The sequence below is a fragment of the Copidosoma floridanum genome, unplaced genomic scaffold (assembly GCF_036245765.1).
Source record: "Copidosoma floridanum isolate Cflo_tuat_1 unplaced genomic scaffold, Cflo_Japanese_pri ptg000026l, whole genome shotgun sequence".
Classification (NCBI taxonomy): Eukaryota; Metazoa; Arthropoda; class Insecta; order Hymenoptera; family Encyrtidae; genus Copidosoma; species Copidosoma floridanum.
The window spans coordinates 8,325,873-9,307,500 of record NW_028321903.1 but is presented as its reverse complement, the minus strand read 5'-3'; the positions used below and the strand labels follow the sequence as shown (position 1 = coordinate 9,307,500).

Sequence of the window (981,628 nt, the reverse complement as noted above, 5' to 3'; positions counted from 1 at the left end):
ACTGTATGCAGCAGCCACGCTCCTGTGACAGTCGATTATTTCAGGTAGAAGTCAATTTGTGCTGGTGTTTTTTATTTACTCACGGAAACACAAGAAAAAAATAACTATAGCAGAATCTATCGATGATCTTGCGCTGTCAAAGCAATAGCGTCTGATTGGAACATTGAATATATAACATATTTCACTAAAGCATAATGGTCATGCAACGTCATTTGCCTTTTCAATACACAAATGTGAAAAAAATAACGTTTAAGAAATGAAATAGTTTACTACTACAAAATTTTGATATGACGTGTATTATTTAGATGCATTATACATAAACAAAATTCAAATAATTTATTAACAAATCTTTGTTTCATCATTATAATCATAATTGATCTAATTTTGTAAATTCTGTAATATAACCTCTGTTGCTGCTGCTTGTCGTCACATAATATATAACTATATACCTACGCACTTGGTTTTGCACACATAAGGCAGGACTGACATGAAGCTTTTTCTAGCTCAAAATTCGGTCAGATGGAATGAACTTTCAGTGCAGGTGTAAGGAAAAAATTTATTATCAATATATTATTATATTTTACCTACGTCTTTCCATCCAGAACACTCTGAAAATAGTTTATAGTTTTTTATCTTGTGAATGGAATTATGGTGATATAATATAATAGGTGCATTACATGATTTCGTGCAAATAGTTATTTTATTAAACATCTCTTAAATCACTAAATTTTATGATTGCGTTTCTTACTCATGATAAACAGCCCAAAAATTAAAAATAAGGTAATGTTTTGCTGTCGGTCATCTCATTTTTTATTTTTTATGTTTTTTAAGCTACAGATGATTCAACCAAATATTGGCAGAATGAATTATTTAAATTAAAATAAGTAAAGTGATAACACTTTTTTTTTCTAATAAAATATCTATTTAGGTAATGAGTTGGACTAACAAGCTAGATAATTCAAATGGTCTAATTATTTATTTGAAAAATTTTTAATTTTTGAATGATAAATAAATAATAGCTTATACAATATTTTTTTAAAAACCAAAAATTTTCTAAAGTAATTCCAGTTAACTACCGACAAACTCTATAGAAATAGTAGAAATGACTTTTACTGTTTTAAAACCATTTTGTAATTCATTGTTTAATAAATTTGATTATGATTACCCTCAAGTTTGATACGTACCTTAAGTTTAAGGAGATTTAGGAAAAAAGTTAAAAATGGAGAAATGTGCCAAAAAAATGTATGTTATATTTGAGGATATTAGGAGTGCACATAAATTTTTTCAGATGTTTCACTAGGGGAAATTTTCGAGAAAAAAAATTATCACACATTGACAGTTTAACACGGTCTCTTATGAGAGAGCAAGGTTATATTTGCCTTTTAATTAAAATTAAGTATATTCTAAATGTGTTGGAACAGAAAAAAACGTTTTCATAGATACCTTGACACAAAAGGAAGATACTCGACAAAAAAAATCAAGCCTTGCCAAGCATTTTTTAAAAATATAATCAATTGCAGTCGTACAGTTTCAAGTTTGTAGACTGCAAAAGGAGGTGCACGGTAAAGGGGGCCCAGCTGCGTGGGCAGGGAGGACTCCCCCTTTCTCGCCTCTCTGAACGATACTCCCAAACCTCCTTAAGGTAGTTGACAAGATGCAGTCGTGCTCAGTGAGAACGAAGATTACTGCGTATAATATTACTGTATAGTCAAAGTAGAAATGGTTGAGTACCACTCGTCTCTTTACGTGCGCAGAAGAGCAAAAATTGGCTGTCTGCGCTTCTTGACGAAATTGGGCAACGTTGTATTCTCATATATATGTATATGTATACATACATGTATATTATTTTTGTTTACCTTTTTTTTGAGAATTAGGTTATCGTATTACTTAATTTGTGCTCAGCTGGTTTATTTTGAAAATAAATATGAATAATCTAAGATTGAAGAACGGAAAATTTATAACAAAAAAGTTAGGTAAGAAATACAGTACTTGTGTACATCGTATGAATTAAGCAAAGAAAGCAGTGATTCGTAAAGAATTATGTGCACAGAAAGGAAAATCAAAAGTTGCTAAAAAAAAAGTTTATTTCACAGATTGTTGTAATACAAATATATTTTGGTTAATTTCTGTAATTATGTACTAGATTATTCATTTGATAATTTTATAGCACATTTTTCTGTTTATTAAGAAGTTTATTATTTAAACGAATTACATTCCACAGTTTCAAATTATATTTTGAGTTCATGAATGACGTGTATATACAGCGGCAGTAGATGTATATATACAACGAGGGCGAACGACGTTGTCATGTCTCAAATTGTATATATAAGCTGTCTGCTAAATTGATTACGTTCGTTCGAAATACACGATGTTTGTACTAAAATTTCTCAAAAACAAGTAGTGGAAGGAACATCATGAGATAATGCAAAATATTCCTTGGATTCCACGGATTCAAAAAATAGTTTTCTTTAAAAATGTATAGAAAACTATTCTTGTAATCTTTAAAACTGCATGGCTCACATCAGTGTAACAGAGGCGTCCCATGATAAAAGCCATAAATTTATAAATTAATATCTTAGTTTTTAGCTGCGGTACCTATGTTGAAATTGTACTGATGTGTGAAGGACACTAAAATGTACTTATTTGCTAAGTTTCGAGAAAATCTATAGAAAATCGATTTCCTTGTCAACTACCTTAAGATGCACGAAGTACACAGTAAAAGAAGTACATTAATTGTATTCGAGGTACTAAATTTGCATGTATATTTAAGTTTGCCACCAAATGTATGCGTAATAATTATTTTACTTCAAGAAACTTTTTTTAAAGTTTGGTTTGACAAAAGTTTTTTCAAAGATTGTCCACGCATGATTCCCAAACAGTTTTAAAACTTTAGTTGAACTAACAAAGAACTTCTGGTAAACTAAGAGATTAGTTTTATTACACTTTTTTCATTTCGATGGAATTTGTGTAGTAGTCTCAGTAAACTTTTAAATAAGTTTAAAAATAACTTGAAAACACTTTGTTGATATAGTTATTTCTAGTTTTATTAAAAAAAATGTATTCAGGGGTACTTTATTTTTTAATTTGTAAACAGTTTTTATGCATGAATAATTTTAAATTAGTATATTTTTTTCATTAATTCTTTAATAATTGTATAATATTTTTACTCATGAGCGCACTTAAGTATAAGTGGAATTCCATATCACTAATTCATTTTTAACGTAAGTAAACCATATTTAGGTAAGTAATATTATCAAGGTACGTTTTATTAACAATGTAAGTATTATTTGAATAGTACGTCAACTTCAAACAAGACAAATATTTTAACAAGTAGTATAGTTTTATAATTATTGTTCTCTTTTCAAAGTAGTAGCAGTTTCATCTGAGTAATTTGTCTTTTAAGCATCATCATTATGTTTTCTTATCATCTTATTTTCTATTTTTGAAATCCATCATTTCTACTTCTTCTAGAAATTTAATTTTAAATTTTTTTTCTTGCGTTCATAATTATATCTCTGTAGTCTCGATGTCGCTGATCACGTCTTGTTCTTTATCTTCTTGTTCCACATAACTTTCACTTTTATTGAAAGTTTCCTTTTTAACTTTATTTATTTCACTTCAGGTAAATTCTTTTATTGAATTACATTCTCATAATCTCTTATCTCGTTAGATTTCTTTTCTTTGCTTTCTGTTTTTGCATTGGTCGTCTTTGGATTCCTTAATGTGATTCTCCAGTAAACCTGAATGTCTCACAAACTGAATGAAATTTTGAGAGGTTGTTATAGAAGTCCCAATGTACTAACACTTAAGATTTCATACCCGCTTAGCGTGGAAAAATAGGCGTGAAAGCTCTACGAAAATTTTACTTACAACCCGTTTGACATACGAATGGTGATCGGTTTTCACCAAACCAGATAAATACAACCTAAAAAACGCTCATGACAGTGAAATGAAAATGACAGATTTATAGCTAAGATCACTAGCTTTCTCCTTGTATTTAAAAAGTTGGGACTAAGCGTGGATTTTACTGAGATATCTAATGGAGAAGTAGATTATTTGTTAATTTTTTCGTCTTTTCACCTATACATAGTTATGTAGCACTTCATACGTTACGTTTCTTGTGCATGCATGTACATGCAGATACGCATGCATGCGTGTTGTATGTACATGCATCAAGTTGCTACTACTGTGAACAAACCCACTGGTGAACCACCTTAATCGTGCGCAATATGCTGTTAAACATTCTCTATCCGGAAGTACGAGTCCCATTAGATGGCGCTGATGCTGATTTCAAAGTTATACCAAGCAAAGCAGACGACTGTAGTGTTACACTACTACCAGTGTACCAGTGTACGTATGCTGTAGTGTAGTACTGTAGTACTACTACAGTGTACTGCATACTGTTTTTAAAATAAACAAAACATATATTATTTCAAAACTTACTTTCCACGTCTGCGGTGCTAAATATTTTAAATATTGACCTTAATACTGCAGGAGATATGTCACATTTTATGTGATGTTGCATAGGCTCTATGACAAAATTTCTTAAATGGTGTTACAACATATACGCATCGTTACTTTTTCGTCTAATATGACCCCACTGCTGCTTCGAATTTGCGCAACTCAATTGCTCTACAGTATTCTTCGTTTTCTTTTTAATGGTAACGATACAGAACCGTATAAACTATCATTGATCTTACCTCTTTAAAAATAAACATGCACCCACAATCCTACAATATGTTTACAAATACCAGAGCTCACTGCCTTACAACTGTACATTGCGTTAACTTCTTTTTTATTATCATAAGTTTTAATATAAACGATTTCGTACGATAACTATTAAAGAAAGACTATTGCAAACATACAAAAAGTTTTTATCTTATCCTGTTTTAAAGTTTTCATAACAACCATGTAGTAAAACGTGATTCAGATTTAAATTTATGCTTCCTTTTTTAAAAAGCTGAACTTCTGCACCATTAACATATTTAGTTAACTCGAATCCTTTGATTGTAATGCTTCAAATTTTGACAAACATGAACAATAATATAACATTAACCTACCAAAATTGAAAGCACGTATGTACTTGCCTACTCTGCATTATGTGATCATAGTATAACTTTCAGATTAGCATCAGCACCATCTAACGGGGTTTGTACTTCCGTATTCAGCGTTGGCCACGATGGTTGAAAGCTCAATGCCGACCGCAACCTTCAGAGCGCTTCTTCATCAGCACCACCCCCGACCCAAGCTATAAACTATCGCTGACGTACGCATATGCATATATCTATATAAAGCTCAGAGCTATAGTTCACAGCTTGGCCGGCAGTGGCACTGATATAGAAGGGCTCTGAAGATTGCGGTCGGCATCACACTTTTGACCATCGTGGCCAACGCTGTCCGGATCAGCAATGGCCACGATAGTCAAAAGTTCGATGCCAACAGCTAAGTTCAGACCGCATAGTCCTAATGCTATAGGTTAGTTGACAGTGTTTGCTAAAGTATACACAATATATATGTGCCAAACTGCAGACAGCTGACTAGGAACTACACTGATGTAAACATTCAAGTGTAAAACACGCTTACTAAAATTAGATTAAATGTAAGAAATGGTGAAATTTAATTAAAAAAGATAAATAGCTAAGTCAGATATATGCAAAAATAATAAAAAAGCTCAAGATTTAAGGTTTTTTTTACTACTCTATTATTGTCAGTTTCTATGAGCCCTGACACAATATATCATCCGTTCAGGTGAAGAATAATTGCTCGCACAAAAAAAGTTAGCTTCTCTACGTTGGAGTCATCAATTTTGCTGATAAGTGAAAATACTTGTACCCATGTTAAAAGCTACAGCCCTACTTAGCTTGTGTTCTAACTCTGCACCACTCAGTTGGTGCCTGTGCACATGGATTTAGGTATATATATATATATTTTTTTTACTGCTTTTAATTATGTCATTTTAGAAGAGCTCTGACAAAACGTATCATTCCTTTCGGTAAAGATCACTTTTTTTGCACAGAGAAAATGAGCCTTTCTACGTTGGAGTTTTTAAATATGCTGATTAGTGAGAATACTTGTGCCCACGTAGAAACCTACAGCCCGGCTTAGATTGTGTCCTAACTGTGCATCACTCAGCTGGTGCCTGTACTCATCGCTTTAGGTATACATTTTACTTCTTTGATGTTGTTATTTAAGAACAGCTCTGACTCAATGTGTTATCTTTTTAGGAAAGGAATACATGCTCGCACAAAAGAAGTTAGCCTTTCAACGTTGGAGTCATCCCTTTTGCTGATAAGTGACAATTTCAGTGCCATTTTATTTGGCTTTAGTATTAAACAAACCTTATTAAGTACATACTTTTTAAATACAAAAGTATGTTACCATAGCTCATATATAAGTATACTTGTGTTTTTTTGTCACATTATATTCTCCTGTATGTATTGAGCTTTCCAGTTGATATTTTGTAAGTGAGAAAGAAAAAAACAAGAAAAAAGCTGATGTGTAGATAAATTAAGAAAGTGGCTATACCTATAGTATAAGATATGTTGTGCGATTGACTGATAATTGGTATGGTGAGCCAATAGAACGTTTATGTAAGATTTTGTCATTTTGATAACTATTTTATTTAAAAAACTTTTTTAATACTTTTTTGGCAAGAAGTTATAATTTATGTGAACCTGTTAAAAAATGACTACATTTGATAAATCTTAACGTGATTAGGCGGAAAGTGCATATTAAAACCGAAATTTTCGTTTACTTTAGATAACTATTATCATTAATTCCAATTAATTTTAAATTCCATGTTTCCAAGACTAGTCGATGATGCAGTAAGATTATTCTGTTTTCTGTCGAAGGCCACCTTGCTTAGACACATGCTTCTATTGTATAAATAACATGCGTGAGTGAACATCTTGAGTCGTTTTACTAGAGTCAGATTCATTAAAAATAAATATTAATATTAATAATGTAAATATAAATATTATTATTCATTAATTTTAAATTTATTTATAATATCATAACACGTAACTCTGAAAGAATGTACGTCATCTATCAATGTATAAAAGCTGTGAGATGTACCAAAAAAACTCGAAATAATCTAGAACATAGATAATTTATTATTATTGATGCTAATGTATTCAATTGACAATCATCAAAGGAAATAAAAATTGTATAACACAAAATTGATAGTAAGTTTTTTGTTATTTTCATGAATAAAATTTGTCAATTAATTTTAAGAAAACTTTGAAAATATTTACCCCTAAATCCACACAGTTTAAAAATATTTTCAATACAAGACTTTACCTAAAAAATCACATAGAAAGTAAGACAAAATTTTTTCTGAGGTAAAAAATGCATGTTTTTACTTGTTATAAAAATTTGTCAATTACACCTCATTGGCAACGTACATTAGAGTAAGCCACTCTTTTCAGTTTTAGATATCGTGTTCATGGCAGAATGCAAGTATAGTTATACGTGCAAAGTACAAAAAGGGGGCTAATCCGTAAAAAAACAGAAATACCGCGCGATATCAATGAAAGATAAAGGTGTCAATAGCTATGTAAAATTTACCAAAATCTTTAACTTATTATGCATCTTCTAACATACAAAAAAAAAATGTTAGCCATGGTTTTGCATCGTTGATTATTCTTTTTCTCTCCTCATCTTACTTGCACATGCTTGCCAGCTCTTCCGTTTCTTACTCTCTGATTTCCATTATTTTTTCTTCCTGCATTCCAGCCAATTCTGACATCCCATCTGGTTTTCTTATCACCTTTCCAACCTTGTTTATTATATTAATTTTCTTCACTTGAATTTTGTTGTAAATCTTTGAATTCATATTCCTTGTTTTTTCCTATACTCTTAGAACTTTTTTTTTTCTATCTTCTGGATTTTTTCTGTTAAGTTTTAACATTCTCGCTTTCTTTTAATTCTATTTTTCTTCCCTTTTCTGTATCTGTAATACCACTTTCTCTCTCACACATTACATCGTCTTCTTTCTCTTTATTTGGTCTTTCATCGCTCTTTTTATTTCAGCCATATGCTGTTACATAATTTTTTTTTCTGAAATAATGGTAAGTATTATTTTCAATATTTTTTAATCTGTCAATTATCATGATTTTTTTTTTACATTAACCATTTTAACTAACCTGCATCACACTTGTTCTTGTAACATCATTTAGGTCCATTTTTATCACTGAAAATAATCAATTAAATAATGATGTACTTTTTATTTCTGATTTAAAAAAAAAAATTTTTTTAACTTAGCTCTTACCACTTGGGTTGATACTTATGTTTTAAAATATGACACTTAAATTATCATTCTCTTCCGTAGCCATGGCTAAATATGTGAACATGGGCAATAATAATAGTACATAAAAATAAGATGAAGTGTTAAGTTAATTTAGCGGTTCCAATATTTATTTGTCAGATTAATAACTATACTAAAAAATTAATATTGTCAATTCGACTAAATGTATTTATTTGAATTCAGTTTCTTTGAAACGAATAAATGTTTATTTATGTCATATTTTCATTATTAGCATTGACTTAATAATTGATTGGTGAGACAATACGATTTATCAGATAGTCATAATTTAAAGTATAATTAATTCATGTTTGAAATCAGAAAATATTTATTGGGAATAAAGCATTAGTTAATTTCAATGAAATAAGTATTGTTTCTTTATTGCTCATTAAAAACTTTTTTTGTTCAATAAAGTGTGTATTTAAACTGATTTACATTTATTTCTATGAATCCAAATTGTTGCGCAAATAGCTTCACCAATAACGCTGCCAGTACTTCTCAGATAGTTCCCTCTTCCCCTCTCTGGCTCGTGGCGAGACGCACAGTTCAGCTGAGTCAGTTCTGCAGTACCCGTGCTACCTCTAACACCGTTACGTCATTATATAAATCTGAATACCAAAACTACAGAGTGGCACTGTAGAGAGGCCGTGTAGTTTTATATTGTATTAAATAAATGGAGTTAAAGAGTTATTACTCTCTTCTGGAAGTATTTATTTAACCTTGTGCCCTGGTCTTTCATACCATACCTCCAACAGGTTATGGGCCCAGGATACGCAAGCCACTGCGCGAGAGTAATTTTCTGATGTAATAAGAAAATCAAAGTGTTGTGAGTGTATTATGTTTTATAGAATCTACAAGCAGAGTAAGAGAAATAAAGAGGCCAGAATGGGGACAGCGAGCGGAAACTGGACCACTGTTGGAGAGGGTGCACTATTTGCCAGTCATCACCGTTTTTTAATGAGAGTGAGAAGCACTGGGGTAAGTGACGCCGTCTCCAAGGAAAGTATCCCCAGAAGCGCGCTGAGTGAAATATTCGTACGAGTGCGTGTGTGTCTTTGTTCTTCTCTATTCCTACAGTCGAGTGCAGTGTATAGGTATGAAAGACTCGTGCTAATGACGGAGATGTTAAAACGAGTGGGATCGTCCTGCACGAATTTTTGTTTTTCCAACAAAGAGTTTTGTTTCCGCGCGAGCGTTTTCCCATCCTTCCCTCCTTCTCTGTTGACGCGTGGTCTGCAATGGCCGTGTTCGTTTATTTTAACTTGATAAAGTAAGAAAAATAGAGAATAGAGATAACTAACTTCGATTAAATTCTTGTCCGTGAGGGAGGGAGACCAGAGATGTTCACGCGCGCACCCGTGCATGCATGCAGCCTAAGAGTAAAATCTCTTGGTGTAATTTCGTGCATTGTACTGCATGAAAGAATACAGTGCAAGCAGGTGTTCTTTTCATGATTTTCTCGCCTTCTAACCTCAAAATAGCACCTTCGCCGCTTGATTTTGAATTCTCAGGTGGAAGAATAGTATACCAAACACGTTCGAAGAGGCTTTTTTATGAACCTCGTGATGGCCCTCGCCTTCGGCTCGTGCCGTAAACCTCTCGGTTTGTAAATCGAAGCCTTTGCAAACTCATACGTAACATACTAATTCTCGAGCACTTTTACTTTGGATGGTTGTATGTAGTGCATTTAACTTTAAATAAGGATAGAGAACACGTCAATCATACCCATATACATTCTCGTTTTGGTACCTCCATTTAATTACACACGTACATGCATGTATGCAACGGCGCCCTACCTTGCTGCAAGTCCGTCTCCATTCTTTTAAAAACGCTGAGAAAAATTTTTTACTTGCATGCATACTTTTAAAATCCATGTAATAGACTTAGCGATACGTCTCAGGGCCGTGATCAGTGGCAAACGTGCTGCGCCACTGGAATCTGGTGATGACTAGGAAGACAGTGTGAACTCCTTCGAGCCCTGTGCAAGCCCATGATCAACCTACCTTCAAATAATTTTATTGTCGTGCGTGAAATTCTGACTCGGTAACTGGGTGCAAACTCGCGTTTGGCTCTGCCGGAAGAGAGCCCGTTTTTCGTTTCGAGCGAAGAGAAATTCACGCTCGTTTCTCTTGATTCAGGAGCGCTTAAGTGAATCTTAAAATCATTAGAGGTTACCTTTTGGAATACAACAAAATATTTCAATATTTTTGAAGTATGAATTTTTGTATTTTATTAAAGTCCGGGAAATTAAGAACTATTGTAAAATTCCAGAGTAAAATTAGAATACATGGAAACCTAGGGTAAGAGAGTTTATTTCACAAAATTTTTTTAGAATAAAGGCTCAGAATATTTCAGAATATTGCAGAATTTTATTGTAAACTGATAATCACAGTGGCTTACTCAAATTTAAAACTGTGATGAGAGCATTTAATTAACATAAGTCTGAGTCATTTGTACAATCACATGACAAATGGAGAAGCTGTTGCGCATTGTCATGAAAAACAGCGATGATGACTCCTTCGAAGTAGAGATCAAGTTCACCATCAAGGAGACCCAGCAGCAGGTCAAATCATCAGACCGCAAATTAGGGGCCAAGCTTACTCCTTCGTTCAACTTCCGAAGAGGCGGCAGCAATTGACTTGTCTGCCAAAGTCCAAAGGAGCATCGGCGCTGTCAACCCTTACCTCTTATGAGCCCTCACCTGACACCTTTGCTGCTGGTTTCTCACCCTCTGGAGGTTTGCATGCCCCGTTATCACTTATCAGTGAGACCACTCCAAAGGTGACGAACATCATGCATCTCCCAACCACGATTAAACTTGCAGACTCAATAAAGAGCTTAGAGTCTGCCTTGGCTAACCATTCCGAGGGACTCAAAGAAGTGAGTAAGAGTCAAGAGGCCATGACTCAGACCATAAAAGAGGTGATCGACAAGATGGTGGAGGCGTTCAGAAGCAACCTAGAGGCTGAGAGGCTGTGCATGACGGAAAAACGTCTTACTGTTCACCTGGCACGCCACATCTCTCATTGGTCTTTCCTCCCTCTCGGTCGTCCGTAGTTTCTGCCTTTGCTCTGCCTGCTCCTCCTAGCCCTCCTCGGCCGCAGCTCCCATCGCTAGTGGTACCACCTCACCGTCGTCTGTCGGGCCGTCAACCACAACCTCGGCCTCGGACTCCAGATTCTCGCTTTGCTCACTTGCTCTCATGTTCAACAAAGAATGAAAAAAAGGAGCTCACTATAACAAATGAAAGCCTTTCACTTCAGGGCTCACACAAAGAAAACGGAGACACGAGATCCCTGGCACAAAACCACTCGCGAAGGTAAAAAGAAGACAGTCCCGCGCAGTGGAAGCGTGCTGGGCCCATAACCTGTCAGCATAGCCGTGTCCACTGCGCGAGACTGCTTCCTTACTATTATGTGCTAGGGTACAGGAAATTAGATAAAAAGAAAAAAAACACACTGTCGGTTATATTTATGAAGTTAAGCAGAATTCGTTGTTGTACAGCCTTGCTGTCCTCTACATACAAAAACTCTTACCGTCGTTTATATCTGTCGTCTGTACAGGCTGGTAGCTTGTATTCAACTAACTTGTAGACCGATGTGCAGCATCGGTCATATACTTAAGTACTACTAGAATTATATAGATGGCGCTCTGTGTAAACTTTACATACAACAAGAATTTGAACGGCTTCTCATCCCAATCAATGGTCCAGATATGTTCTCTATTATAGTTAACAAAGGCCTTCCTCAAGGACTTGCTATGAGTCCAATACTATATGCTCTGTATACTGCAGGTCTGGACTTAACTCTACCAAACTCAGTCTCCTCCTCTCACTTTGCAGACGATCTGGCCTTACGGGCATCCTCCTGTGACCTAGAGGGAGGTTTAACACCTCTAGAAAACGCATCCAATAGTGCAATCAATTTTTTTTCTGGAAGGGGCTTAGAAGTTACTTCAAGGAAATCAGGTCTAGTAATTTTCAACCAGGGTAGGGAGAAAACAGACAATCTTTTTATAACAATCAATGGGAAACAGGTATTTGCTTCCAAAGATTGGAAGTTTCTGGGATTGCATCTTGACCAGACGCTTAAATGGGACAAACACATCTGTTTTTTAAAAAACAGGTGTAACCTACCAATTAACATAATAATGCCTCACAAGAACATGGTGGGGGGCAGATCCAGACCTGCTACTTACCTTATATGAATCTCTTGTTTGTCCAATTCTAGAGTACGGTGGCTTCCTCTTTCCACCGTGCTCGAAAACTCTGTTGAACAAATTACAAATTATTCAAAACTCAGCCATCAGAAAGGCTTTAGGCTTTCAGAAGAGTACCCCAATTAATGTCTTAACTGCAGAATTAAAAATTCCCTTTTTAAATAGCAGATTTCAATACTTAGCGCACATCTACATCCTTAAAAAATAGGCTACAAAAGATAATCCTATTATCAAAAGTAAAGATTTACTTTGCAAACTATCAAATGATTACTCCTTTGAATTTAATTTCCGGAAATCCTTACTGGTCAAGTGCTATGAGAAATATTGGCATTTTAAACCTATTGTTATTCAATCCAAAAATTTACCTAAGTTTAAATCACCTTATAATAACAATTTTACACTCCTGGATATTGATCTGCTCTCGGGCAATAAAATGGTAACATCACCAAATCCCAACCTGGAGTTTTACAATCTCTTTCCACCCGATGACCAAGTAGAATAAATTTTTACAGATGGCTCTAAATCTTCACTGGACGACGATTTTAAATCTGAATGTGGTTTTGCTGTTTGGTGTGAGAAACAGAAATATACTTGCTCATACAGAATTTCAGACTACAGTTCAATTTCCACTGCTGAAGCGATGGCCATTATTCAGGCCATCAACCTAATCTCTTAAAACAATGACCAGGAGTTTAAAATATTCTCTGACTCACAGAGTGTTCTGACAGCTTTGAAAGCCTCCAGAGGCTTGGACCAGGAATCGGTACTGATTATTCAATTAAGAAACAAAATCGTGGAAGCAGTAGCCAAGGGGAAAATAATTAAGTTAATTTGGATACCTTCTCATGTCGGTATTCGGGGTAATGAGGAGGCTGATCTGTTAGCAAAATATGCCTCTAATAAGGGGATCTTTCTGGATGAGGCGATTCCTAGTTCAGATCTTTTTGGACTGTTTAAGTCCAAATATCACTATGATAATGAAACCAAGCTAAAAGAGCTTGCACATTCTATGGAAACAGAGTATTTCAAATTCTATCACACTAGGTACAAGTTCCCATGGTTTCGAAACTCAGACTTTGACAGGAAGTCGATAGTTATTTTTAACAGAATGAGAAGTGGCCACATGTCCCTTAATTATCACTTGTATACATATCATATTACAAATAGTGATCTATGTAAATGTGGTGAAACACAAGACACAATGGACCATGTATTCTGGTACTGTTGACTATATGAAAGGGAAAGAGCCGTTATGCGGGATAAGTTAAAGAATCTAGTGGCATTTCAAGAAATTGGCAACTTTTCCATGATTTTTATGCTAAGTGTTATGAATGAAGATATGCTAAGAATATTAGCAGAATTTATTCATGGGGCTAAGCTGAACATATAATGGTTTATATTTATACTTAGGAGCTATAGAGGTATATATTATACTAACACTAAATTCCATTCAGTTCTAAAAGAGAAATTTAAGTTACTTAATCTTACTTAACAATAGTTAACAATTTACTTAACAGATCCTTTAAGTTAAAATGTATGGGTCTACTAGACTCACAACGTTTTTGCATTTTGTATTTATATATAACCTTATGCATTGTTCATAACTATTTGGTTTCCTTCTTATGCAAAACTTGATTTGTTGTATTTAAAAAAGGGCGCTTTTATACTCCATTAATTTTATATGTGTGTAATGTATTTAAGTGTGTAATATAATTTTAACTGTATTTGTGTTATGGCAAAAATGTACTCAAACTGCCAATAAAAATTTTATTCAATCATCATACAACAAGAATTTTTTTAGTTATTAATAATCATACAACATCAAATTGTTTTGTCCGCATGCTTTTGTTACTGTTTTTTTTTTTTTTTTTTAGAAGTACAAAAATAATGTAACAACTAAATAAGATGTATCCAACAAATTTTGAGCGCACTCCAATTAGCTTTGTACGAACCAATTTTTTGAACAGTTGTTTGCCTACTACTCAATTAAATATGTATACAGTCAGCTGTAATTACATTACATTATATTACACAGAGTATATTTTAAATTTTTATCAATTTCATCAAGGTTTTTTAATGGAAGAAGCCAACACATTAGTTAAATCTCGATACTAGCAATGTACACCTACAGTTTTTCCCTGTCACTTGGTTAAACGTAAATATATAGAGTTAAAACTGCAATGCATAAAATAAAATACTTCTAAAACTTTACTTAATATTTTTAAAAATTTTCCAATTTTCAGAAGAGATAGAAAACAGCAGCAAATAATAACGTACTATACTGACATTAAAGTGTTTTACAGAAGTGTTGTACAAGTTCATTAAGTTTACTTAAATTTTTTAAATATTTGTTTTATGACAACAAACTTGCTACTATGAGTAACTGTTTAACTAGAAATCTTAAATGATCATTGAAAGTGGACGTTGTCATGTAAATAATAATATTTAATTTTGTACGTGTCGAAACAATTTTCATTTGTTATCTCTACGTAAAATTTTGTAAAAAAAAAAAACTAGCTTTGTATACTAGAAATGCAATTGATCACAAAAAGTTTATAAATTTAACACCTTTAACACCTCTTTTTTAACTGGAAGGAGCCACTTTGTTTTTAAAATTTCAACAGCTCACTTGCTAAACAAATTTGAAATAGATACTGTACAGGGTATCTAAGACCCCTTCATTGTTAGTCTTCAGATCAGGAGACTAAGAGTCCAAAGTATTGTGCTTGCATTGCTTAGCACCTAGAGATGTATACATTACGAAATAAGCTGTACGAACGCAAATTTTTTTTTATTTTTTAAAAGATATGACGCGTATGAGCTCAATAGTTGGACTCAAGTTTAAGTCTTCAAGATGTGACAGTTAACTATGATACTCTACTGTTACAGTTTGGAATAAATCTTCAGGTAAAAATTTAACTATGCATATGTGTTTATTTAGTCAGCGCGCTGTACATGCTCTATTTTGTATATTACCTTGGCATGGTCAGAGCTTATTGTGCGAGGAGTAAGTTATTCTCAATAGTAGAGTCTCAAATAGTTTGGTGTATTAGAATAGCAAAACTTATTTGTGAAATTAATTGTTGTAAAATTATTTTCTGTATCTGTATTCTCAAGCAACCACTTTGTATTTGTTTTGTTGAATAAGTACTACTAACAGATTCCACCATCATTTGTAAGTATCACATGTGTACGTTAGAAAATGTTGTAATCATAAATCTGTAAGTGATGTACATTAATCCACCAAAACATTCACCGTTTTAACATATTTTTTTTACCAGCCACTTTTCATTTGTCACACTCTCTTATTATTGTATACATAAAGTCTTATTGTACAGTAATAATGCATTTAAACTTTCAAAAACGTTATACAATGAAAAAAAAAGATAAACAGGTGTGCCACCCTTATTGCCAAGCATTTGTTGTCAGCAAAAAAAATTGATGTAACTAGCTACACTCCGAGATCCTCAATATATAAGGTAAAATTCAGGATATTTAAATATCTTATTAAATTAAGAAGCAACATACTGTATGAATCGTGTCAATATTAGTTTTTACATCCTTTTTTCTTTTTTTCAATAGTCTTACTTTTTTCCAATTGAGATAACAAAGTAATATGTATATTTTTTTTTTTAAATAGCTGATACAAAAAAATGTAGACCAAAGTATCTTGACTTAGTGAGGAGTATGTGGTGGACAATAAATTTGTTCTTAAAATTTGTTGAAGAGATGTGATAGGACCATAATTGTGATAGTTGTACTGGGATAAACGATAATAAGAGTATTAAGGTCTTATCTTTTTTAGACGGCAGAAATATCCGTAATTTATACACATTTTTCTTTGGAACAAATTTTTTTTTTATCGGCACAACGTACTCTTGGCCTATAGAATTAGCTACAAATACCTTGAGTTAAAAAAACCGTTTTTGTTCCCAGAAACAGTTTTATTTGTAATATTTTGGTCTTATAAACGCATGTTACTTAAATAGGACAGAACATTGCATGAAGATGTTTTTGTTTAAATTAATCGAAAAATTTTAGATCTGCAACAGCTCAAAAAAATTAATTTTAAAGGCTTTGTACTGTGCATTTTAGAATAATTCTTTTTGTGTCACAGGAATTTTTTGCACTTAAAATAGTATTATGCGGTCTATGTAGAGAAGGCTTCACTGATATAACATCTATCTTCATTAAGTAATACATATTTCTAAGACAAAACTATGAGAAATATTTTTTAGGCTAATAAAAATTAAATGAGGATTAAAGTTCTGTCAGTCTATTTGTACCACGTGTCATAACTAACAGGAGTTCATTCACATATTATTATGAGATACCGCTATACGTATGTATCTTTCTATATTATTTCGTTGTATGGAATTAAACCATGACTTACCTACTCCTCGCTTTTTTTATCACCTTCTCGAATAATGTAGCTTCTGTATTTTTCCCATGATTTTAAGCCCATTACAATTAAATCGTTTCTCCTCATCACTCTTCTTTGCTATTAATCAGTTTCTCTTCATAGACAGTTAATCTGTAGTTTTTTCGTGACTTTTAACAATCTCAAAGTGGTTTATTTCATCTTCTTGTTTCTTCTTACTTATCCTCACTTCTTCTCAACTTCTATTATTACCCTATTTTTATATATTCATACAGTTGCTTTGTAAAAATAGTTACACTCTCCTTTGGAAGTTTCTTAAGTACAACTACACCCACACTGTGTTATAATAGACATTTTTTGTGTTTTCTTTGTTATATTAAAATAATTAATTATATCACATTTAGTCTTACACTTTAAATACATGATATATTTTTTCATAAGCCTTTCATTTAAAATGCATTATATTTATTTTCCCTGATGTATAAAAGAATTCTTAGAAACGAAATTTGTATTTTTAACGTCTTATATTTAACTGACGTTTAATGTACTAATCCAGGTTGTAAGTTTGTAGTTAACCTTTACTACATGTCCTACAAATTTTCTGATCTGAATTTTTTTTGTATTTTAACATGTGTTCTGTTAAATTTGTAGATCTTTGTAACTGCTTTTTACATGTAATGCTTCTAAATTTTCTAATAATGTTGTGTTATTTGGCATTTCAAGAATAATTTTTATGTTTTGAAATAATAATTTTACTGATATAACATTTATGCAACAAAATTTTGTGAATTTTTTCGGGCGAATGGAGATTTTTAGAAGTTGGAAATTTTAATTTACGATTCTTGCTTGCGTACATTTTAACTGAGCTGAAATAAAGTTTTATAAGTTTTACAATTTTTTAATTATTTCTAGCAGTAAAATTGTAAATTAAAGATAGTAATAGTGGTATAAAACATTGTGTTATTAAAGTTTTTGCTAATTTCTTATTTAATAATTCTAACGACAATTCAAAGTCTTATAATCATATTCAAAAAAGAAAAAAAAAAAAACGTTTATCATACATTATAATTTTGCAGATTCTTACACTTATTTCAAAGTACTGCTGTGGCGTGTTGAGTTTTTTTTAGTTTTCATCATTGCACAAGAAATACTTTACAAATAATAAATGACAAAACTTCTATTTGCTAACATACTTCGTTAAAAAAGAACTGATTATTAAAATTTCTCTAAGTAAATTTGATAAAAATTTGATTTCAGATATTTTTTGCATATGATTCCAATAATACAAGAAGCATGTCAAAATTAACAGTTATTTATTTCTCTCCTTTTGTGCTTGATTTGCACGTTCCATGGTCCTGATAAGTCTCACTGTTGTTGTTGACATTCTTTGCTCATTGTATTGCTACATCTTATGTTTCTGCTATTTTCTCTATATAAATCCCTGCCTTTGCTATTATCTCTTTATGTCCGATTCTCCAGCGTGTCACTGTCTTGGACATTTTTTTGATAGGTAGGTTAGTCTTGATAACATTTTCTTGCCATGTATCCAAATTTTTTACATTTACAACACTGTTCTTTCATATTTGTACGATATGCAATAGATTTATTGTAACTTTAACTTTTCTTTATTAGAACTTTTTTTTCTATTTTTAATTTCACTAATTTTCCAAGATCTTTGTCCTTTAGGTATAAAATCCACATAGTATTTAATGAAGTTACAGCTTGCTAAAAATTCCTGTACTGTTTGCTCTAATTCAAAGAAAGATTCTTCTATTTTTTCAAAGCTTTTAAAAATACTCCCCCCTTTCCCTACCCCCTTGCTGTACTTCAAGTACCTTTCGCACTATCTAACGCCACCACACCATACTGCACTGCACGTTTATAAATTTTATTTCTTTTTTTTTTAACCAATTCTGAAAAAAAAAAAAAAAAATTAGTTTCAGACACACCGTGCACAGGAGATGATAGTATCAGCCATCTGTCGTGGCTCTAAAGACCTCGATTTACACACGCAACTTACAACTCGTGCTGTGCACTCGTGGAAATGCGTGTATATGTCGAGATCTTTAGAGCCACATTAGATGGCTCATAATCTCGTTGCCCGCGCACGATATGTCAAAAAGTTGTATACACCACCCATGCAAGAGGATAGGTGATTGACACACGCGTGTCCTTCCACACTTGCTAGTGCTCGTGTAAGAACTGACATGCGTGCGTCAATCGCCTTCCTCGTGCGCTAGTATCGTAATAGTATATTACGTACGAGTTTGCAAGGGCTTCGATTGACGAACCGAGAGATTTATGGCACGAACCGAAGGCGAGGGCCATAACGAGGTTCTTAAAGAAGCCTTTTCCAACGAGTTTCGTATACTATTTTTCCCCCTGAGAACCCAAAATCAAGCGGCGAAGGTGCTATTTTGAGGTTAGATGGTAGAAATGTACTATTTCAAAATGATTAGAATCTTTAACCTCTTGCAGACTAACTGAAGCCCTTACTCACTCTGCTATGAGATGTCCTCATAAATGAAGTTTGATTATTTCTTTCTATGTTGTGGCTTATAACTGATTTTTAATATAAAGTTTCACTTACTATTAATTGATTAATTTAGTTTGATAAACAATGACATTAATATATTAAGAATTCATTAAATAAACTAATTTTTTTAGTTTATTGGTTCTTTCGAAAAATAAGAATTCACTTCATTTCAGCAGAGCAGTTCTCTATGTATTAATAAATATTAATTTACTTATTGCTAACTTGTTACTTTAACAATAATTAAATAATTTAAATAAATAAGTCAAGGAGTTGTGACAAAGATTTTCAGCCAATAAACAGCCGTCCCGTATCCTCTCACAAAATCTCTTCTCTTACTTTGCTTACCTTATCCATACCCACTGGATACCTCTCCTTCAGGAGGTCCGCCAAAGGTGTTTGGCTTGAAAACGCCGAACACTCCTGGAAGAAAATTCAAAAGATCAAAAGGGGACACTAACCATAGATAAACACTATCACTTCTTTAAATTTTCATAGCGCATCCACGATTTTTATTCGCCTTCGTACTCACTCTCCACAATTTCACGCCTCTCTCTCTCTCTTTTTACATAGATATGTATACTGGGAATGAGGTGTTTATATTTATATATTTACTGGCACACTGCTCTCAAGATAAGAATCCTGGTGTGGACCCCTGCTGGTCTTCCTCCGTTGGCCTTCACCTTGGCTCGGTTAACGGTGTCCCGCACCTAGGACTCTCATCCATACGTATACTTACACACATGATCTCACGCACACCTCGTATCCCTTACCTTTCACGCACGCAACCTTGATCCCAAAACTCTGTCAACACCTTTTTTAGTGCCTATACCACTTGTTGTGTCCTCACACACTCACCCGCGCTTGCTCGGATCGTCCTAACACTTTATCCAGTATACTACCTGGTGCACTGTTCAAAGCACACTTACCTTCTTGTTATACTTGCTATTGTACGGGCTACCTGGAACTCGTCCAGCTTATCGTGGTGGCTCGGTGTTACACTTGATCTTAAGCAGTCTTCTTCCCTACTCTGGTATACTCTCCTTACTGTTACTTTTCTTTATCCTCTGCTTTACTTGTCACTTTTCTCTGTAAATCACGATAACTATCTCTCTGCTATCTGCTCTCTAAGCGGCTCCGTATGATATTGACTGCGCTATGCAGTAAGTCTGCATAGGTCCACGCGCCCCTCCGTTTGCATCTCAAAACCTCCAACGCTTCTTCTCTCTTACACACATACGATCACTCAGCCATACTTCACACATATTCAACTTTTCTCATTGCCTTCGTCCTTCTCCCTCCCCTTGGCTCGTAATCCATTGCACCGAGAACACACAATAAATAATGTGTCAAAAATATATATGTGTAGCAAATATACACATTATTATAGAACTTAGTAGCCGCCGATATATACTTGCCCAAAAATATAGGTATATAGTGACATGATAGCTTTAGTAACCACGTAACAGAGTATGCTTTTCCTATGTATATTAATATATAGGTGACAACGTTTTGACTACACGATAGGTGCACCTTTTCGAGTCTAAATTTTCTAAGAGTAACGTCAAAGAACGAAGTAATGTGTCTACACTCGAAGCAATGTCGTCAATCTCCCATCATCGTCACATATTTATCAATACATACATGAACAGCATAGCCCTTGGCTTACTACGTTATGTTATCTGCTTTCATCTCTGTTCTTAAATGCTGTGTTTTAAATAAAATGAATAATTTTTCATACTATTTTTTTGTACTCTTAAAAAATTTTTAAGAGTTAAACAAAAATTTTTTTGTATTGTACAAATACAATAATTGATTTCGATTGCTTATTCTTTCACAATTTTTCCATTCATGATTGTAGTTATTTTTTGACTTTAGAACGTTCGTCACATTATTACTGGGAAAAAAGTTCTGAGAAGTGAGAGGAGCATAAATATAAGCAGCAAAGCTGGCAATTATTTTTCTCATGTGGATGTTCTCACATACATACTTTTAGGAGTAAAGACATTTACTGGCATGTAATCCTTTCCTATTAAATAAATTGGTACAGCAGGATGATTTTTCTTAAATTTTTTTAAATGCAATTATATTTTGGGTATTTAATATGGACAAGGAATAAGTGTGTAAGTTTATGTGACTGATGTAATCGTGACGGAAAAGATGTAGTCAGCGTAGGCAGTAGGAAGTTGTTTTGAAGTTGTGGGAAGATTTGATGAAAGTGCACAGTTTTGTACCAGGTAGCCTATAAATTTTTTATATTATATTGTGCTGTGATATGTTATTTATAATTGCTTGTTAATTAAATATCAAAATATTTACTAAGACCATACCCAATTTACGTAGATAAAGTCATTCCTACGATAATTGCACCACCACCGTATATAACATCGTTTTATAAAGGTATTTTTATACTCATAAATACATTGTTAGCCAAACAATTTTATAGAAATATGACTTCATACCTAAGTATCCAAGCTTCCACTGCCTACTAGTTTATTATCACTCTTACTTTAACATCAACTTTATTCCATACTGCGTTTGTGTATGCGTGCTCTGGTATTTTGTTGCTTACATTCTTTATAGTCCAGTTATATCAGCAGTGAAAATTTTAAACTGCTGAATTCTTTTCCATTGCATACAGGAATTACGATATTATTAAATTTTTTGTGTCTTCTACGTATTTGTTAGACTCTACTATAATTTTGTTTATTATTACTATTTTTGTGGTTATTTTTACTAAACTTCTTCTCATATATTTTATGTCATTATCTACACATAATTTCACTTGTTGACTTGCCATTTACTCGCTTAAGTTTTTGAACCGAATTTTTACTACTGGATTACTGGTTACTTAATTACATACTTTTAATTATGTGTTTGCTGTACAGTATTCTGTTGTCTATGTTATTTGTGCAGTGTAGTATTCCACACTTATTCTTTCATTCCACTTTAGGGAACCACTGTTCCCTTTTAACTTTAATTTTTTTGCCCTTTTAATCGTTAACATTCCTCTTATAGTGTGTTAAGTGTATGGCAATATTAATTATGTATGCGCTCTGCCTTATTTTACAATTATATACGAAACTACCATGAATTAGGCATCTAGTTAATATAATTTTATATTCAGTGTTGTTTTACATTCAATACAATATATTTAAAGTCTGACATGTTTATTTGTTCATTCATCTATCTGTCAAATTTATTTTTTTGTACAAATTTTTTATCATCATGTATTTATGTTAAAAGGAAGTTCTTTCTTGTCTTCATGTTACTATACACTTTGTATTTTATGTGGTTAATTTCTATTTATTTATTTATTATTGTTATCATAGTAACTTAATACAAAATCACTTCTATATATTTAGAGGAAAAGACAATTTTTCTTGTTTTGGTCCTACAAACTGCACTACCTGGTACAGTCAAACGACTTCTGGCGATTATTCCTACTCATTTTCTTATTGATTTAGTTTATGTACCAGGATCAAAGATAAATACCTCCAGCACAATATACTTATAATTTTATGTGTGTCAGCTGTTTATCCATCCGTTATTGTTATAATTAGTAAGTAACTGTTGATTTTTTCCTGTTCTTTTAAGAATGAACTTAACAGAAACTTATCGTCACCACATATTTTAGAAAAAGAAAATCTGCCTGATTTTTGTCTTACAGACAGTGCTCCTTGATACAGTTGAGTAACTCCTAGTGCTCAGACTCGTTTTCTTATTGGTTTTAATTATGTGTCATATTCAACAGCAATTCTATTACATGACTGCAGGACCGTAATCAACACTCTGCTTAATGTTGTACTATCGGCACGGTTTAAACTAGCAGCAACTCTTGCATTTCTTGTGGTTTCTTATGATTTTCTGTAATCATTTTGTAACAGATTCATACTAGCCCCCCTCCCCCAATAAAGAATGCACTTATATGTGAGAAAGAGGAGAACTATTTCTGCAGCTGTTAACTTTGCTATTAAATATACAAGCCATTTAACATTCCTTCTTTCTTCACGCATTTGTTTAATTTCGACGAGCACGCAGCCCTTTTTGATAATTTCTTCTAAGGGAGTCCTGTTAGCTAGTTAGTTAGTTCCGGAGTATTTTGACCTGTTAACAAGCTTATGTAATTCCTTATAAATTAAAAGTATAATGCTACTTTTATCGTCTTCTTATATTTTAACGTCTCATTAAACTTTTTCAAGCTCTCATCAATATTCGTTCTGTATCTTTTTTTTTTTTATTTTTTTATTATTATTATTATGTGTTCAGTGATGAGTTGTAAGTGTGGCCTTTTCTTTACATTTAAAGTAAAATAATTCACCTGTCTCTTAAATCTTTTGCTTCTTCTTATTTATATAATAATTATTATTTACTTTAGTATTATTATTATTTCTTTGTTTTACTTAGGAACTTCCTATCACGAATATATTTTATTGCGTTTTATCCACTTTTACGTCCACCTCTATGTTTACATATGACTTTTTTATTGTGTATCTGAATGGTTGGTTCTGATCTTATGTGCCTCGCCTACCTGTTCTTGTGCAGGATAATATAACATACTTTAAAAGTTATGTGTGGATAATTTAACGATTGGTCACACCTTAACATTTTACTGATATTTTGGCTCAGACAAGCTTGTAGATATGTATTATTTTTCAGCGGTGTATTTTATATTTATGTCTAGACCCCATGACACTACATTTTTCTTGTACTCTTCCTTCTCTACTTCTTCTTACTACTCCTTTTCTCACTTTCCTCATGTGGTAAAATGAAGGAAAATAGTTTTGTGTATATTTTCCTGGTTGCATCCACACTTGATGCTGGATACATTGGTGTACTTGCTATTTTTTTGATGCTTCTTGATGTTTTTCCTTTCAAAATCTTTTACGATTTCTAGAGCAAGTTTAGTTTTCAATGTGTTTTCACAGCTATCCGTTTTAACAAATGCCTTTAAGTAAGTCGTATCTTATGTTTCCTCTAGCAAACTATTTTTTCTGTTGACATTCTGCATAGGCATTTTCCGTCTTTTTCTTTAATTTTCTGTAATTTTTTTTTCTGTTACAGGCAGCTTATTCACATGCGTGTCAGAAAGTGACTATTGCCAGTGATATTAAGGTCTGTTGTTTTTGACTTTTTCTATTTTTGGTAAGCATGTGGTTGATTGTCCAATCATATGCCTATTTTAAAGTGTCAAGGCCTCTGTCTAAATGAGGATGGCCCGAAAACGTGGTACAGTTGCCCGCTATCTGTATTGTGGAGGAATTGGAATCTGTGAGATTATGTGCCCCTCATTCTGCTTCTTATAGTGTTCCAGGATTAAGAGCGTGCTCCCCGCTTGTCCTCCACTGAGTAAGTTCTGAGGAGATATCGCTACATACTAGAGGTTGGGGCAATGTACCATGTCGTATTTGGGTGTACTTGCCACAAAGCTTATATCGCAGTCATAGTCGACGTACTGCTCATTGGTGTTAACTATCATCTTAATAGTAGACTGGTGATCACGGTGCGTTACTAGTTCTTGTATGTGAACGATTACTAGCTGTATGCTTGTAGTAGAGTTTTTCTTTTTTCTAGATAAACGGTCCAGTGAACAATCTGTTTATTGCCGTCAACGTAGCAGCCAATTTTGTATTGTCTCACGACAATTATATGCGTCACCTTCAGGCACTGTGGTTTTCGGTAGATTATAACGACAGGGATGGGATTGTTCCTGATGGAGGACGATAAAAAAGGCGAAGAAAAGAAAGTTCAACCACTTGCACCCGTTGTCTTATTGCTTTGGTTGAAGAATGAATTTAATTTCTCCAGGATTGCTTCTTTTCTTCCACTTCGCATGTCTTCATGCTCCTCTCTACGTAACAATTGATGTATGAAAAATTTTTTTTTTAACAACTAAGATGTGAATGGATTGCCGAAAAATCTTTTTTTTTGAGCTAACATTTAGACATATACTTTTTGTTAACTGATTTCACATTACATTTTTTCGTGCCCACCTCTTGAAAAATTCAGTTAAATTTGCTATACATATCAATCATGATTTTTTTTTATAATTGTAACTTTTGTGTATTTTGTTATCTACTAACTTTATATGGCCTGTTTGTTGATTCTACACCTATTGGAGCTTGTCCCTTCATTAAAAAGTGCTACACGTATCTGTCACTCACTTTGTTGTTTTTTATTTTTATTTATATCATGCATATTTTACTATTGATTAATGTTACAAATGTATTATTTATGCCTTTTTTCTCGTTATTTTTTTTTCTCCTTTTTTTCGTGAACCTGTGTATCTGCGTCTAGCATATATCCTTATTTGATCATTGAAATTTATTTCCTCATTTGAGTGCAAGTTTGAGAGCATGTTTCTTGAGTAGTAGTAGTCCTTTGCAATTAGCATTTCTTATGAATTTTAAATTTATTATCTTTTGAATCAAAGTCCCTGATTTTTACTATAAATTTTTCTTCCAGAACTTTTTGATGCCTTTTTTCATCAAAGGAGAGTATGTGTGCTAGGCCACGCCACGGTGACTACAGGGACTATCCGCAGGCTCTACTCTTTCCCTCAAATAAGCAGTTGCGCAATTCGAAGCGTTTGGAAAGCATGGGGTCAAGTGAGCTTTGCTCATTCACGGACAGAGGCCACACTTTGTTTGTTAGTTCGAAAGTTATTGTTTATAGTTGCTATGACAACTCTTGCTTTATTAAAAATAGATCCTTAAGCGATTCTGGGTCATTCTTCCTTTGAAAGTCAATTGTGAAACGCTAAAAATCAATAAAAATCACTAAAACATTTTAAAGCTCTCTCTTAATTTAATTACCATCGAGATTGATTTGTAATAGATACCATTAATTGAATTGTATCCCGAAGACCCCAAACCACTGTTTTATTGGTGAAAAGCTTTGTGACTAATATATAACAGCTTTATTTCAGCTTAACATGATACAAACAGTATTATTTTAATATTGTTATTTTTTTTTAATTCAATTTTGGGATTTTTTCAACTAAAAAGTGATCATAAGTCTAAAATGTGTATTAAGCGTGGATCACTTTTTTTTCATAGTCAGCACTAAGTGTGAAAATAAGGATCGTATAGTTTCTTAACCTTGTCTATCTATCTATCTATCTATCTACATATCTATCTATCTATCTATCTATCTGTCTATCTATCTATCTATCTATCTATCTATCTATCTATCTATCTATCTATCTATCTATCTATCTATCTATCTATCTATCTATCTATCTATCTATCTATCTATCTATCTATCTATCTATCTATCTATCTATCTATCTATCTATCTATCTATCTATCTATCTATCTATCTATCTATCTATCTATCTATCTATCTATCTATCTATCTATCTATCTATCTATCTATCTATCTATCTATCTATCTATCTATCTATCTATCTATCTATCTATCTATCTATATATCTAACTATCTATCTATCTATCTATCTATCTATCTATCTATCTTTCTATCTATCTTTCTATATATCTATCTATCTATCTATCTATCTATCTATCTATCCATCTATCTATCTATCTATCTATCTATCTATCTATCTATCTATCTATCTATCTATCTATCTATCCATCTATCTATCTATCTATCTATCTATCTATCTATCTATCTATCTATCTATCTATCTATCTATCTATCTATCTATCTATCTATCTATCTATCTATCTATCTATCTATCTATCTATCTATCTATCTATCTATCTATCTATCTATCTATCTATCTATCTATCTATCTATCTATCTTTCTATATATCTATCTATCTATCTATCTATCTATCTATATATCTCTCGTGTAGTACATCTATGGCTTCTGTGTTCAGTAGCGCTTCCATCACTGTCATGAATGCTAGATTATCTAAGTACTTAAATAGGTATTTTTAAATTGTGTTCAGATTTTGTAAAACAGGTGGATCTTCTCATTTCCTTGGTGCCCATGGTAAGATTTTAGTAGGAAACCTTGTCCTACATACTTATATACTTCCCTATCGATAGTAAATAAGTAAATGTCTTATTGCCTGATTGTTCATCGTCACTACCTGTTTTGCGATGCACTTTATTCCAATCGTTGGTCTGCTCCTTGTCCTCTACTTTATTGTGGTCCAAGCTGTTCTCATCCTCTGTTGTTATCTGTGTGTTTTTCACCATTGGTTTTCTAATGTGCTTGACATAACTTGCTTAGCTCTATTTCTTAATTTTGTAGTGGAATATTCCTTTAAACTCTAATATGTGCCTATGTTGCAATTTATACCGTTAATATTACCATTTTAGTGGTCATCTATGAATTACCTAAAATATTTTTCGTTTATTTAGATACTTTTCATGTATGTATAGACATACTAATATTACTGAGGCTCTGCTCCCCCTGCACGCTTTACGTATCATCCACTTATTCATGAATAAGAATCTATCACATAGGATTTAAGGTTGGAGATGAAAGGTTAAAAAAGAAAAAGTAAAATTTCTTTTTTTATTGAAGAACACTGCTTTACACTATAACTTATATAAATTGTATAATTAACTAGCAAACCTGGCGAACTCCGCTTCGCCACCAGATGGCTTCATTTTATGTAACATTTTGTTTGGTGATTATAAGATAAAGAAATTTTTTTGTTTTTTTTATATTTGAATAGGAAAAATTCTATTTCATTTCGCAACAGTAATGAATTCATTTCGATTACAAAAATAAAGTGGTATTTAGTTGAACTTCTTTAAGTAAATGAAAGTGAATCCAAAGTAAATACTGAATCGAAGCGTTATACGTGTCCGCAAATTGTCCGTTTTATTGAAGTGCTCTTTAGTAAACCACATTTTTTGTTTTTTGGTCTGACGATAACACAAACAAAGCGAATGGTTTCCCAACTCGTGAACACCTGAAGTATAACTGCCCATGTGAAAAACAATGATTTTTTAAATTTATCCCGCAAACACTAAGCAATTGGCCTTGCGACTTGTTAATTGTCATTGCGAACGCAAGGCGAACTGGAAATTGCAATCGTTTGAAGTCAAACAGAAGATCAGTCAGAATCATTGGTATTCGAGGAATACATACATTTTTACCTGCGTACTTTTCATTAATAATGGTTGCCTCAATAAAATTCGGCGTAAGTCTTTTTACCGAAAGTCGAGTACCGTTGCAAAGTGGTGGTACATTCAAATTATGCAATATCATAATAACTGTATTAACTTTGAGTTGCAAGTTATGTGGTGTAAATCCTGGCAATTCTAGAGAGTTCAAAAACTCCGTTGGATAATTAACTACATCATTGGGATTTGTTATGGAATCAATGGATTTGTATATTACCAAATCGCCAGCAATTTTTGATTAAATGGTGAAATTTAGTGCGTGTACATCATTAATCTTTGCGGCAAGAATTGCTCGTTGACTAAACCAAGCATAATTCTGATAATTCTCACTAATGTTTGGGAAAACATTTTTAATAAGAGATAATTGAGAGTCTACAAATTGGCAAAAGTCGTTGGTAAGAGTAATTAATCCAGATGTCGCATCAACTGGGACTTTTCCATTTCCAACAGCTAACAATTGTTTGGAAAATTGTGCAGCACTTTGATCATTTTGAAGTTGAACTCTCGTATTAGTGGTTAGCGATAATGTTTTTACGTTATTCCATAAAGGTGATGCCTTTAGGCAAGCATTCAATTCATCTGCAGGCGTTCCACGGGGAATTACTGTCAACGTCTGCCTAAAATCGCCTGCCAACAATATCATCAAGCCATATCATAAGTGCTTCAAGTGATTTCTTATGTGTCATTGTGCACTCATCCCAAACAATGAGCTTGCATTGCATCAACAATTTTTCCATTGCACTGGATCGGGAAATATTGCATGTTGGAGTATCAACTGTGTTTAAATTGAGTGGCAACGTAAGTGCAGAATGTGCAGTACGACCGCCATCTAGAAGAGTCACCGCAATTCCAGATGATGCTAACGCCAAAGCCGTGTCACATCTTGATCGAATAGTGGCCCAGATCAATGAAATGACAAATGTTTTCCCTGTTCCTCCAGGTGCGTCCAGCTAGAATAGACCACCAGTATTATTGTCCACCGCTTGCATTAATGTTTCGTATACTGGTTTTTGCTGTTCATTCAGCAACGGCACATTATTTTGAACGAATTCCTGCAATTTATCAACATTGTATTACAGCTCCTAATTTAATTCTTGGTTGAATGCATCATGCAATCGATTTGGTGCAATCATTCCTACTTTAATCAGTAGCTTGTTTACAATAGTCAAGCATTGATCCTTAATCAGAATGAATCCTTCATTATAGATTTCAACGGTTATTTGGATGTCAGGATTATTCGTTTGAATGCACAAGCGATGCAAGATATCGTCACATATGTCGTCTTTGTATTTATTTCATAACTGAATTGGTTGTGAAGGAAAACATGTGGTGATGATAATTCCAAGCACCGTTCGTATTTGATACGCATTTAATGAAACAACTGAGTCCACAAGTGTTAAATCCCAATGAGAATCGTTCTCCAGCAAACCCAATAGTTGACATACTTCTTGATATATTTGGCATTAGTGGCCATTCACAGTTTTCAAATTCGCAAATGATTTTGGTCCACGTCCATTACCAACAGCAGTCGTAAATAAACATGAACAGTATACATGCGACCTAGTGCATCAGTAGAAAACATCTGTGGCCAATCTGGAACTGGGATTCCTTGTTTGCAACGTTGGAATTTCTTTGTTGATTGATTCCAAGTGTAATACTTCGGCATTTGAACGTACATCAGCGTCACTGTGAATAGATCTGCTTCACACATTGCAAAGAAGCTAGTCTATGTTGTTGATGGTGGTCTCTCAGCTCGTTGTGCCGCATTAGCCTCAGTGAAGTTAACTCTTTGGCCATTTTACAAATGCACTGCTAAATATACAACTGTGGGATATCCTTTATGAATTTAAAATGACAATAATCGCCAGAGTGCTTCATTAGTACTGACGTATCTGCCCATTTGGAAGTTGCTGATTTCGTCATTCGTATTTTCCGACGCAATACCAAACACAGCCATGTCGCTGCCTTTTGTGAAGTACTTGCACAAATATTTGATTGATTTGGCCAAATGACAACTCTTAACGTTTGCCTGTGTTTCGAAAATTCGTGATAGCAGCGGGCAATATGGTACAATGAATTCATTTCCGATCTCAATCTCTTGATTTTGAACTTTAACTTTGATAGTTCGACCATTATCTTCTTTTGAACGCCAACGATAAACTGGATATCCATCGTTCCCTGTGACTATCTCAGCAACTAACGGTCGCGGATATCGTTTTGTGCACTTTCCATCAGCCATGCAAGGCGATAATGGACTTAATGCACCACACGGTCCATGCACCATCTGTGTCATCACAATGTTGTGTAGATGGGGATCAGTGACTGGATCAGGAATTTCAGCTGATATGATGTGATCCACTTCATTTGAATGTAATTTATCCAGCAACCAAATTAAGATATGAGCATGCGGTAGTCCACGCTTCTGCCGTTCCACTAAGTACATATAACAATGTGTGTCACCAAAAACTCGATACTTAGTAAGCACATCCATCATAACCTTGAGTTTTTGATGAAATGCTCTGGCGATTATGTCATGGCGATCTTGCGGTTTTTTGCCCGGTTCCAACTCACGTTTAAATTCCGTCCACTTCGGATTGCATGTGAACGTAATAAATAAATCCAGAGTTTCATAATTTCGCACGTACATCATAGCGTCTTGAGCGTATTCGTGCATGTGGCGTGGGCTTCCGATATAAGATGATAGGAGAATCGCCACCTAAATAAATAGCATCACGCAAGTGTATATAGTCCTCAGATCGTAGCTTTGCCTGATTGAATCGGATAAACGCTAAACGTTTGGTCTCGACTTCGACATACATGTCGACAGCGAACTGCTGGAATAGCCGATGGCACTTCAGAATGACATTCTCCTTATCTGTATGAATTCTTATACGATACGCGTAGTAATTCATTGCGCTTAGATTTTTATTCGTTGATACGCCTGAAAATGCCAAATTAAACGAATTGTTAATGGAAACCAATAATAGCAATAATAGCAATAATTAGTGTGTAAATATTGTACCTGTAATTGGATCGACCATCTTTAACGTGATGTTGTATCCGTCTTGCCCTTGCCAATAAATGATTAGATATTGTAACGCATCGTACAAACGATGTGTCTCGTTTACACGATGCATGAATGCATGATATTGCTTCTTCTCTGAACGACAATGTCTCGCGATTAAGTTGGATCGCCAACAATAATTGCAGCAACATCATTAACGGAAGGTGCATTGAATCTTCGCACATGTTCACCTGTTGGGGTACAATCCGCTCTTATGACAAATTTGTGCGTATCCGATGGCATTCGTTTCAATGCTGTTTTGATCATATTAACCACAGCATTATTAGCGTAAAAAAATGCTTGCAACTGTTCAATAATTCGTCTCTTTAACTGTTATGTTCCCTGTATATTGCACCGCACATTCAGCTGATCCACCATCGACGAAATGAAATACATTTGCAGAAATTGATGCGGTTCATCTAGTGTTGGCACCATTGAACCATGCAAATGATATATTTGTCCTTCCCGAGCGGAAATTTGAAAACGTAACAAAATGTTAGAAAAAGTGAACATGTGAAATAATATGCTGTAACCCGCAAGAAAATGTAAGAAAATATAAGGAACTGTCATAGTCTCATGGATTTCGGACGTTTCGTACACTTTATTATTGTGTGTTATGTTTTTTTACATTTCTTACGTTTTAATATAATTTACCACATGCTGTTACACTTATACTTTTTCATAATAGTTACTCAAGTTTTTTTCATTTAAGGCAAATTTTATTCGAAAATGTGAGGAAACGTGTCTAAAAGTTATCAATGATAATAAAATATTAAAAAATGTAATAAACTACAAAAAACTGTAAGCTGTTATAAGACATTACACATGACAATACTTCCTTACAGTTTATTATAGTTTACTACGATTGCTTTTTCACGAGATTTAAGTGTCTTTTTAGAATTATAATAAAATGTAACGAATCGTAAGACAATGTGTTGGGTAGTTGACTATAATCAAACGTAACAAAACGTAACAAACTGTAACTGTGGTCCAAAATCCAACCAAATTGTACATTACATCACAGAAAGTTACGGTATGCTACGTTTTTTCACACTCATTTTTTCCGTTGGGGTTGTATCTGTAATTGCAAACAATCATTTGTTGAAGAATACGGTGTAACTTCTGATCATGTGATGGTATAGTGTGTTGTGTATATGTAGTTGTTATGTGTCGCAATTCATTGTGTTGGTGTGAGTAATTGGTTATGTGTGTTGTATCTTTTACCTTGCAAGTCAGCATGAAGCCGCCTTCTTGAATGATATTAGCTCCAAAGGAAGTCATGCGAAAGCAGTTATTGTATTCAAGGATGTGTTGAAGAAAATGGCTGGAATCGGGATCACTTTCATCGAACAATGGTTTCAGTGGCTGTGGTGGTGTAAGTAATGGATCCAGTTTGACTTTTCTACTTGCCCAGCACAATCCAGCTTTTTCTCTGTTGAACTTTAACGTCATTGGTCCAATATCTGAATTTTCATCATCACTGTAGTTCGCAGTGGGATCATATTGGAATGCCTAGCGATTGTATGATGCCAATGATCTTCGTGTGCTCACGCGTTGTCTCAATCGGGTATTTTCTCTTATTACATTTTGTCTTTCTTCGATTAAGTTCTGTGAATGCACTTTTTGCTGGCTTGCATGGCTTGTGCGGTGGCCAATGTTCGCATGTCGTCCTCTGGGCATGTTGGACTATGGACAGAGTGGTAAATTTAACCTTAAATGCACGATCCACATAATTTACACAGTTCAACTTACCACCTTAAAGACAAATGCCTGCTGTTAAAATTGAATAAAAATTTGCACAATACACGTGATTGATTTGATGGTTTCCAATTAAAATGTTAGGAAACGAATAACTTATTTTTTTTACTTTTTTTTTACGACTTCACAGTGAACACAATACAGGTTTGTCACATGAAATTAACTGAGCAGAGAACAATGAGTAGCTGTCAAACAATGTATCACGCACCAGTGCCATCTACTATAAATATTGGTTTGTAGTACATGCTATGTTTCAGAGATGGCGCTGCATGTGAAAAAGATTTTTCCGCTTTTCTGTTGAAATTTTTCCTGAATTTTCTTTGCTATAAACCTCACGGAGCCCGAGACCTTTCCAACAAATGCAAAACCTTGGAAATCGGTTCGTGCGCTCTGGAGTTATAGCGTCAGGAAGGAAAACCTGACTCATTTTTATACATAGATAATAGTAATTACATGAAAAAAAAGTAATTCGTACCTTTTATATAAGTTAAGTCTGGTTGTTATTGAAAAATCAGCTTCAGTTTGTGACGTTCTAAAATGATTTGTACCAATCATTTGCCATGGTTGATTATGCTACGAGTCTTTTAATCTCGTTAATGGAAAAGTTAGTAACATCTGGGTACGGAGACCCGTCACATAGATATGTATCCACAGATTGAGTTCATCCGGAAAAGGTATATGAAAATCCCTGCCCCGTATCAGAACTTATAAGATTAATAACGTATTGGTTTTTTGATTGAAGAAAGGACTTATTCTGTGAAGTCCTTCAGTTTGTGCCCCGATAAGGATAAGGAGATAGCTAAAGGAATAAATAAATATATCGTACCTAGATGAATTATTAGTGAAACGAAAAATTAAGATACATTCAAATTTATGCCAAATTACATTGGATAGCACGCAGGCTATAAAACAAAAAAAAAAGAATTTCAATTATATTTAAATTTATATAAAAAACAATTTATTGAATAGCAATTTGCCTAATGCGAATATTATACAAAGATGTAAAATTTTATCGATGTTGGAATCGGTTATATTGCTTTATTAAGAAAATTATATGAATAAAATGTTTGAATCAGATTCGTAATGATTTGTGAAAGAAAAAAGCAGCAAGATATTAGTATGTAGAAAAATAACGTCATAGGGCATTCAATTAGCCACGCTACAAAAGTCTTGTACTATAATGAACCAATGCTACGAGTTTTCAAGAGAGCTAGTTGTTGCAACTAGTCAAGGAAAAAGTCCGTCGCAAAGTGTTACTGAATATTGAGCTAGCTGAAACAGTAGGCCTTGGATTCTCGGTGACGTGAATTTCTCATCTCTTTCTCGCTTGCTACAGGATAGGCGTGTGTGGCTTAGCTTGGTGTAGAGACATGGCACAACGTTGGCCCTCTCTTTGTGTACTTCTCGTAGCGATGTGGACTGGCCCACGCAGCTACTGTTAAGGATTGGTGCCTATTTCAAAATTAAAAAAAAAAAAAACCCTAACAAGAGTGTTGTACTTTCCCTTCATTCATACAACTAGCGCAAAAATATAATTTGTAAATTTTTGGTTACAGATAAAACAATTTATTATTTAACCGTACGTTTGCTCTTTTACGAAACGTACGTAATGTTTTTTTTTTTTTTATATCTATATTGCAAAACAACATTTTTAGAAAATTTAAAAAAATTTACGTTGTATTATAACATAGATTAAGCAACTTATAAAGGTGCTTGTAAGTCAGATGATAATATTTATATATTTTTTTTTGATGAAGTGCTAAATAACATTGAAAAAAGCTTACCACCTCATGGAATAAAGATATTAATTAGAAGTATAGTAATGTTTATAAGAAACTCAAGTATATGTGACGGTTTTCGTAACGCTATACGGTTGTGGATAACTCAAACATATACGTACAATAAAGAAGGTGAAAGAATAACTAAAGAAAAAATTGAAAAGAAAAATTTAATTTCAAGAATAACTCTCAATACTAGAGATACTTGTTTACTGTAGTTTATTTTGTACGGAACACAATATTTTTTAGTTTTAGCTTTTGCTATGACCATCAATAAATCTCAAGGTTAGATTTTTAATAATGTCGGTTAATATATAAAAAAAAATTCATTTTTCTATGGTCAGCTTTATGTAGCATTATCAAGATGCAAGAATAAACACGAAATTTTTATTTAAATAGAATAAGAGAGTAATTTAGTTATAGCAAACATTTTTCCAAAAGAGATTTTTAAGTGAACTATACTGGTACTTCAATTCTTATGAAATTAATAAAAATTTTTATTTTATATTTAAATATTTTTTCTTTGACTATTAAAATAAGATACAGAGAAGTACAGTAGGGGTTGCAAAAATAAAATTTAGAAACTGTGCTCATTTTCATATCATTTCAATAGCTAAACAAGGGTATTTGAAGTATAATTTTTTTTTGTTTTATAGGACTCTATAATATGGTTTACAAAAATGAGTCATAATAAAAGGGCAAAATTTAGGAACACAGTGATATGATATTATTAACAAAAAAAAACTAATGCACCAGAAACTTTATACTTACTAGTAAAAATCTTAAGCATTATTACTATAATAATAGACGTTAGAGATTAGTTATCATGTACTTTGACGTATATTATAAATATATATTAGGTCCATCTATTTGTCTCCTGGGCAGTGTGGAAAAACAGATAAACAAATTATAAATTCCAAAAGAAATTTTTCTAATAAAATAAAAAACTTATTTTTAAATGAAATTTAAAAAAAAAAAGTCCATACCAATGTTTTTAAATAAAAAAGCAGAGCTCAAAGTCGTAGAATATAGTCAAATTATGTAGAAGATTATACGTAAACAATGAAAGTACAAAAACAATTAGATTGGTTGCTGTAGGGGGCAAGAAAAATCTTGTGGAGGGACAGAGGAAGAACGATCGAGAGCAGTGGAGGGGCAGTTGGGGTGATAGGAGGCTTGATCCAATATTTATTAGGTTAAAATAACGTAGAAATAAGACAAATTTTAACGAGGGGGTAATGAAAGTTATGTGGAATCCCCCACACATCCTACCATATAGTATAGTAATACATATATACGATAAAAGTGTTCTTGAAGTCACAAATGATACTTTACTTACTTATGAGGTATCATGTACGATTTTAATATTTTATTGAAAAATGTAAATATTGTGAATAAAAACTGACTTGTTTAATTTGACATGTAATAACCTTCTTACTGCTTCTATAAAAAATGTTAATAAAGACTAGGTCTGTCATAAGTAAATGTACAAGCTACAATCTATCGTTTTATTCACTACACATTATGTAAGAGAAATGACGTTTTAAAATATAATTTAAAACTTTGCAAGTCAAAGATTCTATTACATGTAAATATTCTAATTTTTTCAGTATTAACTATTTATATGCAAAGATTTTATATAAAATTTAAGGAATAGCATAGTTATTTTGCAGTTTTAATGTGCAAACGATTTGCAAATCATTTAATAATGCCTTTTGTGCATAATATGTAATAATACTATAACGGTGTTACACCGTTAGGTCACATAGGTAGGCTACGTCAGGTAGGGAAGCAGGAAAAAGAGGGAAAGAGTTAAAGGGACTATGGTAGAAAGGGTTATGAAAAAAGAGGAGAAAGCAAGAAAAAGGAGCCGAGAGAGACCAGATTAGCTTGGGCCTGCAAGCGTGCGAAAAGCGATTTTTGTTGGTATTGCTAGAAGCAATTTGTGTTGTTATCGCAAAAAGCATCTTGTTCAGACTTTTCCGTTTGTTGTCTTTTGACGGTCCTTGGCGCGCTCCTTGATGCAAAATCCTGGTGTAGTGCTGGTGCTGTGACCCTGCTTTCCTGAGCCAGCTAAAGGTCAGCGAGACTACGAACCTCGAACAGCAGTTCTTAGTTGAGTCTACAGGGACGCCTATTGACCCGAGCAGGGGCTCCTCATCAACGCCACACCACACCAAGTGAGCATTCGAATAGCGAAGCCTGCATGCCGGCGTCATTGTAAGTGCCTGCCAGCAGGTAGACTTTTGTAAAGGGCAGTGACCCTCGAGTAATCTGTGTAGGTCTGCCCGGTTCGCGATTTTACACCATGAGCAGGTCAAGCGCGATTTCTCCACGTTCGATCACACACACACTCACATACCCACACCCAAAAGTACAAATACGACCTCTACTATTATTATACATATAGTAATAATAAAGTAGTAGCTGTAGCAACAGCTACAGTAAAACAAAACTGATCGCGCGTACAAGATAGGTTAGATACACCGGCAGACTCGAGTAGGTCGCGCGTGTAAGCATATTTTAACAATATTACGTTAAGAAAAAATGTGACGTAATCGTATTAAAAAATTGGCCATCAGGCTTGTAGTCAGCTTGCCTAATATAGTTGTGAAGTATACCTATATTAATGCACAAAGATAGTCTATGACATAGTCTTATACATTATGGATAAAAGGTCATGGTCCTGTATGAAGATGTGTTCTTGAGAGTACGTACTGACAATTTTTTTTCATGCAAGTGGGGCCATTGTAATTATTTTTTTTAAAGTAATACTTCTATAGGGACATTATGCGTGAGATTAAATCAACAATTTCAGATTTTTTACCTTGAGAAAAATTGTAACAAAAGTGAATTTTGCATGTTACTACTCCTTTGACTCACCCCTTTCGCTATAGTGCTTGGGATTTTTTCTCTTCACATCACATGACATTACGTCACGCCACTCGCCATCACAAACCACACTTTTAATTTTAATAATTTTATTACGTTTTGTTTTAACCAATTAAAAAAAAAAAAAAAAAATCTTTTAAATAGACTGAACCTTCACCCTCTTACACAGTATCCGAGGCCATTATCTACTATATTATGAGCATTTCTGCTATAAGGAATTCAATTTTTTCTTGTTATAGTGTAGTTTATTACTTACTTTTAATATAAACTTTTATTTACTGTTTATTAATTAATTCACTTCGATTATAAATTACAGTGATAATTCAATTATTTAATAAACTAAATTTTTTCTTACATGTTTTTTTCAAAAATTTAGAAATTAGTATATTTCAGCAGAGCAGCTGCCTTATGGATTTTGAGTATTTGTTCACTTATCAATAATTTGTTTCTTTTACATTACATAAATGGTAGATTATAAAATTTTTTAATTTTTTTTAAAATTTTTAATAATTTAAAAAAATTGTCTGAACTTTATAAAATTAACAGTAAATTTTTACTGCGTTTCAGAACTTTTTCATTAGTAATTAAAGTAATTTAGTGATTAAAGGACGTTCATCATATAGTTGGCAGGGGAAAAGTTTGAAGGTGCGAGAGGAGCGCAAATGTATGCAGGAACGTTGGCAATTATTTTTCTTATATGGATGTTACTTACGTACAGGCTTTGACGCATACTTTACCCTTTCTTTTTTGTTTATATTATAAAACAATTTGTATATTTTTTTAAAAATTAAATAGATTTATCCAAAAGTAATCTTCTATTATGACTAATTAGAAGATTCTTACAAATCACGTAAATGCAATTTCACGTAATTCTTTTGTAAGGTTGGTTGCATCCTGAATTAACATTCTTTAAAATTCAGAATCAAACAAGTTAAAAAAAAGTACAAATGAATAATTTACAACGTTTTGTTAATTTTTCTTATACTTCTTCAATTATTCATTCAACATTTAAATTATATTGTTTTTAAAAAATCCATATGTGGTGAACGTCCGAAAGCAACATTCACTGGCATACAGTACCACCCTATGAAAGATAATGCAGTACCATATAATGGTTTTTCTTAGTCTTTTAGACACTCATATATTTTAGGTATTTAAATATATACCTAAAATGAGGGTGTGAATGTGTATAACAGATGTGAATGGGACGTTAGAGATGTAATTAGTACGTTTCTCTATGGCTTCAGTTCAAATTTTTTTGTGTCTAGGTGATGTACTGCTTGACATTGTTTGTTTAATACATATTAAAATATTTATTAAAACTTTATTAAATTACTGTATATTTACTTATTTTAACCATGATTGCACCAAGGCTACCAAATTTTCGAGAGTTCGCCGTATGGGCAGTGTGCTGCCACTCTCTCCTCTCTCAAATAGACCGAGTGGGGAGCTTCCTCTGTACCTATACCTTAACGTAAGCCCCGCCCACTTCCTGCAATGTGCCGATGGTCAAGTACACTAAACCATTTGTTCCTGCCGGCTTAACTAGCCAGGTTATCGATTCTCGCCGACGTCATTTTTTTTTTTTTTTTTTTTCTTACGTGTTTGTTATAAATCACTATTTACCTATGAACCAATGTTTACAAATAATTATTTTTTTTACATACACCACACTAAGTATAAGTAATTGACATTATAAATCATTCTTGTAAATGTTATTTATTAAAGTTCAAACACAGTTTTTCAAATTACTTTTCATAAAAAAAGAAATAGTAAAATTGAAAAAAAAAAATTTAATACTCTAGAAAATATATTTAGCATATTTACAGCTCCTTATTTCCAGTAATAATATAAAAAATATCTGATAGCTTCTCCTTTTTTTTACTGACATAATCATTTTCTGCCATAAATTATTTAATCTATTTGTATAATGTATTGTATGTCTATTTGAGAGAGGAGAGGGTGACTGCGCACTGTGCATGCGGCGAACTCCCAAAAATCTGGGAGCCTTGGATTGCACCACCTTTGTATACAATATCGTGTCATAGAAGGTACGCTTCTATTTATATATTGTCTGCCATAGAATTTTATAGAATCGTAACTCTATACTTGCGTACCTTGTCACCCACTTTTCACTGGTTTGAATGGCTTTTCCTTGCACCTCATTAGTATCGTAATAAAAAAGTAGAACTAATTTTTTTTTTTTGGTCTTAAACTTTATGATAAGTATTATTTTAAATATAAAATATGAAAGAAAACAATATGTGAAGTCGACTTAAGAATTTAAGATAAGGCCTCTATGATTTGAAAAAAGTCTTGAAAAAAGTAAACTGAACCTAGCGTAATCTATGTTATACCAACATACCTTGTGCAATTAAATTCAGTGTTCTAGATGAAGATTAATGTCAATTTTTTTTTATGAAAAATATAAGTTATCTTAGTATCAAAGCAGCTGAGACTACGAAATTAGTATTTTTACAAAAATTCATATTAACTTAAAAATTGACTTCACGTATTAGTTAAAAAAATAAATCTTGCTTCACAACGTCTAAATGGATAAGCTGCCAAATAAGTTCTTCCTACTACTAACTATCACATTAACCTTATCCACTATATACAACTTAAGTACAGTGAATTGCATACAGCAGTGACATAACGACGGTAGCCAAGTGAGCTAATTTATTTACTCCAATTACTTATTCCAATTAATAAATTCTTTTTTTTTTCTTATGTAATCTAAATGTATAATATAGAACAAATGCCCTTAAATATCACTATATGTTTAATGCCAAAAAATAGTCATCTTTGAAAAATTATAAGCATAAAATCTACTTCAAATCTTATTAAAGAAGTAATAAAAATAATTAGACCCGTAAGTATCAATACAGATGGAAAAACTTTAATAATATCTGTGAGTTGATTAATACCAGTGAAATCGTCAATATAAATGATCAACTTATACCAAAAATTTGTAAATGATCTCATCTTGATAAAGTTTTTGTAAAAAAATTGTGTAATTATTTTACAAAAAAAATTGTTCTTCTACTTTCTAGTAAAAAACATCCTAATATTAAAAATTGTTTCTCGAGAGTAGTAATAATATTCTTGTTGAAATGTTATAACACTATTATCTTTTTTTTTCTTCATTTTCTTAAAAAAACTTTTTTGCTGTGCATACACATGGCAAATCTTTTAAAAATGACTTTCTTACCATTTCAGAACCAGTGGGCAAAAAAATGTAGTGTACGAGCGAAGTTCTTCAATTCGAGTGAAAATGCTTCCGTTTCTTTATTCTCCTTCATCCTGGTGATTAGTAGTTTGACATGCTCAGGGAGGCTCTGTGCGAAGAAAGAAGAAGGAATATGTAAATAAAAAGCATATTTATTTGTAGCAAAATATGTAAATGAGTATTAATATTTGTCAAGTAAGTTTGCAATTTGGCTGCTATAAATAAGATTCTGAAATATAAAATATAAAAAAATCATTTCCAATATTTTGTAAGGGTACACATGTCCTCAAAACAAAAATATCCGTTTACAAAATCTATACATTTTTTTCTATGATTAAGACTTTGAAATTAAAAATGCATCTTAAAAAAAGTGTGGAAATAATAGTATATGTACAAAAAATTCATTTCCAATAATGACAATAACGTAGAAAACAGTAAGGTAAACTGTGTCCTTAAATGAGAGTTAAGGACATATTTGCTGATTCCTTGATTTTATACATTGTTGTTATTAAAATTTAAACAACCTCCAAAAATTTTGCTGTGGATTTGTTTTTTTTTTCTTTTAATTCTTTAACCATGTCAGTGATGGTTTTACCTTTTTTTGTAATCTTGATTTTTGCTTCTGAATAGCGTCATTCCAGACCTTCTTAAAATTTTTGAATCTTAAAAAATTTAAAACCACTCCCACGCCTCATCAAAAATAAAACATGTCCTATGTACTTTGTCTAAAAACTATCTTAAAATTTTATTTTTTTGGGGGGTACCACGCTGTTGCAATCTGCCAAGGAACGAATTCTATAATCAAATACATAGTATGCTGTTACTAATATCATATATACCTGCATAAAATCATTTGATTGAATTAAATAAAAATTAGCGTTAGTCTTTTGAGTAACTATTTACGTTTTGAATGCAAAACCAAAAATAAAGTTACCTGTTTTGATTAAGATCTCGTTCACAAGATGTCAAAATTAAAAATCTGTTATCAGCTGGTTGGAATGGTCCTGTCATATCAGATTGTATAAATATACTAAGAATATCCATACAATTTGATATTGGAATGGTAGGATCAAGTTTTTTTAGTCTATTTGTATGCAGTAGTCAGTCACTGTTATACTGCAGGCAACTTTAATCATCTGAATAAGCTGTAGCACTAACCTCCTGCGATCCGGATACATGGATTGGCGTAGCTGAGGTACTGTTCTCTCTTTTACTGTTATCTTCAATTTCTTCTAGATAGACGTGGGACTGATCTTCAAAACATTCTCCAGTATTTATTAATTCATTTGGAAGCCCACTGGAGAACAAGCCAATTGAAGGCACTGCATTTGGCAGTAAACGCTTTGACGTTGTGTATCCATCCGTTTGATGGTAACCGTTATCGTAGAAGTTTTTACTGCAAACTGTAACAGTTTTTTCAACATATAATACTCTGATAGCCAACATCCATTTTTCTTGAAGTTGATTGTCATTTGGAAACCTACACATTACACATAATTTTTTGACAGTACACTTTCAAATTTGTATGTATTCTTATACTTACTTGTAAAAACTCTACCTATTTTGGCCAGAGATGAAATAGTTCTTGCAGACAGTGCATGTTTTAGTCATTATTAAGTTATAACTTAAATAAAAACATAAGTGCAAAAAAAAAACATTGAGGTTAACCATAACATATCAAATAATTACAGTTGCTTCTGCTTGGCTTTGCTGACCTTTCCCACCACTCTATTTTTTTTCTCTCTCTTTTTCTAAAGTCTTGCTGTCTTACTCTCTCTATAACAGCATTAGCAACCAATCAGGATAAAGAGACGAGAGAGAAGTAAAACTACTCTCATCTTCTTTCTTTTTCTAAGAGACGGACATTTTCACTTATAGACTATGTAGTAGCTTGCTCGATACATTATAATATCTCTATGGATTCATACAGTTGATAATTTATACAAACTATCATCGACGAAAGCTATTCATAGCACACACTTACGCTACTCGAAAAGGATGGAAAATTAAGAATAAACGTGCTGAACTCAATGCGTCTTGCTCTACAATATCTATATGGATGAGTTGCAAAATAGGGATAAGTTTTCGTATAAAACGGCTAGAGAAAATATTAAGCCACGATAAGTTAACTAGAGCTCTAGTATTGAGATACTTGACAATATAATTTTTTTTTGTCATACATGTTACTGATACATATGAAAAAAAAAATAAACCTCTTCATCATGTAGCTCTCATATATCTTCAAAATCTAAACATGTACGGAGAACGAAGTTATGAGTAGAGTAATCCGAATGATTTATAAAATGTTATAAATTAATATCTTGTACACTTCTCATCTTCATCGTACATATAATCTATACAGAAAAAAACTAGCACCCCCACAGCTCGGCTTCGCCTGAAACTTACTAAATAGAACACCATAGTGTGTTTACCTGTAATGTCAAATGATTCCACTAAAACTCTTTATCAACTCCTGACATTTCTTAGAAAAAGAATCGTTTTATTAAAAACATATTTGGTTGGAATCCATACAGATTATTTAGTCAAATAATAAGCTGTAAAAAGTGAGAACAATAAAAATATGTTGAAAAGTTCTGTGCGTTCCTTGTACCATAAAATAACCGTTGGCCCTAAATGGCTGTTGATTTGCAGTTTCTCTCGTATAATTGACGGAAAGGGCTATTTCTTAAAGCTGTCAATATTTAAAACTCACAAAAAAATTACAATTTCAAATTTTTTTTTTTCTTTTTCTACAACTTTATTACCATAGTAACAAAGTCCTTAAAGAGCTTAATCTCTTCATTTCTTATTGCTACACAAATACAAATATGTATTTAACTGATTAAAAAATCTAAAAGATATAAGGGATTACTGTAAAGGTTATAATGAAAAACTGATCTATTACTTAATAAATTCTTTATTTGTCGGTTTTCAGGCTACTGCATCAATATTAATAAATGCTCTGCATCAGATTCTGACGCGAAAAATTGTATACATTAGATGCGTTTAAAGTTTTTCTTTCAATTCACCCTCTTGCAACTTTTAGCATTATTCAGACTCAGTTGTTTTGGTAATTTGAGATGGGGAGATTGGTTTGTAATGCTTGCTCGTTTGAGACTGTTCCCTTGGCTTAAGTTTATTTTTCCTCTATAGCTGTAAGGTTCACCAAGTGCAGACCTTGAAGAGAATCAGTGATTCTTGATTGAATGTTTAGAGTTCAGAGGGTTATATAGAATCGTCAATCCTTGGGGCTTCTAGCCTTTCTACCAACAACTCTGCTTTTGACGTTTGCCAGTGATTGACTGACTTGGCTTAACAGTGACCTGCTTTATATAGTCTTTTAGTCAATGAATCATGCCAGAAATGTCAGTAAACATACATTTGTTGACAAGGTACTTAAACCTTAGGTCACCCTTTAAAAAACCGATGAGGTTGTGGGTTACGTAGGAAATGTCAATACTTATAATGATCTAAAAAGAGCCAGTGGTAAAACTTCCAGCTATTTCTTATTATTATTTTTAATGGTGAAGAGCTGGCTACAAGTAGCTTAACATTTGCTCTGAGACTCTCTATGTACGTCGACCTTGCTGGATGAAGGTATGCCACTGGCCCAAGAATATGTTGTTTGTAGGTCGTTCCTCGGATAACCAACGGCTTATCGTTAGTCAGAAAAGTTAGCCTGCAGAGTACCTTCTATGTGGGTATGCTGTTAGGACGACCACTGAGAAGAAGACAGGTGGCTGCCTCAACTCCTCAGGGTTATTTTGCCTGGCTTAAAGCTTAGCAAAGCTTACTTTGGTAGCCCCAAGACAGTTGCAAGAGTGGCCATGAAATCCTAAAATGATAGAGAAGATTGTGCTCTGGCCTAACACGTCTCCTGGCATTTTATCGAAAATTTCAGCATTTAGAGCAACTTTTAGTTAGTGGTACTCCTCAATCTTGATGGTTTGGGATGGAGTCTGATAAGTGGCTTGTCCATTAGAAAACAGTGTTGTTGGTAGCCAAGATACCCAGCTATACGACCCCCAGCTGTATCCCTCATGCATTGTTGATGGTCGATTATGGTATGTGGTACTTTTCTCGGGCATATAATAACCAGACTTACTTAATCCTATTTCAGGTAACTTCGATTGGACTTCAACGCTATGTAGTGAGTCCCATAAATTATTGTCACTATCATCATCATCATCATTCTTAACATCATCACCAGTATTACCCTCATTATATTCATTACTATCATTTTCCTTGTCATTATTATTATTATTATTATTATTATTATTATTATTATTATTATTATTATTATTATTATTATTATTATAGCTTTAATCGTTATCCTTAATATTCTTATCGCTTCATTATAGTCATTTTTATTACTATAGCTATTACAATTATTGTCATTAACAATACTGTTTTTATTATTTTTATTTTTATTATTGGTATCCCAATTGCTATTATTATTATTATTCCCATAATTGTCATTAGTGTTATCATCATTATAAACTTGTTTTCCTTAGGGTTGTTCTCATTACTTTTATATTTTTTTCTTGCATTATCATTACAATTATTATTATCATCACAACTGTCTTCGTCATTATTCTTATCGTTAATATTATTATTATCATTATTCTCATTATCATCAACATCTTTATTATTGTCAAGAGCATAAGAATAATTACTGTTATGTTTATTACCAATATTATCATTATCCTAAATACAATCAATTTAATTATCATAAATTTTTTTGTGTTTGTCTTATCAAGAAAACTGTTATCATTTTTATTGTTAATTGTTTTGTTATCATAAATACGACTATCACTATGATTATTACTATAGTTATTATTATTATTCTTGTTAACATCGTTATTATTGTTATTTAAGTTAATATCACCATCATTTTTGCTGTAATCGTTATTATAATTGTTATTATTATTTTCACTTTTGTTTTTATGCTATTATTGATACCATTATTATTATTATTATCACCGAAATGTCATCATCATCACCATTATCATATCACAAAATAATAAGGAGAGCTTGTATTTTATTTAAAAGATTGTGTCGCAAGTGACTGCTGTGTTCACCTGTGCCTTCATTTATCCACCCTTCTCCCTACTGTCCTGGCGAGATTTTATGCCAGCTTATCATGCTCAGTTGGATGTTAAAACACAGTTATTGTGTTATGGTTTTTTTGACTATCGTTATATTAATGATTTGCCCCATTTATCTTGAGTCTATTGAGTGTTTTTGCTGTTGATTCTTAGTAACAATAAGTATCGAAACTGAGATACATTTTTCACCAATTGTTGCATACGGCATTTAGCTGGTAAAAGTTTGGATGGCTCAGAGAACCAAACGTCATCAACAACCGGGTGTATTTGTCCGGATTTGTTATTGCTGGCACCTCAGATACTACTTCCCACTGAAGTCAATCATGGTTTTTTGGAATCATTTATATTGGTTGTGTCTTCAATTTCAGTATTTTCAATTTTGAAATCTTTTGGCTGCTCCATGATACAAGATACTATTGTGCAGCGTATGTCTTCCACCTACTTAGCAGTCTTATGTGTTACTAGCAGCCCCCCCCCCCCCGTCTCGGCTTCGCCCGAGACTTACTAAATAAAACACCGTAGTGTGTTGACATGTAATGTAAAACATTTTTAGTTAGAAAATTTTACACATATTCCCGATACATCTCAGAATAAAATCTTCTTATTAAAAACATGTTTTTTCAGAATCCATATAGTTTATTTGGTCAAATAATAAGGTGTAAAAATTCAAAAAAATAATTATGCTGAAAAGTACCGTGCGTTCTTTATGCCATAAAATAATCGATGGCTATAAAAAGTTGTTGATTTACAGTTTGTTATGTGTAATTCACAAAAACGGCTATTTTTTTAGAGCTGTTAAGATTTTAAACCCCCAAAAAATTTAAATTAAAAAGAAAATTTTTTTTCTCATATCTCACAATTTTATTACCAGAGCAACTAAGTCCTGGACATTAAACCCTACATTTTTATTGCCACAAAAACAGAAATACATTTTCTACTTTTTTAAAAATCTGAAGTAGGATCTTTAAAGATTTCAGAGATTGCTGTGAGGGTACAATGAAAAGCTGATCTTTCACGTAATGGACTCTTAAGTTGTCAATTTTGACGCTGCTGTTTCAATCTCGATAAATTTTCTGCGTCAGTTTCTTGACGCCTCAAATTGTATTCATTAGATACATTTGAAGTTTTCTTTTCAATATACCCTTTTGCGACTATTTGCATGCTTAAAATTTTTGTGACCCCTAAAAGCTGTTTTCTGCCAACTTTTTTAAGTTCTAATATATTTGTTGGCAAGGTAGTTTGACGTCCGATAGCCCTAAAAAAGACCGGTGAGCTTCTTAAGTTAACTCTTTCTTGACTGCAGTTAACAGCAATTGTGACTGCCTGGATACCTCAGGGTGATCTTCTCTGGCTTGCTGTTGAAGACCCAGACTTGTCCAGTGGAGACTGTTCCGTTGGCTCAATTTTTTTTTCCTTCATAGTTGTTATAGGTTTGCCCAGCGCAGACCTTGAAGAGGATCAGTGATTCCTGGTTAAATGCTTAGAGTCAAGAGGGTAGTATAGGGTCGTCGGTCACCGGGTTTTCCAGCCTTGCGAAGAACAACTTCGCAAGTGACGTCTGCTAGTGAATGGCTGATTTGGTTTAATAGTGCCCGTCTTTAGTTAATATGGTCTTTTAGTCGACGAATTGCTTTTGGAAACGGTAATAAAAATGTATTTGTTGGCAAGGTAGTTTACACTTAGGTGGCCCCTAAAAAGAACCGATGAAATTGATGGTTAAGTAGGGAACGTAAATACTTATAATGGCCCTAAAAAGCGCCAGTGGTGAAACTTCCAGGCTATTCTTTATTATTATTCCTGATGATGAAGAGCTGGCTACGGGTTGCTTGATTCTTACCCTGGGAGTCTCAATACGGAGACTGTGATGGAGGAAGGTACGCAGCTGACCAAAGAATATCTCGTCTCAGGTCGTTCCCCGGATAACCAACTGCTCGTCTTTAGACGGGAATATGTGGGTAAGCGCGTTGGGGACGCGACGACCAAGAAGGTAGCCGTTGTGGCTTCCCCCGTGCCCCTGAGAGCTGTTTTCCCTTGCTTACATTTGTAGCCACAAATTCTCTAACTACACCAGGTAGGATGGGGGGACCCGTGGGACTGCCACACAACTCTGAAGAGTTGGTGCACAATTGTGCTCTGGCTAGATATGTCTCCTGGTATTATGCCAGAGACTTCATCGGTTTGAATTAGTTTTTTTTTTGATCGCACTTGTCGAGATTCTGGGTAAATGGACATCAAGGTCCCTTCCCTCTTAGAGAAGAGAGTCGTTCGGAACCGGGATACCCAGCTGCAAGACTATCACCAGCATTCTCTGAACAGCTTGATGAGCTGCCGAAGCTCGACTATACAGCTAACGATACGCTCCGGCCTATTATAACCACACTTATTTAATTCTGTTGCAGGTAGCTTCGATTTTATGTCGACGCCACCTAGCGGATTTTACTGAACTAAAGTGAAAAGCTGGCGTATTTTTGCAAAACTTTGAGCTTATTTATTGCTATTGTTATTAAATTTTTTAAGATAAAAACTATACTAAAACCATCTAGGAAGTATCATGAATCAGTGTGCAAAATTTCAGCAAAATCAGTTCAGTAGTTTTCGTGGTTAGCGATTACAACGGTTTTAGCGACTTTGCTTTATATATTAGTAAGATATAAACGGGAATAACGTCTTCTTGTTTTCATCGTTTAGTAAAGAAATAAGTATTCTCAATTAGATATTTGTACCATAAAAATACAGCTAAATAATTAGTATTGTAAGGTTTTTTTTACCAATAACCCAATAACCCTTCCTACTGTTATCTATTTCTTGTAAGCCCATGATTTTTGCAAAGTTTGGCCTACTTACTAAATTTTATTAACATTGTTGTCTTTAGCATGTTATGACATGTCTTTAATATGTCATGTAGTCAGCTGGTTGTTAATATGAAGAGTGAGTCAATTTCCTATATAGTTAGTATTTTTCACTTCTTTAATTGATTTAGCACATTTCTAGCGTTGTTTGGGTTCATCGTTTTTCCAATCTTAGATTAATTTATTTTAACTTTATTTAGAGATCTTGAAACATCGGTGAGAAGTTGGTCACACCAATTTTTTTCTTAATTCAATTCAGCTCTAGTAACGTAGACAAATGTATCTATCGATAATTTAAACGACTCATTAGAGTCGGAAAATTTATTATATAGGATCTTGACATAAAGTTTTTTAGTGGTTTAAAACTTTTTTTTGGACTTCGATCTATTCAAATTTTTCTCGCTTTTTAAGTAATCTGGTCATTGCTTAGTTGTTTTGGAAAAATCTTTAGTAAAATGTCTATATTATCCTACTACTCTTAAGCATTGTCTAATATTTTTCATATTTCATGGATAGGGAAATTCTCTAACGGCTTGCTTCTTTTTGAGATCTCGTGTCATTCCACGTTGACACACTATGCATTTAGAGATGCTACTTCTTTTCGCAATAATTTAACTTCATCTTGCTGGAGTAACATATATGCTAATATTAATCAGCCAAAAAGTATCCTTACGTTACGGTTCTGATCTACTTGATATTTTGCGTAAATGACAGTATCATCTAAAGGCACTAACATTTGAATATTTAATAAACTTCTTAATATAAGATTTATTAGTTGTTAGAAATTAAAGAGTGCGTTTTTCAAGCCTTCGGGTATTTTTCTGTATTAGTAATGTTCATGGGGTATCTTAAATGCTGTTTTATACTTATCATGTTTAGCCATAGAAATTTGTTGGAATCCACTTGCTAAATCAAAAACTGAAAAAAATATGGATCCTATCAACTGATCCGTAACATCTACAATGTTAGACACTGGTTATGCATCACCAATGATTTTTTTATTCAGTTTTCACAAATGAATAACTATCCTTTATCTTGGATTTTTATGGCTATCAGGTTTTTCAGAAACAATCTAGACGGGTAAATTATACGGTGATGACGGAGGCTCAATTATTTTATCGATCAGTTCTTTTGCTACGTGTTCTTCTAAAACGTTTCTATAAACTGGTTTGTGACGATGTTGTTAAGTGTTAATCGGGATATTAAATAATGTTAGGATTTCATGTATAACGAGATTAGTCCAATGTAGATGGTCTCCCAGAAACCAGAAAATTTCTGAAAATTGTGGAATCAGTCGATAAATTTAGTCATACCTTTCCAGGTTTGAGAAACTGGTACGCACGAGTCCTTTAAAGTCTCTGATTCCATTTTGTTTGTTTTTGATTATTGGTCTTTTATATTTGCTACTAGTATTGGATCCGTAAAATTTCTCTTGGATCTATTTTAATTGTAACATCATCCTTAATAGTGTTTATTGCCATATCATTACACTGGACATTCTGATTTCTTACTATTCCTTTTCTTCGATATACCTCATAATTAGCAACTTTAACTCGTGGCAAGTATCATTTAATTAGGTTAGTATGAATTGAATTTATTTTCACTATTTAACATGTTTGAGCCTTAATCGTACGTTAAGCAAGTTTACTAGGGTCTGTTTATTATTTAATAAAGAAGTGTTGTTCCACATTAGAATAATTACTCTGTTCAATGCCATGAGGCTGGAGTGTATCTCGGTCGCCTAATTCATTATTTTTGCTGTATATGGCAGTTTCATAAGTTTGATTATCATTATGTTTCATAAAATTTTCACCCCTTTGGTATTAAATTGTTTTGTATTGGATGTCATACTTATTTTTGAAAAAACATATCAGCTTTCATGTCTCCAAATTTTTTATAATTAGGTGCATTTAACTTGTGTGGTCAACATACAATGTATTTGTCATAAAATGTTTGTAGGTTAATTTTATCCCTAAGACACTTTATTTTTTTATTAGTATGAAGGGTAGAAGCTAAAATTTTATTTTCTCGCATTGTTTCTTAACTTTTCTTGCCATCTGTTTTTCTCTAATTTCTTTTCAATTGTTTTATTTCTCAAAGAGTTTGGAAAAAGGAATGGGATTCATCACATCACCATCTAACAGCATATCATCATGATAATACAATAATGTGGCTTGTCATTCTTTACGAGAGTTTCGACCTAAAAGACTGCCATCTTCGACGGAGAAATCTTTAGAGATCACATAAGAAATGTAAGATTTTTTTTGTATAGTAATATACGTTGTTCTTTACGATAAAACTGGATGGAGTGGAATTCCAGCAAGGTTAATAATTTTAACTGGACTCATTCAATCAGGTTTGTGGCGAATCTGTTATCGAGCATCAGTGTGATAAAGCAATTTTTCCTTTGTGGGAGAGACAATTTTAAACTTTTAGGCTCGTCGTCTACGCTAAGCCATTGGCACGTACTTATGCGGACGGTTTCGATTATGTTGCTATGTTCATTACTTGCGCTAAAACATTTAGTGCAGTTGCTAGATTTTTTTTGGGGGGCTTATCTCTAAACGCCGATTGGGGTGAATTGCCTGAAAGTTTAAATACTTGGGCTTCTGCATCGTTAGTATTGAGCAGGTGGATAGCCAATTCTTTGAGCACATAATCATTACCCAGTTTCTTGAAATCTTGCATGTCCACAAAATACTTCATCTTTCGCAATTATGATATTTAATTTTATTATTCCTTTTTTTTTTTTTCGTAAACTTCATTTTCGGGACAAGATCCTTTGTTTGATGAATATTTATCGACAGCGTTTTTCCATCCAGATTTCTTACTTCTATCATCATCTATCATGTGACATATTGATTAAAGAAAAGCTCATTTTACATATTAACTTTCAAACAATTTTACAGTCTGTCTCTTTCGATTTTTCGGCAGATTTTGTTTTATCAACATTTACGTCTTTCTTCTCGTTTCTCTTCATAAATTTTTCTCACTCTTCTTGTCGACGTTTGTTTTCTGCTTCTTCTTTACTCCAGCTATTGCTTCAACCTTTATCCTTCGTGGTTGAAAATTAACTGATGCTAGCAAAGCCCTAGATCAATTTTATATACCTCTACACAAGTTTCTTTACATCCCCACTCATCAGACTATATTAAACTATACGGTCATGCAAAATTAAGCAATAAGCTGACGTATAGGTAGAAAAATTTGTATGCGACTCAAATTCTAGCCTTACATCTACTGGAACGTTTTTCAATGACTCAATTTGTTTGGAACAATCGAAAACGATTAAAAGTTTTCAATTAAGAAAGTGCTGTTTGCCCAGTAAAGGGGTACAATCTTTATAATAGCATGAATTGTAAGAATTAGCATACATATGATATAGCAATGCATACTGATTACGCGTTAAATCACGATTTAAATTACCATAAGGATATTATTGTGAATTTTAGTGGAGTTTTACATTTCTTAGGTTGCAATGATTAAACATACTAGCACTTACATTTTTCTGATTTTTACGGTTAGTTTAAAAAGCTAAAATAACGTAACGTGGCTTTTTCAACTGATTTAATGTTTTAACTGTCCATATATGTTTGGATGTGCTAGGTAACAGGGGATACTCATATAATTCCTAAGTTTGAGAGCTCATAGGTATAAGCTTTTCTTTTTGCAGATAATTTAGTAAACGGATTTTATCAGAGTCTGATATTACCACATAGGGCATAAGCCACTTAAGCTTCAATATCACTATTTTAAAGTCTTCCCAAGTTGCTACGGCCGTGGGATCAGCAGCATTAGCATTAATTGGAGCTTGCATCATGGCATTTATATCGTCTCTTACTCTTGTAAGTATAAGCTCATGTTTTAGATTAACAATCATCTTACAATAGTCTTCAGCAAAACCCAAAATCATATTTAGTGGAAGCATGATATCGAAGTAGCCGTTATCATTAGTAAGATCCTCAGCTACTTTTCCAACACCAAGCCAACCGACATTTATTATAAATTTTTGATCAGAACGAAGTGATAACCAATTTTTCATAAGGGTTATTAATCCAACATCTTTGCACTTCTCGACCTCTATGGCATTTATCTCATATCTTATTTCTTTTAATAAGTGGCAGACTGTGCTATTTATCAAAGCAGTATTTGTTACTGCTGTATTTCCATCTCCTATGATCAATCTTTAATGAATATGTAAAGAACTTCTGGATGGTAAAAGACACCAATATTGATGTTGAATTGAAATTCGAATTTTATCGCTGTTACCATATGTTGAAGATGCATACAGCTTATGAGCATGAATCTCATAGTGTGCAATAGATTCATTAAATGCGACTGAAGACTGTATACTTAGAATCTCGTCCATTTTGTATACAACAAAAAAGTATCCAACTTATTTTCCACCAGGGTTTCTTATTTTTAAACCAAGACTTTTTATAAACTGTATGTTTTAAAGAGTTAGTTTTTGACGTGTTGACTGTTTTCTTAAATGTCTCACTGCTTTTATGAAATGCATTTTCTAACGTTTCAACGGTTTGAGAGCTCGTTGTTGACTGAGTGCTGGAGTGCAAATTGAGCGACTTATATGATTTGTTTGATAATAAATTATACCCATTATAAAGAGGGTTTTATATGCAATCTTATCGTTATGACTTTACCACGAAAGTTAACTAAATGACCGTTCTGATCTACCATACGTAGTTGAATATCATTAATAATACGTCCAACAATCAGCAAATAAATAATTTGTGAAGGATTTTTAATAATTTTATATCCTAGTGGTACAGCTGGAAAAAATTGTAGAATCGTGTGCACTTTGTTTCTATGTATGTAAGCTTCTCTCGTAATGTTACATTCAACTCTTAATGCGTTTATCTTTAAAATAGCTACAGGTAAGTCTGAAATATAAGTGGTGTTGATATTTAGAACTTGTTGTGTAAAACTAAAAAGACGACCTATAGAATCCTTCGGTCTAAAGTCAATGATATGGCTCTACTTGATAATACTCTGAAGCGTATTATTGTTCGGCGTAATATCAGGAGTTATGTTGCAAGGTTGTAATACTTCAATTAAAAATGTCTTAATATTCTCGATCTCATAACCACCGGTTGGTAATACAATAATTTGATTGTTGCCGTCGAACTCATTAAAATTCTCATCAATACTTGGAATTCAGTTGGATGACAAAAGTTTTACTTAGCCAAGAACGTACCTGTATTTTGTGTATTAGAAAGGCTTAGTGTTAACATGTTTTTTAAAATTGTCAATGTATAACTAAGAAGTTTCTCTTAATGTAAGAAAGTTATATTTATTTTCAATGAAACTTTAAGCACAAATGACGGCAGTTGTAAGAATTAAATTTTTGATAACGCTTATGATTATATGTCACCTTATTAACTTTTAGATATAACAATAAGTCGATAATTAGCTGAAGATTACCAAAACTGTCAAAATATACAACATTATTATCACTTTTCGATAAGCCACACAGTGAGTTCCAGGTCCATTTTTATCATTAGGACTTACTACAGCTGTTTCAGAAAACCACGGGCCATCTTCAGGTAAGTTAATTCTTACGAATACTCCACGAAAACGAGAGGTTTTTAAGATTTTAGAATATTTCATTAAATCTATGTTGGTCAGAGCTCGATTATGTAATTTTACTACTCTGTTCAGTTTTGTACCTGAATATTTGCCGACAAACCTTTTCTAAATTTAAATTTATCACGTTCATTATCCTTATATTAAAGTTGAGGTAATTTTCCGATCATATGCCTTTATCATCGCGTACATTTGCAATGCCCAAGAGACCGTTTTACCTTTACTTTTGTACCTTTATTTATCAATGTACTAGAAGTTTCTACTTTAACTTTTGTCTCTATAAATATTGCTGTGCGAGCATAGTAAGTTAGTTAGCGCGCCGCGGTGGCAGAGAAAGCTTCTCTTCGCTTGCCTTCACTTTAGCACATTTTCATAATTTAAGCACTGTAAATATATTGTATGAATTTTTATTGCACATTTGCGTTACATTTATTTTCCGCCGTAAACCACTTTCACCTCCACATGACTGAACTGGATTGAGAGCAGCATAAAACCCTTTCCCTCGTGAACAATTTGGTAGCAGAGCGTGGTTCCAGGGACCGATGGTCAGTGCAGGAGTGAATATGTGCTAGTGCTCAGTGAAGCCTTGAATTTTGCCTTGACCATTTGATGCCGTGTAGGTGAACGCGCTCTCGCGAAACTGCAGTAGTGAGTCATTCAAGGAATCAAACTGTGTGCATGCTCTCCGTGCTTGAAATTGCCAAGGCGGGCGGCCGTTAGCTGCCCAACACTCAGCCCTATTATCAAGCACTTTATCGCGACATCGACTGCTTCATGGCAGACGTCAAGAAACTCAAAATTTTATTTTAGCGTCAACAGGAGTTTTACAAAAGCATCAGCAATGCTTACGAAAACCTCAAGAAGCGCGGCAAGGATAAGTTCACTCGTGCAATCATCGAGAGCCGTATACAGCAACTACGAAGAAACTGGGATGACTTCAAGGACACTCATCTCAGGATTCTCAACATTGCTCCAGACGATACTAAGGACATCGGCTATTTCGATAAAAACAGCTACGATATCGCCGGAGAAGCTTACCTCGATTCGGCAGCTAATTTGGCTGAACAGATCGGAAAACTTCCTGCATCGCCCGCATCAGCCCCAGCTCCTGTTCCACCAGCTTACTCTCGCAACCTGCCGTCCATTGCTGTGACCACATTTTCCGGACATTTCAACGACTGGCTCGAGTTTAAGGATCTGTTCTATGCGATCATAGTCAACGATTCTCGACTTTTCAACGTCGAGAAGCTTCAGCACCTCAAGACGCATGTGCAAGGTGAGGTGGCTGAATTGTTGAGGACGATCCAAGTAATCGACGCCAACTTCGAGGCTGCATGGAAAAGGTTGGAGGATCATTATGCAAACAAGCGGCGCTTGGTTGCCGCTCTAACTCGCGATTTGCTAGCCGCGCCGGCTGTAAGCAACGAATCGCCGCTCGAACTCAAGGCATTGCTTAGTGGCACTGTAAATGCCTTGGCTGCACTTAAACAGCTTAAGCATCCAACGGACCAGTGGGATGACTTGGTGGTCGCTGTTACAGCTCGGAAACTCGACGCTCGAACTTTTCGAGAATGGGAATCATCGCTTAGCAGTACCCACGAGCCTCCTGCACTTGAAACGCTTGTGCGTTTCATTGAACTACGCATCTCGATGCTCGAAATTGTCGCATCTTCTACAGAGAAGGCAACACGGAAGAAGGACAAGACGGCGTCTTCTATTTTGCACGCATATGCCGCCTTTACGAAGAAATGCCGCTTTTGCCAAGGTGAGCATTTCATACTACGCTGTGCCGATTTTAAAGCGAAATTGCCACACGAACGCAAACAGTTTGTTGAGGCCAAGAACATGTACTATAATTGCCTTGGTGCTCACAAACTCGCAAGCTGCAAATCAAGCAAACGATGCCTAACTTGCAACGGGCATCACCATACGCTGCTGCACGAGAATCCTGCCACTACAGTGCATCTTGCATCTTCTGCATGGCCGGCTACACTCACGGAAGGGAGTGGCGTATCCTGTCATTGGATGGCATTGCCAGACTCTCCAAACACTATGCTGTTGCCTACTGGGCTCGTCCGAATTCAAGGCCCGGACGGACGCACACTCATCGCGCGTGCCATGCTCGACAACTGCTCTCAGTGATCCTTTGTTGCAAAGAGCCTGTTAAGTAAACTTTGCCAGGAATATGAAGAGGCCAGCATGGAGGTCATTGGCATCGGTGGCATCAAAACTCCGCGAGTTCATGGAAAAACTTACCTTACTCTCGCCTCCATGGTTAGTGAGGGGAAGCTCACGTGCGAAGCTCTAGTGCTCTCGCTCAAATCCAGCTACAGGTCAGGAAACTTCAAGCTTCCAGGCGACTGGAAGTATCTACAGGGTTTGGAGCTTACAGACGACTTTCGAGCCGATCTGACGGAAATCGAGTTGCTGCTAGGAGCTGATGTGCTTCCACGAGTCCTTCAAGAGGGCTTACGCATCGGACTACCTGGGACACCCATGGCCCAGCTCACCATATTCGGCTGGACGCTTTCTGGTCCATTACATTATTGACATTTTCAAAATACAGACTCTAAGTTTGTTTTACATAAGTGCAGTGCTAATTGTTAATACTCCGTTTACCCCGAATCGTAGAATGGCGAGCGGTATGTTCAGTTTTGTACCTGAATATTTGCCAACAAACCTTTTCTAAATTTAAATTGCGTCACGTTCGTTATTTTTATATTAAAGTTAAAGTAGTTTTCCGATCATATGCCTTTATCATCGCGTACATTTGCAATGCCCAAGAGACCGTTTTACCATTACTTTTGTACCTTTATTTATCAATGTACTAGAAGTTTCTACTTTAACTTTTGTCTTTATAAATATTGCTCTGCGAGCATAGTAAGTTAATTAGCGCGCCGCGGTGGCAAAGATAGCTTCTCTCCACTTGCCTTCACTTGAGCACATTTTCATAATTTAAGAACTGTAAATACATTGTATGAATTTTTATTGCACATTTGCGTTACATTTATTTTCCGCCGTAAACCACTTCCACTTCCACACGACTGAACTGGATTGGGAGCAGCATAAAACCCCTTTTTTCGTGAACAATTTGAACTCTGAACTTTTTTTTTTTCGAACCTTCCCCAACGTAAGGCTTTAAATGGACTCCTAATTTGGTTTAATGAGGTCTGAGATAAGGACCTTTCCTGAGGGCAATAGCTTTCATGGTTTGATTATGTCACTGACTCTTGGCTAGCTGCTTTTTGGCTGACTTAGTAGCATTGATGCTTTTAATAATTTTTGCTATTCCATTAGCTATAGCACCTGTTGCACTTAAACCAGCAAACAAGGGTATTAGAGGTAGAGCTCCACCAGTTTAAGTAGGAAGGCGTAAGATACGGGAAACTTTAGTATTCTTTTACTATTAGATTTTTAAATAGCAGTACGAGTACCTTTCAAAGCACTACTAATGACATCTTGAGCTTTTTTGCTATTGGTCTTCATGTCTTGTGAAGGAGCTTTAATAATAGCACTTAAAGCACTACCTTGTTTTTTCAAGCTACTCTTTTTTTTTCCTTTTGTTAATACAATATTTCTTCTTCTTCTTTTCCTTCTTTAGCCCCATACCAAATTCACTTTCAAGCTTAATAGCGCCAGCCACAAAGGTAGCTGCTGCTTTTTTACTAATACTTGAATCTGAAGCTTTAACTCTTTGCCAAGCCTTATTAGCTAAAATTTTATCTGCTCCGTGTCTGGCTTTCAAGTCTTGTAAATTTTTTGAGTATGCTATATCATGCTCTTTACACTTGGCGTCCAGCAGATCAACTCCTGGATCTCCTTGAGCAAGACGCTTAGCAAGCTTAGTACCAGGATCACAATACTGATATCCAGGCAAATAAAGCACTACTGGCAAGGAATTCATGATTTTATTTACAAGATCTCGTCCTTTCTTACAATGCATGATAATTATGATGCATGATAATTATGATGCATGATGATGATGATGCATGATGATGACTAGTCTTTAGAGGTTGGATTATGACTAAGCGTTCGAGAAAATAAACAATGTATTTATAGAAGACAAATTTGTTACAATAAAGAGCTCAATATAGAAAAGTGTTATACTATTTCATTAAAAGTTTAGTTGTCACTCATTCTTTATACCGAGCGGACATCGAATTTAAGGAGCAATTAACATAATTACAAGTTCCAAATTTTGACGCTATTGTAAAACAAGAAAAGCGTTTGAATTGACATGGTAAACTACTTAGCGATAGTTTTCGCGCTGTATTTTGCGGTGCATTTAATAGTGGTAAAACTAATAGCTTATTGGCTTTGATCGTGCATCCTTATGAAGTTAAGTTAAAAAAAGTGTATGTGTATTCTAAATCGCTGCATCAACTGAAATACAAGTTCTTAAAAGATTTATTAGAGGCTATAGAGGATGTGAAATACTTACCTTTCAGCGAACATGAGATTAAAGTTTCCCCCAATTATGCTTTAATAAATTCTATAATGATTTTTGATGATATAGTTTATGAAAAACAAGACAATGTAAAGGCCTTTTTCTGTATGGGTAGACACAAAAATGTTGACTGCTTCTATCTTTGTCAGTCATGTGCTCAAGTACCAAAGCATCTTGTTAGGAATAATGTTAATTTTTTGGTTTTATTCCGTCAAGATGAAGTTAATATAAAGCATGTGTATAATGATCATGTTAACTCCGACATGCGATACATTCAATTTAGAAATTTATGCTCTAATTGCTGGAATGATGACAAACATGGATTTGTTGTTATAAATAAAGATGAACAAATGAATAATGGTTGCTACAGAAAAGGCCTTAATAATTTTGCCGTACATTTTGGACATACCTAGTGCAATCATTACAGTCAGTCGTAAGACATTGAAGCATCATCATAATCATTATCAGCATCATTATTATTATGTATAAACAAGAAAAAGACGTTTCACGTCTATTACTGAAGGCACGTGAGGCTGTTAGAAAAAAGTACAGACTATTAAAGTTTGAGAAAAATGAGGCTAAAAAAGTACTTAGTGAAACTTTTAAACCAATTACAGATCCTTTGATGGAAATTGTTGCCAAAACAAAAAAAAACAAAAAAATAATCGTAGTGATTCCGTTACGTATAATTATTTTTCTAATAAAAACGATAAAGAAAATAATAAAGTTGATAAAGAAAAGCATCAAAAAAACACAGAAAAGTTTAGTGAAAGTGATACAGCATTCGAGTCTGCCAATAGTAAAAGTGATGATGATACTGATTTAAATGATACTATTCAGAATCAATCAGTTGTTTTAGTGGAAATTAGTAAGAATTGATTGAATTTTTTATGTTTACAAATATTTAATGAAAATCAGAAAGATTTATTAGATTTGAAGTATGGAGTGTGAATAGAAAATGCAATGTACGAGCTTGGTGATTTGCGAATAGACTTGAAAAACAATCGTTTCAAAATAAATGATTTACATTTTTCTAAGACTCATGGAATAATGAAGCTAATTATCAAAAATAATTCTAATTAATCTCTGTTGACACGAGAGGATTTTGGAAAATACTACATGATGTTACAAACTTCAAATGTTCATAGGAAAGAGTTGAAAAAAAACGAAGCTATACGAATCCATAATAGTAATAAGTTCGACAAACATATCACTTTTATGCTCGATATCATGGTTGGCCAAAAAAGCGGCTTATTGTTACCTCATTATAAAACTGCTCAAATAATGAAACAAGTAGATTATATACATTAGGATGATTCTAATGAAATAGTAGATCGTTTACGCTTATTAACAGCTGAAAAGTGAGCAGGAAATAGAAGTTTTGAAAATGAAATTTTATTTATTATCGAAAAGCTTCGTGAAGAAGGATGTATATATATATATATATATATATATATATATACATATATATATTGATGGGCCCAATTTTTTCTACAGTATCAAAATGAGTGTCAATGTATTCGGTCGAAAACTAGGTAAAACCAAGCCAAGCGGTAGCCAAGTTCCTCCTATTGGATATAAACATACAACAGATGGGCAGTATGACTTAAATAACAAAAGACTGTGCAATGTTGAAACACCTAAACAGCCGCCAGATGCAGTAAATTATGCTAACTTGACTCAATTAATTAAAAAGCTTGAAATAGAAACAGATAGCTTTCGAATTTTTATACTCAACTTACAAAAAAAATCCCCATTTATTCAAGCTGATTCAGAAAACTTCAACCTAGACAATCAATATTCAACCTAGACAATCAATACATGGAGCAAATTGTTGAGGAACTGAATAAGGTAGCAAGGCGTAATTATCCTCGCCAAAAATTCAACATACGGAGTTTCGATGAGACTTGGCTAGCTGACCTTGTAGAGATGCAGGCTTTCGCTTTTGAAAACAAAGGATATCGGTATATGCTCACTGTAATAAATATTTTCTTCAAGTTAGTATGGGCCGTACCCATTAAGAAAAAAACTGGTAAAGAAGTAACTGTAGCAATGCATTCGATATTGAAAAAAGGACGGGTACCAGTAAAGATGCAAACTGATAGCGGCAAAGAATTTTATAATGCAAGCTTCTAAAATCTCATGCAAAAATATTAAATAAATTTATACTCAACTAACAGCAATCTTAAAGCCTTAATATTTAAGTGATTCAATCGAACTTTAAAAGATTTGATGTGAAAAAAATTTAGTTTTGCAAGGCAATTATGAGTGGTTGAATTGGATACAAACGTTAGTTAAATTATATATTTATAGGAATCATTGATTAATTGATTGAAACCGAAAAACGTTACTGCTGAAAATAAAGTTCAAGTCTTAAAAAGGTTTAAAAAAAAAATGTAAAATAGCAGTGAGCCAAAACTTAAAACTGGTAATAAAGTACGTGCGAGCAAGACAAAACAGGCATTTAAAAAAAGTTGTACACTATATTGGTCAACAGAAATATTTACAATCACGCGAGTAGCAGCAATTAATTCATACTTCAAATAAAAATGTCATTAAATTGTAATATGTATCAAGTAATAATGAAAATTTTACATAGGAAGAATGTTTTAAATAAATACTTAATTTTTAGAATAAATTTTAATTTTTTTTTTTACTTTTTTTACATCACACACAAAAAAATAAAATTTGTTTTCCGTTATATGCTATAAATAAATCATTTAAATTTATGTAGAACATCTAATAATTCATCATAGAATTCTCCATTTTCAAACATGAAATTCAGCATAAATTATTCATACAGTACATATGCTGTATAAATATGAATAAATATTTACTATAAAAAAAAAAAAAATATCGTATATTGACTGTATTAAGATTTTTATAAGGTGGTTCACTTAAAGGTAATGTCAGCTTCTGTTGATTGAGTTCTGCTTGCGTATTGAATGAACTTGCCTGGTCAAGACACTTACTTATATGGTGCCTACCCCCCCCCCCCTAGTGTTGGCTCATCTGCTAGTGCTCTGTCTATTTTTGAGGGATCCAATACAGGAGCAGTCCTTGCAGCTTTTCCTACTTAATTGGCTACCCCTTCTATCGATGTTTTCCTGTAATTAGATGACTCATCTCCCACTATGCTGTAATGGCCCCATAGTAGAGGATCAGTACAACCGGGTTGCAAAAATCGTTTGTCGTCGTGTGCACTTAAAGCAATTTTCGTTTCTTTTTCGGTGATTAGTTAATGATGATGCTATCTCATAATTTTTTGCTCTCAAGTGATGCTAGAATTTCCAATCAGACACGTGATATAATCTTCAAAGGTTACCGTAGCTCCTACAATGAAGCTTTTTATACCTTTAGCTTTTTTTAATGGTTTTTGATTTCGAATCTTCACGCTATATATTTTACCTTGCAATCCTATGAATTCCAACATAATATTACCATTGCATTCTTCTTTCACACAACCAATAATTTTTTGTTTTCGTGAGGCATATTAAAGTCTTTGTTAATAGGATAGTTCCACGTGTCAAATTATCTGATATTCTTACGCATCATATTATGGATATTTTTATTTGTTACTTCATATATAAGACTATAAGTGTCGGTAAACAACAGCTTATACTGATCCCAAATTTGATTTCTTATAAAATCATAATGAAATTGATACACAAGTGTTTTGGACAGGTCCAGGACACTTAATCCAACATATATTGGTTTTTGAATAAAAATATTAGTGAGCATTAATTGTATGGAAACAAGCTGCTCGTCAAATATGTCACAACTATGCAAATTGAAAAGTGCACTATATGCTTCTGCCCCAAATATTTCTGCTCACTTGTTGATAAGCTTAATATCAATTCTCTTGCGCTCATTTTGCATTGTTTCTCTGTATACTGCATTATTAAATAATTTGTACAACATTTTTTCAAAGTCTTTTTTTGCATTTTGACGTTTTTGACTGTTTAAGTCGATGTATGTTTTTAACCAGGAACTTTGATTAAACTGTATGGCTCTATAGATTTTTGTTATAAGGAGAACATGACTCACAGCTTGCTAAAGTGCCCGATAGTGTATTACATATCGTTTTTGTCGTACGGTGTAGTCAATAATTTTTTTTGTTTTGATACCAGAGGTGTAATGTGCTCAGCACAGAATGGCAAATACTTGTATGCGTTATGGAGAGTTTCAGGGTAAGCAAGATCTACTTCAAGTATATACCCAATTTCAGCACCATTTTCTACATTCAAAATACTTGTTGCTCTAATATTTTCAGTCTATTTGAAACTAGCGTAAGGCAAAGGTTTGGTTAGGGCCCAACCATACAAATTATTGACATCATAATACATGAGATATTTTTCATCCATATCACCGCGTTTTCCTTCTTCCATGTATGCATTATTTGCTTTAGCATAGCGATTACTACTTTGACTGAGGTTACCTTGTATGCCACGCTCAATACACTACGACTTCCCTTTCTTTGAGTATAACCCCGGTTAATTAGTGGTGGTAACAATCGGCTAAGAATATTATCTGTACCGAGGAAACTCTAAGATTAGGAACCAACACACAAACAATGATAGTGTTTATATGTCGGAGGGCGGGTTCATTGCCCTGTGTAAAAGAGCGAAATTGCTCAGATTGCCGATTATATACAATACTTAAAAATAATTATTATCAAGTTTCAAAATTTATGTGTTGAATAATTAATTAACTCCTGCACCATATACAGCAATTGTTTATCGATTATTACTTCATTGAATTCTCCTGAATATTCCGTTAATTTAATTAATTTAATAATTTACTATCTTTTTCAACTTATTCAATATTTTTCTAATCTAGTATCTTTTTTGTTTTATTTCTGTCCCTTTTTGGGGTCCAGCTTATATTCTCAGTTTATATAAACGATTTCAAATCTTAACAGCTATTTTTCTAGTTTTTATCTTAAACTATAAAAGGAACTCGCACTCTTACGTGGAGGGGAAGGTTTGCTTAAATAAGTACAATCAATATATTTTTAATTATCTTATATTTATTTAATTATATATTTCTAAGAAAATTGTATCTTCATGTATTAATTGTATTTGAGTAATCGCTATTATTTACGTTAATAATGAAAAAAGGAAATGTATAATATACTCGATAATATACTTAAAATTTATTCACCCTTTGAATAGAGAATTTTACATAAATGACAATTTGAATTTTCCCTCCTTAATATCTCTGCTTAAACACGTTAGGTTAGACTAATACGAATTTTTATTACAACCACGGAAAGTTAGTGTTAGGTAACTACCTATCCTACCAAGTCACGTAAGATTAGGTTGTTTTTAGGGCCTTTGGGTGTCTTGAGCACTGCTCAAGTCGTCGACCCAGGAACTTTGCCTTAGAACGTGGTCGCTAACCCTAGTGCCTCGACTACTTGGGGATGCATCGTCTCCACGCTTAAAGCGGTCGAGCACCGAATAGTCCAAGTAGATACCGGTTAGTGGAAGTGTTACCTGTTGGTGGTGTATAAGCTTACTTTTTAGCTATCAGCCTTCGTACTTCGTCTCTTTCTCTCTCTTTGTGCTCGTCACGGTATTATACCGGTGCACGGGAAAATTCCAGGTCTGGGTGAGCAACGGAGTTTCCGCGTCCCAGGCTCGCTGGAAGAGAACTCTCCTTTTCATTGCGCACTAGTGCCTTTTATGCTAACGTTATTTCCTTTTCAGTAGCAGGTTTTCCCTTCTTTGGGTGAACGCACTCTAGCGTTTTCTTAACGTACTAGACGCACATTCCCCGCGCGCAGCGTTCAAATTTGAATTTTCGTGTTTCACATAGGAATTTTTTATGTATAAAAAAAATATGTAGCCTTGAATTGTCTATTGGACGGATTTTCTATTACAAGAAAATAAGTATAAATGTAAAGCGTATATTATAAATTCTAGGTGATAGAAGTGCCCCCTTGCAACACATAAGCATGTCATTATCAGTTAACAATTTAAGTTTCACCTTAAATTAATTAACATAATCAATATTATTATTTTATTATGAATTATAACGTAAACAAATATTTTCAAGCCTTTGCATGCTGCAATATAGCATCCCAAGTTAAACCAGGTGTTGTAAAATAATGAGCTGGATCTAACTCATATGCTTCGAGACAATTGTTTTGAAAATCTACGAGAACTTTGGCAAGAAGTAGCACATCAGTCTTTCAATATAAATCTGAATACTGCCCAAGTGTTTGAATGTTAAAAGTGTTCCAGATACTTTTAGCATGCTTATACTCTTTATCAGTTATATGAGCTTCGTATAAGTTACTATAAGAATCTTTTTTTGTTAGTATCTTTTTTTCCTCTAGTTTTTCAAACGAGGATATATAATTATACGAAAATATGCTTTTTTTTAAATAAATTTTTTTGGTTTATGCCATAGTTATCATCATTTGAGAATATACTTTCGATTATTTTCAGTTCAAATAAATATTATGACAGTTTGTCGAAAGATGAAGGCATACATATGAAGGTATCAATCAATCGTCGATAATTATCAGTTCCTTTAACATAATTTGCAAAGGAAATGTTTTTTTCTTTTGTCCAAGGTAAAAATTGATCTCTTCCTAGGAAGTTAACAGCAAGTTCTTTCATAAACAAATGAGAATCATAACCGCTAAAGTTAAGAAAAATTATCAGTATCATTCATGAATCATGATAAATAATATAACACTTGCTATGCACGGGACCTCAAAACCTGCAATAGAAAAATATTTTTTTGTTTGGTTTATAAAATACTAATAATAAGAGTTATTACAGTAACAAAAAAAATATGCGTACTTTCTAGTCGAATGACAATGATCTCTTACTTTTTCATCAACTAAACTGAAGGAATGGTTACTTGTATGACATAAAGAAGCTTGATTATACATGATCTTCTCTGCTGTTGTCAAATCAATCATCTTGATAGAATTTTTATACAATTTTTCCAGTTTTAAAGCAATAAGGTAAGGGATATTAAAAAACCATTTAGCAGGTCTCATCATTATTTATATTATTTTGTCCATAACTTTTATACTCTGATTTACTATCATCATAACTGCATTTGAAAAAACATTTAATACTATGTGCTACATTATGTTGATACGCACGTTTATTTTTAACAGTTTGCTATAAATATTTGAAGTCTGCATAAACAACAAAAGGTACTCGGTTCTTGTATGTAAAATTTAAAAATTCAAGTACGTGCTCATTTTTCTCTTTTTTAGGTTCAACAATTTTGCAACAATTCATATTTTTGCAATTTTCTTCTTAGGCTTTCAATTTATCCTTAGACCAAAAATTATGAAGGCATCGACAACACGTATGTTTGCTGCATGCTGATGTTCAGACAACTGTTTGCGTGTTAAACCTGACAAATTTTTAATTCAAACATATTGATATTTATACTCCGTATTTAAATCGTCCTTAATATTGATTTTATTATCATCCTCCTCATCATCAACATAAAAACTTTTAACAAGTAAAAGGTTAACATGATCTTTTTTTTGTTTGCTGATAAATTACTAGGACAAACATTGTAAGTGTTATCTTTCTTTTTTAAAAAAAATAAATTAACCAAAACACTATTTTGTTTTGCAAATTTAGAAATTTTTTTAGGGGTAACTTAATATTATTCAAATTTAACTTGTTTTCGTATTTTCTATAATTTGAGATACAATTTGCATTTTCATTTACTGGATGCATTTTTAATGCATTACTTGTTAATTGTCCATGTTAACAATATTTACACAAGCATTCTTGTAGCTTACGAAAAAAGGGGTTGAAAATAATCATTTGAGCTGTGCAAAACGTTTAATTTATCCAAAAAAAACTAAATAAAAAAGAGACACGTCTCTAACCTTTAATAGCTGAAAGGATACTGCGGAAAAAATTGGGCAAACAACATGTTGCTATAACAAGATGAAAATGGCAACCCAAAAAAAGGAGAAAGGAAAATTCCGCATATACGCTTCAAAATGGCTAAACACCCATGTTTGAATCAGTACTCAAATACTGCGTAGCCCCCTTTATCTTCCTAAGAAGACAGGGGGAGAAAAACAGATCGCACAATCAACTACCCCCGTGCTTCGTACCTGTGACCGAGAAACCCTCTGTGTTTCTTGGTCGATTGGAACGTATACACGAACATTATTAAGAAAAATAAAGAAGTAAAACTGAAAACGAACTGTCAATGATATTAAAAGACAGAAATGTATAGTAATAACTTTTTTTTTTTTTTAATGTAGTCTGGTAAATCTATAAATGAACTACCTCACATAGGATTTAATTTATTGATGTTGATGACTAAATTTAATATTAAACCTAAAAACTAGCCAGAAACGGCATCTTCAAAGTCATCTATACTTTGCTCAATTGGTTGTTGCACATTCTTATCGAACCAATCGTCTAAATCAGTGTTTGATGAATGGATTGTGATTTTGTGTTAAAGAGTTTAATATCGGTACTTTCAAGTTTATCTTTTACTGTATCACATTCAGACGACAACACTGTGTTAACCTAAAGTGCTTCATGTTTGCTAAGGCATTGTTGTGTTCAGTTAAAAAACTGCTTCCTTGCGTCTTTAAAAAAATTTCTCAAATCTAAGCGTTTTAAGTTAACAATTAATGCTGTTATGATTCATCTTTCGAAAGTACTATTAACATCTTCGAGACTTACTGTTTTATAGTTTTCAGCAACTTAAAGTGTTGTTGACAGTATTACTGCTGCTGTAGATGCCCCTGTAGTTATACCTTCACCTAGAACGTATTTTGTGGGGTTGTTTTCAAATTTGCTAGTTGACGCGATTTCTACGTTATTTTCCGGTTTAAACACTTTGAGTTGATTTTTAATTGCTGTAACTTCTGCCTCAACTTCACAATCCCTGTCTAGTACAAAAACTTCAGACTCATTAATGAATGTTTTTGCTGCTTCCACTGTTTCTAAGCAATCATAAAGTAGTTGTCATAAAGTTTTTAGTAAAGCTATCGCTGATTGAAATTTTTGCAATTCAGAAGTTGATAAGTCATTTTTTTTTTACCAAAAAAAAATCACCATCCTTTAGAACTGTTGGACTGCTTCCTAACTGAATTTGGATATAAGCAGCATCACATCTATTTATTGTTTGCTAATATGTTTTCTATAACTGGTGAGCCACATCTTTAAAATGTTGTACTGTTGCCATGGATAACTTAAAACTGCATGTTTACTTGCCTACATGTTACATAAAAATGAGCTGTTCAAGCAGCTCCAATCTTATTATAACACAAATTTTAGAAAATAATAGTGATATAAAGGAGGGGCGGTAATTTATTGGGGATTTAGTATACTGCGCTTTACAGTGGGATTCATTGGTAAGCATACCCTCAACTAAACAACATATATTTCTTCTTTTAATGATGGAGTATATTGTAGATATTCAGGGTTTTGAGAGCGCAAATGAATTAATTTTTAAAGAAATTTCTTACGTTAGACCTGGGAAAAATTGAGATTCCATTGCAGTTGTAATAGTGCTTAAGACACCTTACGACTGGGAAAATTGATCAGATGTGGACAAAAAGCAAAATCGTTGGTTTATAACCAATTTCTATGGTATAAGCTGGAACGTCAAAATTATTTCCTGTGAAAGAGCACCTAATATATTTAAAACTAAACTTGTTGACGCAGAAGCGGTTTTTGTCAACGGTCTTGAAAAAAAGAAGTGCCTGGAAGAAATATTAACATGCAAGTATGTATATTTGCACAAATGTAATAAAGTATAATAAAAAAAAAGTCATTCATGCTTTTTATACTTTTATAGTTGTTAATATTAAGGAGTACGACTGCCCAGCGCTTGCAAAACTCAACGAAGCCTATTTGCCGTGCAAATACCATGCCTTGAACATGAACTCTCTATGTGCTATCAGAATTATTTGTGCCATAAGGGACTGGATATATTTTTAATTAAATCAAAAAAATGTGCTTAGTTCAATGTATAAAAATATTTTTTCTAACTAAAAAATTTTTTTTTGCCAATAATAATAAAGAACTGTTAGAATATTTAAATTATAATTTAAGACTAAGATGTAAAATAATTTTTAAAAGTAAAGTTGTGCTTCTAAGCTATTAATCTGACCAGTTATAATCACAAGAGTGGCTCAGGCACTCGAAGAGAAGAAAAGCTGCATCTCATACTTACTCGTGGACAGAGAGATTTCACAATCTTACGCAGCGCTGTGGGTGGGCAGATGTCCCTAGCTATGATAAAGATAAGTTATGAATGTAGGTTGTATCTTATTATTCACTTAGTTTTACCTATGTGACACAAGTAGTAACAGCAAAAGTGAAAAAGAAAGCCTTGTAAAATAAAGAATACATTAGGAAAAATAATTTTTAACTTTAACATTCACAATTTCAAAATACTCATCAAATACAACATGGATTTAATCATTAGTTTCCACAGCTTTTATAATGTTGACAGATGCTTCATACCGAAAGAATTTTCAGTGGCTTCCTTGCAAGGAAACGTTGTTGGCCATTCGATAATCAAGCCACCTTGCAAATTCAACGATTTACCGTCAGATATAAAAATGCATTATAATCACTAGACGGTAGAAATTTACAAAATTAAATCGTTTGAGGATGATGTTACTTTAAATGACTTAAAGCATAATCTAATAACTATTGCTAAGAACTTAAAAAGAATTTATACTTACGGAAGTGCTGAAGCTAAGTTCATAAGTTTAATCCTGACGCGTGAAGTTCACGATTTGTCCCAAATGCATCGTCTTTTCAAAGACTTTGAAGACACAGTCTCTTCTCCAGTATACCTTATACAAAACCATTTTGAAAAGAAAAAACTATTTTGTGCCCTACATAAATCACATTTATTTAAACAATGGTTTCTGACTAGCATATCAATTGAGTCATCAAAGGAAGATGACGATTCATATTATGCAGCATATGATTGCCTTAAACGACAAAAGCAGCAGCTTGCATGGATGACCGGCTACAACGTGGTTGGTTAAGCGAAGCACATAATATAAATTACATTCATAAACTTTTTCTACCAAATTTTTATGTATTTCAAAAATAAGATGTGCTACAAAACGAATTTCATAAATTATGCGTGTTTTGCGAGTCATACTTTGTAAATCATGTACATATTTTATTAAATATAAACTGATTTTATAAATAAAACAAAAACTGTGTAGCAATTATTTTTCTACCACTGCACATCCTACATTATCATGCAACGCGCTTGCTAAAACAAAAAAGTTTTTGTATGCATATAACTACCACGTGCACAACCTGCACACGATTTCGCACATGTAGACAGCGCGCGCGCGCAAATCAGCGCTGCAGACGACTTATGCACATTGTATCGCTTGCAAACTCAATTTGCGTTGCACGTCACCAGCTGGCGCACGCGGCGCTACAGGCTTTGATGCACATTGTACATAAACTCAAACAGCGCGCGCAAACTTAAGCAGCGCTACAGGTGGCGCAACCTCAGAAGGATTAGCGACGCACAAAGTAGTGCACAGCGATGTTCTCCGAATAATCGGCTGGTACTGTTTCCTTTTTTCAACCGGTTGCCTCCAATCGGGGCTCTCAGCCTCTTGAGAGGTACTCAGGGAATCTGAAATTACCCATCCACGATCGTGCTGAAACCCGCCTTAGGTCTTGCTTGGAAAAATCTATACGCCCGTTGGTCGTATTAATTGTATCCCCAAGGAGACCCGAAGGTAAATTTTATTAAGTCTCTATGATCGATACAGCTGGAGTCAAGGACAGACACTTTTGTTACGACCATCAGCTGCCCCGACTCTTAATTAGTCGTTCCAGATCCAACCGTTCGCAGACAGCTTCGACGATAGTCGCATCCACGGGGCACCTCAAGGCGGCGCGGCGTGTCTGCTGACTCCCGCTCAGAGTCACGTAGAAGTTATGATATGGGTAGGGGCACTACTTCTCATGGCCTTTTACCCTAGGCCACTCGTACCCAGCTTTCGATGTTTGTAAGTCCACATTATCCGTTCACAGCCTGTTTCTTATGTAAACACTCCCGGCATCGGTCCCGGCTGCATCAAGGTTTCCAAAGGAAGGTTCCTTTCCTTGAGCAGTCCAGGGCGAGGTTGCGTTCAAAGAGAGGTCAACAAGCATGGTGACCGTGATTACGCATAGACGTTCGTATTTGGCGCTTTCTCAAACATGGGTAGTCAACAATTTTATCGTATGCTACACTTTCTTACCTTTCGAAATTGTGCATAGTTCCATAAATGGTAACGCACATTCTTATAGGCAGCAATGCTTTAGTTTGCCGCCAGCTTTCAAAATTGTTGGCACTCAGCCTGCCAGTCAAGTTTTGCCCCGTGTTTGATCCCTTATTTCGGACTCTTTGTTAGGTCACCCAATCTCAGTGGAGAGAGGCTTCCCTTATCGTCCGATTTTCAGTTCACGATCTTAACGAAGTGATTTGAGTGGCCATGGTGTACTTACGGCGACACATGCCTTTGCCTGACGCTTCTGCGCTTCAGGTCTTGAGCTGAGACAAGCCCAGCTCTAATCGCAACTGGACCGTGGTCCTTATTTGTCCTCAGAAGGGTCATCCACTCTCTAGTCTTGCGAAGGGCAATGCTACTCTCGTTGGGGTTAATGCGAGAGTCAGTCAGTTACTCCTTGCGCTTTCTCGCTTTTATTTTCCATTGGCTCCTGCTTGTGATCACTGGCAGATTTTACCTATCTGCTCTCATGGAAGCAAGAGTCGTGCGAAGTATTGGGTGTTTGACCAAAACAACCCGCTGCCCCTAAGTATTCATTTTTCTCTGAGCTTCATTTTTTTCTGGAAAGGTTAAAGAGCCTCAGACTCGCAACCAGGTGGTCAAGTTCGAGTTCCGGGTCTCCTTTCATGCAACATTCTCCCGCTCGTGCCCTAGCTGAAGTCGTTGAAGCATGAGATTTGGTTACCGTTATTTAGAAAAAACGGCGCTTATTTTCCTTAGCTCTGGGTCACTCGGGCTTGCCACACCCGTGCCGTCATTTTTGATGACGGCCCCCTGAGGATTCAGAAACGAGGACACTTGTTTTAAAGCCAGCTCGTTCAGGGCTAGCCTCTTTACTTTACCTATAGACAATCAATTCTTGCAACATCACCTTGAACTAGGTAAAGCTAATCCTAGTTTCGCCGCCTTTGAGAGTCCCTTCACTGTTGGGACTCATGGCGTTACCATTCAGCGTCGCGTGGAGACACTAGGTTAGGCCCTTACCAAGAAAACAATGAAAAAATCAGTTCTTCTTGGTTTCGCTAAATCGCACGCAACCTCAAGCAGCGCACGCACAAGGAATATGAGGAAGCCCCAGATCCTACTCACTCGTTAGGCATAAGGAACTACTCCACCCAAAAAGAGGGGCCGCTTGCCGCGGAAAGGGAGTGGACCGGAATCACCTGGTGACTCGAGCCCACCTGGGCTGGAGCTGCCATAGCGTATCTACTCGTCCTTAAAAAAAATTTTTATTTCTATATTTTTATTTTATTTTTGAAAAGTATTTTATTAGATTCTTGTTATGCATCATGAAACACACAAAAAATTATAAATAATTAGATACAAACATTTTTAAATAAAAACAATAATCTTGCATTCAACACGCTATCTATAAATGAATATCAATACTAGAGAATATATATATGAGGCATTTTCTGTCAACCCGGCCACCCTTACTCTTCAAAATTGAGTACGGTTTTTCCAGGCATCTTCGGCTTTAAAGTGAAGCTTATCGCCTTTAGTTTCAAATGCTAAGTGGCATTTTTCTAAAGTCAAAAGTAGTGGACCACTACGACGCAAACAAGTCAACGACCTACTGATAAAAAAACAGTTATTGTAACCTAACACATGCATTATTATTTAGAAAATTGTGCAAACATTTTTTTCTTATGTATTTGAATGACACTGATGACAAACTAACTTTTCTCATTCACTGTAAATAATATGTGTCATTCCTAACACCAATACACCTATTACAAGAAATTCTTAGTGCTTGCAATCTACCAAATAAAAATAAAATCAAATCTTATTTGTATGCATTTTTAATAATTTATTACAAAACTAACCATTTCTTTGATCATAAGTACTAATTTTTTATCATAACTTTGAAAAACCTCTTTAAATCAAGTATTGTTCTTTGAACTTCCAACTAAGTACTAATAAAAATAAAAGAAAAGCTTTTTTGTACTTATTCTTATCAATTCGATGCAAAATAATCCTATTCTCGGTTTTGCTGCACCTAAACTTAAAAGACCTTTTTAAAAAGCAGCTGAGTTCGATTACTGTCGAAACTAACATGAATTAGAAAAAAAGTCACATGAGTGTACTTATAAATTTTAGTCTTTTCTTATTTTTGACTTTACATTTTTTTTGTCTTTTGTAACCTTGATAACCTTGGAAGAAATTTGTTATTTGTTTTGCATTGTTTTGAGAAATCCTCATCATTATAATTACATAACGTTCAAGTGTATCATTAACAACGCAACATAAGGTTTATCTGTACCTTAATAAGAAATACTGAGAGGTTTATATATATATATATATATATATATATATACTTAGTACAAATTATTGATGTATACAATTATCATTACAATCATCACGACAATCTTTCTTATTCCGTTTTAGAAATCATATGGAGCAGAGGTATGAGGAAGTATTTTGTTATACTTGTATGTATACATATATACATATGCTTTGCAATCCAATATTCCAGATTACAGTATATCAAATAGTGCTTATAAATATTATTTCTTAAAAATAGCTGAAAAAACACATAACGTGTCTACATAAATGAAAATATACCTACGTATATTTTTTTGAATGAATATATATATATCTCCCTATATTATATAGTTGTATTGACGAAAGTGAGTCTCAGTCCCTCCCCCACTCCCCCTCAGCTCCCCTTCAACTAATGTAGTTATTTGCTTGTTTTTACATCATTTTTGATCAAATGATATTTAAATAAGCTCCCACTCGCTCCCGCTCTACTATCCCCACTACCCCCCCCCCCAAAAAAAAAAAACTTATGTATAGAATGTCTTACCATCATAAGTGTTATAAAATATACGTTATTTAGTACCCAAGTCATACATCGTTTTAAGGGTTTTTAAGTCACTGATCATAGGTCTCCCTCTGTCTATTCGCTCCCCCTAACTTACAATATGTCTCTGAAGTACCGCTATTTGTTTAATTTGATTGAACTTTTACATTTCAAATCTCTTTCTGGCCCATGTTTACTTTACCCAATTATAAAATTCTTGATTATCTGAGGACTTTATTAACAAAAAGACAAAATTCAGGAGGAAGTATAATCAAATAGACAAACACAATTGAGCTTCTGAAATAATAATTTATTCTATTAGCCTAATGTTGTGACGTTTCATCTGCTGTTTTTAACCCATCTGTTCTTTTAAAACCTCTTTCACTTTTTTTACATACTTGTTTTTCATGGTTTTATAAATTAACATACATCTGTTTAAATGTGACAATCTTCAAAGTTACATATTTTTGAATTACTAAAAAATTTCTTACCAAACAATATTTTTAATTTCTGAATTATTCTCGAATTCAATCTGAATAGAAATTCTTTTTGGATTCTTAGATCCCAATGAAGCAATATATTATTTTCCGGTAGAGAACAAAAGTTTTTTAATATACAACTAAGGAATCAAAACTCTGTTTTTCTGATTTGTTGATAAACATAGAACATGCTAATACAAAGGAAAACTGTTTTCTATAGAAGACAAAAGGTAATGATGATGAGGTGCCACTATTCAATGTTATTCTAGGAATGTAAACTTTTTTTTTTTTTTCTCCCGTTACTATTTCTGCTACTATATGATACTTAAATAATTTTGTTACTTTAAGTCTTGTTCATCTACAAAGACCGTCTGATTTACTTAAAATTTTGATAAACACTACTATAGCATTTATTTTGAATTTCAATTGGTGTGGTGGAAGAACTTCTGTGATATTATTTAAAAATTCTATTGAAAAATTAATACTTATGTTATCATATGTTTTATCAACTCCTTTGTGAGTCACGTATCCTGCCGTTGTAAAATAATTATAAGCCTGCATTGATAAATACATCAGTAATGTCATTATTTTGTCAACTCAATCTGTTAGTGGGGGTTGGCAAGCGGAGCGTGCAGGGGGGCGTTTGCCCCACTAGTATATGTATAAAATCCTTTACTTTAGGTAACTTGGCTTTAATCATGGCAAGTTTTACGAACGTTTGATCTCCCTTATATAGAGAGTCCTGACTTCTTAAATATATATATTTATATACGTGTGTGTATGTTTTTAGATATATTTACAGATGTTTTGCTACTAGCATGTTTGTTTTATGACAAGCCTGTGATAACTAATGCTCATGTAGTAATATCTTATTGATTTACTGTATCCTGATCTTCTAATTTAAAAAAAAAACATAATTACTAACATACTATATCCCACAAGTATTAATACACACACTCATATATATGTATTTATGTGTGTATACTAGTAAGGCTTCGCCCCTATACGCACTCCGCGCGCCAACCCCCTACTAACAGGTAATGAGTCTAATTATTGTTTTTTTTAAGAATTTATTTATATTTCATTTACTTAATTTTCCTATAGAACTGTATGTATAAATGTGTGTGTGTATACATATATATATATATATACACTTCCTTTACGTATTATTTACATTTATGGAGGTATATATATTTTTACGCTCACATGCATTACTCTAACATACTTAACTTGTGGAGTCTAAATTCATGTGAAGTTGTTAGAAATATGTTGTAACATACGCCAGAACTTAATTTTAAAAAATTAATTCTATTGCCCAAGTGATATCAGTTAAATAGTCATTTTCAATTGAAGTTCTATCGAATTTTTAAACGTTTAACTTCCGTACTACTACTTAACATTACTGTTTGTAGCATAACACAATTGAAGGCATAATATTCTGCTTGGATGTTTCGTTATAAAGCATTTTGTCATTAACGCTCCTTGCAAATAGTTTTCTTAGAAATTTTTCCAAATATTTTTACAGATTTCTGCAAAAATTTTCGCGTAGAGAACTCTCATACAGAATTGGCAAGGATAATTTTTCCTCAACTATTTATACGATGGACTACATTATTTTCTTTTGGCATCTTTTGAAAAAGAAAATATACCTTCTACACATTAAAAAGTAACGTTAGATGTGTATTTTATAAGTAATTGTTGAAAATTAAGTTTATTTAATTTTTTAAGAAAACCTTGCGGATTTTTTTAGTAAGTTTTGCAAGGTGCAGAATAAATTATTTGAAAATTTTAGTGGTCGAATTGACCAAGTTCAGCAGTGTAAGGGTACCAGTAATACAGGAAACATGGCAAGGAAGTACTTGGACGATCCACAAAAATTTTTAGAAGCTTTGGGGATGAATAAAGATCTAGTTAGCAGTATGGCGACCATATTAGCTTCATTTAGATGTGGAAAAATGAGAAACTATGAAGAAGTTGCAAAACTGTGTAATAAAACATACTAGTTACATTTTGAATGATACCCTTGGGTCAAGCTCAGCCCCATAGTGCATAAACTATTAATGCATGGTTGTTAGATAGCAGAGTCATTTCTAATGCCAATGATATTTTATTCTGAAGATGCCAGTGAGTCTTGGCATTGATTACATTGACTGCATACGACAAACCATGCCCAGCAGACCAGCCAATTATTCAGACTTACTGACGTTTTTAATAGGGCTGTTGATTTAACATATCCGATCATATCATTGTTAAACATCGATGAGAGAATGAAAAAAGAAGAGTCGAAAATAGTAATACCAAAAAATTTGGACAAATATCTTATATGATTCTCAGTAGATATAAAGTATTGATAAGGTTATAAGCTTGATGCATTTGTCAGATTTTAATGTCAGTTATTAAAAGAATTTAAACACGTGTATTAACGAAAACGAATACGTTAATATTTGTGTGCATATGTTATTTTGTAAGTATGTGAGTAAAGATTGTCATAACAGTGTGCAAAAATGCAATCAAATGTGAATAGGTATAAAATAGAAATTATAAAAAGTTCAAACAAGTTTTTCTAACAATTTATCAAAAATCATCAGACTTATTTTAAATAGATTAGTGACTAAAATTGTTTTTTTATCACATTGACGTGATGAAGATAAACAAAAGCAATTGTTTATGAAATTTTCATACGTCTCTTGAGTGTATATGATATTTTAAGTACAATAATAAAAGTGAGACTTATCAGGAAATGACACCATTTGTATAATTGCACATGTCAATATGCATCGACAACGTAATTTAGAAATTTTCTCCTATGTGCAAAAAATTTTTTGATATTGTTCTGTTTATATTTAACCTCAAGGACTCTAAAGAACAAAGTAAAGTATTATTAAGACGTATACATAAATAAAGAAGTTAGTATCAGTAAAGACAAAGTCACTAAAAAAAAAAAATGACTCATTTATTCCAAAGATATAAACACTATATACAGACATAAGGCCACACGAAAAACACAATCATATGTATTAATACACGTATATAATATATATATATATATATATATATATATATATATATATATATATAAGGACTATCTGTACAAGAAAAACCGAACGTACATAAAACTTGCTATGTTTAAAAGCCAAACAACCCAAAGTAAAAAGTTACATATATATTGTATACATATATATACATGTATACATTTAAATGTTCATCAAAATATACGTATATATATTTTCATGTATGTAGACACGTTATATGTTCTGTCAGCTGTTTTTAATAAATAATATTCATAAAAACTATATGATATACTGTTATTTGGGATATGGGATCACAAAGCATACACATATATGTACTTATACATACAAGTAGAACAACATACTTCCGTATACCTCTGCTCCGTATGGTTTCTTGAACGGAATAAGAAAGATTGTCCTTTTATCATTGTGAGTATAATAATATTTGTATACATTCATTATTTGTAGTGTGTTAACATACATACATATGTATACATATACAAATGAATGAATTATAACGTTAGTAGAAAGCTTATATTAAGTAAAAAATAAAATTATCAAAGTTAGTGATGAATCAGCGAAAATTCATTCCCATTGGAGTTGAAAAAAAAAAACAGACGAACAATCATGGAAAATGGATGTTTACCATAAATTTGTAGGTTAGATTTAAATTTTACTGACCTCTGTATAGTTTTTCTTCATTTCTTACAGTTAAAGAAATAGGATAAAAAAAGAATTTCTTGTTTATCCATCGATGTTCGCGAGATATAAGGTTTTGAGGAAGAAAAATTAAAATCGCCCACGCCATGGCGTTAAAATGCCATTTTGCTGTGATCCCAAAATCTGCTTAATGATTAATCAAATTATGTAGTTAAAATCGCTTGTTGAAATGTTGTTTTGCTTCATCTGGTAAATAGATAACTTTTTTAACAAATGGAATTGTTTTTCTTATGTGCGGTAACAGAAGTTCTTGAACTGTGTATACAGCTATAGTATAGTTCTGAGTACTGAGCTAAAACTATAAGGCTTTTATGTTTCACATCAGTATCCGTTTTAAAATAATAAACAATAAGAGAGACAGAGTGATGGTCGCTGTTGTCTTTAAACTCATATACATAAGCAATTACGACTTCCCTTTCTTTGAGTATAACCCCGGTTAATTTGTGGTAGTAACAATCGGCTAAGAATATTATCTGTACCGAGGAAACTCTAAGATTAGGAACCAACATACAAACAATGATTGTGTTTATATGTCGGAGGGCGGGTTCGTGGCCCTGTGTAAAAGAGCGAAATTGCTCAACTTTGCCGATTCTATACAATACTTAGAAAAAATTTATTGTCTAGTTTCAAAATTTATCTGTTGAATAATCAATTAATTCCTGCACCATATACAGCAATTGTTCATTGATCATTACTTTATTGAGTTTTCCGGAATATTTCCTTAATTTAATCAATTTAATAATTTAATATCTTTTTTTACTTATTTTATTCCTGTCCCTTTTTGGGGTTCAGATAATATTCTCAGTTTATTAAATGATTCCAAATCTTAACAGCTATTTTCTAGTTTTTATCTTAAACTATAAAAAGGAACTCGCAATCTTATATGGAGGGGAAGGTTTGCTTAAATAAGTACAATCAATTTATTTTTAATTATCTTATATTTATTCAATCATATGATTCTAAGGAAATTATATCTTAAATTTTTACATGTATTAATTTTATTTGAGTGATCGCAATTTTTTACGTTAATAATAAAAAACAATATATACTATACTCGACAATTCACTTAAAATTTATCCACCTTTTTAATAGAAAATTTTACAAAATGACAATTTGAAATTTCCCTCTTTAGTATCTTTGCTTGAACACGTTAGGTTAGACTAATACGAAATTTTATTACAGCCGCGGAAAGTTAGTGTCAGGTAACTACCTATCCGACCAAGTCACGTAAGGTTAGGTCGTTCTCAGGGCCCTTGGGTGTCTTGAGCACTGCTCAAGTCATCAACCCAGGAACTTCGCCTAAGAACGTGATCGCTAACCCTAGTGCCTCGACTACTTGGGGGTGCGTCGTCTCCACGCTTAAAGCGGTCGAGCACCGAAAGTCCAAGTAGGTACCGGTTAGTGAAAGTGTTACCTTAGTGATGGTGTACACACTTACTTTTCAGCTATCGGCCTTCGTACTTCGTCTCTTCCTTTCTTCGTCTCTTTCTCTCCCTTCGTGCTCGTCGCGGTATGGTACCGGTGCACGGGAAAGTTCCAGGTCTGGGTGAGCAACGGATATACCGCGTTTCAGGGTCGCTGGAAGATGAACTCCTTTGCATTGCGCAATGGTGCCTTTTATGCTAACGTTATTTCCTTTTGAGTAGCAGGTTTTCCCTTCTTTGGGTGAACGCGCTCTAGCGTTTTCTTAACGTACTAGACGCACATTCCCCGCGCGCGGCGTTCAAATTTGAATTTTCAAATAGGAATTTTTTATAAAATGAAATATATGTATACATAGAAAAATGTGTACTATTGAATTGTCTATTAGACGGATTTTTTATTACAAGGAAATATAATAAATAAAAGAATATAAATATAAATGGTAAGCGTGTATTATAAATTCTAGGTAATAGAAGTGCCCCCTTGCACAATATATTATTTCTACTTAATAAATCTTTAACTTTTTTTTAGTAACCACAATGGTAGAATAAATGTTACTTAACTAAATCAACATCCCAGACTTCTGATCCATCATAGCCATCTGATCAGATGCTCTAACATTTTTTAGCACATGCTGGTCATAAAGTAAAATCTTTCAGAATGCAAATGTTTATGTGCATACCTTTGCGCTTACTAAAAGTTATTTTCCTCGTAAACAAAACGTAAAAGAACAGTTAAATCAATATAAAGTGTATCAGATGATAGAAAAAATAAAAACAAGTTACCTACGTTATTTTCTTAAAATTCAAAATATTTTTTAGCTAAGACTTGTGTTCCACTGATGAGTTGTCAAAACTTAAAAATAATAGATAACATTTGCAACGAAAATTAACATTGGGATATTATCAACCAATCTTACAGATGAAAGAGGTAGCTTTGAATACATTTTTTATCTTAAAATACTATGATTTTTTATATTTTAGAATAAATAGTTAAACCATGTTAAGAACCCAATCTCCCTGTAAAAAAAATTTTTGAGGTTAAGAAACCTCGCAGTATTTTTTAATAAGAAACAGATTAACAATACGTTGCGTTGATAATTATACTTTTGAACATTTTTTGATTATAATTATGAGGATTTCTAAAAAAACTGGAGAGAAAAAAACTAATTTTTTCAAAGGTTATTGAGTTTAGGAATGACGTACAGAGTAAAAAGTCAAAAATAAGAAAAGACTAAGACTTAAAAAAACTCTAACGTCAGTTTTTTTCTCCCATCATGTTAGTTTAGACTGTAATTATATAAAACTGCTTTTTAGAGAGGTCTTTCGAGATTAGGTGTGGCAAACAGTCGCTGTAACTGAAAATATGATTATTTAGCATCAAATTAATAAAAATAAGTACAAAAGAGCTTTTCTTTTATTTTTATTTTTATTTTTATTGATTTATTTATTTTGTTTCATCACCACGACAGCTCTTAGGCTCAGTCCCCAGGGCCACCCACTCACCACCTATGAGTGGGGATGTGTTGCCATACTCGTGTCCAACCTTTCTACTGATATTATACCTAATATACGGTGCAGTGTGAGTATCTCTAGTAAAACACCTTGCTAGTTAAGCTGATAATCTCTGCACCAATGGTGCATCGGGTCCACTTGCCAATGTATGGCCTTTCCTCGGAGAGGACTCCATATTTTAGGACGTTTATTTCTCGCTGGTTAAGCAGGCACTCTCTGCCAAAGCATGGGATGCAGACTAATTAACATCCCTGGAGAATCTCCATGTTTCAGGGACCACTCCTCGCACGTAAGGCCGGCAATCTCTTCCTGACGCCTGGCATCGTATCTGCTATTCCCTACCTCTTAGACCAACCACTATTTTGCAGTAACCCAATATATATATGCGCACCACAAATATTTTTCTCTAGTATCAATATCACTTTATAGAAAGCATGTTAACTGCAAGATTATTGTTCTTATTTCCACGTGTTTATGTTTAATTATTTCTTATTTTTTGAACGTTTTTTATGATGCATGGCAAGAACCTCGTAAAAAAATTTTCTGAAATGAAATAAAAATATAGAAACAAAGATTTTTTTTCACAGACGCATCAAATTCGATTATAGGGAAAAAAAAGTATATTACGTAAGAATCAATATAAAGAATGTTACAGTAAGACACCATAAGGACATCTTTGGTAATAAAGGTGAGAAGGCAAAAGTGGGGTAAATGAGAAAAGCCTGAGAGAGCTCCGGATTAGCTTGGGCCTACGAACGTGCATAATGCGTTTTTGTCAGCATTTTGGTTCTTCGCTGTTTTTGTTGCGACTGTGACTTGTGCGACTTTCCAGTACAGTGCAAGGTGCTGTTTTTATTCTTAGTCCTACTGAGAAAGTAGGTGACGTCGAGTTTAGAGTCATCGAGGCCACGAACTACGAGCCACAGCATCCCAAAGATGCCTGAAAAAACTGTACCCAATTTGGGACAGGAAAGGCCAAGCTGACGGAGAACTACTCAAATATATATATAAAATGTAAATGGTTGTTGGGTGCATGCTTGTATACTTACATTGCAGTATATTTTGTAGGTGTACGACTGCCAACGAAAAAAGTATATAGGTACAATGTTCGGAAACTAAGGTAAGAGAGTTAAATTAAGCACACATATATAGTACCCTCTGACTTAAGCTAGAAAGATTTTAAACGATGCAGGAATTTTTTATATAGCACATGGGGCTAAATATCTAAATTGCTATGCGAGCACAATTTAGTGCCCACTGTACAATTCAAGGATTTTAATGCAGAGAGAAAGAGGAAAATTGAGAGAGAGAGAGAAAGAAAAAGTGAGGGAGATAACAAGAAAGACAAAGAGAGAGAAAGCGAGATAATAGAGAGAGAAACAAAGAGAGAAAGAGAGTATCCAGCATATAATTTGACACTTTTTTCTCTTTTGATTAGGAGTGAGCCCAATGACCAACGCTCTAATACTGTATTAAAGATTTTAATATATTTGCGTATTGAAAAAAAATATTCTGCTCATGCGTTTGTACGCTCTTAAGGGCTTTTCAAAAAATTTTTTTTACAAAAAAATTATTTTAATAAATCATGTATTTGATTAAAGAGGTTTGGGAGTTTCAGCGGGGGGGGGGGGATAGGCAAGAGTGGAGCTACATACTTTTGTATGGGACAAGAGTGTAAATGCCAACTTAAGAAAATAAAATATGATTTCTTCAAAAATGTATTGTTGTAACTTTTTTTTATAAAAAACTTGTCTAATACTATTAATTAGTTAATGCATCCTCCCTGTATCAATAGGTTTGCCTTTATAGTTGATTGTTGTCTAAAATCGTCTGCAAAAAATTTTGAGTAAACGTGACAACGTTGCGATTGCTTAGACGTTGGTAAACTTTAAATAATGTGTATATAGGTATACACCATACTATAAAAGCTGGGGCCAGCTGTTCTGCTCTTCTGCTATGTAAAAATTGCTGCTATGGATTCTAACGACACATCTATTATTATTATTCATTTTGTTTACCGGTTTTTTCAAAATACCTCCAGTAAATGTGAAGTGGAAAGGAGTATACGTTTCAAAAAAAGTGTTTAAAGCTAAATTCCGGGCTTCTAAAGTTAGAAAAGCCAACAAAAAAACGCTCACGGTTCATCAAGAACTTGAAAAAACGTTGGAGGACATCAGAGGCACAGTGCCTGTAGAAGGTAACAGAATAGTCAACTTCCAACACTTGGCTCAAAGCATGTTCTGTGTTATGTGCAAAGTAGAGTGGTTGATCCAAGATATTAAAAAAGAAGCCAAAAAAGGTTTGCTGTCTATTTTGTAAATCAAGTGCAGGCAGTGTTTTTACATGAATGCTGCCACTACGGGAGCTAAAAGCCTGAGTTTAATCACCAACAAAAATTCAGTAATTAAAATGCCTAAGTAGTGCTTAATAAATAATCACTAACTTTTACACTGCATGATTATATATTTATATAGTATAAGCTAAGCACACCGTCTAACTATTCCTACGTGTTTTGCATGCTGGTTTTGGTGCTACGCAGCTGAAAAAATTTTTGAGCACAACAAAAGTTCCATGTTTGGATGATCAAACGTTCAAAAGTCATGAAAGAATGATTGGACCCATTGTGAAATGGGTTGCAAAAGAAAGTTGCACAGAAGCAGCTAATTTAGAGAGACTGCTGACATTGGAAAATATTAAAAAATTAAAGAAGTTGATGTGAGTGCGTTCTCTAATTTCTGAGCAGGTTTTAATATTCATGTTATATGCAACAGGCAAAACCATTATAAATTTGGCCAAATACTAAGTGAATCATTATGGATTTGGTGTTCATAATTTTTAAATAATATTTTCAACTATAAAGTTAATTATCTATGAATGAATATTTATGCTGAAAAAAAGCGTCTTCTTACTTTAAACTTGATAAAGTTTTATCTGACTCTGACAATGATTTTAATTTATAGACCAGATATTTTATTACATAATTTTTAATTTTTTTTAAAATGTATATACTTCACTGTACATTCTGACAAGAGATGAAAGTAAAACAAAATATGAATAAATAAATGAAAAAAAAAAAACTAAAGGCTTGAAAAAGCACGATTTCTCCCTAGTAATTTCCTGTTTTTTTGTTTATGTAATAGACCAAGTAAGCTACATGAAGGTTTTTTTATCATTTAAAAAGAGTCACTGGATACAGAAGATTGTATTGTCAGAATTTTTGTGTCGTACGATATGAGATGGAGCCAACAAGGTAATGGTTACCCCTACGACAGCCTAAATAAGTATTATGCCTTGATCGGTATGGAAACTGGTAAAGTGTTGGATTTTTGTACAAAGAATCGGAAGTGAAGATTTTATGCAATTGGAGTAGCTACTGATCAAACAAAATCCCATAGCTACTGTTTAAATTTAAGTGGTAGTTCAAAAGCTATGGAAGCTGATGGAGCTATTCAACTTATGAGTAAAAGTGACATATTGAAAAATGCAAAGCTTGAGGTAGGGGTATTCATTGGTGACAATGACAGCTGTTGTTTAGCAGCTTTGCAAAAAACCGGTGTACACCATATTTTGAAAATCTGATTTAAATCATACAGTCAAAGGAGTGGGAAATTTACTGTTTGGTATAAAAAATAATAAATCGAAAGATCCTAATAAAGAATTGAGTACAAAAGTCATAAGACATATCCAACAATGTTTCACCTATGCTGTAAAACAAAATAAGGCAAACCAACATAAAATTAAAGAAGCTATTTTAAATATACCATATCATTGGTACGACATTCTTGATGGCTGTGGAAATTGGTGTCATAAGGGCACTGATAAAGAAAGTATTGCAGCTGTCAGACTGAAGAATAATTATCTTTATTATGCTTTGAAAGAACTTTTTTTTAAATTGGCTGATAATTCATCCAAATTTGTTGCTGCAGCAAGTAGTCAAAGTAACGAGACTTCAAATAACTCTTTGTATTCAAAAACTCCAAAATGATTTTCTTACAGTACGACATCATACCGACAGAATACATCTGTGCTTTTAAAACCCTTTCCACATTTTTCACATATTTAATTCTCATGGTTTTTATGAATTAACATTCGTCTGTTTAAATGTGACAATCTTCAAAGTTAAATACTTTCGGATTACCAAAAAATTTCTTGCTAAACAATATTTTTCATTTCTGATTTATTCTTGGATTCAATTCGAATAAAAATTCTTTTTGGATTTTTACATCTTGATAAAGCAAAGTATAATTGTCGGTAAAAATAAAAGATTTTTTAATATTCAATCCTACGGAATTAAAGCTCTGTTCTTGTGATTTGTTAATAAACCTGAAACATGCTCATACAAAGAGAAACTGTTTTCTATAGAAAACAAAAGATAATGATTATGAGGTACCAGTATTCAATGTTATTTAAGAAATGTAAGCTTTCCTTTTTTTCTCCCGTTATTATTATTGCGTCAATATTTAACTTAAATAAATTTGTTATTTTTAATTTTGTGCCTCTACAGGGACCGTCTGATATACTTGAAGTTCTTCTTAACATTACTGTAGCATTTATTTTAAATTTTAGTTCGTGTGATAAAAGAACTTCTCTTATATTATTTAAGAATTCTGTTAGAAAATAATTATTCATGTTATGATCTATTTTATCAACTCCTTTGTAGAGCTCGTATTCTGCTATTGTGTACTAATTATCAGCCTGCATTGATAAATACACAAGTAATGTCATTATTTTGTCTACTCAATCTGTTAAAGGGGTTGGCACAGGGAGCGCGCAAGGGGGCGGTTTACCCACTAGTATATATATATAATTCTCTACTTTGTGTGTGTGTATATATCTTTCTTTATCATATAGTTAACTCAGTGGGGCATTCCACACAAACCCCCCACCGGCCCCCACCGCCCCCCATTATCCCCCACCTCGCCCCACCAACCCCTCACAAAATAAGGTAAAAATCCGTTATTTTCTTGCTTATTTCGACATATCGTAGTTTTTCTCAAAGCCCCCTACAGCCCTCTACCGACCCCCCACGCATTTTTCTATGGCGTTTATTTATTAGGATTAGAATTTGTCAAAAATCTCCTCCTAACACTATTAATTCATCACCAAAGCAAAGTTTTATACTACACAAGTCTCTTAACTTTCTATCAACAATTTCTAGAGCTTTTTTCGGAATCATAGAAGCCTCGTCGTATACTATTAAATTAACTTCCCTTAATTTTTTTTTTCAGTTTAAAATTCTAAAAATACACTTTCAATATTATCTAAGTCTAGAGGTAAACGAAAAGTTCTATGACTGGTCATACCTATTGGTAGTAATACAGATGCAATTTCTTTTCAAGCCATTGACAAAATATTTTTACCTCTAAAAATAAAATAACAAATGAGTTTTTGATATAAGTAGGTTTTTCCAGATCAACCAGGACCATCTATGAATTATACTTTTTCATCTTGTTCACAAATAGTTTTAAAAATTTTTCTTTGATCTTCATTTAAATTTATGTACATTATATCAAACATTTTTTTACTGGAAGATATTTCCTCAATATTGCAATTATTTATACAGTTGCTAATGGTTGGTGTCAGTAAACTAAAAAATTCACATGATTTACCTTCCGATGCCAAAATTTAATCAATACGTAGAAGAGCACAATTATTATTATCATTATCGAAGTCTTTCGTAAAATATTTTTTATATTTATGCCATATTTTATCTCCTTAAATAATTTCTGAAATCAAAAATCAAGTAAGAAATTGTCTTAACTGGTATAGAAACATAATTGTTATGGCTTCTTTAAAAATATTGTCCATTTCAGAATCATGTTCTATTAAGCCCATTGCAATTGCAGTATCCCTGAAATTCTTATATGTTATTCCATTATGTTTTTTGAAGTCTTCAAACGCTGTATCCCCATGTAATTTATTTAAAATAAGTTTTTTAAATTTAAAAAATGAAAAAGTTAAGAATAAATAAGAATAAAAACACTAAAGTTGTAAAAATGTATGTCCCCTAAAATATTCAAAAGTTGGGGGGTTAGCGCGCAGTGCGCGCAGGTGCACGTGAGCCCCACGAGTATATATATATAATCCTCTACTTATTATTCATTCTTAATGGATATATGTTATATTGTTTATATATAATCCTCTACTTTGGGTAACTTGGCTTCAATTATAGAAAGTTTTAAGAACGTTTGATTTCTCTTATACGAAGAGTCCTAAATTTATAAATAGATATATTTGTATATCTGCGTGTATGTTCTTAAATATATTTACAGATCTTTTGCTACTAGCATGTTTCTCTTGTGACAAGCCAGTTATAACTAATGCTCAATATACAAAGTGACATGTTAAAGTTGGACAGCCTATTGTCAGTTGAGTAGGCAATAATACCATGGCAAAAATGTCACTTTAGAGTAATTTGAGAATGCTCTTTTTTTATGGAATTAATAATAATAATCTGGGGATCCCAGTTAAACAAAATAAAAAATTTGTTTTCACGAACATTGACCAAATAGTGGATTGGTTATGTTTTTCGTGTTTTTCTTTGAATTTTAACGTGGGATACACTTGATCATAACTATAAAAAAGACTTTGCTTTTGCAAGGAATTAATTTAAAAAACCCATAATGCCCCAAAGATTGAGTCATAATGATAGACCAGCTGCAGTCGTACCATAACCAAATCATCGATCAATAACGTAAGCCGTACCTATGCCATATCTCGTCATGCTTGGTAATACGGCAGTGCCGTCTAATAGGGTGCAGTAGTTTACATTTACAAGTTTTAGAGTTCATCTTGAAGCAAAATGTAATGAAAATAATTTCCTGAAGTTTTTCGTATAATAAATAATACTCAAGCAGCGCTAAGGGCCAACATTTTAAGAGGCTCCAATAGCTGCTACATAAATGAAAGACTATGCCAAAGTACCCCCTATTATTAATAATTCTACCCTTCCCACGCCTTCCCTTATGCTTCGAGTCCCAGTTTTTCATGGCCATGTTGGATTTTTTTTATAAATAACTGGTATTGTCAACATACTTTTATGTTTAGTTTTTTCATAATTTTAAGAAAATTAATTTTCATTTTCGTTCATTTTCAGCATTTTCTATTCTTTGATAAAGCATGCAATTGCCGCACCAGACAGATTCAAGATGCACTAAATTTTTTTTTTTTTGCAAGAAAGTCGGCACGTGTGAAATCGCGTTTGAGTATACCAAAATCAACAATTATTCAATATAACTAATGTATTCTAAAGCTAACGATTAAATTACAACTTAATCAACTACAATGCTTGTTTATTGTCAGATGATGGTTACTAAAAGTGCGTAGCGTATAATTTTTCAAAGTCATGATAGCAAGATAGTGGTAAAAACCACAAACCTATTGACCACTTCTACCCACCTTAATTAATTGCTTAACGTACTTAAATAAGCCACACGAGCAACAACTTCACTCTTTATATTTTAACTCAGACATTATCTGACCACTTTTAGTATCTTGACTTATCCATTATTAGACAACTTCTTGTATCTTGACTTGGCCAAGATTTGACCACTGTTCGTATCTTGGCTCGGCCACGATTTTATCTCTGTTCATATTTGGCACACCAAAAATTCTACCATCGATCTTATCTTGGCTCGGCCAAGATTTGACCAATGTTTGTATATTGGCTCCGTCATACTATGACCATTGTTCATATAACGGCTCGGCCAAGATCTCACTTCTTATAATACTTTTCTTTAACCAAGATTAAACCACTGCCCATCTTTCAACTGGGCCATGATTTAACCACAGTTAAAAAAAAATTTTACTATTGTTTGTATCTTGGCTCGGCTGAAATTTGACCATTGTTTGTATTTTGGCTCGGCCAAGATTTGACCACTGTTCTTATCTTGGCTCGGCCACGATTTCATCTTTATTTGTACCTGGCACACCAAAGATTCCACCATCGATCGTCTTATGGTCTATCCAAGATTTAACCTCTGTTCGTATTTTGGTTCGGCCGAAAATTTTATATCTGTTTGTATTAGGATTATGTTCGATTTGTACATTAAAGATTTTATCATCGATCTTATCTTGGCTCAGCCAAGATTTGACCACTGTTTGTATTTGGGCTGAGCCAAGATTTGACCATTGACCGTATTTTGGCTCGGCCAAGATTTGACCATCGACCGTATTTTGGCTCAGCCACAATTTTACATCTGTTTGTATTTGGTACACCAAAAATTTCACTATCGATCTTGTCTTGGCTTGGCCAAGATTTGACTACTGTTCAAATATTGGCTTGACCGTGGTATGACCATTTTTCGTATAATGGCTCGGCCAAGATTTTAGTTTTTTTTAATACTCTTGCTTGGCCAAGATCAAACCACTTACCGTCCCTTAAATTAGCCATGATTTCACCACAATTTGTATTTTGGCCAACCCAAAATTTTTCCACTGTTTGTATCTTGACTTGGCCAAGATTTGACCACTGTTCGTATCTTGGCTCGGCCACGATTTTATCTTCATTTGTATTTGGCACACCAAAGATTTCACCATCGATCGTCTTTTGGTGCATCCAAGATTTAATCTCTGTTTGTATCTTGGCTCTACCGAAAATTTTATATCTGTTTGTATTAGGATCAAGTTCGATTCGTACATTTAAGATTTTATCATCGATCTTATCTTGGCTCAGCCAAGATTTGACGACTGTATGTATCTGGGCTCGGCCAATATTTGACCATTGACCGTATTTTGGCTTGGCCAAGATTCGACAATCAACCGTATTTTGGTTCAGCAACAATTTTCTATATGTTTGTATTTGATACACCAAAAATTTTACTATCGATCTTATCTTGGCTCAGCCAAGATTTGACCACTGTTCAAATTTTGGCTTGGCCGTAGTATGACCATTTTTTGTGTTATGGCTCGGCCAAGATGTTACTTCTTTTAATACTTTTATTTAGCTAAGATTAGATCACTGCCCGTCTTCCGGTTTGACCATGATTTCACCATAGTTTGTATTTTGGCCTAACTAAAATTTCCCCACTATTCGTAACTTGAGTCAGCCAAGGTTTGACCACAGTTCGTATCTGGGCTCGGCCATACTATGACCATTGTTCGTGTCACGGCTCGGCCAAGATTAAACTTTTCTTACTACTTCTGTTTAGCCAAGATTAGTCCCCAGTTTGTATTTTGGCTCACCCACGATGTTTGTATTTGTTACACCCAAAATTTCATTATCGATCGTACATATATAAAAAGTACTTTGCGCTCGAGACGAAAAATGTCGTTAGCATGTTGGTCACAAACATACAAAAACTCTGCCCTTTGTTCGCGAATTTAGTGCTTTGCGCCCTTGGTAAGGAGTATACTATTACGCCCTAGGGCGCAAAGTGAGCTTAAGGTTGCAGCGACTGGTGTTTGATGGGCGTTTATTATTTTACCTTCGTCGGGCGTTTTTGAGAGGCCACTGTGCTCTTGGTAGATAATTAAGCATCCTCTGCTTACATGCACTCGTCCAGGACTTTTGGGCGATGCTTTGCAAACCGTCGGGGAGAGATAAACATTGCTTGAGTAAGTACTATATCTCCTAAAGGGTGCAATGTGGATTAATTGACTGATTTGTATAAAAAATGAGCTTACTATTTCCATGCACTCATTGCAAACTATCAATTTTCTGAATGATTTACATAACCAGATGAGTAAATTCGATTATTTTGTAAATATGTTGAAATCCACGGAAAAAAACCACTTTTGGGGTACCAAAAGTTAAAGGATTGTTTTCATCGATTACATCATCCACAACCTAAGGATCTGGTTTAAACTAAGCTCATTTTTATCGTCTTGGATAGGTTCATTCAATACGGCCAACATAACACAAAAAAAAAAAATTAAAAAAATAGTTCAGTACTTACGATAGGTTGAACTTTGTGAGAACGTCGTGCATAAATACAGTACTCACGAAGTTCAACCATCGTGAGTACTGAACTATTTTTCAATTTTTTTTTTTTATTCGTTTTTCAAGTTTTTATTTAGTGAACTACATGAATGCAGTACTATAGTTTATAGAGCTTCGTTCTTTCTACGGGTCTGGCAACCTCCTTGTTACCTGAGAAATTGTGCTTTACATTCATGTCATGTTTAAACAACTTCGTTCTTACCGTGGGTCCCATGACCCATTCCTCCCCCTTGGTTTGTTGTTTTTTTTTTTTTTTTCTTTATTTCTTATTTTATTCATTTTTTTTTTGATTTCTTGTTTCATTTTTTTTCATATTTCATTTTATTACATTTTTTTCATTTTTTTGTATTTCCTTTATTTATTTTCTTTCTTATTTTCATATTTAATCTTTTTTTTTCATTCCCTTTTTTTTCATATATCATTCTTTTTTTTCATATTTAATTTAATTCCTTTTTTTTTCATTCTTTTGTATTTCCTTTATTTCTTTTTTTTATATTTTTGTATTTATATTCATTCTTTTAAATTTCCTTTATTTCATTTTTTTTTTCATATTTCATTTCATTATTTTTCAATATATTATTTTATTTGTTCAAATTTTATTTAATTTCATTATTATTATTTTTCATATTTCATTTTTTCATATTTCGTTTCTTTTTATTTCATATTCAATTTCATTACTTTTTTTCATTCATAACAGTAATTATTAGCATTACTGTAATGCCAAAAAAACCTCAGGTTTAATGAAAATTTGTCGGTATTTATATACAAATATTTAATGCGTTATAACGCGCCTTCTTATATTTAATCTACATAACCATATTTATGCTAATTAATTTTTTTTTTCTTTAGATGTATCATTTAGAAAACAAATACATAATTTATCATGAATTAAATGTAGTATCAGTGAATGCATATGAAAATGGAATATCATAGTTACGAACCACAAGATAAGTATAAGAAACCATGTTACTTTAGCCGGCAGCGCTCGTAGCAGAGTGGGTAAGGTACAGGACTAATATGCTGGAGGTCGAGGGTTCAAATCTCTTTAATGGAAAAGTGTGTAGAGAACAGTTGGTGAGGGGGACGAAGTAAGGGGGGAAACTGGAGAGTAAGAGATTTCTGATTCAAAAAAAAAAATCTGTCGGTTTTAAAATTCCAGCCCCCCGAGTAACGCGACATAAAGAACTTCGTTGTAAAAATTAGGATTATGGTGGTGTTACTGCTCAGGCTGTAGATCAGCTGTGGTTTTAAGAACAATATTTACTGGTATTATACTTGATAAAGCTCAGAAAGAGCTTTCATAAAAGCCCTTGTTAAGCTTTAAACGTTATATAGAAGTAAAGTTACGAGGGTTTTAATGTTGTGTCGAAAAAAAAAGAAATTAAAAAAATACTCTGCTCAACCACACAAGGAAATACATTAATGCATACATGTACTTTCACACTTTATTCAAACGTTAACAAAAATTGCTCGATGTTAGTACTATTGTGCTCTATCACACAGCGCATCCTTCTCGTGATGGATCGCCTGACGTTGCGTAAATGTTGAACTGTAATTGCTGCACATTCTTGACGGATCCTGTCCATCATATTCTCTGGAGTAGTTGGTGGTTCACGGTAGCACCGATCTTTCAGGTATCCCCAAAGGTTAAAATCAAGTGGCGTCAGGTCAACCTTCTGGGACCATTTGTCCCTATCCATCTCCTTGGAAAGTATGCATGAAGACACTCCACTGCATCTGTAAACATTTGACAATAAAAAAACTATAACTGTCAATTGATATCGAATAAACATTTTTTATAAGCTCGTCACGTGGTTGTAAACTGAATAAAGTGTTAAAATAAACTTTATATAAAAAATACTCAAAAATCAGGCCTGGAAGAGCACTCGGGCTTAAAATTTTATTTTTAAAGCTTACTTCAGATACAAAACGATGAATATCGTTAGACTTTTCCAATACAAGACTTTATTACGTTTTTCAAGCCATAAAAGACCGCCAGGCTTGGAAAATTCAGAATTTTCCGTGGGTACGCATTTACCCGTATACGAAAAAAATCATAACGATTTTTGGAGCTCGTGAGCCAGGATAAAAAGTAGTAAGATAGTAGTGATGGTGATGGTAGTGGTGATGGTATTAGGAGTAAAAGTAGTTGTAGAAGTATCAGCGAAGTATTCGTGAAGTAACGTAAAAAAAAAAACTTCAAAATTACCCTGATGGTTGTGAGCTGGGGCTTCATCCTGCTGCCACCATACATTACGCATTGGTATAGGGTTGTTCTCTAACAAGCGTGGTAGATCGTTTCGCAAGAAATGATGGTACATGATGCCATTGAGATTACCAGGAAAAAAGTGTGGACCAACAATCCTATCCCCAAGGATTCCTGCCCAAACAACCAACCTCCACCTATGTTGATTTTCTACTTCATGGATGTGGCTATGAGACCCCCCCTCCCGCTTATAGCACTCGCTCAAACCTCCATCGGATCTGTGTACCCTTGCTGCAGCTTAAAAGCTCGTGTTCACTTATTTCTTTTGACTCGTTGGTTAATTAAGATCCCAATACGTCACGTGACTCTCGTGATATACATAGCTGATTGGAAAAATAACACAGGCTTTAAGGGCACGAATCTGTTTTTATTATGCTGTTGATAGATTCATCACACGAATCTGTTATAATTTTTTTATGCCTGCAACGATCGTATTCCGGTGAAATCATACAGACAACATATTTTCGTTGGAATAATGATACCTTACATGTTATTATTTCCATCTTAATCGTTTCTTAGTGCTGAAATTACTTATGCTGTGGTACTTCCACCCTTCTCCTATACATTGGCTAGACTCTCGAGTACTGTAATGCACACCCAGATAGGTACATATTTACTGATCGCCCAGAGAAAAAAGGAAGCAGAGACAGAGAGAGAGAGAGAGAGAGAGAGAGAGAGAGAGAACGATCATAGAGGATGAAAAATAGACAGGAATAGCCGGGCATTGTGATTTGAAATATATTTTGAAAATGTACACTTACGAAGATGTCTCGCAAGAGCCCGCACTCTTTGTCAAGGCTGATCTTTCAGAGCAGCTTCAACTTGGTCTCTCAAAGGACCATCGTGGTTTTTTCTTCACCTTGGTTGCTGTGGTGGATCCACTCTACCATGTTGCTCATAAATTCTTAAAATTCTATAAACGGGAATAAAAGACACGGATCGTAATATTTTCACACGAGCTTGAGAAACAGAAAAAAAATAAGTTAGTACAACTGAAACAATTTACATAGAAAATTATAAAAATGCCAAAGATATGCATGGAAAGTAATTTGTACGAATTTCTTTTTTTAATTAATAATTACCTCATAAAAGTTTGTCGTGAGGGACAGTACATTTGAGGGTGCTGTTCCTGATATAAACGTCTGGCGGCTTGAATATTACGTACACCGTTTACCGTAGTTTCAAAAATGCACCCAATGATGATGACTCGATGCTGAACGACATCCATGGCAAAGGAAATCAAGATAAAAATCAGTCAATAGTATTACTATTTACACCGAATAACCAACAAAGAAAACTATAGTACGACGTAACCAACTTGTGTTAAACATCAACTGATTGACAGTTGTTGACACAGTCTACAACATAGTAACGTTTAAATATTCTGAAAGCACGTTAAACATTCTTTTTTTTTCGGAGTATTTAATTGAGTTCAATGTACATCATGCCAGAACGTGTACAGTCCAGGAAAAAAATCGGAAACAAATCATAACTTTTTTTGTGTTCTTGTGCCACGATAAAAATAAATAAAATACATTTCTGTGATATCTGCTCATAATCTTTATAAGTTTTTTACAAGTCGTTAAAGGCTGCCAGGTTTTAAGAATGAAGAATTTCGATTATTTTTATCGTGGCACAAAAGCCCAAAAAAAAGTTATGATTTATTTTTCGATTTTTTCCGTACAGGCGTTTTTGCGTATCTACAGAAAACTCTTAATTTCTAATGCTGGTCGGCCTTTCACTGATTAAAAAACACACAAAATATGAACATACATCATAGAAACGTAGTCTGTTTATTTTTATCGTGGCACAAGTGCCTCAAAAAAAGTTATGATTTTTTCTCGGATATTTTCCGCAAAAGAGTTTTTTCGTACGTACGGAAAAATCTTAATTTTTAATGCCAGGTGGCCTTTCGCTGCTTAAAAAACACATAGAAATTATAAACGGACATCATAGGAATGTAATCGATTTATTTTCATCCTAGCACCCATGCTCCAAAACAAGTTATTACTTTTTTTCCGATTTTTTTCGTGTACGGGTAAATGCGTATCCGCGGAAAATTATTAATTTTTTAGCCTGGCGGTCTTTTATGGCTGGAAAAACATATTGAAGTCATGTATTAACGAAATGCAACAATATTTATTGTTTTCTAGCTAAAATAAGCTTTATAAAAAAATTTTAAGCCCTAGGTCCGATTCGATTTGTCACTGGTGCGGCTACTTTGGCGTGGTTTTAGTTTCAGCTCCATATATCATTGATATAATTCTGTATTTCATAATTATAATTTAATTTATCACTTAAATTTTCTACCGACAGTATTCTATATACCATGTTAGTGAGCTCATGTTTTGTCATGTTTTACTTACGCTCAATTCTTTAACCTTCAAAGTACGTAAATCATGGCTCCACCAGTTTATAATTTTGAGTACTTTGCATTTCATCCTTTCAGTCCACTTTTTATACTTTAGAAAAGACTTTCTCAAGCACATGAACAAGAATGTTTCACCAAAGACCAACGGCTGAGGGAAACGATGAATGAAATGGGTGTCCAGGACGTAAGACGGATTTCTATTGAGTCACTCCAAATATTTCTTCTCGAGAAAGGATTGGAACTATCCAAGACTCTTCTTTACTGACTCAGTGCACATTTAGCTTTAGCAAGCTGGTTACACCGGTAAATAAATACTTAATACACCTATTTTATAAAATATCAGTTTTACAGTCGTAGCTTAATTGGTTATAGTGGTTAAACTCTCCAGGGTGATCTGGAAGTAGGCTTCCTAGGCGTCTTAAATAGTTGTGAGTTTGTTAAGTGGAAAAAAGTTATGAGATCTGAGAGTAGGTGTTAAAAGAAGAGGGGTTATATTGGTTATAGTTTATCAAGATAGGGAAAAAGTGATCAGTGGTTCAGAGTAGACTAACTATGGGGTTCCTGCCATCCCCTTCCCTCCTCAATCAATACCCGTGATAAGGAAAGAGGAAGATCTCTCCTCTGATATCCAGATCCCGCGTGCTATAGCGTAAGGGAGTATTCGCTATGCGCTTCTACGGTGCTGCCCTCATTGTTATCAATTTTCTGTGTTAAATTTTATGGGGCAAAATAGGTGAAGCGGCCCCCGTCAACAAAAGTTCTTTACATTCCCGTAAGAATACGTGTTAAAGTGACAAGTAGCGCTAAATGACAGGTGCATAGCGAATAGCATGCGGTCTTGACGTTAGAGGGGGGATCTTCTCCTACCACTACCATCAAGAGTTTTACGGATAAATAGGGGAGTTCAAGAAACCTTATAGTTTGTATACTGTTACACTATGTTTTAGAAATATATAAAAAGGTGTTCGTGATAGTAAAGAACTAGAGCAAAGGTCGAAAAACAATTAAAAAATCTGGAAGTTCAAAGTGATCAGTGATCCGTTGGGGGCGAAATGTGAGAAAATAAATAAATACAAGTAAAGTGTATTTAAATTTTCTAGCGTTGATTTATTAATGCGCAACGTTTCGATGACAATATGCGTCAGCCTCATCAGGCTACAAAATTAAAATTGAAAACACACAATGAGTGATCTGGAAGGCTCAAACACAAAATACAGTAAATTTTGATGTAAATTGTAACCGCAGGTACGCGAGAATTCGTAAGTTTGGTTGACTTACTCGTCACCTGTCGTGCTATCGACTGACAATAAATTACAACAACAAGCCAGCGCTTATATAGGCGGAGCCGCAAAGGTAGACGGTAAAGGGCGATGAACTCGATCGGGACATTTAAACTTTCGTAGTAAAGGAAGGTATGCTCTATTAAAGGAAAGCACATCCTCCTTTCTATTGATGTTGTGTTTGTCGAGTTTTGTATAAAGCATTTCGGAAATAATTCTTTTTTTACCGTCTACCTTTGCGGCTCCGCCTATATAAGCGCTGGCTTGTTGTTGTAATTTATTGTCAGTCGATAGCACGACAGGTGACGAGTAAGTCAACCAAACTTACGAATTCTCACGTACCTGCGGTAACAATTTACATCAAAATTTACTGTATTTTGTGTTTGAGCCTTCCAGATCACTCATTGTGTGTTTTTAATTTTAATTTTGTAGCCTGATGAAGCTGACGCATATTGTCAGCGAAACGTTGCGCATTAATAAATCAACGCAAGAAAATTTAAATACACCTTACTTGTATTTATTTATTTCCTCACATTTCGCCCCCAACGGATCACTGATCACTTTGAATTTCCAAATTCACTGGAGGGCACTGATATATACTAACAAACAATTAAAAAATCTAATTTAAATTTCTTTTCAGCCCTGGTGCTTTAAATAGGAGTTATCATAATCTTATGATGATCACCTTTCGGCAGCGGGCCTGAGCGTTATCAGCTCTCCCGCTCTCTCTCTCCGATCAGCCTCCGAACCTAACGCCACGCACGCGACTGCTCTCGCCTTGAGACTCTAATAAACGAACATATACTTTCTTCCACGTGTATTCAATCCCCTTACACCCCGAAACTCCACAATTCCCACGTAACACTTAATAAAAGAGATGCTACTTCTTTATACGAGGAACTGTATAAACCAGACGCTGCACCAAACCCTCAGAATGGCTCACAGACTTTCCGCGCTATCTGCTCAGTGATTGATTTTAAATACCTTGAAGAAAACTTGAGCTATTACCATGAGGAATGTGACTTGATTGATTTGCAGATGGTTGCAAAACAGTTTGTGTAAGTATTACAAATCATAATATACTATTTGATTAACTGTTCTGGTTGATATAAATCTTTGTAACGATTGTATTACTCGTTAAGGGAACGAAAAAGTCTTATGCTATCTCAGAGGTCTCAGAGGGTGTTGATTGTGAAACAGCAAAAAGGAAATAATGTTAACAGTAAAGGAAGGCGGCGATCACGGTAAAAATTATAAAATATATCTCTAATCAAAGAAACTTAAGTATTTATTAACATCAGCAGAAGAGTGGTTAGCTTTTTAATTTTCATGTACTTTTCACCTTACTGATTGGACAAATATAACAAATTTATAGCTGGCTTCTATTGAGAAAAAAATAGCGTTCAAAATTTCTAACGCTTGTATTTCGAGAAAGGTGACACGTAGCTAAAAATAGTTGTAGCAATTAGAAGGGCTTCACAAAATTAATTAACTTTAGCTACTTAGCATGTATTTATTTGCACGCTATTTTCTTATAAATGAGCACCATCTGACAATTTTTATTCATTTTTTTTAATGAGTAGGGTCAAAAATACACATAAAAATAAAAAACGAAAATACTCTAGTGATACTACAGATTCAGGGTTGATTTTCTTATGCTATTACCTTTGACATAAATTCCAGAAATATGTATTTAAAATATTATATGGTGTTATTATGTATCACTTTGAATAAAAATCTCGAAGCAAATCGTCTTGGAGACACGAAAGAAATAGATTATGAAGTAAGGTTGAAAGCTGTTATTGCCCGTGAAAAAGCTATTGATGAAAGAGAAGCGGCTTTGATATTATGGGAAAATCGAGTGAAAATGCAGGAAGCTATGATGGCTCGTGATAATGATTTACCATCACACATTCAACCGATCGCTCAGCCTTCTTCCCTATCCAATTCTCCAACCAATTCACACTTTCGCTTTCAACCTGTTTCAAACTCCACATCATGCTTTCAACCTCTCCATCGCTCTTTATTTCATACACATACCCATTCTTAATCGCCATCTTCACATAGATTCCGCTCTCACTCCTGCCTGTCTTCACCGTTTAATTCTGACTCTCGCTCTTTCCACTCTCAAAACCATGCTTTCTCTCGCTCTTTTTCTAAATCACGATCCCAGTCTCTATTGAGCTGCTCTCGATCTCACTCACGGTCCCCTTCTAACAATCGATCAATCCTAAATTCTACACCATGCTCATCAGATCAGCGAGTTGAGAAAGCCCTGCATGAAGCATCTGTAATAAAAACGCAGCAGTCTCTATCATTTTACAAAGTTGGTGAGTTGGTGTGGGTGCACTACAGGCAGTACCCTTTGTGGCCTGCTGTCGTACTGTTCGAAGCTCCAAAAAAAACAATAAAATCGAAGATAAAGGGTGAGTTTGTTTAAATTTTTTGGTTTACAGAGCACGCATTAAAGGCCCCGTAATTGATTAAGTTAGTTGTTTTCTAATATATAGGTCAACTGCATACAAATAAATGTTATGTCATGATTGACAGTATGAGTAGATTTAATCCGAGAATCTTTTTTCTGCCTCTGTGAACTTTTACATAGTTCATAATAACTTTATGATTTTTAATTAGTTTTCCATATATTTGTTATTAAATATTGCCGTATATTTGATAATTTTTTAAATATTATCATGAATTAATCGAGTTCTTGATAAAAAAAACACAGGTAAAGTATAAAGTGAAAAATTATCAAGAATGAATGTATCCTTACATCAAAGATAGTATTTAGCACTTATACATTTATTTTGAGGTACGCGGTACCTCACAATAGTAGTAGTCAGATTTTTTAGTGTTACGCTTTTGCTCAAATGTTATTAGTGATTAAATAAGTTATTTCTGGACCAAGATATGTAATCAATTACGTTGTATATCGATCTGAAATTTTAAACATATATTATTACACGTAAATTAATTTTTCTAAGTTTGGTATATGGGTGATTCTGCCGTAAGTGACTCACGAAGCGTAATCACGTAAAGTTATGTTAAAAGTGTTAAACTTTCTTGGAAAAAATTGTCAAGCTGATATCTTGACTACGAAAAAAGATACTTAAAAAAATCCAGGTAAAATGTTACATCCGTACTTCTGTCCCAATCTTAATTTCGCACATAAAAGCGCCTACTAGAAAAAAAAGCTTTTCTGCCATATCCTCATACATACATTGTCAAGTATGGACGTTGTCTGTTATATTTATGTTACTGTTGCATTTATGCCATAATAACATTAATTTCTAATCAATAAGCAAGAGTTTTTATGACATACAAGATGTCCCGCAATTTGTATACAAATATGGATACTGAAGGAATTACTTTAAAAACTGCACTGTTGTTTTTAACGCCTTCATGTGGTCAATTTCTCAACCTTACATCTATACAAAAAAAAACGCACAGGCCAAAGTTGTCAAAAGTTTTAACCTCTTTGATCGATACGTATTTGAATCTTCAATTTTTGAGCGTACAAAAACTTTGGTCACATCCATCAGGCCCTAGCCCGAGAACTCTGTTCCTCACACGTAAGAGTAAAACTTTTTTTCTAAAAATATTTGTCAAAGACTTATTACATGTATGCCGAAAATCATTTATATTAAGTCTATGAGCAGCAATAGTACTTTAATGCTTGGAGTGTCACATCCCTACCCGTGACATCCGTACCCCTTAAAAAATAAAGCGTATCTTTCTCCCCTTTGGTGCAGCGGGTTTTCGCCAAACTTTTTTTCAGCCTATTGATGCTAAAATAAAAGGTATGTGTCTCAGCGTTCAGTCAAATTGGCTTTTTTTCGCTAGATACACCGGTAAACGGTGATTTTGCTTCCAACGCTATAGCGAAGCCGCAAGCTATTTAAAATTGCCCTAACTAGGTTTACATCATAGTTAAAAGGTAGCCCAATCGATTAAAAAAAAATTGTGGAATTTCGCCCCATGAATTAAAAGTAACAGTGATTTATCGAAAAACAACAAATTTCGGTCAAATATTAACAAAATGTCATTTTCAGTGATTTTTGTTGCCCTTCTTCGAAGCACCGTAACTTTGAAACAGCGGCACCGAGTGCGACAAATTTTTTTTTCTATCGATAGAAAATAATCTCAGCTTTCGATTGAGCTGAGTTAAAATAGTTAATTTAACTGTACATGCAACTTACCTACGCATAACAAAAGTAGACGTATTTTTTCCAAAAATGAACTAAAATTTACTTTTAAAAATATTGTATATCTTTTGACAAAAAAACTTTGTAGTAGAATTGCTTTGGATACTTGTTATAGATAGTATTTTTCATCAAAATACCAAGAAAAAAGAATGTTTTCAGCAACTTTTTCTAAAACCATAATTAAAGTCATTTTAAGCCAGTAACAGCAGAACCACCCATATATGTATATATATTGTAGATTTAAAAAAAACTACTTTAAAGTTTGGAACTTTTATACGTCAGTGAAACATAATATAGAAAATTTTATTACTTGTCGACAGAAGTGAAAATACAATTTTACGGGCCGAATAAAGGTGAAATGTACGTGAAAAACCATGCTAACATCTGTCCAATCGACTATAAATCAACTGACGATGTGAATAAAACGATCAGCCAGAAGAAAAATCAGAATAACATCGAACAAGAATTTATTCATGCTTGTATAAAAGCTGGCATTAATACGTCAAACGTGTAATTTTTAAGTACAGGCAAATGTATTTTATTATTTATACTTTGAAAATTATTTTTTTTTCTAGAATAAAAGTAAAAATTTTATCAATTATACTGCTTTCGATATATATCACTATTTTGCACATTTATGAGTAGAAGATTTTTTATACATAATTAAATTAATTATTATAAGTGTCATTACTTTTACAATAATCAAATAATACCATAAATGGTAAGTATTAAACATTGAACTAAGACGAAAATAAAAGACGTACAAAGTTAAACTTTTGTTAAATCCAAACATGGGTACCCTTTTCACTGGGTAAAACATTTTGGGCCAAAGTAAAATACGGTCAAGAGTCAAATCTTAGCCAAGCCTAGATACAAACAGTCGTAAAATTTTAGGTAGGCCAAAATACATACAGTGGTAAAATCATAACTAAGCCAAAATACAAACTGGGGACTAATCTTGCTTAAACAAAAGTATTAAGAAAAGTAAAATCTTGGCTGAGCCGTGATACGAACAATAATCATAGTATGGCTGGGCCGAGATACGAACAGTGGTCAAACCTTGGCTGACTCAAGATACAAATAATGGTAAAATTTTGGATTAGCCAAAATACAAACTGTGTAAATCATGGCTAAGTAGAAATATGGGCAGTGGTCTAATCTTGGCCTAGCAAAAGTATTAAAAGCACTAAGACCTTGACCAAGCCAAAATACAAACAATGGTCATTGTACGGCCGAGCCAAGATACGAACAGTGGTCAAATCTTGGCCGAGCCAAGATACGAACAGAGGTTAAATCTTGGATGGACCAACAGACGATCGATGTTGAAATCTTTGGTGTGCCAAATACAAATAAAGATGAAATCGTGGCCGAGCCAAGATACGAACAGTGGTCAAATCTTGGCAAAGTCAAGATACAAACAGTGGAAAAATTTTGGGTTGGCCAAAATACAAATTGTGGTGAAATCATGGCCAATTTGAGGGACGGGCAGTGGTTTAATCTTGGCCAAGCAAGAGTATTAAAAAAACTCAAATCTTGGCCAAGCCATTATACGAAAAATGGTCATACTACGGTCGAGCCAATATTCAAACAGTGGTCAAATCTTGGCCGAGCCAAGATAAGATCGATGATAAAAATTTTAATGTACAAAAAAAATTCAATCCTAACACACATAAAATTTTCAGCTGAGCCAAGATACGAACAGTGGGCAAATCTTGGCCAAGTCAAGATACAAAAAGTTGTCTAATAATGGGTGAGTCAAGATACTAACAGTGGTCAGATTATGTCTGAGTTAAAATATAAAGAGTGAAGTTTTTGCTCGTATTGCTTATGCGATTACGTTGAGCAATCAATTAAGGCGGGTAGAAGTGGTCAATAGGTTTGTGGTTTTTACCACTATCTTGCTATCATGACTTTGAAAAATTATACGCTACGCACTTTTAGTAATCATCATCCGACAATAAACAAGCATTGTAGTTGATTAAGTTGTAATTTAATCGTTAGCTTTAGAATACATAAGTCATATTGAATAATTGTTGATTTGGGTATACTCGTACGCAATTTCACACGTGCCGACTTTCTTGCAAAAAAAAAAAAAAAAATTAGTGCATCTTGAATCTGTCTGGTGTGGCGTTTTCATGCTTTATCGAAGAATAGAAAATGCTGAAAATGAACAAAAATGAAAATTAATTTTCTTAAAATTATCAAAAAACTAAACATAATAGTATCTTGACAATACCAGTTATTTATAAAAAAAATCCAACATGGCCATGAAAAACCGGGACTCGAAGTATAAGGAAAGGCGTGGACTTAGAAGTAGGAAGTCCAAGGTTCTGAACCCACTCTTGAACGGAACATCGCCCTGCAAAATACATGGATGGATATTAATCAAAAATAAGGACAAACAGTGTTATTGGATTGCTTAAAAAATATTATTACAGTACATTTTTGCTTTAATATTACGTTTACTAGCATTTTACCAATGGCTTGTATTATTACTATTATTGTTATTATTATTGTTATTTTTGTTATAATTTTTAATATTATTATTATAGAATTAATCATAATAGGGGGTACTTTGGCATAGTCTTTTATTTATGTAGCTGCTATTAGAGCCTCTTAAAATGTTGGCCCTCAGCGCTGCTTGAGTATTATTTATTATACAAAAAACTTTAGGAAATTATTTTCATTACATTTTGCTTCAAGATGAACTCTAAAACTTGTAAATGTAAACTACTGCACCCTATCAGACAGCACTGCCGTATTACCAAGCATGACGAGATACGGCGTAGGTACGGCTTACCCTATTGATCGATGATTTGGTTATGGTACGACTGCAGCTGGTCTGTCATTATGACTCAATCTTTGGGGCATTGTGGGTTTTTTAAATTAATTACAGCAAAAGCAAAGTCACTTTTATAGTTATGATAAAGTGTATCCCACGTTAAAATTCAACGAAAAACACGAAAAACATAACCAATTCACTATTTGGTGAATGTTCGTGAAAATAATTTTTTATTTTTTTTAACTGGGATCCCCAGATTATTATTATTAATTTTATAAAAAAAAAGCATTCTCAAATAACTCTAAAGTGACATTTTTGCCATGGTACTATTGCTTACTCAACTTACAATAGGCTGTCCAACTTGAACATGTCACTTTGTATATATGTATAAATGATTTTTAATAGTGACTTATGCAGACCTTACGTGCTTCTAACATATATATATACATATATACATATATATATATATATATATATATATATATATATATATACATATTTTAACAACATGATAGAATTATGCGGACTTTCTGTCCACTTTTGTCTTTATGATAATCCTTACATACACGTTATTGTCCGCATAAGTCAATGTTTATAAATACACACACACACATACATATAAATTTGTGTGTATGTATAAATTTATGTTTAAAAAAAAGGCATGTATGGAAGATATAGAGTGCTTGTATTGAAAGTGCCACCATCTATGCATATACACCCCTTGACGTATTGAATACGATATTTTGACATTCACTTGTATACCATTGGTCGTGTAAATTCCTAATTTACCGACCAGCATGAAAGTCCCATAACTAATTTGCATTAAATATCAAGAATAAAAAATGTTTTCAATGTCAATAGGTATTTCTAATCCCTTCCTTGCTTTTATCCATTACATATGTACACATCGTTACACGCACACACGCATATGTACATAAATATGTTTTGTTTTATATAATTTTAGTTTTCATTATTTTCTTGTTTATTTGTGAGTATATATTTACACATACACACAGATATATATATATATATATATATATATATATATATATATATATATACACTTACACATAAACAAGAAAATTATGTAAACTAAAATTATAAAAAACAAAACATGTACTTATATATACATGCGTGTGTATGTAACAATAGATATATATATATATATATATATATATATATATATATATATATATATATGTAATGGATGAAAGCAAGGGAGAGATCAAAAATACCCATTGTAACGTTTTAATAACTTGGTATGTTTGGCGTGTACTTGCAGTCTGCGGTGTTTTCCCCCTTGCACTTTATGTAGCAGACAAGCATCACATGTGACTCTAGTAAACAACTTTTATTTTTGATATTTTATAATAAATTAGAAATTAGAAATTCATACGTCCAACGGTATATAAGCAAATTTTGATACATCTAAATCATTATATCAAGAGGTGCATATGCATAGATGGTGGCGTTATTAATACAAGCACTTTGTATCCTCCATACAAGCCCTTTTTTTAATACCTTACAAACTTAAGACTTATAATATTAAGCCACATTCATTTTTTTTCGAGCAAATTTTCTTAATAAATGGATAAGAATGAGAAAAATATCTTCCCTAGGTGCGGATCGAACACACAACCTCCTGTTTACTAGGCAGTTGCTCTACCACTTAAGCTACTGAGGAGCTGTACATTTACTTGCGCTGTAAGTTTGGATAAGTTTCTTATTCTTAGTTTTCAGAGCTGTGTTTCACCAAAGCTCGATAAAGTAGTAATTTGACTTTAATGCTTGTCAGTAAGTTAGAAATTATCTTTAACATTATTTTTACTATTATTATCATTATTATTACTATTATTATTATTATTATTAACATTACTACTACTGTGAGTATTAGTATTATTATCATTGACTTTATTTTTGTAACTTCTTATATTAATGTTTGCATTGTTGTTATTATCACCACTCTCAGAATCATTATCATTATTATCGTCACTACTTTTAGTATTCTTATCATAAAAATCGTCATCCTTATTATCGTTATTACCATCAGCATCGTCATGGTTTTCGTCATCATCAACATCATCATAGTCCTCATTATAGTTATTATCATCATCGTTATCATCATCACCATCATCATCATAATGATGACAATGATGATGATAACGATTCTAAAAATGATCGTAAAAATGGTGAAAACAACAATAACGATGATAGTAATGATAATTAAGATAATTACTATGACGACACTAATAATAATAATGCAAATAATGATAATAATCATGACGGCACTCATGATAATGCTAACGATAATTTTGATAACGACAGTGTTAATAATATTTAAGAGAATAATAATGATAATGATGATATCAGGGATAATTTTTATGACTATTGTGATGATTACCATAATGACTACGATAGTATCAAGAACGATAATGATAATGTTAATAATAATAACGATGCTGTTAATGATCATTACGATGTTGAATGTGACAATAATTATATTGACGATGGTCGTGATAGTAGTAATAATAATGACGCTTAGAATGATGGTAATAGTAAAAAAACGATAAAAACATTAATAATAATGATAAAGCCTCTTGAAACAATAATAATAATAATGATAATGATGACAATTATAATGACAAGGATGACGTTAACTATGATGATAAAAATGATATAGTTGACATCGCTTACAATTTGCATTATAGTTATGTCATCGATAATGATGAGGACAAAAATGATAATGAAGATGGAAAAATACGATAATTACGACGACGTAAGTGTTGAAAACAATGATAGTATTAATTACAATAATAGTAATGACGATCATAATAATGACGATAATTATAATATAAATAATACTAATAACGATGTCAATGACGGTAATAACAACGACGTTGCTGACATTGAGAATAAACGTGGTGACATTTACAATAACGAAGACGCTCATGATAATGACAGTTACTATAATGACGGTAATGATAATAACAATTGAAATAATAATGATAATAAGGATAACAGCGCTAATAAAATTGCTAACGTCAATTTTCATAACAATAATAGTAATAATTATAAAAATGTAATGATGATGATTGTAGTTGTTATAAACATAATGACAAAAATGATTATAATGGTGATATCACCAACGATATAATAATAACGATGATGACAATGTTGATAATAATGACGAGGCCATAGATAACGATCACTATGACAGTAATAATAATGATGATCGTGACGATGATTATAATAATAATAATGATGATGATGATGACGTTAGTAATAATAATAATTATTATTATAGTAGCAATGATTTAAATTAAGATTATTCTAGTAACAACCCTAATAGTGATAATGATATGGATAATAACGACAATAATAATAACAAAGATGATGTTAGCAATGATGATAACAATAATAATGCTGACGCTACTAGTTATGATAAAAATGATCATGTCATTAATGGTGATAAAGATAAAAATAATGTCATTAATATTAATAGAAACGATAAATTAAGTGACATTAATGTTGATAACAATGATGATCGTATTGACGATAATAATAACAACAATGGCAACAATAACGATAGTAATAATGTTCATTGAACTTATAATAACAATGATGACGTAAATCTCAAAGACAATTATGACAAACATAAGAATAATAATGACGACAATATTTATGATAACTATAATGATTATATCAATGTTAAAGAAGATGAAACTGATAATGCTGAAGAGAATGATTTCGATAATAACAGTAACAACAATGATGTTAGAAATAATTATGATGACTTTAGTAAAAATAACAATATAGTTATTAGTAACAATGATAATAATGATAATAATGATGATAATAATGAAAATGACATTGAATTTGATTTTTATAATGATAGTGATATTTCTGAAAAGTTTAATAATGACACAAAAACGTTGTCATAAAATTTATAACATAATAATGATGGTAATGATGACAATGGTGATAATTATAATGGCATGAATGTTTATGATAACTGTAAAACAATATTAATGACAATGGTGATGATAAGTTTAATGACAATAGTAATAATAATAATAATAATGACATCAATAATCATAACAATGCTCATAGTAATGATGCCTATGGCAATGCCATTATTATTTATCACAATGTTTATAATGATGTTAATGAGAATAATACTGATAGTAATAAAAATTATAATAACAAAGATATAAGTTAACGATTATAATAATCATGAGAATAATTATATTAATACCACTTTCAATAACAAGGATAGTAATAAATATGACAATAATAATGTTGACGTCAATAATAATACTTATGTTGATAACGATGATGATGATAGTGATACTTATAATGATACTAATAATGTTACTAGTAATAGTTATACCAATGCTACTGATAATAATAATAATTATGTCATAGATAATCATAATGAAAATCATGTCATCAAGTATTATCATTAATACGTTTAATAATGACAAAACTTATGATGAGAATGTTGATAATAACAATAATAATGAAAACGGTTAATATGATGACATTGATACTGTTAGCAATGCTGATAATCATGACCTTAACGATGATGGCAAAGGTTTTCACAAGGACGATAATAATAAAAATAATAATGTAAACGGTCGTAATGTTGTTGACAAGAGTGATAACAAACATGGTAAAGGCAATATTGAGAATGGCGTTGATTGTTATAATCTATTTGTAAGGATAGTTAGAATAATTATAAGAACCATGATGGCGATGCTGAGTAAGATGACAATACTAAAAATTAACAAAAATTATGACTCTAATAATGATAACGACGCTCATACTAGTGATGTCTATGATGATGCTATTAATAATGATGATGATGTCTAAAACGACAATGATGAGAGTCACAATGATGATAATGACGATGACAATAGTAAAAATGATGATGCTGACGATAATAATAATAATAATAATAATAATAATAATAACAATAAAGCATTGGAAATTATAATGATTAAAAGACTAATGACTATAATAATGATAATGGTTCTGACGTTAAAGATAATAAAAGCGATGATGATAAATATAATGATAACGATGATGACGATAACGATGCTAATAATGACGATTATACTAATGGCACCAGTGATGATAGTAACAAAGCTATTTAGTGTAATAAAAATTGAGTCATAGATAATTATGATGACGACGATGATGATAATTATGATGAAAATTACCGTAATATCAATGAAGATGACAATAATAATGGTAATAATAATAGTGACAATAATAATGATGACGATAAAACTGATAACAATAAACAAAATAACAATAGTTTTAATGACAATATTCTTGACAATAACAATTACGTCATGAACGATTATAATAAAGACGATAATCGTAATAAAGAAACATATGGTGTTAATGATAATAATGACAATAATGATGACGATAATGATGATCAGGATACAATAAAAGTAATTACAATGAGGATAATGACAGTCATTGTGATGACAATGGAACTGTTAACAATGCTAATGATCACGACTATAATAATGATGGCGAAGGCGATTTCAATGTTAAAAATTATGAAAATAATTTGTCAATAATAATGAATTTTATAATAATGATGGGAATGGTAATAAAACGATGATTAAAATAACAAAACGTTTAATGATCAAAATGATTTTAATAACGATTAAAATAATATCAATTATTACAATGACGATGATATCAATGATCCTAAAGATGTTCATAATAATAATAATGATGCTAATAATAATGCTGAATAAATGATAATGACATGAATGGAGCTGAAAAAAACACTTAAGATATTGATGATTGTGTCAATGCTGATGATGTTGATTCAAATATTGACAGTTATGATAATAACATCAGAAATAATAACAATGTTACTAATAACGATAATGATTGATGCGCTTATTACTATCGTCATTCTTACTATTATCATCATTTATGTTATAATCATCATCGTCATTACGAATATCGTTATTATTCATAATTCTATCAATATGACCGTTGTCATTTACATAATTATTTTCAAAATCGTTAGTATTATTTTAAATTATAATGTAATCGTCATAATTATAACCGTCAATAAAATATTTATTAGTATCATCATTGTTTCTATCTTTTTTAAATTTCTATCGTCACTATTAACATCGTCATTATGCAAACCGTTATCCTTGGTGGGGTCATCATTATTATTCTAATTATGGTCATGATTGTCACTATTATCATTGTTATTATTATTAACACTAGTATTAAAAACATGATGATTATCTTTATCATTTATATTGTTATCGTAACTATTATCATATCCGTCATCGTTATTATCAAAATAAACGTTATCGTAATTGTCTTCTTAATTTAGCTTCTTAGTATAACATTCTGCATCATTATTCTTGAAATCGTCATGTTAATACTACCCCAACAGAAAAAGTTAGTATGAAAAAACGTAGCAAACCGTAACTTTCTGTGATGTAATGTACAGTTTGGATGGATTTTGCACCACAGTTACAGCTTGTTACGTTTTGGAACGTTTGATTATAGTCAACTACAACCTAACACATTGTCTTACTATTCGTTACATTTTATTATAATTCTAAAAAGACACTTGAATCTCGTGAAAAAGCAACTGTAGTAAACTCTAATAAACTGTAAGGAAGTGTTGTCATCTATAATAGTTTATAACAGCTTTGAGTTTTTTGCAGCTTATAACATTTTTTTATATTTTATTATCATTGATAACTTTTAGACACATTTCCTTACATTTTCGAATAAAATTTGCCTTAAATGAAAAAAACTTGAGTAACTATTATGAAAAAGTATAAGTGTAACAGCATGTGGTAAATCATATTAAAACGCAAGAAAATGTAAAAAAAACTTAACACAACATAATAAAGTGTAAGAAACGTCTGAAATCCATGAGACTATTACAGTTCCTTACATTTTCTTACGTTGTCTTGCGGGTTACCGCATATTATTACACATGTTCACTTTTTCTAACATTTTGTTACGTTTTTAAATTTCCGCTGGGGTATAAATGTCATAATCACTATTACATTAATTATTACTATTGTTGTTATCACCATGTCATTATCACATTTGGGATCATAATTAACAGCCTCATCATTATTATCATTATTATTAGCAACGCTAACATCATAACCGTTGTATTGATCGTAATTGTTACCATCGTTGTTATTTTTATCTGTATAATTGTGCTCGTCATTATTATATTTAATAATGTTAACATCATTGTTGTCGTAATAACTGTCATTTTTATTTATGACATAGTTATAATTGTGAACATAAGTATTGTTATTATCATAAACTTTATAATTATTTATCTTCTCATCACTATTATTGTTAATATTATTATTGTTTTTATTATTACTATTAATGTTATTATAACTACTAATATTATTTTCACTTACACTATTAACGTCGTTATGATCGTTACCGTTTTTTTTAATATCGTTGCTATTCTTATTAATATCTTTGTCACAATATTTTACCTATCATTATTACTTACGTTATGAGATCTATAAATATTATTATAATCGTGATCATTATAATTTTCATTATTATAATTTTTATTAATATGATCGTTAACATCAACATTATTGACATGATAGTTGTTGTCTTTATCGGCATACTCGTTATTATTATCGTTATCATTTTTTTTGACCTCAATATCATTATCATTATCTTCGTTATCCGTAATATTATCATCCCTTCTATCATTGTCAATATTATAATCATCATAATAATCATTATCATTTTTATAGTTGACAGTTCTATCATTCTCATTATTACCATTATTATCGACATTGTCGTAAATATCGTTACGACTATTGACATTGTTAAAATTATTAATGACGTCATTATCATCGGTATAAACATCAGCATCGTTGTCAGTGTCAACATAATTGCTATGGTCATTTTTATTACCGTCATTTTTTACTCTGCCATCACCATTATCGTCAACATTATTGCCATCATTATTATCAACATCATAACTTTCGTCATTAATAATATTGTTATTATAACAGTTGTCACAATTATTGTTATCTTTATAATAACTAACAATTTTATTATTCTCCCCATCATTATCAATATTATTATTGTCGTCATCATTAGTGTCACTATTAACATCGTCGTTGTCAACACTGTCATTATTGTCAATGTCGTCTCTATCAATATTATTATCTTTAGCATCTGTATGAGAATTATCATATTTATCATTGTAGTCACTATAACTAAAGTTGTTATTCTTAGAACCATAATTCTAATCGCCATTATTATAATCGACATTGTTTATATTGTCATTATAATCTTTTTCATTATCATCATTGTCGTCATCATTATCTTAAGGATAATTATTATCATCGTAATCTTCAGCAAAGTCATCATCATCATTATCAGTATTATTCTCTTTAGTATCTCTCTTGATTAATACCAACATCAGCAATTTTTCTCGACATTATAATCATTGTCATCACTAGTTTTGTTATTATTATCGTTATCATTATCATCAACATCATTATCGTTGCCATCATCAATGTTATTATTGTTGTCATCATCATCACTGCTATAAACATTCTTATCATCATTATCAGAGTCTATAATATCATCATCGTCATTATTATCATTATTATCACTAACGTCATCATAATCTTTGTCATCATTATCATTATCGTCATTAATATTATTATCATTAAAATTATCATGATCATTAACAATACCGTCGTCATAATTCTCGTTAGCAATACATTGGTGTCCAACATTATCGTCATCATCGGCATCATCAATATAAGTATCGATGTCATTATGTTTGTCATTGTCATAATCGTCATTTTTCTTAATGCCCTAATTATTATTGTCATCGATAAAATTGGTATTATTATTAACGTCATTACTTGTATTGTTTTTTTTCAACTGTAATTGTCATTATCGTTATTTACATGAATACCTCAACTAATATCTTTATCTTATTTATGTCGTTATTTTTATCTTTAGGAACACCATTAGCATCGATATTAACATTATTGTCATTCTTAGGTTCATTATCATTATCGTTATTATTAGAACCGTCTTTAACATCATCAATGTCATTAAAATTATTCGAAATTACTAGTTATCTGCAGCATGGGTACGTATTGTTTGTACGTACACTTTTTATAATCGTAATCTTACAGTGCTCACGAACATAATTTTATAACATAGAATAGATATAAATTTAAATGATGCTACTTCTCTTCACAGGACAAATACGAAATGGGCATTATCTCAATTAAGTCCAACGATAACAGGAATATAGCTTCACTGTGCTTACCAGTAAGTCAGTGCGGTTCATTGTTAAAAAAAAAAAATTATAATAATAAAATACTGCGACACATGGCGAGGATTACGTATGAATCGTAGTTTTCTGACATAAAAAACTATTTTCATAAGATTTGATACGTAGTAATAGGATTGTTTTCGTTGTTTAATTAAGCATACAGTTAAACTTATTTTGAAAGTTTTGACTCCATGCATAAATGAGAAAAAAAATTTTTTTTAATGTACAGACAAGGCACTACTTGATGGCTTATGATTGAAAATACATATAATACAGTACTACGTTAATTAATGATTCTGAATGCAGATGTCCACATAAGGATTCAGTGAGTGTTGGTCAGAAATTATCAACTACAAGCATGAGATTTTGTTATGTATTTAAACCACAATACTTACTTACTCATAAGGCAGATAATTTTTGACTGATTACCTTTCGATTTTTTCTTTACAATTTTTTAAAACGTAACTGTTTTCATTGCAGTAATGAAAACATGGAAGAGCATAAATGTTGTAGTATATGCTACTTTAACCTGTAGAGATCGTCGAATAAAGTAGTTTGCTATCTAATTAAAGGATTGCAAACACCAATTGCTAGAAGCAAGGAACTGGTGATAAAAAGTGGGAGCAGTTGGTCGATAACAGTTCTGTTTCATTCCACGAAAAGTGCAGGAAAAATTATCTACTGCTCAAAAGCTCTTCTGTGAAGCGTAGGTTTGAAGATACGGTTGATGAACAAGAGTCATGAGCAAATACGAGCGATATTAATTAACCAGTACATGAACAGAGTGAATTTGACTTCGAAAATTGCTGCTTATTATGTAAAAATAACTTAGACAAATACCAGAATAAAGTATCGCAAGTTTTCGATCCTCAAGTACTTCAGTGGCTCCGGGAGACTGCGTTGCTGAAGGAAAAAATTTTTGAGAATGTTATTGGTTGATTATATTATACAATACAATGTAAAAGTACAAGGCCACATTATCACAGATTATACGTCGCAAAGTTTCGATCTAGGGCTACTTACACGGAATTCAGTACAACGTCTGAGAGAAACAAGGCCTTAGAAAATGTGTTTAAGTACATTGAAAACAGTGAAAAATATTCGTCCACTTTGCAAGAACTACGATGCACGATGGAGGGTCACAACATCAGTGATGATGTCTCAATCAAATGTCTTAAAGAAAATTTTTCTAATGACATTTACATCGTCCAGAAAAGCGGAAACCAGCCTATGTTTTTTTACAAACAATTTGAAATCGCTGATGTATGCGATAAGTGGCTCATAGGTGAGACCATTAATTACGACCAAAAAAAACAATACTTAGAATTGCAGCAAAAATTTTACGGAAAGAGGTTGAAGAGAGTAACTTTGGAACTAATAACTATCCACTAGCCACTACGTTCTTAAGCGACGTTTCTAGTAACCTATTATCTTCAAAACGTTTTTAGATGATTTGCTGATGAATGGGAGTACCACTTTAGACAAAAATTTTTTGGAAAGAGATTGCATCGCCCACTCTGTGCTCTCAACACTGAGGCCACGATCTTTTATTTTAAGTAAGTTTGAAATGTAACTTAAGGTTGCAGGTGTACACTTAGATGTGATACTAAGATCCCTGTAAGACAATTTCTAAATATCTTAAAAAGTATAACACATATCAGTAAATATCCAGTCTCTAAGTAAAGAAAAGATGTTTATGTTTAAGAGAAAAATTCATTTGAACAGCAAATGGATGCCTTTTAAATGTGAGTAAAAAAATTGTTATCTCTTACATTGAGGAAAATCTCATCAATGAATGTCCTCTCATGTATACTTATATGTTTAAGAGGCCGAATTTCCACTCATTATGAGTAAATAGTTCCTCCGAAAAACTAAGAAAACAGACGTCAGTGCATATAAGTACAAAAACGAGTCATAGGACGTTTATTACTTTGAATGTCTTTAATAAATCAAGTAACATTTAGTTAACATGTTTTATGACATTAGCTCCACTTTTAGTGAATTTTGAGGCAAAATATTGAGCTGATAATACGAGTACCATCTTGTTGAATGATTATCAAAATTTCCCTTACATTCAACCTCACTGTTTGTGTTTTAGGTAACTTGTGCCTGCCATGGCCATTGTACTACATCTAGATGCACCTATAAAAAAGCGAGTTTTTCATGTACAGTAGGATGCAAACATTGTAATAGTCAAAGTTGTAACAATGCATTAAATGTTGTAAATAAAAGTGCATTAACTACTAGATAAGTTCACGACGACTACGACGACGATGATGTTATGGTAGCAATGATGTTCACAATCTATAAGCAGATAAGGAGCTCGTAGAGAACGTGATAGAATGCCAATCAGATGTATTACATCAACTGGAACACAATACAAAAGTTGAATTTGAATTTTAAAGGCGTGAGCCAATTTTCTTTTTTTTTGCCCATAAGTCCATATATTAGTGTATCAATTTATAATAGTTGCTTTTTAAACCAGTACGTGTGAAATAAAAAGTATTGATTACAGAAAATGTTGTACTGCACTTATGCCAATCATTAAATTTTTCTTGTAAATATGTGTCAAGAAACAGTGGTTGTAAGCAGATTATTAAATTGTAACAAATAATTAGTATTCATAACTCTCTGTAAAGGGTACACGGGATACAACTGTTACAATATCACTATGCTTTCACAAAAATAGCAAATATAATATGCAATGAAGCAACCAATTAGCGTGAGTTGAACGGTAGTTCACTCCAAATTGGTAGGAATATTTATATACCACACGCACACAACTCACACTTCTCTCCTCCTCTGCTTTCTATAAGTGTAAGTATACCAGCATTTTCCAAGCTGGCGACAGCGCGTGCTTAGTATCGATATCATTAATCGATGTATACGCATTTCGAGTTTAGTAGAGCAGCTAATTTGCAGTTTCATCTTCTCAGCGGTTTCTCTCGAAATCTTATGACAGTCAAAATCGAAATGAAAATGCTATTTGATGCATTTTCCCCGATCTTTTAATTGGTGAAAGACGTTTTACGGTACACACTACTTTTTTCAAAATATAGGAGCTTTTCTAAAAAATTTGCATAAAAACGCAATTTTTTCAACGAAATACGATACTAAAATTTTTCATAATCTCTTTTTTATGATCAGCGCACGCAGTAACATGATATATCAGAATTCAAAACGAAAAAAATCTCCAAACTTCAAGCTTTTGTTACTTAGTCTATTAATAATATAATTATATAGTATATTAATAGTTATAGGCATCATCATTATCAACATTATTATGAGCATTGTGATTATAATCAACGTTATTATCGTTGTCAATAATATTATCGTCATAATAATCAACGTGATCATTTTCATTGTTATAGTTATTTTTATTATTATTAACAAAATTACCATTATGATTATCGTTATCGTCATCTTTGCCATCAGCATAACTTTTTTTATTATAATTGACATAAGCATTATTATTATTATGTTGTCATAAATCCTTATCAACGTCCTTATTTATATTGTCTTCGACATCATCATCGTCATTCATATTACCAATGACATAATAATTACCACCATCATAAGCGTCGTCATTATTATTATTATCATTTTTATCGCATTATTATCATTATCATAACTATTGTCATCATCATCGTCATCATCATCATCATCATTATTATTATTATTATTATTATAGTTATTATTATAACTATTATAATCATCTTTAGCATAGTCATTATGTTTGACGGCAATATTTTTATTATCAGCATCATAAGCATTGTATTATCATCATTATCGTCATTAATATCGTCATTATTATCATCGATGTCATTATTATTGTCATCATTATTATCATTATTATTATTATTGTTATCATCAACATTATCGTTATCATTATTAGTGTAACAATTCTTACTGTTACTGTCATCATTATCATTATTATTATCACAGACATTATCATTATCGTTATGATCATTATCATCATTATCATCACCGTCATCATCATTATCATCGTCAATATTGTCGTCGTTGTCATCATCTTTGTTATCATCATTGTCGTCACTGTTGTAATCATTCTTCTCATAACCGTTATCAACTACATTACTGTCATTATCCTCGGTATCATTATTACCATCACCTTTCAAATCGTCTTTGTAATTTGATGTTATTATCAGTACTGTCGTCTCTATTGACGTTGACATCATTATTGTTATCATGATCGGCATCGTTGGTATTATTGTTGCCATCTTTAGTGTTATTATCAGCATTATCATTATTATTATCGTTATCATCATTATCGACTTCACTTTTTTATGATCAACATATGATGATTTTTATGATTATAATAAACCTAACTACTATTATTGTAGACAATGACATCGTCCCTATTGTTATTATCATTATTATTATTTTTCTTTGCTATCACTATAAGAATCAAAGCTTATATTACAACTACTATTTTTAGTATCGTTATCATCATCATCATTGTCTTTATCGTTGTCATCATCATCATAATTCTTATCATTATTCTAACTACTATTATAGTTATCTTTATTATCAACATCATTATCATCATCACGGTTGTCATTATTTATTTTATCATCATTGTGATTATCCTAATCATTGCATACTTTGATAACTTAATTATCATCATCGTTATAAGCATCGTCAACGTCATTATCGTCATTATAATCGTACGCAGTATCTTTGTTATTATCATTATAGTCGTAATCACTATCATTATTATCATTTGTGTTAAAAATTAATTTGTTATTCTTATTATCGACATTAATATCGACACTATGGTCATCATCAATAGTGTCGTCATCATTTTCATTATCTCTTTTATGACAGTCTTGATATCAATGCCATTATTGTCATTATTAATATTATTAAAATTAAAGTTATTATTATTATCGTCATTATTATCATCATCATTATCATTATCGTTATTATCAACATTCACGTCACCGCAGTCATTGCTTTTATTAACGCTGTCATCATCGTTATTGTCTTCATCATTATCGATGATATATTTAACATTATTATTATTAGCAACGTCAACATAATGATCGTTATTATCATTGTAAACAACATTTTTGCCATCATCATCGACGTCATCATTATTATCAGCATCATTATCATTATGGTCATTATTATTATTGTCATTATTACAAATGTTATCATCGTTATTGTTATCATCAATACCATTATTATCATTATCATCATCGCAATTATCGTTATTATTATTTTATTACTATTATCGTTATAACTATCAGTGTCATCAAAATTATCATTTATATTATCATCGCTATTATATTGTCGTTATCAGAACCATTGTCAATATTAAAATTATCGTAAGCATTCTTATTAGCATTATCATCAATATTATTATTATTATTTGCATCGTGATTATCATAATGGTCATCATAGTCTATCTTATTATTATAATCGTCATTATTAACATTGACTCCACTAATATAATTACGATTGCCAGCAACATTATTATCATGTCACTAACATTATCATCAATATGGTCATCATTATCGTTATTATTATTCTTAACTTCATATATATCGTCACCATTGTCATCGTCATTATTAATATCGTCGTTAACATTGTCGTTGGAATTAACATCAACGTCGTCATGACTAGCGTTTTGATTACATTGTTATCACTTTTATTGTCTTCAATTTCTTCTTTACAATCGTTGTCTATCTTACCTCTATCTTTTTTACTATAGTTGTCATTACTATCACTGTCGTTATTATTATCATCTTTATCATAATTGGTGTTATACTAATCATTATTATTGTTAGGACGTGAACATTATTATGTTTATTATCATTGTTAACATTATTCTTATAATTATTATTATCGTCATTATTAATATAATTATCATCATAGGGGTTATTATCATTATTATTATTTTTTTCATCACTATCGTCGATATAAATATTGACACTGTCAATATCCATCATCATTAACGTCGTTGTCATTTTTATGAGTATCAGCATCGTTATTATTGTCATCAGTATTACCACTGCTATTATTATTATTGTCATGATTAACGTTATTTTAATCATTGTCATAACAATTACTTCTGATATAATGATCCTCATCTTTACTATCAATAATATTATCATCGTCGTTGTCAAATCTATCTTAAGTGTTATCGTTAGCACTGTCATTGTTATTATTGTTATTATTTGCATAGTTTTTACCATTATTGTTATCATAGAAATCGTCAACATTTTTATTGTCATCATTATTGTTGACTTTTCCACTTGTATTATTATTTTTCTATTGTTATCAGCATCATCCTTGTTTTCAACGTTAACAGTAATATTTAACTATTCTAGTCTTCATCATTGTTATCGTAATTTATATCGTTCTTAATTTTTTTGATTATTATTGTCATCATTATTACCATTACTATTGTTGTTATTCTCATCATTGTTATCGTCATCATCATAACTATTTTAGTTGTGCTTGTCAGCAGTAACCGCATAAGATTGTTATCATCCTAATTATTGTAACCATTATTCTCATCATCACCAACGTTGACGACATCATTATCTGAGCTATCATTACTATCACAATTATTGGTGTTGTCATCATTATTATTGCCAATTTTTTCATTGTTTTATTCATCGTGATCATGAGTATGATTATTGTCCTTGACATCACCATCATCATCATCATTATCATTATTATCATCATTCTCCTCGTAATCATCATTATTATTTTAATCATCATTTTTATTATCATTGTCTTAAACATTAACGTCATTGATATCTTTAACTTTGTCATTATTATTATCAGCATTATCAGCACACTTTTTATTCTTATCTTTATTACTATTGGCATTATTATCATTGTTATATGTATCGTCACCATTAAAATTGTTAGTATTATTTTTGATATAAACAAAATTATCGTCATTATCACGATCGTAGTCATTATTTTTTTCCATTGTTATTATTAAAACATTATTATTGTCTTTACTATTGTCATTATTATCATTTTAATTGTCTTGATTATTATTATTGTTACTTTTATTGTAATTTTATGTATCGCCATCATTATTATCGTCATTATCATTATCATTTTCATTACCATCGTCCATATTATTATTGTCACTGCCAACATCGTCATCGTTATTGACGGCTTCATCGTTGATAATATTGTTATTATTTGTCATTATTATCAATGTCACGACATCGTTTTTCATTATTTGCATCGTCATCTTTATTATTATTATTTCGAAAATTATCGTTCTCAAAAATATAGTAAGCATCATTGTTAGCGTTTATATCATTATCACCGTTATTATTTTCATCGTTATCATTACTATTGTCATCATACTCATCGTCATCATCATTATCGACATGATTATTGTTGTCTTTTCAATTTTTATCATCATTTTGACATTGTCATAATCATCGTTGTTATCATTGTCGTTATAAGTATTAATACAGAAATAAGGATCTGTATTATTGTCATCGTCTTATTGTCATTGGCATTTACATCATCGTTACCATAAACTTAATCGTCACTATTACCATTATCATCATAATTCTTGTTATCATCAGCATCATCGTAATTATAGTTATCATCATTACGATTATTTTTTTTATTATTATTGTCATTATTGTTATCATTAACATAAATAATGTCATCATCGTCATTGTTATCACTGTAATTTGTATAATTGTACTTATTAGCTATGACATTCTAAAGACTATTATTCTTATTATAATATTCACTATTTTTCTTGTTATTACCAACGTTGACATCATTATTACCTTTATTATTATGATAACAATTATCATTAGCGTTTTTATCATTGTTATCGTCATTTTTATCGTAATTTATATCATGGTTATAATGATTATACCTATCGTCTTTGCCATTATCATGATCCTAATTATTATTCTCATCATCTTTATCATTATCATCGTTATTATTATAATTATTACCATTATTATTACTATCATTGCCGTTTTTAGCATTAAAATCGTCAATATTTTTAACGGTGTCATTGTAATTATCATAATTATAAGCATCGTTTTATTATAATTTTTATCATTATCGTCAAAATTATAATCATCCTTACTGTCGTCATCTTTATCATTGTCATTATTATTACTGATATTTTTAACATTATTGTCATTATAACCATCATTATTGCTATTATTGCCATCGTTATTATTAATATTATCAATATTAAGATTATTACCAGTTTTTTAACAATAATCGTTATCATCATGGTTGTTGCGTTCATTATTATCGTCTTTGTTGTCATTGTCATCCATAATTATCATTAATACAAATATTTTCAACATTATTGTCTTTATTATTGCGTCATTATCAGTATCATCATGATTATGATCGTCATCATTATAATTGTCATTACCATTTACTTTATGATCATCATCATCTCTTAAATTAATGTTAATATTATCACTAGTATTATAATTAAAGTTTCTATTAACATTGTCGTTGTTACATCTTACTATTAACTATTTCATTATTATATTCTTCATAACTGTTATTATTATCATCATCGCCACCGACATCTTTATCATTATTATCACTATCGTTAATCTCGTTGTAATCATCATTGTCGTTATTGTCATGTTTTTTATTATTATAATTGCCATTATTATCGTCATAAGTATTATATACATTTTACTTATTATCATTAAACACAATGTTGTCGTTCTTTATATCGTCATTTGCGTTATTATTATTATCATCGTCATTATTGTCTTTGTCATCATAGCCATTATCATAATCATCATTTTCATTATTATAATCTTCATCATTACTATCGTAATAATCATCAACATTATCATACATGTTATCATGACTATCAGAATTTTTATTTATTTCGTCAACATTATTATTGTTTTTTTCTTCATTGTTGCATAATTATTATTATTATTATTATTATTATTGTCATCACGGTTAATATTATTGTTATTATAAACATAACTATTATTTAACTGCTTGTCGATATTATCATTGTTATCTTTATTACTGTCACCGTCATCGTCATTATGATTATCGTCGTCATCATCTTTGTCGTCTTTTTTATCATCATTGTCATTGACTTCTTTATAAGTATTATCACTATGAATATTCGTGTTATTATTATTATTATTATAATTATTAATATTATTATTGTTGTCGTCAGGAACATTATCATACATATATTTGTTATAATTATCATTGTCATTATCATAATTATTATTTCCATCGTTTTTAACGTTATTATTATTAACATTGCTGTCATTAGTATGACTATCATTATAAAAATTGTCAACATTATTAGTGTCGTCATTATTATCATAATCATTATTTGCATAGTAATTACCACCATCGTCATCATTATCTATCTATTAATTTCTTAATGATTTTATGCTTATTTAATTTTTTTATCCAGCTAGTCTTAATAAGTACCCGTTACATACAATTGATAAGATTCTTTAAAAATTACAAGGAGGTGTGTATTTTTTCGAACTAGATCTAGCTGATGCGTATATGTAATTTCCAGTGGACAAGAATACCTTCAAATTATTAACGATAGTCACGCATAAGGGACTATACAGGTACACAAAAATTTTAGAGAGAGTTGTACCTGCGCCAGCTGACATACAAGAAAAGCGGATAAATTTAACATAACGTCCAATGGTGGTACTGTCAAATTTTGTATTTATTAAAAAATAAAACGACGTTTTAGTTATTTGGACAATGTCCTGGCCCTCATTAGGTACAAAAATCTATGAGTAAAAAAAATTCTTTGCAATACAAATTTTGGTAAATACCATAAACGCAAATTAAATAAAACATCTATAACATATCTCTGACTCTTATGAGAGGGATGTAAAATCGTAATGTAGTCAGAGTTTCAAGTTTAGTTGCTTTTATACCTTGCACGCACACAAATGACATAGTATACGCACATAATACGATCAAATAAGAATCGCAAGCAGTTCCTTGTGAGACGCACGTAAACAGTTTATGTATTTCTAACAATATAAATGAAAGGGGCCCTTAAATTATGTACATCAAATTAGTCTCTTTTCCTTATTAACTTAACAGGAGACTTATAACAACTTTTCAGTTTTTTGGTATCTTGTTGTCTATTAATATTATTATGGAAATAACGTATATTTTACATTTCGGAAAAAAGGCACTTTTTGTCATTTAGTTCTGTGTCTAAAATTTTTATTTTATTAAATTTTATTAAGTTATATGTAAATTCAATGCTATATTGTGATAGTACAAATATATTTTTTTTTCTCTGTGTCTCTTTTATGTTCTGCCATTCTTAATTTTACAGCTCTCGATGTTCGGCTGACATAACAGCAGTTGCAATTTGCATATGGTAAACGTGTGTGGTAAACGTGTGTGGTAAACGACATTATTTTTATCGAGTGGCTCGGTTGCATCTTTTTAAAGTGAAAAAGTCGAATTCGATTTATTTTTTAAACTGTGTACAAGATCAATGTGAAGCTTCTTACAATAATAGTTAATAGGAACCTGCAAGTGGGGAATATAGGGCAATGAAAAGATTAGTTTATTATTATTATTTTAATTACTAAAGCAGACAAAGATAATATCACTGTTGTCATTGACAAAGAAGCTTACATTAATGAAGTAGAAGAATTATTGAGTGATGATAAATATTGTTGACAGCTAAAAAATAATCCTTTAAAGCAATTAATTGAAGATAGAAAAAATTTTTTAATCAAGTGGGATCAGTACGGTATTTTTGATGAATTAAGTAAGTTTAGTAAAGACATTCATAAAAAAACTTATCTAAATGCTACGGACTGATAAAAATACACAAAAAAAACATTTATATCCGTATCGTTGTCTTCACAGTGAATTCACCTACATTTAGTTTTTCAAAATTTCTAGCTGATTTTTTGATTAAGAATATTCCGCTGGCAAATTATACTTACAAAATAGTTATGAGTTAAAAAATAAATTAAAAGATAGTATTATTTTACTAAGTAACACTCTTAAAAGCCTAGAATGTAGTTTATTTATTTACTTATACTTGTGAAGCCTCAATCATAAATGCAATGAAATATTTTTGAAAATTCTTAAATAGTAAAATCAATGTTTCTCTTAATAAATTTTGTACAGGTGTAACTTTTATTTTGAATTCAACTTTTTTCCACTCCAACAACAAATTTTATAAACAAGTTTTTGGCCGTTCAATAAGCAGTCCTTGTAGTCCAGTGCTGTGTGATCTTGTAATGCATTTGCTTGGAATTTCATGCTTAGAGAAGTTATGTTTTGATACTCCACGGTACGTATGGTATGTGGATGATATTCTTATATGTGTTTCTACTAAATACTGCTTACGTGCGTCTCACAAGGAACTGCTTGCGATTCTTATTTAATCGTATTATGTGCGTATACTATGTCATTTGTGTGCGTGCAAGGTATAAAAGCAACTAAACTTGAAACTCTGACTACATTACGATTTTACATCCCTCTCATAAGAGTCAGAGATATGTTATAGATCTTTTATTTAATTTGCGTTTATGGTATTTACCAAAATTTGTATTGTAAAGAATTTTTTCTACTCATAGATTTTTGTACCTGATGAGGGCCAGGACATTGTCCAAACGATTAAATCGTCGTTTCACTTTAATTAATAAAAAATTTGACACCACCACTATTGGACGTTATTTTAAATTACTAACCAACTGTCATGGGACGTCTTATTTTATTAAAAGCAGATGAACCTTTTGAGAGGGCTAAAAGTAACTTTTGCATGCTTAGATTATATATACGGGATGGGTAAGACGAAAGAAGAGCATTTAGAAAATTAGAAAAATGTGTGTAAGAGACTTGAGGAATGCAGGCTTAGACTTTATGCAGGAAAACTTAAATTCATGAGAACACGCATTGAAGTGTTGAGATTTGCTATGGATGAAAATGGCCTACATTTATCTTTAACAAAAGTAAATGCCATGATAAATGCATTACGTCCTACGAATGTGAAAGAGTTAGCCTTTTTTTCAAAGCTTATAAATTTTTATGCTTTATATTTTAGAAAAAAGATCAGCAAACTTTAAATTGTTATTTGATTTCATCGGATTCATCAGTTTTTTTTCGGATGAGAAATTATCTTGCACACAGACAATAAGTCATTACAACTTATCCCGGATTCGAGAAAAGATATTCGAATAACAATGGATACTAGGCTACAGAAATAGGCATATTTTTTCTCAGATTTTAAATATAAAATAGAACACATGAAATTAGCAGCAAATGCAAATTGTGATGTGTTATTAAAATTGCCTGTTGATAATACTACTGTAAAAATTGATGTAGATTTTGTTAGTGTGCAACACAATGCACTAAAAACTGCAGAATTAATGCAAAAGGCACAAATGACATTCAGACCAGATAATCGTAAAGAGGATTTGGAGATAGCAGATGTAGTCTTGATGAAAAACGACGAAGCACGAAAGGAAAAACGGGTAAGTGGAAAAGTTATTAGCAGAGTTCGCCATCTACGTACTTGGTAAAAAGCAATACGGGGGGTGTACATAAGTGGCACATCGATTAGATGATAAGATGTCAAAACGCTCTAATCCTGCGTCGCTTGAAAAGGTTGTTAATTAAAAAGGGGAAAGTGGTTGTGGTGTTTGAGACTAGTATACCATATGGGTGGTGTGTATATACGTGTAAATAATAAGAGTGGTGCTGGATAATAATCTCTCTGCACTGCGTAATGATGAGTGCAGTCTGTGGTTAACCAGCTTTGTAGCATGTAGTTAGCTCAGGCAGCACTTTGTATTCTTTCACATTATGTCTCTCTAATTTCTATATTAAATATTTACTTCCATTATTTTTAAGAACACAGGTGTTCTCATTATTTTTTGTATCACTATGCTCCTGTGAATTATATGATGTAATAATATGACAATCATTATGATTATTATAAATGTTTTTATCACCAACATCAAGTCGATCATAATTATCATGATCGCCTACATTAGTATAATAGTTGTGATCATTATCATTATTATCATTTACAATATTATTTTTATTTTTCTGTACTCATTATTCTTATCATTTACATTTACAGTATTATTATTGTAATTATTATTAACTTAATCATTTTTGTTGAAAGCTATGTTATTGTTATTGCCAGAACTGTCTTTATTATCGTTATATCATTGTTATCATTATCATCATCATTACTATTATTATCGATGTTATCAATACTATTATCATTACAACTATCGTCAGAGTCATAATTGTTGCCACTATTACTATCGTTATTATTACAGTTAAAATTATTATTGTCATCGTGATCTATGTCATCCTTATTATCGTATATTTTATCAACGTCTTTATCATTATTGTTGATAATAACATTATTACCATTTGTAACAGCATTATTATTTTTGCTATTATTAAAGCTATGGTGATAATTATTATCGTTATGATTATCATTACTATCATTATAAGCATCATTATCACAGATGACATCAATATTCTTTGTGATATCATCATCTTCATCACAATTTCTGTCATTATTATAGTCGTGATAATAGGCAATGTTACCATTATTGTCATTATTATAATTTCTGTTACCATCATCGCTGTCACCCCTTTTTTTGTTATAATTACCGTCAACGTCATCATCGTCATTATTATTGTCGTTACCATTATTATTATAGTCATCATTATTGTCATCTTTATGATCATCATCATTGTAAGCATTATTATGATAATGACTGTCGTTATAATCATTATCAGTAATATCAACATCATAATAATAGTTATTATTATTGAAATTATTGTTATTCTTATTTACAACATTGTTATTAATAACAGCTACTTTAGTAAAATCGTTGTCGTCATCATCATTATCATCATCGTCATCATTATTGTTGTCAGCTGAACAGCGTGATCATTAGAATTAATATTATTACTATCGTTATGATTGTGATTATAATCACATTTATCTAGGTCATGACAATAAATGTCATAATAATTGTCTTTGTTATCGACGTCATCATCATTATCGGTATTATTAACATCAATCCTATTATTATTGTCATTATCATTCTTTTTATTTTTCAACAAGTCATAACTATCAATGTTATTATTATTATTGCCATGGTTATTATTGTCATCATCAACATTGACCTCACCATCGTTATTAATATCATTGTCATCATCAACATATTCATCATCATTAGTGTCGTCATTATTATCTCAATTATCATTATTAGCACTATCGTCAGCATTGTCATCGTCACTATCAACATCATTATCGGCATCAGTACTATCGGCATCATAAGAATTATTATTATCATTTACATCATTATTACTGTCGTAAATAACATCATCCTTATCATCAACATGAGTTTTATCATTATTATCGTCATGTTTGTCATCGTCATCATAATTATATTCCCCATCAGGGTCAATATTTTTATCGCCATTAATATGATCTTTATTGTTAATTTTGTTGTTATCATTATTATTGTCAACATCGTAATCATCATCATCATCATCAAGGCCATAATTATTATCATCATCATTAGCATCGTCATCATCGTAAACGACAAAATAATCGAAATTATTATCAATATCATTATTATTAATATTATTGTTACTGTCGTCATCGTCATGGTTACTATCAACATTGTTACTATCATGAATGTCGTCAGTTTTAGCATCATTATCGTCTGCATCATTTTTATTATCAACCTCATTATTTTTTTATTATGATAATTGAAATTATTGTAACTGTGATTACAATTATTGTTAATATTCTCATCGTTATCATAATGATTATTGTTATTTCAACTTTCGTCATTATCATTATTTTTATCATAATAATTAACATCACAACTATTGAACTCATTTATTATGTCACCATTATTCTCGTTATTATTATTATTGCCTTTATTATGATCGCCATAATTAGCATTATAAGTATTATCATCGTCATCATTATCTTTTTTATTACTATTTTCGTGATTTACATTAATGTTTTTATTATTATCGTTGATAAAGACATTTTAATTATTATTAACATCATTATAATTACTGTCATCAGTGAAATTGTTATCATTATTATTGTCATTATTATTAATGTTATGATCAACATTTTTATCTTTATTTGCGTATTAATTATTATTATTATTTTTATTATTATTATTGTTATCATTATTATCATTATTATAATTATTATTTTTATTATTGTTATTATTATCATTATTATTATTATTATTATTTTTACTATTGTTATTATTGTCATTATTATTATTATTGTTATTATAATCATTATAATTATTATAATAATTATTATTATTGTTATTATTACTATTATTTGACCAGATAAATAAGTCACAGAGGCGCGAGAAGCATATCAAGTGTGATACGCTCTGATAGAAACAGGAGAATCTCAAAAGTTAGGAGAGAGAGAGAGAACTATTAGAGGGTAAGGAGAGTGTTAAAGAAGTGGAAAAGAAAAAATTAAAAAGAACGAAAGGAAAGAGAAGTTTGAAACAAGAAGAGAGCTCAGTTCGCGATTAGCTGCGAGGCGAAGAGTTGACCGAGGAAGTGTGAGGCAAGGAGTGCAGATCTATCTGACTTAGACCAAGACGTGATTTTGCACCGAGGTAAAAATTGGTAGAGATTTTTCTCAAATTCGCCTTAACGTACTAACGAATACGCATCTTTGAACAAAAAGATGAGAAATCCTTCTAAAGACGGTGGTCTTAGAATCAACCTCAAGCCAAAGGATTATTCACCGGCAGTTTAACGCAACCATCAAGATAACAACAAATCATCCACACAGAGAAGGTACTCTTAAATACGATTAATAAAAAGAAAAGAACAAGTTCTCTCTCTCAATATTAAAAAATATAATTATATAATTAACTGACAACAATATGTTGTAATATTTGACTGCAAATGTTCAATGGCGAGTTAAGTAACATTAAGTAAAGGCAAAAGTTTGTTTGTCTATTTTGTAAAGCTTTTTCTTTGGAATCGTATCATTTGACATTATAATAAATATCAGGTTGACTGACCAACTTATCTGAAGTAATTTTAGAATACGTCTTTTGTTTTAAGCTGTGTTTTAGACATTCAGATACATATATATATACAAATTTTTTTTGTAATTGTTTTATTTGCAATTAACCGACAAACTGGGGAAAAAAAAGCAATAATAATTATTATGATTATTATTAATATTATTATTGTAATAATTGTTGTCATTGTGATTTTAATTGACAGTATTATTAATATAACTAGCATCGTTAATATCATTATCATTATGTTAAGGATGATTTTTATGATGGTCAGTATAATCATCGTCTTTACGATTGTTGTTAATATTATAATTGTTACGGTTTAAATAACTGTTTTTAGAACTATTGTGATAATTATTATTATCATTATTTTTTTGACTTCATTATTCATATTATTATAATCATCTTCATTACCATCAGTGTTATCATAATAGTTATGATTGTAAGTATCGTTATTATTATTATCATTTTTTATAATATCGTTTTGACCAATAATGTCATAACAATTGTTGTTAAAACTATCATCGACATTATCATAGTCATTATCATCATTACATTTGTCATCATAGCCATTGTCACTTTCAACATCGTTATTATCGTTAATGTCGTCATTATCAGAATTATTATCAGGTGCATCGTTATCATTTTCAATGTCGCTGTTTCTGTCATTATTCTTATCGTTATTGGTATTATAGTTATTATGATCATTGCTAATAATGTCATGGTTATTATGAACATTATTGTTCTTTCAACTATTGTCATTATCATTTTTAATTTTATCGATATCGTCCTCACTATTATTGACATTATTATCTTGATCATCGTCATTCTTGTCATTATCATAATTATCATTACTGTTATCGTCTTATTAAGAACTAAAAATATAATTATTATTGTCATATTTATGGTAATTGTTAACATTTTTATCATCATTGTTGTTATCATTATAAGTATCGCCATTTATTATTATTGCAGTCATTATTATTGTCATTTTTTTTATCTACATTATCATTTCCATCATTATCAGAAGCATCATTACTATCGCCGTTATTACTATAGTCGTAATCATTCGCACTTTTATTATAAGTATTGCCATTATAACTATCGACATCATGACCAGTGTAATCTGTAATATCGTTTTAATTATCGTCATCAATAACATTGTTATCGTTAACATCGTCATCATTATTATCAATGTCATTAATTTTCTTGTTATTATTATCAGCATTATTATCAGCAATCTTTTTACAATTATCGTCTTTATTATTGTCATCAGTATTATGAGCTACATAACTAATGTCATCACCATTATTGTTCTTATTATTTTGGTCTTCATTGTCATCGATTACAGAATTGTTATTGTTTTCATTAGTACCGTTACTATCAGTATAAATGACATAATTGTTATAGTTATCGTTCAATTTGTCATCACCATCATCGTCATAATTATTGTTTTTTTTATCGCTGTCATTATTATTATTCTTGTTATCGTTATTATTTTTAACATTGGCATTGTTATCATAATTGTCCTTATTTCTCGTTTATCATTCTTATTATCAATATATTAATCGTCATTATTATTATCATTGTTATAATCATCATCATTATTTATGTTGTCTTAATCAACATAGTTATATTTATTACGGTGTCGTCGTTATCATCATTCTCGTTTTCATCATAATCGTCATCATTACCGTTATTATAATTATCGATATCATTATCATAATTATTGTTATTATGATTACTCTCGTTATCATCATTGTCGTTATTATCATTGTTACCCACATTGTAATCATTATTAATGGCATTATTATTGTCATCATGGTCATCCAAAATGTGGTCGTTTTTATGATTGTCACTATACTCATTGACGTCATTATTTTCGTTTTCATTACACAGCTCCACAAAAAAAATCGAAAGTCTTAGTGCAGAGACCTGACATACCCTCCTATATGTAATCAACCACGCTGAATTCGAATCCGAGGTCAATTTTACTCTATCACGTCAGGATTTTTTATAACCTCAAAATTTAAGCCCAAAAACCCCATAACACATAAACCATTTCATGCCCGAGTATCTTGACCCAAGTAACGCTATAACCTTATGATTCGATTATCCCTAAACTCCATTAATCCCAAAACCCTAAAACCCAATGACGCCATAACCTCTAAACCAGATGAGTAACAGAGGTTTGAGTCTCTAGTGCTGAGATGTCTAGGTCAATGTTGTGTTTCTCCACGTATAGCGAATCTCCTGATTCGTCAGGCCCCTTTACTACATAATTGCTTAAAACATTAACTGAATGACCGTATTACCTTATAACTAACTAGCCCATTAACCCTCAAACGTGATTACCATGAAACCCTAAAAACCAGAAAAATTCAAGAAACACAACAATAACTTAGACATGTCAGCACTGAAAACTCAAAACTCTGTTACTGATCGGGCTTAGAGGTTACGTTTTAGAGTGAATGGTTTAGTTGGTTATGAGTAAATAGGCTCATACAGTTATTGATTAAAATAATTATGTTGTTAAGGGGCCTGGCGAATTAGGAGATTCGCTATATGTGGAGAAACACAACATTGACCTAGACATCTCAGCACTAGAGACTTAAACCTCTGTTACTCATCTGGCTTAGAAGTTATGGGGTCATTGGGTTTTAGGGTTTTGGGGTTAATGGAGTTTAGGGATAATCGAATTATAAGGTTATAGCGTTACTTGGGTTAAGATACTCAGGCATTAAATGATTTATGTGTTATGGGGTTTTTGGGCTTAAATTTTGAGATTATGAAAAATCCTAACGTGATAGAGTAAAACTGACTTTGAATTTAAATTCAGCGTAGTCAATTACATATAGGAGGGTATGTCAGGTCTCTGCACTAAGACTTTCAATTTTTTTTGTGGAGCTGTGTTATTTTCGTTATTATGAACTACATTGTCATTATAAATATCTCAATTATCAATAGTATATCACTATCATTATAATTATTAAGATTATTATTATTATGATTATTATTATTTTTTTTATTATTATTTTTATTATGATTATTATGATTATTATTATTAGCGTTATTATTAATGGCATCCTTTCTGTTTACCTTAACGATGTCGTTACTACCATCGTCATTCTTATTATTATTATAATTATCATTTTCATGACTAATATATTTATTTTAACCATCATTATCATTACCATTACCAACATTAACATTATTATAATTATTTTTTTCATTACAACCGTTATTGTTATTATTATCATCGCTGTAATCATCGTTATTCTTATTTTCGTCCTCAGTATTATAATGTGTTCGTCATTTTTATTTTTATCATTATAATTATTACCAGAGTTATCAGTATCATTACTCTTCTTTTCATATCATTATTATCATTATCGTTATTATTAACGTCATTATCAAATTTATAAGTACTTTTATCATTGTCATTGTCATCAGCCTTATCATCAACATCATCATCATCGCCCTCATCTTAATCATTAAAATCATTGTCATTATTATCATCATTATTATAACCTTTTTAATAAACACCTATATTGTTATTATCATTATCGTTACCATTATTATCATAATAATTATCATTATTAGTCTTACAATCATTATCAACATCATTATCATCAGGGTCATTATTATAATCATTATTGTAACTATCATCCTTATTATAATCGTCATCGTTATCATTGCTATTATCATCTTTGTTATCATAATTATCGTCATCATCATCATTAACATTATTATCATATTATAATGGTAATTTTTATTGCGGTCGTCATAATGATTATGTTCATTTATATCAATTTCATTCTTAACATCTACATTTTTATTATTGTCATCATTATATTTATTATCAGCATTATAACTATTGGTATCTGAATCATGATTCTTATTATTATCGTCATGATTATTTTTATTACAGTTACCGTTACTGTTATAATGATTATTATAATCATTATTATTATTATTATTGTTATCCTTATTACAGTCATTATTATTGACATCATCATTATCTTTACTATTATTATTGTTATTATCCTTGTTGTCATTACTTTCATTAGGACGATTATTAGTATCACTGTCAACCTTATTATGGATACTTTTATCATCGCATTTTGATTATTGTCATCATCAATACCATAATCATTATTGTTCACTATATTATCGTTATTATAATCATTGTTATTAATATTATTGTCATTATCATCGCTATCATTATCATCCTCATTTCTATTATTGCCGTTGCCATCACTGTCGTCATTGTCATCATGATTATCGTCAGCTAAGCTACCAGCAGGAATTATGAATCCAAAGAGTAGTGATAAAGGAAACTTTTTATTTAGAAGACTGTTCATTAAACATTTAAGGTTATATTTGCCAATACTTGGTCTCTCAAAGAAAAAATATATAAATAAATATAAGTCTATTTATTATTTTAGACAGCTTTTAAATATAACAATATTGTGTTGCTCTGAAATGAGAGTTTTATTTATTAATGACATAACTAATTTACAATTATTTTACAAATATGGTTCTCACCTGAAATTAGAGAAACAACATTTAAAGTTTATTCTTTAGCTGTAAATTCTCTTTAGCAACTTTTACAATTTATGTACACATCACACATCTCACTTTTAACCACGTAATCACACGACTGTCTTGTTGAGCCACGTCCGAGATACGCTCACTTCTTATCGTGTACAGTAGTTATGACATTTTCCGACACTTGAAAGCGCGTTGTAGTATATTAGTGCCGCGCGGTCATTTGAATAAAGAACTGTATTTTCTTTACATAAATAATACGAAGAATCGTGGAATTTTTCTTTATTGATGCTCTTTTGCCTAAAAAAATATTCATTAATTATCAATCTTAAAAAGGAATTAGATCTGTTATTACAAATCCTTGTTTTTGTTAGGAAAATGGTTTGAAAAAATAATACTGATAATCAATTTGGTTTTTAATTACCGATGATTGCTTGTCTAATAGCACATTTTAATATTAATTAATATTAAAAACGGTTAGACTGCAAATACTGACTGTTGCGTAACAAAGGAAAAAGTTTGTTAAATAATAATAGTAAGTAACGGTTGAATTTTTCATCACCGATGCTTGCTTGTATAAGGACTCATTCTATAAATGTATATTACTACTTAACAGTTTGATTCTAAATAACTAATACTTGCTCACTTCCAAAGAAAATTTATCAGCCTATTATACTAATCAACAGATGTGTTTTGAATTGCTAACTATTGCTTGCCTACGCCTTAATTCTTTTTATTGGTAATACTTAAATCACTTGGCTCTTCTAATTATCGATCAATGTATCTTTTAGATGAAAATTCATGAAAAAATAATATTTAATATAGTCATGGTTTAAATCACTGATGTATGCCAACCTTAGGTCACATTTTAATATTTCTTTAAAACAGTTAGCTTCGTCATCGTCAATGCTTGATTGCCTAATTGCACATTTTATTCATTTAAACTACTTAAAAACAGTAAGTCTCCGAATCACTGATGCGTGCTTTGGTAAGGCCCGATTTTCTTTTCATAGTGGTTAATTTACGTACTACTGACACTTATTCGTTTGAAAAATACGTAAATGCTTACAACATACACCTATTTAAATATGTAAATTTTATTTTTTGTTTAATTAAAAGCTTATGTACTTAGTTATTATATAACAATCATTTAAATATTATTATTATATTAATAATATTAATATTTGTACTACTGACACCTAAATACTGTCATAGCTTTAGAGGTGGATTTAGGTATAGGCTGACTAGGCTGTAGCCTAGGGCAGCACATTTTGGGAGGTGGCAAAATTTGGAAAAAAAATTTTTTTTAACTTTAAGAATTTTTGATTCATAATGTCAAAAAGTTTTATTACTTGGATAATGGTTAAATTTAAACTTTTTAAAATTATTTCTGTCTAGTCACTAGGAAATTGAATTTGCCCATTATTTTGAGCATGAGCAACACGATACAGGTGCATGATACTTGGTATCGTTATAGGTGCATTGTCTACGGAAGCCTGTAGGGGTTCATACTCACGAGCTAGTGATAGCGCCACTGATGCGATGTTTCTACGATGTGCGTTGTGTGAGACACTTGACAAATGAAACGTCGTCTGGTCATCGTGTCGTTGAAAGTAGGTACGTTCGGCATAAAAGCGCGTGCACAAGTTCTTACTTTCTTAACGTTCTTTTCTACCAAACGTACCTAATACTTTTGACGACACGACGACGTTTTATTTGTCAAGCGTCTTACACAATGCACATCGTAAAATTACTGCATCAGTAACGCTCTCACTAGCTCGTGAGTGCGGGCCTCTACGGGCTCCCGTAATTTCCATATAAATACAGAAACCTAACCACATCTTGCATCAAATTGGTTAAGTACCGTGGACTCTGTGGAGGGGGTACAAGCTGCGTTAACGTACAGGCTGCTTAATCCACTCTACTTGACATAAGATGCAACTACTAATTTGAACGTCACAATAATGAACCTGGTGGTAATAACTTAAATTTGCCCACTGTTTGGTGTTTAATAATCTTAAAAAAACCGTACCTCTGAAGATTGTGGTTGTTGTTAATTCTATTTTTATTGTTGTTGTTTTTGATGCTGTTGAGTTGTTACCTCAACTAGATTTGTACCTAAATTGTATGTATACATTGCAATTCTTATTGCCTACATATTGTGGCAATAGGTTCGTACGAACTTCGTAAGGAAAATATACAACTAATTCATAGCAATTGAGCTAAATTTGTGTATACAAATGCATAGATCCATAATAATGAGCTATAGGAAAAGCCTTGGTGGTTCTGCGTACAAATAAGTCACCAAAAAAAAAAAGAAAAGTGATGAAATTATCTCGAAAACAATAAAACTTGAGAAGTGTTTCAAAAGGCAAGAATTATGTGCAGGGTCTCAATAGTTAGCCAGTGGCACCGGTACTGTTGAAGTCCAAACTGCAAAGCCATCCTAATTGACTGAGTCACCAGAAGAAAATGTAAGCACAGAAAATACCTCAGAGTCAATAACTAATAACGACGTTCTATTTGTTTAGTTCCAGTTATCCTTAGTCATTCATACCTTTTTTAACTTTGGTGGGTGACACTACTCGCCGTGCGTGCCCAGACAAATACCAGTCAAGTGTCAATTTATTTTTATTATGAAGCTGATCTATGAACCCATCGTTTCTCAAAATATATTTAATGTTAAAAAACAAAAATATCTATTACTTTACTTACTAGACAATGTGCATGCAGTGCGAGAGCTATTGCAAACGAATACATAAACTTTTATTATACTATAAACAGTATGCAAAGTAAATAGGGTATGTATACAAGCGCTGGGTCATACTAATTGACAAGATTTATAAAGTTATAAATAATATGTATCCGTTCTTCGGATACCAATCCTCGCTATATAACCGTACTCTCAGAGTAAGTCCGTCTGCATAGTGCATGGGCAATAGGCCAGGGATCCCAAAAAACGGTGTAATGTCGGTAGACTAAAAGTACAAACAAATTTTTCGCCCTGCACATTCCCTAGGAATGTTGTTTTGAAGGCACTCGTGCAAAGACCAACGTGCATCCAAAAAGAGGTGAATCACCTGCAAGTTACTGAGACCTGCAATACAATGATAATTTATGTACATGCACGCTGGCTTATGCTGACCAGAAATGTAAAATAGAATATTTTTCTACAACTGTAGATACAAAAGTTTAACTGGGAACAGTTAAACTGAAATATCAAATGCAGATATAATGTTAAATTAACATAAAGTTAAACATTAGGATACCTTAGAATTAACACATAGAAATGAGCGAAAATATTATTATAAGCCAGAATCGTCACAAATAACCAGTAAGTAGTACACCACTAGCAAACAATTACATTACATATTAACTATAACAAATTTGGCACACAACATTAGTAACCATCAAGGAACTATCCGATTTTTACCATTCAAGTTCGCAAACTCATGATTTACAGAGTAACCCTTTTTGCATCGCATTAATAATTTCATAAACATACTGCAAAAGTCTACTTTGTAATCTAGTTGATTACTAAGACTTTTTCCCGAATGTAAAGGAAAAACGGAAAATAACTCTTCCCTTTTTCTTGACTTAGAGAGAGAGTCCGTATGCCTGCCTCTAATAGGGGTAACAGAGTTCTGATTCCCTAGGGTACTACGAGACGACTCCCTCTCCAACTACTAGCAGCAGAAAAACATGTTTACTAAGATTATACCAAAATTCCATATTATTTTTGTAACACTATCACAATCAAACTAACGGTAAAACAAATAATGTTAACTCACAACAGGCAAGGCACTAGTATTCTATTAACTGCTATTCTTATTATCATTGTAACGATTATTATTATTACTATTAAAATCGTTATTATTATTATTATTATTATTATTATTATAATTATAAATACCACCACTAATTATAAGTGAATACGGCCGTAGCCACCGTTTTGGCGCTTAAGTAGTAGTATTAATTAATAAATCACCGTTCGTTTGTTCACCCTAGCATCAATCAAACTGTTAAGCAATTTTTACCGCTCTTTTTGCGATGAGCTTAGCTGAACAAACGACCAATGTTTAGCATTAGTAAGTATTAATAATATTCTGTCATAATGGTAAGGTTAAAATATATTGAAATTCTGTCCACTTCGTTGTAAAAGGAAAAGGAAGGGCATTAGCAAGTGAATCTCCTTTCCTTCTCTTAGCACAAAGAGGAGAGTGAGCCGGATAAGGGAAGTGCCAATTTCTGAGTAGCTAAACTAGAGCAATTCTGGCCAATGGGATTTTCGGCTATTATCATTTTTGCAAGATTTTCCCCTGGCAAGCTCCCCTGCGTTGTTATCGAATCAGCACGTCACCGAAGTCCACTGCTACTTATAAAAAGGCCTGGAGGCCCCTGAAAAGCTAGTAAATTTTGGTTCTTCACCCTCAAACGGTTGACTGAATAGTGAGAGTCCACCTCTGCTATTACTCAGTCCTCCATGAGCGTGCAGCAAAAATCACTTTACTTGCCTTGGCTCGTACTGGTTCGCCGAGTACTCCAGTTATATTCAAATAAAACTAAATGTGAAAATTATAATTTTATAGTATTCTTTCTTTTCATCTTAACCTCTTTTCGGCCAGAATCTTGAAAATTATTTAAAGTTGTTTACGCATGTATCAATATCCGCTACGATATTGGTACCCAAGGATCCTTGAAAAATATTTAAAGTTGTCTACGCGTGCACCCATATCTGCTACGATATTGGTACCCAAGGATCCTTGAAAATTATTTAAAGTTGTCTACGCGTGCACTTATATCCGCTACGATATTGGTACTCAAGGATCCTTGAAAATTATTTAAAGTTGTCTACGCGTGCACTTATATCCGCTACGATATTGGTACTCAAGGATCCTTGAAAAATATTTAAAGTTGTCTACGCGTGCACCCATATCCACTACGATATTGGTACCCAAGGATCCTTGAAAATTATTTAAAGTTGCCTACGCGTGCACCCATATCCGCTACGATATTGGTACCCAAGGATCCGTGAAAATTGTTTAAAGTTGTTTACGCGTGCACCAATATCCGCTATGATATTGGTACCCAAGGATCCTTGAAAATTGATAAGTTATTTTTCGTGCACGCCACTATTCGCCACGGTAGTGGTACTATCGGGGCAAGAACCAACAGAATTCAACAAACTTCAAGCGAAATTCGGTACTCACGAGAGTATTAATACATCTGAGTCCGGTCACGAGAAACAAACCCCTTTTTCGGTAACGGTGCTGTCGTCGTCTAGATTGCGGACGAGATACCCTTTAGTATATCACTCTGGATAAAACCCACTAACTTTAGGCACACTGTGCACAAATAAAGTGCATCGGGACATTCTTTGCATACTGATTGCTTCAAGTTGTGTTCCAACATTAGTAGCCCCTTTGCAAATATTGAATCGTTAGATAGAACCGTCCCTGTAGCTCCGCGTCCCACTAACGTGCCCAGCGTGTGTCCCGAGTTATTAAGCAAAAGCTTAAACTCGAATAGTAAGTCTCACTGACGAACAACGGCATGGCAGGCGGAAAAGAGTAAAAAAGTGCACATAGGTGAAAAAAATAAGACAGCTGCTGCTGTGCGAGCTGCAGGCAGAGTGCTAGTGTATAATTATATAGAATAGACTCAATGTTCACATTTTTTAACGTAAAGGATACCTTTGGTTTTGAAAGATAAGATTCCCTCAATTTTTTTTTTTTTTTTTTTTTTTTTTTTTATAACATAAAAGTATGTTTTGGGGCTTGGAACAAAGAGTCCATCGAGTTGAAGGTTCAAAACATTTTTTTGGGCCTTGATAGGGCCCTAAAATGTCTTTTTTCACGTTTTCATTTTTTTTCTTACGTTCTTATTATAAAATATATTTAAAAAAGTTTACGAACATACGATGTTACATACATTCTAAATAAAATTTTTTTTTAATTTATAAGTGAAAGATAACCTTAAAAAAATTATTTTATGTTTAAAATGCTACTTTAGACTCGTTTTATCATACCTGCACGAAAAATTGTTTTTAATAGTAATGTTAAACTGTATACTCACAAATTGTTTCAGATTTTGTTGATAGTAAGAAAGCGAGAAAAAAATGAGACGTAACAAAGTGCTATGTATTTTAAATCTGTTGGAGTCAAAATTACGGTTTTTAGCATTTTTGAACATAGCGCATCACTGAAAGAAATCTCAAAAAGTACGTTTTCAACTAATTATTTGACGTTCTCCAAGATAAGAGAATAAAATTTTAAGTTTGAGTAGGTATACGGTTATTGAGGATACCTAAGGAGGGTTTCCTGGGAAACATGTTATTTTGACCCAGTAGGTCCTCCATAGGCTATTTAGGTTTCTTCAAGAGGGCCTTCTGTTTACCCCTATAATATTTTTGATGGAGCATGTAGATATTAAGGCATTTTCTAATAAAAAAATGGACAACTTATGAAACGGGCTGTTATGAAAAAATTTTTGTCACCTTAAAATAACACACCTTAGTAATAGTTAAAAAATCGACAAAAAAATATTCTGATGCAGGTAATACTGAGGGTTCTTATGATCCTTTGATTTTCGTAGGTATTTATACTGATTACGAAAAATGACGATTTTTTAATATAAAAATAACGACTTCGGTTAGATTTATAAGATCGATGTATGTATGCCATATGAATAAACTATAATATGTTCTGTTAGTAATCCCATAAGCCTTCCACACCCCAGATTCTGCTTACCACCCCTTAAGAAGATTGTATCAAACTTCCTTAATTAATTGCGTCTGCTTTTATCTACTTGTTTGTTTGAATATCACTTGTAATCTACATTGAGATATTATTACCACGTCATAGTTATTTATCTTTTTCATGTAAAACCATAAATGAGCAACAATTTAAACGTTATTTTTTATTCCACCTTGCACCAAAGAAAAATTATTGTACAGTCTTGATTCATTAAGTATAAATTTCCAAGGTTTGCGTGATTTGTCTGAATAAAGATTACATGTTATTTCTAGCCAATCACATAACATAAGGCTTACTTCATTTCTATTTGTCTTATAAGATAGAATGTATATTTTCCATGGAATCATTTTTTTCGTAATAACAAACAATTTTTGTAGGTTCTCACATAAAATCCTACATGGCTTTCCATGTAGGATCTGACGTAGGAACCAGTGTGGAATTTCACGTAGATACTTTTTTTAGAGTATCTTTTGAGTGAAAAAAAAAAAAAAAATACTAAATTAAAAGAAAATCAGACCTTACCTAACTATTCTTTCTAGTTATGAACATACAGATGTTAATATAGAGCTTATATAATTTGTAAGAAAATGACCTGAATACATTTAAAAAACTGGAATCACGCTCATGTGAAAAATATTTTACAACCAAAAACTCATTGTACATTGGTTGCAGAATTTTCGCCATGGTTAAGAAAAAAGTCACTGCCAGAATACATTAATATATAACACTGCTGAAATTATTATACATTATAATGTAAAAATGTACTTCAACTTGGCATAAAACTATGCTCAGTGTGAAAAATATATTTTTTTGAGTTCTTTTGAGTTTTGAATTACTTTGTAAGACTGTTTAGACATTTTACGCATATGTCAAGTTTGACGACGGTTTGTTTTTCGAAAGAACTAAGTTACATGTCACATGTAATTGTAGAAGCAGGTATCACGGTCTATGTTTCAAAAATTGCTAACCACTCGCTTTTTATTAATTTAGAATATAGCTAGGAGTTTCAAAGTAATAGATATGAAGTATATGATATGGGATATAAGAATGTCACTTAATAAGATAACAAAATAAATGTATTTCCTAAAGTGTATAATTGAAAGTGACTCCTCTTGATAAAGATGTCTTTGCTTGTGTGTGTATGAGTCTGGGTGTGTGCATACGTACATTTATTTTCACTAGGATTGAAAAATCCAAGAAAATATGAGCATGTGTTACTACATACACATAAAATTTATCATATTTTGAAGTTTCCTCGACTCATTTTAATAGGCTTATTTTATTTACCTATAAATTAAGCTATTTTAAAAAAAGTATAAAGATTTATTATGTTCTTTTTTCTTTCTTTAGAGACTCTACCAGCGTTAAAACATCGGCTTTTCTAGATAAAATTATCATGCCAACCCTTAATTGTTCTTTAAAATATTATGTGCATAAGCTTGAAGCAGATTCAGATTATTATGGACCACGCTTCTTTTCATGACGTTTGTTTACACAATTACATAAAATTCAATAAGATACAACATACATACAAAGCTATTCTATGTTAACAAAATACATATTACTCTTCGCTCACAATATACATATTAAATAATATCTTGCTTTCTAACCTAATATCAGAACTTATATTAAGGGATATACGGTGAGCATATAACTAATAAGAAATACTGTAATAAGTATGCAATTCGTCCTAATTCCGTCAACGTTATCAGGCAATGATAATCAACACATTTGCGTATGTATTTATTTTTAATTCATTTTTTCATAACCAGAGTATACAACATATACAGAACACTAGAAACATATAAATTTTTCTGCAGCTCTGCAAAGGTATAGGGAAATACCTGTTTACGGGTTGGTTTACCTTAACTTTGATTGCAATAAAAAAAAAAAAGAAAAATTATAAAAAGCCCATAATCTAATAACTATAAACTAAAGTGCCAGTTAGAATAACATAAGAACATTAACATAATATAATGCTCTTTCGAAGAGTTGACAAAAATTTTATAGAATATAATTACTGATTCCACTACTGTTGAAGATAACACTAGTATATTTATAAAAGCTTATTAGTGCATGTTCATTTTTCTTATTTTATCCAGATTTTGTATTTCTGTGATAATCTAATAGTTAAAGATCATTTTTTGATTCAGTAAATATTTTTATAGCACATACGGAACTGTTTTTACGACTCACAGATTTTGTTATTTTTAGTAATTTTATAAGTTTATTGGTAGTTACACTATTTAAAGTCTAATATTGTTTTTATAATTCAGTGTTGTGAAACCAAATTTATTTAAAATTAAAGTGTTGCTCTACATATAGAGGTTTGTCTGTTGTATGTATACTCTTATTTATAATTTTTCCAAGTCTGTTGCATATTTTCTGTAGAATACTTAAATGAGTAATGTATGCACCACTCCAAGCACTTATACCATGTCTTATTATGCTGTAAAAGAAATCATGACATATTATTTTTAGTATATTGCAGTGTATTTATTCAGGAATTTTATAAAATACAAATACGAAATACTTAGTATTTTTTAAAATCTTTTTAACATGTTTGTCCTATGTTAAATAAAAATTCAAGATTAACCCCAAACACTTACAACATTTAACCCTTACAATTTTTGTATCCCTTATTGTAATATTTAATGCTCGTGGTAAGCTATCACAGTAGTTTTTAAATGTCATAAAAACTGTTTTTTCCATATTAAGTAAGAGTTTTCTTAAAGCATGTTAATAAACTGTCTGTTCTGAATATGTGTTCATATTACTTTTGACTTTACTCCAAGAGTCTCCAACAGAATTAATTAAAGTATTGTCAGCACAAGATATAATACAATTATTAGGCATAGCCCTTAATAGATAATTACTATATATTATAAACAATAAAGGACCTGATACTGTTTCTTGTAGTACCCCAATATCAATTTTCTTCTTATCACTTCAATCTTGTTCTGTTTTCTTCAAACTGAAACCTATTATCAAGATAGCTTTTGATTAAGTCTCATGCATTATTCCTTATGCTATAGTTATATAGCTTATTAAACAATATAGTATAATTCAGAGTATCAAAAGCTTTTGCCCAATCAACAAAAGATATTGCAATTGGCCTACTTTTATCCAAGCTATCATACGATATTTTAGTTATATAATTTAGCGCCTCTTTCTATCCTTTTCCTTTAACAGAACTATATTGATTTGAAGCAACGGTATTATTTTGAGATTTTAAATTTTTAAACTTGTCGTAAATTATTTTTTTCAAATGTTTCTTCTATGTTAGATATAAGCGATATAGGACGATAGTTTGACATTTTTTTTTGTTTCCAGATGTATATGTACAGGTATAATCTTAGAAATTCTTAACGCATCAGGCCATATCGATTTATCAATGGACATGATAAAAATAGGTGCTAGTGCATCACTAATGATCTCAGATAATAACTTAAGAAATGTTTATTTATACTGTCGATTCCACCATTTGTATTTTTTAATTCCTTTACAGTTTTTTGAACTTCGAAAGTATTTGTAGGAGTAAAATAAATCGAGTTTATGTTGCTGTTCGGCAATTTTGAACTATGTGTTAATAGTTTTAGTATATTTTTACAAAAATTCACACCTTTTTACAGCAATATTCGTTAAAACAATTAGCTTTTTCAACTTGTAACTCGATTTCTTTCTTTATTAGAAATATATTTTTCATTTCTACTTTTGTTATTACCTGTTTTACGTACTTTGGAATTGATCATATTTTTCTAGAATTTTTACTATTTGTTTTAATTGTTTTTTATCATACTTTATTTTGGCCTCTTTTATTACTCTGTCTAGTACTTTGACATAATTTTTATATTCAATCTTTAGTTGGTTATTTTTGTACCTTTTTTTGTCTCCTTACATAAAGTTTATTTATTTTTACAAAATTCAATTATTTGATAAATTAACTAGCTTTTTCTTGGGACGCTAGTATTTTTTTCTATTTTTATTTTATTATTTTCAAATTTTTTCTACATAGTACTGTATGATGCCAATAAATTAATTCACAGCTGTATTTAGTTCATGCATTGATTTTGTATTCTCTCAATTAAAGTTATTATCTATTCTCTTAAGTTTATTATAATTAAAATAAAGTATATGTCTATCGCCTATAGTTTTTCGATATTGGTTTATTTCAATGACCATAGGATAGTGATCAGGCATTGGCTATTTTAATTTGAAAGTGTTCGCTTCAAAGTTCTTATTTTAAATACAAGCATTTTAAATACATAAACCATTTCCACTGAAATCGTTTGGTCTAGTTCTATAAATGAAATCTAGACAATATTCATTTTTTGTTAGATTATTTTATTGTATTAATACACAAATTGAGTTCATTGCGAACAAAATCATGGTATCAATGTAATGAGGTTATATCTATGTTGATTTCATTATTTAGCATGATTCTAGTATGTGATGTTCGTTGCTCTTCTTTTTCAATTATTTCAGTGTTGTTATAAATCTCATTTTAAATATATACTCCTACTCAACCAGCTTTGTTAGTTTTTCAAAATTATAATTTACCTTTCTATCTTCGTATTAAATAGTATTTGTAATTTTCAAGTTTCCACGACTCAGCACACACAATTATGATCGATTTAATTTTGTCTCTCAATCAAGATTTTCGATTTTTTTTAAAATTTGCATTTAAACTTTTGATGTTAATGTATAATATGTTTTCTTTATCATTTATATTCCTATTAAAAATCTCGATACCGCAGTAATGAAAATTGGGCTTGACAATATCTGTCAGCAGGTTATCAAGCATATTCAAACATCTTACATTGAAGTATAATATTTTTTTGTTGTTTATATCCCAATGAAAAGAGTTAACATCACAGTATCACAAACCTGGCTTGACTATATCTATCAGCAGGTAATCAAGCATATATATATTTTGCTCCATTGTGTTGAATAAGTGCGTTTATTGATTGATCACGATGAAATCTGTTGAGTATTTATCGTATTTAGACATTGTGCTTCCCTACCAATCAATATCGAGATTGCAAGTTTAATAAGATAATCCATTGTATCAATTAGTTTTTTTATTTTGTTTTGTAGAATTACATACATTACTGAATGATTTGTTAGATAACTGACATCCAAAACAGTTGTATAATTGGTATTACTGTAAGTACAGTTTATGCACTTGAGAGTTTTACTTTTGCAACTTTACTATTATCAAAACACTTTAGGCATTCTGTTTTATTATTGCATTTAAAACTACTGTGATCACTTTTTCCACAATTAGAGCATAGGTTAACATTGTCCACATCATAAGTTTTGTAACTTTAATATCCAACAAGTATTCTGTAATGGTTATCTCCTATCTGTTTGTAAGCTTCTGGACTTACCTCAATTACCACTGTAGTAAAATTCTTCTCTTTGGATTCATACAAGTGTAGTATTTTCCTTTAACTTCATGTTTAATAAGACTTCTTGAGTTAAAATTTTATGCAAGTTCTTCCATATCTATTTTATTTGTATTCTCTATCCTAATTATTTTTCATTTTTTGATTGTTTAATTGTTCATTTTCAACTTCATATTCTTCTTTTAGTGATTTTTTAAATATTCTTTCCATTTTTTTACACTTGCACTGCTCACAAACTTTATAAGTAATTTATTGGTTTTAATGTACATGTTTTTTGTTTTTATATTTTTAGTAGTAGATATTATTCTTGCTACTTCATTATTTATATTAACATTTTTTACCTATTTTTATAAGTTTTTATTATTATTTTAGGTATTTTTATTTTATGAGGTATTGATTTATTGAATGCATTAGCAAAAGATTTTTTAATAATATTTTTTATAGTTTGTTTATCACTTGATAACATTACATTTTTGTATGTATTTTTATTGATTCCTTTAAAATAGGATTTTTTTCATTCTTCCTTTATTCAGTTGCTTACGTTGTAAACTTTCTATTTTGAGTAATTCATATTTTGTGTCATAGCCGACCATAGTGGTGTCATGTAGATCTTGAGATTTATTTCTTAAGTCAGATAGCAATTCTTCTTCTAAATCTTCAGTTTGTTTAATTTTTAATTTGACAATGACAATAGTAAGATCATCTTTCCCTACTTTTGTGGTTGGATCTATATTCTTATATTTTAGGCATATTACAAACACACTACCCACATATCTACCACTACTGAATTAAATGAAATCACTCTGATGATAAACATTTTCACATATAATGCAAGTAACTGTTGTACACTTTAGTTTGGGGTGACACGTGTAATATTTATCTGAGCCCTAGTCGGGAGGCTTTTACTTTTCAGCCGCCATTTTAAAGTTACAATGTCACAATAAAATTTAAAAACAAAGCAGTTGCCAGTAGGTGCTTGGACACCAAATTATAAAGTTACACTTTTCTAATAATTGTAAATGAATGGTCATCGGGTATGGTTTTAACAAATGTTTCAATATCCTAAAGACAAAAACTAATCAAAGCAAAGCTATGGCACGAACATTGTGAAAAAATCACGTAAGATCTCATTTATAGGGTTAACTGCATTCATAAATCTTGCAGGATAAGCCATATAAATAGTTATACCATTGGAGTCAGAACATTTTTAACTATTAATTTAATCCAGTCTTGGTTTAAAAGCCGTTACGAGGGAGCCCCTGTAACAGTGATGAACGTCCTAAACTCAAAAAGTTACTTTAGCTACAAGCAAAAAAATTGTAAAAGAATTAAAATGAAATGAAAATCAATTCATGTATTTATGGAAACACATGTGAATCAACCATGAACGGAAAAATTATGAATAATACGTAAAACTAAACTAAAAATTTTGAACAAAAAACTGTAAGCAGTTATCAATTTATTATTTAAAAATTTATAATTCAACGTAAATATAATAAATTTATAAAATATATTGGAAAGTTGCTACTAAGAAATTTTTTTTACTAAGTTTTGGAGAAAAATTTGAAAGCATATGAAAACACGAGTAATTGAATAAATAATTTGTTAAATGCTACGATTTGTAAATAAACTTAGTGAATCAATAAACAGTAAATCAATATTTGAAACAATAAATTTGCTAATGATTCAGTGACATGTATCGACACTTTTCATTTTAACAGAAAACATATAAGGTACGCAAATAATTATTTATTTACAAATAAACAGGCACGTACATATATGAGGTAATCCACGAAAAATACCTCATTATTGTCCCTAATTTTACTTAAAAAAAATTCTTATAAAGTAAGCCCTTATAACTAGGCTGATTTTACTCATAATGTCATGTACGATGAGAAAAACGTTTTAAACACAAGCTTTAGTGAGGGTGATACATTTTTCCGCGATTAACATATAGAAATGAGATTTATAGTTATCAAATGTACAAGATAGATATAGTTTTAACTATAAGTTACGAGTAAAATTTCAGTCCAGTTTCGAAGCTGCGACTCAAAAAAATTATTAGAACGAAGTTCTTTATGTCGCGTTACTCGGGGGGCTGGAATTTTAAAACCGACAGATTTTTTTTTTTCAGAAACGAAAGTGGTTTCACCCGAAGTCTCTTCCTTTAAAGTTTCTCCCCTTACCCCGTCCCCCTCACCAACTGTTCTCTATACACTTCCCCTCTCCCCACTATATATGTATATCTGCCAACCGTGCCGTGTTACTCTTCTCCACACCTTTATCCACCATTCCCCCTCACACTCCCAAGCAATTATTATTTTCCCACAATAATTTTTATTTGACTTTGAATTTTTTCTTTTACAATTCTATGAAAAAAAAAAAAAAAAAAAAAACATTTTCCAATAAAGAGAATTGAACCCTCGACCTCCTGCATATGAGTGCAGTACCTTATCCACTCTGCTACGAGCGCTGCCGACTATGACAACTTGGTTTCTTGTACTTATCGTCTGGTTCGTAACTATAATATTCCATTTTTATATGCATTCACTCATACTACATTTAATTCATGATAAATTATGTATTTGTTTTCTAAAAAAAAAAAAAAAAAAAAAAAAACAAATAAAAAAACAAAAAAAAAGATTTCATTAGCATAAATATGGTTATGTAGATTAAACATAATAAGGCGCGTTATTACGCATTAAATATTTGTATTTTATGCATTTGATGCATAAAATACCGACCGATTTTCATTAAACCTGAGGTTTTTTTTGGCATCACAGCAATGCTAATAATTACTGTCATAAATAAACAAATTATTAAAATAAAGGAAATATAAATGAATGAAAAAAAAAGTAATGAAAAAAAAAAATAGAAAAAAAAGGAATAATATATGAAAAAAAGGGAATAAAAAAAAAAGATTAAATATGAAAATAAGAAAGAAATTAAATAAAAGAAATACAAAAAAGTGAAAAAATATATAATTCAATGAAATGTGTAAAAAAATAAAACAAGAAATGAGAAAAAAAAAAAAAATAAAACAAGAAATAAAGAAAAAAATGAAAAAAAAATGTCATAAAAAAAAATATCAAAAAAGAAAACAAGAAATATAAAAAAATAAAACAAGAAATAAGGAAAAAAAAAAATAAAAAATAAAAAAAAAACAACAAACCAGGAGGGATAAATGGGTCATGGGACCTACGGTAAGAACAAAGTTCTTTAAACATGAGATGAGTATAGACACAATTTCTCAGGTAACAACAACTTCGTGAGTACTGTATTTATGCACGACGTTCTCACGAAGTTAAACCATCGTGGGTAGTGAAATATTTTTTTTATTTTTTTTTTTTATTCGTTTTTCAAGTTTTTGTTTTAGTAAGCAACATGAATGCAGTACCAACGTTTACACAGCTTCGTTCTTCCTGTGGGTCTGGCGACCCCCTTGTTACCTGAGAAATTGTGTCTATACTCATCTCATGTTTAAAGAACTTTGTTCTTACCGTGGGTCCCATGACCTATTTATCCCCCCTGGTTTTTATTAAAACAGGGGTCACTAACGAGACGTACTTGGAAAATTTCTTAATAACCTATTCTACGTAAGAACTATTAAATTCTAAATTTAAAAGCAGTTTCGTTGAAAAATGTAAAAGTAATGAAAGCTTTGAAATTAAAATTTTAAATAATAATTTTTCACGTTCTTGCACTATAACCTCGTAGAAAGTATAGCGATAATCTCACTAACGTAGATTGGTAGACAATGAAATGAAGAACAAATTATTTATAGCAATCTTTCTAGCATATATTTGACTGAAAGGAATTAATTTATGATTAAAAGAATAAGAAGTAACTTAGTTATTTCTCCATATTTGTTTATTTATAATTAATGGACATGATTTGGTTGGAAAACTATTTGTCCCAATAATAAGATAATATTGAGAGGTGAATAAAATAGGTTTCGCATTATTATTCAATTTGAACCATAACGATCAATGCCTTGCCTACTGTGTTACATGTCGTTGTTGGCTGTTTGTAGTGTGTAGTCAATCTGTGAATTATTATTGCTAATATAACTGTTATTCTTAGATTTTTTAGTATTTAATCAAAGTGCAGTATCGTATTTTAGTCAGTAGTTTGGTAAGAGTTTTGTTTGTATGTCATTTTATTATTGTGAGTGAGAATTTTATGCAGGAGAACCTTATTTAACAACTTTCATGATAAAATGGTTCCAGCGTCCAAATGTCGAAACTTTAGTTGTATAGGTACTGTTAAAAATATGAAATGACACTAAGTTCAGAGGTGCTTTTGTTTGTACCCCTAACGGATTGAAGTTTTAAGATATTTTAGCTTAAAATTCGCTTTTTTATGATGGAATCTAATGGTAAACGTGGTAATATCGATGAACTACAACCTCAACTGATAGTCCGGGGCCGATCAGACATTCACCGGGGAAAATTATTCGGATGAAAATTTTTGATGCCATCTCGTTCAGAATGTGCCACTGTACCTAAAAGTGGATGTTGCCAGATCAAAATGTGGTAACAATTCGTTTAAACAATTTTTTTATCAACAATTTCGTCAAAGTGGTTTTTTTGTCTAAAAAAAATATTTTCATATTGTTTGGCTCATTTGGAACAAAAAACTAATCGGGATGTATGTACCTAAACCCCACAGTTTTCGAGTAAAAAATTCTTGAAAATTCAAAATAGGCGAAATTGGCTATTTTCAGCGCTTAAAAACTATATAAAAATATTAATTTATTTATATGGAAAAAATTTTTAAAAATACTTTGATACGTATTCAACAATGTCCTGAGAGTATATTTCCTTGTTTTTCAGTTTAAGCCCTTATTTTTTTGATTTGAAGAAAGTCGTTTCCGCGCGCACCAGCGAGGCGCACTTTACCACGTATATATGTATGGTTATGCTTGCACTCGCGCGTTTCGGGCAAGTTCTAATAAGTAGTGATAATATTTAACCATGCATAATTGTTGTTAATAAATTGTGGTAGGAATATTGTAATTAGTATAAAATTATTCTTAGAAGATAAATGAAGCTTTCATTTTTATTTCAACATAAAAATTCTTTTATACATTTACGCAGTAATGCACATCACAGCCGCACATTGGTATACAACTAACATTATTTTTTTTACAACCACGTGCTTTAGTAATACATGACTTTTGACAATTACAAGGTTTTATTAATCTGTCTGGCAAGGGATTTTTGTCATCAATAAAGATATATATATTGGATGTATTGCATTTTTCCATATATATGTTTGTGCAGACGCTCTCAAAACATGCAAGTAGAAGGCATCAGATGTACATCGAGTATTTGCTAATTTAATTGTCATACCACAACGCAAAAAAATAAGTATTCTGGCATCATCAGCCGTTTCACCCTTTTTCCCTAAAATTTGCAAATAAAATAATTGCAACGCATTAAACTGTTCATTAGTTAATGGTAACCCGTTACCTATAGGTGTAAGAGCATTAACATTTTTTTTCGATGACAAGAGATTCAATACTTTTTTTTAGAACCTATCTTACTCGTACTATCGCAGCCGGAAAAAGCATGCATCACAGGTAATACATCACAAATCGGGTTAGTTAAAGTTCTAGCTGCTACATGACAAGCTAGATATCTGGGATTCTTATTGTTGATTACAATCCATAAACCTACGCATACTTTTGAATGTAACAGTGGCCAAAAATAAATTGATAAAACGAAAACATCAGTATCCACGCTGTGAATAATAATTTCAGTGCCAAACTTTAATTCGTATAATAAATGACTAAAAAGTCTCGTATCGGCTTCTAAATGATTACTTCGTAATCCATGTACTTCAGATAAAGTTTTGACTTGAATTTTATAGCAGCTTTGAATATCGCTAAATCCTCCAGATATAATTAAAGTTTGATTGTTATTTAATGAAACATACCTAAAACTATTTTGACATAAAAATTTGACTAATTCTTACTTATTTTTTAAATTCGTTAGGAGTATTTTAATATTGCTTGGTATTTTAGTGTTAGGATGTTGAATTACTACCTCCGAAATTTGACAATTTTTTGCTCTCAATAAGCTTTCTAGATGTTTCACACTAAGATTATCGTACCTATCAAACACAACATCAATTCGTGAAACTATGGATTGCTTAAAAAATGAAACAATATAATAAAAAAAGGCAGAAGCAAATTCATCAAATGTTGAAAACCTATTTAACTGTAATAAATGGACAGTTACCATCCCATCAAAAATATGTATTTTAGGATTCAAAGAAGAATTTATAGGTAGTAGCAATATTTCGAGCACATTCAGTTTTTTTTTTTATTTCATCCATAAGATCCGATTTTTTTGATTTTTTTAAGAAACCATCAGCATCTGCAAGAGCTTTGGGATAGTCAAGCAGTTCATACCTAGCCACTTCTGTGATGTTAAAACCTCTTTGAATTAAAAGCGCAACATATCTTGTATATCTACGAGTTCTTTAGTATCTTGAATTTTTTTATCATATTTATTAACAGTTTTAGATTTTTCAGAATAATTAAAAATTTTTACTACTACCTTCAAAAGGCGATCGAAAACACTCTTATTTTTGTCTATGAAACATTCATTTATAAAATTTTGTAACAATTTTTCTCCATTATCTTTTAATGTTAATAAATATGAAATGACTTCGTCACTACCTAGTGTACCGTTGTAAATATTATGCAAGCGATGTGAGTTATCATTATCATTGAAAATAAACTTTGATTTTAATGAATTAATAACATTGGTTACATCTTGCTCATCTCTATTTATCTGATGTTTATTCCATTCATCGTAAGTGAATGAATCAACATCATTTACGGCATCGCCTTGCATATCACAAAAATAAACTAATGATTCATGCATAGCATTTTTAATTGGATACAGTAAAACCCATTTTTGCATTAATTTTTCGTTTTGCGTAATGCCGATCATGCCACCAGATATAGCTGTTGACCGATTTTGCGACTGTTCTAAAGCTAGATCGCCACCAACTGCATTAAAAACGCCGTCTTTTCTTTTAACTGATGTCATACTTCGTTCGAGATCATTTTTAACGGTATTCGGTAATTGCATCATGTCCTGGAGATGTAAAGAAACACCTCTAGCGTAGAGAGGATGATTTAAAATTAAAAAATATGGTAGCATTCGTCTAGTGGACGTTAAATGTAAATTAAAATCACCTGTTTTGTCCGCTTTTATAGAATCAAATGATATTTCGACCATTTCACAATAATTGTTAAAAAATAAAAAATTTTGATTTTGTATACATTTTTGTTGTAAAAAATTTTGAAAATCTGTAAAAAAATCAACGGCTTTTTCGAATATTTCTTCAAACATTGTACAAACTTTAATGTAGTCACGATCAACAATAGATTCACGAAACGCATTGAATTGTGGTATTAAAAGAAATTCCAAAAGGTAGCTATTGTTACAAAACTTTAAATATTCAAAAATTTGGAGTGCTCTTACACTTTCTTACAACAGTTTGTGTGCCCTTACTCCTCTATTATAGTGCAACCCATTAAATATCGATTTAATCGTATTTTCCCCATAAACATCTGTTTCATCTAATACATTTTCTATACCACTGCCAGATAAATACTGCCCTAATCAACGAAGCCAATTTTTTTGTAAATGAAACGTCCCAATTCTGAGTATTAATTTTGGGAAATAATTAAATGGTTGCATTTGAATTAATTTGGCTATTAAATATGTAGCCATATCGGCTGTTAGAACGCTGTATTCCTTGCCATTAAGTTCACTCAATGTCACAAAATTTTTCATTGCTGTAAAAACTACAGTAGGTGAAGTAGGCGCGTGTGGAAGTAAAGGACAAAATCCAATGATGGAGACTAATTGATTATTCATACTTAGAATTTGATGAAAAGGATTCCAATTTGGAATAATAACATCGTCATCATGACTTAAAGTATTGCTATCATTTATTTTATACTTGCTTAAAATCCAAATCAGTTCTGTGTGGTGGTGACTCACTGTATTTAAAAGACAATCAATGTTTGCGAAATTCAAGATTTTTGGTTTTTTATTTGTAATTGAACAAATCTCGAGACGTTGAAGTGATGATAAATCGATTGTAACATTTTTCATACTTTCCTTCGATGTAATATGCACTTCAGGTTGAAAGTCAGTTGAATATTCTTGATAAAATACAATTAATGTCACGTGTGTTGTATTTTTTCCACTTGAAGTCTCTTCTGAAAAATCATTATTGTCGATAGCACCGTGTAAAAATAATGAACTGTTTTTTACAATATTACTAGGAGTTATGACTACATCATTGTTAGTACTCGAGATGATTTTTTTTATCAACAGATCATCCGATTCGAGTAATTATTTGTAATTCATGCTATGTCCTAATTTAGATAAAATTTGTATGATATGTTTAGAGCAAGTTAAATGGTGTATCGTTTTAGCAAGAGCGATGTGCTTCGGAGTAAGCAATCCTTTGGCAATATAAATTATGTCCATAAGTAAAGATTTAGCTTTTTATAATTTATTATCACTTAATTTTTTATTGTTGTTAAGTAAATGTTGCAAAAAATAACTCCAATTTGGTGGAAGCTTGAAATTTTTGAAAAAATGATCTAAAACGATATTATCACAGACGTAACTATTAATACTTGTGTCTATCGAATCAACTTCATTTTTTAAAATATTGGCACATTTATGGAGTTTATTTTTAGGATCATATAATTCTTTAAGTTTCAATATAACTTGTTCGAGTGGTACTTCGACGAAAAATACTGTTGCTGAACTTGAATTACCTTAAGAATGAAAAAACATAACTTTTTTTCCGTATTCCTATATCAAAAAATTTTTCATTTTTCTATTGTCAATAAAATACTCAGCTTCCAAAAATTTATTGACATTGTCTCTCAGAAAACTTAATTCGAAAGCTGAATCACGAATATTTATATTTTTCATTACTTTTTGAAAAGCTTCGCTAATAACTTGAGGAGTACAATGGAGAGGTCTCCCTGTCTTATTTTTTGATTCCTTTGGAATGTACAAATAACTTTTCAAACATGCATCATGGTATCGAAATCCACGGGCTAGAAGATTTTCAGGAGTTTTACATGAGCCAATTTTTGTAAACACTTTATCCATTTTCCAACGAGCAACATTTAGAAATTTTTCTGCAGCTTTCGGTTCTGATATTACAGAAGTTTTAAAATCTTTATTTCTACTACGCTTATCACAAATTACACACATACTATTATCATAGTTTAATATTACAGAACGCGTTACCTTTGGAGGATCTGATAAATTTGACAAAGGCGATTCAACTTCGGATTCAACATCGCCTTGAGTATCTTGAAAAACATCGGTCCGATTTTCCTTTCTTGAGTTGCTAATTTCGATTTGTCTAATTTTTTCTTCGCTTGTGTAAGACGCAAAACATGTTCAATGCCATGAAAATCGTTGTTTGTCAAGATTTTCATCATACAAATCTGTAAATCGTTGGCTAACATTGTCTTCTCGACGTACACATGCGCGTTTTAAAGTTCGATACGTATCTGCTCGTGGGTTTTGCACGGTATTTTTTTTTTCATCACAAACAATACACAACAAATCATCGTTTGAACACTTTCTTTTCAGTGGAATAATCTTAGACATCTTATGTGATCATCACTTACTTAAAACTGATACACAAATGATAAAGTTGTAACTCTACACTGTTTTTCGATAATAAAATCTCTCATTCATAGAACAATTACGAACTTTATACAGTCTAATACTTTCGAATACTACAGTGAAACTGACAAAAAAATATAAGCATAATACTTTCTTGCCCAAACAAGTTACGTCGCAATTTACTATAGAACTTGCCCGCAACGCGCGAGTGTAAGCATAACCATACATATAGATATATACGTGGTAAAGAGCGCCTTGCTGGTGCACGCGGAAACGACTTTTATTTCTTCAAATCAAAAAAACAAGGGCTTAAACTGAAAAACAAGGAAATATACTCTCAGGACATTGTTGAATACGTATCAAGATATTTTTTCAAATCAAAGTATTTTTTAAAATTTTTTCCATATAAATAAATTGATATTTTCATATAGTTTTTAAGCGCTGAAAATAGCCAATTTCGCCTATTTTGAATTTTCAAGAATTTTTTACTCGAAAACTGTGGGGTTTAGGTACATATATTCCAGTTAGTTTTTTGTTCCAAATGAGCCAAACAATATGAAAATATTTTTTTTAAACGAAAAAAACCACTTTGACAAAATTGTTGATAAAAAAATTGTTTAAGCAAATTGTTACCACATTTTGATCTGGCAACATGCACTTTTAGGTACAGTGGCACATTCCGAACGAGATGGCATCAAAAATTTTCATCCGAATAATTTTCCCCGGTGAATGTCTGATCGGCCCCGGACTATGAAGGATAATATATAACGAGGATACAGGTATTATGAATTAAACCTCATCTTTTTAATGCTGTCTTATAAAAGGGGGTTGCTCGACTCGAAATTTAGATAATTGCAGTATGGGTGTGTGGAAAAATTAAACCACAGCTGGATGACTGTTCAGCATACATTTTTAGCTATTACGATTAAAGGTACAAATAAGATATTTCTTTTAATTACTGGTCAGCCTTGCAAAACTTTACAATTAAAATCTAGAAAAGGTTCTTTTTTTCTCGTTTAGCACAACATATTTATCAAATTATACTCATAGTATTGTACTGCCTAGTACTCATACCTTCAAAAAAAATTAAACTAAGTAATTTCTACTTTTGATTAGTATTCTATGCAAACATTCCATCAAATACGTTTATGCCATGTCAAGTTCACTAGCAAATAAAAATATTAGGAAATTGTAATGATTTGTTTACGTGTTGTTTCAGTAAGAGGTAAAACTGTCTTAGTCTGATTTAGTTAAAGTAAAAGTACTAAACAGTACACTACTACCAGTGATATGCAATTAATATAAAAAAATTTTATGTTGTCTGCATTTTGATTTTTACTTTTCAAGGCTAACAATAAATTCAGAGAACACAATATGTTATGACTATAAAAAAACGTAATAATTCTTTTTTTTAGTGTTTATTTACCATACGTCAAACTAAACAGACCTTTTATTTTAGGAAAAAAAAGTTTTATAAACCTTGGTTATACGTAAAACTGTCTAGAGTTACCTTAACATTATGGTTTTGTGATGATTTTTTCGTAAAAACTCTTGACGTGGTTAATGTACAATATTTGTTTAGAAATTTTAAAACATAAAATAATGTATAATAAGTAATTTAAGTTAATCGAGATTTCAGTGATTGATATCCTTTCACCTACCTGCTGAAACTTTACAAACAATAACTAGTGAAGAACGTTTCTATTTAAACTACATATTATATCTTAAAAGTTTTGAAATAAAAGAAGCAATTTAAAATCTCATACTAACAGTTAAAAGCATATTTATATTTTGATACTTGGAGCTCACAAGAAAACGCCTACGTCAGCAATGAGACAGCAAACCTTAAATGCTTATATCACTACAAACAACAAGTCCTTATTTTAGTACAAAAGGCAGCAAGCACTCTAGTAGCAACTGCTTTTGGCTGCTGGTATGAGCTCATGTATGCACATGTCTGACTTTCTCATCCTTGTACTTTTTGTTGAGGCCCATAGTAAAGGCCCCACTGACATTGCAATCATCCTTGTCTTACCCATTTGGTGTGCTGCTGCCAGCCAAAGCAAGGGGGCCTCTCCTGGCCTCCTCGATCTATTCAGTGCATCACGTAACTTTGCCACAGTATCAGCTACCGTCCTTGCAGTGATCCTCTCTATTTGTCTCTCAGCTGCATTGTTAAGCCTTAGACATCTGCAGATTCTGGCACACTGTTCAATCCTCTTAAAACTCGGTTGTGTGCTGATCGTGTAGCTCTAAGAAATATTGTGACTCACTGCCATCGCTAAGATAAAAGATATAGTTTAAGTGCGCACCAAGTGATTAGAGAGCAACAGTTGTTTGTTACTGACAACTAGACAACTGTACATTGGTCAACCACAGCAATCTAATAATTAAGTTTGCAGATTCAAAAACGACAGCTGACTTACGCCAGACTCTGTATGAAGTGCTAGCGCAAGTGCACGTGCATCAAAGAGCTTAGGATCGAGAGAAGAAGGGGCGATAATACAAGTGGCGTAAAAGCGTAATAGCAAGGTTAAACGTCATGGGTGCCCCTGAACACCGAACAGCATTGGTCCTCTTCACTGTTACAGTGTGGGTGTTACAGATACTCAGCGTTTCTGATGCAAATGGTAAGCTAACATATCTACCAGATTTTTCTTGTCTACTATTTATAGACGGCGTGCTTTGTTCGTCCTTGCTTTGTTATATAAAAACTAACAAGTTAAGTATCCAACCGCCTACGAATTTCTTTCTGCATTCCTTGAATTCTATTTTCATACAAATTGCCATAATCGTATGACAATGAATGCAAGAGAACTTTAAATTCTTACGAAAAAACATTTTTACATTTTCGTACTACCTTAAAAATAAGAAACTAAACTTTAACATGCGACTTGATATAATACATTGACTTGCGATAAGGACAAAAATGCGAATGAGTTATCCAAGTCAGGCACAGCTGCACCAATTTCGTAGGATGCTAATAAAGTGTCTGAGTATTAGGTCTCGTGACATATTCTGCCAAGGAACATCACATTCTGTTATCTTTGCTATTGAGCACTTTTCTTTACTAAAAAAATATATTCTATTGGGGAGCAGGGTTACAGTCTGTTTGCAAGTTTCTCCCTTTGAATTACGAACTGCTCATAGAAGAGTGTATTGATGAGTAGGCATATTACATTCTACAAAAGGATGTAACATTATCTGATGAATGATAAGCTTCTTACATACCCTGCACGCTCCAGCATACTGAGATCTTTGTCAAAAATAATTGTTTCATTAAACGTTTACATTTTAGAGTGCCAAAAAGTCAAAATTTCAAGTTTACAAAAAAAAAAAAAAAAATTGTTTTAATGCGATTTTATACCCATGATATCACATAAAATTTTTTTAAATTTGTTATGAGAACTATGTATTACTACAGTTACTAATTCATGACAGTTGTAAATAATTAAAATAAAACGTTCTAGGACTGCAAATTCTTATTAAAATATTCTTAACACATGTAAAACGTTATATGCTGATAAAGATGCTTTTTTGCTAGAATTCTTCTCCAATGACAATTTTGTCAGGGTCTTGTAATTTGAAATTCAATAGAACATAATGAAACATATCATCAAAGAAGCTTTTTTCTTGAGTTCCAAAATTCAAACCTTATATCTATATACATTCGTTGGTATCAAGAGTATGCGTACATTTAGCAAAAGATTTTATTCAACTTTATTACAAAAATTATACTTTACAGTAAGATTTAAAAACACCATAAAATACTCTTGCCCACAACTGTATGTTTAAGAGAGGTTTTTTAAAGCTTTTTTGATGTAAAGAGTAGTAATAAAAAACAACAATTAGAGAACAAATTTTAGTGCTTCAGAAAAGTAAAATTAAAAAAAAGTTTCCATTATTTTGTCGATAAAATCAAGTCAGGTTACAGAGCTATTACGGTAATTTATTTATGTTATGGCCAGTATTTCAACGACTACTGATTTGTGAATCTTGATACTTAAGGTTGAAGTTGATATAAAAATTACAGTTGATTTGAATATTACTTGAACAAGAATACAAGATATTTTATAGCATGTTATATCATATAAAATATAATATAATAAGAAGTTACGTAGCATATGTTTAAAAAATTTTTTTTTAAATGACCGAAAACTACAAATGATTTAAACTAATAAGAACTCCAGTAAAATTTATAGTAGGAGTTTTGCCTTACATGCAGCGATCTCAAACGTAACATTGCATTAGCACAAAGTTGGTTGCTAACTTCAAAATTTGTGGTCATATAATATATATAGTTGCTAACTATTAAAAATAGTAAGTACTACGAAACTGTCTTGAACAGTTTTTTGACAAAATAAACAGAAAATGAAAAATGCAAAAATGTTCGAATTTTTTCACATTCTGTTTATTTTATTAAGAACTGTTCAAGACAATTTCGTAGCAATTATTATTTTTAATTGTTGACAACTATATATATGACCAGAAATTTTAAAGTAAGCAACCAACTGTAAGCTAAAGCAAACTTATGCATGACAGTATAAGGCTGCGCTTACATGCAATCTTACTGACTTAAGATTGGAAGACCCCGGCAAAATTTATATTTACTTTGATTTTAAGAATCTCTAAATAATGTGTTAAACTAAGAAAAAAAATTATGAACATACATTTTAGTAAAGAAGCATTGTTACAATATATTGTGTTTGTAATATAATTGTAAAGTAACAATTTACAATCATGATACATCGAAGACGATGGTCGTTAAGTTGGATCACTCATATAATCTTACAGATGTCACAACATTTAATGTTGATAAAAAGTTTTCTCTTGCCTATTTTTTCTTTAATAACAACAAATGCAATAATTCTATAACAATAAATTAATTTTTTTAATAGATTAGATTACTAATTTGAAAAGCTAATATTTAAACGCAATTTGAACTTTGCCAGGGCCTTCTAATCTTAAGTACATAATATTGCATATAAGCGCAGCCTAAGCTTATATTCACATGGAGCGCAATAGAGCAAGCAGGATAGGAATTCCTCCATAAGCGGCTGTGTTAAGTCTATTGCGCTGCAGGATAGCCCTATTGCGCGGCGCAATAGACTTAACACAGCCGTTTATGGAGACATTCTTATCCTGCTTGCTCTATTGCGCTCCATGAGACTGCAGCCTAAGATACGTTTAGTTTTTACTTTTAAGATCGCTGCATATAAGGCAAAACTCCTACTATAAATTTTACTGGAGTTCTTATTAGTTTAAATCATTTGTAGTTTTCTGTCATTTCAAAAAAATTTTTTTAAACATATGCTACGTAACTTCTTATTATATTATATTTTATATGATATTACATGCTATAAAATATCTTGTACTCTTGTTCAAGTAATACTTAAATCAACTGTAATTTTTATATTAACTTTAACCTCAAGTATCAAAATTCACAAATCAGTAGTCGTTGAGATACTGGCCATAACATAAATAAATTACCATAGTAATAATAGCTCTGTAACCTGACTTGATTTTATTGACAAAATAATGGAAGCTTTTTTTAATTTTACTTTTCTGAAGCACTAAAATTTGTTCTCTAATTGTTGTTTTTTATTAATACTCTTTACATCGAAAAAGCTTAAAAAAATCTATCTTAAACATACAGTTGTGGGCAAGAATATTTTAAGGAGCTTTTAAATCTTACTGTAAAGTATAATTTTTGTAATAAAGTTGAATTAAATCTTGTGCTGAATGTACGCATACTCTTGATACCAACGAATATATATATAAGGTTTGAATTTTTGAACTCAAGAAAAAAGCTTCTTTGATGATATGTTTCATTATGTTTTATTAAATTTCAAATTTACAAGACCATGACAAAATTGTCATTGGAGAAGCATTCTAGCAACAAAGCATCTTTATTAGCATATAACGTTTTACATGTGTTGTGAATATTTTAATAAGAATTTGCAGTCCTAGAACGTTTTATTTTAATTATTTACAACTAGGGCAAGAGTATTTTGAGGTGTTCTTAAATCTTACTGTAAAGTATAATTTTTGTAATAAAGTTGAATAAAATCTTTTGCTGAATGTACGCATACTCTTGATACCAACGAATGTATATATAAGGTTTGAATTTTTGAACTCAAGAAAAAAGCTTCTTTGATGATATGTTTCATTATGTTCTATTAAATTTTAAATTACAAGACCCTGACAAAATTGTCATTGGAGAAGAATTCTAGCAACAAAGCATCTTTATCAGCATATAACGTTTTACATGTGTTGAGAATATTTTAATAAGAATTTGCAGTCCTAGAACGTTTTATTTTAATTATTTACAACTGTCATGAATTAGTAACTGTAGTAATACATAGTTCTCATAACAAATTTAAAAAAATTTTATGTGATATTATGGGTATAAAATCGCATTAAAACAATTTTTTTTTTTTTTGTAAACTTGAAATTTTGACTTTTTGGCACTCTAAAATGTAAACGTTTAATGAAACAATTATTTTTGACAAAGATCTCAGTATGCTGGAGCGTGCAGGGTATGTAAGAAGCTTATCATTCATCAGATAATTTTACATCCTTCTGTAGAATATAATATGCCTACTCATCAATACACTCTTCTATGAGCAGTTCGTAATTCAAAGGGAGAAACTTGCAAACAGACTGTAACCCTGCTTCCCAATAGCTTATATTTTTTTAGTAGAGAAAAGTGCTCAACAGCAAAGATAACAGAATGTGATGTTCCTTGGCAGAATATGTCACGGGACCTATAATACTCAGACACTTTATTAGCATCCTACGAAATTGGTGCAGCTGGGGCCCTATCCTCTAAGCGTGTCAGCATAACACAGAGATATCGTGATATAGAAAACGAAAACACATACAAAGCGTACTATCTTTTCCAAAAATACACTGCAACAAGCCCATTTCACAATTAAGTAGCAGGTAACAGCGGGTTAATTTAATTAGTGATTACAAATTTATACGTATATTTTAAAAAACTCAAAATTAACCATCACAAAGTGTATTATTTTCTATGTATCCATCGTTTGCAATTGTACAGTATGCTTCTGACAAATGTGAATCTTTTCTGTTAAGTACTTATTAATGCACGAAAATATAAACAATAATCATAACAGAAAATAGCTAATTAAGCACGTAAAAATAAACATTGAAAATTGTCATTAAAACTATGTGCATATAAAAACTGTATAGTTAAGGTTATGGATCAGAAACTTACCAGACGATAGATTAGACCTTAGTAATTTTGTTTTGTTATTTTTACTAAAATAATATATTAATAGTACTATTACACTAAAAAATAACATTTTGTGGACAAGGCTGATTTCTGTTTCAAAATTTAACAATTTAATCACCAACACAGTGTATGATATTACAGAATATTGTAACTATCTTATAATTTTTTCGCATGGCATTATGCATTGTGAATATTTTCTAAATTCATATCTTATTTACATATGCAGCCAAATGTTATATTATCTGTCAAACTGACTCAAATGTATTTATTACTACTATTCGATCATTAAATACAGAACCAAGTACCTTAAAAAATTGTTATGATTCAACATCTCATCTGATCAGATAATTAATATTAATAGTAACTCGGAGATAAGTTTGTGAACTCACGAACTCTTGCAATAAGTTTATCATAATAAAATATTTCAAGAACTTTTCATCCAATTCCATTTAAAATTAAAACAGCCTTGTAAAAGTATAAAATTTTTTTATTAAAATAGTTAATTAATAATTATTGATATACAAATTAGAAATTGCAATGTACGGTGTTATGACTAATGCATGTACAGAAAATATGATACTAACAGCTTCAAAAAATAGCCTTTTTTGTAAATTGTACGGAAGATACTGCAAATCAACGGCCCCTTATGGCCAACGATTATTTTAAGGCATGAGGAACGCACGGTACTTTTCAGCATAATTATATTTTATAATTCTTGCAGTTTATTATTTGACCAAGGAAACTGTACAGATTTCAAACAAATATGTTTTTTAAAAGAAGATTTTTGTTCTGAAGTGTCAGGAATAGATGTCAAATTTCTAACCGAAAACGTTTTACATTACAAGGGAACACATTACGGTGTTCCATTTAGTAAGTCTGGAGCGAGGCCGAGATGGGGGGCTGCTAGTTTATAAATATGCCTAACTAAAAACGTTTCCTAGAAAAATGTAGTAGAAGGGTTTTTAATGGGGTACGCTTTTTTCTCAATTTTCTTTATTATGTACAAGACTTTGGAAAGCGATGCGCAAGCTACTTACACACTCATCAAACAATTTTTAATTCACTTTTACTCAAAAATTGATTAGTCATGTTTAATTATTGATTTTCTTAATGTCTGAGTCAAAGGCACTTTGGAAATTGTTAGAATCTCTAATTTTATTAGTCACATCATGTTGACACTAAAGCTGTGTCAGATCATTTATTCTGAATAATTATTTTATTAAACAACACATATCAACAGGTAAATTACTTAATTTTATGACTGTGCTTTTTACTCATGACAAACAGTCAAAGAAAAAAGGAAAAAGGTTATGTTTAATCGTTTGTCCTCTCACTTTTTATTTTTTTCTCAAGCTCCAAATTAAGTTGTCAAATGTAAGTTTGATTATTTAAAATAATAATAGTAATACTTTTTTTAAAATAAAATAGCTATTTATTTTTTGGTGTGGTCTACTAATTATATAACTACAACGATTAACTTGTTAATCTAAAAAACTGTAATCATCTTTGCATTACGCAATATTGATCATTTATCATTTATATTTATTAAAAAATCGAGAACTTTTTACAATTCATCCGTGTTAACCCACTTTTAAGACCCTATAATAATTATTTAATTAATTGCTAATAATAAAGATGATAAAGAATAACTGTTTTTGATAGAAACCTGAAGGCTTAAGATACAAGGATGCAGGAAGTAACACAATAAAAGATTAAATTGATCATATGCGAAATACTTAGCTTACATATACTTAAAGTTGACATCGCGTAAGTATCTACTTTAGCAATGCTACGAATTATTTATCAAGTTATCTTTTTTATTTATAGGCATATACACCACGTGTTATATATTTTGTATTAATGATAGTTTACGAGGTAACCTCATTACAAGGGTTACCAACCCCCCACCCTACTTCCTCGAGGCACCATTAAGTATTACTGTTCTGACTACATGGTACGCATCACAACACCTTGGACCCCGGTACCGTTGTTCTTTACCATCATCATTGCACGATTATCATTTAACTAGCAACAGGAGCTACTTTACTACAGTGATTACAACATGTGAAAAAAATCTCAAACGTAACTCTGAAAAAGTGTCGGAGCAAGGTCCCAAACAAGCGCTGTATCACTTAGCAACTAAAAGCTCTCACCGCAAAGCGCAGTATGCTGGAACCTAAGCTTTTTGGACCATAATTTCTATTGAAGCTGTATAATAGGATTAATAAGACTAAATTCAACCAAAATATATGTGGCATACCGACAAAAAAAATTTTTTTTACTATTTGAAAATTCAAGTATGCGAATCTGAAGTAAATAGTACCATGGTGGTTAAAGCTTTGTCTTTTTCTCAAACTCATCTCGTAGTGCTCCCGTACAACTTTATTTGGACCATCAAAAAGAATTCTTTTAGAGTTAAATAAAAAAAGGGGCTGAACTAGCGTTACGGGCTCGTGTCCCACTCGTAAATTTAGAGTTTTGATGACCCCTGAAATAAAGTTTTTGATTCTTCTATGGTGTCGTATCCTAAAGTTTTTAACGTAAACAACGTTCTTATACACAAGAGACAGCAAAAAAATGTATCCGTGACTTGAACGCTGTTTAAGTTGAGGGACCGGAATCTTATGAATTTAACATTTCATCGAAGAATGCTCTCACAATCGCACACAATTAAATTTAGACATTCCAACTAAGACATTTTGTATTTCACAATGGTCATTAATATTGCAAAAACTTTTTCTAATTTAGAAATTTTAGTCGCCAGTTCTACAAGCTCACAAGTTTAGAGATTCTGTCATTTCTGTCTTTCCAAAATAAAAACTAAGACCCCATAACGCTAAAAATGGCTTATTGACTCAAAAGGTGCTCTGTTAAAATAAAGCTGTATTGTCAAGGATATCAGTGCAAGAATAAAGCTTTATTTCTATTTGGTGCGTTACAATCTCGATTTTTCAACAAACTTATTGGAGCCCGTAACGCTGTATTTTTCGCTAAGAACTCATAACGCGGTCCTGTAACTATACAAAATGCATTTTATCTTTATTTAATGCTGGATTATCGACTAGGATAGCCATTTTTATATTTATGTTCATAGTAACTACATGATTCAAACGGAGAATAAAGTTGTATTATTATTGATAACACCTTTATCTTGTACATTATAAGATTTAGTGAAAGCCTGTAACGCTTCAAATTCTTAGAAATAAAGTAACAAAGTCGTAAAAAATTTTTCTCATTCCAATCGAGCATGGCTTATAAAGTTTCATCTTATTAGGGTCACGAACAAAACGGAAAATACATTTTTACAGTTAAAGATCTATTTTCAGCAATTGTCCATTCTTGCTCTGAAGATATTGTATGCTGGTTTTAGTAGAATGATCCAAGTTCGTTAACAAGTTATTCGACGGTGATCAAGTTAAATCCAGAGTAGTAGTCTGAATTAAATCGTTTATTTTTCTATTTTTCGGGTATGTTAGCAACGTAAGACGTTTAAATATTCTTTAAAAATTTGAGTAAACTATTTAGTTAAAATTTTTAAATGTTATTAAATGTGTAATTTGAATTATCTCATGATAATTTCAAAAACTTTTCCAAGCTTTAATCATAGATATAACATTATTTTTCGAAAATCGTAGCCTTGAGTGACGTATTAGAATTTTATTTTAAGTACATATTTTGAGTATCTTTCACCTTTCTTCAACAAATGTTAGAATCAAGCTTAAAATCTTTTTTAACAAAAATAAAGTTACCATATTAATTTTACTTAAACTTTTTTGACATCATTCCTGTAACTACAACTTTCAAAAATCTTCTTCGTCTTGTATGAATACTGTCATACATCTCTAATACACAAAGTATGCATTTTATTAAACTTCTGTGTAAGGTTAAGATTGATTTGCTTTCTATTTGATTATAAATTATATCTATAAATTAAGAATGATTTGCTTTCTATTTGTCTAAGAATATAGTTTTATTAAACAGCAATTAACTCCTAAGACTATAAAGCTTAATTTAAAGTTTCTGTATATTTCTAAAAAGATGTCTCAGTTACTATCCTTTCTAAGAAGGATTTTTTTTATTATTCCATTTTTGTTGAAAATATTGATTTACAACATCACTTGTATCATTTGTAAATAGAGCTAGCATGTCTGCATTGCAAAAGAATTGCTCATTGTTACATCCAAAGATATTGATAAAAATAAGAATACAAGTGTTTTTTTGTTCGTTTTAAGATATATTACTGACCAAACTGTGTATGGGTTCAAATGTTCTTTTATTTTTGTCAATTTTAATTTTTAGTATACAACTTAAACTTAGTATCTTGGGCTTCAGCTATCTATTTTTATTACGTTTCATTGCCGTGTTCAAAGATATTAACTAGAAGTACCTCTTTTATCTTCTTAGATAATACCTTAGTTAAAAACTCTTTTGCCTTTATAAAGGAAAAATTTTTTTAACCATGCGCAAGACCCTTAACTTCTCCCCCCTAGCTGCCGTTTCACAGTTGACTACAATCGCATGGCTCTGTATTTTTTTCTTGGCACTTGATAGAGGTACTTTGTAAGATGCTGACTTCCATTATCATTTATAAATATGTAAAATTCAGGTCATCAGAGAAGCCTGCATTCCATGGGGTGGCCAAACCGCAATTCATCTTGGACAAATAGTAGCACCTCTATGATGGTAAGGACTCTCCTAAAGTATCTTTTTGTCTGTTACTTATGACAGGTAGGTGCACGTGTTTAAGCCCTTAACATGTGTAAGGATACCGTGACTAGTTCCTAGTTTTGAGCCTTAACACGTTTGATAATTGCTCCTTGGCCTTGAGCCTTGAATGGTTGAAAAGGTCATGACTGATCTGTGGTCTTGAGTCCTCATCCATCAATATTATTATGGCTTATATTATGACTGCTCCATAGCCCTAAGCCCTAGATTGTTAAAATTGTGATGAGTGCCAAAAATTTGTCACAAGTTCTTACATAAGTTTTTATGTAATTTCTTATGTAATTTCTAATGTAATTTCTTATGTCAGTTCTTATGTTAGTTCTTACATAGGTTCTCACATAAGTTCTTTTAACAGAACTTGCGTCAGAATTTGTACACTAACTTACATTTGCTTATCAACCAAGAACTTACATAAGATCTTATGTAATTTCTTATGTAAGTTCTCACGTAAGTTCTTATAAGAGTTCGTGTGTCAGTCGTTTAAACGTATTCAATTACTATGTAGATACATGGTAAATTTTAAGAATTTTTCTGCATACAAGCTGTTGAAATAGCAAATATAAATTAGTAAATAAAAAAAAAAACATCTCTTATCTCCACTAAGGGGATTTGAACCTGGTACGGAGAATCCCTAGTCAAGTGTCTTACCCACTTGGCCAGAGTGGATTCGATACATAGGAAAGAATTGACGTCCTCATTAGGTACTTCTAAAGCTGTTTATTTTTTTATTTTGTGGATAACATTTACCACCTTGGTTACCTCACTGGTTAATAAACATTTTATAAATGTACATATAACATTGTTTTGAGTCTGATAATGCTTTTCTCGATAATAAGTCTCGTAGTTAATTTCACAGCTTCTTTTTGTTCACGGATTTTATTTGAACTTTACTTATACTTTTATTCTAGTGAAAAACAATCTATGTTTAAATGTGTAATAAATTTATTGTTATTGCTACAACAAAGATGAGGATTGTTTTTTTCTCTTAAAACTTACAAACCGGTATTGAAAACCAGCAGCAAAAATAATTTATCACTTATTTATATATTATTAAAAAAATTATATAAATTCTGAAAGTATCAGTTACTACATGAAATAAAGTTTTTAAAAATAGTATTAGATAAGTAAGAAGTGCAAAAATACGTTTCTTAACTAGTATCAAAGATTGTGAAAATGTAAAAAGCAATAACTTGAAGACTTAATAACATCGATGTTAGTATCAGATGTACCTTATCAGGACGTCAATTCTTTCCCATGTATCGAATCCACTCTGGCCAAGTGGGTAAGACACTTGACTACGGATTCTCTGTACCAGGTTCAAATCCCTTTAGCGGAGGTAAGAGATGTTTTTTTCTTGTATTTACTAATCTATATTAGCTATTCCAACAGCTTTTATGCAGAAAAATTCTTAAAATTTACCATGTATGTATCTACATAGTAATTGAATACGTTTAAACGTCTGACACACGAACTCTTATAAGAACTTACATGAGAACTTACATAAAAAATTACATAAGATCTTATGTAAGTTCTTGGTTGATAAGCAAATGAAAGTTCGTGTACAAGTTCTGACACCAGTTCTGTTAAAAGAACTTATATGAAAATCTAAGTAAAAACTAACATAAGAACTGACATAAGAAATTACATAAGAAATTACATAAAAAATTACATAAGAAATTACATAAAAACTTATTTAAGAACTTATGTAAGACCTTATAACAATTTTTCAGCTGGGTGGTCTTTAGCCGTCAGTCTTTGATAAGAGTATAAATTTTCTCTTTAGGTAGAGTCAAACTTAATCGTTAAAGGAGTATGAGAGAAGTTTTATTTTCTCCGTTGCAGACGAAATTGGTATTAAAATTCAAGAGCTTACTTTTTGTGCTTAAAACGCTTAAAGTTTAGAACTGAATGTAAAGTTACGTTAGAAACTGGCACTTTAGCTAAGTTAAAATATCAGTATTACTCCAAACATTTGAGGCATGTCAGAGATGAAGTCTGTTTACTGTGTCAAACTACTCAATTGTATCAAGAGTGTATGTATACTTTTTCTGACATTGGGTAAGTTACGGGCTCCTCATTGAAAAAAAGGATGGTGACTTACGGAGTAGTTAATTATATTTACTCAAGAATATATAATTAATTTGATCATTAAACCTTACAGAGACAGCATAAACAGTCAATAATGTCAAAAGTGCAAGCCAAACATTTGTTACAATTGTTTAACGAAAATTATTATGGACTGTCTAACATTATTAGTAGGTTAATTGAAAGTTCTTTTATTAAAAAGTACTTAGTCGTGGGGCTCATTAGATTTATAGTACTGCAATATAAATCTGATATGCTCTATGACCAAGTATTTGCCCATACGTTATACTGTAATGTCCCTTTTGATTTAATGGATCCTTGTAAATACTTATTAAGGTGTTTCATTTTGTTAACAGATGGTTTTAGCAAGCCATTTCAAGTCTTGGAAGTTTGACATTATTATAGATAAATCAAGTGTTGTGTGCCCGGCAAGTTCTCGGCAGTGTTAAGCTAGTGTAATCTATTGAGGTATAACCATTAAAAATCAATTATAGAAACCTGTATATACAGGATGATAGGTATCAGTGGCGTTTTCCGGGAACAGCGTGTGGAGCAATTTTTTCTAAAGTGAAACCCATTAGAACTAATTTTTTAGGGCAAATACCTTTCAATGGGAGGCGATTAAAAAAACCTTTCAAACTACCCCTAAATGGGGTTGGAAGGGTATATAGCACGCCCGCATAAACTCGTGACGTTGCCACTTTGTCATTGAGCTTATTTGGTAAGCAGTGAGAACTGTATACATGGGTACATCCATGTGCGCCCGCACGAGCTTCTGCTATACTATACTGTTGATAATTTGAAGGTTGAATGTTACAAGATAAATATTGTCTGCTTCTTATGCTGTCATGTTTTAAAGCTATGCATCAGATGTTATGGCATAAATATTTTAAGGATAACATGTCAAATAATGTAAGAACAAGAGTGTGATAGGATAAACGTAGCACCTACTAATAATCGCAAAAGTTATTAAAATTACATTGCAAGTATTATAGCGATAACATTTTAAATGTTATTATTTTAATTGAGTAGAAGTAACCCTTTTTAAATAAATAAACTCATATCTTATACATTTTATCACAAACAGAAGTTTTATAATCTGATCAAGTCGAGACTAATACAAATTTTAAGATAATTAGTAAAAGTAAACACACATCGTCATGTACATGTGTACTTATGCATATTAATATTTGTTTGTCCACGCACTTTCTGTCTTACTCATTCTTATCTTTATTATACTTACAGACTTATAATTAGTGCTACCTCGAATTAAATTGAAAGACTAAATCGGTTAGGAATTTTTCGCTCTACACGATAGTATTTTTATTTTCATCCTATCTCTTACCATTAACAAGATATTACCAAAATCATTTTTATACGCTTTTTTGACGGTGTTAATGAATTTCAATTTTTCAACTGTTTTTCTTGTAATCTACGAGTTGTATCCGGATATCCGGAAGGACCGGAAGTACGAGTCCCGTTAGATGGTGCTGATGCCGGTCTCAAAGTTATACCAAACAAAGCAGACGACAGTAGTGTTACACTACTACCAGTGTATGTACATACACTGTAGTGTTACACTACTACCAGTGTACATACACTGTAGTGTACTACCACCACAGTGTACTGTTTTTGAAATAAACAAAACACATATTATATAAAAAATTACTGTTCTCGTCTGCGGTGCTAAATATTTTAGACGATTGCAAACACAGAGCACAGTATTTACGTAATCCCGTTTTAGAGTTTTTATTACGACCATATAGTAAAACATGATTTAAATTTAAAATTATGCTTCCTTCTTCAAAAGGCCTTACTCCACCATTAACATATTTTGTTTACTTATATATTTTTATTTGCAGGACACGAAATTTTGGTAAACATTAACAATAATATAATATTAATGTACCAACATTGTAAACAAGTTTTGTACTTGCTGCTCTGTTTCACGTGGTCTTAGTATAACTTTGAGATCAGCATCAGCGCCATCTAATGGGGCTCGTACTTCCGGATTGCATGTAGCAATTGTAGCATCAAGTGACCCTTTCGATGTCACTTGTGAGGTTTAACGAATTTTCCCGAATAGAAATGTGCCGTAGCTTGCCTGACTGCCTGTGCAGGTCCTGCACAGGCAAGATAGGCATTTTCTGCATATGTGAGTTCAGGATGTGCACAGTTCCTGTACAGGTCTGGTGCTCTTGTCTGAACTGACATCAACTGTGTGCTACTACAGTACAGTCTTAACCTTTTTTTCGATTAATCTAAAATGGAGCAAAACCATTATTCTCGACGAAAGATGCGAAATTAATATAGAATGCAAATTATTCGTAAAAGAAAAATTGCGGAAAAAAGAAAACCAAACGGATTTAACGAAAATAATGAAAAAAAGCTAAACTGACTTATAATATTAGTGATAACTCAGCTGTACAGTATGATAAACAAGAAATTCAGAGCGATATTCAGCAAGAAATTTTTAAAGAATTAAACACAACGAATGACAGAGTAAGGAAAAAAAAAAAAAAAAACAAGTGTTAATATTGATGAAGTACGTGATTTGTGTGTACAACTTCGGAAATGGAAAAGAGAGTGTTTAATTGCAAATAGCCACATGGATAAACTTTAAAAAATATTGCAATATAACATTCCCAGCTTACCTGTTTCCCATAAAACTTAACTAAAATCAACTTCTCTGTTTAAAAACTTTTTTTATGCAACATAACCTTACTATTTAATTGCGTAAAAGTCAGTTCAGGACTAGATTGTATTTATCCCGGTTGCCTTAGCTAAGGCTGCCTGTGCAGGAGCCTGAGCAGGTCCTGTCACATCGTTGGATAAAATTCCATTTATGCCTGAGCAGGTCCTGCGCAGGCAGCTCAGGCACCTGTCCAGGATCTGTTCAGTGCCTGAACTCAATTTCTGGTCGGGTTATATAGAAAACTGAGTGTTGAATAAGTAAGTTTTCTACGCGTAGAAAACACGTCAAATACTTTAAATACTGCAGAAAATTTTAAAACTTTTCTACATAGTAATCGACATAGAGTTCTCGACACACATAAATTTGATTTCAAGTAAACCGTAAATTTAGTGTACTGTAAACTTCATTAGAGAGTGTAAGATATGTACTTTCGTTGTTGAATTAAACCTTACGTGCTTTACAAGTGTATGTCTCACCTCCTTCGATTGATTTTCCATTGTAGTTTAAAAATATTTACATACTCAACGATGAATATTAGTTATCACACAATAGATGGACTTATAATTTTATACATAGTTTGAAAGAGAAGCTTCACGTACATTCTTATATCGTGTTGATTTTTACAAAAAATTTACTCAGTTTTCTACGTTTCTTACGTTGTCTACGACTTTCTAACGTTTTTGATAGTTTCTTACAAATGTACAATAAAATACTGGAAATTTTGTAGTAAACCCATCCCTGGATAGTATCATTAATAGATTTGAAAGAAACTGCCTAAAACATAGATAAGTTGTAGAAACCGTAGAAAACGTAGAAAACTTAATAAAATGTTTTGTAAACTTACTAATATATTAATGAATGTAAAGCTTCTCTTTTGAACTGTGTAATAAATTATAAGTTAATTTATCGTGTTATAAATAATTTAAATCGTTGAGTACATGAATCTTTTTAAAGCACAAAAAAAAACAAATCAAAATAGGTTACGGTAAACACTTGTAAAGCACGTAAAATTCTATTCGACTACAAAAGTACGTACCTTACACTTTCTTATACAATTTACAGTAGACTACTAAATTAACAGTTTACTTAAAATGAGAGGTTATCAGAAATGTCACATACATGCGCTTACAGTGCTAAAAAAATATGAATTTAAAGCCCATGATAAATTATGTACTCGTGTTTTTCACTCCATGGAAGACTTTGAAACAGCACCACCAACGGAAAAAATGTTTTCATTTTTAATTTTCAAAATTCATGATTTTCATAAACATAGGGTAAGGTTTTTTTTAGTTGGTCAGTCGATCGGTCCGTCCAATTCCTCTAGAACGTAAATTTGTGTACATAATGAATATAGGTATACTTTTAAAAGAAATTGGACCAAACGATCGACCAACCGACTAAAACAAACGTACCCATTATATAATTGGAAGAAAAAAAACTTTTTATAAAAATACAACATGTCGATACTTAAATCAGCCACATCCATAAATCTTAACGTTTGAGTCAATTAAGTTTAAGTCTGTCAACAGGTAGACAAATATATTCAATTTTGCAAGCGAGTAAAAAATCTTTGCTTACAATTAACCTCAAAATTACAATACTACAGAAGCTTGAAACAGCAGAAAAAGCGTAATCTTGAGTACAACATAAAACCAATTAAAGGATACACAACATAATTATATGTCCAAAAAAAGCAGGAGACAAAAAACCGGTACACCCTGACAAACCAATTAATCCACCAAGTACATGAAAAGTACCAACCAAATGTCTACCAGAAACATGCCGAGTGCCCGGCAAGTTTCCAGCAAGTAACAGCCAAGTACTTGCAAAGTGTCAAACAAATAACCGCTAAGTACTTGCCAAGTATTCGTCAAGTCCATGGCAAGTACCCGCCAAGTGCCTGCTAAGTATCCGCCAAGTGCCCGGCAAGTTTCCAGCAAGTACTTGCCAAGTGACCTCCAAATAACTGCTAAGTGCCCAGCAAGTACCAACCAAGTGCCCGTCAAATGCCCAGCAAGATTCTGGCAAGTACCCACAAAATCCTGGAAAGTATCTGCCAAGTGCCTGGCAAGTATCTGTCAAGTATCCGACAAGTGCCAGCTAAGTAACCGCCAAGTATCTGTCAAGTGTCTGGTAAGTACCTACCAAGTGCCAGCTAAGTACCCACCAAGCACCCGCTAAGAACCTGCCAAGGGGCTGGAAAGTACCCACCAAGTTCCTACCAAGTATCCGCCAAGTGCCTGGCAAGTATCCACCAAGTGCCAAGAAAGTATCTGTTAAGTCCCTGCCAAGTGCCCGCTCAGTACCCACCAAGTGCATGGCAAGCACCCACAATGTCACCCGCACCAATCATCTTATAATTTGTGTTAGTCTTAACTTGATTAGATCATAAAACTTTTGTTTGTGATAAAATGTATGAGTAAAGATATGAGTTTATTTATTTAAAAAGAGATACTAATACTTAATTAAAGCTATCACATTTTAAATATTATTGTTATAATTTTTGCAATGTAATATTATCAACTGTTATGATTATTAGTTGGTACCACGTTTATCCTATGTATTCTTACTGTTTTATGATTTGACATGTTATTCTTGTAATATTCATGCCATTACATCTGAGGCATGGTTTAAAAACATGACAGCATAAGGAGCAGACAATATTTATCTTGTAACATCCAACCTTCAATGTATCAGCAGTATAGTATAGCAGACGCTCGTGCGTGCGCACATGGATACACCCACGTATACAGCTCTCACTGCTTACCAAATAAGCTCAATGACAATGTGGCAACGTCGCGAGTTCATGCGAACGTGCTATACCTTTCCAACCACATTTAGGGGTAGTTTGAAACGTTTTTTTAATCGCCTCCCATTTAAAAGCTAATTGCTCTAAAAATTAATTCTAACGGGGTTCGCTTCAGGAAAAATTGCTCTACACACTGTTCCCGGAAAATGCCACCAATACATATCATCCTGTATATCATTTAGCTAGCAAGTTGCTGAGCTTTGATTGGTAAAGATGCCAATCGTCTCTTTTATGATATAACATACTGTCAGCCTTTTCTCCCTCACTAGATGCCAAAATATGTAAGAGCTAAAAGCAAATGCTCATGGTGGGTGCACGGACGCCTCACTTGCATCATTCTTCCATCTTGTGTGCGAAAGAAAGTTCACGAAAAATCACTGTTTATTACGAAGACTAAAAGGTTACGTAATATCGTCCAGTGACTGCAGAATCGTTTTGCAGAGAAGACCAGAAACTCTAGCGCAAACAGCAACGAATCTTTTTAATTAATAAGCTAAATACTTTGCACAAATAAATACAATTTGAAGGTAGGTACACGAGAAAATATCTTTCTCTTTATTTAATATCTCCATGCCTAAGGTAAGATCACTGATCAGTTTTTTTTCTCTTGTTGCATCCCTACTCTTGTTTTAATGAATGAACAATAACAGGCTTTTTTCTTACTCATGAATATCATAAACAGCAAAATAGTTAAGATGATAATGTATATGAATGTGTACTCGTACATGTGTCAAAATGTCGGGCGTAACACATAAGGTATAGATAGGATGCACCTATTTCTACATATGCATAACGAGGTACCTGTTACTCCATAGTATAAGCTAACCTCTACATCATAATATTCTTAGCCGTCTATATAGTAGAATATTTCTTTTTTTGCTCAGTGAAACTAAACTTTACCACAAAGAAAAAAAACATGGAGATGAGTCCTCTAACGAAGAAACCTTTTGATTTTTTTTTCTGCAGTCTTTGGCGATAACCCAGAGGCTCCAAGAGTTTAGAGGTCAAACTACACGTACAGGCTCTAAGACACTGAAAACACGTACTGACAAAGTTTGTAAAAACCACGTACCTGTTGAGCTTCGAAAAAAACTGGCCAGCCTCACAGAGTTCCAGAGCAGAAGTGCGATATCAGGATACGTTCCAAGCCTATCAACAGCAGCTTGCTCATTTAGCTATCAGTGGCATAGTCAAAGCACTAAAAATTCTCCTCGAAGATGGCAAACTGGACAAGAATTGGATGTCTTAAAATCTATACAATGCGGGCATCCAATACTGGCTAAGCAAGTACGCAACCTGTATCAGATTTGAGCCAAAGATATTATCTTTGCCATGCCTAAAACTAGCCCTGAGTGGCAGCAGATCAATTAAGCTCCTGTTTGAGAATTACTTAGTCTAACAGATGAAGGAGTCACAGGCCTGCTCAAAGCTTTTTAGCATCTAAGACATGAGCGAATAGAGACTCTTTTTCTAGGAAAAGGCCTTTAAACTCCCTGAGCCTGCAGGAATCTGGTTAATCCCTGGAGTAAGCAAGTTACTCAGGAGCCCATACAGCCCCCCAGCAATTTAAGTATAACCAGCAGCAATCTCACTTGAGGAAGAAGGCTGGGAAAGGTACTTGCAAGACGTTGTAAGAGAAACTACCCCACACCAATCAATGAATGTAGGTGGAGTAAGAAGCATAATTGAGTACTTCGCAAAAAAATGGGCAGAATTATTCTTGGACAGGTGTTCTCGCAGGTGTACGTCTGGCTACAAGTCTAATTTTTTTGAATTGCCTTTTTCGTCACACCAGCTGTTGTTTAGTTTTAATAGTGACTTGGAGCAGTTTTAATTTAATGCTGGAAAATACAAAATTATTTTGGAAATTAAGATTAGCAAATGAAAGCTGGTCAGGGCCATTTATATCCCCATACTTTTTACACTATAAACACGACGACTTGTACATATTTATCTTCAATCTTGCCAGACTTAATAAATTGATCGCAAGAAACTACTTCAAACTAGAAGATCACAAGGCAGAACGCAAACTCTTCTTGCCCAACCAGTGGATGGGCACGTTTGACCTACAATATGCATACTTTTTGGTCCTCACTTACGCACCCCGCAGAGAATTACTGGTTTTCTTATGAAAAATGTTTCGGTTTCATCAGCTTTTTAAATTTAACTGCTTGCAGGCTGATACAGGCTGCATACGTGTTCGACCAGTATCGGATGTCCGTATCGTATAGGTTCAAGATTAACCCTTTACATTTTCACAAAACTTCTAAGGCCAGTATAAAAATTCTTAACGTAAAGGAGTCTTTACTCAGTCTTCTATTTTGACGATTTTAAGTGTGTGGGGAATGTCCTTGACAACTGCCAGCAAAATTCAATGAGACTGACATAATTTGTGCAAACGCTAATAATCAATTTCAGGCAGAGTGCACTGATGCAAATCATACCTTGTATTATCCTAGAAATACTTACTTACTCTTAAAAATCCACCTTTGAATTGTCACCAGAGAAAAAGTCATCAGTCAAGAATTAAAGTGTCGACTGTAGCATATCAGAAACTTAGTAAAAATACAAATGAACTTAAGTCGTAAAACGATACTTTCTACACGACCATGACCATTCTACGCTCAATTCACACAAAAGTAGACTGGTAGCTAGCTAGTATCAGACATAAAAAAGACCAGTGTGCTTATTAGGTACCCAAGTATAATGTTATACTTCTATCAAATTCTATGACAGACAATATTGTTATAAATATAAATATATTATTTATAAAACGATACTGTGTACGAAGGTAGTGCAATTATCCTTGGGATGAGTATACCTATGTTAATTGGTTGCAGTTTCCAGAAATATTTTAATATTTACTAAATAAATAATTATAAACTATAAATTATGGCACAATACAATATAAACAATATGTAGGCTGACTAGTACAAGACTGTGCGGTTTCATTGAGTCTTTTGATGTTTTAAAAAGAACCATCTATGGCCGACACTGATTGCATCTGTAATGTCACGCTCACATCTTGCACATGCGCTCCCACACTTATTCCTAGTCCATGTTGAAAACCTAAAATATAATTGTACTTAAGAGCTTTAAAAAAACCAAATTGTTGTACCACTTTTACTAATTTCAGAACGTTCATCATATATAGACTTTTTTGATGGATATTGCTTAAACATTGAACGTCAGTTTAAAAAGAGGCATAAAAAATACCCAAAAAAATTACAGATAGTTTAATTATACCTAGTTTCATATGTTTGATAAAAAAAAAACGCAATTTAACGCATAACTTTATATAAGAATCACTTAAAAATTGCATTAACAAGTTGTTTTTTTTATAAGAACATAAGAGAGAATGGGTTAAGTAGGCGTAACAGCAAGTATGTAAGTAAATCCATATGAGAAAAATGAATTGCCAGCGTTGCTGCATATCTTTGCGCTCCTCTCCCCTCTTTAAACTTATCCCTTCACTACCTGTATGTTAACCGTCTTTACGTCAAAAATGACCTCCATACCAAAGGAAAAATTGTGAAGGAATGAGATGCAACAAAAACCGATTATTGTTTTTATAAAACACATAATTTTTTTTTTAATTTTCAAAATCTTGGAAGAGATAATTTTATAACAAATATCTATTTGTAGTAGAGCTCATAAATGACAAGGGTGAAAGATATTTATTAACACGAAGGAAAGCTGCTCTGCCTAAGTAAACTAATAATTTCCAAGTTTTAAAAAAAAACGTTGTAGTAAAAAAGTTAGTTTATTTGATAAATTATTTATTTATTGATGTAATTTATAATCAAACCAAATTAATTAACTAACAGTGTAGTTGAATAGAATTAGCGGAAAAGCATGATTAATTTTGGGAAATTGCTATCAGCGCAAAAAAAATCATGGTGGTGGTCATTCAATTTGTGAACTAATCTTCATAGTTTTATACTCTAAATTGCGTCAGCTAACGGCCCAAAAAAAATTGTAAATGTGGTCAAAAATAATTCTTTGCGTCTAGAAAAAAATTGGAGAGTCGAAAAAAAAGTTGTACTGTTAAAAAAGATGTGCAATTTTAAGACGAAGAATATGAGCTTCAGGGGAATAAAACTGGTCCAGCCATTGTCTTGCAGTTTGCCAAAAAGTGTGCTTTTGGATCCTTTTTTTCAACTATAACTCACGTTCATTTAAATATTAAGACTTGAAAATTAAATACATTTTAGATCTTGTGCCCCTTAACATCCGCACTAAACTTCAAAAAGATCGATTGTAAACTTTTTGCAAACCGCTGCATGAAACAAAAAATAATCCTTTTGCAAAAAAAGTTGGACGTGGCTGGTTTTTCAACATATTGCCATTTTTCAAATGGTATTGTACTTGTTGAGAGTTATTCTATAACCTACCAAAACGGAGTTTCATTCAACATTCCGGAAGTACGCGAAAATCGATGTCAAAAACCGGCTATTTTCCGTGGATGCGGCGCCACAGCAAGCCACTCGCAAATTTCGGAGCTATGATGCGAAAAGGGGGTATGGCTTACGGCGGCGGCGGTTCGCAGAACCTTTTCAGGTCCGACAGTTCAGTGTAACTTATTTTAACTTTTCCAAGATGACTGGCCGTTGTATGGAAGGTAAGGGATTGGAAAAGGGAGGAGCCAAGTGCCATCGCCAGGTCCTTTGTGATATTATCTAGGATATTACCAAGCCGGACATCTGCCGTCTGGCTCGCTGTGGAGGAGTCAAGCGCATCTCTGGTCTGATCTACGAAGAGACCCGTGGTGTTCCCAAAGTATTTCTTGAGAACGTCATCCATGAGGCCGTCACCTACACCAAACACGCCAAGAGGAAGACCGTCACTGCCATGGACGTAGTCTACGAGTTGAAGAGACAAGGACGCACTTTTAACAGCTTCGGTGGTTAATTATGTTTGTAAAGTCAAAAAATTCGGTTTGCCGCGCAGCCGCCGTTCAGTGGGAAAACAGCCCTTTTTTTGTTCAAAAATTTGCCAACACCACAATTTTTGACGTAATTCTCCCATTTTTTTTTTATAAACTCCTAAGATGTCAAGCTTCAGTGTGTCACTGCCACTTTTTCTCAAGACTCCAAACCGTAACCTTAAAAAATCGAGAAATACAGAAAAAACATGTTAAAAAAAAGACTTCTGTGAAAATTAGTTCTCAGAGGTTTTCAAGGTCTCTGATTACGAATTTATTGTTTGCTATTACAATTTTAAAATGGCGGATACCAAATGGTGGCCAAAAACTATAAATTCTGATTTATTTTGCGTTTTTTCGTACAAATTACTACAAACGATTTTTTTCGTCACTGATTTCAAACTTATTTCTTATATTGTGTAACAAGCTTTAGTGTGTCCCTGCCATTTTTCCTTAAAAGTCATAACCATAACCTCAAAAAATCGGAAAACACAGGAGAAACAGATCAAACGAAAAATATCATTGCGAAAATCAGTTTCTAAGGGCTTTTCAAGTCTGTGATCAAGAATTATTTGTTTGTATATTCAATTTAAAAATGTTTGAGACAAGTGGCCCCCAAAAATTAAAAATTTTGCTTTATTTTGCTTTGCTTTATATAAATTAGTACACAATTTTTTCAATACAAAAAATACTACATCTCAATCAAAGATGCCTTATCATGTTGTGTGTACAAAAATATTGAGAAAAATTATCTTAAGCTTGAAAAAAAGAACTTTATAAATGTGTCATTCTTTGTTTTCTTTTTGTTATTATACAACGAACTACAGGAAATGGACGAAAATATTTCTCTTCAATATAAAAAACTTTTTCGTTGAAAATAATAGAACTTACTTGGTTTTAAACTGTCTTATTTATTTGTACCTATATATTTTAAAGATAAACTGAATGTGATTAAGGTTTTCATACCTTAAAAATAAATTATTCCATGTATAAACTACTTATGAAAACAGTAAACAGTTATATAATTTCTTTGTGTTTTACTTGACTTAAAATACCTTATACGACCTAGGTTTTCCTGCTCTACATGATTTTTTTACGAAACATACTGTATTGTAGGAGATACTTCTTATGCGTTTTTTCATAATGAACCTCACTGTTTTAAAAAAATTACGAAATTAAAAAAAGAGATGTCTTACTTTTTATAACATGTGTTAGTCCTTGATTTTTTAGGCATCACAGAAATTCTATTTCAGATATTACTGGAATTGAGTAGTGTAGTGCTGTTATCATTGCTGAAAAAAACAATACGGTAGTCCAAAGAAATTAGACAACAAAGTCAAAATAAATTTTTTAAAATAATTGTTAACAAAAATAGATTTTTCGAGTTTTTTACTACATTTTTTAAAAGTTTTTTGAGTTTCGAAAGTATGAGTTCTGTGCTCGATCAAAAATAAGCGTAGATTTGTGATCAGCAAAAAAAAAATATTATTAGGCTTTAATCTAAATTTTTTAAGGTCTAAAACTATTTTAAATAAGGTAAAACTGTTATCTCGGAGTGATTTTGACTAACTGCAGCCACCATATTGGTCCAACATTTTGAATTCTGGAAAAAAGCCAGACCGCAAAAGAAAGCCTACTAACTAAGCTACAGTTTGTGCCTATAATACATTGCTTACGACCTATAGAATTTTGGACAGATCTTTGTTCCGTTTGACAAAGAACATCCTGTGTATACATTTATATATAGATACATGTAGGTGAGTATTTGTATCTATACTTTTTTAAGTTCTGAAATACAAAAGATGCCTTTGTAATTGAAACCAAGGGGAATCCGCGTGTATATAACCTTGTATTGCATCTGACATTTTAATTTTTAGAAAACAACGTGAAATTTGTATTACAAAACTTTAAGTGAACGTTATCCAATCAGTGATTATTAAACGAAAGATTTAGATTCTAATCGCCATTTTGTATTGACCATTTTTTAATTTCATAATAGAAGTAATAAGTTTGTAATCAGAGACGAAAACGATCGTTTGCTGTGATTTATACAAAAAAACGTAAAATACATCAGAATTTGTAGTTTTTAGCCGACATTCTAAGTCCATCATTTTGAAATTGTGTAAAAAAACAATAAATACATCATCAGAGACCTTAAAAACCCCTAAAAACTAATTTTCGCAAAAGTTTTTTTTTAAATCTGTTTTTCTGTATTTTCCGATTTTTTGTGGTTAGGAATTGGACTCTTGAGAAAAAGTGGAAGTTACACTCTAACGCTTGACATCTAAGAAAATTATAAAAAAAAAAATTGGAAGAATTACGTCGAAAACTGTGGTGTCAGCAGATTTTTGAACAAAAAAGTGCTTTTTTCCCACTATGCGCCGCATCCAAGAAAAATAGCCGGTTTTTGACATTGATTTTCGCGTACTTCCGGAATGTCAACCAGAACGTTGTTTTGGTAGATTATCGAATAACTCTTGACGAGTACAATGCCGTTTGAAAAATGACAATATGTTGAAAAACCAGCCACGTCCAACTTGTTTGCGGAGGGACCATTTTTTGCTTCTTGCAGAAGTTTGCAAGAAGCTTACAACAGATCTTTTTAAAATTAAGTGTGGATGTTAAAGGGCACAATATTTACCTTGTATTCAATTTTCAAGTCTTAATATTCAAATGAACGTGAGTTATGGATTTAAAAAAAAACTGTCCAAAAGAGCACTTTTTGGCAAATTGCGAAAAAATGGCCTAGCCTTTTTTATCCCTCTGGAGCTCTTTTTCTTTGTCTTGAAATCCCGCATCTTTTTTAACAGTAAAACACTTTTGTCTGACTCTCCAGTCTTTTTCTAGACGCGAAAAACCATTTTTGACAACATTTACTATTTTTTTTGGGCTATGAGCTGACACAATTTGGAGTCTAAAACTATGCAGATTTATTCAGAAACCGAATAACTATCACAATAATTTTTTTCGCGGTAGTAGCAATTTAATTTTAAAAAAAGCTAATTATATCCTACTAGTGAATAAAAATTTACACTAATAATGAGTTATAAGACACACAATCTTAAAGTTTCTTATCAGGACCACTCATAGCAGGGTGGTTAAGGATCTCAGCTATTTTGCAAGGGATCGATCGTGGGTTGAAGCGTTCTGAAAAGGTTTTTTTTTTTTCTAGAAACATAATTAAATGGAACTCAAAATGTGTGGTGTAGCATGCAAAATCTACTTCCATTGTACTTTTTTTCAAGGTCAAAAACCTGAAATCGTTAATGCACTATTGCGCAACACGCTTGTAGACGTACAACTTCAAAATTAAAAACAGCAAATTACAGCTTGACTATTTGTAAAGAAGAAAATTAATAGAGAAAGTGCTACTTAAGGCACATAAAATGTATTTGGTTTCTGGAAAGGACATACATCGCACTACAAGGAGTTGATGGTGGCGTAAGACTGGAGTTAGAAACTTTAGTTGAAAATCTCCACGATTGTGAAATTCTATTGAAAATACACAGTTAAACGGCTATAGCATATATCAATACTCTCAGAAGAGTCTGATTCACACGTAATCATGTGTTCCCATAATAATTGTGAGATTCAGTGTGAAGCATTTTCTGCGTAGCATCGCACATCTCTTCAATAGATAACACGGACGTAGATATTATATTGCCCATGAAACACAGTGACATACAACGGAAACTAAAGGACAAGCATTTCACGCACGTTTAAATAGTCTTGGGTCAGCCTAAGTCGAACCTTTTTGCAAGCTCAACAAACAGAAAGTGGGAAATTTTCTGCTTACGGGAGGTAGAACTAGAAGGAAAATAGATAGACACTTGTATGGTAAGATAATAAAATCTTAATTTTTATAAGTTTCCCTGTCCAGCCTTATCTTGTGAACTATAAAAAAAATTTAGGACAGCTCAGAAATAGTTAAAGCTCTTTAATTGTATAGCTTTGAAAGATTTTTATTTAACAACTAACTGTTTTATCAAAAAACCAATAGTAGACTCACATTATTATTACCTTGAAGAATAAATTAATCCCAAATTTGACGGGAAGCGTTGAAAATTTGAGACGAACCGTAAAAAATCATATGTTTTACTGATGAGGAGTGATCTGATTTTTTACTTTTTTTCTTCATATTTCAATAAATCTTGCCAAAATTAAGCTATACGTATTCCTTTTGGATTAAAAATGTCTATCTCCTCCTTATTTTCTAATAATTAAAAAATAACTTAACTTATATAATAAGTAAATTATTTTCTAATAACAAAATTAATATCACCTTACAGAACTAAGCATAAGATATGAATTAAAATGAATTCGTGTCCCACTCTACGAATAAACAAATTATTATTTACTCAGCTTACTATAATTAATGAATTTGGAATAGTAACATATAAAAGATTACACTAGATGCACGTTTGTAAATGTACAAAAAATCAATAATGATTGATTTTGGTGACATTCATTCAAATATTTAGCATAAAATAGTGAAGCAGTGAAAAATCAGATCATACCTTATTAATCATATATCTAATTTTATACTACTTCCCTCGAATTCTCAATTAATTTTACGAAGTTTGGCCTTAATTTATCATTTTAAGTGTAAAAAATAAGCGTTTTCTGTATTATTATTATTATTTTTTTTTTCGATAAAACAGATAACTGTTAAATAAAAAACGTTGTAAAGCTTTACAATTAAAGTAACTTGCTTGGTAAGACAGATTATTTATCATCACTGGAAAGCTTTTAAACAAGGGGGGGGGGCATTGAGCATAGTATTAAAACCAGACTGGCTGGAAAAAATTTGATACCTGCTCTTGTTAGAATTTCTAACTTCTAAGCTACTAGGGTTAGTTTCTTACTTGAAATTGCTAATTTCTACTTTTAAAGATCCACTCTAACTTCAGGCACAACATCTAGACTTGAAAGCAGTGGTTGCTTCAGGAAGGCCAGCTCCAGAAGAGGGTTACTATCGAAGGCTAAAACAGTCATCCTAGCTTCTCCATCTCCTTAAAATGCAAAGCAGTATAATATTGAGCATAAGAGGTAGCAGCAGTTTTTCAGCTACGCTAGCAATGAGATCTTTTACTTTACAAGAAAATCTCTGTTTACATTTGTGACTTTTTTGCTTGACAAAGGCGCATCTCACCAAACCATTAAAACAGCCCAATGAGGAGTCTTGATTCTATTAAGTTTTAAAAGGCATTTCTGTTTGAAAGTCTACAAAATCCAACTATGACTTTTCCTGGGACGTAGGCCTGGATCTGTGTTATCTAGAGAGTTTGAAGGGGGAGCATTGTTAGAAGGTGCGCACTGGATTTTTACAACCACCCGTTAATTAAATTGCTAATTTCTTTATACTGTGACTGCAAAACAGTTACTTATCTTCTACCTTAGCCTCATTAAAGAATGAAAAAAGCACACTAATACTAATGTAGGTCACTATAGCTATCTTTTGAATGTAATGACACTATATTTATAATTACTTCAAGTAGCCACAAAAATATTCTGCCATCTAATTCTAAAATATAGTCGCAGAGTTAGAGGGCATCTCTGTTTTAAAAAAAATTACTAGTGTTCTACTGTTTAAATATAACATAACTTTTAAAAACCGTACATGGATCATTTCACAAAAAAATGCGATATTCCATGACTCTTATGTTTGAAAACGACGGATCGAACTATTTTGAGGCGAAATTTTAAAATGTTATCTTGATTATAATAAGATTTTCTATAAGTCCTTAACACTGTCATTTAACTTTAATGAAATCAGAAATCATTTTAAAAGATGTCATTGTGCAAATCAAGCTGGGCCCAAAAACAAGATACATATACACACATGTGCATATTAATCTATCCATATGACATAGTTATTTAGAAGTGGCTATCCAGGCCACCCTCCTCTGCTCACCCAAGCTGCCCATGAAAATAAGGCGAGATTCCTTTTGTTTCTTTGTGATGGCTTAATAATATTCCAACTTAGCCCCTTTACCACTCTTGATCTTCCTCAAATCTTTTTCACTTCCTATTCCCTCTGTATATCTTTTTCAGGCAACCTTTCACATTAGGTAAAACTCATTCAATTTCTCACAGTACAGATTCAATTCTATTTATTCGTTTATAAAAAATTTTTCCCTTTTCACTAAGTTGTTTCTTACAAAATCTTCTATCCAACGACATAACGTAAGGTCTTGTCTTATGTCTTTCAAGATTTTTTGTGACATCATACAAGCCTTATCTACATAATTAAATTAAGTATTTTTCTTGTCTACTCTGATACGTATATAAATATAAAAAATAAATTTGTATAGTTTGTTATGAAAAACAAAATTCACTTATGATTCCAAATTGAGTACAAAATTTTTTTTTATTTGGATGGTTCTAAATGTTAAAGGTAGGTTATTATTATTTTGTTAATTCTTATTAAAATTAAATTGGCCTAATTTAGAAACTACGTTATGACATTAACAATATTACAGATTTTATCTAATAAGTAAAAAATAGTAATTAGTTATATTTTATTACTATGTCGTATAGCGGTGTTAGCACGTGAAGCACTCACAGGACAGAAGTTCTCCTAATATTTATAAATATGTATAATGCCTCAAAAATGTTTGTTGCCATTAAATTTTGAAGATTTCCATAGCAAACCAAGTTCTTATAAGATTCTCTAACTTAGCTCTTTTAACCGATTGTCATTAGTTTAAAAGATATACAAATTTCTCAACATATGATCTATAGTAGCATTTATAGCTTAACTATACGAGCTACGATAAGTAATACTTTAATAAATTTGTAGGGCATGCAAGTGCCTAAAAATTTTGGCTGCACTTTTATTTTTTATGATTAATTGTAACCAGATTAAGATAATTAATTTTTGCTGCTATAAAAATTTAGCTATATAAATAATTGTTTATAACCTGTTGCAGGAACAAACTCGAGTAGATAAGCTTTTTTGATTAAATTATATCTTCTACAGGAATCTATAAACTAATGTGGCAAAAATAATTTTGTACCGGTTGAGTGGAACAAAAACAGGAACAAAAATTATTTTTTAAATACTTTAAATAGGTATAAATTTAAAATTCATTATCAACAAACTTAGAACAGAGTTGGGAGCTTATAATAAGCATATAATTTTCACTCAAAGTTGTTATTCGCTGACATAATTCTACTACTGGTTTAAAACTTTATGGCAGTAAACATTTCTTAAGGTTATACTTTTATAGACACGTTTTGCTCTACAAAGTAAATGAACAATTTTAGATTGATGACCTTGAGAAAAATGTGTAACGGAAGTGGATGTTGCTTGATTCTTCCTCTTCACCCCACCCCTCTTTACGTAATTCCGGTCCCCTTGCACCACACAACGCCACCACATCACACCACACAACCTCATGTCAGTACAGTACAGCACACATTTTGAATTGTATTTCTTTTTCTTTCAACCAATTTCTAAAAAAAAAAAAAAAAAAAGAAAAAATGAAAAAAAGAAAAAATAAATCCAAATAGATTTGCGCCTCCATCCTTTGCACACTGGCCAAGGCCCTTATCCACTCTGCTATGAGTAAGCCCAAAAAGGGAAAACGAATTACATTATTTTATCTTACAGCTCGTAACTTATTTTTAATGAACGTCTTATTTATACTATACTACTTTATTTTGCCTAATTATACATTAAATAAATAACTAATTTTTCTTAAAAAATACATTTTTTGGTACATTTTTTTTCAAAAATTTGATTATTCGTACATTCTAGCAGAGCAGCTTTTATATGTATTAATAAACATTTACTTACTCATTATTGATTTGTTACTTTTAAAATAAATACACGATTGTTAATACGATTATTTCCATTTTTTAATTATTTTCATAATTAAAGAAAAAGGAATTTTGCGTACTGTATGAATGCAACGATTCATTTTTATTGCGCTTTCTTCCTTCACAATTCCATCTTCGTGATTGAGATGATTTTTTGATTTAAGACGATTATTAGATAGTTAGTGGGGGAAAAGTTCAGCTCCAAACTCAGACAGATGGGAGGAGCGCAATCATATGCAGCAACGTTGGAAATTATTTTTCTTATATGGATGAAATTACGTACACGCTTTTACGAATACTGGACCCATTATTTTTTGGTATCAAAAAAAAAAAAAATTATAGATCTATTTGAAAATAAAACAGGTTTATCTAAAAGTAATCTTTAATACAAACAAGACTTAGGGAGCTTATACAGATCGTATATATGCAATTTGAAGTGATTTTTCCTTAAGTTTACATGTTAAATTTCAAATTTTTAAAATTAAATGTGTAAAAAAGGGTGCAGTTGAACGATTTGCAAATTTTTTAGGTATTGCTTATGGTATTTTTAGTATACTTTGTATGCTTGAACAATATCTTTCAAAAAAACCTGTGTGTCATGAACGTCCTGAAGGGACATTCACTGGCATGTACTACTATGCTATTAAAGAAAGCGGTACTACAGGACGGTTCGTCTAAATTTTTGAAATACAATTATAATTTTGATTCGAAATATGGATGAAATAAGTGTGTGATCGTATGTAATAAATGTGGGTGTGACGTTACAGATGTAATCAGCGTAGGCAGTAGGAAGTTGTTTTGAAACCATCGGAAGATTCCATGAAAGTACACAGCCTTGTACTGGCCAGCCTTCATATTGCTTATATTGTATTGTGCCATTAAATATTGTTTATAACTGTTTAGTTATTAAATACTAAAAAATGTGTTGAAATCACATTTAACTAATGTAGGTGTACTTATTCCAACGATAATTGCTCCACATTTTTACACAGTATCGTTTCATAGAAGGTATATTTATATTTATAATTATATTATCTGGCATATTATTTTATAGAAGTAATATTTCTTACTTGTATATAAAAGTACCTACTTTCCACTGGTTTATTAGTTATTTTACAACTAGCACTACTTTGAGTAATAGTACATTACATCACTAGGGCCCAAAGTACAAACATGAGTGCCCGAAGGGCGCAATAAAATTGTTGTATGTTGCTGCCTGAGTCGCGTATAATATTTTTCTTACTAAAGGTGCAAAGTGCATTTTTTGCCCATGAGCACACTTTACGCCCGGTAAATCTCTTTGGGCCCTTGGGCAGACAAGTACTTGAGGCCCGGCCGGCGCAAAAAACTTTTCTGCCCGTGGGCCCAAAGTGATTACAAGGGCGCTAAGTGTAACCTGAGGGCGCAAAGCGGCAGTTGCACTTAAGGCCCATGGTAAGAAAATATATATAAGTATATTCTCCTACAACGTAAAGCTGTTATTCGGTCTGTGTCTACTAGCCACCCTGTTCCGCTTCTAGCCTACCCGTGCTATCCCACCAGCCTTACATACAAAATTATATGAAATTCTTCTCATTTCTACTTTATTTGAATGAAAACATAAATAAAACAAAAGCCACCCAGCACTACTCAACGCCACCTCTCACCATCTTACGCCACTCTGCCATCTTTCAGCTGCTTCGCACTGCCCCACAGAGATGTGTGCTAATAAACAGAGACGTATGCCCTATATAGTGTATATAGTATCCATGTTTAGCGTTTAAAATAAAAGAATCGTACCCTATATTATTAGAATTAAATTAACGTATTAATGTAAAGCGGGGATTGGCGCACTAAGCGCAAAGAAGGTGATATGTACGTACATGTCTAAAAGTTGACATTCATATATACATAATGATGATATGTAACGATGCCCTTCCCCGAGAACCGCGTGTAGAGCGATTTTTTCTGAAGCGAATGCTCTTGAAATTCATTTTTTAAGGGTAAATAGTCTTTAAAGGGGAGGCAATTGAAAATACGTTAAAAATTATCTCTAAATGGGGTTAGATGGCTATTGCGCACCTGCATAAATGCATAGCATCACTATATTTTCATTGTACGTAGTCGATAAGCAGTAACAACTGTTACATACATTCATATTCACGCAAGAGCATCTGCTTACTGCTAGTAATGTTAAGGTTATCATATTTGTTTGTATATCAAGCAAAGATAAGCACAAAATATGTATGTACGCTTTTGTTGTGCTTAACTATGATGCAAAATACCACATTCCATCACAAGAAGCTGGTGTGTACTTGCTCGCCGTTTAAATTAATTGTAACCAGTAAATAAATAACATTCGTTCTGTGACTTATGTGTCACCACTGATCAGTAGAATTAAAAGGATGACTTTTAACTGGACAGTGAAAGAGGAGTTATTAGTTTGTTATACACTTTGATTAGCAAATTAAAAAAACTATGAGCATACCTCTCCTGTGGTTTGTAAGCTTCATTTAATGAAGATTGTTTAAGGATGTAATGAAAAGTTGATCATAATTTTTCTGCATAGTATGCTGTTGAATACTTTAAAATGATACTTTTAAAACTGCTGTAAGTACTATTTTATTACAGCATTATAAATTAAAGAGCATCTATTCAAAATTTTCGTGTACTTGACAGATATCGAACACTAATGTAAAAATGTCACGGTAGTCGAATGTTCAGTTAATGTAATTCTTCATTAAGTTAATAATCATCAACATAAACTAAGGCAAAGAGAACAAAGAATCCTAAACACTATACAGAAAATCAAAAAATTTTGTTAAAGAAGCAATGAAAACAAATTTATTATAAGTATAAAACATCAAAGATAATAATAAGATCTAGAATAAAAAAACCATGCAAAGTGAAGTTAACGAATTGTATTTTTCTTAATCTATTGAAAGACACGGAAAGAATCTTTAAGTATACCTGCTTCAATCAATTTAAAAGTTAAAGACTCCACATTATCTGCTGGATAGGGCAAAAAGTCATTTCCTGTAACAGTACTACATACGAGTGGTGAGTGCAGTTTGTGTATAAGAAATAATTAAAAGTGGTTAAAAAGTTAAAAAAAGTTAATAGACATTTCGGATAACGTAGTCCGATACCAGCTGATAGATAATTAGTTGGGTGATGAATAGCAAGCACTTTCTAGGCTCTTTCTTGACTTTGTTATATTGATTTGACTTGTATAAGCATTTTTTTCGTACTGCTTATATATTGAGGATCCTTGCAATTTTTTTGTCCATGCAAGACTCGTTTTAAATGTGTGTATAAACCACCTGCGCTCTCTGCAGACTTATTTCTATGTAACTGAAACACATTTTTAGATACGTTCGTGAGTAGTTTGATGATTAAATCAATAATCAAAAAATTATATTAATTATTAGGCACTTATAATCATATTAATAACTTTCTTCGATGAAAACATTTTTACGTACTTTTTAGTAATGTATTTCGTTTTATTGTAAGAGTAGCAGATAAAAAGTAAGTTTAGAATTAGGTGAGAAAGGTACCAAAAATGTGAGAGGGCGGGACTAGAAAGGCAAAACAAATCAACAGAATTTTATTTATTCACTAAGAAATTAAATAAATTTTGCCTAATGTGGAGACGTGCCTGAGAAAGGGTCACAATAGGGGGTTGAAAAAATGTGAAGGGGGTTGAAGGTGGTAAATGGGTTGAGTTAAAATATTATTAAGCTATTACAAAAAAACAAAGGAATCTCAACTCATTTTCATGGGCGGCTTAGGTGAGCAGAGGAGGGTGGCCTGGATAGCCGCTTTTGAATAACTATGACATATCAAAAGATTTATGAGAAAATTTTTTTTTCTTATATTAGAGTGCTCTACGTCTGGCTCCTTCAATAAGGGTACTACTATGGGCACTAAGCACTTGGGAAAAGGAAGGGAAGAGGGATGGGAGGCCTCCCATTACTGGAATGGGGGTAGGGGGAAATTAGGCAATTATGCTGCGAGAAGGTTGCCTAAACCCCCCTCCAGGAGCATTGCTTGGTGAAAAAGCACATGTGAAAAATCACAGAGGTACTTGCCCGAAAAATTCGTACTAGGGCCGGGAATCGAACCACGGTCTCCCGTGTGCCACTCCACGATCTAGCCGACTGAGTCACCGCGCGCTCTCTTATGAGCACACATGTGTGTGTGTAAACGGATCTTATTTTTTGGCCCTGCTACATTTGCACAAGGACCTTTTTTAAGATGACTCGCTAATTGCATTGAAATAAAATGACAGTGTTGAGTGCTTACATAAAATCTAACCATAATAGAGATAACGTCGCTGTCAAGGCAAGTTTAATTTTATTTTGACATTGTTATATTATACTTACCACTACAATCCGTCTAATTTACTTTCTAAGTTGATTATCTAACATTAAACGAAAAATACAAAGCGTTACAGAACAGTGTTATAGGCTCTGAGCAAAAAAACGAGAGTTCTAGACTTCGAAAATTTATTGAAAAATCCATTTCATTGAGCACCAAATAGAAACTTAACTTTACTTTTGCACTTGTATTATGTACAAAAAAGATATATTTACACTATTGCTTTTTAAGTCGATAATTAATGCCTCGAAAATTTATAGCAGTTACATTTTTTTATGGTCCATTCCAAAAAAGACCATGGTAGACTCTTATCAATGCGTTAAACCATAAAGGTTGTTATGGACTTAGTTAAATTTGAACTTTTCTTCTACACTTATTCCTCACTGAAAAAAGCTGTGATTGGATCTACTTTTTCATGACTTAATTACCGAATGCTTGGAAAAGAACCGTGACCTTTCTCGGTGAAACGGGCTTTTAGCTTCGATTTCGGGGAGATCAAAATAAAAATTTTGTGAGCTTGTTTTTTTTTAATTAAATATTTCTAAAACTGTACTTTGCAGAGAAAATTATGAATATTCTAATTTTTTTTAGGAATGATCAAACTTCAATAATACTTCTTAATGGTCTTAATCATATTGTCCTTAGGTAGAAAAAACTTCTGAATAAACATCTTAGTTCAGGCAGAATGCTTTATGAATATGTATATGTACGAGTGGGGGTCCACCCCCCTGCGTGCTTCGCGTATTAACCCCATAATAATGCATTATAATTATTTATATATGCTTTGAGGTAGGAGGTAGAAGGTCTTAAATATAAAGAACTTTTTTTTAATGAAAAGCATTAGTTGTACAAGTAAATACAATAATGATAACAAATATATAATGAATTCCTCTTACATGAGTTACGTTGGGTGGTAAAAAAAATTAGCTTTATTTAATCTGTGGTTAACAAGACGGAACGGTTCATAATAAAATTAAATAAAATCTCATTATTCAATTGAATACAAAAAAAGATTCAGCATAGTACTTGAAATATTCTTACTACAAACATTACTATTTATAAGTTTTATTTTTTACTTAGTTTCTCTGTAATTAACATAAAAATTTTAATGGATTGTTGAGTACACATTGACAGTTAATCTTCCTTTCAAAATAGATTAATCTGCACTCTGTAAAAGTGAGAAAATCATGTGTTAAACAGAAATTTTGTCTCTAATATTTAGAAATTTCAGTGTGCTCCAGGTTATGTACATGTAAATAAAGCGGTTAATGTATTTTTTTTTTCAATTTTCGGTCATAGATTAGCCAACCTATAATTTTACCGTACGTATGCCTTCTTACGTGGCGTATGGAACTTTTTTTTTTAACTATATTGCATACACTACATTCCAAAAATTTGTTGTACATTTTTTTGTATGAATTTGAGATTTTTTTGTAGGTCTTAAAACATATGAGAAAACATTAAAACGTTAACATTTAAGTAAGCTTATGGACTTAAAATTATTATATATGAGAAGCTTAAATTAAAAATTCTTTTTTCTCAATCTCTTACATTATAAGAAAACGTACTTACTAATCATTTTTATGAGAGAGAGAGAGCCCCTCTAGTGTTACTGAAACTTTCTTCTGTATGTAAGTTTAGTATAGGCTTGTTTATTATCCACCTTAAGGAAAATCATGTGAGGGAGCAGGAGGTAGGAAGGAGGGCAAGAGAAATCGTGTAGAAGTACAGTGTAGGGGCATATTGGGAGGTAGTGCAGGGGTAGTAAGGAGCTTGATTCAATTCTTATTGTGTTAAACTAATGTGAAAATAAAACAAATTTTACCTCAATTTGTGAAGAGGTGGGAGCGGTAAAGGGCAGTGGGGTGGCAATAGGAATTCTTTTGAAAAAAAGTTGGGGGGGGGCAGTGGAGAAAAAGTGGGAGGCTATGTGGAATTTTCCTCACCAAAAACTGAATAATATAGGAGGATATACATATTATATGGTTTTAATGTAACGCAGCTTACATAACTATCCCACAACGCTTTACAACCCCCCCCCCTCAAAACTTATTTGGAAACCCCTAATAACCCTACATTATCCTTCACAGCTTCTACAAAATAAGGTGAAATCTCGTGGTTTTTTTTAAAACGAAGTTCTTTTTGTAGCGTTCCCGGGGGGCTGGAATTTTAAAACCGACAGATTTTTTGAAACGAAAGTGGTTTACCTGAAGTCTCTTCCTCTCAAATTTTCCCCCTTACCCTGTCCCCCTCACCTACTGTTCTCCACACACTTTCTCTCCCCCCACTATACATGTATATCTGCCAACCGTGCCGTGTTACTCTTCTGCACACCTTTGCTCACCATTCCTCCTCATGCTCCCAAGCAATTAATTTTTTAACAAATTTAAATTTTATTTTTTCACAATGATTTTTTTTTAACTTAGAAATTTTTTCTCTTACAATTCTTGAAGAAAAAAAAAATTAAAAAAAAAAAAAAACTTTCCACTTCAGAAATTTAAACCCTCAACCTCCTGCATATGAGTCTAGTACCTTACTTACTCTGCTACGAGCGCTGCCGACTATAGAAACTCGGTTTCTTGTACTTATCGTGTGGTTCGTAACTATAATATTCAATTTTTATATGCATTCACTTATAATACATTTAATTCATGATAAATTATGTATTTGTTTTCTAAATAATATATCTAAAAAAAAAATAATAATGATAAAAATAATGAAATAAAATGGAATATGAACAAATAAAAGGTTATATTAAAAAATAATACAGTAATGTGTAATGAAATGTGAAAAAAACGAGAAATGCTAAAAACAAAAAAAGGAAATGAAAAATATAAGATTTAATAGAAAAATAAGCAAAGAAATAAGATAAAGGAAATACAAAAGAGTGAAAATAAATAGAAAAATTTAAATAAAATGAAATAAAGGAAATGCAAAAAAAAAAAAAAAAAATTCTAAAATTAAATATAAAAAAAAAAAAAAAAATGGGAAAAAAAAGAATATTAAATGAAATAAAATTCAACAAGAAATGATAACAAAAAATTAAATAAATGAACAAAATATAACGGAAATTAAAACAACAAACCAGGGGGGATAAATGGGTCATGGGACCCACGGTAAGAACGAAGTTCTTTAAACATGACACGAGTATAGAAACACAATTTCTCACGTAACAATGGGGTCACCAGACCCATAGAAAGAACGAAGCTCTTTAAACGTTAGTACTGCATTCATGTAGTTCACTAAACAAAAACTTGAAAAACGAAAAAAAAAAAAAAATTTTATTAAATAGTTCAGTACCCACGATGGTTGAACTTTGTGAGAACGTCGTGCATAAATACAGTACTCACAAAGTTTAACCATCGTGGGTACTGAACTATTTAATAAAAATTTTTTTTTTTTTCATTTTACAAGTTTTTGTTTAGTGAACTACATGAATGCAGTACTAACGTTTAAAGAGCTTCGTTCTTCCTACGGGTCTGGCGACCCCATTGTTACCTGAGAAATTGTGTTTTTATACTCGTGTCATGTTTAAAGAACTTCGTTCTCACCGTGGGTCCCATGACCCATTTATCCCCCCTGGTTTGTTGTTTTTATTCCCTTTATATTTTGTTTATTTAATTTAATTTTTTTTTTTTTTTTTTGTTTAATTTTATTTCATTTAATTTCCTTTTTTTTTTTTAATTTTTTTTTTTTTCATTTCTTTATTTTCATAATTCATTTTATTATTTTTTTTTCATTCTTTTGTATTTCCTTTATTTCACTTTTTTTATTTTTCTATTTATTTTTATTCTTTTGTTCTTCCTTTACTTCATTTCTTTGTTTATTTTTATTTTTAATCTTATATTTTTCATTTTCTTTTTTTTGTTTTTTTTTATTTTGGTCTAGCTTGCCTTATGTCCAGACCTTACTTTGTCCCAATAACCTTTCCACAGTCCTTAAGTGCAGCTCCACATGCTTCCTACCACCCCCCCGCAGAAATTTTCTTGACTCCCCACTGCTTTCCCACCGACCCAAACAATATCTCACACTTTTTTTGTAAAATTTTATTGATACTTTGCTAACTTTTACTGACACTAAGCCTCACCCACACATGTACCTATATACATATTATATTATTAACTAACAACAATGAAACATAACCTTCTAATGTAAGGTTACTCTTACGCATAATCATTAGTAGACATTTGTTGGGGATAAACACATTGTGATGTTTTAAGTATATTTAAAATATTTTCTCATTTAAATATTTGAATATTCTGTCAAACTCAGGCTATTAAGAATTCAGATATGCGCCTTATTAAAAAAAATGTGAAAGCGGCTTAGTACTCAAACGTTTGATATGGAGATACACCGTATACCAAAGTTTGCAACTATTTTATCTGAGCCACTGACACAGCTACTTCTCTCTAAAGGTTATTTAACCTGCATGCCAGTTCATATAAATTACTTTTGCCTTTATCAACGAGTTGTGCAATTTATCTTTTGAGCTCTGCTCCTCACAGCACTATTATACATTTATTTGATACTGCAATAAATGGTGCAACTAGATCTATGTATTTGATTTCAACATACTATGTTATAAATTGCAAATTATATACTACTCTATCAAGAAGAGCAAAAAATAGGCTATTGTAATCTCCTAAATTTTCCCGCTTACCAGAAACTACTCTCTTTTGTTAAGTGGATAAAGAGTAGATTTTCAGGACAGTGGCAAGTAGAGATATCCTTTAAATAAGGTAGCTAGTGAACCAGCGGATCGCTATGGTAGTAAAAACCGAAGCGATCCCAGGACGTTGGCAAATTACTACCCCCAAAGGTAGCATAAGTAAGTAGGTAATTTGTACATAGTAGCGTAAGTAATCTCAGGCGTTGTGTACCACGAGATAGGAGTATTACGAATCTATAACGTCTCTACACTCTTCCACTAAGGTATCTCGTAATACATGTTGGGGGCACTACGAACCCAGCGTCATACCTACGAGTCCTCATTGCCTCCCATCCTTCTTAAGCATGTATCCTAGAAAAAGTAACAAACATAAATACGGGTAGAATTTTCTCAACTGTCCAAATGCTACTGCAGACAGTCCGCGTGAGCGCAAAAGACGACTTTTTCATCTCATTGTTTGGGTCAAGAAAAATGTTATAAAAATCACAAAAGCATTAATTTTGATGCACTTTTTTCTTAGTTTTCTGATAGTGCTATAAGTTTTCACAAATTCTTACTTTATAATCTATAAAAAAGCAAATGTTGATAAAAATGCGTTAAATCCCATGATGTACAATTTTAAGAATTTTTTTAACCATTTAGATCGAAAGATGAGACAATTTTACTAAAGTATAGTCTATAAAAAAAGAAGAGTTTTTTGATATTTTTATGTATTAAACCGATGAATGTATAGGTGCAAGTCACCACGCGGCACGGGCAGCTGCTATACGCCCGTCGCTACTCCTAACGCCACCACACGCTGCAAGACACTTTTATTTATTAATTTTGTTATGATATAAGTAACAATTAATAAATGTATAACGAAACTTTGTGATGAGTAGACATGTAAGTAACAACATAATATTTTATTATTTACAATAAAAGAGTAATCATAGACTAGAAAAAAAGATTCATTGTGATTTCTTTACATTAATCAAGATAAGATGAAACTTTTTTTTCCTGTACTCTTTAGCATATTTACTTAATTTTTTTTTCTTTTTATTGACAGTAGTCGTTTTCAAATCTATCTTACGCCCTTTCATCTTCAGGAATATTTCATATTTATCACTTGCAGGAATATTTTCACATAAATTTATTGTCACTTGTAGGAATAAAAGCGCAATAATTCAATGTTCCTGAGATCATTTTTGCGTTTGAAATTTAATCTTTTACTGTTTTGGCAGTATCCTTGTAGCGAGTCTTACTACTAAAAAAAACTGTCATTTCCTTGCAATATCGTTCAGCCCAATAAAATATCGTCAAAATATGGTTTCCTGCCGAGAGCTGCAAACTTGATCGTCGAGCACCACGTTTCAGATTTGCTCCTATTCCATCGCATGCTTTTTTTCCCATGGGCTATGGCGAGAAAATGCCACTTTGCTAAAATGTTGAAATCATTTTTATGATTCAAAAGAAAATAAAAATTCGTTTTATTTTTGAAGTGTTGTGCTGTGCCGTCACTCATGTAGTAAATTTTTTTTTGATTAAAGTGTTTTTTTGAATAATCAATTATAATGTTTTGATATACGTGTACAGCTATCGTATCATGGGATAGATTATCTGATATTATTGCCAAACTCTTGCGCTTTAACTCATCATCTTTTCGGTAATAAGATATGACGGTGAAGATTGTAGCCTGGTTATTGTTCCAGTGAAATGACTGCGCTAACTTCTGAACCACGAACGTATAATTTTTCGCAAAATTAAACCTAACTTTAAACTCGCTATCAACTACATTATTTTTCAATTTCTTAATAAATTCAGATAGTTTATTCGCAAAAAAATCGTGTATTTTAAATTTCTTTAATTCGTCTCCCAATAAATCCAAGTATTTACGAATTCTCAATGAATTTAAAGTAATTGTGCATCGGTCAGTTTGAGTCCATGTTAAATAGTTCACCTCAAAAATATCTTTAGCGTCTAAGCTCTCCAGCAACATTGATCTAAGTCCTCTACAATTCGGACAATCTAAACAGTTTCCTAAAAAACAATTTTCAGAAGGATCGTGACATACAATTAGATTCAGACAGTCTCCGTAAGTTTTAGGAGGTGATGCTGTGTGTTTTGTCAACTCTCTTGATTTTATTGCACCCAACATGAGTTTGACGTTCTCATGGTGCACGCACACACAAACATTGTGAGTACCGCTACTGGCCTGCTAAAATACAATGCGGTGGTCTTAGTTGAACAAACTTCGTAAGGTTGAACTTACTGCGATAATTTTATTTTCTTTTTTAAATAAAATAAATAACTTGTTCAAGTGGCCAAGTAACAGTCTTTTTTGAACGCTTATTTGATCACCATTATCTTCCTTAAGTGAAATGCAATCTTTTACACCTGTTATTAGACGACTCACGTTATCTTGTTCGTAAAAACTGTTTATACGATTCTCACTGTCAACTAAAAATACCTTACCCTTTTTTTTTTATCAGGTGACGATAAAATTCCATATTTTGGAAACAAGTCTAAGGCTTTTCTGGCTTCCCTTTCGGTGCATCCAAATTCTTCCATCAGATCACGTTCATTCAAAAATTTTAGGGCAAGTGTGAGCAGCGTAGTTCTTTTCTTCTGATCATTTGACGATGCAAACTTTACTTTGATTTGCTCTAACACTGCGATATCTGCTTTAAGATATTTATCGTCATTGCGTTCTTCCTTATTTTTGAGTTAAGAAGCCAAAATTTTTTACTGTAAGCATATAACAGCCTTATCTTGTACGAATGGAAATTGTTCTTTCAACGATTGCGGAAATTGCACTAAGCTTTTGTTCACGTGATGGTTCTCTCTATGCAAGAGATTACAGCAGACAACCATCTTAAATACTGATTGTAAAAAAAGAGATATAATAATCAAATATAGCTGGCATTTAAGGATGCGTTACTAGAACTCTTTTTCAGCTCACTATAATAATAATAATACGTATCATAGTCAAATTACTTTCTTAATAAAAGGAATTTGAAAAAAGTGCAACTTGCGGTAGAAAATAAAAAATGTCTTGATAATTATAATCAAAGAGTATCAAAACAATACGAAGACAAATTTTTTTTATACAGAATTTAGGTAAGGCGTACTTGTTTACACTCGGAATGAATAAAAATAATGCTTCGCGGTGTGTGGTGGCGTTCAGAGTGGTGGCAGACGCGTAGCAGCCGCTCGTGCAGCGCAGTGACTCGCACCTATACATTCGTTGGTTTAATACATAAGAATATCAAAAAACCCCCCTTTTTTTATTGACTATACTTCAGTGAGATTGTCTCATCTTTCGATCTAGACGGTTAAAAAAATTCTAAAAATTGTACATCATAAGATTTAACGATCATTGAGATTTAACGCATTTTTATCAACATTTGCATTTTTATAGGTTATAACGTAAGAATTTGTGGAAACTGATAGCACCATCAGAAAGCTAAGAAAAAAGTGTAACAGAATTAATGCTTTTATGATTCTTAAGACATTTTTCTCAGGCCCAAACGAAGAGATGAAAAAGTCGTCTTTTGCATTCACGCGGCCTGTCTGCAGTGGCACTGGGGCAGTTGAGAAAATTCTCTCCATATATGACGGCACGTATAAGTGCTTTATTGTAAAAGTTAACATTAAATTTTACTAAAAATATCCATACATAATCACGACCCTTACAATAATTATGATATCGCAAAATTTGGTGAACAGCTTTTTTGTTATTCCAAAATAAATTACTTCTCACCAAGATACCCTACTGGCCTCGACTGATCTTATAAAATTTTAAGTAGTGCACTAAGCTTTCTTTTAGTAATGTTAGTGATCTACTATATGAGAATTTTTGAATTTTTATTTGTCTTTGTATGGTACGATACTAATTTATACATAAATTTGAGTAACACTTCAATAAACAATAATACAAACAGCAAAAGTATTGCCCTATTAGTGACGCTTGTTGTTATGAGTCAACTTACAGAACCAATGAAGTAGTTGAGTTAATATTTATTGGGCTGTTAGACTTACAAAAGATCAAAAGTATATAAAGAAATTTTCTAGTAGAGCTAAAGGTTTCGTTGCCAGCGCTGTGACAAAACTGTTGCTACATCTACGATAAGTATTATACTGCTTTACTGTTTAAGAAACATTTATTCTAAAAATCATTATTAAAAAAGTTTTTGTCAAGAGCTCATGAATAACATCTAAGAATGCTGTTCAGTCAAACAACGAGTGAGTACGTTTAACATTGACTGCAAAAAAATGTATCTTCACACTTTTTGTCCGATAGTAGGGTGAGTCAGCTCCAAAAGATCAGTCCACGTTTTGCAGTAAGTCTAGGTTTTCTTGAGAAAGTGAGTTCACAACAATAACAAAATTATAATTATTGGTATTTCCGCAATAAAGCACAGAAAATTTATGATATTTCAGGTTATCCATTTGTAGCATCATTTTGCGTTAACAGAGTAAACAAACAGTTTGAAGATTGTTTGAATCTTGAGAAAATATTCAGAAAAAATAAATATTTTATTTTATATCCCTTTTTATTTACCTTTTTTTTCTAGCGTGAACCAAAACTATGCTATTTTTTGGCCCTGGACCAATTCTACGCCCTTTTTTTAATTCAAACGACAGTTCTACTGTTAATTCTAAGTCTGGGCTAAAACTATACCATTTTCTTGCATCCAGACTAAAACTACAGTTTTTTTGACTTGAACAAGAAATACATGCATTTTAATATTGACTGCTAGTGAAGTATAGCAAAATAATAAGCTACCTCAGCACCCTCTGATCATTGGTTTTTAATTTAAAAATTGTTATTACAAATCAGATAATCATTATTGTTGCTTGTATTTCCAATTTTACAGTGTGGAAATATAACAAATGCAGCGTATTATTAATAATTGTTGCGTTAGTTACTATTGTAAATACTGAAGATCAAAATATCAAAGAATCATTTCTTTCAATAAACCGTGTTTTTAGTTACTACTATTGATACAAACAATGTCAGATATTTGTTATTAAAAATTCCTCAACGCTTCAGTAATTTTAGAATTTTCTATAAAAAATTTTTTCTTAATATTACACCACTGTTATTCTTCATAGTAATATTTGTATTTAAATTTTTATAATTTTTAATACAATACATCTAAAATAGCGAAAAAGTTCTTCAAACGAAAATTTACATAATTTTTTTACTTCGCGATAGAATAAGATGTGTAACGACAATTAAAGTTAAGTGAACTCGCATTTATTTAATAAGTTGATATCAAAATTGTTTCCGATATTTGTTGTTGATCATATGCAGTAATAAATAATGTTATTGCTGATTATTCATATTTTGGCATGTACAAGTGTAAATAAATAATGTAATTAGATTAATTGAATTTTCACATGGATGTTAATGAAATTAAATAATGTAAGTTAAGCGTTTTAAAAGACTGTTCGGAGATCGCACACGAGGTTCGAGTTGTATGTCAGTTTCTTTTTTTAGAAAAAGAAGCTTAGAGGTTACGTGATTGCAGAAGCAAATATACAGCTCAATACTTAAAAACTCTTGAGTACTCATGACAGTATGACTGAGTCTTACCAGTAACTAAGCAATTATTTATCAATATAAATAAAATATTTTAAGTATATGACATAGGATATCACTAAATTAATCATACAAACATAATTTTTTTGACGAAGTAGATAACTTTATAGTCTTAAAAATTCCCTTAATAACAAGCTGTTTACCCGAGTCCTATCCAGCCTAATAAGCTAAGTCATTAATAAATCTATATGTATGAACAATGATTCTAGTAGCAGTAACTTAAAACATTGTTTACGTAAAATTCAAGTAAAATTTGAGTAAAAAAGTTTTTTTCTCTTATAAGTAAAAAAAATGGTTGCGATTGCAATAGACGACTGAAAATTCAACAAAATATTGTTTAAAATATAGTCAAGTATTAGTTTCAGAACAAAAATAATGTATTAGATGAAAACCAAATAATATAATTCACAACTTAATTTTTATGTAAGCTTTAACTTTTCGTAAAACTTGATGGAGTAGTCTTACAATACCTTACTTTATTTTTTATATTATGGTTTTTATAGTATATTATTTGATCATGGAAGTAGCATTTTTTTAAAATATACATTATAACAAAAAAATATTTTAATATTATGCAATGAAATAGTATAATTTGTGATGACGACTTTTTATTTAAATTAAACAACGGTATAATACAAGAAGAAATTAAACTAGTGGATAGTGGGTGCTTGGGTACCAAAGTAGAAAGTTATACTTCTATACAATTATATGGCAGATAATATAAATATAAATATAAATATACATTCCGTGGAACGATATTGTGTACAAAGGTGGTGCAATTATCGCTAGAATAAGTACACCTACTTTAATTAGATGTGGTTTCAATAAATATTATAATATTTAATAACTGAAACAATATGAGCAATATATTATGGCACAATACAATATAAAAAATATTCCTTCAGAACGTTCATCACACGTAGATTTGTTTGACAGATATTATTTAAGAATCAAACGTGTACTGAAAATAACATAAGAAATACCCCAGAAAAATTGCAGATTATTTAACTTTATCCTCTTTTACATGTTTAATTTTAAAAATCTTTAACTTAACATGTAACCTTATAGAAAAAACACTTAAAAATACATGTATAAGATATGAAATCCCTAATTTTTTTTGTCTCAAAGATCACTTTTAGATAAATATGTTTTATTTTTAAACAGATCTAAATTTTTTCCGTTTAATAACAAAAGAAATAAGGGGTCAAGGATGCGTAAAAGTGTGTATGTAAGCTGATCCGTATAAGAAAAATAATTTCCAGCGTTGTTACATATATTTGCGCTCCTCCCACCTCTCTAAATTTTGTTCTCAATAACAAAGGAAATTTTGTGAAAGACGAAAATGCAATGAAAATTAATTACTGTATTTCTACAGTACCTAAATTTTTTTTTTTTTTAATATCAAAATTATGAAAAAATGTTAAAAATTTTACTAACAATTATTTACTCATTTTGAAAGGAACAAATTGATGATAAGTGAATAAATGTTTATTAATACATATGAAAGCTGCTCTGCTAATATATACTGACTTCTAAATTTAAAAAAAAAAACGGGTACCAAAATATATATTTCGTTAAATAAATTATTTATTCATTTGATGTATAACTAAACCAAAAGAAAATAAATTTTTGTTTTGTTTTAATTGGTTAAAAGAAAAAGATAAAAAAATTCAGAATGTGTGGTCTGGTCGTCTGGTGTGGTGGGATAATGTTGTGAGGTGTGGTAATATAACGTTGTGTGGTGTAGTACTGGGGACCGGAAGTACGTAAAGAGGGACGGAGCGAAAGGGGATGATCAAAGCAAAATCTACTTCCGTTACACTTTTTCTCAAGGTCACCAACCTGAAATCCTTGATTTACTCTGTAGGGCAGAACGCGCCTATAAAAGTATAACTTAATAAAATTAATTTACCTCAGTTACAAAAATGATCTGGAAAAATAGCTACTTGTGTTCCCAACAATTGTATTTTAGAACTAACAATTTTGGATGATTTTTCAAATCTTTTTAAAAGACTTAGAGAAATAATTTTAAATTACGTTCTGTTTTACTTATTCATAATCTTGTCATAATCATTTTTTCTCTCTTGATTCTTTGTTTGTAGAATAATTCAGTAATCATGAAATATAATGGCCAATTGCTTTTTTTAAAAGATTTCAATGACGGTACTCTGTTATCCAAGAAAAAATCAAATTATTTAGATTTTTTTTGAATTCTAATGATAGTGATTCGTAGACAGATCTGTCATGTACGTCTTCATAATTTAAGTCATTGATTGAACTTATAGTAAGCCTGTAATTTAAATTTCGATGAAAATTTTCCCGATTAAACATAGATTGTAGCTGGCTTATGATAAGAGTCTCTAAATAATAATTCTTGCTTCTAACTGCATTAATTTTAGGACAAGTTTCTACTTCTCTTCGAGTTTGAAGAAACATTTTGAACAGTAATAATGACGCATAAGAGGATAGTCAGTGCTTCGAAAAAGTTGTTTTTATATAGAAACTTTTTGGGTACACTTAATTATTTGGATGCAGTATATTGCACCAAAGAATAATATGTTAGCTAAAAGTGAGCTCATTATGTTCAAACAAATGGCTGAAGTAAAAATGGATATCAGACTTTCAGCAACAGTAATATTGCACGCTGTATTAAGGACTCTATACAAAAGCTTTATATCTATGTATATTATTCACACACATAAATGTATGTCACTCAACTTATGAAGCTTACAGACATGAGCTTCCAAGCCAGTGATTAGTTGATTAAGATGGTGCGTTAAGTTGACCCTACATATGGAAAAACCAATCTGAAGAAGCTCTCACATCTGCCACTCTGTCCCTTAACCCTCTGTACAGATGCGCATTTACCAGTGACATCTTAAATGAGTCCTTTGCATCAGAAAATTGATTAATAAATAATACAATTTTTATCGATGGCTTAAAATATATTTAAAAAAACGTAAGTTACATCCGCCCAAAAATTTTTAATTTTTTCCTTAAAAAAAAAGAAATCAACAAAAGGTTGCTTTATTTTTCTGGGTCTTATTACATCAATAGTTAGGTCATAACAATTGTGATGTAAAAAAAATATATCATCAAATTTTAATCATGACACGGTATATGCATCGTAATGTACGTCGACAATGTTGTGGATATTTCAGGTGGCTTAGGTGGTTGGTACCGTACCTAGGGTAGGGTGCCATAACAGCCCCTAAAAAATCAACGGTTTTCGACGATAAATTTTCCAATAAATGTAGTTGTTTTAATAAAACCACAGTACACAATCAAGAAATCTCCAAAAAAGTAACGTAAAATTATAATTGTTGAAATTGGGAGATGTTGCGAGGCAAGCCAAATTGATTAATAATACTTATCTTCTTGTTTTCTCTTAAGTAAAGTTGTGGATCCTACATTTTAAGCAATTTAATAGATTTTTGTAAATAAATACACAAGAACTATTGTCAAATTTTGAGGTCAATCACAGGTTTCCGAAGATATCGTCAATTTTGTGACCACTCACCATAAGAGTAGGTGTTAAACTGGTCAATTTTCAGTAGCAATATGCGAAAAAAATAAAGTCAGTGCCTCCAGTATTTTCTTATTGCAAATAAATTTGGTATACTTCATTTACATAATTCCAGAATCTTAGTAGTTTTGATCAAGCCAATAAAAATCGCCCAAGTCACCTTAATAAAAAATATTTGACCTCGGGCATTTTAAGGGTGAGGTGTGCCCTCAGTAGGAAAAATAGGAGTGATAAGCACGATCACTCTTCAAGGGTGGTGGCGATCAAGTGGCAAATCCTATTTTATCTACGGAGAGAGCACCAGCCTTTTAAAAATGCCTGGAGTAGTAAAAATAAATAAAGTTAGAATTAAAAGCTTCCTATACTAAAAGCCAGTATGCTATGAACTAAAATAGTTGAAGGTCACCTTGTTAAGTTTTTATATAGAAAACATCCTGTACCACCAAGCCAATGGAAATCCCAAACAGCTTAAAACTTTGTTTCCTTTGCGTGAGGGGCTCTCGTGTATGCTATAAGTAAGGTAGTAGTCAATCTAGCAGTATTTTTCTAATTTCTACGTCGCATAGCTACGTGTGCATGCGTAACGCACGAGTGCCACCTCCTGACACTGTGAGCGCGCTCCCCTTTTTTTCTCTGAAGTTTCGTCCCACGCTTACCTTCTTTCTTTGCTCTCTCTCTTATTCGGGTTAATGTCGAAGACACACCTTAATGGCTTGCGTAGAGAGTTTCTCGTCTGTTCTAGAGCTGTCGTCTCCCGTTGTGCAGTCTGTCTTGCCTCACTACTCTTTTCTGCTTGAGTCCGGTTCTCGGTTTCGTGAGCCATTATCCATTATTTTAGTGAAATAAGCCTTCAATAAGTTTTTTTTTGTTGAAAGATACGTGATCTTTGTTGAAAATGAATGAGCCTAGAAAAATAAATACTTTATAACATTCTTTATAGTAGACTTCAATTAAATAATATTATATAATATAATAATATTACATTATCTAATCTACTAAGCAATCATAAGTTTTATTCTTGAACTTCATTATGTATACTTCAGCGATTTTACTGTAATCGTCAACAATAATTAAACAATGTTTACCTCCATTATAACTCTCTCTATGAGGTCCATTTAAATCCATATGCGACATTTCTAAGCCATCATTGGCAATCTACGTCTATCATTATGAAATTTAATATTATAAATTTTATTTTGAATACAAGTGCCATGTTTCAAATAATTATTCTCTTAATTATTAGGTAGGCCGTCAACTAACTGTTCTTTACACAAAATATTTAAATAATCAATATTTACATCACCAGCATTCTATGATATTCTTCTTTCTGACTTATATTTCATGTTACATCGTATGCCAGTTTTTTATCTACTACGCTGAAAATCATGTAAATTTCATTCAGTTTATATGATATTGTAAGCAATTCATTTTTTCTATCAAATATTGTTGCAGTATTATTTTTCATAATGATTTCATAATAATTTGTTATTTTACCAACACTCATTAGACTTTTATCCATTTTTTTAACATAGTGAACGTTTTTCGTACTGACTTGTTTAATCTCATCATTTACTTTGAATAATAGATTTTTATTTCCTATTTTTGTAGCTTTCAAGGTTTTTCCATCACCTATTTTAGCATGGACTGGATTTTCTAGACTTATATATTGAGAAAAATAATTTAAGTTATTAATAATATGATCAGTACAACTACTAGTTAAAATCCATTCAATTTCATTACTACAATTATTTGCTTTGCAATTGGTAAGATTTCGATTCTTATTAATACTTACATTGTTATCTAAAATTGTACAAAATAAGTCTTTGTGAACATTTCGATTTTCAGTATCGATTCTACCATAACTGTTATCTAAATAATGTTGTTGTTGCTAATGTTGATTCTGCTACTGTTGATATCCACCACCACCACGCTGTGCTCTGTCATTGCCTCTGTTATCGTTGTGAAAGTTTTGCTGCTGTTGGTTGCCGAACTGACCTCATTCGCCTTCTCACTGTTGATAACTTCTTCCTCTGTTTACATTGTAAACGCCCGTCCACGATCCTCTTGATGTGTTTTGTCATCGATTATAGTTGTTATTATAACATTGATTTTGAAAATGTCCTGGCTTACCATACTTATAACAGTTTTTTTTTTTCCACTTCAAACACACTTGAATTTCCACTATTATATTTATTTTTGCATGTTTGATCTTTTATCTCGTACATTTCAATTTTATTTTTAACATATTTAACTGTTTGTTCCTCTTCTTTCAAAATGTCTATTAAATCACCAATATGTTTCAATGTGGCAGGTAATGTTCTTAGTAAATAGTTAACCTTTTTCTTTTCATCCAACATTGCTCTAGCGTCTTTTAATCTACTTATTATCTTATCAAATTGACCAAAAAAATTACTAGATTTTTCAAAATCATTCAACTTGATTTTATCTTACTCATTTCTCACACATATTTGCACTGCTATTGATTCTTTGAAGAATAATTTATCTAATTTTTTAATAATATTGTACGAGTTTGTTTCCTCATGTATCAATTCAAATTGATCTACAGTTAATGCACTACATTTGTCATTCATCGCTTTTAAGTCTTTTTTTTCCCAAGCTGATTCGGTTTCATTTTGATTTTCTGTTTCTTGATTAACTTTATCTTCACATTTTCTCAACCTCAAATACATTGATATTCTCTTTTTCCACAAACTATAATTACTACTATCAAAAACTGATAACACAAATTTGATATCGTCCACCATTTTGTCTTCTTCTTTTCCACTGTCAACTACTTTTAATATTTAAAGCACGTTTTTCAAATTTAAAAAAAAAGTCTTTCTCACATAGTTTTTGTCTCACTTTTTTTACTCAAAATTTGCATTGCTTATCTCTTCAAGATTTTTTCGTTGTCAACCTTTTGAGTTCTTTCTACTTCTTATATATTTCTTATTTACCCATACTTGAACATCGCATTTATACTTCTTTTTACTAAACACGTTTCGAATTTCCTCTCTCATAAAGTTTTTTTGTCATTTTGCATCTCAATAAATGTTTCACTAAAACACATGTAAAACATATTACTGGACATTTTTTATACCAAACTTTTTAATACTTTACATATTTTTTATCCATTTTCGATGTTACACTGTTACTTGCAATTAATTGGCACGTGCCTCCAAAGAGATACGTGAAAAATCGAAAAACAAAAACGAAACAGGCAACTCAAACCACGCTCTGATATTATGTTAAGAATAAGTAAGCCTGAAAAAACAAATACTTTATAACATCTTTTATAATGGACTTAAATTTATTAATATTGATACTCCATGTATTACATAAGGCATCTTTTCTCAGCAACGGTTATCTATACACTGAATATACGTATCGTCATCGAAAATGTATCAATCACAGAACTCAAGGGCTTCTACCATGCTTAATGCCATAGCATTCCAGCGTTGCGCGCGTAATTTTTAATTTGCTTATGTTCTACCAATCCTAATGAATATTTTTTTGGACTTGTATTTGTTAAATACAGATTACTATTTTGTGTTCTTCATCTCTCGAGTTGATTTTATTACAGTAAGACCTTTGTGCGTTGGTTTGATTGTGTTATTTCTACATCTCAATCTTAGTATTTATCTCCTTTTTGGAATCCACGTGTTCCCAGCCATATTCAACAACGTTGCAAGGTACATCGGCCATTTTTCTTTGCATCAGTCTGGTGGCTAACAGAGAGGAGAGAGAACTGGGGGAAAAGTATCAACATCTTTTTTACAGCCACTTCTTCGTTCCGTTATTTTCTAGCGCGCGCCACCACCTTCTCTTTTTTCATCATCCCGTCAACAGCGGCTTTGCACAGGTATTCGCCCGCGTCTTTGGCATTCGAGCGAAATCAAGCGAGTGGGGGGATAATTTCGCTGCAGGTAGTTACTGTAAGTACACATACTCTTTCTCTCTCTCTCTCTCTCTTTCTCACTCTCATCAGTATTCTGGTCGTAGTACATTATTTCGAAACTTTTGATCATTCAGGCGTGTGATTACGTATTATTTCTTTTCTTTGAAGAGTGTACCTGAAATGGAAAAAATCTCAAAAAGAAGTTTAAGCTTTGTACTAATATACAAAACTTTCTAAAAAACTCTACTGCAGGGACTAGACGCGTGGGGCCCCGACCAGGGGCGAGGAAACGCGAGAATGCCCGAATACAGGCATCGGTTTTTGCAACTTGCTACAGGGAAAGGGAAAAGCAGGGAGAGACTAGAGAGAAAAGATGGGAGTGGCATTCAGAGGAAGAGTTCCTCATGAACCGGACCTAATCGGTCGAGCGATTGAAGGGTGCTCAGCAACCGCAGGCTTTCTTCTCTGGGTCCTTTCTGGGGACAAGGCCTTCTTCGTCCCAAGCCCCTCGCCTCTGCCTGTTTTCTCTTCCCGGTTTGCGTGAGTAAAAGGGGGCTATTTAATAGGCAATTGATAGGAGTTCGCGAATTATTATTACGATAATTCCTCGCCGCAGAAGCAATAATTCCCTTGCAGTGGCTTTGTAGGCATACTCATCTCTCTTTGCTGACTAACTAGCCTACCTCTTTCTTTTAGAGTTCATTTCTTCTGTTGTTTTTATATACTGTGCTACCGTGTTGTCTAGCCGATGTATCCCGTTGATTTTGCGAGGAGCTAACGATTGTACTCCTTATGTTTTTCTTATATTATGTCCGAGATTATTGAGTCCAATAGAGTATAGAGTGTAAAGGGTTTCGATTATTAGTTACAACTATTATTTTGCGTTCACTGGTGATTAACCCAAAAATAAAAACGAAAGTCTGAAGTTTGTCATTGAACTAATTAAAGTTATGATTAATTGATATTAGAACCACGTCGATCGTGAATATTGTGTAAGACTTATATAAAAAAGGGCGTTTTCTCGTTAGTTAAATATTAAATCATTGTGATAGGAGAATTAGCGTTGATGTGCTACGAAGCGAGTTTATTCGAAAGTTATCTAATCTTAATACACTAAAAAGTGAGTTGTGCGAATCAAGAAAAGCATATTATTTAGTTTATTTTAAATCAACGATTAATTGGGTTTGAATGGTGTTGGATAACTGCGTTATGTTTTATTATGTTCTCATTTCTTTTTTCTTTAATAAGATGAATTAGTCTTTGCGTTGAGATCAAAGTTTGTAACTATTTTATAAGACAAGAGCTTTGAATATATTTTGGAATTAAATTATAATCATTCGTATTTTTATTATTTAATACATTGTGCTCCTGGTTCCATCGTATCCCGTATCCCTTATAAGAAAAATACTCCGCACTACTACTAAATTAGGTATTGGAAGACAAACTCTAGAACATTTTGAAACTCGTTTAGATATGCTCAAACAGTACTGGACCGAGTTTTTCAGCCTTCATGACGAACTAGATGAGGTTAGTTTAGCAAAAGATGATTATTTCAAATCGGATTATTATTCCCTAACGAAGGATAATCCTACTTAAGTCAAATCCACTATTCGCAAACGAATTAAAGATCTCTTGCCACCCCCTCCCCTCCCGGCCCATTTATGATCCCAGGCACACCGCTGCATTGAGTGAATAAGTGTCTTTCCCTGCACTCTCGTTGCCTACATTTTTCGGTAACCACAAAGAGTTTAAATCATTCAATCACAGCTTAATTTTGTAATTTTGCTCGTTCATAATACAATTAATCTTTTACATGTCACAAAACTATCACACCTGCTAACCTTAGTGCAGGGAAAGGCTATTCACGGGTTGAAAGGTTTAGAGATCTTAAGACTGTACTGTTGCTTGGGGAAAACTTACGCGTCAGTACGACAATATACGACTCAGGCACTTTAATATTATGAAAAAGTTAATTCAGCTTCCCAATGTTCGCACCTGAAACTCGCAAGACCTAAACGATCTCTTAGATCAGGTTGAGGAAACAGTGAGGGCTTTGACTGATTAAGAGTATGAAGTCACTCAGGCTAATTCTCTCATTGCAGAAGCTGCTGCCACTCTTCAGCATCAACTCCATTTTGACGACATTTTCGATGGCTCGGACGATATAGAGGGAGCACGGGAGATCAGAAGTCAGCTCATCATACTACTTGCATCGGCGAGCATGAAATTAAGTAAACGGGCGGCCAATGAACCTCACATTCTTGATGGAACACAGCTTCATGACACGTTGGACGTTGAGGTGAAATACAAGGATGTGATATCAACTCTTGGTCTTTTTTGGAATACAAAAATACAAAAACTGATTAGCTACATTTTCATTTATCAACCTTTCCACATTTAACTGAATCTACAAAGCGCACGATATTATCCGAGGTCGTGAAGCTGTTCGATCCTTCAGGATTTCTTGGCCCGTTAATAGTCGTTGTTAAGATCATGTTACAAGAGGTTTGGCGTAATAAGTTGAATTTGGACGATTAGCCTGATTCTTTAGTCCAACGATAGCTTGAATTTAGAGAAGACTTAACCCATGATACCAATATCTTAATGCCACGTTGGATTGGTTTAACTGCTACGGATGAGTAGCATCTTCACGGACTCGCTGATGCTTCCAAGTAGGCATATGCAGCTTGCGTTTACGTGGTACTCCCGGAACAAATCCACGCTACTCATGGCTAAGACGAAAGTGGTACCACTAAGAGTGGTTTCGTTGCAAAGGATAGAGCTCTGGGGAGGCTTACTGATCACCAGGCTTGCCATTCAATTGTTGAAAAGTCTACGACATCCACCCAAGTCAGTCCACTGCTAAACTGACTCACAAATTATCTTGGAATGGCTAAAGGGTCAGCCAGCCAAGTGGCCGACCTTCATTGCAAATAGGATGAGTGAAATTATATTCTCGTTTCCGTACGGCTGTTGGAGGCATGTAAGATCGGTCCACAACCCAGCAGGATGTGCGACCCAGGGACTTACGGCTTCGCAAATGCCACGATAGTGAAAATACAACAACATCAAAGAGACATAGTACATAGACATAGTACAGAATATATGATAGGGAAATCGAAGGAAATCAAAGACCTAAATATATTGTATTATCGTAAAAGCTTTCAAGTGTTGTAATAAAAAAAAATGTCTATTAATGTACAAGAAATTGTATATCTAATACATGATAACTTGTACAGTTATTATGGTTGCTCAAGCCAGTATTTTTTTATAACATTATTGAATTAAACTAAGACAATTTTTTTTTCAAGTAAGAATTTGACTAAAACAAGAGTTCAATTACCAGTTGCAAGTCATGAAAGTTAAGTAAGGATTCACAAAATGTGTGAAATGACTTTGAAAATTTTCATCAAAAGTTATTAAAAAGTTACAAGTTGCTAAAGCTTAATTTTCTAGAATTTTGGAAACGTTGCATTAAAAGATTTTGGAAGAACTGTTGCAAAAATAAACTCAAAAAAAATGTTTGCCAAACTTAGATTTAAATGCGTGAATCAATAAGCTCAGATTGTGTTTAATGATAACTTTTTACTAATAGCTTTTTAAAATTCAATACATTTTGGTGACGGCTCTGACTGTAAAATTTCATGAGAAAATCAGTTACTAAGATAGTAAGACTGTTTCCAGCAGCAATTTTCAAAAAGTTCGAAGAACTAAATAAAGTGCACATTTAAAACAAATCAATAACTGATTTTTAACAAGCTTGAAGGATAGAAAGTTGCATTAGGTGCTGAGAACTGTACTCAAAGCTATACTTGCTGACGTTTGCATTTATCTTGCTAACGTAAATATTATAAGTCGATTATACTCTGATTATGTGTAAGAATCGAAAGACCTTACGAAGTTTTTAGAATAAGCTCTGTAGGGGATACAGAAAAAAAAGTCTTTGAGTGGAGAAAATCATAAAGACAGTGATAAGTCAATTCATCTGAGAAGTTCCGTTACCACTATATGATATCACCATAGAAATCAATAAGTAATCACTGAAAGTAAAAATAACATTGATATCTTTTATAAAGTAATAAGAATAGCAAAAGTTTAATGTAAATAAAAGTATTTAAACAAACTTTAATACTGCGAGAAAGTTTTGGAAAAAAATTTTAATTCAAAAGTAAACAAAAGAGCTGATAAGTACTATGGCGTTCCAAGCCCGAACTCGGTGGCCCCCTAGCAATAAACAAGGAGGCAACAAGTGTTTATTTACCGTGTAAAATGAAAAACTGTGACTTGAAAACTAAAAAGTTTTAAATATTGATGAACGATAGATCATGCTGGATACAAGAATTCAAGTTAATGAAAATTTGCATTTTAATTTGATTTAAGAAACATTAGACGTTAATAAAAAATGTATAAAAGCTTTTATAACAGTTACACATGAACATTCTGAAGCAAAGAATTCAAGAATTGAACAGTTAAATATGCAGCACAAATTTCTATTTCGATCATTGATGAGAATAATTATATTATGTGCGTTCAGTATTTTTGACGTGTGTTTGGTTTATTTTATCACTATACATAAAGTATCAATTGGATGTACAATCAAAATAGAAACATAATGTTGTAGCGTAGCCTTTCTTGCTATAAGAAAAATATCTAAAGAATACTTTAAGTTAAAATGAATTAAAGTACATGAAGCATTTAGAACCCAAGTTAAAACTCAGCAAAGTTATACTATCAATGAGTAAAAGTCTTAAGTTTTAAATCCTCTGTCCTTTAAACTTTCTTTTTTTAAAGATCCACAATGTCTCACTAAAGATTCACGGGTGTTTACGTACTCATAATAGATAAAGAATAACACAATGATAACACGGAAAATTAATAACAGTATGATTTTTACAAAGCTTCATTAGTAGATTTAGCAGTAGTTTAAAAAAAAAAAAAAAAAACATACATCTTTCCAAACAGCTCTTTATACTTAAAAATGTGAGCAAAAACATGGAAGACGTAAAAAGCATACGAAATGAGTTTTAAGGTAAAGTCAATCTGTTCTTTGAGGTAATATAGACTCTCACACAACAGCATCAATACAAAACTAAAAAGCTACAAAAAAAAATTGAATTACAAGACAACTTATTACACATAACAATTAAATGATAAAACGTTTAAAAATACTATTAATGCAGTAAATGATTGAGTATGTCAAATCAAGAAAATAAACAGTAGCATGATCATGATTGGTAATGAAAGGAATGACGTGATAACGTTGATTTAAAATTATACAAAGATTATCTAAAATTGAAAAATAAAATGGGTAAAACAGTACAACAATAAAATCAACAGATCAAACGATTCCGAGTTTACTGTAAAATGTCTCAGTGTAATGTCCTGCGTTATCTCATTGTTAATACAGGTGGATCATTTAGTAGATAAAGATAATTGATAAAATAACTCTGGTGGTCTCACTATCCAAAGATACTTTATTTAAAAATACAACGACGTTTTGGCCATTTCGGGTATACCATGGCCCTCTTCAGATGCACTGAATAAAACAAATAAAACATAGGTTAAAATAATACGATGACCGCTGTATCGCGATGTAACAGAACGGGAACCAGAACTTACACAAATAATTTCTATTCACCAATCTTTAAGTCTGTACATTGAAGTGTACAGTCCACTAGTCTTTACAATAATGTGAATTTTGCAAGCAGCTTACAAGGCTCAAGCTCGATACATGTGACTTTTACTAAAGTATTAAGGAAGGAGGTTATATGTTATTGTGTGACATATAGACAGGGGTTGAAAATTGTATATTTGCCATAAGAAGAACATGTAAAACATCAGTTGAATTTTATTTTTGATTTTTCCAGAAATAATTTTTAGCAGTTTTTAAGATTTTGGATATCCATTATTCTGTTTAATGTATTGTTAGTAAGTTGCATGTGAATCATCTCAGAAAAACGTCTTTTGTATAAATTAACTTCTGTATCTAGAATTAGAACATTAGTAAAATCGGTAGTATGATTTGTTGTTTTCACATGTTCTCCTAAAGCGAATCTTTTATTTTTTTGGCACGTATCTTTTATGTGTTCATTAATTATCATTTTTAATGCTCTACTTGTTTTCCCAACATAATTTTTATTACAGTCTTGACAACGACTAACCAGTGTTAGTTTCTTCGAGAGGGGGTGTAATATCCTTACCTAATCTAATAATACAATTGAATTTATCAATAAATCAGTAAACTACGTTACAATGCAACTTTTTTATTATTGAGGCAGCTTTTTTGCTAAAATACTCAAAATATGGTAGAACAAAAAGAGGTTTTTTAGATACAGCTGTTGGGATATGGACATTATAACTATCAAAAATTTAGCAGACTCTTTTCTTTACATATTTGTCAAAAAATTTGGCGGATAATCATTATTTAACAAAGGGTCTCTTACTAAGGATGAATTTTCTTCATGGAATCGTGGGTGTGAAAGTTTAACACTATATTCTACTAAAGTGTATACAATACCAATTTTTTATGGCCTCGGATTATGCAAGAGAAAATTAAGATATCTCCCACAAAAAAAAGGTTTTCTATACTTGTTAGTTATTGCAGTATTATCATGTTGTACTATTTATTGCATATCAAGAAAGTTTATTTTATTGTTCATCATTTCGTCTACTGTAAATTGCAAATTACTATTGTAGCTATTGAAAATTAATTGTGTATATAAAATTTTGTCTATTAGGACACAGATGAATATGTCATCTACATATTTGACATATAGTGGTACATGGAAACCAAGTCTTTCAAGACCATCTGTTTCCAGCATCTGTATCACCAGATCGAAGTGACACCGTTTTTCCATGATTTACATGCGATTATTATGCCTATTCATACGATACACATAGATGTAATTATAATAAGTGAATCATTATAGTTTTAGAATTCTTATTAGAAAATGTTTAAATTGTAATAACTCATCAATATCTTTGCATCATTAATATAATTAACTTTGCGAAATTACCATATATATTTATTGTAAGATTTGAATGCCATAACTTCTGATTCTTCGTAGTGCTTTAGTGTAGTATTAACTGTATGATAAAGGTGGCTTTTTTTGTAACTTTTCATTGGAAAAGACTCATTCAGATACAGGTTTGGGCTGAGATTTTTGTAAAGGTAAGAAAGGAAAAATCTTTGATTTGTCACTCAATATGTATGCTTAACATAGCTTAAGATGAGGCATAGCATAAAATTACTGAAAAAGGTTATCTCATAGATAAAATTTAAGCCATGTTTAACGATATAACAAAAGAGTTGTGGAGCTGTATTTCGATCTTTTTATCCTTTTTTTCTCTTTGACCTTAAAAATTATTAACCAACCTACTAATGATTGTACGGTTGATCTGTTTCAGTACAAAGCGAAGTTCGGTGTTCATTGCAGACAATGGAGGTCGAAATAACTGAGATAACAAAAGAAGCCCTTGCATACTTGCAGTTCAAGAATTACCCAGGTAAGGTACGAATATAATCAGTTCTTAAGAGTACTTTCATCATGTTACTTTGGATATGAGTATTTTTACTTAAAAGAAACTACTTTCTTTACTATATTTCTAACGTTGACTTAAAAAATATGATATCTAATACATGGCTTGACTTTCCGCGTGATAAATACAGTTTAGTACAACACGAATTTTTTTTGTTGATGTTCCTTTTGTTATCTAGGTAATCTTTCGTAAAACGAATTCTAGTAAAACGACGATCTTTCGTGTATTCGCTGTCAACTAAAGAAAATATCAAAAACTAAATATTTGATTTTTCGTAACCAGTTGATATAACAAACGAAATGATATTTGTATGCACGTAATTCATTGAGAGTTGTTAATAGAAGATTTAGATGTTACGTGACAAACTTGAACTTAAATTTTTTAATTATGAACAACTTTTTTTCTCTATTCATACGATAAGCACCCACTGATAGATACATCATACATACTTATGGCTGGTTGAATATTTTTCTACGTTTTCAACAATTTTATTTTTGTTTTTTACTTTGCCAGAAATAATTCGCTGTGTGAATATTTTAGAATACTACTATTTTAAGTCAGTAACAAAAACTTAGGTGAAACGTGAAAGAGTTTGGAATAATTTTACCGTAGGTTGCCTTACTAAAATGTCTCCTAAGAAAGAGCGCATTTTTAGTAATAATTAGAAATCCCGTAGTTCAAGCAAAATCTTTTCAAATGTTAAACATTTTCAAATCAGTTATTAGATATTAAGAAAACAAGAATTCAATTATTGCAAGTGCCAAATTAATAAAAAAACAACTAATGCGTGTTCAAATATAAAAAAAAAAGATAATATCTTAACAAATAACGTTAAACTTACTTTAAATAATGAATACACTTACTTTTTGCATAAAAAAATTAAAAATCATGTAAAAAGAGAAATTATATCATATTACGGCATAGATCATGGTTTTTTTGAGGCTGTTGACAAATCCAATGATAATATTTATACAGATTTGCCAATTTAAATTCTAAAAGTTATTTGTTAAGGCTTTTCTCCACCCAAGGTTAATTAAGAAATTATTAAACGATTGTTATGGTTATACGAATAAATGAAACTAATGAGTTTATTAAAAATTTGAAAAAAAAACCAACGCTCCATAGCATTATCTCAATAGTGGTGTAGAAATGTGTTAAAATCATATGGAACGGAAGTGGTTACACATGGAATTTTGTCATTCATTTGTTAGGTGGGTTGACAGTTGACTCCTGTAATTATAATATCTCTACGATTGTGTAACTATATTTTGTACCATAGAGCTGTACCCTTAAACTATGTATAGAACAAATAAAACAATATAGTGGTGATATGCCGTTCCTTAACATAGCCTATATCGCAGGAGTAATTGCTATCCACTAAAAAGGACATTGTGAATTTATGGAGATTGGAGTTCTGGCAGTACGTACGATTGGGGAGAATAGGAGAAGCAGGGAGAGGAAGCTCTTGTCATTTACTGCATGCATAATACGTAGTTGTAGGTGTATGCTAACAAGATTTTTATAAAGTTAATATTTAATTTTATTTATTAATTTAATAAATATTTATTGTTTTGTTAGATTTATACCTGTTTACAAAAAAAATTTGTAATTGTTTGTATTCCAAGTAAAATATTTTCCATTAAAAGTAAGAACATCTTTGATAGCCTAATCTGAGACATTCTTAAAGAAGTTTCTGAGATATTCCTGGAATGTCTTTAAAAATATTTTTAGCAACATCACCAATGACGTAATAGAAGCTATCTTTACTTCAGGTAAGGTAATCAAATAAGTAATGTTTTGCCTTGACGAACAGAACTGTGATACAATTACGATTTATTTAAACGCTCTCAGTATTGATAATAAATTGCAAGCAATTGTGGGGATTGGGCAATATGAAAAAAAAATTCACCTGAATAATGCATTCTTTTCAATTTGCTATTCATCGTGAGAACGATTAAATAAAAGGTACATCAGTAACGATCAAGACTCCAGTTGTATCTTATATTGTTAATTAAACCATCTTTATGGCACAAATTACATATGCATGTCCTAAGCTCTTACGATTAGAAAATTATCATCACAAGCAAAAAATTTAATATATTGCTAAATAATATTATCGTATTTAACTGCAAATGCTTTAAAGATATCTAACTATATAATCACTTATATTCCATCTTTTGATATATTGTCAATTAATAAGAACACATAGAAAATCCATAATCTGATTGACTTTGATAAAATCCATGCATTTTACTTTTGCAATGAAATAAATGTTAGAAAAAAAACAAGTAATGTGATGACATAAGCAGTGCTACTTGTTAAGCCATGAAAAGGATTAACTTACCACAAGTTAAATACTAGCATAATACAAATAAACTTTACGCATCATTAACAGACTTCATAGCTCAATACATTTGTGACATGAATTTCACCAATACGTACACAAAATAATTTCCTAAATTTATCATTCTCACAATGATTACTTTTATAAGACACCGTAAATGGTTATGTATTAGTACAACTTAAGTTTGTACATCAGTCAAGCACCTACAATGTTTTTCTAATTCTTCAAAGAGCAGCCAATGTGAAAGAACTTTATGAAATATTAGCGCAGACGAGCTCGTCTGAGAAATACTAGCGTACATGAGCTCGTCCAAGGAATACTAGCGTACATAAGCGTGTTCGAGCTCCATTGGCTTTTGCGAGCATACGTGACTACGTCTGAGGAATTCTGTCATATGCGACTGCACCTAAGGAGTACTAACATACAAAAGCGTAGGTAAATGTGTCTAAGGAATACTACACTGAAAAAAAACTTTACTAGTTTCAAGAGAATTTGGTTTCTCAAATCCCATTTCTTAAAAACAAATAACTAATTGCTTAGTTCACAAAAGTTAAAAAATTTTAAATTATTAACTTAGGAAAAAAAAAATTTTTTTGCAATTTTTGAGTGAATATTTATCAGTCCATAGACTATAATTTCTTATCATAATCTCACTGTGAAAACCATAGATTCAAGTAAATTACAAACTTAAATAGTTCCAGGTCCACATTTTTTAGGAACAAGTAAACTGATAACTTGTTAAAAAAAGATGATTCAATTCTATAACATTTGTTATACAAACTTAGTAAATATTTCCATGATTCAAGAAAATTCATAATTTTTTAGACATAAAGGAAAAAAGTGTAAGAATGCAAAAACTATTTTCTTACATCAAGTAAATATTTGCAAGTGTTAAAAATATAAATAACAAAACCAAATACACTACTTTTCGCAACAATGTTTTCGATTTCTAGTAAATTTCATACTTAAATAGTTCCTAGTCAATATTTCTTGGAAACAAGTACACACACAACTTGATTGAAAAATTTTGTTCGACTTTCGTATAGTACGATACTCAGACTTGGTAGATATTTTTTTGATTCAAGCAAATCAATATATTTTTAACATTTTGAAGAAACTATAAGCATCAAAGAACTATTTTCTTAGATTAAGAATATATTTGCTCGTGTAAAAACAAAAATGACATAATCAAATACACTACTTTACAGAGAAATATTACATACTAAAAGTAAATTTTATACTTGGGTCGTTCCGAGCAGAGATACGTAGAGAGACTGCTAACACCAATGCTACGATGCATGACGAGTTTTTGGTCCTGATTAGGGCAACCCACCGCGGCCAGTCATCGAACCAGGTGCAACATTTTTTGAGAGTGTGAGACTTGCATCGAACAACGTGCGCCTACGAGAAGAAGAGTAGATTCGTTTGGAAAACAAGCGTACAGGTGCACATTTTGGAGAGACGTAGAAGAAGTATACCAAACGTGCGCCTACGATGAGAGGAATGGAAATATCTATTATGGCTGTAAAGTTGAGCACACAGTCAAAGCAAGCGACGACCCAGTTTTTCTCTTGTGCTTCTATTTTTCTAATTTTTCCTCATTGTAACTGTTATGAACTGTAGGACAAGCTCTAGAAATTCATAATGAATACATGTGACTTTGACATGTATCTCGATCAAAGTTCGAATAGCTAAGATGGTTAGTGCTTATGCGGCTGCTGAAATAATTTCTTTATCTTAGGATCGATTCCAACTGTCGTCAGATTTTTTTTTTTAAGCAATTAATTATTCTAGTGTAATCTCTTTTATTAATGTTTTATTTAAATTTGTAAATAATCTTGTAAACATTTTGCCCGATACGTCGAAATAAATATATTTTTAATATCAATTCTATTAAATTGTAAATTGTTACATCTCGGTAGCATGGCCATTTTGTAATTTCATAATAATAAAAAAGTTTCTTGGGATATAAGTATCATTTAAACATTTTAAAACTCCCAAGAAATTATAAGCATCCAATGTAAGAGAGAAAAAATCTGAAGGCACAAAAAAGTTTACCTCTCTTACAATAATATTCAATATAATTATTACCAGTAAAGTAGAAAATACACCTATGTATACAAAAATATTCGTCTGCATACATATATTTGTTACATTTTACAAGTAATGGTTACAATATTACATTATTGGTTTATACATTATTGGATACACTTTGTAGTTTTTTGGCACGCTGATGATGTCACATAGACCACCTTGAGAGCGAAGGATCTATGTGGTAGGCAATTTTTGCTGTGACAAGGTCGCCTAAGCCCTTTCCGAGGAGCATTGTGTGGTGAAAAAGCACATGTGAAAATTCAAAGAGGCACTAGCTCAGTTCGATGGCTGGCCACGGCGAGTCACCCCAATCATTACTAGAAAGTCGTCTCGCATCATAGCATTGGCTGTAGCAATCTCCTTACTTATCTCTGGTTTCAAGGGAATATTTTTTCGAAATGAGTATACGCACACCTAGTTTAAGAAAAAATTATTCGTCATCAATATTATATGCTCCACAAACATAGTAAATATTTTGTTGATTCAAGAAAATATATATATTTTTAGACATGTAAAATAAATTTATGTGAATTAAAAAAGTATATTCTTTGATAAAAATAATATTTGCTAGTATTCAAAGAAAAACTGTGAAATAAAGTACACTACTCTATGGAAAAATGTGTCTTGATTTAAGTTAATATTACATTGAAATAGTTCCAAGTAAATACATTCAAGAAACAAAAACATATGTACGGTGTTCAAAAAGATATTCTCTGCATTTAATTTTGCGTGCCCCCCGAAGCTTAGGAAATATTTTCTTGCTTTAGGAAAATGTAAATATTTGTGTGAAAAAAAGCTATGTTAAATAAAAAACTATTTTCTTACAGCAAAAAAAACCAGTGGACAGTAAGTGCTTAACTACCTAAGTGTAAAGTTGTACTTCTATAAAATCATATGGCAAACAACATAACTGTGAGTATAAAAATACCTTCCATGAAACAACATTGTGTACGAAATTGGTACAGTAATCGTGGGAATTAGTATATCTACATTGATTGAGTATAATTTTAATTAATATTCAAAGAGCTTACGATTATAAACAATATATAACGGCAAAATACAATAAAAATAATATGTTGGCTGGCCAGTACAAGACTGTGCTTTTTCATCGAATCTTCTGGGGATTTTAGAACAACTTTCTTCTGCCTGCGCTAATTACGTCTGTAACCATCACGTTCACACTTATCACATTCGATCGCACACTTATTCGCAGTCCATATTTAATACCCAAAATATAGTTGTATACAGAAAATTAAGAACAATCATGCTGTAGTTCAGCTTTTTTCAATAGGGTAGTAGTATACACCAGTGAACGTTCCTTCAGGACGTTCATCACACGTAGGTTTTTTGGACAGGTATTATTCAAATGTCAAACTTACATTGAAATAGCATAAAAAAGATCCATAAAAGTTGCAGCTCGTTTGACTGCTTCATTAATTTATGTACGTTACATTTAAAAAAATCGATATTTTACATGTAACCTTAAGAAAAATCACGTTAAACGACATTAACATGATTTGTAGGAATCTTCCATTTTTTCGGGTACAAAAGATTACTTTCACATAAACCTACGAATTCTCAAATAGACCTACTAGTTGGTTTTCAAATGAATTGAGAAAGAGGAGATAACGTGTATGTAAAAGCATGTATGTTAGTGCATCCACATGAAAAAAATAATTGCTTGCTTTACTGCACACTTTAGCAATCCTCTCACTTCTCTAATCTTTTCCCTCACTAACTATGTGAAGAATGTCCTGAAGTCAAAGAATCACTTTCTTCACGAATAAAAAAGTTATAAAAAAATGAAACACAATAACAATTAATATTGTATTTGTATAGTACAACCAATTTTTTTTTTAATTTTTAAAAATTTTGAAATAGATGAAAACTTGTGAAAGCGTTTATTTATTTTGAAAGTGAGAATGATAAGATTTGATGTAAAATCAAACCAAACAAATTAATACACAGTAAATAAAAATTTACATTAAAAATAAGCAACCAACTATACGAAAAATGAAGTAATCGAATTTCTTAAATCAGTTACGTGTACCAAAGATCCGGGGTTCCTATCTTTTTGGAAACTGTTTTTTTTTTTTTTTTTTTTTTTTTTTCAGAATCGGTTAAAATAAAAAGAAATAAAATTCAAAATCTGTCGTATGGTGATATAATGTGGTAACATGTGGTGTAGAGGAAACCAGAGGTACGTCACGGGAGATAAGGTGAAGGGGGAGAATCAAGCAAAATCCACTTCCGTCACAGTTTTTCTCAAGGTCAAAATCTGAAGTCCTTGATTTACCCTCGCGCATAACGCTCCTATAGAAGTATAACTTCAAAAATTGCTAGTGATAAAATCAGAGCTTCAAAATAAAATATACTTCTTCTAGAATAATGGGTCCTAGTTCAAGAAAATATCATGCTCACACAGTTTAAAATAAATATTTCGTAGAAACAAGTAAACACATAACTCACTTAAGAAATTATAGTTTAAATTTAATATTACATGCCACACCAACTTAGTAATATTTTTGTAATCCAAGAAACTCTTAATATTTTTGTCCCGATCAATCACGTTAACTTTCTGTGCAAAAGTATAATACTCGCTTCGATTAGCTTTGATCGATAGAAAGAAGCCTCGTACAAATTTCTCCAACATCGAGCGCTGTGTCCGAATTTTTCCTCATCCACAACCACAAGCACGTCATTCTCATACCAGGGTATTCTCTTATTGTCTGACTCTGTTTCCAACATTAACACTCGAAGAAAACTATCCCTCACGATGACCTCGGGTGCCTTTCTCATGACGCTGCAGCTGACTCCACGCAGTTTCCATGTATTTACAAGCATATGCATTGCTTTTACTCTAATTTCAATTCACTTTTTCACCCCCAGGTCCAAGCAATGGTTTTAATTTGCTCGCATATTTAATCAAACACTGCTAAACTTTTAGGCCCTGGCAGTCCCTTCCTTATTATGTTACATACTTTCCCATAAAAAATGCCGTTTGTGACTACGATTTTCCACCTAATAAACAGCCGTCCTGATATCCTGCCATAAGCTTCTTTCGTACGGCACTCACCTAGTCAATAAATACTGAATTGCTCTTCTCCAGGAGGTCTGTCACAAGTGTCCAGCTCGGAACAGCTAAACACTTCGAAAAAAAAAATCAAAAAGAGACACAAGGGGCACTAATTATGAATAAAAACAGTCACTGATTAAAATTTCACAGTGCATCCACACTATATATTTCCTTACTTACGCACTCAATGTTCTAGTCATCTCTTCCTCTCTTATCTATAAATATGAGCATCAATGTACAGTGCATTCAAGGTCAGTATGCCTATCGATGTATGTGCTCCGGTCATCCTCGCTGTCAAACTTCTCCTTGTCTCACCTGTTAGGGGCCTGCACCTACCTTTCATTTACATGCACACATCAAGGCGTGCTATGTTATGCATATCTCATAACGGTTTCCGTCCTCCCGTGTGTCACTAACTCCAAAAAATTTTGATCACACTTATGTGGATACGTAGAACGGACAGAATAATGTGGAAAGAAATCTAGTACGAAATTTTTTTTTGTTTTTCATTTGAGTGAATTAATTCTCACGCTTTTTTAAAATGATTCAGTAAGCTAGGCAAGAAAACGTCAGTTGGCTCTTGAAGCACCATGGCGTCTGTTAAAGCGTGAGGGAACAAACGAATGCACGGTGCACGAGCGTCCATTTGAGTCACTACGTATGCGCTGCACTTATGCGCTTGTGCTTTTTATCTTTCCCTCACACTTCAATAGACGCCGAGTTTCAAAATCTTGCATGTGCGCACACAAATATAGTTACACTGGCACCCACTTATATTGTACTGCATTTTCTCACTCACTAGCAGTAATCAGCTGACTACCTTACGTAAAATTGCCATCTCAAATGTTCTTAAATATTCTACAGCATTAGATTTTGAAATATTCCCAGGAGCTAAGTAGACACACTACATGCAGTAGGTTGCAAAGTGTGAATTGCATTTATATTATCAAGTTATTGGCAGACAGAATATAAAAAAGTATAAAGAGAAGAGAATTTATATAAATCAGAAAAATTTGAGGCCTCACCAATGATTACTAGGGACCCTATGAGGTAGTCCACACAAATTATGTGTAGCTACTTTCAAGTCTGCAAATAGCCTGTGATCTGCTAGTACACTAGCGAATAGATGGTTTCTTGTCACTTATCTTATGAGTCCCTTGGTTAACCAAAATAAGATACCATTAGTCAGTCCCAGGATTAAAAAAAAAAATATTTATCTTACTTTGAGTTAGTTCAAGTTTCTGAAAATAAAAATTACTTTTTCTTTTCTCCTTTATCTCTGGCCTTTTAAAGCTCTTGTCTTTCTACGACTATTTAATTCTTTCCTACTTTACTTAGGCCTACTATTTCTCTGCAATTTTTTCTCTGTTATCTATTTACCTCTCTCTATTCCTCTCCCTTCTAACACCACCCCTGGCAAACCGCTCATTTTTCTCTTCTTCAGCCTAATCAACTCTTTCTTCTTGACACTTCCATCTAAAGCGAAGGATCGTTATCTCTGAACCACACTATCTTAGACTGATGTATGTACGAGAAATGCGTATCACTGACATGCTAGACCATTAGAGATTAGCGTTTCAGCCATCCGCTATTTTTAAAGAAATAGGTCCTGAACTTTGTTAGCCCGCTTTGACTATTCTTTCCCTCAATAATTTATTTATCGTCCTTCTGGATCTCTTCTTCTTTTTTAGATTCTCTTTTTCGCTCCTAATTTTTCCTTTTTTTTTCAACGGATTTTTTTCTCCCTTATGTATTAAGCCTGACTCCACTTTACCTGCAAAACAAAACAAAACAAGGCAAGCAGAGTTTTCTTTAGAATATTCTAAATTCACTATTCTCATCCACTCTTATCTTAATTGTTTTTCGTCATGCCTTATTTTAATCATAGAGTATCAGTGAGTTAATTTTTTCAGGCTAGCCTATTCCCTACCTACAAATTGGCAAATATATTTTTAGTACTAGCGCTTTCGACAAATAACGTCCTATTCAAAAAATCCGCCATACTCTTTTATGGATTCCACTCTCCTGAAATAACCCCCGACTTAACCGTAGATCTAAATCGAACGTCTCATGGAAATCTCTTTCAGACAGTATATCTTGATTAATCTTGTTAACAGCTTTAACCGTTATTTTTCTCTGGTAACCATTAATTTCACAAATAATTTTCAAATTGCCCGAGACTTCCAATAAAGTATCATTTACCCTAACCATTAGCACGTTAGTTGGCTTTAACTCGTGTTTAAATCGTTTCGCTGACTTGGATCCGATAATCAAAGACTGAGTTGCGGTATCCAGAAGAGCCTCGTACTTTTGCTTTTGTAACTATCCACTTGAACGTCGAAGTCTTTGTCTGGGCCTGACACTACCGTAATGTACCGAACAGACTTATTTTCCTCATTGAATGTCCACTTTTACTCTCTTTCCCGTGACTGCCACATAGGATCATCATCTTTTGACGTAACCAACGTCTGCCCTTTTTCCCACTATCACTATCTATATCTGGAGATCACACCTCTAACCTCTTACTTATTTTTACATATTTTCCAGTCAGTTACTCTTTCACTGTAACTTCGTTCAACTTTAGTGCTCGATTCAGCCTGTTAACGCTTATCTTAGACACGACTTGGAAGGGTCCCCGTTTTCTGGCTATCTGTTAAATGCCCCTTACTTTCCTTTGACGACGCCAAATCTCTTAACGTAACCTCAACCTCTCCTCTCAGTCTCGTCTCAATCCTTTCCTGTAACTCTAGCCTTGGATAGAACGTGGAGGTTTTAGAAATTAACTCGTATAATTCTGGCCTCCACGTGCCTCGTATCTCGTCGTTTTTCACCAGAACTTACACTTAGGGCAGGACACGCAGGCTACTCCCTGAATACCGCAAACCTGACACTTTACTGTCAGCTTTGGTTTGGGATCTACCGGGGATCTCCTAAACTAGCAATTCCATTTCAGGTGTCTTTTACTCCAGTTCGCGTAATAAAGCACCTTCGGATATTACGCTAAACGATGATCAATAGCCTGGTAAATGTAACATGTTATATAAAATTCACTGGTCCCATCAGCTTCGTTTTGGCCAATCGTTCACTTAGGGATTACTCCTTGTTGGGCCCCATTGATCGCCGGACCTATTGGCTGACCCCCCTTCTTGACGTTCGTTTCAATCAGATCAGAGGCTATTCTTAGACTTAATAGTAGCTACACATAGTTTTTGCGGACCACCTTATGGGGCTCCCAAAATCAATTCAAGATCGCAATTATGTAAGGTTGATAGCTGACTACTGCATGCAAGTGAAAAAATGTAGTACGACATGAGTGTGCGCTTGTGTGACTGTATGTGTGTGCACGGACGTCAGATTTTGGGACCCTGGTGCTCCGAGCGCCAGCTTACGTCTGCTTACCTAGCTTACCGAATCGTTTCAAGTAGCTCAAAAATAAATTTGGTCAAACAAAAACTAACCTGAATTTTTATACTCTATTTCTTTAAATATTATTTTTGTTGAAGGCCAAAGAATCTTGTAATTTAAGATTAAATACATCATTGCTTTTGCTATTCAGTAAACTAAAGTGCTTCCAAGTTACTAAGCCCTAATTATCGATAAACTTGCCAAGAGCTGATCTCATTAGTTTTTTTTTCTTACTTTCTTCACTGTTTATCTAGCTACTTCAAAGTAATACAGTCAATTATTTGGTGTATCAAAAGGATTAATAATAAACAAATTTCTATTAATTCAGTCAGATTGCCTTCTTCTCTTGTTGATAAAATAATTCTGCCACTAGCTACTAAGATTAAAAGTCTTAGAGAGGTAATGGCCCATTACCTCACCGAGAGTTCACGGGAAACTGTATTTTCTCAGATTAAAGAGCCATTTGGGGTTAGTCATAAATAAAGCTATCACCTTACTGTATACCTATATTTTTGGGCAAGTCATCAGCACCCACCAAGATTTATAAAAATGTATGTATTTGCTATAAATGTGTATTTTCTTGACACATTATTAATGTATGGTTAAGTAAGTGTTTGTGTAAGAGAGAAAAGACAGAAGGATAAGCTCGTGACACGTCAAGATCAAACTAAGCACTAGGTTGTCGCGTCAAGGAATTAGTTTTTGGAAGCTCCAACTATTTTCCAGTTTTTAGGAACGTTAGAGGTATTTATATGCAAAGGAAGAAGTGCGTGCACCTACGCTCGCCGACTGCATTAAAAAGTATGTACGGTACGTGGCATGAGAGAGAGCAGAGCGTAGAAACTAGAGTTCGAGAATTACAGGGAATGTGCCAGGTGGTATGGGAGAGAATGGCAGAGAAAAAGAGAGAGAGAGAATAGTAATTGAGATAAATAGAGAACAAAATAAAGGAATACGTGAAATAGAATATGAAAGTATCCAGCTACACGAGAGAACAGCTGCCACCAAACAAGTTAACACAAACCAGCTGTTCAACCAAAATACTGCCAAAACAAGGACGAGCTCCACGTAGCGCAGCGTGATTGAGAGAATGTTGCAAAGTTAGGTGTACTGAGTATAATACACTACAGTCAGGTATGGGGATAGAGGTATCTGGGTGATTCGAGCGAAGGAGTGTATGAGTGCATGTGGGGGTACAGTACATTTTAGAAAAGCTTGAGTGTGACTGAGATTCTTTCTAGTTAGTGACGAGCGGCAGGCTGGGCTGGTAACCGTTACTTGGTGTGCATAACATAGCACGGATGGGTGTATACGTGTGTATAAAAGGTAGGTGCAGGCCTCTAACAGCCAAGACAAAGAGAAGTCTTACTGCAAAGACGACCGGAGAACATACATCGATAGGTATACTGACCTTGAATGCACCGTATTTGAATGCTTATTCTTATAGATAAGAGAGAGAGAGAGAGAGAGACGAGTAGAACATTGAGAAGGTTAGTGAGTAAATAAATAGTGTGATTGTGCTGTGAAATTTCAATCAGTCACTGTTTTTATTTATAATTAGTGCCCCCTGTATCTTTTTTTATTTTTTTTTTGAAGTATCTGGCTGTCCTGTGCTGGATACCTGTGGCAGACCTCCTGGAGGGGAGCAATGTAGTATGTAGGGACTAGGGTAGTGAAGCACAAAATAATTTGTAGTTGGTTACGCCCGATTGTCGGGCCTGAGAATTTCTTGGGAATTATTAATTACAAACATTTAACCACTGAAAAGTCAAAATACTTTTTTTCTCCATTTTTCACTACTCTAGCTAGGCAACTGGGCTATTTATGCAGGACACAAGCTGTCTTCTTGGCTCACTGTGCATTTTCTTTATCTCATGCAGCTTACGTCTCTTTATTTTCCATGAAATTTTGTGACACCATTTTGTGACCTGTAAGCCTTTAAAGCACTCTTAAGCACTTCAAAACGGTCTCTTACAAATATTTGATTGCAAAATCATTAACGTGAATCTTTCGCTTATAGATGCATTACTATAGTACCAAAAATGTTGACAGTTAAAGTTTGTTTCAAAATTTATTATTTGTTATTTACTTATGTGTCACTACGAACTGTCAATAATTACTTGTGTATGCAGTTTCTGCGTTTTAAGTATTGATAATATTATTGAATTTATACAATAAAAATGTAGTTTAAGCTTGTTAATTTTGTATAAATTTTTAAGTTGCTTAATTTATCAACTTTTGATTTTCATATTGTAAGCTATCACTTTTTGTACACAATTTTTATGTGCATATTTATATTTATTGTTATATCGACGATACGTCTCATGATAGTTATAATAATTAGAATTTTGCTGTATGAAGGCAACATACAAAAGACCGTAGTGTTTGTATTGACATGTAATTTAAAATATTTTCAGTTTAAAATTTATATTTATTTTCAACACTTTTTAAAACAAACAACGTTTTAATAAAAGTAATTTTTGTTTGAAATCCATGCAATTAATTTGCTATAACCATTATAAATTACCAGAACAATAAGGTCCTTGAGCTGAACCTTTTCATTTTTAATCCCACGGAATAAAAATACATATTATCCTATCTATTTGAAATTTTGAAAAATGTAAGTAATAACTGTCATCAGGGTTATAATCAAAAGCTGATCTCTTACGTAATTTCTTACTTCTGCTGCAGGTAGCTTTAATTTTACAAAACTTTAAGCTTATTCATTGCTTTTGTTATGAACTTTTTTAAGATGAGAACTATACTATAACCATCTTGGAAACGTTAAGAATCAGTATGCAAAATTTTAGCCCAATCGGTTAAGTAGCGTTTACGACGGTTTTAGTGACTTTTTGCTTTATCTTACTAATATATAAAGCAAAGTCGCTAAAACCGTTGTAATCGCTACCCGCGAAAACTACTGAACCAATTTTGATACAATTTTGCACACTGTTTCTTGACGCTTCCTAAATGGTTTGAGTATAGTTTTTATATTAAAAAACTTAATGACAATAGCAATAAATAAGCTCAAAGTTTTACGAAATTTCACTTTAGTTCAGTAGGATCCGCTAGGTGGCATCGACATAAAATCGTGGCTACCTGCAAAAGAATTGAATAAGTGTGGTTATAATACGCCGGAGCGTCTCGGAAATTTCTGCAGTCGTCTACTGGCAGTTCATTGAGCTGCATTGATAATGTAGATAATAGTTGTGCAGCTGTGTATCCCGGTTACCGACAACACTCTTCTCCTATGGGCAAGTGACTTAGGTCTACATCCACTCTAAAACTGCAGGATTGACGAGTGCTACCAATAAAAAATTAATGTCAACTGATAACGTCTCTGGTGGAATATTAGAAGACGAATCTAAACAGCGCATTACCTGCTCCAACACTTCAGTGTTGTGTGACCGTACCACAATTTTTTTTTTTTTTTTGATGGAGCAGGGAGGAGAAAGTCTATACAGACACCCCAGCTCATCCACTGGTAGTATCAGATTCTCCCGGTGTATATACTGACTAAAAACTAACCTTCCCGCATGGGACAGGTCCGTGAGGACCACTCCCCTAGAAAACAAAAGGACATAGGAGAAGAAAGAAGAAGGAAAATAATGGAGAATTTCAGAGGCCAGCTCGCTCTCAAAGCGATGTGAGGAGGGGTACTTACGCATCTGCAGATGGGCGAAGCTCGAATCCGTATCACAATCTGCGCTCTGTTGCCGTCAGGAAATTTTTTACTACAAATGTGAGCCAGGAGAGACAGCCTTGAGGAGCACGGGTAGCCACAACGGCAACCTTCTCAGTGGTAGTGTCCTCAACGGCGTACCCATATTTTTTTGACTAACGATAAGTGGTTGTTTATCTGGGGAATAACCCGACGACCAGACATTCTTTAGTTTGTGGCGTACCTTCCTGCATGACAGTCTCCATACACAGAGACTTTGAGGGTAAGAGTCAAGCTACCCGCAACCAGCTCTTCATCATCAGGAATAAAAATAAGGAATAGTTGGAAATTACACCCCTGGCCCTTTTGAGGGTTATTATAAGTATTTACGTTCCCTACTTAACCATTAATCTCATTGATTCTTTGACTAAAAGACTATTTTAACTAAAGACGGCGACAATTAAACCAAGTCAGTCATTTACTGAAAGTCGTCACAAGCAGAGTAGTTCTTCGCAAAACTAGAAACTCTGGTGACCAACAATTCTACATTATATTACTCTCTCAACTCTAAGCATTTGACCAGGAATCACCAATCCTCTCCAAGGTCTGCGCTGGGCGAACCTAACAGCTATGAAGGGAAAATAAACTTGAGCCAACAGGACAGTCTCCAACGGGCAAGCATTACGATCCAATCTCCCCATCTTAGATCACCAAAACAACTAAGTGTACAAAAAAAAGGTGCTTTAGACACCAGCATCTTCGACATTATACCAGGAGACGTTGGGAAAGATCTTAACAACTGGCTCTAAAGCTTTGGACTTTTTAATTTTTTTTCCGATCAGTCTCAGGCTTCAACAGCAGGCCAGAGAAGATTACCGTGACGTATCCAGACAGTCACAATTGTTGTTGATTTTAGTCAAGCGAGAGTTTACTTAAAAGGTTCACCCGTTTTTTTTAGGGCCATCGGATGTCAAACTACCTTGCCAACAAGTATGTAAGAACTTAACAAAGTTGACAGAAAACAGCCTTTAGCGGTCACAAACGTCTTAAGCATGCCAAAAGTTGCAAGAGGGTGAATCGAAAGAAAAACTTTAAACGTATCTAATAAATACAATTTCATGCGTCAAGAAACTGACGCAGAAGATTTATCAAGATTGGAACAGCAGCGTCAAAATCGACAAATAAAGAATCCATTACATGAGATATTAGCTCTTCATTGTACCCTCGCAGTAATCTCTCAAATCTTTAAAGACCTAAATTTAGATTTTTAAACAAGCAGAAAATGTATTCGTATTTTTGTTGCAATAAAAAATGTAGAGTTTATACTCCAGGACTTTGTTGCTCTGGTTATAAAGTTGTGAGATAAGCGAAAAAAAAAATTTTTTTATTATATATTTCTTGGGAGCTTAAAATCTTAACAGCTTTAAAAAAAGCCCTATTTTTAAATTATACGGAAGAAGCTGCAAATCAACGGCTCCAGATGGCAAACGATTATTTTATAGCATAAGGAACGCACGGTACTTTTCAGCATAATTATTTTTTTTTCAATTTATGCAGCTTATTATTTGATTAAACAAACTGCATGGATTACGAGCGAATATGTTTTTAATAAGAAGATTTTTTTTTCTGAGAAGTGTCAGGAATATATATAAAATTTCTAACTGAAAACATTCTACATGACACGTTAACACACGACGGTGTTTCATTTAGAAAATATCAGGCGAAGCCGAGATGGGGGGCTGCTAGTGTATTACTAAGATTGAAGATTTTTTCTACGCCATATACACTCAAAAACGATTACAACTTTATGAGATGTGTTATTACTCAAAACCGACTATGTGCTGATATCTGTGCCATATTATACTGTAGCCTACTATGAAATGTTTCTTATTACGGAAGTGGCTTGGTCAATGTAAAGTAACATTAAAAACAATAACTACTCACCCTCTAGTGGTCAAAAATTAAAACTCCCTTTCAGAGCTGTTTTTCAGTCAGTTTTTACAAGTGATCTCAAACATTCCTATTGAAGTTATCGTTAATTTTAATAGCCTATGATACATGAGAAGTTGTAATTCAAGTTCTGTTAAAATTTGAGATCGATTGGCCTTGTAGTTTTTAAGATTCTTGCAAACATACAAAGAAACGTTGTCTCTTTATATAAAAGTAAGATAAAGCTTTTAAAAAGGTTGCTTATTATTGTCTTTCTCTCTACCTCCCTACCCTTATTATGTTGAAGAAATTAAAAAGTCGCTTAAAACAACGTATTTTAATTTTCTTCTTACAATAAAAGACGTTTTCTAACTACTTACTTTTAAATTAATAAGATATGAACAAAAAAACCTGTTACTTATAAAAAGTACAACTTAAAAAATTTACCTTATCTGATGTTCACTTTAGGCTTCAAAAATTTCTCCTGATTTACTTGAATTTTTTCCATCATTTTATTTTGACTTAAGATCCAGACTTTGATTAATAATAGAAAAGACAATATTTGCATTAACGTGATAAACAAAAAAGTTGTTACGTTGGTACCTGTATGTTGGCTTATTGTAGTATTTATACCTGTTTATACGTTCTGTGTACTTGGAACAGACCTTATGGGCCAGTGGACCTGAAGCAGACAGTTATGTGTATATACTCCAACAATAATTTAGTGCTAATATATACTTTTATAGAATAATACAATACGCATTGAGCACATTACATATTTTTTAACTTTTTTATAGTCTTTGCAATGGCACAGCGTGATGAATATAAAATAGACAAATGTACGTGCTTCTTCGGTACTATAAATAAGCTGCGTGTTCAAAATTGACAAACGTTTTATACTATCTAAAATTTACGGTAAAAAAAGAAAGTCTTTTTTTGTGACAGTTATGATGCAAGAATAATATAATTGTAATATCGTGAGTCACAACTCATGAGCATGCATTTATTCTACCTTACCTACCTATTTTGGTAACAGCTCTTATCTTGTTCGACATTCTGAAGCGAAATTTTCTGCGAGTACTTGTAAACAAAGCTTTAACTCTATTGAATTTAGGAGATGTATCTGTTAAAGATTTTTCTGTGTATTTAAATTAAATATTTTACCAGATTGTGAAATTAAACAGCTTTAAATTATTTTCTTTTTGTATGAAAAAAGAGCTGAAAACTTATATGTAGTTAACTAGCCTGCTAGCAAAGAGGTTAACGTATTTATCACAAACAATCAAATTGTTAAAACCGGCATTTAAGGGTGGTAGGCGGCTTTGAACATATAGGGTTAGTTGAGGGTGGCTAGAGTCGTCTTTGAAGGTTTCAATCAGCAGTCAAGATTAATCCGCAGTAAGCACCCTATGCTAAATACTCTAGACATGAAGAGGTAGTGCACTTCTGCTGGAATTCCTTTTTACCACTGGAGTTGAATTCCGCTGGTAGTTGGTTGGGCAGTGACTCGCAGCAGTCGAGAAAAGTCCGTCACCAGTGTATTTGTCTAGTCTCTACAGTGGTTTGACAACAATGCCACGTCATGCAGACAATGATGGCGAAAATGGGTGAAGTAAGAGTATCGAGACACAAAGCTTATGCGTGGTCTGATGTATCAGTGTTTATTGCAATAAACTATCACTCTAGCCACTGCCATAGCAGAGGTATTATAAAGCCAGAACCTGGCATCAGCTTAGATCGGGTGATCTGAGAGGATAATTTCGTGAAGTTGCACAGCCTTTCTTACATTTTTTAAGCTTCTTATCAACTGGCGATATCCACTAGAAACTCGTAGATGCCACCTAGCGAGCAGTAGGTGGTTCTATAAAGTGCTCAGTCCAAAATTGGAGCTGCGCACGACATTTAAAATTGAAATGTATGTGAAACGATTGAATTTAATGAATGGTAGTTATTTTAATGATAAGTTATTATTAAATTGATACCCCGGACGGTTAAAGTTGTAAATAAATTTTGAAAAACTTACTTTTCTATCTATTGCACTCGAGCAAATAAGAAATATTCTTTCTTGAGTCACTATCCTCTTTAGTATATATCTTATCTCATTTTTGGTTATTTGACTTTGAAACCTTTCTATGTTCTGCTTTGGCAAGTGTTACATTAGCATCAATTCTACCACAATGACCATCAATAAACTTAATAATTCTGACGTATAGTTATTTGTTTAATAATGTATCCATAGCTTGCCCAAAATAGGCTGCTGTTCTACAGAATGTGGCAACTTTATGGGGATTTTTACGAAAATGATTCAATGATTCTTTACACAACTCATTGAATCTTTCCATAAAGTCTGGTTAATACAAAGGATTAACGTCCAGTCTAAAAAAATTAACGATGATTATTTCTTTTTCCAATTTAATACTTAAACTAATGCATTTTTTTTTCATGTTCTTGGAGAGATTCAATTGCATTATTGAGTATAGGAGTCTTCAATTTGTTAACCACATTAAAAAAAGCTTCTGTAAAATCTTAACATTTAAAGTTACACTATGCTATTGTGATAAAATCACAAAATATTCTATCAAAATAAGCAATGTTTTCTATCATTGACATGAAACCAACAGGGCATTTGTAAAATTTCTTTACTTGCGTCTCTTTGTAAAACGTCCATTCTTCGTAAAACATGGCTATTTGGCGACACAGTGCTGCAAATGAGCAATGTGGGTTCGCAATTGAGTCCAAATCTTTAATTTCTCTTCTTCAAGACATAGTTAAAGACAGTCGTCATTGTACTTTGAAAATTTTATATGGTTGAATGCCGTACAAATAGAATTCTGAAGGGGTTTGACCATATCAGTAACGATTAATTTTGGTTTTTAAGTTCCAGATTTTGACCATTGCTTTGGACAATATTAATAACAAATGCTGGCGTTTACTTATGATACAAAGTGAACAACTGGAACAATTTTTTGATTTACGTAGGAACTTAATACAGTCAGAAATACATCAGCAGTTTTACTGCCTAGCTTTTGTATTTTGTACGATATGTAGCATCTATGGAGAGAAGATTTTTCAAATATTTGTCTATTTCGTTATGAATTGATATCTGTTTAGATGAGAAGTAAATGACATGAAAACATTCAAAACCAATATTTCTTATCAATTTGTTGTATTAAGCCCCAGATTTTATATTATCCAAAGACTCACAATTGCTCAAACTATTAACGATTCTAAGCTCTTTGTTATTTGCCTATTGAGATGCTTTTTAAAGAGATGCTGGACTATAAAAAAAAATGTATGTTTTATATCAGAAATGGCCTTGTCTCTTTTCCACTGCTTTACTTTCTTAGACAGTAATTTTTTCTTTATTAATTCTCGTCTAGGAAGTTTGCGTCCTTTTTTCACTTTTGTTCTAACCAACAAGCCATGCTCAATCATTTTTTTGAAAATGTTACTAGCAGAAGCTGCTAGTTGTCCTCGTTTGTTCATCATGAAAACTTGCTATATAACGTGTACGTGAAACATACAAATTTGCAAGAGTGCAGCAGGTGTAAAAAGTTATAATTTCTTCTCTTTATTTAAAACTTGTACAGGCTCTTAAGTTAAAATACTGCACTTTTCGAGAAAAAAAAATCTATGAGATTTGCTACGTTATCACGCTATTTGAAATGAAATAATGAAAGGTATTTATTTTGAGACTTGTAAAAAAATTTTTATTTCCAGTCACTACCACATAATGCTTTCTTTTTATTAAAGAATAGCACTAGATTGTAGTGCTATTTTTTAAATACATCTGTACGGGTTCTTTGGTGTTAGTTATCACTTCTCATCATGAATATTTCACGGGGTACGATTATTCGAGAATATTTCGGGTGGTTCAGTGGACCTACCGTTTTGCATGATGCGATCTATTGGTGCATCAGCATATAAATGTAAGTAACTTGCTAAAATTTGTGATTGTACTTATATTTAAAGTATAAGACCAGCCCAAGTGTCCTGGATTTCCGGGCGTCCCAAGCTATAGCCGAGCAAAGCCGAAACCAGAGACTTAAGAAACATACCCCTTTTATGCAAGTATTGAATATGCGCATACCCATGAGAAAGATAGAGTTAGTGTTGACTGCTCCAAGATTTGAATTTGTTACGGATCCCTTTTGGAAAGAAGACAGTGTCTGCAATTTTATTTATTGTTTACGTCGTATAAGATTTAGTTTTGCTTTAAATAGACTTGCAAAAATGTTTTTACATAAAAAAACTAAAAATAACAACTGTTGCACCACTGTTATTTCTTACTATTCAATTCTAAACCTTAATGGTATTGCTATAGCTGCTAACTATGGAATTAGAAATTTTGCTGGGTAATTTTTTTACAATTAAAACAATAAAACATACAATCGAAACAGGAGATACAGAGCATTAAATGAACAATTACTTGTTTTTCAAGTAATAACACTAATTTATCAGAAAAAAAAAATAATAATTTTGTAACATCTGTATAGTTAGAACTGCATTTTGCAGTATGATTGTAAAATTCTAATTATTAACATGAAAATTTTCGAAATTTGTTACTGATATAACCCCAAAGGTCCAGGTATTTGCAATCCAACAAATATTCATAATTTATCCGCTTACATAACATCTCAGTCCGAGCATACTTATTATTTTTAAATTGAATGGTAGTCAATTTGTTGCAGAGATTCAGCTTTGAACAAGGTTTCTCAAGTAATCGTAAAAAATCTATACTTTTAGAACCTTAAACTACCAATTCATAGATGTACATATAGGTACAACAGAGAACTCTAGTATAACTAGTATAACCCGTTTCAACTCTCAACATCTACATTGAAGTATTCTTAGAAAGTGTAGGTAAACAGTTTAAAAAGTATGTACATGTTTAAAATTTTTTTAATGTAAAGAAGACTACACACACGTTATCCTGAGATTACAACTGATGAGATCATAGTAATAAAAAAGCTTAATATTTGTATCCCAGCTATGATTTTTTTCTGTGCAGTGTATTTAACACATGACACCAATGATTGCAATAATCTAAAACAAAATACACATACAATATACAAGGAACCAAAAAGTCTTAAAAACTACTTTTAAAATAGGAAGGGAAAAACACTCACCTGAAAATTGAGTGTGACGTGCCATGGTTGATTCTAACCAGTCTATTATAATATTATGGTAACGAAAGAAACAACTTCATTCCAATTTGAGCATAGACGATATGTATCAGCTTCACGTTACTACAAATACCTTCTTTGCTCGTAGGTTATTTAACAACGTATTAATTTTCAACTATTTTTTCATAAAAAAACAAACAATTCTAAGCTGTTTTATTTCACAATCTAGAAGAATATTTACTTTTAGTACACAGAATTATCTTTAACAGATATATCTCCAAAATTAAATGGAGTTAAAGCTTTGTTCACAAGTACTTGTAGAAAATTTCGCTTCAGAATGTTGAACAAGATAAGAGCTGTTACCAAAGTAGGTAGGTAAGGTAGAATAAATGTATGCTCACAAGTTGTAACTCATGATATTACAATTATGTTATTCATGAATCATAGCTGTAACAAAAAAAACTTTCTATTTTTTACCGTAAATTTTAGATGGTATAAAACATTTGTCAATCTTGAACACGCAGTTCATTTATATTACCGAAGAAGCACGTACATTTGACTATTTCATATTCATCAAGCTGTGCCATTGCAAAAAGTATATAAAAGTTAATGAATATGTAACATGCTTAATGTGCATCATATGATTAAATAAAAGTATATACATAGCATTAAATTATTAATGAAGTATATACACATTACCGTCCATTCCAAGTACTCTGTGAGTACAACATGTACGTACGTATACATGCTACAATGAGCCAACATACTGGTACCCACATAACAACGTTTTTGCTCATTACGTTAATGCAAATATTGTTTTTTTCAGTATTCATTGAAGTCTGAACTTGACATCGATATAAATCGATGAAGAAAATTTGAGCAAATTAGGAGGAATTTTTTTAGTCTAAGATCATCACCAGATAAGGTATATTTTTTAAGTTGTTGTACTTGTTAAAAGGACCACATTTTGTTGTTTATATCTTTTTAGTTAAAAAAGTGGTTGTTACGAGACGTCTTTTATTGTAAGAAGAAAATCAAAATACCTTGATTGAAGCATTCTTCCAATTTTTGTAACATAATTGCCCCAGGGTAGAAGGAGTTTTTTCTCTCTCCTTCTGTCTCTCATTCTCTCTTCTCGTACAGGTACGTTGGCATTTAAGTGTGGTTTTCTGTACTCCTATTTAATGCTGGTTTTCTGATACCTTCATATATCTTTTAAGAAGTATTTTACAGGTGGGCCTTCTCCAGAATCCAGGTAGAGCTCACACCTATTAACCTCGGTAATCGGGCCTCCTAAAGCCTGAATTGAACACTTTGAAGCTGCATCTTAATAACTTTACCTTTTTACTGGACTAACTGCTACATTTCTGCATGTGCTGATACTCAGTGCTGCATTGTTAATTAACAACGATGCAGAGCTCCGTGGGTGGAGCAAAGATGTAAAAAAATCAATTGCTCCAACACCTAGCTCAGTTGTAGGCACACTTACTTTAATACCAATCTCGATTTTGTGGTGGTGATAGCATTCTACAGATGGGCTCACTGCCTGGCGTTGGATCGTGGTGACGTCGGGTAAGTGGTCAGTCGTAAAAATGAAGAAAAAAGAGCCGCCACGTGGAACGCTCGGATTGCAAAGTAGGTCATTTATGGTGACATGGTTTTGAAGGTGAGTAAAGTTAAATCTGGATCGACGCTGTTCTGAGTATTATCAATTTTTTTATCAGCTAAAGAAAGGATCTAGCGTAAAGTCTCGCATGCAAATATTGCAGCCTTCAAAAGAGCGCTGAAAAATGGGGGCCAGTTCTTAGGGACCCTGAGTTTTTTTAAATACGTAAAAAGATAAGCACGTGATAACACGTGATAAGAGAACCCGTGAGCAAGCAGCAGCAACGTAATAATTTTATGTAATTATGATATATGATCGTCAGCATCTATGCCTTTTAAACGCTAATTTTTAGTTTAATGGCTAAAACTTTTTGTTTCATACAACAAAATACTTACAGCTTCTAATATTTAATAGCTCAATGCAATAAGTTGCGAGTGAATTGCCATCAATTTCCTTTAGTTAGATAATGAGTTATAAATTGCTAACAGACTACGATTCACCTTGAGTAATGCCTAAAACAAGCGATTACAAATAATAATTATATGGACTTGAACTTATTTCAAATGAATTTAAAGAACAAACAGATTCTTAAACTATTGATGTAGTTATTGCTTACACGTGCAAACTGAACATTAAAACGCATTTTGCACCTACAGAAAATTACTATCACAAAAAAACACTCGTCATCGACACGTTGCAACACGAGAAAAATCAATCTCAAAATAAAATACACGTGCTTTCTACGTAGCACTCAAAATCGCTTTTCCTTACAAAGACGACTGTCAGATAGGGGCGGAATGTCTTAAGAAGCCTATTGCGGCTGTAGTTCATAATTGATGACAGCTAACACCACCACGTGAGAGCCAAAGAGAACTTTAAGCGGGCATTCGAAAACTATTTGAAATATATTTCACATAGGGTTTTAATTGACAGTTTGCCCTAAATTGCTTATCAAGTTTTTAGTGAGCATCCTCAAAAGCCATTAAAATACTGAAATCATATGTGACTCGATATATCTTCCTATATTATATAATTAACTCAGTGAGGCATTCCACACAAACCCCTTACCGCCCCCTATTTGCCCCCCCACCAAACCCCCACAAATAAGGTAAAAATCCGTTATTTTCTTGCTTATTTTGACAATTGTGGTTTTTCTCAAAACCCCCCACAGCCCCCCCACCAACCCCCCACAGCCCCCCACCGACCCCCCACACATTTTTTCATGGCCCCCCACTGCCCCCCCATCGACCCCCACAAAATATTATATGAATAGTATAGAAGTATGGTATAAGTCTTTATTCATGCCAGGGGGTTCAACCACGTATGGCTTCATGGGATAATAACAATGTATGATTTAATATTTAATCAAATAGTTACAGATTACTGCACAATACTATAATCAGCTGAACTTAAATACAATCAATTGTGTTTTGATTTACTGGATCGCTTGGTTTCTTTGTAAGCATAAAGTTTTTATTGGGCTGATTTTTTTTGTTAGCATTTTGTAACGTTGCATTTTGCCGGCCCTGTCAATGTGTTAAAGTCTATTACCACTTTCCTACCAAATCACATGGAAATATTGTATAGTATTTTCTCTCAAAACATCCCACATTCCCTCACCTACCCCCTATGGCCCTCCCACTGACCCCCACGAATTTGTTCATGGCCCCCACTGCCTCCCCACACCACTTTTTTGAAACCTGACCGTAATCATACCGTCTTTACCTATATTTTGACAGAACTGTCTTATTACCATGATTTATTTTATCGTCAAGAAAAAATTTAAAGTCATAAATTGATTCATAGGGGGTTGTTGCGCAAAACATCATTATTTATACAACTAAGTACGTTTAAAAACCGATTTAAATGGAGTTAACAATATTTTGAAACCAAATAATATATACACATATATTGGTGCGCATAATTATTATATCATCATCACCTTTATAGTCCTTTATTACACAATTCTTCTTTTTACGTACATAAACTTAAGTGAATTTTAGAGTATCATTAGTATCAACAATGAAAGTTTCGCATAACTTTATGAGTCATCTTATAAAGCCGTTTTAAATTAGTGCTGAAATTAGTAAAATAGATGAACACGATATACATTCATAATATGTATTATTAATGAATAAATTTTACCTATACATAAAAAAATAATAATTAAATCATGTTATGAATATTAGATACATTATTATGTTCAAAAATTTCTTTCCAAACTATATTTTCGATCTCTAAACTGTTTTCTCTATCGACTTAAACAAAAATTCCATTTTTATTTTTGCATTTCGATAAAGCCACGTATAATTGACCATGAGAAAATAAAGGTTTTTTTAAGTATAATCCCACATTATTAAAACTTTGACTTGAGACTTATTTATAGTCATAGCAAATGCTACAACTAATAGGAATTGTTTTCTATATAAAATAAAAGGTCATGATGAACTATTTCCAGTATTTAATGTAGTTCTTGGAATGAAAACTTTATTACTAATTTTTTCTCCCGTTACTATTTCGCCTTCTACGTTACACTTTAGTAATTTAGTAATTCGCAATCGTGTACCGTTACATAATCCGTCTGATATACTCAAATTTCGAATTAATATTACTATTGTACCTATTTTTAATTTAAGTTCATGAGGTGGCAAGCCTTCACGAATGTTGTTTAACATTTCTACGGGAAAATTTATATAAATATCATCATCTGATTTATCAACACCTTTATATGTTGCAGTATCAATGCTGTAATAATTTTTAGTTTCCCCATGTAATTGACTTAAAATCTTATTGTTTGAAAAAAAGTATATTCATTATGTAAAATTAGTATCACGTTATTGTCAGAACAGTTGCTGTAATTACCAAATATTTTGGTACAGACATCATCTGTTATCTAGGATTTAAGAATGTTAAATGTTTCTATGTCCCCTTCTCCAATTCTTAACAATTATTTTGAAAATTCGTTATTACTAGAACAGATATTATTTTGTAATCTTAAAATTTTGAAGAAGTTTTATAAAAATGATGATCTAATAGTTTCTTTTATTATCATAGTTTTATTACCGTTTTTTATAACTGGAAGGATGTGTCGAAAATCTCCTCCTAATACTATTAATTTATCACCAAAGCAAAGTTTTGTATTACACAAGTCTCTCAATGTTCTATCAACGATTTCTAGAGCTATTTTCGGAATCATAAAAGCCTCGTCCCATATTATTCAATCAAATTCCCTTAATTTTTTTTTTTAGTTTCAAATTCTAAAAAGACACTTTCAATATTATCTAAGTCTAGAGGTAAACGAAAAGTTCTACGACTGGTCACACCTTTTGGTAGTAATACAGATGCAATTCCTGTCCAAGCCATTGACAAAATATTTTTACCTCTAGAAATAAAGTAATAAATAAGTGTCTTATATAAGTAGGTTTTTCCGGATCCACCGGGACCATCTATGAATTATATTTTTTCATCTTGTTCACAAATAGTTTTAAAAATTTTTCTTTGATCTTCATTTTAATTTGTGTACATTATATCGAACATTTTTTTACTGAAAGATATTTCCTCAATATTGCAATTATTTATATAGTTGCTAATGGTTGGTGTCGGTAAACTAAAAGACTCATATGATTTACCTTCTGATACAAAAAATTGATTTATATGTAGAAGAGCACAATTATTATTATCATTATCAAAGTCTTCCGATTAACATTTTTAATATTTATTCCACATTTTATATCCTTGAATGTTTTCTGAAATCAAAAACCAAGCAAAAAATGGTCTTAACTGGTATGGAAACATAATTGTTATGGCTTCTTTAAAAATATTGTCGATTTCAGAATCATGTTCTATTAAACCCATTGTAATTGCAGTATCCCTTAAATTTTTATATGTTATTCCATAATGTTTTTTAACGTCTTCAAACGATGTAGCCCCATGTAATTTATATAAAATAAGTTTTAAAATGAAGCGTTCATGATCTTTTGGAGATACTATTTTTAATCTACCTATAGCAATATTTTTTAGTGTAACTTTCTTTTTTTTCCAAATCTTAAGTTTGATTGTCAAAAATATAATGTTCTGGAATGTTAACATATTTTAGCGATTTTGCAAAATCATCTACTTTATTTAATTCAAACCAAGCTGTAAGGGGTGTTTAATAATTTTTTATTACATTTTTGATATTATTTTCTTTAAATATGAGTTTTTGTTTATTTTCAAGATGAACAGCTAGATTTACAACTGTATGACTTCTACCACAAATTGAATATTCTTGAAGTGTCCAAGTTGCTTCCATTGGACTTACATATCTAGCATCTACGTAACTACTAATTGTACTTTGTATTGATACTGCTTTGTATTGATGCACAATATTTGGAAGTTGGGGGGTTGGCACGCAGTGCGCGCAGGGGGGCGTAAGCCCAACTAGTATATATATATATATATATATATATATATATATATATATATATATATAGATCCTCCATAATGTATCGATTAATTTGATAAACGAGTTATTTAACCTTTTGACATGAATTGTTTATCAAAGACAAAATAATCGGCCTCACATTAAGAACCATTGAGACGATATGTAACTTTAAATATACATTTGTAATGATCTTACAAAATTTATGTATGAATTTACTAATTATTTTAATAATTATTTAACATTCTAACATAATTTGCTTATCAAATTCGAAATAAGCTCCCTCAAAAACCATTAAAATCGTGTGCAACTTAATATAGACATATAAAATGATTCTATTTAATTTATTGAATAATTTTCTAAATTTGTTATATATTTACTTTACATTTTGACACAATTTTTTTATCAAATTGAAAATAAGCACCTTTCAAAACCATTGAAACGATATTCAAATCAATATACACATATATAGTGATCTTACATTATTGATTTATTATTTATTTAATGAGTTATTATAATTATGTAATTGTGTGATATTTCAACATAATTTGTTTATCTTATTTGAAATAAGTGCCCTTGAAAACTATTTATACATTCAGCAACTCTATTGTATATGTATATTGTAATGATTTCATTATTTATCAAATAATCTATTTGTAACAGTTATTATTAGCATTAATTTATCGCAAAAAAAGCTGATGTTGAAAAAAAAATTGGTTGGTATTTTATCCATCAAATACATAAAATACTGATATTTGATGCGTAATAACGCGCCTTGTCTGATTTTATCTACATAACCATATTAATGATAATTAAATTTTTTCCTTTTTTAACGTATTATTTAGAAAACATATTCATTATTTGTAAGGTCAATTGAACAATTAAATAAGTAAAAACTGTGTTTTTAGTATCGTACTCAATGCAGACAATAAAAATTACAGTAATCGTAACACTGCGATGGTCCTGCGGTTAAAACGCTTGGCTATCGATCAAAAGGTCAAATCCCGGTCCATTTTTTTTCTTTTTCTTTGAAACGAGGAAGAGACTTTCAGTAAGCGACTTCCGTTTCATGCAAATCTGTCGTTTTTAGAATTTTAGTCCACAAGCACGTGGTATAAAGAACTTCATTCTAAAAATGTCTGTCACGAATGTTACATGCTGTTAGCCGTACTCTTAATTTTAATAACGAGCCTATTCTAACCAAACGTAGAAAAATTTTCCTTACAGCTGTCTTAACGACAAGATCATTTTGTGGAACGCCAAGCCTCAAAAATCTTCTTTTGATCATTCTAAGACACACGTCTTATTTCAGTTATTCTAATGACTTTCTAGTGCATACTTCTTAGTAAAGCTGTAAAGTACGATAACAGATTTAAAATTAGACACAAAATATATAAAGCATACTAAAAATTATAATCATATTCCACTACTTGCAATTTTGAGTGTGCGAATGAAAAGTAATGGTAGCGTGGTCACTAAAGCTTTGTTTCTTTCTCAAACTTACTTCGTGGCGCCACTGGATATATATATTACGGGGCTTCAATCTTTTGCTCATACCATACACTAACTTCTTACTTTTACTAAGGATAAGGGTCTTTCTATTGAATATGAAATGGTAATTTATGTACCGTTCGAATTTTCGCATTCTTATATGCCTTATGAATAAATTTAAATCTATATTGGTGAATCAAATTTTTTTTAGTTCTTAAAAGCGAACACAATACTCATAATAACTAAAAATCAGAATACGTTGATCTTACTTATGATTTTTAATATTATTTGTGGTCCTACTAAGAAATACCAATGGGAGACTTGAACGAAAAGTCTACTTATTTAATACATAAAATAGATGCCTCTGTAAAATTTGACCTAAGAATTTTTTGAACTGAGATTGTTGATTGATGATCTTAAGAAAATATGTAACTAAAATTAATTTTTCATTCTATCTCGCTAACCGTACCGTGCTATACCACACCACCAATGCACGTATGCGGAGAAATACATTTTTAAACTTCGATGTTTATCCTACACTTCATTCTAAAAAAAAAAGAAAAAAAGGCTTTTCTTTATAATCCAAACAGTGATCTTTTGTCCTCTAACCTAGTACCCGATCCACTATTATAGAAAATTTTGTTAAAATCATTCTAGTGTGGTTCGCAACTTATTTTTAATTTTGATATTTATTTACCGCATTGTAATTAATGAATCAGTGATACATTATATTAACTAACAAGTTATTTACTGATATTATTTATTATTTTTTTTTTTATTAATATAGTTTCTTTCGAAACTTAGGAACAAATGTTTTTTATGTAATCTAATCCTTTGACGTATAAGTGTTATAAATCAACTATGTACGAACAGTTGACAGTAAAACCATATTTATTTTTTTGTATTAGTTTTGATACTATCAAGTTTTACACAATTAAACACTGTAATAAGATTAATACACTATTATTTTTATAAACAATTTTTTTAGATTATGTATTTAAATCTACTACAAAACTTATGTTTATTATTATTGTCAAATACAAGAAAAATAAATTATACATAAACTTTGATGTAAGCCTGAAAAGTCATGTCTTTAAGTATATATTAGAATTCTCAGATAAAGAACATTTTTTTCAAATTTCTTATGAAACAATATTTTAAAATTATAAATTATCTCTTTTTACTCTCATATACACATTATTTTTATTTTTACAGCTTAAGAAAGCTATGAAGATTTTGCCATGACAAAATACTGAATATCTTAAGTATAAGCTAACATCATTAACTTGGACCTTCAGATTGTAATCTTTCATCCTTATATCAATAATTGATTATCATAGCAAATGACGCAACTATTAAGAATTGCCAAGGAAATAACATAAAAGGGAGTTGTAAAGAATGTAAGAATGAAAGAGAAGGAGAGAGTAGCTCGTTTTTAAAATACTATATGTTATCGATTGTTTGTATAACTGCTCCCGCGAATCGTAAAGTTGACGATTCGAAAAGCTGCGTGCACGACTTTCGTTTGGAATGTCCGGGTCCGCATTTTCCTGTTCAAAAATAAAAGGAGCACCGGGGCAAGGGGGATAATAGCTTTCTTGCAGACGGGAGGCTATGGTGGCAATTGTTTTATGCAGCGAATAACTTGGTAACCAGAGAAATCAACAAAGTGACTGTGTTGTCAAACAGGAGCAACTCTCTCTTCACTTCTTTCTGAAGACTTGAAGCTCTCACACCGTTTCTATTTTCCTCCGTTATACCGTTCACTTTCGTTCAATAAAATATCAAAGATATAATACCAGTTATACGTCTTTATTTTAGAAATAAGTTTTTATATTTTTTGGCGCACGACGTGGGGCATCTTGTTAAAAATCCCGCGAACGTGTAATTCTCAACATGAAGAGAGGACAAAGAGATATCAAAGACCGTCCATTAACGAAGGGAAAGCCTCGAAACGAAGTCCTTGAAGGTGATGAGGTTAACGAGGCTGACGATGCCGTATCAGACGAAGAGCTGGCTGACGAGTTTGAGGGTGAGACCGGTGCAGCTGATCAGGTTGTGCTCCAAAATGTTGGTGAGTTCTTGGAGAAGCAAATGGAGGAAGGAGGCAGAGAATTGCAGGAGATGGGTCTCTCTCCTTTAACCGTAGCATCACAGGGCCTCTCATCGACCTTGAAGTCTGGTGAGCTTGGTTTTGCGGCAGCGTGAAAACGCGCACCACCTGCTTTTATTTCTTAGAATGTCAATTTCGCACCAGCGCGGAGGCGCCCACCACCTTCATCAACCGTGACTTTTGCAGTTGAAAGCCCAGCAGCACGTAAACGCGGAACTGCGCACCCGACTATAACCTCTACGATGACTTTGACGACTGGTTCTGCATCGGTGGGTAGACGCGCACCATCACCCCTTCCGATGAATTTAGCTGTGGATTCTATAGCGCACCATCACTCCGTGCAACCGACACTACAGCAGCAAGCAGATGCGTACCACCATCCCGTACGACGATCTCAACGACGGGCACTGCAACAACGCGCAAACGCGCACAGCTACCTCCTGCAACGGGTGCTGCAGCAGCGCGTAAACGCGCACTGCTGTCCCTTTCGATGACCTCAGTGACGGGGACTGCAGCGACGCGCAAACGCGCACCACCCCGTACGAAGACCTCAGCGGCGAGCTCTGCAGCGGTACTTAAATGCGCACCACATCCCCCTGCGACGACCTCAGTGACAGGCTCTGCAGTGGCACACAGACGCCCATCACCTCTTCGTGCAAAGAGTTCAGCGTCGAACTCTGCAGCAGCGCGTAACCGCGTACCACCACCTTCTCAGATGACTTAAGGAGAGGGCTCTGCAGTGACGCGTAAACGCACACCACCATCTTCTACGGCGATATCAGTGACGGGTTCTGCAGTGGTACACAAGCGTGCACTACCACCCCGTGCAACGACCTCAACGACGGGTTCTACAGCGGAACACAAGCGTACACTGTTTTCCTTGTCTAAATTACCAGTAGCGACTGGTCACGCGTATCAAACTAAACCAACTTTAGATCAGGAGCCTCCTTTTCCGAATTATGCGTCTCAACCATCGGCTTCCCTTGCATTTTTTCCTAATCGTTATGAATTCGGAAATGATTTTGATATGATGGGAGATCGTTTTGAAAACAATTTTGCCAATAATGGTTCGAATTCCGAAATTGCATCTGAAAATGAGTTTGAATTTGTAAATAATTTTAAGAATTTATACGATCCTAGTAATTTTCATAATAGACTCGCGAATTTTAATACTCACTTAGACCGTTTAAACGCAGACTCCACAAAAGATTTAGCAGACGCAATAAAAGAGACCTTAAAAGAAGTTCGAAATTCTAGTTTGAGCAATGATGATTCGGTTTTTTTAAATAAAATGACATCAGCTAAATCATTGCCTATTTTTTCTGGAGAACCGCTTGAATGGTCAAGATTTAAGCAATCTTTTGAAATCTCGACTTCTTTGGGAAATTACTCAGATACAGAAAATCTTGTTCGTCTTTCTGAAGCCCTGCGGGGCGAAGCTCAGGAAGCTACTCGAATTTTGTTTATTGCCGGAAATAATACAGAGCAAATTTTAAAGACGCTAGAAATGCGGTTTGGAAATAAAAAACTGATTATTAAAAAGGTAATCAAAGAGATTCGCGAGCTCCCGAGCTAGACAAATTTAAATTTTAACTTAGTAGATTTTGTGACAAAATTAAAAGATTCCGTAATTGCGATAAAATCGATTGATAAAAATGTAGGTTATCTTTTTAGTCCAGAGCTTGCAAATCAATTGTATCAAAAGTTGCCAAATTCAATGATACACAATTATGTAAGATTTTCTGCTTATGAGAACTCATCAAAACCTGATTTAGAAAAAATAGCTGACTTTGTTTTTCAAGAAGCCGAATTAAACATCAAAGCTGGTATAATTGCTGTAGATTTGAACGAAGCAACTGCGGAACTGTCTGAACCTAATTTTCGAACGTCTTACGGTAACAAAAGAGTAGTTTTGAACCTTAATGTTGAAGAAGATGCAAAAAAGAGTCGTACAGAAAAAAAAGAATGCTTTCACTGTGGTCGCAAGAACCATTTTATCACTGAATGTAGAGATTTCGCAAAATCTCCAATTTCTCAATGTTGGAAAACTGTAAAAACAAACAAGCTGCGCTTTTATTGTTTAGATAAGAGTCATGTGAGAGATAGGTGCACCGCACGATCGTGTGGAAAAAATGGTATTAATCATCACGAACTTCTACATACTCCTTTTAAGAATAATGCTAATTTCAATGTCAAAACTGAGACTAAAACAGAAGTTTTGAACCGGAAAGATTCTGAGCCTGACGCTTGGTCAGTTACCAAACAGTCATGACTACATTCAAGAGTTTTATTAAAATCAGTACGCGTTCTTTTATTGAATAACCAAGCTTCGGTTTTGATTCATGCCTTATTAGATGAAGGTTCCATGGTTTCATTAATTAACTCGAAGATTGTAAGAAAGCTTAATTCAAAGACTTCACGTATAAATGCAGTTTTGAAGGGGATTGGTGGTGACGATAACGTTACATTTTCCACAGAGCGTATTAATTGTCAATCAAAGCATGATTCAAAGATTTTTAATTTAAAAAATCTACTTGTAGTCGATGACCTTGCACTTCCATACAAAGTGTGGATTATAAATTGTCTCAATATTGTGAGAAAGAAACAAAAGTTTTTATTCATCCGTACGATGAAGCTCCACAAATGTTGCTAGGTCAGGATAATGTTGGTTTGATAGTTACCTAAGAGTTTAAAGAACTAAGAAAGAATTCGTTACTAGTTTCTCGATGTGCTTTGGGCTGGTCAATTCACGGGTGTTTAAGTAGAAATGAGTCTGAAAGCTTGCAAGCTATTTCCGCGAGCCTTAGTGTCAGTTCGCGAGAGGAGACTTATACGAACGAGGAGCTTAACGAATTGGTTAGGAACTATTTTTTAATCGATGATTTCGGCATGAAAGACTGTGACAATAAAAAAAGTTTAAGAGATGAATGCGCTATCAAAATTTTAGAAGATACGTGTAAATATAACAATGGAGCGTGGGAGATCGGTTTACCGTGGGTTTCAGACGATACAGATTTTCCGGATAGTCGTTCAACTGCTTTGCAAAGGCTTCAACTCCTAGAAAAAAAGCTAGCTCGTGATAAAAATTATGCAAATTTATATAACAAAGAAGTGACTCGTTCATTGGAAAATGGTTACGCAGAAAAAGCAGAAAAATCATACGGCAAAAGAGTTTGGTATCTTCCCCATTTCGGTGTGCATCATATAAGCAAACCAGGCAGAGTACGTTTAGTTTTTGACGTGGTGGCAAAAACGAAATCATTAAGTTTTAACGATTTGTTATTCTCTGGCCCAGATTTTCTTAAATCACTCCTAGGTGTTTTAATGCGATTTCGTCAATATGCTTACGCGGTTAAAGCAGATCTTCGCGATATGTTTTTGAAAATTAAGATTTGTAAAGAAGATCACGATGCTCAGCGATTCTTGTGGAGAGACGGGGATAGTTCAAAGGCTCCACAAGAATACGTCATGACTTCCATGTTATTCGGGGCAAAATCTTCACCTTGCACAGCTTTATTTATCAAGGACAAAAATGCCGATTTATTTTCTTCTCGTTTTCCTGCAACGGTAAAGAGTTTAAAAGAAAATTGTTACATGGACGATTTTTTGGATAGTTGCATGACAGCTGAGGAAGCATCCAATCACGTTAAAGAATCAAAAATTATAAATGCTGATGCAGGATGGCAAATGCATGGGTGGGCTAGTAATTCAAAGCTAGTTGTAGACACTATAAATGACGGAAACTCGACCAAAAGCTTTATTGAGGTAAAAGATAACGGCGAGGAGAAAGTTCTTGGGCTAAAATGGCTCAATTTACCAGATGAGTTATCTTTTACTTTTAAAGAGTCTAAAATAGACAGTGATATTATCAGTGGGAAAAGAAAGCCTACAAAGAGGGAGTTTTTACGAAGAATCATGTCGGTTTTTGATCCGTTGGGCTTCCTTGCGCCTTTTACCATTCGTGCGCGTATGCTTATGCAACAGATTTGGCTTAGTGAAGTTCGCTGGGATGAGAAAATTCGAGAGGACGAGTTCTTATTATGGAAGCTTTGGTTACATGATTGAAATAACGTGACAAAATGTCGAACCCCTCGCTGTTATCAGAGCCTTACCGATCAACTTAATTCAGCAAAATTACATATTTTCTGAGTTCGAAAGCATATGCTGCAGTAGCTTATTGGCGATTTGCTTTAAAAGACGGGAGTTTTTACACGGCAATTATCATGTCAAAAAGTTGAGTTGCACCGTTAAAAACGCAATGTATTCCCCGCTTAGAACTACAGAGGGCCTTGTTAGCTACGAGATTAGCTAAGTTTATTGTACAAGAACATACTTTTTCAATTTTTCGTAGATTTTTTTGGTCAGATTCTAAGACAGTATTACAGTGGATTAAGAAAGATTCGCGAGATTATAAGATGTACGTAGCTAATCGTCTTAATGAAATAAACAAGAATTAAATCGTGAAAGAGTGGTGGTGGGTTCCTACAAAGGAAAATCCAGCAGATAACGGTACTCGAATAGCACCTGGCGCGTTAAAATCTAACAGTCGTTGGCTTATTGGACCAGCATTTTTACACGGGGATGAAAGCCTTTGGCCAAAAGAAAATTTCGGGCGAAAATATAATGTGCAGGACAATTGCGAACTTAAAAAGGATTCGGTTAATACTTTTACTCTTTCGATCGAAAATGAGTTAATTGATTTTTCGCGTTTTTCAAGTTGGAAACGTTTAATTTCCGCATTTTCACGAGTCTTAGAAGCCGCAGAAAATTAGAAAAGAAAAAGTCACTCAGCTTTAGAACGGAGTAAACGATGGCATAATAATTTTTTGACAGCTATAGAGCTAAAGAAGAAAGCTGAAGAAATTTGTTTTAAAAATAGTCAACTAATGTAATATAACAAAGAAATACATGCGTTAAAAAATTCAAAGCCATTATCACGAAATAATAAAATTATAATTTTAACACCTTTTTTAGACAAGAATGATTTGTTAAGATCTGAAGGTCGGATACAAAAGTTTGCATCAGACGGTGTAGTTCAAAATCCTGTTATTCTTTGTGCAAAAGATCCGATCGTAAAATTATTAATAAAGGAATACCATGTAAAATATTACCATGCTAATCATCAAACGGTTTTTATCGAACTACGACAGAATTATTGGATTGTGGGTTTGCGTCAAGGTCTTGAAAGCTAATCGAGTACGTGTATAATTTGTAAAATTCGGAAAGGTCAACCAGCACACCTAAAATGGCTGCTCTACCCCTAGGACGTTTAGCTTACCGTTGTCGTCCCTTTACTCATTGCGAACTTGATTATTTTGGGCCTATTCAGGATAAAAGAGGGAGGAGGCGCGAAAAACGTTGGGGACTTTTACTGACCTGTATGACTACACGTGCCATTCATATTGAGCTTGCATCTAGTTTAAGTACAGATTCCGCGGTATTGGCTCTGAGACGTTTTACCGCCTGAAGGGGAACTCCTGAAACAATCTATTCTGATAACGGTACGAATTTCAGGGAAATAAGTAAAAAGCTTTCTCAATGTAAAAGAACTTAAATCGCGAAAACTTGGGTAATTATATGACTATTCAAAATATTGAGTGGAAGTTTAATCAGCCATCCACACCTCATATAGGAGGTGCATGGGAACGTCTCATTCAATCGGTTAAAGTTGCCCTGACTGCTGTTTTAAAAAAACATGCTCCAGAAGACAAAACGCTTGCGACGATTCTTGCAGAAATAGAGCATTCTGCTAATTCTTGGCCTCTTACACATGTCTCTTCTGATTCCCGAGATATTGAAGCCCTAACGCCTAACCATTTTTTCTGGGAGCATCTTCAGGGCAGATAAGAATAAGTCGGTGCGATTTACAAAACGTTTGTACGAGAAAACAGTGAAAAATTTCTCAAAGCTTTGCTGACGCTTTTTGGAAAAGATGGTTGCGTGAATATCTTCCTACTTTAATTCGACGACAAAAGTGGCAAAAAAGCGAGGCACCTCTCCAAGAGGGTGATCTAGTCATAATTTTAAATGATAAGGTTGCAAGAAATTATTGAAGAAAGGAAATAATTACCAAAGTTTTTGTGAATCGTGACGACGGTCAAGTACGTAGCGCTGAAGTTCGAATTGCGAACGGAACATTAACAAGACCAGCGAGAAAACTTGTCAAGTATGCTTGAGTACAAAATAAAGTTTTGTATGAGTGGGAAAAATGTAAAGAATGTAAGAATATAAGAGAAGGAGAGAGAAGCTCGTTTTTAAAGCTTATTTTGGAATCAATAAGATCTATCATAAGTAATGAAATCATCTTCTCTTTATTTTTTGTGACATAAGTCAAACACTTTTTTAATGAAAGATATTTCTCTATGCATAAGATTTTGTATATCTTTAACTCCATTCGGTATAGATGGATTGAAACATTTACATGATTTATTTACTAATTTTGAAATAAAGTTAATGTATTAAAAAGCACGATTATCTTTATTATCAACAAAATTTTTTGTAATATTTTCTTATATTTATTTTGTATTTTATTATTTTAAATATTTTCCGGAATTTAACCCATTCAAAATTGAGCTGTGTCATTTTCTCTATTAATTTTAAATCGATCACGATTATTTCTAAAGCTTCTTAGATCATCCAAATCATGATCATTGCTAGAAAAAGATGTCATCTGAAAAATTTTTTCAACACTTTTATCATTTTCTATTTTTCTATTATGAACCCTAGCACACTTATCAGATTTATGTGTACACATCACCAGTTTGTAAAAGCCGTGTCATATTTTACATGTTCTATAAGGTCATCCGTCTCCATAAGATGTTCATTTGAGTTACAATTTAAACTTTTATATTTGTCAAAATCTTTCATAGGGTATAATGTATTTTTGCTTCTCTTCACTTGTTCTTCCAATTTTTTCATAAAATTCTCATTATGTGTCATACAATTGTTACGTTTATTAATGTTATTGATCTTAGGATAAAATGTGATACTGCAAATCTTACAACGTGTACGTCCTATATTTAAATCTTGCTCTAGCCAGTAAGAGTAGCGTTCATCCTCTTCCTACTTTTTTTTGTACAAATAAAATAATTCATTTTTTTCATGATCGTTTGTAAAGAATCAAGAATATTGCTCATTGGTATCTCCTGTAGACATGCTGTTATCTAGAAATATTTACTGTGGAAAATTACAAAAATTACATTCTAATAATTTTAAATAAAAAAACAAAACAATTTTGCAAAATAAAGTCTTATAGAGTTAAAAAAAAAAAATTTCTACAAATGATACATTTTATTTCATTATATCCCCGTCGAGAGACAATGTTTTTTCATTAATAACAAAAAAAAAGTGCTGCATTCCTCTCGTGTAAGAGATAAAATTTTCAGTCTAAAAAAATAGTATATTGTGTACTAAGGGAAGAAAGAATCGCATTTACTCCTGGTTATGAGTTGACATTCTAGCCGATCGCGAGGGTGAAAAATACCTAAGAGGTGATGCATGACTTTTTTTTTCCTATTTATCTTTTTATATAAATATACGTACGTACAAAAACGTACGTAGTATATTACAATATGTATAAAACTCAACTTTTAAAAACAAGAAAAACACTGTATCTCGAAAGTAAAACCAAATTGGCCAAAAATAAGAATTTCTACGGGTTTCCTAAAAAGGATCTGCAGGAGCAAGGAGCACAGATATAGAGGGGTTGAACTATGCACAAACATAACCTTTATCTTTTTTTAACAGTATCTTGAAAAAGAACGAGCAAAAATATTTTTCTTTTGTATTGACGCCTCGTATAAAGTCTAGCCTTATTTACAGTTTCTCATTTAAACTAACATTGGAAAATCTGAATAAGGAGGCATACATTTATACGAGGCATCGGTATACGTTGTATGTAAAATTAATATAGACATTAATAAAATCTTCAAAAAAGTATTTGTCACAAAATAAATCCCAAAAATAAGAAAAAAATCATAACTCAAAAAAAAAGTTAGGTAGACTAAAAATAACTATTTTTACAGGTCTTCTAAAAGAGTATTATATGATCGATGCGCACAAATAGAGGTGGGTTAGGCTTTGCACTTATATCACCTTAATTTTATGGTTTTTTGACTGTATCTTGAAAAGAACAAGTAAAAATAATTTTCTTATTGAGTATGGCACGTTTGGAAAATTAATACGGAAGTTGGAAAATCTTCAAAAAATTTTTGTTACAACATAACCTTCTAAAATTAGAAAAACATTCTTATCTTCAAAAGAAAGCCTTATAAATCAACAATAATTACAAGTATAAAAAATAGTTATTGAGATGCAAAAACATGTGACACGGATTTATACAAGTAATCGTAATAATTCTAAAAATAATAAAAGTCATATCTTAGAGGCGAAGCTACAACCTTTATATCCTACGTATAAAGTGATTTATATTATGTTCTCTATAATGTATTACCCTATAGAAAAATGTTTACGTAACAAAACCTATTTTTTTTCATTAATTTTGAGATCAGTAGAATTTATTTAAGCATGGGTAGCAAAAATTGGTAAAAATTCTCATTTGTTAAATAAAAAGATTACAATAAAATTTATTGTATACAAAGGATGTCATATCAAATGCACGAATATTAAATTCTTAATAAAAGGAAGTTTTGTCTCACGTAATGGTAAATTAGGTGTACTCTAATGTTCTCAGTTTCTATTATACCTAGTTTAATTACATTTAAGTTTAAGGTTTTACTTTTTCCGGGAGTCCTGAGACTCACAACTGGTTTTTTTTTAACTTTTTGTTTTTTTAGAAAAAGTTTCTTTTTAAATCAATCAAAATAGAAAAAAATTTATTAATTAGGTTTAAAATATTTTTAAATAGGCAAAAAAAATTGCATTTTTTTATATCACTTAATTATTAAGTACCTTCATACGTTTAACTGAAAGCAAACCGTTTTTTTTATCTTTTATTTTTCCACAATTCTTGTCTACTTTGCTCGTTGATGGCCTTTCTTTTTTGTGCCTCTCTTTTTGTTGGTTTTTTCCTTTTTTCCTTTTTAGTACCTTCCTTTTATTTTCGTTTTTTTTTTGAACGAAAAGTTGAAAAAAACCAGTTGTGAGTCTTGGGACTCCCGGCAAAAGTAAAACCTTAAACTCAAATGTAATTCAACTAGGTTAAATAGAAACTGAGAACATTAGAGTACTTTTAATTTCTCATTACGCGAAACAAAACTTCCTTTTATTTAAAATTTATTATTTGTGCATTTAATATGACATTCTTTGTGTACAATAAATATTGTTGTAATCTTTTTATCCAACAAATAAGAATTTTTACCAATTTTGGCTACCTGTGCTTAATTAATTTCTACTGATCTTAAAACTATTGAAAAAAAAATAGGTTTTGTTACGTAAACATTTTTCTATAGGGTAATACATTATAGAGAACATAATATAAATCAATTCATAGGTAGGATATAAAGGCTGTAGCTTTGCCTCTAAGATATGACTTTTATTATTTTTAGAATTATTACGATTACTTGTATAAATCCGTGTCACATGTTTTTGCATCTCACTATTTACTTTATACTTTTAATTATTGTTAATTTATCTGGCTTTCTTTTTAAGCACGACTGTTTTTCTTATTTTGGAAGATTATGTTGTAACAAAAATTTTTCGAAGATTCTCCAACTTCCGTATTAATTTTTCAAACGTGCCATACTAAAAAAAAAAATTAATTTTACTTGATTTTTTCAAGATGCAGTCAAAAACCCAAAAAATTGAGGTAACATAAGTGCATAGCCTAACCCATCTCTATTTGTGCGCATCGATCATATGTTACTCCTTTAAAAGACCTGCAAAAATAGTTATATTTAGTCTACCTAATTTTTTTTTTTTAAATATGATTTTTTTTTTATTTTTGGAAATTATTTTGTGACAAAAACTTTTTTGAAGATTTTATTAATGTCTATATTAATTTTACATTCAACGTATACCAATGCCTCGTATAAATGTATGCCTCCTTATTCAGATTTTCCAATGTTAGTTTAAATGAGAAACTGTGAATAAGGCTAGACTTTGTACGAGACGTCAATACAAAAGAAAAATATTTTTGCTCGTTCTTTTTCAAAATACTATTAAAAAAAAATTAAGGTTATATTTGTGTATAGCTTAACCCCTCTATTTTTGTGCTCCTTGCTCATGTAGATCCTTTTTAGGAAACCCGTAGAAATTTTTATTTTTGGCCAATTGAGCTTTACTTTCGAGATACAGCGTTTTTCTTGTGTTCAAATGTTAAGTTTTATACATATTGTAATACACTACGTACGTTTTTGTACGTACATATATACATATAAAAAGATAAATAGGAAAAAAGAAAGTCATGCATCACCTCTTAGGTATTTTCCACCCTCGCGATCGGCTAGAATGTCAACTCATAACCAGAAGTAAATGCGATTCTTTCTTCCCTTCGTGCACAATATACTATTTTCTTAGGCTAAAAATTTTATCTCTTACACGAGAGGGATGCAGCACTTTTTTTTTGTTATTAATGAAAAAACATTGTCTCTCGACGGGGATATAATGAAATAAAATGTATCATTTGTAGAAATTTTTTTTTTTAACTCTATAAGACTTTATTTTGCAAAATTGTTTTGTTTTTTTATTTAAAATTATTAGAATGTAATTTTTGTAATTTTCCACAGTAAATATTTCTAGATAACAGCATGTCTACAGGAGATACAAATGAGAAATATTCTCGATTTTTTGCAAGCGATCATTAAAAAAATGAATTATCTTATCTAAACAAAAAAAAGTGGGAAGAGGATGAACGCTACCTTAACTGGCTAGAGCAAGATTTTAATATAGGACGTACACGTTGTAAGATTTGCAGTATCACATTTTATCCTAAGATCAATAACATTAATAAACGTAACAATTGTATGACTTATTATGAGAATTTGATGAAAAAATTGGAAGAACAAGTGAAGAGAAGCAAAAAGACATTATACCCTATGAAAGATTTTGAGAAATATAAAAGTTTAAATTGTAACTCAAATGAACATCTTATGGAAACGGATGACCTAATAGAACATGTTGAATATGACATGGCTTTTACAAACTGGTGATTTGTACACATAAATCTGATAAGTGTGCTAGGGTTCATAATAGAAAAATAGAAAATGATAAAAGTGTTGAAAAAATTTTTCAGATGACATCTTTTTCTAGAAATGATCATGATTTAGATGACTTAAGAAGCTTCAAAAATAATCATGATCGAATCAAAATCAATAGAGAAAATAACACAGCTCAATGTTTGGATTGCCAACAACAAATATCTATCAGAAAAGTTGATCAAAATTTGTTGTCTGTTAAACATATTGGTAATACTTATAAAAAAAAAAAAAAGGAGAAAAACGCAAAATAGCTAAAGCAGAACTACGATTTTCTGGAGCGTGTGTTAGTTAAAATTTATCATTTCTACAATCTGAACAGATATAAGAATTTTTTAAAAGCTGTTTTTCTGACTCTCTAAGGCTCTAAAATTTCAATGTCCAGAAGGCGCGTATGAGATATTGAAGTACATAATATTTTGCCTCCACATAAGGAAAGACTAACTAAAGTTTTGTAGAATAGAAAATTTTCTATACTGGCAGATAAATCTATGGATAATACTGTTGATAAATACATGTGCGTCAATGTTAGATACTTTGATGATGAAAAAGAAAAGATAGTCGACACATAGTGGGATTTATTTCTTGTCTATGATGACGATGTAAAAACGTCTGCAAATGCTGAACGTTTATACAAATTAAATGTTTAATCGTTTGTAGTTGCGGGAATCGACATTTCAAATATTATTTTTTTGTGTGGGATGGTGCTTATGTGATGATAGGCGAGCATAACTTCGTATTATCAAGATTAAAAGATATTATACCCGACATTATACCAACAAAATGTGCTTGTCACATGGAACATTTATGTGCTCGTGATGCCGTTGCTACATTATCACCTGATTGTACGTCTTTAGTGAATTTAGTTTACGACTACATGTCAAAGAGCTCAAAAAGGTCTTAAAAGTTTAGAATAATACAACAAATTTTAGACCTGCCAGTTTTACAAGTATTACGTTCTTGTCAAACGCGTTGGCTATCACTGTATCAATGCATCCTGCGAATCCTTAGAAGATGTCCAGCATCAACAAATTTCTTTAGGAATGAGTTGATTAATTCAAAGGAAAAGGTTAACTTTATAAAAGTAGATAACTTACTAAAATTGCTGACTCATGATACTCTAAAGGCACATTAAATGTTCATAGAAGGAGCTCTGTCACGATTAGTAAAACTTAATGAAAAATTACAAGCAGAAAAATTTACAGTTCCAGAAGATGGTAATGAAGTCTTAAATTCTTATTTAGACTATCTGAAGCTGTTTATGAACAATTACTATGTAAAAATACATACTACGAAATACTTGATGGATCGCATAGATATATTGGATCGAAGCAACTATAAATGTGTTAAGGATATACGTATTGTTAAAAATACTAAAGATTTTCTAAAATCATCTTTATTGACCGAAGATAATAAATGCCTTTTTAAACAGTCTTGTTTAGAATTTTATGTTGACCTATGTCTACAGATGCAGAAAAAATTTAAACTCAGTGATTCTAGGACATTGAATATGATGTGTTTCAATCCAAATAATGCCTTAAATCAGAAATTTCATGAAAAATATCCAACCCTCTGCGACGCTTTCCCAAGTTATCGAGTAATTATTGATTCAGAAGATATAGAGCTATAAGATAAAATAAATCAAGAGTAGATGAATTTACCAAAATGTGATACAATTAAAAAAATAAGAATTTGTGGCACAGACTCTTTCTGAAACGAGATTAAAAACATAATGGTCATGACAATTGTAAATTTGTCAATCTAGAAAATTTTGCCATTGATGTCTTGTGTATTCCTAAATCAAATTTAACACCTGAAAGAACATGGAGTAAGCTATTTCTAGAGTAAAGTGACCTCAGATCAAGATTAAACTACGAATCCACCCTATGAAAAAATGATTGATCGAATGTTTATGAAAAAAAAAAATTTTTTCATGGGCATATAAAAATAACAGATTCCATTTTACATGAATCAAAAGTTTTTAAAACACTTTATTCATCAAAATAATAGAATTAAATCATAATATATTCTATGACAGCCCTTGTAACGAGGCAAAATGGCCTGTATATTCCAAAATGCTCTCGCTAATGCAACGTATATACAAAGAGAATTAATTTGACGCTTCTCCGAACTGTTTGTTTTTCGGGAGCTGTATACACGCTGAGGGGAGGGGACGAGGACGCCAACGGACAAACAGTTAAGATGCAGAGACACAGCAGCGCCAGCAGAAAAGGACAAGGAAAGTGCAAACGCGACTACTGAGACACAGCAGCTGCTAAGAATGAGAGTGACTGCGAGAGGAGATACGTGGCGGCAGCAGTGGCGGCGGCCATTGCTTGAGCAAGAGATCGTGAGTGAGTCTGGAGTAGATCCTCGAGCTGCACGCTTAAGCGCGAGCAGTGAGAGCTTCGGTGGGTTTGCGGGATTTCGTGGCGAGAGTTGAGAGAGAGAGTTTTTGAGAAGGTGCGTGGAGTGTTGAGAGAAGAGAGAGGAGTGTGTGTGCGAGACGAGAAGCTGCTGTGTTCTCCTAGGACGACGAGGTCTCCAGGTCGAAGACTACGGCCACTGAGAGAAGAAGCAGAGAGAGAAGAGTTGAGAGAGAGAGAGAGAAGAAAAAGGGTGAAGCCTCAGGACGAACGACCCGCTTGAGGACGACATCACGCCCGGTTGGACTCGCGGACATTTGACCAGAAGGTGAGACTAGAGAGAGAGTTTGGGTTGACAAGACGAGGTGTACGAGAGACCGCGAGGTGCATGGGAGGGCCGCCATTTTTCGTGCGTGTTGTCGTGTATTAGGGTAGATAGTAGAGTAGAGAGAGAGAGAGAGAGAGAGTGTATAGCAGTGGGAGAGATTGGGAACGGAGTGTGAGTGTGTACGTAGTAGTGTGGGTTGAGGACGAGCAGGAGCCCCTCCTGGTCCCGGACCAGCAGGATGTGGTGGACGAGCGCTCGCAGCTCGCGGGGTACGAGGCGGAGTCGCTGCAGCGCAGTTCAGAAGACGCGACGAGGTGAATCATTGTGTCATGTATTGTGAAGAGAGGGAGACTGTGTATTAGTGTTGAGTGTTTATCACTCTGCAACAGTATGTGAATCCGACACGCGCAAAGTGCTGCATCATTGCAACAATCAAGAATCACAATCAGATAGCTCATTAAATTTGAAAATAACAGTCGATAAGATGACTATAAAATCTGCAAATTGTATTAAAATAAAAAATGTCAGTGTAGACATTAATAAAGAAATTTTAAGAGTAAGCCAACAGACTTTTTATAAAAAACTGATCAAAGTATGAATCCCAATAAAAGCAAATTTAAAAATTTTAATGATCTAAGAAACACTGTCCTGATAAAAAATGGACTTCTACTTAATATTAAACATTACAATCGAAAAGATTACCAGTTTACCGTAGCGAGATATAAAAGTATAGATAATCATCCCTTCAAAGATTATCGTGAAATCGACGTTTACGGAAACCCACTTTCAAATTTTAATAAAAGCTATGAGTTGCTTCTGTTCTTAGATTTATATCTAACATTATTTGGCGAAAATATAAATAATAGGTCGATTAAGAGAAGCGTAATTTATGCATTTGGAATTAATTTAAAAAAGAAATACAATATAACTGTACTTTCGACTCAAGTAACTAACATCCTTCTGGTAGAAATGTAAAATAAGGAACCAGATAAAAATTGGTTTATGTTACATTTACAAGAAAATTTATCAGGCATGTTATTAGCACCATATGAATTTCAAAATCATTAGTGCTACATGAAAATTGATGTAAATGGCAAAACATTGACGCACTATGATCCTATGATTTTGGATTCCCCATACATAAGCAATAGATTAAAATGTGTGCAGAAAATTTTAGAAAATATCTTGAAATTTCTAGGAATCATTGCAAAAATAATATGAACTCAATTACAAACTGAAAAAAAAGTTGACAGAAGAGGCAGATTCATACAAAAAGATAATTATAACTGTGGTGTTGTGATAATGGACTGTATGGAGTGTGAGGCAAAAAATTCCAATGTAGTACTTGCAAAAGATTTTCACATAGACAATGTGTTGGAAGAAATAATATTGCATAACATTCTTTGGTTTGTGCTTTATGCGAATAATTTTAAAATTATTACAAAAGTAGATATTCTTGCATATAAAATATTGACTATTGAGCTACAAACATTTCAGAAATATTAATACTGAGTAATGTGCTACTCTCTATGACACTCAAAAATTCGCTGCAACGTATATGGCTGAGAAATTCACCGCAATATATATGGCTGAGTAACTCGCCGCAACAAAAATTAATATGGCTGAATCATTCGCAATGACAAACGTGGTTAAATATTTAAGTATTACAAATTTAATAAAATTATTTCTACTGATAATGAAGTAAACAAAAAAAAATCATTTTTGGATGGGAAAAATAAGATGCACTGCTTCCGACGAGCACTAAGATAAATTATGAGAACATTTCAATTGGAATATAAAAAAAATACTATTATTTAAACTAGAAAGTATCTTAGAGGCTGGTAGAAACTACACATCTTAGTCATCCCAAGCGACAAATGCAATATAATCAAAAATTTTCAAGGCGGGCATTTGGTTTACTAATTAATGAAATACGTGTCGTTCAACGTTTAAAGTTAATAATATAAATTTAGTAAACTAAATGACAGTCTTAAATCTGTCAACGCAGAGAGAAATTGTCAAATTATATTGCATTGAAAATCATGTATTTTTTAATTACAATCACTTTTGTAGCAAAAAATATATCCATATTACTTATCTACCTACGAATTTTCTTATTAATATTATTTTAAATATGTTAAAATACACACAAAGACAAATCCCGTCGAAATTATTAATAATCTTACAACATAAATATTGTGTCTGTGCAGTTAATAATAATCAAAAAAAAAGTCAACATATTACAAAGTCACGAAAGTGGCTTAGAAAATTATAAAAAAGTTTTACTTTCCAGAATTATTTTTAGGTAAAAAAACCTAACTAGCCACTTGTCATCAATAGCTTTTTCCATGAATTACAAGTCAACAGTTAAGACTATCTCAACACCATTCTTGTAGTTAAGCAAAGAGATACAAAATTTTTAAAGAAATTTAAACATCTAAAAGTATTTCAACTAATAGAAGGACTTAATTGATGTATTATTGACTATACTGCACAAAAAAATACAAAATACATTTAAAAGTTCAAAAATATTTTCTTCAACCTGATCCAAATAAAAATTAGAAAAACATAAAAAGTTTCATACTGTCTAAATGTAAGAAGAACAATCGAAGGATCAATTATATCTACTCACAGAAAAAGTACAACAAAATATATGAGAATATTGGATCTTTCTGTATTAATATGTATGTTTATTTCTATTATAATAATCAAAGCTGTGAAGTAGGTCAGAAGTAATAGTGAAAAAAAAGTTCTTATTGACCTTTATAAAAAGTATACCATAGGATCTTCAGAGCACGTTAATGTGGAAATTAAAAATATTAATACCATGTTACACAGTCACTAGCTGCCGTAATAAGATCTGGAGACACATGCATTTAAAAAACTACGAATAAAGCAGAAAGGCCTGGTAGCATTCAATCATTTAAATATGCTGTCTGCCGACATATGCAAGCAATATGACTGCCACCCTTAGTGCGGTTAAAAAAACAAAACTTAAATTATCTACCTAAAAAAAATGCCAGCTTAGTCAAAAGATAGCTGGCCAGATTTTGGCCCATAAATCACTATACTCTTGTGAGCCAATTATCTCTCAGTGGTTTAGTTTGTGCTTCCTAGACAAAAATTAGAGATTACTTACTCATCAAAGGAACCAACTTAGTCAAAGGCTAGTTAGCCAGTTTGTAGTCCGATAAACTACTTTACACTTAAGAGCTAGTTATCTCTCAGTGGTTTAGTTTGTGCTTCCTGGCCAAAATCTAAAAATTAGTTACTCATTAAATGAGCCAAGTCAGGCAAGAGCTAGTTAGTAGTTTGTAGTCCCATGAACCACTTTACTCTTAAGAGCCAGTCAACTCTCAGCAGATAAGTTTGTGCTTTCTGACTGAAAATTAAGGATAACTAACTCATTAAATAAACCAACTTAGTCAAAGGCTAGCTACTTTTGAGTCCCATGAACCACTTTACTCTTGATTGTTACTTTAATCTCAGTGATTTAGTTTAGGCTTTCTAGCCGATAATCTAGCATTTTAACTTATCAAATATGCCAGCTTGGTAAAAAGCTAGACAGTCAATTTTGAAGCCGATACACCACTACTCTTGAGACTTAGTAAGCTCTTGGTAATTTTTTTCGCGCACACATCACTACATTATTGGTGAGCCAGTTAGCTCGCAGTGGTTTAGTTAGTGCTTCATGACCAAAAATAGAGGATTACTGACTCAACAAATAAACAAAGTAAGTCAAAGACTAGTTAACCAGTTTGTACTCCCATGAACGACTTTACTTTTGAGAGCTGGTTACCTTTCAGTGGTTAATTTGTGCTTCCTGGCCAGAAATTAGAGATTATTTACTTGACAAAAAAACGAAGAGTGTCAAAGAATAGTAAGCCAATTTACCTCTCAGTAGCTTAGTTTGTGCTTCCTGGCCCAAAAGTAAAAGATAAATTACTCATCAAATAAACCAATTTCGTCAAAAGCTAGTTAGCTAGTTTGTAGTCCCATAAGCCATTTTACTCTTAATTGTCACTTTAATCTCAGAGGTTTAGTTTGGGCTTCCTGGCCGATGACCTTACATTCATACTTATGAAATACGCCGGCTTGGTCAAAAGTTAGTCAGTCAGTTTTAAGTCCCATACAACACTACTTCTGAGACTTAGTAAGCTTTTAGTGATTTTTTTGGCACACATATTACTACATTTATGTGAACCAATTAGCTTGCAATTGTTTAGTTTGTGCGTCCTGGCTTAAAATAAAAAATTACTAACTTAACAAATAAACAAAGTTAGTCAAAGACTAGTTAGCCAGTTTGTAGTCCCATTAAAAACTTTACTCTTAAAAGCCAGTAACCTCTCAGTGGTTTGGTTTGTGCTTCCTTGCCCAAAAATTGAAAATTACTTACTCATTAAATATATTAGCTTCGTCGAAAGCTAGCAGGCCATTTTGTAGTCTCATAAACCACTTAACTCTTAAGAGCTTGTTATCTCTCAGTAGTTTAGTTTGTGCTTTCTGGCCAGAAGTTAAAGATTACTTACTTATAAACAAGCTAACTAGCCTTTGACAAAGATAGTTCAAATGAACTAACTTTGTCAAAGGCTAGTTAGCTTGTTTGTAGTCCCATGAACAACTTTACTCTTGATTGCCACTTTAATATCAGCTATTTAAATTAGGCTTTCTGGCCGATAATCTAACATATAAGCTTATCAAGTATGCCAGCATAATAAATGGCTAGTCAGTAGGTTTAAAGTCCCATACATCCCTTCTTTTGAGACTTAGTAAGCTGTTAGAGATTTTTTTGGCACATATATCACTACATTTATGTGAGCCAGTTAGCTCGCAATGGTTTAGTTTGTGCTTCCTGGCTAAATAAAAAATGACTTACTTAATAAATAAACAAAGTTAGTCAGAGACTTGTTAGACAGTTTGTAGTCCCATAAACCACTTTACTCCTTAAAGCCAGTAACCTTTCAGTGGTTTGGTTTGTGGTTCTTGGCTAAAAAATGAGAAATTACTTATTAAATATATTAGCTTTGTCAAAAGATAGCTGGCCAGTCTATTCTCCCATAAACCACTTAACTCTTGAGAGCCAGTTATCTTTCAGTAGTTTAGTTTGTACTTCCTGGCCAGAAATTAAAGATTAGTTACCCATCAAATGAATTAACTTAGTCGAAGGCTAGTTAGCTTGTTTGTAGTCCCATAAACCACTTCACTCTTAAAAGCCAGTTACCTCTCAGTTGTTTAGTTTGTGCTTTCTGGCCAAAAACTAAGGATTTCTTACACATTAAATCAACCAATTTAGTCAAAGACTAGTTAGCCAGTTTGTAGACCCATTAACCACTTTGGTCTTAAAAGTCAGTTACCTTTCAGTGGTTTAACTTGTGCTTCCTGGCCTAAAATTTAGAGATTAAAATTTAGAGATTTACTTATCAAATATAATAGCTTCGATAAAAGCTAGCTGATCAGTTTGTTGTCCCATAAACTACCTCGCTCTTGAGAGCCAGTTATGTCTCGGTTGTTTAGTTTGTGCTCCCAGGCCAAAATCTAAAAATCACTCAATTACTAAATAAACCAACTCAGTCAAGGGCTAGTTAGCCAGTTTGTTGTCCCATGAACCACTTCACTCTTGAGAGTCAGTTATTTTTCCGTGGTTTAATTGTGCTTCCTGGCCAAAAACTATAAATTTCTTACACATTAAATCAACCAACTTAGTCAAAGACTAGTTAGCCAGTTTGTAGACCCACTAACCACTTTGGTCTTAAAAGCCAGTTACCTCTCAGTGGTTTAACTTGTGCTTCCTGGCCTAAAATTTAGAGACTCAAATTTAGAAATTTACTTATCAAATATAATAGCTTAGATGAAAGCTAGCTGATCAGTTTGTTGTCCCATAAACTACCTCGCTCTTGAGAGCCAGTGATGTCTTGGTTGCTTAGTTTGTGCTCCCAGGCCAAAATCTAAAAATCACTTACTTACTAAATAAACCAACTCAGTCAAGGGCTAGTTAGCCAATTTGTTGTCCCATGAACCACGTCACTCTTAAGAGTCAGTTATTTTTCAGTGGTTCAATTGTGCTTCCTGGCTAAAAACTAAAAATTACTTACTTATCAAAAGAATCAACTAAGTTGAAGGCTGGTTAGCCAGTTTGTAGTCCCATGAACCACTTTACTCTTGAGAGCCAGTTATCTCTCAGTTGGTGAGTTTGTGCTTCCTAACCAAAAATTAAAGATTACTTACTCATCATATAAACTTACTTAGTCAAAGGCTAGTTAGCTAGTTTGTAGTCCCATGAACCACTTGTTTCCTAATTGTCACTGTAATCTTAATGATTTAGTTTGGGCTTTCTGGCCGATAATCTAACATTTGTACTTATCAAATATGCCGGCTTTGCCAAAGGTACTAAGTCGGTTTTGAGTCCCATACACCACTTCTTTTGTGACTTAGTAAGCTCCTAGTAATTTTTCTGGCACATACATCACTACGTTCTTGTGAGCCAGTTAGCTCAAAATAATTTAGTTTGTGCTACCTGGCCGAAAAATAAAAATTATTTACTTAACAAATGAACAAAGTTAGTTGAAAACTAGTAAGCCACCTCGTAGTCCCATGAACTACTTTACTCTTGAGAGCCAGTTATCTCTCAGCGGCTTAGTTTGTGCTTTCTGGCCAAAAACTAAAGATTACTTACACATTAAATAAACTAACTTAGTCAAAGGCTGGTTAGCTAGTTTGTAGTCTCATGAACCACTTAACTCTTAAAATCTAGTTATCTCTCAGTGGTTTAGTTTGTGCTTTCTGGCTTACCATTAAAAATTTCTTGCTTATCATATAAATAAACTTAGTCAAAGACTAGTAAGGCAGTTCGAATTCCCATGAGCCACTTCACTCTTAAAAGGCAGTTACCTCTAAGTGGTTTAGTTTGTGCTTCCTGGCCAAAAGTTTAAAATTACTTACTTAACAAACAAACAAAGTTCGTCAAAGAGTAGTTAGCCACTCCGTAGTCTAATAAGCCACTTTACTCTTAAAAGCCAGTTACCTCTAAGTGGTTTAGTTTCTGCTTCCTGGCCAAAATCTAAAAATTACTTACTCATTAAACGAACCAACTTAGTCAAAGGCTAGTTAGATAGTTTGTTGTCCCATGAACTACTGCACTCTTGATTGTCACTTCAATCTTAGTGGTGTAGCTGTGGCTTCCTGGGTAGTATATGAGATTATATTCAACAAATATATCATTTTAGTCAGAAGCTATTTGGCCGGATTTTAGACCCATACACTACAATACTCCTAAGAGCCAGGTGCTTTTGGGCCAAGAAGCTTACAATTATACTTGTCAAATATATAAGCTTAGACAAAAGCTAGTTAGTCAGTCTTATGTCCCATGAGCCACTTTACTCTTTATAATCACTTTAATCTTAGTGGTTTAGTTTAGGCTTCCTGACTGATAAATTTACAATTATACTTATCAAATATGCTATTTCGGTCGAAAGATAGTCAGTTATTTTTAAGGCACGTACACCATTTTTTATAAGAGCTAGTGAGCTTTTCGTGGTTTTTTTTGTGATTCTTGGCCACGAAATATTAAATTATCTTCTCTCGAAAAATGCCAGCTTAGCCAAAAGCTAGTTGTCCAGTTTTTTGGCCCATACACCACTATACTTTTGAGAGTCACTTTGATTTTAATGGTTTAGTTTGTGCTTCCTGGCCATTGATGAAAATTATAAAAATTATTTCCTTATTAAATATATCAGCTTAGTGAAAAGCTAGTTAGCCAGTATTTATCCCCATACACTACTATCCTTCAGAGCTGGTGAGCTCTTAGTGGTTCTATTTAAGCTTTTAAGCCACTGACCTTGTCATTATACTTACCAAATATGCTAGCTTACTCAACGGCTAGTTGATGAGTTTTTAGGCTCACATATATTACTACTTATGATAGTCAGGTAGCTCCTAAAGGTCTGGACTATGCTGCGTGGCAACTAAACTACAACAACTTGACTGACAATACAAGCTTGGTCACTAGCTGATTGGTGTGTTTTGTGTAGTCCATATGTATGTGCAAAAAGCATCTTTTAAGAGACTCAGTTATATGTTAGTGGTTCTGTTTTTTTGCTTATTAAATATACAATCCTATTCTGGGACCAAGTAGCTGTTATGTTTCAAGGCCTATATACCATTACTGTTGAGAGCTGAGTTAGCTCTTATTAGTTTGGTATGTGCTTCTTGGCAATTAAACTTGTCATTACAGTGACAAAATTCATTAGCTTAGATAATAATTGAAAAGTGAAAATTTTTTAGTCCATGTATTTCAAAGAAAAAACTAAACCAAGGATCCGGATAGCACTAAGTGGTTTAATTTAATCATCTTGGCCCTGAACTTGACATTTCACGTTGTTTGTGACAGTGTGCATAGTTCCTGACAGTGCATGTATAGACCTTAGGATCACCAATTACCCACATGCATGTATATACATCATATTATGTATTCATCAGCGATAGTTCATGGCTGGGCCGGTGGTGGCGCTGACAAATAAGCGCTTTGAAAGTTGCGGTTGGTAGCAAAGTTTTGACCTTCGTGGCCAACGCTGGTATCAAGAGGTGCATATGCATAGATGACAGCATTTTCTATACAAGCACTCTACATTAGCTATACATGCCCTTTTTTAAATTTCCAATAAACTAAAGACTTGAAATACTAAGCCACATAGTTTCTTTTTCAAGAAAATTTTCTTAAGAAATAAATAAGAATGAGAAATATATTTTCTCTGGGTGTGGATTGAATACACAATTCCTGTTTATTAGACAGTTGCTCTACCACTTGAGCTACCGAGGAGCTGTACATTTACCCGCATTGTGGGTTTAGATAAGTTCCTCATTGTCAATTCTTAGAGCTGCCTTTCACTCAAGCTTGATAAATTAGTTATGTGACTCTAATGCTTGTCGGTAAATGAGAAATTCATACGACCAACAGTATACAAGCGAATGTTGATACATCTTAATCATTGTATCAAGAGGTGCACATGCATAGATGGCGGTACTTCCAATACAAGCACTCTATATCCTCTATACAAGCCTGTTTTTTAAATATCTCATATACTTAAGACTCATAATACTAATCCACGTAGTTTCTTTTTCAACAAAACTTTGTTAAGAAATAAATAAAAATTATTAATATGTTCTGCCTGGGTGTGGATTAAACATACAACCTTCTGTTTATTAGACAGTTGCTCTACCATTTGAGCTACCAAGGAGCTGTACATTTACCTGCATTGTGAGTTTAGATAAGTTCCTCATTGTCAATTCTTAGAGCTGTCTTTCACCTAAGCTCCACAAAATAGTTATGTGTTTAATGCTTGTCAATAAATAAGAAATTTATATGACTAATAGTATAGAAGAGATTGTTGATACATCTTAATCATTGTATCAAAAGTTTCATATGAATAGATGGCAGCACTTTTTGTGCAAGCACTTTGAATCCTTTATACATGCCCTTTTATTAATATTTCATATACTTAAGACTCATGATAATGGACCACATAGTTTCTCTTTCACAAAAATTTTCTTAAGAAATAAAGAATATGAGAAAAATACTCTCCCCGGGTGTGGATCAAGCACACAACCTCCTGTTTACTAGACAGTTGCTCTACCACTTGAGCTACCGAGAAGCTGTACATTCACTCGCACCGTCAATTTAGGTAAGTTTTTCATTATTTTTTAGAGTTGTCTTTCACCTGAGCTCGATAAAGTAGTTATGTGACTCTAATGCTTGTCGATAGAATAGAAATTTAAACGATGAATAGCTTACAAGCGAATGTTGATACATCTAAATCATTCTGTCAAGAGGTGCATATGCATAAATGGCGGCACTTTCAACACAAGTACTCTAAATCCTCCATACATGAAGTTTTTTTAATATCCCATATACTTAAGATTCATAATAGTGAACCACATAGTTTTTTTTAAAGAAAATTAAGTTATGTGACTCCACTCTATCGAGCTTAGGTGGAAGACAGCTCTAAAAATAGAGAATGAGCAGCTTATCTAAACTTACGGTACGAGTGAATGAACAGTTTCTTGGTAGCTTAAGTGGTAGTGCAACGAACTAGTTAACGAAAGGTTGTGTGTTTGATCTGCACCTGGGGAGGATATCTTTCTTATTCTTATTTATTTCTTAAGAAAATTAACTTGAAAAAGACACTATGTAGTTTAATATTATGAGTTTTACGTATATTGGATATTAAAAAAAAGGCATGTAAGGAGGATATAGAGTGCTTCTATGAAAAGTGCTGCCATCGATGCATATGCACCTCTTACTACAATGATCTAGATGTATCAACATTCACTTGCATACTGTTGGTCGTATGAATTTTTGACTCACCGACAAGCATTGGAGTCTCAAAACTAAATTATAATAATTACGGGCTTAATAATAACAATTATCATAATCTGAACCCGTGACGAGATAGTAGTTGAAATAATTACGCGCCCGTCGATAACAACTATAATAATTATAATCAGTGACGGCAGACTATTATAATAATCACGAATTCCGGGACAACAGTTATAACCCTTACAATTAGCGAAGAAACCATACAGTCGATATAATTATGAGAAAACTACGAGAACAAACAGGTTACGCGCGGAGAATTAAAACTCTAAGGATGCTTGATGCGCTCCCCAAGTGTCGGGCATCTCCCAGTTGATAAGGAAGTAATAAAGTCAGTCAGCAGCAAAGGAACGGCAGGCGTACAGGTAGGAGAGCTACTAGCTGCGAGCGCGATCGTCAATATAATGACAAGGAAAAACAATTTTTCTTATAACAGCCCTCAAATAAAAGAAGATTGAAAAGATAACGGAAGCGAACCTCAGCGTAAAGCAAAAATAAATGTATTTCGAGCAGATAGGACACCTCCTTTGGTATTTATGAGAAGCACTGAACTAAGAGATGGGGAAGCAAAATTTTACGCTGACACAGGAGCTAAAATTTCTATTATAAAAGAAAACAGTATTTTTCAAAATGCATTCTTTGACGTAAGGAAACGAGTAAAAATAGTGGGCGTTACGCATAGAGAGCGTAGCACTTTAAAGGTCGTTAAAATACCACTGAATGGCCTTATGTGTAGGTTGCATGTGATCCCACACAACTTCCCGATGGATGGAGAAGGGATAATCCAATGGGACATTTTTAAATCATATCAAGGCCGCACAAGAGTGGCAGAAAAAATTTTTGAATTAGGAGAAATAAAAATTTATCTAATCCAGCCACTGATGCTTGGAATTCTTGCCAGGTCAAGGCAAGTTATATGTGCCCACGTCGGGATAAATATCGGAAATGTAAAAGTAGCGTGAGTTTCAAAGTTTTTGCAAAGAATAAAAGAGGGAGCTCTATTTGGAAATTTTATAGCCGCAAATAATGGTGAAAAAGTTTATGCTAAGAATGTAAACACACTTAATAAAACAACAAGCATACGTGTATCGGAAATCGAGTTATTAAATTGAGAAGTGATGCGAGAGGCTCATCCATTTAGCGTTCAAGGGGACAATACTCAGAGCAATAAGGAGGCAATGATAAGACTTTTTGAGCAAAATGGCCAAGACAGAAGAAAAACAAACAAAGTTGAATATAGTGTTACAAATAATCGTACAAATGGTGGAAACAGTGGCGATTTCAAGAATACTGACAATCTAGGTAGCTTGTCAGATGAAGGAAAAATAGCGAGAATCGATAAAATAATGCAGCTTATTGATGTTTCAAGCTGCAACGAGGGAAAAAAGTGGCACGTCTGGAATCTCATACAGTATAATCTATTGGCATTTAGCCTAGATTCAGAACCACTAAAAGCAACTCATATATTGAGACACCGCATCATGACTACGACGGACGAGCTCGTGACAGCGAAGCGCTATAGGTACCCACCAGCGCTATGAAAACAGATGAAAAAAGAGATAGGGAAATTGCTCGAGCATTGAATCGTCGTGCCTTCAAGATCCCCGTACAATTTTAACATGTAGATTGTACCCAAGATTGCGGGGCTAGACGGGGAGAAGCGTTGGCTTGTGGTTACTGATTTAAGGCAGTTTAACGAAATTACTGTAGGAAGCTGCCATTCCTCACCATTCCAAAGCGATACACTCGAGAATTTAGCGTCTGCTCGATACATAACAGTAGTCGAATTGAAACAGGGATATTTTCAAATAGAAATTCACGAGGATGACGCACATAAAACGGCATTCGCGGGGCCGGACAGTCATTATAAGTATAAGAGAATGCCTATGGGATGTACAGACTCGCCCAATATATTTTTAAGAGCGATGTCACTTACTTTGGCGGGTCTACAAGGGCATGAGATCGAAGTGTATGCGGATGATATCATGGTGTTTGTTCCAAACCTCGAAGAGCATAGGAGGCGTTTCATTAAACTTTTAAAGCGACTTTCGGAAGCAAACTTTACAATTGAGCCAAAAAAATGCCAATTTTTGAAATGTGAGACGAAAGAACTGGAATGCGTAGAAGGAAACGGAAAAAAAAAAAACAGACATAAAAAAAACGAAGCAGCGAAGAAGTACCCGAGACCTACGACTACGGAAAAAATCAAACAATTTTTTGGATTTGTCAAATATTACAGACAATTTATTCAGAATTACGTAAAAATTGCTCAGCCACTCTTCAAACTCTTGAGAAAAAGAACAGAGTTCAAATGGGAAAAGCAGCAGAAGCAGGCTTTCAAAACACTAGTTCACGCATTATGTAGTGAGGTGGTACTTACTGCACCTAGCGTGTGCTCATTATAAAAAGAATCATTTTTGGATGGGAAAAATAAGATGCAATGCTTCTGATAAGCGCTAAGATAAATTATGAGAATAGTTCAATCGGGATATACAAAGAATACTATTATATAAACTAGGACGTATCTTAGAGGCTGGCAGAAACAACACATCTTATTTATCCCAAGCGACAAATGCAATATAATCAATAATTTTTAATGCAGGCATTTGGTTGACTAATTAATGAAATTCGTCTCATTCAACGTCTAGAGTTAATAAAATAAATTTCGTAAACTGAATGACAGTCTTAAATCTGTCAACGCAGAGAAAAATAATTAAATTATATAGCATTAAAAATTATATTTTTTTTATTACAATCACTTTTGTAGCAAACAATTTATCAATATTACTTATCTACCTGAAAATTTTCTTATTAATGTTAATTTTAATACGTTAAAATACATACAAAGATTTGTCTCCTCAATATTATCAATAGTCTTACAACATAAATATTGTGTCTGTGCAGTTATCGATAATCCAAAAAAAAACGTCAATAGTAAGCCAGGTGAATTGGGGAAAGATAGACTGTGAGAATAAGTATGCTTGACGAGACCTCCGAAGGAGCAATTTACGCTACCTAACGTTTGATGAGAAACTGTTAGTTATAGTGTTCACAAAAAAACAGTTTCTGTCGTACTTATTTGGGAGCAAATTTACAGTGGTCACAGATCATAAACCACTTAAACATTATCATACGTCAAAAAAGCCTGACATAAGATTTAACAGTCTAAAAGGAGAACTACAAGACTACGAGTTTGACGTAGTATATCGGCCAGGCATTTTAAATAAAGCACCTGACGCACTTTCTCTAAATCCAGTAATAGGAGAGGGAGAAATAAACACTGAACAGCTACGCCAAGAACTGTTTCAGCTGGCGGACAAACAGGAGAAAGAAGGACTAGCCAATAGCGATGGGCTTCCGGCGCGCGTTTTTAAAACATGAGCGACCCGTATACAGCGTATTTAGGGAAATACCAACAAAGGAAGAATTATTTACTCTGATTTAGAGAGCTTAGATAAGGATGTACTAAAGAAAAAACAAAACTATGATGGATGGCCAAGCTTATAGTGAAAGAGACTTCGAATTCAAGGAAAAAGTAGAAACAAACAAAAATTAAGCAAAAAGAAAACAGTGAGAAAAACAGGTCACTAAAGAAAGAATATTATAGTTAGCAATTTAAAAACGGAAACAAACATGTCAGAAGACTAGGTAGCAGGAAGCTCTGAGACCTTTCGGGAAAGGTGTTTTTGAAGGCAAAGGTGTCAAAGCGTCGGAGAGAGCCGATTAATCACGAGAGAAGTCAAAGAAAGAGAAAAGTAAAGGAGAGCTACCACAGAACAAGCATACAGCGAATGAGCCGTTTACTGACGGTACTTATGAATGTTATAAAAAGGTGCAAGGGCGAATGTCAATTAGGACAACTGCACAAAATGCGGAAGAAGAAAAACGTAGGTCAGCGAAGCCCTCAGAGAGCACAGAAACATACTTTGCTCCAACAACAGAGGTGGACAAAGAACCGGATATACACGATTTGCTGAAGGAAAGATCAGACGAACTGCGGGCGCAAGTTATAATCAACGTAAAAAGGTGAGATGTAGAGGGAAGGCTGGAAATGAGAATGGACGTGTGGAAGCCTAAGGAAAAAATACCTGAGGAAAAAGCGTCACAAAAAAAAAGGAAACATATAGACCCAACGTTGCGTAAAATTGATAAGTGAGTCCAGTTTAAAGAACCAGGGGATCAAATAGTAAAGAAACCTAATCTACCTTCAGACAAAACGACGCTGACAGATAAGTGGCTGGCATATCCTAACATTAATACATGAAGAGAGACGAATGTATGTATTCAACCTCATAAAATATTTTCTTAAGTACCAGGACCATTTTATAGCCTAATATTTTCGTTCAATCTTAATCTGTTGACTGACGAGCCAAGAAAGATATTAAAAAAACCAGAATACCTGCGAAAATGTAGAGAGCCTAAAGGAACAGAAAATATAAGTTGCGTACAGAATATGAAAATGAAGAATGCATGTACATATTTTCGCAAGAATTCAAAAAAAATGTGTGTGCATCTTAAATTGAAAGGGGGAAATTATTTTAATACGCACTATATTTCAACAGACAAAAAAAGTCGTCAACTTACATCCAGACGACAATGGCAAAAACGGCCATTACATGCCATTACATACTAGTAAAAAATTCTAACACGGAATCAAAAAGTGATTTATACAACGAAAAGCGCATAAGACCTCTACCTGAACCACCACACCCATCAGACCCCTAAAGCAACTGTAAGCCATTAATAATCGTAATCATATTAATAATAATAATGACAGAAGCAATACAGAATATTAAAGTAACAAAGCTAGTGTAGCAATATAATATTGTAAAGAGAGACAGGATACACAGAAACGTACGTGTATAAATATACATAGGGAAAAGCGTTATTTTTCATCGACTCGTAGCCCTCAGACGAGCCGCGAGTGAACAACAAATTATACGAAAAGAAAATATAAAATAACTAATAGCTGCGTGAACAACAGACATTCTAACAACTAACCCACCCCCTTCTGAAAGTAAGAATATTAATAAAATACGTATAAAAATATAGTTTTCTGAAATTTTCACGGCTCCCAGATGCGCTGCAAAAAAAAAAAATAACGGAAGCAGGCAAATAAATAATAACGTTAAAACCGATGAAGGACGAAAACACATAAATACACACTAATAAGGGTGGGAAGTTATAAAATTAACATACGAACAATATAGGAACAAAAATAAAACATACAAGATGCGCGTGTGGCATTCTCTGACAAAAAATGTAACAAAAAGAATCTATAGTAAGAATAATAATAATAGTAAGTATTATGTAACAAAAATAATGAAAATAACAATAAGGTAATTAACAAATATCATTACGAAAACAAAAGCGAGGCGCTACAATCAACGAAAAGTTATGTAACACGTATAAAAATGTTAAAATTAGGCTGCAAGCATGAAAAATGCAGAGTGGTATAGACAAAGAAAAATAAATTGAAAGGCAGAGAAAAGTCCGAAAAAAATATTAATCAGATTTTAGGTCACGCAAACTTATTGTTATCGCTAAACAATGTGATCCCCTAAGGCAATCACATCCATGGTGTTTAAGACCATCCCTTCCTTCCTCAAAGATAATTTAAAACACCCCACTACCCCCAGCAATTCCACAGAGATTCTTTTGGCACGGACCTAGAGTAATACCAAAGACCTACAGAGATTACGGTGACGGAAAACTACGAGGATTATGCAGCAACAAAAAAAAAAAATACAAAAAAATACAAGAAAATTCAAAAACAAAAAAAAACAAAAAAAAGGAAATGGTAATTAAGTAGTCACCAACTCATGCAAAGACAGTGGCCACAACATGTGAAATAAAGCGTATGAATTGACAAAAAGCCGCAACAAGCTAGCAAAAAAAGAGAGATGAAAGTTGAAAACAATAATTGCAGTGAATAGGTGTTAGCGCCGTTGGATTATCGAAATTTAAAAGGCTCCATCATTAGTCCCTTTTCATACAATATACACAAAGTCGGAAGAAAGGGAGCGGAAAATTTTACGAACTGAAAATCGTACTAATTAATAAAAGCCAATCAAGCCTCTGGCACAAGATTGTTAATCTTTCCAGACTCGCCTCTGTTGGAGTATAATAATAACTATATGTGTTGATGAAGTATCCTTATTTAATTACCAACAAGAATAAGAAATATAAAAGAATAAAAAAACAAATTAAGAAAAAAAAAGTTATAAAAATAATAAAGAAAGAGTAAGGAAACATTGAGCTTGCGGCAACAAGGAAGCTCAGTTGCAGTAAAATAGCGAGAAATAGATATATGTATACTGTATAGCGTATGAGAAAACGAGTGTCTGTAAAGATAGTGCCATACTCGCAGATAGAAGTGAGCACACGGTTATTGAATAGTATATTTTATTGGGTCTCGTCATATTCAAGTAAACCACCTTGCAGGTACATACATGTATATAAGCGTAGGTATAGAAAAAGAGAAACATAGATAGAACGTTAACGAAGACAATGCATAGCCATACGGCCAACCGCTCTCTTTTCTTGCCTCTCACTCTCTCTACTGCAGTTCTTAAAAGATTTTAAAAACAAAAATATATCCACGAGAATAGAAAAGGGTATGCGAAAGAAGAAATCATTACAGTGGCGTGTATCACCAAGCATATGAATACGTGGTAGTGCAAATAAAAGGGAAAACTGTCAGACTCGTAGGATTACTCGTGGATGCGGTGGAAATATTATAAGGAGCAGCTGCAGAATAGTCTTAATTTCTTAAAATGGGGGGGGGCCCTTAAGACTAAATTTGGCTAAAATGCTTACAGGTAGAAGAAACAGTTCTGGACGTGATGGCGCAGCAGGAGAAGGTGCAGTGATACTGCAACCAATAATGCTACAGACCATACAAAGACCAGTCACGTCGCAAAACCAAGTACGCGTAGCGTTCAGAGGTGTACCTCCAGCAGCTAACAATATGCCACGTCCTCGCGCACAAGAGGAGGATATAAAAAAAAATTAAATATATCATGTATACACACATAAATCGAAGTTATGTTCATTTCTTATAATTTAGTTACCATATTAACAAAAAAAAACGTTCGTAGCGCACCTAGTTGTAACAATAACACTTATAAAAACATTAAAATAATGATCGAACCAACAGTAGAAAAATAAGTAATACTATACAATACATTATAACATACTGTACTGCCATATTTTACCAATTTAACATCCATAACATACATTAGGGTTAAATAATTAGTTAATAAATAGTAGAAATAATTTCAAGATTATTACACTCTATAAATTTATAAATAAAAATTTTGCAATAATGCACTATATTATAAGGGAAGAAGAGCGTGAACAAAATCAATAAATGTTTACAAGAAAAAAAAAATTAGCGAATTTGTGTAAAGATAGAATAAGGACAAGGTTCTTTTTCTCTCCACCTTTTTCCTCCTATGTTAAAAATCTCACATATAACACAAATAACATTACACGAACGTTACTCTAATACAAACATACAAATTAAAAAGAAAATCGCCATCGAGGATGATAGCAGCGTGGCATTGGACGTGTCACGTACGATATCATAGCCACACGTACATGCACCCCCTCTTTGTGGGGCCTACTACACGTGATTGTCGTGGGAGAGCGGAGGCTTAAGCAGATTTTATGCTGAACGGAGGCTCTCTGGCTGGAACCGGCAAGGATGAAGGTTGTAAAATATGTTTGTACACACGCGACGCGCTCTTCTCTCATTTTTGCATAAATAAAGACGTTGATACTAGTTCCTCGACTATATACTTCGTGCGCCCCCGAGACCATAGAATTCTATGCAACACTATGCTGTTAGTGGTGTTTGACATTTTTCTATCATATTTTAAATTTTATTTTGTTTTTTTAAATAAGTTTTTATTATTTTTCTAAGTAAATTAGCAAACAAAAGTTTTATGACTTTTACCACAAATTAGGAGTTATTGCGATCTCCCGACAGCTTTTATTAGACTTAAGTTTCCATCGTTACCATAATCTTCAATTCAATTTTAAATCTCTTCGTGATATCGTTAATATTCTTTATTTCTATAAATGCTTTACGTCGAAGGTTAAAAACTACAAAAAAATCATCTTATAAATTTATAATAAAGTATTTATTACACTTATATTACCTCTGCTTTGACTCTTAAGCCACTTTACGAATATTTTTAAATTTTTTTGACTCCAAACGGTAAACTGAAAAAATAAAATATTTAACTAATATTTAAATATTGGGGGTTTATACGCAGAATGTCCAGGAAGGCGAAGCTTTACAAAAGGGCTTGACAAAATATTGGAGAATTGTTAAAACAATATATTTGGGAATTGTGAGAGGGCTAAGAGGAGTTTCTTAAAAGGTGTCATGAGCTGAGTGGGAAAGTCCAAAAGGTAATTTATCTGAAGAAGACATAATAATTGAAATAATTTTACTCTATTTAGAGTTGTGGCTAAAGGGTATCTGAAAAAAATTGTTTAAAATTGTAAGAAGGGCTTATTGGATTGTCCAGTTATTGAATTATTAAATTGTGAAGGAGAAACCCACCCAACGACCTTTAGCCAAAATATTTGAATCATTCTAATTGCTTACTTTTTGGGATGTTACGTTGATAGATGATAATGATAATTAATTAAATAATATTTAATCTTCATTATTATTTATGTAATTCATTTAAATTTAACAATTTCTTAACTTTTGGACGTTTTCCTACGCGCGTACATTCCTGAAGTTGGCCCAACTAAAAATGTCTAATTTTTTTATTAAATGCAGTCCATTGATTTAAATATTTCTAGCTTGTTTTGTAAGACTCTATGGCTATAATTTTAATTGATTCTTCATCATAACCAATACAACCCTTTTGAGCAAAGTATTAATTTAGCATGTTAGAAATTAAGTTTTTTTTTATTAAAGTTTCTTTTAGTGAGTTAATTTCACTTGCAGCTTTAACTGCCAAAATTTTCTGGCCCTTGATATTTAAAACAAATTAATAAAAGCTTGCTGATTGAGCGTGCAAAAAATACAGCCACAGTTTTAAGCTGAGATCTTCAAAAAAAATTTTTAATATTTTAGGCACTTTTTGACGCTCAAAAAGTAGTTTCTGATACATTTTTCCTAGAGCAGGTTAGGTGTGAGACATCGGGTCTTGTTGTCACCCAGCAGAACTCTTCTAGTATTTTTACTCTAACAGTGTAAGTTTAAAAAAATGAACAAATGCTTACAATTACACGCACAAAGTCTGTAGGTAACTCATCTGCTTCTGATTTTATGGCGTTGTGAATAACATGGGCTCCATGCCCTATTACTTATAATGATTTTTTGAATGATTGATTTAAATTTTACAACTATGTCATTGTCTTCTCACCTACTCCTTCAAAATTACAGTTAGTGTAATCACCACAAAACGCTACAACTTTTGTAGATAATGAGTTTTCTGTCAACAATTAAAGTAAGTAATCAGCAAAAATATCAAAACTTTCAAGGAGCTTATTTTGAGGATTAACTGTTTTTACTAGTACCTCTTCATATGGTAAAACATGATGCACTTGAACAGTACTGATCTTCTTGCTGACGTGGTTAAAAGCATTAGTTGAAATTGTTATTACTTATATTTATCAAGATTCCTTTTTTATTCTTTTATCCCTGCACTCGCTAAAACATTTGCAACAATAGCTTCTGTTTTTGTGCGTAAACAACTAAACTTTTGCTCAAAATATGTTTGTATTAACTTTGACGCACGATCATTTAAACAAAACTCCGATTTGATTGTATTGTATAATGAGCTTAGACGTCATCTGCTGCAGCAATATTTAAATCATTTAAAGTTGGCGCATCTGATTTAAAAAATAAAATTGAACATCAATGAAAAAAAAAAACAGCTGTACAGTCAGCATTTTTATATTTTTCTGATCCAAAATGCTATCTTACATCATAAGCTCCACCATCATAAGCTCCACTATTAGAAACACTAAAATCCATACGCTTTTTTTCACAACTAACATCTAAGAGATCACTTCATTGTCATATAAAAGGGTATTTTGATAGAAAACTATTATTAAAAGTATACTTTCGCTTTGGCATAGTTAAAACATACTCTAAATCCTATTGATTCCCTGATTGATTGAACTGAGCAATTGCCACAAATAAAGATACTTTATTTTTTTTTTACTTTTGAGATCTAAAAAAGAAGTGCAATACATTTTATAAGTATATTTCATGTTAAAAAAAAAGAAAAGATAGCATTTACTTTACCTACAGTAATCTACTATTACAATTTTCAGTTCTGTGTTTGCTTGTCAAAGGTTCAGACGTATCTTATTTAGTCAATCCAAAGCTTTATTGTTACAGAGAAAAGAGTGCATAAAATAGAAACATGATATAAGTATAAGTCTACGGGTTGACATGATAGAGAAATATTAAGACAATGATATTAATATCTATTGACTTAAAAAAGTATTATTAAACATTGTTAACATCAAAAAATACGTTTTTTCGCATTTATCGCATTTGACGTTATCTGCGAAATTAGAGCGAGTAAGTTATGCTACTTTCAAAGCATTAATCAAGAAAGCAGGACAATTAAGCGTGTTGGTCCGGGACACTGGGATAGTACCTAGAAAAAATGAGACAGTCTGGTTCTAAATGGAACGTAGAGTCACGTTAGAAATAACAAATCATTAAATGTTTAAATAACCATTAGTCATATTGTATTGAAATTGAATCCTTACAGCTGCAATAGGAAGCAAAAAGAAAGAAAATTTTTTTTTAATTACTTAAGATAACGCTTTAACGATGCAATTGAACTTTGAAAAAATTTGAAAACACATGATCAAATTACACAAAACTTATGCTACAGAGATTAACAATTTAGAACAAAAAACTATTTAAGGTAGTGACTTTTTTAAAACCTCTTCGGGCCATAAAAAAACAAAACAAAAGAAAATTGAATCAGGAACAAAACAGTTCTTATATTTGTGGCCATCAGTGAGACTGTAAAAATATGGAAATAGATTTGTTTGTCAAATTTTTTTATTTTTTTTGAACGTAAAACTGTAGATGGTTAGAAGATTTATTTAATAAGTAAAAAATTTAAGACTCGTTTATGCAAAACAACAACTGTTGTTTAGTTAACAACTAACAGTTTTAACCATAAATAATACAAATTATCTAAACTAACACAATATTTGAATGTTAGTTAACTACATTAACAATTACATTGGGATAGGTATTCCGAGCTTACAATAACAATTTAATATTGTAACATACTAAGTGTGAACACAATTGACAAAACGAGGAAAGATTTGTGTTAACGGTTTAGCTGTGCTTTGTTGTGATTATATATTTAAATGTTAAGTAATTTAGAACGTGTGTATTTTTATAAGTTAGTGAGTTAAAAAACACATTATATATATACACGTGCATTCTACTGATTGTTAGAACAAATATCCATTCAACTTCTGTTAGAACTATAATGAGAAACAAATATTACGATATTGTCAGCTGTCAGCATATTTGCAAAAAAAATATCCATAAGGATGAACAGCAATAGAATTAGAAAGAGTAACTCCTTTAGAGCTTGCACTTGCTCATTTCTTGATAACTTCAACATTATTTAGGGTTTACATCCACAATGAAACACCACTTGGCTTTTCTTAAGCAAATATTTTTATATTTATGTACTAGTTAATATTTTGTCTCGTCATAGCGACCTTTTCAAGACTGTAAATACATTGATATATATATAAACTTACTGTACATAAAATCTAAAATAAAGTAAGGCTATAGATGTAATACGTGTAGTGACTCTTACTTTTTTACGCAAAAACTCCACGCACAATAGACCAACAGTTTTATTTTATATAGACAGCATGTTACAAGCAAAGGAGAGCACTTTTTTGATAATAAGCAGTAGGAAGACTGCTTACACCGACGAACAAAAATGTAATGAGATTACAATGTACGCGGTCTTCTTGCAGATGTATACATTAATGGTCAAGTTTGATTATCTAGCTATTAGTGGAACTATGTATAAATGTATAAGCGTGGATATAGTAACAAGTAGTATATAAGTACGGTGTCGCTGACAAAATTAGCTTCATGCAAAGAAAGAAACATCTTTGCTAAATTATCAAGTTTCAAGCATATTTATTGGTGCCAAACAAAATGGGACTTTAAGTCATTGAAGTTGTCGACAAAACTTAACGTCTTTTTTATCCAGAATCAACAACATCTTTTTAACATGACAGAGCTTATCCTTTACATTCGAACACATTTTTCTTATTTTACTACACAGACATGACAAAAAAACTTTCACATATGTTACTTTAAAATATAAGCTCAATTGATCCGAAACATCCTCTCCCTCCCCTCCGTAAGAACATTTGGTTTGTACCATGTAATAAAATTGAATAATGTGGTGGGGGTATATAAGTAGCTTCATAGAAATGAATTATTCAAACTTGAAATTATTATAAATAATGGATTCTACATTTGATGAGTAGCTTAATTTAATTCGTAGAAAACAAATTTACTTTAAAAGATAAAGTCTTTCATTTGACAACTTGAAACATGCAAAGACTATCGCCTCACAGCTAACCGTCCGCAACAAACCTCTATGCTTGTTACGTCGTACCCCTAGGATCTACAGAGTATGTGCTTCCGCAAACTCTCAGAGTTTTCGCAACACTACAGCTCACACAAACGATGCCTGTCAATCGTAAGTGTTGAAACGACTGTCTTTGCAAACTCTTTTCAATTTTTTAAATAAAATTAAAATTTCCAATTTCCAATTCGGATATCAAAAGCCTTCAATCATTGTAAATAAGATGTTTTTTAAACTACAATTTATCGTAAATCAGAGATTCCTTGCTGAGTATCACTGACGATCAAGCCACAGATTGATCTCACTTTCGATCTCTCTGTTTACGTGCCAAACCCATCGAAACAAAAAAAATCTTCTCTCGAAATAATCATTCGAATTTAGATGGTTCTAGAAAATTATAATAACAGGAGGTTTGAAAGATTCTCACTATGATTCGTCAAAGCTTCAAAAAATAAACATATTCTTTTGTTACTAATACTACACAAACATGCATTCAATCTTCATGTCCATTAGAAATATTTCATTTAATGTTCTAAATTATCTCTACCTTAAGACAAATATTTATTCTAACGATACTGAATTAACAACAAGAAATAATCAATTAATAGTCCAACTTGAAGTTTAAAAAAATATCAACAACTGCCTTGCTAAACCTACAAGAGAACACTTTACTCACCTGAGGTCAACTCAATATGGCTTCTCATCAGGGAAACATCAGCTTCCCTCACTGGTAGCTTCGACTCGCCAGCACTCTCAGACCTTCACTGCTCGAAAAGCGCATCTCTGCTGTCACGATCTGGGTCAATTTCAGAATAAACTTTCGGGTCCTTCACTGTTCGGGGTGCGTTCCTCTGCCGTTGTGAACCCAGTATCCTGTTTCTAGTGACTACCAACTGTCCCAACATTTTTGCCACGCGTTTTTTAACCATGGTCATAGGGGATCACCAGTCAGTGACACGGCAGACGAGACTCTCATATTTAAAGGCAAATCTAATTCAGGCTCAATGCTTATGGGCTGATAATTTTCAATTTACATTTCAGTTGTATCTTGTCTAGTAAAACTTGTTTGAATCAAATAAAAATTAAATGCTCCCACTCAAGCCTACAATATATACAGTTACTTTGATTTTATTATCGCTATTTAAGACGTTAACGGAAATAACAAAGTTTTACGCAAAATCGCATGAGTTACTGCGCTTAACTAAAAGAAACTATACTTTTGCTACGTAACTTAAGAATGTAGAAAATGCAATACAATATATAACACCTTTACAAAGTCAATATAAGAATTTTATTAATGCGCTTGTCCCGCTACTTTACTTCTTTGGAGTAAAGACGGATATTAACGTTATGTGCACGACTTAGATGCAGACACAGGTGCATGACTGGCAAAAAGAGAAAAAAGTAGCTCGCAAAAAAATATATTGTCACTACGCAGAATCAGGACGACGAGGAAATGGCGTGCGCGAACGCACTATCGCTAAGCAGAACCAGGACAAAGAGAAAACAGCTTTCGTGAACGCACTGCTGCTAAGCAGGACCAGAACGACGAGGTTACGGTGTGCGCGAACACACTGATGCTATGTAGGACCAGGACCAAGAGGAGACGGCGTGGCGCAGCGTTCACGAACGCACTGCCGCTTAACGGGACGAGTACGAAGAGAAGACGGCGTGCGCGAACGCATAGCTGCTTAACAGTACAGGATAATAAGGAGACAACGTGCGTGAATGCACTGCCACTAAGCAGGACAGGACAACGAGTAAACAACGTGCACAAACGCACAGCTGCTTAACAGGACAAAAGGGAGATGGCATGCACGAGTACACTGCCACTTAACAATACCAGGACGAAGAAAAGACAGCGTGTGCGAACGCACAGCCACTTAGCAGGACAGGATGACGAGGAGACGACGTACGAAAACGCGCTGCTGCTAAGCGACGAGGTGACGGGTTACGACGTGCGGGAATGCACTGCCGTGTAGTAGGGTTAGGATGACGAGGAGATAGTAACATGGTATGGCACACAAGATCGTGTAGAAGTTGGTGGTGGTGGCTCGTCCCCTGTGCCAACGATGCTGCTGTTTCCGTTGTCATGGTCACTACTGCAATCACTGCTGTCATTGTTGTTGTGCTGTGTTGTTGAAGGGTTCTCTGGAGCCATTTGTTTTTTTTTTCTCATATTCTCTCTTGCGCAAATTCCCGTTATAACTATAATTCCCATGTTTCCACACCAAAATGTAGCTGAAAAAATCAGCTTCGTTCGAACAAAGAAACATCTTTGGAAAATTATCGAATTTTAAAGATATTTATCGCTGCCGAACAAAATGTGACTCTAAGTCATTGAAGTTGGTGACAAAATTGAGCGTCTTTTTTAACAAAAATCTACATTTTTTCAACATGAGAATGCTCGTCCTTTAAATTCGAGCACATTTTTCTTTTTTTACTACGCATACATGACAGTAAAACTTTTACATGTTTTACTTTAAAATATGAGCTCGATTGATCCAGAACAGAGCGGTTATTACATTTGTGTTAGTTTCGACTCAAAGTACTATTATTTGGTTGCTTCTTTTTAAACTAAGATATGGTACATTTATATGTATTAGATTATTTATCCAAGTAATTTTTTTTATTGATGTCATGATTAAAGTAGCATCACCTGCTTTGATCATAACATCAATAGAAAAATTAAATTAGATAAATTATTTAATATATACAAATACACGATATTTCAGTTTAAAAAAAAAAAAACCAAATAATAGTACTTCAAGTCAAAACTAACGCAAATGTACTAACCCGTACTTAAATACTCCTTGTAACAATATCTACTTTCACACATTTATAGACAATTTCGCTAATAGCTAGATTATCAAACTTGACCGCTAATGTATATATGTGCATAAAGACCATGTATATTATAATCACATTGTCTGTTTGTCTGTCAGTGTAATCAGTCTACGTACAGTTTATGATAGGAAAAGTTCTCTACTCTATTTACAACATGCTTTCTGTATAAAATGAAACTGTTGGTCTATTGTGCTTGGGGTTTTTGTGTAAAAAAGTGAGAGGTTCTACACGTTTTGTATCTTTACTCTTATTTTATTTTATATTTTATAAAAAATAAACAAATATATATGTCTCCATAACTGGATGAAATATTGACTAGTATATAAATAAAAAAACTTTTGCTCAAGAAAAACCAAGTGGTGCTTTATTGTAGATGTAAGCTCTAGGCAATAGAATTATTTTAAAATTATAATTGCAGAATCAGCTCCATGATCATTGCTATAAAAAGCAGGGGCCTTATCACTGAGATGCAGATACACGGCTAAATACAGACGAATACAAGACTACACATCTTTATCGGTTTATTCTATCACTTTTAGCTTTCTTTTTTTTGGCTTCAATAAGCGCAGATAATTATTGAAGTGTTCTTTCTTAATTTATTTGTAGAATTAAATATATGAACTTTTATACATACGCACAATAATAAGATATTTTTGTCAAAGTTTTCTTAATTTTTCTTTTAATAGGTATCGGTGTGCTGTCGTACACTTAGTTATAAACAGTATCTTTTAGAAATTTTAATTCTATGTAGCCTCACGTGCAACAGACCAATGCTCTTAGTTCATTATTAATAAAAAATGTATTAGTTATTTGGAAAAAGTATTATAAGTTGTTCTTATACAATGAAATTCAGTACCTTAGACATATTAAATGTTAGCTCTAAACTGAAAAAAAGTCGTAGGTTTTTGTAGCTTAAGCTATGACTGCTAACTCTCAAAGCATAAAACGTAAACTTACAGTACTGGATAAGTTTTTCTGTATTATACAGTGAATTATTATGTTTTTCCAGTAAAAAGGCAGATGTTTAAGCTTGATAATTATGTTTTTATTATTTAATTGTAGATTTTCTATACCAATGTCAAATATTTAATCTTGAAGATAAAAGTGTTTTGCTTGTTTTAATTTGGCACTGTTACAAGAAATGAAGAAAAAAAAAAAAAATACTACTGGAACAGATTGTTAGCAAAATGGATGAATAGGTATGTGATCACTAAATAAAATGTTCGGCACTATCACTCTTATTACAAAATACGAACACGTTTATTCTTACTTTATTGAGTATACGCTATCTTTAGTCTTTACAATCAAGAATACAGTTGTAAGCTAAATTTAAAAAACAAGATCTGATTAAATAAGGGAGTATGAAAGCAAGAAGTGCATATCAACTGACTGACCGTGCGGGAATGAATTAAGCTATATTTTTTTGATGCTGTAGTGCAGCGTCACAGCGTCTCTACTCCTTGCTACTACGTTTGTGCTGAAATTCAGTTACGAGTGCCAAATAACTGTTTTACGTTCTCTCCCGTTCGTATATAAATTTAACATAATATAAAATCAAAAGATCAAAAGACAAAAGAAATCTTGGTTTATTAAAATAAATTTGAGGAAATAATCGGCTAAAGATGGAGATCATGTTAGCTTCTGGATCACTCATCTGATTGGCTGTAACGATCTTAAACATACAGAGAGAAATATTAATTTACATACCTATTGTCATTATCTATCTATTATAAAATTAATAACTTTACTATCTTAGATTCAAATTTTACTATTATGCAATTCATTACTTGTTCATAGTCAAAATTTTTGTCATTAGTTTTATATGCTATTTAAACGGCAGAGGTTCTCTAAAAATATCTGGCAGCTGCTTTTTGGATGAAATCCATTTAATAGTTATTTTTCCTCTGGTTATACATTCCTTAACATAATGAGCTATGATTTCGGTCATGTATCTTAATCTTCTACCACCATCTATCTTAACACTTACTCCAGTGGTCTTATTATTACACCACAGATCCGTAGGCACCAAAGTGCGAGACATTATAGAACTTATAGAGTGCTCTAGTCCAATTGACTCTTGACTTACATCACACATCGCTACGAATTCAGCTTCACAGGTTGAGATAGTTACGTAATTCTGTTTTCTTGTCTTCTAAGCAACTGTAACCCCAAAGAACCTTGCATTAATAGCAGAAATAATAATAAATAAATGAATCATCTAAGATAACAGACACAGTACAGAAAAAAGATAGCTACTGTAGTAGTGCTACGTATACATTCTATCAAATTTTAATAAATTCTAGTATTATCATTTATTTCGCTTTTATTTAAATAGTGTTAAGAGATTTCATCTTTTTCTTTAAAAAAAACACACCAAGATACTTACCGCAAGGTGGTGTGGAAACAGTATCATATTATTCACTGCACAAGCACGTAAGTATGTTATAAAAAAGTTTTTTTACTTGAAGAGTAAGTTTATTTACGAACAAGAAATATAATTAGGAAGTTAACACACCAAAAGACTGTTTTATTTTCATTATAACATAATTTGTATAATACTAAATAAAATTTAGTTGACAAACAGTATTTTTTTGTCAATAAAAGTAATGCACAAGAAAATGGCTACATGTAGTGGCTATATATATAAAACAATTAAGCGACTATTATAAAAAAAGACATTCGAATATATAATAATGGCAAAAAAAAAAGAAAACCAGTGGGCAGTCATGGGACTTCTGGCAGAAGTGAAAACTTAAAACTATAAATTATGTTTGTACTTAAGTTGAAATGAATTATAAGCTATCCAAGCTATTTGCTGTTTTTGAAATGAGTAATCTAGAATTGTACATTGATGAATGATAAAGCTTATTACACGATAATACAAATATTCCTTAAGCTGGAAATTCTGAAAGTTATGCGCTTTTTCATAAAAATATGCGTTTCAAATTTTACTACGACGGATACTAAGAAGTGAGAAAAAAATTCGTTAAAAAACTTAGACAATTTACGTCCAATATAGGCTTATCATCATTTTTATATAAATTCATTAAGAGTCCTTGATATGCAATTTGTTAATAATCGAATTGATTTTTCAGCAGGGACCCTAAATACTTGCGTAAGAGAAAATATTATATCGATTTAATTTTTATAAAAAATTAAGTTTTCTGAGGAGGATATTAAATAAGTTACAGAATAATTGTTAATCACTGCTAATAAATTTGTTTGAGGAAGAAGGAAGGGTAATGAAACTCACAATAGAATATTAAATTATATTTTTATAAATTAAAATAACTTTAGTATAATGTAAGATATTATAAAGCATAATTCAATTAATAACGAAGAGTAACAACGTGACAACAGTTAATTGCAAATACATATGTGTGTGCGTATGTGTATACAGCTTATAGTGACTTACTAGTCACGTATATACACTTGAAATTGCCACGCACGTGTGCAACTATACGCAGTCGAACTTGTATGGGTAATTGATACTACTGGAAATGCACTATACACTTATACAGTTATACTGTAGTAACATGAACTGTATACAGTTTACAGTAGAAACGATGACCCATGGAAAAAAGCCATATACCAATATAGTATGTAATTACATATAATTGAGAGTTACCTTGGTAGCTCTATACTTAAGTACCTGACTGGATAGTTACGTACACCATTAACCCATACATATGTGGTGTAATTTAAAATTCAAATGCACACCATGCGCACTGCGCAGTGGCTGCCGTTAGACAAAGAGAGAGTACTTACGACTACTTTAGCCATCATATGCATACCCATACTACGATACCCCACCGCACTCCACTGCGCCACAAGATACTCTCTTCTTCTCTACCGCCGACCAATACGAAGCGGGCTCCCCCTCTCCTCCTGCCCTTCTAGCGCTGACACATGACTCTCTGCAGGGATCGCCTATCCAAAGTTTTTCCCTATACAAAATCGTCCAACGCGCCTAAAGAAGTTTTCACTTTAAAAAATTTGTCATGATCAAGAATCAAAAACAAATTCGTCAGATTCTATGCGTGGGCAAGAGACGTAGCCTATTCAACCAACGATGATAATACCCCTATGTGGTATAAGATTGTATTTAAGCTAATAGAGTGAGGAGAGTTGTTCCAAGTGTAGTTGCTCTACATTTTCTATCTCTTTTTACTGTAATACCTAGAAAAGTGCCAACATCACCAAGATCTGACATCTCAAACTCAGATTGCAGACCCATCTTAACTTCCTTGAGTTTACTTACACTATTACTTGCTATCATGATATCATCTACTTATAGAATGAAGATCAAAACTTTATCTTTTTTCCTCCGTGTGAAAAGACAACGTTCTTTGATGTTTAATTGTAGTCCTAGTTTAAGTGCAGCCACACGAAAACACTCGTTGCACCTTTTAGAGCTCATCTTGAGTCCATTAAAGGCTTATTCTAAATTACATACTTTATTTTTCTTAAGTTTATCTTAGTCCAGCAAACCTTCAGCAATATTCATATATGTGTCTTCCTTGATTAAACTATTTAAAAAGGTTGTCTTGACATCTAGTTGACAAGCTTCCAGATTAAACTTATTAACAACTAATACTACCAATCTCATACGAGCCAATCCAGATACAGGAGTATAAGCCTCTTGCAAGTCGTACTTATTTGCATCTTTAAATCCACGAATCAGCAACCTCAATTTGAGCTCCATGTTTTCCATCTTTGTATATCTTCTTTTTTAGGACTTATCTGGAGGTTATGATGTTTGGCTTGCTTTCTTCAACATTCAGAGTTTGTCTATCTACAATTTTCCATACTCAAGTTTTATCCATTGATTTAAGTTCTTCGTCAATTATTCTGAAGTTTTCTTGAACAAGCAATTTATTCTTTTTCTTTGGCTGTCCTCATTTTCTATTGACGTCCTGTTCTCTCTTCGTTTCTAATAATACTTCAAGACCTACTTTATTAAATTTAATGAACCATCAATCTTGTTTAATACCCATCTTATAATTATTTCAATTTGGTATTTTGTCATTTTCCAGATATCTCTGAATACAAGTCTTTCATGAAATCTTACATCTTGACTCTCACACAATTTCTCATCTTCTGATCTAAGAAATATGTAGCCGGTAGTAGTATAGCCAACCATTACTACTCGTGTACGTTATAAGCTGAATGTAGCTCCAGTGTCTCTTTGTATCTTATTAAATGTTACACAATCAAATCTTTTTATTGGATTGAGGATAAACTTTTCTAAGAGGGCTATTATTTCGTTGGACCGATGAGGTGTGCGATGGATATGTGTACACTACAGCCCTTAAGAGTAGATCCCACATAAATTCTCTAAACCCTGAGTCATACATGTAGATTCGTTCTGAAACACCATAGTGTTTCGAAGTGTCTGTACAGGCCAGTAGAAGCTCAATTCCCACTCTCTGCAGAACTTTTACTGTTTGAGCTCCTCTGAACTATGTGCCGTGATCAGTTCTTACATAGCACGTCTTTGCATCAATACCAGTAGATTTCGTGTGCTGGTTGAAAATTTGTCTAGACAATTTCCTGCTTCACTTCTCACTTTCATTGGGTATGCCACCTTCAACCTTGAGTAGTCGTTTGTGTATACTATAAATTTGTACCTTTTAGGATGAATTGCCAAAATAATCAGTCTCATTACGTTGGCGTTAATAATCTCAACTCGATGCTCTCTCTCTTCTAGTGTTAGAAGGCAATTTCTTAATTGAAGCAATTTAGCACACCTTGCATGTTGCAATAAAGTTATTAAACACAGATTTATTCAAATTTTTCTTGTTCAAAAACTTTCTTTGCTATGGCTTAAGATATTTCACTAACGAATGTTCGAATCTTGCATGTCAGTGCATGGCTCTATTATGTCTTTTAAATATTTTATAATTTAATGTAAAGACACTTCAAGTCTCTGACATCTCACCAATCATGAAGTCTTTACTATCATTAATTTTTCTATCTTTAATGATTTTCTCAAATTCATTTTGCTGAGTAGTATCCAAACATTCGCTTTTAGATTCATTGTTTAGGATTACAGAGCAGCTCTTACTATAATTGGTGCTGACTTGCTGAGTCTTCTCAGTCATTTCTGCAGAGGCGCTTTCTATCATTAAGAAAATCTATTATTTCTTTACACTTCTGGTCGTTGCTTGTACTCTGACCATCTTGCACTACTTCTACTGTCCAATCAAGACTTTATAGGCATTGGAAAGTTACGTCTCCTTAGAGCGTGGGTGATATATATCCATCTTAGTGTTGTCTAAAGAGATACACATGCCTCTATCAGTCAGCCGACGAAGCGATCGCAAGTTTTCAGCAAGCACCTCGGCGCATATCACTCTATCTAGGACTATTTTGTTTTTGTTATTACGACCCAAAATCCACTTTCCTCCCTTTGCTCTTAAGTCCACGGAGGAATTTTAATTCGTGCATTTAATCAATTTTCTTTCACAATTCTTGAAATTTTTGAAGTGTTATTTCGATTTATCAAAATACTCTGTAGCACCTGATTCTGCTACAAACAAGATTTTATTATTTCTACAATTGCTTACTAGAATCTCCTCCGTGCACGTAGAGAGTAGAGATTCGGGTCCAATAACAAACATACTATTGTATGTAGTAGATCTAAGTAATACTCTATTACTTTTACCGTCTTTATTTGTGACGTAAATATTTATAGGATAAGCCATTTTCGCTTTTCAACAGTATATCAAAATTTGCAATTTTTATATCTGGTACTTTATTGACAATCGTTTGGTAAAAGCTATCTCTTTTCTCATCTTCAAGAAAACTCTGAGTTCTACTCATAAGTTTAAAATCTCTTAGTCTATCAAAGAATTCGCAAAATTAAGTAGCACTTTGCTTTTTGGGATCAAATCTAACAGTGTAAGTTTTATTATGTCTTGATACGTGTTTGTTTTTATATTACTTTTTTTCATATCATTAATTTTTGTACCATGACTAGTGGATGAGCAATGCGGTAAACTCTGTTTTAGTTATCTAGGGATAATCTACCTAGTATTAAATTTAATGTCTGCTCTTTATCTTCAATTGACTTTTGAATCTTGTCAATATTTTTCTTGTAGGCTCTTTAAAGTTCGTTTCATATATTTATGAAACTATTAGTCAGAATTTTAAAGTAAAATATCTACACATTTGCTCCGTAGTTGTACAATAAACAAAGAAACTGTTCACAAAATGATAATTGCTCCAATGATGGTTACTCCCATTACCATTTTGTGTACAGTTTCTTTGTTTATGAGTCAAAATGTTTTGGAAGGTACGTTTAGTCAGCTCTATTTTAAGATCAGAATTTGTGCCCACCATTTTCTTATGTGAATTGTCCATCTGTTTTTTTAAACTATCTTTACTATTTTTCAGATCCTTTAATATGCTTTTTATAGTTCATGTATTAATCAAATCTACTTTTTTATTTTTTAATCTTGAATTAGCTTTATTTGATTAACGTGTCAATTAAATCTACTTTTCTATTTTTTAAATCTTTAATTTGCTATCTTTTTTAAGTATTAATCAAGTCTTTCTTTTTTTTTTTGAATCTTTTATTTACCATATTTAGTTAAAGTTTTAATCAAATCTATTTTTTTATTTTTCAATTCTTCAATTTGCTATCTTGTTAAAGGTTTCCTTTGCTTATATCTATCATCAAATCGTTGTTTGCACTTGTCTTATTGTGTTTAAAACTCCTATCTTGCTCTCTAAAAAACCTTTAACTGGAATGAGCTGCTTATGTTGAGAGATAATGTAAATTATACCACCACGTTTTTCCATCAAATAAAAAGGATCTCCTTTTCTGTAATCGTCACTCGTATCTTCTATAATAACTCAGATCATATAAATATATATATTATTTCTCAGTAACCAGTCAAACGCAAGCTGTTTTACCAGGAACCATGAGCAAGCACACAAACATTAACGCAATAAATACATACCACCCATGGGATGAGATACAGCAGATGAATGTGAACGCAACATGTCTAAAGTCATCTACATCAGCAGCACAGTTCCAGCGTAATCGAGCACAATCATATGTATAACACAAATGATACTTTATCGTTGAACGAAGACAATGCTACATTTTCACTACGTGTCACCATCACCTCGATAAATCTTTCTATGTTCTTCTCAATTTTTTTACATACTTCTAACAGTGCATACACTGAATTCATATAAAAAAGAAATTCCAACGGTTATTTCGATGTGCTCATTATTATCATGCGTATTATACCAAAATTAGAAATTTTTAATTTCTGCATTTTAGTTTAAGTCGGCATCTGCCTCAAGTCCGAGTGTAAAAGTCCCACGAGAGAATTAAGGCCACACTGTACGGGAAGTTAGAAAGTTAAACAAAAGTCTATCAAATATGTCCGCTCTATGCACACCACCAGCTATCAAGCCTGCTAAAAGGAATACACACGCCTGGTCTGACCGAACGCAAGCCATGTCTAAAATAAGAGTTTCAGCTTCCCTCTACTTACTTTGAGGCGTTTTTCAGTAGTAACTATAGCTGTAGCAGCTAAATAAAAATCCTTGTACACCAATGCAAACCTGCCTTACGCAAGGAAAAGTATGTGCTGGCTCTTGAAGTTTGAGAATTACAGAGTACTGGCTTCATATTGTTTTGAAAAATTTCACGAATCCCATCTACTGTCATGTTTATCATATCTATAACGTCTATTATTACCAGTCGTACACAATTTCGGTTTCATAACAACGAAAAATCAAACAAATTATATCAACTTAATGACCCATAAGGACACTATAAGTGTCATTATCAGTTATTAACTTTCTTTCTTCTTTATACCTTTTACAATCTTTCTCACCCCGCCAGTTGTCATCTCTTTAATCTGCTCGGTCTCACAAGTGGTTGATGTCAACCTTAACGCCGGTTTGTAGATCGCCTGTATTAAAAAAAAGGATAAAAAAATGTCGAGGGCAAAAAGAACGCAAGTGAGCGCAAAATGGGCTATATCAAAGAGAAAAAAGTTGCGGCTAGGAAGGTTTTGAGTACGCAACCAGACTACACTTCTCAAGGCCCATAACCTGTTAGCAGTATAGATGTATAAATACGAGATCGCGAAATACTTTTCAAAAGGCTTTAATAAGGATATCATGAAAGTTCAATTAATTTATTAGGTACCTTTATTAAATATACTAATTCACTAGGAACGTTTTTCTATAAATTATTCAAGAATGAATAAAAAAAGTTTAATGATTTTATTTGACACCGCTCAAGTTATATTAAAGATCGTAAATTACCTGGAAATCTTTTTTTATGAACGTATAATAGTATTCAGTTAAATGTTATGCTTCTCTGAAAAATAAAGCAAGAATGGTTCCTGGAATTTTAGCATTCACAATACCGACAGGTTAACAGAAAAAGTCATATTAGCAGAAGATGAAAGTTAGGCATAGTGTGAAAATAAATGGTTTGTCATTAAAGCTAGTTGCTGAGTAGCCCCTCTGATGCCATCGTTTAGGGGAAGACAATGATCAGAAATTTGAAAGCCTTGAAGCAATTACGTGATTTTTACTCTTAGTAAGAGCAAGAGTACAATATGCTGCACAGAGAACAAACGTCTAGCAGTGTTGATAAACAAAAAGGTACTCAGATACTGTGTAAGCTCCTGTGTGTGTAGTACAATAATTAAAATAACGCTCTTTTATTATGTTATTATTATTTTTTTCTAAATAATTGTTTTAATGTTGATACCACTTTCTTGTATAGAGATGCTCATAGTTATTAAATCAGCATCAGTTAGTGTGCCCTTAATTACTGCGCAGATATCTTCCATAAGGTTTTAAGGTTGGCGACAAGACCCAATTACGGAATCAAAACAATTGTTACTGTAACCAGAACAAGAGTAAAAGCTCTAAAAATAATAACAATTAACTTTGCTACCTGCATGTAAAATTTGGTAATAAAGCCTACCGCCCAGAGGCAATATATACTGTGCACCAACTACTGCGAACAACTACGAAATTTTGTAGGTTTGATTCATTGAAAGTCATTTAGTAAAATAACTATGCATGTTACGATGTAAAGTATGATTCTGGATTAAAAATTTTTAATGTCTGAACAAAATTAGAAATCCCTATATTATCATGTAACTTGACAAACTATTATGCTGGATTTCTTTTTTTTAAATATCCATACAATTCTTATCGTACGAAAGATTTTCTAATTCCGAATTCAGTCTTTCCTTTGATTTTTCAGTGAAATTTAAGGCTCATTACTGTTGAGAAAGACATTTTGATTTGAGGTGCTACGTACAAGCCCTATTGAATGAGGGTCAACTACATATAATTAACACATTTAACTTCTTAAACATTATAAGCATACACTGATGACGGAAATTCAAAATCAGTATTGCTACAAAAGTTATTACAAGCATTTAAACTACTAAGCAGTTTTGTGTTGGCAACTGATTTAGCATATAACAATTTTTCTCCTGCTCATGTAGTCATAAGTCTTGCCAAAATTACCAAATCATGTTTAAATATTTTTAACAGTGACTTGTCATCGAGCATACACAAATCTTTCTCTGTCAAGTCTAAGGAACAGATGATAATAGAAGCATGATAAAAAAATATTAAAAGGTTTGAATTTTTAAGACTCTCATTTTTGTAGACATGCGTTTCTTTGGTAATACCATTGTATTAGCTTGATATTACTAAATCAATAGATAAACGAATAATCTTATTTTTTACTCTGTCAAACGTATATCACAAACAAATTAGTGTGTCATTAGGAAATTGAGGATAGATGGCTCCGTTTGATTTTGATGCATTCTTGTAAAAAAATATAGCAATATTGGAAAAGACAGCTTCCAACTTCACTGGTTAATAAATTACTAACTTTTGTTCTATTCCGAAATTAGTTAAGAATCTGCCCTAGAAATGTTATTAACATGTTACAAAACATCAAAATACTGAGTAATATGTGTGAAGTATTAAATAAAGTAAAAAGTTAAGTAAAATCACTTTTTGAGGCATCCGCAGCCACCTACTTCCAGTGTGTAGTGAAGTATAACACATATTTTAAGATAATAGGAAAAAGTATTTGGAATTTATGTGAAGGCTTCTTTTAACAGATTAAAACTGTACTTTACATTGTGAGATTCGGTTTTTTATAGTCTTTTGGATATACGTAACAATTAGAAATTATACTATTAACCAATAACTTCAAAAACCAAGTGAGCCATATAATGCTGTAATATTACTGCATAGTGTAATACTGTATTGAATCTAAATTAAAAGTACTGCATACAGTTAGAATTTAAATGTAGTTTAATACTTATACTTCATTAAAATTATATTCTAAGATTTAATAGTACGTATCTATATTATGCGTACAGGTAAAATAGAATGATATAATTAAGTGTAGTAAATTTCTGAGGCACCAAAAGCTTTCATCTCCTGCAATGTAGTTAAAAATAATTTATTTGAATGTAATACGAAGAAAAAACTTAAAATTAGTACTTTGAACAAGTACTTCGTATGTTAGCTGATGTAATTATTAAATATTTTCTTAGTTTTAAGCAAGTAACTACATTAAAATTTCCTAGATGTTGTGTGCTTTTAAAAAAATAAGTTATTAAAAAATCTATATGGATGTAAATACAAATTATACTTATGTACTGTGCGTAACTAAAATTAACAGACATAACATCTAACCTACCTCTAAATTTTCGTTTGACTTCTTGGAAAAATATATATTTCAAAAACTGATCCATAGTTGTAGCTATTATCACTATTTCTTAAATCAATAAAAGTTTAGCATGATAATTAGTAAACAGCAAAAAAATGTATTCACTTGCATGCACGTAATGCCAGAGTGAGACTTGTTATGCCCAGCTACACAAGACCAGCCAATATACCGGTTGAGCTGCTCATAGTTGAACAATAGATTTGGCACATTAGTTACACCAATGGATTTATTTTTCAGTGTAGTTGAGGGGAAGAAGTTAATTTTTCAAGTATATGATCAAGAGGTAATCGATGAGCAATTGCCTCTGGGCGGTAGGCTTTATTACCAAATTTTACATGCAGGTAGCAAAGTTAATTGTTATTATTTTTAGAGCTTTTATTCTTGTTCCGGTTACAGTAACAATTGTTTTGATTACGTAAGTGAGAGCAAGAACGGTGAAAAAGGGTGTATTATTACCCACCAATTCGTCTGGAATTTTCAGTAGATCATTCACGTTGAACAAAAGCTGTTCTGCGCCCTGAACTCTCTGTCATCCATGGACAAGATTTTCGATTTAATTAAAGGGATTAAAAGCATTTGCTTATTGACAGACGAGACATGAAAAGAATTAGGAGGTAAACAGTCATAGAAGTGGTCTGCAGCTTCGGTCAAGGCAAAAAGGGCTTTAATTTTGTGCCTGGAAAAAGCCATGCAACTGACTGGGGACGATTGTTTTAGAAAGACAACCAGGAAAATTTCATTGCTACCACTGGTCTGGAGAGTGCGCATATGATTTAAACCTAGAAAGAATTTTCTCTCAAGCAAGAGTTGTTGGAAGCGATTCTTTGATGGGCCATCAAACACAGCTAATATCTATTTTTTTTACTACATTGCGGAGGTCAGTTGGTCTGGATGTTTGGTTAAGCAGTTCAAGGACGCATAAACAGAGGATATAGAATACACTACTTCTTAATACAGACTATACTCTTTGGCATAAGAGTGTATTACCCTCAAGTTTTTAAGCAATTAAATCTACTTACGTCTTTGGATTAGTTATTTTTGCATTACACAGCGTGGACTCAGGGTGCGCCAACCAACCATAACGATTGAGCATATGAAACACAAAAATTTTAGGAGTATGGTAACCTGTGGTTTAAGGCACAAGGACAACAAAGGCATTTGAAGTTGCTGCCTGTAACAAATTCTCAAAAGCAGTTTTATTGCTGTCATGACTTACAATGCCACTTTAAGACGAAGCAATTTTTTATCAGGGATAGCCGTGTCACGATATCAAGATTAGCAATTACGAAAAAATGTTTAAGGACGATGTCCCAGTACTCAGTTGAATGAGCAGACGAAATGTCCCAGTTGTCGATCACTTTTTTTCTGTGATATAGTTTCCTTGATATTGAGTTTGATTCTTTAAAGTAAAAATAAACTTAGTTTCATAAATTACCGCTTATTTTGTACTACACCAGGTTCACCACTGTTGTAGTACTACACACACATGTTCTCACTTAGCTTTAAAAAGAATTCCCATATATAGTACTATATCGCAGTTGAGTAGAATAAACATTTTACATTGACGACACTCTGCGATTATTGTTTAATATTGTAAGTAAAGATAAAACTTATATACATTGTTAGTGCGTTTTCTGTTGTGTACATCTTTATATACATATTTATATTACCATTGCTGTATATTAATTTTTAGTGACTTGATAAGGACTGCCTTGGAGTAGTCGAAACGTCATTTTTCAAATAAAGTCAATTTAAACAGCATAGCCCTTAGTACTTGTCATTATTTATTGTATTATTAGCTGTTCTTGGAATCAAACAATATATTGAATCAGACGTTGGAGCTGAAATGATTGGACGTCAATTCTTTATGTCTTGAAGACGGAAGATGTACACACACAAAGGGAAACAGCCAAGAGATCAGCTGATCCAGATTCTAACAACACATCTCTTCGTTAACGTAACGACAGTATTACACTTAGCAAGTAAGGTTTTCAATTACAAGATTAGAATTGATCTTTTTAATTATTACGATTTATATAAAGAATTAGGAAAAGCTAGAAGTAGATGTACTTTTTTATTACTTTGTAAATATTTTAATTTATTTCCAAATCATATAAATAATGTTACCAAAAATATAGATAGATTATACTTTTACAGTTTTTCAAAGAGAAAAAAGAATGACAATTTTTGTTCAAATATAAAAGAAAAAATTTTAAAAATGGAAATTTCAGACATTAATATATATAAAAATTATTTACAAAAAGAAATAGATAAAATTGAAAAGTCTCTTATATTTACATTAGGTATTAGATTTTTTGAACTTTTTGAAAGATTTTTTCATTACAAATCTAAAATAGGTATAAAAACCTTTGACGATATTCTTACTAACAAATTCAAAATACTATATTTTAGAAAATACAAACATACTTATGAAAAGAAAACAAACATCAACAATAACAGTATAATAGTCTCTAAAACCAATAGTAACATCAAATCCAAATGGTTACACAATCTTACTACTATTAACTTACCAGAAGAGGTACAATTTTGTATAAATCTAGGAAGAAATTTCGCTTTCTTTGATTTTGAAAATCAAAATGAAACCAAAAGAGTCTATCTAGAACTTTTTAAGAGTCTAAATAAACCATTACATGAAAATCAAAGTATTAGTAACAATATAAAGTTTAAGATTCTAGATTTAGTAAAAACACATATAAAAAATAACAATAAAAGTAGCTTGGACAAATTAATATCAAACATGTTAAATAATTGTAATAAGTTTTTAAAAAATATCAAAAACATAATGATCACGAAAAGTGACAAGGGTGGAGCTTTCGTCATTATAGATAAGCAAGACTATATCAATAAAGTTGAAGAAAGTCTGAATGACAAAAAATTGTATGAGGTGGTAGAGCACAATCCCCTACCTTCTTTAATCAATAAAACAAGTAACCTGTTGAATGAATTGAATGGGTCAGACCTTTTTGGTGATAGTGGTAATAAAAAAGTTTTTAACACAATAAGGGACAAATGTATTTTGGCTAAGTGTTATGGCTTAGTTAAGGTACATAAACCAAATCAGCCCATGAGGCTTATAATCTCAAATATAGGATCTCCCACATATTTTTTATCAAAATGGGTTTCAGAATTTTTGAAAAATAATTTACCTCCTTTACCTCATAACGTAAAAAATAGTTTTGAACTTAAGAATGATATTAAGAATTTCCTTATACCTGACGGTTTTTGTATCATAAGTTTTGATGTCGTTGCTTTATTTAATAACATTCATTTTAAATCAGTAAAAGTAGCTTTAGAATCAGTTTGGCACATTTTAAATTTAAAAATTAACTTGGAATTCTTTTCATTTCTAAATATCATTAGGTTCATTATAGAGAATAATTATTTTAGCTTCAATAACAAAAATTACAGACAAAAGTTTGGATCTGCCATGGGAAGTCCATGCAGCCCATTACTTGCAGATATAGTTATGCGTCACATTATAAAAATGCTATTATTTCTCGGTCCCTTTGAAATTAAATTAATAAAAGTTTACGTAGATGATTTGTTGGCTTGCATTAAGATTTGGGAATCTGACAAAGTTTTAAATTATTTGAATTCAATTGATAAGCATATACAGTTTACTATGGAGACACCTAATAACAATAGCATAAATTATTTAGATATGACTTTCACATGCGATAATAATGGACGCATTAAAACCAATTGGTTTTAGAAACCAACACATGCAAACCTATATTTGAATTATTGGTCACACTCTCCATTGTCACAAAAAATTGGAGTGATTTATTCTTTGGTCGATCGTGCAATTAAATTGTCAGACACTTGTTATCACAATAACAACCTAAAAAAGGTATATGAAATTCTGAAAGTAAACAATTACCCACCCGATTTCATAAAAAAACACGCAGAGAGAAGAAAAAAAATTATATTTTATTATAATAAAAATGATAATAATAATAATTCAAATGAAAAATCAAATGATGATAACAAAAACTATATTGTTTTACCGTATATAAAAAATTGTGATAGTAACTTCAAAAGTTTATTAAATAAAGTAAGTTATAAAACCATTTTTAAATCTGTAAATAAACAATAATTCTTAAACCAATTGGGAAAAGACTCAATTAAAAATAAGGATAAAGTTTGTTCAGTCTATTGTATTAAATGTAAAAATTGTGATAAATGTTATGTTGGTCAATCTAGTCAAGTCGTATCAAAAAGAATAAATGAACATAAGAGAGATAAGAAAAGTAAAAAGAACGAATCAGCTATTTTTAATCATGTACAGGACAGTGGCCACTCGTTTGATTTTGATGATTTTAAAGTTATAGATAATAAACCAAATTTTTATAAGCGTTTAATATCAGAAATGGTTTTTATAAAAAAATGTAATACAGTTAACAAAGTTACAGATACACAAAGTTTAAGCTCAGTTTTTGAATTTTATATAAACAAATACTTATAACAATTCTTATAATTTGATAATTCATAACAATTTATATCCATCAATCTCTATTTATCGGTTAGTGGCCACTTTCCTTGATATTGAGTTTGTTTCTTTAAAGTAAAAATAAACTCAGTTTCATAAATTACCGCTGATTTTGTACTACACCAGGTTCACCACTGTTGTAGTACTACACACACATGTTCTCACTTAGCTTTAAAAAAAATTCCCATATATAGTACTATATCGCAGTTGAGTAGAATAAACATTTTACATTGACGACACTCTGCGATTATTGTTTAATATTGTAAGTAAAGATAAAACTTATATACATTGTTAGTGCGTTTTCTGTTGTGTACATCTTTATATACATATTTATATTACCATTGCTGTATATTAATTTTTAGTGACTTGATAAGGACTGCCTTGGAGTAGTCGAAACGTCATTTTTCAAATAAAGTCAATTTGAACAGCATAGCCCTTAGTACTTGTCATTATTTATTGTATTATTAGATGTTCTTGGAATCAAACAATATCTTGTTTAGTTCAAATTCAGTTTAAGCTTTATAATTTACAAGTAACTTTAGAAAAAAAATTAAAAAAAAAAACACTTTATTACTTAAGAAAACAAATTTGTTCTGCAATTTGTCAGGTTACAGTTTTTATTTAGTTTACAGTTGCTTATTCGTACATTATTATCTAATAAAGTATGAAACAATAACAATTTTTTTGCAGCATTTCTATTTTAGTTTTTAAGTGAGCCAAAACGTACAATTTGGAATTATTTCCACAGAAAAAGTATTGACAAACAGGTAAAATAATGATACGTTTGTGTATAGACCTGTCTTAGTTTAAGATGAGATGCTTTGAATAGGTTTTAGCTTAAACTTTAGTCACGTTACTTAATTTGTGCAGGCTATTTGGTGCAAAATATCTCACACCTAACCTTGTATATAACATTACCCAGAATCGTACAGAAATAAGTCCACGAGTGCGCCATACCTTGTATCCTTACATCATGGTATTTACAACTGTACATTCTGCACAAATAGTATAAAAAACAGTTGTCTTAAATTCAATTATTTTCCAAGATTTATCTTCAATGCTTATTATTATTTGGAAATTCAAAGTGATCAGTGATCCGTTGGGGGCGAAATGTAAGAAAATAAATAAATACAAGAAAAGTGTATTTAAATTTTCTGCGTTGATTTATTGATGCGCAACGTTTCGCTGACAATATGCGTCAGCCTCATCAGGCTACAAAATTAAAATTAAAAACACACAATGAGTGATCTGGAAGGCTCAAACACAAAAATACAATAAATTTTTTTTGTAAATTGTTACCGCAGGTACGCGAGAATTCGTAAGTTTGGTTAACTGACTCGTCACCTGTCGTGCTGTCGACTGACAATAAATTACAACCACAAGCCAGCGCTTATATAGGCGGAGCCGCAAAGGTAGACGGTAAAGGGCGATGAACTCGATCGGGACATTTAAACTTTCGTAGTAAAGGAAGGTATGCTCTATTAAAGGAAAGCACATCCTCCTTTCTATTGATGTTGTGTTTGTCGAGTTTTATATAAAGCATTTTGGAAATAATTCTTTTTTTATATTTGGATTCTTTGTCAAGGATTTTAAAGTTATCCCAATCAAATTCATGGTCAAAATTGATTTGGTGTGCACAAACAACGGAATCGGAGTTTTTACTTTTCATATGTTCACTGATGCGGACCTCCGCCGCTCGCTTTGTCTCACCCACATATGACGCAGGACAATTTTTACAATAAAACTTATATACTACATTTGTCTGTTTATGTTTATTCGTTGTATCTTTTCCTAAGCGGACGATATGCTGCAGTTTATTGTTAATAAGAGGGTAAGTGTAAATATTGTAGGGTTTTAACATGGTTGAAATTTTTTCAAAATTATTGTCAATATATGGTATGCCAATTTTGCAGAGAGGGTAGGTGTTTGTAGTGCTTCTGTTATGGTTACTATATTTGTGTCTTTTTAATCTGACCTTTATGTTTTTATTAATTAAGTTAAAAGGGTAATTGTTTTTTATCAACAGGTTTTCCTCAGGTTTTCCTCAGGTTCAGGTTCAGGAGTAAAGACCGAAATCCGTGACAAATTATCTCAATATTTAGTTAATGCTTGTAAACAAAAGCTAGCTATTTCTAGAAAGGACCGCCAATATGCAAAAAATTTAAAATCAACGAAAAATTTTCTAAACAAAAATCCCGATATATTTTTTCACCTCTGCTGACAAAGGCAACGTTACGGTTTGTCTCAAAAAAAGTGACTATACGGAAAGAATGCATAATTTACTGTCTGATAAATCGACGTATAAAATTATTTCAAAAAACCCATTAAACTCTCTACAAAAGAGAACTTCTAACATTCTAAAGAATCTCAACTCTAACGGCTTCCTTTCTAGAACATACCATCCCAACGCTTTGTCGCTCACAGATACAACTCTAACTAAATGTTATGGCTTGCCAAAAATTCACAAGGTCGATGCCCCTTTATGTCCTATCGTCTCTCTTATCAATAGCCCTACATATTTTCTAGCAAAAGTAATTTACGATGAACTCAAGAAGTCAGTCAACGTTCCAATATCACAAATTAATAATAGCTTTGAATTGAAAAACAAACTAAAAAATATAAAACCCACTACTAATTATAGAGTAATGTCTTTAGATGTCAGCTCCCTATTTACTAATATTCCTCTAGAGTTGGTACTACGGAGCATCGATCGACGTATTGTGACCATAATGAATAAATGTCGAATCCCGGTTGATGAAATTCGACAATGTACAGAATTTTTGTTTAATAATACTTTTTTTACTTTTGACAACATTTTTTATCAACAAATTTTCGGCACGCCAATGGGTTCTCCTATTTCACCTTTGTTTGCTGACCTTGTAATGGACGACCTGGAAAATGATTGTCTCTCCATCTTAAAAAATAACTATAATATTATTCCATCTTTTTATTTTCGTTACGTGGATGATGTATTACTTTTTATTAATGTTGACCATATTGACCAAATCTTAAATATTTTTAATTCATATTATCCCAAACTACAATTTACATATGAAATGGAGATTGACAAGAAACTCAACTTTTCAGACTTGACGACAATAAGAAATTCTAATTATTTTAATTTTGACTGGTTTGAAAAACCTACTTCTTCCAGACGAATCTTAAATTATTTTTCTGGTCATCCAGTTAGCTATAAGAGAAATATTGTTTTTAATTTGGTTGATAGGGCGATCTTACTTGCCAGTACACGTTTTCACGGTGTGAATATTGCTAGGGTGAAAAACCTGTTGATAAAAAACAATTACCCTTTTAACTTTATTAATAAAAACATAAAGGTCAGATTAAAAAGACACAAATATAGTAATCATAACAGAAGCACTACAAACACCTACCCTCTCTGCAAAATTGGCATACCATATATTGACAATAATTTTGAAAAAATTTCAACCATGTTAAAACCCTACAATATTTACACTTACCCTCTTATTAACAATAAACTGCAGCATATCGTCCGCTTAGAAAAAGATACAACGAATAAACATAAACAGACAAATGTAGTATATAAGTTTTATTGTAAAAATTGTCCTGCGTCATATGTGGGTGAGACAAAGCGAGCGGCGGAGGTCCGCATCAGTGAACATATGAAAAGTAAAAACTCCGATTCCGTTGTTTGTGCACACCAAATCAATTTTGACCATGAATTTGATTGGGATAACTTTAAAATCCTTGACAAAGAATCCAATTATAAAAAAAGAATTATTTCCGAAATGCTTTATATAAAACTCGACAAACACAACATCAATAGAAAGGAGGATGTGCTTTCCTTTAATAGAGCATACCTTCCTTTACTACGAAAGTTTAAATGTCCCGATCGAGTTCATCGCCCTTTACCGTCTACCTTTGCGGCTCCGCCTATATAAGCGCTGGCTTGTGGTTGTAATTTATTGTCAGTCGACAGCACGACAGGTGACGAGTCAGTTAACCAAACTTACGAATTCTCGCGTACCTGCGGTAACAATTTACAAAAAAAATTTATTGTATTTTTGTGTTTGAGCCTTCCAGATCACTCATTGTGTGTTTTTAATTTTAATTTTGTAGCCTGATGAGGCTGACGCATATTGTCAGCGAAACGTTGCGCATTAATAAATCAACGCAGAAAATTTAAATACACTTTTCTTGTATTTATTTATTTTCTTACATTTCGCCCCCAACGGATCACTGATCACTTTGAATTTCCAAATTCACCGGAGGGCACTGATATATACTAGCAAATCACCAACTTATTATTATTTGTCTAAAGTTACTATGACTGGAGGCATTGAGCTAGTTATCTTAAAGAATACGGAAAAATTTTTAACATTAAATTAAACGAAATTTTTAAGAAATTTTTTGATTTCTTGCTTTTGGTGTTATCATAATAATACCCGTTATGTCTGACGTATACTTAAAAGAAGTCAGATTCAAGACAATGGTGCTTTTCTTCAGTTCGCGCAAAATCTGTACTTTCAAGTTGAATACCTTTAATTCTAACTCTATTGACCTTATGTCCATAGCTACATCATAAATAGTCGTACCTATAATTTTTGGTAATAATACAACAAATTTCGATAGCTTATAATTATGGAATGAGTCATTACAATGGATAACTACGCTTTGTTATATAAATAATGGGTGCATAATAACTAAAGTAAGACATACTAGAATAAATTGATAATAATTTTATTATATTTTAATTTATACTACAGCTTTTTTGTAAAGCTGTAATTAAGTTTAAGCTATTATATGTGCCAAGCAAATACTTGATTTTTTCAAACTGTGTAAAATTTTTTAAAACTAGTACAGAAATAAAACTAAATATGAGGAGTGTATTCGATATTTTAAATAAAGGTTATTATTACCAACTTTTGAGTATCAAATTTACTGAATTTAACTTTCGAAAAAATGTAAAAAAAAATTTTGCCTGTGTTAAAAATTGTATATTCTCGTAAAGATAAAAAAATTAAGTCTCAAAGATGTCAACTTATAAATGTATGGTCACGTACAGTACATATTTTTTATCTCGTAAGTAAAGACATACAACATATTCTGAATTTCACTTGAATCTGTAGAAGCTAGAAAAGTGTTATTACTCTCTTTTTTGCTTATATGGGTTTAAATAGATACTACGACACGTTTTGGCTTTTCACGACATCAATCTAAGCAAAAATAATAAAAATTAACTTAATTTATATTTAACTTTGAAAATTACTTTTAAATGAGAAATAATGTAGCTTTGATAATAATAATAAAAAGTAAAGTGTAGATAAAAAAAATCAGTCTTATTTGTTTAAAAATCCATAAAACAAATAATGCCATAATCCATAATAAAATACTGAATATTATAATAGTGATAATAAACAACGTCTATGATATTATTTATTTAAATTATTCGATAAAATTATTACTTAAAAGCTTTTTTTGTACCATAATGAAATCTCAATTTATAAAAGTACTATAATCAAGCATAGTATTAATAATATAATTTTTAATACAAGATGTCATGTTTATATTTTTACTCACTTAGTCAAAAACTCATAGCAACTGTAGCAACTGTGAAAACACGTATTTAGAATATCCATTCATGTTAGTATAATTTACTGTCCTCTAAAATATGAAATAGCTATCAAATTATTTACGATCTGTCAAAGTTTTTACTTAAACGTTTTAAACAATAATTTTTATTTAAGTATAGTATATTTATTTACATAAAGACTTAAAAGCAGTTTATTTTAACCTTACATCAATTAGCTCATTTGTGATAAGACATAAAGTAAAGTTAAACGGTTTTAAAGCCAACTATACTATTTTATAATAATTTAAATGCTCTTTACTATTACGTAATAAACGTTTAATAACTCTATTAGCAATAAATATCATTGAGATGATTCTTTGTGCACGTAATTTTTACTTCTATGTTTTTTCTTTGACATTCAAGATATATTAATAATGAGTCCCAAGTTCTGACTCTAGACATGGCTACGTATAATTTTCCGTGGTTAAAAATGTCACTTCTAAGATCGATACCAACCTTCTAGAACATTTCTCCTTGAGACTGATTTATCGTCATTGCAAACGCAATTCAACTAAAAATTGTCTTTTTTTTTAAGTGAATGGATACACATTTTTACAATGGATAGAAATACAATTAAAAAATACAATATCGTCACATTTATCATCCGTTAAGACCTTACACTTCAATAAATGATTGAATAAATGAATAACTTGCAGTCGTGTGCTATTGCATAAGCCTTCACTTATACTTATATTTCTTATTAACATAATAATGCAATTTTTCCTTAGACACAATTTATAAGGAGGCAGACTTGGTGAATTTGAGCTATTAAGGTACTCTGGTAAAAGAAAGTCAGAAAGTATACCATTACTACTATTTTTGATACTATCAATTCTTGTATGGATATGTTTTGTTAATCTATTTAATAAATTAGTTGATTGGTCATTAATATTATCAACATCCACAATTATAGCTGATAAAATAGCACATTTACTCATGTCTTCAAAATTGTTGTCTTGTATGAGATTTCCTAAAACGTTTTGAGCTATACAACTATCGATTGGTAGTACACAATGATAAGAAAGCTAAATATTATTATTATGGTTATTTAAAGTACCATTTCCAACATCTAATAAAAATTGAGAAAATTCTATTTCTTGCCGTAAGACCCTTATATTCATTTTTATTTGAAATTTTAAAAAACTACGTCATAATAAACTATACATGATAGATACGTTTATTCTTTCGCTCCAAGTTTCATGATTTTTTAAAGAAAGAAGTGGCCTGAAGTCTCCACCAAATGACATAATTTTTTCAAGTATACTATCAAATTAATACGTCTTTTACGTCTTTGTATCCTGTTAACAATGACAATCGATCTCCTGGACTACTTTTTGTTATTGATTAACAAGAAGCTTTGGATTATCGTATGATTGACAACTCTGTACTAGATTATAAACTAATGTGTGTATAAATAATAAAAGTATTATGAAATGATAAAACAAGAAATTAATGCGCAATTTTTGTAAATTAATGGTAGTCAACAGCCTGATGAATTACAATTGTTGTTGTCATTGAAACCAAGTGAAGATTTACAAAGATACAATTTTCAAAGAGATAATGAAGTTGCAGCCATATTTTCTACATCAGTTGATGGAGAGATTCCAGAATCCTACGTTACTATGTGGAATAGGAACACCAAAAAATTAGAATTTTATTAGTTCCAGATGAATTTAATCCTTTTATGATGGGTTGTAGATTATACCAACAATGGATAGTGGATTATTTTATTAAAATAGAAAAGGATAGAATTCAACATTGCAATGATTATCAAAAAGAGTTAAGGGCTGATATGTACTAAGTCTTACATGGTTATATACAAACTTCTGCTCGTAATGTATTGGATAACGTGGGCAAGACTGTTATCCTTCCTTTAATGTTTAGTGGATCCCTACGTCATTTGCAACAATGTTACCCAGGTGCTATGGCAATCGTTAATAAAAATGCTACACCAGATATTTTTCTTACAATAACATGTAATCCTAATTGGTGTTAAGTACGGGAAAATATATTACCCAGCCAACAAAATTTAGACAGACCAGATATTGGAGGGTGAGCGTTTCGCTAAAAAAAAAAGATCGCTTACTTTATTTTGTTCAAAAAAAAAAATTGTTTCGGAAAAGTTGCAGCTTATGTATACGTTATTGAATTAAAGAAACGAGGCTTACTTTACATGTATTTGTTAATAACATTAATCGTGGTTACGAAATTACCACGTCTCACGTCATCAATAAACTTATATTATCTGAAATTTCTATTTGAAGACTTAATCCTCGATTACATGAAATTGTCATAAAAATATTCTACAAAGATTGTATGGTAAACGATAAGTGTACTAAACATTTTCCTAAATCATTTCATAATAAAACGACTTTAGATGAAAATAATTGTCCTCATTCTTATAAACGTCCTGGAAATCATTTAGTAGATAGTAAATGACTTGTTTCTTGTTGCCCTAACCCACTAGAAATGTTTAACTATCACATAAATGTAGAAGTTGCTTCTTACATATAGTGAATTAAATATTTATATAACTATATCTACAAAGGTCATGATGCAGCTATTATGATAGTAAGAGAAACAGATGAAAGTAACACAATCAATCATAATGAAATTCATAACTTCGTTAAAACTCGTTTTGTAAGCCCAGTAGAGGCCTGCTATCGTATACTAAAAAAATCATTGTAAGACAAAAGTCATGACATTGTTAGATTGCCAATACATCTACCAAATGAACAGAGTATTATAATTCCAGAAAATGCCAAAGACTTAATTGTTATGAATAACTTAAATAATTCGAGTAGTATGATACTTGACTATTTAAAACTGAATAAAAACTGGGAAGAAGCCTGGCAATATTTTTCTTCAGAAATTCCAATTTATGTTACGTACAAAAAAATAAGAAACAACAATGCAACTAAATCTTCTTGGAACCTGAGACAAAAACAATTTAATTGTATTGGTCATCTGTAGTCCGTGAGTTTAACTCAAACAGAATTATTTTATTTAAAGGTAACATTACTACACGTGAAAGGTGCCAAAGGTTACACTGACATAAGAACAGTAAATAATATTATACACTTATCTTCTGCAACAATTTGTTTAGCACTAAGACTGATCGAAGATGATGAAGAATGGATTAAAGCTATAAGAAGAGACACTATTGATGATGCCCAAGAGACTTCGTCTTCTATTTGCTTAGATAATTGTACATTGTCAACTTGTTAATCCCTAAAACTTGTAGGAAAAATACAAACATGCAATTTAAAAAAATTTTTTCAAACTACTGATTGTTAAGTAAGTTACCAAATGGCTTATTCTAACATAAATAATTTACTTAATAATAAGGCTCAAATGTTACTTGATTCTCCTACTATGAAAAAATCTGTTATTAACACAGTAAACTACAATTGTCATTATGAACAGTGCATGCATTCGAAGTAAGTGAACGTCAGTATAACCAATTAAATACTGAACAAAAAAAAGTAGTTGACATTGGACTTAAAGCTTCCTAAGATGAGAATTACGATGTCCCTAATTGTTTTTATTCAGACGTACAAGGAGAATCTGGAAAAACTTTTATGTACACCACTATATACAATACATTATTTTTAAAGAGTATTAAAGTGAGCTCAATGGCATTCACCGGAATAGCCACCATTTTACTCCCTCATAGTGAAATAGTTCACAAAACTTTTTGCCTACCAGTTCCTATGTTTCATGATTATTTTTCAAGTTTAAAAGCACAGTCAAAAGAAAGTATATTATTAAACGATACCAAAGTTTTTATTTGGGATAAAGCACCAATGGCCCCAAGATATGCATCAGAAATAGTAGATAGGACATTAAAATTAATTTCATAGAACATACAATATTTCACACTATCTTGAGTGTCTATTAGCACATTATGATTTTTATTTAAGAATCTGCCATGTAGACTGTAGTCAACCTGAAAAAAGTCATAATTTAAAACATGTAATGGAACACGGTATACTATAATTAATATAAGAATAAATAACGAATTTAGTTAGTTGATCAGGACTATTTTAGTAGTTTACTATACATACATATGTGCAAGTATAATCGTTAAGCTAGCCAATCAACTAAAACTTTGAATTTTGTATTCCTAATGTACAAAAGATTATGAAAATAATTAATAAAGAATATATTTGTTAAACTTTGTAAAAGAAAATTTAAAAATTTTTAACAGTTCTTAACATTTGAATGGAAAAGTTAAAGTTACTCAAGAAAAAGTGCAGATTAAAAAAATCGAGCAAAATAAGCCGTGGTAGAGTTAAATTGGTCTATAAGTTTTTTCGCAAAGCGTAAATTTTGATAAATCTATTTTTAATTAGTTAACACATCAAATCTAAACTAACAGTTATGACTTCAATAAACATCTATTTAAAAACTTCATTAGCAGACTAATCAGAAGTTATGAAAAGCAAAACAAAATATGGTATGTAAGAAAATGAGCTTTACATTACATAAAGAACATAAATGGTGTAACGCTGTACCCAGTTAGCTTGGTGCACTCACACCTCGACCCTGGGCCCAACGCTACAAGTACAACTGTGCAGTTCCGGCCTCTTTGGTATGACCACCGTACCCTGGTGTTGTAACCCAAAGTACCCCGCACAGCTGTAGATTCCTCTTTCTTTTTTTTTCGATTTCACAAGGAGCCACTATTTTGCCCCCTAAAAGTCACTATCCGTGAACCCCAGCCACTACCTGCTTTGATCGAGGAGGGCACGAAGTGCACCTCGCGACTCAAATCACCAGATCGCACAGCCACTAACTTAAACAGACAGTACTCACGGATAATGCCTTTGACCCCTAGCTTCCTTGCGGTCTCCTGTACCTGATGTCAGCGTTGGCCCTGGTCCTTTACCACCCTCAAGCCACCGAACGCACCAGCCAGCCAACACCCAAGGACAGATTTCCCGGTCAACAAGACACGCGGGATAGCTGGCCAACAACCCAAACTCGAAATTTGCGATGATTTCACGTCAACCAAGGAAACTTCCCGTAACAAAGTGACGTAGCAAGACTAAATCGAATACTGACTTGCCCCGCTTCCTTTCTCTAGCTCAAAACCTCGGAAAGAATCCCTACCAGCCCTTTGATTGATCGCCTACCGTCGATCAACAATTTTGGATTGGCTAATTAATCAACAGCGCCCTCTTTTATTAACTTAAACATCCCTTATTCCTTACCCACATAATATTTTGACCGGCAAGTCGTGCCGGCTCCTCCACCAGTCTGGTCCGTATGTTTCAGACCGTTCCACTCCTTCAAAAGTGGAGGCGCCGTCACAAACCATTTACCCATCACCAACCAATAAGCCACACCTCTCATGCCTATGTCACGTCAGCGCCACTCACCAAGCGCGCGCGCACGACCCATGGCCTGAGAGGCAATATCCGATCACGCCGAGCACATACACAGGCACGCACATATGCAACTTAGGGATTTACCACAGCCAGGCCACTGTGTGCACGTGCTCGACGCTGCGACTTCGTCGCAATCCTCCCCCCTAAACAACAAATACTCTTTCTAATTTAAATCTCCTCAGCCACTATCCAATAAAAGTAATTAAAAAAAATTCTTCAGCCACTGCTGGTTTGCGGATTAATACAAAAAAAAAAAAAAAAAAAAAAATGACTACTATCTCTCCTCAAAATTCCCTAATGGTCTCTTGGGAGCGCTATCCTCAACATCTGATTTCGCAAATTGGATGGGAGGCCTCTGGTCACCTGAAGAAGATGAAGAAGCTTCCTTCGTTGTGCCGTGATTTGGGAAGTCACCTGGGGTTCAGGATTAAACCGACGAGATACCCATTGACCGTAAACTTCGAAACGTCTCTGCCTTCCGTAATGCCTCCACAAATACTCCTAGTGTGCGTCGCTACAACGCGGACAGCTGGAGAAATCGGTGCCGCGTCGCCCACAGTTGTGACAGAACATGGCTGTCACAGGTGCCTGACACAACACACGAAAATGCCCCGGCGCCCAGCAGTTGAGGCACACCCCTGGCAGTACTGGTGAGTTTACCAATAGATCCATACCAATGGCCTTAAGTTCTCTGAGCATTACACCGCGCAGGCGAATTTGAGGCCCCGGACGGGCTAAACTTAAGTCCCGCTCCTCCGTTTCTTTCCTCGGTGGAGGATTACGAGGCAATACCTCCCGCCATTCCCGAGATATCGGCGGTAATTCCCCAGGAACTTCCCCTTGACTCAATATTCTCTCGTTATGGTGTTGTTTCCACTCGAAATTTTCTGGGATCTCTTCTACCCGCTCATTCCGTTGACCCCGTTGGTGACGAAATCGATGCAGTCGTACCCGCAGGCAGTGACACTCGACCCACACTTCCTCCCTGAGACCGAGGAACCAATGGCAATGTTTCAGAGACTGAGCTTAACATAGATCGATCTTCAGGCCTTGGCAGCAACTGCTCGGCAATCTCTGGGTCGATAGGCGTTGTTGACCGTCTAATCGGGGAGCCGGCTTCCGACGATCCTTCCTGCCGTTCGATCCCCAAACTAGCTTCGGCCCAATCGAAACCACGCTCACCAGCCCGTTTTCGGGCTCTATGATGGGAGCGACGACTCGGGCCCAGAGTGGGGTCAATAGTGGATGCAGGTCGGGATTCGTCTCCCAGATTGGCTTCCCAATCATTACTCCAACTTTTCTCATTGATTGGCAACCCCAGATGCCTAGTGGGGACAAGAGGTCACGACCGGCCTTCTTCCATAGAACTTAATTTGGCCCCAGAAGAAGCTACTTCAATCAATGGAGGACTTTCCGTCAAAATCGCGTTCAGTTGAACCTGCACAAGGCATGCCACCTCAGATACGTCCCAAGGAGTCAAAGGCAGACTCGGGTCCGGGTTATCCTCTTCCAGCCCATTAACAGCCATCGAGATTGGACCCTGCCAACCCTGAACTGTTTCCTCGCTCACTTGGATCAGCAAAGGATCCTCGTCCATCTGCTCCATCCAGGGATCGCATAAGTGAAGCATAATATCCCCAAACCTCGGTTCAGGAGGTTGCTCCAACTCAGACAGCCAAATTTCGTAATATTTCAGATAGTTTGGAGTCAAACCAGGTGATGACAATTCTGGTTCCATACCCCTGAAAGAGACATGAATACAACCCATCAACTTAGTCACTACGGCTGTACCCATTAACGAGAAGTGGCTGCCAGTCTTGGGGGGACATATCTTTTAAGCTCTGACACGTGAACCTTAGCATTTTTAGCATTCGTTACCATATCAAGTACGTAAACGACGGGAGACTTAACTGCAAATATCGTAAACGGCCCCTCATACCGTGGTGCTAGTTTAGCTGAGAGCTGATTGGCAGCACTAGACAAGGGGTGAATTCTACGCATAACTTGATCTCCCACAGAAAATATTACAGACTTTCTACCCCTGTTGTAATACCTCATCTGTTTGTCACGAGCTTCGTCAATAAATCTAGCCACTAAGTCACGCAACGCGTCTAATCTTTTAAGCCGATCCAGCCACTCTTCTGGAGCCACCTTTATTATCGGCACTTTCCCTTCTACCTCTCGTCTCAAGCTTTTAACTGGCCAAGGTTGCATACCAAAATTATGAAAAGCTGGCGAGACCTTAGTGGACGCCTGCACAGCTGTGTTCACAGCATGACGGAACTCATGTAGATGTAAGTCCCAAGAGCGATGATCAGCCTCTACAAACATGGCGATCATTGTCTTTAACGTCCTATTAACCCTCTCCACGGGATTGGCCTGAGGATGATAGGGAGGTGTAGTTACGTGGGTTACCCCATACTCAACTAATACCTCCTCTAGCTACTTATTACAGAACTCCTTCCCATTATCGGTCAAGAAGTATTCCGGCGTTTCCCAACAAAACAGTACCAGTTCCTGAAACGCAGCAGCAATACTCTTTCCGTTAGCCTTACACAGTGGCTTCAGTCCTATCAAACGGGTGAACAGATCCTGAAAAACCACAATATATTTGTACCGGCTCTTACTGGGAGGTAGCTCCATCACATAAGCAGCCACTACCGTCCAAGGGCGTTCCACTATTCTCGAGCCCATCAAGCCCTGCGGTCCAGTCTGCGAAATTTTATACTTCTGACACACTGGACACTGCTGAACGAACGTGTAGACGTCATTCCACATGCCAGGCAAAAAATATTCTTTAGCCACTCTGTCATACATTTTTTCTATCCCAAAATGTCCTGTGCTGATGAGGTTATGGGCATTGGTCAAAACCTTTTCTCGCTTCTCGAGGGGAATCACCAACCTTCAACTATCATCTCTATACGTTATGGGATCCAGTAACTTATCGGCTTTGAACTTGTACAGCAAGCCGTTTTCAGCCCACCAAATCGTGTACTTATGAGGGTCCAACTGGACTTCTGCCAATTTTTTAACGTACCAGGGATCAATGATCTCTTAAAAGACCATGATCTCTTCGGCCCCCTCGTACATACGTGACAAGGCATCAGGAACATGATGAGAAGCGCCTTTGCGGTGCATAATTTCAAAATCCCATTGCTGGAGCTTGAGAGCCCAACGAGCCAATCGGCCTGCTGGTTCCTTCAAAGCCATAAGCCACTTCAAAGCACTGTGATCCGTTATCACCGTAAAATAGTATCCCTCGAGATACGGACGAAATTTATCGATCGCCCACACCATTGCCAAACACTCTTTTTCGGTGGTCGAATAATTTTTCTCCGCTGGATTTAACGTTAGACTCACGAAAACAATAGGGTGTTTACCATCTTCATGTTCTTGAGTGAGAACAGCACCTATAGCCAAGCCACTGGCATCGCACTGGATCGTGAAAAGCTTTGAAAAGTCAGGTCAAGCCAGAACAGGAGCCTTAAGTAAAAAATTTTTATAACTCGTTAAAGGCCTGCTCCTGCTCCTCCTTCTATTTCTACGCCTGTCCTTTCCGTGATAATTTAAGCAACGGAACTTTTAATTCTGAATCATTTGGGAAAAATCGCGCAAACCACCCCATCATCTCCAGGAATCTCCGCAATTGTTTAACAGTAATTGGTGCTAGATATTCTACGATGGGAGCCACTTTTTTCAGACAAGGACGCAAGCCATGCCGATCTAGCATGAATCCGAGGTAACGTAGCTGTGAGCAGCAAAACTCGCATTTCTCGGTATTCACCGTCAGTCCAGCCTCAATAAAAATAAACAACACCAATTCCACGTGCATTACATGCTCTTTAAAAACCTCATCCACTATGATTAAATCGTCCAAGTACCCGAAGACATTTGGTTCGAATTCTGGGCCAAATAACTCATCGATCAAACGTTGAAAAGTCATTGGGGCGTTTATCAAACCAAATGGCATTCTTTTGAACTACCACAACCCCTTCCCAGCCACTGAAAAAGCTGTATAACGCTTGCTATTTTCTTCTATTGCTATCTGATAATACGCCTGCTTAAAATCAATTTTTGTCAAAAATCTAGCTTTGCGTAATTTATCAAGTATAGCATCCATATTCGGGAGCTGGTAAGCATAGCGTCGCGTTTGCTTATTCAAATCCCGATAATTGATACAAAATCTGTAAGAGCCATCAAATTTTCGTATAATCACTGGGGCACTTGAATAATCGCTTTGAGATCGCTCAATTACCCCTTCCTCAGCCAACTTATCTAATTCTGCAATCGCAATTTCTCGCATTTTAGGTGACATGCGACGCGGCCTGTGACGAATTGGAGATGAACCAGGTTCCACAACAATTTTGTGTACGATCCTATTCATCAATCCAATTCGGCCAGCCTCTTTCGGCAGAAATTTAGTTACTACCTGATCAACTCTCTCTCTCAGAGGCACTAACCTCAGTTATTCCAGCCTATTCAGTCACTAGTAAGCCTGACATCCGTGGTTCGAACCCAAACTTATACCATGGACCGTCAAAAGATTTCCAGTATTTTTTTCCTAAGCTTACCGTGACATCTCATTTCTCCCCGAAGTCAATGCCTAATACTATATCGTTCCCTATGTTATCCACCATCCGTAACGGTAAAGTCTCTACATGACCATCTAATTCTATTGACACGTCCAAGACACCCAGCGGTAAACTGGTATGGAATAAGCCTTTTAACAGCGTATCAGCCAGTCTTAGACGGTCTTTGCCGGTCCTGCCAATAAGATTTCAGCTCCAGAGTCAATCATCGTATCATATTCTTTGCCTCCCAAAGAGATACGAGCAAACGGACGTCTGGGCATGCGATCTGCACTAGCCACTTCTCTACTATCAGTCGTATTTACTACGGCTTTTCCCCCTTCCTGAGATGTAAGTACGGGAGAAACCGATATTCCCTTATCTCCACTATTTACCCGCCATAAAGAGGAATCCTTTAAGCCAGTCAAGCCTGAATCAGCTCCTTCTTTATCTAACTTCTCACAGCCACTATCCTGATACTTATCGTCCCTTGGCGTATGAGAACCTAATACCCAGCCCTTTTTCGCTGCAACTTGTTCACGCCACTCCTCATAGTCACAATCAAAACCTAATGCTACGAGAGATGGGTTTTTCGGTAAGTTAGACGTGGGTGTCGAGTTCTTCTGAACAAAATCTGTCCATGATGCTGATGGACTTTTCGGTTCAGGCTTTTCGACTACCACGTCTTTACTTATCTTATGGGACCCTCTTAATTTTGGTGAGAGAACAGGGGTCCCCGTTTCTCTCCCACCCACGCATTTCCCAACAATTTACGCCTACCTGCACAATCAGGACAGTTCATAAATATCACTCCCGATGCCCCACATACTTGACATGATAATTGTAAGTACGAAGTATTTAATGGGCACTCTTTTGCTCTGTGTCCTGGAGCCTTGCATCGGAAACAACAGTTGCTAGGACACTGTGCTTTTCGATGGCCGGGCTCCTTGCACAAATAACATAAGCCATCGTTTTGAATAGGTTTATAGCCACTTTGTTCCTTTCCTTGAAGAGCGGGATTCTGTGGTTCAGGATTTAGCTTATTTCCCGAAGGAATCACTGTTGCCTGGACAGAATCCCCAGTCTTAGTTTTCCCTTGCTGGTTCTTGATTTTGGAGCCACTTTGCTGGTTCTCCTCAGCTACAGCCACTTTTGCCGATTTAATTGGCTGTCTAGTATACGCAGCAGTCGGAATCCTCGACTTCTCGTCTGGTGGAGGGGGACCGTATCTCGTATATAAATCTAATTCTTTCTCATGACGTCTCCCATATTTCTGTATGTCTCCTAACGTTCTCAGTCTTTTTCGCGCCATACTTTTTCTATAAGATGGTAAGAGATTGCGTAGAACTAACTCTACTTGCATTTCCAAGGAAGGACAATAAGAAAATCTACTGATAATATATTTAAAGCAGGATAGACATCTAGATATCTTCTCCTTCTTTGCTTGAGTGCGCAAACACAATTCCTCCATCAAATCTTCCCTATCAAATTCTCCGATAAACTGGGATTGAAACGCCTGTTTGAATTCAGTAAATGATGTAAAATCATTCCTAGTGGCCCGGTACCAACGACTAGCATTTTGTGTTAGGATCGCTGGTAATGATGCCAGCAGATCCCTAGTAGCCACTCCCACGTAATTTTTAAAATCCATGAGGCGATCTAAAAATTCTTCCGAGTTTTCTTTTTCATTGCCTCCGAATCTTAAATTCCAGCCTTGCGAATTCTTAACTGTTTTATTCGTGTTATTATTTTGACCTCAACGGCCTTCAACACGGTCAACAATTTCATCATGGCTATCTTCAGTAGAGCTACTATCGGTGCTACTGCCGGAGCTACTATCCACAGGGTCATGATTTATCGTATCAGGACTCAATAAAGGCTTAGTTGGATTATTTCGTTGTTTGTTTTGAATTGACTTTCTTTTACTATAATGTGACTTTGATTTTTCCTTTATGCCTTTACTGGTCATTTGTAACGATTGTTGTATTAAATTTGACACTGTTGCCAAATTGTTACTAACAGTCTGTATTTTAATTTCGCGACTACTAGTTAAACTTACACTGTCACTGCCTGACAACAACCTAATCCGATTTCTACGCTTTTTCTTTTTCCCTATAACTTCCTTTGATTTATTGCTAAAGTCCCTTTCCGAAATGATTTCGTCTACATCCCCATATCTTGCCTCTGAAACATCCTCTGGTATCAAAAAGTCTCCCAAAGGGATGTTGCTACCTGAAGCCTTGGGACTATGTTCTAACACAGCTATATCCTTTACCTGCTTAGCTACTAGAGATTCCAAAAATTTTTCCTTGTGCCCTAGCACTTCCTTAATTTTTCTACCTTCTCTGTTCAATTTCTTTTTATTTTCAATCTCACTATTAGCCTTGTTTGTTTCTGAGTCACTACACATAGATGATTCAACAGCGGCCGCTTCAAATAGTGCAGCCTGCTGCTCCTCATCTAAGCTAATTTTTGATTCTAAATCTATTTCCGGACACCAGGGTATAGGGAAATCTCTAATTTCTTGAGCAATTAGGCAAAAATGCAAAAATCTGCTTTGCAGATCTTGTACGCTGCCTACCACACTCAGACCCACTTTCCCTAAAGCAGCCACTACGGATCTGTTATGCGCTTGCCGAATTCCTCGCAACAATAGTCGGACTTCCCTCCGATTATTGAGAATTCGTATATCATCACGATATTTATTAAGGATTCTTTTCGGAATCATGATAATATATATAAAAAAAAATTATTATCACACTACCCGTTACAACTAGCAGCCACTTCAATAGCTTATAAATTATTATATGCTACTAATTTAATGTTACTTAGTGTGTGCAAGGTGTAATAGTTTGCAAGAGAAAAGAAAGAAAGAAGAAAGAAAACAAATAAACTTCTTTCTTAATAGCTAAACTTCACCTCTCACGCAGCAAAACTTTTTCACTTACGTAGTGAAACTTCACCTCTCACGGAACTTTAACACGTGGGATTTTTGTCAAGCGCCATTTGTATGAATCGCGGAATATGATTCAGCGGAATATAGAGGCAATATCCGATCACGCCGAGCACGTACACAGGCACGCACATATGCAACTTAGGGATTTACCACAGCCAGGCCGCTGTGTGCACGTGCTCGACGCTGCGACTTCGTCGCAATGGCAAGAAATGATTAGTTTCAGATATGTAATTAACAGTTTTCGCTTTATACATTTTGTGAACATAAGCTAATGCCTTCTGACACACATAAGTAATTAACTGATTGCAGCAATTGCCCCCTGCACCCTAAACACGTGGATGCTCACTGACTGACACTCCCATCACAAGCATTCACACACACACACACACACACACACACACACAGTTGTAAAGTTACAAACAGGTTCTCAGGGAAAACATAAATATATCTACCTCATTTTTTAAAAAGGATGTTTTTCGTACTTCGTAAGTTCATTTCTCAAACCATACATATAGAATTCTGCAAGCAAATAGATATGTGCTTCTAAGATTATATCTGGCTTGTCTGTTCTTCTATACACAAATCTTAACTATTAATGTAAAACATTTGAAATACAGAAGTGTTTGTTAATAAAAAACTTATTAAAAGTACTTATAGCCCAAATTTAACATAATTGAGTTTGATCTAGAGTACAATCATCAATACAGTGTGATGTGTTTTGAAATTTTACAATTCTAATAAATGACGGTAAAACTTTACATTTTCAAAGATATTTTGAGCATTCCGTTTATCATACAACATATGTTTAGGTTATATTTAAGTTAACATTAAATTCTTACTCTCGCTAGTTTGTTTTTTGGACCTCATTTAAGCTCTGTACTATCGCTGTGATTTTACATGATAGTTGCATAATCATACAATGTTTTATTAATAATGTTGAAGAAAATTATTTTGAAAACAAAAATTAAATTATGAACATCGTTAAAAAAAATAAACTTATGTCGTGACTTAATGAAAATAATAAACAATTAAAAAAATTCATTTTTTTTAACTATTAATATAAAAAAATTTTTTTTAACGTAGGTTTGTAAAAAATTCAATTTTTAAAGTAAAAAGATAAAAATTGGTTGAATAAAAAATCATAAAAATTTAGTATCGTCCAGATGTCGTCTTATAGGAGTTTATATTCCTTGATGAAGAGTATCTTCTAACACAGAATCAACGCTTGTATCAAATTCTATGTAGAACGAGTCTTTGCATACGATGAGAATGGGACCTTCTGATAGATATTTTTACAGAAAAATTTTAGTTATTTATAAAATGTGGTGTACTTTTGTTATTTTTAAAAATAAAACAAAACAAAAATCAAAATGGTTTAAGTTTAAAATTATTATAAAATATGTACCTGATTTCTTCAGTGAACCTGTGATGCAAACCCAGTGTCCCTATGGCACATTAATAGGTGTACAATTGGTTACATTTATAGTGATTCAATGAGTTAGATCTGTGATGGACCCACACCCTATAGAAGAATAACCAAAGTGGATAGGGATTACCTGAAATTCACTTTTGAGGTATCCTTTTATACCTAAAAAAAATCAAAAAACATAAATCAATGACATAAATTTAATACATAGTTGATTTGGATCTTTAATTAGATACATTAGTTTTTTTGACAGATATCATTAAAGCATCAAAATTTTACTCAAAATACCATTAGAAATCCAAAAAAAAATTTCAGATCGTTCAACTTTACCCTTTTTTTTACATGTTTAGTTAGAAAAATTCGCAGATTTAACATGTAACCTTATGAAAAAATAAAATAAAATTTTATTTATAAGATCTCTATAGTAAGACTCCCATAATTTTTGTTTGTATGAAAAATTACTGCTAGATATAACTGTTTCATTTTTTAATATAGATCTATAATTTTTTTTTTCTTTTTATATAACACAAGAAAGTAGGGGTCAAGTATGCGTAAACGCATGCATGTCAGCTCATGCACATCAGAAAAATAATTTCTAGCGTTACTGCATATATTTGCACTTCTCCCGCCTCTCTAAATTTTTTTCTCAATCACAATGGAAAAATTTTACAAGAAGAAAACGCAACTAAAACCAATTATTGTATTAATACAGTAAGGAAGTCTTTTTTTTTTTTTAATTATGAAGATCCTGAAAAAATGTGCAAATGTACATATTAAACATATGTAAACCATAATTTATTTATGTTACAAGTAACAAATTAATAAGAGCGGCATTGGCTCAGTGGTAAGCGTGCTTGTTACTGATAGAACGCAGTTCTAGGGGTCAAGGGTTTGATTTCCTATGTAACCCCAGCTGTTTTGGGGCGGGTTTTTCCGTGGAATTTTCCTTCAGAGTAATTCCAGGGTTTTTTCCTTGCCCCACAGGTTTTCGGGCCTGAGTGAATGCGAAACAGTGTAAGGGCTATAGGTAGGGATTAGCGGACCCGATTCCAGGCGTCGGGCAGGGATCGCCAGCCTTACCGGCGAGGAGTGGCCCCTGAAACACGGGGCTTCTTTGGAGATGCTAATTAGCCTGGATCCGATGCTTTGGCAGAGAGCGCCAGCGTAACTGGCGAGGAGTGGACGTTCTGGAATAATGGAGTCTTCTCTGGGGAAAGGCTACACAGTGATGAGTGGACCCGATGCACCATCGGTGCAGAGAGTGTCAGCTTAACTGGCAAGGTGTTCCACCGGAGATACTCACACTGTGCCCATGGATTCAGGTAGGATGCGACGAAAAAGGTATAGAGATGGGTGTGGCAATACATCTCCACACATAGGTGGTGAGTGGGTGGCCCCCACGACTAGGCCAAGTAGGCTGTCGTGGTAACCAGGGAAAAAAAAAAAAAAGTAACAAATTAATAATAAGTAAATAAAAGTTCATTAATACACATAAAAGCTGCTCTGTGCTTACATATATATATATATATATATATATATATATATATATATATATATATATATGCACACTTATTTCCAAATTTTTAAAAACATACACGAAAAAAGTATATTTTATTGAATTATTTGATTATTTTATGTAAAATGAATTCAAATGAATGAATACACAAAAAAAAAAATTAACATTGAAAATAAGTCACGAACTGTAAAATAAATTAAAGTAATTGGTTTTTCATTATCGGGACGGCTCATAGCAGAGTGGATAATGGTCTCGTTCAATGTGCAAGAGGTTGAGGGTTCAAACGTCTTCGGGAACTGTTTTTTTAAAATAAGTAAAATTCAAAATGTGAGGTGTGGTGTAATGTGGTATGGTGTTGTGCGATAATAATGCGTAGCATGGTGTGATGCGATGATGTTGTGTGGTGTAGGGGGATCGGAAGTACGTCAAGAGGGGCCGGGCAAAGGGGGAGAATGAAGCAAAATCCACTTTCGTTACACTTTTTCTTAAGATCACCAATCTGAAATCATTGATTTACTTCTTAGGGCAGACTGCGCCTACAAAAGTATAACTTCAAAACAAAATATTCGCAGTCATGTCTTTATCAAACATCTCGTCGAATACTTCGTTGAGAGGACAAGCGAAAGCCATCTTGAGTGTTGAAAAGTATTATCTATAAGAAAATTGAGCATCAAGTACTCTAAAAATAGAAATGTTAGTAAATGATTTTGTTCTTACAATTTTATATGATAAATCATTAATTAACTAAATTCAAATGATGCAAGCAACTGGTGTCGCTTAGCATACTATGTTTAATGTAAATACAATCTGATGCCTTAACCCATTAACTAAAACACACGTACGATTTACTTATTGCGTTCATTGTCCTCTGTATCCTAAGACATAAACGCACACTGACTGACACTTTCGAGTCTCGCCAGTCTCACCACGTGTATTGACGCACACACAAAACTAACGCCTCTTTCTCCAGCTCTCAAATCAGCTTTATGTACACACGCACGCATACGCACATGCATACCTAGAGCAGATTAACCGACCTTGGCCTCCAGCCGCCTTCTCGAACGAGCTCTCTCACACGCATACAAACATCTAGCTGGTATTGTCCCAACTCGTGGATGCACAAACACTTACAGACTGAGTTATGCGCCAGTCCCCCTGCCCTAGACCCAGGTACCGCTGGCAACGTGACGCCGTATCCTTGAATATACTCTTACATTCATCAAATATACCCACACAGATATACACCCAAATTAGTGACAAATAATATACTTCCATGAGCCATCCATTCCAAAAATGCAACTGGCTGACTAATACCTCTACGAGTGCATTTATATACATACACACACACGCCCGCACGCATGCGTCCAACCGACACCTTTTCAAATGCGAGCATACCACCAGCACCTCCCCCTTGGACACACTCCTTAATGGACATTTAATTGTCTGGCAACGACTTACAGCTTTTTTTTTAATACACACATGCACGACTGACTGACTGTCCGACACCGCCTCAAATTCGCTCTTACACGCACACACACGACTAACGCATTTTTCTCGAATCTACTGCTCAATAAGAAAGGATATAGGGTCCCTTCCTTTCTGCACTGATTCCCTTCAACTCTACGTGCTCACCTAGCGCTCGCATTTGAACTCACCCTCACTTAATTTCTTACCTGGTTGTTCCGGACTTGAAGACGGTTGACTTGCTGGTGGATTTCTGGTCACTGCAGATTGTACAAAGTCGTTGATTTCAAACTTAGAAGTAGTTGCTGCTAATATACTAATGTTGCAGTCACATCTGTCCTGGCCAGATGTTCAAGAAAAGTAGACAGCTAACTAGCCCTTGACCTGCTCTTTCTAACTCATTCTTGCGTTTTTGAGTATAATCTAATTGAAGGGCGCTTTTATAACTATACTATACTAGATGACAACTACTGAATCTTCCGTACAACGGCACTTGTAAATTAAGTAATATTTATTTGAATTTATATCAAACTTTACCAACAGCCATAATTTTAAGGTCTTTCAATAGAAAATGAAGTACGAATATATTCAAAATTAGCGCTCTTTTACGGCAAATGATCAATTAAACGTAAGCCAGTAGTCAGTAGCCAATGCTATTGAGGCTTCACTTTAAGGCCATTAAACTTTTAAGATAGGATATAATAGTATACAAAGAAAAAGTGGAGAGAAACGATAAGAATAAAGAGAAAAAAAGACTGAGAAAACACGCACATTCACCATTTGTCTACCTTCATCTTCCTTCTATTAATATACTCTCAGCATTTTATATGGATGCAGTTTTTGCAACCACGACGCTCTTGCTGTAACCCACTATAAAAATTCTGTTCAGAGCAAAGAAACTTATGCTATTATTGACAGTTGCTTCAACAGTGCAGAATCATTCTAATTTTTTAATTACAGACAAATCATGTACACCCAATATAAGTCATGATAAAGTAACGTTTCATCTACCACTAATTGACAACGAGGTGTCTTCATGTGGGGTCACGCGAATCATACATAAGCAAACGGTAAGCATTTTAACAAATTTATTCTCGATTATAACTACATTATCTCTTAGTACTTTCATACCTCTTTTGATCACTTTTGACCATTGCAAACAAAAAGCATTTATAATGATTTTCAACACTCTTTAAATATTTTATTTTATCAATAGTATTTAGAATAATTTAAGCTTACTAAGCTTATAATCGTCACTCTATTACTGATCAAATTCCAACTCTAATTTTATAACCGTCTGAAAAAGGTACTGTGTACCAAAGCAGCTGTTATGGCAATACTACAGTTTCATAAAAAAGGAAGATTACAAGCCTAGTGTGTTTTAATCTTGTAACATTTTATAATAATGTTAGCATAGTACCTAGAAATGAGCTGCATACTTAAGGAATAGATGGCTTGTCCGTGTATACGCTTGGATTACTATAAGCCTATTAATTTTGTGTAAACTGCTAATTAAAGATGTGGCTCAAAATGATTAAAATAATGCTTACTTTTTTCGTAAGCCCACTCAAGAATTGTTAAGTTTTGCTAAACAGTAGCAGACGCTTCCATCTGGTAGAACTCAAACAGAGCATGCACGATAAAAAAATTCAAAACATTCTTCATAACCAATGTTTGACTTAGGTTTGGATAATGCTTGGCTCAACAATTTTGCTTTATTAAGAGGATAAGAAAAATTAACTGAAAGGTCATTTGAAAAAAGGTTTCTGCAATGACCACTAATACCTCTGGTGAATATATTGTAGCCATTAAGAATCTACATGAAACATAAGCACGATGAATCACTTGGCTATAAAGAAATTATTCATGCCGAGCTAATTTTAAGGTATAGGACTGTTACATAAAATAAAAAGTCAAAAGTTTTGTCAAAACAAAAGCGTAGGCTGCCATAGTAAGAACTTAGGTGCCTGCTCAATACTTTAGTGCGCATCTTTTCAAAGCCTCCAATTCCAGTGCCACTTCCATCCAAGCTTTGAGTTTTCATCTTAAAAATTGTGTAAAAAAATGTTAATTCTCAAGACGAACGAAATTTGCTACGTTGCGTTCAAATTGATTGAACCGTTTTTTCTCAAATTGAAAAAAACTGCCATTTTTAATAATTTGTTAAAAACTTAATAATTCCCGTTCTATGCAATATTTGGACCTAAAGTTTAGTTACAAGGCAGATATTGTAGTCTTTCACATACATACTAAGACCACAACAAAAACCTGAAGAAAGTCCTCACGCAAAATGGCCATAAATAAGTTGTTAGCCAACATCGGAACATTTTTCAAACGTATTTCACCATGTCCATATTTACTCTACAACTACCTTAAATGACATACATTTTTACTGATTAGAAGTATCTTAAACATCGGTTGCAAAAAACGGCTTTTTTATCTCCAGTCAGTGGAATCGGTGGCTTTGCGAGCCACGACTGGAGGCTACAGTCACTTCGCACATGCACGTTTTAATCAAGTGCGTTCACAATGAAAATGTGCTTTTTTGCAATAAATTTTAAGGATACTTCTAGTTAGTAAATTTAATGGCATTTTAGGTAGTTGTAAAGCGAGCAGGGGAAGGTTAGGTAGAATGGGCACAGCAGCTGAGATGGGCTTGTAAATATCTAGAAGATAATAATGTGTTTTAAGCTTGTTTTGTTAAGTATGCATCAGTAGCATCCATAGTCTTCCTTTCAAAAATAATCCACAAGGGAATAAGCTTTTCAAACGTCTATAAGATGGTTTGATTCTATGTTTACAACAGTGACCACAAGATCAAATTCTTAACTGCTTAGAAAATTGTATTTAATACAACCTACATAATTGCTTTTGATTTTATTTAAAAAGCTTAGCTTCTAAGCTTTAATTGACTTTTTTTATTGCTTTTGTACGATATGTATTGAGTGAGCCATGGTCAAATAAAAAATGATTCTTTAAACTGTGCGAATGAGTATCTACAAGGGGTACAAATAGGCACGGTGAATTAGAAAACCGTAGTGTTGATAGCTCTGCTACCTCTATATATATATATATATATATATATATATATATATATATATATATATATATATATATATATATATATATATATATATATATACAGATACGAGCTGTCTACCAACGATTGTAAGTGTAATAAATCATAGGTTAGGGTTTTTGTTTTTTTTACTGTTAATTTGTTCCCACAAATAATGTTTGGTACTTGAATAGTAAGTTGTTGGTTTTGTAAATATTTATTATAATTAGAAATGGCTCGTAACTACCGTACAAAGTACAAAGCGTCCTTAGACTGATGAAGACGTGCAAAATGCAATACAAAGTATTAAAGGTGGAAAATCTATTAAAAGTTGTGCTATTAAATTTTTTACTCCAAGAAGCACTTTGCGGAAAAAATTCCATGAATCAGAAGACTTTTTATCCTAAAAAAAAAAGTACATTTTTCACTGATAAAAAAACTGTTGAAGATTAATTTTTGTAGTGGTGACAGATTTTGCAACGACTTTTACTTCTGAACAAAAAAAAGCTATGTGTGCTTATGTCTGTGACATAAAAAGGAGGATGATGGATCTTTCGTCTTACGATGTAAAAAAGCTAGCCTTTGATGTTGTCAATCACTTACAAATACCTCACAAATTCAATCGCTCTTTAGGTAAGCAACAACTCGATTTTACTGTTACCCATTAATATACACATGTAACTATGGGATTGCCTGTGTAATTTTTTTGTGCAGTTACTATAAACTTTATTAAAAATTTGCAGTTTATTAATAAATAATATTAGGTACTTGTAGGTGTTGCTGGAGTTTATTCGTTTGGAAATTTCATACAGAGAAACCAACTGTCCGTACGAAAACCTGAGCACTGAAAATATGCATGTCAGCCACGTGAGTTTTTACGACTCCAATGCTGATCTTCCCAAGGGTTAAGGAAAATGTTGAGTTTCTAGAAGGTAGGCCTGCAGGTATTTGGGCAGAGTTTCACGAAAGTGGATGGATCCAGTTTGATATCTTTACGCAGTGGTTTAAGTAATTTATTAATATTTCTCATGTATCGAAGGATAATCCTGCTCTTCTCCTTCTCGATGGACATTCTTTGTACGTGAAGAACTTAGATCCACTATACTTAGCATGAGATATTAGAGTTGTAATTGTTTGTTTTCCTCCTTACTGCACTCATTGACTGCAATCCCTCAACGTCGATTTTATGAAGTCTCTAAGTAAGAATTATACTGATGAAGTCAATGCTTATCAACGACTAGGAGATAAGGTCACAACGAAAAAGATTTTCAGTTTGTTTGGAACGGCTTTTGTGAAAGCAGCTAAAATGGAAACGGCTGTTAAATTGTTTCGCAAAACTGAGATTTTTCCCTACAATTCATCAATTTTTCACCTTTAGATTATGCTAGTACACTTTAGAAAGGTAATTAACAGAATTCTGAAAAAAAAACCAGTAACAAAGGTATATTTATTATTTTGTATATAGGTAACTGTGTAGAGGTGCATTAAACTATATAATTTTTGGTGTTTTATCTTATTGCTTGTAACACGGGATTTTTTTTTAAAGCGGGATATACCAGTTTCGTAATATTCAGCAGTTCTGCATAATTTAGCAGAAAACTCGCTTAGTCCTCATCAAAATTAGCTCCATTCAACTAAAAAAAATGGGCCTTTTATGCAAAATCTAAAAAAAAAATCCAGATAAAAATCTCACAATACCCCTAAGTCCATTGATATAATTTTATGTAAAAGTAAAACAATATTACTTGGTGATTATCTTATTTTATATTTTCTCTTTACTTTTAATGTTTCTTTTCAAAGAATTTTTGCTCACCTGCCGGCTACAAGATGAAATTAACTCATACGGGTGCATCAACAAGTACGCACACCAAAAATATTACAAGTGATTTGAATATCTTAGCTCAAACTGGTCAATTCAAATTTAATACAGCCAATCAGTACTTTGACAACACCCTTACCCAACATTGTATGCATGTTTTATTCATGGATCAAATACATGACCACCAAACACCCAGTTCCACTGAGATTATTCCAGAAGGCCTTATCACTCTAGCCTACTGAAGCCCTAATAGCTAACATACTGAATAATGTGATCAATAAGTGTAATAATGATAGTCCAAAAAATGATACAAATCAAACACCTTGTCTTGAATCTAAGAAAGAAAAGACTGCCATCGTTACGTAAGATAACCATACCTAGCAATTAATTGCTTTAAAATTAAAAAATACTGCTTAATACAACATAATAAAAAGAGTCTCTTATAAAAAAGGAATCCGAACAAAAGATTAAATCTAATATAAAGGTGGAGAAATCCATTAAAGTCAATACAGTTAATAGTGTCATAAATGCCAATCTCACTAAAGAACATCTACTAATTGAAGATATTCCAATCTTATTTAAAAATGGTGTTTAATTTTCTATATTACTTTTTACATAAGAACCTTATAATTCTAGTTCGTTAATATTAACAATCCTAAAGAAAGAGCTTAAGCAAAATGATAGCGTAATAAAAATTGTGACTTAGAATTTAAAATAAAAAAAGGAAAAACTATAAATGTAATTGATATTTATGAATTAAAATTTTGTACCAGGGTGGATAAAAAAAGGTTTCGTAATTTATTCATTATTGAGTACACAAATCTTGTGTTGTGCTTAAATTTTGTTTAAACAAATAGAAGAACTTGTAAAATTTTTTTATAAAAACTAAAAAAAATTTAATTTGCCTTATTACAATAACTCTAATTTATTTTGTATTCATATTCCACGTAAAATATTTTGTGCACTTTGGGCATAATATACAGTGTCTCCGTGCCTACTTGTGCCCCATGCCTTGCTCACTCATATCCCATAGCGAGACACGAATGAGTTTTTTTGATCGCTGGCATTTTTCAATTTATAACGAAATAATTATAGAAAGAATGTCAGGGTGAGTGTAACACGATAAAAGTAGGGTAATTATCGGTAATAAATAGAAAAAAGGCCCCATTCTACCCAACCTTCCCCTATGAACAAAGTGAGATGCGTTCAAAAACTCCCTTTGTTGTCTAACAACTTTTTTACTGCCATTTTGCGAAATTACCTTTTTTTGGTTTTTACTGCAAAAACCAAATATAATGTATATTAAGGACCATCGTATGGACCTTACAACTTTATATCAGCCTTGAATACTGCGTAGAACGGAAATTACTGAGTTTTAAAAAAATGACTTAAAATGGAAGTTTTTGGGATTTGATAAGAAATGGCAAAACTGATATGAACGCAACACTTTATTCATCTTAAGATGTCAAATTCTTTTTACACATTTTATTTTTATGCGATTCTTGGATTTTTTTCTACTTGCAAAAAGCATGTTTTGGTAACTTTTGCCATTTCAGAGGGGCTCTTGCTGATATCTTTACTTGTTAAATTCTGTGTTAATTTCTAAATATGCATGGAAATTACTACCCTATGGTTTTTTGAGCTAGTCAGAATTTTATGGGCCAAAAAACTAGTTCTACTATACTGTTTCACCTTTACTGATTACATTCCTGACATCACGTTTACATCTGGCATATACGCTCACACACTTGTTCCTAGTCCATATTTAACAACTTAAATACAACTAGATTAAAAAAAGTAAGAGAAACAATCTTGTAGTACCGCTTTCTTCGATAAGATAGCCTTACATTTCAGTGAATGTTCCTTAAGAACGTTCATTACACATGGGGTTTTTGATAGATATCATTCAAACATTAAACGTATATTAAAACTAGCGTAAAAAATCCGTAACCAAAATTGCAGATTATTTTACTGTACCCTTTTTTAAATAAATTATTCCTTTTGAAAAAATCTCAATTTTGCATAAGAAATTATAAAAAAATCACATGGAATTTAATTTATATGATCTGTAGAAATCTTCTAACACTTTTTTTTCAAAGATAACCTTTAGTTAAGTAAGCCTAATAAATTTCTAAATATATCTGCAAATTATTATTTTAATAGCACATGAAAGAAGGGGTCAAATATATGTAAAAGTGCAAATGTGAGTACATTAATACAAAAAAAAGTTGCTTGCGTCGTTGCATATATTTGTACTCCTTTTATCTCTACAAACTTTTTCCTAGCTAACTATGATGGATGCCTTTAACTAAAAAAATCACCTTAATCCTAAATAGAAAAACTGTAAAAAAAAATAAAAGGCAAAAAATTTATTTAATGTGGTTGTAGAATACAATAAAAATTTTAAAAAAGTTTTGCATGTTCAAAAAATAATGAATAAGATTGTAGAAGCAATTTTAATCAATGACAAATAAATAAATATTAATCAACACACACAAAACTGGCTCAGCTTAAATATACTAAATTCTAAGTTAAAAAAAATCATTCAAGTAAGAAAATGAGCTTATAAAATAAACAATCTCTTAATTAATTAAAATACGATAATCCATAAACAGTGAATAAATATTTGCATTTAAAAAACATTTAGCATTATACCATAACAAGAAGTAACCGAGTGTATTATTTTGGATCACTCATAGAAGAGTAGGTAAGAGACTCGGTTTGTGTGCAAAAGAGCGCAGTTGAAGTGTCGAGGAAGGTGTTTTCTTATTTCCATCACATTTTTTCTCAAGGTCAGAATTCTGAAACTGTTGATTTACTTTTGCGCAAAACTTGCCAATATAACTTTAAAAATGTTAACGTATTCTAAAAAAAGTTAATCAACAAGTTATCAAAATTTTGTTAAACCTTACATGGACCAAAAACAATACGTGATTATACCTTATTGCCTAGTGAAGTAGCATTGACTCAACATAATTATTGTTATCCTTGGGATCACAGGAAACAACAAAGAAAATGAATAACTGACCTAAATCAAAAAAAAAAAACGCTCTGCTTTGCTCGAGTACGCATTCTACTCACAGTTGTCTCGAGAGCCTTTCTAGACTGACACATAACGCCATCTATCCTATTTATCCCAATAATCTGAATAATTATACTTGGTAACAGCACTATAGTTGACAAACAAATTTATTATTGAAAGCCTATCGTCAGCTTTTTATTATTTTTTGAAGATCGAAAACATAGGTGCTATATGAAAGTGGTTTTGATTATTAATACAGTATGGCTCTTAAATAAATATATTAAAGTTATTAGAGTTAAACCACTGCCAACCCTACGGATTTAAGACCAGCATGTAAAGTAAAGTTATCAGTTATACGATAAAAAAATAAGAAATTCTGCTACTCTTTTCATGCCTGGAAAAGCTTTTCATAAAACATTTTCAATAGATAAGTTTTATTTTTAACTTCAAGTGGTCGTCCAAGGCTGTTGTTGTGTAATATGCTGCCAACGGTGTGAAACGCTTTCTATGGTTTCTAGGAAATAAAGTCTTAACAGAATGGCACATGAGTAAAAAAGAAAACCATAGACATACTGGAAGGTCTGTTTAAACATGTCAAGAAGGATTGGACTAACACAGCTATAACACTTATTATTTGAGTTCAAAAAGAAGATGAATTTTTAGTATTGTAAAAAAGCATTCACTTACTTGTCTTTATCAACTTTGTTGCCTTTTAAAAATTTACTATATGATACTATACACTTGTGCCAGTGCCTTTTCTTGTCTGCAAATTACTTCTCAAACTCGATCATTGGAATAGCCTCAAGTTATTTTAGAGATGTGTTTTTTATGTCATCTAATCGTGACCTAATATATTTTATTTCTCGTTGGTATAACAAAAAAGTCCGAATATTATACACTGTTGTTAGTATCTTAAGCAGTGTACCATCGATATACAGTATTAACATGGCTTTTTTATGATTATTATTATTCATAATACTTGACGTGATACGAATCACCACAATCTTGCGTTTTAAATAGGCTTGCGTAAAAAGAAGAGCAATTGATGATCAACGCAGGAAGCGCATGACGATAGCGACGTAACCAAAGTCATATTTCGTCACAGGATGTCAGCATCAACATTAAGTTTGGTTCGGCTTATTGCTTCCCACAACATCCCCCCTAGCCCAACGATGAAAACAGCGTCTACCGCTGAGATCGCACTGGCATCTTTGAAATCTGGAGAGACAGGGATTTCGCCATTCTAGGTCCAGATCTGGCTCGACTGAGTTCTTCAGTTTTTCTGGTTTTTGAGCTTGGGATCCACCGGACCAGGCACTTTGATGCAAGCCATTTTGGCATTATTTCAATAATTTCTTTAATACACCATAATATTTTGCTTAAATGCACCATCGATTATTGCTTAAATGGACAACGATATTTGCTTAAATGCTCCAATAATTATTGCCTTAATGCATAATTATGTTTGTTTAAATGTTTCTTCTTAGTTTGCTTTCGTTTCAGTGCTTATTCGTTTATACTTACTAATATACGGATCGTCATCCTTGCGTTTTCAGTGAGCAGAGTCTTCCCTTGTTCGAGAGCACGTACGTAAAAAGGAGAAGATCGTTAGTAATGATTGGTTTCCGTATCCTCTCCGAACCTCTTTGAACTCTTGCTTAGCGAGAGTGATAAACGTTCGCTTTTTTCCCCTCACTTCGTCACATATTTCCTTGAGGCATCGTAATCTTTTTGTAGCTGTACGTTCGTTCAACTTATTGTCTGTGAAATAACGAAGCGAATAGAGAAACGGGCGTACATTGCTTACAATACTACTATATTTGGTGGTAAACTAATAAAGAAAAACGAAAACGTTACAACCTCTGTAAAAGGGCAGGCTTTTAAAATTCTTTTCATTCTTAATAAAGCGAAGGAATCAAAGAAAACCTCTTTCTAGCAAATTTTTAAGCTCATGGTTTATTTGATGACTCCTGAGAAACTTCCACTCTCTGTACTTTTTGTTCCAAATTCAACAATTTTGCAATACATTTTTTGCCACTTGTTAAGTACTCAAAAAACTTAAAACAATTTTATAAAACAAGCCGATTGATATCCTAACATCACTGGTAATTCCCTAATTGTAATGCAGCAGTTTTGCATAATCATTATTTTTACTTATTTCACGTCCTTACGTAAGAACATTAATATAGACGCTTACAAAATTCGAAAAACTTTTGTCACAGCATAACTTCTCAAAATTTGGAAAACAGTCATATCTCAAGAAGACTGCTAGATTTAACCTTAATTTTATCGTTTTTTGACTGTATCTGGAGAAGAACAAGTGAAAAAGAGTTTTTTTATTCAGTATGGCATGTTTCAAACACGAATACGGATGACAAAACCTTCGAAGAGTTCTCGTAACAATATAACCCCTGAAAAGTTGAAAAACAGTTGTATCTTACAAGGAGAACTAAATGAGCCAAAAAAGATTCCTTGCATAGAAAATCATTATTGAGGTTCAAAGATAAATGTTACATGGATTCATGCAAAACAATCGTCACGATTCTAAAAAAATAAGTTATATCTCAAAGGCAAAGCTACATCCTGCATATCCTAGCTGTAAATTGATTCATTTTCTATTCTCTATCATTAACTATAAGAATAATTGTCTCATGACCGAGATCTATATTCTTATTATTAATTTTGAGATAAGTAGAAATTAGTTAAAGGCACGGGGAAAGCTTAATATTAAATAATAAACAATGATAGACAACGAATTAAATAAAGATTTATAACTTCACAATGACAAATAGCTATAAGTCTATTGTTTCCCTTAATCTCAATCAGATAGAGTGGATTATTTTATTTTTATGGTTTCAAAAATCCAACAAAATTTTTATTTGTTGGATGTACTAATTCCAATAAGAATTGCTCGTACATATAAATGTCATATTGACTGCATGAATAGTTATTTTAAATAATAGTAATTTTTCTACCACTTAACTGGACAAAAGTACTTTTTTTCGGGGCAGTATGGTGAAAACTTTTGTTTCGTTCTGCATACCATGACCAACAATTTTTACATATAATACATATATTACAGCAAACATGAAAGTACTTAGAATCCATGAATCACGTGTAACATGAGTAGTATATATAAATATGTATTTTATGCATGCGCGTGCTTGAATATATAATAATAATAAAATTTTCACTATTTAAATATGAGACTCTGAAAAACCTACTGAAATTAGGTGTGGTCTAATTTTCTCAGTTTCTGTTTTATCGAGTTTAATAATGTTTGAGTAAGAAGTGTACTTCTGCCGTGAGTCCTGAGATGCACACCAAGGTTTTTTCTCTTATTTATTATAAATAAAAACAAAAGAAAGAAATGGGGTTCTCTTCAGAAGTTTCCGATAAATTTTACCTTCTAACAAAAATAAAGGGTTGGTAAGTTTTATGCATTCAATCAACATTTTTTAAAGAATTTTTACAGCCTTAATGAAGTGTCGATAAATGGTATTTATAAATCCCTTGCGTTAAATAGTTTGAAAAACAAAATTAGAAGTGGTCAAGTTATTTTTTACTTATTGACAAAGCTTACATTTTGTTTGACACTCGTAGTTAACACTGTCTGGTACTTGTACATTAACAAAATCAACCAATGTAATGTTAACTTATGCATTTGGTATTCCAATTGTATTTAGTACTCAAGTGGCTTTAAATCTTTGCCATGCTTTTTCAAAAAAAATTTTAGCTGTGATTTTTTCTGCAACAGTATTTTTTCGGTCCTAAGTTTAAGCTTTAACGTGTTGTTTCCAAGCCTTATCTAATGATTTGATACTCTAATTTTCGCGAGCTAAGCTCTTGACCAATCTAGTGCCCAGTCTATAGTACTAATACCCTGATATAAGCAGTTCGTAAAGTGGTTTATTATTAAGTATGTTTATAACTTTACAGCCTCCCCATAACCTAGAGAACTAATTAAAAAGTGAAATTGAAGAGCATAAGAGAAAAAAGGTTGTTATCCAAACATCTTAACCTGCTCTTTCATTTTTATACTTTTGAGTTCAATAATTTTTATGCTTATTACTTTTGTTTTATTCTCTTTTCTGATAATACCCCAATTCTTATTGCTTTTCGTTTTTGGAGCAGTTTATAAATAAGAATTTTTTTTTTTTTCTCAATCTTTTCTGCTCACTTTTTTTTCAAAATTGTCAGATTCTTCTGAAACAAGTCTTCTGACAAGACTCATGTTTCAGAGACTACTCCTCACTGGTAAGGCCGGCATAAGAACTTTTTCCCGTGAAATTAATTTTTGAAAAAAACAGCTTTTACCGGAAATCGACCCCACGACCCCCTAGAATAGTGTTGTATCAGTACCAAGCACGTTTACTGATAAGTTAACATCAATCCTACCAAATTTATATGTAACCGTGTACTAGTTAGCTGTTGATACGATGTTAAATTAAAATCGAAAGCTTAGTAAAGAATCGATTTATTTAGTTTAGAACTAGTATGGTACATAATTCTGCTTTATATCAATATACCTCAATATACACATACAGCATTAAAATCTCATGTCTAAAGCTCCTTTTCACAGATCCAGTATACTTTTTAAACTCTCTTATGTTTTTTGTTAGTAATCTTAGCTACCTATTCTCCATTTTTTTTATAAGTTCCGTTCCCTTTTCACTTAATGTAAAACAAGTATAATCACCCTTATTAAATTTATCAAAACGTATTATTTTACTATTTTTTCAAAGCTCTTAATCTACAATTATTTTTTATCTTCTATTAGTAAGTTTATCAATGACTTTGTAGGAACTACGATCCGTAGGATAACAAAGCCTTTAAATATTTGAGCTCAATATTTTTTAGAAACAACAAAGAAATCATTGCATTTCTTTTTATTAATATTGGATACTAAAAATCAGAGATCAGCTACTTGATAACAGTTATTTCTATATAAATATTTACAGATAAGTTTGTGTTGCCTGTGACTCTTAGGCTATGTTTTATTTATTCAATGTTTCAAAAAATAAGATAAGATTATTATCCCCTAAACATTTAACAGTTTCATGATTACTGTATACTAAAAACTAGACTGTAGAGTTTTAACAAAGTACGGTTTATACCATTAAAAACTGGTTCGTAAGATTTGAGCATAAAAAAGTCAATAGCATACAACTACTTTGTCACTAGCAAAATCCATAGCCTAAGAAGAATTGTACTATGTATTTAAAAATTAACACATAATGTAAAACCATTTATAAATAGCTTTTAATTACTGATTTTTGCAAGTTTTCTTTAATTTTAAAGTGTAAAGTAAGTCTATAGTACCAAACAATGAAAAATAACTTCATTGTTAGAGATATAACGGTTGATGCGTATTAAAAATGGCTCTTAAATTAACCCTAGAATTAAGATAAAAAAGCAAGACTATCCAGAACTTTGCATTTTTACTGAGAGACTTATCAGGTATCAAAATGCATTTTTCTGATCTGTTGGTGTACTCTTAACGTTGTGGTCGTCTAGATTTTTCACTATTCAAGTATTTAGCTACATCTGAAGCTCACTTTTCAATTCTAAGTGTACTCGATCGTCACTAATAAAGTAAATTTTTGTCGTTTTGGAATGTAGCTTTATTTTATACCTAAAGACAAAAAGACTGATATTAGAGTGACTTTACAATGGAAAATTGATATTAGTAGCTTTACAGTGTAAAATTAAGCAACAGTATCCAACATTAAGAAATGACTTTATCACTAGTGATCCAATGATTGCTGCAGATTAAAAACAGTCTTAAATTTTATCTAGATTTCTAAGTTAGTATGCAAAACTTCCTATGAAGTATAAGGATTTGAATACACTTAGTGAGTCTATGTTAATGCTCCAAAAGCTCTTAGTGCAAAATTTCTTATTTCCCCTCAACTTCCAATCTTAACAATTACGTAAATGCTAATGTTTAGGTAAACAATTTTAAAATCTTACACTGGGAGCTTCAGCAAATATCAACATAGATTAAGCAGGTTTATTTGAATATTTAAAAGTTAAACGTTACTTTTTTTTTTCGTTTTAAAAATTTGGTCCAGTTAGAGCCTATAATTTTTGCTCTGCAGCAATTACTATATCTCTAGCGATGACGTGATTTCTCATTGTTTGGTACTGTAGCTTACTTTTATGCTTAAGAAATAAAAAAACTTGTTTAAATAAGTTTTTTTAACAACTGCTATATATACTTTCTAAGTCTTTTTAATACTGAGAACTCCTGGACAGACCCAGTGTCCATAAATTCTACTGAGAAACATGGTAGTTCTAAAGCACATACATATTCTTACTTCCAAAACATTGTATAGAGTATATTTTAAAAATAGTCGTAATGATAAAATGAAATACTTTTACACAAAGAAATCATAGTTGTAAAAAGCATCTTACACAACCATTTCAAATTATTTATTATTTTTTAAGTAGAATTTTTTATTTTTAATGCTATCTCCTATATACGACCTCCTTTCTCCTATATAACCTTGTTACGACTTTTACTTCCTCTAAATGATCAAGTTTGGTCATCTTCCCAGTGCAATCGGCAACGCAACGAGTGCGTTGCCGCGCGTCAGTCCGAAGACCTCACTAAATCATTCAATCGGTAGTAGCGACGGGCGGTGTGTACAAAGGGCAGGGACGTAATCAACGCGAGCTTATGACTCGCGCTTACTGGGAATTCCTCGTTCATGAGAAATAATTTCAAGCCCCAATTCCTAGCACGAAGGAGGTTCAGCGGGTTACCCGGGCCTTTTGGCTCCAAATGTAAGCTCCAAACCCTGTAGATACTTCCAGTCGCCTGGAAGCTTGAAGTTTCCTGACCTGTAGCTGGATATGAGCGAGAGCACTAGAGCTTCGAACGTGAGCTTCCCCTCGCTAACCATGGAGGCGAGAGTAAGGTAAGTTTTTTCATTAACTCGCGAAGTCTTGATGCCACCGATGCCAATGACCTCCATGCTGGCCTCTTGATATTCCTGGCGAAGTTTACTTAGCAGGCTCTTTGCAACAAAGGATCGCTGAGAGCAGTTGTCGAGCATGGCACGAGCGATGAGTGTGCGTCCGTCCGGGCCCTGAATTCGGACGAGCGCAGTAGGAAACAGCGTAGTGTTTGAAGAGTCTGGTGATGCCATCCAATGACAGGATACGCAACTCCCTTTCGTGAGTGTAGCAGGCCATGCAGAAGATGCAAGATGCACTGTAGTGGCAGAATTCTCGTGCAGCAGCGTATGGTGATGCCCGTTGCAAGTTAGGCATCGTTTGCTTGATTTGCAGCTTGCAAGTTTGTGAGCACCAAGGCAATTATAGCACATGTTCTTGGCCTCAACAAACTGTTTGCGTTCATGTGGCGATTTTGCTTTGAAGTCGGCACTGCGTAGTATGAAATGCTCACCTTGGCAAAAGCGGCATTTCTCCGTAAAGGCGGCATATGCGTGCGAAGTAGAAGACGCCGTCTTGTCCTTCTTTCGTGTTGCCTTCTCTGTAGAAAACGCGACGATCTCGAGCATCGAGATGCGTTGTTCAATGAAACGCACGAGCGTTTCAAGTGCAGGAGGCTCGTGGGTACTGCTGAGCGATGACTCCCATTCTCGGAAAGTTCGAGCGTCGAGTTTCCGAGCTGTAACAGCGACCACCAAGTCATCCCACTGGTCCGTCGGACGCTTAAGCTGTTTAAGTGCAGCCAAGGCATTTACAGTGCCACTGAGCAATGCCTTGAGTTCGAGCGGCAATTCGTTGCTTACAGCCGGCGTGGCTAGCAAATCGCGAGTTAGCGCGGCAATCAAGCGCCGCTTGTTTGCATAATGATCCTCCAACCTTTTTCATGCAGCCTCAAAGTTGGCGTCGATTACCTGGATCGTCCTCAACAATTCAGCCGCCTTGCCTTGCACATGCGTCTTGAGGTGCTAAAGCTTCTCGACGTTGGAAAGTCGAGAATCGTTGACTATGATCGCAGAGAACAGATCCTTAAACTCGAGCCAGTCGTTGAAATGTCCGGAAAATGTGGGCACAGCAATGGACGGCAAGTTGCGAGAGTTAGCTGGTGGAACAGGAGCTGGGTCTGATGTGGGCGATGCAGGAAGTTTTCCGAGCTGTTCAGCCAAATTAGCTGCCGAATCGAGGTAAGCTTCTTCGGCGATTTCGTAGCTGTTTTCATTGAAATAGCTGATGTCCTTAGTATCGTCTGGAGCAATGTTGAGAATCCTGAGATGAGTGTCCTTGAAGTAATCCCAGTTTATTCGTAGTTGCTGTATACGGCTCTCGATGATTGCACGAGTGAACTTATCCTTGCCGCGCTTCTTGAGGTTTTCGTAAGCATTGCTGATGCTTTTGTACAACTCCTGTTGACGCTTAAATAAAATTTTGAGTTCCTTGACATCTGCCATGAAGCAGTCGATGTCGCGATGAAGCGCTTGATAATAGGGCTGAGTGTTGGCAGCTAACGACCGCCCGCCTTGGCAAATTCAAGCACGGAGAGCATGCACACACTCTGATTCCTTGAATGACTCACTACTGCAGCTTCGCGAGAGCGCGTTCACCTACACGGCATCAAATGGTCAAGGCAAATTCAAGGCTTTACTGAGCACTAGCACATATCCACTCCTGCACTGACCGTTGGTCCCTTGGAACCACGCTCCGCTACCAAAAATGTTCACGAGGAAAGGGGTTTTATGCTGCTTCCAATCCAGTTCAGTCGTGTAGAGGTGGAAGTGGTTTACGGCGGAAAATAAATGTAACGCAAATGTGCAATAAAAATTCATACAATATATTTACAGTGCTTAAATTATGAAAATGTGCTCAAGTGAAGGCAAGCGGAGAGAAGCTTTCTCTGCCGCCGCGGCGCGCTAACTAACTTACTATGCTCGCAGAGCAATATTTATAGAGACCAAAGGTGAAGTAGAATCTTCTAGTACATTGATAAATAAAGGTACACGAGTAAAGGTAAAACGGTCTCTTGGGCATTGCAAATGTACGCGATGATAAAGGCGTATGATCGGAAAATTACTTTAACTTTAATATAAGAATAACGAACGTGACGCAATTTGAATTTAGAAAAGGTTTGTCGGCAAATATTCAGGTATAAAACTGAACATCCTATAAAAAATATAAATCTTGTGCTAAAAAAGTCATGAAGTCCATTAACTACCTTTGAACAAAAGTCAAGTTCTTGCAAGTTTGAGTTTACTCAATCTTAGCATTACTTAGATTTAAGGTTAATAAGTACTATTTGAGTGACTTATTCAAAATTTTAAACAAAAGTTAATGTTATGCTTAATCATAAAATATTTTACCATCTGAAACGTTAAAAAATATATGTAATTCAGTACCTGAGTCATACCTCGTTTTTATGGTTTTTCGAGTCACTGATCATTGGCTCCCCTCTGTCTTTTCCCTCCCCCTTACTCCCTGTATGTCTCTAAAGGACCATTATTTTTTTAACTCGATTGAACTCTTACATTTGAAATCTCTTTTTGGTCCATGTGTACTTTACCCAAATGTGAAATTCTTATTTAACTGAGGACTTTATTTACAAAAAGACAGTATTCAGGAGAAGGTATAAATAAATAAACAAACACAATTAAGATGTTGAATCAATAATTTATCGTTTTAACATTTTATGTCTCTTTTTACCCCATGTGTTCTTTTAAAACCCTTTCTACATTTTCACATATTTTTTTTTCATGGTTTTTGTAAATAAACATACGTCTGTTCAAATGTGAAGATCTTTGAAGTTACATATTTTTAAATTACTGAACACTTTCTTGCTAAACATTATTTTTTATTTCTGATTTATTTTTGGATTCAAATTAAATAAAAATTCTTTTTGGATTCTTACATCTTGATAAAGAAACGTACCATTGTCGGGATAGTGTCAACCGACCCGAAAGCGTCAAGTGACCCGAGACTGCGCAGTACGCATCTGGGACCCGAGCATGCGCAGTCCTCGGCGGGCAGTTCAGAAATCCCAAAGTGCGCTATACGCCCAAATCCACAAAAACCCAACAACTTTAACCAAATAACCCAGGGGACTTATAGATTATGAATTGCAAGTTATTCATTGAAATAAATAATTATTCATTGAAAAATAATAGAAAGCCAGATATAAATATCCAGCAAAAACATAAATCCCAACAGACCGTAACCAGATAACCCGGGGGACAGGTAATTTATATCAGGAATCGAATAATAATTATAAAAGATGAAAAGATGAATGAATTAATAAACGAATGATGAAATTTTAATAAATTCAATACGTATACATTTTACGAAGCGACATATGTATACGTATACGGCTATGTAGGCAAGGGTGGAGTAAATACGTATACTTGTGCTCCCTCGAATTTTGAATTGTACTATTTTCTTCCCACGTTAATGCTGCTGTTTTTTACTGTTTGTACTAAAATAATACAGTAAGTAGATTGTTCATGATATTATCGTCATGCACCACATAATACCGTAAGCTCAAATATTTAATACAAACTATGGCTCTCTATCATGAACATGTACAAGTTTTAACCGTTCCCGGTCATATGTCCTCGTAGCGCAGTTGGCTCAGTGATTTTTATGTTTTTTTGAACATAAGAACGAGAGTTCGAATCCCACGCCTGAGCGATAATTTTTTTTTTTTCTTCTTTTTTTAGTGGCGTTTTTGTAATTACACTTAACTTACGTATTTAACATCTTAATTAGGTACAATTTTTTAACAACAAAAAAAAATTATATTCAGCTCGTGCATGAAATAATTAATACAGGAAATCGAATAGTTATTTGTCTAATGTATAAAAAAAATTAATTTTGAGCTTTCTTTACCTTATTAATAGTGTTTTGATGTTATAAGACTGTCAATTTTTAAAACGAGCTTTTTTGACATTTTTACGGTGACAAAAAAATACTTTATTACGACTGTGTACTATATGTTAGTGTAACTTTATTGATTTTTTTTATTTAGAAGACTTTATTTTTCGAAAAAAGCTGTAATTTATTGATCCATTGACAGATTATAATTGATCTACAGTTTGAACTCTAGGTTTTTATGGTTCTTTCGTTTAAAAACGTTTTAAATAAAGAGTGAAAAATATACTGAATATATTTCGCTCTGTAGGGCATAGAAAGAGTTTTTTAACACTTCTTATCAAGTCGATAGTTAGTTGACTTTTGGTCTTCAAATCAATAATGTGTGAGTTGAGATTTTCGTGCGGTGCGCTTATTTACCTTTCATGAGTGATATTTCTCTATGTAATAGTAATTTAATCGGAAGATCAACCCAGAGACCTGGACGCTATTAGTTTCTAACTTCTGATACAAGTAAGTAATTTTAGCAGAGTGCATTTTTACTGACGACGTTGGGAAGTGTGTTTACATTTACCACACGGAGATTCTTTTTCTGAACGAGTTGCATAAGATAGTTTTGCATTCTGCACACTTCTGTTCAATCAGGCGACACATCATCTCGCGGCTGTGCTAAGGCCCGATAGCCGCCGCCGCCACCTGCACCGCACGCATGCCGCAACACGCGTGACACTTGTCTATTGTTTTTGTTTTGCACACGCGTGTTTACCGGCTATTGCATAGTATCGTCAGTTTTTATTCTTTTCATGTGTTCCAATACATTCATTACTTCGGCTAACCAGTGTTTTTGTAAATTCCTATTGCATTATTTTGAAACTGTGTAAATGCGAATTCTTGTTTGTTTTTTTTTTTGTGACACGCGTGATATGATAAGATGAGTACCAAAATACCTTTGGTAATTGAAGGATACGTGTTTCACGTAAAGGACACTTATAAAGGCGTTACGTAAGTACTATTATTGTTTAATTGATACTCTGGGCTTGCTGTTTGTTACAAAAAGCAAATTGTCCGTTCCGATTAAAATGACGGTCCCCTCCCCCCGTTTTAATTCCTTTCTTTTTAGCGTGTTTTGCGTAAGTAAATGTTTAAAGAAAAACGTTTAAATATGATTAAATGAATACAATTTGCAGCATCAATGTGAATTTGTCCGCGGCATCTCGTGAATCGTAGTTTTGCCCCAGACACGTGAAGCACCACTTCTACTGCATGCACCCTGCGCGCGCGAGTCGCTACTACGAGTATCATTGCGTTGCGTTGCACCCCCTTCTTTTTTCGAGTAAGCACGAGAAGCTCTCTTTCATCTTAAACTGTGCTTTAAAGTTTCAACTGTGCAATGGTGGACGTTACATGCGTTTATGATAAATAAGCGAATTCTTGTAGTATTTTTTATATTGTTCTTTATCGTACTTCTACACTTTTACTTTTGTAGGACCCTATTCTGCAAGTCCAAGAAAGTAAAGGGATGTAAATGTACCGTTAGAGTCAAGTCAAAGGAGGGAAACATTATTGAAATAACAGGTAGCCATGATACTGCAAAATGTGTTCAAGATGAGCACATCGAGGAAGATAAGCGATTCCATAAGGACCTCATGCAGGGAGTTCGGCAACCGGGGGTGTCGAGTGTTTCACAGTATTTCGACGAGATCTGTGCAAGGTGAAATTTTGTTACTATTGAAATTTTTCTAGTACATATTAACTTAATATCACACTTTTTATTTAGACTTCTTCGCATGCACCTGTAACTTTCCACGTAGTATTATTTGTTGACAATGTACAGCGCGCAAACGGTCTAATTCAGTCGAAAAATTCAAATCAAAAGCTCACATCAGAAGTTTATTATCAGCACTTCTCAAGCGCATATTAAAAGTAATCTTACAAGGGACCCGTTTGTGGGCTGCCGTCGAGTGTGCGCTTTTGATTTTCTGCTCTATATAATAATCTGCCCGAAGACTGAAAAGAAAATGTGCGCAACTAATGAAATTCGTAAAAAAATTTCCGCGTAGTGGATGACGCGAAATAAGTTCCACTCACCACTTATGTATTTTTGTAGGAATTCGGACTCCGGGTCTCGGGTACTGTTAAAACAAAAAAAAAGGTCCTTGCAAAGGCACCGTCAACAAGAACGCGAAAATTACTTTCAAGTACCACATTTTACCGGTATCTCTACGATCGTGGACATTGACGCTCGGCTCAAGGAGGAGAACACGCAATTTAGGTATTTGTACGGCAAAGAATGGCATAAAGTCTGTTCCACGTTGGTCACGAGCGCGGGTGGAATGACGCACATCATTTTGTATGATGAGGAAATTCTCCGACAATTCCCGCGCATCAAAATTTACGTCGATGGCACGTTCAACGCCCGTCCGAAAATTATTGCGGGCAGCAGGAAGTCTCAGTTCCTAACGATTCAGGGCGAGTACTATGGAAAAGTAATTGTTTTTGGTTTACGGTATTCTTACAATTTTTTTCTCGCCATTTCTCGCATTATTTATATATGAAAAGTAGCTGTAATGAATTGTAGGATTTTCGAGTCATACGGTAAGAGAAACTTGGTATTGTAGAGGCATGCATATAACGGTGGATCAGTTCAGGCCATTTTTCGAGATTCGCTTAATAATCACGATAGTAGTAATTATAACTAATAGTAAGCAAGGTACGGGCATTGATTGGGCATAATCTATATACGGTCTCCTCAAGTGAAAAAAGGTCTCAAAAATCCGGGTTTTAAAGCTTTTTTGACAATTTTTATGATTCGTTTTTTCTTTCCAGGCGCTACCTAAGCTCAACATACTATTAAATTACTTTTTCGCTACTTTAAACCTTTTTTTTTATTTTCACCCTGTTTCGGACGATTTTCGAATTTTTTTATGAAATTATTTGTTGTCTCCTACCGTAGAATTTAATAATAAAACGTCTCCCGAGGATTTTGTGCGCGTATCAGTTTTGTGGACATAACGTGTTGAGGAGCTTCTTACGATTTTTACACTGTTTTCCAAACTCTTTACATGTATAAACATTTCCTCCAAAAATATTCTTGATTAGTTTTAAGCAAATCTTATGTGTATTTCGCATTTCTGTAGATAATTCCAGTAGTTTACTGCTTGATGAGCAACCGTGTTACGGAGTCATACGTAGATGTACTGAGGAAGATCCTGGAATTGAACCCTCAATTTCAACCCACGCACCTTACATGCGATTACGAACAAGCACTTCGGAACGCGTTCACATTAGTTTTCTCTGATATTGCTATTTTTGGCTGCTGGTTCCATATGGGCCAGGTAATAGTCTAATGCTTTGGCTATGGTTTTTGTGTGTACAAAAGAATTGTTTGTCACATCGTCTTACATTTATTTTCACAGGCACTTTTCAAACAAGCCAAAGAGATCGGGGTCACTCAAGCCAGAAATAACAAACTTCAAAACCCCGATAAGTATCTGCTGGTCAAGAAACTCGTTGATCTCGCCTTGTTACCCAAAGATTTAATTATTACTGGCTTCAACGCAATTAAATCTGAAAGCATGTCAAAGTATCCGAACGATTTTAAATTGTTGAAGTTTTTCGAATACTTCGAAAATCAGTGGATGCGCGAAATAAATTTCAGCGTGTACAGGCTGGAAAGGCGTACAAGTAACATCATGGAAGCGTTTCATAGGTGGCTCACAAGAATCTTGGGAAATCATTCGACGTTGGAAGTGTTTATGAGTATGTATATACCGTCAGTCCATTGAAGAAATTAAGCAGCGTAGTTATATCATACTTAAAATTTGATCTTGTGCAACGCATTTGTGCGATCAACTATCACTTGTTTCGGTAACTCCGGCCACTCATGCGCTTCAGATATCATCCATATCGGAATTAGTCTAGTCCAAACTTGCGACGTAAATAACTATTAAACGTGTGAAATAATCGTTGCTATTTTTTTATTTATTTTTTATTTTTTTTATTTTATTTTTTATTTTTTTTATTCATTTTTTTTTTTATTATTTTTTTTTATTTATTTTTTTTTATTTTTATTTTTTATTTTTTTTTTATTTTTTTTTTTTTTCTAGAAAATAGGGGGAATTCTCCAAGTTATACGAAAGTCCAAGCACACTCTCAAACAGGTAACTTATTTCGAGATGGAAGAGTTTTCAGAAATAAGCAAGCGAAATAAGGATCGAAACAAGGCGATTGACACTGCATGGAATAATCTTGAAAACAAAACCTGGGATGTTAAAAAATTCTTGGAGGAAATGGCGATTATCACAAGTGAAGGTAAACACCACACTTTCATAAGCGAAAACATTAGGGTGTATTGGTTTTTTTTTGTTTGTCAAGTACATTTTTTTCTCTCTAATTCGCCTTAAGAAAAAGGGCGTTTGCCTCTAAAAAATGCTACATGAGGTTGCTAAATAATGTTACGTATTAGGCTTTGCTTGATAGAAATTCGTGATGAATTGTAATTATTAATGTACTGTTCATTTATTACCAAAAAAACTATTTTAACGTCCCATTCGTGCACCAATCACGTTGTTCGATGCAAAAAAAGCAGGTTAAAAAGTGTATATGCATATTCGTCAATTTTTTTGGCTATTTTCCAAGCAAATACAATTCATAAGCTTCACTTGATTTTATCATACGTTGAATCCATTATGAATTTATCAAGAAAGTATCACTAGCTCAATTTAAACACAGTACACCGAAAAATATTCACGAATAAACACAGATATTGACTTGTGTAACTTTATGTCAATACTTAAATGTCCCACTATTGCAATTAGTGTTTAATAGATTTTTTATCATTATAAAAATGTTTCAGACCATTTTGCGTGTTACGTGATGGATCAGCCCGAAGATGATGAGCCAATGGAGAACGCAGCGAAAAAACTTTGCAGTGCTACAGAAAAGGCTGACCTTGTGAAACAACAGCAACAACAAGAACCTGTGTTATCGCAGCATGAGTATGAACACGTAGCTGAAAAAGATAATACAATGCAACAATCAACTGATGAAGCGACTAAGGAGAATCTCCAGGAGTTTTTAAATTTGTTAGAAAATGCTGAGAATAATGAGGTACTGGAATCACCTTTCTTACTGGAACATGAGGGGAAGCTTGTTGATGGATTAGTTTTTCGACAATCAGATTCTGGATGGCATGTATTGGGGCCACTGTTCAAACCATTTCAATAACTATAAGTAAGCTGCAGTAAAATTTGTTTTAATCCTACCTAAATAATATTACATTACATAGTTTTCCTTAGAAAAAGTGTTAAATACACCATATGTGTTAAGAATTCTGTAAAGTTAGCAAACATTGTCTTGTTTATTTATTTATTTCGATAATCGTGCATGTATTCATAAAAAGGAAGATTTGGTACTGTAAGATTTCGTTATTTATTAAAATTTTATCATACATTTATTTATTCGTTCATCCTTTATAAAAAAAAAATCAATAAAGTTATATTAACATATAGTACACAGTCGTAATAAAGTATTTTTTTGTCACCGTAAAAATGTCAAAAAAGCTCGTTTTAAAAATTGACAGTCTTATAACATCGAAACATTATTAATAAGGTAAAGAAAGCTCACAATTAATTTTTTTTATACATTAGACAAAAAACTATTGGATTTCCTGTATTAATTATTTTATGCACGAGCTGAATATAATTTTTTGTTGTTGTTGAAAAATTATACTTACCTAATTAAGATGTTAAATACGTAAGTTAAGTGTAATTACAAAAACGCCACTGAAAAAAAAAGAAAAAAAAAAAATTATCGCTCAGGCGTGGGATTCGAACTCTCGTTCTCATGTTCAAAAAAACATAAGAATCACTGAGCCAACTGCGCTACGAGGACATATGACCGGGAACGGTTAAAACTTGTACATGTTCATGATAGAGAGCCATAGTTTGTATTAAATATTTGAGCTTACGGTATTATGTGGTGCATGACGATAATATCATGAACAATCTACTTTTTGTATTATTTTAGTACAAACAGTAAAAAACAGCAGCATTAACGTGGGAAGAAAATAGTACAATTCAAAATTCGAGGGAGCACGAGTATACGTATTTACTCCACCCTTGCCTACATAGCCGTATACGTATACACATGTCGCTTCGTGAAATGTATACGTATTGAATTTATTAAAATTTCATCATTCGTTTATTAATTCATTCATCTTTTCATCTTTTATAATTATTATTCGATTCCTGATATTAATTACCTGTCCCCCGGGTTATCTGGTTACGGTCTGTTGGGATTTATGTTTTTGCTGGATATTTATATCTGGCTTTCTATTATTTTTCAATGAATAATTATTTATTTCAATGAATAACTTGCAATTCATAATTTATAAGTCCCCTGGGTTATTTGGTTAAAGTTGTTGGGTTTTTGTGGATTTGGGCGTATAGCGCACTTTGGGATTTTTGAACTGCCCGCCGAGGACTGCGCACGCTCGGGTCCCAGATGCGTACTGCGCAGTCTCGGGTCACTTGACGCTTTCGGGTCGGTTGACACTATCCCCCATTGTCCGTGAGAGAATAAAAGTTTTTTAATATACAATCCTAAGAAATCAAAACTCTGTCTTTGTGATTCGTTGACAAACATAGAAAATACTAATACAAAGGGAAACTGTTTTCTATATAAGACAAAAGGTAATGATGATAAGGTGCCAGTATTCAATATTATTCTAGGAATATAAACTTCGTTTTCTTTTTTTCTCCCGTTATTATTTCTGCTTCTATGTTATACTTAAACAATTTTGTTTTTATTAATTTTGTGTCATTACTACAGTACAGCTTGCGTTACTAAAAAGTTATTCTACATAGACTGAACTTACACAATATTTATTAAGGCCTTATTTCCAACTAAATCTTGGAAAACTCGTATTCTCCGCTTTTAGAAAAAAATTTAGCTTTAATCTGTGGATTTGCCACCCTCACATGAGGCTTAGAAGACAACTTTCAGGCAGATAATGCCAAAATATTTTTCTAGTAGGCAGACAATACAAGTTACATCTGAGAAATTATGTTGTACTCTTTATCCTAAGATCGTGTTTAAAACGTTATTTTTCCACATAAGAAGGTGAAAAAATCATGTACTCTACATAAAGCAAAGGTACGGCATCAACTCCTAGGTGCAATTACATACCTAGGAGAAAGTGCTGTACTTTTGTCTCTAGGCCGTAGTACGTTATTACCTAAAGAGAAGGCATCTATTTCAACAGTGTTACTGAATATAATTATTAAAATTCATTTAAATCACACTGTAAGAAGTTAGAATTTTTATAATTGTTAAGAAATTGAAACTTTTCACCATTTTTTCGCTAAAAAACGACTTTTATAACATAATTAGAAATTTCATATAGAAATGCATATACATTTATGTGTATATATATATATATATATATATATATATATATATATATATATATATATATATTCTATCATTTACGCCATCACTTGTTATGACAAAAAGCGCCTTCAATAAAAAATTTTATGAAAAATATCAAACAGTGAAAAAAGTATTTTAAGCTTTTTAAATTATTATCAGTCAAGATGACTATAAACAAGATGAGCTCAATTAAAAATAAATACAATTTTAAAAATCTAATTTTTTTTTTAAATACAAAATGTAGAGCCAGAAATTGTTTTGTTACAAAGTAAAAAGTTATCACAGTAATAATAAAAATTGACTATGAAAATTAAAAAAATTTTAAACTGAATGACTCGTGTACTTTTGAATCTAATTAAATACCGGAAAGAACATAGAGGAAACTATCTCCGAAAAAAGATGTTTTGTTAACAGATTAAATTTAAAACCCATGATTTTATTAATGTCTAAGGTACAATTTATTAATGATAACGATGAACAATATAATTTTTAGCTAAAAAAAAAAAACGATAAATTGAAGTAAACGCAACAGACATATACCTAAGTATGGTGAAGTATTTGTATTAAAAAAATCTATGACGTTGTGCCAATTAAAGTTGGTCTTTTCAGATGTGTAAAAATAACACATAAAAACGAAAAATTTGTTGAGCAAAATTTAAAAAAAAAAACGTAAAACAAGGTTCAACTATTGCATCAAAGATGCGTTTTTTACTCAAAGTAAAATATATACAACTGTCAGTGTTTAGTTGAAAACAACTAACATCAAATATCACCACAAATAAGGATGAGTGTCACACGTCCACTGATTGGTGAATGTTCTTAGAGAGAGAGAGAGAGGGAATTTAATTGAATTAAAACACAGTTTATTAATGCCAAGGATAAGATATCCGAATGGCAATAGTATATACAAAATACGAGTACAGTAGAGTTTGACAATACCATTATAAATACAATGAATGACCAAATTTAGGTTAACGATAAATAATAAATGTAAAATCAAAGTACTTCGTAAAATTCGATGTTTAACAACAACAATATAGTAAAAGAGGACATATAGTCACATAACATAAGAATTGAGTAGCATAAATATCCTATTCAAGAGCAATCACAGACCACAAGCGCAACAAGTTACCCATTTGTACAGATAAGTAGAGATTGACTAATTACAAATTACCTTAGACATTATTAGTTAATAAAACGTTTAGATCCATAAGTACCATTTAGTCGAGACGCGATGTAAGCAAATACCTGTGTAGGGCCGTCTTACATGTCCTGATACTTTCCTTTAAGCGAATAGAGGCTGGAATAGTTTCCCAAATTCTCATAGCCAGTTGGGAAAATGAAGAGGCATAAGACGAAAGGGCAGCTCGTGGCAGAGCCAGGCCAGTCTGTGCAGGACGTGAAGATCGACGGAGCCCATCAGAGATCCTTGGGAACAAATTGTACAGGTATTCAGGTCTCTGAGTGGTTAAAACTTTATACATTGCTATACCAAGAAAATAGTCCCGTCTTTTACTAGGGCGTAGCCAACCCAACTTAACATAATAAGGCAACATAGCCGTATCACGATGGAGGTTAAAAATATACCTTACTGTACCTAATACTGTATTACACAGACGGTCCAGTTTAATGGCAAGGTAACCAGAGAGGCTCATGTACACCAAACAGGCACAATTAAAATGGAGCCTGATGAGGGTCGTTGCTAGTGTTAATTTAATTCTACATGAGAGAGATCGACCCTTGTACCGCAACCTGTATAGTGTACCGTGGACTCGGGAGCAAATAGCAGAGACATGTGCATTCCAGGACAGGTCATTAGAAATCCACACGCCAAGGTCCTTGATTTTACTACACAAAGGGATCACGCTTCCACTGACCAAGATGGGGGGCAAAAGCGCCTCGTCCACACGCATCAACTGCTGGCAAGTATTGATAAGGGTCGCCAAAATCTTGCCATGGTGCAGTGCCAAGCTGTGAGCCGACGACCAAGATACAATGCGCGCGATGTCCTTGTTGAATACACCAATTGTCTTGTGGAGGTCTGAAGGTTTGTACTGGATGTAAATTTGTAAATCATCAGCAAAGAGCACACCCACGCTATGATGAAGGACGGAGAGTATAGAGTTGATAAAAATTAAAAATAAGACCGGACCCAAAGAAGTGCCCTGGGGCACCCCAGAAGTGGCTGGCATGAAAGACGTGTGTCCTTCTTCGGGCTTCAGCACCGCCTTAGAGCGACCTGACAGGTAAGAGTGAAACCATTTCAGAGTATTCACCGAGAACCCCATGCCACCCATCTCTCGCAACAATAGTTCGTGGCCAATAGAATCGAACGCCTTTCGAAAATCGAACAAGACTAAAATGGTCACCATGCCAAGCTCCATACCAAGGCGAATATCTTCGGTGATCTTCAATAAAGCAGTCTGGGGGCTAAAGCCAGCCTGGAAGCCCGACTGCATCGGCGATAGCAAGGAATTAATCTTCAGATAATCATATACTCTTCGCGCAACTAGAACGTTAAGAACCTTAGCCAAATGGGTAAGGTTAGCAATCGGGCGGGTGTCAGAAGGGTCAACCGAATGAGGGACCTTAGAAAGCGGGACAATTACAGACCTCTTTCAGGACGATGGGTAGGTGCACGTGGCAAACGACATATTGAAAAGGTGCGTCAAAAGCAGATTTAAAAAGGACAGTGATTCATGAAAATAAGCAAACAACAGACCGTCAAAACTATGGCCCTTGGTCTTTCCACAACACTGCATGATAGCCTGACCAACCTCAACGCACAAAATCGGAGCAAGCGAAAACTCAGAGACAACGTTAGATGGCTGCAGCAAAACTTCCCTTAATTTTTGAACACTACAAGGAGGGTGAGCACATGACACAGAAGAGAAGTACCGTGCCACCGTATCAGCAGATAAAGATTGCAACGGAGATCCCTGGGTCTGCTGAAAAAGACCATGTCTGCGCATAATCTGCCAGCAGCGGGCAGAATTTCTTTCATCCTTCAAAGCCTTCGCCAAAAACCTGTCACGAGCAGCGCTAATGTCTTTTTTCAGAACCGCACGCAAACGGCGGTAATCGGCGAGCAAAGCCAAATCACCAGTTCTACGGGCCACCCCATACAAACGATCACGCTGCTTACATGTGTCCTTTAACGATACATCAAACCAAGGTGCAGGTGGACGGCGGCACGAAACACGCAGCCTCATCAGTGCATGAATGTCAAGTGCATCAATCACCGTTTTATGGAATTCATCCAGGCAAGAGTCGACATCATCCACCATACCGGAATCGTGAAGCCGCTCAGCATGAACCCGCTGGCCAATGACAACATCGCCATTAAAATCCGACGCGGAAAAGAGCCAAAAGTCACGCGTCATGCGTGGCACATCCCTTCGAACGAGGGAAATATTGTAGTCTACAATCTGATAATCATGGCCATTTATGAAAGGCACATCAGATAATCGCGAAGACAAGACCCTGTCTCTCGCGCCCGTCAAGATCACATCAAACCAGATATGGGTCGCATCACGATGATGTGTTGCTCCAAATGAAAAAAGGTATAACGAATTCTCGGCTATTAGATTACGCAGGTGAGATAAATAGTTTTCATGCCGTAGCAGGTCAGAGTTTAAGTCTCCAGCAACAACAATATCGGAAAATTGAGTAGCAGCATCCTGGAGGACAGTGAAGAAATCCGTAAGCACATCCCCCTTAGGGCGTCGATAGACTGAGGTAAAAAGTAGACGAAAATCCTCCCGCACCGAGAGATCCAACATTAGGTATTCCGTCTCGTTCAACCTTGAAATTTGCGAGGACCTAATTATGCGACAGTTAATATCTTCACGCACGTAACATGCAACTCCACTGCCCTGAACATACTCACGACAACCCCCCACCGCACGAAGACCCCTATCGTTACGGACAAGTTAATAATGCGGTATGTTAAATAAGGTGGAACATTGAGCTGGGGTAAGCCAAGTCTCGGACATTGCCAGCACATCAATGTTAAAGCAATGAAAAAGATACCGAATATCATGTAAGTGCTCACGTAAAGAATTCACATTAGCGTGTGCCACGCAAAGAGGTCAGCAATTCCGTACGCCCGTACAATGCAAAGAACGTGATAGTCACTGAAGAGTTTCCAAATCAGCCTCGGTACAGATATTCTGTCGCACAGATTATTAATTACGCTGCACATAAGCCTCACAGACTCGCGCCCAAATAAACTTATAATTAAGGCTTTTAGCTTTGGATTTTGCTTTCATTAGGGGGGAATGCGTAGCACGTGGAAGAAGCTTGTACTGTTTAATGACCTCAACACCAGTATAATTATTTTATAATTGTGAAAAGCTTAATTGGCCGAAGTTCTTAAAAGTCTTTAAGATATGATCGCGAGTTGGGCCCGATTTTAATGTAATCTGATATGAGCATGTTGCACCAGTAGCAGCACGGGCCCCAATGTCTCCCGAATCCGATGGAATCGATCCACGCTTGGTAGGGAACGGGCAAACCTCTAACACGTCAGAAAGAAAACTCTGCAACTGTAAAAGAATCAAAATTTTTTGCACGAATTCACGCGGATTAAACTTAAACTGTGCCGGCACACCCATGATCTTAAGCTGGCAGGAAGTAGCTGGATCCCTCTGCACATCTACCACACGTTGAAGGGTGGCCTTCAACTGAGCATTCTCGTCACGCAGCTGGCTCAAATCATCTGTATTTGCATTAACCTGGATCTCAATGCGCTGCAAACGTACATTGGTTTCAGCACTTGACTTCGTGATGGCTTTAAAAAGCATAGCCATGTGTTCGGCAGGAGACTGCGAGTCCCATCTCACTGGCAATCCATCAGCCCCGATCACAATGTCGTATTGCTGACCAGCGTTGGAAGCAATAGATCCAGATGGTTCACTCTCAACTACGCCTGTCATCGCATTCACAGGGTCCATTTGTGACTCAGAATCCACGAGCAAATGCTTCTTAGGGGCCAGGTCAACTCCACGAATACCGTCAATCAAGCGCGCACGCGACTCCAACTGTGGCTGTGATGATCCACGCTGCGGCACGTCCCTATTCCGACGAACAGAGTCACTGAATGAACGTGCACAGCAACTATTACATGAAATTACCTTTAAATAGCGCAATATACATTGATTATGAAACGATTTCTGGCAGGTAATGCAAGTCTTACCTCTATGAATTATAGGCCTTGTACATTTATAGCAAGTAATCTGTGTATTGCTCATTGAATTAACAAACTAAAAGCCGAAAGTATTGCAATACGATGATTTATTAACAGATGAAATGGGGCAAAACTCTAAAATAATCAAATAATAATACGGGAACATAAAAGCAATAATAGACACTTTAGAATCAACAAATCAAGGTAAAATTGTCAAGGCGTCTGTCTCACTTTAGAGTGTGTATGATATGTAACAAGTCGTAATAAAGACAAAACACACTCAATATGAGAACAAAATTTACAGGTTAACACTATGCCACGAAAAGACTGTATACAGAATTATATACACAATTAAAACCAATACAAAACAATCAGTCACAAAACATATAACTCTTCTCTCCATGAGTGATTAAAAAAAAAAAAAAAAAAAAAAAAGAACCCCCTAGCTTCCTAAAGTCGGCAAAGTAGGAAGTGTCCAGCCTGGCTTAATCAGCCCCAGGAGTCACACAGGAGAAGATCTTACACCAATCTCGATACAATCCAGGCCCCACAATGATCGCAGATGCCTAGAGCTCCACAAGGGCTACAAGGCACTCTGCCAGCCGACAAAAGACGGTGCAGCTTACCAGTCTAAGGAGGTGGTGAGGACACGATCTAATTATCCGCATGTACCAGTTCCCAGCAACCAGGGTAAGCACAGCTGCACATCAAGGTAAAAAATATTCACCAGGCCACACGATCGTAACAGCACGCCCGTCACCGGAATGAACAGATCAGCTCGGACACACGAGGATACACTCAGCAAGACGTGAAGAGGTTAGAATACCGCAACTCAGTACAGACGTAGATTCCAGGCCCCAGGAGGCAAAAGGCACAATATAAGCACGGTGCAAATCAACCTGGCTCCCGAAAGAGGCTCACCTGAAATAAAGAACTCCCACAGGAGGTATCAGCAAGGTGTGGGACCAGGAAATTGTGGAGCTGAAAAATAACACGTCTAGTAGACACTCACCACAGAGAGAGAGAGAGAGAGAGAGAAGGAGAGAATATACCTTCAGTGGGAAAATTTGGTGAGCCTTGTTCAGTCTGTTTCTGTACAGAGAAGTTTTTAGTTATTACCAACTGCTAACCAAAGTGCTTTAAACTTTTTTCAGAAATTTTTTAGTGCTATGCACTTTTGTTGATCTTTACATTTTTGCAAACCAAAATATGAACTTACGCATTGATTTTTTTTTTTTTTTTTTTTCATTTTATGTTATCAAGATCAGAATCAAACTCAGCATACTACAAGCAACACACGGTTAAAGCCTGATTTCATGAATTTGTATGATAGTTATTTAAAATGAAATGTAATAGGTGCGGATGTCCACGTACATCTACACACTAATACACACAGTATACATATAAGGAAGTTTTAGATCTCTTGTTTTCTTATCGTATTTTTTACTTAAAATTATGAATTTTTTCTTTATTAGCTTTTTTCTTAATAGTTTCTAACTTTAAGCCACGAAATTAATCTTTGTTCGATGACTCATAAATTCTGTGTTTATATATTGAACCTGCTGTGTTCTTATTCTCTGTTCATTAAAATTTGTAAAGTTGGTTTGATCCAGTAGAGCTAGTATTTACTGTGTTTATCAAAATAGGTTATTTTTTGGTTGTAATCAAACTTCTTATCGTTTTCATTTATTAAGTTGAAATTTTTAATTGCGGCCTCCCATTCAACTAATAACAAACTAGTTGACTTTGTCAAGGTGACACTTTGGTGTAGGTCACAGTCAGTAGATCTGAAGAGGACCATCTCTGCAACAATTCAGTAAGATTTAAATTACAAGCTCAATATGGTAGATATGTACGTCTGTAAGATAGTAAAATAACAGCAAAAACTCAAATAATGTATTATCTTTAATTTAAAGTACAACAATAGTTTCTATCAAAGTGTGAAACTGTCAAGAATCTACCTAACTTGCATGTGATGAATATTGTAAGAAAATAAAACAGTGAAGTATCTTACATAACTTAAAGCCATGCAGACAAAACTAATAAATTCATTATGATAATGCAATAGTGTACATAGAAATGTGTGGCTATGAAAATGAAATGGTAAGACTGTGTATTATGATGAAAGCAAGAAGCGTGTAAAACGTATGAAAACTGTAAGGCAGACTGAAAGTAAGAATATGTATAAAAGTATATTATTAATAATAAAAGCTTAATTAATTTATAAGAAATGGAGAAAAATTTTAAGCAACCTAATGCTTACAGGGTTGTGTAAATAAGTTTTTTATGAATAGTGTTGCCAATCCAAAAAATGAATAGCAGTTCAAGAAATTCTGTGTGAAGCTTAGTACTCTCTCTGCCTAAAGCTTCGATCTGATCAAAATTAAAACGTTACGAATGAAAGGCTCAAAAAATGTGAAATGTGTAGCTGAGAAAGAGTTTGGCAACACCTTGAACAAGGAAAGTCATTTTTACTACTACAACCTTAAGTACATAAGATTTTCTAAAAATGTTTTCCATTTTTCATACATTAATGATTTTTTTTCTTATTAACAGTATATTTTCACGTAATTCTTGACTTTCATCATGCTTTACAGTTTTCACATGTTTCATATGCCTCACACGTCTTATTCGCTATGCGCCTATGTCAGGTGGCACTGTCGGGCGAGAGAAATTGTTTCTCGCTGAGATTGTTGGAATGTACGGTGCCTTATAGAAAATGTTATTAATAAATTAAAAAACGACTATCAAAAGTGCATTGACCAAATAGATTGATAATTTGAATGTATATTATGTCAGAGTATAGTAATAAATTTTGTTTGGCACTTTAGCACTACCTTTAGAAATATAAGTACGGCTTACACTTATTAACTTGTCACAATACTATGTTCAATAAACATAAACACTTATGACAGGTTAGGCTCACTTTTACACATTTACATAACATTTTCGTGTATTTCTTATGTTGTTTAAGCTTTACACATGTGCAAGCATGTGTATGCACTTATATATGTTGTGTTATAACACTCACAGTCTTAATTTTTATTTTTTCTAACCTTGTAGTACACATGAAAACAAAATTTATGACTGTACTCTAAAATATACTATACATCCAAATCACTAATTCATTTTGTCGATTTACCTTTAATATTTTTTTTTGTTTATTTATGAAAAAATTTTCCTATAACGCTCCGTGCATTGTGGTGATCCCCGCGAGAGACAGTTTCTCTCACTCAACGGTGTCACCTGACATAAACGCATAGTGAATACTTATCAAAATACACAACTTCACCATTTTGTTTTAATCGCCAAACATTTTCATATAGCCAAATGTACTAACATAATAAGTCTACATACTCGGCTTGTACGGCGTTCAACCGTAAAACCCAACTTATGCTTTTTTTCTTAGATTATCACTCACATAAGGGTAAGGTAGATTCTGCCGACAAGCTTTACTGTTTCAATAAAGCTTATTAGTGTACACTAATTTGAAAATGATACATAGTTCTTATATAGAACTTCACTGTTTTCCGGATATTTATATCTACTATATCGAATTTGTAATTTACATTTTACAGTTGTATATGTTTTGCCTGAACGATGCATCTTTGATACAGTAGATTTAACCCTACTTTACATTTCTCTCTTTTTTAACGAAACAAAGTTTTTATTTTTTTTTTGTACGATTATATATTATTTTTAGGTCTATTTCTGTTGTTTTTATTTCAAATTACAATTTAAAAGTGAGATGAAGTGGAAGTTCTTCATTAAAAACAAAAAAACAAGTAATAAGAAGAGTAGGAAATTGACCAAAAAAGATTGTTCAACTTCTATAAGGAATGTGAAAGTTCTGGAATATGAGAAGATATTGTAAGGAGCTGATTCCATGTACTATCGACGTGGAACATATATAGATGTATGACCTTGTCGTAATAACGATAACAGCGTTACTGAGTATACCAACCTCAGGAATCAAGCGATGTGTACCGAAATTGGGAATCTTTTTTTTTGCACGGTCAATAGTAAAATAATAACAATAGCAGTAACGATAATAATAATAATCACAAAATAAATATGATGTAAGAGAATGATACTTTATTAGAAAACTGTTAAAAATATCAAAATTAATATCAATAAAAGTTACATAAAAAATTTAACTTGTTTTAACCATAACTATAATAATAAACGCAAATTTCCAAAAACTATGGTAGCTTGCCCTAAATAAATGTAACTTAGATAAGTACTTTATTAGTAGCGCAAGTTATAATTATAAAAATCGAACAACGAAAAATAGATCTAATTACTACTAGGCTGTTACTGTTTTTTCGATACAAATAATACAGTATGAACTCATAGAAATGTTAATGAGCTTTCTGACGGAAAATACTTTGTGTTTTATTCACGTAAAAACGTTTAAGGTGTAATTTAGCACTTTGGGAATGTAATGGCCAGTAGTCTTACGTAAAAATTAGCGTTTAATCCACCTTTAGTTTTTCTAACACAAGCAAAATATTCATAATGTATGTAGATGAATTTCAAAATTATTTCGAAATATCTAAAAGGAATTGTAAAAGTAAATCTAACTTCATAATTATCTGGAAAGGATGGCTTAAAGAAGAAGAAGATATACTTAGACACATGATTAAAACTGTGGTATTGTAATAGAGGATGAAATGCAATGAGAAGCAAAATAGAAACCATTGTATTTGTCTTTTAATCCTTACATTAAAACATTACTGTAAAACATTAATGACTAAATGAATCATTAAGAATCAAGCATAAGTAAAATTTACTTGTAACTCATGTCATTAATGGACTTTTGAAATCAGAGGGACAAGGAAGAAAACAAAGACTTTTATGTATTGAGAATAAAGACTTTTATTAGGCAAGCTCACTACACTCAGGGCCTCTGAGATCTTGCCACGCTGCAGCACAGCAAGCTGTAGTGAGGCAAAGAGTGTAGATGTACAGTAGTATGCACATACATGTATACAACAAAGTGGAGAGTGATACTATGTATCTAACTCTTACTTCTGAACACCTGTTATTTAAGTATATAAAAATTTTATTTTATTTGTAGCTTTTTTTTAATACAAATATATATTATTACTATTAAAACTAATAAATATAACAAATATACGAAAATCAGAAAATCTTTACGTCTGGTAGTTGCGTCTTTCACGTCTGTTGGTCTTTCTCCCTAAACTACATACAAACAAATAAGATTACATACATTTAAATACATACAATTACATACAATGATAAGATCAGAATTACTTATTTAAAAAATATTTTGCATCTATAATGTATGTTTGTAATTCGTGCCTCCTGCCATGGACGAGGGAAACTACCAGCAGAAGCGGGAAGTGTGGATTCTTTGGTGAGGGGACCGTTGGCGAAGAGATATAGGAAGATAGGGTGCGTGAGTCACGTGTTCGACCTGTATCGCATAACTTTGTATTCTACTCAACAAACTAATAAAACCAAAGCTGTACTACACTACTCAATACTATAATAAAGCGAGCAATGTATATGCTTTATTTTTTATTATTTAACAACTAGTTAGTCTGGCATAAAACTGAAACGACACATCGACATTTTTGAAAAATATCAGCAATTTGTTTCACACATGGTACCCACTTGATGCTGTTTAATTTTTGAGTCACGCGCCCTTTCACGTAATGCTGTTTCAAATATGTAATATGCTGGAGATTGTTGCCTCCTTTCACGGCTCCTCTATATGGTGTATTTTGTCTCATCTTAGTTTTGCAATGAGCTTCAACGTCGTGTTTCTGTTTTTGCATCTTCCTTTAGTGGTTCAAGACCTGACTGGTCTTCATAGGAGTTCTTTGAGATTTTGCCTCATCCAAATAAAATTAACTTGGAATTTTCTGTAAATACTATTTTTGCGATAATTTAACTATCTTATTTTCTCGGTCTTGATTGATATCGATGGCAAGAAAAACTTTCAAGCTTGTCCATCAAATTCACTGTGTCTAGTATTGATACGTCATTGCTAGAAATCAACGTATATAGTTAAAATTAAGAATTTTTCTCTTCGTTTCTATGTATATGAGCATAGCTCAATCGAATGAGTTTCAAAGCCGATTTTAACAAGTGATTTAATGAAGCGCTTATTTAAACGCTTGGAACTAAATTTTAGTTTATAGAGTGGTCTTCAAAGCTTACACACTTTCTTTCACTTCTCGTCTGTTATGTGATTTATTTTGTCTGAAATCTCCATGTATATTTTCTCCTTAATGATGCCGTTAATAAAGGCTTCTTTTACATCCATTCGTATTATCTCTAGATCAAATATGTTTACAGTAGCTACTATACATATGATAAAAGCCAGTTAGAAGACCAGAACATAAGTTACCTGAACCTTATGGAAATTTTTATCCTCTAATTCATTAATAACTAGTCTGGCTTTGGACTTAGTCTTACTGTTTACATTCACCTTACACTTCAAGACCTATTGAGAGTGAATAATGTTGAACTTTGTTCCAGACCTGATTTTTAACTGACGATTCACGATTTTTCACAGTTGGTTCGTATTCATTAAACACAACTTATCATTGATAGCTTCAAGCTATCTTCTTCTGTTCTCCTAACTTATAATTTTTTAATAATTCGTTAGAGCCTCAGGGATCTCAGTAAATAAAGCGTAGTTTTTTACTTCTTTAAGTCTCTAAGACCTTGTATCAATTATTTACACTGAAGTGTATTTTGTCTTGGTTGTCACATATTTCCTTGAGTGTCCTTGCTTTTTGTTCTTGACATTTTTCCATCCTTTTTTGAGATTTGTTCATCTGACTTATCAGAAATGTTGAACGAGATAAACCAAGTGTCTAAATTAACGTCGTTTACTAATTGGTCCCAATCCTTAATTTATTTTTTCATACGTATCAACATAAACAAGTTTTTTGTTAAAGAGTATATCTTAATTTTAGTTTAATCTTTCTTATCAGGCTACAGAAAAATATAGCTACAGCTTGAGAATCTGGCTTGTACAACGCATTGTCAAGTTAGAGCAAACTTAGGCCCAGTGTTCCGTTGAACTTCCACGTTAGCCAGATATCCAAAACGTCTGATCTGATTTATGCTAAAAGTTTTATGAATGGCAAACCTTTGAAGAGGTATCTCTATATTGTTGTATCATGCAAGTACAGTTTTATGCATGGGCTTATGTCTATAATGCTACCTTTCAAATTTATTAGGCATTAGGTTAAGGCATGTCTGGTGGAGCTAGCTGAAGTTCAACTGAAAATTTTTTTAATACATCGTTCTTATAACTACCTGTGTTCGGCTCGTTTCCCGCAATCAACGTCCGACAAGATGACGGCACGCGCACCCTCCTTCGTTCTGCGCGCGTACTGCTCCTGCGGAGCTGCCGAGCCGCGCGCGGGCTGACATACCGACGATTGAGGACCCAAGGAAGAAAGAGCTGAGGGAGATCACATCGACAGAAGTGCTATAATTGTCTGCATTTCTGTACTAGGCGCTAAGTCATATCCAATAAAGATTCTCAAAACTGAACATTGGTCCTTCGAGCCGGATTCCGAGCAAGTAAGAAAGAAACAGCAACCATTGCAGAGCAGGTGTAAACCAAGGAGAGCATTCAGCACACAACATAATGTGAGTATACTATTACTGATGTCAAAGTGTTGGTTGTATTGAGCCATCGCGGCCGCCATCATGCCCGTGGTCCAACTTGCGTTGACTGATCATGGCCACGACGAGGTCGTGCCGCCATTAACGCGTGCCTCACGAGCATCCGCGTCACAAGTTGAATACAAGGCTGCCACGGCCATCACATAGCCCGTGGTCCAGCGCTTGTCATACATATGGCCACAGCAGACATGAAGCCGTGTCGCTGGTAGTGGTTATGTCGTCAGTAGCGGCGGCCACATTGCCTTCCTTACGGGTGAACCTATACCTTGTCATGACTAGAGCAAACGCAATACGGGCGGTTTATCAAGGTTAACATTTAACCTCTCTTTTTCAATGCGTGATGCACGCAAGCGTCTACGCGCCCGCATGGACATGTGGGTGCGTATGTGCGTGTGTGCGTGTGTGTGTGTACATAAGGTGTGAGTCTCTCTCTTTCTCGCTCTCTCTTCTTCTCCCCGTCGTATAACCGCACACATACGTGTTAATTTGTGGAAGTGAGGACAAAGCCAGGCTCGGCCCGACGGCAATCGTAGCTTCGTGCAACCGTCAAGCTCATGATTGTTCTTTCAGGTCCGACAAAGGCTGGGCTAACCTATTTGGCACCCAATTCGCTCTGGCAGACGTCATCGCTGGTTTCGCGCTGGCCGTCACACAAACTGAGTCCTCGGCCTGGACCACCAGCCTCGTCGAAGTGAGGCTTGAGTTGCTGGATGGCTACTGGAGCGACTTTCAGGCCAATCATCTGAGGCTCATCGAGACACCTCCTCCCGAGAAGCAGGAGTCACTAACCCAAATGTACTCGACATCAGAGGCTGAGTACATATAGTCACGTGGCCACCTCTACAACGCGAAGAGCATCCTCGCACCATCCCCTGGCAACGGTGGAGCGGGCCCCGGGCGTGCTGCATCGAGTTGTGGACTCCGCCTGCCCCGAATTAGTATTCCCGCCTTCTCCGGGAAAAGAGAAGACTGGGAGAGTTTCCGGGATCTCTTTCAAGCGCTAGTACATAACGATCAACAGCTCACCAATGTCGAGCGACTGTTTTACTTAAAGTCTCTCGTCGAGGGAGATGCCAAAACAGCCCTCAACGCGATCCAGATCGTTGGCGCCAACTACTCGACTGCTTGGGCCGCGCTCGAGGCACGATTTGAACACCGCCGTCCCCTAGTACACGACCATCTAACGGCGCTACGCAACATCAGGCCTTTAAGGGACGAGTCGGCCAGAGGTCTGTGGAGCCTCCTTGATACGCTGGGTCGCCACTGGGACCAGTTGCAAGCTTTGGGCCGTCCTGTCCTCCAGTGGGATGACTGGCTGATCTCTTGTGCCATGACCAGCATGGACCCAACTACCCGGTGTGCCTGGGAGGACGAGCTCGAGCGGCTTGAGGGCGCCAACACAAGGGCTGAGATTTAGACTGCGATTTTCGCCGCCATGACGAACTTTCTTCACCGACAGTGCCGCGCTCTCAGCTCCATTGAGGCATCTCACCCAGCGCGGCCAGCGAGCATGCCCAGCATCCATCCACCAGCTTCATCATCTTCTGGGTGGCACTATCGCTCCCTCGCAACTGGCACAGCTCTGCCTCCGTGCCCGTCCTGCAGCGAAACTCATTACCTAGGGCACTGCGCTCGATTCCAAGGCCTCTACGCGCACGCTCAGTGAGACCTGGTCTATCAAGCCTGACTATGTTTTAATTGCCTCCAAACGGGCCACCTGTTGAAGTTCTGCCCCTTCCGATTCGTTTGTCAGCACTATCGAGAACAGCACCACAGCCTGCTTCACAACAGCAGCCGTCGATGGCCATTGGACCCATCTGACGGTCGGCCATCACCAAAACGGCCGAAGACCGACCCCGTCGGTACAACCCGTGCTGACGACCTGGGCCCGTCGCCCTCTTCCTGACTCACCGTGCTACCGACCGCTCTTGTCCAGCTGAGTGGGCCGTCCGGCCGGCGCGCGACAGACCGAGCCCTCCTCGATGCGTGCTCCGAGGTCACGATCGTCTCTGCGAACCTGGCGCGACGGCTCAACGCCACGCTGGAGCACACCAATGCGAGCATTTCTGGAGTAGGAGGTGAGTCGGTCGTCCACTTGAGAACTCGGGCCCATCTGCACATCGACCCGGGCAGAGATGCGCCGCCGATCACCTTGGCGGCACTCTGCTTACCTCAGCTCGGGCTCGTATCGCCGTCCACTCCTCTGCACCCATACGTGGCCAAGCAGTGGCTTGATCTTCAGCCTCTGGCCAACCCCGCATTCGGTACACCTAGTCGTGTGGACCTGCTCCTTGGGGCCGACGTCTACAGCCGCATATTGAGAGCGGAATCCGTCCAGCGGGGCAACATTATCGGTCAGCACACGATCTTCGGCTGGACCCTCGTCGGCCGTGCTCCTGGCCTGCAGCCGGCAGCTTTTACTGTTGGCTCAACACTGCACATGGACGGAGCACCGTCTTGGCATCGTGAGCTGGCTGCGCTGCTGCAGCGCTTTTGGGAGCTCGAGGAAGTACCGCAAGTCAGCCGCCGCGCTCCAGAGGACATTAAGTGCAAGCGCATCTTCCTCGATCACCATCGTGCTTCGGATGGCCGCTATGTCGTTCGTCTGCCATTGAAGAGCGACAGTGCGCGGCTGCTCGGCAACAGCGTGCAGAGTGCCACGGCCGCCCTTCACTCGTTGCATCGTCGCCTCCAGTGGATCCCAGCGATGGGTGCTGAGTATGCGCAATTTATGGCAGAGTATATCGCTCTGGGCCACATGAGGCCACTGCCTGACGATCTGCGCACGGCATCGCCCCGACCAGTGCACTATATCCAACATAATGGCATCTGGCAGAGCAGCGATAAGGGCGACAGGCTTCGCGTCGTGTTCAACGCCTCGAAACCGATATCGAGCGGCTACAGCTTTAACGACGTCCTCTTCGCGGGCCCAAGACTGCAGACCGCGCTCCCCAGCGTGCTCCTACGCTGGCGACGACACCGAATCGCCTTTTGCAGCGACGTCCGCATGATGTTTCGTCAGATCTGGATTGACAAGCGTGACTTCGACCTACAGCGTATCTTGTGGAGCCCTGATCCAAACCAACGGCCCACGCACTACCAGCTGTTGACAGTCACCTACGGCACTTCGTGCTCACCGTACCTCTACTTGCGCACTGTGCAGCAGCTGTGCGAAGACGAAGGACACCGTTGGCCCGAGGCAGTTCCCGTGGTAGTGAACGACCGCTACGTCGACGACATACTCTCCGGTGACGACGACATCGCCACAGCTTGACATATTTGTGACCAGCCGGCGGATTTCCTCTGCGCAAGTGGGTAGCCAATGTACCCCAGCTGCTGGACGATCTCCCCGACGACGTGCGCCTGCGGCCCACTTGGTGTCAGCTTGGCGCTGAAGGTCTCGTTAGTGAGCTCGGTGTAAGTCAGATTGCTTCCTGCTAACACCTCCCCTCATGCAGCACCAAACCACCAAGAGGACCATGCTCGCAGCGCTCGCGGGCCTGTTTGATCCATGCGGTTGGCTTGCGCCGATTGTGCTGAACGCCAAGCTCCTGCTGTAAGACTTATGGCAAGCCAACCTGGACTGGTACGAGTCTGCTCCGTCGTCCATGATTCAAAGGTGGACTGCCTTTGCCGCCGAGCTCCAAGCCATCTCCGGTCTATCCCTGCCTCGTTGGATCGGAACGGTCGCGTCAGCGGACACTCACCTGCACGTATTTTCCGATGCCAGCCACCACGCGATGGCTGCTGTCCTGTACTCTAGACTCCAGGCCACGGACGGTTCTGTCCGCTGCCACATTATCCTAGCTCGCACAAAGCTGGCACCCATCCGCACTCTTAAGCCAATGGCCGAGCCCGTGGCCCGGATGACCATTCCTCGCTTGGAGCTCCGCGCCGCCCTGCTGGCTGCTAAGCTTCTGCGCTCGACGGCCGAAGAGCTAGCAGTTCCAATAGAGCACTGTCACGCCTGGTGCGACTCGCAAATTGTGCTGCACTGGGTTCGCTCAGATCAGCCAACCAACAACGCCCTCATCGACAACTACGTGGCCCAAATACAGGACACACTACCCTCGAGCGCCTGGCGGTACGTGCCGTCGCAATCCAATCCAGCCGACGTGGCCACTCGAGGCGCAGACGTGTCCGGTCTCAGACAACAACTCCTGTGGTGGGACGGTCTACCAAGGCTCGCCGACAACGACCGAGCCTGGCCCCAGGAAGCACTTCGAAAGGTGACACCCCTGCCGTTGGCCTGCTACGCCACCCATCTGGCTGAGCCGAGCATACTTGAACGATATTCCAAGCTTCACACTCTACTCGTCGTTCTCGTGCGCACTCGTCGGTGGGTCTGGCGCCAGTTGCGTCGCCCACCTGTCCTGCCGGTGCTCTCACCACTGACCCCCACCGAGCTTCAAGATGCCTTCCTGGCCTGCGTCCGTTTGAGCCAATCAGAAACGTTCGGTGAAAAGCGCGCGCGTTTGCAGAACGGCAAGCGATTGCCAAAAGGGAACCCTTTGACTTCCCTTGCGGTTTTCCTCGACACCAACGGCGTTCTGCGCGTCGGCGGGTGGCTGGGTTTCTCCCCGCTACCTTACGAAGAGCGGCATCCACCGATCCTTAGCGGAGCCTCATCGCTCGCCTCACTGGTCCTTTCTTGGGCCCATACTCGAGCTCTTCACGGCGGATACAGGGTCACTAGCGCCTACGCGGCGAAGCGCGCATGGATTCTCGGTGGGCCACGCAGAATTAAGGCTCAATTGCGGTGGTGCGTCGTATGCTCCCGACTTCACCCTCGCTCCGCGACCCAGATGATGGCCCCCTTACCCTCTTCACGAGTCACACCTTCCCGCGCTTTTGGCCGCACGGGTGTCGACTACGCTGGGCCTTTTTCATTACTGGCGTCAAAAGGACGAGGCATACGCACTACGAAGGGTTACATCGCCGTCTTCGTGTGTATGACGACAAAGGCCCTACACCTCGAGCTCGTCGGTGATCTCTCCACAGCCGCTTTCCTGGGCGCTCTCACTCGGTTCACCGGTCGTTGCGGTCGACCCTCTGAACTCTGGAGCGACAATGCCACTTGCTTTCGCCGCGCTGATCTGGAGCTGCGCGAGGCGTTACAAATTGTGGAGATCAACTGGGACCTCGTTGCCGGCTCTCTCGCTTCGCAAGGTATTGCTTGGCACTTCATCCCCCCTGGAGCTCCACATTTCGGTGGACTCTGGGAAGCCACCATCAAGTAAGTCAAAGGCCACCTCCGACGCGTAATGGGCTCCCGTCATCTGACCTACGAGAAATTTTCCACAGTACTAATTGGGATTGAGATGGTGCTCAACGGAAGGCCCTTGACACCGCTCTCCGGCGACCCTTCTGACCTCGAGGTACTTACACCAGGCCACTTCCTTGTTGGAGCTTCACTCGATTCCATCATCCAGCCCGGGCCTCCCACTGAGAACTTGGACGCTCTCTTGCATTGGGACCTCGTGAGAGCTATTCGGGCTCAGTTCTGGTCACGCTGGAGCCGAGAGTACCTTAATACACTCCAGCAGAGGCCGAAGTGGACCATTGCTCGCCGAAGTTTTGCCGTCGGCGACTTTGTCATCCACCCTCCTCCAATCAAGCGGTCGTGGGCCGCTAGGTCGCATTATTCGCGCCCAGCCTGGTCCTGATGGATTGGTGCGCGCGGTCACCGTGAAGACAGCGACTGGCGAGTACGTGCGACCGATTGTCAAACTGGCCTTGCTCCCCGTAGCGAACCCCACTCCACCAACGCCACACCCTGATGGTCGAGAAGGCCGACCCACCTTGGCGGGCGGCGACTAGTATGTCATTCCAGGAGCGATGTGGGCGGATTGTTCGGCTCGTTTCCTGCGATCAACGTCCGACAAGATGACGGCACGCACGCCCTCCTTCGTTCTGCGCGCGTACTGCTCCTGCGGAGCTGCCAAGCCGCGCGCGGGCTGACACACAGACGATCGAGGACCTAAGGAAGAAAGAGCTGAGGGAGATCACATCGACAGAAGTGCTATAATTGTCTGCAACTTAGTACTAGGCGCTGAGTCATATCCAATAAAGATTTTCAAAACTGAACAACCTGCATATTCAGTTTCTTGGTATATTTGCAAATAACAAAATTTCGTATGTTTTCCCAGAAAATTTCTTGTTCTCTGGCTAAAGCCTTCTAGACAAGTGCCTGTATCGCTTTCAGCCCTCATTAGATAGGTGATGGCTAAACGTGAGAAGACGTCCACGAATATAAGTATATACTTATAACATTAGAAAAAAGCCAAGTTAATTATGAACCCCATCACGCGAGAATGTGCAATTTGAAGTCGTTGCACTAATTTGGTTGAATTCGTTGGGAAAAAGAGTTTGTCGAATTTGGAGAGCGTGTATATATCGCAATTCAGTATCTCTTCGTCAAAGCTCGTATCTCTCGGTGTTTTGATTACTGTTTACTTTTTCTCAAATTTCTTAAGACACTCTATCAAAGCATAACCCAATCTAACATGGTTCTTTTTTGAATGTTTTATAATCTCCAGAACAGGGGATTACAATAGAAAATCTTATCGCATTAGGTATTAAGTAAATATTTTTTTTTTTTTATCCATCAGGGTTAGGTCAAAATCTTATACCTTACTTGTTTTATTTAGTTTTTATTTGCACCTAAGTGGACTTGGGCTGAGTATGAACTATTTAAATTTTGATCAATTTTATTTGAGCTTTACGTCAGAGCCACGCTCACTCTTTGGTTAGTTATTTACGTCAGATCAGTTATTTGCATTAGAGTATTTTCTTCTGAGTATAATTTTTATTATTTCTAGAACTATATTTTATTACACAGCTAACCAGAGAAGCACTTATTTTACCCTGAATTTCTCTGGCCACCACACCTAGATCTAGAGTCGTTCGTTAGTAGAACGAACAATTTTTGGAGGTATGGTCGTTTAAAAACTGTCTACACCGATTGCACCGCTTCTCTCGTATTCCAAGTCCAGAACGTAAGGCACCTGGATAACTGTAAGCATGGCACTTACAGCACTTGAGCTGACACATTGTACTGAAGGTGCCGTGAGCCTAGTTGGTGGCTGGTGGATGGCTCAGGTGAGCCACACTTTTGTTTGTCTGAGTCTTAGTAACAAAATATTTGACCTGGTCTAAAGTTACTGTTATTTCATTATTTACTGAAAATTCAAAAATATTTACTTTCAGTACCAAGAGAATGACAGCATTAGAAGATGCATCATGCTTTTCCTTATCTGTCAGTGAGCTTGCACCAAATATATTTTAGTACGTTCTTATGCGGTCTTTGAATTTTTGATCGGAGTAAATAGCCAATTCTTCACGAAAATTGTAGATTAAGTTGTATGTTTTTTTTAAATAGCGTTTGTAAAAATACTTAATCCATATCGTTCAATTTCTTTTATTTTTGAAACAGTTTGACTAGATTTGAATGTGAGAAGCCTTGAAACACAATTCCATTTCAATAATGTATAAATAAATATTTCTGACTTCAAACTTATGTTCTGTTTTTCTGTACTTGCGTAAAAAATTTCCAACTTATTTCATACTATAATTAATATTGGACTGTTAAACATTCGTATAATTAACCACTTCCAATATAGCATAAATCCTACAGCAGTTCATACATCTAATAAAAAAAACAAACTTGCGTGGTCGAATCTTTAAGAATTTAACTATTAACGATAAAGGTTTGCTCATCATAAATTTAGCAGTGCCATGATGATTTAATTCATAGTCGTGTGTCTTATTTGTTTTAATCTTAAAGTATACAAATATGAAATTTCCAGTTCTAAATGGTAATTTAAGAATATGCCAGTGTTAAAGCCAATCATGCTACAAAAACATTTTCAACAATTATATTTAGATCTTTTGAATTTCTAGCTCCATCCCATATTGTAAATCACCAAATGCCTTGTTACTATCTGGGGGCAGTGGTTTTTTATTCATAGTTGCATAACTAAAAAAACTTTCGTAAAGATTTGGTGGCTTAGGAGTTCTTAAAAAATGTAGGATATGACTTCTCAAATGATTTTTTTTCTCGAAAAAATCGAGTGTTAGAAAATGTGTACCATTAAATGAAATAAAAGGTCATTTAAGTACAGTTTCATTGATGCTTGCTCGATCATAGGACTTACAAGTCTTTCATGAACCTTAAATAATTTATCGTTGAGACCTGAAAGAACGGTAACTTTAAATAATTTGTTATCTTTAGTTGCTTCTTAACCAGAGTTGAATACTTGTATGAAAATAGTATACATGAATATTTCCTCTAATAACTTGGAGCTTACGTAAATAAAAACAAAACAATAAATAAAGCTTACCAAAGGCTACAAATTACAAACAATTTTACACCTGTTGCAGAGTCTACATACTTTCCACTCGATTGAACTTTGATGACATGTGAAAATACTTCACAAATAATATGAAAAATGGATGCCAATCTCTGAACACATTTGTTAGTAATATCACTTAAACGTTATTTGTAATTCTATTTACAGTATAACATTTTTTAAACAACATTATTAATATCAGCAATTTTTTCACCATTAACAGAAATATGAATTTTTTTTATTTAAACTGCCAAAATTTAAGTACTTTTAGCTTTCTTTCTTGTTAAACTAAATCTTTTGCCTTGTAAGTGTCTATCAACTTCTTAATTTTTCAACATTTTTCCGTTAAAACGAATCATTTCTTCACCAGCAGCAATCGTAGTTATATGAAGGTAATATAAATTTCAAGCTTTGATTTCAACACCAGTGGAGGTTTACAATAAAGAAATAAGTGTAATGGCATACTGTTGAAAAGTCTGAAACTTTTCGACAGTATGCCATGACACCTATTTGTTTATTGGAGGTTATGTTGTTTTTTTCTACTTTACGCATTTTCAACACCTAAGTTAAACCATACGAACAAGAATATTCTTTTAACACTAAATAATTTTATCAGTTGGCTTTTAAATTTTGAATTAATTAATTATAACAATTTTATCGAAGTCAATACGTAGACTGTTAACAGAAGACGATGACAACATCAGTAGAGGATTTGCCAGAAGCTGAAAAACTTTACAGCATTACCCAACGTTCTCCCTCCCCTTGCCACTCGAACATTACTCTCCACTTATACCACGAAATATCCTCGATGGATCCTACATAATGTTTATTTGATGTTTATCAATTTTTAGTGGACTGCCATTCCAATTTTATTGTGATAAAAAATTTAAGTTGTGACATACTGATTAATGTAAATCAAAAAGACTTAACACTTATGGAAAGAAGCAAACTGTTGAAAATATCAGAAAAATTTACTATAAAATTAAAACAAATTTCATCATTTTATATTTATTTCAAACGATATTCAATATTAAAAACACAAATAGAATAAACCTCAAAGATTCTAACTACTTTATTTATAATCTTAAAATCTATTTCGACGTATATATTAATGATCACTTTCTGTGTTTTAAGGTTAACCCAGCTACCTTAATTACTAATAAAAATTAATTGATAATTAATTAAAATAACTCTTGTTTAGTCATACATAATACATATTCGAAAAATGCTTTTATGAACTACTTTGTGAGGATTCTATCTTTTTTATGTCCTTATGAAATAAATTTGTCTTTGTGATATATTATCGTAAGCTTTGTTGATGAATACGTGTAACTAAAAGTTTTCTATTTCATTATCATCTGCAGTAACTTATACAATGAATACGGAAAATGCTTAATTTATGCGATTTTTTTTCAAATAATTGTTTCATTGTTGATATTACTGGCCTTTATTAATTTTCCTGGTCATGAAATTGGCACCAGTTACTACGCACTTAAATATCGCAAGGGTATCTCACATACGGTCAGTGTTAGAGTTAGGATAATTTGTCTTTTTTTCATGTTACAAATGCTCAACGTTATTACTTCCTTCTTGGTTGTATGGATTCAATAAGTGATCTAAGCAGTTTTAAATAGTCTACCTAAACGTTTATTATTCACAGATGAGTTACAATTTTTTAACACTATCGTATAAAGTTCCATACAACGTTGTGCGAAATTTTCTTTCATTATCTTCTCTTTAGAAATGACCAACATTAACTAACTACTACGGAAAAACGGACCCACCAGATCTATTAAAACGTTTAGATTGCGTTTCTGTAAATAAAGAATTCTTTTATTTGAATCAGTTCTAGCAATCACTGCTAAAATTAAAAAAAATATCCAAGTTCTGAAGAAGACTAATATATTTTTGTTTCAAGTCAGCATGCATTTTGTATATCTACGTGCCAATTAGCATTCAATAACTCCACTCTTCGGTAAGGTCCGTAAACTATCGTTAATACATTTACTAATAATTTGTTTACCTTTTTTTATTCCTTCCGAATTTTCTATGTTGATATGAAGAGAAAGACGAATGTGCATCCAAAAAGAAGTGACTTACCTGCAAGTTTGTTTGTAACAGCAGCACAATAAATAACTATGATGGATGCCCATGCATGCTGGCCTATGCTGAACGAAAATGAAGAGCAACTGAAATAGTTTTTACTGCAGAGATATGAAATAACTGAAAGAACCAAAAGATGATAAAGGTTAACTGGAAACAACTGCACTGGAATGTAACAATAAATACTAGGATAACTTAGAATTAATACATATGGACAAGGATTGAATAATATTACACTAAATATTAGAATAACTAATAGTAGTAGTACATATAGTTGAGATACTAACTTATACATACTACATCGGCAGTAAGCAACAACTAAATGTAATACATAAAAACGTTAACTTTACTTGAAAAAGCAGAAAAACATTATTAATTAACAAGAACTTATTATGATTTTCATACTTCATTTCCGTTGAAGTATGACTTACTGAGAAGTGCTTTTGTTACCGAACTCACAATTGCATAAACGTACTGCAATAGCCTAATTCGTAAACTAATTTAATTCTGTCACTTATTCAAATATCAAGAAATGCGGAAAAGTCATAGCTTGTTTGCCTTTTCTAAGCTCAGAGATATTAAGAGAGATTCTACACTCCTAGTTCCAACACGGGTTATAAAAATTTCCGATTTTCTAGGGCACTACGAGCTGACTTTCTCTCCCACGATAAGTAGCAAAAGACATACTAGCAAACTCTATCAAAAGCTCCGAATTATTTGTACATTATTATAATCTGTGAAAACTACCTGTAAACTTAATTATGCTAACTTGTAACTGGCGGAGTACTATTATCTTTATCATTATTGTTACTATTACAAATCTTTTTTTATTATTATTATTATTAATATTATTAGTATTATTATTTTTATCATTATTATTAATATTAATATGATTATTTGAATTATTATTATTATTATTATTATTATTATTATTATTTTTACTATACATTTTAAATATTAGTGCTAAATACTACACGTAACACGCTGACCATTTATTTACCGAAGCATTCAATCGAAACGGTAAGCGATTCTCATCGCTCTTTTTGCAACAAGCTCAGTTGAATAAACAAACAGTATTGAGCCATAGTTAATATTAATAATGTTTTATTTTAACGTTATTATGAAGTTATAATGGAATTCTATAAAATTTGGATGTAAATGAGAAAGGAAGGCCATAAGTAAGTGAATTACTTTTCTTTCTGTTAACGCATATAGGAGAAAAAGCCGAATGTGGGAAATGCCAATTTCGAAGTGGCTAAACTAAAGAAGTTTTTTGCCAATGATATTTTTGGCTATTCTCTTTTCTTGAAAAATTTTCCTCGGAAAGTTTTTCTGCATCTTTTTCGAGCCTGCGCTTGACCAAGGTCCACTAGTCCCTTTTAAAAGCATGACCGCATATGTACGCAGGAATCCAAATTTTTCTCTTATTTCATTATGCTTACCCTATTACTTTACTACGTTTAAAGGCTAGAACAATGTAGTTAAATATGATGACATTCTGTTCAACGTGTAATGTACTCAGTGGGGCTCTCCAAGTTGGTCACCAGACTAAGCAATAAAATAAATTTCATTGACGTTGTTGATCTCGTCAAAGGTTATAAATTATATTTTTAAATTTTATGGTAATTATATTATCAATTACAAAAGTTAATTTTTACATTTTTTTATAACTTAAGGACGTTCGGTAGAGATAGAATTTTTTAGTGAATTTTTCTAAAATTTTGACCAGACGTTTTTGTTGTTGTTGCTATAAACCTCTCAAAATTTTAAGTGGTTCGTCTGTTTTTTTTGAGACATTAAATTTCAAATTTGAGTCATTTTAACACGGTCGCTTATGGAAAAATTGATTAAAACTCAGTTTTAAGCAAATTGGCCCAGTGAATTTTGCCAATTTTTTTGTATGTCGCAGATAATGTTATCAGTTTAGTGTATACCAAGTTTTACGACGATCATCTGATTTATTATTGTATAAAAAAATAAATAAAAGTTCGATAGAAATTCAATGGCAACGTCGCTAGTGGCGGAAAATTCAAAATTCTCTGGGACGTCAACCAGTAAATATTTCAATATTATCATAGATGTTTACGCATTTTCGTATAAAATATAAGATTATACGTGTGTATGAGCGTATGTACATTACACCCACTCCTCCCCATAAGAGAATAACAATGTATTTCAATAACACGTTATTTTTTTTTTCTTGTAAAATTTCAAATTACTGATTATTTCTGTTCTTTTCTCATTTGTCGTAGTTTGGAGGTTATATTGTTTGGCTTTTGGCATTTTTACAAATGAAATCTATAATATAAATACATTGGTCACAAGTCCTTCTAATTACTTATTTATTCATTGTTATAACATTTTAAAATAAATCAAAGTCAAATACTTACTGCTTTATCATAAAAACATTGAATATACACGTATAACACTGTCTGTCGTAACCAACGCAGCAGACGAGCAGACAGTGCAGACAGCTGATGTGTGTACATGAATACTCACACACTGAAGACCCGTACGGCGTTGTCAAATATTCACTCGTCGCTGGTTTCCTCTTGCTCCGCAAATGTTTCCCCCCACTAGCTCTACCGAACGTCCTTAACAACTGACAAATATCTTCGGCAATGGAATGATCCAAGTTGTTGTGACGATGTATGTCTTTACAAATAGTAAAAAAATAACGTTTTAAGACATTATGCCTTTATTAATAATTTATTATCAAACACATTGCGTTAAATGTGTTCTAAATAACTCAGAAGTAAATTTATTAATTCATTTAATCTTAAGAAAATTTAAAAAGTATACATTTTTTTAAAAATATTATGGCACACAGCCTGTCATAATATGTAATTCTCTGACAGTTGGCATGCGGGTTGATTTTTTTCATCTTATTTGATAATAACTTAAAAGCAACAATGTATTTTTATGTATAATTAGTTGATTTTTGTAGTAATTTGTATCAGTTACTATAAGTCTCTTACTGATGTATGACTGCATACATTATTTACTTCCGAGTAAGGATTTTAAATTTTCAATCAATAAATATAAATATTCGATATAGTATTTTATAGAAACCTTTTTAGTATAATGATGGTTTGTATGCTTAGTAGTAATTTTTAGAAGAAAACTTGGTGACAAAATACTTAAAATAATGAACAAAATGTTTATTTTACAAAAGTACTCATACAGCTTTTATTTCCATTTTTGTTAGTCCCGTTAGGTAGACTATAAATATAGCTCCATATAAATTAATAGTATAAGTATGCAGAAACCTGCGTCAATGTATTGACAGACCGATTAGGGCAGTAGAACATTATGTAGAAAAGAATCTATTTAAAAAAACAAATACATTAGTGAAAAATTGTGAGTCTTACCGTTCACCATCGAATCCCACTACGAATTTAAACATGTGCAGAAGATAGTCATGTTTACATACGTATTAGGATTCAAAGAAAAAAAATATAAATACAGGGCGCTCTGATTTTGAGCCCGGAAAACTATACCACAAGATAAAGCTCATCAAAAGCTCTCGAAAAGCTTTTTACAAAATTTTTTTACAATAGGTATGCCAGAAGACAAGGTTACCGACTGCAGAGATTTGATCAGTTACCGTACCAGCGCAAAATTCAAATAGCAAGTCCGAAGTATTTTAACCGGAGATCTGATTTTTGAGAAATGATTACGCACGTCCACTACGCCTATTCAGTGCATATTTTTTTCTCAGTAAATTTCACCGAGAAACAATTCAATTCAAATTTCTTTGAACATGCATCGCCTGATAAAAGAAACCAGAATGTGAGAGGATCTCATGCGTTGAGCTTGAATACTCAGTAAAACTCTTGATCTTTTAACGTTGAACTACTTGGAGATGAAATTTTAATTTTTTGTATACTGTAGAAAAAGCTCATTTCACGCATTTACTTGGTCAAATTTTTTTATTTTATCAAACTTTTTAGTCTGATTTACGAAAATGAAAAAAATAATAAATAATAAATGAAATTACGATTAAGCAAGACATGTGCGTTTATGGGGCACACCTCTCTAACGTGTAAGATCTTACTAAAAGAGGATCAGCATTTAATTCATATGAAGCTTTATCGTCTAAAAAATTACAAGTAAATTAAGAAACGCAAGAAAATCTCACCCGTTAAGCGCGATTGCTCAGCGCAAATAATTATGCTTGTTTTTCAATCTGCGTGTCGATAGCTCTTGAACCTCTTGGTCCCCGGAGACCACATGACTATTTGAAAAAAAAGCAAGAAAATTCCGCGCATCGAGCTAGTTCATTTATCAAAAATTTTCTAAATCTAGAGCTTCGATTATCTAATTTTAAAACATAACTATTCTTATGCCCTCCAACGTCATAAGCACTAAAAGCTCACGTCAGTGGAAAGGTCCAACATGGTGAGAGTAATTGACTAGCAGAAGCCCCAATTTTTATTTTTATTTATTTATTTATTTATTTATTTTCATCTATGGAAAAAAATTTACAAAATTTGGAAATTATTTTAAGATACAAAAAAAAGTGTAAAAAAAGAAGAAGCCCATTTCACGGCATTAGTTGATCAAATTTTATGCATTTTGTCAAACTTTATCGTCTAAAAAAAGGTTAGTATTTAATCCATACAAAGCTCTATCGTCTGAAAAATTACAAGTCAATTTAGAAACGCAAGAAAATCTCACGCGTTAAGCGCGATTGCTCAGCCCAAATGATTATGCTTGTTTTTCAATCTGCGTATCGATAGGTCTTGAACCTCTTAGTCACTGGAGTACCACATGACAAATCAATAAAAAAAAGCTTTAAAATACCGTGCATCGAGCTTGTTTATCTATTGCAAAGCTCTTCCGTTAATCGCATTATTACCTGAGATGGCAACATAATTATTCTTAATCTCTCCAACGTCCTCAGCATTAAAAGTTAAAGTAGGCGGTACGGTTCAGCATGGTAAGCGTGTTTTATAAGCAGAAACCCCAATTTTTAATTTTGTTTACTTTTTTTTTTAATCTATGAAGCAACATCTACTAAATTTTAAAACTACTTTGAGATAAAAATAAAATTTTTAAAAAAGAAAAGCGCATCTCATGCATTTATTTGGTCTAATTTATTTATTTCTTCAAACTTTATAGTTTTATTTACTTCAATTAAAAAAAATGAATAAATGAAAACACGATTAAACGCGTCAAGTGCGTTTATGCGGCACATCTCTCTAACGTGTAAGATTTTACTAAAAAAGGATCAGCATTTAATCCATACAAAGCTCTATCGTCTGAAAAATTACTAGTAAATTTAGAAACGCAAGAAAATCTCACGCGTTAAGCGCGATTGCTCAGCGTGAATGATTATGTTTGTTTTTCAATCTGTGTGTCGATAGGTCTTGAACCTCTTGGTCACTGGAGTACCACATGATGAATAAATGAAAAAAAGCTTAAAAATACCGTGCATCGAGCTTGTTTCTTTATCGCAAAGCTCTTACGTTAATCGTATTATTATCTAAGATGACAACATAATTATTCTTAATTTTAAATTGAATTGTTTCTTTGTGAAATTTACTGAGAAAAAAATATGCACTGAATAAGCGTAGTGGACGTGCGTAATCATTTCTCAAAAATTAGATCTCCGGATAAAATACTTCAGATTTGCTATTTGAATTTTGCGCTGGTACGGTAACTGATTAAATCTCTGCAGTTGGAAACCTTGTGTCCTGGCATACCTGTTATTACCTTCTCCAGGTACCAAAAAAAAAGTATCTCATGTAATTGACTAAATAACAGTTAAAAAAAAAAAATATATATTTTAACGATTTAAGGAGGCTCCCTTGTGCAGAAATACCAACCCACGTCGTAGGTCACAAATTTGCTTGCAAACTCAAGTATAGTTGGCATCACTGCCACAAGAGAACATAGGCTAACCTGTGGAAATACAATGACTTGTTCAATTTTTAATAGAATATCTCGAAATTTTTCAGGGTAACACTTACTTTGCAAGGCATCATTCGAAAGAGGAGGTTTTTTTCTACAAAACGTGTGCGCTTTTATTATGGGAACTGCTGATTTATCGTGTGTGCAAGCTCCTCCATAAGCATACGTGTTAGGAAGCGCTGCATTAAATTAATATCTTGAAATCTTGCAGGGTAAGCGATACAAATAATTATATCATTGGATTGAGTAGATTCCAAACTATTAAATTCATCTGGTCTTGGTTCAGGAACTGTCATGAAGGAGTCTTCTTAAGGTCAGTTTAGATGGAGTCTGGGATTCTGCTAGATTGGCTTAAAGCTGGTCAGACTCCCACTCCCACACTTCATTTAAACTCACCCTTAACCTATATTAAACATAATTAATATTAGTTTTATCTTTTAAATTTCTTATGTAGATATAAGTTACCTACACTTTCTCGAAAAACATTATTAAACAAGTTTTATCTATGATAGCCTGTTATGGGATGCAAATTTTGTTAATGATTTTTTGTAGTTTCAATGCATTATGGTACTTTAAGTGCAAATTTTTAGTATTAAAAATTGGTATTAAACAGAAAACAATTTTTAGTACATTGTTTATTTATTTATTTTTTTTAACTGTAAAGTAATGGTTGTTATCTGCTCAAAACAAATTCTTGGCACCGAAAATCGGTACTGTAAGTATCAAAAATGCATTAACACTACAAAATAGCTATTTACGCACCTAGTGAGCGAGGTTAAAAATGTCGCAGATTTCACATGATTAAACGTCTGAGGCAAAGCTGAGGGAGTTTGATGTAAAATATAGGTTATTTCTAAACCTCCGAACGTGGTGCGTATACGATTTTACGTCTCTTGGTGCTTGGTAAGTAAAAGATCTCGCTGGTAATTTTCACTTACAGAGCGCCAGTAACGTAAAATAATATATAAAGTTTGCAGCCTGTAACAGGCTATGTAATCATGTTATCCAGCATCACATCCTTCTTGCTGTGTAGGTAACAATCTTTCAGATTACTGCACTGACTACATATCCGCATAGCGAATAAGCCCGGAGCAGCCGTTAGCCCATGTGAGTGCGAGTGAGAAGCAAGAACACGTCATACTTTCTTTGTCACACTTACAGGGGCATACGGGCTGGCTCTAGACCCTGCGTAGAAATAAAAGTCGGCAGCCCAGCTTAAACGCATAGTCCAAATCAAGCAACCAAGTCTGGCCGTAGGTGGGTCTGTAATACGACATTGACTTGGCTGCTGCTTGGCCTGACTTAGCATGACTTTCACCCAGTACTCGCCTACTTTCATCTGTACCAGCGATCTCAAAAGTAGTGACAGACCCTGGTGCTAAATTTAAAAATATAAATATCTGAACAACTAATAATTAATTGTTAAAACACTTCTAAATGTATTAAAACACGCTGAATAGTTATTCGTTATATTTTAGCCATCTAGTGGCGATTATTTATTTAATAAATTGATCATGAGCCTTGCTTTGGTGTAGTTTTTATTTTTAATGAACGAAATGGTCTATTCAATATTATCACTCATATCGCATGACAAGTATTAAGGTTTTTTTTTTTTTTAAGTATAAAATTCAATTAAACAATCAATTATTCATTTAGTCACAGTAATGTCTAAGTCAAGTATTAATAAAGTTATCGGTGATGTATCGATAAGGTAGATTTTTTAGTGGTTCTGCATTTTTTTAAGCTTATGTTGGCAGCAAGTTGTTCGGTAATATTTTAAATACAGCTTCTGCTGCGGTGCTGTTTGCCACCTTAAAAAGAAAAAAATAACTTCAAGTGCAGATTTTTATGAGAAGGATTTATGATGAATTGACATATGTCTTAATTGCAATAGAATGTTGTGATGATTTGGCGTAAATAGACATTCGCAAGAAAAGTATTTGTTTCACTCATCAACATGGCTAGTAACCTATCATCAGATAAGTAAACAAATCATTACTTTTCCAACTGACAAGTGCATTTATTATTCCAAGCATCTTTGGTACTTATTTATTAACAATCATTGGTTAGCTTACTTTTTACTGTATAATCTTAGCTTTAATAGTTATTACTTTTGAAAAATAAATACTTTGTGTGTGTCTTTATATGCAGGGCTGAGGTCATCGATTCTCTCCATCCATTAAATTTGCTATTAAAAATCAATCTATCGAACAAGGCTATCCAAAGAATATGATAATGACACTCTGGTTACCCAAAATTATAATAAAAAACTTAACAATCAAGTAACATAGCTACAATTAGGCTCATAAAAATACTCTTGTCCAAGAAGTATGATAAACTTCTGCCGAACATTAGTTTTTCTTTAAACAAGTATAAATTAATCTCTTAAGCCAGTTTTACTTTCATGCTGAAAGAATTTGTCGTACTTTAAAGACTTTTTACGGTTTCATCGACTGGCTATTCCACTGATTAAGTCATCGTATTATGAGGGTATCTCTTTTTACACTGATACTTGATGTAAATAAATCTAATATTATAAATTTTTATATTTCAGATCTTTTACGTACGAGTAAGGGATTACTAGTCCAATTGCGAATAGACACTTCGACGAATATGTTTTGTTACTTTAGTATTCATTGTATATTAATTTTTTTAATGTCCATCAAATACATTACTTACATCGTTTTCTGTTTTGTATTACTGGTAGTCCAGTTTAAGTTTTCGCATCATAACAATTTATTGTATACAGTTTACATATCTCCTATGCTTAAAAACTACAAACATTTTTTTTATTGAAAACAAAAAGAATATGAGATGACTATGGCGTTAATCATTGATGTGTATAAAGATCAGTTATGTCTGTTATAGTGTATTCTCATTTTTAGTGTATTCTACTGATAGGCTCAATATCAGCTTCCTTATAAATTACCTTTTTACGTTAATGACAGACTCGTCGAACCAATTTTGCAGTGATCGTAATTTAGTGTAATTACTTATAGGATTCTAAGAAACGTTAATGATTAACATAAACAAACGTTTTTGCTAACTTTTACATTTGCTTACCATACAAAAGCTCTGCCATTTTTTTGTTGCGGTACATTGGTCATAATCACTTGTAAGTTGTCAAAAGATGGTATGTTGCTCTCTTTAAACTTCTCCTTATGTTCGTATTTCAAGTAACGACATAATACCCTTTCAATCAATTCAATATGAGACAGTTTGAGAGAATCAAAAACTAAAATGCAGAACCTGAAAATCATTTATTATAAGCAATGTCGCTCAAGTACCATGTATACCTATCTGTTACGATTGTGTTATTAATATTTGCACAAGATATCCCTAATGCGTTATTGGGTTATCCGCTACTTATTTTGATTTCTATTAATTTTTTATTTAAATGTGTTTATTTGTTTGCCCATCAATTTTGTACATTCTCCTTTTATCAGAAAAAAATGGGTACCTTAAGTTTAAGCATTATGTTACAATGTTTGATGGTTTGATGTAACAATAAACTGTACAATACTCAAACAAATCTTGCAACATTCAACAAGAAAAATCACATATTACTACAGGGGAGAATTACTTTACCTCTGGTTGCATGGATAAACTGTAGAATATTTGAGATTGTTAAGGGAAGAAGTTTAATTTAACGATCTTATGAAGAGATTTCAAAGAGTATATAATGTAAAAAACGAAATAAGGATGTAATGGACACCCCACCCACCCAACTTCGAAAATCCAGCTTTTTCGTGACTTTAATTCCCTCTGTGGTTTTCGTTGTTTAATTTTTATGTCGTTTACAGATATCACTGATACAATAATACGAAGTGTGATCAAAAAGTAAGGTGACTTTTTGCATTGCGCGCGCTCTTTACACTTTAAGTTAGAAATTTTTTTTTTATCACGTTGGTACACTAGTCACGATCATATGTTCATAGTTTTGACTTCATAGCATGTGTTGTTTTTATGTGAGAGACTCAAAGGTTAGACTCGTGTTTGCGTACTCGGCGATTTCTTTTTGTTGAAAATAATGGAGCAAAGAATTTGTATTAATTTTTGTGTAAAAAATGGTATTAAGGATGGTCAAGAGGATCATTTTGCAAGGGAAGCGGTAAGGGGGACCTGTACTGTAACATAGGGAAAATGTAGGGATGCCAACTTCTTAAATAAAAACTTAAATGCGAAGTAATTATTCTTTAGTGCATATAGTACAGATTATAGTATCTTATATTGTTTAAAAACATTACTAAATGATGACAATCTTCGTAATAAATACAAAATACATTTATTGAGTCAATTTATTTAGGAATTGGAGCATGGAAACGTGGCAACAGCGCCCATTACTCAATTTTTTCACTTCGAAATTGCAACCCTGAGTTATAATACCTGTCATGCGAGTTGTCTTATTTTTAATTTTTTCATACGCTTATCATTTTGCAAAGGATAAACAAACAAAATATTAAACTTTATATACAATTTTTAATTAATAAACGTTTGAAGGGAGCTTTCTTGCTGTCAGAGGAGGCTTTGTTTACTTTGTAGAAGTCGCACTGTCGCTCGTAGCAGACAAGATTAGATGACATTCATCCGGCACATGTACTATAAAGTGTACACATATATATAATCATTTATTGCCAGCGTTTTCGCGTAGAGTTCAAAATGCTCTCGCGGACTCAAAAAAAAGTGAGCTTCTTTATTAAAATTCTTTATACAATAGGCCATAACATGTGTGTTTTAAGATGACAAATTAATCCCTTATTATTAGACTTTATCAATATAATTTTTTTGAACTAATCTTTGCATTTTTCAACCTGCAAGAACTGTTTTTGCGAAAACAGTATACGTGTTTACCATTAAAGCATGGGTTAACTTACCTCCCCCCGGATCCGATCTTGCAGTATTTTTTAATACAAAAATAAACCATATAAAATATTGAGAAAATTCAGGAACGTTCTTAGTAAGCTTAACTATAAGGGTATAAATTTTGAGTGAGTTCTCTGCATTTTTGTATACCTCTTGACCATCCTTAAGTGCTCAAAAACTCTTAAAATGTTGACAGTGGCCTACGGTGAGTCAACTATGAGCAAAAAAAATGTTTATAAGTTGTATAAGTTATTCCAAGAGGGCCGAGAAAATGTTGATGATGAACTTCGCTCTAGGCGACCCAGCACGTCAAACACCGACGAAAATGTTCAGAAAGTGAAAGAAATGGTGCTTAAAGATCGTCGAATCACGATTAGAGAAATAGCTGATGATCTTGACATATTGTTTGGCTCATGCCAATCAATTTTGACGGATGTTTTGGGTATGATACGTGTGTCCGCGAACACCACGATAATGCACCTGCGCACAAGTCGTTATTAGTCAGTAGTGTTTTGGCCAAAAACAGTACTTCCATCATGCCTAGTGAGAGTGTGCGTAGAAGTGTGGGTCGAGGATGAGCAGGAGCCTCTCCTGATCCTGGGCCAGCAGGACGTGGTGGACGAGCGCTCGCTTCTCGCGGGTTGCGAGGCGGAGTCGCTGTAGCGCCGTTCAGAAGACGAGGTTAAGCATTGTGTCGTGTATTATGAAGAGAGGGAGACTGTGTATTAGTGTTAAGTGTTTAATAAAAGAAATAGTGAAAGGTATTTGTTGTGTGTAAATTAATAGTTCTTCCCGTTGAACGGGAGAACTCTCGCGCCAATTCCCCTTTTTCAGGAGCAGAAACCCAAGAGGTGAGAGGGACATCGTTGACGAACGTGATCGAGATTTGCTAACGCTGCGTCAGCGCCTCTTTTCGTTTCAGGTCAAGAAGCAGTGTTACAAAATGACATTCCTTGTGGGGAACACGCGCGGGACTTTCTAATCTTTTTTTCTGATAAGTGTAGAGAGTATTTGTGTAAGTGTTAGTGGTAAGTTGTGTGTCGCGAAGGACTCTGCGTGTGAGTAGCTGGGTACTTGTGCAGGTTAGGTTGTTTAAGGGACGAGTCAGTGTAATATATTATATTATTACAGCCTTAATATTTTCCTATTTTTGTGAGTGTGTGTTGTGATTAGCGAGTGGAAGTGCACTAGCACAGACAGTTGCACTTACAAGACATATGTGAGCCAGGTCAATCTCGCTGAGAAATCGCGGATCCCTGAGTCTCTGTACCTAGACATACGTGAGCCGTGCGACCGTGCTGATTCAGCTGGTCCACTGAGTCTCTGTACTTCGGTGAAGGTTAGACTTAGTAGACATTGTTGGACGCTAGATGGCGATACTAGGACTAAGACTGGCAGGTATGGGAGGGCCGCTTGACTGGCGTGGTATGGCTGGAGAATAACCTCCAGTAGTAGCTGCTACCTCTTGCGTGACTGCTACCTTGACCACGACTTCGTGGACCATGACCAGGCCAGTGACGACTCCCTCTCAAGGAGGACGGGCCATCAGCTTATATAATGAGGATCATAGCACTGTTGTGCAGGGCTTAATAATCCCTGGACTGATGGATCCCCCGTTCAAAGCGCAGAGCTTGCTACATGCAGAGAGCACTGCGTGTACTTTGATCCCTCCAGTGCCGTCTAGGAGAAATCCTAACGCGTCTGCTGGAGCAAGTGAAGCCCAGGCTTATGAGAATAAGCTCAGTTCACCCATTCGAGCACCGCGCCGCTTGGTGGCTGCTGAGAAGCGCAAGGGGTGGTCCGGCTCAATGGAGCCAACCCCAAAATACCGATGCAAGGAGTCGGACGTGGACGAATTGCAGACGGCTGGGAATCGGAGAGGAGGCAACATGACCTCGTCACCAAGACACAAGTCCCCTGCACCAGTCACGCCCAAAGTGACATGGAAGGACCTGAAGGATGAGGGAAGGCTGCTTTCGGAAAACGATATTCCCCTAAGCTGTTGCAACCTGCAGGACGAAGATCCCTACGAGGCAAGTGACGAGTCGAGCCGGGTAAAATCATCTCGGGTAAATCCCTCGAGAGTTCACCAGACAAGTCGGACTTCTAACCTAAGGTGGTGGGCAGACAATCTTATGGACAGAGACGCTGCAAAGGATTGTCACCCCGAGCCCGTTGGGTTAGCCCAGGACGAAGGACACCGAAGTCGATTCCCCTAACGGCAATCTCAATACCTGAAACCGAGATATTTCGACATCTTCCCAAGGAATTCAGCAGACCATAGCACTGACAAACAAGGACCGCCAATACATGCTGGCAACCGTGAGGACCGAAAGCTGCAGAGCGACTCTATAGAGGAGGCCGTCAAAGCTCTGCAGAAATGGGGACTGCGCTATACGGGTAAAGATCGTACGGAGTACCCAGAGAACTTTCTGGACCGCTTAGAGGACTGTCGGGCTAGCTTGGGCATAAACGACCAAGCTATCTTGGGAGCCTTACCATGCGTTCTGCTCAAACGAGCTGCGCGCTGGTTTAGGACCAATAAACAAGGCTTTGTGAACTGGATCGCGTTTTGCAAATCTTTTAAGAGGCAATTTGGCGGTGGTTACCAGAAAGAGGACTTGCTCCAGGACTTATATGCCCGGACTCACTCACAGCCACAGTTCTGACCCCGACCCACTCACAGCCAAGTTACTACTAAATCCAAGCGATGAGGATGTACACGCTCAGCTTGCTGCCATAAGGACACAAGTCCACGTGAAAACTCAAAGACAGACACCTGGACTCATCTCAAAGGTGACTAGATCGGACTGGACTAATGAGCCGGCGTGGAGACGACCTACAAGCCCGGTGACAGTAACACCCATCCAGCCAGCTTGGAATGGATCCAAGAGCTTATTTCGCCAGGCCTGTTTCCTCTATCAGGGAGTAGGACACTAAGCGGCCCAGCGTATTCCGATCCACTGTTTTGCCTGCGGAGAAAGGGGTCATTTGGCACGTCACTGTCTCAATAACATGATTTCGCCTCTTGGTAGTTGCCAAAATTGTGACACCCCCGGATGCACTTTCAAAACATGTAGGAACTGCAAGGAACTAAGAGGAAAGATGGATAAGCTCAGGACAGAGATAGCCTTCAGGGATGCCAGACTACCAGGAAACCACCCGGAACGTAAATTAAATGGTAGGACAAGATGAGCAGCTGGAGACTAAGACCAGGATCATTCCAAGGATTGGGTGCTGACCAAGGACCAGATGAATGCCATCAAGGAGACGTTACCAGACAACCACCGGACTACCATTCTGGAAAGGACAACGTAAGTACACCTCCTCCTATTTATTACTTTCTGAAGGACTGCGTCAGCGAGAGCATGCTGATAGAATCGGCTTTTGAGCAGCCGGAGGTGCTTGAGCCTAGGGGGGGAGGGTTTGTAACGATGCAAAATGACCTCTATATTCCAAAATGCTCTCGCTGATGCAACGTGTATACAAAGAGCATTGGTTTGACACTTTTCCGAACTGTTTGTTTTTCGGGAGCTGTATACATGCTGAGAGGAGGTGACGAGGTTGCCAATGGACAAACAGTTGAGATGCAGAGACACAGCAGCGCCAGCAGAAAAGGACAAGGAAAGTGCGAACGCGACTACCGAGACACAGCAGCTGCTAAGTATGAGAGTGACTGCGAGAGAAGATACGTGGCGGCAGCAGTGGCGGCGGCCATTGCTCGAGCAAGAGATCGTGAGGCAGTCTGGAGTAGAGCCTCGAGCTGCACGCTTAAGCGCGAGCAGTGAGAGCTTCGGTGGGTTTGCGGGATTTTCATGGCGAGAGTTGAGAGAGAGAGTTTTCGAGAAGGTCCGTTAAGTGTTGAGAGAAGAGAGAGGAGTGTGCGTGCTGCTGTCATGTATTGTGAAGAGAGGGAGACTGTGTATTAGGGTTGAGTGTTTAATAAAAGAAATAGTGAAAGGTATTTATTGTGTGTAAATTAATAGTTCTTCCCGTAGAACGGGAGAACTTCCACGCTATTTCCCCTTTTTCAGGAGCAGAAACCCAAGAGGTGAGAGGGACAACGGTGACGAACGCGATCGAGATTTGCTAACGCTGCGTCGGCGGTTCTTTTCGTTTAAGGTCAAGAAGCAGTGTTACAGCCTCAGTCACCATATTCACCAGACTTAGCCCCCAGCGACTTTTTCCTCTTCCCAAAATTGAAAAAGCCCATGAAAGGACAAAGATTTGCTACGATTGAGGAGATTAAGGCGACATCGCTGGAGAAGCTCAAAGCAATACCCAAAATAGCATTTCAGAAGTGTTTTGACGACTGGAAAAAGCGTTGGCACAAGTGCATTGTATCTGAGGGGGATTATTTTGAAGGAGATAACATAGTTTTGGATGAATAAATAAATATTTTTTTATAAAAATGAAAAGTCACCTTTCTTTTTAATCACACCTCGTACATCTTTATCATCTGATTCTCTCTTAACTGTCTTATCCAATTACAAAAAGTTATAATAAATGCTTGTAATAATTTTTAAACTATTTTTCCTTCTTTCAGCATTTTTAAGTGGCTGCAGCACTCTAAGTAGAAAATATAAGAGTTCGTCAGTCATATCCATTTGACCACGGCGGTCCCTGGGTCCGATGGCGTTTGCAAATCAACGCCCGAGGGACTGTTTGAGATGTGCTCCTTTTTACAAAAACAACTATTCTAATCGTTGATAATTGTAACTACTTCATATGCATACAAACTATTCGTAGTTTTTTTAACCTGAATTTGAAAGTGATTTAGGAGCATTATTATTCTATAACTAGAACGATAGAGTTGACAGTTTCAGGTAGTAATCACTAATTTTCATGTTCAGCAACAATTCCATGTTGGTTAGTTACTCAATGATTTACCAGTATTGACTGGATTTTCACTCTTTTAAAGGCGAGTGGATGTTTCACTAGTATTGACTGGATTTTGACTCTTTTAAAGTGAATATATTTCTATAACTTTCAGTGATACCTTGGGTGTTTTTAAGTGCGAAACAAGTGGTTCCGGGCCCCGTGAACCCTGGAAAGATTTTAATTAAAAAAACTACTATTTATATTTATCCATGGGCCAAACATCATTTACAGTTCTGTAGTGACAAAATACTAGCGGGCTTTAAGTTTGCCTCGATGCAAATAAATTAGACATTGTGTCCTCGGTAATGAAAACGTCACTCTCACTTTGGGCACATACAATACTTATCTAACAAGATTAACAAAAGCTTAACATTTTGTACAAACTTCCACTTACTTGTGAACTACGTTTGAAAAAATTCCATTGCTAGTATTACGTTTTTGTTGCTTTTTGGGATCGGGTACATATGTTTGCGCTTTCCACAGTAGTTACGGAAAGCAAATTATTTCCAAATGCTTTTGAGTACTAAAAATATTAATAGACACATGTATATAAACATACACATCGTAGTTAAAAACCATATTAACTATTTTTACATACTTTTGGTTAACAGCTATGATAATGTAATCTTTATCGAAAATATTATCATCGTTTGTCCATCTATTTAGTGGTGGACAATTTTTGTCTAACATTTTATCATTAATACTACAAAGTTTTTGAAAGAAAAACGAATCGAAAAGAAAAATTTTTGGCTTCTCTTTTTTATCTATCACAACTATCAATATTTATTTGAGGTTGAAGTCAATAATAATGTCATTTAGATCCTCATTGTGGTTTAAACACTTAAAATGTTGCTGTCTAATCTATAGCCCACCTTTTTGGGGTGGAATCGGCCATATGAGTAACCTGTACAAAAATTATTACTTTTATTTAGGTATATAACTTTACGTTAATCTTTAAAGAGTATTCTTTAATGCAACAAATTACAGTTATAGTAATGAACAGTCCTTAGCACAAAATTTCATGTCACATTTCACAGCCCATTATTGCCTACACCAATAACAACTACAATTAATGCCTGTGACAATTGAATTTGAAATTTAAACGACGAGTGCAGCAGATTATTGTTTTTTTTTTATTATGGCGTTCGGGCTCTTATTTCGTATTTTCCGCCCACGATATTAAATCTATTATTCTGCCATACGTCGACAAGTTATTTGGTGGATTTAAAGAATGCCAAAATGAAAAAAATTCATACAAATTATAGAGGGATTCGTTTTCTAGGAGAGAAATATTTATAAACTTGTTGTTTAAGGGTTTACTGCTCTGTCACTGAAAGTTTCAATATTTCCCATAAAAAATTCGGGAAAATTAATCAAATGTACAAAAATGTTAGCATGTGTTATAATCTGCTGTAATCTGCAAAATACCGTCAGAAAATGTGAAGAATCGTAAGATTCTCATGGATTTAGGACAGTTACACATTTTTTAACGAGTGTGTTCCGTTTTGTTACGTTTACTAATGGTTCATCACAGACTACTGCTCTTAATTACTTCATAATACATTTTATTACTTTTTATTTCATTTTATTATACTTCATAAAAAATACCACCAGGTTTTTAATACCTGCTTACGCACTTAACGACTGAGGTTAAAAGTGTCGCAGATTTCACATAAATAAACGATGAACGGGAAATCTACGACATTTCTTATAGTCCAAATGTGGTGCGCAAATGATTCTACGTCTCCTGGTGCTCGATAAGTAAAAAATTCCACCCACGTGGTGGGCGGTTATTGTCACTTCCAGAGCACCAGTGACGTAATAGTTATTTACGTAACAAGTGCGGAATTTCCCGCACGAGTTGCGTACAAGCTTTTTCGCAATAAGTGAGCGGGAAATAGGTATTTTCCTCACTGATATTAGTGTGGTAAATCGATTTTTTCACATAGTGTGCGAAAAATGTGTGTGGAAAAGGTTTTTTTCGCACACCTTTTCCGCATACTGTGCGAAAAAACCTTTGCCACTCACCTTTTCCGCACACTGTGCAGAAAACATTTTCCGCACACCTTTTCCACATACTATTGCAAAATAGCAGTTTTCCTACGAGTTTGAAAAGTCTTTGTTTGCGAACCGAGAGGTCTGTGGCCCGAGCCAAAGGTGAGGTCCGTAACGAGGTTCGTAAAGGAGACTTTTTGAACGAGTATCGGAAAACTGCTTTTTTGCCCGAGGAAGTACCAGCCTCCCAAAACGACCCAAGGGCGGAAAAATAATTTTCGTTCCTCGAGTAAAGTGCTTCGTGCCCTAGGGCGCACTTTCCACCCACTAATTACTTCTCGCCCACGAGCAGTAAGAAATATTGTGGCCTTGGTGGGCTGAAAGCTTATTTTCACCCTAGAATGGAAAGTAATCGGCAGGCAGAAAATGTGCCTCTGGGTGGAAAGTGCAAATGTGCGCCATTGATACAAAAATGTTGTTCTTACCTCAGGCTCAAACATACAACAACCTACACGGAGAGATCTCTGGTACTACGGTAGTATGTACAGCCGCGTGCAACAGTAGTATAGTGCGTCGTATACGACTGTAGCGCCCGCGCGCCACAACGAAAGTGTATGGCTTCTGCTACCGTAGTATAAGGCTCTTTTACCGTCAAGCTTGAATCAGATGGCGCCAGGGCACGTCGCGGCTGTCATGGCCGTCTCACTCACACAACATTACTTTTCAGTATTGTATGTACATAGGAAATTAAAGTGTAGTGGTAAAGCGCAATATTTGAAATTTTGAAATGAATAAGGAAGACAAGAAAGAATATTATGGGAGCTTAAAAGTTTCAGAATTGAAAAAGCTTTTAAAAGGGAAAGGAGCAAGAGTCAGTGAAAGAAAAGCAGAACTCGTAGACAGGTAAGCCATGACTTGGGAGCGGCAAAAATGTTGGTCTCCCAATTGCTTCGAGCCACTTTTTTTTTATCACACTATCAGAAGGAAATTTAAATTTCACTTTCTTATCGCAGGATATTACACTGCACTTCATTTTTCCTACTATCTTTAAACGTAAATGCAAACAAAAATTGTCTGCAAACAACAGCAATCATTTACAAAGGTTATGTCTTCTGCTTTGCTCATTACACAGATAGGCTCACGAACGCAATACACAACTGTAAATTTGACGGTGTGTAAGTATGACAGCCGCGACGTGCCCTGGCGCCATCTGATTCAAGCTTGACGGTAAAAGAGCCTCATACAGGCCTCCGTGCAACTGTAGTGCGTGAACTATACTACCGTTGCTTCTGCCTTACACTACAGTTGCAACGCTGATATACTGAATAGGTATATTACCCCGCTTACCAACTTTGCTCGGGAGCCATACTAAATCGGTATTGACCCCAAGCAAATGTGCACACACACAAACACACACACACACATAAGTGTATGTATATGTATATGTACGTCGTTTGATGCGGCGGCGGCGGCGATGCACTATACATATATATCTATAACTTCGTGTTTGCTGCTCGTTTGGATATATATATATATATATATATATATATATATATATATATATATATATATATATATATGCAATAAACAATATAATATTTCATACAGTATAGCATACTACTATGCACCGGATGGGATCTAATAAACGCGTATATATGCGCTGCTAAAAATGATGTATACAATTGGTAATTTTATCCGAAATAAAGTAGTAATTAACTACACATACATCGTTTTCAACAGCTCAACGCGTTATAAAATAGCTCTCAATAGTATATTGCAAAAATAAGGTTCATGCTGATAGCCTCTGTTTCGCATAAAAGGACTTGTATTGTATTAGGCAAATGAATAAAAGATAATCATAATGAAAAACATGTATTTTAACAATAAATCATTTAAAAATTGTTTTTATTTACAAATAGCAACGTATATATTTTAACTATTTATTTTTGTCAATTACAATGAAATTAATCTCGTATAAATAGCAGTACGTATTTTGCAATCATATGTAAAAAAAATATATGTATACATATACATCCCAACGAGCGGCAAACACGAGGTTATAGATATAGATGTATAGTGCAGCGCCGCCGCCGCCGCCGCCACCGCATCAAACGACGTACATGTACATATATATACACTTATGTGTGTGTGTGTGTGTGTGTGTGTGTGTGTGTGCACATTTGCTTGGGGTCAATACCGATTTAGTATGGCTCCCGAGCAAAGTTGGTAAGCGGGGTAATGTACCAATTCAGTATATCAGCGTTGCAACTGTAGTATAAGGCAGAAGCAATGGTAGTATAGTTCACGCACTACAGTTGCACGGAGGCCTGTATACTACGGTAGCAGAAGCCATATACTTTCGTTGTGGCGCGCGGGCGCTACAGTCGTATACGACGCACTATATTACTGTTGCACGCGGCTATACATACTACCGTAGTACCAGAGATCTCTCCGTGTACCTACTAAAAGTAGTAAAAGAAAATCACGGTCAGAAATGTAGTAAATTGAGTCTTCCACACAAACCACACAACATTATAGGATGACCGATTGAATGAGTATTGCAAACCGTAGGTTACTGCGAAAATTGCACTTTTGTAGAGTGTCTCAAATAAATTTGTAGATATGCTGTTTTGATTACGGGATAGTATTATGAATATAGAATTTTCAAGTGGGAGATTTGGAAGCTTTTGGTAATTGTAGAAATTACTAAAAAAATTATGGTTCGTATTGTTATTTTTCGTGCTCGGCTGTCAGTCATGAGATTAATCGTGAAAGGTGCGACAAGCTGCCAGAGCGATTCATCAAAGAGTGGGCGTGACTACCCAGGGTGAGTTTGGAAAATCGTAGGGTACATCAAAACATGCTACATTGTTATGTGGTCATTAGGGAAAGAGATTAGATGGCTTAGTGGTTAGCATGCTAGCCTTCTTGTTCGAGATATTCAAGGGGTCCTGGGTTCGAATCCAGTCGAAAAATATCGAGATATTTTTCTCGGGCTTTTTCGACGGGATGAGTACCCACGATGCCGAAAAACGACTCATCCAATTTTTATAACTAACTGTCATTCTTTCTAGTGAAGTCTGGACTTCCAGGGACTTTCTTTTTAAAGGTAAGCCAACACTTGGCCGGCTCATCGGGTAAAAGTTACTGTTGGTTATAAAAAGGTCGGTACAGCGAGTTAGATAGTTCGTTGGAAAATAATTATTTTATTAAACTTGATAATATTTTGGGGTGTGCTTTTGACACTCGCTGCGCCTTGTAAATAGTATGTACCCAGTAGTATGGATGATCGAGTCTGAACGGAGCTTTGCAAGGGATCCGCACGAAAGACTCGCATACCTCGTGGTTAGGGTATAAAAATTGAAAGCTAAAAAGGTCTTGGATATGGAAAAAGCTGAAAAGAACCCTAGAAGTCAAAATACCAATACCAATACCAATGTGGTCGTTAGGGGACACTTTAATCAATAGGCCACTGGGGCCCGACCGAATCCTATTGTGCTAAAATGACCTACTTTAATCACAAACTGCACTTAAAAATTGTCATAGTTAATCTTACACATCATCATCCACCGCATTTACTGTATCAGGAATCGTCTCAATGACAATTGTCTCATTTGCTGCATTTGAATGTCCTTTCGAGTTGGTGCATACATATTTATTCTGAAAAAATATTATTCCATGTTGATTATTCCATTAACTTTTACAAATAACATAACTACGTACAAATACATTCAGAAAATGTGACAACAATAAAATCATTGTCCAGAAATTCTTTTACAAATAGTATTTCACCTGTATAGAAATATTTTCTTCTGACCAAATTGTCGATGTTGACATAGTTTTGACATTGTCAGGTAACTTTTCATGGCATCGTAAACAATAGTTCAAGTCAGCTGAACTTAAACAGCAATTAGGACATTTCACAAGAATTTCTTTTTTATACATCGACTCCTACAAAAAATACAGTAAGCTTAAACGTGGTAACAAAAATCGTATGACAGTTTAAAAACAGTGAACAAGTTGAACACCTGTAGAATGTATTAATAAAATAATAGTTATAATCATAAATGCAATTTATAAAATTCATCTACTTATTCAATAATAAATGTAATTTGTTATTAAAGATATAATTAGTGGCGAAGTTACCCTACATGTGTAGAAACTCATTTGTAAAATATATTTACATTAATTTAAAACTGCATATATTTTTTAGAACAGGCACAAACTAAAAGATGCTCGTCGAAAGGGTTTCGTTGGTGTATATTTGTACCCATGATAAAAATAAAATTTATTTTTATCACGGGCACACTATGCATCCACCAATTACTTTTTGCCTTAAAGCGGTAATGACATTTTGGCCCAGAGATTCTACTTATCTATTTCCGAGACAAAGTGCTGCATCCAAGGGGTGAACATTTGTTTTTAAGTCTTAAACCATTATAAAACTGTATAATTTAGTTAGTTTCATAAAAATACTGTTCAAAACGTTTCATCAATTCGCCTGTTCATTATATCTATAAGATACATAAAACCACGACTTCAGTTGTCCATATTTTTTGTAAATAGTACTGTAACTCACAAGTTCTCCCGCAATTCCTTTAGGTCTTGAGATGGAATCTCTAAACATTGCTCATTATCTTTGGCGATTTTTTTACTGTAGGTATAACTTGAGTCTATAATGATAAAAAAAAAACGATTTTTTTACTGTATTACAAATACTTTCTTAAAAAAGAACTAATATTTGTGTAAAATATCTTATAACAAATGAAGCTGCTCTTGTAACTGTCAATATTTTGAATATAACTAGTACGCACCCGATGTTTCTGATGAAATATTACTGTAAAATTGAGTCTCATTCATTACACTGTTTTTTTGAAAAATACTTTTTCACTATTCTCTGTTTCCTTATAAGGTTACTACTACTGATAATCTCTTTGTTCGGTTTGGAATAAACGTCGAACTTATACGAATCAAATGATACCTCCGGTATTATTTGATGTAGCCACAAATTCACTTTAACAAAAATATATATCTTGACGTCTGCGTCAGAAGGCTGTAAAAAAACAACTGTTTTACATATTCCTTATTGATAGGCACTACTACTCCACAGCAATTCCTCTTAATAAGAATATTTTTTATTGACAACAGATTTTGTACATGATAAATTATACCTTTATGTGAAGTAACCGAATATTGATGTCCCTGCATATGGTGGTAATGTATTATCTTTCTCCTACGGTAAGCTTTGTACAGGTAAGAAATAATTTTTTGCGACAGGATGTTAAAATTTATTTTCCTACCTCGGGCGTTTTTGAGAGGCTGGTGTGCCCCCGGTAGGGAAAATAGGATTCGCCACATAAGCGCCATCACTCCACGGCTACCTTACGTCCCTCGGGCCCTGCTTCGCAGATCCCTCGCCGCAAAATAACTCCGGAGACGACGGCATTTATGCGATGAAGACTACTATTATTTACGACCTCAAAATAAAAAATTTCATTTTGCAGGCCTTGAAGGCCTTTACAGAACAAAAAATTCAGAAAATCAAAATTTTTTAACTTGCTTATTTTGAGCTGGAAAAAATTATGTTAAATTATATCAAGGACACCCTACTAACCAATAAAAGTCTGAATGTTTACAATTTTCTATTTGACTCATGAAATGGCGGCTGAATCTACTATTTTTAAAATATCAAAAATTTTTGTCGTAAAAATACAACTCGTATTTTCACTTATAACAGAAATGTATTTACCCTACACCGTGCGTTTTTTTAAGCTTGATATGCCTTTAGTAGAAAGTAAATATTCGCTATCAACACGCATCTGACCAGGACTACCACAACAGACCCTTGCGCATTTTCTCGCGAGCTCCAGCGGACATAGTGACCATGCACTGTGAATTGATGTACTACTGTGATACAAATGAATTTTATTACGTACGTTGACTTTTTCGTCTTCATGACCACAATTCTCGAGTTCAGAAGATTCCATTTGCCGTAGTGATTCTACATTTTTTTTTTGATACACTAACTGTCCCTTTGTACGATTTTTTATTTTTATAATTAAACTTATCCTGATATAAAAAGTGTAACAATGTATTAGAAATAATTATTCCATAATAGTAGAATATCATAATTTTGAGAACAAAACTTTATCTTTTGTTACATAAAATATGAATACAACTCGAAGCAATGTGAAACTGTCGTATAAACTGTTTGCAATATTATGACTTTTTTTATTGTATGAGCAGTTACGTACGAGATGTATTTTACGATTCATATTCTAAGCATATGAAAAATGAGCAAGTATTGTCTGTTTTTGTAAATTTTACGCGGCACTCTTAATTCCCAACATAACAATTATGATATCAATCTTTACGCTATTTGCCATGTAAGTTGGTCTAGGGGAAAGTGCTGGCACCAACTACTTCACTCCATTTGAAGTAACATGGGATTTTCGGGCTAATGAGGGCAGCATGAGCAACTCACATAGCAAATAGCCATGGCACTATCCACTTATTAGCTTACTATAGTAGAACCGTCAGATATACGACTTGGCACAGCTCCTCATAATAACTTTTATTGAAATAAATTATTTGTTCGAAAACCATGCAGACACTTCTCTCAAAAAAAGTTAAGAACTGACAGTTAAATATGTCATTTATTTCTTTTCCTCTTAAATAAAAAATAAGTATGTCTACTGTGGACCTTCGACTGTAGTAAACAAGATACCTCTAAGTATTTTTCATCATTTCATTATGATATTACTGTTATGACATTACTTTTAGGTATTCCGGGAGATGTGATGTCAGTATATTCACACTGTTAGAAAAATATGTATTAAATTTAATATTTATGTATTGGAAGCAAGTTTCATAAGCCAGTTTTGAGGTTTAAAAACACAATATTGAAATTTAATAAATAGTTTATGAGTTTAATACCAATAGAATATTGTAATTTTAAGAACTATATCTAAAAAATTAATAAAAAAGAGTATTAATTATTTAGGTATCAATATGTAAAAGTAATAATCATTTGTATAGTAGTTAAAAAACATATCTTTTAAAATAAAGATGTAGGTGTTTAAAAAAAATTATTAAAATAGTATTAATATTTATGAAAAAAATTTTCTTACGTTTATTATTAATGCAATTTTGATGATAGCTGTAAACGTATGGACACTTAAGTATTTCTTATGTATTTATGTATTATGCATTTAAATAAGTCATGATTGTCGAGAATTTCTTAATTTTTCAAGTATTCATTATGCATTGTACTATATATGTATGTATACGCATACAATTAGTTATAAAATTTGCATTTGATTATTTATAATAATATGAAAATACCAATTTCATGACTGAAACAGAAAAAAGGGGTAGATTAATATTTGTCGTAGCGGGGTCTTGAACCCCTGATCTCTTGCGCCGTAGTCCAGTACCTTAGCAGCTCACCTTAACTTGAACATAAGCGAGAAAGACAAAAACTTGTACATATATAATCAAGTTTCGTTACTTTTAAAATTAATAACTGTATTGCAATCATTCCAAAGAGATATTGACAATTATGTTTTAATAAATTACTACTTAAACACCAATGTTGCCAAAATTTAATATGTTCATCCATAAAAATATAAAAATCCACTTAATGTTTAAATGTTTTTTTTTATTAATTTTTCTGTGTCTTGATATTTTTAGGTTAGTAAAAAATTAAAATTTATTAAATTTTACGTTCGAAGTATAGATATTTTTATAAATGTCAATAATCGGTAGCCAAATTTCATTTTCAGTTAAGTTTCATCGATTTTAATACATACTTTCATCAAGTTTCAATAAGTTCCTCTAAAAAATGTATAATATCCTGTATTAAATTATTTTAAGTAACTAAATTATGAAACTTGTGTTAGAAGTGTCTCTTAAATATCTTTTAAATTTAAGAACTTTTTTAATAATAAATAAATTTTTTTATGAATGTTGATAATCGGTAGACAAATTTCATTTTCAGTTAAGTTTGATTGATTTAAATACATGCTTTTATCAACTTTCATAAGCTTCTCTAAAAAATTTATAATATTCTATTTTTAAATTATTTTCAGTTACTTAATTATGAAACTTCAGTTACAAGTGTCTTTAAAATATCTCTTAAATTTAGGAACTTTTTTAATAATAAATATAATTTTTTATAAATGTTAATAATCGGTAACCAAATTTTATTTTCAGTTGAGTTTCATTGATTTTAGTACATGCTTTTATTAACTTTCATAAGCTTCTCTAAAAAATTTACAATATTGTATATTAAATTATTTTCAGTTACTCAATTATGAAACTTAAGATACAAATGTCTCTTAAATATCTCTTAAATTTAAGAATTTTTTTAACAGTGCAGAGAATTACAATCGTGTAATTGCTGCTGACGATACATAAGAAGATATGGTGTTGTTTTCTCGCCGCTTACATAATTTGTCATCTTAACGGAATTTTCGTCTCATATCATTTTAATTTCATCTCGTGAGACCTTAAGAGAAGCACATATATTAATACACAAATTTATTTCTTAATCAACGATTTCAAACTATATTTTTCAGTACATTAATAATAATAAAGTCAGAAATGTCTTTGCTTTTCAAGCACTTTATTGATGAAGCTGAAACTAGCAGACACATCTTGCAGCCGGACCATCACAATACCAATCAAAATAGAAAATACAAAAACGACCAAAAACGTATACAACATGATTTAGTACGTGATGAAACTTTGAAACAAACCTTTCAATACTACTAAATAATAAAATGAAATTAATAAAAATTATTAACTGATAAAATATCAAGTTCCGAGATTCTGGCCGAAAAAAAAGTCTTTAGGTATTTAAACGATAATTTTGTTTAGGTACAAGAGTCTTTTTATTCGTAAAATTATGATGAACAGATCAGTTGTAATTTTCAAAAGGTACCAAGTGGTATTTTTGAGTATCGGTAAAGTAAAGCGTCAAAAAGCTATTTCCGCGATTTTGCTCCCATAAACTTACTTTTTCGCCCTTCAAACACAATTGATGCCGAAGTAAAAGCCTTTTTTTTAATTGTTTACTATTATCACTACACCTTACATTTTTTTATAAGCAGTTTCTAGCGATATTTTAGAGATAAAACAAAATTTTTCAATAACAGTATAAGTTACCTTTTTTCCAGTTAGTAGATAATCTTTACGGTGTCAATTAGTTAGTCATTTTGTAGTTTAATTGTATGCTAGATTACGAACAGTAAGGAAAAATACATTATTAAAATACATTTAATAACATTTACAAGATTGTTCACAAGATTTCCGATGTTGATATGTTGATAAATATGTTAACCAGTAATAGATAATGCTCATACTTATGTAAGATTTTTTTTTGCAAACAGAGAGATTGATTTTTTTCGGTCAAAATTGTAAAAATTGCTACTTGAGCAATGTTTTACCTGGCTGGTACTAAAAAAAATCGGTAGCTACCTCTTAAAAAATAGTTCGAATGTGTTCATGGGCAAGTAAAAATAAAAAATGAAAAATGCCTTTACTTTGGCTGAAATTCCATTCTGAGGACAAGGGAGTAAGTTTATATGAACAAAATTGCGAAAATTGATAACTTTCTGACGTTTCACTTTACTAATACTCAAAAATATCACTTGGTACCGTTCAAAAATCACATCTTGTTCATGTATACGTATACAAATAAAAAACTCTTGTACGTGAACAAGATTATCGTTCAAATGCCTAAGGATTGTTTTTTTTCGGCCGAAAATCGGTATTTTATAAACCAAGAATCTTTAATAACAACATTTTGTTATTTAATAGTATTAAAAGGCTTATTTTAATGTCTTACTTTATACTGAATTATGTATGATATATTTTTTTGTAGTTTTCGTATGTTTTATTTTGGTCGGTATTGTGATGGTCCCACTGCTGGATGTGTCTGCTGGTTTCAATTTCATACTTATTTAAATAATAAATAAGTATTATTGAACTTTACCACATAATCAACATCAGTTGGTAGGTTACAGACTTGTGTGTATTATAAATACTAACAATATATTTAATATCAACTAGAAATTGTATACACAATATTTAATGTTTAACAAGTAATATCCTTAATCACGAAATAAACTTAAATCAAGAAAAAAAGTCATCACTTATTACACTTACCGTTGTAACCTTTGTATCATTGAAGCACAACCACGTATGGCTACTCAAGTCTTGCACAATAGAAAAATAAAGTCCGTTTGCCGCAGTGTCACTATGAATTACGATCGCGAATAATCCATAATCATTATATTTTGGTTGTAACAAATAGTCATAATCCGCATCATCAATAACCGTTAAGTAATAAAACAGGGAAATTTCTGTAAAACTTTTTATAAAAGGGACTTAATGGCATTTACCTGTGCATCCGTATGGTTAGTGTTCGGATTAGCTGCGTTCAACAATACCGGAACATACGACTCCAACGTCATAAAATCATTAAATGCCATTCTATGAGAAGTAATTTGTACTCATGCATACATACATAATTATTGTAATAGACTTTTACCCGAAGTCTCTTCCTCTTAAGTTTCCCCCCTTACCCCGTCCCCCTCACCTACTGTTCTCTACACACCTCCTCTCCCCCCACTATGGATGTATGTCTGCCAACCGTGCCGTGCCACTCTTCTGCAAACCTTTGCCCACCATTCCCCCTCACACTCCCAAGCACTTAAGGTGGCTCCAGTGGCCTCAATGTTAAAATTTTAAATAACCCAACCGAGGTTAATAAAATTGAATTATATTTTTTCAATTCCCATCTTTTTATTCGTATAAAAAAAAATTATGATTGACGATGAAAATTGTAAGAAATCATGCTTACAAAATCGTAGTTTTAAGACGGGTTAGATAGGAAATGCAAGCTTACGCGATATACAACCTACTGCTGGACTTATATAAATAACCTGTAAGGTGTAAAAAATACACTCTCTTGTATATATTATTACGTAGTTTTCGATGTCATGAGAAAAGTGTCTTGTTATCGAACAAAATCTTTAAATAATCGGAGACTAAGTAGGCAATGTAAATCGTACAGTTGGGGAAAAAACAAATATGGCAACGTTGCTTTGTGCTATATTGACACTGGATTCCCGCGAAATTTATACACTCAACGAACATCATACTGAAACCTTTATTGAATAATATCGGGAAAAAATTTTTTGGAGGTGGTTTTTTGTTTTGATTTTTATTGCTATGGGTTATTGTGATAGATGATAGATACGGCTTTGATAAATATCAGATGGTTACAATAACGTACATGTTGAAAGGATGTTATACGTTCAGTATACGTTTATTTTGATGTTATAATAAACTTATTTACATTTTTCAAAATACGAATTTTTCTTTCATTTTACCAACTTTCTTACGAACATCGTGGCCCATTTTAAGTTACTTTTATTATCTTTTATTATTACTGATATTAGAATACGTACAGGCTAATGAATAGCTACATATACATACAGTTGCGAGTGCAAGTCAGCTCTCAGCTGTCTGCATTCTGCAGAGTACATATATATAGGTATGACTACAGCTGAGCAATGTTGCAACATTCTTGAACTTAGGAGCTTACCGTAACAGTTCATCATTTAGGAAAGCATAAAACTTTTTTGTTTTTTTTATTTACTCACTGAAGTAACAGATAAAATGTAGAATATGGCTTACAACAGTCTCTACGATAATTTTATACCATATTTTAAAGAAAATAATGATTAATTTTTAGTCTCCCCATTTTGATACGGCACTAGATAGAAGGTAAAATAATAATTACTTGTATCGGAATATTATTACGCATACATATGTAATCGTATGTGGTAATGTATTTTCAATTGAATACAAGTGCATATGTTTAGAAGCATATGTGTTACAACTATTAAGTAAGTCTTTAAGTATTTATTTATTTTTATGTCAATATTACATATATTTTTTTCGTCAATATCAAAAAATCCACTAACGTTTACATAACGTTAGCTGTACATAAACACTTATAAAATTTTAAGAACACTATGGCCATATCTTTTTTTATTACACGTCAAGTAATCGAATTATTATAATCCAAGCGTATACTTGTATTTTTTATTATTTAAGACACTGCAACTGTTAATGTATATTATTTACCAATCATTTTCTTATCGTAATTAGATAAATGCTTGTTCTTAAGGTGACTTTAGTATGGCTATTGGACGTGAGTGGAAGTCATACGGATAGTAAATATAAATGTTATACTCCGTAACATTTTATTTATACAGTATATTTGTCTGAGTGCTTCAGAACATTAAATATTCATGTATATCAAGTTCATAAACAACCACGTGCTGCAAAAATTCTTTGAATATAACATCATTTAGTTGTGCGCAGTTTTTCTAGATTAAAATACGTTGGATAAACGTGACATTAATTGTTTAAAATTGATGTTATATGTACTTCATTTTTATTGACGAGGACGCTACATGATTTACAAATAAACTGATTTTCTGTATATATAGAACTATATGTTATTTATTATACCTTATCATAATGTATTCAACGAAAAAAAATAGAAAAATTTGTATAACGTTTTTAAAACAATGCATTACAACAATATAATAGATAACTAATAATTGCATATTTACATGAGGAAGTCCCCAAAAAATATCCCAATTTTGTCCCCACTTAAAAGAAAAAAAATTGTTTTGAAGAACACCCTCGAAATAAGGCCAATGTGACTTGTAATACCGTGAACTTTTAGGAAAAAAATTTAAACACAGGTTTTAGTGAGGGTAACACCCTTTTTCCGCAATTTACATGCTGTTAGTATATTGATACATATCATTTACATGGATATAATAGTAGCATGTAAATCACAGAAAAAGGGTGTCACCCTCACTGAAACTTGTGTTCAAAAATTTTTTCTCATAGTACATGACATTACGAGTAAAATGAGTCTGGTTTTAAGGGTCTGCCTCAAAAAAGTTATTTTAGTTAAAATGGGGGACAAAAGCGCGATTTTTTTTGTGGATTAACTTATATATAAGAAGCGAATGTAGTTGTTTACTTAAAATAATTATCTAATATGATAAAGTCATCAGAACTACACTACGTATTGTTAATTGTTGAAACTCTTATATCGAATTACTCATTATAATGAATAAAGTTCCGAAAAAAAGTGAAACAAAATTTAATTTTATTGTACTGCTTCCGGTGTTTTTTAGTGGTTGCTGTGCCCTCAGTAGAAAAAACAGGATTGGCCACTTCAGCGCTAGCCAACCTGGTCTACACTATGGACCCTCAGGCCTTCGTTGGCAGGTTCCGTGGGCCATAAAATAGCCATAGCCATGGTGGCATAGTACTTATCCGACTAAATTGAATATTTTATATAATACAACTAATTCGTAAAATATTCGTAAAAGACTTTTAAATGAATGTCAAACTATTAATCGAACAATGCACGCTTAACATTACTACAGTTATGTAATATATATGCATCTGTATAGTAATAGAGACGTTACGCACGACTACATCAATTTATAGAAACAGAGTACGTGTTGTACTGTTTAACCATTTACCATAATTAATGTACAATCCGTACTTACGAATCATTTATTTTTACGGTTTTATTAGTCGAGATGCTGAATTTAAAACGTTCGATATGAAAAACAAGTACACCTGGACAATTGGTCATCACTGACATTTTTGATGCAACACGTTTTTCTTCACACACGTTACATTAATATCTGTTTTCTCCATTTCACGTAATAGATTGCATATTACATTTAAACGATTACTTCTACAAAAAAGTATCGTACTGCTCATAAAATCAAAGGCAATGTTATAAGTGCTCAAATAAACGTATAAATGATATACCAGACTGCAAAATGTTGTTTTGTTATTGGATGATCTAATACGTAGGTAATGAAATGTCACTAAAATTTTCCGTTACAATACTACCAGTGTCACATCTTTAGCAAGTTGTGATATCAATTTTTCTCCTAAAAAATTTAACAGTGTTAAAGCAACGACACCAACTTAGAATTTACAGTCACCCTTTCCAAACTGACAACACAATTAAATTGGTTGATTAATAGTTATGTATGTAACAAGAGCGAAAAAGACGATTTCCCGCACGAGTGATTGACTCGCACAAGTGGCTGGAGTTACCGTCACCACACTGATAAAAATGTCATTAAACCTAATAGTATTTTAAGTGAAATTTTGAATTTGTATTAAGAATTCCTATTAGAATTTTTAACCGTATGTAAAATTAATGGATTTGTACTAAATATACAAATAAGTGTGTACTTTTTAAGTTTATTTCTTATCTACATGAATGTCTTTGTATCCTAAGTATCTCATTAAAAAATTGTTAGATTTAATGCAAATTCAAAATTAATCTTGAATTTCGATTCAAAAATTCCATTAATCTTAGTTAAGGACTTAAATTTTTTATGACACTAATGAACCTGAACATTAATATATCAGAACAATTTGCAACTTTAAAAAATCGTTTGTAATATTAATGAGAATTTTTGTACACTAAACATTCTATTGCAAATATTCAAAACTTCACGCTTCCTTGATTCGGATACTTAATTCAGATACAAATTTTTCGTTAATAGCATTTCAAGACGCAAGTCACCTATAAGATAAAGAATTAGCACATGAAAAATCAACAAAAACTTGTAAATTTAGCACAAAATACTGAAGTTATATAAAAGTGAATAAATTTTCTATACATAATTAATCTACGGCAGCAACCGTTACAGAATGGCCAGTTTTTTTCATTTCTTGTACATTATATTTTATCAACTTCCACCTTTTTCTAAATCAAAAACTTTACAACAGTACGCAATCTTACACAAGAACAGGAGTAGAGTATTTGTTATGTTTTATCTAGACATGATCGGTCAGGGCTAACCAGCTTCGATAATACTTGCATACCTATATTATTTATTGTCAGGCTATAAATGTAGGTATGCATTCACATGATAGCTGGTTCACCCTTATCAATCACGTCAAATAAACCAAACATACTAATTTTGTGTATTCATTGTGATATGTGCTATGTTTTATAGTAATATTCATCAATTAATTTTTTTCTTAGGCGAGTAAGCATCGACGATTAGAGACCCAACAGTTTTTTAGTGTAGTGTAAAAGAACAACGTTTAGTTGCCTTTTTATTAGAATCAGGGTATATTATAAATGTATTAGAATGAATAAGAACGTTTTTATAGATTTCTTAGTACAAAAGAAAGATGTTCGACACAAAAATCAAGCCTTGCCAGGCATTTAAAAAAAATAAAATTAATTACAGTCGTACAATTTCAAGTTTGTGGAGTGCAAAAGGAGGTGCGTGGTAAAGGGAGAACATCTGCGTGGACTGGGAGACTTCTCTTTCCTCACCTCTCTAAATGATACTCCCAAGCCTCCTTAAAATAAAAATTTTTTATTTTAAGTACTGTGTTAAAAGGTTGTATTTAAATCACACAATTATCTTAGTTTCTAAAATATGTTCTGTATATACCTGAAGTTTTACAAACAAACACTGTAACTCATATGCAGTATTTGCTATAGTTACGTCATGATTCGAAAAATTCCAGCTGTATACTACGGTTCTTAGCTCTGGAGTCACGAACAATGCTTGAATTACCGAATTGACGTAACAAGTAAAACCATGATTTAAAAGTCCAATGTTATCTACAACAGGACATGTATGAAAAAAACCATTACTGTTTTGTATTGGGAAATAGTTATTTGCGCAACAAGTGCGAAAAATATGATTTTCCGCATGAGTAGTGATTGGTGTACATAAGTGGCTGAAGTTGACGGAACGAGCGCCAGTTGATCACACGAGTGCATAGTGCGTTACATTATCTGCCACAAGTGTGACGCTAACACACGAGTTAAGTCAGTTAAGTACAAAATTTTTCATAATATGTGTGAGGGATCAGTATTTCTTGCTTACGTGTGTGGGAAATAAATTTCCCTACCCTGAAAACAGTGCGGTTATTACGTATTTCCCTTACACCGTTGTGAAAAAGTACGAATCAAAATTATCTCTCAAAAAATAACTAGTTATAAGAAATACAATAAAATATCAATTACACGGCCAAAAAAAATTAGTATATTGAAAAATGACTGATCCTTTGGTGACTTATGTGCATCTCAAGTAACTTATACAATGATTTATTTCAGTATGTGCAAATATGTTACAAAAAATGGATGGTACTCATTAGTGAAAAAAATTTTAATCATCTACAAAATAACCTTTTTAACTAGCCTTTGAGTAATATTGTAGAAGCAGAATCTTTTTTTATAACTTTGCAACGAATTCGTTGGTGCACCGCTATTGCACATCGCCTTTAGTAAATAACTATTAGCATTATTAACTAGTATCAGTTCAATGATATGAAACAACTTACCATTTACTGTAGGGATAGATGTTTCTCCGCTTGATTTTTTTTTTTTCATGTTAGCTATTACAACAGTAAGATAAAATTTGGGACACCCCTGTAAAAATATTTTTTTCTTACCAGACAATTGTTTCCGCATGATGTTGCTTATTTATGACGATGCAAATGACAGCGTCATATTTTTATTGTATGACAAGTCTATAAATTTGTCAGTTGAAATATAAAATAATATTTCAAACCTTTATTGTCGAATCTTCTGTTTTATAAAAAGTAAGTCATGGAGATATACACGGAAAAAACTTTTGAACGTACAGAGCCCAGTTACGCAGGTTAGAGAAGTTCAAATCGCTTTGATCTCCTACTGCACAAGTGTACAGGCCGCCTTGACTCGAAGATCGAGTCACACGAGTTCAAAACAGCGTTCAACTGAGACTGCACAACCATGCGTGCCGCGTAGCCTGTAGTTTGGGCTTGTACAGTACGGCATAGCATTGAACTGCAGAAGCTCGAGGGGGGGGGGGCTCCGTGAGCCCGATGGTTGTGCTCTCACAGCACAATGTCCAGGCTCAGCGAGCTCAGTGCTTCTCCGAGCTCTCTCACACCAAATTTCGAGCTATCAGCAGACAACTTTTGGGCTTCGATGAATACAGCCGTTCATTATACAGAACGCGTACAGGTAAATGAGTTAAAATTTATATTTTATACACATACATACCTGTCAATAATTTCATGAAACTCATTTAACCTTTATGTAACTCATTAATATAGTATAAAATTTTTAGGGTTAATCATAACATTTTGACCGTACAAACTAAGAATGGTCATTTTAAAATATAAAATAATGTTCTTGCATCGTAAAATAAGGTTGAATCACCATCAAGATCTACTTTATATGCGTAGAAGTGGTGATGAAAATAAGAAGTATTAATCTCAGTTATTAAAAAAAACGCATAATCATTTATTTTGTAAATTTTTTTAAGTCTGCGAAAGGAGGGACCGTCATCTTCAATTTTATGCACAACAACTGTTCCACATTCGTAATGTTTACCATTAATTTTTACAAATTTATATGTCATAGCACTGTTAATATTCAGATTAATTTTTTCTAAATCGGTGTCATTTTTTGCGTCAACACTTCCAAAGACTGGTTTATCCTCCAGTACATTTAAACACTCAAAAACATAACATTGATGAAGCTGATTTTTTATTGCTCCTGCAGTGGAACGTTTCTTTTGGAGCTTGTACTTACACCTATTGTTTTTAGAAACTTATTTTTTCGTTCTAGTGACATACTCAAAAAATGAACAAGAGGGCCATTATCTTTTATCACCCGAGGTATGTGATTAGCCGAGTGCATTTTACTGGTAAGATCCCCAAATAAATTTGTATACATTTCATTGTGATTTTTTAATAAACGTTTTACGTTACATATGTCAGCTTCTACGTATCTTGGACAAGATAAAATACCGACAATTTGTCGTACAAATAAATATAAGTGCCAGCTTTCATTTGTACATGGTATTAAATCTCCAATAATATGGCATAAATATTTTGTTAAACATAACATCTCAGCAGCACTTTGTTTGATTTTTATTTTGTCCTGAAACATATTTTTATTTTTTGTTTTTGTTTCTTTTAATATATTACAAGGCCTATTTTTTTCATTTTTTCCATATTCAAAACTATGTATTCGACTATTTAATGTGTCAAGAGTTATAAGTTTATCGTGAAATATTATGGTGGTTAGTACTTTACTTATGTTTTTTTTCAAAATACCTTCGGCAAAATCATGCATATAATCAAAACATCTGTTCTCTGTTATATGAAAGTCTAATAAATTATTAAAAATGCATGGTTCAGAAATTCCTGTCGTTATACTTCGTTCTTTAACATCTTTTGTGTAATTTTCTCGATTTCTCAGTAATTGTTCGTCTTCTTCAATCATATTTTTGATTTGAAATGAGTCCGCTCTACAAATTCTACAACAGCGAGTATTGGAGAAACTAGACACAAAACCGCAAATTTCGTTCATGCCGAGGTTATCACCAATAACGAGCACACATTTAAAATAAACTTTATGTTTTATGTCACCTGTATTAAGCTCAACTCCTTGGGTACCTAGCTGATTTATTTCTTTTATAAATCTGGAAAAAACTGCAGCATTGCCGCATTTTTCTCTATCGCTGGTGTGAAATAAAATGGCTAAGAATATGTGATTTAATTTTGCAACATATTCGGGGGGTGAAAATGAGCGAATAATACATCCAGCTCCAAGTTTGTTTTCACCTCCGTGACTTCCTAATTCATTGCCAATTTCAAAAGCATCGAAGAAAAACAGCAAAGGTAAAACGAGTTTATCATCAGATTTGTATTGAGTAATCCATAACTTTGCTTGCATTAAACTTGATACAACTTTGTTTTCGCATTCTAAACCTGTGATATAAGTAAGAATTTTATCGAAAAGTCCAGGGATTTCTAAAAAATTTTTTAAAGTTTTTCTTATGGATATGTCACTAGCGTGACCCTTCGTCAACTGAACTTTTGTCTTTTTTTTCCTAAAAGACTACCAATTTTGATCTCTTCAGGGTGGATATAATTACAGTATTTTTTAAACATTTTAAAACACTTGAATTCTGTTGAAAAGTCTATAGATATAAATTTATACATGACTACCATATTTTTGGTTTTGTCAACAAACTTTTTTTCTGCAGGCGCATTCAACTCATGCTCAATTTCTTTAATTATTTATGGAATGAGAGTTTCTGAAATGAGACTACTTATAGTATCTATAATTTTCTGAACCGCATTACGAGGTATCTGTGGGTTATTATACATTTTCAAACAAAATTTGGCCACGATGTGATTTACGTTGATTTCATGAGACATTTCAAACAGTTTATATTAAAGCATTTTATTTATCTACGCTGTGTCTGAAACTCACAACAACATCCACCACTTTTCAGCTGCAATAAACTATACAATGATCTACAGCTGATTATAAATAAGATTATAGATAAGATAGTTAAAGATTTATTAAATTGTTACATCACAGACAATACTTAAAACTAAAGTATATGCTCTTAAAATTATAGAAATGGCTTTAATTTCTGAGAAAACTTAACTATATTTAAAAAAGGTGTATCGTCGTGAAGTGCATACACTTGATAATCTAAAAATTGAAAAATGTTTTTATACAACTTAATGTGCCGTGATCCACATACTTTCACTAATTTGTAAAGATATTCAACTGCAAGGCACAAAGAATCGACTTGAAACTTAGTCTTCTGATTTATTACTACGTACACAGAATCAATAGCTTTCAGAGGTCCACAAACAATTATGTACGGGTGGACCTCTGTATCAAATGTTTTTTTATATTTCTCTTCTTGGTGAGCATGGATTGACAGAAATATATCAGCGGAAGATAAATTCCTTATATCCTATGTGAATGTAAATTTTTTGTTAATATTTCACTGTCAACAAATATTTAGTTGGTTCATTAAAATGAAAAAGTTTTTAAAATTTTTCTTACCGTTTTGTGGAAAATAAAAGAATCAAATAGCTCTTGTTTACCAAGTGTAAAACCTTTTTTTAATTTAAGAACATTCCCCGACAACGGACATAACAATCCAATCAGAAAAAAAGCTGAGATATCTGAGAAAAAAATGGTTATTCTTAAGAAATACTTGGGGTAGATAATTATATTGTAATAATACTAACCATTAGTCGTAGTAGCGTTGCATTTTATAAGTTTCTGAATCTCCAAATTTTTTGTCTTTTCATTTGCAAATTCCACGATTGCATTGGCTACATCTTTCCATGTAGTCTCGAAAAATTTATCTAGTAATGCATGAGCTGCTTCGAAGTCGCTTACAGTCTGTTAGAATTATTAAAAAATTACAAATAATTTTCAAAGGTCTTTTTAACATTAAGTGTGTTAAAATGTGATCCGAACTTCCATTTTATGGATTTATACCAAGTTATAAAAAAAATAATTACCAATTTTAAACCATCAGAAGAACATAAGCATGGGTACAAGTCGAATATTTCTTGAATTTTGGAACGTTTGAATATTAGTTTTCGCTCATCTGTGGAAGCTGAGGTAGCTGAGGTAGCCGCAAAGTCATCATCAATTTCAACAGTGTCCCATGTTGTAGAACCATAATTTTTTTTGGATCCTTCTACATACGAAAATAAACTTAATTGGATTTTATGCAGCAAAATAAATATTTATCGCATTGAATTATTTTACTTTTTTTTAAATTTTGTTAAACGGTGCCTTGCTTGGAAGATGCCTAAATCAATTGCATCTTGTCGGTAATGCCTGTATGAATTAAACAAAGCACTTCCTTCAGAGGTACTCGAGGAATACCATTCCTCTGGGGATCTTTGTGGAAATAGCTGTTGAAGCTGAGTTTTCAGTTCCAAGAAATCTGGTCTGTGAAGACTTGAATGATTTTTATAAGTTTTGAATTAAAAATTGGTGTACTTTAGAATTACGTAAAAAAATTGACTTACTCATGATGACCTTTAACGTACTTGTTATCTACAAGTAATTCAGCGACTTTGGGGATAAATTTATCAAATTTAGAGAATTTAAGTGATTTGAAAACATCCAAACGGTATGCAGCTAAAGCTAGTTTGCTAGTTGTTAATTTCAACAAATGAGAAAACACTGAATTTTTTACAGAGTAAAACTTCTCTAAAAACTCGTTACTTGTATCTAATTGTTTTATAAAAAAATTAATACAAACAGTGTACATTTCAGGTAAATAAAATTTTTTTTTACCGTAGACCCTTTACTTTCTCACCTTCAATAATGGCTGAACTTGAATTATCTCCACTTTGATCAAGAACCTGTTCAGTTATTTGTGACGGTTGATCTGTAGTTTTTGCTTTTTTAAAAACTGGCTGCAATTCTGTGTGGTCTTCATTAACGTCACTTGATGTAGACAAATTTAAAGTAGTATGAGTAGTAACGGTTTCTTGTCTTACTCCAAAAGGATGCGATACAGAAGGAGACGCAGTCACGGAAAAACTTGGTAGATGCTGGTTGCTAATGTACAATGCATTTCCTAAATATTGGAAGCATACATTTCTTACAAATTTATGAACGATAACATGATAAGAATCAATTTGCTAATATATATTATTTAAATTAAGAATTTACCAAACAACCCGTTTTTCTCAGTTGAAAGAATCATATGACTTAAATTACCACCTGAATATTGATTATTATTACCCATCTTAAGGACAAATTAAACTGATGTATCTGATGTTGGAAAAAAGCACGCACAGCATATTCTGATGCAACCGTACGAGTACGATAATGGGCACCGCAACTTTATGTCTCTTACTATCCAATAATCCAGTATATACCTATATGTATCACGACGCTCAAATTATGGTACTCTTCCCAATGTAGTGCTTATTTGCTATTTATTTATTAAATGAAAACCATGATAAAGCTGCTACCTCTCTGTATTAAATTAGAGTAGAGAACCTTATAAATGTAGGGTTCGGTGATTGCTAAAAAAAATATGCTATTGACTAAAAGTAGTACTTCGAGTCAAAACGCATAGAACGTATACAACTTAATTTCATACTGCTAACTTATATTTGAAAAAAATTTTACTTACACTATAAAGTTTCGTTCCTTAACTGTATCTTAAATAAAAGAGGCGGTGCTTTCAGCTGATGGTAAGATCTGCAGGTGTGGAGGTTGTAAAAAACACTAAGCGTACGTTATGAGCGAGGTTATAAGGCCTTAGCTGTACCTGTATTCATCGAAGCCCAAAAGGTGTCTGCTGATAGCTCGAAATTCGGTGTGAGAGAGCTCGGAGAAGCACTGTGCTCGCTGAGCCTGGACATTGTGCTGTGAGAGCACAACCGTCGGGCTCACGTAGCCCCCCCCCCCCTCGAGCTTCTGCAGTTCAATGCTATGCCGTACTGTACAAGCCCAAACTACAGGCTACGCAGCGCGCATGGTTGTGCAGTCTCAGTTGAACGCTGTTTTGAACTCGTGTGACTCGATCTTTGAGTCAAGGCGGCCTGCACACTCGTGCAGTAGGAGTTCAAAGTGATTTGAACTTCTCTAGCCTGCGTAACTGGGCTCTGTATGTTCAAAAGTTTTTTCCGTGTACTGTTTTGTATATTTTAATAGTAGTTTAATGTATAGTTAATGTTTAAAACATTGCGTGTATGGAGTAAGAACTGCAATTAAATATTTTTATATTTTAAGGAGGTGGACTACCATTGGCGGAAGTGCGAAAGAGAGGTCCGATTATCTATTCCAGGAATCCGCACGCGTCCTGTAGTATTTTCTAAGGCTGTGATTCTAGACATTTTGGTGAGATAGTAGAGGCATAGGAGCTCAGAGTGGATTTTAATTTATATAGTTTTAGATTCTTTAAGTAGTATGTTAGTAGGGATCCTATTTCTATATTCTATACAGAGCCTTATAACTTGGTGTTACATTTTTTTCAATTTATTTCTGATATTATAGTTATTTTGGAAGTAGTTGAAGTTGGCATCGTCAACTATAGAACGAAAAAGCTCTTGAAAATAAGGAAAGTTTCAGGGTAACATTCCTACCAAGTTCTTTTAAGAAAACGGACGATATGTAGTGCTAAAGAGCACCTGGAATGTACATGAGCTACATGTTTTTTGAACAGAAAATGATAATCAAAGTATATGCCAAGAAATTGTAAGTTTTCTACCGATTTAATTGCTAACTTTTTTACTATGATTTCAGGTATGCCAAATGTAATATTTTTTTGTTGATGTGCAGAAATTTGGTTTTACTCAGGGTTAAGCTTAGACCAATATTAGAAATGTTTGTGTCGATCGTCTGGAAGGCTTCGTTTAACATCGGGGGGCTTGATTTAGTTGTGTTAAATTTTAATGTACAGCGCAACGTCTTTCGCAAAAACAGAGATGTGTAATTAAGAAGAAATGTCATCCATAATAGGAACTGACTAGAGAGCGTATGATAAAGGGCTTGGTACCACACCTTGAGGAACTTATTTGTTAGTAGCGCAATAAGTATTGCGGTTGTCTGTGAAAATTTGTCTTTGAAAAGTGATAAGCTCAACAAATTTAATAATATGTGCGAAGCACCCGAATTTAGCCATGTTATTTAATAGGATCACAATATTTTCATCGTCGAAGGCACCCTGTATATCTAGAAAGACTGCGAGGACTTATTGATGGTCATTAGGATTGGATTTGACTTTCAGGGTAAAAACCGTGAGATTATTAGGTCAAGCATGAAAAGCCGTGCTGAAATGGAGGCAGCCAGTGGCTAATCTCCGCAATGCACAGAACACTTGATGAGCATCAAATCAAGCTAACTGAGCCCCTTTTTCGCATCTCAAACTAAAGGAATACTCTTTTATGGTCTGAATTATGTTATACCTTCAGAAATAAATGGCCCTTGAATAATTTAAGAAGGTTCCAGATCCATATTTCCTTAAACAACTTCGTAATCGACTGGGATATGAAATATGCCGTTCTCAGTAGAATGATGCACATATATATTATATTAATTCAATATCTCTACCATATTTTAGCACAAATGATTTTATTACTTTTTTAAATTCTAATTTTTTAATGGTAGGGTACTGCGTACATTAAACATTCAAGATTATTGATAATCGAGAAAATTCCTTTTGATAATGACGTGAATTGGATTACAAAAAAATGGCTACCATGAAGTAAAATGTGTCAAAACCGTCACGACAAATATCTATGAAACATTTACCACTTTTTTATGGAATCGCTAAAAGCTTAAACTCTAAATATTCATATGTTTTTAAGGTAATCGTTTTTGGCATAAACTGCCCTAAAAAAGTTTGTATAAAACTTGGTGCTTCCGTTCGAAAGTTATATAGCAACTTAAAGGAGAACAAGGAAACAAAATTTTACAAAAATTTACAGGAAATAAATTACCAATGTTTATGGCATTTTACATTTATACCTAGAGCATAGTTTTGAAAAAACAGTATGCAAATTGGTAGGTTTTATTGTAGCTCTCATTTAAAGTAAATTACGACCACTCCCATAGTATTTATGTTGCTAAACTGCTGAACAGAATTGTTTGTCAGCTTATACAGATGATACTTTAAGTGCTATGAGATGCGTGCTATGAGATGAGTGCGGCAAGTAGGCAGTCGGAAGGACAAAAAATTATAGACGTCTTTTAATTAAGTTAAGGAAAGAAACATTCGGTGACAGTAGAGTTCATGTCGCTTGCGCTTATTGCAACATGGATGAAGGAGTCATTTTCTCGATAGCATCAAAAGTGTTGTATCTTTTAATCTTTTTGTTAAAAGCCATCAAAGTGTTTCACGGGATTCTAAAGTGAAAAGCCGTCATAGCATGAAGACTTTTTTTTGAGGAAGTATTGATGAAGTTGGGCTTCCGTATGCGTGTAAGTATGTTAAGAAATAAATAGAATTTTTTTCTTAGGCCTTTCGGTGAGGCTAATGTCTGTAATGTTAGTGCAGTGGTGGTTAACATATAAAAAAATGTTAAAGTTGCGACTGGACATAAGTGTAATTTGACTGTTTCTATCTGAGTTATGTCACTAGCAGACGATAAAAATGCAAGTTTAAACGATATGTTGTTACAATTAACCACTAAATTTTATGTAAACATGGGGCTAAAAATTACAAAGTTTAATCTTACAATTTGATAATTAACTTGGTAAGCGGTCTGTACCACTGTCAGCGGAATTATACATGCAAAAACAATTAAAGTATTGTTAACATGGAACTTTGTCATAACAAAAAATAACATTGCACATGTAACATTGACACTTAAAATGGAGAAAATACTTTGACATATGTTGAATAAACCTTTTCTATGGATATTCATTATATGTAAGGAATTTCACTGGAGCCATTGAAAAAGGTAAAGATTTCTGATGCCCAACACACGCAAGGTATTTTTGTAGATACAAAAGCAAAAAAAAAAAAATAAAAAAAATAAAAGAATACTTAGAAAGAGCCGTAGATGTATGACAGTGAGAAAAACTGTACTTTTTAATCTTACTTTTTTTCCACCATTACTTTACTGTATATAAGAAAATATAGTTTTTTCCTGAGAATATTTTAAATGAGAAACTTACCATTATTGTATCAGTACCAACCAAGTATCGAAACGATAGAGGTATACGAATAGAGGGAAAAAGCGCTATACTAGTCTATTAGTGGCAGTAACAGCATAATTAAGTGTAACAGGGCATCTGTCCTTGTTGCCATGGCCACGTTATTAGCTACTTCTTTGTCCTGAATCCTACAGTTGATTCAATCTCATGTAGGACTCGACCAATAACATAACTGCCAGACAAAAACAGATGCCCCGTTACGTAGCGAATTCTGCTGTCGTATACCACGCCCCCTTTTCTCCTCTATTCTTATACCTCTATGATCGAAACTGAGACCAATGTTGACAAAAATGTACACTGCAGTGGCTGTTTCACAAACACTACAAAAAGGTATGCTTCGCGTACATAACACGTATCACTCTTTGCAATAGTACAAATGAATGTAAATGAATACTACATGTACTTTTAATAAATAATCAAGTGTGCAGAGGTAACTAAAATTTCAACTGTAAAATCAGCAAACCTTTACCTGACAATACAACTAGTTGTCTTCAATAAGTCTACAGCTCTTGTCAGTAGCATGACAGTCTATGGTGCAAGTCACGATGAGTTATGGTTAACGTATTTAATCATCACGTTTTTGACAATTAGTCCAACTTCTGTGACGGGACGATCGAATGTAGAATTGACCTACTGTAATTGTCTGCTGTGTTGTATCATATGGTACGTATGAACAAAGGCATCATTTACTATATGACAGAAGAAAAGTAAATTCATGTAGATGTTACGGGTTCATTGTAAATTTGACGATTGTGTAATATTTATTGACTATTTCAGGGTAACATATTGTTGTTTATTTCGCACGACCCTACATCATCGACATCATTGGATAGTGAACTGTGCACCGACAGTAAGTGGACTAATTTAATAATAAAGTAGTCAATCCCTGTTGTTTGTAAAAACTTTGTTGTCAATGAACTTTGCTAAATAATAGTTTGCAATTGTGCGTCCATGTCAATGCAAATTGATTTCTTTATTGGATTAACTATATTTATACGCAAAATTGCTATAATGACACAATAGATGTATTACGCTGCTTAAAATTAAGTAACATTAAAAAAGTAATTCGAATGTGTCGTATGACAGCAAGTTTGAATTTACAATGGAATTTGACACTGATGCGCATTCGTTGAGAACGATAACAGTGATTCCTTCGACGGTGCTTCAGAATAGCGCTCTAACCCGGTGACTACTGTGGAGAAGATGCACACTGGAGGCTATTGAAGTACGAACGACTGAACGATAGGTTATAAACATATATATAGACATGCGCCATTGTCGCCAGAGCTATTTTTTGGCCCTAGGGCATGCGAAGCACGGCTGGCAGGTCCGGAAGGTAGCCACGGTGGGGTAGCGCTTATATGGCGAATACTTTTTCCTAACGTGGGTGTTACCACCCATAAGAAACGCCTGAGTTAGGAAAAATAATAACTGATACTAAAAAAAAAATTTTCCTTAGTAAATTTTATCACATTTTGTCTCACGTTTGCACTTTTATTTTTAGTAGTATCAGTTATTATTTTTTTTAAGCTATACTTACTCACTGAAAAAGTCTCCACTTGGGTCACCATCAAAAACGTCCAAGGCATGAAAATTACAGTTTTTTACCTATTGGTCGCAAAGAACTACTTTCGCGTACGCATGTAATGATAATCTGGTAAAACGCTATTTGACGCTCAAAGAACAACTTTTATCGCATGGTCGCAGATTGACCACACAAATGTCTAATATATGAAAACGTCTGTGGATATCACCAATTTATGTGCTAGCAAAATAATATTTTTGAACATAAGTGCCTATCTCGAGCATGGGACGTTTTTATACGCCCTTTTTATGAAAAACAAAGCTTGCATCTCGTAGGTGTTCAAACAGGTCGTTCAAAAAAACTCTTAGGTTCGATGAAATAAGGAGCAGTAATGACGTAGCAAAATGTTCCTAATGTAAATTTTATTGAACAAACGACTATGATTATCCCTAATTTTGTCTAAATGCTGGTTATTACATATGTAATAAAAAAAAATTTGCATGCATACAAATTTTTAGAATGATATACTCATACTTAACAGATATTATCTGTACATTTTCAGCTTGCCAAAGAAAGAACGTAATAAAAGAAATTTTTGAATAATACGAATCTGTGCACTACAAACATAAAAATGTATTCCTAATATATGAGGTTTTAAAAAATCAGATGTGACTAAATAGAAAACATGGCAGGTAAGTACATAACTGGGCTAAATGAACATTACTATGATCGAATCTGGACTTTCCACAATAAAAATATTCCCGTTGACAGAAAACTATTCTAAAGAAGTTCCAAAAGCATGCCCAGATCTCACACTACATGTTTGTGTACTTACACAGAGTGAAGCACATTGGCCGAAGAAAAAAAAGATTAGCAATGGGAGTGGAACTTGGATGGCAAATTGCTACTTATCATTTTTGACATCTTATCATTCTTAACAAATGTTACACTGGATGTATCGCTCAAAAATTTCCTTATTTTTTAGGTTCAGATTTCAGAAGACGATGATGTAATGCGAAGGTAGCAAAAAAAAGTAAAAAGACAAAGAGGTAAAAAAATATGGTTGCAAATACCAGCATTTACTGAATGGTTAGAGTTTCTTCCTGATGATTTTACACTTGCGAGTTGCACAAAATGTAATAAAGAATTTAATGCCAAGCAAGATACCATAAGGAATCACGCCATTAGTAGAAAAAATTTAAAGGCATGCGGCTTAAAAAACATACCTCCGGGGTCAGCATTTCAACTTTCAGACGATTTAAAAATGGATGAGAAACAAAGGATTGCTAAACAGGAGTTGCAGTTCACCGCTATGCTAGTGAATTTCAACATATCGTTTAAAAAGGCTAAAAAATTGCTACGATGATTAAAAAGAATGGATTAGGATGGAATTTGGAGCGACTTAAAATGTGGAGCAACAGAAGCACGTAATCTCGTTGTCAACGTTATTGGAGCCATGCAGAAAGCCAAATTAGCAGAGTTAATAAAAAACCAACCATTTGCCATTCAAATGGACGAGTCAATGGATATCTGTAAAGATAAAGTACTCGCCATCCTTGCCCGTTACTCCGACCCAAAGGATGGCTATGTGAAAACCTGGATCTAGAGTTTAGCACATATTTTAACGAAAAGCAAAGAAGTTTCGACTGGATCAGAAAGATTGCTCACTTGTTAGACCCAATCTTTTTTTAGAATACGATATTCCTCTCTCAAACATCTTATCATGTTGCTTTGATAGATGTGCGACTATGGCTGGAGACAAGACTGATTTAAAAGCCTGTTTGTGGGAATTAATTCCAAGTATTATATGTGTTACGTGTTCTGCACATGTCACCCATTTATGTGCTCAACATGCTTTGACAGAGTTACCGTAGGAAACAACGTCGTTGATACACGATAAATACACCATGCTGAAGAGCTGTAACAATGCAGCTGAATTTGATAATTGGCAAAACGCATTAAATTTACCGGAGCACAAGATTTTGCGTTGGGTACCTACTCGATGGCTAACTCTTCAAAAGTGCATGGCTCGAGACTTAGAACAATGGCCAGCCCTATTCATGTTTTCACAATAACTATCTGAAAGAAACGACAAGGTAGGCTCCAAAGTTTCTGAACAAATGAACAAAGTTGAAATAAAATGCTACTTTAACCTCATTTATGTTGTACGAAGTGAACTAAATAAACTCACCTTGTTTTTTCAAAAGGAGAAGTTTGTGATTCACAAAGCTAAGGAAACTGTAAACAAAGTCTTTAAAAGAATTGCATCGATGATTTTAGACTACAAGTACGTTTGTGAAACTTAAACGTCACAATCTGATTTTTTTGATTCAACAAAATATTTGGAATATGTGAATTTCGATTGAGGAATCTGTATAAAACATCAAATAATTAAAAATTGTCCTCAGCTACAAGATTTTTGTGAAAATGCTTTTAATTTTGTTATGTCAATTTGTTTTGAAAATGAAGGTCTCATAATTTTCAATATCGATTATATAAATCTTTACAAATTTCAAATCCAGTAAGCGCTGTCTTTGCATAATCACTAGACTCCGTAGTGACAATGAGGATTGAAGATTTTTGGCATCAGATAAAAAATCATTGTATTCAAATTGACAAAAAAATGTACATCCATTGGAAAATATAGGCTTAGTAGCTTTGTATGCGTTGTAAACACCTCATGGAAACTGTAGTCCAGAAAGAACATTTAGTGCAACGAATATGTTGAAAACTAAGAATCGGAATAAGCTTCATTCAAGTACAGTGGAAGCCATGATAAGAGCTGAGGAGATTAGAAAAGCTGAAAGTACAGAAGATTCTTTTCAACTATCTGCAATGATGATATAAAAAGCGTTAAAAAATTTTTTTACAAAAAATAAATGTGCTGAGGGACAAATTAAGTAATTCTGTGTGGTCTTTATTTAAAAAGTTCCATGAAAGATATTTTTCATAACAAAATTATTTATCGTTATAAATGACTTTCTCCTGCCTGACATTACGAAACTAATTTGATCTTCGTTAAACTGGACTACCTACAATACAAAACAGAAAACAATGTAAGTTATGTATGTATGTACTTGTTATTGTTGTATGTATTTGTTGTACAAGAAAAAAATGAATATATAATGAATACTTAAGTTACAAAATATATTCGTCGAAATGTCTATTCGCAATGGAACCAAAAATCCCTTACTCGTACGTGAAGGATCTGAAATATAAATATTTATAATATTAGATTTATTTACATAAAGTATCAGTGTAAAAAGAGATCCTCATAATCCGATGACTTAATCAGTGGAATAGTCAGTCGATGAAACCGTGAAAAGTCTTGAAAGTACGACAAAGTCTTTCAGCATAATAGTCCGGTAGCTAAAGCAATCAATAAGGAACAAATCGGAGATAGCGTCCAAACTTTGCAGATCGCTTCGTATTATGGTCTGTAAACATGGAAAAATAGTTTTGTCCAACCAAACCACGGGCTTCAATTATTATTAAACAATTAGTAAAAAAATTACCATTTTTTTTCTTAGTTTTTCTCATATAACTTTTTTTGTGGCTGTCGGATTGCAAAAATAGCTGAAGATATTTTGTTCGTTATTTAATTATCTACCGATCTGTGTAGGTTAGATCATTGGAAGACTTTTTTTCGCGAAGTTATATTGCAAAAAAGTGCAAAAATCGTCGTTATAAATTGTCATTTTGAAACATCCATAACTTTTATAATGTTTAATGAAAATGCTTCAAAATTTGGTATTCGATAGCTCTTATAGAGATCTTAAGCCATGCCCAAGGCTTTTCTTGTATTATGAAAAATAACGTAAATAAACTATAATTAATTAAAAAATTCATTTGATTGTCCTGATCGTTAAAATTGAGCTAGACTGAAACTTTAAAATGGATTTTATTCAGAATGCAAGGGACTTCAATATTGTAAAAAAAAATTTTTTTTTCAATTTTTACCCTGATTTTTTATAGAATTTAATTTTGCAATATTAACAAATTAACATTACTCGATCATTTTTTATTGTGGAGAAGTAGAACTAGTTCCATCTAATAGTGTATATTTTTACACAAATTGACAAAAAAAAATTTTTACGATACGATGTTTTTAACTATAGTTATTAACAATTTAGTGTTTTTTGCAATTGTTTAATTTCTATCGGTTTTTTCGATTTGAAAAAAATATTATAGTATCTACATAGCATCTGTTGTTGTAATATATGACATACACATTTTTTAACAAATAATTGACGGTTAGAAAAAATGACTTAATTATACAGTTTTACGTGCGATAACGGCCTGTGTACGGCGGATTGCATGTTTCAGGCGTCGACGCATGTGAACGATAATTTTCTTTTTAAACGTATTTGAGAATCCCTACCTTTCAATTTTACTGCGTACAAATAGAGAACAATGGAATCCATTGCTCAGCCGTGTGTAAATACTGTGAAGGTAAAAATTGTGCTAACATGGAAGACAGAATAGTGTCTCTTAGTGAAGATGAAGATGATAACGACATATACAGTATTCAGAACGTAGAGCATGAGCAAATTCAAATCCAGATGAGTGAATTAGTATTAAAAGACGATTCTGATGACATCTTGTTCGCCGAAATAGCAGATGACACCAAGAGTGATAGTGATCACACACCAGTGACAAAAAAATGTAAGATATAAGAAATAGTATTTTATAAAAAATTTATGCAACAAATATATCATGTACATCGTATTTTCTTGCATTCACATAATTAATTTTGTATAAAAATGTATGTTTATGTATTTTTAGTTATTACAAAACAATAATAAAAGTAAAAGATCAAATAATATGATTTTTCGAACTGGTATGAAAACGCCTGAAACATGCAATCCGCCGTACACAGGCCGTTATCCCACGTAAAACTGTATAAATAAGTAATTTTTTCTAACCGTCAATTATTTGTTAAAAAATCTGTAAGTCATATATTACAACAACAGATGCTATGTAGATACTATATTATTTTTTTCAAATTGAAAAAACCGATAGAAATTAAAAAATTGCAAAAAACACTGAATTGTTAATAACTATAGTTAAAAACATCGTATCGTAAAAATTTTTTTTTGTCAATTTGTGTAAAAATATACACTATTAGATAGAACTAGTTCTACTTCTCTACAATAAAAAATGATCGAGTAATGTTAATTTGTTAATATTGCAAAATTAAATTTTGTAAAAAATCGGGGTAAAAATTGAAAAAAAAATTTTTTTTACAATATTGAAGTCCTTTGTATTCTGAATAAAATTCATTTTAAAGTTTCAGTCTAGCTCAATTTTAACGATCAGGACAATCAAATGAATTTTTTAATTAATTATAGTTTATTTACGTTATTTTTCATAATACAAGAAAAGCCTTGGGCATGGGTTAAGATCTCTATAAGAGCTATCGAATACCAAATTTTGAAGCATTTTCATTAAACATTATAAAAGTTATGGATGTTTTAAAATGACAATTTATAACGACGATTTTTGCACTTTTTTGCAATATAACTTCGCGAAAAGAAGTCTTTCAATGATCTAACCTACACAGATCGGTAGATAATTAAATAATAAACAAAATATCTTAGCTATTTTTGCAATCCGACAGCCACAAAAAAAGTTATATGAGAAAAACTAAGAAAAAAAATGGTAAATTTTTACTAATTGTTTAATAACAATTGAAGCCCGTGGTTTGGTTGGACAAAACTATTTTTCCATGTATACAGACCATAATACGAAGCGATCTGCAAAGTTTGGACGCTATCTCCGATTTGTTCCTTATTGGCTATTTTTTGATGCTTCAGCTACCGGACTATAAAAGTAAAACTAGCTTAAGAGATTAATTTATACTTGTTTGAAGAAAAACCAATGTTCAGCAGAAGTTTATCATACTTCTTGGACAAGAGCATTTTGATAAGCCTTATTGTAACAATGTAACTTGATTGTCAAGTTTTTTATCATAATTTTAGGTAACCAGAGTGTCATTATCATATTCTTCGTGTAGCCTTGTTCGATGGATTGATTTTTAATGGCAAATTTAATGGATGGAGAGAATCGATGACCTCAGCCCTGCAAATAAAGACACACACAAATTATCCATTCTCCAAAAGTAATAACTAATAAAGCTAAGATTATACAGTAAAAAGTAAGCTAACCAATGATTGTTAATAAATAAGTACCAAAGATGCTTGGAATAATAAATGCACTTGTCAGTTGGAAAAAAAATAATTTGTTTACTTATCTGATGATAGGTTACTAGCCATGTTGATGAGTGAAACAAATACTTTTCTTGTGAATGTCTATTTACGCCAAATAATCTTAACATTCTATTGCAATTAAGACATATGTCAATTTATCATAAATTCTTCTTATAAAAATCTGCACTTGAAGTTATTTTCTTCTTCTTAAGGTTGACCATAACACGGTAAACAGCACCGCAGCAGAAGCTGTATTTAAAATATTACCAAACAACTTGCTGCCAACATAAGCTTAAAAAAAATGCAGAACCACTGACAGTTCTACCTTATCGATACCTTACCAATAACTCGATCAACACCTGACTTAGGCTGCGTATACACGCTGCGGAGATTTACGAGACGGAATTTCGGTTGGCCAATCAGGTTAAAGCTCCCCGTGTATATAGTTATAGAAAGACTGTCTTGCCAAAATTCTGCGGCGTAAGTTTCCGCAGCGTGTATAGGCAGCCTTAGACCCTGACTTAATATATGACTAAATATATATAATACCCTGACTAAATAAATAATTAATTCTTTAATTGAATTCTTTTTTTAAAAATAAAATAAACCTTAATGCGTTTCATACGATATGCGTAATAATATTGAATAGATATTTTCATTTATTAAAAATAAATTATAAACATAAAACTACACCAAAGTTTGGCTCACGATCAATTCATTAAATAAATAATCGCTACTTGATGGCTAAAATGTACCGAATAACTATTTAGCATGTAATAATCCATTTAGAAGTGTTTTAATAATTAATTATTAGTTGTTTAGATTTCTATATTTTTAAATTTAGCGCTAAGGTCTGTCTCTGCTTTTGAGACCGCTAGTCTGCACTGATATTGGATGTATAGAAGCATATTAGTTTTTATATTTATTCATGTGTGTGCTCAGTACGTTGCGCCCTCGCATATCATGCTATATTTGTATACTTATGTATAGACGTCTTTATATTATACTGATCTGCAGACGAAAGTGGGCAATTACTGGGCGAATGTCATGCCAAGTCAGGCCGAGCTGCGCCCAAGTCAACGCTGTATTACAAACTCACTTGAGGCCAAGTCAGGTGCCAAGCTGTGGCCAAGGCGGGTGGCGTGGCAGCCAAGCTTGGGCCCAGTTTTCGCCAACTTTCAATTTTTACTCAGGAAGTTCAAGACCCCATGCGTACGCACCCTAAGAATCATGCGTTTCTCTTCCACTCATGTAAGTAACTACATGACTTAATAGTTTATTCAATTTTGCTTATTCGCTACGCGCCTATGACAGGTGGCGCCTTCGAGTGAGAGATATTGTACAGGAAAATTTTCTAATAAATTTAAAAAAAGGTTTTTAAGAGTGAATTGACCAAATAAATCAGTGATTTAAGTGTGTATTATGTTAGTGTACAGTTATAAATTTTGTTTGGTGTTGTCATATGTACTACAAGATTGGAAAAAATAAAAACAAAGATTGTCACTATGATAACATAGCATATATAAGTGCATGATACATGCTTTCACTTGTGTAAAGCTTAAAGGATACAGGTAATCCAGAGAAATGTAATATAAATATATAAAAGTTAACCTAACCTGTCATTAGTATTAACGTTTATTGAACACTATGTTGTGAGAAGTAGATGAATGTAAGCAGTACTTGTATTTCTCAAGCTCGACACAAGTGCAAGCATGTATATGCATTTATATATGCTGTGTTATTACGGTCGCAACTCATAAATTTTTTTTTTCCAATTTTGTATTACACATGACAACACTAAAAAAAATTCATTACTGTACACTAATATAATACTTGATTAAATTACTAATTTATTTGGTCAATCCCTTCTTTATGACCTTTTTTTTAATTTAATAAAAAATTTTCTTATAAGGCTGCATGCATTCTGGCAATCTTAGCGAAGGACATTTTCTCTCACTCGACAGTGGCACTTGACATAGACGCATAGCGAATAAATGTGAATACTATTATGATTGAAAAATTAATTACAATTTTATATTGACTTACAAAATATATTAAATAATAACAAAAGTTTGTTCCTTGGATTCCAAGCAACTCGTTTACATTTTAAAAGTATCTTTAAATAGTAGCGGTTGGGTAAAAAGACATATAACAATTTTTCTCGAATGAAATTGAATTAACAGAACATAAAAAAATTAATGAACAACATTTTAATAAATGTACGAGTAATTTGACAAATAAAAGTACATGAAAAATGTATGAATTGTATTTTTGTGCAACAATAATTTTTAAATTGAATTGTAACAACAATACTATACATAAAAAGTTTTTGTAAGAACAGCAGTATAAACAAATTTTTAAATATTACTTGACATATTTTTAAACACTTAACCAAACGGAAAAATTTACTTTCTCTTCATCAATTAATTTAATGCTTTCACTTTCACGTTACGTGATCATTTACCATGAGTGCGAGAAAGATGGTAATAGTTTTCTCCCTTGCACTCATAGTAAATAATCACGTGACCTTAACTGACTAACTAATTGAAACCATGCCCTTTGCGAACACAACCATTAAAATTATCCGTATATTCAGTATATATACATCGTACATACATGTATGTACATGCATTTTTTGCAAGATGACCTAAGATTATTCAATTTTTATAGACAACTTCACTCGACTTAGGCTGCGTATACACGCTGCCGAAATTTAGTTATGCCCCCCATAAGATAGGCAGCATACGTATCGGGGAACAACTGGGTAACTTACCTATAGCAGTATTGGGTGAGGAGGATATGATTTTGCATTTTTATCACTAGAACCTATATGATATGATTATAGTGTTTACGAGTCACTGGATACATCAGCGAATTTACACGTAAGAAATAAATCTCGGAGCTTACACGCACAAGCACATAAATTGTACCCTATATAATATGGTTATTTTAAAAAATTGTATCACACAACCTCTCTCAACGCTTTTTCACTTTCCTCAGCCATTTTAAATCCTATTTAAATGAGGTAAAATTCTTTTTTTTCTTACCTTATCTTGAATGAGCAAGATTTTTATTTAACCACCCTTCTGCCCCATCCTTCACCGCCCTCAATCTTCCACTCGATTTTGTAGCCACCCTCAGCAACCCCACTATCTCCTTTAGCCCTCCACTTTATATGATAAATTTCTATTAATTCTTACCCTATTAATATTGAGTTAAATTTTCTATTTAGCTCATCTTTCACCTTCTCCATTTCCCTTCCATCCCCTCGCAAATACCAGATAACCTAATAAGCCTTCCTTACCATTCGTAAAAACTCTCTTCAGCCACCATATAGCTACATCTCTCAATGAGATAAAATTATGTGGGTTTTTATGTCATTTTCAGTTAAATTACTTCTTACATCTCAGCTCTTAGCCTTTCTTACACTTTTTGAGAAACCCACTCCAGCTTCTTAAAGGTTTTATGTATAACACATTGTCATAGCAACACTCCTGTAATTTTTCTAGTCCTCTTCAGCCACTTTACATTTATTTCTCAATAACTATTTGGTCTTTATAATTTATTGACTCATTTCTATACCCCACGAAAGGAAACGCTACAACGTGCTTGTTCTTTCAATTTTAAATTTCCTATGAGTTTATTAATTGCTTTATTCTGTTTCAACATAATAATTTTTTTATTTCACATCAAACTTATGTGGAGTTACGTCTTCACCAACATTGTTTATAATCCTAACCGTCAATTAATATAAACATCACTTACAGATTTATTAAGAATTTCATAAATAGCATGATCTATACTAACATATATTTGTATTTCTCCTTTTACATGATTTGAGATCTTAGTATTGACAAAGTAAGTATATTTTTTATGAAAAGTAAGTATAATGTTATCTATTAAAAATGTTTATATCATTACTATAATAATGGAACAAAAATCAGTTATTTTTCATACTGCTGTCTAACAAAAAAAAATATAGGTGACATAAGAGATGAACTGAGAAAATCAAGGGAAACTAAGTGTTTCAAAAATCAGATATAATTTGAGTATTGGACCACGAAAAAACTGTTTTTATAGAAATATGATATGATCGTTCTATTTTCCACAAAATAAAGAAATTTTACGATAAGAACTACGAAAATCTGTACTTTCCCTTCTAATTCAACACAATTTTCTCGTGAAGAAAAAGTAAGTGCAAAAATACGGCTTATTCCATGGGGATTGCCCTCTTTTTAGTATGGAATCTGAGGTGGTGATCATCGACTTTACAACTTTAAAAAAAAGGTGAGTGTATTTACGCTATCAGCGTGGCACGATTTTGACATTTTATGTCACTTACTTCTTTTTATTAATCTCTGACGAAAATTATTACAAATTTTTAAAATTTTTATTTAACTATTTATAACTTAATTACGGTATAAGATATTTGATTTGTAGATATGTTATTACACACAGAATTATCTGGTGAATCGATTGGTATAAATAAATCATCATCAACAAAAATGTTACTTATACCTTTTTTCCGTTAGATGGAAGCATGTATGTGGCACATGTTACGATTCTACTGTTCTTCCTCTAGTATTTCATAATAAATTAGAAAATATTTTTTCAATGAAAGGAATATTAATATTAGGTTCTATAGTATGAAACAATAATCAAAGATATAACGATTCACGACTTTTTTGTTTAACCATGCTTCTATTACTTTTTTTAGAAAGATAAAAAATCCGTCTTGAGTTTTTTCTTAAAACAATTATTTAATTACCATAAGAGATATTACATTACTCGTGTAATGTTCTTTTGACTATTTTAACAGCTTTTTTAGGAAGTTCTCGAAGTTTTTTTCGAGTAATAAAACTTAATGTAGTTATAACAAAGCATTTTAATTTTTAATTTTTTTAAATTTGAAGGAAAAAAAAATTTAATTTTGTCAAACAAATTTTTGCCTTCAATACTCTTAGACATTAAAAACTGCGCAAAAATATTTCTTTGTTGGCATGACAGCATAACTTGACAAGCGTCGTCAAAAATATTATATATGTAGGGATCGTGTTTCACTCAACCTAAAGTAATAGCATCATCATTAACTGTACTAGAAAGTATTTGAAAAAATTTTTTTAAGACTAAAAAAGATTATGGTCCATTGATGCGATTTCAGAGAAAAAAAAAAAAAATTCTCTAAGTGGTGAAAAATCACTATGCTAAGACAATACATCGTTAAATTATTTCAAACTCTTCCTTTTCAGCGAAGTTTTTAAAGCGAAAGTGAAACAGTAGTCTTATAGAATATTACTACAGCAAATTTTATTGTGCAAAAATCTGGCAAAGTGAAAGTTAAAAATACAATAGTTGTAAACGTGGAAGAATATTTTTACCTGCTTCAAATATGTGTGATAATCAATTGTAGTAACTGTTGGTATGCGATGATAATTCAAGATATTTTATTTAACACTATAATAATCTTTTTTTTTACATTATTGATTACCAATTTTATGAGTTAAGAAAAAAGGCATTTCATAATCTTGAAATTTAAAGTCAAGTTTGTCACATCACACCTGAAGCTCTGAAAAACAGTTGTAATGTCTCTTTCTCCAAATATCTAAAGATATATACTAGTGGGGCCTTGCCATCCTGCGCACGCTGCGTGCCAACCCTCCATTAACAAAGTAATACTATAGTATGAGCAGTAACTTGCTTAGTTAGAGGTGCTTATGTTGCCACTTATTGATTTGGAGGTCAATCAACCTATTCTAATTTGATTAAATTAAACTAATAAAAAAAGAACTTACTAAGGTAGGTCTTAGCAGATTTAAAATCATATAACTATACTTTTTTTATCCTCCTGCACGCTTAGTGCGCTGACTTTTTATCACCAGATCATAGCTTAGTTCATAAACATTGTATTTAAATGGCTCATCTTTTATACGGTGAAATAAGCGATATGCGAATGTTAAGAGCTGAGTATACTGACTTCTTTGTTGAAATACTTGCTTGGGATTAAAGATAATTATTCTCTTTAAAAAAGTAATAACCTTGGTTTGTACCATAGAATTTTAAAAACGTGGTTCACTGCATGCACATCATCTCATGACACTACAACCTAACAATAAAATTTTCTTACCTGAACGTATGATTTAAATCATATCATCTAAAACACCTTTAAATAATAAAAAACTTGCTAGAGAGTTATTAAACACATGCTTCACGGTCCTCACACTAAAAAAAGCCCACATTTAAATACATCCAATAACAAATGTATTCAGAATTTTCCTAAGCCATTTGCTGATGTATCATCGTTAAAAAAAATAGTTACCCGGAATACATCAGAAAAAGTAATATTTTTGATAATCACGTATATAAGATTAAAAATAAGCATAAAATTACAGTTCATAATGGTTGTACCGGATCATAACATTTTTTTAATTAAATATAAATGCTACATAAACTTTTAATGACGTGTGTCTATTTAAATCATAAAATACACATAAGACTACACTTATTAAGGTTGCGATAAAGCATTTATTGAAATTTAAGATAAAGTTCTTCGATAATAAGATTCTAGATAAAATAAAAAACTATGTTGATGGTAGGTATTTCAGTCGTATGACAGCAACATGGAGATTACGAGAATATGCAATTTGTGGTAGAAGTCACAAGGTCATGCTGTTCATCTTGCTGTGCACCTCGAAAATAAACAAAAAATAATTTTCGAAGAAAAAAGAAAATAAAATTGAAAAGATACTAAAAAAAAGCAAGCGCATCTAACAGCTTGGTTTTAGTAAAATAAAGTACTTTCTCAAAAATTATTAATATTTTTTGTATGGTTTTTAATATCAGAGTGTATACTAGGCAATAAAAATGAGATTAAGCATAAAAAATATTTTTGGGAAGACTTCATTCGTAGTAAAGAATATTATGCTCTTTCACATATCAATAAAATTCTAAAACTTTAAGATAAATCATGTTAATTAATTAATTTACCTGTACCGCTTAAAATTCATCTACGAAGCAGTCATGACTCATGACAAAAAGGACATTGCATTCTGTAAACATACGTTCGATTCGATGAGTGTTTGGCTATACAATGAACAAAAAACTATTTTTAAAACTGCATGTAAAAACATTAAGACAATTTATTTTATGCGTGGTTCTACAGAATTAGGAAAAGCCTTTTCATATGAAATACAAGTTTATAACTTCACATCACAAAGAAAAAACATTTTGTCAATGACATAGACTGGCATTGCGATAGTATTACTACCAAAAGGTATGGCCAGTCATTGAACTTTCGGCTTACCTTTGGACTTAACTTATATTAAGCCTACATTTTTTTAACTGAAACCTGATAAAGAGAAATTATGTGGAATTGGTCTGATGATTTAGTATGAGGCTTCTATGAATCCAGAAAAGCTTTAGACATAGTAGACAGAACTTTGCGTGATATATGCAATACACACATACATTGTGGAAATAAATTAATAACTTTGGGAGGAAATTTATGTCAAACACTTCCTATTAAAAAAATTGTTCTTAAAGTATGGCTGTATCAGAAACTATTAAGTCATTTTTAAAAAGTTTTTTTTGTGTATTTTTGAATTAAATACAGACATTCGTTTGGTTGATGAAAATTTTTTTTAATTACTTCTAGAACTTCGAGAGGGAAAATTAAAATTACTTATTATTCATAAAAAAAAGGAAATCAATAATGAATTGATAAATATTAAGTAAAAATTAGCAATCTTCATTTAATAGTATTATTCTTACTTCTCATAATTATTACACTATTTTTTTTTAAAACAAAATTTTGAAGCTATGAAAGGAAATACAACAACTTATTATAGCATGGATTATGCCACTAACAAAGATGTCTATTAATTGTATTATTGTATTAACATGAATTTCGATATTGAAATATTGAACAATACTTGTGAAGGTTGGCCACCGCATGAGCTAAATTTTAAAGTTAGAGTAGTATTTATTTTCATAAGAAATTTGTGTATAGCAGACGGTTTGTGCAACGGCACACAATTGAAGATTAAAAAATTATTTAAGTTTAATATTAGAGCTGAAATTATAACAGTAGAAAAACTTGGAAATACAGTATCTATACCGAAAATCTTTTAAAATATATGTAATAATACCTCGTCGTTTCATCCTTGACAAAAAGCTCTTTTTTTAGTCTTGGCATTCACTTCGACAATTAACAAATTTGAAGAAATGAAAGTGGCTTCAAATTTTATGCTTTGTAGTCAAGTTACTTGTGTCCTTGTTATTCCAAAAATTTTATTTTATTTCAATAAGATGGTATCAACTCTTTTATGGCTATCACAAACGAAAACAAAAGTATTTTTAAATTATGCGATTTCGGTGTTATTTTTTTGCTGGATTGAGTGCAACTACGCGTAAAACGTTCAGTAGTAACTGAAACTCTAACTTGTAAATAAAATAAGTTAATACATTGGCTTACCACGATTATGGTGTTGCTAAATTTTCCAGGTGCATGTCATGCAGCGCCACCCGTGGTGTCAAAATCATGCAACCACGGGTACCCAGATTATACGTCAACAGCATACACCGATGCACACTTTTAGTAATAATCAATTAATTAGCAAAAAATTAGTATATTTAATCAACTAATAATGGATGTTATCATAAAAACAGGCTTTAGGAGTATCACACAATCGATTTATTTTAACTTTGAAGCCTTAAAAAAAGGTCAACAGTTGGTTGAAAGAAGTCATGTGTGCGATGTTACAGAATTTCAAAGTGATGGAGTTAGCAATTTGACAATTGCCGTCGTAATAAGGAAGACCTTGGTAACTTCAGCTCCCTACAAAATTAATCTGCACGTATGTTTTATTCAGATTATTTTAAAAATTGTCTAAGTTGCAATGCACATGAAAATCACCTTTATTTACAGTTGGATACTCATCAAAATTTATGTAATTTTACTCCATCCGTCTTTGCGCTACTGTTACACTGAAAAAAACAGCACTTTCTTACACCCATATTTCATAAGCGTTTAAATAATAAAAATCACAATGATCACGTCTTATTTCGCATATGTATATCTGTTTTTGTCGTCTACTTCTGAGAGTGTGCTCTGGATCGAAAACTAACGAGGCTTTATTAATATATTGTTACATTTAAATAATTTACAACTATCTTTGGCACCACATAGTTCATTTTTATACATTTGTATAACTGCAGTTTCATAATATTGATACTATTCATGCAATCGTGATAATAACATCTGTAAATTTGACGAAATACTGTTATTCTTTTCTTAATTAAGCAAAAATGACGGTAATTTGGTACTCCAGATTTTCTGTTTTTGCCACTACGCACCCTGGCGTTGACTCATCTATTCTCTCCCATCACTTGCACCTGGCCAATAAGGTATTTTCACTTGTGCCGTCATTCCAAGATGGCGCGATCACTGGGTTTTTTTTTAAATCTGCACCAAATGTGCAAAACCAGCTGTGAAATTCACGAGGACGTCCCATCTAATGATAATGCGTTTAAAAACTTCAGGTTTTAATAAGCTATCGAATGAACACTAAACTTTTTACATTTTCACTTGGTAAGCAATGCAAAAAAATGAATGGAATTATCACGGGCATAAAGTTGATTAGAAAAGCATTTTATTTTTTGTGCTTACCATGATTCAGTTATAACGAATTTGAAATATAGTCAATAGCGATTCCCGATGCATTAGAGGAAATTTTTCGTTTGTTTGTCAAAAGTGTAGTTTTACTGAAAATACAGAAAAAAAAGTACTGCAATCAGGCGGATTGTACCCGTCTAGTATACATATATATGGTTGCAAGCCTCCTCGTCTCCGCGATCATAACAAAGTCCCATAACCTTTGACGAGCTGTCGAAATTAAAGCAGTGTGTGGCAAAAACATGAATAAAAGTTGTTGTATAAGTGGTTGTCACGATAAATCTGCGAAATGTTGTTGTCTTTTCATAGATAAGAAATAATTTTATTTCGTTCCTCTGCACTGATACTTTTGTATTTTTTATTATCTGGAGAAATCACAGATGGAATACGAAAAAAAGATTTCGCAGATTTATCGTGACAACCACTTATACAACAATTTTTATTCATGTTTTTGCCACAAACTGCTTCAATTTTGACAGCTCGTCAGAGGTTATGGGACTTTGTTATGATCGCGGAGGCGAGGAGGCTTGCAACCATATAGACCAGTTACTGGAGCAGTTAGACATATAGATTTTGGTTTTGGCGTGATGTAACGGATTTTGTTGGTGGAATCGGTGGGGAACGGCACCCTCAACAATATCTAGGGGGTGCGCAAGCATGAAATCAACAGGAAAATTTACGGGAGCTCGGAAACTGCAAAATTCGGTAAAAATGACCTGTTTTTTGCCTTTTCTTGATAAATATCTCCTAATGAGAGCTTCTAGGCGAAAAGTTTGCTGCACATGATTTGTTCGTTATTTAATTTGCTAAAAGATGACACGATTTTAATTTTTTTAATTTGCATTTTTGCATTGCAAAATGGCCAAAAACTGCGAAAAAACGTATAGTCACTTTAATCCTTCGCCAAGATAAGAAAATACCCATATTTTTTTATGAAATTCGGGAATTTAGTAGTTTGAGGTATGTATAACTTATATTCAAAACCTCATCACTGTCGGTCAAATAGTTTTTGCATAATGTATTTTGCAATTAAGCGAATTTAAAAAATCAAATTTGTTGCAGTGCCCAAAAAAAAAATCTCATGTTGCTCCTGATTTTTGTACATAGGCTCTGAGACGCACTTTACAATATGTGATCATAAAATTGTTTGTTTAGAAATTTTTTATATGGTTTTTAATTTTTTTAAAAAAACGCCTTACATGCAAAATAGCATAACTCCGCGATTTTTTAAAATAAATTTATAAAACTTAATGAGCTTATAGGAGGCATCTTACTGAACAATTAGAGCTTTGGAAATCTTTGCTAGCTGCATTACAACTAAAGTTATAAGCGTTCAAAGTTAATAAACTTTTATCACACATACGACAATGTTATAGCGGAATAAAAAATTTGTTAGTATTTGTTGATACCCACTGTAGCCAAGAACGTTAAGTGTTGCGTTGCATGGTCAGGAAACAGTTTTTTAAAAAATTAAGAACGTACCGAATAATCGTGCGAAATCGGTCGAAAGGTCGGAGTGGGGATGAGAGAACACCGGCGCCAGAAATGCCTCGGCGCGTTTCAAATTCGCTCGAGCCGAAAAAATTGCATTTTCTCAGCTTCTGTTGCACCAATTCAGCTGTTTTTTTTTTTAAGTTGGGGTAGCAAATCGAGAAAAGATTAACTATCACAGAGAGAAATGTGGTAAAACATTGTTAATAACAATTTTTTAAACAAATTTAAAAAATTACTCATTTTCGTTGGAAAAAAATTTGTATTTTTTTTTGTTTTTTTGTTTTATAAAACAATTACATTTTTGCACTATCCACAGAATACATAAAATGATAAAATGATATTTTGTATCCATAGTCGTAGCTTTTGAAGGTGTTTCATGTACTAATACTTTATTGATATATTTTTTTATCTTACGCATACGTAGATTTACTTTCAATTTACAGTATAATATATTATGCCGAACTTACCACAATTTAAAATTTGAAAGCTTTATTTTCATGAACAACTGGACATGGACAAGTTTTGTATGCTAAACTAGCCCAGATGTATGTGACCTAACTTGATCCTTACAGTCGTTTCTTACACCGAACGTTGGATACTTTTTGGCGGGATATACACCAGTCGAGGACGAGCAGTTGCGTAGAGCGCGGTATTCGTACAGTAGTCATAAACTGTTTTTGAAGAAAGTCTTTACTTTAGATCTAAAAAAAATATGTAAAAAAAATGAAGAAGAGATAGAACAGGAGGAGGATAAGGAGGAGGAAGAAGAAAGTGAGGAGACAAACGAAAATGAAGTTAATAATATGATTAACCTTAAGCGTAGGCGTGTTGATGAAATTTAAATTTAAATTTTTTTAAAATAAATAATAAACTATCCATTTTAACTTATTTTCTGACAATGAAGAAGACAGTTGTATTATAAAAAAGGCAAAAAAAAAAAATACAAATTTTTTTCCAACGAAAATGAGTAATTTTTTAAATTTGTTTAAAAAATTGTTATTAACAATGTTTTACCACATTTCTCTCTGTGATAGTTAAGCTTTTCTCGATTTGCTACCCCAACTTAAAAAAAAAAACAGCTGAATTGGTGCAACAGAAGCTGAGAAAATGCAATTTTTTCGGCTCGAGCGAATTTGAAACGCGCCGAGGCATTTCTGGCGCCGGTGTTCTCTCATCCCCACTCCGACCTTTCGACCGATTTCGCACGATTATTCGGTACGTTCTTAATTTTTTAAAAAACTGTTTCCTGACCATGCAACGCAACACTTAACGTTCTTGGCTACAGTGGGTATCAACAAATACTAACAAATTTTTTATTCCGCTATAACATTGTCGTATGTGTGATAAAAGTTTATTAACTTTGAACGTTTATAACTTTAGTTGTAATGCAGCTAGCAAAGATTTCCAAAGCTCTAATTGTTCAGTAAGATGCCTCCTATAAGCTCATTAAGTTTTATAAATTTATTTTGAAAAATCGCGGAGTTATGCTATTTTGCATGTAAGGCGTTTTTTTAAAAAAATTAAAAACCATATAAAAAATTTCTAAACAAACAATTTTATGATCACATATTGTAAAGTGCGTCTCAGAGCCTATGTACAAAAATCAGGAGCAACATGAGATTTTTTTTTTGGGCACTGCAACAAATTTGATTTTTTAAATTCGCTTAATTGCAAAATACATTATGCAAAAACTATTTGACCGACAGTGATGAGGTTTTAAATATAAGTTATACATACCTCAAACTACTAAATTCCCGAATTTCATAAAAAAATATGGGTATTTTCTTATCTTGGCGAAGGATTAAAGTGACTATACGTTTTTTCGCAGTTTTTGGCCATTTTGCAATGCAAAAATGCAAATTAAAAAAATTAAAATCGTGTCATCTTTTAGCAAATTAAATAACGAACAAATCATGTGCAGCAAACTTTTCGCCTAGAAGCTCTCATTAGGAGATATTTATCAAGAAAAGGCAAAAAACAGGTCATTTTTACCGAATTTTGCAGTTTCCGAGCTCCCGTAAATTTTCCTGTTGATTTCATGCTTGCGCACCCCCTAGATATTGTTGAGGGTGCCGTTCCCCACCGATTCCACCAACAAAATCCGTTACATCACGCCAAAACCAAAATCTATATGTCTAACTGCTCCAGTAACTGGTCTATATGGTTGCAAGCCTCCTCGCCTCCGCGATCATAACAAAGTCCCATAACCTCTGACGAGCTGTCAAAATTGAAGCAGTTTGTGGCAAAAACATGAATAAAAATTGTTGTATAAGTGGTTGTCACGATAAATCTGCGAAATCTTTTTTTCGTATTCCATCTGTGATTTCTCCAGATAATAAAAAATACAAAAGTATCAGTGCAGAGGAACGAAATAAAATTATTTCTTATCTATGAAAAGACAACAACATTTCGCAGATTTATCGTGACAACCACTTATACAACAACTTTTATTCATGTTTTTGCCACACACTGCTTTAATTTCGACAGCTCGTCAAAGGTTATGGGACTTTGTTATGATCGCGGAGACGAGGAGGCTTGCAACCATATATATGTATACTAGACGGGTACAATCCGCCTGATTGCAGTACTTTTTTTTCTGTATTTTCAGTAAAACTACACTTTTGACAAACAAACGAAAAATTTCCTCTAATGCATCGGGAATCGCTATTGACTATATTTCAAATTCGTTATAACTGAATCATGGTAAGCACAAAAAATAAAATGCTTTTCTAATCAACTTTATGCCCGTGATAATTCCATTCATTTTTTTGCATTGCTTACCAAGTGAAAATGTAAAAAGTTTAGTGTTCATTCGATAGCTTATTAAAACCTGAAGTTTTTAAACGCATTATCATTAGATGGGACGTCCTCGTGAATTTCACAGCTGGTTTTGCACATTTGGTGCAGATTTACATTTGGTGTATAAAACGCAACTCTATTAACAATAACTTTTACATTAGTCAATAACAAAAAGGTGGTAAGGTGGTGAGACCATTTTTTCTCTTGATATTAAAAACTCTTATTCAATACTCTTTAAGGATGTTCGATTCAGTCTTTAAACACTAGAAATGAAGAACTAAACTATCTTATAAGCTTTTTAAATTGATCAAATAAAATATTGTTATTGCCAAAAATTATAATAAATAGACTTAGTTCTAAATTTTTGGCATGGCAATTCAAAAAGTAACACGTCATATCGCCACTAAATGCAAGTTAATAAGGATGTGCTTTTTTCTGGGCTGAATGTCAAAAGGAAGTCAAGGGTGTGGAAAACTCATGGCATAACCAACAAGATACAATTAAGTACATTTCTATGACGTTAAGGTGGTTCTTCACGATGGTGCCGTATCAAAGCGACACGGGACCCTGGTGGTTTTCTAATTTTCGATTAGCGTACTATTTGCAACATAAAATATGTTGTACTGGCACTTGACCATAATATCATTACATTTACATACAAATAAAGCTAATAAAGTCATAGTAAGAGTTATAAAAAATTTCTTTTTTGACGCAAGGTTCTGAAAATGGCATGTACACGGAGGATTATTGTCCAAATAAAAGTCGGTTCTCAAAATAGCGTCCTTGTTAATTAATGTGTTGTAACCAAAAAGTACGATGTATGACACAAACATTTCAAGTGCATGCAGCATCATAAAATTAAGGTGTATGTACACGGTTATATTGCGTGCATACACTGCTAATCTCGATGTCACAATACATACACCAAAGTTTTCAGTGAACGCTCTTGCATTCACTGAAATTTCCAGTGTACGTTGAAGCGTTCACTGAAATTTCTAGTGTACGTTGAAGCGTTCACTGAAATTTCCAGTGTACGTTGAAGCGGTCACCCAAGTTGAGATTTTGTATCCATATACCATGATACAATGATACGTTAATAAAGTTATTGATACACGGGAAGTTTTTATAAAGGGTTTGACTTTTCAATAAGTTGCAAGGTACAAAGTTTTAATGATGCGTTTGTGTAACCAGGAACGTTTGATACTCACAACCATATGATACGAGCCACATAACCTGTAAAGTGTCAACTTATAAATATCCTACACGGCACCTTAAGTTTCACCGAGATTTTGGATGCATCCTGCGTCGTACATCGAAAATCTCGGTGTACGCTGTGTCGTACATCGAAAATCTCGGTGTACGCTGTGTCGTACATCGAGAATTTCGATGTACGATATATTTACACGCAAAATGACCGAGCACACGCACCTTAATTTTTTGTTATCAGTGTACCTTAAAAATAACGTGTCATACATCATACTTTATTGTTCATACATGCTTATTGACGATGCTCTTTTATTGTTCATCGAAGTTTTCAGTGCTTGCATGTGAGAACAGTGATTATTTAGGACAATAATCCTCCGTGTACGCTCCTACTCAAGCAGACGTTGCCACCGATTTCTGCATGTACCTATATATATAATCTTATACAATCGTCGAGCGTCGTCTGCCGCACAAAAGTAACCCCTTCACTTTTGTTTTTATTATCCGATGTATCCGAAATATTGATATGCTTCTTGTTATGATTACCTTATGTACGTTTTTAACACAAAAATAAACTCTAATTTTCATTTTCAACAAATATTAATCATAAAATAATTTTACTGATTGTCTTATTACCATATTAGTAAGTGAGTCATTTTAAATTTGCACGCGCGATCCGAGCGTCTGCTCGTTTACACGGCAGACATTTTGCTCTCGCTGATCAATAACTGATTACGTTTACAATTAAATATCGTATACTATTTCTCTGATTAGCCCAAACTTTTGTTACATTATAAGAAAGCTGAAAAATTCTTCTTTCACTACAAACTTTTTCTATTACGATCTTAAGTCTACTTTACGGGATATTACATGATATCGTAGTATGGAAAAGTAATCTACATAAGAATACATGTTAAAAGTGCATTTTTTTAATGACTTGTTTTCAAAAATTTGCCTGATAAAGGGACTCGAAATTTCAAGAGAAGATGCCTTATAACTTTAATAACAATCCATCCAAGTTTCCCTGTAAGGTTAAGTAAATGGGTTAGGTTAAGAACCACCTTAATGCATCACTTTCATAGACCTAACCAAAATATCTAATTCTGCTTTGAAAAATCATTATTTTCTTGATGGTTAAAATGGATTGAGAATTGAGATTAAAAAACAGACTCGTGTAAATTCACAGTATAAAAAGTAAAAACGTCAATATTTCTGATTTTCTAACTATTAGTAAGATATATTGTTATAAGGTCCTAACATTCATCCCGTAACAGCCCACGCTGAATTGTCCATTTTCTATTTTTAAATAAAATATAAGAAATTTAAAAACACTGTGATTGCCATGGAATCAATTGAGTATGATTTACAGATTAGTAATATTTTCCAAGAAGCTGGTACTTGCATGCTTTCTCATTAATTAAGAAAATTTTTTGCATGATTTTTTATAACGGAGAATACATAAAGTGGTAAAAATTTAAATAAGTATATAAAAAATATATAAAAAATAATGCTCTTTTGCGTATCAACGAAATTTTTGAAGTTTGAGATACATCATATAAACTATTCAATTTACCTGTACCACTTAAAATTAACCTAAGAAACAATGATGACACAAAGAAAGTTGCATTCTGTAAACATACGTTCGATTTGATCTATGCTTGACTAAACAATGAACAAAAAAATATCTTTAAAATTGTATGTAAAACCGTTAAAAAGAATTATTTTATAGATGGTCCTGAAGGATCAGGAAGAACATTTTCTATAAAACAAATGTATTACTTCATATCTCAAAGAAAAATCATTGTGTCAATAACATGGACTAAGATTGCGTCAGTACTACTACCAAAAGGTATGACCAGTCATAGAAGTTTTCGCTTACCTTTGGAAATACATAATATTGAGCCTGCATTTTTCAAATCGTATTTAAAAAAAAGACATTGTGTAAAATCGATTTGATGCTTTAATATGAGGCTTCTATGATTCTCAAAAAAACTTTAGAGAAAGTAGAGAAAACTTTGCGTGATATATGCAATACGCACATACATTTTAAAAATAAATTAATAATTTGGGAGGAGATTTCCGTTCAATAGTTCCCGTTACAAAAATGGTTACAGAAGTTTGGATATACCAAAAACTGTAAGGTCGTCATTTTTTTTAAGTTTCTTTTGTGTATTTTTAAATTAAATACAAACATTCGTTTGATTCATAAAAACTTTTCTTAATTCATTTGTAGAAAATGGGGAGCAAAAACTTCAATCATGGATCATTCCTGAGAAATGGGAGGTCATAAAAGTAAGGAATTTGTGCATAGCAGACGGTTTGTGCAACGGCATACAAGTGAAGATTTGAAAGTTATTTGAGTATAAAATTAAATCTAAAATTATCACAGACGAAAATCTTGGAAATAGGGTACTTGTATCAAAAACCACTCTTAGTATAGGTAATGCATCGTCGTTACCTTTCATGCTTTACAGAAAGCATTTTTCTTTAGTCTTGGCATTTGCTATGACAATTAACAAATCTAAAGGAAAAAGTTTTAATAAAGTTGGTGGATAATTGTGAAAGCCTGTATTTTTGTATGGACAACTATACGTATCGTTATCAAGTTGCAAAACTAAAAAAAGGATGTCCATGCAAATTGAACGTAAAAATAATTCCAAAAAAAGAAAACGTTGCTTGGAAAGAAATTGGAATTGAAAGTCATGACGTTAATTAGAACAACAATATTAAGTTGTAGCATATGACACGATATGTTATATTTCATTATGTTACAATTTTGATAGGAATCATTAAAGAACAAATTTTGATTCAGAATAACTATTCATAAGATTTTCCTGAATAAGATTCTTCTTTCAATGTTTTTTAGCAAACTTAATTTGTTTTTGTGATAACTTCGTATAGGTTTAAAAAAACAATTATTTAAAAAAATTGAGTTTAAAGATTCTGTACTAAAAATCATATCTTTTGACAATTACAGTTTTGTATATAATAATAACTCTAACGTACTATACAGTCGTTTTTAATTAGTGAACATAAAAAGAAGTAGGTTTAAGACAGACGAGCTTAAAGAAAAAAAAAAAATTGTAAGCGAATGCATGAAAACATAAATTACCTATTATTAAATTACTTTATTAATTGATTCTTTTTTCCTTAAGTCGAACATCGGGGAGTTTTGTCTCTTCGTGGTTTTATAGAGCTACTGACGATGACTACTACAGTTTCCATTATTTTTGTACTATTTGAGTTTGAATAAATATTTGGCATCATATTATGTCATACGATAACACTTATTAATTAAAAATCTAATGGAAGAAAGAAACACTACAAACAGAAAAAAAGGTCAACGTGCTTCAGATTTAATATAAATTAATATTGATATAAACTAATAACTATATTTGATGTTTTTCGTACTCGTTGATACTATGTATAAAATTAATTTACTTACCTCCTGGGCGATGTGGGAAACATAAATACCTATATATAGCTAAGAGCTTCTTTACCATAGCTTAGCGGGTCTTCGGCTATCATTTTGTTGTGCTAAAATATCATTGACAGTAATCGAATTTTTCGTTTTCGGCGGTGGGGTTGTGGGTGGGGGGGTAGTGGGTCTGGTGGTCGGGCTTTTGAGGGAGTGTGGAGGTAGTGTAAAAGCACGACACATACACATATATATAATGATGACTTCACTTACATAAAAAAACGTATGCCAAAACAGCTTGTTTTTATAAATTTTAATCTTTTCAGTACATTTTTTTGTGAATTTGCTCTCTATCCCAACTTATATTTTTTAACTAACTGTTTTTTTTGCAACACTACTCATTCGTGGTTTTTTTTTTTTTTTTTTTTTTTTATAAATTGTAAGCTGTAGAGACGCAGCAGTGCCAGCGAGAAAGGACAAGAAAAATGCAAGCCGTTGGAACTTATACGGACAAATATAAATTGCAATCACATGTATATTGACAATTTTGAAATAGTGCTGACAGTTGGCATAATTTTTCCATCGTATTATTATATATCCTAGAAGCATGTAATGCCTGCATAAGTCCTAGTCTCTGAAAATACATGATATAAAGTAGATACAAAAACGAAATAATATTCTATTGTTACACGTGAGTATTAGTTTTACAATAACTCTTTTAATTAAATAAATATCTTTAATTTAAATATAAATTCTTTCATTCAAGTTTACTATGAAAAATTGTAATTTTTCAATATTGAAACATTGAATTAGAACATGTAAAGTCATATACATAGGAATAATCTGTACAACCAATTTTGAGATAAAATGAATTTCTCATTACACAAAAAAGATTCTTCTCATGTACGTTGCTCATTATCCATTATTTTTTGATACAGTATAAAAATATCGTGTCATGGTTTTTATAAACATTTTTTAATGCAATCAGTAATCTTATAAAAAATAAAAGAAAAAAGACTAGCGCACCATAACATGACTTAAATTATAATATGAAAGTGTGCTAACAAATTGTATAGGAAAAATTATTATTAACCTGGCTCATCATCGTAGCTATATCCATTTGTGTGACACTAGTCTTTTATGTCTAAAAACATTGGGTAGCAGCCTCATAAGACCAATGCTAAAATTTCAGATTTTGAATGTATTTTTTTTTCTTGTCTACAACGTGCTCTAAAATTAAAACTATATGTCTATTCAGCGATATCTTACCATAGGTTTTAGTTTGGGTGGAATAGCTCAAGATCAAAAAAGGTAATGAGCTGCCTCAACATATTTATGAAATGTGGCTAAAAAGGCCTACTACAAATACTGAAGTTACTAGGACAACGAATTAAAAAAACGTGACGGGGCTGTGAAGGGTTCTTAGCAAAAGGGTTTGTAAAATAGCTGAGAGGGAGAGTGTAAAGAGTAATTGTGTTTTAATATGGCATAATAACTAATATAATTTAAGTACTTTTAGGGTCGCAGCTGAAGGGTAGCACAAGGAAATTCTCAAAAATTGTGAGGGGGGCTCATTGAGTTGTTCAGTTATCAAGCTAAAAAATTATGATGGATGGTCAAGGAGGCGGAGAAAGCTATACAAAAGCTCAACCCCATAGAAATAACGTAGAAACCAATAAAATTTGCTTTTATTGAGAAGGGTGTGGTGAGCGGGCTGAGAGGGACTCATCAAAAATGAGCACGGGATTGCGAGGTCAGACATTAGTAAAACATGACAAATGACAAAAAACATTATGTTGTAATAATCCACTAAAACTTTGAATTTGCATTTATAAATAGTTAAATGATTTCAAATGATTTGCATTACTGCTGAGGAAACAGTAAAACTTTTAATAGTAGCTATTTGAAGTGTTAGATAACTGTGTGGGTATTTCAAAATTTTGTCCTGAAAATTTTCTTCTTGGTAACTTTTTTACTTATGATACAAGCTATTACGGACAATCATAAGCTTAGGCTCGCTTTTTTTTTATATAGAAATTTGTGTAACAAGTATAATATTTCGATTAATAAGTCATTAAAGCCATTTGAAAAGTTTTTCAGGTACAAAATACTTTTCGAAGTAGCGTAATATTTTATTTTAAAAAAAAAAAGACGTAATAACATCTTAGAATGGGAATAGTAAAGCTAATTTTATATTGCAGATCGTTTTTTTTTTTTTTTTTTTAACTTCTTGGCAACATCGGCATCAGGAGTCGATTTCAGCCAATGCAGATCTTTAAGAAAGTTTGATAATTTTTATCAAATCCCTGAAATGCAGTTGTACTTTTAAAAATAGATATGTAATTCTAAGCTTTTAAAAATAGTTTGTTGGGTGACTACAAGAAACAGTATTTTCAGAAGAAAAAGCAAGGAATTTGTTGTCAGATTTTGGAAATTAGAAATAATAAATCCAAAATAGTAGAATAAAGGTGAGAATTCAACACGTCAAGGACAGCGAGGATCAGAAATTAGAATTTTTAACTGATAATTTCAACTTTAACTAACGATAAATGAGTGGTTGGCAAGAAAAAATATACGTATTTTATAAAAATAGAAAAAAATCATTTCTTTAGTTAGCGATGATGATTCTTTATTATTCCTCATACTGGTTACAATAATAAGGTCGATTTTTATTTACTTGTACTGCAAAGAAGTGTTGTACACCCAATTATACAGTACAACACGAGCATTTCAGAATTTCAATTTCGTCACACAACATACAGTTTGTATCAGTCTTTTTGAAACAAAACTTAGCGGGTATTTCAAAAGGACCAGGCTTATCTGGAATTTGAGAAGAAAAGAGAGCTGATTGTAGATAAGCAACTGAACTTTCAGAATATTGTTCCTCAAGTGCAAGTCAATATTGTAACCATACAAAAAGGTGAGATCTGAAAAAAACTTTACAAAGTTTTTCCAGAGTCTGACAGTTGATAAATCGAGTAGTTGAAACTGGTTGTTCCAGCCAGTATAGTAAGAACTTTTATTTCTTTATCGTTTTTCTCAATGTTCATTAATATCTTCTCTTTTTCAACCATCCAAGAGTCTAGACACAAAATCGACCTCTTACTGGCTATTGGTATGGATACCTTTTTGAACCATTCAGTGACTAGATCAGAGGTTAATTTTTCTGATTTGGAGGGGTAAATGACAATATTTTCTAATCAACATATGTTTTTCTTGACTATTTGTTCGAACTTACCATTTGCCTCTTGCAGAACTATACGTAAGGATGATTTTAACTCATTATCTGCATTTATTGAGGGTTAGATTATACAACTATGTGTTAAAGACGTTAACAATTGCGCGACACATTCAATCTTTAAAGAATTCCTTACTGACAGTGTATCACCTGCCTGTATTTCTAAATCAAAACTTGATTGATCGGTGTCGTACACATTTGCTGCTCCGATTTGCAATATCTCTAATTTCACATGTCCTACAAATTTAGAGGCACTTTCTCAAAGTTTGGCTATTTAATATTTGTTTTTGTGTCACGAATTAATTAGTTCTTGTAAATACGATTTGATATTGTATTTTAAATACATGCAACCATTTTGATGATGCTTTAATTAAATTAGCAGATAACCCAACATCTTTTCTGACTTCCAAAGCCCATTGCCTTGAATCGATATCATGTATAGCTATTTTCCAAAACGTACTCTGATACAGGATACAATTAATCAATTCTTCCACCACCCTCGTTAAATTGTTTTCTTCAATCGATGCAGAATCATCTGATTCAAAACTTTTTTGAACTTTTCTTGTACTGACTCAAAATTTTTTCTCTTTCTTTTTCCTGAATGCCAAAATTGCATTGTTTTTTTTTAACTCAAGATCAATCTGTTTATCAGATTTATAGTTGTAAGTCATGCAATTATCAACAGGGTAATCATCTTTATGATCTTTAACTGCAACAGGTTCAGATACTGCACTACAATCGTTGAAGCTTTAACTGTCGTGGGTATTAACAAATACTTAAAAATTGAACACATCTTCTATCAGATTTTCTAGGTGAAAAGCAAATGATATTTCTTGTTTTATTGTAACGGATTTTTCATCAAAAATTGGATCCTTAAAAGTTTGATTTAGTACTTTTAAAATATTTCTTGGATTTGTAAGCATTATGTACGTAGCTAAAAATTTTAAATTTACAATTAAATCTAACATTGTTTAATTAATTGAACCATCAAAAGGTGAAAGTACACCAATATTTCTCTTGATTCTTTGAAACACACATAACTGTGTGACAGGTAAGTTGAAACAAAACAAAAAAAAAGCTTAACATAAAATATGAAACAAAGGTCTTAAAGAACTTGCATTCATTCACAATTACCTTAGTGTACGTGGAGGTACAACTTACACACAGCTGGTAAAGCCTTGGCATACGGATACATATTCATGCTATTAGCGTGGTATCAGTTTAGGTATGTGGTCGTAGGAAAAATAATTTTTTTTAAACACTAAAAATTTTTCTCATCTAGTAAGTTTTGACAGTGCTGAATTAAATACGAATAATTAATTAAATAATCGAGTTTTTGTACGAACCATGTACCAAAACTGACACCACGTTACTAGCATGAATTTTGATCAATGAGCCAAAGTCGATCTGGTGGACAAAAGAGCTCCCCAAAATTAAGTGTTACTATGTATATTCCCCCTCCCATCCCTGAAAACGTATAATAAGGGCTTCTTTACATATTGTGTTTAAGTAATCATTATTAACATACTTTGTTAACAGTAAAAAAAAATTTGTTTTTCAACAAAATATAAATGTTTTCCGATTCTTTAGTTTATCTTAAATTAAAGAGATCTTATTTGACTTTTTAAAAAATTCTATCGGTTTTCCACAAACGATTACCTAAGTTTAAGAAAAACTTGTTTTTGAGAATTTCAGCTGCATATTGAACAATAGTTACTCAAAGTTTTGAGAGCGAAATGCTACTTATGTTAAAATAATTAACATTTTGCATAAAAAAATTATGTTTTGTCAGTCTTGTTGAGTTTTAAAAAGTAATTGACGCGTATTTTTTTCTTTTCTCCAAAAAAAATAAAAGCTAGAAAAGATCCTGAACAGAAATTGAGTTCAGGCACTGAACAGGTCCTGGACAGGTGCCTGAGCTGCCTGCGCAGGACCTGCTCAGGCATTAATGGAATTTTATCCAACAATGTGCACAGGACCTGCTCAGGCTCCTGCACAGGCAGCCTTAGCTCAGGCAACCTGGACAAATATAATGTAGTCCTGAACTGACTTTTACACAATTAAATAGTAAGGTTATGTTACTTAAAAAAATGTTTTTAAAAAGAGAAGTTGATTTCAGTAAGGTTTTAAGGGATACAGGTAAGCTGGAAATGTGATATTGCAATATTTTTAAAATTTTATCCATGTGGCTATTTGCAATAAAACACTCTCTCTTCCATTTCCGAAGTTGTATATACAAATCACGAACTTCATCAATATTGACACTTGTTTGTTTTTTTTTTTTTTTTTTTTTTTACGCACTGTCATTAGTTGTCTTAAATTCTTCAAAAATTTCTTGCTAAATATCGCTCTAAATTTCTTGCTTATAAAACTGTATAGCTGAGTTTTCACTAATATTATCTGTAAGTTTAGCTTTTTTTCATTATTTCCGTTAAATCTGTATGGTTTTCTTTTTTCCGAAATTTTCCTTTTACGAATAATTTACATTCAATATTTATTTTGCGTCTTTCGTCAAGAATAATGATTTTGCTCCATTTTAGATTAATTGAAAAAAAGGTTAAGACTATACTGTATAGTAGCAGACAGTTGATATCAGTTCAGGCAAGAGCACCGGAGCTGTTCAGGAACTGTGCACAGCCTGAACTCACATATGCATAAAATGCCTATCTTGCCTGTGCAGGTCCTGCACAGGCAGTTAGGCAAGCTACGGCACATTTCTATTCGGGATATGGCACCTGAAACAGCTATAGATATACTCCCTGTGTATATAAGAATGTACGCAGTAATTAACTTAGTTTTTTGTTTTTCCCAATAATTCAAGTAAAAACAATATTTTTTCCTCAAATTTTCAGGAATACTTGAATTTGATATTATGTTAAAATAGTTGAATTTTCAACGAATTTTATTTAGTCATTTCCGTGTTATTTGAGGTTTGGTCAACGTTTTTTAATCTTTAGAAATCGCTGTATCTTGGAAAGTTTTTAGTCCGTTTTGATGTTACGCATTCTATTTTTTTCCTATTTAATCGTAAAATATACATGCATAATGTATGCTTTACAACGTCTTATACATATGGTGTTTTTTTAACCATTCGAAAACTATAACCTTAAGGTACTGTATCTTTTACTCCACAAGACGTATCAAATAAAAAAAAATTTTTTTCATGCACAATCTCAACTATTAAACCTTATCATATAATAATACTGACGTCAACTATGACCTACTGAACATATTTAATTTATAACTAGTAAACTTCGAAAGTACAATGTTTTTACGTGTATACAATACGTATAATCTACACCCTAACATATAATGAATCTAAGCGTCTGGGTATACACGTGTTAAATAAATATAAAACCCTGTAGGTCCAAGGCTTACTGCATACAAATCAGATGTACTAAGCAGGTAATTTTTAATGTATCATTAAGGTGGCTCCAGTGGCCTCAATGTTAAAATTATAAATAACCCAACCGAGGTTAATAAAATTGAATTATATTCTTTGAATTCCCATCTTTCTATTCGTATAAAAAAAAAATTAAGGTTGACGATGAAAATTGTAAGAAATCATGCTTACAAAATCGTAGTTTTTAGACGGGTTGGATAGGAAATGCAAGCTTACGCGATATACAACCTACTGCTGCACTTATATAAATAACCCGTAAGGTGTAAAAAATATACTATCTTGTCTATATTATTCCGCAGTTTTCTATGACATGAGAGAAGTGTCTTGTTATCAAAAAAAATCTTTAAATAATCGGAGAGTATACAGTTGCGAGTGCAAGTCAGCTCTAAGCTGTCTGCATTCTGCAGAGTACATATATATAGGTATAACTCCTCTTGAACTTAGGAGCGTACCGTAACAGTTTATCAATTAGGGCACCATAAATTTTTTTAGTTTTTTTATATTAATTCACTAAAGTAACAGATAAAATGTAGAATATGGCTTACAACAGTCTCTACGATAATTTTATACCATATTTTAAAGAAAATAATGATTAATTTTTAGTCTCCCCATTTTGATACGGCACTAGGCGCTGGAGCCACCTTAAAAAACAAGGTTGAATGAATATTTTTAGCACTAATTGTCTATCATAACGTTAAACAATAATTGTTTAACATGCAGCAAAAATCCGAAAAAACACATTTTTCAAAATTTGGTGAAATTTTGCGGAGAACCGATGGGCTTCCATAAAAAGTTAGAATTTACTTTTCTTACTTACACTTTCAATGAATTGGAGAACTAAAAAAATTTTTATTTTGTTCAAAAACATTTTTTTACAATTTTAATAAAATTTGTTTATAAAAATTGTTGGAAGCAGATTTAGGAAGAACGCCGTTCTTATTCATGTTTAGAAGGCCAAATTGTAAAGATAAAATTGGCTAATTTTGGGAGTTCCTTTGGTAGCGTGATGAACCTTAGCACCTAGACGGCTTATTTGCCAATGCTTTTCTCAGCGTACATTAGCTTTGTTAATACATTCATAGCTTAGAATTTAATGTGTAGTTATTTTCCAGTAAGAAATGATTCTATACGATATTAGTACATACTTAAGTGTTTGTATGTAAATTCGAGTCCTCTCTGATTGTAAATATCTCTTTTTCGAAACGAATTTAAGAAATTATTGTTTGATTGACTCATTAAACATTTATGTAAATTTATCCATTATTTAGTTGTACAGAAAAAAAGCTTTTGAATGATTTAAAATAAAAGTAAAGTAAAAAAAAAAAAATTTTTTTAAATAGGAAAAATGTTACATCCCAAGTTCATACGATTTGTATTATAACTGAAAACTATCAGTCGATCAAAATTCAGATAAGACGTATTGTGAATATAAAGAAAGCTCATATGCCAAGAGAAGCTTGTACGTCGTTTATGTGTGCGTGTGTGTGTATTACCTTTAAGGTGAATGCTTCATAATATGCTGACATACAATACGGCCAGCCTCATTGTAAGAATGCATTTATGTATGAATGGATAGTTACTTGCTCATTAATTGTTCAATTCTGATGATGTATACTTATTTAAAATTTGTAATTCACACATTACTTCATTCTTTTAAAAATTGATTGTAAAATCCTCAGAAGGATTAATTTCGAAATTGTAACCTTACTGTCACAATTGAACTTGTACTTGGCGTTCTTATATTGCTGATACGAGCTTTCATCAACACTGACCCAAAAACTTAATCGCACTTGTCAGAAAATGCGATTATTACTGTTGTACTATTATTTCCTAATGTGTAAAATCATGACATGTAACATCATCGTGCAACTGTCAACGCAGTCTGTGCGAACATTGCTCATTGGTTGACCTAATTCAACCAAAGGCCTATTTTACTCGCTCTGATGCTATAAAAACGCACCATTAAGAGGAAAAAGCGCTCTCTTTACGTCTGTCACCTGTTCTCTAAGGTTTTGGTCAGCTCTTGACTCTCGCGAGTCGTGAGTACCTTATACACGTAAGGCATAATGTGTTGGCTGAGGCAACTCGAGCGCGTATCGAGAACATTAATAGTATCGGACTATGCTAAGGAGTGAGGTACAGTAAAGGAGGCCCACCGAAAGTGGCTTCGGCGATTACGGAGAAAGCAGAAATCGCAACATCCTACTGGGCACAAACTCGTTCGTGCAGTTTAAGGAAACACTAACGGTAACAGCACAAAGCATTTGGGAACTCGGAAGTAGCAGTAACAACAATCAGTGATAGATGTAAGTAAAATATTAGCAATAAAATTTACGCTAAACCTTATAAAAGTGAGCCCATTCAATAGTATTCAAAAAAACAAATTATTATAAAATTGCTTTAATTTAGAAATACATTAATTGCCCATATTATTAAAAAAAAAGATTATCATTGGATACAAAAAGAACAAATAAAGCTCACGAGCTAAGTTCTGGAAACTATACAAATGACACTTAAACAAAACAGTTAGGACCAAACTCTGAATAAGTCAGGTCATAACAAATTGGCATCCCTTGTGTATTCTCCAAATCTCAGTTTTGTTAAAAAAAAAAAAATACTACTATAAATTCAATAAATAATATGTAAATAAATAAATAAATAAATAAAACAGAAAAAAATAGTGAAAAAAATAGTGAAGAAAACACGTCAATGGACGACTCTCCTATACAATAGTTTTTAAATATTTCACAAGAATTAAGTACGACTAATTTATTAATGTGCATAAATCGAGCATCTCAACACATACCTTCTTATGACGGATACTCGACTCCCTTAAAAAACTTTTTACAAGATGTAGAAGATGGACGAACTCTTATAACAGCCGCTCAAGAACCTATGTACCCTCGCAGAGATATTTCTAGACTCAAAGGCAAAGGTCGAGAGAGCTTAGTAGGTTCTACTTTTGCATTAATTGATCAGTTAAAATAACATCTGAAACAAGAATTTTCGAAACCAAATCATATCATGAATACATGGCAGAACTTTTACATACGACAATAAACCGAAACGAAACAGTTAGAAATTTTTATCATAGAATAATTTCTCTTACAGAAACTACCTTAACAGCCCTTCTGACCGAATTGAATGATGAGAAACTCAAGACAAAAAAAAAACCATAACTTAAAAAATTAGCACTACAAACGATTGTTAATAGTTTACCTGACTCGTGGAAATTAAGTATATCACTTTTAAAACCCAAAGATATCAATAAAGCTTAAGAAACTGCTTTATTCACTGAACGTACTTGCCCACTAGTATACAATCAGGCCAAATACTTTTACAAGGCCGTACCCACTACCTCTACTTCTACGACTCGTGAATCTTCGGTACCAAACGTTACTGAAATTCTTGTTCCTGTCTCTACTCAGTTTAACCACCAAAAAAAATTTGTCAGTTTTGATGACCCATTGACCCACAATAAAAATTCCATCCCGCATACCTACGATAAAAATGATGTCAAGATGACTCAATCAAAATTCGACGAGTATGATCGAAAAATTGTACATCTCGCACTTAGCTATGCACCTCAACGACGATCAAGTACCCCACCACTAAGCTGTACACCACCACTCTGAAATAATCAACCTAATCTTTATTATTACCCTCAAAATTTCCAAGAATTTTCATATTTTTAACCACCACCCTCTTATCTACCTTACTACCCACAAATGTATTATCTCTATCCTCATACTCAAAGCTATGCTTACCATCAACAAGCTTCAGTTCAATACTACAACCAAAAACAATACCAAAATTATAATCAAAAACGATACCGAGACTCTCGCCCTAACTCTCCAAAAAAAGCTAAAGAATAGTTCTTTTAAATCATATGGAGTAATTGCGATGGGGCTGTAACTGTTTAAAAAATTTTGCGTTTTTTCGTTACAATCATTTAGGTTTTAAGATTATATTTAGTTAAAGGCAATGGTTTTTGTTTGACTTAAAATGGTAGCGTGGGCTTGGATTAAGAAATACGGTAGTATTATATTGTGACGTAGATTTGTAAGGTTTTTAATTTACTCTCGCAATAAATCTTTCTTTCTAGATTTCTGGGCTTCAAGTTCAGAACTTTTTTCACATACACGGTACTTTTAATTATGTAGGCTATCACCCACAGCTTATTACCTTAAGTGTTTTTCAAACAATTCATGTGTTTGATTTTGATCATAATTTTAAGTTTATCAGCTCTTTCTACTACCTACTAGATAGTTTTGCTGAAATGATAATTTTTATTGTAATTTTGGTTGTTCTCTAGAACCCAAGATTTTCTATGGCTTATTAACTACATGAATTATGTGACTAGGGGCACTCATCAAAATATTATTGTTATTTATTTTTCTGCTGGGATTACTGTACGAAAACGAATCCATTACAAAATCTTTGATCAAATAACAACTCTTTGATAGAGCGAAGAAGGAGGTAAAAATAAGGATGGTCGCATGAAATGTTAAGAAAAAAAAACAAAAAAATGAAAAATTAGGCCTCACACATATTAACTGAAACTACTATTTTTATCTTTTAGTTCGCTTATACTTATTGTGTCATATAAAATGTTAAGTTTTTGCAACTATTCGTAAGTTAATATTATATTACTACAAATAAGTGACAACTTTTCATCAAATAGTACTTACTCTGCAAAACAGTTTCTTATTAAACAATGCTTTGTTGTGTATCGTTGTGTACGTCTGGTTGTTCAGTTACTGAAAAACAAGAAAAACGAATAAATATTCATTTAACATAAGTTATCCGTATACAAGTTAAACGTTATAACTAAAGTAATCCCTAATTTATTTGTAAAGCCCTAATTTAATTGTGAGTGTATTTCTTCTGATTTTTCTATATCGTGTTAGACTTGTTAAAAGATAATATATCTTTACTTTTAGAGTGTAACTGACTTCTGCTTCGTTATCACAAATAAGCATGTTAAATAATTATTCTCATATCTTGGTTTCCCTCTGCTTGTAGTAGATATTGCGTTTCACACTGGCTTTATTGGTTTCTTTGTGTGTAAACTCGTAAGCCGTTCCATAATTTCTAAGATTTGATTTTAATGTAATGCCTTTGTAAATTTCTTTCTTAGTTATTGTATTCTTGACAACGTCATCTTTATTTTCGTTGTAGTCATATTCTGTGTCTTGAGTGATTTTGTTTTCAGTTGGCTAACTTAATTGCAAACCATTATTTAAGTTTTCATGATTTATGTCAGTTTTCGATATTTTGGTTATCTTAAGTGGGTACGTATCATCGTCTTATTCAACATCGTCGTTCTTCAGAGAATTTAATTCCTTCATCATTGAAATTCTTGTGTTATTTTGTTTGGCTTTTAAGATTTCAAAGATTGGCATGCCTACTGCAACTTTAATCTTGTTAAATAATTTTTCTTTTAGATATTAAGTCGTTCGTTTACTTAAGTTACGTGATATTTTCTTGCTGTTATTCCAATTAATAATGTTTTTTTTTCTGGTTTAGAGCAACGTTGGGCCAAAGTTTATTGGCTAAGTTCTTGTAAGATTTTAACGCGCTAAATTTTTTCTTATAAAGAGTTTACTGTTAAGACTTTCCTTTTTAACACGCTTTTACTAGCTTCACTTGTAAGTAACTGTGTATGTAAGAAAATCTTGGCATCATAATTTAACCCATTTCCTGGTCTTTGATTAGGATGAAATTTTGCACACGCCTTGAGTTCTGATGACAATATAAGTTCCTTTTCATCACATATTCTATATTAACTCATAACCATAGTTGGTACGTTTGCGTTACGTTTTACTAATGTAGCAGATCGTATCCTTTGAAACATGTTTTGGTCTTTGAAATGCCTTCTTGATTCGAAAATATCACGGTAAGATTGACAGCAATCCAATTTTTCTTTTGTTTTAGTTTTGCCCTACGCATTTTTAGGGTGTGCTGATGTTATGACTGGACTTGTTTAGAGTATGGTCTTAACTGTTATATTTAAGGGTCATTCGTGAGTCTCTTAGGATTCAGCTCGTAAGCTTAATTTGTTCATTTTCTATTGAATAATAATCTTTATTTAAATAATATATATAATTTTAATTAATGTATTTCTTTAATAAAAAGATTTAATAATAATTAATTTTTTTAAATACAATTTAATCAGGTCACTTTAACAAGGTTTGGCGTTAATTTAATTAAAGATGATAAAATTATTTGTAATACTATGAATCTAACGACAGCAGGATATTGCAATATTGAAGTATGACACATGTATAGCAATAACTTATTTAATTATCTGCAGCTTTGTGAAATAAAAAATCAAAACATTTTTTGAATATATCATAGTTATATGACAATCATTTCGTGGGGGGTTGGCGCATGGAGCGCGCAAGGGGGTGGAGCCTCACTAGTATATATATATATATATATATATATATATATATATATATAAAGTGTGTGGAATTAATTACGATACAAGTATTGTGTGAAAATAATCCTTCAATCAGACAACCAACTGAAATTAAAATGCAAGGTACGGGAATACTAACGATAAACAGTAACTGTATTGCTCATGCACCTGGCTACACCCTGTATGAAGTCACACTAATAAAATAAACAGATACTTACGACTATAGATCAGAGCTTCCCTACAGTTCAGCAAATTAATTAAATCTTACTGATATTAAAACAATTAAAATTGGCAATAATAACTTCACTCTTGATCTACAAGAGAAAAAAACTCAATTAAATAAATGTGCAAAGTCAAATGATGCAATAACGTTAACTAGAATGCAGGAAACCTTAAAGGATATTGTGTTAAAAAAACAACTTAACTATCAAGATACAGCAATAATTTTTGGGAAGCCTACTAGAAAATTTCATTAAGATGCATTTCAAAATTGAAAAAAAATTCAAAAATTTACCATAATTTATATATAGAGCTCACTCAAGTAGATCAAATAAGCCTAAAATTTTTATAACACAACATAATACTCTAAAAAAAGTACGAAAAAATGTGAAAAATCCAGCACCACCAATTCTCGACAGAACGATAGATAATTATTTGCCGATACAAGGCCACTTATAATTTTTTAAATGTCTGACAGATCAAACGGTATAAAAATAAAATACATTTATTAAATATAAAATAATAAAAAATAAATAAAAAAGAGGGCTTGATACCAAGCCCAGATATATGAAAGTATAGCCTAATAATAACAAATTTGACCAAGTCTTCTTACATTTTCGTTTAATAAACTTTATTACAAACCAATATTTCATTTCAATTCACAAAGTATAATTTCATTGTCATATCATCATATGCACATATATAAAATGAATAAAATTTTTTTTATGTATTAAAAATCTAATTCACCAGATTGAAACTGAAAACGGTGATATCCACCAACATAAAATGATCGCCACCTATACTATATATAAATATGGAATACAGGACGGGTTTGTAAATAAATAATAAAATCATCGAAAAACAACCTTAAACTGTACATATCAACTTCACTAGATGTAATTTATCGCCCTAACCGTCAATACTCCTCTCAAAACAATATCTCGCTTTCTTTAAAATTAAAGAAGGTTCTCTCAATGAAGTCATTAAAAACTCCGAAGCCGGACCTTTCGAAAAACCTAGTAGTAACAATATCAGAGATCTGAGAAAGAAAAAAAGAACAATAGAAATTATTAAACAAGTAAATAAATAAATTTTTTTTTAAATAATCACATTACTAACACTAAATTTCTAGTGAATCTTCTAGGATTTTATTGAACAGGAGTAACATGGAAATTGATCCGTACCCCAGTCTTTACAAAAAGCTCGTTTGCTAGGCGATTAAGTTGTCTTTCTTCTCAATAATACTCCACCATGCTAATCTAAGAAAAAAAAAAAAAATTTTTCCGCAAATTAACAAACACTAACAAAAAAAAAAAAAGCTCACGTTTCTACGTAAAAATCCTTGCAACATTTTATTACCTTAATTTAAATAAACGTTAAGAACACCATAACGAGCAAAAATCAACGAAGGTACGTAAGATATTTTTCTACCAGATAAAAAAAAAAAAAAAAACCAAAAAAAAACAAAAAAAAAAAAGAACAAAAAAATATATGTATAAAATCAATCATCAATGAAATATAACACTTCAGCACCTAGCCTACAAAGGTGCTGACGTGATGAAAATTTACCTTAGTTCCACCCAGGTAAAAAGGACTAACATAGCAGCAAAATTTAATATATATATATATATATATATATAACAAAATATTTTACTTATGAACTTAATAATTATACATTATTAACATTATATTTAGTTTCCAGAAAAACTTTTAATAACTTATCTCAAGCCAAGAAAGTCTACAAGGAAATCAGCAATAATAGTTTAATGACATCGCTTCTTTTCTCTTCCTTCACCTTCTCTTCAGTAATTCTACAGTATTAGTAAACGTTATCGCCACTTTATTTACTGCATGTCACTGGAAATTATTTTACCTACACCATAAATATAATACTTTAATCATTAAACTAACAAAACAGAAGTCTATGGGAAAAACACACAGCATAATTTATACATAACGCAATCATGTTTATTGAACAACTTAATACCCAATCTAAGAAGAGGGGTGTTACATCCCGAATTACTACAAATTATATTATAACTAAAACTATCCGTCTGTCAAAATTTAGATGAGCCGTTGTGTGAATATAAAGCAAGCTCATATAACAAAAGGAGCTCGTACGTCGCTTACGTGTGCACGTGTGTGCATAAGCTTTAAGATAAATGCTTCATAATATGCTGACATAGAATACGGTTAGCATCATTGTAAAAATGCATGTATATATAAATGAATAGTTACGTGCTTATCAAGTCTTGAATTCTGATAATGTATACTAACTTAAAATTTGTAATTCACACATTACTTCATTATATTCAAAATTAATTGTAAAATCCTCAGATGGATAAATTTTGAAATTTGTAAACTTAATGTTAAAACTGAACTTGTATTTGGCGTTCTTATATTGCTGATGTAAGCTTTCATCATCACTGATCCAAAAACTAAATCGCACTCGTCAGAAAATGCGATTATTAGTGTTGTACTATTATTTCCTACTATGTAAAATCATAACATGTAACATCATCGTGCAACTTTCAACGCAGTTTACAACAACATCGCTCATTGGTGGATCTAATTCAACCAAAGGTCTCTTTTACTCGCTCTGATGCTATAAAAGCGCACCATCAAGAGAAAAAAGCACTCTCTCTATATCTATCACCTGTTCTCTAACGTTTTGGTCAACTCTTGACTCTCGCAACTCATGAGTACCTTATACATGTATGTATACCTTGACATGTAAGGCATAACGTGTTGACTGAGGCAACTCGAGGGCGTATCGAGAACATCAATAGTATTGGACTATGCTAAGAAGCGAGGTACAGTAAAGGAGGCCCACCGAAAGTGGTTTCAGCGATTACAGAGAAAGCAGAAATCGCAACATCCTACTGGGCACAAACTCATTCGTGTATCCGAAGGAAACACTGAAGATTATCGCATGGAGCATGAGGGAACTTCAAAGCAGCAGTAGCAACAATCAGTGATAGAAGTAAGTCTTATCATCTGTATTAAAGTATGACTCCAACGGCAATGCTGTCCAATAGTCTTTATTTATTTATTGAAGCAACGTTTCGGCCACTTTAGAATGAGGCCCTTTGTAAGCACTATTAATTTCATACAAATTATGACAAAATTAATAAAAAGGTAAACAATTATACAATCGCTCGTAGTTTAAAACACTAAAACTTACAATTATATCACAGTATACAGACTTTACGTGATCGCTTACATCTGTCGAGATCTTAGTTAATTGACTGTAGCCTGTAAGCGACTTGAACATACTAACGAAAATTAATTTTTATACCGAGGACAGGTATCTATGAGGCAGGACCAATACCAATACATACATGTGTCATACTTCAATATTGCAATATTCTGCTGTCGTTAGATTCATAGTATTACAAATAATTTTATCATCTTTAATTAAATTAACGCCAAACCTTGTTAAAGTGACCTGATTAAATTGTATTTAAAAAAATTAATTATTATTAAATCTTTTTATTAAAGAAATACATTAATTAAAATTATATATATTATTTAAATAAAGATTATTATTCAATAGAAAATGAACAAATTAAGCTTACGAGCTGAATCCTAAGAGACTCACGAATGACCCTTAAATATAACAGTTAAGACCATACTCTAAACAAGTCCAGTCATAACATCAGCACACCCTAAAAATGCGTAGGGCAAAACTAAAACAAAAGAAAAATTGGATTGCTGTCAATCTTACCGTGATATTTTCGAATCAAGAAGGCATTTCAAAGACCAAAACATGTTTCAAAGGATACGATCTGCTACATTAGTAAAACGTAACGCAAACGTACCAACTATGGTTATGAGTTAATATAGAATATGTGATGAAAAGGAACTTATATTGTCATCAGAACTCAAGGCGTGTGCAAAATTTCATCCTAATCAAAGACCAGGAAATGGGTTAAATTATGATGCCAAGATTTTCTTACATACACAGTTACTTACAAGTGAAGCTAGTAAAAGCGTGTTAAAAAGGAAAGTCTTAACAGTAAACTCTTTATAAGAAAAAATTTAGCGCGTTAAAATCTTACAAGAACTTAGCCAATAAACTTTGGCCCAACGTTGCTCTAAACCAGAAAAAAAAACATTATTAATTGGAATAACAGCAAGAAAATATCACGTAACTTAAGTAAACGAACGACTTAATATCTAAAAGAAAAATTATTTAACAAGATTAAAGTTGCAGTAGGCATGCCAATCTTTGAAATCTTAAAAGCCAAACAAAATAACACAAGAATTTCAATGATGAAGGAATTAAATTCTCTGAAGAACGACGATGTTGAATAAGACGATGATACGTACCCACTTAAGATAACCAAAATATCGAAAACTGACATAAATCATGAAAACTTAAATAATGGTTTGCAATTAAGTTAGCCAACTGAAAACAAAATCACTCAAGACACAGAATATGACTACAACGAAAATAAAGATTACGTTGTCAAGAATACAATTCAACGAGACAATGTTGATAATAGTCTTGCAGCTGGGTATCCCGGTTACGGACGACACTCTACTTCAAGGGGGAAGGGACCTACGTGTCTATTCACCCTAAATCTCGACGAGTACGATCAAAAAGAAAAAATTAATTTCAACCGATGCCGTCTCTGCCACAATACCAGGAGACATATCTAGCCAGAGCACAATCTGCTCCAACTCATCAGAGTTGTGAGGGAGTTCCACCATCCCACCTGGTGCAGTTAAAGAATTTGTGGCTACAAATATAAGCAAGGGAAGAAAACAGCTGTGAGCTTTGAGGGGCATGGGCAGCCACAACGGCTACCTTCTTGTTCGTCGCGTTCCCAATGCGCTTACCCACATGTTCCCGTCTAACGATGAGCAGTTGGTTATCCGGGAAACGACCCGAGACGAGATATTCTTTGGTCAGCAGCGTACCTTCCTCCATCACAGTCTCCGTATATCGAGACTCCCAGGGTAAGAATCAAGCAACCGTAGCCAGCTCTTCATCATCAGGAATAACGAATAGCTGTTCGTACGAAGTTTCATCACTGGCGCTTTTTAGGGCCATTATAAGTATTCACGTTCCCTACTTAACCATCAATGTCATCGGTTTTTTTAGGATCCACCTAAGTGTAAACTACCTTGCTAACGAATACATTTTTATTACCATTTCCGGAAGCGATTCGTCATCTAAAAGACTATATTAACTAAAGACGGGCCCTATTAAACCAAGTCAGCCATTCACTAGCAGACGCACAACGTCACCTGCGGAGTTGTTCTTCGCAAGGCTGGAAAATCCGGTGACCGACAACCCTATACTACCCTCTTGACTCGAAGCATTCAACCAGGAATCACTGATCCTCTCCAAGGTCTGCGCTGGGCAAACCTATAACAGCTATGAAGGAAAAAAAACTTGAGCCAACGGGACAGCCTCCACTGGACAAGTATCACTAACCAATCTCCCCATCTAAGATCATCAAAACAACTGAATCTGCAAATAAAAAAGGTGCTTTAGACACCAACGTCTTTGACGTTATACCGGGAGACGTTGGGAAAGAGCACTACAACTAGCCCCAAAGCTTCGGACTTTGTAATTTTTTTCCCAATCAGTCTGGGTCTTCAACAGCAAGCCAGAAAAGATCACCCTGAGGTATCCAGGTCACAATTGCTCCTGAAGTCAAAAAAGAGTTAACTTAAAAAGCTTACTGGTTTTTTTTAGGGCCTTTGGACGTCGAACTACCTTGCCAACAAATATATTAAAACTTTACAAAGTTGACAGAAAACAGCTTTTAGGGGTCACTAAAATTTTAAGCATGCCAAAAGTCGCAAGAGGGTGAATCGGAAGAAAAACTTTAAATGTATCTTATAAATACAATTTTACTTAGGCGTCAAGAAACTGACGCAGAAAATTTATCGAGATTGAAACAGCAGCGTCAAAATTGACAACTAAAGACTCCATTACGTGAGAGATCAGCTTTTCATTGTACCCTCACAGCAATCTCTGAAATCTTTAAAGATCCTTCTTCAGATTTTTCAATGAGTAGAAAATGTATTTGTGTTTTTTTGGCAATAAAAATGTAGGGTTTAAGGTCTAGGACTTTGTTGCTCTGGTTATAAAGTTGTGAGATATGAGAAAAAAAATTTTTTTTTATTATGAATTGTTTGGGGGTTTAAAATCATAACAGCTTTAAAAAATAGCCGTTTTTGTGAAGTACACGGGAGAAACTGTAAATTAACGGCTTCTTATGGCCACCGATTATTTTATGGCATAAAGAACGCACGCTACTTTTCAGCATAATAATTTTTTTGAATTCTCAGACCTCATTATTTAACCAAATAAGCTATATGGATTTCGAAAAAATTTGTTTTTAATGAGAAGATTTTTGTTCTGAGATGTATCAGGAATATGTGTTAAATTTTTAACTAAAAATGTTTCACATTACATGTCAACACACTACGGTGTTTTATTTAGTAAGGCTCGAGCGAAGCCGAGACGGGGGGCTGCTAGTATATATATATATATATATATATATATATATATATATATATATATATATATAATATGATGATAAAGAACAGTGTAAAATGTTATACCGAGTTTTATGCATAAAAATGTTATAAATAACTATAAATATATAGATCAGATTCGCAAGTTAAGATGTAATAATAGTAATTGTCCTGGGGGGATTCCAATTCCTGTGGAGCCATGATTTGAGTGCGGTTTCTTGTATATTTTGATGCCAGGAATACAGGAAAAATAATTAAAAAATTCTTTCTTATCTCCTTTTCGAGATATCGGACTCGAAAGTCGAAAAAATCGTATTTTGTAAAAATGCGATATTAGGGTTATTACTTACTAATTTAATCGTAAAAAATATAATAAAAATATTTAAAAAATTTTTACTGGTGTACTTTTTGATTTTACTTTATTTTAAATGTGTATTTCTTGTTTAAAAATATTTCATGTATTTTTTTTTCTTCAGTAGAACATGATAAACATAATAACAATTAAAAAACAAATACTTTTTACTAACAGAAAAAATAATGTAGATCTTTAGTGTTACCCAGAGTGCACCACGAGGAGGTAGACCTACGTGCACTCCAATGTTTGTATGTGTAAGCTTATAAGTGCATGTATATTTGTGTGAGCTTACGCACATAGTATAAATGTATGTGATGTGTAGCGCGCGTAAGCTTGATCGTTGGTTTAAAAATATACGTCTGTCACGTCATTGTCATTATCCTCGTTCTCGTCTTCGTTGTCCTCTGTCTCGTCGATTTCTTCATCAATGGTGGACATACGAGCACGTTTAGCAACAATGCCTTCGATACTCTCACTTTCAACAGTGGGAGAATCGATGGCTTGTAATTCTAAACCCACACGTTCTTCACCTTCGACGGTGCTGGGATAAATTTTTTTAATATCGACGAGGAACTGCATGATTTGAGAGCCCAAATCGTATTTGAACTTTCTCTCCAAGCAGTTCCGACGATAGAAAAAAAGTGCCATATACTGGTGGAGGAGTTTTGGCAATTCCGGCACACAATCGCAGTTTTTAATAAACGATTTTGGTTTTCCAAATAGTTTATTGTGTTTGTCACGTCTGCCTTGTCAACGTATTCACCAATACTGTGATTGGTCGTCTTGTGTGTCGCGTCCTTGAAAATTTTGTCAACACCAACGTACTGTTTTGCACTGTCTATGCAAATAAAAGTAGTACTGGGGTTGACATATTTTTTTATGTAGGGCCAATGATCTTTCTTGCTCTTAGAGTTGACACTGAAGAAGAGCCCTGCCTTGTCCTCCTTGCAATAAAGGCCCAAAACAATGATGGTCATTTGCTCCGTAATGCGTCCTCGATGATACTTTCTCTTCGTGAGGAACGTCTCGTCGATTTGAGTGGTTTTTTCTTCACGGCCAAGTTGATAATTGACATGAGACGCTATCACCTCAACAATTTCACGGCAGTAGCTGTAGTAGTCTACTACCGTGCCTATGCTAAGCTTGGGCTCATTTGTGTAATGACGCCAAGCCAGCAAATGCTGAAATACATCAAAAAATATATACTTACCAAAATTTATATTCTTCAAAAGCAGTATTCCTACAATACTACAATACATAAATATTTTTAGTAAACCACTATGAAATACTACAATACTTACCTGATACAAGGCTGTCATAGGCATTTTAGCAACAAAAAAGATACTTGCGGCGAGCACTTTTCGAATAGAGAGATGACACTGCCTCCCGTCAAAAAAAGTGCGTACAGGAGGGTTTTTTGCTTTTCTACAAGATTGAGCACCTTTTTTCTTTGAGCTCTTCGTAGAACAACGCCAAACCCATTTTTGGCCCCAGAAATTTTTCATCTGTCTCCAACAAGTCATTGAAGGAGCAGAAGAACGAGAAATTGTCTTACTTTGGATGTAACTGCGGATGTTTTGACATTGTTTACACGCACAGAACGGCTCACAGAACAATAAACAATAAATACTTGAAGATGTACGAGCCACAAGATTTACCGATAACACTGAGCTTTTGAATTTGAAACGTTTACGCGCTAAACCAAAAAGTGACCGATAGAGGCGCTGCATGCTAGATTAAGCGCGCGAGAATTTGGATTTTGAATTGCTCTTACATGAAGAGCGTGTCAGATATCAAGTTGATGAAAATAGATAATAGACTTTGATCTGTGTCAGTGTGCCGGGCAGCGATGGTAAAATTAACAGAAATCTTATCATTTTTAAATCAATAAATAATATTAATTTATCAAGTGTTTGTGTATTAAAATAAAATATGTTTAAAATGTGTTTTTCGAAAATCGAGATGCTATATTTAGAAAAAAAAGCAAATAGAATGGTTTTCATTATTTTTTTTATATTTATTACTATCAAATAAGCAAGAAATAACCCTAATACCACATGTATACAAAATACGATTTTTTCGACTTTCGAGCTCGATATCTCGAAAAGGAGGTAAGAATGAACTTTTTTATTATTTTTCCTGTATTCCTGGCATCAAAATATACAAGAAACTATACTCAAATCACGGCGCCACAAAAATTGGAATCGTGCCATTGTCCTAATATGTAGTAGAAATTTCGTAAAATTTTTAAATAATCTATCGTTGCAATTTTCTTAAGAAAAAATTTAATTCGTAAAATTACCTTGTCGTTCGGTAGTACGAGGACCTTCTGTTTGTATTAAGCTTTCACATATACTTGCAATTCTAATTGTACAACTAGGGCATAAATAATGATGCACACTTATCCTTGGAAAAGTTTCTGAAACGTCATTCTCAAACGCGAGTTACATTCTACAGAGTGAGAATAACCAAATAGAAGACGTTAAATATGTACAAAAATTTGATGAAGGTATTTTTTTTGTCAATGAATAATGTCAGTTACATGCGCATGTGCCAGTTTTTCGTACGATGATCGAGGGCCGATCTGCCACATTGAAGGGATTTCCATTAGAGTGGATAGATTGGCCCCCGTGCGAGCCCTGATACATGCACACATAACAAACGTCATTCACAAACTAAAATAAAATACAATATTTATAACTACATCACTACGTCTTCTGCGTCTACGTAGTAGCATCACATGAAGCTTATTTATTAATTATAACTTAACAGTGTGTGATGCATTTTGAGCAGACTTTCAATGACACTTTCAATGTAAAAACTCAATGTTATTGTATAATTGTCTATTATGGATAACGCATTTTTTTTTACAAGCTGGATGGATTAAATAACGAAGACGTAACAAATATGTATATGAATAGTACAAATAAAAAATTTTTCTATCACGGGCGTTCTTGAGAGACTGCCACGCCCTTGGTAGAAAAAAAAGTGTTTTCCCCACATGTACATCAGCCACATCAGCCAGGGCGCTCCTAATAATCCCTCGGGACTTCCTTTACAAGCGCCCTTGGGCCCAGGGTCACCCGGGAGAGATGCACATTTTTGACGAAAACTTCTATTTTTATCATTTTAATAGATTACTAAAAACAACTGAGAATTACAATGTGATGCTAAAAAATTTACAAATTCCTTAAATTTTTGAAATTATAGCAACCATACTAGATCTTCTGTTTTCAATTTCTTAAATTTCACACGAGATTAACAATGAAAGTATCTAACAACTGTGTGTCACTAAAAATTTCATATTTGTTAAATTTTTGTTGTCCCTTAAAAATTCGTTTTTAAAAAGCTCGTTTTTAAAAAAACATGTATAAAATAATGAAAATTATTTGATTTTACAGAAATTAAAGAATTGAAACAAATTCTTCAATTTCTGTTTCAAAAACTACAATTTTTATCGAAAAATCGAAAGATGCATTTTTTCTTATGATTTTATGCAAAATACACTAGTATTTTTTAAATTTGGAAAATCAATAATTTTTAGATATCGTCCGCCATATTGAATTCGCCATTTAGAGTTTCAATCTCTTTATGCATGATACGTGCTTAATCACTATAATTTATATAATGTATGGTATATGCATGGTATATGGCAATGTGTGGTAAAAACAGTGATTTTTTATCTTCAGTACCCTCTAGCACTTATATCCCTGCCGCTCCCATTACAAGACAACATTTTTTTTGAGAATACATATTTAGCTGAAAAATGGAGAAAAAAATTGAAAAAAAGCGTCATACTATCCGAAACATCAATTTTAAACTGTAAAATTCGAAAAAAATGGGTCAATCTAACCTTAAAGTTCAAAAACTATTTTTATCGTACTTTACGAAAAAATTTCTTCATGGAAACGTGATTTTTAATTTTTTTTTGAACCGCCAAATTTTTCTCCTAAAATTCACAATTTGGAGGTCAACGAAAAAATTCAAAATTTGTGACCGTCACTGATAGCAAAGGTGTTGGCCAAAAAATCTTAAATATTACAGTATTGTTTTCCTATAGAGTACTATTGATCCCCAAAGTTTGGAGGAAGATATATTTTTTTTTGTCCCAGGTAACGCGGAATACTCCATGTACAAATATTTGAGCGTGTGTTAGTTAATGTATATTTTTTTTAGACCCCTAGCAACCTTGATACAATTGGTTTTTACACCCTACCAATCCCGTACAGCCGAACTAACGACCCCTTGAAATGTGTTGCATTTTCACCGATCCCCTAAAAACCTTTACGACCCTGATATAAAAATGTACATTGAAAAACACTGGTATATTTGTACTTGTGTGTCTTTGTCAGTCTACACACATAGTCCCTCAACTTTCGTTGGGGGAAAGTTAAGGTTACAAAATAAAGATCCAGCCAAAGCAGAGTCTTTTTATGAGCTCTGTATATCTATATTATACAATTTTAAAAAAATCTGCTAGGAAAAAGCACAAACGTCGGCTGTCAAAAGCCATTATGCGCATATATATGAATATTTTGATCACTTGAAAAATAAAGTTAATGATACATGATATTTTGTAATATTTAAGTTATTTTTGGTCATAAGGCTTTGAACTTTATCGAGTAAGAAAATTTTAAATATAATCAAAGGAAGAACCTTAACTCATTATAGCATTAGTCATACATATGTGTCGATAAATCAGATGACAACGTTTATATAAATCTTACAGTTAACATAATAATTAATATTTATTGTAGTTTGCCACTCCACGAAACTTTTCAACTGAACCTCTAGGTAAGGTGTGTCATTCGGACATGGTGTCCTTCCAAGTTTTTTCGTCTCTCTCATGGATCCTACGCTCATTTCAAGCCCAGTAATGTCTACTTTTTATATAAGGATCAGGACCTTAGAATTCTTCTTTCTCTCAGCTGGTTAAACTAAGATTTCCTGTAGCCTGATTCTTCTATGTCTCTCCTCGGTGACGATTAAAAGCTGTACACTTTCCACAAAGGTTCGATTATTAGCCTTCTACTCTTTTCCTTTTTTCTGGACCTTCATACACTTTCCGTCCATGGTCTGGACGTAAGCCGCATTACTTTCTGGATTTTTTGGGGCTTTTTTAATAATGTGTTTTGAACTCAGGCTTCTTCTTTTTGTCCTTATTTTCTTTTTACCTTATTTCACATCCTTACTGAAACAGGGTGCAAAGGCGAATCGTCTCTACTCAAAAGTCATACTCACAGCCACTGAGAGTGCTCACCACAGCCACTGCTAGCCCAACTTTATCCTTCATTGGCTTCGCCATGTTGCAATTTTTTATATGAAGGGCACTCAGCTGCGAAACTGTATAAAAAAGAGTTTTACACGCAATGTCTGCACTTTTCATTAGCTAACTTTTTAGATTAGGGTTGCTCACTGCAGTTAAGCCAGACACAGATGGCCTTATAACAAAGTCACCCTCCTCTAGCTCATCACCTCTATTATCTCTTTCCATGGTGGTGCCTTGAGTTTTTATCCCTGAAAATTCAAAAATATGTCCCAGGACCCCCACTGACTCATCTGAATTTCTCCGTGTATGAAAGCAGCTGATACAGTCCCCAATACATGTCTGAAGCCCCGAGGTGGGTGCGTAACTCCGGGATATAGTACACCCTGTCACGCTAGTACACCTGCACTCTAGATTTGTATATGGATACAGATCTCTTGTGCCATGTTGCCCCTAGACTAGGCCATAAACAAACAAACACCTCTCTACCACCTATAGCTGGGCAAGAGAGTCTCGCTGGTGTGCATCGTGGGTGCCCTACATATAATTCATTAATGCCCAAAATCTTAAGTTACTCAGTTTTTCACTTGTTTTTTTATTTTTGGACGTACAATTTTTTTAGTACTAGAGGTACCCCAGGCATTTCTGGTCACCGAATCCAGTCTTAATTCTTTTTCTTACGCTCATCACGAGTTGGAAAGTAGCACCAAGCTTTTGCAAATCGTCAATGCCACCTAAGGCTCAAAAAAGTGTCAGTGTCGCCAAATGTAAGTGTTCTTAGGATTACTCATAAGGATAAAAAATTTAATAGTTACGAAGAAAAAATTGTGTGCCGTTAGTTGAAAGCCGCGTCATCTGATTTTTAATACAAGGAATGCGGTCTTCAATAAGGTCCCGCATACCGTGGAGGGAGACGATATGTAGCTGATCCTTTGCATCGTAAGTACAGTCATGGTACTGTGGTTTGAAAATTCGAAATTTAAAAACGTTACGCAATTTTTCAATGAACTATAGAATCACTTAATTAATAAGAAGAAACAATAAGTAAATGAAGTTGCTGACATACCTTATAACAATTTTTAGCCCAACGTGACTGAAGACTGAGACTTCCATTGTTCCGAGATGTGGGCAGTCTATTCTCACTTATATGAAATATTTAGATGACTTTTTTTTTATTATTAATAATAATTACATTTAACAGAGGCTAGAATTTTTCAATAACTTTAATCCGTTTATCTAGCTTACACTTAAACAAGAAAGCAATAAATCAATTCTCTTTTTAGATACTCTGAGTTCCTTCGACTGAATGTATAATTGATTTATGTCGCAGACCATCTGACTCTTGCAGATATTTGAATTTTTCTCACATAATCTGTTTGTACAAAAAAAAGCTATATTTTTTTTCAAGATTAATAAGGTATTTAAATTTGCTGCCTTTTGTTTTAGAACAAAAAAAATTTTAGAAGTTAGGAGAATATTAGGTTTAAATGACTATCTTTTCTTTAGTATATTAGATTAAAAGTATATTAGAGCTAGGATGAGTGTGTTCTATAGAATGGCCGGACGCTTCCAAAATATGAACCTCAAGGTAGATTGTTATATTTTTTATCACAAAAGACTCTTCTACTAAACTTTTCTTTATAGTACTCCTATATTTTTAGTCATTAGTGCATTGCCTTAAAAAAATTTTTTCTACACATGATATCAAAGATATTTTTTTTAGCACTTGTAAGGGGCAAATTAGTGGCATTGATTGTGTTGTATAGTGTGAGTGTTGGGTTTGTTATACTGGCCAGAGCAAGAGATAACTAAATGTTAGTACAGGTGAAAATGTTAGATCAGTTAAGAAGCATGATTCTAGATCAGCAATAGCCCTGCATTCAAACAAATTTTAACACTCCTTACACTTATGTAAAGTAATAATTTAAAATCGAGAGAATAATGAATTGAAGAGAGATTTAATTTAAATGATTTATGTAACAACTTATGACAATAATGTTAAACGGTAGCTTGATACAAATAAGTTAAGTCTTACATATAAGAAATAATTGCTTGATGTTGAACGCGAACTCCTGTAAGCCCGTTTATTTTTTATTGTCTCTACTGCAAGATGTTATTTTTCGTGTATTACACGTGTATTACTTGCTACACTAACATTCTCCACATCGTCTCTCTTTGGTTCTTTACCTAGTAATGAAACTTTATAGCTTCTTATCCAATGTTTATACCCTTACCTTACCTAAAATGGTTTTATCCATGTATGTACAAATTATGCAGTTTTGTTGTTTAGCGTCTTATTATTTACGAGCCATGTTAAACTTATTTTTGTTTGTGCACTTTGTGCAAAGTTATTGAGTATTAACCCCCTACTTGTATTAGTATTGTACATTTTTTATTTCATGTTATATTTTCCCTTATTTACATTATTTTTTAATATTTGTATATTCTTATACCATGTAGCCATAAACAGGACATCTGAAGAATCTTGAAATATTAGCATTTTTAGGTTTTTATTGAAATACAGTCATGCTCTACATATAAATTTGGAGGAGTATTTATTTATTTTTAGACAAAGGAGCAAGTGTTTGGAGAATACTGATTTCACTGTTTCTTATTACGGAGGATTTGAAATTATATTTTTTTTGAAATTGTAACCTTTTTTCAGTCACATAAGGGAAAAATTTGTTTATAATTGTCAAAAATTTGCAGAAAACTTATATTGTTTTAATACCAAAAAATTTGACTGTATTTTTAGGGCCATAAAATCCACAACATTTTCAGATTTCAGATCTATAGTATTATTAAATAATAAGTTATTAAATAAACTATGTTTTTCAGAAAAAATGTTTTTTGCAGTATGTGGAAAATCTGCTTGTCCAAGTTGGCATGTTCGTTTTCCTGTTGCTCACATTTAATTTAACAAGTTTCCGTAGGAGTTACAGTTTTTACACTATACGCAAGAAACTTATTTTCCCAATTTTTGCCACTTTTCGGCACTTCATTTGATAATTTAGGGCTGTTCAGAGTATTTAAAATAATTTGTATTACTTAGATATATAAAAATATTTTGTCTGCTACTTTAATAGAAATGAAATAGACTAAAAAGGCAATTCTATCTGTCTAGTAGTAATGTTGCAATTTTCATCACGCTGGCAAAATATTTTTGAAACATAATCCAATACCCACATCAAACAGAACAGCAATATTATCTTTCTCTGTGGTAATAAAGTTTCAAATATTATATTTAGTAGTGAAATAAAAGAGAATTACCTTCAGCAAGAAATGAAAATACTAGAAGAAAGCACGGAAAGAACTGTTAGACGTTGAGATGTATGTGAAGTGAGAAAAACGTTATGTATAAATCTGATAAATGTTCTTATTCACAATAGTGATGTACGTAATAAGAGAGCTCTCTGATGACCGTCAAACTCAGTCATACTCAATGTTTAGACGAGGTGGGAACAATGCGCACACAACGCAAACATTCTAATATAAATACACTGCAACTTCTTTCTCTCTAAGAAACGATTTCACAGTTTAGGCTCAGATTTTTTTTTAACAATCTCACAAAGCATTGTATTAGATTGCGTTTATCAGTTACACCAGTTTGCTTGCTGTTGAAGCGTAAGCTATGATTGTTTGCATCGCGTTTTACTATTTGGTATACATGTAGCTTATCGGCTCCACTACCCGACCGTTTAATTATTTACGTAACCGGACTCAGTGTTTTTGATATTACTACTTACGACTACTGAGAATTATTTTTATAAAAGTTTTATCGTTTGTTTTAAACGTATCTACTCTTTCATCCCTTTTTTTTATATTTTTTTTATTTTTAAGTACTTGATCTTTGGTGTACAAAAGTATCAACATTAACATGTAACGCAACTCTCTACCTAGCGTGAGTTTAGCTAGACTCTTGTTTGTTGTATAATGTTTTGTCGCACGATAATCAAACAGAAATATATTTGATACATCTTGAATGAAAAATTTTTTCTTGTAGTAATTTTTTAAGGGTTTGTTTAAAGGTTTTAACTAAGATTTTAAGATTTGAATTTGAGGTTTATATACTGAGCACTGTTGTCAATCACTAACATTTATGGCAACCCAATTCCAGAAAATATATACTTGGATCTTTTAATTGTAGTATTTGAACTTTCGTTTTTAATTTAAAAGATTTCAGATCATTCTAAACAAGCATGCACCACCAACTAAAAATTATGATCTTTCATAGGACTCACTTAGTCTGAGTGAATTTTTTGCCATAGTTTAAGGGGTCATTCCCAAAGTGTTAACACTTTTGATAGTGGATTATCTCTTTCTCTGGCACACTCGTTACAAGCTCTGTAATCTCTCGTTGTAAACTCATGTAGTTTATTTTGTTGGGAAAAATAACTTTATATTCCCACGTATGGTGTTTTTTTTTAAACATTAGCTAATTTTTTCATTTACAGTGCAACTTTAAATCCATTACTTCTTTATTTTGTCTCAGCCAGCCAGTTTTTAAATAAGAAATAATTTTGCTTAGAACCAGATCTTTACGTGTTTTTTGATATACTGTTTTCCAATTAATGCTTTTTTTGTAGATTTGCCTATGTACTTTAAGTAAAAATACTCGGTTTTCTTCAAAACATTTTTATCTTTATTCATTGACAATCATAGTAAGCCGTCAGCACAATTATTGTCAGATTTAATATAAGAAACGTTAAGAGTTAACATGTTTAGAAAATTTGTATATCTTTGCAAGCGTCTAGCAGCCATCTTCGATTTTATTTTTTTTGGTATTCTTACTAAGGATACATGATCGCTTCTTAATTCAAATTCTCTTTCGTACACATAATCAAAAAATTGTTTAAACCAAGTATGATGGCTTTTGCTTCTTAATCAATAATTGTGTCACTATTTTCTCTGTTGTTTAAGGTTTTTGACGCATATGCAATCGATTGTTAACTATTCTTAGTTTTATAAGATAATATTGCTGAAAGTTCTTTGTCAGACGCATCGCATGTTAAGGTTCATTTTCTCGTAGGCTCATGATTTAATAAAACGTCTGATAGTTTCAAATATTTTTTGGCCTGATTAAATGTATTTTGACACTTGTTGGTCTACACAAAGTTTTTTTTTCAAGCAATTGTATCATGCATTAAATTTTTTTGCCTTGTTTTATGTAAGTTTATCGTTCTTATTATTGTACATTACAATGATTGTAATTAATGGATAATTTTTCCACAAGAATCCCATTTATAGCTTACACTTTTTCTTTAAACACGTAAACAACAATTTTGTTAATTATAGTACCTTAATATCTCATTTTTCATTCAAACAGTTCAAATTTCTCTTTCTTTTATTGTAAGACACATTCTTGCACTATTTGAAAAATCGTATTGAGAGTCTAAATATTCTGTTTTATCGTTTTCTTTTATTGTAAGTGTCGTCTAGAAAAACATAGGCGATTGGAACTTAGGCCTAAATTTGCTCCATGCTTCTTTGAAAAAATCTCAGTGCAGAGGCTACACTATACTTTAATTTATTAGGTTCATGCAAACCTTCATGTGTACTTAAAATTAGAATATCTTTACTAAAGTTGTCAAGTGGTACTTGTAAATAAGATTTGCAGCCATCTATTTCCAAGAAAATTTTTCCACTTCAGGAGTTTGCTGTTAAATTTTTTGTTTAAGGTAATAGATGACAATAAATAATGATTAAGGGATTTGCAGTCACCTTGTTATCACCACAAATTCTTATGGCGTTGTCCGATTGAACAATAGGCACAATAGGTGCTTCCCATTCACTTATTTCAACAGATGTTAGAACTTTTAATTCTGCTAATCGATCTAACTATCTTTACATTTCTTGTTTTATTAAGAAAAGCACGCTTCTTGGCTCACAATAAATAAATAAAGCATTTTCCTTTAATTTTAGTTAAAAAGTCTTTTTAGAAAAAGTTATAATGTTGGGTGAAAATAACTCTTAAATTTTTTTGATAACTTCGTTTTTGATTTTGTTAATTTAATTATGAGTGAATTTTTGTAAGGTGTCTACTTCTATAGAAGTTTATTGAACTAATTTGAAAGTGTGTCGTATACGCAACTAGTTGAAAAAGTATGTCAGTATTTGTGACGTATGAGTGTGCAATTTTAGAAATGTTACCGAAGTAGTTGTTTTTAAATATATTCAATGAAAGTGGGTACTTTCATACTTGCCAGCTTGGTAGCACGTCGTACCATGGCTACACTTTCTACTTTTTTTATTTACGTATTATATTTTTTATTTCTGTAATTGTAAAATATAAAGATATTTATTGAAACCACACCCTTTTGATATACATAAGCTTCTTGCAATAATAATTGCACTATCTTTGTACGCAATACCGTTCCGTACAAGATCTATTTAAGCTCATCAGATTTTGTTGTCTGCCGTAGATGGTCATAAAAGTATAACTTCATACTTGGGTACCCAAGCATCCCCTGATCACTGGTTTTTGCCTGAAAAAATACCATAGAATTGACATATTATTTCTGCAATAAAACAAAAAAATAGATTGAGGTGCAGTTAAGTATAAACATTTGTGCCAAACAGCTGTCGGTCCTGCCATATGGTTGCTCCCCCCTTACTGCTAACTGTGATACATGTCCTAAGCATCTGATTTCATTATTTATGAGCATCATGGTTCGTTGTATGTTACATAATATATACTATATATCTTATCAATTACATGTATTACGCAGTATTATATGTGTATTATACTGTCTGTATCAATGTTTACGAGTTTACACTCCTTTTTCAGTTTGGAGAGCATTTAATCGTTGTAAAAGTGATACACAAGTATCTGAAATAAGTCCAAGACCCTAAGTCCAATGTATTTTGGTTTTTTTACCATCACTTCTGTACATTATAGTTGTATAGGTATAAAATTTTCGCCTAAAATATCACATCTGCAGTAATTTGACTTTGGAATGTACGCTGTCACACATTAACTTCCATCCCAATGATTTAGAAGTTTGAAATCGATAAACTTTCTTTTATTTTTTATCGTTTTTCTAAAAAAAGTATCATTGAATAGCTTGAAAAGCCGTTTTTAAAATATTTTTAACTGTTTTTCTCTCATTGCTATTAAGATCAATATATTCTTTAAGCTATGGACTTTTCTAGAATTTTAAGGCTCGATGAATTTTTGTCAGCCGTAATCCATGATTCATGGTTTTTTTAAGGGCCTTATAATGAAGAACATGCTCATTTATGTTATTTAATCTTGTCATTTATTAGGGCAGCTTCGAACGTAACACTGAAATGTGTTTTAAACAAAATGTTCGATCTTTAGAAAAATCGCAAAGCTCCTCTGGGTTTTTTAAATTTACTTCTAAAACAACCGCTGTTGTAGCTAATAATTTGAAAAACCATGAAGCTTTTGCTCAACATTTGCGATCCACTAAAATCCACTATGAGCAAGTTTTGGAGTCGTTGCCCACCCATACAAATTATTCATGTCAAAGCATTCTATGTATTTTTTTTTACTTTTTTTTATAACCATCCGTAGTTATCAATAGATTCTGCTCTGGCTTACTTCACCGTGTGCGTCTTTTTTAATAAATATAAACATCTATGTATCAATTATAAGTTCTTATAAAATAAAAAAAAGTTCTTTATTAATAACTACAGCACTATGAAAATGATACTATCATACTTAACAATAACTTTCGTTGTTTTTTTTTAAAGCACTCTTAGTGTTGTAATATTCAATTTTTAAATAATTTTAACAAGAAAAGTACATTAGTTTTAAGGTTAAAATTGAAATACTGCCCAAAAGTTCTTATATTAGAAGTCTTATTAACGGTTCAAACATGTGTATTGTCTTTGCTATTTATACATAAATAATTACGTCACACAAAAGCGTGACAGGGCAAGTTTAAAAATAAGACAAAGCCTTGTTGACCGTACTGCTATTTATTCTCTTTTACCCGAAACATCAGCTATACCAAGAAGTTTTAACGTGAAAATTGTTATTTTACTGTACATAAAAAAAAAAAACTTAATATGTTTATATGAAGATCTCTCCACTGTTAGTTTTAATATGACATTAAAAATGGTTTTACCCTTAAACTATCTGAAAGTCAAACTATTTCTTTATAGTATACAGATAGGCCTGCTCTCCAAGATAGAAAATGTTGCCAACAGTGTAATGTTAGCAACACGTAAATTAACTGAGTCCATTCTTCTGTATTTTCAGTTACCGCAGAAAACCAAACACCACAGCATGGTAGCAAATTTAAATATCCTACAACCAAACTGGCTTTGCGTGACCTTATTACTAAAAATATCAATATCTCATAACTCAATAATTATCAGGGCAAAGCTGAAAAAGTTCTTTTTTTTTATAAAAATAAGCTTTGCTTATAATGCAATGTTATGTAAACACAAAAACAAACAACTCATTTTCTTAAGACTGTGGTTTTAAAAAGTGTCAAAATCTCTGTCCGGAGGATGCTTCTATTTTTAAAGCTAGGGGTTAAACGATAAATAAAAATGTTTTTACTTAGAAAATAATATACATGTGAATGGAATTAGTTGAAGCGTGCTGGGTATATTAACGTTCTTCTTTAGTCTCCATACATTTGCAGTTGTCATTTAATACATTATGGCAAATAGTAGTACTCTGCTTTTTAATAGGTAATGTTTAAGTACTATCTGAAATTAAGATCTTATAAAGTCACTCTTAACTGTTAAGTACCAGAAACTCACTAAAGACCGCATTTCTCTCGGACCTGGAGAAGTAATTAATTTTTCGAAAAACAATTCAAGTATCAATGTTTGTTATAATATAATATACATCTGTACGTTAATTGCAATATGTTTATTCATTTGAAATGTGAAATCATGATTTTCTTTTTTAATTTCATAAAACATGTTTTCGTATAAGCTGTTGTTAGGTTACATAAGAAAACAACAAATACAGTTTTAAATAACACAACTTCTGATTTGCTAAGTCATAAAATCGATTTTAAAATATAAAGTCCCATATTTTATAGTAAAATTTGACGTTCAAAAACCTTCGGAAAAACTTCAACTTTCTAACATATTGAATATACCTTACGTACAATTTATTAATTAGTCATTATTTCTGCAAAGAGTGATGATCGATGTAAGCACAAAAAAAAGTTCTTGTATAGTTAGGTCGATAAAGTAAAATCAATCTTACGAGTTTAAATAAGTAATCAGGTAACTCTAACGCAAATATTATAGTCTCCATTGATATTGTATGAATGATTGTTTTCATAAATATATGAATTGAAACAAAGCATCTACATGAGCATTTAAAGTTGAAGTATAGTAGGTAGATGTTCATAGCAGTTGTTTACTGAATTATGCCATTGATCTAAAGTGCTCCATTGTTTTATGGCTACTGCCAAAATACATAACGTATGGTAATAATATATAAAAGTATGCGGTAGCCTTATTATACATACTGATAACATAACTTGTCATGCTCTATTTATCAATATTCGTGTGTACTTATACTTGAAACTTTGACTTGTTTTTTGTTTATCTGGATAGTTCTCATACATTGAATAAAAATGTACTGTCGATCTTGTAATATTTTTTACATTTGCCTTTTATTTCAGCGAGCAATATTGTTTTTATTGCCCTACCTACATACTCTCCCTAAATTAAACAACTAAATTTAACATGTGTAACTATTGACAAGTGCAAAGTAAAAAAGACTACTAACAATTTCATTGAAGTCAGAGATAACTTTTACGTCGTGGCTCTTCGACGTAAGTTTTGCGTGCGAGTATTTGAATGTAGCATGCATCATGCAAACAGCAAGGGTGTTTGTGTTGAGCAGTGTTTGAGTGCAATTAAAAACTTTTAGGTAATTTACCAATATCCTTACGTACACTGAGAAAATTATACAGTAGCGTTAACTACGAAGGCTGTGGTAAGAACTGCCACAATGATTTGTCGTTGTTTTGACCAGAAAATAAAGTAAATGCTACGATGCCTTATACAATGTAATTTTTAAAAAAATGTTCAAATTTACCAGATGTACATGCATGTACTTTAATTAAAAGAAAAAATTTGTATTATGTATGTACTAAGGACAAACTATAACAAAATTTTTTCATTATTTAAAATAGAAATCATTTCCAAACGTATTTCTTGTGTTTACTGCCTCAAATAAGTACACACGCCGATTGTAATAAACTCTCACTTTTTGCTAGCATTATATTATTTTAATACTTACTCCAAAAATTAATTAATTTTTGAATCCTTAGTTGTTTTTATTACATTATAGTTATTTCGACTAATTAATTCAGTTCACTGCAGTAGATTGTGGTCAGCACTACTAAAAAAAATTGTGATAGAAACTACCACAGCGGTATCGTCAGTTCGATTATAATCGCTTTACTATACTCTGTGTAGTTGCATCAGCGATACCTCATAGCAGACGCTACTGTAAAAATTTTCTCAGTGTATAATGGATAATTAGACGATGACAACTCTTCTGCGATGGTCAGTTAAATAACTTAGGTATTTTGTTGATAATTGATTCTGTGAGAAGATAAAGCTTAATTGAATAATTAGCAAAACTTGATTTTATTTAGTCACAAATATTACAAACGTAATCGCAACAGCAAATTAAATGCTTAAAATGAACCTTACTTAATTAATACCAGCTACTGGCCCACTGGTTGGCTGCTTTTTCAGGAAAGAATACGAGCCCGCAGGACGTGGTCCTATTTAAACCCTAAATTGGATCGATAATCGTGGGTAGGACTGGGGTGAGTCAGAGAGTGGAGGTAAATATGATTAACATATTCCTAGAAATAAGGTGCAGCTGCAAGCCTACGCCAAATGTTGAATTTCGCGGGGATAAAGTTGTCCATGGTAAGTTTATCCCGTGGATAAAAGTCCAGAGCGGGAGTTGTCCATAAGCAGGCAACTGATTGATTGGGTGTTGGTATTGATCCATGGGTATGGCTGCAAGGTGAGGGACACCATGGTACTTGTTACTTGTTACTGACGGTGGATAGACGTTACTAAGCGTATTATTACAATACTGACACTTCATACATACATAATCAATACTGTACTTATGACTCATTGGATATAGTTTTCAGGATCATATTAAAAAAAGTAAGGATTTTAAAATGAATATGTTACTAAATGAAATAAACATATTATAAACTTGTTACTGCTTGTTTAACGAAGTTTTAAGTGATAAACAATTTTCGTAGCTCTTTATTCGAAAAATTCAGAGTACTTGCAACACATAAAATTAATAATTAATATTAATTAAGCTTAGCACGTTATATGATTGATATATAAAATAAAGCCACCACTTATCCTTACATTTTCACAGTACGGTGTAAGGTTTTTTTGGCAGTCATCGTAAAACAGTGGAGCATCTTGTATCCTTTACATAATCCAGTAAACAGCTGTATTAAACATTTATCGATTATATTCCAACTAAAAATGCTTATAAAGATGCTTTCTTAAAATTTGTATAATATACATGGAAGTGATAATTTGTATAATACGAACGGAAAAAATAATATTTATGTTAAAGTTATCTAACTTTTTTTTTTGTAAGATCGGCTTTACCTTATAAACATAGCAATGTAAGAACTACTTTTTATATTGACATCAATGATTTCTCTTTGTGGGAATTGTGTTAATTGAAAAAACTATAAGTATGGAATAACTAATTTGTCAGAAAAGTGTAAGCTTCTCCAAGAGTTCTTATACATTCAATCCCACTATGAAATATAAAACTTGACGTTGTAAAGTCAATTTTATTACTTTGCAAGTAAGAAGTTGTTTTGCTTAAAACTGTTTTTGTTTTTTTATACCATGATATAGCAATAGTTAATACGGAAAGCTGTTTGTGAAATAAGGACATTGCGACTCCACACTTTTACACTGAATGTGTAAATGATTTCAATTTTATTTTATAATGTATTACATATTATGACAAATAGTTATGCTTAGGTATAGTTGTAATTTGTATTAAAATACGAGATAAGTTTAGAAATGAAAAACGCACAACTGAATAAACAAACATTATTTAGTTTCTTTTAATAATTTAAACTAGATGAACAAACCATATTTATTATCAATTTTTATTAATCAGACTGACTGGCTTGCATGTACTTATCAATATTTATTAGAACATGTCAGACTTGCCTATCCTTTTTATTTTGTTAAAGGTAGTTTTAATGGTATAATTAAGTGTAACAATCATCTTTTGATGAAAACGATGTTTTCTTAAGTTTTTCAAATGATGCTACATTACTCCTATATTATGAGAGAACATCCTTTGACTCCAGAATTTTAATTTGCTTAAAAGAATAAGTATCATCTTCATGAAGAACCTTTTTTAGAGTATGATGCTGCTCTAAGTAAGATATCAACGTATCGAGTGACAATGGTAAAAATCTATACAAGTCAATGAAGCGTAAGTTTATTTTTCTCCTTTCAGCATATTTCGTTAAAAAAATGTGTTTTTCCTGACAACTGTGCCGAAAGTCTCTTGCATCGTACCTGATTTTAAGCTAGGAAAAGCCTCATGTCAGTCCTGCCTTGTGTGCGCAGAACCAAGTGCGCAGCTATATATAGTTATATATTATATCAGAAGCAATAGTAGTAGTTTTTTTATTAGCTTATAGGAAACATACAGCCATTGAGTAATATACATGGTAAATTACATAAGGAAATTATTTGTATAATACGTAGAATGAACATTTTTTGTGTGGTACACTTATTCCTTATTAACATTGATCTCGAAGACATTTGTTTTAGTAACTTAAATCACAATTGTGTTGACAATGTTAGATTGTTATTAATATATAAAAAAAAGTCGCAATATACATCTTGAAAAATTAGGTATAGTAACTCTCTATTTTATCGCTATAATATTTAAATAATTTCAATCAATCACTAGAACAAGAATATATTATATTATTATTATTATTATTATTTATATCATTTATAATTCTCTTTTTTTTCTCCTTCAAATACATATGTAACTATACGCTTACTTATACCATTTATTAACTAATTACCTTTTCAATGAAATATTAATTTTGATTTATCAAATGAAAGACGAGATTAAATTGAAAACATTGGGTTTGAAATCTGCAATGAGTGATTCAACCGAAAACGGACCGTACGGATGGATCTTTCTCAGTTTTGTAAAAAAAATAGCTCTTTGCTCTTTGAATGAATCACACTGCCAGAATTTGTGGTTAATTGTTTCTGGACTTTGTTCACATTCGCACTGTTCACTTATAACAATGTTGTGTCTAAACAGACTTACTTTTAATGATGTATGATTGGACCTTATTCTATTTATACTGACTAATGTTTTTCTTAGAATGATGGAATTAAAGCCAGTGAACCAGGGCTTATTAGTTTTTTAAAAGAACGTTTGAAAATATTTTGATCCCTTGCCCTTTACTCCGTATTCTTGAAGAATTTAAAACTCGTTTATCTTTTTTTTATTTCCGATTTAAATGAGATAACAGCGTCGGAGTAAGGAATAGGTAAGTTAAGGAGGTGTCCGCTCTCAGCTGCTGCCCTGGCCTTTTTATCAGCCTCCTCGTTGCCTTGAATTCCCACATGCGATGGTACCCAGATAAGTTGCACGTTTTTTCCTTCGAGAGAACATTTTATGTATAGGTTTTTGGTTTCCAATATGAGAGTTGAGAAACTACATTGGAGGGCTGAGAGGACGCTCAGTGAATCAGAGAAGATTCTGAAGTCTGATTTGTCGCTTTGCCTTATACGACCAAGAGCCTGATATATGGCTGTGCATTCCGCTGTAAAGATGGATGTCACGTTAGGTAACTGATATAAAAAGTGAAAGACTTCATCGAGGCTATGACTAGCAAGGCCAACTTGGTTTTGGTCGCCTACTTTAATTATTGAACCATCCGTAAATATGTCTGTGTAGTGATGAGTATTATTTTGATTAAACAAGTCTTTAAACGCCACATATGGGTCAGGAGAATTAAGCAGTTTGTGGCCTATAGTTAAGTCTAGCTGGACTGGAAAAAAATTGTTCGAATATGGGTTTAGGTACTGGGGAAAGATAGGGTAACATTTGATGTTAAGATTGTGTTTGCATATATTGATGAAGCATTTAAGCAATAGCGAGGTTTCGAAATCGTATTCATGGTCTTAATTTTTGGAAGTCCTTTTAAGAGTAGTAATGTGTTTGATTGTAAGATTGTTATCAAATGATGATGCTTTTAAAATGAATCTGTCAGCCAGATATTCAGCCCTCAAGGAGAGATGCATGATTTTCGTCTCAGCTAAAATCACGTTGATTGGAGTGCTAGCTCTATATTCCATTGCTATTCTGAGAGATTTGTTCTGGATTCTTTCTAGTTTTTCGGTATGGCCTTTTGCACAAGGGGAAGTCAAAAAGGACCCGTAATCTTGTTTAAATCTGATCAGAGATTTGTAAAGAAAAGTAAGAGTTTCTGGGTCAGTACCCCACACAGTGTTTTTGAGGCAGCTGAGAATTTTAAGCCCCTGGTTGGCTTTTTTTACTAATTTGGCAGTATTAATACCCCAATTTAGTCTTTTATCGACATGGATTCCTAAAAATTTGACTGATTTGGATAGACATATCTCTGTATTATTAAGATGTATAAAGAATTGGTCCAGTTTAATGTTTATTTTGCTGAATATCATTAGATCGCACTTATCTAATTCCAGTTGCAGACCGCTATTAAATAGGTAGCTAGAAATTTTTCCGGTCTCCGACTGTATATGAGCAAGTAGGAGAGGAATAAAGTGTCCACTTACAGAAATTTCAATGTTATCTGCAAATTCCAGAATTCATATGTTACTGTTGAGGATTGATTTTATTCCTTTGGTATAAATAGCATAAAGCCTAGGGCTTAGTATACTGCCTTGAGATGTGAGGAGGAGCAGCAGCAGCAGCAGACATTATATTATATACACATGGAGCTAACAGACTTATAACCTTTATAGTTTATGCAACACAGGGAATCATGAGATATATTTAAGTAACATAAGCAAAACAAAGTTTTGTTAACAAATTAATTGAATTTTGTTTATATAAAACGCATCTAAATAATACACGTCATATCATAATGTTATAGTAGTAAACTATTTTATTTTTTAAAATTTATTTTTTTCACATTTGTGTATTAAATAGATAAATAACGTAGCATGACCGTTATGCTTTAATGAAATATGCAATATATTGAAAGCCCCAATCAGACGCTATTGCTTTGACAGAGCGAGATCATCGATAGTTTCTGCTATGGTTATTTTTTTTTGTGTTTCCATAAATGAATAAAAAACGTTTGTATAAATTGACTTCTAAAAGAAATGATTGACTGTCACAGGAGTGTGGTCACTGCAAACATTGCAGAGGTAGAGGTTACAACAATCATAAGTATAAGTACAACGATGAGTACAAAGGATATGAATGTTTATGTCAAACTTTTGGTGGAGGTGTAAGGAAAAAAAGTAAACGTACCACAGCCAAAAAGTGGGGCTACTATTGACCACGCATTACCCCACTTTCTGACCTAAGTACGTAATACATTATTTTTACGTTAGAAAAATAACTTGTACTGTTGTTACTGCTCGCTCTCTTGATACTTACGATTACGGACATGTAACCAAGGCCTTAATATCCTACTTAAAAAAGTTATTTATAGTTAAAAGATTAAAATTTTCTTTGTTACGTGAGAAATTAGCACTCACTCATAGTAAAATGGCAACGATCTTAGAGACTTCCCACAAGTATGATATTTATCAGCATTGAAATATTGATTTCTCTTCTTCAGTTTATAATCATATTAGCTCTAGCTTCTTATATATGCTTTGTAAATCTTAGGCAAGTAGTTATTTTTTTACAACTTCTTGTGTTTTTAACTTTTTATCAGTTTTAAAGTAATGGAGACTAAGATAGCTAATGTATATATATTGTGTAGAGGTTTTGTTTAAAAACTTCTTACCACATTGTTATAATCATTAGTACTACTATCGCTGTTTTGGCTATTTTCTGAATTTTTATTATTTCTACTTAATATTTTTCAAAATCTATTTTTACCTCATCTCCTTAAGCTGCAACATTAACCAAAAAAAAAAAGAACATGCATCAATACACTATACTCAATATTTTAAACAGAATTATTTTTTTGAAAATATATGTGTGCAAAATTATATTGCACCCATACATGCATGCACACTTCTCTCCATGCCAAGCAAGTTTAAGCTAATGTTAAAGTCATACTTGGTGCCTCTATTATAGAGCGTAGATTACATTAAAAGGACAAACAAAGGAATAGTAAGGGAAAGTAAAGGAATGTTTCATCCTTGATCGCTAGCTGAAACTCATCAGTGTGGCTTGCTAACACGTTCTAGCCATAGACAAGCACAACTAACACTTGCACTGATACGTATTATTATAACGAAGGCAAGATTGATATAGTGAGTAGGAAAAGTAGCATGTATTTTTAATCGTATGCCTGTTATAAATCTTTTTACTTAATCTCCCGAAGCCACTTGCTGATTTATTCGTAGTAAGAACATTAATTAAGACACTAGAATCGATATTTTAAACACAATTATTTATTTGCAGGTGTATGTGTGCAAATTATATTGCAACCATACATGCATAAGCCCATTTATAGGGGTTGAGATTAATTGATTCATTACAGGCATACGACTAAAAATACATGCCAGCTTTTTAACTCACTATGCCAATCTTGCCTTCATTATAGTGATACGTATCAGTGCAAGTGTTAGTTGTTTTTGTCTATGGCTAGATCGTGTTAGCAAGCCACACTGATGAGTTTCAGCTAGCGATTAAGGATGAAACATTCCTTTACTTTTCCTTACTACTCCTTTGTTTGTCTTTGTAATGCACTCCACACTCTATAACAAAGGTACCAAGCATGAGTTAAAAGAGTAGGTTAAACTTGATTGGTATGGAGAGAACTACGTGTGCATGTACGGGTGCAATATAATTTTTACACGTACATATGCAGAAAAACAATTCTGCTGAAAATATTCAGTATAAAATCTCGATTGATGTTATCTCAATGGATAATTGAGCAAGTAGTTTAAGAAGATTAGATTAATTTATCCAAACAGTCTCTGAGAAATATAAAATCGTCATAAATGATACATTATTTCTGACGATTCTTCTGTTTTATTTAGTGCACACTAATAGCTTTAGTTCTCCGCTCGTAACAAAAGTGTGTCAACATTTTTGGCACTAAGAGACTGTAACAAAAAAAGGACATCATCTAAATAGCATGGTTAACAGTAAACAATAAAAATATGTTATAAAAGCTGCTGAAAACTACAGACTTAATGATAAAATCTGAAAAAAAAAGATATTCGCTCGTAAAATACCACAAGTAATCCAGATGTAGCTATCATTTTGAATACAAGCCTACTTATTTTAATTGTCTTCTAGGATAAGAAAAGTAATATTATTGACCTTAAACTCTATCCAATTTGTATTCAAGCTAAGCTATTCATACGAGCTGTAATAACGGAGTTAAAATAATTTTCCAGACATTTTTAAAAGCATTTTTAAGATTTTCCTAGCGTGCCAGTAGTTTCTAAGCTTTATATGCCATGACATACGTCTTGATAAAACAATCCAAAAAAACCATAGCTCACAACACTGACTGCCCCTGAATGCAAATTGTAGGCATACTGTGACGATTTTTTCCAGCCTGTGTGCCTTGGAACTGTATGTCGAGGAACGCTTAGTTAAAATTTCTTTGTACGAAAGAATGGACTCAAAATTTAGTAAATTAGATTTTAAAACTTGGTTCAAGATCTATTATTACAACATGCAACATACATCATAATTATGTCATGCAGTTTTAGATTCTAACTGCCGAAAAATGGCGAAGCACTATACTCGGGAATGAATATGTTTTTGTTAGCTGAAGATCACAATATTTTGATGATATTATACGTTGCTTTTAATTTCCAATATAGCAATATAAATGAATAACTCAATAACCATCAGCACATTCCAAACTAAAAATGGATTTTCAATTGTTCAAAGATGTTTTTCATTTTGTGCTTAACCATAATAAGTTACAAGTTATTAGGGCCTGCCGTATCTGTACAAGAAAGATTTTAACGACTTTTTTGTTTTATGTAAGATAAATAAAACTGTTAAAAGATCTTATTAAATCTCATTATAACTAAAATAACAGTGCTGTTAATAAGAACTCTACTTTGTTCTTACATTTATATCTATTTCTTGGTACACTTGTATAGTCTACATCATAGATTGTTATTTTGAGTAATCTCGGCTTTTTTTTTTTGGATGAATATCAAATACATCAAACTCACCTAATCTTTTACTTTCAAATAAAACTAATTTTTTTATGAAGATACCATTTTTTAAGGGACTTTTTCAATTGATCAGTTAAAATTATTAAAAATCAAACATTCGTGATTTTTGAATTATTAAATTATTGTTTGATTTAAAGAAAATTGGTTTAGTTCGTGATATTTTACATCAAGGTTCTTTTTTTTTTATTGAACTTAAAAAAGTTTACATTTGCTTCAAATATAAAATACTAAGATCTTTAGCCACTTTTGGCTATTGTTTTTTAATGATATCCTTATCATTGACATAAAATCACTAGCTTTGCTGTGTAATATTCTTGTATAATGAACGTTTAATGTACTACCATGGTAACACACTTTTTTTACAACCTGACAAACTTTTTGTTATTCATAACTATTTTACACGTCAGTATTGCGTTGCAGAGCTGATCACTTTGACAATACGTTCATCAGCTTCTGAAAAAATGATACTTCAAAAATATTAATCTACTACTACGATGTACAGCTTTAAAAATTTTTTGGCAGAGAAAGAGTTATAGTATGAATGTTTCATTATAGTTTTGTTCTTTGGAACCAAGACATGTAATTGGCACGTTTTGCCAATCTGCGTATCTTACATAAATTAAATGGTGCAAATGAAACGATCGTATTATTGGTATGTTAATATTAAATTAAAATAAAATGGTATTTATTTCATAAGGTTGAACAAAAGTGACTCCAAAAATTAGTGATTGAATTTAAAAAATGTGTGTGGCCTCTCAGGCCAGTTTAAAGTTTTAACTGCGTCAAGAGTAACAGTAGGCCTATATTTATGGAATCAATATTTAATAATTTATATTTCTCTAAGTGTTGAAAAATGCAAGTAAGTGTAGAGAGTAATCTGTTAATTTACTAAGTATCTAGAAATAGCTAAGAAAAATTAGCTTTGTTCTTTTTAGGATTATTTTATGAGCGTATACACTTCATAAATATATTTTCTGGAACACATTTTTTAGACAGAAGCTCATTGAATATTACAATTTAACGTAGATTCTTATGGGGTTTAGTAATTTAATTGTATTTAAACTGCTATGCAAATAAATCAAAACTCTTTAAAAGCAGGTTATTGATTTTTTGTAGCTTAAAATAAAATTTATTTAATACGAAAAAGAAAATTTTAAAAAATGTTCTTGTTAAAATATTGAGGGATTTACTCCATAAATTGGAAAATGAGCAAACACACCTTAAGAGTTAATGAGATTTAATAGATAAGGAATGTAATTACAACAATACTCAATACAGCCAACGAGAACTGGCTGCTTGCACGCATGACCGCATGCTTCAACGGACAGACGAGATCTATCATGTACCCGTGTTCAAGTGCAAAGCGTCTGCAAATATCATACAACTGCAACTCAGTATGAATATACAATAAACTTATTAATCCTAAAAACTAACGTCCTTTAAATTATACTAGCAATAGAAAACTGTAGCATTTCAACTATACCATTCACTGCTTATGTTGACACTTGACAGTGATAACAAGCCTTTCTAATGGTTAAACGTATTTTTTGTAGCATAATTAATATTTATGTTATTGTTAAATAATATGTTATATTTACTTTATTAAAACTAAATATTTTTACAATAGTTACCCATCTACATAGAGTTCTTGATAAAGGACTTCTCTCACAGTCTTACGCGTTGTCCACAAGGGTGCATACTAACAGATTTCCAGTCCTAACAGTAACAGAGAATATTCCCTATGCGCCAGCTATAAGAGGAGAAAAAAGAACAACAGCAGAGCTCATAATGTGAGGAAATTGCAGACTTGAACGATTTTTTTAAGACTCAATGCACTATTTATCATCCATTAGAGTGTATCTCAACCACTTCCAGTTGTCAGATATTGTATACTGTAAAAAATTTTAACAAAAATATGACGTAAGCTTACTGGAAACATCTTTTAGGAACGCTCATTAAATTTACTTGATGCACTTTTAATTAATATTTAGTAATATTTAGCAATCCAAATTTAGAACACTGCACACCCTTTGAAATCAGAGGCATCATCCGCTTCCTAGAAACTCGGAAAGCTCCTGGCAGTGACGGTATCGCCAATAGCGTCGTGAAAATCTTTCCTTAAAAATTCATCACGGCAATTTGCAACATTACTAACGCCATGATGCGCCTTCGTTATTTCCCAATTGCGTGGAAGGTGGCTACGGTCATCTGCCTTCTGAAGCCAGGAAAACTCCGATAGTCTCATCCACAAAACTTCACCGCGATAGCTTTCCTAGATGTACAGCACGCCTTCAACAGAGTTTGGCACGGAGGCCTCCTGTACAAACTTATTTAGTTAGGTTTTCCACACTATCTCATCGGCACCATCAAATTCTACCTATCGGACATATTCATCCACGTTAAAGTAGGCGGCTACCTCTCTGACCCCCGTCCAACAACCTCTGGAGTCCCCCAAGGCTTCAAACTCTCACCCACCCTTTTCAAAATTTTTTGCCACGACCTGCCCCAGCGCGAAAACATCAATATGTACGTCTATGCAGACGACGTCGTGATTAGCTGCACATCAAAACAACACTCTCGGTGCACCACCTTTCTAAACGAGCATATCATCAATCTCCATAACTGATATGGTCTTTAAAAACTAGTCATAAATGAGGCAAAGACTATAGTCATGCTCGTCTCTTGGAAAAATCCAAGGAAGAAACTGCAGAAGATAAAGGTCAACGGAGTAAAAATTGACTGGAGCTACTCCGCCAAGTACTTCGGCGTAACGCTAGACCGTCGACTCACGTACGTTCGGCACATCAACAGTACCCGTGGTAAGGCATACGGAGCCTTCGTGCAACTAAAGCCCTTCTTCAACAACATAGCAGTCTCCCAGAATACCAAGCTGTGCACCTTCAACGCCAACATCAAAAGCATTAGCACCGACGCGATACCAACGTGGGGTACTGTAAAGGGAAACCGACTACAGGGCATCCAGGGCCCTTCCATGAAGATACTAAAGTCAGTCCTGGGTATTCCATGGTACATCAGGAATGCCCAGATTATCAAGAAGTTTAACATCGTTCCTCCAATACAAGCAGCCCCCGTCCTTGCATCTAAAATCCGCGCCTACATTACGGACTACCCAAACCCCACCATTGCCGCTCTCACGAACCTCCAACCCGGGCGCTTCGACCTTATACAATGTCCATGCGCTCCTGCACAGAACCCCGAGGATCCTTAATATACTCTAGGTCTTCAATCCTCCCTGCTTCCATTGGATGCATCTCCATGATTTCGCTGAAACAAACACGACTTCAATTCGTACGCTCCCTTCAGAAGCACCCTTTTATCCGCCGTATCCTGTACGGTCTCAACACTTACATTAATCACAAGTACTCCTCCAAATACATAATACCCAGTGGACTCACACATTCACACATACACATACAATTGCAGCAAATTTAAGCTTCTCTAACTCTATTTTGGTGCAAGCCAAGATTCGAACTTCACCCAGATGCGTAAGGGCTCCTCCTCTCATCCCTTTGAGAGCGAGCTGGCCTCCAAAATTCTCCGTTATTTTCCTTCTTCATTCTTCTCCAATACCCTTTTGTCTTCAAGGGGAGTGGTCCTCATGGACTTGTCCCATGCGGGGAGGTTAGTTTTTTATCGGTAGGCACACTGGATAAATCCGACACTACCACCAGATAAGCTGGGGTAGTATCTATGAAGATCTTCTCCTCCCCGCTCTATCAAAAAAAAATAAAAATAGAATAAAACAAAATAAAATAAAAAAAATAAACGCTCTTACGATAAATATTTCATTTTCATACTCAAAATACATTAAGCAAAACTACATAAAATTTATCGTACATGATTATTAATTTTTGAGTAATGTACTTAAATATCAAGTATTTGATTTTTTTATGTACAAGTATTAAATTTATTCTCATTAATGGAAATTGATGCCTTGCTTGGTAAAAACATCTTTTAGAAACGCCCAATACACTTATTTAATGCATATGTCATTATTATTTAACGCAAAATAATAAATTTCGTGTTGACAAATTTTTATGATTATGATTGATATTTTATCTTAGTCAACATTTCATTTAGAGCAAGTGTAATAAAAATTTTGGTACAACAGAAATGTATACATAAAATCATGAATACAAAAAGGCAAATCTAACCTTGCTCTCTCGTAAGAGACAATGTTAACATGTCAATATTTCATAATTTTTTCTTGAAAATTTTTCCTAGTAAAAAATCTGAAAAAATTCATGTGCACTCCTTACATGCTCAAGTATAACATATTTTTTTTTTCGAACGTTTTTCTATTTTGAACTTTTCTTCCAAACCTCCTTAAGTACATTACATACATTTTCAAGCTCTTACAATAAATATTTCATTTTCATACTTGAAATGTATTGAGTAAAACTACATTGAACTTATCGCACATAATTATTAATTTTTGAATAATGTACTTACATATCAAGTATTCGATTTTTTATGTAAAAGTATTAAATTTGATTGTCATCAATAGCTTTAAAAATGTATTTTTAAAATTGTTAATACAGTTGAAGTACATTACATACATTTTTAAGCTCTTACGATCAATATTTTATTTTCATAGGTAAAACTTATTCAATGAAATCAATAAAATTTACAATACATAATTATTAATTTTTTAGTAAGATGCTTCAGATATGTATTGATTTTTTTCAAGTACGGATGTTAAATTTTATTAGAAAATATAATTTGATACCATATGTAATGTAACTACTTTTTATGATTGTTCATTAAATCAATTTAATTCATGAATTGTTTGTATTGCATACAATTGATTGCAGTTTAATAAATATTTAGATATCGTATGTATTATACCATAAAATTATTGCGTATGTTCTGTATTACAGTACGTATAGAACTCGCATGCTCTGTGTATTGAAAATTAAGACTGCTTGTATTTTTCACATGCATATATCTCGATCGTTTCAAAGAAATCCGATTCTAAATGAATAGAAAAAGTCTGTCCAGATCACGCATTTAATTAATTTGATATGGTCGTCGTAAGCGCATGACATTAACGTATGAAATTATATTTTCTAGCAATAAAATTTTTTGTACTTCACTACTTAAGTACAGTGCTGCCGTATAAAATTTTCGTGCACCGCATCGAAAATTAATCTAGTATTAAAGTGCGAACTTTTTTATGTCAGTTTTATTTTACGATGATCATATAGTTTTCTTTAAGTTGAAATCACTTAGAGTGTGTATTCATCACACGTTGCATGATTTAATACTTTTGACTCCTTTAATCCTAATCATAAATAATAATGCAATTGACGCTAGTAGTTTTATTCATGGTGTAAGGTAAAAATAACAATATGCATTAGTAAATAAGAAACACCAATACACAATTTTTATTAGATTGTGTAACAAATTTACGTCATTATTTATATCGTTGATTCTTATTACAGAACAAATTAACTTATAATCAAAATTTTATATCAATATTTATAATTAAGTTTTTTTTATGTTTTGATCTGTTTGCAAATGTTGTACGTAAAAATCTTGAATAAAATTTTGAAAAAAAAATATATTAAAATTAAATTAGTTTTTTTAACTTAATTTTGATGAAAATTCAGCCAAATTGTGAGCAAGATAGTATCAAAAAAAATTAATTCGTTTCTTTTTGGAAGACTCAGATCCTTTTTTACGGAATAAATTGAAGAAACTCTCTGTAAAAAATTATGCAATTAATTTAAGTTTTAGTTATCTTCAAAATTCGTATAATAAAATTTAAATGTTAATAAAAAAAAGTACCTTTGGATTAATTCTCAAGTTAATTCCACTTTAGGGTTGTATGCAAGTCCAAATACATAGTAACAGAGAAACGTTACAAGAAGTACCGTTAAGAAATCAGAACATGTTATCAGTTCCATATCGTTGAAAGTTACGCAGAATTCTGCTATTTCGTCATATAGAGAAGAGCCTGTAAGGTTATAAGAGATCGAATCAGTAAATAAGAAGTACTAAGGCACCTGCATTTTATACGATGATAAATTACCTCTGACGATTAAGAGAGGGTGAGCTGATTCAACCTGAGTAACATCAGATTCATCCTGAAAAATAAGAATAGCTAAGATAAATTAAAGACAATAACAAATAAAAAATCTTCATAAGTATATTTTAACGAATGACGCTGGTTAGATGCCTTAATAACATCATTTGTACTATAACCGAAGCGACGAGTTAAAAAAATAATAATAAGTAAAAATAGCAACGAATGAAAATCGTTTAGAAATTACAGTTAAAATCTACGGCATTCTATTAAGAACTTACTATAGACATTGAATGGTTACATTGATAACGTAGCTGTTTTGTTCCAAAAACTGAAGTTTTATTTTATTTTTAAGGATTGCTATTAAAATCAAACGTAGCTCCCTAGTAAAGCATCCTGCATATTTTTTAATTCAAAGAGTATAAAATAAAATAATCTGTTTCAATTTTTAGATTATATGTATTAATGAATAAATTTTAAATTATAATAAATTGATTGGTGTTTTCGCGGGTTCAGCACCAACTTTCTTCTTAGCATTATAAATTGGAAGCTGTAAGATGCTGATTCCACTACTCAACTCTTTATCCCCGACTCTATCTTGAAAGGTAAATATATCTCCTAATATAACTTAAAGGTAAGGTAAAATTAACTCGTTCATTGTCAGGCTACATTCAATTTAAACTATTTCAGTCAGTTTCATTAAGTATAACTAGACTTCGTCGTAAGGGCTTATTATTTTATTTATAAGAAGTAATAGAAGAAGTTGAAAAAATGTCCAAACTTGACATGCACCGCCTTGTATTCTTTTCGAATTTTTTTTAAATAAACATGGCTTATCTCGTTTGCCTTTAACTGAATAATTAAAATTTGTTATTTTACAATTTAAATATTCGGACGTAAGCCATTTTTAAAAATAAAAAAATCACTGAAAAATTGTAGATCATATGCGACTACCTCCTCGAGTAGGTCGTGACCTATACAAGGAGGCAGCCCAGGTACACACATGTGAAAATATGTTAACTGATTAAAAGGTGAATCAAATTTAATTCCTTTATCATCATTATTACTGTGTAATGCATCATGGTAAGATTTCGCAGATCTAAGTTCATAAATTAAATGAAATACATCATTAAAATCAAATTTATCTCTAGAGATAGGACAGTATCTACAAAATTATTTAGCTTTACTGAAATTTTCGTAAAAACCACCTAAACCATGACTGCCTTAATTATTTCCGCAAATAAAAACAACCGAACCCTTTACGAATTTTCCATTAATTTTAATGCCTTTGTCTTCAAGTATTTTTAAATCTTAAACAATTTTATCATACACCTTTACTATATTAAAATCAACTTCTTTACAAAGTACAACTAATATTATTAAATCTGCTTAATAACGACGATGTTTTACAACATTTCCTAAAGCAAGATATATACCAACAATTTTATGCTTTTTCTTAGCAGATCCAATCGGATTAACTATTTCAAAAGCATCTTCATACAAGATAACTTTTACAGCATTAGGATTATTTTAAAAGAACGCATTATATTAAAAGTAGAACCATCTGTGAAATCTGTATTAAATTGTGTTTTATTATTCAGGGCACTATGATATAACTGGTGTTCCAAAGATTTGTCTGTACAAAAACTTTTAAGCGTCTCTAAAATTAGAATACAAGCAAAGAAAGTCTCTTTTTCAATTTTGATAAAAATTAGCTTAATGTAAGAGATATTTTCTCGGTAAAATTTTTTCGGTAAAAACAGTACTTAATCTCAAACTGCTCCTTGCTATTAAGTTGTTACAAATATCTGGGTTTGTAGTTACATCTGTCACTAATGTATCAGAACCTTTATCTTTCAAAATATTATACAATTTATCAAGAAATTTATTGTTTTCTGTTTGATTTAATTCAACTATTTCTTCTATAATATACTGCACAGTAGTTGCATGAATAAAATATTTACATTCAAGTTTCAAATAAAACTGAGCCATTTTGTTAATTAACAAAACTTCATTCATATTCTAGGAACTGTTTCCAGCAAAATTCGATGTAAGTTTTTGATTCAATTGTTTTTTGTTCTTGTCTTTAGGTTCCACTAATTGATTAATATGTGTATCATCAATTTCGATTAAATTATCAGTAGTCGGCTCTTTATGGGGAGGCATATCTACTTCCCCACCCGTGAACTTACTGTGAACCTTCGACATATGACTACAGAAAGAAGATAGAACATTATATGTTCGTGTGCACTTTATATAGGTACATTTAACTGTTTTTTTTTTTTTAGGACGAAGTTCTTTATGGCACGTGCTTAGGTGGCTGGAATTTTAAAAACGACAAATTTTTATGAAACAGAAGTTGCTTACCGGAAGTCTCTTTCTCCTAATTTATTTTATTTCCCCCCTTAACCCGTCACCCTCAACGCCTGTCCATTACGCACTTCCCCTAACCCTCTCGCTTCTAACCGTGCTGCCTAGTCTCCTACACACCTCCTCTCATCACTTCACATTTTTCCTCCCCCATCATTTCCCTTCACTCTACACCATCAAAGTACACACACCAAGTAATTAATGTTTTATTCAATCATAATTTATTTTTCCCCACAATAATTTTTATTCAACTATAAATTTTTTCTTCTACAATTCTAAAAAAGAAAAAAAAAAAGAAAAACAGTTTCCAAAGAAATTTGAACCGCTGACCTCTTACTTTCTGGCGTTTTTTAACAAAACCAGGCAATTAGTATATTTTAGCAAAGTACTCTTCCAATTTATAATGAAATATTTATTTCTACGTGCTCAGTTTGCTTCTTTTACAATAAATAAATAAATTTTCTACAATTCTTTCATATTTTCTTAAAATTTTCAAAAATAATAAAAAAATGTTTGTATTGTGCAAAGACAACAATTAATTTTTATTGTACTTTTTCTTTTAAAATTCATCCATTTGTGATTGAAGTGATTTTTTCACTTAAGGACGTTTTCCTTATAGTTTGTGGGAGAAAGTTCAGAGAAATGACAGGAACACTAATGTATACAGTGTAGCTATTAATTATTTTTCTTATGTAGATGTATGTATGTATATATACATTTCTCTCATGTACGAGCTTATATACATGCTTTCACGCACACATCATCTCCTCTTTTTACATTTATTTATAATTTAATCTGTGGGTCTATATTAAAATTGAATAGGTTTTTCTCAAAGGAATCTTTTGTACCCAAAACATAAAGACATTTCTACAAATCGTATACATGAAATTTGATGTAATTTTTCCATATGGTTCCATGTTGAACATATATTTTTTTCAATGTTTCATGTATAAAATTATGATACAGTCAAACAAGCTGCAATGATAGTGTGTACTTTTTATGCTCCCACAATATACGTTTAACGTTTGAATAAAATCTATCAAAAAAATCTATGTGTAATGAACATCCTAAAGGGACATTCACTGACATGTCTTACTACACTATTGAAAAAAACTAAAAACAACAACAGGATAATTTTCCTTAATTTTTTGTATACAATTATATTTTGGGTACTAAATATGGACGGAAACTAAGTGTGGGATCGTACGTGATGGATGTAAACGTGACGTTACAGATATAATCAGAGTAGGCAGTAGAATGTTCTAAAATCACGGGAAGATTCAAAGAAAGTGTACAGTGTTGTACTGGCCAGACTATACATTTTTTTTATTCTACTGTTCCGTAATGTATTGTTAATAATCGTCAACTTGATATCGTCAATCGTCAATACGTTGTTGGAAGGGAAATTTATAGGAATCTCGTTGGTACTTCGGCGTTAATTTGTTGGTTTTCTTTTTTTTTTTTTTTTTTTTTTTTTTTTTTTTTTTTTTTTTTTTTTTTTTTATGATTCGCGAATGTTTGGTTTTTTTTCTCTGGATACATGTATCTGGGTCAGACAATACAAGGGTTTTTGACTTTCCTTTACGTTGTCATAATTGAGTTGTTGTTTTTTTTTTTTTTCTCTGGTGTGTGTCTCTTCTGCCCTGGTAATACCAGAATTCACTAATAGTATTGTGTAGTGTTTCTGTAGCAGGGTTGCTCCATTGTTCTGGCAATTAATGTCTTATGTTTATTGTGGGTTTTGAGGAATTTTCATCACAGGTGTCCGCTTAGAATGTTCTGGCTTCGTTTATGAGACTGATGACTTGTATTATAGGGTTTTTCCAATGTAACACGTATGTATGTATATGTTTTTTTTTTGTTATTTTGTTGAGAACTATCCCCTGTAGGCTCTGCAATGTTGTATGACCATGCATGTAGATGCCACTGTTATTGTCATGGTGAAATGCTGTTTCAGATTTAATTGTGATTTTGATTCCTTATACAGTGGCGGAAATCTTATCTTATCTGGCTTCCAACTAAATGTGTGTGACTATTTCCCTTGTTCAGTTTTATTTTAGTCTTGTTATGTAACTGAATCTCCAGAATTTTCAGTAGTTGTTGTCATCCTCTGATAACCGTTGATTTTGATAGTAGGTAAGGAATCTCAGGATTGGCTATGAATAGAGTACTTGACGGATTATAGCTGAGTGCGCGATTGGTAAAAATTTTTTAATTGCAGATGTATTTCTTGATAATTGAAATCAACAAAATCTGAAAATAAGACTTTTTTTTTTTTTGTTAAAACTTTGCATGTCTTACGTCCTTTAAAATTCACTAATAACACTGTTCTGAAGTGCGTCACATGTAATCGTAATTGTACTTGTAATTATTTTGTTATTAAATCCTTTTTTTTTTGTTGTATTGTTAACAATGTTTTACTTTTGATTGTTTTTTTTTCTTATAGAAAACAATGATAATTAATATTATTTACCTATTCATTATTATTCTCATTATATTTTTCTATGGTTTCGAGTATAAACATATAATATTCTTAATATAAACAATATTTCATATTGGTTTTTTTTTTGACAATGCCTGTTCTTTTTAAGGGTTGCAAAATACAATGACTCTATCTTTTATCCTATTACTCATTTTTCTTTAAGTTGGATGTTGTACAGCAAAAAAAATTTTACATAAGTATACTCTTCTCTTTCTTAAATTTTTTTTTTTCTTCGCCTTTATTTTGCGCGTGCATCCGAAGGTCATAACGAGAAAAAGTTCTTTTTTTTTGTATTTTATCGATATTATTCCTTTAAATAAGGGGGGTGTTAATTGTCTGAATGTCCGTTGGTTACGTAGTTACTAGTTATTTTATATTTTCTTGTCATATAATTTGTTGCTTTCTCTCGCGGCTCGTCCGAGGGCCGCGAATAAAAGAAAAAAAATATTTTTCCTATAACTTTTACTCGTTTGTTCCTGCGTATCCCGTCTTCCTACACTATACTATATGTATATGCTCGATTTACCGTTATTAAATTCTACATTACTTTTCTCTTATTATTAATACTATTCTGATCACTATTATTATTACTATATTATCGTTACCGTTGTTATTATTATGTTGTTATGTCTTGATTTTTAATTAAGGAGTGTTAGTGATTTCTTAAGTGATCCCTATTATTCCGTTGGCTCTTTCGTGTTCGGTCACCCTGTGTATGTATTGTTATTCGTCTCGGTGCTTCCGGGTTTGTTGTCGTTCCATTCCCTGTAGTGTTGTTCCTATTTTGTCCGTCCATAAGCATTCTTGCCACCTTCAGTGCTACTGGGCCTCCCCATTTTAGAACTCCGAATGATCCTGCAGCCGTTCCCAGCAATATTTCCGCTATCATCCATGCATACTCTTTCCATTCTGTCAGTTCTTCTTTTACGTGTGTCATTTCGCGTATGCGTTGTATTAGATCTGTCAATTTCGGGCCCGTCTTTATTATGTCCTCGGGTCCGTGTTCCTGACCCCCTAGTTCTTGTAGCCCGTCTCTTTTTATTACTGTCCTCATCAGCTCCATCATTTTCTCTTTTCCCTCCCCTTTTATTCGTTGTAATATTTCTTTTAAATTTAGATTTGAATTTTTAATTTGCAATATTTGGTTTTCTCCATCCTCTTGTCCTGGTTCTAATCTAGTTTCGTACGTTTGGCCCATACAGTTTCTCGCTAGATTTATTACCCCTGCGTCGGTTATCTTTATTGTCTCGTGTTCCGTATGTTCGCATTGTATATGTACTTTCTCTTTCCTTGTTGTGCTGAAAGCATGCTGATTTCACGCATGTAGGCGTGTCCAGTACGTTCCTTTTAGCTTAGCTAGTATTATTGGGCAATCCTCTGGTTTCTCTATGGTTTCCTCAAGTATTAATCGTACCTCACAGGGGTGATCCTCCTCTACCTCCTGTGTTGGTTCTACATTCGTACATATGTTTATTTTTCTCAGCTTTTTGCATCGTTTGGCTGTCTCCTTTGATACTGGTGTAAACCTTTTTTCACTCGTGCTGGCTGCAATATATTCATAGGTTGGTTCAAGGTATGCGACTACATCTGTTATATTTATTCCCTCTTGTACCGCTGGTAGTGGTAATATTCTGAAAAATTCTAATTTTTCCCTGGTCACTAGTGGTAATTCAATGTAGTATATAATTTTTTTGTTCAATGCTATTGTCACTATTTCCGAAAGCTCTGCTATTTCTTCCTCTGTTGTGTTAGTTTCCCCTGGGAACCTGAGATTCGGTCTGAATTGTTTTGCTAGTATTTTTACTTCCGATAATGCCTTTAAGGCTGTCTCTGGTAAGTGTGAAGTGCCTCGGCTTGCTAGGTATACTATATCCGTCGCTGTTTCGAATCTCACCACTAGTTCGTCGGACAGTTTCTCGAATTCTCTTATTATTTTTGATGTCCTATTGTACCTATTTATAAGGTCTGTGAACATTTTCAGTCCTTCCTCCGTTATTTTTCCCGCTTTATTCTCTAGTTCTTCTATCACTTGTAGAACTTTGTCGTGGTCGCCGAATGTTGCGACTCTTATCTGTTCCTTCAGATACTTTGTTGTGTCTGTCGTTCGTGTCCAGTTCGACTCCATTAGTTTTCGTATTTTCTCCTTTTTTTCGTCTGTTATGTGCCCCTGGAGTAATTGTATTCCAGGTTGGTTATTTCCGATCTTTTGTCCTACCACTGCCCTGTATGCTATTTCCATTTTTTGTAATGCTACCGATACCTTGTTTGCTGTGTGTTCTATCCGCCCTTCGCACTCCTCCTGCTTCTTTATGGTTACCCTGCATTATCATCTCATTTGCCTGCTTGCTTTAAGGAATGTATGTGTCTCTTCCGCTAATTGGGCCCAGTCTACGTACCATATTACCCTCCATGTCGTTGCAACCGGTTGGATTGAGCCTAAGTCCTCTACCAGAATTTTGGGGTTTCTTTTAATTTATTCTATTTCTCCTGGTCGATCTTTTGCTGGAGCAGCCCTTAAACACAAACGGCCGTTTTTCTTATGTGCGGAGGTATCTTCTTTTTTTTTTTTTTTTTTGTTAGTGTTGTTTTCAGTTTGATGCCCTTCCGCATTACTAACAACGAGGGCGCTTGCTTTGGTCAGATTGATTGCTCAGTTATGTTAAATATAAAATTAAGGTTGTTGTTTTTCCTATCGATTTTTGCTTTGCCTAATTTTTTCTTGGTACTTACTTCTCATTTTTATTCTACCGGTTCGGTTTAGGTAGCCCTTCGCACGCCTGTTTGCTTTATTTTCATTTATTTTAGATCCTCGTTTTTTTTCGTGTTATTGTATACTTGTGAGTACGTCGGCCTTTAGTGTGTTTTCCTTAGTGGTGCGTCCGGGGGCCGCGAAAGAGAGAAGGGGAACAGGGTTTACTTTTAGTGACTACTGCCTGTGCCTGTTGATTTTGATCTCGTAGGGGGGGGGTGTGCGATTTTATGTATGTAGTTGTGTTATTTCTCTGTGTGTGTGTGTGTTTTTTTTTTTGCCCGTGTAAGGGTCACGAGCAAGAAGCGCGTGGTTATTCTGTACTATCTTGCTCCTATTTCCTTCTCGTTTTGCGGTGTATTCGGGGATTTCAATATGCATGCTTTTTTAATTTTGTCCACATGTGCTACGCGTATTTCGCTGTCCCTTTGTAATTTTACATTGTTGTTTTTGTAATCTATACCTGTTATCTCGTATGGCCCCTCGAATTGGTTGTCGTACTTCCCTTTGGACGGTTCTTTTAATACATATACCATTTCCCCTTCCATGAAGAACTTTGTGTTGAGTTTCTTGTCGTAGTAGAATTTTAATTTGTACTTATTTTGTGTCTGTGTCATTGCTGCTAGCGTTCGTAGTTGTGTGAGGTTCTCTGTTATTTGTTCTAGCAGTGCCGTATACGTATGTCCTTTTTCTGGCTGTTTAAAGCTTGAGGGAAGTTTTGCACGTTGGCCGAATACTAGTTCGTATGGGGAGTATCCTGTGCTCTCATGCTCTGATGTGTTGTATGCCAGTGCGCACAGTGGTAATACTTCGTCCCATTTTTCAGTCTGGCTGACGTATGCTTTCAAATATTCCGTCAAGACGTGGTGCATCCGTTCGATTGCGCCATTGCTTTGGGGGTGGTAAGCTGTGCTCCCAATTTTTTTGACTTTAAATAGTTTCGCGAATTCCTCCATGGTTTTGTTCATGAAGTGTGTCCCCCTATCCGATAATAATTTTTCTGGGGCTCCGAAATACGCTATAAATTTGTCCGTTAGGGCTCTTACTGTTTCCTCTGCTGTTGCTTTCTGTACGGGGGCTAGTATTATGTATTTGGTTAGCCAGTCCTGTATTGATAAGATGTGTGTATTGTTGTGTGCCGATTGTTTGTTTATCGGTCCGTAAAAATCCATCGATATCTTTTCGAATGGTCTACTCGGAGTGTCCGTAATTATCATGGCTTGTTTTGTTTTTATTCGCACTAACTTTTTTGTTTGGCATGACGGGCAGCCGAGTATGTACTGTCTTACGTCTGGTCTCATATTTCGCCAATAGAAATCCTTTGCTATTTTGCTATATGATTTGTTGATACCACGATGCCCGCCTACAGCCGATTCGTAATATTCTTTTATTAGCTTATACCTTTGATCTACCGGCGGTACCACTAATATGCTTGTATATAAAGTAGCGCTTATCTTTATGTCTTTGAGGATTTCTTCGAATTGTTCGACCATGTATGTCCATTTGTTAAGATTCAGTATCGCTAGATCTCTTACCAACCCAATTGTTTTAAGTTTGTTTACCATTACTAGCGATCTAAGGGCCATTACGCATTTCCTTATGTCAGATTTCAGTGCTGTATCTTCAAAGTGAGCTTTTGCGTACATCCGAATAACGCATACTTTTCTTATTTTGGATTGCATGACGTCACCCACTGCTTTTGTCTCGTTATTCATGACTGCTGGGTTAATATGGCCCCGCTCGTACAATGCGTCGATGGTCTCCGTGCCCGGGACGTCGTCCGTTATTGTAACAAATGCAAGGTTGTCGATATACCTGAATGGGTGATCTTCGACCTTTTTTATTTTTTGAAACGGGGTAGGTTCTGAGCCGTCCTGCGGGACCCATAAAGGTATGTTGCGTGGTAATCGTGTTCTACATACCCTATATTTTTCCATTATGCCCATCTTAGCCACGATTCTCTTTTCCTCGCCACAGCTCTCATCACTTTCCTCTATCAGCGCTTTGTTTAGGCCCTGGTTGCTATCTAGTGAGAGAGAGTCTCGTTTAGTATTAGTGTTTAGTGGTGGTGGAGGTTAAGGCGTGATCATGCTGCGTTCTTCATCTGTCTGCTCTCCTTCTTCCTCCCTCTCACTCTTTTCCTCACTCTCTGTATCCCGTGCATCCTCTTCATCGTTCTCTTCGTCTTGTTCGTTTACGGCGTGGTCGTTGCTATCTCCTTCAAAATTTCCCTCTATGTTATCTCGAGGTTCCTGAGTATTGGAATTATCGTTTTGATTCTCATTATTATATTTGGGTGAGTGATTGCCGCTAGTTCCTTCTACGAGGGCTTGATAGTATTGGTTTCTGAGATGCATGTGTTTAGATTCTTCGTCTTTCCCCCCCATAAATTTGGTATACTATCTTATCGGGTGATACTTGTAGGTGTATACATATGTTTGCTTCATATTCTTGTGAAAATATAAAAGCACATTCTCCGTCGCCGAATTCATGGCTGCTATTTAATATTTGTTTGGTTCCTTTTGAGTCCTTACATTTATTTATCCATTCTGACCCACGTGGAATTTTTTTGAGCTCGTCTGTTGATTCTGTCAATCCGGATAGAAGTTTTAGGCAATGGAACAGACAGCTTCCGTCTCTAGGGACATCGATCGTTATTAGCTGTCTGTAAGGTTCTGCGCATTGGGTCCCTGATACTCGGATCTTTGCATCCTCTTCTTCGTTCATTGCGGTTGGTGTGCTATCGCTTTCCCATACATCGATTCTTATGCCCTCTTTTCCTTTAATGTCTTTCTTCTCAACGTCGATTGAGACCTTTGCTCGGAATCGATTGGTTGATTCATTAAATATTGACCTTAAATTGGTAATTTGACCTTTGTTATTACTATCCTTATCGTTTCTGCCATTGGGTACCTGTGTATCTGGTGTTTGTTGGCTCTCGTGTTTGTTCGGTGCCGTTCGGCTTCGTTCGGTCATTTCCGTCCCCCACTCATCTACTTGCTGTCTACCTTTGGCTCTACTCTCTCTCTGGTCATGTACCTCTTCTTTATTTTCCAATTTCCCTTCGCTTTCTTTGTCTCTGTCAGGTGTTTTTGCTGCTTCCCCTGTTGCTTTCCTAGCTCTCCGCTCTCCCTCTTTCTCCGCTCTTTCTGCTGCCTCGCTATTCCACGCTAGTTAGTAACCCCAATGTTTTTCTTGCTCGTAATCCCTCTGCGTTGTTGCCGGTGTATCACAATGCGCGATAATAATTTCCTTTGAGTTGTGCGGTTGCTCGGCGGTGATAAAAAAATCTGCGATTTTCCTATGTAGAGTATCTAACTGTCGTTTACGGGTTCTGTGTTGTGTTTTCTCTGCTACACCCTTGTTGAAAAATAGTGTGCTCGTTGTTTTTACCCCTTTTTCCATATTTTTTCTTTGCACATGTATGCCAGTTTATTGTCCGCTGGTCCTTGCGACAGAATTTTTTCTTCATCGTTTACCGCTGTGAGGGTGTTTTTATCTGCCTTATCTTTTAGTTTTTCCGTCCTTTCCCGTTCTGATCCTGTGTCTGTACTACTGTAGTTGTGGGTACTTGATACCTGTTCGCTTTCTCTAAGTTTTCTGGGCTTCTTTTTAATTGCCTTCTCGTCTGACTCATCTGAGTCAGACGTTTCAATTTTTACTTTCCTGTTCTTTCGTATTAGATTCCTCTGTCTCTTTGTACGCATTTTGTATATTCGTGCTGGTGGTGCATTTATGTCTTCGTTATTGTCCCTTTCCTGTGTTTCCGCAAGCTCATACAGCTCCCGGCGTGGTAGTTCTGGGTTTTCTTCCCCTTCTTTGAGTACTGGATTGCGAGAAAGAGCATCCGGTGCTTTATTTTTCTGTCCAGGTCTATAAACAATATCAAACTCATATCCACGGAGTTCTGCTTTCAATCTTGTGAATCTTAAGTCCGGTTTCTTTGATGTGTGGAAATGTTTGAGTGGTTCATGGTCAGTTATGACTGTAAATTTACGACCGAACAAATATGGCCTTAATTGCTCCTTGGCGTACACTATCGCCAATAATTCCTTGTCGTATGTCGGATATCGTAATTCACTGACCTTCAAGCATCTGGATTCATATTCGCAAGGGTGATCTTTGCTATCTTTTCCTGGCTTAAAATTGCTCCGATAGCGTAGTCGGATGCGTCGGATGTTACGATAAAGGGTTCGTTGATGTCTAGAGCTCTCAGCACTGGCTCACTGCACAGAGCGTTTTTAAGTTTTGTAAATGCATGTTCTTGTTCCTCTTTCCATTTAAATTCGGCTGTTTTTCTTGTAAGCTTTGAGAGAGGTTGGGCTATTTTTGCGTAATCCTTGATGAAGCGTCGATAGTTCCCTGCCAACCCGAGAAATTGTTTCATTTTCCTCGCATTTGTTGGTTTAGAAAAACTTTTTACTGCTTCAATTTTTTCCGGATTTGTTTTGATCTGGCCGTTGCCTACAATATGACCGAGCACTTTCGCTTCTTTTCTAAGGAATTGGCATTTTCTTGGCTCTATTGTGAGGTTTGCATCGGCTTGCCGTTTTAAGAGCCTTTTGAATCTTATCTCGTGTTGTTCCAAGTTTTCTGCGAATACCATGATGTCATCCATATATACCTCTATCTCCTGTCCTTGTAAGCCTGCTAGTGCCAGTGTTATCACTCGCATGAATGTACTCGGCAAGTCTATGCATCCCATCGGCATTTGTTTATATTGGTAGTGTCCGTTTGGTCCTGAGAACGCAGTTTTATGAGCGTCCTCCTCGTGAATCTCTACTTGGAAAAACCCGCTCTTCAGATCTACCACGGTTATATATTTTGCAGCCGCTAAATTTTCCAAAATTTTATTCTGGAATGGCAGTGGATAGCACGTACCAACTGTTATTTCGTTCAATAGCCGGAAATCTGTTACGACCCTCCAGCGTTTTTCTTCGTTTGGTCCCACGTTTTTCGGGACAATCCACATATTTGAGTTATATGGGGATGTCGATGGCTCAATTATTTGTTGCTGCAGTAGTTTATCTATTTCTACTTGCATCTGTTCTTTTAGTTTTATTGGATAGCGTATCCTTCTGGCGACTATTGGCTTCTCTGTTGCCGTTGTTATTCGATGCTTAAGTAAGTTTGTAGCTTTTAGTGGCTCGCCATCGAGGCCAAATACGAATGGATTGTACTCTATGAGGCTCCGGATGTGGTTTAATTCTTCCATGTTACAGCCAGATGTATCGACGATTTCCATTATTTTGCTTACTCGAGCCGCTATATCCGATTTCTTAATATCTTTGAAATTTTCGCTGTTGTTCTGTATATCCTCATTATTTTTACCGCTTACGGCATTTCTTTCTTTCATAATTTCATTGTTTTTCACCTTTCCGTCTGAATTTTTAGCGTTAAAAAGCCTAATCATGGCTTCGTTTAACCCTTCAGCGTCGTCCCCAGCGATGCTGAATGGTTCCGCCCCTTGTCTGGTTTCACATTCAAAAACATTTACTTCTGGTACTGGCACGTCAATTTGTTTGTCTGATATGTTTATAATTTCCGCATATATCTTTGAGTTTTTATTTTCTCCTATAAAATTTCCGAATAAGATTCCCTCCTTTATATTTTGTAGAGGGACCCAGCCGACTTGTACGTGGCTGCTCTCATCTTTTATACGCGCAAATATTATTTTCCTCGATTTTGCGGGGATTTTAAAATATTCTGGTTTTAGTAATGGGATTCTGATGTCTTTTAATTCTAAATAATTTTCTTTGGCGCTTATAAGGCCATTATACAACTTAAAAGCGTCCCAGCCAATAATGCCTTTCATTTCTATTGGAAAGGTATCGGGGACTACGTGCAGATTCATTTTTATACCGTTAAGAGGTATTTTAGTCCTCCCTAACGTGCAGCGTGCTCCGTGTGTGACGCCAGTTATTAGGACTTTTTCTCTGCTCTCTATATGCGTGTCGGTAGTGAGACAGCATTCTTTTATAATTGATACCTCGGCACCAGTATCCGCGTAAAATTTTGCTTTATAAGATTGCAGCTGATTGCTATTTAATGTTACTAATGGTGGTGTGCTTCCAGTACTTGATATATTTACCCTGCGGAGAGGTAGGTTCATGTTTTCATGGATTATTTCTTTACCAGCTAAAGGGCTACTAGTTATAAATTCTGTTTCAATTCTTTTTTCTTTGTGAGAATTCTCAGCCTTTTGAGAAGCCTGTTCGGAGTCTGTTTCTAACGATACTTTAATTGTTTGATTTTTCATATACTTTTCTTTGCGTGATGTCTCACGATCTTTACCTCCGATGTGTATTTTGTTTGACTCTGTTAGCTCCTCTCCTTCAGCCGACTCCTTTTCGTTTCTATACTCTCTCTCCTTCTCTATTCTCGGGGCCCGCTCGGCGCTTGGGGAGCACGACGAGCGTCCTGCGAGTTTAAATGTTCCGTGCTACGCGTGGATATTTTTTCATCAGTTGCATCATTTGTTCCATTCGGAGGTCCTCTGTCGTTATAATTTTCATCCCTATTATAATTTCTGTTATAATTATAATTTCCTCTATAATTATTGTTGTTACCGTACTGGTTGTTGTAATTGTTATTATTATTTCTCGAGTAATCAGCGTTTCTGTTGTAGTTATTATATCTGTTGTAGCCTGTATTCGTATAGGGGTTCCTTCTATAATCGTTGTTATAGTTTTGGCTATACGTGTTAGGGGGGTAATTATAATTATTTCGGTAGTTAAAATTTCCTTTCGTATTTTCCCTGTTATTATTGTTAAATTGTTCACGTCCGTCGCTCCGATTTATTCTCCCATTCTCTGCGTCTCTTACTAGTGTGCGGCATTCGCTTGTATTGTGCCCCCTGCGTTTGCAGTAAGCGCAATTTTTATCCCTTACGTTTTGTTTATCCTGTGATACCTGCACTGGTGGATCATTTGTTTTTATGTCTGGGTTTTGAATTCTCTTATTCGCTGCGTCTGCTACTAATTTCATACATACTTTTGTAGCATGCTCCCCATATTCATTGCAATATGAGCAATATTGATAGTCCCCTGTTATTTTATTTTTATCTGTTGTGTCGCGTATTTCTGCCTGCTCGTGGCTGTTCGCACGATCGTCCGTATCTCTTGTTCCTGCTCTCGCTTGGTATATTTGGACTTCAATTCGTGCCGGCATTATTTCTCGTAGGCTTGAGTCGCTTTCCATTTTCAGCGCGGCTACTATAGCTTCGCCTAACGTTTTCGGGTTAAGGCATGTTACCCTGTAGTTGTAAGGTGATTGTATCCCGTACGTATATTGCTTTATAGCTTCTTTTTCAGCGCTCTCCTTTAATGCGTGTCGTTGCCCGGGTGATAGTGTCGTGTCCGAATCGTATGGAGTTATTATTTTATCGTATAATTTTTAAACGCGCCTGCTGTATTCCTCTACTAATTCCCCTCTGTATTGTTTCACTACTTTTAATTTTGCTAGTAATGTGTCGACGCTTCCGATGCTGCTGTACCTATTTTTCAATTCTACCAAGAATTCATCTACAGATGAGAACTGTGCCAGGCGTGGTATAAATTCAGCGGCTGCTTCTTTTAGCTTATTCGCTAGTGAGCCTATAAAAAATTTTTCATATACGGGGCTTACCGTTCACGATACCACTCTTACCATTTGTTCGAAAAGGGGTAGTTTAACAGAATCGCCGTCAAATATCGGTATGTTTGCTGCTAGGTGACTTAGTGACGACAGTGTGTTCTGAATTGGGCGTTCGTAATTAGAATTTCCTGTGTAATGTGGGGGTACTGTAAATCGGTCTTGGGCGTTTAAGTAATTTCTATTTGCCCAACCTAACTCGTCCTCTCCTGCAGGATAAAGTGGTGCCACTATGTTCTGTCTATAATAATTATTGTCGTGGTTTGTATTGTGGGTGATGCCGTAGTTCCCGATTTCTTGCTCACCTTGAGCTACTGGGGTTCGCACTTGTGTTTGACGCCGTGTAACTTCTCCGTACGTCTGTTGTGATGATTAATGTTTTGGTTGAGTAGGTGTAGGTATTTGATTTGTATATTGTTGCACCGCTTGTGCCGCTGCTTCTTTTATTATATCGTGTAAATTAGTGTCGTGTTTGGCTTGTGTTTTATTGTTATGTGGATTAGTGACTCGTCGATTCATGTCAGTTGTCGTGTTTTCACGTTCGGTAAATGAAGTTAATTTTTCAAATACGGGGGGTCTATGTGTTTCTGTGTGGGATGGCGCATCAGTTTCGTTATCGCTTATGTCCTGTCTATGAGATAACTGTCCGCGTTTGATGCTTGGCGTTAGTTTCCTTAACATTTTCATCATAAAAAGTCTCTGTTTTTTGCTGGCCTTCTGCCACTCTGTCCATGTTTCCGGATCATCTTCTAAATTAATCTGTATTACTTCGTCATCTGTGTCAATTGGTCCTGTTTCGTGTATATCTGTGCACCTCACGGCTTCTTGTACTCCCCTTCCCAGTGTATCGTTTGTTTCTACGTCACTCATATTGTTGCTCTTAAGTCTTTTTTTTTCTGTAGTTTGTCTTGTGCTTTTCTAGTTCGTATTTATATTTTTCTAATCGTAAAACGCCGTCGTTTCTGTGTACTTTGTGTTAACCTGATAGATACGCGTGCTCTATCGAGTGTTATTTGATAGTCTTTTTTTTTCGTTTTTGTTTTCGATTGGCTCCTTGTATTTATTAACTAATTTGAAAGATTTTTTATGGGGTGTTTGTCGTTTGTATCGGTTATATGCTTGTGCATGCAATTATGGGTTGCCGCTAAGGTCTGAGGATATTGCGATTTAGAAATAATTTCGATATTTAAGTTTTTTCTTTTAGGTGCGTATTTCCCTCGGGGGTTATGAGTATAGTATATACGAGTAATGAAAATTCACCTACCAGATCGCCGTGACGATGGTCAGCATGACGATGATCCCGTGCATACTTATGGGTTCCTTCTTTGATCCTTCCTGGAGTTGCTCAGCTTCTGCCTTCGCTCGTTGTTTCCTTCTCATGTGCCGTGTATCCCGTGTTCTGTGGCTGTTGTCCGGGCTTGGCGTACCGTGCTTTCTTCTCTTTATCTGTATTTTTCCGAGTTGAGTGAATGGTAGCTGCCTCTAGTGTCCTGGTATGTTGGTCCACTGGCTTGATATGTAGTTTTTCGTTGTCTGGTATCCTTGCAGTATCGAAGATTTTTACGATTATATCTTCCTGTTCTCCTTTACTTTTCCAATTTCCTTATATTGTGGCACTTGACACACTGAATTTGGCGTCTGGCACTTTTGACACTTTTTTCTTTGTGGCGAGAGATATATAATTTTTCTTTCTTTTATTTATTACGTTAATTAAGACAAGAGAAAATTAATTAAAAAAAATTTTTTTTTTTTTTTGTTCCGTGAGACTAAGTGATTTTCGCACACGTGACAGACCGTAAAAAATTTTATCTGTATCCCACTTCTGACACCAGCTGTTACGTGGGATTCTCGGTGCGGGAATAAATAGAAGCGTGACTTGTTGTTACTAATGCTTTATTAGAATTACTTATCATTGAGGGAAGTTGTGCATGTATTCGTTTCGCGGACTTCGTTCTTACCCTCTCGCGTCTCTAGCTAATCTCCCTGTCCCTTCTCTCTACCTTTCCTATCACCTCTCTTCTCTATTCCCCTACCTTTCAGGCCCAAGCCAGCAGAGGCGCACGCACGCATAGCTATATGCTATCGTACGTAACAATCGTTAGGCTAGCAGAAAAGAAAGTCTTCTGATAGTGAAGTGAGAAATTGTTTATCACTAAGCGCGAAAAGTACTGGATTCTAAAACTTATGCTGGAAGATTAAATTTTTCAATAAATCGAGATGAAACTTCCTCGGATAGAAACTAAATTTAACGTCCAACGAGATTATATGTACTGCAAGAGATAAAAAAAAAATCATGCCAATGTTAGTAGATTTTAGGTTGTTAATCAGACATAAAATTTAAACTATTAATTATTAAATTTAATGGATAAATGACTCGCAGAAGATGTAATGAAATGAGATTTTCTCGCAAAATATTAGTGTTTATTTAAGACCATACTAGAAATTTTAGTTATTTTGACAAGTATTTGTCATACATTGACTTCAAATTTTTCCTATAGCAATAAATATATATTTTTACAAATTTGAGGTGAAAATTTGAACAACAGAAATTAAATTTAATGTGAATTAACGTGATATTCAATGCTAGTTGCAAAAACCGATTTATTGTCATGTGGGTTATTATATGGTTTGTGAATCTGACATAATATTCACCTTATTTTTCATAAATTATTATACAATATTAATTAACATTTCATAAATTGACATAAAACTTATTCGTAAAAAAAAATACTTTGTGCCCTACATTTCTATATAATTTATGGTTTTTTGCAGAATATTTTATGTACAGAAACGAATAACTTCTTTTAGAAGTAGACAATAAGTATTTGTTTGTTCTTATAACTTAAAGTGCATCTACAAAAAACTTACCGTAGTTTCTCATGCATTTCGCTGTAATATCAACAGTTATTTTTAAATATTTTTGCATTAACAACGTTCACAGTACTTATTTATAAGATTTCAAGTATTGTGTATAAAAAACTAATTCTTGTACTTGAAATTTTTACATAAAAATAAATAATTTTTACATTAAACTACATTAATGGCTGGAAACATAAAATTATTCTAACAATTTCACCAAAAATTAACATGAAATTTCAGGTTATTTTTTACAGTGATTAATAAAAACTTTTATGAATTAAAGCTTAACGGTATGATTTATGATGACGTATAACGTCAAATACACATTCGTTGTTTAATATTAGGCAACAGAATCTCCTAACTCTTTGTTTGTTATGTAAAGTAATTGCACTGAAAACATTTTTTTTCAGTCTTACAAAAATGCACTTAAACAAAGCTGGGTGCATCAAATGTTGTTCAGGATTGAAGTGAATTTAGTCCGCGTTTATACATTAAACCTATTCTTAGAAATTCACCTTGATTTGTACATCTTTATTTCTCTGCGAGCAGTCACACTGCAAATGTAAACAAAGACTTTTACCCATGTTACAGACAATTTTTATCTTTTCTTAAGTTCTCTTTCTCTTTCTATTATTTTACAATATTTTAGTTTCACACGAGCCACTGCTCTGCGTAGCAGTATACATATGCTAACAAATACATATCTGTTCGCGCACTGCTCTGCAAAGCAGCCTAATGAGTCAGTCTGCTTTCGGCGCGTACAGCTAAAGCAACTCACAGAACTCGCTCGCTGTATGTAAGGAGGCTCGAGACTCGATGCCTTGTATATACATATAGACCGCGTTTTCCAATCTGTAAAATAGTCTGTAAATAAATAGTTCCAACAGTTTTATTACATCTCAGTCTTCCTCCATATTTTTGCTGCTTCTTCGTGTGCTTTCGAGTGCACGAAGAGCATCTATTCACAAACCTTACCCAGATCACTGTAATGAGCTTTTTCAAGCTCAGCCACGCCAACCGCAATACAGTCCACTACAGTCAATATCCAACAAATGTAATATGTCATAAAAGTAAGAACTTCTAAAATAACAATATGTATGAATTAACAAAAAAACAAGAATAATTAATAAAAAAAGTCAGGGGTCAGAAGCAAGGATATCCATAAACATGTTTGTTTATGCGTGTTCCAGAAATTGCATAAATCATATTCTACGGCTATAAGATCCAGTTTTATGCTAAGTACACTGACATATTTTTCACTGAAAAAAAAAAAATTGGTTATTTGAATCGCACACATAGACGTACACATAAGAATTCTTATTTTTGGTTTATTCATCTATGTTTCCGATAGCAATTTTGTGTTTTTGAATAATTTTTTGGGTTATCTTCGGGCAAAAGAACCAAAACCGTTTTCTTTAAAGTTGTCACAATTTTGCAAATATTCTTTTATTTTTCTAAAATTTTTTACCCTAATTTCGTAGAGAAACATCTAAAACAATGGCATTAGAGGTCATGTGTTTACATAACTTAACGCTTCCCTGTTTATGCGCCATGCGGTTTTTTTTCTCTTGAGAAAACCGGTTGAAATTAATTTTTTTGGTATATATTGCACCCTTTTTTTGGAACATAGCGTATTTCTTTATACTTCAAGATTACATCATATTGTAAGACTTGATTAATTAATAGTAGCTGTTTGCATGTTCCTACCGTGCATGGAAAATTTTATCGGTAATTTTCTTTATAAAAACAATAGCAACTTCTATATGTGTGTATCATGCACAGACGTATACACGCACACAGAAGACAGTATACAAACACATGTACATGCACACCTCTATACATGAGAACAGAGTAAACAAGTGACACATACATACATAAGGGTCTACTCATACGTCTACTGTGCACATTTTACACACACGGGAATATGTATACGTGATGCTATGTATAATTCAGAGGTAGACGGAAAGTATCGTATTGGTTTAATTATTATTGTTTCTTTTTTTTAAATTAATTAATTCCTTTTGAACTTAATATACGGACGCCCTCATCCACGTGTCAATAACTCAACGCATCTTTCTGCATGTATATACATGGTATACTACCTATTTATAAGTGGCTATATTCACAGTCTAGTCACTAACGCCAAATGAAATGGAAGAAAAAGCTATAGAAGCACTTACATAGACTGAATATCTTGTTTACAACATTTTAAATATTTTGACACCAATTTTTTTGATGAATACCGTAACTAGCTGTTGAAACTATCATTACATTACAACAAATAAGAATATGCGATATTTATTTTTACTAACTGGAAATTTATCATGCTACTAGATAATCAAATTGATTTTTTGGTAAAAAAGTGGTAGCAATTAGTAGCTTAGCTTTCTATTAGTTTTTTTTATAACTAAATTAGTATTCAGATGACTAAGCACAAAAAATAAAATTTTCAAATATTTGTCACTACAGTAAAGACAGTTGGGCTTTTTTTTTGATCCTATGGCTACGCATAAAAAATTTTCAATTTTATTTAAGGATTTTATCAGAAAAAAGCTATTTACTCTGAGTTAAATCAAAAAGCACATCAAAATAGTAGGATCTGACAATTACGTAACTTAAGCTCCATGGAATAGTGTAGTTGATGTGAAATGATCCTTTTTTTTGAAGTTATATTTCTATAGGCACGTTATGCATGGGGGTAAATCAACGATTTTAGATCTTGACTTTCAGAAAAAGCGTGACGGAAGTGGATTTTGCTTAATTCTTTCCCTTCACCCCGCCCCTAGTGACGTACTTTTGGTTTCTTCTACAGCAAGTAATGCCACACCACATTACCATGCCACACGTTTTAAATTTTATGAATTTTAATTTTTCTTCTTTCAACCAATTCTTAAAAAAAAAAAAAAAAAAAAAAAAAGTTTCCAAAGAGATTTGAACCCCCGACAACTTATTTTCTGGCCTCGGCCCTTACCTACTCTACTATGAGCAGGGCCAACACAGGAAAATCAATTACTTTATCACATCTTACACTTCTTAACTTGTTTTTCACAGAAGTTTTTATTTAATGTACATTTATTTGTTTGGCTTGGTTTAAAATTAAATAAATAATCAATCAACTTAATAAAATAGTTTTTTTTATTTCTTTTTCTCAAACTAGGCAATTACAAGTATTTAAGGAGAGCACCCTTCCAATTCATTAATAAGTATTTGTTCCTACGTATTCAATTAATTACTTTTACAAGAAATAAATAATTTTTCATACAATTCTCTTGTATGATCTCAAAATTTTCAAAAATTATGAAAAATTTTTTTGTACTGTATGAATACAATAATTAAATTTATTGTATTTTGTTCTTTTAAAAATTTTTCATTCGTGATTCAAGTAGTTTTTTGATTGAAGGACGATAATAGTTTGTGAAGGAAAGTTCAGAGAAATGACAGGAACTCTAATGTTTAGCGTAAAGCTAGCAATTCATTATTTCATGTAGATGTACTCACATACATGCTTTCATGCACACCTTATCCTCCCTTTCTCAATTTATTTAAAATTTAATTTGTGGGTCTATTTGCAAATTCTATAGGTTTTTCTAAAAGTAATCTTTTGTTCCCAAAAAATTAGGAGATTCCTACAAATCATATAAATGACATTTGATGTAATTTTTTCATATGGTTACATGTTAAATATCAGTTTTTTTTAATGTATAATGTATAAAATACTGGTCCAATCAAACGAGCTGCAATGTTCATGCGGATTTTTAATAAGTTTCTATATATAATTATATTTCGGGTATTAAATATAGACGGGAAATAAGTGTGGGATCGTACATGATAGATGTGAACGTGACGTTACATATGTAATCAGCGTAGGCAGTAGAATATTGTTCTAAGATCACTGGAAGATTCGATGAAAGCGTACAAATTTGAATTGGCCAGCATATAAATATATTATTTTTATTGTGTTGTTCCGTTATATATTGTTAATAATCGTCAATTCATTAAATATTATTTAAAATCACACCTTGTAAACGTAGAAATACGATAATTGCACCACCTTTGAACATAATAGTGTTTCATAGAAGGTATTTTAATATTTAAAACTACATTGTTTGCCATATAATTTTATCAAAGTGTTACTTTATACTTGGGTACCGAAGCACCCACTGTCCACTGGCTTTAAGTTTCGTACCACCATCAAATGATTTTTTGGGGAATAAGCGCCAGCATTGGGTAGCTTAAATGCTTTTTTTTAAGTAAACAAAAAAATCCCTGCTATCACGTGCTTGTTTAAGTACAAAGATGCTTATAACGTAAAATTAATGAATAAATATCAAACACTAACTTATTTACAAAATAAAACTAATAAATAGCTAGGCTACTCATCGCAATCGCTTGGCTGCTAAAATACTAATTTGGTTATTTTAAAAAACTCATAAGAAAGTAATGAACTTATTACTAATGCTAGCTCACCTAAAAAGCAATCTGTTTAGTAAAAAAAAACTAAAAAAAGCCACGCTTCTCATTACTGACACTGGCTTGTCTATAGATTAATTTATCTATCAAAATGACAAACAAGGAATTAAACTACTATTTCTGTTGCTTGCTTCTCTATGTATTAATTTAATCACTACATAATACAGATAAATATAGCTAAAAAGAACTAACTTCATTCTTATGAAAAGTTGCTAAATAGCTGATCTACTGAGTGTTGTTGCTCGCATATCTAAGGTATCATTTCTATTAAATAAACCAATGGAAAAGCTAAGCAACTTTACGCCATTGCTTACTCACCCAAAAAATAATTGACTAATTACATAAAAGTAAAAAAAGCTAAGCCTAATCGCCGTGTTTTTCTGAATCTTGTAATAATTTATTTATCACATAAAACTCATAAAAAAACTAGTTATTGCCATACCCTATTTGCCCAAGTACTGATTTATGTATTATAATAAACTAACAAAATGCTGAGCTACTTGTTGTTATCACTTGCTCACCCAAATACAAATGTATTTATTTCATGAAATTTATAAATAGCGAGTTAGATCTGATTTATTTATTATTCAAAACTTATAAATATGCAGGCTTCTGATCGATATAGTGTTTTTGGCTTGAATATGAATTATTTATTTAATAAACCAATGAAATAATTAATTTACTTATTGTCAGTATTAACTCTCCCCCATAATAAGTTAATTCTCACAAAAGTTAGTGACAAGTTGAGCTAGTCTAGACTATCACATGATTACCAAAAACCTAATTTATTAAAAAAAAAACTAATCTCAATCAGATCTACTTAATGCCATCAATTAATTGCCAATACACTTATTCAATTATTTCAAAAATTATTGTAAAGTTGAGTGACTTATAATTGTTACTTGCTCACCCTAGAAATAAATTATTCATTATATTAAACAACTAAGAAACTAAACTACTCATTGTTATTCGTTTCTGGCTCCAGAAAAAATTAATTTATAACAAAAATTAAAAATAATCTGAGCTTTTTATCACCCTCCGACAAACTATTAAATCGCTTAGCTACTCATTGCTATCGCTTGCTTACATTAGTAGTACAGCTGTATCTTCAATAGTGCAGTGCTAGATATACACATGTACTCCCAGTGGAAAGATATTTTTGGACATATCTGATTAGAGATTGTACACGTTAAGCATCACTACCAGTGTGTAGAAACATGTACATTTAGGTACAAGCAGTTATTGATGCATTGGCAGTAACATTTAACGCACAAAACAGTTGATCAGGCTTGTCCATGAAGATCTGTCTGTTGGATGTTCATATATCATTTATATACAGGCATGTCATATTAATTAACTAATAAAATCTTGTATGGATAAATTAATCATGAAATATTTATAAGCAGTTCGAAAAAGTTTTTTTAAAACAGCATTAACAATTGTTGACTTTTCTATTTATTTATTTGCTTATTACACTACAGCATAGAAAATAAAGCGTATCTTAAAAATAAGAAATAAAAATGAAAGTGAAACAAACATTGATACATATAAATAATAGCTGTTATTACAAAAAGTTGTTGTTTAGTATTAAAAAATTGTTCAATTATGTAACAAATTGGGTAAAGCATACAACTTGTAATTAAGCCAATTTAATTAACAAACAGTAAAGAAGTTTTAAGACTGAAAATGAACTACAAACCACAGCAAAAAGAAGAGTAAGGGGTTTTTATACATCAGGGTACCTTGTGGCAAAGTGGATAAGATGCAGGGTCTGCGTACAGAAGGTCGCTGATTTAATTCTCAAAGAATGTTTTTTTTTTACGGAGAAATACTTAAAAAATAAGGAATAAAAGTTGAATAAGTAAACTTTTTAGTAAGCTCATTCTCTTTATGTATTGCCAAGTATATAAATTACTGTGAACATTATATTTCTAGAAAATACGTTTCTTTTACTTTGTGTTGCTTTCTATATGATTAATTAAACTAAATAAACCATCATTAACAGAATACCTATGAACAAAAAAGGTTTTCTTCGGGATTGAACATCAATTTGACAATAATTAATATTAAAGTGAAAAATAGAATTGCTAAGGCAATACACGTCACCGTACCTAACACTCAAACATTAATAAAGCAAATATTGAGTTTGAGATTCCCTTCATGTGAGTGTTTGGCTAGGGTCTTACCAAACAAAAATGTTTGCCAAAACTTAAGCAAATTTTGGAAGTTTCACGCAGGTGACCATCACAGTCATTTTTTCCTTATCAAGTTTTATTTTAGCATACACGTTTTTGCGTCACATATTTATATAACTTACTAAATAAAAATATTTCTATGTCTTACATTATTATATTGTATTATTGAAATATAAGAAAATTTTTGTTTTTAATAATTTTACATTCCACAGGATGAAAAGATCTATTATTACCGTATGGTTCTTCGTCATTTGGAAGATAGAAACAAGTATTTGCTGACAGCCAGATGCAGTATTAGTAAATACGACCTATATCCACCAAAAATTCATGGTCATATAGAAACAGAAATGTTATCAACGACGGCAACTAATCATACGATCGTTAGAAGAAGTCTTTTGCCAGAAGATTTTGAGGCAGATGTGTAAGTCATCCGAACTAAGTTGCTCTTCTTTTGTTTAAGAAAACATTTTATTTTATCTGTTAAAAGAATTCAGTGTTACATGAAATATTTTTTTCTAACTGGCTACTTTTCTTAGAGAAATTTTCATTCCTGATAAACTGCAGGCTAATTTTCTCGTGAAATTGAAAGCCTACACTCAAAATGTAAACTTTAAGAAACCGCTTAAGCAAACACTTACCCATCGATAAATTACATTGATTTTTCTTAATTTTTGTACATTATATGAGTAGGCATCGACTAAAAACACTGCAAATTTAAATGTTGTGGTTAAGAACAGGAAGTCACTGAGACCTTGGTAGTTAAATCGGTAATTTACTTTCACAGCAAGAAAGAGATCCAGATTTATGACTTAATTGATATGACACTTTTTTGAATTACTACGTATGACAATTTTTCTACAAACTAGTAGTTTTAAATAAAAAATGAGTTGTCTGAGAAAAACTCACTATGGATAGAAAATGTCGATAAATCCATAGTCACTCTAAAGACAAAATTCGTTGTTCATTAGGAATAGAGATCGAAAAATAACTTTGCAGAAGGATATTAAGGTTCTCAAATTATTAAAACAAAAAAGCACACAGGTAGGTATCGCTGTGTGAACCAACTGGTTTTTGGTAATCAAGTATATTAGGTGATTACTCACATTTTTTACATTGACCCTTAAGCCACAAAATTGATCAGAGCTGAAATGTGCAGAAAAAGTACAAAAAATATCTTTTTCTTTCTAACAGAACAAAATGGTAACTGAATTATAGTTCATATCTCATGAAACTGTTTAGCTTGGCGAAACGGGTTAACGATTTTCAAGCAAGGAGTTTTTAATAAAAAAAAAACTATGGGTCATGGAACTCATAGAAGAGGCGAAGCTTCAATAAGGTTTTTTGTAAAAAAAGCTATTTTTTTAAATAAATAATTTTTTGTTAATTACTTTCGAAAGTTGATTTTAAATTTTTGAGATTTTGTTTTAATAAGTTGTATTTTTTAATAACACCAACAAAACAATGTTAAAAATAGATAGCAAGGTAATTATCGCTTGCTAAGGTGTTTATAAAGTTGTACGTTTGAATATCGCATATTTTTAAAAACATTCCGCCCCATTATTTTACCTATTAATACTTTGGATTCGAAGTACTTTGAGAGGGTTGGAATGACGTTGTAAAGCTCTAATTATTAAATAACAGCATCCCTATTTTTTGTCGTCCCGTAAGCTGCTGCCACAGCCTTCATCCTTGCATCATCTTTTTACGCTATTCTTAGGTGTTAATTTTATTATACAAGAGTTAAAATATATGTAATAGCAAGGTTTAATAAACCAAGTAATGAAGCGGAGTATTATTATAAATATGAGTAAGACTGTTAAATATTTTATTTAGTGTGTTCTGTGTTTTGCACTCTAGGGCCACTTTCTACCTGAAAGTTACTTTCCTGCCAGAGACAAGAATAAACATTTGGATGCTGCTAAGCCCAAAGTTTGTTCTTACTTTAGAGAGGAAAGTAACAAGAAGGCAAAAAGTGTGCCCCTAGATACTGCATATCCTTAATACAATAAATGTCATTCTCACCTCATGCACAAACATATAACAATCACGCCCTTCAGGCACCCAACTTATACTTTCTGCCCTAGGTAAAAATATTAGCTTACACCAAGGGACATCTTGGGATAGCCTTGGTTGGGTGAGCTCCAGGTGTAAACCCTAGTTCTCGTACTGGGAGCACTAAACTTCCAAATATTTTAAAAGATGCAGCAAGTAAGAAAATATACTATTATGTGCTCATGTATCTATTTGCATAGGTATGGATCTCCATGTATAATGTAAGATTGTATTGATATTTACGTGTATGTCTGTGGGAGTGTATATGACTACGAGTATTTTGATCAGCGTTGTCAATTCCTTACTCAATGCTAGTTTTCTCTTGCCTTGCCAATATTCCCACCCCCTAACAAACTGTATATAACGTCTTCAAATAAAAAATAACTTTTTTTCTATTAGAAAGTTTTAGCTTATTGTAATAGTAGTAAATTGACTATTAGAAAAATCTAAGTTCTTTGATACTGTTAAGCAGAAGAATTAGAATAGTATGACAATAATGGCATCATTGTCTAGTAGATCTTACATTTTGTTAAATTATAATAAATTATTATACCTACATTTAGTTGTAATATAATTTAAAGATTTTTAATAAGCTATACAGGCTTATTCTGCTACGTATTTGAACGTAACTAAGTGAAATAACAAAAATTAACAGTAGTATTTAGCACGGAAATAGTGTTAAGGTAATGACATATTATGTAAAAAAATAATGAATAAATAAATTAAAGTGATAAAAATAAATAAATAAATACATATACAAAAAAAAACTTAAACTAGTATAATCAGGATGCTATTTAAGGGTTGAAAACATTTGTTTGTGATTTGCGGTAAAGCATGAACTCCTAGTAAAAATTATTTGACGCAAAAGTTGTAGATCATAAAATGGTACCCCTGGTTGGACTCGCAAATTATTATAAGGAGATTTGAGAAAGTGCACTTAAATTCGTTGAAAACTTAGTATATAAAAGGAAATTTTATTAAAAATGGTAAAAACACGAAAAGGGGGCAATAATGAAGAAACACAACAAGTAACGGTGCAGATTTACGGGAAAAATTAGGATAATTCAAGTGGAACTTCCCCATTAAATTTAAAACCTTATTTAAATACAGAGGGTGTAAATAATGAAAATCATTTCGAAGTGATAGGAGTGCAAAAGCAATAAATGATTGAAATTCCACCTCTCAACCCCGAAAATATTCTGGAACAAATCATCGACAAAGTAAGTCAAGTCATTACACAAACAAACACACTGAAAAAAGAGTCAATGCAACTTACACATACATACAATGCACTAGATACCCATATAGAACGACTCACAAAAACACAAAATCAAATACACACAAGAGAAGCACAACGTCATGTGGAGCTCATCAGACAGTCAGAAATACTCGATAATTTAAATAAACAATTCGATCAACTTGCTACTAAATATAGGAAAAATAGCACGAACATTTCAAAAACTTAATCAAACAGTCACGGCACAAACACAAGTCACAGTAAATTTAAAACAGGAAAATGATCGTATATACGAGGTTATCGCTCAATACAAAAAAGATGTGGAATCGCTTATAACCCAAAGTGCAGTTGCAAGTGGTCGACCGATCAAATTCCTCAAAGCTTTGAGAACTTATATTGAAATAACTTCCATAGAAACCGATGTGATTAAATTAGTACTATCTCAAGCTTCGAAAGACCCGGCCCATGATTGGTTCAAACATGCGGAAGAAATGAATGAATTTGAAACTTTATTTTTGAATAAATTTTTGAATAAATATTGGAACGCAACGGTACAAGCTCAAGTTCAGTGGGCACTATTATGGAATGCACACGAAGTCGGAAATAATTTAAGCCGTAGCGAATACGTTTTGAATTAATATAGTTACGTGTAAATGTTATCGACACTGCCCACCAAGGCAGAAGCTGTCGAGAAATTTGCCAACCATTTTGAAAAAGTAATTTAACAATTTAATATCCTCTGGGAAATCAATAAAATCGACGATCTAGTGAAACTATTAGATTCCATGGACGCAGTAGGCATACTAAACAATTCTATCACAGTCAGAGAAAATTTATACGTAAATTACAACAGACAAACAAATACTTATTCCATTAAAAATTACAGTAATTTTTGAACTTCAACACCAAATTCACGAAGTGTAAATCGGCATGATCGTGGTGATAACATAAATAAGAATGCACTGAAAAATACAAACCTAAATACGAACTCAGGACAAAACAATAACAATAATACTCCAAATCAACCATACAAAGAGAGACCACAAAACAATTTATGCAATCAAAGAAATAAGGGAGCACAGATAAATTTAATTAAAGAAATTCCAAAACAGGAAATCGAATAGTCGTTGTATCTGAGATCCCAAAAGAATCTAAAACTGATACCTTACGAGATACAACGACAAGAGGGGTTATCTCAAAGACTAACCAATTAAAATAGTATCAAAACAATTGTATAAGTATCTGAGGGGAATTACTAATAAATGCCCAAAAGTGTTTGATACCCAGGATGTACCCAGTAGTGTCTCCATTTGGTCAACCTTTTAAAAAAAAATTTGTGATTAAGAAAAATCCCATACCGTAAAAAAAACATGCATTTTCACTTACCAAGAAGGTGAAGAGATTTCAAAGGTTAGTCACCTTCTGCACGAAGTTCTCACCCCTCGTACGACACATTTTTGCAGTAATAGATGTATTTACAAAATTTGTCGTACTCTATCCAATGAAGAAAGCAGATATCCCCACGATCATAAGAAAAACTTTTAATCATTATATACCCACATACGGAAAACCCAACCGGATACAATCAGACCATGGGACACAATTTACCGCAGCAAAATGGAAGGAAGCATTGAAAAAAGTAAACATAAGAATACGTTTTTCGGCTATTAGACACCCTCAAAGTATTACTGTAGAAAGAGTCAATAGAAAATTGGGCCGATTCTTCCGGGTTTTAGAAACAGATATGCACAAAAACTGAGCCAATTGGGTACCTTTTATCCAAGACTCTATAAACGAATGTCACCACGAAACAACAGAACACACACCAATAGAGCTTCAATTAAACACACAACCTACACGTTTCTGGCAAAAATGGGTAACAACATCAAATAATACTTCGGGTAGTCTAAACGAGAAAATAGCATCCATCAAGGAACTCACTACAAAAAAAGGAAACTTACGGGCAGAACAATATAATATGATCAAACCATTTACTAACTATGTATTGAAAGATAAGGTGCTTATAAAAACTAACCCTTTTTTTATCTATGTGTGAAGGAAGAACGGCTAAATTCATGGCACTTTACGAAAGACCGTATTCCATTTCTAGGATTATCAATAACGCCACGTTTAATTTATCAAACGATAAAAATAGAACATGGGGAGTCTGTCACGGAAGCGAATTGTGGCCACACTATACAATCAAAAATATGGTGCACAATGCGACGTAAACAGCAACAATTAAACCGAAAAATTGAACAAACTAGGCACCGCCTAGAAGCTCTGATCAAAGAACTCCATACATATACGCGTTTAAAAGATGTCACCTCGAATACTTACCACGAATCAGCAAGGAATTACGTTCATTGAGTTCGATAACGACATAGCGATTGAAGAATTCAAACGTCTCACTATTCAAGCATGATGTAGGGGAGGGTAATTGTTTTGTCCGTAGTAATTTAAGAACCACAAAAAAAAAAAACAAAAAAAACTGGAAGGTAATAAATTAAATTTCCTACTAGATGGGATGGAAACAGGTCCAACGACGTGTATAAAAAAAAAAAACCAAGGAGAAAACACTGATTAAGCATCGTTAGAAATTATACGCAGGGAAAGCCTCAAAAAACGGCCCAGTTGCCGAAGCACGAGAAACCTTGAGGAAGGATAAGGAGCAAGTTTTATTTAAGGAGAGGTTGGCAACAACCAAGGACTGGATAAAGGGGTTAACATACCCTAAACAAAGCCCAGAGCTTTGCCATCTAATTTCAAAGGACTCTTTACTCCTCATGATTCCCCTCCCACCACTTCTGTGTAAATCTCCACTGCCACTAATCTTCAAGAATCTTCAAAAATCTCCAGAACCACCAAAACAGTTTACCCCCAGACCTCCCACTCCACCTGTACCAAAAATAAAATCTATTTTAGTAATTCCTCCCCATTCTACGTTCTATAAAATCCATGTCTCAAACAAACCATTTCCTCTTTTCCATTAATTTCTCATGGCACAAAAATTAATTAAAAAAACTATTAAGAAAAAATTATTTACGCCCGTTGTAAAAATAAAAAGATGTTTAAAAAACATACAAGACATCAATAATAACAAATAAATAAAATTTAAAAAAAAAAAAACATACGTTCTTTTCTAAAAAGCCCTTTCATTTCTTGAATTTACAGAACGATTCAAGCGGGGACGATAAAAGAATAGCCATTTTTTAATAATTGTATTTATTTATGTATTTCGTATACAAAAAAGAAATTGAAATTTGAACGCCGCGTGCGGGCAATGTGCACCTAGTACGCTTTGTAAGCGCTAGAGTGCATAACAAATCCGCTACACAAAATAAAAAACGAGGGGATAAAAGGCTAAGACCTGTTTAGTGGTGCTACCTAGTCAAGAGAGACCAACTGGAGAGGATACAGCATCGTCATGCTTCATCTCTACCCTAGGACCCATTGAGCGGCGTCCCCTGGACAAGGGTGATCAAATGTCAAGCAGATGGGTCAAACAAATTACAAGTTTAAAAGAACATATTTAAAAAGGTATCAAATTTTTTGGTTCCTACTGGGAGATCAATACTTCAAAGTATGCCCCAGTAGTAGAGCGACTCTTATAGATAGTGCAACGCCTATTAATAGGGTGAAATTAATCTGAAAGTCTGTCTACCATTCAAATATAGGAATATCCATTTTAGAAGGGTGCGGGAACTGAAATTAAATTGAATTTAATAAAAATTTAAGTTTATTAGCTTGTAATGAATGGACAGAAATTTTCTTATTGTTAGCTAGTGAATAAAATAAAAGATTTTCCTATTAATTTCAGGTTAATGTGCGCTTATTTCAAAGTAATCTTTTCATTTTTAAGAGATTGCGAGTTCATTCTAAGTATTATTATTCCTAGGTTTTTGTAAATTTCCTTTAGTTAATTTAATTCTTCTATTTATCTTGGCTAACGGCAAATATTTCAAATTAAGATTAAATAATATTGTAAAATAAAAAATTATGTACAATCAATAAAGTAAGAATGTAAAACAATCACTGTATAAATTGCAGGGATTCTAAGATTACTCAACAAGTATAGAAAAATTCCGCTTATTTATTCTTTTCATCAATGACTAAGAAATTACTTGATTTTTGTCACTGGGAAACGAACCCGCCCTGTAATAGGTAGTTTAAGTTAATAACTACGTGTTGGACCTTAATTCCTTAGCTTTTGTGGCATTTAACATGTATCAGTCGTCAGCTCTACCGCGTGAATACATTAAGAGAAAAGAGGTGTCACAAATGGTACATGCAGGGGTACCAAGAAATGAACAAAAACCGATTTTCTAGTTCTTGTTTTTCTTTACGTTAAAAAAATATGGCTTACTTATAAAACGTTTTGAAAAAAATATGTTTTTTGTTGTGATAAATAAGCATAATCTCCTTGTTTTTTAACGTTTAGGTTCTTCGATATCAACATTTTTTGAAAAACTACTCTCATTTTGCGTAAATGACTGTATTATTACTTTCTAATATTTTAATGATCAATACCTAATTATTGAAGCAAACTGTAACATCTCGTTTTAAATGATTTATACATCTTAAATACTTATTATACATTGAACTGCTTAAAATTCAGAAATACTGAAAAAAATGACTTTTTGGTTCACTGGATATCGTTTTATAAGTTATTTTTATTTTTGTAATCATTTAGAATGGAAAAAAAATACAAAATTTTAATGACAAAAATTACTGTTATGTAATATAACTCAAATAAAATCAATTAAGAAACAATACGTGCGACAAACTAGTCGAAAAATAAAAAAAACATTGCATTTACTTATATACGAGAAACAAAATTATTGTTTTCATTTAATTTCAATTTAATTATTACCCAAACTTTGAGTGGCTGGATTCCAGACTGGCAGACTGTAAATGATAAGTAATAACTCTTTTAAGCCAAAATAACGCTTTCTTTAGTATTTTACAGTGATAAATTCATGATGAAGTGAGCAAGAATTGGCAGTAAGTAATTCAAGTGTTTTTGAGGGTTAAATAGTAAGAAAATTAGTATTGGAACAAAAAAAATTGGTAAGAAGTAACTCTTTTGATTTTGCGAATTAAAGAATAATGCAATAATTTTTTTTGCAAGCCACTATTAGTAACAAATTAACCAACTATTTTTGCAGTATAGAGATATGACATAAGAAATAATATAAATGTTTGAGCAAGAAGACATTGGTATTAAGTTAACCAGCTATTTCCTAATCTTAAATAATAACTTTGAAAATAACAATAGTGATCACTACTTTTTACGTTTTTTATTATTATTATTGTTATCAACATCATAATCATCGTTAGTATTCCTATTACTATTGTTGTTATTTTTGTTAGCAGTATGGGTTTTTGAGCAGATGACTTGGCGAATAAAAGTACAACACTCGAAATTTAGAATTAAACTCAGACACGTTTATTGACACAATCTTTAGGCTTAACTATCTTGAGTACAGTAGGTAAACAAACAGAAAAGGTAGGATAAACTATAACGCAAATGTGAAGACAGAGAATGCGTGTGTAAAAAGACTGGCTGACTGCGCGAGAGTAAACAAAACCGTAGTTACTTGACGCTAAAGTCACGGCGTCTTGTCTTCTTGCTGTTGCGCATGCGTAATAATTCAGTTACGAGCGCCAACAATACATCTAACAATTTTTAGAACGAAGTTCTTTATATTGCATACTCGGGGGGCTGGAATTTTAAAACCGACAGATTTTTTGAAACAGAAGTGGTTTACCCGAAGTCTCTTCCTCTTAAGTTTCCCCCCTTACCCCGTCTCCCTCACCTACTGTTCTCTACACACTTCCCCTCCCCCCACTATAGATGTATGTCTGCCAACCGTGCCGTGCAACTCTTCTGCACACCTTTGCCCACCATTTCCCCTCACACTCCCAAGCAATTAAGGTGGCTCCAGTGGCCTCTATGTTAAAATTATAAATAACCCAACCAAGGTTATTAAAATTGCATTATATTCTTTGAATTCCCATCTTTTTATTCGTATAAAAAAAATTAAGGTTGACGATGAAAATTATAAGAAATCATGCTTACAAAATTGGAGTTTTAAGACGGGTTGGATAGAAAATGCAAGCTTACACGATATACAACCTACTGCTGCGCTTATATAAATAACCCATAAGGTGTAAAAAATATACTATCTTGTATATATTATTACGCAGTTTTCGATGACATGAGAAAAGTGTCTTGTTATCGAACAAAATCTTTAAATAATCGGAGACTAAGTATACAGTTGCGAGTGCAAGTCAGCTCTCAACTGTCTGCATTCTGCAGAGTACATATATATAGGTATAACTACTCTTGAACTTAGGAGCGTACCGTAACAGTTAATTAATTAGGGCACCATAAAACTTTTTGTTTTTTAATATTAACTCACTAAAGTAACAGATAAAATGAAGAATATGGCTTACAACAGTCTCTACGATGATTTTATACCATATTTTAAAAAAAATAATGGTTAATTTTTAGTCTTCCCATTTTAATACGGCACAAGGCGCTAGAGCCACCATAATTTTCAAACAAATTTTTTAATTTTATTTTCTCACAATAATTTTTCTCGAACTCAGAAATTTTTTCTTTTACAATTCTTTAAAAAAAAAAATTAAAAACACTTTCTAATAAAGAAATTTGAGCCCTTGACCTCCCGTATGTGAGTCCAGTACCTTTCCCACTTTTCTACGAGCGCTGCCGACTATAGAAACTCGGTTTCTTGTACTTATCGTGTGGTTCGTAACTATAATACTCCATTTTTATAGGCATTCACTGATAAGAGATTTAATTCATGATAAATTATGTATTTGTTTTCTAAATAATACATCGTAAAAAAAAAAAGTAACGAAATGAAATATGAAAAAAAAGAAGAGAAGTATTAAAAAATCAAATATAAAAAAAATAAAAATGAAATGAAATGAAATATGAACAAAAAAAATATAATATTAAAAAATAATGAAACGAAATTGAATGAAATATGTAAAAAACGAGAAATGACAGAAACAAAAAAAGGGAATGAGAAATATAAGATTAAATAGAAAAATAAACAAAGAAATGGAATAAAGGAAATACCAAAGAATAAAATAAATAGAAAAATAGAAATAAATGAAATAAAGTAAATACAAAATAATTTAAAAAAAATGTAATGAAATTAAATTTGAAAGGAAAGGAAAGGAAATATGAAAAAAAAAGAAATGAAAAAAAATGAAATTATATAAATTAAAATTAAACTGGAAATAAAAACGAAAAATCAAATTAATAAATAAAATATAAAGGGAATTAAAACAACAAACCAAAGGGGATAAATGGGTCACGGGACCCACGGTGAGAACGAAGTTCTTTTAACATGACATGAGTATAAAAACACAATTTTTCAGGTAAAAAGGGGGTCGCCAGACCCGTAGAAAGAACGAAGCTCTATGAACGTTTGTACTTCATTCATGTAGTTCACTAAACAAAAACTCGAAGAACGAATAAAAAAAAAAAAAATAAAAAAATAGTTTAGTACTCACGATGGTTGAACTTCGTAAGAACGTCGTGCATAAATACAGTACTCACGAAGCTCAACCATCGAGAGTACTGAAGCATTTTCGATTTTTGTAATATAAAGTAACTTATAACTGATATAATATGCATAAGAAATTAAACTTTTAAGGAGAAAAAGTTTTTTTGACCTTGTAGTACCATGAATGATCTTTAATTTAAACTCAATCGTACCTTTGATGATACTGCAGCATTGAGAAGAGCCTATAACATATTTGAAAAAAATAAATTTAAAGGCATGGGATATCATACTTTACTAGCACTTATAATTCTTACAACTTTTTAAAGCTTCTTTTTATAATACTTTAAGTCGGTAAGTTATGGGGACTCTTAAACAGTGGAGATTCTAACACAGCTGTGGTATCTCTCATGTTGCCAGGTCTCAGTGATAATACTTCTGCTTTTTAAAATTTTTGTTTTCTTTCTCCCACTGCTGTTTCACTGATTATGATGACGGCGTTGCTTACTACAGCTTTTAATCAGCTGTTGTTGTTATTCCGTTGACAATGACGTTGCTCTTCACAGCTTCTACTTAACTGCTGTCGTCTTACTAATAAAAATATCGTCACATCATACAGCTATTTAATCAACAATGACACTAATGTTATTTCTCCAAACTTTAATGTGTCTATATGTGTAGACAGAAAATTTGTTTAGAACAACTGTAATAGTAAAAACTTTGAAGTTTCTGTTGCAGTTTAGAAACTTTACATAAAATGTTATTTTTGGTTTACTTAAACTTCATTTAAAGCTATTCTATATCGATAACCATACTTTTTCAATCGTATCAGTGAATAGGACAGAACAACAATATCAATCATTTGTAACTTCTTCGAGAAGTTCTGTCACTTTCTTTAAACTTAAAAGAGGGCAATTTAGGAGCAGTCTGTAGTTGAGATAATTAAAGATCAAAATCGGCAAGTAAAAGAAAAGAAAGAAAAAAAAGAAATTTCTGTTAGTACTTGATTCTTTTGAGCAACATCCAGATTTATGAATAATTATTAATGATTGGTCAAAGCTGGATAATCATAAGAAATCAGATAGTTTGAGTATGATTATTATTTCTTATGGATAAGACTCTTAAGAAATAGTTTATACTAGTCAACATTAAGTTCATTTTTTTTGTTTTACCAGAAAAAAAGGATAGATGTGAGGTGATACAGCTGAAAAAGCTATGAAAAATATCAAAGGTACAGTAAATTTTCTGGAATAGGTTTTGTAGATATACTTAAAGTTAAAATCAAATTCATTGCAGTATACCTAAATAAAACTTTATAAACGAAACATAAGTATATCTAATAATAAGAAATAAACCTTGAAAAGTTTGATTCTGAACTACAGGTTGTTACTATTGCTGAGAACAGTAGAAAAAGATACTGTTGATTTTGAATTAATTTATTTATATATTATGAGACTATAGAGTGTAGTATATGACAACCACAGTAGACTATATGAGAGAATATTTACTGTACCTTTGATATTTTTCATAGCTTTTTCATCTACTTCTTGGATCACCTCGCACCTATCCTCTTTTTCTGGTAAAACAAAAAAAAAAGCTTAATGTTAACTTGTATTAACTATTTACTAGAAGTCTTGTCCATGAGAAATAATAATCATACTTAAACTATGTGATTTCTTATGATTATCCAGATTCGACCACTCATTAATAATTATTCATAAATCCGGATGTTGCTCAAAAGAATCAAGTACTAACAGACATCTCTTCAAGTCTCATTCTGGGATAGGTAGATCTATGGGAGCTCTTCTGCTGGAATGACTTGATATTTTTCTCGGTTCATGGACATGATCTTTTTTTTTCTTTCTTTTTTTTTACTTAAAGATTTTTATCTAACATTATCTTTACTACAGACTGCTCCTAAATTGTCCTTCTTTAGTTTTAAAAGAGTGACAGAACTTCTCGTAGAAGTCGCGAATGTTTGACATTGTTGTTATATCCTATTCGCTGATATGATTGAAAAAGTATGGTTATCAATATAAAATAGTTTTAAATGAAATATAAGTAAACCAAAAAAATCATTTCATGTAAAGTTTCTAAACTGCAACAGAAACTTTAAAGTTTTTACTCCTACAGTTGTTCTAAACAAATTTTCTGTCTACACATATAGACACATTAAAGATTGGAGAAATAACATTAGTGTCATTGTTGATTAAATAGTTGTATGATGCGACGATTTTTTTATTAGTAAGACGACAGCAGTTAAGTAGAAGCTGTGAAGAGCAACGTCATTGTCAACGAAATAACAACAAAAGCTGATTAAAAGCTGTAGTGAGCAACGCCGTCATCATTATCAGTGAAACAGCAGTGGGAGAAAGAAAACAAGAATTTTAAAAAGCAGTAGTATCATCACTGAGACCTGGAAACATGAGAGATACTACAGCTGTGTTAGAATCCCCACTGTTTAAGAGTCCCCATAACTTACCGACTTAAAGTATTATAAAAAGAAGCTTTAAAAAGTTGTAAGAATCATAAGTGCTGGTAAAGTATGATATCCCATGCCATCACATTCATTTTTTTTAAATATGTTATAGGCTCTTCTCAATGCTGCAGTATCATCAAAGGTACGATTGAGTTTAAATTAAAGATCATTCATGGTACTACAAGGTCACAAAAACTTTTTCTCCTTAAAAGTTTAATTTCTAATGCATATTATATCAGTTATAAGTTACTTTATATTACAAAAATCAAAAATAGCTGTTCTTTAAAAAATCGTGGTTATAGGATTAAAATTATTGTACATCCTATCAAACAATATGATTACAAACAATATAATAAATTTATTAAGGGACTGTGCAACATGCTTGCTTTCTATTATGAAGTCTACTATTTATGCATAAATTACATTTCATGTATCTGTTATATGACTAATGATTGTGTAAGTAAGCATTTGTTACACATCATTTGAATAATATCGATAAATAATTAAAATAATAATTATAATTATAATCATGTAAATAATGATAATATAAAAAAAAATAACTATTACAAGAGTAATACTAATGATAATTATAATGTTCATATTGATAATAAAAATCGTAGAAAGTAATTATGACTAATATCATTTTTAATATTACTATTCAAGATAAGGAAATAGTTAGTTAACTTAATACAAACGTTTTCTTGCTCAAACATTTATATTATTTCTTACCTCATCATGAGTCTTATTACTGCACAATACAAAAAAAAGCGTTTTTTCGGCTCAGAAGAGTTATCATTTTCTTGTTTGAAGTCTGCTAGTCTGGAATCTAGCCACCCAAAGTTTGGGTGGGTATTGAATAAAAATTGAGTTATAACAATAATTTTTTTTCGTATATGAGAAAATGCAATGTTTTTCTCAATTTTCACACTAGTTTGTCGTATGAATTGTTTGTTAATTAATTTTATTCAAGTTTCATAATATAACAGTAACTTTTGTCATTAAAATTTTATTTTCTTTTCCAACAAAAATGATTACAAAAATAAAAATAATTTATAAAGCAATATTCAGTGAACCAAGAAGTCATTTTTTCCAGTTTTTTAAAATGTTAAGCAGTTCAATGTATAATAAATATTTAAGGTGTATAGATCATCTAAAACGAGATGTTTCAGTTGCGTCAATACTTATGTTTTGATTATTAAAATGTAAAAAAGTAATAATAATATCATTTACGCAGAATAAGCGTAGTTTTTCGAAAAATGTTTATATCTAAAAACCTAAAGGTTGAAAAACAAGGAGATTATGCTTATTTTTCACAATAAAAAGCATATTTTCACAAAATCGTTTTTTAAGTAAGCCAAATGTTTTTAAGCTTAAGTAAAACATAAGAACTGGTAAATTGATTTTTCGTTATTTTCTTGGGATAGATAAGAGTATGTTAAACATACTAAATACATAAGTTTTAGATTATTTTATAATCTTTAACTTTTGCGTCAAATAATTTTTACTAGGAGTTCATACTTTATCGCAAATCACAAACAATTGTTTTTAACCCTTAAATAGCATCCTGATTTTTCTAGCTTAAAAATTTTTTAGTGTATTTAATAATTTAATTTAACAATTTTAATTTATTTATTTATTATGTTTTACATAAGAATATTTTTTACACAATTAGTCATAACCTTAATACTACTTTTGTGTGGATTACTGCTGTTAATTCTTTTTAGGGGGAGTGTGGGATTCCGTGGGAATCAGGCTTAATTTTTTATTATTATTCCATTCATGATTTACAAAAATTGTTGAAAGACGCAATTAAATTTTTGTTAGAAGGTTAGAGAAGAAAAACTGGCTTCAAGAAATTTTATATAGTAAGTAAGTATTAATAACCGTGTACAATTTTAATGCATTTATTAAATTTAAAAAATTACGTGCAGAGCTATTTACAATATAGACGATACAGGATATCCATATATCAAGAGCACGAAAAATAAGAAAAAATATGGTACTTGAATCACTTTCCCAAGAAAAATCTAGTATGCATAAAAAGAAATGCATATGCATAAATGACATAATTTATTCGAGGATGAAAAGTTTCGAAAGGGGAATGAAAATTGAGTATTTAAGCTTGTATATCGAATTTTTTAATGTGATCTTTTTAAGATTTACTTCAGAGCATTAGAGCGATGGCAGACTTAAAGTACTTTAAATTGACAATGGAAATGCTGCTTCATTCATAAAATTATGCAGCCAGCATGAATATGGATGATTCAGAGTTATGCCGATTGTTGAATTTATCTTCTGAGGGGATTGCTGCATTGGAAGGACTTGCTTTCTTATCTCGATTAACCAGAGCAAATAAACAATTATGTCAATTATTGATCACAAATTTGTTGAGTATCAAAAATAAGTTGAGTTAATTCCTATATAAATCTGGTGGGGAATTCAAGCCACTATCATCAGCTTTACCAGTACAGCCTAGACATTCTGTTCAGTGGATTGATGTAGCGTCAGCTTTCGATGGACAAATATGATCAGAAGTCATTACAAATCTTAAACATCTGGATATTCAATCATTCTCGAATGACGTTAAATTTTTATTCGAAAAAAAAATTATAGCTGCTTTTCAAGAATATACTGCTTTAAAGATAAATACCGAGCTTTTAAGTAAATATGTGATGCAAAAAATGACTCTGAGATTAGTGGAATTAAATACTTCGATACTAGAAGTGCTTCAATTTATAAATTGACAAGTCTCTGTGAGCGGTTCAATTGTAATATGAGTGAACCGTTGAAACAGCTGATAGAGAAGTTTGAAGAAAGAGATTAAGGTTGGTTGTTGCAAGAAATTTTGAGTTTGACTATTAGTATAAATAAGTTAAATCCAACGAAAGGAAGCTTATATGTTGAACTACTAGCCGCAATCAAATCAAAAAAAGCTTGCGTCAATGAAAGATCAGTGATACTAAGTGTTTTATGTAGACAATTTCATCTGCTCTATATCCTACAGCTCAAAATCCAGATCGTGTTAATTATTATGTACATTATCAAAACGAGCATAACTTTAATAGTATAGAGTTTCTGATATTACTTAAAGAGATCATTAAGTTTGAAAAACAAAATCCTGTTTCTGTAAATACATACATCCGTCAGAAATTCGAAAACAACTTTAATGTTACCCCATGCCCAATTACCTCTGAGTATGTTGTCCTGTTCATCATTAAAAAAAGATTCTTTGTTGCTGCTTAGATTATTAAAACAATCACGATGCAATAAACTTAAATTAGTTTTGTGAAGCACCCAATTACAACGCTTGCGTTTATAATACTTAAATGACAACTGAAGTTAGTTACTCAAAAAATACGTTGTCACAATTTCAGGCAAAAAAAAATAAGTACAACTTACGCTTTAACAAAATACTCTTTTGTTGTTGGGGAGTTCAATCGTTTGATGTTAAATTTGTTCAAACTTCTTTCAGCTGTATCTAGTTTTTTTTAGCAAAGTCATACTTTACTTAGCCTCAAAGTTTTCTGATAGTTGCACACAGTCACTTACGAAAATATTAAAACGTCCGCAACCCGCAACAGCTTGATTGAACGCCCGTAATAAATTAAATTGGCTGTTTCTACTGCGAAAAGTTTATTTCAGAGCTTTATTTCGTACCGTATAAAACTGCACCCTAATAGTGTTCTTAAAAAGTTTATAAAAAATTTATTTTCTGCTGGATTGCCGCTAGAAAGCGTTTGCACTTTTGTCAATGAATATTTTACATGTAAATGATTTGGTATATATAATAAAAAATAATATTGTCAAAATATATATTTAGCTTTTGCTTTTAAACAAGTATGCTTACATTACAAGTAAAGTATGGTCCAGATGTTATCATAAGCACAGGGGGTATATCGACGACTCCTACGGAGTCTATCCTTATTCGCATTTTCTCATTTCAATTAACACTGGAAAATGTGAATAAGAACAAACTTCGTATGAGGCGTCGATATAATCTTGTTGTATTGACATACCTAAATGCTAAAAGCACAGCGGTAGTACGGTTGCTTTTAATTGCAGGGATAATCATGCTAATAATTTTTAGAGTTTGAATTTTTTTTTGTATCACGTCATTGATAGTTAAAAAATTTGATTTTTAATGTTCTAAGCAAAATTTATAATTAAAGTAATAAATTTGGAATTACCGAATTAATAAGTATATAAGTGGACACATTTATCCTTCAATATAAAAAAAACATATGTCTAGCAATCGCACTAAAAAGTCATGTTTAAGAAATTAGTACATTCATTGTTTTTGAGCAAGCACAATTTAAAAAATGTGAAAAAATGTAATTTTGTGTATTTAAATTGTAATTTTTGTTTACCAACATCATACTTAGTGACGATTTTCAACCAATTTTTTGACGATTATCATTTATAAATATTAGAGTAATATTTTCAACATAAACTTTACAACAAAAAATGTGATTTTTCTTTTAAATATCAATAACAATCTCCAAATTTCGCAAAGATCTTATATTCTCAATAAAAATAAAAAAGCGCAAAATCAAAATATTTAATAAGTAAGAAACATAAATAATTACGCTAAAGTTAAAATACGAAATGTATTTAAAATACCTTGTAAATAAATAAATAAAAATAAAAGGGAAGGAAAATATTTTTCTTTTTCTTATTTATTTCTCAAGAAACTTTCTTGAAAAAGAAGCTATGTCGTTTAGTACTATGACTCTTAAGTATATTGGATGTTGAGAAAAGGGCATGTATAGAGGATAAGAGTGCTTGTGTTGAAAGTGCCGTCATCTATGCATATGCACCTCTTGATATAATGACTTAAATGTATCGACATTCCCTTGTTTACTATTGGTCGTATTAATTTCTAATTTACCGACAAGCATTAGAGTTACATTACTACTAGATCGAGCTTACGTGAAAGACAGCTCTAAAAATTAAGAACGAGGAACTTATCTAAACTTGCGGTGCGAGTGAATGTATTACTCCTCGGTAGCTCAAGTGGTAGAGCAACTGTCTAGTAAACAGGAGGTTGTGTGTTCGATCCATACCCTTGGAGGATATTTTTCTCATTCTTATTTATTTCTCAAGAAATTTTATTGAAAATGAAACTATGTGGTTTAGTGTTATGAGTCTTAAGTATATTCGGTATTGAGAAAAGGGCACGTATATAGAGTACTTGTGTTGAAAGTGCCGCCATCTATGCATATGCACTTTTAAATACAATGATTTCAATGTATCAACATTTATGACGGAGTCATTTTTCTCTTTTTCCTCTGCACCAAGATGCGTCCTGAAGGGGAAAATTCAAAAATACCTACTATAAGACTAATCAAGACCCGGGTTTCGTCCGTTATGTTGTTTTATGTGTGAGAAATGGGAAAGAAGACATAGCGCTGAAGGAAAACCAAAGAATGTATAGTTTTAGTATCCAAGGGTCTACCTGTGTAATTGCGTATTATAAAATATTTATAACTACTGCGCCATTGTACTTATCCAGTGTTGTTTCATCGACGAGAAGTGTATGTACACATATGTTTCTGTATTAACCGTATGTACTATAAATTGCATCGCGTTCAAGTGTGTGGGAATGATGTCTTGTCAGTAAGATTCAGAAGTACGTATGTAGATATAGTGTGATAATGCGCGAGGCTGCACTAATTGGTGGGCCTAACGCGTCACTTTTGTAGTAGCATCCACGCGAACCAGAGCTCCCGAGTTTTTCGCAATTTCGGTAGTTGTGACAGAGAGAATCGAGAAAGAAGGAGAAAAGGACAAGGAGAGCCAGCTATCACGATCAGCCAGCCGTACCCAACCTTGCGCCCAATGACCGAGAAACCATCACCTCCGTCATCCGTTGTCAACTGCGAGGTCATGGTCACCAGCCAATTCAGTCGCTGAAGAAGAGAGTAAGATGGTAAACCCCAAGGTAAAGTAGCGTGTAGTGCTGTCGTGAAAAGTAATGCGTGAGAGAGAGTGTGTGTGAGTGTTTAATAGCCACGTGTAGCCAGGGCAAGCCGTGGGAGCCGGCCCCTGGAATCGTTCCTCAAAGAGATCGTTAGAGCGAGAGCGGATGAGAGAGAAGCGTGATTGTCGGAATTCGTGCCATGGTGTAGTTCCAGATTGACATGAGATTTTCCGGGCCTAGACACCCTCGTAATTGTAGTAACGAATAAAGTAAGCCTAATAATCCGAGAAATCCGCCTTTCGTGTCGTTATTTGTAGGCAATTGCCAGACAGCGTTCTTTTTTAGGTCGTGGGACTCGTTTCTCCCTTAAAGAGTAGCTTGTTTCCCGACGGGCCACCCTCAACGGGACTTCCTCTAGGTGAGAGTCTCCAGAAGCCAAGCTGAGTGTGGCCAAGCCACAAGCGTCGTTAAGCGTTGGTATTTTTCGCGTTTCAGGTGCAGAGCCATTCACGTCGTTTCCAGTGCAGCCATTGGTGAGAATTTAAGTGTCTTTGAGCGTTGCTTTGGGACCGCCCTGGCCGGGACACTCTACGTGTTGCAGGGTGAGAAAAAGCAACGTTAAACATTCGCTCGTATGCTATTGGTTGTAGTAATTTCTACGAATAACAGATTTATTCAACAATGGATTGAAAAATTAAAAAAAAAATTGTTTTTTCTGTACTCGAAATTGATAAAGTTAGAATAGATACATTTTGCTAATATATAAAGCAAAGTCACTAAAACCGTTGTAATCGCTAACTACGAAAACTACTGAACCGATTTTGCTGAAATTTTGCATACCGATTCTTGACACTTCCTAGATGGTTTTAGTATGGTTTTTATCTTAAAAAATTAAATAACAATAGCAATTAATAAGCTCAAAGTTTTGGAAAAATACGCCAGCTTTTCACTTTAGTTCAGTAGGATCCGCTAGGTGGCGTCGACATAAAATCAAAGCTACCTGCAACAGAATGAAATAAGTGTGGTTATAAAAGGCCGGAGCATCGTAGTAATTGTGTAATCGTCGACTGGCAGTTCATCGAGCTGCATTGATAATGTAGCTAGAGTTGTGCAGCTTGGTAACCTGGTTATCGATGACGCACTTCTCCGAAGGGGAAGTGATCTAGGTGTTCACTTTCACCTGGAACCTTTAGGATTGATGAGTGCCACTAATGTAAAATTTATTCTAATCGATATCGTCACCGGCGATCAAACAAGATCACATCCTGCTCCGACACTTCAGAGATCTGTGGCCATACCACAATCTGGCCTGGTGCTGTCAGAGAATTTGTACTACAAATATAAGCCAGGGAAGACAGCCCTAAAGAGTACGGGCAGCCACAACTGCCAACTTCTTAGTGGTCGTTCCAACAGCATACCTACAGAAAAGGTATTCTCTAGGCCCACTTTCCCGACTTACGATGAGCAGTGGTTATCCGGGTAACGACCTGAAGACGAGATATGTTTTGATCAGTGGCGTATGTCTCCCTCATGTTCAGTCTCCGTACACAGAGACTCTGAGAGTAAGAGTCAAGCTACGAAGCTACCCACAGCTGGCTCTCCATCATCAAGCATAATTATAAGGAACAACCAGAAATTTCATCACTGGCCTTTTTCAGGGCCAATATAAGTATTTACGTTCATAACTTAACCTTGAATCTCATCGGTTGTTTAAAGGGCCCCCTAAGTTTAAACTACCGTGCCAACAAATACATTCTTACTAGCATTACCAGGAACATTATTTGTCGACTAAAAGAACTACGTAAAGCTGGCCACTATTAAACCAAGTCAGTGATTCACTGGCAGACGTCACGAGCAGAGTTGTTCGTCGCAAGGCTGGGTACCCCGGTGACCGACGATCCTATATTACCCCCTTGACTTTAGCATGTAACCAGGAATCACCGACCCTCTACAAGGTCTGCGCTGGGCATACCTAACAGCTATGAAGGAAAAAAAAAATTTGAGCCAACGAGAGTCTCCAACGGGCAAGCATCACATAACAATCTCTACTAATCTCTCCACCTTAGATCATCAAAACAACTGAGTCTGCAAAAAAAAGGTGCTTTAGACACCAATGTCTTTGACATTATGCCAGGAGACGTTGGAAAAGAGCACTGCAACTAGCCTCAATGCTTCGGACTTTGTAATTTTTCTCCCGATCAGTCTAGGTCTTCAACAGCAGGCCAGAGAAGATCACCCTGAGGTATCCAGGCAGTCACATTTGCTGTAAACTTTAGTCAAGAAAGAGTTTACTTAAAAAACTCACCGGTCTTTTTTAGGGCAATCGGACGTCGAACTACCTTACCAACAAACATATTAGAACTTAACAAAATTGACAGAAAATAGCCTTTAGGGGTCATAAAAGTCGCAAGAGGGTGAATTGGAAGGAAAACTTAAAATTTATCTAATAAATACAATTTTAGGCGTCAAGAAACTGACGCAGAAAATTTATCAAGATTGGAACAGCAGCCTCAAAATCGACCAATAAAAATCCCATTACGTGAGGGATCAGCTTTTCATTTTACCCTCACAGTAATCTCTTAAATATTTAAAGATCTAAATTTAGGTTTTTAAATAAGAATAAAATATATTTGTATTTTTGTGGCAACAAAAAATGTAGAGATTAGGCTCCAGGACTTTGTTGCTCTGGTAATAAAGTTGTGAGATAAAAGAAAAAAAATTTTTTTTATATATTTTTTTGGGAGTTTAAAATCTTCAAAGAATAGCCCTTTTCAAAAATTACACTGGAGAAACTGATAATCAACTGGTCCTTATGTCTAACGATTATTTTATGGCATAAGAAACGCACGATACTTTTCAGCATAATTATATTTTTTTTAATTTTTACAGCTGATTATTTTACCAAATAAACTGTATGGATTGTGAACAAATATGTTTTTTGTAAGAAGATTTTTGTTCTGAGAAGTGTCAGGAAAAATTTCTAACTGAAAACGTTTTACATTACATGTCAACACACTCCAGTGTTCCATTTAGTAAGTCTCGGGCGAAGCCAAGACGGGGGGCTGCTCGTGTATATATACATGCATTATGCCTATGCCTATACCTATGCCTATGCACTATGCTTACATGCCTATGTACATGCACCTGAACCTTTTTTTATTTTATTGCAAATATAATTTTTCGATATTTCTCTGAAAATAATATAAAAAATTATTTTTACGGCTTAGTGACATACAAAAAAAAAGTTGCACGAGTTCTACAAATCATATTCTTATTAATCCATTTTTATCTCATCCTCTGTGAGGTTAGATGATATTTGCAACTTTTTTTTAACATTTAATATCTAAAGAGCCATGTTGTTAAACAATCTCAAATTTAACGTATGATTTATAAGATCATTACGAACATCATGTTAAGTTTTTAGGAAGATCGTACAAAAAACGCTATGCGTGATAAGTGTCCTAAAACAACCTGTTTTCAGTTTTTATAGCATGTGGCTTGACTTTTAGAAATTCCAAATGCCTTATAAAACCAATGCTAAAATTTCGAATTTGGAATGTCTGTTCTTCATTCTAAATACTGTTGGCAAAATGCTTCGATATTTAGACTGTACAGCTATGAAATGTTATTTTAATAAATATTCTAATTTAGATGCAATAGCTTGACTTTTTCAAAGATGGTTAGCTACTTTGAGTCATTGAAAAAAGTAGCAAAACGTTATTAATTGCAATTGTTAGAGAGAAAGTACCGGAAAAGCATAAGCCACTTGTTTTTTGCTGTTGTATGATAGTCAAATAAATTTTTTAGTAGGCAAGTGCTAGTGATAAAGTATCAAGCAACTTTTTAATTTTGTATTATAAGTAAATTATTCGTTACTAGCAGCCCCCCGTCTCGGCTTCGCCCGAGACTTACTAAATAAAACACCGTAGTGTGTTGACACGTAATGTGAAACATTTTTAGTTAGAAAATTTTACACATATTCCCGATACATCTCAGAACAAAAATCTTCTTATTAAAAACATATTTTTTCGAAATCCATATAGTTTATTTGGTCAAATAATAAGGTTTACAAATTCGGAAAAATAATTATGCTGAAAAGTACTGTGCGTTCTTTATGCCATAAAATAATCGATGGTTATAAGAAGTTGTTGATTTGGTTTCTTCTGTGTAATTCACGAAAAGGGCTATTTTTTAAAGCTGTTAAGATTTAAAACCCCCAAAAAATTTATATTAAAAAAAAATTGTTTTTTCTCATATCTCACAATTTTATTACCATAGCAACAAAGTCCTGGACCTAAAACCCAACATTTTTATTGCCACAAAAACACAAATACATTTTCTACTCATTAAAAAATCTGAAGTAGGATCTTTAAAGATTTCAAAGATTGCTGTGAGGGTACAATGAAAAGCTGATCTCTCACGTAATGGACTCTTAAGTTGACGATTTTGACGCTGCTGTTTCAATCTCGATAAATTTTCTGCGTCAGTTACTTGACGCCTCAAATTGTATTCATTAGATACATTTGAGGTTTTCTTTCCAATATACCCTTTTGCGACTATTGGTATGCTTACGACTTTTATGACCCCTAAAGGCTATTTTTAGTCAACTTTGTTAAGTTCTAATATACTTTTTGGCAAGGTAGTTCGACGTCCGATGGCCCTAAAAAAGACCGGTGAGCTTCTTAAGTTAACTCTTTTTTGACTGCAGTTAACAGCAATTGTGACTGCCTGGATACCTCAGGGTGATTTTCTCTGGCTTACTGTTAAAGACCCAGACTGATTGGGAGAAAAATTACAAAGTCCGAAGCTTTGGGGCTAGTTGTAGTGCTCTTTCCCAACGTCTCCCGGTATAACGTCAAAGACGTTGGTGTCTAAAGCACCTTTTTTATTTTGCAGATTTAGTTGTTTTGGTGATCTTAGATGGGAAGATTGGTTAGTGATACTTGTCCAGTGGAGGCTGTCCCGTTGGCTCAAGTTTTTTTTCTTTATAGCTGTTATAGGTTTGCCCAGCGCAGATCTTGGAGAGGATCAGTGATTCCTGGTTGAATGCTTAGAGTCGAGAGGGTAATATAGAGTCGTCGGTCACCGGGTTTCCCAGCCTTGCGAAGAACAACTCCGCAGGTGACGTCTGCCAGTGAATAGCTGACTTAGTTTAATAGTGCCCGTCTTTAGTTAATATAGTCTTTTAGTTGCCGAATCGCTTCCGGAAATGGTAATAAAAATGTATTTGTTGGCACGGTAGTTTACACTAAGGTGGCCCCTAAAAAGAACCGATGAAATTGATGGTTAAGTAGGGAACGTAAATACTTATAATGGCCCTAAAAACCGCCAGTGGTGAAACTTCCAGGCTATTCTTTATTATTATTCTTGATGATGAAGAGCTGGCTACGGGTTGCTTGATTCTTACCCTGGGAGTCTCGATGTACGGAGACTGTGATGGAGGGAGGTACGCCGCTGACCAAAGAATATCTCGTCTCGGGTCTCGGGTCGTTCCCCGGATAACCAACTGCTCAATTGCTCATCTTTAGACGGGAACACGTGGGTAAGCGCGTTGGGGACGCGACTACCAAGAAGGTAGCCGTTGTGGCTTCCCGTGCCCATCAGAGCTGTTTTTCCTTGCTTACATTTGTAGCCACAAATTCTTTAACTACACCAGGTGGGATGGTGGGACTGCCACACAACTCTGAAGAGTTAGTGCAGATTGTGCTCTGGCTAGATATGTCACCTGGTATTGTGGCAGAGACGGCATCGGTTGAAATTGATTTTTTTTTTTTTTTGATCGCACTCGTCGAGATTCAGGGTGAAGGGACACTTGGGTTCCTTTCCCCTTAGAGAAGAGTGTCGTCCGTAACCGGGATACCCAGCTGCAGGACTATCACCAGCATTCTCTGAACAGCTTGATGAGCTGCCGAAGCTCGACTATACAGCTAACGATACGCTCCGGCCTATTATAACCACACTTATTTAATTATGTTGCAGGTAGCTTCGATTTTATGTCGACGCCACCTAGCGGATTTTACTGAACTAAAGTGAAAAGCTGGCGTATTTTTGCAAAACTTTGAGCTCATTTATTGCTATTGTTATTAAATTTTTTAAGATAAAAACTATACTAAAACCATCTAGGAAGTATGATGAATCAGTGTGCAAAATTTCAGCAAAATCGGTTCAGTAGTTTTTGCGGTTAGCGATTACAACGGTTTTAGCGCTTCTGCTTTATATATTAGTAAGAAGAAAGTAAGGGCTAGCAAATAATAGGACCTATTCTCTTAAGCTTTGTATGGTTATTAAATTATTGATTACACAATTATGTGCCAATGATAAGCATTCTAAAGTGAGTAAGCGCCACAGATGAGTATACCAACCATTTTAATTTTTGTATCAATATTCAATTAGGTTTTACGTGAATGAGAGCCAAAGATGAGGTGACAAATCATGTTTTTCTTGTATACGATGATTACACTTATTTTTAGCTGAAAAAGTAGGGGCAATAAATTGCCTATTTTTGTGTTAGTTTTATATAAAAATTTAACGATTCCGATTAAGGCAAGCGATCGCCAACAATGAGTAATTCAACTTTTTTAAAATTTTATTATAATTAGTTTACTAATCCTTGGTTTATCAGACGCTGACGATAATTATCCTGATTATTTTCATGTTTTAAACGATAGCATTTGTTCTTAGACGAGCAAGTGCCAGTAATAAGTACCTACAACTTAACTTTTTATAATTTCTTAAACGATAATTAAATCAATACTTCGTGGAGTTAGCACTGGTGATGAAACCCTTAACTGTTCTCAATTCATATATAAGGAATAGATTAATTCATAGGTGAGCTGGCACCAGCAATAAGTAGCACAACTTTTTAAAAGTTTTGTGTGACAATTTAATCAATTTTTGAGCAAGCAAGTGCCGGTAATGAGCAGACTAATCATTTTTTAGATTTGTATAATAATTAAATAAATCTGTAGGCAAAAAAGCAAGATCAATAAGAAGCTTAACTGTTTCCTACATTTATATAACAGTTGGATTACTTATTCATGCGAGTGAGCAGTGAAGGTGAGTGGCTCAACTAATTTTTATTTTGTACGATATTACGCTAGACATTGGTATTCAAAACTCTTTCTATTCGTGGCACTAGTTAATCTTGGTGCTTCAGCTTAAAATTTAACGAAAGTTACTTGTTTACTAAAAAAGAGTGTCGTTCGTAGCCAGAATACTTAGCTGCTTGACTTATAACTTCGTTTTTAATGCACTGTCAGTGGACGATAATGGATTTCGTAAATTTGCTTGAGGATATTATAACTGGACCCATTTACTTTTATAAGTGAATTCTAACTCTACTGTAACGCGACCTAGCAGATCCACTAAACGTCTCCTTAATACGGCTTGCTAGGTATAGTATTTATAAAGACAACGCGCCTGAGCGATAAATAAGAATAAGGAAAGTATCTTGCGTAGCTCTCCCTCACGTTTACCACCCTCCTTTTCCCTACTGCATGAAAGTTGTAGCTTTTTACACGTAAGCAAGTGGGCCACCAATGAGACACGCATATCGGCGCACGGAACAAACACGCATACCTACCAGCTAATATGTATATAATTTGATGTATAATATATTCATACACCTAATTCTTGGAATAAGAAATGTTTTTCAGGAGGCTAAACCGGTTAAAATATTAGCTTTTATAAGATTGTTTTGCAAATTTTTCATTTAAAATTTTGGTCCATTTCACAAGCTTAAGGGTTGGAGACTACGTAGTAGCATAATCGGAAATCCAACTTTTTAACATAACTTATAGAGTTAAAATCCTGATGAAGTTAGGGAGCTTAAAAATTCTTAAAAATATTTAACGACATTTTTAGTTGCGATGACTAAATTAATAGGGAGGTATACTCGAGAATCAGCTGCAAACTTTTAAAGAATAATATTTTTAATTTTCTCTGCAGTAGAATTTCTTGGTCAAATTATCGCTCTCTTACATAACCATTGGTATGATTTGTTTGATAAATTTTTAATGTCTGGATATACTTCAAAAATAAGATTATCGACAATTATAACCAGTTTCACAATGGATTGATCTATAGTGATAAAACTGTTCTTTTTTGCCATTGCTCATTTTTAATAGCTGTGCTAGAAATTCCATGTTTTTTTCCACAGAGATATGCTTTTGTATTAGTAAGGAAACAGAAAGACTCTACATAACGCCAGAGAAATGATGATTTAGGGCATTAAATAGTCATGAATGGTATCAGCTCAAGTTCCTCTTTAAATTACTAGTAACGTCTGCCTAAAGTTACTACAAAAAACAAATGTAATGCCACCAATTAGCTTTTGGTTTGATCTTAAATCTTATGATGTTTTATTAACACACGTACTATACGTTAGTATTATTTTTTTAGTCTATCATAATACAATTATGTACTAATACTGACATAGTCAGTACTCGTAGAATAATTTGAAGTACTCCGTTAAATAAAATTATATTGCTCAGTACTCTAAAATCCAATGAGTGGAAGAAGTTTCTCTTGTCCCAGCATATGAACCCACTCTGCCGTACACTGGAAAAAAGTATAAAGTACTAGCTTCTCAAAACTCACACGTGCAGCGCTCCTAATGAGTTGGTGCAGTTACTCTTTTGTTTTGGGTGGCCAGGTTCCCAAAGTATAAAAATAGTAGCAATAATTGCTTAAGAGATCTAAAAATATTATTGGATTATGGACTGTTTGTTAATTATTGGTGCTTTCGTTTTGAGGCTTATTATAGAGGAATGAATTTGAGTACCTTAGCAACGAGTGGCAGTTAACATCTTATGCTTGATATTGCTATCAAACAAACAGGAGAAATATGTCAAACATTTAAACATCATATGATGGAAAAAGTTGAAAGTTTGGAACAGGCGGTAGGTCATATATCACTTAAGTACTAATGATTTAGGTAAGTTAATAACCATAGAGTTTCTTGATTATGTTGAAATTCAAAACCAGACTTATAAAATTGGTTTCTTTATGGTTGTTAATATAACTTCTATGGAAAAGGATTTTGAAAAATCAAAAAAATGAATAAAATTCATAGTTTAAGTAAAAATTAAAAGTAGAAATTAAGGGAACGATCCTTATTAAAATAACATTTGACGAGCATTTTTATGCTGATATTGTAGACTGTAAGAAAAGTATACATAAAATAGTGTAATACGATGAACTAAAAATGCATCTCTGTATTTTCATGCAATTAAAGGATGATTGTTTCAAAACACTTTTATCACACTTAATACTCATATAAAATTTATTATAACGATTGATTATATTTATTTGTATTATTTATCCAAAAAAAAAAATTGAATTTTTTAACTTTTTTAATATTCATACATAGAGATTCCTATGACAATATCTTAGCAGTATTGCATAAATAAGTTTAATAATTATTTTTTTTAAGTAACTATTTTAATAGGTAGCAGTAGGGGTAGATGGACTAACTACTGCACAGGCACCAACTTCTGTGCACTCAACGGTAAGACAAAATACGACAAACAGATTAAAAAATGTGTGCGCTCTAGACATTGTAACACATTTAAACATTAATAACGTTCAATCTAGAATCTAACTCACTATAATGAAATTCATAATTGGTCAGTTGTATGACTTTTAACGTATCTAACCTACAAACCTTTGTAGTCATTCGCAGTAGTTGGTGTGGAGTAAATGCATCTGGCCTTCAATGTACAAACCATACGGGAAATATCCGCAAAGGCATCCAGAAACTAATAATTTATAACAGTCAAAAATTTCAATGCGCAGTAGCTGGGTCATTAACCCCTACATATATCTAATGCATCACTCTAATTTGTATAGTACAGTAGCAGTTACGCAAGCTCTGCATGTACTGCTTTTTCACAGAATTGGACAGCAGATCTTCCAAGCGCTTGTTGCTGCTGTTTTCCTGTTTTAGGGAACCTGCACACCCAAAATAAGCTATCAACTGCACTAAGGCATTGGGAGCACTGCTTGTGTTAGTTTTAAAAAATTAGTACGTCCAACTTTTTTTTCCAATGAAGAAAATTAGAGCTCCACATAAACACTTTATCTATTGCTGTAACACTGTTCCTGCACTTGCAAGTAAAATGATGCTGTCACAGAATTCACAAACATTGTTCTCGTACGTAACTTTTATCCCTTGTACCAGAGATTAGTAGAAAGATTGCTAACTGCAATGCTACGACGCAAGTTTAATTTTTGCTACTGTTTCAAGCGCCCTGTCACTGCCAGGTGGTCAAACCAGAAGCACATTTTTTAAGTTATACTTTTATAGGAGCATTATGCACGAGGGTGAATCAACAATTTCAGATTTTGACCTTGACAGAAAGTGTAGTTGATTTACCTTAATTCTCCCCCCTTCTCTTGTCTCCCGTAACGTACTTCTGGTTTACTCTATACCACATGACGTCAGATCAAATCAGCACGCCATACATTTTTTATGAATCTTACTTCTTCTTCTTTTAACCAATTATTTAAAAAAAAATAAGAAGCAAAAAAAAAAACAGATGTAGGTCTCGGGACTTAAAAAATCAAATATTAAAATAAGTAGTACAAATTCTATTTTTTCTCACGTATTCGAGCAACCGCCGGCATATGTAACATATACTTATGTAACATGTGATTCGAGAATTCTAATAACTTCCATATTTGCTATATGTACGAATTCATGGTCATGTTATACAGAACGACACAAAAATTTAACCATAGTGCTCCGAAAAAAGGTACTTTTGTCCAGTTACGCAGGACAAAGATTCCTTTTATTCAAACTTTTTTATTCGTGCATTTGATATGATATCAAGTATGTACGATCAATCTTGTTGAAATCATTGCATCCGAAGAATTTTTTAAAACTTTGGTTACCATAAAAGTAAAATGATCCACTCTATTTGATTGAGATTAAGGAAAACAATAGATATACAGCTATTTTATTTTTTTCAAAGGTAGGATTGTCGTATCATACATAGTTAAAACTTTATGCACATTTTCTTACACACATATACGTATGAACATGTGTGTAATGAGCAGGACGTGCAATACGTATATATGTATACAAAATACATACGTATACTTTGCCTCTAGTATAGGTGAAGGCTGTTGTTTTTCTCTTCTTTTCTCTTTTGTCTATACCTATACCTCAGCTTCAGCAAGCGCATTGGTTAAGTATTTAATTGTATCGTAGAAGCATACATATACTAACATACCTGTAATATATGTTAATATGTATAGGTATAGCACCAGCGTGAGGAAAAGGAAGCAAGCGGCGTACATAAGAGAGATAGAAAGACGAAACGGTAAATAGTAGAGTGGTGCCGTGGCGTGAGCTGCAAAAGAGAGAGACTGAGTGGGAGGAAGTGTATAAGAGAGGAGATTGAGGAGAGGGCTTGGACCACGGGGTGGGTGTGTACATTTTTCTGTAATTTATTTACCATCACACGGCTGCTCACAGCTAAACGTAAAAAGTTTTACTTCAAACAAAAAAAAAAGGGATTTGAACCCCAGACCTTCTACATACTAGGCAAGGGCCCTACCCACTCTGCTACGAACAGTCCCAATATGGGAGGCTCGATTCTTACATTTTACGGTGTATTTGTAACTTACTTTTAATGCAAATTTCTATTTAACGTTTAATAATTCAATTGGTTTAACTGTAAATAATATAAATAAATAATTCACTTAATTAAACTATTCGTTTCGATTGCTTTTTCAAAAAAAAACTTGGAATTTAGTATATATAAGCAGAGCAGCTTTCATATTGTGTAATGACAAACATTTATTTACTTATCATTTATTTGTTACTTTTAAAATAAATAAATAACTGTTTTCACAATTTTTGATATTTTTTCAAAATTTTCTAAAATTAAAGAAAAATTTTTTGTACTGTATAAATACAATAATTCATTTTTATTGTGTTAAATTCTTTTAAAACTTTTTCAGTCGTTATAATAGTAATTTTTTGACTTAAGCACGTTCTTCACATAGTCAGTGGGGGAAAAGTTGAGAGAAGTGAGAGGAACGCTAATGTGTACAGTAAAGCTAGCAATTGTTTTTCGCATTTGGATGTACTTACATACGTGTTTTTACGTGCACTTTATCTCCTTTTTCTAAATTCATTAAAAAATTGACGTGTGGGTGTGTTTAAAAATTTGATAGGTTAATCTAAAAGTATTTTTATGTACCCGAAAAATTGGAAGATTCCTAAAAATCATGTAAATGCCATTGAAAGTGATTTTTTTATAAGGTAACATGATAAATATTGATTTGTTGAAATCTAACATATATAAAGTAATGGTATAGTCAAATGAGCTGCAATTTATGTGTGTTTTTCTTGTGCTTTTTAATATACGTTTGACGTGGTTATGCTTTTTTAATTTACGTTTGACGTTTGAATAATATCTGTCACAAAAACCTATGTGTGATGAACGTCCTAAAGGGACATTCACTGGAATGTAATACTACCCTATTAAAAAAAGCTATATTACAGGATAATTTTTCTTATTCTTTTGTATACAATTATATTTTGGGTACTAAATATGGAGGGAAAATAAGTGTGAGATCGTGCGTCATAGATGTAAACGTGACGTTACAGATGTAATCAGCGTTGGCAGTAGAATGATGTTCTAAAATAACTGGAAGATTTGATGAAAGCGCACAGTCTTGTACTGGCTAACCTATACGTTATTTTTGTTGTGTATTATTTAATGTGATTGTTTTATAAAGTAACATGTAAAGTTGCCGTTTATTAAAATTAAGCATATAGAAAATAATGGTACAGTCAAATCAGCTGCAATTTTCCTAAGTGTTTTCTATGCAATTTTAATACATATTTGCCATTGGAATATCTATCAAAAAAAAACTATGTGCGATAAACGACCTGAAGGGACATTCACTGGTATGTAACACTACCCTTTTAAAAAAAGCGATACTACAGGATGTTTTTTTCTAATTTTCTAGATTCAATTATATTTTGGGTATTTAGTATTGACTGGGAATAAGTGTGGGAGCGTACGTAATAGATGTGAGTGGGATGTTACAGATATTATAGCATGTTAGCAGGAGGAAGTTGTTTTGAAACCATCGGAAGATTCGATGAATGTGCAGTCTTGTACTAGCCAGCCTATATATCATTTTTATTGTAGTGTACCGTAAGTTTTTGTTTATAATCGCTAACTCACTTTATAATTATTAAAATCATACTTAATTAACGTAGGTATACTTATTCCCACGATAATTGTACCACCTTCGTACACAATATTGTCTTATGGAAGGTATTTTCATACTGAAAATTATAGTAATTGCCATATAACTTTACAGAAATGTAACTTTATTGTTGGGTACCCAAGCACCCACTGTCCACTGGTTTTTTTCTAATTTACTTTTTTTTTTTTTTCATTTTTTTTCTATTTGAGAAGTGTGGAGGAAATACTCTAAAAGTGTGCCTACGAATTTACGTGGCAATGGGCATGTAGGTGCATTTTGTGGAGATGCATGCCGAGTGTGCGCATGCTGAATTGCGTGGAAATGTGCTGTAGGTTACACTTTTGGGCAATCAGGTTGAAAAAATATTTCTCCTACTTTTTATTGTACACTGGCTTGAACCCTATACCAAAAAACGAAGTTTAATGTCACAAACTGGAATTTTAAGTAAGTTTAGTATACATACTTTATTACGTTATGTCACTCGTAAAATGGATAACTGACAATACCTTTAAATAATTTTTTTAGTCACCACAACATTGTCTTCTTTGATTGTCTAAAACTCCAAGTATCTTTTGCTCAAAGTCTTGTAAGAATATTAAGTTTTATTGTGGCTTCTTCTATTAGTCTCTTTTATAACACAACAGAGTGAATACCTTTTGAAAGTTTTTTTCATACCACTGCTGGCGTTTATCTTTTCTTACGTTATTCTACGTTTTTATTTTTGTTTTAAATTTTATTTCTTTACGTTAATCAGATACCAAGGTATAAGCTTACTAAAGTCGTAGACAGGTACCTACTGTAAATAGGTTACTTTGATTAAGATACACCACACAAGCCTATTACACCTGGCTCATTGTACCCATTATACCTCAAACATGGTTTATTTTTTTATTGCATGTGAGAAAATATTCTGAAGAGGTAAAAAAAATATGGAAATTATTCTACGAGATGTAAATAATTTAATAGAGGATTAAAGTTTTAAGTTGCTTGGTAGGAAGATATAAGAAAAGAAACTTTAAATTTAAGAAAATTTAGGTTTCAATAGCCACTTTTTTTTAAAAGCCTCTCAGAATTTCTCCCTACGCCTATGTCAGTTTTTTTACAGTATTAGCATAAATTTGACTTATCAGGTGTTTCTAACATAGTTCAGGACAGTGTTAAGATACATGTGGCTGCATATATGCAATAAAGAGCTAAGATAATATTTTTTTGTCCTTATTGTTTAGGTTACAACTTTAAATAGTGTATAATCCCTCCATGCATACAATTAAGCTCTATTAGTCCAATAACTTTCTCCGTGTGGTCTCAGATCAACGGTGTAGGCTAGTTAAGCTGTATATCGAGAGGAAGATGATCAAGCATGAACCGATATTTTTATTAGCGGATGATTTTTTAACTCTTATTATTCTGACAGCTTATAAACCAGCATTATATATTTTCCACTTAAGACCAAGCATATAAAGTTGTTAGAACAAGTATATATTGGCCAGGTGCATATCATGCAGCGCCACTCTTGGTGACAAAATCATGCAACCACGGATACCCACATTATACGTCAACAACATACACCGATGCACACCTAGTAATAATCAATTAATTAGCAATAAATAAGTATATTTATTCAACTGATAATGTATGTTATTTATTAAATTGTAATAAATTTAAAATCTACATTTGTTTTATTATGTGATGTTGTTTTAGTCAATTTATGCTTAGGTTCTTTTTAGTATAAGGGTAAATTTTAGAAACATCGCCAGTACCTATTAATAAACTGTTTTTGCAAATATAAAAAAAAAATATAAGCAATGAGAAATTAAAATAGTAGTAATTATGAGTAAACTGTGATTAAAGTACATATTTTTGGCAGTGGCATTTTTTTGGATGCTATTGGCCAGGTGCATGTCATGCAGCGCCACTCTTGGTGTCAAAATCATGCAACCACGGATACCCACATTATACGTCAACAACATACACCGATGCTCACTTTTAGTAATAATCAATTAATTAGCAATAAATAAGTATATTTATTTAACTGATAATGGATGTTATCACAAAAACAGGCTTTAGGAATATCACACACTCGATTTGTTTTAACTCTGAAGCCTTAAAAAAAAGTTAACAGTTGGTTAAAAGTAGTCATGTGTGTGATGTTACAGAATTTCAAAGTGATGGAGTTAGTAATTTGACAAGTGCTGTCGTAATAAGGCAGACCTTGGTAACTTCAGCTCCCTACAAAGTTAACCTACACGTACGTTTTATTCAGATTATTTTAAAAATTGTCTAAGTTGCAATGCACATGAAAATTACCTTTATTGACGGTTGGATAATCATCGAAATTTATGTAATTTTACTTCATCTGTCTTTGCGCTACTGTTACACTAAATAACACAGCACTTTTTAACACCCATATTTCATAAACGTTTTAATAGTAGAAATCACAATGGTCATGTCTTATTTCACGTAACTATCTTTCTTTTTGCCCTCTGCTTCTGAGAGTGTGCTCTAGATTGAACACTAATGAGGCTTCATTAATTGATTGTTGCATTAAAACATTTTACAACCGTTCTTAGCACCACATAGCTCATTTTCTTACATTTGTGCAACTGCAATTTCATAATATTGATACTATTTGTGCACACGTGATGATAATGTCTGTAAATTTAGCAAACTACTGTTATTCTTTCCTTAGTTAATTAAAAATGACAGTAATTTGGTACCCCAGGTTTCCTGTTTTCGCCACAATGCACGCTGGCGTTGACTCATCTATCCCCTCTCATAACTTGTATCTCGCCAATACTATTTTATTACTAGAAGTGGAGTGCATATCACTCCACCTGACCAACGCCACACAGTAGTCAAATTGTCTTTTATTGTATCTTAATCATAAATTTTAAATTAGGATAACAATATTAATATGATTTTTTCATCCTATAGATAATAAGACTAAGCTCCCATAAAAATTAGAGGCAATTGCATGATATCCTTTTGAGCAATCATTATTTATCGCAAAAATTTAAAGAATTGTTAAAAAGAAATTGAATTTTTTATTAAATTCATGTTCTTAACACAATTTTCTTAAAATTTCTTACAGCAGATTCTGGAGATCACGATTCTGAGGTTAGTTTTTTTAAATTCAAAATGGCTAATCTAATGTAGTAGACATAAATAGAGAATTTTTAAGCAATTAATATTTAATTGTTGTACTAGGTATAGGTGAGTACTTCGGGTCACTGATTACGTTTACAAGATAAAAACTTTTGTAAATTAAATGTAGGATCCAATATCCTCGGCAAAAATTTAGAAATTTAAAACAATTTAAAATTCATTGTTACAGTTGTATATTTTTAATTAACTTATACCAAATATACTCTGAGACAAGTAACGTACAAAATGGTCGGCTTATTACGTTCGCAAAAATTATGAATTAATATAAATAAATAAAAAATGATTTTGTTTATTAATAAATATGTGTAATAGGTTATATCTAAAATGTACAGCCTTTAATTTAAGTAAATAAGTACGGTCCAGGGTTTGACTTGCGTATCAGAAATCGTAAACATAAAATTATGAATGGCTGGTCCAATATGGCGTGCAAAAACGTCTATATACATGTAATAAGCTATAAAAAAATAATTATGGAATAAGATATGATTATCTATGATGAGTTTTTAACTATAATCAATGTTGTTTCTTTAATTTTTCATAGTGAATTCAAGGTCTTATCCATGAATTACTATACGGAAGATTGAATAAGGATGGAAGAGTAGTACGTTACTGAAATTTTGATAAAAAATTTTAACAATAATTACGATAAAAGGTAAATTAAAAATACGACTGATTTAGTTTAGTTGTATTCGTTATGTTTGTTTGTTTAAAGTTCTTATTAAAAAAATAATAGTAACTTCATCAGAAAAAAAGTTGTGTTCTGCTTGTTTTACATGTATTAAAGAAAGCACGACACTCCCTCCTATCTCCAAAAATTAAATGCATCTTAAAGATTTCATGAAAGCCTTAAACTTTTAGTAAAACATGCATTTTAAAGTTTTATATAGTAAAAAGTAATTATATAAAATATTAGCCATATTATCGAAGAATCTTGAAGTATCAGGTTTTTTTCAAATAACGCTATATAAGGCTTCTCTGTCTATAAGTTAAAAACAAATTAAACACCCATAAAACCTTGTTAGTTCTTATCATAAGTGCTTTAAATTATTTATTTTTAGCAAAGCCAAAGTAAGTCCAATCAACTTAGCTATTTAAAACTTAGAACTGCAATGACACAAACTTTTTAGTTAAAAGTATCAATGACAGACTGGGGATGGTTGTAGTTTTCATTTTATTAGTGGGATGCACTGTATACAAAAAATTTTTGAAGTGAAAACTTCTTATGGCGCGTTGGGCACTCTTGTGGGTGAGCATTTTCAGCCGTTCTCGCGACATATGAGATTCTACACAGATATACTCCGTGTGTATTCTTATAATATATGTATACTATACGTGCTCTTTGCATGGGCATTCGTTCGTGCTCTCGCGACAGACGAGATTACATACCTATATGTATACTCAGAGTGTATAGGTATGCGAGAGTGCTGCATGCTATACGCAGCAGCGTTGGTCTGAGCATTATTCCACGCTCACAGTTCATGCTTGATCGCACATAGCACCGCTACCTGGATCTCACCGCGAAGTACTTGGCACGAGAATTCAAATTCAAAATCGTATGATTTTTTCAGCAGACAGTAGGCGCAGAAATTTAAATTCGAAAGAAATCTTTGTATGTATTGGCTAATTAATGCCTGAAAATATTGGATAATGTTGTATGATTACATACATAAGTAGTATACCAAGAATTCTTTCGAATTTGAATTTCCGCGCCTACTGCCTGTTGAAAAAATCATACGATTTTGAATTCGAAGTCTCGCGCGAAGTAGTTCTCGGTAAGATCCAGTCAGCAGCGCTATGTGTGATCAAGCATGAACTGTGAGCGTGGAATAATGCTCAGACCAACGCTGATACGCAGTCTTTGCATGGGCATTCGTTCGTGCCCTCGTGACAGATGAGATTGAGAGTTTTTTATATTTATTTTATAAATAAATATTAAACGGAAAATTTGTTCATTTAAATATATCATTTGACTTGTGTTGCTGCTATGGTATTGTGTTAAAAAAAGAACAAATCTAAAGTGTTAATAGAATTAATAAAAACATTGTTGTAGTGCTTTCGTATACTATAGTGTTACTATATTTTGTATACATTATTACAACTGCTGCTCGTCATCAAGTAAGTAAATTATTATTTTATTTGGTAAATTTTGTTACGTACATGATACGTATATAAACAAATTTAACACGTTATTAAATAAAATTATCTAAAAAATGAGAAACACGTGGGGTACATACATGTTTACAATAGTGTACAATACTATTAGTATACGCATAGGTATATATCAGCTGTCTCTTTCTTCGGCTACGGAGACAACTTCCTATTTTACCAACAGTTACAGGAATTTTGTATTTACTATTTACTAATATTTACTCATTTAAATAAAACCACTTCCTTCGAATATAGTTTCTATATTATTATACCTCATGTCCATTCAAAAAGTGCCCACATTGCTTTGATAAACTTGATTTTTTGTGTACAATTTCTCATGTCACGAGCGCACCTAAAAATGCTCACCCAAAAAAGTGCCCAACAAGCCATAAGTTCAAGTTTTCACTTCTGCCTGCACTCTCGGAGTGCTTATTTTTAAACTATTTATTAAATGAGTAGCTGTTTCATCAAAAAAAAAAAAAAAAAAATGACAAATTTTTTTTGCACTTTTAGGAAGGAATCATGATTAAGTTTGAACAAATTTATAAATACGATTCGCTGATGACAAATATAAGTAAAACGATAAAATATCACATGAAAAAAATTTTACGACTGAATTATAAAAAATGTGATTATTTGTACAAAAGAAAATTTGTTTCATCGTCAGACAACAAATTCAATGATACATCAGTGTCTTCTGATGATGAGAATTCTGAACTGGAAATATCTTTCTATAAATCTATCAGACTATTTTCCCCTATTACAAATAGGGGTTTCAGCAAATGCAGGATCGCTTGTGATAGCGATCTCAGTTCTTTAGCTGGTAATCATGAACAACCTGATATATTATATGGATGTGATATGACAAAACATCGTAAAAAAATTTCTAGCATTGTTTTGTTCCGTACCCATTTTCGTACGAAATCCATTCTAAATTTTTAAAAACGGTTCTTGAAGTGAAGAGCTCAAGCAACTTTACAGTGTACCATATCAGGTCTTAATTGGAAGCCGAGCATACTAAAGCTATGCACCAGATCAGACTTAGCCTATGTTGTAAGTCAGCTTAGTAAATACAACAGCTATACTCAGGAACATTAAAAAATAGCTATACATGTACTTAGATACTTTAGAGGTACTACTATATTAAAGCTAATATTCAGAAAATTTTTAAGCTACAGGGTTATTGCAATGCAAGTTGGGTACCGAATCTTCAGGATGCTCTATCCCTCACTGGATACCTGTTTATGTTGCAAGGAGAACCAATTAGCTGGGGCGTCAACAAAGCAAGAGACTTTTTTAACATCCAACTTAGACATAGAATGTCAGTCTCTCTGCTGTGCATCTAAAGAACCCTTGTGATTGAAACGATGAGTAATCATTGTTCATTATTGAGAAATTCTGAATTCATAAGAAAAATGATTTAGAAATTTCTACTAACCCCTACCAGAGAAAATGGTAACTACCATTAAATGTTCTCTAACTTAAATGGTGGCTTTAATTTATAAAAAAAATTTAGTAAAGCATTACTCACAATTTTTAAAATTATAATAAAAAAAAATGTTTTTTTATCGATGGCATAGACTGGTATAACATTAACATTACTTCTGAATAATATGACTAGTCATAGAATGTTTCGTTTATCATAAGACATGAAAAATATAGTTAAATAACTTTATTTGTGTAATTAAAATCAGAAAACAAAAATAGGAGAAGTAGATATTATTATTTCTTAAGAGACTTCAAAGATCTCGAAAAATACTAAAAACTCAGTTAAAAGAACATGTCTGTAATTATTAAATTAATTGAGGAGAAAATTCGAAAAAGAGATTTCCAGTTCTAAAAAATAGTAATAGAAGCATAGTTATGAAGAAAAAGTATTAAATCATCACATCTTAGGTCATTGTTTCGTATTCTAAAGCTGAATATCAGTATTGGCTGAATTGACAAAAAATTTTCAAAATTATTCTTAGAAATCGACAAAAAATAATTTGATTATTGCAGTGCCGAATAGATAAAAAAAACAACTGATGTTTGTTCTAAAACTTTTGGTTAGAGTATTACCTTTTAAATAAATGACGATACAATTACTTTTTTCACCATATATAGTTACTTTTTAAATAATAAATCTCTTTATTATCTAAAAGGAGAAATAAAAACATATTACAGCATAGATCATGCTATTTATTAGGATGTTGGCTTATCTGATAGTAATATGCAAATAAATTTAATAATTAATATCACAAACAGTATTTGTGGAGACTTCTTGTGTATGAGTTTAATTGAAAAATTAGAGTATTTATTTTGTTCATACAAAATTTAAGTATAGCTAATGGCTTATGTAACTGTGCAAGGTGAAAAAAGACAATATTTAGGAAAAAATTGTTACGGGGGCAAAATCAGAAAATAGATTTTTATGCCAAAAATCACTTTAGATACAGAAAATTTATTTGTAATACTTTTTATTTCATACAGAAAACAAAATTCCTTAATCTTCGCGTTTTCTATGGATTCTTTACTATTTTTAATATTTAAAATGTGATAAAGTTGATCCATATTTTTAAAAAATCACTCTTTCGTAAACTATATTATACATTACGTAATTAGGATGCGAAAAAAAATAGAATTTACGCTTACATAAAACATAATTATAATATAAGAGTAAAAAATATTGTTTGGAAAACAAATTTTTACGTTGACTTATTTGAAGGTACTTAAGAAAATTAATTATTTTACGTCTGCCATTGCAAAAATGTAAAATTATACGAAATATTATGGCAGGGCACGTTTAAATAAAAAATTGTACATAAGACGAAATAAATACACTTTTACTATCCTGAACCTGCTAACCAGAGCAATTCATCCCTTCAGTCCTGCTTGAGTAGCGAACATTTTATACCTAAGATCTGCTAACCAGAGCGGTCTTTCTATTCCTATCCTGAATCTGCTAACCAGAGCAGTTTACCCCCATTAGTCCTGCTAAAATAGCGGACACTTTTAAATTTTAACTTGCTACTTAAAGCAATTTACCAAAATAAACAAAACCACATACACAAACTCATTTGCACTCAATACAGTTAGTTGTAGAAGAAGAGTTTTGAAAGATGGTGTAATTATTTCGTTCAATCTAATAATTTCCTTAATAGACACACAATTAATAAATTTATTATTATAAAACGATATTCAATGAAACCTCTGATACATAATTTTCCGAGTAGTAAGAAAAATAAGAGAAGTCGTATAAAATTGTTTGTTCAGGAGCTTTAGAAAAAAGATTAGAACTGACAAATGATCAAATTCAAAATTACCATGCTTTGCACAAATTGAAGACCTAATTATTGAAAAATTAGATTAAAAATTTTAAAGCAGAAATTGAATAAAAATTCTACAATTTGATCATCTCAAATTTAAAAAAAAAAAGTTTGGAAATTTACAAATAACTCGAAATTTTCTATAATTTCCCTTTGCCTTATTCAAAATTCATAGGCATAGTAATTGCGTGTTGCGTATACAGGACACTCATATAAGTATATCAATATTATCCACCGTATTAGGTTGCAGTTTATATATTGTAAGGGATATATAACCGTAGTTACTAAAAAAAAAAACGTACAGACAACTATATTTCAGGACCACCAGTGTTTGGTCTGTAGTATTACTTTTAAATGCCAATAGATACAGGCATTCGTCAGTGTACTGTTACGTGGGTAAACCGAAAGGTAAGGAGGTGCTTCGCGAGAACGATCAAAACCTTGGAACCTTAAAGACCTTTATTTAAGATACTTAATTATAAGGCAAAGACGCGTGTGTGTGTTCCCGATTAATTGCCCGATATCTCCGAGTGTTCTCTTCGCTCTTCCTGTCTGTGCAAGTCTTCCCTTCGTTCTGCCGGTCTGTCCGAGTATTCCCTTCGTTCTGCCGGTCTGTCCGAGTCTTCCCTTCGTTCTCCCGATTTTGAAGCTTGCCGGGCCTTATATTACCTCGTTCCCCTCCCGTCGGTACCCTCTTGATAGGGTAGCTTCGTGATCACCAGGGGGAGTTAGTATGATATGCCTAGCATATCGTACGTAACAGTACGGTATTTAAAGAAAACTCTTACTCTCAAATTAGGGCAGAAAGACTCCAGCTGTAGAATTGAAGTTGTTGAATGCGACGAATTGCAAGTGGTAGTGAATTTAGTTGTAGTGCCCAGCATTCGTATTCTGCCCCGTATTCAAGCGTACACTTTTGGCTGTAACAGACGATCATGTATATGCACTTCCATACATAATACACAAAACCCATGTCCCTAGCGTGTTTACTCATAACGAGTTAATATAAGACCAAAGTAGAGTAAATACACATAATCAACACCTTATATGAGCAAGCATATTAGTACTGTAGTACTGTATTAATACATACAGTATAGTTGGCATTATGGCTTTAGCGCCTACATTGTCACACACTTACATAAATACGCATAAAAACGAACACAGATCCATACACTGTTAACAATGCGCATGCTAGTTAGTGGCCAAGAGTAGATAAAGCGATAATGTATTTGAGCACGATAAAAGGCAAATACTTTCATTCAACGCAGAGAGAGATTTTTAAATTACGCCCTTCATCTGTTGGCGTAGCAATTAGAATATAAAGTTGCAAACACCATATTAGAAATCCCTGCACCGTATACTCCCTTGCTTAAAGCAAAAGAAATCATACAAGTGAGCTTGATTACGCTCTTACTTTAGTTTCTGGGCATGCACTTATTGTTTCGTTGGCTGGTGTAAGCCTATAAAAACTACAGCATACTTATTGCATATGCATGTGCCAAACAATCATCCACATTAGACACACACACACACACACACACACACACATACACACCTTCACACATGTATATGTAATGAGGACAAAAGTAAAGTGAAATTTTGCGGACGCTTGCATAATTCCACCATGTTGTTGAAATATATTCTAGAAGCACGTGAGGTCCACATCAGCCACTTTATATATATACACACTAGTGGAGCTTCGAGCCCCTAAGCGCTTCGCACGCCAACCTCCAAGAAAAATTATAAACTTGAAAATTCAATAACATCACATGATTATAATTTAACATCTACAAAATAATGGACTTGTTAGATGAATGATTAACTGTCGCTCAGTTGGTTTACATTTTTTAATGCTCCTTCTAATATTCCAGTATACTTAAAATAAACATATAACATATAGTTTCGTAGCACAATATTTTGTTATATAATAAATACAACTTCTACTTGGAATTAAAGTATTCAGAGAAAGAAGTTTAATTATAAAGGTTTTTTTTTGTAAATGAAAAATGTATATATCTGTATAATAGTATTAATCAAAATATTTAGTAATGATTCAATATTATCATTACACACAAGCGCTATGGTATGTGGTACAAAAAACTAAAGTATAAAACTTTTATGACTTTAAAGTGGGCGTTTAAAAATATATAAGGATTCTTGTAATTTTACAATTTCAAAAACAAAATTAATGGCTGTCCTTTCTTCCGATTTGTAAAATTAGTTTTTTACCAAAAAGTAAGATTCTTAAGATGAATGTCAAAGTTATAATATGTATTAAGAACTTTGTTATGCGAGGATTTCTATTTTTTTTGATGCAAGAGTTGGAAAATACAGTGACTTAATATATGTTTCTTTTATGTCTTTACTTGTTAAAAGTCTAATTTTCAAGATGCATTTTATGTATTTACAAAACTAAATTTTTTTGAGAAAAATAAAAAATTGTAAGGAATAAGCTTTGACAAACAAATTATAAAAATGTTAACAATTAATAATTTCTTGCCATACAATGTGTTTCATGTTTGCTTGGTTTTCCTAATCATTTTGGATAAATACATTCTCAGGATTTTCATATCTTGATACTAATGTTGACCATTAAAAAACAATAGTCTGTTGTAGTAAGATCTTAATTTATCAAAACTTTACTCTTGCCATTTATTGATTGTCATGGAAAAAGCTAAAACTATTGGAAACTGTTTTGTGTATACAATAAACAATGAAGATGAATTATAATTATAACTGATTTTTAACGTTCTTCTTGGAATAAAAACTTTATCACTAGACTTTTAACAGCTATTATTTCTGCTTATAAGTAATATTAAAATAATTTTGATAAACGTTATGTAGTGCCATTGCACAACCCAATAAATATACTCAAGTTTCTTATTAACATACCAATAGCATTGTCCTCTAAATTTATACCGGATGGCAGTAATCCTTCATGTATATTTTTTAGAGTTTCTGTAGAAAAATTTTTGTTTATATTCTTATCAGTGTGATCACTACCTTTACATTTTAATAATCTAAGATGTACAAAGAATGCTCTTTTCCTTTCATATAATTCAAAGTTTCATTATTTAAAATGTACGATAGTTCGTTATGAATTGTTGGAATTACTTCGTCGAAGCAAATATTTATACCATCTCCATAAATTTGGTTACAAATGTCGTCGGTTTTCTATCCCTGTGAAACTTAAAAAGACTTTGTTCTTCCATTTCCAATATCTATTAACAATAATGGAAATTTTTAATCTGTACAGAACATACTACTTTTGAATTTCATAATTTTAAAGTATTTCCATAAAAATAAATTCCTTATTGTTCCACTTATTATAGAATTCGGACACTCATGCCTTATCACTGGAAGTGTTTGTGTAACATGGCCTTCTAAAATGAATTATTTTTCACTAAATGTAATATTATTGTCACATAAACCTTTTGAAGTTTTATACACTATTTTCAAAGCTTTTTTATAGATCATTGAAGCTTCGTCTCAAATAATGACATTTACTTCTTGTATTTTTTTTTATCAGTCTCGTATTCTACAAAAAAAATTTTAGTGTTGCTTGCATCCAATAATAATTAAAACGTTTTTTGACTTTTCATTCCTTTAGATAATGAAATTAAAGCAATTCCTGTCCAAGCCATAGATATAAACTCTTTTTTTTTAAACAAAAAATAAAAAAATAATGTTTTGTGTTAAATTGTTTTAACAGAACCTTCTGGACCATTAAAAAAATAAAATTTTGTACTACAATTAATAATTTCATCAAAAGTTATTTTTGAATCACTATTTAGGTTAAAAAATAAATTCTTAAAATGTATTTCTACATCAATCACAGTTTTGTTATTCTTAACATTTTCAGATTTTACTGTTTCATTCAATTCTGGTAGTCCATAATCTTTGCATGATTTTTCTTTAAATTTAAAGATTTCATTTATATGTAATGAATCAATGTTTTGTTTATCATCATCCAAATTATTAATAAAAAATTTGTTGAGGTGATTTCCAAATAGACTTACCACAAACGTCTTTAAATATTGAAAACCATGTGAAAAACTTTTTCAGTTAATACAGTAGCATAACGTTACAAGCTCCTTTAAATAATGTATATACTTGAAAGTCGTGTTTAACTTAATCTAAAGCAGCAGCATTATCTTTAAACGTACTGTAATGTATGTTGTTAACTGTTTTTTAACTTGATTGGAAGATGTAGCTCAACTCGCCCAATTGAAAATTAATTTATAAAAAAAAAAAAAACACTCAGAGTCCCTAGGTAACATTATTTTTTGTCACCCTCTTATTTAATTACATCTCACTCTTTCTCTTTGAACCCAAATTTTTACCGTCGAATTGAAATAGTAATATTCTGGAATATTCACTTATCCAATTTTTTTGCGGAAGTATCTATGTTATTTAATTGAAACCAAGCCGTTAATGGTGTTTTGGAGTTTTCCATAGCTTTAAAAATATTATTTTTGTTGAATGGAAATATTACTAGTAAATCAAAAACAGAAAAACTAAGTTTACTCAGAGGGAACTCTTGCAATCACCATGCTGCTTCCATAGGGCTTAAATAGCGGCCATCTACATAATCTGATACTTCATCAATGATTTCTATATTGTCTTTTTCATCGTTCGTATCTGTTTTCGTTACTTTACGTGATCTTTTCCCTTCTACTTTATGAATATAATAAAAAATATACTTTATAATTCAAATATATTCAAAATACTCAACATTCATCTGGCAACTATATTTTCTTAACAAAAACAGATGTATGGTACCACCATTTAATTTTTATCGAAAACTAATTTTTGTATTTGTGAATCAAGTAGAATTCCCACTAAAATATATTATAAATACATTTACAAACATTTAAATGATATACTAAATGTAATTTACGCTTTGCACAACGATCTTATAAATCAATTATAACATTAAATTTTTTCTTGACGATAAAATGAATCATAGCGATAAGAAAGTTTTGTCTGAAAGTAATTTAGTAATCAAGCATGTTGAAAACAAAAAACTAATGTATACGACATAAACACGACTGGATACATCAAGGTCTAAGAAAGATAGTATGATCCCTGTCAGATTCCCGAAAAGTAGTGTGGGGGGTAGTGTGGGAGGCGGTGGGGAGTCACGAAGAATTTGGTGGGGGAGGGGCTGTGGAGTGTGTGTAGAGAATTTGTGGGAGGCTGTGGGGAGTTTCAGAAAAAACTGCTATGTGTCAAAATAAGAGAGAAAATGACGGGTTTTTACCTCATTTTGTGGGAGGGGCAGTAAGGGGGGGTAAAGGTTAATAGGATCTGGGAGGCTGTGGGAGGTTGAGTTGAATTTCCCACTTAGAGAACTATATAGTATTGGGAGATATATATCTTACTATAGTGTATAGTTGTTTTATGTGGGGCAGTCACAATTTCTCCCACGCTCCTCACAGCCTCCCACAAAAAAATCTTTGTTACAAATAGCTTCCCACAAAATAAGAAAAAATTTTATTGTCTTACACGTAATTTTGACATAGATAAAAATATGCTAGCCCCACATTCAGCCTCCCACGCCCCCCACAGCCCCCCACAGTTTTTTTCAGGCCTCCACGTAGCTCACCTACAGACCCCTTAAACTATTTTAACGTGCCAAGCAATGACCCCCCACAAAATAAGGTTAAATTTGTTCGTTTTGTACAAGATTTCGAAGTAGCGGAAAAATTCGATAGTCCCACATTCAGTTCCTCCATGCTTCCTTACATCATAACTACGTACCACGCATCGTTATCAGCCTTTTTTCCAGGCTACCTATGAGGTAAATTGACACACTTTACACTTAAAAAATATTCATGCAGAAAATTTTATCAGTTAATAATTAAATCTATAAGTTATTTTAACTTGTTAGATTAAATTCATGTATGTAAAATACCTACAAATATATTCATATTGACGAACTGTACAACTTAACAGTTTATATGTTTAATAAGTGCCACGTTATACTTTTTTTTTGTTTGTATTATTGTAGTACTATGTAATTTTTAATGAACAAAACATACATTTTTATGACATGATGAAAAAAAATGCATTATCTAAGAACTTACATAATAACATTAATAATGTGAGCCATGGAAGTTCAGCGAATGTCAAAGGATTTTTCACTAAAATTTTTAGCAAATGATACATTTTTAATTTTCAAAGTTTTGACTGGAATTTCACAAAAATTAAGATGTACTTTTGAAAAAAAAAACACACACACACAAACACTTTATAATTTATAGCAGATTTTTTAAATTTTTCACAAAAAGTCAAGTAGTATTCCAACTGAAATATTAAAAATTTTGTTGAAAAAGCTTTTGATATTAGCCCTACGTAATAGAACTCCCCTCTCCTAACTTTTGAAAAAATAAGCAGTAATGAGCTTTAATAAAAATGTTATGATGATGCTTTTTTTTTTTAAAGAACCCGTCTGTCCTTTACTAATTCCTTGTTAACGAAATTAAACTTTTATTAAAACTTAATAACATAATGTACGATTTTTTTCATAAGCAAAAATTAAAACATTTTTGTTTCCTAACAAGTAAAATAAATTTACTTTTATAAAACTAGCTTCTTTAATTTTAAACTATGAAGATAAATTCTTATTTCTTAATACAAAACGCTAAATCAATTTACTTAACAAAACTGTGTTATTCTAAAATTATAATACACCATGTCATGTATTAAAATTTAAAAAGGCAACCTTTGTTCATACAAAAACTTATTATTTAAATATTTGGTATCTAAGATACTTGATTTTCTTCAATTGTTATAATTTATAATTGTTATAAAATTTGTATTGAAAAATTTTATCCCGTACTACAATTTTTTTTTCTGAATCATTGTCACAGTCTAATTGTATAAAAATGTCATTTTTATTTTTGCATCTTGATAAAGCTACGTATAATTGTATATGAGAGAACAAAGGCTTTTTCAAGTACATACCAACATTATCGAAAGTTTGTCATTGAGATTTATTTAACGTCATAGTAACGGCCAAAGCTAAAGGAAATTACTTTGTGGACATATTAAATGGTAAAGAGGATATGTTTCCTGTGTTCAGTGTTATTTTTGGTATAAAAACTTTATATTAAATTTTTTTCTCAGTTACAATTGCACCCTCTTTACATTAAATTTTTTTCTCAGTTATAATTTTACCCTTAATATTAAATTTTAGTAATTTTGTTATTTTCAATCTTGTTTCATTACATAAGCCATTTTCTATACTTAAATTTCTTATTAACATAACTATTGCTCCAACTTTTAAATTAAGTTTATGTGATGATAATCCTTCACAAATATTATTCAAAATTTCTGTTGAAAAATTTATATAAATGTTATTGTCTGATTTATCAACACATTTGTATGGAGCATGATCTACACTATAATGAGTAACTGATTTTCCATACATCTTATTTAGAATTTTGTTACTTAATACGAATGTATACTCACTATGACAAGTGAGTATTACGCTATTTCTTGAAAAATTAATATCCTTGCCAAAAATTTTTGTACATATGTCATTAGATGTCCATTTTTCTGTTACAATAAATGTTTTGACATTTCTCTTCCCTACGTCCAAAAATAATTTAGAAAAGTCTGTATCAGTTGGACGAAAGTTTACGTTTGAATTAAAAATATTAAACAACCCAAGGAGTGAAGATTTTGTTGTTTCAAAAGTTATTTTGCTTCTATTACTGTCTTTCAACACTGGTAGAATTTGTCGAAAATCTCCTTCCAATACTATAGGTTTATTTCTAAAATGACTTTTTGTATTACATGAATCTTGTAAGGGTCTATCAACTATTTCAAGTGATTTTTTGGGAATCATAGATGCTGTATCCCAAATTATTAAACCAACTTCTCTTAATTTTTTTTTCAGATTCCATTTCTGAAGACAAGCATTCAATGTTATTCAAATCCAGTGGTAAGCGAAAAGTTCTATGACTGCTCATACCCTTAGGAAGTAAAATTAAAGCAATACCTGTCCTAGCCATTGATCATATTTTTTTTCCTTTTGAAATAAAATAGTATAATAATGTTTTGTATAAAAAAAAACATTTCTTAACCGTTCTGGACCATCTAAAAAAAAAATTTTGTGATTTTCTCTACATGTAGACTTAAAAGCATTGTTTTGATCGTTTTTTAACTAAATATACAGAAACTTCAGACAGAGACTTAAGCATTTTTGTACAAAAGTAAATCCTTTAATATTATCAGTCATTTCAGAAAGTATGTTTTTTGGTATTAGTAAGTTAAAAGATTCACAAGATATATCCTCCAAATTTAAAATTTTATTTATGTGAAGCAAAGATCAATTTTCATCTTCAACAAGAAAGTCTTCCGAAAACTGATTTTTGTACATTTCCCAAATTATATCACCTTGCACGTTTTCCGACAGTAAAAACCATGTGAAGAATCGTTTTGGTTGAAAAGGTTGTATAAGAATACTATTTTCTTTAAATATATCATAAATTTGAGTATCAATCTCTATTGAATCAAATAAGCTGTAAGTAGCGTCTGCCAATTTCCAAAAGTTACTTTAATCATGTTTTCTTCAAAAATTAATTTCTCTTTGTTTTCAACGTGTACAACCCAATTAACAACTTTCTAACTTCTACCACAAATTAAAAATTCTTGCAACCTCCATGCAGCTACCACTGAACTTGAATATCTACATCCACATAGTTTTTAATTTTATCCAAAATTTCTTCGTCACAATCGTTAATTTTTTATAACTCAATATAAGCTGGATTGCTGCCTTTATGGATGTAGTCATAAATTTATTTTATGCTCTGTATCAATGAACAATATTTAACATTTATATGACATTTAAATTTCATCAACAAATATTTGCTAAATAGTACAACCATTCAATTATCAACTCAAATTTTATCTTTATTCTTGGATATTTTATATACACGGAAGAAAATTATATTGACGTAATCAATTATAATGATAATAAAATCTTAAAAATGAATCATAAAAGACTTTAACCCATAAACCCCGCATGAAGCCACTAGGGGTTTTGTCAGAGTCTAAGCATTATTACTTAAAAATGGGTGGTTAACGCCCGGAGCGCACAGGGGGCGAAGCCAGCAAATTTTTATGTACATACTATATTTATATTGCCATATTCAATAAAATATAATAAAATCTGTTCATGGTATTATTTTTCTTTTAAATACAAGTAGATAGACTAGGCCGATACGAGCACACGCCGAATCCAGCACACGTCCCCCTCCCTGCCCACGTGCACGACCGTGCGCGGACAGCTACGACTCTGAATGAAGCGCTAGGAGTTTTGCACAGCTTTCTTCTCTCTGGCTTGCCTGTAGGAGAGCGTGTTGTTTTGTATGTATGGATGAGAGCCCCAACAACACGCTCATATCTGTGAGGTATTGACAAATAAATGTTACCTTTCCAAGGTAATACGTGTACACATATACATGTTTATCTACATACATAGATAAATACTTACGTACGATGCATGTATATATACATATTTTTATGAAGATTTTTAATTTAAAATGTATAATGGGTAGGTAATAGGGTAGGATTAGAGTTAATTATGTAGCACAGTATATTTACATCGTGTGGTCCTTGGTTTCAATTTGATTATGTATGGATTTTTCTTATGGTTGGACTGTTAATGCACAGCAGAAATAGAATCAGCAAAATAACAGCAGTAAGAATCATCTTGTTTGTGTATCGACAGGTCCTTCGTTCGAATTTGACTACCAGCCTATGTATAATGTGTTTTATTGGTGGACTGTACGCACAGGTAAAATCAGCAGTAGGAGTAATCTTGTATTATTATTACTTTTCTACGTATAACTAAGAGATCAAACGATACACTTACCTGTAGGGTACATCAGCAGCCAGAACTATCTTTTATTTATGACCGACGTGTCTCAGCTATACGCTCTTTCGCATGCAGTACAACCAACACTTATTACTAAGAGATGGTTTATCTGAATAGATACGAACACGAATGGGACAAGGATGGAATTTATAAATTATAAGGTAATAAGCTTCTTTAAAAACAAATTTTATTTAATTTTTTTATCATATATATCACAGCGGTACTGTAGCTACTAAAATTTTTTTCAAACTAAAAATATTTTTTCTCATAGTTTATTATATCAATCTACATAGGTTTGATACCAAGTGCTTTTAAATTATTTTCTACTTTTTCTTATAAGCACTCAACTAAAACTATATTTGTAAGAAAAAATTTTCCGAGTGAAAATATTTTTCCTGACACATTCACCGTTTACTTTTTTTTATTCTCAAAGTGAAAATTACTTTTCTTTCCACATAATTCATTACATTTACTACACATATTTCATTCACACTGCCTTTAAAATTTTTTTTATTTTGCAAACTTAAATTATTTTTGTTCGTTTCAGCTCAACTCAATTTCTGCACCTACACCATAATTAGGAAAAAAATAGCTAGGACGATAAGCAGTTGCAAGCAGTGTGCCATAAAGTTACAAGGACTGAAGTATCCCACGAGCCCCATACAGCAGCAGCAATGGTTAGTTATCTGTATTACAATGATTACTTTTATTTTCCCTTTCTACAACGTATTGTGAAAGAATGTTCTCACTTTTTACTGCGGTCATTATCTTCCTATTATAAATTTCAACCATTTCTCAGATAGAAAAAAAAGTATTTTTGTTTTTCAAATAATACATAATGCATTGTTCATTCACGTATTCCTATTTTTTTTACAGCATGATGATGGTCAAGACAACATCGACTTATCATTTAGGAAAAAACTCAACATCACGGTATAAAGATCGATCAGTAGAAGAAAAAGGAACAAAAAAGGTAGAAAAAGGTATCTTTTGGTATTTTTTAGTTTTTCAAATTTTACTTGCTTATAATGTAACATCACTTTTAAACTAAAAAATTTTTTTACAGAGCAGATGCCAGCATTATTTGACGATGTCTTCGACCAAGTGTGCAAAAATTTCATCCCACTACCACCACCAGTCTCACCAATTCAATCAGATGGTCCTTTATGGTGGCTCTTTAATGAAGAGGATGACGACGAGGACGACGAATCACCTCATCAAAATCAAACACAACCAAAATAAAAATTAGAAGTGCCAGCAATAAAAGAAGAAGATGTCCCTTAACCTACACTAGAAGTAAAGGATATACCGCTACCATCTCCTATATCATGGAGCGAGTGGATGGAGCTGTACAAGCAACCACCACCAACTCCTCTATCATCAACACCACCATTACTAACAGCTCCGACACTACCATCATCATTTAAAGAATCACCGCCACTACCACTATCACCAACACTACCACCAACATCATCGCATCAGCAGCAGCAGCAGCAGCAGCAGTTACCATTGTCAATTCAACCGCTGCCAAAAAATATTGAAGAATGGACAGAAGATGATAAAAAAGAACTGTATATGAGAGTCCAAATCTTGCTAAAGCAGCAGGAGTTAAAAATAAGGGCAGGTAAAATCATAAAAATGATGAAAGTTCGGTTATAAATAATCAAAAATAATCGAAAAAAATTAGAAGAAAAAGAGAAGCGTCAAGCTGCACAGCTGAAAAAAAAGCCATTGAATCAAAAGAAAAAAAAAAAAAAGAGAAAATGAAGAAAAAAATTATAATGTAAAAAAAAGTTATAGTTGAATAATAAACATTATATTTGTAATTTTGTAAGAATATAACTGTATAATTAAATGTAATAAATATTATTTAATTTTTTTTAATATTCAGTTTTATATTGTAACATAATATTAAACTTCTTTTTAGATAAGAAGAAAAACTTTTAAAATTAAAGTTTTACCGCAATTATTAATTAACTTTTTGTTTGATGTTAATATATTTCTAATAACTATAATATTATTATACCTGTAACACTGACGTCTTGTAAGATATTTACCACCACCCCAAGTCATCTCTTTCTCTCATTCACACACATGCTTCTCACCCCTATTTAAATATGCTTTTTCTAAACTCTGAAAGTATTTAAAGGAGTTTACGTTGACAGAGCAGTTCATTTTAACCCAGTGACTCGATTACTAAGCTTCCTCCTGCAAGAAGTCATGGCTACTGTACAGCATTTTAAGGATTCGACTACCTGCCTGTGGCAATCATACAAACAAGTTGTTGAAAGTAAAGTCAACGCTGCTCAAATTCAAAGACTGTTAGATTGTAGTCTTGTAACATTGAAGGATTCTGATACTTTTAGTAAGAGTTGCAAGTTAACAACCTCTGAAAAACAAAAATTTTAGGCAGCTGTGGCTTTACTCAAAACTACCGTACAATTTCTTTATTACCATTTGGAAATAGTAGAGTGGAGAAAATATTTGTAGATAAACCTCAAGTTTTTGTGGCAGACAGTGAGCAAGAAGTGACAACAGCAGTCAAGGCATTCGAAAATGAGCCTGTAATTTTTATACCAGAAAGTACGCAAAAATCAGGCCTTGCAATAAGCGTCCAAGGTAAAGGTGTGACAGAAACGGGTCCTACAACAAGCATTCAAGATGAAGATATGATAGAAGTGACAGCAGCTCCCGTTCTTCAGGATGATAGATCAGTATATTTAAATGACGTTAATAGTGCATTTGAAAAACGCATTACAACAGCTTTGATCGCAAATTTAAAACACCTATGTCTGAAAAAGTTTTTAAAAGACGCTAAACATCAGTTTGTAAGACGGATCCATCGATCTCTTAGTGAATATGAAGCGTTAAAAGTAAATACAGTGTTGGCAGCTGAATATATAATAGTTAAAGATAATTTTTAAAATGTAGATTTCAAATACTTTAACACAAAATCACAAGCTATATTTCAGACAACAGACTTGAATGAGTGGTTTGATGTGAATGTACAACAGCCAATAGAAAAAAATATGGATGATTTTAGTGACAAAGAATCAGGCTGGTCTCTGCTCTCAATTTTGAATTTAGTTGTGAATATTAATAAACTGAATCCTATGCAAGGTAGTTCTTTTATAGATTTGCTAGGTTACATAAAAAACAAAAATGCTTGTGTAAATGTAGTGAACAGAGACGTTCAGTGTTTTAAATGGGCTATTCTGTCAGCAATACATCCAACAAAAAGAAATCCAAATCGGGTCTTGAACTATGTTCAGTACAAAAACGAGTTAAACTTTGATGGAATTGATTTTCCTGTTAACCCAAAGCAAATTAGAAAATTCGAAAACCAAAACAAAGTATCGGTGAATTTGTATTTTTTTAAAAAGAGGAAAAATGTATACAATGTTTTTCCCAGTCACTTAACAATAAATAAAAAAGAAGTCCAAGTAAATCTTTTACTTCTTGAAAGCTTCTATGTATATCATGAAGAAGTGATAATATGAATAAAGGTAATAATAATTTAAACGAAGAATACAAATATCATTACGTTTGGATAAAAAATTTATCCCGCTTGGTATGTAAACAATTATCTAAACATGGACATGCAGTACACATATGTGATCGTTGCCTTCACTATTTTTCGTCAAAACAAAAGTTAGAAAAGCATGAAGTCGATTGCAAAATTCTAAATAAGTGCAAAATTATACTGCCCAATAGAAATCAGAAAGATGATGTACTACAATTCAAAAATTTTACGCATAAAAACAAAGTACCTTTCGTTGTATATACAGACATTAAGTGTTTGCTAGAACCTACGAAGATCAGTCGTGCTTATCAAAGTCATAGAGCATTCAGTATTGGTTATTTTGTTAAGTGCTCTTCCGACGATAGCAAATTAGAATATAAGAGTTATAGAAAAAATGACGAAAACGATGATGAAACACCTGCTAAGTGTTTTGTTCGTTCTCGGTATCTTCTTGCTTTAAAACTAGAAGAATAATACAAAAATCCTATAAAAATGACAAATTTGACACTTGAAGAACAGTTTAAATATAATGAAGCTTTTTTGTGTCACATATGCAACCAACCATTCAGCTTGGATGATATAAGAGTTAGAGATCACTGCCATCTCACTGGAAAGTAAGTGTACTTTTTTAAACATATTATATCATGAAGCGTACAATATTTTTTTTTATTTTAGATATTGTGGTCCCGCTCATAACAAACGCAATCTTAATTATCAATACTTGAGAATGATACCCGTAATTTTTCACAACTTGAGCGGATATGATTCGCATTTGTTTGTAAAAGAACTTGCTACATGCTTCTTGGGAAGAATCCAACTTCTACCACGAACAAAAGAAAAATTCATTTTATTTACAAAATATGTGGAAGGGACTGATATCAGTTTTCGATTTATTGATTCCTTTAAGTTTATGACTTCATCTCTTAATGAATTGTCATCTTATTTAAAGGAATTAAAATTATTGAAAACATTATTTTCAAATGATGATCATTACACTACAGATTAAATAAATTTATTTAAATGAAAAAGGTGTGTACCCTTACGATTATACATCTTCTTTTCAAAAACTTAAGAAACGTAGGCTGCCATCAAAAAAAAGTTTCTACAGCAGCTTACTCGAAGCCTATATCAGTGATGAGGAATAATAATATGCTATAAATATTTAGAATACTTTTAACATGCAAACACTTGGGCAGTATTCCGACTTATATTTAAAGACAGATGTATTGTTACTAGTTAAAATATTTAAAAACTTCAGAAATAATTGTCTTGAGGCTAATAAAGTCTAAGTTAATAAAAGTGATAAATATTTGATGTATTATGATGTTAATAATTTGTATGGATGGGCTATGACCAAACCATTGCCTTATGGAGGCTTTAAATGAATTCAAAATATTAGTCCAGTTGGTATTTTGAACGTTGCAGATGATGAAGAAATAAGATACATACTTGAATTAAACCTTGAATATCCTAAGACTCTTCACGATGTCCATAAGGATCTACCTTTTTGTGCTGAGCACATCGCACCTCGAGCGTCCAAGCAAAAAAAATTGATGACTACACTACACGATGAACAACGATATGTGATCCACTATCGCGCGCTCAAACAAGCCGGTAGCCATGGTCTTCACATAAGAAAAGTTCATAGAGTTTTACAGTTCAATCAAAGTCCGTGGTTAAAGGAATATATAGACTTTAACAGTGAAAAGCGTAAAAATGCAACGAATGACTTTGAGAAAATGTTATATAAATAATTTAATAATGCTGTGTATAAAAAAACGATAGAGAATGAGCGCAAGCGTATTGATGTCAAGCTTATTAATAAATGGGAAGGACGTTACGGTGCTGAGAGTTATATCGCTCGACCAAATTTCCACAGCTGTGACATATTTGATGAGCAGTTAGTGGCTATACAATTATTACGCACTAAAATCAGTATCAAGAAGCCAATATATGTTGGATTGAGTGTCTTGGACCTATCTAAGACACTTGTATATCAATTTCATTATGACTTTATGAAAAGTCAAATGGCAGATCAATGCAAACTTTTATATACAGACACCGACAGTCTTCTGTATGAAATATCAAATAACAATATCTACAATGTGATGCGTGAAAATATCATAGAATTTGGCACATGGGACTATCCTATCAATAATGATTTTAACATGCCTCGTAGTAATAAAAAAATTGTTGGCCTTCTAAAGGATGAGTGCAATGGTAAGGTCATGTTGAAATTCGTAGGATTGAGGAGCAAAATGTATAGTGTAAGGATTCAAGACCAAAAGCCATTGAAGAAAGCCAAGGATGTTAAGAGCTCAATAGTAAATGCTACGATAGACTTTGATGATTACATCAAGTGCTTATGCGAAAATTCTCGTATGACTCGAGAGCAAAAAAGTATCAGGTCACGACATCATCAGCTCTTTACAGAAAAAGAAACAAAAACTGAGCTCAGTGCGCATGATGACAAACGCTATTTTCAATCTGGTTCTACTGACACCCTACAATAGGGTCATTACAGCATAGTGGAGAGGGGCCTAGTAAACCAAGGTAAAGAGCTAGAAGGGGGAGAGTCAGCTAATCTGATCGAAAATGAAGAAATAGAGATCGAAACAGCAAATCAGAATAAAAAAACAGGAAGAGAGAAGACTGCTCATCTAAAGCCATCCAAAATAGAGGGGGAAGTTGCAGTGGAGGGGCAAGCCACAGTGGAGGGGCTAGCTCCATATAAGGAAGTGTCACAGTCAGCAGAGCTCATTATACTACTAGCCAGAGGCTCAAATAAGACTGGACTGAAAAGACAACAAGAGCCCCTATTGCCATCAGTAGTCGTTTCTGACAACGTTACACCGAGTAAAAAGCTTAGACTTCACATAGGTTAGCATGATTTTTTTTCAATTTTTTTTCTTTAAAAAGAAAAAAAAAAATCATGAAAAAATGTTACAGATGGATCTTGCCCAACTCAATAACATCGCTAACAAAGGTTTTTTGCCGAAGAAAAAGATTTCCGACATGATTCCACACAAGAAATGTATGGTGACCAAACTGAGGAAGGTCAATACTAGATTTGGGCCAACAGTAGTAGCTGAGTTGGCTGACGATTTTCAAATATTTTTACCGTTTAAAATATGCTTAGCTCTGTATGATAATAATGACTTTTATAACGAACTGCTGGATGCTGTACATAAGTTTAGATTATATTTAATGTACAATGGAAAACATATTGTATTTTCTTATAATTAAAAATAAGTAAATAAAATGACCATTTCTCTTAATTTACTTAATTCTCGAATACACTTCCTGTTACAGTTAGAACGAATTTTTTCTTAATATAATATTTAATTGAATACATCATATTAAACAAAATTTTCTTAACCCATTTTTTTGTTAATTGAAAAAGTCTTATTTTAATAATTTATTAGATCAATTATATAAAAAACATTTTTTTACTTACTATGGAAAAATATTTTTTCATAATTTACGCTTATTAATTCAACTATTGTAAGTGTTATTGAAACCCAATCACTTTACAAAAACTTGCTGTCCACGTCTTCGAAGAACTTTTTCCACAAGGTAAATATCGGGATTTTTTGTTTTTTGCAGTTCCTGCTCATAAAAACCTCTAGAGATAGGTTGATCTCGATAATCTTTGAGACGATACGTAGTTGGATTTATTCCTACTACATTAGTGATTGTAAATAATTCTGTTGACCAATAAGGGGTGTAGCCTTTTTCAAATACTTGTTTTATTTTGCTCACGCGTACTTTATCACCAACTTTAAATTTTGGTTTTGGTTTGCTGCTACGTTTGCATCTTTTTTTAAATTTTGTCAGGACTTGAATTTCGTTTTTAGTAGTTACATCTTTTGGTTTTATACCAATTGTTTGATGTTTTCTATAATTATATAATTCGATCGACGTTTGTAAAACATAAAATAATTTCTATTTGCCTTGTAAGCTAAATTGTTTCCACATAAGGTCTTTTAAAGTACGATTGAATCGTTCGCATATAGATGCTTTGAGGTTTCTGTAGGTTGAGTATATAAGTTTATTTGGTATTTTTGCATGAGATTTTGAAACTTAAAATTGTAGAATTCCTTGCCGTGGTCAGTTTGCAAGTTTACTGGCACCCTTCCGTCTTCTGATATAGACTGCATCGCTGTTGACACTATTTCACCTGTTTTTTTTTTTTTTTACCGGTACAGTCCATGCATACTTTGAAAAAACATTTATTACAGTATGTATATACCTATAACCTTCTTTTTTACTAGCGTAAGGCTGCATCTCGATAAGGTCCGCTTGCCAAGTCTCATCTAAGCCACGCACATCAAATTTTCGACGAGGATAATTGCGTCTTGCTGCCTTGTGAAGTTCCTTGACAACTCGTTCCATGTGTTAAATGTCTAAATTTATTTTTGTTGAATCAGCTTGAATAAATGGGAACTTTTTTTGTAAATTGTATATGAAAATATATTTGAAAAAATTCGAATGCTATCTATTTCTTTTTCAATACTTATAATTTTTTCAGTTAAGTAAGCACGATTTACAGCATCTCGAGGTTATTTCGGTGCTGCAACAGTGCACAATCTTTTATTATCTAAGTCATACTGTCCATGTGCAAAAAGTTTGTATCCAACCCTAGGAGGACCTTGGGATACCGCCTTTACTCCTACCTAGTTTACGACTAAATTCATCAACACTCATTGTGATACCAAAATAAAATGACTGCTCACCTTAATATATATATACCCTGCCTTACATAGCTCTTCAATAAGTGATATTATTTCATTGTCATAACTTGGATTTCCTGTCAATCTTTCAGCTGTGAGTAATCGTAAACGATCCACAAGTTCATTGGGATTGTCCCAGTGCACGTAATCTACATGCTGTGTTTTTCGGGCAATTTTGTATTGTGGTAATAATGATCCTCCAGTTTTACTTGGAATGCCATCGAACATAGGAGCAATAATTTTATTAAATTTATGACTGTTATGTTGCCTAATAGGTTCATTTTTATTAAATCCTCTTCTATGAACACTTGAAATTTTTAACAGCATGAATTCAGACATGCCATATACTAAATTAAAAGAGTTATGCTCTAACTGTTGGAATGATGATCGGTATGGATTTGTTGTTATAAACAAGGATGTACAGATAAAAAATGGTCGATATAGAAAAGGTTCTGACAATTTTGCTTTAAATATAAGAGATACATAGCAAAAGTTTGTAGTCCAACGAAAGCCATTAAAGCATCAACATGTATGAACATGTATGAAGGAGAAAAAGACGTACTTGATCAATTAGTAAGGGCAAGAGAGGCCGTGAAAAAAAGTACAGACAGTTAAAGTTTGGAAAAGATGAAGTTGAAAAAGACCTAAGCAAAATCTTTAAGCCAAGAACAGATCCTCTACAGGAAATTGTTACTACAACCAAGAAAAATGAAAGAAATTCATCTGTAATCTATAACTACTTAACTAACGATAAAAATAAAGATGTTACGAAAGCAAAAACTAAAGAACCACCCAACGATGATAATAGCACGGTGTTCGAGTCTGCTGCCAGTGAAATTGATGATAATATGAATGAAGATACTGATGAAATGAATAAAACTATTCAATATATGTCTAATAATGCTGAAATCAATGAAAACTTATCGAGGAACTCATAATTGCAAATGCTTGATAATGATTTTAAAAAAGTTATTGGATTTGATGTATGGGGTACGAAACGAAAATAGAACATATAAACTTGAGAATTTACCAATACATTTTGATGATACTAAAATTACAATGGACAAACTTGAATTTCCAATGACTGACGGATTGATGAAGCTACTCATAAAAAAACACCCAAATACGATTCTTACAACGGAAGAAGATATGCAAAAATATTACATGATCATTATACACATGTTTCAAATTAACTTCATCCTGACGAAATAAAGCTAAAAAATTTACGTTGTCTCTCACAAGATGTTTTGTTACTTGAGCATATGACTGACAAAGATAGAAAACAGTCTACATTTTTATGTCTTCCCATGCAGGAAAAGGCTTTCACATTATCTTGTTTTTCACAAACTATATCATCGAAAATCACAATAGAATTTGGTAAGGCATCATCTGATGAGACTACTGCTTCACGTTCACTGAAAGGTAAGTACTTCACACCATCTATAGGTTCTAATAGCTCTTTTAAAAATTTGTATTTGTGTTGATTGAATGACTTTGAATATACGTACATATTTTCGAATTTCAGTCCGTTAGGATGTACTATTAATGCTAATAAGCTATTGGTTTTACTACAGTTAGATTGACCACAAAATACAGCACGAATACTTTCTGGAAGGAGCTCACCATGTCAATTTACACGCTTTTCTTGTTTTACAATAGCATCAAAATTTGGAACTTGCATTGTTACAGACTGTTCTTTAAATTTCATGTTTGTGCTGTATATCGTAATAGTTACAACTGAACTGTGAGATAAAATAATACTGCCCTTTATCCTCTTGCATTTTTATGTTATACTATGGCTACATTGCAACTGATCTGATGAGTATAAGTATACATATTTTTTTCGCAATACTCAGTCATAACCCAACCTTCAAAGTAAAATGATCATACATTGTAAGCAAGGATATGGTCTTGTAAATAAAATCATAAATTTTTTACCTGTAGAAATTCGTTGACCAGGTTATCAGTACTGTGGTTCAGGTACTAAACTTACGGAACGCCTTGCTAGAGGTGATCTTGGAGTTAATCCTGTGGATACGGCGTGCAAAGAGCATGATATAGCTTATTCAAAAAATAGATACGATCTTGAGACTAGAAACAAAGCAGATAAAATTTTAGCTGAGCGAGCTTGGCAAAGAGTTAAGGCGTCAGACTCGAGTATTTGTGAAAAAACAGCTGCTGTTCTGGTAACAGGTGCAATGAAGCTTAAGAGTAAATAAGATATGGGTTTGGAACAGAAAAAGAAAAAGAAAAGAGGTTCAAAAAAGAAATGCTGTATAAAAAAGCAACTAAAAACTACTATGAACACATTTATTAAGGCTGCTTCGCATCAAATGAATACTAAGAACAAAAATGCTCGTGAAGTAATCAGTAGTGCTTTAAAAGGTGCTCGCAATGCAGTTAAAATGTGTGGTTCTAAAAAAAGTATCAAAATTCCTCGTATTTAACGCGTTCCTGCTCGAATTGGTAGAGCTTTACCTCTGATTCCTTTATTTGCTGGCTTAAGTGCTACTGGCGCTTTGGCAAATGGTATTGCAGGAATTATGAAGAGCGTTAACGCAGCTAAGTCTGCAAAAAAAAAACTAGAAGAAAATCAAAGTCATAATAAAACTATGGAAGCTGTTACTTTAGGAAAAGGTCTCTATCTTAAGTCTCATAAAACTTGATTAGGAGCATATTTAAAACCATTTAGTAAAGGTCTGAAAAAAAAGAAAAAAAAAAATTTTTTTTAAATAAAATGATCTTTAAGAGCTTTAACAACTGTCAATTTAATAAAATTCTCTAAGAGTTTAAAAATTTCTTTTTTTCGTGGAGTATTCATACGATATGACTTACCTAGTGATGGGCCATTATATCATGAAACTGCTATAGTAAATCTTAACGACAAGAATGGACCTGGAACTCACTGGGTGGCGTATCAAAAATATGGCCAGACTGTTGTTTATTATAAGAGTTTTGGAGATTTGCAGCTACCTATTGGTTTAATGTTGTATTGGGGTGTTGATACAGTTAAGTATAATCACAAACGATATCAAAAATTTAACTCTTACAACTGCGGTCATTTGTGCTTAAAGTTTTTGTCAAAACATGTATAAGCACTTAAAATAGTAAAAAAAATCTCAGTTTTACATTGACGGTCATGGAAGAAGCATTAACACTTAGTTTGTCTGGTACTTCTTCTATCCTAGAGGCGCACTGTGTTTCACCTATTGAATTATCACCAAAACACAAATATGTTCTCGGCTTAGTAGAACTCCTAACGTTCAATTTAATTCCTAATATTGACGTAAATAACAATAAATTTTACGTGGGTGATCAAGTGGTAGTCATTCCAACTGGCAGTTATGAAATCGAAGATATTCAGTCATTTTTAGTCAATGTGTTACAACCGAAAGATGTAAGTATCAGTATCAAGCCAAATAATAGTACGCTTCGTATTGTTGTTAGGTGTAGTCATACTATTGATTTTAGACCAAGAGATTCTATAGGGTGACTACTAGATTTTATTGAACGACTACTACAAGACAACTTAATTCATGACTCTAACTTACCTGTATCCATTCTCAAGATTAACGCATCACGAGTTAAGTGCAGCATCACTAGTAGAGCTTATATAAACGGAACAAAAGTTCATACAATTCATGAATTTTTTCCTGCGGTACCACCAGGATATCAAACTATTGAAGTTTCATCACAAATAATCTACTTACCTGTCATTGGACGAGTCATAGATCACTTACAACCATGCGTAGTTGATTAAGATGGTAATTTAATCAATTTTCGTGGAGAAGTCATCACGATAAGATTATACATTAAACCTTCATCGTAATGGGTATCATTTATAATCACAAAAAGTATATAAACAGCTTGACATGTACTTCTGTGTTCGGTCAACGACAAGCTTTTAAATCATTGAGACGTCAGAAAGGACAACTGAAGCATCAAAAATTGACCATTTAAAACATACAGTTTCTTAAAAGTTTTGGCTCAAAAATAAAAGGTGTGAACTAACTTTCAAATTGTTACCTTAAAGATAGATGACATTTTATCATTTAGTCCCCCCTTGCGTTTGATGAGTCTATCGCACACTATGGAATTCATGCTCATTAACCATATGCATCATCAACATATAATAATAGCGATAAAATTCGTATATCAGTTCAACATCAAGACCTATGCCTGCTACCATCCCGCAGTTCTTTACATATTCATGGAAGGGTAGTCAAAGCAGATGGTATTACGACGGCTGCAAATACTAAATGAGTAAACAATGCTATCCTTCATCTATTTGAAGAAATAAGATATGAGATTAACGCTATAGAGATAGATAAGTGTAAGAATGTAGGTTCGACAACTCTCATTAAAAGCTGGCTAACGCTCAATCCTGATCAAGACGTAGTAACTGAAAATGCTGGTTGGCTTGGTACTTCAAATAAACTTAATCTTACAAATAACAATCGCTACTTTGATCTTTTAATTCCTCTCAGTATGATTTTTGGTTTTGCTGAAGACTATCGTAAAATAGTTGTTAATGTAAAGCATGAACTTATACTCACAAGATCTAGAAATAATTTTAATGCAGTTTTACAAAGTCAAATTCCTGCTGCAGAACCTAATGGAGTGGCAACTTGGGAAGACTTCAAGATATTAATATTAAAACTAGAATGGCTTATTCCTTACGTTGTAATGTCAGATGCACATAAAGTTCGTCTACTTAATTATTTGCAAAAAGATAAATTTGTATCTATGAGCTATCAAACTTGGGAACTTTATGAATATTCACTTTTACATACTACATCGAAACATTTATGGACGGTCAAGACGTCCAATCAGTTGGAAAAGCCACACTATGTTATACTAGCCTTTCAGAAAAATCATAAAAATCAGAGATGTATTAATGCTAGCCAGTTTGATCATTGTAGTATGAGAAATGTAAAACTGTATTTGAATTCACAATATTATTCTTATGAGGATCTCAATATCAATATAACAAAAAAACAATTGGCATTGTCTTATGACATGTATGCAAACATTCAAAATTCATATTATGGTAAAGATCATGCACCTTTGTTAAGCAAATATCAATTTTAACATGCTGTACCTTTGATTGTCCTCGACTGTTCTAAACAAAATGAGTCGTTAAAGAATGCTCCCGTAGATGTGCGATTAGAATTCGAATCTCACGACAATTTTCCTAATAATACATCAGCTTGCTGCTTAATTTTACATGATCGTATTGTTCCGTACAGTTCCATGAGTGGGGATGTCAAGAAACTTATGTGAGGCTATAAAACCCGATGCATGACACTACAAACTTCATTAATCTGTGAACCACCATGGAAAAAGGTCAGAGCAGTTGGACCAGAGAAAAAGAAGAAAATAGGCAAAGGCAAGAAGAGTGAAAAAAATTTGAGAAGAGACACGCTGAAGAATGGAAAGAAAAAGAAGCTAGGCAAAAATCAAAAGATCATCAATGTTGTAAAATCCTTTAAAATAAAAAAAAGTCAACTTGCTTAAAAAAATATTAATTGATCAACATGACTCATAAGCCAACCATTAGCAAATTCACTACTGATGTTAAATATCAAAAACTTTCAACCAAGGATGATGATGATGACAGAAATAAAAAATCTTGGCTAAAAAATTTAACAGAAAAGTTCTCAACTAATAAATCATCATTTCCTAAACGTAAAAATTTTAAACGATTCAAACAATAATTTAGGGTTTTTATTAAGATTTTTATATAGAAAAAGGATAAAATAGTATACATCGTAGACATGCAAGGCTTTAAAAAGCCTGGCAATGATTACGTGTTTAAAGAATTAGCTATTCTACTGCTCCATCCGAACGATGCTGAAGTACAAATGTATCTTTTTAAAGCACCCTTTGCTTGGCGTAAATTATCACAGAAATATAAGGATCAAAATTCATATCTTAAACATAAAATTCATGGACTAGCCTGGAATTCGGCAATATAAAGTACACTAAGATTGGGAATATTCTACGAGAGAATCTTAAAGATGCCACCAAAATTTTAGTGAAAGCAGAACTAAAACAAAAGTGGCTTGAAAGATTTGGATTTAAAGTCACTGATATGACAAATTATCCTTTGTTTGAGCTCTCAAAACAGGTTACCAGTTGCCCTCATCATAATGGAGCTTATAAAACGATGTGTGCTCTTCACAGTGTCAAACGCATGAAAAAGTTCTACTTACATACAGACTAGGAAGAGAAAAGTGATGATAATAAAAAGCTGTATACATAAATATTTAAGAATTATGTAATTCATACTTTTTTAATTGTAATTCAAAATAAATTTTCTAAAAAACAAGAATAAATGTTTTAAGATTTACTATTATTTTTCTAAAAAATAAAAATCCAATCCTTGTCCTACCCACTTTCATCGCATATTATACATTTAAAATTAAAAATCTTTATAAAAATTTATACATACACGCATCAAACATAAGTATTGATCTATGTACGTAGATAAACATGTATATGTGTACACGTATTACCTTGGAAAGGTATAGTATATTACGCACCAAGGGAGGAAAAGTAAAGAATGCTCTAGATCACCCGTGTATTGCCACCCGAGGCTAAGCCGAGGGTGGCAAACGAGTGATCTGGGCATTTTTTATTTTCTCCCGTGGTGCGTATACGATTTTTCACCATCCCTGCGCCGGGAGAAGGGATTTTCGTTCCGCGTAGCGGGACGAAAGTACCTTCTGTCGGCGCAGTATGGTGAAAACACTTATTCGTCATACCTCACAGATATGAGCGTGTAGTTGGGGCTCTCATCTATACATACAAAACAACACCCTCTCCTACAGGCAAACCAGAGAGAACGGAGCTGTGCACAACCCCTAGCGCTTCGTGCAGAGTCGTAGCTGTCCATGCACGGTCGTGCACGTTGGCAGGGAGGGGGGTTGTGTGCTGGATTCATCGTGTGCTCGTGTTGGCCTAATCAATCTACTAATACACTTTAATAAACGATCTGAAATAAAATATATTGACATAATGTCAAAAAATAGGACAAATGAAAGAAGTATTAAAATCATCAGCTTCTCGGAACTATTTGATGTTTACGTTATAATTATTTTCTTGAATAGCAATATTCAAACAATTAGAAATTCATACCGTCATTTTAAACCAAGTCAATTTTTTTATGGAGTTATTAACTATAGTCATTGTGATGTATTAGATTTTGAAAATCAAACAAAAAATTTAGATAATGATATCTTACGGAGATCATTTGAAAAAAAAATAGAAACCTGTTGTGATAATGATGAAAGTATGAATGAAAAGGAAATTCAAGCCAATTTTTCAACGATACTTCAAGTCAAAGATACGAATTTAATAAAAAAAATTTTTAATGAATCATATAATATAATAAATAAATATCATTTAGTAAAAAATCTTTCTAAAAATAAGAAAATTCAAATCCGAAAAAAATAAAAGTAATATTCGAACAAAAGTTGACAATTCGATAAATAATACGTTAAACATTAAACGGAAAAGTCAATCTTATAATATCTTAATAGCTTATCGTACTTAACCTAAACAATTAAATAATATTAACTTATTTGATAATAGTTTGTATCAAAGGGATGGGAATAGATTTTTCAAAGTATTTTTTTTTTGCTTACCAGAGACGATTTCTATCCTATAACAAGATGGTTAATAGTTTAAAATATTGTGTAAAAATAAAATTTTTATGTCAACTTTGTTATTGGGAATAAACATTTCAAAAATGTAAAAATTATGAAAATTATTTTGAAATATTAGGTAACTCAGAAACTTCTGGTACGTCATTTGAAATGCAAAGTTGTGTGAATGTAATGAATCTACACATTGCTATTATTCTTCAATGTTCTATTAACGTGTTATATTATGGTGGTTGTGTAAATGATTTAAAATTCAATGCTTAATTCTTAGGAGCTGTAAATTCAGTTATATTTAAGTTACTGTATTATCAAAATAGTAGTATTGGAAGAGAACTACGAAATCTTGTACATATTTAATCTAAAATAAGATTAAGCCCGAGTATGAAAGAATGAATAATACATTTAATAATGAAAATAAAAATAAAATTTTGAATGGTGCTCTAAATAAAAACAACGAATTATTAGTAAATCCTGCGTCTCACGATGAAATGAGTTATAATTGTACGCGTTATTCAGCAGTAAGTTTGTCGAAAAGAAAGAAAAAAGTCAACGTGTTGTCAGAAGGAAGAAGTTCGTCTTACTCCGGTTAGTAAATATAATTTTAAATTAAAAGAACTTTTACTTTATAATGAAAGTTTTAGAACACTTATTAGGTACTTCAATAATGTGCTCAGTTTTGCATCTTTGATAAATAGGGAAATAGAACAGTAAGGAAAAGGTATATAAATTATTAAAATTAAAGAACAAATTTTTTATGTTGCGCAAAACACATTTAATTTTGTTCCTAATGAAAAACCAAAAAATAGTCAACTGTATATACACGTGTATGTAGTGATAATAAAATTGCCATTGATCTAAGGTTTAAATCTATGATTAATAGAAAGACTCTTAAAAAACATATCGAATTTTTGACAAAAATAATGACAGAAAATCCAATAGAAGAAAGTACAAACATTAACATCAAATTGCAAATGTAGAAAACTAAAAATTTATAAAATGACTTTTTTAAGAAAAACTGGCCAGCAAAAACATATATACAATAAACCATTAACCGCAGAATGTGGTGCTATAAGTTTTATGCCCTTGACCTCAAGAAAGCTTCGACCTTTGAATGTACCCGAAAGAATTACCTAATAATTATTCTAAAAAAGTATTTTCGAATAAATTGAATTATTTTATCGATCCCATGGTGTTTCTACTATTTTTTTCCACTAAGAGATTTAGGATAAGATACTAGTTATTTAAAAAGTTACTTCAACAAGAGTAAAATACTAACTATTATATAACTTCTACAGACTGTCTTACAGACCAAACAAAATAGGTTTTAATCCATTATTGTATGGGGGACAGCTGATACAACAGTTTCTTGTTTATTCTTACATCGTGATTAAATATAAGCGCTCAAATTATTCAAGATACAAAAAAAAAAAAGTAAGGAACTAAATATTATTAAGGTTTATTACACGTTATTGTAATAAGTGCATCCAATATTTCTAAGCACTTCAAGGAAAAGGAAAAAATTTGTATTTTTTTTACACTTTTATCTACATACATTGGGAGTCCAAGATGTATGCAGAAAATTTATCAAGAAGCAATGTCTCTGAAAGGTAAATGCCGTAGATCAAATTTATTTGAAACAGAAATATGTAATCCTGAATTAAAAAAATTAAAGTTGATTTTATCTAAATGTCCTAAAAAAACGACAGTAAATAAGATTCCAAACACAACTGATAGACTATTTCACTTAAAATTAATGACAGTTATGGATGAAAAACAATATGTTTAATAAAGTTTTAGCATTCGTTTATACGATCGAACTCTAAAAATATGGTTTACTCATGCACACATTTTAATAACTTTGCATCCTGATAAAAAAATTATCAAACCTTAACGGATTGATGCACTTGATTCAGCTAAAATTACTTCTAGTAATACAAAACTCACGAAGTAAGTGATAATACACATGCTTTATGCACCTTGTACAAACAGAGTCCTTGTATAATTCATAAAAAATGTAAAAAAAATTTTTCCTAATCTTTTACAAACGTTACTTCATTTGAAACGAATGATAACCCCAAATATCAAAGAAAAATAATACTTCCAAATAACATATTTATGAACCTTAGAGAAAAGATAAAATTTTAGTAGATAATTCAATGGTTGAACTGTACAATAAACTTTTGTTGATGGAATAGAAATGTCATATCAACGTCAAATTCTCTGCATCTTTTAAAAACATAAAATATATTTATGACTAGATACGATATCGTACTTTGCGCGCCAACCCTCTAACTTTTAAATCGGTTGAATACTTTACTATTAAATAAATCGTATCTTGGAGCTAAGAAGTAGCAAACAGTAGCTAAGGAATGCTAAAACTAAGTAACTTGGTACAAACAAAATGAAAACTAAGACAAATTTTCTTATATTTTACAACCATTCTGACAAAAGGTGCGTATAATGGCTCTGCCTTTCTGTTTAACGCACATATATATGCTATCGTCATTGGCATAGTAGAAAAACCTCATCAAATTCAATTGTGACATCAATCATTTACACCATCATTGGATTATTACAGGATGAAAATTGCTACCTACAAGGTTGTTGATAAATCAGACAATATTATTTATATGAATTTTCCGATGGACAGTCTCTGTATACGTAACTTGTTGACCACATGCGGGCATACCGTGAGTCAAACACGGAGTAACAATCGAGTGTACCATGGCGAGACCTTCTTGATCCTAATGGGAAATATATAGAAAAACGTGAGCAGTGAATAAAAAAAAGTGGAAAGCGCAGTTCGGTCGAGGTCACGTTGCATCTGCTGTTACATAGATATGCAATAATATTCCGAAGACCCGAAAAACACTTGGGATAAGAAGATAATCAGATGTCACTGCAGCTGCCGTGTGTACGTACAGAAAACGTAGTAAAAGTTGCATTACTGACACTGATGGTTCTACCGTACTAACACTAATTAATTTTGGGAGCGTAGTGGTTCCAAATAGTACAGCGTGTCCATGCTAACGTGCCTGACAGTGGCTATGCTTTTTTTCTTTGAGACAGACACTCCAACTCTGGAACAGTACAACTCCTGATGTAGTAAAGAGTATGTGCATGTATTAAGTTTCTACGCCCTTCGTTAGATGAGTCTGGATTATATGTACGACGTGGAGGGACGCTAAGGCAAGAGAAAGATCACCCATTTCTGACAGGTATCTAACGCAAGGGTGTACCCTAATGTTATACGTGTGCGTACAAGCGCATATCTATAAAAAATTATGAGATAGAAGGTAAGGGTGGATATGCTTTTGCGTGGGACGCTTCTGTAATTGAGAAGTACCTATATTTGGGATATCGTTAAGAATACTAAGTTGGTCCTTTTCTATCCACAAGTTTTTGTACTGGGAGTCAAAAAATGAGATTTGTACTCACAGCAGGTGGAGAACTCCAAAGGAAATTTTTCATTTTAATCCACCTCGTGGTTCTGAATCATTGAATTGTGGTAATGGTATTGATGCAAAAAAATACAATAATTATTTAAACAGATTTTATAAGAGCAGCTCACCTTTTGCGTTTCATTCACTACCTGAATGTTGAAACAAATGAATTTGACTAACTGTTTGGTCAAAATCTGAGAAATTCACCCACAATTACCAACTGTGTACAGAAGGGTGGTTCCATGTTGATTTAAAGTTGCAACGACGCTGCTGAACTCGTTGAATTTATATACCAGGCTTCTGGTCTGCAATGAAAAACAGCTAAAGGGTCGACGCTGCACTGAAGCTCTCTGGAGCCAATGTTTCATGTTTCGAGGGATGGTAATTCTACGACCGGCTTGCGATGATATCGAATTTTATTTTGTACCGATTAACAAACATATATATATACATATATCTATACATATATATATATATATATATATATGGAATCATGAGTAATGTAATCCGTTGTTACTATTGTTATATTGAACCATTACAGTGATAAAAAGTTAATTAGTTGCGGGGTCCTAAATGCTGAAAAATACGAGTGACCCAGTGAAAAATTATTGGAAAAAATTATCATTAAGGGATATTATTTCATATTTATAATATGTAGGTAAAATCTACATAACATGTTATTTTTAGGTTATATTTATTCAAATTTTCATTGAAAGACTTTGAATAAGACATTGATAAATGAATAATCTTTTAACTACGAACGTGAATGGTATTTGATAATGTGGTGAAACAATGCTTCGAATGCTCCACACAGTTAACTATATAATATAACAGTTAACTTTATGATTTAATATAAAATATCGATGATGCTTTGAGCAACGACCCCCTGTAAATCAGTTATGACTTTAAACTTCTTCTTGACGATGAGATAAATCATAGCGATGGTACAGTTTTCTCTTAAAGTAATTTATTAATAAAGCAGATTGAAGACAATGAATTATTCCATATACGACACGTACACGTCCATACATTAAGGCCCGAGAGAGATAGTATGATCTCTGTCAGGTTCCTCAAATGTAGTGTGGGTGGTTGTGAGGGTGCTGTAAGAAGGGCTATAGGGGGATGTGGGGGGGGGGGGTTGGTAAAAACTGCAACTTTTAAAAGTAAGAGAAAAAATGAAGAATTTTTACCTTATTTTGTGGGTGTGGTGGAGGGTGAATGACGGTCTGTGTGTCGGCTGTGAGGGCGTTGTGTTGAATACCCCACTAAGGTAACTATGTAAAATAAGAAGATAAATAATCTTTTAACTATCAATAAAAATGGTTTTATATGGTGGAACGTTGCTTGTAATACCCAACACAGTTACCTATATAATAAAATAGTTAACTTTATAATTTAATATATGATAATAATGACTTTTTGCGCAATGACCCCCTATAAGTTAGTAATGACTTTAAATTTCTTCTTAATGATAAGATAAATCATGGCGATATTACAGTTCTGTCTTAAAGTAATTTTTAAATAAAGCACTTTATAAATAATAAACTAATCCATATACAATCCGTACACAACCGTATACACATCAAGGCTCGAGAAAGATGGTGTGATCTCTGTCAAGTTTCCCAAAAGTGGTGTGGGGGATGGGGGGACAACGAAAAAATGCGTGGAGGGCTGTGGGAGGTTTGGCGAAAAACTGCAATGTGTTACAATAAGAAAGAAAATGACAGGTTCTTCCCTTATTTTGTGGTAGAGCAGTAGGTGTTTAATGGGGGACTGTGGGGTTTTAGAAACAAATAAACAAAACAAATCAATCGTAAATAATTTTGTTTTATTAAACACACTGATGGAACTTTGAATAAAAATAAATGAAAAGAAAAAAAAACGCACAGAAAGCCAATTTGACAACTTTTAAAGTGGGGAATACAAACGATAATGCTGATATGACAGTAGCTGAAGTGCTCAAAGAGTTTCTCAATGCCAACTTCTCACTCTAGCATGCCATTCAATCTATTTCTATATTCGATGGGAAAAATATTTCACTCAAAGATTATATTTAAGATATTAGAAACATAGAAAGCTGGGTCACAGATGAAAAGATTTATGTAAGAGAGCAGTATAGTAGAATCTGGGAGGTGCCGCACCCATAAGCGTCAGTGGTGAAGGTTTCTAAAACCTTAAGGTATTTTTAATAGATTTAAAAAAGATATGTGACAAGAAAAAAAGTTGCTTATTATCAAACTCAGCTGCAGAAAGTGCGCCAATGGTCAGGCCAAGCAGTGGACCAATATTATGATTATAAAAATCTCTTGCTCAGTAGTGCTGAAAAGGCTTCGATGGTAGATAAGGCCAATATAAGCATGACGTCCATATCTTGACGCCAATAAAAGACATGTGCTAGACATGCTGGTAACAACACTAGCACCTATGATAAGTCAGCAGGTAGATGTGAAAGAGCCTGCCTCCTCAGCCGATGCCTTTGAATATATGTTGAGATTGAAGAGCCGAATGAGAGTGGGTATAATCCTGGACATGCAATACCAAGGACTACCTTTCAGTGATTTAAAAAATAATTTTATTAACTCGTATTAAAAACTGTATAAGTGCCTGGACAAACAACTCCCATGCATTAAATAGAACAAGTAAATGAATACCAAATTAGTAATAAAAATATAAATTCTAATAGGAGTTTAAATAATAATCTAAATTTTTGAGGGATTTTTCGGAACAACGAAAAAATTCGATATCATGGAAATCAACAAAATAGTAATAATTATGGGTAAAATAACTTTAATTGATAGAACAACGAGAATCCTTACAGTTAGTATGGACAAAAAAATCAAATTTTAATTTTAAAAATAACCAATGTGGTTATCAAGGTCCGACAAGTAATTATAATAGATACCTCCAAAATAATTATCGTGATAATTACAACAATTCCAACGAACAAAATCTTAGTTCTAGTTATCAGAGGCAAAAGTTTCAGAACTATTATTAGCCAAGAGACAATTATTCACCACGTCATTAAAACTTGCAGGTGGCCATCCCCAACGTCGTATGGAGGTGAGCCCCCAACGATTTAATCAGAACCTAACACTGAGTACTACGGCTCAGGTGACGAATATTGCAAGAGAATCAAAACCGTCTACATTGGTCTGTGCCAAGGATTTGGTGTAGACAATGGACCTACAAGCATAAGGTTGTTAGTCCCAGAAGGGAACAATTGTCTTGTTACACTTATGATTGATAATGGCGCAGCCACAAATGTTATCAAATTAGACCAGTTGCACCCATATTCACACATAGACACTAGTGAAAATATTAATCCTACCAGAATTGCATCCCACCCAGTTTTAACTAAAGAAACAGCGTATATAACTACACAAGGAAAACCTAAGAATTTTTATGTGATACCTAATGATTTTTCCATCAAAGATAGCCGTGTATGAGGTCAAAACTTTTTAAAAAAATGACAAGTCACATTGTCACATTATTGAGTGCTATAGTATTAGATAATGATGTGGTTACTACCATTCTTTTTTTTAAAACTTTTAAAGAAATATAAAAATAAATAGGGGTTAAAAAAAAACATAAAGCAACAAAACTTAAGAAACAAGTGCGATAAAATCAAGTTGTAGCTACCATTCTTAATACGAAGAGACAGATTGTTCTAGGGATAGAATTGATCAACAAAAATTTTATGAGAAATATATCAAAGGACATACCAAAATGTCAAATATACCTAACCACGAAAAATTTGGAGACATTAAAACTGATATGCACTTTCGGGGTGAATATGACAAATTGGTTGTATCAAAGAGTGGTGATAAAATTTATGAAGCCCACTGATGATAAAACTGATGAAAGTGGGAAATACAGTGAAAATAATAAACTTAACGGCCAAGATACACACCAACTCAATGCCATTAAACATAGTTAAAATACTACTAGTGTAGACCAACATTGCCCTAATGAGGAACAAAAATACCAACAAATCAACTAAATATATCAGCAAGGCTCGAACACGTCAAGTAGTAGAATTGATTTAATTGATACTATTTTAACTAAAGGATACTTACCATGCGTCAACGTAGGGTGTAATAACGTATATTTAACAAAAGAAACGGTAAGAAATAATAGCAGTTAGTGTAATATTATGATAATAAACACTAATGGGAATGATGTTACAACTAAAACAGATCTCAAAAAAGTCCTACCTTTCGAATATATTGCACCTGAATTTGACCCCGATACTAGTAGCGAATACAAGAGACCAGTTTTTAGAAATACACAGAATATAATAAGAGACCTTAAGGAAAATGTGCATACTGGTCACTTGAGCCTGAAAGAACAAGACCGTATGAATCGATTAATTCCCAAATTTCCGGAAATCTTTATGTTGCTGGGAGACACTGTAGCCTGTACTAATTTTGTTGCACATAAAATCCTGATGAAAAATAACATCTTTATTAACACTCAACGATATCGTCACCCACCAGTACATAGAAAAGTCTTAGAAGAACACGCAGCAAAAAAAACTTACCAATGGAATAATTAGGCCCTTGTCATCATCGTATAATTAACCTCTCTTAATTGTTCCAAAAAAACCAGATAACTCAGATAACTATGAAAACCTCTGATGGAGGGTAGCAATTAATTTTCGAGAACTCAATAAAAAGACCGTTAGTGATGCATATCCATTGCCTAACATCGGAGATATTATGGGCCAGTTTGGAGGATCCATGTATTTTTTAGTTTTTGATCTAGCAAGTAAATTTCAACAAATTTCTATGGCTGAACATGATTAGTATAAAACAGGATTTACGACGGCCCACGAACATTAGCAATACAGACAGATTCCTAAAGGTTTGAAAAATACACCTGCCACATTCCAATGACTAATGGATCTCATATAAAGAGGCTTATGAAATGTTAAAATATTAGTGTATTAAGATAACATTAGTATTTACGCAAAAAATCTAGTAGATCATGACTGTGAAGTAATGTTACTTTTCGACTGGTTCAGATCAATGAATATGGTACTCCAGCCAGATAAAAAGGAATTTTTGTGAAAGGAAGTAATATTTCTTGGGCATATAGTAAGTCAACGGGAAATTAAACCAGATTCCTAAAAAATACAAGCTGCTAGAGAGTTTTCTAACCAAAAACTATGAAAAATATGAGACAATTCTGAGGACTAGCAGGATACTATTAACGCTTTATTAAAGATTTTTAATAAAAAGCTAAGCCATTATCAGATTTATTTTAAAAGAAAACAAAATTTTAATGGATTGAAGTGCAAGAAAAGAGTTTGCAAATACTTTGAAACCATTCATGTCAAGAGTATTTTTTACAATTTCCTGACTTAAGTAAAGAAGTAAAGTTGACAACAGATGCATCTGACTACGCTTTTGGAGCAGTATTGAGTCAAGAAAAAAATGGTTTTGACCATCATGTCGCTTATCTTTCAAGAAAATTAAATGAGGCCAAAATAAATTATTCTACAACTGAAAAAAAATGTTGAGCTACACTATACGTCATGCATCTATTTTGTTTGTATTTATTAGAAAATGAGTTTATTATTGTAGTTGATTATGAGCCATTAAATTTGATGCATACAAAAAAAGATTTGAGTCAGCGTTTAATGTGCTGGATATTTAAATTCACCGATTATAAGAACACTTGCAAATCCAAGCTGGAAAAACTCAATACTAATGCTGATGCATTATCCAGAAACCGGGTAGGATCATTTCTGTATGTGGAGAATAATATAAATAAAGCTGAATTACTGTGTCAGAGAAAGGAAACAGTAAGAACATCCAATTTAACGACGATCAAACCTAAAGCATTGCCAGCAATCTTGAAGGAGACAGTAGAAGGGACAAAACAAAACTTGACGAAGCATGACAAAATCAAGAATAAATGTACCTCAATTTGCCAGGGGTTCTGGATGACTCCTTGGAACAAAAACAAACGAGGAACGGCGAAAGTTAGATCATACTGTGATTACTCAAAAGACTCAAACGAAAACATTAACACAACTGCAGACATCGTCTTTATCACGACTAAGTATATTAAGAAATGTCACTAAAAATACATCAAAAGGTTCGGGCTCATTATAAGTTAATTTTTCGAAATCAGTAGCCTCAACATCACACGCTGGCGATATGAATACAGAAAAAAACCGTAATAAAACCTAGTAGTTCCACAAATGAGGAAGTGCCAAGATTATCAGTCAGAGATATAATTAACCTTAGTGCATTGTCAAGAACAAGTATTTGTTATGAAAATGACCCAAGTGATACTGAAGAATCGTCAACGAAAGATACGCAACCACCAGTATGTGACGCTAGATGAAGTGGATAACGACAAGAATTGACTGGAATGTAAGTAGACTCAAATACAGATACTGACTTAGACTCAGACGTGAGAGTTACTAAAATCACTATAATAGCTATTTTACTTAGGGAAGGTTCAAACGACGACGTTATTAAAGACCATCGCAAAAGTATGGCAAACTACATTTATAAGGTTACTTATGAAGAAATACATAAGTTAACAAAAAATTTAACCGAAGTCTTCAAGAATATTTAGACAATTTTAACAACATTGATGAACCCTAGTCAGCTGATACAGATTTTTTATCAGTAACCAGATTAAATCTGATCGAAATAAGCCAGATCCTGAAATTCAGGACATATTTCCCGAAACAGACACCTATGATCCCGATAATTTTGATAACTCTGTATTAGATAAAAAAGTTGCAGGTTGATCAAGACGTACAATATACTTTGAACCTCTTTTTGATAAAGATGGAGTTTTGAACAAATATATGACCAGTGGAAAATTATCAATTACCTCTCGTATTCAAGAAAATATACCCTTAAGTTCTAGTACACTAACGCACGCGAGTGCTTCTACTATTGCAAAAAACAGACAGTCTTAGGCATTGGACTTGGAATGCATAACAGGAGAAACCCCAGCTAACTTAAATAAAAACAGCAAACAAGCAAGCTGCAATTCAAACAAATCAATAAATCAAAGTATTGCACCTGTCTTCGTGCTACTATCGGACTTACACCCGTTCTCACTACCAATCGATACCAACAGCAATATTAGAAGGTATATGTAAGTCTTAGTGATAGTAGCAGTAATACTGGCAATTATGAAAATGTCAATTGAGCTAAGCTGATGAACAATGTTAATACCACCAGATTTTGTCTCACATACAAAAGAGACAATATAGTTTATTTTATTAGCAAAGATTGTCAACCAGTCACATCTGTCTTAAGACTGTTGGAATCGATAGATGCATTGGACTTCAGTTATTTGAAATTAAAAATACTGAAAGTTGGCAAAACATTAATAATACTTTTAGAAGCACATACTATACTGTCAATCGTTATTGATGAAACAGTAACTTCAAAAAGTCTTACAAAAGCTTTTAAATCACTTAGGAAAATAATGTTGAGACAAAACCTTAAAACTTTCCAATTTCAAGAAGGGAAGATCTTACAGACAAATTAAAACCGGGATTGGTTAATAAATTGTTAATAACCACTTTTGATTAAACACATATACAATTTACTGTCTGTTATGGTAAGGTTGATTTTCCAACTCAAAAACGTATTACAATATACAAACACTACATGACAGCCGTATGGGAAAACACAAGGGAGTAAACTTAACTTATCGGAAAATAAGAGAACGATTTTATTTGCTCAGAATAAGAAATAATATTCTTATTGCATTCGTAGATACAGCAAATGTCAAGAGAAAAAAATTAAACAAATAAATATAAGAGCACCCTTGGTGCCTACAGATACACCTATTGACGCTTTTGATAAAGTTTTCATGGATACTGTTGGTAAATTGAGAAAGGCTCCAAATAGTAATCGCCAATTGCTAACCATACAGCGTAATTCAACTAAGTACATCATATTCGTCCCTGTATCAGATCTTAAATCAAACACGCTTGCCAGTGCACTCGCACAAAATCTAATGTAAGTTTATGGTGTGCCTAGAGCAATTCTGTCAGATAGATATGCTACATTTATGTCTTATTCACTGTGAGAAAAAAAAAAAAAAAAAAAAAAAAAAAAAAAAAAAAAAACTAATGAGAACTTTATAGACCAATCATTTAACTACATCAGCGTATTGTGTTTAAGCAAACGGATTACTTAAGCGCAGTCATGCAGCTCTAGCTGACTTTATGAGAACTTAGTCTAAAATTTATGATGACTAGGACAGTTTGTTAAAATTTGCAGCTTCCACGTAAATTAAGAGTGTACATGCAGCAAAAAATCGTTCGCAATGTAAACGGTGAGTAGCCAGGTTGCTCTTGATCATACCATAACATAAAAAGTTGTAAGCCTATCCATTATATTTACAATATCTTGCTATATGACTTCAATAAATGCAATTTGTGGCAGTAAACCAACAAACAAAGATAAAAGTACAAGTAAAAACAAGATATGATAAAAAATTAAAGCCTTTAGAGTTTAAACCAGGAAATTAAGTTTGATTAAAGCAAAAAGTGCGTTTTCGTGAATAAAATCACTACTTTAATCAACCCCTAATGGTTAAAACAGTTTTAGAAGGAAATAATGTGGTACAGAAAAAGAACAACGGTAAAATCATACGAAAACACACAGATAATGTAAAACTAATTTTTTAACAATAATATTCTTGTAAGAAATATATTATTAATGTTTTCCAGAAAGAAAGGAAAACACAACGATATGGAACGTATTGGCTATCTAAATCGCAATAGTGCTTAAAGGTTGCGTATATTTAAACTATGACAATCATGGCAACTGTAGCATAGAACCTCTTGAACCGAACCCTAAAACATACTACAAACGATTAGGTATTACAAAATATAAAAGAGCTGATTGAAAAGTTGTGATATGCCTGGATATTAATAAATTCGTATTGGAACAAACACCTACTCGAGGACTACATGAAAGTTCTCAATATTGTATTGTACAGTTTGGTTATTCTACTTGCACTCACTATATGGCAATGGAAATCTTGAATTGAAAGAAAAAGTGACTGACAAACCTCAAAGCAACTTTACTATACATAGTAAATACTGTGGGAACCTATACAGGAGATAACATTATTACACCATCCAGCATACGAACAAAAAGACTGACACCTTTTGGAATTATTGGAAGCAGTGCTAAATGACTTTTCGGCTTAGTGACAGAAGACGATGTTGATGTTGAAAACACTAACATCAACAATTTGCACACTGTTAAAAAAAAGTATGTTGAATTGTATGAACAGAATAGCCATAGTCTTGCAGCTGCATTCAAAGAACTATATAACATTACAAAATACCATGAGCATATTCTAAAACACATTGCTGATATATTAACTGCAGGACAAGATTTTACTCTCAACAGATATCTGATACATTCATTAGCTTACCTTAGAAAAGATAAAGCTACCTTAGATAATATTATTCGTTTTTATGAAGATCTGATTGATATCTTGCATAATTTACAAAGAGGTCAAGCACATCGAAAGCTGTTTTCATCAAATATATTAAGAACCATAGCCCAGGATGTTGAGAATCTAGCAGGGAATGCAAAAATAATAGCACTTATAAAGAATCTTTCGGCTGGAAAAATAATCACTGTTAGCAACTTAGATGTTGTGCATCAAGAAAATAGAACTATGGTCATATTACATGTTCCACTCGTCGATCGAACCCCTTATAATCTTTACAGACTACATCTAGTCATGATACCTTAATATGTACACAATGGATCTATTGATATTAAACTATCGTACCTTTACTTAGCAGTAGCAGCAGGCTAAAGTTCGTATTTACGATTCAACAAAGTTACAATGAACTAATGTGATAAATCGGTACATTCTAATTTATGCTATATAATGCTTATGCTGCTATATAACCGTTAAAAGAACCCCATTTTATGAAAGAATGCAAAATTTCTATGCTATTACATTTGAAAACGAAAGTATTACACTTAATACTGCGAAATTATATTTAAACTGAAAACAAAAAGTTGATGAATTTTCTTACCAGCTGACAATTCATGGATATTCTTGACACCTTATGAAAAACAATTAAGTATTATCTGCCCTCAAAAAATGGATCGATAAGAGAGAGTGAAAGGTATAGGTGTTTCATGGGTCAATGATAAGTGTACAGGAAAAAAACACAAACTAACCTTAACAAGTCCAAATAAGATCATCACTCAGATACAATGTACCTTTTAAGTAGAAGTGAACTTTAACTTAACTGTGTTACATCAACCCTTAAAGGACACTAACATCTTTTGTGACGCTATAAAATCGATTTAAGAACTAAGCTTTATTGAACAAGCATCAACAAATGAAGAATGAAGTGCAAAAAATATGATCAATCATATGGAGAAAATTCCAACTCAAAAGCTGAAAGAGAAACAAACTTTTTTTTCAGTCTAATAAGTTAGATCATTGAAACTATTATTATCATAATTATAATAGCAATACTTATCAGCAAAGCAGAAAGCTGTTAAAAAAAAGTACAAGCCGTAGTGTTTCATAAGAATTTATAAAACGCACTATCAATCTACTGAACGCAGAACCCTGAATAACCGTTAAGCAAGAACAAAAAAAACACAAAGCAATTAATTTTTATGTTGAAATAAAAAAAAAAAAAATATCTAAATCATCTTAAACTAGATCGATAATACAGACAAGAAGTTAGATAGTCCCACGCCATACACTCCAAGATTTGGAAATGGACTGATAAATCAATAGTCATTTGAGACTATTCTCCTTACAGGCTGCACGATAAAATAACGATAAAAACTAGAGTTAATGTAAATTATCCTTCACATAAAGTTATTGAACAATTAGATAATACAGAAAACATCAAGAAAATGCACAAACTTTCGGATTTACATAGTTATACATATTCAACTATAACTGCCATTTACAACACTCATTTGTTTATGAAAAACGTGATGAAACACTCAAAATAGGAGAGAAAGCTCAGACATTCTCTTCTTGTAAGATAAAATCCACTATTTGTCAAGAAGAAAGGACTTCTTTACCAAAATTTTCAAAAAGCGAAAGTAATATACCAAACATCGATTCAAAAGGACTTATGTGTTTTCTACCGTTGCATTTAGAAGAAACGAAGAGGGAAAGAGATTTCTTTAACCATCTTTTTTTATTCAGTACCCTAGAATGTTGTTATGCCGTTAGAGATCAGCGGGGAGGATCATTCCAAGGATATGAAAAATGAATGGATCCTGAGAGCGCTATTGTAGCGTTGCAGAACGATGAACCCAAAGTATCGCACGAGATACGCCGAACCAATCATAAGGAGTGCAAAACACAAATGGAACGTATCAAGGACATGCTATTATATATAGAAGGCAACGATGTACACAAACTTCAGAAACAAAGCCAAGCTTTAAGAAAATTATCGATTCATAAGAAAAATCAAAAGTAGCCAAAATTGAACCTAATAATTAAGCCCTACCGTTAAACTAGCTGCTTTCTACGCCAAGAAATACATCACTTAGTTGTAAAATTTCAATTTTAAGCTTTATAAAACCAATAAGTGAATTTATATTTAGTTGATTATAACTACCATGTATTCAAACTATATTGATCGACACAGACATTAAAAAAAAAAATAAAAAAAATAAATAAATAAATTGAAAAAAAAAATAAATAAGCTTCGAGGTGTTGACAACAAAAGAAGTATAATGCCATCGCCAACACAACAAGAACCACAAATACAACGAATATTTCATTAGTTGTAGACATTTCTGGCAGCATGACTAAGAAATTACCACCAAGGCTAATGATGAAAGTACCAGTCGTAACTACAACCGACAAATGGACCAAATTTCTAGTGACATTTGGCCCGATTAATAATTGAAATAAAATGCAATATTTGTGATAAAAATGTCAGCCTCCTTAAATATGACTGGCACCACGATCTGTGTTGTAGGACAGGGCACAACACAAATCTCGAACGTTTACATGGACTAACGTAGAGAGATAACTCAATTAAGAGCTCATTGAAAAAAAAAAGAAAAACAACAAAAGTAAAAAAGAAAAAGAAATTAAATAATCAAATCTTCCTTTATAAGGGATTATAAACACATTTTAGCATTATTATTGTACCATGCAATGCCTGAACCATCGATCCAAAACAATTTGTATTTGAAAAAAAAAAAGAAAAAAAAAAAAACACACGAAAACACTCATTTATTCCAAAAGATTTTATTTATAAAACTTATATGTATGTTCAAGATTACTTCCAATAAATCTTTATTTACAAGGTTACACTAAGTTTAAGATAGAAAGAAGAAGTTTATACGACCAATGGTATAAAAGCGAATGCTGATACATCTAAATCATTGTATCAAGAGGTGCATATGCAAAGATGGCGACACTTTCAGTGCAAGCACTCTATATCCTCCACGTATGCCCTTTTTTCAATATCCAATATAATATCCAATGTATGTGATGTAAATTTCTAATTTACCGAAAAGCATTAGAATCACCTATCTACTGTATCGGGCTCTGGTAAAAAGATAGCTCTGAAAATTAGGAATAAGAAACTTATCTAAACTTACGGTGCGAGTGAATGTACAGCTCCTCAGTAGCTCAAGTGATAGAGCAACTGTCTAGTAAACAGGAGGTTGTACGTTCCATCTGCACCCGGGGAAGACATTTTTCTCATTCTTATTTGTTTCTTAAAAAAATTTTCTTGAAGAAGAATTGATGTGGTGTAATATTTTGAGTTTTAAGTAAGTATATTAGATGTTAAAAAAAGGGCATGTATGGAGGATACAGAGTGCTTGTATTAAAAGTGCCGCCATCTATGCATATGCACCTCTTGATTTAATGATTTAGATGTATTAGCAGTCGCTTGTATACCATTGGTTGTATAAATTTCGAATTAACCGACAAGCATTAGAATCACACATCTTCTTTAAGAAAGAAAGTTGGAAAGTTGAAAAAGTAGATTGCGACACTAGGCCAGAAAGTTGAAGTTTATGGCCTGCGAGGTTTTGACGGCCTCGGCTTTGCCTCTGCCGTCATAAGTCACATGCCATTGACTTAAACTATCTGGCCGGATATCGTATGGTACTTCCCCCACTAGCTGAAAGTACGTTTTTAATTAATAATACCTGCATACGCTGATATGTATAGGTATTAAGGATGTATGCAAAACCAGTGTTAGCTTACGAGCTGACAGGTCGTTGCTCGATTATGCTTGCTGCTGTGCTGCCGTGCATGTGTGTGCTGACGCCCACCAACCCTGCGACGGCCGAGCCGAAGGCGAGGCCTTGCAGTTTGGGGGCGGGCGTCAAAAAGCACATTCACAAGTTAACAAAATGAAAAATAAAGTCATAGGAATCGACACAAAATCACAAAGAAAATAAAATATAACCATCTTAATTTTATTGAACTGCGAAAACAAGCTTTTATTTTTTTTATTATTGAACAAAAATAATGATTCATTATTTTTAAATCACGGAGGATCGCAGTTGTATTTTTTGGATACTTTTTTTGATTTTTGGCACTGTACGATATCTTCAACTATCTCGTAATTCGTAAACACATAACTCTATACAATACTGCTGTGACACTAAACTTAGATTAATTGGTCTCGGCTTGAAACAAAAAAAGTCATGTCTCGAGTGTAAACAAAACAGACTCTTTTACGCTTAGCAGACCAACCAGGAAGTACGTACTTTTGGCTAAGAGAGTAAGAAAAATTATTTTTCTACTATTTTTTTTTCTTTAGGTAATCAGTCTCCCATGGTCCACTTCTTTTCTCAAACTAGATTGTTTAATTATATATATATTCACAGAGGATGGTAATAGTTTTAAGGAGGGGATGCTGTTAAGTGATGATTTGCGTAATTAATGAATAAATTTTTATTTTTTATTCTATTATATTGACGCCTCATATAAAGTCCATTTCTATTCAGATTTTTCAACGTTAATTTAAACGAGAAAATGTAAATAAGGCTTGAATTCGTACGAGGCGTCGATATACTTATTTCCTCAAAAATAAAGTTTTAAGACTTAGAAAAGAGTCAAACTTAACGACAGTCATCACCTAAAAAAGCTTGCTGTGTGCTTCATGACTCTCGGAAGCGTCAAGTGACAACTGAAGCGATCCGCTAAGCCTAAACACATGAAGTAACCAAGTGCCATGCCCATAGCATGTAAAACAAAGAAGTCTTAACTAAAGATTGAAGGTGCTTTTCTTTGTGCAGCGTTTTAGTTAGTAAGTTCTTACTGCTTATCAATTATGTTTCTTAAATATTAGTTTTACATTTCAATCTAAGTTCTTCTAACTGTTTTATAAATTTATTGTTTCATTGTAAAACTGAATAAAAATAACACGTATACCAGATAGTGCAGAATATTTCATTAGTGAAAACTAAATAACATTAATAATATCAAAAGCAGCAGTACTGAGGAATCATATCGAATTTAAACGGCAGAAGAAAAAGGTAAATTGACACATATATTTAATAAAGTGAATTTTTTCTTTCCCCAATATACAAAAAAAAAAAAAAAAGTTGGACAGTCTGCTAGTCCCGCAGCCTGTCAGGAAGCGTGAGATCCAAATCCAGAAACATCCAGTTTTTACTGGGTGATAAAGTGAAATAATCATGATTCATTATTTAACAAGAGTAGTAAGTCATTATATTTTTTGTCATCCCTTTATATTCTAAGACTGCATCACAGTTTTTGGTTACTTAACAAAAAATTTTTTAAATTATGATACGAAATTAGAAAAGAAAAAATTGAATAAAAGTGTCAAATAGATGAAAAATAACTCATGTTGTTTCTGAAACTATTAGTGAGAATATCAAATTCTTATTAAATATTATTATACTTAGCTTCTATACTGAATATTGTCACTTTTTGAACAATAAAATTCTAAATTATAGTAAAAAATAAAATAAAAGCATATGAAACCATATATTATGCTACTTACATGCGTGTTTATTAGTCAGACAGTGATACGCATATACATTATGCAATTAAAATGTATTTATCAAGTCTCTACATTAGCTCATTTAAATCACTAGTACAATTATTCTGTTAGTAAAAAACTTGAGTATAACTGGTGAAATATGTAATGGTACAAAATTGCAAATGAAAAAACTACTTAAGTTTAATTTTTAAGAAAAGTTATAATTAAGAAAAAAAATTTAAAACAAAGTTATTACACCAACAATTTGTGTCTTCCTATCTTCTCGTATTTAACAGGGCTACGAGTAGAATACACCGTTTAAATATTTAATATCCTTATTAATTATTTTCATTAATTGAGTATAAGAATATCATGTCGTATTCTTGTGTACATTTATCATTGCAATTAATAAGCTTGTATAAAATTTGAGGAAAAAAACTGCTAATTTTCTGTGTAGTTGATAGAACCTTAGTTGTTATTGTTTTAATAAATAACTGCAAACTTGAGATTTGAACTGCAAATTAAATACAAAGAAACTGTAAATTCTTGTGCCAATTAGAAAGCTGTTATTATAAAGTGGCATGCCAACTTCACAGACGTAGGTTTAGGGGAGTTAAAGAGGGATGTTTGAAATGACCCTTTGAAGTAACTATATAATACAGTATGCTATGTATTGATCAAAGACGATCTATGCAGCCATTATTAGGTAAGAAAGGGTTATTATGAGGAAAAAAGTGTATTGATGTAGACGATTTGCATTAACTTTTAAAGATAATAGTGTTTCTTTTAAATGTACGTGATGTCTAAAGAAGTTACCTTACATAAACATACATATATTTACTAGCTGGAATCCTCCCCCTGCTTGCTACTTTCACCAATCTTTTGACTTTGGTGCATATACGTATAAAATAAGTTGAATAGTAAATTCGAGATATGAAATTATTGTTAAGAGAGAGATACCTGATTAATTTATTTTTAAAGTAAAATAATATAAAGTTTTCTATTCCTTTAACTGCAATCCTTGAGATATAAAACTTACGGGAGGGGCCAGGGCTGGATGAAGCATCTGAGCTGCTTTTGAAGCCCTGATAACTATACTGTATAAAACAAATTATTAGCCAATGAAGAAATTTTTTCAGTTGTTCTAAGAGTGACATTTTTACAAAAATACCTGTTATTTAACATTAAGTTGCTGAGATTATATGATTGTTGAATTTTTATTCTCAATTTCATACCATATAATAAAGTATTATGATCTAGTGACAGCCTCCAGAATTTTTGCTTATTTTTATTCTTTTTTTTAGAACGAAGTTCTTTATGTCGCGTTACTCGGGGGGCTGGAATTTTAAAACCGACAGATTTTTTTTTTTTGGAAACGAAAGTGGTTTCACCCAAAGTCTCTTCCTTTCAAGTTTCCCCCCTTACCCCGTTCCCCTCACCTACTGTTCTCCATACACTTCCCCTCTCCCCACTATATATGTATATCTGCCAACCGTGCCGTGTTACTCTTCTGCACACCTTTACCCACCATTCCCCTTTCACACTCCCAAGCAATTAATTTTCAAACGAATTACAATTTTATTTTCCTACAATAACTTTTATTTCATTTTGAATTTTTTTCTTTTACAATTCTAAAAAAAAAAAAAAAAAAAAAAAAACATTTTCCAATAAAGAGGTTTGAACCCTCGACCTCTTGCATGTTAATCCAGTACCTTACCCACTCTGCTACGAGCGCTGCCGACTATAGAAACGCGGTTTCTTGTACTTATGGTGTGGTTCGTAACTATAACATTCCATTTTTAAATGTATTCACTGATAATACATTCAATTATGTATTTGTTTTATAAATTGTGTATTTTTTTTCTAAATAATACATTTAAAAAAAAAAAAAAAAAAAAAATTTTATTAGCATAAATATGGTTAAGTAGATTAAACATAATAAGGCGCGTTATTACGCATTAAATATTTGTATTTTATGCATCAAATGCATAAAATACCGACCGATTTTTATTAAACCTGAGGTTTTTTTTGGCATTATAGTAATGCTACTAATTACTGTTATAAATATAATTATTTTATAAACAAACAAATTATTTAAATACAGGAAATACAAAAGAATGAAAAAAATAGAAACGAAATTAAATATGAAAAAAAAGGAATGATTTATGAAAAAAAAAGGGAATGAAAAAAAAAGATTAAATATGAAAATAAGAAAGAAATTAAATAAAGGGAATACAAAAAAATAAAAAATTGTAATTAAATGAAATATGAAAAAAAATAAAACAAGAAATAAAGAAAAAAATGAAAAAAAAATGTAATAAAATAAAATATGAAAAAAAAAAACAAGAAATATAAAAAAATAAAACAAGAAATAAAGAAAAAAAAAATAAGACATAAAAAAAAAAAAAAACAAACCAGGGGGGATAAATGGGTCATGGGACCCACGGTTAGAACGAAGTTCTTTAAACGTGAGATGAGTATGGACACAATTTCTTAGGTAACAAGGAGGTCGCCAGACCCACAGGAAGAACGAAGCTCTGTAAACGTTAGTACTGCATTCATGTTGTTTACTAAAACAAAAACTTGAAAAACGAATAAAAAAAAAAAAAAAATTATTTTACTACTCACGATGGTTGAACTTCGTGAGAACGTCGTGCATAAATACAGTACTCACGAAGTTCAACCATCGTGAGTAGTAAAATATTTTTTTTTTTTTTTTTTATTCGTTTTTCAAGTTTTTGTTTTAGTAAACAACATGAATGCAGTACTAACGTTTACAGAGCTTCGTTCTTCCTGTGGGTCTGGTGACCCCCTTGTTACCTAAGAAATTGTGTCCATACTCATCTCACGTTTAAAGAACTTCGTTCTTACCGTGGGTCCCATGACCCATTTATCCCCCCTGGTTTGTTTTTTTTTTTTTTATTTTTTTTTTTTTTTTCTTTATTTCTTGTTTTATTTTTTTATATTGCTTGTTTTTTTTTTCATATTTTATTTCATTACATTTTTTTTTTCGTTTTTTTCTTTATTTCTTGTTTTATTTTTTTATATTTCTTGTTTTTTTTTTTTTTTAGTGAAAGTATCATTATAGTGTCTTAAGAGAGAAATGGGTTCAGAAAATTTAACTGTAACGAACCATTATTATTTTATTCCTGATCCCACACAAGTATAAAGTAGTGAAGAAATTTACCAGTTTCATGAGGGCGTGGCAAAAGGTCAACAAAGAAACGATTTAGAGATAGGCAAAAGCTAATAGGGGTAGATAGAGGTGGCAAGGGTATTCAAAAATATTAAATTGTATGAGGTAAAATTAAACTAAATGTGGCAATTATGGCAGGAGTGACAATGAGTAGATGAAGTAAAAGAGGGGCTTGGCTACCATTTATATCCGTACAACTACATGATATATATATATATATATATATATATATGTATGTGTGTGTGTATGTGTAAGTGCGCGTGTGTGTGTGTATCTTACTATATTATATAGTTGCAAGAGTTTAAAGCGAGGTTTTGTTTCCCCCACCTCTCTTCACTCCACCCCACTTCTCCATTGTTTCCCGACAACTCCTCCCCTAAATAAGGTAGTTTTTCTTCCATTTTCTTGCATATTTTGAATAATCCTTAATTTTTGCTAGCTCCCCTACCCTCCTTCAGCCGCTAACCCCCACAGCTCCCCTCCATGTTCCCTTTCTAACCTACCATACCTCCCCCCTAATTTCAATGAGATTTTTTATTACATTATGTAATATAATAAGTGTGTATAATAATGTTGTGAATAAATTTGAAAAGTCTTATACGTTAGTTGGTACAAATGGTTTCATTTTAACATATAATTTTATTTACCATAATAACAAACTTTGTTACGATTTCCCTTAGAAACGATCTTTATTCAAATGAAGTGTTTTGTTTGTAAATAAATGCGTTTGTTAAGTAAAAACGCTACCAGCAGTAAAAAACTTAATTGTTAGGGGGTTGGAATCATTTCCTTTTAATTATTGTTTTCTTCCGAAAATGTAAATGCACTTTTAGCCTGCAACAATAATCATACAACTAATTTTGTAATTTTCGTATGCTTATTTATATCACTATAACTCAACTACAATTAGCAAGTAAAGACAGCAGCACTATTTACCAAACAACACAATGTTTGTCTAATTTTAACATACAAAAATAAAAACAAAAGTAAGACTTGAAACAAAAAAAAAATAAACAAAGTACAATTGAATCTTAATAAATAAATTTTTATTATTAAACATTAAGGATTTTTACTATATTGTAACATACTTTGACCAACGGTCAACACGTAGGGTACAGTTTAAAGAAAATGAGAAATGCTTGATTAATAAGTTTTAAAAATATCTATTGACACACACAAGATAGACTGCTCATTTCAAAAAAGAGGGCCACTAGAAGGAATACTACAGCTCACCTAAAAAAAAACAATAAAGGCACAACTCTCTCTCCATGTAAATTTCACTTCTTTTATTTAGAATTAGCAGCCTGTTCTTTCCATTTCATAAAAAGCCCCCATAGCCACCACGCATTTTTATGTGCCCCATACCACCCTTTTACCACCCCCCAAACTACTTTTAGGGAACCTGACAGGGATCATACCGTCTTTCTCAGACTTTATTATTAAAATACTTTATAATAATGCTTTATCATAACATGTAATATAGTTGCATTAAACATATATGCTAAGAACATTAGACAATAATACAGACTGTCCGCAACAGTACAATTTTTTTTCATAATAACCCTTGGGATATTTTTACTAATAGTATTTGCATGAGTTACCTTTTAGCCACGTACGTAAATGAGTATTTTAACTCATGTTAATAATCTACGAACAAAAAGTTTATAGATGCTAACTTTTTCTGACTTATACAAACTCTTCGCGCAAGTTTTTATTATTATAAGTGTACATCTTAAAAGCACATATAATCTGCATAAATTTGTTTGTACTTGTATATTAATACTAGTAGGGCTACGCTTTCTTGTGCACTTTCTTATCAACCCCCTATTATTGCATTATGATTCTTTATTTCATAAGTAATTACAATAATAATAACAAAATATAACAATTACCTTATACATGAGTAAAGAACAATTGTTATAAAAAAATCAGCCTCAGTTTTCCTGTAATAATCAATAAAGAATGGATTATAATAAAAGTGAATAAGACACAAGTATTTAACCTAATCATAAAGAACTACAGCATAGTGCTTCAAATATTTTTTTAATATTATTATTATTAATCAGTCTTATTTCTTGTTTTTATGCTCTTTGTCATTGGTATAAATTTTTTAATAAACTGATGGGGCATATTTACATTTAATTTTTCGTTTAAAATAGTTTAATTTATTATACAAAAAAAGTAAGGAAATCATGTATCAAACATTAGTATTATGGTTCATAATCATTAACATTTTAATAAAATTTCTAATATACTCTTTTATAAACTCTATTTTATTGCCTTTTTGATGTAAATTTTACTTAAAAGTTTTCTTTTGCATTAATTATTAATTGCACTATATGCATGACCTGGTGGGTTAAAAAAAACTCTGCAACATTATCAGTTTGTAATGCTTCTTAACTTTGGTTACTTACGTACAGTTGATTTCACAAAAGGCTGACAGATGGCTGTGACTCAATAACCTTAACAGAATAGTTAATTTGAATTGATATTGTATAATAGTAATTAATATGTTACTATTACCAAGACTACAAAAATTGTATTTGAATACAGTGGTATGTTACACAGTAGTCATTTTAGTAGCGCAAACCATTAAAACATCTAGTGCCTTTTTGAAGACGGATACAATAAGTGATGTTACTTCTCTGAAACGTTTAAGTAAATTGATAGATTGTCAAAGTTATGAGGTTAACAAAAACTAGTAAAGTTTTTGCTACGTAAAAGAGTTCTTTCTTACCAAAAATAATTTAATATCAAAAAAATATTTTTGTTAAGATGTCTTGGTAGATAAAAACTTAACTTTTGGCTAATTAGACAATGTCTCAGCCCTCATCAGGTACAAAAATCTATGAGCAATAAGAAAATTCTTTACAAAACAAATTTTGGTAAATACAATAAACAGAAAAAGTAAAGTGTATAATTTATCTCTGACTCTTACGAAAGGGATGTTTAATCGAAATGTAGTCAAAGTTTAAAATTTAGTTGGTTTTATACCCTGCACATACACAAATGACATAGTATACGTACATAATATAATCAAATAAGAATCTTAAGCAGTTCCTTGTAAGACACATGTAGATAGATCATGTTTTTCTTATATTATAAATGCAAAGGGCCCTCAAACCATGTACGTCTAGTAAATCTCCTTTCTTAATTGACTTAATGAGAGAATTATAAAAATTTTCTAATTTTTCAGTATCTTGTTGTCTATTCTTATAATTATTTAAGTAATATATATTTAATATTTAAAAAAAAGTGCTCTTCGTAATTTTGTTCTGTGTCTAAAATTTTTATTTTATTAAAATTCAAGTCAGGTGTAAATTCAGTGCTGTGTTGTGGTAGTACAGATGTATCTTTTTTTTCTCTAAGCCTCTTTTATGTTCTGCCATTCTTAATTTAACAGCTCCTGATGTTTGATTGATACAACAGCAGTTGCAATTTGCACATAGTATGTGGTAAGCGAGATTATTTTCATCGAGTGGTTCGGTTACATCCTTTCCAAGTGAAAAGATCGAATTCAATTTGTTTTTAAAACTGTATACAAGACCAATGTGAAGCTTCTTACAAAAATATTTAATAGGACCGTGCAAGTGGGGAATATACGGTAATAACAAGATTAGTTCATAATCATTGTCGTTTCTATTGCAATTCTCAATCATGTTCATATTTTTTAAGGTATTTACTCTTTTGTTTAAAAATTTATAAATAAATTTTTCAACGTAGTTGTTAGCTAGTCGGAATTTACTGATTAATTCTAAATTATTGGTCTGAAATTGAGTGTCTTCTAATTTAATGGAAAAATCTATTAAAGAATAAATGATACCTATTTTATGTTGTATTGGATGGTGCAAGAGAAAATTCAAGTATCGGCCTGAATGTGTGGGATTTGGGTACCAATTAGTTAGTACTGTGTTATGTTGTTGAATGGTTATTTTAAATCTAAGAAACTAATGCTATTGTTGTTGCATGTTTCGATAGTGAATTGTAGTTCCAGACAATAGCTGTTAAGAATGTTTTTTGTATAGATAATATATTTAGTAGGGATGCATATAAGAGTATCATTCACATACCGCATAATACAGTGGAACATTAAAACATAACTTCTCTAATCATGGAATTTAAAGCATACGCATTAGGAGATCACGCAGCACTGGACAACAGGGACTGCCCATTGGAGAGCCAAGAATTTGTTTATAAAATTTGTTGTTAAAATGGAAAAAAGTTGAATTTAAAATTAAAGAAACACCTGTGCAAAATTTATAAGGAGAAACATTAATTTTACAATTCAAGAATTTCCAAAAATGTTTTATTGCAATTATAAATAAGGCTTAAGTAGTATTAGTAAATAAACTAACTACATCTAGACTAATAATAGTGTAACCAGGTGAATTAATAATATCTTTTCACTTTATTTTTAACTCATAACTATTTTTTACGTATTATTTTACCAGCGGGATATTCTTAATCAAAAGATTAGAAAGAAATTTTAGAAAACAATAAGTAGGTAGATTTAGTGTTGAAATACTGATACGGAAAGGAAAATCTTTTTTGTGTTTTCTGTTTATTGTAGTTAAGTACTAAAATTTGTGTTGTAAAGAACTTTTCCATTACTCATAGATTTGTGTACCTGATGACGACCGGGACATTGCCAAAACGGCCGAAACGTTGTTTTGTTTTTTAATAAATACAAAATTCCACAGTACTACCATTGGACGTTGTTTTAATTGAAAAAACGTTAATACTTTGCAAAATAATCGAACGTGTAAAACTTGCTGGACTGGTTTTATATTGTTTTTAACGAGCAATACGAATTTCGAGAAACCATTTTGCAAGTTATTAGTATGTTCCTTTCTATTACAAAATATTTACCTTATTAAAGCATTGAAATAATTGTTGTACAGATTCACGCAAAATTTATTCAGACATCTTGATAATGATATTTCTGTCGATGTTAAATTATTTTTTAAATTTAAGAATTGTCGTATGTAGTATCCAACTTTACTTTTTTTTGTTGACCTAGTTAATTTTAAAATCTTGTATTCTGTTGAATACGTTTGAGTAAATAATAAAACAAATTCAATGTATCTTTAAAAATGCACTTGATATTATTACTGTTATTGCCATTTAAAAGACTACTGTATAACATATAACTGTAGTTGATAATTGTTTTCGTAGTCATTGTTTTTTTTTTTTTTTAAGATACTAAATATATTAAACTCACCTAACCCTTTACATTAAAATAAAAATGGTTTGTTTTTCTAGAGATCTCACTTTTTTTTGTTAAGTTCTCGAATCAACTAGTTGTAATTAATCAGAATCAGATATAAATGGTCTCAATATTTGAAAATTATTGTTTTATTTGGAGAAGATTGGTTTAGTTTGTAATATTTGATGTTTAAAAGTCACTTTTTTTATTTAAGTTTTTTAAATACCTCACATTTGCCTTAAATATTTAGATCTCTGTCCACTTTGGGCCAATGTTTTTTGATAACATCTTCATCATTGACATGCAACTACTGGTTTTTTTACATAACATATTTGTATGAGAAATTTTTAATCTACCACCATGGTGAAACACTTTATTCACGGCCTAATAAACTTTATGTCATTAATCACTATTTTACACATTAGTATTGGGTTTCAAAATTAATCATTTAAATAGTACCTTTATTAATTTCTACATGCACGATTAGTCTTACAACAACTACAGTATGAGTGATTGTTCAATCTACTTTCTCAATTTTTCAAAATTGACATTCATTATTAAAATAACATCACACTTCTTGCCGATTTTTAATGTTGTCTATAATTTCTTGAAGTGTATGGCTTTGAGAATTTTTTTGCAAAAAAAAAGTTACTATATAAATGCATTTTTGTTTATGGTTTTGTTTGTCACAATCTGGAAATTAAATTGTTATGTTTACAATAATTGTAAGATGATAGCTAAAATCAAGTTTATTTTCAACCATGCAGAATAAATGCATAAGCTAGAGAAGTAGGATCTTAGGACAAGCAAACAGTTTAAATGATACTACGGTTTTATTGTTGTTTTACTATGAAATGAATAAGAAGATACAATAAAGTGACTCTAAAAATAAGTGATAAACTACAGTAGTATTTGTGTTGTCTCTCACAAAGCTCGGATTTTTTGCCGTGAAAGAAATTGTACTAGTAGGCCCATATTTGTACAGTCGAACTTTATTATTTCTATTGATAATTTATTACTAGAGTAAACACTCTATTTACTTAGTAAGGGGAGTATATTCAGAAGGCTTCGGCGAAAAGTAAAAAAATTTAAATAACGCTTAAACATAATTATCTACGATTTTTTTTGAAAACATTTTATGAGCTTGTACACTTTTTAAATATTCTTTTCAAACATGTATATACATAAAATAAACCACTTTATTCAACAATTTACTGTAGCCTTTTATGAGTGTCAGTAATTGAATTACATTCCGTAATTATATTCTTTTTAAACTGTTATCTAAATAAGTTTAAACTTTTTAAAAGGACTTACCATCATCTTCTAGTTGAAAATAAGGGTATTAAAAAAACTAATAAATAAAAAAAACCCCACGAAGAACCTTAGAAAAATTACATTTAATGAAATTTAATTGACGACCTGTGTGAGACCCTTTGTAAAATTGTAAAATAAAGTAACTTTTTCTTAAAAATGTGTCTGGTAAAAATATTTAAAAAGTTCATGAGGTAGAGAACCCAATACTCGACCAGGCATAGTATTTATGTCATCTGCACATGCACAATAGTGAGACTTTATCATCTACTTATGCACAGTAGTCAATAAGGTACCTTGATTTCGGTGATCAACGTTTGGGGTAAGATTATTCTCATTATCAACATTCTTTAGTTTCACAAATGCTCTATTATTACCTCTGTAAATATAGTTATAAATGTACTTTATACCTTGTATGGATGTACAGCACTTGCGCAGGGAGATGAAGCCTCACTAGTATATACACACTAGAGGGTCCACCCTGTGTGCCCTTTGCACCCTAACTTCCCACCATGAGACGAGTGTCAACTGTATCTAAATTGAAATTATAGTTTAATTTGAATAATTGGTACAATATGTACAAGATTAATTTTTTCAAATCTAACTCAAACATATTATTATAACTGTAAGAAAAATTTTATAATCAAAATCGTAATATTTTTAATAAATATAACTTACCATACAAATAGTACCACAAATCATAATGGAGTAAGGAAGCGTAAGCATATTTGAAAGACTTTTTTACTGGTTATATATTTGTATATTTATATACCTCAATTTTTTTATATCGAGTCCTCTCAACTTTATTCTAAAATAAGGAAAAAGGTTATATAAACAAAACATTAACAATAATTAACTTTTTTATAATAATAGTAAAGTATATTGTTAACCTAAATTTCTATGAAATTGCCTAATATGTCATGTAAAAAGGTTTTCTTAAAAAATTTCTGTCACATTTGTGGATAATATTATTATCTAAATTATGTATTTTTTTGTGGCTTCGTAAATGTGTTCCTTTTTTAAGTTTTCATTGACGTGTAATACAATTTACATTTTTAACCAATCCCACAGTTTTTTATAGCATGTATATTAATTTTTGATTTTACTATGGGCTTACTAATATTTCATTTAAAATATCAATTTTAATGAGTTTAACATGCATTCCTAATCCATCATTATCACTAAAACCATAAAGTGCAAAATTTACACTGAAGTAAATGCTTGTTTCTGATGAATGAAAAACTCCAATTTCTTAAACATATTATAGAATGTAGATTTTTGTAGGCCATAAATTTTAGTAAGCAATGTATGGTGTAAGCTGAGGTCAAAGAATGCCAGGACTTGACATTCCAAATAAGTGTATGTATAAGTGTGTCTGTGAATCTGGGAGAGTAAAGAATAAAATGATAAAATTTTCTTTATTGACGGTCCTAGTGATTCGGGAAAAGAAAATTAACATAAAGCAATAATTCATTACTTTATTTCTGAAAGTAAAATAACTTCGTCATAGACTTAGACTGGAATTGCAGTGATATTGCTTCTAAAACTATGACAGGTTGTAAAACGGTCTGGCTTTTGTTAGACTGAAACAATGTAGAAAGCGCGTTCTTAAAATTTTAAAACGACAAAAAAAATGTAAGAAAAGGTGATTGTATTATTTGAGATAATGCTTTATTATTTTTTAAGAAAGTCTAAGAGATTGTTGACAGAACTCTGAGAGGTTTATATAATGTAGAAATATGTTTTGGAAGTGAGTTTAATATTCTAGAAGAAAATTTTCGGCAAATTTTTTCAGTATAAACAGTATCATACTAAAAAAAAACTGTTAAGAAAGTTGATTCCTAAATCAAAAGTTTCTCAAAAGTTACGAAATTGTAAGCAAAACTAATATAAGTGTCGAGAAATATGTGTAAAAAATTTTAAACCGATTTACCGCGTCGTTATTGAAATATCGTCATCAAAAAATCACTCTTTTAACATTGGAGCGATGGTGCCAACACTACATTGCCCTGTAATTTTGAAAAGTGTAACTTACTGCATATTTACAAATAATTGAAAAACTACTGAAAACTACCTGAGTCAGTACAGAAACACATGCATTTTTTGAAAATTTGTTACCACATAGTTTTGAAGTAATAGTAATCAAAAAAGTGCTCTTCGTTGGATTTTGGAAGATGACCAAGTAAGTATTGCATATGTGGCAATGTCGCATTGTCACATGAATACAAGTAGATATATGTGTATGTTTGTGTATGTAGAAGTATACGCAAGGGCATCAACATTTTACTCTGGTATTTTTAATATGGGATGATGTATGTATATTATATATCTACATATAAAATTGACCTATATATTAAGAAACAACTACCTTAAACTATTATGTTTAAGAGTTTTATTCAAAATTTTAAAATTACACATTAATATTTTTTCTGATAATAGAGAATCTTAAAAACTATTATTAAAAATTAGGAAAGGAGGAATTGAAACTTTTAATATGTCTAATAAATTGATATTTAGTAATGTTTGTTTTCAAAAGTTTTGTAATTTCAATAGTTCTTCAGTTGAGAGTGTTATACTCACATTACATAATAAGTATTCCAGTTTTATGAATAATGAAGTTTTTGAAATTAGCCAGAGGAACTAAAACCTATTACAGCATAGATAATGCATCGTATAAAATGATTGATAAGTGAGACGACGAAATTAACATAAACTTTCTAATAGAAATATTGAATAAGATGTGTGAAGGCTTACTATCTCATGAACTTATTTGAGAATTACTGGAAAAAATTGGCGATGCTGCCTTACCAACGCTACTGTGGACAGCGTCTTCAAGTGGTTGGTGTAACTGTTCCCTCAGATTGGGTGGACTGCTCACCCAAAATCGGAAGGCAACAGCACCAAGCACTTAATCGCATCCCTGACCCAAGTTTTGGTGTAACCGTACACTGCCATGCATTCATTGGCTATACTTATATAGTGTTGTTTACGTCTTGCGTTTGGTTTGACAGAAAGTTGGCGTACAATAATAAAAGTTAATAAGTGTTAGCTGTTAATATAAGTGCATCAACTTGTAAAAATTTTTTGTGAGTTTAATGAGATGGATGACACAACAATAATCGTCAACGAGCATTCCACCCGTGAGTAAATATAACCTTAATTTCTTTGTTCAAGAAAAAAAGTTTTTGCTCGACCTTTTTGAATATTTTTGTAAATATTGTATAGAGAACGCTATGTTTGGTACTGACTCCATCGTTTAAGTAAAGAAAGTCAAAACTGATAACCTAGATGAAGAGACTTGTGTGAATGATATTTCAGATAGTCGCAAAGAATATCCTTGTGAAGACCAAAACACTCAACAGTCCACACTTCCTGCTCAAAGTAATACTACTCGATCACCCGTTAACATTTATTAATTAATTTATATTATCTGTGTTTATTCATGTTATCTTACTTATACGTATCCTAAATCATCTACAAACTTAATATAAGTTTAGCCAATGAATGCATGGCAGTGTACAGTTACACCAAAACTTGGGTCAGGAAAGCGATCAAGTGCTTGGTGCTGCTGCCTTCCGATCTTGGGTGAGCAGTCAGCCCAATTTAAGGGAGCAATTACACCAACCACTTAGGGGCGCTGCCCACAGTAGCGTTGGTAAGGCAGTATCGCCAATTTTTTTTCAGTGCAGTCGTAATGCTAATTAATAGTTTAAGTGTATCAGACGGCTTATGCAACATTACACGATGAAATATTATCTAACTATTAAAGTACATTGTACAAAAAGTAGTAACTGAAAAAAAAGTAAAACACAAAATTTTTCTCTTATGGATAACTTTAAACACTGGAAAGACCTTTTTACTACGTTTTATTTTATATCCTTAGAAATTCCCAGTAGTAGCTGTGGCAATTTCTTTTACTATCAATACATTTCTTTTGTCGAAGTTTTAATAACGTAGGTTTGTATTAAAGAAAACCATTATTTTCTTACGGACAATTATACGTAGCCTTATCAAGATGCAAAATTAAAAGCCATATATTCATTCAACTAAAAAAAAAGAAAAAAATCATTAAAATTGTTTAGAAAAAATTTTCGGTTAATAAATACACTATTCAAATCTACGAGCTTATTACTTTAATAAAAAAAATATTAAGGAGCATTTGTAATAAAATAGTTGTCTTTTTAGATAAGTACATAACCGTACTGTATAAAAAAATTGTATCAAATAAAACATATGTCAGTTTCTTTTTACTGATTTCATTACATTGCTTATCAAAAATTTCATAAATACAAATTTTTTTTTTATTGTTCATTCATAAGAAATTAGGATATATATACTTTCATGACAAAACGTAGTTAGGTTTTTTAAATCCAATATAATATATTATTATTATTGAGTCTTCTACGATAAAATTGTTTTGAGACAAACAATCAGTTTTCAATTGATTTTTTTAAGACTTACATTTCTAAAATCAAAATAGTGAGAAACTGAATTTTGTCCAACAAATAGTAACTAATACACTATTATTTTATAATACGTACTCGTCAAGAATCATGTAAGTGACAGACGAGTTCTCTAAAAAAAGAAAATAATTATATAATACGGGTATGATTTTAGATTAATTAGTTTTATGTCTTTCTTTTTATTAAAAAATTGGTTTGAAAATGTCTGTCTCTTTGTGGTTATGATATAGCTTTATAAAATAGCTTATTAAAATATTTTGTATAACAATAAATGATTTTTAAAGTAAAATTAACTAACAAACAGTTAAGTTTTTTATTAAATTGATTTTACAGAAACTATAGATTTGTCGTAACGTAGATACGATATATAAGTTAGTGATTCAATATTTTGTAAACATCTTAAAAGAAGCAAGTTCCTGTCAAGTGTTGATCTCTTGGGTAAAGATTTAGTTTTTGTAGTATTAACACATACACGTAAATATTTAAACGTGTCTTACATGAACCAAAAATAATATACAATATTTATTGTTTACTTATGCTGATGTTTATTTAAACACTTGTTACTGCCATTAACTTTCTCATTTCCCAGTTGAGCACTTGATATACTTTTAAGTCTGGATAGTAAAAATTAAAGGTAGGCATAGGAACATCTCGACTACTATTCGACTATTACTATACTAAATATACTAAAACTACTATTTGAAGATAGGGAAATCTCAAAATTTCTATTTATGAATTGTAGTTTTGAGAATTTTCACTATTGAAAAGATTAAAAAGGCGAAATCTATATTTTCAAAAGAGGAACCTTAGATTTTCTATTTAGAAAATAGTAAAAACGTGACATAACTTTTTTCAAAGTAGGAAAAAACGGAGATCCCTATTGTTAAAAGAGGAAACTTGAATCTTTTATTTTAAAAATAGTAGAAACGTTATTAAATTACTTTTTTTAACTATAAGAAAATCGACCTATTTTTAAAAGACAAAACTTAGATTGGTTCCTTTGACATAGTAAAAACGTAAAATCACTCTTTTTCAAACAGAAAGAAGCCGAAATCCCTATTTTCAAAAGTGGAAGCTTAAACGTTCTTTTTTGAAAATAGTAAAAACGTAAAATTACTATTTTAAAAAAGAAATAAGCTGTAATATCATATAAACAGGCAAGAAGAATATAAGGATATAAATTGATATTTTTAGAAAAAATTTTTTTTGATAGCCATTTTCCAGTCTAAAGAAAAAAATTATTATTCCACTTTTTTTTATAACATAAATTGCAAGTGTCCAAGCATTCAGAACCAAGATTTTATCTATCGATCTGTCATTTGGACGGCCACAGTACTTGACATGCTAACAGTTAATACAACTTGTAGTACTTTTTGACGGTAATTTGACTTTTTATTAGTAAATACTAGAAGCAACGCAGGGAACTCAGAAAACTAAGTAAAAATTGTGTGTTCATTAAAAATCTTTCTAAAATTAATTTAATTTAACACGAGAAGTTGTGTCTTACTGTCCTAAAATTTTTTAATCATATTTTGAAAAGAAGCATTTTAGCTTTTTATTTTTTTTATAAGAGTAATTCTACGTTTTTAATCTTTTTAAAAAAGGAATTCCAAGTTTTCTGTTTTCAAAATAAGGATTTTGGCTTTTTCCTATTCCAAAAAGAGTAAACAAACGTTTTTACAATGTTCAAAATAGAAAATCCAAGTTCTCTCTTTCGAAAATGGGGATTTCAGTTTTTTCCTATTTCAAAAAGAGTAATTTCAAGTTCTTACCATTTTTAAAATAGAATATTTAAGTTACCTATTTGAAAAAGAGGGACTTTAGCTTTATACTCTTTTTAAAAGTGAAAAACTTAAAAACAACGGTTCTTAAATAGTAATTTCGAGACTTTCCTATTTTCAGAATGGTAGTTTGGAGATTTTTCTATTTCAACAAAATTAAAAACCAGAGGACAATGGGTGCTTGGATATCCAAGTGATAAGTTATACTTCTATAAAATTATAAGGCAGATTAGATAATTATAAATATAAATATGCCTTCTTTTAAACGATATTATGTGTACAAAAGTGGTGCAATTAACGTTGGAATGAGTATATCAGTATTACGTTAGTTGGGTGTGGTTTCAATAGATATTATAAAATTTAATAACTGAAACATTACAAACAATTCATTATGGCACAATAAAATATAAGCAATGTCCCTTCAGAAAGATTATCACACATAGGTTTTTTTTGACAGATATTATTCAAAGTATACTTAAAATACCATCAGAAATACCTTAAAAAAATTGCAGATTATTTAACTGTACCTTTTTTACATGTTTAGTTTAAAAAATTTGCAATTCAATATGTAACATTCTGGAAAATCACTAAAAATTACATTTATAACATCTGTATAAGCCCCCCAATTTTCATTTGTATAAAAGATAACTTTTAGATAAACCTGTTTCATTTTTAATAGATCTACATTTTTTTTTTGTTTAAAAACACACAAAATAAGGAGTCAAGTATACGTAAAAGCGTGTATGTAAGCTGAGTCATATAAGAGAAATAATTTCCAGCGTTGCTGCATATATTTGCACTCCTTCCACCTTCCTGAATTTTGTGAAAGAAGAAAACGCAATAAAAATCAATTATTGTAATTATACAGTACCAAAAATTTTTTTTTTAAGTATGAAATTTATAAAAAAATGTGAAAAATTGTAAAAACAATAATTTACATAGTTGAAAAAAGCAAATTTATGATAAGTAAATAAATTTTTATTATTACATATGAAAGCTGCTCTGCTAATTTATGCTAATTTCAAAATTTTTGAAAATAACGGGTACCAAAAAATTTATGTTATTTAATAAATTATTTATTCATACATTGTATTAATAAACCAAAAGTAAATGAAAATTTACATTAGAAATATGTTTAAAACTGTACGATTAAATAAAGTAATCGATTTTTCTATGTCGGGCCCGCTCATAGCAGAGTAGGTAAGGGGCTTGCCTAATGTGAAAGAGGACGGGAGTTCAAATCTCTTTGAAAAGTGTTTTTTTGTTTTTCTTTTTTTTGTTAGAAATACGTTAAAAAAAAAAGAAATAAATTTAAAATGTGTACTACAGTCAGTGCAAGGCTTTGATGTTGTGTTGTGTGGTGTATAGGGGACCGGAAGTACGTCATGAGAGACGGGGCGAAGGGGGAGAATGGAAGCTAAATCCACTTCCGTTACACTTTTTCTCAAGGTCACCAATCTGAAATCGTTGATTTACTTTGTAGAACAAAACGTGCCTATAAAAGTATAACTTTAAAAATTTTTTTAAATAAATTAATGGTGGAGAAAACTCGTGGCTCGTGATGGCGCTCAGCTGTTCAGGGGACTTGACTGGCTCAATGACTGTAACTGTTCTATACACACTGTACATATATATAGTACACGCCCACTATATGTATACAGACCTAGTGCAGGCAACCTGAACCAGGCTACGTAAGCATGAAATTTGCTTGCGAACATACTGATACGTATAGAGTTACCTACTGTGCAGTAGACAGCTTTCTCTACGTATCACCCCTCTTTTACCTTGCATCAGCTCTCGACTCACTGCGGCTTGACCTTTTATACCTGTAGTGTTAAAAATTGGCCAGCAGAGTGGAAAGTCTTACTCTACTGTCTTTTTTTCCCATGTAACGCGCAGCCACTAGACCTAGCGTAAGAAGCATAGCTACAAACACTCAAATGCACTAAAAGCTTTAAACTAAAAAATAAATAAAAATATTGTTTGAATTATTAAAATACTAACACTTTATATGTATTTGTTCATTATTACCCTAGTAGTCATGATGATTATTTGTAATGTAACTTCAAAAGTATACAAGAAGATTCATAAGTACTTCACAACTGCGGTTGTTGGTGTGTACAGCAACATATTTTGAATTTAAGACCTTCACATAGTGGTTTTCTCAACAATTTCTAATTGAATTTGAGCTTAAACATGGGCTGTCACAAAGTGTGGTTTGGTGGGGATTAAAAATTTTATAACAACGAACTATTTGTTGGTAAGAAGTGCAGAACTACGGCCCTAGTGGTTTAAAGATGGCACACTAATGCTGTTGCAAAGCATATAGTAATTAATACTTACTAATATCACAACATAAGGTACTCTGTCAGTGAAAAATTCTTATTATCTTACTAAACAAAACACATTCCTATTCAACTAACATTTTAATATTTTCTTTGAGTTGAACAATCCACAATCACTACTAGTCAGCAGGCTACAGAAACATTAACCTCCAATAGTTTTGTCCTTAGAGCGGCTAAAGATTCCCATAATCACTATTTTCTAAGACAATTCGACACAACTTAAGTAAATTGTATACTTATAATTAGGGGCATGGATAACAGAAAGTTTAAATAGTATCAAGCCATGCAGGTACTTTGTTGAAATCTTACATAAGATTAATTTGGGCCACAATAAAAAAAGCAACAGAGTACCACAAAAACATTCAATGACAAGTCTTAAGCTTACTTCTGATTAGTAGAAACCTGGCGAGCACTTCTTTGGCACTTGATGGCAACTGGTCAGGTACTAGGCTAGCACTCACAGATATTTGGCTGTTACCTTGCGGGTAATTGACAGGCATTTGGCAGGAGCTTACTGGTCACTCGACAGATACTTGATTGTTACCTGACGGACAATTAATGGATACTTAATGGGCACCTGTTAGGTACTGGGTGAGTACTTTAGGGATAATTGATGAAAAATCGTGAGGTAATTGATAAAACTTGCCATGTACTTGACAGGCACTTTATGTTTACTTGGTAGTACTTGACGGGTACTTGACAGAAAATTATCAGGTACTTGGTGAGCGCTTGACGGATAATTGGCAGAAACTTGGAGGATACTTAATGAGCACTGGGTCCGTACTTGAAGGGCACTTGACGGGTACTTGGTGGATACTTAGTGGATACTTCAAGGGTACTTAACACAACTCAGAGAATACTTAGCAGTTACTTGGCGTGCATTTAACGGGTAAATTATGAGTACATAACGGATATTTAGTGCGTATTTTGCAAAACTTGACCAGTTCTTAGTGGGTACTTGACAATTTCTTGGCATACACTTAGTAGATGCAGCGTGGGTACTTTTGTTGAGTACGGTAAGCTCCACCTAGTGCCCACAGTGCATCTGACAAGTTCCCGTCAAGTCTCACCCAGTATCTACAGAATGTGTCATGTGCTTGTCAAGTACTTGTAAAGTACTAAAGTACCCGAAGGCCCATGAAGTACCCACCAAGTGCCCGTCAAGTACCCGTCAGTTATCTGGGAAGTGTTCGTTAGGTAACAGCCAAATGCCCATCAAGTGCTAGCCTAGTACCTGACAAGTAGCAATCAAGTGCTGGCAAAGTGCTTGCCAGTTTTCTTCTAGTTAGAAACTTACTCAGGACTTATAGTGCCATGATTTTGTAGCTTTGTGTTGCTGTCTTATTCAGGCCCATATTTAAGTCACATAAAGTTTTGGCAAAGTACAAGTATAAATTGATTTTACTGCTAGCTTGTTTTTTGTGCCACTTATTATTCGTTTACAATTTACTAAAGTTGTGTCAAGTTGTCTTAAAAGATAGTAATTATGGGAGTTTTTATCCTCTCTGATTGCATGACTATTAAAGTTCAACGATTTTACAGCCCGTTGACTAGTAGTAATTGTCAGTTATTCAATTTGAAGTTTGTATGAAAATATTAGTTAAATGGGAATGTGTTTTGTTTGGTAATATAATTAGGATTTCTTCCTGGACAAAGTATCTTATTTTGTAATATAAGTAAGTAATAGTGAGTACATGCTTTGTAACAACATTAGTGCACCACCTTTTAGCCACTAGAGCTGTACGTAGCGATGTATTTCTCACCAACAACTAGCCTGTTGATATGCATTTGTTTATTAACACCAAACCACAGTTTGTGACAGCACACGCTACTAAAAATTCGTTTCAAATTGGCTGAAATCAAACAATCTTGTAACCAGTCTTCTTTAAAAACTATCTCTTAAGAAAATTATTTTTTGACGGATTTAGATTCAGGATGTATTGCTCTACACGCCAGTTACCGCTGTTAACGTACTTATCAATCTTCCTGTATAATACATAGTTAAGGTTATATTAACCAATAGTTACCAGTAAGTATAATGCTCATTTACTTGCCTTCTGGGCAGTGTGGAAAAGAAGATGGTAAGAAAATTTTTTTGTTTGAAATAATTAACAAAAGAATCTGAACACTAATTTATTATAATTGTAGCATAGTGCTAAGCAAATTCTAAATATTATGTACTTAAATTAAGAGCTAACTTTCAAATCGTCTCTGGTGGCACTGCTGACACTATCTTTGACACTCACAAATAGGATCTAAAAATGGTATTGAGTTGTTTATTATACTTTGCAAAGTTTTATTAAAAGAATCGTACATGTAATTGAGTTGAACTTAAAATTGTACCAGTTTGCATCTCAGTATTTTTAGTAGAAGCATGAAATTTGTTTTCTTCATTTTTGGATTTTAAAAATAAAAGTAGGAATTATGTTTTGGGATTATCGAAAATAGGTTAAGTAATAATACTAACACTAATAGTTTCATTCATAAAGTTTTTATTAGTTATGGTAAAACCATGATCTAAATAAGCTGGCTCTTTTTGTTTTTCTGCAGCAATACGTACCTGTGTAGCGAAAAAAAACTCCGATCAAAAAAATTCAGTAGGTAAACGTTGTTTCTACGTTAATTATAACTACCAGCAATGAAAATTTAATATGTCAAAAGTTTAAGTGCATGATTCCCACATACATGTTGTTTCAATATTTTATCAAATTAAAAAAAAAATTGTAATAATTTAGTTATGTACGTGAAAATGCTAACTCTGATGGTCTTCTGCTTTGCTTGAGCTTTTAAAACTGACCAAATCTTTCACGATTTTGTCATTTATTGACGTATCTTGTGTTAGAAAATTATTTCTAAAAAACAGTGTTTATTTGGAGTAAGTGCACAATCCATGCTGGAACTAACATGGTTCATGTTCTCCCCAAAAATTAAAATGCATAATAAAATGAGAAAGTTAGCATACAACAAACTGTTTAACGCTTAGCCAGTGGCAATTCAACATAACTTGCCTGTTCTATAAGTGTACCTTTAGGTGGTGTCCCATTTGAATGACTTAATGAATATCAGTTTTTAAATAACGTAATTTTTTCTAGTAGCCTATGCCAAGTAAAACTTTTGATTTGGTGGAAAGCTGTTAGTTGCTCTGTAGACAGAAAGCTTCCAAAATACTTTAAGCTGTATTAGTTTTTCGGTTTACTTCATTTTGTACTTTAAAAAACTGTCTTACAACTTCAGTAAAATCTATGGCTCCTACATCAAAAGAATTTTCACTACGTTCTTTAAACTTTTTTAACAATATTCTCTGCAAATCCATGAATTTAAATATCTGTGTAAGTAAAGTAGCTACTTGGTATTTATTTCATGCTATGCAGACAGATGCCTTGCAAAACTCTTCCTATTTCTAGTTCCAGGCATACTTAAGTGGCTTTAAAAATTAAACATGCAAGAGTAAAATTATACGTATTGCATAAGGATGTAATGCAATGAGAATTGTTTTTTTCTCTGAACAATGTTACAATAACTTTATGTTACATTGTAACTACAAAATTTTAGTGTTAAGCTCAACAAAAGGTTATATCTTGCGTAAGCTTGTAACAAGGGCTGAAGCAGGCAACGCCGCAAGCTTACAATTTGTTTTAATACTTGAACTAAAACACGAGTACTATCAATACAGATAAATAATGTTATTGGAGAAATTATTACTCCAGAAATTAATACTAAGAACGAAACAATTAAATTTCTTTTTAACTGCTAATCATAACATGAAGAATTTGTTTAATTAAATCTAGATACCTTTATATAAAAATATGATACCAACTTTATTAGAGTGGTTGTCATTAAATGGAATTTTTTTAATTTCCTTAGTCATCCATTTGTTTATACAACAAAATGTGGTAGCCATCCTCAAAAAAAAAAACCAATGTGTTTAGTATAAGATCAAAATAAATGAATGTTTACTATGGTTAAAATATTTGGTAAAGCTCTTTTACAACGTGTAAGTGACTTTGAACGTAATTTTTTCTCACAAAATTGGTTCTGTAACATTTACTCTTATAGCTATTTATACAAAAGATTTATTACCACTAATCTAAATCAGAGTTTTTTTGCATTTTTAAAGAAGAAATTTCAATGTTCAGAGTTCCTTTTAACTTTTGATAACGGCTGTCTTTTAAGCTTTTTTATTAATGAAACATAAACGTAGTATTATTCTATATTGAAATTACTATAGATACTGTTACTTCATGTTTTTATAATATTGATTAGAAATGATGGTTTAATATAATACAAGTATAATATAAGTAGATCGCACATCTCTTTATTCTAACTGTTTAAGGTGCGATTTTTAAAATACGAGATGGGCTGGACCACATTTTTTTCATAAGCATTAACATATTATGCTGTGAATATTAGATGGAAGAACCCATTAAAATATTTATTGTGTCTTAAAAATCACACCCAACAATTCTTACAATCTAGTTATTTATTGTTTAACATATAATAATCTGTAACCTTTTTATTCAGTGACAGAGCCTCAGAATTTGGTTTATTATATGTAACAAATAAAAACTTGGAATTTATCTTTAAAAAACAGTAATTACAACTTTCGTAAGAAATCCATACCATCAGGACTTAAGAAGTATGGTCCATTTCATGTTAATTTTATTGTTAGAAAAATTGTATCCTCATCTTAAATTCCCTGCAGGTAGTTAATTGTTTGTCTTGAATTAAAAATAGTCTTTTATGAGACTTTATTTTTTATATGAAAAGCGGTTTTGCACGTACTAACGATCTATTCCAAGGAGAAATAAAAACTTTGTTGACAAATAAAGATTATAATTACATAATTTTAATTACTCTAGATACAAATTAAGAACTATAATAATCAAACATTTATTTTTTGGTAAGCCAAATTCAATACAAGTGCTTCAACATAATATACGTAGCAAAGCTGTGTGGATCAATGCACTTAATTATAACAGAAGAAGGTATCGTTGCAGAGTCACAAATCACTGCAGATTACATTTCTGCATCAAAGTTACAAAGCTAAGAGAAGACAAAAGAAGCAAGCGGTATTGTTTTTTCGTAGGTTAAAATAAAAGGATGCTCATATGATGTAAAAGTGACAATCTGTGTGAAAAGAATTACCATATTTTTTAGCAGCATAAATGAGAAATACAGGGAAATAGCGTTAATTTTTCCTTGATTACGTAGCTGAAAGGACTTGAATAGGGTTTAATAAACATTGCCAAAAGTTTTTTGGTAACTCACACTTTTTGGTTGCGTAAGCTTCAAAAGCTACATTTTGGTGCCAAAAACTAGGACAATTTAAAAACTGCTCAAATAATGCTACCAACAATGTTACTATGATAATTTGAATACTGCTTAAAGAATGTTAGAAGAAACTTAAATACCATCAATGTACGTATAAAAAAAATTAGTAATAAATGAATAAAAATTAAATAGATTCTTAGCGTGATTGCGCTAAGCATAGCTATAAGCTTGATTTTAACGAAACCGACGATTATTCAAATAGGTAACTCACTTAAAACAATATCCAAAGTTTCGCTATGAATACCGCTGTGCATCGTCACAGCTTTTACTTCGACACGCATGAGCAAATATTTCACCGTGCTCTTTGACAGAGCTTTGGTATAAGCTAGCAAAACAGATGGGCTTATTTTCATGCGTCTCACTAAAAGATTTGCTTCTTCGATAGAAACGGAAATCAAGTTCCAAGTGTCTATTAGACAAAACACATCGTAAGATTATACTAATCGCATTCTTTGTTGCCGTATCATTGCACCATAAGGCACTTCTTACGTGGGATGATTTTGCCACAGGTCCGTTTTTCAATGAAGTTTCCAAATACGTTCTGTAAGCGTACGCATTATTAGGACGCGATACAGGTTTCTTATTAAAAAAACACATTGAATCAATTGAACAACAAATGTACAAAATTATTTATTGGCCCAGCCTTTGTGATTTTAGATGCTACGTCAGCATTTAATTCTTTATCTTTATTGATGGCCAACTTGACACGAAGACTTAGTATCGTGTGTAAGAGATCATGTATTTGTTACCATTACTTTGTACGACAAATTCAATTGGTGAATCATTCGTGAGCGATGACATTGGCTTGTATTGAATCTAGTGCCATACCCTCAATAGTTGTTTGAGTTGGTGGAGTATCAAACAAAGGAAGCTTAGACTTTTAACACTCGCCCTAGTAACTGTGTGAAAAAGCCATTTTTTTAAAATTTAACTTTCAAAAATATGTCTTACAGTTTTTTTTTCCTGTTTCTTTTTCTTTCTAATTGTTTTCTGTTTTATTTCAACTTCATTGCGCGTTTTCTTAATCTATTTTTTTTACTCTTACGACGACCACATTTTGACTGCACAGTTCTACGAAGCAATTGCAACTGAAATGGCTCGTAGAGTCAGTCAACCCTATATCTCGAACCTGCTATAAGTTCATTTCATCATTCTTCAGCTTTTCCTTTTAGCGTATTACCAGACTCCATTATGCGCATGCGAATTGTATCTTTGAAAGGTATATTTCTAGTGGTGACGTCAGACACATTGTAAATACCTGCACGAACAGCTTCTTTGCCAAAAGCTTTGGCACCTCGTTTAGTGAGTGGTAAGACTCGTCGAAATAATCTGGCAAGAAACGGTCTGATAACTTCATGTCCTCGTTGATAGGAGGACCCTACGTTAATGCATCCAACATCTCCTCAACTGTTTTCGTGAATCGTTATCAGACTTCCACCACTGACACCACTTTGTGCGATAAAATAGTCCTAGTAGGGATCCATAACTTTCCATTAACTCATTGAAAGTGAAGCGTTACTATCAGTATCCTAAAGATTAATGGTATTAGTCAACCAATCGGGTCCCTTGTATTAAATTTGATGCTGTTGAATGAATTTAATAACAATAGTATATACACGGGAGGTGCATCAACGGTAAAGCGTTGGCGAGATTTGCTGGATAAACGGATTTAATTTCGTTATTATCGAAGAAAAGACATGTTGCTCTTTTGAAGCTCAAGATATTATGTATTTTTTCGAATAATAGTAAATGATACGAGTATTCCCTGCGTCTTGTTTTGTGACAGACTAACTTAGCCACTACGCAACCACCTCTTACGAATCTGAAAGCCACGCGATCTGGCGTGGTATCGAAACTATTAACTTTTTGTAATATTTCTTTGGTATTTGCATATAAACCTGGGCGTGTGCAATAATTTACACGAATTATATGACGTTCTCTATATATATTATTGCGTAGCTATGGTATGCATTTTACCGTAATCTTCTTTTTCACTATCGTTTACCGCATGTTGAAATGTCAATGGTAATCGAATCTCTGTTATACCAACACTCCATCGACATTTCAAACTAATTTGCAGAGGTTAAATTGTCACGTAATGCGTAGAAGTGTTATCAAGGTAATATAGCATGATACTGTTGCTACGAAACACAACTTCAAATTCATCCTATATTTTATATCTTTTACATAGTAACGCTTCGCCCACGAATTAAATTTTAAAGAATACCCCTCCCAGCTGGCGAAAAATTCTTTAGAACGTCCTTCACCTTGACTTTTCGATGTCTTGTCAACTGCTTGGAAAAAGATAATTTTTGTTGCTGCTACCCATACACAAATATTATAAGATTTTTTCATAGAGAGTGACAATGCGACTCACCATGCGTTGTTGGAATAAATTTAATGCTCCAAACAGAAACTAAAATGGAATAGTGGTATCACAATGGACCGTGCTTAAATTGCATTGTAATTCACGAGTCAAGCGCACGACAATCATGACTTTAGAACAGCGAATCAATGTCTCGAACGCACTGACTATAGCTCTAAGCTAAACGCTTGGTGGAGATTGAGTTTTACCAAAGCCGCCTTGTTTTTGCTCCCCCCACTTTTTATTCTTATTTGTGCTCAGAGCGATGGAGCAGGTAGCGCAAAGATGTATAATACCTGTATGTGGTGTACCTATATAGGTGTATACAAAACAACTTGTATACCTATACCAATTTTATTTTTACATTTACGTTTTCATCTTTTTTATGTGCAAACTAGTGATGTAAAGAAGATACTTCAACTAATTAATAAATTATATGACAAGAGCTGAGTTGAACCCTGTGATTGGCATAATATTTAACGATGACTTGCGTTTGTCTTCTCATGTACATATTAAAGTTTTAGGTTTTGATCTTAAGACAATTTCAAATACATCCATATTATCTAATTCCTAACCTACGATGTCATCCAGTAGCTCAGGAATTCTAAATATTTACCGATTGAATCCACATGGTTTGCTTATACTTTTTTTCTAATTTGGCATGATTTTTCTCATTCTAAAAATGTTTATCCTCACTCAAACCAAACTTCTACAAAATCTCTTGAATAAACTTTAAAACGTATGCATAAACTGCTTTATTGACTGCGATTTTGATTAATTTCAGTAAGTTATGTGAAGCCTAATATTGAGGTTGTGGTTGACGAAAGTGGATTTAAATTATCTCACCAAAATACATTAATAAACAGAAGTGATTGACAGCCAGTAGTTGTTTACTCAATACCAACAACAAACAGTAACTCACATTTTCAGACTGTGACTTTAAATGTTGACACTATTGTTTAAGATTATCCTTACTTAAAAATAAAATAGCTCAACTGATAAACAAAACATAAAAATTTCAACGAAAAGACTACAGGTATAGAGAATACAAATTTTTGTAATACTTTGAGTAGCTTGGTTTTAAGATGTAATTAAATTTTTTTCTGTAACATGTCCTAAGCCGTATAATCGTAAAAGTAATAACGTTTATCAAATTTTAATAAACTCTCCTGAAGAACTGTTTTTCTTTAAAACTACTAACTAAAATGTAATGAAGAGTACTGGAAGAAGCTAAGAGACTTTAACCATTCTGAGTATTTTACACTAGAAAGATTGGCAAATTATATCACTCATTATAAATATGGAAAAAATACTTCGTCAACTAGTTCAAGTCATGTTTTATAAAAACAAATTTTTTTTTAAACTGTTTAATGAATATTAACTTTTAAGTATTAACTTTAAAGAGTGGAGTTTTAATAAGTGAGAAGTTACATAGTATAACACTAAATGTTAATTTTATATTAAGGCATTTTTTAAATTTATATTTGTCTCGTTGTAGGTGTACCTAAAAACAGTCTTCTGTTATTACAAGAACTATTTCGAATAATTGACGTAGCTTATATTAAAAAGTAAAAATCTGTAGAGCTTAAAAATAAATTAATGTTTTATGTAAAAAATAATTTTTATTCTAGTTAGTATCAGATTCTAACGATATCTATGAGCTTGCTTATGATAAATTTTAAACATCCTAGAAAAAGTAGCTGCTTCAATCATTAAGGGTGCTGGTACTGGTCGGAACAAACGTGTTAAAGAAATTTTTTAGAATTATTCTGTTAAAGATAACTCAGGCAAACAAATCAAAGGATGATTCAAACTAAATAGTGTACAGTTTGTTTACAGTTATTTATGAAAATATTTGTATTGCATTACTGATTCTTTTCCACTTTTTTTGAAAAATCAACAAATTAACAAGTAGGGGTAAAGCTGGTAAGAATTGGTTCCCTGATCAGTAATTAATTGCAGAAGCATTTGTACATCGTATACAGGTGAGTCATACTTACTTATGATTGTTTGCTCCTCAAGAACAGAATTACAGATATCATAACTAACTATATTTGTAATATAATTATTGCAATTAAGTGGTATTTTTTACAATTGAGAAATAACTGATTCAAAAAGTCCTATTTTTAAATTTTCATAGAATCTTAATTAACATGCATAATTAACTTTAAATTTGAGTAATGCAATTGGGATGGGCGGTTTTTCTAATGTATTCTTTATATACATGTACAATATCACGAACATAATACGTATTCAAAAAAATTAATTTCATACTTTTTTCCATATTTATATGTAGGAATCAAAGTTCAACTTGCAAAAATGTATTAAAGCAATCAAGGCTGATTTAAATGTAGAGCATATTAATTATCAACTTTCGTTTCACTATCGATATGTAGTTATAGTGGGACCAAGTTTGAACCATATAAGTTATGCTTTTATAATAATCAATACAGATACATACTAGTATGTATACAAATACTTTTCGATGCTTGATACGATGGATACGACATTTAAAATACGCAAAGTTGTGGGAGATGTATTTTCAACTATTGTTAATCATAATTGCTACTTGTTACAAATAGTGGTCTACGAAAGTTCTGAAACGCCAACCATTATTGCTCTGACGAGACTTTGACAAAAACTATTTAATGTACCTTGTGCTTTAGATCAACAAAATACTAACTAATATTTATTAAAATAACAAATTCAAACATATCGTTTAAAATGATTGTATATTTTTTTAAAAGCATGCACCGCAAACACCATTAAGATTTTTGCATTATTTATAATTAGTAATTTTTAAGTGTGATCATACTTTTACTTGCCAAAGTTCCTATTTTTGATCAGTATTAACAATTAATAAAATATACTATTATTCTATGATTTGTGTTAGTATGTATACGAACATGTAAATAATCAATTAAAAAATCTCCACTGTTCTATTCCCGTTATAGTCACTATTTTAAAAATCAGCTTGTATAATACCTTCGATGAAAATTTATCATAAAATATTCTATTAGGTTTGCCAGGACGATTATGAAATAGTATATTGTATAGTAGAGTGCAAAGAACCAAGGTACGTACCTCATTTTTACACCAAAGGCGCGAAATGCTACTTTCTGCCCTAGAGTAAAATGAATCGCAAGCACATAGTTATTTTCGAGCGCTGTGTGTGCCCGACAAAAAAAAATAGTTTTTGGAAGATAAGTGCCATCACCCCTGCGGATGCTTTGCGGTCCGAAGGACTCAATTTTGTACTTAAAGCCCCAGGTACGAAGAATACTAGTATTTTTTTTGTTTTTGACGCAAAAAAATGCTTTTTATTAACAAACACTCAACTCAATGCATCAATAGTATGTTTTTTTTTTTTCAGTTCTTTTTTTAGAGCACTTATAGCTACAAATACTTTTTTTTGTTTGCACAGTGGAGTTAAGCAATCTGGGTGCATTGGATGTAGATGCGTATAAACTAAAAGAAGAAGAAGTAAAATTTTCTTTACGTTTGTTCAAAAATAAATTTATACGACAGAATGCTGTCAGTGATATAATAAAATTCACTGATAATGTGTTTAACAAGTTATTCGTTTTATTCATAAAAAAACAAATGATACAAAAAAAAAAACATAGTGAATCAGACAAATTTTTAAATACAGCACTGTTTATTATATAGTAAAGGAGATAAGAAATAAAAGTAAAGTAATTCATGATGTTTACGAGCCTATATACCATGCCAACATTTGTTTGGAGAACACTTTTAAAGCTATGCTTGAAAGAGATAAAATTTTTAAGAAAATACATTTATGTATAAAATCATTGACAATGGATGATACCATATTATTAGACGTGATTCAAGGACAAATACGGATAAATAAGAATCATGATGAAAGCAAAATAATCTATCCCTACTTTTCATGTAAAGATGAGTTCATAGTAAGATATTTTTTTGGGAGAAGAGCAGGACATCAAAAGCTTGTTGGAATATACGCTGTTCCTGCTTTTTTACCTCCACATATAAGTGCTACATTGGAAAACATCTTAGTGACCAGTAAAGTCCAGTCAGAGTACTTGAAACTTTTAAATTATCGTCGAGTTTTTTTCCAACTTAATTGATGAAATTAATTATTTATCTAAGGAGGTCATAGGAATAAAAATTAGAGATAAAAAATACCAAGTTTTTTTTTAGTGCGTTTTAATAATTAGAGGTAACTTGGATTTTAACACCATTTGCAGATTTTCTAGAAGCTTTACGGAAAAATACTTCCAAGTATATGCACGGCTACTAACGAAAAATGTAAAAGCATTCAGAAGAAGATGAATTTTTAATAAGAAATATTGAATCGTGTGAAAAAGCAATCATGAACAATGATTAAAGCAGTATAGCAGTTAACAAAAAATATGAAGGAAAATAAGCATATGCAATCGGTAAAATTTAGAAAATTTGATTTAAAACAAAGGGATTACATTAAGTATAATCTTGAATAGAATTCGGACTTTTTATTATACAGATGCTGACAAAAACAATAAACCACAACCCTTAAGTTTTACTAAAAGTAACAAAGGTTTTAAGAAATTAAGAATTGAACAATCAGAGTCTCAGCTTCTCTATTTAGGACATAACTTGGGTCTTATAATAGGTGATTTGATTCCTTTGGGGAATGAGGGTTGAAAACTATATTTATACTTACAGAAAATTACTGGTATTTTGCCATTTTCCACTATATCGAAAGGGCAAATTGCAAATTTGAAAATACATGTAACATATCACAATGACTTATATTTAAAGCCTTTGGGTAAGTTAATAATTATATTTATATTCGGATTATTATATTATATCTCATCTAATATGAATTTGCCTTTAACTTCTACCATTAGACATCAACTGCCGTTTTCCTATAACTTGGCACGTTCAACTGTTTCCACAAGAAATTCTTAGACAGACAAAATTATTAAGGAAATTGCGTTCTCTTTATATGAAAAAATTGTACCCAATATTTCCAACGTTCTTGTAAGAACTCTTAAAAATGTTTATATTTTTGGGAACAGTTTGAATGTTAAAAGTGTTTATGTTTTCAAAATTACTCATGATACTCCAAAGTTTGGTATGATTATTCACATATTTCAATGTGATAATGAAATATTTTTCCAGATTAAACAATGACATGTTGCTACTCTTGATGAACATTATTATGCTTACCACGTAAGGATCATTGATGAGGATCCATACATATTAATCAATATTACCTGTGTTTTAAGAACCAATCCTTGTAGACACATCATACAAAAAACAGAAAAGATTTGTAATCACGAAATTGGACCTTTAACGTCAACATTGTTTTTCTTTTATGAAAAGTCACTAATATGATTGTACAAACATACTAATTATATGAACATAATACGATATAATAATAATTGTATTTGAATAACAATTATAATAAAATAAATTATTCAATAAGCAAATGTTCGAATATTAAAAGTTATGGTATTTATCATCAAGTCTTAATTCTTATAGATTTTTCTTAATTTTAAATGATAAAAATATTCCTGTGCTATTACAGATTTTTTAAATAAATTATGCACGAGTTTTCTATATTTGCATGCAGTTTAATACAAAGTTTTAGATGTTAATGTATTGATATTATAATTACAGCAGATGATACCGCAAATGTTCGTCAATATTATACTTATCTAGACAGTTTGATGTTACGATAGCGCGAAGTAGTTCACTATTCACTGTGCACATGAAGACCACCAGCGGTCCAGTGGCAATTTCTTGCAACGTAAGCGTAGTATTTCTCGATACACACAATATAAAACTTGCAAAAAATATTAACATTAATTTATTAAAGTAATGTAGTTCCCAGCTATGATTGTTACAATTGAATAGAAACATTCTGATTTTTTATTAAAAATTTACCAAATGATTTTAGTTTGGGAGATACTCGCACAGTCAAAACAAAGTTGAGCAAACTTACCATTTAGTGATGTTGTGACGGTCAGATACGTAAAAAACTGAACGTGATGCTTACTCCTGTTGCTGTATCAGGCTATGTGAGGTAACTCTCTTTAGCTTTTCTTTGATCGTATAAGTTATACAAGTACGAGAATTACTTCACATATTTCTTATAACAAAGTGGAATGTGTACAGTATTGCGTGACAATAATAATCTGGAGCTAGATCACTTCAATAAATGCAAATCAATAATTTGCTTTAGTTTTACGTTGTTTGCAACAAAAAACGCTACGCACACGTTGCAAGAAGATGCAAATGGTGGGCTAGTGGTCGTCATGCGCATAATGAATGATATGCGGTGGAAGATAGATGCTAGAATCAGGCAGAGGCGGGGGTAGCAAAAGCAAGGCAGCTTTGGAAAAATATTATCGCCACCAGACGCTTAGCTCATAGCTATAGTCGATGCATTTGAGCCATCGATGCGCTGCTCTGACGTCATGATTGTTGGGTGTTTGACTCATGACTAACAATGTGATTTAAGCACGGTCAGTTGTGATGCTACTATTCCATCTTAGTTTACTTTTAGAGCATCAAATTTATTTTAATAACGCAAAGCAAGTCACCTTGGATAGTTGTATTGTCCCTCTCTATAATAAAACCTCATGATTTTTCTCTGTGTGTAACAGCAGCACACGCCAGGGGAGGTAGAAAGCAAGCTAACGGTCTTGTCGAGTACAAGTCGTGCAAACAATTTATACATAGCGATATGTGTAGTGTGTATATACACTGCTTTTTCTTGATTTGTCGCTTATTTATTGAATTGTATTTACTTTTTAACTTCTTTTGAAATTTTAGTCAAAACAGTCATGAACCCCCCCCCAACCCTTTTTTCGACCAGTACAGCCTTTTCTTTGCCTTTGCCAGTGAAAGTTAGGGTAGGCATCTACCACACATGAGCAGCACGGGTTACAAAAAGTTTTCTGGTAAATGCCGCTGATGTAGACTGCAAAATAGTAGCATATTTGTAAGTATACTTGGGCGTCAGAGTGTCAACAAGCAGCCAGATATGATATTTAATCATTATTAATCACTTATCAGACGTACTTTTAGCCAGGCTAAGGAAAATCGTATACTACTCATATGGCCAATAAATTTTAGACCCTGGCCTGCGTGTTAGAGGGCCTCGACTGCCCCTCAGCCATCATGCAACGCAGTCTAGGATCTTCGGTTTGCTGCCCTTGTATCGTAATAAACTATTTTTTTGTAATCAAGATTCTGTGAAAGAGCCCCAAAACAACAAACGTAGCACTCTCGTGTCAATCAGTGCTCTTGGTAATTTGATAATGAGGTATCCCTGCAACGCCATGAATCGATGCAGATCACATATCTGCAGTAAAGTAATAGAGCAGAATATAAAGAAAAAATAGATGAGGTTGATCTTCTTTTTCGCAAACGGACGTTAAAGGATGTGCGTCTGAAATAAAAGTTACGATTAATGTAAAAAAAACCATCACGCTCCTTCGCTATGTCAGGAGGAAATAAAACATTTGAGATTTTTTTTTGCGTAACTACTATAACATCAAGACTTAAAGAATAAACATTTAAGTATTTTTTGTAATTCCTATTTTTTGATTTTGTGAGCCTTTTAAGCTACAACAATGCGAATATCACATTTTAAATCTATTATATTAATTGTAAAAGATATATGGAATGAAATAATACTGATTATTATAAAAGTGATAATTTTGAAAATGTATGGACTACAGTTCTAAGAAGCGTTTGGCTTAAATTTTTTTTGAAGAAATAATGACTCTCTTGGTGATGCTATCAAAATCGTTTATTGCTGTGAACAACGTTTCGGCCCGTACAGTAAACCACGTTACAAGGCCCTCATCAGGTACAACTTTATAGCCACGACATTAGCGACTATAGGTATCACGATGGATGGTAGATCGAAAAATACGCCAACGCCGTGTATTTTTCGATCTACCATTTATCGTGATACCTATACTCGCTAATGTCGTGGCTATAAAGTTGTACCTGATGAGGGCCTTGTAACGTGGTTTACTGTACGGGCCGAAACTTTGTTCACAGCAATAAACGATTTTGTTAGCATCACCAAGAGAGTCATTATTTCTTCATAATAATTATCTGCTATCACGAGAGCCACTGACGAATTAAATTTTTTTTATAGTTCTATCTTACACATGAACATGAGTATGAGAACATAATTTTTGGTAATAATTGAATTTAATGACTTTTTTTTAGAAATACGCCTGTATTGGGTATCCTTGAAGGCAACGCATCGGTTCCAAAACTATTGTTTAACGTCAGACAAGGTAATAAGGTTATTAAGGATGAGCTAGTTGTCAAACCTGGAACACCACTGCAAATGGAAATTTTTCTAAGTGAAGAGGCAGCAGCAGTTTATGGGCTTCTCGTTACTCATATGCAAGTTACCGACACCAAGAGCCAAGAGGAAACAATTATCTATAATGGGTATGTATGATAATAATCATTAAGGAGTTCCTTGCGATATCCAGCTCTCCTATCATTCTTACTTATTTCTAAGGTAATGAAATGTTACACCCAGTTCCTATTTTAACAATGTAGCGCCAATCATAATGGAAAGAACATAAGATGTGCATACGTGCCAAAGATAACTGTTGCATGCACAATCACTCACCAGCGCTTTTTCAGCTTGCAAAAAGTTAAAAACTAAAACAACAAATTTATCTAAGATACGTATTAAAAAACTGCTTTTTTTAAAAATGCAAGCCACAAAAACTGCTTTTACTTGTTTATATAGTCATTACAAAATAAAGTGCTTAGAACTGAGTGACACTTTACAAGTCTACATCTCTGTTACTATCAAAAATTTCTTTAAAATTTTTCTTAGAAAAACTGCTATGAAACTGTTAAAAACTGCTATAGTGTTATGTTATCAATTTAATTAATATGTTATTTATAAACATTGATTTCTTAATTGTTGCAATGAAACGTATACTTTCTTAGGATTTCTGAGGTTGAGGCAGTTTTTTGTAGTATCTGTTGTTTTTAGATGCATCAAGTGCATCTCTAAGTGTTCCAGTACCGAATGTATAATTTATTCATATGTAGCGTCTGTAACAATTATTGTAAAGTCGTAATTTTACAAGCAGTTGACACTTGAGATGTTGTTAACACAAATTCTTGAGTGTAAACAATTATTTTAATAAAACAGTGTGAGCTATAAAAGTATTTACTACAACAAAACATCTCTCTTTCTCTCTCTAATTGAGTCAAATCTAATCGAATCAAATCAAGTCTTATCGAACCATCAAACTATCTTAAACAAATTATAAAAGCAACGCTTGGATTCATAAATTAAAAACAAAGACTGATGTATATGTTACAGCACTTTTAGTATGTTTTATAAGCAGCTACCATTTTTCACCTGGTACTTAAGTCCATCGTACCTTTTATATACCTAAGCTTAAGTACACTTTTTTTATTTAAATACAATTTTTTTTCCAAATGTATTCTGCAAGAATTTTTTTCATTATTTATTTTATCAATAATACTTGTGCTATCGTACTTATTAACAACACTTTGACCATCTGAAAAATGAGAGAGTTTTTAAGAGTTAAGTTTAATTGATCATCTTTATTATCGAACATTTTTATTCTCTTTTTTAATACTCAGCTAAGACTTTCGATTTCAAATTTTCTTTAATTATTCACGCACAATATTTTTCTAAAACTCTAAAAAATTTGTTAAAGTTATGTTTTAAGTATAACAAGAAAAAAAAAAAATTTCCAGAAATAAGAATACAATATGTTGCTTAAAAAAAAAAAAAAAAAAAATTTAAGAGCACTTGAAAAAGTAAAGGTGTCCATTCCCGGCATGTATGTACCTACCTAGTACCTGTATCAGTTACACATGTGTTTGACAGGCAATAAGTCACTGAGATTGAATGCACCGCAGGGTTGCATGTGGATCTCAAACAATAGTATCACCTGCTGTAGCCCACTATTGACATCAAACTCAAGGGTACAGCAAAACATGGATTTTTTTAACAAAAGTGCTGTCATCACTTGTAGTTAGGTTTTTCAAGTCCATCGATCTTTCAACGACCCCTTGGGCTTTAGATGAGTAACAGATTATTTATTTTAAATTCACCAATGTATTTTTACAAATACAAATTTTTTTTTTTTTTTTTATATTATAGTGCTCTACGTCTGGCTCCTTTAGTAAGGGCACTACTATGGGCACTTAGCACTTGGAAAAAGGACAAAAAAAGAGATGAGATGCCTCCCATCATTGGAAAGGGGTAGGGGGAAATTAGGCAATTTTTGCTACGAGAAGGTCGCCTAAATCCTCCTTGAGGAGCATTGCGTGGTGAAAAAGCACATGTGAAAGATCACAGAGGTACTTGCCTGAAAAAGTCACACTGGCCGGGAATCGAACCACGGTCTCCCCCGCGTCCCAATCTACGACCTAGCCGACTGAGCCACCGCGCGCTCTACAAATATATATAATGATCATGCTTTATAAAAAGTCCATTTTGTAGATAGAAGAGACTAGAACTCGCCCTAACTATCGATTTTCTTTCGAAGAGACGTTCGGAATCATCTCTTAATATCCTTGCTATGATTTCGTGCCGTTTGATAAGATACAAAAACTTTAAAACGGAAATTCATTACTTAAGTAAATATTCTTTTATTTGTCAGTAAGTATTACATGTGGGACTGACTAATAGGAGGGTATACTACATATTTTTTATCGCACTGTTGATTTTACTTACGAGCCTAGTCACCTAGTGCAATCATTAAATAATAACTTAATCATGAATTTTTTTTTTCACGAAAGAACGAAATAGTTTATGGTAATGTTTTTAAATTAAGCGTTACATAAATTTTGTTCATTCTTTAGCAAAACACGGACTCCTTAACAAGAGAGCTGTCATCACTTGGAGTTTGATTTTTTAAATGCATGAATCTATTAATGACCAATCGTGTTTTCAGATATGTTACATGTTATTAAGATTAAATTTACCAATGTATTTATACGAATGTATAAGATGATCAAGCGTTGTGAGAATTTCATATTACAGATGCAGAAGACTGACATTCGCCTAAATTTTGATCCTCTTTCGAAGAGACATTCGGAGTTATGTCCAAGTATCTGTCGATTTAACTGAACATAAAATGTTGTACTTCTTGATATGATGATTGAAATTCAGTTTTAAAAAAATTTTAAGATACTTGTACTTCCACTGTATTAGTGACTTATAATCATTAATTTTGCTAAAAAATGTACTTAGAACATACATTTTAACAAATTAATATTAACTCAATTGTGGCTAATGAGACAGTGAAAAGTGTAGCTTTTTCTAATAAAAGTAATTTATCGGATAAGTAAAAAATTTTGTTTACTTTCATTTCATGAAGTACGTTGGGTTACTATTCTTTAAGCGTATGAGTTTGTAACAGTTTAATAGAATGAAATATATGAAATGGATATAAGGATAGTCCTAAACTAGTTTTTACATAAATAGTTCTTTATAACCTAGTAGTGTCCCGCTGCTGTAGAGCCAAAATTTTCAATTATAATAAAAGATTATTTGGCACAAAACAATGATGTTTGAGTCAAAATAGTTGTTGTTTATTTGTTTCACTAGCAACATATAGATGTGTACGTAATAAAGTTTTTATATTAACTTAAATACCATTATCATCAAAAAATTGAATGTTAACCTATGAACATTACATATTCAGTCTTAAAAATTTCTGGAATTTTACTATAAAGTTTTACTAGACATACGCAAAACAAAATAGATGGTTTTTATTCGATAAAAGTATCTGTGTGGATATTATCACTGCCATTCTTAAGAATCTAAAAGTAGAGTGAAATTCATTTTCAGAGCAAGAATATTCTCAATGACTACAAAACTTTTTTTCTCTTCTTTATATAGAATTAACAAGTCACCTTATCATAAGTACTTGTTTATTGTTAAGAAAACTCTTTAAATTCAAATTTTCCAGTAGAGTTACTTAATTTTATTAATACCGTAAATTTCTTTTGTTTTTTTCTGAATCATATTTCTTAAGCCCATTCTTGAGACGCTTGTTGTCAACCATACAGTCAATTATTGTAACTATCTAAGAATGTAGTAGTCTTATTCGCCCACAGATGGAAGCGTCATTGTAAATATAGAACTGTATGTCAAAGGTGTATTATTTCAGCGACTTAAGGGCTCCGTGCGCATATGCATCAGTGTGTAACTGTGTCTGTTATCCTTCTGTTTGAGACCTGCGCATGCGCCTGTGTATCTACGCTCTGCTACTGGCTGAGTTTGCTCTTTTCTTTAGCATTGGTCAAGCTGGGGGGCTATTGAATCACGAGCGCACAAACGAACGAACGCACGAACGAACGAACGAACGATACTATGATGCGCATGCGCACTGCAGCTTTCTGCTTTCTTATCGTCATCAGTGGTCAAGTTGGCTGCACACATATACATGTATACATCCGTGTTTTATACGCATGCACTTAGCGTAAAAGGGGCTTAGAGGTTCCGAATTGTGTGTATGTTTATCTAAGCCTATACTATCTGGTCTATTTTGTATTATTATTAATTTAGTCACCACAAACAATAATCACGTTGATTTGTGAATTATTTTTCGTCCTGTTAACATTTTCACGATAAAAGCGATTAATAAAACGAGCCAAGTGATTAGACATGACTCAAAAACTATTTTCTGTCATTTGAAAATTGTCAACAAAATCCAATGTTTCCGTAAGAGTGAATTTTATTATTAAGCAGTAAAAAAGTTATTCATAACTAGTACGATCGATATTCGAATAACTATCTAGGTTAAATATCTTACAAAACAAACTCTTCTACTATTAGCTTACTATTAAAGAGTGAGTACTCCATTGATACATTAGGGTGTTTGTTAATAGTACTTAAAATTAATTCATTCAGTTTTTACTCTAATTGCCACATGTAAGTAATGATTCTACATTATTTTTAGTATTGTTTTTAAATATTTAAATAATATATATTCGTGTACTCTTAAAAACAGTAATTAATTATCTAAAAAAAATTAATTATCTAAAAATAAAAAAAATTAATAGATCTTGAAAAAATTTTAGAATTGATAATATTCTTATTTATTTATTTATTCAAATAAAAATATTTTTAACCATACATGAACAGTTTTTGTATACAATACGACGTATCGTGACTATTTGCTTATACATGATGTGATGTATCAGAATAACATCAATTTTTTGAATATGATCATCGACTCAGAAATACAACCTTGTCAAATTTTGTCGGATAGCAACGCCTTCATCATGATTATCCATACCATCAAAATTTTCTTCACCTTCCCCATTATTACCTTCGTTGTCCTCTTGCTCGTGATTTTGGGGATCGATAACTCTACAACATGTATAATATAACTGGAATTAATAACGAATCATATTTAGAGCTTTTCGCATCAAATGTGTTCGTTCAAAATTATACACTATTTGTCTCCGTTTTTACAAGATAAACAACTGAGGTATGTATGTGATGTAAAATGTTTTGTCAATTTAATATTTATAAATTCTTCGGCGAATTTCACATTCTTATCACGCATAATCATACCTTTTACAATTCAAAAAGTATTTTTTTGTAAAAATAGTACTACTAATGCTATTGATTTATTATCATTTTCGATTGAAACATGCTTATAATTGAATTAAAATATTATGTAGAGTGAAACGTACCCATTAGCTCGTATATAGTTATGCAAAATAACTACTGCTTTCACAATTCTTGCGGCTTTTCGAGGATTGTAATAAAGAGTTCTTTCACCTTACACACATCTGAACTTATTTTTTAATATACCGAAAGTTCTCTCGATAAAGCTCCGAGCAGCTTTAAACGCATCATTGAATCGTCCCTCTGGCGAGTTCGGTGTTGCTCCTTGGTGTGGTGTCAATAACACTGGTGAAGCTGTACAACCACCGTCCCCTGAAGTTACACGATGAAAACGCATTGTGAATATGCAGTAGAATTTACAATAAGTAACTTTAACGGCGTACCATAAATAAATACATAAAGTGGAACTTTTGATACGTAAATAAAAAAGTAATATTAAAGAATACGTATAGAAGTATTGTAGACACTCACTCATATCCTTTATTACGTAATTTACCAAAAACACACACACACACACACATATATATCCATGCTCTGACAAAACTTGAGTAAATGTAAGAACAATATTGTATGAACAACTGTACAAGTTTAAATTTACCAATCAAGAAATAGGAGCCTTCTTCTTCCATTACTTCTTCATTAACACGTAGCTCATACATGTGCACGCGCATTTGGCTCCATCGCCAAATAAAGCGATCATTAGTTGAGCCACTGCAGATGCGAAGATTTTTAATTCGATAGATGGTATCACAAACCTACAATGATGATATCAACAAAAAACGTTTCACGGTATAATACTTTTCAACTATAGAGGAAGGTGGCCTTAGTTTTCAAATAATAATAATGATCAATTTTATTTCTTTTGGATATAGGTCACATAGAACTGTGAAATAAATAGGCAATATTAGATCATTGCCTATGAAATTCTGATTTACTATAATAAATAAAGAGACCCTTGAAAAAACTGCTTTACCCTAGGGGGGGGGGGGCTAAAGCGGGTTATCCATTCTGGCAAAGTAAAAAGCATTACAATGAAGGGGAAGATGCTCTGACTAATTATTTTAATAACAATTCTAGTCTAACTTAATCCATCTTTAGTAGCTTAAGAGACTTGCCTATAAAAATATTGCTATACTTAGATCTAAATGACCATTGAATCGGTAACTTGAATAATTGAAAATAGTAAACAATACTGATGCAAATTTCTCATTTGTGATATAAATCGCTCTGTTTGCTACGCACACTTACTCACTGTCTAAAAAAAATTCAAAAACATAAGTAACAAATGGTATCAGTGCTAATTAGATATCTACTTAACAACCCGCTTTGTCCTACCCGCTTTGCCCGAGCACACATTTTTTATTCAGTAATGCTTACCACAAAAAGCTTAAAATAAAACGCCAATATTTTTGACTTAATTTAGACTTTAATGGGCTCCAATTGATAGAAAATTGTCAAGGATACAATAAGTGTACTCGTTTTTGACTGATCACAAAATACATACCTCTAATTTATTTCATCTAATTCTTAATTTTTTTAAAATTACGTCTATTACGGCTTGTTTGGGACTGAACAAAACTTAGGGGCACTCGAGTAATCTTGACATACCTACACCTTGCCTCTCGCGTTTCATACGCCGGCATACAAGAGTGTACCCGCTTTAGGCCACCAACCCGCTGTAGGCCACCTTCCCCTATGATTAACAACAAATAATATAAAATTAAATAGAAATTGTCAATTTCCTACTCGTGCCGGAAACATTCTATGTGCAAAAAGTTGGCCCACAAGTGCAAAAAAATCAATGCACACTTTTAGCACGATGTGTTTATTATGTTTTATTTTGCATATCTCATTTTAGATTTAATTTCAGAATAACTGTAATTTAAAATAACTGTTTACTACTGTTTTACACACACAGTATTTTTTTCTTCATACAAGCACTAAAACTAAGATAGTTGCAGTTGAAGTTGAAGAAAAATGAAGTATTTAACATCTGCACGTTCAACTAATGACGTCCCTTGTAATTAACGTAAGCCTCTTCGTGATCATCTGGTGTGCAAATGTTATTAAGGGTGCAGTCCACGGCCCCAATCACACCAGGAAATTGTAAAATGTTGTCAAAACTGTAATGTTCACAGTATTCTGTCAGTTAAGTAGCTTATGCATTAATGTTAAAGAGTGTTTTACAACTTACACGATATTTCATTAAAATTTTACAGGTCATCGAATGAATCTAAAGCAAAGAATTCTTATCCTACGAAGATATAGAAAGTTTTGTGCTACTAGGAATCAATTTATCTAAGATTTCTTTATGATCTAACAATCATTTAAGAAAAATGATATTTGTTTTTTTATTAACTCCTAATCTACTAGCATCCGTAAATAAAACCTCGTGATAATATATACAAAAAATCAATATTGATACTTTTTTTTACAGTTTACGGTAGTATAACATAAGTATTACGTTTATATACAAAATTTTTAATGGTATATACACATTTTATATCTTGATACAGATATTGGCATCAGAAAGCATGCGTGAGCGCCGCCTGGTTAAGTAAAGACGAACTGCAGGTGCGGTGCAGAAAATCAGCTGTTACGAGCAAATATAATAACAAGTTTATTTATTTACTAAACTTTAAATAATCTATCCCTAATTTCATAATGACATTCATAAGAGGACTTAGTTGAAATCTCAATTTAATAGTTAAACAAAAAAGTGAGCCTCATGAGAGCAAACAGCCAGCAGCATAAGCGTTTTTCTGTCGGTCACTCCAATTTTTCTAGGGTTATAGTACACACACACACACACACACACACACACACACACACACACACACATATATATATATATATATATATATATATATATATATATATATATATATATATATGTATTTATATATATGAGTCAATTGATAGAGCTGCAATTCCATATCATTATTAAATGCACAGACATGACAAAAACTGGAAAAGTTTGTATAACTGTTACGTGCAAAACAAATCTGTAGTAGTTAAGTTTTCTAGAGAGCTTTCTTCATTTCTAAATTTAATTGTAAATTTATGTAGAACTTTGTACAGTTTGTTTACGAAAAAAAAACTAACCTGAATTTGAAATGGAGAAAGCTTTCTAGAAAACGTAAGTACTACAGATTTGTTTTGCATGTAACAATTATACAAACTTTTCCAGTTTTTGTCATGTCTGCGCATTTAAAAATGATATGAAATTGCAGCTCTATCAATTGACTCACATATATATATATATATATATATATATATATATATATATATATATATATATATATATATATATATATATATATATATATACTACAACCCTAGGAAAACTGGAGTGATCGACAGAAAAACATTTATGCTGCTGGTGGTTTTCTCTCACGAGACTTACTTTTTTGTTTAACTATTAAACTGAGATTTCAACTAAGTCCTCGTATGAATTTTATGATGAAGTTAGGCATAGATTATTCAAAATGTGGTAAATTAATGAATTTGTTATTCCATTTGCACGTAACAGCCAATTTCCTGCACCACACCTACAGTTCGTGTTTACTTACCCAGAGGGTGCTCAAGTTTGCTTTCTGATGCCAATAGGAAACGCATAAGGATGCGGTGAAGATTCGCGATTGTAACCGACAAAATTGAAGAAATATTACCATATATATACATCACTTACATATGTGAATAGCTCTATAATGACCTGAAACAGTACGAAACGATGCAGATTACAAACATTAATGTACAGATGAGATACGATGGTCTCGGTTAAAAAACTTAGGACATTCCGTTACTAGAGCGGTATTGTGTAAATTTATTTGCTTAACTTTTGGACTATCTTGTTTTCATCTGAAAGACGCAATAATAACAATTTACTTACTCTTTAGAGATTCTTTGGCGCTCTTCCGTAGAATTGGGAAACTTCACTAAATATCCCAGAACTTCAATAATAGCAGTACATACTACATCGAGATATTTACAGACTGTTGATTGAGACATGGGGTGGTACATATCTCGTGCAAATCCTTTCTGATAATTTCCCTCAGCAAAGAACCGCAGACAACTAAGGACTTGGAGGTAGGGAGGAACTGCATCAACATACTCTGGTAATTGGGGACGCAGCAGGTCGATTAAATCAAATGCTTGATAAGCGTTCATTCTACAAGACAAAATAGATCAAATTTACAAATATCATTTTCATACAGGGATTTAAATAATTTATTTCATGATTTTTTATGTTATTTTTTAGTAATTTACACTTATCTCCCGCGTACATTTTATTTTGAACTACTCCTACTCTGACGGATGTACTGGCTATCGTTGGCCCAGGTGGCTGTGAAACATTAAATGTTCCGACGACAGTAGTATAATATGTAAGTTAATGTACATAGTTTTTTTTTTTTTTAATATTATAGTGCACTACGTCCTGCTCTGGCCATTGAGCACTTTGGGACCGGGGAGAGATGAGGATAGGGGAGGCCAAGGGATGTCGCTCCGTATTCGCCAGGATAAGTAGTACTGTGGGTGGGGAAATCACTCGGGAAAAAACTCAGCCTGGAAAGGCCCAGTGCATTGCCTGAGTCCTGATCTATAGTGTCTACGGCAGTGAGCTATAGAGTGCAAGGCTACCACTATCTCTTGACTCGTTGCTGGAATGGCCGTTCTACGCTAACTCTGCTCTCCACTTTGCCTTGCTTATTTAGCCACCTAGTCTGCTATAATCACTTAATGTCAAATATAAAATAAGTAAGTCAGTTTATGTGTGTACAATGATTTCAAATGCATAGGATCTGCAAAAGGTTTTAATACAGTACAATTGGAAAATTCTGTTACATTACTTAATATAACCAGTAAATCAGACAACCCAGAAAAAGGGTATGGGATCCCTTATCAGAAGTATGAAATCGATTCAATTATCATGTGATTACTCTATTTTAAGTAAATATATTACTATAAAGCATGTGACTTATCGTGACAAACAAAAACACGTATAAGTAAGAAATAATTGTGAGCTCAATTTTTACTGTACACAAGACTGCATGCGCTACAAATCATGGAAAGGTACATAGTATATTTAAATAGAAAATTAGAACAAAACGGGCTACTTTTTGTTATGTTTTTTAATACGAACATTAAGTCGTATGGCCAAAGATTAGAAAAGTTTAGTTCACAAAAATAAAAGAAACGCTTGGTTCTGAATGTTAATTGTATAGATCATTTAAAAATAAGAGCGTAATGCAAGCGCAAAAGTTTTAGATACCACACCACACCAAGCACGTCACACTAGGCTTGTATGAGAGATTAGCTGAGAGGTCCGAGAAGCAAGTACAATTGCTTTGTTAATGCGCTAGTTAAATTTTTCTTTACCATACAAGGCCTACATGCTGCCCACTCACTCTGCTGGAATTTTTTTTTTGGAGATTGAAACCCTAAATAGTAATCTCATGAATAATGACTGTCATATTTTTATAGCACTTCTTTCCCAAACAATGTATTATGTACAATATATTGTTACAAAGAACATCAGGTGCAAAAAGGCAAAAAAAGAAAGCAACTGCAACTCCAAAGAATGGAAGCAACTTATTGCATGATAAGATAACATAAGCAACACAAACAGTTTACATAATCAGTTTCAATGTATTAAGCACTTAGTTTAACGTAAGAAATAGAACAATTAACAGTCATAGTTATTTGAGTGACAATAATTGTCTACCTTTAAGAAGATTATGAGTATCTAGTGGCCCAAATGAATTGTAAAATATCGTATGTGATAAGGAATCAAGAGAAAATACAACTGTAACTCCTTTAATACATGATAAGGTTGTTTACAGTAATGATGCTAGTCTTACAGAATAAACTAAAGAGTTTTTAATCTAACACTAATGTATTAAAATGCATGTAAACAACTGATTATAGTTTCAATTTATGAACTTGGGCTTTATCCTAAGTTTATATACAAAAGTTTTGTTATTTGTAAATGGTAACAACAGTATTACTACAAATTTTCCGAATATAAACGCTTATGAACATATAAAATAGTGTAATAGAACATGTATCTGGACATTATTACTCTTACACTTGCTCTTTAAAGCATACATACAAAAAAAATAGATATATAAAAATATCTATATAAAGATAGATTAAGTAGATACGGTAGTAGTAAAGAGAAGGAAAAAATGGTATTGGTTAAAGAATATAAGCATAATTCATCCAACGCTTGATTAAAAAATATTACTGTATACTATTTCATTCTTTTATATAGAAAAACTTTTTGTGATTTAGTTAAAATGCAGTAATTTGTGCACTAAGTCACTAAGCTTGTAAGTAAAATTAACAATATGATAAAAAATGTGTAGTATACTCTTCTAGTGCTTAGTCCTAAATGTAAGACTTTTTCACAAATAAAAGAATATTTACTGCAATAACGAATTTTATTCTTAGGGTTTTTGTATGTCATCAAACGGCACAAAATCATAGCATGGATATTTTAAGATGACTCGGAACGTGTATTCGAAAGAAAATTGATTATTAGGGCGAGTGACAGTCTTTTATATCTATAAAACAGACTTTTTATAAAACATGATCATTTTATATGATTATATAAATACATTGGTGAATTCAAAATAAATAACATGTTACTTATCTAAAGCCCAAGAGATTGTTGGAAGATTTATGGACTTGAAAAACCTAACTCCAAGTGATGAGAGCTCTTTTGTCAAGAAACCCATGTTTTGCTGTACCCTTGAGTTTGATGTTAATGGAGGATAACTGCAGGTGATACTATTGTTTGAGATCCAGATGCAACCTTTAGGTGCATTCAAACGCAGTGACTGACACAGGTAATAAGTAGGTACATACATGCCGGGAATAGGCACTATTATTTTTTTAAGCGCTCTAAAAATTTTTTTTTTTTTTAAAACAACATACTACATCCTTATTGCTGGTATAGTTTTTTTTTCTATTGATATGCTTAAAACATAACTTTAAAGAATTTTATGGAGTTGTAGAAAAGTATTGTTATGACCGGACTTTTTCAGAGTATGGTCTTAACTATTTTATTTATGTGCCATTCTTGGGGTTCTTAGAATTTAGCTCGTGAGTTTTATCTTTTTTTTTGTATTGAATAATAATCTTTATTCAAATAATATGAGCAATTAATGTACTTCTTTATTAAAACAATTCAAAAATAATTTGTTTTTCTAAATACAATTTAATGGGGTTACTTTAACAAGGTTCAGCCTGAATTTTATTACTGATATTTTACTTACATTTATCACTGATTGTTGTTACTGCTGCTTCGGAGTTCCCAAATGCTTCGTGCTGTAACCATCAGTGTTTCCTTAAACTACATGAACGAGTTCGTGGCCAGTAGGATGTTGCAATTTCAGCTTTCTCTGCTATCGCCGAAACCACTTTCGACGGGCCTCCTTTGCTGTACCTCGCTCCTTAGAATAGTCCGATACTATTGATGCTCTCGATACGCACTCGAGTTGCCTCAGCCAACACGTTTTACCTTATGTGTATAAGGTAATAACGAGTCGCGAGAGTCAAGAGTTGATCAAAACCTTAGAGGACAGGTGACACACTTAAAGAGAGCGCTTTTTCCTCTTGATGGTACGTTTTTATAGCATCAGAGCGAGTAAAAGAGGCCTTTGGTTAAATTAGGTCAACCAATGAGCAGCGTTCTTGCAGACTGCGTTGATGGTTGCACGATGATGTTACATGTTATGATTTAACATATTAGGAAATAACAATACAACATTACCAATCGTATTTTCCGATAAGTGCAATTGAGTTTTTGGGTCAGTGATAATGTAAACTTGCATTAGCAATATAAGAACGCCAAATAAAAGTTCAGTTGTGACAGTAAGCTTACAAATTTCAAAATCAATCCTTCTGGAAATTTCATAATCAATTTTGAATATAATGAAGTTATGTATCAATTACAAAATTTTTAATTAGTGTACATTATCAGAATGGAACAATTAATGAGAAAGTAACTATTCATTCATACATACATGCATTTTTAAAACGAGGCTGCCCGTATTCTATGTCAGTATATTATGAAGCATCCACCTTAAAGCTTATAAAACACGCGCACACATAAACGACGTAGGAGCTCCTCTTGTCATAATATATGAGCTTGCTTTGTATTGACAAAACGTTTTATCTGAATTTTGACGGACGGATGGTTTTTAGTTATAATATAATTCGTATCAACACAGGGATTAACAGTATTACATATAAAAAATTAATAAAAATTTGAATGCTTAAGTCTGACCTGAGTTATGAGTAGGAGAAAAAAAATATTTGAAGACAAAGATGATTTATTAATCGTAATTTCTTAGAACTGTATCGTACTTTTAAGGTAGTTACAATTCTGTTGATAAGTACAAATAAAAAACCCTGAGAAAGAATACGTTTTATTTCCAAAATTAGGAAATTAGTTCTGACTAATAATTAATTATTTGAATTAATATTTGTGACAGTCTATAATGACTTTTTGAAAATCGTTTACCACTAACTATTATGTTACAAATTATTTTTTAGGGTGAGTCAGTAGCATCTGACTTTGCATGCGTAAACAGAAAGTGCAACAATATCGAGAATAATTATTATATTTAATAGAAAACCATAAGATTGATATATTAGGACATACCCAAACCTACCCGACGAGTACCTAACATTATGGTATGTAAGGAATATCTAGAACGGTATGGGAACTCGTCACTGCAGATAAGCATCCACCGATCGAGTTTTCTCGGAAAGAATGTTGGAAAATCCCTGCTATTTCTTAAGATTTACAAGATAAATAATGTACTTTTCATTTACTTTACATTATCTATAGAATCCAGCGGAAATCACGCACATGAAAATTTCTTGGAGCATCCAATACCTTGTGAGAAGCTGATTTAAGAAATATATAAATGGATTATACTTATATGAATTACCAATGAAAATAAAAATTCCAATACATTTAATTTTTCAGCCTTATCACATACGATAGCATGCAGGCTATTGAAAATAAAAAAAAAATATTTATATCCATACAAAAGCTAGTCACATAAAACATAATTCATCTATTACGAATACTTTACAAAACTTTAATTTTTATTACTTGTTAAACCATAAACATTTGATTAATCACAAAAGTAGAACAAGAGAGTTATATACAATTATTTTTAAATTGAATTCGAAAGGATTTTTGAGGCATAGCAAGGTATTCGTATGTGAAAAGGTCATAGGACGTCCGCCAAGCCACGCTACAAGAGACTTGTACTAAAGATCAACCTATGCTACGAGTCTTCAAGAGAGCTGGTTGCTTCAACGAGTCAGGGGAAGAGTCTGCCACAAAGTGTTACTGAGTGTTTAGCTAGCTAACACAATAGACCTCAGATTCTCGGTGGCTATGATTAGTCATCTCTCTCTTGTTCGTTGATGAATAGGGATAGCATGGTATATGGACCACATGCACTGCTCTCTCGTTATAGGTTCCTCGTAGTGATGTGGACTGCTGTGCGCAGCTGCGGCTACTTATTGTCTCCTACTTTACAATTACAAATAAACAAAAATAATACCCAACCAGTCTGTTGCACTTTTTCTTTGCTTACATAATTTATCTAAAAAATGTAATAATTAAAAACAAATAAGAATTCGGATTTTTTTTTAATGTAGAGGGAAAAAAAATTTCTGAACTGTATTAACGTGTGTAACGTACTGTTGCATAGTATAATAATAAATAACTATTTTACGGATTAATAACAGTAATTTTAAATAAAAATTTTTGAGATATATTTAATGATAATACAGATACAGACTTGTGAAGTGTCACTTGGCACCAAGTATTTTATCTTGCAATAACTGAATAAATAAGTAAAAGCAGATTTTGTGTCTTGCATTTTTAAAAAGAGCAGTTTTTTATAATGCACTTAAGATGAATAGGTTGCTCAGATTTCCAAATTTTTGCAAGCTGGAGTATCGTTGTTCAACCATTTATGTCTACAGAAAAAGTGGTTGCTACAAAAATTATAAATGTTAGCTTAGTAGCTACATTATTGATTGTAAGTAGTAGTCATGATAGAGAAACGAAGAAAAACGGCCACTAGAAATAAGATGGCTGGTATTTTTTACACTGTTAAGAAATCTGGAAATGAAGAAATATATCGAAGAATATTTTACATTGTATTAAATAGTTATATAATCTTTGTTTTACTAAGACAAAAAAAATGTGTACACTTAATTCAATGTCATCAAATCGTTAATTGGTTTTGTAATTTTTTTGACTACTGAACAAACATTTGTAAAGGGCATGCCATTTTTAAATTTTTTTTCTTTCTCACATGTAAATATTAATGTGTAGGAGCATTTAATCTACTTAATAAGGTTAACGTAACATGTTCACATTATGTTAAAACATAAAAACCCTTGTGAGAATCATTAGTACAAATATTATAATTTTTGGACTTTTAAAAAGACGTAAACAATTTAAAATTAGTGTAGAAAATACACAATTTCGATTAAAGATTGTCAATTTTCTATAAACTAGTAAACAAATTAATGTATATCTCTTTAGTATAGCTTTAAGAATCATCTTATGTTAGTTTTCATGCTAATAATAAAAAATTTTTTGTTTCATGTTGATTTTGCAGATTTATTAACGATTATCGAAAAAATTTTAAATACAGATAGATAGCGTGTACACACTTTATTTTTTTATAAAAATCATTAGTAATTGTTGTTAAAAAATTGTCCTTACTTTTTCTTTCTAGATGCTCTGTCGATCCGTACCTTTTCGAGAACTTTGAGACGATAAACGGACACTTTTTATCTGCCAAATTTCGAGCATTTAAGTTTCCGGAAAGCAGCTATGTACAATTTCATGGCACTGTCAGTGTTTGTGTGGGTAAATGTCGTGGGGTGAGTTTTTTAAAAACTTTTTCTTTTATTTTTCCGAATAATCACGCATGTTTATGTATACCTAAGCCTGCACACATACGCAGACCTACGTTAAACCACAATACATAGTATTTTTACTCGGTGTCAGTATTTGTTGCATGCCAATGTTGCTACCAAAAAACTGATTTTGATGTACCAGACTGCAACGTCAGTTATGGCTCCACTTTTATGTTCAGTAATAATTGTAAATAGTTAGCTTTATTCTGAGCAGCAGAAAAAGATACATTATTTAGCATGATTTCTTTTAATGTTACGCAAGTTGCGGTAATCTTTGTTTCAATGTTATCTTAAATGGTAATAAAAAAATCGTTCGCCTAAAATTTTTAACAGTGTGTCCATTTTCCGAAGTTCTTGCTGGAGAGAAAGAAATTTATAAAAGAAGTATGATTCATCTTTAATCATTTACAAGACTTTTTACTGTCGCTATGTCAACAAGAAATTAGTGTACTTACTTACTGCGAGAAACTACGTACCATAAGTGTGAGGATTTTTTAGGGTGTAATAGGAATAGCATCAAAGACTGTATTGTTTAGAAACAAATCGTTGTCCCAAATTTCTTACAAGGTTAGCCATTTTCAACCTCAGCCTAATACATGATTTTGTGTAGATTAATTGACTGTTTCCTCTCTCTATGATATTTAACACTATGTCTTTTCTCAATAGATTACAAAGAATAAAAATTTTGCGTACGACAATATGTAGTAAACAAAAAATTGAGAAAGCATTTTAATAATGAACTTTGTAGTGTTTGATAAATTGTATTTTGCTGATAACTAAGCAATTTTTTTTTGTTATATAGAATCTTTAGCTAAGTGGGCTATTTTTTACAATCAGTAATACACATTGGTAGTTTCTTTATTTTTCAAGTGCCTATAACCATTAAAAAATAAAATTTGGATAAGGAAAGTATCGTGTTTTTTTAAATATGATTTTTTTTGTTTTAAGTGTATTTATTTTTTTTTACTAGCTGTTTTATTTCAGGATATTTAATGATAGAAACTTATAGAGATCACACAACTTCTTAAAAAAAAGTTTTTATAAGTACAACCTCATCAAAACAAAGTATGCAGATGTATTTGCTATAGTAAACGAAAATTAAGTACATTTTAAGAACTCTAGGTTACCCTCCTAGATTCTTCCTAGGAAACTAGTAGTGAAGACAGACTCCTAGGTAACTCGGAGGTAGGATTATTTGTGCCAATATCAATACAAGATTAAAAAGTGGCTCATGGTGGGGTAATTTTCAGCTTTCACGTAAAGGATGGTGAAGAAAAAAAGGCTTCTGCTGTTATACAATCAGGTAATGGGTGGAAGTTGTCAGAGAAAAACACTCATCCTGTTAGGTGATATTGTAAGGGAGCCTTGTGCTCCATCGTAGAAATGCTGGTATCTGATACCATGCTCTAAATTTGGCTCTTTTTTTATTGTCTCTGACATTAAATTTGCCCCAGATTTATGGTCTAAGCCAATAAACCCAACGTGTAGCAAAAGAAAGATTAAGTATAAACGTGCATTTCTTATTGAGGGATGATTTTTTTTCTCTTATTCTTTAGGCGTCTCATATACCTGCATGTTTTTTTTTTTTTTTTTGAGAATGAGCTTAAAGAGTCGTTAGAGAAACAATAAATCAGTCAACATTGGCTCACATATCTTAAATGCAGTACCTTGCCAATAGGTACAGTGAAAGTTTTTATGTGCAGATGCATACGTCAGTCGTAGCTGATGATTTTTTTTTCCTCATAGTTTAGGTGTATATTAAATCAGTATAGTATCTTTTTATCTCTAGAGCTGGCGTGTTAGGTGTTGAAAATTGCTAGAGTAAACATGCATACTCTAATGGTTCTGGTTCACTTATTTGGTCATGCAGTAGCTTGCTAATTAATAGTGTTGTCACTTCTTTTCTACGTGCATGTACTAGCTATACCAGATGAATTTTTGATTTTTATTTATGCCAAAGTCTTTTAAAAGCGTTTTAAACAGCGTTTAATAAAAAGTAAGAAGATTGAGAACTAGTACTTCATGAGGAATAAGACAATTCAGATAATTAGTCTGTGGAATGGGTAGATTTTAGTAGAGTTCTTATTAATCGTATAAACATGGCTTTTACAACAAAAAGAAGACATTAGGATGTAATGAAATTGAATTCAGTATTGGCAGCAGCCTTCACAACAGTAAAAATGATATTTAGACTTTTAAAGTAAAATGGTTTAATACTTATTCTAGCTGCATTATTTTTAGGAAAGACCTACATAAATAATTTCAAATTAATTTTCAGAAGATCGTTTTTATAGACGTAAAAAAATTTTGAGGGAAATATCATCGATGAATTCTACGTCTAATCTTAGATTTCATAGTAAATGTTAAAAAATAGTAGCTAAAACATACAACTATTTACTGCTATCAAGAAAGTGAAGATTGTGTGAAGGTGCAGAATGAAAATGAGTAATGCTTACAATGGGTCACTTAGAAAGCACTTTATCCATAATATTAAAACTTACAACGTGTGTCAAATCATAATTATAATAATATAAATAATCACTACGTATAGATCTACGAGCTATATAGGTTGGTGAGAAGTCCTTGAACAAGAAATAAAACAAGCTATACATCTTCAACCACTGTCTTTATTACTCAACAAATGATTAAAACTATTAATATATTTAGTAAAGGGTGTTTTAGTAAATATTGTATACAAAAACTAATGTATTAACAGTATACAAGCTTAGCTGCTATGCTAGTCCGTTTCTAACGCTGGTGCTAGCTTTACCTTGCTCGAGCATTTCTTCTATATATTACTTGAGCAATTTATGTCAATGAAGATATATATATCTTTCTATTACATGTAGTTCTTTTGGTGGATCTGTTTATATATCCTTCCACACCCTTTATAAAGCCCCTACAGCCACCCAATGAAACAAGGGAAAATTCTTTATTTGTTTCTATAAATTGAACCCAACAAAAAATATGAGCCCCCCACGCCCATACTACTCATGATCCCCATACGAATTTAGTGCAGCCCAATATCTCAAAAATCCCCCACAGAAACTTATAATGTTATTAGAAATAAGTATAATTATTTGGTTTTCTGACTCCCTTAACGATTCTAACACAACCCCCAAAAATAAGGATAAATTTACTAAAAATACCTTACGCCCTTCCCTAACACACAACTCCAAATTTTACGTGTCTCTTTTACAGCCTCTTGATAGTCCCCCACATAAACGAAGAATTTTTGTATAAGAAAATGTGTAACAGAAAGGTACATACAGGATAACTAACCCCACCTACAGTGTCTTAACGTCCTCCTAGTATTTGATTTTTGTTCTGTTAATGGTTTCTGTCTGAATAACGATAATTTGATTATGAATAAACTAGCAGCCCCCCGTCTCGGCTTCGCCCGAGACTTACTGAATAAAACACCGTAGTGTGTTGACATGTAATGTGAAACATTTTTAGTTAGAAAATTTTACACATACTCCCGATACATCTCAGAACAAAAAACTTCTTATTGAAAATATATTTTTTCGGAATCCATATAGTTTATTTGGTCAAATATTAAGGTGTAAAAATTCAAAAAAATAATTGTAATAAAAAGTACCGTGCGTTCTTTATGCCATAAAATAATCGATGGCAATAAGAAGTTGTTGATTTACAGTTTTTTTCTGTATAATTCACAAAAAGGGCTATTTTTTAAAGCTGTTAAGAATTTAAACCCCCAAAAAATTTATATTAAAGAAATTTTTTTTTTCTCATATTTCACAATTTTATTACCAGAGCAACAAAGTCCTGGACCTTGAACCCTACATTTTTATTGCCACAAAAACAGAAATACATTTTCTACTTATTTAAAAATCTGAAGTAAGATCTTTAAAGATTTCAAAGATTGCTGTGAGAGTACAATGAAAAGCTGATCTCTCACGTAATGGACTCTTAAGTTGTCGATTTTGACGCTGCTGTTTCAATCTCGATAAATTTTCTGCGTCAGTTTCTTGACGCCTCAAATTGTATTCATTAGAAACATTTAAAGTTTTCTTTCCAATATACCCTTTTGCGACTATTGGCATGCTTACGACTTTTATGACCCCTAAAGGCTATTTTCAGTCAACTTTGTAAATTTTAATATATTTGTTGGCTAGGTAGTTCAACGTCCGATGGCCCTAAAAAAGACCGGTGAGCTTCTTAAGTACACTCTTTCTTGACTGCAGTTAACAGCAATTGTGATTGCCTGGATACCTCAGGGTGATCTTCTCTGGCTTACTGTTGAAGACCCAGACTGATTGGGAGAAAAATTACAAAGTCCGAAGCTTTGGGGCTAGTTGTAGTGCTCTTTCCCAACGTTTCCCGGTATAACGTCAAAGACGTTGGTGTCTAAAGCACCTTTTTTATTTGCAGATTCAGTTGTTTTGGTGATCTTAGATGGGGAGATTGGTTAGTGATACTTGTCCAGTAGAGGCTGTCTCGTTGGCTCAAGTTTTTTTTCCTTCATAGCTGTTATAGGTTTGCCCAGCGCAGACCTTGGAGAGGATCAGTGATTCCTGGTTAAATGCTTACAGTCGAGAGGGTAGTATGGGGTCGTCGATCACCGGGTTTTCTAGCCTTGCAAAGAACAACTCCACAGGTGACGTTGTGCGTCTGCTAGTAAATGGCTGACTTGGTTTAATAGTTCCCGTCTTTAGTTAATATAGTCTTTTAGATGATGAATCACTTCCAGAAATGGTAATAAAAATGTATTTGTTGGCAAGATAGTTAACACTTAGGTGGATCCTAAAAAAAACCGATGAAATTGATGGTTCAGTAGGTAACGTAAATACTTATAATGGCCCTAAAAAGCGCCAGTGATGAAACTTCCAGCTATTCGTTATTCCTGATAATATAGAGCTGGCTACGGGTAACTTGATTCTTACCCTGGGGGTCTCTATGTACGGAGACTGTGATGAAGGAAGGTACGCGGCTGACCAAAGAATATCTCGTCTTCGGGTCATTTCCTGGATAACCAACTACTCATCGTTAGACGGGAACATGTGGGTAAGTGCGTTGGGGACGCGACGACCAAGAAGGTAGCCGTTGTGGCTTCCCATGTCCCTCAGAGCTGTTTTCTCTTGCTTAAATTTGTAGCCACAAATTCTCTAACTGCACCAGGTGGGATGGTGGGACTGCCACACAACTCTGAAGAGTTGGTGCAAATTGTGCTCTGGCTAGATATGTCACCTAGTATTGTGGCAGAGACGCCATCGGTTGGAATGAATTTTTATTTGATCGCACTTGTCGAGCTTCAGAGTGAATGGAATCCTAGGTCCCTTTCTCCTTACAGAAAAGTGTCGTCCGTAACCAGGATATCCAGCTGCTAGACCATCGACAAGATTCTCCATGCAGCTCGTTGAACTGCTGAAGCACGATTGCAACAGTTATCGAGACCCTCCGGCTTATTATAACCACACTTATTTAATTCTGTTGCAGGTAGCTTCGATTTTATGTCAACGCTACCTAGCGGATTTTACTGAACTCAAGTGAAAAGCTGGCGTGTTTTTCCAAAACTTTGAGCTCATTTACTGCTATTGTTATTAAATTTTTTAAGATAAAAACTATACTAAAACCATCTAGGAAGTACCATGGATCAGTGTGCAAAATTTTAGCAAAATCGGTTCAGTAGTTTTCGCGGTTAGCGATTACAACGGTTTTAGCGACTTTGCTTTATATATTAGTAAGATACTTTTCAAACATGAGTAGTTAATGAGGTGGAAAGTCTCTATGGTACATTTAATAATAGTATGTTTAAATCTTCCTATGTTATATACAAATTCTGATGAATATCGTACGGCTTTTTCTAAAAACGTGGTATTCTACTGTTTTTTGTGTTTTTTGATGCCCACCATTAAATAAGAAAAAAAAATACAATTCTTAGTTAAGTTGAGTTTTTGTAGATTAGAAAACACTCTTATCTATTTTACTCTAACTACATTTTTATTTTTGGCGTCACCTTACGACTTTTAAAATTAGTAGGTCTTATATAAACATTTCTGACACCACTCATTGGTTTAAAAGACCTGCGTGCTGACATTTTTGTTGTTGTTATTATTAATTATTCTTATAAAAGTGTACACGTTTCTTTATTTAATACATATAAGTATGTGACATGACAAATATATATGTTTAATGATTTAAAATTCATATCATAATGTTATAATAATAACCTTGAAATAAATGGCTTATCAATTTTGCTTATAAGCTTTAAAATTGTCGTTTGAAGTAAAATACTAAAACATGTGGCACTAACGTTTTTCTACTGATTATGTCTGTATATTTACTATACATGTACGTATTTAGAACAAATTAATATAAGTACATGTTTGCCTATTGTTATTGCTATTTTCAGTAGATAGTCTTATTTCTCTCATTATTTTCAGTAAAATTTTTGATAAGGTTAATTTTTGTCGCAATGTTGTAAAAAAAAAAAAAAAAAAAAAAAAGTGAAAAACTTTTTTATTTTTCTAATCAGTTTTAAACACTGTAAATGAGGGCTGGTGTATAAATAAGAATATAACAGCTCTTGTTCAGCACCAACAGAAGCAACTGGTAGTATGGTATAGCTGTTTAAGTTAAATAACCTTTTTTTCTTTATTAAAAACACTCACCCCATTACCTTTTTACTGTAGTTGCAGTTAGCGCTATCCAATCCCACTGAATAAACAATAGAATGTTGTAATAATATGGTATATATTTATTGCAATAAGCACTTTAATTACAAATGTCTAGTGGCACACCACGAAGGCAATTACTCCAACGTCGTGGCTTGCGGTCGCGGATATAATTTGTTGCTAATTACGTGGAGGTTCAGCAATAACTTGTGGTAGAACACTCTTGGTAAACTCTAATTAATTCTGGTAGAATAAACAGAGATTACTACTTCTTTACAATACAATGCACAGCACCAAAACTAGGTATTTACACTTACCGGGATGCATCCGGTAAAGTTTTGCGTTGGAGTCCTGGGGTACGCTGTCTGAGTCTGGAGCACTGAGAGTTGACATGACCCTGCAAAGACGTGCTGGTATTCGTACAGTTGGGGACTTGGTTTCTGCAGTGCACTGTTATCCGTTGCATAAGAGTCTGCTGATGCTACGCCATGCTGCTTCAGTTTCGGCCTCGTGCCGAACTTATGTATATATCCTTGTCTTGGTACGCATTTGCACTGTCCGCTATATACGGCCCACTGTACATAAATAGCCAGCACATCATTGTGAAAAAGTCACCATTATTTTCTTGCTTCTCAGCATTCCGACACACTGACAGCTGCCTTTCACATATTTATACTCTTAACAGCACACACACACACATACACATTTCAAGGATACAAGCGGGAAACACTGGTGAGGAGTTAGGCCAAGCTCTTAAGTTACTCGTAATATTATGGCCTCCAGGCCTTACACCAGAATTTCATCTATAACAGCAAGCCACCCGAAGTAGAGACAGATAACTACGAAATCATTGCCACTGACTCGCAGTAACAAGGAGCCTACGACGTGTTCGAATATTTGGCTAGTTCACTACATCACCAAGCGTACTGCGCAATGAAGAAGTAATTATATTCATCCAGGGTTGATCCCAAAATAGTCTTCAGCATGACCTTAATGAAAAAAATGATGCGATCATTTAAAGGAAAAGCGTCAAAAAAAACAAATCAAAGAGAGGTTTTTGTGGATGTTATAACGTTACCTTAATATAAATGTAACAATGCCATGTCTTTATGAAATTAATATTAAAAAATGTAAATAAATTATTTTTTTATTGTGAAATAATCATAGACATTAAAAATTTTCTTCCAAATTGTTTTATAATTATATAACTTTAAAAAAATAAGAAACCGTATGTCTTGATGGAAAAGCAGGATAAATAAAACGTAACGACTTTTACGGATTGTCTAAAGGAAAATGTAATCATCGAGGTGCACAAAAAGAAATCTGGGTTAACGCTAAAAAATAACTTTTACATTACTTATTCAGTGCAATACTTTTATAAAATTAACGTTTAAAGTTGTAGGTACATACACACATATATTGCAAAAACATTCGTGAAGAAAATTATTTATTGCATTTATAGTCAAAACTAGTAATATAGGGTTGGGTAGAGTAAGGGAAAGCTAAGCATGTTAATGCTTACTATGCCAACTCTTAAAACGAAAGGGACTACGTTCCAAATGCATGTCCCACGACGCGTTCCACCAGTCATCTGTGATTTTTTATGTACTGCTTCGATGTTCTGTGAAAATCAACGTTGGACCAAGTCTCCATGGTTTAGTTTAAATCGAAAAAGATCTTGATAAAATGTCAATAAAAATGAGAGAAAAATTTAGTAAAAAAAAACGGTAAGTACCTAAGCCCAACTTTTGGGTAATACGTAAATAGATTGCAAATATTAATAAAATTAACAGAACTAATAAGTTATCACAGAGATAAAAAAATAGCAAATCAACAAGCAAAAATCAACGAAGTAACGATTTTAATATTTCACGGAGAAGATCTCTAAGGCTGGAAGCTTAGGTTGTTGATGCTGTTGGAATACCAAGACTTTATTAGAGAAGCAACAGATAAAGAAAAAGTGTTGAACAAAGAATAAGTATAGTATATAAGTAAGTGTGAAACAGCATATCACATGATACAATGTTTTAAAAAATGTCTGTAACCAAGTCTATTACATAATGAATACTTATATAAAGTAACATAAAAGAAGTAAAACTAAAAATAATGACCTAGTTAAAGAATTCCTTATAGATTTGAAAGAAGCAATTAACAAATATAAATAAGGAGGTAAAGCCTTAGAAAAAGCTGAATTGTTTTGGCGTGTACATGTGTATAAATTATATTGCACCCGTAAATGCACACGCACTTTTTTCCATACCAAGTAAGTTTAACATACTGTTAAAATTCATACTTGATGCCTCTATTATAGAGCATGCAGTGCATTTAAAGAACGAAAAAGGTAATAGTAGAAAGAAAGGAAGAGAATCGTTTCGTTCTCGATTGCTAGCTGGAACTCATATGTGTGGATTGCTAACAATCTAGCCACAGATGAACACAAATAATACTAGCACTGATACGTATTAATTTAACAATGGCAAGATTGAGTATTATTTAAGAATCATGTCTTTTTTCTTAAATTTATGTGTATACGTAATTGTAATATTATATGTAAATACATGTAATAAATCATGAATGTTGTATTGTTACATCATAGTAGATACGCAAAAAAAGATGCATGAGCCATGGAATTTATTCTTAATAATGAACTGAAACAACTTGATAATGATTAAATAGACATTTCAAATCTGTTACTAATTAATATCATAACATCAATAAGCATTAGTTTTTAATTTCATTAATATCTTTAATTTTCTATCTATTTGTTTTTTTAGGGGTGCAAAAAATAAATGAGAGAGATTATCTCTTAAATTTAGTGTTTAGTAATGTATTGAATAAAAATGATTGATACTCAGAATTAATGTGTAGGGGGAGGTGAAAAAGTTATGAGGTTCGTAGGGAAACGAAAAAAAATTGTGTGGGGGATGTATGCGGACTCTGGAGGTTTGAGGAAAAAAAATGTCATATCAACGCTGAAAACGGTTGACTTTTGCCTTATACGTGGGAGGGGGACTTTCATAGGACTGTGGGTTGAAGGCTGTGAAAGAATTATTGAGGGCTGTGGGAGGCCGATTTTTCTATTTAAAATAACATTGGAATTTCTGAGTTCCGTTGTTTTTTGTAAGAGCCGTCGTTATATACATGTAATTTTTTAACACTACCAAACAGGCTATTGATAGATTTTATGTATGTTGATTAAATAACAAATTACTTATTATTTACGTTAATACATTAATGTACAACAGAATTAGGATTGTAATTTTATTATCATTTACTCGTTTCAATTTGTTAATAAGTATAAGGTTCTTGGCGCATCAGTATTTTTTTGTGTAACAACTATTATAAAATATTATTTGTTGATTAAATGTATTTATATTACATAGCTCAATTATTACACAAAGAACGTTCCATAACTATTAAATAATATTCAAACTGGATGTATTACCAAATTCAAAAAAGGTTTGTAAAATATCTTATAAATCTTAGCTACATTATAACCACAAACTGATAGAACTTCACGTTTCCGAGTATAATATAGGAAAAGAATTTATAAGTTTAATAGTTCTTACGTACATTAATCTCTATTTATACACACATACACATGTATATCGCAGCTTACTACATTTTTTTTCAATTTACGTTAACACTGAAAATAAAAATTAACACAAAAGTATAATCAGGCGTTTAAAAAATTTAAATTTAATGCAACAGTTTTTTTAAAGTTCCTTGAAACAACAATAAGTTATTTTCTTATTTTACAGTTAAAATTGATTTTTCCTTTGAAAGCCAGCTTAGATACTTTTAGTACTAGATAATCAATCAGAAATGATAGACTTTTTTATACGAAAGTAATATTTAATTACAACTGCTTTAAATTTTAAAAGCTTTCATATGAATAAAAGAGAGTATATCTTATTACTTATAATTTGTATCTTGAAAATCTGTCTATTTATTGCCAATTTTCTCGGAGTATACGTGCTATTAAGAAATTATTAATAAAAACGAGTTTTTCTTAATAATAAATAAAAAATAAACTTCACAACAGCACTTTAAAATATAAATGACAACACCATCAGTCAAATGTTATAAATGCATTTTTTTAAACTTTTGACCGTTTAGTGCGCCCTCAGTGTGAAAAATACAGTTCACACCTTGTGTGCATTTATTCAAAGCAATCGCAAAAAGTCTTTTAGGCCTGATACTTGCCCTGGTGACATGGGCCACCAGATACGAGAACTACGATTTCCTACCTTTGGCGTTTTAAAGGGTTGGATGTGCCCTCATTAGAAAAAATAGCGTTAACACATAGTGTGCACATGATCGGGCAATCACAAGGAGTCTCTCGGGCCTGGTGCTTGTTCTGACGATATAAGCTTTCAGGTACGAAAAATTTAATCGATTACATGTATACCAAGATTCTGTACGACAATAAATTTGGTTGGTTAATAAGAAATCATTCATTCTGAAAAGTTTAGGACTAAAATTTTGTAACAAATATAACTATCATAAAAAATAAAAAGTTTTTTATGTCATAAGATATTATAAAATGATAAAACAAATGAAAATATAATAAATTCCAATTCGTTGTCATAAATTTTGTAATTTACTACTAAAAATCAGCAAGGAAAGTCAATGTATTATGTCAAAATTTCTTCCCAAACAGTTTTTTCTATTTCTGTTTTTTTTTTATTCCTACTTAAATAAATAAATAACCTTTATTTTTACATCTGAATGAAGCCTTGTATAACTATCTACAAGACAGTATAGGTTTCCTTAAGTGTAAGGCTACACTATCAAAACTTTGACCTTGAGATGTGTCTACTGCCATAGAAAATGCCTGAACGGTTGGAAATTACATACGATACAAAATAGAAGGTAATATTCATGTGTTTCCTTTTGTTTAAAAATGTTTTTGGAGTAAAGAATGAATTGTAATGGCCTAGTTACAGGAAAGTTTGTGCATAGAGTGTGCACAAAGGCAAATATAAATTTAACAAAAGTCTTATGCAGACGAAAGAAAGTTGCAGAAATCCCTAATACATGGGCAATACTAAAATTAATATGTAAGACTACCCTTGATATGTAAGAAAAACTTCTGTAAGAAAATTTCAAAGTTAAAAGTGCTGTTACTACCACCTGATAATTTTAGCTTGCTTTTGCTTATGTGAATACACTCTCAGCCTGTATTAAAAATTATAAAAACAATGATCTTTCTTTTGTCTACCAATTTATATTAGTAAGACACAGCTTTAAGAGTAAGGAGCGTCACCAGTACTTTTGATAAAATATACTCACCGCTTGATTTATTTTTAACTATCAAAATTGAAACAAAAAGTGAGACTTGACGATAAAAAGTTAAACAAAGTACAAATAAAACTTTTTTAATGAATTCTTGTTTCAAAACATTAAAACTAATTAACGCAGTCTTAGGTTAGTAATGATTCATTAACAAATATGTAACGTTGCATTTTCCGGTCTCTGTTTCACGTTGACGCAAAGCCGTACCAATGCAACGCACTAAAACATCTCTGATCACCTACAGTAACCTGAAACGACAAAACAATCTAAACCAACACACCTTCCTATATTACTGTTTGGCTTAGCTCTGCTCTCATGATGTAGACTCTTTACCTAGAGCGGGCCTCGTCATGGACTGTCCATCGGGAAGTAGACAATTCCAAAGGAAAATGACCAAGGCACATATATAATACGCATCAATAGATTACACAAACACAGAATTCACTGTTAGTCTACTCTTTTATTTCATTTACAGTAGATGAACCACATAAATTTGGTGCTAGTTTCAACACTAGAAGTGCTACCTCTCTCTACCATCTATGATGTCTGGCTCACCCACCATCCTGGAGGCTACGCCTACCAGACTCTCTCTCCCGAACTGAACGTCTTCGTCTCGGATGACCCGTGCACTTGCTTCCCTTTTCTAATCTACGATCTCTCTCTTTCCCTCCCTCTATCTCTCTTGTACTATTGACTTACTACTTCACATCCTTTCCACACCCATACTATCTCTCATACACTTGCAAACTTCTCACACGTTTCCTTAACATTTTTTCCTGCCCACCTATCTTTCATCTGCCTTTGGCCTCCTTGCACACTGGCTTGCACTACCTACACACGCACGACACACGCTCGCTCGGTGCCAACTCCTACGTTCAGCTGCAACGTTCTCCTGAAATCTGGATTGCCTGTTCAGAAGTCGAGTTACATCCTCGCTTTTTGGCGGGTTTTTCAGGTGAAAGAAACAGTTGTAAAGATGGAGCAGCTGGTGGCTGTATATTCTGCTGTTTGAGATCCATAAGCGTGGACGCAAACTCTCTTTTCGGCTTACGAGGGCTATCAAAGAAGTAAAGTATGGCAGCCCTACTGGCTCGCGCAGCTTTTTTTTAATTGCAGCTCGCTCTCTATTATTTAAGCGCCCAAGATCACTCATAAATGGCCCTTAACCCCCAAGCCTTTCATACGACTCGTCCATACGTATACACAAATCTTGAACATTTTTTGCCGCTATTTTACTCTAGTCACTCTGATGCATTCCTTTACAACTGACATGACATATCTACAAAATTCCTATATCTCTTCCTTCTTTTTTCTAGGCTACCGGCGTCATTCGATGCTCCATCACTGTCTCTCTCCCTCTCGCAGAAGCCTGAGAATCAGATTAACAGACATACAGGCATAAAAAACGAGCCTCAATATTAAAAAATAGCGTCGAGCCAAGTTATAATGTTTTTAGTCGGAAAAAATGACCCTGCCATAAACGCTTATTAATCAATTTTATTTCCATGTACTTCATGCGATAAGACAGCATTAACGTAAATGTACTGTAACACAATTTGACTCTCTCGGAGAATGTATCTTACGTCAATATTTATTTCTTGACTTTTACTTAAATAAGTATAAAAAAAAAATTGTTTGTTATTTCGTGTTGTTTAACAGCTTCAGTACCTTTATATCTCTATGAAATATCGATGCAAAATATTTTTTTTAGTTGCGCTACTTCAAGAACTGTATACTTATTGTGGTCAATTTTATTTTATTTGAGTTTAAAAATCCCAGAACAGTATTATTTTATATCTAATTTATTACAAAATTTTGAAACCAACATTAATGCATGACTATAAAACTTTGATTTTTTTTCACTCTTAATTTAATTCTTTTTTATTTTTACTATAATCAAAAGGTTGATATACTTAAGTTCAATTGTTTGTCTTCAACTTTAGATTTGTTAGTTGTTATGAAAAACACTAATACTTAAATACAGTTTTATGCATGAAACAAATGGAAACGAAAATGCAATTTTTTCAATGATAGTCATTGATAGTTTAAAAAATTTTTTGTTTTAATTTTGCCTCTGTTTGTTACCTTTGATAAAAAAAAAAAAAATCTTATAATCAAGGAGGAAATATTTATTTTGATTTAAAAATATAATTGTGGGTAATAAAAATCTTCAGGTGCATTAAACGTTCTAATTTATTTTTTTGCTTTTTTTAAATATAAGTGTGTTATTTTTCGTTTTACTTTATTTTTTTGATTTTTTTTTAATTTTTTAATAACTAACGTTACAGTTATTGCCTATCTTCAAAATAATGGTTTCCTCATTATGTTTAATTTAAAACAATAATTTTGAATCACCTTGTTTTTAAAGCAACCATAAACAACTCCATTCTAAAATGAAAATATACAACTATCAAAATGGTTCAAATTTTTTTTTTATAATTTTGCATCAATTACTTCTTTACAATAATAAAAAACTCTAATAGAAATCATTATTGCTTTTGCAACTTATTATGTTGTAGCAACAGATGATTCCAATCCATTAAAACACTGTAACTACAAAATAATATCATTGTCACTTAACCTAATACTTACACTTCTCTTTTAACAGTGTTATTTTAAACAAATCAAATTAAGTATCTAAATCATATTATAGCATAGATTAAGCAACTTTTAAGGGCTTTGACAAACCAGAATTTAATATTTATATAAACTACCCTTGATCTAGAATTTGAAAACGTTAAGGCTCACCACGTCATAAACTACGTATAGGAATAGGTAGTAAGTAAAGAGTGTTTTTATAATAAGAAGAAACTAGTGTATATTTGATGATTTGCGTAATAGTATACGATCTTACATTATTTAATTATATAAGTACAATAAAGGAGGTAAAAAATTTTTTCAAAAAAGAATTTAAAAAAAAGTTTTCATTCTAAAAATAACTTTAAAGAACTTCTTTACAGTCGTCTATTTTATACAGAGCTTTTTTTTCTTTAATTTTAACTTTTACTATAAACATTATTTGATTTAAAAGTTGACGGTTCAATAACGTTTATTCAAACTTAAAAAATTATATTTTTGTATGGTCAAGTTCACATAACATTATCAAAATGCAAAAATCATAATAAGATTTTTATTTAAATAAAATAAAACAATAGTTTGTATCCAACAAGTATTGTAGAAAAAGATATATTTAATGAATAATACACGTGTCTCGTATTTTTTATTAAATAATAAGAACTTTCAGTTTTATGGATATGCAAGTATTTTTTTTTATAAACAAAAGACTTACAGATGGGTGCTATCACAGCTAAAAAAATAACTTTAAAGATTCTGTTCTTATTTTTCACATCATTTTGCTAACTGAAAAAAAGTAGTTGAAAATAATTCTTTGAGGTATATTAAAAAGGCTACTGCGACTACCACTGAAGCCAAAGATAAACAAAAAACAAAGCTCTGTTTGTCAGTCAACAAAAGTTTCTGAAAAACATGAGATTTTGAATAACGTATGCAGAGGAAAAAATGATGTTCGTGTGTGTAGTTTAACTTTTGACGAGAAATAACATATTGTTTTGACCAGCTTAGTGCATACGGGTACGCCAATGCGTCGGTGTCGTAAAGATATTATACATGTAATTATATACACGTATACACATATCGTATTGACATATCGTCTTCTGCTATTACCCTACTCGTAGTGTTAGGTATCTGTATGTCATTAACATTATTTGATTGATAAACAATGGTTGATGATCCTTTAAATGGACTTAAAAAATAATAATACCATACCCATAGAGTCTAAAAAAAACGGAGTGAAGGCAAGTTTATGGAAAAAAAGTATGTTAAAAAATATGAGAACAAAAAGGCACTCAAGAGGTTATACCAGGTATGTTTGTTAGGCTGATCGTTGGATAAAATATGAAATAAAGATTCACGTAGCGATGTTAATTGTAAATACAATAAATTTGTGCATGACTCACTCAATATAAGGGTTCTTAAGCTTTTCATAAGAAACTATGCGTTCTGAAAAAAGAGAAGTGATGGAATCTACAAATCTTTCAAAACAAATGTGGTGTAGCAGATGCAATGTTATTTGCTACGTGCACAAGCTGAAAAAGCGATCGCAGCAATACCTGTGCTAATATGTGAAACTAAATGATATGTGTGTCTTCTGCTAGCAGACTGCTAAGCATTACTATCATCAAAAAGTTATGTGTTTATACGTCGACAACCATTCTAAGGGTTACATTTTTAATAAAATTGTGAGTAGTATGTATATATTTTACTTATGCATGTTCATTAAAAACGCAATGAAATACATTGTATACTGTGTATTTCTTAGAGTTCTCAGCTGGGGTCAGATCCTCTAAGCGTATTGTATGTGAACGTGTGTACATACTGTGTGAACACGCCGGTATAAAGCTAATGGAACTCTCTGATTGGTCAGAGGAGGTCTGTGTTGACTACACTGCAAACTCATAAAACGTATCACGTATCACACAGTACATGGACTTGTGTTCAAGTAATACTCAAGCACTTATAGTGCTTGTAGTAAAAATTTTGTCTTTAGATATCTACATAGAATTGTACCACTTGAGACATTGTATTAATTCGTGATATAATAAACACAGAACCTTTTGTATATCTGTCGCGGTGCTGTGTTTCTATAGGTATCAAGCACATATCGCGAATATTGCCTTTTGCTGTGCCAGATCAATAGTTCTTGTTTTTGCCTTGGTGACGCTGCTTCAAAATTGTGCACGTAGCGAACACTTCCTTTAGACTTTGCTACAGAAAACATACAAAAATAGGACATATCTACACTGTTTAATGCTCTCAGTACCTTTTCTAAAAAGCTGTACATACAAGGTCATCTGCTGTCAAAAATAATCGTTTCTTGAATGTCAATGCAAAAGCAGCACAGGTAGCTTTTTATTTTTTCCTTTTATTCAACAATTTTTTTTATAAGACGAATAAACTTCATTACTATGTCGTAAGTAACGTGATGAGACATAATCAACAGTGGAATACAAGGAACTCAGTTCAATTCATTGCTGTAACCGTTGAACATTAAAGCACTATCAGAAAATTTACTCCCACGATATGAGAGAATAGTTGGAAGTAAAGTTGAAGCTTCTGTTTTACAAACCTGTAATGAATCTGTACGAAAAAAGTCACTGATAATTGCTGCCGATGATGTGTTTATTGACAAGAAAGATTCTGTTTCGATAGTGTGCGACATATCATTTTTGAATGCACTTCATTGTACATTTATATATTGTACACGTATTAATCTGGATCTTGGCAACTAATGTAGATATTATTGCTATATTCGAAGTAATAATTTTTTAATTTTCTTATGTTACTTTTTTTACATCAATTTTCTTATACTTTCAATACATTTTTAAAATATTTTTACTACACACAAAAAGTTTTGTCATCAATTAAACGCACTGACTTTGTAGATTGATAATGGATACTGCACACATGGTTTATTTAAAACATTTTATATATTGTAGTATTTTACATTTAAAAAAAAATTGTATAATTTTTGGCTATACATGTGTTAACAATGTGATTTCTAACCAAATATTAAAAGTCAACACACTAATTACTTGTATTTGTTGTACACAAGAAAAATAACGTAACATATTTAATTACGTTACAAGTCAGCGTAACATTGACTATACGCTTTGCTGTGCATATCATTTTGTAATACTGTCTTATACTCAAAACCTCGCACTTATGTATTTATCTTCAAAGATATAATATATTCTACTGTATTTCTAGGGCATAGTATTTTAATAAGAAACTAATCGTAGAATGTGTTTTCTTAAGCAGTATGGTCTCAAATTTGTCGTTTATGTAATATGAACTATAAATAGACTGACCATGTTTGTAAAACGAATAAGAATGGATATGCAAATAGTATGGAGGTTGACATAGCTGTAGAGCTATACACACGAAAAATCTATTATTAACAAAGCATAACGTTTTTGGTGATATTAGATCTGCAATTTCTAATGGATGGTTTTGAAAATCCCACTGAATAGATGTAGCATCATCCATTGCAGTAAATAATAAAATATGTGTAACATTATCAAAGACTGTAAAACATATGATCATAGACGAGATAAGTAAGATATGTGGTAAAAGAGTATCTAAGTGACGTACAAGAATTAACACAAAAAAGTGCCAAATACTAGACAGTCATTGCAAATATATATTTTTTTATATGGATAACAAAGTAATGTATGAAAATGTTTAGAAGCGTTAAAATGTTCAAAAAGCTTATTAATCCGATTTATCACAAAGTTATCTCATGTATCGCATAGACATTATCCATTGTAGAAGCTTATTATGGTATATGTATAAGATAGCATTTTTCTGTACGACTAAAAGTAAACTTAACAGCATTTACTTCGTACTTCTTGGTAAATTAAAACAGTAATAGGTACGTAAGAACTTAAAGCTACATAAATCCCAACTTTTTAAAAACTTGAGAGATCAAGTGAACACGTGTGTCTACTACCAACGGGGTATAACAAAGGCCAGAATTAGACTTAGTAAACTTTTATCTACAAAAAAAAGTATCCTACCGTTCCTACGACCACTATTCCTACCACTATTTCTACCATCTATGCTGATGACATCTTGAACATCAAGATCACATCCGTCACATACACTCAATTCCAACTTAAAACATATTTCTAGTCCACAATTATCACCCAAAACATATTAACACAGAAAAGGTTAAGAAAAAACATAATGTAGTACCACTTTCTTTAGTATGTTATTACATTCCAGTAAATAACTCTTCAGGATCTTCACCACACACAGGATTTTATAAAAGATATCACTTGAACATGAAACGTACATTCAAAATAGTATACGAAATACATAAAATAATTGCAATTCGTTTAACTGTAACCTTATTTTTACATGTTTTCTTTTAGAAAATCTGAATTTTATATGCAACACTATGATAAAATCACGTAAATATTGCACTTATATGATCTGCAGAGATGTACCCACTTTTTTTTGTGGAGAGCTTAACATGATATTTGTTGTATTATAAAAAATGAGAAGTAAGATTATTTTTTCCTTTATTTGAGAAGTAAGTAGTGAGGGGCTGTAAGGGTTATAAAAGGACAAAAAAAAATTGTGTAGAATACTCCACAAGTTTAACTAAACAACATATAATGATATATAACCATACGAGACACACGCACGCCTAGTCAGCAGCACACGCTTCTTGTACAAAGAACTCAAATAAAGTTCCTACTTTTATTACTCTACTGATGAGTTATCATTTTCACGCCCTGTACTCGACCTTCGGCCTTCTTAGTTTGGGATAGCTTCACACGTAATCCCATTTTACACATCTTCTTACATTGAACAAAGATTACATAGGATCATTGCACGCATCCCTCCTCCACCCTCCAGCCCCACCACTAAATAAAGTAAAATTCTATCAATTTTTATCTTATATTGATTCGATTAAATTTTTGCTTCAACCACCTTCCACTAACCCACTCAATTGTAAAAAGCCCCGTAACCCTTGATACCCCCTCAGCCCGTCACAATCCACTTAGCCACCTCATTAATAAGGTAAAATTCTGTGAGGTTCAACCTTATTCTTATCGAGACACATTTTTGTTCAGATTCCACCATCATCGCCCCCCCGCCAGCCTCCCACACAATTACAGAAGACAATATCCGAATAACCCAATAAACCCCTACCAATTTTAAAGAACTCCCTTCTGCCACTCTTCAGCTGCATTTCTAAAAGAGGTAAAATTATATCGGTTGTCATTTCATTTTTTGTTTATTGACTTTTTGCACTCACCATCTTAGCTTTCCTTACACTATTAACAAAAACCTCTCCACTCTCTTACAACTCTACTCCATACTTGGGGTAGTGCCATTGTGTGCTGGTTTTCTTATCTTTAATTCTTGATAAGATTATGAACTTCTTTATTTCGTATCAACTAAACAATTTTCTTAATTCTTAAACTTGACTTATGTAAGCATTAGCTTTTACAAATATTGTTTTGAGATTGAATAAAAAAACTTATATGAATATTAATTTCAGATTTGTCAACACCCTTCTTAGTATTATGATCAATGCTGTAATATTTTTCATTTCCCCTTTTATGCGATTTGTAATTTTATGATCCAAAAAAAAAGTTTATTTTTTATAAAAAGCTTGTATCACGTTATTTATTAAAAAGATAATATCTCTAATAAAAATACTGTAACGAAAATTAGGTATTTTCCATTTTGTTGGCGAGTGCAAAGATGAATTTTTTTTCCTCCAACATCTTATAATACTTATAAAAATGTCAAAGAAACTAATATTGATATTAAGTTTTAGAATACAACGTTGTAACCCAAGATAGGATGATCTTATACTTATTTAATTTTTTCTTCTGCATTTATGCTTCCATGACTATTTTGTAAAACTAGAAGAATCTGTCTTAAGTCTTCTGCTAAAACAATTAATTAACTACCAAACTATATATTTCTATCACGTTCATTAGGTTATGTTCTCTCAACTATTTCTAAGGATTTTATTTTGACTTTTTGAGAGTTTTCTTCGAATGAAAAAATTAAACTAATCTGGAATAAAGCATTGTTCAATTTTTTTTTTAGTTAAGATAAGTATTCATTCAAGTTATTTTCATTAGGTTTTGCTAAAAAAATCTTCAGACATTAGGAACCAGGCAAAAACTGTTTTTAATTGGAATGGAAGCGTAATGTTACTTGCTTCTCTAACAATACTATAAACTTTGATATCGTGTCCCAGTTAATCTAAAGAAATAGCAGTAACTTTAAATGTACTGTAAAGGATTTCGTTAACTGTTGCTAACAAGTTCAAAAGATTCTGCTCCATAAATGCAATTTAAAATTAGTTTTAAGAAAATGCCCCAACTCCTTAGAAAATTATTTGTTAAGTAGATCTATTATTAAATTGTTTCGAACTCTTACCCGTTTCATGAAACATTTGTTACTTAATTGAAATAGTAGTAGTCTATAATATTGAAACAGTAAATTTTACCATGCAAAATTTTAGCTACGGAAAAAAAAGTTTGAATGTTGTTAGCGTCGACAAGTATTTTTACCTGCTTTAAGTCCATATACTAATAAATTATAGCCACTTTTGCTGAACAATAACAATTTTATTTTTCTCCTTTGATATTGCAGTAATTTTTTTTTTATTGCATCGTTTTATGCCAATATCATGTACAAAGAAAAAAGCTATACTTAATTGAAAAATTCAAGGTTAAGTTGGTCACATGACACCTAAATTTCTAATAAGCAATTCTGATAGTTCTGTATCTAGTCAATTAAATGTACATTCATACACGTATATACATATATTCTAGTCGACATAGCAAAACTGCAAAGATCGTTGCAATCACTAATCACGAAAAGGAGTCAACCGATCTTGCTGATTTTTTTCATACTGATTCTTGATACTTTCTAGATGGCTTAGGTAAAGTAAGAGAGAGAAAACAGTTTAGGTAGAGTTTTTATCTAAAAAAATTTAAAAAGATAGCAACGAATGAGCTCAAAGTTTTGAACGCTAGGTGGCGTAGAAGTTAAATCGAAGCTACCTGCAATAGAATTGAGTAAGTCTGATTATTATATCCGTGAGAAAAGTATGAAATACTAAAGTTAGTCACTACCTGTATGATTAAGTAAAATTTATACGTTTATTTAACTAGCCTAAAAATGTAAGTAAGGGGAAAGTTTAATTAAACTAAGCATCGTCAAAATACGATTTTTATTTCTAATAAATAACACTCTATATCTTCAAAAATTATGAGAGAGTTAATAAAATAAAAAAGAGTTTCATTGAAAGTTTGCCAAAGTAAATATCTTAAAGAACAGAAACGGAAGATAAAATTAACGTAGTATGGCGTGGAGAAACGTTATTTTTTTATAAATACGTTACTATATGTAATAATTATTGTGGATCAACTCACTCATATTCCCTCATTACCTTAAATGAAATTCTATAGCCTCCATAAAATATCTTGACAATCTTAAAACTTTCATTTATTTCTCCTTCACTTTTATTATGTGAGATTTTTTATTACCATTAACTTCTTTTAGCCCTCTAAAAATAAGATGCAGTTCCTTTTATTTCTCTGCTACTTTAGTAAGAGTTATTTGTAGTATCGACATACTTTCCACGTTATTTAATTGAATGAGAAGTTATAAGATAAATCTTTCTAATATATACAGCAAACTTGCTAAAACCGTTGTAATCGCTAACCTCGAAAACTACTCAACCAATCTTGCTAAGATTTTGCATACTGATTATTGAAACTTCTTAGATTGTTGTTGTATGGTTTTTATCTTTAAAAATTTATTAACAAAAGCAATGAATGAACTCAAAGTTTTGTAAAAATAAACTAGTTTTTCACTTTAGTTCAGTAGGATCCGCTTGGTAACGTAAAAGTAAAATCAAAGCTACCTGAAAGATAATTAAGTACGTCTGGTTATTATATCTCCGAGTCAAGTACTAAATACCACAGTCGATCATCAGTAGTGCATAAAGCATAGAGCTGGAAGTCGTGCAGCTGGGTATCTCGGCTACCAGCAACACTCTTCTGTTATAAATAAGCAACTTACATCAAACTCCATCCCAAACAACCCAGATTAATAAGTACCACCAATAAAAAGATGTTCTAAATGTTAATATCTTGAGCAAAATACCAAAAGATGTATCAAGTCCGAGTACTATCTGCTCTAGCATTTTAGGTTTCCATGGCCATTCTTCCAACGGTTCTTGGGATACTAGAGCAGATTTTGCTACTACGTCAAAATAGGGAAAGCCACCCTGAAGAGTTCGGGCAGCCACAACGTCCTCCTTCTCAAAGATCGTCGCAATGGCGTACCCACATAGAAGGTACCTACTCTTTAGGGCCAGTTTTTTGACTGATAATGAGCAGTTGGTTATTCTGGAAACAATGCGAAGACGAGGTATTCTTTGGTCAGTGGCGTACCTTCCTTTAGTACGGTCCCCGTATACAGAGACTCCAAGGATACGAGTCAAGCTACCCGCAGCTGGCTCTCTATTATCAAAAATAATAATAAAGAATAACTGGAAATTTCATCAACGGCCCTTTTTAGGGTCATTACGAGTATTGACGTTTTCTACTTAAACAACCTTGCCAACAGATATATTTTTACTGCTATTTTCAGCAATGATTTGTTGACTAAAAGACTACATAAAGCTAACCATTATTAAATCAAGTCAGTTATTTACTGGCCAATGTCACAAACGAAGTTATTCGTCACAAAACTAATAATCCTGGTGACTAATAACCCTATATTACTCTCTCGACTCTACACATGCGACCATGAATCACCAATCTTTTTCAAGGTCTGTACTGGGCAAATCTAATAGCTATACAGAAAAAAACTTTATAAAAATGGAGCATCTCCAACGCGGAAGCATCACGAATCAATCTTCCTACCTCAGATGGCCAAAACAACTAAGTATGCAAGAAAACAGGTGCTTTAGACACCAACGTTCTCGTGCGTAATACCAGAGGATATTGGAAAAGAGCTCTACAAGTAGCTGCAATGCTTCGTACGTTTTAGTTTTTTCTTTTAACAAATCTTGAGCTACAATAACAGGTCAGAAAAAATCACCCTGAGATATAGAGGGAGTCATGTTTGCTGGAAACTTCAGTCAAGAAAGACCTTACTTAAGAAGCTCACAGGTCCTTTTTAGGATCATGAGCGGTCGAACCCACCAAACAACCTTGTCAAACAATCTATTAGAACTTAACAAAGTTGACAAAAGACAGCCTTTAGGGCTGACGAAGTTCTTAACCATGCTAAAAGTTGCAAGAGGGCAAATTAGAAGGAAAAATTTACATGCATCTTATATATATAATTTTAGGTGTCACGAAACTGACGCAGAACATTTATCGAGATTGAAGTAGGAACACCAAACTTAACAAATAAAGAATAAATTAAGTAAAAGAGCAGCTTTTTACTTAAACCCTCACAGTAATCTCCTTAATCTTCAATATTTTTGAACAGGTTGAATATGTATCTGTATTTTGTAGCAAAAACATCTAGAAATTTAGCTTAAAGACTTGGTTGCTTTATTAATAAAGTTGTGAGATAAGTAAATGGAAATTTTTTATTAAATGTTTCTTGTCAATTCAAAATTTTGACAGCTTTAAAAATAACCCTTTTTAGTAGATTATACAAAAGAAACTACTTATCAACGGCTTTTCAGGGCTAATTATTATTTCATGGCATAAGGAGCGCATGGTACTTTTCGGCATGAATATATTTTTTTCATTATTTATAGCATACTTATTTGACCAAATTAACTGTATGGATTTTGAACGAATATGTTTTTAATTTAAACATTCTTGTTCTGAGAAGTGCGGAGAATAAGTGTGAAATTTTATGGTACGGTGTTTCATTTAGTAAGTCTCAGGCAAAACGGAAACTTAAATTTTGGTTAATTGTGCATAAAACTTCTAACTGTACCTGTTTTATTTATTGACACATTAGTTTTCCTTAAGTATTTTTTTTCTTATTTTACTATTCAAGACAATATTCACTTCCTATTCCTCACAAGGAATTAAAATATTTATTTTACCCTGGAACTTTGTTTTCTGAAATTATAATAATTTTTTGAGAATTCTCTTTAGTTTTCCCTTAATTCAGGTTTTAATATGTTGTAATAAGTCATATTGTCCAGTATCACCATAACCAGATACATTTGTTAAATTTAAATAACTGAACAACTTATTACTATAAATAAAAATAAAAGTTTAAAAAACTAAAAAAACACGCTTTCAACTCGCACTAAAAATTAAAAAATAATTCGGACATTGAGTGTGATGACTCTAAAGTCTCCCTTTTGCCAAATCTTTATGTTTACCTGCGATCTAATGAAGATTGGGCAAAGGGAAAACTTTTAAGTTATTAAACTAAATGTCCGAATTATTATGTAATTTTTAGTGCTCGCTAAAAGCGTGTTTTTTAACTTTTAAACTGTTATATTTATTTTATATTTCCCAGTTTTACAGACGGTTGACCCCCGCAGAGGTCCATGCAGGGCGACAAGGCTAATTACAGTAGGGTTGCGTCCAGTGCCTTAAAATGACGCTAGTAACATGGTATTTTTTACCACCCTCATACCATTAAGCCTTCGGCGCGTATCCTACCTTGGCTTAGGGGGGATCTCATAGACTCAAAGTCCAATCTTCGTGTTCCTCTTGTCAAACCTTATTGATTGATACACATGACATAATAATTTGGTAAGCAAATGTCATTTTGTATTATTTTTAGCGAACCCTTTCATGTTATACCCAAATTATAGGGCTGCATTTTGACTAGTCGATGCGCCACCTTGGGACGGCTGCTATGTTGGATTTAGGTCACGTGATTATTTTTTTCATACCTTATTCAGCAAAACCCTTTTATTCAAAACCTTTTTTATAGGGGTCCATTTCAAATAGTCAATCCACCATCTTGGATGTCCACCATATTAGATTTAAGTCTCGTGAATTTTTTTTTGTATTCCTGATAGCAAACTTTTTCATTTTATGCCCATATCATGGGGGGGTGCATTTCAAAAGCCTGTCCACCATCTTGAACGTCCACCATATTGGATTTATAATGACATTTCTTAGCTAGTCATGTATTGTCATCAGAACTCAGAGCGTGTGCAAAATTACATCCTAATTAAAAAGTGGAAAGTGGTCAAATTAAGATTTCAAGATTTTCTTACATGCATAGTTAGTTACAAGTAAAGCTTATCAAAGCGTGTTAATAACATCTAAATATCGATATTCAATTGTTGCCTAAATACTGGAAGTTTCAACAATACTTTTTGATTTAAATTGTAATCCAAACATTTCATTATTTTTTAATAAAAATATTTATACACAATATACGTTACTTTTTAAAGTATAACAATACATGACTTTTAATTTACGACTAAAAATAAAGTATTTCTATTGGATAAAACAATTTTTATTTTAAAGAAGAGTCCTAGGAAGTTGGCTTGTAAAGTGTGCCAGTGGACAAAGCCCTACTAATATATTGTGATACCTTAGCTAGGAATTGTGACTAACGTGTGGTGTGACTTCATTTATCCTTTTATTCGAGAAAAGATTGAGCTATTACACTTCTTGTCAAGCACCAATTGCAGCAACAGGTAGTTTAGTATAGTTAATCAAGTGACATAGCCTTTTCACTATATTAGGAAACACTTTCTTATTATACATGCTTTGAGTTACTACTCTGTTATAGCCGTATCTGGTGCTACCTTATGCGATTTAAAATAACAAGACAAGATATAAATATCAATTAAATATGTATTCACATAGATAATAACCACTCAGATAATAGTTCAGCTCTTTTACCTAGTAACTTGTAATAAAGGACTCGGGTAGGCTCTAATGCACTAAGGTAAAGTAATTGGGAGCGATTACTTTGACGTAACACAACATAGCACCAACACTAGATACGTTTACCTACCAGGATATCTCCACTGAAATGTTGTTGATATTCTCGGCGATACTATCCGTGTCAAGGGAACCGAGAAGCTTGGATAACCGTGTATGGACGTGCTTGTGTTCGTGTAACCAGGGTCTTGGCCTTAACAGTATATTGGTAGGCAAGAGTCTACCACTGCCATGCCGCGATGCTTCAATGCTAGCCTTGCAACGAGCTCAAGTGTGTCGCCACTTCCTTGTTTTTCTACGCAGACCCACCATATGCCGGTTGGCCCACTACACACTATTAGCCAGCACATTACTATAGATTGGCCACCATTACTATACTTTATTTCAGTACACTGACACATTGATAGCTGCCATTCACGGATTCATACTCTTTTCATTACACACACATACACACATTTTCAGAATACAGTTGAGAAGCATGAGAGGAAAGTTGGATTGAGCCCTATAGTTATTCCTAATGCTGTAGCTTCTGGACTGTACACCGGAATTTTGTATTTAACACCAAGCCACATGCAGAAGAAAGATTTACTTACGAGATTCTCATCATTCACTGTCAGTGACGAGGCTTCTGTGAGGTGTTTGGGTGCATTTTTAATTCACCACGTCAAAAATCCTCCTTCACAAACCCTACGTCCACCTAGTGTAGTTTAAGTTATTCTGCAGATGTAAAACCTGCTGATAGAAGCTATAAAAAGTTTTGACGGAAGTGTACTTTAGTGTGTGTGTGTAAAGCATAGTTGTTTTCAAAGTTATACTTTTATAGGCACGTTCTGCCCTACGGAGTAAATCAACGATTTCAGATTAGTGACTTTGAAATAAAGTGTAATGGAAGTGAATTTTGCTTGATTCTTCCTTTTCGCCTCGCCCCACATGACGTACTTCAGCTTCCTCTACGCCACCCAACATTCAACATCATCGCACCATTCTTCACATTATAATTGCACCACATTACGCCACATATTTTTAATTTTACTTTTTTTTTTTTTAAACAGTTTCTAAGAAAAAAAAGAAAAAAAAGAAAAGAGCCATCAACTTTGCTTGATTTTTCCTCCTTTCCGACACCCCTTATGACGTACTTCCAGTCCCCTATAGACCACGCAACGCCACTACACCATACTACACAAAATTATGGCACCACACTAAAGCACACATTTTGAATATTATTTCTTTTAACCAATTGTTGAAAAAAAAAAAAAAAAACACTATTATTAACGGTAGCTTATTAATAACGCATACTTATGTTACTGAAAAGGGATGAAAGATAGAGAATACACGGGCTTAACTCGACAAACACCTACTAAGAGTTAAGTAATAAGTCATCTAATCTTTATGATGTTTACAACATAATAAATAAATACTTTACACACTTTTCATCGTTATAGTATATGTAACCTATGCATAAGAAACTAAACTCTTGTGCAGCTTTCATATTATATCCTTAAAATTCGAACATACATTCAGAGTTAAGGCATGAGAAAAAAAAATACGGGGAATTTATTTCTTTAGAGAACGTAAATGATTTGCTACCTTTGGATATCGCAATCTTTGGAAATAACGTGAGTGAGCCATCGATTCTGCTTGATTCTCCCTCCTTTTCTACCACCCCACATGACTTACTTCCGGTCACATGTAAACCACACAGCCCTACTACACCATACCGCACAACATCATGGCATACACTACAGTACATTATTTTTATAATTTTTTTTAATAAAAAATTTATTGTTTATACAATTTTTTACATTTTTTCCTAGTTTTTATAAAAAAAAAAAATCTCCGTACTGTATAAATACAAAAATTGGTTCGTATTAAGTTCGTATGATATGTTCTTACTGGCTCATGGTATGAATAACAGTACACATACAGTATACGATTGTGTTGAATTCCAAAAGAAAAAAAAATTTTTCTATGGATTGTCAGAACAACAAAATTTGACATTAATAACAGTGAAAGTTATCAAAAAATATTAAACTCACAGAGTGAAAGTTAAGAGCTATACTAAATTAGTTACTAATCAAAGACAAATTTCTCCTGTAAATTTTTTTATGATCACTGCTTTACTTTAACCTTAAGCCCCAGCTTTGTAGTATACAATATGGTTTATCCTTACCTGGCCACACAACCTCCAAATGTCCAAACTCAGCCTGGTAATTGTTAGTAGCCAGTCACGTTTATTTGTAATTAAAAAAAAGCTATTTGTGCTATGTATGTCAGCCATGATTAACAAAGGTGTTGTATTTTAATATTTTGTTGTAAGTTGTGTTAAACTTACGATGTGTTGATAACGTTTTCTAAGTGATGGATTTTTTAAAGAAAAATAGCAATTCTTTCAATAAAGTAGCCATTTATCTGTAACTATTTACACAATATCTCTGCAGAAAAAGTAAAATATAAGAGATTACCTAAGGTTATACAAATACAAAAAAAAAAAAAATCAAAGGGAACTTAAAAAGTAGAAACTAATTTGGAAATTCTCATTAAACACGTTTTGCTAGCAGGTAGATACCTAATCATAAGGAGAGAGAGAGAAAAAAAAAAAAAAAGTTTTAAGAAAATTGATTGGGGGTGGTAGAGGTAACGATGTGCCTGTTTGGCGAGGAACTCCCGCCGTTGTTCAAGCTAGATACCTCGGCATTGCAGGCACTGCACTAGAGTCACATTATTGGCACCACACTTGTAAAGAAATTTCTAGGTTCTAGGCTAGTGACAGTACGTAAACCTGTGTCCTGACCATTCACATCCCCAACAGTCAGATCAGAGACTGGTTCTAACATTAATGTTGCCTCCTCTATTGAAACTGAAAAGGGATTTCAGGTACTGTTGGAGGCTGGGCGCGAGACGTCGCTGGATCACATCACTTTCAATCACATAAGGGCTTGGAGTGTGACTTAAGAGTCTTGATTGTTGGTGGATTAAGTTTCCTTGCCCGTGTCCCGTCAGTCAGGCTATGCTTGGACCTTCTCCTCCACCAATGGATCACCCTCCACACTTTTACCGGTCAAACTCACTTCGTTATCCATGCCTTAATGCCATCTGGCGATACTTGGGCTGCCTTTCTTCTACCAGGTCTCACACTAGCTCTGGCTACTCCTTACTGGTGTTAAGGAAAAGGGTGCAGGAATGTCATGGAATGATTCTGGGTTGGTCAATCGCTGTCGGCTTTGCCCTCTCACCCACCGCAGTCGCTGCCACTCTCTCGCCTCATCCAAGTCTAGGAGTGGAATCTCCTTCAAAACTGTCGGTACCCTGCTTTTTCTAGGTTCGAAGGATTGCTGGTCTACCTTGACCTCCACGCCTTGCTCTAGGTACAGTGCCCTTACCCTTGGATCTTCACACTGGCTTGTTAGCCATGACAATCTGGACTTCATGTTCCTTGGTGGCATTATCTGTAGGGGTTAAATTGATCATTAGGTGTAAGGTGTACTATTTAAGGTCTGATACGTTTACTTTAACCATTTTCCTGGTGTCTATGTTCCTAATCTCCATTACCACTTTCGACAAAATCTGAAAAATCACTCATGGGCCTATAAACTTTAAGAATAATTTTGCTGATAATTTTCACCCAGCTGAAGATAAAACATGATTTTTTCGTAACACTAGGTCTTTAACTTGGAATTGTTTGGGTTCATAATTTTTGTTATAATACAATTATTGAATAGCCTTAGCTTTGTCAAGATGCTTCTTAGTTATAAGATCTAGCCTCTGTATTTAATCCTTCGAGTCTTTAGTGTCCCTAGTATCTAATTTATTTTCATTCCTAGGTTTGTTCAACAGTTTTGTGGGCGATAAATTCCTACCAAAGTTTAAGAACACTGGGGTCATTTAAGTGGATGGATTTTCCATGGTGCTTATTGTAAAAACAAATTCTTAGAGATGCATATCATAAAGTTGATAATCTTTGTCCAGGAAAGAACTGATTATTGGATTGAGCATTTTCATCACTCTCTCGACAGGATTCGCTTGCACATGGTACGGTGGTATTGTTGTAGTATGTTCAACACCAAATTGTCACACATTTCTTTACATTACGACAACTTTCCATGCATCTAGATCTGGTATTACGGAGTCTGTTAAGGTTTTCAATTTTTGGTAATAAAATTTGCCTTTAGAGTTCTTTCAGTTAAAAAATTTATGGGAAGTTTGTTTTACTGCCTTCATACACCTCTTGTACCAAATATCTTTCGTGGGGGTAGCTGCAGTAACATTTCCTAATGCTGCTACTGGGCCGTCGTATGCCCGTGACAATACAACAGGAAATTGATACAGCTTTTCTTTTTCTGTAAATAAATTTTATATCATATATCTGCAAGGCTACATTCCAACGAGTTTATCTACAAACCAGATCCTTGAACTTGTCTAACCATAAAAGGCAACTGTTGTCAGTTATCACTGTTAACTTTCTCCCTACAAATATCCTATAAGGCAATCTACTGGTCAAAGTCCAGCTAGGTACTATTTTTCTGTTACTGTACACCTTCACTTGGCTTTACTTCAGGTCTTGCTTACACAGCAAATAGAATATTCTTCTTCGTCAAACTTCAGAGTAAGTATACCTGCAATGACATAATCACTAGCATCAGTTAATAACACAAATTGATTTGAAAAGTCAAGCCTTGCAAGTACTAGGGCCTTAGTTTTCCTCCTTTGACTTTTGAAATGCCTACTCTTGTTTGATGGTCTACTCCAGGTATCTGTATATACTGACAGAGACCTTAACCCAGCACTGCAAAAGCTGTCAGCGCCTTGCTATCATTTTTCAACAGTATCTGATGATATGCAAAATTTAAATTTTCTGTCAGCCTTCGGGGCAAGTAACAGTTGTCCATTACGAGTTGTACGTTATCAAGCACTTTTTGACTCCTCGATGATGTAATCCTGTTTAATTCTCTCAATCTTATCGTATGCTACCTGCAACATCTTAGGCGCATATCTACCTAGTCTCTGTTTGATTGGTGCCTGACCTCGTACGTCTATTAAATGATTGGCTACGGTCGTAAAGCTTAGCTTTTAAGAATTAATGGTATGTTTTTATCAAAGAGTTAGATACATTTATTTAATACCTTAGAAAACAGAGGATGTAATCCTTCAATCGCTTAAGAGGCTGAAAAACAATTGCAATTTTTTACTGTTATATTTCTAATACTGCATCAGCTCCTATTTTCACGCACTCATTTCGTTGCCATTACACCTATCCTTATCCTTTGGCGTTGTACCGTTCTTATCTGATAACTACCACTCAAACTATCTGCTTCGCAATGTGGGGGATACTCCACCATCATATATTCCTTAGCCTATAAAATGAATTCTGTTTAATGGTGTGCTAATACTTTTTCTTGAATCAACAATTCTCACGTTGGTCTTGCCCATTTGCACCATCCTATTAGAGACTGCACCTTTTGTCTTTATTACAAATCCTTTTAACGTTGCGTTGCCTAATGTGCACCACCAAAAAAGCCTGTTGTAGTTGTGCTTGAGCCTGTTGTTGTCTGGAGTGGCAGCACTAACTCCTTACGAGTCTTCTTTTGTAAGTTTTTCGGCCTCGGAGTATCACAATTCCTACATTTTACAAGTTTCTTACTAATTTTCTCACATTTCTAGCAGTAGATGGCTTTAGGGCAATCCCTGCGCCAGTTTTTGCCTTGATTGCAAATGAAGCAAGAGCATGATTTCTCACCCTTTAAACCTTTCCAGCTGAACATGCTTCGGTTGAGACCCTATTCTGCCGTTAACTTTGCCTGCATACTTAATTGGTTTGCCTGATCATTAGTACAAACCGTTGTCCCATGATTCCATGCTATTGACGATAATAAGTGCGCTACTTGTATTAACTATAAAATTAACTGCTGCTAAATTTTTGTTTAGTCACTGTTAATGGAGTTGATAGGCTGCAATGAAGAAAAAAAGTTCTTTGGGTCAAGAAAAAGCTTGATAGTCCTTGTTTCGATTCTTTATTAAATCGACCACATTTTCTAACACTATCAAGTATGTGAAATTTTTAATGTGGGCCCGATTAATTTTGCCTCGATATCTACGGTGCGGATTTCTATACAATTTATTGACTTGTTGTTTCATGGTAAAAGAATAGTTGTTTTAAACAATAAGAGTTAAGATTTTTGACAGATACACCACCACGTTCTCACCACCCGTTTGGGCTTTAAGTACGCCTATTCATTTCTCTCAGAAGTTGCTTTTGCAACTGTCCAATTCCAAATTGTAGTCGAAAGACATCTGCCATTTTCGGGATCATCCCTGCCTGTGTTACAAAGTTTTATCCCCCATTTTTAAAATATATCTACAGCTGACAATTCTCGCATATAATCTGTACCACCCCGTTGTCTGTTTATTTGGTTCTGCAGATTGTTTACTTGATACAGACCCGTATTTCTGTACATCTACCGGTTTCGTCCATTATCTCAAGTGTTTCTTCTTGAGGTGTCATACATGCGGGAAGGAGTAGGCGCATTTTTCTTAAAGAGTAGTTATTATCTACCCAGTTCCTTAATTTATTAGTATTTTTGAGGTATATTAACGGTAGTAAGAGACCTTATCTCGGCCCCTTTTCTCTTCTAGGGACATTTTAAGAATCATTTTAGAACGTATTTAGCAAAAGAGACTGTTGTTGTGCTTTCAGTACTTTGTGAATCATTGCTTTAGCTTGTGGATAGAAATTGCTTTTCATTCGATTTTCCCGTTTAATTTCTTTTGTTTTCTCTGTGCTTTTCTGGTCTAAATATTTTTAGTGAGCAAATCTTGTGGGTCCGTGTTATGCATTCTTACTCATTTAGTCGTTTATCGGAAAATATTAGTAGTGGCATTATCTTATGTACATAACTTTCAACTTTCTGTCTAACTACATCTTTAAAGGTAGGTCTTTTCCAATGTCAATTTTTCCGTTTTCTTGTTGTATTCAATTAAAATATAGCACGCCATTTATCTGTACCAGGTTTTTGCGATAAGGGTCGGCACGGTCGTTCTAGCGTACCTGTCGAGTACAATTAATCTTCTAAATGGGACCAACTATCCGTTGAACTATTATAGTATTGTCTCACATAATTTATCACAAGCCTGTCTCCAACAGGTATAGTTGGTCCAAGGTACACTAAGCGAAAGCTCTTTCAATATTCTCTCACATGTCCATCTGGCAGGACCTCAACTGGTCACGTGATTACTTGCCCGCCCGTTATTGGGTCTAACGCTGCTCACTTGTCCCGTAGATTAAAACTTGCATTAAAACGCAAGACCAAATAACCATTATTCAACCCTTTTACTATCAACCAAGTTCACAGTAGGGACAGAGCAGATGAAAAAAAGGAAAATTGGTGAAAAGAAAAGAGAGAATGTAAAGAATAAAAAATTTAATGAAATGTTAAAAATGAAAAAATAAAACTTTTTACTTGCAGTATCAGGAAAAATAAAGACTACCTTAAAAAAGAGAAAGAGAAGATAGGTTTATAGAAATAGTTGTATTTCAAAAAATATTTGTGGGTTGAAGAAAAAAAAAGAAAAAGGAAGAAAGAAGACAAAAATTATAATGTGCAGCTATCAGAAAAAAAAAAGTAAAAAAATAAAAAATATTTTTTCTAATTGGTGTGGTGATAAGGTCTGTCGTTGAAAGTAATTGCTAACATCTGTATGCATGAATATATTTTACAATTTTTAATGTTTAACAACACGTAGGTAATTATCAGCAAGAATAATCTTTCAAGTAATAAGAAAGATGGTGATCACTGTAAATAACAGAATTTATATCATCAAAGTAAAGCAAGCGTTTATGTCAACTATGCTAAAATAAGGTTATATTCCATTCATCGTGTTGACTATATACTTGTTACTTGATATTTTTAATGTAATAGAAGCGTGTATTCCTACTTTAGGGGATATTAACTATGTGTTCCATGGGTATTGTGTGTATCATAAACATGTTTTAAGAACGTGTACTATACTAGCGGTATTTTGTCCCTACAATGGCCACCAGGGTGTTGAGAAAGTTCTCATTTTGCTGCTCTCTACTCAATCCTTTTACGTGGAGAGAATGGTGTTGATCGCCATTTTATGACACGTTAGCCAAAGATTGCGACTAACGTCCGTTGTGACTTTATATGTTCTCTTATTTAGGAAGCGATCGGGCTATTCAAAGTCTTGTGCAGCACTCATTGCAGCAACAGGTAGTATAGTATAGCTACTTAAGCCTAATAGCCCTTTTACTAAATAAGGAAACACTCACTTAAAATACATGCACAGAGTCACTACTCTATTATAGCCGTACTTGGCGCTACCCAAGGCAGCTCAAGATAACGAGACAAGGTATTAATATCAAGCAAGCATGTATTTATAGAAATCACAGCCACTTAGATTACAGTTGGGGAGTGACAGACTACAAAGGTGACGATCACAGCATCAAGGCATGCTGTTTATCTTGCCATTCTTTATAACTTGGCGTCCTTCTTCAGGTAACTATTGATAGAGGACTTGGGCTTACTTTAATAACCTATGATGTGGTAATAAAAGACGACTACTTTTAAACAACTTTACAAACAGCACTAACACTAGATATGTTTACCTACGGAGATGTCTCCGATGAGATGCTTGTTGATGTTTTCAATGATGCTATCCAAATCAAGGGTACCAGGAAGCTTGAGTGGCCGTGTATGGACGTGCAAGTATTTGTGTAATCAGGGCTTCAGCCTTAGAAGTATCATGGCAGGCAAGAGTCTGCCGAAATCATGCCACGTTGATTCAGTGCTAGCCTTATAACGTCTCTCCTCGCTTGTCTATTTTTGTCTTACTGTGCTGGCGCACCGTAAGCTATTCGGCCCACTACACACTGTTAGCCAGCACACCACTATGGATTGGCTAGCATTACTTTACTCTCTTTTGGTTTACCAACACACTGATAGCTACCATTCACGGATTTATACTCTTGGCATCACACTCACATATTTTTAGGATCAAGTAGGGAAGCATGGGAGGGGATTTAGACCAAGCCCTATAGTTATTATTCATGCTGTATCCTTCGGGTCTTACGCTTAAATTTTTAACCCATGAGTAAGGCATATGCAGAAGAAAAAACTTTCTACGAGACTCTCACCATTTACTGTCGGTGACAAGGGTTTGTGACGTGGTTGGGCAGGTTTCGAATACAACCTCACAATATATGTATATAAGCACAAATCTTCCTATGTTATATGATTGTTCTGGTAAGTCTATCCACACATGTTTCTACACTCCCAATGGTCTTTTCAAATCCCCTAAAGCCCTCCACAACCGTTCTTAGAATACAAAGAAAAAACCTTTTTTTTTCTGTGAATTGAACCCATCAAAATTTGTTCGAATTTCCGCACTTCCTCTACTTTTCCTTCACAGCCCCCACTCGAACTTAGTGGCTCCCCACAATACTTCACTACACTCCACAGAAACTTAAAATATTATAAGAAAATTTTATAATAAGGTTTTTTTAATCAAAATATGGTCAAGATGGGAGCATATAGGGTATTTTTCCTACTCCACAGCCTTTCTCCACATATTTCCACAGAAACTTAGAATGTTTTGTAAAGATACACTATCATAAGGACTTTGCCCGCAAATGCAATAAGAGTGAGAATTAAGGTTTTTATGAGGATAAGAGTGAGAAATAAGGAGTGTATTAGGTTTTGCACTTATTTTTAAATGACTTGGTGAGTTTTAATTTTAATGTTAACTAGTGTGATGTTAACAAAGTTAGTAAAAATAATAAAATTTATGGCAATTAAAGTTATTTTCTTCTGCAATGTGAAATATTTGTCATTGCTGCTTTTGTTGCCATTTTCAAAGCGTAGTCTTTGATAATTTTAAGGTGACTTATGAAAAGAATTCCTAGAAATTGGTATCACTCTGTATTGACACTTTTTCTTGCTGTGTTAGGCTCAGGCTACTACTTAATACTAATTAAACTTTATTTGTAAGATAAGTCAAGGCTTTTCTGTGGATTTCATAACCTTCTGACTTTAATGAAGCAACGTTTAAATTATTTGTCTGATTATTACTACTAGAACCACCACTATTATGGTTACTTAATTGAAAAGATAAATCACTAGCTGTATTACTTAAAACCAGAAAGTTTTTATCGTTAAATAAATTTTTATAAGGCATTATGAACTAAAAAACAAAAAAATATTAGCTTACATATGTATATATAAGCTAATATTCTGTTGCAAAATAAAATTACGCATAGTTAAGGGAAAAACTGAAGATGAACCTGATCTTCATTCGTAGAAAAAAAATATATTTCTTGATAACGATAACATTGTTTAGGTGTAGATGACTGCATTATTGTTTTCTGAATGCACGAAGTCTATAAAATGAAAATTCTTTAATTTACTTTATAACTATATTATTATAAGAAATTTAAGATTCTAAAAAATTTGTTAATGCAAGTTAATGTCTTTGAAGTTTTGAACAATTAGCAAATTGAAACTAAAATATTTTGACTGCTTCTTGACTGGATTCTTAACGGCTCCTAGTTATTTAGATATATTTAAAATAGAACTTTTCATACTTGCAGCGACCTAAACATGTTCTTGTTAGTATTAACTTTACTCAAAATATTAAATTTTTAAATGTAAAATATGATTACTTGTTCTATGTTTCCAATGTGATGCAAATAATGAGGTGGTTTTTCAGAAGTTATGGTAACATCTGGTAGAGAACGCTGCATTTATTCAAAACGCTCCAAACATTTATCGATGGAACTTGTATCATGCGCATTGGCTGTATTTGTGCAGAATTTCTTTGAAGTGCTCAGTACTTTTTCAAGTGTCTTAACAGACCTTTTTAAAAAAAGTATAGGGGCTCTTATTATTTAACAAAAATAATCGTCATGAATATGAAAAAAACTTAATTATTCTAAGGGTATTACTATGAAGTACTTTCGGGAGAGGAATCAGTGTCGGGTGAAAAATACACACTCGCTTAAACTTGTTCACTAATTATTAAAAGAAATAAGCATATAAATCAATTACAAAATACTTGATTGATAAAGAAAACTCAGATTATAAAAGAATGTCTTTTCACGCACGTGCTTTAGTATAGAGCACTGTGCACGTGGCTTCGAGCAGCTGGAAGGCTGGACGCTGAATTAATGAAGGAGACGGCGGGCTAGCTTCCGTCGCCTCAGCTCTAGTTGTCCACAGGTGATATGCGAGCGAGAGAGACAGCAGATGAACCCCATTGATCAGGCACGGCTCTGTTTACTGTCTGCTGGCTTGCATGGGCGACAAGAAGTTTGACTCGGCTAGTCAAACTCTTGTCTCTGCTCCAGCTTCTGCTTGCGTGCTCGGCGCGAAGATTGTGCACCAGGTTGTGGCGCTACATAACTTCTGTTAATGTTCTTAACAGAAACATTACCTCTACATAGTTTAGTGACGTTTACAATCTTTAACTAAATTAATCACTGAAAAAAATGTTAATTTAAAATTAAAAAGAAAATCACTTTAAGGAGGCTCCATCACTGAATGTACGAAAACTTTGACTCATATATTGTTAAAGTTAAGATCACGCTGAAACCAATGGTATCTTCATTTTAATGGGTTGGCGATCAAAATCCGGAGATAATTCAATTTAAAGTCAGCACTTCTCAAGCTCGCTTAATACAGTCTCCTATAGCTAAAGGACTGAAACAAACTTTTGACTATCAATTAACCTACTAAAATGAAATGTACAAGTAAAAAAAATATACTTACCGTAACCGTGACAGTCTTATCTTTAAGAAACTGGGTGACTTTACAGGCGTTGGCGATGGAAAAATTGATAAAATAGCTAAAATACTATTTTGGTCAGCAGTTACTTTCGATAAGTGCAGTGACGAACACTGTCAGCCGTATAGGTCTAGAGAGCACGCACAATAAAAAAATTTGAATTTGTAAAATAACATGAAAACTTTTATGATTTTCAATTTTTATTTGTTGGGTAATAACGCAGTAAATTATGGCAATCATTAATATTAAATTACTTGATAGCTGACTGCATAAATATGTAGTAAATAATATACGATAGCAGGTGGATTTAGTTGAAAATAAAACAAACTTCATTACTAACATACTACCAGTATAAATGAAAGCTTTCGTCTAGTGACATCGCATCGATCGTCACTGAATTGACTACCCAGAAGGCGATGGAGCCTCCTTAAGTAGTGTTTTAGATTATAAGTAGAAAAAGTTATTATGAAAAAAGGTGTTCATTAACAATCAACGGCAGAAGTGATACTGTTTGATTTTTTCAAATGCTTAGTGTATTTTTTCCTGTTATTTGTAAACTTTTTTCTAATAGCTTCCCATACTTACTTGATTTCTTTTTCTAAATCTTTTTTATCTTTTTGCTAGTTTTACTAGAAAAAATGCAAGGATTTTCTCAAATTTATATTATAAAATTTATTTCATCTCATTAAAAAGATTCAGGCAATTAATCAGTACAACAACTTTTACAAAAATCTAAGTTTTCTTTACGAGATCACTGATTGTACTGACATTTCGTTAATAATTTTTCTTATCATCACTTTAAACTGACAAAAAGATCAACTTTGAAACAGTAAGAAATAAACTTACTAACTTTTATAAATTAAAATTTCTTTTGAACAAAACATATCTGGTGAATATAGGTATACTTTTATAAGGAATCGGACCAACTGACTAACCAACCAACCGACCAACCGACTGACTGCTAAAAAAAGTACTCGTTTAAAGAAACAGCTGTTAGTTTCCTTCCGCGCGCTTCGCTTCCCGTTATGTGAGTTGCTGTTTTAATAATAGGGTTACGTTTACTTAGTTGTTTTGTAATTTGGATTTACGAAATTTCGACTGAAAAAAGAGAATAAGTATTATGTTAGTACTTGAAAATCTAAAATGTTTAACTGTAACTTGAATTTAAATTCTTTTTAAAAATGAGAACATATTTACGAATGTTTATATGTAATGTTATAAAAGTTAACTAGCTGATTTATATTGTAGTAATGTAAGTAACTCATTAAGTATATATTTCCCTTCCAGTACTAATAGACTTGTAGAAAAATTGATAAATAATTTTGAGAGTTATTACTTTGTAACTGTTTCAGGTAAAATAATAAGCAAAAATTGCTTTTGTTTCTAGATATGATTTAACACTACGTGATGATGAAGACAATGAAAATGATCTTCAAATTAGGGAGGATTCTGGAGACAAACTTTTTTTAGATTCAATTCGAGCACGAAAAGTGTTATACGATAAGACAGAGAAAAATAATTCTGACAGAATTTTCATAAACAATGCTTGGTCTGACATCAGCTTAATTGTGGGTGAAGATGGTATTATGAGAAAATTATTTTTTTTTGTGCCGGCTTTTCACTTACCTTGACTACAATACACAACTATGTACAATTTAATTATAAATATATATTTATAAGTATAATTTTACTATGAATTTTGTTTCACAGTGTCATAACCGGTGGAAAAGGTTAAAAAAGAGATTCAACTAAGAAAAAATGATGAGATCCAAGAAGGTGAAAAGTGGTGCAGGTCAAACCAAACAAAAGGCCTGAAAATTATTTGAAAGATTGAATAAAATGTTGAATACATTTGCTGTGAATAGAAGGTACTAAACAAAATCCATATTACTTAATTTTTTTTAAATATACAACAGTCATTTTCTATTATTGTTTAGTTTCAGCACAATTTCCAATGCAAAGCTATTGGCTACATGTAGAAAATAATGCATCCAGATGATTGTTCCGGTGAAAATAAAAGCCGTACCAAAACAATAACTAATACTTATGGCATTTTAGCTACAGTGAATGATATAAACTCGATTACAAATTCCTAGTTAACTATTTAGAAAACAAAAAGCTTCTAAAGAATCATCTGTAAACTTAGATACAGACAAGATATTTGGTAATTTAGTTCTAAATAAACTGTGACAGTTAGATTGCATTGATCTAAACAAAACGTTAAGAAAGTTCAAAGAGATTATGACTTTTATAAGTGCCTTATTAGAAACCTTAAAAGTTAGTCATTAAAAATAGTAGTTTTAACATCAAAGTCTTAGTAAATTTTATTTGGGTTCAAACAAAAAAGAATTAAAAAAATACTAAAGTCATTTAAATATTTTGCTAGAATGAATTTAAAATTGTTGTGATTAAACTTTTCATTTTAAAACATGATAAATTTTCTTCAAATAAATAAAAATTTTCCAAAAAATCTAGCATCTCGAAGTATTCCTCATCAGATATATTCCCATTGCCAAGGTACCTATCCTTGTTCGGTGATAAAATAGTTTGCTAATGTGGTTCGAATACCTTCAGCATTTAATACTTGCTGGCCAAAACTCGCGTCTTTAACATCTCCAAGAGGACTTTCTTTCAGTTCTTTTTTCTATCGACCAGCGACTACTTAGTTATCAACTTTTATGCAAAGATATTGCAGCTAAGACACCTTCAATTATAAAGCTTGAGCGCGGGAAAACCTGCTACTTAAAAGGAAATAACGTTAGCATAAAAGGCACAATTGCGCAATGCAAAGGCAGTTCATCTTCCAGCGAGCCTGGGACGCGGTATATCCGTTGCTCACCCAGACCTGGAACTTTCCCGTGCACCGGTACAATACCGCGACGAGCACGAAGGGAGAGGAAGAGACGAAGAGAGAAAGAGACGAAGTACGAAGGCCGATAGCTGAAAAGTAAGTGTGTACACCACCAACAAGGTAACACTTCCACTAACCGGTACCTACTTGGACTTTCGGTGCTCGACCGCTTTAAGCGTGGAGACGACGCATCCCCAAGTAGTCGAGGCACTAGGGTTAGCGACCACGTTATTAGGCGAAGTTCCTGGGTTGACGACTTGAGCAGTGCTCAAGACACCCAAGGGCCCTGAGAACGACCTAACCTTACGTGACTTGGTCGGATAGGTAGTTACCCAACACTAACTTTCCGCGGTTGTAATAAAATTTCGCATTAGTCTAACCTAACGTGTTCAAGTAGAGATACTAAGGAGGGAAAATTCAAATTGTCATTTTCGTAAAATTTTCTATTAAAAAGGCGGTTAAATTTTAAGTAAATTGTCGAGTATATTATATATTGTTTTTTATTATTAACGTAAAAAATGGCGATCACTCAAATAAAATTAATACATGTAAAAATTTAAGATATAATTTCCTTAGAATCATATGATTGAATAAATATAAGATAATTAAAAATAAATTGATTGTACTTATTTAAGCAAACCTTCCCCTCCACATAAGATTGCGAGTTCCTTTTTATAGTTTAAGATAAAAACTAGAAAAATAGCTGTGAAGATTTGAAATCGTTTAATAAACTGAGAATATTATCTGAACCCCAAAAAGGGACAGAAATAAAATAAAAAAGATATTAGATTAGAAAAATATTGAATAAGTTGAAAAAGATATTAAATTATTAAATGAATTTAATTGAGGAAATATTCAGGAGAACTCAATAAAGTAATAATCAATAAACAATTGCTGTATATGGTGCAGGAATTAATTGATTATTCAACAGATAAATTTTGAAACTTGATAATAAATATTTTTAAGTATTGTATATAATCGGCAATTTGAGCAATTTCGCTCTTTTACACAGGGCCACGAACCCGCCCTCCGACATATAAACACAATCATTGTTTGTAGGTTGGTTCCTAATCTTAGAGTTTCCTCGGTACAGATAATATTCTTAGCCGATTGTTACCACCACAAATTAACCGGGGTTATACTCAAAGAAAGGGAAGTCGTAAACCTTAGATGTGGCTCAGATCTTAGTGTAAAAATCAAGATAACGACAACGTTAAGAGTATTCCAATAGGTCAAAAAAGTACATTTTGACAAAAGCTCTTAGCACAAGCTTCAAAGTTACAGGTAATCTTTCTTTTTTGTCTCAATATTAGGTTCAATTTGAAGCCAATTTTCAGTTTGCAACTATCATTGGATCTCCAGCTATGAAGTGATTCTTAACTGTTTGGTACCATAGATTTATGTAACACTTGAAGATTAAAAGAAACTTACAAAAATGAGAAATTAAAAATGATTAGTTCCCAAGTAAAAATTATTTCATAATCTTTAAATCAACATTATAATACTTTCTTGGCTAACACATGAATGAATAGAAATCTATTGTATTGCTTATTAGCCTAGCATACTTTTTCATAACGTTTATTAAACATCAAAAAGGAAATCCAAAAGCAAAAAACCAAGAAGGTTGGTGTTACGGGTATTTATGACAATCGTTAATGGGTTCAAAAAAGTAAATAGCTCTTATACTGTGCCTATAATGGTCAAGCATAGTGCTAAGTGTACTGACATGATCATTATTGAAAATGAAATAGCTAACGGAAATTAGACATCCACACGATAATGTGAGAATTGTAATTTTTAGTTAATCTATTTATCATTTTCTTGCAGATTACATTTGGGCAGAAATAAAGTATATATTCCACACATTTGTCATTATTCCACAAATATGTTACAGTTTTTTTTTAAAGTTGTTTAGTTGGTAAAGGTGTAATTTGCTTTTTTTCAAGATATTGCGTATTTTTTAATATTAAGATATTTACGTCACATTATATATACCTGTAAAACTAATATTGGCTGTCTGCATAAGTTGGCTCTGTATCCAAAATTGTTTAAGTAATTTACTTTGTTTAAATAATAACATTAACTATCCTACATGTGTGATATATACACACTTGTGGGCATATGTAGAGAGTAGAACCTGTAGAGGCTGTAAAAGTATATAGTATAGACCACTCAGAGTACATACTCATACGAATAAGCATACTTCCATACACAACTTACATACGTATATACATACGTGTATGCAATAATGCATGCATACGTGCACACACAAAAACGTATACGGCAATATATGCATACATATTACGCAAACTACTTTGCGTCCAGTTTGAACTTCGATGATTAATTTTGGTCTCTGTCTCTTTCTCTCTTTAGATGTTGTGTCTACCATCTATGATTCCCTGCATACGTACATAAAAACATTTTTTCACTCGTGGAAAACTTAAGGGTCAAAAAGTTTCAGCTAGTTGGGACGATACATGGCAATGAGCATATCACGTCTACGTATCTATTAATAACAATATTAAAAGGCTTTTCTTGTTGGAACTTTTTTAGAAGTTATAGTTTTACGCTAAGGAGGTCTAATAATTACAAAACATCAAGATTACAATGATGTTTAGTATTTTTTCTTAAATTTTAAAAATTCAGAAGCTGAATTGAGACGTGTATAGTAGAACGGTGCCATGCATTGTCTGCTAAAACTTGCATGTAGCGCGACCACACTACTTTATGGATATATTTTATTTCTATAAATACAGATTGAGTTTTAAGACAGTTAAAATATTTTATCAGTGGGAATCAAGTCAAAATAAAAATAAAACTTTAAAAACGTTACACAAACATTTTAAAATTGCATGTTTATAATAGTAAACGAAGGTAGTTATAACAAAAAACTCTTCTCACGTAGTATTGAAGTTAAATATTCTTGACTTTTAATGAAAAGAAGAAATGTTGTACCAAGTAGGGGAAAAGCCAGACCAAGAACGAACGAGAAGCAACGAAGAGCAGCAGTCCCAGCAGGGTCGATAACAAGTAGTAAGCTCGTACTCTTTACCACACTGTCTTTTTTCTGTGGCTCTGCTAAAATCAAGTGGATCAAATTATTCTAGATAATATTTGCTCTGTATATTTTAATAAGTGATCAATGATTTTAAACTAAGCAAAGTTCAACTATTAACAAACTCAACTACAATTGAAGAGCACTCATGTCTGTTAGGTATATGATTCTAATGCTTGTAGGTAAGTTAAAAATTTAATATGTTTAACAGGTATGCAAGCAAATATTGATACATCTTTATCATTGAATAAGGAGGAGCATGTGTAAAGATGGTAGCTCTTTTTCCACAAGATTCATAATACTTATCCAGATGATTTCAGTTTCAAAAAATATTTTAAGAAAAAACTAAGATTCAGAAAAATATTCTTCCCGGATGCGGATCACGTAAGCTTGATTGAGTATGTATATGACTCTAATGCTTGTAGATAAGTTAGAAATTTAATACGTTCAATTGGTGCAAATACTGATATATCCCTGTCATTGTATTAAGAGGTGTACATGCATAGATGTCAGCACTTTTTATACAAGCACACTTTATGTCATCTATAACTAAAGATCCATAACACAAATCCACATAATTACTTTTTCAAGAAATTTCCTCAAGAAATAAATATGAATGAGAAAAACATTCTCCCTGATGTGGATAGAACACACAACTTCCTTTTTACTAGACAGTTGCTCTACAACTTGAGCTACCGAGGGGCCGTATATTTACTCGCACCGTAAGTTTAGATAAGTTTCTCATTCTTAATTTTCAGAGCTATCTTTTCTCCAGAGCCCGATAAAGTAGATGTGTGATTCTAATGCTTGTTGGTAAATTAGAAATTCATACGACCATGGTATACAAGCGAATGTTGATACATCCAGATCATTGTATGAAGAGGTGCATATGTATGTTGTAACGATAAATTTTAGTCTCATACCCGGAACTTTATCTTTTCATTTATATATTTAATACCTTTATCGTTTGAAAACAAAACAGTATATCACCTTATGACCAATAAAATTGTTCATGAATCATCAAGAAGACAACAATTGCAGCAAAGACTACTCGTAAAGTAAAGTCACCATTACGAATACCAGATAAGTACGCTCGTTGTGGGTGTCTGAAAATCTTCCAGAAATAGTTCGTATGAAAACACTAGTGTTGCTGACACCAAAAACATTTCTTCTTTATCTTGGCTCCCTTCTAGCCATCTCCTTGAGGGTCTTTTGAGATACAGATAACACATACGTACAGTGCATGCTCTGTGTACGTAATATTGTAAAGAACACCTAGTTTCTTAGTTTTATTTAAATAATCAAATAATACGAATTCAGAATCGTTACGACACTGCAACATTTATTTTGAATACCCCTTAATCAAAATACATACATCAAACTGTATTTTAGTAGCATAGCTAGAAAAGTTTCGGCCTATGAACTCATGTTCAAAAAAATAATGTTCAAGAAAGGCCATTGAATCTGGTCAATGCACTAAAAAATAAACACTCAAGATGTGTGAAAACCTTGCTTGCACAACCTTTCTTGCAAAACATACATTGCCTTCGGTACTTTCATTTTTACATTGCGAAAGGTGGAAAAGTCGACGTGTTGACAAATTATAAAATGAATAAGTAAGCTGCTTGTACAGTTGGAATGTTCTTATCAAGCTTTAATAAGAACTTGAATAAAGTTCCATCAGTTAATTTTATTCACTGCCATGACTGACAGAAATTAAAAGTTATAGAAGTTAAAAGAAGAACAGTACAAATAACTAAGAACGAAGCATTGTAAATATTTAATGAAAATGTGTTATTTCTCTTTAAACTTTAAAGATTTTTGATTATTAATCAATTCAAGTTTATATTTAAATAAATGATCATCTATTGTTAAAACATTGCCTTAGATAACCTCCTAAGAAAACATAGAGTTTTTCAAGAATCAGATCCAACTAACATATCAGTGATTTTAAAATCAGTGATGCTAAAAAGCAGCTATAGCTAGGCTATTGAACAGGGGGAATAGCTCAAATGTCTAATAAAACTCTGGAATTTAGAGCAGTTTAGAGTTCTGTGTTTTCTAATTTTGACGACTTACTGGAAGAATCATCAGTCAGTGATTCATGGTACTCTTGTGTATACCACTTCCATTCTCATACGTTGTAAGTCCTTTAAGTTAAACATACTCTAGAAATATAAGATTCTAAACAGTTGAGACATATATTAGACTTTAACTAACATTCCAGTTATTTTCTTCAACTCTTGCCTTCAACGTCTCACATATAATACAATTGTCTAAATAACACTTGTGCGTTTATGCACTTGCGTGTTTCAGAGAGTTGTTAGGCTTTTTGGCCCTCTCAACATATTCTTTTTCACATTATGTACGTACATCAGATCGTAAGTGATTTGTTTGCCATTTTATTACTAAAATTTTCGCGTTTCATATGCTTGCATGCATCAATCTATAAGAAAGAGGCCAATTGTAGTTGTGATCTTGGTCCCACTTTTGTTTGTTTAAAATTGAGAAAATTAGGTTTTTAAATTTTTATTTAACGTTTTTTGTTTGATCTTTCTATTTCAAAATTTTATTAGGAATATAACAAATTTACTTTAGTTTACAAAGAGGTGATAAAACAGGAGTTTTATGTTGTTCTTAAGTATTTGAAATTTTTTTCTTCCATTATATCAAGGTTAGATCAAAGTGATAATTTTTATTGTAACTGCGTAAATAGTTAATTAGTTGATTGAGAAAACATGTCAACCGGAAACTGAATTTATTAGTCATTAACGAGATGATCATTAGAATCATAAACTCTTAACGGCTACAATACTTTTGATTTAATAAAATTTTAAAGATTACTATCAAACCCAATTAAAGCTACGTACCGAAATTAAAGATTTTTTTCCAAACTTTTTAAAAATTGGGTCAAATAAAAATAACCAGGAATCAAGCCGTTGGAATATAAGAACAACCTTATATTGTACTAAAACAATGAAGAAAAGTTATTTATGAGATTTAAAATTTTATTCCATTGGACCGAAACTATGACTATTCAGAACAATAAAATTTTAAATAGTAAAAAAACTACTACTACAGTAATTGAGACTTCTTTGATTTTTTGAGTAGTCTACAACAGATTAATACAACTAAGTCTGCTTCATCAAACAACGATCACGTGGCTACCACATTGACGGTTTTAAATATTGATCTGCCTCACTTTAGTGGTAACACGGCAGGGTAGCGAAATTTCAAGAAAGTTTTTCATGCATTATTGCACATTAAAATTTAAATCTTACTAATTTTAGTGTATTACTTGTGAGCTTAATTAGCTAGAGAAGCTAGTGAGCTTATGAAGAACTGTTTAACAAAACTGCGTAACAAAATAAATATAACTTGTTCCTAAGTACAAATTATTACCTTAAATGCATTTAACATACAGGATTGGTGGAAAGTAATTTACTAGAAACATATAGGTTTCAGTTATAAAGGAATTGTCTTGACACAGTATGTAGATTTATTGGTTTTAATGTACTTGTAAACGCTTTTTTGTACTTGTACATAGGTAAGTGTACATTTTATTTAGCTTGTTATTACTGCAGACAATATAGACATGAACATAATATTTTTGTCTTTTAAACCGAAATAGTATGCTAATTTTTTGAACTGAAACAAAATTGTTTTGCTAGCCTCTCCTAGACAATTATTTAAAAAAAAAACAGGTGTGGGTCGGAGGACCACCGGCAAAAGTAATACTTCTTACTTAAATGTTATTAAACTCAGTATAGCAGAAACTGAGAAAATTATATTGCACTTGCTTTTAATAGGTTGAAAGAATCCAATATTGAATTAGTAAGAATTTTATTAATATAACGTATTCAAGCACGTGCGTGCATGAAATACATATACTTATACATGATACTTATGGTACATGTACATCGTGCATTCTAAGTACTTCCATGTTTGCTATAATGTATGTACTTATATATGTACTAACTGTTGGTCATGTAATGCAAAAGAAAACAAATTTTAACTATGCTGTGACGTAGGAAGGTGCTTTTGTCATGTTGCGCAGAACAAAAATTCTTTTTGTTTAAAATTACTATTCTTGCATTTAACATGATATTAAATGTGTACAACCAATTTTTGATGAAACCTTCGTACCAGACAAATGAAAATTTTTTTAAATTCTGACTTTCGTAAAAGTAAAATAGTCCACTTTATTTGATTGAGATTAGGGAAAACAATAATTATATAATTATTTTCCATTGTAAGAGTATAATTTTGAATTTAATTTGTTTTCTATTATAACCTATATCTTAATATTAAAAAGTAGCCATGTTTATAACTCATTTCTACTAATCTCAAATCTTATAATAAGAGTATAGCTTTAGGTCACTTGACAATTATTCTTATAATACAAAAAAAAATAGAAAATAAATAAATTTATAGCTAGGATATGTAGGATATAGCTTTCGTTTGTATGTATTTGTATCCATGTGACATATATTTCGTACCTTAATAATTATTTCTTAACGTCAAACTAACTTTAGCCTATCTGGCTTCCATTTCGAGATACGTCTGTTTTTATAATTTAAAAAATTTATGTTCCACCAAAAATTTTTTTAAGAATTTTTTTAACATTCGTAATAAAGTGTCAAATTGGCTATACCGAATGAAAAATTCTTTTTGACTTGTTTTTTTCGTATACAGTCAAAAACTGAGAAAATTAGTATTACGTTTTTGCATAGTCCAACACCTTTCTATTTGTGTGCGTCACTATTGTAGTTCCTCTTAAGAAAACCAGTAAGAATAGTTATTTTGGGTCTATCCAGTTTTCTTTTTGAGATGTGACATTTTTTCGAGTTTTGAGAGGTTATGCTGTGACACAAATTTTTCAGAGATTTCGTGAATGCCCATATTAATTTTTCAAACACGGCATGAAAAAAAAAATTTTCTTACTTGTTCTTTTCAAGATACAGTAAAAAAAAACAACAATTAAGGTTATGTATGTACATAGCTCAACCCCTTTACATTTGTGCACCCTAAACATAGCGCATTCTGTTAGAAAATCCTTAAAAATTATTGTTTTTGGCCAACTGGGCTTCCGTTTCGAAATACAGCTCTTTTTCTTATTTTCAAAACTTAGGTTGTAGTATTATACATATTTTATACTATATGCACGTTTTTTTTTATACATGTATACGTATTAAATAATAAATAGAAAAGAAGAACGATTTTACTATGTTTGCCAGAAGACTTTGAAGAGATCAAGCACTGTTATACTATTTTGTATATGAACAGTGTGTATTAGCAAACTAAGGTCTAACTCACAAGAATCCCCACGCAGACCAGGACATGCAAGACGTATATGTGTATACAATACACATACGTATACTTTGCCCCTACCATAAGTTGGGCAGCTGCTCATTTTACTCTCTGCTCAGTTACAGCTGTTCATTATCTCTACCAATCTCTTCTCTCCATACCTATACATCAGCTTGAGCAAGCGCGTCAGTTCAGTCGCATCGCAGAAAAACGCATATCTATAATATATGTAAATATAAATAGAGATATAGTAGCAGCGTAAGGGGATAGGAGCTTGTGGTGTACATGCAAGAGAGAGAGAGAGAGAGAGAGAGACAGAGAGATAGAGAGAGACAGAGAGAGAGGGAGAGAGAGAGAGAGAGAGAGATAAAGTTGTAGACAGTAAAGTGGCGCACAGTATGAGAGAGATGGATGGAGTGGTAGAAAGAGCGTAAGGAAGGAGATTGAGAAGGGCTTGAAATGCAGGGTGGGTGGCTACGTTTTTTTGTAACGCATTTCCCCTAACGCAGCTGTACATAGCCCAACATAAGAAGTTTCAGTTAAAAAGAAACCTTTTTTAATGGATCCTATATTCTGTTTATCATTGGATTTAAGTTTTTAAAACATATGCGGGCATACAATTTGGACATCTTTAGAAAAGCCATGTGATCAGTACAAAAATTTTTTTCTTTCTTTTTGGCTTCGATAATTCTAAATTAAAACGTGACAAATTAATTTTTTAAACCTTTCAACTTGGGAATAAACGAGTTTTATTGTAATTGTATGTAGTAGAAACGTTTTTATCAAATGTTTCTTTTCATTTGAATTCATTAACAATACAGTTTGTAATTTAAGTGAAATTTTCATAGTTTAATTAATTAAGCTTATTCAAACTACAGTTTTTTTTAAAAATATTATAAGATAAGTGCAATATTATGTTTTTTATTGATCGCAGTTGTTCCTAATTCTTAATGACACAACCTTCAATTTATTGATAACAACATTTTCAACTAATTTAAGTTTTACTGAGCTTTTAAAGTGAGTTATTAAACATATGATGTTTGTATTTTAAAATAAACTTTAATGTTGAGTCTGGCCCTTTCAAAGATAATGAGATATCTATTATGCAAAAAAATAAGGTGATTTTATACTGTAAACAGACACAATTTTTTCATCATACTAAAATCATGCTTCTTATACTTATTTTATACATATCTTTCTTTGGATTAACAAGCTTGCAACTAAATTATCCCATGTTATGTCAACTTAACTCTGTTTTAAAGTGAGTGAACCTGGCAATTTTATTGTCAGTTATGAAACTTTATAGAAAAAGTCTAAAAGTAGCTAAGAAATCAGCGATCAGTAAGTGCTTAATACCTAAGTTTAAAATTGTATTTCTAAATAGTAACATGGCTGACAATATAGTTATGATTATAAATATACCTTCTATAAAACAATACTCTGTACGAAGGTGGTGCAATTATCGTCGTTATCAGTATCCTTACATTTATTTGGTGTGATTTCAATAATTATTTTAATGTTTGATAAATAAAAACTTACAAGCAATACATTATGCGACAATACTACATAAGCAATATTTAGGCTGGCTAGCTCAAGACTGTGCGCTTTTATCGAATCTTCCAATCATTTTAAATGGTGCACATCTATTACATACTCTTAACTTCTACTTTATTTGTATTCCTAGTTTAAATTTATTACTAAAAATATATTTGTATCAATAGGTAAGGAAAAACCATCTTGTAGTACCCCTTTCTTTAATAGAGTATTTTTACATGCCAGTGAATGTCCCTTTAGAACATACATCATGCATACGTTTAATTAACAGGTACTATTTTAATTTTAATAGTATATTTAAAATATTATTAAAATACTAACAGAAAGTTGCCACTCATTTGACTGTTTTTTTTTTCTTTTTTTTTTTTTTTTTAATTGCTTTCGTCTAAAAAATCTCAGCTTTACATGTAACAGTATGAAAAATTTACGTTAACATTTTGTATAAACTTGATAAAGCTTTTGTATTTTTGAATAAACCAACGAATTTTCCCTTTTTTAAATAACACAAGAAAGAAAGGGTTTTGCACACGTAAAAGCGTGTATGCCAGTACATCCAATTCAGAAGAATAGTTTCTGAAGTTACTGCATGTGTTTGCAGTCCTTTCACCTTTCTCAACGTTTCCTCCGTTAACTATGTAATAAAGCTCCTTTCGTCATAAAATCATTTCATTCACGAATAGATAAATTGTAAAAGAATAAGCCGCAATAAAAATCAATCAATGGATTATTACAATACAATGAACTTTTTAGTTTTAATTTTTTTAAATTTTGACGAAAAATAAAAAAAATTGTGTAAACAATGCTTTATTTCTTTTTAAGTACCAAATTAACGATAGGTAATTAAAATTTATTATTACATAGGCGAGCTTCTCTATTTTAATACACTTATTATAAGTTGTCAAAGAAAAACATTTTACTGAAAAACTTTTTTTTTTCGTTTAGGATTGGCTAAAAGAAAAACAAATGAAATTTACAAAATTCTTAATGTGTGAAGTGATGGCATGGCGCTATGCAGTGATGGAGCACTGGGAAAGTAACATAATAAATCTACTTATGTCAAACAATTTCTCAGGGTCACAAATCTTGTAATGTTATCACTAACGTGGATTAAAATTCTTACTGTCCTAAAATCCCCATTGTCCTAAAATCTCCACTGTCCTAAGATCTCCACTGTCTTAAAATTCCCACTGTCCTAAGATCTTCGTAGGCACTTGTAACCTGGCTGGAACAATGCTTCTGCGTTGAGTACTACTGCGTTGAGTCCCATTACCGTACTACCTCTTCCGCTTTAGTACGCATGTTAAGGTGCATTAGAGGTTTCCTACTACCTCCTCTCACTGGGCACTCTAATACCTCCACTCTCTTCTGCACACGTTACTGCGCAGTAGCAGCAAACAGCACGTAGGTGCTGTTGTCTCGCAGCAGTTCCACTACTGCTCTTGGGTGTCGATGCTACTCACAGGTATCATCGACATCAGTCTTGCGTGTTGACCTTGTGCTGTTATTAAGTGTGTGCATTCTTGTACTGCTGCTAGTGTTGTTGATGCTGGTCTCGGATATTATCGACGTTGCTCTTACGTAGAAACCTTGTGCTGCCATCAAGTGTGTGCATGGTGGTTGTACACTGCAGCTGGTACTGTCGATACTGCTCACAGGTATCTTTGATTTTGCTTTTGTCCACTGTTTTTGTGCTGCCATTAAATGTGTGGATTGTTGTACTGCTGCTAGTGCCATCGATGCCTTTCTTGGGTATCATCGACGTCCCTCTAACGTATTGTTTTTGTGCTGCCAGTAAGTATGTGCATTGTAGTTGTACTGCAGCTAGTACTGTCGATGTTGCTCTCGGGTATCATCGACGTTGCTCTTACATGAAGACCTTGTGCTGCCATTCAGTATGTGTATTGTTGTTGTAGTACTGCCACTGGAATCTTCAGTGCCACTCTCGAGTATTCTCGGTGCTGCTCTACTTAAACACGTCGTCGGCCTGTTATATTAAGTACGAGCACCATCTGCAGGTGCGCATGCTTGTATTTATACTCCAGAATATCCATGTCACAAATTTTGTTGGATGAGTTCTGCCAGTACATACAAGATGAAGAAGGAGCTCATCAAGATATCATGGAGTATAATCATACAGCCCTGACGCCATTAGAGGATTATGAGAAGTTTTCAGAAAAATGGATTACCTTGGATGAGTGGCATGAATTAGATTAAACAGGTATGGTAAAATACTTTTTTAATTTTAAATTTCTTTATATCTCGTTTCGTTGTTTTATTCTGCAGTTTTACCTTCAAGTTCTCCTTCAAGTTTCTTTTCAAGTTTCTCTACAACTTCCACATATACAACTTCTTTTCCATCACAGGTTTTTCCTGCTGTATCATTAAAAAAGAATATTTAAGGTTGGTATTTGACATATTTTTTTAATTATAATTTAATTAACTTTAAATAAATTATGATTACCTTTATTTGAAAAATTACGTCTATAGCAACTTATCATTTATCACTACCAAAACCTTTACAGCAACTACACATCTCATAAAATGTTTCCAACTGCTCCTTTTTTAAAAGAGCTTTTTAGTTCTGCATTATTACAGAAAGGTTATAAATTTTAAACTATAAGATTACAAAATGAATCACCTTTCTATTATAATGAGGATACTTAAAAAGTTTTTTTAAGGGGAAGGATGGTTCTGTGGGATAGAAAACCGCACGTGTAAAATGGGCCTGGAAATGATAACTTACACTACCCAACCCAGTTCCTACACAAGTGAAACATAAAAAGAAAATATTTTAAAATAAATAAGTTGTGTTATTAACTACATTTTATATTCTTCCAACCTTATAATTTTAATAAAAAAAGGTTAAAGAAAAAAAAGTTAAGGGAAAGATAAATAAGTGGTTGTTTTTAACGAGTAAGGGCATTGGTTGGAGCCCTAACTACTTGTCTTTCTTTTAAATAAATATCTAAAAAAATTTTTTTATTTACTACTCACAACTGTTATAAGAAAAAAATAATATTAAATAGAAATAATAGTTAGTTAATAATATATTATATTGAAGTAAAAATAATAAGTAGTTTAATGAAATAGTATTGTAGAGAACTAAGTGTACACGAATTTATAATAAAATTATCCGAAAGGAAAAGGAGTAGTGAGGGCTTTTTCAACGCTCCTACTCGTGAGAAACAATCTCGTATTATTTTTTCCTCATAAATTCTCTTTCTTTCATCAAATTAATACTTTATTGAAAATAAATTATAGAATCATTCATAAAAGTCAGTGGTATTTTCTTCTTCCACTCAAGAAAATAGTAGTCATCAGTAGTTCGCAAGTCAGGTTTTCAGTGAGTAAACATTTCTTTTCGCACACACTGGATTTTTCTTGCGTAAATGATTTCAACGAAAAATTCTCTTAGTATCGTTGAGATTTTTTATTGAAGAATGTACTGTCTCATAAATATTGTAGATTACTGTAAAGTATAAAATGATGTATAAATAAAGTTAAAAGAATTATAAGTGTATTATATTTACTTATCATACGAAATTTTTTCAAGACTTTTTTTATTCTCCAACTCTTTTACAAATATTTTCCTAGCGTTTTTCATAGAGTTTTGTAGCGTAAAACTGACTTTATTATAAGGTATAGAACTGGATGCCCATGGAATTCCATAATTTTGGGATTCCAACCATTGATAACTTAAATAATTAATATTAAAATAAAATAAATTAAATGATAAAATAAAATAATAAAAAAAGATATACTTTTACGTCCTGAAAATATGACACCACCCTGTTCAAAGCAAAAAAACTGATGACTACTTTATACAGTAAGAAAAGTTATACCATGGACTATCAAGCTTTAAGGCAAGCTTTTAAACATGGATTTATTTTGTGTAAAATATATACAGCACTTAAGTTCAATTAAAAAGCATGGTTAAAGACCTACGTTAAATTGAATATTGAGAAAAGAAAGAATGCTAAAAAAAAGTTTGAGAAGCTCTTCTTCAAGCTATTAATAAATGCTGTTAACATTAAGACAATGGAGAACGAACAAAAAAAGAGTCCACGTGCAGCTTGTTAATAAATAGCATGAGCACTACAGTGCAGAGACTCTTATTGCTCAACAGAACTTTCACAGTCGTACGATATTAGCTGAAAATCTTGTGGCCATACAAATTCCATGAACAGATATTACAACTAGAAGGCATATCTACGTTGGACTTAGTGTTCTCAATTCACCAAAAATACCAATATATAACTTTCATTATTCATACACAAAGCAGCGTTTTACAGACATGTGCAAATTATTATACACAGACACTAATAGTTTGATTTATGAAATTCAAGATAAAGACATTTTTAAAGTGATGGGTAAAAATATCGATAAGTTCAATACATTAGATTATGCAGATAATAGTCATTTTAATTACCCTTAAAAAAAAAGTAAGTGATTGGGCTCATAAAAGATGAGTGTTGTGGTGAAATTATTCTTGAATTTATTGATCTTCGTAGTAACATATATTTTTTTTGTGTGCAAGACCATAAGTTGATTAAAAAGCAAAAAAAATAAAAACATCTGTTGGCAAGACAAAAATATGTTCGGAGGACTTGGAAAACTTATAATGGATTAGAAGGATAAGGCACTGCTACAAATTCTACGGTAGGAAGACCAAAAAGTAGAAGAAGAAGACAGAGAGCAACAGCCAATGGAGGATGTCAGAGTTGGGGAAGCTTCTGGAAAGACAATATCCCTATATTAGAAGTAACTTCAGCCTATGAAGCTTATTTAAACGCTGGATGAGTTGGAGAGCACATCAGGTCCACCTCTAAGTAAGAGACAGAAGCTAGCTGCATAGGGAGGTATACCCATCAGTAGAAGTCTTTCCAATATCAAACGAACCAGAGAGCACATCAAGTCCTCGTCGAAGCAATATACAAAGATTTGAACTTTTTTTATCTATCAAAAGATTAAGCTTCATTTTGAGGTGAGCTGCTACTTTTACTTAGTATACTGTAAGCTATAGCACATAATAATTAAATATTTGATTTATTTCAGCAAATGGACTTTGCCGGGTTAAACCGTATCACTAAAAATACTTTCCTTCCAACAAGAAAGCTATCAGAGTTAGAAAAGGATAGAAAATACACAGTGTTAGAACTTAGGGAGATTATTACTCATTTTAGGTGCAAGTTCATCATCACCAGCGATGATGAGTTACAAGTCTTTGCTCCAGATTGCGTCTCTAAAGTCATAGAAAAAATTAAGAATTGTATAGTAAATTGAGGAAAAAAGTTCAAAGGTATATTTTATTCATAGTTTATTATGGCGATTATAAGTTTAAATTTCTAATGTAAGTTCGGATAAATAAACGTTTCTATATATATACATACTAATAAAAAAAAAACAGAGAAAGTAAAAGTCCATGGAGATAAAAATAAACGATAGATAGGTTGTTTTCCACAGAAAAGGGCGATGGTTGGGGCCCACTGTACTTCCTCTTTTTTATTTTATTATTTTCTCATTAAATATCAGATTTATTGATTCAACTATTATCAAAATCATCAAATCCTAACCATTCAACGTAAATTGAATTACCGTGTTTTTCCGAAACTTTCTCTACAAGATAGACATTAGAATGCTTGGCTTTTAAAAGTTCTTATTTGTAGAAGTCCGTGGACACTGGTTAATCTTTATGATCTTTCAAATGGTAGAGAGTTAGACTTATTTTTAATATTTTAGTAATTGCGTAAATCTCTGTACACCAGTTTGGCGTTTTACATTTTTTAAAAGCGTTTTTCACTTTGCTTATACGCACTTTATCATCAACTTTAAATTTTAGATTTTTTCTTCCAGGCTCACTATAAGAATTATCGCATTTTGAGAAACTCGTTTTATTCTTTACTATAATATCTTTGAATTTCATAGCTGTTGTGCGATGTTTTCGATAATTATAGGCTGTAATTAAGTCTGGCAGTAAATTGAGCCATTAACAACTAACTTATAAACTGAATTGAACCCACATTCTATTTTTCAATGTGCAATTAAATTTTTTACGTATTGATGCTTTGAGGTTACTGTAACTTAAATACAGATGGATTTTGTACTTTTTCATAAGAACTTGAGAACTTTTGTTATAAAATTCCTCACATCTATAAATATGTAAATTATTTGATACTTTTTCTTGATTTAATATAAATTTCATTGCTGCTGTGACGTCATTCCCTGTTTCTCGTTTTATTGATACGGCTCATGCATACTTTAAGAACATGTCAATTGCAGTAAGCATGCATCTTAAACCATAGATTTTTCTAGCATAAGGTACCATTACAACAAAATCAGCTGGCCATATTTCAATTACTCCTCGTATATTATCCTTTCGACGTCGATAGTTTCAACGAGCTGGTTTGTGGAGCTTCTCCACTTGAACTTCTTTTTTGTGATCCATCTTCGTTGACGTCTGGTAAGTAAGTGCGAGGAAATGCCACACTTATACAACTGGTATACTTTTCTCCTCTAGTTATCTTCTGGAGTAATGGTAGAAGTTTAAGATAACACTTATTTAAAGTATTTAGTTCCTGCTAAAAAGTTGCTTTTTTCCGAGAAAATAAATCATTTAAATCACTGAAAACTGCCTTAAGCTTATCTTGCTTGTCAACTAGAACTTTCCACTTGTTCTGAGAACTACTAAGATTCATGGGATTGTTTAAGTTTATTGCTGCGACATTTTTGCATAATCTTCTGTTTTGTAAACCATACTGACCATCAACAGTGACTTTGAATTCAATACCAGGAGGACCTCGGCTGCTGCCCTCATTCTTACTTAGCTAACGTCTGAGCACGTCGATGCTCATTGTAATACTGACTAGAATTAACGTTTGACTCAGTATATTTACCCTTCTTCTTGTAACTCTTCAATAATTGATATTATCTCATTATTATGGCTTGGATTTCCTGTCGATCTTCCAGCTATAAGGAAGTGGAGATGATGTACCAGCTGATTTGTAATGTCCCAGTGTACAAGATTCACTTGTTACGTTGGCTTAGCAAATTTGGAGTTAGGTAACAGGGATCCTCAGCATTAGAGCTATAGATTTATTAAATTTATTACTATTATTTGTTCAAATAAATCTATTCTTGCTAAAATCTTTTTGGCGTGCACTTAAAGTTTTCATAAGTACGTAACATTTACTCAAATCATCTTCATGGATGCAACTTGCATTAGGATAATTCTTCACAAGTAGTTCCATCAATCTAACTGTTGTAGGAAATCTTATCTCATTTATTTTAATTTCATTATCATCTCAATTTATTAGTGACTTTACAAACTTGTACTTTACATCAGTTTTTTGAAGCCCATTTACCAAATCTAATGAATCTTTCTGGTTTTCTTGAACTATTGGTAAGTATAAGTTATAGGTAAGTCGTCGTCGTCGTCGTCGTCATCATCATCATTATCATCATTTCATCTTAAAAAAATGGAGCTAGAAGATTAACGTCATCTTTCACGAGGTGTTTAAGTACTTGTGCATGTGACTGACAGATACGAAAGCAATAGATATTTTTTGGTTTTTTATGCAGTAGAAAACTTTTACATTATCGTGTTTTTTGCATGCGATATCATCAAAAATTATAATAGAGTTTTGTAAAGCATCATCAGGAGACACTACTGTTTCATGTTTACTAAAAAGTAAGTTTTGCACGACTTTAATAGGCTTAAAAAGTTTTTTAAGAACCTATATTTCGGTTGGTTTAGCGACTTCTAATACAAATGAATATTTTTAAAGCTTAGTTCATTAGGATCTATAATTAGTACTAACATAATGTTTGTCTTACCACAATTAGATGGACCACAGAAAACAGCTCGAATACTGTCAGATAGTAAGTGACCAAGTGAACTTGAGCACTTTTCCTATCAACAGCATTGAAGTTAGGAACGTGCAATTTTATGGATTGCTCTTTAAATTTCATGCCTACACTGTACAACGGTTGAACTATGACTGACGTCTAGTCCATAAAAACACTGCTCACATACTTTTGTGTCTGCATATTTTCAGATCTGCAGACTATTAATACAATAATAACCTTTTCTACAGGTCAGTCGTGATCCAACCTCCGTAGAATGATGATTATACATAAGAGAGAACGTGATCTCCTGAATAAGATTGTAAGCACTTTATCCACTGAGCTTCACATACCAGGCTTACAGTACTGTAGATCAGAAACTGAACTTGTGAAACTTTTTGCTAGAGGTGATCCAGGTATAAGCCCACTAGACAAAACGTGCAAGGAGCACGATATAACTTATTCACAGAATCGAGAAAATATCGAAGCTGAAAACTCAGCAGATAGAGTCTTAACCAAGAAAGCTTGGCAAAGAGTCAAAACCGAAAATTCAAGTACTAGGGAAAAAGCAGACACTCTAACTATTGTGAGTACTATGAGGCTTAAAAATAAATTAGGTATGGGTATAAAAAATAAGAAGAGACTGTGCACTGCTTTGCATACAGTCATTCAAGTTGCATCACGGAAAATAAATACCAAGTTCAAAGATTTACACAAAGTTAATTACTTTTGCTACGAAGAGATACGTAGTGCAGTAAAGAAAGCAGGTGGTAAGAAAAGTGTAGAAATACTGCGTATGTTACCCCTCCCTTCTCGAGCTGGTGGTGTACTTTCTCTAATACCCTTATTTGCTGGTTTAAGTAAGACTGGCGCACTAGCTAATGGAGTATAAATTTTAGTAAGGCTGCTTAACAGTAGTTGCAAGAACGCCAAAGAAACAATTAAACTATGGAGGCTATTGCACTTAAAAAAGATCTCAAACTTTAACTATAATAAACCGTATAAGATGTCTACTTAAAGCCATAAGCTCGAATTAGTTTTAAAAAAAATCAATGAAATAAAATGAAAATTTCTGATCGAGCTTTAAACATCATTGATTTACTTAAATGTACTATAAAACTAAAAATTTTTAATTTTTGTGTTGTATTTATGCGAAATATACACCTTTTAAATAGGCCACGAAATGTGGCCCATTGTAAATCTGCTTTCGTGTAGCTGCTTTTGTAAATCTTTACGATAAGGATGGACCTGGAACTTATTGGGTAGCGTATCAAAGATCTGGTGGTGATGTTACATTCTTTGATAGCTTTGGCGATCTGGAGCCACCTTTAAATATAATGCTGTACTTGGGAGTTGAAAAGGTCAAAAATTACTATCAAAAATGTCAAGGCTTAAATTCTTTTAACTGTGCTCATTGGTGCTTGCTATTCTTGTCGAGAAAATCGTTGAAAACTATACAAAGGAGTGCCATAATTAGAAATCATTCATTCACTCTTCAGCAGTCATGGAAGAAACATCGACTTACTGGACATATTTTAGAAGATAACGTCACCCATAACACAGACTAACTTGTTGCTATTCTCAAAGTAAACGCATTACGAGTTGAGTGCAACATCACTTTTGAAGCCTATTTAAACAAAAAAAAAGGTTTATACAATTCACGAATTTTTCCCGGCTGGGAAGCACAAGTATTCTAGTTTCGTTACAAATAGCTTATTTACCGATCGTTGGGCGCACTATTGACCACATACAATAACGTATGATTAACCAGGACAAGGAATTAGTCAATTTTCGTGGAGAAGTAATAACGATAAGGTTGCACATAAAACCTGTGCAAACTAAACTGTACATTCTTATTTTGTTTCATCAAGCATGAAAGAGATTTTAAGCATTCAGTCACCTGTCACCTTTGATAATTTCATTGCATACTTTAAGTTCCATGCACATTAATCACACGCATCTGCAACTTGTAGTAATTGTAATGAAATCCGTATATCGATTCAACCTCAAGACATATGTCTGCTACCATCATTCCGTTTCCTTCACATTCATATGAGGTTAGTAAAATCAGATAGTAATACGGCAGCAGCAAGTACTCAATTGATAAACAACGCCATTTGCCACTTATTTAAAGAAGTTAGATATAAGATGAATGGTACAGAGATAAATAAATGTAAAAATGTGGGTCTGACTACCCTTACTAAAAATTGGCTCACACTTAGTCCTGATCACGATCTAATGACTGAAAATACCAGTTAGTTTGGAATTTCAGATAAAGCAACTCTAACTAATTGTAACGACCACTTTAATGTCTTAATTCCTCTAAATATGATATTAGGTTTTGCTGAAGACTATTGCAATATTGTTGTTAACATGAAACATGAAATCATACTTACAAGATCAAGAACTGATTGAAATACAGTTATTCAATCACAAATAGTGGCTAATGGTGACGCTAATGCAGTAAGAGTCTGGAAAGAGTTCAAGATAGAAATATTGAAACTCGAATGGCATATGCCCTATGTAGTGATGTCAGATGCTCATAAAATGTCTGCTTAGTTATTTACAGAAAGATAAGTTCATATGTATAAGTTTGTAAGCTTGGGAGCTCTATAAATATCTACTCTTGCCTACAATATCAAAATATATTTGGACAGTCAAAACGTCTAATAAGTTGGAAAAAGCACGCTATGTCATTTTAGCTTTACAGACGAACTATTAGAATCAAAGAGAAATTAGTGCTAGTATGTTTGATCGTTGCAACATAAGGAATGTAAAACTTTATTTAAATTCGCAATGTTATCCTTACTGTGATCTCAATCTCGTTGTAGCAAAAAATCAGTTTGCACTGTTGTATGATATGTATGCTAATGCTCAGAATTCGTTTCATGCTAAGAATCATTCTCCACTGTTAAAGTAGTGGTGGAAGTAGTTGGTAGTAATGAAGGTAAAACTATAAAGGCTGGTGCTTAGTTTTTTTAACATTATTCGTCTTTTAACTGTTATGGAGAAAAGTTACAGTAGCAGCAACAGATGGAGCAGAAAAAAAGAAAAGAACAAGTGATGACAAGAAGAGTAGTAAAAATTTGAGAAGAGACGTCAGGAGAGAAAATTGGCTTAGAAAAAATCTGAAGACAAATCGAAATATAAAAAAAAAAAATATGGTATTCTTAAAAGAGTTAGTTGTATTTACACAAGCCGGCCATTATGGGACAAGGTCAGAAAGCGAAAAAGAAAGACTACGGTAGAAAATACGAAGAATATGGAATAGTGTATTACGCACCAAGAGAGCAAAGTACGGCATTCCCTCCTGGGCGTGTAATTGCCTCCCGAGCCGAAGGCGAGGGTGTCAAACACCCAAAAGATGATGCCTTACTTTGTTCCCAAGACCCGTATTCAAATTTTTTTCTTCCTTCGCTGAAAATATGACGTTTTTTCATGATTTAAGGGAGAAAAGTGCAACGTAACCTCACTGGTGAAAATCGCATTTCCTGCTTATTAGGAAAATTATTTTGGCATCTTCTCCAGGAAAGTTTCATTCCAAACCGTAGGCAAGGCTGCAACCACGCAGAGGATGGCCCAATACTTTTTCTATAAGCACTGCATGCAATTTTTCACCTGGAAGGAATGTGGCACTTTGCTCCCTGAAATCAGGGAACAATATCTTACTTTGATGGGGGTATGAGAAAAAGTTTATTGACATTTATGTGAAGTGGACTGAGCAGTAGAAGAAAAAAGAGTCAGTAAAATGTATGAAAAATAGTGATTCATCAAGGAGGTGAGCATCAAGTATCTAAAAAGATCCTAAGCACTTGAGACTAATGGATTACATAGTTTATATGCAAGGTCTTCAACAGCCTGTCAAAGATTTAGTTCTTAAGTAGTTAGCTATACTACTACTTCATTCTGATGGTGAACCTATAGTATTTCTCTTTACAGAGACGTTTCTATAGCAACGGCACTCAGACAAATACAGATGAGAAAACTTATGGTTAGAACGCTGTTTCTATGGTATACCGTAGCAGTTAAAAAGTTTCTTGTACAATACTATAGTAACAATTCTTTGAGAACACATATACAATGCTAGAAAAATGCATGTATTTGGCTTATTGAGGAAACAATGGCTGGAAAAATTTAAGTTTATTGTTTGTTATTTAAGTGATTTGGGTTATCCTTTAAATGAATAAATAAAACTAGCCACTGTATACCTGCATTACTTTAGGGCTTACCAGGCCAACTATGCGCACCATAACGTTAGACTGTACAGAAAGTTTAACAAAACATTGCTCACAGACAATTTGTATTAAAATTATTGTGGTATTATCTTCCACCCTAACTTTTTGACTTTTAACAGGCCATATACAAATAGCACAAAAGAAATTTCTCCTTGAATCATACTGTGGATATCTTTTTCAAATAAAAATGATTTTAAAATATTGTTGATGTCCCCAAATATTTTTTATAAGTATATACTGGTAAGTTCAAGACATTGAAGTCTGCAGTTCTCGAGTTAACAGTTGTATGATCACTAAGATTCCACCTACTTCTCAAACTCCTTTTGTCATGCTCCTAAGCAATATGATATTAAGTGACTTTGTCTACTAAGAGAGAATATTATATGCTTTATGCTATTATGATAAAGATTTCATAATAAACCTCCATTCGTTACAAGATTTTATCACATCTTTTTTTCATGCAATTAATTTATTGTACTTAATTTTGGAATGCTTTGTCACTCTATTTGTGAAGGATACTAAAAACATATTTTATACTTAAAGATCTTATGACATATTTTACTTTTTTTCTTGTAGTTTCAAGGTACTCACAAAAAATTCTGAGGCAAAATACTATTGAATTACCAAGTAAAATTTTTACATTACTGCCTTAAATCTTATGTACATGACTATTTTTGACGTTTCCTGTTTTATTTTACCTTCAATACCTTTTCTCTTAATATATGTGTACAAGCAATAAAATTGTTCCCGATAAACATATACAATTTTTGTCACAATATTGTATATTTTCAGGCGAAGGTATTGATTTGTATTAAGCGAGTGTTATATAAACCAAAATATTATTCTTAATTTCTAATGATAAATGTTGACAAAAATAGGGTCATTACAGTAGGTCCTTTTTAAGAAGGTTGAAAAGTTATAATTCAGAGAGGCAAGAAACGAGAGATCCCTTAAGCCCACATAGATGTACCCGCTTTACCATAAACCTTCTGGTGCACTTAACAAACTTGAAACCCTACCACTGTCATTGATTAAATTTTTTTAACAAAGCCAGGAAAGACATTATTTTTTAGTGGACATCTTACTTTTACACTAAGTTATCTATTAAAACGTTATTCTTATTCTCACGCATTTAAAATTTATTCTAACTTGATTAACAAAAAACCTTATCTTAAACTTTCCAAAGACACCATAAGAAACGGCTAATATCTAATAATTTTCCGTTTTTGAAAATTTTCCTGGAAAAAAATCAGAAAAACTCATGCGCAGTCCTGATAACATAAATTTTTTTTAGTACGATCCTACACTTAATACTGGGAAATTCTTTTTCCAAATCTTCTTAAGATGACTAACTAAAAATAAAAATCGAAGAAAATAAAACCAGTCAACAGTGGGCTCTTGGGTATCCCAGTATTAAGTTATTCTTCTATAAAAGTATACGGCAAACTGTAAAATTAAAAGCATAAAAACCCCTTATATAAAACAGTATATGTTAATATAAACAGTGTATGTTAATTAAATTTTGTTTTAACTGAAATTTTAATACGTCATTAACAAACGATTATGAACAACGTATTAGAGCACACTACAACGTAAAGAATATATAGGCTGGCCAGTACAAGACTGTAAGCTTTCATCCAATCTTCTGATAATTTCCAAACAATTTTTCACTGCCTACACTGATAACATTTCTAACGTCACGTTTATATGTGTCATCTACGCTCACACACTTATTTAAAGTCTATATTGGATACACAAAATATGTTTGTATCTTAAAAACTAAGAAAAACCATCCTGCAGTACCATTTTCTTCAATAGGGTACTACTACATTTCAGTATGTGTTTTTTCAGAACATTTATCGCACATAAATTTTTGGACATATATTATTTACATCAAAAATACATTATAAAAAGCGTTTAAAAAAACCTACAAAAATTTGCAGATTATTGAACTGTACCATTTTATATATATTTAATTTTCTAAAATTGCTATGTAACGTGTAGTCTTTAAAAAATTTCACTAAAGCTGCATTTACATGATCTGTAGAAATCCTTTAACTTTTTTTCAGTATAAAAGATTACTTTAAGACAATTCTATCAAGATTTCAAATGAAACCCTATCTTAGTTTTCAAATAAATTGAGAAAGAGTAAATTACGTATGCGTAAAAGCGTATGTGTAAGTACATCCACATAAGAAAATTTATAGTTAGCATTGCTGCATATATTTGCACTCCTCTCACCTTTCTAAACTTTTTTCCTACTCAGTCATGTACGTCCTTAGGGCAAAAATCACTTTAGTAACGGAGAAAAAACTGTGAAAGAATAACACGCAATAAAAATTAGTTAATGTATTGATAAAAAACAAATTTTTTTTTTTATTTTTAATAAGTTTTAAACAAATATAAAGAAATTTTTTAAACAATCAATTATTTAGTGTAAGAGTAATAAATAATAAATAAATTAATAAATATCAAGGAATTTTCAGGAAAGCTGCTCTGGTAAAGTTTATTAATTTACAAGTTTTAGAAAAAAACAAACGACTAAAAAATTAGCTTATAGAATAAATTATTTAATCATTTTATTAATAATTAAATCAAATAAATAAGTAAAGAGATAATAAATGGTTAGCTTTAAAAATAAGTCACAAACCACACGATTACATAAATTCATCGAATGTTCTATGTTGGAACCACTGGTAGCAGAGTGGGTAAGAGCCTCAGCTAAAGCTTAGGTGGTCAGAGGTCTCAATTTATTTATAACTAGTCCTTTTTTTTAGAGGTGGCTAAAAAAAAGAGAAATATTATTGATAAAATTCAAAAAGTGTGGTTAGGTGGCGTAGCGTGCCGTTGCATGGTATGGAGGGGGATAGCTTGGAATGGCGTAGCAAGAGTGGCGGGCTGAAGGGAAAGTAGCATGGCAAAATACACTTCTGTGACACTTTTTCCCCAGTTTAAAAAATCTGAAATCGTTGATTATCTCTTACGCATAACGCACCTGGAGAAGTATAACTTAAAAAGAGGTAAGAGTAAGTGATCTTGGAACTCCTGACAGACGCGAAGCTGCCACATAAATGTGGCAATGAAAGATTGTCAGACATTAATTTTGTGAATAACATGTAGACACACCATATGTAAACATGCTAAAGCATGCGCCCTTACGCACACATACACAGGCATATATTGGTAGTTTTACCCGTAAGAATATTTTTTCTTGTCCCAGTCGATAACAACGTTGGGTAAGAAAATAATTAATCTAAAAACACCTTTCATGGCACGACAAAATTCAGATTATGAAAAAGCATTCCTTTTGTTTTAGACTCAAAAAGGGGTTGCGTAAGGGCTCCAGACTTTTGTCTTACTCTAAAAATTACAGTTTTGACAATGCCTGGAAGTGAAATCGAATTTTTTTTTTCTTTTTATGACAATTAGTGTAAAGGTTATCAACATAAACATTATTGTCATGATTCCTTAAAAACCAAAAAAAAGGTGCGTCTAAGACATGAATATGCTAGGTAACTACCTATGGCGTGAAACGCCCATGCCATCTCCAGATGTATTTTTTAATAGAGAGGTGAGAGAAGCTTAATAGGTATATGATAATCTTATAAATAGAGCAATTTTGTTTATGAGTTTTACGTAATTATAGGACGCTGTAAATCATAGAAATGTTTGTGGCAGTGAAATAAGTCATTAAAAAATTAAAAACGAGAGCATTTAAGTTTTAAATTTAACAGTTTAAATTTAACAAATAAATTAAATAATAAATTTAAGTTTAATAAGGCTGCTCTATGGACTCACGAATTTAGAAATTAAATTTTACATAAAGTAAAAAGTAAGAGTCCGCAATGCTAGAAAATGTTGAGGTCAATGTCTTATCACTCAGTCATGTCCCATTAGTCAACTATGTGGCTGGTTTTTCAAATATTAATTTTTTAAACATAGATAAATTGTGTACTGATTTAGAGACTAAACAATGTTTTTTTTTAAATAAAGAAACGGGTATATTAGATAAAAAATACAACAAAGGCCATTAAAATAAAAAATTGAGTGACTATTGGGACATTTTGTCCCCTTAAGTGAGCGCGAACTAAAGCATCTTCTTTATGTATCTATGCAAGGTGTTAGATTATCAACTTGAAAGGTAGTGAGTTAAAAACAAGTAATTTTTTATGACAAATAAGTGCAGTCACGAAGTTCAATTTGCGTATGGTGCGTAACAATCTTGATTTTAAGCGCATAATGCTCCTTTTTTGAGTGAAAGTCCATAACGCTATTACGTAACACTTTGTACCTTCAAGTTATATTAGGTTATAACTTCAATATAAAGTTGTACATATGTAAGAGGTAGGTACATAATATAAATGTAAGAACGGAATCAAATTTTCATACGCAGTGTCGTTATCTTGATGATAACGAGATTTTATATAAGCCCGTTATGCTGCTATTTTTCTTAAGAAGGTCCGGGCATTGTTTAAAAATGTTTTTTATCCTTGGAATAAAATTTGTATGATTCGTTTACACATCAGAGTCCCCATGGATTTTTAAAAATATTTCTGACCAGGCATTTTAAAAAAGTTATTGAAATGTGCAAACATAACATAGCCTCTCATAAGAAAGGCCATCCTGGAGTTCTTTATCATGTATGTAAGTATATCAAAATGCTTTTCGACGTAATAAAAAAGTTTGTACCAAAAGTTCAAGTCCTAAGGGAGACACTTGTATTAAAAAAAATATGCACCTGATCAGACATTTGGGAGGAAAATCTATGCAAACGTAAACAAAATCATGAGCAGGTCCTATGCTAAGTGTATCGAAGAGAACCGATCATCGTTTACTGCCAGCTGGTGGTTTTATACGAAGCAAGATGTCATGACAAAATTGCGTATTGAATTTGCTTCACTTAAAAACATGGTCTGAAACTTGGCACAGCCCTTCTTGAGACCTCAAACTATAATGCTGTGCAAAGAAAAGTTTGTTTTTGAAAAATTCATAACACACTTTTATTGACGAAAACTGAGCCTTCTCCTACTTTTTTTGGGTTATTTTTTATAATGCAAACAACATGTTTTCCAATTTTTTTAATGTAAAGTATTGAAAACAAGCTGCTTTGAAGTATATACCGTTATTTTTTCATAAGAGTTATTGGTTTAACCTTCAAACACTGACGAAATGAGCACAATTAAATTAATCGTGATGCAGTGGGTGGATGTTTTTATGCAGGGTTAGTACAACTTACTTTAACATGGTGTATAATGAAAGCCCCCGCATACTCGCTCACCTCTCTCCAAAGAGTGTCTGAACCTCCTGAAGTGAAAAGAGAAAGCCGTCAAAAAAATTTTTTTCGTGCAGATATTAAGAGTTCTAAAAATTTTTGTTCATGTTAGTTATGGAGAATTCAAATACAAGTGTTTATTTATTTCTGCCCTCAAAATATGCTGGCTTTCCTAAACTAACATATATAAATATATATACATATATGTATAAATATTTTTTTTTTTAACGAGGCAAAATGGCCTCTATATTCTAAAATGCTCTCACTGATACAACATGTATACAAAGAGCATTTATTTGACGCTTCTCCAAACTGTTTGTTGTTCGAAAGCTGTATACACGCTGAGAGGAGGGGATAGGGACGCCAATGGACAACCAGTTGAGATGTAGAGACACAGCAGCTTCACACAGTGGGATAAATTAATATTTTTCGTCTCAAAACTATGTAAACTTCCTTAGGAGAAATATTTTTACATGAAAGTTTTTGGATCTTATAGGTATGATGACAAGTAATAACAGAAAATTAAGGAGAAATGTAAAAAATGAGATCCTAACCAACAAATTTTAGATTATTTCAGAAATTTTTCAATTTAATTGTTTTATTTCTTTTTCTGTTGAAAAATTAGTTTTAAAGAGCTGGTATTATACCTTCATATTTATTTAACATATATTCTTCATTTTTATAAAAAAAAGTATCAAAATTGCGTCTAAAAAGTGACTTTTTTGTCAAAATCAAGCATAATTCCAAAAAAAAAAATTATTTTTTTCAGAAAGTTTTCAGAAGTGTAAGTGTTGTAGCTAGGAGTAATAAATAACCACTCAATAATATGAAAAAAAAATTAACCTGTATACTAATGTGGTATTTGGAAATTTTTTTCGTGTTTTGAAAATTCTTTCTTGTTCTCTTTATTCATTCTCCTAATATTAGATTTCTTAGAAATATAAAGTAGCTTAATCGAATTAATGCCTTTGATAATAATAATTATAAAATAATAGAGAAACGATGAATTGCGATGATGCCATGAATGCTTTTAAATTATTACGTGCTTGTTTTACGCTTGATCGGATTCCGTTTTCGTTTCACTTATATCTTTGTCGTTCTTCCTGTAAATGTTTATAATTTCATGATTGACATCAGTTAATAATTATCATAAATAATACTTTTACATGAAAATACTTTTCACGACTATTTTTGTTTATTTCTACCATAATTACATTTTTCAATAACCTTGCAAAAATTAATTACATTATTTATTTTGATAACATTTGCATGATAGTCAGTCTATCTCAACATTACGGGTATAAAAGTTCATTAAACAGAGAAATACTTAATTCTAAAATATTGCTTTTATACGATAGTAAAGAAACAAAACAGTCCATTTTTTACTTTTTATTAAGTATTCAAAATAATAGCCATATCAGATGTACTAAGTGGCAACATTTTATTGAAAAGTATTCATCACTTTTGTAATTAAAGTGATCAAGACAGTATCATATAGTTTACTGCTCTACAATGCAAGACGAAATTTTAATCAAATGTTAGATATCATTAAAGTTTCTTGATGATGTACACAAACGTTTAAAAGTATTTTTAAGAAGCCGGTAAATGAATTGCAACTATATTTTTTGTTTGAAACAAGATAAAATTATTGGTTCAAATTCAATAATTAGTACAATTGAATCTAACTTTTGACTAAAAAATAAAATAATTGTTTTGCTTAGTAAATATAGCAAGTTTAAGATACTTCACAAAGAATGACAAATTCATTATGGTTTTTTTTTTTTCCCCAGCGTATAATACAACTGTAATTAGAGTTTCCGATGTAATTACTACATTTACATAAAGAAATAGGATATTATAATTTTTTAACAATAGTAATATATAATTCGATTGTTCCGAATCTTTACCTCAGAAAAGTAAAGTGTATCAAAATTATTAATTTGGTGTTTCTGTTCAATAAATACGTTTAAGAGTGTTCAATACAAAATCAGCCTTATTTACTTAACATAGAAACACACTCCCGCTCCGATACTCAACATTTTTGGCGCTCGAACAGGGACCTGATCGAGTAGTAACGTAAGTAGTGTGCCACGTAGTGTATCGGTCGAGTGCGTTTAGTATTACTGCCAAGTCGCTCTGTCCGCCATATTGGAAGTCTCAACGACCATGCGAACGGTAAGGCAACATCGAGGTCGTCTTGTTGAAGTGTGTTCTCATTAGAAAGTAAAGTTTATAGGGTCGTTACGCACCATTATTAGCACGCGGCACGCGCAACAGCCTTTAGCCATTGTGACAACATCTCCAATTTAGTGTTTGCTATAAGTTTAACATGCTTGTTCACTTTACTTTTCGTAGGTGCTGTACTCATACGTACACACACATGTAGAGCGCGGCTCTCTCATAGCCATTATATCCACCATCTTCTGATTGACGATTCTCTTTACTTTCGTAGGTGCTGTACTCATACGTACACACACATGTAGAGCGCGGCTCTCTCATAGCCATTATATCCTCCATCTTTTGATCGATGGTTCTCTTTACTTTCGTAGATGCTGTACTCATACGTACACACACATATAGAGCGCGGCTTTCTCATAGCAATTATATCCACCAACTTTTGATCGACAATTCTCTTTACTTTCGTAGGTGCTGTACTCATACGTACACACACATGTAGAGCGCGGTCTCTCATAGCCATTATATCCGCCATCTTTTGATCGACGATTCTCCTTAGTTTACGTTAGTGTTGTACTCACATGTACACACAACATGGAGCGCAGCTCTCTCACAGCCTGTATATCAGCCATTTTGTGACTTAGTTCTTTTTTTTTAGTACGTTATTTCTTTGCCTACAGTGAAGTAATAGCTCACCATTGCTACAATTGCGGCCGGCAGGCCACGCCTGCTCCACCAGCCAGTCTACGTTGCCTGCTTGAGCTGCAGGCCCACTACACCTGTAGCAGGCTGTCCATGCCTGCCCCACCCACAAGTTGAATTCACCTGCTTAAGCTGCAGGCCCTCAACACCTGTAGCAGGCCATCCACGCCTGCTTCACCAGCCAGTCTACGTCGCCTGCTTGAGCTGCAGGCCCTCTACACCTGTAGCAGGCTGTCCATGCCTGCCCCACCAGCCAGTCTACGTCACCTGCTTAAGCTGCAGGGCCTCTACACCTTAGCAGGCCATCCACGCCTGCCCCAGCTGCTGTCTACATCGGTGCCTGCTAGTACAGCAAGCCACTCTCGACGTACGCTCTTGCAGTTTTCTGCGGGCTACTTATGTCTGCTGCCGGAGCTGCAGTAAAGAATTCTTGTGCTAGTAGAGACTTTAAGTTTTAGATTAAGATCTTAGTTTTAGTTTTTAAGTTTCTCGTTCGAAAATTAGTGTGCCGTTTACGAATATACAGGATCTTTATACCGCACAGACTTAATTGCACAAAAGGATTAACAATTGCTTTAAAAACCTTAAGAAATCAGGTAGTGAAAGGATGTCTCGTGGTAGAGCAGAAGCTATGGTACATGCTTTGGAAGATTATTCAGAAAGACTTCGTAAAAATCATCAAGACATTCTTTCACTTACTGATTTAGATTATAAGCATTTATATTTTACTAGCGAGCTTTTTGATATGACTGAGAACGCGTACTATTCAGTAAAGGGAGATTTTGCCGAGTACATTAGATGTCTCCCTTCTGAAAACCCCCCATCTGCTCCGAACCCAAATCCCACTTTGGTAGTTCCGCCCATTAGTAGTTCTTACCTCTCAAGAATCGAACTTCCTAAGTTTCCTGGTAAATATTCTGATTGGGAGAATTTTTGGGATACCTTTAATTTTTTAAACATTTTTGTAAGCTTAAACATTTTCAGTGCGAAGTCACACAAAGTACAAATCGTAATCACTAAAATGAAAATCTATAAACACATTCAACACCGATTCTGTTTAGCTCATATTTTTTCTCATTCACAAAATATCGATGTGTAAGAAATACAAAAAGAATCGAATAGTATATTGTAATTTAGTCGTTAAACTTTAAATATTTAAAGAGTACTTATATTTATTTCAGTTATATACATTTCCGTAAGCCCGAATGTGCACAAGTAAGGTTATGACGAGATTAATTGTCTTTACATTTATTGTTTTAGCAGGATAACGTTGCGGTTAAGGTTCTTTTTCACTTGTAATTGTGGCTCTATAACTTTTAGCATTAGAAGAATCTAAGAATAAATGTACTTTTCTGAATTTAATAGACTGATAAGAACGTTCACTCTCTATGCAATAAATGTGAATTGTTAAGTTTTCTACGATATTTTAAATAATTGTTGAACCAATCAGCAGCAACTGTATGATACGAGCACCAAGAAAATACACAATACTTACTTGCCAATATTTACTAATCACTTACATTCACGATAAAAACTCTTTTACTTAGCAGACACATTACATGACTATCCTACGAGAATACTTTTTTCTTCTTACGTTTAATAAAACAAAACCTTTTGAGAATTCTCAAAATCTACTTGGCACGTATCCTAAAATTCTGCCATAAGTATGTGTAATCCAGACAGTAGACTAGAGTTCACAACAGTAAGCCCTGGACACGTAAATTATGAAAATCAATAGAATAAGTTTGCTCGGAATGCGTGGGCCAGATAAAGCTAGGATGGTAATGCACTTTGCATAAGTTTAATATACTCATCTATTTTAGCGCCCGATGTAATACGCAAATAAGTGTACCTTCATATCAAGGCTTAGTAACTAAAGCTATAAGCCATGTAACTATGCCCTGATTTATTTATCACTGCATATAACAACAATATTAAAAAAAAACAAAAAAAATTTCCAAAACACGAAAAAAATTTCCAAATACCACATGAGTATATAGGTTAATTTTTTTTTTTTATGTAGTTACTTATCACTTCCAGCCACAACACTTATACGTCTGAAAATTTTCTGAAGAAAATAATTTTTTTTGGAATTATGCTTGATTTTGACCAAAAAGTCACATTTTAGACGCAATTTCGATACCTTATTCATAAAAATAAAGAATATATGTAAAATAAATATAAAGGTATAATACCAGCTCTTCCAAACTAATTTTCCAATAGAAAAAAAAAAAAAAAACTAAATCAAAAAATTTCTGAAATAATCCAAAATTTGTAGGTTAGGATTTTTTTTTTGACATTTTTCCTTAATTTTCTGTTATTACTTGTCATCATACCTATAAGATCCAAAAACTTTTATGAAAAAAAATTTTTTCTAAGGAAGTTCACATAGTTTTGAAACGAAAAATATCAGTTTATCCCACTGTGCGCCAGTAGAAAAGGACTAGGAAAATGCGAATGCGACTACCGAGACACAGAAGCTGCTAAGTATGTTAAAAGTCACTGTGAGAGGAGATACGTGGCAGCAGTAAGAGATCGTGAGTCAGTCGGGAGTAGAGCCTCGAGCTGCACGCTTAAGAGCGAGCAGCAAGAGCTTCGGTAATTTTGAAGGGCTTCGTGGCTAGAGTTAAGAGAGAGAAAGAGAGAGAGAGAGAGAGAAATGTGAGAGTTTTCGAGAAGGTGCGGAAAGTGTTGAGAGAGGAGAGAAGAGTGTGCGTGCGAGGTGAGAAGCTGCTGTGTTCTCCCAGGACGATGAGGTCTCCAGGTCGAGGACTACGGCCGCTGAGAAAAGAAGAAGAGAGTAAGAGAGAGAGAGAGAGAGTGAGAGAGAGAGAAAAAAGGTGAAGCCGCAGGATGAATGACCCACTCGAGGACGCCAGACGACATCGCACTGTGTTGGACTCGCCGATGTTTGACCAGGAGGTGAGGCTAGAGAGATAGAGAGAGAAGTAGTGTGTAGCGTAGATAGTGCGAGAAAGGGAGAGACGGTAGTGTAAACAGTGAGGAGAACGACGCACGAAAAAGTGCACAGCGATATTCTCCGGGAAAACCGACTGGCGCTGCTCCCCGTTTCCAGACTGATCGCCACCAATTGAGGCTGGCAGTCTCTTGAAAGGTACTAAGGGAATCTGGAAGTAACCCATCTGCGACCCCGCAAGACCCGCCTTAGGTTCAACTTTAGAGAATTTTAGACGCCCGTTGGTTCGTACCAGCTGCATCTCCAAGGAGATCCGAAGGTAAATCTTATCAAACCTCTATGGTGGATACAGCTGGAGTCCGGGCCAGACACTTTCGTTACAATCATCAGCTGCCCCAACTCTTAATTGGTCATTCCAGATCTAACCGTTCGCAGACAGCTTTGACGATGATCGCATCCACGGGGAAACCTCGAGGCGGCGTGTCCGTCGGCTCCCGCCCGGAGCCGCGTCGTCAGCTATAGATTGAGTAGGGGCGCAAATCCCTAAAGGCCAATTTTTATTGGTCTCTCATAATAGTCTTTCGAACAAAAGAGTCATCGGCCCCGACCGCGTCAAGGTTGCCAAAGGAAAGTTCCTTTTCTTGAGCAGCTCAGGGCAAGGTTGCATTCAAAGGGAGGTCAGCAAGCATAGTGATCATGACTACGCATAGACGTTCGTATTTTGTGCTTTCTCAAACATCCGTAGTCAACAATTGTCGTATGCTACACTAACTTGACATTCGAACTTTTGCATTGTTTCATAAATGGTAACATACATTCTTATAGGCAGCAATACTTTAGTTTGCCGCCTGCTTTCTAATTCTTGGCTCTCGGCCTGCCGGTCAAGTTTTGCCTCGTGTTCGATCCCTTACTTTGGACTCATGGTCAGGTCACCCAATCTCAGTGGAAAAAGGCTTTCCGTACCGTCCGTTTTTCAGTTCACGATCTTAACGCAGCAACTCGACTGACCGTGGTGTTCTTATGGCGACACATACCTTGACCTGGCGCTTCTGCGCTTCAGGTCTTGAGCTGAGACAAGCTCAGCTCCGATCGCACTTGGACCGTGGTCCTTATTTGTCTTCAGTAGGGTCATTTTCTTTCTAGTCTTGCAAAAGGCCCTGCTACTCCCGTTGGGGTCCATGCGAGAGTCAGTCAGTTGCTCCTTGCACTTTTCTTTTTTCACGCTTATTTGCTTTTCACTTTTCGCTTTTCACTCCTGCTTGTAATCATTGACAGAATCACTCATCTGCACTCATGGAAGCAGGAGTTGCGCAAAGTATCGGGCGTTGGACCAGAACAACCCGCTGCCCCCAATCGCAGTGTACTTCATGCGCTTCGTTTTTCTAAAGAAAAGGGTCCAAGAGCCTTAGCCTCTCAACCAGGTGGTCAGTACCGGTTCTGGGTCTCCTTTCATGCAGCATTCTCCTGCTCACGCCTTAGCTGAAGTCGTTGGAGCATGAGATTCGATTACCGTCATTGAGAGGAAACGGCGCTCCTGGCTTGGGATCACTCGGACTTGTCACACCCGTGCCGTCAATTTCGATGACTGCCCCCTGAGGATTCTGAAGCGAGGACGCTTGCACCCAAGCCAGCTCGTCCAGGAATACTTCACTTTTCCTTTAGTCAATCAATTCTTTCAACTTCATCTCAACTTGGCAAAGCTAATCCTGATTTCGCCGCCATTACGAGTCCCTTCACTATTGGGACTCGCGGCGTTACCATTCAGCGTCGCGCGGAGACATCAGATTAGGCACTTACCAAAGCTACAATGTAGAATACGCTTCGCAGTGGTTTCGCTAAATTGTAGTGTAGACAGTGAGAGAGAGAGAAAGTTTGGGTTGACAAGATGAGGTGTACAAGAGACCGCGAGGTGCATGCTTGGGAGTGCTGCCATTGTTTGCGCGTTTTGCCGTGTGTATGGATAGATATTAGAGTTGAGAGAAAGAGAGGGAGAGAGAGGCATCGTTGAGTAGAGCAAGAGAGAGAGAGTATAGTAGTGTGTGAGATTGAGGACGAAGTGTGAGTGTGTGCATAGTAGTGTGGGTCTAGGACAAGCAGGAGCCCCTCCTGATCCAGAACGAGCCGGACGCGATGGACTTACACTCACGGCTCGCGTGGTGCAAGACGAAGTTGCTGCAGCGCAGTCCAGAAGACGAGGTGAAGCATTGTGTCTATAACAGAATAGCTAAAGTACTAAAAAAATAATGAAATTCGTTGCTAGTAATTAATTTATTTATTGCGAATTCTAAATCAGATACTGAAATTAAGGCGCTTACGTCTAAGACCTACGAAATTTAGGCTTAGGATAATGGGATAATAGCATATCAATGTATCCTTGATTTTTACATTTTTATTCATATTCAATATTTGCCACCACATATATATCCTACCTGAGCAACGCCACGTCTTTTTTGTTGTTGTTTAAAATGGTTGAGTACCTTAGAACATTCATACATACACGAATTTTACTTATTACATTCATTTTATTTTTCATACTGTTCATTGTATATGGGACAATTCTACTATAAGAAATTAATCTACGGCCCCCCCCCCTTTTCTGAGGGATCGTTGTTCTTTACCATTATCTGAAAATCTGCATTACATGGTAGAAGGCATTATACCAGTTGCTTACTCATGCGATATCCTAGTGATCAGATCATGTAAAGAAACACAACCCAGTTACCCAGGAGAAAGGGATGGAGCGGAATCTTAAGCCTGAGCCCTTCAGGCGGGAAGCCTGTGCTCTACCATCTTAGCCACTGAGAACTCCCAACGCTGTGTGCTATCTGCTGTAACATGAGAAAGTATCTGTAGCCGATATCACACTGCTAGCAGCTCTGCTTGACTTTGAGAACATGCCTAATCTCATCGTTCACAGGAAAAACTTGGATTGCAGCTAACTTAACGATGAGATCATTTCTCAAGCACTCAGCTTGAAAACATCTTGTTTTGAGCTTTCTGAGATACACAAACCTTGTTTTTGTTGTTATAACGACACTTTGACCTTTATTTTTCGATAAAACTGTGGACTGGAGAGAATGTCTGTAAACCTGCTTGTTGGTTTGGTGACCATTTTGCTTATCTGTGCTCTCACTGCTGTTTGCTGTCATGAGTCTTACCACGCATCGAGCTACTCGGCACGTTGTTTTAGTGGAACTTCTCTCACACATCCATGCCGTTACTCCTATTTCTTGTGACGAGTCAATTTCACGCGTTGTAATACTTGACAGGTATAAATGTGTAGGAGCAGGCTTGTGGTAAAGATATGAAGTTAATGTATACAGTAATATAGTGATATCGTTAACGAGTGAAGTATAAAAAAACTTAATCAAAAAATTATAATACTTCAGTTAAACAATTTAATATTAAAATCTAACAATGAAATAATTTACTTAGATTGTTCTAAAAAATACATTTATAATGTAATACAAATATGTCAATGTAAATTAATTTTGTCTCTTACTCATGAAAAATTTTAGTCTTCATTTATCAGTGAATTTTTATTCATAACAATTGAATATTTGATCACTTATCATGCTTCGTAAACAGTGAGAAAAAGTATTATGAAGAATCTCTCTATCTCACCGATTCATTGTTTACTTGATCACGACTATAATTCTTTTTGTATGCAAGTCATTTGGTATCAACTTTTTTAAAAACAAAAATGTACTTATAAAGATTTAAAGAATTGGTAGGATTACAAAACAGTTTTTCTTAAACTTATTTCTATTTTATGTAGACACATTAACTCAAACACAAATTTATACATTAATATTGTACATAAATCATTTAAAAAAATTGTCTTCTTGCTATGTATTTGACAGATTACTTAACAAATAAGAAAATCTAAAATTTTTGACGCAAGGGTACAATAAGAATAAATAAATTTTTTATAATGACATTATCTACAATATATATATTTCTTATTTCTTTATCCAGATGACTAAGCAAAAGCGTCCCACCTGGTGTTTGGATTTGAAACCTCTGAAAAGTAGACAAAAAGAAGAAAACAAAAAGATATAATTAATTTCATTGGTTTTTAAAAATCTTACTAATCAATGAGATTGAAAGACTCGTATATTTAAACGGATGTATATATTACAGAGTTGTGTTTGTCTTCTACTTATCTACGATTCAGCTGCGTTTGTGGTGCCATCTTGCGGGGCTGGGTCATCCAAATACTCCGGGAAACTCTCATTTCTGAGAACAACTATATATAATGTCATTGATACTTATACGATTTATGGTAAATTTAATCTTCTTGTGTCAAGAAAAAATGATTCATTGAATCGTCTTGGGCTTGGGATCCATAATAGACGCTGAAACTCTTGAAAATTTAAAAACACAGACGCATTGTACTCAGTTGATATCCGATATCCAGTGTTTTGAATATTTTAATGCTGCTTAACGAAGTTGACAAGCTATATTTCATTTTTTGATAAAAAGACTAAAACTTTATACATGATAGTTTCATTACTAGACCGTTTTTTCTTATTAAACTGAGATACTATAGTAAGAAGTCAAACGTTGGTCTTCGATGTCGACGCGTTTTAAAACCACTCATAGTGATCCGTTATTAAAATTTTAAATTGTTTAATTAAACTGTTAGTCATAACAGAAGATGTTATGACGTACACAATTTCATGAAGCTTGATATATAGTTGATAATGCAAATTTTCTCGTAGTATTACATCCCTGATGATGATTTTTCAATGAGGAGTGAAAAAGAGTGTTTCTAAGGCCCTCCTTTTCAGTTATCAAATTTTTTTTTAATACTTTGTTTGCAGTGGTCAAGGTACATTAAATACTGTAACAAAGTGAATTTATTTGCTTACGGGTCTGAAAATTATTATTTAATGCGAGGAATACTCTGACCGAGACTGTGCTTTCTGGGTACCCTCGGAGACACAATCATGTTACAACGTGGACAACGAGTCCACTGTTCCTTGCTCTTGTCTTCTTGCTGAGGGGCAAGCTCAGCTCTGGCTCAACTCAGGATACTCGCATCTTGGTGTTAACATGCGAGCACATGGAGGCAGTAGGATACGGCTGGTACTTAGCGCACAACTTGCCTTTGGACATCACGATCTCTAAGTAAAGCCTGTAAATAAAGAGTAGCAGGAAGAGCTTCATACAGAGAAAAGCTCACGCAAAGCAAAATACAAATATTTAGTGATCATAAGACCGGAAACTTTATTGATTGCATTGGTACAAAAGAATATGTGTGCATGTGTGTGTGTTTTTTGCTTGATTGCATTAACAGCATGGCACGTACGGCCAGGAAGGCTTTCCTCTTGGAGCCGATGGCAAGCAATAACTCGACCGGTCACAGAGAGAGATTACACAGCTATCACAATTTTTTACGCACGCACTGCGCTTAGCGCGGACTCGTGTTTATACTTGTTAGCCGAGCAGATGGTCTCTCATCAAGAATTCTCAGCCTAGTATCTTCCTGGCAAGCCACTTGTTTGCAGGCGTAAGGTGGCACGAGCTGGCAAGGCGATGGCAAGGCTGTCCCTCAGTGACTTGGTGTGCTTTGCAGGCAAGAGACGCATATGTGTATCCTACCTATACCTAATCTCTTGCCTAATGGCCCAGGGCGTTCCGTGCTAATACGCATCACAAGACACTTATCTTTCCTTTCTCTCTCTTTCTCTCTCTCTCTCGTACACATTATTTTACTCCTCTCTCTCTCTCTCTCTCTCTCTCATATACATTACGATACTCCTTTCTCTCTCTCTGGCCTTTCTTTTTCGCGCAGTCTAGGTGAGTGGAAACGACGTTGAGGTATTATTCGCCTGTTCCAATACGTCAAAATCATAGTATAGCGTTTTTCATTGTTAATTTAAGTTTTCAATTAAAAATAGTTTATCTTCAACGATAAATTTTAATAAGATTTTGAAAATAACGTGTTTACTAATTTCTTCGACTAAATGTGTATTACGTCTGCTGTAATATGTTGTATGACATGAAAACTGGACAGCTCATTACAAATGCATGACTCTTTTTCCATCCCCATTTCCTTGAAAACTAGATTTATTAGTGTTTTAAAAATTTTCCTTGTAACTTAGTGCTGTTTTTCATATTTATGGGTCTTTTGTTAATAGTCTTCATAACTCACCACCCTCACCACTCACATAACAAATTTAACAAAACTGTGCAAGAGTAAATAAAAAGATAAAACGAAAGTTAAATTTAGGGCCTAAATTATTGCCTGAAAATAAAGCTGTGATAAAAAATACGTTAGTATCCATCTCAGCACCTTTGTTTACTAAAAAAGTTAGTTTCTTAATTAAGCGCTGAAAAACGACTTTGTGACTGTATACTTTTCAGCCTGTGGTACAAAAACTACCACAAAAAACTAAGCTCTTATACTTCAATGCAAAATTAGACAGAATACCTAAAATTAGCACATAGATTGGGCCTACTTGGTTAAAACCACCGTGTGCTACAACCACGTCTTTCTTGTCCTCGTCGTTATCAAAAATTATCTAGGGTAGAACGATACCGTAAGAACTTATATTATGAAAATTTCTTTAAAGGTTTTCTTATTTTTTACCCTGCTTTTAATCAAACAAAGCAACTGTTTGAAATCTTAAAAAATTTTAATTTGACAAAGTTATTTTTATTTATCCATCTATTTTGATAAAACGTTTCAATAAAAATCTGAACAGTGTATTCAAAATATTCATAGACTTTTCTTTAATTATTACTATATTTTCGACTACGTATAAAACTGGCCAATTTTTGATTTCAATAAATTCTGGCTCTGTATACAGTTTTAATTTTTTATATTATTGCAAGCATTTAAATTGAAAGACATAGTTCTTAAATAAATCAAAAAGTTTTTTAAATGTTTTTTTAATTTCGACAGATACTTCTCTAGTTACAGCTCCAGACAAATTTTTATGTATCTCTAAAAATAATAATGTGTTGTTTTAACTTTTTATAAAATCTTGAGAATCAATAATAAGTAATACATTATTTCATTTCGAAAAATTGGAATTTTTGTTTATCTCATACGTTAATTTAGGAATTCTTATACGCAGGACCATTTTTTTTCGAATTAAATAAAATAATTGCTTGTACAATTGACAATATAAGAGTTAATACAACACATTTTTAATTAAAAGATATTAATGAAATAAAAAGAAAAATAATACTCATGATGTAATATCACAAAATAGTGTAATATTTATGTTAAAAAATTCAAGGAAAAGAGTTTGGTAATGATTGCGAAACATATAAGCATTATGGTGCACTCATTAATTATTCTTGTATATATCTATTTATTTGTTTGTTAGTTCTGTATAAACATAACAAAGTATACAGGTTTGACCAATCATGTTCAGCGCATTATCCATGTTACGGATGTATTTCTCAATAAATGATCAAATATGTAAGTGCACATCGAATACTCTCGTTTTAGCACATCAAATAATTTTCAAAATGTAGAGCATCAGATACTTCTTTGAAACTGTCAGTTTTCAACAAAATCACAAGACAACAGGTAATGTTCACCAATGGCCCACAGATAACCATGAAGAATAGTGTGGTTTTTAAAGAATCGCACTGCTGCGTGTCATTTTAAATCCACGAACACAGTTTACTGTGATCCTAAGAAAAAATTATTGTGGTAAGCATTAAGAACTAATTTATTTTTAACTCATACAATCGTATAACAAACACAAATAAAATATACACACAAGTAGTATAGATAGCAACATACGAAGCTAGGTGGACCTTGTATCCCCCTAAAGCCCATAAAAATACGGAGCCACTCCGGCCTCGTAACCCCCTACGGGCCCCTGGTAGCCTCGTATTCCCTTAGGGATACGGATCCACTATCACACATACAATAAAAATTGATACTTGCTGTAAAGCAATTAAATATGCCTTAACATATAGCTTAGCAGACTTATTACTGGATCAGATTGTTTTTTTCACGCATATTATCTACAAGCATTGACGAATGTTTCCCGTAGCACATATACTTGTTAAATAATTGAAAGAGATAAACGATTATGAACTAACGCGTCTGACTCGATGCTTCCTTCTTCACAATGCATGTATAGATAAGCTGCAAAATAAGGCTCTATTTACGTATGACACTGTTGGAGAAAATATTTAGTCACAAACACAGATAGCATATGTATTGTAATATTTTACTTCTGATGTCACCGATTAAGATGGGATTCACACAGTTGCTAACTAATACACACTATTATTAATGGAAGTTGTCCATAGCACGCATACTTATGTTACTGAATATACTTACATATGACGCTGCTGGAAAAAATTTCGAGCTACAATGAGTCAACAAGTGCTCTTGTATTGAAATACTTGACATACTACTTACTTCGTGATACACGTAGTGATACAAATACAACAAAAAATAAGCCTCTACATCTCACATGTCCTTAAAATCTAAACACGTACGAAAAGAAGAAAAATGAGTAAAGTAATCTTTATGATATATAAAACAAAATAACTGAATATCTTGCACACTTTCCATCGTTATAGTATATGTAACCGACATATAGAAAAATTAGCTCTTTTACAACTCTCGCATATCCCTAAAATCCAAACATACATTGAGAGTTAAGGAAGGAGAAAAATAGTAAAAGCGGTATGATTTCTTTAGAAAAGGTGAATGATTTGCTATTTTAGGATATTGCAAACCTCAGAAATAACGTGAGTGAGCCATCGATTTTGCTTGATTCTTCCTCCTTTGCTCCACCCCTCACGACGTACTACCGATCCCCTGTAAACCATACAACGCTATTACCCAATACTACACAACATTATAGCACCATACTACAGCACACATTATGGATCGTATTTCTTTCAATTAATTCTTAAAAAAGAAAAAAAAGAAAAAACAGTTTTCAAAGAGATTTAAGCCCCCAACCACTTGCATACTGGCCAAGGCCCATAACCACTCTGCGACGAGCAGGCTTTATTACTTTAAAAATTAATAAATTAATGTTTATTAAATTTTTTCACATTTTTTTAGAATTTTCATATTTAAAAAAAAAAAATTTTCCTACTGCATAAGTACAATGATTGATTTTCATGTTGTTCTTTTTTTTCACAATTTTTTCGTTATGACTGAAGTGATTTTTTGACTTAAGGGCGTTCATAACATAGTCAGTAGAGGAAAAATTCAGCTCAAACTTTTGAAAGCTGGGAGGAGCGCAAATATAAACGTTAGAAATAATTTATTTTCATGTGGATAAACTCACACACGCACTTTTACCTTTTACCTTTTAACTTTTACGCATATTTGGCCCCTTTTTTTGGGTTAAAAAAAAACATACATCTATTCAAAAATCATACAGGTTTATCTAAAAGTAATCTTTCATACCAAGAAGAATAAGGTGGTTCGTTCACATCTTGTAATGCAATTTTGAGTGATTTTTCCATAAGGTTACAAATTAAATTGCAAATTTTTAAAATTAAACATGTGAAAAAAGGTACAGTTGAACGATCTGCAATTTTTTAAAAGTATTTTTTATGGTATTTTAAGTACACTTTTTATGCTTGAATAATATTTGTCAAAAAAACCTATGTGTGATAAACGTCCTGAAGGGACGTTTACTGGCATGTAGTGCTATTGAAGAAAGTGGTACTACAGGATGGTCTACATTAATTTTTGGAATACGACAATTTTTTGGTATAAAATATGGACTAGGAATAAATGTGTAAACGTATGTGACAGATGTAAGGGTGACATCAGATATATAATCGGCGTAAGTGGTAAAAAGTTGCTTTGAAATCATCGGAAGGTTCGATTAAACTACATAGTATTATACTGCCTCATCTCCATACTTATGTTTACATTCAATCAAGATATCAAATGTTGTTTATAATTGTTTAATTATTGAGGATTAAAATATTTATTGAAACCACACCCAACTATCGTAGATGTTTTTATTCCAATGATGATTAAACCGACTTTGTACATAAAATTGATTCATTGAAGGTACATTCATAATCAAACGATCTGCCATACAATTTTATAAAAGTATAACTTCTTACTTGGGTACCCAAGCATTCACTGTCCACAGGTTTTTACTTTAAATTTATTAATGCTCAAAACTTTTTGCTTACTACCAGTGACAAAACAACTAGTATTTGTATCAGATACGAGTGTACGTTATGCGACGGTAATCCACGAGTCTTATAAGTTGACGAGAAACCAAAAACTGCTTTACCACTGAGATATAAGAACTATAAATTGAATAATGAGTTTTTCTTAAAAAAAAAATAATAATAATAATTGTAACTGATAACAGTGTCAAGACTGATAGTTAAACAAATTAGATTAAGACCGAAAAAACTATAAACGATGGATGACGATGATGATGATGATGACGATGACTATGACGATGACGGTGACGATGAAAATGTAAAAAAAATGACTGGGAACCTAGTATTTTAGTTAGTGACTGACCGAAAATATCTTTACATTAAAATATAGACACTTTTAATTACATGTTGAACTTGCTTTTATGAAAAGGATTCTAACCGATAGTAGTGTTAGTGCTAGTAATAGTGACAATGATATGAATTAAATTAAAAATCAAATAAATAATATCAATTATGATGATTATGACCATAATGATAACGATGCGAGTGAAAGTTAGTCTCTCATTTTAGTTGGTGGTTAGTCAGTGATGTCTTTACCGTTAAAATACAAGTATTTTAAATTTAATTATGAGTTTCTTTAAAAAAAGGAGCGTGATTAACAATACCGTTAATGATCGTGATAGTAGTGCTGATCATGAATCTCTAGTTTCAGTAGGTAATTTATATGACTAGTACAGTGCACTCATCGATACCATAATAATTGTTAGCAATTATGAAAATGATAATCATCGTAATAATAGTGGTGGCAGTAAATAAACGATAAAACAAAAAACTATCGCTGATTTTGACTTACAGGAAATATTTAATGGTTTTAGTTTATCCATAGACACAAAAAGTGCATGGTCACTTTCATTAAAAACAATAATGAAACCAATGATGATTGGACTTGTCAAAAGAAAATAAATCTCATGCAAGGATGAATGTTCGTTATGTCAGCTTAAGTATTATGAACAAAATAGAAAGAAAGGACAAAGAAGGTATTATTGTAATGGTTTGAATGGGAAGTTATGCAGTCGCTGCATTCAAGCATTCATAAAAGTGCATCAGAATTGTAGTAACCGACGTCAACATCATCGTTATCATCTCTATTATGTATGATTATCAAAGTAATTAATAAAATATCCTAATATATCCTTTCAGTTGTGTTCCAAAAAACTTTTCTAATTACTCGTTTAGTCCAAATTTTCCTAAATATATATAAAAATACATACTGTATATGTTTGACCATAATTTCGTTCATAAAAAAGTATTTGAAAAGTGTTTTGGGTGAAAGATATTTACTTATGCAAAGTTTATTATAATATAAAATAAATAAAATTTAAGACCATTGGGACCCTTAGTTGGTATGAATACTTCATTAGTATATAAATACTTTATCAATAACTTCAGGACTTCTGTATTTAAAGTAATTTACCTATACTTTTAAGATCAACTATAGGATCTTAATTTAGCAAACCAAACTTATAAATAACAAATTATGATTTACTTGTGAGTATAATAAAAAAGAGACATTTTTTTCTATAAGCTAAATATTTTTTCTTTAAGCTAAAAATGCCCTCCAATCCAAATAGTGAGTAATTTATAAGAGTAAATAATTTTAGTTGGGTATACAATGAGTTGCTATTGTAGCAAAATTCGCTTTGGTACCCTCAGGATGGTTAGAAGAATGGCCATGATACCCTAAAATGCTAAGGCAGATTGTGCTCTGGCTAGAAACGTCTTCTGATAGTTCACCAGAGAAGTTCACACTTATAACACCAGTTTACTAGTTGCTTTCGTTAGTTTTTGTGGTTTGGAATGAAGTGTTACGTAAATCACTTGGCTATTAAAAAACGGGAGTTGGTAATCGGTATACCCAGCTGCATGACTTCCAGCTTTATGCTTTATGTACTGCTGATGATTGACTATTGATATAATTAATAATAATAATAATAATAATAATAATAATAATAATAGTAGTAATAATAATAAAAATAAAAAAGTTGTTAATGATTGAAATAAGCTATTCTATCAGTATTACATTCAATGTTGGTTCATAGATATTGTATCTCCAACTACACTCAGTATTAAAGTGAATTCAATTTCAATGATTTTACATGTTCAGTGCGTCCAAAGACAATTAAAACATTTAAGAGTTTAATAAATGAATAGTTTCTGAAACAAATAAGTAATGTACATGATGGTTTTCCTGGTCATATAAGTTCTCAGAAAAAGAATAAATACTTGAATCATTTGTTATTTGACAATTTTTATTTTCATAAAAATCCAGTTACAGAACAGCAAGGAGAGAGTAATGTACATGTATCGAAAAGATTATACCATGTACGTAAAAGATGATGCTGAAATTAGTTACATGCTTGTAGTAGATCTTGAGTATCCAGAAATACTACACGATGCATATAAGAACTTAACATTTTGCGCTGAACACTAAGCACCTGTGGGATCAAAACAAAAAAAACTAATGACCACTTTATACAACAAATATTGCTACATAATTCATAATGGAGCACCAAAACAAGCATTAAATCATAGTCTCTTTTTGAATAAATTTTATCGAGTATCGGAATCCAAAGAAAGTACCTGGTTAAAGAAATACATAGTCTTGAATGGTTCAAAACGCCAAAATGTGAAAAACGAGTTCAAGAAGATATTGTTGTAACTGTTTACCAATGCAGTTTATGGTAAAACGATGAAAAGTAAGCGACAATATGTCAATGTAAGACTCGTTAATTAGTAAGAAGGATGATATGGTGCAAGTACACTTATTGCTGGACCAAACTTTCATAGTTGGGATATCTTTGACAATCAACTTGTAGTAATACAGTTGTTACGGACTAAAATCAGCATTTAATAACCTACATACGTTGGATTACGTGTCTAAGATTTGTTAAAAATAGATGCTTGTGGATTTTACTATAACTTAATAAATTATTGTATAGGAGATTTATCTAAGCTACTCTACACTGTTACTGATAGTCTTTTATACGACGTTACTAACACCAATATGTGTAAAGTCATGAATGATAAGCTTGAAAAATTTAATGCATGGGATTGTGCTGAAAACAATCCATTTAACATTAAACGAGACATTGACTAAATTGTTAGCCTGATGAAATATAAATGTAATAAAAGTATTCTATAAAAATTTATAGTATAAAAGATTAAAATGTACAGTATCTGAACACTTAACTAAAAACCCTTAGAAAAAAGTATAGGTGATAAAAATAATGTAGTACAGGTTACAATCACTTTTGATGACCATGTTTAATGTCTGTATAAAAATACAAGTATGTATTGAGAGCAGAAAAGTATCTAATCACATCATTAGCTTTTCTTAGAAAAAAAATAAAATATCGTTGAGTAGGCATGACAATAAGTGTAATTTATAGTGTGGTCAAACAGACACCTTACCCTGGGGCCACCATAGCCTCATCTCAAGACCAATTAATAAAGAAGAAAATGAAGAAGAATAAACCAACTATCAGAAAAATGAGACTAGAGGGAAACCTCCTAATCAACCAGTCGAATTTCTGTCAAACGAAGGGAGAAGAGACATATATGAAAAGCTGAAACAACTAAGGGAGCTTAATATGTCAACAACTCCAAAGATGATTATCATTGAAATATTAACAGACAAGACAGTGCGTTTTGGTAGGGTTGAACAATTACTCAATTTTGAAGGTTGTAATACCATCTTGAATAAAGGTGTAAATTAAGTAAAGGTAAGTTAAAGTTCAACATATCTTTTTTGTTGAATTAATGCATGCACTGATATTTTCTTAATTGCTTTAAGCTGCAGGCGTTGATAAGCTATCAATAAATATTTTTATCTTACATAAGCTTTTTAGTTTTCTGTCTTGGGTTATACATGAATCTTGATAAATTAAACCGCATTGCTAGTGGTCAGTATATTCAGACTAAAAAATTAAGAGAAGTTTAAAATTATTGCGTTTTTATACTCATCCAACCAGAGAAAGTCAATATGCAGCATCAGAGAAAAATTGTTGCCGAGTTCGACGACGAATTTCAAATTTTTCTTTCAGAAATAAATGTAGATGTATTACTAGAAGATAAAATTTAGTTTATAAAGTTGCGAGTTGATAAAATAAAATAAAAAAATTCATGTGTGTTAAAAGAAGTTAGATGTATTGTTGGCGCTCGTAACTGAATTATTACGCATGCGCAACAGCAAGAAGACGAGACGCTGTGACGCTGCACTTCAGCGTCTAGTAACTTCGGTTTTCGTTCACTCTCGCGCAGTCAGCCAGTCTGTACACACACGCATTCTCTGTCTTCGCTTTTCTTTTACCTTTTCTGTTCGTTTATTCATTGTACTCAAGATAGTAAAGTGTAAAGATAGTCAAACCTCAAGATAGTATTAATAAACGTTTTTAAGTTTAATTCGATATTTGCACTGTGTTTTATTCGCCAAGTCACCCGCCTAATCCCATACTGCTAACAGGTTATGGGCCCTAATTGGTAGAGTGGGTGTGAAATCTGTTCGATCGCGTCTTGTGTTCTTCTTCTCTTTTATTTTTTTTCCGCTCCGTGCTTGAGCTTGTCGCGCGTTCTCTGTGTGCTTCCTTTTTCACCTGTTTTTCCGCGGGAAACGTAATGGCGGAAGCAACCGGGAGCTCTGTATCGGGCAGCGAGCACTGCGAGCTGGAAGAGCTTGGCAGTCCCCTCACCCCGACTACCACCGAAGCGGCAGAAGAACAGCCCCAGGAGGCAGCGGATCGGGATCGAGATGGAGGCACAACGGCCGAATCGCCTCGAGATACGGACGTCGCTCCTACTATCGAGGCTTCGGGCGGAGCTGTAAGAAAAGAGGAAGTTAAGAAGAGAGTGAGCAGTAGTAAGTACTAGAAATAGATATTGTTTTGAGGACTCGGTAATTGCGTGAGGTGTTGTTGTCGTTGGGTCACGTTCGCTTAAAATCTCTAAAGACAAAAATTGGTGTCTTGCCTTAAAATGGAGCAAGACAGCTCACTTAAGATTACAAGATTGAGATTCCCTTGATTAGAAGGCTTTCCTTTGTTTTTACGGAGATTCGCAGAACTCGAGAGAGCCGGCACGCGTTTGTTTATGTGAGGGAGAGGCCCGCATAGTGACAAAGGAAGCGCGTTTCTTGATGAACCCGCCAGTCACCGCCAAGGGGGACGCCTCGAGGCGAGGAGGGGATGCGCGTCTTGGTTATGGCTTGCGTTCAGCTGAACTGAGTGTGCGCGTCCTCTCATGCTGCGGCTGGTGGCGCGCGTCGTAGTAAACGATGTTGATCGGCCATTTTAATTCTTTCTCTATGCATGTCACACATGATGCTAGCGCCATTTTCCTTCACATTTGCTTACGCCCGATCTCCGTGTCACTTCCACAAGAAAACTAATAGCCTAACGCACACGATAACAAAATATAAAATACTTTTACCCATTTACTCCCTGTTAATTTTAGGTCAAAATGCCCTCAATATGCTAAATGACGCATATAAAAAGATTGAAGACGATCTAGGGGAACTAGACGAGGTGGTAGTAACTCGTAAAAACAACCAGGCCATATTTTCCGTAAATAATGAAACCGTTGCATATCTGGGAGGAGATGCACATCGCAATCAAGATATGTTAGACCTGTTTAATTTGATAGAAAAATGTGCTGGACAAATTCGACTCGTCCACAAACAGCGTATCCAACGCAAAGGTTCTAAAGATAGAAAAATAAATTTGATTGATACCTTATCTAAAGATAAGAATAAAGACTTGAAAGATAGTAAAATAAATTTGATTGATACCTCATCTAAAGATAAGAATAAAGGCCCTAAAGATAGAAAAATAAATTCGAGTAATACCTCATCAAAAAATAAGAATAAAGATTTGAGAGATAGAAAGAAAAATTTTACTGATAACTCAACTCCCAACGAGGTTAAAGATTTGAAAAGCAAAAATTTAGATTCAATTGATAGCCAATTTAAAGACCTGCAAAATAGGAAAGATTATCTAAAGGAAGAGCTAGATAGCTTACATAAAGAAATGGCGCATGCAAATTATGAACTTAAGAAAGAACTAATGAAAAGAACAGGTCAAAACATCAAACCTAAAGAAATTATTTACTCACAAAAAAAATTACAGAAGCCTCAAAGAAAGACATCGAGGAGATTAAGAAACTGATACAACAAGAGAGGCATCAGCAAAGCTCCTGGATGTCGATGAGGTTTGAGGTTGTTGCTTCACAACATAAAAAGGCCCTGGAAAAGGAAAGAGAGGAAAATAGGAGGGCTCAAGAGGCAATTCGAGCTGAGTTTGAGCAGCGTATAGCCACTCAACAAAGAAAGATGGAGGCTCTTGAGCGAGAACTGGCCAGGAGTCGAATACAAGAGGTAAATAAAATTACTACATCTACTCCAGGACCTAAATTAAGTAAACAATTAATTAATTTAAACTCCGACTCCATTGATAATTCGCTGACGTTTCAACGCGCTGCACCTAATGATAGTCTAAAGATAGAAGTTATTAATAAAGATAGCCTAGGGTGTTTTAATTATTCCCTCACTAATGCAACAAAACTAGAGTTATTCTTAAAACAATTGCAGTCAGAACTAAAAAGTAAAAAATTGCTCCACACAATTGATTCAAAAATGGAAGCAACCATGAACATTACTCAAGAAAAAATGGAAGAAGATAAAGAACAGGCCCTAAACGTAATACTAGGTAGGTTGTCCCTAGACTACCAAAACAAAGTATACCACATTACTGATCCATCAACAATGATACAAAAAATTAAAGATATGAAAAGGGGTGACATAAAGATGAGCGCATATCAAATACGTAACAAAATACATTCCATTAGATTCGACCCCAAAAAGCAAAGTGCTACTAAATTTTGTGAATTTTTTGATGGATTGGTAAGAGATTTTGAATTAATTAGTAAAACTAACAGTTTCCCTGAAGATGAGAAAAGAGATAGTTTCTATCATGCAATTATCGATGGAGTACCGGATGTAAAAATAGCCGATTTTAACAGGCTGTTTGAAAGCGAGGATGGCTTGTCCTTTAAGTACTTAAGACAATATATCCTGAAACAGGAATCAGAAGGATCACTTCCACGACCAACAATGGGTGGAACAAGCCGAGGTGGGGCGAATGCAGGGCCGAGTCGAGGTGGGACCGGGACCGGTGCTGGGCCAAGCCGAGGTGGGGCAGGCTCTCGACCAGCCACCGTAGCTGCTGCTAACGTGGCCACCGCCAGCACTCTGTGCTACGAGTGCAACGACAACGGGCACTACGCAAGGGACTGCCCGAAAAAAGGGCAGAACCTTAGGCGGTGCTACACCTGCCAACGGTTTGTACAGAACCTACGAGAGCACATAGGCAGGTGCAGAGGTAATACTAATAAAAATAACGATTGGGATTTTAAACGCAATAATGGTGGTGGTAACAATAAGAATAATTTTAAAGATAGTAATAAACGGAAGCATTAAAAACAGCACACAAATCACAACAACAAGAAAGCCAAGGTCGATAACAAGAAACAAGGCGAAGAAGGTAATAATAATGTAGAAATACTTAGGTCTAATGCATGCAGTGGTTTGTTTGCTGTTAACCCCGAAACTTTGCTCTCTACGCGCGCGGAGGAAACACGAGATAGTGGTTGCGAGAAAATTGAGTTCGTAGCAGATTCAGGTGCCACAGAACATTTTGCTAATTCTAAACTCTATTTTAAAAATTTTAATGGATGTAAAAATAAATTGATTAAATGCGCGAACAAAGATTCCTCCGCGGACTTGAGAGCGGAGGGAGAAGGGTGCGTTTCGGGTAAAAATAACCAAAATAAGATAATCCTAGATAGAGTTGTATGCGCTAAGGCACTAGCTGGAAACTTGCTGTCGCTTCGCCGTTTTGCTGAAAGGGGCATGAGTATATACCTTGATAACACAAAGATAGATATATTTGATCCGCGTTCTAATGAAACTATAATTTCTGGTGTCTACAAGAGCCCTTACTGGATAGTAGAACTACTGCAAGATGGCCAGAACACAAATAATAATGAGAAGTGCAAAGAAATTATAGACTGCTTAATGGTAGAAAATCCCCTAAAAGCAAAGACTGAGAAGGTTCAGCAAGTCAGCACTAATGATAGGAGCTGCCCTGGAATCTCAAGTAATGAATCAGAAAGAGCTGGTCCACACAGCTCTCATCAAAGTGAGTTTAAGAAAACAATTAAAGATAGAAAAATCAACAATTGTGATGATCTTGTGATTGGTGAGATTCCAGAAGCTCAAAGCCCGTTTACAGAAAAATACAGAACATTTGAGAGAAATAACAGAGCCATGCTCTGGCATGTAAGATTCGGACATGCCTCAGCAGAATATCTCAAGGCACTACAAAGAAAATATTCGGACAATGAAGATTTGAGTAAGGCCATCTTTGACAGCTTCATTACAACATGCGAGGTGTGCCAAGTTGCTAAAATCAAGAGATTGCCTTTCAATACTAAAAGAGAATGGGCAACCAAACCACTTGAGATAGTTCATGCTGATACAATGGGACCGATTAGCCCAGCTTCTTACCCTAAAGGATATAAATTTATAATCGTCTACACAGACGACTACTCAAGATTGACTATGGCATACCCAGTGAAGACAAAATGCGAAGCAGGACGTTGTTTGGACAATTTTGTGACAAGCGCACGAAACCTGTTAGGTTTTGATGCAAAGATATGCTATCTTCGAACCGATCAAGGCACGGAGTTTACAGGAGGCCAAACGGTAGAAGTTCTCCAGAGGTTGGGAGCAGAATTTCAGTTGGCCTGTCCAGACACTCCTCAGCATAATGGAGTTTCGGAACGAGTTAATCGTACCTTGCAAAACAAGGTGCGAGCCTACATGTACGACTCCGGGCTCAGGGAGAACATGTGGGACTTAGCCCTGGGTAGTGCAGTATATGCCTACAATCGGACACCTCACAGGTCTAATGATATGATAGCCCCTTTAGGAAAGTTTGCGCCCAATCTGAAGATAGACATAACCCAAATCAGAAGATTTGGCTGTGTCGCTTTTATCAAGATACAAAGGAATACTGGAACCAAATTCGGTCCACAAGAGATACGAGTCGTGCTGATTGGTTATACTCCCACTGGCTATTCTTTCTTAAGACCTGAAGATGGAAAAATTTATGAGAGTCGAGATGTAAAATTCCAAGAAAGACTGGTGTTCAGAGATATCTGGGGAAAGGACAAAATAGCAAACTGGGGAAACCACAAGACAGATATTAAACAAGATGAATGGTTCGTTAAGTTTGATAAGGTTAGCCCTAAAGAGTCATTGGAAACGGAGGGAGAACCAATAGTCAAGAGAAAGTGCGGTCGGCCCAAGAAAGTTGAAGATCTTGATCGAGAAAGCTCTAAGCAACTCGCTAGAATAAATGATACCAGTTTTGCAGGAGCCATCGACACAAACAAGTTGAATAAATTGCTCCAATCGAAGGGCGATGTTGACTGTTTAATCGCAGAAGTCGAAGATGAAATGTCACATGCCCTGATTGCTGGATTGAACAAAGATCCCGCAAACTACAAAGAAGCTGTCGCATCTCCGGATCGCGATAAATGGCTCAGAGCAATTGATGAAGAACTGGAATCAATGCGGAAAAACCAAGTGTGGAAACTTGTAGAAAGACCAACCGTGAACGCTGAAGGTGGCAAGCCCAACATCATCGACTCTAGGTGGGTCTTGAAGAAAAAGATAGATAAAGATGGAAACACGAAGTTCAAAGCGAGGTTGGTGATTCGTGGTTTCAAAGATAGGAACAAGTACGATCTGCAAGAAACTTATGCCCTGGTGTCTGGTTTGGCCCTGGTAAGATCAGTAATATCAATAATAAATAGATACAATCTGGAGACTTGCCAACTTGATGTCAAGACAGCTTTCTTAAATGGATCTATCAAAGAAGAGATATATATGGAAATTCCTGAAGGCCTGCTTGATGGTGATAGTCTCAAGAAAGCTCAGGTTTGTAAATTGGAGAAAGCACTTTATGGACTTAAGATCAGCTCAAAAAGATGGAATGAGCGGTTTCGCGAGACTGCATCTAAATTAGGACTACAGTCACATACGAGCGAGCCCTGTCTATACACATGGAGAGAAGCCGATAACTTTCTAGTCCTGATTTTATACGTGGATGATATGATGATAGCCAGCAATGGTGCAGGCAAAATGAATGAAATTAAGACGGGTCTGCAATCTGAGTTTGAGATGTCAGATCTTGGCGAGGTTGGCACATTTCTAGGCATCAAAGTGGAAAGAGATAGAAAACTCAACACAATTTCACTGACACAAACATCGTACATAGATAAAATGTTAGAGAAATTTGGATTCAACGAGTCAAAACCCCAAAGAACACCAATGGTGACAAATCAAGTTTTGAATCGACAAAGAAAAGATAGAGAAGATTCTGAAGATGCTGGAGAGTTAAGCACGATAACGAGAGTAAATGTGCCGTACAGAGAAGCAGTCGGTAGTCTGCTGTATTTAGCCAACACAATTAGACCAGACATTTCATACTCGGTGAATGTACTGAGTAGACATCAAATCAGCCCAACTGAAGATGATTGGAAAATGGTCAAACGAGTATTTAGATATTTACAACACACAAGGACTCTAGGATTAACTTACAGAGGCCGTAAAGATGGATTAGAAGTCTATTCAGATGCGAGTTTGGCAGATTGTAAAGACTCAATAACAACAGGCGGATATCTCCTAAGGCTGTATGGGGATACAGTTGCTTGGAAAACAAGAAAGCAGAATTATGTTGCTATTTCAACCTGCGAAGCAGAATATGTGGCAATGTGCGACGCAAGTCAAGAATTGATTGGATTGGAACACTCTATAAGTATTATGTTGTCTCGCACCTTGTTGCCCGCGGATTTGTGGTGTGACAACAAAGCTGCCGGAGCAAGTGCTAAGATAGATGGTGGCAAAAGGCTGAGACACATGACCGAGATAAAGGCTCACTACGTTAAAGAATGTGTATCCAGAGGAAAAATAATTGTTAAATGGATTCCATCCCAGGAACAACTAGCAGATATATTTACAAAACCCCTGCCATTTGAACTGCATGAAAGACTAACGAAAGAAATTTTGAATGTTAATTAGCATAAAATGCATGATAATTAAATTTTGATTTGAGATAGTAAAACTAGTAAATTAATAATAGATAGACAATGATGGTGGACATGCTGATTAATGTATTTTCTGTGTATGTTTTAGCTCGTCGGAATCAACCACAATGAGTGATCCAGAAGCCCACGTGCTCCGCATCATTGGCTGATCAAAAACCCATATATATTTAGTGTTTACGTTAAAATATATCCCTTTCTAATTCATTTTTTTAAATAAATTCAGATACGAACGGGAGGGAGTGTTAGATGTATTGTTGGCGCTCGTAACTGAATTATTACGCATGCGCAACAGCAAGAAGACGAGACGCTGTGACGCTGCACTTCAGCGTCTAGTAACTTCGGTTTTCGTTCACTCTCGCGCAGTCAGCCAGTCTGTACACACACGCATTCTCTGTCTTCGCTTTTCTTTTACCTTTTCTGTTCGTTTATTCATTGTACTCAAGATAGTAAAGTGTAAAGATAGTCAAACCTCAAGATAGTATTAATAAACGTTTTTAAGTTTTATTCGATATTTGCACTGTGTTTTATTCGCCAAGTCACCCGCCTAATCCCATACTGCTAACAAAAGAATTAAAGTTATATTTTTGTATGCATTATTTTGTGATGATTTAAGTGTAAAACAAGAAAACAAGTTTATTATAATTTTGTATATTTTATTGTTTTCTTTTTTTTAATGTACCTAATCATAGTTTTAACTGTCTATAAATTTTCTTATATTAACAGAAAATTTTAGAAAAAAACATAATGAACCTTTTCTATTAGCCCAACTATTGTGAATATTGTTGAAGGCCAAACATTTAATAAGAACGTAATTTTTTTGACAACTTATAATTTTTTTGACAAGATAAGTATCAAAATATTTAGTCTTCTCAAGTTCCTGTGTACAAAAAACTCTAGAGATAGGTTGCTCTTAATAGTCTTTTAAATACTAAGTTGGTTCTAGTAGGATCTACTTGTGTTGTTGTGAAAATTTCCATAGATCAGTTAAGTGTAAACTCTTACTCTTACATCTGCTTGATATTAGTTCCTCGTACTTTATCACCCAACTTGAATTTCCTCTCTAGTGTTTTTTTATTTTTATTTGTATAAAATTTTTCATTCCACTATATGAATTAGCAGCTGATACAGTTTTAAGTTTCATAGCTTTCGCTTTATGTTTTCTATCTTAATAGGCTATCAATAGCATAGGTAAAATTTTGATGCTCTCATAGCTACCACACATGAATGCTTTATTACTAGAAGCTTTATTACTGCATTACTAGAAGAAGAGTACAAGCTAATTTCATCCTTTTGCATTTTAAAAATTTGCGATCTAAAACTCTTGACCATGAACTGTTAATACATAAGTTAGAATTCTCCCCTCTATTAATATTGACTTTATAGCTGCATTCATACCCTCACTGACTCTGTTTTTCACAGATATAGTCCATACAAACTTTGAAAATACATTGATGACTATAAGCATGTATCCATAACTTTTATTTTAACAAGCATAAGGTACTCTATCTACAAGATCAGATTGCCATGTTTTATCCAAGCCACGGATATCATTCTTTCGATGAAGTAAGTTGCGTCTGATAGGTTTATGAAGTTCTTTTACTACTTTTTTCATCTTACCTAAATGTCTTTCCGAGGTATGATAGATATTTAAGCCACAATCTTTATACAGTGTGTATTTTACGCTGCAAACTTAGTATTGTTTCTGAGAAAATATTGATCAAATTGCTTAATAGGGAACATAATTTTTCTTGTTCATAAAAAATAAAACTTGTAACCTTCTGTAAAAATGTGAGATTCACAGCATTGATAGCTTAAACACCTGATGCAATAGAGCACAATCTCTTGTTTTCCCAATCAAATTGACCATCTGTGGTGAGCTTATATCTGATTATTAGATGACCTCAACTACTACTTTTTGACTTAGCTGATCCACATCCGAGTACGTTGATGTACATATTATTACTGAAGTCAAATCGATAACCAAACTTAGGGTATAATATTAGCTTTACGAAGCTCCTCAATGTTGAAGTTTATTTTATGAATATGACTAAGATTACTAACTTATATTTCTAACACTTGTAATTCAAGTCAATTGAGGAGTTTGTTAGGGTCGTCCTAATAAACTAGTCCATTTGCATGTTGAGATTAAAAATCTTAAGCAAAGGCATAAATCAACCCTCCTTCCTTACTTGTGTGAAATTAAATAAAGAGGCAATAACATTATTTGTCTGTTACTAGTGTGTGGACAAATTATCTCATTTTTTTTTAATTTTATTTCATGGGATCTTATAGTTTTCAAGATTTGTTGGTATTCAGCTAAATAATCTGGTATCATGGGGTTATTATCAGGATGCTTTTTATAAATAACTCCATTAGTCTATCAGTCATTAGGTTTCTTAGATTTTTTATGTGAATTTGACTTTTTTTTAAGTATATGGGTGAATCAGAGGGTATGTATCGTCCATTTTTTTCTATTCTTATCCTATAAATTTTATCCAGTTCTGGCTTATTTTTATGAAATGTTTGTAAGTATGGACTCATGGATGAATTTTTGTCGATGTCATGCACTGAATCATCATTATCACTGTTTTTAATAACGATATAACAGTTTTTGATAGTATCATGCAACGAATAAGTATCGTTTCCATCATTATTATTTATATTTGCTGACTGTAAAATTGATGTGCCAATATTTTTAATTTTTGTCTTAAAGGGCTTGAAAAAATCTCTAGGTGAAAATTCAAAAATAGGTCAAAGGTTTTTTACTGTCATTGATAATCAGATTATTTTGTAAAGAGAATTAGTAATTAGCTTAAGAGTTTTTCCAATGCGTTACTCAAAATTTTCTCTGCCTGGCTTCCATAATCGATACTTACGTAGAACAGCATCTCTTGCTTTTTTAACTTGCCAAAAACCGTGTTTTTCCTTCCGAAAAGCATCCATGTCGTCCACTTGGTGGTTAACGATGGACTTATTAACACCTAATGAGCATGAGTAATATTCGTAGAAAAAGAGTCAGAACTTCTTCTGTAACTACCGTTATCTACATCGTTTTCCTAATCTATTAAACTAAACCCATATTTTTTTACCCCCAAACAGTTTAAACTTAACTTTTTTAATCTATTGTACGTCATATTATCTTGTCAAAATAGCATTAAGTGATACCAATAATCTCTGACCTAATGCTTCGAAACTTGATCATATAATTAACAGAAATAAATGCAGTAAATAATTTTAGAACATCTAGTGCAAAAAAAAGCTTTCATTTTTTTTCACGGGTAATGTCGTTAAACATCATTGTGGTGTTTGATTAGTCGTGCCATCTACCGCTGATCTTATGTCTATAGCGTACTATATTGCTATGTATTATTATATTCATACCTAGAGTTTTTATTATCGCAACTACGAGTCAATCGTAATGCTTTCAAAAATGTGCTGGCTTGTGATAATCCTATTATTCAATTGGACGTCCATAGTCGAATCTCTGCACACCACTCGTGAGATCACGATTGTTTTGGGCAAGCCAAGTAGTGTACAGAGAAGCGGCTTGTACGCTTTATTGGTTTGTTGCGGCGATCCACGTGACTGTGAGCATTATAAAAAAAAGTCTAGCGCAACGGCGTGCTATCAAGTCATACGACTAATCAGTATACTTTAGCACTTCGTGCGTTGGTCAAAAATTTGTGAGTGGTTTTGGAGCGTCAGTGCTAAAATAATCCGTTTAAAAAATGAAGTTGATTAACCACTGCAGCAAAAAAATGTGGACTACAGCAGCAACCTGGAATGTACTATCTGTGTCAGTCAAAAGGTAGTGCTCTGGTTTCTTTAATTAATAAAGTGGTTATAAGGAAAGTGTGGCTAAAGTGTCCGAAAGTCACTGATTGGACCCACTATATTTGCTCTTCTAAGTCGTAAGTTGTGTATCATAATCTATGTCTCTCTCACTTTCTTAGTGTGTTAAGTATATTTACTCCTAGCACCCTCCCTACTCGCCATACCATCTCACGTGCAACAACATGCAATACTTTTGGTCCCATCTAAGCATCATACTTCGTATATAATAAGATACCTACAATATTACACCACATCACTCTTCGTGTCTCCAAGATTTCGTATGTCTCTCTTTCTCTCTCTTTCTCTCTCTGTCTCTATTGTTTTCTTTATATATCAGTGATTTGCCCTCAGCTCTTACATCTTGCTCGTGCCACCTCTACGCTGACGACTTCGTACTAAAATTCTCCGGCCTAGTTGGCCAGATCCGTCGTATTGTTGCGGTCATGAACGATGATCTGGATCATGTTTTGGGTTGGGGTCATGACAATTGTCTTTCTCCTAACTGGCGCAAATCTTTTGCCACATGGTTTGCCTCAAGAAAAAATTTTTCCACCATTCTCAGTGAGTCTAACCATGCCCCTACCCTTGATGGCCAACTGCTCCAGATCAGCGATACAATTTAAGCTACTTGGTGTCACTCTTGACTCTACCCTTTCTTGGGGCCCTTTTGCAACTGAAACCTCTCAAAAGAGTTATGCTGCCCTCGCTCGTCTTCGGAGATGCCGTGACGCCTTGCCCCGTTCAATTTGCCTGAATGTAGTTAATGCCCTCGTGTTCCCCTATTTTGATTTTTGTTCCGGTATTGCATTGGACCTATCAGGTGTTTTGGTTACTAAGTTGTCTCGTTGCAGAAATGCTGCTTTAAGATTTGTCACCGATGTTGGTCGTTCCGAACATATCACCCCTGTATACAGAGCACTTCGTATACTGCCTTTTACTGAGCGACGAGTGTACCTCTCGTTGTGCCTCTTGGTCTCGATCTTGCGGAATGGTCTACCTAAGTACCTTGCTAATCAACTCCAGTTTAGGCCTTTTGGAGATGGTGGCTCCCTTCGTCGCTCCCAATTTGACTTGGTGATCCTATATGCTAGCACCTCTTACTATCAAAATTCGTTCCGCGTAGCTGGTCCGCGACTATGGAATACTCTTCCGCATGATCTACGCCGATGCTATGATCGGCCCTGTTTCAGGGTGCTCCTTTACAGTTACTTTATTGATAAGATGTTTGGTCGCCTATAGTTTGCAAGTGTTCTGCTCATAGCGCATTACTATATACTAAATTGTTATGTTTTTATATTTGATTTTTTCTTTGTTTCCTTCTCATATTTATATATATATATATATATACGTATATATTTCCTTTTTAAATATACGTATATGCGTATGTATGGTTATGTGCGTATGTATGTATATGTATTTATATTTTCTTCCTTTAAAGTTTATTTCATTATTTTTGTCATACCTTTTTCTTTTTATGATTTCTTAATGCGAATTTTGTTAGGCTGATGCCATTGTATTAGCTCAGTCATTTTGTTTCTTTTTATTATATATACACTATGCCTCGGCGTTGTAGGACCTTAAGTCCATTGTTGATTAAATAAATTCAACTCAACTAAACTCTCTCTCCATGTTCCTCTCTCTCTTCCCATGACGTTTAGATTTCACATGTTCTTTCCTCCACTCTACAATGGTTTTTATACTCTCTCTACCCATCTCACACATACTTACATGCAACACTTTGACTTCGTCAAAGCAAATCCCTACGGATTTGTTTTGACGGGCCGAAGTATTGCAACAACTCCTTATGTGATTGCAATTTAAATTAGCAATTTTATATTCAATGAGCATAATGTCAGTGTAGTTAGTACAATACGAGACTCTTTGGCCAGTATAAATATGATATACTTTCGGGACACTTATCAACAAATATATGTATAAACTTGCACAACTTTTAATTTCTCACATTTTCCTTTCTAAACTCTTGCTTGCTCTGTTAATTCACACATACTTACATTATTTCTAAAGTTATCACTTCTGCAGTAAGTGACATGTAATGCATCCCCTTTTTTTATAACTTATTTTTTACATGATGTTTCAAAACATGTCATATTATTTTTTGTATAAGGTTCAACGCATGGCTGAAAAAGGATAAAAGTCTTATAATAAGCTCACAAGACTGGTATTAAATAATGTGTGAGCTTAGAAATTATTGTGATGTACACTTGAAAATTATTGAATACTTAAAAATTAAAAATTGATAATTTATAAATACTCATTTATTTATACACGTATAAACATGTGTGTAAGAACTGTGTAAAATAGAAGTATGCATGTATATATGAGTAAAAATAAAATAAAATAAAGTATGCGTATATGTACTGCCTAGTAGTCAACTTCTAAGGTGTTATTCAACAGCCTCTACAGCAGCCAGCAGCATCTTGAAAGGGAAGCAAGATTAACCAAAAATAACAATTTCTACGAGGTCCGTTAGAAGAATAAACATTGTGGCACACAGATTAAGAAGTGATGAGTTATGTAAAAACAAAACCTTAAATAACAGTGTTCTAGGTATTTCTTAATAGAATCAGAGTAAGGAATTTAAAAAAAAAATTATAGCATATTTGCGAAGTTGTTAAAAATGTGTCGAATGTATCTATTATTCCTAGCTAAAAATAACCTTAAAAATATGTAAAAAACGCAAAATCACTTACGGAATAAAAGATAGATAAGCCTAAAATACCAATTTTAATAAATGCGTGCGTGGGTGCAATTTAAACAAACAATTTTACTTTTAATAAGCATTAAATTAGTGCACATAGCAAAATACTATATTTTTTTGGCCAGTATAAGAACTGTACATTTTCTGTACATAGACTTCAATAAACATGTTCATAATCATCCGTAACGAATTCCTAAAATTTTTGTTCGCAAGCTCTTGCTCTCCTAGTTAATTCATACATAGTAAGATTGTTTACAAAGTTCTCACTTTAACAGTATGCTCTATGTGATGCACCCTATTTCTTATCATTTATTTTTTATGGCATGTTCCAAAAGATATGATGTAATTTTTTTTTTGTTAGGCTTGATGCATTCTATGAAAAAGGATCATAAGCTAATAAGCAGCGCAATAAAAATTTTTTTTTTTCTGCAAGTTTCCTTGGATTTTAAAGAGTAAAGAAAATCTACAGCACTGAACAATGAATAATCACTTTATCGTTAGGAATTTAATGATTATTGCTGATTAAAAGTCAGTCTCGAATCATACAAAGTCTTGGAATAAAAAAGCAACATTACTCTTAACCTTAAAATTTACACTAAAATCTTTGGCGGGTTAGTAATAAGAAACAAGAAATGATTTTATCGCTGAGAATCCAATAGTTACTACAATTGAAAAACTGATAAAAGCTGTAAGAAAAAAGGTTTGCCAACTTAAAAATTAAATGTAGGCCAATTTTTTAAATTGAATTTCTATAGGTGCATTATGCAAGACAGTAGATCTACGATTTTCGAATCATGATTTTGAGAAAATATGTAACGAAAGTAAACTTAGAACGTTTTTTTTCTTTTACCCCACTGTTCTTGCTGGTCCACTTCACACTACACAACACTATTTCTTCAACTAACAGCACAGCAGACATCTTTTTTGTTTAACAGTTTATTTACCGTTTTTTAACTTGTTTATTAATATTTAAAAAAAACTACTGTGCTATGAACAGTTGCGATATTTAAAACTTGGTGTAACTAACTATTACTTGAGATGGTCACTTTGGATAGTTAATACGTAACTTTGAATACATCTTATAACTTTCTGCTTATCAGCTGATTTGGTTTAATGTATAAATAAATTGTTTGGATTCAACTCAAAAAATAGCTTTTCTAGTTCAGTAATTTTTTTTAACTTAAAAATATGTATATCTTAGCAGAGCAGCTGCCTAATGTATAAATAAATAATTGTTAATACATCATAGATTTGTTACTCGTAAAATAAATATTTAATTTAATGAACGATTTCACTTTTTTTCCATTTACAAAAATTTAAAGAAACTTTTTGAACCGTACGAAAACAATACTTAGTTTTTATTGCGTTTTTTTTTACAATTTTTTTTATTTGTGATTAACGTAATTTCTTCAAAAAAAGCATGTTTATAACATAGTTAACGGGGGAATGGTTCAGAGAGGTGAAAGGAGAGCAAATATATGGAGTAACGCTGGCAATTATTTTTGTCGTACGAATGTTTTTACATTTACGATTATGCATATACTCCACCCCTTCTTTCTTGCATTATTTAATAAAACAAATTGTTGATCTGTTCAAAAATTTAATAGGTTTATCTGAAAGTAATCTTTTATACTAAAAAATGTAAAGATTCTATAAATCACACAACTACAATTTTACGTAATTCTTTGATAACGTTACATGTAAAAATGAGATTTTGGAAACAAAAAAAAACATAATAAAAGGTACAGGTAAAAAAACTGAAATTTTTTGTGGGTGTTTTATATGCTATTTTGAATACACGTTTTATGTTTAAAAAATATCTGTCAAAAAACCTTATATATAATGAACATCCTGAAGAGACATTTATTGGTATGCAATACTACCTAATTAAATAAAGTGGCGCAACAAGATAATTTTTCTTAATTTTAAAAGTACAATAACTCTTTTAGGTGTTAAACATGGATTAGAAATAAGAATGTGAGCATAACGTTAGAAATGTAATCAGCGTAGGTGAAAGAAAGTTGTTTTAAAATCATTGGAAGATTCAATGAAAGTGCACAGTCTTTTACTGCCAGCCTTCAAATAGTTAATGTTGTATTGTGCCGTAATACGTTGTTTACAATCTTTCATTTACTAAATATTTAACTTTTTATTACAACCATACTAAATTAATGTAGGTTCACTGATTTCAACGATAATTGCACCACCTTCGTGCACAGTATTGTTTCATAGAAGGTATAATTGTAATTATATTTATAATTATATTGTTTGCTGTATGGTTCTATAAAAGTTAATATCCATTTCTTAGGAATATTAAAAGTTTTCATTTGTTTTCTCCAATGATGAACTATAGTTAAGAAACTTTTTTTTATTAGGAAAAATATTATTGTTTTTGAATTTTTAATAAAATCTATGAATTTAATAAAATAATTTTTATGTTTATTCATAAGTGTCTTTAATTATAACACTTTTATTGCCAGTTCTTATGACTAAGAAAATTTAGCTATAATCCATCTTAAGACCCACAAAATTTGTTTCTGAAACATAATTCTGTATGACCTAAATCTCATTAGATTTTGTCAATTAATTGCAGACTTTTTTTTAAATTATAAAAGTTTTATCTTCATTTTTTTTTAATATTTTCATATTCTTAGGATGCATTTTCTATATTGCTCAAGTCTAACTAAAGTTAGAAAGTTGTATGACTTGTCGCACCTTTCATAAGAAATATTTATCCTTTGCCAGTCCAAGCCGTTGAAAAACTTTTTTTTATCTTGATAGATAAAACAATATACTATGATTTGATATACACCAGTTTTTCTAAAACCCCCAGGACCATAAATAACAAAAATTATAAGATTTTATTTGCAAACTGTGTAAATTTTTCTTATAATATTAATTAAATATTCATATAATGTGTCCAACATTATTTTACTGAAAGGATTTTTTCTATCTATAACTTAAAACATCAAATTATCACATTAGTGTATCAAGAAGAAGTACAAAGAGTAAAAAGAAATCAACAGTGATATCAAATTCTTTTTTTTATAGAAACTTTACTGCACAGAAATAGACTAAAATATTGATTCTTTACATGTTTTTTATAACAGTACCATAATCTTTAATCCATTTTCCTCATAGATTACCTCTTGCCGAGTATTTTCGGAAAATCCCGTAGTTCTCTGACTTTGGTTTGATCATTTTCAATATTATTTTATTTCGTAAACTGTTTTTAATATACCTACTGTTTTCAGCTTTGTAATAATATTTTTAAATTTCTAACCTTCAAAATAGAAGCCAGTATAATTCTCTTCTAGTCCACGTAACAATCGAATAGTCACGAAACTTCCTTGTTAACATATATACGTCTGATAGCACTCCAAATATTATTTGAATTACTTGAATAGTTATGTAAATTAATCTCGTTAAAAGGCCAAACCTTCCGTTGTTTGTATGATTGTATCGTTAAATTTTATTTAAGTTTCCGTATACGTTTGTATCACGCCATACATGAACACATAAAAAATTAAAATTCTTATCATAGTTATTCACCAACATGACAAAAAAAACTTAGTAAAGCATGTTAAGTGACCACTGCTTGAGAAAATAAGGAGCAGTAATAACGAAAAAAAAACAAGGAAAGGTGAGACTAGGGGCAATAGGTTACGTAAAACCCCTGCAATGGGTAAACGTTGGAATCTTAATACCATAATATACAATATCTCATATCAACAGCAACATAAACACCCTGATCAGTCTCTTTCATCATATTAAATATAACACATGATAAACAATTAATCAAAAATCAGAATTTCAACGCTAATAGACAGTATGGAAACTATTAAAAAAATTAAAGATAATATCAACAACACAGTAATGGACAGTATTACCGTGGAAATGATCAGTATAATAGGAGAGATCCGAATTCTTTAAATCAGTCATGGAACTCTAATTATTGATTATTATCAGAATAATTGCGGACGATATGATAAAAAGAACTGGAACGATTATTTTACTTGAAAAAATACTAACTGTCATCTAGGAATAATTACTATTCTTAATATTAACAAAGAAATAGAGTGTCTTAGGGATGAAGTTAACCAACATGAATTTGATGACAAATACATCATAGGCTGGCCCAAAAAGTCAAATAGATCAAAATATGAAAAAGTTATGGATATAAAAGCCATAAAGCATATTTAAGATAAATATGACAAATTGATTTTATCAGAGTAAACCGTCACTAAAAGCGAATATGGATTACCAATGATCAAAAACAAACACTATACATTAAGAGACTATAAGGACTTGTGCATAACAGTCCCTTAAACCTGCAAGAATAAGACTCAATTTATCGACTGATTTCTGAATTCCCAAAAATCTTCTTGTTATTAGGAGATACTTTACTCTATAATAATCTCGTTGCACATGAAATTCTGACAAAATATAGCGCCCCTCTGAACTATAAAAAATATTGTCACCCACCGGTACATAGACGAGTTTTAAAAAAACACGTAGCAAAAAAACTCAACGATGGAGTAGTTAAGTCCTTGTCATCACTGTATAATTTATCTTTGCTAACTGTTCCTAAAAAATCTGATAGCCACGAAAATCCAAGATGAAGGATAGTAATTCATTTTCGAGAACTTTATACAGAAGCCATAGGTGATGCATATCCATTGCCTTACATTGCAGATAGTATGAACCAGTTGGACAGATCCGTATATTTTGCAGTTTTTGATTTGGCAAGTGGATTCTGACAAATTCCTATGGCTGAACATAATGGGTATAAACAGCATTTACGACAGCCCATGGACAGTTAAAATACAGACGAATGCCTAAGTTCTTGAAAAATGTGCCTGCCACGTTTTAACGACTAATGAAACTCTTAATAAGAGACTTATTGAATTTTAAAATGCAAGTGTATTGAGACAATGTTATTATTTTCGCAAAAAATCTAGTATATCATGACTGTAACGTTAGGGTACTTTTTGACCAGTTAAGATCAGAAAATATGGTACTTTAGCCACATAAAGTCGAACTTTCGCGAAAAGAAGAAATATTTTTCGGGCATATACTAAGTCATCAAGAAATTGAACAAGACCCTAAAGAGATACAAGCCATTAAAGGATTTTTCCAACTTAAAATTATAAGAATATTAGACAATTTCTAGGTGTTCAAGATTAAACTAGTTTTAATTGTACATAGTGTTTTATTTTATTTTATTTTACTAGCATTTAAATGGTTATAGCTTTATCTAGCAAATCAGGGGTGTTATACTTGTAATAATATTTTAACTTTCAGACTTAATTCCCGTGCTAAATTTTATAATATGGAAAGTTGCATTCTTGCTTAGTTCAAGGAATCCTTAGCTTTTTTTGCTTGATACTAACATTCCTTTGCGGAGATTAACTATTACCTGTTATTATACCTTTATGATTGCTTCTATATTATATTACACGTATTACTTGTACTACTGATAAAAACACTAAACTGTTGCTTATCTGTCCTGCGAGGCAGCTTTATCTTTATAATTATTTAGTCAACGCACAACTAGCTTTGCTAATACTTTTCGCTATGCTTACTAGTAAGTAAATTTTGCAGTACTTGATTAACTTATTGTTATGCTGATTTTTCAACGAATTACTAAGCGTTTATATTATTGCTACCAATAATTAAAGTTTTGCTTATTGCAATGTTAAAAATCTGACTCTGTTCCTTGTAGCTTTCCACTTATCCTGATCTATGACTTGACACGAGTAGTCCAGCGCATACAGGGCCCTCTTTATACACATACAGTCAACTCAATATTTAACATTAGGATAAGCAGGATACTATCAACGTGTTATTGAAAATTTTTTGAAAAAATCTAAGCCACTATCAGATTAAAAAAAAAAAAAAAAAAATTAAATGGACTGAGGTGCTAGAATAAAGTTTTCAAATACTAATAGACGATATAGGCCAAGAGCCTATTATACAGTCTCCTGACTTTAGTAAATCATTCAAACTAATAACAGATGCATCTGACAACACTATTGGAGAGGCATTGAGTTAGAAAAGGATGGGTTAACCACCCTGTTATTTTTTATCCAAGAGCTCTCAATAAAGCTGCAGTTAGTTCCACGACTAAAAAGGAATGCCTAACTGCACTATATGTAATGCATCATTTCCGTTCTTACTAATAAGTGAATGAATTCGTTCTTGTAGCCGATAATGAGCTATTAAATAAAGTGCAGACTATAAAAGATCTGGGACAGCGTTCAATGCGCTGAGTGTTTAAATTCACTGATTATGAATACACCTTCGAATGTGAGCCAGGAAAACTCGGTATCAATGCTGGTACATTATCTACAAATCCAGTTAAACTATTTTTGTATTCAGATAATAATATAAACAACGGATCATAATTATTAAAAGTTATGATAATGGATCGAAAAGAAATAGAAAAAAAGTAAGATCTTATCACAACCACAAAGAAACAGAAAATTATGAACATATAATGTAACGACTATTAAACCTAACGCACTGCTAAAAACCTTGAAGGAGACAGTAGAGGGAACAAAACCTAGAAAAATGACTAAATCAGGAGCAGATGTACCTCAATTTGCCAGGTGCCTTGAATGACTCCTTGGTGAAAAAACAAACGAGAAATGGCCAAAACTAGATCATTGTGTAATTCCTCAAAGGACTCCAACAAAAACATTTTCACAACCACAGACATTATATGCATCTCAACCAAGTATATTAGGAAATGTCACCAAAAATACATCAAAAGATTCTAGAATATTAAAAGTGAATTTTTTGGAATCAGTAGCCTCAATATTACATGCTAGTGATACGAATACAGAAACTACCGGAATAAGACCTAACAGTTCTAAAAATGATAAAATGTGACAATTACTAGTCAGAGACATAATTATCTTTAGTGCATCATCCAGTGTATGTTTGCAGACGAAGTAGCTAATGACAAGAACTGACTGAATTAGAAGTAGACTCAAATACCGATACTGATTCAGTTTTAGACGTAACAAATGCTAAAACCTTCGTTACACCTATTCCATTAGGCAAAGGTTCCAGTGACGACTTTTTTAAAGACTTACCTGAAACTACGACAAATAATATTAAAAAAGTTATTGATCAAGAAATACAAAAGTTAACAAAGAAATTTAACTAAAGTCTTTAAGAATTTTTGGACAAGTGTAAAAATGACAAAGAACCTCAAGAATCTGATACGCATTTCTTCTTAGTGACAAAATTTTTTGACGGAGACAAGCTGGATCAAAAAATTGAAGACATTAACTAAAATAGATACTTATGATCCTAATAATTCTAATGATTCTGTATTAGACGCAGGATTGGAAGTATATCAAGATGTGCTACAAATTATTAACCCCCAGCTGATAAGAATACGATTTCAAGAAAATATTTGACGAGTGGAAAATTATAAATCACCCCTTATATTTAGAATAATACACCCTTGAGTTCTAGTACACCAACGCACGAGAGTACTTCTGTTACCACAAAGAACGGATGGTCTAAAGCACTGGACTTGGAAAAAGAAGCAGAAGAAACCCTGGATAACTCAACTGAAAACAGTAACTATCAAACAAACCGCAATAAAAATAAATCAATAAATAAAAGTATTGCACCTAATTTAATGCTACTATTAGACTTATACCCTTCCCAACCAATCAATTGACACTAACAATGGTACAGAAAGTTGTACGTTAATTTTAATAAAAGTAACAGGAGTACTGACAATAATAATAAGGTAAATATAGCTAAGCTAATAAAGAAATATTTTTACTACTAGAAAGTGCCTTACATATAAAAAAGATAACAAAGCTCATTTTTTTAGCAAAGATTGTCAAGCAGTCACGTCTGTCTGAAGTCTGTTAATATTGATAGGTGCACCGGACTTCAATTATTCGAATATAAAATAACACTCATTATAGCATTTGATTGAGTTCTTATTCATACCGTCTGTAAATTGAGAGTGACATCAAGTGTTAATTGCTGTTTAATAATTATACAGTGTAGTTTAACTAAGAACATCATGAAAGTTCCTTGAGCAGATCTAAAATCAAATACGCTTGCCGATGCACTCGTAAAAAATCTAATATTAGCTTACAGTTAACCTAGAGCAACTTTATCAGATAGACATGCTTCAATTATGTCTAACTAGCGACCCCCCGTCTCAGCTTCGCCTAAGACTCACTAAATAAAGAACTTTATTGTGTTAACATGTAATGTGAAATGTTTTTACAAAAAAAGTTTATTTTTATGCCTGGAACTTCTCAGAACAATAATCTTCTTGTAAAAAATAAAATTTTTTCGGAATCCATACAGATCATTTGATCAAATAATGAGCTGTAAATTGTGTAAGAAATATAGTTATGCTGAATGAAATCGTGCCATGTAATAATTGTTGTCTGTTGATTGATTTGCCCTTCCTCAAAGCTCATTTTGTTAGCAAAGATTGTCAAGCAGTCACGTCTCTCTTAAGTCTGTTAATATTGATAGGTGCACCGGACTTTAATTGTTCAAATATAAAATAACACTCATTATAGCATTTAATTGAGTTCTTATTCATACCGTCTGTAAATTGAGAGTGACATCAAATGTTAATTGCTGTTTAATAATTATACAGTGTAGTTTAACTAAGAACATCATGAAAGTTCCTTGAGCAGATCTAAAATCAAATACGCTTGCCGATGCACTCGTAAAAAATCTAATATTAGCTTACAGTTAACCTAGAGCAACTTTATCAGATAGACATGCTTCAATCATGTCTAACTAGCGACCCCCCGTCTCAGCTTCGCCTAAGACTCACTAAATAAAGAACTGTATTGTGTTAACATGTAATGTGAAATGTTTTTACAAAAAAAGTTTATTTTTATCCCTGGAACTTCTCAGAACAATAATCTTCTTGTAAAAAATAATATTTTTTCGGAATCCATACAGATTATTTGATCAAATAATGAGCTGTAAATTGTGTAAGAAATATAGTTATGCTGAAAGAAATCGTGCCATGTAATAATTGTTGTCTGTTAATTGATTTGCCCTTCCTCCCGTGTAATCTACGAAAAAGGCTAAATTTAAAAGCTGTGAAGATTTAAAACTTACAAAAAATATATAATTGAAAAAATTTTTTGTCTCATCTTACAGCTTCATAACAATCACAAAAGGTCCTAAATCCTAATCTCTACTTTGTTTATCACCACAAAAACACAAGTACATATTCTATCTATTTTAAAATCTGGAAGACATGAAAGGTTACCGTGAGAGTTGCAGCAAAAAGCTAATCTCTTACCTTATAAATTTTTCATTTGTCAATTCTAATTCTGCTGCTTTGAACTTGATCAATATTCTGCGTCAGATTCTTGACGCTTAAAATTGTATACATTAGATGCATTTAAAGTTTTTCTTCCAATTGGCCCCCTTGTGACTTTTTCCATGGTTCTGACCATAAGTGTATTCTTTCTTGACTGAAATTTCCAGGAAACGTGACTTTCTCTATACCTCAGAGTAATTTTCTTTAGCCTGTTATTGTAACACTTGACTGATCGGAAGGAAAACTATAATATCTAAAGCGTTAAAGCTAGTTGTAGAGCTCTTTTTGAATGTCTCTTGGTATCACGCCAAGGACATTAGTGTCTAAAGAACTATCTTTTTTTGCAGACTTAGTTGTTTTGGTGATCTTAGGCGTGGAGATTGGTTTGTGATGTTTGCCCGTTAGAGACTGTCCCGTTTCATAAAGTCTCGTTTTTCTTTATAGCTGTAAGATTCGCTAAGCGCAGACTTTAGAGTATATCGATAATTCCTGGTTGAATGCTTAGAGTTGATAGGGTAATATAGGGTCGTCGGTTCCCAGAATTCCCAGCCTTGTGACGAACAACTCTGCTTGTGACGTCTGCAAGTGAATGACTGATTTGATTTAATAGTGGCCAGCTTTATATAGTTCTTGCGTTAACGCATTGTTGCTGGAAATATTAGTAAGAATGTATTTATTGGCAAAGAAGTTTATCCTTATGTAGCCCTTAAAAAAACCGATGAGATCTATAGTTAAGTTGTAAACGTAAATACTTATATGAAAGTTAGCTACTTCTTATAATTATTCTTGATGATGGAAAGCTGGCTGCTAGTTGCTTGTTTCTTACCCTCAGAGCCCTTGTGAATGAAGAGTTTGCTGTAGGGAAGTACGGCACTGGCAAAAGAATATTTTGTCTTCAAGTTGTTTCTCCGACAACTAATTGCTCATCGTCAGTCAGGAAAGTTTTCCTGGAGAATACCTTATCTGTGGGTATGCCATTGGGACCACTGCTGAGAGGGAGAACGTTACGTCTCCCCAAACTCCTTAGGGTTACACTTGCCTTGGATTGATTTTGTAGCAAAATATGCTTTGGCAGCCCCAGAAGGATTGGAAGAACGGCCGCAAGATTTTAAGATACTAGAGCAGAATTGTGTTCTGGCTTGACACATCTCCTGATATTTTGCAGAAGACGTTACAGTTGAAAACATTTTTTTATTGGTGTCATTTATTAATCTTGGTCCTTCGGGATGGAGTTTCACATAATTCGCTTGTTTATTAGGAAAAAGTGTTGTTGGCAGCTGGAATATCTAGCTGCACAACTACTAACACCTAGCTCTGCGCTTTATGCACTTCCGATGATCGGCTGTGGTATTCAGTACTTTTCTAGAGGATTAAACAATCAGACTAAGTTACTTCTATTGCAGGTAGCCTCGATTTCACTTCGATGCCATCCAAAAATTCTACTAAAGATAGCGTACCTCTCAAAAATTTTAAGCTTGTTAATTGCTATTGTTAATAATTTTTTCGAGATAGAAACTATAACAAAGCCATCTGGGAAGTGTTAAGAATAAGTATGCAAAATTTCAGCAAGATCGGTTGAGTATTTTTGCGATTAGCAGTTACGACGGCTTAAGCAACTTTGCGTTATATATAAGTAAAATTCATTGGAACAACTCATTAGAACCCTAAGGGCTTCTTTTATCACAATTCGTTATGTCATCTCAAAACAAATAAATTACTAAAATAAAGTCATGCTTCTTCAGGTGACTTTATAAGAACTTACTCTAAAACTTACGATGACTGGTGCAGTTTGGCTAAATTAGCAGCTTTTATACATAACAAGAGTACACTTGCAGCAATTTATGAACTGCTATTTAAAAGAGCAGTTACGTTGTTTTTAAAGATACCTAAAAATAAAAAGTTACGAACTTTTTTATCATAGTTACAAGATCTTATTAAATTAAAAGTGAGATACGATGAAAAAAAGAAGCATTTATTTGTTAAGCAGAAATATTATGGATAGATGAATTAGAAGTATGTTTTAATTAATTAAATTGACACTGCAATAAGCCCTTATAAGTAAAACCAGTTTTTTAAAGAAATAATATTTTTCTTAAAAAATGTAATGGTAAAATCATACAAAAACACACAAATAAATTAAAACTAGTTATTAAATAATAGTATCATTGTTAAAATTAAGTTCTTTCTGATCCATATCTTTCTGAAAAAGAAAACAACATTGCAGATTATATCGGCCATCTTAAAGACAGTAGTGCTTGATGGTTGCGTACATTTAAACTATTCTAATCACGACATCTTCAGTATAGAACCACTGAAAATGAACTCTGGAATATGCTATAAGCGAATCAGAATTACAAAAATTTAAAGAGATGCTTAGAAGATGGTGGTATGTCTTGAAATAATTAATTTATTCTGGAGTATACTTTACCTCAAGGATGAAATAAAACCTTTCAGTATTGGAATGTAGAATTTGGTTATCCTAATTATACTAACTATATGAAAACGGACCTTGTGAATTTAAAAATCACGCGATGGAGAAATTTTGAAGCGATACTACTTAACATAATATATACTGTGTGAGTACTTGTAGAAAATAATATCATTTTACCTTTCAGTATACGAATGAAAAGACTGAGACCTTTTAAAATTGTTGGAAGCACTGCTAAATGACTTTTCAGCTTAGATACAGAAGACGATGTACAAGTAATGAAAACTTACATCAGCAATTTGTACGCCATTAAAAAAACTATAATAATTAAAAATAACGTCTAACGGTTGATCTAAAATATTTTGTATTTATTTAAAAATAAAGAAACGTGCTAGCTATTTAGACAATGTCCCAGCCCTTATTAGGTACACAAATCTCTGACTCTCACAAAAGAGATGTTGAATCGTAACGTGATATTATTCAAGACTTTTGTACCTGATCAGGGCCAGAACGTTATTCAAACGGTATAAACGTTGTTTTGTTTTAAAATAAATACAAAATATGACAACACTACCATTGCATGTTTTTTTTAAATATTTTACCAGCTGTTATTGAATATCTTATTTGATTAAGAATGTACTAATTTATATGAACAAAATAGATGTATTCTTACAGCTGCATTAAGAGAACAAAATAGCACTACAAACCACCATAAGTATATTTCAAAACAAGTTGCTGATATACTGATTTCAGGGTAACATTTTTCTTTCGCTAGATATTCGATACATTGTTTAACTTATTTCTAAGAATGAAGGCTACCTTAGACTATATCATTCATTCCCATTAAGATCTGATTGACATCTTGCATAATTTACATAGAGGTGGAGCACATTTAAAGCACTTTTCTCCTAATATATTTAGAACCGTAGCCCAGGATGTAAGGAACCTAGCAGGGAACCTAGAACTTGTAGCACCAATAGAGAATCTTTAAGCTGGCAAAAGAACCACTCTGATAAAATTGATGTTGTGCATCAAGAAAATAGAACCATGGTTAAATTACATTTGCCACTCGTAGATCAAGCCCCTTATAATCTTCATGGACCACATCCACTCATAATTTCTTAACCTGTACAAAATAGATCTGCTTACATAAAACCATCGTAACCTTACTTAGCAGTAACAGCAGACCATAATTCGTATTTACGATTGAGTAAAGTTATACTAAGCCAATGTGATGGAACAGTATATAGTTATATATGCTTGGCTATAGAACCGTTCAAAAAACCTTGTTCTATGGAAGAATGTGAAATTCTTTTGATATTAATATCTGGAACCAAAGTATTTAAATAGTGGAAAATTGTATTAACACTGAAAATAGAAAATCAATAGATTCACTTATCAACTGATAACTTATGGTTACTCTCGGTCCCTAACGAAAAGCAAATATTTATTATTTGCCCTAACAAAGTGGATTGACAAAAAAGAGTAAAAGGTATAGGTCTTTTACGAATAAATGATGGGTGAACTGGAAAAACACAACTTAACCTGAACTAGTGAAAATTGGATCATCACTCAGATACAATATACCTATCAAATAGAAGTGCACTTAAACTTAACTTCATTCCAAAATCATTAAAAAACATCAATATCTTCTATGACGCTATAAAATTAACTCAAGAATATAACCTTAATGAACAAGCATGGATAAGTGGAAAATTTAATGTTCAAAATATAACAAATCAAGTGGAGAAAGAGCAAGTCTGAAATGTAAAGTGTTCCTGTTACTTTGATTTTTTTATAAGCTAGTTAATATTTTTAAGAAAAATATAAAAGTTGTAAGCGGCGTCTCAACACAATGAGAATTACGTGGTCATTATGAGGCTAAGTGAGCACGGCGATCGTAAGGTGAAGGAGGTTTTGGTATCGTCCGGGGCCGCAAAGTGGAGTTACGGGGCGGGAAAGATACAAATTCTTTCCTGTGGACGGAAAGCTACCAAGACGCTCGCAATCGGATGTATGTTTAAATTGATATTGTATACGAAGAAAAACAAGAACGTTGTCATAGCAATATCTTGTTTTATGTTTGTTATTTTTTCTGGTTTACTTTATGCAAAAAAATAAAGCAGTGTAACTCCAAAAGTCCATCAAGTCAGTCGTTTTCTTTACTTGCGCGTTTGTTCAATAACATTTTCGATGCTGAAACCCAGGAACAATAATAATAAAAAAAAGCGCGAAGTTAAAAAAAGAAGAAACTGCTGGCAAACATGGAAAGAAAACAGAGGGATTATGGTCCGTCAACGCAAGCGAAACGATGCCGAGATGCAACCCCTGGCTCCTGTCAACGCGGCGGCTGCGCGATCTCGTGCCCCCCGCCGTCCTCCTGCCGGCCTAGCTCCAGCTAACCTCAACGGTTACCAACCCCTGGCTCCTGTCAACGCGGCGGCTGCGTGATCTCATGCCCCCTGCCGTCCTCCTGCAGGCCCAGCTACAGCTAACCCCAACGCTTCTGTCAACGCGGCGGCTGTGCGATCTCGTGCCCCCCGCCGTCCTCCTGCAGGCCCAGCTACAGCTAACCCCAACGCTCCTGTCAACGCGGCGGCTGCGCGATCTCGTGCCCCCCGCCGTCCTCCTGCCGGCCTAGCTCCAGCTAACCTCAATGGTTACCAACCCCTGGCTCCTGTCAACGCGGCGGCTGCGTGATCTCGTGCCCCCTGCCGTCCTCCTGCAGGCCCAGCTACAGCTAACCCCAACGCTTCTGTCAACGCGGCGGCTGTGCGATCTCGTGCCCCCCGCCGTCCTCCTGCAGGCCCAGCTACAGCTAACCCCAACGCTCCTGTCAACGCGGCGGCTGCGCATCTGGTGCCCCCTGCCGTCCTCCTGCCGGCCTAGCTCCAGCTAACCTTAACGGTTACCAACCCCTGGCTCCTGTCAACGCAACGGCTGTGCGATCTAACGCCCCGAGTCGCATTCCGGTGCTACGGGGGGAGGATGTTCCTGTTACTTTGATTTTTTTTTTGCTAGCTTATATTTTTAAGAAAAATATAAAAATTGTAAGTGCCGTCTCAACACAATGAGAATTACGTGGTCATTGTGAGGCTAAGCGAGCACGGCGATCGTTTGGTGAAGGAGGTTTTGGTATCGGCCGAGGCCGCAAAGTGGAGTTACGGGGCGGGAAAGATACAAATTCTTTCCTGCGGACGGAAAGCTACCGAGACGCTCGCAATCGCATGTATGTTTAAATTGATATTGTATACGAAGAAAAAGAAAGACGTTGTCATAGCAATATCTTGTTTTTTGTTTGTTATTTTTTCTGGTTGACTCTATGCAAAAAAATAAAGCAGTTTAACTCCAAAAGTCCATCAAGTCAGTTGTTTTCTTTACTTGCGCGTTTGTTCAAAAAAATAAAGAAAAAGTAAGTTTTTTCCTTCTATCTTAATACGTTATGTCATTCAAGCTATTATTATCATAACAATAATAGCAATAGTTATTAGCAAAGCAAGAAGTAGTTTTAAAAAGACTGTAAAACGTAGTGTCTCGGAATAATTTATAAAACACACCGTAAACGCACTAAACACAGAACTCCTAGTAACTATAAAATAGGAAACAAATCAACGAAAACCAGCTGAACTTTATGTCAAAATTTAAGAGAAACAATAAATACCTAGATCATCCAGATTTAGACCTCTAATGAAAATATGGTGTTTGATTTTCCCACGCCATTAACTTTTAAAGTTTAAAATAGACTCATAAATCGATAGTAATTTTGTACTATTTTTTTTCAGGCTTCATAGTAAGCCCAACAATATAATACCAATAAAAACTAAAGTAGACATGGATCATTCTTTACTTAAGGTTATTAAACAACTAGAGAATAAGTAAGAAATCAAGGAAACGCACATACTTCCAGATTTACATGGTTATACATATTAAACTAAGACCTCCATTAATAATAGTGATTTAGATACAAAAAAAATCTGACGAAGCACTCTTTACAGGAAAAAATTTTTACACGTTTTACTTTTACTACAAAATCCTCTATTTGTAAAACAAAAGAAATTTCTTTACTAACATCGTAAAAAAGCGATATCAATAAATCCAACATGGACTAAAAAATACTCATGTTTGTTTGACTGTGGGATATAGAAAAAACAAAAATAAAAAGAGATTTCTTTAACCATTTCTCTGAATTAGGAACAATATAATATTGATGTGCCATTAGAGATCGTTGAGAAAGATTACATAAAAAAAAAATAACCTAACGGGCGATACTGTTCAAATTTTAATATGTCTTGACAACGTTTCGACTACACTTCAGCAGTCCTTTTCAAGTCACTAAATTTAACAATAAGAAACAAACTTTTGTTACGTAATGTTAAAATAACTCGGCTTATGTAAAAAATATTTTGTTCATCATAATTTCACTGCAAATATCTTCGTTTTCCCATTCATATGGTATTGTAAATAAATCATTCTTACCTTCTTGTAAATCTAATAGAAACGAAGAAAATTTTGTATTCAGGGATCTATTTTTTTTCAAATTTAAGATTAATGAAATTTTTACATAAATTAGAATACTTCACTGTTTTATTTATAATAGCTGATCTAAAGCTTTTTTTTAAACTGGTAAAATTGTTGGAAGTCTCTATCGTGTAATAAAGTTTTTTCTTCAGAAAGCAAATTACTATCAAACATATCCTTTCATGTTTTATCTACGATTTCTAAATCTTTCTTGGGAATAATTGATGCTTCATCCCATATTATGATATCTACTTACCTTAATTTTTTTTGTTGGATTCAAGTTCTAAAAATGATGTTTCAGTGTTATTTAAATTGAAAGGTAGTCTAAAAAAACTGTGACTTGGCATACTTTATGGTAACAAAATAAAAGCAATTCCAGTCAAAGCCATTGAAACTATACTTTTTTTCTAAAAAGTACAGAAATAAATCGTGGTTTTATACAACAACGTTTTACCAGAAATTTTTGGACCATCTATGGGTACTATTTTTAAGAAATTTAGACAAATTGCTTCAAAAATATATTTTTGGTCTCTATATAGTTGATTATATACAATATTAAACATTTTCCTCCTTAATTCAATCAATTTTTCGTTATTGTAATTGTTTACTCCTCACGTGGCTGTTCACTGCCCACCATAAGAAGTTTTACATTAAAAATTACTCGCTGACATAAACAGTGGCTAATATTAACAGTTATGGTTTAGACGTTAGTACTTTTTTAGACTGTGACCTTTTTCAAGCTTTCATCTTAACCGTTCTCTTCACTTTTACCACAATCAGACGTGTAGAAAAAAATTAATTGAATAGCAGGCTTGATTTTAAGTTTATTTTATAACTCAATTGTTTTTTAGTTAAGTTATTTAAAAAAATTTATGATTAGATCAGCAATGACTGATAATTAGCTGCCCAACTGGTATTTATTAAGATATGAGGAAATCCAATCCAAATTTGCCTTTACGCGTCCCAAAAAAAAATTTAATTTTTTTTCAAGGCACACCTTTAAAATAAATTTTTTCTTTGTTCTATGTACCCTTAATAACAAGAAAAAAATTGTGTACGTGAACTTCAGGCTTTGTGACATGGTTTTGTATGACAGAGAAGGTTATAATATTCATTTTTTGGAAAATTCTGTGTGAGCAAGGACTTTTTATGTCTTATTAAATTAGCTTCTGGTTTCGATTCTGTACAATATCAAGTGTCTTTTTTGTAAGAAATCTGTCTTGATGATTCAACTAGACTTTATTCCACAACAGAACACAATTGTTAAGAATGTGACACTAATAACATAGTTTTTGACTAAAAAATATGCAAATAACTTCCATTGTATTCGAGTTAAGAAAAAACATTACTATGAAATACTATGTTGATAGTTTATCATTTTACATTAAATATCATACATAACGTTAAAAATAGTATAATAAATAACTACAGATTATAAATAGTTCATTAATCAGACATCACAGTCATTTTTTTGTAGTCCGTTAATGAAAGCACGAAAAAATAGTAAATAAGAAAATTTCTGCCACCTGTGAGAAAATTGTTGTAATCGCTTACAAATAAAGTCTTATTATTAAAAAAAAACTTTTGTCTAGCAAAAGGGTCATGTTCAATTGGTATTTAACGAATTGTGAAAATTAATCGAATTTTCTTAACATTTTGGCTCATAACTTTTTTTTTGTTGATCTGATTGAAAAAAGTACTACAGCAAAATTGTTCGTGATAAAATTTTCTATCGAAAATGGTTTTTTTGGTTATTTAAAAACTTGTTTTCTGCAATTTTAAATTGTAAAAGCGATAATTTGCTGTTTTAAAAATAAATTTTTTTGAATTTATAGTTTCTTCATTTGCTGATAAAAATGATTAAAAAATTAGTATGAGGTACCTATTATAAGCATATTTAACCGTTCACAAGCTTTTTGTTTACTTAAAGAAAATGTATTTCAATTAAATTGTTAATTAAAAAATTCATTAGCTCGCTCAGAGTGTAAAAATAAGTTAGATGCAAAATTTCTGCGACATTCTATCAAGAATACAAGAAACGTCAATGGTATGGAAAAAAAGTTTTGTTTTTAATTTTTACTTTTTTTTCAAAAAAATTTCTGCAACTAAATAAATGCTCACAACTTTGTTCATTTCAGATATAGTAAAACACAATTAATTTTTTACGAAAATAAATAGTTTTCTGCGTATTTAAAAAAAAATTGATTTTGATACGATGCTCTTAGCAAATGTTATTAGCTGATCAGCGTTTTGTACGACTGTTTAGTAATTTTAAAATTTATTAATTAAAAATAATTATTGTGAAAAATTCTTTTCTTGATCAATATTGTATAAAATATATTATAAAATCAATTTTTTTTTTTTTTACTTTTTGCAGGCATGACCGTTGGTGCATTAATGCATGTCATTTATTACTTACCTACCACTTACAAACGTTAAATTTTAAAAACTTATTTATTAATTTAAATAACGTTCAATGGTGGTACGGTCAAATTTTGTATTTATTGAAAAACAAAACAACGTTTCGGCCGCTTGGACAATGTCTCAGCCCCCATCAGGTGCAGAAATCTATGAGTAATAAAAAGTTTTTGACAATACAAATTTTGATAAATACAATAAACGCAACTTGAAAAAGTGTGTAATATACCTCTGACTCTTACGAAGGGGATGTTAAATCGTTATGTAGTTAGAGTTTCAAGTTTTGTTGCTTTGATACCCTGCACATATACAAATGACACAATATACGCACACAATACAATCAAACAAAAATCGCAAGCAGTTTCTTGTGAGACATACGTAAACAGATTTTTTTTTTTATATATTATAGTGCTCTACGTCCGGCACCTTTAATAAGGGCACTACTATGGGCACTTAGCACTTAGGAAAGGGACAAGGAAAGGGATGGGAGGCCTCCCAGTACAGAAGGGGGGTAGGGGAAATTAGGCGATTTTCGCTGCGAGAAGGTTGCCTAAAAACCTCCTCGAGGAGCATTGCGTAGTGAACAAGGACATGTGAAAAATCACAGAGGTACTAGCCCGAAAAAGTCGCACTTGCCGGGAATCGAACCACGGTCTCCCGCGTGCCAATCCACGACCTAGCCGACTGAGCCACCGCGCGCTCTACGTAAACAGGTCATGTTTTCCTAATACCATAGATGCAAGGGGCCCTTAAATAATGTATAGAGAGTTAGCCTTCTTTCTTAATTGACTTTACAAGAGACTTGTAACAGTCTTTTAATTTTTGTGTATCTTGTTGTCTCTTAATATTAATATTGAAATAATGTATATTTTAGATTTCGGGAAACAGGCGCTTTTTAAAATTTTGTTCTGTGTCTAAAATTTTTATTTTATCAAAGATAAGTTGTGTGCAAATTCAATGCTATGATGTGATAGTACAGATGAAACCTTTTTTTCTCTATGCCTCTTCTATGTTCTGCCATTCTTAATTTTAAAGCTCTCGATGATTGACCAACATAACAGCAGTTGCAATTTACACATGGTATGTGGTGAACGATGATATTTTCATTAAATGGCTCTGTTACATCTTTTTCAAGTGAAAAGATCGAATTTAATTCATTGTTTAGACTGTATACATGACCAATGCAAAGCTTTTTACAAAAATATTTAATAGGACCGTGCGAGTAGGAAATATACGGTAATGATGTGATAACTTTAAAATTATTATTGTTTCTGTTACAAATGTCAATCATGTTCTTGTTTTTAAAAGTGTTTATTTTTTTGTTTAAAAATTTATCAATAAATCTTTGAAGATAGTTGGTTGACTAGTAAAAATTTATTGATTAATTTTAAATTTTTGTCATAAAATTGAATGTCTGATAACTTAATGGAAAAGTCTATTCATGTGTAAATGATACCTATTTTATGTTGTATTGGATGGTGGGAGAGAAAATTAAAGTATCGGCCTAAATGTGTTGGTTTTTGGTACCATTTAGTTAGCACTGTACTATTTTGTTGATCTATAATTTTTTAATTTAAGAAACTACAGCTGTTGTTGTTGCATGTCTCAACAGTAAATTGTAATTCCGGACAATAGCTATTAAAAATATTTTTAGGATAATTAATATAATTAGTAGGCACACTTATGAGAATATCATCCACATATCGCACATACCGTGGAACATTAAAACATAACTTTTCTAAGCATGAAATTTCAAGTAAACGCTATACAAGATCACGCAGTACTGGACTATAGGAACTGCCCATGGGAGAGCCAAAAACTTGTTCATAAAATTTCTTGTTGAAATGGAAAAAAGTTGAATTCAAATCAAAGATACACTTATGCAAAGTTCAATGAGAGAAACATTGATTTTACCATTTAAGAATTCCCAAAATTGTCTTATTGCATTTATGATTAAGCTTTTACTAGTATTTGTAGATAAACTAACAACATCTAGACAAATAAGAGTATAACCAGGTAAAATAATAATATCTTTTATTTATGTACCTCATAACTATTTATTTTTTATTTTTTTACTTATAACTATTTTTTACGTGCGATTTTGCCAGTGGAATATTCTTAATTAAAACAGTATTTTCGACGAATTAAATGAGTTTGATAAAGATATTTATAAAAAATATTTATCTAAATGCTACGGACTAACAAGAATACACAAAAAAGACTTTACTATCCATATCATTGTCTCGACACTGAATTCGCCTACTTAAATTTTTTCAAAATTTCTTTCTGATTTTTTAATTAAGAATATTTCACTGGCAAAATGACACAGTGCTAACTAATTGGTACCAAAAACTTACACATTCCGGCTGATACTTCAATTTTCTCTCTCACCATCCAATACAACATAAAACAGGTATCATTTAGTAGACTTTTTTATTAAGTAAGCAGACATTCGATTTCATAACAATAAGTAAAAAGTAATGAATGAATTTTAACTAGCTAACAACTATCCTTAAAGATTTATTGATAAATTTCCAAGCAAAAGAATAAATATCTTAGAAAACATATTTATGATTGACAGTTGTAATAGAAAAATAATAAATATGAAGTAATCTTATCATAACCTTATATTCCCTACTTGCACGGTCCTATTAAATGTTTTTGTAAGAAGCTTAACATTGGTCTTGTATACAGTTTAAACAATAAATTGAATTTGATCTTTTCACTTGGAAAAGATGTATCAAAACCACTTGATGAAAATAATGTCGTTTACTACATACCATGTGCAAATTGCAACTGCTGTTATGTTGGTTAAACATTGAAAGCTTGAAAATTAAAAATGGCAGAAGATAAAAGAGACATAGGAAAGAATAAGGTTACATCTGTACTATTACAACATAGCATTGAATTTACACATACATTTGATTTTGATAAAATAAAAATTTTAGACATAGAACTATTAAAAGCGCCTGTTTTCCAAAATGTTAAATATACACTATTTTAATAATAATATTAATAGACAACAGGATACAGAAAAATTGGAAGACTGTTACAAGTCTTTTGTTAAGTCAATTAAGAAAGGAGGCTAACTCTATGTAACTGATTTGAGGGCCCCTTTCGTTTATGGTAATAGAAAAACATGATCTGTTCATGTATGTCTTACAAAAAACTGCTTACGCTTCTTGTTTGATTGTATTTTGTGCGCTATTTTTGTCATTTGTACATGTTCAGGGTAAAAAAGCAACAAAATGTATAACTCTGACTACATAAGATTTTACATCCCTTTTGTAAGAGTCAGAGGTATATCATACACTTTACTTGATTTGCGTTTATTGTATTCATCAAAATTTGTATTGTTAAGAATTTTCCATCACTCATAGATTTCTGTACCTGATGAAGGCTGGGACGTTGCCCCAACGGCCGAAACGTCGTTTTGTTTTTTAATAAATACAAAATTTGAAGGTTCAACCATTCAACGTCATTTACATTATAAACCAACTGTCATTGGACGCCTTATATTATTTCATATTGATCATTTAAATATATATTCATCCGTGTAAGTATGAGCAATTCGTAAATAATACCAACAGATTACTTGTAAAACAAAAGAAGATATTTTCTTGTCTTTAAATTCAATAGTTATTAAACAACCGTAAATTACGCTGATTCGTTTACAACATCTGTTTAATAACAATTGAAGATGACTCTTTTGTTCGTCAAAGATATTTTTTTTAACAAATAAATTATATTTGTAAGCAATTAAAACGATTTTCTTCAAGGTGGTAGAAATCATCTTATTCACCATTTTTTTGTGCTTTAACAACCGGACTACAAAAAAGTGACAATAATGTCTTATTCATGAATTATTCATAATCTGTAGTTATTTATTATGATATTTTCAATGTTATGTATAATATTTTATGAAAGATAATAATGTATCAACATAAAATTTCACAGTAATATTTTTTTTAAACTTGAATACAATGGAAGTTATTTGCATATTTTTCAGTTCAAAACTATGTTATTAGCGTTACTTTCTTAATAATTAAGTTCTGTTGTAGAATGAAGTCTAATTTAATTATCAAGACAGATTTCTTACGAAAAAGACCCATGATGTTGTACAGAATTAAATCGAGAAGCTAGGTTAACAAGATAGTACAAGTCCTTGCTCACACATAATTTTCCAAGAAATGAATATTATAATCTTCTGTGCCATGAAAAACCATGTCAGTAGATAAGCTATGGCGATTCCGGCCCAGGTGGGCTCGAGTCGCCAGGCAATTTCGGCCCACTCCCTCTCCACGGCGAGGGGCCCCTCTTTTCGGGTGAAGTGGTCCCTGCTGCAGCCAATGGGCGAGCAGGAGCTGTGGCTTCCTCGCATTCCTTGTGCGTGCGCTGCTTGAGGTTTTGTGCGCCAGCTGCAGTGCTGCTTGACTTTGCGCGCGCTGTTTAAGTTAATGTGCAATGTGCATTGGTGCCTGTAGCGCCACGTGCGCCAGCTGGTGACGTGCAACGCAGTTTGATTTTGCGCGCGATGCAATGTGCGTAAATCGTCTGCAGCGTTGATTTGCGCGCGCTGTTTGAATGTGCGAAACCGTGTGCAGCTTGTGCACGTGGTAGTTATATGGATACAAAACTTTTTTTGTGTTAGCGAGCGCGTTGCATGATAATGTAGGATGTGAAGTGGTAGGAAAATAATTGTTAAACATTTTTTGTTTTATTTTTAAAATCAGTTTATATTAAATGAAAAATGTACATGATTTACAAAACGATTTTGTTAAACATGTTGTTTTTAAAATACAATGCATTCTTATAGCTCTATATTATTATTATCATCGTCATCATCATCATCAACCCATTCCATATTCAAGTAAAATTTTTCCATTCGCTTCACATTATGAAGAGCACACATGGATTTGTAGGCTCCGTTGTGATGTACGCAAGTAAAGTTATGTAAATTAAGTATATTTTTATGTTAATACTTTTGAGGTAATTTTCGCCAGCTAAAGGGTGCTTTAAAAAAAATACTTGGGCTTCTGCATCGTTAGTATTGAGCGGAAGGATAGCTAATTCTTTGAGCACATAATCATTACCCGGTTTCTTGAAACCTTGCATGTCCACAAAATACTCCATCTTTCGCAATTATAGTATTTAATTTTATTGCTTTTTTATTTTTTCGTAACCTTGATTTTTAGGACAAGATCGTTTGTTGGTTGAATATTTATCGATAAAGTTTTTCAGCTCAGATGTCTTATTTCTATCATCATCATCCTAAGTTGGGATTTTTTGATACTCAACATTAGTTGTAAAATTACTCGTACACGGTTTATGTGACATATTGATTAAACTAAAGCTTATTAAACATATTAATTTTCAGAAAATTTTACGGTCTTTATCTTTCGATTTTTCCGCAGATTTTGTTTCATCAACTCTTATGTCTTTCTTTTCGTTTCTTCTCATAAATTTTTCCCACTTTTCTTGTCGTCGTTTATTTTCTGCTTCTTCTTTACTCAAGCTGTTGCTCCGACCTTTATCCATTGTGGTTGAAAATAAACTGATGCTAGCAAAGCCCTGAATCAACTTTATATCTACACAAGTTTCTTGACATCCCCACTCATTGGACTGTATTGAACTATACGGTCGTGCAAAATTGAGCAATAAGCTGACGTATTGGCAGGAAAATTTGTATGCGAATCAAATTCTAGCCTCACATCTACTGGAGCATTTTTCAATGACTCGTTTTGTTTTGAACAATCGAGGACGATTAAAAGTATTCGATTGAGAAAGTGCTGTTTGCCCAGTGAAGGTATACAATCTTTGCCATAGTATGAATTTTAAAAATTAGCATACATATGATATAGCAATGCATACTGGTTACGCGTTATATCAAGATTCAGATCACCATAAGGATAATATTGTGAATTTAAGTAGAGTCTTACATTTCTTATGTTGCAGTGATCAAACATACTGGCACTTACATTTTTCTGATTTTTACGGTTAGTTTAAAAGGCTAAAATAACGTAACGTGGCTTTTCCAACTGATTTGATGTTTTAACTGTCCATGTATCTTTGGATGTGCTAGGTAACAGGGGATACTCGTATAATTCCCAAGTTCGAAAACTCATAGGTATAAACTTGTCTTTTTGCAGATAATTTAATAAACGAATTTTATGAGAATCTGACATTACCACATATGGCACAAGCCACTCGAGCTTCAATATTACTATTTTTAAGTCTTTCCAAGTTTCTACGGCTGTGGGATCAGCAGCATTAGCATTAACTGGAGTTTGCATCACGGTATTAATATCGTTTCTTGCTCTTGTAAGTATAAGCTCATGTTTTACATTAACAACTATTTTACGATAGTCTTCAGCAAAACCCAAAATCATATTCAGTGGAAGCATGATATCAAAGTAGCCGTTATCATTTGTAATATTATCAGCTTCTTCTCCAACACCAAGCCAACCGGCATTTATCATAAATTTTTGATCAGGACCAAGTGATAACCAATTTTTCATAAGGGTTGTTAATCCAACATTTTTGCACTTGTCGACCTCTATGGCATTTATCTCATATCTTATTTCTTCAAATAAGTGGCAGATTGCGTTGTTTATCAAAGCAGTATTTGTTACTGCTGTATTTCCATCTGCTTTGACCAATCTTCCATAAACATGTAAAGAACTTCTGGATGGTAGAAGACACAAAACTTGATGTTGAATTGAAATTCGAATTTTATCGCTGTTACCATATGTTGAAGATGCATACGGCTGATGAGCATGAATCTCATAGTGCGCAATTGATTCGTCAAATGTGACTGGAGACTGAATACTTAGAATCTCATCCATTTTGTATACAACAAAAAAGTATCCAATTTAGTTTCCACCAGGGCTTTTTATTTTTAGACCGAGACTTTTTATAAACTGTATGTTTTGATGAGTTAGTTTTCGACGTGTTGGCTGTCTTCTTAGATGTCTTAATGCTTTTATGGACTGTTTTTTCTGACGTCTCAACGGTTTGAGAGCTCGTCATTGACTGAGTGCTGGAGTGCATATTGAGCTACCTATATGATTTGTTTGATTATAAATGATACCCATTATGAAGAGGGTTTTATATGCAATCTTATAGTTATGACTTCACCACAAAAATTAACTAAATTACCGTTCTGATCTACTATACGTACTTGAATATGATCAATAATACGTCTAATAATCGGTAAATAAATTGTTTGTGAAGGAACTTCAATAATTTTATATTCTGGTGGTACTGCTGGAAAAAATTCAGGAATCGTGTGCACTTTGTTGCTATTTATGTAAGCTCCTCTTGTAATGTTACATTCAACTCTTAATGCGTTTATCTTCAGAATAGCTACAGGTAAGTCTGAAATATGAGTGGTGTTATTGTTAAGAACTCGCTGAGTGAAACCTAATAGACGACATATAGAATCCTTAGGTCTAAAGTCACTGGTATGGCTGCACTTGATAACACTTCGAAGCGTATTATTGTTTGGCGTAATATCAAGAGTTATGTTGCGAGGTTGTAATACTTTAAATAAAAATGACTTAATATCTTTGATCTCATAACTACCGATTGGTAATACAATAACTTGATTGTCAACGTAAAATTTATTACAATTTTTATCAATATTTGAAATTAAGTTGAATGACAAAAGTTCTACTAAGCCAAGAACGTAGCTGTGTTTTGGTGATAATTCAAAAGGTGGAAAATACTGTGCTTCTAAAACAGAAGAAGTACCAGAAAGGCTTAATGTTAATGTTTCTTCCATCATTGTCAAAGTACAACTAAGAGGTTTCTCTTGATGTAAGAAAGTTATATTTGTTTTGAAAGAAACTTTAAGCACAAATGACCGCAGTTGTAAGAGTTAAATTTTTGATAACGCTTATGATTATATTTCACATTATTAACTTTTCGATATAACATTAAGTCGATAGGTGGCTGAAGATCTCCAAAACTGTCAAAATATACAACATTATTACCACATTTTCGATAAGCTACCCAGTGAGTTCCAGGTCCATTCTTATCATCAAGATTTACTACAGCTGTTTCAGAAAACCGCGGGCCATCAGCAGGTAAGTTGTTTTTCATGAATACTCCACGAAAACGTGGGATTTTTAAGATTTTAGAATATTTTATCAAATCTATGTTGGTCAGAGCTCGATCAGGTAATTTTACTGCTTTGAACTTTTTTTAATTTTTTTTTTTTTGTTTTTTTTTTTTTTTTAACCTTTTCCAACGTAAGGCTTTAAATAGACTCCTTATCCAGTTTTATGAGGTCTGAGATAAAGACCTTTCCCGAGGGCAATAGCTTACATGGTTTGATTATGTCTCTAACTCTCAGCTAGCTTCTTTTTGGCTGACTTAGTAGCATTGGTGCTTTTAATAATTCCTGCTATTCCATTGGCTATAGCACCTGTTGCACTCAAACCAGCAAACAAGGGTATGAGAGGTAGAGCTCCACCAATTTGAGTAGGAAGGCGTAAGATGCGGGGAATTTAAACATGCTTTTTACCACCAGATTTTTTAACAGCAGTACGAGCACCTTTCAAAGCACTACAAATAACATCTTGAGCTTTTTTGCTATTGATATTCATGTCTTGTAAAGCAGCTTTAATAATTGCACTTAAAGCTTTACCTTGTTTTTTTAAGCTACTCTTTTTTCTTTTCCTTTTGTTAATACAATGTTTCTTCTTCTTCTTCTCCTTCTTTAGCCCCATACCAAATTGACTTTTAAGCTTCATAGCGCCAGTCACAAAGGTAGCTGCTGCTTTTTCACCAATACTTGAATCTGAAGCTTTAACTCTTTGCCAAGCCTTATCAGCTAAAAGTTTATCTGCTTCGCGTCTGGCTTTTAAATCTTGTCGATTTTTTGAGTATGCTATATTATGCTCTTTTCACGCGGCGTCCAGCGGATTAACTCCTGGATCTCCTCTAGCAAGACGCTTAGCAAGCTTAGTACCAGGCCCACAATACTGATATCCAGGCAAATGAAGCTCTACTGGTAAAGAATTTATGATTTTATTTACAAGACCTCGTCCTCTCTTACGATGCATGATCATGATGATACATGATGATGATTAGTCTTCAGAGGTTGAATTATGACTAAGCGTTTGAGAAAACAAATAATGTATTTATAGTAGACGAACTCGTTACAATAAAGAGCTCAAAATATAAAAGCGATATACTATTTAATTAAGAGATTAGTTGTCACTCATCCTTCGTACCAAGTAGACATGAAATTCAAAGAACAATCCATAAAATTACAAGTTCCAAATTTTGACGCTATTGTAAAACAAGAAAAGCGTTCAAATCGACATGGTGAACTACTCCCCGATAGTATTCGCGCAGTATTTTGCGGTCCATCTAATTGTGGTAAAACTAATAGCTTATTGGCTTTAATCGTGCATCCCAATGGTGTTAAGTTTGAGAATGTGTATGTGTATTCTAAATCGCTGCATCAGCCAAAATACAAGTTTTTAAAAGATTTATTGGAGCCTATAGAGGGTGTGAAATACTTACCTTTTAGCGAACATGAGACTGTAGTTTCACCTGATGATGCTTTACCAAATTCTATAATGATTTTTGATGATATAGCTTGTGAAAAACAAGACAATGTAAAAGCCTTTTTCTGTATGGGTAGACACAAAAATGTTGACTGCTTCTATCTTTGTCAGTCATATGCTCAAGTCCCGAAGCATCTAGTAAGAGATAATGTTAATTTTTTAGTTTTACTCCGTTAAGATGATGTTAATTTGAAGCATGTGTATAATGATCATGTAAACTCTGACATGCCATACATTCAATTTAAAAATTTATGCTCTAATTGCTGAAATGATGATAAACATGGATTTGTTGTTATAAATAAAGATTAACAAATGAATAATGGTCACTACAGAAAAGGTTTTGATAATTTTGCTGTACATTTAGGACATACCTAGTGCAATCATTACAGTCAGTCGCAAGACATTGAAGCTTCATCATCATCGTCAGCATCATTATCACGTGAGGCTGTTAGAAAAAAGTATAGACTATTGAAGTTTGGGAAAAATGAAGCTGAAAAAGTGCTTAGTGAAACTTTTAAACCAATTACAGACCCTCTAATGGAAATTGTTGCCGAAACAAAAAAACGAAAAAATAATAGTAATAATTTTGTTACTCATAATTATTTTTATTATAAAATCGATGAAGAAAATAATAAAGTTGATAAAGAAAAGCATCCAAAAGACAGAGAAAAGTTTAGTGAAAGTGATATAACATTCGAGTCTGCCATTAGTGAAAGTGATGATGATACTGATTTAAATAATACTATTCAGAATCAATCAGTTGATTTAGCGCAAATTAGTGAGACTTTATTAAATGATTTTTATTAACAAATACTAGATGAAAATCAGAAAGATTTATTAGATTTAAAGTATGAAGTGCGGAAAGAAAATGAGTTGTACAAACTTGGCGATTCGCGAATAAAATTTGAAAATAATCATATCAAAATATATGATTTAAAGTATCCAATGACTCCGGGATTAATGGAGCTACTCATCAAAAAGCATCCTAATGAATCTCTGTTGACACAGGAGGATTTTGAAAAATACTACATATTATTGAAAATGTCAAATGTTCACAGAAAAGGGTTTAAAAAAAACGGAGCTATACGAACCCACAATAGTAATAAGTTTATTAAAATGATTGCTCCAATGTTCGATCTCACGGTTTGTAAAAAGGTGGATCGCTGCTACCTCATTATAAAACTGCTCGAATAATGCAACAAGTAGATTATACACACTGGGATGATCCTAATGAGTTAGTAGATCGCTTACGCTTATTAATAGCTAAAAAGTCGGCAGGAAATACAAGTCTTGACAATGAAATTTTATCTATCATCGAAGAGCTTCGTGAAGGAGGATATGTATATTGATGTGCACAATTTTTGCTTTAGTATCATAATGAGTGTTGATGTATTCGGTCGAAAACTAGGTAAAACTGAAGGCGATAGCCAAGGTCCTCCTGGTATTGGATATAAACTTACAACAGATGGGCAGTATGACTTAAATAACAAAAGACTGTGCAATGTTGGAACACCGAAACAGCCTCAAGATGCAGTAAATTATGCTTACTTGATTGAAGTAATTAAAAAGCTTGAAAAAGAAATAGATAGCTTTCGAATTTTTGTATTCAACTTACAAAAAAAATTCCCATTTATTCAAGCTGATTCAGAAAACTTAAACCTAGACAATTAATACATGGAGCAAATCGTTAAGGAACTACATAAGGCAGCAAGGCGTAATTATCCTCGCCGAAAATTCAACATACGTGGTTTAGATGAGACTTGGCAAGCAGATCTTGTAGAGATGCAGCCTTACGCTTCCGAAAACAAAAGATATCGGTATATGCTCACTGTAATAAATATTTTCTCCAAGTACGCATGGGCTGTACCCATCAAGAAAAAAACTGGTGAAGAAGTAACTGCAGCAATGCATTCGATATTAAAAAAAGGACGGGTACCAGTTAACATGCAAACTGATCGCGGCAAAGAATTCTATAATGCAAACTTCCAAAATCTCATGGAAAAATATAAAATAAATTTATACTCAACTTACAGCAATCTTAAAGCTTCAATATGCGAGCGATTCAATCGTACTTTAAAAGATTTGATGTGAAAAAATTTAGTTTGCAAGGCAATTATAAGTGATTGAATTTAATACAAACGTTAGTTGAATTATATAACAATAGGAAGCATCGAACAATTGGTGTGAAACCGAAAGACGTTACTGCTGAAAATAAAGTTCAAGTCTTGAAAAAATTTTTAAAAAAATGTGAAAATAGCAGTAAGCGAAAATTTAAAATTGGCGATAAAGTACGTGTAAGCAAGACAAAACAAGCATTCGAAAAAGGTTATACACCAAATTAGTCGACAGAAATATTTACAATCACGCGAGTAGCAGCAACAAATCTAACGACATATCATCTAAAAGATCATCAAGATCAACCTATTTCTGGAGGTTTCTACGAGCAAGAACTGCAGAAAACAAAACATCCTGATGTATACCTCATAGAGAAGATCCTTCAAAGGCGTGGCAATCGAGTTTTTGTTAAATGGTTGGGTTTTGACAGTACTCACAATAGTTGGACGAATAAATAACTAAGATATTTGAATCACTTTAAGTAAAAAAATTAAAAGATTGTAATATGTATCAAGTAATAATGAAAATGTTACATAGGAAGAATGTTTTAAACAAATACTCAAATTTTAGAGAAAATTGTAATTTATTTTTTTCACTTTTTTACATCACACATATAATGTGTCTTCCATTGTATACAATAAATAATTTAAATTTATTTACAGCATCCAATAATTTTTTATAGAATTCTTCGTTTTTAAACAAAGCTGCACTTATACTAGTCTTCAGGAAAATTTGAAATTCATCGTCAAGTTCTGCATCTATCTTGGGTCCGAATTTAGTATAAGCTTTTCTTAGTTTTGACACCACGTAGTTTTGGTCAGGAATCAATTCGGAAAGTTTTTTCGTTGGGAGAAAATCACTGTCAGCGATTTTGTTAAGTGTTGCAAGATCCATCTTTAACAAACAAAAAAACATAAAAGTTAGCATAAATTATTCAAACATTACATATGCTGTGTGAATATGCACAAATATTTTCTATAAGAAAGAAAAAAAAAAAATAATAAAAATGAAAAAAAAAAGATATGTTACCTTGACTGTATTTAGGTTTTTTACGAGGTGGTTCCCTTAAAGGTGATGTTAGCTTCTGTTGATTGAGTTCAACCTTACTCGGACCTCTGCTGGGGTGTAGAGTGAGCTTGCCTGGTTGAGACGACTCCTTATATGGTACCGATCCCCCCACTGTAGGCTCATCTGCTAGTGTTCTGTCTATTTTTGAGGGATCCAATATAGAAACAGTGCTTGCAGCTTTTCCTACCTCATTGGCTACCCCTTCTATCGATCCTTCCCTCTTATTGGATAATTCATCTCCCACTATGTTATAATGACCCCATGGTAGAGTATTGGTACAACCAGGTTGCAAAAATCATTTGTCGTCGTGTGCACTTAAAGCAATTTTCTTTTCTTTTTCAGTGTGTAGTTGATGATGACGCGATCTAATAATTTTCTGCTCTCGAGTGATGCTAGTATTTTCAGTCAGACACTTAATGTAATCTTCAAAGGTTATCGTAGCTCCTACAATAGAGCTTTTTACAATTTTAGCTTTATTTAATAGTTTTTGATTTTGAATTTTTACGCTATACATTTTACTTCGCAATCCTACAAATTCCAACGTAATATTACCATTGCATTTATCTTTCATAAGACAAACAATTTTTTTGTTTTCACAAGGCATATTGAAGTCATTGTTGATAGGATAGTCCCACTTGTCAAATTCTGTGATATTCTCACGCATCATAATATAGATATTTTTATTCGTTTTTTCATATATAAGACTATCAGTGTCGGTATACAACAGTTTTCACTGATCCTCGATTTTATTTCTCATAAAATCATAATGAAATTGATACACAAGTGTTTTGGACAGGTCCAAGACACTTAATTCTATGTATATTGATTTTTTAATAAAAATATCAGTGCGCATTAATTGTATAGCAACAAGCTGCTCTTTAAATATGTCACAACTATGAAAATTGGGACGTGAAATATATGCTTCTGCCGCAAATCTTCGTGCCCACTTGTTGATAAGCTTAACATCAATTGGCTTGCGCTTATTTTCCATTGTTTTTCCATATACTGTATTATTAAATAATTTGTACAACATCTTCTCAAAGTCATTTTTTGCATTTTGACGTTTTTGACTGTTTAAGTCAATGTATGTTTTTAACCAGGAACTTTAATGAAACTGTATGGCTCTATAGATTTTTTTTATACGGAGACCATGACTCACAGCTTGCTTGAGTGCCCGATAGTGTATTACATATCGTTTTTTGTCGTACAGAGTACTCAATAATTTTTTTTGTTTGGATCCTGGAGGTGTCATGTGCTCAGCACAGAATGGCAAATCCTTGTGTGCGTTATGGAGAGTTTCGGGGTAAGTAAGATCTACTTCAAGTATACACCCGATTTCAGCATCATCTTCTACATTCAAAATACCTGTTAGGTTAATATTTTCAATCCATTTGAAACCAGCGTAAGGCAATGGTTGTGTCATGGCCCAACCATACAAATTATTGACATCATAATACATTAGATATTTTTCATCCATATCATTGCGTTTGCCTTCTTCCATGTATGCATTATTTGCTTTAGCATAGCGATTACAACATTGACTGATGCCACCTCGTATGCCACGCTCAATAAACATGAGCATGTCAATATCAGTTAATAATTCAAGTTTGACCTTAAATCAATTATCATCATTAATATTATTATTATTTCATTATAAATTATAATTTAAAAAATATTTTTAACCTTTGTATACTTCAACATGGCATCCCAAGTTAAACCAGGTGTTGTATAATAATGAGCCGGATCTAAATCATATGCTTCGAGACAATTGTTTCGAAAATTTTCGAAAACTTCGGCAAGTAGTAGCACATCAGTCTTCAAGTATAAATCTGAATACTGCCCAAGTGTTTGAATGTTAAAAGTATTCCAGATACTTTTAGCATGTTCATACTCTTCATCAGTAATATGAGCTTCGTATAAGCTACTATGAAAATCTTGTTTTGTTGGTATCTTTTTTTTCTCTAGTTTTTCAAACGAGGATATATAATCATACGGAAATATGCCTTTCCTTTTTAATAAATTTATTTAATTCATATTAAAGTTATTATTTGAGAATATACTTTCGATAATTTTCATTTCATCTAAATATGATGACAGTTTGTCGAGAGATGACGGCATAAATTTAAAGGTATCTATAAATTGTAGATTAATATCAGTTTTTTTAACATATTTTGTAAAAGAAATATACTTTTTTTTTGTCTGAGGTAAAAGTTGAATTCTTCCTAGGAAGTTCATCGCGAGTTCTTTTATAAACAAATGAGAATCATAACCGCTTAAGTTATGAAAAATCATCGGTATCATTCGTGAATCATGATAATTAATATTACACTTGCTATGCGCAGGACCTCGAAACCTGCAATAGAAAAAATATTTTTTTGTTTGGTGTATGAAATAATAATAACTGTTACTGTAAAAATGAAAAAATAAAAAATATGCGTTCTTTCCAGTCAGATGACAATGATCTTGTACTCTTGTACGAAGGCATCGGTCACATATGTTTGCGGCATATTGATGTTCAGACAACTGTTTGCGTATTAAACATGACAAATTTTCAATCCAAACATAATGATATTTATACTTTGTATTTAAATCGTTCTCAATATTGATTGTATTATCATCCTCCTCATCATCAATATAAAAACTTTTAACAAGTAAAAGGTTAACATGATTTTCTTTTTTGTTTCCTGATAAATGACTAGGACAAACATTATAAGTATTACCTTTCCTTTTAAAAAAATATAAATTAACCGAAACATTATTTTGTTTTTCAAATTTAGAAATTTTTTTAGGGGTAACCGGGAACTCAATATCATTAAAATTTAACTCGTTTTCGTATCTTCTATAATTTGAAACACGATTTGCATTTTTATTTACTGGATGCAATGCTGATAAAAAAGCCCATTTAAAGCATTGATTGTCCATGTTAACAATATTTACACAAGCGTTTTTTTTTTTTTTTAATGTAATCTGGTAAATCTATAAATAAACTACCTCGCATAGGATTCAATTTATTGATGTTGATGACTAAACTTAATATTGAATGTAAAAACCAGCCAGAACCAGCATCTTCAAAGTCATCCATTCTTTGCTCAATTGGCTGTTGCACATTCTTATCAAACCAATCGTCTAAATCAGTTGTTTGATAAATGGATTGTGACTTTGTGTTAAAGAATTTTATATCAGCACTTTTAATGTTATCTTCTACTATAACATATTCAGATGACAACACTGTATTAACTTTTAGTGCTTTATGTTTGCTTAGAGACTGTTGCATTCGGTTAAAAAACTGCTTCTTTGCATCTTAAAAAAAATTTCTCAAATCTAAATGTTTTAAATTAACAATCAATGCTGTCATGATTCGTTTTCCGAAAGCACTATTAACATCTTCGAGACTTACTGTTTTATTGTTCTCAGCAACTGGAAGTGTTGTTGTTGACGGTATTACTGCTGATGTAGATGCCCCTGCAGCTATACCTTCACCTTGAACGTATTTTATGAAGTTATTTTCAAGCTTGCTAGTTGACGCGAATTCTACATTATTTTCTGGTTCAAACACTTCGGGTTCATTTTCAAATGCTGTAACTGCTGCCTCAACTTCACGATCACTGTCTGATACAAAAACTTTAGACTCATTGATAAATATTTTTGCTGCTTCTACTATTTCTAAGCGATGATAAAGTAGTTGTATTAAAGTTTTTAGTAAAGCTATCGCTGATTGAAATTTTTGCAATTCGGAAGTTGATAAGTCATTTTTTTTTTTACTAAAAAAAAAATCACTATCCTTTAGAACTGTAAGACTGCTATCTAACTAAATTTGGATATGAGCAGCATCATATCTATTTATAGTTTGCTGATATTTTTTCCATAGCTGGTGAGCCACATCTTAAAAATATTGAACTGTTGCTATAGCTAAGAACTGCAAGTTTACTTGCTCACAGATTACATGAAAATGAGCTGTTGAAGCAGCTCCAATCTTAATATAAAATAAATTTTAGAAAATAGTAGGCATATGGAGGGGGAAGGGGGGGTACACAGTTGTTCATACAAAACTCATCACAACATTTTAGAATCAATTTATTTTATTTTATTTAATTTTTTATTTTTTTTAATTACATTCAAATTAACTTAATTTTAAGGATTCATACTATCACTACTGTCACTACTACTACAACTACTACAACTACCACAACTACTGCTACTACTACTACTGCTGCAGCTGCTGCTACTACTACTACTACTACTACCACTACTACTACTACTACTACTACTACTACTACTACTACTACTACTACTACTACTACTACTACTACTACTACTACTACTACTACTACTACTACTACTACTTCTACTACTACTACTACTACTACTACTACTACTACTACTAATACTTTTTTTTTTTTTCGCCAATTGAAGAATTTGGCATTGTATCATTTTTTTTTTTTTTCTCACAAAAATCATGTACATAATTTTCTTAAATAGGTCGCTTTCGACTTGCTCTATTTTTCGTGGCTAAAGCTAAACTCCGTTGCTTGAGCTTTTCTATAGCCTCTCTTTTTATTTCTTCAGCTTTTTTAATTCTTTTTTTAAGCCGGGTTACCTGTTTTAAAATTCTTTCACGTTTTTTCATCCGTTCGCTTATCATCTTCTTCATATCTCGTTGGATTACCCTCGGCCTTTAGTTTTGAAGAGCTGTCTCCACCCTCAAGGTTAAAATATTCCGATCTTCATCAGTCCACTCTTGTAGATTGTTTGGCAGAAGCTCGTTGTCTAACGGTACTACCTGTGCTGCAGCAAGTAAAGAATCTTCATGCTGTGGTGTAAGCGGTGGTTGTTCACAGAAAAATAGAAAATTTTTTTTTTTTTTTTTTTTTTTTTTCCTATAGTTATAATTTTCAAACTTTCAACGTACCATAGCAGATATTTTTCTTCTTTCACCATATTCATCGTCATACTTGATATATGTGTTGGAATGTTTTCCCAATCGGCTGCTACTGCTGCTACTGTCGGCACTGTTTGATTCAGTGTATGCGAGATGTTTTCTTCTTCTCCTCCTTCTCCTTCTTCTTTTATTGGTTGTGGTCCCGTTTCAAAACTCCAGTTTTGCTCCATCCACCACGAAACCGACGATGATAAAGCTGTTAAGGGCGTATCAACAGCTAACACTTCCTCTACCCATGCAGCTTCAGACGCTGTAAGGGTGTTTTCTTCTAAGAAAAAAGAAACAAAATATTTCTTAAAAAAATATTACAAAATATAAAGATTCAATATAAAATAATAATTTTTTTCTTACTTTTTTTTTCTTCAAAAAAAAAATCTAATGTGGGAAGTGCTTCTTGGGCAACGTCTCATAGAGGATTCATAGCAGCTGCAGCATCTTGATCATGATAAACAGCATCTGCTAAGGGATCCTCCTCCGTGCATATCTCATGACTCGCAGGGTCCACATGGTGTTTAATCGCCTGTTCTTCTTCTTCTTCTTCATACTCCCTTGCAAAAGTATTGATCGCACGACGAAAAAGTCGTTCGTTGTACCTTCTGATATCACCAGTTGATGTTTTTTTCACCATTTTTGTGCTGTAAAAAAATATTACGTTTATAAAACCTATACTATTTTAATAATAAGATTTTTCAATTTAAATCAAGAGGAAGGAAGGAAATTAAAAACTCTTGACATCATTTCTGCTGAGGGAATTATAACAGATCTTTACCATCATTTCTGCGGTAAAAGTGTTGTTTTAATGAAAAAGATTTTAAAAAATTTAAAGAACTCTCAACATCACTGCTGCGGAGAGAGTTAAGATAGAACTTTTGCCAATCATTTCTGCGGCTAAAGCGATTGATAAGATGTAAAAAAAAAAAATTAAAAAAAAAATAAAATAAAAAAAATAAACAAATAAAAAAAAAAAAACTGATGAGGGTGAGAAAGAGTAACGCTTAATAAATTGTAAAATAAAAGTACCTTATTTTGTTGAAGGATGATGATTCCTAGTCGGGTGAATACTTCCTAAGTTGCTGACTCCTTGTGTGATTCACTAGGTGTGATTTGAAATTAAGGTCAAGAGCAGTTCTTAAATTCTCCGAAAAATGCATGAAAATGTGTGTAGAAGGGTGAAGGAGGGCGTAAGTTATTTCTGATTGGCTATTTTAAGATTTGAAAAACCTATCGTAGAAGGAAAAATTTATACATGCGAAAAATTACCTGTATGCATGAGACCAAGGGAGAGGGTTTTTGCGCATACCATAGGTACAAAACATAGTTTTGCATGCTTTGCACATTTTTGAACGGAGGGGACTGCGGAGGCGGGTGTTGCTCTAGTATCTTTTTCTAACTGCTGTTTTGGTATTGCACTTACATCCTTTTCTAATGCAGCTGTTATCTTATTGGATCGGAGTAGTTGCTCTAAAATTAAGAAAAGCAGAGTAGCGCTTGATTTCAATCATTTCGAAATAGCACTTTGAACCATACAGTTGCATATTATCATTGCAATGGCTAGAGCGCGACCAGTTTATCCGACAAGTGAAAGTGAACTTGAAGAGGATTTGGAGTTCCGGAATTTCTTAAACGAGATGCCGTCAAGTGTTATAAATATCTTGGACGAAATATTTCCTGAACAACTGATGGACGAAAATTTTTGGGCAGACTTAATATTTTCGTCAACTTATAATGAAAACTCTGCAGTTATCGGTAAGTTTTTTTTTTTTTTTTTTTTTTTTTTTCTTATCATCCAAAATTCATAATTTTAAAATTCATTAAAGCTCAAGAATCACCGATCTCTCCATTCACGGAGAATTTCAACGCTCTTCGAAACCACCATTGTCAATGTAGCAAATTTTAAATTTGAAGGTGAGTTTCATTACTTTTAATTATTTTCTCTCTAGTTTTCCTAAACGTTTCTTCCTCTAACTTTTTTTTTTTTTTTTTTTTTGTTCTTTATAACATAATTTTTTTATTTTTTAACAGATTATGAGGATTCATGTCCCTCAGGTGGTGAAACCGATATAGTTCGAGAATCACCGATCTCTCCAACACCATCGTACACGGAGACTTTTTATGCTCTTCAAGCAGCAATAGCAGCAGAGCATATTACGGAGCAAACAGCTCCACTTGATCTATCGGTAGTTTTACAGCCGACAGAAAGTGAGTTTGAATACTTTTAATTTTTTTTCTTTAATCTTCTTAAACGTTTCTTCCTCTTATTTTTTTCTTTTCTTTCTTTTTAACATAATTTTTTTTATTTTGTTCAACAGATTATGAGGATTCATGTCCCTCAGGTGGTGAAACCGATATAGTTCGAGAATCACCGATCTCTCCAACACCATCGTACACGGAGACTTTTTATGCTCTTCAAGCAGCAACAGCAGCAGAGCATATTACGGAGCAAACAGCTCCACTTGATCTATCAGTAGTTTTACAGCCGACAGAAAGTGAGTTTAATTACTTTTATTTTTTTTTCCTCTAATCTTCTTAAACGTTTCTTCTTCTTATTTTTTCTTTTCTTTCTTTTTAACATAATTTTTTTATTTTGTTCCATAGATTATGAGAATTCATGTTCCTAAGGCGATAAATCACTGGGCTCTCCAACTCTTTCATACACTGAGATTTTTTACTCTCTCAGAACACAATTTGGGAGTATTTCACCACAAAGAGTACCTCTAGACTTAAGCACATTACTCCAGTCAGCACAGGGGTCACAAATTATCGATTTGACCTCTTCGCCAGAAGTTGCGGTCATATCCATTTCTCTGCAGCTGAAAATCGAATAATCTCCGGAAATAGTTGAAGTTAAAAATTTATTAAAAAGAAAAAGGGTTGAGGAAGAAGTTGAAAATGAAATGAAAAAAAAAAACTAGTCGCAAGTTAAAATTTTAATACTGTAAATAAATTGTAAAATATATTGTAAATAAAAAAAAAAAAAAAAAAATTAGTCGCAAGTTAAAGTTTTAATATTGTAAATAAATTGTAAAATATATTGTAAATAAATTGTGAAATATATTGTAAATAAATTGTAAAATATATTGTAAATCAATTGTAAAATATATATCGTATTTAAATAAAGAAACATTATAAACATCACTGCATTTTAAAGATTACAGAGTCTTAAAATTTATTACACACTATATTCCAAGTCCGATAAACTTGCTACCTGCATTTTATGACCAAGTGCACATAGCTATAAGTTTTCAAAGTATAATACGCACGTCAATAAAATGTGTAAAGTGAAAATCTATTTTAGATGTATTGAGGTAAAAGGTATGCTCAATTTACATAAAAGGATCGGGATGCTTTATTGAGTATTTAGTATAATGTACTTCATCGCTATATTCATTTGTTTGTATACCCTCGACCAAAGAAGGTATATTTTTCTTTTAGTGATGGAGTATATTGTAGATATCCAGGGTTTTGAGACTACAAATGATAAATTTCTTTTTAAAGAAATTTTACATGTCAAACTTGGGAAAAGTAGGAAATCCTTGGCAGTTGTAATAGTGCTTAAGCCGGCTTTCGCGTGGAAAAATTTATCTTATGCGAACAAGAAACAAAATCGTTAATTGATAACCAATTTCCATGGTATAAGATAAAATGTCAGAAACATTTCCTATGAAAGAGAGCTTAATACATTTAAAACTGAACTTGTTGACGCAGAAACGGTTTTCGTCAAGGGCCTTGAAAAAAAAAATACCTGGAAGAAATACTAACATGCAAGTATGTATATGCACACATGATAGAATATAATAAAGGTGCAAGTCATTCATGTTTTCTACACTTCTAGAGTCGTTAATATTGAGGAGTATGGATGCCCAGCGCTTGCAAAACTTAACAAAGCATATTTGCCATGCAAATACCATGCCTTTAACATTAACTCTTCATGTGCTATCAGAAATGTTTCTGCAATAAGGGATTGAATAGATTTTAAATTGAATCAAAAAAATGTGCTTAGTTCGATGTATAAAGTAGTTTTTCCTCATTAAAAATTTTTTTGCCAATAATAAAGAACTGTTAGAATATGAAAATTATAATTCAAGAATAAGATGTAAAAATAATTTTTAAAAGTAAAGTTGTGCTTTTAAGCTATTTAACTGACCGATTGTAATCACCAGAGCGGCTCAGGCATTCGAAGAGAAGGAAAGCTACATCTCATCCTTGCTCATGGAGAGAGATTGCGCAATTTTACGCAGCGCTGCTGGGTGGGCAGATGTCACTAGCTCTGATAAAAAAAAGTTATAAATACAGGTTGTATATTATTATTCACTCAGTTTTACTCATGTGACACAAGTAGTAACAGCAACGGTGAAAACAAGAGCCTTGTCAAATAAAAAAATATATTAGAAAAAATCATTTTTAATTTAAATATTCACAATTTCAAAACACATCATGGATTTCATCATTAGTATCCACGGCTTTTATGATGCTGACAGACACTTCATACCGAAAGAATTTTCAGTGGTTTCCTTGCAAGAAAACGTTGTTGGCCATTGGATAATTGAGCCACTTTGCAATTTTAATGATTTACCGTCTGATATAAAAAAGCATAATAATCACCAGACGGTAGAAGTCCACTAAATCGAATGGTTTGAGGGTGATGTTACTTTAAATGACTTAAAGTATCATCTAATAACTATTGCCAAGAACCTGAAAAGAATTTATACTTACGGAAGTGATGAAGCTAAGTTCACAAGTTCAATCCTGACACGTGAAGTTCACGATTTGTCCCAAATGCATCGTAGTTTCAAAGACTTTGAAGACAAAGTCTCTTCTCCAGTATGCCTTACACACGGACAAAACCATTTTGAAAAGGAAAAACTATTTTGTGCCCTACATAAAGCACATTTATTAAAACAATGGTTTCTGACTAGCATATCAATTAAGTCATCAAAGCAAGACAGCGATTTATATTATGCAGCATATCAACGCCTTAAACGACAAAAGCAACAGCCTACATGGATGACCGGCTATGACGTGGTTGGTTAAGCGAAGCACATAATATAAATAATACTGATAAATTTTTTCCGCCAAATTTTTATGTATTTTAAGAACAACATGTTTAACAAAATCGTTTCGTAAATCATGTACATTTTTCATTTAATATAAACTGATTTTAAAAATGAAACAAAAAATGTTTAACAATTATTTTCCTACCACTCCACATCCTACATTATCATGCAATGCGCTCGCTAACACAAAAAAAGTTTTGTATCCATATAACTACCACGTGCACAAGCTGCACACGGTTTCGCACATTCAAACAGCGCGCGCAAATCAATGCTGCAGACGACTTACGCACATTGCATCGCGCGCAAACTCAAACTGCGTTGCACGTCACCAGCTGGCGCACGCGGCGCTACAGGCGCTAATGCACATTGCGCATAAACTCAAACAGCGCGCGCAAACTCAAGCAGCACTGCAGCTGGCGCACGCAACCTCAAGCAGCGCACGCACAAGGAATGCGATGAAGCCACAGCTCCTGCTCGCCCATTGGCTGCAGCAGGGACCACTCCACCCGAAAAGAGGGGCCCCTCGCCGTGGAGAGAGAGTGGGCCGAAATCGCCTGGTGACTCGAGCCCACCTGGGCTGGAATCGCCATAGCTTATCTACTTATGTCACAAAGCCTAAAGTTCATTTACAAAATTTCTTCTTTGTTATTAAGGGTACATAGAACAAGAAAAAGTTTATTTCAAAGGTGTGCCTTGAAAAAAAATTTAATCTTTTTTTTGGAACGCGTAAAGGCAAATTTAAACTGGATTTTCTCATATACTACTAGAACTTGTCCATAGGTAAGCAGACATTGAAAATAAGCCCGCTCACTATCTTGAGGGTAGTTAAATAACAAAATATAATTTTGGGTGAGCAAGCTTCGGCTATTAATAAACTAACTGTGTTTGAATACATTTAGTTAATAAAATAGATTTTCAAGAAAAAAAGCACAGACTTTACACAGCCTCACTAAGGTTTTATATACTTAGTTAACGAATCATATCTTTGGGTAACCAATCATAAGCAGTTAGCAACCCAACAGTTTTTAAGTATCATTTATTATAATTGTATGACCTCAGAAAAGCAAACATTTCTAAGAAGCAACCCAACAGTTTTCAAGTATAGATAGTTAGCTGAGTATATGTAAACGTATATAATTAAGTATATTTAAGTATAGTTAACTTATATTAAAAAGTATATTCTTGAAAGTGTAAGCATTGGCATATAGAAAATCAGCTGATATTTAGGAATTTTACTGAGCATAATACATCTTTGAATAGGCAAATTTCGAAGATTAGCTATGCAACTATTTTTCAGTATTATTTATTATTTAAGTATGGCTTTGGATTAATAAGTTAGCAATGTAACTGTTTTTTTTAAGGAAAGTTCTACAAGATGAGAAGAATTTTTTTTTATTTTCTGTGCCTTTTTTTTTCATTATTAATTAATACATGCAAGAAACACTCAAATTTTATTTCCTGTTTGTCACTAGTTTCTGCACAAGGGTATACTTTATTTATTATTATTACTAATAATCAGTTAGGTTTTCATGAGAATTGCGTGCTTGCTAATCAATTGTATTCACTAGGTCATAATATTCAATTTAAAAATTTTAATGCATAATATATTTTGTACCTAATTTTGAACTACTTTAAGAGTTGTAAATAGTTAATAAATCGTCCGAAGTTTTAATAGTAAAAAAAATAAACACAAGATCTTGAAGGATAACGTACATTAGAAGCAATGCTTGTTCACCTGAAAATATAATTTTTCAATCAACAATACTAATCTAGTAGACAGTTGGTGCTTGAGTACCCAAATATAAAATTATATTTGTATGTACTTATATGGCAGACAATGTAATTATGGATATAAATACACATTCTATAAAACGGTATTTGTTACAAAAAAGGTATAATTATTGTTAAAATGATTATACTAACGATAACTGGGTATGGTTTTAAATACCATTTTAATACTTAATAAATAAATAAATATAAACAACATGTTATGACATGATACAACATAAGCAATATGTCGGCTGGTCAATAGAAGACTGTGAACTTCCATCAAATCTTTCGATGATTTCAAAAAAATTTTTCACTACCTACACCGATTACATTCTTAAAATATTATTGCACTTGAAAGGTTAAAATAATAATTCTGTAGTACAGCCTTCTTTAATAGGGTAATATTACATACTAGTAAATGTCCCTGAAAGACGTTTATCATACATTTGTTTTTTTTACAGATATTATATTAACACCAAACGTGCATTTAACATAGCATAAACAGTTTTAAAAGAAATAAGAGATCGTATAACTTAACACTTTTTTATGTGTTTAATTCTACAATACAATGAATTGACATGTATCCTTCCGTACATTTAAAATAGCATTAAAATCTTTCAAAAAAACATTTACAGATCACATAACTTTACACTTTTTTATGTGTTAGATTCTACAAAACTGCCAATTTACATGTAAACTTGTGTACATCCAAAAGAGCATTAAAAATTTCTATAAAAAAGTCGCAGATTGTTTTACTGTACACTTTTTTTGTCGTTACTTTTGAAAAATATTGAATAAAAACATAATCTTACGAAAAAAGCACGTAAAATTTTATGAACTTAATCTGCAAAGATGTCTTCATTTTTTTTGTATGTAAAATAACTCTTAGATAAACCTATTTAATATTTTAAATTATTTACAAGTTATTTTTTGTAATAACACACAAAAGAAGGAGTCAAGTATACGTTAGAGCATGTATGTTGGCAAGTTTCTGAATTATTGATTCACTAGCAGCCCCCCGTCTCGGCTTCACCCTAGACTTACTAAATAAAACACCGTAGTGTGTTGACTTGTAATGTGAAACTTTTTCAGTTAGAAATTTTACACATATTCCTAACACATCTCAGAACAAAAATCTTCTTATTAAAAACATATTTTTTCGGAATTCATATAGCTTATTTGGTCAACTAATAAGGTGTAAAAATTCAAAAAAAATGATTATGCTGAAAAGTACCGTGCGTTCTTTATGCCATAAAATAATCTGTGGCCATAAGGGGCCGTTGACTAGCATTTTCTCCCGTATAGTTTACGAAAAGGGCTATTTTTTACAGTTGTTGAGATTGAAAACCCCCAAAAAATATACACTGAAAAATTTTTTTTCTCTCATCTCACAACTTTATTACTAGAGCAACAAAGTCCTAGAGCTTGATCTCTACATTTTTTATCGCCACAAAAATACAAATACATTTTCTACTAATTTAAGGAACTAAAAGATTAAAGAGATATCTGTGGGGGTACAATAATAAGCTGATCTCTCACGTAACGGATTATTCATTTGTTGATTTTGATGGTGCTGTTCCAATCTTGACAAATTTTATGCGTCAGTTTTTTGACGCCTGAAATTGTATTTATTAGATACATTCAAAGTTTTCCTTCCAATTCACCCTTTTTTAGAATTAAGCATGCTTAAGACTTTTGTAACCCCTAAAGGCAGTTTTCTGTCAACTTTGTTAAGTTCTAACATATTTGTTGGCAAGGTAGTTCGACGTCCGATGGCCCTAAAAAAGATTAGTGAGCTTCTTAAGTTCACTCTTTCTTGACTGCAGTTAACAGCAATTGTGACTGCCTGGATACCTCAGGCTGATCTTTTCTCGCCTGCTGTTGAAAACCCAGACTGATTGGGAGAAAAATGACAAAGTCCGAAGCTTTGGGGCTGGTTGTAGTGCTCTTTCCTAACCTCTCCCGGTATAACGTCTAAGACATTGGTGTCTAAGGCACCTTTTTTATTTTCAGATTCAGTTGTTTTGGTGATCTTAGATGGGGAGATTGGTTAGTGATACTTGTCCAGTGGAGGCTGTTCCGTTGGCTTATTTTTTTTTCCTTCATAGCTGTTATAGGTTTGCCCAGCAAAGACCTTAAAGAGAATCAGTGATTCCTGGTTAAGTGCTTAGAGTCGAGAGGGTAATATAGGGTCGTCGGTCACCAGATTTTCCAGCCTTGCGAAGAACAACTCTGCAGGTGATTTCTGCTAGTGAATGGCTGACTTGGTTTAATAGTGCCCGTCTTTAGTTAATATAGTCTTTTAATCGACGAATCGCTTCCGGAAATGGTAGTAAAAATGTATTTGTTGGCAAGGTAGTTTACACTTAGGAGGCTATTCTTTATTATTATTCCTGATGATGAAGAGCTGGCTAGGGGTAGCTTGATTCTTACCCTAGGAGTCTCGATATACGGAGACTGTGATGGAGGGACGTACGCCACTGACTAAAGAATATCTCGTCTTCGGGTCGTTCCCTAGATACCCAACTACTCATCTTTAGACGGGAACATGTTGGTAAGCACGTTAAGGACGCGACGACCAAGAAGGTAGCCGTTGTGGCTGCCCGTGCCCCTTAGAGCTGTTTTCCCTACCTTACATTTGAAGCCAAAAATTGTCTACCTGCACCAGGCGAGATGGTGGGACTGTCACACAACTCTAAAGAGTTAGTGCAGATTGTGCTCTGGCTAGATATGTCTCCTGGTATTGTGCTGGAGACGTCATCGGTTAAAATGAATTTTTATTTGATCGCACTTGTCGAGCTTCAGAGTGAATGGAAACCTAGATCCCTTCCTCCTTACAGAAGAGTGTCGTCCGTAACCGGGATATCCAGCTGCGAGACTACCATCAGCACTCTCTATGCAGCTCGTTAAACTGCCGAGGCACAACTACATTACTATCGAGACGCTCCAGCGTATTATAACCACACTTATTTAATTCTGTTGCAGGTAGCCTCGATTTTATGTTAACACCACCTAGCGGATCTTACTGAACTAAAGTGAAAAGCTGGCGTATTTTTGCAAAACTTTGAGCTCATTTATTGATATTGTTAATAAATTTTTTAAGATAAAAACTATACTAAGACCATCTAGGAAGTATCATGAATCAGTGTGCAAAATTTCAGCAAAATCGGTTCAGTAGTTTTCGTGGTTAGCGATGACAAGCGACTTTGCTTTATATATTAGTAAGACAATTTTTCATTTGTTTAGTGAACCTGGATTTTTTTTTGAATAAATTTTTGGATAAGTTTCTTCGAACTGATTTTTGAACATTAATTAAGTATTAATACTTTTTTTTTTCAACAGAATACTTTATTCGCATGAGTTATGAAACAGACAATTTTGTCTCACACGAAAGTATTTTAAATAAAAAAATGTATGCTAGATTACTACAGCAAAATAATAACGCGAGTTTTAGTGTTGTTTACTTAAACATGTGTATGAAAACGAGATGATAAAAATAAGACTATGAAGAAAACGAGAGTAATCATACTGAGATAGCTCTTGTGAAAACTCATGTATTTAAAAAGAAAACTCGTGTTATTCTTTGATTAGGAAAAAATAACTTGCTTACCCCAGGTACATCTAACCTGTATGTTTGGCTGAGTCAAAAGCTCTGGTTTGAGCTGTTGCTCTTACGAAGTATACAAGCATATATTCTCGTGAGAACTTTCTAAAAATCTCGTACTTGTGAGCTTGGATTCTTTCAATAATATTGACTCACCCTTTTTTCTGTGTCTGCCGTGTCTTGCTTTTCTTTTTCCTTGAAGAGCTCGTACGTAAAGAAGCGACAGCTACGAGAAAACTTATAAAGACGGAAAGAACAACAGCATTAAATCATCCACGGTAGTGACAACATCAAATGCTAAAGAAAAGAGTCAATGATGCTGTACCCTTTGTAATGGCAGGTCGAAGTAAAAAAAAAAGAGTGTGTATTTAAGTTTACGGCAATTATATAAAAAAACCAAAGAATAACGAGTAGAAACAGCAGAACGGTGCTGAAGATGGTGTGAGAAGTAATATTTTCACTGTTACCACAGTGACGCGTGCATGTTTGATCAAGAGCCAAAAATCTGCTGCCCCTCGTTCTTTTTTTTTTAACGTTATCAGATAATTCAATACCGATTCTGATTAATTTAAGCCTCTTTGCTTTTTTGCTAAATACGAGACAATCCTTATAAAAAAATAACTGTTAGCGTTGTTGCATATACTTACACTCTTCTTATCTTAAGGCAAAAAAATTATTTAAAATATTATCTTTATTTTAAGTAAAAAGCCGTGAAAGAATAAAAAGCAACAAAAATTAATTTAGGTTCTTATCAAGTACAGTAAGTATTCCAAAAAAATTTTTGATAATTTCGAGAAATGAGAAAGAAAGTATTGTATACATCATTATTTATTTATTTAATACGTCCAGAAAATATACAAGTGAATGTTTATGAATCTTAATTATTGTATTGAGGTACATGTGTATAGATGGCGGCACTCTTTATACAAGCACTGTATATCTTCCATACATGCCCTTATCTCAATATCCAATATACTTAAGATTCATAACACTAAACCACATAAGTTCTTTTTCAAGAAATTTACTTTAAGAAATAAATAAAAATGATTAAAGTATCCTTTCCAGGTGCAGATTAAACACACAGCCTCCTGTTTACAAGACAGTGGCTCCACCATTTGGTATACCTATTGGTCGTATTAAATTTGTAGCTTACCAACAAATATAAGAATCATATAGTAACTGTATCGAGGTAAAAAGAAGGTCTTAAAATTAAGAATGTGAAAATTATCTAAATATATGGTGTGAATGGATGTACAGCTTCTTGGTAGCTCAAATGATAGAGCAACTGTTTAGTAAACAGGAGGTTGTATGTTCGATCCACCCCCAGAAAGTATATTTTTCTCATTCTTATTTACTTCTTAAAGAAAATTGCTCGAAAAAGAAATTATGTGGCTTAGTATTAAGAATCTTAAGTAAATTGAATATTGGAAAAATGCCATGTATAGAAGATATAGAGTGCTTGTAAAAAAAAGTGTCGCCATCAATACATACGCACTTCTTGATACAGTGATTAAGATGTATCGACATTCGCTTGTATACCTATCAGTCGTATTAAATTTCTAATTTACCTACAAACATTAGAACCATATACTTACCTACTATTTATTTATTTGTTATAGAAGTAATAAATTAATAATAAATAAATAAATGTGAAACTTCTTGAGGCACACCCTATAAGGAAGTTAACCTGTGAAACAAGCGAGTGAGCAAGTGAGCGTGCAAAAGCTGGCATGTACATATCTATACATGTTATCTACTTACCATCCAGCGCTGACTGCAGCGCAGAGTATGTATTTGCCTTTTTTTTCTCTTTCTCTCTATTTTTTTTCTCTCATTCTCTCTTTTTCTTTCTCTCTCTAAATCAACTGAATCCCTTAACTCGATAAGATAACTTGTGTATATTATGTATTAATTTTTGTCGATTTTGGGATTGTTTTACTTAAATTCTATTTTGTTTATTATTATTATTTTTATACACTTTTTTCTCTCACTTTGGGTCCTACTTACAGTACATTCATATATATAATTAATATGAGTGTTCAATCTCACTATGTTATTAATATGTTGTCCCAACTGGTCACTCAGAATAATAATTATTATAATTTAATAGTGTTAAGGCTATCTTGGGCCCTGAGCCTTTAGCCATTTAATAAAGAATCTTATCTAATCTAATCTCTCTCACATGCCCACAATGGTTCACTGCAGTTACTCTATCTATTTATATAACCTTTTCCTGTACAGTACTCTATACCCTTAGCTACATTGTGAAAATAGTAACGTGGCTGTAATACGAGCTAAGCTAGGTCTCTTTCACAGCCATCATGCTATCAGTTAAATAATGTCCGACACAAAGCGTCATTCGGTCTCTTTAAATTTTTCAAGAAAACGTAGTACAAATTTTTTTTTGCAGCTCTAATTATCTTTTTATATATAAAAACGTACTTAAAAAACCTTTGCAAAGTGTTACATATGTATAATATGACAACCTAACCATTAGAAACAAGAAAAAATGCTATATCTCAAAAGGGAAGCAAAGTGAGATAATAGAAATAGTTTTTATGGGTTTTCTAAGAATTTATACATAAAAAATAACTACATTATTAAAGCACATTAATAGAAAGGGGTTCGAGTATGCACAAACATAACTTCAATTTCTTTCTTACCATATTATCTCGAAAAAACGAAAAAATTAAAAATTTTTATTTTGTATGCTATGTTTAAAAAATTTATGTGGATATTTACAAGATCTTTAAAAAACTTGTGCCTGAACACTACTTCTTGAAATAAAAAAAACAGTCGTCTCTCAATAGGGAAGCTAGATAGGCCAAGAATAATCTCACGGAAAGTAGATAAGTGTTGAGGTTCATCAATATGTGTTACACGGATTCATACAAACAGTCGTGTTCAATTTTTTTTTTTTTTTTTTTTTTTTTTGCAATGTGTGCTGTGCTTTGTAGCATGGCATGGCATATTCTTGTATAGTGTATTGTAATAGGAAGTGGACCAGAGTGGTCAGTACGGTGAGGTGTTAGGGTGAAAGGGGAATAACATGCAAAATTCACTTAAATTATATTTTTTTTAAAGATGAGATTATGAGCACGTTTTGTTCATAGATAACACTAGAAAACAGGTGGGTTGCTTATCGCTGATGCTTTCTCAATGTAGGGTTTACTTTGTAAAATAACTGCCCTTAAATACTTTAAGGTTACAAAGTTTAATTGATTATGTTTATAATTATATAATTATATTGAATATTATATATATATATATATATATATATATATATATATATATATATATATATATATATATATGAATATATATATATTATAAGTAAGTCTGTGACGGGATCAAAAAGAACAGTTATAATAAAACCTAATAAAAAAGTAAAGTTAAAATAAGATTAATGTATAAGCCATGACTCTTTATATAAGCTATTATTTAGGTAAGGTTAGGTGACAAAATTATCATTAAAATTAAATATTTTTTGTAAATATCTGCATGATTTTAACCATAATAAGCCATTTTTCTTTTAATGATTTGTTAGTATATATCAGTGCCCTCCGGTGACAAAGTGATCAGTGATCCGTTGGGGGCGAAATATAAGAAAATAAACAAATACAAGTAAATGTCAACTTGAGTTGACAGCACGACAGGTGACGAGTAAGTCAACCAAACTTAAGGATTCTCGCGTACCTGCGCCTGATGAGGCTGACGCATATTGTCAGCGAAACGTTCCGCATCAATAAATCAACGCAAGAAAATTTAAATACACTTTACTTGTATTTATTTATTTTCTTACATTTCGCCCCCAACGGATCACTGATCACTTTGAATTTCCATTTTTCTTTTATACGTATTATGACAAAGGTGCTAAAATAAGGTCATTTTGTGTTCTAAAAATTATCATAAAAGTAATATTGTCATTCAATAATGATTTATTATTTTTTAAAATTTAGTAATACCTTACATTACTACTAATTTTGATTTTGTTCTACTCATTTGTTGTTCAACTTTAAGAAAAATACTAAAACTAGACAAAAACAAAGTGTCATTCAACATTTTTTAGTAACAACTATGATTAACTATTTGAACTGAAAGGAATTGACCGTTATGTTTGTGATAAGAAAACAAAAAGAACCCTGACTGTACTTTTTCCATAAATAAATTCAACATATTTGATTTATTATCAGTTACGACTTCCAGCAATAATTGAAACTGTTATCTAGTCTTTTTGTAACGTCAAGTCATATAAGGCTTAAAATTTTTTAATGCGATAAAGAACAGTTAAGTTAGTCCAGAATGTAACTTATATCTAAGAGTGAGGAAACGACGAGAAAACATTTCTTGTATTATCATATAGACACCACATTTATAAAGAAAACTGTTACATAAGGTATTTTGTCCGTTAAACAATTCAAAAAGTACCAAGTTAGGTAAATAAGCATCGAAAAAGACGTAGCTCCGAAGCTCTAGCTGGCTACATGAAATCTAAAACTGCACAATGTAAGAATCAATTACTGTGATCGTGATACAAGTATATGTAGTTAATAATTGAAACGGTTATTGATTGTCTACGTATCAAATTGAATAAAACAATATTCTTTAACCCATAAGGAACCCTTCCCTTTCACCATGAAAATAATTAGCTAATGAATTTTATCAGAGAACTTCATTAATTACTATAGAATTATATCATTTTGAACATAGGAGACTCTTACAGTTGGAAATTGAGAATTTTTTAATTAAGATTTCTATTTAGGAAATAAAAATTTTATTTCATTTTTTCTTATCTTACGTGTTTCAAGCCAAACACATCTGAATCAAAAAAGTTTATAGTGTTTAAAGTGTTTCCATGTGCTGCTTCAGTGAGATAATCTGTAACTAATCTCAAGTATTAGTGCGATTGTAAAAAAAATCTCAAGAACTATTTTATCATTAATTTTTAATTTCACCTGAAAGATTTTAAGAATTTAATATTGCATGTTTGATCGTAATAATAAAAATTTTTTGAAAAAAAAGAAACATTTTAAGAAAAAGATTAGAAAATTCCCGTGTTACTGGCAGCTACAATCAATCTGCCAGTTTTAAACTTAATGATAAGATATAAATCTAATCGTTTTTTATCATTTAAGCCTTGTACAACTAATTTTATTTTGAATTCTGTGCTAAATATAATGTAAAATATAATGTACTATGAGTAAAACAGAAATAAGGAAATATAATGTTAATTTTTCCTTTGGAGTAAAGATATAATTTAAATTGTTTTACCATAAAAAAAGTTAAGACGGAGATTTAATACAATAGCTCTAAGAAAACGTAACTACTCGAATAATATGATATAAGAAAACACTCGTAATATACTACTAAGAAAATACTCGTCTTCATTGCAAAATTAGCACACCAGACATGGCTAAACAGTTTACAAAAATATTAACAATTTAAAAAGCTGACAATACTTGCACTTAACCCCTTATCAAAAATAAACAAAATTGCGTCATTTTTGCGGATAAATATAAAACTGATAAGCTCAGAGACAAGTCTTGTTTATAAATTTTATTGAAAAATTGTCCTCTATCGTATGTGCGTATGACTAAGTGTGCCACAGATATTCGCTTAAATAAACGTTGTTATAAGTATTTTACGGTGTGGGAATAAGTAATAGGCTGACTTGTGGTTATTTTACACTTTATTAAAATTATTTATATTTGAGGGAAAATGTGCGTGTCCTTATCTCGTGGTCCCGGTCCTTGCGCTCTCGTGTCTCTAGCTTATATCTCCTTTACTCTGTGGCTTCGTTTTCTTTCTTATGCCTTTTAACCTCCATTCCCCTACCCTTTTGGGCCCACACCAGCGGGGAGTGTACTCACGCATAGCTATATGCTATCGTACGTCACAGCGTACAAAGAATATAAGGTCTGGTTGTATCGTTTATGCACCCCAAAAATCGAGAAACCATAAGTTTAATTGAAATAATACAAGAATCCTTGATAAAAAATTGCCTTATAATGAACGAATCATTTTGGAAATGATTCGCTTTAGACTTAACAAAAATTGTATCAAAAAGAAAGAAGATAAACTTTCTCTTAAGAAAGTACACATCCTTTTACTAACACAGTTTAAAAGTCATAATAGAGTTCAACGTACTTGAATTTCCTCGCCTCCCTTTGTTTTGCCGTCCATAAGCATGATGATAATTTGCGTTGTGTATTTTCAGTCTATCGCTCGTTCTCCAACAAGTGAGTCGACATACTCACGAAATATTTATATAATCAATGCTCATGCATTTATAAGGTGAAGAGACATATTTGGGTTCTACAGTAACTTTCTTGTTAGTGCATTTTCAGTACGTCTCAAAAAAGTCTGTAATTAATTTTGATTAGCCTAATGATGCTGGTACAAGCGAACAGTAAAACATTGAAACAATAAAGAGGAAGTCATTTTAAGTACATTTTGGTATATTTTTATTAACTCCTGGCTAATTGGATACCAACGAAGCACTGATCACAGACGATTTGTAAATCTTGTTCAAGGATGCTGATAGATTTTAAATTTTGTAATAATAAAATTTTTACATTCTATTCGTAATAAGAATGTAAATTTTTTTTTTAAATATAAAAATTTTATTTTTACTTTAAATTTCAAAAATCATTCAAGTAATTAAGGGTTGAAAAAATTTGTCTGTTGATAATGACAGTGAGTGTTATGACATATAACATCATAATAATATTAGAATTGAAAAAAAAACGGATAAAAACTATCAAAAAAAGTATTCCTAATTAAAAAAAAAAATTGCAAGATAAAAAGACATTACATAAGAAAAAAATTTTATTGTTGTAAGCGTGGAAAAATATTTGTACCTGCCTTAAGTATGTATGATAATGAGTTGATTTCAATTTTTTATTCGATTTAATAGTAATCATTTCTCTTTTGCATTATTTCGAGCAAATATCGTTAGTGGAAAAAAGCTATGAATAATTTTAAAAGTCAACGTCAAGTTTGTCACATGACACCTAAATCCATCGTAAGCAATTTTTGAAATTATTTTTACAATTAGTTATATATGAGATGGTAACTTTACTTCTGTTTAAAAAAATTTTAAATAAAACTTTATGTTACTCATGCAATATATTAAAATACCAACACAAATAATAAAACAAAATCCATGCAAAAAAAATACAAATAAAAACAAACGTACAACCTCAAATTGCAATTATAGAATGTCTCTAAAGACTGTTATCGTTTTAAAATCAGAAAATATCAAAAATTATGACTTATAACTGTGCATAAATGATTCACTGAATGGTGTACTAAGTCACAATTGTTAAAGTAAATTATCACAAGGTGTCGCTCCAATGGTTCTTCCTTTACTTTGTTTATCAGGAGATGTAGAATGGAGCACTTGCTAAAGGTAAACATATTTTATAAAATCACAAAATCTCCTGTTGTTTTAACAATACTTGTATAGAATTTTTCATCGACTGATTAGTAAAATTTTTAGTCTTGTACTTTATGCTTAAAGATTAACGCAACAATTCTTTTTGCTTGGAAATATTATGATAGAAAATAAAAGGACAAATTTTTTTTATAATTATCCAAAAATTTTAAAGATAAAATGTTGCCAAGGTGGAATGGATCATACAATGTAAAGTGCATAATAATAAAAAAATTTTTTTGAATAGTAAAGAAGAAAACATTTTCATTGTACCTTTAACATTGATTGGTGGTGCAAGGTAGATGCAAAAAGTTACCAAAATTCAATGGCAATAATGAAAAATTTCCTAATAATATACTAGACATTACTCTTGGATAATGTCATACCAATCTAAAGTTGATATAAGATAATATGAGGAAGCAATATATTTTCAGAAAAGTTATTTTGTACGTTAACACCCTTAAATTTAAAAATAAAGGCCCACCAAATTTACATTGTCGTTACATTGCATCCTAACAACAAGCTATTAACTACTACAGACATTGGCAACTATATTTTTGTAGTAATTTTACTCAATTCATACATAAACATTCATACAAAAGTATTTATCAAAAGTCATACTTTCATATGTAATATATTATTATTCGCAAAAATAGTAAAAAAATTATGAAAACTAATGTAAAGTTATAGAATTATGGAAAATTTATAACATCAATAAGATTATTACTAAAATAATAATTTGACTGCATACTGCTTAGTATTCTTACCATTAAGTTATAAATTATAATTAATAATTTGATTTTAAAAATTATCATAAAGGCCAGAAGGGCCACTTAAAATATAAGGAGGGCTTAAGGAGAGGCAAAGAGAATCTTTATTTTCACTGTATATTTATTATTAGGCTCATTTAAGAAAAAAATGTATAGTTTTCTCCCTTAGTTAACAAGGGGGTAGGGGGCTTAAGGAAATACTTAAAATTTAAAGGATTGACGAGGGGAGAGGCAAGGGGGTTTGTGACTAAATTTAGTCATATACCTATATGATATAAGATATATTAATGGGTCATTCCACGTTAACATGAACAGTAAAAAAAAATTTTTTTTGTTTGAAACATTTGTGGATCGATAGTGCTTGTCGAAAAATGTTACAAGAATTTTTTTAGATTTTTTGACTTACACTGTTACCATCTGTGACTGTCACAAATTTTAGATTTCTTACAAGACTGTTGTGTAAACTTCTATGGTTTTGGGGTGCGCACAAAGTAAATAGTCAAGGAACTAGTATCAACATCTTTATGTATGCAAAATGAGAGAAGAGTGCGTCGCATGTGTAAGACCTTCGTCCTTGCTGGTTCTAGCCAGAGAGTCTGGTTCCCTTCAGCAGCCTATCTGCTTATCCCTCTGCTCTCTCCCACTACAATCGTCTTTAAAAGGCCCCAAACAGAGGGGGCACACGTACGTGTAGCTATGATATTGTACGTGACACGTCCAAGCTTGTGCTGCTATCGTCCTTGATGGCGTTATGCTCATTTTCCTATTAAAGATGTTTTTGTTAGAGTATTTTGATTATGTTATGTTGTTTGTGTTGTCAATGAAATTTTTGACAGGAGTAAAAAGGTGGAGAGAGAAAAAAATCCTGTCTTTGTTTCTCCTTTATACAAATTTGATAAATTATTTTTTTTGTGCATATACATTGATTGTTTTTGTTTACGCTCTTCTCCCTTTATAATATAGTGCATTGTTGCAAAATTCTTATTTGTAACTTATTATTTGATATAAGGTATCATCCGACATGAAAAACATGACCATAATCAATTCTTATTTTGGTTCTTTCAATCTCGTTCACTTTATAGTTGTACGTAACAAAACCCTCTAAATTTAACAGTTAAGGGTGATTACTAAGTCTTAGTGCTTATTGCAACTTCTTGATTCTACTTTCAGTTAATAATACTCAATTTTGTGAAATATGGTATTGCAGTGTGTTATAATGTATTGTAAAATATTAATTTTTCTCTTACTGTTGGTATGATCATTATTTTAATGCTTTTCATTGGCGTTATATTGTTGTAACAATTGGCTGCGCTTTGAGCGTATTAGATGTTATGTTACATAATGGGTTTTTTTGTTCGTTAGTATGGTAACTAATTTTTATAATAATCAAACGTAGTTTGGACTTATACATGTTTTTATAAATGTATATATGTATATTTATAAATTTTTTTTTTATTACTATGATTATTCTCAATATAGCGATTGCTTCTTTATATTCTCCTCTTATGCACTAAGACATGACATATTGTTAGCTGCCGAAGGTGCGCCTCTAATCGCTAGGCCCACTTGGTGTTGCGATGTGACTGGTCTTTGTGTGCTCTGTAACATTATTGATTGCACTGTCACTGCACCTGCTGCTACGCTTTCACTTCCAGAACTGCTTCTTCTGCCTGTAAGCACTCTGGCCAAATTTAGTATTAAGGGGCCCCCCATGGTTTTCCCATTTATTTGCACAACCTTGTATTCATACGCTTAGTAATACATGCCACCGTAATGTTTTCTAATTTCGTATATCCTTTTCTATTCCCACGAGTACATTTTTAATTTTAGAATATTTTTAGAACCACAGTAGAAAGAGTGAGGGGCGGAAAAAAAAGCTGTTGGTCGTATAGCTATGCATCGTCTTTGTTAACGTTCTATCTATGTTTCTCTTTTTCTATATCCAAGCTTATGCACATATGTACCTGAAATTTGGTTTACTTGAAGATGATGTGACTTAATGCATTATAATATTCACGAACCATGTTCTGATTTTCAGCTGCGAGTGTGGCACTTTCTTTACAGGTATCAATTTCCTCATATGCTATACAGCATATATATATATATATAGATATATATATATCTGTTTCTCACTATTCTACTGCAACTGCCCTTCTTTGTAGCCGCATGTTTAATATTTTTTTACTCTGTCATCATTATTTTCTTTCGTTTTTTTTTTTTCTTAATTCGTTTTTTCTTCTTTTACATTTCTTATTCTTTTTGGTTATTTAATAAGAACACTTATTGAATATTTTTAATTATTATTATACTCCAACAAAGGTAAGACTAAAAAGATTATTAATCTTGTGCCAGAGGCTCAATTGGTTCACATTAGTCTATCCAATTTCCTGTTCGTAAAATTTTTCCGCTTTTTTTCTATAGTTTCTGTGTATCATGCATGGACAGAGAATTATGATGGAGCCTTATTGATTTTAATAATTTGACGGCGGTTGTGCCCATTTTCTGCAATTATTGTTTTCCACTTTCTTCTTTCCTTTTCGTTAACTTGTTCCGTCAATTCATACGCTTTATATTGCATGCCATAGCCATAATGTTTGCTCGGATGACAGAATCATCTTTTTCATCTTTTTCATCTTTTTTTTTTTTTTCTTTTTTTTTTTTTTTTTTTTTTTTTTTTTTTTTTTTTTTTTTTTTTTTTTTTTTTGTTGCAAAATTATCCTGGTGGTTTACTACCACCGTACTATTACCGAGTCTTTGGTATGTCCTATGCCCTAAGGTGCTGGGCGGGTTTATTCAAGTAGAAATTCTTGGTGTTGTTTTCAGTACTTCTGCGCAGTCTGTGGGCCTCTGTCGGATTACAAGAATTGCTTTTAATTGCCCCAGGTCCGAGCTGGAAGAATCTTTGAGAAATTTCTGGGGGTAGTAGGGTATTTTTAGTTTATCTTTGAGGAAAAAAGGAATAATCTTTAAACGTCGTGGATGTAATTGCTTCAGAGAATCACAGTGTCCAGCAATAACAACCATAATTTTGCGTTACCTCAAATCTGATCGATATTCTTTTTGGACTTCTCCCTGCCTTTTGATTTTTTTTCTTTTTTTTCATCTATTTAACCCTGCACGTATTATGCTTGAAGTCTAATTTTCGTCATATTTGTACGTGTTATATAATTTTTAAAGACTGTAGCACCTTGCTTTTGTTTTGGTAATGCTACCTGCTTATGATCTTATTGTTACTATTATTATTATGACAAAATTCTTATTACTATTATTCTAATTCTACATTTTTTTGTGACATTTTTTGTTAGAGAATGCCACACATACATCTTGTATACTTTATTTTTTGTTCCTATATCGTTTGTATGTTATTTTTATAACTTCCCACCTTTATCAGTGTGCATAAATGAGTTTCCGTCTTTCATCAGTCCTAATGATATTGTTTATTTTCCTGCTACCGTTACATTTTTTTTTGTCGTGCATCTGGGGGCCGTAAAAATTAAAGAAAACTGAACTTTTGTACGTGTTATATCAATATTCTTTCTTTCAAAGGGGGTGGGTTAATTGCTAGAATGTCTGTTGGTAACGCAGTTATCAGTTTTTTATATATTTTCTTTTTATATACTTTGTTGTTCACTCACAGCTCATCCGAGGGCCATAAATTAATCAATACTAATGCTTTTCCCTACATATATTTATGCACGTTTGTTTCTGTGTATCCTGTCTTTCTATACAAAACTATATTGGTATACTAGCCTCACTCTTTAAAATTCCATATTGCTTCTGTCATTATTGCTCTTTACATTATTACTATTATTATTATTACTATTATTATTATTATTATTATTATTATTATTATTATTATTATTTCAATTATTATAACTATTTTTTTTGTAGTGTTGTCAGTTAATGGCTTGCAGTCACTTCAAGGGTATGGTGCAGGTGGGGGCTCTATGCGATTTGTATTTTGTGAATCACTCGATTTGGTGTTAGAATTGTGTATAAGGGGCCTGTAATGGGCGTTCTCACCGTAACCTTCTAGATGTAAGTGGCTGATATCTTCTTCGTTCATTGCAATATAGTGCGTACAAATATACTTTTTCCGGTTTAATTTAAGATGTACACACACGTTTTTCTTAGATTCTTGCGCAAATAGGTATAAACATTTCCCATTTCCATATTCTGTATCCAACTTTAGTATACTTTTTGTTTTTTCTGTCTCTCTACACTTTTGCAGGTATTCTAAATTTTTTAATAGCATTCTTAGATTGCCAGTCAAAAGAATAATTCTAAATAAAAATATGAGGCTACAAAATCTTCCTGGCACTTTTAGAAGTATTTTATGAGGTTGAATGCATTTATCCGTTTTTTTTCGTGTATTGTCGTTAATATACTCTTGCCACTTATTTGTCAGAGCATTTGTGTCTGATAATGAGTTGGGCTTTTTTACTGCTTGATCTTCTGGTTCTTTAAACTGGACTCACTTATCATTTTTACGCAACGTTGGGTCTATATTTTTCCTTTTCTCCTGTGACGCTTTCTTCTAAGGTATTTTTTCGTTGGACTCCCACACGTCAATTCTTATTCCCAGCCTTTCCTCAATATCTCGCTTTCTTACGTCAATCATAACTTACACCCGCAGTTTATCTGATCTTTCCTTCAACAAATCGTGTATGTCTGGTTCCTTGTCTTTCTCTGTTGTTGGAGTGAAGTTTGTTTCTGCACTTCCTGAGGGCTTCGGTAACCTGCGTTCTTCTTTTTCTGCATTTTGTGACGTTTTACTGTTTTATGCTTGTGGCGTATCACAATTAACTATTACTTTTTCCTTTGAGGTGCTCATTATTGACGGCTTAATCAAAAAATTTGGCTTTTGTCTGTTTCATGTATCCAGTTGTTTCTTGCGCAATTTTTGCTTTTCTCCCTTGGTTAGTACTGCTGCTGGTGTATTCGTCGTTTTAACTCCCCTTCGGAACACTGGTTCCTTTATAATATAACCTAAATTCCTGTCCGTCATTCCTCGGAAAATAGGATCATTTCCTGCAGTAAATATCGGACTTGCAATTTTTTTAGCTTCATCGTCTAAGGTTTCCGAATCTGTGCATTCTATTTCCATGTGACGCATATTTTTATTCTGTTCCTCACACAATTAATTTAACTCTTTAATTACGTCCATTAGTACCATTAGTGAGTGGCTCATTCACTGAATGCTTGTTCTGTGTTGGCTTCCTTTTACTCTGTCTTTCTTTCAATCTCTCTCGTGCTTGATCGGCTCTATCCGACGTTTTGTTGCTTTAAGGTTGGGAAACACTTTTTCCAGAGGTCTCAGTACCTTCCGCTAACTCATCTGCTTCCGTTAACTCTCGAATGCCTTTCGCTTTCCTTGCCTCTTCAGCCACCAAGCTTGTCTATATCGGCTGCCAACCCCAATCGTCAAGTCCCGTACTGTGATTTTCTGATTCCTTATTTATTATTACTGGTGTCTCGCAATTTGCAACAATAATATCTTTTGACGGACTCTCGTTGCATCCTGTAATAAAGAACGGTACTGGCTTACGAGTTTTTTGTCCCTTTGTTACTACCTTATTTTTTTCGATCACTGGTGTGCTTGTTAAATTCATCCCATTTTGCATTCGGTCCTCTTTTCGTATATAGGCTAATCTATCGTTCACCGGCCCCTGTAAAATAATTTCATCCGTTGCCTCCGTGTCTGTTTCTATTAAATATTACTAACTTTAATTATCTTTTATGGGCAACCTTGTTTTGTCACTGTTTACCTTTTTTTTGCTTAATTTTTTATATATTTCTACTTTTTTCTCGGATTCAGAGTCTCCTTTGCCATCAGCTTGACCATCCATTCTCATACCACGTTTATTTCCTTTCCATCCATCAAAAATTTTTTTTTTTTTATACTCTCTTATCTGAGTCCTCTAAATCAGAGTAAATAATTTTTCCTTTTTTAGTATTTCCAAGAATACGCTGTTGACGGGTCGCTCGTGTTCTGAAAATGTGCGCTGGAGGCCTATCGATATCGACTATTTCTTTTTCCTCTTGTTCATCCACCAGCTAATATAGTTCTTGGCGTGGCCACTCCATGTTTATTTTTTCCTCTTCTATTGCTGGATTTCAAGACAGTGCGTCAGATGCTTTGTTTGAAATACCTGGCCGATATACAACGTCAAACACGTAGCCTTGTACTTCTGCTTTCAGCCTCTTAAATCTTATATCAGGCTTCTTTGACGTATGATAATGTTTTAATAGCTCATGATCTGTGACTAGTGTAAAATTGCGCCCAAATGAGTACGGCCAAAGCTGTTCTTTTGCGAACACTATGGCTAACAGTTCCTTATCATACGTTGGGTAGCGTAATTTGTTCCCTAACCGTGGAGCATATTCACACGGTCTACCTTTCCACAGTGCACCTTGGCTTAATACTGCCCTTATTGCGTAATCTAATGCATCCATTGTGCCTATAAAAGGCTTGTCTAGATCAGGTGCAACAAGTACATGCTCACTGCATAATTGCGAATAAAATGCATAAAATGCGATCTTCTTTGGATCCACTTTTATTTGCCCATCTCTGATAATATGCCCTAAAACTTTTACTTCCTGTTTTCGAAATTGGCACTTCTTAGATTCGATGGTCAAGCTAGCCTCTGCCAGGTGATTTAAAAGCTTAGAAAAGCGTCTTCTATGCTTTTTGAGGTTTGCAGCAAACACTACGATGTCATCCAAATACACTTTGATTTCATGCCCTTGTAGACCCGCTAAAGCGAGTGACATTACTATTAGGAATGTATTGAGCCAGCCTGTACATCCCATTGGCACTTTTTTATACTGGTAGTGACCGTCTGTCCCAGAAAATGATGTTTTGTGTGCGTCATCCTCGTGAATTTCTATTTGAAAGAATCCCTGTTTCAAATCTATGACAGCGATATAAGGCGCTGTGGCTAGATGCTCAAGTATATCGTTTTGGAATGGTAAGGGGTGGCAGCTTTCAACGGTTATTTTGTTGAGCTGCCTAAAATCAGTAACCACGTGCCAGCACTTCTCTTCATCTGGTCTCGCATGCTTGGGTACAACCCACATGTTCGAGCTTTACCACGATTTCAAAAGCTAGACGATTCCTCGCTCGAACAATTTTACTATCTCTTTTTTTATCTGTTTCCTTAGCACTGGTGGGTACCTATAGCACTTCGCCGTCACGAGTTTGTCCCTTGTAGTCATGATGCAGTGTTTGAATATATGGGTTGCCTTTGGCAGTTCTCCATCTAGGCTAAATACAAATGGATTTTACTCTATAAGTTTGCAGACGTGAAACATCAGTAAGCTGAATTATTGATTCAATTTTTGCTATTTTTCCTTTATCCAACGAACTATCGAAGCTGTCTGTGTTTTTGGAGACGCCGTTGTATCTTCCACTTGTACGATTATTCTTTACGTTATATTCAACTTTGTTTATTTTTCTCCTTTCCTGGCTATCTGCTTCAAAAAGTCTTATCATTGCCTTATTAATGCCCTGAGCGTCGTCCCCCTTAACGCTGAATGGATTGGCCTTTGGAATCACATTGAATTCTAATAACTTCAACTCCGGTACAGGTATGCTTATTGTTTTATTTAGTGTGTTCATACACTTACCATAAGCTTTTCTACCATTATTTATGGCTATAAAATTTCCGAATAAAACTTTCTCTTTCATTATTTGCAAAAGAATCCACTTTACTCTTATGTTTTCGCTATTTATTTCGATGCGGGCATTTATAACTTGCCTTGACCTGGCAAGAATCTTGAGCATCTCTGGCTCGATTAAATTAATTTTCATTCGTCCTTATTCAAAAATATCTTCTACCACACTCATGGGGCCTTGATATAATTTAGAAATGTCCCATCGAATTATCCCTTCCCCATCTATCGGAAAGTTACGTGGGACCACATGTAACCTACACATAAGGCCATTTAGTGGTATTTCAACTACACCTCAAGTGCTACGCTATCCATGCGTAACGCTTATAATTCTTACTTGGTTCCTCACGTTAAAGAATGCATTTGAAAGAACGCTATCTTCCTTTATAATGACAATTTCAGCTCCTGTGTCAGCGTCAAATTTTGCTTTTTCGCCTCTCAGTTAAGTGCTTCTCATAAGTACCGAAGGGGGTGTCTTACCTGCTCGAAATATATATTTATTTTTGTCTTATGCTGAGGCTCGCTTTCGTTATCTTTTTTTTCTTCTCACATTTGAGGGCTGTTTTGAGGCAAATTATCTCTCCTTGTCATCATATCAACGCTCGCACTCGCAGCTTGTGACTATCCTACCTGTACGCCTGCCATTTCTCTGCTGCCAAGTGTCTTTATTATTTCCTTATCTACTGGAGAATGCCCAGCACTTATTGAGCGCACCGAGCATCCTGGGAGTTTAAATCCTTCTCACGTGACCCGTCTGTTCTCGTATTTTTTCCATGATTATATCAACTACTTCGAGTTCCTCGCTGATTGTAGAGGTTATTACTATTGCCCCTAGGCTCGTAATTATTATAATTATTTTTCCATCGCTGAATATAACTGTTGTAGTTGTTATTACCGAGCGCGTAATTATTGTGACTATTTTCTCGTCACTGGTAATGATTTTCATAGTTGTTGTTACCAAGTTCATAGTTATTATAATTATAATCCCGTCACCAGTTATGATTATTATAATCATTATTTTTTCGTGCATAACTATTTCTGCTATTTTGATCATTGCAATTTATATTCTTTTTAATTGGCCTATTATCATTTCTATTATTATTTCATAGAGGGTGACTATGTTACCATTAAAGTTTCTATTATTATAATTATAACTATTATAATGGAATGTATAGTTATTATTTTTGTTATGATTATTTCTAGGGTCAAAATCACTGTGATGATCATCTCTTCCTTCATCAATTGTTTCCTTTATCTCCACTAGTCTTTTGCATGGTTCCATTTCAAGCCTGCCAGAGACATTAATTCTACCGTTTTTCGCGTATCTCCATAGCTTTTCACATCCGTTTGAAGAGTAAAGGTAATGCTCCTGACAATATGAGGACCAATTAACAATCTATTTGCCATCCCACTCGTCCACATCACTATTTCTCTCTAGCGTATCGCTAATTACCACGCCTATTCTTGTGTTTTTCTTACCAAAACTACTCTTCCTTGTTGCATATGTGCTGAAATTATTGGGTGTCATTTGACGTAGACTTAACTCGTTAACTACTTCTATAGCCTCCTCAGTGGCCTCCTCCAGCGTTGAAGGTTTTACCCTGGCCACGTTCCAACTGTATGGCACTTTCAACCCATAGATAAACTATTTCGCTAACTCTCTATCTGCGAATTGCTTTAGAAAAGTTTTCTGAACTTGAGACAGCTGTGGGTTGGTGTCATAAGTCATCATTACTCTATTATGCAGCCATCACGCCTGAATACAGTACTGAATAACTTACTCGCTGTAAAGCTGAGTCAGTGACTTGAATTGAGCTAGATATGTGTCGATGCCTCCCATGCTCCCAAATCGCCGTTATAAAGTGAGTGAAGATGTGTCTACGGTATTGAACAGCGATAACAGGGTGCAAAATTGATCTGCCGCCATCCCTCTCAGTTTTCTGCCTAGTGTACCTATAAAGTATTTCTTGTATTGCGGCGCGACTGCTAGATTTGTTGTCCTTAACATCTGTTAAAAAAGCGGGAAGTTTATAAGATCTCCATTGAATACACCACTCGCCGTGCTATTGACATAGGGCAGAGCTCTATAATGCGTCCCGACAGGGTACGTGTTTTCCGTTCACTGTTGACTCATGATGGAGCTTATGTAAGTTGGATTTGGCTGCTATTGATGTTGCTGCTCTCGCAAAATGTATTTCCCGTTCGTATTATCATCCCAAAACCGCCGGTCAGATGACGGTGCTGTCGGTTAGCCTTTCACCCTTTTATTTATTGGGCCTGTAGTTTCTTAGCTGGGTCCAGCAACATGCATCCTCGCCCCCTAAAAACTTGAGATTCCTATTTGCTGCCTGCCAAATATGATGACCTCTTCTGACGTCCTTAACGGTAAGTCCCAATTGTTTTTATGGACAAGTACTAATTCCCTACGATTTTGTGCTAGTGTTTTCTCTAAAAACTGTGGCGCAAGTTGGTGTGCTGTTTGCTGTGCCGCTTGTTTTTCTCTTTGTCTAAACGCATGTTAAAGCGTATCCTGTGTATCCTTACTGTCAAACCTCTCTTTCAAGTGCAAAATTACGTCCCTCGAGATTTCGCTTATCCCATTTCCAGCTACATAATCTAATTTCTTACGGTGCTCGAATATTCTGCCCCCGTTATGCATGACGTTGTTTGTGAGACTTTCTTTATAATTATTCCTGGTTTCATTATTTTTCAGAACTTTCTCATTAAAATACTCTGTTTGTTGCCGATTTGTTCTATTCTGCTTAAGTTTTGGGGCCGTGCTCTAAGAATACGGTCAGTATTTCTGACTCTGACTCGTTTTCCGAATACGAGGGAATTTCATCCTCTCTAACACTTATTACGTCACTGTGCACTTGATCAAAGTTTTCTATCGTAGATTTTTTATTGTTCTTTTTTTTTGTGTATTTTTATTTCCTGCCTGTATGAAAATGCTTTAAAACTTATAAGTAAATTTTTGTAAGATTCTTTGCGTTCCTGTTTTACCAGGAAGAACCAGCTTTACTTTAACACTTATCGTGTTTCTAATTTAGACACTATTTATTTATTCATTGTTTTCTCATTTTCAACCTACTTTATTCTAATCACAATCCGACAGTTCCTACCAAAGCGTGCACGTATGGAGTCAAGCACCCTTAAAAGCAATTTCAAATTCCCACTGGTAAGAATGGATAGTAGTTCTTGCAATTAGGTTTTCTCTATAGCAGCACAGTGTAAATGCCAATGTACATATAAAAGACATACAGCTTCCACCAGCATCCAAAAATAATTATATAAGACCTTTAATGACAGTTAGTTGATCATTAAAATAACGTCCAATAGTAAAACTGTCAAATTTTGTGTTTCTTAAAAAAATAAAACAACGTTTCGGCCGTTTAGACAATGTCGCGACCCTCATCAGGTACAAAAATCTCTGACTCTTACAATGGGGATGTATAATTATAATGAAGTCAGAGTTTCAAGTTACGCTGCTTTTATTCAAGTTCTACTGAAGCGTACACGTATAAAGTTAAGGACCCTTGGAAGCGATTCAAACTTTCCAAATGTTTGTTTAAAAATCTTAAGTACTTACCATATGCTCCTGGCTAGAACAATGGCACTCAAAACCCTCAACATCCCTGATCGCTCGATCTCCTATCATAGTCCCGGGTATCCTTCACCTTGATCCTTGGTTTGAGGTTGCTTTTCTTCGTACTCTGGCCACTTCTTGTTCCACTAATCCTTCTCATAGTGGCTACTTATTTACTTTGTGGCAGAACACTATGTGTGTTTTCCAAAAATCGCTAGAGTCGATACTTTACTGCCAGCAAAAACCGAAAACAAAAAAAAACTCACTTTTATTAAATCGCGATGACCATCCCACTCCTAACACCAAAATTGTTGCATAGGATTCTATGGTATTGGGATGCGCACAAAGTGAATAGTCATTAAACTAGTTTCAACGTTTTTATTTATGCAAAATGAGAGAAGAGCACGTTGCGTGTGTAAGACCTTTGTCTCTGCTGGTTCCAACCAGAGAGCCCAGCTCCCTTTAGCATCTTAATAGCTTATCCCTCTGCTCTCTCCCACTACAATCATCTTTAGTAGGCCCCAAAAAGAGCAGGCACACGTACGGGTAGCTGGAATATCGTACTTGACAAGACTCTCAAATTTCGATTTTTTAAGGAAAATTAGTGCAATTAAAAAAAAATATTAAAAAATTGTAGTTAGTAAGTATACTTTTTATGCAAAATTTCGCGTGAAAATTAATTCTAATTAAGTTTTCTTGATAATCCTACCTAGTGCAAAAGAATTATTAAAAGGGAAAATTTTCATCAATTTTAGGCCCACTACGTGAAAGAAAAAAAGTTCTGACACTTACAGTATTATTGTTTTGTAATATTTGAAATCATTAATTATAAATCTAAGATATCATTTTCAGAATTAAAAATGATGGATCCAATGTAACCAGAAAAACTTTTTAATTTTTAAATTTTTAAGGTTTAACAATTCTATTAAATTCCAAACAAATTTACATGTATGATTTTACAAATTATTTATTTAGTAGGCTCTCTCGTAAAGTTTCCTAAATCTAGTCCAGATAAATTTAATAGTTAAAGTGTATTAAATCTAATGGTATCCTTACTTATCATTTTCCCATGCATAAAGAATGCAAGATGCAAAATTTTGAGTTATCATTAATACAATCTTGCGCTGTTTAACACGTTTTCTTATGACGGAGCTTGTACACGCTATGACAACCATTCTAAAATTTGAAAAAACAAATAGTTCTTGGAATAAGATAGCACTAGTTTCGTAGAAGAAATTTTTCTCTTTTAAACGATATCTAGGAAATTAGTTGTTTCAGAGAAATTTTTAAGATTTTCGACTAAGAATGTCAGAAAACGAAACTGGTGATAAGTGCAGCACGTCGTTGGCTGCTTTAGCTCGTCATCCTCTAAGCTTTGACAAAACTGTATAAATCTGTAAGTGGGTCTCCCTTCCAACTAGTATCCGTCTCAATTTAGGTTGGCATCTCTGCATGGGGGAGCTTTCCTAAAGCAGATATTTTTTAGAAAAGACCTAATAAATAATGACGATAAAAGTTTTAATGCTTTAAAAAAAAGTTTTATAATTATTTAATTAATACTTTATTTATCTAAAATATGATCGATCCATCGTTTGCGTAATCAATTCGTTGCTTTCTAAGTTACTGCAATAGAAATCTTTGGATATTAATTACATTTCCATTTAAAGTTATGTTGTGTTACGTTATGATCAAGTCTTTATTATAAGTGCAAGGTAATAAACCTTCTACATGAAAAACTGTATCGAACATTACTACAATTTAGTTGTGTACAGTACCATCTCGCTCAGGAGCATTCTAAAACCATGGCACTAACACGTGCGCACATCTAGTATCTTTAAATCCATCTTATATCTATTTATGGTTTTCCTATCTTTCTTTTGTGTTCATGCCTTAGCGTTGTTTTCTTTTCTTGGGCACGCATGATTAACCTTTTCGGACCCCTTTTGCATTTTATACGCAAACGTAATTATAAAAGTTTCTTGAATTCCAAGTATAAGTTTGTGCTTCTGATTTTAACATACGATAATGTCATAAGTGCATTATCATACGTGCTACAATCCTTTTTAACTGGATTCAAATGTGAAAAGAAAAAATTTGCGTAAGGCATTACAAACTGCGAAAAAAGTATCTCTTTATCTGAATAACACCCACGACCTGTGCCGTATGTCAAAAGAAAATTAAGCTTATAAGTAACAATAATTGTCAAAATATTGCTTCTTCTTCTGGAGTAAAATAAGGTAATTTTTTTGTTTTTGTATGTGTGTTAAGTGTTAAATACATGAATGTGTTATTTAATGAAAAACTGGATAATTTATGAGAAGATTTAAGATAATATACATTTTAATTTCAAATAACTTAGTTGATTGTTAGTCTTTTAATTTTTTAGGTAGTAAAACAAGATAAAAAATACATTCCAAAATATATTATTTCAAGTTTTGTGTACGCTTTCTTTTAATAACAAGTATGAAAAACAATATGATTAAACAAACAAATACCGATTTGTGAAAAAACTGTGGAATTTTTGCTGGAAATTTTTATGTTCTAGTAATTGAATAACTCAAATGAATTAAAAAAATTTGCAAAATTTTTAATTTATGGTAAATATATATTGGTGGGGCTCCACCTTTCAATGGATCAAAAATTTTTTCATCACTGCTACAGAATTATACTAAGTAAAAATAAAAAATTTGAGAAGGGGGAAGCATGCTGTAAAGAGTACTTTTTAGTATTACAGAAACGTTTTGTTATTAAATTTTATTTAGTATACTGAAACTGTATCATTATTTAATTAAAATAATATAACATAACACTTATATTAATACTTCATTAAAACTATAATTATTATTATATAAGACTTCCAATGACAGTTGGTTTATAATTAAAATTACGTATAATGGTGGGACTGTAGAGTTTTTTATTTATTAAAAAACAAAACGAGGTTTCAGCCGTTTAAAAAATGTCCTGACCCTTATCAGGTACAAAAATCGTAATAAAGTCAGAGTTTTAAGTTTTGTTGCTTTTATACCATTTCTATCGAAACATTTACGTATGAAGTCAAGCACGCTTAAAAGCTATTCAAACTCTTTACTGGTAGGGATGGTTAGTAGTTGCTACAATCTGGTGTTCTTCATAGCAGCACAGTGTAAAACTCTGACTTCATAACGATTTTCGTACCTGATAAGGATCGGGACACTTTTTAAACCGCAGAAACCTCGTATTGTTTTTTAATAAATACAAAATTCTACAGTCCCACTAGTAGACGAAATTTCAACTATAAACTTACTGTCAATGAAAGTCTTATATAATAATAATTAAAGTTTTGATGAAATATTAATATAAGTATTATGTTATATTATTTTAATTTAAACAATAATACAGTTTCAGTATACCTTAATTTATAATAACATTAAGTTTATACCAAATTTTATTGTTTACACAATGTGTTATTTGATAAACTACTGAATATAGTTGTGTATTTTATTTGAATTAAAAATTTTAAAATCATAAATTAACAGCGTATTAACTTTTGTATGGTAACAATTTTGATAAACATTCAGAAGTAAGCCTTTTTTTTTATTTTGTACGAATTTATCGTGATTGAATTATTCTGCTTATGGGTGCGTAAGCCATGCAGGGCTTGACCAGGAGATAATAATGCCAATACTGTGTAGTATATGTATATGTGCCCAGATCGGCCCCCGTTCGTTCACTGGCACATGCGCCCATGAGTAATATATAATTTAATAAAAAAACGTTTCTGTCATACTAAATAGTACTCATTAAAGCATGCTTCCCCCTTTCAGAAGCTTTTATTTTTACTTTGTATAATTTTGTAACAGTAATAAAGAGATTTTTCATCCATTTAAAGGTTGAACAAGACAATTGTATATTTACCATAAATTAAAAATTGTGCAAATTTTTTTAAATTTATTTAAGTTTTTAAATTACTAGAACAAGAAAATTTCCACCAATAATTTAAAAGTTTTTTCACAAATCAGTATTTGATTGTTTAATCATATTGTTTTTCATACTTGTTATTAAAAGAGAGCGTACACAAAACTTGTAATAATATATTTTAAAATGTATTTTTTATCTTGTTTTACTACCTAACAAAATAAAAGACTAACAATCAACTAAGTTATTTGAAATTAAAATGTATATTATCTTAAATCTTCTCATAAATTATCTAGTTTTTTATTAAATAACACATTCATGTATTTCACACTTTACACACATACAAAAACAAAATTACCTTATTTTACTCCAGAAGAAGAAGCAATATTTTGACAGTTATTGTTACTTATAAGCTTAATTTTCTTTTGACATACGGCACAGGTCGTGGGTGTTATTCACATAGAGAGATACTTTTTTCGCAGTTTGTAATGCCTTACGCAAGTTTTTTCTTTTCACATTTGAATTCAGTTAAAAAGGATTGTAGCACCTATGATAATGCACTTATGACATTATCGTACGTTAAAATCAGAGGCACAAACTTATACTTGGAATTCAAGAAACTTTTATAATTACGTTTGCGTATAAAATGCAAAAGGGGTTCGATAAGGTTAATCATGCGTGCCCAAGAAAAGAAAACAACGCTAAGGCATAAACACGAAAGAAAGATAGGAAAACCATGTATAGATATGAGATAAACTTTAAAATACTAGGTGCACGCACGTGTTAGTACCATTGTTTAAGAATGCTCCTAAACGAGATGGTACTGTACACAACTAAAGTGTAATAATGTTTGATATATTATGCGTGTAGTAAGTCTATTGCCTTGCACGTATAATAAAGACTTGATCATAACGTAACATAACATAACTTTTAATGAAACGTAACCAATATCCAAAGATTTTTAACGCAGGAACTTAAAAAGCAACGAATCAATTACGCAATAGATGAATCGATCAGATTTTGGATGAATAAATTGTTGATTAAATAATTTTATAACTTTTCTTTAAAAGCCTTTGAACTTTTGTCGTTATTATTTATCAGGTTTTTTCTCAAAAATATCTGCTTTAAGAAAGCTCCCCCGGGCAGAGATGCCAACCCAAATTGGGACGGATAATAATTGGTAGGCATACCAACTTGAAGACTAATACAGTTGTGTCAGTCCTTAGAAGATGACGAGCTAAAGCAGCCAACGGCGTGCTGTACTTATTACCAGTTTCGTTTTCTGACATTCTTAGTCGAAAATCCTGAAAATTTCTCGGAAACAACTAATTTTCTAGATACCGTTTAAAACAGAAAGATTTCTACTACAAAACTTGTGCTATCTTATTTCAGAAACTGTTTATTTAGTTAAGTTATAGGATTGTTATCATAGCGTGTGCGTCCTCCATCATAAGAAAACGTGTTGAAGAGCGCAAGATTGTATCAATGATATCTCAAACTTTTGCATCTTGCATTTATTATGCACTGGAAAATGATATAAATAAGGATACCATTAGATTCAACGCACTTTAACTATTAAATTTATCTGGAACAGATTCAGGAAACTTCACGAGAGAGCCTACTAAATAAATAATTCGTAAAATCATGAATGTAAATTTGTTTGGAATTCAATAAAATTGTTAAACTTTAAATATTTAAAAATCAAAAAGTTTTTCTGGTTACATTGGATTCATCATTCTTAATTTTGAGAATGTTATCTTAGATTTATAATTAATGATTTTTGCAATAGGTAGGATTATCAAGAGAAATTAATAAGGAATGATTTTAACGCGAAATTTCGCGTACAATTCAACGGTATTTTTTAAACTAGCGAATTCGAAAGTTTCTAAAATGTGGGATGCCATATTGGATCTGCCATTCTTTAGTTTTTATAAACTGACTTTAGATTCGTTATTACCGACCTTAAGAAACCCAAGTGTACATGATAATATCTTACGAAACACTGTTTCATTGTAAGATATACCGTTAAAATCGTGGACTCTCACATTTTTGCCCTATTTTGGGTCTGTTCGATGTCAGCGCTCACCATAAAACGAATGCAAAATAAATATACACAAGAAAATGAGGAAAAAATAAAAAAAAAACTCTGCCATAGGACACCCTATAAAAATTTAGATTTAAACCCTTAACCCCAAAAACAAATGTGTAAACTACCTCCAAGATTATTAAATATATATTTTTCGTATCGTAAAATAAAAAAAGATAGTAACAAAATACAAAATTTTTATATTTTTTTTTTTTAATTGCACTAATTTTCCTTAAAACATCGCAATTCAAGAGTCTTGTCAAGTACGATATTCTAGCTACTCGTACGTGCGCCTTTTCTTTTTGGGGCCTACTAAAGACGATTGTTGTGGGAGAGAGCAGAGGGATAAGCAGATAAGATGCTGAAGGGAGCTGGGCTCTCAGGCTGGAACCAGCAGAGACAAAGGTCTTACACACGCGACGTGCTCTTCTCTCGTTTTGTATCAATAAAGACGTTGATACTATTTTCTTGACTATTTACTTTGTGCGCATCCCAATACCATAGAATCCTACGCAACAATTTTGGTGTTAGAAGTGGGATGGTCATCGCGATTTAATAAAAGTAAGTTTTTTTTTTTTTTCGATTTTTGTTGGCAGTAAAGTATCGACTCTAGCGATTTTTGGAAAACACACATAGTGGTCTGCCACAAAGTAAATAAGGAGCCGCTACGAGAAGGATTAGTGGAACAAGAAGTGGCCAGAGTACGAAGAAAAGCAACCTCAAACCAAGGATCAAGGTGAAGGATACCCGGGACTATGATAGGAGATCGAGCGATCAGGGATGTTGAGGGTTTTGAGTGCCATTGTTCTAGCCAGGAGCATATGGTAAGTACTTAAGATTTTTAAACAAACATTTGGAAAGTTTGAATCGCTTCCAATGGTCCTTAACTTTATACGTGTATGCTTCAGTAGAACTTGAATAAAAGCAACGTAACTTGAAACTCTGACTACATTATAATTTTACATCCCCATTGTAAGAGTCGGAGATTTTTGTACCTGATGAGGGTCGCGACATTGTCTAAACGGCCGAAACGTTGTTTTATTTTTTTAAGAAACACAAAATTTGACAGTTTTACTATTGGACGTTATTTTAATGATCAACTAACTGTCATTAAAGGTCTTATATAATTATTTTTGGATGCTGGTGGAAGCTGTATGTCTTTTATATGTACATTGGCATTTACACTGTGCTGCTATAGAGAAAACCTGATTGCAAGAACTACTATCCATTCTTACCAGTGGGAATTTGAAATTGCTTTTAAGGGTGCTTGACGCCATACCTGCACGCTTCGGTAGGAATGGTATGAAAGCAATGAAACTTGAAATTCTGACTACATTACGATTTAACATATGCTTTGTGAGAGTCAAAGGTTTTTGTACCTGATAAGGGCCGGGGCATTTTTCAAACAGCTGAAACGTCATTTTGTTTTTTAATAATTTTAAAACCCTACAGTACCATTATTGGACGTTAGTTTAGTTATAATTATTAGTTCTTTAAATATTGCACTGTTAAGTTTTAAGTGTTATGTCTTAATCAATGGATGCAGAATACGTATTGAAGTTTATGAGTTATATTTTATTAGTATGCATACAATATTTTAATTAAATTAATAATGTATATTGTCATATTCAATATGTATTTACTGAGTTTCTTACAAAAAAACTTTTTTGGAAAATCTCAAGAAAGATTTCATATGTTAATTTTTTAGAAGAGTTATAGTCGTATTTACACTTATAAAGAAAATTTATTTATCGTGTTTGTATGTAATAGATAATGCTACTGTATCTACAGTAACTTCTAAAAATATTGGATATTCGATAATGGCAAACATTATCGATGATTTAATGGAAGAAAGTATGAAGGATCCTGAATTATCTGTACCTATAAATGTACTATCTGATGCCTTACAGTTTCTCTATCATATTTAATCGATATACCATGATAAATAATGCTCTAACGAACAGAAATACAAAATATTGAGTCTTTTGCCAAGAAACTGGACTTATTCAACGATTTAACAATATTTTGATATTTTTAATTTAATGATCAAGCAATCTAAAAAAGTAATAGCAGAAAATAGAGTTTCATCTGTTCCAAGTATCAAACGAGGTTCGTAACAAATAAGATATCGTGATTCCTTATTCATACAATTTTAAATTTATTCTTTTGTTTACTGCTTTTTTTGTCATTTCTTTCTGTATTAGTATTGAAATAAAAACATAAAGATTATAAATTGTCTGCTATTTCAAAAAAATTTTTGTTTTATAAAAATATTTTCAAGTACACCGTTCACTTATTATTATAAAATTTTAATGACCAACACAAAATTAATTGAAGGTTATTAAATAAAAGCTCTTTTAATAATTATATTTATTAATTTATACACCAGCTGTATTATTTCCAATTTCATCAATCAAAAATGTAACTTTTACAATAAGTAAAGTAACAAATTGATTCCTAATGGCAATTTGAAGCAAGCAAACCTAATGTCCTTGATATTTACTGCTTTATTAAATAAAAAATAAAATTTCCATAGTACGAGTTCGCCTATGTACAGTGGTGTAGAAAACTGCTACCAAACTTCTTAATAATGGTTTACCATTAATTTATGAGAGCATTGTCTTAAATTTTATGTTTAACAACTATTCCTATATTATAGGAAGAAGTTTAAGTGTAGATGTAATTGATATCGTCAAACTGCTTTATGTTAGAGACGACGTTTTGTCTATCATGCCAGGTATTAAAGATATAATAAGCTTACGAACATGTGATGGAAAAAAACAGAAGGTTTAAAAATAACTTTTGCTGCTTAATTTAAAAGAAATATACGCAGTATTTGAGCTGGAATTTCCTTATATTTACATTGGATTCAGTAAATTGGCATCGCTAAGACCAACGCAATGCGTACTAGCAGGTAGCAGCGGAACACATAGAATCTGTGTCTGTCTTTATCATCAGAATCTGAGATTTATGATAACTGGTGAGTTTTTAAGGTCATTTTAAATCATATGGACTGCTCACTGCATGACAAATGTTACAAAACAAAATGATTAAAAAAATGTTAAAAGAAATTAAAAAGTATTATTACATTCTATTACTTTTTGTTGTGTTCAGGTTATTCGAGACAGCTTAGGATTACTAACAAGTAGTTCTCTTTAGTAAAAAAATATTTAAATATTTGCATTAATAAATTGTGTCTTTTGTTTGCATGAAAAACTTTGTTTTTTTACAGTAAATATCGAAAAAATTAAATATATTTATATATTTATACTTGAACGTTCGGAATTGTGGAAAATTTTATATTATTGTACATAAAACAACTTATAAATTATAACTAAATGATAAAACATATTTTCGTTGCTACTGTAACTGATAATTTCTTTATAGATTCCAACCTGCTACAGCTCACCGAAAAAAAAGAGTATCATTTGTCTACGAACAAAGATAGTATGAAAATTATCATTTGCGACAACCCAAATGAATTGTGTTATTTCACAAATTTCAATCAATGTCCTGGAACAGACAGGTTAAAAAATTTCTTAGAAAGAGTTTTTAAAGGGAGAATAGATGAAATTATTTATAAACAGTGGGTACTGCAGCCAAGAGCTACCCTGAAAACTTTTGTAAAAAATCCGGATAAATTTATAGGCTGTTTTTGTGACAAAGTTCAAGAGGTGCTTTCAGACGATTTTATCGCTGCAAAGCAATCAGAACTGATTCGTCTTTTAAAAGAAAAATTAAAATTAGAAGAATTTATAATTCTTGCTGATTTTGCAGAATACTATGCATTTACAGTTTAAAATACTGCTCAAGGCTTTCATTGGAACAACGACCAAGCTACTATTTACAATATAATCATACATTTTAAATGTGAGAAATCCACAGAGCACAATAATTTGGTCGTAGTATCTGACTATTTGCATCATGATGCTATCCAAGTGTATGCTTATCATGAAATCCTGATGGAATATTTAAAAAGGAAATTCGATAGAGTAAATAAAATTTATTATTTTACAAATGAAGCACCCAAACAGTACAAATACTTTCAAAATGTTATTAACTTGGCACACCACTAGAAAGATTACGAAATCGATGCGCAATAGTATTTTTTTCCAAGTGCTTATGGTAAAGGTCCATGTAATGGTTTAGGAGCAACAGTAAAGCGTAGTGTAGTGCGTGCTAGCCACAAACAATTCTGTCAGCTAAAAAGCTTTTTGATTGGTTTTATAATATAGCTAGGAAACCAAATATTGATTTCGAGTATTTTGACTCAGTAAATTATAATATGCAAAGAAAAAAAATAAGTTAAAGATTTTCTAATAACAAGAATGTTGAAGCTTCACAACAAATACACGTCTTATACCCATGGTTAATGGCTGTATTCTCGCAAAAACTTTATCAGAATCCTCTATTTGTAAAAATTACCGGATTCTGTAAATTTTCTTAATTAAACATTATTATTTTATATTAAATGAAAAAAAAAACGCTTAGAAGATGACGAGCTAAAGCAGCCAACGGTACGCGGTACTTATCGCCAAATTCGTTTTCTGATATTCTTAGTTGAAAATCTTGAAAATTTCCAGAGAAACAACTAATTTGCTGGATATCATTTGAAAAAGAAAGTTTCTTTCTACAAGACATGTGTGATCTTATTTTAAAAACTGTTAATTCATGTTAGTTATAGGGTTGTTGTCATAGCGTGTGCGTGCTCCGCCATAGGAAAACGTGTTGAACAGTGCAAGATTATATCAATGATATCTCAAAATTTTGCAGCATGAATGATGTAAATGAGGATACCTTTAAATTCAGCACACTTTAACTATTAAGGTAGTTGACAAGGAAATCAATTTTTTATTGATTTTCTCAAAACTTAGCAAATAAGTACATTTTAGTGTCCTTCACACATAAGTAAAATTTCCACATAGGTACCGCAGCTAAAAACTTATATATTAACTCATAAATTTATGGCTTTTATCATGGGATGCCTCTGTTACGCTGTTGTGAGCCATGCAGTTTTAAACATTACGAGAATAGTTTTCTATACATTTTAAAAGAAAACTAACTTTTGAATCCGTGGAATCCAAGGAATATTTTGCAGTATCTCATGATGTTCCTTCCACTACTGGTTTTTGAGGAATTTTAGTACAAACATCGTGTATTTTGACCGAACGTAACCAATTCAGTAGACAGCTTATATATACAATTTGAGACATGACAACGTCATTCGCCCTCGTTGTATATATACATCTACTGCCACTATATATACACGTCATTCATGAACTCAAAATATAATTTGAAACTGTGGAATGTAATTCGTGTAGATAATAAACTTATTAATAAACAGAAGAATGTGCAATAAAATTATCAAATGAATAATCTAGTACATTATTACAAAAATTAATTAAATTATATTTGTATTACAACAATCTTTCAAATAAATTCTTGAACAATGATTTTTTCTTATCAAATATTGTAACAAGTAAAACACCTATTTTACTAATAAATTTTGTAGAAATAACCAGTACAGATGGTATTAGTTTTTTTTAACTGTATTCTAACTTTTATTTTCCATATTTACATTTTTTTTTAAAAGTCAGTAACTAAGCAAATAATTTTTTTGTTTCTCGTGATTCTAGCTTTACCGCTGATTATTTCTGAAAATAAGTGTTGTGTACATTCTTAACCACTTACTGTGTAAATATCTACAAGTAAAGTATATGTTATATTGTTTGCCGACAGTCGTTTCAACATAAGTAGTGACAAGACTTCTCGAAGCTCTTTCAGAAACTTCAAACCATGACTACTTTTCTCAGACATTAAAAAACTGCTTCATTCATACGATGTACACAAGTACTGTATTTCTTACCTAACTTTTTTGTTTCAAATTATTCGCTCTTCAATCTTAGATTATTCATATTTATTTGCAAAATAAACTGGCTGAGCACAAATTAAGTAATACGATAACTTAATTCTCAAAAAAAAGGTAAACAAAAATAATATACATGTATGTATACATATGTATACATATATATGAGAATTCAACGTTGCCCGATTTCGTCAAGCAGCGCAGACAGCCAATTTTTGCTCTTCTGCGCACGCAAAGAGACGAGTGGTACTTAAGGGCAGTCCGGGAAAAAGTTTCTGTTGTATATGGTCCACGAAACCTACTTTACCCACCTCCCATGGTAATAAAAAATGCTATAAATATAGGTTATTATATATATATATATATATATATATATATATATATATATATATATATATATATATATATATATATATATATATATATATATATATATATACACAATAACTCCTGGCTCCTGTTATCAATGAAGCTATTATTGAAAATGAAAATTTCCAGAGAACACCAGATATATGGCCTCTTAGTCATTACGACTACTATATAGATAACTCCAGTAGTATACTTACATATGTGTATCTTTACGACGCCAATAAACGAATTGAATTAAAAATATAGATAACCATTACAATTAGTGTATAGAGAAATGTATGTACTACCAAAGTTAATAAATGCAAATAACAATGGCAATAATGATAGGCATTAGCCAAGAAGCTAATTACGCCAAATACATAAAATATTTTAAGAAGCTAAAGATATATGATAAATATAGCTAGTATGTGTAGGAGTATTCTAATTCATTATTAATACATAATTATCATCTCATAGTATTTTAGCATATTGTATGACTGATCCTTGATTTTATGAATATAAAAATAATAATTAATGTTTTTTTTAAAGAATTTAGTAAGCTGAATGAATAGTGAGTCACAAACATTTAATCACAAAAGTTTATTTTTTTTACATCGTAGTTCTTATGAGTTCAATGCTACTCCACTTATATTGAAGAAATTTTTTCGACGAAAGTAGTCGTAAATAATTTATAATTGCATTATACATGCAAATTACGTGCACTATACGTGCATTTTTTAAATACTTTTTATAAAGTCTTTTCAAAATGATGAGTCAGAGAATAGAACTGATAATGGGTTCTGGGTCGAGATTATGGTCGATGATGGTCTGTAGATCAGCTCCTTCGGAGCAGCCATCATACTAGATTTTGGAGATGCGGTTCTCAGAAGGGGCAAGATTGCTTTTTTTTGCCGTATTACAGGTTTATAATTCCTAATTGGGTCAGCGCTCTGACTCTACTTTGATGACGACAAACTTGTAACTGGTGCTGCAGGCCACATATTTGACGTAGCTATTCCTTTATTTGTCTTGTCGACGAGCAGTAGGCGCATATTCTAGGATATGCAGAGGCCAATGTGTTTGACGCAGGTTGACAACCGAGTTCTATGCAGATCTCTGTGATAGGGCTCGTCTGAAATTTGAAAAAAATTAATGTCAAGCTTGCACGTCTAATAATAGAAAAAATTAGTTCCTACAAAATTATTTTTTGTATACATTAGGAAGCAACATAATACGTACATGAATATATCGTCCAAAAAGTTTCAGGGCAGAATCTATTGTAGAGGCAATGGAACCATGTACAGCTGTTATACCATCATCTCAGATAAACATCTTGAAATACCCATACACACCTTTCTTTGAAAATGAGATATTGGTTTGCTTGCATAACTCTGAAGTTTATTATATTTATTATTTTCAATTCTCAGTAGATCAGATAGTGCATCTTAAATTGTAACTTCTCTTTAGGGTGCCAAGTCAATCCAATCAAAAGATGGGCTATACTGTAATACAACGTTTTAATATTGATTTACAGACCTAACGATTGCTATTGTATAAAAAAGACTTACTCTATTATTATTTATTACAACACTTAAATTACTTCTGGATTCGCTAAATACATGAAGTGGCTTTGAAAATTGTAGGAGCACCTTACCAGGAGCAGCTGCTAATATTATTAGGCTGGATAAATAATGTTGACAATGAATTTCAATGAATAACAATAAAAATCTGTGGAAACCGTGAATAATTATTTATCCTGCTAACATTTTGTTGCTTATGAGTTGTTCAAATGCTTTCTAACTCTTAAACTATTTTATTTATCTAAATTACTTCCATCAATAACTTATTGCAATATCCTACGAAAACTTTGTTTGTGGTGCAGTGTGAAAGTTAGTGTAAGCTGCCGCGGGTGGGTCAACAAAATTCTCTTCCTTTGAATTATACTTTGTAGGGAAATAAAAGCGATAAGACCCTTCTCCAGACCAGTCTTCAAGGCTTTGCATAACGTTTGTAGAATGTGCCAAGTAACACTTACCACCAGGCCCAGATTAAGGGGGGGGGCTAGGGTGGGCTGCAGCCCCGGGCCCCGCGGAAGTAGGGGGCCCCAAGACGACAAAAAAATTTTTAATGTTCTTCCTGTAGTATAGGTAGCCCCGGGCCCCTCAAAACCTTAATCCGGGCTTGCTTACCACGGATAGAAGTAAACGGCACCTAACGTTCTGAAAATGGAAAAGGAGTATGGATACAAAGAATAATTTAAACTAGTATGTACTTAACAGGTACGTCTTGACAATCGGTAACTGCATACAATTTATTGCCTTTGCCATATCACCAAGGACAGTTTGATTACCTCTCAAAAACCAGCCTACGCGAACAATTTTTCCACAACATATATTTTGCCACAGATATTATGTTTCTCACCGTTATATAGTGAAAATCAGCTTCTTTGGTGTGCTTTTGATTCTCCACTTACTCCTTAAGCTGACTATTTTTACACGTCCACAAATACTTGATCCGGTTCCTCAGATTAATATCGCATGTCAAGTGACATTTTCGAGCTATCTAGAACTGTTCACTATATCTTACAATAAGTTACGAAATAACAGAAATACTTGTCAGAACATAACCTATGTGAACATTTTTTGATGAGAAGCCCAAACTTCTTACCTCATGAACAAGAATAACTTTATGATAATACTTGAGATCAATATCTCCTCCTGATTAGAAATTGAAAGCAATGACCGATGCACAACTTGAAGCGAAACGTTTACCTCGTTCTAAATCCTTGACGTAAGGTGCCATCATCTTACATACAAGAATCAAACTAAGAAATAAATATATACATTGACAAATCGATTAGTTTTCAAGCATAGTATATGATCTTATATACAAATAGTACGTCATACATTCAAATTAAATACAACACTATCAACCTTAATACACTGGTAAATCAATGTAAATGTAAAAATAATGAAATTTGACCCATGGATAACAAACAATTTAATTAGTACTTACATTATCTATTTATTTATATGTGAGCAATATTAAAGTCAGTGAAAATTTAAATGGTGAACCAAATACAGTTTATTCTGCACTTGTGGCTGTACTGTAAAGTAGCTGTGTGTCGCGCTCTTAAACAACAGCAGACCAGCAGACGAGCTGAGCCAAAACGGTAGATCACACACTAAGGCTGAAATCAGAGGGAGCGGAATAGACGACGTAATAGAACGAGTGGCATAGAAACAGCCAATGAGAGCTATTGCGCTGCTCCCATTGTTTTTTTCTGTATGCTGCCGCCAAGAGTGCCGCGTAATAGAAAGTGTAAACAAAGCATATCAAAATGAGTGAGGTTATGAGTGCAACTGATACGAGCACTGAGTATTCATACGAAATGTTTATAATATCATATGTTTATAAATATTTCATATGATCATTACATATTTTAACATCAATTCTTTGCCTGCCATCCTGGGAGAAGTCACTACCGAATTACTTCCAGCAGACAAAGAATCTGTCACTGCAGTCTATTTCGCTGGGTCAGGGGCTTATGTTCACACGGAGTGCAATAGAGCGAGCAGGATGCATAAGCCACTGTAAGAGTGACAGAGAGGTGTTATCCGCGCACCTCTCTCTTACTCTCATCACGACTTATGCATCTTGCTCGCTCTATTGCGCTCCATGTGAACATAAGCCCCTTAGCTTGTGAAATAGAAAAAAGCGAAATGGATCTCATTGGTTGCTTCTATGCCGTTCATCCTATTGCGTCGGTCTATTCCGCTCCATGTGATTTCAGCCTAAGGTTTTGTTATTGTTGCCCACTACAAGTGGCAGCACCACTGAAACGGCGTTGACGTATTCTGTCAACGAGGAATGTATGGTGTAAAGCTCAATCCAGAGGGCGCCAGGACCCGCCAGTCCTAATTTATGGATGTATTGTGTATCCGTGAATAGAACTGTAAATATGTATATGTCGGAATCAGTTACCTATAATACCGATCGGTAACGTCGGTTATTGCGTTCATCGACCGCGTCTACACACACTTATTCAGTTTTATTCACCGATATACAATACATCCATAAATTAGGACTGGAGGATCCTGGTGCCCTCTGGATTGAGCCTTACACCATACATCCCTTATTGGGAATTGAGATGTACCACACAGCGCTTACGCCATCTGTGGGCGAGCTCGGAACTACGGAGAGAAGGCCTTTCATCAGACTGAAATTGAAGTGTTATGTACAAAGTGGATTGATGTTTTTATTAGAATGAAGTTCTTCAAGGTGGGTTATGATGATATATATACTTTTTTTTATAATATGGTGTCATACATCTGGCTCCTTTATAAGGGCACTACTTAGGGTATGACTCGACACTTGGGAGAGGGAAGGGATGAGGGATAGGGTGGCCTCCCATTACAGGAGGGGGATAGAGGGAAATAGGCAATTTTGCTGCGTGAAGGTCGCCTCATTCCTCCACGAGGAGCATTGTGTGGTGAAAAAGCACATGTGAAAATTCACAGAGGTACTTGCTCGTTGCGTCGCGCTTGCCAAGAAGATATTTACTTCCCGAGTATTTCCTATGTATGGGGATGGCGACTTAGCAAACTAATCTTAGATGGCACAACCAGTACTCAGACTCTAGCCAATGAGATATGATAACGGTTTGTGCACGAAAGTATACATATATATGTGATCTGCAATGCACATGCATAACCTCAGATATCATTATTTTTAATATTTTTCTATAAAATTAAGGTGGAAAATTTGTAAAAAAATTATTACTTATTTGCAAAATTATTACAAATATGTAAGATATATTTCTCATTTTTTGCCCAACAATAACCTTAAAAATTATTTTTAAAAGTTTACCGAGCCTTTCATACATGACAAATGTACAGGGAAGACATGACATGACATAAATATAATACCGTAATCAGCGAAAAAATACATATTGCACTCTCATGTATTTACGAACCTTGTATTTTACAGTATACATGTGACTTCTACATACATGCGATAACTTTGTTCTTACCGGAGGACTCCGAGTCCCACACTCTGGTTTTTTGGTACTGTCAAGATTTTAATAGCTCTAGTCTCGAAGTTTGCCTTTAGCATAAGGTACGATAAAGTAACGTATTATTGCGTTAAAACATTTTTAATATTTAAGTCATCCAGTTCATTTTGTATTCTTAAATATTTTTCAATTATCTTTTCTATATTATTATAAATGAATACTTGTTTTTTTTTGGAAAATATGTGAAAACTCAAATGCTCATGTATGCAGGCAGAATTTCTGCAAGAGAAAATTCTACAAAAAACTCTGTTTTACTTTGGATTGATTTTTTATGACAACCTGAAATTCAAAAATATATGTTGGAGGATAATAAAGAGATAATAAACAAATCATAAGAAATGAAAAAAATTATTGAGAGAACTTACGTTGTTTACAAATACTAGTTGATATCAGTGTAATGCTCCAATTTATGTTTTTAAATTTTATGTAATTGTCATAAAAAATGGGCAATCCAAAAAGAAACAGAGTTCTTTGTAGAATTTTTTCTTGCAGAAATTGAGCATACACACATGAGCATTTGAGTTTTCACACATTTTCCAAAAAAAAAAAAAAAAAAAAACAATTATTTATGTTTAAAAATACAGAACATATTAGGATGTATTTAAAGAATGAAAAATGAACGAGTTAACTTAAATAATAAAAATGTTTTAACGCAATGACATGCTTAATTTTGCGTACCTTATGCTTAACACAAACTTCGTGATTAGAGCTATTACAATCTCGACAGTATATAGATGAAAGAATAAATACACTTTGTATTGCATACGCTATACAACATAATACTTCAATTTCAGTGTGATGAAAAGACTTCTCTCCGTAGTTGTGAGTTTGCCCACAAATGGCGTGAGGGCTAAGTAGTACATCATAATACCAAATATTTTTTCAGAGGTAAGAAACCCATGTCAAATGTGGCAAAAGCACAAGTGCCTAATGTCATCTTAGGGAAACAATATTTTGAATCAATTATTTTTTTTTAAATTAGAAAGCACTACATAATCGACGTATGTGTATAGAATTCCTTTTTTTTTTTTAGTTTTTTATGTTTTAATACATATTGTTTTGCGAAAAAAAAGTGACTGCCAATATACTTGGCTTGCTTGTGTAATATACTAACACACGTTTTTAAAACTTTCATAAAATTAATTACTTAAAAGTAATTATCTTTTATGAGTTATAAACGGGCCCCACCCCGCCCGTTTACGTGAGATGCGGCCATATTTATTATCTCTCCGTATTTGCACTGTTGCCCGTACTGTACGTACGTGTCGCTGAGACAATGACACGTCTTTTTATTAGTTACTCTTACTAACTTTTAGAAAGCACATTTAGTTGTCCTTAGCCATTTATACTTCTTTAGGGAATGGCGTGAGTTTTTTATACCGTATTATATTCATCAAATGCATTCTTATTTGTCTCACGTCCAAAGAATATTTTTCAAATGATGGTTCAACACCAAGCACAATGTCAAGTAATATAGCAGCAGAATACGGACCACAACTAGCCCCATCAGGTTGTTGCATACACATACATGCAAAATTTATACGTTTAGCATAAGGAAATCTTTTCGATGGAAACTTTTTTTCTTGTTTGTGCAAAGTACCATCTGTATGTACTATTTTTGTATCATACACTACAATTTTATTGTTACCATCATATTTTGCAACTCGCCGGTGACCAATACAGTTACCACCTATGATTTAGACAGCTTGCTTGTTCACAACAACTTCTACTGCCTGAGGATAGTCAATGAAAATTACGCTCACTGTATTTTAATCCAAATGATTTTCTTGGACGATTCGTAAAAATGCATCCAGCGAATCATTATTTTACCCTGAGTGTGAAGCTTTTACATTATTTAGAACATCGATAATCTGAATTTCTCTATTATGAGCAAAATTTCGCACGTTACGAGAATCTTCTTCAGTCCATACGTAATTTTTGTTATATCCTATGAAAGTTAAGTCATAATTATCACTATCAACGTCGTTCTTGACTTTTTCTTCACTGGACACTATTTTGCTGTGCTCTTTACTTTGAGTGTCAGTAATATAATTTTTCTTTTTCCATTTCCATCTTTTTTTTTGTTTTAGTCCTCTGTTTTATTTCTTTAGCTTTTACAATATAAGACGGTTCTCTTATAGGCATACTTCTATTATATCGGCTATCAAGTATTTCTGGAAGTATGCAATCCATATAAAATTTAACCAATTTTTCTTTCATCTTTTCATTCCAAAATTGGTCGTCCCTGGATACGTTAGCGTAAATCATATTTATTTTTGTCCATACAACTATTATGCTGTACGATCTCCTTATTACATGCAACTCTCCCTGAATGTGATAAAATTCTTTGGCACTTCACCTTAGTTCATACGTACCATCATTTTTCTTTATTAATATATTTTTAAAGTGTTTGTTATTTTCAATAACATTTTCTGCTTTGCAATTTGATACATTTATTGACATCTTTATTTTTATTATACCTTCTTCATTAATAATTCCATGGGGTGTACAAGCCAAGTACGGATATTGTTGATCAATAAAGATTCCACAAGGTAATATTTTTATTTTTAAATTTTTTTCTAATGTCCGTTTTGCTTCAGATTCATTATCTATGCCAAACTGCATTTCAGGTGTGATATTTACAGATGGATACAAGATATTTATAACTTTCGAAGCACAGCTTGTTGTCTTTTGACTTTGCACAATGGCAGCAAAATAAGATGCTGTTAATAAAGTTCGCTTAAATAAGACTCACTCCATTCACAGATTTTGCTCTCTAGTTCTTTTCTTTATATCTTCGCGTTGATCTTGTTTTGTTTTCAACTGCTGGAAATGTAATTCCATTTTTACATCTAACTCCCTCTGAGCCATATCCGGTTTTTTGGCATGTAAACCATAATGTTCATCGGTATCGTGCAATCCTGCAAACCTTCTTTTTCTACCGTACAATGCAGCAGTCTCGCGATTTCTTGTAACTTTTTCTTGACGCTTCTCATCGATTTTTTTTATTAAGTCGGGAACTCCACCGCTGTTGTATTGGTATACTTCTGTGAGTACTTGTTGAGTGTTGTGTTTTAATACTGCTCCATATGCTCTTGCAGTATACTGACTTTTCAAAGCAAAATTTACGCGTTTACCTAGTACCCCCGTACATACCAAATTATTAAATGATTCAACTTCATTTGTTGTCATTGTATGCAAGAGGCTTTCACTATAGTCACTCAAACATTTTATGGCGTCTTCTACCTTTTGGAATAGTCCAATTCGTATCAAATTAGGTACATAATTTGGTTCTTCACTTTCTGGTGCTTTTTTGAGTCCCACACACTTATAAGCTCGGCTTAAGCAATTTTCGTGATTACCAAAGATGTGATACGGTATATTTAAAATATTAACTCGTAATTGATCTACTTAGTGTTGCCAATTATCTAGACTTATTTTTCGCTTGTCAACAGCTTCTTATATAGAATTATGAATATTCATAGCATTTTTTTAAATTATGTTTCTCAATGTAACATAATTTTTAAATTTTTCACTTCCTTTCGGTTGTGTTATCTCCGATATTACTTTCAATTTATTCATGAAATTTCTGAGTAGATGATTATAACATCTTATGCGCGTTGGAACAATATTATATTCCTGGTAAACATTATTGTCCATGATACATTTATAAACGCTACTGTCCCCGTCTGCTACTAATTTTTTATAAACAAGACCATGCATTTCTACACTACATAAAAAACCGTCTACCACAATATCAGCTTCCATAGCTGTTGAAGCTGCGTTTTTATCCCAGTTCTTAAAACAAGTATGAGGGCGAGGCGACTTTTTTCTCCGCTCACCCTCCGCACATGTTGAACAGTACTTGTTTCTAATGCCGATGAATAATACTTTTCCAGTTCACTGGCCGAGTACAACAGCCAAACCAGAAAGAGAGTTATAATTGCTTCCGTAAGTGCGGGTCATCCACGTACCATCAACTTGTACTGTAATCCATGGAATCTCACCATTGATCATTTGTCCATTTTTAACAGCTAATCTTTTTTCTTCTTCACCAGCTTATTTCATACTTTCTTCGCTCGCTTCCTTCAATATAAACAACAAGGACTCTTGATGTAATAGAAAAGTTTTATCTGTCATGCTATGCATGTTTATACTTGCAAATAAATCTTGCAACTGTGATTGACCGATTCTGATTTGCAACGAACCCATAACTATAGCGTCGTTTATAGTTAACAAATTTGAGTTTTTATCTTCGGACCATATAAAGCGTGTAAAGTCACACGTAGCACAGAGATAAATAAATTTTATTCGTAATCCTCTACGAATACGACGTGTACATTTTAATGTGGATGAACAATTACTTTCATTATGTTCTCGAATCATTCGGACCATCTCGTTTGTAAAATAATTAAATTCCACTACTTCTCGGACTCTATCAATACTTTTGTCATCATTTTGTACATTAATATTTAAAAGTTCTTTCATTTTGTCACTTCCATTGAAAGATTCACTTTCGTGAGTTTTAACTATCAACTCATCAGTTTCATCTTTGTTCATAAAATATTCATTGTTGATATTATCTTGTTTTGTAGTAAGTGGGTTCTTTATCCGTAAATTGGCTGTATCATATTCAATTTCTATTATCTCATCTACTACTTCAATTTCTATCATATTCTCTAATGGTATTGATTTTTTGGTATAATCATTGTAAGCCTCGTTCGAGTTTGAAAAAGAATCTTCAGATTCTAACATTTGATGCTGTAACTCAGTACTACATGGATTGTACGTGTAACCACTACTGGTGCTGCTAAATTCCATTTGCCCTTCCTGCTTTCCGATTTCTGTGCAATTCATATTTTCAACTTGGTCTCCATTTGTTTTCACATCTACATCTTTAGTTCTGAAGTAATCCTGGCGCCTGTTATTAACGAAATGTAATCGTTCGTTATATATTGAATCAACTTTTTAAAAATGTAAATAAATTGTATTAATCAACAAACAAGATTATTTCAAATTCCCAAAAAAGAATATTTTGTTACTACTTAATATACATTACTAACAACTGTAGATGTAGTATTCGCTTCGTGCAACAATTTGAAACAACGTCACCTGTAGGGGAGATGATGTGGATGCCAACTAACAAGAATACACAGCCCCCTTATGGACGCTAATTTTTTACAAGCATTTATTTCAACAATAACGTATTTTTAAAAACTAAAATAAGTTTGTTTCAGTCCCGTGTAGCATATTGTTAGCAAAAAATGCTTTTTTTATAATTTCATAAAAAACAAGATAAATTTCTCGTTTGAAATACATACAATGTAGGAGTAAGCATACTAAATGTTATTTTCTAATGTGGTGATTTCAAAGTACTCCACGAAATGAATTGATATTCAAGAAAAACCTCAATACTCACTCACAAAATTACAGCATGTGAGGAGAAAAATTTTTTTTTACTAGTACACCATGAAATAGGTATTTTTCTGCTAGGAAGTATACTCAACACCCCAAAAAAAAACGTCAGTTGTTAAGTATACATAATTGTTGAAATAAACGCTTTTAACAGATCATTGTCCATAAGATCCTGTGTATTCTTGTTAGTTAGTATCGACAACTTTTCCCCTGCAGGTGGCACTATTTCAAATTGCTGCATGAAGCGAATAGATAATAAGATAATTGAATGTAAGTATTCGCTGAAAGTAAGTATTTAGAGATAGTAAAAAACAGCGATATAAGAGCCCAGAGATGAGTAAAGGGATTGATAACGCCAATGCTACGATGCGAAACGACTTTTTGCCACTGATAAGGGTGACCCGCCGTGGCCATCCATCGAACCGGGCACACATTTTTCACACACACTTCGCATCACAGTGCGAGACTCGTATCGAACAGCGTGCGCCAACGAGAAGAGGAGTGGATTTGTGTGGGAATGAGCATATAGGCGCACATTTTGGAGACACGTACCTACAAGGAGAGGAGCGTTATGTCGACTATAGCTATATTCGCTGTATGCAAGTTCGGTGCTGCCCCCACTTTGCCGAATTTTCCATGTTAAATCAAATGGAAAAAATTAGTTTAAGCGGCCGCCATTAGCAGATTTGCAGGATGATACCTTAAGACTATACACATAAAAATCACCAGTGGTGCCAGTCCTCCCCTCCACCAACTTTTACACAGCGAATAGCTGAGCGCACAGCCAAAGCAAGCGACGACACGAGTTTTTCTTTTTTGACTGCAACCGAGTATATGCCATGTATATATTTAACTGACTCTTGCTCTCGCTATTATTTTAGTGTTATTTTTTTTCCTGTACATTTAACACTTATTTTGAAATCCAGTATTATTTTGAACAAATATTCAGTTTTTTTTTAAGGATAGCACTCCAGCTATAACCACTAAAATGTATTATTTTCCCTCATCATAATTGTTATGAACTGTAGGACAAGCTCCAGAAGTTGTCAACTTACATGTATGACTTTAAGAACAGTTGGACTGAAATTTCGATGGCTATGATGGTTAAGATTCATGCCGCGTCTCGTAATGTTTTGCTATCTTAGATTCGATTCTAACTGTTGGCATAATTTTTTTTTAATGCAATTCATCATTCTGGTTTAATTTATTTTATTTGCGTTTTATTAAAATTTATAAATCATGTTGCAAGCCCTAATTCATTTGTTGCAAACTCTTATTCTATTAAATAATTAGGTTGATACTTCTCGTTGGCATTTTTTTATTATAAAGTATTTCAAACAATTGTAATGGACAACTCGCGAGTGTGTTTTTAATCTAAAGATTATAATTATTGTGTGGTTAAATAAAATTTAGTTAACTATATTATTGATCGAAACAGCTGACTTATTTCTTTAAATAAACACAAACACAATAAATTAATGAAAATTATGTGTGAACTTAAAACTTTTATTTTTTTGAAATCCATACTGTAATTAACAAAGGGTTGTAACCACAGAAAATGTAATAAATGTATGCAGACAAATATTCTGGTATAATTAAATGTAAGTATGTTCTAGTATGCTGGTAATAATCATGTTTGACATTATTGTAATAAAGATGAGTTTTCTTATGCCTTCGGATTTTTTCCCTCCTAACAGTCTGTGCATATGATTATGAGCATTTAGTTCCACGATTTAATTAAATAAGAGTCAGTGAAATACATACATGGCATATACTCTGTTGCAGTCAAAAAAGAAAAACTCGTGTCGTCGTTTGCTTTGGCTGTGCGCTCAGCTATTCGCTGTGTAAAAGTTGGTGGAGGGGAGGACTGGCGTCACTGGTGATTTTTATATGTATAGTCTTAAGGTATCATCCTGTAAATCTGCTAGTAGCGGCTGCTTAAACTAATTTTTTCCATTTGATTTAACATGGAAAGTTCGGCAAAGTGGGGGCAGCACTGAACTTGCATACAGTGAATATAGCTATAGTCGACATAACGCCCCTCTCCTTGTAGGTACGTGTCTCCAAAATGTGCGCCTATATGCTCATTTCCACACAAATCCCCTCCTCACGGAAAGACCTTTTTCGTTGAAAATCCCTTACCACGATTTTTAACATCAAGTAATTAACTAACTAGATTGTATTAATGTAGGACCAGTAACCTTTTACGACAGTCTAGTAATTGAAGTTCCTAGCCCCACATTAGTCACGACAAAATTTATACTAAGTATGCGTATTCAGTGGCTGCGATAGGTGTTTTTCGCCTACTTATGGTACGGTAGCTTCGAAAAACCAGTGGCTTGCCCAGAGAGTGAGCAGTATGTCAAATTCGCCAACTACTATACATAGTATACATATATACACACGTGACAGTATATCATGGTGCGTTATTCCTTCCTTTAATTGCGTGGAGGGTAGTTGATAATGGGCAAACTTGAATCTTCTTTTTTATTCACTAAATTTTAATTAAAAGTCATCGTAATAAGTGGATATAGTCAACACAATCCAGCGTACTAAAAAGTATATACATAATGTTATAACCTACAAAAGTGTATTAACAAAGCAAGAACGTGTTTATATATACATACACTAATGTAGCACAAGAGCTGAAAGACTCTTCTGCGCATGCGCTAATTTGCATTGCTGGAAGTAAATTGGTGGGATGGTAGGCGAAAAACACCTACCAGGCACTGACATAATTACTTATGACTCATGGTGGTAGTATGGATAATATCCTTACCACGTACTGAAAAACTCATAACTGCTTGTGGTAGGGGATTTTCAACGAAAAAGGTCTTTCCGTGCTCTTCTCGTTGGCGCACGCTGTTTGATACGAGACACGAGTCTCGCACTGTGATGCGAAGTGTGTGTGAAAAATGTGGGCCCGGTTCGACGGCTGGCCACGGTGGGTCGCCCCGATCAGTGGCAAAAAGTCGTCTTGCCGGTCTCGCATCGTAGCATTGGCGTTATCAATCTCTCTACTCATCTGTGAAAGAGCCCATGGTGAGAGAAACGTGCGTTGTTTTGGGACTTTTGTAGGGCTCAATGCACGTTTAACTGCATATTATTGAGATTTTTAATAACTTTGTTAATTTTGATGTCATTGTGATTCTTTCTGTTTACACTATGCACTACAAAAAACTCAGTTATTCACAATCATTTATCTCACTGTTGATTTGTTCACTACAGTTACAATCTAAAAATTCATATTATTTATCATCTACAATACATTAAGCACTCCAATAGTCCTGAAATTACGCACTGTTAAGCCATCAAATGGCATTAGTGCACTTGCACGCAGTGAATAAATGAGGAAGCTTTATTTACCCAATTAAAAGCAATTTCTGATTTTGTCATATAAACGGTTTGTGAAATATAAACGGATTGTTTCAACAACAAGCATAAAGTACAAAAGTAACATTTTGTTTTGAGCTGTAATGGGGACCGAATAAAAATATATTTATGCCCCATAATTGCAAGAACAAACAAGAAATAATAACTGGCCTACTAAGATGCTATATTCTTAAAAAATGTTTTTTTTTTAATAAGACACACCTAACTTATAGGTTATAAGCTGAATATTTGATTTCTAATACTTAAATCCAAAATCTACTGTGGCTTAATATTTATAGATATTATTTTTGAAATTAAAACCTTTTCCGACACTTAAAGTTTCTTGATAGCCTCTTGCTACTCTGAAACTTTCTACCTTTCTTCTTCTTCCAATCAGTTGCACCCATTGCAGTTGATAATACTACAAATTTAATATAAGCACTTGATAAATAAATACTATTATGCAAAGAAACACTTTTAATTTTTTTTGTGTTCTACCACAACAAAGGTTTTTTGCGTGCGCTAGAGTTGTATAAGAAATTTATTTTATTATGTAAGTATGTTTCACTGATATGAAGAAACTATTTAAGTACTTGAACTGGTTACATGGACCAATTATGAATATACCTTTAGTGTTTTGGAACGAGATGCATGTACATCAAAACTAACATTTGTGATAATCGTAATTAGTATATTGATTTTCCTTTACGTATGATTCGCAAAAACTGCATGATTATTGTAGACAGTAAAATTATAATATGTATGTGGAGAACGTTTCTTTTAATCGGCCGGTCAGGTGGTAGGTCAGTTCCTTTCCATGCGATTCCTACACAAACATATCTGTATACACCACTTATACATAGATATACTAGGCGTAGAAACAAAAGAAAAATAAGCTGACCAATCGACCGACCGACTGATGAAAAAAACTTACCCATTACTACTATCCTACTATCCAGTGTACCGATCCCATGATGCCAACATTGCCAACCAACATCAGAAAAATGTTGATACATCGAATCGTTTCAAAAACCCTAGCAGGAGGGGTTCGATCGAGTCCTTTAATATCGCGATCGAGTTCAAGCTGTGACTGTCACTTTACTTGCGGGGGGAAGCATGGTGTAATAAAACTAGAGGTGAGTCCATCAGCCACCGAACTGATCAACCAATCAGGACGTTGGATCTTGCGACCTTCCATCTTGCATTTTCTACCAATGAGAGCAGAGAGCGCGTGGTTCGGTTAGAGCATATAAAATATTCTTGGCGTCTGCTGCGCGATGTAAATAATTGAACTTATTGTGTAAGTCTTCAGTGCGTGCACTTGTAAATAGGATTATTATGACGGGATGTACTGTAAAAAAGTGTAAAAATCGCAGCGAAAATGTTACTGGTAAATCAGTGCAATTTTTCACATTTCCAAAAAATTCAGAAGTGGCAAAAAAATGGGCAGAAGCATGTAATATGAAGGTTATCCCAAAGAACGGTATGTGATTAATTCTCGATGTATGTTTTTAAAATTCTAGTTAACTGTTTTCAATGTGCTATGGTTCTCAAATTTTTAGCCCGAGTATGTTCTGAACATTTTTCATCAAGTTGTTACATTGAAAAACCTGCTTATTATGGGAATTATTCTTTAAAAAAAGGCAGAAAACTTCTCCCAGAGGCCATACCAACAGAAAATCTTTATTTTGAGCAAGTAAATGAAAACAATTCATCTGATAATATCTTTAACTTAGATAATGAGACTACAAATAGCAATTTGAGGTATGTAGTATTGAATTGTTTGTTTTATAAAAAATAATTTTGAATATAATAACGTTAGTATGTTTACCTAACATTTTTTAGCGTACAAGATGATTTGAGTCGAACGTCGACAATACCAAATACTGCAAGTATCTCATCAAGCACCGGTACTTACCCAAACCCAGAATCACGTCCTGAAAGGAATGAAACCGATGTAAAGTAAGTATTTTGTCAATTAATTACTGTATTGTCCGTGTACTTAAATGAATTGTCTATGTGAGTAGATCCAAATGTCGGGTACGTATAGGATGGCTTAATATTATTAGCCTGTTAAATATTTAACTGCATTGTAAGTCATGTATTAAGAGCCGTGTAAATATGAATAATTTTTTACCAAAAATAATTTTACAGCAGACTTGAGCACAGTGAAACTACAAATATGGTATCCGTAAATGTTAAACATGTTCGATCAACTACCTCAATTGCAGTACTATCTAATCAAAAAGATACATTTATATCTATGTGAGTATTTCAGTTTACTTACTCACCATTTTATAGGTAATAAAAATTTTCATCAAACACTCTGTGATATTAAAATTAAATTTGTTTATTTTTGTAGGCCTGTTGAAAAGTTTAAAGAATTGGTTGATAAATTACGTGCTGAGAAGAGGAAAAATTCCATATTAACTAAAAATCTAAAGCGCATTAAACAGCAAAACAGAAAAGAAATAACAACAGAGATTCACCATATATTAAAAAAAGTTTTCACACCTAAACAGATTCATAAACTTATGAATCCTCAGCTGAAACAAGTAAAGTGGAATGCAGACGATATTGCATCAGCAATTTCTTTGAAAAGTGTGAGTGCCAAAGCGTACAGATACCTGCAAAAAAATAATTACCCTTTACCAGGGCTATCAACTCTTAAAAGGTGGGCTACCCATTTGCGGCTAGATGAAGGAGTTTTAGACGAAATTTTATTGCTGATGAAGCACAAAGCAAAATCTCTTCGAAACCATGAAAGACTTGTCTCTGTCTGTTTTGATGAGATTTATATTTCACAGAAAGCTGAAATTGATGCTAAAGAAGAACAAATTATTGGTCCTCACAAAACCTGTCAAATCGGAGTAGCCCGCGGTTTATTTTTAAAGTGGAAACAAATAATTTACTACAAGTATGATCAACCCTTAAGTCCAAAAATAATCAAAAATATTATTTCTCGTTTGTATGAGTCAGGATACATTGTTGTCACCTGTACTACTGATATGGGATCCTCAAATTGTAAAACTTGGGACTCTTTAAGTATTGGTTTTGATGGCTCAAATAATTGCTTTTTCCAGCATCTAAATAGTGGTAGACCGGTATTCGTGTTTGCCGATCCACCCCATCTACTAAAGCTTGTGAGAAATCATTTTTTGGATCAAGGGTTTTTTCTCAGTTCCAAACATATATGCAAAACTATTTTAGAGAAAATGTTGCAAATTAATAACAACGATTTAAAGGTATTGTTCAAGGTAACTGAGTCTGATTTGAATGTTGCTGGAGCAGCTAGACAAAAAGTTTCTACCGCTGCCAAAATGTTATCTCGCACTACTGCTCGAGCCATTGATTGGTGTGGTCAGCAGGGTTTTTTGCAAGGGATTGATTATTGGAGTGAATGTGCTGAAGTCTTTGAAATTGTGAACGATTGGTTCGATGTTTTTAACAGTAAGTATAAAAATGAACCCGACCCAAAAAAAAAACCGTATGGCTTAGAATTGCAATTGCAAAACGAAATTCTTGATAAAGCATCGTATCTCATGCAAAACTTGAAAGTTGGTGGAAAAAGTAGGAAGCTTCCGTTTCAAAAAGGAATTTTAATTAATAACAAAGCTTTAAAGGAACTGTTCTTACATTTACAAGAAGTATATTCAATTAACGACTTTAAAATACAGTACATTATAACGTCTAGACTTAATCAAGATTGCGTAGAAAATTTATTTTCTTACTTGCGAGCTATGGGGGCAAGTAATGATCAGCCATCAGCTCTTAATTTACGACATAGAATAAGGTGGTACATACTTGGAAAACATTCTTTTGATATTTTATCCAATTCAATAAACACTCAAGCAGATGAGGACGACAATAGTTTTATTAATTTACGTGATTATACGGAGGAAGCTAACACACGAGAAGATGGTTTTCAGGCAACCAATGATTTCAATGATGATATGTTCAATGAAGAGTTTGATGATTCTTTATTTGAATACAGTATTCACGAAGATTCTCAGGTCTGTGATAACATCATTGAAGATGATATGTCGAGAAATCTTTCAGATGAAGATGATAGTGATTGTATGTGACGTGAGCTAGTAATTTTTTATTTTATTACCTTTTAAAGCAATCAATTTTTTTTATGATTTTTTACTCAGACTTTTTTTATAGTCAAACACAAATTTTTAAACTTTTTTTTTAAAGGAAATGTAACACGCTCAAAATGATCAATTTTTTAATTTTGAAGTCGATTTTTACATAAGGTCATGAATAAAAAGATTTAAAATAATTACCTAGGATCACTATTCTGATGACAAAATTAATACGTTTTTCTATCTTTTTAAGATGTTATAATTTTACATAAATAAAATTTTCATATGTTACTTCTGCAAACATTTTTTTGTAAACCACGTTAAGTTCGATTTTTAAACATTTTTCTTAGATTTTGATGCTGACGTTATAATTGAAAATATTATTGAGCATGAGGGGCTGAAGTACATTGCAGGATATACAGCGTATAAATTCAAATTTACTTACCCTTTCCTTGGTTGTGAGACGAACCGACTTGAACGGCAAAATAACGACTTAGACTGGATACAATTTTTGTCAAACGGTCATCTAATGTATCCAAGTCAAGAACTTATTCAAGTAGCGGAAATCATGGAACAAGAATTCGTTTTATTTCATGGAAAATCGCTAAAATTAAGAAAAGAAAGGCAGATTTTCCAAAAAGTAACGGATTTGGTGATAAACAAGATTGAAAATAGATATAACATACCTCGAAAAGTAATACTAAGCTTAGTTCGAACTAGAACATATATTAGATTAAGGGAAATTAATAAAAAACTTATTTCTGATACCAAACGTTCTCATCAGAAAAAAAAGATTATGAAATTTGTTCGTTAAAAATTATTTTATTAAGTTAATATTGTTGGATATTGTCTCATTGATACAAAAATAGTTATATATTTATTTGATTAATAAATAGGTAATTAGATTACTAATTTTCATTATTCATTATCACTACTTCATGTTTCTAAAATTTTTTTGTTCATCGTCAACTACAAGTCACAACCGAACCACGCGCTCTCTGCTCTCATTGGTAGAAAATGCAAGATGGAAGGTCGCAAGATCCAACGTCCTGATTGGTTGATCAGTTCGGTGGCTGATGGACTCACCTCTAGTTTTATTACACCATGGGGGGAAGGTACGTAACATTCGTCACGTTTTCGTAACATCTAAGGAAATTTGATAGTCAAAACTCGAACTCGATCGCGTTATCGAAGGACTCGATCGAAACACAGACTGCAGATTTCTTATGTAAAGTCACACTAATTGGTTGATCAGAACGCCTACTAAAAATCCATAGGGGTTTTTAAAGAATCTTCTGTTTGTATCTGTATGTTTTGTAATGCAGCACCGGTTTCCGCCTCAAGATAATCAACGCTCACGTGCATGCGAAGATCGTGTGGCAGCATTAATGAAACCAACAGCCTTTTAACAAATATTCCTCAAGCGTAGTCATACTGTTTGTTTTTAAAAATCCTACGTAAACATTACAAATGGGCCGAAAAATGGTTGGAAATTCTAATAAAGCTAATGCTATCGAGGTAAGATTATTGGTTATGTTAATTTTTTTGTTAAAAAGGAATTCAATTATTTATAAACGTATTCAGATAAGCTGAAATAAACTGTAGTTCACAACAACAGAACAAAATCTACCAGTTTTTGATTATGTACATCATCTGTATTTCATATTACATGTTGTAGCTTCCACGGCGTTCTTATAGATCAGTAGTTACTGGTAAACTGTCTCTTTCTCCGTATCAACAAACCCGGCAGCAAGAACAAACAAATGCATTAGATGTCTCTCACCGAGAGAGTACGAAATCATCATCTTTAAAAGGAGAACTGATAGAAAAGGGACTGCCGCCAGGGGAAAAATATTCATCAAGTTCTGGAAATTCTAATGCTTCCATCCAATCGAAAACTGTAGCATCTATTGTTAAGAAACGTAACCAAGATGGTAAGCATTAGTTGTCATATGCAGAGCGCATGAAAAAAATTTTTTTTTTACATAAATGTGAGGACATTTTTTAACCTGAAGTTCTGTCAAAGAATCGATACATGCATTGTGTGCATCATGAAAAATTTGTCGTAGGTCTTATAGAGCCTGTATCTGTTACTCACAGAAGCCAACGACGTACAGAGAATAGACACAAAAAAGCAGGTAATCTTCAAGGTACTCTGAATCCTACTGTAGTCGCAGCTCGTTCTACCCAACAGCTGCCTGTAGAAATGACTTCAATAATAGGTAAGTAATGTACAAGTCATATTTTCAGAGACGTAAATGTATCAGCAGTAAATACAGAAATGGCGTGAGTAGGGCTTAATTTGTAAAGTTATATCTATTATAGTTCCTGTTATTTATCAAATTATATTTCTTTATCAAGTTTTCCTCAAATACTTTTTGTTGCATTTCATTAAAAAATGTATGCACTGAAAAATATTGGAATGAACATTTACAACCAGGCACTTTGTAATTTTCCATTTGAACATTTGATTGTTTGATTCCATTTGAATGTTTTGTTTTTACATCTTTAAGTATTTATTTTAATTTTATAACAGAACCCAAAATTGTATTTTGTAGACTCTATGAATTGTTGTTACCTAGATCCAAAGAAACATGTTTAAAATATTTGATTTTTTGAAATTTTTAATTCTCTGTAGGCTTCGAAGGCGAAATCAAATTTTTTTCGATTCATTTAGTCCCAGTCATGTCATTTAAAAGTATAATCGAAAATTGTAACAAAAACATTTAATATAGTCTCGAAAATTAAACAAGAATGGTTGCTATCAAAAAATTATCAGAATTTTTTTAGCTTTAAATCAACGCAATGTAGTTTCTGCTGCAGCTTATTCAGCTAATCATCTGTCTACAGGCGCTCAACAAAGTGAGGTAGTTGGTAACTCTCATTCGTCTTTTGCAGATAAGAGAAATGTCGTCGCAGCCCCCACTGATACGGCTCGGCAGTTGCATGGAGATAGTAGACAGAACGAGGAATTTAGTTTTATTCAAAGTCCTCTAAATGACCATCCAGACACTCTCGCTATTCAGAATCATTTGCACGTTGAACATCAACATCATGCCAGTAAAGGTACTTATTCTTTAAATTAATATTGACATTTAGCAAAACAATGCAAAACCATAGAATTGCATATGAAAAGTTATCACCGATGCTATCCATTTTAAACTGCAAGGCATATACGTACATATTAAAACGATTTAGCTCCAAATCAGCATAGTCTGTCTCCTCCTGCAGCTTTTTCGGACACTGGCCTAAGTCTTGAAACCCATGAGAAAGAGGTTGAAAAACATATCCAATTTTCTAAACAAAATCGTATTTATTTCGTCGACGCTGCAGCTTCTTCGTGCAATTTTCTAAATGTTATGAAAAATCCTCGTCTTTTTAGTCAGAAACAAATTAATCACACCCCAGTTGCGGCTTCATTGGCTAATCAGTTGCCCTCTGATACTCAGAAAAATGCGAGTGGACACAATCTTCGTGCGTTTTCTGCAAATGAAAAGAATATCCCAGCCACCGCTGGTTCGGCTAATCAATTGCGCGCAAATGTGGAAAATGAGGGGTCTCGTTTGCATAAAAATCCCCCTAATGTCAATCTTGATGCTTCTGCTTTTGTCAATCATCGACACGTTGATTGTCAACAGACTTTTATAGAAGGTACTTGTTTTCATGCGAATGTTCTGATCGAGCAGCAATGAAGCAGAATAAATTAACAACAATTTTTGAAATCATTATGAATGTTAAAAATGTAAACTAATTCGCACACTGAACTATCAATATTATGCAGCTGAAAATAATCGCAATGAGACTTCTTCCACGGCATCTTCGGCCTGTCAATCACAGGTACATCGGCAAGACTTAAGAACCTTGAATTGTGGTCTACGCGCAGACAGTACAAGAATTATAAATCTGCCAGGATTTAATAATAGATTTCAAAATAAACAACATCTTCAGAGTTTGAGAGCTGGTAATGTTCTTGAACAAGATGCTGCAAGCACGGAAACTCTCAACACAGTCAATCGCAATATAAATGAAAGCAACAATACACATTCTCGCAGGAACGTCTTTAATGATAACTTGGTACAGCAGCAAAATAATAAGAACGAAGCATATACAGACGATAAAATTCAACAACTAAAGAGAGTAAGTAACAAGTCTTGTCACAAATAATTTTTTTTTTTGTATAGTAATATTTATTGTAGTATAATGCATACAAAACGTCATTACAATTATTGAATCAAACCTGTCTGCTATAAAATAAAATCATATTTGACGAAAATAGTTATAACTTGTACATATTAATATTTTTTGGAGAATGCATCCTTTTTTTCATGTGCCAAGTTAATCTACAGAAAATATATATTTTTGAAAACGAAGTAATAAATGAATTTGTTCTAGCGGCTAAAAATATGTCAATACAATTTGGATGAGCAGAAGAAACTTTGTTTTGAGAAAGAGACAACGATCAAAATACTTAAAGAGCAGCTTAGAGTCAAGGATGACATGGTAAAGTAGACTGAGTACAATAAAAAAACTGATTTTGCAAATAAAGAAAATCAATAGTTTAATAACATCAAGTATTAATTCTGATTGTAGGCTCTTCGTTACGTCCAAAAGGGTGCTTTAAATATAAAAACTCAAGAATGTCGTCAAAGCCATTATTACAACTGATTCTTATAAAAATCATTACAAACTTTATTAAAATATGTAGTAACTTGTACTGATCACTGTCTATACTCATCTTTTATTTAATTTTAATGTGAAGCATGATTAAACCTTATATTTGTTGTACACTAAATACAATTAAGGTATTTATAATGAACACTAAAAGAAGTACAAGTATTGAAGAAAGATAATTTTCTTTTTTAAGTCTTTTGAAAGGTTCATAAAGTTGATACAGTACCAATAGATTCTTTAGAATTTTTTGTGATTAAAACTTTCATAACTTTTAGGTATAAAAATGTATCATATTTCTATTTTCTCATATGTATGTAAAGACTTAAAAGTTTTATTTATGGTCGTCTAGTTTTACGAAGATGTTAAAAATGCAAAAAATCTTTTACATATCTTATCAGAAAAAAATTGATTTTGTTGTAAATAAATTATTAATACAATCTAATTGTAATACTTTGATGATGTATCTGTATACTCCCTGCTGGGTAAGCAATGTTTAACTATGAAACAACAAATCTGAAATGTATTTTACAGAAAAACTTGTCTTATGAAATAAACTTTTACAAGTACCTTCCGACTATTAATTATATTAACATGCATTATTACATACATTTATTTGTATAGATAAATTTATTTGTATAGATAAAATAATGCTATATATTTTTCAACTTAAAGATATAGAGTTTGATAATAATAATAAGAATTTCTTTTTATATTGCAAAAAATACATGTAACCGATAATCAATGCAAAGTTATTATTTGCTATCACTATGCGTTGTAATGCATAAATTGAACAACATTCATAATTTACTATCTTTAATAATATCGTCAACACCTATTGCATGAATAAATGTAGATTACTGAATTTTGGAAGCTTTTTAATGTATTAGTGTGAAACGTTGAACGTAGGTAAAAGAAAATTTGTTAAAGAAATCGTATTTTATTTAAAAAAAGAGTGAAAACTCACAATTTTGACGTTCCAAAGAACACAGGAAACTCGATTTTGGCGAGATTGATCGAAATTTGAGGGAGAAAAACGAAAAATCAGATGTCGGACACATGATATATGATCTAATTTTTCATTTTACTTTTACAAAATGCAACCGATCTTTTTAATCCCAGGCTTTATTTACTCTACCATCAGTTTGAAGTGTGTGACAACTCTTGTTACGACAGAGATATGAGATATCAATTAGAATCGCTGTAAAAGATATATAAAGGATCGTCGTCGGTAATGAAGGCAGAAAATTGAAATATGACGGTGTATATATATATCACGGCAGATATTTTCATCATGCCACTGAAATGAGATAATATTAGTATCATTGATTTTTTTATACACTACTTATTGGAAAAAGAATAGAAGACGATCAATTTTGAAGTTCCAAAGAATACAGGAAACTTGATTTCAGGGAGGTTGATCGCAATTTGAAGAAGAAAAACGAAAAATCAGATCGCACTTTACTACACTGAGAAAAGTGGTATTGAAAAAATTATTATAAGTATAACAAAAATTACTATATTTTTTAGGAAAGCTGAGACATACTTGCCGTATTATAATAATTACTATTTTACATAGTAAATTCTGAGAATATTAAATTTTACTATGATGGATAGCAAATTTTTCTTTCGACGTAAAATAATTTTTATTATGTTGGATGATAATTATTATATTTTAAAAATGGTAAATAATATATTATCACTCCGTTAATTATATGATTAAATTAACTAGTTTATGAGGTGGGGATTATCGATTATATTAGTCATGAGAGTAATATTATTAGGTAATTTCATTTTATGTTTGAAAGAAAGAGAAATTCATGTTAGAAAAATTGCACCCACCGGAATTCGAACCTCCAACCTGCAGCTCCGGAATTTGGTGTTGTAACCACTGGACCACGCCGACCTGAATTCGTATGCGTATTGATAGAGTAGATATGGTTTTGCACATACGTACGTAATATAAACGATTCTTAAATAATAAAAAGTTATCAATATTAAAATATCTACGGACATGGACGCGAACATTGTATAATAACTAGTCTATTTTTTTTAATAAAAATAAACTTTATTTAAATTGCCAGTTTACATCGTTACAACCTTTAAATTCAATTTTTAGGAATATACTGATAACCATTACACAATAATACTGAATACGTTATACAACAGTTAGTTAAATCTTCTTCTTCGATTTTATTCCAAATAAAATCATTTGTATCATCGTTTATAATAAGACTAATTATTTATAATAATTTTTTCAATACCACTTTTCTCAGTGTAGTCAGATATCTGATTTTTCGTCTTTTTCCTTCAATTCTGAACCAATGCGGTCTAATCTGGGCTTGATATATTCATTGAAGTCTCAAGAATGTGCGACTTCTCTTCTTTTTGCAATGAAACAGCGAATTTTTTAATAAATAATGTTATAACGCTGGAAAATTAAATCGTCCTCATCGATAAGGTAGGAAACTTTAATTTTCTCCGGACTGCCTTTAACCATTTCTACTTTGACTATACAGTAATATTATACGCAGTAATCTTCGTTCTCACTGAGCACGACTGCATCTTGTCCACTACCTTAAATTCATCTGGTCTAGGTTCAGAAAACGTTACGAGGGAGCCTACTTAATAAATAATTCATGAAATCATTAATGCAAATTTGTTTTGAATGAAAAAGAATTATTTAACCTTAGAAATTCGAAAATTGAAAAACCTTTCTGGTTATATTGGATCCATCATTTTTAATTTTAAAAATTGTATCTTGGATTTTTAAATAGTGATCCCAAAAATTACAAAATAACAATATTGTAAAACTTTTTTTTTTTACATAGTGGGCATACAGTTAATAAGAATTTTTTCTTTTAATTACTTTTTTGCACTAGGTAGGATCATCCAGAAAATTAAAAAAAATAATCTTAACGCGAAACTTTGCGTAGATTTCGATGGTTTTCTTTAAATATGCAAATTCCAAAATCTTTTAAATGTGGGACGCCATATTGGATCTGCCATTTTTAGTTTGAAATAACTGACTTCAGATTTGTAGTCAGCAATCGCAAAAATCTTAGACTTCAAGATGAGTTTCTATTAAATACTATTTTGTAGTGAAGTATACGGATAAAATAGCAGACTTTTACTATTGGGCCCCATTTTGGACATGTTCCATGTCAGCGTGCTCACCATGAAACAAATATACAATAAAAATAAAGAAAAAAATTTTTAAGTTAAGGAATTAAAAAAAACAAAAAAAAAAACATTCTACAATAACGTACTTTACAAAAACTGAAATTTAAACTTTTAACCCTAAGAATAAGGGTGAAAACTACCTCCGGGAATATTAAGTACATATTTATCGTATTTTTTAATAAAAATACTAACAAAATACAATTTTTGAACATTTTTTTAATTTGCACCAATTTCTCTAAAGAAATCGAAATTTAAGAGTCTTATAAGAAATCCGAACTTCGTGACAGTCACAGACGATAAAGATGTGAGTCAAAAAATCGGAAAAAATATTTGTAATGTTTTCTTGACAAGCATTATCGATCCCGATATGCTTCGAAAAAAAAACTTTTTTGACTCTCCATGTTCACGTAAGAAAAACGATGTGTGCTTACTAAAAAAACTAATTTAAGAAATATCTATGGACGTAAAAAGGTAGATGGCTTATGTTAAGTAGGAACAATGAAAAGAAATAAAAGAAGTTTGAAGTAAATAGCCATTTAGTTCTTCTCTTTCGTACTTTTGCAGAGTAAGAGTATTGAGAAGACCTGCATAGGGTGTACCTCACATCAACGTACTTCAGCGCTAAGTCCATCTACCTATTCAAAGAATGAGATGCAAGTGGAATACTACCACCATCACTAAACTTAGCTCTTGGCACTAACACTGTGAAAAAATTACAGGTTGAAATTAAATGTAATGTTCTCGATGTAGGTAGGGACAGTGGACCAGAGCACTTAACCAAAAATCGCGCGCTAAGCCATTGAAGGCATTAAATTAGTGTCTTACAGAAGTCATCAGCTAATTTTTATTTCCACAAATTTTTTTAGTTATAAAGCGCATAAACAATTAGCATAATAAGCTCCCACGTGTAAGAGGCTGACTTCACAGTCAACTGCACTTGACCATGCACTATTCTTCTTTAAAAGACTATTCTTCTTAGTAACAGGAAATACTGTAGATGTGTGTGCGACAAGATAACTGCGTCCTTGTGCAACAGTGCTCTCCCAGTGGCGACCCATAAAGCGCGAAGTTCAAATAAGCTATATGGAGCAAGACGTAAAAACCCTGATATCACGACAGTATTTTATACACAAAAAATTAATCAACAAACCCAAAGCTATTTAACCCAATTACCAAGTAAGCCTACAGGTCGCCTTAGCATTATAAATTCAATAACACAAGCGCCAATCACCATACAACCCAGGGCACTTACTAGTCGCTTTGTTATTAAATAAATAAATTAAATAACACAAGCGCCAATCACCACACAACCTGAGACGCTAACTGGTCAATTTGTTATTAAATAAATAAATTCCATAACACAAGCGCCAATCACCACACGACCCAGGGCGCTTACTGGTCACTTTGTTATTAAAAAAATAAATTAAATAACACAAGCAGCAACCACCGCACAACCCAAAGCGCTTACTGGTCGCTTTGTTATTAAATACATAAATTAAATAACACAAGCGCCAATCACCACACAACCTGGGACGCTATCTGGTCACTTTGTTATTAAATAAATGAAGTCAATAACACAAGCGCCGATCACCACACGACCCGGGGTGCTTACTAGTCGCTTTAACATTAAATAAATTTAATAACACAAGCGCCAATCACCACACAAACCGGGGCGCTTACTGGTCGCTTTGTCATTAAATAAATTTAATAACACAAGCGCCAATTACAACACAACCAAGGGCGCTTTCTAGTCGCTTTGTCATTAATTAAAATTTAATAACACAAGCGCCAATCACCACACAAACCGGGGCGCTTACTGGTCGCTTTGTCATTAAATAAATTAAATAACACAAGCGCCAATTACAACACAACCAAGGGCGCTTTCTGGTCGCTTTGTCTTTAATTAAAATTTAATAACACAAGCGCCAATCACCACACAAACCAGGAAGCTTACTGGTCGCTTTGTTATTAAATAAATAAATTTAATGACACAAGTGCTAATCACCACACAACCCAGGGTGCTGATTGGTTGACTTATTCATAAATAAATACTTTTAATAACAAAATTGCCAATCACCAAACAAACCGGGACACTTACTAGTCGCTATGTCATTTAATAAATTTGATAACGCAAGCGCCAATCACCGAAAAAAACCGAGGCGCTTACAGATCACTTTGTTATTACATAAATAAATTCAATAACAAAAGCGTCAATCACCACACAACCCAGGGCGCATACTGTTCGCTTTGATATTAATTAAATAAATTAAATAACACACGCGCCAATCACTACACAACTTAGGGCGCTTACCGGTCGCTTTGTTATTAAATAAATAGATTTAATAACACAAGCATCAATCAAGACGCAACCCAGGGCGCTAACCGGTCGCTTTGTCATTAAATAAATTTAAGAACACAAGCGCCAATTACTACAAGACACGGAGTGCATACTAGTCGCTTTGTTATTAAATGAATAAAAAAAAATAACACAAGCGCCAATCACCACATACCCCAGGGTGCTTACCAGTCGCTTTGTTATTAAATAAATAAATTTAATAACACAAGCGCCAATCACCACACGACTCAGGGCGCTTACCGGTCGCTTTGTCATTAAATAAATTTAATAACAAAAGCGCCAATTACCACACAACCCAGAGTGCTTACTGGTCACTTTGTCATTAAATAAATTTAATAACACAAGCGCCAATCACCACACGAACCGGGGTGCTTACTGGTCGCTTTGTCATTAAATAAATTTAATAACACGAGCGCCAATCACAACACAACCAAGGGCGCTTTCTGGTCACTTTATCATTAATTTAAATTTAATAATATAAGCGTTAATCACCACACAAACTGAGGAGCTTACTGGTCGCTTTGTTATTAAATAAATAAATTAAATAACACAAGCGCAAATCACCACACAACCCAGGGTGCTGATTGGTTGACTTATTAATAAATAAATAAATTTAATAACAAAATTGCCAATCAGCAGACAAACCGGGACACTTACTGGTCGCTATGTCATTAAATAAATTTGATAACGCAAGCGCCAATCACCACACAAACTGAAGCGCTTACAGATCACTTTGTTATTAAATAAATCAATTTAACAACACAAGCGCCAATCACCACACAACCCAGGGCGCATACTGTTCGCTTTGATATTAAATGAATAAATTAAATAACACACGTGTAAATAACTTCACAACTTGGATCGCTTACGGGTCGGTTTGTTATTAAATAAATAATTTTGATAACACAAGCGCCAATCACCACACAACCCGGGGGGCTAATTGGTAGACTTTTTTTAAAATAAATAAATTCAATGACGAAATTGCCAATCACCACACAAACCGGGGCGCTTACTGGTCACTTTGTTATAAAATGAAAAAATTCAATAACACAAGCGCCCATCATTACACTACCCAGAACGCTTACTGGTCGCTTTGTTATTAAATAAATTAATTAAATAACACAAGCGCCAATCACCACACAACTAGGGTCGCTTACAAGTCGCTTTGTCATTACATAAATTTGATAAAACAAGCGTCAATCACCACACAAACCGGAGCGCTTACTGGTCGCTTTGTCATTAAATAAATTTAATAACACAAGCGCCTATCACCAACCAACCCTAGGCGCTTTCTGGTCGCTTTGTTATTAAATAAATGAATAGAATAACACAAGTGCAAATCCCTAATCAAGCCGGGGCAATGACTGGTCACTTTGTTATGAAATAAATAAGTAAAAATAACACAAGCGCCAATCACCAAATAACCCTGGGTGCTTACCAGTCGTTTTGTTATTAAATAAAAAAATTTAATAACACAAGCGCCAATCACCACACGACCCAGAGCGCTTACCTGTAGCTTTGTTATTAAATGAATTTAATATTACAAGCGCCAATCACTTCACTAACTGGGGCGCTTACTGGTCGCTCTGTCTTTAAATAAAGTTAATAACACAAGCGCCAATCACTACACAACTAAGGGCGCTTACTGGTCGCTTTGTCATTAAATAAATTTAATAACACAAGCAACAATCACTACACAACCCAGGGCACTTACTGGTCGATTTGTTATTAAATAACTAAATTAAATAACACACGCGCCAATTACTACACAACCCGGGGCCCTTACCAGTCGCTTTGTTATTAAATAAATAAATTTAATATCACAAGCGCCAATCACCACACAACCTGGAGCCCTTACTGGTCGCTTTGACATTTAATAAATTGAATAAAACAAGCACTGATCACCACACAAACTGAGGTGCTTACTGGTCGCTTTGTCGATAAATAATTTTAATAACACAAGCGTGAATCACCACACAAACTGAGACACTTAGTGGTCGCTATGTCATTTAAAAAATTTAATAACGCAAGCGCCGATCACCACACAAACTGAGGCACCTGCTGATCACTTCGTTATTAAATAAATAAATTAAATAACACACGCATAAATCACTACACAACTTGAGTCACCTACTAATCACTTTGTTATTAAATAAATCAATTTAATAACACAAGCGCCAATTACCACACAACCCAGGGTGCTGATTGGTTGACTTATTGATAAATAAATAAATTTGATAACAAAATTGCCAATCAGCACACAAACCGGGACACTTACTGGTCACTATGTCATTAAATGAATTTAATAACGCAAGCGCCAATCACCACACAAACTGGGGTGCTTACAAGTCACTTTGTTATTAAATAAATAATTTCAACAAAACCCAAGCGCCAATCACCACACAACTCAGGGCGCATACTGTTTGCTTTGTTATTAAATGAATAAATTAAATAACACACGCGTCAATTACTACACAACTTGGGTCACTTACCGGTCGCTTTGTCATCAAATAAATTTAATGAAACAAGCGCCAATCACCACACAAACTAAGGAGCTTACTGGTGGCTTTGTTATTAAATAAATAGATTGAATAACACAAGCTTCAATTACCTTACAACCTGGGGGGCTAATTAGTAGACTTATTATAGAATAAATAGATTTAATGACGAAATTGCCAATCACCACACAATTCAGGACGCTTACTAGTCGCTTTGTCAGGATATAAATTTAATAACGCAAGTGCCAATAACCACACAAACCGGGGCGCTTACTGGTCACTTTGTTATTAAATAAATAAATTTAATAACACAAGCGCCCATCACCACACAACCCGGGACGCTTACTGGTCGCTTTGTTATTAAATAAATGAATTAAATAACACAAGCGCAAATCACTATACAACCAAGGTCACTAACTAGTCGCTTTGTCATTAAATAAATTTAATAAAACAAGCGCCAATCACAAAACAAACCGGGACACTTACTAGTCGCTATGTCATTTAATAAATTCATTAACGCAAGCGCCAATCATAGCAAAAAACCAGGGCGCTTACAGAATACTATGTTATTACATAAATAAATTAAATAACACAAGTGTCAATCACCACACAACCCAGGGCGCATACTGTTCGCTTTGTTATTAATTAAATAAATTAAATAACACACGCGCCAATCACTACACAACTTGGAGCGCTTACTAGTCACTTTGTTATTAAATAAATAGATTTAATAACACAAGCACCAATCAAGACGCAACCCAGGGCGCTAACCGGTCGCTTTGTCATTAAATAAATTTAATATTACAAGCGCCAATTACCACACAAACTGGGGCGCTTACTGGTCGCTCTGTCATTAAATAAAGTTAATAACACAAGCGACACTCACAACACAACCAAGGGCGCTTTTTGGTCGCTTTGTCATTAATTAAAATTTAATAACACAAGCGCCAATCAACACACAAACGGAAGAGCTTACTGGTCGCTTTGTTATTAAATAAATTAAATAACACTGTCGCTAATCACCACACAACCAAGGGCGCTTACTAGTCGCTTCGTCATTAAATAAATTTAATAACACAAGCGCCAATCACTACACAACCCAGGGCACTTACTGGTCGCTTTGTTATTAAATAACTAAATTAAATAACACACGCGCCAATTACTACACAACCCGGGGCGCTTACCACTCGCTTTGTAATTAAATAACCAAATTAAATAACACACGCGCCAATCACCACACAAACCGGGGTGCTTACAGGTCGCTTTGTCATTAAATAAATTTAATAACACGAGCGCAAATCACAACACAACCAAGGGCGCTTTCTGGTCACTTTATCATTAATTTAAATTTAATCATATAAGCGTTAATCACCACACAAACTGAGGAGCTGACTGGTCGCTTTGTTATTAAATAAATAAATTAAATAACACAAGCGCAAATCACCATACAACCCAGGGTGCTGATTGGTTGACTTATTGATGAATAAATAAATTTAATAACAAAATTGCCAATCAGCACACAAACCGGGACACTTACTGGTCACTATGTCATTAAATGAATTTAATAACGCAAGCGCCAATCACCACACAAACTGGGGTGCTTACAGATCACTTTGTTATTAAATAAATAAATTCAACAAAACCCAAGCGCCAATTACCACACAACTCAGGGCGCATACTGTTCGCTTTGTTATTAAATGAATAAATTAAATAACACACGCGTCAATTACTACACAACTTGGGTCACTTACCGGTCGCTTTGTCATTAAATAAATTTAATAAAACGAGCGCCAATCACCACACAAACTAAGGAGCTTACTGGTGGCTTTGTTATTAAATAAATAAATTGAATAACACAAGCTTCAATTACCACACAACCTGGGGGGCTAATTAGTAGACTTATTATAGAATAAATAGATTTAATGACGAAATTGCCAATCACCACACAATTCAGGACGCTTACTAGTCGCTTTGTCATGATCTAAATTAAATAACGCAAGTGCCAATAACCACACAAACCGGGGCGCTTACTGGTCACTTTGTTATTAAATAAATAAATTTAATAACACAAGCGCCCATCACCACACAACCCGGGACGCTTACGGGTCGCTTTGTTATTAAATAAATAAATTAAATAACACAAGGGCAAATCACTATACAACCAAGGTCACTAACTAGTTGCTTTGTCATTAAATAAATTTGATAAAACAAGCGCCAATTACAAAACAAACCAGGACACTTACTAGTCGCTATGTCATTTAATAAATTTAATAACGCAAGCGCCAATCACCGCAAAAAACTAGGGCGCTTACAGATTACTTTGTTATTACATAAATAAATTCAAAAACACAAGTGTCAATCACCACACAACCCAGGGTGCATACTGTTCGCTTTGTTATTAATTAAATAAATTAAATAACACACGCGCCAATCACTACACAACTTGGGGTGCTTACTAGTCACTTTGTTATTAAATAAATAGATTTAATAACACAAGCACCAATCAAGACGCAACCCAGGGCGCTAACCGGTCGCTTTGTCATTAAATAAATTTAATATTACAAGCGCCAATCACCACACAAACTGGGGCGCTTACTGGTCGCTCTATCATTAAATAAAGTTAATAACACAAGCGCCTATCACAACACAACCAAGGGCGCTTTTTGGTCGCTTTGTCATTAATTAAAATTTAATAACACAAGCGCCAATCAACACACAAACCAAAGAGCTTACTGGTCGCTTTGTTATTAAATAAATTGAATAACACTGTCGCCAATCACCACACAACCAAGGGCGCTTACTGGTCGCTTCGTCATTAAATAAATTTAATAACACAAGCGCCAATCACTACACAACCCAGGGCACTTACTGGTCGCTTTGTTATTAAATAACTAAATTAAATAACACACGCGCCAATTACTTCACCACCCGGGGCGCTTACCACTCGCTTTGTTATAAAATAAATAAATTTAATATCACAAGCGCCAATCACAACACGACCCAGAGCGCTTACCGGTAGCTTTGTCATTAAATAAATTTAATATTACAAGCGCCAATCACTACACAAACTGTGGCGCTTACTGGTCGCTCTGTCATTAAATAAAGTTAATAACACAAGCGCCACTCACAACACAACAAAGAACGCTTTTTGGTCGCTTTGTCATTAATTAAAATGTAATAACACAAGCGCCAATCACCACATAAACCGGAGAGCTTACTGGTCGCTTTGTTATTGAATAAATTTAATAACACTGTCGCCAATCATAACACAACCAAGGGCGCTTACTGGTCGCTTTGTCATTTAATAAATTTAATAACACAAGCGCCAATCACTTCGCAACCCAGGGCACTTACTGGTCGCTTTGTTATTAAATAACTAAATTAAAGAACACACGCGCCAATCACAATACAATCCGGAGCGCTTACCACTTGCTTTGTTATTAAATAAATAAATTTAATATCACAAGCGCCAATCACCACAGAACCTGGGGCGCTTACTGGTCGCTTTGACATTTAATAAATTTAATAAAACAAGCAATGATCACCACACAAACCGAGGTGATTACTGGTCGCTTTATCATTATATAAATTTAATAACACAAGCGCGAATCACCCCACAACCCGGGACTTTTAGTGGTCGCTATGTCATTAAATAAATTTGATAACGCAAGCGCCGATCACCACACAAACTGGGGCACTTACAGATCACTTTGTTATCAAATAAATAAATTAAATAACACACGCGTAAATCACTACACAACTTGGATCGCTTACTGGTCGCTTTGTTATTAAATAAATAAATTTAATTACGCAAGTGCCAATTACCACACAAACCGGGGCGCTTACTGGTCACTTTGTTATTAAATAAATAAATTTAATAACACAACCGCCGATCACCACACAACCAAGGGCGCTTTCTGGTGTTTTTGTCATTAATTAAAATGTCATAACACAAGCGCCAATTACCACACAAACTAGGGAGCTTACTGGTCGCTTTGTTATAAAATAAATATATTTTATAACACAAGCGCTAATCACCACACAAACTGGGGTGCTTACTGGTAGCTTTGTCATTAAATAAATTTAATAACACAAGCGCCCCTCACAACACAACCAAGGGCGCTATTTAGTCGCTTTGTCATTAATTAAAATTTAATAACACAAGCGCCAATCACCACACAAACCGGAGAGCTTACTGGTCGCTCTGTTATCAAATAAATTTAATAACACATGCGCCAATCACCACACAACCGAGGGCGCTTACTGGTCGCTTTGTCATTAAATAAATTCAATAACACAAGCGCCAATCACTACACAACCAAGGGCACTTACTGGTCGCTTTGTTATTAAATAACTAAATTAAATAACACACGCGCCAATCACTACACAACCTGGGGCGCTTACCATTCGCTTTGTTATTAAATAAATAAATTTAATATCACAAGCGCCAATCACCACACAACCTAGGGCGCTTACTGGTCGCTTTGACATTTAATAAATTTAATAAAACAAGCAATGATCACCACACAAACCGAGGTGCTTACTGGTCGCTTCGTCATTATATAAATTTAATAACACAAGCGCGAATCACCCCACAAACCGGGACACTTAGTGGTCGCTATGTCATTTAATAAATTTAATAACGTAAGCGCCGATCACTACACAAACTGGGGCACTTACAGATCATTTTGTTATCAAATAAATAAATTAAATAACACACGCGTAATTCACTACACAACTTAGGTCGCTTACTGGTCGCTTTGTTATTAAATAAATTATTTAATAACGCAAGTGCCAATCACCACACAAACCGGGGCGCTCACTAGTCACTTTGTTTTTAAATAAATGAATTAAATAACACAATCGCCAATCACCACACAACCAAGAGCGCTCACTGGTCGCTTTGTCATCAAATAAATTTAATAACACAAGCGCCAATCACCACACAAACTGGGGCGCTTACTGGTCGCTCTGTCATTAAATAAATTTAATAACACAAGCGCCACTCACAACACAACCAAGGGCGCTTTCTGGTCGCTTTGTCATTAATTAAAATTTAATAACACAAGCGCCAATCACCACACAAACTGAGAAGCTTACAAGTCGTTTTGTTATTAAATAAATAAATTTAATAACACAAGTGCCAATCACCACAAAACCTGGGGCGCTTTTTAGTCGCTTTGTTATTAAATAATTAAATTAAATAACACACGCGCCAATCACTACAAAACTCAGGGCGCTTACCGATCGCTTTGTTATTTAATAAATAAATTTAATAACACAAGCGCCGATCACCACACAACCCGGGGCGCTTACTGGTCGCTTTGTCATTAATTAAATTTAATAATACAAGCACTAATCACCACACAAACCGGGTTGCTTACTCAACGCTTTGTTATTAAATAAATTCAATAACACAAGCGCCAATCACCACACAAACCGGGACACTTACTGGTCGCTATGTCATTAAATAAATTTGATAACGCAAGTGACAATCACCACACAAACTGGGAAACTTACAGATAACTTTGTTATTAAATAAATAAATTAAATAACACACGCGTAAATTACTACACATTTTGGGTCTTTTACCGGTGGCTTTGTTATTTAATAAATAAATTAAATAACACAAGCGCCAATCACCACACAAACCAGGGAACTTACTGGTCGCTATGTCATTAAATAAATTTAATATTACAAGCGCCAATCACCACACAAACTGGGGCGCTTACTGGTCGCTCTGTCATTAAATAAAGTTAATAACACAAGCGCCCCTTACAACACAACGAAGGGCGCTATTTGGTCGCTTTGTCATTATTTAAAATTTAATAACACAAGCGCCAATCACCACACAAACCGAAAAGCTTACTGGTCGCTCTGTTATTAAATGAATTTAATAACACATGCGCCAATCACCACACAACCAAGGGCTCTTACTGGTCGCTTAGTCATTACATAAATTTAATAACACAAGCGCCAATTACTACATAACCCAGGGCGCTTACTGGTCGCTTTGTTTTTAAATAATTAAATTAAATAACACACGCGCCAATCACTACACAACCCGGGGCGCTTAACGGTCGCTTTGTTATTAAATAAATGAATTTAATAACACAAGCGCCGATCACCACACAACTCGGGGTGCTTACTGGTAGCTTCGTCATTAAATAAATTAAATAACACAAGCGCCAATCACCACACAAACCGGGAAACTTACTGGTCGCTATGTCATTAAATAAATTTAATATTACAAGCGCCAATCACCACACAAACTGGGGCGCTTACTGGTCGCTCTGTCATTAAATAAAGTTAATAACACAAGCGCCCCTTACAACACAACCAAAGGCGCTATTTGGTCGCTTTGTCATTATTCAAAATTTAATAACACAAGCGCCAATCACCACACAATCCGGAGAGCTTACTGGTTGCTCTGTTATTAAATAAATTTAATAACACAGGCGCCAATCACCACACAAACCGGAGAGCTTACTGGTCGCTCTGTTATTAAATAAATTTGATAACACATGCGCCAATCACCACACAACCAAGGGCGCTTACTGGTCGCTTCGTCATTAAATAAATTTAATAACACAAGCGCCAATCACCACACGAACCGGGGAACTTACTGGTCGCTATGTCATTAAATAAATTTAATATTACAAGCACCAATCACCACACAACCTGGGGCGCTTACTGGTCGCTTTGACATTTAATAAATTTGATAAAACAAGCCCTGATCACCACACAAACCGAGGTGCTTACTAGTCGCTTTGTCATTAAATAAATTTAATAACACAAGCGCGAATCACCCCACAAACCGGGACACTTAGTGGTCGCTATGTCATTAAATAAATTTGATAACGCAGAATCCGATCACCACACAAACTAAGGCACTTACAGATCACTTTGTTATTAAATAAATAAATTAAATAATACACGCGTAAATCACTACACAACTTGGGTCGCTTACTGGTCGCTTTCTTATTAAATAAATAAATTCAATAGTACAAGCGCCAATTACCACACAACCGGGGGGGCTGATTGGTTGACTTATTAATAAATAAATAAATTTAATAACGAAATTGCCAATCACCACACAATTGAGGAAGCTTACTGGTCGCTTTGTCATTATATGAATTTAATAACGCAAGTGCCAATCACTACACAAACCGGGGCGCTTACTGGTCACTTTGTTAATCAATAAATAAATTAAATAACACAAGCGCCAATTACCACACAACGAAGGGCGCTTACTAGTCGCTTTGTTATTAATTAAAATTTAATAACACAAGTGAAAATTACCACACAAACTGAGGTCCTTACTGGTCGCTTTGTTATTAAATAAATTTAATAACACAAGCGCCAATTACTACACAACCCAGAGTGCCTACTGGACGCTTTGTTATTAAATAATTAAATTGAATAACACAAGCGCCAATCACCACTCAAACCGGAGCGCTTCCTGGTCGCTTAGTCATTAAATAATTTTAATAACACAAGCACTAATCACCACACAAACCGGGGTGCTTGCTGGTCGCTTTGTCATTAAATAAATTTAATTACACAAGCGCCAATCACCACACAAACCGGGACACTTACTGGTCGCTATGTCATTAAATAAATTTGATAACGCAAGCGCCAATCACCACAAAAACTGAAGCACTTACAGATCACCTTGTTATCAAATAAATAAATTAAATAACACACGCGTGAATTACTACACAACTAAAGTCGCTTACCGGTGGCTTTGTTATTAAATAAATAAATTTAATAACACAAGCGCCAATCACCACACAACCCGGTTGGCTGAATAGTTGACTTATTAATGAATGAATAAATTCAATAACGCAAGTTCCAATCAAAACACAAACAGAGGCGCTCACTGGTCACTTTGTTATTAAATAAATAAATTTAATAACACAAGCGCCAATCACCACACAACCCGGTTGGCTGAATAGTTGACTTATTAATGAATAAATAAATTCAATAACGCAAGTTCCAATCAAAACACAAACCGAGGCGCTCACTGGTCGCTTTGTCATTGAATAAATTTTATAACACAAGCGCAAATTACCACACAACCCGGACTGCATACTGGTCGCTTTGTCATTAAATAAATTTAAAAACACAAGTGCCAATCACCATACAAACCGGAGCGCTTACTGGTCGCTTTGTTATTAAATAATTTTAATAACACAAGCACTAATTACCAACCAACCTGAGGCGCTTACTGATCGCTTTGTTATTAAATAAATAAATTCAATAACACAAGCGCCAATTACCAACAAATTCGGGGTGCTAACTGGTTGCTTTGTCGTTAAATAAATTTAATAACACAAGCGCCAATTATTACACGACCCGAAGTGCATACTGACCGCTTTGTCATCAAATAAATTTGATAACACAAGTGCCAATTACCACACAAATCAGGGCGCTCACTAGTCGCTATGTTATCAAATAAATAAATTAAATAATACAAGCGCCAATCACTACACAAACTGGGGCGCTTACTGGTCGCTTTGTCATTAAATAAATTCTATAACATGAAATGCTAAAAACCACACAAACCGGGGCGCTTACTGGTCGCTTTGTTATTAAATGAATAAATTAGATAACACAAGCGCCAATCACCACACAAACCAGAGCACTTACTGGTCGCTTTGTTATTAAATAAATTAATTTAATAATACAAGCGCTAATCCCCACATAACCTGGGGCACTAATTGGTTGACTTATTAGGAAATAAATAAATCCAATGACGAAATTGCCAATCATCACACAATCCGGGACGCTTACTGGTCACCTTGTCAATAACTACATTTGAAAACGCAAGTGCCAATTACCACATAAAACGGGGCACTTACTGGTCACTTTGTTATTAAATAAATAAATTTAATAACACAAGCACTAATTACCAACCAACCTGAGGCGCTTACTGATCGCTTTGTTATTAAATAAATAAATTTAATAACACAAGCGCCAATTACCAACAAATTCGGGGTGCTAACTGGTTGCTTTGTCGTTAAATAAATTTAATAACACAAGCGCTAATTATTACACGACCCGAAGTGCATACTGACCGCTTTGTCATCAAATAAATTTGATAACACAAGTGCCAATTACCACTCAAATCAGGGCGCTTACTGGTCGCTTTGTTATAAAATTAATGAATAAAATAACACAAGTGCAGATCTTTAATTAAGCCGGGGAAATTACCGGTCGCTTTGTCTTTAAATAAATTTAATAACGCAAGCGCTAATCACCACACAAACCGGGGCGCTTACTAGTAACTTTGTTATTAAATAAATAAATTTAATAACACAAGCGCCAATCACCACACAACCCAGGGCGCTTACTAGTCGCTATGTTATCAAATAAATAAATTAAATAATACAAGCGCCAATCACTACACAAACTGGGGCGCTTACTGGTCGCTTTGTCATTGAATAAATTCTATAACATGAAATGCTAAAAACCACACAAACCGGGGCGCTTACTGGTCGCTTTGTTATTAAATGAATAAATTAGATAACACAAGCGCCAATCACCACACAAACCAGAGCACTTACTGGTCGCTTTGTTATTAAATAAATTAATTTAATAATACAAGCGCTAATCCCCACATAACCTGGGGCACTAATTGGTTGACTTATTAGGAAATAAATAAATCCAATGACGAAATTGCCAATTATCACACAATCCGGGACGCTTACTGGTCACCTTGTCAATAACTACATTTAAAAACGCAAGTGCCAATTACCACACAAAACGGGGCACTTACTGGTCACTTTGTTATTAAATAAATAAATTTAATAACACAAGCGCTAATTACCACACAACCCGGGATGCTAACTGGTCACTTTGTTATTAAATAAATAAATTTGATAACACAAGCGCCAATTACCACACAACCCGGGTTGCTAACTGGTCGCTTTGTCATTAAATAAATCTAATAACACAAGCGCCAATTACCACACGACCCGAAGTGCATACTGACCGCTTTGTCATTAAATAAATTTGATAACACAAGTGCCAATTACCACTCAAACCAGGGCTTTTACTGGTCGCTTTGTCATTAAGTAAATTTAATAACGCAAGCGCTAATCACCACACAAACCAGGGCGCTTACTGGTCACTTTGTTATTAATTAAATGAATAAAATAACACAAGTGCAAATCCCTAATAAAGCCGGGGCAATGACTAGTCACTTTGTTATTAAATAAATTAAAAAAAATAACACAAGCGCCAATCACCACATAACCCGGGTTGCTAACCGGTCGCTTTGTTATTAAATAAATAAATTTAATAACACAAGCGCCAATCACCATATAACCCGAAGCGCTGACCGGTCACTTTGTCATAACATAAATTTAATAACACAAGCGTTAATCACCACACAACCCAGGGGGCTGATTAATTGACTTATTAATAAATAAATAAATTTAATAATGAAATTGCCAATCACCACACAATTCAGGACGCTGCATGGTCGCTTTGTCATTATATAAATTTATTAACGCAAGTGCCAATCACCACACAAACTGGGGCGCTTACTGGTCACTTTGTTATTGAATAAATAAATTCAATAACACAAGCGCCCATCACCACACAACCCAGGGCGCTTACTGGTTGCTTTGTTATTAAATAAATAAATTAAATAACACAAGTGCCAATTACCAACTAACCCTAGCTGCTTACTAGTCGCTTTGTTATTGAATAAATAAATAAAATAACACAAGTTCAAATCCCTAATCAAGCCGGGGCAATGACTGGTCTCTTTGTTATTAAAAAAATTAATGAAATAACACAAGCGCAAATCCCTAATTAAGCCGTAGCAATGAGTAGTCGCTTTAATATTAAATAAAGAAATTAAATAACACAAGCGCTGAATAACGAACAATCCAAGGCCTTTACCGGTCGCTTTGTTATTAAATAAATAAATTTAATAACACAAGTGCCAATTACCACACAACCCGGGGTGCTAACTGGTCGCTTTGTTATTAAAAAAATTAATGAAATAACACAAGCGCAAATTTCTAATTAAGCCGAAGCAATTAGTAGTCGCTTTTATATTAAATAAAAAAATTAAATAACACAAGGGCTAATTAACACACAACCCAAGGCGCTTACCGGTCGCTTTGTTATTAAATAGATAAATTTAATAACACAAGCGCCAATTACCACACAACCCGGGGTGCTAACTGGTCGCTTTGTCATTAAATAAATTAAATAACGCAAGCGCTAATCACCACACAAACCGGGGCGCTTACTAGTCACTTTGTTATTAAATAGATAAATTTAATGACAAAAGCGCCAATCACCAACTAACCCTAGGCGCTTACTAGTCGCTTTGTTATTAAAAAAATTAATAAAATAACACAAGTGCAGAACCCTTATCAAGCCGGATCAATGACTGGTCACTTTGTTATCAAATAAATAGAAAAAAATAACACAAGCGCCAATTACCACATAAAACGGGGTGCTAACCGGTCGCTTTCTTATTAAATAAATAAATTTAATAACACAAGCGCTAATCCCAACACAACCTGAAGTGCTTATTGGTCGCTTTGTCATTAAATAAATTTAATAACACAAGCGCCAATTACCACATAACCCGTGGCGCTTACTGATCGCTTTGTTATTAAATAAATAAATTTTATAACGCAAGCGCTTATCACCACACAAACCAGGGCGCTCACTAGTCACTTTGTTATTAAATAAATCAATTTAATAACAAAAGCGCCAATTACCAACCAACCTGAGGCGCTTACTGGTCGCTTTGTTATTAGAAAAATTAATAAAATAACACAAGCGCAAATTTCTTATTATGCCGAAGCAATTAATGGTTGCTTTGTTTTTAAATGAAAAATTTAAATAACACTAGCGCCAATCACCACACAACACAAAGCGCTTACCGGTCGCTATGTTATTAAATAAATAAACTTAATAACACAAGCGCCAATTACCACACAACCTGGGGTGCTAACTGGTCGCTTTGTCATTAAATAAATTTAATAACACAAGCGCCAATTGTCACACGACCTGAGGTGTATACTGACCGCTTTGTTATTAAATAAATTTGATAACACAAGTGCCACTTACCACTCAAACCAGGGCGCTTAATGGTCGCTTTGTTATTAAATAAATAAATAAAATAACACAAGTGCAGATCTCTAATCAAGCCGGGGCAATTACCGGTAGCTTTGTCATTAAATAAATTTTATAACACAAGCGCTAATCACCAACCAACCCGAGGCGCTTACTGGTCGCTTTGTTATCAGAAAAATTAATAAAATAACACAAGCGCAAATTCCTAACTAAGCCAAAGCAATTAGTAGTCGCTTTTATATTAAATAAAGAAATTAAATAACACAAGCGCCAATAACCACACAATCCTTGACGCTTACTGGTCGCTTTGTCATTAAATAAGTTTAGTAACGCAAGTGCTAATCACCACACAAACCAGGGCGCTTACTAGTCACTTTGTTATGAAATAAACAAATTTAATAACACAAAAGCCAATTACCAACCAACTCCTGGTGCTTACTGGTATCTTCAATATTAAATAAATAAATAAAATAACACAAGTGCAAATCTCTAATCATTCCGGGGCAATTACTGGTCGCTTTGTAATTAAATTAATTAAATAACGCAAGCGCTAATCACCACACAAACCAGGGCACTTACTAGTCACTTTGCTATTGAATAAATAAATTTAATAACACAATTGCCAATCACTACACAAATTCATGCGCTTACTGTTCGCTTTGTTATTGAATAAATAAATTAAATAACACAAGAGTCAATCACCACACAAACTGGGGCACTTACTAATCGCTTTGTCATAAAATAAATTTCATAACACAAGTGCTAATAACCACACAAACCGGGGCGCGTACTGGTCGCTCTGTTTTTAAATAAATAAATTAAATAACACATGCGCCAATCACCTCACAAACCAGGGCACTTACTGGTCGCTTTGTTATTAAATAAATTAATTTAATAACACAAGAACCTATCACCACACAACCCGGGGCACTGATTGGTTGACTTATTAGGAAATAAATAAATTTGATGACGGAATTGCCAATCACCACACATTTCGAGACGCTTACTGGTCGCTTTGTTATTAACTACATTTGAAAACGCAAGCTCCAATTACCACACAAACCGGGGCGCTTACTGGTCACTTTGTTATTAAATAAATAAAATCAATAACACAAGCGCCAATTACCACACAACCCAAAGCGCTTACTGGTCGCTTTGTCATTGAATAAATTTTATAACACAAGCGCAAATTACCACACAACCCGGACTGCATACTGGTCGCTTTGTCATTAAATAAATTTAAAAACACAAGTGCCAATCACCATACAAACCGGAGCGCTTACTGGTCGCTTTGTTATTAAATAATTTTAATAACACAAGCACTAATTACCAACCAACCTGAGGCGCTTACTGATCGCTTTGTTATTAAATAAATAAATTCAATAACACAAGCGCCAATTACCAACAAATTCGGGGTGCTAACTGGTTGGTTTGTCGTTAAATAAATTTAATAACACAAGCGCCAATTATTACACGACCCGAAGTGCATACTGACCGCTTTGTCATCAAATAAATTTGATAACACAAGTGCCAATTACCACTCAAATCAGGGCGCTTACTGGTCGCTTTGTTATAAAATTAATGAATAAAATAACACAAGTGCAGATCTTTAATTAAGCCGGGGAAATTACCGGTCGCTTTGTCATTAAATAAATTTAATAACGCAAGCGCTAATCACCACACAAACCGGGGCGCTTACTAGTAACTTTGTTATTAAATAAATAAATTTAATAACACAAGCGCCAATCACCACACAACCCAGGGCGCTCACTAGTCGCTATGTTATCAAATAAATAAATTAAATAATACAAGCGCCAATCACTACACAAACTGGGGCGCTTACTGGTCGCTTTGTCATTGAATAAATTCTATAACATGAAATGCTAAAAACAACACAAACCGGGGCGCTTACTGGTCGCTTTGTTATTAAATGAATAAATTAGATAACACAAGCGCCAATCACCACACAAACCAGAGCACTTACTGGTCGCTTTGTTATTAAATAAATTAATCTAATAATACAAGCGCTAATCCCCACATAACCTGGGGCACTAATTGGTTGACTTATTTGGAAATAAATAAATCCAATGACGAAATTGCCAATCATCACACAATCCGGGACGCTTACTGGTCACCTTGTCAATAACTACATTTGAAAACGCAAGTGCCAATTACCACATAAAACGGGGCACTTACTGGTCACTTTGTTATTAAATAAATAAATTTAATAACACAAGCACTAATTACCAACCAACCTGAGGCGCTTACTGATCGCTTTGTTATTAAATAAATAAATTTAATAACACAAGCGCCAATTACAAACAAATTCGGGGTGCTAACTGGTTGCTTTGTCGTTAAATAAATTTAATAACACATGCGCCAATCACCTCACAAACCAGGGCACTTACTGGTCGCTTTGTTATTAAATAAATTAATTTAATAACACAAGAACCTATCACCACACAACCCGGGGCACTGATTGGTTGACTTATTAGGAAATAAATAAATTTGATGACGGAATTGCCAATCACCACACATTTCGAGACGCTTACTGGTCGCTTTGTTATTAACTACATTTGAAAACGCAAGCTCCAATTACCACACAAACCGGGGCGCTTACTGGTCACTTTGTTATTAAATAAATAAAATCAATAACACAAGCGCCAATTACCACACAACCCAAAGCGCTTACTGGTCGCTTTGTCATTGAATAAATTTTATAACACAAGCGCAAATTACCACACAACCCGGACTGCATACTGGTCGCTTTGTCATTAAATAAATTTAAAAACACAAGTGCCAATCACCATACAAACCGGAGCGCTTACTGGTCGCTTTGTTATTAAATAATTTTAATAACACAAGCACTAATTACCAACCAACCTGAGGCGCTTACTGATCGCTTTGTTATTAAATAAATAAATTCAATAACACAAGCGCCAATTACCAACAAATTCGGGGTGCTAACTGGTTGGTTTGTCGTTAAATAAATTTAATAACACAAGCGCCAATTATTACACGACCCGAAGTGCATACTGACCGCTTTGTCATCAAATAAATTTGATAACACAAGTGCCAATTACCACTCAAATCAGGGCGCTTACTGGTCGCTTTGTTATAAAATTAATGAATAAAATAACACAAGTGCAGATCTTTAATTAAGCCGGGGAAATTACCGGTCGCTTTGTCATTAAATAAATTTAATAACGCAAGCGCTAATCACCACACAAACCGGGGCGCTTACTAGTAACTTTGTTATTAAATAAATAAATTTAATAACACAAGCGCCAATCACCACACAACCCAGGGCGCTCACTAGTCGCTATGTTATCAAATAAATAAATTAAATAATACAAGCGCCAATCACTACACAAACTGGGGCGCTTACTGGTCGCTTTGTCATTGAATAAATTCTATAACATGAAATGCTAAAAACAACACAAACCGGGGCGCTTACTGGTCGCTTTGTTATTAAATGAATAAATTAGATAACACAAGCGCCAATCACCACACAAACCAGAGCACTTACTGGTCGCTTTGTTATTAAATAAATTAATCTAATAATACAAGCGCTAATCCCCACATAACCTGGGGCACTAATTGGTTGACTTATTTGGAAATAAATAAATCCAATGACGAAATTGCCAATCATCACACAATCCGGGACGCTTACTGGTCACCTTGTCAATAACTACATTTGAAAACGCAAGTGCCAATTACCACATAAAACGGGGCACTTACTGGTCACTTTGTTATTAAATAAATAAATTTAATAACACAAGCACTAATTACCAACCAACCTGAGGCGCTTACTGATCGCTTTGTTATTAAATAAATAAATTTAATAACACAAGCGCCAATTACAAACAAATTCGGGGTGCTAACTGGTTGCTTTGTCGTTAAATAAATTTAATTACACAAGCGCCAATTATTACACGACCCGAAGTGCATACTGACCGCTTTGTCATCAAATAAATTTGATAACACAAGTGCCAATTACCACTCAAATCAGGGCGCTTACTGGTCGCTTTGTTATAAAATTAATGAATAAAATAACACAAGCGCCAATCACCACACAACCCAGGGCGCTCACTAGTCGCTATGTTATCAAATAAATAAATTAAATAATACAAGCGCCAATCACTACACAAACTGGGGCGCTTACTGGTCGCTTTGTCATTAAATAAATTCTATAACATGAAATGCTAAAAACCACACAAACCGGGGCGCTTACTGGTCGCTTTGTTATTAAATGAATAAATTAGATAACACAAGCGCCAATCACCACACAAACCAGAGCACTTACTGGTCGCTTTGTTATTAAATAAATTAATTTAATAATACAAGCGCTAATCCCCACATAACCTGGGGCACTAGTTGGTTGACTTATTAGGAAATAAATAAATCCAATGACGAAATTGCCAATCATCACACAATCCGGGACGCTTACTGGTCACCTTGTCAATAACTACATTTGAAAACGCAAGTGCCAATTACCACACAAAACGGGGCACTTACTGGTCACTTTGTTATTAAATAAATAAATTTAATAACACAAGCGCTAATTACCACACAACCCGGGATGCTAACTGGTCACTTTGTTATTAAATAAATAAATTTGATAACACAAGCGCCAATTACCACACAACCCGGGTTGCTAACTGGTCGCTTTGTCATTAAATAAATTTAATAACACAAGCGCCAATTACCACACGACCCGAAGTGCATACTGACCGCTTTGTCATTGAATAAATTTGATAACACAAGTGCCAATTACCACTCAAACAAGGGCTTTTACTGGTCGCTTTGTCATTAAGTAAATTTAATAACGCAAGCGCTAATCACCACACAAACCAGGGCGCTTACTGGTCACTTTGTTATTAATTAAATGAATAAAATAACACAAGTGCAAATCCGTAATAAAGCAGGGGCAATGACTAGTCACTTTGTTATTAAATAAATTAAAAAAAATAACACAAGCGCCAATCACCACATAACCCGGGTTGCTAACCGGTCGCTTTGTTATTAAATAAATAAATTTAATAACACAAGCGCCAATCACCATATAACCCGAAGCGCTGACCGGTCACTTTGTCATAACATAAATTTAATAACACAAGCGTTAATCACCACACAACCCAGGGGGCTGATTAATTGACTTATTAATAAATAAATAAATTTAATAATGAAATTGCCAATCACCACACAATTCAGGACGCTGCATGGTCGCTTTGTCATTATATAAATTTATTAACGCAAGTGCCAATCACCACACAAACTGGGGCGCTTACTGGTCACTTTGTTATTGAATAAATAAATTCAATAACACAAGCGCCCATCACCACACAACCCAGGGCGCTTACTGGTTGCTTTGTTATTAAATAAATAAATTAAATAACACAAGTGCCAATTACCAACTAACCCTAGCTGCTTACTAGTCGCTTTGTTATTGAATAAATAAATAAAATAACACAAGTTCAAATCCCTAATCAAGCCGGGGCAATGACTGGTCTCTTTGTTATTAAAAAAATTAATGAAATAACACAAGCGCAAATCCCTAATTAAGCCGTAGCAATGAGTAGTCGCTTTAATATTAAATAAAGAAATTAAATAACACAAGCGCTGAATAACGAACAATCCAAGGCCTTTACCGGTCGCTTTGTTATTAAATAAATAAATTTAATAACACAAGTGCCAATTACCACACAACCCGGGGTGCTAACTGGTCGCTTTGTTATTAAAAAAATTAATGAAATAACACAAGCGCAAATTTCTAATTAAGCCGAAGCAATTAGTAGTCGCTTCTATATTAAATAAAAAAATTAAATAACACAAGGGCTAGTTAACACACAACCCAAGGCGCTTACCGGTCGCTTTGTTATTAAATAGATAAATTTAATAACACAAGCGCCAATTACCACACAACCCGGGGTGCTAACTGGTCGCTTTGTCATTAAATAAATTAAATAACGCAAGCGCTAATCACCACACAAACCGGGGCGCTTACTAGTCACTTTGTTATTAAATAGATAAATTTAATGACAAAAGCGCCAATCACCAACTAACCCTAGGCACTTACTAGTCGCTTTGTTATTAAAAAAATTAATAAAATAACACAAGTGCAGAACCCTTATCAAGCCGGATCAATGACTGGTCACTTTGTTATCAAATAAATAGAAAAAAATAACACAAGCGCCAATTATTACATAAAACGGGGTGCTAACCGGTCGCTTCCTTATTAAATAAATAAATTTAATAACACAAGCGCTAATCCCAACACAACCTGAAGTGCTTATTGGTCGCTTTGTCATTAAATAAATTTAATAACACAAGCGCCAATTACCACATAACCCGTGGCGCTTACTGATCGCTTTGTTATTAAATAAATAAATTTTATAACGCAAGCGCTTATCACCACACAAACCAGGGCGCTCACTAGTCACTTTGTTATTAAATAAATCAATTTAATAACAAAAGCGCCAATTACCAACCAACCTGAGGCGCTTACTGGTCGCTTTGTTATTAGAAAAATTAATAAAATAACACAAGCGCAAATTTCTTATTATGCCGAAGCAATTAATGGTTGCTTTGTTTTTAAATGAAAAATTTAAATAACACTAGCGCCAATCACCACACAACCCAAAGCGCTTACCGGTCGCTATGTTATTAAATAAATAAACTTAATAACACAAGCGCCAATTACCACACAACCTGGGGTGCTAACTGGTCGCTTTGTCATTAAATAAATTTAATAACACAAGCGCCAATTGTCACAGGACCTGAGGTGTATACTGACCGCTTTGTTATTAAATAAATTTGATAACACAAGTGCCACTTACCACTCAAACCAGGGCGCTTAATGGTCGCTTTGTTATTAAATAAATAAATAAAATAACACAAGTGCAGATCTCTAATCAAGCCGGGGCAATAACCGGTAGCTTTGTCATTAAATAAATTTTATAACACAAGCGCTAATCACCAACCAACCCGAGGCGCTTACTGGTCGCTTTGTTATCAGAAAAATTAATAAAATAACACAAGCGCAAATCCCTAACTAAGCCGAAGCAATTAGTAGTCGCTTTTATATTTAATAAAGAAATTAAATAACACAAGCGCCAATAACCACACAATCCTTGACGCTTACTGGTCGCTTTGTCATTAAATAAGTTTAGTAACGCAAGTGCTAATCACCACACAAACCAGGGCGCTTACTAGTCACTTTGTTATGAAATAAACAAATTTAATAACACAAGCGCCAATGACCAACGAACTTAAGGCGCTCACTGACCGTTCTTTTATTAAAAAAATGAATAAAATAACACAAGTGCAAATCTCTAATCAATCCAAGGCAATTACTGGTCGCTTTGTCATTAAATAAATTTCATAACGCAAGTGCTAATCACCACACAAACCACGGCGCTTACTTGTCACTTTGTTATTAAATAAATAAATTTAATAACACAATTTTCAATCACCACACAACCCGAGGCGCTTACTGGTCGCTTTGTTATTAAGTAAATAAATTAAATAACACAAGCGCCAATCACCTCACAAACTGGGGCGCTCACTGGTCGCTTTGTTATCGAATAAATTTTATAACACAAGTGCTAATCACCACACAAACCGAGGCGCTTACTGGTCGCTTTGTTATTAAATAAATAAATTAAATTACACAAGCTCCAATCACCACACAACCTAAAGCGCTAACTGGTTGCCTTGTTATCAATTAAATAAATTTAATATCACAAGCACCAATTACCACACGACCCAGGGTGGTATCTGGTCGCATTGTCATTAAATAAATTTAATAACACAATTGCCATTCACCACACAATTAAGGGCGCTAATTGGTTGACTTATTATTGAAAAAATAAATTTAATAACGGAATTGCCAATCACCATACAACCCGAGGCGCTTACTGGTCGCTTTGTTATTAAATAAATAAATTAAATTACACAAGCGCCAATAACAACACAAACTAAGGCGCTTACTGGTGTCTTTGTCATTAAATGAATTTAAAGACACATGTGCTAATTACCATACAAACCGGGGCGCTTACTGGTCGCTTTGTCATTAAATAAATTTAATAACACAAGCGCCAATCATCAACCAACCCGAGGCGCTTTCTGGTCGCTTTGTTATCAAAAAAATTAATAAAATAGCACAAGCGCAAATCCCTTATTAATCAGAAGCAATTAGCAGTCGCTCTAATATTAAATAAAAAAATTAAATAACACAATCGCTAATCACCACACAACTCAGGGCGCTAATTCGTTGACTTATCAATAAATAAATAAATTTAATAACGGAATTGCCAATCACCACACAATCCTTGAGGCTTACTGGTCGCTTTGTCATTACATAGATTTAATAACGCAAGTGCTAAGCACAACACAAACAGGAGCGCTTACTAATCACTTTGTTATTAAATAAATAAATTTAATAACACAAGCGCTAATTACCAACTAACTCCAGGCGCTTACTGGTCGCTTTGTTATTAAATAAATGAATAAAATAACACAAGTGCAAATCTCTAATCAATCCGGGGCAATTACTGGTCGCTTTGTCATTAAATGAATTTAATAACGCAAGCGCTAACCACTACACAAACTGTGGCGCTTACTAGTCACTTTGTTATTAAATAAATATATTCAATAACACAATTTCAAATCACCACACAACCCGGGGTGCTTACTGGTCGCTTTGTTATTAAATAAATAAATTAAATAACACAAGCGCCAATCACCACACAAACTGGGGCGCTTACTGGTCGCTTTGACATCAAATAAATTCTATAACACAAGTGCTAATCACCACACAAACCGAGGCGCTTCCTGGTCGCTTTGTTATTTAATAAATAAATTAAATAACACAAGAGCCAATCACCTTACACTTCAAAGCGCTTACCAGTCGCTTTGTCATTAAATAAATTCAATAACACAAGTGCCAATCATCAACCAACCCGTGGCACTTACTTGTCGCTTTGTTATTAAGAAAATTAATGAAATAACACAAGCGCAAATCTCTTACTAAGCCGAAGCAATTGGTCGTCGCTTTAATATTAAAAAAAGAAATTAAATAACACAAGCGCCAATCACTACACAACCCAAGGCGCTTACCAGTCGCTTTGTTATCAAATAAATAAATTTAATAACACAAGCGCCAATTACCACACAACCCGGGGTGCTATCTGGTCTCATTAACAATAAATAAATTTAATAACACAATCGCCAATCACCACACAAACACAAGTGCTAATCACCAGACAAACCGAGGCGCTTACTGGTCGCTTTGTTATTAAATAAATAAATTAAATAACACAAGAGCCAATCACCGCACACTTCGAAGCGCTTACCAGTCGCTTTGTTATTAAATAAATTCAATAACACAAGTGCCAATCATCAACCAACCCGTGGCACTTACTTGTCGCTTTGTTATTAGGAAAATTAATGAAATAACACAAGCGCAAATCTCTCACTAAGCCGAAGCAATTGGTCGTCGCTTTAATATTAAATAAAGAAATTAAATAACACAAGCGCCAATCATCACAAAACCCAAGGCGCTTACCGGTCGCTTTGTTATCAAATAAATAAATTTAATAACACAAGCGCCAATCACCACACAAACCAAGGCGCTTACTGGTTGCATTGTTATTATATAAATAAATTAAATTACACAAGCGCCAATTACCACACAACCCGGGGTGCTATCTGGTTGCATTGTCAATAAATAAATTTAATAACACAATCGCCAATCACCACACAACCCGGGGCACTGATTATTTGACTTATTAGGAAATAAATAAATTAAATGACGGAATTGCCAATTACCACACAATCCTTAACGCTTACTAGTCACTTTGTTATTAAATAAATAAATTTAATAACACCAGAGCGAATTACCAACCAACTCCAGGCGCTCACTGGTCGCTTTGTTATTAAATAAAAAAATAAAATAACACAAGTGCAAATCTCTAATCAATCCAGGGCGCTTACTGGTCGCTTTGTTATTAAATAAATAAATTGAATTACACAAGCCTCAATCACCACACTAACTGGGGCGCTTACTGGTCGCTTTGTCATTGAATAAATTTTATAACACCAGTGCTAATCACCACACAAACCGAGGTGCTTACTGGTCGCTTTTTTATTAAATGAATAAATTAAATTACACAAGCACCAATCACCACACAATCTGAGACGCTTACTGGTCGCTTTGTCATTAACTACATTTGAAAACGCAAGCGCTAATTACCACACAAACCGGGGCGCTTACTGGTCACTTTGTTATTAAATGAATAAATTCAATAACACAAGCCTCAATCACCACACAACATGAAGCGCTTACCGGTCGCTTTGTTATTAAATAAAGTTAATAACACAAGCGCCAATCACCACATAACCCAAAGTGCATACTGGTCGCTTGGTCATTAAATAAATTTAAAGACACAAGTGCCAATTAAGTTACAATTTGGGGCGCTTACTAGTCGCTTTGTCATTAAATCAATTTATCAACACAAGCGCCGATCACCAACCAACCCGAGGCGCTCACTGGTAGCTTTGTTATTAAATAAATAAATAAAATAACACAAGTGCAAATCTCTAATTAATCCAGGGCGCTTACTGGTCGCTTTGTTATTAAATAAATAAATTAAATTACACAAGCGCCAATCACCACACAACTCGGGGCACTGATTATTTGACTTATTAGGAAATGAATAAATTAAATGACGGAATTGCCAATCACCACACAATGCGAGACGCTCACTGGTCGCTTTGTCCTTAACGACATTTGAAAACGCAAGCACCAATTACCACACGAACCTGGGCGCTTACTGGTCACTTCGTTATTAAATAAATAAATTCAATAACACAAGTACAAATCACCACACAACCCGAAGCGCTTACCGGTCACTTTGTTATTAAATAAATAAATTTAATAACACAAGCGCCAATTACTACACAACTTGGGGTGCAATCTGGTCGCATTGTCATTAAATAAATTTAATAACACAATCGCCAATCACCACACAACCCAGGGCGCTAAAGGGTCGACTTATTGATAAATAAATAAATTAAGTAACGAAATTGCCAATCACCATACAATCCTTAACGCTTACTGGTCGCTTTGTTATTAAATAAATTTATAAACGCAAGTGCCAATCAACACACAAACTGGGGCGCTTACTAGTCACTTTGTTATTAAATAAATAAATTTAATAACACCAGAGCGAATCACCAACCAACTCCAGGCGCTCACTGGTAGCTTTGTTATTAAATAAATAAATAAAATAACACAAGTGCAAATCTCTAATTAATCCAGGGCGCTTACTGGTCGCTATGTTATTAAATAAATAAATTAAATTACACAAGCACTAATCACCACACAATCTGAGACGCTTACTGGTCGCTTTGTCATTGAATAAATTTTATAACACGAGTGCTAATCACCACACAAACCAAGGTGCTTACTGGTTACTTTTTTATTAAATGAATAAATTAAATTACACAAGCACTAATCACCACACAATCTGAGACGCTTACTGGTCGCGTTGTCATTAACTACATTTGAAAACGCAAGCGCTAATTACCACACGAACTGGGGCGCTTACTGGTCACTTTGTTATTAAATAAATAAATTCAATAACACAAGCTTCAATCACCACACAACATGAAGCGCTTACCGGTCGCTTTGTTATTAAATAAATTTAATAACATAAGCGCCAATCACCACATAACCCAAAGTGCATACTGGTCGCTTGGTCATTAAATAAATTTAAAGACACAAGTGCCAATTAAGATACAATTTGGGGCGCTTACTAGTCGCTTTGTCATTAAATAAATTTATCAACACAAGCGCCAATCACCAACCAACCCGAGGCGCTTTTTGGTCACTTTGTTATTAAAAAAATTAATAAAAAAACACGAGCCAAAATCCCTTATTAAGCCAAAGAAATAAGTAGTCGCTTTAATATTAAATGAAAAAATTAAATAACACAATCGCCAATCATCACACAACCCAGGGCGCTAATTGGTTGACTTATTTATAAATTAATAAATTCAAAAACGGAATTGCCAATCACCACACAATCCTTAACGCTTACTGGTCGCTTTGTCATTACATAAATTAAATAACGCAAGTGCTAATCACCACACAAACCAAGGCGCTTACAAGTCACTTTGTTATTAAATAAATAAATTTAATAACACAAGCGCCAATCACCAACCAACCCTAGGCACTTACTGGTCGCTTTGTTATTAAATGAATAAATAAAATAACACAAGTGCAAATCTCTAATTAATTTAAAGCAATTACTGGTTGCTTTGTCATTAAATAAATTTAATAACGCAAGCGCTTATCACCACACAAACCGAGGCGCTTACTAGTCACTTTGTTATTAAAAAAATATATTAAATAACACAATTTCCAATTACTACGCAATTCAGGGCGCTTACTGGTCACTTTGTTATTAAATAAATAAATTAAATAACACAAGCGCCAATCACCACACAAACTGGGGAGCTTACTGGTCGCTTTGACATTAAATAAATTTAATAACACAAGTGCTAATCACCACACAAACCGAGGCGCTTACTGGTCGCTTTGTAATTAAATAAATTAATTAAATTACACAAGCGCCAATCACCACACAAACCGGGGCGCTTACTGTTCGCTTTGTTATTAAATAAATAAATTAAATAACACAAGCGACAATCACCACACAAACCAGGGCGCTTACTGGTCGCTATTGTAATTAAATGAATTGATTTAATAACACAAGCGCCAATCACCACACAACCCGGGGTGCTAACTGGTCGCTTTGTTATTAAAAAAATTAATGAAATAACACAAGCGCAAATTTTTAATTAAGCCGAAGCAATGAGTAGTCGCTTTAATATTAAATAAAGAAATTAAATAACACAAGGTCTAATTAACACACAACCCAAGGCGCTTACCGGTCGCTTTGTTATTAAATAAATAAATTTAATAACACAAGCGCCAATTACCACACAACCCGGGGTTCTAACTGGTCGCTTTGTCATTAAATAAATTTAATAACGCAAGCGCTAATCACCACACAAACCAGGGCGCTTACTAGTCACTTTGTTATTAAATAGATAAATTTAATGACAAAACCGCCAATCACTAAATAACCCTAGGCGCTTACTAGTTGCTTTGTTATTAAATAAATGAATAAAATAACACAAGTGCAAATCCCTAATCAAGCCGGGGAAATGACTGGTCACTTTGTTATCAAATAAATAGAAAAAAATAACACAAGCGCCAATTACCACATAAAACGGGGTGCTAACCGGTCGCTTTCTTATTAAATAAATAAATTGAATAACACAAGCGCTAATCCCAACACAACCCGAAGTGCTTATTGGTCGCTTTGTCATTAAATAAATTTCATAACACAAGCGCCAATTACCACATAACCCGTGGCGCTTACTGATCGCTTTGTTATTAAATAAATAAATTTTATAACGCAAGCGCTTATCACCACACAAACCAGGGCGCTCACTAGTCACTTTGTTATTAAATAAATCAATTTAATAACAAAAGCGCCAATTACCAACCAACCCGAGGCGCTTACTGGTCGCTTTATTATTAGAAAAATTAATTAAATATTACAAGCGCAAATTCTTTATTATGCCGAAGCAATTAATGGTTGCTTTGTTTTTAAATAAAAAAATTAAATAACACAAGCGCCAATCACCACACAACCCAAAGCGCTTACTGGTCGCTATGTTATTATATAAATAAACTTAATAACACAAGCGCCAATTACCACACAACCTAAAGTGCTAACTGGTCGCTTTGTCATTAAATAAATTTAATAACACAAGCGCCAATTGTCACACGACCCGAGGTGTATACTGACCGCTAGGTTATTAAATAAATTTGATAACACAAGTGCCGATTACCACTCAAACCAGGGCGCTCACTGGTCGCTTTGTTATTAAATAAATGAATAAAATAACACAAGTGCAGATCTCTAATCAAGCCGGGGCAATTACCGGTAACTTTGTCATTAAATAAATTTAATAACGCAAGCGCTAATCAACACACAAACCAGGGCGCTTACTTGTCACTTTGTTATTAAATAAATAAATTTAATAACACAATTTCCAATCACAACACAACCCGAGGCGCTTACTGGTCGCTTTGTTATTAAATAAATAAATTTAATAACACAAGCGCCAATTACCACACAACTCGGGGTGCTATCTTGTCGCATTGTCATTAAATAAATTTAATAACACAATTGCCAATCACCACGAAACCCAGGGCACTAATTGGTTGACTTATTAATAAATTAATAAATTTATCAACGGAATTGCCAATCACCACACAATCCTTGACGCTTACTGGTCGCTTTGTCTTCAAATAAGTTTAGTAACGCAAGTGCTAATCACCACACAAACCGGGGCGCTTACTAGTCACTTTGTTATGAAATAAATAAATTTAATAACACAAGCGCCAATCACCAACGAACTCAAGGCGCTCACTGACCGTTTTTTTATTAAGAAAATAAATAAAATAACACAAGTGCAAATCTCTAATCAATCCAAGGCAATTACTGGTCGCTTTGTCATTAAATAAATTTCATAACGCAAGTGCTAATCACCACACAAACCAGGGCGCTTACTTGTCACTTTGTTATTAAATAAATAAATTTATTAACACAATTTTCAATCACAACACAACCCGAGGCGCTTACTGGTCGCTTTGTTATTAAATAAATAATTTAAATAACACAAGCGCCAATCAACTTACAAACTTGGGCGCTTACTGGTCGCTTTGTTATTGAATAAATATTATAACACAAGTGCTAATCACCACACAAACCGAGGCGCTTACTGGTCGCTTTGTTATTAAATAAATAAATTAAATTACACAAGCGCCAATCACCACACAAACCAGGGCTTTCACTGGTCGCTTTGTTATTAAATAAAAAAATTAAATAACACAAGCGCCAATAACCACACAAACTAGAGCGCTTACTGGTCGCTTTGTTATTAAATAAATTAATTTAATCACACAACCGGAAATCACCACACAACCGGAAGCACTGATTGGTTGACTTATTAGGAAATGAATAAATTGAGTGACGGAATTGCCAATCACCACACAATCCGAGACACTTACTGGTGTCTTTGTCATTAACTACATTCGAAAACGCAAGCGCCAATTACCACACAAACCGGGGCGCTTACTATTTACATTGTTATTAAATAAATAAATTTAATAACACAAGCTCCAATCACCACACAACCTGAAGCGCTTACCGGTTGCTTTGTTATCAATTAAATAAATTTAATATCACAAGCGCCAATTACCACACGACCCAGGGTGCTATCTGGTTGCATTGTCATTAAATAAATTTAATAACACAATTGCCAATCACCACACAATTAAGCGCGCTAATTGGTTGACTTATTATTGAAAAAATAAATTTAATAACGGAATTGCCAATCACCATACAACCCCGGGCGCTTACTGGTCGCTTTGTTATTAAATAAATAAATTAAATCACACAAGCGCCAATAACACCACAAACCAAGGCGCTTACTGGTGTCTTTGTCATTGAATGAATTTAAAGACACATGTGCTAATTACCATACAAACCGGGGCGCTTACTGGTCGCTTTGTCATTAAATAAATTTAATAACACAAGCGCCAATCATCAACCAACCCGAGGCGCTTTCTGGTCGCTTTGTTATCAAAAAAATTAATAAAGTAGCACAAGCGCAAATCCCTTATTAATCCGAAGCAATTAGTAGTCGCTCTAATATTAAATAAAAAAATTAAATAACACAATCGCCGATCACCACACAACTCAGGGCGCTAATTCGTTAACTTATCAATAAATAAATAAATTTGATAACGGAATTGCCAATTACCACACAACCCGGGGTGCTTACTGGTCGCTTTGTTATTAAATAAATAAATCAAAAAACACAAGCGCCAATCACCACACAAATTGGGGCGCTTACTGGTCGCTTTGACATTAAATAAATTTTATAACACAAGTGCTAATCACCACACAAACCGAGGCGCTTACTGGTCCCTTCGTTATTAAATAAATAAATTAAATAACACAAGAGCCAATCACCACACACTTCGAAGCGCTTACCAGTCGCTTTGTCATTAAATAAATTTAATAACACAAGTGCCAATCATCAACCATCCCGTGGCACTTACTTGTCGCTTTGTTATTAGGAAAATTAATAAAATAACACAAGCGCAAATCTCTCACTAAGCCGAAGCAATTGGTCGTCGCTTTAATATTAAATAAAGAAATTAAATAACACAAGTGCCAATCATAACACAACCCAAGGCGCTTACCGGTCGCTTTGTTATCAAATAAATAAATTTCATAACACAAGCGCCAATTACCACACAACCCAGGGTGCTATCTGGTCGCATTGTTAATAAATAAATTTAATAACACAATCGCCAATCACCACACAACCCAGGGCGCTAATTGGTTGACTTATTATAAAATAAATAAATTTAATAACGGAATTGCCAATCACAATACAACCCGGGGCGTTTACTGGTCGCTTTGTTATTAAATAAATAAATTAAATTACACAAGCGCCAATCACCACACAAACCAAGGCGCTTACTGGTTGAATTGTTATTATATAAATAAATTAAATTACACAAGCGCCAATTACCACACAAACCGGGGCGCTAACTGGTCGCTTTAATATTAAATGAAAAAATTAAATAACACAAAAGCCAATCACCACACAACCCGGGGCACTGATTATTTGACTTATTAGGAAATGAATAAATCAAATGACGGAATTGCCAATCACCACACAATCCGAGACGCTCACTGGTCGCTTTGTCCTTAACGACATTTGAAAACGCAAGCACCAATTACCACACGAACCTGGGCGCTTACTGGTCACTTCGTTATTAAATAAATAAATTCAATAACACAAGTACAAATCACCACACAACCCGAAGCGCTTACCGGTAGCTTTGTTATTAAATAAATAAATTTAATAACACAAGCGCCAATTACTACACAACCCGGGGTGCTATCTGGTCGCATTGTCATTAAATAAATTTAATAACACAATCGCCAATTACCACACAACCCAGGGCGCTAAAGGGTCGACTTATTGATAAATAAATAAATTAAGTAACGAAATTGCCAATCAATATACAATCCTTAACGCTTACTGGTCGCTTTGTCATTAAATAAATTTAATAACGCAAGTGCCAATCAACACACAAACCGGGGCGCTTACTAGTCACTTTGTTATTAAATAAATAAATTTAATAACACCAGAGCGAATTACCAATCAACTCCAGGCGCTCACTGGTCGCTTTTTTATTAAATAAATAAATAAAATAACACAAGTGCAAATCTCTAATCAATCCAGGGCGCTTACTGGTCGCTTTGTTATTAAATAAATAAATTAAATTATACAAGCCTCAATCACCACACTAACTGGGGCGCTTACTGGTCGCTTTAATATTAAATAATAAAATTAAATAACACAAGCGCCAATCACCACACAACCCGGGGTGCTATCTGGTCGCATTGTTAATAAATAAATTTAATAACACAATCGCCAATCATCACACAACCCAAGGCGCTAATCGGTTGACTCATTTATAAATAAATAAATTCAAAAACGGAATTGCAAATCACCACACAATCCTTGACGCTTACTGGTCACTTTGTCATTAAATAAATTAAATAACGCAAGTGCTAATCACCACACAAACCGAGGCGCTTACTAGTCACTTTGTTATTAAATAAATAAATTAAATTACACAAGCGCCAATTACCACACAAACCTGGGCGCTAACTGGTCGCTTTAATATTAAATAATAAAATTAAATAACACAAGCGCCAATCACCACACAACCCGGGGCACCGATTATTTGACTTATTAGGAAATGAATAAATTAAATGACAAAATTGCCAATCACCACACAATCCGAGACGCTCACTGGTCGCTTTGTCCTTAACGACATTTGAAAACGCAAGCACCAATTACCACACGAACCTGGGCGCTTACTGGTCACTTCGTTATTGAATAAATAAATTCAATAACACAAGTACAAATCACCACACAACCCGAAGCGCTTACCGGTCGCTTTGTTATTAAATAAATAAATTTAATAACACAAGCGCCAATTACTACACAACCCGGGGTGCTATCTGGTCGCATTGTCATTAAATAAATTCAATAACACAATCGCCAATCACCACACAACCCAGGGCGCTAAAGGGTTGACTTATTGATAAATAAATAAATTAAGTAACGAAATTGCCAATCACCATACAATCCTTAACACTTACTGGTCGCTTTTTCATTAAATAAATTTAATAACGCAAGTGCCAATCAACACACAAACCGGGGCGCTTACTCGTCACTTTGTTATTAAATAAATAAATTTAATAACACTAGAGCGAATCACCAACCAACTCCAGGCGCTCACTGGTCGCTTTGTTATTAAATAAATAAATAAAATTACACAAGCCTCAATCATCACACTAACTGGGGCACTTACTGGTCGCTTTGTCATTGAATAAATTTTATAACACAAGTGCTAATCACCACACAAACCGAGGTGCTTACTGGTCGCTTTTTTATTAAATGAATAAATTAAATTACACAAGCACTAATCACCACACAATCTGAGACGCTTACTGGTCGCTTTGTCATTAACTACATTTGAAAACGCAAGCGCTAATTACCACACGAACCGTGGCGCTTACTGGTCACTTTGTTATTAAATAAATAAATTCAATAACACAAGCCTCAATCACCACACAACATGAAGCGCTTACCGGTCGCTTTGTTATTAAATAAATTTAATAACACAAGCGCCAATCACCACATAACCCAAAGTGCATACTGGTCGCTTGGTCATTAAATGAATTTAAAGACACAAGTGCCAATTAAGATACAATTTGGAACGCTTACTAGTCGCTTTGTCATTAAATAAATTTATCAACACAAGCGCCAATCACCAACTATCCCGAGGCGCTTTTTAGTCACTTTGTTATAAAAAAAATTAATAAAATAACACAAGCGCAAATCCCTTATTAAGCCAAAGAAATTAGTAGTCGCTTTAATATAAAATGAAGGAATTAAATAACACAATCACCAATCATCACACAACCCAGGGCGCTAATTGGTTGACTCATTTATAAATAAATAAATTCAAAAACGGAATTGCCAATCACCACACAATCCTTGACGCTTACTGGTCGCTTTGTCATTAAATAAATTAAATAACGCAAGTGCTAATCACCACACAAACCGAGGCGCTTACTAGTCACTTTGTTATTAAATAAATAAATTTAATAACACAAGCGCCAATCACCAACCAACCCTAGGCGCTGACTGGTCGCTTTGTTATTGGATGAATAAATAAAATAACACAAGTGCAAGTCTCTAATTAATTCAGGGCAATTACTGGTCGCTTTGTCATTAAATAAATTTAATAACGCAAGCGCTTATCACCACACAAACCGAGGCGCTTACTAGTCACTTTGTTATTAAATAAATATATTAAATAACACAATTTTTAATCACCATGCAACTTAGGGCGCTTACTGGTCGCTTTGTTATTGAATAAATAAATTAAATAACACAAGCGCCGAACACCACACAAACTGGGGCGCTCACTGGTCGCTTTGACATTAAATAAATTTAATAACACAAGTGCTAATCACCACACAAACCGAGGCCCTTACTGGTCGCTTTGTTAATAAATAAATTAATTAAATTACACAAGCGCCAATCACCACACAAACCGGGGCGCTTACTGCTCGCTTTGTTATTAAATAAATAAATTAAATAACACAAGCGCCAATCACCACACAAACCAGGGCGCTTACTGGTCGCTTTGTTAATAAATAAATTAATTAAATTACACAAGCGCCAATTACCACACAAACCGGGGCGCTTACTGTTCGCTTTGTTATTAAATAAATAAATTTAATAACACAAGCACCAATCACCACACAACCCGGGGACTTATTATTTGACTTATTAGGAAATGAATAAATTGAATGACGGAATTGCCAATCACCACACAATCCGAGACGCTTACTGGTTGCTTTGTTATTAAATAAATAAATTAAATTACACAAGCGCCAATCGCTACACATACCATGACGCTTACTGGTCGCTTTGTTATTAAATAAATAAATTAAATAACACAAGCGCCAATCACCAGACAAACCAGGGCGCTTACTGGTCGCTTTGTTATTATATAAATGAATAAAATAACACAAGTGCAAATCTCTAATTAAGCCAGAGCAATTACTGGTCACTTTGTCATTGAATAAATTTAATAACGCAAGCGCTAATCACCAGACAAACCGGGGCGCTTACTAGTAACTTTGTTATTAAATAAATAAATTTAATAACACAAGCGCCAATCACCACACAACCTGGGGCGCTTTCTGGTCGCTTTGTTATTAAATAAATAAATTAAATCACCCAAGCGCCAATCACCACACTAACTGGGGCGCTTACTAGTCACTTTGTCATTAAATAAATTCTATAACAAAAGTGCTAATCACCACACAAACCGAGGCGCTTACTAGTTGCTTTGTCATCAACTACAATTAAAAACGCAAGCGCCAATTACCACACGAACCGTGGCGCTTACTGGTCACTTTGTTATTAAATAAATAAATTCAATAACACAAGCCTCAATCACCACACAACATGAAGCGCTTACCGGTCGCTTTGTTATTAAATAAATTTAATAACACAAGCGCCAATCACCACATAACCCAAAGTGCATACTGGTCGCTTGGTCATTAAATGAATTTAAAGACACAAGTGCCAATTAAGATACAATTTGGAACGCTTACTAGTCGCTTTGTCATTAAATAAATTTATCAACACAAGCGCCAATCACCAACTAACCCGAGGCGCTTTTTAGTCACTTTGTTATAAAAAAAATTAATAAAATAACACAAGCGCAAATCCCTTATTAAGCCAAAGAAATTAGTAGTCGCTTTAATATAAAATGAAGGAATTAAATAACACAATCACCAATCATCACACAACCCAGGGCGCTAATTGGTTGACTCATTTATAAATAAATAAATTCAAAAACGGAATTGCCAATCACCACACAATCCTTGACGCTTACTGGTCGCTTTGTCATTAAATAAATTAAATAACGCAAGTGCTAATCACCACACAAACCGAGGCGCTTACTAGTCACTTTGTTATTAAATAAATAAATTTAATAACACAAGCGCCAATCACCAACCAACCCTAGACGCTGACTGGTCGCTTTGTTATTGGATGAATAAATAAAATAACACAAGTGCAAGTCTCTAATTAATTCGGGGCAATTACTGGTCGCTTTGTCATTAAATAAATTTAATAACGCAAGCGCTTATCACCACACAAACCGAGGCGCTTACTAGTCACTTTGTTATTAAATGAATATATTAAATAACACAATTTTTAATCACCACGCAACTTAGGGCGCTTACTGGTCGCTTTGTTATTGAATAAATAAATTAAATAACACAAGCGCCAATCACCAAACAAACTGGGGCGCTCACTGGTCGCTTTGACATTAAATAAATTTAATAACACAAGTGCTAATCACCACACAAACCGAGGCGCTTACTGGTCGCTTTGTTAATAAATAAATTAATTAAATTAAACAAGCGCCAATCACCACACAAACCGGGGCGCTTAATGTTCGCTTTGTTATTAAATAAATAAATTAAATAACACAAGCGCCAATCACCACACAAACCAGGGCGCTTACTGGTCGCTTTGTTATTGAATAAATAAATTAAATAACACAAGCGCCGAACACCACACAAACTGGGGCGCTCACTGGTCGCTTTGACATTAAATAAATTTAATAACACAAGTGCTAATCACCACACAAACCGAGGCCCTTACTGGTCGCTTTGTTAATAAATAAATTAATTAAATTACACAAGCGCCAATCACCACACAAACCGGGGCGCTTACTGCTCGCTTTGTTATTAAATAAATAAATTAAATAACACAAGCGCCAATCACCACACAAACCAGGGCGCTTACTGGTCGCTTTGTTAATAAATAAATTAATTAAATTACACAAGCGCCAATTACCACACAAACCGGGGCGCTTACTGTTCGCTTTGTTATTAAATAAATAAATTTAATAACACAAGCACCAATCACCACACAACCCGGGGACTTATTATTTGACTTATTAGGAAATGAATAAATTGAATGACGGAATTGCCAATCACCACACAATCCGAGACGCTTACTGGTTGCTTTGTTATTAAATAAATAAATTAAATTACACAAGCGCCAATCGCTACACATACCATGACGCTTACTGGTCGCTTTGTTATTAAATAAATAAATTAAATAACACAAGCGCCAATCACCAGACAAACCAGGGCGCTTACTGGTCGCTTTGTTATTATATAAATGAATAAAATAACACAAGTGCAAATCTCTAATTAAGCCAGAGCAATTACTGGTCACTTTGTCATTGAATAAATTTAATAACGCAAGCGCTAATCACCAGACAAACCGGGGCGCTTACTAGTAACTTTGTTATTAAATAAATAAATTTAATAACACAAGCGCCAATCACCACACAACCTGGGGCGCTTTCTGGTCGCTTTGTTATTAAATAAATAAATTAAATCACCCAAGCGCCAATCACCACACTAACTGGGGCGCTTACTAGTCACTTTGTCATTAAATAAATTCTATAACAAAAGTGCTAATCACCACACAAACCGAGGCGCTTACTAGTTGCTTTGTCATCAACTACAATTAAAAACGCAAGCGCCAATTACCACACGAACCGAGGCGCTTACTGGCTACTTTCTTATTAAATAAATAAATTCAATAACACAAGCGTTGATCACCACACAACACGAAGCGCTCACTGGTCGCTTTGTCATTAATTAAATTTAATAACACAAGCGCCAAACACCACACAACCCGGGATGCATACTGGTCGCTTTGTCATTAAATAAATTTAAAAACACAAACGCTAATCACCACACAAACCGGGGCGCTTACTAGTCACTTTGTTATTTAATAAATAAATTAAATAACACAATTTCCAATCACCACACCACCCGGGGCGATTACTGGTCGCTTTGTTATTAAATAAATAAATAAAATAACTCAAGCGCCGATTACTACACAAATTAAGGCGCTTACTGGTCGCTTTGTCATTAAATAAATTTTAATAATACAAGCGCCAATCACCACACAACCTGGAATGGATACTAGTCGCTTTGTCATTAAATAAATTTGAAGACACACGTGCCAATCACCATACAATTTTGGGCGCGTACTAGTCGCTTTGTCGGTAATTAAATTTAATAACACAAGCGCCAATCACCAACAAACCCAAGGCGCTTACTGGTCGCTTTGTTATCAGAAAAATTAATAAAATAACACAAGCGCAAATCCCTAACTAAGCTGAAGCAATTAGTAGTCGCTTTTATAATAAATAAAGAAATTAAATAACACAAGCGCCAATCAACACACAACCCAAGGCGCTTACCGGTCGCTTTGTTATTAAATAAATAAATTTAATAACACAAGCGCCAATTACCACACAACTCGGGGTGCTATCTTGTCGCATTGTCATTAAATAAATTTAATAACACAATTGCCAATCACCACGAAACCCAGGGCACTAATTGGTTGACTTATTAATAAATTAATAAATTTATCAACGGAATTGCCAATCACCACACAATCCTTGACGCTTACTGGTCGCTTTGTCTTCAAATAAGTTTAGTAACGCAAGTGCTAATCACCACACAAACCGGGGCGCTTACTAGTCACTTTGTTATGAAATAAATAAATTTAATAACACAAGCGCCAATCACCAACGAACTCAAGGCGCTCACTGACCGTTTTTTTATTAAGAAAATAAATAAAATAACACAAGTGCAAATCTCTAATCAATCCAAGGCAATTACTGGTCGCTTTGTCATTAAATAAATTTCATAACGCAAGTGCTAATCACCACACAAACCAGGGCGCTTACTTGTCATTTTGTTATTAAATAAATAAATTTATTAACACAATTTTCAATCACAACACAACCCGAGGCGCTTACTGGTCGCTTTGTTATTAAATAAATAATTTAAATAACACAAGCGCCAATCAACTTACAAACTTGGGCGCTTACTGGTCGCTTTGTTATTGAATAAATATTATAACACAAGTGCTAATCACCACACAAACCGAGGCGCTTACTGGTCGCTTTGTTATTAAATAAATAAATTAAATTACACAAGCGCCAATCACCACACAAACCAGGGCTTTCACTGGTCGCTTTGTTATTAAATAAAAAAATTAAATAACACAAGCGCCAATAACCACACAAACTAGAGCGCTTACTGGTCGCTTTGTTATTAAATAAATTAATTTAATCACACAACCGGAAATCACCACACAACCGGAAGCACTGATTGGTTGACTTATTAGGAAATGAATAAATTGAGTGACGGAATTGCCAATCACCACACAATCCGAGACACTTACTGGTGTCTTTGTCATTAACTACATTCGAAAACGCAAGCGCCAATTACCACACAAACCGGGGCGCTTACTATTCACATTGTTATTAAATAAATAAATTTAATAACACAAGCTCCAATCACCACACAACCTGAAGCGCTTACCGGTTGCTTTGTTATCAATTAAATAAATTTAATATCACAAGCGCCAATTACCACACGACCCAGGGTGCTATCTGGTTGCATTGTCATTAAATAAATTTAATAACACAATTGCCAATCACCACACAATTAAGCGCGCTAATTGGTTGACTTATTATTGAAAAAATAAATTTAATAACGGAATTGCCAATCACCATACAACCCCGGGCGCTTACTGGTCGCTTTGTTATTAAATAAATAAATTAAATCACACAAGCGCCAATAACACCACAAACCAAGGCGCTTACTGGTGTCTTTGTCATTGAATGAATTTAAAGACACATGTGCTAATTACCATACAAACCGGGGCGCTTACTGGTCGCTTTGTCATTAAATAAATTTAATAACACAAGCGCCAATCATCAACCAACCCGAGGCGCTTTCTGGTCGCTTTGTTATCAAAAAAATTAATAAAGTAGCACAAGCGCAAATCCCTTATTAATCCGAAGCAATTAGTAGTCGCTCTAATATTAAATAAAAAAATTAAATAACACAATCGCCGATCACCACACAACTCAGGGCGCTAATTCGTTAACTTATCAATAAATAAATAAATTCGATAACGGAATTGCCAATTACCACACAACCCGGGGTGCTTACTGGTCGCTTTGTTATTAAATAAATAAATCAAAAAACACAAGCGCCAATCACCACACAAATTGGGGCGCTTACTGGTCGCTTTGACATTAAATAAATTTTATAACACAAGTGCTAATCACCACACAAACCGAGGCGCTTACTGGTCCCTTCGTTATTAAATAAATAAATTAAATAACACAAGAGCCAATCACCACACACTTCGAAGCGCTTACCAGTCGCTTTGTCATTAAATAAATTCAATAACACAAGTGCCAATCATCAACCAACCCGTGGCACTTACTTGTCGCTTTGTTATTAGGAAAATTAATAAAATAACACAAGCGCAAATCTCTCACTAAGCCGAAGCAATTGGTCGTCGCTTTAATATTAAATAAAGAAATTAAATAACACAAGTGCCAATCATAACACAACCCAAGGCGCTTACCGGTCGCTTTGTTATCAAATAAATAAATTTCATAACACAAGCGCCAATTACCACACAACCCAGGGTGCTATCTGGTCGCATTGTTAATAAATAAATTTAATAACACAATCGCCAATCACCACACAACCCAGGGCGCTAATTGGTTGACTTATTATAAAATAAATAAATTTAATAACGGAATTGCCAATCACAATACAACCCGGGGCGTTTACTGGTCGCTTTGTAATTAAATAAATAAATTAAATTACACAAGCGCCAATCACCACACAAACCAAGGCGCTTACTGGTTGAATTGTTATTATATAAATAAATTAAATTACACAAGCGCCAATTACCACACAAACCGGGGCGCTAACTGGTCGCTTTAATATTAAATGAAAAAATTAAATAACACAAAAGCCAATCACCACACAACCCGGGGCACTGATTATTTGACTTATTAGGAAATGAATAAATCAAATGACGGAATTGCCAATCACCACACAATCCGAGACGCTCACTGGTCGCTTTGTCCTTAACGACATTTGAAAACGCAAGCACCAATTACCACACGAACCTGGGCGCTTACTGGTCACTTCGTTATTAAATAAATAAATTCAATAACACAAGTACAAATCACCACACAACCCGAAGCGCTTACCGGTAGCTTTGTTATTAAATAAATAAATTTAATAACACAAGCGCCAATTACTACACAACCCGGGGTGCTATCTGGTCGCATTGTCATTAAATAAATTTAATAACACAATCGCCAATTACCACACAACCCAGGGCGCTAAAGGGTCGACTTATTGATAAATAAATAAATTAAGTAACGAAATTGCCAATCAATATACAATCCTTAACGCTTACTGGTCGCTTTGTCATTAAATAAATTTAATAACGCAAGTGCCAATCAACACACAAACCGGGGCGCTTACTAGTCACTTTGTTATTAAATAAATAAATTTAATAACACCAGAGCGAATTACCAATCAACTCCAGGCGCTCACTGGTCGCTTTTTTATTAAATAAATAAATAAAATAACACAAGTGCAAATCTCTAATCAATCCAGGGCGCTTACTGGTCGCTTTGTTATTAAATAAATAAATTAAATTATACAAGCCTCAATCACCACACTAACTGGGGCGCTTACTGGTCGCTTTAATATTAAATAATAAAATTAAATAACACAAGCGCCAATCACCACACAACCCGGGGTGCTATCTGGTCGCATTGTTAATAAATAAATTTAATAACACAATCGCCAATCATCACACAACCCAAGGCGCTAATCGGTTGACTCATTTATAAATAAATAAATTCAAAAACGGAATTGCAAATCACCACACAATCCTTGACGCTTACTGGTCACTTTGTCATTAAATAAATTAAATAACGCAAGTGCTAATCACCACACAAACCGAGGCGCTTACTAGTCACTTTGTTATTAAATAAATAAATTAAATTACACAAGCGCCAATTACCACACAAACCTGGGCGCTAACTGGTCGCTTTAATATTAAATAATAAAATTAAATAACACAAGCGCCAATCACCACACAACCCGGGGCACCGATTATTTGACTTATTAGGAAATGAATAAATTAAATGACAAAATTGCCAATCACCACACAATCCGAGACGCTCACTGGTCGCTTTGTCCTTAACGACATTTGAAAACGCAAGCACCAATTACCACACGAACCTGGGCGCTTACTGGTCACTTCGTTATTGAATAAATAAATTCAATAACACAAGTACAAATCACCACACAACCCGAAGCGCTTACCGGTCGCTTTGTTATTAAATAAATAAATTTAATAACACAAGCGCCAATTACTACACAACCCGGGGTGCTATCTGGTCGCATTGTCATTAAATAAATTCAATAACACAATCGCCAATCACCACACAACCCAGGGCGCTAAAGGGTTGACTTATTGATAAATAAATAAATTAAGTAACGAAATTGCCAATCACCATACAATCCTTAACACTTACTGGTCGCTTTTTCATTAAATAAATTTAATAACGCAAGTGCCAATCAACACACAAACCGGGGCGCTTACTCGTCACTTTGTTATTAAATAAATAAATTTAATAACACCAGAGCGAATCACCAACCAACTTCAGGCGCTCACTGGTCGCTTTGTTATTAAATAAATAAATAAAATTACACAAGCCTCAATCATCACACTAACTGGGGCACTTACTGGTCGCTTTGTCATTGAATAAATTTTATAACACAAGTGCTAATCACCACACAAACCGAGGTGCTTACTGGTCGCTTTTTTATTAAATGAATAAATTAAATTACACAAGCACTAATCACCACACAATCTGAGACGCTTACTGGTCGCTTTGTCATTAACTACATTTGAAAACGCAAGCGCTAATTACCACACGAACCGTGGCGCTTACTGGTCACTTTGTTATTAAATAAATAAATTCAATAACACAAGCCTCAATCACCACACAACATGAAGCGCTTACCGGTCGCTTTGTTATTAAATAAATTTAATAACACAAGCGCCAATCACCACATAACCCAAAGTGCATACTGGTCGCTTGGTCATTAAATGAATTTAAAGACACAAGTGCCAATTAAGATACAATTTGGAACGCTTACTAGTCGCTTTGTCATTAAATAAATTTATCAACACAAGCGCCAATCACCAACTATCCCGAGGCGCTTTTTAGTCACTTTGTTATAAAAAAAATTAATAAAATAACACAAGCGCAAATCCCTTATTAAGCCAAAGAAATTAGTAGTCGCTTTAATATAAAATGAAGGAATTAAATAACACAATCACCAATCATCACACAACCCAGGGCGCTAATTGGTTGACTCATTTATAAATAAATAAATTCAAAAACGGAATTGCCAATCACCACACAATCCTTGACGCTTACTGGTCGCTTTGTCATTAAATAAATTAAATAACGCAAGTGCTAATCACCACACAAACCGAGGCGCTTACTAGTCACTTTGTTATTAAATAAATAAATTTAATAACACAAGCGCCAATCACCAACCAACCCTAGGCGCTGACTGGTCGCTTTGTTATTGGATGAATAAATAAAATAACACAAGTGCAAGTCTCTAATTAATTCGGGGCAATTACTGGTCGCTTTGTCATTAAATAAATTTAATAACGCAAGCGCTTATCACCACACAAACCGAGGCGCTTACTAGTCACTTTGTTATTAAATAAATATATTAAATAACACAATTTTTAATCACCATGCAACTTAGGGCGCTTACTGGTCGCTTTGTTATTGAATAAATAAATTAAATAACACAAGCGCCGAACACCACACAAACTGGGGCGCTCACTGGTCGCTTTGACATTAAATAAATTTAATAACACAAGTGCTAATCACCACACAAACCGAGGCCCTTACTGGTCGCTTTGTTAATAAATAAATTAATTAAATTACACAAGCGCCAATCACCACACAAACCGGGGCGCTTACTGCTCGCTTTGTTATTAAATAAATAAATTAAATAACACAAGCGCCAATCACCACACAAACCAGGGCGCTTACTGGTCGCTTTGTTAATAAATAAATTAATTAAATTACACAAGCGCCAATTACCACACAAACCGGGGCGCTTACTGTTCGCTTTGTTATTAAATAAATAAATTTAATAACACAAGCACCAATCACCACACAACCCGGGGACTTATTATTTGACTTATTAGGAAATGAATAAATTGAATGACGGAATTGCCAATCACCACACAATCCGAGACGCTTACTGGTTGCTTTGTTATTAAATAAATAAATTAAATTACACAAGCGCCAATCGCTACACATACCATGACGCTTACTGGTCGCTTTGTTATTAAATAAATAAATTAAATAACACAAGCGCCAATCACCAGACAAACCAGGGCGCTTACTGGTCGCTTTGTTATTATATAAATGAATAAAATAACACAAGTGCAAATCTCTAATTAAGCCAGAGCAATTACTGGTCACTTTGTCATTGAATAAATTTAATAACGCAAGCGCTAATCACCAGACAAACCGGGGCGCTTACTAGTAACTTTGTTATTAAATAAATAAATTTAATAACACAAGCGCCAATCACCACACAACCTGGGGCGCTTTCTGGTCGCTTTGTTATTAAATAAATAAATTAAATCACCCAAGCGCCAATCACCACACTAACTGGGGCGCTTACTAGTCACTTTGTCATTAAATAAATTCTATAACAAAAGTGCTAATCACCACACAAACCGAGGCGCTTACTAGTTGCTTTGTCATCAACTACAATTAAAAACGCAAGCGCCAATTACCACACGAACCGTGGCGCTTACTGGTCACTTTGTTATTAAATAAATAAATTCAATAACACAAGCCTCAATCACCACACAACATGAAGCGCTTACCGGTCGCTTTGTTATTAAATAAATTTAATAACACAAGCGCCAATCACCACATAACCCAAAGTGCATACTGGTCGCTTGGTCATTAAATGAATTTAAAGACACAAGTGCCAATTAAGATACAATTTGGAACGCTTACTAGTCGCTTTGTCATTAAATAAATTTATCAACACAAGCGCCAATCACCAACTAACCCGAGGCGCTTTTTAGTCACTTTGTTATAAAAAAAATTAATAAAATAACACAAGCGCAAATCCCTTATTAAGCCAAAGAAATTAGTAGTCGCTTTAATATAAAATGAAGGAATTAAATAACACAATCACCAATCATCACACAACCCAGGGCGCTAATTGGTTGACTCATTTATAAATAAATAAATTCAAAAACGGAATTGCCAATCACCACACAATCCTTGACGCTTACTGGTCGCTTTGTCATTAAATAAATTAAATAACGCAAGTGCTAATCACCACACAAACCGAGGCGCTTACTAGTCACTTTGTTATTAAATAAATAAATTTAATAACACAAGCGCCAATCACCAACCAACCCTAGACGCTGACTGGTCGCTTTGTTATTGGATGAATAAATAAAATAACACAAGTGCAAGTCTCTAATTAATTCGGGGCAATTACTGGTCGCTTTGTCATTAAATAAATTTAATAACGCAAGCGCTTATCACCACACAAACCGAGGCGCTTACTAGTCACTTTGTTATTAAATAAATATATTAAATAACACAATTTTTAATCACCACGCAACTTAGGGCGCTTACTGGTCGCTTTGTTATTGAATAAATAAATTAAATAACACAAGCGCCAATCACCACACAAACTGGGGCGCTCACTGGTCGCTTTGACATTAAATAAATTTAATAACACAAGTGCTAATCACCACACAAACCGAGGCGCTTACTGGTCGCTTTGTTAATAAATAAATTAATTAAATTACACAAGCGCCAATCACCACACAAACCGGGGCGCTTACTGTTCGCTTTGTTATTAAATAAATAAATTAAATAACACAAGCGCCAATCACCACACAAACCAGGGCGCTTACTGGTCGCTTTGTTATTGAATAAATAAATTAAATAACACAAGCGCCGAACACCACACAAACTGGGGCGCTCACTGGTCGCTTTGACATTAAATAAATTTAATAACACAAGTGCTAATCACCACACAAACCGAGGCCCTTACTGGTCGCTTTGTTAATAAATAAATTAATTAAATTACACAAGCGCCAATCACCACACAAACCGGGGCGCTTACTGCTCGCTTTGTTATTAAATAAATAAATTAAATAACACAAGCGCCAATCACCACACAAACCAGGGCGCTTACTGGTCGCTTTGTTAATAAATAAATTAATTAAATTACACAAGCGCCAATTACCACACAAACCGGGGCGCTTACTGTTCGCTTTGTTATTAAATAAATAAATTTAATAACACAAGCACCAATCACCACACAACCCGGGGACTTATTATTTGACTTATTAGGAAATGAATAAATTGAATGACGGAATTGCCAATCACCACACAATCCGAGACGCTTACTGGTTGCTTTGTTATTAAATAAATAAATTAAATTACACAAGCGCCAATCGCTACACATACCATGACGCTTACTGGTCGCTTTGTTATTAAATAAATAAATTAAATAACACAAGCGCCAATCACCAGACAAACCAGGGCGCTTACTGGTCGCTTTGTTATTATATAAATGAATAAAATAACACAAGTGCAAATCTCTAATTAAGCCAGAGCAATTACTGGTCACTTTGTCATTGAATAAATTTAATAACGCAAGCGCTAATCACCAGACAAACCGGGGCGCTTACTAGTAACTTTGTTATTAAATAAATAAATTTAATAACACAAGCGCCAATCACCACACAACCTGGGGCGCTTTCTGGGCGCTTTGTTATTAAATAAATAAATTAAATCACCCAAGCGCCAATCACCACACTAACTGGGGCGCTTACTAGTCACTTTGTCATTAAATAAATTCTATAACAAAAGTGCTAATCACCACACAAACCGAGGCGCTTACTAGTTGCTTTGTCATCAACTACAATTAAAAACGCAAGCGCCAATTACCACACGAACCGAGGCGCTTACTGGCTACTTTCTTATTAAATAAATAAATTCAATAACACAAGCGTTGATCACCACACAACACGAAGCGCTCACTGGTCGCTTTGTCATTAAATAAATTTAATAACACAAGCGCCAAACACCACACAACCCGGGATGCATACTGGTCGCTTTGTCATTAAATAAATTCAAAAACACAAACGCTAATCACCACACAAACCGGGGCGCTTACTAGTCACTTTGTTATTTAATAAATAAATTAAATAACACAATTTCCAATCACCACACCACCCGGGGCGATTACTGGTCGCTTTGTTATTAAATAAATAAATAAAATAACTCAAGCGCCGATTACTACACAAATTAAGGCGCTTACTGGTCGCTTTGTCATTAAATAAATTTTAATAATACAAGCGCCAATCACCACACAACCTGGAATGGATACTAGTCGCTTTGTCATTAAATAAATTTGAAGACACACGTGCCAATCACCATACAATTTAGGGCGCGTACTAGTCGCTTTGTCGGTAATTAAATTTAATAACACAAGCGCCAATCACCAACAAACCCAAGGCGCTTACTGGTCGCTTTGTTATCAGAAAAATTAATAAAATAACACAAGCGCAAATCCCTAACTAAGCTGAAGCAATTAAGAGTCGCTTTTATATTAAATAAAGAAATTAAATTACACAAGCGCCAATCAACACACAACCCAAGGCGCTAACCGGTCGCTTTGTTATTAAATCAATGAATTTAATAACACATGCGCCAACTACCACCCAACCCTGGGTGCTATCTGGTCGCATTGTCATTTAATAAATCAAATAACACAATCGCCAATCACCACGAAACCCAGGGCACTAATTGGTTGACATATTAATAAATAAATAAATTCATCAACGGATGTGCCAATCACCAGACAATCCTTGACGCTAACTGGTCACTTTGTCATTAAATACATTTAATAACGCAAGTGCTAATCACCACACAAACCGGGGCGCTTACTAGTCACTTTGTTATGAAATAAATAAATTTAATAACACAAGTGCCAATCACCAACCAACTTCAGGCGCTAACTGGTCGCTTTTTTATTAAATAAATAAATAAAATAACACAAGTGCAAATCTCTCATCAATCCAAGGCAATTACTTGACGCTTTGTCATTCAATAAATTTCATAACGCAAGTGCAAATCACCACACAAACCAGGGCGCTTACTTGTCACTTTGTTATTAAATAAATAAATTTAATATTACATTCTCCAATCACCACACAACCCGAGGCGCTTACTGGTCGTTTTGTTATTAAATAAATAAATTAAATAACACAAGCGCCAATCCCCACACGAACTGGGGCGCTTACTGGTCGCTTTGTCATTGAATAAATTTTATAACACAAGTGCTAATTACCACACAAACCGAGGCTTTAACTGGTCGCTTTGTTATTAAATAAATAAATTTAATAACACAAGCGCCAATTACTACACAACCCGGGGTGCTATCTGGTCGCATTGTCATTAAATAAATTTAATAACACAATCGCCAATCACCACACAACCCAGGGCGCTAAAGGGTCGACTTGTTGATAAATAAATAAATTAAGTAACGAAATTGCCAATCACCATACAATCCTTAACGCTTACTGGCCGCTTTGTCATTAAATAAATTTAATAACGCAAGTTCTAATCACCACACAAACCGGGGCGCTTATTAGTCACTTTGTTATTAGATAAATAAATTTGATAACATTAGTGCCAATTACCCATCAACTCCAGGCGCTTACTGGTCGCTTTGTTATTAAATAAATAAATAAAATAATACAAGTGCAAATCTCTTATTAATCCAGAACGCTTACTGGTCGCTTTGTTATTAAATAAATAAATTAAATAACACAAGCCTCAATCACCACACTAACTGGGGCGCTTACTTGTTGCTTTGTCATTGAATAAATTTTATAACACAAGTGCTAATCACCACACAAACCGAGGTGCTTACTGGTCGCTTCTTTATTAAATGAATAAATTAAATTACACAAGCACCAATCACCACACAAACTGGGGCGCTTACTGGTCGCTTTGTTATTAAATAAATAAATTAAATAACACAAGCGCCAATTACCACACAACCCGGGGCACTGATTAGTTGACTTATTGGGAAATGAATAAATTGAATGACAGAATTGCCAATCACCACACAATCTAAGACGCTTACTGGTCGCTTTGTCATTAACTACATTTGAAAATGCAAGCGCTAATTACCACACGAACCGGGGTGCTTACTGGTCACTTTGTTATTAAATACATAAATTCAATAACACTAGCCTAAATCACCACACAACATGAAGCGCTTACCAGTCGCTTTGTTATTAAATAAATTTAATAACACAAGCGCCAATCACCACATAACCCAAAGTGCATACTGGTCGCTTGGTCATTAAATAAATTTGAATACACTAGTGCCAATTACGATACAATTTGGGGCGCTTACTAGTCGTTTTGTCATTAAATAAATTCATCAACACAAGCTCCAATCACCAACCAACCCGAGGCGCTCTTTGGTCACTTTGTTATTAAAAAAATTAATAAAATAACACAAGCGCAAATCCCTTATAAAGCCAAAAAAATTAGTAGTCGCTTTAATATTAAATGAAGAAATTAAATAACACAATCGTTAATCATCACACAACCCAGGGCGCTAATTGGTTGACTTATTTATAAATAAATAAATTCAATAACGAAATTGCCAATCACCACACAATCCTTGACGCTTACTGGTCGCTTTGTCATTAAATAAATTAAATAACGGAAGTGCTAATCACTACACAAACCGAGGCACTTACGAGTCACTTTGTTATTAAATAAATAAATTTAATAACACAAGCGCCAATCACCAACTAACCCTAGGCGCTTACTGGTCGCTTTGTTATTGAATGAATAAATAAAATAACACAAGTGCAAATCTCGAATCAATTCGGGGCAATTACTGGTCGCTTTGTCATTAAATAAATTTAATAACGCAAGCACTAATCACCACACAAACCGAGGCGCTTACTAGTCACTTTGTTATTAAATAAATATATTGAATAACACAATTTCCAATCACCACGCAACTCAGGGCGCTTACTGGTCGCTTTGTTATTGAATAAATAAATTAAATAACACAAGCGCCAATCACCACACAAACTGGGGCGCTTACTAGTCGCTTTGACATTAAATAAATTTTATAACACAAGTGCTAATCACCACACAAACCGAGGCGCTTACTGGTCGCTTTGTTAATAAATAAATTAATTAAATTACACAAGCGCCAATCACCACACAAACCGGGGCGCCTACTGGTCGCTTTGTAATTAAATGAATTAATTTAATAACACAAGCGCCAATCACCACACAACCCGGGGTCTTATTATTTGACTTATTAGGAAATGAATAAGTTGAATGACGGAATTGCCAATCACCACACAATCCAAGACGCTTACTGGTCGCTTTGTTATTAAATAAATAAATTAAATAACACAAGCGCCAATCACCAGACAAACCAGGGCGCTAACTGGTCGCTTCGTTATTAGATAAATGAATAAAATAACACAAGTGCAAATCTCTAATTAAGTCAGGGCAATTACTGGTCACTTTGTCATTGAATAAATTTCATAACGCAAGCGCTAATCACCAGACAAACCGGGGCGCTTACTAGTAACTTTGTTATTAAATAAATAAATTTAATAACACAAGCGCCAATCACCACACAACCCAAGGCGCTTTCTGGTCGCTTTGTTATTAAATAAATAAATTAAATAACCCAAGCGCCAATCACCACACTAACTGGGGCGCTTACTGGTCGCTTTGTCATTAAATAAATTCTATAACACAAGTGCTAATCACCACACAAACAGAGGCGCTTACTAGTTGCTTTGTCATCAACTACAATTAAAAACGCAAGCGCCAATTACCACACGAACCGAGGCGCTTACTGGCTACTTTGTTATTACATAAATAAATTAAATAACACAAGCGTTGATCACCACACAACACGAAGCGCTCACTGGTCGCTTTGTCATTAAATAAATTTAATAACACAAGCGCCAAACACCACACAACCCGGGGCGCTTACGAGTCACTTTGTTATTAAATAAATAAATTTAAAAACACAATTTCCAATCACCACACCACCCGGTGCGATTACTGGTCGCTTTGTTATCAAATAAATAAATTAAATAACACAAGCGCCGATTACCACACAAATTGGGGCGCTTACTGGTCGCTTTGTAAATTGATAAATTTTAAGACACACGTGCCAATTACCATACAATTTGGGGCGCGTACTAGTCGTTTTGTCGGTAATTAAATTTAATAACACAAGCGCCAATCACCAACCAACCCGAGGCGCTTACTGGTCGCTTTGTTATCAGAAAAATTAATAAAATAACACAAGCGCAAATCCCTAACTAAGGTGAAGCAATTAGTAGTCGCTTCTATAGTAAATAAAGAATTTAAATTACACAAGCGCCAATCAACACACAACCCTGTGTGCTATCTGGTCGCATTGTCATTGAATAAATCAAATAACACAATCGCCAATCACCACAAACCCCAGGGCACTAATTGGTTGACTTATTAATAAATTAATAAATTTATCAACGAAATTGCCAATCAACAGACAATCCTTGACGCTCACTGGTCGCTTTGTCATCAAATACATTTAATAACGCAAGTGCTAATCACCACACTAACCGGGGCGCTTACTAGTCACTTTGTTATGAAATAAATAAATTTAATAACACAAGTGCCAATCACCATCTAACTTCAGGCGCTCACTGGTCGCTTTTTTATTAAATAAATGAATAAAATAACACAAGTGCAAATCTCTTATCAATCCAAGGCAATTACTTGACGCTTTGTCTTTCAATAAATTTCATAACACAAGTGCAAATCACCACACAAACCAGGGCGCTTACTTGTCACTTTGTTATTAAATGAATAAATTTAATAACACATTCTCCAATCACCACACAACCCGAGGCGCTTACTGGTCGCTTTGTTATTAAATAAATAAATTAAATAACACAAGCGCCAATCCCCACACAAACTGGGGCGCTTACTGGTCGCTTTGTCATTAAATATATTTAATAACACAAGTGCCAATCACCAACCAACCCAGGGCCCTTACTAGTCGCTTTGTTATTAAATAAATTAATAAAATAACACAAGCGCAAAGACCTAATCAAGCCGGGGAAATCACTGGTCACTTTGTTATTAAATAAATAAATTAAATAACACACGCACCAATTACCACACAACGCGGGGTGTTTACCGGTCGCTTTGTTATTAAATAAGTAAATTTAATAACACAAGCGCCAATCACCACACAAGCCGGGGCACTTACCGGTCGCTTCGTCATTAAATAAATTTAATTACACCAGCGCCAATCACCACACAAACCGGGGCGCTTACTGTACGCTTTGTTATTTAATAAATAAATTAAATGAGACAAGCGCCAATCACTTTACAAACCGGGGCACTTACTGGTCGCTTTGTTATTAAATAAATAAATTTAATAACACAATCGCTAATCACCACACAACCCGGGGCGCTTATTAGTAAACTTAATAATAAATAATTAAATTTAATAACTGATTTGCCAATTACCACACAATCCAGGACGCTTACTGGTCGCTTTAATATTGAATAAATTTAATAACGCAAGCGCCAATTTCCACACAAACCGGGTCGCTTACTGGTCATTTTGTTATCAAATAAATGAATTAAATAACACAAGCGCCAATAACCACACAACTAGGGGCGCTTACCTGTCGCTTTGTTATTAAATAAATAAATTTAGTAACACAAGCGCCGATTACCACACAACCCGGGGCGCTTACCGGTCGCTTTGTCATTAAATAAAATTAATAACACAAGCGCCAATTACCACACAACCAAGGGTGCATACTGGTTGCTTTGTCATTAAATAAATTTAATAACACAAGTAAAAATCACTACACAAACTGGGGCGCTTACTGGTCGCTTTGTTATTAAATAAATTTAATAACACAAGCGCCAATCAGCACACAACCCGGGGCGCTTATTGGTTGACTTAATAATAAATAATTAAATTTAATAACTGATTTGCCAATTACCACACAAGCCAGGACGCTTACTGGTCGCTTTGTTATTGAATAAATTTAATAACACAAGCGCCAATTTCCACACAAACCGGGTCGCTTACTGGTTATTTTGTTATTAAATAAATGAATTAAATAACACAAGCGCCAATAACCACACAAGTAGGGGCGCTTACCTGTCGCTTTGTTATTAAATAAATAAATTTAGTAACACAAGCGCCGATTACCACACAACCCGGGGCGCTTACCGGTCGCTTTTTCATTAAATAAAATTAATAACACAAGCGCCAATCACCACATAACCAAGGGTTCATACTGGTTGCTTTGTCATTAAATAAATTTAATAACACAAGTTAAAATCACTACACAAACTGGGGCGCTTACTGGTCGCTTTGTTATTAAATAAATTTAATAACACAAGCGCCAATCAGCACACAAATTGGGGCGCTTACTGGTCGCTTTGTCATTAAATAAATTTAATAACACAAGCGCCAATCACCAACCTACCCGGGGCGCTTACTGGTTGCTTTGTTTTTAAATTAATTAATTAAATAACACAAGCGCAAATCCCTTATCAAGCCAGGGCAATTACTGGTCGCTTTGTCATCAAATAAATAAATTAAATAACACAAGCGACGATCTCCACACAACCTGGGGCACTTACTAGCCGCGTTCTTATTAAATAAATAAATGAAATAACACAATTGCCAATCAATGACGCAAGTTCTCTTACCATGTAAACATTTCTGCTTTTACTGTTATTTATAGCTTGAATAATTAAAATAGTGACCAGTAATCACCTCGGCCTGTTTGGGGATTTGCGCTTGTGGTATTTGATTAATTTATTTATTAAGAAAACGACCAGTTAGCACCCTGGGTCGTGTGGGGATTGGCGCTTGTGTTATTTAATTCATTTATTTAATAACAAAGCGACTAGTTAGCGCCCCGGGTTGTGTGGGTTTTAGTGCTTGTCTTACGTAATTAATTTTTTTATTAATAAGTCTACAAATTAGGGCCCTGGCTCGTGTGGGGATTAGCGCTTGTGTTATTAAATTTATTTATGTAATAATTAGTCAACCAGTAAGCGCCCTGTGGCGTATGGGGATTGGCGCTTGTGTTATTAAATTAATTTTTCGAATAACAAAGTGACTAGTAAGCGCCACGGTTTGTGTGGTGATTGGCGCTTGCGTTATTAAATTTATTTAATGACAAAGCGACCAGTCAGCGTCTTGGATTGTGTGGTAATTGGCAAATTTGTTATTTAATTTATTTAATGACAAAGCGACCAGTCAGCGCCCCGGGTTGTGTGGTGATTGGTGCTTGTGTCAATAAATTTATTTATTTAATAACAAAGCGACCAGTAAGCGCCCTGGGTTGTGTGGTGATTGGCGCTTGTGTTATTAAATTTATCTAATGACATAGTGACCAGTAGACTTACTGGGTAATTGAGTTAAATAGCTTGGGGTTTATTTATTTATTTATTGTGTACGAAATACTGTCGTGATATCCGGGCTTTCACGTCTTGCTTCATACAGCTAATTTGAACTTTGCGCTTCTTTGGGTGCCACTGTCGTCGACAGCACTGTTGTTTAACAGCATATGGTGAAGTTGGCTGCAAATCTGACATTATTTTGATTACTTGAAATTTGTCAGCTTGTGTGAGCTGAGGTATATAAAATAGATATTTTTATTTTGTACGAATTACCATCATTCATGTGGAGTTTCGACCTTTGAATTAAAGTAACACAAAGTAAGATGCTCTTTATTACAACACAGACACATCTTCTTTTAAGTTAAGTAGGAATAAGTGCAACGAAAAGTCTTTTTTAATTTCTTGGCCCTCTTTGTGGAGAAGTTGATGATTGTAGATTAGTTTCGTTCATATTACTTGCTTTCAGTCTACATTGATAATCCTCCTAGTATTTTCGTCTGCTTAGTATCATTAGCAGAAACTAACTAAAATTCAAAAGTCGTGATACCAGCACCATTGTTTCAGAAAAATACTGCTGACATTTAATTAAAACATAAAATATGTGTTCAAACTGCAAATAAGACCAACAAAAAAATTTAACAGAGTAAAACTGAAACAAACAACGTAAAATCAAACTTAAAAGAACTTAGCCAAAAAGACAATTAATAGCATACATTTCCTTAATTTGATGTGTATAATGAAATACGTTCTTCTCCTGAAACACGTGAGATATTATATGCAATGTGAAAATAAGTGATAATACAACAACGGATACACTTTTTTTAATTTTATTTTCGTGTACACGATGTTTTCTTGGACACAACATGGAACAAAGTTAAAGGAAAACAAAGTGTTCTTACCAAAAAATAAATTTTGGATACATAAAAGATATATAAAATATATACTGCTTATTTTCATTAGGATAATTGATGTCAAGTTATTCTTATAAGTTTTTAGTCGATCCCTAGCCACTTTAATTGCCGAATCGTAAAAGGTTAACTTTGTTTTACCGTATTTACTAGTATTTTTTTCTTATTACTTAACAGAGTGTAAGTATCAAAAAGTTAGTGGAATAATAGCAAGTCTAGAAAATAGCTGTTTGCTATGCAGTTGTTTATTCACATGAAACTCAACTCTGTGGCTGTCTACGATATGAAAAAACTGTTTGAAATAGGCCGAAATCAAAAAAAGAATTGTTAAAAAAATATTTTTTTTTTTTTTAACGTCATTGGATTTGGAGTACGTTGCTGTTAACTCCAGTTTTTGCTGTTAAAGCTCTTTTAAATGTCCCTGTATAAGGTTCCAAAGTCAATCACGAGCACATAGTAGCCCTTTCATGTTACGAGCATATGCTAGTCTCGGAATTGAGCATTTAGTTAGATTATTTTAGCATTTTAACAGTTTAGGTACATAGTTACTCTCAAAAAAAAAAAAAATTTTCTAATAGGTTTTATATATGCATGTTGATATACTCTGATCAATAAGCAAAAAAACTTAATTATGAAAAAATGCGTACAACTTTATGAAAGCACATAAAAATTTCATTCACTAAGATGCATGTACGTTAATTACCACTGAACAATTACTAGATTAGTAAAAGTCACCACAGACGTGTGTGGTCTGTGCAAATGGAACTCGACTGAAAGTACTATCTTTGCTCCTACAACGTGAGTAGAATTATATTAAAAAGTAGATTATAAAATTTATGTAGGCTTTTTTTCTTTATACTTTAAGTATCTTTATATGTTACATAAAACAACAATTAATAATGGTTTCAGGCCATGTAAAAGCAACACAACTAATAAAAATAATGTACGTATTTTAATAAGGTAATTGGTACAAATGCCTTCTCAATTTTTCCTAAATCTTATTAAATTCTAAATAATCAGAAACTAAATGTAACTGCTTTTTCTACTTTGTTTTAAGTAAGGAAAGATTAGTGAGCAAGGTGATCAAAATTTACGATTTAATTCATAATGATCAGTAAAAATATTTTAATAGTAATTTTTTGAAAGCACTTTTTGGCATATAAAACTGTCAGAATTCTTGCGACACTACTCCAATTGAAAGTTTTTAAAAGTTGGGGAGGCTGAGTGACATGTTAGACCGAAAAATATAGAAACCATTTTTTTTTGCTCTAACAAATGTACATGTTAATTTTTTAAAGAATGTTTTAAAGTGCAAAGCCATGGAAAACTACTTAAAGTTGCTGTATTTTATAGTTTTTTTTATGTAAGATGGCATAAGTAATGTGCTTGATTAAAAATCATAATGTCTTTGAAATAAGCAATTTAAAAATCGTATAATCAACTTTCCATTGTCATTTTAGAGGGTTCAAAATTATTTGTAATTTGGTAAAACAGCTGCCTTAAAGTAATGATAACTATTTCCAAATTTCATATTAGTCTCGCAGCTTTAATTTTTAAAAAAGCCACTTGACAAACAAAACACTATTAACAAAGCCCCAGTTTTTACCCATACAACAATTCACAGGATTCATATGATTTAGGGCAGATCTATATTCCGTTAACGAATAAACTCTCATGTGGATATTTTTACATATTTTGGCTTAAGAATATTTTAAGCTTAGTCTTATCAGGTGAAGTAGTTAAAATGATTTTTTGTTAACATAAGAAAAATGATTTCACTGCAACTCATGGTTAAATGTCAGAGTATTTGAACTGGTCTGTTCTGAGTTCCACATGTTATAAGAATTAAAATTAGGCATGTCCTCCAATTTATCGTTAAAAATAGGATAGGAGGAAAAAACCAAGACAACGATAATATTGGATAAAAGTAAAAAATAATTGTAGTTTATAATGTATGCAATATTATAAGATATTTTATAACTGATACAGAGCAATCTGTTTTACAGGAACAAAATTTTTTTTACATGGATCAATTATAAAGTTGTGATAAGTACACTTTGATATTTAAGTTAAGAATTGTATGAACAAAAATAAATAAATATTACTTTCCGCAGTTACATTAAAAAGTTCAATTTATTTACAGCATCAGTGTTTTCCAGTACAGGAAATAAACCTTATAATAGAAAATAGGATCTTAAATCTCAAAGAGTATGTTATTCTGATGGCTTAGATCTTCCTAGATGCTCTATGTATGATTTAGAAACTCAGATGAACTTGTTTTCCATACCATACGAAGTTAAAAATCCTTTGTTACTATTTTAAAAGAAATGTTATTTTAGCAATTGCTTTTTCTGCACTTCACGCTTTTACGCTTTTTTAAACACAGTGATTATAAAAATGATGATAGAGTCTTTTATTATCAGTAATAAATTTTGATAATTTTTTTAGTAGTCCCACTACTTTAAATTTTCTAATACTTAATATTTAAGATTTAATAATAGAACTATTAGTTTGTGGCGATAAAGCACTTACAAAAATTTGTAATACCTAAGTATTTTCAGGCTATTCCCAATTCCTTGTGTATTGATGTTAATTCTAAGTTAACATAAAACAGTCGTTCACTTCATCATGGTAAAAGGCATTTTCTTTTTGTTTACCTCACAATAAAATTAACTCATGAGGTAAATATCAAGTTCACTTAGTTAACAAGTTTTTCTTAAAAAAATTTTGTGTTTTACTGTAGAGGGATCTATTCCTTGCACACTTTGCTCGTCAAACACTTTTGGGAAATACATATGTTTTTTATAATTCAAAATAAATGATATAGGAATTCGACTGTAAGCATCCGATGATTTACAGTTATGTATACCCCAAAACTAAAATAATGTTCTAATTTTAAAAGTGGTAGTTTAAAATTAGTATACGTTTGATTAAGCATATAAAAACAACTTAAATCAGATTGCATTATATGGGTTTTAGTCATATTAATTTTTCTCTATAAGAATACAAAGGCTTGAGTTAAGTTACTGTTTAAAATAAGAGTATTTCTCATGATCCTTATAATGTACTTTTTTTACAGATAGAATGTAGCAACGGTAAGGTTGGTTATGGCAGAAAAAAGCGAGCTGTAACATCCACTGAAAACATTAAGAACGAGGTATGGGAAATGGCTATGTCCGTATTCCTTAGAGTTGGAGAACCAGATAACGATGTTATTATGAACGAAGGTAAGGACAGTTTACTGCTTAGAGTATTCAATCAATTTCTTAGAGTTATACTTGTATAGTTGCGTTACACGTGAGAGTAAATCGACAATTTTAGATTTGTAACCTTGAGAAAATGTGTAACGAAAGTGGGTTTTACGTGTTACTTCAAGCTCGTCCCACCCCTCTTATTATAAAACCTCACTCCTTTTTCCCTTTACACTACACCGTACGATGATACACCACTTAAGCATAGCATTCATTTTATACATTATTAAATTTTTTTTTTTTTCTTAACTAACTAAAAAAAAAAAAAAAGTTTTTACTTAGATTTAAACAATCGACCTCGTACACACTAGCTGTGGCCCTAACCCACTCTGCTATGAGCAGCCCAAAGATAAGGAATTTGTTTACTTTTCATTATTGTGTTAGTTACAACTTGTTTTAGCGTATAGTTAATTTGGTTATTTGAAATAATACAAAATTAAATTAGTAAATAAATAATTTGATGAACTAATTATTTTAGTCTCCTTTTTTTTCGAAAACTAAGAAATTAGTATAGTGAAGCCCAGCATTATTTCGATGGATCAATAAATATTTATTTACTTATTAATGATTTGTTACTTTTACTGCAAGTAAATAATTGGTTGTAGAATTTTTTCATTGATTTTTCAATTTTCAAAAATCAGAAAAATTTTTGATGCCGTATAAAAACAATGATAGTTTCTTACTGCATTTTATTCTTTCACATTTTTTCCATTTATGATTGAGGCGATTTCTTGTCTTAAGGATGTTTATCACATAGTTAGTGGAGATAAAGATCAGAGAGGTAAGGGAAGAACAAATATTTGTAGCAACGCTGGAAATTATTTTTTTCACATGAATAAACTTATGTACGGGTGTTTACGCATACTCGATTTCTTATTTCTTGTATTAATGAAAAAAAACCACTTGTGGATACATAAGAAAATTAAATAGCTTTATATGAAGTTATTTTTACATAGAAACAGAAATTAAGAGATTTTTACAGATCATAGAAATGCAATTTTAAGTAAGGTAACATGTAAGGTTGCAATTTTTCAAAATGAAACGTATAAAAAAGAATACAGTTAAGCCATCTGTAATTTTTGTGGATATTAATTTTGCTGTTTTGAATGTACGTTTAACGTTTGAATACTATCTTTGAAAAAAAACCTATGTGTGATGAACATCATAAAGGGACATTCAGTGGCATGTAATACTACCCTAGTAAAGAAAGCGGTACTACAGGAGGATTTCTCTTAATCTACTAGGTGTAAATATATTTTGGGTATGAAATATGAACTATGAAAATGAATGAAGTAGGTATTAAACCTATGTGACAAATGTGAGCATGACGTGAGAGATGAAGGCCAGCCTACAGATTGTTTGTATAATACCACAGGTAGAAAATTACTACATAAACTGGCTAGAAACTCGTCAACGTACGTGCGTCAATGGGCTTATAACATGTTGACGAGTTTCTAGCTAGTTTATGTAGTAACGTTTCTACAAGGGACTGTGGCATAATATATTATTTATCATCGTTCATTAATTTAACATTAATATAATCATTGTAGCTGCATCCCATGAACGTAGGCATATTTATTTAACCAATAATCTACCCACCACTTAACACAATGTTGATTTGATAGAAGGTTCATTAATAATGATAATTATGTTTGTTGCCATTTAATGCACAGAAGTATAACTTTGTTCTTAGGTACCCAAGCACTAACTGTCCACTGGTTTTTTTATAGTGGTTGTCCTTTACTAGTTTGTTTGTTTCTTTAATATTTAAAATTTGTTATAATTAAAACATTTCTCTATATTTGCTATAATAAACAGGATTTAAACTTGTTTACTTGCGATGCTCATTCTGTCAAGGCTTCATCACATTTAAACATGAATTCCTCTGATACGTATACTTTATGTCTAATCAACCAACTTAAAATAAAATGTATTGCTTACAATATTAAGATATTCAGTTTTAAATAAGTTATTAAACATATTTCATTCTAAGGTAGTACTATCGTATATAGAGTACGCAATAAAATATCGAGTTAATTTTAAAAAACAAATATTGTTTGTTAATACATACATAGATTCAAATTTGGTTGACCTATGCTGCACTAAAAACATTTTTTATTATTTTAGATTTTGGGTTATTAAAACAGCGTATAAAAAAACTGCTTACTTGTTTCTCATAACAAACAATGAAGCATAAATTTTAAATTTAATAACCTTTTGTTGGTTAAAAAAAATAGATGAATTATCTGTGAGAGCAAAAAGTAATTGAGATAAGTTGAAAATCTATGCTTTTTGGCTGTTATCAATAAATTTTCAACATACTTGTTAACACGTGTTTAGTGGTATACTTGTTAACAAAGGAAAGATTAGTTTTTAGTAACTAGACTTTAACTGTATCAACAATACTTTCTTGAATTTATTAATGAATACATAATTTTAAAATTCTTTTAAGTGTTATTATTTTAATTATTGGTCAAGTTTGTACCTTAGATCTCTATTTTTTATTTTAAGATTTAAACTTGATTCTGCGTATAGTAAAAAGAGGGTAAAGCTACGTTAAAAGTATTTTTTTGAGCTGCCATAAAAGACTTGGTGTCAGGCCGAAAATTTTGAGAAGTTTGGTACTTACTTTATGTTTATTTTTCTTAAGATGTGTAAAAATTTTATTAAAATTATTAAATGGTTACAAATATTTAGAAGAAGTTTTTAATTTTTTATTTCTTAAGAAGCACCAACAGACATGTCGTAAATTTTATTCATTTGGCTGTATTCTGTTTTTATGTACTCAACCAGATGTGTTACAAAAAGTTCTATGGCCGCTGGGAGCTTATCAAAAAATGCACTTTTTTTCACGTAAAAAAAACTGTTTCAAATATCTATTAAGGCTCTGTTAACTCATATCCTTAAAAAAATGGCACACTTAGCTGTGATTTAACCACTGGTAAGGGGTAACCCTAACAACAATAGTAGGAGCCCTCTTTAATACTAAACTCAGCCAGAATTTTTAAAGGTAAAAGAAGCAGAAATGATACCACAAGGTAAGAAAGTACAATGAATTGTACGAGGATGCAGGAGCTTAGTATTAAAGAGGGCTCCTACTATTGTTGTTAGGGTTACCCCTTACCAGTGGTTAAATCACAGCTAAGTGTGCCATTTTTTTAAGGATATGGGTTAACAGAGCCTCAATAGATATTTGAAACAGCTTTTTTTACGTGAAAAAAAGTGCATTTTTGATAAAAAATTCTTAGGCAGTTAGTGAGACATGTTAGTTCGTTTTTTTACTAGCAGGTTCACTTCATTATAACGGCAATTTATAGCTTATCATCGATACAGCTTCTTTAGAACTTTTTTGTGTTACATGTACGTCTAATCTACCATGCCACTTCATTTTATTTATCTCTTTCACAACCATTAACTATTATTTTTACGATTCGTAATTGTATTTTAAACTTTCTATGATTAAAATTATTTTTTGTCGTTTTTTACGCGACACGTCTAGAGGCCGTTACAAATAAATAAAACTCACACTTTTTTATATATACTCATACACCTATACGGTTCTGTGTATCCTATGTTTCTGTATGGTACTATTTTAATATACTAGCGTTATCATCATTATATTCAGTACAACTTTTATAATAGTTATTATTTTTATTATTATTGTTTATATTTCTATCAGTATTGATATCGTATCATTGTTAAACCTTCGTAAATGATCATCGATTAGTGGTTTTGAGTCACTCTAAGGGTCTGGTGGTGGTGGTTTTTCAGATAGGAGCATATATTTATCCTCATGAATGCGTTCTTGTATGAACTTCCTCTCATTTAACTGAATTTCCCTGCACCTTCAAATAATATCTTTTTTTTTTAAATTGGTATTTCCTTTAAAAGGCTGTTCATGCGTTACTGAATTATCCCCTATACTTTTTAGCAGGTAACTCAGAGGTCAATTAATTGTAGTATCGGATTTTTAGGCATCTATTCTGATGCCTAGTTAACCATTTAAATCATGGCACTTGGCATCTAGTAATTATTTTTTCGGAAGGTATTTATCAAATCGTTAAGTATTTTGCAATTATTTCGTTCAATGCAGTCTTTTTCTGTAGATTCTCTTTTTCTAGTGTAAACTATTAAGATTGACTCATTTTTTCATGTACCCTTTTATAAGGAATTTTACTCTGCACTTTTTTTCGGTGGCTGTTGTCTTAATTTAACTGTACTTAGTAAGATTGGCTGTTGCCTATTATTCTCTTGAAGTACGTCTTGCATGTAAACTTGGGCCCTTTGGTCACTTTTCTTCTCTCTATTTTACTTTTATTCTTGCTCGACATGCTTGCGGCTGCACCCCTCATGTCTACACTATCTACTGTTTTAAGGATTCTCTCTATCTTTTCAGCTGTTTTTGCAGCCAAATTTGCCTCTCTTTACTGGTGACCCCAGTACATATCTTTATTTCAATTTGTTTTTATAATTTTTTCCTTTGTCGTCACTGTCTCCCCTGTGCATTTTCCATTTGCTACGCTGGCCTTGGCCAGCTGAGACCCCCAATGTTTTGTTGGCTTGGATTTACTGTATAGAGTCACTGATAGGTCACAGTTTGCTATCATAATTTCCTTTAACACATGCTCTTTTTCAAGTCTTATCACGTATGAGTTAAACTCTTAAAGCTCTTGCACGTATTTTTTCCCTTCCTCATTACAACTTGACACATCGATTATTTTAATGACCTCATCTATTCTTGATTTTCCGTTGATTAATATTTCTCGGTGATTACGTCTCTCATAGACCAGAATTTTTTTGTCATTATTATTGATGTCACTGCCATGCTTACTTATGCTCTTATTTCTTATTTTTTTGTTATTTTCATTTCTATAATTTATCTGATTTTTCTCTTTTCAAGTGACTCAATCCCTTCCTCAAATTTGTTATCTTTTCCATACAGTCATATGAAAGTTTTACCCAACGCTTTTTTGTCGACATTATCGATGCCAGCTGTTAAACATATTCCAATAACCTCATGCTCTAGTATGTCCCCTACTGGGACCGATATATTTATTTTTTTGTCTGTTTTATTCAGACACTTTACATACACTGCACTGTTGTTACCTTACGCAATAAAGATGCAAAATAAACTTCTCTCTTTTTATTTTTGTAGAGGTACCCAGCCCATTTTTATACTTCTGTGTGCTTGCTTAACATATGCATATATTACTTACCTTGTTCTTACAATAATCTTGAAAATTTCTGGCTTTTCCACGAGATTAAGAATTTATTTAAAGTAACAGTATTTTTTGCAACATTATTCTGACCTTACTACGTTTTAAAAGCGTCTCATTAAATGATGCCTTCTACTTCTATAAGACATTCATAGGAAACTACGAGCAAGGGACACATAAAGTTTTGGAGGGGTATCCTTACGGACCCCAGTGTTAGGCGTGCTCCGTGAGTTTTACCTATTATACTAACTTTTTTTCTCTCATTACCATTTATTTTTTAATCTAAGAAATCTTCTGTTATTATTAAAATTTTTGTTCTTGTATTGGCATAAACCGTAGCGTTTATATTTACATAAGGACTCTCTGAAACAACTAACAGTGGCGTATGTCTTGTATAGGATATATTTACTTTCAGCATGCACAGAAACTGTGTATCTTTTTTCTCTTTAGTATTTGGCTTTTCTTTGATCTTTGCACGTTGTTGCTCTGTTATTTTTATGTTTTGTTCAAAAACTATGGGTTTTTTGTCACTACGTTATGCGTGTGCCTGCTTATCGAGTAAGTCACTATTCCTACTCTTAGATTGACTCCCAAGTTACTCCTTGTTGCTGGCTATAGCTTTGTCCACACACATCGTAGTATAAGTCTCCAATATTTTATGCTGTTTCTCACTAGTCTTGATTTAGACCATCTGCGGCCTATCAACAATTGTTAGTCCATGCTTAACGATTGCGGATTGCGTTAAACATCCTACAAGCTTAAATGCTTGGTTTTTAAGTTGCTTACCCCCACATCCTCTTTATTATAGTTGTCTCCTTTATGATTGTCTCTGTGGTTATTATAGTAGGAGTACTAATTTTCTCACCTGTTATGATAATCATCCTTTCTATTTTCATATCTATTATAATTATGACTATCTTTCATTTAATTAAAGTTCTTCCTACAATTTAGAATAATATTATAATAATTATTAATATCATAATAATTATTAATTTTGTACATAAATTAACTTCCTCATTTTAATGGCCTTAAGGATAAGGAACTCTTCTCCAATTTATTTACAGTATACAGAGATCTCTATTGTTTCTAAACTGTCTGTTATAATAATCATTATATTCCACTTTTCTATTATGTCTCCCTTTGTTTCTATACTTTTTTTTCATGAATGGTCAATGTTAGAACTTTTTCTTGTTTCTATTTTTGGGCTCCTGCCATAATTGTTGGCATTTACTGGAACATGTTTGTTGTGTTCTCTACAATACAAACATAATTTATTATTTTTATCTAACCCTCTCTATTTAATGTCTGTGTCTACGTACTCCACTAATGGAACTTTGGTTACTACTAAGCCTATCCCCGTACCCCTGTTTCCGAAATAATCTTCTTTCGTAATATATACACCGTATGTTTGTTGTGTTACTTGGTGTAAACTTAGCTTGTCCATGTTTGAAGCATCTTCAATAGTTTCTTCTAATGGCATAGTATAAAGACTTACAATATTCTAGTTATGTAGCGCTTCAAGAACGTATACGAGTTAATTTGCCATATTTTTTGAAAGTAATTTTCTGGCCTTAATACAAGTGCGGGTTGGAAGCATGTGACATTATTATCCTATTATGTAGTTTGACCACAGTATTAAATAATTGTCTTATTGTTTTGCTGAGTCAGCAGTTTAAGTTGCACAAGAAGTGTGCCCTTATCTCCCTTACTTCTAAATCGCCGTTAAAGCGTGATTAAAACTTATTTACTCTGTTAGTAAAAGAAAGAGATATGCGCGCAAAACTGATTAGCTACTACACCTCTTAACCTATTAGCCCAAGTACTTTTAAAATATTTTTCATATTGTGAAGCTGCTATTAGTTTTTCCAGTCTTACTATTTGTTTAAATATCGGTAATTGCCTTTGAATAGCCATCTACCATATGCTGTGTAATTAAGACGGAAGAGCACGTTGACATACGACTCCTAGATTGTTTGTGATCTATACTTCCGTTGATTTGACTACAGATTAAAGAGCATGCTCGGCTGTTTGCCAATACTATAGAAATTGTTTCCTGTGCTCTGGAGTTGGCTTGTTTGTTTGTTTTTCTGCTTATCTACAAGTCAGTTAAGCAGATCCAAGGAATTGTGGTAATTAATATCGGGTACCTTTTGATTTCGACTATTGCCTGCCATATCTGGACCGTATTTAGTACCTTTATTGTAGTGTAGGAGTTAGGAGAATCCATCTTGTACCAAGTTTTGTACTCATATAAGATATCTGTTTTGCTCTTCAAGCTTTCCTTAGTAAGCCTCTAGATGACATTAAAGGGCTTTCTGTTATCGATCTATTTTGTTCTATTATTCACGTGCTTGTCCTGTATTACATTTTTTTTTAAGGAATATTTATCCTTGCTCACAGTGCTAACGCCCGCCTTGCTTGTTGCTTTGCATGTATTTTACTATGTTCTGCCTTTCTAGTAAGTTTGTTATTATAATTTGTGGTTTGCCTACTCATAGTCTCATCCGTGCTCCATGGATTTTTGCATACTGGTTTTCTGAATGGCGTGAATTCTAACCCAGTTTTAAAACTTTCTATACAACCCTGTCAATCTTATAATCATTATCACCTTTAATTTACGCACAAATCCCATTTTTAGTTTCTCAAAATGACATTAGACACCATATAAAATTGCATGTGGGCAATTAAAAGATTTTTATATTAAAAACCAATATTGTTAAAACTATGTTCTTTTAAAACAATAATTCTTATAGTAAATACTTAAACAAAAAAGTCGTTTTTTCTAAGATATAAAAAGTAATGATAATGAATTACCTGTATTTAAAATTATTTTTGGTGTATGAACTTTATTTATCAGTTGTTTCTTCTATTTTTAAATACCATAGAAGTTGTAGTACCTTGAAAAACTACCGCTTTCTAAAGTAAAACTCATGGCAGTTTGAGGTTATTGTTACCACAGAATTAAAGGTACAGTCTAATTACATTTATTATTTTTCTAAAAAAATTAAATGTCCACTTAATTTCTTACTCAATTTAAATATAAATAATACATAATATAGGTTTTTGAGTATACATCAACACTAAATCATGGTATAATAAAAATAAGAGATCAATTGCTGTTATTCAAATTTAAAATTGAAACAAAATCAAACAGTTCAGTGTAAGAACATCTTTATTATGACTTAAAAAAGTTTTCAATATGATGATTATAAAACCCTTAAATAACCTAATAATAACGTTTGTAGCTTTGTTGCTTTTAGTAACAAATGTATATATATATATATATATATATATATATATATATATACACTAGTGGGGCTCACGCCCCCCTGCGCGCACTGCGCGCCAACCCCCCAACTTTTAAATATTTTATGAGAAATACATTTTTACAATTTTTGTGTATTTATTCTTAATTATTCTTAATTTTTTTATTTTTCAAATTGAAAAAACTTATTTTAAATAAATTACATGGAGCTACATCATTTAAAGACGTTAAAAAACGTAATGGAATAACAAATAAAAATTTCAGAGAGACTGCAATTGCAATGGGTTTAATAGAACATGATTTTGAAATCGACAATATTTTTGAAAAAGCCATAACAATTATTTTTCAATACCAGTTAAGACAATTTTTTGCTTGTTTTTGATTTTAGAAAACATTCAAGGAGATAAGATATGGAATGAATATAAAAAATATTTTACGATAGACTTCGATTATGATAATAATAATTCTGCTCTTCTACATATTAATAAAATATATGTACATGCAATAAACCCATGATTTCACAATTAACGTTATATAAACACATAACTTAATTTTATTTACTATTATTTTAAATCCATACGATTAATAAGAAATTTTAAGGTTTTTTAATTTATTGACTGTAAATGTACGTTAATTTAAAAAAACTTAATTTAAAAAAAATACGGGTTTTAGTACAGGTACATTTATTAACAATTTACATATCGCAAACATGCTTTTTTTTAACTACGTAATATTAATATTAAATTTATAATAATTTTATATTAAATAAATATTAAATTCATATTAAATAAAGCCTCAAAAGTCAAGTGAGTATAACACGCAATAGATGTCGAACGTTTCTCAGCAAACATTATAATTTAAGAATTTTACGTTGAATCATAGAAGACGTAGTCCGTAACTTGCTAAACTTGCTTTTAAATTTAGTTAAGCTACTCATACCAAACTTTTCTACTTAACAAAGACACACAAGTCCAAACTATGCAAGTTGGTTCTTCTGATAGCCTACGTTGTAGCTATAACAACAGCACCTTAAATCGAAACTTGTCTGAGTATAATACCAAGCTATAAATTAAGTAAGTCTCAAAGCTTTTCCAGACCCAGCAAGTTGTGTGACATGTATTCCACAATAAAATATGAAATCTCTTAATTATCTCCAAATTAACAAAAATCTTACATAAGTTATGCATTTTTTCCATAAAATTTTAATTTTCTATACAATTTAGACATAAATAAATTAAGAATAAAGTATTTTTATTTATTCATAGTTTATTTATACTAAACATGATATCCCTTGTCGAAATAAATAAACATTCGCGCTTAAAAGTTACCATCTTTCTTACGAGAACTTGTATACACTAGGCGTGTTTGTAAGTTTTTATACCCAGAGAGGGGATCCGTCGGTTTAACACACAAAGATAACCTGGCTTCCAGTGCATGTGGTCCCCCTTACGTTAAAAGTACAAAGCTGTAATGCTGAACGCCAACAAGCGCTTGCTTTTGGGCCATGAAGTATGACATACGATCAAGCCCACTAGCACACAGCTGTGAGGCAAGAGCGATGGGGGCCTTAGTGCCTAGACAATACCTAAGCTGAAAACGCAAGGAGCGTGACGGATTTGACACTCAGAGTCTCTTGCGTTTTGTGCATCAGCTGACGATTGATGGGAGTGCCTGCTATATGTATAAATAAGGACAAAGGATAAAAATGATGTATGTATACAAAGGGACCATTTAGAGTTCACCCACCCCTCTTATTTTCTATCTACTGGTCCTATGTGGTTTAAACTGGTTCATTTAAGGCAAAATTAGATGCGCTTTCTCGTGGTATTACTAAAATTGTCATAATTCCCATCATTTTCAATGATATAATTTTTATGACTGAGAAAAAAATTGTTATTGCTCATTTTGAATTTATTCACTTCTTCCAATTAAATACTTGTATATAAACACGTTTTGATCCAAATGATACCACTAGGGCATGCTTTAAAACTAAAATATTTCAGCCCATATTTAAAATTATTTCCCTGAAGGTTAAACCTGCGTTCTCGAGCTACTAATCTTAACTTCAAGCATACACAGCTGAGTTTCATACGTTTTGTTTGTAGGTTACTGTTGTGGTATCTAGTTTCTTTATAACGTTTGTCTTTATTTTTTAAATGATAACTAATTGTAGCAATAGGTACCCGAGAATTAAGATAAACTTTAATTTAAATTTTTTATGCAAAATTTAAAACATAATAAGTTGTTTGGTTGGAAGCGTGAATTATTGTTAATAATTTTTTTTTCCGTATCCTGTTCTTTAGCAAAAGTAACTAAGTGAGCAGTGTGGGCTTGCTTTCTGTTTCCAGACCGCTACTGGCAATGATACTGATTAAAGAATAGAACTGGCTCTGCAAAGCGTGTTATTCTTGTAAACAAAAGTAATTAAAAATTAACTCAATTCTCTTACTTCAAAAATCAATAAACGAGCATTTCTCGTTGCTACTACTTTGATTTGATAATAAAACATTCTCCTGTTAAAATAACTACTCATAAAAAGATGTATTATTAACATAAGAAGTACAGGGATATTTCCTGGAGGTTACGTTGTTTGTATTTATAAAACTGTAACCACTGCTGCGTTTTGTCTTCCAGGAAAAAGTATTATCTACGAAGAACTTGTAAAATTTGTATCTATCAATTGATTCAACAGAAAAAAGATCATTAAGACGAACGATTTATCAGTAAAACCATTAGCCAATCAACTGTCTGCAAGTAAAACGATCTGCTCAGAAAACTATCTGCCAGTGAAGCGATCCACCTGTGAAGTAATCTGCACGTAAAATTATTTGCATGTCAAAATATTAGCTAGTAAAAATATCTGCTTGTTGATTTATGCAGCTGTATATGATTGCCAGTAAAAATATAGGCTAGTTTAACAATTAATCTGTCAATCAATAGGAAAATTGACGAATTTGCCTTTGAAATGATCTCCTCGTAAAAAAGTCTGTCACTGAAACGATCCACCAATATAACGATATTTTTGTAAAATGATCTGCCTGTTAAATGCTGCGCCTATAAAGTGATCTGCTGGTTTAGCGATCCTCTTGTAAACCGATCTGCTAATAAAGCGATCCGTCTATAAAACGACCGACCAGTGTAACGATCTGCTCAGAAAACTATTTGCTTGTAAATCTATCTGTCGACGAAATGATGCACTAGTACAACGATCTGCAAGTGAGACGATCCACCTGTGAGTGATTAACTGGTGTAACGATCTGCTCGTGAAACGATCTGCTCGTAAACTGATCCAGTAAAATGATCTTTTTCTAAAACGATCTGCCTGTTGAATGATGTGCCTGTAAGCTGATCTACCGGTGTAACGATCTGCTAGTGAAACAATCCACCTATGAAACGACCGACTGGTGTAACGATCTGCTCAGAAAACTATCTGCTCGTCAAGGATGCCGCAGCAACTGAATGGACTTTTGGTTCCCAGTCAAATGGGCTGAAATTAATACATGTTGTAGATTATGACCGTCTGATCAAAAGTTACCGTAGGAACAAGTTCCGAGAATGGACAGTTTTGGAGAAAATAGTTGTTTAAGTCGCCGATTCTGCAGAGGTTAGTTTGACAGTCAACGCAGTACAGTCAATATATATAACACTTTTGATGTACAGAGAAAATATCAGACAGAGAATGACAAGTGCATTTATACCATTTTTGAATATTATTAGGCAAAATATAAAATTATTTTAGCTTAATCAATAGTAGCATAGCTCGTAAATATAATTGTCATAAATGGGAAATCGATAGCCTCTATAATGAGAAAATGCTTATTATAATTAACCGATAAGTATAGTTTTATTATTTTTTAAATTTTAAATCGTCGAGGAATACTTAATCAGGATCGTTGATCTAAGTTCTCACAATTATTCTTATATAAATAGATATACTGACCGTACTTTTTTACATACAAACTTTATAATGACTGTTAACAATATTTTTGTACGCAAAATCTATTTTGTAATTTATCATAACTAAATTGATTATTTACTAATAATGAATATTTTTCTCATTTTATATCCTAATTATTTTATGTGCGCTATTGCTTACAGGTGCAGTGAGCTTGGATCTTAACTTTACCACCACTTTCTGATCCATTTTCCAAAACCTACTACTTGTACATCCTGCGTTATCCTAAACTTCTTTTTGTAGCAATGAAATTCTCAGGAGTGCCCAGCTGATATCTCCGATAAGCTCGACTTGTCGTCTAAAGTCAAAGTTTCCTGTGCAGGAATCTTTGATGTATTTTTTTTTTTTTTTTTGCAAGAAACATTCTCAAATAAATTCAGTTCTTGTTGATCTTCAGTAGTATCTAGCTGATATCTCCGATATGATTGACTCGTGGTCGAAAGTCAAAGATTTCCGCAAGGGAAGCATATTATTTTCTTAAAATTATTCATTATGTGATAAATTTTTTCAATTGAAATAATATTATTGAACAATTTTTTATCAAAAATGAAATTGTAAGTACGTAGAAAGCTTATGAGCAGAGTGGGTTACTTCATTCTCCCCATGCTCCGAAACGCAGACCTGCAAGAGATGGCCCTTTAAGAGTCGCTGTCAAACAAGCACTTGAAGACTAAGAAGTTTGAAGCTTATGAGCTCTTGCAAGACAACTCAGATATTTATAAACTTTTATGAATATTGTGAGCCTTTAGTTTAATTTATGAAATTTTTATTACTATTATTATTATAAAGGTGGCCATAGAAAGACTGCAAGACACATAGTGAAGGAGATCCAACACCCATATGAATTGAGAAAAGTTCAAAAATTACACCCTAATGATACTGGTAAACGGATGCAATATGCTAGATTCATGCAGAGACGTTTCAGACTTGATCCTGACTTCTCTCGTCGTATATGTTGTACGGATACCTTTATCTAAAAAGGAACTCTTAACATTCAAAATATCCGTAGTTGGTCCAGAAAAGGAGAAAATCTTTACAGAGTCTTCGAAGTTAAAAAACCAGGTGCAATGGAAAATTATTTTATGGGCAGGGATTGTCGGTCATAGAATCGTTGGTTCTGTTTTTTCGGAAGAAAATCTAAATGGAGCCATTCATGCAAGGTTCTTGAGACACGTATTGCCTAGATTGTTGGAAGATAATCCTGTTGCCTTTAGAGACATGTGGTAGCAGCAGGACAGCACACCTGCACACAATAGTGCTTTTTCTACGGCATGTCTTAATCAATTTTTTAGGGTACGTTGGATTGGTACTAAAGGACTAAGGCAATGGCAACTTCGCTACCCAGATCTGACACCTTGTGATTTTTGGCTGTGGAGAGTTTTAAAAGATAGATGTTACAGAGAGGCACCGAGGACTAGACAAAATATGATCGGCAGAATTACACGAGTAATTGCAGAGATAACTTCTTAAGAGATAAGAAACACTTGTCATCAATTCAAAAAAGAATCAATTGTCTTTAATTAGAGTAAGAGGAAGAAATTTAATGGAGTTATTGTGATTGCTTATAAGTATAATTTAAATATTCATTACTTGTAATCGAGTGTAAACTGATTTATTTGTATTTACGTAAAGTAAAAAATTTATGCAAAATTCTATGCATATTTGAAAAGATGTATTAAAAATAATCCAAAGAACATGTAGCAGTTACATCATAGACAAAGCAATAAATACCAAATTTCGAGAGTATGCCAATGCAATGGAGGATGATGAAATTTTGAACTCTTACATGAAAAAATAAACTTATTTCCAATCATTTATGAACTTTTTATTTGTACTATAGACAAATTTTTATTCGTTAAATAACATAACCACTATGAAAGATTAACTTGTTGTTCTCATATTATTCTTTGCTCATAGTATTGCTCAGCACGAGTCATGTTTAAAATTTTATGAGGACTGTATGAAAATAATTTTTTAAAACTAATTTCAATTATATTACAGAAAAAAATTAAAAATGTATATTATTGCCACATTTATCTATGCATCAACTACAATTAAAACAAAAAATTATTGTTTTTATTAAATATTAAGCAACTAGTAGTATAATTTAAAAAATAACTGAATCTCTCTAGGGCTGTTCCTGGGCACGAGAGTGGTTTCAAATTAATGTCCAACAGACAACTTTGACCTCCCTGAGAGATGAAAATGAGGGATTAATTTTTTATTTCAATCAGGCCGCAGCACAACGTTATAAACTCAAAAAAGTAGAATTATATGTTTTCGTCAGAAATGTGACATTAAATCACGTTTTTTTACTAATCGAGTCGATGCGCTCTTTGTTAGAGGTGGAGAAGGAGCTTATAATCCTGCCCCATAAACAGCCAAAAAAACGCATTATTTCACTGACGAACAATTTGACTAGCACGTTGCTTCAAAGATTTATAAATTAAAAGGAAGGTGGTTTCACAGGTAATTCGTTTGACGAGCAGATTACGAGCTGGATTAATCAACAAGCATATATTTTTAATAGCGAATATTTTGACACGTGAGTGATTTTACATTTAGATTATTTCACAGGTCGATCGCTTCACTGGAAAATGATTTTTTGAGCAGATCCATTTACCAGTGGATTGTTTCATGAGCACATCGTTTTACCGGTGGATCGTTTCATAGGTGGATTGTTTCACAACCAGATCGTTTTACGAGAAGATCGTTACACCGGCAAATTAGTTTACAGGTGCATCATTCAACAAGCAAATCGTTTTACGAGAAGATTGTTTTACCGGCAGATCAGTTTACGGGCAGATCATATTACGAGCAGAGTGTTTCACGAAAAGATCGTTTTACAAGCAGATCGTTGTGCTAGTGAATCGTTTCATCGATGGATGAATTTACAAGTGGAGAGTTTTCCGAGCAGATCGTTACACTGGTCGGTCGTTTCATAGGCAGATCGTTTCACTAGCAGATCGTTTTACGAGAAGATCGTTAAATCGGCAGATCAGTTTAAAGGCGCATCATTTAACAGGCAGATCATTTCACAAGAAAATCGTTTCACGGGCGGATCGTATTACAAGCAGATCGTTTTACGAGCAGATTGTTGCAATCGTGGATCGTTTGACAGGTGGATCAGTACACTACCAGACCGTTTTACGAGAAAATGAAAACTAGCTGATATCTCAGATAAGCTCAACTTGTAGTCTGAAGTCAAAGCTTTCCAGTTCTCGTTGATTTCCAGCCGTACCTAGCTGATATCTCCGATATGATCGTTTCATGGTCAAAAGTCCAAAATTCCCGCGCGGGGATCTACAACAACATGTTTCTTTGCGAAAAACACGGTAAAGCGATCCTAGTTTGTGCAGAACTTTAAGCTGCGATCCAGCTGATATCTGCTAAAGTAGTATGTGCAAGACGTTAGCCACGATTTTGCAACCATCCACTAAATTCTCGTCTCAAAGCCCAACGTCGAGGTTTCGCGTGCAGGGATCTTCGATAACGTGTTTTTTCGGGAAAAAGACGGACAGAACCATTTGTTGCTGGCCTTTTAACAGTGCTTGGCTATTATTTACTACTAGTTTAACTTTTGGCCAAACGCTAAAGTTTACCGAATCGAAATCGTTTTGCTGAACTCTTTCTTCAGGAGAAAACTATCGAATAAGATTTTGAGAAAGAGTCGTGCTCTATTAATACTCTTGGGTGCCCTATTACACACGAGTAGGTAAAAAATTTTGAGCTGTTTGAACTAAATATTAATAAAAGTTTTTTTTTAATTTTATAGTATGTGGGCGCATAATGAAAGCAGCAACTATCAACTTATCTATTGTTTTTTTTTTTTTTGTTTTTTTTTTCTTTTTTCATAGGCAGGTTTAAATTAAATACGCTCTTTACCTATTGATCCAGGGTGCTTTCTATACTTGCCAAATGTGTATAAAAAGATATTGTGTATTACCAGTTATAAAGGGTGACTTTTTACTGATGAGCAGGCTTACAATATTGGTACTAAGTAGTAAAAGACTTATGGCATACAGTTTTTTCGTACGTTAGTATGAAATGACAGTGCTTCCTTAGTAATCTGAGGTGCTCTGTTTGTTCACGAGATTGTATCAAGGAAATCTTTAATGCCTACTTGACCTATGACGCTCTTTTTTCTTAAAAGCAATTATTAAATGCGAGTGCTATTTATGAAAGGACACAAAAAGATTTTTCTCTATTAAATCAGTAAATTGGTACATCACCAATAACCAAATGACTCGTGGCACTCACTGCTTTTGCGAGGAGTAACAAACTGAAAGCGCCAACCACATTTTTTGGCAATATCTCTTTATTTGCGAGTAGGTTCAATACAAATAATTATTATTTTTAAAAAAAAATATTCAAGTATGATCTTACGCTCGAAAAAGCACTGGATTTGTTTATACAGGGCGTTCTGATTTTGAGCCCGGAAAACTATACCACGAGATAAAGCTCATCAAAAGCTCTCGAAAAGCTTTTTACAAAATTTGGATTCGATGGATAATTAACGAGATATTGTTGATTTAATAATCGATCAATTCCTCCAATCACAGAGCACTTAGCCTCAGGAGGCGGGGCCTAAGCATTGTGGAGGGGCGACTTCGCACAGCTAAACTCTTTTACGGAGAAGGTGGTAATAGGTATGCCAGGAGACAAGGTTACCGACTGCAGAGATTTGATCAGTTACCGTACCAGCGCAAAATTCAAATAGCAAGGCCGAAGTATTTTAACCGGAGATCTGATTTTTGAGAAATGATTACGCACGTCCACTACGCTTATTCAGTGCATATTTTTTTCTCAGTAAATTTCACAGAGGAACAATTCAATTCAAATTTTTTTGAACATGCATCGCCTGATAAAAAAACCAGAATGTGAGAGGGTCTCATGCGTTGAGCTCGAATACTCAGTAAAACTCTTAATCTTTTAACGTTGAACTGCTTGGAGATAAAATTTTAATTTTTTGTATACTGTAGAAGAAGCTCATTTCACGCATTAACTTGGTCAAATTTTTTTATTTCATCAAACTTTTTAGTCTGATTTGCGAAAATAAAAAAAATAAAAAAATAATAAATAAAATTACGATTAAGCAAGACATGTGCGTTCATGGGGCACACCTCTCTAACGTGTAAGATGTTACTCAAAAAGGATCAGTATTTAATCCATACAAAGCTTTATCGTCTGAGAAATAACAGCTACATCTAGAAACTAGAGAAAATCTCACGCTTTCAGCGCGACGGCTCAGCGCGAATCAGAATGCTTATTTTTTCATCTACGTGTCGATAGGTCTTGAACCTTTTGGTCCCTGGAGTACAACATGACTATTTGAGAAATTTCATTTGGATTTAATTATTTAGATTCAATAAATTAGGATTTAAATCTTAAATCACAAAAAAAAATTAAATTAAATAAATAACCTTTTAAGCAATCAAGCATCGGCGATGAGAAACCCAATAGTTTATCAGTATATTTAATAACAATGTCTGCCTTGGTGAGTAAGCAGCGGTGATTCAACCCCAACTGTTTTTTTGGAAATGAGATATTAAAATAATCTTTAAGGTGAGTAAGCATCCGCGATTAGAAGCCCAACTGTTTATTTGAGAATTAAATAAAAAAATAATTTTTGAGGCTAGTAGGCATCGGTGATTGGAAACCCAACCATTTTTCACTGGATTTATTAATAAAATAATCTTTTAACCGAGTAAGTATTGGCGATTAAAAACCCAACTTTTTTTCACTGGATTTATTAATAAAATAATCTTTTAAACGAGTAAGCATCGGCGATTAGAAACCCAACTGTTTATTTGGGAATTTACTTTTTTTAAATCTTTCAGGCGAGTAGGCATTGGCGATTAGAACGTCAACTGTTTATTTGGGAATTAAATTAAAATATAATTCTTGAGGCGAGTAGGAATTGGTGATTAGAAACCCAACCATTTTTCACTGGACTTTTTAATAAAATAATCTTTTAACCGAGTAAGTATGGGCGATTAAAAACCCAACTTTTTTTCACTGGATTTATTAATAAAATAATCTTTTAAACGAGTAAGCATCGCCGATTAGAACATTGACTGTTTTTAACTGCAGGTTTTATTATTAAATTAATTATTTAACCGAGTAAGCATCGGCGATTAGAAACCCAAGTGATTTTCATTGGATTTATAAATAAAATAATCTTTTAAACGAGTAAGCATTGGCGATTAGAAACCCAACTGTTTATTTGGTAATTTTTTTTTTTTTAAATCTTTCAGGCGAGTAGGCATCAGCAATTAGAACGTCAACTGTTTATTTGGGAATTAAATTAAAAAATAATCTTTGAGGTGAGTAGGCTTTGGGGATTAGAAACCTAACTGGTTTTTAGGAAATTTATTTACATAATTAATCTCTTTAAAGATTTATGAATAAATATACTAAACAACTGTATGATTTCTTTTCACCGATGCTCACTAACGTAAAAGCTTATTTTACTAATAAATTCATAAAAAATATGTTGGGCTCCGTATCACTACCGCTTACTCGCCCGAAGGCAGATATTGTTAATAAATCCACTGGAAACCCATTAAGTTTCTTATCCCTGATGCTCAATTGCTTAAAAGATTATTTTATTGATAAATCCACTAAAAACTACTAGGATTTTTATCGCCGATGCTCACTCGCCAAAGAGATTATTTTATTAATATAATCACTCAAAATCTGTTGGGTTTCGTATCACCGATGCTTACTCGCTAAGAAATTATTGTAATAATAAATCCACTAATAAATTGTTGAGTTTCTATTTACCGATGCTTACTTGCCTAAGGCATTATTTTATTGATAAATCCACGAAAAATCTCTTAGGATTCTAATCGCCGATGGTTACTCGTCAAAGAGATTATTTTATCAATAAAATCACCCAAAATCTGTTGGGTTTCCATCACTGATGCTTACTCGCCTGAAGGCAGATATTACTGACAAATCTACTGAAAACCTGTTGGGTTCCAATAATCAAACGTGCTTACTCGCCCAAGAGATTATTTTTTTAATAAATCCAGTAAAAAATAGTTGGTATTCTATTCACCAATGCTTATTTGCTTAAAAAGTTATTTAAATAATAAATTCACTAGTAAATTGTTGAGTTTCTATTTACCGATGCTTACTTGCCTAAGACATTATTTTATTGATAAATGTACTCAAGAACTGTTAGGATTCTAATCGCCGATGGTTACTCGTCAAAGAGATTATTTTATTTAAAAAATCATTCAAAATCTGTTGGGTTTTTTCTTATCGTCGATGCTTATCTGCCTAAAGGCATATATTATTGATAAATCTACTGAATACCTATTTGATTTTTTAATGCCAATGCTTACTTGCTTGTCAGATTATTTTATTGATGAATCTACTAATAAACAGTTGGATTTTTAGTCGCCAATACTTACTGGCAGAAAGAGATATTTTATCGATAGAGCTTTGTATGGAATAAATACTAATCCTTTTTTAGACGATAAAGTTTGACAAAATGCATAAAATTTGACCAACTAAAAGTGTGAAATGGGCTTCTTCTTTTTTTACACTTTTTTTATCTTAAAGTAGTTTCAAAATTTTGTAAATTTTTTTCCATAGACAAAAAAAAAAAAAGGAAACAAAAATAAAAATTGTGGCTTCTGCTAGTCAATTACTCTCACCATGTTGGACCTTTCCGCCTACTTGAACTTTTAGTGCTTATAATGTTGGAGGGCATAAGAATAGTTATGTTTTGAAATTAGATAATGTAAGCTCTAGATTTAGAATATTTTTGATAAATGAACTAGCTCGATGTGCGAAATTTACTTGCCTTTTTTCAAATAGTCATGTTGTACTCCAGGGACCAAAAGGTTCAAGACCTATCGACACGTAGATGGAAAAATAAGCATTCTGATTCGCGCTGAGCCATCGCGCTGAAAGCGTGAGATTTTCTCTAGTTTCTAGATGTAGCTGTTATTTCTCAGACGATAAAGCTTCGAATGGATTAAATACTGATCCTTTTTTAGTAACATCTTACACGTTAGAGAGGTGTGCCCCATGAACGCACATGTCTTGCTTAATCGTAATTTCATTTATTATTTTTTTATTTTTCTTATTTTCGCAAATCAGACTAAAAAGTTTAATGAAATAAAAAAATTTGACCAAGTTAATGCGTGAAATGAGCTTCTACAGTATACAAAAAATTAAAATTTTATCTCCAAGTAGTTCAACGTTAAAAGATTAAGAGTTTTACTGAGTATTCGAGCTCAACGCATGAGACCCTCTCACATTCTGGTTTTTTTATCAGGCGATGCATGTTCAAAAAAATTTGAATTGAATTGTTCCTCTGTGAAATTTACTGAGAAAAAAATATGCACTGAATAAGCGTAGTGGACGTGCGTAATCATTTCTCAAAAATCAGATCTCCGGTTAAAATACTTCGGCCTTGCTATTTGAATTTTGCGCTGGTACGGTAACTGATCAAATCTCTGCAGTCGGTAACCTTGTCTCCTGGCATACCTATTACCACCTTCTCCGTAAAAGAGTTAAGCTGTGCGTAGTCGCCCCTCCACAATGCTTAGGCCCCGCCTCCTGAGGCTAAGTGCTCTGTGATTGGAGGAATTGATCGATTATTGAATCAACAATATCTCGTTAATTATCCATCGAATCCAAATTTTGTAAAAAGCTTTTCGAGAGCTTTTGATGAGCTTTATCTCGTGGTATAGTTTTTCGGGCTCAAAATCAGAACGCCCTGTATAGCAACGAACCGTAAACAGAAAATGTTTGCAAAAAAATCAGTAACGTAATTGTTTCTTATTGCTCGTGTTCAAAATAGCTAACTCCGAGGTGACTTGGCTTGGGCTTTGCTCAGAAGAGCATACTGGCAAACTTATCAAGCTACGAAGACATTTCATTAAGCGTGGGCGATCGGTAGATATTTGAACTTGTTATTTCGAACAGGGGAGACAAGTTGTGCGGCTGGCTTACGATAAGTCGATCGCCAAGGTTAAAGGCCCTGAGACGTTAGCCTTAATTAGTTTTAAGACTGTCATCCCACAGCATTTTAACGACATTACAGATACGGCGTTGGACCATTGTAATAAAAATATCCTAGCCTTATCGTGAAGTTTTGCGTGTGTATGTAAATTATAATTTAACATTGTACATAAAATTTCATGGTTGTATCACCAACTTTACCTTTTTCATCGTGTATGAACCCCAACCAACATACGTCAGCAAAAATTTTTAATATTTTGCATAACGATCGAGAGCACATGATACCCATTAAAAATTAAAATCCATTAAAAGTAAGAGCTCTACCAGCAAAGATAAAACAAAGTCTGTAAGACAGTTGTTTACATTTGCCAAAATCGACAAAGAGATTGTTACTCAACACGTCAAAAAATATTATAAAAATACTTCTGATGGATGGATACATGATGCAACATGACACTTAAAAAACAGTATGTAAGTGTGCATGTTTTAGTAAAAAGTATTCATCGCATTCGTGCATACAACTTCATGCGCATTTTACTGCATTTTTATATTTTTACCATCATGTTACAGAGTGTTTTGTGTAAACATAGTCGATTCAACATGGATTGCCTAAGCCAAGTTGAAACGAATTAAATATAGAAAAACTTAATGATGCTTATAACTGAGAAAGTTAACATTAATTAAAATACAATGAGACAGAAGGTCAAAACAAGGGAAACTTTACTAAACAAAAAAAAAAGGGGGGGGATGCTCAGGAAATGAATAAAATAAATTATAAATTTGAATGGTTGATACCTGAAATAAACAAAGGGAGGGAGACAGAATTAAGTACAATCAAGTTAATGCAAAAAAGCCGGTGGCATAAGAAATCCAGATTTATTAAAAAACGAATCAGAATGAATACAATTAAAGAAGAAAAAGTTAAACTTATCATACCATTAACAATGGTAACAATAATAAACATGTGTTGTGTTGGTACGTGAAGAATGTGCGAGAGTACCTGGTGATAACGACTCCCGGTGTGTATGAATTAAAGGCGAGTGAGGGAGAAGTGATCTCCTCTGCGAATCGGTGGGCCCTGCACGGTCACACGATTCAGCGCAAGACTGCACGGAAAAAACTTTTGAACGTACAGAGCACAGTTACGCAGGCTAGAGAAGTTCAAATCGCTATGAACTCCTATTGCACAAGTGTACAGGCCACCTTGACTCGAAGATCGAGTCACACGAGTTTAAAACAGCGTTCAACTGTGACTGCACAACCATGCGCGCCGCGTAGCCTGCAGTTTGGGCTTGTACAGTATGGCATAGCATTGAACTGCAGAAGCTTGAGGAGGGGGGGGCTACGTGAGCCTGACGGTTGTGCTCTCACAGCACAATGCCCAGGCTCAGCGAGCTCAGTGCTTCTCCGAACTCTCTCTCACCAAATTTCGAACTATCAGCAGACAACTTTTGGGCTTCAATGAATATAAGCGTTCATTATACAGAACGCGTACAGGTAAATGAGTTAAAATTAATATTTTATATACGTACATGCCTGTGAATAATTTCATGAATTTTATTTAACCTTTATGTAACTCATTAATACAGTATAAAATTTTTAGGGTTAATTATAACATTTTGTCCGTACAAAATAAGAATGGTTATTTTAAAAATGAGTAACACAATTTTTTCCCGTATCTGTAGTGTGTACCTATAGGTACGTCATATACTCTATTCGTATTCACTTAGCTCAGATACGGAAAAAAATTGTGTTACTCATTTTTAAAATGACCATTCTTAGTTTGTACGGACAAAATGTTATAATTAACCCTAAAAATTTTATACTATATTAATAAGTTACATAAAGGTTAAATAAAATTCATGAAATTATTCACAGGCATGTATGTATATGAAATATTAATTTTAACTCATTTACCTGTACGCGTTCTGTATAATGAACGGCTGTATTCATTGAAGCCCAAAAGTTGTCTGCTGATAGTTCGAAATTTGGTGAGAGAGAGCTCGGAGAAGCACTGAGCTCGCTGAGCCTGGACATTGTGCTGTGAGAGCACAACCGTCGGACTCACGTAGCCCCCCCTCCCTTGAGCTTCTGCAGTTCAATGCTATGCCGTACAGTACAAGCCCAAACTACAGGCTACGCGGCGCGCATGGTTGTGCAGTCTCAGTTGAACGCTGTTTTGAACTCATGTGACTCAATCTTTGAGTCAAGCTGGCCTGTACACTTGTGCAGTAGGAGTTCAAAGCGATTTGAACTTTTCTAGCCTGCGCAACCGGGCTCTGTACGTTCAAAAGTTTTTTCCGTGTGGTGAAAGTGGGCCGACGCCTGAAAGTCGAAATTAGCTACCCCCTGCGGCAGCTTAGTAGTGATGTTTTGTAAGTGGCGTATTCGGGTGAGGACCCTGATTCCGGAACGATAGATGAAATGGAGTGGGCGAAATGTATTGAAGATGACAGAATGACGAGATGCACTGAGTAAGCGTAATAGACGTATGATACGTATTACATGTAGTGACGTGGTTGAATGTAGATGCGTGGATAGAATTTAACTTAAAAAGATGGTGGATATATGTAGACAGAGATACTGGGTGGATGATGATAGAGGTTGTAGAATGAAGTGACGTATGGATAAGCTGCTCGTTGACGTGAGGTGAAAGAATTAGCAATGTGTATTGAGCAGGGCGCAGATGATGCAGTTGGGATACGCGTAGACTTGCAGAAGGGTGAAAAGGATAAGCCAAGAGTGATTGTAAAGGTGATTTCAAGTAGAGAAGGGTTGGGTAGAGAACGGAAGAGTAGTACTAACGAGAGGAGAAAAGGTCGTGATGACAGTGAGGACGAGCAAAAGATTACTGGATGAGTGATGACTTAAAGACTGAGAATTGGGGATACAGGGGCACAAGACGAAGGCGAGATGTGATTAATGAGAGATGTGGAAATGTAAAGAATAATTAGTGCAAACTGTAAGCGGTAAGAGAACACTAAGCGTAGAGATGCTTCCAATTCGGCAGGCCAAGCAAGAGAGAGCGTGCAAGCGAAAAAGTAACTGCCAAGTCCAGAAGTCCCGAAGTCCCGCTCCTCCCGTCACCGTGCGGATAGGACATGAGCCAATCAGCGATGGAGGTGGGCGCGCGCAAGGCTCTAGGAGAAATGAGGTGCGTACAATTCTAGAATTTGGAACAAAGCTGAAACTCTGCTCAATAAGGATGACACAGAGGATATGACGTCAAACAGGGTGCAAACAAAGAAATCATGCCAGCTCCACGAATGACAAAAGGTCCTCAGAAATTTGAACATGACAGTTCAATAATCATACCAGAAACTGATGAAAGTTTAGACGAAGAAGCTCTTTCTGAAAAAAATTATCTGGATAAACTTGGAGATATTCCAGAAAAGCGCATTGCACAACCACGATCAAGGTGTATTAAATGTGGAGCATTGAGCTAGTAGTGCAACTCAATGCAGCAAAGCAATACCGATGCCACGCCTCCTCCAGCTCGTCTTGGGGGTCACCAATGCCTACCAGCCCATCTCGTCGATCACGCGCCTCCTCTGACTTGTTTCAGGAGTCACCAGCACCTGACAGACAGTCTTGCCCACCACGTGCTTTCTCTGGCTCGTCTCAGGAATTACCAGTGCTGAACAGACAGTCTCGCTGACCACGCGCCTCCTCCGGCTCGTATCAGGGGTCACCAACATCTGACAGACAGTCTTGCTGACTGCAACCCTTCTGCAGTTCGTCTCAAGGATCGTGGGTCTCCCTTTGGCTCGCTTCGACGAGCCCAAACGTTCACCGGCCCGTCTCACGTATCACACACTCCGGGTTCGTACAGATTATCGCCAACGCCTGCCAGCGCGTCTTAACGATCGCAAGCCTTTAACTCACCTAATGAATTAGATTTGCTGCCTGTTACGTCGCGAACTAAATCTTGGCATTGCCAAATGAGCGTAGGTTCATACGTTATGGCTACAAACGTAATGTTTGCATTTTCGCTGGCAATCAGAAACCATATAACAAAAAAATTAATCAAAGCTCAAGTATTTCCTCTTACAAAAAATGAGAGTTCATTCATAATAAAAGCAAAAAATATATACGTATTTATAAAAAATACAACAAGATAAATGACTTCAAAAACGTTAAGCCTAAATATTAAAGAAAGTTCTTACAGGCCTGTGACGCATTGGAGAAACATGAACGTCAAAATAAGAAACTATAATTGATTAAAAAAGTTGATCCCTTATGTTAATGCAATTTGATAATGTTTAATTAAAAGAAATTTTGATAAGTAATTTTCATACTGTTTTTATTGTGTCTTATTTGCTAAAGTAAAAAAAAATTGTTTCAGAGAAGGAGTTATCTATAAGGAATATACATCGGCTGTATGCCGCACGTCGAGAAGCCCCTGCACACCCGCCCACCGCTACGGAATAAACGACCAAACCTCTTGAATTGCGGGACCTCAATCTGACTAATTCAACATTATACCGAAAATGTTCTCACCAATGCATGGAATTAAGCTTGTGTGTTCCAATTCAGATTTCTTGTATTTTACGAAGGTGCAAGATGCTACAGGAACTTCTTTCTATTTTTTCATCATCATTTACTTTTGCTACAGGCTCACGAATTTGTAAATACGAATTTTCCAAAATAAAATCTAAGAGCTGGTTACTCTGAAAAATATAATACATCTTTCCAAAGCTTTTGGTTATTAACTCGAAAGATGATTGGTTGAAATGTTTTTTTTTTTTTTAATACAAGCGCAGAACAGAAGTTTCATTTTAATTTGATATGTTACAATCTCAAGTGTTCGATGCATTTATAACAGCTGGTAGCGTTCTTTTTTTTTACTAAAAGCCCGTAACGATTGAAAACGTATAATATTTTCGGTTATTAATAAATAATTTTAAATTATTAGGATTTTTCTCGTGCAGATCCAGCCAAACTCACAAAATTGTGGCTTGTTTTGGGCATGGACAATACCAAAAAAATGTTTTAACAATATGTAACACATTTTAAGTGTTTTTTCATTTCAGACCTTTAAATATGCCAGTTTTTTTAGGATAACCCAGGTATATCTACAACAGCTAAAAAATTTTCAGCGTTGCTGCATGGTTAAGTTTCCCACACTTCTTTGAACTTTCCCCGATAAATGTGATGAACGTCCTTAACTTTTGTGTAACATTGGATTATCGACTCGGATAGTCAATTTTACAAACAAGATTGAATTTAATCACATTTATTTTCTATGTACGAACGACTTTTCACTGATTTTTCAAAATCTTATTTTCAAATTTATCCACGCTTGATGAGTCTCAGTCAATCACACAACGAGTAAACAGGCTTCGTCACGTGACCAATCATTTTTTTAAAGATAGAATAATAATGATACATGATATAAATACAAAAATAAAGTAAAATTTCTCTCAAGAGCCCATTTATCTCAGTTGTGATGAAAATTCATTAAAACCCGTAAGGCCACTATTTTGAAAATTAAAATAAGCTAGCTGTCGTAAAAATTTTTTTCGTGTAGATCCAGCAGAGCCTACAAAATTATAGCTGGTCTTGGGCATGGAAAATATAAAAAAAGTTATTTTAACAATAAATTATCCATTTAAAATTTTATTCCATTAGGCCCTTAAAATATGCCAGATTTCGTAGAATGACCCATGTAAATCCACACGAGCTTGATAATTGCCAGCGTTGCTGCATGTTTGCGTTTCCTTTACCTCTCTGAACTTTCCCCACTAAATATGATGAACGTCCTTAAGGAAATGCATATTAAAGTGATGACATGTTACTTTATTTTAAGAATTTCAATTTCTTATTGCAACAAACATAATGTATATTAATACCAAATCCTTTAGATTTTTCCTAATTTAATACTGGTTTGATAATGTAGTGCCTGTAAAAATAAAATTTTGTTTCATGACAAAAGTATTGAAAATATATAAGAAATGTGAAAAACAAAAATTTTTTGCGTAGATAACTCTTGAAGAATTTTTTAGAATTTTGTAGAAACTTGTTACTCCGTCCGTCTGTTGATGACATCTTGCTTTTTCTCCTTTATAAGCCACTACTTCTTGATACCGTGGTGGCTAACTCTTGGACTACCTACAAAGGTAGCACTGCACTGCATTTTCGTCCCACGATTCACTGTGACAGCACACGGTTTTGTATTACACTTGCTGCATTATTCTATGAAAAGAAAACAATTATCATCCTCTTATGTTAGTGGACAATTTAATAAAATCCATCGTTACATACTAAAAGTACTTACTAGCTAAGATTAAACACGTCTATACAACTTTGTATCTTCGGTATTCAAACTGCGATTGTCTTCATGTGCTACGATAAACAAAAAAAGTTTTTCAATCACAAGTGTACCACTACTTTATATATGACTTTTTTCTGCTAGCTTACAACTGGTTTTTTTTGTATTGCGAGAAAAAACTTTTTTTTGTTTATCGCAGCACATGAAGACAATCGCAGTTTAAGCAACGAAGATACATGGTTGTATAGACGTGTTTAACCTAAGCCAGTGAATACTTTTAATATTTAACGATGGATTTCATCAAGTTGTTCGCTTACATAAGAGAATAATAATTTTTTTCTTTTCATAGAATAATGCAGCAAGTGTACTACAAAATCATGTACTGTCACAGTGAACCGTGGGAAAAAAATGTAGTGCAGTGTTACCTTTGCAGAAGGTCCAAGAGTGAGCCAGCGTTGAGTCAAGAGGTAATTATTTATGGAGGAAAGAATGTTTTATGTCACCAAGTGACTGATTCTGCAGCAAGTTCCTGCGAAACTTGGCTTAAAAATTACCATGAGTTGAGCTTTTTTAATTTTTAAAAAATTCGTCCTAACTATCATCAAAAAAAATATTGCTTGGACAAGACATAACAGAAAAAGTCCATTGAACAATTCCCGTTTGGCATATTCTGGCATCAAGCCATGGGATAAGTTTTTCAGAACTGTCGGCTTCTGCTCCCTAAAAACTAAGTAAGAAAAAAAGTCACCTCGACGTGTTCACCGTAAAAAAACAAGTTATCAAAGACCCCCGCGAGTAACTTTGACTTTAGACCATAAGTTGATCATATTGGAGATATCAGCAAGGTACTACTATAAATCTGCTGAAACTGGTTTTATCTGATAGTGTTTTTCACTCAAAACAACATTATCGAAGATCACCGGGCAGGAAACTTCAGCGTTGGATTTTAAGGCGAGACTTTTACAGATAATTGCCAAATCGTGGCTAAAATTCTTCACATACTACATTAGCAGAAATCAGCTGGATCGTAGCTAAAATTCTGCACAAACGAGAATCACTTTACCGTCTTCCTCGCAAAAAAGCACGTCATCGAAGATCCCCACGTGGAAAACTTTGACTTAAGACCATGAGCTGATCATATCGAAAGTACGAGCAAGGCTTTACGAAGAATCTGCTGGAACTAGTTTTATCTGACAGTGTTTCCAGCTAAAAACAAACGTTATCGAAGATTTTTGCGCGAGAAACTTTAACGGTGGGCTTTGATACAAGACTTAAGGAGAAAATTGCAAAATCATGGCTAAAATTCTGCACATACTTCTTTAGCAGATATCAGCTAGATCGCGGCTTACATTCTCCACAAACTCGGATTGCTTTACCATGTTTTTTGCAAAGAAAGACGTTATGAAAGATCCTCACACGGGAGACTTTGACTTCAGACAATGAGTCAAGCTTATCGAAAATATCAACTTAAAACTGCTGGCAATTTTATTTCACGGTTCTCTCCCAAGAAAAAAGTTCAGCGAACGATTTCGATTCGGTAAACTTTGGTGTTTGGCCAAAAGTTGAGCTTGTAGTAGATAATAACTCAGCACTGTTAAAAGTCAGCCCACAATAAAGTTTTCTGGCTGTGTTTCTCACAAAGGAACACGTAATCGAAGATCCCCGTGCGGGAATCTTTGACTTTTAACTATGAGTTAATCAAATCAGAGATATCAGACAGGTACTACTTAAAATCTTATTTGACAGTTCTCCCTCCACGAAAAAGTTCAACGAACGGTCCCAGTTCGGTAAACTTTGACGTTTGGCTGAAAGTTAGACCTATAGTAGATAATAGCTTGGCACTGCTAAAAGTCTGTCCGCAACGAAATTTCTGGACCATGTTTTTCACTAAGAAAAAGTTTAGCGAACGATCTTGATTTAGTACATTTTGACGTTTGGCCATAAGTTGAACCTGTAGTAAATAATAGCCAAGCACTGTTAAAAGTCAGTCCACAATAAAACTTTTTGGCCGTGATTCTCGCAAAAAAACACGTTCTCAAAGATCTCTACACGAGAAACTTCAATGTTGGGCTTTAAAAATTATTGTACTGGTTAATCGTTTCATCGACGGATTATTTTCTCAGCCAATTGTTAGGGGTAAATTATCTTACAGGTGAATCGTTTCACTAGCAGATGGTTTGACGATCAAATTGCTGTACTGGTGAATAGTTTTATTGACGGATCGTTTTCTAAGTAAATTGTTGCACTGGTAGATTGTTTTACATTTGGATTGTTTAATCATCGGATCATTTTACTTGCGAATCAGTTGACTCATAGATTATTTTACCGATAAATCGTTCATCTTAATAATCTTTTCTGTGTTCAATTAATTGATTGATGCAAATTTTACAAGTTTTTCGTAAATTATATTTTTGTTTCCTGGAAGACAAAACGCGGCAGCGGTTACAGTTTTATAAATGCTCATAATCTAACCCTTAGGAGATATCCCTGTACTTCTTATTTCAATAATACATCTTTTTATCAGCGGTTGCTTTAACAGGAAAATATTTTATTAGCAAATCAAAGTAGTAGCGACGAGGAATGTTGGTTTATTGATTTTTCAAGCAAAACAACATAGTTGATTTTTAATTATTCTTGTTTATAAAAATATTATGCTTGGCATAGCCAGTTTTATTTTTTAATTAGTATTATTGTCACTAGCAGTCTGGAAACAAAAGACAAGCTTATATTGCTCGCACACAGCATTCGGTTGCTTCTGCAAAATAACAGGATTGGGAGAAAAAAATTTTTTAAAATAATTCACGCTTCCAACAAAACAACTTTTTATGTTTTAAATTTTGCATAAAAAAATTTCATTTAAAGTTTATCATAATTTTTGGGTATCTATTGCTGCAATTGGTTATCATTTGAACAATAGAAACAAAAGTTATAAAGAAGCTAGATACCAGAACAGTAACTTTTAAATAAAACATACAAAACTCAGCTCTGTATGCTTGAAGTTAAGATTAGTAGCTCGAGAACGCAGGTTTAACCTTCAGGGAAATAATTTTAAATATGGGCTGATATAATTTAATTTTAAAGCATGCCCTAGTGGTATCATTTGGATCAAAACGTGTTTATATACAAGTATCTAATTGAAAGAAGTGAATAAATTCAAAATGAGCAATAACAATTTTTTTCTCAGTCATAAAAATTATATCATTGAAAATGATGGGAATTATGACAATTTTAGTAATACCACGAGAAAGCGCATCTAATTTTGCCTTAAATGAACCAGTTTTAACCACATAGGACCAGTAGATAGAAAATAAGAGGGGTGGGTAAACTCTAAATGGTCCCTTTGTATACATTAACGTATTAATGTGGACAAGTATTTGAAAATATACTTCTATAGGCCCATTCTGCCCTACGAAGTAAATCGTTGATTTCAGATTGGTGACCTTGAGAGAAAGTGAAACGGAAGTGGATTTTGCTTTGATCCTCCTTCTTCACTCCGCCCCTCTTGACGTACTTTTGATCTCTAGTACTTCACCACGCAATGTCATACAAAATATTATCCCACCACTCCATCAAAAAAAAAAAAAAAACAGTTCTTAAAAAGATATAAAGCACTCAACCCACTTTGCTATGAGTGGGGCTGACACAGGGAAACCAATTATATCATTTTGTTTTGCAGTTCGTAACGTATTTTTACTGTGAATTTTCATTTATTATTGATCCATTCCTTTGGTTTTGTTTTACATTAAGTAAGCAATTTATACAAAAAAATTTTTTTTGGTACATGTTTTTTTTTTCAAAACTTGGAACATTTATTTAGTTATCATTAATTTGTTACCTTCTACATACATAAATTATTGTTTATAAAATTTTTTCAGACCTTTAATAATGGAAAAAAACGTTTCCATCCTGTATAAGTACAATAATTGATGTTTATTGATTTTTCTCCTTTCGCAATTTTTCCTTTGTAACTAAGAACAAAATCCCGATAGGTGGGAGGAGCGCAATTATATGCTGCAACGCTGAAAATTATTATTCTCATAAAGATGAACTTACATACACGCTTTAACGCACTTAGCCCCTCTTTTTTATGTTAATGAAAATAAAAAAAAATTATAGATCTATTCAGAAATGAAACAGGTTTATTTAATAGTAATCTTTATACAAAAAAAAAGGGAGAGCTTTGTATAGATCTTATAAATCCAAATTAAAGGGATTCTTCCACAAGGTTTGTGAAGTGACGACCTGCGTGAATAAATAAATTTTTATATTTTTATTCCGTTTTATAGTATATTTATTCCCATAATAAAATATAAAGGCTCTTAAAAGAGTTGTACTTAATAAAAGTCGTCACCTAATAAAGCTGACTATGTACTTCGTGGCTCTCGGAAGTGTCAAATGACAACCGAAGCGAGCCGCTAAGCCTAAACACATGAAGTCAGCCAGTACTGGCCCCATAGCAAGTAAGAGAAAGATATTTTAAACAAAATTTCGTGCATGGTGTATTTCTTTGCGCGGCATTTTAGTCAGTAGCTTTCCACCGCTCATTGAGTGTGGTTTCTTAATATTAGTTCAATACTTTAATCTAACTTATTACATTGCTCGATGAACTCATAATCATATTGCTTGACTTTTTAGTTATTTTTGTAATTTCTTGTGAAGGAAAATAAAATTGAAAGAATAAGTATACCTGACTAAGTGGAGTATTTTATTTGTTGAAATTCAATAAAGTTAAAAATCTCAAAAAAAGAAGAACTGAAGAATCATATAAAATTATATAAAATAAACTAGAAAAGGTATGTGGACATTAATTTACTACAAAACTCAATGCTTTCTCTCTTTATTTATATTTTTTGCTTTCTCTTTCTCAATATACAAACAAATAAATAGTTGGACAATCTGCTGTCCCACAGCCTGTGAAAGAACGTGAGATTGTAGTCCACAATCTTTGGTTTTAAGCCAAAGGCAAAATTAAATGATAATAATTATTATTTAATAAGGTTACATGTTAAATTGAAAACTTTTTAAATTGAACATGTAAAAAAGGGTACAGTTAGACGATTTGCTGTTTTGTAAAGGTATTCCTTATTTTTTTAGGAAGATTTTTAGAAATCATTGGAAGATTCAATAAAAGAGCACAGTCTTGTACGGGCCAGCTGCCATATTGTTTATATTGTATTGTGCTAAAAGACATTTTTTATAATTGTTCTGTTATTAGGTGTTAAGATATTTATCTAAACCACACCCAACTAACGTAGGTATACTTATTCCAACGATAATTACACTGTCTTTGTACATAATATTGTTTAATACGAGGTATACTTATATTTATAGTTTTACTATTTGCCACATAATTTTATAGAAGTATAACTTCTTACGTGGGTACCCAAGCATCCACTGTCCACTGACTTTTTTTTTTAATTTAAGTGTAAAATTGAGCTAAAGTACCAAACAGTGAGAAGTCACTTTATTGCTGGAGATCCAATAGTTTTTTGCAGGTCAACAATTATCATCTAAAACTTAATTATGTTCTGAGAATGTATAAAAAAGCAAGATTACATTAAAACTCAGAAGATTTTAATATATCTAGTGGATCTATGTTTACATTTGCTAAAGTTTCTTGTTTAAGGTTTTGTAGCTCCCCCGATCTCAATAGTTAGGTACTTTACCAGGCCAGAAAAATAAACTTTGATACCTATCATAGCTCTCAGTACAATCTTCAAAGTTGTAGATAATCTTGCTTTTGAATCTTGAGACTAGGTCTAATTTGAGACCAACTTTTGATGTACAACAACAATTAGATCTTTAGCAATTAAGTATTTTTTAATTGTTCTGTATCGTAGATTTATTTTACTCTTTGGAATTCTAAAAACATTGTAAAAATCATTAATTTAAACTTATTGATTCTCAATTTTTAGGTATTTAATAACTTTAAATGTTAATTACAATGTTTTCTGAGCTAACATATACATTAAAATGAATCTTGTGAACTACTTATCAGCCTTTTATTTTTTTTTATGTCATGAATTATACCTTATAAGTAAGAGATAAAATTAAGTCATTTAAAACATGTTTTTAAAAAATATAATAAGAAAATGGCATGCATTACATGTTACATACAGCAGAAATGGTAACTTAAGAAATAATTTAAATATGTATGAATTAACAGAGTCAGTGAGAGTTTGTGAGAAAAATGTGAGCAACTAGAAGTTACAGAAGTTTGTACAAATGTTTATTAATAACTGTTCAGAAAGTATGTAATCATTAAACTGTCCAAAGAGGTCTTGTATTGTATATTTTAAAAATCTGTTAAACCCATAGTATTTATTTTCATCGATCTGCCATACATGCACAATTGTTTTGATGATTTACTTTGTTATAATAATTGTTCAATCAAACACTTACTTGTAAGTGATGTTTAGTCGTAATTATATTAAAGCAACTCGTTTGAAGACATACCAAATGCATTTTTCTTTTTTTCTTGCTAGATATCACGGTGTTTAGAGTAAGTGCTGAATTTTCTCGCTAGAGGCCCTAGTAATGTACGCTGGTCGGTCACTCTTGTAGAATCGTCATTTTTTTGGAGTTTTTTTTTTTTAGTTCTTTTTTCAATTGACCCTTATTTCCAGGTTGCAGGCAATGATGTTCCGTTATTGCTATGGGTGAGATTGGTATGTCTTCGAATGAGTCTTTTTAATATAACTACAATTGAACATTACTTGATCGAACAAGCAAGTTTGTTTGATCGAACAATTATATTTCCTTCGACTCGTTTAAAGACATACCAAATGCAGATGTTTAGAGGACAGGCAAGTTTTAACAACAATGAGAGATATGCATACGTATAAAAGAAACTGCTTCATTCATTATATTTCATAAATATAATTCTCATCCACTCGGAGCTCAGTATTGACTGTGCCAAATTTTGATTGCTTGTTACAATAGGCTTGTTATAGAATCTTGCGAACGTTGTTGAGTCCCTCGTCCAGCCGACAGTTTCTCTAATTATAAATAAATCTAAACCTCTTTGATATGCTGCTAATGTCGTGGCACGTCTCGCAGAGTCACCTGAGAATATTGTAGTTTCAATGCCCCTTTTTCTAAAAACGTTTCTAACCCATCTACCTAGAGTCTGGGCGCCCACTGGCTTATAAGTTTTTTTAGTTGCAATAAACAAAGCTGCATTATCGTTCCTCAATGTGCCTGATATCTTTATATATTCTTGGATTGTTGTGTAGCCACATACATTCAGATTATCCTTGAATTCAGGAATTACAAGCAAGGGCTGAAACCTGTTCGGGCCTGACGTTTTGACTAGATCTGAGATCTTAATCTCAATTCTCCCCTCTCTAGATACAATATTCTCTAATTTAACACTCGCAAAGGTTTGCAACCTATGAACTGTGCTCAGAGCCAAGAGTGTAATGGTTTTTTTAGAGAGTACTTGTAAAGTTAATCTATGTAGGGGATACATCGCCTTGAGGTAATTTATTACCTTTGTAACGCCCCAGGTTGTATCGTACTTCAAACAAGGAGTTTTTAGCTTGAATTCTCCTTTTAAAAAACGTTTGACCATCTGGTTCTCACTGATCCCATTGTTTGATATCAGAGCTACTTCAGGAAGCTTTCTCTTGTTAGGGTATAGAATTCATCTGGATTTCCTTTGCAGAAGATCCACCATGTTTTGAGAGCTGAGATGTACTGTTTTTCGGTATTCCTGGTCAGTGATGCTTGGATAACGCTCAATGCCACGTTTGATACTTCTTATCTTCTGAAGGCTTCCCGCATACAAGCCCCACCATTAAAGATAGGTGTTGCGTCTGCGGGTGAATTTTGTTTCTACAGTCAGATAATAGTAGCTTATCATGAGGATTGAAAATTGAAAGTTCTGTTATCAGAAGTTCTAAAAAAAAGAGGATACCATGGTTGTCCTATCCATTTTGGGACCATAATATGCCTCTCTCCTGTTTTCTTTTTATCTTGTTCAGGCATTTCAAAATTAGACTAACTGGTGGGAAGGCATAAAATCTTATGTTTGTCTAGTTAATGGTAAACGAATCTACTTAAACAGCCCCAGGATCTTGTCTCCATGAGAGGTATTTTGCGCATTTCTTATTCCGGCTATGTGCAAACAAGTCTACTTCTGGTTTTCCAAAGGTTTCATAAATTTTTTAAAAGCAGATTAGGTTCAATTGCCATTCTGCATCGTCGTTGTTGAGACGAGATAAGTAATCTGCTTTTAAATTTCCTTCAGATGGGATATAAGAAGCGACAATAAAAAGTCCTCTTACTTTAGCCCAATGCCAAATCTGTTTTGCTAAGTTGTGATGTGACATGTATCTCACTCCCTCTATCATATTGATAGAGGCTATAGCGGTAGTATTATCTACTCTTAGTAGAATTTTGCAATTTTTTAAGTGATTCGCAAGGGATTCTGACGCGTATTTAACTGCCAGTAGCTCCTTGTAGTTAATGTGTAAAAGCTTCTTTTCTTATACCAAGATCCAAATATCTCGGTAATCCCGTCTGTCACGCCCCATCTGGTATTCAAAGCGTCGGTTTATATCTCTACAATAAAATTGTTAATTTTTATTGATTTCCACGTATCAGGTAGGGCCCTAAGCCACCAGTTCACATCCGAGATTATTGAACGTGGGATAATTATTTTAGTATCCCAAGTACTCCTGTTCAATGCCAAGATATTTTCTCTTTCGAGCGATCTAGAGTAAATAAGCCCATATTCAACAGCTGGACAGGCTGCTATAAGTTTTCCAATCAGTTCCGTGGAGTGTCTAATCCGAATAGCGCTCTTGTTTATAAGTGTCCTTAGACTTTTCAGAAGACTCTGCCTTTTCTCTTTCGTTAACTCTATGGTATATCAAGTCGTGTTTATAGTTATGCTGAGAAACTTGCAGCATGTACTTGGAGATAGTACGCTCTTCGTCTCACTAACAATAAAGCCTAGCTCCTGAAGAAGTGTTACTGTTGTGTCTATATTTATTAGGCATTTATCATGGCTGTCTGCGATAATAAGAATGTCATCAATGAAGATTACTGATCTGGGACCCTTAGACCTGAAAATATTCATCGCAACTTTTAGAAGCTTGGTGTATGTATACGGACTGACATTCAGTTTAACTGGTAGACAAGTAAATTCAAAGAGTGTGTTACAGAATTCGAAACGCAGGTACCTCCTTCTCTCGCTATGGATCGGGATAAGAAAATATGTATCCTCAAGATCTATTGTGGCCATGTATAAGTCTAGGAAAACTAATTTTTCAGCTGATTTGAGGTCATCAATCTCAAAATGTTGGGTATCAATAAATTTATTCAATTTTTTCAAGTCCAGAATAAATCTAAAGGATCCAACAGGCTTTGGAGTTAAAAAATAATATGAAATAAACTGACTGCTTTTAGGTTTACATGGTACTACTGCCCTTTTTGTCCTAATGTTAAGATCGCTTGTCTAGTATCCTCAATCTCATGGTGAGAGCTGAACTTTGGAGTGACTTGGTTATTGAAGTAAATTTTACATCCTGTCACACAATTTACTGCAAACCGATTATTTGTAATACTCTCCCACTGTTCAGCGTATTGTGCTAGCCTCTCTGTGGTCTTACATACCGTTAATGCTGCTCGTACTGTTCCCTCTGGTTTGGCGGATAGGTGTAAAACTGGTTTTGGGTCGCTTGTCCTCATGACTGACTTCGTTTTCCTCCTCTGGTCCGTATTCCTCCCCTGTACGGGTTGGTTGAAAAAGTGTGGTTCAGGTTCAAGCCTGCTTGGCACGTAGGATGCCTGGTACTTCTGCGTGGGCCTGAGGAGTTTAAAGCCTGTCTCGCATTCTTTAATTTATAAGTGTTTTGAAAGGGTACGCTGAATAGATGGCTGCAGCTTTTAGACTCTTTCACTTTCTCCAACAAGTTGTTGCCAAACAAGTATTTTCCTGGCTTTTGACTTTAATACCTCCTTAGTGTGTTTAGGTATATAAGTTAGGAGGGAGGCCGCTCTTCATCAATTTTGCGAGTGCATCAAGTCAGCAGTAAGAGTATCCGCATCCACTAGCCATTTAAACAGTACTTTGCGATCAAAATTTTCCTTTTGCTTTATGACCACGTATGTGTCTAAGCCTATTGCTGAGCAAGCTGTGCTAGCCAGCTGTTGTCTACTTTATGTAAGCATTTCTTGTTTTAGCCTCCTTTGATACTGCTGATAAGAACTTGGGATTAACGAGCAGTGCTTGAATGTGTGACAGAGCACCATACTTCTCCTGTAACTCCACCTAATCTGCTTGTTTAAGGCCGACATTGTACCAATGCTTTCAGCATGTATGTACTGAGGAGTGTAGGTTATTTTCTTGATTTCTCACAGAAGTAGGATCAATGCCTAGAATTTCTGCCAGTTGCTTCTATATATTCTTATAATAATAATAATAATAATAATAATAATAACAATGATAATAATAATAATAATAACAGTAATAATATTTATGGAAATATTATTATTAAGAATAACAATAGTAATAATAGTTATAACAATAATAATAATAATTATAATAATAAGAGTAATTGTGATAATAACAATAATAATAATGATAATAATATTAATAATAGTTATAGTAATTGTGATAATAATAATAATAGTAATAATAATAGTAATTGTGATAGTAACAATAGTAATGATAATAATAATAATAATAATAATAATAATGAAAACAATAATAATAATAATAATAAATAGCCTGTGTGTGTATTAAATACACAAGTGTGAACATGTCTACAGTAGAACTAGTACTAGAGGCTGTATAAAACTAGACAACAAAATAGCACCCTTACTCCTATACACTTATACTTCTATTATACACAAGTTACACACACATGTACGTACGAGTATGCAAGCATACGTGCACAAGGGCAGAGTTACACGCACTAGACCCTACGCACTCTAGTATAATAGAATTAGTTTTTTGACCCGGAAAAATCTGTCTAGCTTGAAACAAAATAGAGCAGTTTTTTTAATGCATGGTAAAAAATTGCCACAGACTTCAAGAAGTAGAAGTGGCTGCAAAAATTTTTAAAAATTGAAAAAATAGCCAAGACATGTTTTTTACTCCTAGAAGAAGACCGGAGAATCACATAAGCGAAAACGATCTAAGAAAAATTTCTTACTTAGAGACAAACAAATGAGCCCCATGGACTCCAATTAATTCAGACATTTTTCAAAAATCGCACAAAACTGCCATTTTAAGCTATTTTTTCGAAACCCAATAACTAGTATTTTATACCATATTAAGAGCTTAAGATTAATTACAAGGAAGATATTATTTTTCTTAACAAACACACAAAATTTCAGCTTGATTGGTCTTAAATTTTTTACAAACCACAGGAAGAACAAAAAAAATTTCTCTCGAAAAATTTCCATAAAAAAGTTGTGAGGCAACATAGGTACATTTTTCAATCCATTTTTCTTCATCTATATTTATTTTACAAGTTCCCAAAATGCCATGTATTTTTGCCAATCACAAATATCTCGAGCATCAATTGCAAAAAACGACTTTTAGCTCTTCCATCAGTGGAATTGGAAACTTACCAAGCCACCGCTGGAAGCCACGCCTACCTCCCGCACTTGTGCTCTGGAAGTATTATGGGAGCGCAGTTATAACGAAATTGTGCTTTTTTGCAATTAATTTTTTTGATACCTTTAATTGGTTAAAACAAAAATGTTTTTGATAACTGTAGAGTAAATATAGATAAAGCTTAATGTGTTTGAAAAATGGACCAAAGTGCAAACTTTTTACGCACATTTTTTGAGAGGGCCTTTTCTTGATTTTCGCTGTGGTTCACGAAAAGTCTAAATTCGATCAAGCTTAAATTTATGCATGTTAAGAACCATAATATTTGGCTAGTGACAAAATTTTAGCTCAAAATATTGTACAAAGCAAGTGATTGAGTTTTGGAAAAATGTCTTAAAATGGCGGTATTTTGCGACTTCCGGAAAAACGGCTAGATTGATTGGAACTTAATGTAGCCTATTTTGTTCATCCTAAGATTTAACATCTTCTTAATGCAACACTTTTTTGTGTGCAATTCTTTAATTTTCTTCTAGACATAAGAAGCATGTTTTGGCCATTTTTTGTAGCTTTCACCGGCATTTCTTCTAGTTAATTTCTGTGTCAGCTTTTACCATACATCAAAAGTACTCCTTTCTTTCTAACAAGCTAGTCAGAATATTCTGGATATCGATATGAAACCAAGATAGTTTTACCATTCTACACGGCAAAATGCATACACATATAGCAAACTAGCGGCCCTCCGTCTCGACTTCACCCGAGACTTACTAAATGGAACACCGTAGTGTGTTGACATGTAATGTGAAACGTTACGGTTAGAAATTTGACATACATTCCAGACACTTCTCAGAATGAAGATCTTCTTATAAAAAACATATTTGTTTGGGATACATACAGTTTATTTGGTCAAATAATAAGCTATAAAAATTAAAATAAAAAAAATTAATTATGCTAAAAAGTACCGTGCTTTCGTTATGACATGAAAGGATCATTGGCCATAAGGGGCCGTTGACTGGCAGTTTCTCCCGTATAGTTTACGAAAAGGGCTATTTTTTACAGTTGTTGAGATTGAAAACCCCCAAAAAATATACACTGAAAATTCTTTTTTCTCTTATCTCACAACTTTATTACCAGAGCAACAAAGTCCTAGAGCTTGATCTCTTCATTTTTTATTGCCACAAAATACAAACACATTTTATACTGATTTAAGAAACTAAAAGATTAAAGAGATTTCTGTGAGGGTACAATAATAAGCTGATCTCTGACGTAACAGATTCTATATTTGTTGATTTTTATGGTGCCGTTCCAATCTTGACAAGTTTTCTGCGTCAGTTTCTTGACGCCTGGAATTGTATTTATTAGATACATTAATAGTTTTCCTTCCAATTCACCCTTTTTCAAAATTTAGCATGCTTAAGACTTTTGTAACCCCTAAAGGCTGTTTTCTGTCAACTTTGTTAAGTTCTAATATATTTGTTGGCAAGATAGTTCGATGTCCAATGGCCCTAAAAAAAGGTGAGCTTCTTAAGTAAACTCTTTCTTGACTGAAGTTAACAGCAGTTGTGACTGCCTGGATACGTTAGGAAGATCTTTACTGGCCTGCTGTTAAAACCCCAGATTAATTGGAAAACAAATTACTAAGTCCGAAGTTTTAGAGCTAGTTATAAAGATCTTTCCCAACGTCTCCTGGTATAACATCGAAGACTCAGTGTCTGAAGCACCTTATTTTGCAGACTCAGTTGTTTTGGTGATCTAAGATGGGGGGATTGGTTCATGATGCTTGCCCGATGGAGACTGTCCCATTGGCTTAAGTCTTTTTTCTCTTCATAGATGTTAGGCTCACCCATCGCAGATCTTGGAGAGGATCGGTGATTTCTAGTTAAATCCTTAGAGTTGAGAGGATAATATCGATGGTTGAGAGGAAGACAATTGCAGCGTGACGTCACTCCGCGTTATTTCAAATGGGGTGACGTCATGGAATTGTCTTCCTCTCAAACATCGATATAGGGTCGTCGACCGAGGTCCCTAGCCTTGTGATGAACAACTCCGCTCGTGATGTGTACCAGTAAATGACTGACTTCTTTAATAGTGGCCGTCTTTAGTTAACATAGTCTTTTAGTCGACAAATCACTTCCAAAAATGGTAGTAAAAATGTATTTGTTGGCAAGATAATTCAAACTTAGGTGGCCCTTAACAGAACCAATGAGATTAATGGTTAAGTAGGGAACGTAAATACTTATAATAGCCCTGAAAAGGGCCAGTGGTGAGACTACTAGCTATTCCTTATTATTATTCCTGATGATGAAGAGCTGGCTGTGGGTAGCTTGACTCTTACCCTCAAAGTCTTTGTGTATGGAGACTGTCACGGAGGGAGGTACGCCACTAACTAAACCAATGTCATGTTCAAAGCTTGTAAGAAAGCTATTCCCAGAAAGAAACGTCAGAGAAGTCAGATCGTTGGTGGAGTGAGAAGCTATCAGTAGCGAAAAACAAGTTAAACAAAGTTTGTAGGATTTTTAAGTGAACTCGTGACCCCAACATAGTTGCTAAGTACAAAGTTCTAAGGGAAGATTACAAGCGTGAGATGTACGAGTGTAAAAGTGAAAGTTGGAAGTTGTTTTCAACTATTATTGGCAATGAGGACATTTTTAGAAGAGTGTACAAGCGTATAGCTGGTAAGAACTTTCCTGAACGGTTTTCAGTGCACTACGTATGAAAAATAGTTATATTCTATCGATGATGGATACTGCCAAAACTTTTCTACACACATATGTAAAGGATGGTGATACATCTGATGACTCTGAAGAACGAAGTCACATAAGAGATGCTGGAAACTAAAAATCCTCTGACTTTCTCCTCTCCAAAGGTCAGACATGCTGCACAGGTTATAAAAAATGGTGACGTACCAGAAAATGATGAGGTAGAAGAGCAAGTTGTGGAGCGATTGATAAACGTACTTCCTCTATAACTTTTGAAATGAATGAACGCATACCTGTTAAGAGGCTACTTTTTCCAGGTATAAAAAAGAGGGAAACTTTTAATCCTATTAAAAAGCTTCGCTAAGGAATTGGCATGCCCTGGTTCATATCACCTTATAATCGGACTTAATAGTAAAGTACTAAGTTTAGGAGGTATCTCACCTCACCAGTTCAGCTTTACTTTTAAGAGGTAAACAGACGATGCTATTGTTAAACTTTGAAAAAATCGTAGACGACTCAAGCAGTTGACACACGTTTAATTTTTGTTTAATATCGAAGAAGCTTTCAATTGTGTGCAACATACAGCAGTTTTCTCTGCATTGAAAGGGAGAAACTGTCCTAGGAACATTTACAAGCTTATCACGAGCTATTTCAAAATCCACCGGGTTCAACTTGACTGATCCAACCAGAAAATGACAAAGATAAATTGTCCTCAATGGTGAAAAAGGGTTATACCTAAGGTTTGATCTTTAAACTGACCTTTTGGAATCTGAGATTCTACTCGCTTCCCACAAGACTAGATATTACAGCTGACTTAGAGTTCCTGGCGTACGCTGATGATCTCATCACTGTAGTGAATGGAAGTGTTCGCGTTGAGATTAAAAAAAAAGAGAAATAAAGATACCAGTGCTTGGAGCCCAATGAAGCAAGCGTATAAATAATAAGTGGCCATGGAAATTCTAAAGTGAATCTTGGAAAGCGATTTATCCAATATTCAGAACTAACTGAGTGGCTTAATAAAAAGTATTTATTTGTGTCTCATTAGGAAGTCTTCAATGCCTCAACTTCATTACGTAATGGCATAATGAAAGTGACCTCCTCAAAAGAAGACTCAAAAAAAGGTGGTAGCAAATACAAAATGTTTGAAAGCCAAGTCGTGAATAACCAAAAAAGCTTGCCTGACATGGATTGGTGCCCAATATCACTGGCCTCCATGCAGTTTCAGGTGGCAGCTAGCAGGTGCGTCTCTTCGTAGTGCCTGTAGATACGGCCATCTCGACAGCTATCTCCAAACGATTCGATCTGGAAATACCGATCAAGAGTCGGATCAGCTGTTGGTCATAAGTAAACCATCTATTCCACTCTCTTATTGTACTGCCTATGCAGCTCAATAAAATTTACTCTTGGGTTTGCATAAAAAATGCGCTGGGTATGTCCAACAAGCATTAGATTTTTCCAAGCCAGATCAGAGGTAAGTCTAGCTTAGTCATACGTAAGCACCTTTTTCAGAATCTCTGCACCTTTCTAAGCATAGTGCTACTATCTTATACTAGTGCTGAATAAACGCACAAAGAAAAGAGAGCCACAGCAGCCAAAAGTCTGGGAGAAGAATCGGTGTATTTTTATGTACCTTTAAACAAACAATGGCACGTCACTTGTAATCTGAGAATTTACTAAAGTAAATATATCTCATGTTATAATTAATTTGTGCTAATGTTTTAAATCACCTTGGATAACGCTAACTGCAGCTGTAGTAGGGTAGTGACTAAGTGAGTGTTTTTGACGAAAAAAAAGCTATTTAATTTTAACAGCTATTGGCTGCTATGTGTAACATGTGTTAGCACTGTGCAAAAGCCATTTTAAAGTGCTCTTCATTGTAATTAATGAGAAATATAAGTAATGATACACAAAAGCTGTAATCCCCTGCTAATGTGTCACAAAATGGTGCTTAAGACCGTTCTCGCCATGTAAGATTTATCTGAGAGGAGCAAAATGACTGCTTGCTTGACACTCTTGTGGCCATTATAGAGACAAAGAGCTGATGCTGAAAGCAAAAAGGTTCTTATATATTTATCAAATACACAGTTATACATCAAAGTAAAGAGAGGAGAAATAATTTTTATTGCATTAAACAGATTTTTTCACGCTTATTTTAGATTTTAATTGACGCACTTCGATCCAACAATAAATAAAAATCAATAACAATAAACTAAATACAACTATTATTCCTATACTTCAATAAAGTTGTTTTACTTTGAATAAAATATTCCGTAACATGATTTGAATCCCGACTCATAAATAACCATCGAATTTTTTAAAGATTTGATACCAGTAATAAAATATTTTAAAAAGACATAACCTTTATTACCTCTACCGAAAACCCTTAAACCACAATTATTTAAGATATCAATTTATTCTTAAGTAATCGGTGTGAAAACATCAGTCCTATGTATTTTCCTCTACTTATATTGTGAGATAAATCAACCAGAGAAGACAAGCGCTTTTACAGTGAATGTTTTTTTTGCATATTTCTTCTTTTGAACACTTTCTCTACGTCCAAATTTTTTATTTTATTTTACTTCTGTCTCCTGTGCTAACTTTAGATTGTTGTCATCCATTATCTATAACAATATTTTCTCTCTCTTTCTCTACCTGCATAATTAATATTCTTTTTCTTTCTTTTTCTTTCCTTGACATAAACGTAATTTTTTTTGTTTTTTACCACAATAAAACTTTTTTTGCTTCTTCTTTTTCTTTTCTCTTTTTTTTTTTTTACTTGCTCTATAGCTCAATAATGTTTTTTAACTTTTTTAACATCCAGTTTAATTTTCTTTCTTTGTCTCTTCTCTTTTCCTTATAATCCTTTAGTCTTACGTTTTTTTTTGAAAGTCAGGTAAAACACAATAGAGTTTGATAATAATAGTTTAAACTTAAGCTTTTATACAAGTTTTTAATAAGTGAACGAATGAATAGCGTTAGACATGTCAAGGGACAAGCAAATAGCATATAAGAGAATACCTTAAGAGTCTTAACCTAGTTTACCTTAGATTACCTATGGAAGTAAAAGTTAGACTCCTGAAATACTATGTTAGATGTTACAATAACAGCTAAAAAAATGGTTTTATTTAGAAGATTAATTATAACTGACAGGCTGGCTAGAATTACCACATCCACCCTTACATCAAATATCTAGTAGAGACAGATGGCATACTATATTTCGATTAAATATAACTAACAAACTGGATGAAATGGCACGTGTTAATAGAAATTGGAACCCCTTTGGAAATGTTGTTAGGCAGCAATTCAAATAAAACTGACACAATTGCAGTATAATACAGAACAGAGAGCATGCGCTCCACAAGCTAGAAATTCTGAGCCAGGGACGTTTGGACCAGATTATTTGAATTAACTACTGCAGTTTAAGTTATATGATTGGCCACGGATTAAATAAGTAACATCACATTATCGGAAATACTTGAAATACGAATTAATTGGGATATAACATAGGTACTAACTACCTTTAAGAAACAATGTGCCAATTCCGTTCCGTGCATGTACATGACAGCTTAACAAGACACACTTTGGGTTTTGAACAAAATCAGCAGATCTACAGGAAGTCAGGTTTATATTTAGCAAACAACCCGGATAATCAAGTAAGCAGGTCACAAAGTTATACAGATTTTTGGCTTAAACTGCAGCCAGTAATGTAGTTATTAAATATTCTGCATTGTTAACGTTTGTTTTCAGCATTTATAAATTCAATAATGTTGGATTTTTAATTAAGACTAGGCGTATCATTATACAGGATACATAGGGAGCCTGTGGGGAGACCGCATTATGACTGATAAAATAAAAGTTGGTTGGGGGTGCTCTCCCTCTCCCCTGCAACTTAGAGAAATTACAAGATGTGGAGAGCTACGGAGTGTACAGGCATAATAGTTTATACTCAGACGTTAGCTCAAGATGAGTCTCTTTTTTTTCATTCGAATTAATTCACAAGTATTGTTAACAAGCCAAAAATAAGACTTTTTTGTTTCTTTTTTTTTTAACTGTTAAAAACAAAAGTGCTTTTTCTTTTATCCATAAGCCTGTCTACGTGCAATCAACCGAATTGCTTAGTTAAATTTTTTTTTGAAAGGAGTTTTTCTTTTTATCGTAAGGAGTAAATAACACTTTTGGTACATTGGTCAGGAAAGTTTGAAGGATTTGGATCTCGTACTTGTTATCTCGTAATCATGAAGAAATGTCTTGATCCGTTGCAAGGTGGAGCACTTGTGATACATTTTCGTCTCAACGAAAATCAAGAGCCCCTGTCTCACACTTTTATAGGTTTTTAAGACTCTTTATGTCATCCTTTCAGCTTTTAACGATGTCCTTATGACAAAAATTAGGATAATGATGCTGCTTTTCTACAGATAGCAAACTTACAACGTTGCAGCCCAGAGGAGGATGAGAGATAAAGTTAGAGCTTGACTTTCCTCTGTCAGTTCACGGTCAACGTCAGGCTGCTGTTTGGCCAGCAATAGAGCTAACACTTATGGCCTCCGTGGTAGCTCACAATCAAGCACCACCATGCCAACATCGTCTGACTGTCCTTTCAGACCCAGAGCTTATACCCATGGCCCTTGTGGTATCTCACTATTGAGTGCCATCATGTCATTGTCAAAATGCTGCCTTGCCGTTCCCAGAACAGAGCTTGTGCCCATGGCCCATGGTTGCTCACCTTACACTACTCCAACAACATAACCTTTTAAAAGATAAGGATTTCTTCAACTTGTCTTTAAAAGAAGAGATAAACAGTAACCTAGAAATGCTCCCCTTCGATTTAGATAGCAAATAATGTCATATTAACAAACACAATTAAACTGTCAATTTAAACTGTCAGTTACATAGTACGGTGTAAAACACCTGGATCAAAGGACTTTATAAATAAGTTAACGAATGCAATTGAAAACAATTTAGGCACTATCAGAGAAGTTAATTTGACTTCTAACAATTTGATGCTTGTAAATAGTATACCATTAAAATTCTGACTTTTACTTTCTGGTGGTCCACTTGATTAAATAAAGTTTATAAAAAGTTACCAATTGACAACAAGACAAGGTTATTATATTGATCAAGAAAATGTAATTATGCTTTCTGGAATGTTTCAAAGAAGATGCTCGTGAAGCAAGTAGTATGATCTTTATTGGTGTTCTGTTTATGGGACAAAATCACATAGACCTAATTGTACTGCTAGAAATCCGAGAAATACAAAATGATACTTTTTTAAAGTCAATACTTACTTTGTTTGACGATTGATAACTATTTCGAATCTCAATGTTATAGGAAGCAGTCAGAAGTCTCAAGATACCTTTGTTGAAATCCCAAACAATAGTTATTGTTCTAGTAAAATCAATTAGCTTAATAAACTTGTAATAGTTTAAAATTTATAGTTTTGGTGTATACTTCTTAATAATAATCTATTAAATGAAAATATAGATAGAAAACGTTTTACTTACTGAGTTTTATTTTACATGGTAATACACAACCTACTAAGATTCTTTACAAAATTATCAGTAAACACGCACACTGTGCATACTACGGCACAATTATAATTTTGCTATAAGTATTAAATTTAAGAAATAGAGGTCGAGAACCAAACGAGTTCGTTTCCATCCTTTTTTTCCTATAATTCTACCTTTTTCCTTACCTCTATTAATTAGCGCCAAGTATACATTTAACACTTGTAGCAAAATCGTAATTATGCCGTGGTATACACCGTGTGCGTATTTAGTGATAATCTCGTAAAAAATCTAAGTGGATTTTGTACTACCATGTCAAACAAGACTAAGTAAGGAGTACATTTACCATCCACGTTTTATGTAAGATTTTACTTCAATTTTGACTCTTTAAAGGTGATCAATGATTAACTAGTCAAAATTGAGGACAAAAGAACTTTGAAAATTTTGACTGAAACAAGTCGATATGTGAATGGCTCTTAGAGAAGTGGTCTACTAAGGAGAACAAACAAAGAAAGTTTTTTATTCAGCAGACAAACTGCACTTTGTAGACTAACTTTCCTAGAAAGAAAGCTTGACAAAGGTAAAACTTATTTGTATTTATATAATAAAGAAATGACCTTATTATTAAAAAGAAATCTTGTAATTGGGGCTGATGAATGCTCTTTAAAAAAAAATTTGTTATTTACCTCATTTCAAAATTAAGAATGTTAACAAACTAGGAAAACTCCACTTAGTTTTTGATGCCACTGCTGAATCTGGATCAAAACGCTTGAACGATCTGTCATTGGCTGATTCTACTCTATCAAATTCATTGTCAGGCATTATCATGCGATTTTTTTGGTTTTTTTTGCAGTAGCATCAGACATACGTCACAATTTTTTCAAAAATAAAAATTAGGAAAGTAAACTGTGACTGAGTTTTCTGTGAAGAGAAAAAGATTGATAGTATCTAAATCAGAAGTTTTTAATACGTTAAATAAACTTCAATGAAATTGACAAAAAATGTGTTAATAAAACTGAAATATCGACAAAAAAAAGAATTTTTAAGCGTTGCTATGTCAATTCTTGACCCTGTAGAATTTCTGACCCGTTTCACGATCTATTTTCGAGTTTTGATGCAAAGTGTGTACAAGTCTCATTAAATGAGAAAAAAAGATGTGTGATAAGCAATTTTTCAGATAGTAGGCATGGCTAAAAGACCTGAATTTTAGCAATTCCAAAAGAGCCACTATCTATTGCGATAGTACTATTGTGGCCAAAAGTCACGTAGCAATCATAAAAGCAATGACGATTCCAGAATAAGAACTCAGACCAGCTTTTTTGGACACCCAATTCCCAAAATTTATCGTAAAGGAATACGATTACAAAATAACACGGTTCCCGTGTTCCTTTGTATCTTGATAAATGCAACGCAGCCAAATCTTCTGATTTGGGTTATATCGATCTTTAGATTGGGCTCAAACTTTTCTAAAGGGGCTATCACATCGTTAAACCGGTAAGGTATCCAATTATAGACATGTACTGCACTGCCTAGGGCTAAATTCCACATGCTTTTCCTGAGCCCAGAGTTGTAAATGTAGGCTAGCACTTTGTTTTGTGAGGTACGATTAAGCGATTATGAGACTCTATTGTGCTGAGGAGTGTCAGAACAGGCCGATTAAAGCTCTGCTCCCAACCTCTGGAGAACTTCTACCGTTTAGCTTCCTGTTAACTCTGTGCCTTGATCGGTTTGAAGACAGCATATCTTTGCATTAAAACCCAGCAAGTTTCGTGTGCTTGAAACGAAATTGTCCAGACAACGTCCTGCTGCACATTTTGTTTTCACTGGGTATGCCATTGTCTATCTTGAGTAGTCATTTGTGTAGACGATTATGAATTTATATCCTTTAGGACAAGTAGTTGGATTGATCGGTCCAATTGTATCAGCACGAACTATCTCAAGTGGTTTTCTAGCCCTATCTCTTGTAGTATTGAACGCCAGTCTCTTGATTTAAGCAACTTGGCACACTTCGCATGTTGCAATGAAGCTATTGAAGACGGCCTTATTCAATTCTTTATAGTCTGGATACTTTTTTTGCAACGCCTTGAGATATTCCACTGAGAAATGTCCAAATCTTACATACCAGAGTATGGCTCTGTTATTTCTTTCAAATGCTCTGTACTTCTCTGTTCATGGGTTTCGAGCTTTTGGAATCTTACCAATCATCAGATCATCACAATTATAGATTGTTCTATCTTTAACAGTTTCCTTAAACTCACTTTGATCAGAGCTGTATAGACTAGCTCTTTCTGATTCATTGTTTCAGATCTCAGGGCAGCTCCTATCATTAGTGCTGACTTGCTGAACCTTCTCAGTCTTTGCTTTCGGGAGATTTTCTACCATGAAACAGTCTATAATTTCTTCACATTTTTTATTGTTGCTTGTGCTCTAGCCATCTTGCAGTAATTCTACTATTCAGTAAGGACTTTTGTAGACACCAAAAATTAATGTCTCGTTAAAATGTAGATCAAATATATCTTTGTGTTATCTAGGTACATACTCATGCCCCTTTTAGCAAGACGGCGAAGCGACAGCAAGTTTTCAGCGAGCACCTCGCATAGCGCATACAACTCTATCAAGAACTATCTTTTTTTGGTTATTCTTACCTGAAACGCACCCTTCTCTCTCCACTCTCAAGTCAACGGAAGATTTCTTGTTCGCTCATTTAATCATTCTTTTTTTACAGTCATTAAAATTTTTGAGGTAGAGTTTCGAATAAGCAAAGTTTTCTGTACCACCTGAATCTGCTACGAATTTAACTTTATTGCAACTGCTATCTCGTGCTTCCTCCGTGCCCACAGAGAGCAAAGTTTTGGGGTTAACAGCAAACAAATCACTACATCTATTAGACCTAGGCATTTTTACATTTTTTTTACCGTCTTCGCCTTGTTTCTGGCTTTCGCCTGGTTTCTGGATGTGATTTACAATTTTAAGAGATAATTCGTTTTATATCGAAGTATGAATCCGCCAAATTTCAGTCATAGTTAAGGTAATTCAATTTTGTGATGAGCCACCTTAAGTCATTTTATCCAACTCACATTCACACATGTTATTAAGGTTTGACAGTCTCAATTAATCCTATGCAGTTGCGTTAGTAACTCTGAAGAAACTTCTAATTAGTGCTAAGTGAACCCTTAATTAAAGTTGAAGCAACGAAGTTATTTATAATTAATTCTAGTGTTTAGTTATTTAGGGAATCTTTGTTGATTTATAGTTGGTTCAGCATTTATTTAGTGGATATCAAGCTTGAATTTAGCATTAAAATTATTGTGAATTCAACATTAACTGAACGTCAAGATTTTTAAGAGGGATGATCTTAAGTATTTCAACCAATTTTAGTAGATTGTATAGAGAAGGCAAAGTTACGTTAAATATCTAACATAATACTCCCTCTAACTTAATATTTACATTCAAGAAGACATCTAACTCCATAACTTACATGTCTTCTTGTGAGTAGTTTAATATTTTTCTGTGTACATACACACAAATTATTACATATATGCATACTTAAAACACACTCCTACTTACTTTTTCTTAAGCTGGACAAGTCGATGTTAAAAACCTCTAATAGTTGTACATCATAATAAATAATTTTAGATCATGGTAAACAAAGAATGAGAAAATTGAGTTTTGTTAAAATAAATTTCGAAACCTAAACAATAATTGTCTCGAAATATTTTATTTCATTTGTTTTTATTTATTTCTGCTTTATTTTCTTTTATTCCATTTTTGAAAATTTGTAATATCTTTTTTCTGGGGCATGCCTATATCGAAGATAAGTGACGTAGTCGTACAGTCATGGGCGCTCATATTACATTTAGTTTGCTGCCACCACGGTACGAACATTGAATTTTAGCAAAGTTTACTAGTTTTACTATAGTTAAGTAGCGTATTTTTCTCCCGTTGGTTTTGTGGTGGCTTCAAATTTTGAGTAATACTAGTACCGTAAAGTAAATCAATTGTTGTATAACTTACTGAGTTATCCTTGGTTGAAAGGTATGCTTACTAGTGTCGGGGATCATAAGATTCGGAATCAGATAAAAACGTATGAATCCTATATGAGATTTTTATATCTTTCCAATTTTGAAGCCAAAACTTTCTTACTACATCCAAATGAAAGCTAAAGCAAACATTTTTGCGTAGACTATATACCCAATATTTTAAAACATCTCTGACTTAAAAACTGGTTATCTTCATGATCATATTAAATGGTTTTTTACTTATATAATTATAAGTCATAATTAAAGGTGAGATGATGTCTAATTAATGTTAATTTTTATTAAGTGTTATAAAACCAGTCTATCAAAATTCTACCTATTTTAGACTTTTTGCTACAGTCAAAAAAATTTCAAGTTTTTTTCCAGGTATTTCCTTCTTCCACTCAGAAGTAGTAAGTTTTTATGAAATGACACATTGATGTTATGATACGCTATATTAGGAAACAATACAATAGATAACTATTTATTTTGTTTGACGTTAACACCATAAAGTATCTTACAATACTCATTAATAAATGACTTTTATTTTTGCTTCTTCTGTTGTAGATATTTCTCGATTCATCCGAAAAGGAAAAACGCATGAGAGGATGATCAGGGCTGAAAAAATAGAAAAAAAGTTCCAGTATACAACTGACATCTCTAGCAGTAGTGAAACAACAAGTTCTAAGAACTTTTGTATCATCGCCATTTTACTCATTTATGTATACCTCTACAGGCTCATCTAGGTACCAGGATTTCTGAAAATTATACAATAATAACTTGTACTCTACTTTCGACCACCTTAAGAGCCAATATTATTTTGTGGAGCAACTGAAAAATTTTCTTACTTATTAGTTACAAGTGATTTCTGAATCAGTTTAAAAGAGTGATTGTTCAAACTAGATTCAAACCATTATTACGTTTCATTTCTCATGATTTTCGTGAGAACTATTCTCTTATTTCATTGAAATGATTTTTTTTGTAATTATAATTGATGAAAAATTTCAAACGCTGTTTTTATTACAAAAAAATATATTATGAACACATAAATAAAATTTAATCCAGTGAACGTGAACGTTTGGAACCAATAAACACTTGTAGATCATAAATACATCAAAAAAGAATTTAATGGCATCATTAGATACCATTAGTAAAAAAATATTTTCAAACTATTAACAGTCACCCATTATGTATGTATTGCTTATCCTAGAGATTTTATACAAACTAGAATACGATAGCGCATGTTCATTTGTTGTCTCCAGTAACTCTCTGCCCACTACGACTGGGAAGTTACAGTTTGGTGTCTTAAGTAACCTCCCAGTAAGTCGTAGAGGGCATAGTTACTAAAGACACGAAACAAAGATGATCATAGTCTTTAAGTACTTTACCTTATTTGTGTATTTGTATCTATGTACACATAAACATTTAAATTCATAAGTTTTCCGTATGAGATATCACATATTTGTTATGTGCAGTAATCTGAAACAGTGCCACCTGCGTTAAACAGAACATTACGTGCTGCTAACTTTGTTAATTGTTTTTTGTAGTTTTAATGCATTTTTATACTTAAAGTACCAAGTTTTACTGTTAAGGATTTAACTTTACTTTAAAAAAAGCTATACAATGCTTAAATATTATTTTTATAGATTTTGGCATTATTAAGGACACACTAAGGACACACTTTGAGAAAGATACATAAATATACCGGCATATTTGACATGCCTCACACGTTATCTTGTACAACATTGTACGAAGCTTCGTAAATTTACGTAAAAAATTTATGTATCCAAACTTTTTAAAACATTCCCTTAATGTCAGCATTTGTCTTAAAATCTAGGTTTTCATTAGTAACTATAAACATTAAAATGCACGTCCTTAATCTTAATCTCTTATTTTTCTGCTGGCGTAGACCAATCCTGCTTTACTTAAATGCTTCTCAAAAAACAATAAGAATGCAATTGTATAATTAAGCAAATTTATTGTATTACTCTTATTTTACTAGTACTCTTTTGTTTCTCTGAACACTCAGATCTGTGAGTCATGGTAGTAAAACTGTAGTAGACAAGCAATATTTAAGTACCAGGAAATGTACTTGTTATTACATAACAACAAAATACCAGTGAAAACACTGACAAAAAAAAGTTATCAGTCTCAGCCAAAATAGTTACAAAAATTTTTTTTCAGTAAATGAAAATTACAAATAATAATAATAATAATAATAATAATAATAATAACAAAATCACATCCTTTGGCTTATACTTTATAACTAAGCCTTACTATTAATTATAAAAATTTCTGAAAAACTTGTTGAAGTTCAGCTTCTTCAGGCGCGTTCTGCCGTACAGAGTAAATCAACGTATTAAAATGTGTGACCTTGAGAAAAAGTGTAACAGAAGTGGATTTTGCTTCATTCTCCCCCCTTTGCTCCACTCCTCATGACGTACTTCTGGTCCCATTTACACTACAAAACATTAGAGCACAAGCTTTGTACTTATTTTTTTTTCTTTAAACCAATTTCTAAAAATAAAAAAAAAATTAAAAATTAAAAAAAGGGCAGTTCCCAAAGAGAATTGAATCTCCGTCTTCTTGGACACTGGGTATGCCCCTTACCTACTCTGCTATGAGCGCGCCTGACAATAGAAAACCGATAACGTCATTTTGTCTTACAGTTCATAACTTATTTTCAATGTTCATTGTTTTCAAAATAAATTTTTATTTATTGTGTATTCACTCATTTGGTTTTATTTTACATTAACTAAATAAGTTATCTCATAAAATATAGTTTTTGGTACATGTTTTTTGAAAAAGTTTAGAACATTCATTTATTTATTATCAATTTGTTACTTTAAAAATAAATGAATTATTGTTCATACCATTTTTTATATTTTTGCAGAATTTTCATAAATAAAAAAAAAATAAACTTTTGTACTGTATAAATACAATGATTGGTTTTTGTTGCGTTTTCTTCGTTCACAATTTTTCCTTTCTGATTGAAAACAAAATTTGGAGAGATGGGAGGAGCGCAAATATATGCTGACACGCTGAAGATTATTTTTCTCATAAGGATAAACTTACATACACGCTTTTACGTATACTTGACTCCTTTTTTTTGTGTTGATAAAAAAAAAAAAAAAATTATAGTTCCATTTGAAAATAAAACAGGTTTATCTTATAGTGATCTTTCATACAAACAAAGAAATAAGAGCTTTAAAAACTTTATATAGCTTTAATAAATCTAATTTTAAGTAATTTTTCCATAAGGTAACATTTCAAATTGAAAATTTTATTATATTAAACATGTCAAAAAGGGTACAGTTAAACGATCTGCTATTTTATATAGGTATTTCTTCTTTTCTTGGAAAGTTGTTTTGAAACTATTGGAAGATTCAATGAAAGACCACGGTCTTCTACTGGCTAGCTGTCGTATTATTTATATTGTATTGTGCCATAAAATATTATTTATAATTGTTCTGTTATGAGATATATTTATTAAAACCACACCAAACTAACGTAGGTATACTCATTTCAACGATAATTGCACCACCTTTGTACATAATCTCTTTTCATATGAGGTATACTTATATTTATACTTATATTATTTGCCACATAATTTTATAGAAGTATAACTTCTTATTCATTCTATCATAGAAAGAATTTTGACATACTTACATACATGGTTAAAAACTCCAGAATATCCTTTCCCGTAAGAGACTATGTTATATTCGCACATTTGTAAAGTTTTTTTCTTAAAAAAAATTCCTGGTAAAAAATAGTGGAAAAATCCATGGAGGTTTTTTATGTATTAACGAATCATATATTTTTTTTTTCGAGAGTAAAAATTTTTTTCAAGCAATACTCGAAGCTTCTTAATGTGTGGCCAAACATGAATTTTAGCGGAAGTGTGGCAAAACGTAAGAGTTTTTTCATGGGTAGCTATTGTTTATGTTAAAATAATATACAAAGCAGACTTTACTTTTTATTCATAGATGCTTCTTTTCTGACTATTTAAAACTTTTTTCTGTATCTTAGACATCTAGCCCAGAAAAAAAGCTAATATTCTCAGTAGAAAACAGTTACATTTCCGCATAAATGTATAATTATACGTAAAGTGAAGTCAAGGGTGTAATACCTTTTACAAAAAATAATATAAACAGCAGACTTTACTTTTTATTCATAGATGCTTCTTTTCTGACTATTTAAAACTTTCTTCTGTATCTTAGACATCTAGCCCGGAAAAAAAGCTAATATTCTCAGTAGTAAACTGTTACATTTCCGCATAAATGTATAATTATACGTAAAGTGAAGTCAAGGGTGTAATACCTTTTACAAAAAGGGCTCCATTAACCTTTTGTATTAAGAATAATTTTTTGTTCGTATTTTTGGTGGAGACATGTTGTTTTTCTTAGTTTTAAGAAGCATGTGTGTGACAAAACCCTTCTGCTTTTTAGAAATATATTTTGGTAGCATTGTTGTGAAAATGGCCTGCATCGCCGATGATAAGACTGGCAAATACTTGAATAAAAAAATAATTCTCATGCATGATGAGTAAAAGATTTTACTGAGGGTAATTGTGAATAACTGGATAGAAGAAAAAGCCGTAGCTTCGGTGCTTTTGAAAAAAAATTTGAATCTGGTCATTTCATTGAAATGATATGGCACTATTAGACATAATATAATCTGCATTTAATAGTTTTTTGCAATAGATAAAAATGTTATTTTCAAAATTTGTTGTCATGTGAATACACAAAAAAAAAAGAAATAGTATAATTTAAATACAATTGTATCTGTAAATGTATAGGTAAATTACACATTTAGGCCATTCCACAAGATACAGTCTTATGTGTGTATCAGTTGATTACAACATCGTGTAAGGAGATCTAAATCTAAAAACTTATTTGATTATTTAACAGAAATTTGCTTCCATGATAGAACCAAATACGGATCATAAAAGGGTTATTTCTTTAATTTGTAATGAAAAAAGGGGGCTTAATTGGCAATAAAAATTCGTGTCTTACTCGTTAATTTAGAGTTTTTACGACACTTGGAATCAAAATCCAAATTTTTTCAATTTTCTATGGCAGAGAATCTTAAAGTTTTTCATGTTAACAGCGTTTTCATGCATCTAAAAAATGAAAAAACTATATTCTAGACTTGGACCGTATTTAAGTTGCGGGACCAAAATCTTACATTTTGGTGTAAGAAGTTTTATGT

The 981,628-nt window shown here is 33.1% G+C and overlaps 1 protein-coding gene and 1 pseudogene across 1 annotated transcript; both read left to right on the top strand.

The window, feature by feature from the left end:
• Positions 1 to 158,549: 158,549 nt before the first annotated feature.
• qsm (Zona pelucida superfamily protein qsm) lies at positions 158,550 to 977,219 on the top strand. Its single transcript, XM_089595600.1, has 8 exons — positions 158,550 to 158,814; positions 217,951 to 218,049; positions 329,190 to 329,299; positions 522,054 to 522,262; positions 641,369 to 641,599; positions 657,578 to 657,725; positions 924,772 to 924,919; positions 976,985 to 977,219. Exons 1-8 carry the CDS (start codon positions 158,727 to 158,729, stop codon positions 977,161 to 977,163), a joined length of 1,212 nt encoding a protein of 403 aa, XP_089451726.1. The 5' UTR covers positions 158,550 to 158,726; the 3' UTR covers positions 977,164 to 977,219.
• LOC106639258 (histone H4-like) lies at positions 180,356 to 180,667 on the top strand (annotated as a pseudogene).
• Positions 977,220 to 981,628: the final 4,409 nt, after the last annotated feature.

Excerpts from the sequence above, each read along its gene's own strand:
- qsm (XM_089595600.1), top strand. The coding sequence starts at position 158,727 with ATGGGTGCCCCTGAACACCGAACAGCATTGGTCCTCTTCACTGTTACA. Across the intron at positions 218,050-329,189 it reads GCAGTTCAAGAATTACCCAG|ACAAATCATGTACACCCAAT; the intron begins GTAAGGTACGAA and ends TTTTAATTACAG. Across the intron at positions 329,300-522,053 it reads GAATCATACATAAGCAAACG|GATGAAAAGATCTATTATTA; the intron begins GTAAGCATTTTA and ends TACATTCCACAG.